This window comes from Eretmochelys imbricata, chromosome 13 (genome assembly GCF_965152235.1).
Source record: "Eretmochelys imbricata isolate rEreImb1 chromosome 13, rEreImb1.hap1, whole genome shotgun sequence".
Classification (NCBI taxonomy): domain Eukaryota; kingdom Metazoa; phylum Chordata; order Testudines; family Cheloniidae; genus Eretmochelys; species Eretmochelys imbricata.
The window spans coordinates 23,392,551-24,545,983 of record NC_135584.1 but is presented as its reverse complement, the minus strand read 5'-3'; the positions used below and the strand labels follow the sequence as shown (position 1 = coordinate 24,545,983).

Here is a 1,153,433-nt window from a genome sequence, read left to right as displayed (position 1 = left end):
CAGAATGGTTAGCTTATTACATACAAGAAGAAAAATGAGATCTAAATGGCAGCCTTAACATAGAAATCAACACTAAACTCCCTAGCTTTGTTTCCAGATATATTGGTCAAGCAAAATGAGGTCTAACACTCATCTCAATGGCATTGCTCTGTCTGTAATGTAATGACATTTGAAGACTGTGTCCCATCACTTCCAAAATGTTAGGGAATGTTCTACTATCGACTGCAGTGACAATTGGAAAACCAAAACACTGAAAAAGCCTGACTACCAACCAGTGCCCATTTAGTGCTTACAGGCATAGTATTGTGACATCAGAGGTAACTCAGCTAGTCATCACTCACTCCCTCTAGTTCATTTATATACTTCAGTCCCATTGGTTGAAGTATCAATAGTCTCTATGAGAGCCTAATCTCATGAGATTACCACTGCTGGTTGGCAGACTCAAGAGATTTGTGTAGTCTGGATGAATTTCAGCAAAGCATCCAAACTTTGGGGTGACTAGTCTCTGAACTGTTTGCTGTTCATCATTACTTGACAGTTTTCCTCACTTCTGCACCCTTTAGATGACACTCTTGGGGCTAAATCCCACAATTCTTAGCCAAATAATACTTTGGATTGCTTTAAATGGGTGTTCTGCATGAATGACTAAAGATCTGGCGCTTATTTTGAACTGTACATATCAGCCCTGAGTCTAAGCTCACTTATATCAGTTTTTACACTTGGCAACTTCAATACAGCTTCTCCTGATTTACACTGCTGTAAATAAGAAACAGAATCAGACCATATCACTCTTAATTGTATACACTGAACACTTCACTTTGCTCATTTCACTTTGCTCTGATTCTTTCCACTTCAGTAGTTTGGGTTGCCTTGGATTTCTCTCCCTGAAGTGTCTGTGCTGTAGTTCTGCCTGGTCTTTTGCTCACGTTAGCTGTCCTTTGGATTATTTTCTCACAATTCAGTGTATTTCCTTGTCACTCCACATCAGTTAGTCTTTATCTGCCTTATAGCTCCAGGCACTTCTGCCACTGCAGTTTGTGTAAATTTTGCTAGTACTTCTGCCTAGTTAACTAGGTCACTTTGGGGCTCAAGCCCGAATTGACACATTTCCTCTGTCTTTTGTATGCGCGCCTCATCTCATCTTGTCTAAGCAATAAGATAAAAGAATTTACCCTGTGCAGTACATAGGCCAACCTGTGTCAGACAATCCTCTCACCCGACATTGCCAGATTCCATCTTGGATGCTGCCCATGGTACCAAAAACTACCAGGTACCAAACAGGGCATATTGTCTCTGAGGAAGACATTGGAACCTGGGCCTCTTGCTAACAACTAGATTCAAACGGCTTAGTTCTTTATTACTCCAAAGCAAAGCCCTTTTAGTATGATCTGGACAGCATCTTCAAAACAGCAGCAATTCCATGCAAACCATAAACTAACCATTCTAATATAGATTTCTGATGCCAGGGTGACTTAAAGTATTTTTTTGTACTTGTGTAGCTTTTCAGTAAAATACACTGTGGCTCCTATAGACTGCCTTTGCAATCCCAGCCTGTGGATATATGGACCTGATTTTGCTCTCGCTCATTCTGATGGAAGTCAGAACAAAGCCTGAGGTGAGCTCAGTGGAGTTATAACTGGTGGGAGAGGAGAATCAGGCCCGTACATCTTCATTTATTTATTTTTAAAGTGGTCTGTGATCCTCTGGTTAAAACTGAGCCACCACCTTTGTTTTGTTTCAAGGAGAAAGGAAGTTGAAGTCTTCCCAACTGGAATTTATTAGAGTAATGAAGGCTGGTCTTCTTTCTAGCTCTGCTGAGATCAGCTTAATTCCTGTAAGATCCCAGGTTGAGAGAGAGAGAGGAAAAACCCCTGGCATGGATGTTCACCAAGGTGAATCCTGGATGATGTTAACCATCATAAGTCATAACAGTGCAACCTGTTACCTCAGGGAAAGGTTCCTTGTCACAAGTGCTTTTGCTCTGTTTGATTTCAAACACTGTAGACATTTTTTCAGTGTGTGACAGCCAGCTTCGTTCTAAAGTAGGGACTTGTAAGCAGTGAAACTCCCAGAGCTGTGCCAATGCTATTGCTGGCCCAGAATTAGCCACCAGCATTTCCCTATATGGTCCTAATTTTCAAACTTGGATGCCCAACTCTAGCATGTGGGATCCACAGTCTAGTACTTAGGTGCTTGAATGCCTATTTTATGTACCTCAGTGCTGATGTGAGACCAGAATGTGGGGTTTGAGTATGTTGGTTAGGTGCTCAAGTTTGAGAATAGGGCCCTGCTAGTTGTCCGATGAAGTGCCTTGTGGCTAGGCAGTAAAAGCCATATCTTTCATAGGCAGGGGCCGGGGATGAACTTTCACAGCTATTTGCTGACAGCAGAGGAAGGTTGAGACTCAGGCTTCCTGAATTGTACTCCAGGTTCTGGGAAGAGCATTCTCTCGTAGTTATAGACTATTCTGTCTCTGACCCCACTCTGTCTGAACATGTCCCCTCCAGCCTGTCCCTATCCCAGCCCTAGCTTCCCCTCCCTGTTTCAGCTCCTCAGTGCCATCCCTGATCTCCCCCCACTCCTTGGTTCCTTAACCCAGTCCCCAATCCTCCTCCAGCTCTCTATTCCAGTCATCTGACTCCTTCATCCAGTCCCCCCTGTGTCCCACCTTGGCTCCTCATCCCAGTCCCCCCATCTCTTCACCCCAGTTTCCCCTTTTCTTACACCCTCATCCCCAGCCTGCTCCTCATCCCCCTTCATTTTAATCAGGCTGATTCCTCCACCTGCTGATGCTCATGCAGCATGGAGAAGGAGGAGAAACACTGAGAGTACAAGAGGGGTGATCTTCCTGCTCTTCCTTCCACTGCCCCACACCACAGTGGAGCATGCTCAGTGCAGACGGAAGTTCTGGAGAATTTAGCTGTGGAACTCTAACAAGTCTCTACTGAGCATGTGCAAACTGAGATTTTCAGAGAGATATAACTTTGGCTGGATTTTCAAGAGGATGGCACATCCCTGCCAGCAGAATGAGCCCTCTGGCAAATTTAAAAGGCCTGTCCTAAAGCATGGGGCTGCTGGTGCTTCTCAACAAAACAGTTGCAAGAATGGTTTTAGACTGGGAATAACAATGTATTGTCTCCTAACCTCATTCTGAGAATCAGCTGAAGTATTTTTGCTGAAAATTCCCCTCCCCAGCCCCAAATATTCAGCCTGTGATAAAACCCTGACATGGTTAAAGTATAATGAAATTATAAGTAACTGAAAACTGGGTCTTATAATGGAAATATCAGGCAACCTTAAGTACAGGCATCCCTACCTGCACTGCCTATAGTACACTGACTTAGTACATGTGATGTCTCTGGTACCAGTATCTCTAAAAAGCTTGCTCCATGCTCAATGGGTGGTTACCCCTTTAGCTTAAGCATTAGCAGCCTGTGCTTTTGGTTCTGAGTTGTTTCCCCTGAGGGAAGTCATAGCTATAGGTGGTCCCAGGTCATTAGATATATCCTTCTGTGGTACTTCTGTAGCCCCAGTTACTGTAGTATTTGAACACCTCACAATCTTTAGCATATTTTTGTTCCCATTTTATGTATTGGAAACTGAGGCACAACAAGATTAAATGACTTGCCCAAGGACACATAGTGGTAGAACAGGGAGCTGACCCCTGGGTTCCCCGCTCCCTGTCTAGCACCCAAACCACTGGGCCATCCTTCCTTTGTACATGTGGCCACACTTAATTAAAGCCACTAGTAGGGTGGAAGCTGGCAGCTGGGCAGACTAGCTGTGCTAATCCCACGACCAGCAGCTCGGTATTGGGGGCGCCTTGTTGTAGCAGGAGTTGGCAGGGATGGAAGGTGCCATTTCTTTGTTTGATATAAAAGCACTGCACAGCTGAGGACCGCTGGTGGAGTACCATGGGTACAACTAGTGTTGCTCTGCTGGACACTAAATCTGTCTTGCACCCTGGTGTGGGCATACCCTTTGTGGTGCTTATGGGCTACCGCTAGAGAGGCCCGTCTTTAAACAGGGCTGGGACAAGTGCATTCAGCTTTCATGGGGGAGAAGGTAGTACCATTCTGAACCAGGGCTCAGATGTTTTGATACAGGAGTGAAAAACAACAACCTGAGACTGAGCATAGAAAAGAAACATAAATGGGAGGAGATCCCCGCATGTCAGAGCAGGTGTCTATTAGTGAGTGAGGCCAAGTTTTCTTTTATCCATCCCTGAGAAATAGAGGGGTTGGCAGGGAGTGGAGGGGGCCGAAGGGCCATCTAAAACAACCCAAACATGCATAATCAGTGATACAAAAGCAAATCAGCAGCCCCTACCTGCCAGCCCTTTACCTTTTCTGCTTGTAGCCTCCAGCTCCATCAATTATTTCCTATACAGACCGTGTCAGTGTCAACCTTAGTTTAAAAAAATAAAGAGAGAGAGAGAGAGAGAGAAACAAAACAAACTTTAAAAAATCCCCTTGGACATATGAATTATTGATGCTCTTTCACTACTTATCTCTTTGGCAGCTGTTGTTTTGGTTTCCTGTTTCACAAATACGGGATAAAAAGAAATGTGCTGAGCTAGGACTCCCCGAAGAAGCGTGCTTTTCCCATTTGCCCCCCAGCACATTCACGTTCCGTCTCTCCGTTTCTTTATTTATGACAGAGGACTCGTTTGCTCTTTGGTTTTGCACTAATCCTCTCCCTTAACTGAGGGGAACGTCACCTGGATGGTGACTCCCCTCCTCCCCATGCCTGAAAAAGCACTTCTGACCCCTTGCTGCCAGCGCCGATAAGCTGTGATCTGCGTGACTGAAACATATCCTGGGAACGCTGTGATGTGCTGGGTATGTCTAAATCTGATGGTGCTCAATGAACACGTCTGAACTCATTATCTGTGGGTGGCCAAGCAGAGGCTCTCTGTGGGCTGGGAATAAAGACTGCTGATGGCATACCTCGTGGGACCCCAGGTTTGTATACACACATTGGAATAACACCCTACCCCCACTGATCCCAGTCCTGAGAGGGGTGTGAGTAACGGTCATGATACAAAGTGCTCTTATGAGCAATTCAAAAGAGTTAAGGTGTCTTGGAAAAACAAAAGCAATGCAAAACACCTCCTAGGGTTTTTTTTTAAAATAAAAAGAACTCCCAATACTTTTATTCAGCTGACTAAAGAGCTCATGTTAACATTCCCCATTTAAAATACAGCATAAGCCTGCTTGTAAAATGAGCTTTGAAGTGCTGAGCTGACAAAGCCCAGGGGAAAGTGTGGCTTTTATTAACAACTGCTGGTGCACTTCAGGAACCTAATTCTAATGTTTAGTGAAAACCTTTTCGGCAAAAGTAAAAGGAATTGTCGGATCGGGAAACCCACTGGACATGGCAGGACAAATTGGTGCTATTTTACTGTCTGTTCCGACACTCTGTTATCTGGTTCCTAACTGGAAAGTTTGATTTAAATATTCTTGGGGGGGGGGAATGACCCATTTGCCACCTTGTCTGATTGCCGTTGTGGCAGGGGCACTGTAAATATGTTGCAATAGACCAAACTTGCAAATATCGTAGATTAGGTGTAAAATTTTCAAAAGCACTAAAGTGACTTAGTCCCACTGATTTTCCCTGAGACTTAGATTCTTAAGACCTAGATCCTCCAATGTGTGTTTGGTGGCTAAATACCTCTGGGGAGCTGTATCTAAGTCCCTAAATCACTTTTGGAAAGGGGACTTAGGAGCCTAAGTAAGTTAGGCACTTTTGAAAATTTTATACCTAGTCCATTATATTTACCAGTATGATCTACTGCAATGTATTTACAGGTTTCAGAGTAGAAAGCCGTGTTAGTCTGTATTCGCAAAAAGAAAAGGAGTACTACATCTGATGTAGTGAGCTGTAGCTCATGAAAGCTTATGCTCAAATAAATTGGTTAGTCTCTAAGGTGCCACTAGTACTCCTTTTCTTTTTAATGTATTTGCAGTGTCCCTGCAATAATGGCAATCACACAAGGTTCACATTTTACCCTAAGTCAATAGTTAGCTGGATCAAAATTAATGCTGCTCTCAGTTACATCTGTGCAACCCTAATATTCAAGTATAAATGAAGGCAGGATAGAGGCAATTTATTTTAAATATATTTATATAATGTGAAAAGTGGGCCAAAATTCCATCATCGCGTAAAGCTATATGATACTGTATAGAATTTTATTTTAAATTAATGGAGGACTAGAGGACCCTGACTCCAGCCCGCTTTCTGTGTTAGAGACAGGGGTAGATTAAGATGGTGAAATCCTGTCCTCATTGAAGTCAATGGAAAATTCTCATTGGCTTCAGAAGAGTCGGTTGTTCCACTCTGTGTCTCTGTAGCTACAACAGAGGGAGCAAGGATGAATGGTTGTGCCTGCGGAGAGCCCCATTGACTTCAATGGGGTTTCACAAAGGTGCAGCAGGCCACCTGCGTGCTCTCAGATCCAGGATCAGTGCTTAAATTGGCTGGTACAAGATCTACACATACAAAGGATCCTCAGCTGTAAGTTGAAGGGCTTGTAGCACTCTCGACTCCCTGCCTAAGGTTACTTCCATGGCAGACTCCTAAATAGCTGGGCAGCGGCCCCACCTTATGGGTATCCTTGGATACAAACCTTGTTTATTCTTCTCCCAGCATCCTGGATCTTGCCTAAATTCATCTTAGAGGATGCACCAGTCAACAGCTGTGTTCCCTCTCATTGCCTCAGCTGGGGTAGGATCTCTGGATATGATTTGTGAAATTACACAACCACCCTTTCCGGCAAGATCAATATAAAGATCCCTATTTTGAGAACCTAGAAGATTACAGAATTTGTCCAAGGCCAAAGAGAGGGACCAGTGTCAAAGTTGGGATTAGAACAGCAATTGCTGGCTCTTGGACTCAGTGAGATGAGAATGGCTGATATAGAATGAAATATGAACATACTGAAATTTCAAGTATATGTGGGCTGGATTCATCAAAGGAATAACCAAGAGAGAGATTTTTCATTTGTAGGCTCACTGAATACAGGGCATTGCTATCCATTATTTATCTACTTCCACATTTTAATTAATAGTTCTAGTGGCCATTTATGATTTTATATATTTATAGAAAGCCAGTACTTCAAAAATATTGAGTTATGCTGCTGCCCGTACTTGTGGCTTTTTGTTTTTTAACTTCCCTGCTAATGCAGAGAACCAAAAACTGTCACTGGAATTTTGTTATAATCTGTACGTGGATAAATGGGGGAGGAGAACATCATTCATTTTCCATCCCTTTTGGTCATGCCAAAGGTTGGCTCCTTTGTTCCCTTTGCTTTTTACAATGCAGCTGACAGACAAATCAGCCAAGGAGGCTGATGCACACTGGGCCCACTAGAGGCCACCACACACCTCATGAAGTAAACAGGCACAAACATAAATAAATAGACTGGAAAAAATCAGAAGTGGGGATAAAGAACTGGGGTTCCCAACTATCCCGGGGAGCGGTGCTGCTAATCTAGGTGCTTCATAAATGACATCCATCAAACACAGCTTTATAGTGTATGTCGTGCACAATTCCTTGCAACAGCCAGACATCCTTACCTGTTCTGACATTATAGCACAGGTGAGACCAGGGAGAGTCTCTATTGCCTTGAAATAATATAGACTTCCAAGTCTTCACCTGGTAAAGCAGCACTAGCTAGTCTAGAAACTTTAGATGGGCTAGGTTTACTTGGTCTTGTGGAAGCTGTTCCAGAAGTATTTGTGGGTCGCAGAGAACGAGCTGCTCTGGAAACTACATAGTAATAATGCTCAAAGAAGTACTAGTTTCATAGATTCATAGGTTTTAAGGCCAGAAGGGACCATTGTGATTATCTAGTCTGATTTCCTGCATAACACAGGACAAAGAACTTTGTTGGTCTAGATGCTTTAGCTCAGAGATGAGCAAACTATGGACCGCAGGCTGGATGTCCTGCCTGGCCCTTGAGCTCCCGGCTGGGGAAGCTAGCCCCCAGCCCCTCCCCTGCTGTCCCCCCTCTGCCACAGCCTCAGCTCGCCATGCCGCCAGCGCTCTGGGCGGTGGGGCTGTGAGGTCCTGCCAGGCAGCATGGCGGCATGTCTGGCTCCAGCCAGGCGGCGCAGCTACCAGTCCTGCTGCTCTGAGCAACATGGTAAGGGGGCAGGGAGCAGGGGGCTTAGATAAGGGATGGGGGGTCCCAGAAGGGGGCGGTCAGGAGACAAGGAGCAGGGCGGGTTGGATGGGGCGGAGGTTCTGGGCGGGGCAGTCAGGGGACAGGGAACAAGGGGGGTTGGATAGGTGTGGGAGTCCCAGGGGGCCTGTCAGGGGGTAGGGGTGTGGATAAGGGTCGGGGCAGTCAGGGGACTGGGAACGGGGGGGTTGGATGGGGATGGGGATGGGATCACGGGGGGGCGGGAAGTGGGCGGATAGGGGGCGGGGGTCAGCCTGTTTGGGGAGGCACGGCCTTCCCTACCTGGCTCTCCATACAGTTTCGGAACCCCGATGTGGGCCTCAGGCCAAAAAGTTTGCCCACCCCTGCTTTAGGTAGTCCAGTTCTGGGCATTTCATCTGCTCTGGTTCCAGTTATGCAAGCCTTACTCTTGCTGGTGTTCACCGACTCACATGCATTATCCCACTGAAACCAACAGGACAGTTTGAACAAGTTAGCACTCGCTTGCGTGAGAAGGGCTTGCACAATGGCACCCTCTAGAAACACGAGGTCCGTTCTGTGCCAACTTTGCACCAGCTGTGGCTCCCCCCCATGTGGGAGTAATCATCCGGTTCCCTTGAGGGCAGTTTCCCGGCACAAGGCTGATGACTGAGTCAGCATGTTCTGAAGCTAAATGGGGAAGATGACTGAAATGTGCTCTCTTTCCACTTACAAGGAGTGTGGGGAGAAAGGGTGAAGCAGCTTTTAAATATTTAAGGAAGATCAGCTGTGAAGCTGTTCGGGAGCAAGAAGAGGCAGCTAAAGAAGAATCAAATGAGGAAGCCATGTCCTCAGCCACTTGACTTCAAGTCATTGTGACTTTATTGAGTCAGTTCAGTCCCATGCAAATTTTAAAAGTTTTCCTTTCACTGTGTGGCTTTTAACTCACTGTACAGAATGCAAATGTCAAGGCAGCAATGAGTACGCGGCCGCTTTACAGAAGAGGTTTTAACCCAACAAATAGTATGAAAAAAAGTAAAATCCTGGCTCTGTTCCAGACCATGGCAAAACTCCACTGACTTCAATAGGGCCAGAGTTTCACCCATGATCTTTTATGTCACTGTTTTATTCTCCTTGTTGATACAGAGGGGACATCTGCAACCCAGAATGTAGAAAAGACAAGAACCAGGGGTCTATTGCTGTTACTCTGTTCAAGATTTTCCAAGTGGTGCATAGGACTGTGCCAAACTAGAGAACGTTTTTCAAAGCATTTCCCACAAAATCTCGCCCGTATTTGTGTCCCTAAAATTTCTTGAAATTGGCCATTTGGCAGCAAAAAATGTATGAGCTGGCAACATATCACCTCTTTTTGCATTAGGAATACGCTCTCTCCAGAGTGGGCTTGTTTTAATGTTAAAATTTCACAAATATGAGCTGAGTTTGACTTCACAACAACATATGGAGATAGCCACGTTTCACATATTTGAGAATTCCATTGCACAGCTATTTCCCACAGCCAGAGTGGAGAGAGAGAGATACAGGGCACCTTCTTAATAAATTCATGGCTACAGCTCACATAAAGATTTTTGAATAACATTAATAGCAATATCTCTACTCATGGAATTATTGAAAGGAGGGTTGTGACTTTTTCTCTGGATGTTTATAGAGGAGAATGGAACACCAATCCTGTAAATATTCATGCATCTGCTTAAGATTATGCAAGTGAATAGTAGGGCTGGTCAAAATTGTTCCATAGAAAACTTTTTTTTCCCCCTGGGTATGGAACAGTGGGTTTTTGACAAAAATAAATTGCAGAAAGTGTCTACTTTCCCTGAAAACTTTCTATTTTTTTTGTCAAAAACACCAATAGACCCAAATTTTTTGGCCCAAAATATTTTTGTTTTCAGCAGTTTCCAGTTTTTTGTTTTTCAATGAAAAGTCTTTTCAGAATTTTTTTTTACTCACTATAGTGAATAGTGCTATTGAAACTAGTAGACCATCTCAAGTGTGGCATGTTATGCACATGCTGTGAGCAGGAGTTATGTGTGTCAAAGTTCAATGAGGATTTTGGGGCCAGATTTTTAAAGCTATTTAGGCACCTAACTCCCATTGATTTTAAATACGTTTCAATATGTGGCCCTTTGTTAATAACCAAAGCTGTGATTGTTCCCTTTCTCTCTCCTTTCTTTTCCCTCACACCTGTCAAACATGGTGAATGGAAAAAAGCAGCATGTCAGCCTGTAGAAGGAAAAATCTGTTTCTCTCAGCGCTGGCATAAGCAGACACATGGGCAATCAAAGTGGATGGGAGTTGTGTCTGTTTATGCCAGGGATGAATTTGGTTGTGTGTGTGAAGCAGAGATTTTTTTGTTCTTCATTCAAGTCTGATAAATATGGAAAAATCAGCACAGAAAATTAGTAAAACCAATCACCCTGGAAGGGTTAGAGTAAGATTCAAAGACAAAAGAGAGTTAAGACCATGGGAACCTCATTTTGTCTGCCACAGAAGAATGGCCCGGTTGATGAGCTGAAGGGATTCTACCTATGTTCTAGACAGGAAGGTGTTAAAATCTCCTTAAACAGCCAACAGCCTCTGAGCTCTGCTAACAGGACTGGGTGGATTAGCTGGTGTTCCCCACAAAACAGTTAATGAGTTTAATTGGCAGTGGGGCAACTAGTTCCCTGAGTATCTAGTGATATCATCTTGTAGCAGAAGAGAGGCCAATAGTGAGGATACAGTCTGCGTTCTGGGTTCAGGCAAGTCTCTTATTTATTTAGTTTAGGGGTGGCTGTGATCAGCCTCTTGGGTTTTTGGGAGGGGGATGATAGCAGGAGCAAATTATCTGTGTTTGTGGTAGGGTCAAAAGAGAATAGTGGGGGGAAAAGCCTTTCTTTGTATTTAAAATACACTGCATGCAGCCTGTGCCTGGAGAGTGTCTTGCTTGACCGCAAATAATAAGATGCAGACTGGTGCTTCTCTGTGAAACCTATTAGCTTCCATGGGCTGTCTGTGAATATTGTGCCATGCATGAATGGCTAGATGGGTGTCATTTATGAGATATAAAATGGTCAATAGCCTGCTTATCCATGTGTTCTTTAGAGAATGTGTGTTACTTGCTTAATATTAGTATTATTAGCTACTTATTATAGTAGCCCCAATCTGCATTCCATTGTGCTATAGGGTGGCATGAAAACAGAACCAGATGTGGTCCCTTTGAAATCTCTTGCCTGGTTTTCTTGAATATATATTGAGGCCAACAGCAGGGTTTGAACCCAGGACCTTCAGTCCTAAAAACATGAGTTCCTACAGTCTGAATGAAAGGAAAAGGAGTACTTGTGGCACCTTAGAGACTAACCAATTATTTGAGCATAAGCTTTCGTGAGCTACAGCTCACTTCATCGGATGCATGTAGCTCACGAAAGCTTATGCTCAAATAAATTGGGTAGTCTCTAAGGTGCCACAAGTACTCCTTTTCTTTTTGTGAATACAGACTAACACAGCTGTTACTCTGAAACCTGAATGAAAGGAGTATCTCCCTTAGCTGGAGTATAATCTTATGTGAGCCAACCACGAGGAAGACATAAAGACACACACACTGTTAATGTAGGTTATATACTTCTCCTTTCTGGAGACCTTCATTCTGAGTGTTTGAGGTTCACCAGAGTGTAACCTCATTTTGGTGTCCTATTTCCTAAATTGACCCTACCTGAGTTCTCACTGGGTTTTGAACCAGATACCTTCTCTGCTTAATGAATGTTGCTACAGCTTGAGCTAAGGGAGTCACTCCAATAGCTAACTGCTGTGGCAGACCCATATACATGGTGTATACTAAACATAGGCCATCCACTTCTCCCAGTCTGGTTCTTGGGGAAAAGATTGTTCTTCTGTCCCTATATACAGCACAATTTTCCCCTTATCTAGATCTAAATTGAATCCCTTGGGGAAAAAGCATCGATTTGATTTACAGTGGGAAAAGGCTCAAAATGATTTGCAAAAAAAGCCACCCCAGAGGACTCTCAAAATTTTAATCTCTGTAAGGTTTCCCCTTCCCTAATTTAAGTAAAAATACTCTTTAACCAAACAATAGTTTTAAAAGGCCCTCAGTTTCCCCCAATGTCATGTCCTGTTCACACTGAAAAATGGACTATAACTGGAGCATAGATATCCAAGTAAGCTGGATCAGTCAATGAGGAAAAGACACCATGAAAATTACAGCTTCTGGCATCAGAAATAGAGTTGGAAAGGAAATTTGATGAACATTTGGATTTTTCAATGGCTAGGTAGGCACAATTGAATTTTGTACGGGAAACAAATAAAAAAATTGATTAGATCTTTCATTGTTAGATCTTGTATTTCATTTCCTGTAGAAAATTAGTTCTGTGGCATGCAAAAGAGATTCATTCAGTATAAGCTGGTTAAATGCCCTTCAGTTAAAGGATATACCAGTTAACAGTGACTAAAACTATTAAAAGGGGTGTGTGTGTATGGAAGAGAGAGCAGATTAGGGCCAGCACCAGTGCAGATTCACAAAAACGTGGAGAATTTCAAGAAGCCTGAAGCTCAGTTGCTCTCTGTGCTGTCCTTGGGCTGGTTTGACACCTCACTGTCCCCAGATCCTCAGAAGGGCTCATTACGTTACGTGAATATTGTGTGTTGAGCCCCTCTGAAAATCTGACCTCACATGGCACAATGGAGCCCTCAATGAGCTGACCTGTGCTGCACCAACTGACTTTCAATTTCCCAATGTTTTAGATTGCTCGGGTCAAGAAGTTCCCTCTTGGGGCTCATTTCTAGTGAAATGCAATGAAAAGAGAGGGAGTGTCTATGTTGTAGTGGATGGCTAGCAGAGCCTGCCTTAGTGAAGTTTGCAAAACCTTAAGTTTCATTAAAATATGTTCCGCTTGAGTCCATTTTCCTAGCACTGGACAGCTTGCCTCTGAGTTTTTTCTTTGTCCTTAGAGTCAGAACCTAAACCAGATCCAGCTGTCCCTTTATAATTAAAATGTAATGTCTCAAAAGGGGAGCTTTTGTTCATGTTTGAACATTTAGGTGGCCACATTTACAACTACTGTGGGCCTGGTAGTTCAAGTTCCACGGAAATGGAGGGTGGGGGAGGATCATTGTGTTTGACCATTGCAGTCTGTGTCAGCTGACTCAAGAAGACAGTGATACATTGATTTAGGAACCGAAGGCTCTTTCTGTGCACACAGAAGGTAGAGAATAGGAAGCTTCTAGAGTCGTTTCATATGAAACTGAAATTCTGAAACGATGAAAGCTGAGATTCTGAAGAATGTAAACTCCTTCAAGACAGTTGCTATTTCCAGCTCTGGGGTCCCTGAGCATTCTTCACAGTGAAGTGAAAATGATCTTCCTTCTTACTTTATTATATAGCCTCTAGGTGGAGCTTGTGTATGGAGATTGCTGTGTAATTAATTTAATGACAGGTTTCAGAGTAACAGCCGTGTTAGTCTGTATTCGCAAAAAGAAAAGGAGTACTTGTGGCACCTTAGAGACTAACCAATTTATTTGAGCATGAGCTTTCGTGAGCTACAGCTCACTTCATCGGATGCATACTGTGGAAACTGCAGAAGACATTATATACACAGAGACCATGAAACAATACCTCCTCCCACCCCACTCTCCTGCTGGTAATAGCTTATCTAAAGTGATCATCAAGTTGGGCCATTTCCAGCACAAATCCAGGTTTTCTCACCCTCCGCCCCCCCACAAACTCACTCTCCTGCTGGTAATAGCCCATCCAAAGTGACCACTCTCTTCACAATGTGTATGATAATCAAGGTGGGCCATTTCCAGCACAAATCCAGGTTTTCTCACCCCCCCACCCCCCTCCAAAAACCACACACACAAACTCACTCTCCTGCTGGTAATAGCTCATTCAAAGTGACCACTCTCCTCACAATGTGTATGAAAATCAAGGTGGGCCATTTCCAGCACAAATCCAGGTTTTCTCACCCCCCCCACCCCCATACACACACAAACTCACTCTCCTGCTGGTAATAGCTCATCCAAAGTGACCACTCTCCTCACAATGTGTATGAAAATCAAGGTGGGCCAGTTCCAGCACAAATCCAGGTTTTCTCACCCCCCCCCCCCAAACTCACTCTCCTGCTGGCAATAGCTCATCCAAACTGACCACTCTCCTTACAATGTGCATGATAATCAAGGTGGGCCATTTCCAGCATAAATCCAAGTTTAACCAGAACGTCGGGGGGGAGGGGTAGAAAAAAACAAGGGGAAATAGGCTACCTTTCATAATGACTTAGCCACTCCCAGTCTCTATTTAAGCCTAAATTAATAGTATCCAATTAAAAAACTTCAAATCCAGACTCCAGCGAGAAACTGCTGAATTGGAATTCATTTGCAAATTGGATACTATTAGTTTAGGCTTAAATAGAGACTGGGAGTGGCTAAGTCATTATGCAAGGTAGCCTATTTCCCCTTGTTTTTTTCTACCCCTTTCCTCCCCCCCCCGACGTTCTGGTTAAACTTGGATTTATGCTGGAAATGGCCCACCTTGATTATCATGCACATTGTAAGGAGAGTGGTCACTTTGGATAAGCTATTACCAGCAGGAGAGTGAGATTGTGTGTGTATGGGGGTGGGGGCGTGAGAAAACCCGCATTTGTGCTGGAAATGGCCCACCTTGATTATCATGCACATTGTAGGGAGAGTGGTTGCTTTGGATAAGCTATTACCAGCAGGAGAGTGAGTTTTTGTGTGTGTGTTTTTTTGAAAAAAAGGGGGTGGGGGGTGAGAAAACCTGTATTTGTGCTGGAAATGGCCCACCTTGATTATCATACACATTTTAAAGAGAGTGGTCACTTTGGATGGGCTATTACCAGCAGGAGAGTGAGTTTGTGTGTGTGTGAGGGGGGGGGGCGGAGGGTGAGAAAACCTGGATTTGTGCTGGAAATGGCCCAACTTGATGATCACTTTAGATAAGCTATTACCAGCAGGAGAGTGGGGTGGGAGGAGGTATTGTTTCATGGTCTCTGTGTATATAATGTCTTCTGCAGTTTCCATAGTATGCATCTGTCATAAATATAAAGGGAAGGGTAAACCCCTTTGAAATCCCTCCTGGCCAGGGGAAAGCTCCTCTCACCTGTAAAGGGTTAAGAAGCTAAAGGTAACCTCGCTGGCACCTGACCAAAATGACCAATGAGGAGACAAGATACTTTCAAAAGCTGGGAGGAGGGAGAGAAACAAAGGGTCTGTGTCTGTCTGTATGCTGGTCTTGGCCAGGGATAGACCAGGAATGGAGTCTTAGAACTTTTAGTAAGTAATCTAGCTAGGGGTATGTGTTAGATTATGATTTCTTTAAATGGCTGAGAAAAGAATTGTGCTGAATAGAGTAACTATTTCTGTCTGTGTATCTTTTTTGTAACTTAAGGTTTTGCCTAGAGGGGTTCTCTGTGTTTTTTTAATCTAATTACCCTGTAAGAGATCTACCATCCTGATTTTACAGGGGGGATTTCTTTATTTCTATTTACTTCTATTTTCTATTAAAAGTCTTCTTGTAAAAAACTGAATGCTTTTTCATTGTTCTCAGATCCAAGGGTTTGGGTCTGTGGTCACCTATGCAAATTGGTGAGGCTTTTTATCCAACATTTCCCAGGAAAGGGGGGGTGCAAGTGTTGGGAGGATTGTTCATTGTTCTTAAGATCCAAGGGTCTGGGTCTGTAGTCACCTAGGCAAATTGGTGAGGCTTTTTACCAAACCTTGTCCAGGAAGTGGGGTGCAGGGTTTTGGGAAGTATTTTGGGGGGAAAGACGTGTCCAAACAGCTCTTCCCCAGTAACCAGTATTAGTTTGGTGGTGGTAGCGGCCATTCCAAGGACAACGGGTGGAATACTTTGTACCTTGGGGAAGTTTTGACCTAAGCTGGTAAAGATAAGCGTAGGAGGTTTTTCATGCAGGTCCCCACATCTGTACCCTAGAGTTCAGAGTGGGGGAGGAACCTTGACAGCATCCGATGAAGTGAGCTGTAGCTCACGAAAGCTCATGCTCAAATAAATTGGTTAGTCTCTAAGGTGCCACAAGTACTCCTTTTCTTTTTATTAATTTAATGTATACTACAAGCTTGCATGTGTTAAAGACAGAGCTTCTGTGAATCAAATGGCTGTGCCTCATGCTATATTTTAATGTTATATAGATCAAATTAGCTGGGCCAAAAAGGTGAGCATCTGTAGTGCTTTACATGCAATGCATTTTGGGAAATTGGTTCTCCTTGCACTGCGTGATGGATCTGCCCATGATGCTTCAATTGAAATGCATACTGGAAATTTTGATAGCACCTCTGCTACTTTATGGAATCACCCATACTTAAGTGGTTCTGTCCATCTTATTGGAAAATTGGCACTATCCATATTGAGCCCTTTAACCTTTGGTATAAAAGTATCTGTGCAGCATATCTGGAAATTCCTCATTGCTTTGGTGCATGGCTTCAGAGTGTAGATACACTGATCACTATGCTAGAAACATATTCAGAAGATGAACCGTAATCCAGGGAAGGTTCCAAATAATAAAAGGGAGAAGAAGGAGTTGGCTAGAGAACAGTCCTTACCAATGCACAAGACTTCCTCTTCTTTCTGGTAATGAGACTGTCTCAATGTAACTACTAAACAAACTGCAGGCGCAGGGTGCATGTAATTAATATGTAGTTGCAGGAGGAAGTTAACAAGTAAATCCTCTGTAATTGCTGTGTGAGGAAAGGATTCTTCCTTGGTATTTGTGCCATGTAACTCAGTGTTTCCATTTGTTCTGTCAGTAAGATTGCTAACTAATCATGACAGGAACTAGCTTTTGGTACAGAACAGTAGCAGAACTGAGGTGTCATTATGAGATGCAAACTATGCTTACACGAGCAACCTAGGGGACTGCAGTAAATAATGTTTCTTGAGTGTACTACGATGCCACGCAAACTACAGTGCGGCATGTCCCTGTTTGGTGGTGGTATCTGTAGACAGCATGCTACACCAGTTCTTTGTAATCTCATCTACACTGACTTCCTGTTCGTTTCCATAAATCAAAGTGTTGATCTTGGTCAGTAGACCCTGACTGAGAGACCATCTTGCTCCCTACAGACCACCATGGTTACTGAGATCACCTAGGGCACTCAAACTAAGAATCCCGCATTTAGATGTCCAGGGGCTGTAAGTCAGGCATTCAGTGTGAGAGTTCATTGGACTTCTCCTCCTCTAGTGGTCTGGCAGTTAGAGTTTACTGACCCATGGGGCTCATGCCCATCTCTTTTATTGTGTATTTGTTGAGACTGGGTAATGTCTGATTGTGTTTAAGGGAGAGGCTTCTGTTTTTAGAAAGTCCATTTGTTGTAGGAAATTCATGCACCCTGAGAAGTTTTTGGAACAGAATTTCTAATGAAATTATACAGAGCATGATTCTAAGTCTTTTCCTTAAGGCCTGCAGTAATGTTATCCAACCTTGGTCACTCCCTTCTCTGGTTTTTGCTAAGCATGGATCTAAATGAGTAGAAGCATGACACATTAAACCAATGATCCAACAGCTCAGGATGAAACCAGTGCAGGTGGTTAAACACAACCTTAAAGAATATCTATAGTCAAACAAAACTGCCACTGTCTTTAGCGGTAGAACAGACTCTCAAGTAAGTTATAAATTTTTTACTCTTTCCCTGTCTGTTTCTTAATCTGTTGCTCCATCCATTCCCATTGTCTCTCCTTCCTTCTGCCCTCCCCTTCCCTGTATGACAGTGAAATTACTGGTGCTGAAAGAACCTGCACTTTAAGCTCTACTCATAGAATGTTTATTAGAATCCCTCTGGGCACTGGTTGCTTGGCTGTCACAAATAAATTAGCCAACAAAGACCATTCCCGAGCAGCTGAGTTTCACCTAGTTGGATAAAGTTGCTGTCTGAAGCAGTTTCAACTTTTCAGTTTATTGTTTATTTCCCATGCGTACACTCCATGGCATTACATGTCCTACTAAGAATTAAACCCATCAGAGCTTTTGGCTATACTTCTGCTGCAAAACATCCTCCTCTGTTCCATGCCAGATGAAAAGCATAACATTTGTCTTTGCAGTGCTAAGCATGTGCAGAATGATACTCTGGGGAGGAGTGTATATTTGTGCATGTGAAAATTCAGGTGCCCACTGGAGTGACTGAGGATTTTTTCACGTGCTTATGGGTGGGGATCAGAACTGTCAGTGGAGTTTTTCGGAAGAGGGATGAACTCGTCGGTGCATCTTTTAAGGACCCAGTGTGGTAGATGGTTGTACCTTCTGTGCCCTCCCTGAACCACTGGTAGAGAGGCGTAGGAAAGCACATAAGGGATTACTAGGGAAATTGTGACTGTTCTCTCCTTTTACAGAAATACCATTTCACTGTAGTGCTGTAGCCTTCTTCCTTTGAGGATCTCAGTGTTTACCCAAAATTAGCTGAAAATTTTCCATGAGAACAGTTTTTGACAGAAAATAGCTTATTTTCAATTTCATTTCCTCACTCAATTTTCTGGATTTTTTGATGAAAATCCGAGTCTCCCTGTCCCTGTCCAAAAAAACCCTGAAAAGATTTGTGGGGGTGGGAGGGCTCTTTCTTTCTTTCTTCCTTCCTCTCTCCCCTACTCCTCCTCCTGGTTTATTTTTTATTTATTTATTTTCCTTCCGTTTTTCCACTGGAGAAGGGAGGGAACAGGGAAAGATAAGAAAAAACACAAAACCCCTCAATGTTTCCCATGAAAAACCACTGGCATTTTCCAACCAACTCTACACAGAATTCAGAGATCCTCTACACCACCCATTGTGGGCTTTAAATGCTGCATTTGTATGTGTCCTATGTATTGGGATAAAACCTCAGCTATGGCATCTTCCCACATAAACGGTAGTTACTCTGCACAAATAGGTGTTGTTTTACATTGAGATAGCTATAGCAGTGTGCAGTCCTATTTGGAAACAAGGCACAGGTAGTTTTTACCTTTAATATAGCTTGTCAATCCAGGTCTAGATTGTAAGCTCCTTGGGGAAGGGACTCTTTTTTGTTGTGTGTTTGTACAGCACCTAGCACAATGGGTCCTGGTCTGTGACTAGGGCTCCAAGGCCCTACGCTAATACAAATGATGATAAATACCCTCACCTGGAGTTTACCTCAACTCTCTTCATCAAAGGAAAAGCTACAGTGTTTTGTCTTCACTAGGGTTTTATATCCAGACTAGCTATCTCAGCATAAAATACACCTTTTTATTACAGCAAATACAAAGCAATAGAGACAACCTGTAAAATAAAATAAAAATGGGGATGGGGGATAGGTAGGTAAGTAAGTAGTCTTCCTGCATCCCCTCCATTTTCTGAAGTCCCTGGCTGAATCTGGTCTGGTATTTCTTAAGTTTCAATAAAGGCTTTGCTGAAATGTCTTATTTCAGTGACTGCAGCTTAAGTGTAAATAACATTTTCAGACTCTGAACAAATCCCTGTAATTGCTGTGTACTGCAAAGCATGCCATTGTTTGGTGCCTTCAAACGCTGCACATTACAGTCTGCAAATACGTTTAACTCCTTGAGTGTGGGACACACTGAGCGTTCCACTGCATCCCATTAGTTTGAATGAAATAGCAAGAGGATCAGGGATCTGTCCCCACCAGAGCACTCACTTTGGATGCATCTACACAAGTCCGGTCCTTCCAGCAGGAGTATTCAATGTCAGTTTAGTGATGACAGCCTGGCTGAGGCCTATTGGCTATTTCTCTCCTTCTCAGAGTTCCAGATGAAACAAACAAACCATCCAAAGTCAGCAAAGGAGATGAAACAAAAGAGGAACAAAGTTGTAAGCAGTTCTAGCTAGGATATTTTGCCTCTCTTTCATCAGAGGGGCTCTGAATGGGCTAAAGTCCACCCCAAAGTCACTGGGTCTGCAGCACAAGTTATAGCATAGAGGCGCTTCCCCTTTAGGGCACAGAGGATTTGTGTTCCCATTCTGAGCGGACCAAGGCTCTGCTAGCTATCATGCCTCTTCCTGGAAGTTCAACTCCCATCCAAAGGCTACCCACTACTGCGTGCCACTTCTGCCATCTCCACTCCTGCCATGACTTGCAGATGTGGCAGGGCCAGGCTACTCCAGCCCAGAGCAGCTCCTTAACCCTTTCCGCTCTGGTGAAAAGTTCAATCCTTCCATCACAGGTCTGATATGCATCCCACGGACCATATGGGGCTGCTTTGTTGGATGAACATTGCACACTTGTATGGCACGGAACAAGGTTAACTGTCAGACCATTATGCATGATGGATAATCTGCTAACAATGACATACAGGTTTTATTGACCCATTTCTGTCCCAGGGTGTTAAGAGAGAAAGAGCTGAAAGTAACATGAAGAAGAAGGGCCTGATTGGCTACAGCCATGTGAAGTAGCTGATTTAAATCCAGCATGTGTTGTTTATCTAACTCTCTGGCAAGTGGAGCAATTTTATTGCAGGTGACTGCAAGAGAGAAATAGGAACGAGAACAATGGGAAAAGGTCTCTTACTGTTAAGTGCTATTGACAGGGATCTAACAACACATTGTGCCTTCCTCAACAGAATGAGATTATTTTATTGTGATCATTTCTGGATTTTAATCTGTCCTGGGCTTACTGAAAAAAATATCTAGCAGGAACTGAAAAATAGCAACTAGTGTAATCAGCAGTTCCTTCGAAGTGTGCTTTGTCTATTATCGGGATTTATTCACACTGTCTATGGAGACATTAGGCAGCATAGGCTGGGAGCTAGAAAGACAGAAAGAGCCACAAGGTTTGTCTGTGTCCAGCAGTCTCAATTAAAAAAAAAAGTTCCCTGTATATTAATTACAGCAGAGTCCTTCCTCGTATCTACTACAAGGAATACTACAGCAGATAACTCATAAAATAAGAACTTTAGAATCCACCAATGGACCTGGATATAAATGTTCAGATCCCAATAGAACGTTTCCAAATATCTGGGGTTTTGGTTTGGCTCATTGCTGCTACTTTTGGATCTTATGTTCCCCAAAGTTTTGGGGCATTTGGATACGGGATTTTGATTTGGGCGTATCACAGTAAGGAGCTGGGGAAATTGTGACGTTGTCAATATATGTTTTTAAATGTGTGTTTTGAGCTGAGTTGCTTGGAAATTAAAATTAGCTGTTGACAGAAGGCATTTTTCTTAGTGCTGAGCATGTAGGACTGGATAAAATAAGAATTAACTTGAATATTTCTCCAAACCCAATAACGTACTTAGACCATTTTTGAGATTTTAAAAGTTTAGTTTCCTTTTTTAACAGTCTTTCATTTTCACTAGACACCTGGAACTGTGTTTTTAAACAAACAAACACACACATTCTCTGTCTCTCAACAATCCCTAGCAATAAAGGGGAAAAAGTCTATTGCTCTCAGACACCCCTAAGCTCTGATCTGAGTCTCAGTTCCCAAGCAGTCTTTGCTTTAACCCTCCTGGCTTCCAGGAAGTGCCTTTTTAATCCAGTCAAAATCCCTTGTTCTCTGCTGTGTTTCCTGAGCTTTGGTAACTGGTGCAGGTGGCTCAGCAGGGTGTCAGAGGTAGACCTCAAAGCGCATGGCTTGCCTTTGTCCCTGAAGTGTTTGCAGGAGAAAGGAGTATCAAGATCCACTCCCCTTCCCTCCCTTTCCTGTGTGCATTTCCTGGTAAACCTGCTAGTGAATTAATGCAAAATATGCACGCAGTAAACAATACAATTACCTGGTCAACACATAATATTAATAAATTATTACAGGCAACTCCAAATCCATCACAACCAGGACCCATAATCTGGCATGTTTACATCCAGTGTTTTGGTGTGGGTACACTATCTAGTAAAGCAAATGTATGGAAATGTATCATACTTGGGTGTCCACAAGTCTTTCATTGTAATTATACTCAGTACCATATGCGAAAACACAGTGCTTTGTTTTCCAGTGCACCCCAATAGCAAGTATGTGTATAATTCTTTTTGTTATCAAGCAAACTGTAAGTACTTGCACTTACAGCTACCTGGATGTGCTGTTTTGTAGCTGCTGAATAGCTGCTTGGACATGTGGTACATTTGCTCGATAGAGCTATTTGAGTGATTGGGTGAGAATCATTTATCAGATGAATTCAGCCCTTTCATTCTGTCCATGATATAGCTGTGTCCAGATCATAACTTACACCCATCTGTTCTTTTTCTAGCACTCAGAAACACTGAATGATGCCCACAGTGAGAGTTGGCAAATGGGAGCCAGAGGTCACATATATCTTCCCCCCCGCCCCTTTTAGAGGGATGTCTGCACTCCCCATTTGAAAATTGGTGAATGTCAAACTAGCTGAGCTTTCAAAATAGTAGGAAGTTTTTAATTGTGACCTCTGTATATAGTGTGAACACTGCACTAGTTAGAGGATAGAATAATGGAGAGATGATAGGGATAAAAGGAGAGGTGGCTGACTCTAGAGTCTGTGATGCAGAACTAATGTAAAGCTATATCCGGGACTGGATGGCTCAGGGACTAGATCATGGAACCGGAGTCTTTTGTTTCTAAGGGCAGATTGCAGATTCAAATTCAGCCCAGGTTGGTACCAGTAACTGTAATGTGTTATCGTGTGCTGGATGTTCTGTGGGCTATAGGAAATGAGTTGATGCTTTTAGCCCAATAGTCATAGATCCACACATCATAATCCATCAGCACAGCTAGCACTACTTGGCATGCTGGTGGTCAGCTTCAGGAGAGAAACCAAGGACTGAATGAGCCTTGGTGAGGAATCTCCATCTCACCCCTAGAGGAGCTCCCTCTCGGTCAGGGTGGAGACACCCAGCTAGGACAGTGTGGAGGTAGCTTGCACCGCTGGTGCCTGCCTGTATTGAGCATGTTCTGGGGAGAGGGGAGCTCTGTTTTAGGGGCTAGTCAATTCAGCTCCTTTCACCAGCATTAAATTACCTGGGAACTCAATGTCAAAAATAATCGAGAGAACACTAACTATAGAGCAGTTCCTTCCTGCCAACAACGGCTTTGGACGGGAAAAACTTCCCACAGGACAGTTCCCGGATCCTCAGCTGGGGTAACTGAGGGAAGCTCCACAGCATGACACCAGCTGACAGTCTGGTTCCCTTTCTCTAAAGCGAGCAGGACAGCCATCACACAGAGTTGGATTATCAATCACGCTATTTCCTAACACTGTTACAAGTGTGGTGGCGGGACACTGATTCTGATCTTAGTCCACACCGATGCAATTACATTGAATTCATTGGAGTGCTTTGACATCTATGATGAAAAGCACTAGATGAGAGAGAGGTGATGGGGTGTTGCTATGTCAGAAAAATGCTCAAGAAAATGGACTAATGAGGTTCTGTGAAACTTTGAAGAAATGGTGATGAGGAGGGGAGGTAACGCTGGACTCTCTGAGTGTATGTACAGAGATGCTTGTTGGCTGGTTTCAAGGCTATTGAGCCACAGCCAAAGAGAAATGCAGCTGCTACCATGAGGAATGGACAATGCTGTCTAACTTTTTTTTTTTAAAGATATTAATGTTTTCTGTTTCTTTGAAGCCAATTAACCAGTAGCAGGTTTATGATGCAGAATGGAACAGCACTGAATTCCTCCTGCTGAGGTTTTTATGACTGCTGTGCATGCTCGATTGAATGGTGCTTTTATGATTATTTTTATTTATTTATTTATTTATGGCTGCTAGAGAATTAATATGAATAATTTTCCCATTTCACCATCTGCACTAGACCCCATCACATGGGCTCTCAATGAGTTCCAGGCGTAAAACACTTTTAAAGCGATTCTCTACATATTTCCTACACACAGCAGTCTGCTAATGCATCGGCTAGATGTAGGTGGTGGGGCTGTATGATTTAGAGAGGATCATTAGGGTTATGATGAGCTGTGCAACTGTCTTGTTTATTCACAGTTAGCAATTTAACTTTGGCATCCCTCATCTCACGGAGATTCTCGGATTAATCTTTTATATGCAGAATAGAGCATTTGGAACATCTAGCTGCATGTGTGTTCAGGCTCTGCAGCCCAAAATTCTACCCCATTCATCCCTGTTGAATTTGGCTCACTGTGCCTGGCATGTTCTGTTTGTGTGGAAGTGATGCATGGATCCATGTCTGTTCCACCAGTGCTGAAGTGGTTAATTAAAAAGAGTTTACAGGTCTAAAGTATTAAGCCACTCTCTGCAGACATTTCTCCCTCCCTCCCTCCGGGGTACAAGACCTTTAGCATAAAAGCTCTGTACCTTGACTCCTGATTCCACTGAAGTCACTAATAAATATTCTCTCTGTGATGCCTCTTGCGACACAGCATAAAGTGCCCACCTTTACTGTGACTATAATGATGGTGATTAAAAAACTAAAGTTATCTTGCCTGTCTGTCACACAAAATTATTCGCACCAGGCATGTGGTTGAGTAGCATTTTGCCAGGCTCCTATGAATATTTATTGGGGGGGGGACAGTTTTAATGCAGGCCTGAATGCCAAAGGAAAAGGTCCCCAGTACTTCATACACCCACGGAAAGTGGGGAATGAATCTTAATTTCCTTCGTGTTGGAACATAGCAGTGAAGTCAGTCAAAAGGATTCTCCTCTAATGACTCACAGGTGGAAGGGGCTGTGTGGGCTCAATTCCCCTCCCTTTGAGATGAACGGGAGTCATTTTATCAGCTTCACTGGGAGCTGCGTCAAGGCCTGGAGCTGCTGCCATTTTGTAGTCAGTTCAGATGTGGGCTGGAGGAGTGCACGAGCGGCTTGGTTTGCAATAGATAGTCTTGGATTGCTGATAGTAGGCAGCTTAATAGCTGTGGTAGCTACATAGATAAATAGAGTAGGTGGGTGGGTGGGTACAGCTGGAACATATGGTCACCAGGGCAGTGAAGTGAGGCCTTTAATTTCACATTAGGATTCTCCTCATATTTGTTAGATAGAACAATATTAACCTTTTGAATTTATTTAGAAACTCATTAGTGCTCTCTACATAGGCCATTCTTTTCCTGATTAGCTCTCCTCATTACAATTCAAATATCTTTCTGCTACATTTACCACATTGTCCTGCTTCCTCTCATCTCTATTGTTGCTCAGCTTAATTTATTAAGGCAGCGAAAAGGAGGGGGAGAAAATCAGCTGATGTAAGCAGACTTCATTCTCCCGGCAGTTTTGGGGAAAGAAGGTTGAGGAGGCTCAGAGGGATGAGGAGGAGAGCTCACTGGGGAGGAAGATAGAAAAGTTAACTTTCCTGCAACCTTTGTCTTTGGTGCCCTCATGTGGGGTATGCCTGGGGCAGGGGGCATGTTGGAGCCAGGAGGGTGTATGGCCACTACACTCTGTGCTTCAGTGATCCTTGGCCCACCCCTAGCAACAGCATAGGTGAGAGAACTCCTGTGGTGTTCTGGAGGCCAGATTGGCCCCTGGTAGCTCCTATGATCAGGAAAGCCTAGAAGTAGTGTAATGACACCTTCATCTCCTCCTTGTGTCCTGCACCGAGCGTGGCCCCTAGAATCTTAAAATTCCACCTGTTCCTCAAGTAGGAAGTTGTTGGGTTTTTCTAGAGGGACTCGGTGTTGCTCAGTGGAAATGAGCCTACCTGGCAAGAGTCCCTCTGTAGAATCTGAGGAATGTTCAGGCTCTGCACTGCTGGAGAAACAGAAATTCCCCAATGCCCAAGGACTCGTCTGGAATTAGAATAAATTGATCAAGTAGGATATACCCACTGACCCTAAAACCCTGATCTGGCTACTAGCTGATGGTGAAAACAAACCAAAAGATCCCAGCCAATGCCATGGACAAAATTCCTTCCTGATTCCAAATGGGCTTTGTTTCTCCTTGTTCCTGCATTCATAACTAAATAGCTGTATGAGTTTGTTTTCTGTGTACTGCACCTTTAAATTTCTAGGAGCTGCCTAAAGGCAGGTGCTGTGGTAGACACACACTTTGCTCTCTTATACTTCTCTGCTTTCTTTTCTTGTTGTTTTCCTTAAACTTAAAATTTAAAAAAAAAAGTCCTTTACACGAAAACTGTAAGTTTGCTCTTTGTGTATGGAAAATGTGTCTCTGGGTGCAAGAAATCAGCATGGATATGCAGCTGATCCTGTTGGTATCCTATTGTTCAGGGGTTATTTTAAAGCCCAGAATACGTGTTTATGAGTACCACCTTTCAGCGTATTTTTTTTCTACTGGCTGAAAGTCAGGAATTGGTTTAACTGGTCTTGATTTTTGTTCCTCTCTAATGAAATGTTAACTGACACCATTGCCCAGATTTTTAAAGGGCCCTAACATGGCCCCTACTGTAGTGTGAGCAGAATTGCAGGAAGTGTGAGCTACAGGTACACATGGTTGCATTTAGACATCTAGCTTCCTGATTTGCAGGGACAACAAAGCCGATGACTGATGCAGTCACTCACTCCAGGCCTCAGTTTGGCCCATGAAATGTCATTTGTTTTTTCTTTGTAGTGTAATGAAACCTAATTGCTCCTGGCCCACTAGCATCTTGAGAGGTGGGACGCTGCACTCCCTGTGTTTGTGACTAAGAATGCCAATGTCTTTCCACAAGAGGTGATTAAATACAGTTGTGGGTGCGACACACTTGGCTGTTGGGGTTTTCCAATTATCACCCTAGTATCTAAGCGCCTCACAAATATGAGTGAATTTATCCTTGACCCACCTCTTGTGTGGTGGCTGAGTGGTTAAGGTGCTTAACTATTATTCTGAAGGCTGCAGCTTTGAGTCTTGCTTGATTTTACGCTGAAAGGCCCCCTCCATTTCTCTCACCTGCAGAAATGGGTACCTGCTCCATTGTGTTAGGGCAGTCAAAGGCAATCGGATGTGATGCTGGCCATATTGCTCCCTTGGGTAATGTTGGCTATGAAACTGACCATGTCTTAACCATGTCAGCCCGATGAACCATTTGCTCAGGGGAACTTTGATCTCTTGTGAGACAGACAGAATCGTTCCTATTTGAGGCACAGAGGGAGGAAGCGATTTGTCTAAGGTCATGCAAAAAAAGATATATTGGAATTGGAAAAGGTTCAGAAAAGGGCAACCAAAATTATTAGGGGTATGGAATAGCTTCCATATGAGGAGAGATTAATAAGGCTGGGACTTCTCGGCTTGGAAAAGAGATGACTAAGGGGGGATATGATAGAGGTGTATAAAATCATGACTGTTGTGAAGAAAGTAAATAAGGAAGTGTTATTTACTCCTTCTCATAACACACAAACTGGGGGCACCAAATGCAGTTAATAGGCAGCAGGTTTAAAACAAACAAAAGGAAGTATTTCTTCAGACAGTGCACAGTCAACATGTGGAAATCTTTGCCAGAGGATGTTATGAAGGCAAGGGTTCAAAAAGAACTAGATAAGTTCATGGAGGATCGGTCCATCAATGGCTTTTAGCCTGGATGGGCAGGGATGGTGTCCCTAGCCTCTGTTTGCCAGAAGCTGGGAATGGGCAACAGGGGATGGATCACTTGATGATGACCTGTTCTGTTCATTCCCTCTGGGGCACCTGGCATTGGCCACTGTCGGAAAATAGGATACTGGGCTAGATGGATCTTTGGTCTGATCCAGTATGGCCGTTCTTGTTAGTCTATGGCCAAGGCAGGACTCGCACCCTCATCTCTTGAGTCCTAGTCCAGTGCCTTAAGCATAAAATCCTCCTCCTTCCTAGTTGTTTTCTTTCTGTGCTGGTTATAGTGTGGTTCTTTTTATGTCCTTTATAAAACCTGCCTTCCCAGCACCTAGAGAAACCAAAAGGAAAAGGATAAAAACAAGCTTAATTTTCCAGTGTGAAATTTTGGACTCCAACAGAGGTCTAAAACAAAGTGAGGTAATTATTCCACTCAACTCAGCACCATTTGGAGAAGTGGGCTGTTTTGTACATCGTTTTAAAATAAGACACATGAAATGGAAAGGGTTCAGTGAACAGCACGTATAACAGATGTCAGGGAAAATCAGACCCAAGAGCAAAGGGTAAAGGAGAGGGATGTGCACTGCTTCCAACAGGCGGTAGTCAAAGGCAGCCCATGGGCCAAATCCAGACCACCAGATGCTTTTGAAGGATCCCAAAATCTTTGTATTTACTTTATTATCATTATAATTTTATTATTATTATTTATTATTATTATTTTCTCTGGATTCTAAACCTTGACTCTACCAAGAAATCTGGACCTTGACAAAAAATAATTGGCTACCTCTGGCTTACATGAAGGTGACTGAGTGAAGACCAGATAACTGTCAACAATATCAGAAGGAGTGTTATGAAAAGGTCAGGGATCAGTCACTCTCATCAGCTAATGAGGACAGAACAAGAAGTAATGGCCTTGAGAGGCGGCAGGGAAAAGTCAGGCTAAATATCCGGGCAAGCTTTCGGGCCTCATAGTTATCCCTGATGTAAGTGAAGGTAGAGGAATTACACCAGGGAAAAATATGGCCCTCTGGCAATCAGGACAGTTAGGCAATAGAAGCTGCCAAGTGTAGGTGTGGAACCAGTATCAGCGGAGATGTTGAAATCTCGACTAGATATGCTTTTGTTAGAAATGGTTAAATTAATATGTTCCTGGCAAGCAGCCCTCAGGGCAGAAAGGGGCCTTGATTTGTGAGTCATCATTGCCAAGGGAGTTGCAAGTAGTTGTGTGGGCAATTGCAATTCAATTGCTTCTGTCTTGCTGTCCACTGCAGCAGAATTTCTCGCTTGCAGCACGTTCTCCCCATGTGATACAATCATTTTTTTTACACGTTTGGCCTGTGGAACTCATTGCCACAATATGTTGTTGGTGTGACGGTGCTCCCCATAAGGCTTTATGGAAATATGCTTATGAATATATATGACATAACTGGAATATGTTCTATGCTACATATGCCATGTAACATATCTATGTAAAGGTTATGATCTACTGAATCTATTAATCCTATTTGTATGCATGTATCATTTTTCTGTTCGAAGTTATGAATATTGGTCGTGTAGTGGCTTGATTTCTAAATAACCTTAGTAGAGCATTCGGTCAGTTCCTGGAGAAAGGAATTCTCAAAGTTAAGTGCCCAATCAAGAAGCACTTAAGGAATAATGCATCTTGGAATGCTCCAATCGTATAAGAAGTCTTCTTGCAGACATTCAAGATACCACGTGGGCAATGGCTGCTGCCTGTAAAAGTTGAGAGTCATGCATGGACATGTGACTTGCCCAGGTGACTCCAGAACTCCATCTTGGAGCTGGACTTTGCATAGGAGAGAGAAGTGAGTCTCCACCCACAAGAGAAAGTCTATTTAAGCCTGTGGGAGACCCCTCCATTTGGTCTTCAGCTGGCTAAGGAGATAGCCTCTCCACCCCCAAGGATACCTGAAAGAAACTGAACAAAAGACAGTAACTACAGGGGGTGTGAGTGATTGTTGGACCCAGACTAAAAGGAGATTAGTCTGTAAAACGAAGCTTACTGGAGCTGGTGAGGTTTTGTCTGTATTCAGTTTTATTAGACACAGACTTGCAGGTTTTATTTTATTTTGCTTGGTAATTCACTTTGTTCTGTCTGTTACTACTTGGAACCATTTAAATCCTACTTTCTGTATTTAATAAAATCACTTTTTACTTATTAATTAACCCAGAGTATGTATTAATACTTGGGGGGGGGGCAAACAGCTGTACATGTCTCTCTATCAGTGTTCTAGAGGGCGAACAATTTATGAGTTTACCCTGTATAAACTTTATACAGGGTAAAATGGATTTATTTGGGGTTTGGACCCCATTGGGAGTTGGGCATCTGAGTGTTAAAGGTGGGAACACTTCTGTAAGCTGCTTTCAGTTAAGCCTACAGCTGTTAGGGGACATGGTTCAGACCTGGATCTGGGTTTGCAGCAGGCTAGCGGGTCTGGCTCAAGCCAGGTAGGGTGCTGGAGTCCTAAGCTGGCAGGGCAGGAAAGTAGGAGCAGAAGTAGTCTTGGCACATCAGGTGGCAGCTCCCAGGGGGTTTCTGTGATGCAACCAGTCATAGTTGGGTCCACGAGTTTAGAAAGCTGTGGAAGGATTAGACCCTTACATAGATAATAAGAACATCACAGTTAATATTATTGAACAAAAATTTAGAAGAAAGGTAAGTCTTCATGCTTCAGGACATAAGTTTCTAACTGGCAGGGGGTAAGATGAAACTTTCCCTAGGGGCAGGTTGTACTATTATTACCCATTTAGGAGGCCCCTTGCACCTTCCTCTGAAGCTTCTGGTACTGGCCATTACTGACGACAGCCGAGATCATCATCTGTGATCGAGGAGAGCACATTTTAGGAGGGGGGTGATAAAAAATAGCTTTAAGACATCTTTGGAGTACTTCCCCAGTCCTGGGCAGGCTGTGTGCCTATCTAGTCTGCCACCATAACTAAGAACAAACTGAGGGCTGCCCTAAATTATACCTGCTGCTCATAGCCCCCAGAAATCTTATGTCTCCTTTCCCTTGGGCAGCTATTCTGTTCGATTTGGTTCAGGTTCTTGCACTGCCCTCAGCACTGTAGTATCTGAACACCTTCCAGGAGTGCATTATGTGACATGACTAACATGCTGGCCACAGATGTGGGGCATGACACAGTAGCTGTTATACAAAGTGACACAGAACTAGTGGCAGTGGTAAAGTGCAAAACAGCCCAAACACAGAGAAATACAAGACTACATATGCCACTGGTCTGATCTAGTACAAGAATTCCTATTTGTTAATGGCAACAAAGCTCCATAAAGTCTTGCCCCAATTAAAACAGCACGTCCCTTGGAGTGCTGTAGGATCTGGCTTAACAGATTCTGGGACATATCTGAAGAGGTCTGGTTGTAAGAAGTGAACTGTGGGAGGTTTATAACATGGAAAAGTCTGAATCCCCTCTCCCTGCACTTACACAGCCCATTAGAGTCCTTTCCAACCTCCTCATTTCCAGATGCAACAATTTAACTAGACACATAAGGGGCTTTTTAACCCCCCACCAAGATTGAAAATATTTTCAATTTAGCTAGAATGGTCCATTAAATGTAAAGAAAAAATAAAACAGACTGAGTGCAAATGTGTTTATTTCACTGAACATGTAACGCAAAACCAGCTAGAGTTCTCATGGTCAGGAGCAAGGGATGCAGTTTGAAAAGATTTTTTTTTTTGAGGGGGGAGATGAGGGGGATGGACTGTGAGTTCGTTGAGAGAGAAATACGGGGAAAGTCAGCGTGCTGCAGATTTCCTTTTGGGCACCTCTGAGGCATTGTTTGCTTTTAAATTAAACAAATCAGGGAGGAGAAAGAATACAAAAGCATTTAGTTTTAATGCTTTGTTTTATATGGCGGTGAAATAAGAGGCTGAAAAAGCATGAAGGACTAACTGTGCTTGATAGCACCAACATGGGAGGAAGTGAGGTCTAGCACTCACAATGGAGCAATGGGCAGTGTCCTGAATTTAATTTCAGGCTCAGGCAATGGCTGTGGTGCTTTGCTGCTTACGGTGCATGCAAAGCTGGTGCATTTCCCTTCTCTGGTTGTCCCTTAGCCAGAGAGGTGGGGTGTTACTGGATTCATGGTGGTTGCATTGCTCTTGGCTTCAGGATGTCTGTCTTGTCTTGAGCACTCCACACAGAGGATTTGTAACTTTGCTTCCAAACTTGTCACTAAGGTCTTGCTCATGTGATTGCTCCATTGTTCTGAGGAAACTTACAGAATTGCCTTATGGTATGAAAAGGAAAATGCTGAAGATACTTGAGGTATCATATCTCTATTTATAAAAAAATGACATTTCAATTTTGATTGGCGAGAAATGGGTGTGTTAAGGCACCATAACTGAGCCGCTGAGTACTGAGAACATCTATTGTGTGGAGTGGTGGGTACATACAGAAAAATCTCCAAGCTAAGAGAGGTGGGTAGTAAACTTTCCATGTCAGGACAAGTACTCTAGATTAAAGGAACAAATTCCTACTCAAAGAAATCCTTCTGATGCTCAAATTTAGGGTAGACTCTGTCATCTTTCCTCACCTTACTCTACGAATAGTCCCAATGAAGAGAATGGTCAGGGAGGGTGGCAGGATCCAGGCTTTATAATCTGATCCCAAACCCACTGAAGTTAAGGGAGAGATTCCCATGGAGTCCACCGGCTGTTGGATGAGGCATTTGGGGCCATATTTTCAAAAGCACTCCAGGCAAAATTTCCTGGTGCTCAGGGCCCCACTCATGCTGAGTTCCTCTGATAAATCTGACCACTTAGCTAAGTGCCTGCTGGAAGCTAAGCTCTCTTGAAAATCTTGCCCCAGTTGTGGGCACTGAGAATTTGGTGCCATTTTTGAAAGTGAAGCATCCTGAACTTAGTCCGTTGCAAAAGGAAAGGGGGTGACATCTAGGGACTCGAAAGGCTTCAGAGAAATTTGTGCCTCCAGTCTGCTGGGGACCAGGAAAGTTGGTAACAAGAGTGAAAGGCAGGAGTCCCTGTAGAAGTCTCAGAGAAAGTTGTAATGGGAACAGTGGCAGAGCTGGATAAGGAGGCTGGGAGGAGTGAATGGTTGCTGAGTTGGGTGGTGAAAAAAGCAGGAGAACCACATTAGTATGTAGCGTAATTTTTTATTAAAAATCTCCTCATTTTCATGTGTTTTATTGTGGCTACAACTTATATTTATGTGTGGAAATGTTGCCTTTTGCTTTTCTAATTCCATGATTGATTTTGAATTGTAGCAATCTATTCCTTATTTGCTTTTTTAAAAGCATGTGTGGACTCCTATTGTGTATGTATTTTGATATGCAAAGTACACCTCAGACCCTTTTCATGGTGTGCTTATTATTTTGATTCTTTACTTCCCAGTTGTGAGATTAGGTGAACAGTGAAGCAGCCTAGTATGAGGTTTCTGAGGCACTATCAACAAAAATGCTAAAGAGATTCCTTAACATTTACAGGGAAATAACGTGCCCGATAGATGACTTGGGTGTAGTGGACTTCTACTTGTTGAAACTATGGTGTCCTTGACAGCCCAACTTTCTATGATTCTCTGATGTGATGTCTTACATTTTTATAGTGATTTATCCTAAAGGATTCTACTTTTTTTGTGTGGACTCTACTAACAACATTCAAATATCATATCTCCCACTAGTGAAATGAGGCCATCTCTAGGGTGAAAGGCAGCAACTGTTAACAGAGCGCAGCAACAGTAAGTGACAGTTTGGAAAGGAAGTTGAGAAGACAGATCCATTGAAACTTCTGAACTTTAGACAGATGGGGAATTTTAGTTGGGCTGGTTATAAATTATCCAGGTGGACAGGACAAGGCATTACCACCTCTACTCTTGGAAAAGATTCCATGGGATTTTGAGTAACTAGGATAGGCCAGGCTTTACCCCATTCTAAGGCAGTATCTCCAGCAACAGAGCAAGTCCTAAGTGCTGTTTGGAAGCGTCATGATAATGAATGAGACTTAACAACAGTGGCTGCAGGTCATGGCCTGGAGCTTTCATATTTAGGGACAGATTTGTAAAGTGGCATTTATCTCCCTTCTCTTTCTGCTGGGTGCAATTTGTGCTCACGATTTTTGTGCACACAGTTAATTACAAGTGCATTCCCTTGGATGGCTACATTGGGCTCACAACCAGGTGATCAGCTGTCTAAATGGCGGCACATATGCCTACACTTTCATTTCAAGGGAGAAAGGTGTGGGTGCGTATTTTGCTGGCACCTATGAAAATGAAGGCTGGGTAGAGACTCCTGTGGTAACCTGTGTCCGAATCCATGTTTCATACGGTCTGGCCACTTCTGCCCTAGCTACGCTGTTTAGTTCCCAGTCTTCCTTTCCTTTTCCCAGTTGTAGACCTTTCGTAGGTTTCTACAAATACAACTCTCTCCTACTGTGACTCACGCAGCTTCCTCAGAGAAACTTCAGCTTACGCAAACTATTAAGGCAAATATTTGGACACCTAAAGCAGTCAGAAAGTGGTCTGATGTCTATCAAGTCAGACGTGAGCATAAAGCTGTTGAAATTTTAAGACTTCCTCTGTGGTGCTTTTATCTAAAAATATTTATTGCCACTAAGAATGGATGCAGGAGCCAGCTGTATAGCAAATTTGATTTATAATATATAGTCTTGTTTTACACAGCAGAAGCTTTCCACATGCAGAAGCTCCATGTTCCTAACACTGACTTTTATTTTCACAGGCTTACCGTTCTATCAGATATTTCAGTGTGTAGGGACTACATGGCTTGGAGACTGTAATGGACATAGATCTCTCTCCTCTCTCTGTAGGGCTGAATCTCTCTCATATCAGTAGAGACCAACATTTGTTACCATCCGATGACTGCTTAGTGGACTATTTGAAACAATTTGCGGGGGTCTCAGGCAAGTTCTTCATGTGTTCTACCCAAATCTCTGGAGTCTGAAACTTGGCCTAAAAATTTCACAAAATGAGGCTATTTTGCAAGATTTCTGGTAATTCTTGTTTCTGGATGGGATTGAAATGCCAGAAGAATAAATCTTTCTTGTGACATTTTAGTACTTCTGGGTCCAGGAAAGGCACAGGTTCAGGGAAGTGAAGAATGCTGAAAAATGAAGCACTGAATATCTCTGAACTTGCAAGAAGTTCTTGTTAGGATATAGATATGCAGGCCTGTCTGTAAAGGCCTATACTCTAAGAATTTAGGTGTATTCTTATCACTTGGCTACTTATAGAGGTATAAAAGAAAGAATCAAAATCACTGTCTGCCGGTGTAAGGGCCTTCTCTTACTGTGACAGTCTGAGGCCCTGTGCTTAGGCTAAGGCCTTTGTCTAAGCAGCGGAGGCAGCCATAAGCTGGGAAGCGAATGGTCACATCCTCACATTCCAAACTAGTCGCACTGAAATAAGGTGCTATTGGGCTGTTAGGAATACAATCCTGTCCTGATAGTGCCTATCACCTCCAGAGAAAGGGAAGTGCCTAGAAGATGTAAAAGGAAACTTAGTTTGATAGCATCCTGTCTTGCAAGAACTCACTTATCAATAGCCGGGATGTGAAATCCTCATTTCTTTGTTTGTTCTATCACTGTAGTCCCCATTTCCCTATTGTTTGTCTGTATAATCTCTGTCTGTCTGGTTCTGTGATTGTTTCTGTCTGCTGTATAATTAATTTTGCTGGGTGTAAACTAATTAAGGTGGTGGGATATAATTGGTTACATAATCATGTTACAATATGTTAGGATTGGTTAGTTAAATTTCAGGAAAATGATTGGTTAAGGTATAGCTAAGCTGAACTCAAGTTTTACTATGTAGTCTGCAGTCAGTCAGGAAGTGGGTGGGTGGGGGAAATGGGAACAGGGAATGGGGGTGGGAAAATTGGAATCATGTTTTGCTAAGGGCAGAAATGGGAACAGGGACACAGGTAAGACTCTGTGGTGTCAGAGCTGGGAAGGAGGATACTAAGGAAGGAAACTGGAATCATGCTTGCTGGAAGTTCAACCCAATAAACATCGAATGGTTTGCACCTTTGGACTTCGGGTATTGTTGCTCTCTGTTCATGCGAGAAGGACCTGGGAAGTAAGTGGGTGAAGGAATAAGACCCCTAACAGTTCTGGTTTGAATTTCTTTCAAATTTTGGACAGAGTTTCTCAGTCATTATTATTTTCAGTACAAGTGAAATATGCTACAGAAATGTCATGATTACATGCAAGGAGACTGATTGCCCGAACTGTGCATGCACATTTGTACACACAGTTACTACAGTTGCCTCCACACTTATAGCAATTTTTGCACACACATTACCCCCTAGAAGGTTAGGGATTGGGGTGAAGGTTTACCTGGAGGCAATGAGGGGTAATGGTGGAAAGGAGCCTGTGAAATGCTTAGATTTACAGACTGGCTGAATTAATTTGTTACCTTTTAAGGCTCAATGCTAATAAATTGAATTCATGTGTTATTCAGATACCATTTGCTTTAATGCTGCTGGGTGCTGGTGTGATAATTGGGCCTACGAATTTATGCTAATTGTAAGCTCAATTGCAAAAAGTATATGAAAGTTGCAATAACCTGTAACAACAAATGTTAATAGAAAGTAGGTCAAGTTGCTTTCTGTAATGAATGTTATAAAGAGTTGGAAATGTACCAGACAGAGAGTCTAAATTAGTCCAAACAAAAATAGCCATGTTGATATAATTCAAGGACTATGTTGGAATGATGCTTCGTAAAAACAGATGACGTGGAATTGGAAATCAGTGAACCAGAATGGGGTGTGTGAGATATTAGGCCTCATTGGTTGACAGAATAACGATAGGAGGGCTATTACACACACCATTCCCTTTGTGGGTCCTTAAAGAAAGAGACTTAGGGGGGAAAATAGGAAAGAACAGACAGACACTACTGGGGCAAACTTCACCATCATGGCTGCCACCTCCACTATTTCCTGGGGCCCTGGGCTTTCGTCATCCTAATCCTGAGCTGTCCTGACTAGGCCGGGCCAGAAATGACATCACCACCCTACCAGCTCCAGCTGGATCCTAGACACCACCTGAGATGAAATGGGATCAGACTTTAACAACAGCAGCAAGAACAACAGCCCCAGCTCATCTCAACTCACTTCTTCTCTTTCCCCCAACAAGACAGTTATTACCCTCTTTGATACCATCTAAGTGACTGTCAGACAAAGTCTTTGTCCTTCTAAAATTCTCTCCAGCTAAAGGGAAAGGGAGAAAAAAATGTTGTTACAATGAAAGTCTGACTGAACACTTTGCAATTCAAATGCTTTTCCTACTTTTCTGTATCTTTAATAAAAGGTTAAAAAGACATTTAATGGCATGATTGCCATGGTACTAAGTAGGCTGAAGTCTTTGTATACCAAACACTGGACCTTGTTTAAGAGTGTTTAATGTTGGACAGTGACTGGGTTATGTTAACCCCTTTGGCTCATTTATTCCATCTAAATTAATACAATCATGCTCATTGTTCTCTTCTTGTAAGATTAATTAATTGTCAGGTGCCTAGAACTCCTTGAATAGGGTTTTTCTTTTAATTATTGCTTAAATATATCTAACTATATAAACTAGGCCCACATTTTTGCTAGTGCCATTCTAGGCGTGTAATTTCTGAAAAACAGGGCCTAATGTACAGTGATGTACTCAGTGGAGCTGGTTGAAAAAAATTTCACATTTTTGAACTTTTTAATTTGTAACCCCCCTCCCACCTCCAAACTTTCTGTGAAAACTTTCTTACGCATACCCACTCACCAACCCTCCTTTCCCCTTCCCCCACACCTACCACATTTCCAACCGGCTCTAAATGTGAGAATAGATAGATAAGATCTCTTACTAATAGACAAATAGGGCTAACTATGGTCTGCCACTGCTCAGGTGTAGTGGCATGGGCCCTAGCAGCCAAGCATTCCTGTGTGTGGATTTGCTGGTTGTAGCTCTTTTATTGGAAGAGACAGCAGCTACTCTGGACCCTCTCTTTATGAGTCCCAGTTAACTCCCCTGTTTTTATCTTTTTTCAGAGTAACAGCCGTGTTAGTCTGTCTTTGCAAAAAGAAAAGGAGTACTTGTGGCACCTTAGAGACTAACCAATTTATTTGAGCATGAGCTTTCGTGAGCTACAGCTCACAAGTGAGCTGTAGCTCACAAAAGCTCATGCTCAAATAAATTGGTTAGTCTCTAAGGTGCCACAAGTACTCCTTTTCTTTTTATCTTGCTACTTGGAGGTAGAGATTGACTCTCAGGTTGTTAAGACAACACCTGTACTTTTACATTAATACTCAAATCCAGATTGTAGTTGCAGTTAAACAAGATACTGATGGAAGAGGCAGAGAGAATAAACCCTCGCTGTAATGGGCTAATGCTGTAGTATGAGTAGGGAAACTTGGTTACAAAAATTATTGACATGTTGTTAGAAGGCCTCTCTCTTAACCCCCCAAGCCTGCTGACCTGTGACACTAGCAGTCACAGTGTGTGAAGAATGTCTGAAACGGTACCAGCTGACTCTTGTTATCTCAGCCTGCAGAGCTCACAAAATCTGTCCATTCCCTGCCTTGAAGCTAACAGTTGGTCACCTCATCCTAGCTCATGACAGGTGTCTGTGGCCTTCCTGTTCATATATGCCTGGTCTACACACAGATTTTGTACTGGTATAACTATGTTGGTTAAAAAAAATCACATCGCTAACCAATATAATTATACCAGTAAAGCCCCTAGTGTGGACAGAAGCTATGCCAGTATAAAGTACTTTTATACTGGTATAACTATATTTCCCTTTCTGTATGAGCTGTACCAGTATAAAGCACCTTTCTCCTGGTAAATCTGTGCCCACATTAGGGGCATTATACTACTTGAACGGTACCAGTAGAGTTCAAGTAGTACAACTTTTGAGTGTCGACAATCCCCGAGTCACCACCCTTACAGGGCTTACTCTGGGTGCTCTGATGTGTAGCCCTGTAAATCTGCGGATATCCACAGGCCATGTTTGCGGATCGTGGATGGATGCGGATCCAAATTTTGTATCGGTGCAGGGCTCTACTAATGCGCTAATGTTCCTCATTAGCTTGTTGAGATATTACACTTTTGCAGAATTATGCAATTGTTCTGTGATGTACAAAATGATTCTGTTCTCAGTTTCTCCAGTGTAAATCAGGGTAACTCACTGAAGTAAATGGAATTACACCAGGGTAAAACCAGTGAGAGTTTTAGGCCAATAGCATTTTCCATTTCCTTTCCCACTGTATGAGCATTTTGGTGAACACTGGCCTATTTCAAAGAGTTATTTTGACTCCCACATACAGTTAATATCTTCATTAGCTTTTCAGAGGAGATACCCTCTTTCTATTGTATCCTACATTGTAATAACGTTCCCCTGACTTCACCAAGTCCTTTTGGTATAGGTTTGCAAATAATATGGGTGTACTATATTTTGTATTTTATATACCCCTCTTTCCTGTGTGTTTATCTGAGATATTTACATGGTCCCCATCATTAAGAACCTCATAATATTCAATATATTTATCCTCACAACACCCCTGTGAGGCAGGGTTATTGTCCCTATTTCACAGGTGGAAGAGTGAGGTACAGAGAGACTGTGACTTGTCCAAGATCACACTAGGCGTTTATTACAGAGCAGGGAATTGAATCTGGGTGTCTCAAGTCCCAGGCAAGTGCTGGATGGGAATCTATTTTCCAATCCTGCAAAATTTTTCAAGATTTCAAACAACATCCCCATCCCAAACCAGACAGAAAGTCAAAATCTCAAACGTTGTTGTTAAACTGAAAATCTGGAGGAAAAAAAAATTTGGTTTGGGTCACTTGAAACCATCAAAATTGATGCACAGCCTTTTTGAAATGATCAAAACGTTGAAACTGTGTTTAGATAACTTCGAAATATGTTGTCTAGATTTCGACCATTTTCAATTTTTGTAAACTACAATGAGCTGAAATTCCAAAATGAAAAGTCACTGTGAACTGGAAACAGGAATGTTTTGTTTAGAAAATGTCTAAATAAAACTTTGGACAACTTTTGAAACTTTCAAAATACTTTTCAAGTCAAAAAATTTGTCACAACTGACCTTTTCCCACAAAAAGATTCAGTTTCAGCAAATTGGCATTTTCAGCTGAAAAAATGTTTAGTTGAATAATTGCCCATCAGCTGCAGCCAGAATCACTGTACCATTCCTAGACCTGGTCACTGTACCATTCCTAGACCTGCTCTACACTTAAAAATTAGCTCAGCCAGCTATAGCACTCAGGAGTGTGAAAATTTCATACTCCAGAGTGCCCTAGCTCTGTTGACCTAACACCCTGTGTAGACACAGCTAAGTTAACAGAAGAATCTTCCTTCAACCTAGCTACTGTGTCTGGGGGAGGTGGAGTTCCTAGAGTGATGGAAAGACCCCTTCCTTACTGTAGGAAGCACCTACAGCACTACAAGAGCATAGCTGGGCTGTTGGAGCACCCAGGATATAGGCAAGGCCTTAATTTCATAACCTTCTTAGGCTATTTTTAGCCAATAGTTGCATCGAAAGCTGCTATGTATGGCAGATTTAGGGTTGTGTTTTACAATTGAGAGCTGTAAGATAACCAGGTGATGCCCATGATTAGCAGTGCCTAAGTCTTTATTCAAATGAAGTGTGATTAAGAGGATAAAATCATATACACACCTGTTTGTTTAAAGCATATACTGTACCCTAAAACACTGGTGTAAACTACATTGTTCATAGTCTGTTGTGACAATTGGGCGTGCAAATTTATCCTAATTGTGAGTTCAGCAGTGAGTGTAAGTTCGTAAGATGTCATGATAACCCATAACAATAAATGTTTGGGAATACCTTAAGCTTGTTCTGGCCCATGGAGCAGGTTTGTCTAAGAGATAGGAACTGATTGGATACTGGTTGTTCCCTACTAGTGCCCACACCTCAAGCATCTCTCTGCCCTGCCCAACATACCTGTAGTGCTCACAATTAGTGGCACAGGCTGACTCATAGAATGGGTGTTAGGATATCATTTCTAGGAGTCAAAGCTTTTGGGGACCGCAGGGCACTGGTCAGCACACAGCAAGCACAATGGCATACTTCATTGTTAGAGAAGCTGAACTGGGCTCAAGTCACAAAGTTTGAATCCAGATTTGGACTTTCCCTAAATTTGGGCAGTGTTTGGATCTAGTTTTCCAGTTCTTGAACCTATTGTCTGGTCCTGTGGATCTTGAACCTGGGTCCAGGGGGACAGAGGGTGCTGGGAGTTCTCACCCTACAATCCTCGACCCAACAGCTCATAGACAGAAACTGGGACCAGGGTCCACGAAGCCCAACTGGGGCACAAGCCCTGCCCCTATGCTCTGTTTGGGAGAAATCCAAGGCTTCTGATTGTGCTGCAGCCCTTATTTAAGCCAGAGGAGGAAACAGAAAGTTGTCCATACAACTGGGTTCTGCCCTGCCATGGACTGCTGCTCTGGTATTTACCTCTTCCTGCCTTCTGATACTGACCTCCTGGTATAAATGACTCTTAGTCCCTGCCCCCAGTTTCTCTCTCAATTCTGATCTTCTGGTAATTGATACCTGTCCCCTTGGCCTATGCCTGATGCGAACCCTTAGGCCAGGCTGCCGACACCCTAGCCCTGTCATCTATTGCTTTGGAAGGAAGGAGGGCTGAGTGGAAACAACAGAGCAGCACCCACCTGATGAACTTCCAATAACCTCCATATCCTTCCTAGTATAAAGTAATTTCACACAGGAGAACAGCAGCAGATACTCCTCCAAAGGCAGCCAAGCCTCATCATTCCTTATCACCTCTGATCTTTGTTGCCTGGAGCTGTCTGAATCATTCCACTTAGTAGCTAAAATGTAAGGATGGTTTTCTCTTTGTGGTGAAATGTTTACACTTATAAAACTCATGCATGAAGGACCAAAAGGCACTCTGTTTTGTTGCACAATGAAATGGTAACTTTTGTGAGTGCATTGCTTGGGTGCCTATGACTGATTATTACAAACCACCTTTCTCACAGCTACTGCCCCCAAATAGGTTTCAGAGTAACAGCCGTGTTAGTCTGTATTCGCAAAAAGAAAAGGAGTACTTGTGGCACCTTAGAGACTAACCAATTTATTTGAGCATGAGCAGTGCCAAGGCCTCCAGATGTGTTCACACAAACTCTTCTGGGTGCGCAATTTATGCAGACTATGGCTGTTTTGCTGGGCATTGTTGCTATGAATGTCTTCTCAATTAATTATAATAATCACCTTATGCATTTTATTAGTATTGTTTAGTACTTTAATGGCATCCAAAAGTTTCCAGTGTGCTTTGTAGACATGATACAACCGGAGATAATAGGGATGCAGTGAGGAAGGACAAGGTGCTTAGATACCACAGTGGTAGGCACAGTAGAAGAATAGGATGGAATAGAACAGATGCGTTCTAGTGATGTGTATCCCTCAGAGGTTCTATGAAAGTCTCCTTTTACTCCTTTTAGGACAATGGAAAACTCATTCTGTCTCTTCCAATTCTTGGCCTAGCCAGGATCAGTTTCCCCTATTACAGTACAATCTGGAGTATCCTTCCCTTGCTTGTTCCAATTCTCCCGTTATCCAAAAGAAGGTAGTGGGTGGTGGAGACTTCAGACCAGGGAGTGTCATATAATTGTGACTGGATCTGCCACTCCACAAGTCTTCCTGGAGGGCTGTTTTCTGTAGGAAGAGCACTACTTCTTTCTTCACTGCAGGAGTCCCCCCAACAGAAGGCTGGCTGGCTCAGTATCATATCAGTACATATATTTTTTGTGTGTGATTTAAATCTTAAAACAGCATGTGAAGACTGATAGGTGCCCAAAACGAGAGAGAGATAATTGAGGCTGTACTCTGACTTCCCCTGAGATGTGCCAGGGTTGATTTGGATAAGAACCCCAATTGCAAGATTGATCAAAAGTTTGCGAAGTTATCAGGAAGTCTCGTAAAGTTAGCCTTTCCAGGGAGATTTCTCATACTTTCTGCTTCTGATCAGGCTGGAAAGATGGCAAAAACAGCCTTTCTGTTTGCATCCTGGCACGTTTTCAAGCCTCTGGAAAGCATCATTTGGACTTTTAGAGTCAAGGTTCAGGTTGGTTCTTGCTTTATCAGAATGGTTCTGTTATCCCTAATGGCAGGCATTTCATGGCTCGCTCATTTATTTCAGATGCAGAGATTTGATAAGTCAAAGCTGAAATAAGTTTGATTTAACAGGTAGGATTTTCATGGGGATTGGTTCAGGTAGCCAACAGGTGCAACTGGTGTCCCAATAGATGGGAAAGCATAGAAAGATGAACCCAAACCAAATGCCTCCAAACTTTGGTGAAGTTTGCATCTAGATCTGAATTTTGCAGCTCATGCTTTGCTTAATGATCACTGTTTTATCAGGCTGTGGTTGAGCATAGACACCATGCTGTCCTTCAGAAGGTAATTTACTGGACAGCTCCACACAAACACTCTGGGACAGAGACGTACAGTAGTAGTAGCAGATGATATTCCTGCAATGTCTGTACACTTATGATCCGCTGTGTCTGTCTGGGCAACTTTCTTCTCCTTTAGAATGTCCCCTGATTCATGCTATTTAGCTTAGAGCTGATTGGAATATAAGGTTTTTACCTATGGAAAACTTCGATGAAAACAAAAACCAAAAATAAATAAATAGCATTTTCATTGAAATTTTCAGTGAAAAAATTCAAATGTTTGTTGTAAAATCAAAAACTGACTTTTTTCCACATGAGGCTGAAAAAGTTTTGGTTTTCAGTGGTCTTTGGATAAAAACTGAATTTTTCTTTTTTAGTTTTCCAGTGAAAAATTAAAAAAAATTCACGGAAACAAGACACTCTCCATGAACATTTTTTGTATAGTTGAAAAGTCAGTTTTCCCTTGCTGGGAAGAAGTTCAGTGGAAAACTTTTGAACCCCCCCTAATTTAGTCCTCCATCTCTAAACTTTTTCTCAGACCTCAAATTAAAAGTCATTCATGTTTGTTTTCCCTTGACCACCCACAATCTAACAGAAAATAAATCTCCAAGAAAGGCTCTCTTCCATTCTTTGCCTCATGAAAGTCTTGTATTCTCACTGACTGAGTCTCTGAGATAATATATCTCCTCATTTAAAACACTAAAAGTGTCACTTACATTTTTCTCCAGGATCCTGTTTGACTTATCAACAGGATAAGCTTTGAGGGGGAAAAATCAACAAAATAAGCTTTGAGGGGGAAAAATCTTTCTAACTCTCTTTGTATCTAATTTGGGAGGTGGGGATAATATAGAGGAAATGCTTACCGATTTTCTTTGGCTTCGCCTCCAGCTGCTTTCGTGTCTCAGATTACAGCCAATGGAACTTTTGCCATTGATTTCAGTGGAATCAGGGTTGTATGTGCAAATCAGTCAGACAGGGGTCACAATGCCCGGTGTGCACAATGCACAAAACAAGCATTTCCTTATGTTTCTGGAGGCAATCCAAACCTATCCACAAGGAAAATAGATCTATGCACCAAGGTCCATGCTCCAAAATATCCCCCTGATCATGGCTTTTCTGTATTGTGGAGAGATGCTGTTACCCAAATGCCAGAGCATCATTCCGGGACCTTTTGTAAGCTTAAAGTCAGATTCTACTCTGAAGAGTGACTTTGCAAAAAACAGGCTTTTTGAGGTTCCATGGTTATTATCTCTTGATTTCCAAATCAGATGAACTTTTTCTACCAGCCAGTATGACATACTGTACCAGGGATCTGAGAGTCTAACTGGGTGCTCTCATCAGTAAGTATCAGCATCATCACCATTAATAAGGGTTCTCAAATTCAGCACCCAGTGACACTTGTGCAGCCCCAGTGCCTTTGTTGGAGTTGTACAGATGTAACTGGTTGGAACTTAGTAAATAATTCTTTTATGGGTGTACAAGATGGAATACATGCCAGCTCAAGCTCTCAGAGCTGTGTTGGTTGTGCAGGTCAAGTGGCAGTAAACCAAACCAAGACAGTATTTTAGTCCCAGTATTTTAGTGTAGGGAGATGTGGTTATGCCTACCCACAGGAGGAAGGAAAGTGCCATTTTTACATTAGTTACTTTCCAGGATAGAACCATGCTTCAAGCCATCTTTGTTGTCAGGCCCGTTAATCCAAGAACTTCTGGGTATGGTTGCCACTTCCAGAAGGCAGAACTTTCAAGAATTAAGTCACATCCTCAGCCAGTGATGATGAATATACCGCAGAGCTTTACATGGTTCCTGAAAACATTTGTCCTTATGCCTTTAGTAAATTATGTTAATCAGACCTGACTCTGATCCATGAGGCAGCTGTGATGAGATTAGTAAACTTGCAGTTCAAAGGCTAGTCAGCAATCCTTCCTTTAAGCAAATGCAATGCAACCTTCAATCCTATCTTTTGACTGTATCAACTATCACAGCTTTCAGAAGAGGTCTGGTTCATTTTTATCTGTTCTGAGCAAACCCACCTGCTATCCAACTCAGTGAACTGTTCAGTGAGTGTCAGGAATAAAATGTGAAAGGGAAAAAAAGCTTTAGATTCTTGTCAGGTAGATGAAAACTTCGTTCCTTTCCCTCCCTTCACCCCCGTCTCTCCAGAACTCACCATATGTAGAAGGTGACCTTTCCCCTCCTCCCTCTCCTCCAGAGCTGAAAGAGATTCAGATGACACATCTGATGACAGATAGATACCAGCATGTGCAAATTGTGCTTGAACTTGCTCCGGAGAAAATTGTTACAAGGCCCGCATACAGACTCGGCTGCATCAGAGAGAGCACAGATCATAGCCAAATGTTTGTGTCATTTGGAAACATCACTCAGAGGGGACACGGAGGGATGAACAGATGAGCATTTTAAACTCTAAAGGTTACTGTAGAGAGCATGAAATAGGACTCAGGGTTTGACTTTTGAAGAATGTTCTCCATCTGGGGAAAAGTTCAGAGGAAATCAGATTAATCTCAACAGCCCAGAGTTTTGTTTCTTTCATTTTTCTAAGTGACATGTTTTTTTTTTAAAATGGGAGAGTCTGAAATCTCTATGCTTGCAAAAGCTTTGGCTGATATACTTGTCTGTTCATCCTGGGCCGGGGGAGAAGGTGGGGTGGATAGACATGGTAGCGTTTTGGAACCATAGAAGCTACCTGGGAGAATCTTGCAGATTAGACTCAACCTCACACCAAGAACTGACAAGATGCGTCATTGTGCCAGATTCTGATTATAGTTACACTAGAGTAAATCTGAATGAATAACTTCAGTGAAGCTTTTTGGAGTTAAAACATTGTAGTAACTGGGATCAGAGCTGCAGCGGAGCCACCCTAGATTTATACTTGTATCACTGAAATTAGGTTCTGGCCCAATGTCATCTGAATCTAGAGGTCCAGTGATCAATGCAATGAAGACAATCCAAAGGTGTGCAAGAAAGAGTAGCAGAGTTAGGGTGAAATCCTGGCCCTATTGAAGTCAGTGGCAAAAGTCCCATTGACTGCAATAGGGTTGATTTCATCCCTAAATCCTGGGAAGAAAAGAGAATGGTTTTAATCAGAAAAGAAACAGATCCGAAATTCAAATCTCCAGGCTTGGAGCAAAATACTGCCTTCATATGCATGCATATAACCCTCGGTGACTTTATTTGGGGTTGTGAGCATGTAGCTGAGGGCAGAATTAAAGTCAGAAGATGCTAACCCCTACCATACCAAGTCATCAAGACTTTTAAAAGTGTGTCACTGCACTGAACTGAACCATGAGATATACAGCATACGGTGGGCCAAACTTTCAAATAAGTGACCAAAACTGGAGTATGTGTGCCTCTAGGTACCAGATTGTGGATTACACCTGCCAGTCATTTTCTAGACACAAAACCACAGGTGTAAATTTTGGTGTGGGGGAAGAGTCACAAATTGCACCCACAAGGGTCACAGCCCTTTTGAATACATTTCTCTGTCTGTCCAAATAGCATCTCCAGTTCAATCTACTGTACAGGCCTTAACCCATTAGTGCACAGGGGTTAATGAAGACTGTTGGGGGTCCGTTTGCTACAAGACATCAAATGCAGTATGATATCTGATTCAAGCAAACATGCCCATTTTGCAGCAGCCACACCCCACTACTTGCTGCAAAGGAAGGCAGGTGGGGGACAGAGGAGTGAGCCCCTGGTAGTATTTCACTTTAAGATCACAAGACATTTAGGGAACTTTGGGGATCAAAGGTGCTACACATAAATGACAGATTTGCGTGGGCCCTCTGGTGAGGCAATGGAGCTCCACATTGTAAACTCTCATCTTGCTGAAGCCACAGCACAGCCTAAAGCTTAGCCAGTCTGGGACACAGCTCTGCTCCAAACAACAATCAGCATTTATCAGATCTGCTCAGGCTCTATCCATTTAGAAAATAGACTGTGAAGCCAAGGGGACCGCAAGAAATGTATGACGTTGGTGTGTGGCCGCTTCAAAAGGCTGTCTTACACTCGGCCAGCAATACGTAGGGATAGACAAATGAAACCTTTGGGTCTGGCATGCAGTTAACTTGTTTGCCAAACTCCTTCTGGGGAAGTCACATGTTTCCCTTCCTTTCACAGAGGGACTCCTGCTGCTAATAAATAATTCAGGTTGGGTATAAGCAGGTGCAACTCCAGTGAAATCAGTTTGGTTGCACCTGCTTACACAGAGGGCCCAGATCCCTTGCTGTGCCAGTGCTTTGTCTGGCTTTAAGCCAGCTTTGTGCTTCTCTGCTCTTCTGGCCACCAGGGATTCATTCAGCCCTTAATGTAATTCGGAGCAGCTTCTGGGCTACCCTAAATTACACCCAAATGCAATGACGCTCACAGCTTGCTGGAGCACAGTGTATTCTGGTCTCATCCTCTCCTACCTATAACACGTCCCTACGACTCATAGGGAATCCTCAGCTGGCACTTTAAACCAGCTTTTTGATGCTGGAGTAGTGCAAAAATACCTGAATGGGAGCCAGAATCTAGCCCTAGGGCTAAATTTAATCTTATAAACTTAGGAACAAAAGCAGTAAACCCCCCCTGTAGAAAACTTTACTCCTAAGAAGGAAACCCTGCTGCATTTTGTGCTTCCTTCTCTGCTGATGTTAACTGTTCTTGGGAATCCCCTGTATTATTCAGGACACTGTTCTGTAGTTTGGTCTTGGCACATTGTTCAAAGTCTATTTACAAATTCTCAGGTGTATACTAATCCAGGGTCTGGTCCAACATCCATTGAAGCCCAGGGAAAGGCTCTTGTTAAGAGCTGATGTAAAGAGCAGCAAAAAAGGAAGCTGTTTGCCATGTACAATAACAAGTTTCATTGGTCCTATAAATCCCAGGAAGTATGCTACTTAATCTTGAGGGCTGTGTATTGGCATTTCATCTATTAATTGTTTGCATACATACAGATCTCATGTATTGAGCGCTCCTGTAACAACTCCTCCTGACTACAATGGGCATTGGGTCAGGTCTCCAGACAGGGAGTTTACACCAGCTAAGTTTCCAGAATCATTGCTTACACAGTTCAGTAATGAGAGTGCTGGGTGAGCAGGGTTGGAATTATGCTAGCTAGACCCTTTGCACCTTTTGAAATGGGAGGACAGAGTCATGAAAGTAGCTGCCTTCCATTCTGGCAGCTGAATCCCAGCTCTGCTAGTGATTATTAGAGCCAGCCCTATTCACGGAGCTGCCTCAAATGCAGCGAACTCTGTAAGGAGAGGACAGAGTGGAAAAGTCAGCAGCCCTGTTTACATCGTGGTCTCAGACCTGGCTCTGCCACGCTGCGTAACACTTATGGATTCTCCATTGATAAGAATGATCTGAGACACTGCTCTTTAACAGCCCATAGAAGGCAGCCCCTAGCCCGAGCATGCATCCCTAAGAGTTCTCCCAGAGAGAACAAAATGCCCTGAAATGCACATTATGGTCATGCAGGCTGGTTCGCAGAATTTGCCCCAGTGGTGGCCTGTAATGGGAAATGACACATTCATGTTGAAAGCCTTAAATGTTCCTTAGGCACACTGACAAAAATTGTGCGTGCTGCTCCTTAGGCATCTGAAGGAACTAGGCAGAGAACATTTCCTCTCAGCTAATAATAAATCCTTTTTATTTTCATAAGAGATGAAGGAAAATGTAACCATGAGAATGCTGGGCTTTATTATGTCTCTCATAAGGGTGTTGTCCAGTGATGAGAGTGGGTGTTGGATTCATCTATGGGTTCTGCAATTGTAACTCAGGGCACAGGGCCCTAAATGGTGGAAAATCTTCCTAGAAGGGAGCTGTGCTGGTACAAGGTGCCCTCAACCACTTCTGTATCAGGCGACCTGTATTCACTTAACACCTGCCCTCCCCCAAGGTGAATCCCCCTGGTGCTGTAGAGGCCCTCTACTGGTACAGTGAGTCATGATGACCAAAGCCCAGGGAGTCATGTGATATTCAGGAGATTCACTGCCCAGTGTATCCACCTGTGTTTCCACCCGTGAGTTTCTGCATATCTAGCACGATCTTAATGCTGAGCAGAGCCACAGAAGGCATGCTCACCCGAAACTGAACAGAGCCCTCTGTTAGTGGTATGAGAGTGCTCTACAAAAGAGATGTTGTATGTAAAATATATAATGTACTTACTCATATGTAATGTCAAAAACACCCCACATTAAAAATGTTAAGGTTGCAAAGTCAAGCACTCAAAACTTAGGAAATGCCAGAATTAAAGATACCTGTGCAACCTTAATTGGGTCCCCTTGTGCGTATGCATTATGGTACTCTCTTTAATTACATAATCACATTTGATTTTTTTCCACAGGACTTCTGCCTTGTTCAGTGAATGCGTAGTTATTCCATATTTTTTCTGCTCCTCGTTCAGTGGTGGCCCCAGGCCTTATTTAATGAATGCCATCCAAACCCTGCACTGAATACAAAATTACTAATGTCCTCTGGTGCATTTCTACAGAGCTCATCACTTTAGTATCACACAGCTTCAGAAACCGTAATGAATATATCTTTAAATATGCCTGTGAGATTAGGTGGTACTATCCCATTTTACAGCAGGGTAACTGAGGCACTGAGAAATTGTTGGGAGTGTCCATCAATTTTGGGTGCCCAAATTGAGACATTTAGGACCTGAGTTTTTTCAGAGTACTTAAAATTTTTATAGCACTTTTATATATTCAGACACAGCCCCCACTGACGGCAGTTGCAGTAGTGAGTGCTCAGCACTTCTGCCTGTCTGACTCCTGGTGTCTAACACTGAGCAACCAGAAAATGCAGAATGTGTGAAAATGTTAGTTTAAGTGACTTATCCAGCATCACAAAGGAACTCTGTGTGCAGAGGGAGGGAATCCCGTTCTCCAGGGCAGCATTCAACTGCTTTAACCATCCTTTCTCTTCCTGCAACCCTCTACTTCGTTCACTACTAGTATTAAATGAATAATGGATTTTTTGATTTGCTGGAAATTCTGAAAATTTAAAAAAAATCATTTCAGTTCAAAGCACAATGACATTTTTTCAAATTTTTCAGCAAATCGATAAGTTAAAAAAATCCACAAAACAAAATGTTTAATTTGCATTTCAATTAGTTGTAAATGTGTTTTAATTTTATAAGTAAATGTGAAGAAAATTTGAAAAAGTCCTTTCAAACTGAAAAATTGAAACATTTTGTTTTGAAAACATCAAAGTGAAATATAATGACTTTTTTTTCTACATGAACAACCGAGCAAAACTAAAGTGTATTTGTTAATGCAGATTTGGTGACACCAAAACATTTTTTTGCAGGGGTGGGGCGGAGGTTCAGCTGAAAACTTTTGCTCAGCATTAACCAACTACTTTCCAACTTCTGCAGGGTTCTACAAACAGCATCTTCCTTCCCTACACAGCCCTGATTCGTCCCCAGAGCAGGTCCATTTTGTGCACTGAATGATGTAGGGGGTCCTACTGAAAAATAGTATGTGAGTATATAATTGAAGACTGTATCATAATGCAAATGTACAAAGGGGGCCCATTAAGGTTTCACAAGCAACCTACAGGTGGCATTTCCTAACTTTTAAGTGTTTGACTTTGCAACCTTAACACTATTTTAATGTAGTTTTTTAAAAAAGTAATTTCCTATTTAAAAAACTGAACAAAATATAGAAATTTCATCACGTGGGCCCATACTGACGCCCCCCAGCTTGGATCATTTGCTGGGCTCAGACCTCTAGGTCCACAATGCAGCAGGGCCTCTACCGCTTTGAGCTAACGGAGTAACTTGTTGGCTGTGATTCTCTACGTGGACCAGTCAGTAGACTGGGGGAATGAGACACACACTTTGCCAGTGGATGTTGCAGCTATTTGCTGACAGAAAAGGAATCAAAGGATTGGAAGGGACCTTGAGAGGTCATCTGGTCCAGTCCCCTGCACTCATGGCAGGATTAAAGATTATTTAGGGAAATCCGCTGGCGGGCCGGGATGGTTTGTTTACCTGCAGCGTCCGCAGGTTCATCTTATCGCAGGTCCCACTGGCTGTGGTTCACTGTTCCAGGCCAATGGGGGCTGCAGGAAGTGGCGGCCAGCACGTCCCTCGGAGCCCAATTTGCTAGGCTCTGTACAGACACCCAGGGAGACTCAGAACCTGTCCTGAAGAACTTCTGAGGCTTGTGGTGGCTGATTTGTCCTATGTCATTCCCTCTTGTGTATGGAGCCTGTAGCTTTTAGCCTTGACATTCCGGTAGCTCTGACTATTGGGAGTTGGTAGTACTGATATCTCTTTGGAGGTGCTGTGCTCTTCTTTTATTCCATGTGCTTTCCTGCCTAAACTCTGGAATAATAAATGTGAATTTTCTCAAAATTTTATTGCTTAAAAAGTCAGGGAATGATCCAAGCTAGGGTTGATATTTATAACCTGTCTTGTCTGATCCTGTTGATGGTCGAAAGTTAATTTACCCGGTAATTAAGCACTTGCCTGTTTGCCCTTACCCACTTTTTTTCTTTTATGTTAATTTTGTGTGTTACAGCAAGAGATTTTATTTCTTTGAGGTCTAGATCATTGTAGCTGATCTTCTGTATTTGGATTTCTATTTCCAGACATTCTTGATTTACAGTCATTTACAAACATGGCTTGAACAGCCCAGCACTGGCTGCAGTAAATCGTGCCAGACAGTAGATGCCGTTCTGTCACCGGAGCAAGGCTTTATTGATCACTACTGTGCTTCTTTAGAGCCAATCATTTCTTTTCATCTTGTACATTCAGAGCTTTGTAAGTGTCACCTCACTTCCACAGGGAGGGAGCTGGCGAGCAGCAGGCAGTGAGATTAAAAAATTGAAATACCCTAAGGGTCCCATGATTGCTGGACAAAACCAGTGGCAGATTATGGCAGTAATTAAACAATTAGTGAGGCATTGTTTCACAGTGGATAGAGAACTGGACTAGACAACAGAAAACCTGGGTTCTAGTCCCAATTCTGCCACTGACCTGCTGGATGACCTTGGACACTCACTTTGCCTCAGTTTCCCCATTAGTAAAATGGGGATAATGTTACTGATCTCCTTTGTAAATTTCTTTGCGATCTACTGATGAAAAGTGCTGTGTAAGAGCTAAGTGGTAGCATTATTATCTGTGCTCTGCATTCTGACAGGGCCCCCTAATTCTGTGACTATGCTACCCTTTACTTATGAGCAGTTTTGGATCTTATCCAACCCCCATCTCCTGCCCCATCCTCTCCCCTCCCTTGCCCTGTGCTCCCCTCCTCTCCTATCCCCAACCCCCTCTGCTGCTATCCTGCTTTTGGCTGATTCACTTGATCCATCACTGGAACATCAGCAATACCCATCCCCTTCTGGAATGTTAGCATTATTTAAAATGCCTCTTTATGGAGGTTTATCTGTTCCAAATGGGACTTCTATCAATTAGAAGCCACTGGGTGGGAGTTTTTAAAAAGTGCCTCAGTGACTTAGGAGCACAAGTCCCATGGACAGTCAATAGTGCCTGTGCGCCTAAGTTGCTTAGAGGCTTTTGAAAACCCCACCAGCTGTCTCCTAGGCAGTCCAGCCCTCTGGTGATTGGGCTGTGAAACGAAGCTGTGAGTTTCTCTCCTGATGCACAAACTCTGAGAATTTATTTGTTTTGTATTTATTACCATAGCTCTGGTGGTCATCACTGTAGTATCTGAATGAGGTCCTTGTCCTAGCACATATGTGGCTCTGCATATAACATGGGACACACTCTCTGGGGGTAGTCGCTTTGGATCACTCCAAAGTTCTGGTCAGGGATTTGGAACGGGTGACCCCATGACATTTTAGCACCCTTCCATTCCAATGGCAATGAACCTTTGAAACTACTATGAACTTGAACCCCTGTCTCCAGGAATGCCTGTGCACTAGCCCAACTTCTCTTGGAAAATACCAATATAAACCTGCTTCAGTAGTGCAGCCTGACAGAGTACAGTTTAACTTCCCTGCATTCTTCACTACAAAGCCATCTGTCACTCAAATGGTGAACTTGACTTCACTGAAGAATGGTAGGATTATGGGTTGCATTGCTCCGGGTAAGTATATTTTAGAGTTCAGGGTATAGGAGGTCTGACTCATGAGAAATGGTTAGATAAACTAGAGTATTGTAGATTAGGAAAAGAGACTAACTGGCTAGGAAGAGAAGTGTGTGAAAGAGGAATGAACTCCTTTCAGATGAAATAAGAACTGACCCAAACCAGCAATCCAAATTTGATCTGAACTGTCCAGCTGAATCTTTTTGGAGGCTCAGAAAAACTGATTAACTTTTAGAATTAAATCTCTTTTCATTTCATGTGCCTCTGCATCTCCAGCTAGAACAAGAAGCTGAACGGCCAAAGTATTATGAGAGAGGCTGTTCTGTTGTCATTTCCAGCCTTGTCAGAAAAAAGGAGGTACTAGAAATCTCACAAGGAAAACCCAGTTTTAAAGACCCAAAGGAATGGAGAGTAAGACCTTTAAAGAAACTTTCCAGTAGGAGTATAAAGTACTTGACTGCACCTCTTAAATGATGATGTGGGGAATGAAATGGCATGATTAGCACTGTCCTGAGACTGTGAGGGGCTCTGATCCCTCTTCCTGTTTTCTGATTAGAGAACCTGGCCACTAACTGGCTATTCAGAGTCAAAGTCTGACCAGCTAGCTTGGCTGATTTCTGTTTGGAAGGGTTACAGTGACAACCTTAGATGGGTCATGGGGTCTCCATGTGCACCTTTGAAAGGTTCTGCTTGCATATGAACTGTTGAAATGAAGTCTTGTATGAAGAGTGATGGTTGTCTGGCTTTTATTCCTGGCATTTGCACTTGTTTTAAATAACACCTGGGCAGTATTGCCCAGGCAAACTGCACTGCACCTCACCTTGTCAGGTGGAATGCAGCCATTGTTTATCTTTACACATGCGGTGAGATCCTCTAGCTGGCAGGTCCCTTTTGCGGGGAATCCCTCCGAGCTTGCTGAATGTTTAAGTGGGGCTCCCAGCCAGCTAGAAGGCGCATGTGCAATGGGGGCTGGAAGCCGGTGGAATGTCAGAGGTGACCTCTCCTCATTGTTCCCTTGTGGAACACAGCTAGAATTCAGAAAGCATCCTTTGTATTCAGCTCAGAAGTGGTCCATGGGTGAGATGAACTTGGTGGATCCAGCCCAGATACCACCCATACTACAGAGTGTACAAAAAGCCAGGAAGCTACCCATTCTGCTGTTTATAACATAATACTTTGCAATTATACAGTGCTTTTTACACCTATAGATCTCAAAGCGCTGCACAAGGAGGGGTCATTCTCATTATCCCCAGTCTACAGATAGGATAACCGAGGCACAGAAAGGTGAAGTGACTTCTCTAAGATCACAAAGTGAGCCAGTGGCAGAACTAGGAATAAAGCCCAGGTCTCTAACTCTGCCCACAGCTGCCCTCTTTGCAGAAGAAAAAAGGGGGCCATTAAGGTTATAATAAAACTGGATAACTACTATTGAATGGAATGGATAAGAACAATTGAATTCATCCAGAGAAAGATACCCACTCTGCTTTTACGAGCACTCTACCTATATCTCTTTAACAAACCAACAAATTGTTGGACAAAAACTGGTTGTGAGAAAGGACCATAGAGGCATATAAGGCTATACAGCATGTCAGTCACATGATCTGTAATAAATTCGGAAGTTCCAAATGCCTTTTAAAGCTAATGGTCTGTGTGTGGTAATAGCTTCTGGCCCTGGAATCCAGGCTAGCAGCTGGTGCCACTAATTGATAGCCCTGAGGAAGAGTACGTCCACCGTGGGCAGACGACATGATTTCGTGAGCGGTGAAAGGATTAGGATTGTTGCCCTGTTAATTCTATCATTCAGTGTAGTCTTTAATCAAGATGAAAAGTCGAGGGGCTAACAAACAACAGCTTTGCCCGATTACTCAAGTCCAACTCACTCAAACCTGACAGCCATTGCCTGGCACTGTCAAGCCTGTAGCAACTTGTAACAGCGCCTGAGTTGCAGCTGTTCTTTATCCTTCCCCGTGGTGTCTGCTGGACGATGCTAGAAATAACATCAGAGAATAATATGTCAGGTCTTTGGCCTTTTTTCAGATGCATGGTTTGTTCTTTGAGGGGCCCACGTCAAGTCCTATAAAAAAAAAGCCCAATACCTTCAACTAAGTCAAGCAGCAGTGAATAGGCCACCTAATATGAGTTTCAGTACAGACTAGTTAAATGCAATATCTTTGCTCTTTCCTCTCCCCTTCTGGATCTGTGTCCTGTGCAATATATCCAGGGAATTAAAGAGCACAACCCTATAGCATAGAGATACAGCAGAAAGAGCATTTATTGAGCAGTAAAATTTTAAAAGGAGATTGTTGGAGAACTGATGTTTTCAGTGGTTTATGGAGGTGAGATGCATTGCTGATGCCAGTGGAAAGTGACGCAATTTGTATCTGGAGGGGACTCAAATTCAAGGGAAAATTGGCCTTTGGTGTTTCACTAGGGTTCTGGGTGGAAGGAGATTATGAGGTGAGATTATGAGGAAGGAGATTATGAGGAGATTATGAGATTATGGGGATGCATGTCCCTACAGTCATCCCCTTTGATTTTCCATGTGAGATCTAATAGCATCCCGAAAATCATCCAGTCTGATTTCTTTGTGTCCCTTCCAATGCCTTTCTTGAGAGCTGGGCATTTGCTTTTACTGTCTCGCATCCCTCTCAATTAGTCAGGGTCTCCTTCTCATGCTACACAAGAGTTCTAGGATCCTTTTCAATGTCCCATTTGAACTGGAATCATCCCATCTGAAACTCCTTTTGGGATAGTCTCCTTGCAGTATTGGCTGAAGTCGTATAGGCCCAATCCCCCACAGCTCTTTTTGTTATCTGCACAGCAGCTTGCTCCGCTCACTTAGTGGAGACCAGAAGAACTAACAATGAGAGCCAGAGAAAATAGTGGCTTTCACCAAACTCCTCATTAACTTTCCCTTGTATGTTCCGCCCCCTCCACACACACACTTTTCCATTAAGTTTGTGACTGAGACTGAACCTTGCTCCAGCTGGCAGTGGGCTGGGGAGATGAAACTTCACTGCAATTATAACTCACAGATGCACAAACAAGGGAAGTGGTGAAAAATTGCAATGACAAGGTTATTTGAGTAGCTTGTGATGCTTTGGCTTTAGAGACATCCATGCCTAATGTGCCTACACAGCAATGGCAAACTAAAGACCATGTCATTCTATTTCAGCCTAATATAGCAAAGGAAGAAACCCTGCACAAACTGGACTCCTGCATGCATTCATTGTGCAAGCATTAAGAGGATGTTTTAAATGCACGCTACCCAGCTACTGGAGGTTAAGAAGTTTGAGAGAAAGTGTTTTGAATATCACACTCATATTCTAATATTTTCATATGTAGAGAGTTAGGATGCTCTCATGGCCTGGCATAATGTGGCTATTCAGGGATGTAAAGGGAAGCAAGACTCCTCGCCCCCATTCCCTGCTGTGCATCTCTCCCTCCCCACTCCCCCAATCTTGTATGCATCTCTGCTGAAGGTACAAAGGGAAGAATCTCAATCCGTGTTTTTTCTAGCTAACTTGAAGCTTGGGCTATACACAAGGGATAGAAGAACCTTCCAAAAGCGAGGCTGGCACTGGTGGGTGCCCTACATATGGCCTGTATATTGCATATGGAGAAGATAGTAAAATCTGGTAATGAAAGGGCAGGTCTGGTAAAGCACAGGAATGAGAATGAGGAAACCTAGGGTCCCTTTCCAGCTCTGCCACACGTGCAGAGTGTGACCTAGGGGAAGTCACTTAGGGACAGATTTTTGACTGGCTCTAATGTGACTGCACAGGGGTGTGAGAATGATTAAAATACCACATTTCACCTCCCTGTACGGCTGTACCAGGGCACTCAGCATCACCACTTAGGCATGAGGGTGGAGGGGCTGCATTTCCGAGAGTCCACTGTGCCTTGGGAGGGAATGTGGAGGGGTAGGTAGATGGTGGAACCTGGGCAAAACTGAGAGGGTGCAAGTATGGGAAGCAATCTCCACCCTTTTCAGGGCTGCAGGAAGTTCCTTCCCTCCAGAGAAGCAAGTGGGGATGAATGGAGGAATTGTGGCTCTGATTCACAATTCCTTTCCTGAGCTTGCCCTGGGGTGGCACAGCTGTATGCTCAACTTTCTCAGGTCCTTGAGCTAAATCTCAATCTTGTCCTTACTCTGTCTCTCATCTGAATATTGGGAATAACACTGGCCTACCTTGTAAGTACAGGGTGTAATGAGGTTCAGTTCCTTACTGAAGGTACTGTGCTTTGAGATCTTACTTAGTTTAGATTCAAGCTTTTCTCTCTTTGTGCCTTTCCCCCCTCCATATTTGACTCTCATTCTGGCTACTCTCTGTTCCATTTTCACCATTATTTGTTACTGGATTTCCCTCTCTCTCCTCGGTTCTCAACAACCCTACTGGACTTTCCAAACCTTCTGCGTTAAAATGCCGTTGAAAATAGGCAAAACAAATTTTCCTCCTCTCCAGTCTTGGCCTCCTCTGTTCAGCATTAAGGGACCATTAAAGGTTAGTATACATTAAAGTATCCTTGATATCCGACATATTGAGTGTTAGAGCATCATGTATTAAACATGCAAACAGATACTTTTAACAATAGCCACCACATCTCACAATATGTATTGTTAAAGCCAGGCAGTTCTGAATCATCTGTCACTGTCACTGCTACTACACACTGCAATATTCACGTGTTAGAGAGCAGGATAAGTGAGGAGGTTCCATGTCTCCCCAGATATTTGGGTAGTCTCTGTGCAGGGCAGTAGTGCTGAGCCCTGGAAGATGTATTTTGATAGTGTTTATGACATGGATTCTGGCTATAACCAACCTTAGGAGACAAGCACTGTTAGGAAGGTCGTGTACACCAGTTCATTAACATGATTCCCGTACTATAAAGAAAAGCATAACTTCCATTTGCTCTGATACTCTGCAGAGCACATGCATGCACCACAGCAAATTCACACTCTGAAAACACCTGGTGCAACCCCAGGTTACTGGCCTCATGTCCACCTAGAGCCACCTGCAACCACCACTCTGCTGTGGGGGTGGGTGGGAGCTGTGTAGCTCAGCTCCCAGTGTGGGCAGAGCCAGTTCATCTAAGATGAGTACTAATTAAGCAACTCGCTCAGGCATCCTGCTACGGTGCTCCAGCTGACTTTGGTGGACCCACAGAACGTACATCTCTCCTGCACCTGCAGAGATGAATCTGGCCCCATTAGTGCCGCCATAAGTCAGAGGACTCTGTTAATGAGCTAGGGCCACTCTAGGTCCATGTTGTCAGAGGGAATCCAAGCACATCTATTTCTGCTTGTGCAACTTGCTGGCCTCTCGCTCAGGCACCTGCAATCAATACAATTTAAGGGGACAAAACCTATTTGTACTCCAGGTATGCAAGCAAATGGGGCTTGCTCATGTAAGTGCTTGCATGTAGTGCTGAGTGTGCACAAACAGCCTACATTTGAAAATCTTGGCCCAAGGGTCTTGCCTCCAGTTGGTAGACACAAGAGAATGCTGGCCTGGGTGAGCAAACACTGGCAGCTGACATTATAATGCTTCACTTACCATATCCCTGAAAGCAGCAACAAGGTGCACCTAGTTAGGGTGGCTAGATTGTCGGGCTCAACGGGTAGTGATCAATGGCTCCATGTCTAGTTGGCAGCCGGTGTCAAGTGGAGTGCCCCAAGGGTCGGTCCTGGGGCCGGTTTTGTTCAATATCTTCATAAATGATCTGGAGGATGGTGTGGATTGCACTCTCAGCAAATTTGCGGATGATACTAAACTGGGAGGAGTGGTAGATACGCTGGAGGGCAGGGATAGGATACAGAGGGACCTAGACAAATTGCAGGATTGGGCCAAAAGAAATCTGATGAAGTTCAATAAGGATAAGTGCAGGGTCCAATGCACAGCTACAGACTAGGGACCGAATGGCTAGGCAGCAGTTCTGCAGAAAAGGACCTAGGGGTGACAGTGGACGAGAAGCTGGATATGAGTCAGCAGTGTGCCCTTGTTGCCAAGAAGGCCAATGGCATTTTGGGATGTATAAGTCGGGGCATAGCGAGCAGATCGAGGGACGTGATTGTCCCCCTCTATTCAACATTGGTGAGGCCTCATCTGGAGTACTGTGTCCAGTTTTGGGCCCCACACTACAAGAAAGATGTGGATAAATTGGAGAGAGTCCAGCGAAGGGCAACAAAAATGATTAGGGGTCTGGAACACATGACTTATGAGGAGAGGCTGAGGGAACTGGGATTGTTTATTCTGCAGGAGAGAAGAATGAGGGAGGATTTGATAGCTGCTTTCAACTACCTGAGAGGTGGTTCCAGAGAGGATGGTTCTAGACTATTCTCAGTGGTAGAAGAGGACAGGACAAGGAGTAATGGTCTCAAGTTGCAGTGGGGGAGGTTTAGGTTGGATATTAGGAAAAACTTTTTCACTAGGAGGGTGGTGAAACCCTGGAATGCGTTACCTAGGGAGGTGGTGGAATCTCGTTCCTTAGAAGTTTTTAAGGTCAGACTTGACAAAGCCCTGGCTGGGATGATTTAATTGGGGATTGGTCCTGCTTTGAGCAGGGGGTTGGACTAGATGACCTCCTGAGGTCCCTTCCAACCCTGATATTCTATGATTCTATGATTCTATGACCAGATGTCCTGATTTTATAGAGACTCCCAATTTTGGGGACTTTTTTTTATATAGGCACCTATTACCACCCATCCCCTATCCCCATTTTTTACACTTGCTATCTGGTCACCCGATGCCTAGTCCTTCCAAACAAAAGATTGATAACTTCTACTTTAGTCTCCTGTCTTAGCAGAATAGATGATTGTTATGGAGGCAAGAATCCCACTCTGGGTATTGCTTCTCCCCTGCCAGAGCTTTTCCACCAATGCAACTCCTGTGACTTCAGTGAGGCTGTACCCATTCATGCTGTCGTAAGTGAGAGGAGAATCATGGCCTGAGGGTGCAGGTTGCATGAAAGATGACATTGTGATCATAATTTATGGTAACGCTAATGGGCAGGATAATAGCAGGGACGTCCAAACGAGCTGAAGGAGCAAGCCCTGAGCTACAATTAAGACTACTGATGATCAGTGACTTTCTGCCGAGAGCTACCATGGGACTTTATGGCATGATGAAGACAATGAGCCTCCCAGAGATGTTTTCAGGAGCTGTTACATTCTAGCCCCTACACTGATGAAATTAATGAGACATTGTGCTTTATATAACCATGTGCGACTCACCCTAATGAACAAAAACAATCCAGGGTGCCTCATAATGGGGCTTCTGATTTTATATCTCAGTATTTGCTATGAATTATTTAAGGTGTTTGGAGTAAGCATAGAGATTGTGAGTAATGAATTCTCCATGGATTCAGCCTCATCTCAGGTGAATTGAAAGTAGCAGCTTTGATTCTGTTTCGGGCTAGTCTGCAACCTGCAGTGTTTGCCCGCTTGAAAACATCTCTGTCATCTGGTTTCGTCTGGCTATTGGTCATGTCATCTTTCTTCTCTTCCTTCCCCACCCCCACTTACCTCATAAGAATAAGGAGTGTTCTTCTCTAAATGTCAGCATCTGCGCATCCTTACTCTGTGCCGTCCCTGGCTGTGCTTAGAACACATTGGCTGCAGAGCTCCCATAAAAGAAAGCAAAGCAATTCAGCAGCTTAATTTAAGGAAAATAACTCTAATTACGGCAAGACCTTGTTTAGGCCCCAGTTCAGGAAACTGTCTAAGCACATGCATTGACTTGAATGGGATTTAAGCACATGCCAAAAGTTAAGTGCAATCTTAAATGTTTTCCTAATTGGGCCTCAGTGTCCTCAGGCCAGCTATCTGTTCAGCTGTGACCTTGATCCTGAAAGGTGCTGAGTGACCTCAACTCCTGCTAAAGTTATCGGCAACTCTGCTTCTTGTTCTCAGCCATCTGGACTCTAGCCAGTGTAGGGTAGATGGAGCCCTGGGAAAATAGGGGACACCCCTTCCACCATGCGTGAGCTAATCTGTTGGAGTCAAAGCCATGTTGGTCAGAGGCAGCAGAAGGGGCAGCACAGGTGAACAGCTGCCAGATATTACTGATGAAGTGTCAGGATTGGAATGTGGACAATCTGACCTAGTGGTCAGAGCAGGGGTGGTCAATGACCGGGGTCAGAGTCCAGGAACCAAGTCAGGGGTTAGAATCGGGATCAGAAACCCAGCCGAGGATCAGAACCACAATCAAGAACCAGGGATCAAGCAAGAGTCAGATCCAATGCAGCAACCAGTCAGTTGCTCAGATAACTTCCTGTGCCTCTTTCTAGCTTACATAGTATGGATGGCCAACCAGTGGGGCTGGTCATTGTCCCCAGGCAGGATCTTTGTGGGCGGTGCCTCTAGGAGGGATCAGAGTTCTGCTAACCCCTCACTTCCAATAGTTCTGGGTGAGCCACCTAAGGTGACTAGATGTACTGATTCCATAGCGACAGTCCCAATATTTAGGGCTTTGTCTTATATAGGTGCCTATTACCCTCTACCCCCGTCTCGATTTTTTTTCCATATTATCTGTCTGGTCACTCTAGAGCCACCCACGGTGGCCAGGGTGTGAGAGCTGCCTGGGAACTCCTGGGCCCAGGCTTGAGGCCCGTGGGCCTTTATATCATGTGGGTGATCGACTACTCATGCAGAGCCAGAGGCTTCACACAGACTGTAGGTCCAGGCTGGCAGATTCATTTGAGTATCAAGCTGTGATCACGGACTAAAGAAACCTGTAAGAAACAAGCATGCTCACAGAAGCTCTTGGCATGTATGTTCCAAGCAAATGAGTAGATCAAACCATATTAATAGGAGGGGAGCTTGGAAGTTGCCAAGACACCAGTATTTGGAGGAAGGGCTAGGGGAAAGTGTGAAGTCCTGCTGATCTTTGTACATTGCAATCAGTTTTTCTTTCTGTCTACAATGAGTCACTTAATAGTCACTTTTTCATTCACTCTCTGCCTTGAGGTTGCACTGAGGCTTTGAACTTTGAGGTTGTACAAAGACATTCTTCTAGGTTCAGTCTTGGAACAGAGAGCTCATAGGCAAGCTTGGAAAGGAATGAAGATGGCGACAGGAGAGGGAATGAATATAGACAGTTGGGATTTCCCAAAGCTAAGTGCTGGTACACCGAGCTTTACTACTTCGCGGCAGCTCTGAACCTGCCACTGCGGATGGCCAAAGGGGATTGAGCTGAACATCCGTCGTCTGTGATTTGTGACCAGCGAGTTGCGAGCCTCTATTATTTCACAGAATGAGAATCTGGCTTGAAATGCTTCATGCCCTGGTTTTACTGACATTAGAAGGACACAGATGTCAGGGCCATGCTGCTTCTAATTTCCATCTCCTCCTCATTTGTATAACAAGTGTCCGGTTGACCAGTGGAAAGGCAGTCTCTCGGCCTAGAAGGAAATGAGTCAGGAGGCTAGTGATATTGAGTATCACATACATAGTCCACATTTCCACTATTTCATGGCAAGAATATCAGGCCAGTACTGGGCATCTGAGCAGAGACAGTATGAATTATCTAGCCCTAAAGTATTTCCTGTATAAAAACAAGTCTTAGGGCTCATCTACACGGGGACACTCAGGAAAATTTAATCTGAATTGATTAAAGTTGTGAATTTAAAGTGGATTATTTAAACTGCATTAAAACCCCTGTGTAGATGCACTCATTGAGAATTAAAGTGGTCTTAATTTGATTTAGCTTAATTCACTTCCAAAATGAATTAATGTTTGAGTGTAGACTTGGGTTAGTTTAAGTTGACCCAGGTATGTTGCTCAAGGGTGTGAAAAATCCACATCCCTGAGCCACCCAGTTAAACCAACCTTACCCCTGATGTAGACAATGCTAGGTCGACAAAAGAATTCTTCCGTCGATCTAGCTACCGTCTCTCAGGGATGTGCATTCACTGTGCCAGTGGGAGAACCCCTCCCATCACAGTAGTGAGTATCTACCCTGAAGTGCTACATCAGTGCAGCTGCTGCTGTAGCATTTCAAGTATAGGTAAGTCTTAAGTCAGACAAAAGGAGGGGTGGATGATATTAATCCTTAAGTATCAACCACTGTACATATTTGATTCCTAGATTCCAAAGCCAGAAGGGACCACTGTGATCATCTAGTCTGCCCTCTTGTATAACACAGGCCAGAGACCTCTCCCCAAATATTTCCTAGAGCAGAGCTTTTAGGAAAAAGTCCAATCTTAAAATTGTCAGTGATGGAGAATCTACCACAACCCTTGGTAAATTGTTCCCATGATTAATCAATCTCGCTGTTAAAAAATTATGCCTTTATTTGTCTAGCTTCAAATTCCAGCCATTGGATTGCATTACTCCTTTCTCTGCTAGATTTGTGAGCCGATTATTAAATATTTGTTTCCCAAGTAGATACTTATAGACTGTAATCAAATCTCCCTTTAAGCTTCTCTTTGTTAAGCTAAATGGACTCAAGGAGCTCAATCTATCATGCTAAGGCAGGCTTTCCAATCCTTTAACCATTCTCATGGCTCTTCTCTGACTCCTCTCCAATTTATCAACATCCTTCTTGAATTGGGGCACCAAAACTGGACGTGGTATTCAGTAGGAGTCACACTGGTGCCAAATGCAAAGTTCAAATGACCTCTTTGCTACTACTAAAGCTTCCCCTGTTTGTGTCCCAGGATCACATTAACTCTTTTGGCCACAGCATCAGCTTCCCCTTTCTTCCATTTTATATTATTTTTATAGCTGCCTTCACTTCCCCTTTACACCCAGTCATTTTTTAAACCAGTATGACCTTCTTCCTCAGTTGTGAATTTTTGGGCATTTAGTAAGGTGTTCTTACGATTCCCAACTATTAATCACATTTTTCTGATTAAATTCTTCCTCCCAGGTGATTTGGTTTATAATTGTTTTCATCTTTGTGAAATTGGCCCTATTAAATTACCATATATAGCTGGTCTGGACTTTATTCTGCTTCCACATTATAAATGTCATCAAGTCATGATCATTTGTATGTAACCTACCATTAATTTTTAGTTCTGTAATCAGTTCTCTCTTTTACCTACTAGGACAAGTTCTAACATAGAATTCCCCTATTTTGGCTGCAACAATTTTTGTGTTAGGAAATTGCCATCTATAATGTTTAGAAATTACAAGAATGTTTGAATACTGGCAGCATGGGACCTCCAGCATAAGCCATGATTATGCATGGGACCTCCAGCATAAGTCCAATTGAAGCCGCCCATGATCACACAGGTGTTTTTCCTTACACATTATAGATAGCTGTGTAAGAAGCCAGTCACCCTGTTCCCTAGTATGATTTCGTGGTCTGTAGTAAATATCAACTAATATCCCATCTTATGCTTTATCCATTAGGATATGGATCCATAAACATTCAGCCTGATTTTCTTCTGAGTTATTAGTGACTTGGAAACAGATAATGCCATTGATTTTAACATTCAAATTGTGAAAATCATTCCACCAGGATTCAGTAATACCAACTAGATCAAATTTATGCTCCCACATAAGCAATTCCAATTCCTCTTGTTTGTTACCAAGGCTCCTATCATTGGAGTATAGGTGATTCAAGAGTGGCTTCTCTTCATTTCCTTTGTTTACTTAATTAATTTTGTTCTCAACATCTCAATTTTGTGCTGAGTGCTCATATCTTCCCTCTTTTCACCTTCTGCTCTTGCTATTAGTTTAACACTCCTGCCCGCCCCCCCCCACTCCTGACTTGTCTAGCCAGTCAGGCCCTGAGGAGATTGGTTCCGCTTCCACTGAGACAGAGGCCATCCCAATTATACAGCTCCCACTTCCCACAGAAGGTGGACCAATGTTCCACAAAACCAAAACTCGCCACCATTTCCCTAGCCAGCGGTTCACCTCCCAGATCTTCTGCTTTCCGTCTTCCTTCTTTTGTGGGACAGGAAAGATCTCAGAGAAGATCACTTGGACATTCTTCTTCTTCAGTAAGCTTCTGAGTTCCCTGAAGTCATCTACTATCTGTACCACAGGATGATTTGCAGCATCATTGGTGATGATATGAACCATCACCAATGGATATTTGCTTGTCCTTTGGAATATGATTAACAAGAAATTTAACATAAATATCCCACTCTCTCTTGTCTCCCAGATTCTCAAAGGTACTTAGGTGTTGCTCCACTTATCATGGGAATCCCTACCCTCTCGGCAGCCTGCAGACTGATGGAATCCTTAGCCCTGAGCTAGATGACTAAGAAAGGGATGCTCAGAATCCAGCAACTGAGAGGGAAGCTAATTAAGCTAGCTAGGAATGCAATACAGAAGAGAGGGGAAGGGAGAGGAGAGGAGTTCAAGTGCCTAAGAAGCTGACCTGATTCATCTGGCTGATGGGGCAGAGATAGGTGCCTCCTTTTGTCCAGGATCCTCAGCCACAAACCCATTCTTGGAGTTAGGCCATGTCAGCTACTCAGGGCGCCCATGTCCTAGGAGCTGACACCATCTGTCTCTCTTCCCCATCCCCTCCACTCACACTCGATGCCTCTCTCATGCTCACCCTCTGTTTCCCTATTGTGTCCCCAGCTGACCTTCATGTATGTGTGGTGCTGCTCCCCCCGCTGAGGGCCTGACTCCAACTCTCCTGTTTTGGGGTCTCACAGGTATCAGGTCTGGCATACTCAGCGATGCCCACAGGATCAGGCCCCACTGGCGAGATAGGTTCCCCTGCCTACTTTGGGTATGCTGCTTTGGGACCTTCAGGGCTTTGGGCTGAGCTAGGGCCCTGAGCTGCTTGTTAGCTGTGGTGCAGTGTCAAGGCTTAGCTGGCTTTGTGAATGCCAACTGGTAAAAACTTAGGTGCCTATGGGACTTCGGTGCCTACAGGGTTAGGTAACAGCTTAGTGGTGGTTTTGAAAACTTCAGTGGTGCCTAAATGGTGGACCTTAAGTGCCTAAATACCTTTGAGGATCTGGGCCTTACCCACTCTCTGCCTCAGGTTCTGCATCTGCATAGATATGGTAATACTGCTCATCCATCTTTGTAGAGTGCATTGATATTTATAGATGAAAAGCACTATGCGTGTTGTACAAAGAGCTAACAAAAAGCCTTTGCATCACTTAAGCCTTATTTTGAAGACTGGATTTCACCCCATATCAGTTCACAGCACTTCTGTTCATTTTCTCTCTAATCCTAGCCATATTAATGATAAAACAGTGCTTCTGAAACTTTCACTGTCCTTATACTTTCACTTACATGGCTTTGCTACCATAGAGATGAATTGGGGAATTAAAAATGTTTGAGACTTAATAGGATTAGAAATCATTTTATTTCAAACTGGAAGGAAATGACAGGCCGAATGCATCCCAAATTAGAATGTTTATACCCATTCTTTAGAAAGGGAAGGAGCATTCAACATAGAGCTGGAAGCCAATACCCTGTACTGTATATGAGCCTCATAGAAGCTGTTGAATGGTCTGCAGTCATATGTAGGTACACTATCAAATTATACTATACCCCAAAGCAGCCTACGGCTATGAAAGAAACAAAGTCAAAATAATGTTGTAGGGAATGTAAACAAGAAGAGCCCTTGGTATATATTTACTGTTGTAGAATATGTGCTTTTTGGAATAGGATTATAAAGATTGTAAAATAAATTAAATTATCCACAAGAATTAAATTTTCTTCCACACTAGGTTATTCTGGACTCTGATAATCCTTTCTATCAATAACATTAAAGTTCAAAAAATTGGTTAAAATGTTCTTCCTTGTTGGGAAATACGTCATTTTTGAAAATCTTTACCAACTTCCCATAAAGACAGGTCAACAAGTATATGGCACATCTTGAGACTGGGAAACTTTATTTTTACATCCCAAGACATACTTATCTTTTTTCTCAATTTGGGTACTTCTTCTGAACTATGTGTTGACACCTAAATGGAAAACAAGATAAAGAAGGAAGTTAGGAAGCAAACAAACAAGATTTGAAAGTATTCACAGACACTAAGAAATACTTTAAGGACAATATGATGCAGCTATTTGTTTGATGTAATCATTCACAAGGTTAATGGACTGTGCCATACTGACCAGTGCTTTTCATGTTAAAGTCAGTGGGAACAGGACTGGGTCCTAATTGCACAAAGTTATCAGTGCATGTGTTCTTACTTTTAAACCCATTCTCGGTGCCAGTTCTCATTTACACTCAGGCCCTTTTATACTGTTCAGTAATGATAATTTATAGCCACTTCATGACCCCTGCGTACTGTGTAAAGTGGCCTTAGCTGTGAATAAGAATCAGGCCCTGTAGCTCATATAAAAGCCTGTTACCAAACTTCAAGGTACATAGTAATTAGGACTGGTTGGGAATTTTCCAAAACGTTTTTATTTTGCTTTTGTTCTGTTTGTTTTTTAACCAGATAATGCAGTTTCTGCAAGTGAAACTTTTCTGTTAGGAAAATCAAATTGAACTGTTTCACTGTGGGTTGGATCGACTGGAATCGATAGAGATTGGTTTGTCGAATGTTTCATTTCAACATTAATCAGTGCCTCATGGGAGTTGTAGTTGGAGTGCTTCATGCCCCCATTCTTCTCCATGGGTTTGGTTCCCGGGCGGGACTACAACTCCCATGATAAACCATGGCAACTACAGTGCATTAGAGGAGATGTAGTGCTGCTGAGGAGCCCAATGCATAGAGGAGAATAGAGGTGAGAGGCACTTGAACTACACCTCCCATGAAGCACCCTGGCAGCTCAGGCAGGGACACAGATTACTGTCACGCTCAACCAACGTGACATCAGCAAGCCAAAATGAAACTTTTTGGGAATATTGAAATGTCTCCAATCAAAATTTGAGACAAAAAAAAATTGTACTGGAATCTTCTGGGGGACAGAAATTCTGATTTTTTTTTTCAAGCAGCTCTAGTAATAATTCCCTACATCCCTGTTTAACAGTTCTCCCTCACCTTTTACTCAATAAGAATGCCCATTGTGCCAAATCCAACAGTCTGTAACTCAGAACTAATACTGGACAAATATGGAGAGAACGCTTGCAAACAGAGAGAATTATTGTAAGTTATGAATCACTTTTATGTTTGCAGTCAAAGGGACAGGGTCCTGTTAGCATTAATATACAGGGAAAGGCTGGAATGCCAGCCTGTGGAGAAGGCCAGCACAACATCTATGCACCTCTTAAGCCCAGAGAGAATTATTGTAAGTTATGAATCACTTTTATATTTGCAGTCAATGGGACAGGGTCCTGTTTGCATTAATATACAGGGAAAGGCTGGAATGCCAGCCTGTGTAGAAGGCCAGCACAACATCTATGCACCTCTTAAGCCCAGACCAATCATTCATACACCACAAATAAAAAATAGCAAATAATCTCAACCAATACTTTATGATCATCTCAGAGGCTAATAGGGTCAGATTCATAACTGCATTACTCCAATTTTAAGTGAGTGTAACCGCATCTCAGTGGAGTTATAGCAACATAAAACTGGAGTAGCACAGTGGGTGAATCAGATGAGCAAATATGAAAAATGGAAAAAACAGTAAAAATTAAATTCAGCTCCCAGATAATGTGCAAACAGTGGAAAGGCCTAAATTCATTGTATAAATCATTTGCTCTGGGTAATTTGGCCAGCTTTTCATTCAGAACATACACAAGCAAAACACCCATTGATTTCCTGAGTGAGTATAGACTTTCATCCTGGATCCAATGGTTGTTTTGCCTGATAAGGCGTATTTAAAGGGATCTTAAGAAGGACTTAGCATTATTAATGCCATATAATGGTAATTAGTTTGCACTATCTAGTCATATGTGTATTATTGTTGGCTTAGGCCGTGGGAAAAGAAAATAGACGAGTACCTATGGTTGTATTGTTGCTCCTTCATTTTCTATCTGTACTTCTGGCATCTTGTCTATGTGTTTCCTTTATTAACAGTAATTTGTATGTTTTCTTGTCTCTCTTCAGTAAAACAAAATCTATAAAGAGAAGGAAGTTACTGGGTTTTTTTTTTATTGTCAGGGCAAAACTCCCACTCCTGTACAGAGAGAGGTGGTCATGCTCTTGTTCAGACTTGGCTCTAATAGGTACTATGATTTGCAGCCTTTACATAATCAGGCAATTTACTGTAATTCCTATACTTTCAATCAAGTCTGGTGAGCAGATGGCAGAATTCCAGCCTGTAGGTTTTGTCTAATGATGCATCCTGATTCCAGATCTCACTCCTACCCTCATGTTGCCAGAGTATTCTCATATTCTGGGCTTAGATGCAATCAAATTAAAATAGTTATGGGGTAGAGGAGCCCAGAAGAGAGAACACATGCGTCTTACACCTTTCTTAAAGGAGGACTTCATCAAGAAGAGCCGTGCAGAACTGAATAGGGATGAAACCAACAAGATGCCATAGAAATCCTACCTATAGAATTTGATCCACAATGATCCCCTTTCTATAGAGAGACCAGGTGGGCAAGGTACTATCTTTTATTGGACCAGATCCTGTTGGTGAAAGAGACAAGCTTTCAAGCTACACAGAGCTCTTCTGCATAGCTCAAAAGCTTTTCTCTTTCACCAACAGAACTTGGTCCAATAAAAGTATTACCTCACTCACCTTGTCTTTGTAATATCCTGGGACCAGCACGGCTACATCAACACTGCTAACTCCTTTATATTGGTTTTTTAAAATCATTTTATAGTAACAACAGAATTTTCTATTAAATTCCATAAGGGTGGTCCAAAAATTACATTTTCTAACTAAATTGTATAAGACTTTTCTATAGGGAATGGAACAGCTGTGACTGTCTGACTCACCCAGGTGGACGTGTCTGTGTTTAACAGGTACCTAGCTCTTTGCTGAAGTACTGGTGCCACCTCCCCATGTATTTCTGTGTGGGTAGAGGACACTTTGAAGCTACGCAGAGGTACACAGCAATGCCATCGTTTTTCTAGCAGCAGCACAGAGCAATATAGTTCACCTGGTAGCAGTCTCACCTGAGGATCAGAGATTCTTGGGTTAACTGGCACCGGGGTTGAGAGGCAGATCTGGCAGTAGGTTGTTAGAGGTGCTTAGGATGAGACCTTAAACTTAGGTTCTCTCTGCTTGCTACCCAAAAGTCAGTTAAGAATCCCCACTGGGCATGGGTTTGACCAACGTTGCTGCTCCCACTCGACAGATTCCAAAGCTGCATGCCAGCTGGTGCTAGGTACACAGGTTACTGAGTCACAGATACTGCTCTACTAGCACCTGGGTCACTGGGAGGGAGTGTGGTCTAGAAGCTAGAACTGGGTCATGACCCCTGCATTTGATTCAAGCTCTGACATGACTTGAGCCATAAACTTGGGTAAGTCATTTGGCTGCCCTGTGCCTCAGTTTCCCTTTCTGTAAAATGGGGATAACAATGCACAGGGGATGTTGTAAAGTTTAACCCATTAATGTCTGAAGTGTTTTCAAAGCCTTGGATGAAAGGTGCTTTAGAAGCCTGAAACTATTGTTAATGGTCTATATTCTACATGCCCTACATGTGGGTACACAGTGGTGGGGAGAGGGAAAGAAGGGTAGGTACATATAAGGGCAGAATTGCAGTCCCTGCATGCTGGGGGAGGCAGGCACTGCTCCCTAATTAGTTCCTTGAAAGAAGATGGCCCCCAAAGGGGAAAGCACAGGAGGAGAATAGATAGAACCCTGGCACCAGTCAGCTGCACAGGGAGGAGTACCGTACCTCTTCAAGGAGTGGTGCCATATGCATGCTCCTACTGCACACCGAGTAGCGGTAGGAGGCATTCCCTCTCTCTCTCTGAGGCAGAATGCTTTTGGCCTCTATGAAATACCTTATATTAGACCTAATCCTAACCCTGCATGGGTATTTCCAGTCGTACTGCTTGATCACTGACCAATCATTCTCATCACACACACACACACAGCACCTCCCCTTTGCCTGGTGGAGAGATCAGATATGGGGAAGGCAATGGGAAGTTGTCAGACTCAGCAGTCACTTTGGCAGGGGGAAAACCACTTCTATTTTGCACATGCAGTTTGGAAATTTCAACGGTTTCACTCTAGAGGGAAATTACTCCAAGTTAGTGTGGCAGGTTGGTTAAGATTGTTTTACTTAAAAGAATTAATATGTGTAACCATTTTGCTGCTGTTCCTGGATGTTGCCCGGTGTGTGGCTGCATTGCATGTTCCATTAAAATCACCTAGTCAGACGTTAGGATAATAGGGCACCTCCAGAAATACCTAAGCTGTATAGATAGCTCCCTAAGACAGAGAGAGAGTCAGGACAAATCTGATGATGCATCAGCCACCAGGATGAACTGAAGGGCCAGACTGTACCTAGATCTAACGCAGCCATGCTGGACAGTAGGGGAAAGCGAGGATCTCCTTCCCCTTTGCATTGCCTTCTCCAATCACACTCCAATCCTGGCACTTGGGGGAGCACAGGGGCTGCACAAGCAATGCTCCTAATGGGCATGCCCCCCCCCCCCCAGAGAAACCCCAAGAGGAATTGTGCTTGTGAGGGGTATCCCAGAGGCACAATACCTCTTAGAGCACCCTCGGAAGCCATATGTCTACACAGCATCCCTTTCTCAGTCCTGTGTCGAAAGTGCAGAGTCTGCAGTTTGCAGATGGATCTTATGGTGATCAGGAGCTTTATAAAATATCGAGGCAGTTAGATAGACATACATGCTTCATTGTTCACAGGGCTGCTTAGGGGTAGTTACCTGATTTACATATTTTATTTACCATCTGCCTGGGCAAATATATATTTGCATAGGCAGCTGTGGCCTTTGTTGTGCCCATGTGGCTGCTGAGTTTGCAGGCTTTATGGGAGCAATTTAAACAGCTGTCATAAATATAAAGGGAAGGGTAAACACCTTTAAATCCCTCCTGGCCAGAGGAAAAACCCTTTCACCTGTAAAGGGTTAAGAAGCTAGGATAACCTCACTGGCACCTGACCAAAATGACCAATGAGGAGACAAGATACTTTCAAAGCTGGAGGGGGGTGGGGAGAAACAAAGGTTCTCTCTGTCTGTGTGATGCTTTTGCCAGGAACAGAAAAGGAATGGAGTTTTAGAACTTTGTAAGTAATCTAGTTAGATATGCGTTAGATTCTGTTTTGTTTAAATGGCTGATAAAATAAGTTGTGCTGAATGGAATGTAGATTCCTGTTTTTGTGCCTTTTTGTAACTGAAGGTTTTGCCTAGAGGGATTCTCTGTGTTTTGAATCTGATTATCCTGTAAGGTATTTACCATCCTGATTTTACAGAGGTGATTCTTTTACTTCAATTAAAATTCTTCTTTTAAGAACCTGATTGCTTTTTCATTCTTCTTAAGATCCAAGGGTTTGGGTCTGTGTTCACCTAAGCAAATTGGTGAGGATTTTTATCAAACCTTCCCCAGGAAAGGGGGTATAGGGTTTGGGGAGGATTTTGGGGGGAAAGACATTTCCAGGCGGGTTCTTTCCCTGTTATATATTTGTTAGACACTTGGTGGTGGCAGCAATAAAGTCCAAGGGCAAAAGGTAAAATAGTTTGTACCTTGGGGAAGTTTTAACCTAAGCTGGTAAAAATAAGCTTAGGGGGTTTTCATGCAGGTCCCCACGTCTGTACCCTAGAGTTCAGAGTCGGGAAGGAACCTTGACAACAGCCTGTTTGCAAATGTTCTCCAAAATGCACAGTGAGAGGTGGGGTTTTGACTGGTGAAATGAAAGGGACAGGAAGGGGCATAGATGCATTTTTTGCATGTATTAGAATAATAGAATATCAGGGTTGGAAGGGATCTTAGGAGGTCATCTAGTCCACCCCCCTGCTCAAAGCAGGACCAAGCCCCAACTAAATCATCCCAGCCAGGGCTTTATCAAGCCTGACCTTAAAAACTTCAAAGGAAGGAGATTCCACCACTTCCCTCAGTAACGCATTCCAGTGCTTCACCACCCTTCTAGTGAAAAAGTTTTTCCTAAAATCCAATCTAAACCTCCCCCACTGCAACTTGAGACCATTACTTCTCGTTCTGTCATCTGCTACCACTGAGAACAGTCTAGATCCATCCTCTTTAGAACCCCCTTTCAGATAGTTGAAAGCAGCTATCAAATCCCCCCTCATTCTTCTCTTCTGCAGGCTAAACAATCCCAGTTCCCTCAGCCTCTCCTCATAAGTCATGTGTTCCAGCGCCCTAATCATTTTTGTTGTGTTCTGCTGGATGTTTTCCAATTTTTCCACATCCTTCTTGTAGTGTGGGGCCCAAAACTGGACACAGTACTCCAGATGAGGCCTCACCAATGTCGAATAGAGGGGAAAGATCATGTCCCTCGATCTGCTGGCAATGCCTCTACTTATACATCCCAAAATGCCATTGGCGTTCTTCGCAACAAGGGCACACTGTTGACTCATATCCAGCTTCTCGTCCACTGTAACCCCTAAGTCCTTTTCTGCAGAACTGCTGCCTAGCCATTCGGTCCCTAGTCTGTAGCGGTGCATGGGATTCTTCCGTCCTAAGTGCAAGACTCTGCATTTGTCCTTGTTGAACCTCATCAGATTTCTTTTGGCCCAATCCTCCAATTTGTCTAGGTCCCTCTGTATCCTAGCCCTACCCTCCAGCGTATCTACCTCTCCTCCCAGTTTAGTGTCATCTGGAAACTTGCTGAGGGTGCAATCTACGCCATCCTCCAGATCATTAATGAAGATATTGAACAAAACCGGCCCCAGGACCGACCCTTGGGGTACTCCACTTGATATCAGCTGCCAACTAGACATGGAGCCATTGATCATTGCCCAACAATCTAGCCAGCTTTCTGCCCATTCATCCAGCCCATACTTCTTTAACTTGCTGGCAAGAATACTGTGGGAGACTGTGTCAAAAGCTTTGCTAAAGTCAAGGAATAACACATCCACTTCTTTCCCCTCATCCAAAGAGCCAGTTATCTTGTCATAGAAGGCAATTAGATTAGTCAGGCATGACTTGCCCTTGGTGAATCCATGCTGACTGTTCCTGATCACTTTCCTCTCCTCTAAGTGCTTCATAATTGATTCCTTGAGCACCTGCTCCATGATTTTTCCAGGAACTGAGGTGAGGCTGACTGGCCTATAGTTTCCCGGATCATCCTCCTTCCCTTTTTTAAAGATGGGCACTACATTAGCCTTTTTCCAGTCATCCAGCATTCTTCCAGTATTATGTTGACTGGCCCTGTGTGTCTGTCGCTAAATCTCTGCTGTCTTTTTATATGCTTGGTATAGTGGATGCATTAAGTCCAGAAGGCTCCATTAGTATCTCTCTACCCCTTCCCTCCACAAGCTGTAGGAATGCAAGATTAATTCTGAGCCTTGATTGTCGTCGTCTCCTCTGCAGGTTCATCAGGTGCAACACAGAATCAGGCTTGTCTGAACCTTGATGATAAGCTCTCCTTGTTAAAAGCCATTATAGTCGCTACTAGCTGAGTGTTATTCTGACTGACTGCTACAGTTCTCCTCTGCATGTAATTGAATTCATATTTATCATAAAGGAATGAAAAATAAATTGTGTGTGTGTTTCCCACCCCCCTCAGAAAACAATGCATGCCACTCACTCTTCCTTCCCTGTTATCTTCTCCTTTGCAACATATTGTAATAGAATTCATGGGAACAGAACAGCTGAAATAGATTGTGAATTGTTGACCTACCTAGCAGAAAGAGAGATCTATTTCAATGCCAAGGAGGAACTGATTAATTTGTTGGCTGCTGGGGAAAGTGAAGTCTCATGTAAGATCCTTCAAAACCAAAGAGTGATGCTTGCACAATGCATCACTACAGACAGCCCCCCAACCTGAAGCAAATACTCACCAACAACCACGTAGCACACAACAGAACCACTAACCCAGGAACCTATCCTTGCAACAAAGCCCGTTGCCAACTGTGCCCACATATCTATTCAGGGGACACCATCACAGGGCCTAATAACATCAGCCACACTATCAGAGGCTCGTTCACCTGCACATCCACCAATGTGATATATGCCATCATGTGCCAACAATGCCCCTCTGCCATTTACATTGGTCAAACTGGACAGTCTCTACGTAAAAGAATAAATGGACACAAATCAGATGTCAAGAATTATAACGTTCATAAACCAGTCGGAGAACACTTCAATCTCTCTGGTCACGCAATCACAGACATGAAGGTCGCTATCTTACAACAAAAAAACTTCAAATCCAGACTCCAGCGAGAAACTGCTGAATTGGAATTCATTTGCAAATTAGATACTATTAATTTAGGCTTAAATAGAGACTGGGAGTGGCTAAGTCATTATGCAAGGTAGCCTATTTCCCCTTGTTTTTTCCTACCCCGCCCCCCCTAAGACGTTCTGGTTAAACTTGGATTTAAACTTGGAGAGTGATCAGTTTGGATGAGCTATTGCCAGCAGGAGAATGAGTTTGTGTGTGTGTGTGTGTGTGTTTTCCCTGGGGGGGGGGTGAGAGCCTGGATTTATGCTGGAAATGGCCCACCTTGATTACCATGCATATTGTAGGGAGAGTGGTTACTTTGGATGAGCTATTACCAGCAGGAGAGTAAGTTTGTGTGTGTATGGGGGTGGGGCGTGAGAGAGCCTGGATTTGTGCTGGAAATGGCCCACCTTGATTATCATGCACATTGTAGGGAGAGTGGTCACTTTGGATAAGCTACTACCAGCAGGAGAGTGAGTTTGTGTGTGTGGTTTCTGGAGGGGAGTGAGGGGGTGAGAGAACCTGGATTTGTGCAGGAAATGGCCCACCTTGATTATCATACACATTGTGAAGAGAGTGGTCACTTTGGATGGGCTATTACCAGCAGGAGAGTGAGTTTGTGGGGGGGGCGGAGGGTGAGAAAAGCTGGATTTGTGCTGGAAATGGCCCAACTTGATGATCACTTTAGATAAGCTATTACCAGCAGGAGAGTGGGGTGGGAGGAGGTATTGTTTCATGGTCTCTGTGTGTATATAATGTCTTCTGCAGTTTCCACGGTATGCATCCGATGAAGTGAGCTGTAGCTCACGAAAGCTCATGCTCAAATAAATTGGTTAGTCTCTAAGGTGCCACAAGTACTCCTTTTCTTTTTGCTTGCACAATGCAGGCTGACTGGGTCCCTATTACTCCATCCTAATGCACTACATCACAGGGCTTCCAGAGATGGCAAAATATGCTTCTAAACAAATGCTAAGAGTCTGAAACTTAATGTCACAATGTGTCACTCATCAAGGTTTCCAAGTCCAAGATTTTGTAGCGCAACGAGGTACCAGCACTGGAGCTGGTCAGAACACAGATTTTTTCCATCACGTGAAAAATTTTGATTAAACAAAAATTAGTCCTGAATTGGGACAAAGACAAATTTTCAAAAATTTACATTAAATTAAATTCTGAAAAAAACTGTTGTGGATCAGTTGAAATATTTCACTTTGATTTCAACCTTTTTTAATATTAAACAAAGTGAACTTTGAAATGAAAAGTCATTGTGAAATCATAAGAATTTTTCATTCTGAAAATGTCAAAACGGGACATTGCACCATTTCAAAACTTTTTCCATTTTTCATAAAATGAAATTTTGTGAAAATGGTATGATTTCGTGGGGGCGGGGAAAGGATGTCTTTGAAACAGCATTTTCTGACAAAAAACTGTCTTGTCTTGCTCTAGTCAGCATGTGAGAGATCTGAGTTCAAGAATCAGTAGTTTGATAAGGTGAATCTGCTTGTGAGAACCAGCTGCCCAGTATGCCACTCTAGAAGGAATCTGTTGTATTGGAGATGTTGTGGCACAGGGCTGTCAGTCCTAGTTCAAGAACCAGGGCTCAGTGAGGTGGACCTGAGCGTGAGGAATGGCTATGCAATGTGACCATCAGGGCAGTGATCTGAGTTTGAGACTCAGGGGGCGCGGGATACATGCAAGGAAACTTAGTTTGTGGCTCTCTGGAGCAAAGCACCAGCATTTAGGGCTTTGAGTTGCAAACTCAAAGGCACAATGCATCAACGTAGAGTGGATCTTTGTGGCAAAAAAGATCTAGCAAGCTCATTATCTTCCGTGTTACTATTATCCTGTGATTGGGGGAGATTTTAACTCCTGCTGGAAAGACATGGAAGGATCTTCCTTTGAAGTAGATACTGCCACATTATTATCCTCCTTCAGATCTCTGTTTGAAACTCCCTTTTGTCATTATGCCTACAAAAAACTTTGGCAATGATTAGACAGTTAGTGTATTGAGACCACTTTCTGCTACACTGTCCATTGTCTCCATGTGTTCCCTGTCTTTCTCTGTCTGTATCTATCTGTTGACTCTTGTGTTACAAACACTTAGATTGTAAGCTGTTTGGGGCAGAGACTGTCTTTTTGTTCTGTGTTTGTACAGTGCCTGGCACAATGGTCCATGGCTGGGGCTTCTAGGTGCTATCACAACATAATAATTAATGGCAGTGATGGTGTCACCTGTTACCACAGTGTTTAGGGAACAGAAAGAGAAATAATTTCCCTGAAACACTGAAATTCACTCTTCAATGTCTGATTGTTGAAAAGTTCTCCCTTGTAACCTCTCCATCTCTGATATCTACCTACCTTCTCTTGTGAGGAAGGTGAGTACAAGGCAGTGCTGCTGGTACCCTTCCCTAGGGACCACAAGCAGGTCAGCTCCGCACTCAGATAATTAACTCTGATAGGAGTCCCATGGCCCAGGGAGAAGCTGGGAGTGCTGTTTAATTAGATCATCATAATCTCAGCATTTTATTTAATTTTAAAAATACTGTGTGTCCTTCATACGGGTTACCAAAAGAAACTACAGCATTTGCTCAAGAAACTCCCTGAAAAAGCACAAGAACAAATCCGCACAGACACACCCCTGGAACCCCGACCTGGGGTATTCTATCTGCTACCCAAGATCCATAAACCTGTAAATCCTGGGCGCCCCATCATCTCAGGCATTGGCACCCTGACAGCAGGATTGTCTGGCTATGTAGACTCCCTCCTCAGGCCCTACGCTACCAGCACTCCCAGCTATCTTCGAGACACCACTGACTTCCTGAGGAAACTACAATCCATCGGTGATCTTCCTGATAACACCATCCTGGCCACTATGGATGTAGAAGCCCTCTACACCAACATTCCACACAAAGATGGACTACAAGCCATCAGGAACAGTGTCCCCGATAATGTCACGGCAAACCTGGTGGCTGAACTTTGTGACTTTGTCCTCACCCATAACTATTTCACATTTGGGGACAATGTATACCTTCAAATCAGCGGCACTGCTCTGGGTACCCGCAAGGCCCCACAGTATGCCAACATTTTTATGGCTGACTTCGAACAACGCTTCCTCAGCTCTCGTCCCCTAAAGCCCCTACTCTACTTGCGCTATATTGATGACATCTTCATCATCTGGACCCATGGAAAAGAAGCCCTTGAGGAATTTCACCATGATTTCAACAATTTCCATCCCACCATCAACCTCAGCTGGGACCAATCCACTCAAGAGATCCACTTCCTGGACACTACAGTGCTAATAAGCGATGGTCACATAAACACCACCCTATACCGGAAACCTACTGACTGCTATTCCTACCTACATGCCTCCAGCTTTCATCCAGACCACACCACACGATCCATTGTCTACAGCCAAGCTCTACAATACAACCACATTTGCTCCAACCCCTCAGACAGAGACAAACACCTACAAGATCTCTATCGAGCATTCTTACAACTACAATACCCACCTGCTGAAGTGAAGAAACAGATTGACAGAGCCAGAAGAGTACCCAGAAGTCACCTACTACAGGACAGGCCCAACAAAGAAAATAACAGAACGCCACTAGCCGTCACCTTCAGCTCCTAACTAAAACCTCTCCCAACGCATCATCAAGGATCTACAACCTATCCTGAAGGACGACCCATCACTCTCACAAATCTTGGGAGACAGGCCAGTCCTTGCCTACAGACAGCCCCCCAACCTGAAGCAAATACTCACCAGCAACCACACACCACACAACAGAACCACTAACCCAGGAACCTATCTTTGCAACAAAGCCCGTTGCCAACTGTGCCCCGTATCTATTCAGGGGACACCATCATAGCGCCTAATCATATCAGCCACACTATCAGAGGCTCTTTCACCTGCACATCTACCAATGTGATATGTGCCACCAATGCCCCTCTGCCATGTACATTGGTCAAACTGGACAGTCTCTACGTAAAAGAATAAATGGACACAAATCAGATGTCAAGAATGATAACATTCATAAACCAGTCGGAGAACGCTTCAATCTCTCTGATCACTCGATTTCTGATCTAAAAGTGACTATTCAACAAAAAAACTTCGAAAACAGACTCCAACGAGAGACTGCTGAATTGGAATTAATTTGCAAATTGGATACAATTAACTTAGGCTTGAATAGAGACTGGGAGTGGTTGAGTCATTATACAAAGTAAAACTATTTCCCCTTGTTTATTTCCCCCCCCCCACACCCCACTGTTCCTCAGACGTTCTTGTTAACTCCTGGAAATGTGCTGGAAATGGCCCACCTTGATTATCACTTCAAAAGGTTTTCTCTCCCCCCACCCCACTCTCCTGCTGGTAATAGCTCATCTTAAGTGATCGCTCTCCTTACAATGTGTATGGTAAACATCCATTTTTGCATGGTCTGTGTGTATATAAATCTCCTCACTGTATTTTCCACTTTATGCATCTGATGAAGTGAGCTGTAGCTCATGAAAGCTCATGCTCAAATAAATTGGTTAGTCTCTAAGGTGCCACATGTCCTCCTTTTCTTTTTGGAGGAATAGTGCATCCAAACCCAGAGCAGGGAAATTTGATGCACAGGATGCTAGCCCTATCAGCCGTTTTATAATGATTCCTAAATTAAAACTCTATTTTGCTGAATATTCCTTGAGGTATCAAGCTTTCAGCTCTTCTATGAGCTTATATTTCCTATGAACCAGCAGAGTAATGGCTCCTGTGGGCTGGTATCCCATCTGCAGCAGTGATTTATGCCAAGTGGGAACATAGGAATCACCACCCTGGATCTGACTATTGGTCTATCTAGGGCAGTGTGCCATATATGACAGCAACCACTGCCACGTGCTTCAGAAGAAGGTGCAAGAAACCCCTTAGTGGACATTTATAGAATAACCTGCCCATAGGGGAAGTTTCTATCTAATCCCCATCAATTAGAGATTAGGAAGATAGTGTTGCCTAGTTTCCAGAGCATTGGATTGGGACTCATGAGAGTTGGGTTCTGTTCCCAGCTCTGCCACTAACATGCGGTAACTTAGGCAACTCAATTCACTGCTCTGTGCCTCAGTTTCCCCATCTGTAAAATGTGGAATAATACTACTGACTTTAGCTGTTCATCAGTGGATCTCTAAGATTTATGTATTACTAGTTTTTATGCCCTGAAGCATGATGGTCTGATATCCCTTCTTATTTGTTTTAAAACCCTATTTAATGTAGCTCTGGATGTTCCCATTGTCCATATAAATGTCTAATTCTTTTTTGGTTAATAATTCTGCTACGCTCTTGGCCTCAATGATATCTACTGGAAGGGAGTCCCACAGGACAATCAGGCATTCTTTGAATTGGTATTTCCTTGTATTTGTTTTAAATTCACTTCCTTTCAATATCTGTAACTTATTCCCCTTTTCTTGTATTATGGAAAGTGGTAAGGAGAGTTCTTAATTTATTTTCTTTGTACTATTTGTTGTATCTCTGTCACATCCTGTCTTGATTCTGTCCTCCCTAGACTAAACAGATATGCCTGTACAGCACCTAACATAACATGGAGGGCACTACCATAATACCAATAATAAATTATAACGATACCCAGCTTTTTATACAGTGCTTTTCACACACAGAGCTCAAAGCACTTTACAAAGGAGGTCAATAACATTTATTTATGGAAGGGGAAACTGAGACAAAGAGGCAACATGATTTGCCCAAGGTTATGACACGGGCCGGAGGCACAGCAAGGACTAAAATCTAGGTCTCCTCAGTCCGGGATCAGTGCTTTAGCTATTACGCCACACTGTTCCAATCCTTTCTTTAGCTCTTCATATAAAAGTTTTTCAGTGTCGCTAATCATTACTCTTGCCCATCTCTGAAACAGAGATTTTTCCTGTATCCGTCTGTGAGGACTGGTGTGTGTGTTGCCTTCCTGTTCCCTGGACTCTGTGTGTACACACATGCATGCAGCTACTCAGAGCTTGCTGCAACACATCTGCTATTTGATCCTTTATGCTCTTTTGTTCAGCCTATTGCTGCTCTAACCAGCTCCTGGCTATTGCCTGTTTTGATTGACAACCTACCTGCGTGTCTTGCCTCATTCTTTTGTGTGTTTTGGGATTGCTGTTCTGGGGTCCATCAGAGCATAACACCATTTTGAGATAGGGTGATCATCAGTGAATGCAGTTTTCCCAGTGAGGACATGCGATCAGTTTACACAATGGCAGTACAATACTTTGTGTTGTTTTCATTCACATTCTTTATGCATCCTAACATTTTGTTTGCTTTTTTGATTCCCACTGAGCAGAGATTTTCTCTGAGGTGCCTGCAATGACACCCCATTCTTTTCCCTGAATGGTTACAGGTAGTTGTAATTTTAAATGCAGCAGTAAAGCTGGTCAACATTTTTTTTCAAATTAGAAAGAAATACTAGGGAAGTGTGCTCAGATACATTGCTCCTAGTTTAGATAGGTGTTAAAGGGGGAAATCACATTTTCATTGTGATTTCCCCACCGCTCCCTCTTTTCTTTCAACGACCTCAGACTAGCAGTGTTTCTGGGTAGCTCAAACTATTCTTTCCAGTGTGCTTCACACCCTTTTGCAATGCTGAATTTCATCAGCCGTCATGCTGCCCATTCACCTAGCTTCATTTGGTCCTGCTGTAGTTTCTTGCTGTGTTTTCTAGAGTTTACTAACAAACCTACAAAGCCTTGTGTCATTTACTGTATAGTTGGGAAAAGCCTGGTGGCGAAGCTGCATCTCAAGTTTGATGGACAGTGCTGTGGAAGGTGACCCCCAGGGCTGCCTGTCACGCGCATTGATGTACAAGAGTCAGGCTTGCTACGGAGATCCGGCAATGACTGTCACCAGCAACACACTGAGCCCTGTGCCCTGGAGTGCAGTGAATGGCAAAGCAAGGTCCCACGGAGGAGGCAGGCCTGGTGGGAGTGCAGCACATTCTGTTAATTGACATGTTTAAGAAGGGACATTTTCGTGACCCCACTGTATGTGGCAAGCATGTCTGTGTGTGGGAGAGCAACAATCAAAAGAAAAAAGTGAGCTTGAGGGCAGGTTGGCCAGGCCTCCAGTGGCTGGCTTGATTAGATTTGATTGACAGGAGTAGGGGTGGACATGGAAAACAGCAGCTTCATTTGAGAAAGGGCTCTGGTTTATAAAGGATGCCTTGCCTTCCTAGCCATTCCATGTCACACTAGCACAGCCATGTGTGCAGGGCCCAGTCCTGCCATCCTTACCCTGGCAACTGTCCCACTCAGTTGGAGCTGTCTGTAATAATTTATGACTAATGCATCTTGACCAGACCGTTGTGCTGTTTACTGTGTTCAGATATTGTGTTGATTCACTTGTGGGTTTGGCAGGAAATGCGCCCTGGAAGGAGGCCGGGGGTTGGTAGTTCCTGATATTGACATCTCCTGACAAACACTTCAAGGGATACAGGACAATGCAGAACAATTCACTTAAATGCCCTGGCTCTGTTCCCTGGCTGGGCCTGCCAGACAGCTTTCCCCTAGGAGGGACTCAGGCCCCGTGAAAGGGAGAGGGTAAAAAATACCTCAGGAAGGTTTAAAGTTGCACACGTTCTCTTGAGAAGAGGTACAGATGGCTAAGAGAGAGAAACAGCCCCCCTTCAGCAGTTAGGGGTGTCTTGAGGAAGCTTTAACCTGCCTAAGTCTCCATTTCAGGATAGTCAGACTGTAGGCGAGACAAGCATGCGTGGTTGGCATTTTGTTGGTTTGAAAACCTTTTCTCTTCTGCTTTGCTCTTGTTATTGTTAAGATTAGACAACACTTTGTTTTAAGGAGCCATTTTGGCTCACTGTAATCGCCGCTGGCCTCCCAAGGGAAGGAGTCACAGGCAGCCAGTCTAGTCAGACCTGCAAAATAAGTGCAGTTGGTACAGGGTAAGCTGGGGAAGCTTACTGTAAGCTGGGGAAGAAGTATGGGATTCCACCCCAGAGAGATAAGGGGTCAGGGCCTAAAACCTGCAGGTGGTGCACTCAGAGAGAGACCAAGGAAGGGTCAAAGTGCAGTTAGCCCTGAACCATGTAAAACCTGAAGGATCTGGGCCATATTCCTCTACCCATGTCAGATCTCTAGCTAATAGATTATGCAATAGAATGGTGATTTTGTACAGCACACAATACAGTATCATCTTTGTATAATTTATACCAAATATTGCACGGTGTCATGATAACCATCACCTAACCTCCTCTTTCTCAGACCATAGTTTACAGTCCAAATCACTAAATGGGGGTCAAACACTCAGTGGGTGTAAATCAGTGTAACCCCATTGAAGTCAATGACACTATGCTATTTTGCACAACATGAGCATCTGGTTCCACAGACATTATACTGCTTATGTGGAGAGATCACTAAACTTCAACTGTACTGGTATCACCGTGGTTTCCCTAGGAATCAGGGACTTCAGATAGGAGCAAAAGAAAAAGCAAACAGAGGTGGTGACTCAGCTGGGAATAGAATGCGATGTCCCAGCCCCCTGCCTCCAAATCACAGATTAGAGTGGAGAACTTTGACCATAAGTCACTATTTGCTCTCCCTTGCAAAGGGTTACTTCCTTTTGGGCTTTGCTGTACTCAGAAGCGGATATACGCATGCCACCCAGTAGAGCAATCAGGAGGTAGAAAATTGAACAGTAAGGTTACTGGCCTGAACACACACTATAGAAATTCTTCCCTCAGTTCCTTAGAAACTCAAACAAATAGTCATCCTGCTGAAGTGTAGTACCCTTGAAGAACTAAATGAGCACTTATTTGCAGATGCTTAAACTGATTGCATCCCTGATCCCCCTGGTCAGCCCATGAATACCACTTCCCCTCACCTGATTCGCTTAATCACCGCAGCCAATCAGCGCTATTGAACAGAGGAACAAAACATTCCAAAGCGCAATCATTCTCCAAGCTGTCGCACTGTCAGCACTTACCTCTGCATGGACAGCAGAATTACCGAATGTTAAGATGCAGGGTGTTTCTGTAATTGAAAGGTGCAGTTGTGTGTGTGTGTGTGTGTGGATATATATAAATGAAATGAAAAGGGAGAGTAAGTGTTGCAGGCAGGTTGCATCAGACTAGGGAAATGTGCACTCAACTAGAATTTGCACATATTTGAATGTGCATAAAAGTTTAGTCCGCTTTGCACAGACTGAAAGATAATGTGACTTGCAGAGCTCCTGAAAAATATTTGAAAAAGACCATGAATTAGACTGTTAGCACCTGGAATCACACTAGTACTAACATATTGTTCGAGCTATATACCATGGAGAGAGCTAGTGTTCTTATATAAACTCTATCAATGTGTATGACAGATTCAGAGAATTAAGGGTTAATTGTTATCACTATACTTTTTTTTTTTTTTGGAAAATTGATTTTCCTTGTTGGGATTATTGTGATTCTGACCTTTATAAGATTATATCTGCATACTTAGTTCATCTGTAGTTGACCATTTATATTCATGGGATGTGATTGGTCTTCTAATTCATCTGATACACTTTCTACTTTCTAATTGGATGACTGAAACATCTCAACAGGAGACTAATGAATAAAAATAGTGACTAATGAAAACTCACTCTCCGCTACCAATTTCTGGACAAATGATCATTTGTACTAAAATTCCTGATATTTTGAGGATGTGCAAATATTTTCATGAACGTCCTGCACCTGTCCAAACAAAGCATGATATGGCCCACCCGCACTGCACCCCCAGCTAAGAATCAGACATGAGTGGACACTATGTATAAATTCATGGGAAGCATGAAGCGTGCTCTATTCTGGGTGGCAGAAAGTCTCAGTCTCCTTTGTTTCCTTATTCTTAAATGCTCAGAGTAAAAAAAAAAAAAAAATAGGAGAATTGGCAAGTCTGAAGAAGGGCTTACGCATGATGCTCATCATGCTAACTAAATGTTTAACAAAACATTCCCCATTCTCATTTTACTCTGGTTCCTGAGCATGAGTAACTTGGCTATGTTGTAGCACTCCCATTAATACAGGATCAGGTTCTTTTTAGCTCTGTCCTGCTCATCTCTTCCCTTAAAGTTACAACACTCCAAACCTGATCGCCACAGAATCAAAACCTCTTAGACACATGTCTTTATGTTCTAAGGCTGTCAATACGGGACCTTTCCATGAAAACTAACTGGACTTTAAGAAAATATAGCAGGAGAGGGAAGTCACCCATTAGCACTGAGATATGCATACAATTCCTGTTGCTGCTCTCTGCTGAATTGCTTTTCTTAAATGTTTGGTTTTTGACCCACTGCACACTATGAGGCTGCCGGTACAGCTAATACTCTGTTGTGATTCATCACTCATGAGTCTAGATCCTAATTATAATCCTGTCTCATATATGCTACTAGCCTATAATTTTAATCCCAAGCACTTGTGTGTGTAATGAGGTGATGCTTTACTGCTTGCGTCCTGTTGCAAGGCTGTGATTTGCTGATCTATCCTCTCTTACAACACGTTGAAAATATCAAATCAAATAAAAGGGAATAAAAATAAAACACCAGCAAACTTTGGCCCTTTAAATCAGGGACATAAAAAGTGTTGTCATGACTTTAAAGCTTGCCTGGAAAATACTCCAATTAAAATATAAAGAAAAGGTAACTTTCGGAGTCCAGACTTTCCTTCTTTGTGATGGTCACATCGCATATTCTTGGTATCCACTGGCCCAGAGGAGTTGCTGCAAGTAGGATCATATCAGAGTCATTTCTGCCTTTGACTTATCAAGACAGAATATCAACACACATGCACACACACGCAGACACTTTTTAGTGTCTGGATGCCCTTCCCTGAGGATTGTTAGCAGACAGTTTGTTGTCCTACATCTGTGACTCCTGGGCTGAAATGCCAGCCTCCATTGAGACTCAAACTTAGTGACTTAGGGTGTCTGGTGCTGACTTGGATGTCTTTTGCAAGGCTCCACAGATAATCCTTATAGTACAGATTTAGCTCACTGTGGGTTGTTTTCACTTTCAGGCAATGTGAATTCCTCAGCAGCAGGAATGATGCTCCTTGTGACCACGAATGCTGAATACTCCAGGGGACATATTGGCAATGGACAGAGAGGAAAAGGTGGGAGACTCCAGAAGATGTGGCCTCACTGACATGACAGACAAGTGGGGCATGCCCAAAATGAGGAATGGAGAGAGAGAGGGAAATTCCAAGGAAAAATTTGGGATATTTCAGGCATCTTTCCAGGATGCAGTTTTAGACAGTCTGGAAAAGAGGATGTTACCAGGGAGAGAGTGTGCTAGAGCAGAGAAAAGAGGGGCAACTGGCAGTCCAGTTTAGCATGAGTCAGCAGGGCCTAGTGGACTCAGGACTAGGAGCCAGGAACTCCTAAGTTCTAATGTAAGTGCTGCTCATAACTTGCTAGAGGGCCTAAGGAAAAAATATCATATAACCCACTCTGCATCTCAGATACCCCATGGGAGTAGTAGCCCAGGGGCCTGTGAGGCTTCTTTAGATGGTATATGCTAAATGCTGAATATGATTCTTGATCAAAAGTGAGGCAGAATCAAAGAGTGGGCAGGCAGCAAACAGTAAAAAACCCTTGAGAATCACTGACTGGTGAAGGGATAAAGAAGAAACTTCCTCTTCTAGAAGAATGACACTTGAGGAGGAGGAGAACAGGGAGCACTGAGCTGGAAACGATAGATGTTGTTTAAAAATGTCAACAAAAATGTATCTTTTTGGTGCTTTTTTCCTTTTAATTCTGGAAGGCAGTTTAGTGAGGATTATCTTTCCTTTTTTTGCAAATGAACATTCGATGAGCCCATTGTATAGACTGAAGTTCCCTTTTTTGGGGAAGTTACTCAGGAAATATTGCAATGGTCAGTATGAGCCACTGAAAAACAGGCTGGGTAAATCAGTGGGACTACGCTGTAGGGAATATGCCAGTGTTGGCAGGAAAATTGACAAAATGAACCTAGTGGGAGTAAATATGCAAAGGGCATCTGAAAATGTCCCGGCATATGTGGTAAATGCTTTTAGTTGCATTCACAAGTGCTCATTACAGAACCCATTTCTACCTCTGATCTCTATGATTCTTTGATTATAACCCAGGTGTCCTTTCCTTCCCATTCAGTAATTCTTCTTGTGCCCTCTTTCTTCCCTCATATTAAGACCTGGTCCATTCAGGCAACTCCTATATTTCTAATTGAATCTACATTGATACTGGAACATGGAACTCCTGTCTCAAGCAGCTTCCCCTGCTTTATGCTGAAAAGCTACATTTCCCCAGAGCAAAGGAGAATTTTGATTGTGTGTGTGATATTGCACGCCATAATGTTTTATGGAAATATGCTTATGAGTGTAAATATGACATAACTGGAATATGTTTTATGCTAGATATGCCATGCAGCATATCTTTGCAACAGTTATGTTCTTCTGCAGGATACTGGGCTGGATGGACCTTTGGTCTGACCCAGTATGGCTGTTCTTATGTTCTTATGATGCTCCAGGTGTCCCTGAAGCCATTTATAAAAGACACCGCAAGGAAAATAAGAATCGGAGAGGGTTAAAGGGTCAAATTTTCAGAAACACCAAAGTCCTGTTTTCAGAACAAAGTAGGCCCAAATCCTAGATGTATTTAGATGTCTAACTCTCATTGAAACCTTTTGAGGATATGGGTCCTAGATCCAGACTTTTAAAGGTATTTAGGCATTGACTAGGATTTTGCCAACGTGCCTAACTCCCATTGAATTCAATGGCAATTAGGTGCTTTTACAAATCCCCTTAGGCACCTGTCTGCATCTTCAGGTACCTAAATACATTTGAAAATCTGGCCCTTTGTCACTTTTGAAAATGTTACCCAACAGGTCTTCTACAGAGAGATTTTAACAAATCTTTTCCTTTATGAAATCCTCTGGATATGAGAATTAGTACACTCATTTGCACCCTCACTTCCACTGGCACAGTATGACTGAATGGAATTCCACTAGAGGAACTGAGGGTGGAATTAGGCCCCCTTACTATGTTCATAAGTATATTAAATTCATTGCCCTGCAACAAAAATAACCAGAGCACTGGAAAATGCAAGGTAAGGCTGGCTAGTTCCCCTCTCACTTCTGTAAGTGCCCATGTATCCTCTGCTGAAATGGGATTTCATAACTTTTTATAAACCTGCTTCCCAATGAAGCCCATAAAAGAACCTTATGTGCCCTACAGTAGGAGCATCAGGGCCGGCTCTAGGTGTTTTGATGCCCCAAGCTCCGAGAGCGCAACTGCCCAAGCCAAAAAAAAAAGGGGGGGGGGGGAGGGGGTGACCGGAACACCGCCCCTGGCATTGTGCCGCCCCAAGCACATGCTGGCTTTGCTGGTGTGCCTAGAGCTGGTCCTGAGGAGCATAGTAGAGGGGCTCTTTTTCCTCTTTCTCCAGGAATGGAGGAACACTGCTATGACAATAAGCTGAATTAACAAGAGCTCTTGTCTATTTTTGCAATACAGATAGGCCCTATACTTAAAGAGGAAAATAATGTATTTAATACATAATAAATTAACTGATTCCTCCCGTACCCGGGGAACTAAATATAGACATTCTAATGTCCTGAGGACCTCTCATCTGGACTTCTTACCAGAGACTGGCCCCTAGAAAATCCATGCTGGGACATGACTTTGGGACTGTGGCACCAACTCAGGTATTGCAAAAACTGGGGAGGGGGGAAGGGGCAGTCCCTGCCCCCAACACCCCTCATTGGTGCTCCTGATTTGGTTGTTCAGCCAATGTTGTGTAAATACTGATGATCTGACATGTAAAACTCTCACAGCTATGTACTTAACCCCTGAGCCTCAGTGTCCTGATTGAAGCAGCCTTCAGTAACCAGCAACCCAAACACATGAAAATTAGGTGCCTGAAGGTCTCCTGTTTACAATCTATACAAGACCAAGGTCCAGATAAAAATGGAAGGCTTTCCCTTTAGCTCATTCAGTAGCACTTCCCTATGAAGGCCCTTGTCTAAATGAAGGCCCTTGTCTACATGGGTCAGAGATTCACACACACACTGAGACCCGTCCAGAAATGGGAATTCCATTAATCGGTTAAGTCCTCTTTGGTGTCAGGCCACTGACAAATGCATGCTAGAAATACTTGCCTTTGCAAGTCACTTGGTCTGCTTCTCCCAAGAGAGAACAGAATAATTCATTTGGTGCTTTCTTTGTGCTTTGAAGGCTACAGAGAGAGATCAAAGACCCATGAAGAGGCTGCCAGAGAGGTTGTTCCAACACTCCACGCAGGTTCTAATATCCTGGCACCAGCATGGCACACATTAATGTTATTTATAGCACTCCACCTATACTTCTAGAAGTGGTAGTAATTAGCAGATGGAATTAGCCAACTGCTCTCAACAGCATAATTATAAATAATTTCCTAATGCTTCACTTGCTGACTAGTGTGTTTCTCCTGGAAACACAAAAGATGAGATAATAATAATCTGGCAGTTTCCAGAAAAATGGCAAACATTAATTATGTGTGATTATGAAGCAATCTTAAAATTTAAGTCACTGGCATTTCTAGTCAGAGGCAGTTCTTAGGACTTTGTGGCCTCACTTTCTCACCTCCAGTGTATTATTTCTTTTTTTCTTATTTCAAATCTGCTTTGTCTCTTGCCGACAGAACTGGTTGCAACCGCTGCTTTGCATCCAGAACTGATGGGCCAGTTTTTTAAAACAAGATTGCCACACAACTGAGCATGCAAAGAGACCTGTGCAATTTCAAGCCTATTTTGCATATGAAGTTACCATGGTTGGATGTGTGAAATGGTAAGTTGTGTATGTAGTTACCCACCTTCTTTAAGGATTTGGCTCCATTTCTCATCAGACAGCAGACTGCTTAGACACAATGAAGACGGGTGTTGCATAAGTACATAGGTAGCAAGGTAAGTAGTCAGATGGGGGATGTCAAGGAGTGAATCTCTCAAGCATGCCCACTTGTGGCCTCATATGACCCTGCAGGTGCATTGCACTCAACACCCACGTCAGGTTCTAGGGAACAATTACCCAGATCAGATTAATTAAAAACAAACAAACAAAACAAAATTAAACAAAATTACCCCTTTGCCAGGTCTAGTTTTATTTACTCATTCTATGGAAGTAACTCACTTATTTAGCCACTCAAGGTCACACACACTCTGGATCCATGTAAGAGTCTTGGTTAGTTTGTTCAGGAAGCCCCAGCTCTCCTCCTAGAGCTGGGTTGTACTTTGGACAATCCCTCTGTCCCTCTCTTTAAGACAGGAGCCTCCTAGCTCTCTGTCTTGGAGCCGGGTTGTACTTTAGGCCAGCTGGAGAAGCAGCTTCTCCCCCAGCCAGCCCTTTTCCCAATCAGTCCTTCCACCCTCAGGCTGGGACAGGTCAGCAAGCAAACTTTCCCTGCTATTGTCTTCTTCCTGCTAACACAGGGCCTTCCTAGTGTCAGCAGGTACCTATCCTGCTATGAGGGAGGAGGCTGCATTTATTTTGGTCCCCTTCTTCCAACTCATCCCCAGCTAGTTGAGGGGAGAAGGGAGCTTTGCCCCAGCCTCTCTGAAAGCACTTTGCGTTATATGGATAAAAAGCAGCACATATGTGACAAAGTGTTGGTGGTGTTTTATTCCCCATAGCCATTCCTGACCATTGGAATAGAATGCCATTGTCATGTATGATTACATAGCAGGCCAGATTTTCCAAACCTTTACACCATGTGTATGCTTAATTACCTATTTTCATGCCCAGTTGAATCAGTTGTGCACCCAACAGTTTTAAAAATCTGAATATCCATGTGAATCTTGTTTCCTTTTCCCAACCTTCTTGCAATCCTGGACTTAGCTCCCTTGGATGTTTTATTACCTTATCAAATAGCAGCTCAGACCCTTAAAGATATTTCAGCACCCGACTTCCGTTGATTTCGATGTGATTTTGACGCCTAAATATCTTTTGAAGATTTAAGGGCACATGTGCATCTTTTGGTGCCTAAGTATCTTTGAAAACTTGGGCTGAGGGGCCAAATTCCATCACACTCACATTGAGTAGTGCCTCACTTTATGAGTAGCCACACTGACTTCCAAGGGCCCACATGTGGAGTAAGGCATTACTCACCAGGAATAAAGGCAACAGAACCTATCCCTAAATAGCTGAGATTTTTAGTTTTAAAGTCCTACTCTTATAACTTTAAATTCACATATTGAAAAAAATCCTTAACTTTATACTAGGTGACATATGATAGAATTGTGCCGTCCCCTTTTTATGCGCACACTGATGTTATAGGATAGGAGAAATGTGCTCTTTATGCAATATTGGAGGATATTATAATGGCCCTTTGGCTGATTCACAGAGCAATGCTTTATACAGGTATGTTGCCCTGTGTTTCATATAGGTTTAGAGGTACCTATATGACTAATGCTGTCATTTCGCCCTCCTCTGACCTTTGAATCAATACAGAAATCCTTAACTTCAGCCCAGATCCTCTTATGAATCAGTCCCTGGTTAAAAGACTGGAAACAAATGGTATTAAAAATAGTCAGTTTTCACAGTGGAGAGAGATAAATAGCCAAGGATCTGTAAGGGGACCTCTGCTGTTCAACATATTAAAAAATGATCTGGAAAAGGGGGTAAACAATGAGGTGGCAAAGTTTGTAGATTATACAAAATTACTCAAAGATTAATTAAGCCCAAAGATGACTGCAAATTGTTACAAAGGAATCTCAAAAAACAAGGTGACTGGGCAAGAAACTGGCAGATGAAATTCAGTTTTGATAATTTCAAAGTAATGCACATTGAAAAACTTAATCCCAAATATACATACAAAATAATGGGGTAGAGCTGTTACCACTGAAGAAAGAGATCTTGGAGTCATTGTGGATAGTTTTCTGAAAACATCTGCTCAGTGTGCAGTGGCAGTCAAAAAAGTGAAGAGAATGTTAGGAACCATTAAGAAAGAGAGAGATAGTAGGACCAAAAATATCTTAATGCCACTCTATAGATCCATGGTATACCCACACGTTGAATACTGCGCGCAGTTCTGGTCACCCCATCTCAAAAAAAAAAATTAGAATTGGAGGTCTATAAAATCATGACTGGTGTGGAGAAAGTGAATAAGGAAATGTTATTTACTCCTTCACATAACACAAGAATCAGGGGTCACCAAATGAAATTAACAGGCAGCCGCTTTAAAACAAAAGGAAATACTTCTTCACACAATGCACAGTCAACCTGTGGAACTCATTGCCAGGGTATATTGTAAAGGCTAAAGAGTATAACTGGGTTCAAAAAAGAATTTGATAAATTGAAACTGATGGGTCCATCAATGGCTATTAGAAAGATGGTCAGGGATGCAGTCCCATGATTTGGGTGTCCCTAAACCCAGAAGCTGAAACTGGATGATGGGATGGATTACTTGATAATTGCCCTGTTTTGTTTATTCCCTCTGAAGCATCTGGCACTGGCCATTGTCTGAAGACAAGATATTGGGCTAGATAGACCATTGTTTCTGATCCAGTATGGCCATTCTTATGTTCAGATAATTAACTGTTAGAGTTGATCTTTGGGTTGAAATTAGTACCAAAAATGGTAACTTGTGAACAAATTTTTTTGACAGTTTTAGTTATCACTTGACAATTCTAATGCAATCACCATTGAGAGCAGGCTCAGTTGAAGGTTATTTTTTCCATGTAGCAATCAGATACTGTATTTATTCTGTTATTCTGCTTGTTGTAACCACGCACATTGGAATGAGGGGGTGAATGGTGGTAAATGTGAGGAGTGCCTTGCCAAATCAACTAGCCAGGTACTCTGGTAGTTTAATCCCTAAAATAAGCAACTGACCTCTATCCTTCCTTTAACTTCATAAGCAGGGCTTAATAACTATTATTACCTATTATAACCTAAGGTTGCCTGACACTTCCCATTATAAGACCCTGTTTTCAGTTGCTTATAACTTTGCCAAACATTAACCATTTGGGCTAAATGATGTTTGGAAAATTTCAGCCAAAACAATTCAAACATTTCTAAGAACAAGGCTAGTTGAAAATAAATTGTTATGCCCATATTAAAAAATTCTGGTGACCTTTTTTTTGGAAAGCTTTACCACAAGAGCAGTGATTTGAAATTTGATGCCGTTGGAGGAATGGCCTTTATGTCAAGGATGTGTCTTTTACCATCCCCATGAAAATGTACCCAAATTTGGCCAAGCTACAAGTCTTTGAAAAATCACAGTTTGAACATGCTTAGTAGAGACTTGATAGTGCTCTGCTGCGAAAACCTCTGAAGATTCTCTCTGCATGGAGCATGCTCAAGCTCAGGACTGTAGAGGACTGAGAGAGACTTTCTTTCTGTACAAGTGCAGCTCTGGGTTGCTGTAGGCTGTGCTCAGGTTAGGTACCAGAACTGAGAGCAGGGAGCTGGTTTCTCCTGTGTTCTGAACGCTCCCGCTGCTGATGGCCATGCAGTGTGGCAGTGTGGAAGAGGAAGCTGCCTAATTTTAATGCAGAGGGGAGAAGAGCCACACCTGAGGGGTGCACTGAGGGGGTAGATTGAGGCAAAGACCCTGGGTGGGTGGATGCACAACTGGGATTGGAGGTTGGCGGGCTGGGGCGAGCGGGATTTGGGGACTGACTGGGCATGGAGACTAGGGCTGGAAGCTGGGACACCTTTTATAATCATTTACACCAGCCTAGAGTGTAAAATGAGGTTGAGTCAGAATGGTACCATTTTATGCCCACCATGCACTGATTTTACATGGGTGTGAATGACTACACACGCTGCGAGGTAATAGATAATCATACCCAAGGTTTTTCTATGCGGGTTTCTATGTCATTAGGGCCCTGATTCAGGAAAACACTTAAGTACATGCTTAACTTCATGTGTACGTAATTGCTTTCCTGAACAGGGATGGACTTTTAAGTGCATTCTTGAACAGGGACCGAGAACTTAACAGTGAGGGCCATTAACCCTTGGAGCAATTTGCCAGGGGTCATGATGGATTTTCCATCATTGGCCATTTTAAAATCAAGAGTGGGTTGGTTTTTTTAAAAAATATTTTCTAGGAGGTCAGACTAGCTGCTCACAATGGTCCCTTCTGGCCTTGGAATCTATGAAACTTTAAGGCACAATGGTGGATCTGATTTAAAAACATACAGAAGTACATTTAATTGTTTACGAGATAGCAGGTTTAAAAAGAAATCTTCAGGCTATTAATTGCTTGTCTTTACCCATCAATGTTTTCCATTATCTCTCCTCTTCTTCCCCTGCAGCCCCTCTGTGTTATTGTCTTGAAGCTCAGTGGTTTCGTATATAAAGTATCTAATAACTAAATTGGTTGAGTCTTGACCTATATCAAAAGGAGAACAGGCTGAACTTTTGTCAGCTAATTAAATTCCTCCTTTAATTATTTAATTATTCTCCTTTCAGAAACATAGGGCCAAATCCTCTGTGGGTGTAAATTAAAGTCAATGGAGCTGCTCAAGTTTACAACAGCCAAGAATTTGGCCAATAGTATGATGTACATTTTTTATCTGTTAGCTTATACAGTACCTTTAGCAAAAGTCTAATATTTCAATACACAATGTTAAAGTTTAAATTTTGCAGTTAATAAATGACTTGAAGCAAGGCATTCCGGATTCTCTGCCACTGCATGAATCTGTCACCTTAGGGGTATCATTTAACCATGTGATGCCTCAGTACAACCCTCCATAAAATAGATGTGATGAGAATACCTACCTCACAGGGGGTGCTGTGAAGCATAATTAATTAATGTGTGTAAAGTGCTTTGAGATCCTTTGATGAAAGGTATTGTATAAGAACATATGTGGGTTTTTTTTTTTTGGTTTTTTTTTACTATCCCTTAGCATTCTAGCTGCCAAATGCTGAAGTAAGTGGGGTTGTATATTTATAAGGGAAAGCAAAAGAGTGTAAATATTTATTTGCATTTTAAAGGCATTCACTTCCCTCAGGTTTGACCTCTTTCCATGTTTGCCCTCCATGTTGTAGATATTTGAGCAATTGAACAAATGCTCAAGGAATGCAAATGTTAAGCTGCCACAGGTACATACTAGTGGAAAGTGAATTTTAAATTCTCTCTCTACATATATTCATTCATACCAAAAATATCTAGAGAGAGTCAAGCTCATCCAGTCGGGAGAGGAACAATACAATGTTAGGGGATCAACTGCGGCAAAGTGACACGTCTCGAGTTTTCAGTTGCAAACCACAGAGCAAACAACATTTGCACAAAAAGGAATAATTTCAGTGAATGTGATACTGATATTTTGTGAGCAGACAAAGAGGCTCAATTTGGTGAGTTGCTATGAATCATTTGCTCAGACCTAATGAAAACAGACTTGTTACCTTCACTTTTATTTATAGTCACTTTCTAGTAAGCTTCATTTTCTGGCTGTCCTACATTAGCCAATAGCACAATGTTTGGGTTACAAACATATTTGCAGCCATAAAAATAATGGATGAAATACCTGTTTTTATAAAACCTTAATGTTGGGTCTTAATTGACTAGACAGCAGCCCTTTAACCCAATGACATCTCAAGCGTGGGTGTGCTGCTACCCTTTGAAGATGCACTCTCTGGCTATGTCTACATGGCACTCAGAGATGCAACTGCAATATGTTTAGATGTACCCGAACTAGCTTTGGTCTAACCAGCTCTGATAACAATAGCCATGCAACCCTGGTTGGGGCCCTGAATTTATACTCAACAGGCTCGCCCATATGGCCACGGCTTCGCTGCTACGTTATTGGATCTAGCTAGGTCAAAACTAATGCTCTGATTGGAGTGGAGATATACCCTATATTCCACAGCATTCCTACCCCTTCTTGAGAATGAGCTGCTGGTAATGTGGATGCTTTTACGTCCCCAGACACCCCTGACACATTGTTTCCATTTCCCTTGCTTTCTTCACATCCATGAAGTGTTACTCTTTTAGTAACACTCTCTGCTGGAGTGAAATATTGCCTATGTCTCCCAGCCACCTTCCCATTCATGTCACGCCTGCTGCCCAGTGAGCATAGCTGACATGTATCAGTGACACTGTCCCACTCTGGCTCTGTCTTTTTCCCTCACATATCCTCCTTTTAAAAATTGCTGGGTGCTACAATTGTTCCCGCGCCAGTGTGTGGTTGTAATGGGAAGTGAATGCTTGTTTGAATGATAAAATATTCCAGTGCATTTCAACCATTTCCTCCCCCCCCACCATTCACTTTACACCTGTTAAACTGCTGCTGTTCCTGATCTCACAGCTTCTCTCGTTTCTCCCTTCATTTTCATTTTCATGGGCTGTCACATCCACTAGCCTGAATTACGTATGTTCCAGCAATGGAGAGGTTTTTGACAGCAGCTTATTCAAAGCACCGCTACCGAGATGAGTCTGCTATAGCCTGCTCTCCCGATGGGTTCACCTCTTCCTCACATGTTCTGACTCTCACCATATTTTCTCTAATTATTATCAGCTTTCTGACACTATTTATTTCCTGATTCTATGGCACTGTCTTTATTCCATGGGGGGCATGGGGAAAGAGAGGCTACTCACACTTCATTTGAAATCTGCCCTTGCTAATTTTCAATTGTGGGAGATGCTGAGATGCTTCTGGAAGGTGGTAGGCGCCTTCAGCTTCTGTTGAATCCAGATCTTTGAAGGCAAAACCTTACTGCCCAGTTTTTTAAAGGTATTTAGGTATTTCTGCGCTCAGTATTGCAAAGACAAACTGATTTAGGAGCCTCAGGCCTTGTCTACACTACAAAATTAAGTCGACCTAAGTTGGGTTGATGTACAGCCACTGCAGTAATTACCACAGTTTTTCACGTCCACACTATGCCCCCTCTGTCGGCGGTGTGTGTCCTCACCAGAAGCGCTTCTACTGACTGAAGTGCCGCATTGTGGGCACCGACAGTTGGACAACCCCGCCCCTGCCACCGGGATTGACAGCTGGAGCATGGCCAGGCTGACAGCGTGGAGCCCGGCTGCCCCGCCCAGTGAGGGATTGGGGGAGGAGGAGAGCCTGGGCGGCAGCCAGGCTTGGGATCTCCTCCCCTCCCGCCCAATCCCTCATGAGCAGCAGAGCTCCGGGCTGTGAGCCCCTTGCAGGCCGCTGACAGCCAACAGTTGATGTAAGTAACTTTGGAGGCACTGCACTTCCCTAACGACACCGACCCAAGCTCTACGGCTCTCGTGGAGGTGGAGTGAATGTGTAGTGGGCATCTGACATCAGTGGCGGGGTCGGGGGGTATTGTAGTGTAGACACAGACAGAATTAGGTGGGCGTAAACTGCCTTACGTCAACCTAACTCCTGTGGCATAGACCAGCTCTCTATCTCATTTTCAAAAGGGATCGAGGCACTTAGAAGCCAATATCCCATTGACAGTTGGTGGGACTGAAGCTCCTAAATCCCTTTTGAAAATGATGTTTTCAAAAGGCAGTTTTATGGAAAATGCCTGGAGTTACGATTAGCAAGGTCCTCCATTTGGGTAAGTTAGCTCAGATGCTGCCTCGTTGGGCACAATGTAAGAACCTGACTAGACTAGAACAGAAATCATCTTAGCATCATTATAGTCACCACTTTACACCTGCTAACGATCTGGCCCGTACACTCCCATTGAACCTTAATTTCCACTCAGACTCCTCACAACGCTTTCCTTTCTTGCTCTGCAAACATTTCTTTGACAAGACAAATTTCTTACCATCTTAAAAACAACCGTCAAAGTTCAGGGAAAGCTAGTGTGTTCTGCTCACAGAGAGAGAAAGAGAGATTAATTTGCATAATCACATCAGTTTTTAGCCTTGGCAATGTATTCAGATCTTCAGACACCTGACAATCAGTCCTACCTCTCTGGCAGCCTCCCTGCTGGTAAAGCAATTACATTTGTCAAAAGGCACCCAGTGGAGAGTTTAAAGGTGCCACAAAACTACCATCCTAGAGGGAACTCGGGGGCTTTTAGGATAATTACAGAAAATAGGGCAGCCAATCAAAACTTTCAACCAAAATAAAAATCAAATGGCCAAAATAAAAATAAATCCAGCAAAGGAAATGAACTGCAGCTCTCTCACAGCTGAGAGAGATGCTCAGACATGCTCTCATTTGTGGCAATGGATCAGTTTACTGACAAACCTTCAGAGATTAAATTCTCTTCCTGCCCATGTGGTTAAGGCAAAACCTGCCCATAACCCTAGAAATAGCAGCCATTGACTGGATGCTTTGCCCAGTCTTCACTGGACTTTCAATGAGAGCTGAGCCCCTAGCTCTCTTGGTAGCCTTTGAAAATCCCAGCCCAACTCTTAATCAGATTCCAATAGTTGTCCCAGGCATTTTCCATTGTGCCCTTACTGACTGTCTTACTGTCAGGTATCTGAGCCATGACTTGGCCTCACGTTCTCAGTATCACCGCTGAAACCTTAAAAAGCACCATCGTTAATGAAACAATCTCAATCAATGTCGATAATAGTAATATTTTACATTTTTATAGCAACTTTCATTCCATTTGATCCTAAAGCACTTTTAAAATGTCCAATTCTTTATTCCTTACTCTGAGTGTGTGGTGAATATGTACATAGGCACACGTCAGCTATGTATATACGTACATAGACATAGAAAAATCATGTCATGTATTGTTGACATGCAGCCACCTTTGGGATGGAAAGTCACAGCTGTTAAATAGTGCACAGGGAAACACTACAGAGCAGTTTAGGGCAGGAAGTGAAGCATCCATTTGAAATGGGGGGATTTAGGTGGCAGAATGTAACTAGTCAAATTAGAATTTGGCCAAGACACTGGAATATAATGGCCCTATTCTTGCAAAAAGTGCCACACAATCTAATGACCTCGAGTAGTTTTTGGAATGTTTGAAAATCCAAAACTAGCAATTATTGTTCAAATTAAATAGAAGAGGAAATATTTTCCGAGATGCTCATTTTATGAATGTATATGTGATTCTAAAATAGACATGTTGGGCTCTAATGCTCTCTCTCATCTACATTCAAAAAGCAAAAGGTAGGGATGGAGTCAGAATCTGATCTCTCGCTGGTGTAAATCCAGAGGACCTCTATTGACTTAAATGCAATTGCTCCAGACTCTCACTTGTGTGACTGAGAGCATCGTCTGGCCCACAAATTCCAAAAATGCCTCCAATAGTTCAAGTGTTTATTCAATCCCAAATGCAAAGGCCAAAATAAATTGAATTCACTGGAAAATCCCCAAGATTATGTCTCGAATGATTCCAAGGTTGTTCTGTTTTCCAATTCAAATTAACCATATTATACATTAGGAATGTCTGGAGGAAAAAAATTACAGCCCATCTCATAAAGCCTTGCTATGTATTTTAATGCACACAAGGTAAAAATAAAAATGACTCATGGGCATTTGCTTCTTCCAGATTTATAATGTATTTTGCTCTTTGGTTGCTTATTAAAAGTCTTCAGGAAGTATTTCTGTGGTGTTTATCTCCCCTCCGCTGTTTCCACAAGTGCTACAACTGCTTACACTTACTCTGGTATATTTTCAAAGTAACTCTATTGTCTTCAACTGATTTATGGCAGTGTAACAGATCACAATACGTCTCTTACCCCAGCAAAGATATTATTTTAATCATAGGAACTCTTGCTATTATTTTAGCAAACAAAATCTATTTTTAGTGGTACCTAAGGGGGCAGCATGACATACTCCATCCACCCCAAAAATGAAAAGAATGGGACTAAGAAATAAAAGGGAAAGACTAACATATTCCTCTCTACTTTCATGCTGCCTGCAATGCTATCAGGACCACACTCTAACACTTCATAAGGCTTATTCTGCCATCTCGAACAGATCCCAAAAAGCAGTATGTACTCCAGCTTCTTCAAACTGGCACTCCAATGCAAAGCCTCAACAGAGACCTGATATGCTTTTATAGCAACAGATCAGCACTTCAGACTATCACGCATTCCATGTGTTTGGGAAGTGATTCTGGTTTAACACAGCTGAAGTCACTGTTCAGGTCTTGCATTGGAGCTTAAATGTAGATTTCAGCATACAAGTGCTCTCTGCTTTGTTTGGGATGGAAACGGTAGTGTATGAGTTCTCTCTCTGATTTTTTTGCTGGGGTAAGGGTAGTAGCAGGTGGGTTCTGTCTTCAATCCCATGTCCATTTCCTAGCTACTGTGTGGAACAGTAACAATGAATAAAGGATATTATGTTGAGAGAGCCATCACCTCTAACCCATCTGTGATGGATCTGGAGCTGTTCTGTAAAAATTTATGAATACTGTATGTTGGTCTGGTTACTGGGGTGTTTTCTATATGACTAAATTGGTTTATCTAAGGAAAAGAATGGCTCACAGATAAGCCATCTCAGCAAGCACTTCAGAGTTGTTATGGGACAAGGACAGAACTGTTGATTTTGATTATTTTTGTCTCTTTCTCCAGCCAACCTCCAAACTGTTTTTGACCAGAACAAGAAAAGGCCAAAAAACACAGAAGAACAAACAAATTGTGGCAGGTTTAAAAGGGACACTCTCTCAAGCAAGAAAGAGTCATTTTGGAAGATGATCAGATTGAGATGTAGGACCCTGCTGAGGTGTCTGAAAAAATTAGGCCTGCCTAGATCACCATCACAGAATGGTAGGGCTTTAGGGAAGACAGACATGGCTGGAGACTGTTATTTTAAAACAAATTTTCTCTAAAGCTTTGTTCATACTGCTAAAAATAAACAACACTTTTGTTTTAAGAAGCCTGTCTGATCACTGTACACCACTGGTCATAGACTTCTGAAGGGAAGAACCTCAGGTGCCAGAATTCAGCTGGACCTTCCATGCAAGAATGGTCAATCCACAAGGTACTGTAGCCTATGTTCCAGTCTAGGAGGGGGAGAACTGCAAAATTCCATCCTAGGTAAAGACCTGAGGCCTAACACCTGGGGGAAGGGGATGCCCTCAGAGAGACCAGAAAGGGGGCAGTGGATCAGCTAGCACTATAATCTTGACGCCACCTTATTTTGAACATCTCTTTTTCTTTTCCATTTTCCCGGAAGGGGTGACATTGAGGCAATCTCTATTTGTCATGGGAAGATGGCAATAATTTCAGTGCATCTTGATAGTTCTGTCAATTGTGGGGGGAGTACCTAGAGACCATTTTATCAAGGACCTTTCTACCTCAGGAGCCAGAATCATGTGTCACCTACTGGGGAATAGGATTCTTAGGTTCCAGGGAACTTCCAAGGCTCCCAGTGCACCGAGATATAGGTACGTCCACCAGTGCTGGGTCCATGGTGTTACCATACAGCTACCCAAATAATTCACAACAAATAATGTAGTTGATAAATTTGATCCTTTGTTTATGTTGTTGTTCCTTTAACCTGCTTTCCCAACATACAGCCGCAGTAATGATATTACAACACCAAGCACTCAGATCTGCTCGAGTTAAGATTCCTTGCATGGAAGCACCACTGCATTCTGGCAATTGCACTCCTGGAAGTGACATCCAATAGAGTCTGTAGGAAAATGTGTATGGTATCTCCTATCCATCTTTAACCCAAGGAGTTTCCCTGAAGCTGGGTCTTCCACAGGGCCCTGATGACGAGTTGCGACACATGGCAATCATGACCACTGAACTCCACAGAGCAGAGAATGTTTCACTCCAGCCAGAAAAGACATTAGCATCTTTCTGCTATTGTGCAAAGCACAGAGAGTTAGTATGGTACCTCATATATCACTGTGTGGTGGCAACTTTTAGCAGTGTTACCTTTTTAATGGCAATCACAGTTCTGAGGTAATGTCTTTTAAGAAGAAGATATTATTTCTTCGAGGCATAGAGCCACAATACCAGAATACTAATACCACCTGTTTTTTTTTTTTCCAAACCCTGAACAGCTAACAGGAGTTTTCATGCAAAGAAGAAAGACAGCACGAGTCCCCATTATTTACGAATCAACAGAGGTCTAGCCATTGAGGTATAAATCCCAGTGCCAATAAAACCCTGTGCCTGTGTGATTTTGGTTTTATGGGTCATTAATGCAACAGGCTTGAGCTGATCTTCTCTAACATACAAATGGCAGCTTTTATTTACTCTGGGTGTGATTGATTTACCCTCCAGAGGACTCGTCCTGGATCCTGCCATCTTTTGCATAAGTGAAGCCCATGCTGTGGAAAAGAGAGGCTGGGACAAAGTGAACTGTCATATGGATGGGGGCAGGCGGGGGGAAATAACCAAGCAGCTGTAGGTAATGGACTCTCTCTGAAAATAAGAACTAGGGGGTTGCCCAGCTGGCTCCACTTAACCACTAGTCCTTTCAGAGCTGCTGGGAATGGGAGGAGTCTGGGGCCTATGTAGGTCAATCCCAGGCCCTTGCAAGGGGTGAGAGGAGCTGCTGAAGGAATGTTGGGGGCCATGCTAGAAGGGTGCTCTAAGGACAGTGCTAGATCAGTGTCTAAGGAGAAGCAACACCTTGGGAAAGCAAGTATTAAACTTGGGAGAATTTGGGTACAGGGTGGGCCTACCTTCCTATAAGTGCTCTGGGCATAGAGGAGTTGTAGGGAAATGGCACTGAAGTAAATGGGTGTAGAAGATAACAAATAAATACTGATGTACCTTTTATAAGAACTGCTACATTCTATAATTCCCCTGCCCCTGATCACCACCATTTCTGTGGTGGTCATGTCATCCTGGACCACCAGGTAATCACCTGATGACACAGGCATGCACATATTTTATCATAAGTGGGATGTAAAACCTTTTCTGTTAGGGTTGCACTCTTCTATTCCTCATCTCCCTAATATGATGACGGATGTTGGGGAAATGGTGCAGTTTTTGCTTAGAAAGAACCAGTTCAGCTGGGAGGAAAGGAGTTGTAGGAGGAAGGAGAGCTAAACCTATCGATCTTTAGTTCTCCTGCATCCAGCACCATAGGCACCCAAATCCCGATTGAAATTCTCAATAAAACTCTCTGTAGGAGTTGAGTAGGCCCCCTTGAAAATCCAAACCTTATTAAAGCAAGGTGATACAAGTTCTTTAACCCCTTAGCTGGTGGGGTGAGAACTTCAGGGTCCCCCTTGTACTCCTAAGATCATATCCTGGCACAGAGAGGAATGCAGACTGCTCTTTCAATGAATCATGGGCTAAATTTTCATAGAGCCTTTGGAAATATGATGGCAATGCTTGCAGTAAATGAGTTTGCTCAGAGTTATATTTGAATGCATAGAGGGGCATCTATGTGAACAAAACAGGCAATTGCACATTCACCTGCCTGGCAGTGTTGGTCCCAGGATATGAGATATGTGTAAACTCAAAAGCTTGTCTGTCACCAGCAGAAATTGGCCCAATCAAAAATATTACTTTACCCACCTTCCAATAGTCCAGTTGTAACTGGTGCGGAGAGGGTACTGTTACAAAATATGACCGCCTGGATGTCACCTTTCCTCTCTTGCTTCCCCCACCTCAACACAGCAAAGAAAGCATTCCTGTTTCTGTGAAGAAACCCTCCATTCCTTGGCTCTAGGTAGTCAGGACAAGTGGGTGCTGCTTCCCTACTTGTAAGCTGGGGAGGGGGGGGGGGGCAGAAATCTCATTCAGGGTCTTCCCTTCTGTATTCCTGGCAATTAACAACTGGAGTTCTCTGACCATTGAACTCTAGAGCTGCAGACTTCATCCACCAGTGCTTTTCATCTGGGCCATTAAGGGCCAGAATGGATATCTACATCAGTGGACCCCTGTACAGACATGCAGCAGAGCTTGCAGGGGTGTGGCTGTGCAGTCCTCAGGGTAGGACTGAGGCTGAAGTCACTGAGAAATCATTACACGTATTTCTTTATGGTAAAACAATACTGGAAAAATCATATGGGCTTTTACTCTGAATTTGGGTAACGACTGGGAGGCTAGTTGAGGTGTGAGCTAAGTGTTAGGGAGAAGGACAAAGATGGGAGCAGATGGTGGCTGACGAGTGCCTCATGGAGAGAACGTGAGGAAGGGAGGGTGCTGGGTTTCATTGTCTTAGGAAACTGAGAACCACATTACGCTATTAATAAACAATAGCAGAAGGGATGTCTCTGAAACCAGCACCGTGCTTGCTTAGGGAGCGGTAATATTCCTGATTTGAAACAAATTAACGATCATTTCCCCAGCATTGCCACTTAGCCATGATATTTGCCTTTTTCTTAAAAGGAACTGATGATTTTCTGATTTGATTCCTACAACTTGCCAAGTTTTGCCCTTATCCAAAATAGCCCCTCCCTCCCATTGCTGGAAATAAGAGTGAAGACACAGGCTGAACTCAGCAAGGGGGCTGCCATTTCCCTACAACATTTGTGGCTGAGAGTGAAGCTGCCCCTAGCAAAGATGGTCCCCATTTGCCAGCCTTTCAAATGGGGCTGAACACAGGCTGACCTCAGGGATGATGTCGCATGGAAAGGCCCAGGTGAGGAACAGGAGAATATGGAGGTGCAGAAAATGAGGCAGAGGGGGAATGAGTTAGGAGGCAGGACAGGAAGCTATGAGGAGTCAGAGGAAGTCAGTGGGGGCAGGAGGCATACCAATGGAGGTGCAGCTAGGGTGACCACATAGCAAGTGTCAAAAATTGGGACACTTTTTTTGGGAGGGAGGGGAATAGTTGTGTATATATAAGACAAAGCCCCTAATATCAGGGTGTCTGGTCACCCTACATGCAGGGGGATGGGAGTAGGGTGACCAGGTATCTGGTTTTCAACCAGAAAACCCGGTCGAAAAGAGACCCTGGTGGCTCTGGTCAGCACTGCCAACCGGACAGTTAAAGGTCTGGTTGGCAATACTGCAGTGCTAAGGCAGGCTAGTCCCTACCTGTCCTGGCACTGCACTGCGCCCCAGAAGCGGCCAGCAGGTCCAGCTTCTAGGCACGGAGGCCATGGGGCTCCACGCACTGCCCCTGCCCCGAGCACCAGCTCCACACTCGGCCAATGGGAGCCGGCGAGGCGGTGCCTGTGAGCGAAAGCAGCGCACAAAGCCTCCTGCCCGCCCCCATTCCTACTAGTGCTGAATCTGCTGGCTGTTTCTGGGGCACATGCAGCGTGGTGTCAGGACAGGCAGGCAGCCTGCCTTAGCCCTGCTGCCCCGCTGACCGGGAGCCACCCGAGGCAAGCCCACTCCCTACCTCTGAGCCGCAACCCCCTGCCCCATCCCTGAGCTCCCCCCACACCCTGAGCCCCCTCCTGCACCCCAAAGCCCTCATCTCCAGCCCCAGCCCATAGCCCGTACCTGCTCCCATAGCTCAACTCCGTGCCCCACCCCGGGGCCCTGGCCTCACCTGAAAGCCCTCATCCCCGGCCCAGACCCCTCACTCCCCCCGCACCTCAACCCCTTGCCCCAGCCCTGAGTCCCCCAAACCTGGAGCCCCCTCTTGCACACCAAACCCCTCGCCCCCAGCCTGGAGCCCCCTCCTGCACCCTAAACCCCTCATCACCAGCCCCATCCCAGAGCCCGCACCCCAAACCCCTGCCTCAGCCCAGTGAAAGTGAGTGAGGGTGGGGGACAGCGAGGGAGGGGGAATGGAGTGAGTGGGGGGCAGGGTGGGGCAGGGGCGGGGCTAGGGTGTTTGGTTTTGTGCAATTAGAAAGTTGGCAACTCCAAATGGGAGTGATAATCAAGTGGAATAACTAGCACTGCAAACATAAATGTTCATTTTCTTGTGGTATTAGAACTTTCAGTGGACAAAGCAAAAAGTCAGGCAAGGATTGTACAGCTTTCCAGAGTGAGGAGCAGCCATGAGCCTCTGCCATGAGCATCAAGTGCTTACATGGGAAGAGAATTACTGAATCATGTTGCTGTGTGTGAAATAATGTGATAGAGCAACCGTTTTTGCTTCTAATTGAGAAAATGAAGGGAGATAGCTGAGCAGTGGGGACATAAAAGTAGCAGGTAATAGTGAGAGTGGAATAGTAGCGTAAGAACTCTAGAGAGGAATACTGTTGGGGATTTTATATTCTGAAGGTTGATTAAACACACAAGGCCTGGCTTTCAACACATTGAGTGCATAATTGCAGCCAAAAACACAAACACAATGAATGAATGTCAATACCATGTATTGGCATGTCCACCCTCCTGCCCCCAGCAAGGAAATAACCCACTCCTAAATACCAGCACATTTCACCTAGACCCTCCATTAATAAACTTTGCCTCATACGTGAACCATTTGCATTCAAATAGCCCTACCCAATATGGTAGACTTTCGTCTTGTCCTGTCTGTATTGCCTCTGCCTTTAACTGTAAACTCATCAGGGTAGGGATGTTTGGCAATGACCTAACCTTCACAGAGCTGTGTACCTTTACTGTACTATGCAAAAGATGCCACAAGGACTCCTCGTTGTTTTTGCTGATTCAGACTAACACGGCTACCACTCTGAAACCTGTTAACAATAACTGTAACTACTGAGCTGGGTTAATTCAAACTAGAAGTGAAAAGTTTCATATATCATTCCTGTTCCCCTGTACATCTAGTCTTCTGCACCATGTATACCATAGCAAATCCCCTCTGATCTGATTTTTGTTTTGTTTTGTTTTTGTGTGCAGTATATAACACCTTGCTGACTAGTTTCAAATTGCTGAGATTCAGACACAGGAAATGATTCCACAGGCCTTCACTCCACTGCAATTAGAGGGGTAAGGTCAAACAAATACATGCTAGTACTGTTCCCTGCTTCCTTCCAATGATTTCTGACCCTCAGGGATATCAGCTGGCAATGGGCGGTGCATAACCTAGATATGTTCCAGAGGTCAAAAGAGTCACCAGTTTAAAGGCAGCCTACGTAGTCATTAGCTGCTTGTGGTGTTCTGCCTCCTGTTATGAAGGTCAATGCAAAATCAGGGATTTTTGGTTTTTTAAATATCATGCTAACACATTGACAGCCTTGTAAACAAAAGCTCCACTTAATCATGGAAGAGGGATAGCACAGATAGTGTCATTTTAATCTTCCCCATATGTGCTTCCACCAGCTGGGAGCCTTCCAACTTTGATCTGAATGGACTTCATTCACTGAGCGATTCACTGATACCAATGCCCCATTCAAGTATTACAGCTACTCAGTCTGCCCATAGCGGTGCCAAACAGTGTCATTGTGGAGGTGTTTTTAATTATGTTGCTGCCTGTCCACAAAGAACTGTTCTGAGAACTCCTATGTGAAATGGGTAGAAGACCAGCCAATGATAGTTCATGGACTTTAAGTCAGTAGCAGCTTGTGCTGGATCCAAACTGATGACCTGGAGATGAAAAGCTCTGTATTCCATTACAGATCCCCTGGGCACTGTCTAAACAATTGCAGTCTTTCAGTGTTCTGCACCTAATCATAAGGCTGGAACTTTGTGTCAGATGAGCTTATATTGCAGATGTTTGTGTTGAATGGTGCAGGGAGGCTATGTTGTATATGCAGATGGAATTATTCTACACTTTGCATTACTACAATATTGCTCTAGTCATAAGAGTCGAGAAAAATTTCAGCGAGGTTTTTGTCCATACTTATATTACTTCTAAGTAGTATATAATATAAGAGCTTAATGTGTCTTAATAGATAGTTAGGCGTTTGTTGTAACATCAGATGAATGCAATAGGTTGTTTTTAACTATGTCTTATAATAATTTATCATGCTCTCTACTGGTATGCTTATAACAAATATTGCTCATGTCTATCTCATGCCTTGAGAAGAGCTTTTGAAAACTGTACCCAAATGACTTAAGGCAAGATTTTCAAAGGTATTTTTAGGTGCCTGAAGATGCAGACAGATGCTTGGTGGGCTTTTCAAAAGCATTTAAGCAGGTTAGGCACTTTGGGAGTTAGGTGTCTATGTCACTTTTGAAAATGAGACTTAAGCTCCGAAGTCACTCAGGCAACTTTGAAAATTTTACCCAACATCTATTGATCATTTATTAACCCTTCATAAGCTAGACAAGCTACAGGCAGAAATGCAAGGTTTGGGGCCCCAGAAATCATTAATTGTAGTTAATGAGGCCCCTATGAAAGAATCTTCAGAGAGTTAGCCTCTGTATCTTGGTCCACTTATACATTTAAAACTAGAAATGGCAAATTGATACTATTTGGATTGTCACAATAAAATGAAGAAAATAGTTTATTGAAGCTATTCCAAGGCTATCAGTGCCTTGCAACATCTAATTGTTCACAGATTACTTCAGAGTGAATTTGACTAGACAATGCTTTCATATTGCTGTTTTTCCCAGTAAGGCTGTTTCAGGTATCCTGCTGAGAGGCACAGTCCTGAGTGTATGCGCAATTCATCATCTCTCTCCTCTATTATCATGATGTCAAGGTTTGGCCCACTTGCTCATAGATGTGCTCAGTGGTCATCTTGAATTTGAACTGAAAGGCTGGAGGGAGTCAATAAAAGGAGTATTGTTAGTTCTGCAGGGGACATTATGGAAATGGCTAGAATAGGAGACATCTGTTACAGTTGCAACTCGGGAGAAACCAACAACCTGGGCAAAAATATTTTATATTAAGAGTTTTCATATAACAGTCCTTTTCCCTCCCCAGTCATGCACTTTGTGTAGTCATTTATGCCTGTGAAAAATCAGAATAAAGTGCTTCTTTTCTGGGGTAGTGATAGGAGAAGCAAGTTCTGAAGGTCTTTTTTACAAACAAGGCTGCACACACATGTCCCAACTCTGATCTTTCAGAAACCAGTTTTACATCAGCGCAGCTCCACTGACTTCAGTTGATTTACCCCTGATTTATATTGGTGTGACATCAGGATAAGGCTCAGGTCTGGAAGTATAAAAGCATAGCTTCTAGACAATGTTGTGATCTCCAAGAAAACTGCTTTGTAGCACAACTTGGGGGACCTTGCTAATGCTCAAAGATGCTGCACTATTAATTAACACTATTGGAAACTGCAGCGTTAATGACCATTAGTGTAGAGCATGCTAGTGTTTTTTATATGGAATTGGCTGGGTAGGCAGCTGAATGGAAGTTATAGAATTAGTATGTTCACGCTTATCACTGATTCAGTGCAATCAAGAGATCATTGTGATTGGAGAAGCAAAGCAAATGAGGAAAAGTTCCTCCTACAATTCCCCCCCACACACACACACTTGCCTTTCTCTGGTCTATTCAATTCAATTCTTTCAGAGTGCTGGAATCTAGCCCTGACAGTCCTTATTCAGGCATACTATTGTTGAAGTGATTTCGGAGTTTAGCTTTTCCAAAATCTTTGTTGGGCTGGATAGGTGTCTCCGGGATATCATGATGACCTTCTTTTCATATAGCACATATATGGATTTCTAGACCGGCTTATGACTTCATAGTCAAAGAAAGTGACACTTGTTAGTTACTTTGACTTTCCAGGGTTCCTCTAAGGATATATGGATCTACCCCATGAACTTCAAAGTAACCGAGTTTCACATAGATCCAGTCATGAGAGTTAGTATCCATCCTGAAGTATAAAATTTCTCCCTACACTTATAATACACTTCATAGCATATATGTACTGATCCAAAGCCCCTTCAAGTTAGTGGGAGTGTTTCCATTGATTTCAATGGGCTGTGAGTCAAGTTCACATTGAATATATAGTCAGTCTTCCATTATAAGACCTTGTTTTTGGTTTCTTAAAACTGCCAAACTTTAACTGCTTAAGGCTGAAATTTTCTATGTGGGGGTGCTTGGCTCAGTCTGAGAGTTATTTTTGTGTTTAAGACTTCAGCAACAATCATTTAGTCATTTCCAAGAGCAAAATTAGGGGAAAATACATTGTTTTAATTATTAAAAATTCTTTTGAGATGTTCTAGTGCCCACATGATTTGGAGCACAGCCTGGAAATTTGGTAGAGAGGTCACCCTGGTGTCAGAGATGTGTTTTTTGCTGCTCCTGTGAAAATCCACCCATAGGTGGCCAAGTTACAAGCCATCCCAGGGCTGTAGGGGCTGAGCAGGATTTTCCCTGTAATTGCTTCTCCCAGATTCTGCAGGCAACTGGGCACAGGAACTGAGAAAGCAGACACTCTCCCATGCTCTCAATGAGCCTCCTGCTGGGCCCAGGCAGCAAGAAGGAGGAAGCTGACTGGAGTGAATAGGGGTGAGGAGGATTGAAAGGAGGGGAGACTGGAACTAGTTTCCGAGTGAGGGTGGAAAGAGACTGGTATTAGGATGAGCAGGTTGGGATCTGGGACGAGGAGTCAAGGTTGAGGAACTGACCGCTAACTGTGTTGCTTATTTTTCTGGGTGCCCAGTGTGAGACCCTAGGGTCTGATCTGCCAAAGTGCTGAGCACTCACAGCTGCAACTGAAATGAAAAGGAACTGTGCATTATATACCATATTACATGTTGAAAGCAACGTACCTTGAAAAATCAGACCATAGGCATCTGAGATTGGGCACCCAACATTGGCGGATGCATTTGAAATTAATTTTTGCCTCAGTGCCCCATCTGAAAAATGAAGACCAATGCATTAGAGTGTTGAGCACTTGGCTATTACAGTGATGAGTGCCATAGAACAGCCTGTGAGGAAATTTAATAATTCTGTTTTTTACACAGTTTGAATGTGCGGCAGTAAATAAGGCCTGGGAACCTGACATTGTTTTATTCTCATTTGTTCAGCTTTGAATAGCTGCCCATTCAGTGAGTACTGTTAATCCTGTGCACTAAATAAGGCAAGAGGTCTGTGTAAGAAAAGTAGTATGTGACCATGTAACTAAAGACTATCATTCTGCATACGCCCAAGGGGGACACATCAAGGTAACTTTAATTCTGGCATTTACTAACTTCTGAATGTTTGGTTTTTGCAAACTTAGTGAGTCTTTGAGGGCCTGACTTGGCAACTTTTAACCATACTCAACCATAACCAAGTCTGCAAAGTACACACAAAAGTGTGCACCTATTCTGAGTGCATACAGATTGGTTAATTGTGTCATGAATAACCAGCATTGGTCAGTTTCTTGTGTATATACACTCAATGTAGAGCCATGTGCCTAACTTTTTTTTTTTTTGGACAATCTGCCCCATATAGTAGTGTGTGTGACAATACTCAAATCATTAGAAGATGGAACAGTCTTGAAATTTGTCCCGGAGACTGTACTTTAATCAGGTTTTTTTCCCCTCTGAGTGAGGCCTGGTAGAAGACTCTTTCACCCCAGGGCTAGTTCTGTGTTTTAAATCAAACCTTTGATCCTATGGCAGTGGATGTCTCCAAGGACACTAGTAACGAAAGCCTTTTATCTCTAGATCACCAGCTCCAATGATAGGTCTATAGCGACAGAACCATCTTACTGCCTGATGGCAGTTAGACTGCATGCTTCGAGTTGGTGATCTCACTTCAGTTCATAGCCTGCAGCCGGAGGAGACAAATCCACTGCCACTTTTGCACTAATTGGCACTAGAGGCTCTTCAGAACACCTCTGCGGCACCCCAATGGGACAGGTGGTTCTGCCAATGCTGTTGCTATGGTGAGCCATGGCAGTAGAGGGAGATCAGAAGACCACTAGAAAAACTATCGTGGGGCATCAGGAAGATAGCACAATGTAATAGTCCCTGGAAAAGGATTGAGAGAAGCCAGGAGCACCCTGATTTCTAATCATGATCAAGCTACTGAATTATCCGAATACACTTTGAGTGTTCTATCTGTTCTTGTGCCTGTCAAACCCCAGCTAGAAAACAGGGTGACAGAAGAAACAATAGTCGATGCTGCATCCATGCTGAGCTTTCCTGGGTGCAGTACAGTTACAAGACAAAAGGAAATGAGTAGAGGAAATGGAAAGGGAGGAGAGGGTGGAATCAATTGGCTTAAGCCACTGTTTTCAAAAGAAAACGAGAAGTACTTGTGGCACCTTAGGGTGCCACAAGTAATCTTCATTTTTTATTTGCTGATACAGACTAACACAGCTACCACTCTGAAACCTGTTTTCAAAAGGGGTCATTAATTTTGGCTTCTTCACATTGAGAAATCATCTGAAATAACTGCAGTATTTGCCACCATCACCACTTTAGCTTCCTCTGACCATTGCATCCTGAATGGATACCTGGGTTTTTAAAATGGTCACGACAGCCATGCTGTACACATGATTGGTTTAGTCCTGGAGCAAATATCGAACCTACAGATGTTACTGTTAAAGGCCAACCTACATTGTTAGACCTTGGTGCAGCACCACTCAAATGCACCCTTCTGGTACCTGGGGTTTGCCTTCACTCCTCTCTGGGTGGGACCACAGAGTACTATCTTGGGCTGCAGCCCAAAGCTCCAGTCTCTGTTTACCAACTTTGATAACACGACAGGCCCACCTATGTCTGCACTTCTCGGGCCTCAGGCAAGACTTCACTGGATCTGCCTGAATGAGAACAGAACAAACACAGATGGCTATGGTGTGCCATTTTGGTACAGCCCTGTGCTAGGGTGATGCAGAGCCTGTCTGCCTGTGGGGGAGCACTGAAAGCCAGGATACCTCCAAGAACTTCCAGGTGCAGAGCATCTGTGCCCTGCTACTACCCTCTTTGGGGAGTACAGCATGCTCCCCGTAGCAATGGTTTGGCTTTCTGCCATCGGGTGTGGCCAAAGCCTCAGATGACTTCTCACATGACCTCCAGCTAAACCAAAAAACTCTTCCCCTTCCAGGCTAGTGACCATTCAAATAGGAACAAATGGAACAAAGTCCCAGTGATCTGAACCACGGGCTGCGTCTTTTTGGTCGGGGGAGTGCAGGGAGCTTCCTCCGACACTTTTGCTGGAGTCTGGAAAAGGACACGAGTGCCTAGTTCAGGTCTCCAAGCTCCTCTTTGGCTCCTTGCCCAAGGCCTCTTCTTTTGCAGACTCCCAGGATTCTGCCCTCTCTAGGATCCCTCCAAGCAGCAGCGTCAAAATACAGAAATGTTGCTTTCTAGGCTTTTCTTTATCAAACTAGCCAGCTCTCTCTGCAGCCTTCCATGCTCTTGATGGGGATGCTTGGTGACCATTGGTGAGTCTTTGCAACAATCTCCTCTTAAACTTGTTCTGTGACAGGGAAATGGAGATTATATAGAGCTGTGCCCTTTCCCAGCATTCCTCTGTTCCTCAGAATCCTCCTGCTCTGGGCAGGAGCTGGGAACAGATTACAGCTGGATCTCGAACCCACCTTAAAGGGCCAGCCTGCCCTTTGAAATGCCTTGATAACTGGCTAGCTCTTCTGGCCAGCACATTGGGTGGGTGGTGGAGCCAGGACTCCATCCTGCCCTTGTGCACCCTGGGGCAGAGGTAGAAAGCTGCTCCTGCATGCCCTTGATCACAGGGTAGCAGTTCTGCCTGGCCTTTGCACAGACTGTACAAGGCCAGGGATGACATTTCCTTATGCCCTCCCGCAGTGATGCTCACTCATGTAAGGGCCAGGCACCATCTGCTCTTAAGTGAGGATTTTATGGTGAGGTCACATGTTACAGTTCTGCTTCCTGACTGGATAGGTGTAACTCTTAGGGTATGTCTGCCCTGCGGTCATGGGTTACTGTTGCAGCTCGAGGAGACTTACCAGCACTAGTTCTGATCAACCTGGCTTGGATACTGGAGCCATGAAGCTGCAGCAGCATAGGCTTCATCACAAGCTAACCCTGCAGGTAATTTCCCAGAGCCCTGGGTGGGCTTATACAGCCTACACTGAAGCTAGTGCTGCTGCCGGTCCCTGTACCTGTATCAAAGCTAGCTCAGGTATGTCTACTCAAACTGCCGTTGCACCCTGCCACTGCAGTCTACTTGAGCTGGAAGGTGTAACTTCCAGCTTGAATAGCCATGCATGGAGAAGCGCCGATCAAGCTCCAATGCTAAAAACAGCAGTGTAGCTACGGCAACCTGAGGGGTGGCAGGAGTTAGCAGCCCCAAGTACAGTTGTCTGAAACCACAGGTATGTATTCAAGCTGCTAATCTCTGCAGACACTCACGCTGCTGTGGCTACACCTACACTTATAGAGCGCTAGTTCAATCAGAGCTAGCAGGTACATCTACTGAAGCAGGAAATTATGCCTTCTAGCTCCAGTATAGGGGTAGCTTTAGACTCCTGTTTCCAGTGGGAATGCTTGCAATTAGGGATTCAGACATTCACTTCCCACAATATTCAGCAGCACCAGAATAAATGTGCTGTTTTTCTTCCTGCCTGTAAATCACTTTGCTAACACTTTGGAAGCAAGTGCAACCACTGAAGAAGCAAATTCATTTGAAAACATGGAAGAAAGGTTTGTTTGTTTATTGCAGCATTTACCCAGCACTAGTGTCAAGCCAAGGCAGGGTCACTTCCCAGGAAGAGTCTTGAGCTCAGACATCAAGGGCCAGACTCGCCTCTAATACAGGCATAAATGAGTATCTCCACTGACGTTGATGGACCCATACTGATGCAGAACTGCTGTAAGCATCAAAAGAACTACGCTCATTGCCGTGAGGTCAGAGGATTCATGATCTGTTTCGTACAGCTGTTGCCTTTGCCCTCTTTCTAAACAGCCACACCAACACTCAAAGTGCCACTGTATCACTGATTACTACTAAGCCAGTGACAAGGAAAGTATTTTTCTGCCTCTGCTACAACTACCATCAGTAAACATCCAGTAACATAATGACCAGCCAGTGTGAAACTGTTAAAATTACCTCATAAATAACTCTTAATGCACAGAGAACCAGGAGTTTCTGTTGCTCGTGGATAAATTACTCACTGCCATTATGGAGCATTAAACCATGGCTAATGTGGAGTTCTCCATAGGGGATTCATTAAACACTATAGGTCTCCTATGGATTTAACCATCGGGACATCAAACTGCTTTTGCTTGTTGTCATTCTTGCATATTAGAGGTAATGCACCTCTGCATAGAAGCATCAAGGATGCTAAAAGACCAGGAAAATGCTTTGGGGGGAGGGGGAAACACAAACAAAACACATGTGAGAGCATTTTGGGGGCAGGATGAGATGTGTAGCAAGATTTTGAAAAAGTTGGGAACTTGTATTTCTTTCTTGCTACCTGATGAACCGGCAGAGATGGTATATGCCCACCCCTCGCAATTGGAAACTCGGCCTTAGGCCTGACCCTGCCAGCACTCTCACCTACATGTAACTTTACCCCTGTGAGCAACCCGATTGAACAAGTAATCCCACTAGGCTCAGTGTGACTTCCTGAAAACAGTAACAGAGGAGTAGCTCTGTTAGTCTCTATCCACAAAAATTGTGAGGAGTCCGGTGGCACCTTAAAGACTAACAGATTTATTCGGGCATAAGGTTTTGTGGGTAAAAAAAACCACTTCTTCAGATGCCTGGAGTGAAAATTACAGATACGGGCATAAATATATATTGGCAGATGAAACCAATATATATTTATGCCTGTATCTGAAATTTTCACTCCATGCATCTGAAGAAGTGGGTGTTTTACCCACAAAAGCTTATGCCCGAATAAATCTGTTAGTCTTTAAGGTGCCACCGGACTCCTCATTGTTTTTGTGAAAACAGTAAGTTACTCACATGCATAGGTGTTTGTAGGATCAGTATGTTAAACTTTACAGCAGAGAGCAGATGGTAGGTGATCCTGATGCAGCAGTGTATGCCCATTAACATCACCATGGCATTCACAATGTTTATATGGTATATAGTATTACATTTTATTACACTACTGTTTATCATTACATTAGTACACACTTTTATTGTGAAAATCATTGCAATTGCAAATTATTTCCATTTTTGCAACCTATTTGCTGTTCCGTGGTATTTCTAAGATATTATTACATTTTAGTAAAATATTATGTATTTATTAAAAATGTAGTATGTGCTGTTAGCAAGCAATTAATGCTACTGCAGTATTTATTACTATGCTGACATTAATTAGGTGAAGATCTGAAGAGTTGCTACTGTACCAAATGTTCTGAACTGGTTCAAGTCCATCCTTAGTCCACACTTCAGCTAGATATAGAGGCTCAACACTTCTCTAGATTCTGGGGTGGGACAGAATCGTAAATAGCAATGACTGCAGTCAACATGCTCCAGGATGTTTTTCTCAGTGGGCACAATTCATGGTTGCCCTGTGGCCACTTTGTGCCACCAATGCTGGCAAGAAGGCCCAGATCCTCAAAAGCATTTATGCACCCAATCAATGAGAGTTAGGTGTCTAAACACCTTAGAGGATTTGAGCCAAAGTGGCTGCAAAGCAACCACATGAATTTGGCCTGCCAGTGAGGCTTGCTCCAGAGTGCATCTGCATCCTATGCACTTAAGGTATTTAAATGCCTAAAAAAATCTGGCCCTTGAGGCTTGATCCAGAGTCTGTTGAAATCAATAGACAGAGCTTATTGATTGGGCCCCAGGACTGTGCTAGACAATCAACCTAGGGCACTAGGGAAAGATCCCTTTGTTACTAGGATAATCCTATATCCTAAAGGAACAAGCTGGGCTGGCTTTGTGTGGGTGCCCTGAAAGAACACATGGAGCTTCCCCCTTTGCCTTTCTTTGCAGGGGCCTGAAGCTCCTGTTGTAGCTGGGGTAGCAGAAGTGGGGGAATAAGGGAGGGCTAGAACTCCTGCCCTTGAAATATTGTTGGGGCTGTGCCCCTATGTAAACTCTCACAGGGGTGTGTGTGTGGAGGATGAAAGCCAGCTCCGGAAGGGCTGCAGTGGCTGGCTGCAGGGCCTGGGCTTGGGCTTGGGCTGGGGATGGAGAGGTGTGAGCGGGACCCGGAAGGTCTGACATGGGTCTGGGAGCAAGTAGGAACCCCTGGGATCCTCCTTCCCAGCTTGGAGCCAACCTCCCAGCCTCATTGAGTCTCAGTACCTCCCCTCACTCCTCCTCCTGTCCCTCTTGTTCCAATTCACAGGGAACTTTTGCCCCTTCCTGGTTGCAGTCTGGAGGACAAAGCACTTCATTAGGATTAGTCTAGTGAAACCACTGGCACTAGATTCCCCACAGGGTTGGGGAAACAGCCCCTCCCCCTACACTGACCTTTTAAAGGATGGTGGAGCCCCTGTTCCAGCATTCATTCCTCAAGCACCAGCCAGAATTCCACTGGGTCCCACCGCTCACGCCCCAAGAAATGTGACTAGTGGCCTAGAGCTGCAATCAAGCCCCACTCCTTTACTCAGCTGGGGACTTGATATTTCCATTTTATTTTCCTCTGCAAGGCATCTTATTATTATTTAATCTGAGCTTGCAAAACTCCATATTTGCTGGTTCCCATATCTGCCCTAGCAGGATACAACTAACTTCCACTATTTGGGCAAAACCTATTATTAAAACAAAAAGCCTAGGAGACTCGAAGGGAGAAGAAAGGGGGGGGGGCAATTAATTAAACTGTTAATGTAATCATCGAGGGGTTTAATCCTCATCTGGAGCTGAGCTGTACTCCACTGAGGGTAGGGGAGAGAGTAAAGATGGCCTAATTAAGGGCAGCCTGCAACTACAACACTGCAGTGAAAGTGCACGAATCCCTGGGTTTCACCATAATCATGTAGGAGTGGAAAGGATCTGGCCCCTTTTCTCAGCTGTGTGTTACAATGAGTTAAACAGGTAAAAAATGTATATAGAAATATTGCAAACCATGAAAATATGTTATCACAGTATCTGCATAATGCTAAGTGTTCCAGGCGAAGGTTATTGCAGAGAATAACCAATGAACCAGCATTCAGTGGTCTGTTATTTTAAAGTGTTACCAATTTCATTTTGTTTTGATAAAGTGGATAAATTGTGAAAAGCACATACTTGCATCTACACAAAAGGCAAAAAGCAGAAATCACTGTGAGATTCAAATATGGAAGAGACAGTCGGAAACAATGAAGTTCTAAGATTGAAAAATGAAAGAGAGGGATAAAGCCTTGTGGTTTAATATGAAGGAGAAAATATATGACAGAATCTTTCATCTCTCTGACCATGTTTGCTGCAAAGTAATAAGATACATTGGCTCTGAATGGAGAAGATAAGAGACTGGGATAAAAACAAGCTTCAGTACCGCAATCATGGGAGTAAAATTATTGCCTTGTTTTTATTGCTACAGACACAGAAAACCAGAGGAAGGATGTAGCAGCAGAAAATTAAGAGCCCAAATGATGGGTTGCTAGTACTCAGGATACATTTTTAAAAGCAGTGCACTGGGAATGAGGGGTGCAGTCCAAGATACTGCCACTCCTAAAATTGCCAGTGTAGCACAACATGAATGCAGGGAAAATACATTGTAAAACATCAAATATATGGAGTATAGTTGAAATGTTGCAAAATTTGAGTTAGTACAGCAAACTGGTAGCAGTTATCTAGTTCCCTTGTTTCTGCTGTACTGGCAAGAGCTGGAAAGTTGGTGTTGAGTGGGAGATAAGTAAGATCCCAAGAGGGACTCCTATTAGACTATGTTACAAAGTTAACCATTTTATTGACATAATTTTCCTGTCCAGAGATCTTCCATCTGAGGATCTCAAAACACTTTACAGACATTAGTGGCTTGAGTTTTTTCATAGGTGCTGCTGAGAACCAAACGTGCCTTGCAGGCAAATGGAAATTTACGAGGACTTGGATGATCCAGGGGTGTGAAAATAGCTTGGTTTGAAAGGTCCTGCATAAAAAGTGTTATGCAGCCACCTTGTCTGGGCAGTTCGGAGAAGCAGCTGAAATTTTAGGTGTTTATTGAAACAGACCTGCTGGATCTTTTGAATCTTGGGCATCACAAATGTCTAGCATGTTTACTTCGGAAAGCAAAGATCTTTGCTTATCAATACTTTAAATAGTGGAAATACACACCCTCTGAAATAAATAAAGTTGTGTGTCAGTGTCCTCCCAACTTTCCCAAATATGGAGATCTGAATTTACCTGTGGGCCAGGTGGGCCAAGGCCTGAGCCAGTAGTAAGTGAGGGGCATCACTGGTTATCAGAAAGAGAAAAGTGACACACAGATGGCTGTTCGTGAAATCTCTCAATTTGAAATTTCGTTGCATGTTTCCTTACCACCCAGTGGCTCGTTCTTTGTTGGCTAGAGTAGAGATGGGCCCAAACCAAATCCAACACATCGGAACTTTGGGGAATTTTAGATCTGAATCCAAATGTTGTGACTCGAGCCTGTCTGTGAAATGGGTCAAATCAGAGATTGGCGCTCATGGCCCAGACCCATATTTGGGGGAAGTCAGGAGTCTGATCTCATTTCCACATAGGTGTGGACTGATCTCTAAGTTGGGCACTGTGTCCAGTGCTATCTTGTGCATATTTGAAATTGAGGCGGATTGCAAGTTTGTCATCAGTAAGCAGCTTGCAGGGGATGGAGCAAGGTTTTATGCATCCTACTCATACATTTGCACACAGCACTTGGTCAGCTTTCTGTTAAGGTTGTCCGACTGCCTAGCCGGGGTGGGCAAACTATGGCCTGTGGGCTGGATCTGGCCCGTCAGGGCTCTGGATCTGGCTCACAGGATTGCCCTTCCCCTGCGGCACCGCGGGCCCCGCGCCGCTGCCAGAAGTGGCCAGCACCATGTCCCTGTGGCCCCTGGGGGAGGGGGGCAGAGGGCTCCGTGTGCTGCCCTCCCCTGCAGGTGCCTCCCCACCTCAGCTCCACCATTGGCTGGGAACAGGGAACTGCGACCAATGGGAGCTTCGGAGGAGGTACCTGCAGGGGAGGGCAGCACACGGAGCCCTTTGCCCTCCTCCAGGGGCCACAGGGACATGGTACCGGCTGCTTCTGGAAGCAGCGCGGTGTGGGGCCAGGGCAGGTAGGGAGCCTGTCTTAGCCCCGCTGCACACTGCTGCCACCCCGGAGCCACTCCAGGTAAGTGGCGCCAGGTCAGAGCCCAAACCCCTCCTGTACCTTGCACCCCAACCCCCCTGCCCTGAGTCCCTAACCCCCTGCTGCACCACCCTGCGCCTTGCACCCCAATCGCCTGCCCTGAGCTCCCTCCCTCACACTGCACCCCTCCTGCGCCCCAACCCCTGCCCCAGCCCTACATTCATGGCCCTGCATGCAATTTCTCCACCCAGATGTGGCCCTCGGGCCAAAAAGTTTTCCCACCCCTGGCCTAGCCTATCAACTGAACTATGCAAAGGAAGGAAATAACTGGTTAACCTATGTATGCTGTGCTCATCAGTTCTCCTTCTCATCCTCCACTACCTCCTTTTCACCACCTTCCCGGATTGCCCCCTCACCCACCCAGTCCTCTCCACTCCCCCACTCTATATCACTATCCATGCTTCCTACTTTTCTTGTTCCTACCATGTTCAACCTGGAACAGAATTGAGATGTATCAGTGTTATACATTGCAATGCTGATGCCTCTACATGTTGATGGATATCAAAGTTTCAAAGCTGAATGTGGAGCAGGAGTTAGGGGGTACAGTGTGGACTATGGCTGCATGTGGGGAAACATGTTGAGTGGGATGTAGGCAATATGTGGGGGGCATGGGAGTTTTGGGGGGCCTAGGAGGGATCTGGGTGGGTGATCTAGAGGAAGCAGGATTGTGGGAGGAGGGCCAGGGGAGAACCTGTGGGGTGTCAGGGCGCAGTAGAGGCTAGGGAGGGTACATGCATGGTTGAGGAACATGTTGGATGAATGGGGCTATGTGGTGAAGAAGGAAAGTAGGGCTTGAGTTGGTAGTGATTATAGGGGAGAAGAAGCAGAGAAGAGAGCCGCTAAGCTACAGTGAACCATTTAAAGAGCTGTTGGGCTATGTTTGGAGCAAAACGCAATAGCTAAAGGGTGAGAAAGTGATTTTAGTCCTGTGTCAGGTGCAAATCTCAAGGCGGACTTCATTATAGAGCCATCGCTGTGGTGACTCTGGTGGAGTGAGTGCTTAGATGACCACTGTCCCCCCATTTTATTGATTGCAGCATGCACTTTCTTTCCTGCCATGCTGATGGAACTCCCCTGGCCGGAACAGGCCCTTTGGCTGCCCTGTTAGCTACGGAGGCTTTAGCATTACTGTCAGCACAGGGTCTCCTGGTGCCTGTGGATGGGAGCACATGAACTGAGATTGTGCCTGACCTCTGTGCAGAGGGTCTTTGTACCCTCTCATGCCCCATACCTTGTGCACACCAGTCCTAAATTTCATCTAGGTCCTGCATCCACCAAATCCAAATGTAACCGGTTTTTCACTTCTGAAAATCAAGAAGTTGTAAAGAAATTTAAAAGACAAGTACCTGCTGGATTTTATAAGCAATTATGTGTTACTGAACATGCTCAGTCCCTTTGCTTTCCCTCCTCTTGACTGATTCCATGATTATGATGCTCTGAGTGCCTTTTCTAAAGCATGGTGAATTTTTAAGTCTTCAGTTCATGGTCCTGGGAGATCCTTACCATTTATAGCACTTTAGAGGTTGCAAATGTCCCTAAACTTTCCCATACCCACTTTGGGAGAAAAAACAATTAAAGTGGGGGGACCCTAAAAGAGGAGGGAAGGGGTGTTCTCTTGTACACTATTCTTCCTCATTGAGGATACAAATTTGTTTAATACAGAACTTCAAGACCCCTCTCACTTACAGACCCTTTCTACCATAACCAGAATTACATTTACAATTCTAACCCCAAGCTGAGGACTGAGAGCTAAAACCTCTCCAACACATTATCAGTGATCTACAACCCATCCTGGACAGCGATCCCTCACTTTCACAGGCCTTGGGAAGCAGGCCAGTCCTTGCCCACAGACAACCCGCCAACCTGAAGCATATTCTCACCAGCAACTACACACCACACCATAGTAACTCTAACTCAGGAACTAATCCATGCAACAAACCTTGATGCCAACTCTGCCCACATATCTACACCAGCTACACCATCACAGGACCTAACCAGATCAGCCACACCATCACCGGTTCATTCGCCTGCATGTCCACCAATGTAATAAACGCCATCATATGCCAGCAATGCCCCTCTGCTATGTACATCGGCCAAACTGGACAGTCCCTACGTAAAAGGATTAATGGACACAAATCAGATATTAGGAATGGCAATATACAGAAACCTGCAGGAGAACACTTCAACCTCCCTGGACACACAATAGCAGATTTAAAGGTAGCCATCCTGCAGCAAAAAGACTTCAGGACCAGACTTCAAAGAGAAACTGCTGAGCTTCAGTTCATTTGCAAATTTGACACCATCAGCTCAGGATTAAACAAAGACTGTGAATGGCTCGCCAACTACAAAAGCAGTGTCTCCTCCCTTGGTGTTCACACCTCAACTGCTAGAAGAGGGCCTCATCCTCCCTGATTGAACTAAACTCGTTATCCCTAGCCTGATTCTTGCTTGCATATTTATACCTGCCTCTGGAAATTTCCACTACATGCATCTGACGAAGTGGGTATTCACCCACGAAAGCTTATGCTCCAATATGTCTGTTAGTCTATAAGGTGCCACAGGACTCTTTGCCGCTTTTACAGATCCAGACTAACATGGCTATCCCTCTGATACTTAACCCCAAGCATGTTTCCCCCCAAAAAGAGAAGAGAAATGGATTCATGATGATAGCATGCCTTACTGATTTCATTATGCCAATAGTGTTAATCTGGGAAGTGCTCTGATACTGGAGTGACAGGTGCCAGTACCAAACCCTACCACAGATAGATCAGTAAAAGGTATCAGATCCTCAGCTGGTGTAAATTGAATCAGTTCCATTGGTTGGGAATGACATTGATTTACATCAGCTAAGGATCTGCCCAAGAATTTCAAAACAACCAAGTTTAGAAAGCACACAAGCTATCTTAAAGCACTGGAAAAGCTCCAACTTGCTGTAGGGATCTCATTTATAGGGAGGGGAGCTAGCTATGGGGCTTCAGTCAAAATGTGCTTCTTTTCAAGTTCACAAAACTTCTGCGAAAGCAAAGCAATTGTTCCTTAAACAGATGAGTACGTGGTCCCACGGCTGCATGACCTTAAGTTACAGGCACATGGCTGGGTGCTGGCAACTTCTGAGTTCCATTCTTTCCGCTCACTGGCCTTAATACTTTGCACTTGCCTACCACTGTACACTCCTTATGTAATTAGGCTTCACAAAAATCCCTATAAAATAGGTATCAATCTCCCTATTTTATGGAAAGGTTAGTGAGTTGCCCAAGGGCATAATTAAGTCCATGTCAGAACCAAGATGAGAACCCTGCACCAAGATTTTCAAAAAATGGAGGCTGAAGTTAGTCCCCAAAATCCATATTTAGACTCATAAATGGCTTCATTTTGGATAGGCCAAATACCCTGAAACTCTGAATGAAATCATTTCATCTTTTTGTTCACCAGTCCCCTGTCTGTAAAATGAGGATAATACTTCCTGGTTCCTGAGGCTTTTTCTTCCGAGTCTGTAAACGCTGTCTGCAGAACTCAGTGAGCCCCCACTCTTGGGTGAAAACTCTAGGTGTTCCTGTAATCAAATAACCATTAATAACAGTGCAATGGTTTCCAGTATGCTGCTAGGAAACTACATAGTGTGATGCAAACCCTACTGGTTTGCTGCAGCACCGTATGTTACGTTGCAGTGGCAGCAGTCTCCCCAGGGCCTGCGCGCCAGGTGCCTGCCTCTGACATTTTACTCCTAGGCAGGGATGAGAAACTTAGAGTATGGAACATACAGCACCTTTTTTAGCTAGTAAAACTCCCTTTAAACAGATTTTTCTTCCCCTTGCCACCCGCGCTGTTGCAGAACCTGGTCTCTTTTACTCTCACTTGGGGAGTTGTTTACCAGCTTATGAGCAGCATAAGTTTGGATGATATTAAAGTGAAAAGTGATGTATACATTACAGTAACGTCATTATACTCAGAGGGCGAAAGCTTCCAGCAAAACTACTGAGATGAAAATAACAAATCTATCCCTTCTTCCATAGAGGGAGCTCAGTTGTGCCTGTTAAGCACTGTCTCCAGTTGGGAAAATAAATCCTTTCCATAGGAGTGGGACACATTTGCCGTGATAGTCCTCCTTTTTGCCTTGTCCAGTCAGTGGCATGAGCTATTTCAGTTGCTGAAAGAGGGAGACAGTGGGTATTTTTAAGGTACGAGTTGGCAATTTAGAACAAGGATTGGGTTCAGCTGAGCTGTGTGGTTCATGGTGGTTGAAGCTACCTCTTTAAATGCTCAGCAGCCAATCAGAACTACTCCAGGACTTTTGTTGTAGCCTGCAGCCCCTGTGTCAGAAGATATGTCCCTCCCTGCCCTGAGCTTCCTACAGGATCTGGTTTACCGTCCCTCACACTGAATCAAACTTTCTGGGAACTGGGTTGGTGGAAAAGGGCAGCACCATAAACAGCACAAGATGTTTGAAGAAGGAAAAGACTCGCATCCCGTTCAATCACTTCAGTGGCGCCTTGTTTGCGTAACTCCCAGGGAAACGGACTCTTCTGCGTGTGTAGGCTGGGGGAACTGAACTCACAATGCAGAGGTCCGATTTCTGACAGCAGTGAAGGTCAAACCTCCAAACCTGGTGGTAAGGATAAGACAGCTCTGCACCGATCCAGGGTGTCATTCAGTTTCCTATCACCTGCAGGCCTGCATTTTGAGTTTGGATCAGGTTAGCCGTGGCCAAAAGCTATTCCCATCTGGTGCTGGCTCAGTGTCCTCTGTGAACAGATTTGATGGCATCTTCCCAGTTCCTAGGTGACAGAAAACCATAGCATAAAATTATTACCCTGCTCTGAGGAGAGAAGCCAAGGACTGAGTGAGTTACCCTCTTACGCTCTGGGTGGTGACTCCAGGTCTGGACTGAGGCATGTTGGTGGGGGTGGTGTGACAAAGGTTGCATTGCCATTTTGCTTGTTCACTGTTATTCTCCAGTTAAAGGGAGGATCATGTTCTCTAGAGCTGCCGATCCAGCACCATTCACTAGCACTAAATTCATATATATTAATATAGACTGTTTTAAAAGCGAGGCATGCCCAGCAGCATGACTTGCAGATTCATCTGGTGACACATTGATTCCATAGAGAGTGCTTGGCAGCTTGGAACACTGGCTGTTTTCTTGCCATGTCAGTGCAAGACGCTTTGAACTTTTGACAGCTACTGCACCGGGAGCACCATTGTATTTCTTCAGTCCCCCGGGAGTATTTTTGGGTGATATTAAAGATATAGCAGGCAGAGCCAGGAACAGAATAGAACTGGAAATCAGGGTATTTGTTTAAGTAACACACTTGCAAATTGTAGAATAGCACAGAGAGCTACTGTTTGGAAAACTGAACATTTCTCAAGGGATTCTTTTGTCTTCAAGGCAAAATATCTCAGGTGGTTTCCCTCTCTCCAACTTAAATGTTCAACATGGCTGTTTGCACATACTGGGAAATAATCACTGCAGTGTATTTCTTATGTTTCATAAAACAGGTTGCAGGGGTGCCAAATAGATTAACAGTATACTTAACATGCTGGGAAACTTGGAGCACAGAACACGTTAAAACTGGAACACTTTAATATCATTTAGAGCCAGATCTTCAAAGCAAGGCACAATGTCCCAGGTACTTAAAGTTATTGAGGGACCTAACTCCCAGTGAAGTCCTTCAGTGTTAAATGGACCTGGGGGATGAGTGATCTTGGCTCACTGTACGGTTTTGCATTCAAATCATGTGAAATGCATTGTTGCACACTGGCCTAGGACACAATCAGGTGAATGCAACTGAATTTTGGCTTTGTCTACATTGCCCTGCAGTTCGGATTATGGAGGTGTGAACAGCGGCGCACCCTAAAGTGCTACGCTGTAACTCCCCATGTGGATGCTGTAGGCATGAATGAAAAGATCCTAGTTTGTATTAGCATAGTCCTCTCTAAACAGGACTAAGTTGACATGAACTAGATACTGTTTAGTTCACACCCCCAGCATCCCCCTGCAGGAGTTACAGCACAGCACAGCACAGGATACCAGTGCATACAACAATTCACATCCCCATAATCTGAACTATGTGGCTGTGTAAACTAGCCCTTAGTTGGAGACTTTGAACCTGAAATCCAAACAGAATTGGCACTTTCTGGACAAAGAAATATCTGCATGAGCTTCTGTGAGTCTACAGTAGGTGTGCAATTACCTGGCAAGTGTTAGGAAATGTTTGTTAGTATGTTCTTTGAACAAGTCATGCTTGCATACATTGTTTTTATGGTTTACCCCTTAGATTCCCCCTTTGAACACTTGGCACCAAGTAGTTTGGTATAATGCAGTGTATTCTAAAGATATGGGGAACATACATTGAGTCGCAGCATGTGTTTTGAATGGCATCCTATCAGTTTTGTAACATTTTTAACATATGGGCAAATAAACTGGATTGCAGATAAATTGACTGCAGTGCTGTTTGGAAACCATGTTATCTGATGTATCTGTGGGAAACTCCAAAGCACATTCTGTCTCCTCCAAGGAGATTTGCTAATAGAGTGCAACCAGAACGGGCTTGTAAGACCCTCAAAATCCGTGGCTGAGTGAGGAGGGGAGTGACTATTTTGAGAAGTACAAAATGTAAGGCCCTGACCTGCAAAAAGATATGCCCACTTGGACCCTTCACCTGCACAGAATCCACAGGTGGATTCCCCTGAAGAACAGGGACCCAGGGGGCTGCTTATTCTTTGAATGCATTCATTAGCTGACTTGGAGGCCGGGAGGGGAGAGGAGGGATGTAGCGGAATTGCAGGGGCAGATTGAGGGGAATGAGAGATGCCTTGCAAGAATAACATCATGTCCCCCACCGTCCACACACACACACACTCTCTCTAAATCTTAACAGTGGCTGTGGGTGTGACTTGCTGGTTTTTGTTGTTGTCACTGTTGATGTGATCTCCAAATGGACCTTTAATGTACTATATATAGTGTGCAAGTTCTCTCACATGGAGGTGAACATCAACTGTAAATGGAAATCCTTTCTGGCCAAATTCTGAAGCCTTGATTCGCTTTAGTTTTCATTTTCTCAGCACATTTCATTCAATTTTATTAGGTCATTTAGCAAATAATTTTGATTTTCTGCTTAGATCTGAATTTCTGAAAGTAATGTACTGTTGTACAGTTAATGAGTCTGCTAATAAGCTCCAAGAAAATGTGATTTGCAAATCATTCCCGAACATAACTGTCACTCAGACCCTCTGCCAATTAGCATAACCATTAGCGACTATCCCTAAGAGGTCCTTGAAATTTAAATGAGATTTCCCAAGATCCGTTTTACCTGGGGCGGAAGATTCTTTCTCATACGGAAAGCGCAACCTGATAAAAAGCAATAACTCATTAATGAAAAAGTACATCTTTAGTGGTAAATGGCCACCTGGGCTTCTGAACAGCAGCAAGAGTTTCATAATGTGTGGTGTGTTTGTTTGCCCTTATAATGATGTAAAAGTTATTGTGACTGCATACCTAATTGAGCTGCACAGAATTACTGATGAGACAGAGATACAGAAGCAAAGGAGGAATGTGTATTATCATACAGGCAGAGCCAGTATTATCATTTTAGGGTGACTTTATGAAGCCATATCCTGCCACCCAAACATAAGTGATTCCTGGTGACTCGACTGTTAATTTTGCCTGAGAAATGACTGAGTAAAAACTGAAAACTGCAGGATTTCGCACTAGAGGCCACATTCTCAGCTAGTGTAAATAACTCATTGACTTCAATACAGCTACAAAGTGTGCACAAGTTGAGGAGCTGGTCCTAAGATTTTGCTGAGTAGTCTCAAGCCTTCTTCTGCAACATGGAACACGGGTCACTCGCAGGTATAAATGGTGGATTCTCTGTAACTTGATTCAGAGTAACAGCCGTGTTAGTCTGTATTCGCAAAAAGAAAAGGAGTACTTGTGGCACCTTAGAGACTAACCAATTTATTTGAGCATGAGCTTTCGTGAGCTACAGCTCACTTCATCGGATGCATACTGTGGAAACTGCAGAAGACATTATATACACAGAGACCATGAAACAATACCTCCTCCCACCCCACTGTCCTGCTGGTAATAGCTTATCTAAAGTGATCATCAAGTTGGGCCATTTCCAGCACAAATCCAGGTTTTCTCAACTTCCGCCCCCCCCCCCCCCCACAAACTCACTCTCCTGCTGGTAATAGCTCATCCAAAGCGACCACTCTCCCTACAATGTGCATGATAATCAAGGTGGGCCATTTCCAGCACAAATACAGGTTTTCTCACCCCCCCACCCCCCTCCCAAAACCACACACACAAACTCACTCTCCTGCTGGTAATAGCTTATCCAAAGTGACCACTCTCCTCACAATGTGTATGAAAATCAAGGTGGGCCATTTCCAGCACAAATACAGGTTTTCTCACCCCCCCCGCCCCCTTTTTCAAAAAAACACACACACACAAACTCACTCTCCTGCTGGTAATAGCTCATCCAAAGTGACCACTCTCCTTACAATGTGCATGATAATCAAGGTGGGCCATTTCCAGCATAAATCCAAGTTTAACCAGAACTTCGGGGGGGGGCGGGGGGTGACCTATGAGGAAAGCTTGAAAGAATTTGGTGTGCAGTCTAGAGAGGAGAAGACTGTGGAGGGACATAAGTCTTCAAATAGGTGAAAGAGGACAGTGTCAATTGTTCTCCATGTCTCTTGAGAGTAGGACAAGAAATAATCAGTTTAGTTTGCAGCAAGAGAGATTTAGGTTGGATATGAGAAATCCTTTCCAACTATTAGGATAGTTAAACACTGGAACAGGTTACCTCAGAAGGTTGTGGAATCCCCATCATTGGAGATTTTTAAGAACAGGTAAGACAAACACCTGTCAGGGATGGTCTAGATCAGCATTTCTCAACCCATAACTTTAAAAATAGATTATATTTTGCATACAATTTTTTTTAAATAGATGCTGCTTGTGCTTCACTGTGCATATCAGTAAAGTTATTTGAATGTGCGGGTGTTATCAATTAGCCAGTCAAATGCAACATGTGAAGAGTTCTGGGAAACACTGTGTTGGGGAGCAGGGGTCTCGTGTCCCAGCCCCCACAGCTGACTGCCTCAGGAAGGGACATCGGGGGGAATACTGGCCCACCTGCTTATTTCTGCCACGTGCGTGGCGGCCTCTGCTGGTGCCCAGCTGCCTTGCAAGTGGCCCGCTGCACCACTTGGAGGACATGTGACAGCTCCAGGGGGAGGCAGAAGATGGAGATCTGCAGGCTAGGAAAGCAAGTGCAGTCCAGCAGGAGGAAGCTGTCTGGGTCTGCCATCTAGCCCTAGTACCATCCCTGGGTGCCTCTGGGGACTTTCAGTGCCTTGGGTTCATCACCCAGGCTTGGGCTGCAGTAGCCCCAAGAGGGAAGATGCCTCCAAGCAGCCTCTTTCTGACCTGGGAGCTGGTAAGCACTGGGGGAGTAGAAGGGGGCATTATTCCTGCCTCACAAAGCAGTGGCAGATACCAGAGTCCCAGGGAGCTGTGGGAAGGGGAGAGTCCCCATGGGGCACCTTTGCAGCCAGCACACCTGGGGTTAAAAGTTATTGTGACTGCAAACCTAATTGAGCTGTACAGAATTACTGATGAGACAGAGATACAGAAGCAAAGGGTCCCATGGCACCTCGCATGTGCCCATGAAAACCTTGTCCAGTGTGTTGGGCACTCACGGTGGGGCTGGGGCTGGCCGTGCACACCGCAGACCCACTGGTAGCACCATGGGGCTTACGCGGGGTCTGGGCACTGGGCACACCATGTTCGGCCTTTCCCAAGAAGTTGGCAGAGTTGGGCAGCTTGGGGACAGCCAGGCACTCTGCCCACAGAGTGCCGAGGGCAGAGGCGGAGGCTCTGGGACTGAGCTCTGCTGCGGGCTGGTACTGTGCTCCTGGGGAGGCTGCACGGAGCACCAAGTGATGAGTGAGGAAGTAAATGTGAGGGAGGCTACAGTGATTGCAGGGTCCGTGACAGGGTTAAGGCTGTGTGTGCAAGACCGAGGCAGGAGGGGATGGTGGTGCTGTGTGGGGTAATAAGTATTTTGGGACCAGAATACTTGTGTGTTTTCTACTTAAGCTATTTACTAGGTTGGGACTGGCTATCAATGTTTACAATTGGGTTCTGGTCTAGAAAAGGGCGAGAACCACTGGTCTGGATAATACTTGGTCCTGCCTCAGTGCAGGGACTGGACTAGATGACCTATCAAGGTCCCTTCCAGTCTTATATTTCTATGATTCTATGAACTTCCCCAGCAGGAGCTCAGTACTGGTTTATCAAAACTTAAGTAAATGTAGGCTTTCTCCAGTCGGTAAGGAGACACCCATAAAAACACCTCATTTCTCTAACAGGGTTCTGAAAGAATTATTCTTAAAGATGTTCCTTCTCTATCATTCACAAGCTGGAGGCTAATTCAGTGGGTGTGTTTTTTCTTAACCATATGGGCTACTGATGGGTGATCTTTTTGTTCTTTTGAGAAGAAAGGCCCAGGGCATTATTAATCATACACTCATGCAACAGGCTGGCTGCTGATTTTTTGGGTACTTGCTAGTGGTAAAAAATGAAGGGGTATACTAACCTTTTCGGTGTTCCAGGCTGGTTAGTGGCAAACTCTATATTCCCCAAATGAGAAGTGAACTCCATTTACCCTTGACTGGACTACTGGTACTTGCCCTTAATTGCCTTCCCATTTTTCGTTATACAAGAAATGACATTAAGGAGATTGTGTAATGGCCAATTAGTTTTAAAGGTCTTTAGTTCCATTACTTATCTGGATTAATTTGTAAAATTTCTTTGACAAAGTCGGCATATGAGCCCTTTTTGATAATACTAAATCAGGAAGCTCTAGAGCACATATAAATTAATGTATACACAGAAAGTAATACCATATAGAAATTACATTTAAAGAATCCCACAGCTCCAGACACATCATCCCTATCCTCAGATCTGTCCACTGGCTTCTCTCTTTCAAACTCCTTGTCTCCACCTTCAAGGGTCCTATCTCTGTAGCTCAGGTCTCGTTTCCTCTGACACACACTCTGCCCTTCATCCTCTCCTAAATGCTCTTTGTCATCTTCTCCATTTACTGACTCTGTACCTTTAAATCTCGAATGGTTCTGCTATCCGCAGAGATTGAAAATCATTTTGTTACCAGTCCAGTATGGACTGTCAGAGGAGATGCACACATATACACTGTGTGCTCTCTCATGGAGACTTTACTTTTGTTCTTCCTTGACCACCCAAAGGTATTGCTGGACTCTTGGAATGCCTGGCACATAATTGGGCCCTAAATGACAGCCAGCTGGATGAAGCTTACCCCAGAAAAGACAGGTGATACTGATCAGCATGAGGAAGCACTGTAAGAACTTGCAAAATCCATAACTGTTCTACAGTCAATAGTCTTTGGGTCTCACTAGACCCATCACTGCTCCTAGGGTCCCAAGTCCCTGTTCACCCATCCCCACACATCAGGATATAAGTGCTTCCCATTGACTTCAATTGAAGTTTATCATTTAGGGCCTGCTTCAAAGCTTGTTGAAGCCAATGGAAAGACAGCTTACATCAAGGATCTGCCTGCCCATCTCTGGCTCACCATATGGTCTATGCTCAGCTGGAATGCTGGAACTTACTGTCCAAGGGAGAATCTCACAGGAGCTGAGGCAAGGCACTCTTATTAGTGGGTTGACTCTTCTGCCACTCAGTCTCACTGGAAACACTTTTAAGCAGAAGCCTGGTTACATTTAAAGAGTTGTGAGATGCATCTCTGTGCTCAAGCCGTCTACCCATTGTGAGCTATGGAATCTTGGGAACTCAGCCAACTGGCCCGGTCTTGCTCCTCTGTTTAGGTCATGTGAAATGCAGTCAGGTGCCACGATGATGGGTGCCTTTAAACGTGTAATAATAAAAACAACAATTTTGTTACATATCACAGCTAGGAAGCTGCATAAGAGGAACAAACAGAACCAGTGAGGGCGGGAGATACACAAAAGACCTAAGCAGTAGTATCCCCTAAGTGGAATTAAAATCCTTGTTAAGGAGTAGTTATTTCTATAGAAATCAGAGTTTCAAATCTGTTCCCTGTGAGACGTGCCACTTAAGCATCTTTGCAGACTAAGCATATTCTTATTGAGTAGCCTGCATGGACTGTATTGCACCTGAAATTTGTCAGGCTTTCTCTAGGGGTAGCTGCTGACACAACATTTTTCAATGGAGAGAGGATGCTTATGTTTGCATCAGGACCTTTCTAACACTTACTCAATGTTGATGACCTCAGTATTTTATTTTTCATTGCCAGAATCGTGCACAAACAGTGATGTGGCATCCTTTGTTTCATTATAAACCTGAGAAGTATTCCTCTGCAGTACCAATCAAAATGCAGCGCTACAGAGGGCTAGTCAGCTGTCATCTGTGTCCTCTGCTTCCCTGATGCTGATCTCTTAGGCAAGTTTGCTAAAAACTGGGAAGATGTATGGTTACGTAACCTCCATTTTGGGCCAGCTTCTTATGCCCTTCATGCTAAATACTACCTAACTCCATAAATAGTCCCAGCTAAGTAATTGGGACTGCTTGTGGAGTAAGGTGTGTGTGTCATTTTCACAGGAACTACCCAACTTGAGTAAATATACTGGCATCTAGCCCTTTTGAAAAAAACAGTAGAACCTGGTGTAAGCAGTGTCAGGATGAGCTCCACCCTGACATCTGGTGGTGAGGTGTGGCAAGTTGTGGAAAAGAACTTCAGGGGCCAATCTCATTTGCATAGGCACACCCATCACGCCTAGAATGAGACCATAGCTGCCCAAATGGTCACTTTGGCTGCTGTGGGATCCCCAGTGTCTCTGTTATTGGGGCAGGAAGAATAAATTGTTATTACCCTGATTATGGGAACTGTGCTTGGAACTGTACGTGGCCTTTTGTTATGATGGAGGGATTCACCATCAACTAAGTAGCACTCGCTAGGCAAGGGTCATGGGTTCCAAAACTGTGTGAATGGAGAGAGGCTGGGGATAAGTATTAATACTTGGTGGCATGGGCCCCTTGGTGAGGGTCTTACATGCTAATTGAACTTCCTCCTCTCTCCACTGTGGAATATCAGAGCTAATTTTGATTTCATTAGAAGTCTAGTTATAGGCTGCTGAGCTCATTTTGGGCTGACAGTGCACCAGCACTGGGGCTCCCCTACTACAAGCTGACTTCACCTAAGAGCTGAAATCACTGAGTGTTGTGTTAAGTAGTGGGGGAGCCTGAAGATATATTGTGGAGCAGTTTGCGGGACAGCTGGAGTGCCTTGTGGACTGGCTGGTGAAGCAGTTCGACGCGGAGCAGTTTGTGGATGGCAGGAGCTGCTTGTGGGCCGCGGAGCTGAGCGAAGGAGTTCGTGGGGCGGCTGGCGGAGCGGAGCGCAGCTGAGCGAAGGAGTTCGTGGGGCGGCTGGCGGAGCGAAGCTATGGAGCTGTGGGGCGGTCAGCATCAGATCATGTAAGGTGCTTCTTACCCCCATCCCATCTCCACCCAGGTTGGGAGGTAAAGCTCCGCAGATAAACTTTCGAACTCTGGGGCTGCCCTGACCAGGGACAGAGACTTTTGGGTCATTGGACTTTTGGGACTTTGGGTGATTTGGGGTTGCTGGACTCAAGAACCAAAGGGAAAAGGGCATGCCCCAATTTGCTTGGGGTGGGTTTTTTTTTTGCTCATGGGTTGTGTTATGAATCCTGTTGGTGGTGTTTCCCCAACATAATGCCACATTGTTTCTCTCTGTTATTAAAAGGCTTTTTGCTACACTCAGACTATGTGCTTGCGAGAGGGGAAGTATTGCCTCTTGGAGGCGCCCAGCGGGGGTGGTATATATTTGTCCCAGGTCACTGGGTGGGGGCTCGAGCCGGTTTGCATTGTGTTATTGGAATGGATCCCCTAGATATTGAACCCGGCCCTTGTTGCTGCCAACTCTGACGGGCAGAAGGGTTACACTGGGATCAATGCCTTTTCTGTGTAGCCTTCTGGTTACCTTAGGCTGAATTTACTGCAGCTTTATCAGTTAAAAACTGTGGACCAGTAAATAGAATTCTTCTCGTGATTTCAAGGAGATCTGGTTTAATTTCAACTTTGGGCAAAGTCAATTCCCTGCTGTGTGCCTCGGTTTCCCCATCTGTAAAATGGGAATAATAATTCTTCCCCTCTTCCATCCTTTGTTTGCCATGTCTAGTTAGATTGTAAGATCCTAGGGGCTGGGCCTGTTCCTCATTATGTGTTTGTACAGTGTCCAGCAGAGTGGGGCCCTGATCTTACTTAGGGGCTGCTACTGTTACACAAATAATAGCATTGTTGATTTAGAATATTTGACTCTCAAGGGAGCCTTTACACTCCAGTGCTCTCCTAAATCTGGTGCCATGTGGCCATTAAAAGTCAGCCAGTTTAGCCCTTTTCCCCCCTCTCATGTATTCCCCAGTTTTATCAAGGCTACTTCTAACTCCATTCCAGATTTCCCATCAGCCTAATATGCCAGTCACATGCAAGGGATCATGTTATGGCATGTTCAAACATGATCTGGCTATTGGGGTGTTATGTCATGGGGCGCACTGTCATCCGACTCACATGGGATCAGAAGTTGGAGTGGAAATCAGTAGGGTTGGCTCTAATCTTATCTCTTCCGTGGACTCAGTGTGTGGTGGGGTGATTTGAAGTGATTTAAAACACCAATTTTAATCAAGATTTAAGTCAGCAAGCAGGAAGCCTTGATTTAAATTGTTGATTTTTTGCATGTGGACCTTTGTTATTTTCCTAAAGAAAGGTATATTCTCATTGGTTGGTATAACCATTAACCATGCTGATTTTTCAACTACTAAATATAGCCTGTCCATTCAATTTGGTACATTTTTTGCTAACCAGGAGGATACACTATAGCTATACATATCAATTTAAGCAGTTACACATCTTATGTACATTTATTCAAATTCTTAACTTTTATATTTATGTTTAAAAGATGGTGAATGCCTCATTTGTTGTTTACTAGATTAATTTTTTTTTACTTGTGATTTGTGTCACACTGCATTTGGATGGAAATTGGAATTCAATGATGTATAAAACTAGGGCTGTCAATTAATCACAGTTAACTCAAGCAATTAACTCAAAACAAATTAACTTGATTAAAAAATTAATCACGATTAATCGCAATTTTAATCACGGTTAAACAATAACAGAATACCAAATCCCGCCCCCCTCCAGCTGCCTTCTCTCCCCTTCCTTCATACAGATACCAGAGAAAGAAAAGGACAAATGCTAATTATTGTATTATCAGTTTCTAAGCCACAAAATTTGTCTGGCATTTTTTAATCAGTGATATGATTAATGCGGTGACTAAAGAAGATACCATCACATGTTGCTTTCATCTTTGGGAGCTATTTAATAATCCCTCTGTGCAGATATGTATCTCAGGCTTTGCAAAGATTCTGATTGGATGACTTCTCTGAAAGCTCTAATCGCTCCAGTTCATATTTATATTTTGAAACTTGTTAACAATAGATTTCCCCCTGCCCAGCAGGATTACTCATAGCAGGGAAATAACTGTAGAGGAACTTCAAACAAGCTCCTCTGGCGCATCCTTGTTTGTGGGAGCGGATGTGCAGTGGAGTTCATTTGCTGAACTACCTGTTAAGCGAAAAGAGAGCTGTTAAAAGAATATTCTCTTCATACTCTGTAACCAAAGCATACAATAATGATGCACTGACCTCGTATAGCTCTTTTTATCTGAGAATCTCAAAGAGCTGTGTGACCATTAATTACAAGGAGAACCTTGCTAATTAGCACTAAGTGAACAGTCGTGATTTGGAAATAAATCAAGGATACTGTATTGCAAACTGTACTTTCTTCATTTGTTTTGACAAGTCTAGTTTAGTTTTATTATAGAGATGGGTCTGACAAAAGATTCCAAATCCAAATATCCCTAAACTCTACAGTCGGTTGAACCCCAGACTTGAATTATTTGTGGCACTTCCATCTAAATAATGCTCAAAGCCCATCAGTATCCAAATACCCCAGATTTTGGAAGGTATAAGGGGGGATTCAAACTCCAGATCTGGATTTGAATTTTTCAGCTCCGACCTATCTCTTGTTTCAGTGATTAGTGATAATCCTATGTCTACCTTTGGGCCACTGCCCCATTCGGAAACATGGAAGCAAAGACAAATGAACTGACTGTTCCCGAATCCATATGCTTTTCACAGTTGTTTATTGAAGAGCACAGCACTGTCATCCTCCAGATAAAGCATGCATTTGGGGGCAGCTGCTCCAGGGCCCCAAACTCTACAGGCTGCTCCAAAATATTAGCAGAGCTGCAGGGAGGGGACATTTGCAATTCATTATAACAGCCTACTTGTTACAAGGGATGACCAAGGAGTAATTTTTAAAAAAAAAATGCTCTTAATTGTGCCCCTATCCTGCAAAAATATCCGCCCATGCAGAATTCTGTTGACTTCGAAGGGACTGTGCATGGGCAGGAGTTCCACCTTTGCAGGATAGGGGCTTTAGTGAGCACATATATGCAGTTACGGAGCTGCTAAGCAATTTTCCATTGTTCCACTTGAAATTTTGGCCTAGATCTGCCACTGTGCGCTATCAAGCATAGTTTAGTGTGCTGTATGTTATAAGAATAATTATTTCACTACAGCGCTCAGTGGTTAACCCTTTGCTGAGAAGTGGGGTGGAGTGACTGAGATTTTATTCAGCTTCATAGATTACAAGGTCTTAAGGGACCTTTACAATCATCCAATCTAACCTGTGCGTAACACAGGACAAAATCACCCAGTTTCTGCATCAATCCTGTAACTTCTGTTTTGAACTACAGAATAATTGTTAGAAAGATATCCAATCTTGATTTGAAGCCTTGAAATGATGGAGAATCCAACATATCTGTATGTAAATTGTTCCAACGGTTCATTACCTTCACCATTAAAATTTGTCTCTTATTTCTAGTCTGAATTTTTTAGCTTCAGCTTTCAGTTATTGGAATTTAGAGAATCAGTGATTTGAGGATCAGTTAACCTATAATAAAGTCTTTCCACAGCCCAGTGAGACCTTTCAGCAGCTCACTACTAGACTTGTTCTATGTTATACGGGTTCTTCTGCAACCCTCATCATCGCATCTGAGCACCTTCTAGTAGTGCATTTATCACATATGGTTGTCTTTCTCCTTTTCATCCTTTTTCTCACAAAGAGGAAATTATATTGCTTTTTAAATCATTTTATCTGGATGTCTGCTGTACTTCGTATTCATACTGGGGAAGGCAGGATGGAGAAGCGCACTTTACACTTGGAGTAGAAGGTAATGAGGTTTCTGAGGGTCCCCTGTGCCTGTGGGAGTTGTTTGTACAGCCTTGGACAGGCCCCTGAGAACGATATGGCTCCCTCACAAATGAGCATTCCTCTGGCACTTGAGAGCTCCATCGTCCTGAGGAGTGGAGTGGCCCAAGCTTTGATGGGCTTGCAGGAGCCCATGTTGCCAAGGAGATGCCCCTGTAGTGTATGTACTACTGGAATTTCCTAAGGGCCAGTGACTTCATGCCCAAGTATACTGCATTACTGTGGTCCAGCCAGCAGATGATGGTGTGTATAAACAAGTCCAGGCCATCATCCATCAGGTTGGGACAGAGTCTCCTAACCAAGTGAGAGAGCAGAAAGCATTTTTCCTGGATACTGAGTGTCAGCGAGGAATCTGGGACGTCTAAACTCTGGACTAAATGGAGCAATTACTGGTGTGTGCCTTCAACAAAAGGAGACTGCACCATGGCTGCAAAGTCCTCAAAGTGCTGTCCTGTGCCAACAAGCCTCACTGCCGTCTTGCTCGCTTTTGGCTTCAGTTCTTAATCCATGAACTAATCCCATCCAATCACCAACCACCATTTTAGTGGTAATGAGACAGCTGTCCGTGGTGAAGGATAAGGAGAGCTGTGTGTCAGCTTCATATTGTTAGCACTTGAATGCCTGCTGTCTTAGCTGTTCATCCTGTGGTTGCATGGAAATACTAAATAGGACTTGATAGAGAAATGAGCCATGTAGGATTTCGCAAGTGAGGGGTCTGGAGGTGGAGGTGCAGTTTCCCATCATAACTCTTTGGTCGCATCCTTCCAGGAATGACTCAAACCATTTCAGTGTGTTCTTTTGGATCTCTGCAATGTCCTTTAGGGAGGACAGCAATATCTCATGATTTATTGTCTCAAATGCTGCAGGGACAGCCTGGAGAAGGGGACTGGACATCTGCCCTCCATCCATCAACACCAGCAGATCATCCAGCAGAGCCACTAATACAGTTTCTGTCCCACATCCTGGTTTAAGTCCATATTGTGCTGGGTCTAAGATATTGGTTTCAGTTAAATGAGACAGTCTCATTTAACTGCTAGCTAGCTAGCTAGCCTGAGCTTATTCAGGAATGGAAGATTTGACACTAGGTGGTAACTGATTAGCTCTAATGCATTAAAATTGGATTTCTTAAGTGTTGATCAGGATACGGCATGTTTGAAGGAAGAGGGCATTGGTTAATAAGAACATAAGAGTGGCCATACTGGGTCAGACCAAAGCTCAATCTAGCCCAGTATCCTGTCTTCTGACAGTGGCCAATGCCATGTGCCCCAGAGAGAATTAACGGAACCAGTAATCAAGTGATCTGTCCCCTGCCCCCCATTCCCAGCCTCTGGCAAACAGAGACTATTATGGTCAAGTTGGGCACTAGTTGTTCATGACTCCCTTTGACCAGTCAGGAAGGGCAGGGCTCAGATTGGCAGATCTTGGGTCAGGTGCCTTGTCCTTCCAGTAATGTAAATGTGCCATATTCATAGAATGAAGGCGAGTTGTTTGTTGGTCAGCAGGGGGACAGCGGTTATATCCCTGCAATCTGAGACACTTTCCAAAATACGAGAGATCTCTTCTGCAAAGTAGGATGTTCAGTCTTCAGTGTTTGGTGCTGAATACTGCTGTTGACTACAGGCAGTCTGGATCGATGAAGTTGTTTACCCTCTGAGAAGCTCCTTTGGGCAAGGTTCTGTGCAGTGTGAGACGAGGTAAATTCTCTTGACCTGTGGCATAACTTTGGCTTAGGCTAAAATAAAATATTTTTCTATCAGTCCCATCCTTTGTTTTCCACTACTGATGGAATTCAGGCTTCCATTCTTTTTTTTTTTCTTCATCTGATGCAGGGTGGTCAGAAGACCAAGGAGATCCTTTTCTTCCAAGTACCCATAAGGGTCATTTGGTATCTGCTGTGCCAATGGTCATGGCTAGGGTAGGATTATGTTACATCACATCCTTGATTCCTCACCCTGGGGGTGAAGTGCTGCGATACTTTATAAATGGGAAAACTGAGGCACTGCTGACTTTAAGTGATTTGCTCAAGTTTACAGTTATTCAACTGGCAGAGCTGGTGTTAGAACCCAAGATTCTTGCCAGGCATGATTCCCCATCCCTTACTCTACCCACTAGACACCTCTGCTCCACCAGCCCATTAGTTTATTTTACTTTTATTTGTGAAGACATCAGGTTCTAAAAATGTAACAAGATAGTAATGTATCAAACACAATGCAGTGCTTAGATACTACCATGATCAGTGCTATAAAAAGGCCTATGTAACAAATGACTTAGTACAGAATATATCCTTTGTCAGATGATTTGGAGGCAGAGCTCAGAGCAGTGTCCTAGGATAGAGTTTTACACCAGTTAAGATTGCTCAAATGTTTTTCCTTTGCTGTGCAATGCTTTTTAAACTGAAGCCCTGAGAGAAGAATGATGAACGAATAAATGTCATAAAAGAATAAGCACTGAAAAGTAAGACACAATATTAGAAGGCTGAATTCATTGTGTTTGCGCCAAACCCCAATATATTTCATGAAACAATGAAGGCCTCTTATATGAGTAATGGCTGCACAGAATACATTTTCAGTGAACCAAACTAGAATACAACACATTCCTCTTAAACTGGTCAGGAAAAATGACTGCAAAATGACATCTCCTTACCCCATATTTATTCACCATCTGTGACTTCCATATCAATTTGCTCAGTTTACAAATCAAAACTAGATCCTCTCTTTCTCTCTCTCTGTGCCAGGACTGCAGGCTCAACCCGCTGTGTGAAAACCAAACTCTATTCTTCTTTCTCCCTCATAAATCGTCACTATCAATAAAGACTGGAGTCTGGATTCAGCTGATGATTTTGCTGACGGTGCATGAGGCATGATAGAAAGTAGCTCGTTTTTTGGCAGTTTTGTTAGCTGTGCAGCATGGGCAGTAGTTAAATTTTGTTTTTGTCGATAGGCTAAGTGTGCATTGCAAGGGGGAAGGGACTGTGGCCTGGACATTTCCTGGAGTGACCTTCCTTTCTCAGCCGAATCATAGAAGAATTCTAGAAGTTAGAGGTGGAAGAGACCTAGGAGGTTCTAGTCTAGTCAGGTTCTCATAGTACCCACCACTTCTGTGTCTAAACACCTCTAGTCCATCCCTTTAGGCAAAAGATATAATTCTGTTTAGAGTGCCCATTGTGGTATGTTCCATGTGACATTAACAATTGTAATTTGAACTGTTTATAGCACCTTTCATCTGAGTATCTCCAGTGCTTTCCAAAGGTGAGTAAGTATCATTATCCATGCTTTACAGATGGGGAAATAGGCAACTCAGGCATGTTCAAGCCCACATTGTGGGAGAATTAGGATTATAACCCCAGTCCTTTTGTCTCCCAGCCCTTTGCTTTAATGACTTCAGCAGCAGGATCCAGGAGACATAGCCAGCTTTCCAAAAACATGCATCTATATACAAACCAAGTATGCATGTGAATGTTCAGATAGGTAGTTATAAATTCAAACTAGGCTGTGGCATGTGAAAAATTAATGTGGATATATATTTGTACAAGCAGGCACTTGCTTAAACTGGACAACTGCCTAGTTTGCAAAATAAATTACTTGTGTGAGCTCATGAGGGAATATTTTGTGGCCACAACTTAGGCACCTATTTTTGAAAATGTCAGCCAGCGCTGTTATTGGAAAACAAGTGGCGGGGGAGGAAGAGGGGGGAATTCATGGACAACTTTTGCCAAACATTTTCCCAATTTTTTCTTATTGCAAAGTCTTTTCAATATTTATAGATTTGAAAATGTTTAACCAACTTTAACTCAGTGTAAATAAGGAGCAGACAAAGAAGTATATATTGTAAATTGAATATTGCAGAGGGGTTGCTGTTGGCATCCCTAAATTTTTTAAAATTAAAAAAGGAACTTTATCAATCGTGATTTCTGTCAAGAATTCCAGGTCTGTCTGACAGAAGGCACCTGATTGTGCTGCTGAACTCACCAGAGAGGTGCTAGCAGGCCTTTGATTTCAACGGGATGTTCAAGGAACAGCAGCAGCACTGCAGCAGACCCAGTGAAGGGAAGAATCACTCTGATTGTGCATCATTTGTATCAAACTCAAAAGGCTGCAACTGATATTCCAAATTGCCAGTTTATGGGGGAAGTAACCAGCCCCGGAAATGGAGGAAGATTAAAACAATAGGTTCCAGATACGGTAGAGCAAACATCACATTCAGGCTTAGGAAAGCCTTGACATCTCATAGATGAAATGTTTGCATGTTGCTTCACAACAAGCCTCTTTGTAGCTCTGTATTTATTCACCTGTATCTTCTGCCTTGCTTCAGGAGTGTTTAAAAGGGTTTAATCGAGGGACTTTGGATTCTGAAGGGTATAGTGCAAACTGATTCATTTTTTGTTTTTTGGTGGGGTTTTTGCTGTTCCATAATGTAAAAAACATGAGGTCACTTAATGGTATTAGTGGCAGGTACTTTTAGGACAATTTAAAAAGGAATTATTCCTTATACAGCGTTGAATCAGCCTGTGATATTCACTGCTAAAGGGGGGTCAAGGAGTCAAACACCGTAAATAGACTTTAGAAAACAGTGGCTAATATTATTACCAAGCATAATAGCTGTACTTATATCTGCTAAGAGTGTTCAGATCTCAGACTGCAGAGCTCTGGGAAGGAATCTGTCCTGCTGTTCCACTCCCATTCGCAGCACTGCACAATTGATGCAATAGTAGCAGAATGTAGGGGGTGGGGGATTGTGCCTTTTTTTTGAAGCATCATGTATTGACCAGAGTCAGAGGACTTGATGGATCAGTGGTCTGAACTGTTACAGCAAAGACAATGTTCCTGCATTCTGCAAAAGACAGCTCAGCTCAAAGTATCAAAGCAGTTTGTACTTGGATTAGAGGACCTGGATCCTAAATCCATCCATCCTCTCCAGCAGTAAGAAGTGACATTCTTGCCCAACACTACAGCTTAATGATGGGCAAGCCTGAAATGGTTCAGGAGGATTGGTTCAGCTAAGCACTCATTACTTCACACATTTATTGATCAGATGCAGATCAGTGCAAAGCACCGCATTGTACTTTGCAGGGGTTTGTGTGAATGTATTTTGTGGTTTTTGAGCCATATGGGCATATGTACACACACATGATTTAGTTTTATTTTGACATGAAACCAAATTGAAAATGAAATATAGCTCAAACTCCTCATCTTCACCTGGTTTCCGGTTGAAACTTTGCAAATATTGGCACAATTTTGATGCAGATCCATAAATCTGCCCCGGTTTGCTTGAAATTCAGCCCTAAAACTTGGGCTCAGGTTTCATGAACATTAGGAAAATGTTCTAAGAACTTTTTCTATGCTGAAGAAGTGTTATGCAACTTTGGAGTTAGTAACACTATCTGAGACCAAAAGTTTTGCATGGTTCAGCTTTCATGGCATATTTTTTTCACAGCTCTAAATCTGAATATGCTAAGAACCCTTCTTTGATCTAGAGATCAGCTGGGCATCTTGCCAGAATAGGTTCTCTCTTGACATTTCTAGCACTCACAGGTTTCTGACTCAAAATATCACAGGAGTCATTTATCTTCAGATATTTGTATTTTTTCACTTCCTAGTCTACCAAACATTTTTGAATTTTAGATCCGATTCAGACGCTGTTTGGTTTGAGTTTAGGGTTCAATCGTGTTCTCATTTCATCTGGACTCATTTACCCATCGCTGTTACAGATGGAACTGGAACTATGTGGTTTGGAAGCAACAGTTGGCATGATGGGAGAAGACATACAGGTGGGCGTGGGGGAGTTGTTTGCCTGCATCATTGTGATCAAGTCAAATGAACGGTGGAGTGAAAAGGAGATGAAGGGAAGCAGAAAAATTCTCCTGGGCAATTTTCTTGGTAATGTAGGAATAGAATTATACAAGTAATGATTGACAAATTAGAAGCACTTTACACCTAATTTCAATATGTTCAGATCTTAGGGAGGAGAACTATGTTAAGTTTCAAATTACTCACCTTGCCAGAAGCTGCCGTCTTTAAAATCAAAATCGATCTAGACATTTGGTACTAAATCTTAGGGAAACAAATTGCTTTCTATGGTACATTGCACTCTTAAAATGGCTTTATTTGGAAGTCCAGCTGAGCAAGTTAATTTAAGCAGTGCAGCTGGTAGATGATAGTCAAGCAGTTGTTACTGAATTCATTTAGTTACAGGAGTGTAAAATCACATTGCCAGGTAAACTTAAGCTAGAAATGACCTAAGGGTTTGAATTAAAGCCCACTTTTTCCATTGACTTCAATGACTATTGAATCAGGCCCTAGAGCCCGAATTATCAATGGTATTTAGACGCCTAGCTCCCATTGAGGATCTGGGCCTAGGTGACTACAGAGCACTACTTATCGTCCCAACTAGCTAAGTCGCCAGGGAGATTCAGAGGCTCACAAAAGAAGGGGAGGGCCCACAAAGCCTCTTCTGACTTGGTCCCCTGTACAACTGCAGTCCTGGGTGCCCCCCTCAGCACTGGGCTGGCTGGCTGTGCGTGGGGTAGTATGCTGCAAGGTGTAGCAGTGTTTCACTCCCACTGACCACTGGGAAGTTCTGGGAGGAAATCCCTCTGGGGTGGTGCGTACCTGTATCACTCCCCATGTGGACCAATGCCTATAAGGCACAACTGACCTCCAAGTCAGATCTTTAAACTTTGCTCTTAAGGTTGGGCCTTTCTTTGGACAACACCTGGAATTCTTCCCCATGACTTTGTTCCAGGGATACCCACTGGCATTAAGACTTGTCCATTTTATTTAATGCTTCTGTGATCCAATTTAACGGACTCTCTATCCCTATGATGACTATTGCTGCTTATGAACTTCCTAGGCCTGCACACAATTTTATTTCAGGAACTAGAAAGTGTGCAGATGGTGGCGGCAGGTTCATAATATCTAAAGCTTAATATATAATAAAAAACATTACACTTAAAGCCTAATATGATATAGAGCAGCACTGATTGTCTAGTGAAGACATTATGCAAATTTCAAGTGATTTAGAGCCTCTTGCAACTGACAATTTATCAGTGGCCAATAATGACCTTCAAAAATAAAGGATTTTCTTTATTATTGTGAACCACACACACACAAAAATGCAGAAATTAACCAGTGTAAATACACTGTAGGAAGGGTGAGGGTAAACAGTTCTAAATCCCATACAAAGGGTGTAGTCGTGAGCCCTCCTGCATGCCCATGCCGGGAAGTATAATATTGCCAATCCTATGTGTTAAAAAATAATGAGTCAGCCCCCCCTAAATTATATGTTTGACTTAGAAAAGCATGAGATTTTTTTAAAATTATATATTTGATGCATTTTTTATTTGCCTTTTGAGCCTTTTATGGGTCAGTTGGGTCATGTTTTCAGGCTTTTCTCCACAGCCATGAAGGCTAGAAACATACTTTTCTTTTAATGAAAGTTGAGGTTCACTGCAAATAAGCAACACTTTAAAAAATGACTGAATTCTACTGATTCCATTTATCCTTGTAAGTTAATAATAATATGGCAAATCTATCAAAAATAAAAGAATTGTTTGTTTGCCTGTATATCCCCTTTTCAGTGCTGGAGATCATCAATAGCTTTTGACATAAAGGTCCTAAGTAAAAGCCCAGATTTTATTGCCAGTGGAGGGGAAATTGCCATTTGGATGACATACAGCGTGACCTTCAACTCCTAATAGTCTAGGTAGAGTTCGTGTCCCACTGTTCATTCAGAATCCCTATCTTGAAAACAATGAGGCTATCAGTCATTATTACCTTGTCTATGGTATATCATTCCCAGCTCGCTCAGTGGCTGTGAAATGCATAAATTTGCTTTTTCATCATGTTCTCCCGTTCTATTATAGAACGCTGGATAGCAGTTGTGCATCCTTTCCTCTAGATGGCTGTTGTGTACATCATTATTCCTTATTATCCTCTCCTTCTCCCCCAAGACCAACCCTCAGAATCCCTCTTCTCTCTTATACTCCACTGTGATTGTAGCATTTTTTATGTTTTTAATAACAGCCTCAGCTTGTGGAAAATTAGGTGACTTAAGCTTTTTATGTGGCAAATGGAACATAAACAGCTCCTCACCCTGCAGAAAACAATTTGAAGTATTTGTCTGTTTCTGTCTATTTATCTATTGGATGAATCACTTGAGTTATAAAAACTGTGGAAGAGAGGGGGGAGAAAACTAATAGAAATGATAATATGATTACTGCTGGTGATTCACCCAAATCAAGCACATCAATTACCCGTGAGTAGGCTGCCACAATGTCTGTGATTTTTTGTTTTAATTTAAAGCTGAATAGTCAAGTGATTTTAGGTCCTTACATATGTTTCCATACTGTTTGTTGCTTAAGGAAGATGCAACAGATATATATTCATTTTATGACTGCTCAGTAGTAGAGTCTCATAAGACTAAGGATGTGTGCCCTTTCCCTGTACCATCTTGTTTGAAATCTGGAGAAAACACTATAGACACATTTATTTACAGTTTTATTTACTGGGGAGCGATTAGACTGGCCTCCATGTCATCCTATACTTAATTTATTATGAGTCTATTTGAATTTCCTTTTGTGTGTGCACTAGGCTGACATAGCCTAGGACATTCGGATCCTCATGCTGCATGCAGAGATCACATTAAAGTAGGTGGTTGAAATACAGTGAACACCGCACTATAGTTAGCAAGAAGATTGGGAACAAGGCTTTTATCAGGAAATCACGACACACCTGGCTGATGCTGCTTTTTAAAATGTTCAGTTGGCAGCAGTTAAAAAAAGCTACTGCAAAGAGAGCATGAATGGGGATTTTCTCTAACTGCTTATGCTCAGGTGATGTATACACAGAGATAGTTGGTGCTTTAGCGATACAGTCCTAGATCCTGCAAGTCTTTAGGTGAGCACAGATATTAGGCTTTAGCTCAAGAGTGAGTGGAGGCTGTGTGTGGGCACAAAGAAAGGCAAGGATATCATGATATGTGAAATCACAGCTCTTTCTAAATGGCGTGCATTTATTAAAAAGCAATACAGCTTGAGTCCCAGCTTTGTCTCCTTTGTTTACAAAGCACTAGGCATAGTTCTCCAGTGAACTCTCATTGGTAAGAGCACAGCACCAGAGCAAGAGGACCCGGATGCAGGCAGGGCATGGGAGTGTCTCAGGATGTGGGTTTAATCAGCACCCTAAAGAGACACTTAGCTGCATGCTGACTCTTGCTATTAGTGTGAAATAAATGCATGGCTGCACAACAGTGATCCCATTAATGCAGGAGTAGGTTCCCCTGTACTCCTGGTCACAGTGTGAATGGGCTAGCTGTACCCCCATGAGCCCTGATTAGGGAGTAGGCAGAGAGGAGAGCTGGTGCCTGGCCACTGGTTGGCTAGAAGACTAGAAGGAAATCCCACCCCTGATACCATGCCTCCACATTGGAAGAGGGAATGCCCTCCAGAGCAGTAGTTCAGCCCTGTCCAAGTGGGGCCAGGGGATTGGTTTCAGGCCACCTCGCTGGCTCTGGCCACTGGTTGGCCTGGCCAGAGGGTGAGGCTGGAGAGAAGAGACACTGAGGTGAGAGTTTGTGCTACAGCTGGTGGCTGGAGGGAGCAGTCCCAGATGCAGCTCAAATCTGGGAACTAGGTATTGGCCCAGGGAGGAGGCTGAGGGCAGAGCTGCATTCAGGCTGGGAAAGCAGCCTTGGGTCAGCACAGGAGTCCTGACCAGTGCAATGACCAGGGGGACAGATGCCAGGCAATGCAGAAGAGACTGGGATTCACTTGTCTCAGCTCGCACTACACCCTGAAGGGCCCCTTGTACGAAGGGTTTGTCTGTCCAGATAATGGTGTTGGTTTATATCTGATCTGAGGTTAATTCATGCCTCCCCAAAGGTGGTGGAAGGGAACCAAGGGCTTTGGGCCTAGTGAGGGGCTAGCAGGATTCCCTCAAGAATGTGGCTAGGGATTTGAGATCCACTTAGTAAAACCGTGGTGCCCCGCCACAAAAGCTTTGAGATCCTTGGATGGAACAACAGCATATTGTTATTAAATACAGAGCAGAGTTGTATATTTGGGAAGATTGTTAGCACTATTGCAGGTGTGACTCAGCATGTACAGTTAGTCGATGTGACATTAGTTGTGCAGTCAAGGGTTGGCTTTCTGTTCTATAGAATAGATGATAGGGTAAGCAACACAGAGACAGATAATACTCGCTACAGTTAGTTGGATGGGCCCAGTCCCACCTATCTGATGACAGGCTAAATTCCCGATGACTTCAACAGTTTTGTTTGGGCCAGTGGTGCTGGATGGGAACCAGAGTGATTAATTTGAATTAGTCATTTTTTTTGAGATGCATTTCCAACGCCATATTTTGTTTGTATGTAAAGTGTCAGCATTAAATCACTGGATTAACTCTGCCAAGAGGCATTGCTAATGGAACTCAGCTCGTACAGTGCACATAGAAGTCATTAAATATGTAATCACATCCCTGCTGAGCATGGCATCAGAACTATGGATCCCAAAAGCCTTGCTCAGGTGCCATTTTGCTTCAGGAGTAACGCAGGAGTTGCTGTGTCTCTGCTGAATCCACATTTAGAAAACTGTCTACAAGAGGCTTCAAAGTAGCAGCTGTGTTAGTCTATATTCGCAAAAAGAAAAGGAGGACTTGTGGCACCTTAGAGACTAACCAATTTATTTGAGCATAAGCTTTCATGCGCTACAGCCCACTTCATCGGATGCGCAATGTCATTGTGTTATGAAATTCTGTGGTAGATGAGCCATTTGCCGAGAATCCTAATTATTTTTTAAAGCTCCACTGCTTTATTTTCTTTCCGTGAGATCAGATCCTGGGTTTCTAAGCTTGGTTCTGCTCTCACAAATGCATTAATGAGCTGTAACTCCACAAGTGTAGAGTGTAGAATCGGAGCCTTTGATGTTCAGTAAAATCACTTGCACGAAATCCAGAACTAGGCAGATAGCTCTGTCCTGAAATACATACATATACACACAATCTCTCGCTCTCTTTAACCCTTAAACGGGATTAGGTGGAAAAGTTGATCTAATCCATTTGGCACGTGAGTTGACAGAGGGAGAGCTGTGTTACCTGCCGTTGCTTGCAGGTGTACCCAAAATACATGCCCTTCCCTTGAGCAGTGATTTGATCGGCTTGACACTACTGAATCATCACCCAGAGGGCAATCCTATGTAGCAGGTGCTGAAGTGCCACACTCAATAAGAGCACTTCTGGAAGGCACTGAAGCTTGAAATGATGTCACTGAGTTGGCCTCCTTGGTGGCTGTACTCTCATTCCTGAAAATACTCCCCGCTCCCCCCCCGGAGAAAGGAAGGAACTCGCCAATCTCACTCTGGGGACCAACATTCCCTGGCCAGATTCTCTGGTCCTTTGAAGCTGCTAATTGGCCAGTGGATGATTCCCCTTTTGCAGGGAAATCATAGGGCCGCCATAGTAACTCTCACACTATCCCGCTCCAGTCCCCAATGTAGAGGGTGTGGCCAGGGGAAAAGGGTCATGGCTGGGTCACCCGTATGTCCTGGCCATCCCTGGATGACATAGCAACTCATAGTTAGTTGTTATGCAGTCAGGCATAAAGTACAGCAGCCCTGAAACCAGCTTTAGGATTAGGAGGCCACAAAGACAGTGTAAAGATACCTTTGTACAACCACCAGCCTCTTGACCTGCAAGGGCAATGGGCCCCTCATCTGCAATGGGTGATCTGACAAACAGGTCTGAATTCTCAGCCGTCCGCACTTTGTTGAACTGGGTCACCCATTGGCGAGCACTATTTTTTTATATATTCGTTTAATATTTTTTCAGAACTACATTGCAGTTTGTTACAGACTAAAATTTCTGGTGCCCACATTCTGGCGGGCGTGCATGGCAGTGTAATTCCCCAGGGTGAAGAGGAGGAATGGATACATAGATCTTTCAAGATACTTACAAACAGATCTTAATTGCGAATAAGCATGTGTAGATTAGGGATGAAATTGACTTTTTAAAAAAGTTATTTGAGGGAGTTTCATTTGTGCTATGGTTTAGTGTATTAGCTTCTTCCCTCTGGTGATCTAAAATAATGGCTAATTCTATATACTGTTCCCAGTGCAATAGAATTTCTTGGTCATGTTATTCTGCTCCCTGTCTGTTGGCATGATGAGCAATCTCTCTCTACGTAGCACTTAGCTCTTTGGGGCTCTGATCTCCCCTGATGCCTCTAGGTGCTACCATTGTGTAAATAACTAGTAAGTAGAGGAAAATGTAATCTGAAATATTCCTGAAAGGCAAGATCAGTTAGTGTGCAATAGATTTCTCAGTGGAAACCCTTTGAAGTCCTTTGAAACTAGTCAGGATAAAACACTGAGCCCTCTGCAGGGAACAATCATTCATTGGTAGGAAGATGACAGATCAGCAATCCACAGAACCTTCTGAGCACCAAATAAGAGTTCAAGGTCTTGGAAGATGATACAAATCCATGACAGGCTCTCTCTCCTGTGAAGTAGCATGAAGAATAATTAAGGTTTAGATTTAGAACGACCAGTCTAATAGATCTATGCCATTTAATTTCTATAAATGCAGAATGAAGATAGAAGCATAGATTTAAAGTGTAAATGACAAAATATCTTTGCAATGTCTTACTGGACAAGGGGACTGGGGAATGTTTTCTGTGTTGCGACCTATTCCAATAATATTTAGAAGAAGAAAAATTCCCCACAGCATCGGCTGCCCGGGTTGAATCAGAATGTGTCAACATTCTGCTTCTTGCGATCTACATTAGATCTAAAAGATTTGGCACAAAATTTGGATCAAAGCAATTACCTATGTGGCTATTCGTTAGGGATTGTCTCAGGCACAGCACTCAGAGAAATTGAACTGTCAGAAACTAATACAGGAATAATAAGAGGACATTTCATCTTAGTTGGACACCAGAGATGAATAGTGGGTAAGTTTGAAAGAAAAAAAAATTAAATTGAATAGGTATTTGGCTTTAGTTTTTGTTAAAAGACTATAACATGAATAATGAATATATTAAGGAGAGCAGACTGGGCCTTCAATTTCTTTCAATAATGTTAGTGTTGTATATACTGGTCTGAATAAAAAGCATTTCATAAAACACCTACACGCAGCTCTGCCATGCATTATTGATGGCCCCTCTTGAGAAATCTTACATTGCTTTCAATTTTGACATAGTGATATAATAATAATAGAAAATTCAGGCATAATATTCAGACTGCATCTCTCCCGCCCCACCCCCCCGCTTTATTATTCTCTGCTACACTGAGTGAACACAAATATGCTTTCCTGATGCTTCTTTAGGCAGCCGGTACAGAGCTGTGGTCATGTCAGCAGGGGGGCGTCTGATACAGCTGGAAAGTTCCAGTGAAGTCCTGTCGGGAACCAGCTGGGGGGAACCATCTCATGAGAAGCTGGCACTCTCCCCCTTGTCTTCAGTTTCTCTGGGGTGTGTGGATAGAGTGACTACTTGTCCCTAATTGGGTGGGACAGTCATGAAATGCAGAGTTCAAGACCCGGGCTGAATGACTCCTAGCTGCTCCACTCCTGCCTGAGGCTCTGGGGTGGCGCCAGCCTCTTCCTGGTTCAGGAGAGGGCGATGAAGTGGGCCTTAGCCCCCACTTGCCCCAAGGCCCCATCCCCTGCTCCTCCTCTCCCCCTTGAGGCCCTGGCCAGGCGAGAAGCCAGATCTGGGCATTGATAAGAGCTGCCCAGGGACCCAAGCCACTGTGAGGATCCCCGGACCCTCCACCTGCCCTGGGGGCAGGGACATGGGCTGGATGCTGCTCTTGGGGCCCCCGGCCCATCGCCCAGTGCAAGTGGAGTGTCTGGAGCTCCCCACAGCAGCCCAGCTCCCTGGGCAGTTCTTACCACTGCCCAGCTCCAGCTTCTGGCCTAGCCAGGGGGCAGGGTCGGGGAGGGGGGGAGATTGGAGGAGCAGGGGGCAGGGCTCCTGCATGAGTCCGGCTTTTGAAAAGTTGGTCACCCTAGTGTGTGGTGAGACCTTTGAGGTCTGGTGAAGAGGGAACAGAACTTATGCTGCTTTCAGGTGAAATGAATGTCTTCACGAGCATTCAGGATGGGAAAATTGGTTGGATACAATACAAAAAAAAGAAAAAAGAAAGAAAAGACGAACCATTGCCATGAGCTCAGTGAAAGACACAAAGGGTGAAATCCTGGACCCCCTGAAGTTAAAGATAAAATTTCCCATTGAGTTCAAAGGGGTCAGGATTGCACCCCAGGTCTTTTCGGAAGTCTTAAAATAAGTCTGGAGAAATTTCCCAGCCCTGATGTTTGTCATGATTCCCCAGATCCAAGTTCAAAACAGGTCTGGGATCAGAACCCATAAGAAAGCTAGTAGTTGTGGTATTTCTAGATGGCAAGAAATTAATAATGGTAGAAATGGCCTGTACTAGTGAGATCTCCCTCCCAGCTATAACTTTGTGAGGTAATCCAGCAATAGCAGTATGATGCTGCTTGACATTTACAGAAATGCCTCTCCTTCCAATCGTGTAGGGCTATGATCGCCAAAGGAGTCTGTGAGAGTTAGGTGCCCATCCCACTGAATTTCAGTAGGAGTTGGGCACCTAATGGACTGATGTGAAAATCCCAGCCCAGGACTTTTGGGAGGAATTTGAAGGGAGGGTCCACTGAGGGTGACATTCTATTTTTATATATTTTAGCAACAGACCCACTCAGTGGAGGCATTGAGAGGAAGGATTGTTCAGTAGTTACAGTGCTAATCTGGGAACTGGAAGAGTGCAATTAAATTCCAAGCTCTGCTACAGACTTCCTGTGTGACTCTGGGCAAATCATGCAGGGCCAGATTTTCAAAGGTATTTAGGTGACTAAAGATGCATATAGGGGCTTAGGTACTTTTGAAAATCCCATTGGTTGCATATCTACACCTTTAGGTACCTACATACATTTTGAAAATCTGGCCCCATATCTCTGTCCCTTAGTTCTCCATCTATACCATGGGGATAATAGCACTGCCCTGCCTTTCAAGGTACTTTGTGGGTAAATACACTGATTGTGAGGCACTCAGATACTATGGTGATGAGTGCCTTATAAGATAGACAGTTGACATGCCTCCCCTCAGAACCTGTAAACATCACTCTGAACATAAACTGGGGATGACATAGTCTAGACTGGACAAAAAAAGTTCGCAAATTTACAGGAGAAACACCCCCTGACCATCACTGGGATGGGGAATGGTGACCTAATCGGTGTTTTCCATCTCTAGGTTCTAGAAGCCAAATTCAGAGGTGAGTGTTACCCCAACTTAGTTTCCTTAATGCACAGTTAGTTCCAGTCAGCTGAATTTGGAGATGAAGGGATGGGGGGAGGGGCTTGTATGTGTTGGGGTTTCCCTGAGATTTTTTTCCATTTGGTTCCCCAAGAACTCAGTTGGACTTCAGTTTTGTCATTTGGGTTCCTTGGGTTTTTTTGGCACAAGCAAAGCTTGACTGAGTTAATCAGACTCAGGTGCAGGGGGTGGGTATAGGGCATACCACACATCCAATGTTGCACAGCATACCTCTTCCTTTTGTACATTCACACATTACATTGCATTTACTGTACATTGCACGGCACATTTTGGGATTGGCTTGGTCACTTCGTAGGAACCAATCCCTGAAACCATGCATTGTCTAGGCACAATGGTCTCTTTATCTCATCCTATGTTTCATCCTTACTTTAGCCATTGTTATCTTGTCTATTGTCAGAGGTTCCCGGCATGTTCCCCCTTATCTTAGCTAGTACAGACATTCTGTTTCCAGCCTTCTGGTCCATTTATTTCTCTAATCCTGTATCCCAAGAAATGAGACCTCACCCATGTCCAGTGATTCACGTCAAGCCAGGCCAACAGCATGTTATGCTTTGGTAAGTGGGATAAGGAAGTTGCTGTAACATACACATGGAGGGGGCTGGAAGCCAGTGTAAGAGACACCAATTTAGACCCCCGCTGGACTTCTTTGGACTCACCTCTGGATGTCTCGAGTCATAGGAGAAGTTTCTGCTTCTCATTCTGTGATCCAGCCACACAAATTGATGTGGGTTTGATTGCTCATGCAGTCAGGCATCTCCTGAGTGGGAAGGAAGGATCAGTTTGGAAATAATGAGAACTGGTTGTCTGCTGCAAACACAGGGCTGGAGTATGCCTTCTCCCTTGCTTCTAGCAAGTAGTAATCTGCTGTTGGCCCCTGATGTGTTCAGTGATCGCTCAGTGCTTAGGGTGGTTGCTAGAGCTCTGCTTTATTCTGTGTTTGGTTCCAGCTGGCTGTGCAGAATGGCCAGAGCATCACAGCGCCTGCCCAGACTCTCTGTCTGGGAAGCTCAGCCCTTAAAAGCACAGCCTGCTACCATAGCCGTAACATGTAGCGGATTAATACCCCCTCATTGGCTCAGTTATGCTGGCTGGGGAGATGGGGGATGGTATCAAGATTACACATTCTTTGCTCCCCTGGTCCTGGAGAATCTGCAGGCATGTAGTGGAAGTTAAATCCTAGTGAGGAAAATAGAAAGGAGCATAAATACTGGCAAATGAAGTGTAAAAATACAATGAGGAAGGCCAAAAAGGAATTTGAGGAACAGTTAGCCAAAGACTCAAAAAGTAATAGCAGGTTTTTTTTTAAGTACATCAGAAGCAGGAAGCCTGCTAAACAACCACTGGAGCCACTGGACGATTAAGTTGCAAAAGGAGCACTCAAGGACAATAGGGCCATTGCGGAGAAACTAAATAAATTCTTTGCATCGGTCTTCACAGCTGAAGATGTAAGGGAGATACCCAAACCTGAGTCATCAGAGGAGGTTTTGGAACAAATTGATAAATTAAACAGCAATAGGTCACCAGGACCAGATGCTATTCACCCAAGAGTTCTGAAGGAACTCAAATGTGAAATTGCAGACCTACTAACGGTAGTCTGTAACCTATCATTTAAATCAGCTTCTGTACCAGATGACTGGAGGATAGCTAATGTGACCTGAATTTTTAAAAAGGGCTCCCGAGGTGATCCAGGCAATTACAGGCCTGTAAGCCTGACTTCAGTACCGGGCAATCTGATTGAAACTAGAATAAAGAACAAAATTGTCAAACATGTAGATGAACATAATTTGTTGAGGAAGAGTCAACATGGTTTTAGTAAAGGGAAATCATGTCTCACAAATCTACTAGAATTCGTTGAGGGGGTCAACAAGCATGTGGACCAAGGGGATCCAGTGGATATAGTGTACTTAGATTTTCAAAAAGCCTTTGACAAGGTCCTTCATCAAAGGCTCTTACACAAAGTAAGCTGCCACGGGATAAGAGGGAAGGTGCTCTCATAGACTGGTAACTGGCTAAAAGATAGGAAACAAAGGGTAGGTATAAATGGTCAGTTTTCAGAATGGAGAGAAGTAAATACTGGTGTTCCCCAGGGGTCTGTTCTGGGACGAGTCCTGTTCAACATGTTCATAAATGATCTGGAAAAAGGGGTAAACAGTGAGGTGGCAAAATTTGCAGATGATACAAAATTACTAAAGATAGTTAAGACCCAGGCAGACTGTGAAGAACTACAAATGGATCTCTCAAAACTGGGTAACAAAATGGCAGATGAAATTTAATGTTGATAAATGCAAAGTAATGCACATTAGAAAGCATAGTCCCAACTATACATATAAAATGATGGGATCTAAATTAGCTGTTATCACTCAAGAAAGAGATCTTGGAGTCATTGTGGATGGTTCTCTGAAAACATCCACTCAATGTGCAGTGGCAGTCAAAAAAGCAAACAGAATGCTGGGAATAATTTAAAAAGGGATAGATAATAGGACAGAAAATATCATGTTGCCTCTGTATAAATCCATGGTATGCCCACATCTTGAATACTGTGTAAAGATGGGGTCGCCCCATCCCAAAAAAGATATATTGGAATTGGAAAAGGTTCAGAAAAGGGCAACAAAAATGATTAGGGGTATGGAATGGGTTCTGTATGAGGAGAGATTAATAAGACTGGGACTTTTCAGCTTGGAAAAGAGACGGCTAAGGGGAGATATGATAGAAGTCTATAAAATCATGACTGGTGTAGAGAAAGTAGATAAGGAAGAGTTATTTACTCCTTCTCATAACACAAGAACTAGGGGTCACCAAATGAAATTAATAGGCAGCATGTTTACAACAAATAAAAGGAAGTATTTCTTCACACAATGCACAGTCAACCTGTGGAAGTCCTTGCCAGAGGATGTTGTGAAGGCCAAGACCATAAAACGGTTAAAAAAAAAACTAGATAAATTCATGGAGGATAGGTCCATCAATGGCTATTAGCCAGGATGGGCAGGAATCATGTCCCTATCATCTGTTTGCCAGAAGCTGAGAATAAGCGACAGGGGATGGATCACTTGATGATTACCTGTTCTGTTCATTCCCTCTGAGGCACCTGGCACTGGTCACTGTCAGAAGACAGGATACTGGGCTAGATGGACCCGTGGTCTGACCCAGTAGGGCCATTCTTATGTTCAACCCTCTGCACCTGGACCTGAAGTTCAGGGATACTCTGCAGGATGTGGGAGGTTCTAACTCACCTTTGCCCAGCACAACTGCTGTAATCTGGGGCACGGACTGAGCCCACAGTGTTTGTGAGAAGCCATTCAAATCCCAAGGGCTTGATTGGTTACATTGTGTACATGCCCTTTATTATTGGCTCTTCATGGAGATTTTCCAAGTGGGTTTTTGTTTGCACAAATATTTGGGGACGAGCCATTCTTTACCTTTATTGCCACTTGCCAACCAGGCTATTCCTCTGCAAACCAGAGTATTCCGTATTAATTATTCATTATCTGTCATTTGTCCCCCTCCTGTTTTTAAAAGTTTGAGTCATCCAATCATGAAGATGCACTAATATCATGTCAGTTGAGTGACCATTCGTACACTGTATTGTGAAAAATGACTCAAAATGAGCTGGGCCCATAAATTATCTGATGCATCCAAATAACAAATACAGCCAGAGAAATCAGGTTTGCTTCACAGATGCCTTGTGAACAGCAAAAAGCCTTAATTCGTGGGTTAATTTTTTGCTCTAATAAGCAGACAACACAAATCAGACACAAAAATGTACTGGCAGATCCAGATTTAACTGTAACATGCAACATTCCAGGAAACAATTAGCAATCATAACATTATGTTTCTTCCTGTTGCTGTCAGCCATGCCTGAAACACCCACTCCACGAAATTACAGCGTTAGGATCAGGAGTGTGTATCAGTCGACAAGCTGAATACCCCTGAGTGCTTTGCAGTGAAACAGGAAAGTACGTATTTCAGATAGAGCCGAATGGAAGGCACATCAGCCCTTTGGTGGTAAGCGCTGCATACTTACGGGGTGCTGGAAGAAGAATACTTTCAAAAGCATTATGCAGGAAGCGTCCTGCTCTCAAGACATAGAAGAAGAGAAGGGGGAAGAAGATGGGTAAAGGTGGGTCAAGGGAACAAAGGAGGAAAAAGGGGCTGAAAAGGGAGGAAAATAGGAAAGGATGAGAGAATCAATAAGAGGGAGGGAAGGTGTGAAGCAGAGCAGAGTGGGAGCAAATAGTGCAGCCAAATAAGGTGCCCTCTCATTTGGCTTTTCTGCGTGCACAACGTATGACTGCCCAAGCTCAAGCTTCAAGCACATTCCTGGGGTTTGCAAATATGCCTAAGGGAGTTAGGTGCCCCACTCCCATTGAATTTTAAGAGGATTTGGTGCCCATTTCCCTCCAGACTCTGAAAATCCCAGCCTACCAGGTACATTTCCCACTCTCATTCCCTCCCTGTCTTACTCCCTTTCCCTCACTCCAGCCACCTCTTGATTTTTTCAGTCATCTGCTTCATTCATTCCAGTCCCCATGTTCCTTATTGCCACCGCTCCACCCTCAGAATCACTCTGAGTCAGTAATGAGCAGCCAGCCAGCCAGCCATATTCAGACACACCTGAGAAGTCCCACTACGCCTCCAGAGTCAAGCCTAACAAAATTATCATAATACAAAGTGAAAACCAGCCCAGCCCTGACACTCATCTGAACCAATTCTCTTGTCTGCTAGAGTTCATCCTATCAAAGGGCACATGTCATATGTTATCAATCCCCAGGGAGAACAGACCTTGCAAGTACTACTTGATAACACTCAGGCTAATGGAATTATTGCAGTTCCAAAAGAGGGATGGGGGGTGTGTGTGTGTGTGTGTGTTCAGTCTTGTATCAATGACCTTTGGTGAGCCTTTTTCTCTCTCTGCCACTACTCTGAGCCCTTTGTAACACTGTAATTCAGAAAATCTTTATTTTCTATTCAAACAAGATACAGCATCATTATTGACCAATTTCAGGTCTTAAAATAGAGCCCTGCTGGAGTCTCAGAATTGTTCCTGAGCAATCCGATGGCTTTCAGTTCAGCCGTTGGCTGAAACGGACTTACGGGTGGGATGATCTTGCGTGTGCTAATCACAGAACTTCATCCACTGTCTCATGTAGTATAAGCTTAGTGTTGGTGGCAAAAAAACAAAGGTAGGCACAAAGAAGGTCTGGTATGAGGGATTCCTGCCAGGCAACCTCTGGCTGTGGAAGAAGCAAAGAAATCCCTACTCTCCTCCACCTTAGCAGCCACTAGTTTGCATCTTAGTGGACTACTGCAGTCCCTTATTTCTTTTGTTAATCCTGAATGCTTCCACTCAACCCCCAGGACCCAACACGTCCTGCTACAAAGAACTGCCTGTTTGCTTCTGAGATAAACCCAACCCCATCCAAGCTGACCTTTTGAGGTGCCAGGATACAACAACACTAGCCACCCAAGCTGGCCTTTTGGGCAGAGGATACAGCAACACTTTTCCTCTCTGAATTCAGCCAATTCACACCCAAGGAAGCACAGCAGGGAAAATGAGGCACCAGCTGCCACTCTGATCAATGCCCTTCTTGGCTAATGAAAGAAGACCCCTGCTAAGGGAGATCATCAACAGCCCAGAAATGCACACCACAATACACCTGACAGTTAAGAAACCATCGCTCAGTGTAACCATCCTCTCCATCTGCCTTCCAGTATCTAACCTGCATTTCCTGTGCAAGCTCACTGAGAAGCTCACAGACAGTCACTTCCACCTCTGCTTAGGTACTGCAGACATCTTAGTTGCTTCACAATCAGGCTTTAGGCCAGGATACAGAGCAAAGAGTTGACTGATGATTGGTCTCCTCCTGGCCATGAACAAGGAACACCTATCCATGCTCGTCTTATGGGACCTCTACAGCATTTGATAAAATCAACTATTGATCCTGCATCAGTCCTATCTCAGACATGGCATGGAGCAGAAGGTCCGTGCTTATATGGCTCCAACACTGCTTCTTGGGCTTCATCTGGAGAATTAGGATGAGCACCTGCTCCTCCACCCCACATCTCTCTCTAATGCAGTCACAGAGTGATCAATTCTCTCCTACCATCCACAGGCCTGATGTCAGGGCAGGGAATTGGCTGAGAGTCAGAGAGAGGATGTACAGTTGGGTGGTCATCTTTACCCACAAGGTCAATGGATGAGGCAACAAGGCCAGTATGCCCATTCAGGAAAAAACGATGAGGTTATTAGTTTTAACTGTTGGTGGATGGCAGGCACCTCTCAAAGGGAGCAGTGTTACATTCACTTCAGGTTGTCCCTTTCTGAGGTTATGTTCAAACAGACATTTAATTTAATGCCTCAAGTGCCAAGGGACTGTTCTAGGGCCTTTACTGTCAGAAAGTGTACGGTTCTCCTTGGGGCCTGTCTTGTACTACATCTCAAAAGGCTTTAGTACAACATTGGGTACTGCATAAACCACAAATCCCACCATCTTAATGTTACTCTTCTAGTATTCTGCCTCAGAACGTGACCAGGGTCAAGTGCAGCTCACAGGAAAGTGTAAAAGTGTAGAACCATTCGGTTGAACATTCCTTCAGGCTGTGTGAGATCATATCCGCTAATATTCTTTCTCAACGCTGTCCGAATATATGGGGCTAGACCCTCAGTTCTGGCCATGATCTGCTCAACCCAGCACCTGACGTGGCGGGCAAAGATATTTGTTTCATTCCTTGGAGCTACTTAGAATAGCAATAAAGCGACTCTAAGTTATCCCAGTTATAATGGCCCTCAGGGCCATTCCAGCAGCCCTGCATCACTAAAGTGCAGTAGCACTTCAGCCAGATGCTCTTCCAATCAACCATGACACCAGTGTGCCTCCTACACCAGGGCCTACTAGGTGTGCTGAGGAAATTCCCCTGGCAAAGTGGGTGCCTCACCTGGCCACTTAAGTCTGCTTTGTGCTGATAGAGTGGAGCAAAGCAGATTTTGCAGGAGTCAGAATCTGGTCCCTTGTCAGTCCCCATGTCCCCCTTGCCCCTCCTTCCAATATATTACTTCAAAAAAAAATCCTGCTTTGGTATTAATGAATATAAAAACTCCTATTTACTTTACAGGATCAGTATTTGGCCCCTGAATGTATCAGAGCAGTCGGGCCCATGCGATACAGCTGTATCCATCCAAGTGTGAACCCACAACACGCAACACACAGGGAGAGAAGGATGTTCTCTGTTTGCTAAGCCCAGTGTAGCCTTTTGAGGCAGCCAAGCTTTCTCTTTCACTCTGGACATTATTCTTTATTGCACATTTTTGTTCTTTTCTGGCAGAGGGTGCTTTTACATTCTGGCCAGAGCCCAGCCCTTCCCCCTGCCCCCATGCTAATATCTTCCCAAACCTTTCCCCATTGTTTTAGGGCTCATCTGTGTCATTTCTTCCTGCTTTCTAATGATATAGGCACAGCCAAGTAGAACCCATTAGTGCTCTATGACAATGTAAAAGCCTCAGGACAGCAGGGATGTGAAGGACCCAACATCTACAGGAATAACAGGCTTGTTGGTCACTGCTGCATGGCACAAGGGTAGTGCTGGTTTGTTTGCCTCTTCAGAAGCTGAGCATTCTGGGTAATATTTTTCAAAAGAGTCTAACTGGCTAAGGAAGTCAAAGTCCCATTGAATCAGCTTTAGGTGATTGTGCAGAAAACTTATTGCTAGGCTATTAAGTCAATTGAAGGGGAGGGTTTGGGGAGAAAATTCTTTACAGATGACATTTTTTTTGCTGCACCCTTATATTCTATTGTTTAGTTCTGCAGGCAGAAAATACTTATTGAATCTCTCCTGGAGGGAGATAAAAGGAATTTCCAATGGCAGCAGGCTTGTTCATCAAAGCACATGGTTTTCAGGTGGTAATGCTTGTCATCTATTTGAAGACACACACACGTGCAGGCTTTCTTCCACCAAAAGCCAAAAGAAAGCCACGGGGATGTGCCCAGATGCCAGTTGTTTAGAAGGAGTCAGAACACAACTGCTTAGCAGCATTAACTGAGTAGGTTTCTAAAGATTACCACCGAGGATTTTGTGTTTGATAGGAATGCAGGTTTGTGACCTCCTGGGCCATGACACAGGCCTTGTTAGGCTGCTGGGCTGGCAGAAATACAGCCAGTGCTTAGGGCTAAAGCTAGTAAAAAAAAAAATCCAAACTGTATTTTTTAAACATAGCTATAGGTGGAAATGGAATTTTTTCTCCCCCAAATTCCATTTTCTTTTGAAAATTAAAAAATTTCAAAAATGTATTTTCATTGACATTTATATTCTCTCTCTCTCTCTCACAGACACAAATAATTTCCCAGCTAGCTCTAATCGGAGGTGTCTATGTATCTCTCTCCCTGGCTCATTAAACCCTGGCTAGTTTTAGTTTGTGGCAGAATGTCTGTGTTTTGTAATGTGACAGGGGAGGGAATGCTTAAGTAAAGTTCTACATTATACACTCCCTTTCCTCCAGCACCTCAGCTTAACTCTTTGCTGAAGCACATGCCATAGTTTGGTCTTTTCAGGATTTTTTCAGAGAGCATTTAAGTTTCAGGGCTATCGCATATAAAACCCGGATAAATGGATATTAATAATTCCTAGTCAATTTTTAAAGAGAGAAGACCATACAATTTCTTAGTAAAACAAGCGTTCAATGCACACAAAACATACTGTAAATAGCATTAAATATTGTAAACAATATTTGCAATACTACAAATAATTTTAAACAAAGTGAATAAGCAGTGAATAAGCAGTAGTTACTGGTGTTTCTTTCACAGAGTTTGCCCCTTTTGTTTCTGTTATATACATTCAATTATAAGGTTTCAACATAACATTTTCTATGTTTTAGCACACACATCAAAACACATCCCCCCTCCGATCCGATTTTCTCTGAGATGATTTCTCAGTCTTTATGGCGTGACCGTAAAATGGAGTGTGTCACCTGCATGCGTCAGAGCTCGAGAAAAGGCAGCATCTCAGTCCTTTCAAGCACTTCAGAGCCCTGTCAGCAAACAAACAGTCTGGGAATCATTACAGCTAGCAGCATTCCAGCCCTTGGAATGCCGGTCCTCTCAGCTGCTGGTGAGACAGAAATCTGTAGCCTGTATCCAAAATGGATTAGGGACTGGGAGCAGCCTATAAAATATCCACTCTCTGGGTTTCTATGAGGCTCTCACGCTATAGGGTGCCATCTTCTCCCCATAAACCCAGGCAAGAATTCACAAACCTTCCCCTCATGAATTGCTGCCCCAGTCTCTCTCTTTAACTGAGCCAGAATCCCAGTTCAGAGCAGTTAGCTGATAGCTCAGTGTACGTTCCCCAGGCTCTGTAGCTGCTATGGGTGACAAATGCTCCCCTCCCAGCTCTCTCTCTAGGTCCATAAAACACACCACACTGGACCAAATGTTATCCTAATGGAAGGCTTCCCTAGTAAGTGAAGCTAGAATAGCAGTGCCCTGTATCCAGGTTGGTACAGAGATTGGGAGCCAGTCCTAACAGAAGACACATCTTTTGGTCCTGTGTTGCTCAGTTGCTGAATCCACAGGGCCGTAACTCCTGTATTTATAACCTCCCCTACCCCTTCACACTTTGGCTCAGCTCTGAGGAAACTGCCACACTCTGGTCTAGAAGTGTCTGGATCCTTCTGAGTTGCCCTATCTTGCTCCCTGAATGTGTGCGGAGTATCCAGCTAAGATCCATGCCTCCTCCACCTTCCTGGGAAACAAAGCCAAATGCTAACTCCACCTGGGCAAAAATTGTGTTGGAGCCCTGCCTTAACTTCAAAGGAATTGCCAGCACAGATGAGACCCATGGTCCATCTAGTCCAGGAGCTCGTCTCTAACCATGGCTAGAGCAAAACACTTCATAGGTACTTGTCTGTTTTTTTCTTATTTCCTTCCACTGTCTTCTTTTCCCCTCCTTGTTTGCTTTCTCATCTACCTGTTCAATTGTCCTTCTCCTCCCTCATTGTCTTTTTCCTACTCACCCTTCTACCGCCATACCCCTCTTCACATGTTCCACTTCACAGCTCCTTCCATATCTCTGTCCAGCACGATCAAACATATGCCAGGAGTCATTTAAAAAAGTACCTCTGATAATGCTGGATGGTTCATGGGGATGAGTAACAAGATGTGGACCCTTTCAGCTCTAGCTCCTCTATCTAGCACAGGTGATGGATGGCAGGTGCCATGGAAAGTACCATCTTGCAGGTTAGTGGTTGTGACGGGTTTGGTCACAGAAACTCCCTCAAGACTGTCACTAGATGTGCTGGGATACCACTGAGAACAAACCCCCCTGCCAGAGAAGGCTACCCTCCACTCTCATCTTGCTGAGTTAGACACTCCAGTCAGCTACAGCACAGAGCAAGAGGTTGGGCCACATGCCCCTGCAGTTCACAGAAACTAAGATTCACTTAGCCCAGGGGCTTCTCAGTTAACAGGGACTTTCCCAGCACCCGGTATTCAGTCTTTCTAGAAGCCTAAACCCCAAATGAATCTGTTTTACTCTGTATAAAGCTTATACAGGCGTGATGGGTTGGATCTCAGAAACCCCCTTGGGACTGCTACCTGATGTGCCGAGACTACCCCTGAGCCCGTTTTCCCTGCCGGCTTGGGACTTCAGTACCCTGTTTTGTTGAGCCAGACATGCTAGCCTGCTGCAAACCCAGACCCAGGTCTGAACCACGTCCCCCACAAGCTGCAGGCTTAACTGAAAACAGCTTAAGAAGTGTTCCTGTCTCTAGCACCCAGATACCCAGTTGCCAATGGGATCCAAACCCCAAATAAATCCATTTTACTCTGTCTAAAGCTGATACAGTGTAAACTCATAAATTGTCCACCCTCTTTAACACTGATAGAAAGATATGCACAGCTGTTTGCTCCCCCAGGAATTAATTACTTACTCTGGGTTAATTAATAAGTAAAAGGTGATTTTATTAAATATAAAAAGTAGGATTTAAGTGGTTCCAAGTAATAACAGAAAGAACAAAGTAAATTACCAAGCAAAATAAAACAAAAAAAAGCTCAGGTGGTAGCTAGGGGATTTCTCATGACTGCAGCCCCTTGTTCTGTTCCACCCCCTTTTATAGCTTTGATACAAGGTGGGAATCTTTTGTCTCTCTGGGTCCCTACCCCTCCGTCTAAATGGAAAAGCACCAGGTTTAAGATGGATTCCAGCACCAGGTCACATGTCCTGTGAGACCCCAAGCCTTCATTCTTCCTGGCCTGAATTATAGGAAGGCTTGCAAGTAAACAGAGCCATCTACAGTCAATTGTCCTGATTAATGGGGGCCATCAAGATTCCAAACTACCATTAATGGCCCACACTTTGCATAATTACAATAGGACCTCAGAGTTATATTTCATATTTCTAGTTTCAGATACAAGAATGATACATTCATACAAATAGGATTATACACACTCTGTAGATTATAAATTTTGTAATGATACCTTACAAGAGACCTTTTGCATGAAGCATATTCGAGTTACATTATATTCACACTTATTAGCATATTTTCATAAAATCATATGGAGTGCAATGTCACAACAGGGTAAACTCATAAATTGTTCGCCTCTATAACACTGATAGAGAGATATGCATAGCTGTTTGCTCCTGCAGGTATTAATTACTTACATACTTTGCTTAAATAAGCAAAAGTGATTTTATTAAATATAAAAAGTAGGATTTAAGTGGTTCCAAGTAATAAGAGACAGAACAAAGTAAGTTACCAAGAAAAATAAATCAAAACACACAAGTCTAAGCCTAATACAGTAGGAAACTGAATACAGGTAAATCTCACCCTCAGAGATGTTTCAATAAGCTTCTTTCACAGACTAGACTCCTTCCTAGTCTGGGCCCAATCCTTTTCAGACCAACGTTGTAATTTATGCCCTGGGTCCAGCAATCAATTACACCCCCATAGGTACAGTCCTTTGTTCCAGTTTCTTTCAGGCATCTTTTTGGGGTGGAGAGACCATCTCTTGAGCCAGCTGAAGACAAAATGGAGAGGCTTCCAGGGCCTTTTATTTTCTCTCTCGTAGATGGAAACCCCTTTGTTCTTCTGTGCAAAATCACAGCAACAAGATGGAGTTTGTAGCCACCTGGGCAAGTCACATGTCCATGAATGATTCAGCTTTGTGTAGGCCGATGCCATTGTTTACATGTTAGTTTGAACGTTCCCAGGAAAGTTCAGATGTGGATTGGTGTCTCTCAAAGTCCATTGTCAGTTAAGTGTTTCTTGAGAGGACTATTCTGAGTAAGTGCCCATTCTCAAGAAGCTGACCAAATGCTTCACTGATGCTACTTAGAATCAAACACATTGAGATACAAGTACATAGTCAATATTCATAACTTCAAATACAAAAATGATACACACATACAGACAGCATAATCATAACTAGCAAATCACAACCTTTCCATAGACACCTTACTTGACCTCCTTTGTACAAGATTTGGTGCAACTATAGGACCTTGGTTGCAACAATGATCTATACAATTACAGTTCATGTCAATAACATCACAGTGGTGGCCTGTTGAAAATGAGGTGATGGGGAGGGGTTCAGTCCAGTTCCTAGCACACAAGTATCCACATCACAAAAATCACCATCACAATTAGCCCTGGTGGGCACTCTTGATGGCAGTCCTAGCAGCGAGATCAAGGATGGAATGGACCATGGAGTTGTCCATAACTGTATGGATCATCTGTTTCTCTGAGTATTAAGGTGCTGATGATGTAGGTTTTAGTTACAGAGTGCAGTGTAGTCTTTGAGATAGCCCTGGCCTGGTTCTACGCAGAGACACCCAGGGACCTGAGACCTCACACTTGCTATAAATATGCATCTTTTTTTTTAACCAAGAACAGGGACTCATTGCACAGACATGCCCTTTGAATTGGTTGCTTTTTGAGATAGCATTGAAGCTAAATGAAGGAATAAATAAATAAGTACAAAATTAAAGGCCTCTTCAAAAAGTCATTGTCATTTACTAAACCTTTCAAAGGAACACAGGAAAAGGGAGAAGTGCCCATTAGGAGAATAAACAAATTCACAGGTCTGAATGTCAAATAAAATTGAGCAAAAGTTAATTAACATAAGGAGTAGTAGAAGGTGGAGTTCGGCATCAGCAGAGGTTGTTTACCTATTAGTATTTTCTCTGCTAGCTTGAAAGGAGAGAGCAGCCATGATGGAATTAGTATATACTAGATGCAATCCCCATAGCTACCTTTCCTGGGAGAAATCCATTTCTGATTCTTAAAAGCACTTTTATTGTGTCTTGGATAAATTGTAACTGAGAATCTTGCTTGTGCTAGAGTCTCTGCAAATTGAAATCACTCTGAAATGGTTGTCCAAAAGCTGGACACTCATTAACCAAGGGAACTCCCTGAAATTTCCATCTACGGATTTCCATTTACTTCAGTGGGTTTTAGATCAGCCCCCCAGTGCTGGACTGCTTATGATTGCAGATCTTATTGAAAATGATTCCCCAGAACTGAACTACTTGTAGTTGAGAGTTAATCCCCTTGAAATCAATCACTTCTGATCCCTGAAGCTGCTGTTCTGTTGATGGACCATTAGCAAGTGAGAGCCTATCTCCCAAAATCATCCCTCTGTCTCCCCTTTCTGAAACCAGCACTTTCCTGTTATTATGCCAGCTGATTGAACAACTGTAATCAACTCTTTTCTGCTCCATAAAACAGTTACTGCTAATTACTAATTATTGGGTCTAAGCCTCCTACCATATCTGGAAGCATTATACTGATTGGGCGTTCACAGTGATCATTGGTTTTAGATGAGCCATTATTCACTTGTAAGCAGTTGGATATGGTACCCACATAGTTTTTAATAGATATGAGCCAAAAATGTTTGAAAAGGAGGTCTAAGGTTGTCAGACAATAATACTCATACACATTTTTATATACATTAATATATTCTATTACTGATTGCAAAATTAAATTCAAGTATTTGCAAATGTAAGTCACCGGTGTTAGACATTACTCACCATTTGCATACCCAACAGCTTGATTTGCGTAGGCAGTCACAATAATTGCATGGGCAAATGTAGCAACTTTGTGCACTCTTTCATGTGGAATGACCTAAAGTCTCCTTCTGTTAGAAAACTTGCTGCTGAATCTTTGCATAAATAGTACATGGCAGAAGCAGAGTAGAGAGTTGGTATGGGGAATAATCATATCACAAAGTCATGATGTGGCAAATTTAGAAACACAAACTGGATAAAAGCTATGCCCGTCCTTTTTTCTGAGGGATGTCCTTATTTCTAGGGATGGATGAAGAGAGCAGGTCAGAAAATTTTCATTGAAATAGTTTTCCACTGGAAACTGACAAACTAAAAAAAATTGAAAAATTTTATCAATGTTGATTGATTATTTTTCCCATGAAGAAACTTAGAACTTAACTTCTTTACTTATATTATTAATACTTGATAATTCATCCCCAGGGCATGGGGAATAAGGGAAGACCATCAGGTCCAGGATCCACGTGTTATGGTTTGCAGTCCTCAGGTTCAATGACATCAGTTTAGCTGATATTATTCTTATGTATCAGAGAAATGCTTGGTATCTATCAGGTTCAGTGCACCTTAGAGTTTGGACTCACTTGCCTCTGGTGATTTGTGATCTTGATATTGTTTAAAGGTTTTAAATAAAAAGCTCCAAATATATTTGCTGGAGTTAACATTTTTCTAATTGCATGAGTTGCCCTGGGATGTCTGGCATGAAGGGCAACATGGAAAGATGTCTCGTTTGATTTGATTTGCCAGAAGAGACTTTCCCTAAGTTTCTGGCCCCTTGGCTCTGGAATCAAGGTAAGGCACATTTCCACATAAGAATGGCCATGCTGGGCAGAATAATGGTCCATCTAGCCCATTATCTTGTCTTCTGACAGTGGCCAATGCCAGATGCTTCGGAGGGAATGAACTGAACAGTGCAATTTATCCAGTGATCCACCTACTGTCCTCCAGTCCCAGCTTCTGGCAGTCAGAGGTTTAGGGATACCCAGAGCATGGGGTTTATCTCTGACCATCTTGGCTAATAGCCATTGATGGACCTATCCTCCATGAACTTGTCTAATTCCTTTTTGAAGCCAGTTATACTTTTGGACTTCACAATATCCCTGGCAATGAGTTCCACAAGTTGACTGTGTGGTGTGTGAAGAAGTACTTAGGTTGTCTGATGCCTGTTAATTTTGTTGGGTGGCCCCTGATTCTTGTGTTATATGAAGGAGTAAATAACATTTCCTCGTTCACTTTCTCCACACCATTCTTGATTGTATAGACTTTTATCATATCCCCCCTAGTTGTCGCTCTTCTACAATGAACAGTCCCAATCTTTTTAAACTCTCCACATATGGAAGCTATTCCATGCCTCTAATAATTTTTCTTGCTCTTTCATGCAGCTTGCAGGCATTTCACTCTTGTGACCGTTTCTTGTGATTTGCCAGAAGAGCCTTCCTCAAACTTCCTCTTCATATGTTGGCTCTTGCAGATTGGAACAAACGAAAAACAGCAAGGAGAAAGCAGATTGATGACCGGTTTTTGTTCAGAGCTGTGGAAATTTTCATATTTCATTAAGTTTTGAGTAAACAGGGCTGGAGTTTGGGGTGAGTCAAGCCAATGATCTGAGTGAATCAAGCTTGGGTCCAAATTTCAAATGAGCCTGGAATCCAAATTCAAATCTGTATATCAGTTCCAAGTGATCCTTGGCCCACATTTTGAGTACATCAGAGCTGAACTATGATTTCAAATGGAAACGGTGAGGTTTTACATGGTTTGACCTCAGTCCCTGCAAAAGGTGGCAGTTTGGGCCAAGCTTGACTTTATGATGTGGCTTCATTTGAACCGACTGAAATTTAAAGAATGGCCCCAAACCATTTTTTTAAATGATTCACACTTGAGATGTGCCTGAAGTGGAACAAATGAATCCAAAGTCCTTTAGCCTTTGGTAAAGTTCAGCTCCAGACCTGTGTTTCATGGACTGGGTCCATCTCTACAAGATGGATCTAAGCCTCCATGAACTTTGAGAAGTTTGGATCAAGATCTGGATCTGAACTCAGTGTCTCAGGCCCATCTATAGTTTGCAAAAACTCCTGTAAACCAAAAGGGCCTAATTTTTCATTGTTCTGGCTGGAATGAATAGTTTCAGATTCTGCTAGGAGGACTATGTAGCAGAGTTAATGTGCCTTTAAGACTGTAAACTAAAGACTGTTTTCCTTTGAGTATATTTTTGAAATGAGCCGGTGGCACTCCGTACCTCAAAGCAGCACCCTGGAACCCCCATATTCACCACTGTCATATAATTATGATATGTTTCTTACAAAGTATGCCTTGTGAGGTATCATTTTAAAAATCTTGATCTGTTGAACATTAATATCCTGTTGGATTGTATGTGTTATAATTGTATGTGCAGTTATGAAATTTTGCTATATGTGTGTTGTGTTGTGAGGTTGGGAACACCCACAACCAGCTTTTCAGGTACAACAGTGGAGCAGCCAGACATGCTGATGGCCTATTAAAGGCAATTGACTCTTGACGGCCATCCCAGAAGACTTGTCAGAGAGAACACGTAGACAATGGAGACTTCTTGACCAATGGGGACTGCCTGATCCCCATATCAAAAGATCTTTCCAGCAAGCTGGAAAAAACTATAAAAGAAGAGAAGTGACAGCATGACTTGGCCTCAGTACCCCCACAACTCAATACCTGGAAACACGTCTGGAGGACAAAGACTTTGAACTGGGGAGGGTGGTCCCAGGCTGAAAAAGAGTCCCAACCTGTGTATTGAGGAACTGTAACATCTGTCAGGGTGAAACACTGCTTGATTCATATCCTGTTATTTTATAGAACTCAGACTGAAAATTTACTTTTATTTCTTAGGTAACCAACTTTGATCTGTATGCTTGCTACTTATAATGGCTTAAAATCTATCTTTTTGTAGTTAATAAATCTGTTTTATGTTTTATCTAAAACAGTGTGTTTTGGTGGAAGTACTTGGCAAATCTCAGTTCAGTTTACAAATGCTAATGTGTGTCCTATCCACATCGAGGGATGGACAGACTGGGTAATGAAGTTACCCTGGTCAGGCTTCTGACTAGTGAAGGATGGTACAGTTATAGGGTGCAAGACTGGGGAGCTGGGGGGAATTGGCTGGAGCCGCTCTATTGCTAGTTCATGAGTGGCTGGGGAAACCATTCATGTAACTCAGTTGGGTGTGTCCCTGCCTGTGGATGTCTGTGTAAGTACAGTACCTGCTAGAGGTTTGTAGCTTGCCAACAGCATCAGAGTGTGAGAGGCAGCCCAGGTTGGTGAGACAGAGGGCTCAGCAGTCCCAGAGTCCAGGTTGCACCCCAGGGACCCTGTCATGGGGCCACTTGTAACTTTACTTTTATTACTTATTTTATAGGCCCTCCAAAGACAAAAAATAAAGAAGACATGGCTTCTGCCTCAAGGAGCTTACTTTCTAAGACTTTAGAAATGGCATAATGTGGGGTGACAGAGAGGAAAGATGAAGGTTATAGCAGTACTGCAATGTAGTGAGTCTCTTTCATCATGTGCCATCACAGTGGTTCAGTTATTTTTTATTATTATTTTACACATCTACAAGATTAGGAAAATAATATTGTAAGACAGTGAATATTCTTGACTGACTTATGGGCATCATAGGAGAGGTGAGTTTTTAGTGGTGATTTAAATCAAGAGGAGAGGTGGAGGCTTGATCAAGCAGGGTAGATAGGGAGTTCCATGAAGTGTGTTCCATGAAGGGAGTTCCAGCTGAGTGATAATAGTTATGGAGATCATTACGGGAGAAATGGGCAAAGGGTGGGCTTCCAAGCATCATTTGCAGAGCTGAAGGGGTGAAAGACTGACAAGATAAGAGTTTAGATTGGATAAAAAAGGAGTGTGGAGGAACAGAAATTTGTACTTGCTGTGATGCAAATGGGGAAGCCAGTGGAGGGATTCAAATGAGGGGGGAATGTAGTCAGATCATCAGGTTAGTAAAGTATCAGGGGGTAGCTGTGTTAGTCTATAGCCAAAAAAACAACAAGGAGTCCAGTGGCACATTAAAGACTAACAGATTTATTTGGGCATAAGCCCTTGGGCATAAGCTTTTGTGGGTAAAAAACCCATGTTTTTTATCCACAAAAGCTTATGCCCAAATAAATCTGTTAGTCTTTAGAGTGCCACCGGACTCCAGGTTAGTAAAATAACCTTAGTGATTGTTCTTTGGATGGACTGGATATGGGCATTGTGGCTAATAAGGAGACCACAGAAGAGTAAAAAATAGATTTGAGTTGCTCCTGCTTTAAAGCTTTGGTTTCCCATAGCTGTCCTGGGCTTTAGTCTGTGCAGGTGAAGAAATGGGAAGTGGAAGACTAGGCTAACAGATTTATGCTACCAAGCTAAGGAAGACAATAGCGATCTCTTTTTCTTGCTGTACTCCTGTGTTCTTTCAGGACTGGGAAGGGAACACAATTAGGTGTATGTTATTCGGATGACAATCCCCACTAAGACTGCATCTTTGGATCCAGTTTGGAGCACCATGTGGCCAGTGAAATGCTGATTCAGATATAGGAAAAGTATAATCAGCTTTATGGATCTGCATAGCTAATGAAGGAAAAAATAGTGATGTGTAAACCTTATAAGGCACAGAGGTTTGGCTCAGTATGGAGAAGAATTCATTACATCAGATGCATAGCTGTAGCACATCTAAATTTTGTGAACTTTGTGCGTCTGCAGAAGTGGGCTAGAAATCTTGACAGAATAGGCCCTCACATAAGAATTTCAGAGCTTCTGGATTTCAATGAATCTTGGAAATACCAGGAGAACAACCATTCTTGCAGTAGCCAATGAATTCAATTTCCAGGTGGGGGCAGGAAGAGCACAGGTGCCCAACTGTGAAAACCTTTTTAAACATAAAAAAAGGTTTGCTTTGTGTCCACTTCAGGTTCTGGGTGAACATTTTGGTCAAGTTCTTATTTTATCCATAGAGCTTGCCAAAACCCAGAGATTCTACTTTACAGGAGATTTTGACATTTCAAAATCTGTTTTTGTTCCAATACAGAATGAAAGCAAAGATTTTAGAAATTTCCCATGAAATAGAATTTCTGAAAATTTTGTTTTATTTCAGAAAAAAAATGAAATTTCATTTCAAAATGAAGTCTGTTTCAAAATTTGTTTTTTCATTTTTATATTGCCTTTATAGCTCAGTGGTTTGAGCATTGGCCTGCTAAACCCAGGGTTGTGAGTTCAATCCTCGAGGGGGCCATTTGGGATCTGGGGCAAAAATTGGGGATTGGTCCTGCTTTGAGCAAGGGGGTTGGACTAGATGACCTCCTTAGGTCCCTTCCAACCCTGATATTCTGTGATTCTATATTATTTCATGACATGTCGGCAGTCGTGCATGGTATGACACATCATATCAAATTGTCATTATGACTTAACAGTTACTCTATGCACTACTGCTACTGACTTTTCATATTCTATAAATTATTTTATATTCTATTTAAAAAATAATTAAGGGCAGCTGCTACTTAGTACTGATGGAAACAAATTAAATTATTTTCCAGATCAAAGTGTCTCCTGTTTATGTTGTAATGAAACAATTTGATACTACTAGCTCTTACATAGTGATTTTCATCAGTAGATATCAAAGCATTTCACAAATTGTATGCGCTACTGCTACCAAAGTCATGAAATAATATAAAAATAATAAAAATATAACATTAAAACCACCAAATAAATTACACATTGAAACTATTTTTGTTTGTTTGGCTTGAAAACAAATTTAAAAATGTCAAAATTCCTGTGAAATGGAAATTCTGTGTTTTGATCAGTTATACATGTATGGTTAGTTATACAGAAATAACTCCCTGTGTGGTCATCTTATTTCAATAAAAGAACCCTTTTTGCTTTAACCCAACCCCCTCTTCAGCAACATAGTAATTAATATCACCTAGTATTTTTCTTTATTAAATTTCAAAGCACTTCAGTATCATTATTCCCATTCTACAGATGGGGAAACTGAGGTACAGAATTGTGACTTTCCTAAGATCACCCAGCAGCTCATTGACAGAACTAGGAGTATAACCCAGGTTTTCTGAGTTCTAGTACAGTGTGCTACCCAATAGGCCACACTGCACATTAGCTGATTAAACAATAACGTTCCCCCATATTGTTGTGATATCATGTGGGCACATCAGTGCCTAAAAGTGACATACCTGATATACACAGATAGCAGCTGTGTGTTCAGCAATAAAGGAATACTGGTACCTATTGAAGAAAGAAAATGAGTTTAAAAGAGTGGATTACTTTGTGCATTGAGGTTATGCATTTGTAAAGTACTTCAATTTGTTACACCTTCAATTTCCTACAGCAGAAACCAATTCCTTCCTAAATGCTGCTGCATATGCAGTGAACAGATAGCTTTTAGTTTTTCTTTAAGACAGTTGTTAATCAACTGTGCAATCAGTTGCGCAGTGTTTTCCTGCCAACTGGATTAAAGTGATTACCGGATTATTAAATGGATTAAGTCCTATTGATAACTGGTTGCCAGACAGAAGGGCTAAACTCCTAATCAGCTAGAGAAATAATACCCTGACAACCACTTATGTTTCTGGTTCACCTTGAACTTGTCTGTTACTTTTGCTTGTTTTTGGTTATATTTCTATAGCAACCAGAGTAAATCACACCAATTACCATATTTTGTCTGTCATTATTTTGTGCTAATTTCATTTTAGAATTGCCTGGAATTATAATTGATGCCATGAGAATTGCTAGACTATCTCCTTTCATGGTATAGCTTTGCTCATATCATTTTATTTATATCTGTGTATGTGTGGGCACAGCGTGTATATATATAATTTGCAATAATGTAAAATATGTATATTTAATATTAGTATATAACATCATACCATAAATGTGCATGGCATATTACACAGTGCAGAAAATATATGGTTTCTACCTGTGAAGAACATAATCTATTATTATTTATTATTTCTAATGCAGTAGCACCTAAAGAAGCCCAGTCAGGGTTCAGCACTGCACAAACAATCCAAAGACATTCCCTGCTGCATGGGATTTAGGCCTAGAGTCTCAGAGGCATTTAGGCTCTTGCAACACATAGTCTACTACTGTTACCCTAGGCAAAAAAGATTTACACAATATAAATTGATCACTGTAAGTCAGGACATAAGGGAAAATAAATATGTAGTCTGTATCTGCTAATTGTGATCACTTTAAAACATGGCATAATAAGCCTGATTAGTTCCAGTTTAGGGCCTACAGCTATGTTGTTCTAAATTCCCACTGATGTCAATGAAAATTGAAGGCACTGAGTCCCTCATAGGATTCGGCACTAAAGATCTTTAATAAACTAGTTTTGTATTCAAAAGTATAACTTGCTTCTAGAGACAGCCCACAACTGTATGGTTCCTGTAATGCACACTGAAAAACTGCTGTACAACACAGTTGCTGTCAGGCAGGAGAATTTATTTCTCCTTATTTTATTTATTTCTCCTTATTTTAATAATTTATTTCTCCTTATTTTATCTGAATTTATTTCTAATTGCAAAAATTAGATTTCTGCATAAGCACGAAAACTTCAAAGCCCCTATGACAGACAGTGAATGGGAATGTTTTAAAAACTTTCAGCATGTTGGGGGATCTTTTTTCAAAGTCTTTGAGAATATCAACGGCGCATTAAAACCATGCTTGTGCAGGTTCAGGAAGAAGTAGCTAAAAACCCTGGTTATAAACGATTGAGCAATATTGGATTAATCGCGAAGGCGAGACAGGGAAAACGTTCACCTGCTTTCTAGTGCTAGGATTCAGGCCATGTATCCTGTGAGCTAAGAGGGAAAAGGCTGGGGGATTTCAGCTACACTAAATGCAGGAAACACGAGGCCCAGAAAATAACGCGGTTAGGGTGCCTCTTCACGATTGTCACTGTGATGCTGTATACAAAGAAATGTGACTAGTTACACTATTACAGTCACTATTGTTACAAAGTTGCAATAAATCTTGTACAAAGGATGTCATGTAAAACATCAATGGGAAAGCTAAGTATGATAATCCTATTTATATGCATGTGTTATCTTTGTATCTGAAGTTATGAATATTGGCTATACATTTGTACCTCAAACATGTATTCTGTTCCTTTGTGACACCCCAGATAAATATATGTCAGGACTAGACAGCTATGTGTTGATGGCCTAATAAGGACACTCTAGTTTCATAATGGGCCATTGTAGAAACTCATCCTACTCAATAAACCTTCCTGTGGATCCCTCAGACAGCATGGAACCAGTGGCTGCCTTTGTTAGTCAGCAAAGCATGTAGGGACATGTGAGCCAAGACTCCATCTTGGGCCAGTAACTTTGCATACACCTGGTCTGAAGGTATATAAGTGGAGACTGTGACATCACTTCTGTGTCTTCATTTCGTGCTTCATTTCTCTGGACTGGATTTCTAGCAAGGAAGCTTTGAACAAGGACTCATGACCCCCAATCTGTTTGGGTGATTCCAGAGAGACTTTTTACAAGCTAGCAGACTATTCCATCACTGCTACAAACCTGATCTAAGGACTCTGCAATCATTTTATGTATATGATCTTTTAACCATTGATAATTCGATTTTTTTCTTTTATTAATAAGTCTTTAGTTAGTTTGGGAAGGACTGGCTGACAGTGTGATATCTGGGTAAGATCTGAAATACATATTGACCTGGGGGTAAGTAGAATCTCACATACGATGAACTGGATTTTCAGTAACCTCTCACTATATTAGACCAGTTTGGCTGGCTGGGAACCAAGGGCTGGAATGCATAAAGGGGACTGTATTTGGCCTCTTGTTAACCAGTGTGGTGCTACAGTAGCCTTTTTGTTACTGGTTTGGTAAACCTAATTATAGAATAAACTACCAGTTTGTGGTGTGTACATGCCCTGTTTCTTGCAGTCTGCTCTGAGTGTGGCATTATCAGTGTGGTCCATTCTAGGCAACTAGTCAGAGGTATTAAATTAGAAAGCTTGGCAGTCTCACTGCAATGAGGGCAAAGGAAAATATTTTGGGGTGTATTTTCCCCTTGACACATCTGTGTAATTTCAGCTAGTGACAATAAGAGTCATCACACAGCTTATGGCAAGAACAGACACACACCCTTCCTGTACTTGCTGAGCTCTGCTTCCCTGACTTCATGTCCATCTTCTCTCCAGCCTGCTCTTCTGATCTTGGAGGTTTGGTCCATTTTTGCTGGTGAACTGGGCATTTTGATACACAGCTGCCAGATTTAAGTATACGAATATGGGCCGCTCTGCATGCAAAATGGATGCAACCCTGATTTTGTGGCACAGCCATTTGGACAGTTAATATGCCTGTGTTACTAGCTCACTGCATCATTAGCTTGCATAACTCCATGTGTATTCTTCATACCTTGTTTGCTTGTATAACCACAGGTACCGCCTGTGTCTTCCTGTAGCTATCCCTTTGAGTCAGAAAGATATGGCTGTAAAAGTGGGAGGGGAGAATAAAAGCAGGTGAGCAAACTCAGACAAGGTTAATTGAGGCTGGATGAAAATCTGGTCCTCTGTTTGATTGACTTGCTCTACAAAAGCCTTTCTGATACTCTGTATGGAGGGGGGAGGAATACATAAATAAATTGCATAGCTCTGCATTCTATTCAAGGCTGCGCTGACACCAACTGCTGGCAGGAGAAATCAAGTGATCGGATTGACTAATGAGAACCAGAGGCAGTGAATGTAACACAAGATAATTTACTGCTCAGAACTGATGAACATCCTCTCTTTATTAACATATATGACTATTATTTTTTAAAAAAAATTTGCACTTCCTAATGCTGTTTCGGTTTTGCAGTCAGACACTGCAGTGCCTGAATTATGGTTTATTAACTCAAGCCTTGTTGTGCTGAGAGTACTTTGTCTTTGGCCTTACACTTAATAACTCATGAGTCATGAAGGTAATTCGTGCCCCATTTGGTCTTGCTGATCAAAACTATTCACCTGGGCCTGGAATTTATGGCCTGATCCTGTAAGATTCTGAGCATCTTCTGCCAGCAGGTGATAGCACAAAACTCCCATTGACTTCAAATGGAGCCAAGCCCTGCAGTTCTTGGCTTATTCTGCACTCCAACCAGTATTGTCTGTAGTATTTAGCCCAGCAATAACAATCCTTATTTAATATCTGACACCCTTACTCCTGACTTCGGTGGGGCTATTCATGGAGTAAAGGTGTCAGAATCTAGCCTTACAGCATCACACTATATATAGCTAACGACAGTCTTAATATCTGAACATGCTGCTTTGAAAAGTGGCCATGTTAAAACTGGCACTTTCTGACTCGAGAGCTCTCCTCCTTCTGTGTATTCAGCTTCTGCTTGCATTCTCTGGTGACAAAAAACCCTGTTTGTTTTTCTTTGACCGCTGTTAGCCCTGCGGAGCCAAAATAGCGAGGAGAGTCAGCGGGATTCTGTTCCTTCTTTTGTAGCACCAACAGCCTTGTTTGCTGTGTTCCAGTCAGTATCACCCTATGCAAACCCACAGATGGCAGCATGTTGTGTTTGGAGTCACAGGTGATATACGCTGGCCCGCAGAAGCTTTATTCCTAGGGATTGTGATTGAAAAGGAAAGACCCCCCCAGTCTGACTCCCTGGTCCCAAAGAGAATTGTCAGAGCTGGTCATTCAAAAACAAAAAAATGTTACTTCTAAATGGACTGGACATATATTTTATAGGGAGCCCCCCCAGTGCATTTTTGCCAACAATTTACAGATCAGAACAGCAGTTTGAAACCATCGTTGTTAGAACCATTCCACACAAAGCCGTTCTCACTGGAGACGTTACATACAGTAGCAGTCCAAGAATTAAGTTCTGAATTCACTCGCAGTATATATGGAATGTCAGTACCTAGTATAACTAGTGATGGGTTAAAGAGGGGGCTGTTCAAACCCAGATTAAAGGAGTCCACATTAAAGGAGTGCAGAGGATAGAGCATGAGAGTAGAACTTGAGAGATCTGGGTTCTAACCCCAGTTCTGCCCTTGGCCTGCTGGGTGACTTTGGGCAAGTCACCTCCCCACTCTGTGCCTCAGTTTCCCCATCTGTAAAATGGGAAAAGTGATACTGACGACCTTTGTAAAGCACTTTTAGGTAGGGGTTTGGGTTCAATTGAACCCAAAAGTCATAATCTTGTCTCATGAAATGTTATCCCCCCAAATGGTGGAAATCTCATGAAAATAGCTGTTCTTGAAAGATTTTGGCAAGACCCTCTGGAAGGCTCAAGAGCTAGCAGGATTACCATCATTAGAGATGAGACACCAAAACCTGAACAGTTGAGCGTGTGAGCAGTGGTTCATCAGCTGTTTTAAAATGCTTTGCTTTCTGAGTTTTTCTTGACTCTTGCTTAACTCACACTCCTGACAAACACGTGGGAGACAAGCTCTCTCTGTGTGAAAGTGCCCACTTTCTACTCTTTCAATCAAGGGCCAGGAAAGCTTCCCACCCCAGTTTTACAGTGAGTCCTCCAGCAAGATGAGACGAGACTTCATATTTCCAATGTTCTACAGTAAAATCAATCAGGAAAAAGACGTTATTAATGCCCCTGCCAAACTTACAGAAACTGTTTCATAGATTCATAGATATTTAGGTCAGAAGGGACCATTATGATCATCTAGTCTGACCTCCTGCACAACGCAGGCCACAGAATTTCACCCCCCACTCCTGCACAGAATCCCAGTGTTCCTTCACTGCACAGAATCCCAGTTAAAGACTCAGAGCTACAGAGATGAAGGGTAGATCATGGTGTGACGTTATTGACATGAACTGTGACTGTATAGATCATTGTTGCACAAGGTCTTGCAGAAAGGAGGTCAAGTGGGTTGTCTATGGAAAAGCTGTAGTTTGCTGGTTATGATTATGCTATCTATATGTGTGTATCATTTTTGTATTTGAAGTTATGAATATTGGCTATGTACTTGTATCCCAATATGTTTGATTCCCAATGTGTTGGGATTCTAAGTATCCCAATGTGTTTGATTCTCAGTGAACCATCTGGTCAGCTTCTTGAGAAAGGACTACTCTCAGTAAGTGCCCAATCAAGAAACACTTAACTGACAATGGACTTTGGGAGACACCAATCCACATCTGAGCTTTCCTGGGAACATTCAAACTAACATGTAAACAATGGCATCGGCCTGCAAAAAGCTGAATCATTCATGGATATGTGACTTGCCCAGGTGGCTACAAACTCCATCTTGTTGTTGTGACTTTGCACAGAAAAACAAAGAGGTTTCCGCCCACAAGAGAGAGAATTTGGTCTATAGACAGCCTCTCCACCCCAAAGAGATGCCTGAAAGAAACTGGAACAAAGGACTGTAACTACGGGGGTCTGAGTGATTGCTGGACCAGGCCATACATCACAACGTTGATCTGAAAAGGATTGTACCTGAGATAACATCTAGGGTGAGAAGTTAGTATTTGTAATTAGATCCTTAGTGTATTAAGTTAGCCTTGCATATTTTGATTTATTTTACTTAGTAACTTACTTTGTTCTGTCTGTTATTACTTGGAACCACTTAAATCCTACTTTTTTTACTTAATAAAATCACTTTTTGCGTATTAATTAACTCAGAGTAAGTAATTAATACCTGGGGGAGCAAACAGCTGTGCATATCTCTCTGTCGGTGTTATAGAGAGCAGACAATTTATGAGTTTTACTCTGCATTAAGCTTATACAGGGTAAACGGATTTATTTGGGGTTTGGATCCCGTTGGGAGCTGGATATCTGCGTGCTGGAGACAGGAGTACCTGCTGAATGGTGTTCAGTTAAAGCCTGCAGCTTTGGGGACATGGTTCAGACCCTGGGTCTGTGTTGCAGCAGGCTAGAGTGTCTGGCTCAACAAGACAGGGTTCTGGGGTCCCAAGCTGACAGGGAAAACAGGCTCAGAGGTAGTTTCAGCACATCAGGTAACAGTCCCAAGCAGGTCTCTGTGACCGAACCCATCACATATGGAATCTACATGTACAGAATATCTTGAAGAACTACAGGTTTCAGAGTAGCAGCCGTGTTACTCTGTATTCGCAAAAAGAAAAGGAGTACTTGTGGCACCCCAGAGACCAACAAACCCACCTGAGCATAAGCTTTCAGGAGCTCCCAGTCTCTAAAGTGAGCTGTAGATCATGAAAGCTTATGCTCACGCAGACCTGCCAGTCTCCAAGGTGCCACAAGTACTCCCCTTCTTTTTGAAGAACTACTGTTACTTTAAGGAAAGTAATCTTTCTTTCTCTGAGTATTTGTACCTGTGGATCCCACTTGTCTGGAGTGGCTGCCTCAGGGCAGACACCCCAAACTAGTGGAGTGGTCTGTAATTAGACTTCACCAAGCCAGTAAAAAATGTGAACTCCTGGATCACTGTAACAGTCTTGCCATGGAGTCAGAGACAGTCCCCTTAGGCTCTCCAGTTTATCTTGCCACCCAAACTAATGGGACTTAGGGTATGTCTACACTACGAAATTAGGTTGAATTTATAGAAGTTGGTTTTTTAGAAATCGGTTTTATATATTCGAGTGTGTGTGTCCCCACAGAAAATGCTCTAAGTGCATTAATTCGGCGGAGTGCTTCCACAGTACCGAGGCAAGCGTCGACTTCCAGAGCGTTGCACTGTGGGTGGCTATCCCACAGTTCCCGCAGTCTCCGCTGCCCATTGGAATTCTCGGTCGAGATCCCAATGCCTGATGGGGCTAAAACATTGTCGCGGGTGGTTCTGGGTACATATCGTCAGGCCCCCGTTCCCTCCCTCCCTCCGTGAAAGCAGCAGCAGACAATTGTTTCGCGCCTTTTTTCTTGAGTTACCTGTGCAGAAGCCATACCACGGCAAGCATGGAGCCAGCTCAGGTAACCGTCACCATATGTCTCCTGGGTGCTGGCAGACGTGGTACTGCATTGCTACACAGCAGCAGCAACCCACTGCCTTGTGGCAGCAAACGGTACAGTACGACTGGTAGCCGTCATCGTCATGTCCGAGGTGCTCCTGGCCACGTCGGCCAGGAGTGCCTGGGCAGACATGGGCGCAGGGACTAAATTTGGAGTGACTTGACCAGGTCATTCTCTTTAGTCCTGCAGTCAGTCCTATTGAACCATCTTCTGGTGAGCAGGCAGGCGATATGGATTGCTAGCAGTCCTACTGTACCATCTTCTGCCAGGCAGGCAAGAGATGAGGATGGCTAGCAGTCCTACTGCACCATCTTCTGCCAAGCAGCCATGAGATGTGGATAGCTTGCAGTCCTTCTGCACCGTCTGCTGCCAGCCAAAGATGTAAAAGATAGATGGAGTGGATCAAAACAAGAAATAGACCAGATTTGTTTTGTACTCTTTTCTTGCCCCCCCCCCATCTAGGGGACTCATTCATCTAGGTCACACTACAGTCACTCACAGAGAAGGTGCAGTGAGATAAATCTAGCCATGTATCAATCAGAGGCCAGACCAACCTGCTTGTTCCAATAAGAACAATAACTTAGGTGCACCATTTCTTATTGGAACCCTCCGTGAAGTCCTGCCTGAAATGCTCATTGATGTAAAGTCACTCCCTTTGTTGATTTTAATTCCCTGTAAGCCAACCCTGTAAGCCATGTCATCAGTCGCCCCTCCCTCCATCAGAGCAACGGCAGACAATTGTTCCACGTCTTTTTTCTGTGCAGACGCCATACCAAGGCAAGCACGGAGGCCGCTCAGCTCACTTTGGCAATTAGGAGCACATTAAACACCACACGCATTATCCAGCAGTATATGCAGCACCAGAACCTGGCACAGCGATACCGGGTGAGGAGGTGATGTCAGCGTGGTCACGTGAGTGATCAGGACATGGACACAGATTTCTCTGAAAGCATGGGCCCTGCCAATGCATGCATCATGGTGCTAATGGGGCAGGTTCATGCTGTGGAACGCCGATTCTGGGCTCGGGAAACAAGCACAGACTGGTGGGACCGCATAGTGTTGCAGGTCTGGGACAATTCCCAATGGCTGCAAAACTTTCGCATGCGTAAAGGCACTTTCATGGAACTTTGTGACTTGCTTTCCCCTGCCCTGAAGCGCATGAATACCAAGATGAGAGCGGCCCTCACAGTTGAGAAGCAAGTGACGATAGCCCTGTGGAAGCTTGCAACGCCAGACAGCTACCGGTCAGTTGGGAATCAATTTGGAGTGGGCAAATCTATTGTGGGGGGCTGCTGTGATGCAAGTAGCCCACGCAATCAAAGATCTGCTGATATCAAGGGTAGTGACCCTGGGAAATGTGCAGGTCATAGTGGATGGCTTTGCTGCAATGGGATTCCCTAACTGTGGTGGGGCCATAGACGGAACCCATATCCCTATCTTGGCACCAGAGCACCAAGCCGGCGAGTACATAAACTGCAAGGGGTACTTTTCAATAGTGCTGGAAGCTCTGGTGGATCACAAGAGACGTTTCACCAACATCAATGTGGGATGGCCGGGAAAGGTACATGATGCTTGCATCTTCAGGAACTCTGGTCTGTTTCAAAAGCTGCAGGAAGGGACTTTATTCCCAGACCAGAAGATAACTGTTGGGGATGTTGAAATGCCTGTAGTTATCCTTGGGGACCCAGCCTACCCCTTAATGCCATGGCTCATGAAGCCGTACACAGGCAGCCTGGACAGTAGTCAGGAGCTGTTCAACTACAGGCTGAGCAAGTGCAGAATGGTGGTAGAATGTGCATTTGGAAGTTTAAAGGCGCGCTGGCGCAGTTTACTGACTCGCTTAGACCTCAGCGAAATCAAATTCCCACTGTTATTACTGCTTGCTGTGCACTCCACAATATCTGTGAGAGTAAGGGGGAGACATTTATGGCGGGGTGGGAGGTTGAGGCAAATCACCTGGCTTCTGGTTACGCACGGCCAGACACCAGGGCAGTTAGAAGAGCACAGGAGGGCGCGGTACGTATCAGAGAAGCTTTGAAAACCAGTTTCATGACTGGCCAGGCGACAGTGTGAAAGTTCTGTTTGTTTCTCCTTGATGAAACCCCCCGCCCCTTGGTTCACTCTACTTCCCTGTAAGCTAACCATCCTCCCCTCCTCCCTTCAATCACCGCTTGCAGAGGTAATAAAGTCATTGTTGCTTCACATTCATGCATTCTTTATTCATTCATCACACAAATAGGGGGATGACTACCAAGGTAGCCCAGGAGGGGTGGTGGAGGAGGGAAGGAAAATGCCACACAGCACTTTAAAAGTTTACAACTTTAAAATTTATTGAATGCCAGCCTTCTGTTTTTTGGGCAATCCTCTGTGGTGGAGTGGCTGTTTGGCCGGAGGCCCCCCCACCGCATTCTTGGGCGTCTGGGTGTGGAGGATATGGAACTTGGGGAGGAGGGCGGTTGGTTACACAGGGGCTGTAGTGGCAGTCTGTGCTCCAGCTGCCTTTGCTGCAGCTCAACCATACACTGGAGCATACTGGTTTGATCCTCCAGCAGCCTCAGCATTGAATCCTGCCTCCTCTCATCATGCTGCCACCACATTTGAGCTTCAGCCCTGTCTTCAGCCTGCCACTTACGCTCTTCAGCCCGCCACCTCTCCTCCCAGTTATTTTGTGCTTTCCTGCACTCTGACATTATTTGCCTCCATGCATTCGTCTGTGCTCGGTCAGTGTGGGAGGACAGCATGAGCTCAGAGAACATTTCATCGTGAGTGCATTTTTTTTCTTTCTAATCTTCACTAGCCTCTGGGAAGGAGAAGATCCTGTGATCATTGAAACACATGCAGCTGGTGGAGAAAAAAAAAGGGACAGCGGTATTTAAAAAGACACATTTTATAAAACAGTGGCTACACTCTTTCAGGGTAAACCTTGCTGTTAACATTACATACATAGCACATGTGCTTTTGTTACAAGGTCACATTTTGCCTCCCCCCCACCGTGTGGCTACCCCCTCAACCCTCCCCCCTCCCCGTGGCTAACAGCGGGGAACATTTCTGTTCAGCCACAGGCAGACAGCCCAGCAGGAATGGGCACCTCTGAGTGTCCCCTGAAGAAAAGCACCCTATTTCAACCAGGTGACCATGAATGATATCTCACTCTCCTGAGGATAACACAGAGAGATAAAGAACGCCAGCAAACATACACTGCAATGCTTTGTTGTACAATGATTCCCGAGTACGTGTTAATGGCCTGGAGTGGTAAAGTGTCCTACCATGGAGGACGCAATAAGGCTGCCCTCCCCAGAAACCTTTTGCAAAGGCTTTGGGAGTACATCCAGGAGAGCCGCGAATGCCAGGGCAAATTAATCCTTTCACATGCTTGCTTTTAAACCATGTATAGTATTTTAAAAGCCACACTCACCGGAGGTCCCTTCTCCACCTGCCGGGTCCAGGAGGCAGCCTTGGGTGGGTTCGGGGGGTACTGGATCCATGTCCAGGGTGAGAAACTGTTCCTGGCTGTTGGAAAAACCGGTTTCTCCGCTTGCTTGCTGTGAGCTAGCTACAACCTCATCATCATCATCATCTTCTTCGTCCCCAAAACCTGCTTCCATGTTGCCTCCATCTCCACTGAAGGAGTCAAACAACACAGCTGGGGTAGTGGTGGCTGAACACCCTAAAATGGCATGCAGCTCATCATAGAAGCGGCATGTTTGGGGCTCTGACCCGGAGCAGCCATTCGCCTCTCTGGTTTTCTGGTAGGCTTGCCTCAGCTCCTTAAGTTTCACGCGGCACTGCTTTGGGTCCCTGTTATGGCCTTTGTCCTTCATGCCCTGGGAGATTTTGACAAAGGTTTTGGCATTTCGAAAATGGGAACGGAGTTCTGATAGCACGGATTCCTCTCCCCATACAGCGATCAGATCCCGTACCTCCCGTTCAGTCCATGCTGGAGCTCTTTTGCGATTCTGGGACTCCATCATGGTCACCTCTGCTGATGAGCTCTGCATGGACACCTCTGCTGATGAGCTCTGCATGGTCACCTGCAGCTTGCCACGCTGGCCAAACAGGAAATGAGATTCAAAAGTTCACGGTTCTTTTCCTGTCTACCTGGCCAGTGCATCTAAGTTGAGAGTGCTGTCCAGAGCGGTCACAATGGAGCACTCTGGGATAGCTCCTGGAGGCCAATATCATCGAATTGTGTCCACAGTACCCCAAATTTGACCCCGCAAGGCTGATTTAAGCGCTAATCCACTTGTCAGGGGTGGAGTAAGGAAATTGATTTTAAGAGCCCTTTAAGTCGAAATAAAGGGCTTCATCGTGTGGACGGGTGCAGGTTTACATCGATTTAATGCTTCTAAATTCGACCTAAAGTCCTAGCGTAGACCAGGGCTTAGTGATAAATGGTCACTTACACCAAAAATCACACAATATTCAGGTTGCTTCCAGTCCCAAGAGATGAGTCACTTACCCCAGATCAGTTGGTACTCTAGATCTCACAACAAAGACAACACCTGTAGCTAATCCTGTAATAAACAAACAATCTAAAGGTTTATTAACTAGGAAAAAGAAATGAGCATTATTTACAGGTTAAAGCAAGCAAACATATACACACAAATGAGTTCTAGATCCTAAGAGTGACAGAGTTGTAGTGATCTGTCATTTCAAAGTGTCTTTCAGGGCAGACCCAGGAGATCTCTGGCTTCAATTTGGTTTCTCTGGCCTCGTGAGGATTCAAACAGCAATCCTGTGACTTTATTTTATTTCCTTCATTCAGCTTCCCTGTCCACAGGATGAGATTCCTTGCATGTAGCATTTCCAAGGTGTGATAGGGCATTAACCCCTGCAATTCCCATCCCTGGGTTCACAAGTTCAGAATAAACATGTTCAAAGTAAAAAAGCAAAATGTACATATTTTCTTATAGCATGGAATACTGACATTACAAGTGAGATTAATGCCTGAAGCAATTTACAAGCATTTCATAGAGTCTAAACACTAAATACACTTTCATAAGACTAATACCTACTTTGAGCAAAACTAACATACAGCTGAAGTGGTCTGGTCTTCAGCTATGAGTTTGTCAGTTCCTAGCTAATGCCTGCAGCCTGGGCAAGGCTAGCATCTGGTCTGCCAACGTCACAGCTGTATTGATAGATTGTAATCGAGAAATAAAGGGCACAAAGAACAAATGAATATTTCCCCTTCAGTTAATTTGTAAAGCCAGATGAAGGTTTTCCCTTGCGTTTGTGTGATGCGGCAGAGACATGCAGAGGGGGCAGTGCCTGGCACTTTCACTTGTGGCATGTCTATCGCTGGCAAGTCATGTTGCCCTTGAAAATCTGACTGTGAAGCAACATGGCTAAGCCCTTAGGGGTGAGCCAGGAACAGGGTCTGCCTGCAGATGCGGATGCATTTTGCATTGAATCCTGTCATTCAGTGCTGAGAAAATAAATCCTTGCTGTGCACAGACGTGGGAAACCTTTAATAGGGACTCTTGAGGGGAAACTTGAAAACCTTCACAAAATGCAATTTACATTGCCTATGATTTTTCCTGTGCTGCCCTCGTTAACTGTGGAGGGCATTTGGGTTGATTCTGATCCTACAGACACTTCCATTTAATAATCTCTAAAATTGGGATTTTCAAAGCTACTCAGGAAGTTAGATCCCCAGTTGGGATTTGGGCCCTTAACTCCCTCAGGAAATCTCTGCTAGATGCTTTACCAACATTAATGCATTAAGTCTCACAAACCTTTTGTGAGGCAGGGGAGTGTTCTGCTAACCTTTTCTAGGTGGAGAAGCTGAAACCAGAAGCTGAAACAGGACTTAGCCAAGGTCACGCAGGATGTCTATTGCAGAGTGGGAAATAGAACTCAGCTTCTGGCTGCCTGCCATAGGGTACTGGTATTAGGGGAAGCTCACCTGGGCACAAACGGGTGGGACTTCTATAAATCCAGGGAGCTGATAGCAAAGGAATATGGCAAGGAAGCGGGCTGTAGTCACTCCCTGGGAGAAGGGAGGTGTGTTTTGAGGCCACAGAAATTGGGTAGCCTACAGTTACTCCTGGGAGAAGGGAGTGGCGAGGCTGGCAAACCCAGCAGGGGAGGAGAAGTGAAGCCTGAAGCCTGAAGGTAAAGAAAGGGCTATGGGGAAAGATAGTACGATCCAGGAGGCAACAGGCCTTGGATGCTGATCAGAGGGTCCCAGAGCAGAGGGCAGGTTTGCATTCCCTTATCAGCTACTGGGGGAGTGGACTGCCTGGGACAGTTTGCCTTGAAAGACTTTGATAGTAGAAGGGGAGGATCATGGTGACCTGAGTGGGAGACCACTTCATGCAGAGGAAACCACAGCCCCTGGCGTGAGAAGGGCTGCAGCATGAGAGAGGGCAATGGGTAGAGAGACCACTAGAGAAGGGCTTAGCACCTGGAAAGAGCTAATCCCCACAGCCACCAGGAGGAGGTGCCCCTAGTGATGAGAAGACCCCATCCCACTGCCGTGTTTGGGTTTTAACCACAAAACACAGTGGGTCTGATTTGCCTCTTGCTTACGAGAAATAAGTCCACTGAAGTCAGAGTTTACATGGAAGAGAGGCTTGATTCTTCAGTCACTAACTATCTTGATTCGCTGCAGAAGCAAATTTAAAGAGAACGTAAGAGTACTTGATTAATAGTAGAGTAGAGGAAATGCCACAAAAACAAATTTGCATGACTATGAAAAATGACTTGGTGACAGCCAAACTCACGTACACTCCTTTTGGTTTCAGTCATGCACCCATTGATTATCAGTGGAGCTTTGCACTTCAGTGGGAGTAGGAATGGGCTCTGTGAGTTGGACAGTGATTATTTTTACTCATATGAATACTCACAGAAAGCACAGTTCAAACTGGATTGTGCAAACACGAATGCAAACTTTAAACTTCCATAGGTGAGTAGTTGCATTGGAAATTGCCACCACAATCACTCTCTCCTAATCAGGGAACAGAAACTGGTACCATGTGACTTATGTGGCTAGTCACAACTAATCAAAACAGCTTGAATATTGAATGCTGGTTCATAATCAATTCACCAAAATGAGACCAAAGGTGGGAAGAAAGTGATTAAATAAATCTGAGAAACAAGGAAAGCACGATCTGCTCATGGCTATTGGTGAGCAGAAAGGATAAATTCACTAAATATTTGGCATTACTTTCTTGCTCATCGTGATTTAATAGCAAAAGACACAAGTGACAGTGAATCACTCGGGATCCACGGGGCACAGCTGAGAGAAATGTCCACAAAGGACGTTTAGGCCTAGGTTACCGCTCCTCAATTCTGAGGCTAGTTCTACACTGGCCTCAGCCTGGCATACTTTCAAAAATGCCAGCTGTTGATATTCGATAAGGAGCCAGCTGAGGCCAGAATACGGCAGGGCTCTAGCCACACCCCCACACTGGGGACTTCTTGGGGTATGGTGATGGAGTCAACTCTTCTGGCTCTGCATCAGGTTTGTGACTGCTGGGGCCTGCTCTGCTTCTGCAGAATCCCCAGCTCGGAAGAGAGCAGTGTTGACCAGCTCCTTTGCACCACCATGGGGGTGCAAAGGAGGCAGATTGCAGCTCAGAATCTGCCCTATTATTTACCAAATGGAAAACTAGTGGTAAGCAATAGATAGTCAACCTTTAGCCACAGTTACCACATGGCAGTGTCTGAAAAGAGTAGGAGTACTTATGGCACCTTAGAGACTAACCAATTTATTTGAGCATAAGCTTTCGTGAGCTACAGTCTCTAAGGTGCCACAAGTCCTCCTTTTCTTTTTGCGAATACAGACTAACACGGCTGTTACTCTGAAATCTGAAAAGAGTGTAGTTGTTGTTATCCTGAGCATTCAATAGGAAATAACTGCAGAATGTGCAAGGCAGCTGGGGGGCCACATCCTCAGCAGGTATAAATCAGCACCGAATAGATCCCTTGAGGTCACCCGGCGGTGCACTGATTGACAGTCACTGAAGATGTAATGGCAACCACTGTAAATCGGTTAATCATGTTAGCCCATATCAAGTTTTGGCAGGTTCCCTTTTCGTTAAGTAGATAGCTGTCATCTGAGTGAATCCCAGTCCAATTAGTTTTGTCCCTTTTAAAAAACTCAGTGAATTACATTTAGGGCCAAATGGCCTCCAAACTTGCACTCACTATACTTATGAGTGCATCAGTTTGCACATGCAGCCCCCCCCCCCCCACATTTATGCATATAAACTGGCATTTGGCATAAATGAGCACTTATGCCTTCAGTTATCTATTTTGCACATATATGTGCCCATTCGTTCATGCAACTTGTCTTGGGTAAATGCAACATTTATGCAATTTAAGGGCTGACTTTATAGATTTTGCAAGCATATATCGGAAAGACATCTTTAACATTTTTGTTCCATAGTTTGAAGAATGAGTCCTTCAAAGGGCTTATTCTGAAATCATTTTGTTAACTAAGCATTGTTATTTGGTGCATACAATCCTAAAACTAGGGCCCATGGGCAGACACAATCAATTATGACAAATGTCAGGGCAGTGTGGTGAGGCGAGCTAGGCCTAGGCTGAGGCCAACCCACTCCTTTCACTCCGGAGACATTTAAACCCAGATCTACTGTAGAGTTAAGACTTTAGCACATTAACCCACTGAACACTCGTTGAAGGAAGCAGCCACCTGAGGCTTCCTTGGATCTGCTTGGACATGAACGCTGGCCTGGCTGCAGAAAAAAAATTACCTCCCCCCAAAAGAGCTCCAAAATATAACTGGACATTAATACATACCTTCAGGTACAGTTTTCTCCTGTTGCCTACACAGTAGATTATAGTTAATTAAACCTCTGTTCACATAAACAGAACAAGAAAGGATGTAAAAGTAATGAGCTGACAACCCTGTGTGCATTATGTTGGGCTTCTAAGAGAATTTAATTTGGAGAAGAATTATGCACAAGGCTGAAAGACAGTCCATTAAACCAAGCCAACTGTCTGGAAAGAGATAAAACAAAAATGTGTTCTGCCTCCCGTGAAATAAAGAGTGAGCTGCACAGTCCCATTACTTTGTGGTTCTCAGGGCTGTACACACAAACACAGGCAGAGGACAGGCTCTGCAGAAAGGTGGGCAGGGAAACAGGCACATTGGAGCTAGCCAAGCATAGAACGCTGCAGAGATCCCGCTGCCCAAAGAGATGTGAATATATTGCTCACCAAAGTGAGATACAGCCAGGTGTCTCAGATTGACATGTGGTAAGATAGCAGTTTAAATACTACGGAGATGAAAGCCAGCTACTTAGATCTAGATAGACATGATGAGTATTATGGTAGGGTCTGGTATGGTTAGAACAGTAGGACCATCCAAGATCAGGACCCCATAGGGCTAGGTGCTGTGCAAACACAGATCTTGTCCCAAAAAGTTCACTGTCTAAGTAGACAAGACAGACCAAGGGTAATGGGATGGGATAACACACATGAGCAGGGATGAGAGTTTGGAGACGTGGGCTACGTCTACACTTGGAGCTGGGGGTGTGAGATTCCCAGCTTGTGTAGACAGCCTCATGCTAACTCACATTGAGCTAGTGTGCTAAAAATAGTAGTGTAGCCACAGTACCCCAGGCAGCTCCTTGTGTAGATGTAGCCATATACAGACTCCTCAGCTTAGCTCCTTACACAGCTGCCATTACACCTCTGTTGTGGCTGGCAGCCACCTCCCTTGTTCCAGCCTGGGGTCCCCACAACTATGCCAGTCCACCTCATTCCTGACATCAACATCCCCTGTAATTCTGGTGGTGGGTCTATTTAGTGCCTTGAGCCAAAGCCCACTCAGCTCAGTGAGTGCCTCTCCCTTGGCGTCCGTGGGCTTTGGATCAGGTCCCAGAGTAGTAGCTTGACAATCATGCCCACAAAGGACTAGATTAAGTAAAACTCTTCCCACCCCACCCCACCCGCACCATCTACTGCAAACAGAATCTGAATCCCGGTCTTCAGAGATGAAGCATACATGTATTTAACCGCTGAACCATCTACTCCAAAGCAGCAACAGTGAGGTGCCTATTAAAGTTACCCATTTCCAATGCTGGCTGTGATTTGACTTGAATATATAGCACCTTCAGCCAGGCATGTGCAGCCTCTACCACGGCTAAGGCGCTGGATGATTTCCTGTCACTTTTGCCTCTGGCATCTCCCTGTTTCTGTGTCTGTTACAGACAATTATTGTTACTTAAAAATTAACACAGTTATTTAACAAAGCAACATGACAGAACATGTATCAAAAGTGTAGGTGATGAGGCAAGGCAGCTTGTTCAAACAAGAGACTTATGGGCCTGTTTTCTACCCAAGGAAATCATCAACATCCACTTACAGTTACCAACTTTTACATAAGCCTGCTAAAGAAATTTTTTCCAAGGCCAATGGGGCACCAGTGATTTACACCAGCTGAGGATCTGGCCCAAAATGAGGGATTTTGTGCTCACTCACCCCTGTTTTGCAACATCAGTGTGGAGGATCACTACCCAGCTCCAGTTGGTAGACTCAGTCCTCCAGTTGTGTCCAAGTTAGGCCACCCCTTCCAGAGTTGGCAGCGCACAAAAGGAAACAGACATGTTCAGACTCTTCCCTCAGAGAGGCTCCAGTCAGATTAGTCTATAATAATACTCCCCCAATAGTGGTTCAGCATCAGGGAGCAGTTGTTCAAGAAGCACCTGCCCATATCCAGGTGCCGAGGGCTCGAGGCCTACTGTCCTCTGCAGTCTGCCCACAGCTGTTTGGTGGTCTTCCCTTTTAAGCTCCTTCCTGAAAGTCTGACATTTCTCACAGGGGTGGCAGGCTGGGGCTGGTTGAGCTCACAATTGCTTATTAACCCTGTGCGGGGGTTGTATACCCCATCACAGGCACCAAGACAGATTTTTGATCTCAGTCTTACTGGGGTGACCCCCCCAGAGACACCCCTTCATGTAAACAGATGTATGCCAGCATGAATGCGAACAAAAGCTAGCTCAGTGTGTCATCTTCCCTCGCTGCATTGAAAAGGGGCCTGTTCCTCAACTGGTGTAACCTGGTGCAGTGCCACTGAAGTGTAGCTACCAGAGGTGATGCGTGGAGGGGCATGCAGGAGTACGTGCCACCCACCCATCCTCCAGAGCTGCTGCTTGGCTTGTACTGAGCATGTTCACATGGACTGAGCATGCTCAGTAACATCTGCTGAAGCCACTGCCCTCACTTTGTCCTCCCCCACCCCCACCACTATCTCTGGCGGCTACATTGACTTACACTGGCTGAGGAGCTGGTCCAAAACCAGGGAAAGATTATTTTCATGACTTAAAACAAATAAAATGAAATTGTTAAATGTCTTTCCCCCCTCCCCCATTTAAACTGAAGACAGAAACCATGTGTATGGGAGGGAGGGGCAGCAGGGGGAGGACTGAGCGTTGAGCCAAGAAAGAAAATCTCAGGCGTTGCGGTTTGCCTTTATGGGTAGGAATGAGTATGTCATCACCACACAACTTGGCATGTATTTATGTCACACGGGTTAGGCCTACCTTAAATATTGATTAAAACTTTGAGGGACGTGGTAGCATGGCATTGGCTTGATTTGCAAGTGATTTGTGAACAGCAAAGTTATATCTGCTGCTTAGCACACTCCTCTTGCTTTTGTTTGCCATTCACTTGGGCGGGTGGGGGGTGATTGCTATTCCCAAGGCATTATCTCCCCTTATGCCAAAGGGATGAATTTGGGAAGAGCCCATTTGTTTTGTGTATTGGCAATAGTTCCATAGTTGCCTAGCACCACAAAGAACTTTCCAGAAAATACCAGATGCAAGAGAAATAAAATGTTTAGGGTCAGACTCAGAAACGTTGGGCACTCAGGATGTGTACAAAATACACATGCACCAGTCTACCTAACTTGCACCCACAAGTGGTCACAATCAGCCATTTGCACTCCCAGTGACTCAGTTTGTACATGGCAATTCCACAGGTAAATGTTTCTGGAGATCTGGGCCTTACTGTACATGGAGCTGAGACAGTGAGAAATTCTAACGAGAGGACTGCTTTGGTTTTTTATGCCCCGCCCCAATCCTGTGCCCAATAAAGTCAATGGCAAAACTCCCACTGATTCCAAGGGTGAATCAACCCCTATAAGACCAGACTCAGCCAAAGAGGAGAGGAAGTGAACAGCCTTACCTTGCCAGCCACGGCGGCCACGTCACACTATGGAATACAGGGGAAATGTCCTGTGACTGTCACATGCTCTGTGCCATGGGACTGAACCCTTGGTGTACCAGTACCTGCGCATTTTTCCAGGCCTGCTCACCTAGCTCTGTATAGCCCGCAGAAGCCCTGGATGGCTCGGAGGGTGGGCTCGTGGGGATAGTGACGGTAAGTTGCCACCCCATGGCTGTTTAGCTATGTGCCATGAGTTTTCGGGATCCCAGTCTGGATCCCAGTAACATGGTGGTCCCTGCACAGCTGGCACAAATTAGACTCTGTGACCGTCTAGCTGAAGAAAGAGACACCAATTGTCTGAGCTAGCCTGGCAAATCTACCTTGTTTTATGAAACTTCAGCTACCCCCCCCCATCACCCCCCCCCAAAAAAAAGCCAGCCAAGCAAACCCTTCTTTTAATGAAGCCAAGGATAGAAGGGTCTCTGCAGTGAGATGGGTACGTTACACTCTGTCAGCACTACATGGCAGGGAAGCAGACTGGAGGTGCTTAGCAATAAGCTTCAATTTTTAGTTGGCCTTTGAGTGTGATGATCCATGTCTCCATTTGTGTCTGTATTTGTTTGTAACTAGTGTCCCTGGGATGCTTTGGATTGCTTTCTAGGCACTGGGTCACTCAATACAGCTCTGAAACTATTGGACATTCTGTTAGATACTATGCTTGCAGGGCCATTGTCTTGTTTGTTATTAGTGAGGGATGAGAAGTTTAAGGCCTCCAAGCTTAATGGCCTCAGCAGGTGGAGAGCACAGCACCAGCTGTGAAAATGACAAAAATCAATAGCTAATCCAGTGCAGTCAGTCAACCTTTTCAAAGCCTCATCTGTATTGATTTCCAACTGCTGCTCTTCCTGTTCCTTGACGTAATCAGCCTGTTTGCTCCGCAGACAGACTCGCTCTCTTTCTTGCTCTCCCTCTTGCCTTTTCACATTTAAAAAGGGATCACTTAGATCCTTTCGGCTTTCCATCACTCAGCCTGCGGAAAATGTAACGATTGTCTGTGAGGCAGGCAGGGAGGACAGCTCCGGACCAAGGGAGGAGCCACACTAGAGTCAGATGTTTGGGGAGTGGGAAAATAGGAGGAACAGAAGAAGTCTGGCCAGATGACATACCTGTGGTCCAGGTTCTGGATATGGATAAAAATGGCCCCCTTTCTCTATCTTCTTTGAAGAGGCAGAGCAGTTACAGCACTGATATAAAAGACCTCAGAGCACTGATGGTTTTGTGGACTGGGATGCAAGAGACCAGGGTCAAATTCCTGTTTCCACCACAGCTTCCCTGCTTGACTTTAGGCAAGACTCTTGGTTTGTGCCCCTGTGAATTGGGTTTGTGCAGCTGCATCTTCTGATCACCCATCCTTTGTGCACCATGTCTATTTGGACTGTCACTTCCCTGTGCTTGAGTTTGCCCTCCCTCCCATCTGAAGTATTTTGATAAGCTCCAGGGATAAGTCATCTCTCTCAGACATGATTCAGCAATATCCAGAGAATGAGTCCATCAGAGGCAAAGAAATAACTGTGAGCCTCTCTTCAGTTTGGTAGGGAATTTTAGCAAATGGCTCCCAGAAGTCTTCTCTAATATAATGTTGATCTGAGGGTCTCTTCTGTATGTTGCATGCTTTTTGTGCTGGCTGTGCCACACATTTGGGAGTTTAAGTCCCTGAAAGACCTTGCATGCTATTATGTTGGTCCCAGGGACTGGCACTGAGATCTAGAACCTTTAGATCACTTGTTCAAAGCAGTATCAGACTAGTGGTGATTGAAAGTCATTTCAGTTTGAGTGATGTTCATTGATGGATGCAAAATAAGTTAGTAGCATCAAACCAGTTCCTAGTAGATGTGTCTGCATCACAAAAACACACTGGCACTAACAAGCATCCTTGCTGGCATTTTCAAGATTTAAAGGGTCCCAACAAGTAAGATTTTTCATAACTTTGTCTCCATTTTTGCACCTGCAAATTTGTGTGCATAAAAAACTTGAGGCAGAATTTAGCATCTGCACTTCTTTCAGGCATAATTATTGCTACCTGAATGTCTAAGTACCCAATTTGCAATCCCAGCCAGCTAAAGAGATGTCCAAGATACAATAATTGCATTTGCAGAATTGGGCCCACCTTCATGTGCATCTATAACTTTGTGATAGTACTCAAAATGTGCTGGGCATATTCTAGGTCATGCCTCAGGAGCTTGCAATCTAAACAAACAAACAGGTAGGAATAAAGGATACAACATACAAGCAAAGTGATGAGGGTGGTGGTGACAATGCTTTATATTCTAGCAGCACCCAGTGTCCCAGCTGAGATCAGGGTCCCATTGGGGTAGGCACTGCACATACACATTGTAAGTTACCACTTCTTCTACCAAAGAGCTTACAGTCTATATACACAACAGACAAATGGTGGGAGAAACAGGGGCACAAACGGGGAAAGTGACTTACTCGATATCTCACGTTATTCGCATGCAGGTCTCCTGGCTTGCAGACCAGTGTCCTATCTGCTAGACCATGTTGCCTTTCCATAGAATTTTTTAAACTTTATTTTGCATAATGCAAGCTTCTCGGGGCTTCATTCACAGCCCTGCGCTACTGCAGCATTGCTAGAATGGGGAGATAAGAAAATATAATTTGCTGTAATTTTTTTTCCTGGGGCTGCTTAAATGTGCTTCAAACTCCGCAAACAAATTCTGTCTGTCAAAGCTAGTTACATTTAATTCCATCTTTTGTAGCTGGGTTCAGAGGGCAGACATTTATCAGAGAACCAACTGAATTACCAAATTATGTTCCTAAAACAGCCAACCAAACAAAACCCCCTTTTTCTACTATTGCCATTTAATTGGGGGGAAAAACACCCAGTGTTTTCCCCTGTGAATTACGTTGAGGTATTTGCTGTCATTTTTAACTTACTGGCTTAGCACTCATGCAGAATAGGGATACTGAAGAGAATGGAGGCCCACTTGTTAACAATGCCCTTAGTGCATGAAAACCTCACTCCCCAGATTCTCCCATTTTTCAAGAGCAGTCACCCCTGTGTTTGCTGCTGCATTTTGCTAGAGACTAATACAGAAGATTGGTTTCAGTTTACTCAGTGGCAGGAGTTTATTACTCTTGCAGATGAAGCAATCTGCTAGTCAAGGCCAAGCTTTGGTTACTTGCGATGGTCCCTTTGCAGTACAATTGCATGCTAATGGCCACCATCGGAGGTCACTGGTATAAAGAGGAAAGGAGAGACTGAATCTGGGATTTTCAAAGCCACAGCATGGAGGCTGGGTGTCCACTGTGGATTCACTGTAATGAGAATTAGTTGATCAAGTCCCCAAAAAAATCTCCCCCCATGTGTTTATCTCCAACATGGTCCAGAAAAAAAGGGAACTGGGTCAAGAAAGCAGAGCCCACCTATCAGAATGTGGATGGCAAACAAACACATTTATTTATTACTTGTATTGTGGTAGCACGTACAAGCCCCAGTCTGGGACCAGGACCCCATTGTGGTAGATGCTGTACAAACACAGACTGAAAAGGACAGTCTCTGACACAAAGAACCTTATTATGATGTTTCACTCCATATTCTTTATGAAAATATGCTTATGATATGAATATGACATAACCGTGATATACTTTATACAAGATAGGTCTTGTAAGATATCATTGGAAAGGTTATAATTTACTGAATGTGATTATTCAATTTGTATGCCTGTATCATTTCTGTATCTGAAGTTAGGGATATTGACTATGTATCTGTATTTCAACTAGGCTACTTCGGGTGACGCCCACTGCTAACACTTCAGGTACAACGATGGAAAAGCCAGACGGGGCTGATGGCCCATCAGTGAGGACAACGAACTGTGAAACGGCTTGGCCTTCCTGGGGACACGCCATACTGCCACTGATTCATGGATGCTGTATACTGCAGAGTCAGGTGGTCTTGTCATCTGATACTAAACAGTACCTGGGACTTCTTGTAATTTTCCACAGGAAGGGAGGGTGGGGGGGTGTCAACTTTGGGAAACAAAGGATTCCTATTTAAGGGTGGAGAGGAAGGCAAATGGGACTCCTCCTCTCCATGGCATGTCTGCCCAAGAAGAGAAACTGCTAAAGCCACCTGAAGAGAAGGTGGGCAGGATGGGGAGTCCAGACTGAGACAGGAGATGTGGCCCTTCCTGTGTGCTTGACTGGAAGAGGCTTGTGAGCCTAGCCCAGCAAGGCCAGGTAAAGGGGACCCAGGCTGGCAGAATAGGCTGACTCAGTGGCATCCCATCACATCAGGTGACACCCCAAAGGGCCCAAACCCATCACACCTACAATCTATATAGGATAAGAAACAACAATAGATACCCATTGGATAAGGGAGTACAAGGACACAATGAGACAATATCGGTCAGTGATCTCAACACATCAGCTGTATTAATTTGTGCTTCCATTCTGCTTCATGCTGTAAGCCTGTGAGGTCTCAAGGTCTAGGAAGGGAACATCCAGTATTGACATGGGAGACTTCCAAGGAATATAGAGATGCTTATAGCACGTGGTTTTGGTCAATCAGCAGGTGGTTTTCCTTTGAGTCAGGTCTGAACTAATACACTGGCTGTTGTTACAGGAGCTATGTTGCTAGAGGTGATTGTGACGTTGCACTAGATATGCTTTATGGAAATAGTTTATGAATATGACATAACTGGAATATGCTTTACGCTAAATACCCCTTGTATGGTGCCATTAGAAAGCTGGTAATCTACTAAGTGTGTTCATCCTGTTTGTTTGCATGTATTATTTCTACATCTGGAGTTAGGAGAATAAGATATAAACTTGTATCACTGATGTGAACATATTAAGTGGAGGCCATTAAGGGTGCTCCAGAAAAAAAATCAGTTGTAAATGGCCTTAGTTACGTGAAAGCCTTTCTCTGTATGTGTGGGCCAGCCCATGGGGAATGGACGAGGGGTCATACAGTAACATGTGACCATGTCACCTGATAATGAAATCCATCTTAAATCTGGTACTTTTCCATTTAGAAGGAGGAGTGGGGACCCAGAGGGAGAAAAGATTCCCACCTTGTGCCAAAGCTATAAAAGGGCATGGAGCAGGACAAAGGGGGCGGTCAATCATGAGAAAACCCCTGCTTACCACCTGAGATGTCTGCTGAAACTAACAAGGACTGTACCAGGGGAAAGAATTGGGCCCAGACTAGGAAGGAGTCTAGTCTGTAAAAGAAGTTTATTGGACCATCTCTGAGGCTGAGAATCAATTTCTTAATGTATTAGGCTTAGACTTGTGTATTTTATTTTATTTTATTTTGCTTTTTAACTTAGTTTGTTCTGACCATTATTAGTTGAAACCACTTAAACCCTACTTTTTATACTTAATAAAATCACTTCTGTTTATTAATAAACCCAGAGTAAGTGATTAATACCTGGGGAAGCAAAGAGCTGTGCATATCTCTCTATCAGTGTTATAGAGGGCAGACAATTTATGAGTTTACCCTGTATAAGCTTTATACAGAGTAAAACAGATTTATTTGGGGTTTGGATCCCATTGGCAACTGGGTGTCTGGGTGCTGGAGAGGTAACCCGCTGAGCTGTTCTTGGGTAAAGTCTGCAGCTTTGGGGGTGTGGCCCAGACCCTGAGTCTGTGTTGCAGCAGGCTAGCATGTGTGGCTCAACAAGGCAGGGTTCTGGAGTCCCAAGCTGGCAGGGAAAACAGGCTCAGAGGTAATTTCAGCACATCAGGTGACAGTCCCAAGGGGGTCTCTGTGACCGAACCTGTCACAGTGATGTCCTTTGGCTGACATGCCAAAGTCTTAACTACTTGTAGCAAAGATCCCTTTTTAAATATTCTGTAGGGGGAGAGGTTTCAGCCCAAACGCAATGACTAAATTGTCATAAGAATAGACCTGTTAACCTTGTTGTGCTGGGTACAATTCAGCCTAAATTATTGCTTGAACATGACTTTTGTTGTTGTTGTTGAGATATGACCTTTACAGGAATGCTCAATGCTTCATAGTTGCTGTATGGGCATCACTATAGAACTAAAAAAAAAAAAAGGTTGAGGTTTAATAAGGCCAAAATGTTTATATTTACTCTGACTTTAGTCTGAAGTTTATATTTAGGGGCCTTAATAAAAGTGTTTGGATTAATGGAAGATGCAGGTATAGAACACCTCTAAAATTAGGCCATTTTTATTTAGGAGGCTAATATGTATGTACGAGCCTAAATTTAGACACCCAAGTTTGCCAATTCTCGCTTACTTGTCTAAGGGACATACCTACCTGTGGGATGACCTTACCATTATGTAAGTAGTAAATAGGTAATTACTTTTTAATTACTCATTAAACATTAATCAGCATTTCCACATACAAGTGACATATAACAAAGTAGCTTCAGCAATTTCATTTTGGATTCAGTTTCCAAAGATGCTAATTGACATTTAATTGTTTCATAATTGATCTCTGTCATCTTATATTGTAGAAAAATGCCAGAACATATTTCAGCAGAATGGAAAACAGAACAATTTAATGTAATATTAATGATATAACCAAGATACACACTTACTGCTGCTCCATAAAATGGAACTACGTTACTCAGGAAGGAATGCTGCATTTCAGAACTAAATTAATTTTCCATATTTTCTTCAAACTACCAATAGAATTTTAGGAGATGACCATTTCAAATGGCAATTAAGTAAATGTGTATATATTAGTTAATATGTGTGCGTATATATGTATATTTATGCAATAATTTGGATATGGCTATACATACACATTTAGTTCATTGCCATTTCAAATTATTCTGTGTGGAGGTGTGGGTATGCATAAGCTTCCCCAGAGCAAGTGACAGTTTCAACTGGTACAATACATCTAGTGGGGTGCACTGATATAGCTACATTGGTGAAGCTACTTCACCAGCATAAATCTCAGTGTAAACAAGGTATAATTCAGCTAAAGGTGCACACATTGGATGTATGCTCCAGGCTTTAACATGTATCACTCATTGGTTATTAGCTTTGCCCCTTTCCTACTTCCATGTGGCAACATAGTATGCACAGAATTGTCAAGCCATCAATATTTATCCACATCTTCCGAACCATTTAATGACTTAGCGCCCTGTATCAAGCTGTTCTCTCCTTATGTGTAGCTATTATTGCTGTACAAATAATCTCTGTGATGACACTTTTCATGGCTTCTGACTCCCCCTCTTTTGATTCCTGAACTCATCACTAACTCATTATCACCCAGAGGTCTTAATGTCAGAAGTCACAGGACAAGTAGTCTGCTCAGAACCTCAGAACTGTGTTTCTTACTGTTTTTTTTAAAAAGGGACACTGTCCAATTGAATTTATATGGCCTAAAATGTGCCCTTCTTTATATCTGCTGGAGGATTCATGTAATTCTTCAGACATGTTCTTAGGGCACTAGTAAAGAACTGTGGAGCTTATCATTTCTGTGTTACTCAGCTGAATCTACCAAAGGTTTAGTGCTTATTAACACAGCCAGATAATTACTAGAAAAAAGTGTTAACAAATATTTCACAAATGCTAGAGCTTTGATTTGATTTGAACATATGGCCTTAGCATTAATGAACACATAAAACTTAGAATCTGGGCTCTGTGATTCAGAGGAGTGTATTTAGCCTCCTAGTTATGTGACTGATTTAATTCTGAAGCCCAAACACCAACAGTGTTTTGGCTAATAACCTACAGGCTGCCATTTAATTGCTTCTAATAATGATTGAATATTTTCATATACTGACTAGAATTGCAAGTCACAGGATTAGTCTGTGAATGCCTAAGAGAGTCAAACTTCAGTGTTTTCCTATTTCATAACAATTAAAATAAATTATAGAGAATGAATGAAGACAAAACTCCTGTACATAGTTCTAGGCACTCATAAGAATTTTTTAAATGTACAATTATTATCATTAATAGCTTCCACAATCAGCCCCTAACTAACAGTAGCTCATCAACACAACCATAGACAGTAAGCCAGCCTGCCAGAACACCTTTGCAACTCTCTCTCCTCTTGGTAGCATGCCCTGAAGGCCTAGGGCAGGACTTCACTACCCGCTGGATCGGTGGGTAGTGATCGATCTATTGGGGATCAATTTATCTCATCTAGAAACAATAAATCAATCCCCAAACACGCTCCCTGTTAACTCCAGAACTCCAGCTCGTGAGAGGCAGAAGCGGAGTTGACGGGGGAGCAGCAGCGGTCGATTCGCTGCCGTCCTCATGGCCAGGTAAATCGACCTAACCAGGGCTGTGAACTGGTTACAATGTAACCAGTGCTACATCAATTATATATCAAGAGGATTCTCAGAGATTAACTCTAAACCCTAGTCTACACTGGTGGAGGGGGGGGTCGAACTAACAGCGTAGCTGAAGTCGGCGTATCTTAGGTTATTTTTAAAATCCATTGGGAAATTTCCTGATAGCATGAGCTCTCAGACAATTAGTCAAAACATCTAATGATAACCAACTCCAGAAAGTTCATCAGCACATTGATTGACATATTTCTCATCACCAGGTGGGTTTTGTTTACATTTTTTAATGAAAAAGAAAAGGAGTACTTGTGGCACCTTAGAGACTAACCAATTTATTTGAGCATGAGCTTTCGTGAGCTACAGCTCACTTCATCGGATGCATACTGTGGAAAGTATAGAAGATCTTTTTATATACACGAAGCATGAAAAAATGGGTGTTTACCAATACAAAAGGTTTTCTCTCCCCCCACCCCACTCTCCTGCAGGTAATAGCTTATCTAAAGTGATCACTCTCCTTGCAATGTGTATGATAATCAATGGCCCAACTTGACCATCACACACATTGCAAGGAGAGTGATCACCTCAGAGAAGCCACTACCAGCAGGAGAGTGGGGTAGGAGGAGAGAAAACCCCCTATAGTGGCAAACACCCACCCCTTCATGCTTTGTGTGTATAAAACGATCCTCCACACTCTCCTGCTGGTACTCTGAAACCTCTCCTTGCAATGTGTGTGATGGTCAAGTTGGGCCATTGATTATCATACACATTGTGAGGAGAGTGATCACTTTAGATAAGCTATTACCAGCAGGAGAGTGGGGTGGGGGGAGAGAAAACCTTTTGTAGTGGTAAACACCCATTTTTTTCATGCTTTGTGTGTATAAAAAGATCTTCTATACTTTCCACGGTATGCATCCGATGAAGTGAGCTGTAGCTCCCGAAAGCTCATGCTCAAATAAATTGGTTAGTCTCTAAGGTGCCACAAGTACTCCTTTTCTTTTTGCGAATACAGACTAACACGGCTGTTACTCTGAAACCATTTTTTAATGAGGTACCTTGACACAGATGGAAAAATACACCCAGACTTTTTTGTGTTCTGTTTTTCTCGGAGCATGATTTTCTCCATCTACAAACTTTGGGACAGATTCACTGGTATGTCCTAACTAGAATGTGCGGCCCTGTTGGTGCAAAACAGCTGAAAGCCTTGCTTAACTAGTATTTGAGGCTGGTATAGGAGAATCTGTGGGGGGCACAGAACCATCATTCCAGCTCCTTGCTACCGCCATCCTGGGTTCTGGTGCTCGGAGTGTGCCTGAGTAAAAGGGGATGTGGCTGGACTATCTCTGTACTAACTAGTCCGTAGCTGCTTGAATAACCTCCTTAGGTCCATGGGCAAGTGGTGCAAGCTAGATCTGAACCTGAGAGTGGACTGACACCAAGACAGCCTCAGGATCAGCAGTGTGACTTAAAGCTACTTTTGTTCCTCACTCCATCCCTGATCTTGAACTGAGCACAGTTGGGTCGCACTAGAGAATCTAGTCCTTTATGTGCTCGTTGGTCTCTCTCTCTTTCTCTCTCTCAGGATAATCACTCTGACATTTTCCTTTGCTTAATTTCATGCAATTAATCCTAGTTCTACCCCCTTTTGAATTGCCCTAAACAATTCCTTTCCTCCATTTTTTGCTTCAGTTCATGGACTCAACAGAGACCCTGTTTTTATGTCTCATTACAACAATCTGTAATACACTAACTCTCCTTTTTCTTATGACTGTAGCAGTGTTAATTGTCCACTTCATTTTGAATGGTTTCTTGCAACATGTTTAACAATGCTTAACAATCCGTTCCATCTTGTATTTAGCTGTTATACTCTGATTTTCTTTCCTATACCTGCAGAAGAGCTCTGGGTAACTCGAAAGCTTCTCTCTTTCACCAACAGAAGCTGGTCCAATAAAAGATATTATCTCACCCACCATGCTCTCTCATATCCTGGGACCAACATGGCTACAACAACAAGGCAAAATACTTCTAGACAATTGTCGTTCCAACCAGAGCTCTACCACTACGGGAATTTCATGACCCTTGGATGAAGAGTGACATAAGTGCAAGGTATTATGTGCATACTTTCCTTTATCGATGGTTTCCATTCCTATTGTGCCATCACTATTGTATCTAAGCTTGTAGACTGTAAGCTCATTGGGGCAAGGACTCGCATGTACTATATATTTGTAGAGTGCCTAACGCAATGGGGCCCCAACTATGTTGAAGGCTTTAGGTGCTATTGTAATAAATAATAGCAAAGCACTTCATTATTGGATAATGAGATATGTCTGGTATGCTCCCTAGTGGACTTCTTCATGAGGCTGCTGCTCTATCTACCCTGGTAAAGGAGATTCTGCTTGGGATGCACACCCTTTTTTAAAACTACTGTCAACAGGTCAGTTCTTGATGTCCCTTCTCAGGTCTTACTTAGGCAAAAACTCCCATTGAAAGTAATGGGAGCTTTGCCTGACGCAGAAGTGAACAAAACCTGAATAAGGGCTTTAGCATTTGCAAATAAAAGATGACAGTAAAACTGCTTCCTCAGATCATCCCAGCCAGATCGGCATACGCAGACATGAGTAAATAAGGAAAGCGGAGAGAAAATGGTATTAAAAGATGGGACAGAGAAGCACTGGGAAAGATGGACGCACCTGTCATATGTCAGCGTCAAGACAAACTCTGTACCAAGCCTTGCAAATCCCAAAGGAAAGGGTGGAAACCACATTGTTTGACCCAGTTAAAACTAGCCTGGACAAAGCATGAGCGAATCGTGCACTGGCAAAGAGATGGCCTACATAGCTTAATAGGTCTTTTCCAGCTCTGATGATTAGAGTTCTATGCACATCCTAGTACACGAGCTGGGCAAAATGTGTGATTCAAGCAAATTTTTTTTTGCCAAAAAACACATATTCAGGTAGTCCAAAACGTTTTTGCACATGTATGTTTTGTTTGCTTAATTGTTTCAGTTGGGAAAAAAAGCCCAAAATATCCCCAAAACCAAACGTGTTATTGCCACATTTTCTAAACAGTGTTTTATTTTGAAATGTACTTTGATTTTATTTACAAATATTTTAAAACAACTTGAAAACGAAATTAAAATGTTTTGTTTTGGGTTGAACAAAATGTTTCATTAGACCCAAAACAAATTGTCTTTACTTTTTCGTTTGGAGAAAAATTGAAAAACATTTTCATTTTCTTTGACCTGAAATGAATTTTTTTTCAGAACATCCAGTGAAGTGAAAAAAATAAATCAGTTACTCACCCAATTCTAAATGTAACATCTTTTCCCCTGCCTCTCATATCACGTGGGTGACCAGACGTTCTGAATTTCCGAGGAGAGAGCCTATGAACCTGTGCCATTGTCCTAAATAATACATATGTAAACTGGGCTGCATGAGTTAGACTTTTAGGCCCTGATCCTGGAATCAGATCCATTTGAGGATCCAAATGCAGTAGCAGGATTTGAGATGGTACCATGTCAATGTGAAAGTCGCATGCTGGTCGTACAAAAAGTTCACTGTTATTCTCAGGTTGTTAACCCCCTCCAGGAACTCAGGAGCATTCTTCTCTGTTCTCTCCTGCTGTCTTCTTTCCCATATAATAACCTAATATCCGCTAAATCAGGGCGTGCGGACACATGCACACACAGCCTACCTAGTAATAGTGAAGAACTATTGAAATGTTGGTCACATTATTTAATAATTAGGGGACTTTTTAATCCACAGTAAGTGAGAATTCTTGCAAAAATAGCTGTTTTGGAATAGCAAAAGGGACAAGCTGTTTCAGTCATCATTTTATTACAGACACACTGGGGAAATCAGTGAGTCTACCGGTGGTTCCTGCAATTCTGTGGCCATCTTCTCGGAAAGGAAATGTCATGTATAGCAACTTGTTTTTCTAGTGCAGCAATTAAAGTACATAGAAGGCCACAAGAAAAATCAATTTGAGACTGGTAAATCCTTAATGAATGACAGCAAAAACTGATTTCCTTGCTGAAAAAAATGTCTTTCTAAAAGCTGTCATTTTCACAGTTAGGAAAGACAAGGCTTTTTCCTTATTTTTTGATGTTTCTACAATTTTTATATTTGTGTTAAGTTATTTGTGTTGCCCAGCGATCTCCCGTTTTGCTCAGTGCATTTGAGTGTCTTCAGGGGAAATAATCTTTTGACGTTTGGGTGACAGTTTTTAGAGGGATGGCAATTTGCACCCCACAAAATTTGTGTATGGCTTGTTGCTTTCTTTATACCCCCAAAATGGATTGCATGTGTCAGTAAAAGTTACTTGTGCCTCTAGTCTGTGTTCACAGTCATTTACTTGGAGATTCAAGCCCTCAGCTTTTGCGCACAGTGTACAGCTGTGGGCCTAAATGGACCTTTATACCCAAAAGCATTTCTTTGTTTCCTAGGCCTCCTGAAATGTGTAAAACCAGTTACTGACTCTCTTCCCAGCAAGGAGTGAGGCTTCAAAGACTGGGTATCTGCATAACCAGCATTGGGATTTTGCATTATTCACCCTAGCTATTTCACATCCCACAGGACATCCACCCAGTTAGCCAGGAACACAAAAATATATATATTTTATAATATAATATAATAATATATAATATAATATAATCTCCTTCCTTAGAAGTTTTTAAGGTCAGGTTTGACAAAGCCCTGGCCGGGATGATTTAGTTGGGGATCGGTCCTGCTTTGAGCAGGGGGTTGGGCTAGATGACCTCCTGAGGTCCCTTCCAACCCTGATATTCTATGATTCTATGATTCTATGATAACACTTATTGAAATAGTCTATGAATATTCTATGGGCCCATATCGTCTGGCACATCTCAACACTATAGTCTTTGTGAGCCAGCCCCTAGAAGCATGAAAACTTCAAACACGCAGATAACATTTATTAAGTGGATACAATCATCTCAAAATATACCTGCATTCGTCACACCTGTCATGGAGTGACCAGACAGCATTCTTAAAACAAGAATTGTTTAATCTTAATGGTGGGAACACAACATAAGAGAGAGAGGATTTTAAAACAATGTAACAGTCTATACACATGTATATCTCACCTAAGGCTTACCATCCTGCTGGAAGATGAGGAAGGCCCAGCTGTGTCAGACCACCTCTGCAGGGCCTGTGTCTTTGTCACCCTGTTTCTTGCAAACAGCCCCTGGCAAGTGCTCCCCCTCTATCTGAAGAGTGGTTTTTGGTGTTTTTTTAGTCATTTCAAATCATTATAATCTGTCCATTATCACTCCTGGCAAAGCTTTGAGCTGGAACCAAGGAATCGGGATCTTCACCGTTAATAGACTGGCACTCTTTCTTAATGACTTTACAATGTTTATCAGGAGATTAATTATCCTGAGAGATTGTGCTGCTTTCCTGATAGCTTCTTAACAGCCCTGTTGTTAAACTAAATCAATATATGCATACAGTAAGTTTTCCAAACTCCCAATATAGCTAAGCAGTAGCTATCTCAATAACCAGGTCACATATAGCATTCATAATTTATTACAGCTCAGCCCTATGTCCTTCACAGATGTAACCTCATTTGTTTCATTTTTAGATTTCATCCACCCTTCTATCAGCACGATAGCCAAATGCCTTTTTAATGAGAGCTGGAAAATGCTGGCGATTGTAGCCAGGGCCTCTGCTTATGCACTGCATGTTATTGCATTTGCTACTGTTGTTTTACAGCCAATTCACTGCCTACTGCTGGAATGGCTCGATACACTGTACTAAATGCTCATTGTATCTGTCACATTCTTAACCTATTGCAGCAGAAGGAAATCAATAGGAACGGATTTGAAAATGTCCAACCTTATCAAGAAGCGACTGTGACTCTGGGACCGATGCTGAGCTGATGGTACAGGGCATGGGTTTTAACAGGGCATATAGCCCTGAATGTGACAACCTTGTTTCAAAAGGATGGTTGGCCTCCAAAGTGTTAAACCTGTTTGTTCCTCTTGGTGCCCTTGGCTTTCAGATCATGCCAATTTCCACGCCATCTTCCTCTTAGCTAAAAGCTGAATGTTATCAATCCTCATAGTTGTAGAGGAAGATTATTGGGGGGAGGGAGAAAATATTCCATTTAGAAATAAAAATGATGCCAACAAACATTATTCCAGCAATTATGTATGTTTAGTAATTATGCTAACGTTGATTCTCAAAAGGCAGTTATTTGCTCAGCATGTTTTTGGTTCTTTATCTCTCTACCTGCCTAACCCTGTATTTTCATTGTAGGTATTATAGGTTGTTTGTCAAGTTAAGTGATGTTTGCAGCCCTGAGTGTTGTCAAGGCACTGTTGCTTTAGCAGAATTCCGATTTTTCTTCTAAATCCAACGCAGGCTCCTTTGATTTTCTGCTCACCACAAATACGAGGGCTTGGGGAGCTGATTTTACTGCTCTTGAGAAGACTCTGGGTCCTGCAAGTGTCATCGGACGTTCAGATGCAGAATGAATGGGTGGCTCCTGAATTCTCTAACCACACCTTTGACAGGGTGGTGATTGGTGGCCATGCATAACTGCTGCACTTTCTTATGCTGTTGGAACAGCAGCTCACATGGTGCCACTGCAGACCAGCCGACTGCTATTAGCTGTTTCATTGACGAGGAGCTAAAGCTAAATTAGAATTTTAACAGTTCAAGGATTCACTGGGTAAGAATCTATGAAAATGGCCACATTAAGGGCTCACAGTTTAAATAGTCAAGCTAAACAACACAGCAATGGGAAGGCAGAGGCAGCCATAAAGCCATCCAAGAGACTGAAGGCAAAGGCAAAACAGACAGGAAGGGATCCCTACTTGGCAATGGCAGACCACTGGAACACACCCTCCCAGGGATTAGATAGTAGCCTAGTGCAGGAACTGGTGGGCCAGAGACCCAAGACTTTGCTTCCCATGAGGGATAGTCTGCTGCAGCCCAGCAGAGGAATGACAGACAGGATACAGAGGCAGTTAGAGAACACCAAGCTAGGCAGGCAGCCTGCTACAACAAAGGAGCCAAGGGCCCGAGGCCACTAAGCACAGATGAGTGTATCTGGGTCTAAGCATCAAATAACCACACAAAGCAATGGCAAAAGGCAACAATCCAAACTGCAGAGGGGCACAGGTTGTGTGAGGTAACTACAGACTCAGGACACTGAGGAGAAAATAGCTGCAGAGTAGCAGCCAACAGCTAGCACATCCAGACAAATGGAATCAAGACCAGGACTAGGCAGACTTAGAAAGAGCCTCAGCCATCAAGTGGCCTGACACAGTGTCAGAAGGAACAAGGGAATGAGGAGCACAGAGGTTCAGCAGGATGCCTCCCAACAGTACGAAGACAGCAACAGCACGTAACCAAGTCCCCTCACTGACAGCAGTCACAAACAAGAAGAAGGAGACTGGTTCAAAGACCAGCCCCCTTGAAGAAATATGATGCCTAACAGGCCACACTGAGCTGTCAGTAAAGGCCATATCCCTATGGTAGGCTTCGAACCAGTGACCTCTGGCCCCAACACATCAGCAAATGTTGACACTAGAGACACATCGACAACAAAAATTGTTAAAAAGAAAGATGTAGCAACTTGCATGAAACTTGGAGGGAGGAGCACAGGTTGCAGGAGGAAAGAGTTTGGAGAAGGCACCTGGAAGCCAGTCTGTGTGCCCCTGGCTGGAATGCTAGCTTCAGCTGTAGCACCTCTATAAATAGTTCTCTTCATAAATAGCTGGTTTAATTTTAGAGATAGGCAGTCCTCTTATGATGTTATTGAGCACATGGGCCACGAAACATAAAGAACCCCACAAAGTGTAAGGCAGGGGATAATCAAGTTCCTAAACGCTTTGAGAACCTTGCCCCCTTATTAGTTTTACCTTAACAAAGGTGTATTCAGTTCTTGAAGCAGCAGCAAAGCATAATACACAGTATACAATGTAATTTTCCCAACATTCTGCATGCAAGCAGATGTTGGTATAAAGTAGAGAATGTATCTTGTTTGAACTTTATAGGCTGTGAGTTCCAATTTCTTTTTAATGATTTTTCCCTTGTAATTGTCATTATGTTTCTGTTCTGTTCAGAGAACAAATGAGGAACCCTCCTGTGGCTAATATAGCGTCTATTAGCTTCTTGTATCAAGGCAATTGTAGATTAATTCGGACCTCTTTTTTAAAGAAAATAAATTACATCTGATACAAAACATTTTGCTTGGAAAAAAAGCCGAACTCAGAAAAGAATACTACTGCCACATGACAATGTGCTAGCTCTAAAAATATGCTTGCAAAGGGTTAGTTGCATGAATTGTCAAAACAAGCAATGTATATTTAAGGCTAACTTGGCATCTCCTCTAGTGTTTATTAAGTCACACATGGGAGCTTTAAGCTGAAGAGAGGAGCAACCAAGCTCTAATCATGTCTTCCACAGAGGGGCATTTTTGAACTGCTCTTTTTTGTAAGGTGGCTCTTATTACACATATCACATCCTCCTGTGGATAAAGTATTCTTTATCTATTGGCTCTTCTTTTCCTGCTGAGATATTGGATCTGATTTGGGTTCTAAAGTACCGCCCAGTTCAGAACAGCTTAACATTCAGTAGTTCTTTCTTATACGTTGCTTTTGGAAAGTCATCAATGAAGCCCTTGAAGATGTGTTAAATGACTAACGTAGAATAGTTTTTTTAAAGTACATAATCAGACATGACTGGTACTGAATGCATTTCTGGGCAACTACAGTATGCCTTAGGGGTACTTGAAGGAATGGGGAACAGAGGATGAGTGATTTTTATCTCCCCAAACGGGGGCAATAAAAAGCCACACTTGTACTAACTTGGATGTATCACTAATAATCTGGAATGGAACAATCCATAAAAATACAGGGGAAAAACCCCTTGTTGCCAGGCATTTGGGGTGAAATTTCCCCCTGTGCTATGGGACCAATGTAAGGCCCACACACCACTTGTGCGTTGTGCTTGCCTTGTGTATGGAGAGAATTTCACCCTTTAAGACAGAATGCATGAGTGGCAGGATGGGCCCAGTGAATTGAACTGAGTGTCAGAAACTCTGGGCACTAAACGCAGCATTGCAATTGACTCACTGCATGGGCTTGATCAGGTCACTTAATCTTTCTGTGCTTCATTTTCCCTGTATGTAAAATTAGAACAGTACTTGCCCTTTTTTATAATGGACTTTGAAATGCTCACATAACATTTTCCATAGAATTGCTAAGTATGGCCACTACCACTACTGGCTAACACTGTGATATCGGAAACACGAGCCCACTTTTACGGATAGGTAAACTGAAGAAAAGACAAGCTAAGTGAATTAGGCCCCCATTCAGCAGATACTTTAATTCGTGTCTTACTTTAAACATGTCAGTAGCCTCACTGATTTCAATGAAAAGTCTCACATGTTAAAAGTTAGTCATATGCTTGAGTGCCTTGCTGAATTGGGGTCTTAATGATGATTAACTTTCACTGAAATATATTTAATCAGATGCCCTGAGTTAAAAGTAAATGCTTGTTCTAAATGAATGCCTTTTCCTGGTTTGTTGTTGCTGAATGCTGCATAACACTACTTCTATAATACCTTGTGCCATACCATGCACCATGGGCCTGATTTCAGACCAGCTAAGAGTACATCCATTAATGCAACACCTAGACCCCATATGTTGGTGCCTGAGCTTCTCTGTTTCTTACCTTTGTGCGTTCGAATCAGCCCCACAACGTTATTTGATTGAAGTGTCTTTTAGATTAATCAGTTTCAAATGTTTATTTGTCTTTCTGCTCGGAAAGTCTTTCCATGGCTATTTATCACCTCATCTGAAGCACAAACTTAGTTCTCAGCAGTAAATATCTGACAGATGAGCTTGTGTAAAGAGCAAATGAGAACTTCAGTGCTCTGTGTGAGGATTAGAGTTTGCTGTAATAGCTTTGAGCTTACAGTGGCTTGAGAATGTAGCGGAGATCTGATCCAGAGAAGAAATATGGTAATTGGAAGCCAGAGGCAATCAGCAAGAGCTTTGGCCAAATTGGAAATTACCTTTTGGTGCTCTTTTACTGTAATCCCTACAACTCCAATTATGCTGGCGTGATAAACTGTTAGACTATGTCTTATAACACCCTGCCTCGTACATGACTTAATCTATCCAATAAGTTTTAATGAAATCATTATCCTGATGATGTCTAATTAGAGTAGGTTTTGTTTCTAAGCATAGCTTAGTCTAAAGGAAGGTGTTGAACTAATATTTAGGAAGTAAGAGGACATACCAAGGATCAGCTAGTAAAAACACTTCCAAGGCTCTGTTACTGCTTCTAATTTAGCAAGGGGATTTGATGCGCAGGGTGATGCATACAGGTGCTGGAGATATGAATTGGTTTGAGAGTTCTGGAGTGTTAGGCAAAGCTGATTGCTCCATTTGACCTGAACTTATCTGAAATGCCTTTAGGTCTATAGCTGACACACTCTACAGTAGTCTCTTTCTGTGCATAATCAACCTTCCAATGCATAAGCAATCTTGATCCAGGATAAGAACAAGGGCTGGCTGGAAAATGGCAGGGTTTTTTCCACTGAAAATTTCGACTTTGAGCAAAAATAAATAAAATAGAAAAACAAAATATTTCAGCCAAATGACAAAATATTTAGATTCTGGAATGTTGCTATGGCACCACATAGAATGTGTGTGTCAGGTGCCTTGTACTCCTATTCTTTTCTTAGGCTGGGATCTCCTGGTTGGACTACCTCTCCCATGATGCACTACTATCAACCCATTTGGTGAGGGTGGCAATGCATCCTGGGAGTCATAAGTCTGCAGGGAATCATCGGAGCCGATGTTCAGCTGGTGAGCCCAGCCCATAGAAGAGAACATGGACATGTGGCAACTGAACTACATCTTCCATGAGACACTGCGGCAACATAATCCAAATCGAAGTATTTTTGTTTTCATCATTACTTTGGAGAGCGCAGTTTAAAGAAAATAATTTCTCCACGAACGCAGATACTTTTTTTGAAGAATTTGCTGTGAGAAAAAAGTTTGAATTGAAAATTTTCAATCAGCCCTAATAACAATGATTTGTAATATTACAATGAGGCTACAATGAGGTGCAAAGAGTTTGCTTCTCCATTGCTTTACTGCTTTTGTGGTCACTGGCACATATGCAGAGTGTTGAAGACTAGCAAATCAGTGTGGTAGCAGTTTGCACAGATTGAGATGATGATCCAAGATATCAGAGAATCATGCTGCACTTCAGCAAGCATTTTGCTTTGCTCCTGAACAGGTTGGTTAGGAGCCAGGAGATAGATCTGGAATCGGTAGAAAACATTGTGAACACATTCAACTACATCCAAGATCCAAAGCATATATCTCTATCCACCTGCCGTCTTACTTTAAATGCAGGGTAAAATGTTTTATGCAGAGTAAAATGTTAGACTGAGAGCTAGGTGAAGATCAAGTAAACAGATGGCATGTTGGAGAATGTTTGCTTCTGTCTACTTGATCAGTTCGATGATGCAGAGTTTGACTCGGTCCCATATGAGTGCATGAAATAGAAAGGGCTTTCCAAGCTGTCACAAGGGAATTCTATATTTAGCAACGTTTTGATCAATAGCTCCCATGAGTCAATTAAACTATTTATTGATTTTAGAGGAATTTAAAGCAACTTTGAAAGTTTCCTGTATTTGTGATGTTTCCCAGGGTGCAACTTGAACTACTGTGTCCCCTTAGCTCTCCAGCCTGGGATGCCTTTTACATTGCTTTGCTAGAGAACAGCAACCCCTCCAGGCTCTGCTCACACACAACCCCTAGCATGTAAGGTTACTCCAAGCTCAATATATGAATGCTGTGCCCAGCCATCCAGGAATTACATACAGGGAGACACCCACATATCCATCAGTCCCAGACTTGCCCCCCAGAAATGTGCAGCTTGTACTGCTCAGTCGCCCACTGGACAGTACAAGTTCATAAAATAGTCCATCATTCCAGCAATGGTTAATGAATATGCACCAGCTGTGTTGGCCTGAGTAGAGATTTCTCAAACACTTCAATCAAACACACTGGTTTAGATAAAACAATAACACAAGTTTATTAACTAGAGAAAGATAGATTTTTAGTGATTACAAGTGGTAAGACATAAATGTCAGAATTGGTTACAAAGGAAATTAAAAAATAAAACCGCAAGCTAATTCCTAACTTTACCAAACTAAATAGGCTTAAAAAGCAAAATGTGTGTCTCACCATGAGCTGCAATACATTTCACAGGCTGCGTCCCTTTCCAGCCTGGGACAACTACTTCCTCGTTTGTTCAGTTCTTTGGGAGTCGTTATCATAAATGGAGAGATGGAAGGAGAAGAGATGGGGGCCTGTGGAGGTCACTGTCCTTTATTTTTATACTCCACTCCTCTCTTTGAGAATTACCCCCTCAAATGGATGTAGACAAACAGTCCCCTGAGTACATGAAAGGCCTACCGTAGCAGGGGGGAAATGTAAATTTCTTGTTTACGGAAGAATGGCTGCGTAAGTAAGTGATAGTCCACTTGGCTTTGTTGATAACAGTTGTCAGTGTGTCTTTGTCTCTGAAAAATGGGGTTGTGGCTGTTACCAACGTGTTTCAGGAACAGTCATGTAGCAAAATCTTATGATTTTACCTGCAGAGTTGTTACACACATTTCAACAGGATAATAACATTCAGCAGATTATGAGTTTTCAAATGATACCTCACAAGGTATACTTTGTACAAAATATAACCACATAAAAGTGGTGAACATGGGGTATAAGGTGTCACATGGGATACAGGGTGTCATAGTATTCTTATGCATTCAAAGGGGAGCCCAATTCCAAAAGGTCTAGTCTACATTAAAAGACTCCCATGATAGCAGCTTCCCATATGACTGTTAATTAGGAACAAGGAATTGCCAGACTCAGCCCTAATGTCCATCTAGTCCAATACGCTGACTCTGACAGTGGCCAGTACCTGATGCTTCAGAGGAAGCTGTAAAATCTTGCAATGACAGTTGTGGGATAATCTGCTCTCACCATAGGTCTCAACTTGATCTGTAATAAGCAATTGGCTTATGCCCTGAAGGTTTAATATTGTTCCTTTCTATTACATTTAAGCCATTTTTCAACATGCTGTTTTTTTCTTAGTAACTAGATACTGTTAGAGTATTTTTGTAAATATATCATCCCAGTTTCCCATTAACGAAAAGCTTGTATATCTTGCTTCCTCCCTTTAATCTCCCCTCCCCACCCCGCCAATCTTCCCCTACAGAAGGGCTTTCGCCACTCAGAATGAAATTCTTGAGCTATTCCCTGCTAAGTATTCTCACACTCCCCCACCCGGGAACAATGTTAGAAAATTGCCAAGAGTCAAAATATAATAAGTAGGCTTCACAGAATTCAAGTTTTTTTATAATTTTGATGGCTATTATCAATGTTTATTTTTCACTTTTTTATTTTTATCCATTTAAATTTTCACATTTGCTGGAAATTATGCAGGTGTCGACAATAATTAATGACAGTCGGTGTTGAAAATCAAAAAGTTAAAGCTTTATAAATGTTAAAACAAAAATTGTCAACACCACATGTCAAAAATATACAACTAAATCTCTCAGTCCTCAGGCAGCATTTTTCTTTGCCTATCTGCAAATTTCAATGTATTAATGGAAATATTTTTTGTCAGTTTGTGTGTGTATGGTGAAATTGACATTTACCGTAAAAAAACTAACCCTTCCAAGCCTAATAATAAGCCATCTTTTACCAGCAAGTTCAGCATCTTTTATTTTGGAAGGTCTCAACCACCATTAAGAAATTTCAGAGTAATAGCCGTGTTAGTCTGTATTCGCAAAAAGAAAAGGAGTACTTGTGGCACCTTAGAGACTAACCAATTTATTTGAGCATGGGCTTTCCACAGTTTCCATCCGATGAAGTGAGCTGTAGCTCACGAAAGCTCATGCTCAAATAAATTGGTTAGTCTCTAAGGTGCCACAAGTACTCCTTTTCATTAAGAAATTGTGATTGTAAGATTGCCATAAGAATAGTCATGAACTAAAGTAAGCTACCTTTCCTAATAGCCTTCCTCTTTCCTCTCGCCCACTACTCTACTTTCAATTAGGGTGGTTGCTGGTCAGCAGGAGATCAGGTACTGCAGAATTATATTTTATCTATCTATTTTCACTCAATTTTCAAGGGCAAGTTTTGGTCAGAGTGATTTCTCGCTGGTCCTTAACTACATAGTAAATATACACAGGTCTTGTATGTTACACCTCTTCATATATACTACTTGAACTTTAATAAACTCTACAGTTTAGAAAACGTGTGCACACAAAACAAAAACCTATGGTAAAAGGTTATGTCTCAGCTATAAATCCCCAATGTCAAGGAAAAATGATGTCAAAACTGTCAACATGTCTTTAATGTTGCATCAGAATGCCTGGGTGCCAAATGTTGCCAATCCCTGATATATACCATGATGCCTACAAAATACTTTACAATTGCTAGTCAGTGTGAGCATAGTTATAACTGTTTGCTACTCCAATCAATCATCTCAGTTACCTAGTACTCCCTCCATTTTTTTTTCTATCCACCCCTTGTCCTATTTTTAGATTATACTGTACTCTGTGTGTGTGTGTGTGTGTGTGTGTGTGTGAGCTGTACAGTGCCTGGCACAATGAGGTCCAGATCCAAGTTAATAATAATAATTACTATGACTACATTAATCAAATATTTTACTTGTAATGAATAATTCCATCAGTTCTAGTTGTGAGGCATGGCAGTGCGCAGAAAACCTGAGCAGCTCTAAAAACTTCCTAGATTATAACTGCCTGCGCTTCTTTTAAATAAGGGAACTTTTTCAACTGGCTTTAAAAGGCAGAAGATCACATGAAACCCACAGATACAGTAACTGCGGATTTAATGCTGGCATTATGTAAACCAGAAATGGCACGAATAAGTGGGGAAGCGAGTTGGCAAAAATTAGAGACTTTCCCCAAAGTGTGTAGGTGATATATGCATAAGAGAAAAGAGAGTCTTCAAGATGTATTCTTTGGTTTATGTACTCACCGTTTGCATACAGGTGTCTGTGTTTACATGCCAATTTGTGTGGTTAAAGGTGCTACAGATATTTTAACACCATGCAGTATCTTTGGGGGGGGGGGTCCATTGTTTTAAATGAACCTTTTATGTGTGTGTCTTTTCTACAAGGGAGGGTTATCATAGCTACTCCAGAACTAAAAACAGTGGGTGATGGTTAAGGCAATTCAGCCAGATTGTAAACCATTGCCCAAGAGAGGTACCACTCACATATCCTGGTTCAAACTGAATTCTCCAAGGACCAAGAGACAAAAGAAGAACTTTTAACTTAAATAGCCTGCATATAAACTGACTCAGGCCTTCTTTCTGATCCAGCAAATGGACAGATCCCTGCAGAAGAACTTTGGCTTACTGGGGGGGCCCATAACATTGTGGGGTGATTTCTGGTAATCTGTTAGCATGCATATAGGAATGTTTATTGGGTTTTTTTCTTTATATCTTTTCTTTGTAATGCTTTTACCTTAAGAATAAATGTGCTTGCTTAGAGAGATCTGTGTGGTAACTTGTAACTGCTGGCCGTTCATAGCCCTTGGAAAGCAAGCAAAGCATAGCCACTGGCCTTTTTTGGCACACTGGCTTTCTGGGGATATCACAGTCGAAGACAGGGAGCTATGCCGCATTAAAACCCCCAGTCAGGAGGGTGTGAGACATGGGTCCCTACCCAAGAGAGGACAAGGAGCTGAAAACCTTTGTGTGTGTGTGTGTGTGTGTGTGTCCTTGAGGGACCCTGGAGGGAGGAATATAGATGCAGTTACCCTAAAACTGTGACACATATGATGGCAGCAGTGAGAACCAGCAAACTTTCTGTGTTCCCAGGGGGTGCTTGACCCCCTGCTCCACCACAGGCCCTGCCCCACTCTGCCCCTTCCCCCAGCCCCACCCCTGTCCAGCCTCTTCACACCCCGGCTCCGCCTCTTCCTGCCTCCACTCTTCTCCCTCCCATGCAGCACCTCCAGAATGCCGCTGAACAGCTGAACACAGTGGGTGGGAAGTGCTGGGGGGGGGAGGGGGAGGAGCTGATCAGTGGGGTCCACCAGCACCACCGAGCACCCGCTATTTTTTTGTCTGTGGGTACTCCAGCCCCGGAGCACCCACAGAGTCCGCACCTATCGTGGGAACTATGACACTGTGAATTGCCATAAGTACCAATACCAGGGAAACGAAGCACTGTAGAAGAAAAAAGTGCAAAGGAAAAAGTTTCACTGTTGTTTTTGAAAAGGAATAGCTAAAAGAGAAAGGGGGAAATGAGTTGTGAACAGTTGACAAAAGATAAGCTACTTGATTTATGCAGGGAAAGGCAACTCAGCACTCTGGAGCAAAAGCACAGCTACTCAACTGGTTGTACTTAGAGGCCCAGAAAAGGATGATGCTTGGTACATCCAGAAATGCAGGGAACATCCATCCCAGTGACAGAGAGCCCAGCAGGTTGGGGGTAGGTGAGGCATGTCCGTGCCAAGTCCCTGAAGGGAAGAGGCTGACAAAGGTAGCACCCTTGCTCCATCTAGACTGAATGCACTATTGCAACAGAGCTTGTGGACAGATCCACAGGTAAACCAAGTGAGGTGCTGGCTGGGATTTGGAAACCTTTCATTGTGTGCCCTCGAGTGACCACGGAGGGGGAACACAGATGCAGTTACCCTGAAACTCAACAAAGGAAGAAACTTTTTGGGTGGGTTGTTTGGTTAAGATTCTGGTATCCTTATATTGAGCATCTCGCTGCTCCACAAGTAATCCCATTGACTTCAGGGGACCTGTCCGTGGAGTAAGTATTATTCAGCATGATTTAGAGTGTTTGAAATCTGACCCTCTGTCAAAAAGGTCCTGAATCCATTGACTTTAGTGGGAATTGAGGGGACCATCACCTCATGGGATTGGCCACAGAGCGAAAGCAAAGTAGTCAAAGGAAGGTGGAGCCTTGTCTAGAAAGTGGGAGGTGAGGGCAAGGCTACAGAGTCGTTTGTCTACTTAGGGGCCCAAGTCCACTTGACAATGTATCAGATGTCGCATGAGCTTCTTTATCTGGGCACAGATCACGAAGCAGATAGCTTAACTCTCTGGCTGGCATTTTTTATTGACTTGTGTCAGATCCCTTTTGCAAACCTTTGCTAATCCATGGGCCCATCGCAGACAAAAATTTTATGTGAGGATTATGAAACCAACAGACAGTAAGGCTGACTTCTTTTGGATCCTTTGGTTCTATAGTGTTACTGAGAATTTGTATAATAAAGCTATTCAAAATAACATTTTTCCATTTACATGGCATCATTCTTTGATCTTGACAGTCTCCAAATGCTTCACAAATACTGATTGATTAATCCGCGAATATATATATAATTGAGTGCATTAAGTAACTTGGCTAAGGTCAGTGAGTTACTCTTTGGCAGAGGTAGGAACAGAACCCATTCTTCTAGCCACTAGTTTCCATGCCTAGCAGTACTGAATGTTACACTCCATGGATTACAGTGACCCTGATCCAATGTATAGCCATGTGTTTCTAGGGTCACCCAGCCATAGTCTGAAACTGATATTTAAACTGATGATTTCCTGGGGCCAATGAAAATCAGAGCATCATTGCTGATGGCTGCACTGACAAGCTTCTGGAAATTGGCAGACAATATGAAAAACTTTCTATGAGCATCAAAGGTTTTCTCTGATGCTTCTGCTGCTGGCCGTGACCTTATCAGAAAAACTGCTAACGATCTGGTGACTGTATTTTATTTCAAAGGCATTCATTTATCTGCCTATGTCTTCCCGCATAGTGACACCTAATCAGTTCTGGGAACTTCTGTCATTTACTATTGACTAAGTGCTGTTGTCAGGCCTTCCTAATTTCAGAGAGTCACTGGTGACTAACATCCCTTCCCAAATAATGGCCCTGGAGCCTTCACCCTGGTACGCCTCCTTTGTGATACTAGAAGAGTTTGCCCATTTATTTCTGAGTTCAGCATTTCAAAGAGCTTAATGGGCCATTTCCTAGGTCAGTAAGGCTTCAGTTACACTGTAAGCACAACAGTGTGTTTGTAATTAGGGCATGACACCCTCATGTGACCCAGCTGCACCAACCACAATTGAGGTTTTTTTCCCCCATACAGCTGCCTTTTCACAACACACACAGCCCTGCTACCCCAAGTGTGTTACTGCATCCACAGACACCATGCTGCTTGCCTGTAGTTGCTCATGTGCATTCTGAGAAAATTCAGACAGCTTCCTATGGTGCCTTAGCAGCTGATGGAGAGTCCAGAGGGCATTTTTATAGAGAGGCACCAGAAGAACATAGGTTGATGTGCTCTGGGATCTCCTACCATACCGAGCTGGAAGGGAGGAGGACCAGCCAAACCAGGTATGGTTCAGTAATCCTGTCTCCATAGGAAAGTGTCACAAAGCACTGACACCAGCCTGCCATGGCAAGTCACCTAAACTCCAGATGCCAACTTCTGCTCTGTACGTCACTGGTGTAAATTGGACGTGGCGCCACTGAAATTCATGGGATTACTCTGGATTTAAACAACTGTAAGTAAATAGCTTTGTGCCTTCTGTTTCTCAGTTTCCCGAGCTGTAAATGAAAACAATAGATTGTAAAGTCTTTGGGGCAGAGACCATCTTTTGGTCTCTCTGTAAACAGCACCTAGCACAGGTGGGGTCCTGGTCCAGGACTAGGGCTCCAAGATGCTACCACATTAGAAATAGTGGTGATGGTAATAACCACTACCTCACAGGGATGCTGTGATTAATGTTCCTAAAGCACATTGAAGATGAAAAATGCTCAGAAACTGCTCAGTATTATATGTAATCATATAGCTGGAACCTTCCACCAAGATTTATTTTCATGCTTTAGTCATTTCTCAGTAACAACACCACTACTTACTGGAAAAAGAAAAGGAGGACTTGTGGCACCTTAGAGACTAACCAATTTATTTCAGCATAAGCTTTAGCTCACGAAAGCTTATGCTCAAATAAATTGGTTAGTCTCTAAGGTGCCACAAGTACTCCTTTTCTTTTTGCGAATACAGACTAACACGGCTGCTACTCTGAAACTACTTACTGGGTTTGCCCAAGGTCGCACAGTGAGTCAATGTCAGTCAAGAACAGCACTCATAGCAGTTCCAGATGCCTATTAACCACTAGACCACACTGTCTCCTTAATTGCATTACTGTAATCATGTTTTGTCTAGCTTTCGCCATTCTTTCAGTCCACATTTATAATATAGGCAAATTTCTGAGGAGCATTTAATCTTCTCTGCCAACATAATCCTCATGTTACCCCTTTACTGAGGCAATTAACCTACTTTCAATCCATTCTTTTAGGGCTTAAATTTACATTTTTAGTGGTAGTTTTTCAAGAGCTTCATGTTTTAGTTCCTTTGTAGTTGCAAGGTTTAATTCGTGCTTATGTTCCAGCTCATACTGTGCTCACAGTATCTGGTTTATTCTCACCACTGGAAAGCAAGAAAAATTGGTAAACCCTGGGGACTTTCACTAGTCTGGGCGGAGAATTAGGCCCAGGCTTGTGAGTTGCCAATAATTCTAACATATGTCCTTGACAATGTTTTTTATAATAAATAAAATAGAGTGATATAAAACCCTCTGGAGTCAATGACCTCCACCCCCTCACCCCAACCTACCAAGGCACTTGCCTGGGATTCAGGAGATTCAATTCCCTGCCCTTGCAAAGACTGTCTGCCTAGCACTGGGCAAGTCTTTGTATGTGTCAGCACCCGACCTGTAAAATGGGATGGTTCCCCTCCCTCATAGGATTGTTGTGAGGATAAACACATGAAAGAGTGGGAAGTGCTCAGACACTATGTTGATGGGGACATGTAAGTGCCCAAGATAAATAAACAGACTTCAGTGGGCTCTGGACCAGTCCCACTGTGAGATCTCATCTCTGGATGAACTATAAAATGGAGTCCCGGATCCATAAAGAGCCAATATCATTTTTTTCATAAATTTTAATCCCAATGTTCTGGCCTCTTAATCAAGGGCAGAGGGCTGGAAAAGTGGGGTGGGGGGAACCCATGGACATTGTTTATGGGCATTAACCCCATGCATACAAGATGCCTTGTAGAGTCCTTCAGTTTCTTTATGCGTCTAGTTCCCTGGAAGCTCTTGAGCACGGGGATGGTCATGCTGAGGGGCTCACTCAGAAGGAAATGTGATTCCATTAAGCTCCTCTTAGACACTCTCCCCCTTGTCCCCCTCTTCTGGCTAGTATTTAAGTTCACATCCTCTACGGTGTTCCTGGTATCAAAGATGGCATGGCCTGGTGTTTATAGCACACTTTGGGGGTCCGTGAGATGGAGGTCTAAGGAACTGATGGCTTATTTAATGTCATTGAAGCATTATTTCCCTCCCAGCATCTCCTCTGATGTGTTATAAAGCTAAATGGCCAAACCCTGTAGTCCTTCCTCAACCAAGGCTGCCACTGACTCCTTTAGGGGTTGCAGGCGCTCAATGCCTCTCAGCTTCGTGGCCATGTGTGACAGTATGTAGGATGTATTTAAAACATTAAGTGCACCACTGCATCCTGCATAGGGGCAGTGCAGAGCCACACAGCCCCCTGCAGCGCTTCAGGAGCCACAGTCCCTCCCAGACCCACCCGATGAGCGTAATTTAGGATGCTTTCCCCCCGCTTCACTGACCTGTGAAGGGGACTGGCCCCAGTGCAGGGAGAAGGCTGCACCATCCTTTACGTGCTACAGGGCGCTGAAGGGAGGGGTCAGAACCATGGCCTCTCCCTGTAGAGTGACAGCCCAGCTGACTCGGTGGTCTATGTAAGTGGCTACAGAGAGAGACTTTTTGTGCCCTCTCCCTCCCTTGCACACCAATGCAGGGGCTGGACCCAAGCTGGCCTACACAGTATAACAGATATATGGAAAAGCTACCTGTTTCCACACATAGACATTTCCTTATCTGCTGCTTTGGGACAGATTATTTCCCAAGCTCATCAGAAATGTTAAAAGGAAAGAACCTAGATGTGGACCCAGAAGGACAGCTTTAATAACATGCTAAAATGTAGGAATTCATACCCCCAATCAACTTTTGCTACAAGGAGAGTATTCTGGACTCCCCTCCTCTTCTGGGGATAGACAAAGACCAGCAATGCAACTACTGAAGGCAACCCCTGAAATGTATGGACACTGTCTAATTTCAAACCCATTCAAACATCACAGTTGGAAGGTTCCACACTGTTACTGGGAGTAACATAGGAATGTGGGGCTTGCCAAAGCAGCTCACACAGCCTCATTCAGTGCCATCTCTCTGACAGTGACCAGGACCAAATACTTCAAAGGCAGTTGCAAGAAACTCCATAAATGGCAATTATAGAGTAACATACCCAAAGGGGAAATGCCTTCCTACTCCTGACCACTAGTAGCTAATTTATGCCCTGTAACATGAAGATGTGTATCCCCATTTTTTAAAATCCTAGCTAACGTGACTGTGGATATTATCATTATGCCCATAAATGCACAATCCAGTGAATATGGGAAAAGAAACAGAGAGAGAGAAAGAAAAATCCTAATGAAAGACAGTTTACTGTATATCGATCTAGGTTTATTTAAGGGTGTCCATCCTCATGGTAACTGGCCCTGTGCACAGATAAAGAATGGACCACTGCATCCTTCCATTTTTTTTTTCTTACGTGGTTTTACATAACTGAAAAGCTTCAGTAACTAGCTTATTTGTGAAGGGGGAGAAATGCCTGAGTGTTTGATCTAGAATAGCAAAAGATGAAACCCTCCATCTCACCAGCTCTGCTGCTGCTTTAGAAAACCAGGAAGTTGGTATAAAGTTGCCTCATGAAAACAAAGGCCCAGAGGATTCTGTCTCAGGGCCCCGCCCTTGGTAAAAGGTGATTGTATATGAGTTTGCTCCCCCTGCTGCCAGCATTAGATACTAAGCTTTAGCCTCTGTGCCGCAGACACGGACATCGTGCCTTCATATCCTTTTCCTCACAAGCAGGAGAGTTGCCAGCTGTAATTCTCCACCCCTAGCCATCAATCAGTCTGTTATTACCACTGTAAACACCGCATTTGTCAACCGCTAATGTTTTCTGCAATCAGGGGCGTGATGGATTATACTTCAATTAAAATGAATGGTCAGATTGCATCAGGATTAGATCATAGCAGCCTGAGAGAGTCCCATATGGAATGCCAGGTTGTGATAAAGCCTAAATCCCGTAGTGGCTTCCTCATCTGATATTCCCATCACCTAACACTTGGGGGATATTTCTGAAGCTATCTTTAAAACTGGGAGGGAGGAAACAAGGGAAAATATCAGTTAATATTTAAAACAGAATAATATTGTTTGGCACTTATGTAGCATGCAAGGTTCTCAAAGCATTTTTACACACTGTAATTAATTCTTACATGCCCTGGCCCACTATGAGGCAGGAAAATACAAAGAGGAAATCAAAGCTATAAAGTGACTTGTCTAAAGTTACATAAGAATGGCAGAGCAAGGCTCCCACACACCCCTTACAACCCTATTTTGAGGACTTAAGTGGTAAATAAGCCTTTTGCTAGCTCAGGAGAAACTGCGGAGCCCTGACTTCTAGTTGCCTCATGCTAACGCCTGCCCATGATCTCAAACAATGCAAAACCCTGGGAGTGCCAGGATAACAGAAGCTTTGTTTTGTTATACCCACAATATGTATCAAACCAAAGTCCTTCTTATACCAGGTATGCCTGAATCATATTCTGACTCAGTTTCTGAGGTGGATGAGAGCTGATTTCCAGTGATAAAATCCAGTCGGGTTATTAGTCTGCTGCATGACAGAAAAGATATTGCTTTCCACTATCACGAATCCTTAGTTCAGGTGAATGGAGTAACACAGCATCCATGTTTCTTTGGAGGAAAGATTCTTTTCAAATAGGCACCCGTGCCTGTTTTAAAGGCTCAACATTTGAGGAAAGCAAATTGGTCTTGCCTTTGTTTAAGGTTTTCATGTGTCAGGCACCTGCCTCAAGAATCAGAAATCAGAGCCTGGTAAATGACTTGTGTGCTCTTTTTATTCACAATGGGCAGAATGCAGCCCTGTGCAGAGGGCCAGCAAGAGGCCTATGCACTGCTTAAATCTTCAAAGTAGGGATTAGGTGAGGTTTGTGTGTGGCATGGGCCCTCTGCACAGGGATGTATTTCACCAACAGACTTTCATTGTGACTTCTACTTCCATCTCCTGGGGAGCTAACCCCCCGGCCCCCAGACTAGCCAACAAGAGCCTCTCACAGACTAGCTAGTAAGCTCAGGTTTCTGAATCCGAGAGCTCCATTTTTTACCAGTTAACATCTTCTTTTCCTTGACACCCCAAGTTTCATTTGCTGTCTTCATTTATCTCTGCTTTCTTTACAGGTTTGTTCTGTTTTATCCACTTGGGCCTCATAACGGTTGTTTACCCTAGGTAGGCAAGGTGGGTGAGGTAATATCTTTCATTGGATCAATTTCTGTTGGTGAGAGAGACCAGCTGTCGAGCCACACAGGGCTCTGCTTCAGAATACATTTACCCTAGAAGGCTGTTTAGCAGATTTGTTACCTAAACTGGCTGTAGCCTGCCTGGCATCTCCTGAATTTTATTTACGCCGCTCCTAGCAAGTTGCTAGGTATGCTAGGAAAATGCCAGTGGTGGATGCTCTACTAATGGATACTGACCCACTGTCATGTGCTTAGTTCTGCCACTGGTCCCCTTGGGGGTGTGACAGGTCCTATATTCATCCAACTTTTTGTTGTCCGGGTCCAGGCAGCGAGCAGTATAGATCCAGGAATGGAAACTCAGGCCTCTGGCTGGGTTCCACTGGAGTGTGTCCCTTCCAGGGCTCCACAGAAGGAAAACCACAAAGCAAAGGAAAAACAAAACAGTCTCAAACATGCTACGGGCCTCTCTTCTTTCAGGATGCATCTGGCAAACCACAGTCTGGCTCAGTGTCTTCAGACAAACTACCAGAGAGTATCTCAGGGTAATAATTTGGAGGCCAGTCTGCCTTCCTCTGAGGGGGCTTGAACAGTTGTTGTTGAGGTGCTCAAAGTCCTTGATTAGTGTGGACCAAAAGAAAAAGAAAGAAAGCAAGGGTGTGTACAAACTAACAGCAGCTACACAATTTCACTGAACAATCTATCAGCCACTGCAAATGCACTTCCAAAGTGCACTAGTTAATGAACACAGGTTGAGGTACATTAAATTATAAGGCCTCATCTAAAAGTTTGACCTAGAGCCGCCCCGGTAGCCAGGAATATCTACCCCTGCTACAAGACAATCAGACAGTCTATAGCCCTTGGACTGTTTTGTTTGCTTATTTTAGTTTTATTGATGTTTAAATCAGCACAAGTCTTCAACTTTTGGCATTTTCTGTATCTGAGAAAATACTTTCATAAGTGCCCAGAGAGGGGACCCATTGTAAGATGGGGAGCTCTCTCTTACTAGATAACCATACAAGGGCTATTTCTCATCATTAAACAGATGCCAGTTTGCACAGAGCATTGAGGATATCAAACAGTGATACAGAATTTTGTGTTTGTTAATGTAGAAAAAGCCCCGGCAAGAATTAAACTGGAAATTGACTATGTTTATGGGGGCTGAGGACCATTTCTGAACTCTGTTCCTGCGAGAACTCAGAAGGTCACAGAGTCAGGGATGAGGAATTACACCAGAACACCAAACAGCCCATAGCAAGTTTATGGGAATAATGAGAGAGGTTTCTCGCCCCCTAGGGGATAGTATGGATATGGACTCTTTTCTTCCTTTACATGATTATTTTCCTTTCTTTCATTTATTATTTAATGCTTTTGGAGAGGAGTAGAAGGAGTGTGGGAGGGGAATTAAAACACACACAAAAGATGTCTTGGTATAAGGGTTTATGATGCTTACAACCTAAGAAAAAAAGAGCAGTTTGATAAGTTTCACTATTCCTGTAGAATTTCATAGCAAATACCATACGTTCTGTTAGTTTGTTACACACAGTGTTGGTCTTATATAAAAAAAAATTCAGTCTTGCAAGTTACTCTGTGTTTACCTATTCCAAGCCCTATTGTTTTTCTGGAGTTGCTCACTTCCTTGAAGAACTGAGCTATAGTTACTCAGTAGACTTCACAAATGTACCTTTACCCATTGGCAGCTGAGGGCACTTTGTTCAACACCTTGCAGGACTGATCCCTTTGTGTAGTCAGCATTAATAATGGGCCATATTAATGTTGCAGGTGCTCTGAGAGCTGCCCTGGCACAGGGAAGCATTCCTCTCTAACACATCTCTTGATTTGAGCCCTGATAAATGGGAGGATTTAAGCTGTCCCTATCAAAAGGTTTTTTCCTCCCTCCCTTTCCTTTTAAAATTACCTTTCAGCTCAGCCCCAGAGTGAGTAATTCAGTGTTTATGGGAAATGAAAGTCATGGTCCATGGAGAGATGATGGTTACCTAACAGCAACAGAAAAAAGGAAAAAAAAAAAAAAAAGTGGGGCAGGGGGAAGATTTCTCCTCCTCTGGAACCCACCTGAGCTCAGAAGGGTGATAAATCAATAGGTCTGTTGATAGCTCTCCTTCTGGTGCAAGCTTATCTTCCCCATTTGATCAGAGCCCATCATCTTATGGGCTGAGAAACTGGTGATAAATAGCAAGCTCCAGGATGACACAAGAAGATATTAAGGAGAAAAAATCTCCCCCGTCCCCCTGTTTGTCTTTGCATGCCAATTTCACTGTGGCTCTATTTGTATAGATTCCTCTCTTGCCACCATTTAAAAAATTAAATGGCCCCCCCAAAAAATAAAAAATCACAGAAGCCTTGGTTTATGCCAGGCTCAAGCATACTGCAATCCTGAGCAAAGAGCCGTGCAACCTCTCAGGGAGGGGGCCTCCTGCACAGAGTATCATTTCAGTGACCTTTCCCCGTGAATATTAACAACACAGGATGGGCCAACTCCTGCAGTGCTTCATCAGCGCTAGATATTACCTGTCCTTTCATTCTCTCACAGGATGAGTCATGGGGAGGAAATTCTGCCAGGTTCCCTTGTGGATTTGCCTCCAATAAGGAACAGGGTTTCCTCACCCTTCCTCCATCTCCATGGCACCTCAGTTCCATCGGCATCATGTTGCAGGGGGCCCCATACTGGTGGCTGCTTCTGAGAAATCACCCATGAAGGACTCTGCATTCCATTCACTTTTGTTCAATGACAATTCATGGGCATGAGAAGCTATACAAGTGTCGCTTGCACAAGTGTCTATCGGTCAGGGGTGGGTAAGATCCACCCAGGGTAGGGCTACACGTTGGGTTTGCGGTTCAATCCACCGTGTTCAGATGTCAGCAGCAGCCATTCCTGTTTGGAGGCATGCTGCATGGCACCATTTCTGTCTACTCCCAAGGTTAGGCACAGCTTTTCCTTACCGCTTTCTTCTGACTTCCTGCAAACTGAAGGAAATACACAGTTCCGTGTGAAACAGAAAGTCCCTCATGAAAAGCTGGGTAAAGTGCTGTAGTGCGAACTTGCCCTGAGGCGGTGTGTATATGTGGGGAGAACAGACATGCTGCATGTGTGTCTTAGCACCCCCACCCCAGCCTTCCTGCTTCTGCTCCTAGCAGCTACCTTCTAATTTTGTTGCAGTCCAGACTGAGCTTTCTCAAGAAATACACAATTAAAATGTAAATTTAGAGACAAAGGGTCATGCTCAAACCTAGTGTAAGTGGCTGCATGAGCACACACTAGGTCTCAGCTTGCCCATGTGCCTAGAACAATGGTGCCCAATATGGTGAAAGGGAGCTCTGTGCAGAGGGCCAGTAGTAGCCTTAGGACACTGCTTATGGCCTCAGACTCGGGCCTTGAGCTAGTCCTTCTGCATGAGGGTAATTGTCACCCACCCTTACCAATTTACCGTACATCACAAACCAACCAGGTGACATTGGCACATTTTATTACAGATTTAGAATCATAGATTAGGATTGGAAGGGACCTCAGGAGGTCATCTAGTCCAACCCCCTGCTCAAAGCAGGACCAATCCCCAGAATGAATTGGATTAGGCTAGGCCCTGAATTATCGGGGGAGGGAGAGTTCTTGTCACTAACACCCCTCCCTGTAGGACTGATGTTGTTGTGGTACCTTCCTCGGCCTGCTGACAAGAAGGGAAATCTTTGGAAACCAGCCGAGTGGGGCTCCTAGTTTGGGGTGGAGGATACTGAGCATGCTGTCCATGCAGCATCCTTAACCCAGGGGCTAAACCCAGGATGCTAACTCTGCTCTCTGCATGGTAATGTGGAACTAACTGCCCAGCTGCACACGCACCCTCTTCAAGTACCACTTTTCTTCCCTCCATTCGTCCACCTCTCCTGCTTCCATTCCCGGCTTCTGTCCCCTTCTTTGCCCTCACACACGCATGCCTGCATGCTGCTACTCCAAGCTGCACACAGACACAGCTTTGGAATGGGAAGGAGGGAGCTCAGCTAGCCCTGTCACCAGAAGTTGAGGGTCTGATCCAACTCCCACTGTAGCGAGTGGGAATCATTTAATCATCTTTGATAGAAGCTGAATCACGTCATGAGTGAGCAGATGGGAGAGTGGGGGATTGTCACATCACACACTGTGCTGCATCAGCCATTGCTGTTGCTGAGACTAGCCTCCCCAGAGCACTGTCCTGTCTGGAGAAGCAGCAGCATGTGACTTCATTTCACATACAATGCCTAGAGAACCTCTTCCACAGGGCAGCCAGGCTCAGGGTTAGCAAGGTTTTTCCCTCAGTGACTCTTCAACCTTCTCATTTTCACCTCTGCTGTGGACGCCATAGTGAGACTGTGAGTTTTGACTATAAAGTGGGTTTACTAGTAGGTGGGGTGGAGGGATAAAGACAAACCAGTTGTACTAAGCCATTACTTTGTTGTATGTTTTCTGAATGAATTAGCCTTTCACTCCTGGAGAGCTGGGAGCAGCCAGACATATCCTAGCAAGACAAGCATAAGACTTTTAACCAGGAACCCCCTTAGTTCTAATCCCACCTCTGAGACACTCCACTGTTGCCATGGACAAATCACTTAAATGTCCCACCTCAATTTCCCCATCCGTTGAAAAGATGTGGGGCTCCTCCCCCTCTGCGGTTTATGTGAGGATTGGCTAATGCCTGTAGAGAGCTATAAAAAAATCCAAGTAGTCATATCTTGGGTCACAAATGAAGTGAGCCTACTGGCCTCATTCTATTCTGGACTGAACGATTTGTCCACACTTCACAAACGTTACAGCCCAGTTCAGGAAAACTGGTGCTCTCCTTGCCAAGAAATCCCATTTTACATTTCATCCTGAAGTATTTCTATGACTCCATTACCGTAGTAGCTCAGCCCGTCACAGGTTTTTAAGGTATTTATCCTCACAACACCCCTGTTAGGCAGGGGAATGCTATTGTCCCCATTTTGGGGGAACTGAAGAACAGTGAGACTAAAGCCAAGGGCCTCAATTTCAATGGGAGTCAGGTGCCTAAATACCACTGAGGCTCTGGGCCTAGGGCCCTGAATTTTTAAAGGCATTTAAGCATTGCTGCATTCAACATTGCAATGCCTTACTGATTTAGCAGCCTACATCTCATTTTAAAAAGGGATTTAGGTGCTTAGATTAAATCCCATTGATAGTTAATTCAATTTTGGCTCCTCAGTTCCTAATGCCCATTTGAAAATGAGACTTAGGTTTTACAATGCTGACAAAGCAACACCTAAATACCTTTAAAAAGTCCTAAGTGACTTGCCCAAGGTAACACATGAAGTCCATGAAGGAGGAGGCGGGAATTGAATCTACACTTCCCAAGCAGGGGCCAAACGTTCTCCCTATATAACCCAAGTATAAGGAATTTCATAGACTCACAGTTTACAAGCTTATCTCACATATTTATATATTATACTATTTGTTCATATTCAGATTTTATCTGTAAACCATCCCTTTTTGGAATATATGCGTGAAGTCAGTTGAGCAACAGAAGCACAGGTGGCCCTGTAAGCAAATGGATCTAATGCATTGGGAAATTCTCAGCATAGCAAATCAGGCTATTTCGTTTTGTTTATTTTTCACTCTCTCTCTCTCTGCCTGGCACAAGTCACTTGTACCTTTTGGGGAGGGGGGTTAACGTAGTGTTGCTGCGAGGTGCTGCATTGCCAGCTTTGCTACAAGGTACCTGAACTTTTATCTCCCGGCTGCGAGAGGAGAAGTAAATCAGAACAATCTGACAGCTTTGTCTTTCAGACCGTTAGCCATGGGCAAGAGGTTGCCTCCCCTGAGATCCCATTAGGTGTGCTATCTCCACCACTAGACTTTCAACAAGCACATTCACTGAGACCTGCATGTCAAAGAGAGTCCACTAGTTAATCATCACTGGGAAATCACTTACTGTTTCTGTACCCCGCCCCCCCCCCTTTGCTTTCTCTCTCACACTTTATTTGCAAGTTTATTAACAATTGGCCCCATTTAGCGAAGCTTCGTCTTTCAGAGCGGATGTAAGATCCCCTGTTAAATGTAGGCTGCGTGTTAAACAGAGTATGAGATCCCTGTCTCCCGCTGCACAGGAAGCAAATATAAATCCTGCCTTTGCCTCTGCTGACACAAAGCGCACGAGAGACAGGGTGACAGAATGAAATAACAGATACAGCAAACCTTCATTATGTCTGATATGATGCTCCCCTCCTAAGTAAAATAGAGTGAATCATTCATAGACAGGAGGAAAACAAGCCAGACTCAGGACTGGAATAGCAAGAAGTGCTGCATTTCAGGACACAGATACATTGGCAGAATCACATGGATTGTAAACACAAAAAAACCCAACTCTTCCCGCCCCCCCCCTCAAACAAAGAAAAAAACCTCACCACCCAGGGGGTTCAGGGCAGCATTGATGTAAAATAAGCAGAAATGGGCAGGTGAACCTTGCAGCATACGTGCTCGTTACAATAAAATAAAGGCATGAGGACCTCGTGGGGAAGAAATTCTCACCTCTGTCTCTGCTTCTGTGACTAGCGTTCTAGGACTACAGAAACTCAAAAATTACCTCTAAAACTAGTTCAGCACCTTTTCAAATTCCAGTGGAAGCAAAAGGCAGTTATTACACATAGGCCAAACCTATGTGTAAACCCGAACCCACTCATCCAGTTCTTCTCTCCAGCCACTGCAGGCTTGAATCAAATGGAAACCCGATCCAAACCATTGCTGGTTATAGAACTGCAATTGATTAGGTTTTGCAAATCCAACCCCACCTCCATTTTATATTCATTCCCATTTTAGGAAAAGCTCCCCATTAGCCCTAGTGATGAATCCAGCCTAACATGCTTTTTAAGAGCCATGGAATAATTTTGCACCTACATGTACTGTGTTATGACTAGAAAACACATTTTTCTTTATAGAGTTTTATACTTAGTTTTGGCACTAAGTATAAAGATTTAAAGTTATGGCTGGGGGGAGCCCTGGGGAAGGGGAATTGCAGTCTTAACTGAGGTTGTGCCCCTTTAGGCAGCAACATAACATTGAATTGCCCTCTGAGCACTCATTAAAGTGAAGCCCAGTCTAGAAAAAAAAAGAACAAGGCCACAACTCCATGTCCCAGCCTGTGGAACAGAGCACAGCCGAAGAAATATGCCTCCCACAGTAACAATTCCTGAGGCTCACAATTGACTTGTGTTCCTTTCCCCATATCTGTGATTTCAGCATAAACAAGAAGTGAGGGTCGCAGGGTATGGGGACATGGTAGATCCAGTTTTGTCGGCAGCCTCCCGCCAGGGTTGGGAACAGAAAGCTGGAGCTGCAGCCTCTCCATGACAAGGGGGGGGGGGGGGGGAGATGCTGATGGGGCAACAGCCTCTCCGCACAGGGGTCTTGGGGGGGTTGACAGCCGGGACGACAGCCTCTCTGCATGCGGGGTGGAGTAGTGGGGAGGGGGATGACAGCCAGAGCTGTAGCCTCCCGCCTGGGTTGGGAACGGACAGACACCCTCACTTTGGCCCTGACTTCAGAGCTGGGCTCCCAGCCAGCAGCCACGGAGCTTCCTACAGCCAGGGGAGATTCTTGGAGGTGGGTCTGACCCATCTCCAGGAGCAGCCCCTGCAGGGGAAGAGACAGTCCCCATCCCTCCCCAGTACTAGCAGCTGGAGCCCAGTGCACAGTAGGAGCTCCTGCCCGGGTGCCCCCCAGCCCTGCCCCTCCTCTACAGGAGGCAGGTATCACAGGGTAGATCAGATTTCATGGTCTGAGACACATTTTTCACAGCCGTGAATTTGGTAGGGCCCTATGTATAAGACAGCGTGGTGGTCGAGCGTGATGCTGGGGAAGGCACATTTGGGGAGTATGACATTCCAGTCAAATGGTAGGGGTTACATGCTCTTATATTTTATGTTTACGCTGAAGAAAAATTGCCCCCCTGGAAAAGACTATGTGCACAGGGATGGTCCAGGAATCCTCCACAGAGATCTCGAGGAAACTTCCATGGAGGTACTCTGCAATCCTTTGCACAAGGTTTCTGGGGAGGGCTGCCTTACTTCTTCCACTCACTTTCCCACGCCACTCCAGTCTTAATTCCGCTGGCATCATTGCAGTTCACAGCATAACAGCACGAGGGCCAGATCCGTACCCAGACACTGGCAGCATCTGCTCCCTTTGTTACCCTCAGGAGACTGATATCACCTAGGGGAGACGGTGGAAGTTTCCATTACAAGTGCTTGTATTGCAAACAAAGGAGCCTGTGATCCATGTCCCTCAACTATGCTTTCCCTAACATGCTGGTGGTTTGGTTGGAAGGGATCGGAGTTGACCTCAGACTCTGCAAGTCCAGGGCGATTATTACCAGCAGCGTCAAATTTCTTCATATCTTTCCTAAAATGTGGTGCCCAGAACTTGACACAATACTCCAGCTGAAGCCTAATCAGAGCAGCGTAGAGTGGAAGAATGACTTCTCATGTCTTCTTTACAACAATCCTGCTAGTACATCCCAGAATGATGTTTGCTTTTTTTTTTTATTTTTCCCCTCAGTGTTACACTGTTCATGCATATTTAGCCACTATGACCCCCAGATCCCTTTCTGAAGTACTCCTTCCTAGTCAGTCATTTCCCATTTTGTATATGTGCAACTGATTCTTCCTTCCTAAGAGGAGTATTTTGCATTTGTCCTTATTGAATTTCATCCTATTTATTTCAGACCATTTCTCCAGAGCATTTTGAATTTTAATTGTATCCTCCAAAGCAGCTGCAACCCCTCCCAGACTTTGAGTGCACTCTCTATGCCATTATCTAAATCATTGATGAAAATATTGAACAGAACCAGACCTAGAACTGGACATAAATGCTAAGGCTGAAGAAAAAGAATCCTAATGAAACTAATTAAATGGCACTGTCTAAGAATCAAAATACAAGGAAAGAAGAGATGGACACAAGATGCAAACTTTGCTTCCAGATTAAACCTCCCCTACCCTCTTCCCCCCCCCCAAACAAAAACAAAACAAAACACAAAACTTCTTTGTTGGGTCATATGGGTTGTTTGGCTCAGCCCTTTATAAATCAGGGATCCACATTTCAAACACTCAGAAGTTCATGGGATCCATGCAGGTATTCAGCTCTGAAGCTCATCCCAATGTGACTAGTCTTCTATCTTCCATTTGTGCCTACATGTTTAATTATTTTTTTCTCTTACACAGAAAATCCTCTGGCCTAGAGTATGATCCCATTTGCATGGGTGTAAATCCACAAGTCAGTGGAGTTAGCAGCCACCAAAATCTGGCCTACTCTGTTCAGTGCGCTTGCCCTCACTCTCTCCTTGTCTCTCAGAACGGAGAGGAGGGCATCATGGGGATTTACCCAGTAGGTGCCTACATACCACTTTTTTATATGGCCAAGACCTCAGGTAAGGGGCACAGCAGGCTGCTTTGGTAACTGCAGGTCAGGATGACAATGCATTGACAGCATTATAGGTGGACTCAGGTCTAGATTAGCAGTGGATATTACAGGTAGGATGGAGGTGGATGAATGGCACTGTGTGTAGGTAATCAGTCAGGGCCTGCCCATGCTATGCATGGATGGATGTAACCATGGTTACATAGTATAATGCTGAGTCTTGCCCCATATCAACAACCTTAAAATCCTTCTGTGCACCATTCAGGTATATATAGTAAAGGTAACTCATACCTCCAGAAGGGTGTACACTCTCTCCCTGTGGATGGTCACCTGCTAATAGACTGCAGTAGCACACCCCTAATCTGAACCTATAAGTGTGTTATTAATGGGTCGGCATCCCTGTGGGAACAGCAGGAGAACTTAGAGTAAACCATCAGGATGTGTCAGTATTTCAGTCCCAGCATAGCTCTAATTGAAACCATCTCTGTCATTTACTCATCAGGAATGTAGCGCGGTGTCTTTGAATGAAACATTAGATGCTGCCCTGACAGCTCTAGGTGGAAGATTATTCGGCAGTTTAATCGCTCCCTGACAGCGCTGGTTACTCCCACATCAGCATCTATTAACTTTTCATGCATTCCCCTTTGCATTTCTTAAATCTGTGGCTCCTGGTGCCTTTGGACTACACATGGATGAATTTAAAATAGAAGCTGGGTTTCAGGCCAGGTAAAGACCGCAACGTTTGGATGCTTAACTGGACTATCTTCACCCCTTGGCTCAGCACATCTGGTCTGGAAATCTTAATTTGAGCATAAGCCTCCCAATTGTTGGTATATTAAGTAAAGGCCTAGCTCCTGTATTTGAGAGATTTGAATGAGATTCTCTTTCATTCTTTCAGTTAATTGCTAGCCTTCATGGCTACAAAGAAAAGCTGGAAAACATGAAACTAAATGGTCAGAAACTAGATAAAAAGAGAACCCAATATTTATTTATTAAAAATCTCATGATTTTTAAGCCACTCATTTTTGAATGCTTGAGGTTGGTGCTACTGGAGATTCCACAAAGTAATTAATAATTAATTATTATTATCCAGAATCAAGACGCTCAGAGGCATGAGAAAGTGAGGAGCAGGAGGAAGATTTCCTGACCCTTAGCAAAGGTTAAGTCTTTTAGTTCAGTCTAAGGTCTGGGCAGATGTGTTCAGACTGGTCCTTATTTTCTCTGATCTGGCTTAATCTTTCCTTATTTGAACTGTTATTCTGAATCATTTCACCTGTGACCTATTGTTTTGTTCCACAACCATCACTGGGCTCCACAGCTCTGAGACAAGTAGGTAACAGTTTCAGGCTCACAACTGTATTCATAAACCACCCCCTCTGCTGCATTCAGAACAACATCTGCATGACTGGGGAAAGCTTGGAACAGTAAGCAAATTCTGCTGTGCTAAAGGACTGATTACTAAAGAAAGTTGCTTGGGGGTTTGAGCTGCATGAATCCCTATTGACTCTAATAGGTTAGTTAATTTGTTTATCCAAGAGACAGATAAGGGGTGACTTGATCACGGTCTACAGATACCTACATGGTGACGAGATTTCCAATAGTGGGTGACCCTTTAATCTAGCAGAAAAAGGCATAGTGAGAGACAACAGTTGGAAGCTGAAGATGGACAATTATTTCAGACTAGAAATAAGGCATGAATTTTCCACAGAAAGGGTAATTAACCTTTGAAACAATTTGCCCAGGGATGTGGCAGATTCTCTATCACTTGGAGTCTAACTCGGGACTAAATATCTTTCTAAAGAGAAACTACAGATCAAACAGAAGTTATAAGCTTGATGCAGGTGGGTTCGCCGGCATGCGCTATACAGGAGGTCAGACCAGATGATCACAGTGGTCCCTTCTGGCCTTCGAATCTATGAATCCCTCACCCAACTGCTCTGAAATTATTTCCTATGTTTCCCTCCCAGCAGCACTCACATATGTTCCGGTACTGTAGATTAAGGCTCTTTGGGGTTCCTCTGCTCCTCCCCTTCTCTAAACAGACTCTTCCTATTAGCTCATCCCAGTTTGGACTCACCCTCTCAGACTAACTCTGGTCTTCCTCCCATTCCTGATTAAATCGTGTTGTGCCACTCTCTCACCGTGCTGAACACCGGTACTGGTAGATGTCCTAAGGCAGTGAGGATGTACATAGTCCTCTGTGGGTCAGGCATTTGTTCCCTTTGCTTATCTGGAAACTCCAGACATAAAACCTAATTACACACACAGGAGTTTTGCAACCATTTATATAAAATATTATTCGACAAGGGAATGGATAGTGACCAACGGGCTGAAATTCAACAGCAACAGTGAAACAATAGCACAATCCTTTCCCCTACCTCCAGAGTTGTCCCAAACCTTCACCTTGCCATCCCCCCAGGCCTCTAATCCCACACAGAGCCAAGATATGCTAGCCTTTGGGGGTACATTGCTCCTCTGCCATCACCTGCCATTGGGACACCCGACAGTATGAATCCACAGTGCTCACAATCAGCTCTAGTCTAGCAGTGTCCACCACAGTCCTTACCCCAGGCTCACACATGCCTGAACCTAGAGCAACACAGTCTTCCTTCCTTTCACAGAAGCCCCCTACCCCATACACACACTGCAGCCAAGATAGTGCCCCTACCATCCAGCACCTTCCCACATTCTCCAGCTTCTTGCTCCCTAGGCCATTGATCATCCAGGATTTGGCTGCCTGCACTTAGGTGCTATCTGCTGGCTTATTACAACTTTCCTCCAAAGTAAGGCAGGCCAGCCAGCTGCCAGACTCCACCAATTACCTGTGTGCTACTAGACCGGACCATCTACTGCTCTCCTTGCCTTATGGCAGAATCAAATCCTCACCCCAGAACCCTCCATCCATGGAACCTGGATCCAAAGATTCCAGGACCCTCCCTCATTCCACTCAGGCAGATTTTGCTTCCACCTTAATCTAGATGGCCTGCACTGGTTCCAGTTGCCTCTGCTATGCAACAGTGAATTCATCTCCATCAAAAAGAACCCTTCCATGAAAGAAGACTGTAGCGAAGCGAGGACTCACTGGCGTGATGCCTCCTGCTGGTCGTCTTGGGAATTAGCTCTTCAGCTTCCAGAGTGCTTTCTGCTGACCTCATTCCCCCATGTCCCTCCTGGACCACGGTGCCCCTTTACCCTGGGGTTCTGCCCCAGCAGTACCCACAGACTCTGGGTCTCCCCTCCCAGGGAAACCCTCAACCCTCTATCCCCACCTTGCCTCAGTGGCTACTGCCAGTCATCATCATCACTCACTGGGGCAGATTACAATCTGTAAACCACTCATCAACAGCAAGGGGGCTGGACCAGCTGCCTCTGCCTATCTCTGGGCTGCACCTCTATAGCCTCAGTACCTCCTTTGGCCTTACCCAAAGCCTCAGCCTGGGGAGTTGCCAGGCTGGAGCTCCTCTTGCGTTTCCCCAGCACTGCTCTACCTCAGGTACCTTTCTCTCCCAGGCAGCCAGGTCCTTCTCTCTCCAGAGCTAGAGAGAGACTGACTCAGCTGCTGATTCACAGCCCTTTTATAGGGCCAGCCATCTCCTAATTAAGCATGGCCCCAGCTGTGGCTGCCTTCCCAATCAGCCTTTTCTTATTGGCTCTCAGCCCCAGCCCTCTCCAAGGGCTGGCTTTTAACCCTTTCTGAGCTGGAGCGGGCTGACCACCCTGCTACAGAGACAAGGAGGCATCTCACAACCACAACTATGCTACACATTGCTACTAATTGGAAAACTGAAGACTGGTGGAGTATATCAGGTCTGTCTCAGACATGAGAAGAAGTGAATTCCAGTGGTGATGCTGTACTTCTGAGGTACAGTCCTAGAGACCAGAAATTCCTCATTTCCATTGGGGGTCCCCACCATGTCGGTAGCCTGCAATAAGATTGGCTTCATGTCCCACAGATCTTTCTATCTAAGCTAGACAAGGCAAACAAAACCACTACAAAAGACACCAGGTAACAGTAAAGGTATGGGAAGACGCAGGATGGGGCAGGAAGGATTGTGGGGAATTTAAAGAGAAATTGGAAGGAGAGGGGACAAAATGCTTTGGCTACTGGTGGAAAGTAAAGGAATGTGTTCAAAGGATAGTGAGGCAGCATGAGGGGGTATGAAGCTGAGCATGGGACAAAGACATTGAGGGATTAGAAAGGCAAAAGGGCTGGAAAGAGTACGGGGAACAAAAATGTAATGAACAACAACAATTTAGGGAGGGCTGGATTGTGCAGGTAATAGTGAGTAATGTAATTGTGATACAATAAGAGGCAAGAAATCAATGACTAGATTCAAAGATAGGGTTGGTAAACAAAGATGAGGCTAGCAGTGACTGCCTAGGAGCCAGGGGAGAAGCAAAAATCAAGAGTCTGAAATAGGCAAAGCAGAAAGTAATGAAGAAGGGAGATGGCCAAGGTGCAGACAAGCATTTTAGTAATGGGGATACAGGGGAAGAATGGATTTAGGATGTTAAACAGAACTGGCTGTTGAATATTTTTACATTTTGAAAATTCAACTCACTTTTTGGCAAAAAGAAAAGGTGTGTTTTTTGTTTTGTAAAATTGTTTGCTCATTTTTGGAACAGCTCTGGTGTTCAATATATAACATGCCACATCTAACGGTAATCTAGTCACAGCCAATACAGAAACTTGACCCTAAATTCAAATCCAAACCAAAGATTTATAGACGTTAGAAAAAATTTTCACAGATATTTTTTCCCAACCCCACATTTTCCAAAACCTCTGCACTGTTTGGTTGTGGTGGGGGAGAGGGTAGAAGCAGAACATATGCTAAAATACCAAAAAAAAAAAGCTCTTCTATCGGTATTTCCACCGTGACTGGAAGGTGGAAGTACCAGATATTGCATGGGAAAGTCTCTTCTCATGAAATTTCCAGGCTAATTTCACAGATTCAAGTGGTGTGAACCGTTCAAAAAAAGTTCAGAGAAACATCTACACTTCTGCACTCTTCTCTGAACTGAACCAGTGAATCTACCGAAGGTCACACATCCCATAGCGTATCATATACCACAAGGCAGCTTAGAGGTTTGTCATGTCACTTCTCTGCCAACAGCACTGGATATTTTCAATTTGGAGGTCTGGTTTTTTGGATGTACTATCATGGAGCAAAAACACTCACCGTGTGTCTCTCACTTAATTTTTTTTTCTCCTTCTCCAGTAATTCAAGTTGAAGACAAGACATTTGCATCCAAAGTTTCAGGGTGTGCTCATATCCATGGATTTGATTCAAGCTCACCTCTACCAGAAAAGAGAGAGGCTATTAAAGGAACACTCCTCAATTTTGATGGAGATGCTAGAAAATAACAGAGGGTGAAGTAGAACTTCCTGAGAAATCTGATAGAGGGTGAGACTGGAACTGATTGCAGTAGATAATTTCCTTGATTTCAGTAAGGTTGAGGACACCTTCATTTGGATGGGTGGTAGCATCCTCTTATGCTCCCTGTACAAGGTTAGAGAAAGAATAAACATTTTTGCTGCCAGTGTTTTTGCTTTCTGCATTATGTGACTGTGACACACCATGACCCTGTACTTCAAAGTAAACCTGAACATGGGGAGGGGAGGGGGGGCAGGAGTGCTTACTATGAGGCGTGATTTTAACACTGACAGTTCTGTTTGCACAGACAGTTGTTAATATTGCAATAATGATTTGCAGACCCATTGTTCATCTCACCTTAGGAACACAATTTACAGTAAAGGCCTCAAATGACAACTACTGCAGCTTATTTACAAAGACTCCGAGGATCAAAGCGTTCTCCACGTATGTGTTAAGGCAACAATAAAGGAAGCTAGAGTATTTTAAAAATCTTCCCTTTATAACTTTGTATTGATGACATGTATTTAAATCATCTGGATGCCATCAAACATGGATTCCAATTTAAATGTCACTGTGGAAACGCGCTCTCTCTCATCCCTTCACATAGTCATTTGTCACCCTCCAGTTCCTGGCAATGAAGAGAAGTGAATATAAAAGAAAAGCCAAACAAAATGAAACTCTATTTATTAAAACCTAAAATCTCAACACTGAAATCTTTTGCTGTATTTTTAATCCATCTTTCCTGCAGAAAAAGGGATAACAAACCAAAAAACAAAAAACAGCTTGCTTGTAAAGATACCAAAAGGCAGAACAAAAGTCTGCTTAAATGTTAACATTAAAAATCAAGCAACATCCATTTAGGCTCCTCTCCCTGCTGCCACAATGGACGTGTTACCTCTTTAGTTATCGTTACCACTTTTAAGCATAGAAAAAAACCCTTAAAATTAAGTAAACAGAAGAGTCTCTGGCATTTTTTTAATTCTACTTTCACTCCACAAGACTAAAATATGTACTTGATAAAGGCAATATAATAAAGTGACTTAAAAGCCACAATACATTTTTAACTCCGAATTTCAAATTTATGTCATACCCTATCAGAACACTGTTCTGGACCTGAAAAAAATTTACTCTGGGAGTTTTCTTTTGACCAACAACCTTATGTACCTTAGCCAAAATATTATGACTATAAATATTTGATTAATATAATTAACATAACCTATGAGACTGTTAAATTATTATTTAACATTTATATTGCAGTAGTAACTAAAAGACAACCAAGTCAGGGTTCCATTGTGCGAGGCACTATACAAACCTGTACAAACATACAACATATGGCAGTAATTGTTAAAAATGATTTGTGTGTGTGTGTGGACTGCAGCATTTGGCCAGATATATACAGGGCCAAACACTGTATTCCATAGACAAGCAACACTCCCACTGCCTGGACGAGTCATTTTACGGGGGGGAAATATTTCATGTTAAATTGAAAAACTGGTTTTGGTGGGCAATAAGCTCTCAAATCTCTTGCATTCAGCCCTGATCCTGTAAATACACAAATGTGCTGCTTTATTATTATTGCAGTGTTGTCATTCTTGCAAAAAAAAAAAAAATAAATTCAGTGAGTGGTGTTACAACCCTGTGTGTGAGTTTGAAATGCCACTCCTTCAGAACTGGCCTGGCCACCCCTCTGTCACGATGAAGCATCGGACCGGCCAAATTTCAGTGAGCAGTGTTGTGACCTGGCACACACAGTGGCAGCCATGGGCGAGGAGGAGGAGGATGTGGTTGAGGACCCAGCAGCTCAAGATTTGGCTCCCCAGGAGGCTCACCACAGGCAGTGGGTAACTAGGGCTAAAGGCGGTGCAGCCCCCCCCCATCTGAATCGGTCCCCCATCCACGTGCACACCCCAATTTGGCAGGGAAAGCCCCACCTCTGGCAGCACCAGGGGCAGCGTGGTGCTGAGCTGGCTCACTGCTGACGAGTCGGGAGAGTCCCCAGAGCCCAGCAGCAGGTGGCCAGGGGAGTCCATGGGGCCCTGGCATGGTGCTGTGGGCAGAGTCTGTCCCAAGTGCAGGCAGGGTACAGACAACCAGCCCTGTCCCCGGTGCAGTGGTGATGGTGCTTTTGAGCAGAGCTGGGGCCGGTGCCAGCAAGGAGACATGAGGACAGAAGAGGGAGAAAGGGGCTGTGGAGGAGGGTGCCAGACACGGCAATAGCCGACTGCAGCCACTGGTGCTGCCACACAGCTCCCTGCCTTCCCAGACCCCCCACCCCCAAATAACCTCCTGCCACAGCTCTCCAACCTCACAGCTCCCCTCAGCCCCACTCACAGCCCCCAACGAACACCCCACCCTGCACCTGCTTAAACCCATCCAGCCCGTACCACCCTATCCCCAAATAAATGCACCCCCAAATAAACCCAAAGCCCCCACTTGCCAAATAAACCTAAACCACACAAAACCTCGTCCTGCCACAGCCCCTCACTCATCCCACCTCCCCACCACACCAACACCCATTGCCCCGAATAACCCCACCCCATTACACAACCGCCATAAAACATCACCCTGCCAAAACTCTCCCTCCACTCCCCATAGCCCTACATCCCCAAACCCTTCCTCACCACTGCTCGAGGTTCCCCCAAGCACCATTCCTCAATAATGGAGAGGCCCTGGTGAGGGGGGCTGGGACTTGTGCCTGCTACAGGGCACAAGGCTGGGACAGGGGAGCCTCGACTGTGCCAGCTCCCCTACAAGGCCACCAGCTGCCCATGAGCTAGGTCTGGCTCTAGGGCACAAGAGCTCGGATCCAGCCCCCACTCTGCCCTGGAGAGAGGAGAAATGGGAAGGGGTTATCCAGCCCCTGTTGGAGGGTAAAGGACCCTGCTGCCACCAACATGACATCTAGTCAGCTACAAAGTAAGAGGCATGGTCCAACATCTGCCCCCCGCCCCGCTATCTTTTATGGTCCTTGAACTGCCGGCAACAAAACTGCAACTTTAACAAAACGTGGCCACAAATTTTGAACAACTCTACAATTTTCTCATAGCGTTAGTCACACAGGAAATTCTGATAACCAACCACAGTTACACAAGAACTTTACCTTACCGACCAAGTCACATACCGCATTCCTAAAATTATTTCATCTCAGTACAGCAGCTCCCCAACCACCAGTAGAGTCCACATGGATTTCCTGAGACAATATTCATGGAAAATGTTCTGCAGCTGAACCTCCAACTGAACTAGCCCGAGCTCTTACCAATTCATACTATCCTGACCCAGCTTTTCCAGATATGGCTCCCTATAAGGCAGAGCTAAAAAGTGTATGTTGATGTTGGTTTGGGTTTTTATGTTTCGTGTTGTGGGCAATGAAAGTCCCGTCTAAGGGCTAAGATGGAGACCAGCAAATTCACATATCAGGGGATTATAAAGCACTAATAACTATCACACCAGTCATCACAGGCAACACATCGACATTCTAAGGCACTGAGTGCCCCATCAATCAAAGCAGAGGATACATGAACGTTCAAAGATATCAGAGCCCTCCTACCAGAGGACATGCCCATGTCCCCTAGGCACTTTCTGGAGAACGTTGGGCGTTACTTATGCCCAGGCTGCACAAAATAGTCACAAATTAGGTAGGCAGAGCATGGTGATGAAGCACACAAAATGCATGTTCAAAATGAAGCAGAGGTGGCACCTAGGTGGCAGCATGTGTGGTTGGAGCAGGACTTGGAATCCAAGTCTGATGCCAAATCAGAGAGCAGGTTCTGAGAGCAGTCCTGGATGGGTGCTGAGGGTGCAGGGAACAAATGGTATCCTCCACTTTGGGAAGGTGGGTTCGGAGCTGCAAAGGTCAGCAGAGACGGGGGTTACAGCAGGTTTTCATTACTGTGTTATGTAATGTTTCCATGCAAACAATTCAACTCTCAAACACAAGCTTGGTACAAAGAAAAGGAGTACTTGTGGCACCTTAGAGACTAACCAATTTATTTGAGCATGAGCTTTCGTGAGCTACAGCTCACTTCATCAGATGCATACTGTGGAAACTGCAGCAGACTTTATATATACACAGAGAATATGAAACAATACCTCCTCCCACCCCACTGTCCTGCTGGTAATAGCTTATCTAAAGTAATCATCAGGTTAGGCCATTTCCAGCACAAATCCAGGTTTTCTCACCCTCCACCCCCCCACACAAATTCACTCTCCTGCTGGTGATAGCCCATCCAAAGTGACAACTCTTTACACAATGTGCATGATAATCAAGTTAGGCCATTTCCTGCACAAATCCAGGTTCTCTCACTCCCTCACCCCCCTCCAAAAACCCACCCCCATACACACACAAACTCACTCTCCTGCTGGTAATAGCTCATCCAAACTGACCACTCTCCAAGTTTAAATCCAAGTTAAACCAGAACATCGGGGGGGGGGGGGTAGGAAAAAACAAGAGGAAATAGGCTACCTTGCATAATGACTTAGCCACTCCCAGTCTCTATTTAAGCCTAAATTAATAGTATCCAATTTGCAAATGAATTCCAATTCAGCAGTTTCTCGCTGGAGTCTGGATTTGAAGTTTTTTTGTTTTAAGATAGCGACCTTCATGTCTGTGATTGCGTGACCAGAGAGATTGAAGTGTTCTCCGACTGGTTTATGAATGTTATAATTCTTGACATCTGATTTGTGTCCATTTATTCTTTTACGTAGAGACTGTCCAGTTTGACCAATGTACATGGCAGAGGGGCATTGCTGGCACATGATGGCATTCAGTTTTGATAGTGCCAGAATCTCACATAGCCAGCTAGAGCAGAGCGGAGGCTAGCAGATATGTCTGAGGGTTTCATTTAAAGGTGTGGTCTTTTCTCAGTAGCACTCGCTATAGCATTCACTTAGATGGTACAGCGTGCGTGTAGATGTGTGTGTATGGACACACCTATTAAGACCCAGATGTCCACAACAGAAAGATTAGTACACTTATCCTATAATCATCCCAGATGAATACAAAACCTAGAATTATACTCAAGACAACCTTTACACAATCCCCCAAACTGAAATACGTTTTTGATGGCTGAACCAAGTAACAATTCATTGCACACACAATTTTTTTCCAAAGGTCTGTAAAATGGCTTATAATTAGGAGAAACTAAAAAAGTCATGACTAATACTGAAACCTGGATAAAGTTAAAGGGCATTTTCTTTTTTTGGAGGCAGGGTGCACAATATTGCCAAATGACAGAGCAGTATAATGGATGTGCTGAAAGGGAGAGCAGTGTGTGGTACGTGTACGTTGGTGTTTGAAATGGAAAACGCAGTGTGTTAGGAAAACAGTATCCGTGTTAAAGAATGAACTCCTTCTTGTGAAATAAAAGGACTTGTGACCCTAAAAGTAAATAAATACTGTAATTAAAAATAATAACCTTTCAGAGCGCTTCACACTGGCATAGACAATAGATCTGACAAGTTTATAGAGACAGGAAGACAAAAATAGCCATCTTTCTATCAACTATGGGCAAAAAAATCTGCCATTGAAGTAAATAAAAAGAATCCTATTGATTTCAGTAGGCGTTGGCTCAGGAGTGGTCTTTGTTTGGTAAGGACTTCAGGATGTGGCCTCAAGGCTATAAGGATCATCAGTCCTTGGGAAGGCATAACATGAGAATCAATTGCCTCCCATGATACTGCACAATTAGATACCTTACAGGAGTTTTACTCTTTCCTCTGAAGCATGTAGTTATTGTCACCATTAGGGACAGGATCTGGGACTAAATACAGCTTTGGTATGTTCGAGTACGGAAAATGTGATGTTCTTCTTGACAAAGAGATACAGACCAGTCCACAATTCCCGGGCATCTTTAATTACAATTGCCTCTCCTATGTGCTCCCTCCAGGACTGCTGAGGCATTATGCCTGCTCCTCCACTGCACTGGCATCCAGATGGCCCTGCTTGCATGGTTCTCCCCCAGTCCTTCCTCCCCATAGGGTTCTGGCTGGTGGAGTCACACTAGAGCTTATAGTAGCTAGGGTAATTTTAGAAAGTGCCTCTCAATCCACTGCTGAGCCCGTTCCTGTTCACTGGCATGCAGGCATCCCAGTCCTTGAGGTCCTGTTGCTGCTATGCTGGAAACTATGCTACATCGTCCAAGGCATGGGAGCAGTCACCACTGTCTGTGGAAGATGGAAGCACTAAACTGTTAAATTAACAGCTGTGAATGGCTGGGGATGAAAGGAAATCGGTGTTACTCCAAATTCATTTCTCTTGAGTGAGGTTGGGCCCTGTATGCCAGACAGCAGAGCAGAACTACCCTGGATCAGGGCATGAAGCCATCAGACTGGATGTGTCTGTGACAGTGTCTATAATTTTACATCCCAACAAACCTCCACCACTGGGGCCAGTCCAGTTAGAATAAAAACATGACAATGGGAAAAAATAAAAACAAACCAACAACTCACCCCCTAACCCCGCACACCACATTTTGCAGCTGATGGAGAAACCTTAAAAAAACGTTGAGACTCTAAGGTTTTCACAGCCCCCACACCGGTGCTCCACTGGGGGTATTTTCTTCTGGACCGTTTCACCCATCCCTACTTGAGGATATAAAAAGTCAGCGCTTCATTGAACTTTCTAATAGCCAGGACATATTTCCTTTGAAACCCCGGTGCTCTCTCTCGCTATGAGCTTTCTCCTGAGCAGCATGCCACAACATATTGTAAAGGGAAAATGGTAATTAGAAGGAACATTCGAGCAGAGGAACTTGTCTGGAAAAATGCTTTAGTTAAATGAAGCGATAAAGATTGTTTTTAACTTAATCCGTTAAACACACACTCACATGGGTCTATCCATCCACTCTTTTTTTTTTTTTTTTATAAAGAAAGTATTAACTCTTAGGACAAAGAAGAGGATATCACAGAAGAGGGGCTTGCAACTTAGCCCTGGACTAACCCCTTCACTGCTGGTTCCTGGGTAGAGCTAGTTGGGAATTTTTTGACAAGGTGTTTTTTCGTTAGAAAACACTGATTCATCGCACCTGAAACTTTTCATAGGTATGTATGAGATTCAACGAAATGTTCATCATAAGAGGTTTCTCATGTCTAGGATGGCATTTCTGATCAAAACCACAGAGCAACCAACCCCTCAGAATAGCCAATAGTTTTGTGGTGAGCGCGCTCACCTGGAAGACACTATTTAAATCCTCGTTCCAGCTCAGGCAGAGTCAGGTGAACACTCTGACCGCTAGACTATTGGCTAATCTGATCTCTCTGTCTCTTTCATTCTCCATCACTGCCCCTACTCTTCCCCCCCCCCCAAAAAAAAAATAGCCACCATGGAAAGATCTTGGTTTTGTCCCAATCTTGAATGGGAGTATTCTTTTTTAATCTCAGCTTTTTTCTTAGGACAGGAAAATCATTTCCCACACACCTCAATTCCTGCCACCACTTCCGCACAGTCAAACACTGGCACTTCAAAGATAACTTGGTTCATCAGGGCACACCAGAGCTACATTTGCCAGTGTATTTCCAAAGAGAATTAAACTAAACATAATTAAGGCTGGTTTATGCCTTCTGTTCCTAAAGCTCATGCTTCAGGGATTCAGATGGTCAGCTGTAGGGGTCAGGAAGTCACCTTCCCGCTCCCTCCTCCCCCACACAATCCCCCAGTATATTGTGGTTTGTTTCCTTCCTTCCTTTGAAGCATCACAGATGGCCACAGCTGGAGATGGGTTATTGGACAGGGAGAGCCAGTGCTCTGAGGTGGCACCAAGGATTCTCTCTCCTCTGCTGGTACTTGCTCACGTGCTAACTGGTCACCATATTTGGAGGTGGAAAGGAATTTTCCACTGGGTCAGATTGGCAGTGACTTGCAGGGGCAGTCACCTTTCTTGGCAGCCTGGAGGTGCAGGTCATTGTGACCCAGAAACCCCCTCAGTGTCAACTGGCAAGGGGATTACAAGAATATCCTGATTCTGGCATGTACGTTCTGGTTCACCAAAGAAAGCCATGTGAAGCCATAAATGAAAGCGAGGGTCACACAATCATTGTGAAATGTATGTACAGACACTGTGTAAGGAGTTGCACTTGTATATTGAAAACATGTTCTTAGATTCTGTATCATAGAAGAGGCAGATAAATGGATTTCCTATCAGACAAAAGATGTTCGCCCCCCTTTCAACTCCTAATTCCCTGAGACCCCCCCATCTGCTAGAAGGCCATTGCCTGGGCCTTTGTTCAGTCCAGCTCCTGGGAATGAGGTCTTCTGGACCCCTCTACTCTTAAAGAGGCAGTATACCCCATTACAAGCTCACTTAATCACTTCCCTGCCATTGCAGGGGCCTCAAGCGTTGGTGCACCTCGGTCCCTCCTATTTACTGCCTGTGGCACAGCATTGTTTAAGCTCCCGTGGGCTGTACTACTTCAGTCTAATTCTGGGTTGAGTGTGTATCTGCCAGGTGCTGTTGGTGGCCTGTGTTATAGAGGTGGTCAGACTGGATGACTGGTGGACCCTTATGACCTTAAACTCTGTGACCCAAGGACACCTTAATTCTGAATAAGAGTTTCCTGACCGGGGCTCACTGTAATTTAACTGATCTGCTTTAAATTCACAGCTTTAGTTCATTCAGATGAACTTTCCTGAGTGCCCTCGTATATATAAAAAAAAGCCCATAGGCTTACAGTCTGTTTATGGTAGCCTGTACACTGTGTACAGTCTCTGAAGAAAGGCTGCACTATTAGTTTTGGGATATAGTTTCTTTTTAAGGAAGCTGTGGCAAAGAGCAAGAGAGTTTGATCTCTGCCTTATTCTCTCTAACCAGAGTAAAGTCTTACAGCAAAGCTGCTTCTTAGGAACTGGTGCTTGAGCTGAAAGAGGGAACTGGAGGCTGCATGCTGTTAGTGACCGCCTCTGTTCAAGAACTGATGTATATAGTGTGGATAAAGCAGACACTGCATCACTGATTTCTCCTCTAGTGGGGAGCTGACCTGCAAGGCCCAGACACCTGCTAGTGCCTGGCAGCAGGCCAATACTTTCTTGGATCAGTTTAATTTGGGAGAAGGGGTGCCGAATTCCATATCTGGCAGGGGAAAGAAGGAAGCCTGTTTGTGAGAGGGTCACTCCTTTTGAAAAATGACAGCTGTTTAAAAGGAGTTCAGAGATCTGGCTGTCAGAAGTAGAAGTGATACTGTTGTGATAGTGGGCAGCACTCAGGTGAGGTGGCCAGAGGTATGTGATAAATGTGACATATCACAAGACATATAAAATTAATGAAGAAGGCTCTCACCGTAGAGGTTTGGGTATGAGCCAACGGACTAAACATCAGTGCAGAATTAATGACAAAGAAGAAACCAGGGCCTTGGACACAGTGCTGGATTGCAGTGGGAAAATGTAGGAGGGAGTGGCAATTTGCCAAATGCTGTAGCACTGCTCTGCACCTGGGAGTGGAGCGCAGGAAAGACTTCGTACCGCAGGGTGGGCATCACTACAGAACAGATCAGACACTCGCCATGTCCTCTCTTCTCCTTTTCCTACTGCTATTTGACGTTTCTGTTCAACCTCCTGCTTTATTCTTTCAGACTATGCATCAGTTTTCCTGTTCAAATGGAAAGATCAGAAACTTTTTAAAGAGCTGGATTTCTTTTCTGCTGAAAAAGATGGGGTGGTGGAGCTCGACCCCTTTGTATTCCAGCTTCACTGAATACCGCTGGAAGGTCACTGTGGGAAAGGAGGGCTGCTGGGTCCATGGGGTGATGTATTTTGATTCAAAAACCTCTCATAGGAACACAAAAATTGCCAGACTGGATCACACCCAAGGTCCAGCTCACCCGGTATCCTGTCTCAGGCAGTGGCCAGGGCTGGATGCTTCAGAGGAAGGTGCAAGAATCTCATAGTAGGCAGACTGGGGACAATCTACCGCTCTTGAAGGTCTCATCCCAGTCCCCAAGAGTTCAAAACTGATTTAAGCCCTGAAGCCTAAGGTTTTTATCCCTTCCAGAACTCTTTTTACATTAACTACTACACCTCTGGCTAGTCTACTGGTCCATGTGGGGACACTGCTGGTGCGAACTAAAAGGTACCTAGTTTGGGTAAACATAGTCCTGTTTGAAAGAGGATTACGTTAATGCAAAGTGGGTACATGGCGGCAGCATTTAGTTGGGACAGTTACAGCACAACGCCTTGGTGTATTCTGCATTTTACACCCCCATAGTCACATTATGGGACAGTCTGGACAAAGCCTGAGCTATGGGTAGGGAAATGGAAAGGTAGGATTTGATTAGGACTGCCAAACACATTTCACTGCTGATGTAAGACAGCATGATTCTTAGCAAGATTCAAGGGAGATCTAGACCTAATAGGCGTCCACTTGACCGGACATCAGAATGAATCAGCTTAAAAAGAAACTTGCATCTCTACACAGGGTCTTGAAACCTGGAACCTGCTACAATATTGAAAATTTGAGATTTTTTTAAGCAGGGAGGGGTGTAGGAGGGAGAGACTCTGATCATGCATTTGATGAGTCATAATGGTTAGCTAGCACTAAGCATGGCAGTGCAAATTTCCCTCTATTGTCCTACCAATATATTTCAACTCTAATTTGAAGGGACCATCTCTAGTTTTCAGAATGGGAAAATGGTAAATAGCGGTGTCCCTCAGGGATCTGTACTGAGACCAGTGCTGTTCAACATATTCATAAGTGGTCTGGAAAAAAGGGGTAAACAGTGAGGTGGCAAAGTTTGCAGATGATATAAAACTACTCAAGAGAGTTAAGTCCAAAGCAGACTGCGGAGATCTACAAAGGAATCTCACAAAACTAGGGGACTGGACAACAAACTGGCAGATGAAATTCAATGATGATACATGCAAAGTAATGCACATTGGAAAACATATTCTTAACTCGACATACAAAATGATGAGGTCTAAATTAGCTGTTACCACTCAAGAAAGAGATTTTGGAGTTGTGAATAGTTCTCCAAAAACATCCTCTCAGTGTGCAAGGCACTACCCTGGGACTCCAAAGACCCAGCGTCCATTCTCTGCTCTGCCACAAATTGTGTGTCTCCTCTTGGGTAGGTCATTTAGGGTATGTCTACATTGCAATTAGACATTTGCAGCTATAGAACTCTGAGAAGTGGGAGGGTCCCAGAGTCCCGAGGCTGAATGTCTACACTGCAATTAAACAGCCCCTTAGTCCAAGCCCCATGAGCCTGAGTCAGCTGGCATGGGCCCGCTGTGGGTGTATATATGCAGTGCAGGTGTACGCTTTGTTTCTCATCCCCTCGGTTCCCCATCTGTTAAATGGCAACAACAACATTTCCTTATCTCACAGGGGTGTTGGAGGATAAATACTGTAAAAATGGTGAGGTGCTCAGACACTATGGTACTGGGGGCCATACAAGTGCCTAGATAGTTTTAGGACCATAAATTCTCATCCTCTATCCAATTCTATAGAATCTTAGCACAATTTCATTAGAACCCTGTTTAATTTCAATAGAACCCTGTTGGTTTTAACCTTATAAAATTTTAAAGCATTTTTCCACAAAGATAACAAAAACTTAAAAAAGGAAATTGGAGCAAACATGGAGCTACCTCTCAAACACTGCCTCTCAAACACTATGGTTCTGAATTAGCCAGATGGATTAAGCCAATGTACATTTCACAAAGTAAAGTACCTCTGCATTGGTATCCATATGGACCTCTGAGTTACTGTATGTGATTTTATTCCTGACATTGGGAGAGAGCCCCAAGAGACGTTCCAACCCTATCCTTTTCAATAGCTAGTTTCAGATCCTATGCAGCCACCTGGACACCTAGTACCAGGACTGTTCTCTATTATCTTAGCCTGTGGCAATTCTGGTGCAGCACAGACATGTGACATCCATTGTCTCCATCACACTGCCCAGTACGGCTGAGCTGAAATACCTCTGGCCCATGTTTTCAAACTTTAATGAATTTGTCTGTGATCTGCTGCAATCCACACCCCCATGTAATTATAACTAGTGCATTATTAATAAGGAAAGATGCCACCTCTTTGCATTCTAGCTATCAACTCTAACCCATGAGTGAATGCTTTTTCAAAGAGTATTTTAGCAATGAGTGGGTTGCTTTGTCACATTGGTTAATGAAAGGGTATAGAAAAACAGCCGGAGACGTGTTACCAGAGGCATGTAATTATTTCTGAAATCATGAGAGCCTGAAAGATTTTTTATTTGTTCTTATGACAATTGTATCTGAGTGTTTACCTTGTAGCCTCATCCAATGTTTACCAAGCTAAAAAGGTGTATGCATTAGCAGGGCTACCAAAGGGGAGAAGGGTTTAATAGTTTACAGATGGGATCACATAGCAGTGAAGGGTCCTGCAAACATGCAACAGAGCTCATTTACTTTGAGTCACCATTTTAAGTTTATTTTCACCCTTGTATTGTTTGCCCTGACTCTGGTGTATGTATAATTAAGATGATACAGCACCAGGCCACTCTCTTACATAGCACCTATCCTGCAACACATCCAATTCAACCCATTAATAAAGAACGTAACAAAGTGATTGCTCCATAGCACCGGTCACCAAAACCAAATAACATCTCCACCTAAATCCGGCCATACCAAAATAAAAATAGCAGCTAACCCTCACACCAAACAAAGAATTTTCCTGATTCTAGAGGGTATCCATTTTCCACAGTATTGTTTGGATACACGATGCAGGATTGGAGAGAGGTCCTCTATCTCTAAAGCAGGGAATATTACCTATTTCAATGCACTAGTGAAGTGGTTCTCAGCCTGCGGCCCAATCAGCACACTGCTGCGGCCCATGTGACATCCTCAGGGCCATGCAGGTAGTATATATATTGCATGGATGTGGCCCATGTAACACATAAAGAGCTGTCTATGCAGCCACAATGGTAAATAGGTTGAGAACCACTGCACTAGGGGTACATCAAAATATACCAGTTGTCAAGGTTCCTTCCCCACTCTGAACTCTAGGGTACAGATGTGGGGACCTGCATGAAAACCTCCGAAGCTTACTTTTACCAGCTTAGGTTAAAACTTCCCCAAGGTACAAACTATTTTACCTTTTGCCCTTGGACTTCTGCTGCCACCACCAAATGTCTAACCACGTTTATTATTGGGAAAGAGTTGTTTGGAAATGTCTTTCCCCCCAAAATCCTCACCAAAACCTTGCACCCCCCTTCCTGGGGAAGGTTTGATAAAAATCCTCACCAATTTGCATAGGTGACCACAGACCCAAACCCTTGGATCTTAAGAACAATGAAAAAAATCATTCAGTTTCTTACAAGAAGAATTTTAATAGAAGAAAAAGTAAAAAGACTCACCTCTGTAAAATCAGGATGGTAAATACCTTACAGGGTAATTAGATTCAAAACATAGAAAATCCCTCTAAGCAAAACCTTAAGTTACAAAAAGACACAAAGACAGGAATATCCATTCCATTCAGCACAGCTTATTTTCTCAGCCATTTAAAGAAATCATAATTTAACGCATATCTAGCTAGATTACTTACTAAATTCTAAGACTCCATTCCTGTTCTGTCCCAGGCAAAAGCATCACCCAGACAAACCCAGACCCTTTGTTTCTCCCCCCTCCAGCTTTGAAAGTATCTTGTCTTCTCATTGGCCACAGGTGCCAGCAAGGTTATCCTAGCTTCTTAACCCTTTACAGGTGAAAGGGCTTTTCCTCTAGCCAGGAGGGATTTTAAAGGTGTTTTACCCTTCCCTTTATATTTAGGACACCAGTGGTCTCATTTGACATAGTAAAGCCTGCCTTATATTCTTGAATAAAGGTGAGCGATATAAAGCCTTGAGCTCAATCTAGGAGGCCCAGAAGGCCTAATTCATTAGTATTCAGAGCCCATTTAAGGAGGTAAGATATACGGGACACAGAGCAGCAAGTACCTGAAACCTATAACCATTAATCAAGCCATGTTTCATGTAATATGAAACTGGTTGAGAAACTAAGTCTTACTTTTTCCTTATGGCTCTTCTGTTTCTCATGGCAGGCCAGTGTGGCTGATCATACATGCATACAGGGAAGCACCTAGTATATTTAGGTAACTGAATACCGGACCTGATTTCCAGAGGTGCTGCCTGTTGAAAGGTAATGAGGATTATGGAAGCTTGGCACCTCAAAAAAATCAGGCCAAATGTTAGATGCCTCATTATAGATTTAGGTGACTCACTGTAGGTACCCAACTTCGGAAGATTGAGCACTTTTGAAAAATCCCTCCACTAACCCAACCCCAACCCCAGCAATTTTAGTTCTGAGTGAAATGGCTCAAATTCAATAAGAAAAAGCACCCACATGAGCATCCTAAACTCAAGCTAAACTATTCTTGTTGTTCAGAAGACTTAAGTTAAACTTACAAGTTATCTAATATTTCCTTCCTGGTTCTGCCTGGGATGGGAGGGAAAAGCCCTGATGTATCAGGAGATCACCTGTTTCTGTGAAATTTTCAGCCCAGTTTTCAGATATTTTGTATAAGTGTCCACATTTGGGGTACCTTTCTGAATTGAGCAGCTGAATATTTTGTGGTTAAGCCCTCACTTAAGACGGTGACTTGATGGACTAAAACAATGTTTTAAAAACTGATGCAATTTGAGCTTAAAACTATTTATATCCTGGGTCTCAGTGACACCTTCAATTTTTTTGCCATGATATCACATAATGGTGCAAGGAGAGAGGTGCAACCCATTGGGGCTGAAAGTCTGGCATATTCTGTCTTACCTCCATCCTCTGTCTCCTTTCCTGCTGCTTGGAGATAGCCAAGAGCTTCCTTTTTAATCAAGGACCATTGGAAAGCACCAGCGGGTTTCCTCTCACAACACATTGATTGACTTCCCATTGTAATGACAATTGCATCCTGTAATCAAAATTGCTGTCATTAATGGCACAATTATTCCACCCCACTTGTAGCAATGATGACTTGGAAATAAAAACTGGAGTCGATGAATATCTATGCTGAGAATGCATGATAGCCACTGAGAAAGACATGGATGCTAGGCCTCATTACTCTTTTTCAGAAGCAGGTGCTGATGGGGAATGTGTGACTCCAGGGACTGACTGAAAATTTAGAGGGGAGTCTAAAGGGACTCTATATGGAGTCTAATTTGGTGTAATTTACTATTTCTTCTAGCCTCTGCCCCCATACATGTATCACATCATCTTAGAATCATACCCACTTAACAATGTAGACTACCATAGACTCACTGACCAGCATGTAAATTGGGCTAGCATGGACCACATTTTAACACATTGGGTTTTTTATGGACACTTCTTCTCCCATTCACAATCATGTAATACCCCTGTGACCACTCGTGCAGTAACTCGCAATAATCTCTGGAAAGTATGTATTTCTAATGGTCTTTAATGCACCACTGGTGTTGCTCATTCTGAAAATAGTTTCTCACACTATCCGATTCTATTAGTCCTTTGGAAATGCTCTCAGTGGCCTCTTCTTTTAATTCCCCCGCCCATCTGAATGAATTTCCAGGTAACTATTCGTGATTAGATAAAGAGGAGTCATTTATACAATAACTAGTGTAATACATATGCCTAAACTCATGTGTTGGGGAAAATGTTTTGTCAACCTGTATCAGACTGATTTATTACCAAATCCTTTGCAACAGGTGTTGTTTGGAAGTTTTGTTCAGTTCATTTTTAGATACGTGTTTTAAAATGTTTATTCTTATTGCTCGTCTGAGATTATTCTAACATTTTTGGGCTGGAAAACATCTTTGACTATGAATTTTGGAAGGCGAGGCTTTCTTGCAAGATTTACAATGCTTCCTGTGGTTTGCTGCATCAGACATAACGCAAGATCAGCGCACTGGTCGATGACAGCAGGACCAGTGTTACGTATGTTAGATTTGTGCAAGTAGAAAGAAATAATCAATTTGCAAATAAAAGCACTGAGTTCAGTTTGTTGTGATTCACTGTGACATCATTTGTAATTCACATGGATTAGGACAAACAGGTGGTATTCACAAAATTGTTTGCAGATCTGGACATTTCAGGGCTTTTAACATGAGTGATTATTTGTCCACAAATTTATATCAGTAAGTTCTTCACTCACTATTTATTATGGATCTAATTTAGGAAAACATTTATGCATGTACTTAATCTAAGCACATGCTTAAATCCCATTGAATTTAATGGGACTATAGCACATAATTAACATTAAGCATATACTTCCGTGCTTTTTTAAATCAGTGCCTGTTCTACTGCATTCAGTCATTAAGCAGATAGAATACCATGTGACCTAGGTGACTAACCACATAGTACAAATGAGGACTATCAAATTGAAACAAACTGCATAAACAATCCATGTGCAGAGAATTATTCTTCTGAACTAACTGGCAAATGCTTACCAATAACTTAACACATTCTCAAAGAGTCTGGATCACTTTGTAATGGATTCGCTAACCAAACAGAGTCAGTAATGAATATAACTTGTAATCAATTGTTTGACAAGGCCTGGTGTTAAGAGAAATAATCAGACAGGACCTAGCCCTCAGGGAAACGAGGTTGGAAAGAGGAAACTGGAGGATTGAGTTTGTAGGAGTTGTGTGCTGCAGAGTCATTGGGCCTGATTCTCATTCACATTAAGGCTCCTTTACACCAGTGTTTTCAACCTGCAGGTTGCTATCCAAAACTGGGTTGCTAGAATGTGTCAAAGGGTCATGTGGGAGGCCCAGGGGGAGGGACATAGTCAGGTCCTGCCTCTGGGGATGGGGTGGGAGGCCTTGGTGGAGGGTCTGGGGCAGGTTCAGAGGCATCCACACATTTACTCCACAGTGGTGGCTCCTGTGGTTCTGGTCCCATAGGCCTGTTTTGGCTGGGCCCGCTGTTCCTCACACACAGGGTCATAGTGCTGCTCAGGTTTGACTCAGCCACTCCCCGTCATTATGATGGGGGCCGGGGGGGGGGGGGGGAGAGGAGGTGACCAGACCAAATTTGAGTGGTACTGGGGCTGCATGCACCAGAACGTAATGCCTCTCAAACAAATTTGGCCTGACACCCCCCTCCCCCCAACCTCTCCTTAAAGGAGGCTGGGACAAACCTGAGCCGTGCTGCAACTCCAGGGTCACAATGCCCTAGCAGGAAACTGAGCCCAGCCAGCCCCCGGGACAGAGGCCACCACTATGGCACACAAGGTATACTTCTTTACTACTGAGTGTGGTAATGTGTATATTATATGCTGTGGTTATGAAATATTTAGTAAGCTAGTGGGTTTTTGCACTAAAGCTATTTACTGGGTTGCAAAAAGGTTGAGAACCACTGCTTTGTGCCACTCTGTCAGTGGGAAAGGACTTAAAATATACTCACTGTGAAGCTCCTTTATATTGGCAGGATGGTGTGAATCGACCATAGGGTCAATGAGAATAAAAGCCCTATGTTTTCCCTGTAACTGAGCTATAATAGTGAAGGGGCTGTTTAGTTACGAAAACCCATGCGTCTCTTCTCTTCAGCACTTGTATACCTCTAGACTCACACATTGCACCAGCCTGTCTTCTGCTTTCAGCTGAAACCAAGAAGCGCAGAGTAGGGAAGAAATAAAAAAGTGTTACCTTTTCCAAACTGCAAAGTGGAACAGGGTTGTTTTGGTTAGTGTCTTTTGCTTTTAAAAGCTCAGGGTCAGTTCTTATTTTATTGCACCATCCCTTGAGCAGGGAGGTCAGCAAAGGGAGTGGGAGAGCTGAGAAAAGGAGAGGCTTGATACAAACAGTGGTTACATTTTTGCAAGTGTGTGAATTTTTTAAGTTGAATCTTTAGGCCTTGTCTACACTAGGGATTTCAGCCGTAAGTGGCCAGCCAAGTGGCCTTGTCACTGCATGAAGGCAATTCCTAGTGTAAGGAGGCAAAACTGCTCTAAACCATTATTGCAGCTCATGCAGCTGAACTCTGCTTGATACAGGGCTAAGATCTGCCAATGCAAATTCTGTCTTACGGAGACTTTGCCTGCTTAAAGGAGCTTGCACTGTTGCAGCTACTCCAGCAACAGGAATCAGGGTCATACACCATAGGCTGTGCGTAACAGACACACAGAAGAACAAATATGTGCAGCACAAGCTTTTTAAAAAGTGCATTATTATTAACTGGAAATAGCAGCCAGCATCCATCACGTTTGGCATGCCCCTCATCAACGCTTCAGTAACAGTTTAGATTATTTCCCTGTAATTGCCTTCCTCAGCTAGCTAACAGCCTAGATTCATTTCCATTAAGGCTTGGGAGAAAGAGATCATTTAACTTTTTTCCCCCTCTCTCGCTTTCCCCCATCTTTTAAATTATGCAATTACATGCTCACCACTGTCCCCTGAGCTATGAGAGAGAAAGTTTAGCACTTGATGTGGCAATGAACCAGCCCAAATGGGAGTAAAGTGAAGGCCATAATCTCTGGCATATGTTTTCGCACCGTTGCCCTGCAAAGAATATATAAACAGCAAATCAGTCACAAGTCAGTTTAGTGACTTGCATCCATTAATTTTGCACAAAAACTGTTTGGTGGAAGGGTCAAGAGAGAAACAATAATAAACTTTAGAAAAAGCCAGTCTGGAATCATCCGAGAACCAACACCAAATTTACAAATATTGTGCCAATTTCAGCCTTTGATAGCTGCTTCACTTAAAAATGCTCTCAATAAAAACTGAGTTTCTTCACTCAGAAGTTATCATCATGCCTCACCTGCCTTGAAATGAGAACTGCATGTTCTTTGATAAATGGATTGAAACATTTGCCTAGCTTCACTGGAGCGCCTGCAAATGCCTTCTGAAATACTATTTGGGATTTACTGCAGCACTCCCCCTTAAAAAATTACAACAGAGATTCCTATGCCTCCCACACTAACAGTACACCTGGAACAAGTCTTCTTTTTCCCCAGTGGTGAAACAGTTCATACCTGCCCAAACCAACTCAAGTACAAAGGTTTTAAATGGATGATACAAGGATCAATTAATCAAGGTTTAATGCAAGGATCATGCTCCATTAAGGACACACCTACATTTTCAGTGCATGATGCTTTCATGAGACGTGTACAAATCTTTGAACATTTTCCAGTAAGGCATTGCCACAAAAGACAGTGTAACATCAGACGTTCTGACCCTCTTTCTACCCTGATACTACTAGATCCTATACTTTTAAATATAGGTCCAAAATTACCATGTTACCCTTTCCATTCCTCCTTCTAATCTTCTGCACAGGAGTTCATTAATTGCAAGCTATTTCTTATTCTTCTGGTAATTGTTATCACATGAACAAGATACCAGATCTCTCACATTCTGGCAATTATTAGTTTGTTGCACTGTCCTTTTGAAGAAGTTTCCATGACCCACATTTTCATTAGTTCACCATTCTATTCCTTTCCCATTGGACTTTGATTCTGTGCCTTTACTGTGCTTTGTCAGTGGAGGAATGCAATTCTGCCACCGGGACCATGTAACAGGTACAAGTAGGCCACTTGCATACTCTTCTCCATTGCTTACCTGTGCAAGGAAAAATCTGACCCAGCACAACTTTTGCTGGTCTCAGTTCTGTCAGCTAACTCAAGAGAAAAGGAAAATCTCAAGTGTCTCTGAATTAATTCTTGAGAACTTTAACCTGGGACCAACTCAGAATCCCCATAAATGGTGACATCCATTCCTGACTGATAGTATCATGTTGTGAATGGATGTAAGTGACGTGCCAGATTGGAAGTGGGGATATAGCAGGGAGAGCAACCAACAGGAGAATGAAAAATGCAGTAGAGAGGCTTGCTTTGTGTTGCACATGCTTCCCTGCTCCTTTGGGCTGCTCCTCCTGTTCCATCCTCAGCCTCTCCACTAGGTCACCATTGACATAATCTCTGAATTTGTCTCCCAGCATGTTGCTCATCTGGCCTTCTGCTCTACAGCTTTCCTAAGATACCCTTTGTTCCTGAAAGGTGCCAAAAGCTACCTTACCTCTGTACCACCTTCTCTTCTTGGCTGTGCATTGGCAAGCAGTGAGGTGGATAATAAGGGGAAGTGGAGGGACCTCCAAGGTCTGTCATGGATATGTATGATTTCTCTACAGACCAAACCCGCCTCCCCCCAAGAGACCTTGTCCCAAGACAGATTTAACTAAGGTCCAGAGCCTCAACTTGACTTCAGTGGAGTTAGGCTGATTTACATCAGCTGAGGATCTGGTCCCACATATATATATGAAAAGCAGAAAATCTGGCAGGAATTATTTACTCTCCTATTAATCAAAACATCTGAGGGGAGGGGGAATCAGATCTTACAGAACCAAAAGGTTAGAAAAATACCATCCTTTAATGGGGTTATTTTGTTTCAGTAGCCTGGATTTGGAGAGACATCTGGTACCTAATATAGCCACCTAGAAGTAGGAGAGAGATACTCATAATGGAGATGGAGATAAAGTAATGAACACAACAACCTGGGGATACGCTGATGGAGAGAGATTGTGTCCTGAACGCTGTCACCAAGGGGGAGGGAGGAAGGGGGGAAGAGGAAGATCACTTGCTGAATACAGATACAGAGGAGAGAGAGAGGGGAAAGACACAAACAGGAGAGATTAGGTTTATGAACTCATCCACCTATGAGAGAGGAGCCAGGCACACTCATGAGCAGACCTGAAGCACATCAAACACAACTGCCCAGGGGACTGAGGAGATCCCTATCAAATGTATGAGCACAGCCACCCAGGGGAGGAGAACATGGATGCACTGATGTGAACAGAGACTCCGGAAAGAACTTTTTGGCATACACAGCTTGAGCCAGAAAATACTCTGCTGCTACCTCATATACAAGGGAAGAGAAAATGGGCTCTAAGGGCTGCTTCTTTCACCACATATGTTCTGGAGTGGTCAACACAGACCACCAACATCCTGCAGCTCCCACTGATTTCAATGGGGTTTGTGGGCATTCTGCACCTCTGGCGATCAGGCCATTTTTACTGAGGTGCCTAATCACAGGTTCAGGACACCCAGGGTGGAAAGTGTTTGGCCTACGTCATGGATACAAAGAAAAACTTCAGTGAACAGAGTGTAACAGTGACCTCAGCCTGAGTCTGCAAACTGCCTGAAACATGAGCTCCAAGGGGTGTGAATGGCCTTATTTTTCTTTAGCGGGGTGTTAGCTCTGAAGTCCAATGAGGATACTTTCAATGCTTCTATTTTTAATTTGTTCTCTGCCGGCCATTTTAACAAAAACATCCAGATTCTTCATCACCATTGGACAGAGTGGCAGATATTGGGACGGGGGAGGGATGCACTGATGTAAATAGCTGTTGTCAAAGTTAGCTGGGGTGAGGAATTTGGAATTTAATCAACTCCCTTCCTCTCTCTGAAATGTAAAGTCATCTGAGTCCCTGGCCAAAAGGGGGAAGGAAAGAATGGGTACATTCCCCTTCTCTGGCACCAAAAGCTTTGAATGTCTCCTAGCTGCAAAAACCACAACTGACACTCAGGCCTTCCTGGGTGTCCAAAACTGTAGCTAATTCTGTCCAGCTGTAAAAACCTCCAACTATACACCACCCCCACCGTGTCTGCAATGCGGATGCATTTTTATCAGTGCCTGGGCTCATCATCGGATGGAATATTGGGAGCAGAGTAACATGAATTGAATTTGCTATTAAAATACATAAGTAACTTGGGATCCAAACCTGATTGCACTGTACGGGAGGTTGGGGGGGAGGGGAACGGGACTGGAAGGGGTTGAAGCAGTGAAGGGAGGGAGGATTGAGGCAGGCAGTGCTAAGTAATTCTGAGCTTCATACACATAATTGTGCTTCTGCCACCTCCTGCTTTTCTATCCCCTGATGCAGCGTCGGGTTTCTTCCACTCAGGAGGAGGAACACAACCCTTTGTCAGGCTGACTAATCTAATGGTTGCCTAGAAGGCCATATTTCCACTGAGCAAAACCTTTCATTTATTTTTTTTTTTAAAAATGCAATCAATAAATCCCTAATTATAATGTTTCCTGTCCCTGCCTCTTCTGCCCCACTCGGCTTCGTGTCAGCCTGATAATGTCACCACATGGAGCAGATTCGGGTTTACTAGTCCTCCAGGGCTGTTCTGTCAGATGAGGAATTGCTAGCTATTCACTCCCAAACAGCTGCTGATGTTTAATTTTTACATCAAATGCTCTGGGAATGGAGAGGCAGTGCGTTTACCAGCTGCTGACTCTCCATTTCGTGTTCCTTGGCCAGCATGAAAGCAAGGTGCTGCTTATCTCCAACTCCATTGCCACCAAGTTCACTCATTTGAACACCTAGAAGCATGTACAGCCCACACTCCAAACCCCTGTAAATTTCCGCTCCAGTTGCTGGGCTTTAGAATAGTCCTAAGCCTGAGTTCCCATTGCAGAGATATCAGTGTTTTAGTTCCGCTGCCAAAAATCCCCCACTAAAACACTTCAAAGCATGGAATGGTTTTTCTTCTCTGTTGTTTCTGCACATCAGAGGATGACTGGTTCTGTCTCTGTATCACAGGGAACCAGACAGCATATCCTGCTCCCCCACCAGAAGTCAGATTTCATCTTATTTCACTGCACAGCCTTCCAGGTAGAGACAGCGGTTGAACTCTATCAGAAGTCTACAGGTTGGAGAGGAAGGGAGAAAGTTCATGAGGGCATAGGCGCCGACCCTATGGGTGCTCTAGGGCCCAAGCACCCGCAGCAAAAAAAATAGTGGATGCTCAGTACCCACCAGCCACAGCTTAGCTGTTCAGTGACTGGTGGGAGGCACTGGGGGGAGGCAGAGGGCAGCGAGCGGCAGGTGGTGGGGGCCTTGGTGAAGGGGGTGGAGCAAGGGTGGGAAGAGGAGGATTGAGGGTGGAACCTTGGGGAAGGGTTGGCCCAGGGGTTGGGCCTAGGGGTGGAGCACCTGTCGGGGAAAATAAAAGTCAGCAGCCTGAGGTATTTGCTATGTGGTCTGTGAAATCAGAGCATTAGGAGAATGGCACTTGTTTGTCCACAATACAGAGAGTGGAATGAGTCCTCCTTTGAAATATGAAAGCTACAGCAAAGGAGAACAAGTCAGCCCTAGAGCTGTGAAGAGAGCTTGGCAGCAGAGTTCAAACAACAGTATCTTCCCAAACGGTCATGATGTTATCCCAGGCTTACGATTGTATCTGAAGGCACACAACACGTGCTTTCCAGAAGATGTGGCTTTTGGGGACATGTAAGGAATCTCTTTGTTTAAAGAGAAGCCCTGGGAAATGAATTACAGAGGAGCACCCATGCACAAAGAGGTCAGGGTTCTCAATCCGAACCGTCATTGTAATCCAGAACCTGACATGTTCACGCAAGGAATCCAGCTTTGTACTGGGACTTGCATCAAGGACCGCAGCATTCAAAAGCAGTGGCTCATCCCCTTTAGCTAAAGAAACTCGATGGCACACATGGCATGACCAGTGATACAATAGGATACATTGCTCTAATGCTTTTCACTTGAGCATTTCAAAGCACTTTGCACATCCTGGCTAATTAACCCTCCCAGCACACGAATACATTTATTTATACAGGAGAAACCAAGGCACAGAAAGGTTAAGTAGTTTGTCCAAGGTCACATAGTAAGTGAGGGGCAGAGCCAAGGCCAGAACCTATGAGTGCTGAATTCATTTCTCTGTATTAAACACTAGATAACACTGCTTCTCAACAGCACAGCAATCATATATCTTCCTTCTATGCATCTGGTCAGCACCGAGCAATCTCACTGCATCCAGCCAGAACCAGAAGGTTATTAGAACTGTTCAGCTAGTTTTAATATGCAGGTACCTAGTGCTAAATCCTGCTAAAGCCCCTCTTCTTCAATTGGGCTACTCTTGTGAGCCAAAGAGGCACAATTTGGCTCTTAATGTCTTATAAGCAAACACTTCTGGGTAGTTTAAAAAAAAGAATCTTTGATTAAATTTAGTGCAACAACAAAATAACCAAGAAAGCATTTGCACTGCATTTTGATGAAGCATGCTCTGCGACATGAAGGAGAAAGGGAGCAGATACAGGGTGTCAGGCAGGGTGTTCCAGTCCAGGATTAATGGAAACTGACATGTGAGCAGGAAAAATTATCATGACCAATTAAACGTAACCCTTAATAATGAAAAACAAAGCAACCATGGACAGTCTCTTCTTGTAAGTGCCTCTGAAGTGTCTACCTTGGAGTGAACAAGGCTGGGGAAAGGAAGAGGGGAGATATTTGGGGCTCCTTTTTAAAATAAACTCCCCCACTAAATGTATATGTGTCAAGGACTACTTGGGAAGCAGAATTGCCCATTCCTTGAGAAAGGGACTGGGAAGCGAGAGGCCAGAGTTCTGTTCCAAACAGTAAAGCTGACTCCCAGGGAACTTTAGGGACAGATTTTAATACCCTTGTTCATGCTGACTAGCACCTGATTCCAAACAGGACTTCACACAGCGTAAGGCACTGCTCAGGATAAGGGTATCAGAATTTAGGCCTTCATTGCCTGAGTTTTTCTAAGTAAAATCCTGGCCCTGTGAAGGTCAACTGGAATTCTCCCATTGACTTCCAAGAGGGTAGGATTTTACCCCATGGGTTTAAAATGAGAATAATCCTACTTGCCCTCCCTCCTTTGTTAAGCATGTTATTTAGATTTTGACCATGAGTTAATCACAAGAATGTTAGCTCATGTACAAAATTTGAAACAACCATTAGACAAAAATTGTTGCAGGATGGTTCAGTGCCAATAAAGCCGCCACCCCAGCCTATCAACCCTTAGAACCCACTCCCCACTCAACTCCCTCCCCAAAAAGCCAGGAAAAGAGGGCATTCTGCAGAATGTCCTGACATTCATCAAATCTGGACTCTGGCAGACTGAGATCTTTGGAAGACAGCTGCTCTGTACATGCAGTGTTGGTAGAACGGTCAAGTATACCTGGCTTAACCATTTGTATCGTGTGTATCGTGTACACCTCCAATTATTTGACTGCATGGTAACACACATTTTGTGGCTGCAGCTTAGGCACATGGGCTATATTCTGCTCTCAACTCCACTGCTATAAATCTAGAGTAACTTCATTAAATTTAGTGGGTCACGTTTATCTTTGCAGCAGCACAAGGACAGAGAAGAGGCTATTTGCGCTCTTCCTGACCTGCTGCTGGGGTCCAAGGTGCAGGCAATGTCTGAGGCTGCTCTGACTTGTGCCTTATCCTGCCAATAGCTACTCTCGGGCTTGCAGTAGCAAAGAATCATCAAGGCACAGGTCCACCCCAGCCTACTCCTAGCCCTGACACAATCCCTATGACCAACCCCTCCTTCGGCCCACCCCATCCTCACCTCCAGCCCACCACAGAATACTGCCTATGAGTCTGCGGGGGTTTTGCAGAGCTAGAAGACCCAGCTTTGTGCTGAAGTTTGTGTGCTCCATACCAAGGGGAGCTGGGCAGTCTCTTTGTACTCAAAGTAGGAACTGCACCAAGGTGCAGTGTGGAAGATTAGAATCAGGCCCTCAGTTGAACATGTTATCCAGTAGCAAGCAGGTGCTAGCTGAGATCAAGGGTGGAATCATTTTAATACCCAGTATGTCCCCATTTTAAGAACCAGAGGCCTATGAAATCTTAAATGTAATGAATCCTTCTTTCAGCTTTCACATGGCGCCTGTTGGCAGCAAGAGCATCAATTTCAGTACACCCAAGAGAGGCACCTCATACCAAAATTGAAAACATCGCTCTGCATCTCCAGACAATGGTCTGCATTTTCGTGGAGATTGCCCTTTAAAGAGAAGCTTTGCCAGATCTCAGAAGTGGAGGAATTTTATTTATATATTTATATATATTAGTGGATCTCTCATTTTTTGAGCCAGTAAATCCTTTGTACTGTCATAAATAAAGTATAAATTGGCAGGGGGATACGTGCAGAGTAGGGGTGGGCGGACCTGAGTAATGGAGCTCTCAATGTTTCTATAAATTAAGAACACCCGACTTGACAATGAACAACTCGTCTTTATCAATTTACTTTCCAAGACCATGCCAGTGCTTCGCAATAAAGCTTCCTGTCCATTTCAGACCTAATCATGTGTAGCATAAATCTGACATATCAGAGACTGCTTTCAAGGCTAAGAAAGGATCAGCAAGGATGTTTATCCTCAGATATGATCAAGCCAAGGCATTCCCACCCTGACTCCTCATTACATTCGATATCAGGAACCTCACCCTACTGAATACTCAGTTTTTCCTAATCCTACATAAGGTACCTGGACTCCCCCAATGACAGTGCTACTCTCTGCCCCCATACACCTTCTCATCTGCTTCTCTTATAAACAATCCACAAATTAACAGGAGTTGCATGGGTTTAGCACTTCTCAGGTTTTGTTCCCCATTTTTAAATATAGCACGAACTTGCTTAAGTGATTACCCTGATGATCTGAAACAAGGGCACAACCCCTAGCGAGAGAGAGAGAGAAAGAGAGAGAGAGAGAAAGAGAGAGAGAGAGAAAGAGAGAGAAAGCCACTGAATGTCTGCAATGTTTAAGCATCCAGTTTAAGATAAATGAGGCAGAGGGTTCAGAGAAGCAAGTTCAATTTCATGGAGTATATGTTGCATTTAAAAACAGAGGGCCAGATTCACGGGTGCCCTCCAGCTGCGTTGGTTCACTGGAGCAGCACATAGTAGCCAGGGCGAACAACTGAATTTTGCACACTGGAAATTGCACATAAAACAGACTGGAGTCTTCTCTCTGGCATATATCAATTACAACAATAGGATCTGTTGCTGCACTTACCCTTCCAGATTATATTAGGCGAGGCTGAGGGTACGTATTTGATTGCAGGTCTGAGAGAAGAATCGGGACCTTAAGCTTTTCTGTAGCTGAGAAAAGTTCTGCACCTCCTGTTGAAAGAGCAATGGGTGTGGCTTGTCAGCAGTGAGGTGCTTTGACAGAGCTGAGTGAGAACTCAGGATTAGAATCATTGCAGGTGATGCAGTGCAGAATTGAGGTGACTTGACCAAGCTGCATGGAAGCTTGGGACTAGAAAACCAGGGATGCTATCGGTCTCAAAGTGCATTGACAGATGTGAGAACTAGGGAGTTTCCTGCTCTATGTAATTAAGACAGTTTCCCAATTTCTCTTTGCAGAATAAAAGAGAATGTCCTTTGTTTTTTTAAAATCAGCCTTCTATTTATAGCCCCTTCCTTTCTTAGGCCAGATCTACACTATAAACTTACATTGGTATAATGACGTCACACAGGGGTGTGAAAAATGCACACCTTTGAGCAATGCAGTTATACTGACCTAACCCCCAGCATAGACGGGGCTATGTCAACAGGAGCGCTTCTCCCATGGACATAGTTAATCCACCTCCACAAGAGGCGGTAGCTATGCTGATGGGACAAGCTCTCCTGCTGGCGTCATAGCATCTTCACTGAAGCGCTAAAGCAATGCGCCGCTGCAATTTTAAGTGTAGACCTGCCCTTAGCCTTATGTGGGGTATGTACATCTTATCACGAAGTCTTTATATCATTGCAAGTCCATCTCCAACTCCCCAAAAAGCACGAAAAGACAGAACTCTTCAGCAAAGACAAGTCATTATACACTTGGAGTTTGGAGGCCAAGCCATTTTGGAAAGGTGATCAAAGGTAGGGTGTTTTCAAAAAGACAATGACGGGGATTTAATAACCCCCACCCCCAACCCATAACTCTGATGCTCCTTTCTCCACTGATTGAAATGAGATGTGGTTGGAGAATTTCCAGGGGAAGTGCAGATATGACACTGTTGTCTAGTCTTGCCACTGAGAGGGAATGCTCCAGGACACCCTATTCCTGATTCTACTCTCATTTTGGCCCCGATTCAGAAAAGCACTTAAGCATCTGCCGAACTCCATCCTTATTCTGCATAGGATTAAAGCACATGCACGTAAAATTAAGCATGTGCTTACTTTCTTTCCTGGATAACGATGGTTTGATGCCCATGCTTCATGTTAAGCACATGCTTCCATGCTTTGCCGAATGGCGTCCAATTACAATGGTGTAAAACAGGAATATTCCCAGTGGAGTTACATTGATGTAAACTGCGTGAGAAAAAAGAATTGGGTACCATATGTACCTATGAACACAACCCCCCTCCTGTCATATGATTCATGTGACATGTTAAGCATAGGTTTCCATCAGACTTTAAAGAATATTGTAACAGAATACCTAATGATACGTGAAATATAAGAGGGAGGAAAAATCTTTAGTTTGCTTTGCTCTGAGAGTGATACAGAGGGGATTACACAGGATCCATGTGTCCCCCTAAAGGAACATAAACAAAGGGCCATGCTAGTCTTGAAAATTATTGTATTGCCTAAAAACAAAAGGCTAAACATAATGGCATGGATTTTCAAACCCCTCCTTCATGCACCCAGAAAATTCTGAGCAACCACTTACATGTCTACCTACTTGCTATCTATGGGCAAAGCCAGGTGGCTAGATGTCCAAATCAGAAAAGTGGTGGGTATAAATAATTGCAAAGCCTCAATTATTCAAGCCCACAAAACTGCAAAGGCAAAAAGGGAGGCCAGGTCTAGAAATGGTTTAGGCTCAAGCCCTGCTTGAGCCTAATTTTCAGAAAATGGTACCTAACTTGCCCTTGCAATACACATTGCACATAAAGCTCTTGTGTCTGCAAAACATTTGAATGTACAAGAAATAATGGCATGTGCACAGAGGTACTTCAATGCACACATATGGTCTTTGTCTGTTGGCACGAGAAATTTGTACATGTCACTTTCCATGTGTGGTTATATTTCACTAGGAAAATATAGGCACTGAATTTAAAAAAAAAGAAGTCTGGGCAAATTCATCCTGGGGCAATTCCAATGAAGTCAATGGCTCAATGGGTTTACTATGGCTGCCCAAAGCCTGGCCTCCCCTGCACATTCACATGCTGGAGGCAGGGGTAGCAGAAATGCTGAACATAAACACTGAGATAATATGTAATTACAAGAAGAGACCTGATGATTACTGCAGTTGATAACACATTCATTATGTTAGAGCTTTTGAGTACTATAGGCAAAGGAAAGCTCACTTCCCTCCTCCCTATATACAATTGAGCATTTGCAATAGCTTTCCGGATAATTTTTTTCATGATTGGTAGAGTAACCATTTAGAAACAAAAATCCTGCAAACTTTCATTAAAGGAAATAGGAAGCCATGAAGATAGCATTCTATACAGCATTTTTATGAAACATTAGGCACAAAGCGATAGTCATATTATTGTATATTAACTCTGAAGGATGCTCAGACAACATGATAGCTTGATTGTGTGAACATTCTAACACATCTTTTTGGAAAGGCGATATGGGCTAATGGAATGGCTAACGGGCCATACTGTTGCTGCTGAGAGGGGAATTTTTAAAGCAGAAGTACAGCTGATCATTTTAGTTACTTAAAAATATAGATTAGTTAAGACAATGGAAATATTCACAACTACTGGCTAATATACCATGGGCCTGATTCTCCTCACACTTACATCTCCATTGGTTTCAAGAGTTTACTACTGATTTACACCAGCAAAAGTGAAAGAAGAATCAGACAACATATTTCTATATGTAGCAAAGCATCTACACATCAAATTAAGTCTATCAATTACTGAGCAGTTGCTACCCGAGATCAAATGCGGAATCATTTTTATATCTGGTATGTTCCCTCTTTAACAATTATTATACTATGAAATCTTCAGTATAACTCAGCCTTCTTTCAGCTTTTACACCACTTTGCTGGGGCCATGGACAGCAACAGTATCACTTACACTACACCCCAGGGAAACACCAAGTACAGAAATTGAAAACATCACTCTGCATCCCTAGACAATGACTGCATTTTCCTGGAGCTCTTTCTTTCAAGAAAGGCTTTGCCAGACCTCAGAAAGGGAAGAATGTACTTTTTTTATTTATAGTGGATGTCATTTTTAAATCAGTAAATCTTTTCTGTTCCCATAAATAAAGTTTCATTTGGCAGGGGGAACCTGCCTGTTTAGCAAAGCAGTTGGGTAGATGCTGAAACCCTGCTCCAGTCAACTTGTTTTGATGAATAAGGATGAACTGCTGAACCAGGGACTTAGAAACTGGCTTAGATTAGGAACTGCACCTTTCTCGATGAACCTTTACAAAACACACCAGAGAAGAAAGCAATTATATTTAAAAGTCCCGACCCGTGGTCCAAACCTACATTGAACTTGAAGCTGTAGGGGAAGGTAATTGCATATGTGCAGCATCTCAGCAGCAAGTATTTGATCAATACCTGCCCCCTCTGTGCAACAGAAATATAGATGGAAGCAATAAACACGCCTATTGCGCCACATTTTCAGCAGCCCTTCCTAACCTGCTTTTGCAAAAACTGCAAACCACCCGTTTTGTGCATTTGGGCATGCAAAGTAGGAATGTACATGTATAAATGTCGACGCATCAGTATTTTCACACACAAGATAAGCTTGCAAACTTTTCAAATGCAATTAAAAAGTCTGCTGGAAATTTGGTCCTTTATCTTTCACATTAAGTAATACTCTGTGTGATACATTTTAGATTTATAGGGCATGTTATTTAAAAAGGCTTTTCTATTTTGTGAGTGCAGTTTTGCAGCCACAATTAACCGGGTCACATGAATGCAGCAGCAATTAATTTCAGACTCAAATGATGGAAATTACACACTTAAAGGCTCAGCTTTTCAAGCACTGAGGGCCAGATTTTCAAATGCTCAGCACCCACAACTGGGTCAGAGATTTATGAGAGCTGAGCTTCTATATGGAGTTTCTAATGTTATCTTCAGCGCTGGAGACCTGGGATTCTTGCAAGTGAGGAGTGCAAGGTCTGAGATCATGCCAGTCCCTTAGCAGGGCCAAAGCGAATGGGTTTACTTCTTGCACTCTGTACCAGGCTGTCAGTGTTTGCCTGAAAAAAATACAGAGTTAAATGTGTGCGGCTGACTTGTTGAGTAAAGTGATTTATTAGCTGTCCTGAATATAAATAGGCTTGGCAGAATTAGATGTTTAATATAATTTCAATTGATAATATTGATATTTATTTTTAAGCTTTTTTATTTTTATCTATTTAAATGTTCACAATTGTGGGAAATTATGTGGAGTCAGATAATGGTGGGAGGGGAATAAGACAACAATTATTTAATGGCAGTAGATGTAGAGATTCAAAAAGTTGAAGCTTTATAACATAAATTGTCAACATCACATGTCACAATATAAGAACATAAGAACGGCCATACTGGGTCAGACCAAAGGTCCATCCAGCCCAGTATCCTATCTACTGACAGTGGCCAACGCCAGGTGCCCCGGAGGGAGTGAACCTAAAAGGTAATGATCAAGCGATCTCTCTCCTGTCATCCGTCTCCATCCTCTGACAAACAGAGGCTAGGGACACCATTCCTTACCCATCCTTGCTAATAGCCATTAATGGACTTAACCTCCATGAATTTATCTAGTTCTCTTTTAAACCTTGTTATAGTCCTAGCCTTCACAGCCTCCTCAGGCAAGGAGTTCCACAGGTTGACTGTGCACCGTGTGAAGAAGAATACAAAGTAATTATCCTTAAATAAAAGTTCACTCTAAGTTCTCAAGCTGTCTTTTTCATACTTTGCTTATCTATACTTTCAATTGTTTTGATTTTGTTAGTTTGTGTATGGTGACATCAATGTTTCCCAACATTTATCCATAAAAATCTAATCCTTCTGTGCCTAGGTAGGAGTGGCTAGATAAACAGGATCTAGAGCATGGACTGAGCAGTCCTGAGGGAGGAACTTCATGAGAAGCCAAACCTAGAGACAGGTTTTGAGCTGAACGTCATGGTATATTGTTAATGTCTTTGTTAATCAAATGAAACCCCAGGAAGGGATAAATTTTTATTCTACACATTGTGTGGACTACATTTTACAGCAGGCGGGGAAGGTCACAGGCACACCCACAAGTTTTATTTTGTTCCCTAGTGCACCTCAAGTATGGCTGGGAACTACCTAGAGTATAGTGAATTACTAAGGGCTTTTTGTACCTACCTTCCTTCCTTTCTCCCATTGCTTAAGTTATCACCTTTGCTATTCCTTTGATCCCAACTGAATGGCAAAAGGAGGTGGCAGCCCTGCAGATGGAATGAAGGATCAACAGCAACGAGATTCAGTGTAGAGCAATATTCAGCTCCACAGAGGGTTAACTCCAAGACGAACTGCTCCAGGTACCCCACCAGTACAACCCCAAGAGGTGTCTGTGTGTGTAGCAGAAGAGTGCAGCGGGTCCAGATACATTCTGGCTCCTGGAATAAATATGGGAAGTTCTCCCTGCTTTTTATGTTGTCCTTGAGCAGAGAGAGAGTTCTAGCTTCTACTCCTGAGGGGAAGGAAGAAGTAGGCCCCAGGCCATTGTCTCACCTCACTGGGAAGTGAGGAGCATTCACAATTCAGCTACTTCAGGTGAGGAGCAGGATCATGGCATGGGGATGGAGTCATGGAGGCCTCATTTTGTAGGACTCCATATTGCCGTACTCCAGGTGAAAGCAGTGCTGACTCCATGTCTATTCCCGATTATCTTTAACAAAGCAGCGACCTATCTGGGAACCCAACATGCCTCTCAGTGATCCTATCTGCACCCCAATATAGCAGTGGTCTCCATCCTGTTTCTCACAAGCAAGTGTCAGCATCAGAAAAACTCTAAGACAATTGGCACCTTTTTTGATCATCCTCTCCAGCAAGCTGAGCTTTGAATCAGCCACGGAATCTGACTTGTTCTCCTGGTAGACCCAGTGTGCCCAATTCTGATCTCATATCCATGTAAATTAGGAGTAGCTCCATAGAAGTCAATAGTTAAACCAGTGAGGACAATAGGACTGTTTCATGCATGGATTCTCTGATTAGCTGTATTTTACTTGGTACTTAGAGGTCACTATTTCCCCTTCTGCTGATACTTTCTTATTCATTTGGCCATTGACTCCAGTACTAATTTACCAAGACTGGACCAGATTCTGCTGTCAGTTGCAATACTACAAAAACAGAATAAATCTATTGTCATTAATGGGGTTATTCTAGAGTTACACCAATGTAAGTGCCCGCAGAATATGACACTCTAATTGTCTCGTCAGCATTTTCTGAGACTTCTAGCCAGAGTTTTAAGAGATGTAGGCAGTGCTAAAGTTTTAGAGGACTTTATTATAACCAAAGTTTCCCAATTTAAATCTCAATTTCCTTCCTCATTCTGCAATTGCGGTCACCGCGGCAGGGGTGAAAAGTGGAATGTGTCTTGTTATATACAAGAGAAACTGAACCAACAGAAATAAAAGAAAGTGCTCAACACAACTATAATTGTTAGAGTGGAACTGCACTAACCTAAATGGAATTTCACCTTGGGAGATTCCGCTGAATTGACTAAACAGAGGTGAAATTCCCCAGGCAGATGGCAAGTTCTGTGGCTGACATGCTCAGTGCTACATTACTTCTTCAGTCCCATAGAGTCCAACATTAACTCTATGAAGTGCTGTTATTAGGGAGATGAGAGCAGCTGTAAGTGCCTCTTCCTGACAGTGGGGAAGCGGGGAGTGCTAAACTAGCAAAAGTATAATACAAAAGGAGGAGGAATATAGCTCCACCAAATTAGTTCAGGCCACTGAGGCCTGCTTATTTCAATTATCATTGGTACAGTGAAGTCCCCTGGAGTCCACCATTAACTCTCACCATGTTCCTTTCCACGGTCACATACAAAGGCCTGTGCTGACTAGATCAGCCACCTTTTACTCTAATGAAGGCTTTTTTTTTTTTTTTTTTTTTTTAATAGCCCACACACTACAGCAGATACCAAGAAAGAAAGAGGGTACTTAAAATAATGGGCCAAATGCATCCCAGGGGAATTCAATTGAAGGCATTGATACAGAATATTTAACGTAGCTAAGTGGCTAGGAAAGTCAAGAAGTGGCAGAAAAGAAAGAAAACACAGATTAAAACTAAAAAAGAAAAGAAAAGCTGCATTTTCCCCCTAAAGGAGAAGTATAAGGTTTTGCTGCTTTGAAGTGAAATGATTTAAGTTATAGTAGATACCTCTACTATATCTCTACCCATTACCACTAGCTCAAGCAAGGGGCTAAATTCAAGTATTTGGCTCAAGGTGTTTTGCTATTTAGGCAATACGCTTTATTTATTCTCAGTTTCTTTTACCTGGCTTGGCTTAGTGCTACCACAGAGAAATGACTTAGAGTTGTTTGGATTATACATGAATTACAGTTTACATGATGTAGAATCATAGAATATCAGGATTGGAAGGAACCTCAGGAGGTCATCTAGTCCAACCCCCTGCTCAAAGCAGGGCCAATCCCCAATTTTTGCCCCGATCCCTAAATGGCCCCCTCAAGGATTGAACTCAAACCCTGGCTTTAGCAGGCCAATGCTCAAACAACTGAGCTATCCTCCCCCCCAACGTGGAAGAAGGTAAGAAGGTTGTTTGGAGCCTCAGGTCCCGGAGCACATTTGGGAATATTCCCATCTTTGCTGTTTGGTCACTAGGGGAAAGGATGGATTGTATAAATAGACCAGGCACTGGATGGACACAAGTTCAATTCCCAGCCCAGCCATAAACTTCTGTGACTTAGAAAAGTCATCTAATTTATCATGTGCTTCAGCTCCCCATCTGTAATATGGGAATGATACTTTTCAGCAGTCGTGGGGAATAAAGCCCACTAATGATTGCAAGGCACTCAGATCCTGTAGCAACAGCAGACCAAGTTCTTTCAGAGAGTATTTTGTCCTTAACTCCATTGCTTATAGTACTCCTCATGGCGTAAGCCCAACCATATTAGACTTATCTGCCCCCAAAAGAGTGCCAAGCACCACTGAGGAAAGAAAAAACATTTCGGAGAGAGGGCTTGGAATGGGATACAGCCACGGGAAACCCAGAATGAGGAGCTGTCTGAGGGAAGCACTGTGTTTATCATTGTTGAAATTATGTCTTTATAGATGGAGGGTTTTTAAATTGTTTTTAGGGAGAGACTTTCAAAAGGCCCAATGGAACAAAAACTCCATTGAAAAATGAGTGGGGATTTGTGCTTCGAAACCTGCCGGGCACTTTTGAAATTCTCCTTTTTATTGAGCATTTTCAACATTTATACTAACGAAGACAACAGGCTCCTTGGGCAGGAAAATTACATGTCAGTATATACCAGAAAAATTATATAGTAGCTTGGTGTTGACTTCAAGATTCAGTTTACACATGACAGACATTCATATCTGAGATTAGCTTTGTTATTGTAATTTATAGGATCACATACCTTCTTTGGGAATGCCTCTACTTCTCACAGAGAGGAAAGCTAAAGGTTTTTTTTATCCTTTTACATTAAAGAGATAGTTGTGGTATTCTGATAAATGCTATCCAAGATAGGATGGGAATGTAGCATGCTAGTCTTGCGGCAAGATGTGGGGCACAGTGACTGGCACATAGGCGATAGGATTCTCATCTCACTCACACCCGTTTTACATCATTGTAGCTCTATGGACTTCAGTGGAGATGCCCTTGATTCCCACTACGGGTTTTCATAGACAAATGTCTAAACACGTAGTATTTGTGAGAAAAAAAAATTAATAAGCAGTTTTTAAGAGAGTCTCCCCTTCCCCAATCCCCCTTCCATGCTCCACCATCTCCCTTTTCCCCACAAATACAAATAATTGTTGATTTCTTTTATGGAAAAAAAAATTACTATCCACTGCAGCAACCTTTGCCAACAAAACCTCCTTCAATCACCAGTGGCCTCGTTCTGCTCAGGATTCGGTTTCTGGTCCAAAACTTCCCCAAAGTTTAGGGTGTTTGGATCTTGGAATTTTTTTAGGCCCATCTCTAATGTGTGTGTGTGTGAGAGAGTGAAACTGTGGGCGTACACAATGCATGGGCCAAACTGTGTGCTGGTACACATCTCATGCAGTCACCTTGTTTTCAGTGGGCTTGTACAACAGGTAAGTTAAAGGAGAATTTAGCCAAATAGAATCATAGGACTGGAAGGGACCTTGAGAGGTCACCTAGTCCAGTCCCCTGCAGTCATGGCAGGACTAAGTATTGTCTAGACCATCCCTGGCAAGTGTTTTTCTAACCTGCTCTTAAAAATCTTCAGTGATGGAGACTCCACAACCTCCCTAGGCAATTTATTCCAGTTCTTAACCACCTTGACAGTTCTTCATATATGCATGTGAATATGTTTATTACAAAACTATATAGCATTTATTACCTGCATTTTATTCATTTTCTTTGCTTCTGATAAAAGGTGTGCAGGGTCTTCAATTCCTTGGGGCACAGGGGAAGGGGAGGCTAGGTATAAAACAACATGACTACAATCAACATCCTGTAACTTTGAGGAGAAATCTAGCAAACATTTTTTCTTATTATTTCTGACAAATCCTGTCAGTTGGAGGAGATATATTTCACTGAAAGGCCTATTTGTTATGGTAGCTGATGCCCCTGCCAGCCAACACTCAAGAAAACCAAGTGATTAGAAGAGTCTGAAAACTATTGCCGCAAGGGAAAAAGGACCAGGTGCAAGGACGGCTATTTTTAAATTGTGAGTGATTTAGTGGTTTTGCCTGCTGCTCCTACAGCACCAAAATTATATTTCTTGTTGACCACGCAGTTATTTTTGCATCTTTCCAAATCCATGGTCAAAGTTGTAATGTATGTCCTGTGAAACATTTGCAATGGGCACCGAAAAAGAAAGCTAGATGTGAGCAGTGGGTCAGTGCACTCACCTTTAAGGTCTGGAAACTTGGATCAGTTTGTGAAAGCTATTGCACTCAGATACCATAGGCATGAGAGAGATAAATGCGCATATAAGACAGACACATAGAAAGGGCCAAGAGATCTTATATTAAGGGAGGATAATACATCTGTGCTATTTAATTAGAATTGGTGCTGTGTAGCCCACAAATGAAAGAGCAAACAGTTTCTCTTAATTATTATTCTAGATGCTGAAATTAAGCACAGCGGGTAGGAACTATCCTGCAGACAGATTTCAAGGAGATATTATAAACTTCTGTGCTAAAGTGCTTTTAAAAAATCATATGCTGGGGCATGCTGTTGTTGAACAGTAACCCCAACTTTCCGGGGATGGAACTTGACTTGGGACTGAAGTCCATGCAGAAGCTAAGAATTGATATTCAGTGCTGACATGCTGGCTTTTTATCAGTGACGAGCTGCAATCCCTTCCCCTTCACCCCAAGTAAACACAGATGATATCTAATTAGTCTAGTTTAGGAAAAAATAAAAACAGATATATCCACTGGTTCTAAGTGGAATAAAGAATTGTACACAAACAAGCACAAGCCTGCAGCAGCTGCAGTCAAGAAAACAAATCAACTACTTATTACTTCTCCTTCAGTGTTTTTAAACATTTATGGAGTGCCATCAATAACTGAGTTAATTGTGAATGGCTGATGGTCTATTTGCAAAGCCTTCTTTAACCTGCAAGAACCAGAACTGCTGCTGAAAGAACTGTTCATCAATAGCAATAATTATATGGCCTTTAAACAAACAGCTTTTTGCATACCTTATAGCATGATCCTGTTCAGCTTGTCACGTGAGGCTTTGAAATAATAATATTAAAAACTGAGGCTGTAGGGCACAGAGCATATGGAAATGATTTATTTATTTCTGTGTGCACATTCGTTACCATTCCCCGTTATTGAAAATGAAAAAGCTGCCATTTTCGTAAGCAAAGAATCCTCAAAGTGTGCACCAGCGACCCCTACATTCTCTGACATGCATTAAGGTGGAAATTCATCCTCATTGGCCTCCTGAAGCCTACTGCTGGTGGCGGCCATCTTGCAAAATAAAACAATAATAGTAACATATGACTCTTAAACAGTTGTGGGGGAGCACAGTGCCAGGGATGGAAAACTGGTCTCCAGCTTGATTTAATAATAGCAGAAGATGAATGTTAACATTTAATGCTGTGACAAAATGTTTACTGTCTAATCACATTACTCTTCTGGCATTTGACTGGCATAGCCACAAATGAACATTGTTGTCGTTAGGCACCGGCCTGCATTGAGGATGGCATGGAGTTGCCTCACTTTAGAGGGAGCTCCAAAAGGCACTGTGCCTCAAGGAGACAAAATGCTTCCCAGAGTTCCCAGGGCTGCCTCGTGAGGGTGCCCACCAGCTGCACCATATACTCTCCTCTGTGGTTGACCTGTTCTCCTAGCCAGGAACGGGAGGTTTGGGTGGAGCTATGATTTCACTATCCACTTCCTCCTCACCTCCTTTTGGGTGGCTGGTGCCTGTGGAAGCATTAACAGTGAGCAATCTGCCATGGAAGGGCAGGGGGACACAAAAACAGTTGCTTGCATTCTCCCCACAGCTTGTCATACTCAAACATATGCCAACTACAATGCATCCCTAAATGATCGAGGCTTAATTCCACTGGACAAGTGGCTGACTCACTGAAGAACTGATAATTTAGTGACAGAGTTACCAACTCACAATTTTGTTGCAAATCTTACAGCAGTTGGTGTTTTTCTTAAAGACCCAGATTCTGGAATCAAAGGATTGCATAAGAATCTCACTTTCATGTTAAAATAAAAGTAACTGACTCTCATTGTTGCAGAAAAAAGGGTAAAAATGTGAAGCAAATGTACTCCAAAGGCTCAGAAAGCAAAGAACCCAGCATTAATTATTTTTAAAAAAAACTCCTCATTTTTCAAGCCAATCTCATGATTTTTGAATGCTCGGGGGTTTGGCAATACTTCAGTGGTCAAATAGGCAATACTGGTAGCTAACCATGTACCAGTAGCTTCAGGAATAAGACACTTGACCAGTAGCTCCAAACACGCAGGCATTTACCTGGCAAGGATCAGTGCCACTTGTTCTACCAAGAGAAGCAAATATATACATAGAAGCAGGCCTGCCAGAGTGTCCAGTAGAATATAATGGTGTACCTACATACAAGAACACGAGAAGTGCTATAATGTTATCAGACCAGTGGGTGATTTAGTCCCAGATCCCGCCTGTGACAGTTGCCGCAGGAAAAGGTGCACGAAACGATAGTAGGCAGTTATGGTATAACCTGCCCACAGGGAAAGTTTTCCTATTCCTCATTAATTAGAGGTTGCCTCATGCCACGAAACATGAGGGTTTATACCAATCACAGCAAAACAGTCACAGAACAGAAATTTCTATTAGATATTTTCAGAACAATTAAAGGATTTAGTTGCATTGATTGATTTCACTTGTTCACAACTTTGTGTTTATGAACAAACCACAGGGAGAAGTAATTTACAACCTCTGACTACCAGCTTTTTCTATATTGCTGGAGGTCTCTTTTTAGCAAGATGGCTGCCATCGCTGGGCAGAGGGGTTAATATCTTTAGTCTCAGCTGTAGTTTGCTGTTTATACACAGTGGGATGTGCTTTAGGAGGCTGTGCTAAGCCAAACAGGGATGTGGGGAAGCAGGCAGGCTTTCTTGCAATTTAAAGCTTTAAAGCAGTGTTGAATCTTCAACAAATAAACATTAGAATATCTGGCTCCTGCGTGAGGCTGCATAGGCAGTCCTGGTTTGAAGAAGCAACGACTGCTTCTCAAGGGAATGTGTCAGCATATCAGAGAGGAGCATACGTTCCAGGAGGGGATATTTAAAAGAGACTTTGCACTCAGATTCCAGGCTGTAGCCCTTGGAATTAGCATTTGCCTCCTCCCTTTCTGTACCGTAGCCAGTGTTGGTGTGAGAAACCGTCTTCAGCACCTGCCATCTGGAACAGCCTCTCTGTGTGTGCATGCCTCATTGACTGTCTTTTTTACAGACTTCAGCTGGAAAAAGAAAATCTAACTTTTCTCCATTCCCTATCTCCTAGTTTTACTCTCCTTCAGCTCTAATTCTATTATATAAAACAGTGCATATAATGGGTCAAAAATCGAGTCTAAGGTTCACCTGCATGCAGGTGAAACGACTCCACTAAAGTCATTGGAAGTACACGGAGGATAATTCAGACCAGAATTGGGCCCAATATAAATTTGCTAAGTTCTTATTGCATTATTATCTAGCATTTATATTTCTCAATCATTTAATTAGGCATGTAAGGTACTAAAGAGAACTAAAACAGGACACGTTTTGGACATAGTGACCATGAACAGTGTTCTTTTAAAAAGTCCCCAAGTGCAGATTCTACAGCAGGGGTGGGCAAACTACAGCCCGCGGGCTGGATCCAGCCCCAGGGATTGCCCCCCGTGGTGCCGCAGGCCCTGCGCCGCTCTCAGAAGCGGCCGGCACCACGTCCCTGGGACCCTGGGGTTGTGGGGGGCAGAGGGCTCCGTGCGTTGCCCTTGGCTCCAGGCACCGCCCCCCGCAGCTCCCATTGGCCGGGAATGGGGAACCGCAGCCAATGGGAGCTTCAGGGGAGGTACCTGGAGGCATGGCAAGGGCAACATGTGGAGCCCTGTGCCCCCCCTCCTCCAGGGGCCACGCAGGGACATGGTTCCGGCCGCTTCCTGGAGCAGTGCGGCATGGGGCCAGGGCAGGCATGCAGGGAGCCTGCCCTGGCCCCAGTGCACGCCGCTGCCACCCCGGAGCTGCTTTAAGTAAGTGCCGCCAGGCCGGAGCCCGAACCCTTCCTACACCCCAACTCCCTGCCTGCACCTCGCACCCCTCCTGCACCCCAACCCCCTGCCGCACCCCACACCCCGTGCACCCCAACCCCCTGCCACACCCCTGTGCACCCTAACCCCCTGCCACACCCCAACCCCCTTCTCTGAGCTCCCTCATACACCCTACACCCCTCCTCTTTTCCAATCCCTTGCCCTGAGCCCGTTCCTGTACCCCCTCCCGCACCGCCTTCCATACCTCAACCCCCTGACCCGACCCTGTATTCAATTTCCCCACCCAGATGTGACCCTCGGCCCAAAAAGTTTGCCCACCACTGTTGTACAGGAAGCATTATGAATATTCACAAGAAAGCAGAGCACTGGTGGAAATAGACTCTGTGGACAATATAGATAAGCTGAATAATTCTGGCCAAATCACGTACTTTAATTCTGGATGCTCTTTTGCAGAATCATGCCTTGGGAAAGGCCATGAACAGAACTTCTGCTCAGGCTCCAGCCTAGTCATATTAATAGCATTAGGCCCACGCATTAAAAATGCTGAGGGGATCCAACTCCTCCCTGTGTCCATACTGGTGGGGCACCGCTTGCACTGTTATTGCCAATTTTGAACCTGTTCTGTGTTCAGAGAACTTCAGCCTCCAGTGCTCTCGTTCATGTACCTTTCATCGGTCACAGTGCAGGACAAAACAAATCAACCAAAGCTTTCCTACAGCTGCCGAAGTAGCACTGACGTGATCATTTCTTGATGTGTCTGCAATCTTTTCTATTTACTCTGGAAGTGCCTCCTATGGTTCACTGAGAACCCAGAAAAAGCTAAAATGGGGAAAGAGCTGTATACAAATGTGAATCCAGATTAAAAACTACTTCAGTGAACATTTTCCTTCCACTTAACATAACCTGGCCAGTCTTCTGAAAAGCTAATGCTGAAGCAAAACAGAGGTAACTGTACTCAGCCTTATAACTTTGTCAGCTTCATTTCAAATCTATTGTTCGCAGAGGAACATACAGTAGGTATCTAATGGGGCTTGGGAAAGCCACATATTTCCCATCAACTGCACCTTTAAAGTAAATCAACAATATTGAGTAAAAGGGGAACTCATTTTATTTTGCTTCCCTCCAGCAAGAAAGAATTTTCTCTAATAGCCCCAAGCAATGGTCTTGGGAGCAAAGAATTTTTTATAAGGCACAATGCAGCAGCAGATCTAATTCACTCCAGCAAATCCTTTTTAATCTGTGGATTTGTATCATTTGTTGGCTAGACTGAGAGATTTGACTGCATCTAATCCCTCAGCTTCTGAAGAGAAATGGCTTATTTAAATATTGAGCTGCACATTGTCAACATCGGAGGGGCAGAAGATGATGGATGACAGTAATTATGCTGGGTGCATCTCCATTAACATGCCACTTTTTCCAGGTATGAAGTCTGCTTCTCTTAGCATTTGTTTAATGATTGGGAGAAGAAAGGAATTTTAATGACCCCTTTGTAATTATCATGCTCATTTTGGGTTGGATTTCAGTGTTCATGCAAATGCATGATGAGTTGGGCGGGTTAGAGCACTGAAGTTGACAGGTGCCATGCAAGCTTCCTCCACGTGGCAGGATACTCCTAACTTACAATGCCCAGCAGTTAAAGTAGGCCGGAACATGGCAGAACAAACTACACTTCCATTCATAAAGACTTAGATAGTTTTCTGCCTTCTTAAAGATCAGAGATCACAGCTTGTGTGTCATGCACTCACATACGCATCACAGCACCTGATGCTACATGCCTCCCAGCAGCTTATATTACCTCAACAAATTGTATAATTTGCAACTTAATTGGGATTGGAGACTGCTGAAATCCTGGCCCCACTGAAGTCAATTAGAGTTTTGCCATTGGCTCCAAAAGAGCAAGCATTTCACCCTTGATACACAGAGGCAACAGTCTGGAACATACTCTCAAACATCATATTCTCATCGCTCTACAATGAATGTCAGAGGCAGTTTGTGCCCATGATTGAACTGCAGATACAAACCTGAGTATTTACACTTTCCAGTGCAAATTTAAATACAGCTAAAGCCTACAGTATCCCATAGAGTGCAAATCAGGGAACAAATTGGTCCCACTTGTTCATTTATACTATGGACATTATTCTTATTGTTATTACTTGTATTACAGTAGTGCTGAGCAGCCCTGACCGTACACCAAAGCTGCACTGAACAAACATCACAGAAAGCCTGAAGTTTACAGAACGAAAGTAGGCCAAATCCCGGCTCCACTAAAATCTATGCCAAAACTCCCATTGATTTAAGTGAGACCAGAAATTAGCCCCGTGACTGCACACCGTGCCAACTGTCTCACACCTAGATATTCAAGGAGAAAAGAAAATATAAGTGAGCTACTGGCTACTTTATTTAGCCCACAAATACACAGTTTGTAAATGATTTTCCAGAGCCTAAGAGCAATAGAAAAGTTTTCATATTTATTTGTGTATGTTTGGATGTAAAAATTCTCCATTGTGATTTGGAACCCAATTTTAGAATACTGGGCTAACGCATAAGAACCAGAAAGTGAAACTGACCAGAAGAAACCTATTTCCAATGAACAAACTGAATGAAAAGCAAATAGACACCATGAAGAGTAAAACAATAAAGGTGACTTCCAATTTTATTTTTCACTTTTCATAACCTTTGGTGTTACACTAAGAGATGTGGCAAGACGGAAACCTTTAACACAAAGCCCTTTACATTATGGGGTGGGTGGAGCTCAGAATAGTGTGTTCCACTTTGTATAAAGAATGAACCGTTCATTGGAGCAAGGAAATGAATCTCACTATGCCATATCCCAGGTGAGCTCCGTAACCACCAGGTTATAAAATTGCATTCGCTTTCTCTCCCCCCCAAATGAATATTATTATAGGAAGTAGAACAGCTTCAAGCAGGAGTGATTGAGGAAGGAGTGACCCAGAATACAATAGTCTGGTGATTAGGGCTAAAGCTGAGCAAATAATCAGTTTTTGGTTCAGCGGCTGAACCCCTCCCCGCCCCCCCCCCCCCATCAGAACAAAAATGTGGTTAGTTTTGAAGTAAAGCTGTTTTTTTTCTGGTTGCCCTTGTCAAAATAAAATACTGACGCTATTTTGTTCAGCTCAAATGAAACACTTTGAATGTCAATTTGAAGCTGATATTTAATTTAGAAGATGTTGATTTGAAACAAAATTATGTGTTTCAACGTTTTCAGAACAAACCTTTTCGACATTTCCAAAATGTTTGTTTTCAGGTGTTTTTTCACCAAATCCAACCTGAATTTGTGGATAGTCTCAGTGTCCCAGAAAGTGCATTTTAAATTTTTGGCCAGCTCTAGTTAGGGCACTCACCTGGAATATTGGCAATCTGGGTTCAAGTCTCTGCTCCAAGTCAGGCAAAGCAGGGACTTGAAAACAGGTCTTCTTTTGGATACATGAGTGCCCAAACCAATTGATTGTCATGGGGCGTGGTAGGGCGCCCACTCACTCACTCTCTCTCTGAAAGAAAGGCCTGACCTAGCTTTGGCACCTAACTCCAGGAAAGGGTTTGCGGGTGAGAATCCCAATCTGCGGTAAGCACCACCTCTAGCCTGTCACCTAACACCCGGATCAGTGGCAGTTAGGTTCCCAAGCACCTTTATGGATCTGGGCCCTAATTCCTACCTTTTTCCTCTGCATTTCATTCCTGGCTAGCATTGGCACTCAGCTTTCTAGATTCTGAGAATCTGACTTCTTAGGTGCTAAAGGGTACATCTACCTTGCAAAATAAAGAAAGAGTGACTGCGAGTCTCAGAGCCCAGGTCAACTGACTTGGACTTGTGGGACTCATACTGTGGGGCTAAAAGTAACATGTAGATGTTCCAGCTCAGGCTGGAGCCCAGGCTTTGAGACCCATCCCCCATCGCCATGTTTCAGAACCTGGGCTCCAGCTGTAGTGTGTACGTCTATAATTCTCTCCGCACAATACATGGGTAGCCTGGGTGCCTAACTCAGAGCTGTTAATTCCACTGGGCAGCAGGACACCGAGGAGTTAGGCATTGCAAGGCCAAAACGCTCTTTGTGAACCTGGCCTTTGGTCTCTCTGTGCCTCAGTTCCTTATCTGAAAATGCAGATGACAGTGCTTCCTTACTTCATGCAGGGGATAGGAGGACAAATATATTGAAGACTCTGAGGCCATCAGATACTGTACTAATAGTGACTGTGTAAGTACTACAGATAGAAACTTAGATTTGACCTCAATCTTCTCTTTAGACTTGAGAGCAAAGTAGGCCTTGCAGGAATTCCTGTATTCTTTTCCTTATATGCCAGGGGCCTTGCCCTATGTGTGCATAGTTTTTTATTCATCTACTCACATTCCTTGTCCTATCCAGAACGTTTTCCTAGGTAGTATCTGCATAAATTCACTCTCGTTTGACTAATTAGTTTTGTTGTTACATATAACACTTGATTGGGCCCAATCCTCCACAAACAATTACCTCTCAATGGGAATTGTGCTGATATATGAAGGCAGAAACGGGTTATGTGTGGGGCAGTCAGGCAAGTCAAGATTAGTGTGAAGCCTTACAGCGGCAAAAGAATCCAAGGCCTGATTCCCCATTCAGTTATACCAGAAACTAAACCCATCACGGTCATTTGGGATATGCCAGCATAAAACAGAGTAAGAAGAGATTCAAGGTCTTTGTACTAAAAAAAAAAATCATTTAGTGTACAGCACTTTAAAAATATAAAGAGCTCTATAAGGGTGAATAATATTATACATTTGTTTGTTTTTTTACATTGCTCAACAGTGACTACTTCTGGCCACTTCAGGGCTGGTAGTTATGGCTGTGCATTCCTTCTTGAGTGCACCTGTGGTTTAGGGTCTCAAGAGAATATTGGGCATTCTCAAGGCCCCTTTAGGGAGACAAAAAACTGCTTGTCCCCAAGACTAAAAAGAGTCTATGCAAGATCTCAGATTTTTGTAGGTAGAAGCCATTCCAATGAATCTTCCCAATTATTTCTTGGACTATAAGTGTTTGTTGGAAAAATCTAAACAAAAGTTGCCATGGGCAGTTTCAATGAGTCAGTTTAGAGCTCTAATCTCAATTCTCCGTTTCACCCTTTGCTGAAAAGAAACATACAGGGACCTCCTTAAAAAGTAATTAAAGCCAGACTACACGATGTATCTACACAGCACTGCCATCTATTAATGGGAATGATGGATGCTCTGCATTTATCTTGCCACAGTTACAGTCCTACATCCTGTCTAAGAGAATCAGCTGCATGAGTGATTCAGTGAGGTTGCCTCCTGCAAATTGTGTTAATATTTCACCCTTGTCTTTGAACTAATCCCGTCTTTCCTTGCTGCAGAGGTGGGCTAACCTAATGGTCCCAGGGTTGAGATATGAATCGATTCTGCATGCACCCATCAGATTAAGGAGTAGCAGAGAAACCAGAGATGTAAGCAGCAGCAACTAACATCACATTCCTGCCATGACTACTACCTTCTCTACCAGGAATTTAGAAAGCAAGGGTCTCTGCCCCAATATGGATCTGTACTGCAATCTGGGAGAGGCCATCACCTGTCTTTGGGCCATAACACCTTGAGCTATCATCATCATCTTAGATCTAAACAGTGGAGCCATGCTGATGCATGATGATGGCAATCCAGTAGGTGGCACTCTTCCTTCAGCAGAGGGGCAATATTCCAGCTGATGTCCTGACCACTTGTGGTGATTAAAGACCACAATTTTACCAAAGGAGAGGGGTGTAGAATTGAATGAGTAATTTGCAATGAATAATTTGTATGATTAATTTCATCTTTCATCCTGTTCATGAATTGTCTGTGAACAGATCACTTAATTCTCAGATTTCTTCATTATTCAGAATTATTTGTGCACTTTTTTCTTCAATCCACCACAGACTCCCTGACTTATCGTTCACTATTGTAACTATTACAGCTGCTCAGCACTTTGATACATCAAACCTCGTAACAGTTTTAGTATCACGTCTGGTATATCATGAGAGGGGCAAGCACTGGAGGCTTTCCAGCCATTAGGCCTATAGGCCATTGCTCTGCTGGGTCCCCATGAGCACTCAGACACATGAGTGACGTGAATGGGCACTTCACTGGAGCTGACAGAAAAAGGAAAAGTTGAAAATGCCATAGGTACAGTGGCTTAAGCAGCTAGAGTTAAGGTAAAACAGCAGTTCTTAGTTTAGCCCCAGGGCACAATCCAATGGAGAGTTAGAGCTTGTGACAGAGGGCTGAGAATCAGCAATACAAGCAGCACTCTGGTCACTGTTTAACCAACTAGGCCGTCCCAGGAAGGGTCTATTAAAGAAAGGAACTCCTGATTACCAGTGGATTGGGGCTGAGTAGCTAATGAGCTAATTAGCCATGTAACAAGGACACTGGATGGAAGAGCACAGGAAGGAAGTGCAAGACGGGGTGGGGGAAGAAGCAGAAGAGAGAGAAAGACCAGTAGGGCTTTACAAAAAGGAGTTCTCTGGGACGAGACACCGTTTCTCCCCCCAACACTGGAGAAGGGGTAGTAAATCTGGAAGACATTGTAAATACTGTGACTGCACTAGTATGTAGAAGATGGTGGAGTGAAACACTGTAAATAAACTGCCTGGAGGTATATACACAAAGGAATGTATCTTGTTGTCCATGTGAAGCAAAGAGGACAGGAGCAGATGGTGCCCTGTCACAGGGCTTCTCAAGCAATTCTGGGGTGTTTTTTTACCTGCCTCATGAAAAAACAATGAAAGGCATCAACTCATCCATTTTCCCTGAGTCAAAAGGAAGTAAGACGGCCCAATTTCCCCACAGTCTATCTGCATGTGGGGCTGAGGCTTCCTTAAAAGTTGGCTGCCACCTCTCATTGTTTTCAATGAGACTGAACCTAAGCCAACAAGCAAAATGGCTGCCACTCTGTGGTTCAGACAGGATACAGGGATTGTGAGGAGCTGCAGACACTGTGAAAGAGGGATGGGGAGATTGTGGGAGAGCTGGAGGCTGTGGTGAGTCTCACTGAGGGCCCTTTGTGGTGTCATCCTGCTGTTGCAGCAGCACTTCCTGCCCAGCTCCTGATTATGTCTGAAGGAGCAGGCTGTGTTAGCTAGCCTACAAGGCCCCATGCCTTCCCCAACTGAGCTGTACATAGTTGTTCTTTCTGCAGACATTAGTCCCTTCTCAATGGTCCAACACCTCATCAGAGCACAAAAGACAAATGCCTAATGTCTAGGGCACTCTGTCTGTGGTAGTCTTCTTCAAACTCTTGTTCAGTGAAAGGGCCTGAGCTAACCACTGGCTCTGTGTCCTCCAGAGTACCCTTTAGGGCCCTCTTTGCTATAAGCCTCTGGCTGTAAGCCCTCTACATGGTCTCTCCTGCTGTGACAGATTGGTATATACCTGTCAAACTGATCTTCCACTGATGTTGTAACCACCATTGTGAAGAATCTGACCTATGTTTTGAGTATGTAATTGTACCTACCTAGAGATGTCAGTGACAGACCAAGGACAGAATATTGCAATGCCTGAGAACTCCCTGCAGGGCTAACACAAGAGTCATCAACTAGGATGGTCTTCCCAGTCAAAGAGGTCCACCCTCAGAACAATGGGTTTGCTACAGAGTGGCCAGGCTGAAGGAAACTGGTTTTCCCTGTTTGGACTCCAAGGGGGCTTCCCAGCTAAATGAAGTGCTGAAGATGACCAGCTGTTCACACGATAGAGGGGACAGAACCCTAGCACCCCAGGATGACAGTCATTCTGCTCTTGCCTCTTTGGCCTTCCAGCCAGTTCACACATTTTAGACCCACTCCTTCCGGGATAACAAAGTCCAATGAACTAGAGTCCAACAAATAATTCCAAGACCTTGTGTCAGGTCTCCACCCTCTGACTCTGGGCCCAGAGGCCCTTACGTCTTTGTTTCAGGGTTTTAAATCATTCTTATCCCCTTATGTCAGGAGGGCTTCACACCACCTTCCCCCATACCTGATAGTTGAACCCAGGCCTACCCTCGACATGGGGTTCCAGTCCCAGGACCCTAGGATTAGCAGCCTCATAGACTTAAAATCAGAAGGGACCGTCATGATCATCTAGTATGGCCTCCTGCACATTGCAGGCCACAGAACCTCACCCACGCACTGCAGTAATAGACCCCTAACCTCTGGCTGAGTAACTGAAGTCCTCAAATTATGGTTTAAAGACTTCAAGTTACTGAAAATCCAGCATTTACACTAGTTTAAATGTGCAAGTGACCCGTGCTCCATGATTCAGAGGAAGGTGAAAACCTCCCAGGGTCTCTACCAATCTGACTCAGAGGAAATTCCTTTCTGACCCCAAATATGGTGATCAGTTAGATCCTGAGCATGTGGGCAAGACCCACCAGCCAGACACCTGCAAAAGAATTCTCTGTAGTAATTCAGAGCCCTCTCCATCTAGTGTCCCAACAAATATCTCCAACAGCCAGTGATATTCGTTGCTAGCAGTCACAGATCGGCTACATGCCATTGTAGGCAGTCTCATCATACCCTCCCCTCCATAAACTTATGAAGCTCAGTCTTGAAGCCAGTTTTTTTTTCTCCACTGCTCCCCTTGGAAGGCTGTTCCAGAACGTCACTCCTTGATGGTTACAAACCTTGGTCTAATTTCAAGCCTAAACTTGTTGATGGCCAGCTTATATCCAATTGTTCTTGTGTCCACATTGGCACATAACTTAAATAGCTCGTCTCCCTCCCTGGTATTTCCCCCTCTGATATATTTATAGAAAGCAATCATATCTCCACTCAGCCTTCTTTGGGTTAGGCTAAACAAAGCAAACTCTGAGTCTTCTTTCATAAGGTAGGTATTCCATTCCTCAGATCATCTTGGTGGCTATGGGTGGCAGGTGAACCCCCTCTTCGGGGAAGCAAGCCCCCCCCACTTCTGCCTGAGGCCCCACCCCCTTCTGGAGCCCCAAGCGCTCCTCCCTTGTGGCAAGAGACCCACTCTGCCCAACCTCTCCCACAATCACCTGGCTGGCCCCAGCACCGGGCCAAGCTGCTGGCCCCCCTGGGCACCAAGCTGATCCACTGGCCCAAACCCCCACACCTGGATCCAGCGCTCCCCCAAGCTGTCCCTGGCTGTTGGTGGGCCTGAGCTCAGGAGTTGATCCCCGGCTAGCTTCAGGTGTGTGTGGGGGCCCTTAGGGCGCAACATAGGCGGGGTCACAGCCTGGGTCAGGGGAGGTTTAACCTGCCTTGACCTATGATACCTGCTGCTGATAGCCCTTCTCTGCACCTGTTCCAAAGGTTCTGCCAGACATTTTGCTGCTGCATCCCCAGACTCTTTCCTACATTTTTTGCTTCAGGCCTTTGCCCCAGTCCCTTCCTTGGCTCTTTATAACAAGTAACATTTCCCAGGGCTTTTCCCCTGGGGATCTAGTTCTTACCCTTGTGTCAGGGTGTCATAACCATACAGTTAAGGGTAGCCTAGAATTCCTCCTTACCTGTAATGGGTTTCAAATCTCAAATAACCTGGTTGGCACTTGACCAAAAGGACTAATGGGGAAAGAAGATACTTTCAAATCTGGCAGGGTGTGGGGACAGGGGGAAGGCTCTGTTTGTTCTCTTTGTTTTGGTGTTCTCTTGGGAAGCAGAGAAGCACCAGGTCAGAAAACCCCTTCTCCTATAAACCATCCTAAAGTTAGTCTCAATATTGCAAAAAGAGTAAGTAAATAAGGCAGGGCGCGCTAGATTATCTTTTGTTTTCAACTTGTGAATTTTCCCTGTGCTAAGAGGGAGGTTTATCCCTGTTTTTTTAACTTTAAAGTTTTGCCTAGAGGGGAATCTTCTGTGTTTTGAATCTGATTACCCTGTAAGGTTACCTTCCATCCTGATTTTACAGAGGTGCTTCTTTTACTCCTTTTTTCTCTTTATAATAAAGTTCTGTTTTTTAAGAATCTGGTTTACCTATTTGGTTGGTATATTATTCTCAAGCCTTCCCAGGAAGGTGGTGTAGGGCTTGGGGGGATATTTTGGGGGAATAGGAATTCCAAGTGGTCCTTTCCTTGATTCTTTGTCTAACTCACTTGGTGGTGGCAGCGCACCATCCAAGGACAAAGGATTTGTGCCTTAGGGAAGTTTTTAACCTAAGATGGTAGAAATAAGCTTAGGGGGCTTTCATGCGGGTCCCCACATCTGTACCCTAGAGTTCAGAGTGGGGAGGGAACCCTGTCACAGGGTCAGCCACAGGAGCTTGTTCCAATCCTGTCTCTTCGAGGTATCTTCCCTCCCTGGGCTTCCTCTTCACCCTGCAAGATCCTTCCTGTTCCCGACAGGTCTCTCCACTCTTCAGTGGCAAGAAAGTAACTGCACAGTTCTTACCTCTATCTCTGCAGCCCCTTCTGCTCCAAAACTTCCTCTCTTTATAACACCCCACAGCTCCTCCCCAGCTGGGCTTCATCTTGAATTATGCCTTCCCCTCCCCAACTGCAACAACCTTTTCACCACCTGGGTGGGGTAGATATCCCATCACAGATGGCCATACAGCAGCCTTGCCTGGGCTTACTCTGGTGTATGTTATGGTCCAGAATCTCCACAGTATTGAGTGTCCCTGATACGTCTCCTTCCATGTACAGTTTCACAAACAGCATACCACCTACACGAGGGCATATGAGGGAGAGAGTTTAGGTCTGCTCACATCAGCCCCATGTTGCTTTGGCACCAGGGAAATTCTCTCCTACCCCTTAGGATTCATTTAGAGCCCCTATATACTACTGGAGTGAAGCCAGAATTGGCCCATGAATATTTGATTCCTGTTTACTTAACAAGGTAAAGCTCAAGGCTGTGGAAGAGACTTCCACAACTGGTAGACCCTTAACTGTGTTTTTTTGTTCAGCATGCCTGGATTCCCAACCACTCAGTGTTAAAAGTCAACTTCAAACATAACCTAGGAACCCTTGCTCCGATCAACAAAAGGAACATTTGACAAGAGAGCTGCGGAAGTTCCAGAACCAGTCAAGTGCCTTTTCACAGTTTGTTCACACATCAAGCAATCTTGTTTCTGTGAGTTTTCGAGTGTCATGTTGCACAACACAGCATGGGAAGCCACTCTCTGCTGCTGATTATTTTAAGGAAGCAATGCTGTCTTGTGTCCATATTTGTTTTAAAATTTTCTAAGAAAAAAGAACAATCGCACAATTCATTAAAAAGTTTCTATAGACCAGACACGTGGTTAACTCAAGGAGTACTTGTGGCACCTTAGAGACTAACAAATTTATTAGAGCATAAGCTTTCGTGAGCTACAGCTCACTTCATCGGATGCATACAGTGGAGCTGTAGCTCACGAAAGCCTATGCTCTGATAAATTTATTAGTCTAAGGTGCCACAAATACTCCTTTTCTTTTTACAGATACAGACTAACACAGCTGCTACTCTGAAACCTGTGGTTAACTCAGAGGACCATTGATGACATCTTCATCATCTGGACCCATGGAAAAGAAGCCCTTGAGGAATTCCACCATGATTTTAACAATTTCCATCCCACCATCAGCCTCAGCCTAGACCAATCCACACAAGCGGTCCATTTCCTGGACACTACTGTGCTAATAAGCAATGGTCACATAAACACCACCCTGTACCGGAAACCTACTGACCGCTGTACTTACCTACATGCCTCCAGCTTCCATCCAGGACACACCACATGATCCATTGTCTACAGCCAAGCTCTAAGATACAGCCGCATTTGCTCCAATCCCTCAGACAGAGGCAAACACCTACAAGATCTCTATCAAGCGTTCTTAAAACTACAACACCACCCACCTGCTGAAGTGAACAAACAGACTGACAGAGCCAGAAGAGTACAAAGAAGTCACGTACTACAGGACAGGCCTGACAAAGAAAACAACAGAACGCCACTAGCCTTCACCTTCAGCGCCCAACTAAAACCTCTCCAGCGCATCAAAGATCTACAACCTATCCTGAAAAATGATCCCTCACTCTCAGAGATCTTGGGAGACAGACCAGGCCTCGCTTACAGACAGCCCCTCAACCTGAAGCAAATACTCTCCAGAAACCACACACCACACAACAAAAACACTAACCCAGGAACCTATCCTTGTAACAAAGCCCGATGCAAACTCTGTCCACATAATTTATTCAAGTGACACCATCATAGGACCTAATCATATTAGCCACGCCATCAGGGGCTCATTCACCTGCATATCTACCAATGTGATATATGCCATCATGTGCCGGCAATGCCCCGCTGCCATGTGCATTGGCCAAACCGGACAGTCTCTACGCAAAAGAATAAATGGACACAAATCTGACATCAGGAATCATAACATTTAAAAACCGGTAGGAGAACACTTCAACTTCTCTGGCCACTCAGTAACAGACTTAAAAGGTGGCAATTTTGCAACAGAAAAGCGTCAAAAACAGACTCCGACGAGAAACTGCTGAGCTTGAATTAATATGCAAACTAGATACCATAACTTGGGTTTGAATAGAGACTGGGAGTGGCTGGGTCATTATACATATTGAATCATTTCCCCAATTTAAGTATCCTCACACCTTCTCGTCAACTGTCTAAATGGGCCATCTTGATTATCACTACAAAAGTTTTCTTCTCCTGCTGATAATAGCTCATCTTAATTAGCCTCTTACAGTTGGTATGGCTACTTCCACCTTCTCATGTTCTGTGTATGTGTATCTATCTATGTCTTCTTACTATATGTTCCATTCTATGCATTCAATGAAGTGGGCTGTAGCCCACGAAAGCTTATGCTCAAATAAATTTGTTAGTCTCTAAGGTGCCACAAGTACTCCTGTTCTTTTTTCAGAGGACCAGTTCACTATATATCTGCAGTGACTGCAAAGTGGGTATCAGACACTACCGTTTTGATTATATCCACTTTGCACTGGTGTAAGTGATTGTGCAAAGTGCAGGACTCCAAGGAATTGGGCTCATAGTCTAACATATGAATGAAGATAAAAGTGAGCAGCTTAAAAACGGCTTGAAGACTGCCAGTATGGTGCTGACTGATTTCAAAGGTGGTACTATTCCAGGATGATTGGTAGTTATTTGCAAGTACATAGAAAAAGATGAAATGGAAGAAGAACTAATTACCTTGTTGACAGTGTCAGGAATAACTGTGGAGTAAGATGCTTTCACTGAAGAGGCTCAGGCATTTTCCATAAGCAGACACTAAGTACAAGTATTGTGTCTATGACAAAAGATGGAGCTCCTTGTAGAGGCAGCTGTAATGTGGATTGTGATGCAGAGCTCATTGTTATGGGGAAGACTTTAACTAAAAGAAAACATGCTGCCCTAATTTATACCTTTTAAAAAACCTTTTCAAGCGATAAATTGATTCTTGTTTCTCTCTGTGATGGGCCCATGTGCCACTGGGAGCACTAAGTTATTTAAATAAATAAAAAGTACTTTGATAGCAAGAGGCTATGGTCTGAGCCACACCCATGATCTCATACTGATGTGGGCATCTTGTTGTTTCCTTATGTGGAATTGTGATTAACAGACAGGAAAGTTAAGCAAAGACTGGCCTGATGACTAAGTCTCCAAGCATAGCATTTTTGAATGGCGAGAATAACCTCTGGAGCACTGGAGCATGGCAGAGCCTGTATGCTTGCTAACTCCTCATGAAGCTACATGTCTGGTGGAAGCAAGCAGCGGTAGCAGCAGGCAACAAATGGACATAAATAACAGGGAGGAATTCCCCCCAGAGCTCATATGAAGCACCTTGAGACAGAAAGAGAGCCCCTCGTTTCCTTTGTAGTCTGCCTAGAGTCAGATTCCTTGTTCTGCTGCCACTCCACATTCTTCTTTCTTCTCCACTTCAAAGACAATGGTAGTGACTTTCAGAAACGTGGAAGAGGAAGAGAACAAAGGAGAGAGGTAGAAAGAAGTGAGCATGCAACAGATACAGAAGGAGAAGAGAGAGGAAGCATGAAAATGGGAAGAGCGGTGTTAACCATGGGGCTGTTCAACATCACCTTGAAGAACTCACGTTTAATCTAAAATAAGTGCCGATAGATGAACCTCTTGAACATTTGAGCCTAGAGTTTAGTCTCTGCATATTAACTGACCACTGTATTGTAATTACTTATATAAAGAAGACTGTTTGGTTTTATTTAGTGCCTTTCATACCCAAGGTATAGAAAGTGCCTTGAGAAATAAGATATATATTATAACTTATGACTGCAGATAACTGCAGGCAAACAGAGAAGCCATTATGTGTTCCATAATACTTCACACTCTGCCTTGGACAACACAAGGTGTTTTACCAAACACAAGTACTTTGGCTGGGATAATGAGGTTATCGCCACCAGAAACAAGTACAAGGGACTTTGGTTTGCCACTTCTTTCATTGGTGTGCCTAACAGCATAGTATCCATGAGTGTTGTACTGCAGTGTCAATGCCAATTAAAGGTGTCCCAGTTTTGTTTATGGGACTGGAACTCCCATTTGCTGACTTGAAGGTGGGGAGAATTAACACACCCACAGTATATAAACCACTAACATTAAACAGGTGTTAAACTTTCATAACTTCTAACAAGTCTAAAAATCCAGTTAGATTTGCTGAGAGCTTCTTGGTGGATCATAAACCAGGGCTGAGTTCTGCATGAGACAGGGCCACATTTTGGGCTGAATTAGGCCAGTCCATGGTTTCACACCAAAGCCACTTAAGCATTATGGTTTCAGATATGTTTCATTTTGAGTTCGTGGTTCCATCAAATCTGAAGCTCAGAGTAAAAGCGGCAGAACTATTTGCAAAACCCCATCAAGCTGTCTAGAGTGGCTCATGAACGTGGTGCCAACCTCAGAGCAGACTGTTACAAACCAGGGCACAAACCCCGAACTGGTTTTGTGTTCTATAATTAGATTTCACCAACAAATTCTCAAGTGTGAACTCCTCAAGCACTGTAATAGTCTTAACAGAGAGTCATAAACAGTCCCCTTGGGCACTCCGGTCTATCTTGCTACCCAGGAAAGACTGCCTTTGTGACAGATGGCCTCTTACACCAAATTCTCAATAATATTCAGTTTACTCCAAGTCCCAAAGGACCAGTCACTTACTCCAGGTGAATTGCACCTTAGATCACATCCCAAAGACAACACTTATAGTCAGTCCTGTAATAAACTAAAGATTTATTAACTAAGAAAAATAAACAAGAGTTATTTACAAAGTTAAAGCAGGTAAACACAGACACAAATTAGTTATAGTCTTAGATTCCAAAAATAATAGAAGTAACATGCAAGAGCCTTATGTCCTGTAGGGCTAACCCAAGCTAAACATCTGGGGATCCCTTGCTTATGCTTAGAAGTCTTGCCCTCTCCCTGAAGTCCAACCAGCATAGGGATACAGTGCCTTCTGGTCAAGTATTTTTATTCCCTTTCCCCAGAGTTCAAACTCTGTGATGCGATGAGCATTTGTGCATGTCCGTTCTTCATGCGTGTTGAGGGAGCAATCAACAAAGTCTTTTGTCTACCAGTGTTCCACAATGGTTCCTCTGGCATCTACAGGACTTCTTTTGTTGGGCAGGAGATGACACCTCTCATAGTAAACTAGTATTTCACACTTGGTAATGCTTCTCTCCTGACTGTGGAGGTTTCCAGTTTCATAGCAAACACTTTTATAGTTACAAAGCAAACTCTTAAATTGTACCTTGTAACATGGGATATGATGGTATAAGTGAGATTAATGCAATGCAGCCACTCACAAGCATTTCATAAAGTCCAAACACTGAACACATTCTTATAAACCTAACATCTATTTTAACAATGTGAACACAGGTGAGCCAAACTGGTTTCTGGCTATGCATTTGTCAGTTTTCAGTGAGGCCTAGGGGCCTTGGCAAGCACTGGCACCTGATCTCTGTAAATCAAAAAGTCTAGGTTTTTCCCCAATGTGACGAAAAATACACAAGCCTCATTCTGCAAAGAAAAAGTGCAAATGATGATGAGAGAAACTAAACGGGTCTCTTATAGTGAACACAATGTATTGCATATGGGATGTTCTGATTTGCAGCATGAACTTCATTGAGTAACACTGTGTTCTGTATAAACAAACAAACCTCCCATTACCGCTGCAACCATGGAACGGCAAGGCTGCAGGACTCTTTGTCCTCGTTGCTCAACAGAGACATCTGAATCAGAGCTCCAGCCTGCAGTCTCCACAGAGACCATGGGAACTTCTGCATTGATGAGCAAAATCAGACAGACTATGGAATAGACAATCCCCGTTTAGTGGATGGAACAACAATGATCTCCCATTCCAAGACACTCATTTTTCACAGGACTAGTGGAATGTTAAGGGTCCTGGGCTTTACGCTAGTTCCACGTAAGAAAAACGCATAGAAATAAGGGAAGGAGTTAAATTGGTCTCAGCTCTGGAAATTACATATGAGCCTGAACCAAAATCCCAAGAGACAAACTATTGGATTGTTCAAAATCCCAACCCAAAATTGAATCTAAATCTTGCAAGTGGTCCTGGTCTTTACAGTGGCCAAAACCCCACATTCCTGGATCAGCAAATTTGGGGGTAGTACAAACATTGGATACTGATCCAAATTTTGCCGCCTGCACAGATCTCTATATGAAGGCAGGAAGGAGGTGCACTGGCAGAGCTGTAAGGAGTGGGAGAGGGGGGCACACTGGAACAATAGAGCTCACTGCAAATCCACAATGCAGTGTATTTGCCAAGCTGGATGTGGGAGCTTTCAGAAGTCTGTTGACATTGAGCCTACTCCTACTCCCACTCCCTTTGAAGATGCCTGTGATCTCAAAGGGATATGGATATGGTTCATTTTTCCTACTACTGGCTGGTTCTATTAGTCCCTCACCTTAACAAGGTCATTAAAAATAATACAGCGAAAATATGCTTGAGTCCTTTTATGGGACAATATCATCCCCTTTGAGCATGTTACTAAGTCCAGGTTTAGAACCAGGATTCCATTTAGTTTGTAACCCCACTTCCCCCACTCTCACCATCTAATATATCAATGCCGAACTTCAGTGTGTTCTCTTTGATCTTTCTCTGGTCTGACTTATTTGAAATCAGCACTCAGATAAGGTACTTGAACTCCTCATGCATATTCATAACAGCAGACACCTATTGACCATTGCTGGTTTCAGTTTGATGCAAACTAGTTGTTATACAGTCTAGCCCCACCGGAGAGTTCTCAAAATGTGACATGCACATGGGCTAATTAAGGCTGTAAGTGATCTATGATGAAGTTTGTCCTAATGGACCACTGCACTTGGCAGGTCCAGGACAAATTTGGTCACATATATCTTTGAAAGAGGTTGTAATTTCCCTGGATCCCTCACCTGGCTCAATAAATATACACAAAAAAAGAAAATGAAATGTGTTGTTTTTCCTAGGAAATCAGAATCTGCAGCAATAACTCCACTGAGCAGCCAGCAACTTCTGGAGGCAAATTGGCTTCTTGAACAATCTGAAATAAATCTCAAGGGATAATTACAGAACAGAGAAAATGCCATAAATTCAATTTAATTGACAGCAACGAAATGGAAGAGGGGGAAGAAATCATTTTTTTCTCCTTTCATAAGGTCTTTGGGACATCCAGAGAGTGAGAAGGGTAAGAGACTCTCAAAAATAAAGCCCCCCTCCTCCGATAATAGGACTGGAGTAACTCGGTGCATGTGAGGGACTCTGCTTCAAGGCAAGCCTCATCTAGGAAACCACCAACTGAGTCCTTGCTAATGGATTCACAATGAGAATCAACCATGAGGAAAATCAGGTTAACCTGAACCATTTTATACTCCAGACTCTCTGAACCTACTCAAGGTGATTTTCAAATGAAAATTGTGAACTCGGCTTTAAGGATTGAGACAGCTTTATCTGTAAGCCCAAGAATCCTACTGCTGTTAGCAGGATCAGACAGTACAGTATGATCTGTTACAACAGAGCGGAGCTTGGTGCTGGAGCCTCTGTGTTCACCTGGATTGACTCTCTGCAGATATTAGTCCATGTTACCATTTGGAGACCTTGTTCCAAATCCCTAAGTATTCCATCTGTGCTCTCCATACCCACACATAGGGGAAGCCAGAGCAATACAATGGCAGGTAACAGCCTGGAAAAAAATCAGCAAAAAATCTAAGCACAGTTTACTGCCAGACATGTCAGCATTTTAGTTTGGAACCCATGGGAACGGAAAGAGATCTGGGAAATGATTTACTTTATTCAAGTAGTTTATGTGTAGTTCCAGAGGAGGCTACCACGTTCATTCATGGAAGAGGCAGCATGTCCTAGAGCAGGAGTCTGGGAGTCTAGAGATCAGGGTTCTATTCCCCAAACTGCCACTAATTCACTCTAATTACACCCCCCTCAAAAGTTCTATCAGGCCTTTGAACTAAGCTGCTATACACATGGCTCACTGAGTGCTACTGACCCATGGGCTCAGTGTTCTACACAAGACACTCCCTGCTCCAAGGAATTTGCATTCTAAGGATGACATTGTGGACTTAGCCACTACTTATGTTAGCTGAGGTATGAAGATATCCTGCGGAGTGATCCAGGGAGTCCCTGGGACCAGGAGCCAAGGTGTCTGCTTCCAGGATATCTACTGCTCTGGTGGCTGATAAGGCACCTTTCCCACCCCACTTGTGGAAGCCAGGATAACAAGCCACTGCTACAAATACAGAGTCATCAAGAGGGATCAAACACATGACCTCCAGCAGCAAAAGCTGCTATCGTTTGAGCTAAAGAAGTAACATCAGTAATCAAATCTTATCCTCCCTGGGGCCTGCCTTGGGTTGCCAACTTTGGTTGGATGAATTCCTGGAGGTTTCATCACATGACACTATCTTTAATTCCTGGAGACTCCAGGACAATCCTGCAGACTTGGCAACCCAAGGCTTCCCATAGAGGGAAACGTGATCCTATTTTTTAAGCCTGTATATTACACTAGCATCACTTTTAGCACTAGCCTTGCACAGAGAGCACCAGGACTGAGACTGTATCTAGCCTCCCAGGAGGCACCAGGGCTTCCTTTTGCCTCCTATCACCACTGAGCAGCTGCAAGGGGTAGCTGCAGTCTATCTTATAATCAGGCGCATAGGACCCAGGGTCAGAGGAGTAAATGCTGTTGCAGTGCAGGCTGTATTGCATTCATTTATTTATGTATAAGTGACATCTTTTCAGAGGATTATGGGAAAGGCTTCATGGAAGGAGCTAAGTTTTAATTAGTACAATGTGTTGTTTAAATTGCTTTCTATCCCAATGTAGTGACCTCCACCATAGGTTGTCAGCAGGGTGCCAATTTGGAACTATCACAAGCCCCTACCACACGCACTAAAAGAATAACTCTGCCAGCTGGCAGCTGTAGCAAGTCCTTGTCCTCTGTCTGGTCTAACCCTTAGAGGAGGACACAACACGCTTAGTCAGCAGGTTACTCAAGTATTTGCACTCTGGAATTTTGACCAGCATATAACAGGACTTTTCTGAGAATGTTCTTTCCTCCCCACGTCTTCCTCCTCTTGCTTCAGACGACTACTCAGACTGTGCCAACAAAGGAAGACATACATTTGTGTATTTGCGCAGAGATACAGCTGTTCACAGACACAAAAGCAAAATGTCCTTGAAAATATATTGCCAGGGAAGCTGAAAGGTTCAAAGAGAACCCAAAGTAGGCTGTTGGTATTAACACTGCCATTTTAATCCCTGGAAGCCCAGTCCAGTCAGTACATGGTACAAAGAATCACGCATCTATTCAGTTTGGACTTGCTGGACATTCCTGTCTAAGAGGCCACCTAATTTTAAATACCAGTCTAGCATCACCACCATAGTGTCACTTCACAGGTGTGCTCATAAATCAAGTCACAGGAAGCACATTCGCCATATGTCTACACTTGGAGCTAGCAGTGCGAGTCCCAGCTTGACTAGACGTACTCTGGCCAGCTCTCATCAAGCCAGCACACTAAGGACAGTAGCGTAGCTGCAGTAGCAAAGGCAGCACCAACGGTGGCACAGGTTAGCTGCCCTGAGTACAAACCTGCCCAGACCCAGTGGGTAGATACTTAGGACAGCGAGTCCATGCTGCTAATGGCAATGCCTGTGCTACAATTCCAAACATAGGTGAAGGCTAGGAGATGAGGATTTCCTCTTCCCATCTGACAAAAATTGCTTAGATAAGTTAGATGTTTTCAAGTCACCAGGGCCTGATGGAATACATTCTAGAATACTCAAGGAGCTGACTGAGGAGATATCTGAGCTATTAGCGATCGTCTTCGAAAAGTCATGGAAAATGGTTGAGATTCCAGAGGACTGGAAAAAGGGCAAATATGGTGCCAATCTATAAAAGGGGGAATAAGGACAACCAAGAGAATTACTGACCAGTCAGCTTAACTTCAGTAACCAGAAAGATAGTGGAGCAAATAATTAAGCAATCAATTTGCAGACACCTAGAAGATATTAAGGTGTTAAGTAATAGTCAGCATGGATTTGTCAAAAAACAAAATCATGTCAAACCAACCTAATAGCTTTCTTTGGCAGGGTAACAAGCCTTGTGGATGGGGGAAAGTGGTAGATGTGGTATATCTTGACTTTAGTAAGGTTTTTGATACAGTCTAGCATGTCCTTCTTATTAAAAAAACCTAGAGAAATACAACCTAGATGGAGCTACTATAAAATGGTTGCATAAGTTGCTGGAAAACCATTCCCAGAAAGTAGTTATCAGTGTTTCACAGTCAAGCTGGAAGGACATATTGAATGGGGTCCCACAGGGATCAGTTCTGGGTCCAGTTCTGGTCAATATCTTCATCAATGATTTAGATAATGGCATAGAGAGTACACTCAAAGTTTGTGGATGATAAGCTGGGAGAGGTTGCAAGTGCTTTGGAGGATAGGATTAAAATTCAAAATGACCTGGACAAACTGGAGAAATGGTCTGAAGTAAATAGGATGAAATTCAATAAGGGCAAAGTACTCCTCTTCGGAAGGAAGAATCAATTGCACACATACAAAATGGGAAATGACTGCCTAGGATGGAGTACTGCTGAAAGGGATCTGCGGGTCATATTGGCTCACAAGCTAAATATGAGTCAACAGTGAAACACTGTTGCAAGCAAAAAAATAAAAAAACAAAACGCAACTGTATTAGCCAGAGTGTTGTAAGCAAGACATAAGAAGTAATTCTTCTACTCTACTCAGGCCTCAGCTGGAGTATTATGTCCAGTTCTGGGCACCAGGAAGTCCATGATCAAGCAAGGAACTGAAGCCAGTTCAATTTGTGTCCCAATGTGTTAGTCACAAAACCATCCTTCCTCTCAAGGCTGCTCTGCCCCCACCTTCTATGGCAGTGGCTGGTAAAGCCCTGATCCAGCCCTCTTGTTAAATACTAGGAAACTTGGAGCTTGGGGATTAGTAATCAAGGAAGAGGAGAGAATTGAAAAATCTCTGAGTCTAAACATTTGTACCGTGCTCATCAGTAAGCTACAGTGAATAAAGGCCACTTTCCTCCTTAAATGAAACCATCCACACAGTGGATTTAACACACTTCAATTTATGTGCAATAAACTTCACACTATCAGTTGATTTGTCTTAACTTTTCTGAGTGTCCCCATATAGACATGGTCTGAGTACCTCAGTATCAGAATAAGCTGTATCTCCACTGACTCTGCTTACACAGGGACTGGATAAGTAATGCCCATGTTGCATGAGATTGAAAGAAATCTCAGTATCTCCACACATTAGCATCTCCTTAGTGAAAGGGCAGCTCCTTGCCTTCTCAGTCATGTCCAATTGTTCCCTGAGTCAGTCCTGCCGCATTCTAACCTTTTGTTCCCCGTGATACAATGCCATGTAGCTATAAAGCAAAATGTCACTCCACACAATGCACCTCGCACATCTTGTAATTGCCTCTGCCTTTCCGTCCCACCTGGCAGAGACAGGCCCTTTTGCTCAAAGAGATGTAACCCAAGTATCAATAAATCAAAATATCACCACTGATACAATGCACACATGTAAGTGGAGCTCTTTCTTTAGGTCTCCTTAGTGCTTTGTTTCCCTGGGGTTGTACAAAAAATATTGGGAACAGTTACCACTCATTTGTCTTACTTTTGGTATGAAAGATTAACTCCTGGTGCCTAAAAAGAACAGAGATCAAACAGGAGGAGGAAACAACAAAACCTGCTTAAACAGGAGTCAACACACCTGCTTAAGAAGGAGTCAAAGAGCACCTCTCATGTATACGTGGCTGGCTTGTTTGCTTCCAATGTGCTGTACGCTGCATTCCCCCTCTGCTTTCAGCAAGTAGCATTTAAAATTCAAAGGCACAGGCAAGCCTGGGGTCTGTTTTGTCTATGATGAAAAGCATCCTAACAAACAACATTTGTATATGTGTGTGCATGGTGTGGAGAGGTGCAACCAGAGCCCAGCTAAAGCTGGAAGCTTACTAGCCTGAGATTTGTGATGGGAGGAAGAAGTCATAGATGTTAATGTTAATATCTTTCATAAACTATGTTTAACTGGCAGCTGTAATGTCCTGGAGAGCACTCTTCTACCCAGTTGTGTTAGCTTCCAGTATGTATAGTTTCATTAAACTCAATGTGTTTATTAGGCTGGGTTAGGAAACTGGGTCCTGATCTAGCAAGGTACTTCAACATGTGCTTAACATTAAGCATGCAAGTAGTGCCACTAAGTCAAAAGGACTACACATGTGCTTAAGTACTTTGTTGAAAGCAAGACCAAATTCTCCATTAGGACTTTGGAACAACAACAGTAGGACTGCCTCACCCTCCGAGAGCCCATCCCTAGTTTTATACTGAGGCCACACTATGTACTGGGTCAGGCCTCCAGGGTTTTTATGTCAGTGCTATTTGCATACGCAGGGTAGACATGATCTGTAAAGCCCATGGTTATCTTATGCTCCTTGCCATAAAGTTTCAGTGCTATGCTATAAGGAACTCCCAATAAGCCAGGATACAGCAGCACTGTACATCAATACAGAGTATAAATGTTAGACTCCGTGCACAGCACTTACCTTGGTTAACAACATGCAGTCCCAAGAGGCAAATAGACTAGAAACTCCTGTTGTAGCTCATTTACCTGAGCAACCCAAGAATCTCTTGTGCAGGGTTGTCCTGGTGGCTGAATCACAGTGTCATTGAATCACAGTGAATTTACAGACACCCTGTCAGTTGCTCCTGGGAAAGTCTCTCTAGAGGTCCCAGCTTTCTCCTAAATTGGTCTCACTATTCACCTCAAGTCAGCCTAGTCTATCAACTTAACCCAAAATAAGTCAAACAGCCTTAAAACTCCAGGGCTTGCACTCTTCCTCTGACTCCCTCTCACCTTCTAAGAAGTAGCCTGGCATAGGGCTCATCTCATGCAGTTCTACTGCGTTTATAACTAGGCTTGTTTTCCTTATTGACACCAGCTGTGGGTGCCTGCCTCCATAATTGGCAACTTTGGCAGCTGTGCTGGGGTGTGGTCAGCCTCATTTCCTGGGGGGAGACTCTCCTCTCCCCTCCCTCTGCTCAGTATGGGGTTTGTAAACTCCAACATACACCCTGATACTCTGCCATACATCCCCCAAAGCTGCAAGAACCTCCTGGGAAGCTAATGGATTCTTGGAATTTTGGACGAATCAAGTATTTTCAAGCTTTCTACATGTGTCTATAAAAGATACAGCCTTCCTGTCCCACTCCAGCCCCACAACGGGTCAGCCTTGTCTAGCTATTTGTTTCCATACAGAAACTGAAAAGGGTCTGACATCTTTATTAAGCACTTTCTTAGAAGCTGACAACGAGCAAAGAAACCTCACAACCCTATCTGACTGTATGAGCAATGTGTCCATGTTCAAAATGTTTATCAGCATCTACAGTGCCAGACTTATCCTATATCTCATGTAAAGTTCCTGGTTCTTTTCTTAACAAATTAGGATGGGTCATGGGGATTTGTTCATTTGTGTTTTAACTGTGTTCATTTTTAATCAGTTTTAACAGATCCTTCTGAGTGTGCATGGGGGATGGAGGTGACCAGATATTTATTTTAATCTGACTTGGTATTAGCACCCAAACCAAAGATGGAGACTAAAGTGCAAAGTTCAGATCAGGATCCACATGACCTCACAGTTCAGAATGTTCAGCCCTGGCACCAGATCTTGCCTTCCCTAAGCACTGAAGAAAGACTCCCATTGACTTCAATAGATATTGGATCAGGCTCTGGATAAGCAAGAAATACAGGATCAGGCCCTGAGAATTTGGTTTTAAGCCATCACAAATGCAAAACCATTTCCTATCCCACTCCTCTCTTTTATATTATTGTCTCCAGCCTGTTTCTGATAATCTCTTCTCTTCTCCCTTTGGTACCCATTCTTTTCTGTTGTTGATTACTGTATCTTCTGCCTTTTTGCCTTCCTCTCTCTTTTCTTTTTAATTTTATTTTCCTCTCTGTTGTGCACTTTTCCTTTTCATGCATTGTGTATGTCTGCCTTTCTTTGTGTCTAGTTTTGAAAGTAAAATCATGATGCTGCATACTGGGTAATTATGTTAGTCTGTATTTTTTGGCATTGCCAGTGCTTTTAAAAAGGCAGACTCATTGCCCTTAAAGCCATTTACATAGCATTACTGATTTTTGCATTAAAATGTACTTATCTCTATCCCAAACCATGGATGTGTTTGGGAGATGATTACAATATGTTTATAAGTAGTTTACAATATGATTTCAGTGGAATCAACAAATGGCTTTCTTGGCCTTTACTGTTTAAATTCAGTATCTCTATGTTCCAGCAGTTCAGGTCTGTCTCAGTAAATGGCCTGTCCCACCACCAAAGGACAGATGAGAAAAACTGGATGATCGCATGGCTTCCATTCACTAAAGTAAAAATCTGACAAAGGCATCCTGAACCAGGAGATTTGATTATCCATATCTCAGCTTGCATAAACTAAAAATACCCAGACCTTGTTTCAAAGCAGTCTGTGGGCCCAGTTTTCACAGTTGGGTGCCTAACTCAGGATCCCCATTGCTGCATTTATCTATCTAGAGGCCCACCTGCACCAACATAATTTCTGGAGAGGGGAACTCAGAGTGGCACTTCGATACTCAAGTATCTGTTTTGGGCTCCTAAATTCAGAAACAGCAAATAAAGTTTGACAGTCAGGCTTGCTGGGCCAAAGTCCTCTGTGGTGTAATTCCACTGACTTTGACTGAGTGCAACAGGAGTGAACTTATGCTTCTTCACTTTTAATACCACAGTGAATTCTCAGTCGACTGATGGCAGAAGAGGTATGATAAATACCAACAGCCCCTTCCAAACAAAAACAACAACGTATTTTAAACCAAACCTTGGTTTACTCCCCTGGCTATTAATACCAGCCGCTATCAGACCATTCTCACTGTAATTCCTTCCCAATAGTCTTTGAGGATACATCAGTCTTCCTTCATGCCCTGGGCATGCCAAATTCCACACTGAGAAAGTCACAGGGGGAAAAGAGGGAGGACTGTAGCTGATCTAAGTCAGTTTGCTCAGGAACAAATGCCATCATCTCATTGTGCCGTTCAAGGATGTTAGTGTTGCTACATGGCAAATAGGTGACCTGGAGTCTTTCTTTGCTGCTCAGTGCTTTTCACACAAAATGCTCAAGCAGAAAGGACAAAAAGTCAGAGGCAGAAGGAATGCCTGCTGTGTTTGGTACATGAAGCAATAGCACCATGAGTGCCTAGAGACTCTCTGCCATGGCAAAGATGAAGCTATTATTGACATGATCAATGGGTGGGATGAGTGAATAAATACCCAGCAGTAAAAACTATGGAACAAGGAGCACAAAGGTGGAAACAGCTAAATCACAAATGATTTTAAAATGGGATGGATGGTGCTCTTTACCAGTGAAAACAACCGGGACATCAAGGATTAGTACCCTATGGCCCAAAGAGAATTGTGCGCAATGAGGACTTTGAGGAGAAAAAAAAATAGTACAATGGGATATAGGAATGCAGATTCACTGCAGGGCACCAGCAAGATCTCAGATGCACAAATGCGCGAAGCTATTTTGCTTTCCCGCTGCATTCCTTCAGTGGTAAATGAGGACTGAGCAGAGTGGTTTGCAGCGGTAGTGGTGGGAATCACAAGGTTAAATCCCCATGTGCCCCTTTGAAAATCGACCTCTTTTGTCAAGCTGATGGCTGTGGGAGGGTTTACATGAAACCAGTTGGAGATCTCAGACCAAATGCCCAGGCATAAAAAGCACCATCACATATGGCACCTTTGCTGGAAGTCTCAGCAGAGGGCCCAAGGAATCAATGGCTGTAGGAGCCTCTACTGTTGTTTTAAACCGAGAAATGGTCTCTCTATATGAGGCTTGACACAGATTGGTACACAGAGTGGTGAAGCTTGCCCTTCTGCTTCCAGGGCCTGTGGAGGAAGTACCCCTTGAGGCTCTCAATCTGGCACCTTTTGACACCTTTTAAATTCATTTACAAACCTTTCTGAAGTATTTTTATTAAGGAAAATATGTCCTCAAATTACATAGCATGAAAGGCCAGTAAGAAGTTTTTTTCATGGCCAAGGCCCAAATCTGCAACGCTTACTCAAGTTGAGTAGCAGCTATTCATATAAGCAGTTCCACTATCTTTATATTTGTACTCAGTATGCTTAAAGTGTTTCCACATTTGAGACACAAAAGAACACTCTTTACAACCCTGCATGGATGAATTGGGTACAGGAATAAGCAGGTATGTCTTCCCAGGAGCATGTGGAGGGGGCAGGGAATTGGCTGAGCCTTGGCTCCTCCCCCAACATGACGGGCAGCACAGAAGAGAGGATATTAATTTGCTGTAGGTATGGACCAGCAACGAATAACTACCATCCTTCCACAGGAGCATGGGAGAAAGAAGGAGAGGGTTGTTTCTCCCTGTGCCATCATTACTTTCCTAGGATGCTGCTTGGACACTGTAGCTACATGCTCCCGTTACCATGGACTGTGCCCTGGGGACAACCTTGCCCTTTATCTTCTCCTAAACACAACTTTTAAAAAAAAGTATTGTTACTTGGTACCTGTGTAGAAGGGCAACATTTAACAGGATTCCTTTTTAAAATAAAGCACTATAGAGGAGAACAAAATAATCAAACCTTTAAAACTCTCTGTCCTGCCACTTCAGATTCCAGTTTGCACAAGGCTTATAAAGTCATCCAAACTAGCCACTCTCCCTTCTTTGGGGTGTTTTTACTGTGCTTTCAGTATTCTTTTAGGAAGAGCATTATTACTACAGTCAAGTAACAGGAATGGATCATATTTATTTAAGAATTCTCTGTAGGCTCAAACATTAAACACAGGTAGGCATTCTCAAAAAGAAAAGGAGTACTTGTGGCACCTTAGAGACTAACCAATTTATTTGAGCATAAGCTTTGAGCTGTAGCTCACGAAAGCTCATGCTCAAATAAATTGGTTAGTCTCTAAGGTGCCACAAGTACTCCTTTTCTTTTTGCGAATACAGACTAACACGGCTGTTACTCTGAAACCTGTCAGGTAGGCATTCTGTTCAGCTCCAATGCAGAAGGCAAAGGAGCAAGAGGTGCTCTGGCCATTAGAGATCTTTTGTTGGAGCTGGGTGTGCTCAGCACTTGCTAAAAATCAGGCCCAGGGTTTCTCATGTTGGCCTAACAAAATCTGAAGCACCCAAAACATTAAAATAAAATAAAAAAATCACTAGCCATTATTGAAAACATTGGCCTGAAGCGATAGCCAAAGGACCTTCAAAAAAGGCTGTTCCTAGGAGGGAGGGCTGGAGAAGTATTCTCAGGCCTTCCTAAATTTTATTGTCAGCACTGTAGTATTCTGCAGTAATAGTCCCAAACACTGTAGAGAGGAAGGAGGCAGGGCTGGGACTCAGGGGTGAAAATTTTTCATTAATTTTTTTTTTGTGTGTGTGCCAAAAAATGCTGATTCAGGTCAACTGAAAAATTTGTGAATTTTTGTAAAAAAGCTCACATAACCATACAATACTAAAACCACCCTCCCCTCCCACAAAATTAAATGCTTTGATTTGACATTTTTGAAACAAAACATTTACCAGGAGGTTCTTGCAGCTTTGGGGGATGTGTGGCGGAGCTTCAGGGTGTGCAGGAGGTTCCATTGCACACAGACTAGGAAATGAAGAATCGTCCCATAAGCCAATTGTCACCCCATTTTCCCTTAGCATCCATCACCATTTTTAACGAAGCTTTTTGTATTGTTTGAATGTCCCTGTTTTAACCTAAACAAAACTGAAGATCCTGGAAAGACAACACTGAGACCAACTTTCAAGTTCAAAATTGCCTCCCCATTCGCTCACTGTCCCCATTACAAGTCTACCTTTAAAGAACCGTTTATGATTCACAAGAAAGAGACGCAGCTGTTAAGCCACAGATGGTTAGTTGATTGACGCTTCTAGCAAAACAGTCCCTCAGGAACCAACACCTCCTCTTTCCCTGCTTCTAAATAAGCCCTGTGATGTTTACCTGAAGCAGGAAGAGGAGGAACTGGTTCCTGATTGGCTGTGAGTAGCAGAAATTGAACTAGAACAGCAAAATGTCCACATAGCTTAACTGAAGCCACTTATCATAGTATTATTAGTAGACATAATTCATAGTTAATGTATCTTTCATAAATAAATAAAAGGAAAATATTACCTTGCCTCTGTTTTGTAGGGTGTTCTACTTTTGTCAAAGAGGAACCATAAGAGTTCAGAATCTAACCTCACAAAGAACATGCAGGGTTATCACTACTTGCATAGCTGAATTCCAAAGAAGACCAGGTGGCTGCAGGATGATGCTTTTATAAGTGGCTGTCAGTTCCAGCACTGTGATAGAAGTGTCCTCTTTCATATGAGATGTTAACCCAAGGGTCTGATGCCTGAGATTCCAAGGGACACATTGAACTGGGATGGGGGGGTGTTTAAACCAGGTATCCTAGTAAAATTATAGTTGTGACTTATTGCATTCTACCTTTCTAAAAGCACCCGGCATTTTCTATGAGACATAGAATTTCATTACACTTCCTGTCCTAAACAGTTTTGCAATCCTACGGACTGCTGTTCCACTGACACGCTTCTTCTAAGCTGTGCTTCAGTGGGCAAGATAAGTCATTTGTACATATCAAAGGCCTAATTGTGATTTCACTCCACCAGTGTAAATCAGGAATAACTTCAGTGAAATCAATGGAGTGTAAAACCAATGTGAGAGAACAATCAAGTCCCATCGTTTTCAAAGCGTTTGGGAATCTTTGGAAATAAAAAGGTGCAATATAAATGCAAGATATTTATATACCATTTATTGCTGTATATTAAATCCTTGTACCATAGTAGCGCAAGAATCAGCAGCAGGCGCAAGTTGGTGGGTTTTCCGTATGCCTGTTTTTCTCTTTCCCTGCCATGCACAACAAGAGGTGAACAGCAAAATAAGGGACCAACAAAAAAAAGCTGTTCTTTAGCCCTTACAACAGAACACTTCATTCCAACAACTTCACTTAATTGCTTAACTTAACTGCAACAACTTCACTTAATTGCTTTCAAATTTTCCTGTTGCAGTAAGTCTATAGGGATATAACAAGGTGCAACGGAAAACCTCAGTGCTAATTTCTCAATACCTGACTCAGCCACTCATCTCCATTTATCCTCTTCTGCTGAAAGCCAGTTTTTGAAAAAATATGTAATTTCATAATCTTAACATAAATAGATTTTCCCCGTAGAATTTCACTGGAAATAACATAGTCTCACTCTTCTTTTGCAATTCTTTCTTATTGCCATTATCCACGGCTTACTTTCAGTGCCAGTAGCAAGGTTATTTGTTGTGTTAAAGCAAAGAGAGCTTGTATTTAACAACTCAATTCTGTTTTATTTAAAGACTACATAACTCCAAATACAACTGAGACTAGATTCTGCTATTCACTGCAGGCAGCTCACTATCCCTGCAGTGCAGAGTCCTGTTTTCCAATACAGAGAGTGACTCTATAGCTAGACCCTATGTCCTTTACACAAGAGCTGCTTCACACAGTGACTATGGGGCCCACTAAAAGAAACAACAAAAAATTGGGGTGGACACTACAGGAAGCAGGGTGTTAGGTATGAAGCCTTCCACCTCTAGGCCCCCCTGAAGTTGATAATGACTGACAGTTTAAGCTTTAGGGTTCAGAGACCATCTTTTTGGTTCTGTGTTGGTACAGCACCTAGCACAATTTTTTCTTCCTAATTACAGTACTTTTCACTTATCTTTGTTAAATTTCCTCTTCTTGGCAAGACCAATTTTCCAATTTGTCTGGTCATTTTGAATTCTAATCCTATCCTCCACAGTGCTTGCAACCCCTCTCAGGCTGATGTCATGTGGACACCCTAAGCACATGCTCCATTCCATTTTAAAAGTTATTAAGGAAAATATTGATTAGTACCAAACCCATGACTGACCCCTGTGGGGCCTCACAACTAAGACCACCCACTTTGGCAGCAAGCCATTGATAACTACTCTTAGAGTATGGTCTTTCAAATAGTAGGGCCCTCACTTTATAGTGACGTAATCTAGACCACATTTCCCTAGTTTGCTTGTGAGGATACCATGGGGGACTGTGCCAAAAGCCTTACTAAAATCAAGAGATATCATGTCTGCTGCTTTCTCCCTATGCAGTAGGCCAGTAACCCTGTCAAAGAAGGAAATTAGGTTGGTTTGGCATGACTTGTACTTGATAAATCCATACTGGCTATTCCTTATAACCCTATTATCCCCTAGGTATTGATTAATTTGATTAATCTTTCCAGGTACCAAAGTTAAGTTGACTGCTTCTCTGGGTGATTGTGTTCCCCTTTTTAAAGATAGGTACTATGTTTTCCCTTCTCCAGTCTTGTGGGATTTCACCCGTCCTCCATGAGTTCTTGAAGATAATTGCTGACTGTTCCAAGATTGCTTCAGCTTGTTCCTTAAGTACCTTAGTGTAAGGGGACTGTTGCCCCCTTACTAACATTCAGTGGGGGTGTTTTAGTTGCTAGCTCCCAGTGCTAAAAAGGGGGAAGGGTCAATGGGGAATCAGGACCCTGAGACTGACAGCCCCCAGGAACAATGGGGAGAGGCCAATGCTCCAGGTCAGCCTGAATGACTGGGCGGGCAGGCTAATCAGGGAGTCAGGAGGCCAGGGAGGTCCCATCCTCCATGTGAGCTGGATTTGCCTGGTTCAGACAGAGTGGGGCCAAGCTAAGGAGAAAGCAGGGGCCCGAGCTGAGCTGGGGAGCAGAGCTGCAGCCCCAAAGCCAGAGGCACAGCCCAGAGAGAGCAGACTTGCCCTGGGAGGAGATCTGCAGCAACCAGAGCCAGAGGGGCCAGAAAAGCAGCCCACGAAGCAGGTAAGTGCTGGGAGCAGAGTCACAGAAGGAGCCTGCAGAGCAGACCTGTCCTGGGAGCAGAGCTGTAGCAACCAGAGGCAGGGGGGCCAAAGGGGGCCCACAGTATTCTTGACAGCAAGTTAAAGAAGTATGGGCTGGATGAATGGACTATAAGGTGGATAGAAAGCTGGCTAGATTGTCGGGCTCAACGGGTAGTGATCAATGGCTCCATGTCTAGTTGGCAGCTGGTATCAAGTGGAGTGCCCCAAGGGTCGGTCCTGGGGCCAGTTTTGTTCAATATCTTCATAAATGATCTGGAGGATGGTGTGGATTGCACCCTCAGCAAGTTTGCAGATGACACTAAACTGGGAGGAGAGGTAGATACGCTGAAGGGTAGGGCTAGGATACAGAGGGACTAGACAAATTGGAGGATTGGGCCAAAAGAAATCTGCTGAGGTTCAACAAGGACAAGTGCAGAGTCCTGCACTTAGGATGGAAGAATCCAATGCACCGCTACAGACTAGGGACCGAATGGCTCGGCAGCAGTTCTGCAGAAAAGGACCTAGGGGTTACAGTGGACGAGAAGCTGGATATGAGTCAACAGTGTGCCCTCGTTGCCAAGAAGGCCAATGGCATTTTGGGATGTATAACTAGGGGCATTGCCAGCAGATCGAGGGACGTGATCATTCCCCTCTCTTCGACATTGGTAAGGCCTCATCTGGAGTACTGTGTCCAGTTTTGGGCCACATACTACAAGAAGGATGTGGAAAAATTGGAAAAAGTCCAGCGGAGGGCAACAAAAATGATTAGGGGACTGGAACACAGAAGTTATGAGGAGAGGCTGAGGGAACTGGGGATGTTTAGTCTACGGAAGAGAAGAATGAGGGGGGATTTGATAGCTGCTTTCAACTAACTGAAAGGGGGTTCCATTGAGAATGGCTCTAGACTGTTCTCAGTGGTAGCAGATGACAGAACAAGGAGTAATGGTCTCAAGTTGCAGTGGGGGAGATTTAGGTTGGATATTAGGAAAAACTTTTTCACTAGGAGGGTGGTGAAACACTGGAATGCGTTACCTAGGGAGGTGGTGGAATCTCCTTCCTTAGAAGTTTTTAAGGTCAGGCTTAACAAAGCCCTGGCTGGGATGATTTAATTGGGGATCGGTCCTGCTTTGAGCAGGGGGTTGGACTAGATGACCTCCTGAGGTCCCTTCCAACCCTGATATTCTACGATTCTATGAAGCAGCCCAGGGAGCTGGAGGCAGAGCAGCAGCAGTGCTGAGACAGAGTGGAGCTGGAGCTGAGGCAGAGTTGTGGAGCTGGGGCTGCAGCAATCCGGAGCTGGGTGCAGTGAGCAGCTGGGGAGAGCAAGAGGGACCCTGGGCAGTGGGCCCAGCACAGGGAGACACTTCAGTCAAGAGGCTCTGCAGGCCAGGCTTGGATCGTAACCCCGACAAGGAGGGGCGACACTGGGAAGAAGGGTCCTACCACTTAGAGCCTGAGAGTGTGTGGCCACCACCAGAGCAAGTGTCCAACCCACAGCATCCCTGCAGCACAGCCAGGGCCTGAGAAGAAGGCCTGGGACTTACAAGGAACAGACTGTGAACTGCCCTGACATTCCAGAGACACTGTTTGTGATGTTCCCTGCCACAGAGTGGGTTGATGTGTTTCCTTTAACCTTTCCCATTTTTCCTTATTCTTTTTAAAATTAATTGTTGATTAAATAACTTGTATTTGCTTTAATTTGTATGTAATGGTCAGTGGATCAGAGAAGTGCACAGTGCAGAGAGAGTACCCCGGAGTAGGGACACCCTAGCTCCTGTCCTAGGTGACCACAGCAGGGTTGGGGGTTCAGCCCCCCAGCAATCCTGGGCCCAGCCTTGTTGAGGTTACGAGGACTCTGCCAGACAGGAGAGTGGAAAGGGAGTCCTCACGGGCAGGGAGGCCACTGGGTAAAGGAAGTGGGAGCGAGGACTCCTTTCGCTAGTCCACTTCACCGGGGTAGTACAGAAGCCAGGAAAGTTCCCCACAATAGCAGGACTATTCCCCCGCTTACATTACATCAGATCTTGTCAACCTGAATACATCTAACTTCTCTAAGGATTCTTTAACCTGTTCTTTCCCTATATTGGCTTATATTCCTTCCCCCTTGTTGTTAATATTGTGTTGAGTATCTGGTCACCAATAATGTTTTTAGTGAAGACTGAAGCAAAACAGGTATTAAATACCTCAGCCTTCTTGATGTCATAAGTCATTAGCTTTTCTTCCCTGGTAAGTAGGTGACCTACATAACTCTTGTTCTCTCTCTTGGTCTTAATGTATTTAAAAATTGCTCTTCTTATTGCCTTTTATGTCCCTTGCTAGTGTAACTCATTTTGTGCCTTAGCCTTTCTGATTTCGTCCCTATATGCTTGTGTTATTCGTTTGTATGCCTCCTTAGTGATTCATCCATGTTTCCTTTTTGTAGGATTCCTTCCTGATTTTCAGGTAATTAAAGAGCTCCTGATGGAGATATATTGGTCTATTACTACCTTTCCTTCACATCAGGATAGATTGTAGCTGTGCCTTTTATAGTTTCTCTTTGAGAAACTGTCCTCTCACCTGAACTCCTTTCTCCCTTAGATTTCTGCCACTCTTCCCCACCACCCCCACACACACACACGTTGTGGTTTTGATGGTGGTTCAGTGTTCTACATAAGTGTGAGCTAGTGATCTCCCTCTGGTTTCTAATGAACAAGTGTCCATATCAACAAATCGCAACCATTGATGGCCCCTTTGCTGTCAGTCTCAGTGAAGAGACTGAGGGCTGAAAGGGCAAGGAGACTGAAGTGCTGTTTCAGTTCAAGAAGTGTTCCCTCCAAGTCAAGGTTGAGCTATATTAGCCGAGTGGCACAGAAAAAGGTGGCACTGTAAATGTCTGTTGTTAATCTGTTCAGTGGTTAAATGGAAGACTTTCATCTTACAGGCCGCCAAACTTTGCAGAAGCACTAGTCATTGAACACAAAACTATGAAATAACAAAATTTGAAAACTGCAAGCTCCAACAAACGTAAAGGAATCACTCCCAAGAGACTGGGGTCAGAGTGTCCCATATAGCGTCATGGGGTGCACTACTCACCACCGGACTGGCGCCTCCTCGTGGTACTCTACAGATTAGTTCGAGGCCAATGCCCCCGCATCCGCCTCCATCACTCTGTGCACCTGTCACTCCTCCCTCATCCTCAGGAACTGCAGTGTCCTCTTCATGGCTCGGCCCTCCAGGTCGTGTCACTGTCCACATTCCCCCCTTCCAGATGAGCCCTCAATAGTCCTAGGCAGTCCTCTCGGTCACTGCCTCAGTGCCATTCACCCAGTGGCTGGTAGGGGAACCTAGGCCCACCCTCTACTCTGGGTTCCAGCCCAGGGACCCGCAGCTCAGCAGTCTGGGTCTTCTCCCTCTGGCCTCACTACTCCATCCCTGGGCTTCTTCCTACCACTGGTTCCCCTCTTCTTCCTGAGCCTACTGGTTCCGAAAGCCTCCTCCCTCTTCCTAGGGAGTGACCGCCATCTGCAGTCTCCACTCGCTCTTTCCTGTCTCCTGGGAGTGTCTGCCTTTTCCCAGTAGCCCCTTCTCCTTTCAGTTCCTGGGCTTTATAGGCCCCACCGATTCCTGCCCAGCTTAGCCTCCTTAATCCGCTGCCTATTGGGTTAATTAGACCATCTGGCCTGCATTAAACCCTGCATGGTGAGTGTGGGGGTAGTCACCCAGTCGTACATAGTATGAAAGAATCTGGATTCTATCATTAATATTTAGAGTTCAGTACCATGCACAGTGTATATAGCTATCTAACTGTTGATTTTGTTTTCTGTGCCCTGCAGCTTTGCATTTGTCGGAGGTTGCTGCTTTCTGGAGGTAGCTTCCATTTTGAATTCAGTTCAGCCACAGCATGTCACAGAGAACATATACTGAGCTGATGGGAAAGAGGTTACTTTAGATGCTCCTAAACTTTAAAAAAAAAAAAGTCAGGAAAAGAAAAGAAAAGGAATGGGAGTTCCCTTAGAGTACAAATAGCCATGTATTGTCCCAAGGCCATGACTTCATTCTTCACTTTCATAAAGCAAGCACTGTGTCCCCTAGAGTGTTAGGCTGGTGTGCATCACCACAGGGCTGGCCTTAGGCCAATGGGAGCTGCAGGGGCAGTGTTTGCGGATGCACAGACACACGCTGCCCCCCTCCCTCCAAGGGGCGCACAGAGATGTACCAGCAGCAGCTGGCCGCAGCCGCTTCCAGGAGCGGCATGGGGTTATGGCAGGCAGGGCTGTTGCGCCGCGGGCTGGGAGCCACCTATGGTAAGCGCCCCCTGGCCAGAGCCTGCACCTCGCACCCCCTCCAGCATCCCAACCCCCTGCCCCAGGTCAAAACCCTCTCTTGCACCCAAACTCCCTCCCATACTCTGCAACTCCTCCTGCACCCCAATCACCTGCCCCAGCCCGGAGCCATCTCCTGCACCAAACTCCCTCCCAGAGCATACACCCCTCACCCTCTCCTGCACCCAAACTACTTCCCAGACCTTGCACCCCGTCCATTAATATGGAAAAAATGTGCAGCCTGTGACAACTTACCAAAGATCGTGGAGTGACCCCCCGTGAAAATTATTGACCACCCCCGTCTAAAGCATCACAACACTGAAGTATAGCAATCACCATTAAGTCAGTATGTGCCAATAGCTACCATGCTTTACTTAGAACAGGAAAGAATTGCAATTACCTTTGGTACCACTAAGTGATACATGGTGACCAGACACGATAGGAAAATACCCATTTTTCTCATGGATAAATGGAATCATAATGATTAGGTGAGTTGCCAGAGACCAGTGACAAGATCAACAAAAAAGAACCTAAAAACTAGACTGCCAGTCCCTTGATCTAATCATTGGACAACACTTCAAAGAGTGACAGGTTTCAGAGTGGTTGCCGTGTTAGTCTGTATTAGCAAAAACAATGAGGAGTCCTTGTGGCACCTTAGAGACTAAAAGAAAAGGAGTACTTGTGGCACCTTAGAGACTAACCAATTTATTTGAGCATGAGCTTTCATGAGCCACAGCTCACTTCATCAGATGCATACCGTGGAAACTGCAGCAGACTTTATATATACACAGAGAATATGAAACAATACCTCCTCCCACCCCACTGTCCTGCTGGTAATAGCTTATCTAAAGTAATCATCAGGTTAGGCCATTTCCAGCACAAATCCAGGTTTTCTCACCCTCCACCCCCCCCCCCACAAATTCACTCTCCTGCTGGTGATAGCCCATCCAAAGTGACAACTCTTTACACAATGTGCATGATAATCAAGTTAGGCCATTTGACTAACAAATTTGTTTGGGCATGAGCTTTCATGGGCTAAAACCCACTTCATCAGATGCATGAGTAGAAAATACAGTAGAGAGGTATAAATACACAGCATATGAAAAGATGGGAGTTGCCTTACTAAATGGGGGGGGGGTCAGTGCTAAAGAGCCAATTCAATTAAGGTGGAAGTGGGCTATTCTCAACAGTTGACAAGAAGGGGTGGAAATCACTTTTGTAGTGCTAATGAGGCCAATGTAATCAAGGTGGCCCATGTCAAACAGTTAACAAGAAGGTGTGACAGGTTTCAGAGTAGCAGGTGTTTTCAGGAAGATCACCAATGGATTGTAGTTTCCTCAGGAAGTCAGTGGTGTCTCGAAGATAGCTGGGAGTGCTGGTAGCGTAGAGCCGGAAGAAGGAGTCTACATAGGCAGACAATCCTGCTGTCAGACAATCCTGCCAAAGCCTGAGATGATGGGGCGTCCAGGATTTCCAGGTTTATGGATCTTGGGTAGCAGATAGAATACTCCTGGCTGGGATTCTAGGGGTGTGTCTCTGTGGATTTGTTCTTGTGCTTTTTCAAGGAGTTTCTTGAGCAGATGGTGTAGTTTCTTTTGGTAAACCTCAGTGGGATCAGAGGGTAATGGCTTGTAGAAAGTGGTGTTGGAGAGCTGCCTAGCAGCCTCTTGTTCATATTCTGACCTGTCATATTCTGACAACATCTGACAACAATATTCTGACCTGTCATATTCTCTTGTTCATATTCTGTTGTCATATTCTGACAACAGCACCTCCTTTGTCAGCCTTTTTTATTATGATGTCAGAGTTGTTTCTGAAGCTGTGGATGGCATTGTGTTCTGCATGGCTGAGGTTATGGGGCAAGTGATACTGCTTTTCCACAATTTCAGCCCGTGCATATTGCCGGAAGCACTTTATGTAGAAGTCCAGTCTGAAAACATCGTCCTAGCCACTATGGATGTAGAAGTCCTCTACACCAACATTCCACACAAAGATGGACTACAAGCTGTCAGGAACAGTATCCCCGATAATGTCACGGCAAACCTGGTGGCTGAACTTTGTGACTTTGTCCTCACCCATAACTGTTTCACATTTGGGGACAATGTATCAGCGGCACTGCTATGGGTACCCGCATGGCCCCACAGTATGCCAACTGACTTAGAACAACAACATTTTTATGGCTGACTTAGAACAATGCTTCCTCAGCTCTTGTCCCCTAATGCCCCTACTCTACTTGCGCTACACTGATGACATCTTCATCATCTGGACCCATGGAGAAGAAGCCCTTGAGGAATTCCACCATGATTTCAACAATTTCCATCCCACCATCAACCTCAGCCTGGACCAGTCCACACAAGAGATCCACTTCCTGGACACTACGGTGCTAACTATGGTTGCATAAACACCACCCTATCCTGGAAACCTACTGACCGCTATACTTACCTACCAGCTTTCATCCAGACCACACCACACAATCCATTGTCTACAGCCAAGCTCTACGATACAACCACATTTTCTCCAACCCCTCAGACAGAGACAAACACCTAAAAGATCTCTATCAAGCATTCTTACAACTACAATACTCGCCTACTGAAGTGAAGAAACAGATTGACAGAGCCAGAAGAGTATCCAGAAGTTACCTACTACAGGACAGGCCCAACAAAAAAAATAACAGAACGCCACTAGCCATCACCCTCAGCCCCCAACTAAAACCTCTCCAACGCATCATCAAGGATCTACAACCCATCCTGAAGGACAACCTATCACTCTCACAGTTCTTGGGAGACAGGCCAGTCCTTGCTTACAGACAGCCCCCCAAACTGAAACAAATACTCACCAGCAACCACACACCACACAACAAAACCACTAACCCAGGAACCTATCCTTGCAACAAAGCCCGTTGCCAGCTGTGTCCACATATCTATTCAGGAGACACCATCATAGGGCCTAATCACATCAGCCACACTATCAGAGGCTCGTTCACCTGCACATCTACCAATGTGATATATGCCATCATGTGCCAGCAATGGCCCTCTGCCATATACATTGGCCAAACTGGACAGTCTCTACGTAAAAGAATAAATGGACACAAATCAGACGTCAAGAATTATATAATTCAAAAACCAGTCAGAGAACACTTCAATCTCTTTGGTCACTCGATTACAGACCTAAAAGTGGCAATTCTTCAACAAAAAAACTTCAAAAACAGACTCCAAGGAGAGACTGCTGAATTGGAATTAATTTGCAAACTGGATACAATTAACTTAGGTTTGAATAGAGACTGGGAGTGGATGGATCATTACACAAAGTAAAACTATTTCCCCATGTTTATTTCTCCCACCCCTCCCCCTGCTACTGTTCCTCACAGGTTCTTGTCAACTGCTGGAAATGGCCCACCTTGATTATCACTACAAAAGGTCCCACCCCCACCCCCCCGCTCTCCTGCTGGTAATAATAGCTCACCTTACCTGATCACTCTTGTTACAGTGTGTATGGTAACACCCATTGTTTCATGTTCTCTGTGTATATAAATCTCCCCACTGTATTTTCCACTGCATGCATCCGATGAAGTGCGCTGTAGCTCACGAAAACTTATGCTCAAATAAATTTGTTAGTCTCTAAGGTGCCACAAGTACTCCTTTTCTTTTTAAGAAGGTGTGAGTATCAGCAGGGGGGAATTAGTTTTTGTAGTGACCCATCTTCAAAGAGTGTAGTCAGTTAGGTTTTGTAACATGCTTTGGGATCCACTAAGATGCAAGATATCATATACAATGATGGTTTATTATTTTTTAAGTATTTTTCAGAGGCATCTAGGTCATTTAGAAAGGTGCCTCTTGTTAATCATAGGCTTAGAAAGGACCGCAAGGGTCATCTAGTCTAACCCCCGTGACAAGATGCAGGATTTGTTGTGTCTCAATGCTGTTTTATAAATCCAAAGAATGTAAAGAATATATAAATGCAATATTGTTATCACCACTCCAGTGCCAGAGCATTGCACCAGATTCATCCCATAGATCACAGATTTAGACTGTCTTTATATTTTAAAATATTAATGAGTGACAGTACTGACTGCTGCATGCTGATAAAGTGGCAACATTTTGAGCAGCTCCTGTGAAAATTCTGTTTTATTTTATATAGGTTCCTATACCACACTCATCACCGTTGTATCTGAGTGCCTTCCAGTGGTGCATTATGTAATGTGACTACAGAACTGCCACGCATTGTTTGTTCTCTCTCCCTCTCCCCAGCAGGAGAAGCTTGTGCAGTGGAGCATCCTCTTTTAGTAGGGTGTGTCTTTTGTTTTTAATGTACAGTAGTGCCTGTTATGTGTTGGTGATAGAGAAGGCAAGGTCAAATATGTGTACCATGCACTTGGAGTGGAAAGGCATGAGCTCTGGGATGGCCTTCAGTTCCTGCAGGAGTTCATAAGATAGTCTCACACCACCCCCAGAGATGATTTTGTTCCCTGCACAACATTGTTACATCTCTAAGAAAATGACAGAGTTTACACATGAATAGAAACCTGCACACTGTTACTAGCAAGATTCTATATTTATGAAATTATGGGGTTTTAGAAGTACTTTTGGTGGTGGGTGGGAAGCGGCAGAAACAGATGAATTCAAGAGAACCAATAATTTTGTTTCTATGCATGTACTTAAGTCCCTTCATAATGAAGAGGGCAAAAGGAAAAGAGAATGTGGATGCTGGATAAGCAGATTTGCTTCTGAATAGAATATATGGATAGGGTTTCTGGGGGTCTCATGTTCTGTAAGAGGTGCAGTTCTTGAATAGCTTTTGTGGTTGTCATTGGAGGGAGGGGGAAATGAGGAACAGCATCTATCTTTGAATGCTTTATTCTACAAAAGACATTTTGCTGTTGTATTTTTAACTTGGTTCAAACATAAAAATCCGTTGTGGTGCTTAATTGCCAAGATCAAAATGGATAAATACATTTTGCAGGTAGAAAGATTTGCAGTACAAAATGTTTTCTGAAACATTGAAGCATTTTCCTGGTAACACAATTCCCCGGGAATAACTTGAAGTACCTTTCCTCCTGTATGCCTGCTTGAGCCTTTGAAGTAAAGGAACAATCCAATCTACATTTCTTTGAACCAGAGAAGTAGCTGCAAAGAGGATAGGCAGCCTAATGCTTTTGCAGACTTGGGAAGCAAAGTAAAAGTAAAAGAAGGAGGAGGGTAGGTGGGTATAAGGCATATACTGTATCCATTTATATTTAATATTATACATAAGTACTTTCCAAAATAGGGTTCCAACTATGTGAGTCCCTTACACTAATACACAGGAATTTACATACATACAACTCAGTGACCAACTTTTAAAAACTTTAGGAGACTGTATTGAAAGCAGAGAAATTCTTTGCTCATGGTTTAAATGGGAGTACTGAGATCTCCATTTTGGCCCTGATTCATCAATATGCTTAATAATCATGTCCATAATTTCTATTGAAGTCACAGGACTTGTGCAGGTGCTTAAGTGCTTTGTTGACTCAGAGACTTTGTTACAAGATCTGTTAAGTCACTTCACCGCTCTCTAACTCAGTTTACCCCTCTGTAATATGGGGCTAATACTAATAATAGCATCTTACTTCACAGGCAGTGTTGTGATCCATTTATGTTTGTAAATGTGCTTTGAGATCTTCAGATGAAATCCTTTAGGAGGAAATCAATCTGCTCTAAAATAAGGAATAAGAGTCAGATCCAAAGCTCATTGGCCCCAATGGAAAGACTCCCATTGACTTCAATGGATTTTGGATCAGACCCTAAAAGTCTTTATGTTAGATCTTTGCTTAAAAATAAAAAGGCATCATGAAAGAAGAAGTTGTGTGCCAGTGAGAGAGATTACATATCAACTTCATCTAAATAGACAACCACAAACTGTTTGGAAAAGGCATCCTGGACAGTCAGGGTTTAAAGAGATCCTTATATTTCCATAAAGATGGAGTAGGGCTGAGCTAAACATTCCTGTCTTTGAGAGTCACAGCTTTTAGAAGGGGAGAAAAACATTAATTCAAAAAGCACTCTCTAAGCTCCATTTTCTTTTAGTTGATTTCCCCCTCTCTGCCACAGGTGATTTATGTATGTATTTGGGTAGCTGATTCCATTTTTCACCAGAAAATAAAGGCTGTGGTGAAGAAATATCAGTTATAAAGAGCAGCTGCATTTCACGCAGCTCAGACACTCCCTATACAACCTCCTAGGTTTTCTTAATGAACTTCCCACTATGGTAGCCCACTAAGCTACCAACTATCCCACTCCATTATCACCTGTAACAGCTGCAAGGGCACAAGGCAGCATCACTCTATGAACTTTTTTCAGTCTAACCAAGGCTGATAGGTCAAGGGAAGCCTTCTCAAAAAGGAAGGAAATTTGTTGAGGGAGGTAACAGCTCTGCATTCAACTCTGCTTTGTTTTGTTTTCAAGTGCTCCAGGGAAGAAATTACTAGGACAATGACACTACCCTACATCTCCTGACTGAGGCTATGGCCCTGCTAATGTCCCTGGGTGGCGGGTATTAAAGGCCAGGGGAGGCTAAGTCTCCCCTAACTGAAACCATGGTCCCGCCCTTGCTCCCTCTCTTCCCTGAAGCCAGTGTGGGCTCTGCTCCAGCCAGCAGTCCAGTGCTCTGCCCAGTGCAGGGACGGGCTGGCGGCCAGGCCGGCCCAGGGATTGAGCCATTGTGGCTGGGGCAGGCGGGCCGGGGCTCCTCCGGCCGTGGGGGCAGTGCCTCGGGCAGAAGGGGTGAGGTTGTGGGCTAGCCTCCCCAAAGGTGAGGGGCGCTCCCGCCACCCATGCCCTTTTCAAAGCAAAGCAAAGCAAAGTAGTTAGGACAACAGAACTTCAACCCAGAACTGATGAGCTAGCCTTTTTTGGCTTCATTTTCCCCCTCCAAGGACCCTAAGACCTGCAGCTCTCAAGGAATACTTGCACAATCCCCTTTTAACACTGTAAATTACTTTCAGGTCCTTGGGTGTGTAAACACCCTTTGAGTGTAAACAGAAGTATGCGGTGACATCTGAAATCATCCTATTGGATACACATGCTTCTATCTTAACAAAAACTAGATGCATCTAGTTAAACCAATAATGTTTGGAATAAGTCTTCAAACAAATTCTTAGTAGCACTTTAACTAGTTGGTTCTGTTCAAATAGAAAAAGAAACCAAACAAAGATTCAGCTCACAAAAAATACGTTCAGGAAAGACAAATGAGAGGAAACCAAGAAATGAATCACAGGAACATGATTCTAGCTGGTAAATGGTCTATATAAAATACGTCTGTGGTCTCCAACCACTTCTCCATAATCACAAGAACTGCCATTGCACTTGGTGCCCGTGTTGACATTATCAGCGGGCAGCCCAAGTTCTGAATGGGCATACTGACCTTCTATCCCTATTTAAGGGCTAGTTCTCTCCATTCAGTTCAAGCGCACACTGTTGGAGCAATGGAAGAGGAAGTTTGGCTTGCTGCAGCCCCTGCTGTGGGCAAAAAGGATTCCATCTCTAGGGCTGTCAATCCAGCACCACGCTCAGACAATAGATTCACTTTAAAAATAGAAAAGAAGTACTTGTGGCACCTTAGAGACTAACAAATTTATTTAAGCATAAGCTTTCGTGAGCTACAGTGCACTTCATCGGATGCATTTATCTGATGAAGTGAGCTGTAGCTCATGAAAGCTTATGCTCAAATAAATTTGTTAGTCTCTAAGGTGCCACAAGTACTCCTTTTCTTTTTGCGGATACAGACTAACACGGCTGCTACTCTGAAACCTTTAAAAATAGAGATAGATAACATCCAATGTAGGGAAATGGCCATTCTCACTCAGTGCTGCATTAGGGTCAAGAAACAAAATAATACTGTCGAGATTTATAGCAAATGCATTACAAAAGAATATGGGGGCAGAGCTTTTGTACAAAGAATGAAAAAAGACCCACATAGAGTAGAAAACACACTTGCTCTTATCACATTAACTCCAGGGCATGAAAAGACATCTCATTTGCTATTAGAAGTTATATTGACAAGCTATAGCAGTTGGTATATGTTTATAAATGATTTACAGTGGGAACCAAGTGGAAACTAATTATACTCTCCCACTGCAAACTCCTTTCACTCAGTTCATCTCTTGCTATCAATCCTCCAGCAAAAAGCATGTAGTTAGAATGCATATTGACCACCTATAAATTAACTTTGCTACATCAAGAAAGGCTTCTTCTATCTTAACAAAAACTATATTCAGCCACTTTGTAGCCTGAGTGGATTCCTGTCTTGGATCAAATTATCATCATGTATATTGTGGTGGTGTCTGGAGGCCCTCCCTGAAATCAGGGCCTCATTGTGCTAGGTGCTGTACATACATGTGCTAAGACAGAGACCATGCCCCAAAGAGCTTACACCCTAAATGGACAAGACAGACAAAGGAATTATTATCACCCCATGAGACAAGAGAGGGAATAGAGAAAAGGAGCAATTAAGTGAGGTGCTCAAGGTCACATAGGAAGTCTGTGGCAGAACCAGAAGTCAAATTCAGATCTGAGTCCCAAGTCAGAGCCTTAACCACAAGAAGATCCTTCCTCTCTAAAAATCAAAGGGACTAATTTCACATGAGGAGACAAGGTTAGCCTTCTTCACACAAGCCACACAAATGAGCACAATAGAAACGGACAGGGTCATGTTTTGAAGGGTGAGCAGGCTCCTGGCCTCGCACTTACCTGGCAGCTCAAAGCCTAATCTTTTTCTCTAGCAGTGGTACAATGGAAAGAGGATAGTTGCTCTCTGACAGTGACATTGGCCTTCAGCAATAGGACTGGAGAAGGAGGAGACTATAGGGGGAGACCAGTTCCTCACATGGCCAGTTCTTGCTTAGGATCATGCAAATCTGAACCTTGTTGGGGAGGGCGAGTTATAGGGAGGTGGTAATAGGGGGCATAAGACAGGAAACATTTAATTTCAAGGTGGACAGCTGGTTATAAAAATCCAGGGTAGGATTTATCTGAGATTGAAACAGGAGCCTAAGTGCAAGACAGTCAGAGGATTCAATCACTCTACCACTGCACTTAGCTTAAAGGGGGAAGGGAGTATGAATTGGACTCCTACGCTTCCTAAAATGGACTCTGCTGTTGCAGGAGAGATTTCTATGCTGTAAAGATAATTTTGCATTGCAGTGTCTTTGTTCTTCCTCCTTTCCCACTTTATTTGAAAACTGAGGTTCTCAAGTGTGAACCCTTCCTCTACCCTCTGACATAATTCATTCTTAGCACACAGGCACACATGCAGAGCATCGGATGTAAATTATACTTCCGGCACATGGGAGGTGCATAGTGCCAGGCCAGCACACAGCAGAGTGGTGACAAGAAGACAGAAGACATCATGAGGTGTGAAAAATGCATTAGCTGTTCTTTGTCAGCTCATGCAGGGGTTTCACAGTTGTGGTGCTGAGAAGGATGGCTTGGTATGTAGCCTACAGCTCCTCTAAAGAGAAAAATAGACAGGGCTTGTCTACACTTATTAGAAAATCAACGCTGTTGTGATCGATGCATCGGCAGTCAATTTAGCGGGTCTAGTGAAGATCTACTAAATCAACCGCCAACCGCTCTCCCGTCGACTCCTGTACTCCACCTGATCGAGAAGAGTAAGGGGAGTCGACGGGAGAGCAATCGGCGGTTGACGTCGTGTAGTGTGAACCCCGCGGTAAGTAGATCTAAGCTACTTCGACTTGAGTTTTGCTATTCACGTAACTCAAATTGCATAACTTAGATCGACTTTTCCCATTAGTGTAGACAAGGGCCGTGAGAAGACAGATTTTCAACACAGCGGTTCCAATTCATGGCTGAGGGGCAGCAACTCTGAGCTGCAGAGTGGATGGAATCTGGCTGTACACCCAGCATGTGTGTGTGTCGGCGATCCCTCAAGGTCGAGGATGATCTCTTTCATAGGTGTTTATTTTTTATGGGTCCTTTGATGACTGAGGAGTCTGATAACAAGCTTCATTTGCTGCTCCTCAAAATCTGGCACACCAAAGAAATCCCTGCTGACTTACGTAATGCTAACATCGGCACCATTTTCAAAAAGGGAAACAGGGCCAACTGTGGCAACTATCAAGGCATTGCCCTTCTCTCGATCACTGGGAAGATTCTTGCTAGACTCTTACTGAATTGCCTGCTCCCTCTTGCAGAGGAAGTACTCCCAGAGTCCCAGTGCAGCTTCAGACCATCATGAGACACCACCAACATGATTTTCGCAGCCAGCCAGACCCAGGAAAAATATTAATAACAACACCAGGAGCTGTATATGGCCTTTATCGATCTGACCAAAGCCTTCGAATCTGTCAACCATGAGGCTCTGTGGAAAATGGTGTCAAAAGCTGGCTGCCCACGCAAATTTATCACCATTGTAAGACTCCGCCGTAACCAAATGGCTGCCTCCATTCTGTGCAGTGGCTCTACCTCTGAGCCCTTTATCTGGAAAATGTAGAATACTTTGCCTATCTTGGCAGCCATCTCTCACAGAGGGCAGACACAGATGTCGAGATTTAGCACAGCATCTGCTGGGCCAGCCTTGCCTTTGGCCGAGTGTCTTGCTGGCTGTTCAACGATCACATCAGAACACACGCTAGCCTTTTAGTTTATAAATAGGGGCCTACCAAATTCACGGTCCGTTTTGGTCAATTTCATGGTCATAGGATTTTAAAAATAAAAAATTTCATGATTTCTGCTGTTTAAATCTGAAATTTCACAGTGTTGTAATTGTAGGGGTCCTGACCCCAAAAGGAGTTGTGGGGGAGTCGCAAGTTACCGTAGGGGGGGCTGGAGAGCAGCAGCTGCAGGCCGGGAGCCCAGCTCTGAAGGCAGAGCCGCTGCCAGCAGCAGGACAGAAGGAAGGATGGCCTGGTATGGCATTGCCACCCTTCCTTCTGCCCTGCTGCCTTCAGAGCTGGGCCGCTGGAGAGCAGCAGCTGCAGGCCGGGAGCCCAGCTCTGAAGGCAGAGCCGCTGCCAGCAGCAGGACAGAAGGAAGGATGGCCTGGTATGGCATTGCCACCCTTCCTTCTGCCCTGCTGCCTTCAGAGCTGGGCCGCTGGAGAGCAGCAGCTGCAGGCCGGGAGCCCAGCTCTGAAGGCAGAGCCGCTGCCAGCAGCAGGACAGAAGGAAGGATGGCCTGGTATGGCATTGCCACCCTTCCTTCTGCCCTGCTGCCTTCAGAGCTGGGTGCCTAGCCAACAGCTGCTGCTCTCCCAGCCACCCAGCTCTGAAGTCAGCACAAAAGTAAGGGTGGCAATACTGTGACCCCACCCCCTGCAACTCCCATTTTGGGTCAGGACCCCCAATTTGAGATATGCTAGTCTTCCCTGTGAAATCTGTATAGTATAGGATAAAAGCACACAAAAGACCAGATTTCATGGTCTGTGATGTGTTTTTCATGGCAGTGAATTTGGTAGGGTCATATTTATAAAGCGGTGGTAGTCCCAATTCTCCTCTACACCCAGCATACACAGCCTTGGGAAGATCAGCGCAGTGCAAAGGGCCATGCTGTAGCAATTAGAACTAGCGGATTTTTTAAAATGTTTTTTGAACCAAAAAATCTCAATAGATCAAAAACAAAACTTTACATAGAAGTGTAAACAGTCTCATCGAACCTTTAATTGGCATGTTGCTCAGGGGTCCAGGATGGAATTGCTGGTCAAAATGGAAAGAGAGCCATACCCTGGCTACTCTTCTGGGATGCAGAAGACCCAAGTTCAAATCCCTGCTTTGAATTAGGCAAAGCAGGGACTTGAATCTAGATCTGGCTCCATAGCCTGATGTGGGAATTTCTCTCCTGATACTGCTCTAACTTAACACATAATGATTGGTTCTGCAGCCTACATAACCTGAGAGTTTTATACCACCTCTGCAGCAAGTCAGGCCTGTAACGTGAGCAGTTCTGCCTGATTCAACAAAAATCAAAACACTGAGACAGACTGATACCATGAGCCCAGCCTAGTGCTTTTCTAACGCTCCTCAGAAAATGCTGATATGCAGGGCCAGATTAACCTTTTGTGGGCCCAGTGCCAAACATATCTGTGGGCCCCCATGGGGGCAAAGGAGCATGGCGTGGGGAGGTCGGTCCCCAGAGCAAGGGGCCAGCCAGGGGCAATGGGGCATAGTATGGTAGGGCTGGCCCCGCTCCTCCCAGCCCAGTGCAAGGGCACTGTATACAAACTGGCAGTTGCTAGACGCACACTGGCCCGCCCAGCCCTGTGCTGCCACCGTGCCCCTTCCCCTCCGGGGTGGGCTCATGCCGTGCCACACAGCCCCCGACTCCCTGGGCCCAGCAGCCCCCCACACAGACCCTACACAACAAATGCACAGGGGCCTGCACACCACCACCCCTGCGCCCAGCACCCCCACACACAGCTGCACCACTACTGCCCAATGCACTTCCCCACAGCCCACCACCACAACTACACAGCACCCCACTCAGATCCCCACACCGCCCAGCATCCCAACACACAGACCTCCCCCACCGCTCCCCAAGAGACCCTCCACTGGCCAGCAGATCCCCCCTGACACCTCCAGAGACCTGCTCCCTCACACCCTGCCCATGCTCAGTGGCCCTGCTGGAAAGTGACAGCATCTGCCAGGCTGAGCTGGCAGCGTGGCCGGGGCCTGTCCAGTGCCAGGGTGGGGAATCAGTCCGGCCTCTCGGGAGTGGCGCGATTAGCCAGGTCAGGGTCTGCCCCAGCCCTGGCTCCCTCAGGACCCACTTGCCTGGCGATAGGATGACCATATGTCCCTGTTTGGCCAGGACAGTTCCCTTTTTACGCTCTGTCCCGGCCATCCTTACTTTTTTTGAGAAAAATGAGCATTTATCCTGTCCGATCAGTTGGCAAGAGGAAATGAACAAATGCCCAGTTTACCAAAAAAGTCCGGTGTGCCCCCCTAGCGGGGCGTGGCGGGGCGGAATGTGTGTGTGTGCGGGGGGCTGACATGAGGTGTCAGGCAGCAGGGCTTGGGGGGTCAGCCCCAGGCAGAATGGAGCTTGGGGTGGGCAGGTTAGGGGCCAGCTCCAGTTCCTGGCAGTGGTGCGGGGAGCTGGGGCAAGGGAGGGGTCAGCCCCTGTCCTGGCAGTGGCATGTGGAGCTCGGGGAGTGGGGGGTCAGCCCCTGGCTGCGGCGTGGGGAGCTGTGGTGGAGGGGTCAGCCCCTGTGGCGGATTTAGAGTTAGTGGGGCCCTGTGCTCAGCTTCATTTTTGGGGCCCCTCCTTGGGTCCCAGCCAAGAAAAAGAACATTCTCTCTTATCCCTCCCCTGCCCCTGTTTTTCATTCTTTTTTTCTTCATCCTCCTCCTACAAGTAATAGGAAGTAAATGAAAATAAAGTGACGTACTTTGATTGTTTTTGTAGTCTTAACTTATTTTTCCACAGACCACTTGAAAATCGCTGAGGGTCTCAGCGGACCACTTAATTGATCTTCCAAATATTGTTTGTACCATTAGCTAAGTATTGTAAAGCGCTTTGGATAAGAGCACTTTATAAAAAATATATTAAAAAACTTTGGGGTGTAGGGTCTGGCTGGGAGTTAGGGTGAGGGAGGGGGCTCAGGGTTGGGGCAGGAGCTTGGGGTTTGGAGCGCTTACCTGGGACAGCTCTCATTTGGTGCGAGGGGTGCAGGTGGGGATGTGGGGGGTGCAGGAGTCAGGGAGGGGAGGGGGCTGGAGGTGTGGGGGGTTGCAGGAGTCAGGACTGGGAGTGTGTGAGGCGGTGCAGGAATCAGGGCAGAGTGGCTCACTGCCGGGGGGGTATGTGTAGGGGGAGTGCGGGGGTCCCCGCCTTTGCTCCACCCAGCCCCAATTCCATCCCCTGCCCCTTCTCTGCCTCCTCCCCCTCCCTCCCAGAGCACTGGCAAACAGCTGTTTGGCGGCGGGGGAAGCTCTGGGAGGGAGGAAGGGGGAGGAGTGGGAATGTGGCACGCTGGGGGAGGAGGTGGAGAAGAGGCGGGGAGGGGGAGCTTGGCTGTGGGACATAGGCGGTGGGCGGAGAAGAGCTGGTGGGGCCTTGGACTGCAGTCCAAGCAGAGGGGGCCAGGTCAAGACCCCTTTGGAGCCTGGGCCCGGCGCCATGGCACCAGCTGCACCATTGTAAACCTGGTACTGTTAATATGTAGGTCTTCCTTTGATTTCACAGCTGCCTTCGCCATCACTTTGCCACACTCCTCTCTTTCTTTTTATGGAGTTCTTACCTGGAGGGGAAATGGGCTTTTACTGAAAAGCAAAAATGTACTTTTTACATAGACTCCATTACCTGTTTATAATTAAAATAATAAAATCCCTTTGTAGGAGAATTAACAACTTCCCCCCATGCTGAAATAAGGTTTCATAAAAAAGACTCATTAAAGAAACTTAGAGCTAATGCTGTAAAATGAAAAAAATAAAATTATTTGGGTCTCATTGCAGCATTAAAGAGCAGTGGGTGATTGTTTTCCCCTTTGTTTTTTGTGGCTGTACATGATAAGCCATGACAGAAAAATCTTATCCTTTCTAGTTCTCATCCTTCCCTCACCTCCTCTGAGGGGGTCATCTGCCTACAAGCAGTGCCTCGGACACACCAGCATTCTGAACCCAACTTGTGGGAAAGCAGCTGTGACTTCCGACCTCAGACACACCCCTGGGTGCTATGTGCGTGGCCGTCCCCGTGAGCCGCATCAGCTCTTGTGTGGTTTCCTGACCCTATGGTGCTCCCGATCAAAACAACATTGGGGTATAGGAGCAACTTGAATATATTTCTCTGAATCAGCCAACCTTCCTGGGCTTTTCAGGCAGGTAGAGAGATTTGGTTTCTCAAGGCTTCTAAATCTCTCTCTCTCTCTCTTTGAAGCAGTGTAAACAATAATGTGTTGCCTTTCTGGATAAGTGTAAATAGTATTAATTGTTGCAGGGACACACTTTGGGACTGCTTAGGTGAGTCTAAGGCACTTTGAGCAAGGCTGGAGGCTTCTGAACAGAGATGTAACTGGAGGCTCACATGTCAGCGACTGTACGTGTTTCAGCAAGTATCCCTGTCATGGTGCACTCTACTCACTGCTGGCTGGTGCCTCCTACTGGCAGTTCTGGGGATTAGCTTTGTCGGGTTCAGTTCTTCTCTTCCATCATTGCGGCTCTCCTCCCACGCACGGAGTTGCAGTACAATTGCTTCATGATTGAGCCCTCAGGCCAGGTCACTCTGTGATTTCCCCTTCTGGGGTGGGGTGGGGCTGGGGGGGTAAGGAGGATGGTGGTGTGTGTCTTTCCAAGTCTCTCCCACCAACAGTGTCTGGCAGGCTCACACTTGCTGCCCTGACTACATCATTCTCACAGTGACTCATGCAGTCTTCCCTTTCACTGTCCCAAGCAATACCACTCTGCGGTGGATGGCAGGAAAACCCAGGCCAGCCCACTACTCTGGGTTCCAGTCCAGAGCCATAGAGTAAGCAGTTAAGGTCTGGGTCTTCACCAACCTTAATTGGTCTCTTCCCTGGACTACTTCCTACCATGCTTCTTTAAGCTTCTCCTTCAGCCTTCCCAGTCAAACCCCTATCTCTTAGGTCTTCTAGGTAAACCCTTCCTCATGGGTTCCTATCCCTTTTCTCAAGGGTTCTTTCTCCATTATCTCAGGTAGAGAGACTGAAGCCTTCTTCCCTGCCACCTCCCACACTGTTGCTGGCCTCCTGGCTTTATAGAAGCCCCACCTGTACCCTCACAAGTAAGCTTCCTTCTAATTAGTGCCCTGTACTCAGCCTATATCTTCCCCCTTTGCAGCTTAATTGGCTGATTGAGGCCAATTCTTTCAGGGCTGGGGTGGAGAGTACACCCCTTCACAATTCCCTTGAATGTGCTATCCATTGAATTCAGTAGCAGAACTGAGGGAAGCGGATTCCATTCTGGAAAGGGCCAGGATGCAAATAATCACCAGTTCATACCTCACACAACCTTGCTCAGATCCAAACCTCAGCAAGGTCTTGATTAGATACAATAAATACTGAAGGTTCCACGCAACTATGCTCAGAATTGTGCAGTGTTTATGCCCTGGTAGCCAGCAGAGCAATAGGCCTGTAGTGAGACTATTTCTAAGTTCCTCCTTTGAATATTGGGGTCCCTGTAGGGAAAGGGGAGCACCAAATGCTCCCTGCTTCCCTGGAGCTCCAGAATCCATGAGGGCCTTCATGTTCTTTACTTGGTAACCCAACAGAGCTATAAGATAGTGTGGCTGCCTGATGCTCACTCAGGCCAGGATTAACCCATAGGCCGATAAGGCTATAGCCTTAGGCCCTCCTATTTTTCAGGCCCTACTGGTCAGGCAGGGGGTGCAGCCAGGGCCGGGTGAGGGGGAGCGAGCTTGCTCACGCAGCCCTGCTGGAGCGCTCCTGCCAGCAGTAAAGGCAAAGCAGCCCCCCGTGGCTTGGAAGGAGCTCAGCCGGCAGCCTGCTGCATCTCCCCGCGCTGCAGGAACACACTGCCAGAGATCTGGTTAACACTGGTGACCGGGCACTAAAAATCTGGTAACTGGGAACCCGTGCCAGCCGTGGGTGTACTTTGAGCAGGCATTATTGTCCGTCTGTCCCCCCAGCTCCCCTCACCCCAATTTCTCCAGAGCTCTGCTTAGCTGTCAGGGAGGGAAGAAGCTCCCTCTGTTCCTCTCCTGGGGTGAGGCTGGCAGGCAGCTCCAGGATGCTGCCTCCTGGGTCCTAGTGCTTATCACCGGCATCTTCTATGTGTGATGGGTCCCATTTCTGGACAACTGGTGAGTGCCTGGGGGGGCGCGGGGGAAGAGGCAATACCAGAGTGGTAGGGTGGGAAGCTTGCACAGAACCTGCACACACTCTATCCAGCTCCAGCCAGAACTATTGCCCCTCCCATGTATAAGGAATGAATTCCCACACATTTGTAGGAAAAACAAAACAAAACAAAACATCCCATTCCAGATACCAGTACTTTAAGTTTTACAGTACCTTCCATCGAGGGGCTTCAGATTTATGATGCTCTGTGTTCAATACTGTATTGAACTGTACTAAAAATCACAGCAATCCAAGTCTTTTCTTTGATGTATTTTTCCGTACTGGGATGCACAGGCAATCAAGTTCTTTCCTTATGCTCAGCCTAGTTTCCACAAGCCAACGCATCTTCGTACTTTTAAAGGGTTGAAAAAGCACTGGAGGAAGCTCAACGTTGTAGGTTTCTCCCTCCCCTCTCCCTCAAGGATTTTAAATCCACTTCTTAGCAGGCTATGATAGAAAGACTGGCTGAATAGGCTAAAGGCAGGTTCTGTCCATTTGCTGGTTCTCTAACAGTTCAATCCATCATAAAAGTACCTCACATTTGATTTCTTTTGAGTTTCATTCCCAAAACTTAAAGCTAAATAAACCTGAAGTTAGTCCTCATTTTTCTGCCCCAACTCAAACAAATAAATTTGTTAGTCTCTAAGATGCCACAAGTACTCCTTTTCTTTTTACGGATACAGACTAACACGGCTGCTACTCTGAAACCTGTCAAACTAACTTCTTTCCGAAGTGGAAAATATTGAAAAAGCATATAATGTGATTCAAGAAGGGAAAAAGAACACAGGCCAATTCCTGCTGACAGTTACACCTGAGTAGCATTATTGACTTCAGGGAGAACAGATTTTTGCACAAGAATAGATTTTGGTCCCTTCTGCTTTTTCACACCTGGTATAAGCAGAACCTCGTTCACTTTCCTCCCCTAAACTCTGCGCACTTTAAGGAAAAAAAGATCCTTAACAGTTCTTTTAAGACGCTGATTTTCAATGAAGTCTTTTTGTTTAGGGGGGCAGAGAACACAACAGGGAATAGCTCTGATTTGTCAACTCCTATTCATTCAAAAGCTAAAAGGTGTTAGATTAAGTTTGTACAGTGATTTTGAAGAGCTAACATAGTACAGAAGTGCTAAATATTATGACTGGGCTGGGCAACCATCTAAAGATCTGTGTCACTTCTAGCTGTTACCTTTTTCTTACAGAAAGCTTAAAACAAACACATGCAAACCATAGGGGGCTGGTGCACATAGAACTCATGCTTAGAAAACCTCAGGTCAGAGCTGCTGATCACACATTCTAGAACAGATAATACTTAGTCCTGCCATGAGTGCAAGGGACTGGACTAGATGACCTCTCAAGGTCCCGTCCAGTCCTATGATTCCATTTTATTATTCTAATTGTGGAAGAGCATGGTGACAGAATGGCCTGATGTGGTGAATCACTGGAGATTAACTTCACAAACTGGGTATCATCCCACAAATAATATTTGGGTTCAATGTGAAAACAGAAATTAATTGTCCTCAGCCAGTGTAACACTGGGAGGCAGCTTTCAGAGCAAAACAGCCTAAAATACAATGCCACCCTATGTAATTTTCCCACTACTACTTCCTCTGCTTCAGTGGATTTCACACCTGAGTGGTTTTCTTTTCCATAATAAAAGCTGGCTGCCTCCCAGACTACAATCAGAGTGAGATAGGGTATGTGGGTAAAAAGAAAAGGAGTACTTGTGGCACCTTAGAGACGAACCAATTTATTTGAGCATAAGCTTTCGTGAGCTACAGCTCACTTCATTGGATGCTTATGCTCAAATAAATTGGTTCGTCTCTAAGGTGCCAAAAGTACTCCTTTTCTTTTTGCGAATACAAACTAACACCGCTGTTACTCTGAAACCTGTTGGTATGTGGGTAGAGTCCATACCTTGGGGGAAACACCTGCAGGGCTTGCTTTGAACCATGCCATGTGGAGAGCTGAGGGTAGAAGCACAAGGTTGAAAGAGGTGAGCAGGATGGGGGATGTTGCAGAGTTCATCCTCATACAGATGAACCCTCGACTACCTAGGAGGAAGGACAGCGTAGCATCCCTCCTGGTCCCTCTTATTCAGAAGTATCTGTTTGAGAATGGAGTGTAGTGAGAGTAGAATAAACTTGTTAATTTTATATAACTAAATATGTATGTAGAGAAATGTTTGATGATTTCATAATTTTTTTTGCAATACGTAATTCATATTTAGGCCCTTCATAATCTTAATCTGGCCCTATACCCACTGTAGACCAAGGGGCGGAAAGCATGTGGGGAAGGAGTGGGTTCAGACCACCACTTCACATGTGGAAGATAAAGCTATTGTTGGGGAGGAGAGGATCTCAGGAAAAGCACAGCTAGGGTGAGGAAGCACAAGGGGAGGGTTTGAGCTCTGCAGCTGCCAGCCCGCTTGGCATTCAAACAGACCACACATGGTTTGTCTAGCCCACCCAACCAAGACCTGCATGGCCCATTCACCCCTCTACATATGTTCCTTCCCACTGATCAGCAGCATGCCATTAATTAGTAAACAATACTGCCTGAGCTGGACATGTTCAAGAAGACATTATCAATGATGTTGATGCACGGGCAGAAAAATAAACACAGGGGTGCATTTTGTATTAGCTTCTGCTCCATCAGATACATAAGCTGTGATGAAGGTGGTAGTGAAGTAATGGAGCTTACCATTGTTATCTTGCCGCAGAAGCACTCACAGAACCCAGTCTGGATCAGGGCCCCATTTCATTAGGCACTATACACCCATAGGGAGGCCTGGCCATTTCTTCAAAGTACTTACAGTTGGAATTGACAAGCCAGACAAAAAGCGGGAAAGAAACAAATGGAAAGGGATACTTGTCAGGGCCAATTATTTTGAAGTTTCTAAGGTAGTGAGTTACAAATGATGGAAAAGAGAAAAAAACAGCTAGCAACAAACCACTTTTACAAGGCTCCTTCATGCACTAGAGATAGATAAATGAGGTAGAAATCATTTTGTACATCTCACCTTTGGAGCATCTCCTTGCTGTGGGGGGAGTTTCTGGTTTGCTATACCAACTAGCAAAGTTCCAGAGAATGGGACAGGTTTGGTGCATTTCAGTGATACATTCCAAGGCTGTCCTCCTTTAAGGACTTTCCATGCTGGGTGCTGATATGCCATTCTGGAGCCAAAGAAGCCCCATATAAGCCACACACCTAATGCTAAGTGATGTACAATGACCAGGAAGTGCAAAAAACCAACCAGCCAAAAACAGCATAGCTTTGGTGACTTCCTTCCAGGGTCATCTGTGAAGAGACAATACCACTGAAAGCAGAGACACAGAACATAAAAGTGTGAAACAATTTCACTTGGCAAAAAAAGGCCACAAGCTGAGCAGTAGCTTATTGTACCCGAGAATGGGCATCCAAAATACTGCCCTACTCCAAATTAGGACAAATGGGCAAAATGAGGGTAATGCAAGTTCCAGAAAGGAGCACTGGTAAATAAATGAAGTCCTCAGCTATGGATACTGTGCAACAGCACCTGCAGTCAGAGCATTGAAATAACTCTAACTTGCCACAGTATTGCAAGGATGAAGAGTCAGAGGGAGGATTTTGGAAGCAGACCAGTGCCAAGCTGAAGAAAGAGTCAGACAGGATTAACATAATAATGCTTTACCTGAGAAACTAAAGTGACACTGGGACGAAACTGACAGACCAGAAGCTTAAGCAAGGCAGAGAGTTTGAGTGTCAGCCAAAGAGAGGTTGGGAGGGGGGAACAAACAGAAAAAAACCCAGAGAAGAGTGAAGGGGTTGCTACAACTTGAAAGAGACATTTGAAGTACTAGTAGATTAAGTGAAGAAGGGCAGCGAGGAGGGGGCATACATCACTTTGTCAGAAGTTTTGAAGAGCTGTTCTAACAAAATAAGACGTGCAGCAAGCAAGGTCAAGGAAGCCAAAAATGAGGAATGAGGTAGCTTTAATGTTCTGACAGATACACGGCTCTCAACCTGCTAAGGCCCATATTTGCGACAAAGACCTGAAATAAGAGGTGTGAGATGACTAGTAGTGCAGAAGGGCTTTAAATTATGTAAGATCAATTTTTTTTTACATAAACAGCATTTCCTAATATAATCTCAGTTCTCCATGATCGAGCATTTCTGATTGTAAATAATTAACAAGTCTGTGTGGGGTGAAGGCAAATTGGAGTATATAAAGAAAGTCTGTCTTTGCTCGTGAGGGATGGGCAGGAAGTTGTAACAATTCCGTGGGTACATGGAACTTCACAGTCATTAGGTTGTAAATGGCGACAGAATTTAGGACTTTTTCCAGAATGGCAGCTCCAAGTCATTGAGCTTAAAGAGAATCTCTATTAGCTCTATTGTTATTAAAGATTACATCTGCTGCGGGCCAGGCTACAGAGCACATTGGAATCACACATACTTGAGGGAGTCTAATATTCTATGCACTAGAAGGGAATGGTGACATCTACATACTAGCTTCAATGAAACGGGGGTTGAGATTCCTCCCCATCTCATCCTGCTGGATCTCGAATCAGGTAACTTTATTAGCTCATGATCATCTGCATATGTGTGGAGGCAACTTGTCCCCATCTCTCCTTCCACAGTAGTTAAATACATACTTAACTATAAAGTGGGATTATCAGTGGCCATAGCTAAGGACTGAGGTAAAAGGAGAAACTCAGAATTATTTAGGAAAAATAAAAAAATGAATAAAATTTAGACAGTATGAAAATCTGAACTGGAGTCTAGGTCAACCGAAGAGACAATAGAAGAAAAACATCTTTATGAAAGTGATCAAGGAATGATTGTAGGGTAGCTGAAGAACCAGGGTGTGGTTTTCTAGTCGAGAAACCTACAGAAACATAGACCGAACCTTTAGTAAAGTTCCAACTTCTTTGCAGGGGTGGAAATTGTTCTTCTCCTTATTTTTAGTTTTATTATCCAGGCCCAGAAGCGGCATTGCTGAATCACCATAAGGAAGTGACAATCTCTGTGGCTGGACCAGGAGCAATTAGCACTGGAAATTTCAATTTAAAAAATTCTCATTCTTGTGAGATTTCCCACTAAATTTTGCCAACACAAAGGATCAGATGTTTTTGGGTGTTTGTCCACATATAATCCGCAAACCTTTTCAAATTGGTCCATCACTTAATGTTAAGTTTTGCCACACATGACAAGTAACCATATACTCATGCTCTGAGCAGCGAGGAAGGGATGGGGAAGTTCTTACTAATATGGGCCCCTGGGAGACCTAGGTTCAATTCCTTTCGTTGCCACAGCCTTCCTTTGTGACCTTAGGCAAGTCACTTAGTCTCTCTTTGCCTCAGTTCCCCTTCTGTTCAATGGTGATAATAGCCCTGCCCTCACCAGGGAGGGTGTGAGGATAAACACATTAAAGATGGGGAGGTGCTCAGGTGCTATGGCAAACGAGGGCTGTAATAGGGTGGCTTGTACCATTAAGCACTAGAGACCTGGGGCCAGCCAAGCCTAATTATTGTGTAGGCACACCTAAGTAGGGATCGGGTGAGTTCCTCGTGAGATCAGCAGGAAGCTACAGAGAAAGGTTGGGGTGTTCAGGGGAAAAAAACCAAAGGAAGCGGTGGCAGAGACTTTGCAAGACCTGCTGTGAGCAGGAGTTATACATGTCTCCTGCAAGTCCCTTGACCAGAGGCAAGGGCTTGGGCCTCAGTATCGGGAGGCTGGGGACCAGGGAGCACAGACTGCATCAGAGCAGAAGCAACTTCAGCTGGAGAGGGCTGGAGAATGCTGAGGAGCAGGGATAGTGGAATCGGGGAGAAGAAAAGCTCCAGGCTTGAGCATTGTTGCCAATAAATTACACCCGAGGTGAAGGGGTATTCCTGAACCAAAAAAAGCCTGTGTGGAGTTCATTTAAAGAGACTCTAGAAGGGGAAATGGAGGCAGGGCCACACTAGGGTGCTACAGGGTGGGGAGGGGTGGCCCTTTACAAGGGCCTTTAACGGGAGCCTTAGATCAGTAAAATACTTATTTTAGATTAACGTGTAGAACATTAAGACTGCAAAGTTTTGTGCAGCTCCATCTGTGACATTTATTTGCAAATCCCCAAGTTAGCTGATTTAGTAACATGTCTGTTTGCAAATCGTTGTATGTGATCCTGAACTTCAGCGGAGAAACAATAAATAGATCATGCCCCAAGCAGCGGAGTTGAATGAAACCTGGCAGCTGAGTGTTGCTGGAGGGTATCTGGGGAATAGGTGACTCCCAGGTGGGTGAGGCCACGGTAGCTGGATTTGTTGGTGTGTCAGGGCAGAAGATGGTGGTTGGTGGAGGTGGCTGGGCAGTAACTAAGAGAGCTGGGTTTGTGGGGTGTGTAGATGGGAGGGAAGTGGACGATGGGAGCAAGCTCAAAGGCAGGGTGAAGCTGGAGAGTAGCAAGACCCACGGGGGCATCCAGGTGGGTAGCTTGAGACAACTGCACTGTTGCCAACTCCCATGATTTCTCCAGGAACGACGGGATTTTGACTGGGGCTGGCCACGTTGCGAGAAGCTCCTGCCCTCTAGCGAATTTCAGCCCCGCCAAGGGAAACCCACCCCTAGATTATCTGCTGGCCCACTGCCTGCACCAATCAGGGCTGCAGCAGAAAGCAGGCAGAGCTCTCTCTCCCCTGCCCCTCAGCAACCCGACTCCATCCTTACCAAGGGGGAGGGAGACAGAGCATGAGAACCCAGCAAGCTCAGGACCCCTCTCCACCCACCTGCCCCAACCCTCTCCATCCCTGCAACACAAGGCCTGGGAAGGGGACGAGGGAGAAGGCCTCTGTTCCCAGGCCTGCGGGGGGAGCGGAATTTAGTGGGGAGTAGAACAGATCCAGGGTGGGGGATGGACAGAACTGTTGTGAGAGCAGAACTGATGCGGGGCAGGACTGATTTGAAGGCTGGGCGGGAGGACAGAAGTGGGGATAAGCGCTCCTGCTGCCAGGCCCAAAATCACCTCACTCAATAAATCTGGGTAAGTGTCACACACACTGGGGGTGGGGGGTGCTAAAGGCAAACGAGACCAAAAAAAACCAGACCATTCTGGGGGCCAATCGCATGATTACTGAGGGGTTTGACATGATATTGAAACCTTTGGGGTTGGCAGTATTGCACCTGAGTTTGTGAAGGGTGGCTGGAGGAAGGTGGGGGTACCAGGAGTAGGTGGAGGAGCTGGAAGGGTGACCAAGGGCTGGGTGAAAAGGAGTAGCTGGGGAGAGGGAGCTAGCTGGTTGCTGGATGTGGGAGCCTGGGCTCCTCTCATCTTTTGCCACTGGTTGCCTGCCCCCTCCCAGCAGCTTTTCCCCACCTCAGACCCAGCAGGGGGAACAGCAAGACAGAGTTCATTTGGCTGCCTGCTCAGCAGACAGCACGATGGCTTCCGGGGGCGTAAGGTGCGATCACAGACCATTCCTGTGCACCACTCAGTCTGGGCAGAGGACGTGCCATATTGTAAATGCCAAATGTTCAGAAATCGTGAATGAGGTTTCCCCCGTTCGTGAGATCATCTTACAAACCACAAGCATTTACAATTATCCACTTTGGGGATGTCATAGGGTGGGGTGGGCACACCGGATGTCATAGGGTGGGGTGGGCCCACCCAGACCACCCTCCTGCAGCAGACCGTGGCATGACAGACACACCTGCATCAGTTTCCCCCCCCCGTCAGAGTCCCTAGTAACTCTATGCAACCTTATCCTTTTGTCCATCACCTTGGTTTAAAATAGTCCCCAACAAAAGTCCCAAACATAGTCCATGTCCCAAACCCAGGGCAAACTCAAGACATCTCCCCTTGATGCCCCACATACCACAGATGAGCACCTTCAGCCAGGCCTGGAACCTCTGCCAATCCTCTTTTGTTCCTCTGGCCTAGGCCAGCCACCCCAGCCCTTCTAACCCGTGTGCCATTCTGCTCTTCCCAGAAGAAACACCCCATAGCCTCTCAGCTGGGACATCCTTGCCCAGGGAGCATCCCTGTCACAGGCCTTTTCCTCAGTGTAGGCTGAGGAATATTTTTTACACTGGTAGAATTCTCAGAAGTGTAAAAGGTGCAGTACGCTGAAAGCAAACAGTTTTACACCACAATGAGAGGATTCTGGTGGGAGGGAGACCAAGTTTAGGTGGGTTAATGGGATTCAGAGGGGTAGGGGAGAGAGAGGAATTGTTCCTTCCATTGGCATTCAGAAGACATATTAAGCAAATCAACCCTATCCCAGTTAATACATTACTGACCTCGAAGGAAAGGTATTAAATCTAATAGGACACAGTCAAAAGGTAAGAGCTGAAAAATGCCTGAAACAATGTGTAAGGCAGCACAGCTGGTGCCAGCAGCTATAAGAGAAAGCTCAGCTTTTTGTCTCTAGCTGTACAGTTAATGGGATGAATTCAGCCCTCAAATACATGCATGCAACTCCCATTGACTCCACTGAGAGTTGCATATGACTATCTGACACTGGATTTAGCTCTTAAAATACATGAGGTAACACTGTGTGCAATAAGCTTGATATATCATTTACAAGATGCTGAGAGATGGAATATGCAGTAATCCTACCAGAGCACAACAAAACAGAGACAAGACAGGTATGAAAAATAGCACCGTGCTTAGTCATTTATCACAGGCTTACAAGTAGTTTACCAAAGTTGGAGGCGATAGAACAACATGCACTTTTGTGTCTTGACTCTTCGAACCAACCCAGACAGCAAGCACATGCGGCAATCGGATCAACGGGATTCTCCATTTCCACTGGAGGGAGACTAAACACAATGAAATCTCTTCACAGGTCTTGTCTGTCTCTGATCTCCAGAATTCTGTTAGGAGGAAGCTTCTGCAGTAGGGTATTAACTGATTAAAGAAGGTACCTTAGAGACTAACAAATTTATTAGAGCATAAGCCGTATCTCTGGTCTCAGTCCAATGCCTTAACCATAAGACTACCCTTCCTCCTTCACTGGCGTTTAGTAACCTATCTCTCATAGTGGCCAGTACCTAATGCTTCAGAATGCCCCATAATGGACAATCAGTAAATAGGTTTCAGAGCGGCAGCCGTGTTAGTCTGTATCCACAAAAAGAACAGAAGTACTTGTGGCACCTTAGAGACTAACAAATTTATTAGAGCATAAGCTTTTATGGGCTACAGCCCACTTCATTGGATGCATAGAATGGAACATATAGTAAGAAGATAGATATATACATACAGTTAAGTTGGAAGTTGCCATACAAACTGTGAGAGTTAAGATGAGCTATTATCAGGAGGAGAAAAAAACTTTTGCAGTGATAATCAAATCTGACATCAGGAATCATAACATTCAAAAACCGGTAGGAGAACACTTCAACCTCTCTGGCCACTCAGTAACAGATTTAAAGGTGGCAATTTTGCAACAGAAAAGCTTCAGAAACAGACTCTAAAGAGAAACTGCTGAGCTTGAATTAATATGCAAACTAGATACCATTAACTTGGGTTTGAATAGAAACTGGGCGTAGCTGGATCATTACACATATTGAATCTATTTCCCAAAGTTAAGTATCTTCACACCTTCTTGTTAACTGTCTAAATGGGCCATCTTGATTATCACTACAAAAGTATTTTTCTCCTGCTGATAATAGCTCATCTTAACTAATTAGCCTCTCACAGTTTGTATGGCAACTTCCAACTTATCTGTATGTAGATATCTATCTTCTTACTATATGTTCCATTCTATGCATCCAATGAAGTGGGCTGTAGCCCACAAAAACTTATGCTCTAATAAATTTGTTAGTCTCTAAGGTGCCACAAGTACTTCTGTTCTTTTTGTGGATACAGACTAACACGGCTGCCGCTCTGAAACCTATTTACTGATTGTCCATTATGGGGCATTCTGAAGCATTAGGTACTGGCCACTATGAGAGATAGGTTACTAAACGCCAGTGAAGGAGAAAGGGTAGTCTTATGGTTAAGGCATTGGACTGAGACCAGAGATACGGGTCCAGTTTCCAGCTGTAGCATAAGCTATCTGGTAGACATTGTTCACACCACTTAAATCTCACTGTGTTTCAGCTCCCCGTGCACAAAATGAGGATACTTCCTATCTCCCACACTCTGTCCGCCTTATCTATTTAGATTTCAAGCTCTCCATGGCAGGGCCCATGCTGGTGTAATGTTAGTAAAGTGCTTGACATAAGAGAACCTTGATCTCAGTTGGGGCCTTTAGGCACAACTCTAAGACAAATGATCATAGAGGAACTGCTGGCGTGGCAATTTCTGTGTCATCCAGTCCACCTCCCTGTCTCAGCAGGATCTGTAGTTCTTAAAAAAATGTTTGAGGCACTTTTCATCTGTGACAATAACTGTATGTGTTTCTCTCTCTCTGAAATGGACTCACACAGTGCATTGGATCCAGGATCAGCTCTGTGATCTATGAGCGGATAAGTGAGGGCTGCAAGGGAGAGTAGAATACATGTGGCTAGTATAGTGCATTTTTTTCCAATTCCTAGTCACTGAAATCTTTTAAATCATAAGTTGAGTGAATTGGTGCTGATGAAAGTTAGAAATCAATAGCACTGGCAGCTGTATTTATGATGTAAGCTGTTGTTCACCAAATGTCCCTGCTCAGCTCTGTCAAAGCACACTTCATTCCTCACTCTGTAAGATCCCTACTATACTTTAATGCCCAGAGCAGAGATGGCCATTCAAGTTAAATTGAATGCTATAGATATATATTTATGAGATTATTCATTAAGATCACGGAAGTGATTTTCACTTAAAGACACATGGACAAAAGCCAGAGTCTAGATCTAGGTTTTGAATAACCCAAAGTGAAGGCATGTTGGAATTCAGGATTTTGGCCCATTATAAAAATAAGGGTCATTGTAAAATTTGGATCTGGATGTGGGTTTCACATTTGAAAATCCCCAGTGTTTGGATTCAGGGGTTTGGTTAGTGGGGTTTACCTCTATTCCCACAAGCAGACAAGGTTATTTTTACTTCATGCATTTCATAATGAGATTTATGAAGACCCAAAGAAAAGTTCTATGTACCTTACACCAACAGAAGTTGGTCCAATAAAAGATATTACCTCACCCACTTTGTCTCTCTCATAGTGGACTTTAGACCTTTTAGCAACAATGTCATCCTTTAGATCTTTGCTCCATGGTACTGACTATAGAAAACCATCTGAGTTACACTATATACATTACTTTGTCACACATATATACATCTACCTAAGTACTTATGTGTCCCCCATAACCATGGTTGGCAAATGAGCACCGTACAAACATTAATGGATTTATCCTTACAAAACCCCATGAGATAGGGAAGTATCATTAACATCAATTAACAGAAGAGGAACTACAGCACAGAGAGATTAAGTGACTTGCCCAAGGTTACATACTCAGTATGTAGCAGAGTCAAGAACTGAACCTAAATCCTCTAAATCCCAGTCTAATGCCTTAGCCACAAAAGCATCCTTCCTCGCCGGCTTTGTTCTCATGCCATCAACAGACAAGCTCTTCACCTTGCTATTTTAAGAATAATTATTCTTTAAAGGGAACTAAATAAATAAATAAATATGTAGACTTTGTAAGAGATCATTTACTTTTCCAAACAAAGGAAAGGGAGATAAGAACCAACACAAACAGCTTCCTACAGAAATTGCATCTGATTCGGTGAGTAAAATCTGATGCTTGCGTACAATTGGTGCCTAATTAACCGCTTAAGGACAGATTAATTGCCATATGTTGCCAGGAATGATGGGTGTGCTTCCAGTGCAGAATTAATCGATTACAAATGTCATCTTGTGAAATATACTGCCAGAAAGATTTCCAGCCCTGAGGAAGAAGGAGCAGGAAAGGGAGGGTGGGGAATTGTGTGTTCAATTGTTTTTTTTCTTTCTTCTGTGCCGAACACTAGCCTGCTGCATTGCTTTTCTTCTTTCTGCTGTGTCTCAATGCTAGCTGCAAGCAACATCAGAGAACTAGAAGGAAGGAGGAGAGTCCTCTTCCTTCGCAATGCAGCAATCAGTGATTTCAGACTACTGATGCTCAAATTTAATGCTGCCTGAGCTGAAAGGAGTAAACTGATGGAGGGATGGACAGCAACCACAGCTTGGAGTGAGGTTGCGCTACCCTTATTCACAGCAAACAGCAACTGAATCTGCAAACAATCTTACTAAAATCAATGGGATGATTCAAGGAGTAAGGTGGTTCTCCTCCCCACATAAATGGGGATTGCAGAATCCAGCCCTTATATGGTGCTTTCTGGCTTAATCTAGCCAAAGCAGGAGTGAGAATATATTAAGTGCCTCAGTAATTACTCGGTCATCACTCAGCTCAAACTCCTTTATGATCTGCTGGATTTAGCCTTAACTTTACATGCTAGTTTTCTTCCTATTTTTCTACTTCATTTTATTTCAGAGTCCATTAAAACCAGGTTTATTTTGTTCTTTTAACTGTTAAAATAAAGCTTTTTTATATTTGAGAGGCGAGAATGAATGGGCGAGAACCACATGAAAATCTCTGCCCCTAGAGAGTCTGTCCCAAACCCACAAATTGCACCACAGTAGGGCCTGATCCAAAGTCCAGTCAAAGCAGTAGGAAGAGTCCAATGGGCTTTGGTTGAGGCCCTTGAAGCCCCACTATTTTTTCTGCAGCATTATGATGAAGGATGAGCTGTAGATGAGAGTTATGAAAACCCCTGGAGGACAATCAAAGACTATTATGAGGTGGAAAATATTCTTTCAGCACGTTGAGTGAGTCTGAGTTCCTTTGAAGACAACTTACCCTCATCCTCAGCAACATCAGAAATGAAGGAATCTCAAAGCAGGGCAGCAATGATACCCCAAGACATTATGCGCTCCCATAATGCTGTCCCTGTCTTCAGTGGGAGAACTGAAAAACAAAGCCTGATTTGGCAGAAGTTAATTATAAATGAATCCAGCAACTCTCCATTCCCCCCCCCCCCCACCCAGTATGGACTAGATCTTAATAGAGGATTTGTTCCATGGACACCTCCTCTTCCTTTTGCTCTCCTCCCACCAATTTGTGATCTCATAAAATCCCTTTGGCAACTTTCATAGAAAAGTATTCAGTGTCGTTTTATCTGTCATCTATTGGCATTTAGCAACTGGAAGAACGAGGAGAAGGAACCAGCCCCATGCCACCAGCTGGCTCTCTGAAGATTGTCAGCAAGTCTGCTGAAGACTGAAAGGGGGCCACAGTTTGAGAACCACTGAATTATGCAAAAAAGCATTTTCTGCAGAAGAATCAATAATGCTGAGAAGTGGATCTGCCCAATGAAGTCTCAGTTTTTGGTACAATGATGGGATTTTTACTGACAAAACGGAAGAGCTCAAGACCAGAAAATGAAGAGGGACCGTTAGAATTACTGGAATAGCGGAAAACCACTTTTGTGCAGAAAATATTAAATCAACTTTAAACTATGACCAGGAGGCACCTAAATATTGCCAGAGAGTAGGCTCACTGGGCTTTAAAGCAGGATCAAAATAAGGTGAAGCATCTAGAATACTGGGAGTAAAAGCATTATGATTTGTAGGTTAAAGACCTGATCCTGCAAGAGGCTGAGTCCACCAGTGGACTGCAGAATGTTGCTTTTGCACGCAATGACACCAACATGCTTTGAGTTTAAATACTGCCTTTAAAAGAAGAATGTTCAATACACAGGCATAATTACAGAGGGACAGGGAGAGATGGTGGGGATTAGTTTAGGAACGGGGAATGACACCTAAACTGGCTGGCAGGGAAGGCAGCAGAGAAGGGAAGACAAGGAGAATCCAGCCTTTTCCACTCTCACATTTGGATGGCAAGTCTCACAACATTTGGCATTTTTCTTAAACCCAGCTGCTGGAAGCAACCATTTAAGCGGGGGCTGGAGGGAAACATGCACGTCAAGAAAAGAAAGAAAAAAAAGGGAAATTTTTAGCCCCTATGTTTGTAGGAACACCCCCATTTAAAGAAAACAGAATGTAACGCATATCTAACTAGATTGCTTATTAACCCTTTACAGGAGTTCTGACCTGCATTCCTGCTCTGGTCCCGGCAAAAGCATCACACAGACAGAGAGAACCTTTGTTTCTCCCCCCGCCCCAACCCCAGCTTTGAAAGTATCTTGTCTCCTCACTGGTCATTTTGGTCAGGTGCCAGCAAAGTTATCTTAGCTTCTTAACCCTTTACAGGTGAAAGGGTTTGTCCTCTGGCCAGGAGGGATTTAAAGGTGTTTACCCTTCCCTTTATATTTATGACAAGCGCTGATCAGGTTCTCCCCACTCCTCCAACTAACTGCTACTCCTCAGTCAACTGTTTCGCTTGTAGGCTCAATAGGCAGTAGAAACTGCAGCTGTAATCTCCTGATAGCAGGGTATGCTATGACCCTTGCAAAGTGGTCAAGGAGCATGTACCTGTGGTACCAACCAGCAGCTGGCACTGCTCGTGCCATGCCTGGCCCCATCCTTTGCCAGGTCTCAGAGTGTTCAGGAACTCAGCTGGGACACGAAGGAGCAGTGCTGATGGGGGCAGCAAATTCTGCTCCCCTCCCAGAGGAGGGCAGGGGGACACAAGGGGGAGGAGATATAGAGCACAGCAAAGAGGGAGAAGCCATGTGGTGGACAGGCAGAATCATCCCAGATATCCCAGGCGCTGATCAGCGAGGCCCAGTGGCGAGTGGGAGGCGCTGGGGGAGAGAGGGAAGACCTGCCGCACCCACCATTTTTCCCTCCTGGGTGCTCCAGCCCCGGAGCACTCACGGAGTCAGTCAGCAGATCCCATCTCTTGTTTGTTCCAACTCGCATGCTAGGGCTAGGTTTTCTTGCTTTTTGTCTCTGCTTCTCTCTCTGTTCTTGTCTGTCCCCAGTTTCAGTGTCTCCCCCTCACTCCCGATCACAATACCCACTCCACCTGCATCGTGTCAGTTTCTGGTCAGGTTCAGTGAAACTTTGTTTTAGGTGTGGTCACTTAACTGTCTATTCTAACTATCCTAAATGAAGAACTTGTTCACACATCAGTTTGAATAAAGTTTTACTTGACCCAGTATAAGGTTTCACCCAGCACCTAGCATTACAAAGTTTAAATGGCAACCACTGGGTAATGCTCATAAAATATTGTTTTGGGAACTGGGAATGTTTGTTTGCAAGTGTTTATCATCACTGTTTTTTAAAAAAATGTTTCATCCATGTGTCTGCTGTCTGTGTCAGAGAGGAAGACAGACAAGGGGTCAGATTGTTCCCTATGTAGGAAAAATCTGTTTAGGAGACAGGTGTCAGCTCTGGGTTCTAGACAGTCAGGCGTGGTGGCTGAGAACAGGTACCAAGGGTCAAAGCCAGTTGAGACGAAGGAAAGAGATGGTTGCAAGGAGGGAAAAGTTCTGATGGATTTAGCACCCCTTGAAAAGTAATTAGTGTACAAAGCAAATGTGAAGAGGCATATTTATTTAGAAATGAAGCTTTAGAGTGTAGCAGTTTTAGAATAAATCTCAAGGCCATATACTCTGATCTTGTCTAAGTATTATCTGCTATAAATAGTAATTTGAATAATGATGAAGACATTTAGATGTTATTTGTGAAATGTTCCCCTTATAACTTAATTCATGTTAATAGGTCAAATAATGTAGAATTGTTGTCTATGTGTTTAACCAAACAGGAAATGCTGTGCTGTGAGGGGTTAAAAATCTGTAAAATACTTCCATAAAACCTAATCTTGCAAAGATTTACCCACATCCTTAACTTTATACATAGGAATAATTCCGTTGACTTTAAAGAGACTGCTCATGTGCCTGAAGTTAAACATGTGTGAGACTTTGCAGGATCAGGGTTTTGGAACTTACTTACAGTTACGCTTTTAAGCAGTAGTCCCATACTAAATCAGGACAGCTACTGCTGGAGTGGTCCGGAGAGTTGCTATACCCATATGTTCTCAACACCATTGACATTTGACCGAGCCATTCCCCCATTCAAATGGAAGGGTGGCTGGTGCATGGAATCGTTACACCACTCAAATTTGGCCAGGCTGCCCTTCCATCCAGATGCGGGGACAGCTGGACCAAATGGTATTGTGACCTGTGCACAGGGGGTTTGTTACTGTATGGAAGAATGCCCGGGAGGCGCCCAGAACTCAACTGCTGGTGGCCTGTGCACGGGCACTGTGTTTGTAAGAAAGAGGGGAGACTTTCTGGCTGAGGGAGACCCAGGGTCTCTGTGCGTGGGGGCATGAGTGGGTACCAGAATTGAGTCCCTGCTGGTGGGGAGTGAGGACTGGAATTTGCCTTCCCCCCATATAACTTACTTGATGTCACTGAGCAAAACCCAGACAAAATTCACCTCTATCTATGGAGCAATAAAAGATTTGTTCATAGCTCCAGAAAATCTGAAAATGTCTATTGAAAAACATCATTCTAGATGACCTCCTGAGGTCCCTTCCAACCCTGATATTCTATGATTCTATGATTCACAATAGATTGGAATCAGCTTATATCACCATCTTGAGATTCCAGGGAGAAAACTTTGGGATTTTTTCCCCAGCAGATAAATCTTTTCTCAGTCTCCTTTATTGTCTTATATAGATAATTTTAAATAATTATTTTCTTCTTCAATATGAAAAATATAAAAAGGGGAAAATTATTTTCTACAGTAGCATGTTTCCCCATCCCACCATTTTAGAAACTGGAAAAAGGCTTTCTTTTAGGAGACTAAAAATAAAGAGCTAAATATAGGCAGACAAGAACTTGTCACTCATATTGAGTGTTTTCACAAGATCCAGTAATTTACGGACAAAGTTCTCCAAACTGACCTTTTAAGTACTAGACAATTTATATTTGAAGGGGTGTGGGAGAGAGAGAAAAATCAAGGAGTTTCTAATATTATTATGACGTGCCCTTGATGAGGGATAAAACGGTTGAAACCACTTATAGTATTAGGGTTTTATACTGCTGCCCACCACCATGGTATCAATCTGACCACCTTCCATGTAAAATAGATTGACAAAAGCAAAGTCCCTATGGAATTTCAGGCTCTTCTCCATTTTTGGTTTATAGAAAGTTCTGCTTGGGGAACCTTTTTTGGGGATTAGAGGGTTTGGTGAAGGTGCAAAAGCAGGCCTAGCGGATGTTGTGAAGTTCATTCTTGTTATGGTGGATGAGCTTTATCAGAGAGGAAGATCTTGCAGTGGTTTTAAAAAGTGGTACAACTCTGGATTTTTCCATTCTGCTCTGGACTTTTTTTCCTTGACAGATCCCCTCAACTGAAAAGCTTTATCCCTGGCTCTCAAGTGCTTCTTCTTTTAGAACATGCTTGAGAAAACTTTGAGGTTGTCATATTGTGACATTAAAATTTTAAGCAGGAATATTTTAAAATAATAATAGTTGAGTTTAATTGGCCATTATTAAAATATATATTGTCACTTTCTAAAAAAATGTATATTTTTATTACAGTATTGTCCAGAGACCCCAATCAAGATTGGGGTCCTACTGCATTGGACAAACAATTTTGCAGCCTAAAAGTTGAATGTGATTTGCACAAAACTTGTGTTTACATTCTCTTAATTTGTATTTTTTATTTTTACTTGATTTCCTAAGACTTTTCAGCAAAGGTTAAATGTCTTTTCATTGGGTTAATTTTTCCAGTAATGATACTGAGTAATCCCCCAACTGGATGTGAATTTATCTAATTTATGGGTATCTTTTCTTTTTACTAAAGTTAGACACCAGCTCTGTCTCCTCTAATATCATGTCTAGGACCATTATTGTCACAAGTTACATAATATGCTATTACAGTGAATATTAAATCTCAAATTATGGGCTTTTATGGTAATCTGGATTGTGCTGTACAAAATAATGTTTGAACATGACTATGAAATACTTAAAATGATCAAATTAAAGATAAAAGTGCTGAATGAATCATGCAATAAAGGGGAAAGGAGCTAGTCATATTTGACAAAGGTGAAGGCAGACATAAAAGAGAGGCTGGATCGATGATATTAGAACATCAGGTGTATCTAAATGTAGGCTTCAGAGTAACAGCCGTGTTAGTCTGTATTCGCAAAAAGAAAAGGAGTATTTGTGGCACCTTAGAGACTAACCAATTTATTTGAGCATGAGCTTTCGTGAGCTACAGCTCACTTCATCAGATGCATCTGATGAAGTGAGCTGTAGCTCACGAAAGCTCATGCTCAAATAAATTGGTTAGTCTCTAAGGTGCCACAAGTACTCCTTTTCTTTAAATGTAGGCTGCAATTGCAAGACCTCATTGTCATAAAATCTGACAATTCTTTAATGCAGCTCAAGCCCTCACACAGTTGTGTCTGTTTCTCCTACAACTGAAACACCTCATTTTCCCCTGCTCCATCCTATCTCAAACCACATCCATGTGCAGTTCAGTCAGGGGTGGGGAGGGAAGCTCATTATAATATTGTCTATTCCTTCTGTAATTCAAAGAAATGAGTCGTTATTACCATAAGAGCAGAGTTAAATATGTAAAAACTAAAAAGATAAAGAGGGTTATTTCAGTCTAGTCAGGGCTTGTACATGTAAAGAAAATATTTGTGGAGATACTTTAAATGCCTAAAGATAAAATTGTATAGTAGCAGGGGATCTTAATGGTGTTAGTGCTCTTGGAGATCATTTGGAGCCCCTAGTATAATTTTATAAATGTTCAAAAATCTCTTATGTATTATTTATACTGCTGTACATGCAATCATAGACCAGAATCCCATTGTGCTAGGCTATATACAGTCATTGCGACTCTGGTAGATGTCTGGAAATGTAAGAAAACTCACCAATGGACAATATATTTCTTTTTTCATTCTATCACTGGACACATTCCAGGATAGATCTGTGCTCCGATCTTGCAATTTGATCTATTTGAGCAAAGCCTTTTTCCTTTGCAAAGCCTTGTTGACGACAAGTGCTCTCTGTGCAGAAACAAGATTCTATCCATGTAAATCCTATTGTAGGATCAAGGCAAATAATAAGTGTCAGGTGGAAAATATTATTAAGTGTGGCATAGGACATGTTACTATAACAGATCATACATCAGTCACCCTTTTTTATTAGTTTAAATAGATCGAATAAGTATAATCTAATACAGTACTCAGCAGACTGCTCTTGAAGAATGAGGAAGTAATAAATTAAATCAACATAATTGATATAGTGAGTAAAACTAGCTATTAGCAAATCATCTTTTTGCAAAACTGTCTGGATACAGGTGAGGCTACTTTTGGAACCAAGATCACCTTAATTGTTTTCTGCCACAAGCAAAAGTAGCATCTATTTAAAACGAGTAGGAGACAAACATACAGTCAAACATCAGAGTTACGAGCACCAGAGTTATGAACTGACCCGGTAAACCACACGCTTCACTTGGAACTGGATGTATGCAATCAGGCAGCAGCAGAGACAAAAATAAATACAAATTTTAAAAAAAGGCAAATACAGTACAGTTCTGTGTTAAACTACTAAAAAAAGTTTAAAAAAGGATTTGGCAAGGTAAGGAAACTGTTTCTCTGATGTTTCGCTTAAATTAAGATGGGTAAAAGCAGCGTTTTTCTTCTGCATAGTAAAGTTTCAAAGCTATATTAAGCCAGTGTTAAGTTGTAAATTTTTGAAACACCCACAATAGCATTTTGTTTAGAGTTACGAACATTTCAGAGTTACGAACAACCTCAATTCCAGAGGTGTTTGTAACTCTGAGGTTCTACTGTAATTAAGGTAAAAGCATTCCAAAATAAGTGCAAAGAAAAAGGACTTTTTTTAACAAAGGGATGAAATCAATGCCCTGCAGCTAAACACAACTGAGCAAAGTATGACACAAAACATTGCTCAGAAAAGACAAAGCCAACATAGTATTGACACATTGATGCTTAAGAGATAAACATCTTAATGACTGCAATTAAAAACAAGATAGCACCATTGCCAATAAAAGATAAGATTGTAAAGAGGACTATGTTCCTACCATATAAATATATATCACTCTGAACACCTGAATAATAGTCATTTATTATTTCAATCAGCATCCAAAGGTGTGCTAAACACTTTCAGAACAGCAAGATGACAGGATCCCAGCTCCTAAGAGCTTATGCCCAGATTCATAAAAGTGCTTAGACACCGAAGAGTCAAGCTTAGGCACCTAAGTTCCAGTTGTGGCTCCACTGCAATCCATGAACTCACACCTAGGGCTCCAAGCTCCAGAGTCATAGGATGGCATCACTGTTGCTCTCACTGTGATCTTGGATTCCCACAAGGAGCAGATTGCCTGCATCAAGCAGCGAGACAGACAAAGACTTGGGCCCCCTCCAAGTAAATCTGGACAAACCATGGCATCTTTGGGGTGGGATGGAGAAGAGACTGCCTACTAGTGTTAGGGCAGCTGAGGGTGCCCTGGACATTACTGCTTCTGGTTTGGGCAAGGGTGTGGAAGAGAGAAAACAAACCAAATTCAGTGGTGATGTGGAAGGTAACATAAGTTAGATTCCCTTACATTCATTTAGGGCTTGTCTACATGGTGATTTAGCATGCGGCAAGCCAGGGTGTTAATCGACAGCGCCCTCACTTGCCACTTCCCAGAGTGTCTTGGGGACTCTGCTACTGTGCACTAAAAGTGAGAGTACATCAAAGCACTCTGCAGAACCTCTAGTGCGTGACAGCGTGGTCCACAAGGTGACTTAGTGCATAGCGGGCTAAGGTGCTGTACATTCACACTCTGGCTTGCCACGCTCTAAGTCATTGTGTAGCCAAACCTTTAGTTTCCTATAGATCTACTTATGCTCTCTCATTTGTCTGTTTACTGGGAAACTTGCTTGCTGCAGGGCTGGAAGAGAAAAGCAGGAACAGCAGCAGGAAGGGGTGCAAGAATGTGCAAGTTAGAGCAGACCTTACCCTACTTTATTTACAGATTCTCACTTCTTTGAGCTCCTCAGTGTAAACTGAGCGGTGGAAGCATGGGCAATAAGTGAACATAAGGGAGTCTAACTTACACCGTCTCATCCTTGAATTTGGCCTACTTAGTGATGGACTTTCACTTACTGCTCTAAGTTTGCTTGTGTTTTGGTTTAAACCAGATCCCTAATTTATTCCTGCATGGTGCTTTGTTTAAGGATAAAGTTTACAGCCTATTTTCTGTCTCATCATTTCTGGTTTATACTATGATACAGAGCTCCCTGGTGCCTGGATGCATGTGCCACTCTTGAGAAGATTACACAAAAGGGATTTAAAACAAACAAAATCTTTTGGCTACAGCAGAGAATGGCTCCAGTCCACCTGAGCACAAAGAAGAGATCCAGGTTTGCTGCTTGCCATCTGGGATTTTTCATTCCTGCAGGCTGCAGACCATGCCATGTGCGTGAACTGCTTCTGTGAACACTCCTGCCAACTGTGTCCTGGTGCCAAATGGTTTGTAGTTTTCACTCAAGGCTCTTGCTCAGCAGCTGAAAGCTCAAAGAGGGAGGGCTATTGAAAATGGGGACTAAGTACTGCCCAGAGGGACATGGAGCACAATTATTTTATAACCTTTTGTGGTCGCTCCCACCTTCTATCAGGTCAGGGAAGATGTGGAGGAAGAACAATTGAGGAGTCTTGCTTATTGTTACTAATTATTTCTTTGTGAGCACCAGTTTTCCTTGCATATTCAGAGTAGAAGTAAGCTTTTTGAGAGGAGCAGTGTGAGAATATTTTGCAAAATGCACAGACTGTAGGGATGTGAATTTGGCAAGGACAAAGGTTTGCAGAAGTGTACCAGTTCCATGCATCCAGAATGAGAGCTTGCTATGTGCTCCAAGAGGAGTCAATGGAAGGGAAATGTCCTTTGTTTGGGGTTTTGTGACACACCTAGGACTTTTTTTTTGCTTGATAGTCAAAACTGAATTCTGCAAAAACATTCCATTCCCCTCTCCTCGTCCCCTATAGATTAGGCTAGTATTTTTTCCAGGGGAAATGTAATTTCAAAACAAAACAGTCATTTCAAATGCATTGGAAACTTGCAGTACAAACAAAGAATTTAGTTGGAAAGTCATTCTTGCTACCTATATATTTCCCAGTATTCTATCAGAGGGTCATTGACATGTAGGATTGGAAGGAACATTGAGAAGTCACCAAGTCCAGCCATCTATGCTGAAGCAGGACTAAGATCATCCCTGACAGGTGTTTGTCCAACCTGTTCTTAAAAACCTCTATCATGGGGATTCCACAACTTCCCTTGGAAGCCTAGTCCAATGCTTAACTGCCCCTAAAGTTAGAAAGTTTTCCTAATACCTAACCAAAATCTTCCTTGCTACAGATTAAGCCAATTACTTCTTGTCACTTGCTCAAGCCAATAAGGGGAAAAAAAAAACCCCTCTAAACAGAAAGACAAATCCACCAAGCTTGTGCTTATTGTAAATTCTTATCCCCAAGTTGGTTGGAAAAGGTCATTTTAGTCCCAGAGTTTAGGTTAACACTTCCTAGAAGAAAGCATTCTGTCAAAGAGTAACCTTACACATCTTAAGGGCACTAAAAAATTGCAATGTCCTGAAATGGAGGGGTATTTGAGGGAAACTAATGATGACATCTTAGGTAGCCTAGCCAGGTTGCTTAGAGAAGGCTGGCCCTGTTAGCTTAGTCTCTTTGCTTGCTCTCTACTGCCTCTTGACTTTTTCCATAAGTAACTAAAAACTCACACAACACAACTCGTCCTTTCAGTTTTCATCCCACCTTGATGAAGAAACAGAGCTTTACAATTCTAATGCTCCACCGCTGTGTGCATGCCAAAAGTTTGCTCCTAGAATGGCAGCTCATGCAACAGCACTGCCTTATCTACACAGCACAGAGATTTGAAGGGGTTTAAAAAGGCTTACAGAAATTCAAAAGTGGACTTCTTTATTTAACATCATTTCCCGACATGTTCTATGTAATCTGACATACAGGTTCCCCCAACGCACACCCTCTCCTCACCACACACAGACTCCCCTCAACATTCACAAACACACCTCACTCCCATCACACTCCTACTCTAATGCTCCTGTTTCACAACCCAGTGGATTGCTCTGGGAAAATACAAACTACTACAAAATACAAACATTTAAAATGATTGAATTTAATGAGTTTCATTAACTGGATGTAAATGTAACCTGGTTTACTCCAGAGATGGGACTGTCTCTTTAAATTGAAATTATAAATGAAGGCAGGATATTTAAAGCAAAGGAAAAAAAATAAGCAATTCAGAGTTAGGAGAAAGAAGAATTGGAGTGAAAGTATAGCACTATAGCACTGCAATATTTCAGCTTCCATGCAGCCTTTTGATAGATATTTGTTAGAGATAGACAGGCTTGGCAGAATTCAATTTTTATTTTATTTTTTACAGTTTCAATGGATGTCAATTTTTATGTGTAAGTATTTGTTATTTTTATTGATTTAAATTTTCACAGTTGTGCAAAATTATGGGATTTAAGCACTTATTTAGATTATTATCAATTTAAATTTTCACAGTTGTGGGAAATTATGGAGGGTCAGACAGTAGATGATAGTAGATGCTGAGATTCAAAAAGTTAAAGCTTTATAACTGTTTGTTAAAACACAAACTGTCAACATATCATCAACATTTTAGCCTTCAAGCAAACTTTAATAAGTTCTCAAGCAGTATTTTTCTTCTTTGTCTACATGTAAATTTCAATGAGCATCAATGGAAATATTTTTTCATAGGTTTGAGTACCTACGGTGAAACTGACATTTATCAACTTTTACCAATAAAAATCAAATCCTTACAACCCTATTTATAGAACAGTGGGTAAAACACTCTTGTTCCAACCTGGTAAGTACAGCTGTGGTGAGCAGGGAGTGCTTTGCTGCAGGGGGCTGAGTTCCCGATAATCATTCCATAGTGAGATGTCTTCTTTGCACTTGCACATGTATTGATAAAATGTGTCCAGCTGGACATGGCTGTGGTCAACCAGTGCAAACAAAGCCAAGGGTAATCTCTTTTGCCTATTAGACATGATGAAATGTCACTGAGGGTTTGTCTAGATTAGGAAGAGAGGTTGAGATGAGGTTGTGATTAACATGACCTTTTCCTAGTGTAGGTTCAGGTCCACGCTGTCTACTGCAATTTACCTGGTTGAGATAGACTCTAAGGTTGAACTCAGCCAGCTAAATTAAGGAGAAGAGTGTTAACCAGGGAAATGGTGTGGGTTTGGCTGATGCATTAGCTGATTTCAGAACTTCTCTTCTTCAAATAGATTAATCTAATAGGATTAAGAAATGGTTTTAGGCCTCTGTAACTTCCTGTGTTGAGCACAAAAGTTAAACTGTGAGTAAATGAAGTGAGAAAATGAAGGGGAGGGGTTGGCAGCTGGAGCTGTTGTGTCCTAACAGAGCCTGGGGAGGAGACACATCGCATTCGCCCATAATTGTGTTAAAATAAAGAGCAAGTTTTCGGTTGAGTTACAAAGAATAAAGTTATTCCTGAGAAATTAAAGCTGTTCATACTTTACTAACTGTGTACTACCACACACACCCCTGTTCAGATCCCACCCCCATACCCTTTTCAATGTTCCTAAACCCATCATAAATGCTCCTTCCCTGGCACCAACATACAGGCTCCTCAGCTCCACCAACATCGCTGACACCGCAGAACAAACTAGACACACTACACAAATGTGCGTCCCGTCATAGACACACAAATCAAAGCAAATTTCCTAAGAAATATTTAAATTTGCCGTCCACAAAGGGGTGAGCACAACTGCTAGCAAGGCAGAAGAGGACTGTAATCCAGTTGAGTGTAATCCAGTTGAGCCCCCTTTGCCAGAGCAACAGATTGGTGGATACCAATATGCAGAGATTGTAAGTTAAGGAATCAGGGAGCGGGCTGTGTAGGCTAGGAGTGCCCTGGTATAGGTGACCAAAAGAGGAAATCTTTAAACAAAGATCACTCAATATTACAGCAAAACTGCTGAAAAAAGTTGTTTTCGTGCATGTTTTGTACGACTGGATGGAATGTTTTACCCAAATGCTTAATTATGATCTCTCCATGCTGTGTGTCTTCATTCAAAAAAATGTTTAATGTTCTCTCTTAGTTCAGATGGCAGAGCATGCTCTTCTCAGTCCCTCAGAGTTTTGGGACTGATAACTCTTCAAGCTACCCTGTTTCACAAGGCTATGTTGTCGGTAGGTACCGGTGTGCTGCTCTGCCCTTGTTCTACGATGATAACAGTCGGCTGCGTGTGTGTTCCCTCTGTGTGCGCCATGTTAGATCATGCTTCCTATAGCGGACAGCTCGCTTACTCACCAGAGCGGCAGTTGGGGTCACCAATGTTGTCGGTAGCTACCGGTATGGTGCTCTGCTCTTGTTCGATGATGATAACAGTTGGCTGCGTGCCTGTTCCCTCTGTGTGCTGCCTCAGCTCTGTGCAGATCGCTAACACAACAGACCCCGAGAGAACCCCCAAAGACCACAGACTCTAGTAAGGTACGAAGGAACCCAAGCCAGGTTTATTGTCAAATGAAGCACAGTAATAGTTCCTGTCATAAATAGAAAGGGAAGGGTAAACACCTTTAAAATCCCTCCTGGCCAGAGGAAAAACCCTTTCACCTGTAAAGGGTTAAGAAGCTAGGATAAGCTCGCTGGCACCTGACCAAAATGACCAATGAGGAGACAAGATACTTTCAAAGCTGGAGTGGGGGGGGGGAGAAAAAAAGGTTCTCTCAGTCTGTGTGATGCTTTTGCCGGGAACAGAACAGGAATGGAGTCTTAGAACTTAGTAAGTAATCTAGCTAGATATGCGTTAGATTCTGATTTCTTTAAATGGCTGAGAAAATAAGCTGTGTTGAATGGAATGTAGATTCCTCTTTTTGTGTCTATTTGTAACTTAAGGTTTTGCCTAGAGGGATTCTCTATGTTTTGAATCTGATTACCCTGTAAGGTATTTACCATCCTGATTTTACAGAGGTGATTCTTTTACTTTTTCTTCTATTAAAATTCTTCTTTTAAGAACCTGATTGCTTTCATATTGTTTTTAAGATCCAAGGGTTTGGGTCTGTGTTCACCTATGCAAATTGGTGAAGATTTTTATCAAGCCTTCCCCAGGAAAGGGGGTGTAGGGTGTGGGGAGGATTTTGTGGGGGAAAGACATTTCCAAGCGGGCTCTTTCCGGGTTATATATCTGTTAGACGCTTGGTGGTGGCAGCAATAAAGTCCAAGGGAAAAAGGAAAATAGTTTGTACCTTGGGGAAGTTTTAACCTAAGCTGGTAAAAATAAGCTTAGGGGGTTTTCATGCAGGTCCCCACATCTGTACCCTAGAGTTCAGAGTGGGGAAGGAACCTTGACAGTTCCCCTATAGACTCTACTGGGCATACTACGAATTTGTGCTCCCTGACAATGGACACAGTTCAGTCAGTGGCGGGACAATTCACTGCCCCCTAGGCTGGACAAAGATGCGCGCTCCTGGACCTGCTTTTACACACTTGCAGGACAGATTACTTATCATAGTTCAAACAAATCTATCCATCATGTTGTCTTTTTGACCCTATCTTTAAGATGCACCTGCCTGTTCCTTGTTATGTCTGTGGAGAGTTCTGATGCTGTCTTGGCGCAGGTTCCTCCCATTAGCACTTATGTGCGTGTGTGCATGTGCTTCTAACCTTTTCTTGCCAACTTCTGTGAGTGGGACCTGCCTCTGGCTCACAGCCCAGCTTTGCTTAACTCTGCCTGGAAGTACTTTGGTTCAGGCTTTACTTTGGTTCAGGCTTCAGGCCGGGCTTCTGATACAAGAATTTATGTTTCAGGGCCTCCTCTTACTACAGGCTATGCGAGAGAGGGAAGGAGAAGCAAATTGAAAATAATTGCATCCTGCGGTGATGGAGTTATCACCATGAAAATATGATTAGATTCCTAGGAATACATGCTGCTCTCAGACGAAGTTGTGCTCCCCAGTTAGTAGAGAAAATTACATCCCAAGCCACTACTCACCAAGTTGCATTCAGGGTCCCAGTTTGGCTCCACAATGGGATTGTTATTTTAAAAGCAAGAATTAGCAGCAGCCAAAGCAACAAAATAAACATAACACTGGGGAAAAAAAGTTAACACTGCCTTCCCCAGACCTGAGAGAGTAAAATTCTGACCTATTACTAAACACACTCCTGTGTGAAACATTCTGTCCAAAAGTTGTTCTGTCTGGTATGATCAGTGTGTCATTTGTAGGTATTAAATTAGTAGCTTGCATGTACTAACATAGTCACACGCAGCCTGATTCTCCACTCTGTTGCACCTTGCTTAGTCATTTGAACGTGTGCAAAGTTAGGTCCCAGTCCTGCAAATTCTGAAGCAAATACTTAACTTTAAGCATGAGCAGGTCCCATCGACATGACTAAGACTACTCACGTGCTCAAAGCCAAGCAAGTGTGCAAATGCTTGCAGGTGCAGAGCCTTGGTGCAAAGTGCTATCAAACCAGGAAGGATGCAGTTTATACTGATTTTTGCTCTGGTACAAATGACTACAAGTAGCATGAGGCAGTGGTGAATCAGACCCATAGCTTCTTTTCATAGACAGCAGATTGCAGTGGAAGGTGCGTAGGGAGAGACCCACAGAGAGCTGGGGTCAAAAATAAACCATGAAAGAATTTTTTTTTTAAGTATATGAGTTTAAAACAATTTGTCTCTGCTTTGAAATGTATTAATTACTAGGCAAATATTATCACCATTGGTTTGGAACAAGCTTAGTCATGTCTGGAAAGGATAAAAGCAAGTAAGAATGAGCCACATCAGTTAAATCTAGAACCAAAGTTGTTTGGGTTTTTTGTGTTATTAGTTTTGATGGGGGCCTATCTCTAGTCTGAAATTTATACCACGAGGAAGATAGGAATTTGTGCTGCTTATTATGATAGTACATATGTCGTACAAACATGTGTAAACTAGGCTGTTTATGTATTATAATAGGTATATTAGCATTTTTATCAGAGCAGGATAATTATATACAGGGACGCACACTGACAAGGTTTCTTCCCCACTCTGAACTCTAGGGTAGACCCCCTAAGCTTATTCTTACCAGGTTAGGTTAAAAACTTCCCCAAGGTACAAACTTTGCCTTGTCCTTGGACAGTATGCTGCCACCACCAAGCGTTTTAAACAAAGAACAGGGAAAGAGCCCACTTGGAGACGTCTTCCCCCAAAATATCCCCCCCCAAGCCCTACACCCCCTTTCCTGGGGAAGGCTTGTTAATAATCCTCACCAATTGGTATAGGTGAACACAAACCTCTCACTCCCTCACCCCCCTCCAAAAACCCACCCCCATACACACACAAACTCACTCTCCTGCTGGTAATAGCTCATCCAAACTGACCACTCTCCAAGTTTAAATCCAAGTTAAACCAGAACATCTGGGGGGGGGGGTAGGAAAAAACAAGAGGAAATAGGGGGGTGAGGGAGTGAGAGAACCTGGATTTGTGCAGGAAATGGCCCAACTTGATTATTATGCACATTGTGTAAAGAGTTGTCACTTTGGATGTGCTATCACCAGCAGGAGAGTGAATTTGTGTGTGGGGGGGTGGAGGGTGAGAAAACCTGAATTTGTGCTGGAAATGGCCTAACCTGATGATCACTTTAGATAAGCTATTACCAGCAGGACAGTGGGGTGGGAGGAGGTATTGTTTCATATTCTCTGTGTATATATAAAGTCTGCTGCAGTTTCCACGGTATGCATCCGATGAAGTGAGCTGTAGCTCACGAAAGCTCATGCTCAAATAAATTGGTTAGTCTCTAAGGTGCCACAAGTACTCCTTTTCTTTTTGCGAATACAGACTAACACGGCTGTTACTCTGAAACCTGAAGTCAATGAGTTTCTCTTGGGGCAACAGAAGCTCCTATGTTGGTCCGGTTTCAAACCAATATTCTGTGTGGTTAGTCAGTCTTCTTTACACCCTGGGCCTTCTCTCACCACCATTTTAGAGAACCCTGAGATCTATATTGGAGAGGCTCTTTCACTATTTGAAGGAAAGCACCACAATGTTACACGTTATATTAAGGGTACATTTACAACAGGTTAATAAAGGATTAAGGTGTTAAGCATGTTTCAGACATGGAACATGTTATAGATGCTTATAAGCACATCAGTAGGTGTTTGAGACTGGTCAGCAACCTATTGAACTGTGGCACAAACGATTTACAGCAATTAATTCACCATATATTAAAGCACCTATTAATAATTAAATATGTAAGCTATTTATAAATATACTTTTAATATGAAATGCAACACCCACAATGCCCAAACACACAGGAAGCTATCAATACCCTGAAGGCTGAAAAAGTGCACAATGGGCTTTCCCAAAAGAGTTGGGTACAAGCCACCTGGGTGTTAACACCATATTACCCAATACCTCATAACGTACCTTTTACCTAATATGTCCTATAGAAAGTTGGTGTGCATGAAAAATGTATTGCAATCTAGAGTTTGGCATTTATCATTTGAAACTGTCAGAATTAGATTCTTCAAATGGGGAACTCCCAAGAATTCATGAGCAGCAGCTGCTGCATGTAACAACTGGTAAGTAGAATACTGAGACCATTGACCTTGTACGTACACACACAATGTCAAGTTGTCTAGTATTAGAAAAAAACTCAAACAGTTTTTGATAGCCCCAACTCAGAATCAAGTACCTGCCATATGTAACAGACCTTTAAATGTTACCATATAAACATATAGGTTATCATACGCACTACTACTGGGGGGAAGGTCTACAGCTGATGGCTGAATGGGAAGACAATGAGCAATCTGGAAAGTCATTGTAACCTTTTAGCTCTTGTGTTAGACATCTCACCACCTGCTACAGACACAGATGTCAAGCAGCAGCATGCTTAATGTTTAGAGCATTTGACTGGGAGCTAGGATTCGTGGGTTCTAATCTCAGGAATACCTCCAGTTTTCCGGGGGAAATTGCTGCACCTTTGTGTGTGTCGGTTTCCGCATCTGTACAATGAGATCATCATTTAAAAGCACCAATAACTCCAGGTGAAAGGTGGTAGGTAGACAATGCAGGGGTGGAAAGGAGGTGTGTTTTTTTGGGAGATGACTGGCTGAATGTCTGAATAATTTTCTTTAATACTCATGGGATATTTGTTCTATTACTAACAGCATGTTAGAACGCCTAGAACCTTCAATAGCCTTATTGGCTAATTAAATGTAAATACAAAGATTTGTTAATAATCAGTGCTTGTAAAATATTTTGAGATCCTTAGATACAGGATGAGTTAAATGAAATGTCAGTCATTATGATCATATAGATGTCTTCACCAAGCACAGAGTGGCCTGTTTCAGCAAGGCTTCCTCCCACAAACTCAAACCAGAGTTGTGGCAAATGGATTTCTTTGTCTTCCTTCTTCCAGTCAATTGTGATAGTCATTTTAACATGAACCCTCCCTGTATAATTGTAGCGAGTTTATATAGGTCAAAATATTGACAATCTATAGTGTTGCAGCATGAAATACAAAAACTCTATGCATGGTGCACTGTTCTGTTTGTATTCTGGAGAACAGTGGGTCCTTCCTAGTCTGGGAGTGATAGTCTGCGCCCTCCATTTTGACTAACTGAATCATACAGTGAGGTGCAAGCCCCTAAGTTTTGTTGGTTTACAGGCGGGGAAAACAATAAGCTTGCGCCTGGTTGGTGAATGGTTGAAAGCATTGTCTTATTTGTTTCAAAAGTTCTCTTGTGGTGTCTTGCTATTCCATAGCAGATGCCAGGAAAAAAAAATCCACCACAGTATTAGCAGTTGCTATTCAGGAGAGATCCAAAACTTGAGTAGCAGGGAGGTATAGCAAATAGTAAGCTAATGATGGGAAAGCTTTGGAAAACTTTGGTTGGCTTCAGGAGGTGTTTATCAAGTCCCTAACTTTCATAAATACTTAGTTCTTCTATAAAGCAAGATCCAAAACAAACAGCAGCCGTAAACATCTTAACCAGAATAGGGTGGCTGGTATGTTAACCCTTCTCTTTGCTTCTGTTGTGAGTCTTAACAATCATGTAAAGTCATGTGCCCATCAGCACTACAACAAGCAGGTCTCTCAACACCCTTCCTAGCTTTTCTTCACAATCTTTCTACCACATACTCTGGAGGAACTCCAGGCCTTCCCCCTCCCCCCCCCCCAAAAAAAAAAAAAGGCACCAAGGCAAGAGTCTCTTAGTAAACCATTCATCTTGGATCACAGATTTATTGTATGGATTTGCAACACAGCCCATATTACAAACATTGTCTGGGAACATTTACAAGAATAAATAAGATGGACTCGCAGTCATAAAAAAAAATTACACTTCACTATAATGTACAGTCAAAAAATATGTCTGATATTCATTGACTTGACATTATTTACCTTCCTTCTTTTAAGCCAGAAAGGAAAAAAACACTGAATGCACAGTGCTGAGTTTTTTAGTATTTTTTTTTTTCATTTTTATTGTACCGTGCTTTATCTATCAAACATCCAAACTGTACAAGTGAGCTTTACTGGTAATCATGAGGACTGGGGGAAACCGCAACAGCAAAGAGATTTTAGCTCTCATGCAACACTACTCCCAGCCAGCAAACTAGTTGCATCCGGGGCATTGAAACTGGGTCAAGTGGCAACAACTCTGGTAAAGAACCTTTGAGTGAGGCCCATACATTTCAGTTTCAGCAGGACGGTGAACAGGTCAATGGGGAGGTGGATATAGTTTGCAAGAGTTGAACACAGTGAGATTGCAGCTAAATCTTTTGGCATAAAGGAGAGCAGCAGTGCTGGAGAAGTAAGAATGGCGGAGAAAGATGAGAGGGTAATGCCAGTTCTGTTTTGCATACACTACAGATATCACTTGATATTGTTCAAAGCTTTTAACGTCACCATTTGCCTTGGGATGATTTTTAGAGTAGCTAAACTCATAAAAGCATGCTGAGTGATGGCAGGGCTCCCATATGCTCAATTCTCCATTCTGCAAACACAGCCCCTTCAGCAACTCCACATGAAAAACATGAGGCCTCCAGTCAGAAAACACTGGCTGATGGATATAACCAGCAAATAGTCCTCCATAGTGCTACACATTAGAGGTATATCTGCTATAGTATAAACAAATATTTGGTATAGTCTTAGGCCCTGATTCTGATCTCACACTGGTAACTTCCATTAACCACTACGCTGATGGAAATCCAGTGTACATGAGATCAGAATTGGTCCTAGCGAGTACACACTTCTATTTGGACCTCCCCTTCTGTTCCAAAAGCATGATACAGCTGGGGTTGGGTAATGGTTATAAATACCAGATTTATAGAGGCCATGTGGTTCCCATTTTGGTGCATTTGATTCTTTTCTCCATATCAACCATTTGTTCTGTCAGGAAAGCCCCTACAATCACCAGCATTTATCATTCATTTTAGTGCAGAATCTTCCTATTCCCTCTCACATTAATAGTTTACATTACAAATGCAGCATCTGGAATTCCCTGTGCCTAATGGTAAATCCAGGTCTTTCATTCTAGTGCATAGTTTTCTGTTTCCAGAGGATCATTAAGGGTAATGTGAATCAGAGAATCTGCTAGATGCTTTGAGATGATGCAGAGGAGGGGGTACTGAGAACTGCAAGGCTTTTACAAACTGAAGGTGCTGCCAAAAGTTTCAGCTTGATGTGAAATTGTGGGTTAATCTTTGTAGTTTACACAGTACAATGGACGTTTTTTACAGAGAGAGGCAAATCTTCTAACTCAGCAAAGAAAGTCTCAAGACTAGGGGCCCTTTGATGTCAGCAAGGGTTTTGTCATTAACTTCAATGGCAGCAACATTTGGCCTTATGGTAAGAACATTATTTTGCTTAACTTGCTTTCTGGCCTCAATGGGTTTTCACATTTGAGAGGTCCAAATTCTGACATATAAGAGCAGCTCCTCTGTTGAAACGTGCTGTGATCTAACATAGACGTACCCACATTCCTGTTTTAAATCATGAAAAATGTTACATTCTTCTAGTATATATGTATAAACTGGTAAAACCCTGGAACAGCAGGGCAAATTTTGATATGCTAGGTTAATAAATAGAGCATGGTGGTTGTTTCCAGTGGCACCCCCAATAACTGAAGCAGCCCACCATTGATGCTGCTGGCTTATAAACCTGGCCCTGTACCTGGAGAAAGAAGTACCAGGTTCTTTTGGAGATAAAACTTCAAGGAACAGGTGATACTTTTGTCTTGTTAAATATATGTCAGGAATTTGTAGAAGACCAACATCTAAATAAATAACACACATGGGAATTAACAGGATCACTGTCACTGAGGTATTGAATGCCTAAAGTTTACCTTTTGATGAGCTGAGCACCCAACCTTGGCTAATGAATTGCGGGGGCGAGGGGAGGAGAAGAGAGGCTGACAGCATTTTATTCTACCACATGCTCCGGGATCTTCTAGGAGACACAATATCCAAAGCCCTCTGGCAGCCGTTAGTGGGCTAATGCACAGCCAATAGCCATTCTGAGATTTGCATCTATGCAAAGTACCATTCATCAGATGGCCTATCTGCCTCCTTGTCATCCCCATCCACATACCCTCACACACAGCACATCTGTTCCAAACTAAAGAGACTGAAAGAACCCTTGGAAGTATAGCAGGCCCTCAGCAGGCTTCTGAGATGACCCTGGCAGTGTTTGAACTACTGTCTGTGGATACAGCACAGGGACATATCAATAGTAATTGTACCACAGGAATTTTACCACCGGATAATGCTGACCTCTTTAAATTAATTGCAAGGCAATTAAATTTTCCTGGGAGACAACTCACTTGTCTCCACTCTCCCACACCCGTATCCCATATATGAATACAGTAGTAACATGCATGCCTGGGAGAGCACTTGATCATGTTCTCAGTTTTACAAACAAGGATACTTCAAATTTCAAAGACCTCAGCTTGAGCACCCCTTCTTTTGTTTGTTTCGCGGTGTACTATCTCCCAAACCTTCTCCTCCTTCTGCTATGCCATGACCTCTCCATTTGGGCCCTGGGGTGGGGGTGGAGGTGGGGCTTCAAACATTGGGATTTGGTATAACCTGCATTCTTCTGATTTTAGCATGAACAGAGCAGCACATAATGTTGTAGTTGTGTAGGAGAATAACACAGAGAAAGAACACAGTGAGAGTTTCCAGTTAAACATCTCTTTCCAGTGTTGTCTGTTTCTCCCACCCAACCTCCTGGAACAGAAATAATAATAGGCCACCCCTTCTGTTCCAAAAGCATGAAACATCAATGTTTGGGAAGGGTTCAAAATACCATATTTATAGGGGCCTGGGTGGTCCCCAAAATTTCTATGTAACATTTTGTGTTTCATTTAGTCATTCTCTTTGAGTATTTGTGTGTGAGGAACAGTGACAGCATTTGCTATTTTCGGTTCAGTTATATCTCTGAAGATATAAATTATCACTTCTAGTTGTCATTAGATATTAGACGTTGGTCTGTAAATCACATCTCCCTGTATCGATATGGGTGTACATTTGTGTGTGTACAAATGTACACACAATACATGGCTCAAAGAACTAAGATACGTTGAGTGCTGATGTTATGGGATATGTAAGAATGGCTTAGAGTACTGGGAACAGCCAGAGACTACAGCTTTTCTATAGATGCGAAAATCTTTTATTTGGCCGAATGGCTCATGCACACAGGACAAGGGGTAAATATTACAAACTTAAATGCTTAAAACTTGATTAGAGTGATACCCAGCAGAGCACTGAAAACTGGCTGGAACAAGGCATGGTGCAAGGAGACACTATGTTCCATATAGTTGTTCTATACAACTCTGTCGAAGCACTTCAGTCATGAACTAAAGCACTTCTTGTTATTCCAGTCCAAAGTTTCTCTTGAGCAGGGACAACTGGTCATGTCAAATTGTGGACAAGAACGAGATCACCAAAATCACCTTTATTTGCTACCCAAGGACTCAGTTCTGTCATGCTTATTTACATATGTTACTCCTGTAAGTAGTCCCGCAGACTTCAACAGGACTACTCACCTGTGAGAGGTAGCATTGAATGTGAGTGAAGGTGGAGGAGTTGGGCCTTAAGTTAGAATTAGATGCCAAGGGCCATATTTTGGCCTCATTTACACTCCACTGGGCTTGCACTAGTGTACCTGAAGGCAGAATTTGTCTAGGGGTCTCCAAAGTGAGTTCAATGGGACTACTTGTGTCTACTCATTGCGGTGGCAGCCTGATGACACTCGTTATTTGGCTGAATTCCACAAATGACATGGATGTGACAACGCACCCACGAATGGAGAAACTGTTCGTGATTTGCCATGCATTTAGTGCTGCAGGGCCATATACACTATATAACGTGCGCTGTTCCACACCAAAAGAAATTTGAAAATAATAAATAATTGGCCCATGATCTAATTTTGAAGGTATTATGTGAAGGTAAAAAAAAATTATGAGAAGACCTGCTGCTCTAATATACCTGCTTCCTTTTTTAAGGCCCCCCTGCCCCAATCCCCATAGAATCATAGAATATCAGGGTTGGAAGGGACCTCAGGAGGTCATCTAGTCCAACCCCCTGCTCAAAGCAGGACCGATCCCCAATTAAATCATCCCAGCCAGAGCTTTGTCAAGCCTGACCTTAAAAACTTCTAAGGAAGGAGATTCCACCACCTCCCTAGGTAACGCATTCCAGTGTTTCACCACCCTCCTAATGAAAAAGTTTTTCCTAATATCCAACCTAAATCTCCCTCACTGCAACTTGAGACCATTACTCCTTGTTCTGTCATCTGCTACCACTGAGAACAGTCTAGAGCCATCCTCTTTGGAACCCCCTTTCAGGTAGTTGAAAGCAGCTATCAAATGCCCCCTCATTCTTCTCTTCCACAGACTAAACATCCCCAGTTCCCTCAGCCTCTCCTCATAACTCATGTGTTCCAGTCCCCTAATCATTTTTGTTGCCCTCCGCTGGACTCTTTCCAATTTTTCCACATCCTTCTTGTAGTGTGGGGCCCAAAACTGGACACAGTACTCCAGATGGGGCCTCACCAGTGTCGAATAGAGGGGAACGATCACGTCCCTCGATCTGCTGGCAATGCCCCTACGTATACATCCCAAAATGCCATTGGCCTTCTTGGCAACAAGGGCACACTGTTGACTCGTATCCAGCTTCTCGTCCACTGTAACCCCTAGGTCCTTTCATTCGGTCCCTAGTCTGTAGCGGTGCATGGGATTCTTCCGTCCTAAGTGCAGGACTCTGCACTTGTCCTTGTTGAACCTCAGCAGATTTCTTTTGGCCCAATCCTCCAATTAGTCTAGGTCCCTCTGTATCCTATCCCTACCCTCCAGCGTATCTACCTCTCCTCCCGGTTTAGTGTCATCTGCAAACTTGCTGAGGGTGCAATCCACACCATCCTCCAAATCATTTATGAAGATATTGAACAAAACTGGCCCCAGGACCGACCTTTGGGGCACTCCACTTGATACCGGCTGCCAACTAGACATGGAGCCATTGATCACTACCCGTTGAGCCCGACAATCTAGCCAGCTTTCTATCCACCTTATAGTCCATTCATCCAGCACATACTTCTTTAACTTGCTGGCAAGAATACTGTGGGAGACCGTGTCAAAAGCTTTGCTAAAGTCAAGGAACAACACGTCCACTGCTTTCCCTTCATCCACAGAGCCAGTTATCTCGTCCCAGAAGGCAATTAGATCGAACCACTCTGGGTTTGTCTATACGAACAGTTAATGCATGGCAAGCTAAGACCTAAAGCTACAGCTTACGAGCGTGTCATGCATTAACTGTCCATGTGGACCCTGCTACCTCACACTAAATGTTCCCTACTGTACTTTCATCTCCTGTTTCAAAGCAGGGTAGATCAAAGTGCACTACGGAACTTTTAGTGTGTGGTAGCAGGGTCACCACACGCACCTAGCACACAGCATGCTGTTACACAGTAGATTCAAACCTCAGCTTGCTGTGCACTAACTGTTCATCTAAATAAACCCTTAGTCTCTTTCATCTACAGCAACTCATCTAGTTATCCCTTGGATTCTTTGCTTCAGTTATCTTCTGAGCAATTTATCCCACATATTAATTAGCCTTTGCATGAGTTCTTCCTATATCCTTAATTGCTCCTAGTTTCTTGAAGTTTAGATTATCACCAGGGCAGTATTGTGCCACCCATAAGCAGCACGCTATGGACATTGAGGAGCGGTTGTAAACTAGGATAAAGACTCGTCATTAGAATTGGTCAAATATTGTCAATACTAAATTTTCCTATTTTTCAAATGAAAAAATGGATTCCTCAAATAAATTCCTCTAGTGTTTTTCAAAGAATCATAGAAATGTAGGACTGGAATGGAACTCAGGAGGCCATCTGGTCCATACCCCTACATGGAGGCAGGATTAAGTATGCCTACACCATCCTTGACAGGTATGTGTCTAACCAGTTCTTAAAATCTCCAGTGATGGAGATTCCACAGCCTCCCTAGTAATGTGTTCCAGTGCTTAACTGTCCCTAGAATTAAAAAGATTTTCCTGATCTCTAACCTGAATCTCCCTTGCTGCAAAGCCAATTACTTCTTGTCCTACCCTCAGTGAACATGGAAACCAATCGATCACCATCCCTCTTTTACACATTTGAAGACTTATGATGCCCCCCGCAACCTTCTATTCTCTAAAGTGAACATGCCCAATTCTTTCAACCGTTTAAGTCATGCTTTCTAAATGTCCTATCAGTTTGTTGCTCTACTTTGGACTATCTCCCCTTTCTCCACATTTTTCTTGAATATGGTGCCCAAAACGTGAACAGTACTCCTGCTGGGGCTTCGCCAGTGCCACACAGAGCAGAATTACCACTTGTATCTTATATATTACACTAATACATCCCAGAATAGGATTTGCCTTTTTCACAACAGCATCACACTATTGTCACACAGTCCACTACACCCCCCAGATCCTGTTCTGTGCTACTGTTGCCTTGCCTTGCCTAGTTATTTCCCAGTTTTGTATGTGTGCATTTGATTTTTCCTTGCTAATTACAGTACTTTGCACTTGTCTTTATTGAATTTTATCTTGCTGATTTCAGCCCAATTCTCCAATTTATCAAAATAATTTTGAATTCTTATCCTTGTCTCCAAAGTGCTAGTAACCCCTCCAAGGTTGGTGACATCTGCAAATTTTATAAGGCTACCCTCCACTCCATCATCCAAGTCATCAGTGAAAGTACTAAATAGTACTGTACCCAGGACAGATCCTTGCAGCACCCCACTAGAGTTTCACAGTGAACCACTGAGGACTACTCCTTGAGAACGGTCTTTCAACCAGTTATGCACCCATCCTATAGTAGTTATATTTAGTCCATATTTCCCTAGCTTGCTTATGAGAATGTCATTGGGGACTATATCAAAAGCCTTACTAAAGGCAATCCTTTTCAGGATTGATAAAGCCTCTGTTAGCTCAGTTCAAAGCTTCTGTTTTTCTCCAAGAAGAATAAACCCAACTCCGATAACCTTAACTCATATTTACATTCTTCTAACCTGGTGGTATCTTTTTTGCTGTGTGCTGCACTCTCTAAGGCAGCAATAGCTTCCTATGGTATGGTGACCAGGACTGCATACACTATTTCAAATAGGATTTAATAAGCAACTTTATGCTCTACCTTGGCTGGTACTGTTTCATCCCCCTGTCCCTCTATACAATTCCTGTCACCTCTTTTATCTATTTAGATTGAGTCATGTGTTGAGTACCAAGTCAATGAACTCAAACCTGTACCTTTGAGGCCTTACACAACTCTGCTCCCACCTATGCTCTGTTCTCAAGTCTGACACCTACTTCTCTCCACCCAAGCCTCCTTTGTAGCTGCTATTTTTGTCTATTTATCCACTTTCTTTCATGCTACCCCTAAGCCTGGAGTTGCCCCCGCTTCTCACATTCCTGTTTATCTTCCTTTCTGCCACTGACAGATCTTATTGCCCACCTTTCTGCCCCTTTTTGTTTGAACTGTTATCCAGTGTGTCCTATTTCTGATTCAGACAGAGACCTTAATTGCTAGTATGTTCTTGTGAATTTCCACGTACAACTACAGCACACACACTGAACACTAGGTGACGTTTTCAAGATCATAACTTCATTGTAAGCAGTGATGGGGTCTTAAGAAAACTTACGTTATAAAAGGGCTAACAAAATAATAATAATAATAATAAAACCAAACCAACAAACACACAACCAAGGCCCCCGAACAGGAATAATTCAAGGAAGAGAAAGCAATTCTTTTTAAACAGCCTGGCTGAAGATGAGTGAACTGTGTTCAAACACACAGCACTTTTTCTTTGCAAGGGATCTGATTCCCTTTAACTTTCTGGACTGAATGAACCGACACCGAGGCAACGTCCACACTGCGACTCTTACAACGGTGCGGCTGTGGTGCTGCAGCCATGCCACCGTAAGGCGTGCTGTGTTGCCGCTCTTTATTGCCAGGCGAGAGCTCTCCTGGAGACAAAATAAAACCACCCCCAACGAGGGGCCGTACGTCGTCGACAGGAGCACGTCTCCCGCTGACGAAGCGCTGGCCACACTGGCGCTTTTCGTCGCTAAAACTTTGGTCGTTCAGAGGGGTGTTTTTTCATGCCCCCTGAGCGACAAAAGTTTTAGCGGTGAAGGTGCCAATTTAGACAAAGCCCAGCTTCATTTTGGCAGTTGGAGAAAAATCCTGGCCTGCTGTGTGGTGCTTCCTTTCCTCCTCCGTGCACGTAGAAGTTAGCAGCACACTTGTTGCACCACATAGTTACAACATGCGCTACCTGTCACCTAACCACTCATTTTCATACCTGCCTGTTCAGTCCCTGCCCAACAGTTTCTCCACTCTTCTTAGTGTCTTTCAGGATTCTGTGCATGGAGGGTGGCAAAAAGAGAAGTTCTGTTTTCATCAAATGGCACACACGCACGAAACACTCCTTTACAGTTACACGACATCATCTTGGGTTTTTGTTGCAAACAATAGAAGGAACCAGCCCAAAAAGGGCACAAGGGAATGGGTGTGGGTGGACACAGGTATTGTACAGTATGCAGGATACATCAGGGACAAAATTGGACTTACTTGCTACCTTATTTCAGGACACTCACTTGTAAAGACAAGCCTAAAATCCAAAGTCTCTTGATAACGTGGGAGATCTAAAGAGTGGCAACTATGCAAGGGTGCCTTCTGAACTAAGATACATGGTAATATATTTTTAAAGAAAAATAATACTGATTCATAGATTCTAAGGCCAGAAAGAGCCCTGGTGATCATCGAGTCTGGCCACAGAATTTTCCCCAAAATAATTCTCTTTGAACTACAGCAAATCCAATCATGATTTAAAAATGGCCAGCGATGGAAAACCCACCATACCTTGGGTAAATCGTTCTAATGGTTAATTACCTTCACTGTTAAAAATTTACACTTTATTTCCAGTCTGAATTTGTATAACATCACCTTCCAGCCATTGGACTGTGTTATATCTTTGTCTGCTTGATTGTCAAAGGTATAATGCAATCCAGTGACTGAAAGCTGAAGTTAGACATAGTTACACTGCTTTCCACATGTGGAAAATCAATGCGACAGAGGGTCAAACCACAGGATCTGGGGTTGAAGGATCTGGGTACTGACAAAAGGGTGGGAAAACTATGTTGAAGGATGAGGAGTTACAGTTTTGTTAAACTCTTTTCTTCAGTCAAGCTTTGATGGAAAGTCTAGATTTTAAAAAGTCTGCATTTCCCAGAATCTAGCCAAATGCAGCCACTTTATCTCTGCTGTCTTAAGATAGATAGCTAAATAAATAAAAATCCTGAATACTGAAAGATCTGGTTCATCAAAATCAATTTACACTCTGAGATTAAAATCCAACCTTTTTCTGATTAACCAGTTAACACACTTTTCTATAGCTACAAAGAGATAAGACTGGGCTACAGGATAAGGCAATACATACCCAGGGCTCGTTTCAAAGAATTAATGGAAATTTTAATGCAGAAATTTTTGCAGAGCAAAGCAAATACCTTTTTGCTCATGATGTAAAGTTTCCTGTGCTGCTGAAACATTTTTCTTACCTTTTCACGAACCCAGCAAACAACAAACTAGTTTTGTGTTTAATGTGCATAACCTTTCATACAGCCTGAATGGGCAACCATTTAGAAATCTCATGGCCTGGAGAGTTGAATAATCACGCAATTAGGTCTGATTGTACAACAGTTTGGGAACAGACAGCATAGAAACCTTAGTCAATCCCCAAATTAAAATCATACGGTGGCTGTGTCTACAATGCACAGTTAACCCAGGTGCGAGCATCCCCACTACAAAGATCTTCCCATGCTAGTGTGTCCTCGCTGCTTCTGCACTCGCCCATGTGTGCCTGGAGGCATATCCCATGTTATTTGTTTTGAGATGCTCTAAGATTCCTTCCAAGTCAACTGCGGAAGAACTTTCTGTCCTTGGGGAGGAATTGTGGGCAGGGCATTGGAGGGCTATCAGCACATAAGTGATTTAACCTCCATCCTCACTGCAAAGTGATCAGGTTCTGGATAGAGTTAAAGAGGACCCTGCACTCTAATCCACATCCCCAGCTGGGTCAGCTAGCCTGGATTTAAAGCCTTTCCATAATCAGGTCAGAGGTTTTCCTGTGTGGATGGTGGGGAGAAGGGCTGGGCTAAAACTCAGGTAAAAACCCAGAATAATGCTGCATTAGAGACATACGCTTAGATTGTAAACTCGGAGGAAGGGATTATCTTTCTGTTCTGTGTCTGTACCTGGCACAATGAGAGCCTAGTCCATGACTAGGTCTCCTAGGTCCTACAGAAATATAAATAATAATTATCTAGAGTATATCATCATCATCAACATATCTACTCTTTGCTCTTCTTTGTAAAGAGACACTGCACCCCAGCAAATGCTTGAAAAATGTGGTAAAAAATCACCGGACTTACAAACCAAATGCAACTGGTTTGGTGGAGGGTTTGTTTGATCAAATGGCTGTGAAACCCTGTTTTTTTTTAAAATGATTTTCTTCACCAGCCGGGACACTAACATGAATCAGAGAGATGGAACCAGTTCACGCACAGTCTTGGACGTCAAGCAGGATCTGGAAGGAAAAGCTTGTGTAGCAGTAGTTGGTGCAGCGAATCCATGAACAGCTTCCCAGTTCCACCACCTAGTCTTATGTCTAGGGAGAACAGGAGGCAGGGGAAGAGAATGTCAACTTCTTGTTGATAGCATTTTCGCTGGCAAAAAATAGGTCAGGTGGATTAATTGTAACCCAAAGTCTCACATGTTCCCTGTGGTTCTCTCATTTTTCCAAATGGCTGATGCATGAAATTCAAAAATTAAAGGGTGGGATTTGAGAACAGAAAAAGGAGCTGTTTAAAAGACAGAACATCCAGTATTTTTTTCCTTTGTATCAAGGAGAGCAAAAATACACATCCAAAGTGGTAGAGAAGAGGTTGGAGGGGATTAGAAAGCAGAGTCTTCCAGCCCGTCTCCTGTTTAGCCAATTTGTATGCTAGGTTATTTAAGAAGCGGTAGATGCTCCGAAAGAAAGCAGGCAGCAGCAAACACAGGGATCACCTCGTCCTCCCAATGGCATTGAGGTCAGTACACTCTGTCCCTTGCTTCAATGTGGAGAGTCTGGCCCTCCCCACACCCATTACTGCCTTTTAGTGCGGGAAAAAAAGTGTTCTTCAGACTTGGGGGTCTGGAATCCAGTAGGCCCCCCTCTCTGCTAGGCTAAAACGAACACAAGTATTCCAGTGCAACCTCGTATACAAATTTATATTGTTCCTGAAAGAGAAAAAAAAAGCCAGTGGTAAAATGGTAGCAATAAGCTCTTAACAGCCTGATTCTGCAAGGTGCCGAGAACCTTTCATTCCCATTTCCACTCCACTTGGCATGATCGGGCTCCAAGAGTTAAAAGTTTAATAACTTGTAGACCCAAGTGCACATCTCTAGCACTGGCAAGAGCAGAAAAAGGGTGCAAAGTCACTGGAAGAAAAAGACACACCCATACAGTCACGACACTGAATATTCAGCATTTCATGCTTGTCCTTACTGCAACTCTCACACACACCTGAGGGAAATCATTCACTCTAATTGACTGATCTAATTTAATTCATATTGGGCAGTACCCAAAAGTACTTTTTTTTAAAAAAAAAACTAATTCTTTACTCACTGCACCCTACAGAAGTGTGTAAGGGAGGGACACTTACCAGTGACTCCACCATATTGGATTTGTTATTCCGTAATGTCTTCACTATGTGGAACACGTCAATGATATTTTGCTGCTGAATCATTTCGCACACGCTGCAGATGGCACAGAAGGTGCCACTGCGGCCACCGCCATTCCTAGGCATGGAAGAAAAGAGGCAGTTTATAAAGGGATGCAGGGGACTGGCGCATGGAGGCAAGCACCCTGCAAAGAGCAGTGCTTTCCCAGATGCAAAAGCATGCATCGCTGGAGGTACCACGTGCAGGCCCCCTGCAGGCAGGAAGCTTCAGAAGGTTTTAAGATGAGCAAGACAACAGTCTAGAGATTAGAATATAGGAATGTGACTTGAAAGACACTGTCAAACTTAGTGACCGTGGGCAAGTCACTTCACCTCCCTGTGCCTCAGTTTTCTCATGTATAAAACCATAATAATACAGAAGTCACTTGTAATCTTGTGAGGCTTTATTCATTAAAGTCTCTACATGTGTTTTTTAGACACTCGAATGGAAAGGGTTATACAAGAATTAACTAATAAACATTGCACTGACCATCATGGACCAGTCTTGCCACCTTTCTGATGTATGCTCAAAACTATTCAGTATCTAATCAATTCATTGTAACCAATCATTATTTGTATTACAATAGTGCATTGAGACCCCAATCAGGATTGGGGCCCCTGAACAGACAAAAGTACACAGTCCCTGTTCAAAGGATCAATAGAGGGCTTCAAGTGGAGATCCCAATGCTACAAGCAGCAGTGGTTTTGTGAACACTCCCTATTTATGGTGGAAATAGTGGCACATGGTACCACAATTCATCACAGTACTTAACTTCACTTGTGTCTTGATTGCAATTTAACCTAATTTTCCCAGCTCAGGTATGGGCTGGCCATCTGATTTCCACATCTGTAAGTAATTTTTTTTGCCCTGCATCATAGGATAGGAAGTATTCCCAGCCATACTTACAGGCAGTGGACAACAGTGCGTCCATCTCTCCCATCGTACTGCTCCTGCCATTTCTCTAGCCGTCTGACCACCTTCAGGAGCGAGCGTTTGGACGGAGGGGTGTCCCGATATGCTGGCCAGCCAATGTACTGCAAATGCTGTACTATACGATATCCATCCTGGGGCTAAAACAAATCATTATCCACTTCCATTATACAATCAGAAAGGTCATGAGGAAGAGCAGGGGTATGCGAGGGGGTAATGGTCACAGGTTACGTATGCATTGTTTAACATCACCAAAATATATAATTATTCCTACTAATCAGCATATAAGTTAATAACAACAACATGAGTGCAACTAAGCTACAGGCCAGAAGGAAGCACATTGCTGCTAGGTGCAAGGCCTTCATCTCTTTCCAAAGAAAGAAAAATATATCCAGAGAATTAGGGTGGTTTCAGGTTTTGAGGAAAAGGAAGATTTTTGTGGAGAGGCTTTAGTTGAGACTACTAAAAGGCCAAGGAGGGAATGAGGCTCTGAAAATAACTGTTTTTATTCAGGAATACAGTCATCTCATGGTGGAAGAATGAATAACATATCTACTCTCTTTCCCTCCCGCCTGTTTCGGAGGTTGGTGATACCATACGGAGAGGAGACAAAGCAGTCATTCAAAAAAACCAATGGGGGAAAAGAGCTAGTATAAGATCCTCATGGTGATTTTACCAGTAGCACAGACCAGCCCACAACTGCCTCTTTAATGGCATAACCAAGTTGTTCCGTAAGCTCAGACTCAGAGGCGGATACGTGGGGCACAGGGATCATTTACAAAGGCCAGTTGGCATCTCCATTTCTAACAGCGAGAGGAACAGGAAATATGGGGATAGTACCTAACTGAGTGGGAAATCTGTTCTGAAACAACAAAACAAATACCAAGGTTATCCACTGTAGCAGTGCAATAACCGTGCTTCAGTCCATTGTACAAATAACCCTGGTTTGTGAGCACTGTTGGGGATGTTTTCTCCCACCTGTAGGGTTGGGGCTAATGGACGCTGAGTGAAAAGATTTTATAAAGATGACAGTTCCTTATTAATAGGGGCACATTGGCAACTGGGAACCCCAAAAGTTTAGCCAAGCAGCACTGCATCTAACTTCAGAGATAGGAGCAACTATACCCTTCAGCATAAATGGTTGGCAGAGAAGGAGTGGAGATAACAATATCCTAGTTTAGCTAACAGAATTAATGATGATTTTACATTGACTGCTAGTTGATTAAGGTAACGTGCAGGTAACGTGCCCTCCAGGACATACAGAGAACACTTTCCAGTTAAGGACAGAAATCCAGTTCACATTATTCACCTTGTGATTTTACTGAGAAGTCTTCTACCTCCTGGAGAGGGGTGCAGCTATAATATTCCACCTGTGGCAGCAAGAAAATCCTGCAATGGAATTTCTACCCGGCCTTGGGATTTGGTGGCATCCCTGCTCCTTGTCTCTTTGAGCAAGTATTTGACAGAACGTGACCAATGAATGAATAAATGGATCATCTGGAATGTCACTGATCTTACCCTGGCCATGTTGCAGATACGGAATATCCTATTGATGATATCCTCATCAATGTCTGCTGAAACAAACTCCACCTGGATTGGACCATAACAACAGGACGTTTTCTCTGGCCAGTACTGCATGCAGAGCTAGTCAAGGTGCAAGAGAAATAGAAAGCAGATTACGTACAGGTTAGGAAACTATCAATCCTCTCTTCTTCTAACCCCACACCCAGTTCAGGAACTGTACTCTAGACACAGCATTTCAGAAGATATGGAAGCCCTGGCCTTTAAAGTGGCTGGCAGATAAAGTTTCTACAGGAGTATAGATTTAAAAGGAGTGTTAAGAGAGTAGTGTCTGTGAGTGAATTTAATATGAAGCACAGAGGTTTTATATTGTGAGTTAATGAGAAAACACTCAATACCAAGAAGATTAATCTTAGTTCATAGAATCATAGAATATCAGAGTTGGAAGGGACCTCAGGAGGTCATCTTGTCCAACCGCCTGCTCAAAGCAGGACCAATCCCCAACTAAATCATCCCAGCCAGGGCTTTGTCAAGCCTGACCTTAAAAACCTCAAAAGAAGGAGATTCCACCACCTCAACCCAAGTGGAACTTTTATTTCTCTGTGCAGCCAACTTTTTTATATTCTGAGTTTACTAGTAACTAGGGAGGGGGCAAACCAGATTGGTTTAAAATCTCACACATCTCACACCTCAAATTAAATCACAGCTGAACTTTTTATGTGTTGTGTTTTTGTTTTCTTTTTAAAACTAGGATATCTTTAAAAAATCGCACACCTTTGTACTTGATGGTTTTGGCTGAATTCAGAAGTCCCAAAATACTGCAAGACAGACTACGATCAGGATATCTGCAACCTGGCTGGAACTAGGTAGTTCCAAAAATCTTGTGAGAAATCTCATTAGAAAGCCTTTATTGTGAAGATATTTAGCTACGGGTTTAAACTAGGAAAGTTTGAAAATCTGTGATAAGTATTAGAACTTCTGGAGGCTCATCTGAATTGGAACCTCTTCAGGATCAATCATCACTACCAGCCACCCTGGCGTGAGTGCATGCCTGTTGCATCAGAGTTGAGCTCTCTCTGTATCTTCATGCATAGGGACCTGAAACTGGTGGGGCCACCTTTACATGTCTTGCTGTTTTCTGTGAGAGGAAAAAGCAAGCCAGGATTTTGATAAGCCATTCATTATCTGAAGGCTGGCTTTACTCTATCTCCATACTTTCAAATGGGTTCTGAGTTCTTCTCCCAAACCATTTGTTCTAGTAAGACAGTCAGATTTGGGCTGAACAAATGGTTCAGGGAGCAAAACTCAGGGCTCAACAGAAGATGAAGTGAAAAAGTACTCCCCTACCGCTATGCTACAAACTTGGTTTCCATAAAGCAAGGCCTCAGAAGTCAATACATTCACATTTGTGCACTTTTTGCATTTGTGTTCTCAGACTAGCCATTTACATCCACATTGGGTATGATACCCCATTCATACACACCAATACTGGATCTGTGTGCAACTGTACAAGCAAAGGTAGGCATACAAATGCATGGACAAAACTATGGATGGAATTACAGCTTTCACTTTTTGAAGATCACACCTGTATAGTTTTGCACTATGTCAATATATAAATTATTAATATATAATGATTGACTATTGGACGTCCTCATTTCAACATATAGGAGCTGTGAGAGTTGCCACCCATCTGGGATCCTGCATTATCAACCCAACCAGCGAAGAGCGTTTCTGTCTTGCCAGGATGGCCATAGAATTGTTGAAGCTTCTGCAGAATGGTTCTGGGATGTTGTAATGTCATCATCACACCACATGCTGGTCTTCATAATTACATTTTAAAAGTACTAGTCTCTCTGATAAAATGGTTATGATTGTAGCATAAATGCTTAGATTAGATAACTATGGACAGATAGATAAGTACAATGATTTACAAAGATAGTGTGGTGAGCGCAACATCCTGATACAATTGATTTTTCCTTGCAGAAATCTCACTCTCTTAAGTGATATAAAACTAATTCCTTGTGCTGATGGCTTACAAGATATGTAACTTTAAAACCATCATTGTTTCCTTGGTCTAGCAGTGTTCTTTTGGCACTGGTCCAGGCCTTAGTTTGGCAGACACCAGACCTCAGGACAGTGTAATTTTCAGTTTATAATTAATCACCAAATCTCCCCCCCCCCCCCTTCCCTTAAAGTACTTCAAGGAAAAGCAAAGCATGATATAGCATTGCTGGTGAAAGGTGGTCAGCAAAAATACTGGAGTTCTAATGCTGGAGGATTTCATTTTTTCAGACTCTAAATGTAAAATAACCATGAACAGAGGTTTCGTATTTCCAGAGAATGTGCAGGACTGTTTCTTTCCAGTTTGTTGGGCAACCAACAAGATTAAAAACTACTATGGATTCATTCCCAGGACATAAAAGCATGTTTGATGAGTCAGATAGAACATAATGAGTCCTGAGGGACCAGGGATCCTAGAAAAATCGTATTTGAGATTTCAGACACTTAGGACTCCGAAAACTGGTCAAACCAACAGCTTGGTCTTTAGAAAGGCTGAACTGGGGGCACTTTAATGCAGAGAGGAGCAGAAGTGAATCAGATCCCACATCATTCATTCTGCCTGGAGAATCCCCCTGATGAGCATGTGATTGGTTTTTCCATTAGCACTAATAAAGGCAGCATCATAACTGCTGCCTTCAAGGGGGAAATATTTTGCAAAGAGTGAGGAGCAGATGAAGAATTAAGTTATAAAGTGCAAAGTGCCCGAGGCCACTTCTGCTGTTTAACAAGAACTACAATGGGTGAAGTAGCAATGTCATACAGCAAATTTCCTGCACAATGTATGATCTCTCATCCCTTTCTGATGCTACCCATCATGAGACTGACTGCAAATGCCAGTGCAGTAGCAAGAGTAACCACTCTTCACCTTGCAAGCTCTAGTACTGAAAATTATTTTCGGCCTGCCAACCAACTAAACAATTTATAAAAAAGGAAAAAAAAAATAAATTGTGCAGTAAGTATCCACTTCCCTCCTCCCCTTTTTGCTGACTGTAAATCAGTTTCTCATAATGAGTCATCGTTCAAAAGCTTTGGTGTTTCACTTTGATTAAAGCACCCAAAACATCAGGTGCTTCTCCACAATCTCATGCAAATTATCCAAACTTCCCAACTCTGCAAAACTGGACTGGAGATCTCAAGAAAAAAGGATCTGTCATATGATTTCACAAATGTCCTACTGCCAGTCACCTGGCAATACCACAAGAACAGGCTTGTTAAGAGTGTTTTAGCATTTACAGGTCTGGTCGCAGGTGGAAAGCAATGGGCAAAGATGAAGAACAATGTGTACAAGTATTGAACTAGGCTCTTCTGAACCACAAAGTTTAGCTTGAGTTTTGGCAGGAGTGGCGGAAGCACCCTAAAAGTGCGTGTGTGGGGGGACCCACAGATGCCCGAACTGTGGCCCTGCCCCCCAGTGCCGTGCCGCCCCCTGAGGCTCCCTTCTCACTGCCCTGTCTCCCCGAGCCCCTGCCCCCTCTGCCCCTGAGGCCCTGCTCCCATGTTGCCTCTTCCCCCAAAGACCCTGCCCCCGTTTGCTCCTCTCTACCCCCTCCCCCTGTTGTTCATCCTTATGGCTGGTAAAACGTGCCCTCCCACTTTAAAAAGTGTGTGTGAGGTGAGGGCGGCATGACCTCCCTCTCACCCTCCCCTTCCTGTTCTGGCATTCCTGGTTTTGGGTGAAGATTCACTCTGGATTGTACTTACAGTTGTTCACCCATTCCTATGCAGTTTCCCTTTTTCCTCACAACTTTTCTGCCTGTTTTGAATAGCAACTGGGGGTACCCGAAGCTCCTTTCATCTGTGAATAAGGCTGCTTGACTGAGCTATTAGAAATCCACCTACCTGTGCAGCATCCATCTCGTTCAGCATCACTATGGAGGAGCAGTTGTAATCAAACACCAGCCTCCAGAAATCTGGTACAGTGTTGGGTAAAGGGTGCTGGGTAACAATAAAGGCAGCAGGTTGCTTGTGGCTCTAACAAAAGAAGAAGATTAGTTAAAAAATCAATCCACTTTTATTCAGCTGATTATTAAACCTGGGAGGCTAAGGCTATGCAATCTGAGCTATTTAACTAGATTATACAAATCAGACACCCTCTCCTTGTTAACACTGTGCCATGAATGAAGCCCTCATAATGGGATCCTTTTGCTCCCAACGAACACATTTCATTAGAGAAGTGGCACAAGAACAGGAATTGTGCAAATAAATTATTTACGTTTTGGGAGTCAGCAAGTAACAATAATATTAATTAAAATGAAGAAAGATAACTGCTGGAAGCAGAACGTTTCTTCTTTTTGCGGCAGTAGACTCTAAGGACCAGTCAGGTCCTCACTGATTTTGTTTCCTGGGAGCGGAAAACTAGAGTTTGCACATTCAGATTTGAGAGCATCCACTCAGGGACGGAATGTGGGGACTGTTCTGAGCACTAGGCTCTGGAGTGCTCTTCCTGACTCTGTTCTGGGACTTTTGTGCAAGTCACTTGACCTCAGCATGTGTAAAATGGTTAGAATGATACTTCCCTCCCTCTGAAGAGTGTTGAGAGGCTTAATGGATGTTCGTTAAGTACTTTGAGATCACAGGATGAAAGGCGATTACAAATGCAAACTACTATTCCTCTTTGGGGGCCGCAGACAGTGCTTAGGTGAATCCATAAACTATAGGATTTTGCCTACTGCCTCTCAGGGAGATGGAGAGATGGTCTCCCCTTGGAGTAGGCAGCGTCTTCACTAAGTGCTATAGTGGCACAGCTGCGGTGTAAGTGTAGACAAGCCCTCAGTATCTTGTGGGGGCTGGATGAGCCATAGATCCACCAAGTGTGTGTGTGTGTGGGGGGGGGGGGGAGGGCAGGGGAGGAGGTAGAGAGAAGAGTAAAAGAAGAGAGAGCTTTCCTGAAGTTACAGACATGGAATGGATCCTCTTCTTTCTCGGTGTCTACATTTCATGACCCAGGAACATGGGCAGGGGCAAGCCTATGCCTTGTTGATTTGGGTAGGGGTTGTAAAGCCAGTTTGCAGCTTATGGTATTGGAGAGACCAGACCACCAGAGGCAAGAGTAGTCAAAAAAGCAGGGGATAGAGTGTGGGAATTTATTTGTATGCTAACTAAATGATGCAACAGTTTCACATTCTGCTATCCTAAATAGCACAGATCCCTTCCATTCTCTCTTTTGTGGAGGTTGCTGCTAGAACTGCATGCTGGACACAAAACAGCTTCTGCTTAGTGAAGAAGCAAGCCCCTCATTCTCTCACTCTCTGCTATTAGATAATGGAGATGTGCCTTCGATGACAGTGTCTCCAATTCACTTGGACAAAACTGGATATTGTGTCTGATCCCATTTCTAGGCTTGTTTTGTGCACATAGATTGTACCACCGGTTGTACAATCCATTCAACTTAACAGCTGTTAGAAGACAGGTCCATTTGATGGAGGTTTGAAGATGGGAAACTGTGGTGCTGGTGGGGCAAATTAATAAATTGCACCCCCTCCACCCATCCTGGGTAGAGATGGGGAGTCAGTGTTAGCCCCATTTCACAGTTGAGGAAACCAAAGCACAGAGACATTAAGTAGTTATTCAGGAAGCCTGGGGCAGAGCGGGGAGTAGGACGAAGGTCTATTGATTCCAAGTCCTCTGCCTGAACCACAAGACTGTGACAACTTCTTAAAGGTCTGAGTTTGAGACTTGGGCATGGTCCCTTGCTTCTGTACTAGGCCAGATTTGGGCCCTTTCTCTAACACAGTGGCATGTCTGATAGATCCTTATTTTCAAAGAAGTTGGAGGTTCGTGCCTCCAGAACTCAATCAGCAATCCATTCCAAGGATAACGTCACCCCTTCTACCAAGATAAACATTCAACATTACCCCAGCGATTGGATTTTTTTTCTCCCCCAGTTGGAGGAAAGTTGCTGCCACCTTGTGATAATACACAGAGTATGCTGAAACTCAGATGAGAGGGAAAATAATAATGGAGGCACTTGCAACAGATACCCATGGGAAATGACTGGTGGGAGAAGTAAAAATGAGCAGCACTGAGATCATGTGACCTCTCTTAGAGCAAGGAAGGCAGCCTGCCAGGCTTCACAACACATGGAAAGAACTAGTGACTCATATAAAGGCAAGATGGGATGGACTGGCTATTCTAGGTGCGACATTGACAAACCAGGAGCCAGCTTCTGCCAAGGCTTTAGGCCTCAGCTCAGCACTGACAAATTCATTGCTGGAAACCAGTCTGTTTCCCCTGTGTGTTGGTATGGTTAAGATGGGGATTGGATTTATAATAATGTGTTTAGACTTTATGAAATGCTGTAAATTGTAAATCTCACCTATAAATATTTATCACATGCTATAAGGTAATATTTAAGTTTTTTGCCTTACAACTATCAAAAAAATGTTTGCCCTGAAACTGTCAACTGTCAGAAGGGATCATCTCCTGCTCATTAAGAAGGCTATCAACTAAATGGGCCATTGTGAGACATCACAAAGACTGTTAATTGCCCCTTGACATCCATGAAGAGGTTACATGCAAAAAGGCTCATCCCATCAGCCTGAATTCTATAAGAAGGAAATAAAGGCTGGCGAACAAGAACATTTTTCATTTCTTTTTTGCTGTTTGGATCCTGACAGAACCACTCCAGACAGTGACACTAGGATCCATGATGTGTTTAAGACTGCACACAATAGGCTAGTGAAGAAAGGAAGGAATTCCACCCCAAGGTTCCATCTCCTCCAGGAAAAACATTAGTGATAAGGGATTCTGGATGTTTCAGGCTGCGTTTATCCCAAGAGCACTGACCTGCTCTCTCTGTAAAGTGGTAAATAAAGAAAGGGAAAAAACATCAGCTGAATGGATTGATTTCAATGGCAGATGAAACAATTTGTTTACATGAAATAGTGCATTGGCACAAAAGGTGCCACAGAAATGCAAGATGTTGTTATGTTTTAGGTGTTGGCATGGGGGGCCCTTGACATCAGACAACTGCAAAACCAGAGCAAAACCCATTGTGGTTCTGCAGATTTGCCAAATTCTCAACTTAACCCCTTAAAAGACAGGAACATCACTATCCAAAACAAAAACAAAACCCCAAACCAACTCCCTATGTTTGTTGGAAGAAATGACACTTTGTGTCAGATTTACAAATACTCCGATAGCAATGTCCTTTCCAGGCACCCCTGCCCAAAGGTCTCTGGGTAACTTAGCAAATGGAAACCATCACTATTATTTACAATAAAGAAGTGACCTGCCCAACTAGATTCTACCGGGCAAAGAAGGTGAGGGGGAGAGAGAAAACAGCCCCAGACACAGGTTTACAACAACCTCACGCAGGCCCTTAGGCTCTGACATGTGGGGCACATCTGATTCCTCTGCCAACACTCTTCCCTCTATATGCTCAGATCAAAGGGTTGTTGGGTTCCCAGCGCATTGCAACTTTTTTTTTTTTTAAATACTGTTGCCTATGCAGCTTCTCCACCCGCCTGCCTACCCCTTCATGAGAGCACCCCAGGCTTTTCTCCCCTGAGCCCATCGGTCAAGAAAGATCTCTGCCAAGGAAACGTGAAGGCATCAAAAATGTCCTCAGAACACCACTGATGCATTCCTGCACGTTTATGAACGTGCAGAGGCGCTGGCTTCCTCCGGGCCCCGGGGGTGCTCAATCCCCTGCTCCGCCCCAGGCCCCGCCCCCACCCAATGCCTTCCCTCAAGCCTCCACCCCCTCCCTGCCTCTTTCCCCCATCCCATCCCACTCCTTCTCCCAAGCCCCCACCCTTGCCCTGCCTTTTACTGCCCCACCTCTTCCCGCCCAGTTCGGCCCACTCCCCCAAGCGCATCCCATCCCCTCTTCAGTGCCTCCCTCCCAGCACCTCCTGCATGCCGGGAGGCACTGGAGTGGGTGGGAGGCACTGGGAGGGAGGAGGAGGAGTTGATCGGTGAGACCAGCAGCAGACAGGAGGCACTGGGTGGGAGGGGAGGAGCAGGCTGCCGGTGGGTGCTCAGCACCCAATAATTTTTTTTCCACGGGACAATCAGCATGGTGCTGCTCTAGTTGCAAGATATCAGCAAAAGGAACCCCAAAAAACAAGCATAGCTTGTGTATGACCGATTTCTCACAAGCATGGAAATGAACTGATGCCTAACAAACCTGACACAAATTGAGACTGGTGCCATTGCTAACAGTGCCTGTAGGTTGTGCTTACATCCATGAGTGCAGCGTTGATGTAGTTGCTTGATTCGCCATCCACAGAGATAAGGAAAGGGAGGCACCGGTCCAAGGGCAGCACATCCATGCAGCGATTTTTGTCATGGTTTCTTGGCAAGAGGCCAATGCTGCAGTCTTCTGGCCGAACACGCGGCGTCACAATGTTGAGGGTCTGTAATTGGAGGACAGAGAGGTACAGGCAAAGCCTCTTAGAGTTCCAAAAGGGACGCCCTTAAACATCGAGTACAGATACTCAACATGCTCTGTAGCCTTTACTTTCAATTTTGAAAAGACTCACAAAGCTGAGATCCGGATGTGAAGCTTCCCCAAGTATGGAGCTGTTTGGATGCAGGACTTTAGATTCACCCTTGTGTGAATACCATCTGGTCCTGGTGACTTACTACTTTTTAATTGATCAATTTGTTCTAAAATCTCCTCTACTGACACATCAATTTGGGGCAGTACTTCAGATTCCACTCCCCATCCCCCCCGCAAAAAAAACCTAGTTCTGACATGGGTATCTCCCCAACATCCCCTGCAGTGAGGACTGATACAAAGAATTCTCTGCAATGGCTTTGTCTTCCTTGAGTGTCCTTTTAACACCTTTGTCATCTAGTGGCTCCACTGTGTGTTTGGCAGGTTTCCTGCTTCTGATGTTCATCTTCACAATTAACCATCCAATTCTAAGACACCAGATCAGGTTTAATGGCACTTTTCTGTTTTCTCATTTAGATTACAGTTGCTGTCACGGTTACAGGGCTGGACACACTTCTGACCCACTGCCTGAGTGTACCCCCACTGGTGTCAGGCCTTGTGCCTTTACCTTCCCTGGGGCTGGAATCGTGATTCTCACACCTATCTGTCATCCTGGACTATGGTATTCTGTCAGTGCTTACCCAACAGGTCCAGCTAGGTTCAGAACCTGCAAGTCTTCCCTGCAGGTCCAAATGGGTTTGGAACCGTGGTTCTTTGCCTGGGCAGTCAATGACCAGTGGCGAATATAGTGAGTAGACAGCCTTCTTAAATCAGAATATTGTTTTATCATAACAGTAGCAATAAAGTGTAACATAAGTGAACAAGGATTATAAAGCAACAAAAAGTCTACATGCATGTTGATATTAGCTAGGGTCTGGCCATCCTCTGGTAGAGACCCGAAGCAGGTCTCTCTTTCCTAGGCACCCCTAATATCTGGGTCTGGGGGTCAGTATTTTCCTCTTAGCTGTCTCTCACCCTGCTGGAGGGAGTAGCTCCTTTTAAACCTAGACAACGTCTTTATTCTCCGGTGTTCACAACCTTCCCCTCTGCTGTCAAACTAGTCCCGTGAGCTCAGTAGGGGGTTGAAGGGAGAACACCAAAGTGTATGCCTCTTGCACTATTTTCTTAAGTGTTGAGGTGGATGGCTATGTGAAGCTATAGTTCTTTTTCCTGCTTACATGCAGACAACCTTTTCTTGAATTAGCCTGATTCACACAGTTAAACTCCCTTCTGACTATCAAACAAACTTCCAGAAGACATAGAATTGATAAATTATTGCAGAGGAGCTGCACGAATGCCACAGTGGGACATTACTGCAGCAAACTTCGGATCTAGACCATGAACTTCAAACCATCTGAACATGCAGGGATGTCTGAATCTGTGATTCCATCAGTACCTTAGATAAAATGTTACTGTTTGTCCCTAAATTCAAAAGTTCACTCAGGCCTGTCCACGATGGAGTTCCATTTCTAGACGGTCTGGCAGAAAGAACAATGTATCTCAAATCTCTTATGAAAACACACCTCTGCCAGGATGCCCATGGTAAGCTGAGTAATGAAAATGCCAATGCAGGAGCCCAGTTAGCAATTCATCAGTATCTTTTCCACTTGTCCAATAAACAAATATACGTGTTTAAGCCTCCAAACTGTACACTCAGCTAAGGATACCTGCAACCCTGTATTCCTGTTAATAGTATGGTCTTCCCCTGCTGTCCCCCCACCGTTGTGTTCGAGCCCTCTCCCCCCCCGCCCACTACATCTTACTCCCATTCAGATAATAAAAGCTACTTGAGGCACGGCCTGATGTTTCTGCAATGCTCAGACAATGAGGTTCCACCCATCCAGAAAACTCTTGGTGCTATTGAAACAACAATTATTATGATATAATAAAAATAATAATTAATAATAAATCTATAGCTATCTCAACTGGTTCATAAAGATGGCAGCTACTTATATTTTTTTGCATCCCTCCCTGTTCTTACTAAGTACACACGATTAGGGCTGAGAAGAATGGTGTGTGTAAGTGATGTCCTGTAAACACAGCTTTCTACAAATAGATGGAGAAGGACGCTCTTAAGCAAACTAAAGAATTCCCTTCCCACAAGAGCTGCCAGTCTCCCATGGCTTGTAAAGCAAGTGAGCAGGACACAAATCTGTCTCGCTCAGATCCTGGCAAAATAAGCATAAACAGCGGTGTCATTGTTTAAAAGCACTATATTTCAGGAAACTGGGCTTTGGTTCATTTGACAGGTAAGGTGTCCAGAACCAGAAATCCTGTACAAAACACAGGCCACTTGTGAAAAGCAGATGCATTAATGGCATTGCCAGTCATTGGGATTCAAATTACAGTTTTGCTGTACCCAAATCTTGGTAAATATATGCCATGTATTAACAGAAAGGATACGATCTCACTTTGTGTATGGAGGGTTGAGAGCTGGGAAGGGAGAAAACCATCTAATTCCAGTCTGGCACCACAGTAGCCATCACTTAAAACTGCAGAATATTATTACTGTAGGTGGGTGCTGGTCGAGACACTACATTGCAGTGGAGATTTGCTGCAGGTAGAGAGTTCTGCACTTTGCTGTTAATGGCTAGTCTGGATAACTTCTGAATTAATGAATGCCAAAGTCCCTCCCTCCCTCTTTTCTTTCAAAGACTTGCCTTTCCCATGAACTAGAGTTGGCTGAAAACACAAAAAGTGATTCAGAAATATTCCAGGGAATAAGTGCAGCGTGTTCAGCCCACCATTATTTGTGGGGTCATTGTTCATTGTTGCTGAGCAGCCACCAGGTATTTGTGAAGATGTTTGTGCAGCCTCAAAGTTTATTCCATTTTAGCACAAATGATTCTGCATCTGAAAATCTGCACTGGAAAGTGCATTACTCCTGGCTTGTGATTCTCCTTTATACAAAATTTCAGTCATCCAATCAGGGTGGAGAAAGAATCCCATGCAACTTGGATAATCACTCATCAACAGCACAGTCAAAGTCAACCGTTAATAAATGACCCACAAACTGACATTTTTTCACATAAACTATGAAGTGAAAGTAAGAACAAAAATATTTGTTGAAATTAGGATTGGGCCACGAATGGAGCAAAGTGCAATATTAGCAGTGAACATTATACCCACTTTTGGACTACTGGCAATCATGAAATAAGATAAAACAACTGATAAAACACATACGCAAAACACCAACTGCTATTGGTGCAGACATGAAAAGGGCCAGGTGCTCTTACCTGAAATTCATCTTTTATCTGGCTGGAATTTGTCTGTGGATCCAGTCGGCTGATATTGTAATATATGGATCGGAACTCACAAACCGGAATTGCTGTGTTGCCACAAAGACATGCCTCTAGAATGGCATCATGTACAAAGACGTACTGCTCCTGCACAGAGCACAGGGACAAGATGTTTCAAGTTAACCCCATTCTAAATAAATATCGCAAAATTTCACAGTAAACTTAAATACCATGGAATTATAAATGCTGATTCTGTTTAAATTGTGCTCACTACAGATTTTTAAATGTGAGTGTGTGTGTGCACGCACATGCATGCATGTTGTGGAAGATACAACTTGATGAGCTCCCTCCACCAGTTGCTGAGTGCATAGCTACTGCTGATGAGAGGCTGGTCTTAGCCCTGAATTCCTTCTGCCAAGATGGCCTGGTTAGTATTGTTCTTTGTACAAAATAATTTTACCAGATAATTTAAAAAAGAAAACTTGGATCTTATAGTTGGAACCAGTTCTCTACTCCTCAGGGGTGACTGCATCCCTTAATTCAGTTATAATAACCTGCAACACAGGAGTAGATGACACTACTCCAGCAATGTTTCCAGTGAGCAACAAAAGCCCGAGATCCATATATACACTCCCTGTGCCATAGATTTGTGCAGAACGTGTCTCATCAGCACAAATGTTCAAGCAGGACAAAATTCAAGTGCACTCATTATGCCCAGAAAATTCTACATTTGTGCATGTAAATGGGCAGTTTGCTGATTCAAACGGGGAAATTCTGCTTGCAGATGGGTCACAAGATGCGCAGTTACAGGTTTTTGCAAGCACAACAGCATTTTGTGAGGGAACCTGTTTTGCCCACCATTAAAAATGTGGCTTGTACAACCCCTTTCAAATTTAAACATAAAATGCGAAGCCTCTGGACCCCAGAGACATAATGGAGGGAAAAAGTCAGTGTAAACACTTAGTCTAGGACAAGGATCCCACAAATAGGTTAGGAGCAATTATACCCTGGTGGTGCTGTTGCAGTAAAAAAAACAATAGATGCACCAATGGCTCTATTCCATCTCTCTGTTCTGTAATGGACTTCGGATTACTGGTCATTTGAAAGATGCATGGTTTTCCACATGGTAAATAGAGTGTTCTTTACAGAGACTATATCCTGGTAATGGAGTCCAGCAGAATTATAATTGTTCCCCTCTTTTCTATGCTCTATCGTCCTGATTCAGCAAGGTAATTAAGTACATATCCAGCTTCAATCAAGTGACTAGTTTCACTGACGTCAATAGGTCCATGTACGTGCTTCAAGTATGTGCATGTACTTAGGTAGCTGGCTGAATCAGACTCTTTAATACTTTGGATTGATTAGGGAAATGTATTTTGAGGCATATTTCACTTATTTGTTTAGCTACATGTAATTAATTGATATCAAATGAGCATTATGTAAGGGTATGTCTACACTACAAAATTAGGTCAATTTTATAGAAGTCGATTTTTCAGAAGCTATTTTATACAGTCGATTGTGCGTATCCCCACTAAGCACATTAAATCGGCAGAGTGCGTCCACAGTACAGTGGCTAGCGTTGACTTTCGGAACGGTGGACTGTGGGTAGCTAGTTCCCGCAGTCTTCGCTGCCCATTGGAATTCTGGGTTGAGCTCCCAATACCTAATGGGGCAAAAACATTGTCGCCGGTGGTTTTGGGTACATATCGTCAGTCACCCCTCCATCCCTCCGTGAAATGGCAGACAATTGTTTCGTGGCTTTTTTCCTGGGTTAACCACGCAGATGCCATAGCACTGCTAGCCATCCTTATTAATGGTGTTTTGCTCGCTCTACCGCTTCTGCTGCAACCCTGCAAACTGGAGGCTTCTGCCTCAGGCTGCTCTCCCAGCTGGCAGCACTGCGTGGTCACACCTACCCCTTGCTCCCATGGTTCATGAAGCCTGGACAGTAGTAAGGAGCCATTCAACTATAGGCTGAGCAAGTGCAAAATGGTGGTATAATGTGCCTTTGGACGTTTAAAAGCTCGCTGGCGCTGTTGGTCATTGTTATTGCTGCTTGCTGTGTGCTCCACAATATCTGTGAGAGTAAGGGGGAGACGTTTATGGCGGGGTGGGAGGTTGAGGCAAATCGCCTGGCATCCGATTTTGAGCAGCCAGACACCAGGGCGATTAGAAGAGCACAGCAAGGCGCACTGCACATCACAGAGACTCTGAAAACCAGTTTCATGACTGGCCAGGCTACGGAGTGACAGTTGTGTGTTTCTACTTGATGCAAACCCGCCCCCTTTGTTGATTTTAATTCCCTGTAAGCCAACCACCCTCCCCCCTTTGAAATAAAGTAACTATTGTTTTGAAACCATGCATTCTTTTTTTTAATTAATTTAAAAAAATTGAGATAATGGACAAGGTAGCCGCTGGTGGTTTTGGGTACTTGTCGTCAGTGACCCCTCTCTCCCTCCCTCCGTGAAAGCAACGGCAGACAATCATTTCTTGCCCTTTTTCCTGGATTGCCTGCGCATATGCCATAGCACTGCAAGCGGGAGCCCACCCTGATCATCGCTGCAGTTGTGAGCATTGTAAACACCTCGCATTTACGCTTGGAGATTTTGGCATATATATTGGCATTACATCTTTTGGAATGGAATTCTGATAGCACGAATTCATCTCCCCATACAGCGATCAGATCCAGTTCCTCCCTTTCGGTCCATGCTGGAGCTCTTTTGCGATTCTGGGACTGCATGGTCCCCTGCGCTGATGAGCTTGCCACGTTGGCCAAGCAGGAAATGAAATTCAAAAGCTCCCGTGGCTTTTCCTGTGTACCTGACTAGTGCATCTGAGTTGAAAGTGCTGTCCAGAGTGGTCACAGTGGAGCATTCTGGGATAGCTCCCGGAGGCCAATACTGTTGAATTGCGTCCACAATACCCCAAATTCGACCCAGCGATATAGATTTTAGGGCTAATCCCCCCGTCAGGGAGGAGTACAAAAATAAATTTTAAGAGCCCTTTAAGTCGACCAAAATGGCTTTGTCGTGTCGAGAGGTGCAGGGTTAAATCGACCTAACGCTGCTAAATTCGACCTAAACTCGTAGTGTAGACCAGGGCTAAGGGTTCAGATATTACCATAATAAGTGCAGTATAATAGAAGAGCATAAGGCATGGGGATTCTGATGGGTCAATGCATGCTGCAACATGTGGAAACCTGGTACAATGACACTGAGCAGGACTCATGAGATAGTTTGACACAATGCAAGACAAAAACTGAACAAGGCACCAACAGATGGGTAACAAGGTGCACGATTTATCCTCATGCCTTGGGTACACTCAATATGTGCCTGTACATGGGAACATTTAATACATGCCTACTCAAGTTTAGCTACAAAGAATTCCATGTAACAACCTGGTGGCGGAAACAGGCATTGATTTAACTCACTGATGGGCTCCTCTTGAGCAGAGGCTGACAGGAGGGCTGTAAAACAAGAGAAAATAGCTGCTGGCACCTACCTCTGTCTGTACCAAATTGACCCTCTGGGATCGTAGCTCTCGCACGCAGTTAAATATGTCTACGACACCTTCATTCTCTGCCATGTCAAGCATGATGTCAATGGCAATAAAGCACCCTGTCCTTCCAGCACCAGCGCTGCAAAAAAGAATGAAGCCCTGATCAATAGACCATGAAGAGGCAGGGCTGTCAAGAGGAGAAAAAAAAATCTCTGTGTTACAGGCACAGGTGTCTTCCTTCATTAGCTGCCCCTCTGTACTGAAGGACTGGTCTTCTGTGTTGCTGAAATAGCATGAGACATAGGGAGAGCAAGGCTAGGTGGTTTTCTTGGGAAGGGGAAAAGAGAGAGGGGTAAGAAGAAAAATTGTTTCTCGGACACTAATAGGAAGATCAATGAAAAACAATATTCTAGCCCTGTCCAGCAATACTTCCATAAGCACCCGAGCTACAGAACATCTGACTCTGTTGTGAACTGAGACAGAGAGGAAACTCATGCTCTTGTAATTAGAGGCAGCTTCAGAAAATATATTTTGGAAGGGGTTCTCCCATGTGACTTTTAAAAGCACTCTGCCATACTCAGGTGCACATGTTGGAAAGGAGGGGCCAGTTCTCTACTTGCAAGATCCTTCTCCCATTTTAGCTGGTAGGAGTTACATTCGGTACATGGAGAACTGGACCTGGGGTGGGGAGAGTCCAGGGTGGGAGTTGTGAGACTGTAGAGAAGGGAGCTTTGGGTTACTCAAGTGCTTAAATTTAGAACCCCCACTGCTTGTGAGACTTGAAACATCTCACATGAATGGTGTTGTCAATGAGCCCCCTCTCCCACTGGGGAAGTCATCTGAGTTGTCTAGGTGTGTCAGATAAAGAGAGGAGGAAGTTTCTCCCCATTATCCTAGAGGAAAGGGGCAAACTCAGCTAGAGCCAAGAAAATTTTTGATGTATGAAACTCCAAACAGTGCTGTAAAGCAGGGAGATATGAATGAACATGAATTAATGTGCCAGATTAATCAAGAGCTGAACGGGGGAAGATATTTTTCATTTGCAGAATTTTAATGAATAAGTGGCATTTCCTCTCTCTTTATCTCTCTACTTTTCAAAATTTTAACAAATAGTTATAACATTTCTATATTTAGAGGTCACTGGCAGTCCATAAATATCAAGCGGTGACATTATCCAGCAAGGCATTGGTAGGGAGAATTTGGTAATTATCACTTAGAGCTAGTCATTAAAATTCAAAAGCAGATAAATAACAGAGAGCGAATGGCATTTATTCATTAAAATGTGAAGGATGAAAAATCTCTCCCCTCTTTCTCAGCATTGCTGAATCAGGACCAGTCTCTTTCAAAGGCCAGGCCTGGGTCACAGCTCTGAAAGAGCAGATAGAAACCCAGAGCTACCACCTGCCAGCTCCTGGGGTTTCATTTGTATTTTACTATAAATCTGTCTGCCTGCTAAAAACAGAGGGATTCATTTATTTCCCTTTTTGGGGTGGTCTTGGAATTCATTCTCTCTTCCCCTTCGCCTCATACACGCACTCCCTAAGAGGTATGGGACAACAGTTGTAACTGGCTTATGGTTGATTTGGTTTGGAGGGGAAAGCACGGAACAGCAATTGTGTCCTCGGACCTTGCTAGCTTGAAGTTCCATCTATTCCTCTTCCATAAACAGATATGTTTGCGTGTTTTGTTGGGGTGGAAGCATTGGGGAAACAGCTGCTATATACTATTTCTCTGTTCTGGTAATGTCTTTCTTGCAATGGGATATTGGCAACTCTTGTTCAGTGGTTGGAGGCCACAGTGCTATTATATGTATATATTAATGCAAATACAAAATCAAATGCAGCTCAATTTTAAAAAAAAAGAATGGATAATTTTGTGACTACCACTTGTATCTGTCCTCACTATGCGGGGTTACCAAGACATCAGCTCATCGTCACACGGTTGAAGAAGGGACTTTTCACCCCATCAGACATTATATAACTGGTTATGTGAATTTTGGAGGTCTGGTGACTCTCTTTAATGCATCTGGCACTGGCCTCATACTGGATTTGATGGCCCACTAGTCTGATCCAAACTAACAAAAACAGCGTTCCTATGCGGCAAGGACTTCACTATGTTCCCCAACACAAATACTTACCTGGAGTCATTTTCTAACATTGGCAAGGGTAAGGACTGACAAGTCTGTCAGCAGGAGGCTGTACCTGAAAGGCAGCATGGGTGAGTGGATAGGGAACTGGAGTCAGTCAGGAGATCTGGAATCTGGCTTTGCCACTGACCGGCTGTATGACCTTGCCCAACTCGCATTACCTCTCTGTTACCCCTGCCCTTTGTCTGTCTCACACATTTTAGCTTGTTCACTCTTCCAGTCAGGGACTGTTTTCTCAAATGTTTGTACAGCGCCTAGCTCTAGGGTGCTCCAGTCTCAGCTGGGGACTCTAGTGGCTACTGTAATACCTATCATAATTATAACAATAACCTGTATAATGCTCAGAGTTAGTGAGCATGTAGTCCAATATTTTGAGCCTTCCCTCTTCTTAAACAAGCAGGTCTTCCTGGTATACTTTGGTCTAAGTTGCTCTTAGGAAGCTACATGGCAGATTTCCAGAATGAAATTAAACTCCCAGGCTCTGGGGTAAGTGAAGGCTAAAAACTATATACAATATTTGGCATCTCCCACTAGGCAGGGGAGCAGGAAAACCGATATCCTGGACTCGATCTTGCCAGTGGCTGAAGAGCAAAAGTAGAAGCTGGGGTACAAGTGTGTACATGCAAAGGTGGTTGAAAGTTCCTTCACTTGATGCTGCTCTAAGTTATGCCAATTGTCACAGAAGGGTGAAATTGCAGCCAAGGATGGGTATCCCAGTCATGCACCATTTCCCTCTGCTACACCAGCAGCATGGAGGGCACTGGGCTAAGAGCCCCTATGGCACCAGAGGATCCTCTTCATTGGAGTGATCCTCCCTGGGCCAATGATGCCAGTTCCACGGCCAGTTTACACCAGCAATGAAGCATAAAGCAGCCACTGCACAATGGAGAACCTGTTCCACTGTGCACAAGTTCACCTCTAAGGCCAGCAAGCTGTATCATTAACAGCAAAAAGTAGAGAGGTGATCACTAGGTTGAAAGAAACAGGAAAAACTTAAGGGGACTGGGACAGAAATGAGCAATGACAGACAAATAGACAGACAGATTGCATACCTGCAGTGCACAACTATAGGCCCCGCCTCAGGCGGATTGAGGAACTTCACCTGCCGAACAAAGCCCAAGAGGCCTGTGGCATAGCAAGGAACCCCGTGGTCTGGCCAGCTGGTAAAGTGGAACTGCCGAATCTCTCGGATCTCATGGTAGCCTTTCTGAGGAGACAATGCAACCTCTATTTTTCTTCCTTCATGTCACAATCACCGTATTTCACTGCATTCTTTACTCATTCAGAGGGCTGAACTACCATTTAAACATAATTATATAAAGCCACATTTCATATACCACTTCTCACTTCTGGAGATTTCAAGGTGAAAGATCAAGAGATTTCACCTTCCACTACAACTGAAGTGTATCACATAAGCCTGAGGATTATGAAAGTGGTTATCCACTACCCATTCACAGTGTATTGTCTTAAATGCAATTTAAAATTAGCTCATCAGTAACATTATGGGGTAACTTCAGTGCCAGGGTACCTTTGCTCAACCACACCTGCAAAGAGAAACTACTAGTGGTACAAATTCCCAGCTCATTTCCACTCTAGTATCCAGTCTGTTCCATTAATTTTTTTTCTGATGAAGTGAATGTAGTGCTAATGACGGACAGGCCTGGAGACTGAAGGCCATAGAGCAGTTAAGGCACAGGCTGCAAAAGAAAAAGCTTCCCAAAAATCACCCATCAATGCATTTCAACCCTGAGAAGGAGGGATTGCATCTAGTGCTGAGAGGGTAGGTATGTTGTTTCCATACCCATCCTTGGCCTCTGGTGAGGCTACAGACAAGGACATCAGTCACTGTCTGTTCTGATACAGGTACCTGTTCTCTAGGAACTGGACCATCACCACCAGTTTACTCCACACACATGCTGCCAAAGAGCTTCCACTTAGTTACACCATTTTGTCGCTGACATTTTGGGCTATGGCACAGAGATTGCAGGGTTCCATATTCCATTACCAAGCCCTTTGATCTGCCAGACCTGTCTTTGGTTATTTCTTGCCAAACAGTTCAGTGGTTCAACAAAATATGAAATCAGGGCACTAGAAACTGGAACATATTCCAGTGTAGCTGTGATGAGGTTTAATGAATGGTGTGAGTTTTCTTAGAAAGCTTTAAAATTGCTTATCAAGGGTGTGAGGTGTGATTTGGGCAGACCTGCAATGGTCTGTTATTTAGGCTTCCAATTTCCACCGGTGCTTCACAAAAACCTTCCACTAAACTGCAGATTTCGGAAGAATATACATATTTAGACCCTGAACGTTATTTTTTATTTGTTTTTAAAAGGGCCTCTGCCTGGGATCTAATTTTACTGGTGCTTTCCCACCCCCCACCCGCAATTTGCCAGTGTGAATAACTATAGTCACTATTCACGACATGTAGACATCTACCTACTGGATTCATAGATGCATTTAGACATTTGAGTGCTATGAATTGTATCCACAGTTATTTATGCTTTCATCTAATTGCTGATATGAACTTGGAAGATGCTTCATAAAAATCGGATTGCTAAGGTAGAAAACAAGTCAAAATTTAACCCTCCCATATCCACAAGCTTCCTGGTGATGTCTGTGTGGAACCATGCTTCAGATCCTGAGTGAGGTGTTATGTCTGAAGTAAAATTGACTGGGGACTTCCTTACCTTTTGTACAGTAAATGTGCGTATGACGTACTCTGCCAATGGCTCTGTCTCAATTAATGTGACTTTAATATCTCCATAGACCTCTGTGTCATCTGGCCAGTATCTAACACATTTCACCTACAAGAAGAAAAAATAGACTGTAGGGATGGGTGCGGTAATGGATTGTGTAATTCAAGTCCAATCCAAAAACTGGATCTTTAGTTAATGTTCAAAGAAGTTCACTTAACTGCATAAAAATGTTTTTACATTTGTAATTATTTCTAACATTGTGACTGGGACTGAAATCTGGAGCCCTGACATACTGAAAGTGAGTCTGTTCTCACAAATTTCTCAGCCCAGTTTTGCAGACGTAATTGTTTTGACCAATTCAGAGCAGCATCCACATTTCTGAGTACTCATCAGAAAAAGGACCCAACCTTTTCAGTTTTGCCCATCGGTACCAACACATTTCAGTAGCCTGGTGGCTACTTGAAACAGAAACACTGAACAAGGCTGACAGCAGCTGCTCTGACTCACATGGCTACATCTGTTGTGTGTCCTAATCACAAAGCATCTATAGTATAGTGGAGAAACTAACAGCTCAAATACCACCCTTATGCCCATGGTAACCTCAATCTGGTCAACCCCTCCTGTGTCAGCCGTCTGCCCCTCAGTGTCAGTAAACGAGCAGTTTCTAGAAAGGAGCTCCCCATGTAGAAATTGGCATTTCTGAAGAGATTACTTCAGCATGCAAGGAACCAGTATCCAGAGTAAGTGGGATATGGGGATAATTCTCTCAACATTGTGGCCCAAATAAATTTTTGAAGGAAGGATTTCTGAAACCTCAAACAAGTAAAATTATTTAAAAAAGGGGGTGGGGAGAGAGAACTGGACATTGAGGCGAGAGGAGCTAGGAAGTGGGGAACATAGGGGAGCAGGGTAGGAAACAAGGGTGGGATAAAAGAGATGGGGAAATATGGGATAGAAGACATTGTAATGGGTTAAGAAAAGGAGGAAGTAAAGGCCATTTCAAGGCCATGCAATTTGAATAGGGATTATTCCCTTTGAATTGCTGGGGAAGAGCAAACCCTAGCCTTAGTTAGGCTTGCTAGGATCCTCAGAAACAATTAGGCCTACCTGACTGGCACAGCTACTTGGCCCCTTCCAAACCCATTCCCTGGAGCCACAAGCATCTTGGTTATCTTTAAAAGCATAGATTTGCCATGATAAGTTCTCCTATCCTGACTCTTTATACCCCTGGCCCTTGTTTCCACCATTCTCTTTGTACATGGCGCCTAACTGGCAGAGGTGGGGGCGCAGATCCAAACCTTCAAAACCTAGCACCTCTGCTATTCACCATTGATACACTGATCCTTCAACAGTCACTGAGACCAGATTAAAGAAATATCCCATATTCTTGCTCATGTGAACTTTGCGGACAAAGAATAAGTCACATAAATTACACAGAACTCTACTTTGTTTCTGTAGTAAAAGGGTCAGTTTCTCAGCTGGTACAAATTGGTGTAACTCCACTGAATTCAAGAGTTAAACTGATTTATACCAGCTGAGGATCTGGCCCAATATATTTCCATCTAGAGGAAATAAAAACACAATGGGGAAAGGTGCTTACCAGAGATGAGGGGAAGCAGCTAGGAAATAAGAAAATTAGAGTGCAGTTTTAAAGAAGAAACTTGAGTGGTTTAATCTATTATCTTGTTCTTCAAAGTGTAGTCACTGAAAGGCATTTACAAGATACTCAGAACAGTAGAAAGTTACTACGTCTGCTACTATTTTGGCTGCATCTGGTGAGGAAGTGGTGGAGAGCACTGGGAATACAGCCTCCTTACCCTGCCAACTTCCACCAGGTTGGTGACCATGACAACACTTGCAGAATTCTCCTGCCAAATCATTCTCCAGAAATCCTTAACCGTCTCTTGCATGGGACCTGGGGCAGGAGAAGGGAGAAAAAAGGACATCTTAAAAGGGTAGGTTTAATGCCAGCAATCCTTTTCAGCTGTTCTCTGCCTACAGCCCTGTTCACCTTAAATCTTACCCTTCTCACAGGGTATTTCCTTGATCTTCAAGGTGACATCCACTGAACAATACTGACTTGTTTAATAAAACAGATACTCTCTCCAGCAGGGCGGGTGAGATTTTAAGGCTCCAGGACTGCAGAAACTGAGGTGATGGATGCATTATAAGTACTAGAGAGAGATACAGTACGCAAATAGATACATATGATCAATCCAATACATTATGGATGTGCCCCTGTGGCTCTGGGGTTAAGTCACCACAGGAAGTTTATTAGGGCAGAGCTTCTCTGAGCTTGCTTCTCCCTCCTCCCGTACATTGCAGATGAAAGCCTGTTTCCTACCCCAAACCTGTGTCTACTATCACTGTCTCTATGCTCCACCCTCCAGATTCCCTGTACAGCTCTACTCCCTGTACCCGTGTGACCTCAGTCCTCATCTCTAGTCTGCTTGTATGTATTAAAATCTACCATTGCATAGACATGGAAGGGGCCTGGGAGCAGGCCAGTTCAAGGGGTGGCATAGGTGCAAGGTAGGAGGGAGTGGGCATAACTGGTGGTGAGGGAAGGGGTCCTGGCAAAGGGGTATAGCTGGTAATGGTGTAGCAGGGAATGGGAGGGCAGTAGGGACATCAGGGCTGTGTAGAGGGGAAGCATGGAGAAATAGATATCAATGTTCATAGCTAGCAACATGAATCTTCACGTTGCTGGTATTTTTAAGTGGTGGGAAAGTCCCCCACAAAATCTTCACCAACTTACAGGTGAGGCTGCTCAATTACATTTTCTATCTACTTAGTCCACTGCAAATCCAGGAAGACACCAGTTATGGATGTAGTCATAAACACACCAACCTCCTCCCACAGGCCTGACCATGCAAACAAACACACTCTCAGATTCTTCAGCTCCATAACAAACTCCCTTTCAATTCTGACCCACCTTAATACACAGCCAATTCCTCAATCACATTCCAGTGCACAACTTACTCTGACCTCATTCTTCCTGGACAAATGACTCATTATTGACTTGACTACTACCCATAGGTTTAGATGTTCTTTATGTTAATCTAGCTCTGGTTGTGCATTTGAGTATGTTTCAAATATCCTCATAAGCAGTGTACTGGAATGTGTCTGATTTTATTTTCTGTGCTTGAATACCACTCTAAGCTTACAGATATTAAAACACAGGAGATTTACTCTGGGAATGGCTCTTGGATTAGCTTAGCACATCATTGTCTTTAGAGAAATAGTTAGATGCAGGAGACTGCCACTTGCCTTGAGTTGCAACGTAGTGACGAGGCCGGTGGTATCCCTGGGAAAATATAAGAGAAGGGAAAACAAATCAGGAAGGTCCATAAAAATCACACGTCAGAGTGAGCAAACTGGCATGAATTTTACTTCTTCTGGCTAGAATCAGCTGTTGTGCTGTGAATGAGGCACGAGCACTAATGGGTACATAGAAACCCTACATGAGTCACATGGTCCCTTTGAGGAATTACAAATGGCAGGAACTGCTTTAGTCCTCTTTAATAATTCAACTACCATGAAATGTTTGGAGTTTTCATAGCATGGATTTGATGGTACCAGAGAGAAAACAAGAATGAGGCAGTTAATCTCTCTCTAAGGGTCTCTCTACACTTGGAGCTGAGAGATGTGACCCCCCAGCCCAAGGAGACATACCCCCACTAGCTCTCATCAAGTTGGTGCACTAAAAATAGAACACAGTCATGGCAGTGCGAGTGATGGGAGGGGCTAGCTGCCCCAGGTACATGCCCGCCAGAGACCCCAGACGTGCGCTCAGGGCAGTTATCCCATCCCGCTGCTCACACCGGCATGGCTTCATTGTCTTTTTAGCACACTAGCGCATTGAGAGCTAGTGTCAGTATGTCTCCTCAGGATGTGAATCTCCCCCCAGCTACTCGTGTAGAGATAGCCTAAAGAGGTACCACACCCACACGCAGATATGCTGATATGGTTCTCTGTCACGCAAGGTATGTACCCAGCCCTTACATCTATGTAGTTGGCGTTTATGTAGTCTGAGTGAGGGTCTCCATCCAACAGCTGCAGTCTCACTCTTGAATGATCATCTGAAAGATGAAAAGAAAAAGAGTCAAGTTAAAGATGAATAAAAGTACTAAGTGTTTCATGTGTGGTTAAGTGGAGAAGAATATGGCTGTCCTAAGGCAGTGGAAAACACAAGTGGGCAGATGTACTATAACTGAGCTTTCCATTTGCTGCTTTTTGGTTAATTGAACACATACAGCTGTATCAAAGACCATCATGGTGCTATCCATAAATTTGTCCATGATTTCCTTTTGGTATTTAAGGTGTTACCTTTACATCCTGTGGTTACCTTTTATTTATAGTAGGCATTTATTATTCACTGAAGTTAATATAATCTGTTATGAGATTTACACATAACATGAACATTCTTCATTTTCTGGATCTCAGCCTTCATCCTCTTAGGGTATGTCTTCACTACTTACCAGGTAGTGATCGATCTATCAGGAATCGATTTATTGCGTCTCATCTAGATGTGATAAATCGATCCCCGAATCAATGCCTGTACTCCACCTTGGCAGAAGGAGTAAGTGGAGTTGACGGGGGAGCCGCCGCGGTCAACTCACTGCTGTGAGGATGGCCAGGTAACTTGAACTAAGATACTTTGATTTCAGCTATGCGAATAGCATAGCGGAAGTTGCGTATCTTTGTTCGAACACTCCCCTCCCCCCCGCACCAGCATAGCCCAGGCCATAGGGAAGTGTCCAGATCACAAAAGCCAACACCACGCTTAGAACTAAATGGTAGCTTTCCTGGTCTGCTCAGAAGAGGGGCCAAGGATTGACAGGACTAGGGAAACTGAGGTGAGAGTTGAGATTAGGATTGTTACAGAAGAGAAAAATAAATGAGGTCACAACAGAGGTATTCAAAATACTGAATATAAAGATGGTAAAACAGTCACTCCTATTTACCTCTCTCATCATATGGAGAAGAGCTCTGTGAAGCTTGAAAGCTTGTCCCTTCCACCAGGAGAAGTTGATCTTACTTCACCCACCTTGTCTCTTTCAAGAAACCAATTTTTTTACCTCACCCACCTTGTCTCTCTCAAGAAACAAATTTTTCAGTTTTCAATAGAACTGAAGAATACAAAATTTAAAACTGATACCAAGGAACATTCTGTTTACATGGGAATGTACACAGCACAATGAACCTATATAACTCATTGCAACAAGACCACACTGAGGCCAAGAGTTTAGCAGTATTCAGTTACTTTAGATAGGGTAAAAAACTGCATAAACCAATCTCTGCCTGAAGTTACAAACAAACTTCTCCATGGGCAGATTATTCCCGAATTTTGTACTTGAGGATTCTTCCACCTTTCTCTGGAGCAACTGGTGCTGGCCGCTGTCAGAGACAAGATACTGGGCTAGCTGGACCACTGATCTGATCCGGTCTGGCATCTCCAATGTTTATGTACAGAAATGCCTAGGTAAGGATCAACTGCTGAAAAATATTCTATTTTGGGTGCTCAACACTAGACACCTTGGGTCTGATTTTTTGAAGAGGTGCTAAGGATCCAGAGTTTCCATTGACTTTAATTCCTATGAACTAACTATCTAGAAATTAGCACCCAAGGACTAAGGCACTGAGAATTTAGAGGCACTTATGAAAATTTGGCCCCAAACATCTAACCGGTCATTTAAACACTATCATCATGATTAAACACACAATCATAGTAATTGCACATGCAAACTAGAGGCCTGATCCCATACCACTGAAGTCAAGAGATGCTTTGCCACTGAATTTAATGGAAACAGGATCAGGTTATAAGTGGCCAGATTTATGTGCATCAGTTCTGGAAACCAGGGCCCAGATGCATATGGACATGTATTGCAATTAATTTTCTTATGGGAGAGGTACAAAACCCAATAGTGTCTTGACTTTATGGGTCAGGTGTTTTAACACAAATGCAATGGATAAACCTGCAAATACAGACACACTATCATGGCTGCAAAACCCCATAATTGTGCTAAAAATGGTTACGCAGGTCAGGCAGACTGGAGTTCTGTTATATGATTTGGGTTCACAAATATGGGTTTTGTGGATGTAGTGAGTACATGTGTATTTCTGCAGATGCACACATTGCTCCCACTTTTAGAAAGTTAGCTGTACTTAAACCAGTACATTTTGAATTTTACTTAACCACATGGTCAGACAGACAAAAGAATTTATGCTAAGAGTAATTTACAAAGACAGCTAGAGAGCTGATTAGATTGTATGTATGGAAGCAACACACAAAATGTACTGCAGACAATTGCTCACAAGGCATGGAGCCAAGCTAGTGAGAATCATACAGAACAGAAATTAAAACGATCTTAGACGTAACGGGGGAAAAGTTAACATTCCTCTATAGTGATGTCACAAGGAGATCAGAACCTTAAGAATGTCTAGTTTATCGCAACAATGTAATTGAAAAGAAACAACTAATGTTCCTGCCACGCTATAAAGAATCACAATTTGAACCTCTAAGGCACTATCCTAAAAATATGTCTAAGAAGGTGGCGGCAGGAGAAGAATATCACTTGTAGACATTTATACATGGGGAAGGACTGAGGAAGGCAGCACTTTTGTTGACATAAAGAATAAAATTTTATCTTTAAAGGAAAAAATTGTGGCTTTATCTGTAATGCAAAATAAGCTATGAAGAAACAATCATTTGAAATGAAATAAAGAAAACTTAAAAACAGAGGAGGCATTTAGGCTGAGGTCCAATTCTGTTTTTGGACCAACTGAAATATGCTGGGAGCTCAGTTTTTCTTCTGTGGGATCGGAGGCATAATATCTCATTGCACTTTTTATAGAAATGAGATTTTATTTCTCATGGGAGAAGTATTTTGCTCATAGGGTGAATGGTATTAATGATGTCTTACCTTTCAGGAGGGAGTGGGGCCTTTAATCTAGTTCATATTTTTAGGGGAACTGGCTAGATAAAAAGTTAATGAAATAACTTATCTTTTAAATCACATTTTCCCAATGCTTTGCAAAGCTGTTAGGAATGTACCTTATGGGGGAAGGTACACAGTACATTAATGCACTAAGAGTAATACTAGTGTTCTCATAAAGCATCTATAGATTTTAAAATGCTTTACGAAGGAAGGCAAATATCTTTTCTTTTAAATGGGGAAACTCAGACACACAGAGATGAGGTAACCTGCCCAAGATCACACAACAGGTCTGTACTAGAGATGAGGTTAGAACCTGGGTCCCCTGATTCTTAGAACTTTCCATTACTGGACCACACTATCTCAGAAGCCTCTAATCTCTGGCAAGCTAAGCTCAAGTTCAAATCAGAGTGTGGGTGAATTCATTTCACATCACAAAATCACCACACATTTTAGCATGAGTGGGAGCATCTGCTTAAGAGCAAGCTCATGCCTACAAAATCCAGGGCTGTGAGAAACTGCTGAAACATTGTAATGACATTTTTTATCATTTGATTTTGCCATATCATCTTCTACCCTTGTGAATTAACATAACTAGAAAAAATTACAAAAAATTGGCTGTAAACCAGTTTTACTACCAAGTCCAAACTGAGAAGGATTTCACAGAAAATAGTTCCCATTCTGGAACACCAAATTCATCATTTCACACTTGTGTCAAAATTCCCATTTTTGAATAATTGTGACTGTCGGTGTGATTATTTCCACATCTCGTTTTGACACTAGAGTTATCCCATGAAGTGGAAGCTGTACAGAGGCATGGGGCAATATTTTCAATGAGGTGAAGACAGCAGCCAGGAACAGAATATTGTTCAGTGAGGAAGTCAGGAACATAAACTAAGCTCACCCCTTCTTGGATTTAAAAGGGTTTTTATTCTGTGCCCATCCCTGACACATACTTTTTATTTTTATGAGCTGTGTTGCTCTCCATGGTACCGACTCAAGTCTATATTTTTCTCCATGTAAGAAAATTCTGACTGAATTATTTATGCTTCATTTGTGCTCTTTGACAGTAGCTCAAATGCCTTTGCAGAAGCTGTCCTTTCTGCACTTTCCATAATTTTATATATTTCAATGATGTTCCCTCACAATCTTCTCCGTCCCAAAGGATATTTCAAGACATCTCTTTTTTTTAAAATTAGTTTCCCTGTAGGATTCTCTTTGCCTTCTGTTCTGTATTTTCTATTTCTATGGACCAAATTGTGACTTTGAAGTCCTGGTCTGTTTTGGAGGCTGGAGGGACTGCACTGCAGTAGGAGCCCTGGGAGAATTCTGGCTGACTCAGCTGTAATTACTCCCTGGGTACCAGGAACAGCACTTCCCTTTGACAGAAGGCATCCCACTCCATGCTGGGTTATATCAAGTGGGGACAGTGTTCAGCCCAGGGGAAAAGGAGAGGGAAAGACTTGTTGTGCTGTCGTAGACTATCAGGCCAGAAGGCACCATCATGATCATCTAGTCTGACCTCCTGCACTTGCAGGCCACAGAACCTCACCCTCCCACTCCTGTAATAGACTCCTAATCTCTGGCTGAGTTACCGAAGTCCTCAGATCATGGTTTAAAGATTTCAAGTTACAGAGAATCCACCTGTACAGTAGTTTAAACCTGCAAGTGACCTATGCCCCAGGCTGCACAGAAAGGCAAAAAAAAAAAAAAAGCCCGAGTCTCTCTGCCAATCTGACCCAGGGGGAAATTCCTTCACAACCCCAAATATGACAATCAATTGACCCTGAGAATGTGGGCAAGACACACCAGACAGAAACATTGGAGAAAATTTGCTGTAGTAATTCAGAGCCCTCCCCATCTCGGATCCCATCACCAAGCGTTGGAGATATTTGCTGCTAGCAGTGGCAGATTGGCTACATGCCATTGTAGGCAGTCTCGTCAGACTATCCCCACCACCCAGGGGTGGTCTCAGATCTCAGCATCCCTGACTTTGAATGGCTGGGGGGAGATGCAGTGAAAATCTGGACCAAAAGTCCAATAACAGTTGCTGTGATTTTTTTATCTATATAATGGGATAAACCAAAACCTCAACACCAGACACCCCCAAACATTTTGAAGGACTAAAAATCCAGGTCTCAAAATGATTCCAAATAGTTTCACCCAAAGCACATTTTTATTTGTCCATATTCAGGCAAACAGATTCCTCCTTCCTCACTGGTCCCTGGTCTACAAAGAGGATTCTTCTTTTGTCCCCCACTCTTTGCTTTATTTTTCAGATCTTTACATTAAAGGCTAAATCCTAAACCCAGACACACAGCCCACGTATCTTGGCACTGTACTGAGTTCTGCTAGGATACCTCCCCCAGCACTGGGAAACCTCAAGGCTGAAGTCATTCCCACACAGACGACACATACCACCTCCCCAGCAGGAAAACTGAAGGATCTGTGTGGTTTTGAAGACATGACCCCAACTCCACTCAACTCCCGCAGCTCCCCACAAAACACCTCTGTGTACTGGGTTGCAGGGAGCCCCACAAAGCAGAGCTTCACAACGCTCAAGGGAATTAGGACCCACTGTGCTGAATCCCTGTATCCTTCCCCCATGTGCGGTGGAACTTGACCTCTACCACTGCAGTTTGGGCTGTTTGCAGCTGCAAGAGTTGGGATTGGGAGAAAGACCTACTGGTATCTGCACAGAGAGGTTAGTGCCCTGTTTTAACACAATGCTGAGAAGGAGGAGTGAGCTGGGAAAGATAATCCTTGTACTGTATCAGAGTAACAGCCGTGTTAGTCTGTATTCGCAAAAAGAAAAGGAGGACTTGTGGCACCTTAGAGACGAACCAATTTATTTGAGCGTAAGCTTTCGTGAGCTACAGCTCACTTCATCGGATGCAGTGAGCTGTAGCTCACAAAAGCTTATGCTCAAATAAATTGGTTCGTCTCTAAGGTGCCACAAGTCCTCCTTTTCTTCTTGTACTGTATCGTTACCCAAAGGGGCATAAGGATAAGATGTTCTGTGATTCATGGAGCGGTGCTACTGCGAGAGGTTACAAGAGAGGCACTTACAGAAATTACAGCAAAATCAGAAAGCCCTTCAATGCCCTTCCCATGGGGACTTGTGGTTCCTGTTTCAGGAGCGGTGAAACAGTAATAGAAATATTTAGCAAAGCATGTTAATTGGCAGCTGTAGCCTTTTAATAAATAAAATGGTAAAACTAATCAGTGCAGACTCTGGCTCTTGCCAGCAATTGCATTTGAACCACAATTACGCAGTTTGTTAAAGGTGCAGTGGTTTTATTCACCATTTCCCAAGATATCTTGCCTGCTCAGAATTTTGTGGCATGTACCCAATAAGGACATATCTCCTTCTCATGATTGGCTTTAGGGAGTCATAAGAACATAAGAATGACAATACTGGGTCAGACCAAAGGACCATCCAGCCCAGTATCCTGTCTACCGACAATGGCCAATGCCAGGTGCCCCAGTGGCAGTGAACCGAACAGGTAATGATCTAGTGATCTCTCTCCTGCCATCCATCTCCACCCTCTGACAAACAGAGGCTAGGGACACCATTCCTTACCCAGCCTGGCTAATAGCTATTAATGGACTTAACCTCCATGAATTTATCCAGTTCTCTGTTAAACCCTGTTATAGTCCTAGTCTTCACAACTTCCTCAGGCAAGGAGTTCCACAGGTTGACTGTGCACTGAGTGAAGAAGAACTTCCTTTTATTTGTTTTAAACCTGCTGCCCACTATTTTCATTTGGTGGCCCCTAGTTCTTATATTATGGGAACAAGTAAATAACTTTTCCTTATTCACTTTCTCCACACCACTCATGATTTTATATACCTCTATCATATCCCCCCTTAGTCTCCTCTTTTCCAAGCTGAAAAGTCCTAGCCTCTTTAATCTCTCCTCATATGGGACCTGTTCCAAACCCCTAATCATTTTAGTTGCCCTTTTCTGAACCTTTTCTAATACCAGTATATCTTTTTTGAGATGAGGGGACCACATCTGTACACAGTATTCAAGATGTGGGTGTACCATGGATTTATATAAGGGCAATAAGATATTCTCCATCTTATTCTTTATCCCTTTTTTATCCCTAACATCCCGTATTCTTTTTTGACTGCCGCTGCACTCTGCGTGAACGTCTTCAGAGAACTATCCATGATGACTCCAAGAACTTTCTCCTGATTAGTTGTAGCTAAATTAGCCCCCATCATATTGTATGTATAGTTAGGGTTATTTTTTCCAATGTGCATTACTTTACATTTATCCACATTACATTTCATTTGCCATTTTGATCCCCAATCACTTAGTTTTGTGAGATCTTTTTGAAGTTCTTCACAGTCTGCTTTGGTCTTAACTATCTTGAGGAGTTTAGTATCATCTGCAAACTTTGCCACTTCACTGTTTACCCCTTTCTCCAGATCATTTATGAATAAGTTGAATAGAATTGGTCCTAGGACTGACCCTTGGACTCCTGGGTTCTATTTCCAGGTCTGCTGTCATTTCTCTGAGCCTGATCCTCTTGCCTTCACTTAGGCATAATTCCCAATGAAATCAATCATCAGTCAGGCTGACAAGACCAACAGAGAAGCCACACTATGTGGTGAACATCCCTTTCCTTCTCTCCCAGGGGCCTGATTCTCCCAAACCAGCATATGGATAAGTCCCACTGACATCAATGAGAACTACTCATTTTCTGTGGCTGGAGAATAAAGCCCCAGCAAATACTGGAGTTGGAACTGTTGGAAGCATCATTAACTCCTGCTATGTGCTTTGACAGTCCCACTCAGAGAGATCACAGAGTCCAACTAATAGCACCAGGACTCCTGGTGTGGGCTCAAGAATAGAAAGGAAGGGGATCCTATACTGCTGTCCAGGACCCCTGGGTCTGGGAGAAAAGATACCTTTTGATACCTGAATTCTGCTTTATTTCTGGTATGGCCTCCTGGCTAGTGCATACTCTCCTGGTCCCGTGTCCCTGATGGGAAATTATGTAGACACCACTGGAGTCAAAATTTTGATTTTTTTTTTGGTTCCTCTCCAGGCATTTTTGCAAAGGAGGGACAAGTATAAGGCCTGATCCAATGTTCAGTCCTTCAAGTCATTGCAAAGACTTCCACTGATTTCAATGGATGTTGGAACAGGCCCATAGGCTCTTCAGATATCTCCTTTCTTCCCTGGGCACTTTCTTTCCCTTTAATGGTATCCATCCTGAGACACCTAGGAAATTATGAGGCAAAGAATTTCATTCCATTTATCTGTTCCTATCCCTTCCGTTACTAAACTCTCCTTCCTGTCTCTTAGAAGGTCTATTGTCTCCTCCTCTGCACTCTTGATTCAATATGTATTTGAGGGGAAAAAACTCAATCTTGTTATTTATCTTAAGCTCGTGTGCATCCTTCCTCTCCTTCTCTACCTCCACTTTTCTTATCTATACCTTTTCACCCTCTCTGCCTCATCTTTCCTATCTGCCTCTGGACCTGAACTTGTATTACAGTGTTTTAGACCTTGCAAACACCTCTTTCTTAGCTTTGATTACATTTTGCATTTCCATATTCAAGAACATCAGCTCCTCTCTCTTGATTCCTATTGTATTTATATTTGTAGCCAAAAGGCAGCATAACACTTTGTCAGACAACAATTCATCCTAGTTGTTAGTACCTGTTAATAAATATTAACCCCTTAAATCCTCTTTTTATTGCAGATTAAACTCTTTCACATGTTAACTATTCTTCCAGACTCTTTATGATATTAGAAGTGTGTTTGAATTCTAAGGCCAGAGTGTTGGTTCTTGACCTGTAAAAGACCTGGATTCAGGAACTTTATGTGATCAAGTATTGAGCTGTACTTCATTATGGTTGGTGCCTCCAAATCTGTGGGATTATACATGTCTAGGGACAGGACCCATCAAACTGTTAAAAAAGTATCCACAGAAGTAAGTTATAAACAAAAACAGTGTGTCTGATAAGGGATTCATCTTATGGCAGATGTTTTCTGTAATGGACTGTGTGATTGATAAGGAATAATTGTTATTACAGATGGGTTCTGTAATGGATGAAACAATGACCTATTGAAAAATGTTTTTAACTCAGTAAAACTTCTGGTTGTAACAGCTGTCAGTAATAATGACCAGATTAGAATTCCATTTAGTTTATTGATCATCTAACCTAAAAATTCCATAAAAGAAATTCCATAAGTAATTAGGTAAAACAAAAATGTCAAAACAAGACACACAGTGAAATTAATTGCGGGAAAGCAATTTTCCCTTACAAAAAGGCGTTTCTCTGTCTCACGCTCCATAAAAGACAAGGGATTTGAAAGTTAGCTCGGCGAGTGCTAACTGCTTGAGTCTCATCATTTACAGAGGAGAGAGACACAGAGGCCAGGTTTTTACCGTATATCAAAGGGTCAGAATGTGTCTATTATTTCTGTATTCTGTATAGTGCTCTACTAATCTCGGATAGTTAATCTTTGATTAACTAATTCCATTTGAATGTATTTAACAATCTCAAGTAATTAACTTCAAGCATGCAGCATTATGAACATTTCCCCACTGTGTCATTTCCCATTCACCTTGTTTGATTTCACTATGTGTTTTTTTCCCATGTGCTGCACTTGTTGCTGATCTCTCGAGTCCTAAATTGGACAGTAACTACAGCCTCTGTCTTCCATCTTCAGTCATGTCCTCTGCTTACTCAAAACTACCTGAAAAAATTGCCTTACATATTTTCCTCATTACATACATCACTCATAAATACAGTGGCACTTTCTTCTTCAAAAACACTGGACAAGTATTTATTCTAGTACTACCATCTCCATTTTACACATGGAGAAACAGAAGCAAGGAGGTTAAGTGACCTGCCCAATGCCACAGAGTAAATCAGTTGCAAAACTGGGATTTTAAATAAGGAATTCCTGATTTACTTTCAATCCCATAATTATTCCTCTAGATCAAAAAGTTTCTAAACCATTCTACACCATGCCCAACAGCCTGTGGCTTGAGTTGTTGTTTTTATATCATTGGTGCCACAGATATGGAAGCTGGAAAATAAATTACAGTAACCCCTCACTTAAAGTCGTCCCACTTAACGTTGTTTCATTGTTACGGTGCTGATCAATTAGGGAACACGTTCGTTTCAAGTTGCGCAATGCTCCCTTAGAACGTCGTTTGGCAGCCGCCTGCTTTGTCCACTGCTTGCAGGAAGAGCAGCCTGTTGGAGTGAGCTGGCAGGGGGGGGTGGGCTTGGAACCAGGGTCGATGGGCAGCCCCCCATCAGCTCCCCGCTCCCCTAAGTTCCCTCTGCGGCAGCCGCCCAGCAGGCTACCAATTGCTGGCAGTTCAGCAGTACCTCCCCCCACTGCCGTGTGTTGCTCCTGCCCCCTGCCTTGGGGCTGCTCCTGTGAGCCTCCTGCTTGCTGTGCGGGGGAAAAGGGGGGAGAAGAGGGGGCTGTCAGGGTGTCCCCCTCCCCCCTGCTCCTGCACCTGGCTTACCCCTTCTCCATAGAGCTGGGGGGGACACGACAAGGCTCAGGATGGAGAGAGCTTGCAGGCACAGCTGCTGTCTCACCTTCCTGATTTTTTTAAAGGCAATGCACTAGAATGGGGTCAGTGTACTTAAAGGGGCAATGCAAATCTCTCTCTCTCCCTCCCACACACAGGGTGTGTGTCTCTGTCTGCCATGCTGTCTCCCCTCCCTCCATTCGTGCTGTCTTGTAGAATCTGAGGCTACATTAACAACAGTGTGTTAGCCCTTGAGGGCTCAGACGAATGCTAGTTCATTATTTAGTAGTAAGGCATTCCCTGGGAAATATCCCACCCTGTGACTCCACCATCTCAACCGAGCTTCACAATCTTCATTGCTGTGTACAGTATTAAATTGTTTGTTTAAAACTTATACTCTGTGTGTGTGTGTGTGTGTGTGTATATATATATATATATATAAAATATAGTTTTTTATCTGGTGAAAAAAAATTTCCCCGGAACCAACCCCCCCTTCCCCATTTACATTAATTCTTATGGGAAAATTGGATTCATTTAACATCACATTTTTCAGGAACATAACTAAAACATTAACCGAGGAGTTACTGTATATTCAAAATGTATTAGTGAATCTCAGTTCACAATTAGGTAGGCTTCTAATGCTACAGTATTAGTTCAGTTTCTGTTTTCATTTCTTCTGTTTGTTATAGTGATTTCATTCTGTTGAGACATGAGCCTGAGCCATAAACTTAGGATCCAAATCTAGATCTTCCCTACAGGCAGATGGAAACTATCTAGTTCCAGGATTTTGGCTCAGACCCATTGTTTAATTCTGTTGCTGCATCAGATTATGCAGGTTAAACCATGTCCAGCTGGAACACAGACAAACCAAACAAAAAAACAAAAGCAAAAAATTCCAACCAAACCAACCAAAATGTGTCAAAGTTTTTGAAACTAAAAATAAATTAAAAGATTTGGTTTGGGTATTGACCAAGTGTCTGGGGCAGAGGAAGAGCTTATTTTATCCAGCACAGTTTGCCCATCCTGACTAATTAATTAATTATTATTATTATTATTATATACATCACATTGTGCTAGGCACCCTATGAACACACAGTAAAATACTGTAAATTCTCCAGAGTAGGAACTCAATCTAAACTGTCAAAACAGAGAAAAGATGTGAAATAAGCAGTATTATTAGCCCCATTTTATGAACGGAGATCTAAGGCAGACAGACAGACAGACAGTGACTTCTCCCAGGTCACCCAGAAATCTGTGCCAGATCAAGAACGAGTTCTAAATCTGATGAGTCAGAGTCAAGTGGCTTAACTATAAGGCCATTATTTATATTTGCAAGAAAGATATTTTTTCCCTGGTCAATGCAGAATGTATGAATGCATGGGGCCTAATTTTGCCCTTATTTATGCTAGCATGACTCAACTGATTTCAATGGGACAGTCAAAAAGTGTCCGTTTCTGTTCCTGGATTGGTTTATTATATCAATAATCGAATACAGGGGTTCTAAAATAGCTTCCATGCTGCTGAACACATCTTAAGAGAGAGAGAGAGGGTCTCAGACACCTCCCATCTCATTTACAATCCCATAACATCCCTGTAGCAACTACACCAATTGCTTACTTGAGCAGGTAAGATCGGGAAGTGTTTAACATCATTTTAGCTGTCAATGTGATTCAGGAGGAAACAGGAATAGAGCTCACCTCATGTGAGCAACCAGGTCTCTGGAGACCACCAGTGAGTGCTCTACAGACTACAGTCTATCAACCTCTATTCTAAGGGAAAAATTCTGTTCTCTAATCCACATCTCAGCTCTAATATTCCTGGTCTCCCACTGAACTCCCATTCGTGGTATTGAAAGCTCTGTGTATGTAGAGATAGAACAGGCTATTGGCATCATAGTCCATCATGAAAATCTGACAGCAGGATTTTGCCCTTAAGTACAAAATCTGAAACACGCTGGGGGGGGGGGAACGGAGAGATATCACAACAAGAAGCTTAGCCTGCAACTAACTAATCAAACTGTTCAAAGGCTGGGCATTTTCAGCCATTTTTCTTTATTTAGGCTCTCGAACATCCACCCAGACGCTTACAAACACACACAGTATGCTCAGTTTAATTTGAATTTGGACCTACAGGAAATGATGTTCCCATATCTATTCTTATTGCGGTTTTCATCTTCCTTGGCCGTATCCCAAGATGCCGTCTGCCCCTCGGGTAGAGCCTGAAAAATAAACAGTGGTAGAGTGTTTATAAAAAGAGTGGCCAATGCCTTCAGGTGGTTTAACATGACAAAGCTGGGCAAAAATAAAGGCGATGCATAATTCAATACTCAACCAACCAAACAGCTGTTCTCAAGGAGGAAAAGGCAGATCGGATTATGTAAAAGGCACAGCTCTGCAGAGACCATTAGCACTCTTTGGTTTATGCTGGCTAAGAATCATTTTCCTCGTGCAAGTATGGACCTAAAAGGGATGGGGAAGTGCATTGGCTTCTGGCGGCATATTTATAGGGAAAGCGATGTTCCCCTGCAGTGCAGGGTCTGTGAGGATTTCACACACACATGCCCTTGAGAAAGACCAGATGGTTGAAATGCAGAACTCAGTCTTGTAGGATATTTAAATAGAAAGTATATAGGGTGGTTTCTCCTATTGCTGGATTAATAACAGTGTGATACCAGTCTTCAGTAACTACATCATACAAACCTTCTGGTGGTTTTCTTAAAGGAATTCCTGCAAGGCTTTACCACATCACCCACACAGAACGATATTATAGCCATTGCCTTTGTACTACACAGGGACTGAGCATCAGATGCTGCATAAAATGTACACACAGACACACAGCTAAAGGACATGGCCACAGTTATAAACCTGGGATTTGTTTCTTGGAGCGGGAGGTTCCACATCCCACTGCTAGCATTTCAACCACCCTCTGACTTGGTCACATGACTCCCTTTAGATATGATCATATGGACCATTTTCCAAAATGAAGGTTCTTATGGAAATAGCCAGGAAAAAGGCACATCTCATGAGACATAGCCAGGGAGGCAGACTTTCCCCTCTTTGCAACAGGGCTTGAAGTGTCTGTAAATTGGGATGATCACTCAGGACATAGCCAGGGAAACTTCAGCATGTGCAGTTCAGAGAAGCAGAAGCAGCGTTCTCTTTTGGGCCACAGATGGCACTAACCTTCTGTTAGTGCCACTTGCACATAGCTTCTTGCCGCTGAGACAGAAAACCACAATCGTGAATTCTCAACTGTAGCTCCATCCTGGCCGTGCTCAGTGTTGAGAATGTAAATGGCAGCTCCTACGTATCTTCCCCTGAGATTTTCTGTCACTTTGCCATTCCCAAGCACTACTTGTAAGCAAATGCAGTGTTCCAAGAGAATAATAGCAGTGTTACAAACTATTATTTAGGATTCTTGGGAAATAATGTTCTTTTAATTTAATCCTTGGAGACTTTATTTTGCCTTCACTAGCAGCAGGTGGTTTGCAATAGCCCAAATTTGAAAATGAACTCACATGCATCTTCACAAGCCATCTAGGTCTATTATTGCGTCTGATTTGGGCTGGAAGAGAGACATAATAACTAGGCTCCACAAACCTGACATTGCAATAAACCGTGATATGAACGACTCCCTGGCAGATCTTGAATTTCCTCTCACAGAGTTCCAGGACAGATGATGTCAGGCACATCTGTGAGTGCTGCTGAGAACAGGGAATGCAAGACCCAGTTTGAATGCCCAGGAGGAAGAGGTGATAACAGTAACTGGTGAGGGCTTTGATCACACTTCTATTTCCTTTTATGGACAGCTGCTACATAATAGCAGCTAATTTCCTGGGCAAAAAAATAAGCATAACTAAGAGGGTGTGGGAGGCTCATTTTCATCTTCAAAGAGAAGGGGGAAAGGTGCCTTATTTTTACATTAGGATCTAGTCACAGTAGATTGACCAGAGCATGGCAACAATCATTAGCAATCTAATCATAAGCTTTTGAGAAGAAAAAATATCCCACCTCATCATATTTATAACAAGGGATGCTGTCTTGTCCAACAAAAGGGGATGCAGTCAGATCCAATATATCCCATATCATTGGAAAGGGATTGATAATAAGAAAGAAAATATCATATTGCTTTTATATGAATTCATGGTACTCCCACATCTTGAATACTGTGTGCAGTTCTAGTTGCCCCATCTCAAAAAAGATATATTGGAATTTGAAAAGGTACAGAAAAGGGCAACACAAATGATTAGGGGTATGGAACAGCTTCCATATAAGGAGAGATTAATAAGATTGGGACTTTTCAGCTTGGAAAAGAGACAACTAAGGGAGGATATGATAGAGGTCTATAAAATCATGACGAGTGTGAAAAAAGTAAATAAGGAAGTGTTATTTACTTATTCATATCACACAAGGACTATGGGTCACCAAATGAAATTAATAGGCAGCAGGTTTAAAACAAACAGAAGGAAGTATTTCTTCATACAATGCATAGTCAACCTGTGGAACTCTTTGCTAGAAGATGTTGTGAAGGCCAAGACTATAACAGGGTTCAAAAAAGAACTGGATAAGTTCATGGAGGATAGGTCCACCAGTGGCCAGGATGGGCAAGGATGCAAAACCATGCTCTGAAGTGTCCCTAGCTTCTGTTTGCCAGAAGGTGGGAATGGGTGACGGGGGATGGATCACTTGATGATTACCTGTTCTGTTCATTCCCTCTGAAGCACCGACAGTGGCCACTGTCAGAAGATAGGATACTGGGCTAGATGGACCATGGGTCTGACCCGTCATGACTGTTCTTATGTTAAAATAACCCTATCCTGCCATTGATTTGAGCATGAAACTTCCCATTGAAATTGATGAGTATTTCTACTGAAACAAACCACAGGACTGATACGACCTCAGAAGATTCAGGAGGAAGCTAATGATTGTTCTTCTCACTGAACACTGAGACATTTTACACTATACTAAGATATCAATCTCGGTTTGAATGGAAGGGGTATATTTCCAGCTTTCCTGGGGAACAGATTCCATGTTTGAGGGTACCATTTGTGCAAATGCTTTTCCATTAGCAAGATGAACTAATTGGAGTAACTGCATCACTAACCACCGGATTTGTGTTCAGCAATAAGGCAGGTAGAGGTGTGGACAGCTGAAATGGAAGTTGAAAAACACTGGGCACAAATTAAACTGCATCCACAAAAGGGAGACCACATCTGAAATTCTACCCTGGAAGTTTTCTTTATATAACAAGCATTTCTGCACCACTGAGATGGGACAGGATTTCTCTTACCGATGCAATATAAAAAACTTGTAACTAGTTTTCATTCTGCTAGTTTGAAAATCAAAATAATTTTATTATTATTTAAAGCAGGGTGGATAAAAGTCATGATTTTAAAAAAAATCAAAACAATTGTTCAAATTTAAATCAGATGTTTTATTTATGTGTTGCTAGTTCTTTACTTTTTTCTCATTTTATGCTCAACAGTGAATATTCTGCACTTGTTTATTTAGTAAGCTCTTTCTAGTCATTTGTAGAATTTCAGTGTTCAGAGGATCTGGACTTTAATTTTCTATGCTCTTTTTATACAGCAGTTTTTGTAAAATGTAAATAAGATCCCTACCAGTAAGAAGACAAACAGTATTTATAATTTATTATATAATTTATAGATAACAAAAGGATTCTATTCCCTCAGATGTACCTGGAATTTGTAGCTGGAAGTAAGGAATGCAAACTGAGTGAGCGGCAAACAGAGGGGACACCAACAGAGGTAGTTTGCCTAAGAGTTTGCCTTGGCTCTTAGAAGGAAGACAATATGGACAGTGAGCGATCAGCTGTTGTGAGCTGCACAGGATGTGCCATGTTTGTTTTTCTGCCAGAGGATAGAAGCAACTTCGTCTGTATGAAGTGCAAGCCGGTCTGCATATTGGAAGAGAAGTTTAAGGGCTAGAGACCCAAGTATCAACCCTGCGCTGCATCAGAGAGAATGAAGACTTTCTGGATAGAAGTCAGTGTTTGGTACTGCAGGCACAGCATGCTGAAGAATCAGAGAGGGAAGTGCAGAACGGGGAAGAAAATTTGTGGCATGTGACCTCCAGAAGAAGAAAGAGGAGAACTCATGTACCCCAATGCAGATAGAGGTAAGAAACAGTTATCAGGCTCTCTGCACAAGTACTAGGGTGGAGAATGGTTTGGAAAACTCATCTGAGGGAAGGGATAAGAAGGAGACCCCATCGACCAGAAGGCATGGGATGCATTGTCCTGGGGATGGGGGTTCCATGACCACCACTCCCAAGAGGAGCAGATGGGTAGTGGTGGTCGGGGACTCACTCGTAAGGGGCACAGAGTCATCCATCTGCCATCCAGACCTGGAAACTCATGAAGTGTGCTGCTTGCCTGGAGCTAGAATTCAGGATGTGATGGAGTGTCTGCTGAGACTGATCAAGCCCTTGGACGGCTACCCCTTCCTACTTCTCCAGGTGGGCACCAGTGATACTTCGTGTGAGTGCCAAGAATGACCTTGAGCGGGTCACTGCAGACTACGTGGCTCTGGGAAGAAGGATGAAGGAGTTTGAGGTGCAAGTCATGTTCTCATCCATCCTCCCTGTTGAAGGAAAAGGCCCAGGTAGGGACCATCAGATTGTGGAGGAAAATGCGTGGATGCGCAGGTGGTGTTGGAAAGAAGGCTTTGGATTCTTCGACCATGGGATGCTGTTCCAGGAAGAAGGATTGCTAGGAAGAGATGGGATCCACCTAACGAAGAGAGGGAAAAGCATCTTCGCAGTCAGGCTTGCTAACCTAGTGAGGAGGGCTTTAAACTAGGTTCTCCAGGGGATGGAGACCTAAGCCTGGAGGTAAGTGGGGAAGTGGGATACCAGGAGGAAACACAAGGAGAAGGGTGCAACAGGGGATGCCTCCTGATCTATACTGAGAAAGTAGGGCCATCGGCTAGTTATCTTAGGTGCCTGTACACAAATGCAAGAAGCCTGGGAAACAAGCAGGAAGAATTGGAAGTCCTGGCACAGTCAAGGAACTATGATGTGATTGGAATAACAGAGACTTGTTTGGGTAACTTACATGACTGGAGCACTGTCATGGATGGGTATAAACTGTTCAGGAAGCACAGGCGGGGGAGAAAAGGTGGAGGAGTTACACCATATGTAAGAGAGCAGTATGATTGCTCAGAGTTCCAGTATGAAACTGTAGAAAAGCCTGTTGAGTGTCTTTGGGTTAAGTTTAGAGGTGAGAGCAACAAGGGTGATGTTCTAGTGGGCGTCTGCTATAGATCACCAGACCAGGAGGATGAGGTAGACAAGGCATTCTTCGGACACCTAACTGAAGTTTCCATATCACATGCCCTGGTTCTAATGGGGGACTTCAATCACCCTGACATCTGCTGGGACAGCAATACAGCAGTGCACAGACAATCCAGGAAGTTTTTGGAGAGTGTTGAGGACAACTTCCTGGTGCAAGTGCTGGAGGAACCAACTAGGGGCCATGCTCCTTTTGACTTGCTGCTCACAAGCAGGGAAGAATTGGTAAGGGATGGCAACCTGGGCAGCAGTGACCATGAAATGGTTGAGTTCAGGATCCTGACAAAAGGAAGAAAGGAGAGCAGCAGAATATGGATCCTGGACTTCAGAAAAGCAGACTTTGACTCCCTCAAGGAACTGATGGGCAGAATCCACTGGGAGGCTAATATGTGGGGGAAAGGAGTCCAAGAGAGCTGGCTGTATTTTAAAGAAGCCTTATTGAAGGAGCAGGAACAAACTATCCTGATGTGCAAAAAGAATAGCAAATATGGCAGGCGACCAGCTTCGCTTAACAGAGAAATCTTCAATGAGCTTAAACACAAAAAGGAAGCTTCCAAGAAGTGGAAGCTTGGACAGATGAGTAGGGAGGCATATAAAAATATTGCTCGAGCATGCAGAGGTGTAATCAGGAAGGCCAAAGCACAATTGGAGCTGTGGCTAGCAAGGCATGTGAAGGGTAATAAAAAGGGTTTCTACAGGTACGTTAGCAACAAAAAGAAGGTCAGGGAAAATGTCGGACCCTCACTGAATGGGGGAGGCAACCTAGTGACAGATGATGTGGAAAAAGCTGAAGTACTCAATGCTTTTTTTCCTCGGTCTTCACAGAGAAGGTCAGGTCCCAAACTGCTGCACTGGGCAGCACAGTATGGGGAGGAGGTGAGCAGCTCTCAGCGGTGAAAGAACAGGTTAAGGACTATTTAGAAAAGCTGGACATACACAAGTCCAAGAGGCCAGATGCAATGCATCCGAGGGTGCTGAGGCAGTTGGCTAATGTGATTGCAGAGCCATTATCTTTGAAAACTTGTGGTGATCGGGGGAGGTCCCAGACTACTGGAAAAAGGCAAATATAGTGCCCATCTTTTAAAAAGGGAAGAAGGAGAATCTGGGGAACTACAGACCAGTCAGCATCACCTCAGTCCCTGGAAAAATCATGGAGCAGGTCCTAAAGGAATCCATTTTGAAGCACTTGGAGGACAGGAAGGTGATTAGAAACAGTCAACATGGATTCATCTGATTGCTTTCTATGATGAGATGACTGGTTCTGTGGATATGGGGAAAGTGGTGGACGTGATATACCTTGACTTTAGCAGAGCTTTTGATAAGGTCTCCCACAGTATTTTTGCCAGCAAGTTAAAGTATGGATTGGATGAATGGACTATAAGGTGGATAGAAAGCTGGCTAGATTGTCAGGCTCAACAGGTAGTGATCAATGGCTCGATGTCTAGTTGGCATCTGGTATCAAGTGGAGTGCCCCAGGGGTCGGTCCTGGGGCCGGTTTTGTTCAACATCTTTATCAGTGATCTGGATGATAGGATTAATTGCACCCTCAGCAAGTTCATGGATGACACTAAACTGGGGGGAGTGGTAGATATGCTGGAGGGTAGGGATAGGGTGCAGAGTGACCTAGACAAATTGGAGGATCGGGCCAAAAGAAATCTGATGAGGTTCAACAAGGACAAGTGAAGAGTCCTGCACTTAGGACGGAAAAATTCCATGCACTGCTACAGGCTGGGGACCGACTGGCTAAGCGGCAGTTCTGCAGAAAAGGACCTGGGGATTACAGTGGATGAGAAACTGGATATGAGTCAACAGTGTGCCCTGGTTGCCAAGAAGGCTAATGGCATATTGGGCTGTATTAGTAGGAGCATTGCCAGCAGATCGAGGGAAGTGATTATTCCCCTCTATTTGGCACAGGTGAGGCCTCATCTGGAGTACTGCGTCCAGTTTTGGGCCCCCACTACAGAAAGGCTGTGAACAAATTGGAGAGAATCCAGCAGAGGGCAATGAAAATGATTAGGGGGCTGGGGCACATAACTTATGAGGAGAGGCTGAGGGAACTGGGCTTATTTAGTCTGCAGAAGAGAAGAGTGAGGGGGGATTTGATAGCAGTCTTCATCTTCCTGAATGGGAGAGGCTTCCAAAGAGGATGGAGCTAGGCTGTTCTCAGTGGTTGCAGATGACAGAACAAGGAGCAATGGTCTCAAGTTGCAGTGGGGGAGGTCTAGGTTGGATATTAGGAAAAACTATTTCACTAGGTGGGTGGTGAAACATTGGAATGGGTTACCTAGGGAGGTGGTGGAATCTCCATCCTTAGAGGTTGTTGAGGCCTGGCTTGACAAAGCCCTGGCTGGGATGATTTAGTTGGGGTTGGTCCTGCTTTGCTCAGGGGTTTGGACTAGATGACCTCCTGAAGTCTCTTCCAACCCTAATCTTCTATGATTTTATGAATGGGATAAAAGCCAGACTTCACACTCAATAATAGGCAGCAAGAAGTCCATCCTGAAATGCCTTAGGTACCAGCCACAAAGTCCAAAATAAATAAAATACCCCAGTAGTGCAGCAGGGGTATACAGTAAGTTATTCATTTCTGGGGAGCTGTACCAATCCTGTCCTCAATCAGAAGTGAAAATGAATTTGGGCATCTGTCTACCTCACCTTCCACACTGGCAGTCTTTGTTCATAGGAAGCCTAGACTACGATTGGGGTGTTGCAAGTCAGAACTAAAGTGTACTGAAGGTTGAAAGAGTAACATTTAAAGAAGCCATGCCCACATTATGTCTTTTTTTTACCAATGTTATCAATCCCTGTTGTTAGTGTCACATTTTATTCATATGTATACAGATTTATTAAATAACAACAGCACTCGTGAAGGACCAGGTCAAACACTGAGCCATAGGTATATCAGATGCGCAAAAAAATGCACCTGCTCCTTGTTTGCTGACAAATCCCTGCATTCAAAGTGTAAACCGAGTGCTCACACAACACCAAAGGCACACACAGATCCTGCTTTGTACACACCAATGCAGAGTTCTGCACACCTAACAGGCATGTACGTTTCAGCTTGCGCACTTGGCTTAAAACTTTGCCATTATTATAAACTTATGGGGGAGAGAGGTACTTTTGAGATAAATCTGTGATTCAATTTCCCAGCAGTAGCATGGGGAGAAAATTTGCAGAGATAAGAGACTGCCATGGATGAGGGATGATCCTGGCTCAAATAGGTGTTTCATTAGCGTAAAATTATTTGATATCACATCACTAAATAGATTGTAATTTATGAGACCCACTGGCAAAGTAAGGTAAAAAATCAGCTCTTTAAAGGACAAATGTATATGTAGGTGACACAGGTACTAAACTATACAATATATAAAAACACAACATATTGTGGAAGAGGCATAAAACAGAGGTCTAGCCCATTTGTGATGAAAGATCCTGTAGTGCTTTTTTCAAAATAAAGTTGTTAGTTTTCTGTTCAGCCAAATTCCAATTCAGGACAATATATTCTGTCAATCTGAAATTACCCTTAGCAGTTTCAACAGGATATGGTCACCCTCCCTAACTTTGTAGTGGTGGTGGTGGTGGCTGTGGCTGCATTTTGGCAGTGGGTGAAGCGTTTCCTACGTGCTGTGTACTGAAAGCCAAATTCTATTCTCTCATATCCGATCAAGCAAATCTAAATGACTTCAGAGCAGTTGTGCCCCTTCAATCAAGGGCAGGATTCTGCATGTGATTTGTGAACCTGCAGAAAACCTAGTGGTATCTCTTGGAGTGAAATGGGTTATATAAATCTACAGGATATCGTTATCATTACATATACACAGGGCTGGCACTTTCTGGGGAGAGGCCTATCTCATGGAGCTGGAGTTGCATTAATGTATTTTATGCTAATAGGTTATTTTGAGAATTACCAACCCTGGTGCGAAGAGTCACGTGCACTCTAGAAACTGTTTATTACTGTTCCTGGGGGCAAGGGGTTACTTGAGTAAATCCCCTTTGGACCTATAAGAAAATGGACCCCATTGTTTCAATATTAAGCAAAGCCCATCAATTAATGGTCAACCTAGCATGCAGGATAGTGGAGATGCTAGTTATTGGGCCCTATCTTCTCTCTGCTGTCCTATAGTAACTAGAAACATTCACCCTTATGACCAGTTTCAGAGTAGCAGCTGCATTAGTCTGTATCTGCAAAAAGAACAGGAGTTTATGCTCAAATAAATTTGCTAGTTTCTAAGGTGCCACAAGTCCTCCTGTTCTGTTCACCCTTATGAGTCTATAATGTCGTCAGACCAAAACAGAGCTACTTGGCTTGCCCAGAAAGGTAATTCCCATACTCTTTTTATAACAATATAAGCCAGCACAAGTGCGACATGCCCAATGGACTCTAACTCTCAGTATTTAAAAATAAACTGCTTTCATTAAGTTGCACATTTCTCACAGCTGCTGCTATTTATGAATCATTTTAAAGAAGCTGTAACATATCACCTTATGGCCACCCCACAAAGTTTATTTCACTCATTACCATTACAGCTTGCCAGAACTGAATTTCATTGATTAATTGTGCTGGTTCCTTCTCTTCCTCATTCCTACCCCTCACCATATAGGTACTGCATCGTTCTCTTTCATATCCTCCTTGGTCTCTTGTTATCTTTCTTTCTACCATCCTTTTCTCTGATGTTCTCTAATTCTCACTACCCCTTGGGTTTTTTTTGCCCTCTTTTTAATAACTAGCTTCTTACCTCTCACTTCATATACAGTAGGAACAGTAGATCAGCCATGACATATTCTGAGCCAGAGGTTCTAGCACAATGGAAAAGCCAGTAATTCTTTAAGGATATCTCTTGCTTTGAGTTTACTGTTCCATATGAAGCTCGTGAATTTGTACTTTAATTTGATCAATTGCTACAAAGCATTTGGGACTGCAACGGAGTAGAAATCAAAAGAAAAAGCTTACTTTGCTTATGCAGTCTTGCATTTGGCTTGCATTACTTTAGTTATACTCCACCAATGGTAACAGGAGAAGGGAGCTCTGATTCTTTCACTGTTTCACCTGTTCAGTCTCTGCTATACACGCTTTTTTGGGGAAAGGGTAGCCTTGGACTCTAAATTATAATCCACACTCGCAAAGGAATGGACCCAATGGTCTTGTAAATGGTCTCCATCTCCTCTTACAATGCTATAATCCTGTTATATGGACCTAGGAAGCAGATAGCCCCCAATAATCACTGTCACTACAGGAGAAGTGGGCTTGGAGCCTACAGAAGGTAAAGGAATATGGTTATAATCCTAGCCACAGAAACACAAGAAGGGGAAAATATTACAGTTAATTCAACTAACAAAAAAAGCCTCTTAAAATGATAATTCTCTACTCCTGAGCCTCCATCCTGACTTGAGAGTTGCTGCAACTTCTCTATTTACTTATGTGAACAAATGTTCCTCTCACCTCATACTCCTCTTTAAATCCATAGCCCTGTCCTCGTTTCATCTGGGTGATATGCTGTAGCAAGTCGGCCACTCGGATGGCTGGCTGGAACTGCCCCCTGGGATAGGACATTTCCACTGGCTCACAGCTCCTGTACGGATGGGTCTGGATGGTCAGAGTTGGCTGGGTCATCTCCACATGGCTGCTCTCTGTTTTAAAGACAGGGAGGCAAAACAAGCTTTTACTTAGTCATTATTTCCGGTCTCATTCCTGTGCTGTTTGTTCCCCCCGACCCCACATAGATCAGCACAGGTGAAATAAAGAACAGAAGCAAGTGGAAAACCACACATGCCCAAAGCCATCCAGAAAGACTAAGACACACTCAAATATTTGTAGTATAATCAGTCAGTGAGGCAATCAGAAGGAGACAGGAACAGAGGTGGATAGCCAAACAGGCACAAGAGTGACAGAAGTAAATGGCATATCTCAAGAAATAATCCCTCTTACAAAATCATGAAATCTGCATGGCAACTCCACTGGAATGATATACTTCTGTTCACAAAGCATGACTGCCCTGCACATAGGAAAGAACATGGTTTTCAAAAGTGACTAGTGATTTTTGGGTTCTCAATCTTAGATAGCTTAAAGAGGCCTGATTTTCAGAGACTGAGTACTCAGCATCTCAAGTGGGGCACCCAGAAATTTGGGAACCCCAAATTGTTAGTCACTTTTGACGTAAAGTTTAGGCCTAACATATATATTTCAGTTTAAGAAATGTAATGTCATCTGAAGGAACAACAAAACTGCACAGAAATATGGGTACCTTGCACTTATATTTCAGAAAACTAAATATCAGAAAAAATGTACCTTTTCAAAAGAAATGGATTGAGAAAACATCTCCAGCACTAGGCGAATGAAGACTGTAGCTTCATATATTCAGGCAGAACCCTAACTGTATGGCACAATACTCCTAATAGACAATACAGCAGAAAGCACTTCTATCAACACATGGTCACCAACCAGAATTCTTCTATTTAACCACGGAAGCTCTGCTTAGATGCAACATTTAGTTGCTAGGTCTTGTATCTTTCCAAATGAGCCAACTGAATTCAGGCATTTGCTCAAGTGAGTCTTTGTCTTGGCACTTCGTTAGGGATCTCCTCGGGCTCTTCAATAAAGCAACATGCATGCGACACACAAAAATAAATATGAATTTGGCTTTAGCAAAACCACCAACACATATAACATTAATAAATGTGGAATTTAAGGAAGAGTAACATCTAAGCATTTGTATAATAATTCTAATACTGTTACTAATTACAATGTGAGAACTCTGAACAGAGGGAATTTCAAGGCTTATTAATTCTCCTAGTTGGCTTTGTTTCCTCAATGCAGCTTTCCTTACCTATTCCCTATTAACCTCCCATAATGGAGAGGAGACTATTTTTATGTCAGGCCATTTCCAACAGACATACTATGCTTAATTTTCCATTATGAGGTTTAATACAAACCCAATTTCACAACTGGCTTCTCTGAGGAACCAACAAGTAATGCTACATTTTTATCAGCCCCAATTAGAAAACATTATGATGTCCCTCTTTGAGAGGCAGTCTTAAAACTAATGTGCAGTTCTATTAATAATTTTTACCCACTTCTCTTTTAAATCACCTCCTCCACACTGGGCCACCAATGTGCTGAAATCTTAAACTAGAGGTTTCTGTGATGTGGACAACTACATTACAAGGTTTTTATGTGTTTGTCCCAACTGAAATGCATTTCCTAAGGGCTTGTCTAGCTGGAGAGTTAGTGGGCAACAAGTAGGGCTGTAAATCTACAGCATATCAGAGCACCATGCACTAACTAGCCATGGGGATCCTGCTACTGGACACAGAAAGTTCCCTAGTGCACTTCAATATACTCCTAGCATCAGGCAATGATGAGCTTTCCATGCTCACTCAGAACAAGCTGTGGGAACTAACTGAGGTAACAACGGACTAACTTGGATTTTCTGTGCCTGCAGTACTTTGAGTGGATTCCATGTCCACCACTGGGAGGAGAAGCTGACCTGGTTATTTGTGTGAACTCAGAATGGTCCATGGCTGCATCCACAGACATTTTGTTTTGTACCAAGGGGGAAAAAAAAGAACTTGAATCTTCTTCACGTACATGAATTGCTGTGTATGAGGTGAGCCGAATGTTCAGATGTTCTGCTAATAATGCCTTATGAAACATATTGTTCCCACTCTGTCTCATCACCCCTTGAATCTGAGCCTAAGCACGGTTAATGAAGCACTCAAGCAAGGCACTACACCATCTCTCAAGATGCGCTGTTTGCAGCAATTTTATGAACAATTCAATATGCCCTGGAATGGAGGAGAGGTAGCAGCAAACTCTCATCTCTAACGAGGGCAATCAACGAAAAGGGTCTTTGAAGCGCACTATAGACAGGCTTTCCTTTTCCTGCAGGTTGCAGAAATAAAACGTATTGCACTGGGAGTAACATAGTATAACTTCCCTATGTGAGCTGGAGTATCAGTGAGTTCCAGCTCTATGTGGTTCAAACCAAAGTTATTGCAACAGGATACTATGTGATGAAAATCCCTCTACCAATGAAACGCAAGATAAAAGTATCTTCCAGTGTCTGATGAGTAATCCCAAAGGCAGGAAATAATTGCCTGATTGCTACTAAAACACTTACTGTAGCATACTTTTGTTGCTATATAACTAAACAAATAAAATACATAAATAATTGTCATCCTCATGACAACTGGTAAATTCTTTGGCAAATGTCACGTACGTTATAGGAAGCACCTGAAAAAATAGCTCCCCAGTCCTACAAGCTGCTCACCATGAGCAAATCCCTGGACAAGTATTCCAGTAGGGCTACAGGCAGAAGCCCTGTCCACCCAGAACAGTTTATACCATAGAAACCTCAGATTCCTCTTTTTTTTAATGTTATCTTGGTTCACAAACTTAGTTTTGTTACTGTGAGATAACACACACAGGAAGAACATACACACTGATGGTGTCTGCGGACAAGAAAACCTAACTAAGCTTCAAATGACTCCAGCCCTACTGCACTGATGTGTGTCCTGAATACACAGAGAAGTTTGTTTAGAATCTTTTCCTTTAATATCCACCAGCTCTTTCTGCTTCTGAAATGACAGGCTACATAAATGTAATCATCTCTGTTTATATTTTTTCTCTTAATGTTGGCAAGTGTGTAACACGATAAGACTTCCTTTGCACAAAATAAATTATATTTTGAGTGGTGTTTGTGATGGATTTAATTACACACATATCCAATCTCTGTCTACTAGAGTTAGGGTTGTCAATTACTTGACATCTCTTAAGGACGGGTGTGACATGGCTAATATCTCTCTCCATTATGCTAGTGATACAGTGGCACTTAGTAAAATTAGCTCACTTTTTTATGTGCATAGGGTTTATTATATGAAAAATACCCAACTCAAAGGTGATATGCTATATGCATGGTGCTATGACAAACATAAGTAAAAATTATCATTTGACTGATGATATTGATTTAGCCAAACTGGGCACGTTAATTAGAGACAAGCCAACTGGAAGCATGGTTTGATTTCCTAGCCATGTTAGAGGCAGTGTGGAGAGTGCATCCTTCATTCTTCTTTCTTTTGTGGGAAAGACAATAAGCAGCAGCTCATGTGTTAGCCATGCTGGCTCATGACGGGTAAAAAACAAGGCTGGAGAAAATCAATTCCCCTTAGTCGTAAAAACACCACTGCCACATTCTGGCAAACATTTAATACTGCATGTACTAACCTTGACAGAAGTTTGTGTGTATTTCCTTTCCCAGCTTCACTAACAAATGGGATACATGCTTAAATAAGGAGGGAGAATGTACTGCTACAGTGGACTTGGACCTGGGACTCTTCAGTTCACGCCCCAGCTCTGCCACTGATTAACTGCATGGCCCTGACCAAGTCAGTCTTTCTGTGCCTCATGTGTAAAACGAGGCTAAACACACCTAGCTTAGGGTGTTAAGCAGATTAATTAATTAGTTCAGCTAGTTAGTAGATTGCACTGAGAACCTCAGAATACCATACACACCTGCATCTCCCCATGCCCAACTGTCTGATATTTCCAAGGACAACTTTGCCCCCGCCTTGAAATGCCTCATCAGCCATGGAAGACTGAAGCAGGAAACCTTCTGCATTGACTGCATGCGGCCATCGAGTCAGTCAGTCTCCCAGGAATGTCATCAGAGAGATTCATCAAACAACAACCTTCATCTGCCTAATTCAGGTTATTTCACAGCTGCTTATTCCATGGCAAGTGACATTGAGCAAATTGGGCAGCTGCAGAGGCAGCACCCACCATTGCCTTGGGGCTGGCATGCCCTGGGAGGCCACAAAGAGTATGTGAGCCACCAATTTTTAAACCTCTAACTGCTTCATATTAAGAAGTCAATGACGATGCAGCTCACTAATGAAACAATATCATAATCTTCACCTTTAAAATGCTCAGAGATATACTGTAGATAAACCCAGGGCAGATGCACTGCATGTGTGTAATTGCACAGCACCAACTAAAAAATGGATAAATCTAAGGCAAATTTCTCTAGGTGTGTAAATACAGGACAGATTGTGTGTGGTTTCTGCATAAGTGCACAGAAGAAAGGAAGGGTGCAAGGAACCTTTCACTGTCTTGTTCCTCCTGTGCAGGGCTGAGACAGAGTTAAAGTTCCTGTGTTCCCCTGAGGGCTGCGCTTGCTTCGGGCTAGCACCCTCTTGGGTGGGTGCAGTGTGGACAAGAGTGGGGGGAATTGGAGCCATGGCCAATGTTCATTCTACATAGTAGGAATGGCAGCTAGCTAGGTGCAACGGGAACAACATGCTGCACCCTTTGAAGAGTCCCCTCCACCTCCATCCACTGCGGAAGGCTGGAAGATAGCAGCAATGCATAATGCCTCTCAAAATAGTCCCTGAAGCAATACAGTTCTAAACCAGCCTTGATCAGGGCTGCACCTTCATGGTCCAAGCTGGGCCACAACGAAACTGCCAGGACGCAGACCTCTCCCGCCTCTCTTGCTTTCAACTAAGTATTAATTTTCCCAGCACAGACACTTGCAAGCATAGTGTCTGAATCCAGGGATGTTTCATACCAGAAAGTTAAGCAGCTAAAGAAATGCATTACAAAAGTATTAATCAAGCAAAGGGTGGGATGGAAGCCAAAAAAAAAAAAAAAAAAAAGCATCCCCTGTGTCTTTCTATCAACAGATCATGTCACAGCTGAGTCTGGTGAGTCATCTAGTATTACAAACACTGCACTTTTATTAGCAGAAGGCATAACAGATGGGAACAAATATGCCAAGCTGCAGGTAGCACCGTGTGATGGATATTGGTTTCTGGGGTGGCTGATGCTGTTTCTCCCATATTTTTACATAAACCAGTTTTACCATCAAACTATTTTGCAGATGCAGCTTTGTCCAGTGTCTGGAGAATGGGATTGGGAAGTCAGGAAAATACGATTACTTATCCTACAATAAGTGTAGTTCTTTGAGATGGTGTCATCAGTGTGGATCTCACTCCAGGTAGGCATGCATCACTGTTGTTGTTCGTTTTTTTGGGTTTTTTTGAGTAACAGTGTCCATTCGGGCCACACATGTGTCCTGTCCTCTTTTAGCTCCCAGACAAGGGCATGAAGGGTAGGACAGGCATGACTCTCCTTCAGTTCCCTTGAAACTCAAAGCCCAAAAAGTGGGGATGGAGGGCAGGTTGTGGGATCCTCACTGACTATAACTTCCCAAAGAACCAAAGTTACTGTAGGATAAGTAACCATACTTTGAGTATGGATCCCACTCTAGGTGACTGGCAAACAGTATCGTCCCCAGAAGGTGGGAGTGAGGAGATTCAGCTATATCAGTCAAATGGAGATTGAAGTACTGCTCTTCCAAACTTGGCATCCATGTCAAGTGCACAGAGATTCACAAAGCTCAGTGGATTGCTCCATGTGGCTGCCTTACCAATCTTAGAGATGGGTATAAATCCGAAGCAGTCCAAAGGCATTTCCTGAAGCCTATTAGAGCGTGCCTTAATATTTGGAAGTTTGCCAGCCAATTTATAGCAGGCGGAAATGAATTGTGTAACCCACTGAGATTCTCTGGGATGAGACAGATTGGCCTTTTGATGTCAGAAATGGCCATGAAGAGGTAGGGAGAAAATCTGAAAGGTTTGGTCCTGTTGATGTAATAAACCAGGGCCCTGGACAACATTCATAGTACAAAGTTTTGTTTCTTTTGGTAACATATGGGCCTTCAGAAAGAAGACTACTAAGGTGACAGACTGGTTCAGGTGGAATTCTGAGACCACTTTAGGGATGAATTTAGCGTGTGGTTTCATCACCACTTTGTCCCTGTGGAAGGATGTATCTGATGATCCAACCATGCGAGCTTGTAGTTTTCTTGACTCTTCATGATGGCTATGGGAAAGACCTTCTTGATGGTGAGATTATAACACAAGCATTCCACCAACGCTTTAAATGAAGGCTCCTTAAGCAACAGGAGAACGACATTAAGGTCCCATATGGGAGTAGGGTCTCTGGCTGAAGGGGAAGTACGCAGAAAGCCCTTGAATAATCTTGATACTGCGAGGTGTAAAAAGGCCGTATGTGACCACATTGGAGCATGGCATGCAGATATTACTGCCAGATGGACCTTAAGGCTAACCCTCCTGCTTCAGGAGCAGCATGTTATCCAGTATCTTTGGTATTGCGATCTCAACTGGGTTCACAATATTTTTTATTTCCGATATGGATTTTTTTTTCCACTTCAAGGAGTAAGTCTTCCTGGTGGAGGGTTTCCAATCCTATTGAACGATCTAATAGACTTGTAGGGATCAATCTCTGTTGGGCTTGTGCATAGTAAATATCCGGGCTGTTAGATGCAACAACTGAGGGTCCTGGTGCAATATTTGACCCTGGTTTTGTGAGAGCATGCCTGGACAGGTGGGAAGGTATATCAAGAACAGGCGGGATACCTGTAGGAGATCCAACAGCCAAAATTGCCTCTGCTATTAAGAGGCTATCGTACTGACTATAGCTTTGTCCTGTCTAATGTTGGATATGATCATGTGGCTCAGGGGGATTGCTTAGAAGGCACAGAGTAGTCCTCAAGACCAACAAAGCACAAAGGTGTCCAGAAGGGAGGTGGGATTCACACCTTCCCTGGAACAGAAGTCCTTGCACTGGCATTGTCCAACCTGGAGAACAGATCTACGGTGGGAGTTCCCCTCCAGCAGAATATCAGTTCTAGAATGGATTTCCACAGTGACCACTTGTGGCTGGTTATCACATTCCTGCTTAGGAAGTCTATCGGGTAATTGCTGGCCTCTGGTAGGTGCAGAGTTATTGGAATGACTCCATGCTGATGGCGCCATTCCCAGAAATTGATTGCCTCCAGGCAGAGAGATGATTGAGTGCCTCCCTGCTTGTCTACACAGTGTTTTGCTGATGCGTTGACCATCAGGATCTGCACTGTGGCATTTTAAAAGATGGGTAGGAATGCCATGCAAGCCAGTTTGATGGCTCTCAGTACTGAGATGTTCATATGCAATTATAGATTGTCCTGAGATCACAAACCTTGCATTTGGAAGCGGCTCCACCCTGCCCCTGATGTGTCTGTGACCAGTGTCATAGTTGGGGAAGAGATTGAGACCCCTTTCATTACATTCAGTGGGAAGCCATCATTCTAATGTTATAACAAACAATGCCCGGTGGTATGGCATGAGGCGGCTTCCCAAGGTCATGCTCTGTGGAAAGGTTTCTATACAGCTTTCCACTATCCCATCAAATTTGCTGACAGGTCATCCCAGAAGGTGGAGGAGGCTTGATGCCCTTTATTTTACCCAGGGCATTTCCTGGCCATGTACCTCCATTTGTCCATGGTACCCTGTGGTGTGTGGTCTCTGATGACACAATGTCTGAGGATGGTATGCCCTTTGATAGGGTGGAGGAATGTAGATCCCCAGAAAGCACTGGGCTGCTTTGGAATATTTCCATGCATGTAGGGCCCTACCAGTGCATTCATTTAACTGCTCTGACCCCTCAAAGGGCAAGTTTTTAATCCTGGTTCGTACCTTATGAGGGATACCTGAAGCTTGGCACCATGACACTCTACAAATGGCTACTACAGTGGTCATAGACTTGGTCTCAGTGTCAGAGGCCTCCATCACTTCCTGTAGATGGCTCTGAGCTGGTCTTCTTTTATATTGTGTTTCAGCTTCTCTGTTTTTGTGAAGGTGTTTGGCCAAGAAGGGTGTCACCCTATCCCATGTCAAAAAGTCATATTTGGCCAGCAATGACTGACAGCTGGCCACTCTCAACTGGAGCAAGGCTGATGAGTAGGCCTTTCTTCCAGATGGATTGTAGCATTTGGGATCTTTGTCCTTCAGCATGTTTTTGGTGGATCTTGACTTCTGCTGAGCAGCTGAGACCACCAGGGTGTCAGGGTTGGGTGGGAGTCAAAGTAATCACAACTGGGGGGGTTCCTGGTACCAGTTTCTGGCACATTTAGCTATTGCTGGAATAGCATCTGGCGTTTGTCAAGAGGTTCTTGCTGGGTCTAGGATGACTCATTTATAAGGAGGGCAATTCTGGCACGACCAGCAGCCAACAAAATGTCAAATACTTTATGAGACTTCTCAGAGATGATCAAAATCTCTGTCTCCAACGTGTCCGTGATCTGCACCAGAAACTTCTGAAAAGCCTTGAAATTGTCCAGTGCCACTATCATTACCGAGGCTATTGCTTCATCCTGCAGTGATGATAATGAGAGGTGTTTAGGCAGCGAGTGGAGTCATTCAGTGTCCGGATCTTGTTCCTCTGTGGCCTCTGACAACTACAGAAACCTCAGGAGAGGGGAACCCCTACTCCTCTTTTGTGAAGGCAGGGATTATCTCTGAGAGAGTGAGCCCTATCACTAGGGGCATTCTGTATGCATATGTAGGGCTGGTGGGTTGCTGGCCGAACCAGAGCCAAACTTGGTGCGCTGGCTGTTGAGGTTTGTAGAGATCCCCTGGTCTCTCAGTGGCACAACTCGTAGACCTCAGTGGCAATAGTTTTCTCCTTCAGGATGGAAAAAGGTGTGCCCTGGGGATGGGTATAAGGAATACACCTCTTCCATAGGTGGTGTGGTCTGGTAAGGTGCTATCAGTGCCAAGGACTGTGTTGTTTCTAATGCATATGTCAGTGCCAAGAGATGATGCTGGCATTGATGCTGTCACCGGTGAAGTCTTCTGTGGTGCAGTCTGCTCCCTTCTGCTCATCTTTGATGCGGTGAGACTTATTTGGCTTGTCTCCCAGAGTCTTTCTTTACGAGAGGAGACCAAGTTCCTTTTCGAGCCCCTCCCCCACTCCTCTGGGTAGCCCTTTTCAGTCTACTGCATCCAACATGTGAGATGTCAAATTGGGGGGTGATGATGACTTCTGTGCTTCTTTCTCTACAGATGTCTTCGGAGTCACCTGCCTGCTAGATAGAATGCTGCAACGTGTGGGCTTGATTGTTAGACGCGTCTTTGAGCTCAAATCTCCTGGCTCCAATGCCATTTGCACACACTGCTTCAAAAGATGTAGGTACAGCCTCGCATCCCTCAAGTTGCAGGTTCTTGCAGACAAGAAGAGGCAGATCGAACAACTGCTTGGAATGTGAGATTCTCCCAAGACGAATAGGCATCTGCTGTGCCTCTCTTTCAGTGCAGTTAGCTCATCACAGGATGGCGAAGGCTTAAAGTCTGTAGGGTTTGAGTGTACCATTCTAACAACAGGGGGGGCTATAAGGGCGGTTTGCAAGCAGTTTTTAGTTTGACAAACATTAGAACAGACCTGGGTAGGAAGAATAAATGAATGAAGATAGTTCAGAGGTATCTCAGAGGAGTGGAATAAGCTTTTGGGAAATTTAGCCAAAGCAATCATACAACAAACTGGATACTCACTAGCTTCCTTCTTGTTGCCATGGGCAGTAAAAGGGAACTGTGAGAGGGTCATGGTCACCCCACCCTTTGTGCCCTCATAGAGGAGCATGAGGAAGCACTGGGTGCATGCATAGACCTGACACTGCTATTCAAAAATATCTGGTCTCATGTGGCTGGGGCACATACACACTGACACATACTTGAAGAACTACTCCTGAGTTGTGATTCTGGTTTTGTCCGCAACTCACCAGGCAGCCTTGAGCAAGTTGCTAAAGGCCTTCTTTTCAGAGGGGTTAAGTACCTGTGGCTCTTAATTTCAGATGGAACTGTGGGTCCACAGCATCTCTGAAAATCATGGCTTTAACCTTTGTGCCTCAGTTTCCCATCTGTAAAATGGAAATGGTAATCCATATCCACCATGTCGGTGGGCTGTAAACATTAGCTAGTTAAGAATTTTAAAATGGGTTGAAGATGTAAAATACAAGAACAATTTGATTCTTAATAATTATTACTGCTTTTCTCTAAACGTTGGGATCTTTAAAGCCTTTTTTTTCCACTGTAGGAAGCTTGGATCAAGAAGTGTGCAGTTTGCACAGCGATTTAGCTGTCCTAACAAGACCACTGTGCTCACTACCCAGAATACAGGTGTGAAAAAAGCTCCAGCAAAATAGGGGCCTCTGTTTTGACAGATACTAAGTGCAGAGCTGAGGGTGGACAGCACCTGCCCAATATACCGCAGTAATTGCATTGTGTAGGGACCACGTCTGTGATATGAATCTACATTTAGATTTCTCTTAGACAACATTTTGTCTTTGGGAAACTATGAAATACAACCCAACTGGAAAATGGACACATTCTCCCCCTGAAAAAAGAACCCTCTCTTCCCAAAGTCAGTATTGCAACAGATAGCATGATAAATTTACGTTCTGCGACAGTCTCTTCCAGCCTCACTCTGTTCCTTTGCTGTTACTTTGTAATACAGTGCACTCATGTACTTGCATGTAATTTTTTCCTGGTCTAATTACTGGGCTGCTACCTGCTCAGGGTAATGTTTAAGGCAGCTGAAGTAGATTACTGTGTCTGGAAGGGAAAAGTTACTGCAGATAATCCAAAATGACAGGTCTGATAAATACCACTGGGTAGATTCTGATCTTCCCCATATCTGTTTTCTGATTCATAGCAGGGGAATTGCCTTTTTTCAAATTCCACAGATGGTAAGCACAGGCGTCCTCAAGGGAGATCCAAAACTGGTAAGCTATTATTACTCTTGTATTCAAGGGTACACCTGTAATACGTTTCTGAATAGCTCTTTCTCCTTTAGCCAGCTTAAAAGTTTCTTCTGCCCATTCTGCTGTCTCTTTGTTAATTTGATGGAGCAGCATATTCTTTTTAAAACTCTAAAGAATAAAAGTTTCACAGTTGGATACCTGAAGCTAGACTACTTAGGTTGGTATTTAGGTACCCAAATAAAAGTGGCTTGATTTTCACAGGCGCTGAGCACTGATGATTTCTATTAAAGTCAAAGGGAGTCATGGCACACTCAACTACTCTGACATTTACAAGGTCACTTTCATTCGGGTGCTGAAACAGGGATTTGAAGGGTAATATCTAACATTCAATTTTGAAAACGTTGGCCTAGAGAGTCTCCTTTCATAAAATAAAGTTACCATTATGCATTTTCCCTTGGCTTTAACTCAGTGCAAACTCTCTTAACTCAGGCAAAATTCTCCTCTGTGATCTGCACTTTCTACTGCATATTCAGTACTCACTCTGTACCAAATTCCCATTGACATTAATCTCTGTTTTCTTCAGGTTTATGTATAGCACCTAGCACCATGGTATCCAAGTGCTGATCAATGGGAGTTTTGTGCATGACAGATAGAGTAGGGCTATGTACTACAAGTGGAGACATTTTTTTCTTTGCTTTTACAGTTCTCAATGTACTCAGTATGAAAGTCTCCCTTTCCCAAGCTCAGCCTCTGATTTCTGCATGGAACTTGTTGCTCTCATAACTGATTGCATCCAAAGAAGCAGGCTCCAACCAATTCTGAATATGCAAACACTCATTTACGCACATGAGCTGGGGATCTCAGATCTGATCTTCACATACAAAGCATGTGTGTGTCAGCTTTGTAGGCACAATCACTTACATGAGTTAAAATGGTTTCCAAAATTGGAGAATGGATGGAAATTTGGCCCATCACGTCACACAGTACACATGAAAGAGGAACCTGACACCCCTCAGGTTCTCAAATTTTGCCTTATTTTCCTTTTAATAAGGAAGATAGTGTAATTTTTTTCCTGATCTATTTTGTCCACTTTCCAAGATTTCACTAATTTTTATTTTTGTGTGCATTTTGAATGGAACTGAAATACATAATTATTTTGGCCTACTTTTTATTTAAGAATCCACAACACGTTATTCCAGCATAACAGCAAACAGCAGCTCTAAGGGGAAGTCACATTTCTGATTTGGTTGTAGGACTACACTTAACCTTAGAGTTGCTTCAGTTTCCTCAATAACAAAGTGGTGGTCAATCCAAAGGAAGGTTGTAATATTGAAGCTTAAACCATTTGACTGTGTCCCTTAGAGTCACTTTCAGATGCAATAAATGTTTTCCCTCCACTGGAATACAGTGCACTATACCTGTCTTCTTACCTAGCAGTGCAGCCGATGGAACAGTGTCTGATGATACTTTGAGATGGAATTCCGGTCACCCACACGACACGGATCAATGGAAATCAACAGAAGATCAACGAGGAAAACAAATTTAAAAAAATGAAAACAAGGTTAGCCGTATCCAACATTCAGAAGGCTCAGTCTATATGTCATATCAGGAAATGTAAAACAAAACAAAACAAAGAAAACTAAAAAAAAAAAAAATAAATAAAATCTGGCAGTAGTACCTGAGTAGTAGGAATTCAACAAAGATTTGCTCTGAAGGGTTTTGCTTTGGACAGAAAATGAACAAGGAGAGGATGATGCTAGGTAGGAAAGACACAAGGAAAAGACTTTAGAAACATATATATTTAGAGAGAGAGAACGGGGAGAAAGTTCCTCAAAGAACATGGCAATATTGAATACACAGGGCTTATCAAAATTAAATAAATTGTCCATCTGAGCATGCATATTAACTTTATTTCACTACTATACTACTATAGGCCCCAAACATTGAAGTACTGCTATTGTAACATAATATTTGGGAACACTGTAGAGTACTATTCTATTTTTTGAATAGGAGTTGTATTTGTTGTTACACAAGAACTAAATTTGTGTTTTTGTCTCAAAGAGTTGGATTCCTAAAAACAACTCCCAGAAATACAAGCCACTCAAAGCTGAGTGGACTACCAGTAGTAAAATAAGCCTGCTCACTAAATGTGATATATACATTCACTTATCAACTAAGACAGGAAGACACAATTTGAAGGCAATCTTTCTGTAGAAGAATGGAGGGATGGGTAGTTTTTACATGAGTCATTTTGGAAGGAGATGAACTCTCTCCAGGAGTAGAACAGGACAGGAAAGCTAGGGGCTGCTGGTTTAGCATCAGATCCCTAAAGTGGCACCTCAGATTGGTGACAAAAGAGGCAGCTATCCTAAGTGTGCATCTTACAGAGTATGTGCTTTTGGGACTAATAAGCCCAGCAAGCATGGTAACTGTATCACACATGCCTGCTGTAGATCTAATAGCACACAAATGGTGTTAGCTGCAGCTGGAGGATGGGCTCCTTGGATACGACGAGGGGCGCCTATCTTCTCCCACTCAAGGGACGAGTTTCTCTGGGCAAGAATCAACAAATCATTTCCTGGCTAATCAAAACTGATCAAGGAAAGGGGCAGGGATCAGCATTCATGTGGGGCACTCACTTTTTAGATAGTCAATTTATGGTGCTGGCTTATAAATGGGTCATCTTTAATGTGAATATTTATGGCAACAAATCATTTCTAAGGGCATTTTTTTGTAATCCTTTGTCATTTATTCCTATAGTGACAAATAATGACCTCATTTTCGCTGTGAAGGGAAACAAACAAATATAAAATCTCAGTACATCAAAAAGATGCCAATAGATTAAACAGAAATAACTATTCCATAATACAATAAAAGTAGATATAATTCAATATGCATCAAAGTAAATTTCAGATGCAATTTCTACATCTCTAGAGTAAACATTACTGACAAATTTATGAACACTGATCAAAATTTTTCCATGGGGTGAATATAAGTATTCACTAGTCTAGAGAATTTCAAGTGGAATTTCATGAAGTCTGCAGAATTGCCTACTAAACAGATTACATCACCCGTGAAAGCACCTGCAGTTCTCTCAACATAACACTTTTCTGTTGCTGTGTTGTTCATCAACATCTGCAGCTTATAACATACCAGCTGACATAATGGGGAGTAAGTGAACTGTCTCACAGATTGGTCTCCTGAAGTTCTTCACCAGCTGCCTTTAGGATATAATGCATGCCTCTTTTTTGGGACTCCTTCCCTGCTGTCTGGCTGTTGTATTTTGCTACCCCTATTCATCCTCATGTGTTGTGTTAACTGGGAAGCATTCACTTCTACAGAAGGGAAACTGAGGTGTAGAAAGGTTATGTGATTTTCTTAAGACCACACAGCAAGTCAGTAGCAAACTGGGGTGTAGAATGCAAGTTTTCTAAGATCCAGGAGCCTACATGAAATCACTGGATCACACTGCCTTTGCATTAGTTCAGCATAAGGTACTTAGATACCTACAGATAGAAGCCGTATAAATATTTTAAGTAAATTTAACAAATACTTTTATTCATTTATGTTCAGTGAAACAGGGTTTTACAGGCACAACTGATATGTACGTATTGCATGAAGCTCATCCAGATGAATTTCAACCCAATGCAGAGGGTCAGCACAAAGCATATGCACCACCTACATCCTGTTTAAGCCCTCTAACGTGGTGCATGTACCTTGTACTGGGTCATTAGACAGGGGTCGGTTTCACATCCACTTTAGAGATCTTTGTTAATCTTGTCCCAAAATATGACATGAATTTTGCAGAGAATGTTTAAGAATAATTCAAAGGCAGCTGATATTGTGGCTTACTCAAACTTGCCAGCACCCCTTCATTCTGGATATTCTTCTCTGTTTACTTGATGGTTTTGATGACACATAGCTTTATTTATTTATTTTAAATAATTTCCATTATCCTATAAGTCACTGTGTTATGTGCAGCAGGATGCACCCAACCGGAAGTAGAAGTTGCACATGGGCACAAATAAGAATTAGATCTTGATGTTGTAATCTACTTCAAGTGCCAGTAAGTCTCAAGTCCCCTTGGGTGTGCTTCCTTATAAGTGCACAAAGGAAAAACATAAGTGAGGTGTGAGCAGAGAATAAGCATGTCTGACTAGACATGGGATGAAAGATAACCCTTTACATCCTCTGAGGCACTTACCTATACGCTCCTTTCATGGCCTTGCTCTTGCTATTAGACAGGATAATTTTATGACCGCACCAGAGCTCATTAACGCAAGACAGGGTTCCACTGTGCTTCCCATCCTGCTCATTGCTTCTCACTTTGTACTTCTACATGCTCCTTGTGGGTGATGTATAGGTTTCAAAACCTGGATATTCAACTGAATGCCACTTTGCTCCCTAAATTAGATGCTTGAATAGTTAAACAAACCTTAAATTGTTAGCCTTTACACAAATACCTCATTTTTTAGTCATCTAATCCTTCTATGTCTAGGCCCAGCTGGTTGCCCTGGTGATGCAGCACTCACCTCTGGACCAGCCCTGCATTATCTATGCTACTGTGACATTCCTTCATTGTGGTGTCAGAAAAGTGGTGCCTTTGTGAAGGACATATTATTAGTGTCTCATTGTTCAGATGATGTGCTGCCTGCCCTGTCATGTTGATGGGACTGCCAGACTATATGAGATACCCCCTCAGTAATAACCCAGCGTGCACCTTGTTGGACACTTCACAGATGCTAGGGGATAATTTTAGCTCCCACCATGTCTGTTCTTCCTTGTCACTTCTTTTCAGCAGGACTCCTGCACTGAGCTGATACCTTGTGCTGTGTCTCACAGAGGGAAATGGCACTTTCAAGATGATCTTTCATACTAAGGAGCAGTCTCAAAATAAACAGACTCAATCAGTTACTTTCCCTGGGATTAGCATAAAACTTTCCTTTACACATTTGGACAATAAATAGAAGATGAATGGCCTGAATCAACTCTGTATTATTCCAATATAAACCTGGAACAGGTGGAATAATACTACAGTCAGCCCAGCCTGTTGTGTTTTTTCTTTCAACAAAGGTTTATTAATGCTCTCCTATGGGGCTGAGTAAACAGATCAATTCTCTAAGCCCTTACCTAGTTAAACATCCCATTAATTTCAACAGGGGTTACACCCGCATAAGGGCTGTATGGTTAAACAACAACAATAAAAGGAGTAAGCAATCTAATAATAGCCCATCTTCTGCTGCTCTTTCAGCAGATCCTGCACTGTCTCTTCCAGCCCACCAGAGACAGCCCTTACTGAAACATAAATATTCTTGATAACAAGGGTACATAAAACATCCCTGTCCAAGGCAAAATTCAGCCCTGTCCAGACGGCTAGCACCTGTCCTGTGGAGCTGACTTGTCTCCTCGCTTGGGGACCATGTGCTACTAACCAGTGCATAGGGCTTATGTTGGCCTCTTGCACAGGGCTAAGTTTCACCCCAAGAAGATATAAACTTAAGGAAATCCACTTTCTCGCTCATGTATGAAGCTGATACTTTAAACGTAGAACCCACTTTCCTACGTATCATCTGGGAGCTTTAAAAACACTTGTATCTAGAGCACTGAGACTTGGTGTTGGGAGATGTGCATTTCTACAGAATGATGGAAGATGAGCCCAAGAAATGAAGTTACGCCAAATGTACCTTTGCTGAGGAGCATGGCTATGTTCGGCTGAATCAGGTGGCACCCCCTCAAATACAAACTTGCATTCAAAAAGCAAGTCGCTGCTTTGCTGCTGTGTGAAATGCCAGGGTTGCTAAGGAAAATGCATCAGGATATGTTGTGACAATCCACTGTGACGTCTATGTAATGGCAAAAGAGTGTGGCGGCACGGATGCTGGAGTGGAGGCGCAGCTGGCTAAGTTACAGAGTTGGATCAGTTTAATATTGGACACGTCCAGTGGGTTGCTATCCTGCTGTTGGGTAGGGATGGATTTAATCTAATAAGACTTTTTTTTCTCTATGATCATCAAAAGAATATTAAGGACCAGGTTTAAACTGACAAAAGCAAAAGCAAAGTTCAGGTGGACACTTGGGGCTAAAGGTAGGAGGAGAAAAGAGCAGAAACGCTCGCCCAGCTGTCTCCACCATTCCCCAAATCTACAAAACCCCACATTTGCAGGCACAGATGGGACAATTGCAAACCTAACTACCCATTTACATGCTCCATTAGTGGAACTGTGCATAGAAATGTTCTTCCTCCCAAGGCAAAAGGTGAAGGAACATATTGGTGGGTGAACCAAGGGAGTGCCATTTAAAGTGGGAGGGCCACATGGGAAAGGGTCTTGCCCCCAAAGGCTCTGATATGGGGGGTGCCAGCTCTTGCCCTCGGGGTTGGTTGGGTGCTGACTCCATGGGTTGGGAGGCCCCATCCCCGAGAAGGGGTCAGGTGTTGCCTCACAGGGGGTTGGATAGCAAGCCCGCCCTGTACTCGCCCTGCAGCAGCTCCTGTCCTCTGGAGCTGGCCTGTCTTCTCTCTCTGGCCTGTCAGCTGTTGCTTCAGTGTGCAGGTGAGGCCCTTCCCCAACAATGCCTTGCCCTGTCCCACCCCTTCCTGTTGCTGCCAGATCACCTGCCTCCATCTGGGCTGTGGCAGGCCAAAAAATGTTGGGCCAGGGCCCTGGGGGGCCCCCTGGCTTCACAGTCTATGGGTTGGAAGCTTTTGTGTCCTCTTCGGCAAATCAAGTCCCCTACCTTTCATTTTGAACATACACTGTTGTGCAGGGCTGACCCAAACAAGCTGGGTGGCTACCTACCATAGAGTATTAGTAGCCGCTCCTTTTTGTGTTAGGCAAAAGAGGGGAAAAATGTCTTTGGGGGCATGAGAGAGTGGGTACAAAAGACTGAAGCTCTCAAATTTCAGACATGCAATGTTTTGAAACCTATTAGTTATTGGAAAGGTGGCAACGTAATCCTATTTGTGCTGCTTCAAAATAGCATGATTTAGTACAGGCCTCTACAGGTGTCTTTAAGTATTAACTTCTACTACGCCAATTTTTGAAAGGAGGATTTTTTTTCTCATCCATGTTATCTGAGCCAGAACCATAAATTACCTATTTTAGCATGGGTACTCAACTACACAGGACACAAATTACGTCTGTATCAACCAGCCAGGATGCCTCAACATCCTGAACTTGGCGAAAAAGAGTGTTGAGAGATTATGAACCCTTACTGATAATTATTTCTGATGGTTCTGAAAAAATCCAGCTCAATATTTACATGGAACTGTGCCAAAGAATAGGTATTGGCTAAACTTGCAATGATGTCAGACAAGTCGAGGACTCAGTGATTGTAAGTGATAAAAATCTTTAAGAACGCTCTTTGCAAAATTAATCACAGTGCATTCTCTATAGCCACTTCTACAGATGAATGATTCTGCAGTTTTAATTGTTTTTTTCAAAATACCCAAAAGTGATGAGACCATATTACAGACTCAATTATTACCATATTTCATTTGCTGGCCAGAAATAGGTTTTAAGATTCACAACTGAGGGGAAAGCACTAAAAACTGGTAAATTTCCAATATTTGTATATTATCCATTAGGGTTGTCAAGCAATTAAAAAATTAATCGTGATTAATCACACGATTTAAAAAACTGATCATGATTAATCGCACGGTTAAATAATAACAGAATACCATTTATTTAAATATTTGTGGATGTCTTCTATATTTTCAAATATATTGATTTCAATTATAATACAGAATACAAAATATACTTTATAGTTTACAGTTATTTTTTATTACAAGTTTTGCACTGTAAACAAACAAAAGAAACTGTATTTTCCAATTCACCTAATACATATCCTGTAGTGCAATCTCTTTACCATGAAAGTTTAACTTACAAATGTAGAATTATGTACCAAAAAAACTGCATTCAAAAATAAAACAATGTAAAATTTAGAGACTGCAAGTCCACTCAGTCCTATTTCTTGTTCAGCCAATCACTCAAACAAACAAATTTATTTACATTTACAGGAGATAATGCTGCCCGCTTCTTATTTACAATGTCACCTGAATGTGAGAACAGGCGTTCTCATGGCAATGTTGTAGCCTTCATGCTTCAACCATCATTCCAGGGGACATGCGTCCATGCTGATGACGGGTTCTGCTCAATAACAATCCAAAGCAAATGCGGACGAATGCATGTTCATTTTCATCATCTGAGTCAGATGCCACGAGCACAAAGTTGATTTTCTTTTTTGGTTGTTCGGGTTCTGTAATTTCCGCATTGGAGTGTTGCTCTTTTAAGACTTCTGAAAGCGTGCTCCACCCCTCATCCCTCTCAGATTTTGGGAGGCACTTCATATTCTTAAATCTTGGGTCAAGTGCTGTAGCTATGTTTAGAAATCTTACATTGATACCTTCTTTACATTTTGTCAGACATACAGTGAATGTGTTCTTAAAATGAACATGTGCTGGGTCATCATCCGAGACTGCTATAACATGAACTGTATGGCAGAATGCCGGTAAAACAGAGTAGGGGACATACAATTCTCCTCCGAGGAGTTCAGTCACAAACTTAAATAACACATTATTTTTTCACGAGTGTCATCAGCATGGAAACATGTCCTCTGGAATGATGGCTGAAGCATGAAGGGGCATACAAATATTTAGCATATCTGGCACTTGAATACCTTTCAATGCCAGTGTACAAAAGTGCAAATGCCTGTTCTCACTTTCTGGTGACATTGTAAATAAGAAGAGGGTAGCATTATCTCCTGTAAATGTAAACAAACTTGTTTGTCTTAGCGATTGGCCGAACAAGAATTAGGACTGGGTGGACTTGTAGATTCTAAAATTTTACATTGTTTTGTTTTTGAGTGCAGTTATGTAAAAAAAAATCTACATTTGTAAGTTTCACTTTCACAACAAAGAGAATGCACTACGATACTAGTATGAGGTGAATTGAAAAATGCTATTTCTTTTGTTTATCATTTTTACAGTGCAAATATTTGTCATAAAAATATACACTTTTATTTCAACTACAACATAGAATACAATATATATTTAACGTAGAAAAACATCCGTAATATTTAATAAATTTCAATTGGTATTCTATTGTTTAACAGTGTGATTAAAACTGCAATTAATTACAAATAATTTTTTAAATCATGATTAATTTTTGAGTTAATCATGTGAGTTAACTGCAATTGACAGCCCTACTATCCATCTTACTAAGATGGCTATCACCAAGATATCCTCTCCTTGCCTGATTTACGAAGATGCTCAGCTCCATCAGGACCCTTTGACTTCAGTGTAAGATAGAGGTAGTCATCTTCTTTGAGAAATCTGGTCATACACTCAAGTGAATATTAGTATTGGAGAAGCACCGCATTGCCAGCTTTGGAGTCTGAAGTCCTCTATTTATTGCAGGTATATTGCAGACAGTGGTAATGCAGGCAAATATGACCTGACCTGGAGAGACCACAGTTGTGGGTGAAAGAGTAATTCTCTCTCCAGCCTGTTCAGTCTGAGACTGCAAAAAAGAGTGTCAAACATAGACTTTTTGTTGTTGTTGGTAATGTGGTCACTTGTTCTGTAAGAACTAGAGGGAGACCACTAAAACATTCCACTAAGGTTATTGAAGAATTATCAGACAGTTTCAGTGGCTGGTTGGTACCCAAACTGGACCCTATTCAAACTAATAGGCCAAAGGTCAAAGATTTTAAATGACATTCCTAACACAAAACTTGAAAACGAATTTAAGAACAAGAGTTTTTGGACATGCTATGGTTTCATCTGCAACCATTGCTTCTGAAAAGTGTTTGCTTATCATGCTTTGCATCTATATAGAGCTTTCCATCTAAATGGCTCAGCACGGTTTACTAATATCAACTAACTAAAGTTTACTGCACACTTATGAGGAATGGAATGAGGAAAAGAGAGCAAAACCCAGACCTCCTTAGTCCTAACTCTTTTCCTTCACTTCAAGATCAGCCTTTCCCCAATAACAATTTAGTGCAGTAAAAACTGTTTCACTCTCAGAGGTCTACTTGGGGATTTGATCTCAATATCCCAACATGAGCAAGAATTATTCCACTAGACCAAACAGCCATTCCCCTTATCCATCATGCGATATAATTATTTAAACATCTCTTGTAAATTCTTCCAAGTAGATTTAGAGTTGGAGGGAATCCTCTCCACCTGTCTGACATTTAACTTGGGGCAGTCACAAAAGAAATCTCAGATTGGAGTGTCAGACCTCTTTCTAGAAGCACTCCTGCCATTAACTGTACCCTTTTCATTTCTAATACTTACATCTTGTGCCCATGGAAATAGATCCTTTTAAGTATCTACAGCTCTCAAAAAGGGAGGTATCCATTGCAAGCAAGTTAAACTTACTGAATCCATTAACATCTTGACAGCTGGAAGAAAAAGCTTCTTCGTTGTGAACTGCACTGAGTTTGGTGGTGTTCTTGTCTGAAGTAGCAACGGGACCCATCTCTCTCTGAGTGCTGCTTTGAGTCTCCTTCTGCTTCTTCGCTAGTTTCCTTTAAGGTGTTTTGAAGAGGGGAGAAATCATGGTCAGTTTCTTTCATTAACATCAAAGCAAAAGAGAAAAAAATATCCTTTTTAACTTTTCTTCTTGGACTGACATACAGGACTCATTGCAAAGGGCAAGAAAGTGAAAGATTCAGCTTTAAAATAGCTGAAGGGAGTGTGATAAATGCACAGACCTAAGCCTTTGAAACTACATACAACACATCCCATAGTAAACATTAGCAAAGGAGAGACTGATCTTACTCAAACCAACAATATAGTTACAAGGGCAATCTAATACCACCTCTGGAACTGATGTCAGTCTTTCAAGGAAGAACAAAAGGCATCAAAATGGGGCAATGGTTTGTGCAGTTCCATATGGGGACAGGGGGTTGCCAGAATCCATATTAGGTGGGCACCTAAATCCAGTCTGGAATTTCCCTTTGACTGTCCCCACTGAAAAGTGGGACTTAACATGAAGTCCACATTAGTGCTCGAAAGGCAGAGGAGGAGTTTCTTTGTGCAGGTAGAATAGTGAGGAAAGGAACCTGAACTGGACTTAAGTACCCACCTGAAATGGGCTCAGGACAAGACAGACATTAAATAATGTGACCTGTGAGAGGTAGAAAACATTTTAAAAATCACTGTCTCCAGCTACGTCTATGGTACCATAGTGTCTGTATCTTTTCTAAGACCAAGGAGATGACCAAGCTACTGGCATAAAGTGAACAAGCGCCAGCTCTGAACACTCAGTGACAAACCCATAAGAATATAAGAATGGCCCTACTGGATCAGACCAAAGGTCCATCTAGCTCAGTATACTGTCTTCCGACAATGGCCAATGCCAGGTGCCCCAGAGGCAATGAACAGAACAGGTCATCATCTAGTGATCCATCCCCTGTCGCTCATTCCCAGCTTCTGGCAAACAGAGGCTACGGACACCATTCCTGCCCATCCTGGCTAATAGCCACTGATGGACCGATCCTCCATGAATTTATCTAGTTCTTTTTTGAATCCTGTTATGATCTTGGCCTTCACAACATCCTCTGGCAAGGAGTTCCACAGGTTGACTGTGCGTTGTGTGAAGAAATACTTCCTTTTATTTGTTTTTAAACCTGCTGCCTATTAATTTCATTTGGTGACCCCTAGTTCTTGTGATATGAGAAGGAGTAAACAACACTTCCTTATCTACTTTCTCCACACCAGTCATGATTTTATAGACCTCAATCATATCTCCCCTTAGCCATCTATTTTCCAAGCTGAAAAGTCCCAGTCTTATTAATCTCCCCTCATATGGAAGCCGTTCCATATCCCTAATAATTTTTGTTGCCCTTTTCTGAACCTTTTCCAATTCCAATATATCTTTTTTGAGATGGGGCAACCACATCTGCACACGGTATTCAAGATGTGGGCATTCATTTGACTCCTAGAACCATATCTTCTGCTACATGTTTCAATTAGCTGTGTTTATTTCACAGGGAATAAAGTTTGAGTGGCATTTACTGCACTAAGAGATCACAGATGCTCAAGACTCTCACGTGAGTCTATGCTGTGCTGACCAGTTAATAAACTCATGTGCAGGGAGAGGATGGGAGTGACACTAAAACCTAGATCTGTGAAACTATAACCCTCAAGACATCTATGCAGCCCAATCCAGGATAGCTTCATTTATGTGAAAAACGTCAATGCAAACTTTTGAATACATTTTGGATTGTGAAATTCATGCCAGCTCCTTGGATTTTTTTTGTAATTATTCATGTGGTGTACAATCAAAACAACAAACCATTGGCAATGTTGGTTGTAGTGAAAAACTTCAATCTGACCCCGGTAACTCTTTCAATACAATAAAATAATCAAGATGTGGGGGGTTTTATTTACAGATTTTTTTCCCCAGTTGAGGTCTAGTTTTAGACAAAGAGCATCGCTCCCTCTTAGCGAGAAAAAAATATATTTTTCATTCTTTAAATGTGTACATCACATAATCATTTGTTTCACTTTTGCTCAATCATAGACTAATGCAATTTAGTATGTTCTTAGATTACACAAGGGAAAACTGTGTCTGTCTTCCTCCAGTGGTTGGACCACATCAAAGACTTTGCTACTATGGCTACAAGCTAATACTTCCTCCTTTAGCTCAGGCAGTAGAGAATCAGCCTTTTACATTTAGAGGTCCTGGGTTCAAACTTTAATGATATGCCTGGTTGGGTCATCTGCACAGTGGCAAAGCACTTACTGCAATAAAGCCTCACAGCACCTGTGTGATGCATAGATCTTCATTTTATAGACGTGAGAAACTGAGGCACAGAGGTTGCATGACTTGCCCAACATCACTCAACAAGCCTGTGGCAGAACCAGAACAACCCAGGTTGCCTATCTTCCCCGCTCTATCAAACTCTTTCAATAAAGTCTCTCACTTACAGTAAGCACTCTACAGTAACTTGAAAAATAGTAATACAGTGCTCTGTTATGAGGAAGCTCATATCTTGATAATTAATGAAATTAAAAGCTGGGCCTATTGTGATATAGGTCAATGCTAACACACAGCTGGATTTACTAATTGTAGTATGTGGGCATGTGAACCCTCTGTTTTTATTTACCATGTTACCCTATACTCTGCTATACCCTATCTGTAGCAACATTAACCTTATGATTTATTAACCCTAGTATGGAGTTATGTTAATCCTTTGGATTTGCTAATTATAATGTGTGGCTATGAGAGTTGTTTGGCAACAGGAACTATGATTTCTCAGTGGGAAACACTAATCCCAAATACATAAGTCTTTAATAACAAGCACTCTGGACTACTGGGGTGAACCATTACCGATTCCCATTATTGAAGCTTAAAAATGGTGAGTCAACAAGGGCAAGAATTCCTTATTAATTCCAGATTAAATTATTCCTGGCAATAATTGCCTAGAAGTCCCACTGCTAGATGTCTTTTGAGACAGGCCAATAAGCTACAAAGAGTTGGAACTGGCAAACTTGTTTTCCTTTTCAGTGAATGAACAATAGTGTTTCTGAATGGTCTGTGCAGAAAGGAAACTAGGGTCCCCAAGGAATGCTGATGGAAGCCCTATGTAAAGCAATTCTACATTGTCGTGTAGGAGACACAGAAGGCCCTAAAACAATGGCTTGAGCAGTTGAAAGAAAAGGATGGTATATGTTTAGTGTTCCCAACCTAGCTTAAGTCACAGAAGCAGAACAAGGAAATGGCAGCCTCTCCTCGTAGGAAGCCCATTGCATATTACATCATATTGCGGGGTATTGCTCTTACAAGGGGATCATAGCCTCCCCCCCCAATCAAGAGCACAAAATTCACAGAACAAATGAAGAGAGGGGAAGGAGAGAGAGATGTTCTCTTTTGAGGATTTTGGAGCTAAGCTTTCGAGGGGCTCCTTGTTGCCACCTCCCCTTCTTTCTCAGTTGTGTGTCTGGACAGAATAGCAGCTCGGGAATAGACCTAGTCAGTCCTCACTATCACTGCAATTAGAACAAGAGAATCATATAGGGTTAGAGGGGCCCACAAGGGTCACCTAGTCTAACCATCTGCCAAGATGCAGGATTTGTTGTGTCTAAAGCATCCAAGACAGATGGCTACCCAACCTCCTTTTGAAAACCTCCAGTGAAAGAGCTTCCATGACTTCCTGAGGCAATTTGTTCCATTGTCCTACTGTTCTTACAGTTAGGAAGTTTTTCGTGAGATTTAATCTAAATTTGCTCTGCTGTAGCTTGAACCCATTGCCTCTTGTCCTGCCCTCTGTGGCAAGAGAAAACAATTTTTCTCCTTTTTTTATGGCAGCCTTTCAAGTATTTGAGGACTACTGTCATGTCCCCCATTAATCTCCTCTTTTCCAAATTAAAGATACCCTGTTCCTTCAGCCTTTGCTCATAGACCTGGCATTGCATCCCTCTGATCATCTTTGTCGCTCACCTCTGGATCCTTTACAGTTTTTCTACATTCTTTTTATACGTTGGTGACCAAAATTGGACACAGTTCTCTGGCTGAGGACTACCCAGAGCCTCCCGTGACTTACACGCTATGCCTCTATGAATGCATCCCAAAATTGCATTTGCTTTTTTTGCAACAGCATCGCATTGTTGACTCATGTGGAGGATGTGATCCACCACAACTCCAAGATCCTTCTCAGGAGTGCTGCCGCCAAGCCAGTTATCTCCCATTCTGTATTTGTTCATTTGGTTTGCCTTCCCGAAGTGTAGCACCTTACATTTGTCTCTGTTGGATTTCATTTTATTGTCTATAGCCCAGTTCTCCAATTTCTCAAGCTCCTTTTGAGTGTTAGCTCTATCCTCCAAAGTCAATGAATACAAGAATTACAAAACATCAAATGATTTTAGCACATGCTAAAGTGTGAGGGATGTAACTTAACTAACAGCGGGGTAGTGATTTATCTGCCAATATGTCAAGATGTCTTTGCAACTGTAAAAGTGTTTATCTGAAAATGCTCTGATTCTAAATACAGAGCTCTTGAAATGATCTCCCTGAACCACTGACAGGTCCTATCAGTGAGAAAGCGCCTGCTCTCCTCACTGACCAGCTTCCCATCTGCGCAACCGCTGGAACATCCAGATGAAATTCCATCAGCGCATTAGTGTCAATCATGGTTGGACCGCGGGCTGTTGAGAATGTGTAACCAGCATCAAACTGCACAGTCTGTCACTAGGCATTGAGAAGAAGCTTTTTGTCTCATGCATTATGCAGTTGAAAAAGGAAAAAAAAAATAACTGGACAGATACTTGGAGGAAAAGACTGATACAATCAACATGTGATGAAGTGATTGAAATGTCAAAGTGTCAATAAGGAGGAATTAATGGCTGCTTTACTTTTAAGTGCAAGGAAAATGTGCCAAGAAGAAAACAAAAATCCACAGAGGCAGTTTATCAGGCTGCTCTTTCAGGTTCAGGAGAGAGGATTTGTTTAAAAAATATGGGACAAAACTTGTGCGTGGGCACTCTACATGGTGGGGAGGTGAGACAGGAATAACACTCAAAGGTGGAACAACCAGGCAGAATGAAATTATCTGCCCTGAACAAAATGGATGGACACTGGGGATGGTCCAATTTGGTATAACAGTTATAGTATATATAACATGGTTATATATAACGGTATAACATGGTTATAGTAAACCGAGAACCTCCCTGTTAGTCTTGATCCAGACTCAAACTGAACTTTGAAATTTGAAAAGTGGGGTTAGTTTGGTTTCACCATCGTTTTGAGCTTCTAGTGGAGATTAGAAGTGTAAATGCTGAAATACCACAGGAAAATTTTTGTCACAGGATTTCCAGCTTAAAAGACAGATCATGGAAGAAGGGGTACACTCTGCTTATTACCATGAGTAACCCCACTGAAGTCAAGCACCATGCCCAGTGATCAGTGTTTGTGAGATCAAATCCCAATTTTGCAGAGCTTTTTGAGGAGGCATGCCCTCACCCTCGTAAGGAGGAAGCTAATGAGCTCTTTTGGGCTCAGCTAACACACACCAGACAGAACTGCAGGGCTTGTTCTGCCTGGAGGAAAGAAGCTTTAAAAAAGAGAGCCTGCCGCAAGACAACTGTTTGCAAGGTGGATGAGATGGATCAATGAAGAGAGAGTCAGTCATGGACTTTGTTGTCCCAGAGACTGCCGAACCAGGCACAGAATGGAGGTTAAAAAATAGGGGTGGTGGAGGTCTAAAGATGGACTCCAACCCTGATCAGGACCCTAAAAGGCCTACAGACAAGACAGGCCCCAAAGGGGTGACCAAGAGAATGCCCAGGAGTCTGAGTGCCTTCTTTTTCCTTTGATCCTCCCTGACCTCGAGGAGGCAAAATAATTTGTTTTGTTTTGTTTGAAGAGACTCAGATATACCCTGAGCAGGGGTAGGACTTTGCAAGAATCAGAGAAGGGAAGCAACCCAAAAGGTGGTCTCAAGGGGTCACCACCTACTACAAGCCTCAAACTCTTCTCTAAGTTTTTGCTGCAATTTTGCATGGAGGATTATTTATGCACCTTAAAGGTGGAGTCTTCATATAAGAACAGAACTTTCACATGTAGATAGATGCCTCGTTTACATGATTTGCACTCAACATCTAACTACTCAATCTGTGCACGTAAATCCAGGACACTCAACCCTCTCGCCACCGGAAAAAAAAACACGTTCTAAAAAACAAATTGCCTCCCAAATGCCTAAGTGCAAAACATTGGATATTAGAAATGTAAAAGTCCCGATGTCTAATAGAGAACACATCAACAGGTCACATAATGTGAATTAAACATAGATATGTGTGTGCACTACAATATAAGCAGGACATACATCATTTATTGCAGTACTTACACAAATGCAGTTATTAAATTATAAATATTTACAAAAAATAATATTACGGTATTGACCCAGGGCCTAAATCGAGTCTAGAACTCTATTGTATAAGGTGCTGTACAAACAGAATAGAGATAATACTTGCCCTAGAGCATATATAGAAGTTGTTCTTGTACATGCAGTATTCTTCCATTATGCACTTTTGGGGGCCCCACATTACTCAAAGCTCACTTAGTCCTTACTCAGGCAAAACTCTCACTTGCTCATAAGTTCCCCAGAGAAGGGACTGTCATTATTGTGTGTTTGCACAGAGTCCGCACAGCATAGTGCTTACCACAGTGGGCCTCAACCCCAATGCTGGCTTCAGGTGCTACCACAATATAAATGTGAAATAATACTACTGGGCATTTTCCTGAGTAAAGACCGCATAAAAACTGCAGGCCCAATTCTGCCACCTTTACTCTTACAATAAAGTGTTACTCAACTACTCAACATGAGGAAGGGCGGCAGAATGTAGCCCTAAGTCAGAACAATCTCAGGGTTTAGCTCTTTTTAAAAAATATATTCATTAGTCATTTGCAAATGCTGCATCAGATTCTTGCCCAAATTTCCTAGTGACTTCTTTAGTCACTGGGCTCCCTGAAAGTATTTACAAACAGAACGGCATCCACTTTATAAAACAGTCAAGTGCATGAGCAACATTGGAAAGAACAAAATGCTGGTGTAAAACCAACATCCCACAATAAATAAATAATAAATAAAATAGGGCACCTGTTGACTGGGAAAACATTTTATTTACCCTCATTAGGATGGCATAATCATGACCCCAGTCTTCCTGCAACTAATGGGAAATCGGTTTACTCTCTGAAGACTCTGATCCTGCAGTTTGGCCTGTGCAGGCAGATCCCTGAATCCATGGAGATACATGCGTGTGGGAGCATGTGTTATAGACAAATACATGCAAAAATGCAATTGCTGTTTTAATTCTTTCCACATGCCCCACAGAAGTTGGAAATAAATTCAGCACATAAACACTGCTATTTTCAAAATTGTTGGTAAAAATTTATCCTAACACCTTCAGTGGAATCACGACTTTAAATAAACCCCCACACTCCTAGCTCAATTACTGCAACTATTACCCTACATATCAAATTACAATGGGAGTTTAAAGGGCTCAGCCCCCAGCAGAAGGTGCTCAGCACTTTTTCTGAACCAGAAGTAAATGAAAGCTACTTATCTGCTGCTGAATTTCTCTTTAACTGCAGAAAACAACAAAGTACGCTATCTGGGTGATATTATCACATGCATGCATCTATCACAAGAAATACTTCCCATCAAGTCTGACATCACTGCCCATCAAATTTCACCCTGCAGCTCTTACCTAGGTAACACACTACATACAATCACTGGAAAGGAGACACAACAAAATCAACACCTTTATTCTTTTCACTAGTTTGGGTATAAATAAAACCTTTATGAATGTTTGTGCAATGAAAACTACTGAATGATGAATAAATGATTAAAGCAAGTGCCTGGTATTAAATGCAAAACTGACATTAATGCAATATTAAGACTGTTTAGCTAAAACGGTAGAAAGTAAAGAAATGAAAAATGTAGGGCTTCTACTGCAATGTTAACTAAGCCACATGACACCCCTCAGGTATGTTATGGTATATATTCAAAAACAAACAGCACAACAGTACATTATATATTTAACAAGACCAGAAAAAATACTACATATATGCAGTGTGACAGAGCTAGCAATGCTATAAGAAACTTGAGACAACTTCTTCTAATTTATACGAATATAAATCCAGAGTAACTCCTTTGAAATATTGCCTGGATCATGTGGGTAGCAATGATGTATTCAGTGGTTCAATCATCAAGGGGCAGGGGTTCACAACCCTTTATCTTTCCCTTCCCCTATCATATTAATACTACTTTCCATTCGTAGAGCACAATGTGTCCAATGACCTCAAAGCATCTGCAATAACTAACTATTTGACAGAAGGGAAAATTGAGATACAGAGAAATTAAGTGAATCTTCCAAGATCACCCAGAGTAGCAGAATGTAGAACAGACCTCGGTCTCCTGCTTTGAGACCTCTGTTTAACCACTAGCTTAGGTGGCCTCCCCTTCAGAACAATACAGTATCCCACTCAACTTTTTCTGTCTGATCTTTCAATGAGGTGTTGCCATACAAAAATCCCAATTTACCACAGGGTGCCCATTTGAGCACCGAGTCAGCACTCAACAGATAACGAGTAATAATGTTCAGATGCATAAAGAGGACACCTAAAAAATGTGTCGTTTCTGATTCTCCTTATTGTTACTCTTTCCCCCCAGCTCACTACGACCCTATTCCATGACATGTAAAGCTCCTTCTGCAAAGGAATGAGTACCTGCAACTATCATTAGCTTCAATGGGAATTGAGAAGGTATTTGGCCATCTTGCAGAATCAGGTGCTTTAGCTGTTTGCAATAAGATCTGTTAGAATCCAAGGCCAGAGACTGGACTTTATTGCAACACTTATGTCCCAATTCTGCAAAAGTTCACAGTAAGTTGCAGTTATTCAGTGACTTCAGTGAGACTATACTGGTGAGGAAGTACTACCCAGCATGAGGTTGGCTGTGGATTTGGGCCCTTAACGAAAGGAAACTTCAGGCAAGTAGCTGAGGAAGGGTTAAAACAACGATTTAAAAGAAAAAGAAAAGAATTATTCCAAGAGGTGAATTTGAGAAATGGAAACCACAAATAATGTATGTTTCAGAAGCCCAGTCAATGCAGTTGTGTTTAAGGATCTGTCAGCAGATTTATTTGAAAACCTGTTTTTCAGGAGTGATAACTCATCCAGTTCACATTTGCTTCAGGTTTAAAACTTGGCACACAAGGTCTTGACTAGGAACCAGTTTCATTTTTAAAAAATTATGGCTGTTGTTTGTTTGTTTTCTCTAAACTTGAAAATAAACTATTTTCTTTGTAAGCTGTCCAAGAGGTAAAATAGTCAGCCAAATTAAGTGCAGTCCTTTCAGGCAGTCCTTGTCCACCTGGAGCCCATACCTATTCCTCCGAAGACTTGCTTTCATGCTTCTGGATAATTTGCCAAAAAGAAAAATTAAAATGTACCGTAACAATTTTATTCACTTTAAAAAGGAGCTATGGATTTCCATGAGAAATGTGCATGTTTGTGGCACCAAGATATTCTGCAGAATTTTACTGGAAGAAAGAAGATCCCCAGGGCTGTAAACTCTGGTTTACTGGAGTCTGGAAAGTGCTATCAGTACAACAGCTTCTATATCCAGGGAAGTGAGTTTAGGGATTATCCAGTAGCGGGGCTACCCTTTTTTTCAAATTCACAAAACAAGACCATTATTTGGAAACCGCACAACTCACTAGAGCTGTGCAGGATATTGGCAATGAAACCCCACAACAGGTGAAACTGGGTCAGTTTGGGATCCGGATACGAAATTCATACTAAATTTGTCAAAACGTGTTGTGATTTGTATGAGGCTGAGCTCAGTATTGAGCAAAACTTGGTTGATTTTTGATCCTATTCTGTACCCATGCAAAGCTCACCCTTTCATGTGGCTTTAACTTGAAATCTGAAACCAGGTAAAACTTAACTGTATGAGCCTTGAGGCACAGAAAGACTCTCCTTTTTCCTTTTTCTATAAAGTATCCTCCATGCCCTTTGCACTGTTCAAATAATGATGGTGACTAACAACAACAAGACCTTGTTTTGGCCAAGTTTCATTTTGAACCAAAAGTGAAATTCAGGGGGGTTGAAGCCCCCCAAAAGGAGGCTATACACAGCTGTCTATGCTGACTTGATAGTCTATGATGCTTCAAGACATTCCTACTGTTCTCAGATTTGAGCTGTGGATGAGAAAAGCCTAACTTCTCTCCCCACTTCCTGTGTGCCACACTGTCAACCATACATTAATATGTGAGGTTTAATCCTCAGATGTCATCAAGCTCTGGTTAGTGGAGCTGAAAATTGGGGGTGGAGGTGCAAGGACTAAGCCACCTTTGCAGCTTCCTGATGCCTGTTTCTGCCTTTGCTGCAAGTTAGGGCAACCTTGAAGTTGCTCTAAATTGTGCCAGCTACCATGGGCCCAAGGGGCTATTCCAGAAGCTGTTCTTGAAACGTCCCCTGTTTCTGAAAACACCCCTGACATGTCCCTTTTTCAGAGATTATGAAAGGATGGCAAAGGGATTGTGTTGTCACCCCCACGCTGTTCCTGTGGTGAAGTAATCTTCCATTGGCTGTTTAAACCAACATTATGGATCAGCCATGAAAACAGTCATAGGAGAGCCCAGAGTTAGGCCCACAGATTTCTGAATATGTAAAACTCAATTTATGAAATGGACAAATTTCTGTCATATGTAGTCTGGAGTAAGAGGGTACAGTTTTCATAGAAGACCATGGGCCAAATTCATAGACTGTTGATCATAAATTGGGTATAAATAGGTGAAAGCAGCAAAATAAGGCAACCTGAGCTTTTCTGACATTCCAAAGGTGTGTTAAGTGAGTAACTTACCTGGTGAGGAGGAGGGGCTGTAGCAAGGACTAAAACTAGCTGGAAGTTGTAAGATAAAGCAGCCTCCATCCCATTTAATTTATGTCCATAATTCTCAGTGCTTTGGATCAAATTCTATTCTCAGTTACACCTGTGTGCATCTGAATTAGCTCTAAAATCTATGTTGTTACTCTGGATTTACACCTAAATATCCAAGAGCAGAATATAGCCCTTGGGGGGTCAAATTCAGCTCATCTATCAAAGAGACTAACTGTCCCTGAAGTCAAAGAAGGTAAATAGTTTGTGTAAGTGAGACTCCTTTGGCATACGCAATAACTGCCACACAGGCATGCCCTGGATGTGTGGTACCTGTGCATGAACCATTTTCACTAGCATTAACAACTGACTTCAATGTGTACTGTAGTTGCTGGGGCTGGGCAGCAAGTTTGGATTAAAACTCTGAACCATGTAAACATCAAATGGTCTCGATTGAAACCCAGCATGTTACAGGTCTGGCTTAAGATTGGAATATTTTCTGGGTTAAAGCCTGGCCCTGGTACCCTAAATCAGAAATGTATACAAAGACCAGGGTAGGCCAGGTGGGAAATTGATTATATTTTAAAGTAGTTTGTGCCCAAGACAAAGCAAATCCAACCAATAGTTCTTAGATGTGAATTTCCAAGAATCTGGATACAGAGGACTGAACTATCAAAAGGGAGACAATGTAGATCTTCTCCACTTGCACTCCTGCATTTGGAGAGTTGTAATTGTACACTGACACTTCTGTGAATACTTACTTGTTCTGAAGAGACGTGTGTGGGTACAATGCGTGAAACAATGAAAAAAATAGTATGAAAATGAAGAAATAAAAATGCAGGCAGTTTGCAGAATAAAGATCAGTGAAATGGTAAAAAAAAAAGCAACTGATAAAGGAGAAAACCACATACAACACCCCACCCCCTCAGTACCACTATAATGAGCATGCTCAAGAAAAGTCATCTCCAGCTAGGTACTTACAAGTAATAGGAGTAGGAATATGCATTTCTTCTAAACATTGATGGGCAGTCAGATGAAGAAAATGTCCAAAAGAGGGGAAGAAGAAAAAAAAACCATAATTAGACTTATATGAGATCTTCTTTATTTGAAATGTACATAGTATTTCAGTGCCATCACTCAAACTGAGTTACTTGCTTCTTTTCCCAAGTTTTTCCTGAGAAACAGCATGGCCCACTGGATAGCATGTTGGATTTGGGGTTAGGAGATTTGGACTCTGTTCCCAGTTCTGCCCCTGACTTGCTATGTCCCCTTGGACAACTCAGTTCACCTTTCTGTAACTCAATTTCCCCATCTGAAAAATGTGGATGAAGATACTTACCTCTCTCTGTAAAGTACTTTTAGATCTTTGGATGAAAGCCATTTTATAAAAGCTAAATATTATTATATGAAACAGAATGGGATGATGAGTAAATATCGTGCATCTTTTGAATATCTACATGTCTGAATAAACAAAACATTGAATAATCAAGTCTCATGAAACTCTAAATTGTTTGATTCAGGTAGCACAAAAGGATGGTGGGTAGATGGTTGCTCATTCATGTTCTATGTCACTAATTAACCATGGATAATTGTTAAGGATTTCCTATTACGAATTCTCTGTGACAGGCTACAGAAGACTTTGATACATTGTATCACAAGGAAATATGTTATGGCAAACATGTATAGCATAGCACAAGGGGTTTTCCCCACTGAAGAAGCAGAGAGCTTCTTATCATAGGTTACGCCACAAGATATGGCACAATGTGCTGCAACACAAAGTACTGTACTGCATCTTGACAAACACAAAACGTTGATCATCACAGGTGACAAGCTGAGTCACGACAGAAAAGGAATGATGAAAGAACACAAACTTCAACTTACTATACAACTTTACCTTTGCTGTTTCGGCCACTACAAATACTGGGACAGGTTTCCAAATGTAGACATGTGACATTAAAGTACAATTGTATGTTTAATCTGCACATACAATTGCCATGACTTCACATGGAAACCTAGTAGCTGGGCATATACATGGTTAATTAGTCGAATTTGCATACACAATTACCCATTTTGTGTATGCAGTCACAGTAATTGGTGCTCAGAGATTGTGCATACCACCACACATGCATCTGGTATTTGTCATAAATATAAAGGGAAGGGTAAACCCCTTTAAAATCCCTCCTGGCCAGGGGAAAATTCCTCTCACCTGTAAAGGGTTAAGAAGCTAAAGGTAACCTCGCTGGCACCTAACCAAAATGACCAATGAGGAGACAAGATACTTTCAAAAGCTGGGAGGAGGGAGAGAAACAAAGGGTCTGTGGGTCTGTCTATATGCTGCTTTTGTTGGGGATAGACCAGCAATGGAGTCTTAGAACTTTTAGTAAGTAATCTAGCTAGGTATGTGTTAGATTATGATTTCTTTAAAAGGCTGAGAAAAGAATTGTGCTGAATAGAATAACTATTTCTGTCTGTGTATCTTTTTTGTAACTTAAGGTTTTGCCTAGAGGGATTCTCTATGTTTTGAATCTAATTACCCTGTAAGGTATCTACCATCCTGATTTTACAGAGGGGATTTCTTTACTTCTATTTACTCCTATTTCTATTAAAAGTCTCCTTGTAAGAAAACTGAATGCTTTTTCATTGTTCTCAGATCCAAGGGTTTGGGTCTGTGGTCACCTATGCAAATTGGTGAGGCTTTTTATCCAACATTTCCCAGGAAAGGGGGGGTGCAAGTGTTGGGAGGATTGTTCATTGTTCTTAAGATCCAAGGGTCTGGGTCTGTAGTCACCTAGGCAAATTGGTGAGACTTTTTACCCAACCTTGTCCAGGAAGTGGGGTGCAAGGTTTTGGAAAGTATTTGGGGGGAAAGACGTTTCCAAACAGCTCTTCCCCAGTAACCAGTATTTGTCTGGTGATGGTAGCGGCCAATCCAAGTACAAAGGGTGGAATATTTTGTACCTTGGGGAAGTTTTGACCTAAGCTGGTAAAGATAAGCTTAGGAGGTTTTCATGCAGGTCCCCACATCTGTACCCTAGCGTTCAGAGTGGGGGAGGAACCTTGACAGTATTCCTTTTCTTGTTGCAAATATGACCTGCTTCATTTTCTCACTCATGTACAATTTGCTGCCTACAAAGAGATTTCCTCAGGGGAAGTACAGCTGATTACAGATGTGCAAAATGATTACATTGAAACTACATGTTTTGCCTCATAACAGGTCTTGTTAAAAACTTGAAATGCAGGCCAAAATCCCAAAGTTTTCCAAAGCTTTTGAGTGACTCTAGAATGCATAGCTAAGCGCATCTGGCCTCATTTATGGTTTCATAATGAAATCACATGAAATTCAGGGTTCCACGTGATTTTGACAATAAATCAAATTAAATGTAGCCATTTTCACTGAGTTTCATTATGAGATTCTGAGTTTACTTGAACCTAACATCAGAGAGAAACTTGAGAGACACAAACATGATTTGTTGGGGAAAAGTCAGCATGGCTATTGTAAAGGGAAGTCATGCCTCACCAAGCTATTAGAATTCTTTGAGGTTGTTGACTAGGTGTTATAGTGTACTTGGATTTTTAGAAAGCCTTTGAGAAGATCCCTTAGCAAGGGCTCTTGAAGAAACTAAGACGACATGGGATAACAGGGAAGGTCCTGTTTAAAAGATACAGTGAAGTAGGAAACTTTGCAGATGATACAAAATTATTCAAGATAGTTAAATCCAAAGCTAACTAAGGAGAGTTACAGGAGATCTCACAAAAGTAGGTGACTGGACAACAAAATGTCAGATGAAATTCAAGATTGATAAGTGCAAAATAATGCACACTGGAAAAAATAATCCCAACTACACATATATAATGAAGGGATCTAAATTAGTTGTTACCACACAAGAAAGAGTTCTTGGAGTCACTGTGGATAGTTCTCTGAAAACTTCAGCTCAGTGGGAAGCAGAAGTCAAAAATGCTACCAGAATGTTAGGAACTATTAGGAAAGGGAAGAAAATAGGACTGAAAATATCACAATAACACTACATTAATCCATGGTGTGCCCTCACCTTGAATACTGTGTCCTGTTCTGGTTGCCCCAACTCTAGGACCGTACCAATTTCATGGCTGTGAAAAATGTGTCACAGACCATGAAATAAGCCCTTCCCTATGAAATCTGATCTCCCCCATGGGCTGGGAGTGCCCCAGTCAGGGGGCTCCTAGCTGAAAGTCCCAGCTGAGCTGGGGAGGGAGAGGACTTGTCCTTCCGCTGCACCCTCGCTCTCACTCTTAGCAAGAGATCAGACCCACCTCACAGTGCCTCTTCCGGCTGCAGAAAACTCCAGCCCCCAAGGTTTCTGTAGCTGGAGGATATTTGTGGAGGTGGGTCTGATATCCCCCTGCTCCTGGGAGTGTCCCAGCTAGGGAGGCCCCTGCTGGGCTGGGAAAGGACAGGACTTGTCCTTCCCTTCGATGGCAGCTGGTCAGGGGTGGTGAGATCAGACCCACTTCCGGGTACATTTTGGGTTGGGACCCCCATGGTTAGAACACTGTAAAATTTCAGATGTAAACAGCTGAAATGTGAAATTGGCCAATTTTAAAACCCTCTGTCTGTGAAATTGACCAAAATGCACCATTAATTTGGTAGGGCCCTACCCATCTCTGAAAGGATATAGTGAACTGGAAAAAGTTCAGAGGAGGGCAACAAAGATAATCAAGGGTATGGAACGGCTAAAAAAAGGAGTAAAAAGATTAGGGTTGTTCAGTTTAGAAGAGAGATGACAAAAGGTGATATGTTAGAAGTCTATAAAATCATGAATAATGTGGAAAAAGTGAATAAAGAAGGTTTATTTACCCTTTACCACATTGCAAAACCCAGGTGTTACCCAATGAAATGAATAGGCAACAGGTTTAATACAAACAAGAGGAAATACTTTTTCACATAATGCACAACTAACCTGTGGAACTCATTGCCATGAGATGTTGTAATGGCTAAAAGTATAACTGGGTTCAAGAAAGAACTATTTAAGTTCATGGAGGATAGGTTCACCAAGTTGGTCAGGGATGCAACCCCTGCTCAGGGCAACTCCAAACCTCTGACTGCCAGAAGCCAGGAGGGAAGACAGGGATGGATCACTCCATAATTTCCCTGTTCTGTAAACTCCCCTTGAAGCTCTGGGCTACTGTCAGAGACAGGATACTGGGCAAGATGGATCATTAGAGTCTGACCCAGTATGGACATTATGTCCTTATGAGAAGGGATTTGGGAAGTGAGAGCCCATGTAGACGAAAGCCAAAAGCAATATTCCAAAAAGTGAAGTGCAAGTACTACAATTAGAATCATAGAATATCAGTGTTGGAAGGGACCTCAGGAGATCATCAAGTACAACCCCCTGCTCAAAGCAGGACCAATCCCCAACTAAATCATCCCAGCCAGGGCTTTATCAAGCCTGACCTTAAAAACCGCTAGGGAAGGAGATTCCACCACATCCCTTGGTAACCCGTTCCAGTGCTTCACCACCCTCCTAGTGAAAAGGTTTTTCCTAAAATCCAACCTAAACCTCCCCCACTGCAACTTGAGACCATTACTCCTTGTTCTGTCATCTGCTACCATTGAGAACAGTATAGATCCATCCTCTTTGGATTCTCATAGTGTTGCTAACTCTAGTGATTTTAATTGTGACTCTCACCATATTTTATGTTTTTCTTGAAGTCCCAGCTTCTGAAGTTGTGTGATTTCATGAGAATTTCATCTTTCATTAAAAAAAAAAAAAGTTTCCAGCCCTCAAGGTTGCAGGGAGAACCGGAAGGCAAATTTTTTTTTTAAAAGGCTCATTAGTTTTAAGTCAACCTAATATTTTTTGAGGGCCTGATTCATTATTTTGCATGCCTGGGGCTGGCTATGTTACACACAGCTCTAGGACTCCCAAACTCTCTTTTCTTTTAATATCACCATAGTGAATCTCGAAAAGCCAAGGTCTAGGAAAGGTGGAGAATAACTTAAAGTTCCCAAAGATTACCAAAAAAAAAAAAAAAAAGCGCTGGAATCCAAGGAGGTGCCTTTCATTTTTATTCATGTGCAGAAGATTCTCCATTTGTAATTTGCTCAGTCTCTTCTTCTTACCTACCGAGGATGTAACCAGAATAATTTTCTGTAAAGCCCAATCTAATGCAGTCAAGGATTCCTTTTAAACATCCAATATAGCTGATCTGTTAACTACATAAATCCAGTCATTGAAATAATGGTGACTAACTCGAATGGGGTTTTGGGGCTCTTTGCAATACTAAATCCCTGCTTCCTACTGCAGAACATCTGGCTCCAGAGATGGAAGTGGTAGGAGTCAGGTCAGACGTCTAGTTATGCTGTTTGACTGGCCTAACCATTTGATAGTGAAAGTCAGACAGCTGAAACTGAGCATATACCTTTCTCTGTGTTTCTTTGGGACTAGATATAGCCATATCTACCATCTCTATATAAGTAGTATCACAGAGAAAGAGATATATATTCATAGAGTGAATGGTGCCTCCTGTCTCTGTCTCCTAGTCTCAGTCTTCTTGGCCAGACACTTCCAATCTCCCCCACCACAATTCGCAGTCCGTTTTCCTCCTAGTGGCAGCTAGCATTCCCAGTCTCCTTCCCCACAACCCACTACCCAGGCTTCTTGTTTCAATCTACTCCCCACCCTGAGTGGTCCATTTCCTGTCCCATCTGCATCCAAATCACAGAAATTTCTCCTCCATGCTGCCTGAGATAAGTGTGTGTGTGGGGGGGGGAAGGGGGGTGCAGTGCGGGGGTCATTTAGAGCTCAGGAGAGATAGTAGCTCTGCTTTCAGTTCTGGTGCCTGAACCCAGACCCAGCAAGCCATTCAGCAGCTCACAGCAGTAATTGCAAGGCCAGTTATGCTCATCCAGACTGGAGTATGCTCAGTGTGGATGGAATTTTTAAACTGCAAAGCCCTAGAAAATGGTTCCCAAACTTGTTCCACCGTTTGTGCAGGGAAAGCCCCTGGCGGGCCGGGCCAGTTTGTTTACCTGCCGCGTCTGCAGGTTCGGCCAATCGCGGCTCCCAGTGGCTGCAGTTCACTGCTCCAGGCCAATGGGAGCTGCTGGAAGCAGCGCCAGTACGTCCCTCGGCCCGCACCCCACACCCCAACTTGCTGCAAATTAAATGTTTGTATAGATAAGCCCTTAGTATCTTGTGTAAGATAAAAAAGACCTATTTAAAAACAAGTTAGCTGGTCCTGGTGACTTCAGAATTGACCCATGTAAGCCCACCATTCACTTTTCCCCGATAGAAAAAAACTCAAGCTGGTCTGGTAGGGTTACGGGTATTTGACCGAGTCATGCAGACAAGTTTGGTAGCTTCACACATTTGCTGAACTAAAAGGGTTCGAACACATCCAAACCAAACTGAAGGCCAGGGTGTTTGTCTAAGTCTATGTAGATAAGGTTCAGAGAAGCATCCTAATTTGGGGGTGTTTATAAGAACCAGGAGTAACTTTTGACAATTCAGCCTTTCCTAATTTCACTCATGTGTCCTTGTTTTGGCAGTACGAGGTTCTCAATCTCTCTCCATCCTTCAATTCTGTACACTGGTTAACAAAACACTGCACTGAGAAAAAATCAAATCGATTGTGTCTATTACTGATTAGCTATAATGCCCTAAGCCATGAACAGATGTCACTGTGGTATCTTCCAGCTCCACATGAAGGCAGTGCCTCAAGTTTGTCTAATTAAATAACATATTTTCTGCATCATTGCCTAGAAAGACAAGACTATCTTGCACAAGTGCCTCTGCAGGCTGAGAGATGATTGCTTTAAGTAGGTTTGAATTCAAAGAGGTTAAGCTGCTTGTGTTTTTGTTTGTACAACGAGAGAACAAATCTGTTACGAAATGATTTATTTCAGAGTAGCAGCCGTGTTAGTCTGTATTCGCAAAAAGAAAAGGAGTACTTGTGGCACCTTAGAGACTAACCAATTTATTTGAGCATAAGCTTTAGCTGTAGCTCACGAAAGCTTATGCTCAAATAAATTGGTTAGTCTCTAAGGTGCCACAAGTCCTCCATTTCTTTTTGCGAAATGATTTATGCAGCTAGTGGTGCGTGTGTGGTATGCCGCTGTTGTTTTTTTAAGCCACACATCACAGGATATTCATATCAATCTGTGGCCCTGGATGGTGTTTCCCATAACAAGATCTGGTCCCAATCTGCCTTAGTTTAAAAGTGAAATTTGTTTGGTAGGCTCAATCCCACGTCTAATGGACACTTGTCCACATGAACTCCCACCCTCAACCTCAATTTGACATGACTGGCTGTGTCCATTCAAAAGAAGTCCAGAACTAATACAATAGGTGTGTCTGAAGGAAGACCAAAGTACACTAGCAGATTGAGGTAAAGCAAGCATCAGAACACATTTGTACACTCTTCTTGCCTCTAAAGGGGGAAAAGAGTCATCCATAAACTAGCCAATTGTTCTCAGAGAATTATGCCCACCCTGGCTGGCTCACAACATTGTTGATGGTGCACAGCCAAAGAGGTACACAGAGGAAAACAGAACACAATGATTTCACTTGCATGCAGACAAAAGGGGGGAAATGAGTAGAGAAAGAAGTTTCATTTCCAAGCTATAGGAAGTAGAGCTGACCCGAAAGTGAAACTTCAATTGCAACTCCCTTTAATGACAGGTTTCAGAGTAACAGCCGTGTTAGTCTGTATTCGCAAAAAGAAAAGGAGTACTTGTGGCACCTTAGAGACTAACCAATTTATTTGAGCATGAGCTTTCGTGAGCTACAGCTCACTTCATCAGATGTTTCCACGGTATGCATCTGATGAAGTGAGCTGTAGCTCACGAAAGCTCATGCTCAAATAAATTGGTTAGTCTCTAAGGTGCCACAAGTACTCCTTTTCTTTTAACTCCCTTTAAGTTTCCAGAAGGTCCAGATTCTAATCCCCTGTCTGTTCCTATATCATGGGTAGTTTTTTGGCTCTGCATCTAATTTGAATATGGTCACTGTTCTTGCAAAGTTTCAGCATGAAATGGTGGAAATCTCACAAGAACTGCTCACCTTGCAAGAATTTCACCATTCATGATAGCTGAAATATCACCAAATCGGATCTCAGCAGGGTATAGATAGAGCCCTGAAAATCTGTGGCTATCCGCTTTATATCCGTGGCTATCTGCATCCTCAGACCATTTTTGCAGATTGGATTCAGATACAAATTTTGTATCTGCACTGGGCTTTAGGTATGGACCAGGTTGTGATATGTCATTCCATATTCCTTATGAAAATATGCTTATGATAGGAATATGACATAACTGAGATATCCTTTATGCAAGATGGCTCATGTGAGATATCATTAGAAAGGTTATGATTTACTGAATGTGATTATCCTATTTGTATGCCTGTGCCATTTCTGTATCTGAAATTAGGAATATTAACTACTTATTTGTATTTCAACCATGCTACTTTGGGTGACGCCCACTGCTAACACTTCAGGTACAACAATGGAAAAGCCAGACAGGGTGGGGCGGATGGCCCATCAGCAAGGACAATGGTCTGTAAAAGAGCTTAGTCTTCCTGTGAACGTGTGGGTCATCCTGTGAAGAATGGCTACAAGTGCCCTTCAGAGGCATGTAACCATGTCACCTGATACTGGACCCCATCATGAATTCTGTACTTTTCCAGGAGAAGCTGGCAGGCGGATGGGGGGAGGTCAAACTAGGAAACAAGGGACTCCTGCCTTATGCAAATCCTATTTAAGGGTGGAGAGTGAGGTAATCCTGTTTGTTAGCTCCCCTTGCTACCCCACCAAAGATGACTGCTGGAAACAACTAAGACTGAACTGAGGGAAAGAACTGGGCCCAGGCTGGAAGGGCATCAGGCCTGTGAAGAAGATTATTAGAACCAAATTTAGGGTGAGAACTTGCATGTAACCAGTTTCTTTAGTGTATTAAGCTTAGTTCGCATGCTCTGTTTCATTTTCTTAGGAACCTGCCTTGTTCTGGCCGCTTCCTCCGTAACCACTTAAAATACACCTATTATAGTTAATAAATTTATTGCTGGTTTACAATATAACCTAGTTTATACAATTTCTAACTGGGGGGGGTGGGGGCAAGAAGTGTGCACATCTCTCTTCCACATTGAGGGAAGAGGCAAATTTCATAATATATCTTTGGGTCTGTAATCCAAGGGAGGTGGACATCTGAGTGCTGGAGCAAGTCCCTTAAGCTGAATCTTCCCAGAGCTGATCTGCAGCTGGGTGTGGCCCTGTGTGTGTGTGTGTGTGTGTGTTAGAGGAGGTTTTAAGAGCCTGGCTCAGCAAGAGAGTAAAGGGGGCCCATGCTGGCAGAAGAGGTAGACTCAGTGGTATCTTCAGCGCCTCAGGTGGCTTCCCAAAGGGTCCAACCTGTCACACAGGTATGGGTCCGAACATTGTCTACTCTTCCCACCTCAACCAAAAGGATGTGAAAAAGTACAATAATCTAGTGATTGTATATACATAGAACATAAACAACCCGTTAACTCTATAAAGTAGCCTCTGAGTTTCCTCCTGGTCACTAAAGAATGACTATATGGTGCAGTAACCACGCATAAGCACTTTACCAAACAAAGTTGATGACAATTTCTGCTTTGAAAAAGCTTAAAATCCAACTTGGACACAACCAGTTACTTACTGCTGCTTCTTAGGATTCTTACTCATTGGTCACCTAGCCTTTTGCTGGCTCTCCAGCTTACAATGCAAGAGTAAGGATTATGCAGTGATGATGGACCAAATCCTCAGATGGCGTAGATCAGCACAGCTCTACTGCGATCAGTGATGTCAATGGACGCAATCTGATTTACACCAGCTGAGGGATCTGGCTCACCATCTTTGAAGAAATAAAATTACCTCCCTGCAATTCCACTTCCGAGACTCCTCTATGATGATATTTTCAAACTCTTGTGTTGGGAGCTGGAGAAACAGTGACGGGCCAGATCAGCAGTGAGTAAGAATCCAGCAGATATTTTTAAAGATATGCAGACCAAGGAGTGGACCAAAGCAGGAAAGCTTCATGGAACGAGTGGATTTTATAGAGGAAGTTGACAGAAGGGGGGGGGGGGAGGTTGGAAAACAAAGATATGTGAGTCTCTACCAATCACAGGGAACAGCATAAGAAATGGCACAAAGTTGGGACCAAGAAAGGAACCAGGGAAAAGACTGAAGGGTTAATGATGGAGAGATCCTAATCTGTGGAACCTATTTGTGAGCATGCATGCAGGCCTGATGAAATAAATCCTAGAATCCTTAAGGAACAGACTGAAGAAATCTCTGAGCCATTAACGATTATCTTTGAGAACTCGTGGAGGATGGACGAGATCCCAGAGGACTGGAAAAGGTCAGATATAGCACCTATCTATAACAAAGGGAACAAAGACAACCCAGGGAATTATAGACCAGTCATCTTAACTTCAGTCCCTGGGAAGATTCATAGATATTAAGGTCAGAAGGGACCATTATGATCATCTAGTCTGACCTCCTGCACAACGCAGGCCACAGAATCTCACACACCCACTCCTGCGAAAAACCTCTCACCTATGTCTGAGCTATTGAAGTCCTCAAATTGTGGTTTAAAGGGTTCAACGAGCGGAGAATCCTCCAGCAAGTGACCCATGCCCCATGCTGCAGAGGAAGGCAAAAAACCCCCAGGGCCTCTTCCAATCTGCCCTGGAGGAAAATTCCTTCCTGACCCCAAATATGGCGATCAGCTGAACCCTGAGCGTGTGGGCAAGATTCACCAGCCAGATACCCAGGAAAGAATTCTCTGTAGTAACTCAGATCCCACACCATCTAACATGGAACAAATAATCAAACAGCCAATTTGTAAGCACCTAGAAGATAATAAGCTGATAAAAGGAACAGTCAACATGGATTTGTCAAGAACAAATCATGTCACACCAACCTAATATCCTTCTTTGACAAGGTAACAAGTCTTGTGGATGGGGGGAGCAGTAGATGTGATATATCTTGACTTTAGTAAGGCTTCTGAGATTGGATCACATGACCTTCTCATAAGTAAACTAGGGAAATATAGCCTAACTTGGGGTGGACGTGCCCTCTGAGGGTGCGAGATGCCCTTTCTGGGGGTGTGAGATGCGCCAAATTTTTTTACAAGGTAAATCATCGAAAAACAAATTAAGCACAGGCACGTAAGTACGACTACTTTGGACAAATGGAGTTTGAGACAATGAAGCTTGAGAATTTCTGGTGTGCTCAACTAGTACTGTTTCCCCAACTGGCGAAGACAGCGCTGGAGATCCTTGTGCCATTTGTGACTAAATACTGGTATGAGAGAGGATTTTGATCACTCTTTCACATCAAAACAAAGGCCAGAAACCGCCTAAATGCGAGTGATGACATACGTGTGGCTATTTCAAAAAAAGTTCCTCGTTTCTTGAACATCATTGAACAAAAGCAACAGCAGAAGAGTCACTGACCCGGTAAACTTAAAAAAAAGTGTGTAATTTTTCATGTAGTCTTAATTTTACTGCGAAATTAAAATAAATATATAATTCTCTCTCCTTTGTTCTATAGTTATGGTATATCTAGGTTTAAAGAACTGACCTACTTCAACGATTTTTGATAAGGGGTGCAAGAACATACTGTATTTTGAGAACCAAAGGGGTGCAGGCTGCAGTAACGGTTAAGAACCACTGGCCTAGATGATCCTATGACAAGGTGGGTGCACAACTGGTTGGAAAACCACACTCAGAGAGTAGTTATCAATGGTTCACAGTCAAGCTGGAAGGGCATATTGGATGGGGTCCTGGAAGGATCAGACCTGGGTCCAGTTCTATTCAATATCTTCATAAATTATTTGGATAATGGCATAGGGAGCACACTTATAAAGTTTGTGGACAATATCAAGCTGAGGGGGATGGCAAGCACTTTGAAGGAAAGTATTAGAATTCAATATGATCTTGACAAACTGGAGAAATGATCTGAAATAAATAGGATGAAATTCAATAAGGACAAATGCAAAGTACTACTCTTAGGAAGGAATAATCAATTGCAAGTATTCAGAATGGGAAATGATTGCCTAGGATGGAATACTGCAGAAGAGAATCTGGGGTTTATAGTGAATCACAAACTAAATAAGAGTTAATAATGGAATACTGTTGCTAAAAAAGCAAATGTCATTCTGGGATGTATTAGCATACACATGGTAAGCAAAACACAAGAATTAATTCTTTCACTCTACTTAGCACGGATGAGACCTCATTTGGAGTATCATGTCCATTCTGGGCACCACACTTTGGGAAAGATGTGGACAAATTGGAGAAAGTCCTAAGGAGAGCAGCAAAAGGTCTAGTCTAGAAAATACGACCTACAAGGAAAGATTGAAAAAACTGAGTTTGTTTAGTCTGGAAAAGACTAAAGGGGGACATGATAAAAGTATTCAAGTATGTAAAAGGCTGTTATAAAAGGGAAGATGATAAATTGTTCTCCTTAACCACTGAGGACAGAACAAAAAGTAATGGGCTTAAACTGAGGCACCCGAGATTTAGGTTAGACATTAGGAAAAAATTCCTATCTGTAAGGGTAGTTAAGGACTGGAACAAATTATCAAGGGAGGTTGTGGAATCCCCATCACTGGAGGTGTTTAAGAAGAGGTTAACACCTCTCAGGTACTTAGTCCTTCCTTAATCAAAGGTACTGGACTAAATTACCATTGAGGTCCCTTTCAGTCCTACATTTCTATGATTCTGTGCAGGAGTTCACTTCCATGTACTGCAAATCCTGAAAATTAGAACATGGTCTATTGCAAAATTTGGAACTCAGACTTCTTTTCTGATCAGAATTTATTACAAACACCCCACATACTAAGACGAACTCGATGCATTTTATCATCTCCAGATACTGTCACTGAAACATTTACAGAACTACTATACAGGTCCAAGCAAAACATGTCTGCTTATGCAAACTTTGCTCATTTGTGCTTTTAACCCCAAATTAGGAAAAGATACTTACAGAAAATGAGTATCTCCCAAGTATTTACAGTATATTACTTCATAAGAGTATCCTTAAGTCTCTGACTGGACTAAGCTAAGCTAAAGAAAAACTGTATCCCTTAATACTGGATTTCTGATCACCATCAGAAAGGTGCTGTTTGTTTTCTTCACAGCAATATATATAATTTATAACAAGACACCACAGGCCAACAGAATTATGAGAGAGGCTATCAATGCTGAAAGGAACCAGGGCCAAGATGCACAAAAAGAATTAGGCATTGTGACGCTACTATGTCATACTGCCTAACTTTTATGCGTTTGGTAAAATCATGGCGATACACAAAGTCTAAGTTAGGCACCTAACCTCCTGTACAACGAATGGGGAGAGATAAGCACCTTATACCACAATTAACATAAGCTAGTGTGCTAGGCGGGGAGTTGTCTAAGCTAACCAGTGGAAGATGCCATCTAGAGGGGGTGTGCTAAGTCCCACCCCTCTCACAAATATTGACACCTAAGCGTGGGCTGCAGCAAGGTGTCTATGTCCTGTTGTGATTCAGAGCTAGGAATCCTCTTTATACTTACGTGCCTTATCCTGTTTTAGCAAGAAGGTATGGGGTGGGGTGAATGACTCAGGGTGAGAGAGAGCACATGTGCGCACACAAGCATGAGCGTGACTCTGTAGCCTGGTGGTTAGAGCACTCATCCAAGATGGGGAGACCCGGGATCCAGTCCCCCTGTTCCAATGACTCTAATTATTTATCCAAAGCGCAACACCTTCAATAGAAGAGACTGAGGGAGCCTCACATCAGAATATCCCATAGCCCAGTAGTTAAGGCACTCACTTGAGTTGTGGCAGATCCCTGTTCAAATCCCTTCTCCCCCTCAACCCTATCACCGGTGGGTGAATGCTGTTCATAAAGCGATCATGCTATATCTGACTTATCAGTCCTCATCTTCAAAGGAAACCGGCACAACACTTTCAAAAGATGAGCCTGGGAGCTTACATTCATTACTCTGCTGGACACTAAAAAGCATGGACTGAACAGACACACTGGATTTATGGCTTCTTACAATAATCTATAACCCACCGACCCCCTCTTTGTCCTATGACTACAGAGGTGTTAACAGGCCACTTTACCTTTAATGGTCCCTTTGAATATGTGCTAATTACTTATGCTAAGCAATATGCCCCACCTTGCATTTTGCTGTGATGCTGGGAGCATCTTTCCCAGACCTGAAGAAGAGCTCTGTGTGGCTCAAAAGCTTGTCTCTCTCCCCAACAGAAGTTGGTCCAATAAAAATATTACCTCATCCACTTTGTCTCTCTAATTGGTTTTTAAGGCACACAGTAGCGATGTAATTAACGGACAATTTACATCCTCAAGTATTATTTTATTTGCATGTGTCAATGGGCGCAATGAATGAACATGCATTTTTGTGGGCATATCTTGTGTGCCCTTCTTTGAAATGTCAGCAGCGTGCACTACGAGCAGGGGCAAACAAGCTGAAGGAAAGTTTTAATACTGTCTAGGAACGAGGGCCTTACCCTGCAACCCCTCAGATGGACATCGTACCAAAAGGACTGAAGGTAAAAAATCCATTACAATCTACATACCACACAGACTATGCTGACAGCTTGTGCCACACGCTCTCAAAGAAACTGCGGAATCACCTGATCAACATCCTCTACAGCAAACAGGGAAAGATTAAGAATGAGCTCTCAAAAATGGATACTCTCATAAAAAAACAACCTTCCACACAAACTTCCTCGTGGCTGGATTTTACTAAAACTAGACAAGCCATTTACAACGCACACTTTGCTTCTCTACAAAAGAAAAAGGACACTAAACTTTCTAAACTACTACATGCTACAAGGGGCCACAGCAATGGTTCCCTCAACCCACCTAGCAATATTGTTAACCTATTCATACTCTCAGCCCAGCAGAAGCAGCTGTTCTATCTCGGGGCCTCTCCTTCTGCCCCTCCACCCCCACGAACATGATACAGTTCTGTGGTGACCTAGAATCCTATTTTCGATGTCTCCGACTCAAGGAATATTTCCAAAATACCTCTGAACAACATACTAATCCACAGAGGTCTCCCTACCAACACTACAGAAAGAAGGATTCTAGGTGGACTCCTCCTGAAGGTCGAAACAGCAGACTGGACTTCTACATAGAGTGCTTCCGCCGACGTGCACGGGCTGAAATTGTGGAAAAGCAGCATCACTTGCCCCATAACCTCAGCCATGCGGAACGCAATGCCATCCACAGCCTCAGAAACAACTCTGACATCATAATCAAAAAGGCTGACAAAGGAGGTGCTGTTGTCATCATGAATAGGTCGGAATATGAACAAGAGGCTGCTCGGCAGCTCTCCAACACGAGTTTCTACAAGCCATTACCCTATGATCCCACTGAGAGTTACCAAAAGCAGCTACAGCATTTGCTCAAGAAACTTCCTGAAAAAGCACAAGATCAAATCCGCACAGACACACCCCTGGAACCCCGACCTGGGATATTCTATCTACTACCCAAGATCCATAAACCTGGAAATCCTGGGCGCCCCATCATCTCAGGCATTGGCACCCTGACAGCAGGATTGTCTGGCTATGTAGACTCCCTCCTCAGGCCCTATGCTACCAGCACTCCCAGCTACCTTCGAGACACCACTGACTTCCTGAGGAAACTTCAATCCATCGGTGATCTTCCTGATAACACCATCCTGGCCACTATGGATGTAGAAGCCCTCTACACCAACATTCCACACAAAGATGGACTACAAGCCGTCAGGAACACTATCCCCGATAATGTCACGGCTAACCTGGTGGCTGAACTTTGTGACTTTGTCCTTACCCATAACTATTTCACATTTGGGGACAATGTATACCTTCAGATCAGCGGCAGTGCTATGGGTACCCGCATGGCCCCACAGTATGCCAACATTTTTATGGCTGATTTAGAACAATGCTTCCTCAGCTCTCGTCCCCTAAAGCCCCTACTCTACTTGCGCTACATTGATGACATCTTCATCATCTGGACCCATGGAAAAGAAGCCCTTGAAGAATTCCACCATGATTTCAACAATTTCCATCCCACCACCAACCTCAGCCTGGTCCAGTCCACACAAGAGATCCACTTCCTGGACACTACAGTGCTAATAAACAATGGTCACATAAACACCACCCTATACCGGAAACCTACTGACCGCTATTCCTACCTGCATGCCTCCAGCTTTCACCCTGACCACACCACACGATCCATCGTCTACAGCCAAGCTCTGCGATACAACCGCATTTGCTCCAACCCCTCAGACAGAGACAAACACCTACAAGATCTCTGTCAAGCTTTCTTACAACTACAATACCCACCTGCGGAAGTAAAGAAACAGATTGATAGAGCCAGAAGAGTTCCCAGAAGTTACCTACTACAGGACAGGCCTAACAAAGAAAATAACAGAACGCCACTAGCCGTCACCTTCAGCCCCCAACTAAAACCCCTCCAACGCATTATTAAGGATCTACAACCTATCCTAAAGGATGACCCAACACTCTCACAAATCTTGGGAGACAGGCCAGTCCTTGCCTACAGACAGCCCCGCAACCTGAAGCAAATACTCACCAACAACCACATACCACACAACAGAACCAGTAACCCAGGAACTTATCCTTGCAACAAAGCCCGTTGCCAATTGTGCCCACATATCTATTCAGGGGACACCATCACAGGGCCTAATAACATCAGCCACACTATCAGAGGCTCGTTCACCTGCACATCCACCAATGTGATTTATGCCATCATGTGCCAGCAATGCCCCTCTGCCATGTACATTGGTCAAACTGGACAGTCTCTACGTAAAAGAATAAATGGACACAAATCAGATGTCAAGAATTATAACATTCATAAACCAGTCGGAGAACACTTCAATCTCTCTGGTCACGCAATCACAGACATGAAGGTCGCTATCTTAAAACAAAGAAACTTCAAATCCAGACTCCAGCGAGAAACTGCTGAATTGGAATTCATTTGCAAATTGGATACTATTAATTTAGGCTTAAATAGAGACTGGGAGTGGCTAAGTCATTATGCAAGGTAGCCTATTTCCTCTTGTTTTTTCCTACCCCCCCCCCCCAGATGTTCTGGTTTAACTTGGTTTTAAACTTGGAGAGTGGTCAGTTTGGATGAGCTATTACCAGCAGGAGAGTGAGTCTGTGTGTGTATGGGGGTGGGTTTTTGGAGGGGGGTGAGGGAGTGAGAGAACCTGGATTTGTGCAGGAAATGGCCTAACTTCATTATCATGCACATTGTGTAAAGAGTTGTCACTTTGGATGGGCTATCACCAGCAGGAGAGTGAATTTGTGTGGGGGGGTGGAGGGTGAGAAAACCTGGATTTGTGCTGGAAATGGCCTAACCTGTTGCTCACTTTAGATAAGCTATTACCAGCAGGACAGTGGGGTGGGAGGAGGTATTGTTTCATATTCTCTGTGTATATATAAAGTCTGCTGCAGTTTCCACGGTATGCATCTGATGAAGTGAGCTGTAGCTCACGAAAGCTCATGCTCAAATAAATTGGTTAGTCTCTAAGGTGCCACAAGGACTCCTTTTCTTTTTGCGAATACAGACTAACACGGCTGTTACTCTGAAATCAGTCACATGAGTAGTTCGTACTTATGCTAGTAGACCCACCAAAGTCAATGGGGCTACTCACATGTGTAAACAGTAGTAGCTGTCTAACTAAGGCGGTGTGCGATCAGGCAGCTCAGGTTTCATCTAGGATCAGAAATGTAGTAGGAAGAGAGCCTGAGACATAAGCCCTTGTATTAGAGGCCTGGTATGAGACAGGGCCTGCTTACAGAATTTGGCAAGAACAGGGCTGATATTACAGAAATACACATTCCTAAGAAGTGCTAGTTACAGAGCGCTTACGCAAACACATCCCAATATTAAGGTACCAGAACATTTTGATATTAAGAAGGGTACAAAAATATTTCCTAAGGATAACAGGAACACACTGACCCCTTTTAAAGATAAGGTTAGGATGACAGTACGTAATAAAGATGTTTTAACTAAACTAAGGGTAGGCAACCTATGGCACGCGAGCTGATTTTCAGTGGCACTCACACTGCCTGGGTCCTGGCCACCGGTCCGGGGGACTCTGCATTTTAATTTAATTTTAAATGAAGCTTCTTAAACATTTTAAAAACCTAGTTTACTTTAAATACAACAAGAGTTGAGTTATATATTATAGACTTAGAGAAAGAGATCCTCTAAAGACTTTCAAATGTATTATTGGCACACAAAACCTTAAATTAGAGTGAATAAATGAAGACTCGGGACGCCACTTCTGAAAGGTTGCCGACCCCTGAACTAAACCAACATGTACAAAATAATGGGTAATAACTAGTGACGTCAGGGGGCAGTAACTAACTATGTCAAAGGGGCGGTACTAACTTGTTTGTATTGGGGTACAAAAATGTATCTCAAAGGGAGTATCTTTGGCCAGCCTAGGGAGCAGTGGAAAGTCCCACTGCTAACTAAGCTGCGTCCATTGTCACGAGCATACATGTCTTCGTATCCTCGTATAGTCTGCCAGGTGCTGTTACCATGCTTCATTAACAATAAACCTAGCTGGGTGCCTTTGCTAAAAACCAAGTCTGTAAATTTATTGGGCAGCTTATTTAAGGTCTGATATCTCCGCCATCTGCGCAGAGCTGGGACAGCACACACTGAATAAACACATACGCAGCCAACAACTGACCACAACAATCATGTTGAAAAGTAGAGAGAGCATCAGAAAAGTAACTCACAAAAAACCCCCAACACACAGAAAATCCCTCCTTGGTACGAAACATATCTGTGTCCTATCTGTTTTCTGAATCATATCTGTATGTTACATGGTAGCAGCTCTTACAATGATAACAGAAAAGCCAGCTACAAGTTATGCTCTATTTCAAAGTTTGAGAACTAATGGTTCACAAAGAAAGCACAGATTTCAGAGTAGCACACCGTCACACAAAGACGAACTGCTTGAAAACTTTGCTTCTATCCACAGCAGCAACAATTTCAGACAGTTTCAACCAAACATGAACAAAACCAAACTCTCAGAAATCACTTATCCCCACTGAAAGATTTTAATGCTCTGTCCAGCTGAACTCATATTCCAAAGGAAATGGCTGTCTCTAAGCAAGCACAAACACACCACGCCTGGCAGGGTAATAATCACCCTAGAATAAGCCACTCCAGCATCCTCACCCTCTCACATAAAAAAAAAATAAATTAAAAAAATAATAATAAAATAAAGCAATTTTCTGCTGAAATCTCTGCCATATTTCACAGCCAGTCATTTAGAAATCACATGGGAATGCTGCATGCATCTGCAAAATTGCATCTTCTCTCTCTCCAAAGGCACAATGAAGGATAATTGTAAAATAATGACAAGTTTAAGAAATGTGCAAAACAGAGTAAAATTCCAAACTGCAAAACAGCTCAAATTTCATTTTAATAACACTACTTTGCACATATATGGCATCATTCATCTGAGGATCTGAAAATGCTTTACAAAATAAGCTCTCAACACATCTTTGAGGTATTGTTACCCTTTTTTCAGACAGGCAAAGTGACTTTCCCAAGGTTATGCAGTGACTTGCAGAATCTAGTCTAGAACCCAGCACTCCACGTTTTAGGTCCATGCTCTAACCACAAGTGCCTCCTTCATACATACAAGTCAAAACCAGACAATTCAACCAGATTTACTATTGTAGTCTGAGTCACATAGTCCTCTAATTCCCCTGGACAAAATCTCAAAGATAGAACATTTCTTCTCTGCTTTCCTCCTCTAACTTCGCTACTTGTCCCACTGCCCCGGGCCCATTCTCGTTTCAGCTCTTACTCTTCTTTTTAACTTCTCACTCTCTCTAGCTCACACTACAAACAAGCTTCACACTACAAACAAGCTTTACTCTCTCCCATCTTACAAAAACCCACCATTGACCCCCATCTCTCTTTTCATCTCTAAGATCATTGAACATGCTGTCAATAATCACCTTCAGTTCTGTCCCAGACCTTCCCAATCCAGCCTCCACCCCTAGCACTCCACTGAAACCACTCTCACCAGTTTCTAATGACATCTTCTTTGCCAAAACTTAGAATCAATACTACATCCCCATACTCCTTTACCTGTCAGCCACCTTCAACACACTTGCCCATGCTCCTCTTCTTGAAATCCTGTCCTCCACTGGTTTCCAGAACTCAGTCGTCTCCCCTACCTCTATAATCGCTCCAGTGTGTCCTCTGGAGGGTCCTCATCCTCCCACCAGTTTTCTGTGGGGGATTCCACAGGACTTTGTCCTTGGTCCCCTTCTCTTTGTCCTTGGTCCCCTTCTCTTTTTTCTCCATGCCTTATCTCTGGATAATGTCATCCACAAATGCAAATTCAACTACCATATCCATTTTGACAACTCACAGATCTCCCCCTCCAGACCTGTTTCCTTCTAATCTCCCCGCTGCCCCTCCCTGCTACCTCCTTTCTCAATCCCTGTGGACAGTATCCCCATTCTACCTGCCTTCTTCAGCTTGGCCCTCTCTCTAGGTCTACACATCTAGACTATGTCTACATCTTGCTCATTCTTTCTGCATAACATCTCTATGATAGGGCCTTTCCTATCCACACACACAGCTAAAACTCTTTGTCCATGCTCTCATCATCTTGCATTTTTATTATTGCAGCATCCTTCTCTGTGGCTTTGATAAATGCAACCTTGCCCCACTGGTATCCATTCAGTATGGTGCTGCAAAGATTTTCCTAGCTTGTCACTTTGACCACGTCACTCCTCTCTTTATATCCTTCCACTGGCTTCCCATTTTCTATCACATCAAACATAAGCTATTTGTATTCACTTTCAAGGCCTTTCATGGCCTACTCCTGCCCTACCTATCATCTCTCAGTCACTTTGGAGATCTTGATTCCTGCCTCATGATGCCAGCTTCTATTGCCCAGTTGTTAATTTTTCAAACAAGGCCCTTTGTGCTTTCTCCCATGCTGCCCCTCATTTGGGAGGAGCTCCCAGTAAATATCCACAAAACTGACACACTATCCTCCTTCAACACCCTCCTCAAAACTCTTTTCCCATGATGCCTCCAAAACACTTGAGAATGTTTAAGCTGCTGATGGGCTGAAACCACTGTCCGTCAGGCTGGCCAATACTGTATCATTGTTTCCTTGTATTCTTCCAAATGTCTGTCTCCATCTGTTGTCCCTTGTCTTTGATTGTAAGCTTTTTGGGACATGGACTGTCTTTTTGTTCTGGGTTTGTATAGTGCCCAGCACAACGGGGCCCTGGCTTGTAGGTGCTACGTTGATACAAATAAATAACAACCACCACCACCACGCAAATCCTTTCCACCACATGAACACAAGTGAAACATTTTATCTCAACTGAGGTAACAGCTTCAATAAAATACAAGGAGTCCCAGCCAGTAGCTCTACAATGGAAGCAAAGCAGAGACTTACCTCCTTTTGATGGTGAGCATTGCTCCTAAGAGGATAATAACAAACATCAGAAGGCCAGCTATAACCCCAGCCATTTTCACTGTGTTGTCAGCTTGCTTTTCAGGCTCCACTGCATTGGAATTCTGGGTGGAAGCTCCTTAAAAGGTGGAGGGAGGAAGGAAATAAAAATTAGAACCTGTAGAAAATATCCCATAGTGATCAGATTTGAATAGTTAAAACCTAATGATACACATATCAACAAATTGCAGCAAACAAATTGTCCATCTAGCCTGATCTACTGCTTTCAGCAGTGGCTAGTACCAGATATTTCAGAGGGAGGTGTAGAGCCCCAATATAATACACCTGATTAATTTTACAATATTATACTATCGGGGAAAATGTCTTCTTCAGATAGTAATCAGCTTATACCCAGAAACAGGAGAATTAATAGCAGTTATAAATTTAATTTAAGTTTAGCTGCAGGTGCTAATCTTAGGGACAGAAATAGCAAACAGCACAAAGTTTACAGTGAAGCAGCCCCATAATAGTTTTGTAGCAACATTTTTTCTTCTGCAGTAGGAAAAAATATGTATTTGCCACTACACTGATTACACATCAGCAAACATTAATCCAAACACACAAACCAACCCTCCTGCCCCTCAAATCATTTCCTTTGTTCCACGTATGAGTTCTTCTGTTTTTGGCAAGGCAACGCAATTTTCACCTCAACAGAAAATGTACACCATGTGCATTTAAATATCAAATATATTTATAAACTTACTCTTTGAAAAGCATTTCCTCTTTCACTTACTTGCCAAGGTCTGACTTCAAGGTTCTGTTTCCCCTTCAATAGTTGATCACTTTGTAGAATGTGGCTGCCCAGTTATTTAGCGGTGCTACTCATGGGAAGCCTATTACACCTATGCCATGTAGACTTCACTAGCTCCTGCATTGATTTCCTTCCAGATATAATTTAAATGGGTTGAGTTTGATTCAGAAAGCCTAAAGGTTTTGTGTGACAGTCTATACTATTATGGTTACCACTTTTACAAGACTATGATTCATTTTGTACAAAGTATGCCTTGTGAGGTATCATTTGAAAAGTCATAATTTGCTGAATATCATTATTCTGTTAAAATATGTGTAGCAACACTATATGTGAGGGTATAAGATTCTACTGTATGATTGTAACTGAAATACCTAGTAATTCTGGGTCCTACAAACCAATTTTTCAGAGACAAAGATACGCTAGCATCCCAGACACGTGTTAAACGGCCATCACCTACTTAAGCAGCCATCCTTCAGCTGATGGGAGGTGTAAACAAGAAATTTATACTTCATCACAGGGACTATTCAAACTTCACATCCACAATGGACTGCACGTCACCATGACTCAGCACAGATGTTTCTAGCACATGAGACTGACTTATAAAGAGGGAGGAAACATTTGACTTCATCTGTCCTACTCCCATCTCTCTGCTCATGGCATCAACTCTCAAAGAACTAAACTAAGACAGAGTGGTCCCAGGCTGAAATGAGATCCAGCCTGCAAAATTTACAACAGCGTATGGTGAGACAAAACCTTTCCTTTTACATTCACTTAGCTTGTTAAGTTAGGTATTAGCTTGCATATTACTCTTTTATTTTCTTTTGTAACCAATCCTGACTTTTATGCATCAACACTTGTAATAATTTAAAATCTATCTTTCTGCAGTTAATAAACATATCTTATTGTTTTATCTTAACCAGTGTGTTTGGATTAATCAGTGTGAAGGAAACTCCATTTGGGATAACAATGGTGCATATATCATTTTCCTTTGATGAAATGATGGACTTTCTATGAGCTTGCATTGTTCAATGGTTTGCTGGACAGTATTACGGGGGAACAAGGTTGGGACTAAGAGCTTGCAAGTATTGCCCTGTACATAATTAATGAGTGACTGGGCAGAGTGCTCTGGGAGTGAATTTGCATGCTGATGGCTGTGTGAACAGGCCAGGAGTGGGTGTTCTGACAGCATAGCAGCATAAAAGACACCCCAGGCTAGAGAATTAAGGACACTGCTGTTCAGCAGTCCAGATTGTACCCTGGGTAATGTCACATTTTGAATTGTGGTTGCCTTAGAGACTATGGGACAAATGCTGATGTCAATTGCATTGTTGCTATTATTTATTTAGCTACTGATACAATATCTGACTTCCTTGTGATTACTTGAATTTACAACCAAGATCAGAACCTGACTGCATGAGCCACCTTGTCTGTTGAAGTCAGCTGGGTCCTCATACTTGCAGCCCTCAAAGTTGAACACTTATAGGTTGGGAAGGGGGACCAAGGGTGGAAAGCAAACTGTTCTCATTAGAAGGCTCTGAAGTTTGCTTCTCTGATTAGTCTGACAAAGCCCAAGTGTGCTGATCTTTAAGGAAAGTTGTATGGATTCTCTGTTCACCAAGACTAGTTAGTGTTTGAGTCAACTTTCTGAGACACAGTCAGGAGTCTCACTGATTAATTTTTGTCATTATTTTGTCATGTGATTTAAAAGATTGTACTGGCCAATATGAATCACAATACATCTGCATAAACAAAACAAGTAAAGAATACACAGGATGTAGATAAGTTCCTACTGCTCAAACCTGTCCAAACTGATGGACTTCAATGGGACGAGGATCTGTCCCTAAAACAAACAGGAGATGCTGTTTCAAGAGGGTGTTTTGTTCTCGTTAGCTGTTGAAGGACAAACATGGACCAATGACAAGTAAATAAAGGAAAAAACTAATTTCCAGACATTTTGTTTTCAGACACACATGGAAATTCCACACTAATGGGCGAATAGTCTAAAATTTGATGAGAGGCTAGAGAGAGCCAGACTGGTTCTCAAAGATCAAGGGTGCTTAGAACCAGAGTTCTGATGTGAAACTCTCTTTACTCCACACCGTGGTAGACTGGAGGGGCTTTTTTTTCTTTTAAATTTGAAAGTTCTCCTTTAAAATTCATCCCCACACTGCCTTAATAATGTGAACTGGCCACTCACTAGAGACAGTCCACATGACAAGTGACATATTGTGATGGATGGAGTTTGCTGGTGGTACTGCCTGGTGGTTAGGAGCTTAGACCTCTGTTTGCCATGCCTCTAGTCTTTCCACTGGGACACTTTCACACCTGGTGGAGGTCTGTCTTTTATTGGGGATTAACTTGACTCTCTGGTCAGGTTATTACTCAGTCTTATCTCCTCGAAGGACCCTGTAAGGGTTACCAAATGTCCAGTACACTGGAGTGCCTTACGGTTGCCTCCCTGGGCTCCTTCCTACCACCCACTCTCTTGTCAAAGTCTTGCAGTCTGTCTCACAGTAGTGAGAGACGAGATACTAGCTGAACCTTCAGACCGACTGGGCTCAACCAACAGGTTCTTCCTCTCCAGGAGGAGGTTTCTGCATTGCCCTTTCTCTGGAGCTCTCAGGGTAGGTCCTTCTCCCTGGCTTGTCAGGCCCATTCAGAGCTGTCTGGCTCACTATTAAGCAGATGAAGCTGGGTGGGGTCACCTTTTCCCAGAGTTGCTCCTTAATTAACCCTTTTAGTTGTAGTGTCACATTGATACACCCCATCACACACATCCTACCAGGTGAGGTTAAGAATGTTTCTGTGAATCACTTATAGAAACAGGTGTCTTTTCCCCTGCAGGCTCTTCCTAATTACAATGGGTGATGTTGACTTTCATAGAATGATAGATGCGTAGGACTGGAAGGGACCTGGTCTAGTCCAGTCCCCTGTATTCGAGGCAGGACTATGTAATAACTAGAGCATTCCTGACAGGTGTTTGTTTAACCTGTACTTAAAAACCTCCAATGGTGGAGAGTCCACAAGCTCTCTAGGCAATTTGTTCCAATGCTTAACTACCCTGACAGTTGGGAAGGTTTTCCTACTGTCCAACCTAAAACCTTCCTTGCTGCAATTTAAGCCCGTTGCTTTTTGTCCTATCCTCAGAGGTTAATGAGGACAATTTTTCACCCTCCTTCTTGTAACAACCTTTTATGTACTTGGAAACGGTCATCATGTCCCCCCCTCAGTCTTCTCTTCTCCATACTCAACAAACCCATTTTTTTTTCAATCTTTCCTCATAAGTCATATTTTCCAGATCTTTAATAATTTTTGTTGTTCTCCTCCGGACTTTCTCCAGTTTGTCAACATCCTTCCTGAAACATGGCACCCAGAATTGGACACAATAGTTCAGCTGAGGCCTTGCCAGTGCGGAGTAGAGTGGAAGAATTACTTCTCATCTTTTTGCCTCATTTGGGTGTCCTCAAATATTATGAGACAGTTTTGGGTGCTGGTATTTCAAATTTCATTAATCAAATTTCAGCACTTGGCTGAGACTGGTTGCATGATGGACGTTACGAAGTTGGAGTCTCATACTATTTCTTTTTATTTAAAATACCTTATATTATGTCAGGAGTTCAAAATCCTTTGATGTCTGAAAACAAACATTTATAATAGCTATCCATTTACAATAGTAATATTTTGAACATAGCTTATGTATTGCCATATCAAATTGCCAAATATAGTGCCATCTGCAAGAGAAGTGCTGAAGATTCAAGGTGAGATTATGAGGCTGCTTTGAAGTCTTTTGACAGTCTTTGTAGTCATCATAGATCCATCTATATATCTGTATAAATCAATCAATCAGTTATATGCTATAATACACCTTTGAGGCTGTAACCACATCTTCTCTAACAGGCTTAACAGCAGTTATCTAAAGGAAAACCTATGCCATTACAGGAAGCCGTGAAGCATACTCAGGAGATGGCATTCTTCACTTTCAGTCTGGCATATTGTCAGGGAATACTGTACTTAGAAGTGTCCATATTTCAGATGAGAATTTAATCTAAGGGCCTCACCACCCTATAGCGCTTTCCAGCAGAGTTGATTAGTGTGTAAGAAATAATTCCTGTGTACGTGCAGTTGAAAAACATTTTGGGATCCTTCAGTATGAAAAGTAACCTAGAAATACAAGGAATTGAAAATAAAACATGCATAGTAGGATTTACATAATATCCATTTGCATTTTGTCTCTTCAGGACTTGAGTGAGGTTGTTTAAGAGTGAGGTTGTTTACAGAACATCCCATCAGCTGGACAATCCTGACTCGCTGACAGAGCAGAATGTATGCTAATAGTGCAGCTTTCTTGCTGTGGCGGGTTAATACTTGAGCTGTCCAAAGTGTTTGACTGGAAACTCAAAAGTACTCCTAATCAGTTTTAATTTAAGTGCAAACTGTATCCATGAACACATAGTGGTGTTCGAAAACGGTGTTAGAACATCTGCCACATGTTTGAAATTGGACACAACAGTTTTTGCCCCATCCGATGTCCTCAAATATTTTGAGACAGTTTCTGACAGTGGTTTTACAAATTTCACTCATCAAATTTCAGCACTTGGCTGAGACAGGTCGCATGATGGAGATTACACAGTTTGAGTCTCATACTATTTATTTTAGTTACCTGATTGGTTGAGTTTACTCCAAGCGCTCAGGAGATACAGCAAAAGCTGTTTTTCACTTGGGTTTTCAGAAGAAGAGGCTGCATTTCGCAAATTCTCCAAGCCATCTTAAGAGAGTCAATCTGCCTCAGATAACTGTCTTGGAATTGATAATTTTACAGTATTAATAATTCCTAAGCCTCATATTGTTATAACGTTGCAAGAGAACAATCACTTGAAACAGATCAGAGTTCTCTTACTGCATCAAAAGTTGTGTGTGTTTTCCTGTTGGCGGCATTCTTCATGATCACTAGTACTGCCAGCTGGAATTCAACCAGCTCTTAGTGCCTGGCGACATCTTTATTCTAGCAGCATGGGATCCATAAGGCAAATAATATTGTATACGCATAAGACAACTGTTGCTGCTGTCACATGTGCCTTTCAGCCATGGGTGCATGCATCTCCTTGACTTCAGCATTCTACTCCACCCTTTTTCTGAGTTAGATTTTGTTTCTCTCCTTTCAAGATCAATGGGTTTGGAAGCTTGTAAAATAGTTCAAATGGGATGTTTCACAGAAATATCACCAAACACAGCTGAAAGACTTTGTACAACTCTATTTAATGACCACATTTTCCCTTCTGGAGAGCTGCATTGCGTGGTGATCACAAGAAAGAATGAGTTTAGTAGTTACTATCCTTCTAGCTCCTAGTGGAGATTTCCACCATGTTTGGTAGAAGAAATTTATTTCCCTTAAATAAAACCTGATACTTGGAATAGTAAGGTGTGTATTTGGGGAGCACAAGGGGGTTACCATTTTATTTTTTATATTACAATAGTCTTGAAAGGCCACAGCTGAGATCAAGTACACATCTTGAAGGGCAGTGTACAAATATTGGTAAGATAGTTGTCTGCCCTGAGTTTATTTTCTAAATAGACAAGACAAAGGAGAGGAGGAAACAGAGGCACAAAGTGAAGGGCCTTTCCCAAGCTCTTATAGATCAGTGGCAGAATCAAAAATAGAAACCAAGTCTCCTGACTCCCAGTCTCATGCATTATCCCCATGAGATGACCCCACCTCTCACTGGTGTGCGTATAGGCAATCTGCAGAAACAATCTGCAGTGCAGAAAATGCATGGTCCCTGGAGCTCTTTAACAGGAGAAGATACAACTTACGTCACACTGCAGAGATGTAAAGAACGCAGAGTGGGGGAATGAGTTCTTCTCCAAAGCCATGAACCTGACCAACCCACAAAAGTCAGGTTTGTGAGTCATCAATCAGTGCTGTCTTTATTAATGTACCCACAGGTGCCGAAGGTTCTAATCCATCTATCCTTGATTGTGACTGCAATTCATAAAGAGCTATGTCCCATCAGACTCTGCTTTTCTGTAATGTGCAACTATTGGAAAACTGGCCCTAAATTGTGACAGAATGTTAGTTTCCTAAGGCTCACTGGAGCATCCGACCTTTCTAATTCAATCCTAGCCTGCTTCATAACATGAACAAAGCTGGCACTGTGGTGACTGGTAAATTAACAATCCATTCTTTGGGAAAAGGAACTTTAAAATCCAAAATGAGTTTTACTGTATCTGAGTTGCATTGTTTATTCCAATAAACCAAATCTTTCAGAAGATTTCTCTTGGGCCTCTGAGTTGAAGGGGTTTCTGTCCACAAGGAACAGTAATTGGACTGCTTGGATTCATAGAACAGGAAGTTGCATCAGAAAAGATTTAATGGACCTCTTGTTATACAATGCAGATGGTTCCAATCTGAACTGCTGTCTTAAAACACTGATTTTTATCTATGCTACTGCATCAGAATAGTATGAACTTAAATGGTACCCCTGAGATACCCCAAATCCTTCTAATCATTAATACTTAGTACTTTATCAGTTCAAAGTACAGTTCATACATTGATTAAATTATCATAACACCCATGCAAGATAGGTAGTTAATTATTCTTATCCTCATTTTACAGATCAGAAAACAGGGTTCACAGGCATTCAGAGACTTGCCCAGGACCACACAACTATTTGACACGAGGACCTAAACTCCAGATTTCCTGAGTCCTTTCAAGGAATGCTAGTAAAAACTTGAGCAGTTCGCAGAAAGGAAGGAGTTGTAAGCTAGGTAGAGGAACTGCAGATGGGTCACCAACTTGCTAGAGGCTGAAAGACCTGAATTGAAAGTAGCATCTTGCTTGTTCGCAGTCTTGCTACTGTTTTGGACCCAGTCTTGCCCCACTCCAGGTAACCTGGTTCTGACCCTCTGCTCCAATTTCTGACCTCTGACTTCACTTCTAATCCTGGGCTCTGACCCCTCTAGCTATGACACTGGGCTAAGATTCCTGGCTACTGACTCCTGTTGCAACTACTGTGTTTGATTCCTGATCGGACCACTAGGCCTGACTCCTGATCTCTAAGAACTACCACCCACATCCTGGTCACATGACAAGACAACACTACGTAAAATTTTCACTTGGAAAATTTAAGGGCAGCAATAAAAATTGAGAATGAGAAGCCAGCCAGTAAAAAAAAGTGAGGTGATGGTTGACAAGAAAAACACTCTTAAAAGATAGGTGATTGAAGGGATGGACCTGAAAAGGCGTGTCGATATAATTTAAAATACAAGTTTGCTCTTTGTAGGGCCTGTCACAAAAACCGTGCTCCACATTTAAATGCTCCATATTTAAAATATTGGTTACGAAGTTGAACTAAAAAGTGAAATTGGAGGGAAAGATATGAAGAGCCACAGACAAAAGAGAAAAGGAGGTTAACTTACCTGTAACTGAAAGTTCTTCAAAAAGAAAAGGAGGACTTGTGGCACCTTAGAGACTAACAAATTTATTTGAGCATAAGCTTTCATGAGCTACAGCTCACTTCATCGGATGCATTCAGTGGAAAATACAGTGGGGAGATTTATACACACAGAGAACATGAAACAATGGGTGTTATCATACACACTGTAACAAGAGTGATCAGGTAAGGTGAGCTATTACCAGCAGGAAAGCGGGGGGGAAAAACCTTTTGTAGTGATAATCAAGGTGGGCCATTCCAGTATTTCTGTATTCCACTGTGGGTTATGCATGTGAATCATGCACCCAGAGGTGGAGAATTTGAAATCAGCATCCACTGGTTCATGCATGCTCCCTGGCTCGTCTCTTGCCTCTGACTGAGGGGATAAAGGTCGGGGTAGACTGACCGTCTCTCCAGTTCCTTCTCTACTGTGAATCAGATAAGATCTGAAGCAAAGGGGAAGGAGAGTGAGTAGTGGAATTGATAGGGACCGTACATGTCAAAGAACCTCCAGCTACAGGTAAGTATCCTCCTTTTCTTCTTCAAGTGATGCTCCCTATTGTATTCCACTGTGGGTGACTGACAAGCAGTACCGAAGCAGGAGGAGGGTGCGAGGATGTAGATGGTATGACTGAGCAGAATACTGCCATTCCAAAGAAGGAATCAGGAGAAGAGTACTGCACCAGGGCATAGTGTCTTGTAAATGTGTGAAAGGAGCCCCACATGTCCGCTTTACAGATGTCCAGAAGAGGTACTGCCTGAAGTGATGCCATAGTTGCTACTTGCACTCTGGTGGAATAAGCTCTTACCCCATGGAACAGGGAGAGGTTTGAAAGCTGACAGCAGAGTAGAATGCAGCCAGAGATCAGGGATTTCCTGATTGGTTTTGTTCTCTGTAGGTAGAAAGCCATGGACAGCTGAACGTCGAGGGAGTGGAGTCTTTGTTCCTCTGCAGAAGCGTGCGGTTTTGGGAACAACACAGGTAAGCAAATTCATCGGTTAAGGTGAAATTCCAAAACTTCTTTAAGGGTGAATTTGCAGAGTACACATAAAGAAATCTTATCCTCATGGAATATAGCATATGGAGGATCTGTCATCATCACTCCGTGTTCTTCAAGGACTAGGCTGCTGTGGACAATGCACAGAAGAGGGATTGGTACATTCCAGAAAACGATTGAAATATTTCAGTAACAAAGGCCTTTTGCAACTAGCAGCAATCACTTTCTCACTGACTCTAGGCAGGCACGCAGCTCTGCGAGCACCCCAATCATGGTGAGTGTCGAGAGTGAGAAGAAGGTGGTTGAGCATACGGACAAAACAGTCATGGCTTGCAGGGCAGATTTGCAGGGAACTCATTCTAAAATTATCACACACTTTTTCACAGGCAACCAATCTGCTGGCTGACATCTCACTGCTGCGGGTAAGCACGGAAACCAGAGTACAACTACTGAATGCTTGCAGCTTTCACCCCGGTCTATATGCAGCTCAGCTATGTGGCGCTCTGGTCCCAACTCCAGTGATTGCTAAATGATATGGTACAGTTTCCTACAATGGGGGAACTAACAAGGCTGCAATCCCTTGGAATCTGCGGCAGAGGATTAACAAGTACCTCTTGGAAAGTTTCCAGAGCCTCTCTCTGGAGGATTCCCTACAGGTCTTGATGTCCATCGACACCCTGCTTGGCCATGCAGATTAGCTACACTGGGCAATGTCCCACTCACATAAAATACTACCTGCCTCCCACTTTTCAATTCCCTACACAAGCCACAGCAACTTACTCGGCATCTCATCTGCCTCCTGCTCCCCATAGAGCACTTCTTGAGTGGAGAAAAGTTCCTGGCTGCCTGTCCCACTGAGAGCTCCACATCCTCTTCCAGCTCCACTTCTTCATCCAGAATTTCAGCCTCCAGGTTACCCCCTCTTTCTGCTGCCTCTGAAGTATCCACAGAGCTATCGGCGACGAGGTGGGGTCACCACCGAGGATAGCATTCAGCTCCTTATAGAAGTGGCAGGTCTTAGGTGCACCACCGGAGTGATGGTTTGCCTCCCGTGCCTTATGGTACACCTGCCTCAGCTCCTTTAACTTCACTCTGCACTGCTGCGTATCTCGATGATAGCCCTTTTTGCACAAGCCTTGAGAAACTTGCCCATATGTGTCCCGATTCCTAGGGTCAATTGCAGCTGCAACTGAACAGACTCCTCTCCCCATATACTGATCAAATCCAAGAGCTCAGCGGTGGTCCAAGCAATAGCGCATTTGGTGCGATAGCTCTCCAGGCTCACCTGGGAAGCCAGCAAGCAGGAAATGGAATTTAAAATTCCTGGGGCTTGTGGGGGGGAGTTGGCTGCAGGGCAGCGGAGTTCAAACCGCTGACCAGAGCAGCAGCATGGGAATTGTGGGACACTTTCTGGAGGCCAATAAAATTGAAAAAATAAGGCGTGGTGTCTACCCTGGCTGTTTGTCGACAATAAAGGGAGGAGAAAAGACAAATGTCTCTTGCAGGGGTGGAAGTTTTTTGTCGCCAAAACTGGGTGTTTTTTCCGACGAAAGTTCCGTTGCAGTGTGTATGCTATCACTGTTTTGTTGCCAAAAGGCATTTTTGGGAGACAAAACTTGCCAGTGTAGACAAGCCCTTAGTCTGTTAAGTAAAGCTATATTTTTATTTGCTGCAAGTAATGGATAGACCATACACAGAGTATGACACTTCCAAAAGTACATAAGACCCACTTTCAAAAGAGACATAGGCTCCCGAATCACTTGAACATTTTACCCTTAACTTAATAAGTTTATGTACTGTTTGTTATGCTACTGGCCAACAAGTGAGTAAGGCCTCTGAGGATTAGGAAGAGAGTTTCCAAAGTTATCCTATGGATTAATATCCTGAAGTTTAAAGCTCTAATGGAGGTGCACCTGCTTAGCACCTCTGAAAATTTGGCCATGCAATTTACTCAGAAGGTATCTACAGTTAATTATAAATGAAGATGATAACAGTAAGATCCTGCAAAGAATAGCTTCTCTGGCTACCTTGAAACAGACTGTCAACAACCATGTTAGACTAAAGACCTATTTGTTTATCAATAAGAAAGCACACACAAGCATTGTTTTAGTAGGTTTGAATTTACTGGTTGTGTTAGAGAAGACTGGTTTGCAAATATAAAAATATAATCCTCAACAATGTACCAGAGTATGAGGACTTCAGCAAGGCACATAAAATGCTGAGCTTTCCTTCCACGAAGTAGTGTTGTACGTAAAGTATTGCACAGGATCTTATCGGGGGAATAATGCAAAGCACCATATTTACTGGTAACACATGTATCAAGCAACACTGTATCATATGCATATGATATATATTACACTCATGCACTCACACACACAAGCACACTCCGTCTTGTTGTTGTTACCAACTAGTTGCTCCCCTTAACTTCACTGGCCAGGTGAGTTAGATTGGGGAGGGGTGGAGCCGGGTTTCTGCCAATCCAGATCAATGCTCCGATGTTGACAAGACGAGACCCGGGGTCCTCTGCAAGACACCTCACTTTTATAGCAGCTTCCCTCTCATGCAAATCTATACCAGATTCAAAATCTGTGCCTGTCGGTCCTTTGTGCTGTTTCCCTCTGGGTGTTGTCCCAATGCTGCAAAGAGGGTGTTCCCAAAAGAAGGTGCTTGCTTCTAATCCCCAAGGCCGTCAGTATGTCTGCTCTTCTTTAGTGAGCCCACTTGACAAGTTTTATTGTTCTTGGGTGTGGCTTCCATCCCCTCTCCAACTGTTGCAGCTGTCTGGAGGTGCTTGCCTTCCACACCTTACTCATTCAGACCTTTCATTCATTCAACAGGGCAATTGATTATTCTACTCAGAGCAAAACTACATTTTTTTAACATTATACCAAGGCTCAGTACAAAGTTTTCTATATAAGGATCTGATACAAAGTTGTATGAAAATAGAGGCATAATACAAAGTCATATGAAAGTTATGTGAAGATGCTTAATGCAGAGATTTATCTACAGTAGAAACCAAATAAAACAATATATTAAAACCAGAAAGAGAGATGTCACAGAGGTCATTTCCAGAACTGGAACTACTCATTAAAAACAAACAAGCAAACAAAAAAACCCACCCTTTCCTTGAGGTAAAAATATAGCATCTTTTCTGTCCACAGTTATTGAAGAACGTAAATACCAGAGGCCTAATGCCTCATAAATGGGGACTCAATGGTACAATTTCATCTAAACAAAAGGTTTAAAAGGGACAAGGAGAGCAACCAGTTGCCAGGAGCCAATAACCTTCAGCCAAACGATAAATGCAGAGAAAGTAGCAGCACATTGTAGGTGTGGTAGTGTCTGGAGGGGGAGGCAGGGGAGAAAGACGGGCCTCTGTAAAAAGAATGATCAGGGATGCATATGGAATCAGTGGGTGGATGAGATAAACACACAGTGAGGAGGTATGATTAGTGTTACTAAACTGAGCAAGAATAATGAAAGAAAGCAATAAGAGAATCAAAGATTCTTGAGATTCCAGCCAAATCTACCAGGGAAGCTTTTCTTCTCTTCACTTTGTTCTCATCCCTTCCATCAAAACAGAATCATTTAATTTCTGCTAGCAGCAGATCTTTTGGCCCAAGGATCGAAAAGGTTATTGTGTTCACTTGGACAGACGAATCACAGGTAATAGTGATATTATTAAAGGGTCCTATGGGGATGAGTGCAAGCGATGCTGCAGTTAAGATGGTGACAACATTTCCCCATTATAATTCCTTGCTTATGTGGAGGGATTAATAGGTTACTTGTAAATTATAAGAAGGAGGCCACACAGTCACAAGGCCAAATTTACAAAGAGGTCTTAATTTGTGTGAGCATGCAGGTAAATACAAGGAGGTGAATTTTCAAGTGTCCAAGCTTGCTTGAGCTCCATCTCTCTCAAGGGTTTTTATCTACGCCTTTGATATCATAGCCCAGATCAGGGCTCTTATGTAGAAACTTATACTAACCTTTTCTATATTCCTATTTGTATATTATAAAGAGCGTCAAGCTTTCGAGTGGTGTGGATGTAAGAACCACTCGTACTTGTAGCATGAATGAGAAAACATTATACACTTATCATAATAAAATAAACACATCATATGTTATACAAATAGCAACTAATTAACCTTCATGACAACCCGTGAGGCAAGTAAATAATATCCTTATTTTGCAAATGAGAACTGAAGAAGAGCAGCTGTGTTCAAGGTAATGGCAGAAACCGGGAGTATATAACCAAAGTAAAAGGTAAGATATATGTTTTTTATTTCCCCATCCCCTCTCTCTGTATTATGGGAGAAAATGGAGCACACTTTTCAGGGAGGCTTTTTTAAAGTGGAACAATCCACCAAAACTCACCTGCTCAAGCGCTAATTAGGACTGTCTAACAGCCAGCCTATTTGGGATGTCTCATACTTGGCTTTCTGCTCTTTCTTTGTTCACCTGTAAGGGACAGATTTTGATATCCTTATACATACTGCATGGAATTCACCCCTGTAGAGAGGGCAGCACAATCCTATGCACTGTTTAAGTCCAATGAAACCTTCAAAATAGTTCTTAAGCGGGACTTAACACAGGCCTTGTGTTGGCCCACTGCACAGAGTTGAATTTCAGCCACTCAGCAATGCCTTATGCTTTGAGCATTCCCATCAATTTCCCCTAAGCTGGTGCTGAACATGAGTAAGGCATCAGAATCCAGCACATGTTTGCTAATTCACAAAATTCACCGTGGCTCTCCCAGTTGTTACTGCAGCTCGCCTTCACTGCACACAACCTAGACCTACATGGAATTTTCTGAAAAAATACATTTTGCATGTTTAAGTATAAAGCTACGATAGCTGGAGCCGGGAATGTACACTATTGAGTAGCACTCACATTTGATATATATATGAGACTCAATGCATGCGCTCATAAAAATGTCCATACATACCTTAAGTCTGTAAAAGTCCATATTTGTGCATGCAGCAAAAATGCTATATTGCACTAATGTGGGCTTTTGTTAGTATACTCATTGCATTCATCACTGGACATTTAAGTCTAACCTTAAAATCACAGCTTTTGGGGTACACTAACCATCATATTAGGCTCAATGGAGCTTTTGACTCAGCAACAGTTCTCTTTTTTTCCTTTTTCAGGATCTGATACCCTACGTGCAGGAGCTGTGGTTTCAGAGCTGAAGGATTGATGTCTTAATGAAGATTAGTCCTTTGTAAGCACTTGCTTTTACTCTCATCACAATTACTGTCAAAACTCCCATTGACTGGCTTAGCAGAGGAAACTACAAAATATTCAGCAAAGGCCAGAGGCTGGTACAACAGTGAAACAAGGCTAACTTTCAATCTGACCATTCAAAGGGTTTACAGGTTACATGTGAGAGTAGAGACACAATGAACCAATAAGAATTCTTCTTCGTCATAACCCACTGAAAGAGGAGCATCAGAAGGCAGGATGCAGACCACCCTACAGCATGGGCAACATGAGGGGGACACATATAGTCCACAGTACAAACTGCTTTAGGGAGTCTATCTACTCACACTGTACAGGCTGTATTACTCGGGCAGAATGGGGTTCATGATAGTGTGAAAGATTTCAGGCCTTTCAAGTCACACTTTCAGACACTACTGAACTGAAGGCTTTTAATTCACATGTGCTGTGGTATTACGTAATGGCCCACTCCACATCTGGCTCTCTTGTAACTGTCTTAAACATTCTACTGCCATTATGGGTTTTTTTAAGACAGTGTCCCTGAGGGAAACTGAGAACCTTAATGCATTAATAATAATCTGTTTCTGACTGTGGGCTAGTTGAGAAACCTATTTAAGGAAACAGAGGCATAATGTATTAATAGTAGCTTTGGGTTTGTCATGCCTTTGGAAGCTCTATTTCAGGACATTGACAATGATAATATATTCATGATAACCTTTTTAAGCAATCCACGGTAGAGGAGCAATGGTAATTCATGAACATCCACTGAAGAATCTTCATCTATAGTGAAAAGGCCAAGGAATATTGATAACCCCATGTATTGATGGCACAATATGTAAATTATGAACACGGGACATCACTATGACCTCTATTCACAGATTATCTTCCTGCTGCTCTTCATCTGCAGCTGCTCTGCCTTTGGCTTGCATTACATCTCCTCTGCCGAAACCAGGAGGCTGCTGAGTGGCATTAGACTGCTCGTCTCTCTTCCAATCCCTTTCTTCCTATCCTACCTTTGAAAAACCAGCAATCTGGTTTTCTCCAGGTAGCTGGCATCCACTTCCTCCTGCATACTCTTCCCTGGTTCTGCTTGCATCTTCCTCTCTGGCTTTGATGCCTGACTGTCACACCTTTTTCCTTACTCATCCTGCTAACCTTCCTTTTAGGAGACTTCAGCTTCCATGATGATAATCAGTCATACCCTACTGCCTCTCAGCTTCCTTCTCTGTTCTTCTGTGGAGTGACTCCCATACTTGGGGCCAAGTGGTGGCCTTTAGCCAGTGGTGCAAGAAATGCCTGCCACAGAGTCACAGCACTGGCTGTGAGTGGGATTCTGTCATGTTGCTGGAAGTTAGGTTCCTTAACAGAACTCTACCAATTCATCTCAGTCCTGACCTTCAACATCGTTCCTACAGTTTCAGCTTGGGGCCTTTGTTGATTAGAGACCAACAATAATATCAAGCAGTGTAGGAGTGCCAGGGGGCAGACCGATGTCCTCTAAGAACTGGGCTGAGGTCACTAATTCATTTCATTTCTAGCCTGATCCACATTTGAACTGAGTTCTCCAACAAATAAAGGCTGGTGCATTATCTCACTGAGTCAGGAACCCTCCACAATACACATTTTAAATCCATTTAGTTATATCAAGCTACCAAATTTGAGGAAAATAAGAATGCTCACCAGCCAGATGGACATCTGAATATTAGAAGGCTTGATTTGTTTTCCCAGTGGGGAATATTTTTCATAAAGAGTGACTTAAGTGTTGCTGTTATTAACATTTAATTATGGTGCTACAGGAACCTATACTTAAAATAACTTTTGGAAGGGAGAGACATGTTAAGGAAAAACATTTTCGTGTATCTAACCTAAGAAATGCAATGAAGCTTTTTCAAATAAATAGCACAGAATGGAATAAACCTGTCAAAAGAATAACATTCAAGTGCATCAGAAGACAAAATGCAATAACAAACAGACTTGATCTGGGATTAGATTTGTTTAAAGAATACATTATCTGTCTACCAAACCAGAATATATTTAAGAAAACAATGGGACTCTCTGAAATGAAGTTGAAGGAACAAGACCTATTAGAGGAACAGTTTTCTCATGAAACAAGATTATGTGGGTAGAAGGATTTATTTCCCCTGACTTTCTATTGCCATTTTTACTGGCATTATTTTTGTAACATAAATATTTTTCTTCCACAATATTCCATTGGTCACGTTTAAGACTTGGGTTCATTTCTGAGCTCTCACGATTGATATGCACTCAACTCTCCCAGGCAGCTCCTTCTGTTGAATGACAAAATACCTTTTGCTTGATGATACACTAGAAAAGGACTGAAGAGCCTCATTCTGGACTTGATGCTTCTGAGCCTGGGTGGCATTCAGGTACCAAGTCTGGTACCCTGCCTGTTCAATCTTTTCAAAGCTGCCATCTTGCAATCAATATTAATTTGGGAAAGGGAATGAAGCCAATTTAGGAATGATCTTACAGCATTGAAAGTGGAACACATCCCTACAATGATTTCATTCAACTCAAACAACTTCGTATCACACCCCAGTATATTGCATCCCACATCTTTTAAGTTAAGTTGAAGGAAACTCCCCCCGCACACACACACATTTAAACTTTCTGGATAAAATTAAATGTTGCTGGGTGCAAAAAAAAAAAAAAAAAACAAACACTGATAGCACTGGACACAGCACTGGCATGAGGGTACAAGTTTATTACATGCAGCTCTGAAAATGCATTCAGAATCAGGCTGCCAAACACATGACAAGTTCTGAGCTTCACCTGTGGCTGTCTGTGGTGATTTTTGTGACATGAACTAGTTTAAGACCACCAGATTGAGGGTTTGATTCTGCAAAGCTCTGTGCTCTGAAACTCCCACTGATTTCAATGGAAGTTTGGCACACTGCTTGTACGATCTGGTCTTTGATTTTTTCTTGCCCACTACCTAGTAATGGAACTCAGGTCACCAAAGTAAAAAGTGAGTGCATTAACCCAGCACCAGGAAGTGCCACAGTCACTTTGAGTGCATTGCAGGCAGCAGTGTGAGAACATCTCCAGGTGCACTCAGGGTGACATTCACCAGCTGGAGAGGGCCAACATGAAGTCAATGCACCACTTACATGCTACTTGAGCATTATTTTGAGGACAAGTGTTGCTTTGGCCTTCTGCTGGCCCTCTGCACAGTGGTGAATTTCACGCTGTGTGTAAAAGAGTGGCATGTAAGAGAAAACCCTCCTTTAAATGAGAGAGTAACTTCAAAATTGGCTCCCTATGCATGGAAAATACAAAACAACAGATCAAGAAACTGCTCAACTCCTTGAAGTTTTTAATGACCTTCCTTGTCCTGAACTGATAATCACCTGTGCTCAAGAGGCTGGGCGGGTTTCGTGTGGTCACCTGTTGCCTACCTAGTACTGCTAAGAACAAGGAAAACAGTTCCCAGGCAGCATGCACAAGAAAAAAAAAGGAAAAAAAAAATAAAAATGTACCACTTAATGATTAAAATTGCATTTTTTTTTTAATTTGCAAGAACTCACATTTAAAAGAAATAAGAAATTAATATCAAGAGATAAGGAGCCATTAACAAGCCCTTTGCCTTGGTTTCAATTAGGTGTTGAAATGTATTTATTGCATTCTGAGAGTAAAAGAGGTAATCATTTCCTCTCAGGAAGAGGTGGCCATTTTCTCAAAGAAAGTGTCAATATAAATATGCACTGGGTGCTGGGGAGGAGGGAGATCAGTTAATTCCAAAAGAATGGATCAAATTAAAATAAATAAAATAAAATGAATGCCATCAAGGAAACTAACTGGCAATAAATAATAAATAAATAAACTGTGAATTAAAACTGTTTGGCAGAGAGCTGGTAAATTGGGGTTTAATTTCAAGCTTATTTTTAAATGCTAATAATAATCATCCAAGGTGACTAACACTTTTATAATTTTCTCTCTCTCTCTCTTTTTTTTTTTTGCACAGCAATTAAAAAAGAGGAGTAGCCTGTCTGTGGAGAGACGTTTATGGATGGTTGAGGTAAGAGATTTGAGGCCAATGCCACTGAAAGCAAATAAATGCATATATAAGGGTAATGGTGTTAATTAGTGAGCTAAAACATATTAGTGAATTATGAAATGGCTTCAGGAGATGAGACAGATGCACCAAGCTTTCTGATGGATCATCAATATCATGGCAAAAGCTGACAGTAATGCCCATTGAGAGTCTAACCTCCTCGTCCCACTACGTATTCTGATGGGCCAAATCTTGCCCCGGATGGTGCTGTAAGTAAGAGACGGGATAGTGGCAGATGCATTCCAGAAATTGTGCCTTCCACAGTAGAATTCCACTGGTTGTATCTTGGAGAATGTGCTGCTTATTGCACTAACTGGTGAAACTGATCCCTATGCAGTGCATTTGCATGAAACCTTTGTACCACTTAAGTCCCACTTAAGCCATTTGGGACATTATGGGTGCACAGGCCTTGTATTGGACCTCTGTTTGGGGTCAATTTCACCCAACAAGGAGCACTGTGCACACTCAGGAAGAGCACACTGCAGAACACAGCATGTGAGTGAGACGTTGAGGGGGTGGACCCCCCCATTTGCAAGCTGCCTTTGCCCTTTAGTAGCTAGTGCTCTAGAGAATTCCTTCTTTCCGAGTAAAGAATCCATGAACAGAGCTTAGCTGAAATGAAAATGAAGGGCCAATCTGAACACCTTTATGCTAAACAAGAGATTTCAATGACACCATAATAGAATTAGGCAAAACTAGTCTGCTGTGAAGCACCTTGACTGCCTCTATTTATTTATTTATTTATTAAACTAAAGCCATTTAATAGGGGTTGTCTAATTTTCTGAGAGAATTGAATTTAAAGGCAAATGCCCTTCCCATCCGGCTGGAACAGTGACAATGGAATGGTTTGTTGAACTTCTCAAGTAATTAAAGTTACTCGGCTTTTTGTCTGGTGCCTCACAGCTATAATATGCTATAATCTCCCAGTAACACACTACCTGTCAAGTCATATTGCTTAATTATTTTGACATTCAAGTTTACTGCCCATGTTAATGACAGTTTAAGAGAATATCTGCCAGACTTAAGCACAGTTAATGGTCTTGATTCTAACCTCACTTTCACCAGTGTAAATCAGGAGTAACTGAACTGAAGCCAATGGGATTACTCTGGGGTAAAACATATGTAAATAAGATCAGGCCCGTAAACTAAAAAGGGAGTCTATAAAAGGACATTAAAGAGTCCCACATTTATTGTCTCTCACCAGGGCCCAAACAAAGTGTGGTCATTCTATGACGCAAGTCAAAAGTGGACTTTCTAATTGCCAATGCTGCCAGACCAGGCAGGAATCTGAAAGTTTTACTCTTTCTGCCTCTGACAGCACTTCTTATAAAGACACTGTAGTCACACATTAGCAGATAGCTTTGCTGATGATGCTCAAGATAAGATGGGATACGTTGGGTAAGATGACGCCATTCTAAGAGCATAATTTTTTGACCATAATCACAATGTAATTATATTTATGGAAATACACCTGGCTATTGCTCTAATAGTAGAGATGTGCAATATGTTTACAGACATGGGGCGTGACTCCTTTTTTACACCTGGCTGTACAGTGGCATGGTTCTATTGACTTGTAAAAAGTTACTACCAGGAGGAGAAACAGCCTCATGACATTTGGGTACCTTAAAACAAGAGAGATTCAAAATCACAGACAGGGAATATTTTGCTGTATGCTCAACTCCCCCACATTGAGCATCCCCCTTTTCTCCTGCTATTTGCAGAGGTGCCATTTCTTGACATGAACAAATGTTGTATCATTGGGAATACTAATGATGCTGCAACATAATCCCTGAGTGTTCTAGTCAACATTGTATCTTTGGATATGCCAAAGTAGTATGGCATAAAGTTACCCCTTAGGTATATTTATTCCAGTGCCCTAGCTCATGATCAGACATTCAAACATGTACAGTTGCATTTCATGCCAAAATAAAAAGAAAAAAAAAGGAAAGAAAGAAGCACATATGGAAAAGTACATGTAACAAAAAAGAAAAAAAAGAAAAACACCAACCCTCCCCCCAAAAAACCCAACCCTCAAGATATGACGATACAAGACACTTTCCTGTAAATCAAAAGTAATGCCCACTGAGAGTGAATGAGGATGTGTGCACACGAGTGAGAAAATGAGCAACTGCCTTTTACATTACTTTCATAAATTCCTGCTCTTTTCCATTCATGCTAACCAAGAACAGTGCTGAGGACAGTGACTACCATGAGACAATGACTCTTAGGCTCTACCCATCCCTATTATATCGATCACTAATGTAGATGATCCGAGAGTTCTCGACCAAAAAGGGTATGAACGCTCAAGAATAAATAAGCTGGTGGTTCTTTTGATAGCCCAAGGGCTAATAAAACACGATCCATTTGGAAAATTATCTCAATGTTAAAATGCTTATTTAAACCTACTGCAAACTATCCAAATCTAATCAGACCATCCTAACCAGGAGAAGTTATAAGAACAGGAATATTTGCTTCCTTGCCAGGTATGTGCTACTCCCTGCTTTTGGCTAGACCATAAACACAGTAATTCAGCACTTCCACATCCAGTCCAGAACTAGGAACTACAGAGATGAAAGAATGTAATTATGGCTTTTGAAAATGAAGTTATCTAGACTTTTCTAAACCTCAGAAGACACCCCAGTCACTTTTTGGGCAAAACATACATGTAGTTTCTTGTTCTATCCAAACTTCTTTCACCTGTCCCTATCTCCCTCTCTCATCCGAACCTCCTTCTACCACCAGAAAGCCAAGAGAATGATCTGAAATGGACGTCTAACTCAAGGTTTAGATAAAGTGACGGGGTAGGGAGGAGGGAGATTTTGAGACACACAGAATGTTTGGAACCCAGAGATAGGAATTAAGATGATGGTTTGATGAGGAAGCTCTACAGAGGAAAGCAACAGGAAGGGGTAGGGGACATTACACAACAGCAGAGCCACAAGCAAAGGAGGGGGAAATGGCTCATCCTCTTTGGGTGTACAATGGTGACACAAGCTGTTTACCACACCAGATATTGGCAGAGAAACCCCTCCCCCACCCCCCCAAAGTGACTCTGTGGGTACGTCTAACAAACAGGCGGGAGGATTACATCCCAGCTTGGGTAGACCTACATGTGCTAGCTCTGACCAAGTTAGCGCACTAAAAATAGCAGTGTGGTCGCAGCATCACAGGGGCAGCTGGGGCGAACCACCTCAGTACCTGCCAATGGACCTTCGCACTCAGGCAGCTAGCCCAAGCCACTGCCCGTGGTGCTGCTGCAGCTAGACTCCTACTTGAGGAGGCTAACTCGATCCGACAGGAGAGTGGGTTTGGAAACTGGCTTTTGGCCTGAGCAATCCACACCTGTTTTAAATGAGGCCCACCGTTTGAGTGATGACAGTAATTAAGTGGTGTCACCATTGTAGCTTTCACCATATCGGCATAAGCGTGCAACCGGGAGGAAGAGTCTCACATACCTTTTGTCGCCAGTCGGACACAGTTGATTTTGGTCTCCTGAAAATAATAAAATACAAGAGATCGTCAGGGTGTTTTGTTATTTGTCCATTTAGAACAAATTTTTAAAATAAAATAATAAAATAAAGTCACTTTTTCCTTACATGTCACCTCTGAAAATTTTGCACCTTCTTCCTTTTCTATTAAACACTTCTTACTAATCAACTTGTAGACAGTTGCTCCACTAAGTAACTGTTAGGAAGTTACAGGGACAATACATTTGCAATTTTTCTTCTGCTGCATGTGTGAGGGAACATAGCAGGTTGATTGACTAATGGCATTTACCGGTGTAACAACCTAATTTGACAACAGGCAGAGAAGCCCTACAGTCACACACAAAAATGCATGCAATTATACACCTAATTTTCATGCACCATTGCTACAATTAACCCCACCTGCTGCACTTTGATGTGGCTGCTGGTCCCAAGCCAGGTAAAGTGGGGAGGATGGAGCACAAGGCTAACTATGTAGCCTTATAAAACACAAAAACCCTCTCTCATTTTCATTATAAAAATGGAACCAGGCTACCATTCTGGTAAAAATGGCTGCTCAGCAGAGTACTGCCAACTCCACATGTCACATGAAGGTTCCTAGTAAAAATCAGTCTCTGGAAGCCAAGACCCCAAAAAATTTAATGTCAGGAGCAAGAAAACATTTCAAAGTTGGTACAGGAATGTGAGAACAATGTTTCAAACAGCAAAGATCTTGCAGGTCATGAGGCAGATAGACAACTATGGACTTGAAATCCTGGGGATCAGTGACAGCGGACTGACAGACGAGAATAAGAAGCACTTCAAAGATCTCATTTTATTCAAGTCGCAATGACAACACACACTCAAAGGGAGTAATGCTCACCATGACATATTCTGTGGGAAAAACACCTATCAGCTAACCACTATATGTGCCACATTCCAAACCAGAGTCGTAATGATGTGAATCGTATGGTGATATGTGCTGACAGAGGAAAAAGGTAGGCTCTATACCTGCCTACAAAGTATGATTGATAGAATACCAAAACAGGATTTACTCCTTGTGATAGGTGATTTTCATGCTAACGTAGAATGCGATAACCACAAAAGGGAAAGAGCAGTGGGGAAGCCCTCGTTAGAGATCATTAACCAAAATGGCAAGAGTCTCATTGAATTGTATTTGGTGTCCGACCTAGCTCTTGCAAGCGCCCTGTTCTCTCATAAAGGCAAACATAAAGAAACATGGAATTCACCAGATAGCAAAACAAAAAACCGACTGATCACATCCGCATCAGCTCAAGAGACAGGTCATCTGTCCAAGAGGCAAAGGCTTATCGAGAAGCAGATGTCAGCAGCGACTAGAATCTTTGCATTGCGAAAATGAAATTCAAAGGGAGACAGATCAACTTTAAACAGAAAGCAGCCAAGAAAATCAACAGCACAGAGCTGAAAACAAAAGAGTACCGTGAGAAATTCCACCTTGAACTAAGGACAGAGCTGAGGTACTGCCAGAGGCAGAAGAACATGTGACACTGACTGGACCTGAAGAAAAATGGGCAGTGCTCAGAGACAATCAGATTCAAGCTGCAGCAGTCATAGTTGGATATTAACGTAAACAGAGCAAGAATTAGATAAGCCAAGAGATGTGGTGTCTTATTGAGAAAAGACAAGCGTTGAACGGAAAACTCCTGAATGCTAAGACCAATGAAATTTTGAAAAATGCAAAGGAAGAGTACAAGAAAGCAGACAAAGCCGTGAAAAGCAAGGAAAGATATACAGAGATATGTTGAAGACTCAGCAGCTGAAGCTGCTGCTATGATAGGAAATCACAGAGCTGTTTACCATGTGACTAAAATCCCATGTGGAAACTTCAAAACAGGAAATGGGTCAATAAAAAGTAAAGATGGAAAAATGCTTACAACTGAGGTAGAACAGAACAACAGATGGGCAGAGCATTTGAAAGAAGTCCTCAACAGACCCAGCCCTACCTCAGCACCAGAGTTTGATGAAATACGCGAACCTGACCAACTTGATATCAACATCGCTCGAACAGAGATGTCAGAAGTACAGGCTGCAGTCAAGAAGCTGAAAAAAACAAAATGGCAAGAGATGATCAAATCAGAGCAGAAATGCTAAAAGCTCTTGACACTACCATCCTAATGAAACTGGCAGAGCTGTTCAATGAAGTCTGGGAAAGAGAGAACCCATTGTAACCCCTGGACACCTATGTCAGAATACCCCAAAAGGGTGATCTTACTAACTGCAGCAACTGGAGAGGTGTCACACTATTTTTGGTTGCAGTGAAAGTCGCCTGCAGTGTGATACTACACAGGATGAGAGAGGCAGGGGATGCAACGCCCAGGGAAAAACAGGCTGGATTCAGGCCCAAGAGATCCTGCGTAGATCAGATATTCACACAAGGATCATCATAGAAGAATGTGTAGCATGCCAGGCTTCCCTTATTATCCATTTCATGGATTTTCAAGACCCATTTGACAGCCTGCATAAGCATACATTGTGGAATACTCCATCTCATGGAATTCCAGCTGAAGTCTTCATCATCATCATCAAGCCTATATACAGCAATGTAATGTGAGCTGTAAGAGTGAACAAGACATTGAAGTGATTCAGTGTGAACACGGGAATGAATCAAGGCTGCATTCTATCTCTACAGTTGTTTGACACTGCCATCGACCGGATAATGAAGAAGTGTATTAGCAACACAAATACTGGCACAGTATGGGTAGCTGGCAAATGCATAGAAGACCTAGTCTTTGCTATGATATCGTGCTGTTGAGCAAAAAACTACAAACAAAACAGACACCTTGGCAAAAACAGCTGGCCAAAAAGAGCCCCAAATCAGTTATGCCAAAACAAACATCCCTGAAACCTATACGTCAAGGATAGCGTGATACTAGAAGGTAAAGATATCAAAAAAGTAGAACTGTTCATTTACCCGGGTAGCACCATATTAGTCAACAGAGACCTCAAGGATAGGAAAGGCATCCTAGCATTCACTAAACTCAATCATGGAAATCAAAGATATACAGTAACAAAACGAAACTGAGAATTTTCAACTCCAATGTAACCTCAGTGGTAGCATGTGGCCACAAGAACTGGAGAGTTATTTAAACATTAGATAGAAAACTAGATGCCTTTGAAAATAAATGCCTATGAAAGATTCTGGGCATTGGACAGAGACTTCATCACCAAAAAAAGAGATCTGAAAAAACACCAACCAGCAGCTTGTTTCCACTAGACTCAGAAGGAAGTGCTTGACGTATGAGACATGGGCTCTGGATGCCAACACACAGATTCACTCTCACATGTAGCTGTCAAGTGAAAACCAACAGGAGTGAGGAAATGAGGGAGCCCAAGGAAAACCTGAAGAACCTTTGGAAGGGAGGGTGGAACAGCCAAACTCAACACCACAGAGCAGATGGAAGAAGCAGGTAATGAAATGATAGTGCTAATGCATCAACATTGGCATGAAAAAGATGTAATAATATTAATTGCTACAATTCCCGCAAATTGGGCATTTACATACACATATGGCTACAGAGACACCTAACTAGCTAGTTGCACATGCAAATATCCGATGTGTGTGTGAAACAAATGGCATGCTAAATGATCAGCTCTACTAACCAGGTTGACCCACAATCCAAACCATCCAAGGTCACTCAGTACAGAGCTGGGACAACACCCACACCTTTTATCTGATTCTTCTTGGATTCTTCTTGGTTGGTGGGGGTATAGGGGAGGGGGAGTCCAGATCTGAACTAACCCTAGTTCTGTGTTTGTTTTTTCTAAAACCGAAACCAAGCCACCTTTTTAACCCATGTCCACTGAAAACATACCATCACCAGCATTCCAAATACCTCACTCTACGCTACAGTCATTACTGGCAGATTATGCTTGTACCCACGACTGCCTTTCATATCTTAACATGTTGCTCTGGTCAGAAGAGTGATTTTGTGAGGCAGTAATCTGCTGCCGGGTTTTCTTAGCACCTATGTCTTTAAACAATCTCGTGCATGTCTCAAGTGTAATGAATATTGCATAAATTATCGTATGCAACAATGCTGCATTAATATGTATGCCATGTGTGTTCTGGAAGTGCCAGTATGTATCTTGCTCCTTCCTACAGCAACAATACATACATTTGCAAAGAGTAACTTTGTTCAAATGGAACTTTCTTATAGAAAATCATGGGATAGACCATCCTTGGCCCTAGCATAGGTGCATGGCCTTAGAGTGGAAAGGGGGCAAAAGTGCCATTGCCTCCGTACATACTTTGCACAAAGACAAGGGACAACCACAGTTCTTGTGCTCTGCAAAGAGCAAGGAAGGTGGTGATTCACTCGTAGCCATAGCACCTCCCCATGAAACAGCCTTGTGGGGTGGTGCAGCTTGTTGACCTGCGCGGGAAACACCTGTGCTTTCTGAGGGATAACCCTCACCAAAACTCCCATTGTGGATACACACTGCACCTACCCCTACCTCCACCCCGCCATGCAAGCTTGTGCCCGAGTTTATCCCTGAGTCATATCTGCTTGGTTCACTGACCCCACAAAAAACAGTACAACTGTCAGCACTGCAGAACCAATATAGCTGCAGAAAGGAGACTGGTATTCATTTATGCCTCATTCATCATCACCTAGAATGACAAACTACTGAGCAATTCCAGAATCTTTATGGTCAGCGATGAAATATGAAGTAGAATGAACACAGCTTTATTTTCAGAGACTAGCTTCAGCCTGCAACAATGGGCACAATAAAAAATGAAATCTTGTTGTGACTTATAAGTTGAGCAAATGGGACTGGAAAAGTCATTGACGGAGTGTAGACATGGATATCAAAGTAGCAGTGTGGCAGTCCACAATTAGCAAGACACTTTAATATACAAAGTCCCAAATTTGGTCTTGGAAAATGTTTTCGTATGTTTCTGTAGCTCCTTGTTTGCTATCAAGTACAACAGCCAGCTGGAAAAATTAATCAACGTTAAGAAGAAGAATAGGTGAGAAACCAAAAAGGAAAGCTTGTTAATGATGCCGAAACTGATCTCATCTGAGCATGTGCATATCCCTTGCACAGCGTAATTTAAGAAGACAGGATACAGTGTATTCTGTTTGCATTTACATCTGCTAATTGCTATATTTAATACAGACAAATTGCACTTATTAAAAGACAACGCTTTGGTAGTGCCAAAAGCAAGGGCAATCACTACAGAAATAAGACATCTGGACTTCGGAACTACACTCCAAAATACTTCATTCAAGGAACCAAGTGCATCTGCAGCCAGGGAGGACAACCCACAGACAGTCTCAGGGATTTAATGGTCGAAGTGGAAGGTCTGGTCGTATTCCTGATTAGGACAGGTCAAAAAATTTCCATCCAGGTTGCTTTCTGACAGAAAATTGGATTTTCAAGAAAACTATTTCTTTCTGAAAAGTGTCTGTTACCCATCAAGAATTGAGAGTTTGTCAAAAACTTTCCTGCCAAAACCCCCAAAATGTTTTTTCCAACAAAAAGTTATTTTTTCCTTGTTTAATAAAAGAAATTCTGATCAGCTCTATAACTTAGTCAGCCAAATTATGTATGTGACCACAGATAGTTCTAGAACTCTGTCCCTCAGTTTACACACCAGTAAAATGGGAATAGATAGAGGTAAACCCCAGGTATCCAGAAAGCTCAGGGGACATACGCATGCACACACACACAAAATCACAAAATAGAAACATCAGAAAAAATTTAAGCATTTCAGAAAAATGACAACCATCTTCTAAAATTTCAGTTTTCTGAAATCTGGATACAATTCTTTGAGCTGCTGAGATAACTGGAGTTAAGTTCTACTTTCCAGACTCACAGAAGTGCTGTGAAACTTAATCAATGCTTGTAAAGATCTTAGTGATCTCCACATGCAAGATCCTATGTATTATATGTAGAGTACAGTTTTATTATTTTAAATGTGAAAAGATTATGATTGGAAAATTAGTCATAAACTCAGGAGGTGCCAAAACTGAGGTTCCAACAGCAGGATTAATTTGGCTGTTTATTTTACTTTAGACATTTTATAATGCAAGCAGTGATGTATTAAGGTACACATATTTTAACCAGAAAACCAAGGAGAAGAAAATACTATAGCACATATGTGCAACTGGATTAAGTTTACATTGTTCTGAACTTCTTGGCTTTATCATTTTTCTTTTTCTGTCTCTCCTCCCCCCACCCCCCCTTTAAAGATAAAGAGAATTGGCTTGGCTTAATACTATGCACTTTTAAATGATTCCATTTAGGTTTTCAAGTTCACGCCTCACTGAAGTGCACTGGGTGATGAAGAGGCAAGTTCTGCCTCCGTTGGCTGCTCCTGTTTGGATGGGGACAATTCTGCAGAAAAGGGCACCAGGACACAACATATGTATTTAATTTGGCAGTTTTATCTGCAACAGTAAGAGACAAAAACTTATTTAAAAAGGAAAAACTAACACCTGAGAATAGACAGACTACAGATGCAGTAAAAAATAAGGAGACCTCTTCAAACAGCTTTGACTAGGGTACCCCCCCTGCCCCCGACAACCTCATATTTTCCATCCTTTTAATATTATGAGTTTTTGCTCTGGATCTATAAGGCATTTACCATCTCTCTCATGTAGAATGCCCTATCAGCAGCCTGAGAGCAGCTGCCCTTGGGCCTGTCAAGAAAGGTAGAGGGGGAAATGGGTGGAGCTTCCTTAGACTACTAAAACACTAGTAGGTACAAACTGAGCAGGTTGAGAATTGACTTTCAAATCCTTACAGTTTATGCCCTGATCTTGGAAAGATTTACACATGTGCTTAACTTTAACCTGTAATTGAAGCCAACTGAAACACTTGTGTGTAAAATTAACCATGTGCACAAGTCTTTGGAAGGTCAGAGCATTGATTTTTAATTCCCCTCACCAACCCAGGCAAAGTTCTAGTCCTCAAGGAGGATTAGGTCCACCCCAGATTGCAGCTTTCTAACTTCAGCTATTTTGGTGTAACGTAAATAAAAGAGTACTTGGAATTTTATTTTACTATTGTTATTTACAATTGGAAAAATGTATTTTCTCCCACTCTCCCATAACTCGAACACAGATTAAGGCATCTTGCTCAACCTAAATAAATAAATAAAAAAATCCTCAGGCAAAAAGCTACCAAGGAAAGATTCAGCCCCAAATATTTCAGAACGTTATCCATGTGTGAAAACAAGGGACTACCAAGGCTGCAAAACATTCTCTGTACTGCAGGGCTGACCAGCACTCACCCTAATATTCCAGGGCAAGGTTGGCACAACGTTTGCAAGCAGCAAACATGATTAGACACAAATATGTACTGAAAATCCCACAGGCATATGTTGGAGTAGGGTCGTGTCATTTTTCACACAACTATTCCAAGTTGTGAAAAGCCTTTTATACAGTAATATTGCCAACGGAATTATTTATTTACGGCATGTAGAGCTTTTTAAAGTTGAAATTAACCCCTGAGAAGAGGAGTCACTTCAGGCCTAGATACCACTTCAGTTCTCAAAATCGGACTTAAGTAGTTCATTAGCCTTTTATGGATTTACTCTCACATTAAGCGCTGGCAGCTCTGCCTGCACCCCCAAAATCTTCCAAGAGGAGTAAAAAACATGTTATACTGTGATCAGAACTGTCAGTAGCTGGAAATCCAGCATTAAGAATTGCATGAACATGCATGTAGTACAAATCATTAGAGGCAAAAAAAAAAATCAATAAGAAACTCTGAGGAGTCCATCATTCCTTCAAAAATAATATTCCCATTGATTGCTGAGGTGCTACTTTTCACACTCATGACCTAAAAACATCACTCACTTGTTGGACCACCAGGTTGCAGTAACAAGCCAACATTGTCTCCTGTATTATCTGTGATTGAGTTATGAAGCCTCCTATTCACAGGAAGAATGGCCCAGAATATTGAACTCTATGTAAAACCAGCGACTGCATGAAATCATTCTAAGAAGACCTAGTTTCTATGCTGGATAAAAACTTGTCAGGCAGGATTGATTGCAGCCAGGAAAGTCTCCACCTTTGGATGCTGGAGACAGTCAGCAACAACTCCGACAAAGCAGTTCCCTTCTGTGAAAGAGTTAGTGGGGAGACAGACCAGAGTCACAATAGCACAATATTGCCCACTTGCACTGGCCTCGCCTTTTGACAGAGGTAACACTGAAAGGTCCTGTGTCTTCTCAAGGGTGAGAACAGATGATCTGGCTAGATAAAGAACGGCTTCATGTGGCAAATTCCCTCATGCTTCATAGAGAAAAAGGAACATGCTTCGAAGCCAGTGGCACAATGTTACGCAGTACGTAACAATTAACTACCTGAATGACACACTGAAGCCAGAGGTGAAAATAAAACTCTGATCTTCAGAGGAAGGCTCTACACGATGTGTTAAAGAAGCCGCTCTGCTTGATCCAACCACGTGAGTTTCCTTTTTATTGCCCACAGCTCCTTGTGTCATATCATGTATGCTACCATTTCCGTGGAACAAACAGTCGTTAATTGAACTTCTCGCGCTCACACTCCCATAAACACAAAAGCCTAGCTTGTTTTTTTTTTTTAAACTTAAAGCTCTTCAACACATTTCAGTTCAACATCTTGCTTTTGACAATCACTTAGAGGGAAATTCACACAGTTTGGAAGCAGGTGTTTGGTACAACAAAGCCAAAGTCTATTCTGTTTCACACGTGTTCTATTGACACCCTTGTCTGGTAGCAGCATCACATAGACCAAATCTCCTGTGACAGTCCAGAGAAAGGAATTCAATGAACAACGGCGATCTTATTCAAACTCTATAAAAACAAATACAGCATTACACAACAGAAGGCAGGAAAACTCATGATCTGATTTTGCTGCAATTTGCCACACTTGTTTTGTATCCAGCTGTTAATTATGTTCTTTTCAACATAACAATCATGGCTAATAGTAACAGAGCAGACAAGAACTTTGACTGAGCACAGCTCGCCACGTAGTGAGAAGCTGAAACAATGCCATTCTATTGCCACCCCCCTGTGCTAAAGCTGCTTTTTGACTCTATTCAGAAAGTTTCTTCAAATTAAACTCCTACTGAGTTTCCAGAGGGAGATGGTTTGGTTCAGTAAGCAAAGGTGATTTCTCATTCAAGGTTCCAGGTACGGAAAGATGTTTTGTCATTTCAAAATTGTGAGTGATTAATGGAGTTATAGAACACCTTGGTTTGACATGAGTGGCAAATACCCCACTGGGAGGTTTACACATCCAGGTGTGACATATGGCCAAATTTTTGCCCTGCCTTAAATGGGACATTTTTGTTATTGCATCTGAAATTTTGCAGGCCTAAATAACTGAGGCTGTAATTTTTCACCCACAATTATTTGCAGGCTCTGTTAACATCTTAGTCAAAGAACTGCTTGATTTGTGGATGCATTTGGGTACTAAAAACTGTAAACAACAAATCATGCCTGCAAACAGTTCTGGGAACAACAGTGAACCTGTAATTACTGGTGTTTGAAAAATGGTGTCTGCAAAACACAGGCCAAATGTTTGAAAAACTGGCCCAAATTACTTTGTCCTGAAACAAGGAAGAATATGCATATTCACCTGAAAATCCAAATTCTGCTTTTGGAGCTGCACACAGCAGAGGGCAGCCTATTACACTTTATACTTATTGGGCACTTTTTTCTACGCTCAGCCCTTAAGTTGCACCCTGAAAACACACACACACCTGCTGTGCCAATAAAATGTATGCATGCAAGAGGCAACTAACTGCATGCTCCAAGGGGAATTTGCATCAAAATTACTTGTTGTGCATGCAAATGTATTTTACACATGCAGAATGGTCCTACATGTATTTGAAGAAAGACCTTTTGAATATTTGGACCTAAAAGTCCAAATTCATTAAGTGAGTAAGTACCACCTGCAGCCCATATATTTCTGCCTGTAACTAAAAGGTGCAGAATAATACTGGTGACACAGTGACATGCATTAATACTGTACAGTCAAGTCAGACCCCTCATGTCCCTGCACTAGCTTGTAAACTCAGAGTACACGGAGCATATGAAGCCTTCCAGCTGCAGCGTTTCAGAAAAAACCACAAACCATACACTGCTGTATTAATCCAGCACGCCAGGTGAAGCCTACATTTACATTCATATTATCTATTTATGGCATATTAGTTTGTACTTGAGCAAATAAAGCTTTTCCTTCCCTGGGGACCCATTCACAAGCAATCAACTATCATGCAAGGGGTAACTAACTAGACACAGACAAACATGTACATATATTTTACTCTTTTCTTTATAAAGGCAAATCTAATGCTGAATTACATGAATAATGCTGGAAGGAGAAGATATCAGCTGGTGAGAAAGCCAAGGCGAGGAAACATCACATTAAAGAATTTTGCTGCTCATAAGTGATGCTGCAGATACCTTGCAACAGGAATGGTGATAAATGCTGGCAGTAAAACTGGAACGTAATAAATGCTCATTAGCCTTGCTAGTCTATTAAATCAAGCCCAACACTTTGTGTGACTGTGGGTGTGTTTTCCGTGTCACAGGGCAGATACTGTATGGATACTTAAAGTGGCGCCTAAAGCCTAAGTAGGTAGTTTACCTTTGCAATACGGTTTGGGATACAGTATTGTCTTGCTCTTTCATAGGAAAAACTTGCATGAATTTATTAATGGAAAAGAGGACTGAACAGAGAGCGCTGGTAAAAGTACTAAGAATACATTGGACAATGGCTGAATGCAGTAAAAATGCTAATAAGCTGGAAGATAAACTAGATGGCCTTTTCCATCTCGTGTTCCTATGATATCAATAATATTTCAGCATGGCAAGGGTAGTACTTGGCAGCTGGAAATAGCAAGGAATGTTTTGTACCTGTGTTGTCTCCATTCTCAACCTCTTTCCCCAACACAGGATAAATAGTTCTAGCCATATAGGATGGGCTTTTCAAAAGGCTGCAGGGGAGTAAGACACACATTTCCCATTGAAAGAGAGAGGCACCTCTTAAATTTCGCTTCAGCTGAAAATCCCAGCTGTAACTGCTGAACTAGGATATAGCCAGATTCAAGACTAGAGGCTAATCCTTCTTCATCGCTTTTTGCATTTCTCTTGTTTCATAATTTCTCCCCCAGTAATGACAAATTTGGAAGTGAAGATTATCTGGAAGTAGTAGGTCTGTCCTATAAGCCCCTTCCCTGGAGTTAGTGCAACTAAAAGGAAAAGAATGAATCAGGGAAAGGAGCAAATTGCAGTAAAATATAACCAGCCCCCTTTGTTCGGGGTATTTCAGTAAAACACATCTCTGGTAACGCCAGACGCACCATGTACAACATAATGTTCTCCTGCAGTTTTCAAAGGAACAATGCACCAGAGGCCAAAGCAGAGCACTAGTAGTGAACTGTTTAATTTTCCTCAGGCTTTCTAAGAAAAAAAAGTGTGCATTTTTAGGAGGTGGAGGGATGGAGGTGGCCATATGTGCACAAATCCAGTCTCAGTTCTTACTGCACTTACTCCGTTCGCTTTGCTGAGAGCCTGGAAGTAGATGCTGTAGCTTTTCAGTGGTGAGAGTGGAGCATTCCAATAGCCATTGTAGGTCTTGTTGTCGCCCACCGTAAAGGGCTGCGTGACGGGCAGATTGACGGGCTTCAGCTCGGCCGCAAAGTAATGGGGTGAGTCAAGGCTGGAAGCATTCTTGTAGCTCACTGGAACAGAGAAGCACTCAATGACGTCTGCAGCCCTCCGTGCTTTCTGCAGCCTCTCTTCCTTGACAACAAGCTGATAGACACTAGGAGGGAGACGAAGGTGGGGAGGGAGAAAGAGAGAGATAAGACAAGGTTAGAATAACAAGAAGCTCACCAACAAGGAAAGAAAAAAGGCAAAGCTAAAGAAATAGTGAGACAGGAAAATTTAGCACTGAAAACAAATACCATTCACTGGGGCCCCCTTCACAGTTATGCAGTATATAGGCCCTTCTCCTCACTAATGGCTGCATTCCACTGGTGCTCTGTGGACCAGATTCTGATCATTTAGTCTGCAGTAATTCCACTGAATTTAGTGGATTTACTCCAGATATGGCCTGGTGAAAATGAGAACAGATTTCAGTTTTACGTATGCTGTTCGTAAAGCACTCTGGGATTCTTTTAGGACAAAAAGTGCCACAAATGTGTAACATTATCTCACGAAATGTTACATGTATATGGTGAAATTACTATGAACAATGAATTGCAGTAATTACAGAAACAGGCTCCAGTAACGAAGGTAGAGAGATGCATTAAGGGAATTCACAAGATAAAATTGTACTGTAAGGAGGTACCCATGGCTTTCATCCCACCATGCACCAAATGAAATGGTGGTTGAAAGTGGTGATGATGAATGGCTTTTGAAACAATTTATGCTAAGGCTGTATGAACTAGTTTGAATAAAATAACAGATTCATAGTTTGGCATAATATGTACTTGTGCGTATTATATACTTGCTGCTACCTCTGCTCTTTTGGGTTCTCTCCTGGAGCAGAACTACTGAAACAATAGGAGAAAGGCTCTCACATTAATTCCTCCATGGAGAGTCTCGTCCTAACCACCCCTATAGCTAAAATTGGCATCCGCATTGAAGCACGTGGGTTTCTGTCCCTTCCAACACTTTGTTTGAAAATTAAAGCAATTCTGGATATTCTTTCTATCTATATAAAAGTTTAATCCCAATTTGTATCCCATTAAGCTCTTGATCTCAGTGATACCTTGTAGCAATTCCTGATGCTTCTAGCACAATTTTGTAAACCCAAGTAGGGTTGCACAGCATCCAGATACGCTTGACTTTGTTTTCTGTCACAAACAGTTAACAAAGTCTTAAGTTCAGCACTGCTACAATTGTGACAGGCATCCTGACTGCTTAACACTACTCACCCATTTGACAAAGAAAGAGATACCAGTGCAGTCATTTCACTTTTTTTCAGGGTATTCACATATGCTGTCCTCACCTGTCTACATGAGGCTAGTTCTTTGTCTAGTTAGGAGAGATCGATGCAAAGATTGGAAACAGCCAGGAGTGCATCGTTCTAGTGGCTTTCAGAGGCTTATTGTCGCAGAAAGATTGGTCTGAAAAACTTTTAACACACCAACATCTCATCAGCACTTCCACAGGACACATGGGCGGGCAACTAAAGCAGGCCAGAGAGACCAAACAGCTAACCTGCACATCTGGATTAATCACCAACTAATTTCTGGGGCTCTCTAGCACACTCCCACGGGAAAGAAAGCAGTCAGACAAATGCTGACAAGCTATGGAAAAGGCTCAGAATGATGGACTTGGTAGGAGATGATCACAGACAATATGAATGATACATGTATATAGCACTGCAGTTATCAGTGTGAATGCTGTGGTACACCAACCCAGTGTTCAGTAGCACTCCAGGTGCACAGCAACTCAGAGGCAACGTGTGTGTGTGGGGGGAGAAAGGGGGGGAAGGGGTCACAAAGGGTCAGCTTTGCTGCTTGACTTGTACTGAGCATGTTCAAACAACTGAGCATGCTCAGTAACATCTGCTGAAGCCGCTGCCCTCACTCTGCCTCCCTCCCCCAGTATTGGCAGGTGCTGTCATCTCTGCTCAGAGCCACATGCCAGACATACTCCAAGAACCCATCAACACACTCCCATTCTGAATGAGCAATACAGGATAATTCCCCTACAAAGAGCAGAAATAAAGGGTGACACATAAAGGATGCACAATAGCTTGAACATTTACAATAAGAGATCGACTCAATAGTTCCTAACCAGACCATGGTGGCAGAGTCCAGTAGTGGGATATAAAGGTACCTGTGTGCTACGGGGCTCCACGGGTTAGTGTCTTAAACTCCCTTCAGTCCACCCCATCCTGGAGGCAAAGCATGTCCCAGCCTGCAGACCAAACTTCTGTCCCAGCCACCCCCTATTTATTTTATCCAAGACCATGGTGGAACTCCTCTGCGTTGTCCTTATGCCCCGTGCCATTGTCATGTGCCTCATGCCTGCTGATCCCCTGTCAGAAGCAGGCTCCTGCCTTGCCTCGCTATCAGACTGTGTGTTGCCTGGTCTTCTTTCCACAGCCAGCTCCCAGCCTGCTGCTCCTGCTCATACATAGCCTCTGGCTTTCCACAGAGCTCGATTCCCTCTAGCCTCTGAGAATGCATCTACACAGCCCACAGCAGCAAGCCTCTTAGCCCATCTCGAGACACCCAGGCCGGCAGGGCTTGTGCTACCTATCTAAAAATAGTTGTGTAGAAAATGTTTTGAAGTAGCGGCTCAGGCTCTGAAGCCAATCCCCCACCCTAGACTTCAGGGCCTGAGCTGCCACTTCAAAGAGCTGTCTACACAGCTATTTCTAGAGCACTAGCTAGCTCTATCTACTGGCTCAGTCCTCTCCCTACCTTTTGGAGTGAGTGGAAAGTAATGAGCCAGTAGGTTCACTGCAGCACCTTTAATCCCCAATGATTCAAAGGCACTTTGCAAATCACTTCAACTACCACTCAAATGCAATCACTGCTGGTACAGAATGAGAGGGCGTAAATAGGTATCCTGTATCCAAATGAAACTGCTGTAAGAATTTTAGGTTGACTATGTAACCACCCACACTGGAATCTGGTCAGCACATCCAGATTTATACCACAATTCAAGCACACAATTATGCCACTTCGCTTCACTCAGGAGATGTAGATGACACCTCCAAGCTGCACAGTGCCCTGCCAGCTCTGTGGCGAGGCACTGGTCCACAGCAAGGAGTGTGGCCTAGCCGAGAAAGCAAAGGACTGGCACTTGGGAGACTTATTTCTTGGATTCTATTCCTGGCTCTGCCACTGGCCTCCTGGGTGACCTTGGGAAAGTAACATTGCTTCTCTCTTGCCTCAGTTTACCCACCTGTAAAATGCAGGTGATAAACCTGACTTGCTTTGTGAAGGGCTTGGAGGTCTACTGACAGAAAGTGTTGTACAAGAACTAAGGGCTTGGCTACACTTACTTTTTATAGCGCTCTAACTTGCTGGCTCAGGGGTGTGAAAAATCACCCCCCCCCCGAGTGCAGCAAGCCTGAGCGCTTTAAAGCGCTCGTGTAAACAGGCTCCACACGCAGGGAGCCAGGCTCCCAGTGCTCGGAGCTAATCCCCTCATGGAGGTGGATGACCAGGAGCACTGGGAGAGCTCTCTCCCAGCGCTCGTGCGCGACCACACTCGCACTTCAAAGCGCTGCCATGGGAGCACTCCTGTGACAGCGCTTTGAAGTTTCTCGTGTAGCCATGCCCTAAGTAATGCACTATTGCAGAACTGACTCATGGAAAGAGCTGCCCCTGCTGACTCACAAAAAACACTGCAGCATCAGATTATTCCTTGGAGGTCCCCCCGTCCAAGGACTGAGCAGGGCCAACCGTTTGCAGCTTGTCAGATCTCACAAGTTCACATACTGTATGAAGACTACAGGATAAGGAAGGAAGGAGTGTTTCTCTTAGAAAGCAGACTACAGGGAAGGAAGGTGAGGAGTCCATAAGGAAATCTCTCCCAGGTAATTTACTGGCTCTTAGTCAGGTTACCAGGTGGACAGTAACACACACCATAGTTTTTGCTCTCCGTCAGTATCAACCAACACTGTCCATATAGCAACCAATTCTCACCCACCAGGCAGCTTCATGAGCCCAACAAGCAATGAGAAAACATGGTCTTCCAAATACCGAAAAAGCTCTGCTCTCCAAAACGAGCTCTCTGAGGCTTGTCAGATATGGCACATTAGTCAAGGGTCTGACTTTTTCAGCGGAGAAATTGCTCTGCTGTGTCACTGCAAGGTCTTTCATTTAAAAAAAAAAGGGGGGGGGGGCAAAATTGGATTCCTTGATAAATTTTACAGGTTTTATACAGATAAAATCACATTACTTTACTTTAATAGAAGCGATTTAAAGTTTTTGACAGCTCTGTTCTAAATCACCGATAAAAGCACCAGCCATTATGGTCGCCACAATATAAACACTGTGTGCAGAGGGAGAAAATGTGCTCTTATCATCATCTACAAGGTAATCTTTTAAACACTGTTCTCCAGTCGATGTGCAAGCATGAGAATGGATGATCATCATTCCAAATCACAGCCTTGTTTCCCCACTACAGTGAGATCTCTGGACTCTGGCAAGCTTCTTTCCCTGCTCTAGCTTTCCTTTCACACTGTATGCAGAACAACTGGGGAGATGAGCTGGGGAAGCAGCTGTCCAGAAAGGTAGCCATTTGCATGGGCTTGAGTCTGGCTTTGACAGATTTTGATGGGCATCGGGTGAAGGGAAATAGCTGTCACAGAACACCTGCCATACTGCATCAGACCATTCGGCCATCCACTCCGATGTCCTGGCTCTCATTGCTTCCCTGAAAGGTAAAAATCCCCAGAATGCACCTGGTAACCATCAAGTGGCCAACACCAGGGGGCAGCAAGTTTCAGGTCTGGGCCCCTTAACAATCACAGTCTTCCCCAGCTGGACTCTCCACCAAGGTAAAGCCGCATATTGCTGTCACGTCTTTTGGAGCTAATAGGGGAGCCAGGCCACCCTCTCCAGCAGGCTCCTATCCAGGGCCTGATGCTGGGCAGCTAAATTCTGCACCTTAGGGCGCTAAGCAGCTGCTTCTCTGGATCACTTCCTACCTAAGTCGCCTTTTCCCCCACGGGATAAATTAAAGAATCACAAATAAAGTTTCTGACCTTCACAATCAGACACCAGTCTCTCCTTCGCAGGCTTCATCAGGTCTGTGCTGTCAGGTCTCAGGCAGCGAGAACTCCTAGGCAGCACTTCCCCAGAGCTCAGAGCCGAGGTTGCTCCCTTCCACTGACTGCCTCCTATGAGCATGTCTGCTTCTCTTTTTAAACTCCATCTCCAGCATGTGCAAGCCTTGCAGATGCAACAGGATGGGGCCACCTGGGCCCAGGGCTGCTCCTTAACACCTTGCTCTCCAGCTTAGGGTTTGTATACCCATCACAGAGAGTTATTCCTTCCTGACCCTACACTGATGCCCTTGCCTGACTTACTAATGTTTAGAACAAGCAACATTTTAGTATCTACTTTTCCTTAAATAATACAAATGTGTTTATTACCTGCTTTGAGCAGGGGGTTGGACTAGATGACCTCCTGAGGTCCCTTCCAATCCTGGTATTCTATTCTATTCTATCCCTAACAACATTTTTCCCCATAGGGGACACGACAAGAAAGCTTGCCGTAGACATAGCCGATTCTGCAGTCCTGACTTCACTTGGGTTTTTTATTATTAATTATTATTATTATTATGGGATGGATAGAATGAACCCAGAATTGGCAAGAGAATCTGGAAACTTTCACCTCTAGCTGTGGTCCAAATTACCAGTATGCAGAAGTCATTACCATCCAAACAGCTGTTTAGTGGGCTAGGAGAAAGAGGATGATAGTGTCAGTCATCTCACAGTAGACAGATCACCACATCACTACACTCCTTCTCCCCATCCCCAAATTTCATCAGGTACTAATGGACAGTGGCATCATTAGGGCCAACTGAAAATGCCCATGCGGGAAGCTTGCATTGCCTTCATCCTTGCTGTATCCATTCTGTGGACATCACAAGTATGGTACTCCTGGGAATGCTATCAGAAATGAAAGACTCATCCAGCTGGTAGCACTGAAGCAGCAGTAGCACTCACAGAAGAGCTGCTTTTGTGGGGAAGGCATCAAATATTCATGAGATTGCACACAAAGGGCCAGGAACTAAACTCTGTCCTTTTGTTTGAAATATACAAACTTTTTGTGAACCTTACTCTTAAGGTTTCCTTAAGGTTAAGTTTCAGAGTAGCAGCCATGTTAGTCTCTATTTGCAAAAATTGGAATATCCAACCTAAACCTGGAATTGGCGGCTGTGATTGCAGAGCCATTGGCCATTATCTTTGAAAACTCGTGGTGAACAGGGGAAGTCCCGGATGACTGGAAAAAGGCTAATGTAGTGCCAATCTTTAAAAAAGGGAAGAAGGAGGATCCTGGGAACTACAGGCCAGTCAGCCTCACCTCAGTCCCCAGAAAAATCATGGAGCAGGTCCTCAAAGAATCAATCCTGAAGCACTTACATGAGAGGAAAGTGATCAGGAACAGTCAGCATGGATTCACCAAGGGAAGGTCATGCCTGACTAATCTAATCGCCTTCTATGATGAGATTACTGGTTCTGTGGATGAAGTGAAAGCAGTGGATGTATTGTTTCTTGACTTTAGCAAAGCTTTTGACACGGTCTCCCACAGTATTCTTGTCAGCAAGTTAAAGAAGTATGGGCTGGATGAATGCACTATAAGGTGGGTAGAAAGTTGGCTAGATTGTCGGGCTCAATGGGTAGTGATCAATGGCTCCATGTCTAGTTGGCAGCCGGTGTCAAGTGGAGTGCCCCAGGGGTCGGTCCTGGGGCCGGTTTTGTTCAATATCTTCATAAATGATCTGGAGGATGGTGTGGATTGCACTCTCAGCAAATTTGCAGATGATACTAAACTGGGAGGAGTGGTAGATATGCTGGAGGGCAGGGATAGGATACAGAGGGACCTAGACAAATTGGAGGATTGGGCCAAAAGAAATCTGATGAGGTTCAATAAGGATAAGTGCAGGGTCCTGCACTTAGGATGGAAGAACCCAATGCACAGCTACAGACTAGGGACCGAATGGCTAAGCAGCAGTTCTGCGGAAAAGGACCTAGGGGTGACAGTGGACGAGAAGCTGGATATGAGTCAGCAGTGTGCCCTTGATGTCAAGAAGGCCAATGGCATTTTGGGATGTATAAGTCGGGGCATAGCGAGCAGATCGAGGGACGTGATCGTCCCCCTCTATTCAACATTGGTGAGGCCTCATCTGGAGTACTGTGTCCAGTTTTGGGCCCCACACTACAAGATGGATGTGGATAAATTGGAGAGAGTCCAGCGAAGGGCAACAAAAATGATTAGGGGTCTGGAACACATGACTTATGAGGAGAGGCTGAGGGAACTGGGATTGTTTAGTCTGCAGAAGAGAAGAATGAGGGGGGATTTGATAGCTGCTTTCAACTACCTGAAAGGTGGTTCCAGAGAGGATGGTTCTAGACTATTCTCAGTGGTAGAAGAGGACAGGACAAGGAGTAATGGTCTCAAGTTGCAGTGGGGGAGGTTTAGGTTGGATATTAGGAAAAACTTTTTCACTAGGAGGGTGGTGAAACACTGGAATGCGTTACCTAGGGAGGTGGTAGAATCTCCTTCCTTGGAAGTTTTTAAGGTCAGGCTTGACAAAGCCCTGGCTGGGATGATTTAATTGGGGATTGGTCCTGCTTTGAGCAGGGGGTTGGACTAGATGACCTCCTGAGGTCCCTTCCAACCCTGATATTCTATGATTCTATAAAAGGAGGACTTGTGGCACCTGAGAGACTAACCAATTTATTTATTTATATATGACTGAATGCATCCGATGAAGTGAGCTGTAGCTCACGAAAGCTTATGCTCAAATAAATTGGTTAGTCTCTCAGGTGCCACAAGTCCTCCTTTTCTTCTTAAGGTTAAGGAAACTGAAAAGGCATTTTGTTTTGTGGTATGCTTAGAACTTATGCTTTGCTCATAGGTATCTACAGGAAGCACGGTGAAATGATTTAACATCTACTGTTGGTTTCACATGGTAAAGTGTAGTTAAAGTGGCCATAGAAAGACATGGAACATAGGTCATCAATAACAAGCCTGCCCACCAGAGAACTGTACCTTCCGATCATTTTGCCCTGCTACTGCTTAAATATGTCAGCTCAGATTCCAAACTCTGCAGTAGCTACAGTAGCCAAAAAAAAAAAAAAAAAAAAGCCCCTGCTGCAGTCTGACAGAGAAATCAAGGTGTGTAGGCAGTAGCTATTTATGTATTAGCTTGCACAAATCTTATTATTGATGCTTTGTTTTCCATTTAACTCCTGACATTAAATTTGGTTGAGCCTTTTTTACTCTGACACTGTGGCCCAACTTTCAAAATATGGTGGCTTTTATGTGATGTCCAAACTTGCATGTAAATACTTAGCCTGGCATTTGAACATATACATGCCTATTTTCTGATTAAATATTGATTTGGACAGGAGATTAAGGCCCCAGCATTTGAAAATTCTGCCCTGAATGTTTATTTTGGTTTTCTAAAGCACACCCAAAATCCTGGGTTCTGGCACAGGGGAGGGGGGAAAATAAATAACTGAGCCCGCAAAAAGCAAACCTTGTGGCAGCCTTGTACTAAAACAAAGGTTAGGGACATGCAATGGAATCCAGGCAATGGAAATTTCATCGCATAGCCATTAACAACTTAATACATAGGTGTTAATTTTTCCCGTATGGAAAGTCTGATGGAATGTAATGGTGATGAAACTAACTGGATTCTGTAAGAATGTGGCAGGGGTTTATAGAAATTATTCTAAAATCCTACAGATTTCAATAACAAATTAAATCCATCCTACAGTGTGCTTTTTAACCATCCCATCCAACTTAACAGAATAATAATACATTTTATAGGATGGCTAATAAACCTATAGAAAGGTTAGCATTTTTCAGTTAAAAACCTACATGAATTAAATGCATAAGAGTCAAAAAGCCGGAAGCAAGAACTCAATTTTCTGAGCATAAATCGCATCTGCAAAATGTAAACCTACAATGAAACTGTGGGTGCAACTCCCAAGTACTTGCTTCTCTAGCTATATCTATAATCCGATAGCTAGAGGCTCAAGCATTCAGATTTCCACTTGCAGTCAGTTTATGGATACAAAATATGCCTGCACATTGTGGAGGTGTCATTTATGTCTCTAAAGGGTAGTATTCAGAGTAGCAGCCGTGTTAGTCTGTATCCGCAAAAAGAAAAGGAGTACTTGTGGCACCTTGTTAGTCTCTAAGGTGCCACAAGTACTCCTTTTCTTTTTTCTAAAGGGTAGTAGTTTCATATATTTTAAAATTTGACCCATAATATGTTGCCCTTCTAGAGTACCTTTAATGCAAGGATCTCAGGTAGATGTACATATATTAATAAATTAAACTTCACAACCCTCCTGGGAGGTGGATGCTGGGTGCTAGCATCCTGCCCTGATGATATCTTTGGTGATTTAAGACCTGATTTTCAGCCCATTAAAATCAATGGAAAGACTCCTATAGATTACATGATGGGTTTTGGATAAAGCCATAGAGTATATATTGTGTTCTAGTAAAGTTTACCCACAGAAAATATTTCCATGTGAAAAATACAGCAGCATTAATTTGCCTTTGGCACCAAAGTACAGACTGTGGCAGCAGGTCATTACAGGGGGTGGTGTAGGGCCAGGGGGTGTAAAAGGAAACATTTTGCCCAAGCAGAAGACTTAGATATCTGACCTTTCAGTCCCCATCCTTAATGGAAACCTCCACAACACTTTGAAAAGACGAGCTTGGGAACTTAAATTCATAACTTTGCTAGACATCAAAAACCACTGACTTAATAAAGACACTGGATTTATGGCTCATTACTACAATTTGTAAGCCACTGACCCACCTTTTTCCTATAACTAGGTGTTAACTGTCCACTTCATCTTGAATGGTCTCTTGCAACATATAAACTCAGTGATACTCGGAGCCCCAAGTAACTGTTCATTGTGTCTCTTGCAGCTCTTTGCAGCACGTTATATTAAAACACTGTGTGATTTAATTATTAATCAATCTAAATTATTAACCAGTTGGGATGCATTTAGTATATTAACCAATTGCAGAATATTTGGTCAGTCATTCTGCTGTAAGAATAATTTAGGTTAGATTAGAGTAAATGAAACAATGAATTCACATGACTGTGGCTTTTTTGGATAATGTTGATTACTAATTTGGCTCCTGAACCACTGAGGTCTGAGTATCATTGTGTTAACTCCTTATCTGTTCCACCCTTGTATTTAGCGGTGACACTCGGAGTACCTTTCCCAGACCTAAAGAAGAGCTCTGTGTAAGCTTGAAACCTTGTCTCTTTCACCAACACAAGTTGCTCCAATAAAAGATATTATCTCACCACCTTGTATCTCTAAAATGCAGAAAGTTGTTAAAAACTAGCTGTTCTTTGTTTACAATAAAAATGATAATTTACCCTTCATCAGTGATCTCAAGGTGTTCGCATACCAAGGTCATGAGTACAGTATGAGAACCAAATAGAAGAGAACACGCATTAATTAATCCTCACACCCCTGTCAGGCACAGTAGGTATTATCCCCATTTTATGGATGGGTAAAGTCAGGCACAGGAAAGTTACAATGAGTGATTTACCTAAGATCATACAGTATATCACTGATGGAACTTGAAAAAGGAACCCAGTATCCTCGGCCCCAACTACCAGAGAAAACTGCCTATCTAATGCAGCTGGGAGTCTTCTATACTGAGTACACCGAGCAATACTCACTAACAATAAAACCAGCAAGTAAATGCTGGGATATAGTAGGACTGTGCAACTTCTTCTTGACATTATCCAATGGTATATTCCACAAGGAGATGAAGGGAGGGCAGATGATGACTGCAGGGTCTTTCACGGGTAGGGGGAGACAAGCGTTCTGGAGACGTTCCAGAGCACAACGGTGACTTCCACAAAATCCACCCGGAACCATCTTCCTATGTGTTGCTCATCCACCACACCGCTCTGAAGACAACTCTCCTTAGAACCCTGGCAAAATAACTAGCAGTAGCTACTTATGGCAGAATTTGCCCAATATCACAGTTAAAACATGCCAGGGCTTGGTCTCTTTCTTAAATTGTCTCTCTACACAAGCAACAGCCAACTGGTGTTTTCCTCCAAACTCCATTAACTGCATTATGTGAGTAATCATACATAAATGTAGCAGATAGATGCCTCATGTGCATCATGAGCAGCAGGGTCAATGACCTTCAAAATTGTTCCACGAAGTGTGTGCATTTGATCGAGCTTCACTTCCTGACATGGTTTGTTGCTTTTAAGGGCTATTTTATTGTTCCACTGTTTTCAGAGATGAGTTCGGATTAAAAAAAAAAAAAAAAGGGATACGAAGCTAAAGCTAAATCTCAAACCCTGAACATTTTTTGTGATTTAAGGAAGTTCAGATTCTCCCTTTTTTCTTTCTCTTGTGAGAGCTACAACAAATTGGCACCCTCAAGTTCCAGTGAGGACAGGCAGTGGAACTAGTGACCCAAAGTGGGAAAGGCTGCATCCCCATCCCAAATGGAAGCAAAAAGCATGGGAAACCTCACAAGGAAAGCATCCCCCTCTTCATGGCATTCTCTGTGTCGTTTGGCAGACTCTGAGGGTCTGAACAAACATTCATGTATTTGGGTTCTTAAACCATTCCTCCAAATCTCTTGTGTTTTACTCATCACTAATTTTTACAATAGCTGGTGATTGAGCTCTCACCAGGGTGGATAGTTATAGCCAGAACTTTACAACTGGAACATTTCCAAATAGCATTTGGAAGACCTTGTAACTAGGGTAATATCTGTGGACTGCAAAGAAAAATCTAAATCCAGAAAAGATCAGCTGGTTCCAGAAAGGAACCTGGGTGGAAGACTGAGCAGGAAGCTATGAACATATTTATGTTACTTGGATTATATATGCATCATTATTTAAATTGCTTACTCGTCTGTATCTAATCTGCCTGGAAAGAAAACCAACAGAAGGCATTTCAAAATTGTACACTCCCTTGTCTTAGCCATATTCATAAGCCTGACCTGGCTTGCAACACAAATTAGATATAATAGCTGATATTCCCCAGTGGAATAGTTTGGTCCCTCTCTCTCCAGTTCAATGTTGTTCTAAGATGGCAGATTAAAGATAATGACTGCAGACAGATATGGCTTTCACTATGACAGGAGCTAATGTTAGTGGCTTCAGAGGTGTGTTTTCCCTCCTGAACCACCTGCCATCTGTTTAATCTGCAAAAACAAATAAAAAACAAAAGCAAAGAAAAATTGTTAATGTCACTTAGCATTAGGCAGGTGTCACTGACTGTGGTCTCGTTGGCATGTTCAGTGGTTTCTTTCAAGACAAGAAGTAAGTTTCAAGGACAAGAGGAGCCATGTTGTTCTTTAAGCAAGGAGAAGAAGGGGCTCTGGTTGTATTCTGAGAGAGGGGACACCATTCGGGGACTGCTCCACCTAAGCTCTTCAATCCTCTTCATAAAAGCAGTGGGATTGGCAGGGGTATGGATACATATGGCCGTATCCTCAGCCAGCGTAAACTGGAGTAGCTCTGTTGGCTTCAGTTAAGCTATGCAGGTTTATACCAGCAGAGAATCTGGTCTGTATTTAAGAACTCCCACTCCTCCTTCCCCTCTTCACTGTACAGAGTTGGAGCTGCATGAAAAAGCATTTACTGTTTTACAAGAGTTTAATTAATTTAATGCCCGAGAAGAGCATGAGATTGATAACATAATACAATGAAGGTTTCTACCCTCAGAACGGGTACATCATGGCCAGATATATTGTAAGCTACTGTCCACAACTGTCCCATCAACATGCTTCAAAACTGAGCTGCAGGGACCACCTGTGGGAGGGGCAGAAGTTCTGTCTCCACAGCCCACTGAATTCCAGGCCCCTCTATCGACACCGCTCAGCATAAGCCACGTTACTGAAAAGGACAAAGGTATAAAGGAGATATGGACTCTCACCATTTGGTAACTGGACCAGGAGCGGGCAGATGACGTCAAAGCCCTGTAATTGCATAATCCCCTGGCAGGCCATGATAAAATATCCTATAGGCTTCCTGATCCCAGTCACTTTCTCCCAGGATGTGCGGGGGCTAGGAGTGCTGAGAACAACAAGCTATAGATTACCTACCCCGATCGAGCCACTTTGCACTGTCCAGACAGTGCAAAATTACCACGCTGTCCCGCTCCAGCTGGCCAGCTATGAATTCCCCTGCAGTAGGGGAGCTCTCAGTTGGTGTAGTTGGCTCCTACACAACAACTATTCTACAGTCTGGCAGGAGTGGGTGTGTCCGGGGTCAGAGAAGGCGTGCTGGAGGCAGGAGAGTGCATGCCTGCACTCTGTCAATTCTTAACTGGCATGTAGGCATTTGTGGTCTGGTCTAACATGCACCAAGGCTAGGGGAACATCAAAATCAGGAAGCCGTACTAGGCTCCCAGTGCTCGATCGTGGCTCCTCCATGCCCAGCATATTTTGGAACAAGGGAGAGGACTCAGGATATAATATTCACCCTTTTGAAGGAAACAGCCTCTTGCACCAATATCAACTTTTCCAGCTGCTCAGCAATGTGTGCTGGCTGACACTGCGGGAAGTCACACCCAGCTTCATTCCTGGCTGATCCAGTGGCCCTCCCCAACCATCCATTACCTTTTGTTCTCTTTCTTCAGCACTCATGATATTGCCTTCTGTGCTTGCACCCTCTGCGCATTGCCCTCTCTTCTCCCCTCCTTACTTTCTCACTGGCACCATATCTCCTTTTAATTAAATCAGCCCTTTCTCCTTCGTCATCTTTCTGCCAACCCTCCCCTTTGCTCTCAAGATGTGCTGCAGTGGGAGGACAGGCATCTGAAATGGTGTCATGGCTGCCGAGGCTTCCTTTTGTATTGTTTGAGTGTGTTTATGATAATCCCCTCATTCTACCTCCAGCCATGTGCCGGTAGAACAGCCCCTTTCTTCTGGTTCCAAAAAATTACACATTCATTGTGGAGGAAATTAACATCTCAAAGCAATCTAGAATTAGGAATTCTTCAATTGTGTTTATGCTTTTTCAATTAGGCCCTCTATAATTTTAATCAGGGGAGCATTAACGTGTTTCTGTAATTTATAGACCTGTGGCATAATTAAGTCCTGAAATTTTAAAATCTACAACAGAGCAGAGCAGAGCTTACTCATCTTCCCTTTCATTTGCATTTGTGTGCTATTAACAAATATCAAGGGGGCACCTGCTGTTATCACAGTGTCTACTTCCACCTGCCTGGGGTCAGAGGAATTCAAGGTAGCTCAGAATAAAGCCCACACCCCATCCCTAGTTGTAGCCCTGTCTCTTGATTCAAAGCAGAATCTGCCAGCTGCACCAAACCTATGTACCATTTCTGAGATGGAAACATCCGTCAAGGGCTAAAGGACCACAATAGACAATGGGATCCTTCTATTGTTTGCAATGAGCTTTGCCTCCAGGCTTGAGAGCATCACAATTATTTCACTTGTCATTGATGTGAAATTTTAACCGAGGTTGTGCAGCTCACAATTAGCCCCGTTTGGGATAATGGAGAGTTTGTTTGAGCTAGGAATCATGAAACAACTGTAGAAACTGCTTTTAAAGAGAAGCTTCTCAAATTGGCAGTTGTAGTTCTTTTTATTATACCCTCCTTGTTTTAACCAATTGACAACTGAACATGAGAAAATGACCACCAATCTGTGATTCTCATCTTAAAGTTCAGACTCCATTAACCTTTTGATTGCTGGAATTTAACCTGACAGCTCACCTGGGCAACATGAAAGATTTATGCCAAAAACTCACCTCATATCGTTCTCCAGCCTTTATAAAAAATACTACAAAACCCTGGGCTAACAAAGCTTCAATGTGCATTTAATAAAACAGATTTTGACATATAAGATCACTTCTGTGTGATTTAATTCAGTGGCTCTCAACCTTCCCAGAATACTGGGAGTGATTTGTCTTGCATACCCCCAAGTTACATCTCACTCAAAAACTACTAGCTTACAATTGGAATATAAATATTGTACTTACATTTCAGCGTAGAGTATATACAGCAGTATATACAGCATTGTCTGTATGAAATTTTAATTTATACTGACTTCATTTGTTGTTTTTATGTAGCCTGTTGTAAAACTAGGCAAATATCTAGATGAGTTGATGTACCCCCTGGAAGACTTCCGCATAGCCTCAGGGGTACATGTACTCCTGGTTGAGAACCACGGATTTAATTGTTAAAATATTGTAATATCTATCTATCTTTCTACATATACATATGTAAAAATTCTTTACTTCCCCCTCTGATTTTCTAACCACATTCAAAGCTCCCTATGGAAGAGATGGTATGGTACAACAGGTCATGCAGTGTCAAAGCAGTTATATTTATGAAGACTAGTAAATAGGCTAAGGCAGTTATATGACTTGTTAAGGGACAATGTACTCAGATGAAGAGTATGCAAATGCTGTAAGAAAAAAATTATTTGTTGTACCAGATCAGAGTTTTGATCCATCACACCCAGTATCCAGCCTTTCTGTTGCCAAAATGTAATGCTTCCGAGGAAGTTAAACACCCCACAATGAACCTACTAAATTATGCAATACTGTACGTGTAGACTTGGGATCATTAGATTTATTTGCTAAATGTTGATTTCACTATTCTCACACAAGCCAATGAGAAATATTTCTATTGATAACAATCACAATTTACAGATAGGCAAATTAAGAAAAATGCTGCTTGTGAACTTATCAGAATTTGATTTAAGGATATTTACTTTGTATATTTTGACATGTGATGTTGACAATTTGTGTTTTCATTATTATCTATCCTTACCTTTTTGAATCATGTCTATTGTCATTAAATAAATCATTGTCTGTCCCCCAAAATTCCCCACCATTGTGAACATTTAACTCAAGAAAAAAAGGTTACAATCCATAATTTTGCACAACTGTGAAAAATTGAATAGAAAAATAATTAAACTGATTAAAAATAAACATCAGTATTATCCATCCAACTGATATAAAATAAAAATCAAGTTCTGCCAAGCCTATATATACACAAAGGATTAAATATTTCTTCCTGACCCTTACAGTGATCGCCTTGTGCCCTGAAGCATGGCATTTAATTATTCTGATAATTACATATCTTATTACTGGTGATAAAATCATCCGGTATTATTTTAAAAAACAGCCCCATTATGACAATGGCAGAGATAGGAGCATATGACCAAGGCTTGCAGCTCTACTCGTCAGGTTTAAGGCACATTAATGGGATGGCTCAGGGAAGCTTGCAATGCTTCCGCCTGTGCTGTATCTTTTCTGGTGTTACAAAGATGACATCAGTCTCTGCAGCTGACACTTTTCCCCAGTGCTAATAACAAAAATATTAAAGAAAAAGCAAACAAACAAATCTTGCCTGTGTTTAGCAGAAAACACCTCCTGTTAGTTTACCCTCAAACTCTTCCTAAATTAAACAGAACATCATGTAGGAGAATCCCAGCTCAGGTGAGTTCAGAATACATGCCGTAAGGTGTATTATGGAAGATGTTAATTAATACAGACAAAATTGATAATGTTTATTCATTATTAGATAATATAAAGCTAATAGATCTAGTATGATAACTGTTTCCCCTCCATCCCATCCCCAAGTCATGTGATGCATACACTCTGTGTTTGAATAATAACTTACAAAAAGCCAACCAGAACTCCGTAAGACCAGGCATTTATACTGTGCCTATTGCTGTACCACAACTGAGCCATCACGACTACTAGGAGCATGATTTAAACATCAGATCCTTTTTGCTGTGTCAATTATCTTTGATTCTCTTATTTATTTTCAAGCATTTACAAGAGGTGTAATGTGTTTATGCCATGCAAGCGCTCTGTCATTTTAAGAACAATAAATTGTAACCTTTTGCATGAAATTAATGAATTCATTATCAACATAAAGGACAGACAAGTTCACGTATAGCCAATAAAAATCCATTAAGAAGTCTCAAGGCAGTGAGCTGAATAGCACAGTTCGCTGTGCAGCTGCCATGTTGTATGCACCAAAACCACCAACTGGGACAAAAAAAAGAACCCCAGTAAAGCTCATAGCTTTATACCTCTTTGTTTATTCATTTTATTCTTCCTCCATGCCAGAATCAAGCTGATCAGGCTTGCAAACAGTGTTCCATGAAAACAGAAATACATACGGTGCGTTAGAAACACAGGTATATGAAAAAGAACGCCAGTGACAAAAACAACAGAGAAAGGGAGCAGCTACCAGAACAAGATCATAACACCAACACTTGCCAACCAGCACCTGAAGACCTCTGTTCTCAAGAGCCTGTGAGATAGAGAGAAGAGAGTGGATTGAGAAAAGGAGAGAAAATAATGGTTGGAAAGAGAAAGTATTAGAAAAGTAGTGATGGGGAGTTATGGTCCTCCCAAAATCAAAGAAAAGACAGAGTAGCATGGAGGGAAAGAGGAATATGGCCTGAGAGAGGATTTCAAGTTCCCCAGTCATGGAAGGGAAATACCATTAAGTGATCTATGCCTCCAGCCAAAAGTTAACAACCCCGCTTGACTTTCAAACATCCAACTCTTGTAAGAAACTTCTTTTGGACATTTCAAAGACGTAGAATTGTTCCTAGGAATAATTACAAGGAGAGAATGAAATCCAGATATTCATAGGCTGCTCCTGGAAAATTCACCAGTAGAAATTCTAAATATGTAAGCTAGATTATTCAGTAAGAGTTATTGACTCAGCTTTACTCAGCAGAGGTTCAAATAAGAAAAAAAGGTGGAAGGACCCTCCAACTCCTAGGGGTAGTGTAGTCTGCTGGCCTGTTTCCCAGCTCAGGAAGGACCAGAGGTGAAAGTAAGCCGGTATGCCCTGTTACGGTGTACCGGAAAGAGCCGGTGCACCGTACCTGGATTGGCTTTCCCAGACGGGAATTTAAAGCCCTGGGGTAGCGGCGGTGGGGCTCCGGCGGGGATTTAAAGGGCCCCGGAGCTCCAGCCACTGCTACCGCCCCGGCCCTTTAAATCCCCGCCAGAGCCCTGCTGCCAAAGCCCGAGGGTAGTGGTGGCGGGGCTCCGGAGGGGATTTAAAGGGCCGGGGCAGTAGCGGCAGCTGGAGCCCCGGGTCCCTTTAAATTCTCGACGGAGCCCGGCCGCTGCTACCCCAGGGCTCGGGCAGCAGGGCTCAGGCGGGGATTTAAAGGACTCGGGGATTTAAGGCCCTGCCTCTTCTGGTTGAGGCCATGCCCCTGCTCAGGACTCCAGCATACTGGTAAGTCCTTTAACTTACTTTCACCCCTGGGAGGGACTCGCTGTCATAACTCAAATCTTTTTCACTTGAGAAAATGGGACTTTGGCATTTTTGAAATTTTAATCCCAGAGTCTATTTTCAGTAGTATAATGACAGGCATATGAGAGCTCCAGATCAAAGGCAGTTACAAGAGGAGAGGGGAAGCTAATGGATGTAGGGTGGCTTAGATAAGTGCTTTGGTAGGTTTAGCTCAGTTCTTTGTGGACAAATATCACAAAAGCCACCATCACACGCAGCACTAACTCACATCTTAGGCAACCGTGGCAAGGACTAAGTAGACATGGAGAATGAGCTAAATGGAATTTCTCCAGAATATGATGCAGTGGGGGAATTAGAGAAGCTTGTCTTACTGCCATCAGTAAAGGCTAAATAGAAAACTTTAGACTTCTGTGCTGACACCTTTCATCAGCATGAAATTCATTTAAAGACCACACTTTTTAAAAGGCAATATGCCATCTGCATGCATGCACTCACACTCACACCCCATTCCAACAATGCCCATCTCACCAATGCACGTTTCCTCCTTCTCAGGGACTCCTGGAAACGTAGTCTGCAAAGCCACAGCTCCAGTACAAGGGCATGAGTGTGGTTCCCTGCCTACAAATACCTTTGTGAGCAGAATCCAGTTTGCCTAAAACAGCAGACCAGGAGTATAAGCCGAGCCTCACTGCAGTCTGACCTCACTCTGCTGTTGGGGTCAGAATCTATGATGACCTCAGCTGGTGGATTGGGAGCAGTGGCTGAGATTATAACATAAAGGCATGAGGAATCTAGTTGGGTCCAGATGCTGAACAAGGACATAGACGAGTTTTAAGGGTTGTGACGGGGCAAGGCCAGATGGCTATAGAAAAGTAGTGGGAGATAGATATATTAGCTCCAGGCTAAACAAATCCCTGGTACCAGGATAAGTGAAATGGCAGCTGCTCCAGGTCAATTAAGACACCTGGGGCCAATTAAGAACTTTCCAGAAGGCAGGGAGAATGCTAGGTTGATTGGGACACCTGAAGCCAATCAGGAGCTGGCTGAAACTAGTTAAAAGCCTCCCAGTTAGTCAGGTGGGTGTGAATTTCAGGAGCTGTGGGAGGAAGTTGTGCTGTTGGAGAGACTGAGTAATACACACCATATCAGGCACAAGGAAGGAGGCCCTGAGGTAAGGGTGAAGTGGAGCTTGAGGAAGTGAGCGCTGCTGTGGGGGAAGTAGCCCAGGGAATTGTACATGTCATGTTTCTAAAAGGTCAGCTACCATAGCTGATACTATTAGGGTCCCTGGGCTGGAGCCTGGAGTAGAGGGTGGGCCTGGGCTTCCCCCCCACCTTTGCCCCCTGATTAATCACTGAGACTGGGAGACAACAGAGACTGTGCAGAAGGATAACTTCTCCTCATCTCCCTTGCTGGCTTATGATGAAAATGGCTCAGTAGACTGTGACCCTTGTCTCTAGAGAGAGAAGGGTTATGTGGAGGGTCACAGTGAGCCTCTGAGGCTAGCAAAATCCACCAGGAAACGCGGGACCCACGGAGGCAAGGACAGAGCTTTGTCACAGGGTCCTTGCGGTATTTCTAGCATTATTTACAAATCATAATATATAGAAAGACCTTTTCTACAACTACACTTTTACTAGTTATGGAAGGCCTGAAGCCCTGCTAACCTTGGCGAGGCAACGCTAAAGACCCAGCTTCCCAGTACATGATTCTACGTATGGTTACTCCAACTCTGCAAATACACCTGGAGGGGATACGGTAAGGTCAATAACCAGTGCCACTGTATCATCAATCTCTTCCCAAGGTTAACTTCAGAATGCAAATAGGTGAGGGTATTTGTAAAGAGTTCTAAGAAGTAGTATCTACAGCACAGCTGCCTTTTATTGAGCATACATCCAGAGCAGCCACATTATCAGACATGAATGACAGCTATGCACGTGGCTTGGGGCATGGAAAGAAAAAGCAGAGAGAAATGAGAAGAGGGAACCTTTTACCTGACAGGTGCTCCACGGGACTGAGCAGGCTTCAACATGACTGTGATGGTTGTGTCAGTTTCATTCAAGGGTGAGTCCGTGTCGTATTCAGGCATAGATGGTGCTGTGGCGGAACAGAGACCAAAGTGTAAATTATCCACTAGTTTTTGTTTTCAGGAGCTATGGCAAAAAACACAAATCACTCTCGGAGCCTGGGTAGCATTTTTCATCTGAGATGCTGAAATACTTTACAAGCATTAAGGATGGCATTTTCACAGCTATTTAAAAGATTTGGACACCCACTTCCCTTTAAAAAAACAATGGGAATTGGACTCAAAATCTCCTAGATGGCTTTGAAAATCTCTCTCTAATTAGTTAAGCCTCAGCACTCCTGTGAAAATGGCATAGTTTTATACATTTTCACATGGAGAGCCACACAGAGGTTAAGTGACTTGGCTTAAGGTCACATAGTGTGTCAACACCAGAGCTGAGATAGAAACCAGGAGTCCCAACTCCTATTCTCCAGCATTTATCACTTGATTACACCTCCTACACCTGAGATGCAACTTTCACTGTTTAGGCTTGAGCTAAGATGAGCCTTTGTGAGCTGTAAAATTGTGAGATAAATTTTGGACCAGGAGAAGATGCTTAGGGAGGTGAGGGAATTAGCCAGGTTCTTTGACACTCAGCTCCATAGTACTGTCACACACACACATACAAAACTACATAGTCTGTATTTGTGGTATTAAGTCTATCCCATTAATTCGCACTGGGGACATTTTCAGGAAAACAAGATATTGGCTTTCTTATGAGTTAGTTTTTCTGCTACTTATCTCTCCTTCTTACTTCCCCACTTGAAATCAGACCCTGTTTGGGACAACACCATTTTTTGCTGTGGAAGAAGTGTAGATACCACAAACAGCATTAGGTTTTCGGGTGGGGAACAAGCAGCAGCAGCAGATGAATCCCATAAGGCGCAAAGATCCAGGGTTCATGCAAGTGCCTCTAGCTAAAAAGAACATGGAGGGATTAAATGCAGAAAATATGTTCTATGAATAGCCTAGTTCCACTCAATGCTGCTATAACTCAGAAAAGTGACTTGGTAAAACTGCATTGTGGGAGGTCCTCCTATATTTCTCTACAGTGACCTCCAGGTCAAATCAGTGTGCTTACAAGGTGATGATGTCTCAAAAACTGAAAACTGTCAAGATCCTGGTTTCTATTAGTAGTTCTGCCACTGACTTATTTTGAGGCCTTGTGCAAGTCACTAACTTCCCTATTCCTTAGACTTTCTCCCATCTATAAAATGATGATGATTTTATGGGGGAAATGAATCTCTGAAATTTTTATATAAGAAACTCTATATTAAGGAAGCATTTAAATAAAAAGCTTGTTATAGAACAATTGCCTTAACTATGAAGTATTATTTGTATTTCAATATTTTCTAGAGATGCACAGCCTATTGTGCCAGATGCTTTACAGGCATAGTAAAAATCTGTGCTGGCCTCAGAGAGTTTACAATCATATTTTAAGACAATAAAAAATTGGTGAACAAAACACACACTGTGGAAGGACTGGGTAACAATAACAGGGAGTGTAATTCAGTGATCAGTATTTGCATTAGTTACCATGCATATGTATGGGACATACCAGTTTTCCCTTACACGTAAAATATGAAATAGCTCAGCAAATGTTGTTTTTTTGGCCACCACTGAATAGTAACATAATTACTACACAACTGCTTGGTGTTGACTACTTTAGGGACCATTGAAGTCAATAGGAGTTTTGTCACTGACTTCAGCAGGAGCAGAATTGGGCCCTTAATAGTTACCAAGAACCTTCTCCTCTGAAGCTCCTGCTGTCTTTAACAGCCTTCCTGGGCACACCTGCCTCGGACTCTCCATCTTTTCTCCAGTCCCATTTAGAAAAAAAATTACCTTTCTCCTTGTTCATACCTCTCCATTACTCTCTCCTTCTGATATTACTTAACTAGCTCTATTATCACTCTCTGTGAAGTGTTTTGAAGATATAAGATCACATTTTCAAAGGATTCTCTAAAACTAGGCACCCAGTGTAAATGTACACTCACAGCCAGTTGCTGGAAAAATGAATGATGTCATCTAACACATTATCTGCATCCACAAATCAGATATTTATTATTAGGTACTATTTTCACACCCCCATCAAATGTGGATGCTGGGGGGAGCCCACTTTTAAAATTTGCCCCACAGAGTTTGTATGGTGTTGAAATTATCGTCGTCATTATTGATATTGGATACAACTATAAATTCCCTTATTAAATCCAAAAGACAAATGGTATTTACACAGTTGCTCCAAACTTGCTTTAAAATGCCTAAGCACTCAACACACCCGTACAGTAATATGCAGTTATAGGCATTGATCAGGCACTTACAACAGGACGAGCCCTGGAATGCCCAAAGCCATGTTGCCTGGGTGCAGCTGGATAGGCAAGTAAGCAGCAAAGAACCCTTAAAGAGTCCACCCTTTTATAATTTATCTATTGGAACCTGTGTGACTATAGTCACTGCTTCTCGAATTCCTGTCTTTGCTGAAACTCGTTAGAACCACCTTTGATCACTGGGGCTTTTCTTCAAGGATTTCCGTCCTGTATTTACACAGACTTCAGATCATATATATTCTTCAGCCAAGCTAACTTAACCCTTTATGGACCTATCTTATCCTGCAGACAGAGATACTATGCCAAGTCATTTTTTCTTGCTTTATTAGTTTGCTCACTTTGGATCTACAAAGGACGAACCAAGGCCAGGCCTCTTCCCTTCTCCCCCAGTGCCATACCTGAAATCTTAGTTGCGATCCGTGTTGTGATGGGAGGTCCGAAGCCCTTCACTGTGCTGGCTTTGATGGTGAATGAATAGGTAGTCCCTGGATATAACCCTACAAAGAGGTGGTGAGTTTCATTCCTCAGTTTGAAGATCTTTCCCCTCTGGCTGGACAAGTCAGCACTGGGATCCAAGGACCCAACAGCCTTGTATGTAATCTGCAAATAAAGAACAGATAGAGTCATGGTGATTGTGTTGACATCAGGATTGTCAGGCAAAAAAACAGACGCAGTTTCATTATCTTCCGTGAATCGGTTTTTACTTGGACGCTGGAGATCCAAGCATGACGTTTCATCAAAGACTCACTTAATAGAGGGCCTGATTTTTCACTTCCATTACCAAGAGGCTCAGAGTGCGACATAAACTGATTTAAGAACAATTTTTTTAAAAAGAAATCTCTTAATTTCTTCAGCCAGATTAGTCGACCTCAGGAATTTTACTAATATTTCTAGTGTAATTCCCTCCCCTCCCCCTTCCCCCTGTGATGTGAAAGGACTCGTGGGCAAATTTCCCATCAAGTATTTTTCCTGCCAGCTGGTGGCCTGATCGAAAGCCAGTTAAAGGTAATGGGAGTCCTTCTATTGACTTCAGTTGGCTTTGGATCCAGTTCTAAAACAGAAAGAATTCCTGACCCAGAGAGAACATTCTTTTAAGAACATGAAATACCGTGAAGGCATTACACAAATTCCCCCCCTCCTTGCCTGTGTTTTTGAGACTGTTTCAGGCTGATTTTTTTACTGGCTTTGTCCTTGGTTTTCATGGTTTGTGTATGAGTGCTGTCCCTGATTTCCACTTCAGAGTGTTGGCAGCAAGGTATGGATCCAGACAGATATTCATGGATACATATATTGCTAGTGATAACGCATCTTTAGAGAAATACAAGCCCAAAGCACACCTTTGAAATTCTGTCTGAGTTCCATTATGCCTACCAGTGGCAACTCTGTGGATATACAGACATTGGAGGTAAAACTCATGACTTATTTACCAGCCGATTCCTTCCTTATGTTTCAAATTCAATCCAACAGTGGCTCAGTTTCAACTGAGCTGTCAATATAATATACTGTACTCTACTGCTCCCCTAACCTTTCCTGATATTACAAGATCCTCGCTTATTTGTAATGAAACACTATGAATAAATCAATGTATGTTAATATAGCAAGTCTTCAATTTTTTATAAAGGCCTTCATGAGAATCTAATTCCTGTCTTTGCCAGAATTAGAAATTAGGCTTTGAAAATTCTAAGTCCCTTGTACTATGACAGGAGGAAAATGTTGTATTCTGAAGAAAAAACAAATATATAATGTTAAAAAAAGGAGTATCTCATAACGGGCTGGAAAGCAGACAGGCTGATTCTTATCAGCACCACGCAGAAGCAGCAAACAACACCGTTATTTAGACAGAGGCAGATCACAAAAGGGAGAGCTGACACCCAAAGCCTAGGTTGGATTACAGGGAAGAAGAGTGAATTCCACCAGGGTCCATAATGATACAGAGCAGCAAGAACTGAGGAGAGTGACACCCACAAAAGCAGCTCTATTAAATCAGCTTGTCAGTATTTTCCATTTAAATTCACGATTTTCCCAAGGAGCTATACATTGCCATTTAATTTCTGGCTACTTACCAGCAGTTGGCTATACAGAGTCAGGTCTCAGGACAAAGGTCATTTAAAAGAAAACAAACACTGGGAGCAGAACACTTTATTCACCTTTGGGGGTGGTGCAGAGGGAACAATTGCAGCTGCCTTAACAAAACATTTTCAAAGAGGGAGAGGAAGAGAACGTTCGTTAAGTAAAACACTGTTAGGTTCTGAGGAAAAGATCATAGCCCTGGCTCTGCTACAGAAGTGGCAAATTTAAAAAATAAAATGTATTCATTCAGTGTTTAGTTTTGAGGCACAAGCAGGAGAGACTGTTAACCTCTTGGAACCTGCATGCTGTGTTTACACTAATAAAATGTAGAAACAGCATTTTTAGAATGGTCTTCAAGGGCTGAGTAGGAGTTCGGGGATCAGGAAATTGGGAATAGGATAAGGAAATTTCCAGCTCTAGGTCACTGAAAATCATGCCCATATGATGGCCAGCCAGTATCCTCTGTGAATTCAGTTAGTGGGCTCAGTACAGGTCTTAGCAGACTGCCTGAGTGCAACAATTCAATTCACACAGACCATCACATTTCCATCAGATGGTATTGACTTTTGATAACATTAGCAGGGAGACCACAGAGGAGAAGTGGAGGAATCTTGCACTACACCTGTCCTTCATCTGTGGATAAATAGAAGAGGCTACTCATCAATAATCCATCGATCTTCATTTTTTACAATTAACAAACAAAGAAAACAAAAAAGAAATCAGATACTTAAGGCAAATGAAACTCCAGCAATATTTTCAATAAAACATAAGTGATGGAGCTTTACAAGTCAGATTCTGCTCATTAGAGTCTGCACAGAAGACTTCCATGGGGGGCACACAAACGACAGAGGAACTCAACTTGTGAAGCCTGGAACCTGATTCAGAGTTGAATCCAAGATTCACCGCAGTTTTGGTAGGGAGTAAGCAGCATTCAAGAGGGAGGGCCTGTTTCAGATTCAGGGTTGCAGTTTAGGCAAATTAGAAAGGGAAGCCCTACAAACAAAAGTTTTGATCCAGATCAGAATCTGATGTTTCCCAGAGGTGTGGGCTTTCTGGGGTGGGGTGGGGAAAGGGGATTATTTTTGGTATTACTGTAGGACCCAAAGGACCTAAAGGATAAAGGTCACACTGTACAAAGCACTGTACAAACATACAGAAGAACCAATCCCTGCCCAACAAACTGAAGACAGAGAGGGAGTACAGGGTAATAGTAATGCATATATGTTTCTGCACAGGTGAGCTGTGGGCACAATTTATAGGTAGCATTATTTTAATGTTAAATAAATATAATAGCATCAGTAGATATGGCTCGACATCTGCCTACCTATTGTCAGTTGGTTTAGGTTTAAACCCTTTTCTGCTGTCTACACTAAAAACCTTGAACTATGGGAGTGGGTTAGGAATGCATATAGGGCAGCAAACTGAGAACCAGAGGGCCCAGTTTCTACTCACAGTTCTGCCACAGACTTATTGTGGGACCCTGGGCAAGTCACTTCTCTCTAGACCTCAATTTTGTCATCTGTAAAATGGGAGTTATGATATCCACACCTTTTAAAATGTTTGAGATTGATGGATGAATAGGATTATTTCATGGCTAAATATTGATATTTAATCAGCAAACTCAACGGTGAACAGTGAGGCAAATGTAACACTGAAAACAAGACTCTGTTTGATTTGAATGAGACACAACTCCTCTCCCAGCTCAGGCAGATCAGCAACGTTTTCATTCCTTGGAAATGTGACTTCTGCCTTTTAAAGTAAGTGACAGAATGCTAGCACTAAGGCAGAGCCCGACATAATGCTGGAAGGCACTGCACAACACCTTCCCACATGGCTCTCCTACTGCACCTCAAATCTGCAACTGGAGTCTCAGCTCTCTACAGTGCTGTGCCAAAGCAGCTTCCATCTTGCCTGTAGTTTCTGTTCCAGTCCTGGTCTACACTGCTCTGCCAGCATACCTCACTCCTGACCAGCAGCCTACCCTTCTACTCCAGTACTAGGCTATCCACATACAACTCAGAAGCATACCTTATTGATGACATGCAGCTTCCTGCGATTGCAGTCATGGGTGTTTCCTGATCGGAGACTTCGAAGTGTGTGACTTCAAATGGGTTCATGTTGCAAACAGAAGATAGTCTATAATGTCATCTTACTTTTCTATAGAGCGTTTCATGCAAACAACCCCAAATCTCTTTACAAACTGTACAAGCCGCTTAGAATCTACATGAACCCATTACTGAATGCAGACCACCAAAATGACTTCATTTCTGGGCAAAGCTTCATAATGTGAAAGGCTCCTGCAGTGACTGACTACATCCTCACATCCCTTTCTCCTTAGGATTCCCCTTCACAGGTAGGAAGGGAACAACACATGTTTATTTCCATGCTGAATCTAGACTGTTTGCAATGCCACTGATGTACCAGAAGCTGGGTTACTGGATTTTAGACCATGCCAAATCAGGTTGACAAAAGAGACAGCACTTGTGTGCAATTTGGAAGTGCCGAACTGGGAATAATCACATGGAATCAAGAAATAGAAAAATGTAGTCTGAATAAGAAAACTGCCTAACAGTGTGACCAGTTAGATCAGTGGTCCCTAAACTGTGGAGCATGCCCCCCAGTGGTGGGTGGGGGTTGCAGAGGAATGTTTGGGAGAGCATATGGCAGGGCCCAGGTCAGCCCCCATGGGGGGGCAGGGAGTGGGGAGGAGAGAAGAGGGAGCCCAACCCAGCCCAGCTCTGGCCCCAGCTACAGCTCCCATCCAGCCCCTCCTTCACCCCAAGCCCAGCTCTACCCTCATTCCCTCTCCACTCACAAGTCAGCTCCACCTCTAACCCCAGCTCCTCCTCCATCCCCAGTTCAGCCTCCAGATCTACCTTCTGCCCAAGCTACTCTGCTGAACCAACTGTGCAGTAATGGAGATGGGGGGGAGGGAGAGGGGAGAACGCAACAGGAAAAGTCTGGGCACCATTGAGTTAGACTATGGAGTAGTTTCTTAAGGGAAGTGGGGGTTGCTCCGCCCATGAATCATTTACAGACAAACTGACACATGACTGGAGATCACACTATAGGTAACAACCCTGCGCTGGTCCAGGGATGGACTGGATAGCTCTGTCCAATCTCTAATAACTGTGGGGTCAAATCCATCTCCTCTCATTCCTCTGCAAACAAGGAAAGGATCAGAAGCAGCAGAACAAGTGTCATCTTACTCTACCTACAGCACGTGTAGGGAGAGGCTACTACATAGGGAATCTTTGCGGGGCTCCGCACCCTCTGCACACCCGAAAGCTGTGATTTCGAGAAGTTCTTTCCTCACCTCAACAAGAGAACATTTGGGGTTGTGGTGGCAGCCCTAGGCTGTGGAGTGACTCTGCTGCCACTTGTGGTCTTGGGTGAAGAATTCCATGGCCCTGACTGCTGTGGTTCTAACCACAGTTCTCATCAATTCAGCTGAAACACAGTATAGCCAAGGGCAACATACAAAGGAAACCTAAGTAATTCTTGGGTTCCCTTTCACTGAGCTAATAATTACGTTTATATGTTGAACCAACCCTAATAGTTTAGAAGTGTATCAATGAGAAGGTAATAAATCAGATGGAATAAGAGAAGACACACAGATAAGTAACAGTCATGTTCCCACCACAATATGAGGAATGGAATACTGAATCAGGTACTCAACTGACTGGCCAAAAATTATTTATTCTGGGTGTGTGCTGAGGAGTGTCAAGGCTCTGTTGAATTTAGCGTAGGTCTACACTGTGCACAATGTATGTGACCAAAGAACATCCCAATGCCAGAGGGCAAGTGGCTCCATGATATCTGGTAGAGAGTTTCAGATAAACTATATTTGATATGTGTCATGTAAGGTAAGCCTTGGAAAAATAACACCACACTGATCATTAATATTCTTGCAGGACACATGTTTAATAAACACCCAAGGGACCATACAAATATGAAGGAAATATTGGGCTAAAATGTGTTTACCAGACAAGTCTGGGGAGTGGGTAAGTTGACACCTCCAGCCAGGTGTAATCATTCAATTGGCCATCTCATGTCAAGTGGCCATTCATTCCCATCAGAGACGACAGAAAGAGATCAATTTACAGTATAGCAAACACCAGCAGGGAAGAAACCACCATGGAACATCCTTCACCACCAGACTCCATGTCCCGTTCTTCACACTTGAATGAACTTTATTTTATTTGGGGAAGGACGGGGTGGGAATGTTTGGAGGAATCTATTTCAAAGGCTCACTGCACTATAAAGAGAGGGGCAAAGAACCCCACTTAAGATGACAAAGAAACCGAGCCTTTGTCTTTTGGGAGAGACTTTAACCAGAGGGGTGGTCAGCCATCCTGCTGGAAGAAGTGTGTGGTAAGAATCTTACCCAACACTTAGACAATAGCTTATTAAAGTCTTAGCATTACAAGGCATTTGCACTTTTATTCCACTTAGCACACACAACTTTTGTGAAGATTAGTTAAAGTCTGCACCATCCTTCTAACACTAAGTGCTACAAAACCAGCTAGTATTATTATTCCTAGCTTTAAAACATAACATGCTGACTTATGATGGAACATTTGATGCTTTCTTGCAATTCGACTTCACCATCAGTGATCCCATGAGTGGTGTGCTTTCTTTATATATCTGTAGGCTTTCAATTAAAGTTCAAGGTTTTCGTCTGTATAGTACAATCAAATTCGATACTATTGTGCGTTATTCCTTATAATCCATCTCCCCATTGCCTTAGAACCTTAGTGCTATCCCTTTGAACCAGGAAGTAGCTCCCTGTACATGTACACTTCTATTTATCTAAACAAACAAATCAATTTTATCACATACCAATCTTAGAACACACACTGTGTATGTCTAGACTGCAATGCAAGCCCAGGGTTCAAACCCCCACCTGTCTATACACAAATCTTAGTAACCTGGGGCTCAGATCCAGGAACCCCCAGGGATGGAAGGTACAAGCCAGAGTTAAGCCATGACCCAAGGTGTGCCACTGCACTCCATAATGTTTTATGGAAATATGCTAATGAGTGTGAATATGATGTAACTGGAATATGCTTTATGCAAAAGGTCTCTTGTAATGTATCATTACAAAGCTTATGACCTACTGAGTGCGTTCATCCCATTTGTTTGCATGCATTATGTCTATGGCCGGAGACAGGAGAATAAGGTACAAACTTGTATTACTGATGTAAACATATTAAGTGGAAGCCATTAACGGTGCTTCAGAATCAGTGACCTGTAAAATGGCTCTGTTTACTTGCAAACCTTCCTGGGTATGTGCAGGCCAGCCCTGGAAGAATGGAGGCTGGGGTCTCACAGGACATGTGAACATGTCACCTGATACTGGAATCCATCTTAAACGTGATGCTTTTCCATTTAGAAGGAGGGGTGGGGACCCAGAGAGACAAAAGATTCCCGTCTTGTGCCAAAGCTATACAAGGAGGTGGAACAGACAAAGGGGCTGCCAGTCATGAGAACACCCCTGCTTTCCACCTAAGATGTCTGCTGGAACTAACAAGGACTGTAACAGGGAAAGGATTGGGCCCAGACTAGGAAGAAATCTAGTCTGTGAAAGAAGCTTATTGGAACATCTCTGAGGGTGAGATTTACCTATATTCAGTTTCTTAAATGTATTAGGCTTAGACTTGCGTGTTTTATTCTATTTTGCTTGGCAACTTATTTTGTTCTGTCTGTTATTACATGAAACCACTTAAATCCTACTTTTTATACTTAATAAAATCACTTTTGTTTATTAGTAAACCCAGAGTAAGTGATTAATAACTGGGGGAGCAAACAGTTGTGCATATCTCTCTATCAGTGTTATACAGGGCGGAAAATTTATGAGTTTACCCTGTATAAGATTTATACAGAGTAAAACAGATTTATTTGGGGTTTGGATCCCACTGGGAGCTGGGTGTCTGGGTGCTGGAGATAGGTAACCTGCTGAGCAGTTTTTGGTTAAAATCTGCAGCTTTGGGGGAATGGACCAGACCTGGGTCTGTGTTGCAGCAGGCTAGCATGTCTGGCCCAACAAGGCAGGGTTCTGAATTCCAGGCTGGCAGGGAAAATGGGCTTAGAGATAATTTCATCACATCAGGTGACAGTCCCAAGGGGGTCTCTGTGACAGAACCCGTCACACAAGGTTCAAGCCCTATTGGTCTGAAGCGCAGACACAGCCCCACTAGATTCGTGCTCTGGTTGTATGCCAAAAGAATTTCACAAGCCAGCTTTCTTTGTCCTCTGTACAGTCAGGATTGGTGAACAGTTAACTTCCCCCCACGCTGAACCACGAACAAAGGGATAGAGTGGCCACATTTTGGAAGGGCACCAGGAAGTCTTTAATATGGGTGGTTGGACTTGGGCCCACATCATGCAGCATAGATGCTGGAGCCCCAGGTTGGGACCCAGGGTTCAACAATTCCTAACCTGGGGTTGCAAATGAGTGTAGATACTCAAACCCTAGGTTAAGAAACCAAGGATCTGCTAACCCTGTGCTTACATTGCAGTGCAGACATACCAACTGAGACATAGCATGCAAGGGGTTAACATTCACTCTTTCACAATGGTAGTTGTGAAATGAGTTTCACAGACTCAGCAAGATATATCACAGCAGATCATGGGTGGCACAAATTACTTGCATTGGAAATAATGGTTGGTATCAACATGCAATATACACGAAGTGGCTGTTGCAATATCTAGATGATCATAGTGGTGCCTTTTGCCCTTAAAATCTAGTAATCAAAATAATTTGAGAGTCTTGGACTTGTACTTGTTTGTACTGTATAAATAAATAACAATAATATATTTAATAAATAATCTGGTTCAAATCAACAGTGTTGATTAATATATTTGACCATAACATGCTAAGGTAAACTTAAACAAAATGCATTTCTAACCTGTATGTAAAAATGAGAGTAGTTTACCTGAAAACCAAAACACAGCAAACTCTTTCAAACAAGCTCTACAAAAACTATCATAAAAATTTACCTGCCCAGTCACAAATTCTACTCACCTATCCTTTACTAAAAATTACCAGTGCTATATTTCAACTCCTTTGTTAAACAACATTAAACAAACCCAGAAAACAGAATTTTACAAGGCACATATTCTCTCAAAACATATTAAATATCAAATATTAGGATCTAAAACTCCCACCCCCAAAGTGCAGTTTCTGAACACAGAAATGCAAACCAGATAGCAGAGCTGTTAAATATCATTGCTTTAAATGAAACATTGCTTTGTAGATCCATAGTACAATTTTAAAATCGTTCTGTTGTTTAACTGTCACCCAGTGTAACAAATTCTGAGAAGCTGTAGCACATCTGAACCATGTAAATCCATTGATTATGCCCCATGTCTCCTGAAAGTTTTATGTGCATCTTTTTTTTAAATACAGCCCAGCCAACCATCCTGTTCCCCACTAAAACAACAGACTCCTTGACTTCTGAGAACACCTCTGAGCTGAAAGTAAGGAGCAAATTTTTTTTAATGCCCCAAGACTGACATTATCTTGTGATATGGACAATTGAGGGGTTGGGACTAGGGAGACTACTATTCATGACCTTGACAGGATCTGAACTCAAATCTCCAGGGACTGCCTTTCACTTTACTGCGTTGTGGGGGAAATAAACCAATTCCTGACTTGTAGCTGTTTTTGAAAACACTCCTCTCATGTGTACCGAGAGTCAAGACACTAGAAACAGGACTAGTTTATACATTGTTTTTTTTTTCATAACATTGTATGTGCAGAGTCACTGGTGGAATAGTTGTGGTGATGGACTCCCTATAAAAGGGGCATAGGGTATAAGGATCCCCTGATGACTGTCATGGGTGTCAGTTCTTTCACTCTCATACACTGCTAGCATCAGACAGGAAGAAGGCAACCTTTTAATTCAGATGGAACAGTTTGTTAGCTCACACATTCACATACTGGACTCACCTCCACAGGTCCCCCCCCCCGGAAATCGGATACCTCCAACACACATAGAAACTGACACACCTGCAGGTAGCCTGCCATTAGCTGATGGAAGCATGAAGCATGAAGATGAGACGAAGGAAATCACTAATGACATCATATGAAGAGTACAACCTTCATGAGGGGGGGCAGGTAATCCAAAGCTTTTTGATATGTGCTGGGTAACTTGCCGTACACAACTCATCCCAAAAGGATGTGCACGGAACACCTGCTCTATTTTCAGTTTGCATTGTGTGAACACATGGCAGCAGTTTGCTGAGAACTGCGGGCACAGAATTCTCGGGGGGTATCCCAGAATACTTTGCTTTGTTGTGTGCAGGCTCTGACTTGTGTCTCGGCTGGAGAGTGCTATAATTGTGTAGAATCTTGTCCAGTTTATCAAAATATAGACAGGTCACACGTCCTCAGCCAGATTGTCTTCTTTTGTCCCTTATTTCAATGTACTTTCCCCTGAGCTGCTTGCTCTTTATTGGGCATTGGTCGGCGTCCCAGTCATGATACCTTGCAGATATCTGCTTTGCAATGTTCACAAAGAGGTCTTTATTTCAGTGGCTGGCCACAGAAGCTTCCTGAACCAATGCTTCTCTCTATATAGCGATGAGATCCAGGGTTTCAGCACTCCTCCAAGCATCTATGCAAAACATGTTATGGGGTTGTGCTTGTATTTCAAGAATGCCAATACACTGGGATCCAGAAGCAAATAGACAAAATCTGGCTCCGTGCCAGCTTTTAAAGCAGAAGGGTCATCCTGGGAACTCAACACCAGAGCTGAGAGGGCCCACAGGTAAACAGACAGGCCAGCAACAGGTCAAGCTGCAAGGACTGTGGGATAGCAATTGGAAGCATGCAAAAAGGGGTGTGCAGCAATTGTGTCCACATAAACAATAGATCAAACTAATTCAATTCCGAGCATATGTAGTCCACTTTGGAAGAGGATTCCAGAGTTCATAATTAACATGGAGTTGGCAGACAGTGATGGATTGTGTCGTGTGTATGCAAGTGTTTTCAAATTCTGATCCAGTTTAAAACCACAGTGTAGACAAGCCCAAAGTGAACTGCACATCAGTGATAGCTTTTCTCTCTCTCATTCTCTTTTTTTTAAAATAAAGGTGTCTCTCAGTATGAGACCCTGCTGACCAGAGAACTGCATGTTGCTGCTGCTTCTAACTGCAGGTGCAATTCTCTCCCTATTGGAATCAACTCTATCTAGCCAGAAGGATAACTGGCGACCTTAGCTATATGAACTATGAAGGCGCAGGGCCCTCCAGGGGCCCAGCACCAACACACCTATACTCTGTCAGGCAGAGCACTCCCCTCACTTCCAAGCTTGTGGTCGCACCTGACTCGTATCCACAGACTACAACCATCAATAATTTCCCCAAGCCCTTTCCTACGCTACATGCCTCAGTGCCTCTCCATGGCTTCTCACTCCATGCAATGGGGTCAGAGTCCACAAAGTTTTAGAAGCAGGTGAGCAGGAAGGTTTTCACAGCCTAAGCCTGGGTTCATGTAGGTAGGAGACTCTTTAGGGTACATATGTCATAGGCATGTAGATTTGGGGAGCTGGATATCAGTGGTAGAAAACTGCATGGATCCTCATGTGCTATGTTGCACTGGAACTGCAAAACTAACCCAGTCCTCTACATAGGACAACCTGTACCTTGCCAACTCACCTAAGTTCTGCAGAACTTCTTAACTGAGAAGACCTTAGGCAACAATAAGGCGACTAATTTTTAATCTTGCTTCACATATTCCACTCCATGCTGTAATAAATCCTATAAAACAATCCCTACGTGACATCCTCCCAAATATAAATTAATAAAAATAAATTGAGTTTTGGAAGCCTCAGAGAAAAATCCTTGAACTTGAAGGTGACAAAATATAGTTCCTTTGTTTTGCATGAAGTTGGACGTGTCACTGCATTGGGAATGCAGCATTTCCTGGGCAGACTCTAACGTGTGGCTCTAATGTAAGTGACTCTTCTACAGCTGAGTGAAACTCTGTGGCATCACTTTTGTGGGGAATTTCCTGTGAATTCAGTTTGTCTGATCATCCCCCCTCAACCCAAGCTTCAGGTTCCAATGAACCTATAAACTCAAGTGTGGGAGGCGGGCAAAACTTCAGAGCTTCACCTAGTTTCCCAGTGAAACCAGATGAATCCATATATTTTGCCATAGAGTTAACACTGACATATGAACCAGGCTGGGTCCCCTCACAAGCCTCAAGAACCTTAGCAACACTTTTGGAGAACCTGAGATGAGTTTGCAACACTGAAAAGCATTCCTAAGAACAAAATGAACTTCAGGTTTCATGGCAAACCACGCAAAAGCACTAGTTATTTCCCAAAGGACTGCCTTCCCTTTCCTCTTACAGGCTGGACCCTCAGCACAGTGGATAGCAGCAGGCTTGGGAGGGGTGCTATCACAAGATGCTAGATAAAACTGAACACACCCCAGGAGATTTAGATCAAAATCCACAGGTATCCACACCCCAAAGACCACCACCACAATTAACATTAGCTGGTCCCTAGCTGATCTCAGGAGAATGGACTAGGCCCTGGAGTCTGACTTACCCTTCCTTCCCTAGTGATACCCCCCTAAAGGCCAGGATCGAAGCACATTAACACAGTAGAATGAGGAAAATTTACTCAGCAATGCCTGTGCACTACCTATTGTCCAGATTAAAAGAGAAAGCTTCTGTTTCCAACACCCTTCATCAGTCTGACATTTAATTAAGAAATGAAAACCCACCCACATCTACTAGACAGATTCTCACTCATGGCTTTTCTCCAAACTTCACTTTCTTGGTGAAACACCAGGGCACAGACGATTAAACTCTTTGGAGGAGATTAAAGTAATACAGAGAGGAAAATCAAGTAGATTTAGGCATACAAAGTAATGTAATTGCCATCTGCAACTCAACAGTAAAGAACGATTACAAACTAATGAGACAGATCCACAACTTTTATATACTGATTTGTTGTATGAATTTTACATCTTTTGGCTATAAATTCCACATCTCGTCTTGGCAAAGTAATAGTTTCAGCAGATAATTATAGCTCTCCTCCTCACTTTCTATCGAGTACACGCTCATGCAAACACACTTCATACATATTGTATTTTGACACCACTTTGCTATAGGTGTCATTTTCTTTGTTGGGCTCTCACCTCTTCCTATATATAACTTCTGCCCCTGTGCTCCCCGTAGCATCACTCTCTTCACCATAACACCACCTCCTAACATTTAACACTCATGGCTAGTATCATAATGAGTGAAGTGTACCCACTGAGGGAGGGAGGTGATTATAAATAACCAATAAGTTATCAAAAGGGTATGGGTGTGGACGACACATCAGATTTAACAAACATCAAGTTCCTGTCACCATAGGTATCATTCCTGGAATGGTAGGGGTAAGGCTCAGCCCTATTTTCTTCTAAGGCAGACAAATATCGAGTGCTGGTCTACATGAACAATTAGTCCACAGCAAGGTGGGGTGTGAATCTACCCCACTCTAGCCTGCCATGCCCTAACTGTTCATGTACACCCTCCTGACATGCATCAACAGTTATTTGTGGTCTTTGATCTAGTCCATGGATGTCACATGGGCAGCTGCTGTTTGCTGATTGGGCCGTGGGTTCAGAACCACTGATCTAGTGCCATTTCAAAAAGGACTGGCTCAAAGCGCATTAACAAACTGATAACGAGTGTCAGCAGGATGAACTTGGACAGTTAGTCCCTGGAAGGCTAGTGCAGGGTAGACTCACACCCCAGCTTGCCATGCACTCAATGTTCATGTAGACAAGCCCTTATTTCCTTTACCTCCATTCATAGAGTTATATTCTGACCTCTTTTACATGGGTTCACAGCATGGGAAGAAGTGGAAGAGAGCCCTTCCCCCTCCTCTTGTGCTCTGTGAGAAATGCTAGTCACTCCAAAAGGGCTGAAGCAGAGACACCCCACCCTTTCCCTGCAAAAGCAGGGGGCTGACACATAGACTGTGTCTCTTTAAAGTGGGCAGAGGCCTCCTGCCTCCATTCCCCCATAGTCCCTGGACACATTCTGCTTAGAGCCGATCATAGTAGGCAGCCTCACTTCAGCTATTGCCCCTAGGCAGGTGTCCCTCTAGACGTCCCATGATACAGCAGTGGCTGGTAAAACCACAGTCCATCCAGTCCATAGTGCATAGTTTATACAATGGATTAAAATATCAGCCCATGTTGCCAGAGTTCCCCTTACTTGTACTGAAACAGGCTGTCATACAAAATGGTCAGGTGAGGCAATCCCCATGTCCCACTCATAGCCTCTAAGAGACAATCCCCGAGAGTGACAAATGTTGAGTCAGAAAAAAAACATCTCATTCCTAGAGGGATCCCAGTGAACTTTACAAACTGGTTTAAAAATGACATAGGAATTCCTCTACCCATCACTGAAATGCAGACCCCTCATGAGGCAGAAAGTGGAATTTGTTTAACAGCACAACTCTGCAAGGTACTGAGCACCTTCATCACCACTCAGTACCTCACAGAATCAAGCCCAGCACAGTACAGCAAGATCACACAGCAGATTTGTTCAGAAGCGGTATATCACATACAAGTTACAACTACAATGGATTTTTCAAAAGGAAGAACACAACTATCCCTCATTAGAATTTGGCCAGGTCACAGGTTAATCCCTTATTTTTCCCCAAAAAGTGCTATGGAGATCTTTAATGAACACAAATTGTGTGGAGTTTGGTCATACCTCATCTGATTAAATGTATCACAACTCCCCCTGCTAGCAATAAATATAATCTGCAGGAGACCCCAACTAAACAAAGCATTTAAGCATACGTCCATTGTTATCCAGAAAAGCATTTAAACATATCTATTTAAGCCTCATTGAAGCCAAGAGATTTTAAGCTCATGATTAAGTACTTTGCTCAACAGGGACAGATGACTGAATCAGGGCCATATAGCATCTTTCATCCGTAGACAAAGGACTTTGCTGAGGTTGATAAACACCACTATCTCCATTTTGCATGTGTGGAAACTGATGTAAAAAGCCAACCTTCATCCAAAATTCACACAGCAAGTCCATGGTAGAGCTAGAAATAGAGCCCAGTTTTCCTGACTCAGTCTGGAACTCCATCCTTTGGACCATATACTGCCTGCCATGCTGATGTCTGTTATCCCAAACCTCATTTTCACATTAACCTTTTGTCCTGCTCTAATTTCTTTCAGATCAATGAGATTTCCCTTTCCAGACGCACAGGCTGAAAATGAAACACTGGCATCTCTAGCATCCATGACTGAAATATGCAAGATTAGGCATATTTTGCTAATCGTCAAGAAATCTGACTGGCTGAACATATACACATGCTTCATGTACAATTATGTTCTGATGCTGACTGAGTTTGTCCCAGGATGATGGAGTGGTCAAGTGCATAAAAGTGATCATTTCCTGGCACTGTCTGCTCAAAAACAATAACTCTGTTTGCTGTTTGTACAGCTGTCTCTCAAGTTATACCATCAAGCTGTTCCATATTTGGGTTCTCCTTGCCGTAAAAAAGATTGAAAAGAAGCTGTTCAGAGCAAGTGAAGGATTGAAATAGACTATGTAATTTCCCAACCCCATTTTCCAATTTAAAAAAAATGTATACCCACGTACTTCCCATCTAAGGGTAATTCCCTGAAATATAGGCTTGCTGGTTGCAAAGGGTTTGAAAACTGCTGCAAGCCAATCCATTCAAATTCAGCTTTAAGTTAGAGAAGGGAAGACAAAGAAAACAAAACAAAACCCACAAATGCACCCTTGTCATAAATAGGAGGACAAGAACTTTCTTCTCATGCCACAGTAAAAATCCCTATTTTATTGTTCTATGAATAGCAATACATCCTCCCAACCTGCCTCTCCCAGCAAGCAAGCCAGGTTTGTTTCTGCTCAACTCTAGCAGAGAAATGGTCAGCCTTGGCAACTAGATAATGTGGAGTGAAGAAAATAAATCTTTATATGTAAATTTTTGGGACTTAGTGGTTAATAGCTGTCTCACATATTGGTATTTATAGCAAGATGGAACACATTTTCCTGAGTAGTTACATGAAGGGAGACAAGGCTGTAGCCATGAATATTATTTAGCTGTTCACATGGTTTTAATTCGAATAAGAATACTCCTGCTGGCCCCGTCTTGGTACAACAGCTTCACTGTAGGAGAAACTAGGAGGGGGGAAAAACACTTTATATCAGCCATGCAAAACCGTCATGAAAATATATAGGCCCCGGCTCATCCAGGCAGTCTGTGCTCCCTCATAAACTAGTGGAGAACTCAGCAGAAACTGGAGACCAACGCATAGGTCAGGGGACCCATGGCACCACAACCAGTCAGTTGGTTATGCTGACTGGAAAGGGGAACTCCTAGAAGCTTGAGAAAAGGATAGTCTGTGTGGATTATCTGAAATCCACGACAGTGGAGCTAGGAGTCCCTGCTGGGGTGCCCCGGAAAACCGGAAGTGACACCCCTTTTAAGGATGTTTAAGAAACAATTTGTAACTGTCAGAGTGGATACCTACAGGAGCTGCCAATCAACTGAGCAAAGGAAACATAGTAAACTGGGTGTAGGTGTACCACAGGGACAATCCCTAGGCAGGCCTGTAACACACTTCCAATTTCCCCAGCCATTAGCAGGTTGACTAGATACTCTGGAAAAACAGGAATCCCACTCTGAGAGCCATTCCAGCTTCCCCGTCTTATTAAACAAAACTTTTCCCCCACAAACCTGGTTCGGAGCTGTGCTGCTGTGGAAGGGGATGTGCCAACAACTCTTTACCCTACCCAAACTGTCCCTGACTCTCTGTCTAAACCTTCTCCACATACTCTCACATCCTCCAAGCCCTGAGATGTGTGGTCTGGTTTTTCAGTTGAAAATCTGTTCACCCAACTCCCCTCAGACCCTAACCCCAGGACAACCTCTCACCCTCTGCTACGAGACTGCTGTTTTCTCCTCAGTCAAGGGCATACTTTTTCCACTTAGTCTTCCCCCTTCTACACTAATATAATAGAAATATTTCAGCAGAAAGAAATGATTTTTGTGCATCATATTTCAGAGACCCTCTTTTAAAAGTGGTGTTTTTCTCCAGAAGGCTTTCATCCCAACTCATAGACTATTTATGATTGTTACAGAAAGGCCAACAACTGACCAAGAACATCAGGCCTGGCCAGCTGGCTTGTAAAAGTTACGCCAGTCACACACACTGTATGGGTCTTTGTCTTCAGGGAGTGTATCAGCACAATACTGGGGCGTCTCCCAGAAGCAACGTGTAACTGCTCCACCGCACAGCTGTAGAAAATGGACAAAGACTACCGCATTCTGGGCACATGCAGCTAAAGCAGCAAGTGCAAGAACTATGTCTGGCTTCCTTTAGGGTGGGGACAATGGGAAACAAAGAACAATAGCATAGCTGAGACGCTGAAGAGAAGGAAAGAGCTGCCTGAATACAAGAGACAAATTAGAAGGGGTCGAAATCTATGAACTTTGGGGAGGTCTATAAGATGATGTGCCATGGCTCAGTAGTAAAGATGAACTAGATAGAAATAATCATAGCAGAAATATTATTTGATAAGATAGTGGTTATCAAGAGGAAGTGTGACTGGCTGATGAAAGTTAGAATAGCACTGAACAGAGACTAAATATTTACTATTATATGTGGATAGACACCAGAGGCTGGCTGTAAGATAGAGAAGAAAGAGGAATTTCAGATAGCCATAGACAAAGTGATACGTGAAGTATCACAAGCTGAGTACTGATTATCAGAGCAGATCTCACTAGACATGTTGGATAACATAGTAAGGGCTTTGACAATTGTCATGGAGGATGAAGCTTTGGAACCAGAAATGAAGCTGGTAAGGATACCTTCGAGTTAGATAGAGCCTGTGTCCTGATTGTTGACGGTTCATACTTTGGAAAGAGGGGGAGCATTTAATTACATACAACAGCAGTGCCAACAGGTCCCAGACTGACTACTACCTAACATGACGAAATCTAAAAAAACATAAGAGACAGTAAAGTGATTCCGGGAGAGCAGACTGCAGAGAAACTCAGATTGCTAGTAATGGACTTGTGTGAAAAGATTAGTAGAGGAACAAAGGATAAAGTGAAGGAGGTTGGCAGATAGGGACATTATTCTGAGATTTAAGGGTGAGGTTCTGTGGAGGTCGGACAATGACAAAACCAACCATGATGACACCACCAATGAGGCTTGGGGGAAAATAGCCAAACATGTTACAGAAAGCACAAGAGCTGCCTTTGGCGAAATGAAAGGAGGAAAATTCCATGGCAAGAAGTCATGGTGGTGGTCCAACAATAAAAGAGAATGAAGAGGAAATGCTTAAACAATGGCAGAAAGTCAGAATGGTGGAAAGTTATGAGGAGTACAAGCTGGTAAAGAAAAAGGCAAAAAGAACAGTTGTGGAAGCCAAGTGTCAGGCACTTGAAGTCTTATGTGCAGAATTATTTATGAAGGAAGAGGAAAAAAGAAATACACAGATTAGCCAAGATCAGGCAAAGAAGCACTGAGGACTTGGGTCAGAAATGAAAATGGAGAGTATTTGTGGAAGGTGGATAAATCATTAAGAGATGCCAGTGTTCTTTTAAAAAACTGCTCAATGAAGAAAATCCTGGGAAACCACTGAGAGTAGTATGTTCAAGCAACAACACCAAAAGACCTATCCCCATGGTGGAGACTCAGACAGCATTAGAGATGATGAAAAATGGGAAGGCAGTAGAACCCTATTGGTGTTCCAACTGAGGGACTGATGATGATGACAAACTTCTTCGAATTAATCCTCTGAATTGGAAAAATGACTGACTTGAATGATCTTCCAGGATAAAGGGGAAGTGCAAGAACATAATCATTACTGACCCATCAAATTAATGAGTCACATGATGAAACAGCAGGAAAGAATTATCAAGTAAAGACTTTCTGAGGAACTTAAGTGCCAAGTAGGCAACAACCAGTTTGGTTTTATGCCAGGAAGGTCAACAATGCATGCAGCTTTTGCAGCCTGAATATTGAAGAAGTTGTCAAGGTTCCTCCCCCACTCTGAACTCTAGGGTACAGATGTGGGGACCTGCATGAAAACCTCCTAAGCTTACTTTTTACCAGCTTAGGTTAAAACTTCCCCAAGGTACAAATTAATTTTATCCTTTGTCCTTGGAATATCCACTGCCACCACCAAACTCTAACTGGGTTTACTGGGAAATGTAGTTTGGACATGTCTTTCCCCCCCAAATCCTCCCAACCCTTGCACCCCACTTCCTGGGAAAGGTTTGGTAAAAATCCTCACCAATTTGCATAGGTGACCACAGACCCAAACCCTTGGATCTGAGAACAATGAAAAAAGCATTCAGTTTTCTTACAAGAAGACTTTTAATAGAAATAGAAGTAAATAGAAGTAAAGGAATCACCCCTGTAAAATCAGGATGGTAGATACCTTACAGGGTAATTAAAACATAGAGAATCCCTCTAGGCAAAACCTTAAGTTACAAAAAAGACACACAGACAGAAATAATCATTCTATTCAGCACAGTTCTTTTCTCAGCCATTTAAAGAAATCATACTCTAACGCATACCCAGCTAGATTACTTACTAAAAGTTCTAAGACTCCATTCCTGTTCTATCCCCGGCAAAAGCAGCGTACCGACAGACACAGACCCTTTGTTTCTCTCCCTCCTCCCAGCTTTTGAAAGTATCTTGTCTCCTCATTGGTCATTTTGGTCAGGTGCCAGCGAGGTTACCTTTAGCTTCTTAACCCTTTACAGGTGAGAGGATTTTTCCTCTGGCCAGGAGGGATTTTAAAGGGGTTTACCCTTCCCTTTATATTTATGACAGAAATAAAGGGAGAAACATCAGTTATTACATTTAGTATTTGTGGACTTAGAGAAGGCTCATGACAGAATACCTAGAGAACTGATATGATGCTGTCTTCAGTCATGCAATCAACCAGAGACACATGTTTCAACTATCATGGACACACATGGAGGCTAGTACAACAGTACTAAGAAGCAGCTGCAACTTCAGTGAGCCATTGACTGTGAGGGTAGATCTACTTCAGTCGTAAACCCATTCCTATTTGTGGTTGTAATGGATACTTTGACAAAGGGAATTAGGGGAGAGTCTCCATGGAACATTTTCCTACCAACAATATTATTCTGTGCTGTGAAGACAAATACGAACTGGAAAGGGATCTAGAATGACAGAAGGTTGCATTAGAAGAAATTGGTTTATGAATGAGCCAATAACAAATGGAATACATGCAATGCTTTATTGACCAGGACAATGAGAAGCCAGTAAAACTAGATGGTTAGAGTTAAAGTCTGTGCAACAATTCAAACACCTCAGTTTGGTTCTAGGCCATGAATGTGCATGCAGATGTTAGGAATTGCATGAAGAAAACTTGGTGCAAATGGATGGAATTGATGGAATTCTTTGCAATAAGAATATTCCAAGTAAACTAAAGAATAAAGTGTGTAAGACCATGATTAGGTCAGCCATGATATACAGTTTAGAATGCAAGCCAATGAGGAAGAGAGAACAACTAATACTTCACGCTGCCAAAATCAGAATGCTCAGGTGAACGCTGGGTAAGACAAGAAGAGTTTATAGGCTAGCCAATGAAACCATATAAGCCATGATGCAGGTAGCCCCCATCATGGAAAAGATGAGGGAGTATCAATTGAGATGGTTGGATCATTTGAGATGATGTGATGTGGGATACGTTGGCCAGAGAGTAAAAGACCTAGTAGTCATGGGACAAAGACTATGAGGAAGACCCAGAAAAACTGTGATTCAAGATGCTGAAGGAAGACATAAAGAGGGTCAGAGTCAGCTTCGAAGGCACACTTGACAGGCATTCTTGGAGACTCAAAACAAGAGCCACCGACCATGACTAACAGGACAAGGTGAAGGCAAAGAAGAAGATTGAAAGTTACTGTGATTGGTTTCCTCTTGAATGTATTTTGGGCCTAATTTTCAAAGTTGCTGAGAACCCCAAACTCCATTTGACATCAAAGGCAGCTGGAGATGCTCAACACCTGTGAAGATCAGGCTCTGTTGCACATTAATTGTTTTAGTGTAAATAGTAAGATATTTCTATAGCTATAGTAGGTGATATATACATAAAATCCTATTACTATTACGGAGGTGGTCTGCCCCAATCTGATTAGCTGCAGTAAAAAAAAAAACTTCTGGATTACTTCCCCAAACTTCATTTTCATTCAGACTCCAGGCTGAAAAATGCACTGAGTATAAACTGAATTTTAAATTCCTTCTTTCCTGAAAAAATCAATGTTTCAAACACTTTTTTTCAAGATTTCCTGCACTGAGAAATTGTCTAGATATTTATTGTCTGAAAATGAGATATATTCCTTCAGAGAGCTAAACACTTCATGTAGAGGGGAAAATCTTGCAGCAATGTCAGTAAAGAAAACATACATCAAAGCTGGTCTGAAGCTGATTGAAACAACTCACGCCCCCTCCCTCCGATAATCATATCCTAATAGAAGGATTGTACCCTGCACATGTAACAGCGGCCTTTGCTGGCTGGTAGTATTCTAAACTAAGAAATACTTAGATTCTGTCTTGTAGCCTTGTTTTGGTTTTGGATTCCCTGATAGTCTCCTACATTTTATATTTTAGAGAGCTGCCCACTTTCTATCTATTTTGGGTATTTGTATGCTACCCCATCACCATAGTAACTAAGCACCTCACAACCTTTAATGTATTTATCCTCAACACCCCTGTGGGGCAGGGTAGTGCTATTATTTCCATTTTACAGATAGGGAGCTGAGGCACAGAGACATGAAGTGATTTGCCCAGGGTCATACAGGAAGTCTGTACCATCCTTCTTCCTACTGGGAAGATTGCTCAGTTATCAGAGTTAGGACCATGACAATTTTGAATCAAGAGGGGCCTCATGCAATGGATTGGCTGTTGTACAAACACATGGTTCTAATGAGCCTGCAGGAGGTAGGAACACAATCAATGTCATTTTCACCTATGGTTCAATGGTCCTGTACTGTTTTCTTCAAGTACAACAGCCTGTATCCTCCCACAGTGGAAGGTCACCATTTTTCAGGTGTACAACCAACATTTGGGTAGGGAAGTCAGGCACCTGGGTGACCAACAGCCCAGTGCGAAACACTCAAAATGGATGTTTGCTTACTTTTGCTCATGCAAGCAGCTGCATGTGTCACAATGGGTGGACAAACTCTGAAGCCAGGCTGGGATATTTTTCCCATAATGTGCTCTATTTACTATCCCAAGGTATGAATATACAAGAGTTTGTCTGTAATTTGAATAGAGATGACTGTATTATGTTGCAAGCATTATTGAGTCATGCAGAAAAGATTATCTATACCTTTCGTCTGCAATATTTCCTGAGTTTTGCATATAGAGTCTTTCTTGATTTGTTCACCCATACATGAAGAGCAAGTTGTCTTCATTCTATACACATATACACACACTAGACAATGCAGTGTGCCATGGAAGCCAGGTCTATTTCTCAAGCTTTAATTTCACTTCCTAACACTTCTGATCTTTGTATTAACAGTCTTTGCCTTCACTACATTCTATACTATCTCCCAGCTGAGGGATGAGTTCTGTCACACTTACCAATACTGAGCAGTACTTCACTTTAGCAATAGCCCCGCTGAAGCCACTGAGACTAGTCATGGAGCAAGAGACTATTAAACAGCAGTATCAGTGGGGGAATCTGGCCTGAATATCATTTACAAAATTCAGTTCATTTGCTTTTTACCCTCTCTTTCAATCAAAATATTAAGCAAGGATGCTACATGGAGAGAAGCAACTGGGTATAGTCTTTGTATTTTTTTTTTTTTATTTTATTTTTACTGAAAAGATCTAGAGCATATGTCACATACATTAAAAATGACATTTTGATTGTATGCCTCTCGCCTACCCAACATATGTTGTATATCTTACACAGTATGCTTTTTGAGGCTGTATCATCTTGTCTTCCTAGCACAGACCTATAACTGTTCTGTGTAGTGCCTCACAAGACACCTCTCTCAATTCACATTTTATCTTTATGATTCTTTATGATTCTACAGACAATTTTTAGCCCACATAAGAGTGCTTACAACCAGATCAATTAAAATTAATTTTCCCAACTACTTCAAAAGTTTTGCTAAATTCCAGGTATAGTACGACTACTGCACTCCCATTCCATCTGTTAACCTTGGTACTTCAAATCAAAAAGAAAGAAAAGGAAAAGATAAGTTTTCTATTTCATTTTTAATTAATTACTGGTTTATTTAATCTCATCTCTAGTGGTAAGACTTCCTACCAACCAAGATCCTTAACTCACATTCAGTGAGTTCAATACGCACCAACACACACTGCAGATTTCCCTTGCTTTATCTTTCTCCACGTAACTCAGAATATTGCAGGGAATCTTCAGTGGAGGACCCTTATCCCTCCTCCTTTTAGCTGAATTCTCCTGATATGCTCCTCCTATGGATCTTCAGGTTGGTTTAAATGTATTAAAAAGACATCACACTGATTGGGATGCACAAACATAAACAAAGTTAAAAATAATCTTATGCTTTATGCTTTTAACTCCCCATTGTGAATCTTTCCCTCAGCCCCTTCTTTAACGGGCAGGAAATCGAATGCCCAATCGGCTCTCTCCTTCCCTACAAACGAAAAGCAAAATCTTAATAAATTGCCCTTTGATGCTTCAGTCTCACAACATGTAGCAGCTACCCACGCTGTCAAGCATATTTCCTGGCCTCCATTAACACCAGAGAGAAGTTCCACTAAACTGATATCTGAAATTAACTCTTCTCCACCATATCCTGTACCTTTTTTGGTGGGGGGTGGGAAGTGGGGAAGAGGGAGGAGAAGAAATAAAGGGGGAGAAAACAAATTGGCTTCTCAGGGGCACTTATATGATGCTGTTCACAGCAACAGAGGCCTGGACACAGTCTGAAGTGGGTGGCAGAGTCATAGCAGCAGCAGAACCACCATGATGAGTAACCCAGAGGAACCTGTTTTGAACTTCGAGTGGCAAAGAGGTGAACAAAGTTAATTGCTGAGGATGTAGGCTTAAGCTTTCCGTGCTGGGAATTGCAGAATTATACTCGTTTTGAAAGGCTTAGGCAGTTCTTTGAAAGTTCTACCTCATTAGGATTCAATGGCAACGCAAAATAGGAGCGCCAAGAGAAGGAAGCACTGGTGTGTTTCCTTCCCTAAAGGAAAAAATAGTTTCTCTTTCTTTGAGGAATTTGTTCTCTCCCTCTCTTGTTGGGTCAGGATTTGTTTCTGGTTCTTTTTGTCCCCCATACTAAAGCGTGTCTTCCAAAAGCTTGATCCCAATTCTAAACTACCCCACGCTGGTGCAGAATGGCTGCCATGGTCCAATGGAAGGTGCTTCTGGGAGTAATGACAAAGGTCCTATGACAATGGCTATTATCCAAGATGGTCGGGGCGCAGGGTGTCCCTAGCTTCTGATTGCCAGAAGCTGGGAGTGGACGACAGAGGACTGATCACTCAGTGATTGCCTGTCGTGTTCATTCTCTCCGAAGCACCTGGCACTGGCCACTATGGTAAGACAGGCTATTGGGCTAGATGGACCATTGGTCCGATCCAGTACTGTTGTTCTTATGTCCTCGGTGTCAAGGACCCAGTCTCATCAGGCCTAAAATAAGTTCAATGTCACATTCGGACCCAGAACTTGAGCTATAGTGGCTTCGCTGCAAAGTTCTCTAAGATTTTGGAAAACTTTCAGTAAGCATCAGCTGAATCTTCAGCGAACCTGCCTTGATTATATCTTAAACCTGAAAGCATATGGAGGCTCAACCCTAAACTAGATCAAAAAATGGGAGTTTCATTTGAGTTTTGCTTTAAATTTTTGGTTTCATTCAATGTGAAACTCAGGGGATATAAATCCATTTGACCTTAAATAAATAAGATAGATAGGTACCTCTGGAAACCAAAATTTCTCACAGTTCAAATTAGGATTGTGTTCAAATTGGAATCTACTCTGGGATGGTGTCATGCCTTTTGTCCTATTGAATTACACAGGTCTGTAAAGTAGAGTCCTCATATTTATCCACATTTCTGATAGAATTAAGGCAGCAGTACTGCAAACACTCCCTCACTCTGCCCCAACAACGTGCATCAGCCACAACCTGAAGAGACCAAACTCTACTGGAAATAAGGTAGTTCAGTTTCCAGGACCCAGTTACCCCCTGCTCAGAGGTTTCCAATTAGCCCCAACTTTTGTGTTAGCTTTTGTTATATGAATGACTCCATTCAAATTGACCATTCAATAGCTAATAAATGGTAGACATTTTTGGATTCTACTAAGGACTTGTCTATCCTGGGTTGTGGATACTAAGCCACAGCTTTTGAGTTAATCCACTTTGAAAATGCTTGCATACACACAACACAATTCATTGTAGCACACTGACTCCACATTTATCGCAAACTCTGGAGTCCTGTTTCAAAGCGAATTAACTTTACAGCAAATACCTGTGATGATGTCCCAGAAGTCCTACAACATACTTCGAACAGCCACTTGGAGCTGCACCAAGACCTGAGCTCTCATCATCATCTGAGGAGAAGCATCTGTTCAGGACACTCTTGTGGCCAGCCCCCTTAATAAAGATCTTTTTGTAGACAAATCTAGGCAGATGTATGTGAAGGGCTATGACTGGGATGCCGCACAGTGCTGGATAAAGAGCAAACAGCTCAGGAGTACCTACATTAAAAGGAGGGACAACAGGAAAGAAATCCAGCAGGGCACATGTCACCTGTTCCTTTTTTTTGAGGAGCTGGACAGGATTGCACATAACTATACAACCCAGTCCAAGACACTTGTGGAGCTGGCTGGACGCCTTCTCCCCTCTATTCACCAAGGATGACCTGCAAGATTCACTGGGGATGAGTTCAAGAAGGCTGATGAAGACATCTCCCCAGAAAGCCAGGATCTGTTCAGGACTCAGGATTCTGAAGCCGGACAGGTAGAAGGCAAGCCTATTTCCTGCCCCACAGCAACCAACCCCAAATCTCCAGCAAAAACCCAGACTGGATCTGAGGCTTATCCTAAGGAGGGCACCTCAGTAAGTACTTTTAAAAATAGTTTACCCTTTAATATGCATTGTGTTGTTATTATGCTATGTTGCCTTGCTAGCTACTGTTCCGGGTGCCCCATGGCTGCAGCCATTGTGGGCAGATGTAAGCTAGAAGCCTTTCCAAGGCTGGGGTCCTTGCCTCCCTCCATTGACCCACTGTGACACTAAGCAAAGCTGTATTCACACTCTACACACTATTGTAATAATCTTTGTACAAAATATGACTTGAGAGGTATCATTTGAAAACTAATAACTCACTGACCATTAGCATTCTTGTGTTACGTATGTACACAGTGGGTATTAAGCGTTGTGAATATATGCTGGACTTGTAACTAAAGGGTCTGTAAACCAGGTGTGTCAGGGAGACTTGTTTAACGGGCCTATCCTAAACAAACGAATGTGTATTTACCTCAATTTACATATAAGCAGTAAACAGACCCATCAAGTTAACAAGGGGTGGAGGCAAACCTCACTCTAAGAACTGGGGGAGAAAACCGCATGACATCTACACCCAGCAGGAGAGAGAGGCTTAGGCTGGGTTTTACTTTTCAGAAGAATGCATTTCAAAGGCTTCCTCGTCTATACAGACAGGGAGGCTGAACCTCAAGTGATAAGAAACTGAATCAACTGCTTGTATACAATATTACTGTATTATAAAAGTGTACAGAATGAGGTTGTTTCTGAAAGCTAAATGACACACTGGTGATTAATTTCACTGTGAAATGTCTGTATTAATGTTATAGGAGGAATTATGAATACTTGTTGATATTGTGTTTTAAAGTGCGTGAGCAAACAAAGGAAGGAATAATTCCCACTCAGACAGGAGGGGGTCAGCTATTTACCTGTTTCCTATGTAAATTAAGCATGGCAGAATCAAAACAATGGAAGTCCAATTTACATACAGGGGGATGGGAAGTCCACAGGAAGGAAAGAACAGCATTAGCTTAGCTTCCTGGTGGGCACAGCAAGGTGAGCATACAGGAGGGCTTCCTGCCTCCTGAAGCAAGGTCTCTGAACTTTGGGAGATATAAGCAAGAACAGAAGCTATCTTTGGCATCAATCACTAGATGACAAGAAGCCAGACATCTTGGAAGCTGAGAAAGATGGGTCCTTCAACCAAGGGTGGGGGTGCGGGGATTGCAGTCTCTGGAACTGAATACAGGTGAGAAGCCTGCTTAGGCAAAGATCTCTTGCACTTATGAAGACAAAGGCACCACCACCTTTGGGCCCAAGGGAGAGATCCTGACTGAGGAAACGGTCAGTCACTATGTTGCTAGAAGGTAATGGGTGAGTAAGGCTATCTTGCACAAAAGTCTTGAACCAAAACTTGCTAGATTAAGTTTTAGACTTTCAGAAACGTATTCTGTTGTATTTTACTTGTAATTCTTTTTATCTTCATTCCTTACACTTGAACTCACTTAATGCTACATATATTTTTGTTGATAAATTTATTTATTTTTTTACCATAAACCAACTTAGTTCTGTATTTAAAGGGAAGGGTGTATTTACCTACGGTTAAGTTAATAAGCTGTGATGTGTTTTTGCATCTTTAGAGGAACAAACGACCCATATTATTTCTGGGAATTGTCCAGGAGAGGGCTGGACATTGCAGAGCACACAGTTTGGGGAGAATTTTGGACAGGGAGCATGTTAGGGTCACCCTACAAATAGTAACTAAGGTTGGTGGAAGCCAGAATGGGGCTGCAGACAGTCTGCCGGAGTCAGAGCTGCTCAACCAGGGCTGTCTAGCACACAGATACTCAGGGTGTCGCCCGTATGTTGGTGGGCTCGTTGCAAGCAGCCCAGATTGTGAGCTACAACACCGAAGCATTGTGAGGCACCCAGGGTTACAGAGCAGGCATGAAACAACCCCTCACTGGTCTGGACTGCACCCTGGAATGTGACACCCACCCTGCCTGTTTGCCCTCCTGCCCTGTACACCTTTCCAACATGGCAGCTACTTTGGCTGGGAAATCAGCCTGTGTCTCATGCTAAAGCCATGAATACTGACCCCATTTTTAGGCCCACACCAAGGAAAGCATGTGCCCATCTACCTACTTTCCTTTCCCCTTTCCTCAGCTGTCCTGCCTGGTGAACACTGTCACTGCCTCCCCCTACCCATCAAAACATTGCTCGCCACCACAAGATGATGGCCAGCAGTGTGGCACATCCACCTGTACCACACCCACTCATGTGCCAGTCAAATTAGGAAAATATTCTTTTCTGCCACACACATACACCCAGTTCACAGCTCCCTTCCACTCCTGCAAAACTTTTTTTTTTGGAGGGGGGGAGGGAAAGGGGGTCACCATCTTTGTGAATAACTTCACAGGGTATCTCACTTATCTGCCCTTTGTTTTTTTGAATAAGGCCATTTTCTGCTTCCTATCACTCACCTCAATGTAACGTCATTCAAAGTCAGGACAACTAAGAGGGATGTAAAGGGGATTTACCTTCCAGCTCACTCCCCATATTCACCCTGCTAACCCCTCTGACACCACATAACCACCTCCAAGCCACAGAAAAACTACAAAGCCAGACCCAGAACATAATTCACAACCACATCCCCACTCCTAACCTCCAAGTCACCATGGCAAAGTTGCACTAGACAAAAATCCAAATGCAAACACCACTTTCCATTTCCCAGGTTCCCCAAGACTGGGAAGACACTTGGGGAGGTAAAAGCAGAAATGTATGTTAAAAAAAAACTATCACAGCCTCCCTAGAATATGAACAATAATCACTTGTAATTTTTTTTTAAAATAACCCAACAGCTATGGCACCTGCACTGGACAGACCCTCTAGGATGGGGCTCTTAGCAACAGCAGAATGGATGACAAACCTGAGGGGGCGAACCTAGAAAACTCCTGAAGAAATGTTGGTGGACATCATCACAAAGTGCCCCGCAAACTATCTGAAAAATGCAGAGAGCTGGCGGCAGCATCTGAGCACTTAGAGGGAAGCTGACAAAGAATTTTCCAGGGGGATCGTTTCAGAGGCAAAGGACACTGTGGCAGTTGCCAGGGAAAGCATTGCCATGGCCAGAATATGCAAAGAGGCAGGGTGATGCAGAAGCAACTTTTGGAGGAAATACAAAGCCAAAATGCCCTGCTGCAGAGCATATTACTACTAGGGCATCAGGAAATGAAGTACTGATCCCAGAGGCTGCACCCTTCCCAGACCCCAGCTCAGAGAATTGCAGCACCTGGAAACCCACTCTTTTGAGCCCTCTATTGTCTCTGGTAACTTCAAGCTTTGGCACTCCACAACAGAAGACCCACAAATCAGAAGAGGCAGAGGTACACTCACCTATGACTTTAAGCCCCCCACCCCTTGTGTTGTGCCCTGAGCTACACTGGTGCACTTCTCTGCTGGTTCAATGAAAAAGTTCTTTGTAATTAGAGAACAGATTGATTTTTAAAATATACTGTGTCATAATTAAAAGCCATTGTTTCATTTTAGTTGAACGTTCACTTCTGTTTGTTACACAATAGATTATTTAATAACAAAAACTTTTAAAATATCATTCATGAGGAGTCAAAGGTGCACTTTACACAGAAAATAATTGTGTTTGCACTAATTGATGAGGTTTTACAAACACATGCAGGCAAAGACACACAGTGTCATGGGGCTTGCCATAACATTCCACTTCTACTGCCCACAAACAACACCCAACTGCAAAAATAATTCCACACCCCCTCCCCACCCACAGGCTAGCAGCTGGATGTACAGCTGCACAATTTCATGCCTGAGACTCAAAATTAGAGAGTTGGCATGGTAAAGCTGCCTACAGTGACTCAAAAGTGAGAGTACCAACCTCCGGGCAGATTGTTAGGAAACAGGGCAAAACCCTCAAATTGGCTGAGTTCTAGACTTAGATTTCACCAACCAATTATCAAATGTAAACTCCTCATTAACTATAACAGCCTAAACATGGAGTCGCAGAGCGTTCCCTTGGGTACTCCGATCTATCTCGCCACCCAGGCAAGCATACCTTTGTGATAGATGGTCTCTTACATCAAGAATCACAGCAATATTCAGGTTGCTCCCAGTCCCAAAGGACCAGTCACTTACCCTAGGCCAATTGCACCTTAGATCTCACACTAAAGGCAATGCTTATAGCTAATACCATAATAAACTATACAAAGATGTATTAAACAGGAAAAGGAAATGAGTTATTCACGAGATTAAAGCAAGAAAACATAGATACACAAACGAGTTGCAATCTTAAGTGTCAAAAGGTAATCAAAGCTTCTCTAATAAGCAAGCTTTATATGTCCTTTAGGATTAACCGAGGCTGGGGACCTCTTGCTTATGCCAGGAAACCTTGCTTCCCAGAGTCTAAGCAGCACAGGGATACGGATCCTTCTTGTTAGGGGATTTTATCCCCCTCCTCCCTTGTGCTCAGAGCTGCAAACTCAGTGGTTGGGAAGAATCCATTGGCATGATTTAGCTTCACGGGGTGGGGGGTAGACAACAAACATCTTTTGTCCTCTTTATCATTCCACAATAGTCCGTTTGGTATTGGTGGACCTTTTCCTGTTGGGCGGGACGTAACACCTTTTGTTGGAGACAAAACTTCACACTAGTTAAAGTCTCTTTTTTATCTGGTGACTTACACACTCAGAGAGGCTTACAATACAACCGCTCAGATATTATAAGTGAGATTAATGCATGCAGTAACTCACAAGCATTTAACAACATCTAAACACTAAACCCATTTAAATTCTTATAATCAAATACCAATTTTAACAATTCTAGCACAAGTGAGCCAGACTGATTCCAGCTATCCATTTGTCAGGGCTCCTTTGAGGCACAGCGACCTTGGCATGAGCTGGCACCTGGTCTGCCAGTGTCACAAAGCATCTCTAACAATTTTGCCCTGGTTATTTGTATTTTGTATTGGATTCCTTTCTGCCTGCTCAAATGACTCAGCCCCCCACCCATCACAAAGGTTTTATCCCTTAACTCTCACAAATATTGTGCAGAACACAACATGTTGCTATAATGTTCAGGACTTTTTTCCCTCTGCTTCCAACTTAATTCACAAACAGCTCCACCTCCCTTTTGAATGGCCACACACACTCCACTGTCACTCTGCAACCACTACAGGGTAGTTAAACGGTTCCTTCCTTCTGTCCAACAGCTGTGAATGGCTTCTTTAGCTAGAAAAGCAGAGAGTAAGATGAGTGTCCCAGGATAACCAAAGCAATGTCCGCACCATTGTTGTTCACAGTGCTTCTGGGCAAACAGTCCATTTTCCACTAAATTAAATAAAGCTGAGTTCTGAAAGACCCTAGCATTGTAGGCCTTCCCAGAACAGTCTGCATTTATGTCTGTAAATCTGTATCCCAGTGATCAACAAGCCCTTGGAGCAGAATGGAGAAATACCCTGTTTTGTTTACAAATTCTGAGCCCTTTTGGGGAGGGTGTGAATCACAGGCACATGGGGCCCAATACAATTTGGAAATCCCATGCATGCAAATTCACAATAACCTTCTGAACATTAGCAAGCTTTATCACCCAGTGCAACATTTCCTTTTCCAGGGTCTCACACCATGCATGACAATGGCCCCAGGATTTTCACATGCCAAATTGCTATTGGTCCATAGCAAACCATTCAGGGGTGGCCAGATGGTAATAATAAATCACTTGCCCAGGTGCTGAAAAGTCATGCTGGGAACTTGATTTGTACATCTTCTCCTTATCTCTTATTAAAATAATTTGGAGGCTTTGAAAGCGAAACAGATTTATGAATTCACAGAGGAACTGAAAAGAGTAATCACACAGTAATGGAAAAGGCAGAATTTTATTGATTCAAATTAAGGGTAATTTATTGAAAAAATCATGAGTCGCATGAAAGACATTGCCTAAAGACATAGCAGTAGAAACAAGCTTTGATATATTTTTTTATATATACAGACACTCTTATGCTGTCAGATGCAATCCAGTTGATTGACTTTAAATAATTTAGCGTTATTGCCCTGCAGTCGTTTCTTTATATGATTACTGACCGGCACAATAATCTAAAAAGAGTCACAGGACCTCACTTGCAGGCAACCGAACTGTTACTCGCTCCGGCTATGTCTACAGTACGAGCTGGGCTGTGATTCCCCTGCTCACATGCACATACTAAAGCGAGCTCATTTGTACCTGGCACAGCTCAGCTGTGCCTCCGTTGCCACTCACCGTGCTACAGCAGCTGCACTGCTATTTGTACTCACGCTAGCTTGATGAGAGCTAGCACGAGGATATGCCCACGAGCCCAGGAATCACGCTGCTCACTTGTAGTATAAACATAACCCAAGAAGTGTCATTCTCTTCTAGCATTTTAAAATTAGGGGCAAAAGCTGACCCTACTTCTCAGCTATTGCACACTTCTTGGGCAATGAAAGCAAGTGCGTTTGGGGATTCACTGTGTCATGGAATTTTCCTGGTCAGCTGCCCCCATGCCTAATGGGTAGTTCCATGAACTAGTTAGTGGGTCCTTGTCTCAGAATTCTTAGCACTGGTTAATGGAATGACTGAAGTGGCATGGCTACCACTGAAAGGGTTCTGGTATGCATCTGAGCCCTAAAATGGTATTTCCCCATATAAAACACTACTATATATATCACTACTACTGATATAGGCATGGATTGATAAGAGCCTTTTCTTGACTGTTATAGGTCTTTCAGGCTGGGCGTTCTCTTGCTGACTACTACACATGGACCCAGGCAATAGAACTAGACAATTCTCACTACCCCAGAGACAGATTACCTTCAGAAAGGTTTTAAGGCACTCATATACTCCATCATTCTGGGACGCCAACGTTTTCTAGCCTAAAATTCCCTGTCCTCCTTTCCATTCTGTGTCCACTGCAGCTGTAGTCTTTGGAATATGGCATCAGGCTGCAGTTACTAAGAGTTACTTCCTGTACAAGTAATGCAAGCCAACCCTAGGTATGGAGAACAAGAGCACTGCCTCCATTCTGCTCTGGCATTCAGCCATTCCAAGAGAGGAGCTTCACAATTTGTTCCTACTCTCATTCATTCAAATCTGGCACTATTGTTTTGCTGCCCAACCTATTGCAGAGGTTGGCATTCCCTTAGCCTTCCGACTGATACAATTTCTTCAATTACTTATCACCGGGAGATCTATGTGGGTTTTTGGCTTATCAGAAGATTTGATCCAAACAGAATGAGTACCTAAGTAATAATGATAAAGCGAATGGCAATGAGGTATTTTTGTAGCTCTTCTCATCCAGCAAAATTACATCTGAGATTGAACTTCTATTAGCATTCAGACACCAATTGCTTCTCATGTAACATGGGAAAAGCATCTCCAAATAAATTATTACTCTCCATGGGCCAAACTTTTAAAAGGAGCCTCAAGCTGGACTTCATTGCCCACATATGTTTTGAACATTCATGTGGTTCATAAAATTCTGTCTCCTACTAAAAAAAAAAAAAAGCAATTCAAGGGGCTTGCATGTATACATCATCTATCATCTGTGTGCACTACTATTAATGCTAGAAGAGCAACCAAGCACAAATGTGAGGCCACTTTTTGAAAAATTGCTGTATTTTTTTTAAAAAAAATTCCTTTTATGGATACCTTATGAGAATGCATGACTGCATATAATTTATAATTAATTAAATAAACCTATAATACAACTACTCTGAGAAGATTAGGAAAATAGCCTGAAATGCCAGAGATTAAGAATCTCACAAATAGCAAAATAGTACAACAGATTACATAAAACCAGGTAGTAATTTGTATTCCAAATTTGCAAGGAAACTGTGATCAATAGGGATAGAGAAGATGTAAAATATAATGAAGAACTGAAATGTGTGTTGGGGGAGGTCAATTTAATAATATGGAGCAACAGGCTCCAGAATAGAGAATAAAATCCAAAATTTTTGTTAGTAAATGATAATCCCCTGGATCAAATGGCAGGAAGAAAATGTATTCCCTTGGTCTTGATGAAGGATACAATTCACTGTACAAAGAACCCAGAATTGGAATAAACATTTATATTGCTCCCCCCGCCCCGACATTGTGTGGTATTGTAGCTGTAACGTTTTAAACTGAAAGCTCTAGGGGAATAATGTAAGCAACCAGAAGGCAATGTCAGCCAGGAGGACATTTCTCATGAGGAGTGGCATGGCTAAACAGACATGCTGTGCAGTTCAATCACTGCATCAACTTTCTATTCATTCTTACTATTTTTAACAAATTCAAAGCACTTTTGCCTCCTGCTGATTGGAGCATGATTCTACTCCAATAAGCAATTGTAAAAAAAAAAAAAAATGGCATTGTGTGATTCCATATTTAGTGGCTTCAGAATTTCCATATGAAATTTCCATAATATCATTTTACAGCTGATAAATACAAGATGGGCCAGCCACTGAGTTGATGTAAATGGACACAGCACCATGGAAGTCAGAGGAGCGATGCCATTTATTCCAGATGATTATCTGCTAAATGTTTGTGTTTTGTTTTTCCCTCCAAACTGCCAGCCTTACAAACTCATCCTGGGTCCAAGATGGGTCTCTCTCTTCTCATATGTCAATAATTGTTCTGCAGGTTAAATTCTACCCAAGTGCTCTTGTGCAGGTACCATTGCCTTCAATTACGTTTCCCAGACAGAAGTGATTGATACGTAGCAAATAGTTGAGGAAGCACAAGAGATCAAGGAGAAAATGAGCTGAATTCTACTTTTGTTGACTCTGCAGGGCTAAGAAGATAAGTTTTTGCTCCTTATATCTATAGGAAGTAGATGAGACACTTCTACTTTGGGAGTTGATCTGCTCTCTGTGACGGTGCTATTTTTACACAGTCATTTTTCCAGAGTCACACCAGACTTTTCAGTTCATGTCCATTCATTATACATGGGTTTAGTCACACAATGCTGCCAAGTGTGGCCTACCTGAAGCCATCTATCATCTATGCCCAGTGCTTTGCAGAACTAGGTATTCAGAGCCTTTTAGAGTCAGAAAGTGGAGTCAATTCTCTATTCTCCTGATCTCAACCACAATCTGCTTTGAAATGACTTTCAACTGCAACACACTTGGGTTGCTATAAAATCCTTGTGTAAACACTCGCCCGGGAGTCGCACACAACTGGAATCTTATTCCCAGCTTCCTATATCATCATTCTGGCTATGGCACATATTCATAATCAGTCCAACTTTCCTTAGTGTAGGATATGAATGAAGCAGAACAAATAGTCACATCTAGGACAGAAGTATATGCAGTTTAAAGCAAAAGGAAGAGCAGCCAATAGAGCAAAAGCTTGTTAACTTGCTTTTCAAGGTTTCAAGTCATGAGAACATAAAACTTGATAAATGATATCCACAGGAGTATTTGGATACCTGATATTTTAAGCTTCACTCTCATTTTTCATTGGTAAAAATATAAGAACATAGAAATGGCCATACTGGGTCAGACAAATAGTCCATCTAAACCAGTATCCATTCTTGCAACAGTGGCTGGTGCCAGATGCTTCAGAGGGAATGAACAGAACATAGCAATTATCAAGCGATCCATCCCCTGTTGTCCAGTCCCAGCTTCTGGCAGTTGGAAGTTTAGGGACCCCCAAAATATGGAGTTTCGGCACTGACCATCTTGGCTAATAACTGTTGATGGATATCTCCTCCAGGAACGTATCTAATTCTTTTTTGAAACCAAGTTGTACCAAGCCCTCACAATCAGAGTAAGTTTTTTCTTCTCCTCCTTTCCAAATCTGGAGATTTCCCTATGCTTTTGGAAGTAGGAGAAAGAATGCACTCAACAAAGTCAGACATTGGGCAGGTAGGAGCTATTCACATTGTTTCACAACCCTACCTATGGACCTGAATCCTGATGGGCTACATTCCTGTGCTATTTCCTGCCCTGAGCCAGGTGTACCAGATTACATGATGGTTAGTGTGATGTGGAAAAGTGCCCATGATGGAACTACAATGAAACCAAATCATTGACAATTATGACCTACATTAGAATTTTAACCCAACGCTTTAAAGGTAAAGGATTTTTTACATTAATTCACTGTGTCATCATATCCTCAAGCTTCCCAAAATAAGAGACTGAGTACCTGTAATTAGGCTAACATAACATGTAGCTAAATGTTCCCATTATGAGGATGTTCATTTCGTTATTAGGAGTATGGTACAAAGAGTACTCTGTATGTTGAAGGAGGGGGAAGAGGAGGAGGGGAATCTGAGTGCCAAAGCATAAAACAACAATCTTTGATGAAATCATTACTACTCAAAAAAAAGGGGGAGGGGTGGGTGGGTAGCAGAGAAGTCTGGAGAGAGAGTGCTCTTACAAGAATAAATTGCTTAGTAGAGCGGAGTGAATAATTGATTCTTTGGTGCGGTCACATCAAAATGACATTTCTGACACAAAAAGTTGATTTGAAATGAAATGCCAGATTGGTTCATTTCAACATTTTCTAAACAATCCATTCAGATATTTCTGAATTTATTTATTTATTTATTTATTTTTGCCAAAACTGTTTATTAAATTTGACCTGAATTCACAAATAGTTTTGGTGTCCTTAAAAATGCAATCTTTGGGCAAATTACTATTCATTAAAAAAAAAAAAAAAATCACTCATCTCTACTGCTTAGTTTAGGTCTCTCTAGCCTGCTTTGCTTTGTCTCCGTTTTGCTTTTATCCTTTTTTCCCCATTCCCAATCACTTACTGACTGTGCTACAAATATCAACATAGATCAATGACCTGACAGCTGTTGACTGTATTTGGAGCTTGAGATAAGATGAACGGCAGATGCTGCCTTCTGTATTTACTACAGCACTAAAAAGTTCCAGTGGAATGTTATATGCAGTGTTGTTGTAGCCAGGCTGGTGCCAGGATACTAGAAAGACAAAATGGGTAAGGTAAAATCTTCTATTGAGCCAAATTCTGTTGGAGAGAAAAAAACTTTTGAGCGTACATAGGGCTCTTCTTTAGGTCTGGAGCATGCACTCAGAGTGTCACAGCTAAAGGTAAAAATAACGAGGAGCCCTTGTGGCACCTTAGAGACTAACAAATTTATCTAAGGTGCCACAAGGACTCCTCATTATTTTTACTGATACAGACTCACATGGCTACCCCTCTGACAGCGAAAGGTGGAATAGATTGTTTAGAATACACATATTTCAAGGAATCATTCAACTTGAAGTGGCCAGTTAACACCTCACCCGTCATAGAGGGAAAGAGCATAAAAAAAAAGCTGGGGTGGGTTAGTGTGTTATAGATTGCTGTAATAAGCCATAAATCCAATGTCTCTATTCTGTCTATAATTTTACTGTCAAGGAAAGATATGAATTTAAGCCCCTAGGCTCATCTTTTGAAGGTGTTGTACAGGTTTTCTTGAGGATGAGGACAGAGAGTTCAGATATAGCATGATCACTTTGTGAAAAGTGTTCACCCACAGGTGATAAGGTGATGTCATCTTTTATCATTTTTCTGTATGAGTTTCACCCACATAGTTGTTATTGGGGTATTTTCTTAAAAAATGTTCTGGTGTGGTACACCACATGCTGTGATAGGCCTGTGTAGGTGTTTTGTTGCGGGTGAGGCGTTTGGAGCAGCAGAGTTATGTCTACAGGTTTTGCACATATTGTTCTGGCACGGTCTGGTGTCGCTTTGAGTTGGTGTGTCCTGGTCTGTGGGGGACTTTGTTTCTGATGGAGAGCTTGGACAGCTGGGGGATTGTTTGAAGGCCAGAAGAGGGGGTTCAGGAAAGTTTATTTTTTTCAGTATGTGATCCCCACTGAGTATGGGTTCCAGCATGGGGTGATAGTGATAACTAGGGGCGTGCAGTCAGAAGGGGTTTTATTTCTGTATTGAAGCAGGTCCTCTTGGGGTATTTGGGTGGCTCACTCCATGATGTGATTTACTTGGCTGGTAACATGTCCTTGTGTGGTGAAGGTGGTTTTAAGTGTGTTAATGTGCATATCCCAGACTTTCTCCTCTTTCTCTCTCTCAGTACATTTCCTACACCTAAAGAGCAGCTCTGTATAAGCTCTGTCACCAGCAGAAGTTGGTCCAATAAAAGATATTGCCCACCTCGCCCACCTTGTCTCTGTAATGGAGTGTTAATGCTCAAAAGGGATAAATACTGTACAGTGGCCATAGTAGGAAATTAGTAATGAAGGAGTTAAGTGAGGAAAACAGGTTTCTCATTTAAATTAAAAGCCAATCAAAACCTATAACCAAGTCTCTCTTGGGTACTTACATAGCCCTATTATCATAGTATCTGAGTGCCTCACGGTCTTTAATGAATTTATCCTCCCAACATCCCTGTGAGGTAGAAAAGTGGTTTTAGCCCCATTTTACAGATAGGGAAGTGAAGCACAGAAAGATTAATGGAATTGCTCAGAGTCACACAGGACGTTTGCGGCAGAGCATGGAATGGAACCCGAATTCCAGGTTAGCACCCTAACTACTAGACCATCCTTCCCCTCTGCACCATTACTGAAAACATTTGGGTAAACTGCTGTTTTTGCCAATGCCCTATATATTTCTCTTTAGCTCAAAAACAGGATGTAACAAAACTACCACGGCAAACAGTGTTCCTAGAGTACATCTAATCTGAATGGAGCCTGACAGCCCCAGAAATCTCAGAAAGAGCATAATTTAAAATCCACAGAGATTCAAGACGTTTGCATAAAAATCTGAATCCAACTGACCCTCCAAATCTTTTGGAGTTAGCTAGTCATCTCACGGGTCTTCTCTTTCTCTCTCCACTAGGAGAATGGTTTGTTAATGTTAAGTCTTCTCAGCAGAAATGCTAAGCTCCATTTCAAAGCAGAAGATTGTTATTACATATTAATGCCATCCCACATAGTAAAAGCACAGTGCACTCCAGGGACTTGAGTGTGGAGAGGAAATGCTATTGAACAGAAGGCAACATGTCTTCATCTACACATCAATCTGGGGGCATGTCTGCTTTGGTGGCAAGGGGTGGAGAAAACAATTGCCACCTTAGAGAAGAGCTCTGCTACATCAGCTGTTACCTTCCGCAACAAAATGACAGCTCTTTGAGGGGCAGCAGAGGCAGAATGGGCTGCAGCAGATTGCAATGTGTTTAGCTGTTAGTAATATTTATAAGCAGTACTATTTATAAGCAGAAATATTTATAAGCAGTAAATTCAGAGGATGGTACATTGTTAAATATAGAGGAGAAAAAGCAGCCATCTATTACATTGGCTGAAATGCAAAATTCCAGAGGTGAGGGGAAAAGAATGGTTTTTCAGGGACTGTGACACATGCAACTACAGATATATGTTTGGTTTCAGAGTAGCAGCCGTGTTAGTCTGTATCCATAAAAAGAAAAGGAGGACTTGTGGCACCTTAGAGACTAACAAATTTATTAGAGCATAAGCTTTCGTGAGCTACAGCTCAGTTCATCAGATGCATAGAGTGCAAAATATAGTGTGAATCACCCACTGAAATGAAAAATACTTTTGTCCTTATCACACAGGTGGATGGCTGATCACAGGCAGAGGACTGGGTACCCCAAGTATGTTATCAAGGAATGCATTCGCGGATACTTGATTTTGATAGAATTGCAGATTAAGCCTCAGCAAATAGTCTGGTCTTGGAGACCTGCAGAGGTCCCTTCAGTGTGGAGCACAGCTTCTAATACACAGATGTGAACGACATAGAAGAGTAGTGGCGACAATTGCATATCTCTCTGCTGCTTCTTAGGGAAAGAGACTTCTCCGAGGATTCCTTTTATCTCAGACTTTATATTTTAAGAAAGTATCAATACCATGCTTTCCCTATTAGATGTTTCAAATGTCTTTACATCATTATCTCATTATCCCTCCTATTCCACCAAAGAATGCAGAGTAACCAAAGCAAACACTGAGCTATCCATTTACAAGGAGAGACTGCAGTTCATCAATACAACTTCTTCATTTGAAGACTATTAGCAACCCACTCTACCTGTAGGGGATTTCTCCTAGTTGAGGCAGGCTTTTGCAAAGGTTTATAATGCCTTCCTTTCTTGGTATAAATCTCTCAATAAAGCAGCTAAGAATAGATTCACCTTCCCTGCTGCTGCAAGCATGTTGCTGCTGGGATTATAGGAGTTAAACTAGTAGCAGGCAACCAGGGACTTCCTCAAAACTCTTTCATAAGCAGCTTTCTTGGTGCTTGATTACCATCACAGAGGAAGCCAGGAGTCTAAGAAACTTGGCTGACAGCAGAGCAGACCTTTGCCTCAGGCGAAGCAGAATGAGTTCCCACAGTTCCCAAGTCAGTGTGATTTATAGCCCAGGGCTATGTCTTATTATTCCTGACCAAACCAAGGCGGATAGAACATTGCACATTAGCTGGGTGACGGACTTGCCTCTTGCCTCTGTTGCTCTGGTGCAGTAGCCAGAAGTTTTATTTAGCTGAAAATCCGGTTTACTGTCCATGGAGATTGGGAAAGAGCAAAGTGAAGTGGTAAAAAGCAGACATATATCTGTTGATTACATTATCAAGGAAAATGATCATCTTGGATGTAGCAAGCAACACTATTTGCTTAGTTAGGGCATAGTGAGCCTCAGCAAGGTCATGCAAAGCATGAATGAGATGGGCTAGGATGCAAAATGCTGCTTGGGTAATTTGTACAGTACCTACACATCATCATGGTGGCTTTTGAAAAAGTTTATTGGGTTAATAATGATAGCCATATATTTTCAGAAATGTGAAGGACTTTGTACGAGACTGTGACAATTTGAAAAGTGGGAGTCTCCTAAAATGGACGTCAGATTTAGAGTAGCATCTAGGTTAAACTGCCTGGACAAAGAAAGGTTTTCTTTTTAATTAAACTAGTAGAGAATTAACCACCTGAGCATAGAAGGTAAAATTGGGGAGAAAGGCACGAAATATTAGCTGTATTCATATCACTCTCTTCCCCTAAAATCTAACTCATTCTGGAACCACATAATTCTGTGGGATTTCCCCAAAGGAAGAACTATATTAAAATGCTCTGCTGCCTGTGTCCAGTATCATTCGAGCCATAATGAGCGGTGTTTATGGCTCACAGCTTGTGTGATATCTATGGAAGAAGGGAATTCACTAACCCTGCTCAGACTGTCTGGTCAGTGGCTGGCAGACCATAACCTCCCGCTGGAAAATGACCACCACTTGTGAAATTTTTTTCTCCGAGGTCTAAGGAACATGCCATTTGGGCAGTAATGAAAATTAGAGAACATTCGTATTTTATGGGCATTCATTGTACTTGATGCCATCCAGAACTATGGAGGGAGGAAAAAAGCAGGTAGCTTGAAACATATGAGGTGATATGATGCACACACTCCTACACAATCAAAAAAATGGGGAGTTAATACCCTGCCAAAGTGTGCATTCCTATATGCCTTGGAGAATACCATGCGTGGTTCTGGTCAGGGCTTTACCTGCTTATTAATGATAGGAAAATAAGGCGGGGGTCATCGTAAGTGTTCTACAAAATCCAACTAATTCTGTGGTACACCTTAATCTGAGGAGAATCTGGGCTTCATGAAAACCTGAGGGTATAGACAACCTCTAAAGGCAACTGTCCAAACCTTGAGCCCATTAATCTGTGTTGACCAGACAGATGGCAAGAACTGTGGTGATTTTTCCTGTTGACAAAACCTGAAAGAGGTACCTGAATGGCTGCTGAGAGGAGTGCTTCCTGGACCTTTTCAAAGAGAAGGCAGAAGGCAGGAAATATCCCAGGGGAAGTGAAGCAAGGATCATCAGTGGTTGGAACAGACAGTTGTCATGTTTAGGGTCCCTGGGCTAGAACTCATGAAAGAGGGGACAACTGAACTCACCAATGACTTTAGGGGACCATTGAGGGGCACTGATGTCAGACTTTGAAAAAAGGACAAGAACTAACCCATGAAAGAAGGTTGTGGTCCTAAGAAACAGTAGAAAGGTGGATGGAACTTGTAGCAAAGAAGAAAGGCTTCAGATTAATCTGTGACCCAGAACAGAAGCATTTGGATGCAGTGGGTGGACGAGTTTGATACAAGACCTGAGCAGATGGCGAAAACAAACAGCTGTTGGAATGACTGTTGGCAAATTTATTTTGGACTTTTGTTTATCTCACATGGGGGTGGAGTTTTTGGTTTGCTGGAAGGCTAAACTACTTAGAAAATTCAGGGAACTTAGGAAGTTCCATGCGGACAAGATAAGCTCCTCTTCAGATGTCCTTGTTGAGCAATATCCCTCTGTCTACATACACTGTTTCCACAGAACTGCCAACTGTTTCCAGCTTAGGAGAAAAAATATGGGAATCAAACTTAGGTGGTTTCAAAGGACAGGTCACTATCACCAAGACATTTGGGCTGCTTCTCCCTCTTGTCAGACCTTACAATTTTCTATGGCCCTTGATTAGCTGGTCATCATCTCCAGTGGTTTTGTCATTCATCTACACTCCCTAGTGCACAGCCAGCTGACTGGGCATCCTCTTCTCAATCATTCTGACTTTCGCTGGATGATTAGGAAGACAGCATACAGCCGGTTGATGCTGCTAGGCTCCCAAATTGTGATTTCAAGGTGATTTGAGCTCCCTTCCTCCTTGGTTCTTGACAGTGGGAGGGAAAGCAGAAAGCTCTTTTATTGTGTGTGCTTGGAGCCAAATAGGGAATTAACCAGTCTAGCACTGTATCTGCTCCAAAGTGTACAGAATGTCAGGGGGACAATCAATTTCACAATTCTATAAAGCTGATTGAAACATGATTACACAGCAAGCCAAGGGATCTTTTTTCTAAGGCTTGCTGTCTGCCTGAGTTTCCCAGGAACAATTGCTACTATAGGTGAATTCAAAGTGGAGCTGGGATGGATGTAACTTTCAATCTTATCAGAGAGTTTCAGACATTTTTGGGTACAAGACAGAAGTTAATTGCACCAAGTGTTACACAAAGAGAGTCGTTTGAAAGAGTTATCTTCTAATGAACAGGACATGGCGGGACAGTGAATCCCCTCCCGCCAGCACTGGACCTGAGTTCAGAGCTAAAAAGAATGTTTTATGGTCTGAAAAGTGAGAGCATTTGTGGCCTGGGAGATCAGTCTGGGCTAGAGTTATGGCTATTCCTACATTTTCTCCGGCCAATAACTGATATCCAGAGGGCAGGGAGACAAGAGATTTTTATCTGGCGTTCTCACCATCATATTCGTTTCTTAACTGAATTTGTTGCAAATATATTTAATGCTAAGAACAGGTGCCAGATTGACAGCGCTGGAGAATGAATTCCTTTATTTAAGCTACAGAACTGGTACAGCATGGGCAACTGCAACCTGCCTTCATGCTCTCTCCCCTGCCCCCCCAAAAATGCATCTCAAGATTAACCTTCTGAAACCACTTCAAGACTAGGGAGCTCCATTCACTTCCTGACCTATCTACTGAGAATAATAAATACAGAACTCATTAACACTTAATACCTGACATAACACGGGGGGGTAGGAGAGGTGGCCAGTGGCAGCAAATCTCAGAGCCTGGGTCAACCTACTCTGGCTCATGCTGCAGGGTTAGAAACAGCAGTGTAGACATTTGGACTCGGGCTGTAGTCCGGGCTCTGAAACTGGTGGGGGTGGGCAGGGTCTCAGAGCCTGGGCTCCAGCCCAAGCCTGCACGTTAACACAGTTATTTTTAGCCCCACAGCACAAGCCCAGCAATTTCAGTTCAGCTGACTCATGCTCTGAGACTTGTTGCCATAGGTTTTATTTTTGCTGTGGAGATGTACCCCTAGAGACTGAAAGTACTACATGGTCCTATGCCCAGTATTTCCTATGCTCAGGAATAGGGACCCTAGACCAATAAGAACCACCAGCAGTCTCTTTTTTCTCAATTCTTGGTCATAATTTTCCCATTGATGCTTCCCTGGGAATTTTACTCTTTTCATTTCCTGCACATGACACTAAATGTAACATGTAAGAGAAGCGGGGGAAGGGAAATAAAGCAGGTAAAACAATTGAGAGTTCCTCTGTAATGTATTCAGGCCATTAAGGATTTCATTAGGTTTACTAATAGGTTGTTAATGATAAAATATTCTTTTTTCATTTTATCTACTTTCCAAACATTATAGTCAATTCTGCTAAACAAGCTCTGCACCTACATTGACATTAAATAGCATGCCATATATTAAAGAGTGCTTTTAATGAGCTGTTATTTCAAATGATTTTATTGGAGAGCAGCATTGTTCAGTTTAATAGCAATAAAATGACAACTATAGAAATTGCTTTGATAATACACAAGCACTGAGTGGGTTACTCAGTCTCCAGTACTGTACCCTAGTCAGTCCTTGATGCTGAGAATACTCCTCAGTATACAGAGTAGCTGCCTTGTCATTTCATCCCTGGAAGTAGCAATAGTTGTTAGGATTAAAAAAACAAAACCAAAGGGGCACTAGCTGTGTCCACATAAGGGACTACACTCACTGCAGCTGGGAGAGTGCTTCTCATCTCAGGTAGTCAGATGAACTAGCACTGCTCAAGCTAGCATGTTAAAAATAGCAATGTAGTCAGGAGAACAAGGGGGTGCAGCTCTGATTAACTGGCTGAGTACAAACCTGCCTGGACCCTCTGAATATGTACTCGGCTACCTCTGACTACACTGCTAACTCAAGCAAAGCTAGTGAGTGTCTGTCTACCTGAGCTGGGAACCATGCTCCCAGCTGCAGAGTAGTTGTACCCTAAGAATGTAAACTGCTCTCTGCTATGATCCACAAAACAAATGGAGAAATATGGCTTATGAGTATATATAATATGTATGTATCACATTTATAGGTATAGTTTCATCCACACGTATTAAGGGAGTTTGACACTTCCTATTATACGACTCTGTTTTCAGAAGCTCTAGTGCCCCTAAGTTTTGGATCAGGAAATTTTGGAAGGGGTGGCCTTTTAGGCTTTGTGTCAGGGATGTGCCTTTTGCTGTCTGTATTAACATCTATGCAAATTTGGCCAAATTATCAACCCTAAAAAGAAAATGCAGTTCACACGTGATCAGAGACTTGCTAGAGCTTCTCAGCTTAATTCCCTGAAGAGTCCTTCCACATGGAGTATGCTCAAGCCTGGTGCTGAACAGGACGTTCCCTAAAACTGCAATTCCCAGCTTCTCCAGGCTGTGCCAGGGATGAGCATCAGAACTAAGAATAGGGAACCTCTCTCTCCTGTGCTCACAATGAGTCCCCTTGCTGGTGCAGGCAGTGTGGTGGAGGAAGCTGCCTAAATTGAATACAGAGGAAACAAATGCCAGACCTGGGGTTGAGGCAGGAGGGACATGGACATTAGAATTGGACAAAAAGTTTAAGCCCTGGTCTACACTAGGACTTTAGGTCGAATTTAGCAGCGTTAAATCGATGTAAACCTGCACCTGTCCACAGGATGAAGCCTTTTTTTTCGACTTAAAGGGCTCTTAAAATCGATTTCCTTACCCTGACAAGTGGATTAGCGCTTAAATCGGCCTTGCCGGGTCGAATTTGGGGTACTGTGGACACAATTCAATGGTATTGGCCTCCGGGAGCTAACCCAGAGTGCTCCGTTGTGACCGCTCTGGACAGCACTCTCAACTCTCAACTCAGATGCACTGGCCAGGTAGACAGGAAAAGGCCCGCAAACTTTTGAATTTCAATTTCCTGTTTGGCCAGCATGGCAAGCTGCAGGTGACCATGCAGAGCTCATCAGCAGAGGTGACCATGATGGAGCCCCAGAATCGCAAAAGAGCTCCAGCATGGACTGAACGGGAGGTACGGGATCTGATCGCTGTATGGGGAAGAGGAATCCGTGCTATCAGAACTACATTCCAGTTTTCGAAATGCCAAAACCTTTGTCAAAATTTCCCAGGGCATGAAGGACAGAAGCAATAACAGGGACCCAAAGCCGTGCCGTGTGAAACTTAAGGAGCTGAGGCAAGCCTACCAGAAAACCAGAGAGGCGAATGGCCGCTCCGGGTCAGAGCCCCAAACATGCCGCTTCTATGATGAGCTGCATGCCATTTTGGGGGGTTCAGCCACCACTACCCCAGCTGTGTTGTTTGACTCCTTCAATGGAGATGGAGGCAACACGGAAGCAGGTTTTGGGGATGAGGAAGATGATGATGATGATTAGGTTGTAGATAGCTCACAGCAAGCAAGCGGAGAAACCGGTTTTCCTGACAGCCAGGAAGTGTTTCTCACCCTGGACCTGGAGCCAGTACCCCCCGAACCCACCCAAGGCTGCCTCCCAGACCAGCCAGATGGAGAAGGGACCTCTGGTGCGTGTACCTTTTAAAATACTATACAGGGTTTAAAAGCAAGCATATTTCATGATTAATTTGCCCTGGCATTCATGGCTCTCCTGTATATACTCCCAAAGCCTTTGCAAAAGGTTTCTGGGGAGGGCAGCCTTATTCCATCCACCATGGTAGGACACTTCACCACACCAGGCCAGTAGCGCGTACTCGGGAATCATTGTAAAACAAAGCATTGCAGTGTATGTTTGCTGGCATTCAAACAACGTCCGTTCTTTATCTCTCTGTGTTATCCTCAGGAGAGTGATATCATTCATGGTCACCTGGTTGAAATAGGGTGCTTTTCTTAAGGGGACATTCAGAGGTGCCTGTTCCTGCTGGGCTGTTTGCTTGTGGCTGAACAGAAATGTTCCCCGCTGTTAGCTATGGGAAGGGGGGTGGGGGGAGGGGCTAGCCACGTGGTGGGGGGAGGCAAAATGCGACCTTGGAACGAAAGCACATGTGCTATGTATGTAATGTTAACAGCAAGGTTTACCCTGAAAGAGTGTAGCCATTGTTTTATAAAATGTGTCTTTTTAAATACCGCTGTCCCTTTTTTTTTCTCCACCAGCTGCATGTGTTTCAATGATCACAGGATCTTCTCCTTCCCAGAGGCTAGTGAAGATTAGAAAGAAAAAAAAACACACTCGTGATGAAATGTTCTCTGAGCTCATGCTGTCCTCCCACACTGACAGAGCACAGACGAATGACTGGAGGCAAACAATGTCAGAGTGCAGGAAAGCACAAAATGACTGGGAGGAGAGGTGGCGGGCTGAAGAGAGTAAGTGGCGGGCTGAAGACAGGGCTGAAGCTCAAATGTGGCGGCAGTGTAATGAGAGGAGGCAGGATTCAATGCCGAGGCTGCTGGAGGATCAAACCAATATGCTCCAGTGTATGGTTGAGCTGCAGCAAAGGCAGCTGGAGCACAGACTGCCGCTACAGACCCTGTGTAACCAACCACTCTCCTCCCCAAGATCCATAGCCTCCTCACCCAGATGTCCAAGAATGCGGTTGGGGGGACCTCCAGCCAACCAGCCACTCCACCACAGAGGATTGCCCAAAAAACAGAAGGCTGGCATTCAATAAATTTTAAAGTTGTAAACTTTTAAAGTGCTGTGTGGCATTTTCCTTCCCTCCTCCACCACCCCTCCTGGGCTACCTTAGTAGTCATCCCCCTATTTGTGTGGTGAATGAATAAAGAATGCATGAATGTGAAGCAATAATGACTTTATTGCCTCTGCAAGCGGTGATCGAAGGGAGGAGGTGAGGGTGGTTAGCTTACAGGGAAGTAGAGTGAACCAAGGGGCGGGGGGTTTCATCAAGGAGAAACAAACAGAACTTTCACACCGTAGCCTGGCCAGTCATGAAACTGGTTTTCAAAGCTTCTCTGATGCGTACCACGCCCTCCTGTGCTCTTCTAACCGCCCTGGTATCTGGCTGAGCGTAACCAGCAGCCAGGCGATATGCCTCAACCTCCCACCCCACCATAAACGCCTCCCCCTTACTTTCACAGATATTGTGGAGCGCACAGCAAGCAGTAATAACAGTGGGAATATTGGTTTCGCTGAGGTCTAAGCGAGTCAGTAAACTGCGCCAGCGCGCCTTTAAACGTCCAAATGCACATTCTACCACCATTCTGCACTTGCTCAGCCTGTAGTTGAACAGCTCCTGACTACTGTCCAGGGTGCCTGTGTACGGGTTCATGAGCCATGGCATTAAGGGGTAGGCTGGGTCCCCAAGGATAACTATAGGCATTTCAACATCCCCAACAGTTATTTTCTGGTCTGGGAATAAAGTCCCTTCCTGCAGCTTTTGAAACAGACCAGAGTTCCTGAAGATGCGAGAGTCATGTACCTTGCCCAGCCATCCCACGTTGATGTTGGTGAAACATCCCTTGTGATCCACCAGAGCTTGCAGCACTATTGAAAAGTACCCCTTGAGGTTTATGTACTCGCCGGCTTGGTGCTTCGGTGCTAAGATAGGGATATGGGTTCCGTCTATGGCCCCACCACAGTTAGGGAATCCCATTGCAGCAAAGCCATCCACTATGACCTGCACATTTCCCAGGGTCACTACCCTTGATATCAGCAGATCTTTGATTGTGTGGGCTACTTGCATCACAGCAGCCCCCACAGTAGATTTGCCCACTCCAAATATGATTCCCAACTGACCGGTAGCTGTCTGGCATTGCAAGCTTCCACAGGGCTATCGCCACTTGCTTCTCAACTGTGAGGGCTGCTCTCATCTTGGTATTCATGCACTTCAGGGCAGGGGAAAGCAAGTCACAAAGTTCCATGAAAGTGCCCTTACGCATGCGAAAGTTTCGCAGCCACTGGGAATCGTCCCAGACCTGCAACACTATGCGGTCCCACCAGTCTGTGCTTGTTTCCCGAGCCCAGAATCGGCATTCCACCGCATGAACCTGCCCCATTAGCACCATGATGCATGCATTGGCAGGGCCCATGCTTTCAGAGAAATCTGTGTCCATGTCCTGATCACTCACGTGACCACGCTGACGTCGCCTCCTCTCCTGGTATCGCTCTGCCAGGTTCTGGTGCTGCATATACTGCTGGATAATGCGTGTGGTGTTTAATGTGCTCCTAACTGCCAAAGTGAGCTGAGCGGCCTCCGTGCTTGCGTTGATATGGCGTCCACACAGAAAAAAGGCGCGGAACGATTGTCTGCCGTTGCTCTGACGGAGGAAGGGGCGACTGATGACATGGCTTACAGGGAATTGAAATCAACAAAGGAGGTGGCTTTACATCAAGAAGCATTTCAGGCAGGACTTCACGGAGGGTTCCAATAAGAAATGGTGCACCTAAGTAATTGTTCTTATTGGAACAAGCAGGTTGGTCTGGCCTCTGATTGATACATGGCTAGATTTACCTCGCTGCACCTTCTCTGTGAGTGACTGCAGTGGCTGCTCCTCAGAAGATGGTCCAATAGGACTGCTAGCAATCCGTATAGCCTGCCTGCTCTCCATAAGATGGTTAAATAGGACTGACTGAAGGACTAAAGAGAATGACCTAGTCAAGTCACTTCTAATGTAGTCCCTGCACCCATGTCTGCCCAGGTGCTCCTGGCCGACGTGGCCAGGAGCACCTCGGATGTGATGATGATGGCTACCAGTCCCACTGTACCATCTGCTGCCACAAGGCAGTGGGTTGCTGCTGCTGTGTAGCAATGCAGTACCACGTCTGCCAGCACCCAGGAGACATATGGTGACAGTTACCTGAGAGGGCTCCAGGCATGCCGTGGTATGGCGTCTGCACAGGTAACTCAAGAAAAAAGGAATGCGATTGTCTGCTGCTGCTTTCACGGAGGGAGGGAGGGAACGGGGGCCTGACGATATGTACCCAGAACCACCCGCGACAATGTTTTTGCCCCATTAAGCATTGGGATCTCAACCCAGAATTCCAATGGGCAGTGGAGACTGCGGGAACTGTGGGATAGCTACCCACAGTGCAACACTCTGGAAGTCAACGCTTGCCTCGGTACTGTGGAAGCACTCCGCCGAGTTAATGCACTTACTGCACTTAGAACACATTTTCTGTGAGGACACACACACTCGAATATATAAAAATGATTTCTAAAAAACTGACTTCTATAAATTCGACCTAATTTCGTAGTGTAGACATACCCTAAGGGAGATGGGGGGTGCAGACTGGGAACAGCTGGGCAAAGAGACTGGAAATGGAAGGCGGGGGTTGAGGAAACTGGGACTTCAAGCATGTCAGTCTCATGCACTGAATGAGGCAGGAGTCCCATGGGAAAAAATAGTATGTTATGTAATTAAAGACTGTGCCACAATGTGGAGACACATTGTGGCTGAGGCAATATCTTTATAGGACGAACTTCTGTTGGTGAGAGAGACAAGCTTTCGAGCCACACAGACCTGAAGAAGAGCTCTGTGTGCTTGAAAGCTTGTCTCTCTCATCAGTGAAATTGGTCCAATAAAAGATATTACTTCAGCCACCCCGCGTGTCTAATATCTTGGGACTGACATGGATACACTGCATGTACCATAATATACACATATAAGAGGATCAATAAAATTAAGGAAACTCAATTCTGGCAGTTCCTGAAATGAGTTTTTACTTTGCAACCATAATAATGTTCTTTTAATGCAGTAGTGTTGTATGATGCGACTCCATTAGTCTGTTCTTTCTAGTGTTTCTTTAATGGCTGAAGCCTCACAGGGATGTCTGCCTTCAGAGCTGGTAGTTCCTTGGTGGACCTGCCTGCTTTTTCTGATTGCTGCCTCTCTCTCCTCTTCCCAGTGTCCCCATCCATCTGGATGCAACAGGCCTTCCCCTCACTGGTAGTAGAGTTTTGGTCCTTTGTCCCATCAGTGCCTATAGTGGAAGGTTTTGGCACCCCTGTGATGAGCTATGCTAACAAGAGTTCTGAAATCAGAAGAAACAGCCTTGTGTATCACTCTCTTGGCTGTTTTCACAGCTGACTCCACCTGACTATTACTTTGTGGGTATGCTGGGGAGGAAGTATAGTGGTCAAACTGCCATTTGCATACACATTCTTTGAATTCTTCCAAGACAAACTGGGGTTCATTGTGTGTAAATACTGTGCCTGGAATGCCTTATCTCACAAAGTGAGTTTGCAGTGACTTGCTTCTTGTATTAGGCAGGGCAGTGACCTCCCAAAAGTTTGAACAGTAGTCCACTGTAATCAAGTACTACTTTTCCTTGAAGGTAAATAAGTCTATTCCCACCTTTTCCTATGATTGGGTGAGCAGTTCGCTTGGTAGCTGAGTCTCCTTCTGCTGGTGGTTATCACGCAACTGGCAGATGTCACACCCTTCTATCAGGGAGTGGAGTTGTGTATTTATTCCCAGCCAGTAAACACACTCTTGAGCCTAAGACAGCTGTCAATGAGGCATGTATTTTTTGCATGACATTATTACCTAATAAGGCAAGAATCACAGCTCCCTGTCCTTGAAATGTTATTCCATCCTGCACACTTAGCTCATCTTTAATTTGAAAACATCATTCTGCTCCTACCGGTTTTGTCTTCTGACCACCCTGCAGTGGTATTGCTCTGTTGGCTGCCTGCAGTTGAGTGTCCTTTTTTGTAGCCTTTCTGATTTCCATTAGCTTTGCTATTGAAACTGGGAGATTGAATCTATTAACATGCTGCACTTTGTACTGATCCCCTTCCACGAACTCAGTGATGATGGGTCTATATGCCTTGCTCATGGTGTCAGCTAACACCAGAAATAATCTTGGACAATATCTGATCTCTTCCTGGTAGCGTGATTGTTTCTAGGGGTTTGTGGGCTGCTTGATCTGTTATTGAGTGGCCATAGGTGTACTTGATGGATACCAAATACCACAGACAGAAACTCTTTTTCTATTTGGGTATACCCTTGTTCAGTCTCTGACAGGGTTCTGCTGGCATAAGCAACCAGCTGTTCCTGCAGAAAAGCAGCACCCAATATTTCTCTGATGCCTCACACTGGAGTGTCAGTGGTTCTCCTGGCTGGTAGTACTTCAGGACAGGGACATTCATTATCATTTATTTCAGCATGTCAAATGTTTGCCGTTGGGGACCTGCCCAGTCTCACTCAACATCTTGCCGTGTGAGCTGATGTGTGGATTCCACTACTGCAGGCAGGTGTGGACAGAAGTTGACAGAAAATTTATCAATCCATGGGAGCTAGCATGCCTCTGACTGCCTTGATCTGTTGGGATCTGCTTTCATTCCATCTACTGAGAGTAGATGTCCAATGTGTTTCACTGCTGTTTGAGTTGCATTTTTCCTAGATTCGGCTTTATGTTCTGGTCCCAGCATTGCTGTAGAAAAGCTTGCAGCTTTCTGTCAGAAAAGCTTCATGGTCTCCTTCAGCTTCTGTATCATTGCTCCCTTTCCCTACAATGAGGATATCATCTACAGTTATTATCATCCCAGGCAGCACTTTTAGTCTTCTCTGGAACACATCTGGTGCTGGGTTTATGTCCATTGGCATTTGCGGCCATCGGTAGCAACCAAACGGTGTTGCAAAAATTGTCAGTATGCTGGACTCCTTATCCAAGTTTGTGTGCCAAAACCCATTCCTCCCAATTCTTGTAACAATTCTTGATCTGAAAACTTCTGGCAAGGTTCCACTATGTACTGCCTGCATTTGATGACATCTTATCAATGCCCAGTTCTGTGGCTTTGGGTCTATGCAGATGTATAATATGCTGGATGACTTCTGTACCACCACTATGCTACTTACCCAGGATGTACTGGGCTCTACAAGTGCTATGATATCCCAGTTCTGCAAACTTTCAGGCTCCTTGTGTGCTGATTGTATAGTGCAACTGGAATTTTCCTTCCTGGTAAGCACACAGGATCCATGGTAGGGTCTACTCGCAGCCACAACTTCGTTTGAGTCACCCATCGCCTTTGAAAACACCCCCATATGCTTTTAAGATTTTCTTCATTGTCCATGAAACTCTCTCTTATGCTTCTTGCACTGCAGCTATAACATCCTGATGCTGCATCTTTCACAGATCCCTGGCTTGTATGGCTGTATTCCCCAAACGGGATCTGTGGAGCTACCATCCATCACCACCAACTTTAGCTGGTACTGTCTTGTTAATTTTTGGGTTCATTACTATGAGGTCACATTTTCCTATGGGCTACATTATGCTCTTATTGTACATTATTAGAGTGCGCCTGCTTTTGTAATGGGTATGCACAAGCCCAATTCACCCCCAGGAATCACACTGCAGGAGACCCCACTATCCAGCTGAAATTGCAGAGGATGTTTCCTTATTTACATTGTTGCATGGCTGAAGGTTGGTATTGTCCTTCATTAATTTTCTGTTCCAACAGCCTGAACCTGATTGTTCTCAGGCTCAAGGTGAGAGATATGATGTCATCGCTGCTGTCTGATGTGTCATCCCCCTCTTGTAAAAGTCTGGATGAATCTTTCTGGAAACTTCCTCTGCTTTTGCACACTTTTCCAAAATAGTGAACCTTGCCACTTTCCTTGCAATGCTCTGCTAGTGAGGGGCACCTCTCCCTTACCCACTCATGCTATCTTCGCAGTAAATCCATCTCACTGTGGGTATGGAACCGGGGCCACCTGCTCTTCTTTGCTGTTGTCTCACAGCACATACTTCTGGGGTGCTGTGCTTCCTAAGGCTTTCATCCTCTCTCTTGAGCTTCTGCTGCATGTAGTCCCCAGACTGCATGTACTACCTGTGCGTAGAAGGCAAAACCCATGGAGGGCAGGTACTAAAAGCCAGGGCAGGCTAAGCCTCCTCTGACCAAGGCCGTGGTCGCACCTACGTTCCCCCAGGTGGCCTCTCCCTCCCTTTCCCTCTATCCTGAAGCTGGCTGGGGCTACTCTGGCCACAAGTGGGAGCCAGCGGCTTGGCCCAGTGCTGGGGCCAGCCCAGCACTTGAGGGAACCAGCCAGTGCAGCTGCGGTGGGCAGGCTAGGGCTCCTCCAGCCATGGGGAGTGAGGATCTTGGGACTCCTCTGGTTGCAGAGGGCAAGTGCCACAGGTGGAAGGGGTGGGGCCGGTGGGCTAGCCTCCCCGGAGGGGATGGTTCACCCACTGCCCATTGCTGTAATATATGGATCAATCCCCTTCCCTTTGGATTGGTCTCTAGTGAAAAGCCAGTGTCACTCCACAGTTCCATTTGCTTTGGGAAGCAATAGGTTCCCAGGGCTCCTAGGACTTCTGTGAGGTGTGAGGCAGTGGTGAGATTCAGAGTACTTTAGAGCTCTCAGGTAAAAGAACAGTTTTACTTTTCCGCTTGTTGTCATTTTCCTTCTCCTCCTGCATGGACAGGTCCGTGAACAGCTCAAACTCCTCCTTCCACTGAGTCCACTGAGGAGCTAGGTATGTGACTGTAAAATCCAGGGCTTGGTGGGGGAGAGGCTTCACACAGAGTTCTATGGCTCCCTCTGCTAGCTGCTGTCATTCAGAGAACTCACACCTCTGAGTGAAACTGAATGCCGGCTGAGTTGAACAAGTGGAACTTCATTAAACCCTATGCACTGCTCTGGCCATCTGGCTGAGTTCCTTCCAGGCCAACTCCACCCTGTTCCTTTGATGTCTTGTTAATAACCACCGCTCCAGAACATGGGCCCTCTGACTGCACTTCCACTGACCCTGACACAGCTGTAGAACATGGTCCTCAAAAGTAGATGCTTACCATTTTTATATTTGGCTCGGAGTAGATACCTTTCTTTCACTTTTTAATCATTCCTTTGCTTTCCCTTGAAGTCTACTTGGAGTGAAAATAACAATCTGGAAAGGATATATATATATGTGTGTGTGTGTGTGTGTAGCTTATTTTCAAGTTACTCAACTGCTTTATTTTTGATGATGATGTCATAGAGCAAGGCCCAAATATGAAGCTGCTCAGCAGGTTTATCAATATTACCACAGCTGCACGAGCAGACTGGTGCTTAAAAAAGATTAGATAGAAGAAATGGGATTAAGAATCAGGAAGAGAGAAACAGATACACAAAAGAGGAACAAGAACTGACCAAAACCATATTCTATCCACCATAGGGAATAAATCACTGGCAGGCAGAAGTACATCAGTATATGAATGAATAGATTAGATGCTGCCAAAGATATTTTTAAAACTGCACACTAGCACATAAATGAAGAATATAGAGCTTTCAAACATCGTCTTAAAATTCTCTTTGGCTCAGAAAGAAACATATGAGCACAATATAAAATTAAGCTCCCAAAATCATTTCACTAAAAATATTCTTTTCCGTTGCAGACCCTGGGCTAAATCTTTTCTCTTACACTGAATGTACATCACTGTAAATCCACTGGCTTCTACAGAATAATAGCAAGAGAAATTCAGAAAGATGTTTGGGCTCAGTGGCTCATGTTGAACTTTTTTTTAAGTTTAATAATTTTAAACTTTTTAATTTTGTTTTTAAACACTAGACACCATTTATAGCCAGTCTGTGCAGTTTACCGGGTTGTCATATTTTAAACAATTGCACTGATTTAAGTTAGTTTTTCAAATCAATCAGTTGGGCATTTCAGATTTAAAAGAGCATAATTAACAAATGATTGATGAGGTGAGCATAACTGCATTTCTCTGCTTCCGAGTTATGAACATCTTCAAGTAGCAATGAGGGGATCGTGATTAAGAATTCTATACACTGCAGTGAAGTTTGCTCAGAAGTTTTTTAAAGCTCCTATTCAGGAAACCACCTCCTAATTAGGGCATCATTAAACACTGGCTTAATTTTAAGCATGTGCTAAACTCCACTGAAGTCAGTTGGATTTACACACATGCCCTGAGTCCCTACAGGTCTACACCTCCTCTCAGGAAAGCAAGTACACCCTCAGCATTAAGTATGTGCTTAAATGCTTTCCTGAACCAGGCAATGGCAGGGTAATGATTAAGGTAAGCCTAGCAGGTGACCTGCACCCCATGTTTCAGAGGAAGGCGAACTTCCCCCCACCCCCTATTGCCAATCTTGCCCAGGGGAAAGTTCCTTCCCATCCCACATATGGCAATCAGTTAGACCCACAAGATGTGAGCAAGAACCAGCGAGCCCAAGCACCTGAGAGAGAGACTGCTTGGTGTCGCCTCAGAGCCCTGTGTCCCTGCTTCAGAGGAAAGAAATAACAAAACACAAGCCCACACTCATTAGCCTTCTTTTTGCAGCAGCAGAGAAACTGATCAAGGTCCCCACTGTGTGACAAAAGAGTCTTTTTCATTTAGGCACTGGCGTTTCTAGGAATTATATGAGCTTCATCGAGATAACATAATGAACATAATGGGCGAGAATTGGGACCCCTGTGGGATTCTGCTGGAAAGGGACATTAAATTGCAAGAGCAGATGTTTATCATGTCTAAGTGTTGCTCTCAGGCTGCACCCAGAAAGCAATCTCATTAACCCCTGCCATATCTTGGGGACAGGACAGTAGGATTCTATGGCCAATAGCAACACATGCTGTAGAGAGGTCCAGAAATTTGTGTGGATTTATTGCCCTTGTCGATTGCCAAGAAAAGATCATTCATCAGTGCCACCAGCACCATCTATTTTCCAAGTTCTGGCCTGAAGCCTGACTAGGAGGGGTCCAGGATATTGGCAGTGTCTAACCAATCTGATTCCTGAGAGCTCACTAACCATTACATTCAGCAGCCAGACAGTAAATAATTTATTTTCAACAGCCCAGCCCTTCCTTGATGCAATTCTGCAGGTGAAACAGTTAACTACAAGGCAAATTTACGTGCACATATTTGCAAAGCTTATCTTAAGTGCAATTCAGAGGATAAAGCAGTCATCTTTGGAGCTGACATAGCTGCAAATGTAAGTAGACTACACGTCTGCAAATATTCACAGCCAGTCTGCATTATTAAGGCCTTCATAGCAAGATTAAGTATAACATACTCTTCATATAACTGAATTTGATGGACTCAAACAGAATAATATATCACAGTCCAAGATGCGACACATACATATCTAATGTCAAAGCAAAACATTGTATGTATTAGAGGAATAGTATGTTGGCGTACGAAGACTGCATTGTAATACATAAATACAAGTGGTTAGATTTAAGGTTGTAGATACCATGTTTAACCGATTTCCTGTGGATTTCCGATGCTGAACCATATATCCTTCATACTCTTGCTGCTAAGCTAAGTTAGCCACCCAGGTACGTACAGCATAAACTTCCTTCAATGAACACTCAGTATGTTCAGTGAGAAAGTTTCATACAAAGTGTATCTCACATGCACAGAATATAACAGCGACCATAACTTGATCAAATTAAAAGAGATTTTCACGGGAACATCCAAAACCACTTCCCTACTGAGGTTTTATTTCTGACCATTTTTATCTTTCTATAATTTCGACTGTAGAGCAGCACACAAAATAGTTGCAAAGTTTTATTTTATTTTATGAGGGGAATGAACATTAATTGCTTTCCTCAACCAAAAATGATGAAACTAATTTCCCCCTCAAATTTTCCAGGGAAAAAACGTCTTACAAAACTTGGCCTGGAAAAATGTCAGCCTAAAATGATGATGTTCCAAAAAGTGATGAATGGTTGAAAATCAGGAAACAGAAATGCATGCATAATCATGAATTTGATCCCCTGGTTGTGGCTAAAACACCAGCTAATAACAGAAATGTAGGGCTGGAAGGGACCTTGAGAAGTCATCAAGTCAAGCCCTCCTGCACTGAGGCAGGATCAAGTAAACCTAGACCATCCCTGGCAGGTGTTTGTCCAAACTGTTCTTAAAAACCTCTAAAGATGGGGATTCCACAACCCCCCTTGACAGTCTATTCCAGTGCTTCCTCTCCTTGGACCATTTACCTTGTGGTGGAGAGGATTGTATGTCCCACTGACACTCAGAACCATGTCATCTGGAGTCTTGTACTCTTGGTAGGACCACCTTTGGCGAAAAGGTCTGAGGTGAGGTTCCAGACGAAGCACGGTCCAAATTTTACAAGACAGGCTATCATAAGTAACAGTAGACGACGCTACCTGCGATTCTTGACGAGAGTGGATAGCTACACCTGGCTCCCACCGGAAAGTCCTCTGTGGCAGACCAGGTGACCAAGCAGATATGCTCATCTCCCCGGCTGTGAAGATGGATGGTAAGAGCTGTGTGAATAGCCTAGGAAATCAGTTAGGGTGCAGTAGGACCTGATGGCCCATCCATTGCATCCAGACTTGTCTCCAGGCATCTCAACATTGTCATGCCACTGGATTTAGACGGGCCTGGACGACTGACTGAAGGTAACTCTGCATAACTTTCCCTCACTTCAATACAATTCATGTGCTAGTCATGACATCAAGTGATGTCATGGTCATCTTTGAACCCGAAGTGCTTAACTACCATTAAAGTTAGAAAGTTTTTCCTAATATTTAACCTAAATCTCTCTTGCTGCAGATTTTCATGGGAACATCCAAAAACACTTCCCCACTGAGGTTCTATTTCTGACAACTTTAATCTTTCTACAATTTCAACTATAGAGCAGCACACAAAATGATTGCTATTTTTTATTTATTATTTGATTTTATTTTATGAGGGGAATGAGAAATAATTGCTTTCCTCAACCAAAAATTATGAAACTATTTTCCCCCTCAAGTTTTCCAGGGAAAAACAAGTGTTCCAGGATTTGTTGCCCTACCTTTAGTAGACATGGAGAACAGTTGACCACGGTCCTCTTTTATGAACAGACATCAACTTATTTGAAGACTGTTATCAGGTACCCCCTCAGTCTTCTTTTCTCAAGATTAAACATACCCAGAGTATTTTTTAACCTTTCTTCACAGATCAGGTTTTCTAAACCTCTCATCATTTTTGTTGCTCTCCTCTGGACTCCAATTTGTCTGTGTGTCCTAAAGTGTGGCCCCCAGAACTGGATATAGTACACCTACTGAGGCCTCACCAGTGCCAAGCAGAACGGGAAAATTAGTTCCCCATCTTATATACAACACTTCTGTTAATACACCCCAGGATGACATTAGCCTATTTTGCAACTGCATCACATTGCTGACTCTTATTCAATTTGTGATTCACTATAACCCCCAGATCTTTTTCTACAGTACTACCACCTAGCCAGTTATTCTCCAATTTAGATTGTGCATTTGATTTTTCCTTCCTAAGTGAAGTATTTTACCTTTATCTTTATTGAATTTCATCTTGTTGAATTCAGACCAATTCTCCAATTCGTCAAGGTCATTTTGAATTAGAATCCTGTCCTCCAAACTGCTTGCACCACCCCACCCAGCTTGGTGTCATCCACACATTTTATAAACATACTCTCTACTCCATTACCCAAGTAATTAATGAAAATATTGAAGAGTGTTGGACCCAGGACTGACCCCTGCTGGACCTCACTAAGTACTTTCTCCCAATTTGACAATGTGTGATAACTAATCTTTGAGAATGGTCTTTCAACCAGTTGTGCACTGACCCTATAGTAATTTTATCTAGATCACATTTCCCTCATTTGCTTATGAGAATATCACATGGGACTGTGTCAAAAGCCTTACCAAAAAATCAAGATATATGTCTACTGCTTCCCCGCATCCACTAGGCCAATAACTCTGTCAAAAAAGGAAATTAGGTTGGTTTGGTATGATTTGTTCTTGACAAATCCCTGCTGGCTATTTCTTATAGCCCAAGTATCCTATAGATGCTTACAAACTGATTGTTTAATAAATTTGTTCCATTATCTTTCCAGGTCTTGAAATTAGGCTGACCTGTGTATAATACCCTGGGTCCTCTTTCTTCTCCTTTTTAAAGACAGATACTATGTTTGCCCTTCTCCAATCCTCTGGGACCTCATCGATCCTCCATGAGCTGTTGAAGATAATTGCTAATAGTTCCAAGATTGCTTCAGCTAGTTTCTTAAGGATGAATTTCATTAGGCCCTGCCAACTTGAATACATCTAACTTATCTAAATAGTCTTTAACCTGTTGCTTCCTTGTTTTAGTTTGAGTTCTTTCCCCCTTGTTAATATTAATTGTGTTGAGTATCTGGACACCATTAACCTTCAAAAATAGGCATTAATTGCCCCAATCTTCTTGATATTGTCTGTTATTAGTTCTCCTTCCCTGTTAAGTAGAGAACCTATACTTTCCTTCATCTTTCTCTTGCTCATAATGTAATTAAAGAACCTCTTTCTTATTGCCTTTTATGTACCTTGTAAGGTGGAACTCATTTTGTGCCTTAGCCTTTTTGTCCCTACAAGCTTAGGTTATTCTTTTGTATTCCTCATTAGCAATTCATCCATATTTCCCCCTTTTTGTAGGATTCCTTTTTGATTTTCAGGTCATTAAAGAGCTCCTGACAGAGCCCTATTGACCTCTTACTATTCTTCCTATCTTTCCTTCACATCGGGATAGTTTCCAGTTGTGCCTTTAATATTGTCTCCTTGAGAAATTGCCAGACCTCCTGCATTCCCTTTTCCCCTAAATTTTCTTTCTATGGGACTTTAACAAACTCAAAGAATGGGTAGGTAAAGTCTGCTTTTTAAAATTCCACTGTTCTTATTCTACTGCTCTCATGCTTTGTATTATAATGCATTGTGGTTTCAAGGGCTCAACTTGGGAGGAATTTAGTCCTACCCTATTTTAAATCCAGGAAATACATCCCACAACCATTGGCCTGATATATGACCTTCTAATTCAGTGGCTTTTTTCATGTAACTACCTCTCCTGCAGAGAAAAACTGAGCAAAGTGACTGAGGAGAAATGGAGCATTGACAATTTAAGAGATGATGGAAGGCAGATCACAATTTTACAAGACAAACAAAAAGATCTGTAACCTCTGAAGTGCAATTTGAACTCAAATCCACTGGGATTAGAGAAACTAGACTCCACACATCCCATTAAAGCGTTTCAAATAGTCTGAAAGCCCCTTACACTTTTATTCCAGGCATCCTAATACAAAAGATTTGATGCATTTGAAAACTGTGACTAAGAAAGCTGAATAGTTAGAAGCTATAAATTCATTTTTTCCCTAAGATACACTACCTATAGAGGACTTGATAATAAATTAAGAACATATGTCATGAAAAGAATACACCTTGTAGTGTTTTAAGAGACAGTTTGTTACTTAGACAATGTGTCTAGGTATGGCTCAGTGGATGGACCTTTCCAATACGAGAATTTTTTTTATTTTTTTTTAGCTGAGCAGGTGAATATACTGTAGATACTGTTTAAATGCTTCTAGGATTTAAATGCCTCATAAAAATGCCTTCCATCTTCAGTCAAGTAACACAAGGAGTATTTCACACAGGATTGCTGGGTGTTTCTTCTTCTTTCCCTCCTTGACCACCTAGGAAGTACTGTGAACCTCTAAAATCAACAATTCCCAGAAGACCATTATACACAAAGGGAACACTTTTCAAAGTTGGGTGCCAAAATTGCTGTACTTGGAAGTTTCAATAGGCATTTAGATAGCCTAAAAAGAATAACTGGATGCATAGGTGCTTGATTTTAGGGTACCAAAGTTCAGAAATTGGACTCAAGCCTGTAAAAAATACTTGGGTCCGTGTGTGTGCACTATTTATTACAACTTGGACTGTCTAACAAGTGGCTGAGATAAAGGTATTGCCTAAAAAAAAAAAAAAAAAAAAACTCTAGCACAAAACTGATCAGTGAACTTGATTCAGATCTTATGTCTCTGTGATCCACAACAGCATAAGCCTTTGTATTGTGTAATGCTGGATGGATGGTGTCACTTATTTAGGGCAACAGTGATGTTTATATACAAATTCCTACACAATCTTTGCAGTGATGCTTCCACGCTGTATAGAAACTATTATATTATTGGCTTAATCACAATGAGTTTGATTCTTAACATGCATTTTAAGCTTCCAATATATAGTATAGCAGCTTTCATGGGACTGGTAAAATTACTGAACAGCTGTGCTGCTTTTAAACAGAGGGAGGGAGGGAGGGAGTCCTTAAAGCAATTGTATTAGATCTTGCCCATCACAAGAAGTTAAGAGAGACAGCTGTAATGCGACCTCTTTTATTAATGTCACATTCACACACCTCTCTATAAAGTTGTTCTTACCTAACCAATATAACAGCAGAATCCATGATTCTTCTTGTTTGCCTAAACACTTGCTTGAAAACCTATCCATCTGCCTGTCTGTTATGTGCACCTGTATACCTAGCTACCTGTTAACCCAGCTATAGAGCTGTTGATCTTAATCTCCATTCTGTTATTTACTTTTATATCAATCTGTGCATCTCCCCTATGGTTTATCATATATCAGCACCTACCATTATTCACATGCTCATTATATTAACTGCCTGCCCGCTCACCCATTCACCCATTACCACCCTTCACTAACTTGTGTAAGATATACTATAATGTCTCTGCCTCTATCTCCACATAACTGGTGTCTTAATATTTTCAGCATCCTGTTGATCATAATTTCAATCCTGAGCTACCCCTACTGTCTTGGATAGGAGCTTTCTGCTTCCTGAGAATAGAATCTAGTTGCATTCTGATTTGTAGATCTGTAGGGTTCTTTCTTTAAAATCCGTCTGTGCCTGTATCCAGTGAAAGAATTCTCAAACCTATTGTATTTTTTTCTAAAGTCAGTCTTAAAAGCAAGGCTGTAGCTGTGTGTTATTTAACATTCAATGCCAGACCCCAAGAGCAATATGAAGGATAAATGTCAATCAGTTGCGACTTGAATAGTCAAAGAGGCTCATTATGGTCCTTTCATTCTTTTTAAGCTCTTTCGAGTTATACATAATCATTACAAACTTTGTGATTTTTGACTGCTAAACAAATTGCTTACTGAAGATTTTGCTGCTGAATTTTAACCCAATTCTTCATGTGAAATCTGCATGTGCAAATTGCGATGGCAATTTGTGAGATTTGGACTCCTGTCTGCCAGATAATTGTGAGAATAATAGAGAGGCTTAATGTGAAAAATCTGCCTGGAGGTGAAGTAAATGGAATGTTAGTGGGCTACCCAGCTTATTTATGTAGAGGTATTTTGGGCACCTAGGAACAGCAAATTTAATGAAAGATGTAAACACAATAGGCCAAAACCACAGATAATGGGTAAGCAGAGTAGGCAAAAGTAACTTTAATGGTGTGTCAGGCAGGCTCTAACTAAGCATAAAAGAATCTAAGTTACAATACCTTACACAATACCTGTGTATTTGGTCCGTTATTTCCAGAAGTGAAGCTGACTTTGACTTCATTGACTCATTCATAAAATGCATTTCCTGGACCCTAAATCTGCAGGAGTTTTCTTTTAACAAAACCGGTAGATGCCTCTGCTTTAGGAGTAGTTGTATCCCATTGACAAACGAAGTAACAAATGTGAAGTTGCTAGACTGCTGCAAATAGGTTAGATCGTTATTGAATCTCAAATCCACATCAGCTGATACAGTAACATCACTTCCGAAGATGCAATTTTTAGGAAAGGTGCTTCTTGTTCTTAAAAACACTACCACTCTGGTTCATAGATTAGGGGTGTTTTCTTTATTGGCAGTATTTCTTTAAAACCTCCCACCACTGCAATACTGCTAGTGCAGGCCACTGGTGATAGGAAACAATAGAAGTAGCATCACAGACCAGCCACTGACATTTTAACCAAGGCGTCAGCAGAATCCACTGAGAACAGGTCAAGACAATGTTTTGGTAAAGATGCCTGAACTCTGCCTAAAATAAAACTTCATCTGTTGCTACTATTGATGGAACTACACTAGTGCTACAGTCATGATGTGAAATTTGAAGGATAAATACCAGCATAGACAAAACTGATGGGTAATAACTACCCATATAGCTGAATTTGAGATTAAGCAGATCTATCCATTTTAGATAATGCATAGGTGAGAGATACCTTTGCACAAAGGCACTAAACAATTAGGGAACATAGAGTTCAATTGCTATCCAATTTCCTCAGGCAGCAAGGTGAGGCATATATCCATATGTGCAAAGAACTGTGCTTTATTTAAATGGGCATTATCAAAAGGATGTATCTCCACTTTCACTCTAAACACAGAGAGCCCTGGGTTTAGATTGATCTCTTGTGTTATGGAATTCCACAACTTGAAATCTACCATTGAGAATACTCTGACCGCCTCACTGAACAAATATCTATACCACGCTGGCTCCAACTGCATCATTCATGCTGAGATTACTTGTCTTGGAGGGCTGTGTAGGATGAGGCTATCTGAGGTAATACCTCCATGTCAGTTTGCAAATTCCCCCATACCCAGTAGGAAGCATCTCTGCTGAGAGAGATGTTTGTGTGTTCCATTTTAATTCTCTGGATGTTTTAGTGCTGAAGTTTCCTCTTTATTGAAGAGGATAGAGGAACGGGAACAGTTGGAATTCACCTTGACCCCCCTACTGGTGCAGCCATCAAATGTGCATTGAGTCATAATCAGGAAGGGAAATTTGTGTATGCACACCTCCAATGAGATTCAAGAAATGATCTGACTTAAGAGGCAAAGTCACTGTTATGATGTATCACTGCTCTCTACGCAGTCGCTCAGTCAGAAAAGCACCCCAGATTAATAAGGTCCTTTCAATGAGCTGTGCCCACAGGTAATGTTTAGCAGCAAGTCTCTTTAAGAATTAAAAGGAGGAGTTTTTTTTAAATCATTTACACTCCCCAATTTATTTTTATATTCACTTTCCTATAGGTCATTTGTGTTCTCAGAAAATAATTAATTTGCAATTTATACCATCCAGGCCAGTTCCTAAGCAGCATAAACAAGGGCTGTTGTATAATATGTTATCTGTGTGCATGTAAGACCTTGTAAAGACCTGTGTGCATGTAAGACCTTTCAAAACATGTGCATTTGGAGCTCATAAAAAGGGGATAATAGTACTGGCTAGAGTCTACACAGGTGAGGTGCATAGAGCTACAGTCTAGACAGGTGAGGTGAAATCTTGCCCAGCCCCTACAGTTTGGCCAATGTGTCTCAGTTGTGATCTACAACCCTATTGCTTATTTTAGTCCATAACTTTCCCTGAATGGAGATTGTTAGTCATAGAGAATTGTGCAGGAGTTTGGCAATATACACAACCCCCCGCCAGAGATTAGGCTAAAGCCACCAAACTCAATTTATTTTTTTGACCCAAGTTACTTCTAAAAATCAGGTTTCCAGATGTGAAAGGCTTAGTGCATTAACCTCACTGTAACACCCAGACGTCTGAAATCTGCTTTTATTATAGAGGCATCTGGTAGCATTGCTATAGCATTGATATATTGGGGACCTGGCTGAAATGGCTGAAAGGAACTTCTTTCATATGCAGCCTTTTTACCGTATCAACTCAACCTACATTTTTAATAGATGCGAGGCAAGATGACATAATAGTTTATGAAATCACATTTAACCTCTGGACAGCAGACTACAGAACTTGCTTTGGCTGCAATGTAGAAGAGTTCGGTGGTCTCAAACTAGTCTTCATTTGTTCACTCTAAAAACATCCTGTTTGCCATCACTGGCACTGCCTCCCAAGGGGTCCATTAGGACGAGAGAGCAGGTGGTCTGCTGGTCAGAACTGAGGGGAAGTGGGAATGTTATGGAAGGGAAATCTGCATAGACTCCGTTGGGCTGTGTCAGAGTTTACCACCTGCATGCTTGCCCCCAAAATAATTGTGTGCGCTCTTCCACTGCAAAAAAAGAAACCAAACTGTAAATGGTTCCCGTCCCTCCATCTCACTCCACTCTGAAGAGAGCCAGCAAGATTTTAGAGTAATAAGCAGGATAGTTCTTTGTGATACACCCCAACATAACAGATTTATTTATATAAACTATGTGCTCAACCTTTAGCTCACTCAGCATCCTGCCTCAGAAATGGAGACCACCGTTGTTCTTTGCAACCCTACCAATGGTTTTACATCCATTTAGGCCTTCAAAAGCTACCTTTGCAAGGAAAGAGGCTTTACGCTCTTTTTTAAAGTGAGAGCTAGGACACCACCCTTCATTTCTAGTTTCCCAAAAGCAGCTGGGATTGCAGCAGGGGATGTCATAGGGCTTGCAAGTCAGCTCTGGATTGTGCCTTAACAAGCCAAATGCTATTAGTACCTCCTTTTTACTGAGTACTGAATTGATTTACTGAGACTACTTTGGAAATTGTTTCTGTCTCTTGCCTTGTGGGCTCCAAAAGGTGACAGTCAGTACATTCATACATTCCAGTGTAGCGTCTGCTCACAGGTTAGCCTTTTAAGTCATGAGATTGTCAGTTCAGAGTCTGTTACACAGTTGCCTCCTTTCAAATAGGTTAGGTGCACAACCTCATACCAAAGAAGATCAAAGCCTGCTCTCTCAGGCAGTGCAAAGGTCATAGAGATCTGCTCTAACAGGGCATTCCTGGATAGGAAGTGGTATAGCAACAGTGCAGTATAGTCACTAAGGGTTCAGTCCGGCCTTTATAACACAGAGCAGTTTATATGCAGCTCTAAATAATGCTAAAGGCTGCAACAGTCCCTGGCTGGTTCCAGGACTGGTAAAATGGAAAGATGGCCTACTGAAGCTCAACAACATTCAGGAATTTGTCCCTTAATTTGCACATGTGATTAATAGGAATGAATGCACAAACTGAGCAATTGCATGTACAAATGGACAATTCTGATCATTTGCACATTTACTCCATCTGTGTGCCTAACTTTTAAAATCCATACTCTAAGTGCATCTTTCCCAGAACTTCCAGAAAAGATATGTCACTGTCCAAGTAAACTGCACCTAGATTTCCCCTTCACGTCACCAAGGGCACCCATTCTCAGGATCCACCCCACCCCACGTCATCATCTCTCTTGGGTGGAAAATCATGTCTCTCCCCCTTCTGACTGAGATATTTCCAGGTTGAACAGTTCCCTGCCTTCATCATGTTATTCCCAGCAAAAGACTCTAATAATAGTATAACTTCCCTCAGTTATAACTTAGTGCACAGTTCTCTCTCAGGAAGCATATTTTATTCTTAAGGTAAACAAACTACAGGGAAAAAAACATATTTAAAACAATAAAAGGAACCTACAATTATGCTAATAATCTTACCAGAGAGTAATCCCCACCTGCTACCCAATCTCCACAAGGTCAGTATAGGTCCTTCTAACCCTTCCTTAAGGATTGGGGTCCTCTGTGGACCTCCTGATGATTTGCTGGATCAGGGAAAAAAAAAAGCCCTGAGCCTATTGAAAACCAGGCTATTTATCAAAAAATCCTCTCTTTGTCTGTTGGTCCTTGGAGAATCCAGTTTGAACTAGTATATGCAAAACTCTCCAGAGGTGGTTTCAAAAGGCTGATAACCAGAGGAATTACATTAGCATACCTACTCCTCCTAGAGAAGTTACATACAATCTCACCATAATAAACAACTGAATTTTTAATAAAATGAGTCCCAAAGGCATGAAACTCATTTCAGTAAGGTCTAAATCAATTCAGTAAGATTTCAGTAAGGTTTGTCCAAGATATTGAAGAATATTGTTATTTCTGTCATAGGTTGTCCCACTACTTAACAGATGAGGCACCATATTTCAGACTAATGGCATACATCCTTCAATAGGTTCTGTCCTCAGATTATTTGTTCCCACCCATTATGCTAGGCACAGCACAAACAAAAGACGCATATCCCCTCCCCCAACAGGTTTACCTCCTGAAGACAAAGGGTAGAGGTATACCACACAAGTGAAGCTATCAGGGTGAAGATTGTCTTATGAAGACAAACCTAAAGCTTTGGATAACACATTTTTTTTTAGACATATGGATTAAACCAAATTCCATGAGGGGGCTGACAGGGTGAAAGTACTTAATAAGGAAGGTGCTTATTGGCTGCCTTTTGTGAAAACCGGAAAGAAACTATATGGCAGAGAAAGGAAGTGGCTGCAGTATTCAAGATGGGAGATAACGAAAGCCTGAAAGCATTATAGCTCTAGGGACAGAAAGGAAGGAAAGTATATCTTGGAAATGGTGTAGAGCAATAAATGGCAGAATTTGTGATGACCTGGATGTGGGGCAATGGAGATAGTTAAGGGTCACATTTGGATGTGATTTAAAGTGGAGCTATTTACGAGATTTCAGTGGCAGCAGCAAGGTACCATGAAGATTCTCACCTATTTTATTTAGGCCTCCTTTAAACACCTACTGAAATCTCTCAAACATCATGGCTATGCTGACCACTACACTTGCACACATATGGAACAGGTCGTCTGATAGATACTCTTTCACAGCAATCTGTTCTCCTTACCTCATAGAGTGTAATGATACCATTGGTCTCATTTGGAGGCTTCCACTGAACATAGATTTTTTCTTCAAAGGGTCCTCCTTGGATAGATTCTAGGGGAACAGGCCCAGGAACTGTAAAGGAAAAGAGTGGAAAGTCAGTAACTCTCCACAACAGTCACATGTGTACCGCCAGAGAGGCTGAAGTCTTCCAGCAATGGCTGGTGCTCTAGAGCTGAGAAAACATACACTCTGGGCCAAACAGCAACATTTAAAAAGGTATTAGTACCCATTACTATTGGTCCATTCTTGACCTGGGGGTCCAAACATGAAAACTCAAGTACTTAATATTAACAACAAACACACACTCATGTAAAGACGCTGCTATCTTCCAATGTTTCAGTGATCCACCATATCTAACTCCACCCACATGACAAAGGCAACTTATTGAGAGTATTTATTACAGAATCAGAGATTATAGAAGATACAAAAAGCTACTTAATGTATTACCAGCTAGTGCTCTGTTTGTATATCTGCACACACCCCAGATTTCCCCATCCCCAACATGATCATGCAAGAAATTGCCTACTTCTATTACCAAGCAATTATGCATTTATAATTTTACCATTTATCACATATTCAGGTATCTATAGATATTTCCTTTTGTTATAAAATGTGTATTTTTTTATTTTCCAACTTATCACATTCCTTTTACATATTAAGATAATAAAAATACATTCCTAAATAAAAAGAAATTGAACAAGTGTGCATGATTTAACATAGCCTCAAATATAGCAACTTGTGTCGTACAGCAAAATGCATAGAACCTTGGAGTTACAAACACCTCAGAGGTTGTTCGAAACTCTGTAATGTTCATAACTCTCAACAAAATGTTATGGTTCTTTCAAAAGTTTACAACTGAACATTGATTTAATATAGCTTTGAAACTTTACTATGTGGAATAAAAATGCTGCTTTCCCTTTATTTTTGTAGTAGTTTACTTCTAACACAGTACTGTACTGTGTTTGTTTTTTTGTTTGTCTCTGCTGCTTCCTGATTGTGTAGTACTTCTGGTTCCAATGAGGTATGTGGTTGACTTGTCAGTTTGTAACTGGTGTTTGTAACTCTGAGGTTCTATTGTAGTAATATTTTGCTCTTACAAAGTACTTTCACCAAACCCCTCTCTACAGAAGTGATTAAAAAGTATTATCCCCACTTCACAGAAGTGGTAACTGAGAAACAAATATGCTTAGATCTCAGTACTGCTCACATGGGTCCATTGCAGAATTGGAAGCTGAATGACTTGCTTTGAGTCACATGGAAAATCAGTGATGGAGCTGAGAACAAAACACAGTCTGGTACTCTACTTACTGGACTAGGTGACCCATAATTCAGGAGGCACACCAATAAACACATCTACTGTTGTTGCTGAGTCAACACATACTGATCTAACCTTGTAAGCTTTACTTCAACAGCACATTGTCTTAAACCTTAGATGACAGTGTCAGTAAATATTTTTTTTTATGTAAGATTTGCCTAAGTTATTTGTCTCAAAAATGTAATGGATTTGTGTTTAAAGCATCAGGTATAACAGGATTCATGCTTTGTTTTGGTATGACACTGAGTTTAAAATAGCATACGAGTTCTGTTTTGTGTACTAGCAAAACCAACATAAAATAACTAGAGATTGAGCCATGAAGACCTCCTTTAAGATGTATGTAAATGAGCTAAGCCAAATATTTTTCTTTTCTTCCCAGCCTTTTGGATAATTTTATTCCCTATCTTATCTCCTGTTTCCTGTCTTAGGTAATCTTCCATCATTGTCACAAACAATTCTTTAATGGGTTCCTTTTCTTCCCCTTTTGCTCTGTGTGCACTTTCTGGTTGAGTTCTAGGAATAAAGCTATTCGCTTCATAATTTTATTCTTAAAATGTATTTACAGGCAGACTGCTAACTATTACAATCTTCCTTGTCTTTTGGACATTGACGTATAATTAAACTAGGCACTTTCCAATCACTGAGTGAAGCTATGATGGAAGGAAATTCCCAGTATGAAGGACTGGTATTGCGCAGCTGTATCTTTCTCTTCTTTAACTGATGGACATCTTTGTTTGCGTATCAGCAACAGGAAGTGTTTTCATTTTGTTTTATTTTTTGCTATAGTCAGTATTTAAGGATCAGCTCTGGCTTCAGAAAAATTAAACTGTCTTCAGTGCATAAGTAATGCATCTACCAATGACAGCCAGGCAATGCAGAACACATTCAAGAGTCACTCTTTTCTTCTGTGGTGAAGATTCCCCAGAAGGAAGATTAAGATTTGCCGTATTCAAGAGTAAGATTTGCCAGGAGAGAGATTCCCATTCGGCTCACATTGCAAAGCTGCAGCCTATTGATTATGACATCTTCTACTTAAATCATGACCCTGCTAAAGAGGGTAAACAAAGTAAGGCCAAATGGCAGCCGTGGCCACTTAAGTAGTATGTCCAAATCCCAAACCTGGAGACTCAACTAGGTATGCAAGCACATGAGTTCCTGCATTACACACCGAAGTAGCAATAACAGCATCCAAATGTGAGAAGTAACTTTCTATTAAGCTGCTCAGGTTGAAAAGCTGTACAGTTTGTCCAACCAACTGGTGGGAGACGGACAACTGAGGAAATCCACTCTTGTATCTGGCCACAAGGTTGCTCACACCACACTTCTCTCTAGGCAGTATCACATGAAAGGCTATGACACCTCCAGTTTGGTTTTATCACATTTTGGCTCATTTAAGTGGGCAGATTGGTGGAGGGGGTTTGGCATGTGTTTGAGAGATTAGACTCCCCTAGACCAGATGTTTTACTAACACTCAGTGAAGGGAGAGCAGGGGACATGAACATTTTTTTAAAAAGTACTGTCTGAGTCAACATTGACTGATGGAAAGAACCTCACAAGAGCTCCATTTTACTAAATGGAAGAAAGTATGAAGGAATATTGCAAGTTCTCCTGAAAACCTCGAACAAGGAACTTTGAAATAAGTGTGCCATCTCTGGACAAGTTGGTTCAGCATGCTTGAGGCTAACAGACACAAAACAGTGTTAGTATCTTGCATAAACAGTAGATAGGCAAAAATACAGGACTTATAGGAGAAAGGATTGTCTCCTCAAGATTACAAAGTGTTCAGTGGGCACAAATGGTCAGGAGATTGAGGAGAGTTGGTCTCCAGAAATGAGGTGGTAAACTGAAGACATTTAGGGCCAAGTTCTGTTCTGACATACAGCTGTGAGAGTATGCAGCATGAGACTACATATTATGTCCAGAGTTTACCACGTATTAGATAGGATTATGGCTCAGACACCAATAAGACACACGCGTAGCCCCTTGGATTCTTCATTTGTGCACTTTCGTTAAATTCCTGGAGATCAGCGCACAGCCCAAGAAACACTCTTTGGTATCATAGACCAGCTATGCCAAACCACTCCACAGTTCCCACTGAAGCTCTGAGGTTGTGATAGCTTCCACAGTAGCTATACCTCTTTATCGTACGAGGCAATGACTAGTGCAGTTGCACAGTGATGGATCTATCACACCTGCTCCAATGCTTCCCCTGCTTCTGCCCCATACCTCAAAATCCTTGTAGGACAGGACAGAGATCAGACTCACAGAATTGTGCTCCATCCAGGAGGTATATACCCCTGTCTGGTTTCAATAACTCTTCCTGCCTGTGCAGCAGAACAACGCTGGTTCCAATGCATTTGATGAGTGCCACATTCAGAGGAGGGAGCAGGGTTTTCCCTTTTAGGAAAAAAAAAACTATTTCACCTGGGGAAGGGGGCCTGGAAGAATTAGAGAAGATAGAACACTTGCATGGTCTTCATCAGAAATTGTTTTCAACATGTAACCTTCCCTTCTCCCAATACCTTTTCAAAGATCCATTGATCTCCCAGACCTACTGACCAACCCCACAGCCCATAATTTCTGTCCAGGAGCAATAGAGATGGAATGAACAATATCTTAGGGTGCTACATGAAGTGGCTAGCACAGACACTGCAGAAAACAATGGCAGAGACACCAGACCCTCATTTTTAGGGGCCCGCTATATTCTCCCCCTAAGGTTACCCTGCCATACAGGGTGTTTATATTTTCCTTTAGTGTAGGTCTTGTGCATTTACCGCTGTGCCATCAAATATGGTGAATTAACAAGTGTGTGCAGGGAAATGTACCCTATATAGAACCCTACAAGAAAAAGGAGGAGAGGAACGAGTTAAATAGCACCAGTGCTCTAACATTCTGGTTATAACATCAACGAATAATAAAATCCAGTGGAGAATTCAATGTACCCTCCTTTTTCCCGCACACAACTTTAAAACTCTATCTACACAGATAGCTAGACTGCACCCTGGCATAGAACTGCTCCAGGGCTGTTCACCTTTATCAATATGAAAGGCTGATTTCCCCAGCAGAGTAACAATTTAAGATTTATCTTTCATTGCGATTACAAAGCCACTAAAAAATCCACCTACTCAAGCAAAACTCTAATGCTGTGAAAGATAACTAACCAAATGCACTCCCAGCCCTGTCTGATAAAAACTCTGATCATTTCCCTGAATGAATAGAAAGATCCGCCATCTCCTGGACTTCCCTTTGTGATATACTGTAATGCCAGAGCCACTTTCATCAGAGAGAAATTTAGCTCAGCAGTGCCTAATGGCTCAGGCAAGGGAAAGATGCCTCCTTATAGCCCATTACACAGAGTGGATGCCTGCAGCCCATAAGGACTCTTAGTTTGAGTCTCAGCTAAGGTGGCTTTGTGACAGAGAGCAATTTTCTGCAATATCCTGGACAAACCTTACTGAATTAAGTTAAACCTTATTGAATTGTTTAATATCTTTGGGATCCACTGTAGTAAAAATACAATTGTTTACATGGTACTGTAGAATTGTGTATAACTTTTCAAGGAGACTGATTAATGGAAAGCTTGGGGAAATGCTAGGAACTTTAAAGAACTGTTTGGGACAATGTGTTAAGTGGGTTTCCTAGGAGGTCCTTGGGAGGCCTTTTGAAGAGATGCCCGGAAAACCCATTGCCTACTGATCACCTGTTCCTGGAAACTCCAGATCAAAGAACATCTATCACTGTACAAAGGAGAGACTAAACTTTTCATGAGTATGCGAGTTCTGAACTCAGGCTCTTCTGAAGTTGTACCACAACGGAGACCCCTCTGTAGGGTTTGAAAGGACTAATCACCTGCCAGACCCCATAGTAGATTTGAGGATGATCCCTGATAAGCTTATTAGCATGTGGGTAGGTTATTTTATTGTTTTCTCTGTGACACTTTTAACCTAAGAGTAAATGATGGGTTTGAGGTACAGGAAGGGTCTGTGGGCTGTGGGGTGGAGCCAAGGAGTTCAAAGTATGGGAGAGGGTTCCGGGCTGAGGCAGAGGGTGTGGGCTCTGGGCTGGGGATACAGGTTCCGGGATGGGGCCAGAAATGAGGGGTTCAGGGTGCAGGAGGGGGCTCTGGGCTGGGGGCAGGGGCTTAGAGTGCAGGGGAGTGAGTGCCCCGGTATGGGGTTGAGCTGTGGCGTGGGGCCTGGGATGAGGGATTTGGGGTGTAGGAGGGTGCTCTGGACTGGGATCGAAGGGTTTAGAGGGTAGGAGGGGGATCAGGGCTGTGTCAGGGGGTTGGGGCACAGGAGGGGGTCAGCAGTGCAGGCTCTGGGTGGCGCTTACCTCAAGCAGCTCCTGGAAGCAGCAGCATGTCCCCACTCTGGCTCTACGTGGAGGCATGGCCAAGTGGCTCTGCACACTTCCCCGTCTGCATGTGCCACCCCCGCAACTCCCATTGGCTGTGGTTCCTGGCCATTGGGAGCAGCGGAGCTGGCGCTTGGGGTGAGGGCAGCATGCAGAGCCCCCTGGCTTCCCTTATGTTTACGAGCAGAAGGGGGGACATGCTGCTGCTTCCAGGAGCTGCGTGGAGCCATGAGAGGTAGGAAACCTGCCTTAGCCCTGCTGTGCCATCGACTGGACTTTTAATGGCCCGGTCAGCGGTGCTGACGGGAGTCACGAGGGTCCCTTTTCAGTCAGGTGTTCCAGTCAAAAACCGGTCACCTGGCAACCCTACTCCTGCCTCTGATTGGCCCATGATGTCAGTCTCCGTTGCCCACATTAAATGTTCAAAACAAGCACCTTTGTGTTTTCTCCCATGCTGCCCCTCATGCTTGGAAGAAGCTCCCTGTAAACAACCACAACACTACAACATTATCCACTTTCAAATTCTCTTTTGCTCTGAGGCCTACAAAAAGGCTAGACAATGACTGGTTGCTGGTGTGCTGAGAACACTGCTTCCCATGCTGACCAACACTGTCTCATTGTTTTCTTGTAGCTTGCTTCTTGTCTTTTTTGTTCTGTGTTTGTAGAGAGCCTCACACATTAGGGTCCTGGACACCTAAGCGTAGGGTGACCAGATAGCAAGTGTGAAAAATCGGGACGGGGGGAGGGGTAATAGGCACCTATATAAGTAAAGGTCCCAAATATCTCGACTGTCCCTATAAAATAGGGACATCTGGTCATTCTACCTAAGCGACACAATAATACAAATATTAATAAATAATAATACATCCTCAAAGCACTTCTAATGGAACAAGAGTGGCAGAATCTGGCCTCATTAATTTAGCATAATATGTGTACATGATATGTTAGGACACTCTGTGACCTGGAATGTCCAGAATTATGGAAAAAGGTTCATTCTGGAAATTAATTTATGTACAAAAATCCTTATTAAAATGTTATTTAGGTTGGAAAGTTAAACACCCAAAAGTTTGCAAGTGTCAGAATTGCAGTTGCCTATGCAAACTTCATTCTGGTCCCCTACGCCTCCAGCTGTGCACTGAATGAGGGCAGACCCCTCTGGAAAAGACAGCATGTGCTCCTCTAATTAACAGCTGCATTATAATGCATATCCACAAAGTGGCAGAATTAAGGTTGGACATGCAACCATAACTCTCAAATTTGCTACCTTGAGTGCCTGACTCTACAACCTAAATAACGTTCTTTATCACATTTGGTATGTAATTTCCTAGGGTGTTTGTTTGTTTGTTTGTTTTTTTAAGGGAAGACAGTAAAATTCTGTTATGTAAACTCATAACAAGAACAGGTATCAGCAGGGTTTGAACACTGAGTCTTTGGCACTGCAGCACACATTTCTAATTGGAGCTATTAGATTAACCAGCTTCCCCTACAATAAATAAAATAAGTTATGGGACTGGAGAAGTTTGTCTCAGGGGGTTGAGGGGAAATGCGGGGGGGGGGGTGCAGCACTGGGAGTTTAGCACCCAACACTCCCCAGAACTGGGTCCTTTGCTGTTGACTGACAGACATGAATATTACTTGCGGCTTCACAGTGCTTTACAGACATTATCCATGCCGCGAAAAATAGGTAAGTATATATAATCCCTATTTTAATTGCAGCCCAAGGAAATATGATACGGAGTTCGTGAGACACCACCTCCAAGCCCACAATGCCATTTTTACAAAGTCATTTCCCCCTCACATCCCCGAACAGTTACTTAGAACTTTGAACCATGGGGGGAAATTTTTTTTTCTTACCATCCTCTTCAGTCTGTACCACCAGCTCCTCGCTTTCCATTTTGCCCTCTGGATTAGAAAGTGCTAGCCTCAACCGGATGGTCATGAAGGGCCGAAGGCCTCGCAAGGTATAATGTGAGGATGTCTGGATGAGTTCCTCTGCCTCGTACTTCTGCTGGTTAAACACATACTGGTACTGGACTGTTAGGTTGTAGCTGTGGCAACGGGTCACCGCGTAACCAAAGGGCTCCCATTGCAAGGTCAGCTGCCGGGAGCGAATGTCAACAACTTCCACACTCTGCGGTCCATGGACTGGATCTGTGCAACAAATGAAAAAAATGAAAGGGCTTTAAAGGAGGCAGGCAACTGTGGATCTCTCAGTGTGCATTATCTATAGTACTTATGGCCCAACTTGCTATAGTAGCTGAGCACCTGGCTATCTTTAATGAATTTGTCCTCACAACACCCCCGTGAGGTAGGAAAAAGTGCTATTCTTGCTGTTCTGCAGACGGGGAACTGAGGCACAGAGAGACTAAATGTCCTGCCCAAGAGATCTGAGGTGGGGCAGTAACTGAACCCAGTTCTCTCACGTCCTAAGCTAATGCCCTAACCAGTGCACATCCTCCCTGCACAGGGAATGAGAACATGAGGGTACAGTATGGAGGTTTATGAGAATGAGTTTGGAAACACCACTGCACTTCACCAGTGCTACTGTTCTCTCTTTTTAAATGCTTGGGAGGCACTCAGACACTTGGTCTAGTCTACTCCTACGCCCTATTCTCAAAGCCTTGAATGAATTATTAGGGTAACATCTCACCATACCACCACACATTCTTCATGCACTACATGTTTATAAGAACAGCTATTTTAGAAATACAGCTTGACTGGATGAGACTATTTTTTTGTGTTCCTCCATCTGTAAAACCAGGCTACTTTAATTCCTAAATCCCACACTACTGGGAAATTTCTCAGAGAAAGAGGATAAATATTGAAAGTAATGTTTTAGAATCTCATACTTTTTTTTTCAAATACACATTAATATCATTATTTTAATGTCCAATATAACAGGACCTTCCAGAACCAGAACTAGCACCTAATGCTAAGGATACATGCTATAAAATTATAATAGATACCATACAATAAATGAACTGCTGTGTATCCACACTGGACAGTTAGGAATCTCCCTTTCACACATTTCTAACCCTAATGGGTCACATGTTATCACACCTTAAACATGTCACGGGTATAGAACTGTATATTTCTGTACTTTAGGCCAGTGCAAGTTTGGCGTGAATATAGGAAACATTCCTCTGGCAATTTTTTTCTTTTTAAATGGTGGCTATTTGAAAGGGCCCATGGACCTCAAACATTAATAGAAGCTGCAGCAGAGGTTAATTATTGGTTGAAGGGCAGGAGAAGTGGTCATATAAGTACCACTTATGAGATGAATACCACAACGACAGAAGTAATCTAAAGTCCTAATGAGTTCATTATTCTTTTTACACACTCAGCTTGAGGTAAAGAATAATTTTCACCAGGTGTTGCCTATTTATGTTTACAGCATAGCTTTGACCACTAAACCTGCTCTTTAAAAAGTGAGTGTAAGAGTGTAAAGTTGTATTTTACACAAAGATTGAGGGATGATTGAGTGAATGATTGAGATGCATTAGGTGGTAAGTATACTACGTATACACACACACACATTTTTGAGCGGGTATTTCTCAAAATTGTACGGTATTTTAAAGTTTTAATTAATCATCCCTCAATCAGTGCTTCAAGAGTGCACATGTACGAATGCAGGACAGAAAATTCGTGAAATACATATAATTTTCATCTGCAGCTTCTTAATATTAGAGCATTATTTAAAATGTTTTACCCACAAATTCTGCCCTCTCTCATTTTCAAACCACAGAAAGACTACTACTTCTTTTAAAAAACAAACAAACAAAAACGGTCATAAGGAAAACAAAATAGTTTTAGAAAGAGAGAGAGAAATAAAAGGGGGGAAATGCCCTCTAGAATTTGTTATGAAGTGAAGAACAACAAACAAAGCATCTCCTCTTCTGCTAATGTATGAGCAGAGAACATACTAATGGTCGGTGAGACACGTCTCTCTGCAAAATCTGTAACAATTAACAATGGGGCAATAACTACTTCAGAAATGAACATTTCATATATATTAAAACACACGTGTGCACTTTAAAAATAGGACAGTAAAACGAGGTGATTTAAAGCATGCAACGATGGTTTAAAGAAAAGGAGTACTTGCGCCACAAGTACTCCTTTTCTTTCTGCGGATACAGACTAACACGGCTGCTGCTCTGAAAACTATGGTTTAGAATTTCAAATCTCTCATACAGTAATTGCTATTGTATTCCGTTTTTTATAATCATTCTTGGCACTTCCATAGCATATTCAATGACTGGTTGCAGAGCTCTTTACAAACATTGAAGCCTCAATCCCCACATTGTGACGAAGGCTTTATCCTCATTTTAAAGAGGGATAAATGGAGGCACAGAGAGGTGGCTTGTGCAGGAACACACAGCCCACCGCAGAAGTTTAGAACTAACACCTAGTTTCCTGCTCCAGCCATTAGATAACACTTTCCCTAGAAATACACATTTAACACTTTACGTTGAATAACAACAGCTATTTCTGAGCTGAAAGCTGGTAACTAGTCACCAGGATATGGCAACACAACAGAGAGTGTGATGGGGGGTGTGTGTGAAAAAATCTTATACCCAGCTGAAACTATCATGGGAGATACAGGCAGGCAAAACAATTACCTAGATTGGAATGTAGTGAGGCCGCTGGGACCTAAAAGCCACTACGCAAAAGGGAGTACAAAATTTTAAAATGACAAATTGCCAGGCCCTCAACAGAATTTCTCACTCAAAAGATGATGCCTTTCCCAGCACAGCACCACCTGTCACACTGATGGGATTTAGGTTCAGTGTGGTCTCATCCTGAACTGTCTTTGCACCAAATCTCCTCCACCCTTCCCTCCAATCTGTGATCTCTATTCTATTTAGTTACTATTTACCAAGGCATTTGGTACAATTCCTATTTTTTAAGTTAACAAGTGCTGCTGGCCTCTCCAGGTGGATAGACTGGGAAATGGGGAGGTAGACAATTCTGCTGTGTAACCAAGCAGTCTCATGTTCATGGAGACCTGTCAGGAAAGTGAAGAGGATGTTGAGACATGGGAGATGGAAGTCTCACCACTCACCCAAGTGCTTTACTAAACTGGATATAAAACCACAGGAGCTTGAAAGCCATTAGTAGTGAGCTGAGAACGCCACACATTTCTCCTGAGATGGATCCCTAAAAAGCTGAGATTACTCCAAATGATTCTGGTAAATGGAGCATCTTTACTTCTGAAGAGCCACATGGGATACAACCATACCTCCTTTCTTTTACATGTAAAGGGTGGGGGGGGGCAAGAGGTAGAAAAAGTGAGTATGTGCAGGAAGAGAGACTATTTTTACCCTCAGAAGGAGCAGGAAGGGTTTGGGCATACTAGCTGAGCACTGTGTGGAGAAATCTCACCTGAACGTTCACGCTTTGTGCCTACTAGTAGCCAATCACTGATTTGCTTAAGAAAAGTGAATGAATACATTTGCTGCCCCTGCCACTGCAGTTAGTTTTAAATGAAGGCTTCTATGGAGGGGCGCTGGAACAATTTGTATAGTGGGGGTGCTGAGAGTCATTGAACCAAACTGTAAATCCTGTATATAATGGAAACCACTTCAAACCAGGGGGTGTAGCAGCACCCCCAGCACCTTTAGTTCCAGCATCTATGCTTCTACATTTAGAGAAACTTATTTCTAGTTCCAGCTCTTCACAGCTTAGCCTCCTTATTACCAGACCTTCTGCGGGTCTTTGCCACTTGCCACCCTGTAGTAATTCATCTCTTTCTATGTGCCCCTTTTCTCCTTTAGTACCTCTGAAAAACCAGGCTGTTAGGGACACCAGTGGAGCACCAAAAAACTGAAGCACCCTAAAAGTCAGAGAAAACTTGGGAAAATGTAGATATTCTTGACCTGCCTAAGGACATATGGCAAGCGTTAGTGACAAGATTAGAATCAAATGTTCCCAACTCCAGATTCCATGCATAATCATTTAGGATATGCTACCTCATTAACTGAAGGATATTGTCTAGCAGCCAGGATTTTAGGAGTTATGTCTAAAAACAGCATCCTCACTCAAGTTTCTGGGTTATTTTTGTTCATGAGAAAATGTTTCCCTTTACATCAGTGATATTAGTGTTTTGACACAGGGGCAGGCAGCGGAGAATGGACTGTGTGTGTATGGTCCTGCCATAACTATATAGTTCAAATGTTATGGGGTTCTGAAGATAATGATGGACTCCTAACAGGCTAGGATATCTATATACAGAACTTCCATCACTGGAATATCTCACTACTGTGTGGCTTTGTAATGGCGAAACATTGGGAATATTTAAGACAGAAGTTAAAAAAAAAAATCAGGACAGGCAATTGCCTTCCCCTTTTGATGTGAGGAAGGGTGCTCCAGTGTTTAGAGATGGGAACACAGAGCCAACTAATTCTATTCCTAGTTGATATTGGTATGATGTTAACGAAACTTTTTTATTTCCAACATCGTAATCCTGATTTTCAGATGGGATACATTGCCACAGGCAGAAATGGATGCAGCATATAAAACAATCAGACTGTATTTGGGACACAACAATTAATCTGAAATTTCTGGAATAGAAAAGATGTAAGGAGAAAAAAAAAAAATCTATCTTCCTTCCTAGTCAGCATTAGTGATAGCTCCCTACCCCTACTTTTATCACAGATGTTTTGTCAACAGGGGTTTACAGAATATGAACAATGAATTTTTCTACAGCGGACCACCACTGTAGGCAATTAAAGGAACCAAAAGAATGCACCTGTGAAAACCATCAGCCTCTTGAAGTGCAAAGACAGGCACACGTCTTTCAGGCTGCATCAAAGGGAAAGAATATTGAAATAACAAAAGATAAAGAAGGTTCTTCCTTCAGCGCCCCCCTTTAGTCAAACCCCACATAATCACTAGGAGACTCGAGGCCTCAGAACATAGCAAGGCGAAAGCAAAAAAACATTCATGCTAGGAGACACCCAGGAAGCTGCTGATGGCAACTAAAAACACGATAAAATTTAAAATGGTCATTTAATTATAGTTATTGTCTTTACATTATTCAGGTTATGGAATGAATAATTAATTTGGGGGTGCCTGGTATATCGGTGTCAGATTTGGCCAATGCATCGGTGCCATGGGTAAGGACTGGTTCTGATTTTAATGTAACCTCATCCAGACTTTCACCCCAAACCTGAGTTAAACAAAATATTCTGAAGTTTGACTTTAACTTTCCCCTAATTTCCTTGCTCACCTCTGCACTTTGTAGTTTTACCAGGACCAGAAATGTCAGAAACCCACTTCTGTGAGATCTCCATCCCAGTTTCCAACAGATACTTAACAATTTTCTGTAGATTCTCTGAGATGCAGCCTTGAGGTCTTTCCTTAATCTTTCATGAGGGTAATCTGCCTATTAACTACAGATATGGGTCCGAGTCACAAAATAAAGTGTTTAGGCTAAATCTGTAACCCAAATTTAAAGACCTCTCTCTACTAACAATCTGCACTACATGATAGAGTGTCCTTCTAACAACTATTTTTAGGGTACCCAATCTCCAGTTGATCTGTCTACTACTTTTGGAGTCCAGCAAGAGGAAATGAGGATACTGTAGTGACGGTGAAAACTTGGGAATAGGCTGCAGCTTTCAGATTTATCTGCAGCCTGGCTAGGGGGCAGGTAATGGCCATCAAATGGCTTTTTAGTTTCTTGGTGAAGGGAAAACAAATACAACTATTCAAGCTCTAGGTTTGGAGAACAGGAAACCTGCCTGGAATTAAGTCAGTGAATTGAAGTAAACACTGAAGGTTTTATATTCTCTCTCACCCTCTTCTCTCACTTTCAATCTCAATTTCTCTGAGAACCAAAACCATATAATTTAGAAAATGCTCCTCTGTTTCCAATCTCATTTCCTCTGCAGCACAAACCATTTTTTTACACATTTTAAAGCCAGGAATGGTTAGCTGTTCTTAAAGGACAGTGATCCCACTCTCTTGTCTATTTATTCCTTCAGCAGTTTCGGTTTCTTAAATATACTTCTCGATTCTGCAGTCTTATTACCAGATGTTCAGTGGTATCCATGCACAGCGGAATCTATTGCATCACCTCCATTCACTTTTTGTAATGTGGTAATGAATTATTTCCCCCCCTCCCACCCAAGAACAAGCTGAGAACAAAGAGAAAAATGATAGTGTTTCTAATCCATCGGTAGTCGATTTACCACCAGTAAACTTCCGAGGATAAGTCAATCAGTTTAATTTCTAGAGTATTGGAATGGAGATATCAAATCCTAATACATCCCGTGACCCACAGTCTATTAGATAATGCATGATACAATTGCCCATAAGCCATCAACGATATTGGCGTGTTCTGGGTGGCTTCATATTCATGCTGTTCACCCTCCCAGCATTTAAGGAAGAAAGAAGAGGGGAGGAAGCAGAGGTGGTGGATTTGGGCTCTGACCCAATAATTCTGCTACATATTTAGTTGACATGGTCCCTACTAGCTGACAGCAAGCTCCTGCTTCATCTTTGTCCACCTTCGCAACAGTGAGTAGCCTCCCAAATGTTCCCTTCCCATCAATTCTGGAAGGCTTGGAGTGAAGGACATCACCAGGTCTCTTGCAGGGCTACCACTGATAGACTTCCCTCACTGACTTGACCTGGGGGCGGTTTGTAACATAGCGGAAGAGTGGTCTGGCTGTGAAGTCATGTGACAAGAAGTTGGGAAATCTGAGTTCATTCCAAGCTCACCTATGAATTTCCTGTATGACCTTAGTCGAGTCTATTAAGTCCTGATTTCCAAAAGGGCAGATGGCCACAACCTGGATCAGTGCATGGTTATTGCACACAAATTAAGCGTTTGACTACACAAGCATTTTTGTGTACAGCCCTGAGCTTCTGCTCAGTTTTAAAAAGCTGATCCTTTTTAAAACAAAGTACCGGTGATGGATTCCCCCCAGTATGCCACCTGGAATGGGGTACCACTAAGCACCCTGACCCATTGTAATGGCCTGGGCTCCCTCTCACACTGTACTGCTATGACAAGCAGCAAACCCCTCCAGCCTTCACTTTCACAAGCATTCACACAGGAAGGGACACATCCAGCTGCAGTTATACAAAGGCTCTCTAACCACCAGCTTCCCAGCCTGGGATCCCAGAGCAGGACTGTCCTGCCCTGGTCAATTCTGGCCAGTATATGGGTTTAATACCTGGTCTGCCTTTCCCTCAATGTGAAGAGAACAATGCACACTTGTGGATAACCAAGCAGATTTTCCCCAACCACTCCAGTCAAGGCTCACTGGTTTAGATTAAAAACAAAACGAAGTTTATTAACTACAAAAGATAGATTTTAAGTGATTATAAAGGACAGCAAACAGATCAAAGCAGATTACCTAGCAAATAAACAAAAATGCAAACTAAGCTTAATATACTAGATAGATTGGATATGAATTAGATTCTCACCCTGAGAAATGATACAAGCAGGCTGCAGATCCTTAAGGAGCAAGCTGCACTTGCTTTACAGCTTGGAACCCCAGGTGTTTCATACACAGGATAGAAATCCCTTGGGCCTGGGTCCAGCACTTCCCCCACTTCAGGCTTTGTTCCTCAGGTGTTTCCAGGAGTCCTCTTGTGTGGGGAATGAAGAACCACAGATGATGTCACTCCTTGCCTTATATAGCTGTTGCATATGGCAGATGTGATGGGTTACCCCCCACTCTGGGATGCCAATGGATATACTGGGGTCCCACTGAGCCCACTGGTTCCACCAGCCTGGGCTCTCTCACCCTGTCCTGCTGAGCCAGGCCTTCAAGTCTCCTCCAGCACACACACACACACACACACACGGCCACACCCAGCTCCACAAAAAGACAGACACTGAAATCAGCCCTTTGTGGGAAGACTCCATTTGGGGATTGCCCAGTGCTCAAGTGCACACCCCCTCTGGAGCATAAACCCAAAATTGTATTGTCTTGCACTGCACAGAAATCTGTACAGTGTTAAGCTCATGAAAATTGCCCTCAATGTGGAGGAAGATATGCACAGCTCCCCGCCCTCCCACCCCACCCCAGTTATGAATTGCACAAACTGCGTTTTAGAAAACAAAACAAATTTATTAACTACAAAGGATATATTTAAGTGATTATAAGGGATAGCAAACAGATCAAGGTAGATTACTGAGCAAATAAAGCAAACACGCAAACTAAACTTAATACACTAAAGAAACTGGCTACAAGTAGTAATTTCTTAACCTAAATGTTGTTTTAAGCAGGTTGCAGAGACAAAATTATTTTGCCCGCAGCTTAGAATTCCAGATATATTTTTCACTGGCCAGACACCTTCTATCCTAGGTCCAGTTCTTACCTAGTTCAGTCTTAGGTGTTTTTAGCCATCATCTTGGGCAGGGATTCAGTGAAGAACCAACCTGATTAACTCACTCCCCAGCCTTAAATAGGATTTACATACAGCGGGAATCCTTTGTTTCCCAGTTTGATCCCCACCCCCTACCAGTGGAAAAATACCAGCAGTCCAAGATGGTGTCCAGTACCAGGTGACATGATCACATGACCCTGCAGTGTCAAAGCAGTACCCCAGGAAGCTTCTCAGGTTGGTGGGAGATTAGCATCTTCAAAGACCTATTCTTCTCCCTAGTGGTTTATTGACTAACCAGCTGGACTGGTTGTTGGTGTTGCTGGTGGGCATTCCCCAGGTGCAAACGCTTTTGCAATTGATACATAGTCAATATTCCTAACTTCAGATACAGAAATGATATATGCATACAAATAGGATAATCATAGAATCATAGAATATCAGGGTTGGAAGGGACCTCAGGAGGTCATCTAGTCCAACCCCCTGCTCAAAGCAGGACCAATCCCCAATTAAATCATCCCAGCCAGGGCTTTGTCAAGCCTGACCTTAAAAACTTCTAAGGAAGGAGATTCTACCACCTCCCTAGGTAACGCATTCCAGTGTTTCACCACCCTCCTAGTGAAAAAGTTTTTCCTAATATCCAACCTAAACCTCCCCCACTGCAACTTGAGACCATTACTCCTTGTCCTGTCCTCTTCTACCACTGAGAATAGTCTAGAACCATCCTCTCTGGAACCACCTCTCAGGTAGTTGAAAGCAGCTATCAAATCCCCCCTCATTCTTCTCTCCTGCAGACTAAACAATCCCAGTTCCCTCAGCCTCTCCTCATAAGTCATGTGTTCCAGACCCCTAATCATTTTTGTTGCCCTTCGCTGGACTCTCTCCAATTTATCCACATCCTTCTTGTAGCGTGGGGCGCAAAACTGGACACAGTACTCCAGATGAGGCCTCACCAATGTCGAATAGAGGGGGACAATCACGTCCCTCGATCTGCTCGCTATGACCCTACTTATACATCCCAAAATGCCATTGGCCTTCTTGGCAACAAGGGCACACTGCTGACTCATATCCAGCTTCTCGTCCACTGTCACCCCTAGGTCCTTTTCCGCAGAACTGCTGCCTAGCCATTCGGTCCCTAGTCTGTAGCTGTGCATTGGGTTCTTCCGTCCTAAGTGCAGGACCCTGCACTTATCATTCAGTAAAGCATAACCTTTCCAATGATGTCTCACATGACCCATCTTGCATAAAACATATCTTAGTTATGCCATATTCATATCATAACACTATCTCTATGAAGACTATGAGGCATAGTATCACAGCAGGAACACCTTGTTCCCAGACCAGTTTGTGGAAAAATACTGACATCCCAAGATGGAGTCCAGCATCATGTGGCCTGGTCACATGTCCTTGAAGAGTCATAACAGCCATCACTCACAGTCTGTCTGTAGTGTCCTCAGAAAGGCTCACCAGCTGGGAGATAAGTTTCTCCTAAGGACTATTTTTTTCCTAATGGCCCATTATCCTGAATAGGCCCTTCCCAACCAGCTATCTAGACTGAAAGCATCTTGTCTAATGGGTGTTACCTAGGTGTAACTACATGTGAAATACAGATACATTGTCAATATTCATAACTTCAGATACAAAAATTATACCTGCATACAGATAGAATAATCAGATTCAGCAAATCATGACTTTTACAATAACATCTCACATGACTTACCTTGTGCAAAATGCATCATAATTGTGCCATAATCCTATCATAATATCACTGTGAAGAACATGAGGTGCAGTGTCACTTTTTAAAAAGCTGGCCCTTTTCAAGACAAAGTACCTACCTCACAGGGATGTTCAAGTTTTAATTAGTTAATGTTTGTATGTGAGGTGACTTAATCCTCAGATGAAAAGGGCCATAGAAGAACAAAGTGATGTTAATGCAAAATTTGAAATGAGATGGCTCCATACTGTTGTACTTCTCCGTCTTGCTACTGAAAGGAATGCCAAATCTTTTGTGAGCCCTTTCATGGCATAGAGAAGTACAGCAGTTCAAGGTCTGAGACCTGCTATATATTGTGTTCTGGGCCAGTGCTAAAAATCCCTCCTGATCCTAGGGACTAGAGACGGTTTTAATGTCTGATCTCGCAAACCACCTGAGCTAGTACATGTGCTTTGAACTAGTGGGAGGCTGAGATTTCTCTCCTTGCTTCTCTTTAATTCCTTTGAGAAACCTTTGCATTTCATTGGCATAGGGCACTTGTTTCTAGCATAGTGTTTGCAAGATATCAGTCCTTAAAATGAAGCCACACTGATTATATCTTGCTTTAATTTTTCAACATTGCTTGAGTGGCCGCTATCACAAAAACCACCACAGCTCAAAGCAAAATGATTCATGCCTCCCAAAAGCCTAAATCTTAGCTTTCAAATGAAGCATGTCAAGCCTATAAAGCATTAACCTAGCACTTGGTGTTTGAAAGAGAGGCTGCTAACCGTATGTTTGAATTGGAGCAGAGGGGAAAAAAAAACAAATACAGAAAGATAGTAATCAGAATAATCTAATATGACTATCTGGGTGTTACCTAATTTATTAATATATTTATACAACCTCCATGAACTGAAGCTTTCATGCTCACATGGACTTCAAATGGCTCTGTGAAATTTAAGGGAGAAAATACCAAAGAAACAAGTACAATCGGGCTATTGTAACTGCTCTTAAACCCAAGCAAAGGAATCCAGTCTTTGGGATTCACTAGGAGGGGGAACCACAGCAGAGTTATGAATGCTAACTTTTATTTACGTTCTGTGGAACTATTAAATGCTAATGAATGATTCATTCAATAACAAAGGATTGAAAAAATATTTTAATAAGTTAGGTGTCACCTATGCTTTGGAAGACTGCTGTGAATGCTTTCCAGACTAGTCACCTTTTCTAAGAACTAGTGCTGGACAAGTGGCCAGAAAAGAAAACAGCTTTGTCCACAAATCTTCAGATGTGGTCTTGGTCCCAGGAAGAGGCAGCAAGCTACTCTCTACTCGTAAGTGTCATCTGACATGTTCACAGTACGTATCTCATGCTGCCACCATGAATAGATGGTCCATTTTGGTGGCTGGTTTGTCATTCCTTCTTGAGTGGTGCAGATATTATGATTTCTTTCACTCTTCAGTGGCTCAAGGTGAGCCATAGGAATAGGAAGGTTGATGTAGGTTGTTAATAGCAGATGTCTGCTTTAATCTCCTCCCCAGGAAGAAGAGGGGGAGGAAAAGCTTAAAATAAAACACTATGTTCTGAATATGAAGCTAGAGCTGAGCAGCAAAGCTAAATTGAGACAATCAGTTTTTGCCCTTCAGGTTAACTACCTGCTACAGGAGCCTAATTGCAAGAAATTGGTGCTGTCAGTAATGAAGCGGCATCAAGCAGAAGGTGTCCGTATTGCTCTGAGGCACCGTTGCCTATGTCTCCTGACCCGACAAAGGACGTGAAGCAGAGTTTATTAACAGTGCTGATGTCCACTGATTAAATTCTGTTTCCCAGCGGAAGGTTACACAGACACAGAGAACAAAGGGAAGAAAAATTAGTGTGAGAGGTGCAGCAGCTTTCCAAGAGTTTTGTTTAAGTTCTCCAAAAAACAAAAAGAGTAAGGAAAACTTATGTGCACATGTGTTAGAGAGGGATGGAGATTAATGGCCTTGCTTCTTTCACATTCCCTGTTATTCCAGACTAGGCTGAACAGCCCAAGCACACTGACTTGTGCCCACAGCATGTCACTGGCTTTCTGCTCTGGATAGATTCATGTAAGCCAAAGAAGCCCAGATAACATCAAAGCACTTAAATCAGATTCCATATCCCTGTCTTCTGGGTAGTTTATAATAAATAATAGATGGTATAAATGGTGTAAAATAATACAAAATGCCTGTCTCCTGTCAGCTGGGAAATTGAGAGGTCACCTCCTTCCCCCACTAGGTAGCCCTTCCTTGCTACTATAGAGAGCCCCTTGGAGGCCAGATCTCTTCCTGTTAAGGGTAGGCAGCTTCCTTCAGAGCAAGCAGTTTCCATGTATGAGACACTACGTGCAGCTTGCAATCACAGGATGCTTGTCAACTTGCTCCTTCACTCATGTTTCTCAGTCTTAAAGGGGCAAGCATGGGAGTAGGATGCAGGAATGACTCAAGAACATGGGGCCCAGGACCAGTACCCTGTTACAATTCTACAGGTAGGCCACTAAATTCACCTGTGTAGTCAGTAACTTAATACAGCTCCCCAGAGGTGGATGGGTAGTGTTACACAGGGCTCACGGAAAATAGCTTGTTAGTCAGCTAGATTGAAACCAAAGCAAGAGAGAAGCTGTATAGGCATTGTTGAGCCCCAGGCGTTCAAGAGCAGTATATTTTTCATTGTCCAGTTAAGAGAGTTCAGATGAGCTCTGTGCAAGCATCAAGGAGGCTTTACTGTGTTCAGCCAACCCAAAGCAAACCTCACCTCCAAACCTTTAGAGGCTGGAAATTTAAGTTGCTTCAGATAAGCATCAGAATGATGCCAGTCTAAATACTGTTGCTGACTTAGCAAATTGGAAAACGTCTGCCCTTCCCAGCCTGGCGGTGACCCCAAGGTTGATGATCAGAAAACATTTTTGCTGTCATAAGCAGCTCGACTCTTCAGTCTATATGGCGGAGCTGATTTTACATCCAGTATCTTGGATACTGACGTAAACTTAAATGTGGCCTTGCGTGAGTCAGTTAACCTCAGGGTCTGTTTTGTATTAGGAAGAATGAGTTCTTACTACAAAATTGAGTGCTAGCTGTTAAGTTTCCTGGATTTCACTTGCAGACACACTGCAAGTCTGAACTTCAGAGTCATCAACTTATATTAAGCAATCTAATTAACAGTGTAGTTTTACCTTCTTGGTGGATATCCCTTACAGAGATGTCCTACAAAATGTGAAAGGGATGAAATCAGTAGGGCTCTATAGCCCCTTACCAGAGGTCAAAAGAAATGAATGTTGGGCAGTTTGCATCACTCAGATTCTGGAAGCAAGTGGGGACTGCAGTGGTCCCATACATAAGCTAAGCAGCTCCTTGACTGGTGGCACTAATAATTAACTGCCTTCTACGATTCTGTATGAGGGCTTGATCAGTAATAAGAACTAGGAGGTGCACAGACATAAAATAGCAGTCAGTGGTAAGAGAAGAACTCAAGTTGGAAATCACTATACTACAGATATCTGGTTTTGTTTTCCCACCTGCCAAACACTGATTTGGTGGCACTATACCGTGACCAATCTCATTCACCCCTAAACATAGAACACTTTGCAAAACCTCATACACTTGAGAACTGCATGAAATATATATCTCTGTTACCAAATAGAGATAGTACAGCATTTCAAGGTGAACAATGGAAGAGTTAACTTGTAAAAAGCTTTTCATTTGTAGATCTCAAAATGTTTTACAAAGGAAGGTATCATTATTCTTGTTTTACAGATGGGAAAACTGACAGAGGTAAAGTGATTTGCCCAAGGTCACAGTGAGCTAGTGCCTGAGGAAAGGTCTCCGGGACGTCATGCCTATGCACTAGACCACACTGTCTTCAATTATTCCTATTCCAACAGATCAAACGTCCTTAAGACAGTGAAAACCCATCTTGGCACATTCCTGGGCTGACGGAAGAGGGACCCCAACCACTACGTAGAAAACTACTGAAGAAACAAAGAGCAAGAGCATTTAAGTAACATGGCCTATATGTACAATTTGGTGGGGTTGTTCATTCAACTCCACATTTCATCTCTTAGCCAATAACACAAATCATCATAGACAGCTTGTTCTAACTGACAGCGGTCTCTCTCTCTCTAACAATGTGGACGTGTCAGTCTGACAGACAACTGTGTTCATCCCTGAAGCTCAGTATGTCTGTCTGTGACAAAGCACCATTGCTGACTCACCCAAGAAACAATGTGATGCCTATGAGCTCTGCCCATCACATTTTAATGCCTAGACAGCAAAAGTGAAATATAAATGCCTTGATAAATTAGATGGACAAAACTGATATTAAACAGAAGGAGATAGATAACATTTAAATAGTACTGTAGTCTCTTGGCTCTGTCCTTTTCTGAGAGTACGAAGGCATAGCAAGAGAATTTGACTGGAATAGGAGTTAGCCCTTGTGATGGGATCCCCGGGGTGCAGCCTGGGACTGTGGGACAATGCTTTGCTCGTGACAAGCAGCAAACCTCTCCAGGTGCTGTTATCACTCAGCACAACCGCATGTGGAGCCCCACAGCCAGCTAAATTGCACGAATGCTCCCAGAGCCACTCATGAATCACACAGAGAAAGGTACCAGCCGAATCCCCCCCAGCTCCCAGCACTGTACCTCAGGAATATACTGTATGCACTGCTCAAGATGAGAAGAGAAAGTTACTCACCTTGTGCAGTAACTGAGGTTCTTCGAGATGTGTGTCCCTGTGGGTGCTCCACTTTAGGTGTTTGTGCACCCCGCGCTCATAGTCGGAGACTTTTAGTAGCAGAGCCTGGTTGGGTCACACATGCGTGGTCCCTGCCTCGCGCTGCTGAAGGCAGTTAACCGACGCTGCGTGACCAACCCCCACTCAGTTCCTTCTCTACTGCAGAGACTAATAAGGAGACTCCAAAGTAAAGGGGAGGAGGGAGGGTAGTGGAACACCCACAGGGACACACATCTCGAAGAACCTCAGTTACTGCACAAGGTGAGTAATCTTCTCTTCTTCTTCGAGTGCTGCCCCTGTGGGTGATCCACTTTAGGTGACTTCAGAGCAGTGCCCTCCGATGGGAGGAGGGGCTTCGGAGTTGAAGTCGTGACCTCTGATAGTCGTGACCTCTGATAGTAGAGACCATCCGAAGGAGGTATCAGATGTTGCCTGTTGCTCTAAGGCATAGTGCTGTCTAAAGGTATGGGCCGAGGCCCAGGCAGCAACTCTACAAATGTCCGTGATAGGTACATTATGCAGGGAAGCTGTGGAGGCTGATAAGGCTCGAGTGGGATGTGAGCGAATCCCCATGAGGGACTGGCAGTTGCACTGATGATTTCAGAGTTTTGTGTGATTATGGATCTACGTGGAAAGTCTTTGCTTAGAGATGGTGCTCCTTTTGAAGCATTCAGTGGTGGATAGAAACAGTCTGGGTGATTTATAGGATGGTTTAGTCCTGTCTATGTAGGAAGCCAATGCCCTCCGAACATCAAAATTATGAAGCGTGTAATGTGTTCTATCTGTGTGGGGTTTAGGGGTGTGGTCTGAGGGAGGCTTTATCCTCAAAGAAGATCATGTATAGGGGTAACACCATGAAAGCCCACATTGCTCCCACACATCTGACAGATGTTATTGCCACAAGAAATGTTACTTTCATAGTACAGTGTAGCGGTGATCATGTCGTCCTGGGTTCACATGGGGAAGAGGTGATCATCCGAAGGACCAGGTTCAGGTCCCATGGTGTAGTACGCTCACATAGTTCAGGGTAGGCATTATTGAGTCCCCTGAGGAAACCCTGGGTCAGTAGATGGGTAAAGATGGAATGGCAATCCACCTTGGGGTAGAATGTTGTGATGGTAGGTAGGTGGACTTTTATTGAGCTCATGGATAGGTCTGACCATTTGAGTTCTAATAGGTAATGCAGTATAGAGGGCAATGTCCCTGGGATGGAAGTCATCCGTTTTAGTTGGCACCAGGCCTTAACTCGTCTCCCCTTCAGGGTGTATGGGCAACAGTTCATTTCTGTTCAACTGTGTAACTATATTTTGTACCTTCTCTGAACAGGTCAGCTCAGGTTCTGTGAGCCATGGAGGAGCCATGCTCTGAAATTGAGTTTCTGTGGATGCAGAACACGGCCTGAGTCCTGGGACAGCAGGTGAGACAGAAGTGGGAGTGCGATTCATGGATGCACGGACATGCTGAGGGGGTAAGGATACCATGGTTTGGCGAGACCATGATAGTAGAATTACTGTGGCCCACCCGGCATGATCTTGTAGATCACTTGGTTCAAGAGAGGAATAGGAGGGAAGGCATATAGAAGGCATCCACTCAAGGAGGAATGTATTGCCTAACCTGCACCGGAACAAAAATGAGGGTGTTTGGTATTTGGTGCAGTTAATAAAAGGTCTACTGTGTGGAATCCCCATTGTTGAAATACATGCAGGAGTACTGTGTTGTCAAGATCCCTTCATGTTCCTGAGAAATTTGTCTGCTGAGGGTATCTGTTGTTGTGGTGTGGATATTCTGTCTGATGCACCATCGTCCTGGTTTTATGGCTTGCACACAGAGGTACTGTGAGTGTGCTCCCTCTTGTCTGTATACATAATACATACAAGCTAAGGCTTCTAATAGCCTTGTCCTTGATGAGTGGTAGGAATTGGGAGCAAGCATTGCAGTTTGAAGTCCCAATAGGTTTATATGTGAAAGAGATTCTGCAGGGGACCAGCGGCCCTAGATAAAATGTGCGTGCAGGTGTGCGCTGCATCCCAGGAATGAGGCATTTGTGGTCTGAATGAAGGATGCCCCCGTGCATACAATGGTCGGTTTTGCCCACCAGAGAAGGGGGTCCTTTATTTTGCCCAATATTGTGGGGTGCTTGTTTATGCTGTGCCTGTGTGGAACAAAGTTGATACATAGCCTTCCTTGTAGGCAACGGATGTTTAATCTGGTGTGTCTGACAGCAAATGTTGTGGCTGCCATGTGGTCAAGGAGTTGGGGGCAAGTCCTGGCAGATACCTGTGGGCTATTTCACACAATGGGTATGAGGCTGGTGAGAGTGAAAGAATGTTGTCTCGGTAGTGAGGCTATAGCCTCAATAGAGTTGAGGTGGGCCCCAATGAAGTCCAGCTCTTGCACTGTTGTGAGAGTGGGCTGGTCAGTATTTATTAGGAAGCCCAGATTCGTGAAGAGAGTTAGCACCTCTTCGGTGGCTTACAATGCTGTCGGCTGGGTTGGCGCTTTTAGTGAGCAGTCGCTTATAGTGTATAGTGTAACCATCTTGAATCGATGTGTTTCTGACAAACTTGTAGAATTATCAGAGGTCGAGCATTGGTCTCCATCCACCAGAGTTCTTCTCAGGGGAAGTTGATGGTTGGGATGCAGCAACTTGAGAAGTAGATTGTTGTCCCCTCAGGGCCTGTGTCTGCGACCCTGTGAATCAAGTCACCACTGTTGTTGTGAATACACTGGCCAGTGGTATCATTGGGATGTAAAGTAATTCCTCTGTTTCCTCTTTGGTTTGGGGTTATAGGTTCCCAAAGATCAGAAAGTCGCTCGTGAGTCCGTGAGTGAGTGGAGTGAGTCGTCTGACTTTTTGGCAAATAATTTGGGCTGGCAAATCTTCCACCATGAATTACACCTCTTTGGGGAAGCCAGAAAGATAGAGCCATGAGGCCCTTCTCATTACAACCACCATCAACACACATGTTGCAGCCCTGTCCTCAGAATCAAGTGCTGTGAATTGTTCTCCCTTGTCCTTGGCAATAAAATTAATCAATTCGGACATTTTTGTGTAGTTTCTATAGTTGTATTTTGTTAGTAATGTTGCATAGTTGGCCATGCGGAGGTGAGGGGTAACCAAGAAGTAAGCCTTATTGCCAACACTGATCAAGTCTTTTCCAGTCCTTATCATGAGTCGTGTTTCAGGGCTATTGTTGCATGCCACGTCACTGGACTGCATCTATCACTGAGAAATTAGGCGCTGGATGCGAAGTCCACGCCCTTTGTTGGTACACTCCTCCTGTTGGACCTTCCGCTGGCTGGAGACGCAGTCTCACGGGTCCACAGAATGACCCTTTCAGGGTCAATCAGTGCCTCATTCACGTGAAGGGCAACTTTATTTATTTATTTATTTATTTTATAAACGAAGCGGATGTATGCATAAAATCCACTAGCCCACGCTGTATCACAGGGACCTCCTCAAGGGAGATGTCCAGAAAGGGCCACCCTCTCAAATAAGCAATGGAATAGTTTGAAATCATCCCCTATATTAGGGGGAGGAAGTATAAAGGTGTCCCTGTGGACAATGATGGCAAGTGGGTAGGTGATGTCCCCTGCAGGGGCAGAGGTTCTTCCTCCTCTTCCCCTGATACCACAGAGGGAGCTGGTACTGAAGCTGTGGGGAATTACTGTGTGCTGGGTCAGGCTGTGGCGGGCAGTGCCCCCTTGTGTGGGACATATGACCCATGGAGTCCAGTATGCCCATTGGGATGGGAGCAGCATAGAGAGTCCCCATACCACTGTAAGTACCTGGGGACAGCATAATATGCCCCAGGAGAGACTCCTGGGTTGACTGATTCCTGATGGATAGGAGCCGATGGGGGAATAGCTCCCTGTTCTTCCTCATCTTCCTCCTTCAAATAAGGAGTGAGACAGTGAGTGATGTTGGGGACGCAGGGAGACTTGGTGCCGAGGGTATCACTCTCATATCGGTACCACAACTAGGGGGATCAGGGCAGAGCCGAATACCAGAACCCTCTCTCTGAGGAACTGCTGATATGCTGGTTTGATTGGCTCCTGGGGCTACCTCCTGGTCAGTGCCAGGGCTGCAGAGGGGAAGGTGGTGCTGCTGGCTGCGCCTCTGTGTGTGTTGGGTGCACCTCTGAAGAAGCCGCCTTTTGTAGCTGCGCCGTTTGTAGATCGCAGTGCGGAGGCATGGGGGTTTTGGTTTCCCCTTACTGCCTGGGTCAGAGCCGGCTCTGGTAGAGTCTCTGGCTCTAGTGGTGCTGGGATTTTCCACTACTTTGGCTCCCGGTGCTGACAGCACAGCCGGTGCCGGTACTGGATGCCTGCCCGCGGAATGAATATAAAATGCAGTGCGGAGGCCCAGGGTTTTGATTTCCCCATAGTGCCTGCGTCAGAGCCTGCTCCTGTAGAGTCTCTGGCTCTAGCGGTACTGGGGTTTTCCACCACTTTGGCTCGCGGTGCTGAGAGCACAGGTGGTGCTGGCACTGGATGCCTGCCCACGGAACGGCTGTGGAGGCACAGGGCTCCAATCTCCCCTCAGTGCCTTCACCGGAGCCGTTCCCCGAAGTCTCTGTCTGCAGTGGTGCCAGAGCTCTCAGCCACCTGAGCTCCTGGCGCTGACAGCACAGCCAGTGCTATTGTTATCCGCGGGACGGCTGTGGTTTGTTTTTGTTTTATTCCTGCAGTGGGGACCCAGGTGCTTCCTTGAGTGATGCCCGGCCGGGCACTCTGATGTGTGGTTGGAGAAAGCACTCCTGTCTGAAGCTGTGGCTGGCAAAGTGTGTGGGGGGGTCCCAAGCCTCATGCCCCGAGGCAGGTCCGAGAGACCTCTCCACTCCCTGCCTTTCTGTGAGCCTGAGGCAATGCAGCACTTTGTTAGTGCCTGCATTGGAGGCAGTAACACACAGGCAGCAAACACATTGAGCGTGGCTGTCAGGGACAGGCAGTCCGAGCCTGGAGGCAAGGCGCTGAGAGCCCGGGAAACCAGACATTCCCATTGTGGGGGGGGAGGCTTTCACCCTCAAAACGGCTGTTTTTCTGCAGTTCCTGGCCGTGACAGGTTTTTTTGTTTGTTTGTTTTTGTTTTTTAAACCAAGGAGAAAAGAAAAGGGAAACAAGCTAAGTAGCTGCTAAAAAGAAAACTAAGTAACTGACTGTAATTAATTAGCTACACAGTAGAGAGGCACTGCTGATTGCTCCGACTCGTAGCCAAGGGCTGTAGAGAAGGAATGGAGGGGGGGTTGGTCTCACAGCATCTGATAATGGCCTGCAGCAGCACGAGGCAGGGACCACGCATGTGTGACCCAACCAGGCTCTGCTACTAAAAGTGTCCAACAATGAGCGCAGGGGTGCACAAACACCTAAAGTGGAGCACCCACAGGGAGAACACTTGAAGAAGAAGTGCAAATTTATTGTTTCACCACTTCATTAATAGAAAGTGCATATATGCCAGCCTTTGCAAACCAGAGCAAGCAGCTTTAACAAACATCTGGCAAACTCACTGGTAAAGAAAAACAGTTAAACAAATGTATTGACTACAAAAGATAGATTTTAAGTGCTTATAAGTGATAGGCAAAAAAGTCAGAGTTAGTTACCAAAATAAAATATAAGCTGGCAATCTAAACTCTCAACCCTATGAGACTGCAGCCTAGGAATGTTAGACTATTATACTGCGCAACATGTAGATTAAGCAGTTTTTCTCACCCCACTGGATATTGCAGTTCAAAGTACACATATTTCACCCTTGAAACCTGGGCCAGTCTCCTCTGTTGGGAGTCCTAAGTGTCCTTGTTGCCTGCAGCATAAGTGGGGCAGGAGAAAGGCCAAGCATGGGGCCCTTATGTTCTATTTTAAACTCTCAGTCCCATGTGCTCAGAGAACACAAGTCCAGACATGTCTGGTGGGCATTGCTGAGTCCCCAGGCAAGGTTGAACAATTCCCCTGGTGTGGCCTTATGAAGGTGAGTCATCAAATTGTAGCTTCCTTGCTGGACAATGGGTGTTGATGGGTTGTTTGACACCCCGCCCGGGCATTTGTTACTTTCCTTGATGTTGTCTCTGGGGAGCTAATATCTGGCTGATTCTTCAACTTACAGCATGTTTTAGTGACAACCATACAACACCATCTCATAACTTCATATGCACTAAAGATATACATATTTAGATAGAACAGTGATTTTCAGCCAATCAATCTTTTCCCTGATACCTCACATGGCATGCTTTATGTGCAATATCACAATTATATACAGATGAGGATATGGCGGTTACAGGATGCTCCCCCAAGATACAATATATCACAGCACTATTTTGTGTTTAAAAAGTATTTTAAGCCAGTTTGGCTGTCGCTGCTCTTAACCTAGATCATGGAAAAGGCTGAAGGAAGGAGAGTAGAGTGGAAAGCAGGTTTTACAAAGAAGACCAAAAGATAGGCAACTGACTACTGATCAAACAATTTGTTACTGAGAATCAGCCCTCTATACTTAGCTAGACCTCTCACCAAATACAAAAGAAGTTAGCTATTATGAGGTGGGTGGGCAAACTTTTTGGCCCGAGGGCCACATTGGGATGCAAAACTGTATGGAGGCCCGGGAAGGCTGTGCCTCCCAAAACAGCCTGGCCCCTGCCCCCATCCACCCCCTGACTGCCCCCCTCAGAACCTCCCACCCATCCAACTGCCCCTTGTTCCCTGATCACCCCATCCCAGGACCCCCACCGCTAACCGCCCCCCAGGACTCCACCCCCTATCTAACCTCCCACCTCCCGTCCCCTGACTGCCCCCGCCCCAACCTCTGCCCCGTCCAACTGCCCGGCCCGGGCCCCCTTACCGTGGCACTCAGAGCAGCATGTCTGGCTGCCGCGCCACCCAGCCAGAGCCTAACATGCTGCCGCACTACCCTTCATGAGCATGCAGCCCCACTGCCCAGAGCGCTGCCTGCATGGTGGCGTGGCTGCGGGGGAGAGGGGACAGTAGGGGAGGGGGCAGGGGCTAGCCTCCTGGGCCAGGAGCTCAGGGGCCGGGCAAGACGGTCCCACGGGCCAGAGGTGGCCTGCAGGCCGTAGTTTGCCCACCTCTGTATTATGATAATGTCTGAATAGGTCTCAAAACTAAAACAGGACCTTTATTAGGGTATTTTTAGGGAAGAATCCTGCCATGTGATTTCCACTATGAATACCTACAGCTGAAATATGTGAGTTAACAAGTGTGCATTTGGGTCAGCAAGGGATTGAGCTCCTTGGATTGTTAACTTGACAGTTCATAAACACATTCCTTAAATTTTGTTTCTCTGGGTTTATTCCCATTCCTCAAGTTTTACTTTGATTTCTGCATTCAAAACACAACCCAAACCAAAACTCTGTGGAAGCCATCAAGCATCCCCTGATTCCTTGCCAAAAGCATGTTAAACCCCAACTCTTGCACTATCTGGAAGCAAAACCAAAAATCAATGCAAATTCGTTTGAAACCTGGCCCAGATTTGTTAGACTTTTGTGAACCTCAGCAAGTGTTTTAATTAAATGAATTTATAACAAACCCTGGAACCAGGTGAACTTTCTGTGGATTTAGGCTCTGTCAAACATTTTAAGAAGCTCTACACATTTCCTTCCCTTTTAGGCTAGTTAACACCTCAAATGGATTTCAATGTTCAACTGAAAGGGAGCCCGCATGTACCCTGCTATCAATACTCTGGTGTCTTCCATCCTGGGATCTCAAAAGCTTTACAATGGTTTAAGCCTGTGAACAAAAATACATCACAGGGAGGTGGACAGACTGATTAGGACCTGAATTTTGACTCCTCTGCAGGATGGAGACGGTGTGCAATGAACATCCACTTTCAGCATCCCTCCCCAGGTAGTCTCAACCCCAGCCCTCACCCTGCCCAAGTACAAAAGCTGGATGAAGCCAGAACTGACAGCTGGGCTAACCTTTAATAGGTGAGGAGGATGAAGGCAGGGTCATGACCAACAAGTAGAACAGCACTTGCACGGGGAGAGTTCCCTCAGCCCCTTTCATAGGGAGTAGCAGGGACAGTGTTCCTGAAGCCATTGTGCTTGAGTCAGCTCCCAGCAGCAGAGATCTCCCACTGAGGCAGTGGGCATCTGCCGCCATCTACCACAAGCACTGGCTGAAAAGCCACATGTAAGTGCTCGCCCTACCAAACTCACACAGCAAGCAAAGCCTACAGGTGAGGTAGGAAAAGAATCCAGCGTGTACAGACTGCCAGGCCTGGGCTTGCACACAAGACCATCCCTACTCTCACTTATATTTTTAGCCAAGCTGCTGAATCTTAACTCATAAACAAGCTTCAAGATAATTAAGCACTATATTTAAAAAAAAAGCATATGCATTAGCATTTGCTAAATCCACTTTATGTTATATTATGTAATGATAAAAAGAGCTTTAGTCCTGCTATACCTAAGACACTATTGTTACTCAACAAATGTCAAGATCATAATTTAAAACAATAAAAGGTAATTACTGATTTTATTAAAATCATCTATCATGGATTCGTATAACTGGGTGTTATTCCAGGGCTGAGAACAGAATGTACTTTATTAAGCATTTTGATGATTAACTACAAGTACATGATTAAAGAGGTTAATGAAAGTGGAACTACTTTGCAGGTAAACCTTGCTAGATTTCTAGCAAGCAAAGGCAGAATGTGTTTGTTTACAACATATTTTATCTTTACAATCTCTCCCTGGATGTATCATTGTTTGGGGACAGGTTAGTCCATCTCCTTCTAATGGACTGGGTGGACAAGATTGGATTCAGACATAAAAAACCGGCAGATTTTGTTAAAGACATTCTACATGTATAAAAATAAATGAGGTATCAAAATGGTAGCTGTGAAAGTTGTGAAAGCTGTGAAACAGTGTAAGTGGTGGAATTTCTTCCCCATAATCATTGTTCTGGTTAATTACTCTGGAAAAACAAAGAAAAGCTTTTTTTTTAAGGTAGGATCTCTCTGTTATTGCTATGGCTTTGTTCTTTGAAGTTGTGAAATCTGCAAGGAGAAAACACTCGTTCTTCTATAAGTCTAACACTCAATAAAAAGAAAAGGAGTACTTGTGGCACCTTAGAGACTAACCAATTTATTTGAGCATAAGCTTTCGTGAGCTACAGCTCACTTCATCGGATGCATACTGTGGAAAATACGGAAGATGTTCTTATACATACAAACCATGAAAAAATGGGTGTTTACCACTACAAAAGGTTCTCTCTCCCCCCACCCCACTCTCCTGCTGGTAATAGCTTATCTAAAGTGATCACTCTCCTCACAATGTGTATGATAATCAAGGTGGGCCATTTGGTTAGTCTCTAACGTGCCACAAGTACTCCTTTTCTTTTTGCGAATACAGACTAACACGGCTGTTACTCTGAAACTCAATAAGAACAAATTTTAGAAAATAAAGGATTTTTTCCTCAAATCCCTAGGAAAAAACCCACTGCTATTTCTTTGTTTAGATTAAAATCTGCCTTAGTACAGCATGCACTTATTGGACTGGATTCTGATCTCACTTACACAAGTTTTAAGTCACCATGTTCGGTAGATTTATTCCATATTTACATTGGTGTAATGTGAAGGGAGAATTAGCTCTACTGTGTGACCATTCAATTTACTTAAATGTTTATCATTTCCATCTTATTACCCTTCGAAGAAGTGAGCTGGGAAGGATGGCGAGTGGATGATAAATTTATATTTGGTTTTGCTACCGAGGTGGACATACAGAGTCCTAAAGACCAATGATTTTATCTTGAGTTCAGGTTAACAGAGATGAGTAAGATTAGATTTGAAGTGTTACTGCCAATCTCGTTTCATCATGTAAACAAAAAGCAATGAAAAGAATATAAAGAAAGCAGACACAGTAACCAAAAGTATAGCCCAGATTTTTCTTAATGTCAAGACACAATTACTTGCACAAATTATAAATGTGCACATAAGTGACCAGTTGGACACAGAAAAGAACATTTGCATTCAGAATCGCTGCAATTGCACATGGTTACAATTATGTTCATAAATTAGGTGTGCAAATCAGAATGCACATTTTCACATGCTGTTTGGAATTTCTGGTTTTATATTACATCATTTCAATTTTCATAGCAGTGTTATTAGTAATAGGATATAGAATTGTTTTTAAATGATTTTCATTTCAACTCTTTACAAATATACAAAGATTCTTGCATGAATTACTTATGTGGCTCCTTCATCACAAATATAAACACTTCTAAAGGAAAAAAATGAAGTCAGTTATTGTCAGTTATTTTCAGTTAGCAGTGATAGAAAATAATGCATCATTTTAAAGAAAAGCTTATTGTGTAACAGAACACTGAAACATAATACTTCATTGGAAAGGAATATATTATTTAATGAGTGTGCATATATTTCAATGAGTATGACTTTCAATATGCCATGGACACTCCTCAGAATATGTATAAGGCAAGTGGAGTTTCTACTCTGAACAGAGTCTACACACAGTGCAGTAAGTCCCCTACTTACCAATACAGCAAAGTCCCAGGAAGTGGGTAACAAACAAAAACGTAAACCTCAGATTAAGTTTTCTCCCTAAGCTTGGCTGCTCCTCGGGTTTCCCCGCAGAGACCTGTCTGTCCATGACTAAAGAGCCACTGCCACCCCCCTTTTCCTCCGGCTGAGTTAATGAACCACATTTGCTACAGAAAGTCAGCAAGAATCCAGCATCATCTCCCCTGAAGCCTTTCAACACTCGCTAACAGGGTGGGACAACAGAAGAGCCCTGCTAACCTGTTACTGTAGATGCTGTTTAGCCAGTGTTGAGTCAGAAGCTATTGTGACATTTCCCCGTTACTGTAGATTGGCTGTAAGCACCTTCATCGGTCAGCTTTGCCTACTTGCTTTGAAATATCATCAGTCTCCAACATCAATATGTATCTTCACTATCCAATTTCTGACAGCATAGCAGATCTGATTGTGCAGCTGGATGCAGCTGATAGAGTATAAACTTAGAACAGGACAGTTGGCACTGGGCCTTAGACCAGGCCAAGCATGTGCCACGCACGCTCACTCTCTCCCTCTCACTCACTCTTAAGACCTCATAGCTAGGCCAGTAATTGGTGAGGCCATAACTGTTGCTGAATGTGCCATGACTGTTACTCAATACAATGAGCACAGCAGTCAGTCCTGTCTCTAATATCAGGGAGGGGGAACAATAGATCAGTGATTGGAAAGGAAAGAAAATGTAAAAGAATGACAGAGAATGAAAATGCTGGGAGAGTGTTGTAATGCCAGACTTGGCACTTTTTTGAGACCATTTACATCATACTGTGCTCCTAGTGCTGCATTTATTTGAATTGGCAGTCTGCAGAAAACTGAGCAAAGAACTAAATACATACTTTTGAGCCAGCTCACCCTGCATACAAGCAAAGCCAATGTGTGTCTGTAGACCCAGATGTGAGCATAAAAATCACCCACTGCACTTACCCAAATCACGGCCTCTGTGTGCACAGCTCAGATACCTGTACAGCCTTTGGAACATGTGGCTACGATATGCATTGTATACATGTTCTTGTACCTCTGAAAGAGCCAATTTTTGCCAGACTATTGTCAAAATCAGAGCCAAAGATTGTATTCCAACCAACTTGAAAGTCTCCTACTTGGCTAACATTGGTGTATAAATTCTTAGCTACTTGTAACAGATTTATCTCTTGGTATATCTGAGCAAGCAGCTTGCTGATATACCATACTTCATGTCCAAACATACTACTTAAGCAGCTCCTTTTATCCAAGGGTCTCAAAGTACTTTAAAACAAATCAATGAATGTTCAGCAGTTAAGATGAACAAAATCCCTTGGAAATAGGTGAGCCTTGTTTCTACTCATTTTACAAATGGGTAAATTGAGGAACAAGAAGATTAAGTGAATTGGCCAAAGTTTCAAAACAAATCACCAAGCAGAAATGGGAATAAACCCAGGAGTTCTGACACTCCAGTCATCCTGCTGTAACAGGTACCACCAGACAGCACCTTGTGTCTAACCATCCTTCTTTTACCCCATTAACCCTCCCCCCTCAAAAAATACTCACTTATCGGGTACTAAACACAAGTTACAGTGATTTTGTAAGAGAAAGAATACAGATTTTTAATTTGTCTTCCTTCAAGTATATTGAGCCCCCTGAGTGGGGAAAAAAGCACAGCTTCCAGCACATAATATTCATAATATAATCTGAATATGCAGGCAAGAGTGGCAGGATTACAACAGCCTTGCTAAAATCCTCTATTTTTTTAAAAGTCTCACTTAATTCCAAGTCTTTCTTTTAACCCAAGTATATTTTGTTCAAACGCAGCAGCTTTTTAAAAAAAATACAACTGGATTAATTGCCTGCTCAGAAAATGGCTTGATTCTAAATTATTCTAAATTGCCTTTCATACCTGTAATCTTTCCAGTGTCACGTGGCACCACATGTATTATTGAAGGTTTCTATTATCAGGGCATGCTCTGGGTTCGTTCACATTGTAACATTCAGCATCGTAGGAGGCACAAATTTGTGCATGATTCATGCTGAATGCATCAGGTGCTGCTCCTAAAGGAAGGCTGAAAAACTGATGAAGTCTCCACCAGGCTCACTGTCGAGTTGATTTCATCTCAGGCAAGCGAGCAGATGAATTCTGCATTGCCTGCTTCACAAACTCAGAGGTGGGGTTTTTTTGTTTGTTTTTAAACAGGATTATTCCATCAAACTGTTTTCTTTTGCCTGATTTCAACTGCTTCTCTGTTACAATAGGGAGCTGTAACTGTTTATCATTTCTTAACCCTCTGTCTGCTGTGTCATGCCTGTGGCCATCCTCCAGATGAGTTATGCTGCTCATTTGGTTGGCAAAGCAGACACCAGCAGTATCCTCTGACTTACTAAAGGCATGTAACATTTTACCTGGTGGCCACAAAAGCAGTGATGACAAGTGAAGGACACCAAATGGGAGACATTTACACACCTGTACACACACACACACTTACTTGCACACAACTGAAATGCAACCACTTTTGTGGAGGAGTATAGCAACCAGTCAGTTGTCAGCATGTTGCAGAGAAAGAAAATTGAGACAACCATAAGGAAAACCTCTATAGATTTTTTTGGGGAGGAGGATGAGGGAAGAGTCATAGGAGGTTTATTGTCTGTATAAAGTAGACTGGAGCTCAGTTTTTATGTTCTTATACAAAAGTCCTACAGAGAGCATCACAGGCTGTGTACCTCAACTATAGTACCCTCTTTTGGCAAAGTGTGCTGCACCCTGCCTTAGTTTCCCCTAATATCATCAATCAGTTTAATGAGGCTTTATATAGGGAACAATGACCCTTCTGAGGGGTCTAGTTTATTAAGCAAAGACCCAATGAAAATACAAGCAAGCCTTCACCCTAGCATCGTAGCTGAGAGACAGAGTTAGTCTCAGTTTATTCCCATCTGGGTTCAACGCTCCCCTTCAGCAGTGCTCTCTCGGCTTGGGTCCCTTCCCTGGAGTCAAAAGCCTCTTGCCACTGGGAAAAATCTTTCCATGGAGCCAGGGGTCTATAGAGCTGTCTCAGCTGCAGCTCTTCTCCAGGGCAGCAGTAGCTCCTCACAGGCTGGGCTTCCTGCCACTGTTTGGGAGTTTCCCATCCCGTGGAGCACATCTTCCAGGCCCTGTGCTCTCAAGTGTTTCCTGCTCAGCTTCCCCCAGAAACTCCTCTCCTCTGGAAATTCCTGTCTCTAGGAAGGCCTCCAGCTGAGTCTGGTAGCCCTTTATCAGGCTCATTAGCTAATTGGCTGCCAACCAGTCACCTAGAGATTTAATTACTTCTAGGTGGGCCTGAGTTGTCTCCTTCTACCAACCAGAAGGTTGTCACAGGTAGGCTGGCTCCTGACAGCCCTTAAAGGGGCAGCCAATGTGACAGAGAGAAAATCACAAGATATTTTATGTACCTTGGAACTAACTGCTAGGATTTTAGCCTGTGGTTCTAATGGTTCTTGGGGTTTCCAACCTAATGCTTAACCAGCTGAGCCATCGGGAAATAGAGCTGTCCTTATTCACAGACACATGCCATTACAGAGGCAGATTTGCAGCCCTGCTCCACTCCCTGCAACCTATACAAGCGGGACAAAAGAATTGGAGAATGCGCTTACCTCCCCATCTAGGGATTCATTCCCCAGCAGCCAGAGAGCCAGTTCCTAAGCTACTAACCACCCAGCGATCTTGCCCAGGGGCCAGGGAGAAGCAGGAAGGACATAGCTTAAATGGACTGCACACTGGCTATCTCCAGCTGGCAGAAGGTCTCTTTTGGAACCACTGGCTGAAATTGGGACAAAGCTGGGCAGAGAATTAGGGAGCCATAACTGCTACGTGCGCACGCAAACACACACACAACCCAGCACTGAATTGATCTTAACCATAGAAGAGAGCCTGACCCATTACATTTGAGTGCAGTAGCTAGCATATTATCATGCGACCTGAGAGCAGTTAGACAGTTACTTGTGAGTTGTAAGCTATGGAGATTCCATTCCTCCACATCAAGGGCTTTATAGTCTGTGTAGCTTTTCTGGATGAACACTGCCTCTGGTGCTGGGCCATTTCTTACTGGATAAAAAGGAAATTAAATCTGGAGAAAAGTAGCATGGTTTGTTTTGGGCAACTGTGGCCTGCTTCTGTTCTACCATGACTTTAGCAATGAGGCTACAAGGAAGCAGATGAGCATCCATGTACAAAAACAGCAAATGTTTTTAATAGAATTAGGCAACTGAGCTCATTTCCACCTCATTAGGATCAGTCAATGAGACAGGCCTACCAATGAAAGCATAAGAAATTAGTTTTCCCCTTAGTGGCTTAAGCGATGTTCTGGTCTCCAAGTCCAGATTGTGACAATTTCCAGGGATATTGCAAAGCTTGTGCAGGGAACTGATCCAAATATTGCCTTTACATTTCTCAAGAAGGCCATTTTCACACAGATGCATCAATGGATGACTGTGTCTTGAAAGTTGTAGGGAGAGAAGGAAGGAGCAGATTCTGATTAGGAACCCCTTTGCTCAACAGGTGTGAGGAAAGCTTATGGTCTCTGAGAAATGATATGATGACCCAGTGCTTCAGCGACTACCCCCACAGCTTACTTTCTTCACTTGCAGTCCAAGCAGCCTGCGCCGAGAGACTTATACTTCTTCCTTTTTTTGTTATGATTCCAAATATCAATTAATTAATACAAAGAATAATCTGGCCCTAGTTACTTCTTTTTCCTCCCAATTATTCACTTGGAAAAAGAGCAAAGGGTCAATTTGAAGGCTGGTTGTCCTCCAGCTGCTTGTGATTTCATTGTGTTCAGAGCAGACTGTGATGGAGAAGGAGGGCAGAGAAAAGGCTTAGCAGATTAAAATAACAATATCCCACAAGAGGTGCTTCAGCGTTTGTTCCATAGATGGCTGCAATTTCTCTCAAGCAGTAGAATAAGGTTTGAAATGTGGGGACTCTCTACAGCTGGAAGTTTCAAATGCTGGCAGAGTGATCAAATGTCACTGTTTCAACAGGTCCTCTTTCTCATACAATGTACAAGATGGACCTGCTCTTGGATAGAATAAGATATGTATAGTGAAGAAGACTGCCACTTAAATTAATGGAATACAAGATAGCGGTAGTAGGTTGTCATCCTCTATGCAGAGCAGCACTAGAGGGAGATCAGATACTGCCAGTGATTTCATAGACATTTGCTGACAGCAGAGAAAGAGACAGACTCGTGAATCTTACGGTCCATTCTAGGCTGTGAAGGGTAGTGTACTCTAGTGGCCACAGACTTTTCTGCCCATTCCCTACCCAAGGGTGCCAAAGTCTACCACATCCACTCCAAGCTGTCCCTGTTCCAGTCCTATCTCTTCCCCACCCCGGCGTCTCACCCCAGTCCCCTTGCCCAGCATTGTAAGACACAAGTGCCACTGCATGTCAGAACTGTGGTATAATGAAGCTATATGGCAAAGCTTGCATAATAATGGATTACATTATCCCTAGTTCCAATGGGAGTACTAACCCTTCATTTTTATATACGTCACATTCACACATACAGGAACTTATATATATATATATATTATACACACCCACACACCACACCACTGACTGACTTTCAGTACCCAACCAGAATGTAGGATGTTGATCAAAGTGGGAAAGAGATGTTCTTGTTTTGAGACATTCAGAGGGTATAATAGCCTTTTCTCTCACCTAGATGTCACCAGCCATGTGAAATAGCACAAGAGCATCTAAGGAAATCCCAAAAGCTTTGGGAAGAGTTAGGTACCAGTAGTCATATCAAAATAAAATTCTCCTGTGAGAGCAGTTTATTGATTTGTATATTTCACTCTCTTCAGGATTATTGTTCAATTACTTTTATCCTCTGAGATGAAAGTAGCTGAATGTGACATCACAAGCAGATAAACAGTTGCATGTTTCAATTTTTCTTTCAAATCTGCATAATATCCTTTACAGATCCGATTTTCAAGAGAGCAGCATGAGAGCAACAGCAGAGGGTAAACTTCATCAGCCACATTGCTAATCTACCTCTCTCCTACTCAAATTAACATCTTCTTGCTCAAATTAACATCTTCTCAATAAAGCATAGATTTATTCCTGAGCAAATGACAATGTGCAAGAACCACTCGACCACAGCCTCTTTAATCAGGTGAGCACTTGCTAATTGTTGATTCAATTAGTCAATTAATACACCACTTGATAACATTTTACATAGTGTATCATTCACAGTACTTGCCTATAGCCCCATTAGGTATGGGTATAAGGGTATGTCTACACTACGAAATTAGGTTGAAGTTATAGAAATCGGTTTTGTGGAAAGTGTTCTTATACAATCGATTGCGTGTGTCCCCACACAAATGTTCTAACTGCATGTAGTCGTCGGAGTGTGTCCACAGTACCGAGGCAACCATCGACTTCCAGAGCATTGCACTGTGGGTGGCTATCCCACAGTTCCTGCAGTCTCTGCCGCCCATTTGAATTCTGGGTAGAAATCCCAGTGCCTGATGGGGCTAAAACATTGTCGCGGGTGATTCTGGATACATGTCGTCAGGCCCCCGTTCCCTCCCTCCCTCCGTGAAAGCAAGGGCAAACAATCGTTTTGCGCTTTTTTTCTTGAGTTACCTGTGCAGACGCCATGCCAAGGCAAGCATAGAGCCCACTCAGCTAACTGTCACTGTATGTCTCCTGGGTGCTGGCAGACGTGGTACTACATTGCTACACAGCAGCAGTTTAGTGCCTTTTGGCAGCAGACAGTGCAGTATGACTGGTAGCCGTCGTCGACGTAGTCCTGGGTGCTCTTTTAACCAGGCGCCGGGGCAAACATGAGAGTGACTAAGCCAGGTCATTTCCCTTGTTTCGTCTCATGGCGATTGAGTCCTACCGGCACTGCACTGTCTTTTAATCTGCAGCTAGCAGAAGACGATGGCCAGTAGTCATACTGCACCGTCTTCTGCTGAGCACCCAGGAGATGACGATGGCTAGCAGTTGTACTGCACAGTCTGCTGCCAGCAAGAGGTATAAAGATAGATGAAGTGGCTCAAAACAAGAAATAGACCAGATTTGTTTTGTATTCATTTTTTCCTCCCTCCCTCCCTCTGTGAAATCAATGGCCTGCTAAACCCAGTTTTGAGTTCTATCCTTGAGGTTTTGAGTTCTATCCTTGAGGCGGCCATTCAGTTTCTCGCAAAGCCACCCCCCCTTGTTGATTTTAATTCCCTGTAAGCCAACCCTGAAAGCCATGTCATCAGTTGCCCCTCCCTCCATCAGGGCAACGGCAGACAATCGTTCCGCGCCTTTTTTCTGTGCAGACGCCATACCACGGCAAGCATGGAGCCCGCTCAGATCACTTTGGCAATTAGGAGCACATTAAACACCACACGCATTATCCAGCAGTATATGCAGCACCAGAACCTGGCAAAGCGATACCAGGCGAGTAGGCGATGTCAGTGCGGTGACGAGAGTGATGAGGACATGGACACAGACTTCTCTCAAAGCACGGGCCCTGGCAATGTGGGCATCATGGTGCTAATGGGGCAGGCTCATGCGGTGGAAACCTGATTCTGAGTCCGGGAAACAAGCACAGACTGGTGGGACCACATAGTGTTGCACGTCTGGGATGACTCCCAGTGGCTGCAAAACTTTCGCATGCGTAAGGGCACTTTCATGGAACTTTGTGACTTGCTTTCCCCTGCCCTGAGGCACAAGAATACCAAGATGAGAGCAGCCCTCACAGTTGAGAAGCGAGTGGCAATAGCCCTGTGGAAGCCTGCAACGCCAGACAGCTACTGGTCAGTCACAAATCAATTTGGAGTGGGCAAATCTACTGTGGGGGCTGCTGTGATGCAAGTAGCCAATGCAATCAAAGATCTGCTGATATCAAGGGTAGTGACTCTGGGAAATATGCAGGTCATAGTGGATGGCTTTGCTGCAATGGGATTCCCTAACTGTGGGGGAGCCACAGACGGAACCCATATCCCTATCTTGGCATCGGAGCACCAAGCCGGCAAGTACATAAACCGCAAGGGGTACTTTTCAATAGTGCTGCAAGCACTGGTGGATCATAAGGGACGTTTCACCAATATCAACGTGGGATGGCCGGGAAAGGTACATGATGCTCGCATCTTCAGGAACTCTGGTCTGTTTCAAAAGCTGCAGGAAGGGACTTTATTCCCAGAACAGAAAATAACCGTTGGGGATGTTGAAATGCCTATAGTTATCCTTGGGGACCCAGCCTACCCCTTAATGCCATGGCTCATGAAGCCATACACAGGCAGCCTAGACAGTAGTCAGGAGCTGTTCAACTACAGGCTGAGCAAGTGCAGAATGGTGGCAGAATGTGCATTTGGACGTTTAAAAGCACGCTGGCACAGTTTACTGACTCGGTTAGACCTCAGCAAAACCAATATTCCCACTGTTATTACTGCTTGCTGTGCACTCCACAATATCTGTGAGAGTAAGGGGGAGACGTTTATGGTGGGGTGGGAGGTTGAGGCAAATCGCCTGGCTGCTGGTTACGCACAGCCAGATACCAGGGCGGTTAGAAGAGCACAGGAGGGTGCAGTGTGCATCAGAGAAGCTTTGAAAACCAGTTTCATGACTGGCCAGGCTACGGTGTGAAAATTCTGTTTGTTTCTCCTTGATGAAACCCCCACCCCTTGGTTCACTCTACTTCCCTGTAAGCTAACCACCCTTCTCTCCTCCCTTCGATCACCGCTTGCAGAGGTTATAAAGTCATTGTTCCTTTACATTCATGCATTCTTTATTCATTCATCACACAAATAGGGGGATAACTACCAAGGTAGCCCAGGAGGGATGGTGGAGGAGAGAAGCACCAGGAGGGGTGGTGGAGGAGGGAAGGACAAGGCCACACAGCACTTTAAAAGTTTAAATCTTTAAAACTTATTGAATGCCAGCCTTCTGTTTTTTGGGCAATCCTCTGTGGTGGAGTGGCTGGGTGCCAGAGGCCCCCCCACCGCGTTCTTGGGCGTCTGGGTGCGGAGGCTATGGAACTTGGGGAGGAGGGCAGTTGGTTACACAGGGGCTGTAGCGGCGGTCTGTGCTCCTGCTGCCTTTCCTGCAGCTCAACCATATGCTGGAGCATATTAGTTTGATCCTCCAGCAGCCTCAGCATTGATTCCTGCCTCCTCTCATCATGTTGCCGCCACCTTTCAGCTTCAGCCCTCTCTTCAGGCCACCACTTACTCTCTTCAGCCCGCCACCTATCCTCCCGGTCATTTTGTGCTTTCCTGCACTCTGACATTGTCTGCCTCCACGCATTTGTCTGTGCTCTGTCAGTGTGGGAGGACAGCATGAGCTCAGAGAACATTTCATCGCGAGTGCGTTTTTTTCGTCTTCTAATCTTCGCTAGCCTCTGGGAAGGAGAAGATCCTGTGATCCTTGAGACACATGCAGCTGATGGAGAAAAAAAAAGGGACAGTGGTATTTAAAAAGACACATTTTATAGAACAATGGGTACACTCTTTCAGGGTAAACCTTGCTGTTAACATTACATACTTAGCACATGTGCTTTCATTCCAAGGTCGCATTTTGCCTCCCCCCAGGACATGGCTAGCCCCTACCCCTCCCCATAGCTAACAGCGGGGAACATTTCTGTTCAGCCACAGGCAAACAGCCCAGCAGGAACGGGCACCTCTGAATGTCCCCTTAAGAAAAGCACCCTATTTCAACCCGTGGCCACGAATGATATGTCACTCTCCTGAGGATAACACAGAGAGATAAAGAACGGATGTTGTTTGAACGCCAGCAAACATACACTGCAATGCTTTGTTGTACAATGATTCCTGAGTACGTGTTACTGGCCTGGTGTGGTAAAGTGTCCTACCATGGTGGATGGAATAAGGCTGCCCTCCCCAGAAACCTTTTGCAAAGGCTTTGGGAGTATATACAGGAGAGCCACGAATGCCAGGGCAAATTAATCATGAAATATGCTTGCTTTTAAACCACGTATAGTATTTTAAAAGGTACACTCACCAGAGGTCCCTTCTCCACCTGGTGGGTCCGGGAGGCAGCCTTGGGTGGGTTCGGGGGGTACTGGCTCCAGGTCCAGGGTGAGAAACAGTTCCTGGCTGTCGGGAAAACCGGTTTCTCCGCTTGCTTGCTGTGAACTATCTACAACCTCATCATCATCATCATCTTCCTCGTCCCCAAAACCTGCTTCCGTGTTGCCTCCATCTCCATTGAAGGAGTCAAACAACACAGCTGGGGTAGTGGTGGCTGAACCCCCTAAAATGGCATGCAGCTCATCATAGAAGCGGCATGTTTGGGGCTCTGACCCGGAGTGGCCGTTCGCCTCTCTGGTTTTCTGGTAGACTTGCCTCAGCTCCTTAAGTTTCATGCGGCACTGCTTCGGGTCCCTGTTATGGCCTCTGTCCTTCATGCCCTGGGAGATTTTGACAAAGGTTTTGGCATTTCGAAAACTGGAATGTAGTTCTGATAGCACAGATTCCTCTCCCCATACAGCGATCAGATCCCGTACCTCCCGTTCGGTCTATGCTGGAGCTCTTTTGCAATTCTGGGACTCCATCATGGTCACCTCTGCTGATGAGCTCTGCATGGTCACCTCTGCTGATCAACTCTGCATGGTCACCTGCAGCTTGCCACGCTGGCCAAACAGGAAATTGAAATTCAAAAGTTTGCGAGCCTTTTCCTGTCTACCTGGCCAGTGCATCTGAGTTGAGAGCGCTGTCCAGAGTGGTCACAATGGAGTACTCTGGGATAGCTCCCGGAGGCCAATACCATCTAATTGCATCCACAGTACCCCAAATTCGACCCAGCAAGGCCGATTTCAGCGCTAATTCCCTTGTCGGGGGTGGAGTAAGGAAATCGATTTTAAGAGCCCTTTAAGTAAAAAAAAAAAGGGCTTCATCATGTGGACAGGTGCAGGGTTAAATCGATTTAATGCTGCTAAATTCGACCTCAACTCCTAGTGTAGACCAGGGCTAAAGTGTGGTTGTGGTCAGGAAAGAGACTATGGAAATGATATTTTCTTGTTCAGTATTTAGTCTCCACTAAAAGCCTTCTGTACATTGCTTACAAGTCAAAACAAACATTTGTTTTTGGCCAACTGCCAGTCCTGCTAGCTCCACCTACTAGATAAAATCAAGCTGTTTTCTTTCTGTTCCATGCATCATGACCACCAGCATCTGCAATCAGAATGCAGTTATCTAGTTTGTTAAGAATGCACAAGGTGAGACTAAATGCAGTTTCCGCTTCCATAGGTATTTGCCTTTGCAGGACTGACAGCTGTCTTAGTGTTTTTTTTTGGTCAGCAAATTAAAATGGATTCAATTACAAAAATATGTAGGGCTAAATTCTCCAAGTTCAAAACGGACCTTATATGTAATCATGTGCCTTCCTATCCAAAGGATCTTAAGTTTTAGTAACAGATTGTGTATTAAATGATTATCAACAAAACTGAAAATTGTTTAGTCCACTACTGAACTCCAGCCACCGGTGGGGAGAAATGCAGCAACTGTTTAACAGGGTATAGCAAATCTCCACAAAACTTCAGTCATCTATACACAATTAGAACTCTGATATGGGGGAATGTATATCAGTAGAATGTGATTACCTCTGTTTGAGTACAGCCTCAACACAAGGGCACAGTGCCAATTGGCACCATCGTGGTATAGATCTGTTAAGGGTGACCACCCAGAAATCTGTCACTGTAGCCAAAAAAATGATTCTCCTAGTTTGCATATTTGATTAATAGGAATTTCCTCATCTACATAGACAAAGTAACCTGTTATAACACGAAGTGTTCAGACCACATGACCCACTACTTATGTATCAATATGCCACCTCTTAGGGCTGAATAAACAACTTGTGTACATAGGAATAGAAACTCCTTTTGGATGACACAGAAGAAGGATATTTACCTATTGGTTTGACAAAAAAAACAATCCTGGGACTTTAAGGTGGTATGGAAAAAAATCAAACCCACAGCAGCTAGTCTTCTCCTGAAATTGCACTATTTACATGGTATCACTTGTTCCCATTAGCAACAGGCTTACATAAAATCATGATCTTAAGGCGAGCATCTGTTGATACTCACACCTTCTTGTCAACTGTTGGGAATGGACGACATCCACCTTGATTGAATTGGCCTCATTAGCACTGACCCCCAACTTGGTAAGGCAACTCCCATCTTTTCATGTGCTGTAATATAATACTGCTTACTGTATTTTTCACTCCACACATCTGATGAAGTGGGTTTTAGCCCACGAAACCTTATGCCCAAATACATTTGTTAGTATCTAAGGTGCCACAAGGTCTTTTTGTTGTTTCTGCTGATACAGACGAACATGGCTACCACGCTGAACCCTATAAACTATGTTGGTTTTCTTTTAGCTATGTAATTATAATAGAAATTCAGTCATGAATATTCTTGAACTTTAGAATATTGGGTCTAGGGACAATAGAATTTACTCATAGAAATATTAGTGCCCCACCACAACATCAAAAAACCACTTTAAAACTTGCAACAGCACATTTAAAGTCCATTTTTATGTGATTTCAAATGTCATGCTTTGGATATGACAGCCAACTTCCTAGAGTCAATCACCCAAAGGGAATTATTTTACTTAGAAATTATGTGAAGAGAAACTAGCTGAAAACAGGATACAGAAAAATGTAAAAAACTGCTTTCCAGTGAACTTAACTTTCGAAATAAGCCTATATATTACCACATTTTCTTCACAGGCTGATACAATTACAGACAATTTATTCTCCTACAGAGGGGGAAACTGGGAATACTGGTGTCTGATCTGCCCCCACAAAAAGAAACAAATAAAACACAACTGTGAAACCTTGGATTGTACAAACCCAGTATTGGGTATCTGAAAGCTAACTATGTACTATGGGCAGGCAAATATGGAGTTTGCTCCATGCAATATATCAATGGGTATTTTCTGCAGATGCAATTTAGATGCCAATTTTTTAAAAAAAATCACAATATTAGGTTTAATGTTGGGGTTGTATTTTCAAATATTTGGGTTTATTCATTTTGCAAAAGAATCAAACCCAAATGAACAGGGAGCTCCAATTTCTATAGGGAGAAATCCAGCTGAGGGCTGCTCCTGCAGGTGACTACATACAAGAAATCTTGCCCTTGCACAGAAGCAGCATGGTAGGTTCTCTTAGTGCTCAAGTGTTGCTGAAGGGGTATGTGGACTTCTGGCTGGCTGACCTTCCATAGCCTCATGAAAGTGACTAAGATGTGATCAGCCCTCAGCAGGCTAGTTTATAATGCTGTGGGGTCTGCAGCCTTCATGCGTTTCTGCTGTTCAAATGACAAGCTAAATGCAGCCAGAAAGGGATCTCCCACAGGCTGCCCTGAACCATCTGTGCCCCATGCCTACAAGGGGAATCATGTACTATTCATGCAGCTAGCACTCTTTGTCCCCGTCCCCTCCTCTCCCCTCCCCCCCCCCCCGCACCCACCTCATTCAGGGCAAGGAAAAGTTTTTCCCCATACCAAGAAATGTAACCAACCCGCTAACAACTTCCTGTCACAGGTCCAGTCAAGTGCCCCCTCTCGGCCACTGACCAGACTGCCACAAGGGGAGCCAATCACTGGATCCTGTGTCTTTTAAGCCTCTAGAGTCTGAACAGAGTCCAGGGACTGCCACTGTCTTGGGGCCACTGGGCGCACACTTGGGCAGCAGATCCTCCATGTTGCACCACCTCCTGAAACCTTCAGTTCAGTCCTCTGCTGGCCCCTACAGTGAGTGCTGAACCCTCAGATTCCCCTGTAGCTCAAACACGCCCCCTCAGAATCCCACCGAAGGGTTACAAATGAGCTCTCTCAGGGGCACATAAGATGTGGCACACAAGACACACAGACTTTACACAGGACTCGTGTGCACCATTGCTCTTAATCACACAAGGAATACACAGACTTATGGAATAATAAACCCCACCTATATCTCCCTCCCTCCATTTCCTCACCACTCCAGAGCATTGATTGGGCTGAATCAGGATCATCTGGGGCCTTCTGGGATCCTTCTATTGCAGTGCATGGCTTATGTGCTGAAACATGACGCTTTCTTCCCCCAGCTTGGCTATTCTGATCCTTGGCTGGGTTCATCACCTTCCCAAACTTCCTGCATGTCTCTCTCTCTGTCTGACTCCTCTGATTCCTTTTATAACCTCCTGCTTAGCCACCTCTCTGTCCTGCTTGGGGAACTTCCATGCTCCACATCCCCAGACTCCTGTTGAGGGATATTGGAGAGAAGTAGGATGCATTTACTCTCTTGTTCTTCCCAGGTGAGGCCTATTCAGGCACTAATAGTCCTTAATAATTGGCTATTGTCAGCCCTATATCACTACAGGTTGGAATTTCAGTCCAATGTAGAGGCTAAGAGAGACCACAGAGAAAATAACTGACCCCTCACATTCAAAACTGAGTTTGCAGCTTGGTAAACACACATACTGAAAGTTCATGATCTCAGACAGAATTCATAAAATATAAACAGACAGACTCGCAAATCCTCAGACAGTGAGCATATAAGATCAGACAGAAAGGGCAAATTCATATATTGTGATTTCTTTCCCACCCCAACTTGAACTGGTCCAAGGGCTGTGATCTGGGTCGTCACATGTTGTGTCCACTAACCAACATCATCCATTGGTGGCTGAAGCTCTGTGAAGCAATGATGTTTTTCTTGTTTACATAGGAAGGAGCTGAAACAGTCTCGTGGCCAGAGATATCGACCCAAAACATTTTCTCTTGAACATGAAGAACCAGTTCTGATCAACACATTCCCCCACGTACAACTACATTCCCCCATGCAAAAAAAATACTATATTCTTCCAAGTCCATGCAGAAATGTGTAGGCAAACACACACTGGTATCTAGTAAAGTTTTCTTTGTGATCCACTGCACAGGTTTTATAACCACTCTGGAAGATAAATTACTCTTTTCACATATATATAATGAAAAAGCAAAATGGCTTGTCCATACATTTCAGAAAATTCATCCTAGGGAGATTTATATGATTGATATATGAGATAAAATGATGTCCCCTCCTTTTATTTTAAACAAATTGTATATATATGATCAGATCCAGTTTTAATGCCAAACACATCAAATAATATAAACATTTAATGTGCTAATGGAAATGGCAACTGAAACATCTACTAGGCCACAGTGTAGTAAATGAGGAATTATGCATATGGAATCACACCAAGATTGTTAACTAAAGCTATGAAAACCACATCACACATCTGGTTTGGGGTTTTGTTGCAAACTCAAAGTTCAAACCAAGACCTTGATAAGATTTTTGAGGTGAGAGTCTGAGCCAAATTTCAAGTTAACCTGTTCCCACTGTGGTTTCAAGTTTGAATGCTACATAATTTTATGTAATAATGATTTTTATCCAATACCAGAGGAAACTCAGTAGTTCTGCTGCAAAACCCAAAAAACAAAGTGAAATTTAGGAGCTACAAGTGCCACATAGATCAACTACGAAAACATTCACACAGACCCCTAAGTTAAACTATTGGCTCTACTGGTAACTGGAAATGGGATTAGTAAGTGTTGCTCAAAATAAGCCAAGTGTCTTTATGTTGCCACACCAGAGACTCAGTTTTCATGTAATTAAATACCAGGGAAATTAAATGAATTTGCATGGAACTGTGATATCTTGGCCATCAGATTACCATTATAAAACTATGAATTTAAGAAAATATACATAAAGATAAAGGAAACATGTATTGCAATTTATAGAAGCATAGTCTGGTGCAATTGTCCTCAAACGGAGGTCTAGTGTACATCTAAAACTCAAAAGTACTTGGTGCACAACATTCCCAATTTTAATGAATGCTACATAAAGGATTGTATGCAGTGTTGTTGCAGCCGTGTTGGTCCCATTAGAGAGAAGGTGGGAGAGGTAATATCTTTTATTGGACCAACTTCTTCTGGTTTGAGACACAAGATATTACCTCACCCACCTTGACTGTCTAATATAAAGGATTCTCATTCTAATATTATGCTCTAAACCAAAAAAGTATGTACCACCTGACTGTGGCAAGTATACAGCCCATAATATATACACACTTAAAAAACGTCAATAGTTATGATTTCCTATGTGATATATTAGGGCTTATCTACATGGTGTACTAGTCCACATTAGAGGGGAGTAAATTCTAGCATGCACTAGCCTGTTTCCCATTAAGTGGACCCTGCTGGCGCACACTAAAGGTTCCCTAGTGCACATTAACGTAGTCCTGTTCAAACACACCATATAGATAAGACTTAAGTCTTTCTATACTTCTGTAATACCTTTCATCTAAGTGTATCCAAGCAACAAAATGGTTAAGTATTGTTAAAGATATGGTATTTAGAAAAATCACGTAACAGCACTATTTTGTCCACATTTCCAAAGCCAATATATAACATTCCTTCAAATTTACATCTCAAGCTTGTGTCAAATATTGCAACAAGGCTATGGTTGTTAGAAGTACATTCTTAAGAGTCACTCTCAATAATAGCACATTACAGTGGGAACCCATCCATCTAGTACTCCTTCCAGATGGAAACTGCAGTGCAAACATAACCTCTTTACTTAGAAGAGTATTCTCGCTAGCTGGACTCCTTAAAAATGGTACGGTCTGCAGACACTCCTCCTTCATCTTAAATAAACCAGTCTGTTACCAGTACCAGAGCAAGTTTGTCCAAGAGTCAAACCTACTGCATCACAGGCATAAGGGGTAATTATGCTACCAGAGATTCACAAATATTTCTCTGACTGCATAACATTCTCTGAGTAGAACATTTCAATTCATGTTATCGTTTAATTTATACCAAAACCAATGTGGCATAAAAGGGAAGTATTGCTACACTGCAACAGCCTCCTGTCAGAATCCCTGGGAAAAACTACAAAGCAGGGAAGACCCTCCTCTTGTATAGTGGCCACATTGTCAGGACAAAGATATTATCAAAATATGCAAATCTGATGGCACGCTCATGAAGAGGACTGAGTCTTCCCCTCCTCTCTCAAAGGGAAAAGGTTTTGATCTTCAGGAGTAAGGGGATGAAACAGTATGCATGTCTTATATGGACAGAGTCCAACAATGTGAATATTGTATTGTAAGCAGTACTTTTTCAGTACACAGGGAAGGAAAAAATCCTAAGTAACAGAGCAGCATGAGAAATCATTAGCTACAGGGTTAATATTCTCCTGAAGCTAATCCTCCTACCCAAGATGTGACAAAGCCAGCTTCCTAGGAAATGGCTTTGAGAAGTGAAATAAAGCTGCATTTGGCAGCAGTGGACAGAACACGTCTGGTGCTTATATTATAAATGGAAATTAATACCAACATAGAAATAACCACAAGTCAGTCTTACTTAGCCCATCAGCTGAAATACCAGCCTTTATAGAACACATTTTTGGCATTTCCAAGCTTATACTTTGTTATGATATAAAGCCAGCCCTGCAGGTTAATCCAGGTTTGCTAATTGGGGATAGATGGGAATTCGAGAAGTGGGGGCTTGCATCCAACTGTTCACATTTTGGAAACAACACTTTGGGAAAGAGTTCTACTTTAAATGTATGTGTATATTTGTCACTGTCCCAGAACCCGGGAAAGATAAAGAGCCCCATCCTATAGGAAGTCAGCTATGGACAATCCCGAGGCAGAGCTGATTTACCTGCTTAGCGCTTAGGGCCTGATCCCATGAACATGCTTTCAACGGAACTACTCAGATAACTAAACTTTTACATGTGTATAAGTGGCTGCACGATCAGGATCTAAGTACTACAGTGATGCATACTATATAATACATTAGTAGACAAATAGAGTTTCCCAGGGAAGAAATTTGGGGTTAAATAATAATTATGCCCTGAAAAACACTACCCACATGTGTGTGCCTTGAATTCATTAAGACTCTGCTTAAAATCAAGCACCTATAATAAAAGGGACTATCAAATTTCGTAGGCTTGGAATCTGAACAACAGGATGTAACATACAACACACTAGATTGGATTTTTCCAATAACTTCTTTCTGGGAGTGGCATTTGTTTAATATTTGAAAGAAAGGTGAAAAATTCAGTATCTTGGGCTAGTTGTGAGATATCGTATATGGGGGAGGTAAATGCCAGGTCTCATTGGGCCAGTGTCTGATGCTCTGATGCATGAAATTTGATATTTTTTCCCAGAAGTTATCTTTTTAAAATCAGTTTTAAAATGCAATACACTGAAGTACAATAACAAATAACAGAAGCCCACCATTTACTAGTGGACCTAAGATAACAAAACAGTGTGAGCATGAAATGCAAAGAAGGAAAATACAAATGGTTTAAAATGTCACCCAAGAGAAGAACAGTAAAAAAAAAAAAGTATTTTTAAAAAGTAATGGGAACAGGTTGTACTCTCTCAGTATGATAAATGTAGGGTTGAGAGAATCCAAATACCTTCTAGAGATGATAATCATTCTAGTCACAGTTAAGCTGCCCCTAACTCAACCTAGCCATGAGCAGTGTTGCAATTTGATGACATCTGTTTCAAGTTAATGACACTGTGACCAAAATTATCTTATGGCAACTCAGAACAACCTAGAGTGCATGGGCCCAAGTAGAAGTACGGATGACAGTAAGGTTAGCCAGTATGGGAAAGCAGCTACTACACAGAGACCTGTTCTCTTAGAGCCCATCCAGAATCCTATATAAACTACAGTGACCAGTTGTGGGTATTTCCCCCTTCTAGTGGCTGGTCCACATGACAGGCAAAGATTCTGCCTCAGCTACCAGCTGATGGAGTAGTAATTCACGGTTGTATCAATGAAGGTTCTGGCTTCAGGTCACAAAGATGAGCAAAAGAAAGAGGTCATTAAAACTGATGACAGGAAAGTTGTGGCTGGCACTGGGAAGAAGCTACTATAAAATAACCTGTACTCTGGGAGCCCATCTAGGGGCACGAGGCAGAAGAGGTCCAGTAAACAAGTAAAGTCAGCCACTAGAGCACCAGGGCTCAAGGAGATCATCACTGACAGTCAACCAAAATGAAGGGATGAAAACTCATCCATCAGCAATATTCTTTTCTTCTGAAACTGGAAGTGCAGAATTCGATTATTAATCAAATGGGAATAAAAGAGGTTTCCTTTTATGTGAATATCAGGCTGATGGAAAGTGACTGAATTACTGAGCAGGTAAGTAAACACCTCTACTCACACAAAGGCATGTACCGTAAAGAGAAAGGCAGTGTTTTGCCTCAGCCACATCCTGGAAGGTACCAACTCTAAAGCTGAGAAGGTATTTTATTCTTAATTAGTCAAATTTTCCCTCAATATGGAGGTGCTCCATAGTTACTGCTGTGTTCTGAAACAGGCTTTAAATAGAGCATAAATTCCTGGGGCCATGGAGGTGGCCTTTTAGTGTGACATTTCACATCATTTTTATGGCCTCTGAATTTTCTACACACTTTTTCTATGGTTTCTCTTTATAATTTTTAATAGGAAGAATCTGAAATTAGGCTGTGGCTGGAGTTTGTCCGGGGCAGATTTCTGTCAACTTGATAACTTTAAAACAGCATTGTCTGTCTATATAAAAATTGGCAGAGAGGTGAATAATCTAGAGTAGCTCTGGTTCAGTGGGTCATTCTGAAAGACAATAAGGGCCATTTTTACCCCATTCTTCATAAACAAATTTATTCTTATAAAAGCTTTTTCAGAGAAACTCCAGGAAAATTGCCTTCTTTCAAAACATCCGCACTCTTCCACTTTTCTCAGTAGGAATGAGGACACTGGCCGTCCCCAGTTAAGATGGCTGTCATTTTCCTTCGGCCTGTGCAAGAGGAAGTTTAGGATGACCTTAGCAACAATGGCTAGCCTCTCCCATTTTTCCCAGCTGGAGTGAAACCAAGCTACCCGCAGGGAAGATGGCTGTCCATATGGAAACAGGAGACAGAAAGATTCACTGCATGGGAGCAGGGAGGATGAGAAGGAAGGGGTTTTTTGGGGGGGCGGGTTAAAGGGGGAGTCAGGGGATGGATGGAGAGTACACATACACACAAGTGAGTGCAGGGGACTGAAGGGGGCACAGGAGGCAGAAATGGGAGCATTTGTCATGATCAATTTTCTGAGGTATCCAGTCTGCCTACACAATACTTCAAACTGTATTTTAGTGTTAGTGCTACATTTTTTCTGGGGTAGGTAACCTTGGAGATGAACCTTTCTTGAATAAGCAAACACTTACCTGTGTCCTTATGATTGCTAGTGATGAGATATTTACATCCTTACATAAGCCCAGGAGGAAACAGCTGGCTCTTAGGTATACTTGTGGCTTTTTCAATTACATGCTTAGGATCAGAACAAAAACTCAAGGCTGGGTTGTTAGCTGCTGTGTAATTGCCGTGCTATGGTAGGCAGAGTTACACAAACACTGAAATCTTCTTAACCAGGCAAGAATATGTTTGGTTTGTTTGTATGAAATTTGTGGTACAGAGTTTGTCTTTGAATAGGTTTTTTTTTTGTATTTGAATACAAACTGAATACAATTATGTCCATCTACTTTCATGAGTTATTTTGTATTCAAATAACAGAAACTTGTAGACATATTATGCTAAAGACTAAACAATGCAAATGAAGTGTATGCTTGAATATATCATATGATGTCTAAATCAAGAAATAGGTTTGCGACAGCTCTCTCTCTCTTTAGGTGTATAAAAAGTTCCACGGCCAGATATATACTACACAGATAGTGCTGAGATGTTTGCACTGGAAATGAGTGTAAGACTAAACAGACATACCAGAAAACTATGTATTGGGAAATAAGACATTCAGTCTATTTATTCTCTGAACGGGCCTGAAATTTAAAAACACATCCTATACAAGCAGCTCACCATTGTAATATAAGAAAAGCGGTTAATGTAAAGCATGATCTCTCACATAGCCTCTTCCCTTACAGCATGTGGATGTGTCCATTTAGGTGATCCTGGTGCACACATTTTGGTGATCTCCCTATTTTAATCCAAGTATAGGCATTGATCTTTGATCATTGTCTAATTCATCCAAAAGAATTTGAACAGTTCTAGAGACAGAAATGGGATTTGTAAATTAGTAACTGCTGACCTGTGATTGGCCTTCACTTAGTGATCAATGACAGAGTAGATAGTACCAGAGAATTAAGATGGTAAATTCTTGGCAGGAGAGATAAAGGGAAATTTCAAAAGTCTTTCCAGGCACTGTCAAATAGTTCAAGCAGAAATGTTCTGAATGCCACTGAAGTTACCAATGAAATCAATCACACATCATGATCAGTAGCCCCCAAACCTCAGTCTGCTGTAAAACTTCCATCTCTTTAAAGCTTGCTTTTCTTTCCCTTTTTGGCCACCCATTTCCCTTAACCTTTTAATCCAACGACAACCACACAGAACTGTACTGGTGAACCTGCAGGGTCTCCCACACAATAAACTTAAAAAGAAAAGGAGTACTAGTGGCACCTTAGAGACTAACCAATTTATTTGAGCATAAGCTTTCGTGAGCTACAGCTCACTTCATCGAATGCATCCGATGAAGTGAGCTGTAGCTCACGAAAGCTTATGCTCAAATAAATTGGTTAGTCTCTAAGGTACCACTAGTCACTCCTTTTCTTTTTGCAAATACAGACTAACACGGCTGCTATTCTGAAACCTGACAATAAACTTAGTCACCTACCACCATGCTCCTCAGATTGTCCTCCTTACTTAGTATGCTAGTGCATCCTGGGTTCAATCCTGCAACCACTGATGTCAATAGGAGCTTTGCCACTAAATTGGTAGCTGCAGGATTTGGTCTATCAACCACCTCATCTGCAAGCACAAAACCTGATTTCAAAATTTACTGCTGGGCATCAAGTAAGTAGTATTGCAGAATATGCCTTTATTGAGATATAAAAAGGCCCTGTTAACCGTACGTTCCTAGAAGTTTGATATCAAATAATCTACAGTATTAAGGCATGAAGACCATCCTTTCTGTCTTTAACAGACTGAAAAATACATAGTAGCAAACGATCTAGATTTAAGTGTCCCAGAAAACGTGGCAGACAAACATCCTGGAAGTGAGGTCATTTAGACTCAATCTATTTTTTGCCTCCAAATTCCCTCCAGTTTGTCAGTATCTTGAAGAAAGAGAGGTACTGATTCAACATAGTGAGGTGGAGAACATATATCTACTTCCTGAATCAACCTTGAACCAGAATCTTAGACATTTCTGCAGACTCAGCCTCTCACACCGGGGCTTTGAGAGGGCCAGAAATTGTACCTCGCATGCCTCATGAGCAGACATGAAGAAAAATTCAAAATGAAAGAAACATACCAAGAGTGTAATGTGAAAATGAGCAACAAATACAATCCTAAAAAATAAATGATCATTTGTTGAGCACCAACACATAAGTAACATGCTATGTCAATATCCCCAGGGTACTCTCCATGCTAGTAAAGAGAACATTCCAAATGAAGCAATGCCATTGAAGCAAAACTGGAAAGCTATTTAAATGGGATTCACAGTAGAAGACTTGCTTCTTCCCTGGTTCCCAGGGGGTGCTCAACCCAGACTCCGCCCCAGACCCCGCCCCTACTCCACCTCTTCCCCCAAGTTCCCACCCTGCCCCTTCCTACCCCCACCCTTTCCCGCCCCCCTGCTCTTCCCCCTCCCCTTCCAGCACCACCTGAATGCTGCTGAACAGCTGATCGCGGCAGGTAGGAGGCGCTGGGAGGGAGGGGGAGGAGCTGTTTAGAAGGGCCAGCCAGTGGGCGGGACAGCGAGGAGAAGGAGCTGATAGCAGGGCTGCTGGTGGGTGCTGAGCACCCGCTATTTTTTGTCCCTGTGTGCTCCAGCCCCAGAACACCTATGGAGTAGGCACATATGGGTGAGGGTGCATCCGTGAGAGGGAGCTTTTTCAAAGACACAAAGGACACTTAGGGTATGTCTACACTGCAATTAGACACTTGCAGCTGGCCCGTGCCTGCTGACTCAGGCTCGTGAGGCTCGAGCTGCGGGGCTGTTTAATTGTAGTGTAAACGTCCGAGTACCACACTGTGAGAAGGTTGTGGACGAAGTCCAGAGCAAAGCAACAAAAATTATAAGAGTTAGAAAATACACCCTATGCAGAAAGGTTGAAAAAATTGGGCATGTTTAATCTACAGAAGAGAAGGCTGATGGAGGACATAATAGCAGGCTTCAAATATATAAAAGGCAGTTATCAGTGATCAGTTGTTCTTCATGTCCACTGAGGGTAGGACAAGGAGTAATCAGCCTAATTTGCAGAAAGGAAGTTCAGGTTAGACAGTTGGGAAAACTTTCTAACTATAAGGATAGTTAAGCACCAAAACAAGTTACATCAAGAAGGTTAGACAAATACCTGCCAGGGATGGTCTACATATACTTAATCCTGCAATAGCTCAGGATGATGGACTAGATGACACCTTAAGTTCCCTCCCAGCCCTAAATTTCTATGATTCTAAGCAGTACATGTGGGCTGAGGTAGCACGGCTTTGGTTTTGCAAAACTTCATTGTTCAAGTTTTGTTTTTACAAAATCAAAACTCTGGGTGGATTCAGGTTCTATCTTATCTGACCCACCAAAGTTCAGCCAGTTTTGCATAAAAGAGTCTAGTTTTGGCTCATGTCTAATATCTTTGCCCACTGTTCTTTGTCCCATAAAGTTTTCGTGAGTATCATCCAGGGTGATGGGTCTGTATTGTGCCCATACCCAGCTAATAAGAACCTAAGAATTCACGAAGCTTTACCCCTGCTAAACCAAGGGACATCAGAACTGTGGACACAAGTACATTCCAGAGAACCCCTACACTTTCAATAGCCTAATTAACGTTTGTGATGTTATTGACATAAGCTGGGACTGTATAGATCATTGTTGCAACCAAGGTCCTGTAGTGGCATCAAATCTTATATAAAGGGGGTCAAATGAGGTGTCAAAGACAAGGTTATGGTTTGCTAATTATGATTATGCTATCTATATGTATAATTTTTGTAGTTAAAGTTATGAATATTGGCTCTATACTGTCTGTATTTCAAACTTATGCTATGCTTCTGGGTGACACCCCAGACAAGTTGGTGTCAGCACTGCCTAGCCTGCTTGATGGCCCATGAAGGACCATCAGCTATACAATTGACCCATTGAGAGAAGGCAGATACGCCTTGTGACTCAGCAAAGTATGGAGGGACTTCCCCTTTGTGACTCCAAACTCCGCTTTTCTGTAATTTTCCACAGTTAGAACAAAGAGGTGTTCTTACACATGGAAAAGACTATAAAAGGCTGATGTCTCATCTCCATCTTGTCTTCAATCCTGCTTCTTACCTCTGGAGGAACTTTGCTACACTGAAGCTTTGAACAAAAGACTGATGATCCATCCCAGCTGTGGATGTACTCCAGAGACTTGATTTGAACCTGCAGTTTATTCCATCACTGCTATAAGCCTGAACCAAGAACTTTGTCATTATTGTATGTAATTGATTCCATTTAACCAATTCTAGCTCTCATCTATATCTTTTTCCTTTTATGAATAAAGCTTTAGATTTTAGATTCTAAAGGATTGGCAACAGCGTATTTGTGGGTAAGATCTGATTTGTATATTGACCTGCGTCTGGGGCTTGGTCCTTTGGGACAGAGAAAACCTTTTTTCTTTTATGGGGATATTGGTTTTCATAACCATTTGTCCCCATAACGAGTGGCACTGGTGGTGATACTGGGAAACTGGAGTGTCTAAGGGAATTGCTTGTGTGACTTGTGGCTAGCCAGTGGGGTAAAACCAAAGTCCTCTCTGTCTGGCTGGTTTGGTTTGCCTTGGTGTGCATAGAAACCCCAGCCTTGGGTTGTAACTGCCCTGCTTTAAGCAATTTGTCCTGAATTGGCACTCTCAGTTGGGTCCCGCCAGAACCAGCATCGTTACACCGTTGTTTAGAAGTTAATCGTCTGCTTGCTTCTAAGGAATGAATTTCTTTAACATCAGTCAGAAATCAACATGGGATGCGTGTCATTCATCAAAGCAATCAGAGTAGCACACTCCAGTCAACACCATTTATCAATGTCAACTACAGGAGCAATTATATTTCATCCAACCAAAAAGAAACAGATGATAGGCATCATATCTTAGATGACAGGCAAAACTATCTTCTGTGTTGATACATCAGTTCTCATTAAGTCCCCATTGAGGTAGGATTGTGCATGGGCATCTGTACTTGAGAGAGGAAAAGAAAGGTGTTACGGAGGAATAATCAGAATTCAGACTTCTAAAGTAGCTCATTCCATACGAAAAAGAATCAGGAAAGCAAACACCTTGAAACGTGACCACAAGGAAAAACTCAAAAGCAAATTCTATTAAATGGCCCAAATTCTCCTGTCACTTGTATGGCTATATATCCAAAGTAACTCCATGGGCATCCAGTTTCATACCAGTGCATTGGAGTGAGACAGAAGAGAATCAGGCATAAGATATTTTCTGAGATGGAAATGCATAAAATTACAGAGGGAGCTATTAAAAAAACATTTTTTCCCCCACTATTTAACAGCAACTGCAGTATTTTATTGTTGTTTAATATTTATGTTGAGGTAGCATCCAGAGACCTCAATAGGGATTAAACCCATTGGAAGATATGGTTCCTGCCCAAAAGCTTACAATATATGAAGATGTGAGCGATAGGAAGAGTTAGAGACAGGGATGCAATAAATACATATATAATTTGTACATACATTTTCATAGTGTATACAAGGAGAGTGATACTTTTGGTGGAACCCCAACATAACTCATTGGTTTCAGCTGAGTTTCCAAAAATCTCCAAAGGAAATCCAGGGAGTGTGAATCCATAGGAAAAGGGTTAAAAAAAACCCAGACCCTCACAGCTTGCAATCTAAGACCATTTGCGCTACTCTATCTTGTGCCATCTGCTGAGCCAGTCACCTTCCTTAATCACCCTGAGAAACAGCACAGTTCCCTTGGGATGTCTCCCCATCCGAGTGATATGATATGAGGAGCCCAGAGCTTGGCATAATCTTCTGTATATACAAGCCTTTACAAGTTGGAGCACAAGCTGGAGCTTCCAGTGCTGTTCTAGCGATGTTACCAAAATGCCTACTAACAGGGTCTGACTGTTTTTCTTGTTTCTTTATATATGAGTTCTATTTCTTAAACCCTCCAGGAAGCAAATTTCAGGGCAATTATGAATTTCTCACATGGTTTAAATCATTTAATCTTTGGCCCCATGCCTTATAGTAACTCCTAAGGCAGGCTATAATCACCCACAAATTCATTGCCTGATGTGTCCTTATTGCTTAATTATCAAGGTGAGATGCTCATATTTAATTAGGTGTTTAATCATAAACACACACATCTCTAAGCATTACTACAAAAAAGTTTATTTAGCTAAATAATATCCTTTGTCTTTTTTATTACTTTGTTCTTCATGCTATTAAATTATACTTCAGTGTACTGTAGTTAACCTTGCTTCATGGATCTCATAGAGGAGAAAAAAAAAGTCATGTTATGTTTCCATCTGTTTCTACTATGCCAAATTCTGAGATCAGGTTTCAGGGTAGCAGCCGTGTTAGTCTGTATCCGCAAAAAGAACAGGAGGACTTGTGGCACCTTAGAGACTAACCAATTTATTTGAGCATAAGCTTTCATCAGCTACAACTCACTTCATCAGACGCATAGAATGGAACATATATTTGGAAGTTGCCATACAAACTGTGAGAGGCTAATTAGTTAAGATGCACTATTATCAGCAGGAGAAAAAAACATTTGCAGTGATAATCAAGATGGCCCATTTAGACAGTTGACAAGAAGGTGTGAGGATACTTAACTTAGGGAAATAGATTCAATATGTGTAATGACCCAGCCACTCCCAGTCTCTATTCAAACCCAAGTTAATGGTATCTAGTTTGCATGTTAATTCAAGCTCAGCAGTTTCTCTTTAGAGTCTGTTTCTGAAGCTTTTCTGTTGCAAAATTGCCACCCTTAAATCTTTTACTCAGTGGCCAGAGAGGTTGAAGTGTTCTCCTACCGGTTTTTGAATGTTATGACTCCTGATGTCAGATTTGTGTCCATTTATTCTTTTGCATAGAGACTGTCCAGTTTGGCCAATGTACATGTCAGAGGAGCATTGAAATGCCCACTGAAGTGAATGGGTCTTTGCCAATGTGAACCTCTAGGGGAGAGAAGGAAGTTCTGTCTCCATGCTGTTCTATCCTTCACTTATCTACTGAAACTCCTAACAAGGTTGCTGCCACAGATCTGGCAGAGCTCCCCCTACTAGACACTCAGGCTGCTGTGAGGGATCCAATCACTGAATCCCATGTGGCCTTAGCTTGCTGGGGCTGGGCAGAGTTGAGTCACTATCTTTGGCTTTGGGATTCCACGCATGACTCCATGTGTACACCTCATGCCTGATACTCCCCCTTGACAGTAGGGATCCAACAATCCAATGACCTACGCCCTGACACATGTGCTGTTTCCGCTAAGCCGTATTAGAAGCTCTGGCACATTGCCCAGAATCCCACCAAAGTTGTGAGCCTTCTAGTTTTACCATTTACCTCTTCAGGGGCACATGGCAGCAACAAGAGTTAAACTGCACCTGGGACCAGCTTGTTCCACCTCCCTGGTGAGCTACAGAGGACTCACAGATGAATCACTGGTGGCTTGCAACAGAGTCACCTAATTGGCCAGACCACCCAGTTGTCTGGAGGAATCAGCAGACATGTTCTTAAGCCCAGCAGCATCATCAAGACAAGAGCTGCTCAATCCTTAGCTGCAACTGTGATCACTGCTGTGCCTGCCTTGTTCCCAGCCTTGCTCCAGCCCTGCTAGAGTCTCTGACTCCAGCTCTGACCAGTAGGCCTGAGTGCCCACATCCCTGTCCAGGACAGGCAGCAAAAGCAAACAGCCACAGGCGTAGCAAATGCTTTAACTCAATTACTCAGGAAATAAGCACACAAGAGCACAGATCATTTAGGAAACAACACAGTCCATGAGAACAATGCCCTTTGCTCTAGCTCACTTTTTTTTTTTTGGGGGGGGGGGGGGGGAGCGGGGCTGGGGGAGAGGGTTTGGTGTGTTCAGGTAGGAAGAGTTTCCTCCCTGCCTTATCAGTCTCCTGCACCAGCTGCATTCAGCTTGAGCTGGTGAAAACAGTGGGGGAGAGAGTATAGTAGCCCTTGCTCTTTTATAACCTACCAGTGTCCTGTCATGGGGCCTCTTGATCAGCCTCAACAAATGAACACACACCTGCCACCAGGTGGCTTCATTGCCAGGAGACCGCTCCCCTGATAAGCCTGTTCTTCTAGATAGGAGCAAGCCAGTTGTCTAGGGTGGTTCCATTTTAACGGAAGGGCACTGACATTAAAGACCCTTTGTTAGCCCTGTACAACCACCCCTTGGAATTCCAATCCAACCTGGAGGTAAAGGGACAACCATGAAGGCAACCAAACCCCATATTAAAAAAGACCATGCAATCTGATACAGATACACGTAAAGGACTCCCAACAATTCCCAACAGAATTCATAACCTGTACATAAACAGGTTCCCCAAATCGTCACAGGTGCCAATTAAGGCTCTGCCTGGTTTGGATCTAGGCAACCTCTCCCCATGCCATGGTGCTGCAGTTGGTTTCAATTAGTAAAAACACATGCTCTGAACTCCCCTTTCATTCTTCCAGTTTTAAGAGGGGTGGGCTACTTGAAGCGTCCTGAGCTGAACTCATCTACCCCTGCCCCTCATGCCTGGTGTGCCATAGCCCAAACCGATTATTCATGAGGCAAAGCTATTTGCCCCTCAAGGCTTTTCATACATTGAATTGCAGTGTTCAGTATGGGGATGCTGTTATTTTATTTTGGAGGCAACAGCTCTCATCTTGAATGATCATATTTGGGCTGTGGAATTGTGGAGTATGTTTGAAGTTTGTCGCTTTGTGTCTTTTACCCATAACAATTGCACAACACGGTATCAAATATATATAGGGAAAAAACAGGGGTTATTTTTTGTTAAGTAGATCCTTACCTACTAAAAATAAACATAATGTGCTACTTTAATTCGAATAGGCCACAACTTCTACCAGAAGGGAGTTTTCACAGGAGTAGTCTTTAGCCCATGTTATCTCTGCCTTAAGTAGAGTTGCTATTTTGTGTATTTCTTAACTTCCTGTAATGCAAACTAATGGCAAAGATTGATTACTGCGGACTGTTTCATGCAACAGGAGATGCAACATGCTAATTTTTAGCGCATTCTATCATCAAGATTCTTTTACACACTTGGATTACTCAGAGTTTTCTAGAATTGCAGTTTTTTGCACTCACCCCATAAATATGTCATCTCTTAACAAAAGGGCATTGTTGATATTTACAGCTCTTCATCATTCTGGCCCTGTGAATCTCAGTGACCTCTTGACATTTTTATACATCCGTCAGGTCTCCAAAGACTAGCCGTGCAGAGTGTCAGAGATAAGCTCAAGATCTCTGGCTCATGAGTTTTAGCTGTAGAAACTCTTGAATTTGCAACTCTGCCTTGTTTGGTCCAAAGGGGTTTGCTTTCTGGCCTATAAAGCACCTTTAGATGTACTGCATAAGAGAGTGCAGAAAATTACTGTATTCAAACTGGAGTAAATTAAGACCTAGGAGTCAAAAATTTGAAATGTCTTTTTAACTTATATATTTTTAATTTTATCTCAAGCAATGAAAAGGTATTATAAGATTTTGGCCAAGGAATTTATAAAAAACTTTTTTTAAAAGGTTTTCATTAAATGAACTGCAGTAAGTGTAAAGAAAACTTCATTCTTGGAATGGCTCAAATTATTGCAGTTAGACATGAACAACACAGAGTTTGATCTTTCAACAATTACACATGTAATTCTTGCATTGCTTTAGGATGCATGCTCCATTGTTTATGACCCAGCAGGCATCCGTTAAAGCACTCCTTAGATGGTCTCATGGATGCACTGTATATTTTTAACAAGAAGTGCCTGAAATAGATGCATCATGTTCATGACTGTTAGTGGGAATTTGCTCTTCTAATTTTGTGCAGCACAATTTAACTTGCAAAATTGTCCTTTCTGGCTGCTTGCTGAAAGAACAATGCTCACAGGGACTTGGCAATAGAAAAAGTAAATAGAATCTCCTCCAGGGCAGAGATAAAACACACAAATATTCCAAAAGAAATAAGTTTCTTCTGGGTCCTGTGACTTTTTTCCATCTCAAAAGCAGCCCCGCTGCTATCCATCACTGAATTCTCTCCTGAGGGGTGATTGCTGACTATATCACGAACACTGCATATATCATGAATGACAGTCAGCAAAAATTGTTTTGTTTGTAAAATGAATACACATCCCCCAAACTCACCAAGTAATAGTGTGTAAATTCTAAGTTTGGAAAGATTTGGTTTTAGTTCAACATTCATATATCCTGCCTGCTCCTCCCTTTATATACATACATACACCCACACACACCCACACACCATCGGTGTGTGCGTTTAGAAAGAAGAGTGTGTTACAGACTAATACAGCTATAAATTTGGAGATTCTCAGTGAGTGCGTACAGATGGCTTTGAATTCAATTATTAGGTGTTTCAGTTCATGTCTCATACCATAAAAAAGAAAAAGCAAAGCAATTTGCCTTAGATTTGCATGATCTCAGATTTTACCATGATCTTCATATCATGCCTGCATTCAGAGCATGCCCTTTTCTCTACACACCTTTTAGCACCAATCATGTTTATGCTGCTATACACAATGTAATCATCATAATCAAACATCGTTTTAACTACATAATAGGGCAGCATGTTAGTAAAGGGCTCTTCAGAGCCACAGCGCAGGTTTTAGTCTGATGGAATGAGTGTTTTCAGCAAGGTGGGTGACATCAGCAAGCAATGACCTACTGCAAAGACTTTGGAAATGGAATGGTAGGCAAACTTGCATCTAAGTGTACGTTTATTGAGATCATGAGGCAACTGCCTCCTATGTCACACATCACACCAAGGAGTTCCTTACGTTTGTCACACACTTTTAATAGCTATTTTCTTTTAAATATACCCACTGGTCTTATCATGGAAAGGACATGATTGACATACTCTGAAAAGCCAAAGTGATTCCTCAGCCAGGTGCTTCTTTATATGGCACCTTTGATCAATGGCAGATTCACATTTCAACTTAGAAACATTAAGTGTTTTATTCCTCACCTCCAGCTTTACAAATGGCCACCCCTGATTTGACACACAGATGGTCAGAGGGGGGCAAGAGTAGGTTACAGCAGAGCTAGCTGTAGCGAGTTTCAGCACTGTGGGAAGATATACCCATGTGGGGTTATTACCATAGAAAGTGAATTGAGTTCTGGGAGAAAGGAATATCATGGAGGTTCATTGGAGGAGTTTAAGATCTTCACTGGGATGGCTTGAAAGGAACTTCAGGGGTGGGGATACTGGGCAGCATGAAGAGAGACTGGGGATTCTTAGACTAAAGGATTTGGAGGCAGTCTGACAAGACTACACAGGACTGAATAGAGTACTTGAGAACATTTTACACCTCTCACACCTTGGTGCCCTTATCCAGTGGTTCTCAATGAAGGGTACATGTACCCCTGTTGATACACAGCACTCTTCCGGGGGTACATCAGCTCATCCAGATATTTGCATAGTTTTACAACAGGCTACATAAACAGCACTAGTGAAGTCAGTACAAACTAAAATTTCATGTAATGACTTGTTTGTACTGTTCTATAGACTATACACTGAAATGTAAGTACAATATTTATATTCCAGTTGATTTATTTTATAATAATTTGGTACAAATGAGAAAGTCAGCCATTTTTCTGTAACGGTGTGCGGTGAAACTTTTATATTTTTATGTCTGGTTTTGTAAGCAAGTTGTTTTTAAGTGAAGTGAAACTTGGGGTACACAAGACAAATCAGACTCCGGAAAGGAGTACAGCAGTCTGGAAAGGTTGAGAGCCACTGTCCTAGTTTGCTCCATGGGTAATATGAGCACTTCTTATTAAGATTCAGTGCAGGATGGTTTGCTTGGCCATTCTCATCTGCGGATGGCACTATCTTAAATGACATACCCGCATTACCACCTGTTGGTATGAGGCTACGCCTCACTAACTCTCTTAAGACAGGCAAGGAAAAGCATCAAAAAACTTGTAAAACAGCACAAGCACCGCAAGGTGCAGTGGGAGCCCAGTGAAGTAATCCTACAGCCTGCGCCCACTCATTTGGAAAGATATTTCCAACTATTCTGCCTGGCTAGAGGCAGCCAATCTTGAGCAATCTATTCTCTTTCCCCAAATCAACCACTTTAAATACTCTCCACTACTTTTGACCCCATGGAAAAGGCTATTACTTCTCTGCCTTGGCTGGAAGGGATGAAATCTTTCGAGAAACAGAGAAAAGCTTCTGGGGAGAATGAGGAAATGGGATTTTTCCAGTTCAGACAATGAGAAACATAGCTAGATCAAGGGCCTAACAAATCTGCTAGCACTCACATGGCTACTGCTAGACAAAAGAAACCACAGTAACAGGCCATTCCTGGGTGACTGCAAGAATAGAAAGGAAATTAACAAATTTATGCTTTCTGTTTATCACGCCTTCCTGACTCCATTAATGCCATTTCAGAGGTGTTCAGTGGATTGAGTGACTTCAGGGTGAGGTGAAGGGGAAAAAAATGAGAACTGTCTAATTTATAAAAGAACTAGAAATAGCTGCTCCCACCGTTCATTGCTTAAGCAGTCTGCGGTGGTAGGAGGGGCAGAAACAGCCTCCATCACTGAACTTGTAGACGTTAAACCTAAATGTTATTGTTACATCTTCTAAGCTCTCCTTCTTCCCTTTGCTGTTTTGTATCAACCACAACTTCCTCTTAAAAGTGCCAATTTAGTGCCATGGACAGAAGAACTTCTCTACCTGCAGCACTAAATGGGCATTTTTTAGATAAACTGAAACTATTTTGACTGGGCAAAGGTAAATTATCTTCCCTGAGCCAGTCGTAGTATGAAGGGAACTGCAGTGTAAATCTCCAGCCTGACTTCTTCTCAACCAATACAGCTCCTGATCTGAAGCAGCTGCTGCTATTCCAGCACTGAAGGTTTGTCTACACTTACCGGAGAATCAAAAAGGTGGCAATCGATGCATCAGCGGTCGATTTAGCAGGTCTTCACTAGACCAACTAAATCAACTGCTGATTGCTCTTCCGTCGACTCCTGTACTCCACCTGATCGAGAAGAGTAAGGGGACTCAATGAGACAACATCTCCCATCAAAGTCGCGTAGTGCGGACCCCACGGTAAGTAGATCTAAGCTACGTCGATTTGAGTTACGCTAGACATGTAACTCAAATTGCATAGCTTAGATCAACTTTTCCCTTTAGTGTAGACAAGGCCTGAATCTTCATACTTCCCCCTTCGCCCCCCACTGTCCAGTCTAGCTGGACCTGGGAGACCTACAGAACTATCCAGTTAACCTGCCAGTAGAGACTCATTGCTTGGGAACGACATCTATTGTGCAATTCAGGTACAGCAGTGACTCCCTCAACTTGTTTCAGTCCTTTGGAGCCAGAGAGTTTGCTGGCTGCAGCACTAAATCTCACAAAATGGGGATTAAAAAAAGAAAAAAAAAGAAAAAAAATGACCAGGATTGCCAGGACTGTATTGTGGGATTGGGGCATAGAACTCTACTGGAAAACAGTAGTTTTGTACTGCAGAGTCTTTAATGTTTGGATAACATCAAAGTTATAGTGAGAGTCTACAGTACTTGTATGATATGCTTAGCAAAAAAATCTCTTGATTTTCTTGGCTTGTTTTCTGATGTTTATACCACTACAGGTTCCATTGTCTATTGTTATTTCTTCAAAGATATCTAAAAACACAGCTTCTCCTGCCTGGTTTTCCCCTTGCAGTTTGGAGGAAAAAAAAGAAAACAAAAGAAGACAAAAACACAATGAAGGCTACACAAATGTCCAAATTACATGGTAATCCTGGGCAGCCTGCTATATTTATCTCTCTCAGGATGCTAGTAGGGAGTGGAGTGCAGGCGTTGGGAGGATGTAGGAAGCTTGCTTTCCCATCTTCTGGCTACCTTCCTATCTCCTTCCCATTGCACCCCACTTCTCTGGGATGCTGAACATGATATTTGTGCTTGGATTCTCTGGCATAATACTGTTTAATTTAAAACACTGCTACCACATGAAAGGTTCCACAGTTTCAAACATAATTTATAGAAGCAGACATTGTTCTTGCCAAAGGCTACAGCTATAAAATAGATAGATTTTCCCCCTCTGTTTCTTCAGTATTGTTTGGTTAATTTATTTTTAAACTTATATTAGGATGAAGAAAAACTTTTACAATGTCAGTCCATCTATTCTATATAGTTGGAACACAGCATTGGATCCGAAACTTCAATAAGATTTCTGCTTGAGAAAACAGCCAACCTGCATAGTCCTTCTACAGTGCAGCACAAATGCAGAGATATAAACATTGTGTGACAATAAGGAGTACTTCCTTACTACTTTGCTGGCCATCTATGTTTGAAGATAGCTATGGTCTTAGCATGTCTGTATAAAGCTCAGCTTATCTGCTAAGCAGCAGCAATGGACAGCATGAGTATCTGATGGGCTAATGACAGTTGTGTGAAATATTTACAGGAAATATTGAAAGGTTTACAGCTAAAATCAAAGTCCGAGTTTTGCTCAAAAACAGCCTTGCTAAGCTCAAACTGAAAGAAGCAGCTAAAAAACTATACAGTCAAGATTTTCAAAAGCGTTCAGCCATTCTGGGTGCCCAACTTGAGCTGAAAATCAGATCCCTGGGCCCTTGAGAGGAAAATCAGACCCCATTTGAAGATGTCTCAAGCTGGGTAGCTTAAAAGTGAGGGGCCAACAAAATCATTTGTCCCTTCTGAAAATCTTGGCTATTGAATGCTGTCCTATTGTATCGCCATGGAAGCAATTACAGCAGTTGCCACAGGAATGTCAGATTGTGAATACAGAAGAGGAGCAGGGGGCAGAAATGGTCTATGTGATCATGAATGGGACGTGAGGTTTCTATACAATATTATTATGATGTGGACCTCACTATGAAAAAAAATCTGAGAACCCCTGTGTTAATCCATCCCTGGTTATGAATTTTAGCAGGAGCAGGCAAACTTTAGAACCTAGTTTTCAAATAAGGATAACTTCTAGGCCAAAATACATGCTCATCCACTGCATCTGCAATAGTGTACATGCACACCATAGCACATCCAAAACCCCACGTTCAAGTATGCTAAAATGTCATGTCTATTCTACAAAGGAATAATTGTGTGGAAAGTACCCACTTGCTCATACGATTACCTGTTGTGTGGCATAAATGTTCTTTTAGACATGCAAAGACATGTTGCTAGGGGCATAAGTGCATTTTTTGGAGGTCCATCTGTTCCAGTCTTCAGACATCTAGACATCAGTTTTCTACAGCTCCACCCACATACAGTACTGTTTACCCATGTATCTTCCATCCACATATGGGCCTTTTAGGATCACACTTTATCAATCAGAGAAACTTGTTGCAGGTCATAAGTGAAGATGTCTTCATTTTGAAGCTGGAAGGAATCTTGACTATTTTTTAATTGCATTTTCATTGAGCACAATTGAAAGAGTTTTCATTGTTTGATAATTTTTTTTTTTACATTAGTGGGGAATACTGCTACAATCAGTAAAACTTTCAGACAGGTAGAAATGTTCTGATGGCATACACTGAACAACTAAAATATAACAAACTGAAATTATCTGCTATCATTGTTTAAATTCTTAGCGTGCAAGGTACTGCACTGTCACAATATAGAGATCACTGGGATATAATTAGACACAGGGTTGGTGTTTCCCCAACAGTGACATTTTCACCTAACCACATACACATATATAGGGCTCATATTTGAGTATAGCTTATATTGCAGTTTCAGGTTTTTATTTTTAAGGTGAGAACTTTTACGGTGGGGGAGAAAAAGATAAAAATAGCTCAGATCTCAGACCTCCCCCCCTCACCCCCTAATAAGTAGGGAATGTGATCAGCAGTCTTTGGAATATAATGAGAAGATTTTCTCTTCCATAAAAGAACAATGATGGCATTTAAACTGTCCTTTACCTCTTTGCAGTCTCTGATTGTGTTACTGATGCTTTGAATTATTCCCCATTCTAGATCTGTCTGAGTGCAGCCATGTGGAATGCTAGTCATTGTATTGCTACTGAATAAGGAACACCAGTAAAACTTATTGAGGCCATTTAGAAAAAAAATGAAGTCACATATTATTTGATGCTAGAAATAATAGAGGCTGGCCTTCCTTCATTTCACATTCCAAATGCTTGATGTCTTCACCATCTCCGTCAAAAACTTCAGTACCCTGCCTACAGTTCTTTTCTTGTGCCCAAACGCAATTTTAGTGAGTGTTTTTCCCTACAGTTTTCTGCTACTGACACATTTATTTTCTTCTACACTTTCAAACTGTGAATGCTTCCTGGACTGTGATGTACGCTTTGTATATTGCCATTTTCTCTCTGCAGAACATCTGTTAACATCTGGCTATTCTCTCTAAAACCAAGTTTAGTATTGATTAAAGGTCCAGATAATCAGAAATTTCTCCACTTATCCCTTTATGGGGAAAGTCCTATTGAAAATTAAATGCTTTCTGTAGGATTTTTATATTATCCTATAGAATTTAATGGAGAATTTTTATTCCTGCTGTAGAACATTTTTGGATGGTCTTAAAAATCCTTTATGATGGGCATAAATCTTTCTTAAATTCTACAGATTTTTACATTAATTCCTGTATAGCATTACTGGTTGTATCCCTACCGAATTATATAGGCCTATTCCACAAAGATCCACAGACTAGTTACAGTACAGGTAGGAGCTCTCCAGTGTGCCACAACTCTGAAGTAGAAGGGCAGCCTTTACAGGTGTCCACTTTATATATCCATGCTCATTCAGTTCCAGGCCTGTCTGCTGAGGCTATCAAAAGAACCCAATTAGTGTTATCTCTGAAGTGACTTCCCATCCACCAGGAAAAGCAGCGAAACCACCAACTTATGTCATGCTGGAAACTGAACAGAAATCGCATGGTTAAATCATTCACTCACAGCTGATGTGCACTGAATACAATCTAATGACTCAAACGAGAGGCTGAGTGTCCCCTGCACCAACCAGAAAATGTTTCTAAGGATGGGAGTTCACAAGCATTTCAGTAATGCTTTCATTTCACATTATTTTGATGTATAGCATACTGAATGTTATTTATTTTTATTGCATTAAGAACAGCTATTTCTGTTTTATGTGTTGCGCTTTTTGATGTACTAAGATTTGGTTAAAATGAGTTATCCATCATGGTGAAAGACAGATTAAAACAATCACTACCACTCAAGAAAAGTGTGTGGTAATTTGCATGGATTGAACTGCAGGCACCATCCCTCAAAGAAACATGATTTCTATTTCTTCCTAGTGCCTTTATCATAGGATTATCAAAACGCCAAACATAGCAGAGGCTTGATATTTGCTTAGGAATTGAGATACACATTAACTGAAAATAGTCCATCCAAACTTTTCAGTGAATATTTATAAACAACAGGATTTGCAGGTGTCAGGGTTTGTTGGCAGACAGTTTACCAACAGAAAAAAAGGGCTAAATTCATTAGACAATTTAGTCACTTTGAATAATTCAGCCTTCTCCTATTCTCATTTCCTCTTCCCACCTGTCAGTAATTCTTCTGAAATTGAGAGATGTGCCTTTTCTCATCAGAATTCAGTTTGAAATGTGACTGCTAGGAGAAGCTTTATAGAAAAAAATCTCTAACCTAACTGTAATTGGTAATTTACTGTGTAACACTGGAAAAAAAGCAACAACCTTTGCTTAAAACTGCAGATCTGTAAGGAATGGATGGGAAAGTAAATAAACCTCTAATGCTAACCTGCAGGGACAGTTGGTATACTGGCTATTTCAACAACACCAAAAATGAATTATTGTTTTTTGTTCCCTTTTCTGGGAAACAGGATGGCTGAAGATGATTGGTAATGGGCTTTTTGCCACCAAACTAGTATGTTCAACATTACCCACAATCAGTAGTTACCAAAATATGTTTCTGTTTCACACATTAGTAGTGCCCTTCAGTTAGTGAAAAGTGTGATGGTCACCATCCAGTACCTAGTGAACATATATCCACATTGCAACAAACCCTCCACAGCTGACACTTTGGTTCTCTACATTGGAGATTTGGAGGGAGGACTGCCATGAGATCAAGTACACAGGAAAACGAAAGGTAAGAGGGATTGCGGCGGGGGGGGGGGGGGGAGGAACAGGTAGCCCCAGCATTAACTGGTGGTCTGAGGGTAAGCCCTAGAATTTTCAACCTTTACCAGCGTATTTTACACACTCCCATATGTCCCTATAAAACTCAGTCCAGTTTCACTATATTGCCATTATCACTGCCACAAAATGCAACATCTGAGAATGTTTTATATTCTAACCTTAACCTGCAATAGTTTAAAGGTTTATAGGTGTAATAGGGAAAAATACTTTTCTGTTTCCTAGTCATGTTCCCCTGTGCATTCTAGTTATTGACAGCTCCATCACTGCACTGTATTCGTATTACTGTGCCGTAGGTTTGCCTGTAAGTGTTCCCCTCGGCTTGCATACAATGACCTCAGTGGTACAAGAATGGCCTAATCCTTCAAGCTTTGTGAAACTGTGGGTGCAAATTCTCTTCCCCAATACAAAGCCCAAATATCTGGTTGCATGCTGGGTACTTTCATGGGGACTCGCCAAGAAGGAAAGAATCCCCTTCCCCAGCCAGAAAAGTCCTGAGGATGTAATAACCCCATCCCTGGTCTCCCCACCAGTCCCAATTTGCCACCTCCACAGGATGAAAAGAACTGTGGATCTAGTGTACCCACTGCTTTGCACAGCCAAACCACACAGAGTGCAATGCCAGGGTGTTCTCTCATCCACTAAATAATTGCCTTTCAATATCAGGAGTGGATTTAACTCTTGCGCAATACTTTGCTGTCCCTCCTCTCGAAGCCAGTCAATATTGGTATTTGATGGCTCAAGGGTTTGGATAAAGTACCTTTTACCTGGAGTCTCCATTTCAAGTCTAGTCCAAGTCAGTAGGGACTGAAAGTTGTTACCATCTAGTGGTTTTTCCCTACATAATGTGAATTTGGTGGTTTCCACTAGGTCCTGCTAGAAACAAACAAAAACAAAACAAAACAGACATAGAACAACAACAATTAAAATCCCACACTACCACCATGCCTATTTTGGCATTCTTACTGACAATATCACAGGGAGGCCAAAGAGGAATAGATCCTGGAGACCAAACTCCCCTGTAACCTCAAGCAAAGATGCCTCCCAGAGCAAAGCCAAAGAACGTTAACAAGGGGGAGGGGGAAGAACTTGACCTACCATTGCTCAGGAGGTTCCTATTCTGTGGCTAAATTAAGGACATTGGTTTATGGGGCTGACAATCTGGTATTGGCATTATATTCCTTCAGACATACCTATGTCACCCCACAAAAAAGTAGGAGACAACCATCAAATACAATAAAAATATAATTTTTGATTTTCCACAAACATGCACTTGAGAAGCACAGATTTGAGGTAGCCCTCTCCTTCTCTTGGAAGCCTAGGAGTTTGTAATTATGATGGGGGTTTTCTTGTTGTTCTTTTTGTTTTTACTCTTTAAGACAGTTTGTGAGATTGGGTAAGTTAGGTTATGTAAGATATGGCTAAGCAATGATCTAAGATAGGGAGACAAAGGTTCACAAAAATCACATAGGCTTCTGTGGGTATTCACATGCATTAGAATTTCTAAGTGTACATTTTACATCTATTCAGATAGTGATTACATGCAGCAAGTTTGACTTTACAGCAAATATTGTGAGTTGATTTTTTGTTTTTAGGAATTTGTTTAAAATGATGCTACTGAAAGCTTTTGGGATGCAGTCCATTTGACAGTACAGATAAACCCTGCTGGTCCAAATGTCTCAGGGGACATCCTAGGGATAAAGAAAGTTTCATAAAAATAAATTTCAGTTTCTATATGAAACTTGGATAAAATGTAGAATTCCAGATAACTGGGGTTTACCTATATTGGGTTTTGATTTCTCTCTATGTGCATGTTCAGTTTACAGACATGCACAATGTCACCAGCTTGTCATGTCAGGCAATTCTCATAGATCAAATCAACAAAGAATTGTTAACAGTTAACACATTAGGGTATATTCCATTATGTGCTACAGAATTTAAAAGAAAACTATATCCTTGCATTTAAACTTTATAGGACAGTTAAAAACACAATCGATGGAAACTCTGTTCTTAAAATCTACAGAATATAAGAGAACAAATTTCTGTAAAGCCCTGTTGCTTTCATCCTGAAAGTACAATCACATAGTATTTTTCATTAGAGGTTACCCTACTTGGCCAAGCATTCCCACTGACTTCAATAGCAGTAGTTGCATGAGTAATAACAGAATCTGGATTTTTCTCTGCAGAGACTGACACAGGGACCAAACTGTCCCCAGTGAGATGAGATCCTGATGCTGGAGGAGAACAGCAAACCAATGAATTCTCCACCCAGGAGCAGACATCCCATCATATGGGAGAGACAGAAGAGAGCCACAGAAACTATGTTGGGAATGTCTTTAATACAAACTTTTTGAACCTCACAAAGGTCCCTTTAGTGCAAGTGTGATGGGTTAAGGTTTGGGCATAGATTCCCAATCAAACCACCCCCCACCCCCTACTTCAGCTCCATTTGATATTAATGTAAGTTTGGTTGGAATAAATAATATAAACAGGCAATGCCTCAAATAGAAATATTCAACCCTACAGCATATTAGAAAGTAAATATAATCATAAATAGAACCTGGGGCTCATGGGAACCTTTTGGGGTGGGGTGAAGATGCCCACTTAGGTTTTAATCAGAGTTTCAGATTCCTCAGAATCTCTATATGAATCTGAGTGAAGTCTTGTCTGGGTAAGTCAGCAAGGGTCACTTGAAAATTGGTCCAGAATTCCTGACAAATATATACATTTGACGAGCTAATCCACAGAACCGGCCCAGGATTTGGCATTCTATCCAAACTTGAAATCCAAACCAGGTGAATTTCACTGGAGTTGCAATTAACTTCAGTAATGAAACATGTGACGATGATGGGCCCAATTTTCTGCTGGTGTAAATTGGCACCACTCCACTAAAGTCAACGAAGCTGCACAAGTTTACACCAACAGATAGAGGATAAAATTATCTCCAGATTCTGCTTATAAACTCCATATATAATGTTTTCAGGTTAATGGTGTTAGAGAAGGGTGAGAGATGCAAACTCTAAGTCCAAATCTGAACTTTGTGAAGACCAGGAATATTCCAATACAGACTTTGATTTGTCAGTCTAGCACAATGATAAGGGCCATGAGTAACGTTAGTGTTTCACTTACCCAACTTTTACAGATATTTGGATGCTGGGGACTTGGGCTGATTTCTAGATGGCTCTGTAGCTTTAAAATTGATATGCACAGCTGAAATATTTTAAATGATTTTACATAGAACAAACCTCAGATAGTTATATGACATCTTTTTTCTAAAAAAGGTTATTTATAGAAAGTCTAATAAAATTAACAAGTATTTCATTCCTTCCTTTGGCATACAGAGCAGCCTTGTTTTATTAGATGTTTGCTTATTCTTTTGTTGACAAATAAAGTATATTGGGACAGATCTCTGTTATGTCATTTATCTTTCTGAGTTGTCCCATCTCACAAGATAACTAAAGATAAATGCCATATGAAAATTGGTTATCAGTTTAACACTTCCTCTATTGTTCTTTGATTGATGACAAAACTCACAATTTAACACTTATTCCCCATGCACTCTCGGCACTGTTTATTCTCCACAACAGACAGCTAAAGCAGTCACTTAATGCCTGCAATAACACACACATGGAAGCTGATGGAAAGGGGTCTGAATGGGAATATGACCTTGCAATAGGGTTCCCACTCACCACTAGCACTAGTGGCTGGCAGAGTGGCTGCTCATTATACCAGACTCCAGCCCACAGACCCTACAACCAACAATCCAGGTTTGCTCAGCCCCAGCCCCTGTTGTTCCTTGGGCTCCTTTCTACTCAGCCCCTCTATTTTCTGCATTTACCACTTGAACTTATTCTACTCCCCATATCTACTTCACCCTTCCTAGTCCCTTGCCAGGCGCCTTACTCCTCAAAGGTTCTCAGGGCTTACTTTCCCCCTGGATGTGCTCCAAGTCCCTGCTGACCTCCCTCATTTCAGGGGGTAACTGCAGTCTCCTTCCCCTGCAGCACCCCACAATTCTCAGTTTCCTGGCTTTGTAGAGCTGGCCCAGCTGGACTTGACTCTCAATTAACCCTGGCCTTCCCTCTCACAGGTGATACCAGGTAACCTAACTGGCATCTCAGGCCCACATTAAGCCTGTCAGGGCTGGTGTGGGGTACACAACCCATCCCAGACCTGCATCCTTTCCTGAGCAGGGAGGGGATTGGTTCTTGACCCTCAACTAGGCCATCAAAACTGCTGTCTGCTTGAATTTGCTAACTGCGATGTGACAGCCAAGGAGGGCCCTTTCTTGTGAGGTCTGGTCCTCTTTAAGGGGGTTCTGAAGGCCTTGTGTAAGCATGACACTGACTAGGCCTGGAACGCGGAGCTATCAAAAATTTACTAAACTGCCTTTTCATTGCAGGCATGTGTATCCTGAGGGATCACAGAGTCGCCCTAGAGTCCTCCAGGCTGCAGAGAGAAGTGTCAGCATCACTACCAAAGAGGGAATAGGGGACGGGACAATAAAGCATGTGAATTTGTCATAATTTATAAAGCCGTATTTAGAGGTCAGGGCTGGAGAGTTAGCAAGCCTAAACCATAGAGCAATGGAAAAGTAGCTCTTTCACCCTGGTCAGGGGGAGAGGTCAATTTACCATGGACTTGTCACAATCTTTCATTGAGGGCATCGCCCACCAAAGAGTTAAGGAAATGAGGGAGGGAAAAAAAGTACTCTAGGCCCTTAGCTGGTACATACTAGGTTTGTCTGCCCTGTTGCAGGTTGGCAAGATGGAGGCAGGCATCTACCATACAGTATGGAGACAGCAGTGTCTCACTGATACACAGAGCAATTTTACCCGGGGGAAAGTGTAAAGTGTCGGCTAGAGAATGCTGAATTTCCTGGTTTTATTTTATGGGAATCTGGGGTGACTCTGTAATTCTCTTTATCAGTTCCTGAAAGGATCAGAAGTTGTTGGCATAAGCTGGCAGGGGAGATAGGATGGCCTCCTTGGGAGAGGAGGAAGATGGCAGCATCTTCTCCTCAGCGACCTGCTCTTGGTCCCCAGGAGTCTCCTCCTGAGGTGGTGGGTCCTGCTGTATCAGAAGTTATTGACATACTGACAGCTACTGCAGTACTGGAGGTGATTTTTGGTACATGTTTTTTGTGGGCAGCAGTCTGTAGTAATCATTTTCTAGGGCCCAAGGGTTCCAATAAGCCCACTGTGATTTTTCATAGATACTAAGGTCAGAAGGGACCATTATGATCATCTAGTCCGACCTCCCGCACAATGCAGGCCACAGAATCTCACCCACCCACTCCTGCGAAAAGCCTCTCACCAATGTCTGAGCTATTGAAGTCCTCAAATTGTAGTTTAAAGACTTCAAGGAGCAGAGGATCCTCCAGCAAGTGACCCGTGCCCCATGCTACAGAGGAAGACGAAAAACCTCCAAGGCCTACTCGAATCTGCCCTGGAGGAAAATTCCTTCCCGACCCCCAAATATGGCGATCAGCTAAACCCTGAGCATATGGGCAAGATTCACCAGCCAGATACCCAGGAAAGAATTTTCTGTAGTAACTCAGATCCCATCCCATCTAACATCCCATCACAGGCCATCGGGCCTATTTACCATGAATAGTTAAAGATCAATTAATTACCAAAATCATGTTATCCCATCATACCATCTCCTTCATAAACTTACCAAGTTTAATCTTAAAGCCAGATAGGTCTTTTGCCCCCACTGCTTTCCTTGGAAGGCTATTCCAAAACTTCACTCCTCTGATGGTTAGAAACCTTCGTCTAATTTCAAGTCTAAACTTCCCAATGACCAGTTTATATCCATTTGATCTTGTATCCCCATTGGTACTGAGCTTAAATAATTCCTCTCCCTCTCCAGTATTTATACCTCTGATATATTTATAGAGATCAATCATATCTCCCCTCAACCTTCTTTTAGTTAGGCTAAACAAGCCAAGCTCCTTGAGTCTCCTTTCATAAGGCAGGTTTTCCATTCCTCGGACCATCCTAGTAACCCTTCTCTGTACCTGTTCCAGTTTGAATTCATCCTTCTTAAACATAGGAGACCAGAACTGCACACAGTATTCCAGGTGAGGTCTCATCAGTGCCTTGTATAAGGGCACTAAAACCTCCTTATCTCTACTGGAAATACCTCGCCTGATGCATCCCAAGACCACATCAGCTTTTTTCACGGCCATATCACATTGGCGGCTCATAGTCATCCTATGATCAACCAATACTCTGAGGTCCTTCTCCTCCTCCGTTACTTCTAATTGATGCGTCCCCAGCTTATAACTAAAATTCTTGTTATTAATCCCTAAATGCATAACCTTACACTTCTCACTATTAAATTTCATCCTATTACTAGGAGTACCTGTGGCACCTTAGAGACTAACAAATTTATTTGAGCATAAGCTTTCGTGAGCTACAGCTCACTTCATCGGACGCATTCAGTGGAAAATACAGTGGGGAGATTTATATACATAGAGAACATGAAACAATGGGTGTTACCATACACACTGTAACCAGAGTGATCACTTAAGGTGAGCTATTACCAGCAGGAGAGCGGGGGTGAGGGGGGGGGGGAGAGAAAGAACCTTTTGTAGTGATAATCAAGGTGGGCCATTTCCAGCAGTTGACAAGAATGTCTGAGGAACAGTGGGGGCTGGGTAGGGGGATAAACATGGGGAAATAGTTTTACTTTGTGTAATGATCCATCCACTCCCAGTCTCTATTCAAGCCTAAGTTAATTGTAACCAGTTTGCAAATTAATTCCAATTCAGCAGTCTCTCATTGGAGTCTGTTTTTGAAGCTTTTTTGTTGAAGTATTGCCACTTTTAGGTCTGTATTCGAGTGACCAGAGAGATTGAAGTGTTCTCCAACTAGTTTTTGAATGTTATAATTCTTGATTTGTGTCCATTTATTCTTTTATGTAGAGACTGTCCAGTTTGACCAATGTACATGTCAGAGGGGCATTGCTGGCACACGATGGCATATATCACATTGGTAGATGTGCAGGTGAACGAGCCTCTGATGGTGTGGTTGATGTGATTAGGCCCTATGATGGTGTCCCCTGAATAGATATGTGGACACAGTTGGCAACGGGCTTTGTTGCAAGGATAGGTTCCTGGGTTAGTGGTTCTGTTGTGTGGTTGTTGGTGAGTAAGGTTGGGGGGGCTGTCTGTAAGCAAGGACTGGCCTGTCTCCCAAGATCTGTGAGAGGATGGGTCATCCTTCAGGATAGGTTGTAGATTCTTGATGATGCGTTGGAGAGGTTTTAGTTGGGGGCTGAAGGTGATGGCTAGTGGCGTTCTGTTATTTTCTTTGTTGGGCCTGTCCTGTAGTAGGTGACTTCTGGGTACTCTTCTGGCTCTGTCAATCTGTTCCTTCACTTCAGCAGGTGGATATTGTAGTTGTAAGAATGCTTGATAGAGATCTTGTAGGTGTTTGTCTCTGTCTGAGGGGTTGGAGCAAATGTGGTTGTGTCGTAGAGCTTGGCTGTAGACAATGGATCGTGTGGTGTGGTCTGGATGAAAGCTGGAGGCATGTAGGTAGGCATAGCAGTCAGCAGGTTTCCGGTATAGGGTGGTGTTTATGTGACCATCACTTATTAGCACCGTACTGTCCAGGAAGTGGATCTCTTGTGTGGACTGGTCCAGGCTGAGGTTGATGGTGGGATGGAAATTGTTGAAATCATGGTGGAATTCCTTAAGGGCTTCTTTTCCATGGGTCCAGATGATGAAGATGTCATCAATGTAGCACAAGTAGAGTAGGGGCATTAGGGGATGAGAGCTGAGAAAGCGTTGTTCTAAGTCAGCCATAAAAATGTTGGTGTACTGTGGAGCCATGTGGGTACCTATAGCAGTGCCGCTGATTTGAAGGTATACATTGTCCCCAAATGTGAAATAGTTAGGGGTGAGGACAAAGTCACAAAGTTCAGCCACCAGGTTTGCCGTGACATTATTGGGGATACTGTTCCTGACGGTTTGTAGTCCATCTTTGTGTGGAATGTTGGTGTAGAGGGCTTCTACATCCATAGTGGCCAGGATGGTGTTTTCAGGAAGATCACTGATGGATTGTAGTTTCCTCAGGAAGTCAGTGGTGTCTCGAAGATAGCTGCGAGTGCTGGTAGCGTAGGGCCTGAGGAGGGAGTCTATATAGCCAGACAATCCTGCTGTCAGGGTGCCAATGCCCGAGATGATGGGGCGTCCAGGATTTCCAGATTTATGGATCTTCGGTAGCAGATAGAATACCCCAGGTCGGGGTTCCAGGGGTGTGTCTGTGCGGATTTGTTCTTGTGCTTTTTCAGGGAGTTTCTTGAGCAAATGCTGTAGTTTCTTTTGGTAACCCTCAGTGGGATCAGAGGGTAATGGCTTGTAGAAAGTGGTGTTGGAGAGCTGCCTAGCAGCCTCTTGTTCATATTCCGACCTATTCATGATGACGACAGCACCTCCTTTGTCAGCCTTTTTGATTATGATGTCAGAGTTGTTTCTATTTCCCCATGTTTATCACCCCGCCCACCCCTCATGTTCCTCAGACGTTCTTGTCAACTGCTGGAAATGGCCCACCTTGATTATCACTACAAAAGGGTAACCTTTCCCCCCCGCTGACCTGCTGGTAATAGCTCACCTTAAGTGATCACTCTGGTTACAGTGTGTATGGTAACACCCATTGTTTCATGTTCTCTATGTATATAAATCTCCCCACTGTATTTTCCACTGAATGCATCCGATGAAGTGAGCTGTAGCTCAAGAAAGCTTATGCTCAAATAAATTGGTTAGTCTCTAAGGTGCCACAAGTACTCCTTTTCTTTTTGCGAATACAGACTAACATGGCTGCTACTCTGAAACCTGTCATCCTATTACTATTACTCCAGTTTACAAGGTCATCCAAATCTTCCTGTATGATTTCCTGGTCCTTCTCTAATTTGGCAATACCTCCCAGCTTTGTATCATCTGCAAACTTTATTAGCACACTCCCACTTTTTGTGCCGAGATCAGTAAGAAAAAGATTAAATAAGATTGGTCCCAAAACTGATCCCTGAGGAACTCCACTGGTATCCTCCCTCCAGCCTGACAGTTTGCCTTTCAATAGGACCTGCTGTAGTCTCCCTGTTAACCAATTCCTTATCCACCTTTCAATTTTCATATTGATCCCCATCTTTTCCAATTTAACTAATAATTCCCCATGTGGTACGGTATCAAACACCTTACTGAAATCTAGGTAAATTAGATCCACTGTGTTTCCTTTGTCTAAAAAAAATCTGTTACTTTCTCAAAGAAGGAGATCAGGTTGGGTTGGCATGATCTACCTTTTGTAAAACCATGTTGTATTTTGTCCCATTTACCATTGACCTCAATGTCCTTAACTACTTTCTCCTTCAAAATTTTTTCCAAGACCTTGCATACTACAGATGTCAAACTAACAAGCCTGTAGTTATCCAGATCACTTTTTTTTTCCTTTCTTAAAAATAGGAACTATGTTAGCATTCTCCAATCATACAGTACAACACCTGAGTTTACAGATTCATTAAACATTCTTGCTAATGGGCTTGCAATTTCATGTGCCAATTCCTTTAATATTCTTGGATGAAGATTATCTGGGCCCCCCGATTTAGTCCCATTAAGCTGTTCGAGTTTTGCTTCTACCTCAGATATGGTAATATCTACCTCCATATCCTCATTCTCATTTGTCATGCTACCATTATCCCTAAGATCCTCTTTAACCTTATTAAAGACTGAGGCAAAGTATTTGTTTAGATATTGGGCCATGCCTAGCTTATCCTTGACCTCTACTCCATCCTCAGTGTTTAGCGGTCCCACTTCTTTCTTGGTTTTCTTCTTATTTGTATGGCTATAGAACCTTTTACTATTGGTTTTAATTCTCTTTGCAAGGTCCTACTCTACTTGACCACTGTGGTGGTGCACAAGGAAAAGGCACAGGACTCCACAGTTGTTCCTGGCCAGGGACAGTCAGAACATTTGCTGGTTATAGAACAGGTCTTGTCATCCAGATACATACAGAGAATGTAGGGAGGGTCAAAGAGGCAAAGTCCTGGACAGAGATATCCAAATCCAAGGACGTATCCTCCCCCATATCCAGAGGAGTCGTCCCTGGCATCAGTATTGGAACTCATATATGGTCCTGGAGCCTGAGGAGAGGCAGATGATGGACAAGATTTTGTGCTGGGGTGTAACACAACAGCTGGAGGCTTCAGCTCTGACCAGTGGGATGGTACCAGGGAAGGATCCCTCTCAGTGCCCCTTAGAAGAGATGAAAAGGTCCTCAAGGGAGAAGAATATAGTTGGTACCAGAGAGCTTTGGGGGATGCTCCATCATAGCCTTGGCACAGTACAGAGGTGGAGTCCATGTGGCCCCTGGGGATGCAGGCTGAGGACGACAGTTCCAGTGTATGATCAACGTGATCCTCGCAGCTGCAACCTGAAGAGGTTGATGTGATACTGAGGTTGATGTGGACATTTTAGAGGAGTCCCAAGCTCTAGCGTCCTTTTACCTGTGGAGGGCTCATATTCCAGTACCAACTTCAGAGCCAGTCAGTGCTTGCTAGATGACTCTTCAGTGCATGAGCTGGGAGTTTTCTTAATTGGAAGCCAGTGCATCGGTACCAAGGCCCACAGAAGCCTCAAGAGCACCTGTGCCAGGCAGGCGAGCTCTCCCTAAGTCTCCCTAAGTCACCTTGAAGGTGACTTCCCATTCTTCTTGGATTCTTTCTCCAGAGTATGAGGTCTCTTTCTCTAGGAGAGCTTTGATTCCAAAAGTGCTCTATGAGAAGACGCTTCAGCCTTTCCTTCTTCAGCTTGCAAGATCAGCTTTTAAACCTGGTGCAGCTCTTGCACTTAGATGGGATGTGGGACTCTTGAAGGAAGCAGAGGCAGCTGGAATGCCTGTCACTGCGGGGGAAAGTCCTGCAGCAGGTCTGACAAGCCTTGAAGCCCAGAGTCCTTGTATACCCTGAGTAGGAAAACTCCAGAGAAAATGGTATAGGGCAGGAGTCCCTGGCTGCAGAAAAAGGAGAAATTCAATAGGGGAAACCCCCCAGAACTGCAAATGTGCTTAACAAAGAAAAAAATAAGCAAATGAAACAGAAAATATGAAAAAAAAATAGAAATAAGTAAGCAAAACAACAACAGAGCTATGAAAGCAACAGGCATTACTCTGAATGGTCTTGAGCTGAGATCAGTTGAGAAGGAACTGGGGTGGTAGTCAGTTGTCGCCTCTCTAAGTACCCTCACACTAAAACACAAAGTTGTATAGTGTGCACGCCCAGACCAGTGGACACCGCTAGTTAAAATCTCTGACCGAGCACACACAGGCATGCATGTACCTCCTACGGTGGAGCACTCATAAGGACATATACTTGAGGTACCACTAGCCATCACTGCCTTCAATGTAACAGACACTCCTTACTTGTAGATGCAATTTTGACTACAGGCACAATTTCCAAAAACCATTAAGAATATTAAAGTTCCAATGAAATAATAGTAAATGCACCTAGAGAATCCAGCTAGCTTTCCCCAACCTTATACTTTGCATCCAGTCTTGCCTGCTTCAAAGCCAAAGCCTGCCTCAATAGATCCCTCCATGTTGGGCATATCATGTGTTACACAATGTGGCAGAAAGCACTTTTCTTCCTCAGCGAGACCCAAAGCAACAGATGGAGCAATTAGCTCCCTGCCCCACAACACTGCTGTTTTTCAAGGTGAGGGTGCCAAGGAAGATAATTGCTTTTACTGCTCTCTTGGAATATGCTGCATTGTTTGCTGACAAACTCTCCTACTCTGAGCACATGCCATAGGGCCCTGGGCAGTGAAGCATTTATATTCCTTTGTAATCTATCTATCCAGGAAAATTCAGTTCCAACACAGCAGCTACCGTTTGGGTGGGGAAGAGGCATATTTTATGTAGTTTTTTGGCACGTTGGCTATGGTACAAAGAGGTCAAGTGAGATGCCCCAGCATCACATGAGCCACTGGTTTTTCCAGGATTAAAATATATCATCCAGGCTACCTGACTAAAGTTCTGAATAGTTCTGTTTTGGCAAAATATATTGTGATTCATAAAATTCAATTGCACATTCAATATATAATTGATATATACACATATCAGCCTTCTGGAAGAGACTTAAAACCAAATTCCTAACCACCTGAAGACATTAAAGAAGCTGTAGTATCTTTCACGTGAGTGAGGGTACTGAAGTCAGGACTAAATTACCTAAAACTAATTTCCATCTGTAGTTTCAGCTGGAGGTTTTCTGTTTTTTTGTTTTTCTTGTATGATGTTGGCATATCTTATAATGGTGTAATATGGCTGCTGTGCCAACTTCAGTGGTGGCTGCATTTCGGTGATACCTGGTTTAACCGTATACTGTATTTACAGTATGTAAAACATTTCAGGATCCTTCCAGTAAAAAAGCACTAACTGAGCATCAGGAATTAATAAGTGCTATTGCCAAGACATTAAAAAATGCTAACTTTTTATTTAAAGTTATTGTATTGTTAGTCTACCTCTCCCATATGTCTGTTTTGGTTCTTAATGTTACTTCTAAAATTGACCAACTGTTTAAAGGCTCCCTAGCCCAGGCAATCTTTAGTGCACTGTATGCTGCAGGACAGTGTATATATTTCAATTTAAAGATTGTTACAGGCTGAGGAAATTATATTTTAAATACATGTTACACATCTAAAATGCCACTAAAATTATCCCAAGTCTCAGAAGAAACATTTCATGCATTGCAAACCCAGATTCAATTGTTAGTGTATGCTGGAGACAATGTCAGTGACAAGTTATCCCATGTGATTTCTATGAGACCTTGCAATAGGCTGCATTACCACAAACAATTGCTCCCAAAAGACAATGCAGGGGATTTTGCCACTATTTCCTGATGAGGACATATCTAACCGCTGTTACCACTGTACCTGGATATCAGATTAACAGGGATTCCTGTAACAGAAAAGGTGTCAGTAATGAATTCCTCCTCCCCTCTCCTTCTAACAACCAACCATACACAAGTGCGTAGGGTAGAGCATGGGAGTTCTACTTCTTCTGAAGCATAAGGTATTGGTCACTGCCAGAATCAGCACATGGAACTGGGTAACATGGTATGAGACATTATGGCATATTGTGTGTACCACATTATTATTGTTCGGTGTCTGCTGTGAAGGGTTACGATCTAGAGCTCCAGTCCTAGCCCCAGGGACTTGGATGAGTGGGGAAGAAAAAGCCTCAGCGATGTCTATCCCTAGCCCCTGGGCCAGCCTGGGGAAGCAGCTGACAGAGATCCCTGAGGGTCTATCCACAGGTCTGCCACAGACTCAGTGTGATCTCTGTGTGTCACTTATTCCCTCCATCACTGTTGCCCTAGCTGTAAAATGGGGATGAGGATACTTGCCCACCTTTGGAAATTGCTCTAGACCCCTGGATAAAGAGCACAGGATAAAAGCTAATTACTCAGCCCAGGTACTTATACAGCCCTTTCTCCCCCATCACTACAGAATCTGGCACCTCACAGTCTTTAGTGCAATACCACTCCACAGCAGGGCAATGGTATTCTCCCCACATTACAGACAGGGAGGGAACTAAGGCCCAGAGGGGCCAAGGTCACACAGAAACTCTGTCATGGAGGTGGGAATTGAACCACGGTCTCCCAAGTTCTAGGTTAGTCCCTAACCACCAGACCAGACCAGACCATCCTTCCTCTGCAATAGCTAGCAGCCCTCCCTCCAACCCCACACTCTCTCTCATACACACACAGTTACTACTGCACTAGAGTGCAAATTGCCCTGCACCGGGCAATGGGCATTATGGTTTGGTGCAGACCTGCCGTTTTCAGAATAACTCAGTAGCAAAAGAAACAAAGCCAAAAAAAAAAAAAAATGGGAAGGGACATATATACTGCCCCTTGCTCTATTCATGAGGGAGAAACAGCATACCCTAGTAGTTCCAGCACATGCACTAGAAAGACTGGTGCACGGGGAAGTCATTCCAAGGTTTCTCTATTTAGTTTACAGATCTCTGCGCTCACCCAGCTCTGTTAGCTCCCATCACCCCCCTTGCCACACACACATTCTTCAGTTATGAAATTGACACACAGTTGTTCTCACTATACCCAGGCATGTTAGGTAAAACACACAACTCCTCTGCTGCCTTGGGTGCACGGAAAGCTGCCTCGGAGAAGTCTCTGAGATTCTCCCCACGCAGAGACTCCAGCAGAGAACAACTACTAAGCAATGATGGTTTTGGGGCTGATCAAACATTGTTTCGCACCATTGCTGCCCAATGCAGCAGCATCTGCATATAACAGGTCAAAACAATTGCCTCAAACACACCACTGAGACAGTGACTATCCTAGAGATGGGCCAATTCTAGAAACATTTATCCAAACACACCTATCGACTCTGAATATTAAATGGGACCAGGCTCCAAACCACATTTGCTATGGGTTTTGATAAACAGATGATCTACAAAGATAGTCCTGGTTTTACTTATTTCTAGTTGTGGTCTGGAAGCCAAGTGCCTAAGGGGCTGATCTAAGCTCCTCTTCTGCAAGGTGCTGAATGCCCTCAACTCCCAATTAAGTCACTGGAAATTGAACTTGACCAGCCCCTTGCATGATCAACCCCTTCATGCTGCCTCCAGAACTGAATTAGTTCAAATGACCTATTGTGCTGCTTCGACATTAATCTCGTCGATTTCACGGTTAAAGCATTTGGCTAAGGAATCCTGTCCCATGTGTTTATGCAGTCAGCAGAACTATCAGCAACCAATTAGATTCCTCCTTTCATAATGGCCACGTTCTAAAGCCTGATACTCAGGGGGACAGAAACCCTGTGGTTGGGGATTTTTTCATGTTGCCCTGCAGAGTTTTAAATAAACAATGATAAAAGTTCACAAAAGCGTCTGAGTCTAGACTGTACGTTAGAAATTCACTCCTAAGGGTGCTTGCTGTGACGGATATAAAACCATGTCTTCTGGGTTTTTTATGACAATGATTCCTTTCTTTTATTGTAATCTTTTATGTGCTTTTATTCTCAGTTGTCCACTTTGATTTAAGATTCGTCTTCCCTCAAGCCTGACAAGGCAACATGAAACAGGCATATCAAAGCTAAAGAGTTATTTACTTGAAAAATGCCAGCTTTGAAGATCCCTTTTTCACCTAAATGGAGTTTTTTTTTTTTAAAAAAAAGTCTGGTGTAAGCAACTACCCTCTGAGCAAAATCACTGCACTCCTGCTCATACGGCTGCTTTTGGGCAACAACTCTGCTTTACAGGACCCATGCAATGGCTCAGGTGATTTATAAAGGTGCCTTAATGGAGTTTATGGCGTTAAGATGAAGTGCCACTCTCTCAGAGTTAAAAGCACAACACAAAGCTTTATGGAGAAATATTAAAGAAGAACAGCATGGAGAAACTATTTAATGGTCACCTTTGCAACAGTGTATTGGCATCACAAAGCCCTTTCCCTTTTCTAGCACCCACAGGGGAGTGAGCGATTGGTGTGTCTGGAGCTCAGGGGTGGAGGAGAGGCAAAGGGGCCAATAGCCCTAGGCGGAGTATATTTGAGGTCCCCCCTCAAGCCATTTGATTGAGCCATATTGTCTGTAAAGGCTAGAATCAAATTGCAATTTTCTCTTCGTACAACAACTTCTCACCTCTACCATCTCAGCTGGCATGGATGAATGAGGGTAACAGTCCCAAGGAGTTAGGGGAGAAGACAACTGTCCAGAGCCAGGATATATTGTTAAAATGAGAAAGGTGGGGGGTGGGGGGAATCTGTGACATGCCCCAGTGTCGGTAATGACAAGGGAGGATGAAACATCCTATTTTTCCAGGGGGCTAAAGTTATCGCTCTAAGCCAGTATGACACCCCATTGAAGCATTACTAGTACATTTCTCACTGGGATTTCAGCCAGGCCCTAGCTAAGTGGGGTCACCATGACTTGGAGCCAACTACAACATGAAGTGGCTTCTAAAGCCCTCAGCACAAGCAAGAAGAAAAAGGAAATTGAGTATCCTCATGAATCACTGAGGGACAATCTGTGTGCAAATCTGCACAATGTTTGGTTAATTCATGAAAAAGTGATGCTGAACCAAAACCATAATGACTAATTCCCCTCTGTCCTTTTGCTCTCTCCCACAGTAGGAAGGTTGCTTGTGTCTTTTTAAGCATAGTTCTACCTCTCAAAAAACAAAGGGAGGAAAACTCCATAGTGTCCTCCTTATAAAACAGATCAATCCTTTGAGAGGGATAAAATGCCACTGGAAATGAACAAAGATGTTTGTTTAAAAGCCCACCCAAGGGTGGCAGGTATTCTGGAGTAGAGAGATTTGTTGGCTACTTGGATGCTCAGTTCATGTGAAGAACAGCCAGGAAACAAACATGGTGCCCTTTGCAGAGCATATTAAATCACAAAGCTACCTCACAACATTGATCCTGGGACTAATCTGAGTAATTTTATATGACCACGCTGGTGGCTATATGATCTGTGACAACAGGCTGGTGCCAGAGCCAATCAGAGGGGGGCCCAGGAGGGCCATTTGGCCTGGGCCTCAAGCTCAAAGGGGGCCTCAAATATAGACACTTGTTAATTTTTTAGCATTTGATAAGTTTCACAACTTGTTTTTATGCGCATCCCTATCGGACCAAAATGTGACACAATCATAGAATCATAGAATATCAGGGTTGGAAGGGACCCCTAAAGGTCATCTAGTCCAACCCCCTGCTCGAAGCAGGACCAATTCCCAGTTAAATCATCCCAGCCAGGGCTTTGTCAAGCCTGACCTTAAAAACTTCTAAGGAAGGAGATTCTACCACCTCCCTAGGTAACGCATTCCAGTGTTTCACCACCCTCTTAATGAAAAAGTTTTTCCTAATATCCAATCTAAACCTCCCCCACTGCAACTTGAGACCATTACTCCTCGTTCTGTCATCTGCTACCATTGAGAACAGTCTAGAGCCATCCTCTTTGGAACCCCCTTTCAGGTAGTTGAAAGCAGCTATCTAATCCCCCCTCATTCTTCTCTTCTGCAGGCTAAACAATCCCAGTTCCCTCAGCCTCTCCTCATAAGTCATGTGTTCTAGACCCCTAATCATTTTTGTTGCCCTTCGCTGGACTCTCTCCAATTTATCCACATCCTTCTTGTAGTGTGGGGCGCAAAACTGGACACAGTACTCCAGATGAGGCCTCACCAATGTCGAATAGAGGGGGACGATCACGTCCCTCGATCTGCTCGCTATGCCCCTACTTATACATCCCAAAATGCCATTGGCCTTCTTGGCAACAAGGGCACACTGCTGACTCATATCCAGCTTCTCGTCCACTGTCACCCCTAGGTCCTTTTCCACAGAACTGCTGCCTAGCCATTCGGTCCCTAGTCTGTAGCGGTGCATTGGATTCTTCCGTCCTAAGTGCAGGACCCTGCACTTATCCTTATTGAACCTCTCAGGTTTGAGCTGAAAATTTAAGCAAATAAGAGATGTGATTTGGTAAAAGACAGAATTTTTTGGTTAACTGATGTAGATTTTGTCATATTAAAGAGTTTAAAATGTTCATAAATATTAATAAAAATATATCAGTTCTGATGGCACAAGATTAGACTGTGATGAACGTGTGCTCTCAGATCAGTTGATTATATAAACAAACCACTACTAGTGGCTGGTGCTGAATCAAGTGCGTGTTGAAAGGTAGAGAATTGTTACGATTTACTGTCTTTACAGTTTTACATCTAGTTGACTAAGGAATTATTTGTGTGTGAGAATTCCTCATTATCATCTTCATATGGTAGCTAAAAGAGGTGACCGGTTGGTTGGTTGAGCCCAAGCTTGGTAGCTTGGCCATCATCATAGGCTTTCGTAGTCTATAGGCCCAGATTCAAGGTGACAATGTGTGAGGACATTCTTGTACAGTGAGTTTTGTGAGGACACACGTTTGAAATTTTTGGACATTATCCCTCTCTCTGTATCCATGTCTGTGTTTACTATATATATGTCATCCCTTTGTCTTCAAAGCTCAGCCCATTATATTGTACCTTGAGTTTTGATTCAGCGATAAGGATAATAACCTGTCTGACTGTTTCATTTTGTGTTCTTAATTAGTATTTCTTTGTTTTAAGTCTTTTCAGCATTTGTGTACCATTCAGCATTTGTGTACATGTTTACAGTAGAAGATTTCAAGTGTAGATAAGCTACTTATTTACAACAGAATATTTCAAGTGTGGATAGGCTACATATTGACCAGATAGATCACTACGAAGAGGAGATTTGAAAGTGGTGCAAGCAAGAGACGGCAAAAACAACTCAGTGAAGCAGCAGCTAAGAGCTCAAAGTCAATAACTTCATTTCTCAAACCACTGGAAAACACACCTTACCCAACAAACAATGCTACAGATAATGAAAACTCCACAACTGCAACAGGTGATATTTCAATGCCAATATCTGAACATGACAGTAGTCAAGAAGGAGATGTACCAACAGTAACAGATGTAGCCAAAGATCCTGTGTACGATCAAGAAATTCAACAGCAACAGGAAGATGTAGATCTTACGCAGCAAGAGCAATTCATAAGTACTACAGGTTTGACTGTGACTGCCATTGGAATTATTGACAAGAGCAATGCTGCCCAAATGCAATCTTTTCTTCAAATTAGTTGTTTTGAAATTCCAAGTAACATTCCATGAGATGCTGATAATCATGCTTTCCCTACTCATCTGCTGAAAAAAACTCTTCCAAATGGTGAAACCTGCACAAGAGACTGGTTATGCTGGAGTACGGAAAAACAATCTCTGTACTGTGAACCCTGCTTCATTTTGAATAAAAGTGCTGCAAATGCAGCAGTTCTCTCTGATCAATCAGGATGGAGCATCAATAGAAGTTGCAGGAAGTTGAAAGACCGAATACCATCGCATGAGAGTTCAATGTCACACAAAGAAAACTATGTTGCATAGAAATCAGCCAGTAGGGCAGCATCAGCTGAAAGTTCAGTTGAGAATTTACTCTTGACTGAACTTTCTACAGAAACTGATCACTAGAAAAAACTTCTTGAGCGCATCCTGAATGTCATCCTTTTTCTTTCTGAGCGGGGATTGGCTTTGCTTGGTTCCAGTCAATGTATTGGTGATCATGCAAATGGAAACTTTCTAGGCATAGTTGAGCTCCTCAGTAAATATGACCCACTTTTACCAGAGCATGTTAAACATTTTCGAGAATTGCAAGAGAATCAAAAGTGCATGCAAGTCCATTATCTCTCCACATGCATACAAAACTCGTTTATTGAGTTATGTGAGTCATTTGTACAAACAACAATTCTTGATGAGATTCAAAATGCCAAGTATTTTTCAATCATTGTTGATGCCATTCCAGATTGTTCTCACAAGGAACAGACTACTATGGTTATTCGATATGTTAAGATTGTAGACAGCTCGAAATTTTCAATTAAAGAAAGGTTTATTTTGTTTGATAACTTGATGAGAAAAACTGTAAAACAAATTGCTGCTCGAGTACTAGCAATTCTAGAAGATTTTAGGTTAGATTTTCAAGTCTGCATTGGCCAAGCCTACGAAAATGGATCTAATATGGCTGGGAAGCACAAAGGCGTACAAGCAGTTCTGCTTGAGCATAATTCAAAATATATTTTCTCCAGCTGTGGAAACCACACACTAAACCTTGTAGGTGTTGACTGCGCTAAATCATGCAAGGAGGCAATTATTTACTTCGGAACTGTTCAGCAAATGTACAATCTCTTCAGTAGCAGTCCACAAAGGTGGGAAATTCTGAAGCAATATCTTCCTGTTTCACTGAATGGGATACCCAAAACTAGATGGTCTGCATGGATTGATGGTGTTCAACCAGTTGCACAGCTTTTGAATTCAGTGAGAAAAGCTTTAAATGAGCTTGAATCTCTCAATCTCACTGCACAAGCTTGAACTGAATTTCAGTCTATTCAGAAACATATGTCCAAATCTGAATGCATTCTAATGTCATCTTTGTGGATGAAGCTACTTACAATGATCCACCAAACTAATCTGGTAATTGAAGCATGCAATGCTACACTTGATGTTGAGAGAGATAACATTGAAAGTCTTATCAATGACATTCAACAGATTTGTGAACAATGGGACGCGATCCTGACTGAGTCCAAATTAGTAGCACAGAATATTGGCATTTCATCTGAGTTCTCCACCAATTGCAACTTACCTACTGAATCTGAGGCCAAGCAGCATTATAGGGTCAATGACCTCCTTGTCATCATTGACTCTGTTCAATCAGGTCTTACACGTCGATTTGAGTCACCGCAACTAATTTGTACCCTTTTGGAGTTTCTTTGGCAGTTCAACAGACTGAGTAATGAAGATCTACTTTCTGCAGCTGAACAATTTCAGCAACAGTACAACAAAGAAATGTCAAAAGTTCTCAGTGATGAGGTCATCTTCCTCAAACGAATATATTCCACAAACTTTAAATTGGATTGCAAGCCAAAGGAATCTGCTTCAAGAAATATTCGAACTTGGACTCTCTGGGGTGTTTCCTAATATCACAATTGCATTGCATATTTTTGTCAGTTTGCCTGCATCAGTGGTTTCAGGTGAATGCACCTTCAGTGTGCTGAAGCAGCTAAAGAACTATCACCGTTCAGCGATGGGACGACAGCATTTGAATGGGCTCGCCATACTTAATATCAACTGTGACATTGCATGAAAGCTAGATTTTTCCTCAATAATTAGTTCATTTGCACAGAAAAAGGCTAGAAAAGCATTTGTTAAATAATAAAATATTCAGATCATGTCTCACTCTTTTTTTGGTGCCTTATTTTGTTTTTTTTTATTTTTATTATGTCTAGGGGCCTCAAAAGCTGGAAGTGGCTTGGGCCTCTCTGGACCTCTGAGAGGGCCTGGCTGCTGCAGTGGCTTCCAAACATCACAGTTCTGTCAGAAACTAGAGGGTGAAAGACCCAGATGCACAACAGCCATAAGTCTGGATAGATCCAGTGGTGAGCTGGAGCTGGTTCGCACTGGTTAGCTAGAACCGGTTGTTAAATTTAGAAGCCCTTTTAGAACCGGTTGTTCCATGAGGGACAACCAGTTCTAAAAGGGCTTCTAAATTTAACTGGCCAAAAGTGGCGACTTAGGTGCCAACTCCATGGGTGCTCCAGCCCTGGATCACCCAAGGGGGAAAATTTGGTGGGTACAGAGCACCGACCGGCAGCTCCCCGCCCCACCCCCAGCCCCAGCTCACCTCCGCTGGGCCTCCTCCCCTGAACGCGCCGCCCCACTCTGCTTCTCCGCCCCCCACAGTCTTCCCGTGAATCAGCTGTTTGCACGGGAAGCCAGGGCGGGCTGAGAAGCAGGGGGCGGCTTCACACTCAGGCCCATGGAGACAGAGGTGAGCTGGGGCGGAGGGGGTGCGAGAAGGGCGGCCTGCGCCGCAGCAGGTAACCCGGGGGGGTGGGCGCGCAGGAGAACTACTTCCCACCGCAGCTCGCCTCCGCCACCCTCGGCCTGAGCAGGAAGCTGCCGCCTGCTTCTCAGCCCTCCCAGGTTTCCCACCGAACAGCTGATTCGCAGGAAGCCAGGGGTGGGGGCACAGAGAAGCAGAGCGGGGCGGTGCGTTCACGGGTGGAGGCAGAGTACCCACGGAGTCGGCGCCTAAGGCACCACTTTTGATGTGATCAGTGGGGGGAGCAGCTGCTCCCCCTGCTCCCTCCCTAGCTACACTCCCCTGTCCCTAGGAGCCAGAGGGACCTGCTGGATGCTTCCAGGTAAGCACCACTGGGACTTCCCACCTCGCCCCCTCGCAGGTCCCTCTGGCTCTTAGGGGTGGTGTGGGCACCCACTACGGTGGCCCACGAGACCCTCCTGCCCCATTCTGGGGGCAGTCAGGGGACAGGCGAGGGTGGTGGATGGGGCAGGAGTCCCGGGGGCCGGGTTGGGCAACGACCCCCTTGTGGGGTGAGGAGGGAACCCGTTGTTAAGATTTTGGCAGCTCATCACTGGATAGATCTATTGAAGTCAATGGAGTCACATTGGTTTACACCAGTTAAGAATCATAGAATCATAGGACTGGAAGGGACCTTGAGAGGTCATCTAGTCCACTCCCCTGCACTCACGGCAGGACTAAGTATTATCTAGACCATTCCTGACAGATGTTTGTCTAACCTGCTCTTAAAAATCTCCAATAATGGAGATTCCACAAACTCCCTTGGCAATTTGCTCCAGTGCTTAACCACCCTGACAGTTAGGAAGTTTTTCCTAATGTCACCCCTCAGTTCCTGGTGATTGAATAAAACACAGTAGAAAGACAAGGAAATTAAGTGACCTTTGTAGAAAATTGGAAAGTTAGCTAAGATTAGAAAAAAAGCCAAGCTGTATCATGATGAATTTAGGACAATATTCTGTTGTGTATTTTTCTTTCCCTCTAATGTCTACATTTGTAACAACGTTCTCAGGAACAAAATCTGTGTTTTAGAGGGCAACTCTGCTATCTGTCTTGTATTGATGTGAGCTGTATATGTTTATCCCAAGGTAGAATTTGGCCCAAAGAAACTAACTAATCCCATTGTTTATTCCCACCAGCAGCCAAGTTTAACTCTCCATTTGTAGCACCACAGCTGGTTGATATGGAAATGACTGATGTTTGGAGTCCCTGGGTACGTCTACGCAGCAAATTAGGGTCCTAGAGCCTGGGCAGCAGCCAGAGCCCAGAAGTCTACACAGAAATGAAACAGCCCTGCACCCCAAGCCCGAATCAGTTGGCACAGGCCAGCCGCGAGTTTTTCTTTGCTGTGTTGACATACCCATTAACAGTGGATCACTTCATGGAGGGACTAAAGAACAGGAGAGGATTAACTTTGATCATACAAAGCTTCTGTTGTCATTTACGTAGCAGAGGCAATAGAAAGTAAGGCAAGACAACATGATGCATCAGCACGATTGTTTCTATCAAGAATGTTTCTCAAAGCTCTCTAGCAGGAATCACCGAATTTTATAAGGTCAGGAGGATGAGCTAAACAATAACCACCACATTTCCAAAGGAACATCCTCCTGCAGAAGCACATCCCTAGTTACTACAGTTATGTGCACAAATCAGGTACATACCCCTAAAGTTACCCAGTTTGTACACACATTTGCAATAACTGCACACACAATAGCAGGTGAACAATCTACATGTGCAGATTTCATGGGTCCAATTTCTGTATTTAAGCACCACTTGACAGAGCACCCAATAAGATGGGGCAAATATGGCTTCACCCCACCTTTTGCTTCCCCTATTTGAGGGCCAGCTTTGGATCTCACAGGTACATCCACATTTTTGTGAGTGTAACCATTTTTCCACTCTTCAAAAATTTGGCCCTAAAAGCCTATGCTTTGGGAAAGACTTCAAAACTATTAAATATAGGCCTCAAAGACTTTCCAAAAGGAAAAGAGATGAACCAGAAGATGGTAGAATCATTGCTTTAGTGTCAAGGGAACTGCCCATTTATTTGTTTACTTCTCCTTTGAGCTGGACAATACTTGCCACAAGCTTACATAGGGTTCAAGATATTTTTTCTTCTCTGGAGACTGGCCCTAGATAATGCAAGACCAGATAATTGTTAATTAGTCACAGGGGAATCAAAAATGCTAGAGCCCAAATTTTGCCCTCACTCGCATCCTAATGCAACCACAGTGAAGTCACTGGAATTGCATGGAATGTAGCAGAGGGCAGACTTCTGTCCTATGTCTCTACATTATTGCAAGATACTATGTAAAATCAGAACGAATAGGTACTACAGTGAAGCAAGGAAGGGAAAATTCAGTAGCCAGCACATCAGAGAGCCATCAGCACTGTGCTAAACACCATGGTGGGCAGAAGTATTTTGGAATGAGGGAGCCAGTGCTGAACACATGACGTTAGCCATCATTGCTTTACAGGTAGTTCCAGCAGATTATTGGGAGGACACATGGATCTCCTAAAGTGCTGTGATCTACTAATTCAGGCATGCATGACTGCACAAAATAATTTATGTGACCACTGCATTTTGATAGACATGTTTTTCTGTCATAGTGAACAGATAGCAACTCTGCTAGCTGGAGAAGAATATAGCTGGCAAGTTCACTGTAGCTTCACATACATTCCCAGGGAACATATGGAGTCTCAGCATATTTTAAAGACTAGAATACAGGTGAATCTGTGGATTTCCAATGCTCACAGCCAAAGTTTAAGGCCAGAAGGGACCTCCAGATCATCTCGTATGACCATGTGAATATCATGATACAGAGGAACTAATAATACTGACAAGAGCAAGTTTGAGCAGTAAGGCACATAGTAAGTTTCCCCACACAGAGCACTGTCAACAACATAGTGTCCTTGTCTTGTAAGGTGGCCACTAGAATCAAATTGTGCCCAAATATGTGACACGGCGCAACTAAACCCGTGGGAGATTAGGCAGATCAATAAAATCATTTATCGGGGGTATCCGTGTTAGTCTGTATCCCCCAAAACAATGAGGAGTCTGATGGCATAATAATGCCTGCATCTCTAATTTTCACTCAATGCATCTGAAGAAGTGGGTTTTTTTATCCACGAAAGCTTATGCCCGAATAAATCTGTTAGTCTTTAAGGTGCCACCAGATTCCTCGTTGTTTCAATAAAATCATTGTCACTTGGGGAAATTAATGGCTGAGTGGACGGGATTCTGAGGTCTTTCAGATCTAGCTTGCCTTCCCAAATTCAGCCCTGGATGGTGGTGGTTGAAAGTTATTGCTATGTGAAGGCTACCCAATGAACCCAGGTCAAATGACATAGTGGTTTCAGTCCTCTTCACAGTCAACCAGTACCTATACCACCAATTACTGTCAGCACAGGTTTACCCTTCTTGGTCATCTCAAATAAGGACTAAAAAAGAAAAAAAAAAGTGAGATGAGGTTAGTTTCCACTGGTAAAAATGTCTCCTTCCATAACCACTGAATTAAAAAAGTAAAAGTAACAAAAGGCTGGTGAATTCACACATTAACCTCCTTCATCAAACCCAATATAAACAAGACATGCTGCAATATCCACGTTCATCACAATGCTTAAGAAAGTATGTAGCAGGCAAACTGTTCTGTAAACTCTGCAAATCTTTCATGATTCATAATGTGTTTAACAGTCTGATTTCCCTTGAATAAATGTACAACATGCCATAATGACTATACTAATATAATAATTAGTTTTCGCTTCCCATCTATCTGCCACTATGTAAATGTACAAGTCAGATCTATGCGGGTTTTTTTATTTTTTTACAATTACCGTTTCTTTTGCTCTATTTAGAAACAAATGTAATTACTTCAACTAAAAGAGACAGAATTACTTTTGCAGCAAAGTCAAAACATGCAACAACACTCATTTTCTATAATTATTTCAGGAAGAGCGCTGCCTAACATCTTTCTCAAATGAAGAGAGTTTTCAAAGGCCTTTGGCTACTTAATAAGCAATATACAATTATAGGCACAATCGAGGAGGAAATAAAAAAAGAGGTTCCTTCAATTCATTTAACCTTCTCTATTAGCATCTGGCTTTAAACACAAATGAAATACAGTGCACTTAATAACCCTCCATTCTGCATTCCCTCCATTCAACACTGAGTGAGCTGTCGTCAGCGGTACTCGCCTGAACCCCCTTCCTTGGGTAGGGCAGCAGCAAGGAGTGGGGCTGCATGGTACTTTCCCCTGTCCTCTCTGGGCTGAACCCTGCCCTGGCACTGGGTGCCTGTGCTCAGGATGTCCCAGAACTTCCTTCTCTGTCCAAAAGAGGAGGAAAGCGTCTGAAATCCAGAGTGATTCCAGTGGCCAGTAGCTCAGTACTATACAACTAGTAAGGTCCATTGCATGGATTAGAGAGGCCAAAGGATCTGGAAGAGATAATCCATCCACCCCAGCGACAGACTCTGGAATTAAGGGGCTTGCGAGAGTGTTAAATTGGGTTTCCCCTCCAACCTGTCCCCACTCCTCTTCTTTCACACATCTCCCCCCTACAACCATATCATAGACAACCTCTTTCTATTTCCATCCACACTGCCTCCTGCTCCCTTTCTCTCCTCCCCAACCCTCCTCCTCTTTCAGTCTCTCTTCACGTGCACCCTCCTCCTCCTCAGGAAGTATGGCAGAGCTGTAGCTTCCACCACTCCATGATATTCTCCTCCAGCTGGGGCACAGACATTCTGTACAAATGGATCTTCCTTCCAGGATGACTGTTGACATTTCAGTGCTACAAGGTAATAAACCCTTTTAGTACTAGTCAGACACTGGAGCCTGGGGTTCACATCTCAGCTCAAGAGGCAGGAACTGGATGGCAGCTTCAGCCTCTATCTTAGGCTACATACAGTCAGCGGACCTCCATGTGCTGGCAAGAGGAAAGGAGCCTAGGGAAGGAGACACACAAGTCATCTGGCAAGGATGCAAGCAGGTCACTCTCTGGTGCCACCTACTGCTATCTGTGTGTACTACGGGCAGTTTCAACAAGCTGTTGCTCACTCTGGCTAAGTCTTCAAGACACCCTTGCTGAGCCCAAGCCTGGCCCAGAAGCACCACCAATGTTTTCAGGACTACATTTGATCTCTAACCAGGAAGACTCTGTTTTTCAGCTTTGGGGCCAGATTTTGAGCACATTTACACTAGTGTAAATCCACAACAAATATCTGTAAACGCCAGACCTCATTGTACCTGCCTCACTGGGGTGCTATGAAAATCGATACATCTCAGGAGAAGGATTTACCTGGCTGAAGTGGATTAGATTAGATGAAAGGGATTCCCTTCCCACCCTTTCTGTCATTACCATCTCTCTAAACCAGTGCTTTTCAACCTGTGGTCCAGGGACCCCCGGGGGTCTGCAGACTATGTCTAAGGAGTCAACAAAAGGTTGTTGTGACCATAGAAGAGTGGTTTTTAACCTGTGGTATGCAGACCACTGTGGGGCTGCAGACTACATCTAAAATTCCCAAACGGGTCCACACCTCTGTTTGGAATTTTGTTAGGGGTCCGCAAATGAAAATAGGTTGCTAATCATTGCTCTAAACCCATGTCCCCACCTAATGAGACAGAAGAACCTGACCTATCCATTCTTAGCTCATCCACTTTGGGGACAAGCCACTGCAGCCTGCTGCTGCCAACATTGCTTTAGCCCCCACAGCAATAGATCTGAACCACCACAGTGACTAGAATGACCCAGAATGCAGAGCACTGGTTACAGTGTGAACACTACAGACAATACACCAGTCACATTTCCATGTTATCTTAATGGACTGAAGGATATTACCCAGACACGAACATTACCTGCATCATAAAATTGCACAAGAAGCCTCAGCTAAGGGACAACTGTTAAATATATTAGCTCTGGAGTAGCAGCCGTGTTAGTCTGTATCCGCAAAAAGGAGGACTTGTGGCACTTTAGAGACTAACAAATTTATTTGAGCATAAGCTTTCGTGAGCTACAGCTCACTTCATTGGATGCATCTAATGCATTCCAACTTAGAGACTAACTAATTTGTTAGTCTCTAAGGTGCCAAAAGTCCTCCTTTTCTTTTTATATTAGCTCTGTAATAATTGGTTCTTCTACTTTTAAAATGAAACTACTAGCTACCTAACTCACATAAAATCCTGTGCTAGGAAACCTAAGGTGGAAAAAAATAGACAGTGTCAATGTTGCTAATACCAGAGACAAGTAGTTTTAAACCTTTGCCACAGCCACTTATATAAAAAAAACATGCACCCAAAAACCAAAACCCAAATTAAAAAAAAAAAAACAAAAAAACCCCCAAAAATCTGAACTACACTTCAAGCAGTGTGGCAATGAAAAGTCACGTATCCATCATATTCCTCACTGCTACAATATCCTTCTTCATTCACCATTAGTTCTCACCCCACTCAGCCTAATTTTAGCTTTCCCCTCTAATTTGATTTAAAGCAATATGCATATCAATATCACAAAGAAGTTGGTAAGTATAGTCCAAATAGAAGTTTGCAGCTCAATATTGATTGCCGATATTACAGTCCACTAAAACATGCTGCACAAGCAATCCGTATTGTCTTTATTCATTTTTTTCCCATAATGCATCTACAAATTTAAACAACATTTCTACAGAGTTTAACGGCAACTTCCGTTCTTCAAAAGCTATTTTCTATTTCAACCATTCCACCAACAGCTCCCTGGGTAACATCATCAATATGCCAGTAACAGATTTCCCCACTATTTAATTTCATTCTGCATCTCTAGTATATAAATGTCACCAACTGTAGTCAGAATCATACCTCCAACAACATTTTTGTTTAACAATACTACAAAGAACCAATGTTTAGGCTGAATCGGAGTGATAATACCGGCTTCAGTGAAAAACCCTGCTGCTGCGGATGGCAAAAGGGAGAAGCTGCTGCCAAATTGCCGCCAGAGCGGAAACACTGCCTCCCCTTTGTAACTGCCGCCCCAAGCACCTGCTTGGAACGCTGAGGAGCTCAGGAGCTGGCCCTGAGCAGAGTTAAGCCAGCACCAAGACCTTTGAAAATCTCATCCTGCCTTTTCATTTAGTGTAAGTGAATACTAACTTTGTGGTGGATAAGACTACTTTTGCCTTGATAATAGGCAGTGGGCAATGGAGAGATGCCAGCAGCTTTGGAGAGCCATGACATTTGGGGGGCAGACCCTTGCTTTCTTCCTTGGGTCTGGGTCTGCACACCCCAATGGAAGAAAGGATTTAAGCAAACTCCAGGAAGGGAGGCTCAATAACTGTCCTGGCCACTATGCTGGTGTTACTGTGTAGGGGCATGATCAGGCCCTTAATTCTTGGTGTTTATTCCCCTGTGTGTGTGGATTTATTATTTGCATTGTGATAGTGTCACAGATCCACAGAATCTGTGCTACACCCCAATTTTTAAACAGCCTCCTGCAGGGCCCCTCTAGTGTGGCAGACCCCTATAGGGTCCCACTTGTGCTTTAGGGTAACACACACAGCCTCATTGCCTCCTAGACTGAGTGTCTGGTCTCCAGCACTCCTGCTTCACCCTGTGAGCTCTGCCCAGTGACTCCAACTGAGAGAGACTCCTAGTGGAGACATGTACGTTCTTTAGGGACTAATGCACCTCAGCAAGTATTTGCAGTGACGCCCGAACAGTGTTTTCAAACCAGAGTAGGATCTATTAGTCAACAGGAACACATTGGTTAAAGGTTAAAACATTGTCCATTCCCGTCAAGCCAGAGCAATTCACCAGCCAAGCTGCAGTGAACTCTATTTTCAGGTTCTATTTCTGACTTCCTTAGTTCATCCCAGTAGAGAGCGGCTTGCCTCTGCGAGAAACCAATTGTTTACTTTCTGCTGATCATCTCCCAGTCCTTTGTTCTCTAGGCAGTACCATGCTGAATTCACAACCCCTGCTGAAAGGCAGGAAAAGCTCCTACCTCTGGGTTGTTGATTGCTAGCTGTCAATGTTCTGGTGATCCAGGCTTTCCACTGTTTTCTCAGGTTTTCCACTGATATAGGTGGACCTCAGCCAATCCTTTTAACGACCCATTCGGTCCGCTGAGAGCCAGGTGACAAAAACACACCTATGTCTCTCAGTCTGCCATGAGAGCAGACTTAATCCTGTTTCCCCCTCAGGGTAGCAGTCCAAAGTACAGGGGGAAACTGAGGCACACAAAATATTCATAACACAATTACAAACAAATTCCTACTTCATCACAGATAGTGCCTATGGGCCTCAATCAGGAATCAGCTCCCCATTGTGCTAGGCACTGTATAAATATATATAAAAAGACTGTTCCTGGCCCAAAGTGCTTACACTGTATACACACCCTATCCCTATCCCCATCCCCACCCCATGTGGAGGGGATTTCCAAGTGATAAACTGGAGGTACGACTTGTCTGCAATTTAGGCTTTTATACTGCAACCACTATTGTGGTATCAGAGTGTCAAGATGCTGGAGGGGATTTTCTCCCCGCCTGCTTCTAAGCAGGTGACACTAATCAGACATTTAGGTCAGAAACTTTTAACTAAGAGGATGTTACATTTGTTTAAAGTTCAAGTTTTGCAGACATCTTTTCCTTTTGGCATTAAATCCCAGGTAGCATTTCTCCCCCTCCTCTGAAGTTTCTCAATTAATATTTGAAGACAGTTGCAAACACCACATCATAGAGGTTTTTAAAAGGAAATGTAATTACAACCCAGGAGCCCCACAATCCCATCTTAGCAAATGATGGACACTGAATAACGTTTAATGATGACACACCCTGCTGTTGCGTGTCTGAGTTAATGACTCGAGATTGTCAAAATAACAGGCTCAATTGAAACTATTTAAACTAAGATTATTAATCAGAGATTAGTACAGCACTATATAGAATACAGAAATAAACAGATACGTTACCATCCTTTGTTGTCAGACTAAGGGTATGTCTTCACTATCCGCCGGATCGGCGGGCAGCGATCAATCCAGCAGGGATCAATTTATTGCGTCTAGTCTAGATGCGATAAATTGACCCCCGAGCGCTTTCCCATTGACTCCTGTACTCCTGCGCCGTGATAGGCACAGGCAGAGTCGATGGGAGAGCGGCAGCAGTCAACTCACCATGCAGTGGAGACACCGCAGTGGTAAGACACCACGGATCCGCCGCCCCACAATGTAGACCAGGGCTAAGATCTGGATATGTGTCTTTCCTGCATCTGGAAGGAACGTGTATAGTTTTCATTCCCCCAACCTAAGTTTTCATATCACTATCATTATATAGGGTTTCAGACAAAGGAAACCTAGTTGCCAAGAATATTATCCCAGAAATGTATGTTGTGATATCATTTCTGTACAGTCTCAGTATACCTGACTCATGTGAGAAGGCATGATTATTTACAGCTGAGAGGACTAACAATTCTTTAAGTTAATATCTCTCAGTGTGTCTTTCTTACCCCACAATCATTCTTCCATGTTGATTTCCCCAACAGAAAATATCTGCTAGAACAATAATCTCTTATTAATTTCCCAAGTCTAGATACGCTTATGTCAGCATTTTATGTAAGGAGATAGTTTCCAAGAATATCTAGAGTTTTATAGACAAGTAGACACCCTAGAGTTATTAAATACAGCATAATTAACAAACCCTATTTAGGAATTTATTCTTGGTCAAGACCAGTGTTCTAGGCCTTAGAATTCAGACATACTCTTTGTTGAAGATAAGGATTCTAAAGAATAGTTAATATATATAAATGAAATATACTGAAAGAAAGAACTAAAGGTATTACTATTTACTAACAGGTACTAACACTGCTAGAATGATGGGGAGAATTTTAAGGCTTAAACACCCATCTTATACCAGTCAAACTGACCTGACACTCCATAGCAGAATTCGGGAACAGAACTTAAAGGGAGCTGAGATTTGAAACTGTGCTTAGATGGAGCAGGAGCTGAGCACACATTATTCCAGCAGGAATTAAGTAACAGCATGGCTCTGGAATTCAAAGGTTTCTTTTTCACTTGAACAAGAAATAAAATAGGACAACAAAAATAAATAATACAAGTTTAAAAATATACATTATGAAAGAAAACGGGACTGAGAGCAATCAATTTGAAGGTGTGACCCACATGTTCTCAACAGCACTCGTTCCAGCTTCACCATATCCACAATGAGCTCAATAGCATTACAGAAGATTCCTCTTTTTTAACTCCTACATTTAGTGCTGCATATTAATATCATAATGCCTTCGTACAAGATGGATGATACACTATAGCATGAAGGCTGCCAAAGAGCTGTGCTTTTCTGAAACATCATGTCAAATCTCCACTTATAAATGTCTCCTTAGTATGGTACATCTTGGCACCCATATCCGTGTCAGCTACCGTGAAATATACGGCTTTTCAAACCACATTGACTGGCATGATTCATGTGGCTTTGCTTCTGGGATGCCACAAAATGTCACATAAACCCTTGCCACATTTCAATGCATCTTAAGGTATCACAACTTTGAAACCAAGTTATGTGCTGGAAAAGATCAAAATAGAAAGGAAACCATTAAATATGGCTATTGATCTAAAGATCAATCTGCAGTACCCAAACATCTGCATTTGTGCATACCTAACAGGTAGGTGAGTTTGCAAATACCCAGATGTCTGCAACTGTCTGTTTGCACACGGGGAAACAGATTTTTGATCATGCAGATAGATACTCTTGAATGTTTTGTGGACATATTAATGAAGGAAAACTAAAAGTTTCAGAACTAAGATAACAAATCTATCCAAATGCCCATCTCCCCCGCACACAGTCATTTACAAAGGCAGGCTCTCTAGGTAGTCTGTGCTATTTGCAATGCTGTGCACATTAAGGACCTTCCTGGAAGTGGTGCAATTTTTTTTGGAGATCTCTTGCAAAAACAACCAGCAGCTCAGCAGTTTTGTCTGAGCCACCTGCAGTTACCTATTTGGCCCACGAGATGCTACAGCGTCACTTGTGCAGCAGGCAGCAACTGTAGCAGCTGCCTGCAGGACAGGGTTTGCCCCATGCATTCTTCAGGGACAGAGCCTGGGCGCTCTGAATACACAATTAATTAGGCAACCCGAAGGGGAGTGTTGGAAGGGGCATACTGCACATCTCACACTTGTCCTCACACTCTCAGATGGGAACAGATGGAGTGCTGCAGGCAACATGTTGCTATTTCAGTTCTGATTCCTTTCAGGAAGACAACATTTAAAGGGGATAAAGCCAGTGATATGCCACCAGTAACCTGTGTCTTTACCCTGGGAGAGTATCACACGGCTCTGACAAAGTAAGATTTGTTTCATAAACTCTTAGAAGCTGCTTGTATTTGGTATTTAAAAAGCATCCCTTTCTCCTTTCAATACATTCAAAGCCATCGTCTGAAGCGGTCATATTTGACTACTCCTATTTAAGCATCATATACAATGTGAAGTTTTGTCCTTCCTTCTCCATCTCTGTTCTTGACCAACACATCTGCAAGTAAGTAGTAGTTTCCTTCCATATAACTCAGAGCATGGGACCTGATACTTCCCATGCTGGTGCTTTGGGCTGCGGCTTCACATGCACTTGCTTGGGAATGGCAATGAAGCAGTTGGGTCAGAGTTGGAGTCAGCTAATGATGGAGGTGTCTTTTGCTTTCAACAAACAGTGGCAATTAAAGGAAAGAAGATACAGACTTAGATGGCAGAGTCCATGGACTTTGGGTAAAATATGGCTTTTAAAGTAAGGATGAGGAAAGGACTCTTTCAAAAGTCAAACGAGAAGTTAATGAACCAGTCTTATAGTTCTAATTAATGAGTCAGGCACAGTTACAGTGCTACTGGAGATCAGGCATAGTAAAATCGTTTTAGTGTAGGACAAGGTACCAATTTCTGCTCTGCCAAGGATGACAGCAATACCAAGCCAGAGGTTCCCCATCTTTGTAAAATGGAGCTGAATCTGCCTGAGAGGGGTGCTGTGAGGATGAATTAGCTAATGGACAAGATTTTCAGAACTGATTAGTGATTTTGTGCAACTCAGTCTTGGGTTGCCCAGCTTAAGACACCTTTAAGAGGCCTAAATTTCAGAGAGCAAACGTCTTACAATCAAGGTCCTTCAAGGGGCCTCAACTATGGCATGCAGGAAAAAACCTTGCACGCTCAAAATCACTAGTGACTTTGTAAAATATTTGCAGATTTGAGTAGATTTCAATGATGAAAATAGCTACGTAGTTCTATATGATATTTACAATTAAGATTATTCTTTATTCAGTCTATTAGCTGTTGCTCCTTTTAAATGCAAAAGACTCCTGGACAGATTTTCAGTCTGGCACATGCAGCTGTGTGCACCTATTTTATGAGCTTGCAAACTGGTTATTGTGCACAAGATCAGATATTGTGCAGAGCTAACTTTGAAATGAACACGATATTTTACAGTATGCATCACAATAGTTTCTCTAAGGTGCCACAAGTACTCCTCGTTCTTCTTGCTGATACAGACTAACACAGCTACCTCTCTGAAACCAATCATTTCTCTGTTAATGGATTACGTCATCACCTTTGGAGAGTAATAGGGGTCAGATCCAGACAGGTGGGGAGTGCACTCAATCCCCACTGATTTCAAAGGGATTTGAGAGCATTCTGCACGTGGGAGGATACACTTGGTGTCCAGAAAGGGGTGCCTGGTATCTTCCTGGATCAGCATCAAGGAGGGAAATGGATGCCAGAATATGGATTTAGATGCCGAACTCTAGGCACCATCCACTGAAAATGTTTGCCTATTTGTAGATTAAAAAAGCATAAGCTCAAAATTCAGGCTGTGTTTTTGAGGGCAACTCTCAGGAACTCTGTGGTTGGTTATTTATATTACGGTAGCACCTAAATGTCTGAAATGAAAATCAGGGACCAATTTGACTAGGCAATATGCAGAGACAAAGGGAGAGAGAGTTGTGACTTATAAACCTCTTTCTGTATAGCTGTCTGTTGGAAATGACGGAGTGGAGTCTGAGCACACAGGAATATTACAACACGTGAACTGATATTAGTGAGCATGTTATCAGACTTTCCTTCATTTTAAATGACTACAAAAGGTAAATGTACTGGAATGGCCTTAGCTTTAAGTCAATGACTCTTTTTGCATAAGAAATTATCTTAGGAAACACAGCTTTCTCACGTACAAAGAAAGTACACAGCTCCAAACCACTTCAGAGTGGCAAAAACATTCCCCAAATAAAACAGGATTTTATTTAGAAGACCTTGAGAGAATTTTGGGGTAAGGTAGGTTCATTGGCCTGGATTCACAAAGATACTTGGGCATCATGATGCTGAGCATCGCAATGCCTGACTTTTAGGCACCTAGAAAAATCACAGGAACACACAGTCATTCCAAACCCTAAGTTAGTAGCCTAAGCTCCCTATATAGTGAATGGGAAGGCACAGAATGGGATTCACAAAAACTAGCATACTAGGCAGGGAGCCACCTAAGCTAGCCAATGGGAGATGTAGACCAGAGAAATATGTGCTACACCAGTGGTTCTCAAACTAGGGGCGCTGCTTGTTCAGGGAAAGCCCCTGGTGGGCCCGGCCAGTTTGTTTACCTGCCGCGTCCGCAGGTTCGGCTGATCGTGGCTCCCACTGGCCGCGGTTCGCTGCTCCAGGCCAATGGGGGCTGCGGGAAGGGCGGCCAGCACGTCCCTCGGCCCGCGCCGCTTTCCCTGAACAAGCTGTGCCCCTAGTTTGAGAACCACTGCACTACACTATCCCTGTCACAGGAATAGGCACCTATCTGAAGAGATATCTGAGCCATTAGCAGTTATCTTCATACCCCTCTCATGGAAGACAGGAGAGATTCCAAAGGACTGGAAAAAGGCAAATATAGTATCAATCTATAAAAAGGGGGGGAAAGACAACCTGAGGAATTACAGACCAGTAATCTTAACTTCAGTACCTGGAAAGAATGGACCAAATAATCTGCAAACACCTAGAAGATAATAAGGTGATAAGTAACAGTCAGCATGGATTTCTCAGGAGCAAATCATGTCAAACCAACTTAATAGCTTTCTTTGACAGGGTAACAAGCGTTGTGGATGGGGGAAAGCAGTAGATGTGGTATATCTTGACTTTAGTAAGGCTTTTGATACTGTCTCACCTGACTGTCTCATAAACAAACCAAGGAAATACAATCTAGATGGAGCTACTATAAGGAGGGTGCATAACTAGTTGGGAAATCATTCCCAGAGAGTAGTTATCAGTGGTTCACAGTCAAGCTGGAAGGGCGTATCAAGTGGGGTCCCGCAGGGATTGGTTCTGGGTCCAGTTCTGTTCAATATCTTCATCAGATATTTAGATAATGGCATAGAGAGTACACTTATAAAGTTTGTGGACGATACCAAGCTGGGAGAGGTTACAACTGCTTTGGAGGATAGGATTAAAATTCAAACTGATCTGGACAAACTGGAGAAATGGTCTGAAATAAACAGAATGAAATTCAATATGGACAAATGCCAAGTACTCCATTTAGGAAGGAACAATCAGTTGCACACATACAAAATGGGAAATGACTGCCTAAAGGGGAGTACTGCAGAAAGGGATCTAGGGGTCATAGTGGATCACAACCTAAATATGAGTCAATAGTGTAACACTGTTGCAAAAAAAAACAAACATCATTCTGGGATGCAAGACACAAGACGTAATTCTTTTGCTCTACTTCGTGCTGATATGGCCTCAACTGGAGTATTGTTTCCAGTTTTGTGTGCCACATTTCAGGAAAGATGTGGACAAACTGGAGAATTTCCAGAAGAGAGCAACAAAAATTATTAAAGATCTAAAAAACATAACGTGTGAGGAAAAACTGAAACAACTGTGTTTGTTTAGTCTGGAGAAGAGAAGACTGAGGTGGGACATGATAACAGTTTTCAAGTACATAACAGGTTGTTACAAGGAGGAGGGAGAAAAATTGTTCTTGTTAACTCTGAGGATAGGACAAGAAGCAATGGCTTAAAGTAGGGAAAACTTCCTAACTGCCAGGGTGATTAAGCACCGGAATAAATTGCCCCAGGGAGGTTGTGGCATCTCTGTCATTGGAGATTTTTAAGATCAGGTTAGACAAACACTTGTAAGGAATGGTCTAGTGCCTTGAGTGCAGGGGACTAGACTAGAAGACTTCTTGAGGTCCCATCCAGTCCTACACTTCTATGATTCTATCTCTGCTAATGATTCAAGACTAGGACCCCTCCTCCAGAGATCAGGTGGGTCTTGTGAGAGAGAGTTAGGCAAGCTCCTAACACCACAAAATAGGAGTAGGAGATGTTAGTGATGATGCCCATGTCATAATTTGTAGTGGTTACAGCACTTAACTGAGATACATGAGACCCTGGTTCCATTCCCCTGCTGTCTGCCAAGTGATTAGGGCAGCCAATTGGAAACTGGGAGACCCAGGGCCCAGTCTCTGTTCTCCAATCATTCTTAAATTGTGTACCCAAAGTGGCCCAGCTTCAATAGGAGAGACAAAGGGAAGCCTACATCAGAACATCCTATAGCTCTGTGGTCAGAGCCCTCTCCTGAGAGGTTGGAGACCCCTGATCAATCCTCTCCCCCGCTCTTCCTGAGGGGAGAATTGAACTTGAGTCACCCACATCCCACAAGTGCTCCAACCACTGGGCTAAAAGCTAGAGACTGGGCAGCACCATCCAGGTTTTAAGGTGACGGCCTCCTCTGACAGCCAGATTTTGAATGGGACCTATCTGGGAGACAACCTCTGAGGACACTGACCACATCAGGTCTTGGTGTGACTTAGGCAGAGGAACACATATCCTCCTCTGGTTCATGAATAGCTCTGGGGCTTAGATTGGAGCTAATCATCTAGACCCCAAGAGTAAGGCAGCAGTGCGCATACCCAGAGGCAGAAACATAAGCAATGAGGGAACTTTTATCCTGAAAATTTAGGTACTAAACAGGTTTAGGCACCTACAGGATTTGGCGGGAGTTTTGTAAACTGCAGTGTAGCCTAAAACTGGGATTGAAGTGCCTAAATCTGGGGTTTAGGCTCTTAAATACCTTTGTGAATCTGGGCCATTGAGACTAAATTCTTGTGTCAGACTCTGCCTTTAGCATGCACTGTCAGCTTTATTAAACAGGCAATGCTGTATTTCCTTCTTATCAGCAGAATTTACAGCAAGATTCTGAAGTGTTTTAGTGGCAAGGGGACATCTTTGCTGTGGAAGGAAAGCAGAAAAAAATAGCCATTGATTATGTCTTCAGCATGCAGGTGTATGTGCACAAGCTAAAGTGTAATTTACCAAGATGATATTCCTTTCAGCATGGGTCTCCATGATCTGATCTGGAGACTATTTTGATACGATTGAACATATCTGTTGAGTTTAGACACATACACACACAGATGAACAAAGATGGACAGTTGTTTATACTAAAGAACCATCTCTAGTCACATAGGACAGGCTGCCATGTTGGAATTGTAAACCTGGGACTAATGAGTGTAATGAGTATAGAGGGTTCGGATGAGTCCCTGACTAACTACAGCTTAAAGTACTGATAATATAGGAAACACCTGTTTGCATAAAATGTCATTCCAACTCTTCTACAGTGAGAAATTTGCTCCTCTGTGAGAATAAGTAAATATTTGCTCTGTATTGCCAGCTGGATCAGGAGAAAGCTACAAATTGCCTGGATGAGCCTTACATAGACAACAACTGAGAAGACTGGCAGAAGATGCATATCAGGGGTTCAAATGCACAGCACTAATTAGAACCAACACCTACTTGGAAACAGCATCAGGACAGAAATAAGAATACAGCATACACTAGATGCAAAACCATCTTTTACCATATGTGATTTGCACCAGGTGTTGCAAAGTTCACATATTTAACTCCCCCATTCCTGATTTATTTGGAGGTGGGGAAAGTGAACCACTGTTTGTTCAGTAGCAGGGGAGAGAAAATGAGTGAGTGTACAGGGGTAGGGGGAAACGTGAAGGAAGGAAAAGGTCTTGCATGCAGACATAATGTGAGAGAATGTTTGCGGAGTGAATTAGAATAATGGATGGAATCTCAGCCAGGGCCGTGTGTGTGTATAAGTGTGAAACTCTCAATCAACACAAAGTAAATCATACATCACTACATGCAACTCGGGAGCATGTTCAGAAATATATACCAGCATTTCAATATATCCCACATTGGGTAGGGCCCTAATGACAGAGGGTCAGCAGTATTATCTGAACTGCCATACTATGGCTTCAATCCCACCAAAAAAAAAAAAATCCATAAACCTAGACTCTTACTCCCAGGCAGAGTTCTATGAGCTGCCATGGGATGGATTTTGCCCAGGAACAAGAATCCATGCTTGTGGATTCTTTTGCAGGAGAGCATGTTATAAGTGCAAAAATCAACATGCACTATAGAAATGAGACCAGTAAGAACAACATAACAGAACTGGAAAGACCTACTGCATGTACTAGGTTAACAAATAATCAGTCTGAAGAAAAGTGAACCAAATGTTTCATAGATTATAAAACCAGAAGGGACCACTGTGATCACCTAGTCTGACCTGTATAACGCAGCACATAGGACTTCCCTGAAATAATTTCTGTTTGAACTACAGCATATCTTTTCTAAAAACATCCCATCTTGATTTAAAAATTGCCGTTGAAGGAGAATCCACCACAATCCTCACTAATTGTTCCAATGGTTAATTACCCTGCCTGTTAAGAATTTGCACCTTATTTCCAGTTTGAATTTGTCTAGCTTCAACTTCCAGCTACTGGATCTTGGTATATCTTTTTCTGGTAGATTAAAGAGCCCTCAATTATCAATTTTTCATTACTCAAGTAGATACTTATAAACTGTGATCAAGTTTCCCCTTCACTTTCTCTTTGTTAAACTAAACAGATTGTGCTCCTTGAGTCTGACATTGTAAGGGCAAGTTTTCCAGTCCTTTAATCATTCTCGTGGTTCTTCTCTGAATCCTCTCCAATTTATCAACATCTTTCTTCAATTGTGGACACCAGAATTGGACACTGTATTCCAGTACTGGTCACACAAGTGCCAAATACAGAGGTAATAGAACCTCCTCACGATTTCCCTGTTTATACACCCCAGGATCACATTAGCCCTCTTGGTCACAGCATTGAACTGGAAGCTCATGTTCAGTTGATTATCCCACATGAAACCCAAATCATTTTCCAGAGTCCCTGCATTCCATGCTAGAGGCTCCCATCCCGTAAGTATGGCCTGTGTTCTTTATTCCTAGGTGCATAACCTTACATTTGACTATACTGAAACACATGCTATTTGCTTCCACCCAGTTTACCCAGAGACCCTGATCGCTCTGTAACAGTGACTTGTCCTCTTCATTATTTACCACTCCTCCAACTTTTGTGTCAACTGAAAAATTTATCAGCGACGATTTTATATTTTCTGCCAGGTGGTTGATAAAAATGTTAAATAGCACAGACCACGAACGGATCTCGGTGTAACCCTACTAGAAAAAACACCATCTCGATGATGATCCTCCATTTACAATTACATTTTAAGGCCAGTCGGTTAGCCAGTTTTTAATCCATTTAATGTGTGTCATGTGAACTTTATATTGGTCCGGTTCTTTTTAATCAAAATGTCATGTGGTACCATATCAAATGCCTTACAGAAGTCTAAGTATATTGCATCAACACTATTACCTTTATCAGCCAAACTTGTAATCTCATTAAAAAAAAGATATCAAGTTAGTTTGATAGGATCTATTTTTCATAAATCACATTTACTGGCATTAATTATATTACCCTCGTTTAATTCTTCATTTATCAAGTTCTTTATCGTGTGTTCCATTATTTAGCCCTGAATCAACGTCAGGCTGGCAGGCCTATTACTAACCCGATCATCTTGTTTACGCTTTTAAAATACTAGCACAACATTCACTATCTTCCAGTCTTCTCAAACTTCCCTAATGTTCCAAGAGTTATTAAAAATCAAAACACTAAGAGTCTAGAAAGCTCCTTGTCCAGCTTTTTTAAAGGCTTGGATGCAAGTTATTTGGATCCACTGACTTAAAAATGTCTAACTTTAGTAATCACTGTTTAATATCTTCCTAAATTACTAGTGGGATGAACTGGTTAAAAATAAACTGATATAACCTTATACATACATTCCAGCCCATAAATGACACTTCTGCTGTATTTCCTTCTCTTGAATTTGACATCTTTCCCCTGGTTATGTAAGAAGATAAAATTAGTTAAGCTATCTTCATTTTTAAAGGTAATCAGAGTGAGTGCATTTTAAAAATTCCAAATAGAAAATTCTACCAATTTCAGACTTTTTAATTTTTCAAATGAGGTACTCGCTTGGACAATGATAAAATCTTTCAAACAAGTGGAACATTTTAATGATGCTCACTGATTTTTAATTAGATGGGGATATAGTTGAGACACACTTCTGCCCTCTTGCCCCCACCTTGTTCTCCATTAAAACCTGGGAAATCTTTGTGGGAGCCACAGACAGAAAACAGGGAAGTCAGAACTTTCAGAGGCTTTCATTAACTTGGGGGGATGGGCTTACTGTAAACTTCTCCCCAGTGCTCTGTAATATTTAAAGTACTTTGATATGATAAGAGCTGGAGTCTAGTTGACTACTATGTTAGTTCCATAAGGCAGACCATAACTCTCCTCCCATCTTGAAAAGGTCCACCATAAATGACTTGCGCTGCCCTTTCCAACAATATACTGACTAATGAAACCTAAATATGCCTTAGCATGCAGAAATAGTTACAGGAGATTTCACAATGAGAACAGCTGGTTTAATTAGGATTTCCACTTTAAGATTGTAACACGTTAAAAAAAACTACACACTGTCATTTTCACTGTTTCCTTCTTTTAAAAATGAGGAGTATTTAGCTATCTTGAAATTTCATTTGTTGTTTTTACAACTTCTGTTGGACATCACCAAAACAGTTATGAGAAGTTAGGCCCTGATTCTGCAAAGACTTGCCTATGTACCTAACCTTATGTCAGTGGAGCTATTCACATGAGCCAAGTGCATCTTCATCTGCTCAGAATGTTAAATAATACTGTACATCTACAGATCCAACGAGCTGAAAATGCAGTCTTGTATTGCATAGCTTTTTCTGTGTTATTCTGGCAAGAACTAAAATTTAGACTAAAAGGTTTTAGAAATTATTATTGTTTTTATTAGATAATAAAACAATGAAATATACATCTTACCACTGGAATAACAATGAATTTCAGAAAATGCTAAAAACCTTGTTTATAAACAAGTCTGCTCAGCACACTTCCTAATAGATGTGGAAATACTTCATAAATAGCTCTTCTATCGAAATCAGGTATATTTCCTTGTGAATAATGATGATAATAATTTGTGAATAATAAATTTCATTTTTGACCACTCTAGACACGTTTGAAACATTGTTTGCAGATACATTATTAAATAACTATTCCACCAACACTCTCTCTCAGGCAACTACATTTAGATGAATGTCATCTAGATCTCATCTTTTCTTCCACCTTGATCCTTCAGGGACATCAGGATGATTTGTCAGTGACATTGTAATCCGTTCTGTGGCAACAGGCTGGGGAGGCCACAAACACCAGCTTGGGGCTTCAAATGACGCAGGAAGGGACAACTGCAGAGTGCAAGGGAGAAATCATCCAGAGGCAAATCCCTTCAATAGTAGCGCATAGGGAAGGAAAGTCAAAGATTCCTGGAGTGTGACTCTCCTTTCATTTATATCAATGGAACTCCATTGACTTCAGTGGGATAACTACTGATTTACACCAGTGTAAGAAAGAGTGTGATCAAGTTTATTTTCCCAGCTCTGGCATCAACTTAGTGATCACTCTGAGCTACTTGGGGCCTGATTGAAGGCCCATTGAAGCCAATCGACCGTGGTAGCTCAAGCCCTTAATCTCTGTGCCTCAATTTCTCCATCTATGAAATGGGAGTTGGGATTCCTCAAAGAGGGATTATGAGGCTTAATTCATCAATATTATGAAGTTTTTGGATATGACAGAGATGTGGGCCACAGAGATGCTTACAACCAGCTTGAGGAACACAGAAAGAACTAGTAGATTGCCTTTCGTAAAACTTTCTCCATTTTCAAATTACCCCATTGTGAAAAACTCCTTTCTACAAATAAGATTTTTTTGAATAAAGAGCTGTACAGACAAGAAGGCAGAACTCACACAGGGATGCAAAACTCTTTCTGTAATAATGAAGAGCAAGATGTTATTAGCTCGTTAGCTCGTTGAAGAGGGACGAGGGGAATCTGCAACTCTGCAGCCATGTTGCTGTAGATCATAGCATAGACACTTCCCAAATAAACAGAAGGGGGTTTTCTGTCCTGTAGGTAATCCACTGACCTAGCTGCATCTACACTGGGGGTTAAATGAGCTTAACTATAGCACTCAGGGGTGTAATTTTTTCACACCCTAAATGCTGTAGCTAGGTCGATCTAAATTTTAAGCATTGACCAGACCTAAGAAGTACAACACTCACATTAAAGGAGAACTAGCGCTGCTAGGTTTCTAGTCTTCTCTGTGGCCCAGCCACTGGAGGGCAACACCATGCACACAGAAAAGCCACTACAGTATATGGAGAGCTTTGCAAGATGGTACTCAAAAAATCCAAGTGCGTCAGGAACTTATGGACTCTAGTGGACTGCTAACTGGCTGGAGACGAAATAGGGACGATATTACAAAAAAGAAAAAAGCTCTCCCTGTTGCTGTAAAATGAAAGAAACAGATACTATTTATTTAAGGCCTCCACAAAAAATAGTATTTGGTGTTTTGTGTTCTCATGCTCCATCTGCTGTTTCTGTGGCAGCATTTTAAAATCAACACCATAGTGTTCCCCAAGCAGTGAGTGTCTCGGGGTTTGGGGGAAAGGCATTAAACAAAAGGCCATGTTCATTTCAGTATCTAAAGGGAGGATGGGGGGAAGTATTCATTTGACAAAATGTAAAACAACGCAAGTCTTAAGAGAAGAAATTGGTCCTAAATGTCTTACGAACATTGGAGGGTTAAAACATAAAGCGATAAAAAATGCATTTAACAATGTCCCTTTAAATTTGGCTCATGCCTTGCCTTCTGTATTACATGTTAGAGCTTCCAAAAAGCCAATTAAAGTGTACTTTATTCTTTATAATGTTTAAAATTGGGCACTTTAAGTGTGTAAACCCTAAATGCCTCTTATTATTTGAGTGCTTTTTAATGCAGAGTTGTGCACATTAAAAATACATCTGAAAATGAAAGAGGCTTTTAGATTTCAGCTGTCTTTGGAAAAATGAAAGAAACAAACACATAAGGAGGAAATTGGACAGCAGGGTTTGTCACTTTCCTCCAGGTAAGTGTGTTGCCTGAAAAACAAATTCACAAAATCCACGTTTTAAAAATCATGTGATTTTCCCCTTCACCCTTTTTTTTTTAAATAGTTGAAAAAATTCCTAGAAGTAGGACTTTAAGAGCAATCTTTAATTTCTAACTTATTTTATTAAACTTCTATTTCATTCTAACTTATTTATTCATTATTAACAGGAGGTATTTTTACACACAGAAAAAAACCAAAGTGTAATCAGTATACAGGAATCAGTTAAAGTAAATTTAAATTTGTGTTTTAAATGACCAGACAGAATCCCTTTAATTCATCCTCAAATTCATCATTAAAGGTGGTTTTATTTTGAACCATCTTGCAGATAAATTAGTTTAAAAAAATTCAGAAGCTTCCCAAAGGCTACACCTGAATTCCTAGCCCACCATACATTGCCTGAGAAAACTGGAACACACTGTAGTGCGGATCATCTGTGCAGCCATTCCACTCCTCTACTGCAGCCTGTAAGCAGAGGCAACCAAAGTGCATAGTATCTTCTGTATGCAGAGATTAGCATCAATGATCCATACAGTTCACGGACCCCATCGCACTACCACCATGACTTTCCTGGCACACTCCACCTCCACCAATTCCAACTCTTCAGGATGTGGGGGTGAGGGGAGGGTGTCTACAGAATGTCTCTTTCACATCACATCACTCCCCTCTCTACTCCCCCACCTCTGAAGTCACGGCTCCTCGGCTGCACCCCTGGGATTAATTTCACCCCTAAAGTGGTAATTTGTTCACCAGGGTTACATCCTTCACCTAGTATAAACACAGCCAGTAGTTCAGAAACACTCCTTCCAGAACACCATGTAAAGAGATACTCAGGGCTCACTGGGTTCTTTGCCAGATAAAACATGAGGGCAGGTGACTAAAGTAGGGGCCAAGTATCAGAGGGATTGCCGTGTTAATCTGTGACTACAAAAGCAATGAGGAGTCCGGTGGCACCATAAAGACTAGCAGATTTATTCGGGTATAAGCTTTCGTGGGTAAAAAACTTGACTTCTTCAGATGCATGGAGTGAAAATTACAGATGCAGGCATAAATATACGGACACATGAAGAGCAGGGCAACAGGAATTATCCTGTGTATTCCTTTGAGTTCATAAAAACCTGCAACAGTGTGGAGTGGGGAGGGGCAGCAGGAGAAAGCTGCCATGAAAAACTTCTTCCCCTTCATCCACAGCAAATCCACCGTTAAACTGCCTTGGGTAGTGAGTCCAGATAATCGATGACCAAACTCAGACACCACTCACTTTGAATAATCATCATCATACTTCATGGCCCCTCCTCCCCCAATAACTCAATTTGGAATGGCCTCACTACAGCGGCAGTGTAACAGAAGAGACAGAAGCACCTACGCCCAACACTGCAGCTGTCATGCAGGAAAAGGACATGAAAACCTACTGCCGCATGCGAGTCAGACCGCATCCCCTTGTGTTGAAGATACACTCCTTATGGCCAGGTCAACTCATCTATCAGACAAGGCAGGGACTTGAAGTATTTCTTGCTATTTATCCACCAGACTTCCATTCCTGGGAAATGTTACTGAGAAAGTGATGACAAACCAATTCAAACAGTATCTCAGGTTTTAACATTATAATGATGCCTACCCAGTTAGATTAGATCAGGGGCGGGCATACTTTTTGGCCTGAGGGCTGCATCGGGTTTCAGAAATTGTATGGAGGGCCGGTTAGGGAAGGCTGTGCCATCCCAAACAGCCAGTGGCCCAGCCCCCACCCCCTACCCTCTGTCCCCTGACCGCCCCCAGACCTCCCGCCCCTAACTGCCCCTCACCGCCCCATCCAACCCCCCCTCCTTCCTGACTGCCCCCCTGGGGACCCCTGCCCCGTCCAACCACCCCTTCTACCTGACCGCGCCCAGACCTCCTGCCCCTAACTGCCCCCCCCACCCCTAACTGCCCCGCATCGCCCCATCCAACCCCCCCTCTGCTTTCCAATGCCCCCCGGGACCCCTGCCCCATCCACCCCCCCCCCCCGGTCCCTGACCACTCCCAGAACCCCGCCCCTAACTGCCCCCCGCCGCCCCATCCAACCCCTCCTCTCCTTCCTGATTGCCCCCCCCGGGACCCCTGCCCCATCCAACCACCCCTTCTCCCTGACCGCCCCAGGAACCCCTGCCCCATTCAATCCTGTTCCCCGCCCTCTGACCGCCCCAACCTCTGTCCACACCCCTGGCCCCTGACCACCCCCCAAACTCCTCTGCCCTCTAGCCAACCCCCTTCTCCTGCTCCCTGCCCCCTTACCGCGCTGCCTGGAGCACTGGTGGCTGGCGGCACGGCTGCATCAGGACAGGCAGCCATGCCACCCAGCTGGAGCAGCCACGCACCGCACAGCACAGGGCACCGGGGCAGGCCGGGCTCTGCAGCTGCGCCGCCCCAGGAGCTCACAGCCCCGCCGCCCGGAGCACTGTGCTGGAGGCGCAGTGAGTGGAGGCCGTGGGGGAGGGGAAACAGCAGGGGCGGGGCCAGGGGCTAGCCTCCTGGACCAGGAGCTCAGGAGCCAGGCAGAACGGTTCCGTGGGCCGGATGCGGCCCATGGGCCGTAGTTTGCCCACCTCTGGATTAGAGCAATTGATCTTTAATGAAACTTTGAGGCAGTGGTAGCACTGGCATATTCTTTATCAACTCAGCAGTGACACTTTGAAAAAAAGTTAATGATTTTGCTTAAAAATTCTGACATTTGTTGGACAATCCTACAGGGTTTGTTTGTTGGTTTGTTTGTTTGTTTTTTTGAGGGGGGGGGGTTGGGTCCTGGGGTTCTTGGTTTGTTCGTTTTTGTTGTTAAATAAAGGTGACCAAAGTGAAAATTCTGATGAGACAGACATGGTCAGCACAGTGTGTAAAGGAGACTGTGATGTCTAATATTCGTGGATTTGCTTTCCCGTGTAGTATGATAACCAGTAAAAGTTGACTTTCTTACTCATTTTTTCTTTAATTATAAATGACAAATGTATCCATGACAAAGCAGAGCTAGAAACTTCTACGTGGCCCTCTCCTTTCAATCCCTAACCTCCTATCCATCGTCTGCACTGATACAAAGGACTTGGATACATCACTCATTACCTCCAAACAGAGACATACAGGAAAGTCTTTCATCAGCAGCAAATCAACTTACCTGTCACTGAAGTAAATGTCATTTCTGAAATATCACTTCCTAAATAATACTTTGCATTGTGCCTTCCATCCAAGGATCTCAAAGCACAAGTCAAACATTAAGTTAGCCACACCGCTTTTTCTTGCCATGATAGGGATTTCTCTCCCCATGCTTATGGATCAGGGGCACCATATGTTCAGAGGTTCTCAAGTACTCCTAGGGGCACATGTCTCATTCCAAATTTATTTATCCTTCCGATTTATTCATAGTAACGTATTTATCGTTAATGCTGAGCACACACAGGGGGAGAGTCTCAGCTGGTGTAAACTGGTGTAGTTCTCATTCTGACAATAGAACTACATCGATTTACACCAGCTGAGGTTGGGCCAAGGAGAACTAAACACAGGAAAGCCCTTTCATACTTACTCTTTGAAACAGGTTACACCATAGAGACAGCTAGCAGAGCAGACCACTTGGAATTATTTTTGCCCATGAACAAAACCAAGACATCTACAATACAAAGTCCTTTTAAATTAGTACCTGAAAGAAACTAATCCAAAAAGCACCAAAACACAACAGAAAACCTAGACAGTTAGTAAAGATCCATTGGACATTCAAGGTCAGAAGCCACAGAATATGCCATTTTTTTATTAACTTCTCTACATTTTCTTTTATCCTCTTAGTAAAAACTACCTCTCGTACTGGAAGGATGTGTGGAATAAATCCCCCCAAGCCATGTGCCTCAAAATACACCTGAGTCTCCTAATATAAAGCCCATCAGGCTATTTTGCTATATTAAATTCTATAGGGCTTTTCTATAAGGGCAGGACCACTGTAAGTAAAGGAGGAAAAGACTTGATTGTCTCTATCCTTCAAGCCGAAGTGCATAGTATTTTAGGCATACTTGGACTGAAGTGTAATTTTCAAATAATCTGTAGTAATTATTTCCATGTCAACTCCTTAGGTAGAACTCCCATTTTAAGAACTACTGAGTTAAGTATTTATGATTGGTCGGCAAACAAGAGATACTGTTTCCTTAGTCTGTGTAGTTCTATTACATTGGGGAAGGAGGCAGAACATAGGGAACAAAGGGAGAGGGCATTAGGGGCAGGGGAATGAAGTGATGGCCCTGGGAGAGACAAGATCCTGTTTATGCAGATCCATTGAGCTCAGTGAGAGCTTTTCCTGTGTAAATCCTAAAGGATTGGGTCCATAAGTATGTTTGTGCCTTGTAATTTATAGAAAATAGAGAAAGAAACTCTTCCTTGAGTTGCTCCCCGGTGAAAGTTCAATGCTTAACTCATGCTTAGCAAAACACATACCTAGCATTATCCTCTCCAGTCTCCTACTGGTAGTTAAGCTTTTCATGGTAGCATAAAGCAACATCATCTTGGAAGATCATCTCATCTGACAACTCATCTGACACTCCCAAAAAAATAACAGAAGCAATAATAATAATATGGTAATAAAGGGTGAAGTTTTACAAAAGATGCCACTTAACTGAAGACTAAACAGACACCATGCAATTTGACTAAATTGCTTTTAGCAGGGGACTGCGTGACAATTGAGAAGAAGCATCTGGGCTCCTTCTATTTAAAAATAAATAAATAAAAATACTATTCTATAAATCATGAGCCATATCTTCAGCCAGCATAAACTGTTGACTTCAGTTGTGCCAATTTTCAACAGCTGAGGATCCGGTCCTATATACATTTTATTTTCAGGGCCACATTAATGAGAACATATACTAGGTTGAGAACTACAAAAGAGTGCTGCATATACAAAGTGAGAAATTCTGCCTTCAAACTGGTGCCATTGCCTGTTCAATGCCCCCTTCTCCCCCTCTCCCCCGCCCCCGCCGCCCCCCAAAAAAGGTTTTTGCATGAGAGCCACAAAACACAAAGAGTTTGTCTGATTACCACCTGGATGTGTGCAAGAAACTCCAGATAACAATCATGATGCATATTTCACTAGGTAACGAGAAAGGGAAATCAGATCCCTAATTAGAATTCCTGTCTGTTTACACATGGAACAACCTATATAATTTAAAGTGCCACATATGCAAAATTTCCCCATTAAGTCACAGTTTCAAGTTAGAATTGAGCCCATTGCAGAAACTTGGGCCTGATTCTCTTATCACTGGCATCCATGTAAACAAGGAGTAAACACACTCCCTTGCAGTCAAGGGCATGACAGCTAGTGGAAGGAAGAGGAGAATCAGGCCGTTTTTAGGGCTAGTCTACACTGGCAACTTTAACGTTGCTTATGTAGTCACGGCACAGTGCTGGGAGAGAGCTCGTCCAGCGCTCTAAAAACCCACCTCCATGAGGAGCACGGCTCCCAGCGCTGGGGCACTGTCTACACTGGCACTTTACAGCGCTGAAACTTGCTGCGTGCAGGGGGTGTTTTTTCACACCCCAAGCAAGAAAGTTGCAGCGCTGTAAAGTGCCAGTGTAGACAAGCCCTTAGATCCAGACATGGATTCAAATTTTTTGCAGTATTTGTATCTGTGGCTTTGGTACAAACCCCTTCCTAATTTAAGAATTACAGTTCATTGGCCCAATTCTCAGCTGGTGTAAATCTGCGTAACGTCACGGAAGTGAATGGAATGATGCTAATTTGCACAAGCTGAGCAACTAGAGCCAGACTGCAGGATTTTCTTTTACTAGTTTATGAAATATCAAAAAGGAGTGTTGGGGGAGGTGTGGAAGGAAGGCGCACATCCTCAGATACTACGTTCCAGCTAGTTTTCCTCACACTGAGGGCTTGTCTACACTACTGCACAGGGTTGATCTAAGATGCGCAACTTCAGCTACGCGAACAGCCTAGCTGAAGTCGACGTACTTAGATCTACTTACCGCGGTGTCTTCACTGTTGTAAGTCGACAGCTGACGCTCTCCTGTCGACTCCTCTAGCACTCCTCGCTCTGGTGGAATACCAGAGTTGACGGGAGAGCGCTCAGCGGTCAATTTATCGCTTCTATACTAGACGCGATAGATTGACCCCCGCTGGATCGATTGCTGCCCGCTGATCCGGCGGGTAGTGTAGACAAGCCATAAGAATACAGGGCTAACAGCCTTGAATAGGCACAGAAAAGGTCACCCATATGTTCAGCTTTCTGGAATGCAAATTGAAGACAGCACTCAGGAGCTAATAGCCAAGGCATGTAAAGAAAGATCAAAAAGGACAATCATCTTCTGTCCAGACAGTATAAAAGCAGAGACTAGGCAGGTTCTCCTCTCCCAAAGGAGTTCACAAAACCAATAGTTAGGAACACATTGTTTATTTCCACAGTGAGAGCCCCCAGTGCCTTCATGAAAGGTGTCCTGCTAATTACTTACCAGCTTGCTGCTCAGCACATAATGCTAAATTCGAACCATGCTACAGAAAGCCATATAATTAAACATTTTAACAAAATAAATAGAAACAGCTTGATGTGGAAATGAATAAATAGATCTCATGCTAATAAATAAAAATCAAACCCTGTGTGTGAGGAAAACTAGAAACTGCTTATCCTGGTAGAAAAATTCCTAGGACTTAAATTCACTGTTAACAAAATTCCTCGAGAAAACAAGCAGACCAAAAAGCTATCATGACAGCCTCACTCTAACACTAAAAATAACTGTATTTATGCAGGCTAAGATAAGAGATCAAATCTCATGCTTCAGGGCATGAGCTCATCTCCTGCTGGGGTCAGGATAAAGGAATTTTCTTGCCATATGCATCTCACTGCTCAATTGGTTAGAGGCATTCTGGTCATGCTATGCCTTACTCTGGAGTTAGCTGGTACTGACCACTGTTGGAAACAAATATCAGACTTTATGGAGCAATGATCTGCTTCAGTATAGCAAATTCTATGGTTTTATTCTATACACAAAAGAGTGAAGGCCTTTCCATGGCACCACAATTAGGGACTGATCCTAGGATGTGCTGTGCTCTTTCAACTTCCCTTGAATTGAAGGGAGTCACAATTTGCAGGATTGGATGGCTCTTTAACATGTTCTGGTCTCAGACAGATCCTACACAGAACTTTCAGCTTGCATTTCCATCTTTCACTTGTGTCCCTCTCTGCTCCTAAACTCATTCTGTTCCATATATCACCACTTCTTGTGACTGAACCAGCCCACTGGCAAATTAACTTCTTTGTTCATTCCCTTTTCATTCTCCTTGGAGTTCACAGTTGCACATAATACACCATTTGTTCTCTCTGCTAGATCTCTCCACTTGGCACCAAGCAGACTTCTGTAGCAAACACTTACAGCACTATCTAATTCACAATAAATAGTTACTGAAAGAGGTAGCTTTTCCCCTGAAATGCAGCTAGATGTGGCAACTGACTACCACTTGTTCCCTTGCAGAGAAACTGGACAGATATTTGGCAGTATCCTTTTAAAAATCAGAATCGAACTATTAAACTGAAAAGTTTAACTGGCCATAAATTGCAGCAGGGTCTTGTATTTTTTCATAGTAGTTTGGATATGTGAATTTTATGAGCTGAGAGAGGTGAAAAGATAGAGGGAAAGAGAGAAGAAGAGAGCACCAGATCAAATGCACCATTCTCAAGATTCCATCAGAACATGCTCCAGGGCACATAGCATATCTGATCATAAAAGCTGCCACTTTACTTCCAGAGGATGTGTCACCTGTTTGGTAATAGAATGCACGCTGCTTCCCACTTGTAACAAGGCAAAGAGAAGATATGAGGATCAGGAAAAGTTTATTACCTGTTTGGTCAATTTTGTCACTGATGGGGAAAAGCATCCTCTGATATTTAAAGGGACTAAGCCCCAAGGATATGTTATGGTTGAAGCCCCTTGCTTTGGTAAGTGTAGCTGTCAATTCCCAGACAAAATTCAAGGATAAAAGACCAAAATGAGGAGCATAGCATTTCTGTAACTTAGCCTTATCTCTCCAGTTCACTTGCCAGAAGCTACTGGGCTGGAACAAAAGCAGAGTCTCAAGCACCAACAAAATGCAGAAGTTAATGGACAGTCACTAGAGTGGTTGCCATCCCCACAGGCTTAGCACAATCCAAGGCATCAGATAATGCTCAGACAACATCCTGCCATACATAACAGGTCACCTGCTATGCCCGCTCTCTCTGGGGGCCTCTTGCTGTCAAAAGAATACCGGCAAAGAACAGTTTTGTGTCATTATACTGTGCAGTCTTCTACTTCAAGTGTTTCAGCAAGAAAGCAAGCCTAAGCACAAACAAAAGATGTTCGGAGGCTCCTAATCTTATGTAAATTAAAGAAATAATGCTCCCTTACCCCAAAATTTATCAACAAATCGGAAAGAAAAAGAAACCCAGATAATAAGTTCCACTCACTAGCATGCATTAAAAAAAATGAGGTTTGAAAAAAAATCAGATTCTGTTGAATAGGAGCCTATTTTACAATTATCTGCTCTTAAGGGTGTGTATATAGTGAGAGAGCGAGCAAGCAAGATGGGGAACAGGTAACTGCAGTAAGTAGCCCCATTAATTCTGATTACAGAATAATGTTCAAAAGGAGATTTTAGGCTAATACACTTATGTCTCAGCTGCAGAGAGTTCCATCTAAAATCATTTAATATGATACTTATAATCTCTTTTGACTAGTGGTTATTTACAGCAAATACTTCAGGCTTTTATGTGCATGTGTGAAAAATCAAATATTAATTATATCAATATAGGGATCCTAAATCTTATATTTTAGCACCAACTCTACATATCAAATGTTTTTTCCATTAAATTTTAAAGATACACCATCCACTTGAAAGATAATTCTCCTATCCGAAGCTCTTTTTAAACCCATTATTGTTACAATTCATGCCTAATGAGTAACAGAGTTTAGAGAAAAATAATTCTGTTTTCCCAGTTTGTTCCTTTTTTGTGCACTTGTTAGTTCTCTCTACAGCCAGTTCCATGAATTCATTACAGTCATTTTTACTTGTGTGTGACAGCAATCATGGAAAAGAAAAATATTTTTATAAAATATGAAAATGTAGTTCCAAACTCTCAAAAGTTGGCAAAGTGACTCTGCAAGAGTCAGCAAGGGACCCCCCCACCCCAGTGTATTCTGGTGTTTTTTTTTCCTCCCTCCTTCTGAAGCAACAGAGATGTCCATAGCTGGAGATGGGACACTGGATGGGACACAGGCCAGGGCTCTGAGGTGTTCCTGAGCATTCTGTCTCCCAGTGCTGGCTGGCTGGTATATGCTCACATGCTCAGGCTCCACTTTATCACCACATGTGGGGTCAGGAAGGAATTTTACCCCATATCAGATTGACAGTGACCTTGGGGGGCAGGTTTCACCTTTCTCTGGGGCAAGGGGTGCAGGGTCACTTTCCAGAATCATCTGGGTCTTAATCACTTCACTGCCATTACAGTGGCCTCAGGCACTGGTGCACCTCAGTCCCTCTTATTCTCTGCCTGTGGAATCACAATAGTTTAGTCTCCTGGAGGCTGTAACATGTTGGTCTAATATAAGTTGCTAGGTTTAGTTTGCAGGCATTGGGTGGTGTTGGTGGCCTGGGATACACAAGAGATCAGACTAGGTGATGTGATGGTCCCTTCTGGCTTTAATTTCTGAGATTCAGAGGCATGAGCAGTATCTGACACTACTTCTAACTTTTGAACATTACTATTTCATGGCAATAGTTTGCCTCTAAATTCCACCTGCCCATACACACAGGTGAAGTATCCCCCTACCCCTTCCCTCTGTATTCAATACGCACACATACCAAACTTGACCACTTTTTTTGAAATAATATTTCAACAATAATAGGTCAAGACTAACTACCATTTCCTTAGACTCTTGATCTATGCCATTGTTTCAGTCTCCAGGAGCTAACCCCTCACATCCTCCAGCTGGATATACCCAGTCTCCGTATCTGCTGAATACAGAGGAATTTGGATGTGACCCCTTTAACATTTCTTTTATTAATTTATCTTATCAAAAGAATTGAAAGCCCCTATATCCTGTTTCACAGACTGACCCTGTGAAGGATCACGACAGCAGAGTGTCTCATTTTGAGGGCCCTACCACATTCATGGCCATGAAAAATGCATCACGGACTGTGAAATCTCGTCTCCCCACATGAAATCTGTTTTTTTGTGTACTTTTACCCTATACTATACAGATTTCACAGGAGAGACCAGAATTTTTTCAAACTGGGGGTCCTGTCCCCACAAGCAGTTTCAGGAGGGGTTGCAGTATTGCCACCCTTACTTCTGTGCTGCCTTCAGAGCTGGGTGGCCGGAGGGCGGCAGCTGTTGGCCGGGTGCCCAGCTCTGAAGGCAGTGCCTTGCCAGCAGCAGTGCAGAGGTAAGAGTGGCAATGCCATACCATGCCACCCTTACTTCTGTGCGTCTGCCTTCAGAGATGGGCAGCTGGAGTGTGGCGACTACTGACTGAGGGCCCAGCTCTGCAGGTAGCAGCGCAGAAGTAAGGGTGGCAATACCGTACCATGCTATCTTTACTTCTGCACAGCTGCTGGCAGCCGCTCTGCCTTCAGAGCTGGGATCCCGGCCAGCAGCCACTGCTCTCTACCTGCCCAGCTCTGGAGGCAGCGCCGTCGCCGGCAGCAGCACAGAAGTAAGGGTAGCAGTACCGCACCCCACCTCTATAATAATCTTGCAGTCTCCCCATCCCCACGACTCCTTTTTGGGTCAAGACCCCTACAATTACAACACCATGAAATTTCAGATTTAAAAAGCTGAAATCATGACATTTATGACTTTTTAAATCCTACGACCGTGAAATTGACCAAAATGGACCGTGAATTTGGTAGGGCCCTACTCATTTTGGGGCTTGGGGCTTTTTTTTCTTCCCTCTCTTGATTTTAGCATCTGAATCTCACTTGGTCTTATAAATTTAGCGTTGTCTTCATATTAATCTGAATTTAAAATCCACTCCATCTGTAATAGCTCTCTTGGCTGGAAAACTAAACAGGCATAAGTTTCCATTCCCCCACCCCATCCCCCAGTAAAATTTAAAAGAAGCATAGAAGAGTTTGAGGCATATGGCTTTTTCCAGCCTGTAAAGAGTCAGTAAAAAACCATACAGGGACTTAATTTATTTTGAATATAATTTAGACTGATCAAATGCAGCTGCAGGCCTAAGAATGGTGCCCTGCAGAAAACCAGCCATCATATCAGTAGTATAAGAAACCTTTTTGTACGGGTACATACTGATTGGGAAAGTTTAGATAAGATATTATCCACTTTAATAAAATCCCTTTATGGTTATTTAAAGCAGGACATTTCATAATCAGTTTTTGATAGGGGATTTATTTAATCAAAAACCTTTCTGAAGTCCATGAAAACAGCTTTCCCTCATTCTGATCAATAATGTGACAAACCATGGATGATTTTGATAAGAATTGTTTTATGGTGCAGTAACTTTCTAAACTCGTGCTAAGATAGTCTCGGTCACGCTTCAGTTGGATGCAAGGCCTGCGGTAAAGAAAGTTAGATAATTGTAACTTTGAAAGTTATTTTCCATAGCTGCACATGAAGAGGGAGGGAAGAGTGATTCAGTGGTCTAGATACAAGACTGGGAGCCTGAGTTCTAAAGCTGGCTCTGAGCAGGACACTGAAAATCAGGCTATAAGATATTGCCCAAACCAGAGGCAATAAGCACCTGAAGCCACCTCGTGTTGTCTTCGGCAGGACTTCTGGGTAACTCTGAAAAATCTTGTGTCTCAGTTTCCCTATCTTTGTAGAAGAATGCCTATATCAAAGGGGTACTGGAGATTATTTCACAGGATACCATCGAACCAAGTCACCTTTCTGAAAATTGTGAATCGACTATACTTACAACCACCACCTGTGGTTTCTGCAACAAATATATTAGTGATCGTTTTTCGGTTTGTATGGTGCGCTTGGAAACCAGTTCTGTCGTCAGTTTTGCTGTTTGTGCTGTATAGTCATTTAGGACCTGACCACAAAAGAGCTATTTACAGGAACAAAGCCACATACATGTGTAAACGTGTGCTGTTTTTCCATTGTTGAAATAGCCTTGCAAACAGGGGAGCAGAACACACACTCGCACAAATCAGTATTGACTAAAAAGATGCACCATCTTTCATTAGCCAGTTTAAAAAAAGAAATCAGATTTATGGCGTCACTTTCTTCTTTGTTCAGAACAGTCTTGAAGGTTTATTACTGTGTAAGTCGGATGTGATTATCCTCATCATAAGATATTTGAAGAGGCTGCACCACCCTGTATGAAAATCGGGATAACGATTTAAATTTTCCAGTCTATTATCTAAGTTACCATTATGAGGATATTATATAAAATCTGCAGATATTGGCTAAGCATCTTTCCTCCCTCCTTAGAGGCAACATTTAGTTCATTAGAATCTCTCCAACCTGGTGCTTTCAACAAACTATAAATGTCATCACTATCAATCTCAACAACCTCTGTATGACAATTAACATTAATGCAGTGACCTTCTCCACCGGTAGATTTCATTAGTAAATTACAACTGAAAAAAAAAAATAGAGCAACATTGGTTAGCCAAATGATTATCTACATCATCATTCATGATTTTAGTCAATGCCATATGAAGTAAAGGAAAACCAAGTTATCTGGGGCACAGTACAAGAGATCATTAGGAGCAGCACTAGTGCCCCTTCCTGCTCCTCCAGTGAAGTAAGCTTTAATTTAAAGCAAGTGTTCTTTACAGAGATGACATGCACAAGTTTGCAGATTCTGGTTTTCGTTGCTCCTGCAAAAGTGTGATTGCACCTGTTGTTTAAGACACCTAATTTGTGCAAGTTTTTATTTGCAAATACAAATCAGGAAATTACAGGGCAAACCAAGCCCTGCCATGGCACAATTGCAGTTCCTGCATTGGAGAGTTATAGAGAATGTTTCCTTCAGTAGCCCCTGGAAGGCATAAACTACTGCAAAAGGGAGCAGTGAGGAAGCAGGACTGAGTTGTCCATTTCCCTCTCTCCACCATCATGGGGAGTTGGCTGGACACAGGGGCTCATGCTGTACCTTGTAGGGACTGGTGTAGTATGTGCACTCCCACTGTGAGGCTCAGGAGCTTGAGGAATTATGCCTCCTTGGGAGTGTTGCAGTTCCACAGTAATTTTCAGGGCTGTGACTGAAAACAAGAACTGAGCCCTGAGTGTACAGTTATCTGTATGCAGAAATCTGGGTTCACCAGGTCCCAATCAGGCTCCAAATCTCAAACTTTGACCTTCACCATTACCGATTTAACACTAGTTCCCATCTTAGCCCCTTAAGACAATCAATCAGACAGTGATTTGTGCTGAAGGCTAGAGAATCTGACAGTGATTCTAGTGTTCGGAGAGTTACAGGAAGGCAAGAGGATGAGCACAGTGGCACTTGCTGAAATACTGAGTGTGTTGGCATGCTGGCATCAGTATCCTTGTTCTTTCCCTCTGTGTGGGAACAGAATGTGGAAAACCCTCCAAAAAACCCTCCAACCCTCCAACCATCTGCCAGCTCCTGCCTATCTGACAGATATCAGGCAACATCAAACACCTGTATGCCAGATCTGCACAGTTTGTATGAATGTCACTGCTGATTTGTCTCAAGAAAACACTGCATGCCAAGTGCTTTCCTTGCCCATTTCAAAGAGAACAGAATGTAGTTAGGAAGCTTCCTTTTTCTTCATGCTGCACGCAACTCCCTACTCTTCCCCATTTGGAGAAGGAAGGAGGGTTGATGTGGGTTCTCATGCTGTGGCAGTGTGTGATGAATACTAATGCATCAAGACTTAATCCAACTATAGGAAAACATTTGGCCAAACGTAGTTACTGCTGAAAATACTTTAAACCCCCTTGCAGACATCAGGTTGGTTGGTTTAATTCATAAACATGGATATTTGGAATCAGATATTTTGCACGAACTCACTAAAGTCTACTTGCTATATTACCCTAGTGAAAGGAAGAGAGATACATCCTCTAATCAACTTATTTCCTTTGTTTTAACTATGGCAAGTGACATCTAGAAATCTGCAGATGAAATGTGATCCAAACCTTGAGAAGAAAGCAGTATGGAAGGAAGGATCTTACAGTGGGATGCCTAACCCACTCCACTGTCGGGCAAGAAGCCTGATTTCCCTTGGCAGGTGACAAATACACAACATATTCAGAACACCAAGAACAGGTTCATCTTTCACCAGGAAAGTTAAAATGATTGCAGAACTGGTCTTCTCCACCCCTTTCTTCAAAATTCCTCCATGCAAATATGAAGGAACAAAACAAGATATCCTGCAACATTCAGCGAGCAATAAATGCTGCAGCAGGTAAAGAGAAGAGTTATTCAGCCTCTTGAATGGAGGACAAAAACATACCTGTCCCACACTTTCTAACACTTGCCATTCATGCTATTGATTTGTTGGAACTTTTTATTAAGGCAAAGTTACAACAAAACATTATAACATACTTCATCGTACACTGTTTATTCAGGATCAGGTTAATAGTCAAAGAACCTGGCTAAAGATTCTGACTTGCTGGCTGGGTAGTTGGTGAGAAAGCTTTTCAATTACATGGACAGTCCATATTTTCTGATAGCACAATTCCATACGAGGAAAGGTCAGATTTTTCCAATAATGTGCAATATAAAGTCTAGCTGCTAACTATAAACAAATAAATTAGTTGTATGTTCATTCAGATCTGTGCACATCAGGAAGTTTTACGGTGGAGTCCCCATGAATTTAAGGTCTGATTTCATTCTGTAAGTCAAAAGCCCTCGTTGATAAATTCAGCTGTGCATAAAATTTCAGGCAGAGCAAAACTAGCCATATGGGTATCAGTGGGTGAATACTTGCACTGTTTTGAAGAAAAAATGAGTCTGGGGAGGAAATTGAAACAAAACAAAACAAGACATTTTGAAACAATCACAGAATTATATATTGCAAAAATATTTCTGAAGTTTGTACAAAGCTTTCTGTTTTGTGGCTGACTGCAAAAGTTACCTAAGAGGAAAAGTACGTATTTACTATGCGCTTAAGAGAAGGAAATATTGATAAAGGGCTTGTGTTAGGGTCAATGTGACCATCAGAGAACTAGTTTGAAAGATTATCATTGGCTTGTCGTCTTCTTATCTTCTTGGGTTTCCCACTTCTGTAGTGAGTGGGAATGCATTGTAGATGTCTAAACAGCTGCCTATGCCTTTTAAAAGCATGCCACCTGAACAGAAGAATGAATGAAAGAAAACAAACATACCACAATCCATATCCTGAATTCAAAGAGCGCTCCATACAATACAGCTACATCAAAAGAGGGGTGGGAGTACTGGCTGTTATTGGGTCAGTAACTCATTGGTGCATAGAAATAAGAATAGAGCTAGATACTGCTTGCACTGTAATGCAGCCTTGTTCAGCTTCCAATCACAAAACATTTAAACCAAAACCACGGTGCTGTTTATAAAGCATAATATACCCTTACCTGCACATTTTGTTCTTGTTGTGAGTGGAGGCCCAGGTGGCCCTGTGCCCCCTTCACCAGGGCGGGTGAGGAGCACTCTGATCTCATACTCCACATCGGGGTCCAGGTGCCACAGTTTGTAATTTGGGGAGTCTACGATGTGTGTTTCTGCCCAGTTCCCAGTGGTTGTCCGGTACTCCACCTCCTTCAGTATTATAGGCCCATCTCCAATGATAGAATTGGCGTTGGGTTTGATCCACAGATAGGTGGCGCCGACAGCCAGCAGTTCAGGGGGCGCAATGGGCGTCGGAGGTTCTGCAAGCAACAAAAAGTTAGAAGATGCTTGTGAAATGTGTTAATAGTGCTTAACTTGATTGGTAACAACAGCATGTTCAGCAGAAAGGCTGGTCCAAACTCTGCTCTGTTACACAGGTGCACTTCTCATGGATATGTACCGGACAGTACCTTACATGAGACTGAATTCCATGGAATTGCGGATAATTTGGCTTAATATATTTATTTCTAACTGGGTGCTATAACAGACTCCAGGAGGTAGAAAGTCTGACTCTTTATGGAAAATGAGGAGCCACATAATATGAAAGAAAAATAAGTTTTATCTATTTAGAAATACCGTCACGAAATAAGCTCCTGACCTTAGCCCATCCCACGTACTCATCACAAAATAGATAACTTTATCCTCACCCATCTCCTGAGTAATTTACCATAAAGTGATTATTAAAATAAAATACAGTAACTTGAAAAGGTGAACGCTGTTCCCACAGTTACTTCCTACTCTAAGAGGAGGAAATGCAGTGTAGCAAAGGGCACTGTATAGCTGTGAGCAAAGACCATGTTTTTATCGGTGACCAATGTATTTAGGGAATTCAAAATGCCATTTTAATAAAAGGCTGTAGTTTTAAAATAGGATACATTTTTAGACCAAATTAGTTGACAGTGTCTCTAAAAATACAATTGAAAATGTATTTAAATGCCTGAAGGGTCTTTGCTTGTTTAATAGTAACACAAACAGAATGCTGATGAAGTTCAATGTAACTACATTACAGCTATGGTGGGGCTAAAAGAGAAACTAAGACAGTGAATTAACAGACTCCATGGTGTTCAAGAGCAAAATATGTTTAACTTCATGAGTGATGGCACTCAAGCCAAGTCTGCGTGAGACTTGAAGACTGCCTCGAAGAAGTCTGAGAAGCATTATCAGGAGGCAGGAACCAGACGGGTGCAGATACCTCTGTGATAAAAAGGAGAGCAAGTCAGCAAGACGGCTCTCCAGCACCCTCTGATGAAATCCTCAAAAAGTCTACAGGGGCCTGGCATCCTGCCTCATTTTTTGGTATTATCCCTGTACACATAACACTGGCATATTGGAAGCCACATGAATACCATATGCCTTGTGGTTTTGAAAACCTGAACTGAAATGTGCAAGATTCTGAGCGATTACTTTAATCACATCTGGTCTGTTTTCCACCCCTCTAATTTGGTTTGCCCTCAGCCCAGAGGACACAGAAATTCTCTTTGCTTGTGAAACGAAGGAGACAGACACAGCAGACACCCTTTTTCTTAAGGAAAGAAGTCCTACAGAAGTTAATGACACAGAGCCTTTTAAGTTTTAGAAATAGATTTCTGCAAGAGTTACTCTAAAAACCCTTTTGAATTGAATAGAATGATAAGCCTTCCTCCTGTGATTAGTTAAAGGAATGAATGCCTTGGCTGCAAACCACAGAGGAGCTCAAGAGATATGCATTTATATGTGCAGAACATTCCTGAAAGTGTGGAAATGCCCCACTGAACCTTAGGAAGTGCCTTAGTCCCCCATTCCATAACTTACACGGTTCATTGTAGGGGCATGGAGGTTACCCAAAGTCACAGGAGATCCCGCAGTTCGCCACTTGCAACTTTTGACGGAGAAAAAAACCCAACTCCATTGACAAGCCTTCCTAGCCAAGGAGGTTTTACTCTGAGCTTAAATTCTGTAGAGCATCAGGGCCTTAGATTAAAAGCCCTCTAGCAAGACACCAGGGCCTGGATGCACAAGAGGAGTTAGGTGCTTAAGTCTCTGTTTTAGGCACCTAAGGGTATGTCTACATCATGAAGGAGGAAGGGCCCAGATTCTGGGCTCCAGCCCGAGCCCAAACATCAACACTGTAATTTTCTATAGCCCCGCAAGCCTGAATGAGCTGACACGGGCCAGCCATGGGTGTTTTATTGCAGCGTAGACATACCCTAAATCCCAGTTTGGGGACCACTGTACTGCACAAAACTCCTGGTGAATTCTGCTGGCACCTAGACTCACTCAACGCCTAGCTTTTCAGGGTATAAGTTCCCTCGGCGCCTATGTTTCTGCCTCTGGACATGCACGCTGCTGCCTCCCTCTAGGCACCCAGACACTTATCTCCCACTTAAGCCACAAAGTGATTCACAAACCAGTAGAAGACAGGCATTTGACCACCTAAGTCATGTGCAGGGCCCAATCCTGTAGGTGCCCTCTGGGCACGGCTACCGGGTAGGGCCCTTCAGGTGAGTTCACACAAAACAGCTGAGGGAAGGGAGAAGGAGAACATCCCTCGAAACGTTTAGTACATATGGGCACCCTGACCACTGGGCTGAAAGTTATGAGGGAGGTCCCTCTCCTTCCTCCTGGCTTCCTGTTAAAATGGTGTAGATCAGTGGTTTTCAACCTTTTTTCATTTGGGGACCACTAAAAATTTCAAATGAAGGGGCAGACCCTTTGAAAATCTTAGACATAGTCTGTGGACCCCCCAGGTGTCCGTGGACCACAGATAGAAAACAACTGTTCTATGGTAACAACAACCTTTCACAGACCCCTTAGACATAGTCTGTGGTCCCAGATTGAAAACCACTGGTGTAGGCACCTGACAGCAGGAGAACAGTCACAGCTGAGAATCGCTAACAGCATTGCAGAGATAGGCTTAGCATTCTCCCCTTCTGGTCAGCAGCTCCCGTTAGCTAACCTAGGCAGGCTCCCTGCCTAGCGTGTGTTAGGATATAGATATTCAGGCCTGTCTGTAAAGGCCTATACTCTAATTTAGGTGTATTCTTATCATTTAGCTAGTTATAGAGGTATAAAAGAAAGAATCAAAATCACTGTCTGCCGGTGTAAGGGCCTTCTCTTACTGTGACAGTCTGAGGCCCTGTTCTAAGGCTAAGGCCTTTGGCTAAGCAGCAGAGGCAGCCATAAGCTGGGAAGCGAATGGTCACATCTTCACATTCCAAACTAGACACATTGAAATAAGGTGCTATTGGGTTGTTAGGAATACAGTCCTGTTCTGATAATGCCTAACGCCTCCAGAGAAAGGGAAGTGCCTAGAAGATGTAAAAGGAAACTTAGTTTGATAGCATCCTGTCTGACAAGAACTCACTTATCAATAGCTGGGATGTGAAATCCTCATTTTTTTGTTGTTCTATCACTGTAGTCCCCATTTCCCTATTGTTTGTCTGTATAATCTCTGTCTGGTTCTGTGATTGTTTCTGTCTGCTGTATAATTAATTTTGCTGGGTGTAAACTAATTAAGGTGGTGGGATATAATTGGTTACATAATCATGTTACAATATGTTAGGATTGGTTAGTTAAATTTCAGTAAAATGTTTGGTTAAGGTATAGCTAAGCAGAACTCAAGTTTTACTATGTAGTCTGCAGTCAATCAGGAATTGAGGGGGGGAATGGGAACAGGGAATAGGGGTGGGGAATTGGAATCATGTTTTGCTAAGAAGGAGAATGGGAACAGGGACACAGGTAAGTCTCTGTGGTGTCAGAGCTCGGAAGGGGGACACTAAGGAAGGAAACTGGAATCATGGTTGCTGGAAGTTCACCCCAATAAACATTGAATTGTTTGCACCTTTGGACTTCCGGTATTGTTGCTTTCTGTTCATGCGAGAAGGACCAGGGAAGTAAGCGGGTGAAGGAATAAGCCCCCTAGAAGCATACTGGCTTTTGTGATTTGCAGACTAAGGCACCTGTCTCTCCCCATTCATTGTAGAGGAACCTAGGCACCTAACTTTGGCTTTGTGAAGCACAGTGATTTTCTAGGTATTTAACTCCTTTTGTGCATCAAGGCCCTTGTCTGTAAAGCAAATAGAACTAGCATGGTGATACATAAATAAGTAATAAAGAGCTGAACAAATAATCTAATGAATAAGTAATTCAATAAATTCCAGCTCTATTTGTAGTTTATTAGTGTAAGATAATTTTCTCTGATTAATCTATTATTCAAAGTTACTCAAAATTTATGGTGAATGTTATTTACTCGGTGGCTTTCTATTCAAAATCTGAGCTGAGTTGCTTCATTGGGATCAACCACAGAAATTATGCTATTTGTTCCCTGGAAGAACGAGCAACTCTTATCATCACAAATATAATTGGAGTAATAGATATCTCCCATAAGCAAACAAAACAGTGCGAGAAATACAGTTTGTTTAAAATTCAAACAAATGTTTGCAAACTTAGTTTTTGCCCCTTTCTCCAAACTCCAGGCAGAAACTTTTTAGTGTCAAAAAGCTAGTGGTTTACATTAGGGATGTCCCCAACAAATCTATTTTCAAAAAATTCAAGCATGGGTAACTAGAACTTCATTAAAAATATGAGCATTACAAACTGCTTAAAATTGATTTTTTCCCCTCTGCACATAATTAAAAGAAGATCTTACAGATTTATTTTTTCATGCCAAAAAAAAAAAAAAGAAAGAAAGAAAAAAGAAAGAAGACGGCATCTTACAAGTTAAGTTACATCCCAAGTTAGGAGACAAATGAAATATTAAGTCCCAAACTCCTGGATATCACATAGTATAATAACAACATTATGTAAATTACTTTGGTATTTGGTTGAGGATTAGAAAAAAGATTTACTGGTCGAACAGTTAAATTAGTAGAGCTCCATCTTTTCTACACATTCAAAGCAAGTTTAGATATTCTAAGGATTAGCAAACCAGTTCAAAATAAGAAATCCACAGCGCTCTCTTCCATTCCTTTTCACCTCAACCCTGGCTCAACACAAACCTTTCTGAAGGGCTGTCCAATGTTTTCTTGTTTCTGTGTATTTCTGCCCTTTCAGGTTCTGACTAGGAGCAAAAGTGCCGAAACATCACATGATGAAAACTGCCTAAGACTGTCAAACCCAATTCTAAAGATTCGAGGAACTTGAATGAACATTAGTTGAACTAATTATTTTGGCCTCAATCCTACACCACTGAAGGCAACATGAGTTTTTCCATCAACTTAAATAGGACTAGGAACAAGACCTTAACCCCATTCTGGCCCCTAAATATTGAAAATATTTCACCTTAAAGAATTAAGCCACTGTTTATCACAGCAAGTACCTGCAGCAGGAGCAGTATATTTGTTGTGACCTATGCAAATAAACGGCACTTGTAATCATTACAAATTGCCTGCCTGATGCTGTTGTGAGCTAGCGATTCTAATTAATGTTTATGTGATCTTATTGTTGATTTTAAATGCTTATTAAATGGAGTGGTGACAGAGTGAGGATATATCAGTGTCAAATTGTGAACTCCATTTTGTTTTTATGAACGCTATTTTATTCCAGGGGCCCTGCCGTATAATAAAACCTTGGTTTGGGTGTGTGACCTTCATGTTGCATTACAAACCTCCTTAGTGGATTAGAACATCCATTTTATAGTAGGAGCTTGACACCCAGTGGAAAGATTATGTCTGAGAAGCTGTGACAGAGCAATCAAGGGTCATCAATGTTGAATGACTCTCCTGCTAGAACAATGAGTTTTCTTCTGGTAGGCCATCGACTTTGAAGGACTACACAGAAGCCAATAGGGGATGAGGTGTTTCTCTGAGTTAGGAGAAGGAGGGGTGACCACCGAGCAGTGTAAGGAGAAAGAGAAGGCAGGAAGGGCTGTCTAGGACACTGAACAAACCCAGGACTCATAGAAGGCATGAGATCAGACTCGACTGGAGGAGTGCTATTCATGAACTTGTTTTTCAAAGATAAGAAAATCTAGTGTGCTTTGATAAGAACCCAGATTTTTAAAGGTATTTAGGTGTTGCTGTGCTCAGCGTCTCAACGCTAACTGATTTGGGAGCCTAAATCTCATGTTCAAAAGGAATTTATTGACTTAGGAATCTAAAGTCCATTGGCAGCCAATGGGATTTAGACACTTAAGTGCCTAAATCTCTGTAGAAAATTAGATTTAAGCTCCCAAATAAGTTGGGTGTTGAGATGCTGAGTGCCGCAACGCCTACATACAGTAACTCCTCACTTAAAGTCATCACGGTTAACATTGTTTCGTTGTTACGGTGCTGATCAATTAGAGAACATGCTCATTTAAAGTTGCACAATGCTCCCTTAAACATCTTTTGGCAGCTGCCTGCTTTGTCCACTGCTTGCAGGAAGAGCAGCCCGTTGGAGCGAGCTGGTTGGGCCTTGGAGCCAGGGTGGATGGGCAGCCCCCCATCAGCTCCCTGCTCCCCTAAGTTCCCTGTGCAGCAGCCGCCCAGCAGGCTATCAATTGCTGGACAGTTCAGCTGTCCCTCCCCCCACTGCCGTGTGCTGCTCCTGCCCTCTGCCTTAGAGATGCTCCCTGAAGCCTCCTGCTTGTTGTTCGGGGGGGGGGGGAAGAAGGGGGGTGGAGAGAAGAGGGGGGCTGTCATAAATATAAAGGGAAGGGTAACTACCTTTCTATATACAGTGCTACAAAATCCCTCCTGGCCAGAGGCAACATCCTGTTACCTGTAAAGGGTTAAGAAGCTCAGCTAACCTGGCTGGCACCTGACCCAAAGGACCAATAAAAGGGGAAGATACTTTCAAATCTTGGGGGGGGGGCCCGAATCTGTACCCTAGAGTTCAAAGTGGGGAAGGAACCCTGACAGGGGCTAATGTCATGGTGTCCCCCTCCCCCCTGCTCCTGAACCCCGCTTACCCCATTTCCATAGAGCAGGGGGACACACGACAGGGCTCAGGATGGAGGGAGCTTCCTGGCAGCAGCTTCTGTCTCAACTTGCTGATCTACTTAAAAAGGCAGTGTATTTAGAGTGGGGTCAGCGTACTTAAAGGGGCAATGCACATCTCTCTCTCTCTCACACACACACACAGCATGTGTCTCTGTCTCTGACTGCCATGCTGTCTCCCCTCCCTCCATTCATGCTGTCTTGTGGTGTGCGAGGCTACATTAACAACAATGGGTTAATCCTTGAGGGCTCAGCTGATTGCTACTTCATCATTTACCAGTAAGGCATTCTCTGGGAAATATCCCACCCTCTGACTTCACCAGCTCAACCAAGCTTCACAATCATCATTGCTGTGTACCAGTATTAAATTGTTTGTTTAAAACTTATACTGTGTGTGTGTGCATATATATATATTCTTTCGTCTGGTGAAAAACATTTCCCTGGAACCTAACCCCCCCATTTCCATTAATTCTTATGGGGAAATTGGATTTGCTTAACATTGTTTCACTTAGAGTCACATTTTTCAGGAACATAACTACAATGTTAAGCGAGGAGTTACTGTGCCTTCAAAATCTGGGCCATAGCATCTATGTCTACAAAATTACTTTGCTAAGCCTGTGTTCCTTATTTGCCTGCCATGTTGTCCTTCAATGGGTTAATCAGAAGCTCAGCATGTTCACAGAAAGGTGGAACTGAGCGAACATGCAGAAGCAACCAGGGGTTCAGAAAGGCTTGGGGCTCTAGAGAGTAAGTCAGCCAGACTGCAAGATCCTTCTGCTCAAGAAGAGTGTCAGACATGAGGTCTGCACCTGGGAATGTGCATGAGACCCCCCCAGAGCTAGGAACAGTGTCCAGTTACACCCAGGCCCAGATTACTTAGAAGCAAGTGGGATCCAAAGGTTGGGTCCATTCACAACAGATGGGCACCTGTTTGGAGATGGGGACTGGGTCAAGTTGCGACAGATGTTACCCCCCAGCAATGTGACAGCTAATTTGACCAGGTCATCAAAAAAAATCCATCCAACTCCTTTAACTCACACAGCATTGTATGAATTTCATGCTATTATGTTAACTGCCTGTATACTGCTCTGGAGAATGCAATTTAGGCCCCACCTATACCAGTGACATCGTTTCCATAGCGACTAATAGACTTTAAAAAGAGAAATGGAAGGACACTAAACAAAGGGCATAGAAAATAAAAGGAACATTTAACCTTTGTGTAGGGAGACTATCACAAAGCATCTAAGGGTTGTACAATTCAAAAGTGCAGGCTTGAAGATAACGCTGCACTTCCAGAGAGCTTTTCAGACAAAGATGTCAAAATATTTTATACAAACAGATATCAGTATGCCCATTTTACACCGATGGGGAAACTGAGGCACAGAACATTTAACTGACTCATCCAAAATTAGAGGATTCTTATGGCCAAGCTGTGAATACCATCCAGATCTCTTAATTCTCAGTCTGGTACTTTAACCCTTTGTCTATCCATCTATTTTAATGGGCATCAGGCCCAGACCCATTAGATCTAAATCTATTCTAGAATTAAACCTAATTTGTATCAGAATCTCAACTCTCCCACAGTGAGGGATTCAGACCCAGCTCTCTATACAGGATTTTTTAAAACCAAATACTTTCAAATAGAAACCAAACAAAACCACATAGCCTGAAAAAGCATTCATGTATGGGGCAATACAGCACGGGGGAAGCGCAGTGGCAAACCCCTGAGGGCCATCAAACCTGCCAGTAAGGGAATCAGCCACAATCTAACCAACCGATTGAGAAAGGCAGGCAAAGAAGGAAGAAACGTGAAGGAGGGACCCAAAAATGTATTAAGAAAATGGAAATCCCACCTAAGTGAAGCCAAGAGAAGAATGGAATTGAGAGCTTCTGAAGAGAAGTAGCCAAAGAGACAAACAAAACAAGATATTACATATATCAAAAGCAGGAAGCTTGTGAGAAATCAGCAGATCTGTTGACTCCAGAGTAAAGAAGTTCTGAAGAGGATAAGTGCATTGCAGAGGCTAAATTTTTTCTTTGCATCAGTCTTCATTACAACATTGCTGGGGAGATATCTGGAAGAGAACAGGTTCAGCGTAGGTAAGGATGATGCACTTTCAGAAATTGAGGTGTCAAAAAAAAAAAAAGAGAGAGAGAGAGAGAGAGAGATAGTTTGGGATTATTCTGTTTAACTAGTCAGTTTAAGTCCCTACGACCAGATGGTATTCACACCAGAGTTCCAAAGAAATTTTAAAATCAAATAGCCAAGCTCCTGATAAACACACAATTTCACTTTAAAACTGTGTGGGAAGGCTTGAAAATAGCAAATGCGATTGTCTTTTAAAGAAGTTCTGGGTAATCCTGTGAATAGATCAGTAAACCCTAAGCATTTATAAAATTGCGAAAATGGATTAGACTAAACTACTTCCCAAACTGAGATAATCTGTATGGTACATTTTCCCCTAATACTAGTCCCATGAGCAATAGGTTTCATACTAGAAATACACAGCTATAACAATATCATCTTAGCAGGTATCAATTCTCTACAGGGACCTTATGTTTTTGCAGCTTTAATCCAACATACCTGCCCATATCTGGAGCTCCTGTCAGTGCTGCGAACGCTAAAATGTGATTACAATGGACTATGATTGCTCAAAAAATTACAGAGTCATGGGATTGCGATGAATTTCCCTGTAGGCAGCTGGTAATACAGTGAAGGATCAACCAAGGTGAAAAATACTTGCATGTTAGCGTCTACAGTCATATAATGGGCTATGGACACAGCCTGGTGGTAGACATCAAATCTATTTCAACCCTAATTTAACTGGAAAGTTAGCTGTGAATTTTTATTCTTAGATTATTGACTATACAAACAGAGTCCGTTGCTTGAGATCAGTAGCTGTTTGAGAGACTAGGACATCAAAACTCTTTTCACTGGAAGAACTAACTTGGTACTGAAATGCCTCAGATGATATCACTTGCATTAATTTGACCCTACATTAACTTTTTGAGCATGCCTACTTTAAAATTTCACCGGATTAAAAGACTATCAGTTTCAGAAATATCTCAAATCTTTAAAATAGGTAATTTAATAGAAATGGTTGAATCTTCCAAGCCAGTGAATTTTTAAGAGCAGCCACTATATTAGCAGCTTTCATCTGAAGTTGAAAATGGCTGGGGAAACCTTGGACAGAAGGGGAGCCAAGTGAGAAAAGGCCCTTCAGTTTTAATGAACATTTGTACATAATGTTCGCACATTAGAGACCATTTCTTTCCAATGGATGATGAAGGATGGCATTATGGTTGAAGTATTGACTGTAACTCAGATCTGGTTTGAAGCCCCAGCTCTACTATAATCTTCTTATATGACCTTGGATAACTCACTCTGTGTCCCTGGTTCCTCATCTGTGGAATGGGGATAATACTTCCCTCTCTCTGTCTTGCCAATTTACATTAAACTCTTTGCTGCAGATACTCTATCTATGAACAATGCCCGTCACAATGACGTCTTGAAGTACTACTGTGACACCGAAAGTAATGTCAGTTGTTTCCCTTCATATTTGTACAATGATAAGATGCAGCAATCAGTTACTACAGGAAAGCATTGTATGTTAGATCTGGTTAACAGTTCTTACCTCGGTTTTTGTTATGCTCACCATAAAGTGTTCAATGATCCACCATTCTCTCTCCCATGCATTTTTTGCATTAGACAAAATCATTTTTTGCAGTCGCTATCGCATGTCTACACCGACAGAGACTAACATGTCCAATTAGATGCAACAGTGATTGCTCTGATGTTTATATTTATTTCAAAGTATGAAACATGAAAGAACACCTAATTCAAGAGACTGGGCACATACGACAAAATTAAAAATGCAAACATTTTTTCTTCTCAAAAGAATCAAGGCAGAAAACTGGAACTTTCCCCATTATAGATTCCTGAAAATCCACACCACTACATTTTCCCCAAAGGTGTGTTTCAAATAGATGGGGTTTGCAGCATGACAAAGTATAAGTAAACAAACAAAAAATGGACTATTGCAAACTCTAATGGGATGACCTGCACCATTAAGGGTCAGTGGTCTGGAGCAGTCAGTCCCATACAATTAGCCCAGCTGGGTATGGGATAGAGGATCCGATTCTTCTACAAAAAGCAGCAGGAAGCTCCAGGAAAGGGTGGATGCTTAGGGGGAGGGACAGACAAGTCCACTAGGAGTGAATAGGCTCCAGCAGTGAACTCTGAGTCTTCAGGGAACAGGGCTCCATGCAAGGAAGGCCTGAGAGACCCCAAGTGAGAAAGAAACTGGGAATATGGACTTGATAGGGCTTTTTGAGACTTTATTTTGGAACTGACTTTAATATTAATAAATCCAGCCCCAAAGGAGGGGCATGCTGCACCAAAACAGAGTTGTTTTGATAGTTTGATTTAAGGGGCCCTGAGCTGAAGAAGAGGGAAACTGTGGCAGGGTACCTGCAGAATGACCTCAGGCCACAAGTGGATGATCAGGAGGTGGCTGGCCCATTTACACAGAGCAGCAAGAGATGCTGGGCACTGAATTTCAAAACTAAGGCGCCCTCATGGAGAACTCTGCCAGCTTCATTCTCTTACATACTAAAGGAGTATGTTGATCTCACCTGCTTCAAATACCTTTGGTAGCCCCATGGTGTCAGATCTAAAGAAACCTTTGTCACCCATCTGCAACCTGGAGCCCCAAACCTGGCACTCTAGCTATCTCCCCTCTCACTTCATCTGTTGCTCATCATCAGTAAACCAAGGTGACATGTGAGGACAAAGCGGTGGAAGGAGACAACTGGGAGGTCACCATATCAATTGTGAAAAAGATTGTGAAGTCCGACAATCCATCCACAGAGTGGATGGGTCAGAGTGGTCTGTCAGAACACAAGTCTGTCCTTGAGATGTCTCTGAAGGCACTCTGGTTTCCTTTGGGAAGGTGAATCATCAGAACAGGCCCTTCGCTCCAACTTCCCCCTCACTGATAGATCTCAAAGTGCTATACAAAGTTGAGTAGATCCATTATCATTCTATAGATCGAGAAACTAAGGCGTAAATAGGTTAAATGACTTTCCCAAGGTCACGAAGGCAGAGCTGAGAAGATAATCCAGATCTCTTGACTTTCAGTACAGGGCCCTGAGAGTATTGCACCATGCTACCATCCAAGAGCGCCTTTGTCCCAGTTCAGTAATCAATATTCTGGCACTCAACCTGTCAAACTCTCGTGAGCACTAACTGGTTAAGACGGCTGCATGGGAATGGAGGGAAGTGACGTTAATGGTCAGTGCACTACTCAACTCTTGAAAATTAGTCTTGGCAGCAATAGCTTCCTGCTCTCAATACTTCTGACACTCTCACAATATGGTGAAAAATGATACCTATCAAACCGTTTTTATAGAGGGTTTTTGTTTGTTTTTTAAGCTTTCATGAAATGCCCCAAGGGTGGCAAAAGGCAGGGGGAGAACAGCTGGTCTGTGGTTTGTGTGACTGTCTTTTATAAAAAAAAAAAATAAGATTAAAGCAACAAGATCAGAAAATATGAAAAATGAAATTCTACTATCAGTGGGGAGAGAAAATGTCCCCTCCAAAAGAAAAGAGAAGCTTGTTCAGTCTTCTGGGGACAACTAATATGCACGGCAAATTCTCAGCTTGCCCCATCCTTTGAAATGGATGGACTGGTGCAGATAAAAGAATCCACTTGAACCTTCAAAAATAACATGAACTCCAACACCTGAGACCAGAAGCTCACATAACTTCCCCCACATCCTGCCACCACCAGCATTTTTCAGGAGTTTTTTTGCTTCTGCATTTTCATCTATGACCAGAAGCCCCGGAATATTAAAAAAATCTGTTCTCAGTGTGTTTCTTGCCTGATCACCAGGAGGAAATATCCTGCCAGAGAGTCCAGGAGAAAAAGCTACTCATGAGATTTCTAGCCCAAGATCTCTGGATAAGCATTCTGAATGACAGGTGCTTATTTGAATTAAGCTTCTGAATCTTTTCAATGTTCATTACTAGTTCATAACGGGTCCATCTCAGATAATGCACAAAGAGATGATCTCTTGCTGCCTTTAAATTTTTTAGTTGAAGATGTCCACCCATAAAGAGCCACCGATGCCGAATGGAAAACTTTGGAAAATACTCCAGATTATACAAATCTGCCACCAAAGAGCGGGATCACGCCCTCATTCTCTGCTGTGCAACCATGCAAGCAAGAGAAGCTTCTCAACATCTCTTTGCAGCAGCAAGACAAGAAAGCAACCTAGCACTTGAGAACACCAGATTGCTCCCAGCTAAGTTACTAGCTCACATCCCTGAACTAGCTTCAAGGCTCTACACTTATAAAAGCATCAGCTCTGCATGCCCCATGCATGGCCAGTCAGCAAATTCTACACCTACAACAGGCACACAGCCAACACTGCTCTGCCTCATGCACACAGTATACAGCATAGTTTCCACCAATAAAGTCAGAAGGATTCTTCCCTGTTTTCTTTACAATCAATGGTATTTACATGAAAAACAAGATCTGTGTTTCCAAAGACGTCACCCACTGGTGAATGATTCCCAGCTAATGGGAATCGCAAGTCTCTGCTTGTGACATCTAGTTTAAGACCGTAGAACTGATCAGTGTTTGCCAAATGGATAAGGATGGAGTTGGGAGGTAAGGAAACTTAATTTCAGGCTTCTCAGAGGGTATTATAAATAATAAAGAACAAAGCATGTTTGCATGGCCTCCTGCCCAATAGCTGCAGGGTGTATTACAAACTAAGAACTGCAATGAACACATGTATTTTAATTTGGATTTTAGAAGCCAACTGCTTTTCAAAGAAGAATGAGAACATGTAAAAGCTCCTGTGTTCTGATTTTTCCCCCCATTTAAACAGTTTGTCACCATTTCACTTACTATTTTATTCATTCTGTTTATGACTATAACCTGCTGTTAATGTTTCACACTGCTGTCTGAACTGTATTCACATAAGTTATTGCTCCCGGTTTTACACCTCAGCAAAGAGCAGCCTGAATTCTGAATCATAGTATTTATACTGTACTGACATTGCTTACAAGACTATTCTGCAGTGTGCATTATAAATATGAGGAGCTTTGTTAGTGGATGATTGCCTGAGCCTACAATTCTTTTAGTCTCCCAAAAAATGGTATAAGAATTTTACAACATCCAGTAAAGGGCTGGGTCACTAAGGTAGCAATAGAGTGCTATAGGATCTTTTGCCTCAAAATCAGGAGTTCAAATCTGGCCTAAGAGTATATTTGTAAATCTGACAGCATTTGCCTGAAATGTCCTACCCAGAAGGAGAGCGTTGATTATTCTGGGAAAAATTTAAGAGGGTTCTGCCAACTCACTAGTGCAAGTGTCTCCTCAACCCATCTGGCCATGCAAGTAATGGGGAATGCCTCTGGGAGAAAATCTAGGGTGTCTGCTGAACAATCCCAAGGAAGGAACCTGGGGAACAGCTGCGCTGAGGACGAAATTTTGAACTAAGCTTTTTTATTGTTGATTTCTTGGTTAAAGCCAACCCCCAGGAAGGGACAATGAGGAAGGGCTGGACTTTACCTAGCGAATGGACTGCATTTGGAGAACGGATAGGGAAGATGCCTGTTCATAGGTAGGGCTGCAAAGCCAGTAACATAGGATGGTTTTAGTGACCTACGTGAAATGCACTGGTCTTACTGGAGAAGTATCACCACTGCACAAGCCACCAGAATTGCCCCGCTGAGCCTCAATAGCAGTCTCAGCAGAGGGGCCAAAGATTCAAAGGGCAAGGAGACTAAAATGCCTTTTCTACCCTTAGAAATGGTTGCAACAGATCAGAGCTGTGACATATGAGTAGTGTGAGAAGCTTGTGCTAAAGGCCCCCACGCTGTGCCTGCTCTATGAATGAAGAAGTTGTGACCCTCCAACATTCTGAGTCTGACATTCTTCACCCGCACTAAACTGACTAGAACAGTGCTCTGAAGCGCAGGTGACTTGCTGATATACAAGATTCAAAATCTGCCATCCTGTCTTGTTTGCTTTTTCTTCTCAATCTTTCCTTCATAGCTTGCCTGCCTCTACTAGAAGCTTGCCAGATGTCTAATTTTACCAACCCTCCCTTAAGATTTTAAAAGCAAAACAAAAAGAAATTGCATATCGCTAGTTCTGATGCTTTATAGGGATAGGATTTTCTTCCCAATGGTTTTGAAAATAGAAATTTTAGTTGATTCAGCTGTGCAATAATGGTTTAAAGTACAGGCAGTGGAAACTTGTACTGGTGGAATGGAGAAGACAGCGGGAAAGGTGATAAGACAAAAGAGCAGATTGTAGGCTAAGTTGAGAAAGGCCTTTAAAATTTAAGGAGTAGAAGACTGTATTTGATGCAGTGGGAAAAAGGGGGAGCAGGCTAAACGACTGACCAGGATGAAGGTCCTTGCATTAGGGTATGTGACAAATGAAGGAGCTGATGGAGGTAAGATAGGAAATAACGAGGATCTAGATGAGAGTTTTAGCAGTACTTCCAGAAAAAAGGCTGGACTTAGAGATGTTATGGAGTAAAAAAAAATCAGTAACTGAACATGGGCTGGATGAGAGGGGTCTTGAGAGGATACAGTCAAAGATGATCCCAGGCATGACAGGGAGTGTTGGGGTCTCTAATGATGGAAAAGTGTGGGAGAGAGAGGGAAGACAAGTGGTTTGAGTTTTGGTCATGTTCAGTTTTAGTTTGCTGCAAGACCTCCAAAGAGGATTTGTTAGATCGAGATGCAGAATTGAATGGAGGGAGACAGCTGAGGAGAGGTAGATTTGTGAGTCATTGGGATAGAAAGGGTGGCTGAGGTGGCACTAGCAAATGAGATCACCTAGAGAAAAGGGACAGAGGGTGAAGAATGGTTCAACGAAAGCCCAGTGGAACTCCCACAGGAAGTGGGACAGAGAAAATGACCCAGCCAAATAGATGCATAAGGAACAATTAGGGAGGTAGGACAAGAGCCAGTAGAAGACAGTTGTGAAAAGCAAAGAAGGAGAAGATTTCAAGGAAGACTGATCATCTTTCTCATAGGAAGTCCAGAGATCAGTAAGGATGGAGCAAGGCCCCTATATATAACATGTAACCTTTGTTCAGCTATTCATGTCTAAAGCCTCAAATTTCAAAAATTCAGGGTCCACTGTGCATGTTGAATCTGGGCATCCCCTTTGCACTCCAGAATCCTGTACTTGTGTGTCACGTACATACATACATACCACTTGATCTCACTTGCAGTTACCTTCTGTGCTTATAAACAAGGGATTGAGAGCACAAAGGAATTGTGTTGACCCACCTTACCCCGAGAATATGACTATCCTTCAAGCTGGTGTAGTAATTCACATCTCGAGGAGAAGCACCTGCATGAGCTCTGATCGCGTGAGCACCCTAAAAATAGAAGGCAGCCGCAGTGGTGTGAGCAGTGGCAACACTGGCGGGAGGAGCTAGCCTCCCCAAGCATGTGCCTACCATCTCCGATGGGTACATATTAGGAGCAGCTAGCCCCTCCCTCCGCTTCTACCACAGCTGCTACACTCTATTAAACATGCTATTGGATCAGAGCTAGTGCGGATTTGTCTCCTCAATCTGGGAATTACACCTCCAGCATGTAGAGTAGTTTGAAACTTTAGTCCTAACTGTAAATCTAGTGAATGTCAACGCTGCAGAGGTCAAACTCTCAGTATGGCCCGATGAGAAATCTGTGTACGTCCGCTATTGGAGTAAAATGAACAATACATTCATTCCACTCGGTATTTCCCCTCTGAGATGGAGTGCCTATTCCCAATCACCAGGGAGCATGGTTTCATTTAGGCACCAGTCAGGTCATGCTGAAAGTAGACAATACAGCAATGCTTTCAAAAGCTGCAAAAAAGCAGAAAACTTCTTGACCCAGTTCTGGAAGCACATGCAGTCCCCATGTTATATAGAAGAAACAACTACCAAGTGCAGAAAGTTCATCTATATTCATAACATTTTATCAAACAAAAATTGACAAAGCCACCCTGACACCAAAAAGAGTCAATACAGACCCATTAGCTCCTGCCAACTCTTGCTTTAATTGTCTTATAGGTTAAAATCGAAGGGCATCAAACAGCAAAAGAGGGAATTACCGTGGCATTCTATTTCATTAGCTTTTCATACTATTTGTGCTCAGAAGCTTTAGTATGAATCCCACCAGAGCGTCAGAGGATGCTTTCATTCTTTAATAAAGAATGAAATAGAATTGGATTAGTAGAATTGTATCTCATTTCCCAGTGTAAATTAAGTGAATTAGATGGAAGATTCTGTGCTCTAATTGTGAAGCTTATTACAAGAGCTCACACAGATTAGAACTGAATGCTCTTCTTTGAGTCTTGATTTGTACTTTAAAAGAAGAAAATTGCAGAGTCTCCCAATTGCTCACTGTTGGCATGAAATGTTACCACACAGGAGCCTCTAATCCTGAAGAAATCTCATTCCTTGGACTCTGAGCCTGGACGCACTGCACAATGACCATTCTTTGCCTGTGAGGGAGGGCTGGCATATGCAATGCATGTACAGTCCGTGAGTGCAAATGATAACCAGATGTACATATTGGGTAAAAGCAGACACATTAATATATATGCACAAAAATGCAGGCACAAACACCTTTGACTGCACAACACACTGCAAATGGGAGCAACATAACCTCATTTGCTGTGACACTGAGCCTGTGTCTACACAACAAATTACTTTGGTATAATTTATGTTACTCAGGGTGTGAATAATCCACCCCCCAGAGTGACATAAGTTATACCAACCTAAGTGCTGGTGTGGACAGCACTATGTCGGCGGGAGAGCTTCTCACAGATGTAGAAGTTATTCAGCCAATGGGAGAGCTCTCTCCCGTCAGCTAAGAGCATTTTCACCAGAAGTGGTACAGCAGCGCAGCTGCATCGGTGCACCACTGTAAGTGCTGTTGTGTAGCCATAGCCTCAGTCTTGCAGTGCCTAACTTTTAGGTGCCTTCAAAAAGCACAGGAACAACACTGAGTCACAAAGTCCCGGTTAGACCCCAAGGATCCCTGTACAACACGCAGGAAGAGATACATGCCCAAGAATGCAATTCACAAAAGCCAGCAAACTAGGGGAGGAGATGCCTAAGCTAGTCAATGGGAGATGCTGACAGGAGGTGGGTGTTCTGATCCCCACCACTCTCATGGAGATAGGTGCCGAAATCCAGGCAGCCGGGAGCAGTCTACCTCTGTTTAGAGATCCACAGACAGGAACCCCTCTTCTGGAGTCAGGCCGCTTAGGCAACTAAGAAAAGGAGTACTTGTGGCACCTTAGAGACTAACCAATTTATTTGAGCATGAGCTTTCGTGAGCTACAGCTCACTTCATCAGATGCATACCGTGGAAACTGCAGCAGACTTTATATATACACAGAGAATATGAAACAATACCTCCTCCCACCCCACTGTCCTGCTGGTAATAGCTTATCTAAAGTAATCGTCAGGTTAGGCCATTTCCAGCACAAATCCAGGTTTTCTCACCCTCCACCCCCCCACACAAATTCACTCTCCTGCTGGTGATAGCCCATCCAAAGTGACAACTCTTTACACAATGTGCATGATAATGAAGTTAGGCCATTTCCTGCACAAATCCAGGTTCTCTCACTCCCTCACCCCCCTCCAAAAACCCACCCCCATACACACACAGACTCACTCTCCTGCTCACAGGAGAGTGAGTCTGTGTGTGTATGGGGGTGGGTTTTTGGAGGGGGGTGAGGGAGTGAGAGAACCTGGATTTGTGCAGGAAATGGCCTAACTTCATTATCATGCACATTGTGTAAAGAGTTGTCACTTTGGATGGGCTATCACCAGCAGGAGAGTGAATTTGTGTGGGGGGGTGGAGGGTGAGAAAACCTGGATTTGTGCTGGAAATGGCCTAACCTGACGATTACTTTAGATAAGCTATTACCAGCAGGACAGTGGGGTGGGAGGAGGTATTGTTTCATATTCTCTGTGTATATATAAAGTCTGCTCCAGTTTCCACGGTATGCATCTGATGAAGTGAGCTGTAGCTCACGAAAGCTCATGCTCAAATAAATTGGTTAGTCTCTAAGGTGCCACAAGTACTCCTTTTCTTTTTGCGAATACAGACTAACACGGCTGTTACTCTGAAACCTGTCATTAGGCAACTAAGATGCTTTTTGTAAGAATGACTTAGGCAGGCACCTAACAACACACAAAACGTGGGGGAGAGTCGGGAAGGAGAAGAAAGGTGATGGTGTCTACCTTATACAACTTTTTAGCCAAGTGGTTAGAAAACTCAGCCGGGATGCATGGACCCAGATTCAATTTCCTCCTCTGCTGTAGGGAGAGAAAAGACTTGAACAAGACCTAACCACTGGGTTATGGGATATTCTGATGTGGGTCTCCCTCAATCTCTCCTCTAGAAGCTGTTCCACTGTATATAAATATTAAAGAGTCATGGGACCAGGGAGATTGAACCTTGGGTCTCCCACCTCCCATGTGGATGCCCTAAGCACCAGGCTACAGAGCCATTCTGTCTCTGGCCCAATGACTAAGTATTATCAACAATGGAATAGCTTCAACTGGAGAAATAGAGCTCCACAACAGAGTATCCCATAGTTCTGTAGTCTGAGCACACATCTGCAAGGTAGGATTTGAACAGAGGTCCCTTCGCCCGCTCCAACAGAAGGGGGAGTTGAACGTGGATTTCCACGTCCCAGGTGAGTGCTCTAACCACTGGGTGAAAAGTTCTAAGATTGGCACCACCGCCATCTCCTCATGGTTTTTGAATGCAACCCAATCCGATAGGTGGCCTTTGAGCTTGCCTATTGGATTGGGCCCTGCACAAAATAAACGGGCGACCACCTATCTTCCTCAGTTCATTAGTCTGGGGCCTAAGGGAGAAAGAGGTGTCTGGATACCTAGAGTGAGGCAGCAATGCACATGACTACAGGCAGAAATATAGAGTCTGGGGGTACTTTTACCCTGAAAGTTTAAGCCCAGAATGAGTTTGGGCACCTACAGAGTTAAGTAGGAGCTTTGTGGATGTCAGTGAAGGATAAAACTTGGACCTGAGCTGCCTAAGTACCTTTGTGAATTGAGCCCACGCTGCCTAACTTAATGTAATTGAACCTGGCCTTTTCAAAGGAGCATAGTGGCAGGAAAGAAGTTTTCATCCATAAAATAATGGGGTAATGAATGTGCCATCTACTGTCTCACTGATCAAACTACTTGTGAGCCCCATGCCTTATGGGATCTTAAAATTTCACAACACTGGGCTACATTCAGCGAAGCTGGCTCAACCAACCAGGCCCATTGCACTTGGCAAAAGATTCGCACTTCTGCAGGGCAACCTAAATCCTTATGCTTTTTTTCCTTCCTTTTCTTCCCTGAACTGGACGGTCATTTTTCATTATTTAGTGTTTCAATTTTTCATTATTTTGTGTTTCATCCTTAGTGATGACACTGATGCTTTCTGATATGTCAAACAAGGCATATTGTCAGTTTAAACTCCTTATTAGACTTGAGATAATTGCTACAAAAGCCCAACTGGGAGAAAACATAGAAAGCCCAGTTTTTTCTTCATCTAAGAACATACACATAATGGCAGTGTCCCATATGCCACAGTGAGCAAATGCTGTCTTTTCACTGGAAAATATTGCAACAGTGTACACAAACCAGAAGTTTCCCCTTTACTCTAAGTTGCCTGCTTTAGAGCTGGTCCCTTGAAATTCTAAATTGGTTCTCTCCTTTCAGAATACTGGAGATTACTGTAGTTTATGATCTTCTACACTATACATTTTTCTCCTTTAATGATCTATTATATCAGTCTGCAATATCCAACTAAGACTTTACATCAGACTAAGGCTAGGGAAGCCTGTTACTCTGTGAGGCTGTACCTGGTACATAATAGTGCACATTTATAATGCCAACTACACTTGCTGTCCATCAAAAAGGCAGGTCCTCCTAAAAGTAGTCTGCCCCAGCTTTAGTTATGGCTCATGTTCTTAACTCCATGAACCGCTCGGGCTCATCTATCATGTGTTATTAAATCCATTTCAGATTTCTGCATGAGCAAGCTGCTAATCTCCCACAGCGATGGATGACTTAAACTCAACAAGCACCGGAAAAAAGAAAAGGGGGGTAAAAAAAAAAAAAAAAAAAAAAAAGGAAAGGAAAGGAAACGCAGAAGCTGTGAAACATGTAATTTTGGGTCAACTCAAGTTCAAGCAGCTTCATCAGTTGCTATGCTACCAGTTTATGAATTGGGAAAGGATGAAGGCAACGAGGTTTTATAGCTTCGCCTATAGAGGCTATTTAGCAACTTTTGCTTTGTGGCACATCCCTATCTGCAGAAAAAAGGATTGCTAGTCTGTAAACTGCTGAAATGGCAAGCGACTGGAAGTACCAACTACTATGAGCAGTGTGGAATGGTTTGTCTGGATTGATTAAGTAACTTAATCCATAGCAACCTGCTAGGTTTGCAGTGAGAGCCTAAGGCAGGATTCTTCATTTCGTTTAAGGAAAAATGCAGAATTAAACATCCACTACCATCCGCCTCCCCACAACCAGCCATCTAAGGTACAGGGAACAGATGCAGAGAAATCAGTGGGACAGACATAACAATTAGAACGGGGTTTGAAAATGAAAGGCCAACAATGCAGAAGAAATTCCAGACACAACAGTGTCAGGCCTACCATTTCACTGCTGGTTCTGCTCTCACCTCTAACCTCAGTATTTTCTAACATACCCATCACCCTGGTATCACAGTACCAGTCCACAGGACTACCATACACACATGCAGTGTTTTCAATGCACTCTGTGTGCACTGACTAGTTAATCCTCACAACCATGGGCGGCGGGAGGACCCCCCATTTGGGGAGGCTAGCCCCACAGCCCCACCCCTTCCAGACGAGGCCTCGCCCCCCCACAGCAGGAGCCCTGGCCCCCCCCACCCACTCCCATGGCTGGAGAAGTCCCGGGCTGGCTGAACCCCAAGCTGCCCCCACCCCGCCACTGGAGGAGCCCTGGGCTGGCCCCAGCTGTGCTGACTGACTGACCCCAGCCCCAGGCCAGCCCTAGCCACCCCCGGAGCTCTGGCTGGCTGGTCTACCCACCTGAGCCTGGGGCTGGCCGACCCAAGCCCCAGGCCGGTCCTAGCCCCAGGCCAGAGAATGGGAAAGGCAATGCACCTCACCTCCCAAGACCCACAGATGCCCAGCAGAAGAACGCTGTGCTTTTGATATGCGCCATGCAGGTTCCGGGGGTGGCTGAGGAGGCATTATCTGCTGCTCAGCTTTCCGGGTTCATCAGTCATCTCTCTGGAGTCCAGGGAGAGGACTGATGAACCCAGAAAGCTGAATAGCAGATACTGCCTCCTCAGCTGCCCCGGAACCTGCATAGCGCATAATAATAAGCAAAAACCCACAACCTGGGTGTCCCCCAGCAATGGCTCTGCCCGGGAAGGCTTAGCCTTCTCTGTGCTATTATACCTGCCACCCATGCTCCCAACACCCTGGTGAGGCAAGTATTATAATCCCATCTGAGAGATGTGAAAACAGGTAGAAATTAAGGGATGGCCTTAGGGTCACAAAGGAGGACTCTGGCCCCCTGCTCTCATCACTAATAAAGTAATAATAAATTATAATGCCACCACTTAACTCTTATATGGCACTTTTCAAAATTAAATTGCAAAACACTTTACAAAGGGGGTTGGTATCATTATCCCCATTTTACAGATGGGGAAACTGAAGCACAGAGCGGTGATGTGACTTGCACAAGGTCACCCAGCCAGGCCAGTGGCAGAGCTGGGAGTAGAATCCAGCCTCCCCTACTAGACTGTACTGCCACCTTAGCAAAAGGGGGTCATGGGGATGGTGTTACAGGTTTAGGGATTTTTTAGTCTGTAAAAGGATGAAACTCAAGTTTCAGCCAATGGGACTTTTCCCCTGCAAGGAGGGAGATGCCTTTTGCAGAAGACCCTTTTTGTCACATTTAGCCACTGAAGGACAGAGAAGAGCAGTAGTAATGGTGTTTGGTGCTAATGCCATAGTGATGCATAGCAAACATCTTTTGATGTTCTGGTTGCCCACAGAAGTAACAACATGACAGCATGATGTACCTAGAACATCGGGTCAGCACTGAAGGGATTTAACTGCTATATCTACACTGCAAGAGGCAGCAGCAAAGTTTTAACCACTTAGCAGAACTTTGTTGTGACAGGATACCCCATGCATATGCATCCCTCACATTGTCATGGGCAAGAATCCAGTTGGGATCGCTCCATTTGTACAAAGCAGCTCTGCCAGCTGAGTCAGAAGCGAGCCTTTCTGGCAGGAGTTGGGCTGAGCTTGTCTCTGCTGGAAGTCACTCTGCAGATCTTACACTAATATTTATGGGGGGGGGTGAGGAATGTGCTCAATGCAGAAGGCAAGAACAGGCTTTGATACTTATCACAGCTCCATTTCATTCACCTTCTATGATTCACAGTTTTTACAATTAAGATTTGCTTGATGCGGGGGGAGGGGGAGGTTGGAATTGAAGGTTCCTTTGTCTTGGCCTTCTCTCCATGACCTCAGAAGTGGTCCTCAGACTCATAAGGGGGTACATAGGCCCTTCGGGTGGTGGCACAAACAATACACTCCACACCTGTGTCCTTACGATGAGCTCCACAAAAATAGACAGTAGTACGGGGGGTTGGGATGTTAAGCCTCAGCAAGGACTCCTGAGTTTTCCTATTCCTGCCTGGGAGTACTTCCCTTAACTGAGGGTAACTGGGGGGTGGGGTGAGAGACCTTGGAATCCTACCATATTTATTCCTTAATCAAGTGCAGCTGAGTCTAATTAGGCTCAAAACCTTGAAGTGGTGGGGTGGAGGGAAACAAAAAACAAGAGACAAGGCTGCCTGCCTAGAAGCCTGGACAATGCCTTCCAAAAGCCATTCTTAAATGACACTGGAATTTAAAGCATTGGGAGTATGGCCAGGTCCCTGCCTGTCTTATTCTTCTTCCGTTTAAATTAGAATGGATAAAACAAAAATTGAAAACCCAATAAACCTTTGCTAACCTGGGTCTCCAGCAGATTTGCAGTCCAGTTTTATCTACCATTGCTCTTCCACTCACCCCAAACGCATGCTTAAACCAAGGGGCTCCAAAGCTCCTTTCAAGCACTTACTATTCATCAAAGCTATTCCTATCATGTTTTATTTGGCGCGTCACCAAAGGGCACTGCACACCAAGTGGGAAGCTCCAGGAGCAGACATACATAAGAGAGGCTGACCACTTCCAGACCCTGAGAAACGGAAGGACCTTCTTAATGAACTTCTCTTAGAGGTAGGATATTATGGGAGGGGGAAATGACAGAGGCCTGGGGAAAACCTCTGAAGTTTGCAGCAAGCTTGGATGTGGAGATGGACCCAAATGCTAGCAGTTTTCAAGAAAGTTTCTGAGTAGTACAATATCCAGGCCATTTAATATTCCTTATGTACCAGAACATCCCCATTCACTCTCAGAATGACATTACTTGCATTATAATTTACATCTATGGAGTGCCTTTCATCCAGGAATCTCAAAGCACTTTACAGCAGTTAATTATGTTTCCCCATTATGCAGACAGCAAATAAGCAGCACAGCCAGAAATGTAGCTGAATCATTCCAGATGACTATTCTTTAGCCAATAATTTATACGTCAGTGTAAACAATCAGCAAGCTGATAAGAGCAGAGCATAGTGAATGTTAGGATTGTTACTTCTGCAAATGGAATCACATTTTCTAGCTGAGTATCTTGAAATTACTTGGCTTTTACAGATGCAGACTAACTTGGCTACCCCTCTGATACTTGAAATTACATGGTGACTTTACCAATATACAGGGGTCTAGTTTCCCCTCATGACATGCATGCTCTTCCAATATAATGTAAATGAGAGCTCTGTGTACGGAAAAAAAATGGGAGAATATGCTCCATAATGTGCCAGAACACCAGACTATTCTTTAACTTGCATTTTTACACTCATGATCATGAATTCCCCAACTTACCCCCACCCCCTGACGAAAATAAAAACTTTCCACAACTTCTGCTTCCAAGTGCCATTTGGAGAATATCTGAGCATCAGCCCTGTTAGCCCTCACCATGCTCCAGGTCCAGGAGGCATTTTTCAAAAAATGCTTTTTCTGTCCATTTTGGTTTATGTAGACATACCTTGAATAGGCCTGCAGTCCCTGAATTTCCTCACACTAAAGCATTGCTTTAAAAACATCTAACACTGCCCAGATAGCTGCAAAAGTCTGCCTGCTTTAACAACTCATCTTATGTATCAGCTGTTTTCTGTAATGTCCCACTCCTTTTTCTCTGTTCACACTAAGCACATTCATATAAAAACAACAGCCCATTTCTTCCATCATGTTTCAGTCTAAACATGGAACTACATCCAGTTCCACACAATCACACTGAAATCATGTAACTGGGTAGATAAGATAGTGTGTGAGACAGACTGGTTACAATAGTGCGTGAGATAGACTGGTTTGGTCAGTTAATGCTTACTAATATCTATCATGGGTAATAAGCCTCCTGCATAGTCAGCCGCAGGATTAGAACCCAGAATCTACAGTACCACAGAACAGACAGCTACCACTGGAGCTGAAAGAGTAATTACATCAACTGGTAACAATAGTAGACTAGTCTCTTCTAGCAGAGCAGCCAATGGATGGCACACTTTGCCAAACATGTTCCCAAACCTTAGCCTAACTTGGGGTCCAAATTCAACACCAGGGGCCCAGATTGCACTTTGATATAACTACTTCCATGGCATTACATCAAATATGAAAGTGGCTCAAAGTAGTTAAGACCAAATCATGTCACTGCTTTGTGAACTGTTTCTTATTCCGAAGAGGATTCTGCAGGAGGGAGAATTATTTGTGAAACCAGAGCTTGAAAGATGGTCATCTCCTTCATCCCTATACAAGTCAGATCCCCTTTAATAAACACCCGTAGAGCTTTCAGTGAGGTGATAGCCCTGCATCTGGAACCCATCCACTAACAGCATTTTAAGATTAAACAATAATGTTGTAAAAGCAAAGAACAAATGTGCAATTTTAAAAAAGTGTGCAGAGGGAATACACCATCCCAAACTTGGAGAAACTAGTTTTGATATATGATCGTTTCTCCACCACAGAAGTGGGGTAAGGAATCACAGGAAGTTTGACTGGTGGACAAGCTTGTCTTAGAGGAAGCTTTTCCTCTCCTTCATCTTTAAAAGGAACGTGTCTATTGACCCTTACACATGGAAACAGCCCACAGGGAGACCAGTTTGGGAGGGAAATGCAGAGATATGAGCTGAGTGGAAAGAGAAAAGTAGACTACTGAGAAGGGGAAAAGGAACTACAGCTTTGAACACTCTTATTTTGAAAGATGAATGTGCAGACGCCCAGTCAACATGCATACTTTTGACCTGGTACCTGCAGTTTCTCTGCCAAAGCATTCCTCTCTGCCCACCCTAAAGGTTAACGTTGAGCGTGTTATTACTCCATCTAGAGGTGTGACTCTTGCCCATGGCTTTTTAATGCGTGTTCAGATTGCAGTTAATGTGCTGACTTAATGGACTGAAAGTTCCCTAAATAGTTTGGGTCCCTTTGTGTTATATGTTGAGCATCTACCAGAGATCCAGCACATGTTGTTCGTATTGGTGGTTAGGGACACGTCAAAAATGACAAGATGAACAAACTGTCTCCCTGAATCAGGTTGCATAGAAGTTTCGAATCATGCCCTGCAAGAAGGATTATCACGATGTGTGAGGATTCAGCTTCCCAACTCAATGTAGCAGCTATTCTCTTAGATTCCATTTTCCTGTGCTTGTGTCTGGGGAGCCTCTGGGTGAAGAAGGTCAGTAGTGACAGAACCAGCAGTGGCTGGGTTACTAAACTGAAGATCTGGCTTGGAACCCTGAACATTTGTGCCTTTTGAATCCACTAAAACAAATACCAAAAGCAACATGTATTAGCTTTACATTTAGCACATACTCTGGAGATATTAAAACACATAAGGGTCTATTTTCCCACTGTTGTGTATATGTGGAACTCCCACCGCTACAGACTGGTAGAGATTTGAAAACAGAGTCCATAAAACATTTTTTTTTCTATTTTACAGTCACATATACTTTATGCAAAAAATGAGTTAGTTGCTTCATTGCCACATAATGTATCAGATATGGAGGTCAAAACTCACCTCTAACCTTGATATATTCCTACTGAAGCACTCAGATTTCAAATGGATCTCGACATTTCAGACAATGCTGACTGATTCATTGTGGCCCTGGTGATTTGTTTATTCATGAACACCCAAAGAACAGTTAACTCTGTGCCTTCTTCTGCTCTACCAAATACTGCTCAAAATCCAGGTCAATTCCAGCAGAGTAAATGAAGATAATACAGTAAGGCAAATGAGTCTATTCCTCAATTCTCGAGTAACCTGAAATAGCAATAACTTCTTATCCCACATGAACTAATTGATAGGAACCAACTCGAGACGGAAATAATTCACAGACAGTGAATTATGCTTGCTTTGAAAGCATTTCGTGCTGAGTAAGACCCTAGCAGAGCTCCCCAGTCTACCAGTCTACCAGATAGGATTAAAAAGAAACTTGAAGAATTTAGGCTACAGAATAACTTAGCTATCAGTGTTCTCAAGAGGAAAATCATTCCCTGTCTACCAGGTAGTTGTGCTAGAAACCTGCTAGCAAAAGCCATGTTTAAACTTCTACAGAAAGCATGGTTCTCTGGACTCTAGTGTGAACAGATTCCATGCAGCCCAGTCATGAGCGTTACTGTAAATTGTTGCTGTGGCAATATCGCAATGACCAGGAGTGCAGGTGGGGCATGAACAGATGAGGGACATGGAGCTTCTATGTAATACATTTATGAATAATGTGACTATATTCAGGCAAATCCTGAGAAACAAACAGGAAGACAAAATAATGGCTCAAAATAAGATACCCCTCAGCAAATACTTGAGTGTTGTGACAGGACAATGGGAAAGCCATGTCTCACAGAGATCTGGCATGACTGCTCGCTGAGCCCACCAAACTGGTTTGGGTAAGCAGGTCTAACGGCTGAGATCAGACACCAAAGAGCTGGATAGAAAATCACTGTCTCTAGGAGGGGATGGGTTGCTGTGGAGTTGGTCAGATTGACACAGGCACCCCTGGGGATGTCTGAAGAAGGTAGGCCTGCCTGGATCACCATCCCAGGACGATAGGGCTTTAGGCAAGACAGACATGCCAGCAGACTGTTTTAAAATTCTTTTCTCTAATTGTTTTATTTCTACCATTAAGATTAAACAACACTTTGGTTTCACAAAGGGTGTCTGGTCACTTTATTCACCACTGGTCAAAGACTGCTGAAGGGCTGAACTGCGGGTGCCAGACTTGTTGGGTAAGCGTGGTTGATCCACAACATACTACAGCCTAGGGCTGGTCTAAGAGTGGAAGAATTGCATGATTCCGTGTCCCCTCTCCACCCCCCCCCCCCGAGACAAAGTCATGAGACTCGACACCTGAAGGGGTACCCTCAGAGGGACCAGAAAGGGAATAGAGGTGAAAGCTAGCCCTGTAACTATAACAGAACTCTTCAGAAGCCAAGACTCAGCTTGATTACAAGTGTTCTTGATAATTAACAAGTGAAGAGAAATACATAACATGGAAGAAAGCAGCAGACTGAAATATATTCATTCCATTTGAAAACCAAAGTTTTCCAAGAGGCATCAGCAGCTGTTTAACATGTCATGTTTCTGTATCGGAATTTCCTCCTCTGATGATTTTGGCCTCTGACCACTGTATAACTTTTATTGAAAGTTGTTTGAGTAAAGCACAGAGTACAGTGAACCCACATGATTTAAAACCATTACATACACATTTGTGATAAACTACTGGTTGGAACATGATCTGCCATGGAATTATCATGCTCTTGCTTTATTTTTAACACAAAGTATCACTATATTTCCATGTAAATGAGTAAATGACATGGGTTGCCTTCCATCCGGTACAAATCAGCAACAGGTGCATATACTGTACATAGGAACTTGGAAGCTACAATACCAGAACAGACCAGTGGTCCATCTAATCTGATGTCCTGACTAAAATGCCTGTAATTCACCCTGGAGTCTAACCTCTTTATGCGCATTAAAATATCCCCTATTAATATAAATAGAGGTTATACACATGACTAAAAAGGACAGAGGTAGCAACAACAGGTGCACACACATTTTCCCTTTTTTTAGGGGTGCGTACTAACTGCTTTGAAATTTATTGTGCATGTAAACTCCAAGAAACTGCATGTAGAATTTTAACTAAAGACACATTATACTATTATTTGCAAGGTTAGCTTATCACTCATGACTGCCTGTGGCACCAGTTCATCATTTTCGTTCACAGTCCTTACAGTCCAAGATAACACATACAAAGGCCATTTGGTGACCATGTTGCAACCACAGCATTAATTCTTCACACTATCTTGTAAGTAAATGTGTATTCACAATGGAAGAATGCCTGGTATTTTATAATGTCAGCATGATGGATGACACAGAGAACACACAAACAGTAGCAAATAGGCACTATTCCATCACAAAGGAGGGTTTCTGCCCTACCTAGACTCTCAGTTGCAGTCTGGGTGGTAAAGCAATTAGAGTGTCGCTATTTTTCAACATATTCTGGGGACAGCAGTTGAGTCAGGCCAAAGTATTAGCTGTGTGAAATGTGTTTAATGCTCTCACATTCATGCACCACTTTCAATCTTGCCTCCCCAAAACTTCCACAATGGTTTCCAAACTGAAGACTTCATCATGGCTTTGGACTTTTGCACACTTTCTTCTGAGGGCATAATATGGAGATCAATATACACAATTCAATTCACCCATTGTGGACACGTGAGTTATAAAGTGAACCCAGATTCCATTTTCTGAACAGCAGGCTCACAGCTATGGACCTGCCTTCCACTAGATATTAGAATAACCATGGATCTTACTGCCAGAAGCAAGATCCTTCTTAAAACATTAGCCTTCCCCCAATACCTTCTGAAAATGGAAGAACAGTTTTGACACACCAGTAGGCAAAGGGGGGGATTACAGTCCTCAGGCTACTGTATATTATAATACTATTAGTGCATGGTTAGATACCCCAGTCATATGTGCAATATACATACTAGGTCAATGACAGAATATACCCCAACAGTATACTGTATTACATGACAAGCGAAGAATATGGCCCGTTGAAATGTCAGGGAATTAGGTAGGCAAAATACAATTCTAGCATGTCTAAGAGTGGTCTCAATGGAGTCAATTTAATTGTAACTATTCATCTTTAGTTCCAGCAGAAAACACAGTTCTCTGCTTTCAGTTTGCTCACAGGAAAAGGATCACTGAGATTTGGACTCAAAGGCCACACTTTTCAGAAGGATAGCCTTGTTTTTGCAAGTGTAATTCGTACCTTCAAATTTTACAGCTTCCTCTATTTTAATCAGAGGTACAGGAATCTTGAGTTGTCAGGACTTGGATTTGTGCCTGCAATTCACTCTATGGAAGAAGTCTGAACTTGACAAAAGTAAATTTGGGCTCCAGGTTGCCTGAACAATCAGGACAAAAAGACCGATTAGGTTTCCTAGTTCAACCTCTTGAAATCCAAGCAACAAGTGTTCTGATGGAATTTAACATGTCTCGGCACACAAAGTTCATTTTCCCACTCTAGTCCGCAGAAAGGTTTTTGCCAGCCTTGAAACAAAGAGACAATCCGACTGCTCACAGAATACACCATGGAATGAAGAGAGCAGAAGGTTGGTGTGGCACACCCCCACAGATATCCAAGTCAATACTTTTGTTCATTGGTCAGAAAACACTCCATCAGCTAACATTTATAATTAGCCAACTTGACCCAAATGGCCTTTGCAAGTGTCTTTGAAGTGTTTTTACTTGAATTCCAAGTTACAAACCTATACATTTCTGTTTGATTTGTGAAGTTCAATGCCACCTCTAGACATTTAACAGCAGCAGCATCTAGCTCTTCAATCAACACAACCTCAAGAGACCTACAGTAGCCACATGAAAGGGAAATAGCTTCATGAAAACATCAGTTTTATGAAATTCCATCTGAGAAAGTTAATTACTTGGCTAGATTAATTCATCACTGAATTGCAAACAGTTCTTTCCCTCTGAAATCATAACACACAGAGCTATGATGCTAAGCTGGTGCATCAGCATCATCCAGATGAAAAGTATTAACTGGACATCAAAGGCATAGAGTAATAAAAATCTATACACCTAATACCTTATTAAAAAAAGAACTCCTTTAATTGGGCTAAGGTAAAACAGCAGCAGCTCTATCTGCTCAGAGCAAGTTTCACTTGTCTCTGGGAAGCATATATTGCTTTCAAATTCATCAGGACTAAGAGAGAATGGTCTCAGTGAGGCATTATCTCCAAGCAAATTTATCAGCTTTCGTAGTCCATCTTAAGGTGCCTGTGAACTGAGACTCAGTTGTTCATAGATTCTAAGGCCAGAAGGGACCATGAGTCATTATAAAATCATGAGTGGTGTGGAGACAGTGAATAAGGAAAAGTTATTTACTTGTTCCCATAATATAAGAACTAGGGGCCACCAATTGAAATTAATGGGCAGCAGGTTTAAAACAAATAAAAGGAAGTTCTTCTTCACTCAGTACACAGTCAACCTGTGGAACTCCTTGCCAGAGGAGGTTGTGAAGGCTAGGACTATAACAGGGTTTAAAAGAGAACTGGATAAATTCATAGAGGTTAAGTCCATTAATTAGCCAGGATGGATAAGGAATGGTGTCCCTAGCCTCTGTTTGTCAGAGGGTGGAGATGGATGGCAGGAGAGAGATCACTAGATCATTATTTGTTAGGTTCACTCCCTCTGGAGCACCTGGCATTGGCCACTGTCGGTAGACAGAATACTGGGCTGGATGGACCTTTGGTCTGACCCAGTATGGCCATTCTTATGTTCTTATGACCACTGTGATCACCTAGTCTCTCCTCCTGTGTAGCACTGGCCAGAGAACTTCCCCAAAATAATTCCTAAGAGCAGATCTTTTAGGGAAACTTACAATCTTGATTTAAAAATGGTCAGTGATTGAGAATCCACCACAACACTTGGTCATTTTTTTCAATGATTAATTACTCTCACCGTAAAAAAAATTATGCCTTACTTCCAATTTCAATTTGTCTATCTTCAACTTTGAACCATTGGATCATGTTATACCTGTATCTGCTAGATCAAACAGAATATTTATTCCCCATGTATATACTTACAAACTATAATTGAGTCACCCATTAACCTTCTCTTTCTTAAGCTAAATCAGTGGTGGGAAAACTACGGCCTGTGGGCAACATCCAGCCTGTCAGACCTTTTAATTTGGCCCTCAAACTCCCGCCGGGGAGCAGGGTCGGGGGCTTGCCCCGCTTTGCTGGTCTGATGCTCACACTGATGCCCCCGACTCACACTTCCTTGATGAGCACCATCTTCCCACAGGCAGAGCCACACTGCGCAGGCGTGACCGGCACAGCTTCCCCAGACTTCAACACACTGTTTCCGGGATCAGAACCCCACCCCTACGCAGCAGTGCGCCCAATCCCCGAAGCATCAGCTTCCTCACGCCAGCCTCTGCCCACGCTAGCCAATGAGCAAGGCCAGCAGCATCGCAGGATACCGCCCTCGAGACTCTTGAAACCACCCAGGGGGCGCAGCTGACGCAGCGAGGGTGCTTCCGCCCATGGCAGTGCCTAGTATGGCTGCCTTGGTCTCACTGCTGGCAGGACTCCTAGGAGACCCTAGTACTGCCGCTGTAGAGCCTCCCCTAAACACGCCACACCCCAGGAGTCCCTCTCCCCCCACCTCAGTAACATCCCTTATAAAGCCCCCCTCTGAATAGCTCTGAATTGTTAATTTTGTGAGCATTCATGGCCCGCCATACAGTTTCCATACCCAGATGTGGCCCTCAGGCCAAAAAGTTTGCCCCGCCTGAGCTAGATTGAATCTATCATTAGAAGGCATGTTTTCTAATCCTTTAATCATACCCATGGCTCTTCTCTAAATCTTCTCCAATGTATCAACATTTTTCTTGAACTGTGGGCACCAGAACTGGACAGGGAATTCCTGTAGTGATTGTACCAGTGCCAAATTCAGAGGTAAAATAATCTCTCTACTCCTATTCAAGAATCCCCCTTTTATGGATCCCAGAATCATATTAGCTCTTTTGGCCACAGCATCACACTGGGAGCTCATGTTGAGTTGATAATCCATCATGACCCCCAAATCTTTTTTCAGAGTCACTGCTTCCCAGGATAGAGTCCCACATACAGTAAGTATGGCCAACATTCTTTGTTTCCAGTTTTATACTTAGCTGTATTAAAATGCATTATTTGCTTGCATGCAGTTGACCCATCCACTTCATTATTTATCACACCCCCAATCTTTCTATCATCTTCAAACTTTTTCAGTGATATTATAGTATTTTCTTCCAGGTCTCTGATAAAGATGTTAAACAGCATCAGGACAAGAATTGATCCATGCAGGACTGGCTCAATGACAATCCCCCATTTACAGTTACATTTTGAGACTGATCAGTTAGCCAGTGATTTATACAGACAGTAACAGTATGTGCATCCTGCATGCAATAGTGAATGATTTCCATTTGCACTGTTACTTTGATTAAAATATGAACTGGGGTATTTAGTAGCCGTGTACAGGGTGGAAATCAGTTGGTGATCCTCTGCCCACTGACATCCCTATGCGCTCGGTTACATTAACTACCTTTCAGAACGTTCCTATGGGTATGTCTACACTACAAAATTAGGTCAAATTTATAGAAGTCGCTTTTTTAGAAATTGCTTTTATATAGTCGATTGTGTGTGCCTCACACAAAATGCTCTAAGTGCATTAAGTGCATTAACTCGGCGGAGTGCTTCCATAGTACCAAGGCTAGTGTCGACTTCCGGAGTGTTGCACTGTGGGTGGCTATCCCACAGTTCCCGCAGTCTCCGCTGCCCATTGGAATTCTGAGTTGAGATCCCAATGCCTGATGGGGCAAAAAACATTGTCGCGGGTGGTTCTGGGTACATGTCATCAGGCTCGCCCTCCCTCCCTCTGTGAAAGCAACGGCAGGCAATCGTTTTGTGCCTTTTTTCCTGAGTTACCTGTGCAGACACCATACCACAGCAAGCATGGAGCCCGCTCAGCTCACTGTCACCATATGTCTCCTGGGTGCTGGCAGACACGGTACTGCATTGCGACACAGCAGCAGCAACCCATTGCCTTGTGGCAGCAGACAGTGCAATAGGCCTGAAAACCTTCCTCATCGTGTCCAAGGTGCTCCTGGCTGCCTCAGTAAAGTCAGTCAGGAGAGCCTGAGCAGACATGGGCGCAGGGACTAAATTAGGAGTGACTCGACCAGGTCATTCTCTTTAGTCCTGCAGCCAGTCCTATTGTACCATCTTATGGTGAGCAGGCAGGAGATGAGGATGGCTAGCAGTCCTATTGCACCATCTTCTGCCGAGAGCCAGGAGATGTGGATAGCTTGCAGTCCTACTGCACCATCTGCTGCCAGCCAAAGATGTAAAAGATAGATGGACTGGATAAAAACAAGAAATAGACCAGATTTGTTTTGTATTCATTTGCTCCCCCCTCCCTCCCTCCATGAAATCAATGGCTGACAATCATTTTGGTGAGGTCTGTCAGGGTCACCTTGAAAACTTTAATGGAGATTCAGTCCTGCCTGAAGTACCAGAGGGAGGGATAGCTTAATGGGTTGAGCATTGGCCTGCTAAACCCAAGGTTATGAGTTCAATCTTTGAGGGGGCCATTCTGTGTGACAGTTGTTTTTGTTTCTCCTTGATGTAAAGCCACCCCCCTTGTTGATTTTAATTCCCTGAAAGCCATGTCGTCAGTTGCCCCTCCCTCCGTCAGAGCAATGGCAGACAATCATTCCGCACCTTTTTTCTGTGCAGATGCCATACCACTGCAAGCCTGGAGCCCGCTCAGATCACTTTGGCAATTAGGAGCACATTAAACACCACGCGCATTACCCAGCAGCATATGCAGCACCAGAACCTGGCAAAGCAATACCGGGCGAGTAGGCGACGACAGCGCGGTGATGAGAGTGATGAGGACATGGACACAGACTTCTCTGAAAGCACGGGCCCTGGCAATGCGGGCATCATGGTGCTAATGGGGAAGGTTCTTGCGGTGGAATGCCAATTCTGGGCTCGGGAAACAAGCACAGACTGGTGGGACCGCATAGTGTTGCAGGTCTGGGACGATTCCCAGTGGCTGCAAAACTTTCTCATGCATAAGGGCACTTTCATAGAACTTTGTGACTTGCTTTCCCCTGCCCTGAGGCACAAGAATACCAAGATGAGAGCAGCCCTCACAGCTGAGAAGCGAGTGGCAATAGCCCTGCGGAAGCTTGCAACGCCAGACAGCTACCGGTCAGTCGGGAATCTATTTGGAGTGGGCAAATCTACTGTGGGGGCTGCTGTGATGCAAGTAGCTAACGCAATCAAAGATCTGCTGATATCAAGGGTAGTGACCCTGGGAAATGTCCATAGTTGCTTTCTCCATATATGATGGCTCAAGAGGCAGGCATGGATCAGCAGAGAGCTGCAGACTGAAAATGTCTCATTAACAATACCTCCATATTCTACTTCAGAATAGAATGCTACCAACTGTGATATATTTAAGGACATCCTGAATGATCTGTGTCCTTCTCCCTTTCTGTCCTTATGTGGAAGTTAAGACTGGTTGGGGCACTCTGCTGTCTGTGCCTTGGATAGTATTTCCTAGGACCAGCAATACAGCGGGATTGTTAGATCCTTATTCATTAAAACGAAAAGGAGTGCTTGTGGCACCTTCGAGACTAACAAATTTATTTCAGCATAAGCTTTCATGAGCTACAGTTCACTTCATTGGATGCATCCAATGAAGTGAGCTGTAGCTCACAAAAGCTTATGCTCAAATAAATTTGTTAGTCTCGAAGGTGCCACAAGTACTCCTTTTCTTTTTGCGGATACAGACTAACACGGCTGCTACTCTGAAACCTGTCATTATTCAATAAAGTTACTTCTTGTGGTGGTTATCCAGAGTTTTATGATCTTCATACCACAGTGGAAAAAACATGGTTTAGGAAGGCTTTCAGTTGAATTCCCAGAATGGCAGTGAATGCAAGCACCCATTAGATATAGCCATTGGACAACAACAATAACAGGTACTGGAAATAGCTGCTCTGTTCAATTTAATATGAAGGACCCAGACTCTATAGCGATGGACACTATAGAAATGCACTATACAGATATTTATAAACTATATACCGATATAGGACTGGAAGGGTCTTTCTGGATCATTGAGTCCAGTCCCCTGCTATAGCAGGCAACCCCATCATACAATCCTGTTCACAAATTTATCAAGCTCCAACTTAAAATCAGTTAGGTTGTTTGCTCCCACTACTGCTATTGGGAAGCTGTTCCATAACCTCCATCCTCAGAGGGTTAGAAACCTTTTTGTTTCCCCTTTATTCAGGGGTGAAAGTAACATAGAAAACTTACCTGTATGGGCGCTCAGCTCTGGGCCCCTGGAAGCAGCAGGGCCTTGGGCGGAAGGAGGTGGGGCTGGGAGGTCAGCGTACTGGCCGGTCCCGGCAGCCACTTCTTATCAGTATGCCATCCCGGCCCATGCCGGCCTACTTTCACCCCTGACTTTATTCAAAATTTGTTTTAGACATTTTTGTCTATGAGCAGACAAGGTGACTTGGAGGGCTCATTTCACAAACCTGTGAATTTTTAGCCCCCCCACAGTATCAATTCTTCAAGTAGAATGACGGAAGGAGAAATGATTCCTGCCCTGTGGAGTTGTGAAATGGGGAGCAAAGCTTCTGGGGAAGGAGAACACAGAGCAAACCACACAACCTTTATAACAATGCATTTCCAAGTCTGAGCTGGGCAGTGCAGATTACAGCCACAAACTTCCCACGAGGTAATACTCCCTCTAAGCTCCCTGCAGGAGCTCACCTCCTGTGCAATCAATCAGGAAAATAGGCTAAAGGAATGAAGTGGGAGAAAAGACCAAAGAGCTGAAGCATCAGAAATGCCCCCTTTTAAGATCTTATTTAAAAAAAATAATACAATGAACCAAAGTCACTGCCCCTTATATCATACCGTATGTCATATATGATGAAAGCACAAACTACTTTAAATATCAACACCATTTTCTGCATATCTGTACTAATCTTGTGATCTGTAACTTATGACTAGATACCTGGCAGCTAGGGAAATTACTATTCCTACAGCCATGGCCCAATCCTCCCAGGAACTGAGCTCCTTTCAGTCCCATTGACTTCTTAGCTTTGTAAGGGCTTAGCATTTCACAAGGCAAGGTCCAGAGTGCCTTAAGGGAGAAAAAACTCAAGAATGAGCTTCAGGGGCACTACATGTAGGAGGGAAGCACAAACAGTGGAGGGCATTCAGAAAAATCAGAATTCCCCTTCTGTGTAGGATAAAAATCTCATATGTGTTCCTGCCTATGCATCTGTTCAAAAAGATTCAGGTCGCTGAAGCATTCTTTCAGGAGATTAGGAAGGGACAGTTACAGGCAGAGAGGTAAACTCTACAAAAGTAAATACCAGCTCAGGTCAGTGGTTGTTGAAGGAAAGAGCAGGTGGGAACAGACAACAGGTTGACTGGGCTTTGGAAGAAGCAAAGGTCTTCACTGTTCAGTGGACACTACGAGAGAAAATGATGTGCATTACCGACAATTTCATTTTTATATTGTCTGCATCTCCCTGCCAGTCGGCATGTCACTGCCAGGTGGAGAGGTAGGAAACAAATACAACTGTCTGGATAAAGGGTAATTGGACAGGGAATCACTTTCCTATCTTCATTGCTGAGGTTCTGATGATGTCTATTTCTCTGTTTGCATCTCTGTCTCCTTTGTAAGTAGACATGGACAAAAAGGACCAGTATCCTCGGAACTCGCTACTGACAGTGTGTATGAAGTGAAACACATTGCTCTTCATACATACTCTACTTTTCTTCCAGCCAATACTCAGCATATAGTAAAATAGGAATTGTCCAGCTGCATATCCATTCTGGGATCCTGCCTCCAACTTTGGCAGGTGGCTAGATGCATATGAAGACAACATAGTCCCCTTCCTAGTTGTGCGACCACAGTGTGATATGGGGTGAGCAGGGGAGGGGATTTTACCTGACCCTATTTGAGCAACTCACTCCTTCAGCAGGAGGATAGATGGCCTTTTTTATTTTATTTGATATCATGTTCTTGTAACTGCAGATATTGTTGCTGTTCATACACAATGAAGCCCATCAAGTTAACCCCTCTACCAAGCAAGTATAGAAGCCTAGTAGAGGGGCATTTAAAATAAATGTTGCATGAAACATGCTGGTAACTGCAGGGGATGTTTTTTCCTATTGGAGGTGGGCCCTAGAGAAGGCTTCAAAAGTGGTGCCCTGGCTAGGACTTGACAAGGATATGCCCGAGCAGACAAGCCCCCTCCCAGTTGCAGATATCCCCCTCCAGGGCACTGAGCCACAGTATTGCCAACTTCCTAAGTGTTCAAAAATCATGAGTCAGACTCCCCAACATACAGGCAATTGGTTTAAAATACATTTGGGGGTTTCTTTACCCTTCTGGGTTGAGTCTGAAGCTTGAAAAAGTGAAGTGAGTGAACACTAATCTCAAACCATGAGAGACAGAAATCTACCTTTTTACAAAATGAAAGCTGAGATTCTCATGTAATCTCTTGTTTCCAGCAGCTGGAACTTTAAAAAAGAAAACACTGTAACCCAGGAATCCTATGGTGCCAACTGACAGAGGGCACAGGGGTTCACTGGGATCTCCTGGGCTGGATGTCAGCAGAAAAGTCAATCAGAGGATGGCATCTGAGGTCTCTAAAGAGAGCCAGCAGCCCACTGGTTATCATAATCATTGTGAAATGTATGTATGGATAATATTTAAGGAGTTACATATCTATACTGAAACTTATTTTCTCAAGGCAGTTCATCAGGAGGTAACTGACACCTACCTCCCTGTTTGGGCCATTGTGTACTAAATGTCTCAAAACACAGGCCTAGTTTCATGCTGAGTCAGATGCAAATTAAGAGACTGCAAAATCTACAAGAGAGGAAATCTACAAGGAGAAATAGTCAGGGGAGTGTCTTGTTTATGAATTACAGGGGATTAGTCTGGCATACCGGGGAATGCAAAGAGACACACTGAATCCTTCCCCTAAAAGGCAAATTGACAGTGTGCTTTTCTCATGAAAGGAGAGTCACAGACAGCCTGCCTGAAAAGTACTGCACAGATTTTGTGTGAGCAAGACTTTGTATAAAAGACATGAGAGTATCTTGTTAATGAAGTCTAGGCTATAGAATACATGTAAAATAACCACTTGTTTGCAATCCTTCTATTTGCTACTACTTGAATCTCTTTGCTTTGTTAAATACACTTATACCTGACTTCACTATAAACATATTTCTGTTGTGTTAAGCGGAGTGGTGAACTGAGGTGTAGCTGATAAGCTGGGATGTTTCTTTGGAAGTAGGAAATGAGTGAATGCTGCAAGTGACGAGTGAACCAGAGAGGATGGACCAGGGAATGCTTGGAGGGCTGAAGAGTTGGGGTGTGCCAATCACTAACCTGCAGAGTGATAGCGGGGCCTGCAAGGCCTACAGGGGATGGCTTGTGCTGTCTGTGGCTTTCAAGTTGGGGAGCTGATCCATGGCAGACACAGACCAGGCTTCCTCATGCAAAGGGAAGGTGGTAGTGAGGTGCCTCAAAGCCCTGTGTATTCCAGGAAAGCATCTCATGCTCAGATAAATTGGTTAGTCTCTAAGGTGCCACAAGTACTCCTTTTCTTTTTGCGAATACAGACTAACACAGCTGTTACTCTGAAACCAAATACTGTGAGACTCACAATAAAATCATGAGAACTGGCAACACTGAATCCAAACCTATTTAAGTCAATGACAACCTTTCCATTGACTTCAGTGGTATGAGATCAGGTCCCTGATCCCCAACCACCTTCTTTCTCAGCCCTCCGGCCCCCCATCTACTCCCCCAGAGCAGACAGTCAACCTCATCCTCCTTTTGCCACTGTGCAGGTGGACACTTCTCTTACTGCCCCCACCTTATTAATCAATCTCAGTCTCCTTGTGTGATGCTTTGGGGTTCACCTAGGCCAGTGAGGGGTTTGGTCAACACCTGCCTTGCAACTCTGGGTGCCTTAAATGCTATGCTGCTGTGTTCACAGCCAGAACACCAACAGCCAACATACAAACTTGCAGCTCTCACACCCTGGCTTCCACTGCCCTGTTACTCTTTGCAGGGGGACCTCAACACCCATTCCAGCCCTGAGCTCTCCCCACAAAATATCTTTCTCTGCACCCATAAAACCTTATCAAGTTTACTGCTCCTTTCAAGAGACAGCATACTGCAGTTTATATACTTAACTGGTGTTGACAAACCCTCTGCTTTAGTCAAAGCACTGAGCTGGTTTATCGTAAACGTAAAGCAGTCTAATTTATTAAAGGACATTAAGTGGTACCAAGTAGAGGGAATAAGGATAGAAATGGTTACAAGCAAAGAAAAGTAAAAATATGCTTCTAAGACTAAAACTCAATGTAACAAACTAGAATTTTTGTTTAAAGAAGTTTTTCTCACCACAGTCATTCTTCCAGCTCGTCTGGTCTGTTCTTTAGCCAGGACCCAATGGTGCTCAAAGCGCTTAGTTTCTTTGACTCCGCTGGTGAAGGATGACAAAATGGCTCTCTCTCTGTGCTTAGGGTCCTCAGAATTTTATCTTTGTTTTCAAACTCAGGAAGGCCTCCTGGGGGCTCAGCTTGCTGCGTCCCCCAGGGGAGCTGACATCATATGAATTTTTGCAGCCTCCTCCCACCGTCGAGGTGGCCTCAACTATCTCCCCCATTTGCTAATCTGATGGCTTTGTTTACCTTGACCTTTTATGTAAATGTACTTTCATTGTCCCTCCTTGCTCAGTTTACCCTGGAGACACATTCAAGGTGGGGGAACCACATTTTTTGGTCTAAGGCAAACTTACTTGCCCAATATATTTTAAAGACACATTTCCAGCACATATTTATATTTCTTCATATATCAGTCACACAGACACCGTGCAATTATATTAATGGCCAGCGTGATACCAGTTCACATACATTACCTCACATGATATATTTTAGATACAGATTACGACAGCAGTGAGTTGGGGTATGCTCAGCTGGTCAGGCCAGCTGAGGCTCACTGCTAGGTACTGGGAAGCCCCTTGCCCTCTGGCCTTGAGGTGCTCTCATGGTCATGCCTTTGTTTGCACATGGTTGGAATTCAGATCTAAGTTCTTTGAGGGCAAGAACCTAATCTTCCGTTTGCTTGTAAATGTCACGCACACTTTGGGTGCTGTGGAATCACAGTTAATAAATCATAAGCACTGGCCCTGGATGGAGCTATGTGCTGGTGGTAATGGTTTCATGACGTGAGCAGTGAGGGGAGATGCTGTTTCTGGTCTGTTGAGGGAGATGGGTATGGTGGTTATGGGTATTGGAAGGAGACAGTGCCCGTGCTAAAGTGGGGATGGTGGTGCTTGCAAGGAGTGCTAGAATTGGAGGAGCTAGGACTGGCCCAGAGGCTGGGAAGGAGGAGACAGTTTAATGAAAACTGGTCCCATATACCCTCTTCCCACTACTTTGCCTCTGTGCTGACACCAAGTAGACACCTATTCTTCAATGGAGCTGAAGGGCATTGCTTGGTAATGAGTAAGTACTAAATGGCAAGCAAAACTGCAAGTCATTTATGTGATTGTCTGAGATGCATGTATCATCCCAGGTCCCCTGGACCAGTCCGCCTCTGTTTTTAAAAATGTAATGTTTACTGCTACATAGCTGTGTGCTTCGATAATATCCTGCAGCAGTGATTTCCACGTTAATTATGCTACATTTAAATGTTTCCTTTTATACATTTTATATCTGTTACCTTTCATACCCTCTTGCTCCCATATTTCTCTTCTTACTAAGGATACAGCTACACTACACGCTACAGTGGCATAGCTGTGGTAAAACACATATGCTACCATAGTACCATAGTGTAGATATTTGCTACAGCAATGGAAGGGGGTTTTCTGCCACTGTAGTAAATTCACACCTTCCTCTCCCCACCCCCATGTCCCAAGATGTGGTAGCTAGGTCAATGGAAGAATTCTCCTGTTGACCTAGTGGTGTCTACACCACGCCTTCATCAGTTTAAATTTTTCATACCCTGCATGACATAGCTAGGCCAACCTACGCTTTCAATGTAGGCCAGGCCTGACTCACTGGCTGCTCCTAGCAGGGATTGCTGAACTGACTCTTTTCAAGTGGAACGGTGGATAACTAGAGGGAGGCTGACTTAAAAAAAAAAATTTCTACCTGTCCTTGCATCGCTTCAGAGAGATTTGCCAATGCCAATGGAAATGATGGGGTGTCTGGTGATGATGTTTTGATAGAAGCACGCACATCATTAAGAAAAGAGCTGTCAGCATGTATTTTATTTTCTCCCCCCAAGAGTTAGGCTACTGCTTAGGTACAATTTTAATTTTTTTTTCAAAACCTTAATTTTATTATTATTTTCCATTTATATTTTGTAATGGAATCACGAAAGATGATGTGCTTTGCCTGTGAACTAGGCAGATTATAGAGTCATAGTGGATGACTGCATCAGCCTACTATAAAATACATAAAAGATGTGGTAATATGGGAACCCTTTGGCTGTTAGCACCCCATTAGCAAGATGGGGAGCTTTACCAACCTGGCTCCATCCTCTTACGTTGCCACACCCAATTCTGCATTATGATGACCTGAGCCCTCCTGGCTGGTCCTCGGTAGTCTCTGTTCCCTTCAGGATGGTGTGGAGTGAGACATTCTGTGGCTCTAGTGTGAGCTAATCAGATCTAGGTCTCCTAGGTTTAAGACTTTCTTCTCCAAAAGCCCATGACCAGAGTAGCTAAGGAAAACCAGGGCTGCCCACACCACTGGGGTCCAGCTCGAGGCCCTTGTTTGGAAAAGTCAGATCCCATCCTTCTCATTCAGTCCCTGAGCTACTTCCCATCTCTCTGCCACTATGGGCTTTCCCATCCTGCTTCTCCCTCTTTGGAACTTTGGTTTGTCCAGAAGCTTCTCACTAGTCTGCTGGTGAGGTCCTCTCTCTGCAGTCCCTCTGCCTCCAGTCTTGTAGCCTTTTTATCCTCACAGCTGCTGTGGGGCCTGCCCATCAGCTCTGGCTGAGCAGACAGGCAGTTGGTTCTTTAACCCTTTGGCTGCTGAACCAGCATGGGGTGTAAAGACTCCATGACAGATGATTATTGGTGTATTCCCACACTAATATGCCTTGGAGTGCCATTCAGCAGACCGTGGTGCTCCTTACCGGTATAGCAATTGCTTTAGATAACCAAGTAAGTATTTGCAGTTGGATGCCTTGATTACTGAAAAGGCAGTGTTTCCTACAGCGGTGCAGGAGAAGTGCAGAGAATACCTCTGATGCTCAAGTTACCTACTTAAGGTAATGTAAGCAAGCTTTTAGAGGCCACCCAATTTTCACCTATGTAAAATCATTTGTGATTAGATCTGCAACTTCCATTCAGCACTGAGGACTATGCTTCAATCCCACTCATGCTGGAGCACAAAAATCCTGAACACGCTAGTGCACAGTGTGCAAGGACTTGTGGGATCAAGGCTGTTGCTATGTGTACATACATAATGAATACATTGAGTAAGATAGGGGATGGATGCACAAATTGCCTGAAATGTCAATATAAAACCTGTCTGATGAATACGTTCATTCATTTTAGGTACTATAGAAAGTCTGCATGTCTTCAAAGTGCTAAGATCTGTCTTTCTGTGCTGTCATGCCTCCAGCTCATGTATATTCACCAGCTCTAGCCCGATATTTTGTCAAACTGTATATTATAATATAATTTGTTACAGGTGTTGTGATTTATTGTTATTGTTTTTTAAACGTCTGGTTAACTGCAATCAAATCATCCAAAAATTAGAGAAAAACTCCACACGTTTCATGATTTTTAATTACTAAAAAACCCTTGATGGGTATTTGAGTTTTCCTAAAGATACTCTCAACCCAAAGTTTCCGAAATAGAGAACAGATGGTGATGGTGTTTACTGTAACTTTTAAATCTCCCTGCCCCCGCCCCTCCAAAATCTAGCAATGAAAAGCTATAATTTCAATGAGTTACCTTTTTTAAACCATTCAGAATAATGTCTTCCATTAAAATAAACCTTGCTTCAACAATCAAGCTGACCTTATTAAAGAAATTAATCTAATTTTAACTGAAGTGAAAACAGCTCCCCACTAAGGCTCCCTTGAAAGAACAGAAGAGGCATTTGTTGACTAATTGAATCTGCAACTCCTTCTGCAGTCAGGAAATGAAATGCTAATTGGTCAAAAGTGATGCACACACAACAGATCTCAGTAGCAGTGTGTTAATGATTTGCTTGTCTTTCACCTCTAAAGATTGAAGGGTGGTGGTTCAGATCCTCACCCAGATCACATGTGAAAGTCAGGCAGGTTGTCTTAGTCCTTTGACATTTGTCCAAATCTTACCCAAAAGCAGCTTTAATTCATAAAATTAGCATCTTCTCCTTCATACACCCAGATCAAATGGACTGCGGTGCACTGGTAGGACAGCACAAGGGTACAATCTGAATAAGGTGTTTGCACTATCCCAGCTCATATTAGTATGGTTCATTAATATGGGGACTTACATCAGCAGTCAGAGTCACACAAAGAAAGGAAAGAGTTAGACAAGGAAGACTAGATTGTAACTGCTCTACAATACATCCCGGCAGTCTAAGGACCAGAAAACATACCTGACATAACTTTGCAATATATTATCAGACCCCTATCTAAAAAATATTTTTGCTTTCCTTCTTGGATGAATATTTCCTGCAATATTAACTCTCCCAGCCCCTCCCCAATTTTAGTACTCTAATTAAGTTTACATTTGTTAATTTTCCTGAAAATTGAACCCTGCAGGGTTTTTGCTGCTGCTTAGTTTACTGATGATTTCAAACAGGAGTCTAATAATTTATATAATGAAAACCAGGCTCCATTTCTGCAGAAATGAGCTAAATACACGAAAATTAATTTTACATATCAGTTGTTTGAAATCTATGTCAGGTGAGCATTCCTAATGCAACTCAGCCTTTTATACCATGAGCCTCAGGGTCCCAAATACATTCATTTCATTAGACAATGTATAAAAGGCCCCGGGGTTCACTTTTTCATGAAAATTAACAAGTATCAGCTTAGAGGGTGGCGTAACGGAATAAATGTTTTGTTTTACACATGGGATACATACAAATGCAATTATATGGTCTATGCTTTAACCCTTGGATGGCAGGATTTACTAGTACTATGGAGGTAGGGTGTGGAGTATTCTAGCCCCCTGAGCGTAATGCTGTGTAGGCTCTTGAAAAAGACGTTATCAACTGGTTATCTTTTGTATGAAAATTGCGGGCCTGGTATAGTTACAAGTAATCCAGGATTAATCCCACCAAATTCCCTCCTTCCCCCAGTCTGTTTATACACAGGACTGGCAAATGCCTACTGCAGTCAATGTCATCATTTCCCATGTATAGTTCGTTTCTCCTTTGATGATGAGAACCTTAAAAAAAAATAATCTCAAGGGATTAGAGGGAAAAAAAACTCAGTCTTTATTTCTTAAAATAACATGGCTGCCTGGGCACTGTACTGAGCTCCTTCCTAAGTAGCCATTAGCAGATGAACATCTATCACTAGACTAAGCAAGGTGTGCAAAAGGGCACACTGCTCCTATGGAAGTTTCACATGCCTGCCTCTTCCTAGATTTACCAGGCGTGGGTACTTTTTTCGGTCAGGCAAAAAGAAATTCTTTCACAACAACAAATCTTCCATTTCTACAGTCTAATTTGAACCTCAGCTGGATATGGATGTGGATCAGACCCAACAGCTATTTTAGAAATCCCTGCTGGAAATGTTTGTGTGTGGTCACATTAGGGCTCTGTGAAACCGTTGCAAAAGAACAATCACTTCGAAGGTGTGCCGAAAATGCCAACTGTCATTAAGCCCCCTCCTCATTTTTACATGTCTACATTTCCTTGGTCCAGCCAGGATTGGAAGCAGCATTGCCAAACTACTAGAAGAACTCCCACGCCGCTCCCCCTCCCACTCCCAACACACACCCCCCATTTCCAATCTGCAAATACAAGATGTTCACATCAGCATGCAAACTTCAGTACGCCTAGCTGAACCAATCCAAAATTCCAAACCATTACTAATCCAGATTGGGACCTGAATACAAAGAACAGCCTCAATTTTTGGACTGAGTAATCAAAACACCAGCATAAATCAAATGGATTTTGTCCATGCTAGTTTTATTTTTCAAAATATGTAAGGCCATGATCTGAAGCCCTTATGTAGTTCATCTGTAGTCCTTCCTCAGACACAACTCAACATTTCTCAAGTATTTCAGAGACAGTTCCACCTTTCTGTGGGATAGGGTGACCATATTTCCTAAAGTAAAAACAGGATGGCTGGAGCTCGCCAGAGCCGGGCCCTGCCCCTTGCCTGCAGGGCTCACCAGAACCACTTCCCTCCCCCACCAACCACGGCTGGGGCTGAGCACCTGAACCCTGTGCTGCCTGAAGCTGGAGCTGACCACCCGAGTCCTGTGCCTCCCGCGGCTGGGGGTGGCTCCTCGAGCTCCATGCCCCATGCCACCTCTGGCTGACCCCCCAACCCCAACCTCAATGGCACCCAAAGCTGGGGCTGATCCACCCCCCACCCCCATGGCTGGGGCTCACCCCCCAAGATCTGTGCCACCTGGGGCTGGGGCTGTCCCTGAACCCTGCTGCCTGGCGCCTCATGCTGCCGCCCCCCCCAACATTCCTCTGTGCCCTCCCTGGGGGGGGGGGTGCACCCGGCTTTTTTCATAAACTGAACATTTGTTTGTTTGTTCTTGTCAACTCATCAGTTGGAAAGAGCAAATGGGACAAATGCCCATTTTGTGTGTGTGGCGGGGGGGAGTTGGGATGGCTGGGACAGAGCTTATAAACGGGATGCATGGTCACTCTACTGTGGGAGATCTACAAGACTAAGGGCTGACTGCTGATTAAAGACTGCTAGATTTGGCTCAGAGTAGTGACTGGATGTGACCTAATGGGACACCAATCAAACAGATAGTAACTGTGTCATGTTTTCATTAAAATAGGGTCAGTGGAAGTTAGTTCTAATGACACCATGCCTACATCTTGACAAGTTGCTGAAAGTTTTAATACATTAGAAGTGAGATTTCTGTGGACTCAAACTTGGAATTCTTATCTCCCCATGCAGCGTCAACTGAGTTGAATTAATTGTATTCATTACAAGGTTTAATAACTTTCCAATTTGCCTCTGGACTTAACTCATGTGAAATACTATGGACAGATCCCATTTTAAAAAAAGGAATAGTTAGGCCAGAGACATCTCCAAACAAGGACAAAAGATATATAAATCTGGTACCCACTGCCCAGTAGCTACAGGTGATGGTAGGAAAGGGGACAAGTTGAACTCTGCTTTCGGACAGAAGCTGTATAAGACCAGACTGTCTCCATGTACATCATGTGATAAGAAAGTTTACTGGAGCAATTTCCAGGCTGAGTGGCCACTGATTCATTTAGGTCCATAAAGGTGGAAGAGGATGAGAGAAATGCATCCAGTATGGGTGATTATTACATCAGAGAGACTAATTCACTCATTGCTTCCTGGGTTCTTTTGTATCTTCTCAAAAGTAACACTGATGCAAAGCTCCTTTGGGCACAAATGGACATCCAGCCTTCCCCCTACCCCCAGCAACACACATACAGTAACAAGTCAAACTTTCATCCTAACTTGATAACAGAAAGAGCTGCCCAGGATACTCGCATGTTCAGCAGACAGGAGGCCAGAGGAGGAAGAGATACGACCGTGCTTACAATACAGCCACTGCAGCAGCACAACTACGGCCTTGTAGTGCCACAGTGGTGGATGCCGGAAGGGGTTTTCCTGTCACTTTAGAAACTCCACCTCCCTGAGCATTGATAACTAAGTGAACAAAAACATTCCTCTGTCAACCCAGCTGTATTCACACTATGGGTTAGTTCAGTATAGCTTCCGTACCCATGAGGCATGGACATTTCACATCCGTACGTGCTACAGCTTCACCTAACTTCACCTAAGTTGACCTAACTTCAGGGTAGATCATACCAAAGAAATAGATTTGGTACAGAGTTTATGTCAAATTCTTCTCTCTTACACCTATGCAACTGCACCTCCATAGAAGTGCACAGGGTGTAAGAGCAGAATTTAGTTTTATAGCCTCCTTTAGTCCCTTTAAATAAATTGGCTCTCCTGCTTTACTTCTTTGAAAGGTGTTCACATACGCATACACAAACCAAAAGCAACAGCTGTCAGCAATGCAGTCCCATGGAAGCACCAGCATGGTCATATCTGAAAATAAACTACTGCTATTCTGAGTGATACTAGCCTCTCCATCTTTCCTTTATCCAACTTGGGTTATTTTCCAGCTCTACAAGGAAGGTGCACAGCATTTTTGTTTGTTTAAACTGGAAAGAAGATCAAGTGTGCCTTGCAGAAACCAAAGAGCCACAACGTCTTAAGAGAAGCAAGGAAAATTATCACCTTATCTGTGGCAAAACACTTAGATGTGGACAGACCTGCTGAGGAGTGGATAACATTATGGCCTGTCATCAAGTGGCTGCTCTAAAGAGCAGCTGATGGGGAAGAGAATGAGCAGACATGTAGCAGTTCCTAAATTTCTATACAACAGAGATGTATCAGGGATTCAACTAAAGCAGTGTCCACTTGTACCTAAATGCACCTCTATATTCACACCCCACATACTGTTGTAATAATTTTTGTACAAAATGTGCCTTGTGAGGTATGATCTGAAAAATAATAACTCACTAATATCATGACAAAATGTGTGTAGCAATATTATTTGTAAAGTTATAAACTTAAGCTGAAACTAGGTCTGAAATGTGTTTACCAGACAAGTCTGAATAAACCAGTTTCTCAAAGACAAAGGACAAGCTGATGCCTCTAGTCAGGTGTAATCAAAGTTGATGGGCTATCACCCATCAGGAGGCCATTCTTTGGCAAGAAAGAGGGGCAGGAACAAACAGATCTGCATCATAGCAAACAACAGCATCATAAATATAAAGGGAAGGGTAAACACCTTTAAATACCTCCTGGCCAGAGGAAAAACCCTTTCACCTGTAAAGGGTTAAGAAGCTAAGATAACCTCGCTGGCACCTGACCAAAATGACCAAAGAGGAGACAAGATACTTTCAAAGCTGGGGGGATAGAGCGGAGGAGAAACAAAGGTTCTCTCTGTCTGTGTGATGCTTTTGCTGGGAACAAAGCAGGAATGCAGGTCAAAACTCCTGTAAAAAGTCAGTAAGCAATCTAGTTAGATATGCGTTAGATTCTGTTTTGTTTAAATGGCTGATAAAATAAGTTGTGCTGAATGGAATGTATATTCCTGGTTTTGTGTCTTTTGTGTCTTTGTAACTTAACGTTTTGCCAAGAGGGATTCTCTGTGTTTTGAATCTGATTACCCTGTAAGGTTTTTACCATCCTGATTTTACAGAGGTGATTCTTTTACTTTTTCTTTAATTAAAATTCTTCTTTTAAGAACCTGATTGCTTCTCATTGTTCTTAAGATCCAAGGGTTTGGGTCTGTGTTCACCTATGCAAATTGTTGAGGATTTTTATCAAGTCTTCCCCAGGAAAGGGGGTGTAGTATTTGGGGGGATTTTGGAGGGGGGGACGTTTCCAAGTGGGCACTTCCCCTGTTGTTATTATTAGACACTTTGGTGGTGGCAGCGTTTAACCTAAGCTGGTGGAATAAGCTTAGGGGGTCTTTCATGCAGGTCCCCACATCTATATCCAAGAGTTCAGAGTGGGGAAGGAACTTTGACAAACAGTATGAAGCTTCTTTTACCACAAGACTCCTTGTCACCATCCTCACTGCGAGAATACATTTACCTAGAAGTAACCCTCAAGAAAATGCATTTTAAAGAGAGAATAGACTATAAAAAGTCAGGGGCAAAAACACTCCAAGTTTTCCCTCCCTATCAATCTCTCTGTCTTTCATCTAAGAAGACACAAGAAACAGCCTTTGGGAACAGATCCTGGCCTGAGAATTTGGTCGTCAATGTTACTGGGAACATATGGTAAAGGATTTTACCTTGAACCAAGTCTAGTTTGTTAAGTTTTAGTTACTAGAAAGTGTTTTATCTTTATTTCCCTTGTAATCATTTCTGACGTAAATGCCTTATACTTGTACTCACTTAAACTTCTCTCTTTGTATTTAAATAAACTTGTTTTATTCTTGAATCAAAACTTATCCAGTGTTGTGCTTAAACGGAATTGTGTGGATAATTCCATTTAAAGTAACAAAACTGCTGAATATTTGTCCCTTTAGAGGAGCAATGGGCCTAAAATATTTGAACTGTCCAAGAGAGGACTGGGCAGTGCCAAACACATGTTTTGGAGGAAAATTTGGGACTGGGAGTGTGTTGGGGTCACCCTGCAAGTGGTAACCCAGGCTGGTGGAAACCAGAGTGTGTCTGGAGCGTGCTGGCAGACCGCAGCTATACACAGACACTCAGGGTGTACGTGCATGCTGTTTGTGAGGGGCCCAAGTTGAAAGCTACAGCAGCAAAGCATTGAGAGGCACCCCATGTTCAGGGCAGGTGGTGACCCAACCCCTCACTAGTCTGGGTTGTACCCCAGAATGGTCATACCTCCCTTATTAAAATGGGCAACATTGATCCAACCAACATCACACTAGTGTATTCTATAGTGTTTAAGACCATGGTTGAGGAATAAGACCAGTAAAGAGCAGCCTACACATGATACTCTAGAAGTAGTCCAAAAAGAATTTAATTATAATGTACCTCACCAATTGTGTAATGTTATACCTTAGAGGGATATTTTTCATGGTCTCAGGTGATATTCAGTTTATGCCCAGAAGTGGGAGGATTGTAAGCCATTCTCTTTTTTTGTTAGCTGCTGGTAGTGTTACTGCAGAAGCTATTCTTATGCATACAAGTGCCTAATCCATTGCTAAGCTACTTGCCTCAATAATATCTGTTATTTGTCATGCTGGTACCTTAGAGACATCCGCGCCATCATAACCACATCTTATTGCTAAACTGCTTTTGAAGCCATGACCCAGTGCTGAAGATGTTCAAATGTTTTCAGTTCATGAAAATGCATTTTCAGTGACACTGATATTCCCCACATACTATACCTCAGAAGGGCCCCTCCCTCCTCCCTTCCAGGGAGTGCTCATAAAGGACTAGGATCCTACAGAAAACAAAGGACTGAATTCTGATTGAGCTCAATGGGTGCTGAGGGTCCTTCGCACATTGTAGATCTGAGCAAGTAGTATATAGTGGGAAACCATGCTCTGGATAATACTTTGTATGTCCACATTTCAAAGGTCATGCAAAACACCATTCCACCACAGTGTTTTGCATGTGTAGTTTCCATAGGAAATTCAAGGCATTTGCTAGGCAAACCAGTTCAGACAGTATGCACCAAAACAAACCTTTTATTCTTTAGCCCAGTTTGAGAAGTGAGGATAAATACTGGCTAATGGCTTTTCCCCATTTTGTTCAGTTTTGAGCACTTTCTCATTTCCATGTTCTGGATGAGGTGTGTGGGGAGAACCGCTATGAAAGGCAGTATTTCTAACTCAACTAACATTAGTAAATACTATAAATCCTGTGAGAGAGCCTGTTCTCTCAAGATTTCAGGCCAATTTTTCAAATCTGAGTTATCTGAAATTTGCAAACAAAGTTGTGGGGGGGGGAAGGAGGGGAGACAGTTGAAGTAACTGAAAGGTTGGCTAACCTATTTAAGTTTGCTTCCATGAGGCAAAAATTAAAATCAGAATGCCTGCTATGCCCTGACAAACATTAGATACCAAAACCTCAACCAATAACCACCATTTAGATGGTAAGGAGTCTCTTAAATATTCTGCTAACCTCTTTAAAGTGGTTTAGAAATACTCAGCACCTGATTCTGCCAGGGGCCCTGAAAACAATCTTCAAATACGTTAAGGGCTGTTACAAAGAGGATGGTGATCAATTGTTCTTCATGTCCAATGAAGGTAGGATAAGAAGTAATCAGCTTAATCCGCAAGAAGGGAGATTTAGGTTAGGTATTAGGAAAATCTTTCTAACTATAAGGATAGTTAAGTACTGGAGTGAGCTTCCAAGGGAGGTTTAAAATAACAGGTTAGACAGCACTGATCACAGATGGTCTAAGTATCCTTCGTCCTGCCTCAGCACAGGGGGCTGGTTTGTATCAGTGTTCCCAACGACCCATCTGTGGACTGGCACTGGTCCCTGAGATTTCCCTGACACTGTTTAGGAAGGCAGCAAGCCGGTCCCAAGCATCAAAAAGGTTGAGAAACACTGATCTATATGACCTCTCAAGGCCTTTTCCAGTCCTTCATTTCTATGACTCTATGAAATACTGGACAACAACATCATAAACATATTAATCATAAAGCCAAATGTTTCAGTTAACAGCACACATTGATGCTTTGGTGATTAGTAGTAGGACAAGGAATGCAGTAAGAGTCTGACAGCAGTAGAATTTGGGTAAACCATATCTTTTAAAGCTTGCCTGGCTGTAAGCAAACAGCTTTTTATAAACTGAAGCAGACACTAAGGTCCTCTGTGATGTCTACAAGAACAGGAGTACTTGTGGCACCTTAGAGACTAACAAATTTATTTGAGCATAAGCTTTCGTGGGCTACAGTCCACTTCATCAGATGCACAGAATGGAACAGATAGTAAGACGATATATGTACATACAGAGAACATGAAAAGGTGGAAGTTGCCATACCAACTCTAAGAGGCTAATTAATTAAGATGAGCTATTACCAGCAGGAGAAAAAAAATGTTTGTAGTGATAACCATATGTTCCATTCTATGCACCTGATGAAGTGGGCTGTAGCCCACGAAAGCTTATGCTCCTGTTCTTTTTGCAGATACAGACTAACATGGCTGCTACTCTGAAACCTGTGATGTCTACGGAACTCCTAATTTCTGTCAGTCTGCCACTGATAAATGATGGCTGAGGAGCATACTGCAGGTTGCAGCTCTGCAAAATGCCCCAAAAGATACTGCTATTTTCTTAGACTCAACAGCCTGCTGATAAAATAGCAGTTAAACTAATGTAACAATGAGCTCAGCATGGTGAAATTGTTACCAAAAGGGTTTCTAACCTACTTGAAGTATCTGAAACCTAGGTGGATATTTTTTAAATACATACACAGTATTTCAGAATGTGCTGCAGATCGTTTCAGAGCACAAAGTCCTTTCTCCATCTCCCTCCTTGGCTGGGTTGTACAAGTGCTTATTTTCAGTTTAAAACTAAGCCTTAAAACATGCTTCTTAATTTACACTGTGCCCCAGCCACAAGAGAATCCAAAGCACTACAGCAAAAGATCAATTTTTTTTTAGTTTCCTCTTGGAATGCATACTGAAGCAGTCATAAATGCTCGAAAGTCAAATATCCTTTATGGTGTGCATGTTTGTAATGATAGCTGTAATGGTAAGTGATAGGTCTTGGTATTTCACAAATGGGATTCTAGAGATTTGGAGGCAAGAAGGGGAAGTTGAATTTACCACACACACTATGGCCAAGAACAAGAAAGGAGTGGGGAGAGCTGGCACCAAGTTACATCTTGGTTATATTTATTCTGAAAGCATACAGTATTTCTTTGCTTTACATTAAGCCCAACCTATCAATTCTGCTGGTTGCTGGTGACTAAGCTGTTGCCAATGTTAAAAAATAAAATAAAATCCCCTCAGTGCCTGTATTTCTGCAGAGTCTGATGTGTGCAGGTCTGGAGGGAATAACATTTCAAGGAATTTTGAACTGCTGCAGCTAAATCCCAGCACACAGAACTGCAAATGAAGCAACACCCCCTCCCCGCCACCTCCAGGCCTAATTTTAAACCTATGTAAACTCAAGACATTCTGAGCAATAAGTTAAACCTGTATGCCACTACTAATTTTCTTCCCTGGCATACAGGTACTGCGGAGGCTATCGGATGAGATGCTGAGCTACAAGCTGCAGTTCTAGGGAACAACTATGAGAGTGGCAGAAGTTCTGACTTTGTTGGGAATTTAGCTAAACCCAAGCTGCAGCACTCCATTCATGTTGTTTCATTTACATTTGTTAGAGAGCTTAATGCTGGTGAAAGGCGTTAGATGGCTCCAGAAGAAGACTCCCATTTATTCTCAGATTTAGCAGGGGCAGCGGTTGCACAAGCTTCCACACATTGTAAAGATGTTTCCCATCTGACCTGGTGGGGGACCACCCTCTAGCAGTGTAAAGAGGGTTCAGTCTCCATGGCCAATTAATTCCTGATGTCTCATGTGAATTGTGATGAGGTTCTCCTTTTATGGACTAGAGAGACCAACTAATTTTGCACGGGACCCCGAACAGCTATCTGACATACACGTTCACTTACTACTGCTGTGGCTGAATATAAACCGGAAAACTAACAGAGAAAGGCTCCTCAACCTGCAGCCTAAACACTTTTTTATTGAACAGTAAAAACTTTTAAGACATGTGTGCTGACACTGTATTGACTCCAGATAAGCTGTCACATAGGCAAAGAAAGTCTCTCTGCAGAAAAGTGCCATAAAGTAAGATGGAGTTAGTGCTGCACGGAAAAGTCGGAAAGGTTCTGTTTGGCAACAAAGCTGTTTCTTTTGGATATATGCTGCATGCCCTTTCTTTCCTTCCTTTGTGCATTAGTCACTGCTGAAAGGTGAAACCTGGAAAATGTATCCATGCTTGCCTACAAAATTCCTTTCTTCTAATAGGAAAAGGAACAGAACCTGACAAAGTATCTTCAGCCTCCTTATAACTTGGATGGCAAAACCAGACCTGGCAATCATAGACAGAAGAGTGTCACAGAGCCCTGGAGAGTTCAGTCTGAGATACTTTCCACAGGACAGGCAACAGTGTTTCAACATCAGAATCTTAAAAGGAGCTCCCTAGTTAGTCAAACCAGCCAGTAGGATCAGAAATAGCCAAGGCAAGGATTCCTGCACTGGGGGAGGAGGTAAAATGGGGCCCCGTCAAGTCTACCCATCCCCCATCTTACCCCCAGACCCAGAACTGTGTAGGGCAGAACCCCTATCTACATTTTGGGGGCACCTAGGTGGTGCCTCCCCTCCCTCCTGCCATGTGCTCTTGGGGGAGAACGGCAGAGAGCAGCCAGCCAGACTTCGGCAGGTTGGAGCAGAAGCAGCCTAAGCAGGGACCTCTGGCAATTCCAGTCAAAACTGCAGAATGTTTGCTAAGAGACCTGTGATGCTTGGCTCTGCTCCAGCCCTCCCTCTCCCGCACAGTCTCTCCACACCTGGCTCATCTACCCTGTCCTCCCCCATCCCTTTTCTTTCCCTTTCCATTTAGCAGATCCCCTCAAAAACAAAAACAAACAAACTAAAAAACCACCTTATTGCACTAACATGACATTTCCTGCCATTACATTGTTTGCTCTGCTTATGCATCCTACCCCTTCACCCACCTGTCTGTCTCATTTATATAAGCAATGTTGTCTCACTGTTTCTTTGTACTCCACAATCAATCTCTATACATCTGCCCCAAAGAGTTCACAGTCTAAGAAAAAAGAGAAAATTAAGATCATGGTCTATATAAGTCCCTACACAAGGAGAAGACATCAAGTACTAGAAGGTAGTTTAATCTAGCAGTCAGAGATATAACAAGATCCAATAGTTGGATGTAGAAGTTAGAAACATTTGGACTGGAAATAAGGTACATATATTTAATTGAGGGTAATTAACCATTGGAACAACTTGCCTCAGGGTGCAGTGGGTTCTCCACCATTGCATTCACAAGTTATTGATCTTAGTGCAGGAAAGACTGGTTGAAATTCTGTGGTCTGTATTATGCAGATGGTCACATTAGCTGATCACAACTGTCATTTCTGGCCTTAAAAAAATCTTTTAATCGGAGTAGACATATGTAAAGCAACGTGCTAACTTGCTTATAAGTGTATCTCTGCTGAAGTCTAGTGAAAATTCAGATCCTGTTTAAACCCATTTCATGGAGGGTGGGCTGAGCTTGTGGACCTTCTTACTGAGCAACAAACAATTCGCAAATTGTGTTCTGTCATGGGACTCAATATTAGCTACAGGCCAGCAAATAGGATGGCAAAGCACATGCTAACACCGAGTTATGGGATCCAAAAAGAGAGTACCTAAGATCCTGCAGCAATTTGCATCTCCCTCACATACACAGTCCCATCTGATGGAAAGGTTCCTGCTGTGAACTTGCTGTGCCAGGGAAACAGAAAAGAGAGGTAAGAGCTGGGTGGGAGGAAGTCTTGAGAAAAGGTAAAAAGGAGAGGAGAGAAAGAGGAGTGGGTGGATTGGTACAGCTCCTTGAGGCAGGGACTGCTGTGTTTGTTGCCTAGCATAGTGGGGTACTGGATTAGGATTGGGGTCCCCAGGTGCTACTGCTATAGTCATTATTCATAACAGCGGTTTTCAACCTTTTTTAATTTATGGACCCCTACAAAATTGCGAACGGAGGTGTGGACCTCTTTGGAAATCTTAGACATAATCTGCAGAGCCGCAGGGATGCACGGACCACAGGTGGAAAACCACAGAATCATAATAAAGGGAGGGAAATCAATGAACAAATGAACATAGGGAGAGTCTTCAAATATGCTAAGAGCTGTTTCAAAGAAGATGGTGATCAATGGGCTTAACCTGCAGCAAGGAAGAATTAGTTTAGATATTTGGAAAATCTTTCTAACTATAAGTACAGTTAAGCAATGGAACAGGTTACCAAGGGAGGCTGCAGAATCCCCAGTCATTGGAGGTTGTTAAGAACAGGTTGGACAAACACCTATCACAGATGGTCTAGGTTTACTTGGTCTTGCCTCAGAATGGGGGGTCTGGGCTTGATGACCTCTCAGCATCCTTTCCAGCCCCAACATTTGTATGATTCTATACTCAGACTTGGCAATACTAGATTTTTATCAGTAAAAATCAAATTCATTGTACATACACACACCAGCAAAAATAAGATTGCCGTTAATAATATAAATTTACAGCTTGGCAAAATAAGAAAAACATTGCTTGAGAACTTAGAGATTGATTTAAGGATATTTATTTTGCATATTTTGACATGCGATGTTGACAATTTGTGTTTTAATGGTTAAAAAGCTCTAACTTTTTGGAATCATGAAATAGTTATTGTCTGATACCCCACCACCACCATCACCAATTTCCTGCAATTATGAACATGTAAATTGATAAAGAGAACAAAAGCTTAAAAATAAACCAGGATAATATCCATAGAAATTATTTAAAAATTAAATTCTGCCAGGAGTCAGGGCTTGCAACAGAGCCAGTCTCCGGGAAACCTTATGAGCACAGTTGACTTGTAGTAAGCTACCTGGCTGGCTATCTGGCGTGAAGAGTCAGCAAACCAGCTCTTAAGCCCAGCTGCAGCACCATCACCAGTTTGGCAGTTGCTCAAAGCATTTGTCCATGAGTGCAATAGCTCCTGCACCTGCTTGTTCCCAGCCTGGCCCCCACCTGGTTTCCAGCCTTGGACCCAGCCCTGCTCCTTCCTTCCCTCACGCCATGTAATCCATCTCTGACCCTCAGCTCCAATTCCTGTCTTCTGACTTTGATCTGCATCTAACAATAGCTTCTTGTACAGCTATTAGGTGGCACATGTGACAGGCTCCAAGAGATCTTCTCAATTCCTTACTTTGAAACTAATGGGATTCTGGAGCTTCCAGTGCTAATCTCCTTAGTTCTGAGCACAGTGACTAGTTTGTGAAGTTAACAAGCTACACCATCGTTTGACCAAAGCTTGCCAGCTCTTGAGCTTAGAAGTGCAGCCTCAGCGTTTAAGTTCCTGTAACCAAACAGCAGTTCAGTTTAATAACTTCTCATATATCAGTGGGTCAATGTAAGATGTCTGTTCATACACACCCCAAAACTCAAACAACTCTCGTTTCCAATTCCTATCAAAAATTAAATCTTTTGGTGGCCAAAATTTTCTTTCAAATGGCCATATGTTGCTTCTAACCAGTAAAGAAAAAGCAAGTGCCTCCTACTGGCACTTTTGGAAAGTGTTCACATACACTGCGTTTCACTTCAAATCTCCATTTCACAGAGTGCATAACAGCAAGTAGGCCTGACATGTCACTATCAGGCCCTACCACCATTCTTTTCAATGGAGTTTAATTGTGCCTAATTTTATTTGAGCCGTCTACAGCACATCATTCAGCTAAGTAGAGGTTATGGAGAGATCTACTTGTCGTGAAAGTTCTTCTTTTATGGGCTGTGTGCAAACTCAAACACAAAGCAACAGGGAAACTGAATTGTAGGATGCCAGAAGAAAAAGGAGTCAGCAGAGTATTCACTATGCATTTAGGCAGGTTACTGCAGTCAGTGCATAAGAAAGTGTTAATTGAAGACACTGGGAATTTCTCATGCCAAGCAGCTGCAAACTAAGTTTCTTTTGAGACTCACTACATGTTGCCAAATATACTGTAGCAGAGTTCATAAGGACTAATGAACAGCCACATTACCACAACTTGCTCAAGTGTAATAACTCTGTTCAACAACTGGAAGTCACTCTCTTCCATCAAAACAAACTATAGCCACATTAACCATAGTAATATTATTACTATTAAACACACACAGAGTCCCAGGTGGTATGAAGGGATATACATTTTCTAGAAGTTAGAACAAGGGACCTAGCAGAGGGGACATCTGGGTGCTAATCCCAAATTCTGTCACTAACTTAGAATCATAGAATATCAGGGTTGGAAGGGACCTTAGCAGGTCATCTAGTCCAACCCCCTTGCTCAAAGCAGGACCAATCCCCAATTTTTGCCCCAGAAAGTCCCGATATCCAGGGCTTTTTTCTTATATAGGCACCTATTAGCCCCCATCCCCGTCCCGACTTTCACACTTTCTATCTGGTCACCCTACTTGTATGACTTTGGCAAGCACGGCCCCCAATTTTAGGTCGCAGTGCATCAAAAAGGGGTTTTAAAAAAACTGACGTAAAAAAAAAAACAGGAGAGAATTTCCCCCCAAAATTTCTCCAACTAGCTCTCATGTGGGTGTCTCACACTCAGAACACTACCTTCAGTTAAGCCAATGAAAGCTGTACGTACTCTGTACCTCAGAAAATCAGGCCAAAGTTGTCTCAAATTGGGCATTTAGAAATTGAAGCATCAAAGTCAGAGTCCATTTTAAAAAATGTTGGCCTTAACCTCTGTAATGCTTACCTATCTGAAAGCACTTTGAGATGGTTGGCTGAAAGGTACTATAGAATGCAGTTTATTTTATTACAAGAAATGGTCACACAACTCCATCTTTTCCCAGGTCTAATTCTGAGTCAGGTAAGCAGCATCTCCACATTTCTAGAAAACCGTCATTTCTGAAAGTCTTTGACAGCTTCTTGTTAAACTGCAAAGTCTTTATAAAAAAAATCTGTTCCAAAGACAGGCTCAAGTATCAAGGGAAAGGCTCACCCTGTGATATTTTGAATCCATCTGGAACAAGAACAGAAAATCTTACATCTTACAGATGTCTGTTCTCATCCAATTGCCAGTTCAGTTTTGCAGTATAAAATAGGTTGGATAACATAGAAACATCCAAACTTCTGAGCATTTTTTAAACTAAATGTCTTGAGTTCCAGCCATCACTAAACGGATGTCATCTTTCAAACCACAATGCTGCAGGATAGGAAGAGAAGGAGAACATAAGACAACCTCTTTCAAAGGTGCCAGGAAGCAAAACATCTTTTCAAATCTTTGTATCGCTGTAGAATTTCTCCTGACAACGACTGGATTTATCAAAGGGTCAGAGATGGATCAGTCCCTCCCATTGTCTTTTTAAGCTCATTTTAAAAGGTGCAATTCTATGAGCTATATTCTCAGCTGTGTGCATCAACATAGCTCTACTGAAGTCAATGGACTGATATATGTTTTACATTATCTGAATATCTGGCAGATAGACACCTATTGCAATGGAATTACAGCAACTATGAAGTAGTCATCGCTAGGGTTATCTTTAAAAAAAATCAAAGTTATCTGCACAAATCCAGCCGAATCCAGTTAGTTGCCTTGATAGATGCAAAATTCACTATGCAAGGCTGGGCATACAAAGGAGGGTGGGTTGCCTAAAACAGCATTTAAACAGAAGGCTACCAGAGTATCCTAGGTGGGCCAAGATGCATTAGAAAAGGCAACAACTGAATGACCCATGGACCCATTGCTTTCCAAGAACTAGCACATGGCTCTTGGCCATCCTCTATTGTGGTTTACACACCTAAGGGAAAATAGAGTTGGATAAATAGCTTATTCCCCTAAAGAACTGCAAATGTGCATTCATCAGCTCCATTCCACACACACACACTGCCAGCAGAGAGGGAAGCTTAGGTCTTTTAGCTCAAAACACTTAGGTCAGATCTAAGATATCTAGGGAACTCATTAGCACCTTCCTCAAGTCAACAGGCTGTCCACCTTTCAGGAGCTATTTTTAAACTCCTTACTTCAGTTCTCCTGAAATCAATTACATGCCTTTGGAGAAAGTCCACTAGCTGAAGTGGCTTGTGTACTTCTGAGAGGTATAAGTAATGGTCTCTTTACCCACTTTGTCTAGCATGGCAGGATTCTTAAAAGCCGCAATAATCATATAGGTCTGTGGGATTTGTATTCATAAAAACAGATGTATTCATTTGATTGGAATGTCATTTCTTTTCTCCATACGGAGGAGATCTGCAGAGCTCACTACGCAGTCAATTCATTCTTAGCTTAGCTGGTTTATTCTTATGCCAGTCTCTCTTATTATTGATTTTTCTTATGTACACTTTAGAAACCAGCTGCTCCCGCTCTGTAATTCAGGATAAACCAGGGATCGAACCAAAATATTCAAGAGCAAGAAGTTGTGCTGACGTGGGAGGAACACCAACACGGAGGGCTGCCCAAAATTTCTGAGCTGTCCGCTGTGATTTCCCCTAGGAGTATGTACACACACACACACACCCCAACTCTAGCACTTTTGCCCTGCTTTGTCTGCTTGATCTGTTTTTGCGAGCAGGCAGCTACAGAATGCAGCATTCAGAGAGCAGGGATCTTTTAAGTCTCAGAGTCTAACATCAGCTGACATGCCATTTTGTAGTTTTTCACAGCAGTAATACACCACTGAAGCACCTGAGGCACCCTTTCCTTTACAGGAACAGTACACATGGGTTAGGCTATCACTCAGCAGTTACATCTCACAACTGTTGCAAAGTTGGCATAAATCAGAGCAGAACTTTCAATGATACCAATATTAGTGACAGACAAAACTCAAAGAATCTGTCCCTAATTATCTAAACTTCACAGGACTGCAGCCCTGTGCTGGCAATCTTGAGAACAGGGTCTATTCTATACCTGTCACCTATTCTATACCTGCCTGGAAGATGCTGTCATATACTTTGGTATATTTTCACAAGACTAGAAAAGCACTAGTGAGGCAGACAAGAATGAGACTAAATGATTTAATAATGTATGCAATTTTAATTTTCATGCTGTGTCTTCTTCCTTTTAGTTAAAGTCCAAAGACAAAAACACCACAATTAGTGTCTTTTCAACACCCCTGCCAGTATCAGAAGCAAACAAGCCACCACATGAAATAATGCAAAATAATTAGAAAGGTGCAATTAAACAAGCTGCCTGACTTATTTTAAAGAATGACAATACTGCTGAAATTCATTTCTGAGCAACACACTCCAGGAAGGTTTTCAGTTGGCAGAGAGACTCTACTTTAAAGTTGATCAAAATTTTTCCAAAGGAACAATTTTCTGCAAAAAATGCTGATTCAACAGAATCTAAATTTTCATAGGAATATGTCAGTGTCCGAGCAAAGTTTCGATGGAAACCAAGCAGAGTATTTTCCAAACAGTTCCATTCTACAGATAAAGTCACATTTTGTAACAGAAAAAATCTGGAAATATGAAATCTTCCACATGACAGAGTCTGGTTTCCACTGATCTTGTTTGAGCTCTACTCAAGTTATCCTTAAAATGCAAAGCTTTAATTGAAAAAACAAAAAAACAAAAACCAGGGGTGAGGACTGGAAATACCAATTGCCTTGCCAGACTGACAGAAGTTCTCTTGTCCTGCCATGCCTACTGGCATCTTTGCTCAGTTTAGTCAGAGCAGAAGGTTTACGACTTTTTACCATTTATTTTGCTCAAAGTTTAGCAGCTATTTCCATGAATGCATAAACTAGGGATTTATATCATATGACCTGCATCCTCTCCCAGCTTTCTCAATGTCTAATCGAAATCAGCTGCCTAGCTCAGTACGGACAAGATGAAGGTGATGCTGATAGGACAAAGGAAACGCATGGAAGAACTTGCCTCTCTATAACAACCCCTGCTATTGGAGGCATAAAGAGGTTTATTAAGTCTGTCTGTATCTTTGGAGCCCTTTTGTACTCAGTGCTATCAGATGTCCAAATAGCCACAGTGGCCAAGAATCTCACTTCCATGTCTGACTTGGCAAAAGATTGAGCCCCACCCCATTAGACAGAACTTGCCACAATAATCCCACAAATCCATCACCTCTAGACTTTATTGCAACTCCTACCTAGGAATGAAGCCACACCTTGAAAGAGTGCCAGTGGGTACAAAACACACCACTTGTTTTCTTAGTGGCACAGGACATTGTGAACACATCACACCAGGGACACGCTGATATTCAAAACCCTGCACAAGGATGGCCCCAGCTACATGAAAACACCCCTCCCTCCATGACCATGATTTCCCAAAGAGCTGCCATGATTTCCACACAAATAACAAAACTCACCCAATAAGGGATAGCTCAGATGTGTGGGAAATAGCTCTCAAGAGCTAGAAATAGACTATGGAATTCATTCCTGCAAGAGACACCGACCAGAGACGTCGCTGCATTCATAACTAAACACAAAATTCATTTGATTTAGCTTTCCCTCAAATTACACAATATGCACAAACAGCCATATTAAGTAATCATGTTATTTCTACTAAAGGCTGTGAAGGAAGACACAGATTGTTAATTTTAAATACTTAAAGGCAGCTCATCCTATGATGACGAGGGCTGTAAAAGGTAGATAGAAAAAGTTGTGGTTCTGTATGGTAAAGCACCCTGAATTGCAGGCACTCATCTGAGCTTTCTTTGAGCAACATGCACTATTTGGAACAATGGAGTTGGGCACAAGATCTCCCAAGAACGGGCTCATGACATTTCTACTTCGCATCAGATCAGAAATGCCATGATTCCTGCTTTGCCCCAAGCCTGAGTAGCCAGGCTTAGCAAGGGGTTGCCTGGGGATAAGGGGATGAATCTCTTCACCTGGGCATGAAGAAGCTGTTGGGGATCTCCTGGAGTTTCCGTGACCCCATTCTCCATAGTTTCAGATCTTCCTGCCCTATTGTATTAAATTAACTGACATTTATTCCTCCCACTTGGTCCAATATTTTAGACACTGTAATAGGCAATAGTAATATATACCTTAAAGAGGAGCCCAAATCATCCCACCCTGAATTTAGATGATGACATTTGAATCCAGATCCAAACTTCTTGACTCAGGCTTGCCTCAGGAATGGAGAATGCCACTTTGCATTTACGTAGCACTTTTCAACTGAGGAATTCACAGTAAAGATTAACACTCAACACCTACGCATGCTACAGAAAGTAGTAGTAGTAAACTCATTTCACAGGCAGCTAAACTGAGCACCAGTCACTAGAAAATATTCCCTGCTGCTTCTGCATAGAAGATAGAGGTCGCATTAAGAAAGCATAAAAAAAAAAAAAGAAAGAGAGGTTGGGCAATATTGAAAGAGAAGCTGTCTGTACACTGCCGGCTATGAGCCCCCTTTGCAAACCGCATATACTAATCTTGCATACTGCAGTTCAAATTTGCACATGCACAACTCAGACACCCACAATGCCTAATAAGCACACACACGGATATGTGAGCACAAGTCCACTTAGTGTTGCATGTACACGTGACAATTTGGCTGTGTGTGTAAAGGATGCCTCAGCCACACCTTAAAGAAAATGATTTCTTGTCCTAGCATCTGGAGGGCTAAATGGAAGGAAGTAAAAAAAAAAGGGGGGGGGTTCCTTGAACTAATCTACATCATTCTCCCCATTCCTTCACATCACACGAACTGCTAAGGTATTTTGAATGGTGGATTCTCTCTTCCCAGGCCCGTTTGTAGAATCATTAGCTGGAATGAAAGAAAGGAAGAACCATGTGTAAGAAAGTTCAGGTGTGGCAGACTGGTGAGAGGCTGAAATCTCTTCTCCCCCTTCACACCATCGCACACCCACCTAATGAGTAAAATTGTGCACTCCATTAACGAGGCCATTAAAACAGTCTGGGAAATGAGGAATCTAAGCAATTAGCAGTCAGACCCAGACCTCAAGGAAGTGAGCGCTGTATTTCCCCAAATCCGTTGAGGAAGCTGATAAATGGGCTGAAGTGGCTTTCTTCAGCCAGTCAGCAGAAGCAGAGCTCTTCTCACTTGTGAGAGTAATTTCTGACACAACAAAACCTTTACAGACCGTTCACACAAAACACGTTACCTGTGTCTGCGCGACGAGGTTAGATGAAGCAATCTCATTACAAACCGTAACAAATCTACACTTCTCATGGTGCCGAGCATGCAAATTCTAAGACTGAATCTAATTTCACATACAGGAAAATATACCCAGCGAGATAGCAGCCAACCCTAGGGGGAACCCTCATTATCACAGCTCAACTGATACTGCAGGTAGTGCCAGCACAAGAGACTTTTTCCTTTTCCCAAGGTGGTAATTTTTAAGATCTTGATTAATATGCTTTACTCAGGCAGATGAATCCAAATCTATCCAGCAGCTTTTGCAGTCTGGGTGGCTCAGATAGGAATTTTCTTGTATTTCCCTTACTTAACTGAACTTTATTATGCCTCATTGAAAAAAATATTTGAGGAATAATATTAAAACTTAAAATGCATGTATTCCTGAGCAGGGCTGACCTCATCACCTGAATGGTTTATAATGATTGGTTTGGGTTTTCAGGACTATAGAAGTGGTGCAATACGTTGCTATAAAATGTTTCAATACATCAATTCACTCCCATAGTCATCGTTGAGATACAAGGATTCCAATCTCATTTTCTTGGTGCGCTTGCAGTTCTTAATCTGTTGTACTATTGTGCAAACATGGGGATAGGAAGCCCGTTGTAATGAATATCTTAAACCTGAATATCCAGGGTACAGAACTATCCTTTCACCAAAGAAATGAAAACATAGGTGCTTGGAAGAGTTATTTTCAATTCCATTATCTCCACCTAAGCCTTTTATTACATATAAAATGATTGGAAATTTGTGGGCATCTTAGATGATGGCACTTGCTGTATTTATCAAGGACACTAAGCCTTCTTCTTTGTGCTACACAATTTACCCATGTTGGCCTCCAGGACATGCATGCCCTGCTGTCATGTGTGTGCATTGTTCTACACCATATACCCTTGCATGTTGTGCAAGTTTGTCTGCATATCTCAAGAAGATCTTTGAGGAAGATCATATATGATACATTTGTAGGTTCAGGTATAGGACAAATAAGATCTCTATAACAGAGAGGAGTGACATTCTTTAAAAAGAAATCATACTTATGGCTCCCGGTATGGTGACTTTGAACAGCTGTGGCAGTGCAAGGGGATCATAAAAAGGCAGCTTAATCCACCTTCCTAGGAATTCCCTGGCTGGCATACAGCTGACAAATGACTACCACCCTCTCTGCCCCAGTATCAGAGGCTTAGCAGGGCAGAGTTAGGTATGGAGAATGGACAGCATCCTTGTGCTACACCAATTCCAAGCTCCTGGATGCTTAGAATGCTCTAACTGGACAGCTCCATGAATCAGGGCAGTGCAAAAGTGATGTACAGCCATCTCCCACTACCACCCCAATTCAGTTCCTGTTCCAAATACAGCTCAACCACACCTGAGGATCTGGCCTGTTACCAGTTACTCCCTGATGGCCAGGATGACTCGACCACCACAGAAATGGGAGGTGGGAAGGAAGCCTAGAGATTGGTCAGTTCTTTTAAAAAGGTGCATCATTATTTTACCAGCATCTACACAGATTTACTTTATGAGTAAAAGTCCCACTTTCCTAAAAGTTCTCAATGTCCCCCAAGTGTGATCAAAGTACTTATAGGAGACAGACCCCAGCCTATGCCCAAACTCTCCCAAATTCAGCACCTGCTTTTCCTCTCTGCCCATATTCTGAAACTAGGTCTGTTCTCTGGAGCAGTTTCTCTTCCTCCAGGAGTGCACCCTACTTTGGAGTTCCCTCTCCTCCTGCCGCATCTGGAATAAGCTGGGCCTGTATTATATCAGCACCCTAGATCCCTCCCACCCCCAGGCAGGCTTAGCTAAGGATCAGTAGTTAATTGGAGCCATCTGGACACACCCTAGTTCTATTTCCCTGGAGTAATCAAACTTTGTACAGCTACTTCTTGGTAAATCTAGCTTCTTAACTATTTTGGGTTTTCCCTTGCTTTTTTCCCCAGTGACAGTTTCCTCTTGTCATGTGGCCCTGTGTGTGCATTTCAGGTCTATAACCAGCTCTTCATAAAAAAACAGGTTTCTTTTAAAGTGTTTAAATAAGTGCCATGCTTTTCACAATAGAAGCTCTTGATTCTGCCTCTATTTTTTTTCCCCTGCACGTACTGTACGGAGAAGACTTACTGGTTCTGGTCACCAGTACAGTCTTCTCTGACAGGTTGATGATGAGTTAATAAAGATGGGATGAATTAAAGACTCCAACAAGCGGCACCACTGACGAGGGCATGAGAGGAAACAGCAAGCAAAGCTCCTTAAAAGAAACCACCTCAGCTTCTTGCTATACTGAAGACATCAGCCTTGAGTGCCTGAAGAATTTAAAATATAACTGAATGATAAATGTAGAGCTGTCCCAAATATCACATCAGAGATTACAGACTTTATATCTGTGTTGGATATAACCAAACCCTTGGAAAAGCAACTAAAGGAAGTAGGAGGAGAACCAGAAATGTATGTAAAGGGCTTTGTCAAACCTCTCTACGCATGTTCTAGTAGATGTGGAATAGAGATCTTAAGAGAAATTAACGCCCTGTGAATTGAGACAATTAACATCAAACAGAGGCAATATAATGAAGGAACTTTATGGAGAGCAACACTGAAAGGAGAATTGGCTAGAGCAAGCTAATCTATATTCACTGCAATATTTCCTGATTATCCGTTATCAGATTTCTGAGCCCCTCTTACCAAGTTATTCCAGTCTTCTTCTTAGACAGGCTGTTTCACAAATGGGATCAGCAGATGAACCATAGCCAGAGAAGTAGTCATGGGACTTTGTGGGAGTGCAGGAGGGGAGGGTGTAACAACTCAGAAACACTGATTTTTGAACTGAGAATGAGCCCGATTCCATCAACTTCTCCTCAAAGCTTAGAGATTTCTCCCCAGGGACTCTTATTTACTCTACACTGTACCCTAACCAAAGCAGTAAAAGCTATCTTTTGGTACAGTGACTTGCAGTTGCATACAGGAGTCTGGAATGGATCTGAAAGGTGCTTTATACAGTAACCAATAACCCCTAATCTGACTTTTTGGAGAGGTTTGACTGTAGGTTTGTTATGTTTTTTCACAATAATCTTCCATGTAGTTCGTGACTTGAGCAAACCTATAGTGATCTCTGGTTTTGCAGCAGAATTCCTTAAAATGTGGTACCGACACAATTAATAGCAAGTCTGCAAACCCAGGTAGACCAAACCTGAAAAATATGCTTGTCTAAATCCACGCAAAGTAAGACTTCCAGCTTTCACACAGCTCTAAAGCTGAGGCACAGAGAGGCTAAGTAAAATTAATGGGGTGGTTAACAAGGCAACGCCGCTTGTCAGACAGAGCTGAAAATAGAACCACAAGTGCTGATTTCTCATTCCTTGTTCTAACAAACATTACCAATCTGAAGAAAAACCAAAACAACAAGATACTTATCCTGAACCTCTCAAGTCATTTCTAGACTGCACACACTCAATAGCATTCAGATAGCAATCAGTCAACCAAAGAAAAAAGCAATGTATTTTCCATATAGCGGTGACAGTTGTTTATAAAATGCATTATGTTATGTATTAACATCCTCCACTGGATGGAATAGTCTTGGTTTGTTCACGTGCAGAGGCTCCCTTTATCAAAAGAGCTGCTTCTTTAGCTCCTTAAGTATAGATCTGTGGAACTAAAGTGCCCAGCTCAGCAAAACACCTAAGCACATGCCTAACTTTAAGAACATGTGTGATACCTCTGCTTAGTGCTCCATGCGCCTGCTTAGTGCTTAAAACAGGATCAAGTTCAAAGAGTGAAGGTTGTCTTCCTGGTGCTGGACAGGGCTTGGTTCCTGGATTAGTGTTTTTGTTGTGTGGTGTGTAGTTTCTGGTGAGTATTTGCTTCAGGTTAGGGGGCTGTCTGTAAGCGAGGACTGGCCTGTCTCCCAAGGTCTGTGAGAGTGAGGGGTCATCCTTCAGGATAGATTGTAGCTCCTTGATGATGCACTGGAGAGGTTTTAGTTGGGGACTGTAGGTGATGGCAAGTGGCGTTCTGTTACTTTCTTTGTTGGGCCTGTCCTATAGTAGACGACTTCTGGGTACCCTTCTGGCTCTGTCAGCATGTTTCTTCACTTCACCAGGTGGGTACTGTAGTTTTAAAAATGCTTGATAGAGATCCTGTAGGTGTTTGTCTCTGTCTGAGGGGTTGGAGAAAATGTGGTGGAACAGAACAAGGTGGAACAGAACAAGGAATTCCCTAGCTACCACCATCATGAGAAATTCCCTAACTACCACCTAAGCTGGAACAAGAGCTGTACCAGGGGAAAGGATTGTGCCCAGACTAGGAAGGCATCCAGTCTGTAAAATAAACTTATTGAAACATCTCTAAGGGTGAGATTTTATCTGTATTCAGCTTCTTATTGTATTAGCATAGATTTGCGAGTTTTATTTTGTTTTGCTTGGTAATTCATTTTGTTCTGTCTGTTACTACTTGGAACCACTGAAATCCTACTTTCTGTATTTAATAAAATCACTTTTTACTTATTAATTAACCCAAAGTATGTATTAATGCTTGCGGGGGGGGGCAGGGGGGCAGGGCAAACAGCTGTGCATCTCTCTCTATCAGTGTTATAGAGGGCAAACAATTTATGAGTTTACACTGTATAAACTTTATACAGGGTAAAACAAGTGTATTTGGGGTTTGGGCCCAATTGGGAGTTGGGCATCTGAGTGTCAAGGACAGGAACACTTCTATAAGCTGCTTTCAGTTAAGCCTACAGCTGTTAGGGGACATGGTTCAAACCTGGGTCTGGGTTTGCAGCAGGTTAGCGGGTCTGGCTCAGACCAGGCAGGGCACTGAAGTCCTCAGCTGACTCAGCAAAAAAGCAAAAGTAGTCTTGGCACATCAGGTGGCAGCTCCCAGGGGGTTTCTGTAATGCAACCCATCACAGATGTCATCAATGTAGCGCAAGTAGAGTAGGCGTGCTTGGGGACAAGAGCTGAGGAAGAGCTGTTCTCTCATCCCCTGAAGCAAATACTCACCAGCAACTACACACCACACAACAAAAACACTAACCCAGGAACCAATCCCTGCAACAAACCCTGTTGCCAACTCTGTGTTCATATCTGGCTGGTGAATCTTGTCCATATGCTCAGGGTTTAGCTGATTGCTATATTTGGGGTTGGGAAGGAATTTTCCTCCAGGGCAGATTGGAAGAGGCCCTGGAAGTTTTTCGCCTTCCTCTGTAGCATGGGGCACAGGTCACTTGCTGGAGGATTCTCTGCTTCTTGAAGTCTTTAAACCACGATTTGAGAACTTCAATAGCTCAAACATGGTGAGAGGTTTTTCATAGGAGTGGGTGGGTGAGATTCTGTGGCCTGCGTTGTGCAGGAGGTCACTCTACATGATCATAATGGTCCCTTCTAACCTATGAATCTATTCAAGGGACACCGTCATAGGAGCTAACCACATCAGCCACACCATTAGGGCCTCATTCACCTGCACATCTACCAACATGATATATTCCATCATATGTCAGCAATGCCCCTCTGCCATGTACATTGGCCAAACCGGACAGTCTCTACACAAAAGAATAAATTGACACAAATCAGACATCAAGAACTGTAACATTCAAAAACCAGTAAGAGAACACTTCAATTTCCCTGGACACTCGATAACAGACTTAAAAGTGGCAATTCTTAAACAAAAAAAATTCAAAAGCAGACTCCAATGAGAAACTGCAGAACTGGAATTAATTTGCAAACTGGACACAATCAAATTAGGTCTGAATAAAGACTGGGAGTGGATGAGTCACTAAAAAAAGTAATTTTCCCTCTGTTGATATTCACCCCTTCTTGTCAACTGTTAAGAATAGGTCACTTCCACCTTGATTGAATTGGCCCATTAGCATTGACCCCGTCTTTTCATGTGCTATAATATATATTCTGCTTACTGAATTTTTCACTCCATGCATCTGATGAAGTGGGTTTTAGCCCACGAAAGCTTATGTCCAAATAAATTTGTTAGTCTCTAAGGTGCCACAAGGACTCCTCGTCGTTTTTGCTAATACAGACTAACACGGCTATCACTGTGAAACAGTATTTAAGGTAAGTGGTAACAATGTAGTTTAAGCATCTTTTGAACATAGCTACCAGTTTATGCAAAATTTTGTAGATTCTTAGATTTTAGGATAAATCTGTATCTAACTGTTCTGTCATGTGTGTTTTGTGTGTTATAAAATTATTCATATCATGATGTACAAGACCCAAGGAAAAATAATCACATCACCACCAAATTTGCCTCACTCAAGCAAAACTCCCACTGACTTCAGGATTTCACCTACTGTCAACAAGTACTCCTTTTCTTTTTGCGGATACAGACTAACACAGCTGCTACTCTGAAACAGTGTCACCAGTCATTCTCCTTTCTGTAGTTTTGCTTCTATTTCATTCAAAGTAAATATACAAGGCAATTAAACTCTAGCAGTTTATTACATGTGTAATGAGAGTTAAGAACGAGAAGAGCACCCTAATCCCATGGAAATGACAAAACTCCATAAAAGGTGTATAATGGAATGATATATGTTAGCCTTCTTCAATTGTTTTGTTTCTGGAGTGTGTGAAGAGAGTAAGTACGTGTTTTATCGATTACCCAAGACTTATGACAACTGATACAGACGCCTAGGATATCTCTACAAGTATTAGCATAATCAGTGATGGGATTGCAGAAAGGGTTTTTTATGAGTAAAAGCAAGGTATCATCTGTGTATAAAATTATTACCATAATCTTAAACTCAGACATTTGTTTCATAAGATTATCACTCAGGATTGCCACTGTTTTACTGTTGCTTTAATTTTGTTAGACACCTGGGGTTGCAGGAGTTCTTATATCACACAGACTGTGTTTTATTTAATGTCATTGGCCAACTTGCTTCCTTAGATGAAAGCCTGCCATTCCCATTTAAATCAATGTGATTAGTAAATGTATTCAAAAACAGAATCTGTCCTTCTGTATTTATCAGACTACATGAATATGGTGCAGAGAAACGTGAGTTCTTCTTTTCCTTTCCAAAACACTCTAACAAATCTTATTCATAGGGAGGTAAATTGAGTCCTGCCAGAAGAAGAAACAACTTTTAAATCTTGCTCTTTGTTCAAGCAACACCACATGATTGTGTGTGAAAGAGAAAGAACGAGAGACAGAGCATTAGCCCAAATCTAGCGAGTTTAGGGACATGACGGTCAATTGAGCAAAACTTCAATTACAGACTAATTTAATGTAGACCCAAGTACATTATTGCAATTCAATAAACATCTCTTTAGAATTAAGCGATTCCAATTTGCTTTCATTTCAGCTGTGTGCATGCATTTAGAATTTGTTATTATCCACACCAAAATTAGTCAGATTCTTTCAGAAGCACTGATCCATGCAATCCCAAAGTGACACCACTGGTGCATGGGACTAACCTCAAATCCACCACGGAAAAATGTACCTGCTTAGAAAAAAGGAGCAAGACTTGGCAAAATAATACTTTATCAACCCTTAATTATCTCTCCTTTTCAGTTCTTCTACCACCTCTTGATCTAGGTGTCTGGTACCGGTGTAACCCCAGCAACAAATTTATCAACAGCTCTACTGCTGGATACTTCATCCATCGGTATTTACAACTTGCTTTTCCAATCATCTTGCCTTCAATGGTTTTTGATCAGGAGACTGTCAGGCACCTCCCTAACTAAGGTTGCACCTAATATTTTTTTTCCCCTCTGGAGACTTGCCTTACTGCTTTGTGAATACAGTGCGCTTCTCGATACACCTGCCTACTACTTTCTATGTCCATTTCAGACAAGAATGACTTCTTATTTTACAAGTTTGATCCTGCAATGTGTCAAGCACCCACTCTCATTGACCTCAGTGGAATTGTAAGAACTCAGCACTTTGCGGGATCAGTTCCTTCGTCACTTGTAGTTTGAGAATCCAGCAGCAGAACCAAGACTGGAACTCAGGCTCTCCAGACTCCCAGCCTTATGCTCATTCCTACACATCACACTGCCAAAGACTGAAGACACGTGTCGATCTCTGGGATGCTTCCCCACAAATACTCCATGGAACAAAGGACGTGTATCAACATATGGGCAAGTCTCATGGTAAGCAAATTCAGTCCCAATACCCTTTGATATATATTAGCCATGACAGTTTTCCACAGAGGGCTGCATCTCAAAGAAGTCCAACCCTAGCAACTAGAATATTTTTTGTTCAGACAACAGCTACCTTTATTGAATGTATTTAAATATTCCCTCTTTTTATTAAAAATGTAAAATCAAGTAGTCTTAAAACATTCACATTTGGCTCCTAGCCTCCTGGCAGTTATCCAAATTTCTTTCAGGAATAACTGTGGTTGTGAATCATTCTTGAGCACCGCCCTTTTAAGGGATTCCAAGACTGTACTATATTGTAGCTGTGGCCAGAACAGTACAATCAACCCAGATTCAGGGGACAATAAAGGTGACTTAAAGACACCTTTGAACTCCCCACACCTGATCTCTCCTCAGGTGCAGCTCAAGATCTGCACCCGAGTAGAAACCCCCTTTCCCTCATTGAGGTACGTTAAAATCAAATATACAATTAATGTTTTGGGATTTTGTTAAAAAAATAAGTCTGTATGATAAATGACAGTTCACCCAGTGCATCCTGTGCGCTCTGAACCTGCCCTGTTCCTAGCTCTTTGAGCAACGTCTGACTGTATTTTTTTGGTAGCTGCAAAAAAAATTCTTGGGCAGTTTCAGGCACATGGGCACAGGAGTGATACTAGATAGCACTGGAACAAAGACATGGCTGCAGTCCTCCTCCATTAGTATCGTCGCTGTGCACTTCAGGGCAGCGGATGAGCCCACCCTGACACCATTTACATAGCAGCGTAGGACACACTATGGCATCTTTACAGGATTATTTGTGCCTTATAAAATACTGTGAGGGAACAAAGCTGAAATCTAGAGGTGGTCAAACTGTTTCGTGGAAAAAAATAAAGTATTGTTAAAAATGCTTATAAATGTGTATAATAGACATAATTAAAGGGATGATAAATGGGGTGGTAGCAAGAGAAAGTTCCCCTTCTTCATTCAGTTTTTAAAAAGAGGACTGAAACTCTTCTGTAGCTTACACCCTATATTTTGCTTCAAGTGCTATAAATTAATGAAAGAGGCAGATCTTCAGGGCTGTAAATATTACACACAGAACAGCTGCCATTTGGGAGAAAAAAAGTGTTATATATACACACACACACACACAATATGCATGATATATATGTGTTGGGTTCTTGTCACCTACCTTTCACAATTAATTCTGCATAGTTTGAAACGCCAGAGCCACCATCTGAGCGAATGACACACCGATATTTGCTGATGCTGCGCTGAGACGTGTCTGCTACGCTGACTGTAGCAGAAAACCGTCTGTGGTTGACCACCCTGGTGACCATTAACGCGGTGTCCCTTCCGTTCCACTGCTGCCAGGGAAACCAAGAATAAAACAAGTGATGAGGATGTGGCTGTAACACATGGGGTTTTTTGAACCTACTGACCCATTTTTGCTATTATATTTTATAGTAGCTCAGTTACACTTTTTTATTTACCTGAATCTACCATGTTAGAATTTACATAGGTGCAAGTTTCTAAAAGATCTCCAAATGTGCACCCACAAAATGTACTGGATACCTGTTTGTATGCACTCACATGAACGAGAACCCTTGCATACTGATGTGGGGGTTTGCATATGCTTTCAAGTTTTGCGGGTGTATTTTTGGATTGCATTTAAGTTTGACTCATTATACATACAGCAAAGTCTAGGTAGGAAGATGATTCAGACTTCCAGAGATGTTCATATGCAATGCATGTGCAAGCTTAATTAGCATGTGCAACTACCACAACCGAGCAGATTTTGTACCGCTTTTTCTTTGTGGATGTTCAGATGTGGCAATTGGTTTCAGACTAATTTGAAGACAGACCATTTGCAAAATTTGGATTGAGATCCACGTTTAGCTTTCGAACATTCCCAATTTTTGAAGATGTTCAGACCTTCCAGGATTTTGGTTCACATTCATTTTGGCTAATCTGGATTACGTATTCTCCACAACAACTGGAACTGAGATAGGGGAAAGAACTAGGCAGATATGTGAGTAAGGCTGTGAAAATGTAGTGTCATTTTGCCAATTTCCAGCAATCGGTCATTCTGGGTGATGTCACTTTCATGAAATGCTCCAAGTTTGAAGAGTGGTAAACAATTTCTTGCTAGCAACAAAAATGCATCCCCCGCCCCCGAAACCCCTGAATCTGGGGTGAGTAGACATGTTTTCACATTACTTTCGGTTAGAAACATTTTTCTACACCTCTAATCATAATGGCAGATGCATTGGGCAGCAAGAATCCAAGCAAGCTAACGCTTAAGCAATTACACATCTCAGAGGGTGGCAAGATTACACCTTAACAGGAATGCAGATAAAATGGAACTGCTAGGATATGAAGGTGTGTGACGGCAGCACAATTAAAGAGACGTACGTTATTTTGTATAAAACAGATTACGTTTCTTACTGACTCAAATGTTTCTCCCATACTGATTTTCATCTTTTCAGCACTAGATAAACTAATTTCTACCCCTATCTCTTTCTCATGTTTAGAATGAAATTAGTACTTAAATTTGTTTTAAAAGTTTTAACTTAATTCCTTAGGCTACCAAAACCCTTTTGTTAATAAATCAGGAATATCACAACAGTTCTGGCAATGGTGCGTATATGTTTGCAGAAGCAGAAGGTTCTAGAAATATTGTTCTCTGTAGGCTCTATAATAATCATCATCATAATAAAGAATAGGGACTAAATTTTGCTCTTAAAACCCTAATTCAGGAAAGCTTATGTTCAATTGTCTTAAATGGGCCTTGCATAAGAACACAAAAACGGACATACTGGGTCAGACCAAAGGCCCGTCTAGCCCAGTACCCTGTCTTCCAACAGTGGACAATGCCAGATGCTTCAGAGGGAATGAACAGAACAGGTAATCATCAAGTGATCCATCCCCTCACCCTTTCCCAGCTTCTGGCAAACAGAGGCTAGGGACACCATCCCTGCCCATTCTGTCTAATAGCCATTGATGGACCTTACACATGTGCTTTGCTGAATCCAGACCTCAGTTGCACCAGTGTACAACTTATTTTTAAGTACCGTTGCCTTGCTCAGACTTAACGTAAGTACAAGAGCAGATTTTGACCCTGTCTGCATTTGAAGTGCATAGAGCAAAAGAAAGTCTTATTGACTTCACTGGGATCTTCCTAGTTTAACAGTACAAACTTTAGAGGAAGAGAAGAATTATAGTATTTAAAGCCTCTATGTACAAAAAAGTTGTAATTTTAATATCTGGAGCACTTTGAGAGCTAGAAATAATTAGTGTCCTCCACTGAGAAGCTGGGAGTCTCCCTTTTCCAGTTCGCTAAAGCTTCCATTTCGAACCCTATAAGACTGTGAAGCTCAGATCTTAAGTCTGTTACTGTACCAAGACTTCTGGTGCGGCCAAGCTGTGCTATGGTACAGGACATATGGAGGGATAAGACCTTTTGCTCCCCTGATCCTGGAGCCAGTTGTGGGCTGGCTCAACCCCAAAGTAACACAGAGCAATCCAGGTTGGGGGAGGGGTTGGAGCAAAAGGAATAGCCAGCTTTGTACCACCTGGGTATTCAACCAAAGGGAAATCCCTAGCTGCCCCTTTAGGGCATTTTTCCAACTGCTTTGTCTGCTGGTCCTGAGCCTGGGATCAATGTGCTTTGGGGGATTGGGAGGGAAGAGATGATTCCACACAAGGTGGACACAGTCTTGATTTTTAAAATTGATTTATTATAATGGCAGGTGTTTGAAGCTGCTTGGGCATTTGATCTGGTAGGATAACTCTCAGGGGAGCCTGCTAGGGGGCAAAGGGCGAGTGAGATGATCAGAGGTGCATGATTATTATTTATTATTATTTATTCTTAGCCTTGTGGCAATGCCTAGAGGCAGCAATAAGGTTAGTATTAGGGCTCAGTCATGCAATCTTTTACTAATGTGAATAAGTACTACTTATACGAATAAAGGTTGCAGGATCAGGCTATAGGTTTTCTATGCATGACTCAGATTTATTACATTTTCTGTGGTGGCCCCACACAGCATTACCTTGAACTCTGAATTGCAACTTTAAACAGCTTCTTCAACAAAGTAGTTTAGAATTTTGCCCCTACCCCTCAGTTCTTCCCCGCCTCTACTCATTTTGACTATGGATGGTTAGAAAGAAAGACCACCAGCCCAAGCTTCATGGCACTTTACCTGGAGCCAGAGTTTGTCGTGCTGAGACCACTTCCCCCCGGCGATGCACTGGAATGTTGCATTCTGTCCCACGTTAACCTCCACATTCTGCAGCCGCAAGAAGTGAGGCGCTTTTCCTAACAAAAAAAATTCAAAGTATTACCCAGTAGAGCATGACAGTAATTGACGGTGTCATGCAGCCACGGGAAGATCCAGGCTCAGCAGATCAGAGGGGAATGCCGGGTTTCCCCATTGGCACAGTGTCTTCAAAAAGCAAAGCCGAGCACTACTGTTTAATTATTTAACGTGGGGAGATTGATCTTATGCGGTAAGGCCAGATGGCTCATGTACCCCTTTGGCACAATAAGAAAGTGCACTAAGTATCAGCTCTACAATAGAAGTTCACAATTATTTCTAACCAGCCAGTTTCATTACTGTTTGCTATATACTGTTTGTTCTTCTGTGAAATGGGAAAATGTCACAATTTAAAGGGTCAAACATTCAAATAGTGAATTTGCAGTGAGCGATAGACACAAGCAAGTTTTCCTAAGGCTTTTTCAGGTTCACTGATTGTGAAGCAAAACCCTGGAGTTTCAGATCTATATCATTTCGCTGTTAGATTTTAAATGTCCATTCCCTTATTCACCAAAAACAAACCAAAAACACACCCTACACACACATACCATAACAGACCATTGACTTTTAGAACTAAGCAACAAAGCCAGGCAGTTTCATGTCCGAGAATTAACTGAGAGGAAAATAAAGCATTACAAGATGAGCATACAAGGCTATGAATTTTATAATATTCCAGCTGACCATTTTTAAATGAAATTCACCTGTGCATGTCACCAGCACAAGGTGTATATACTACTTCTATACCTAGGCCTTGTGCTGTTCTGAATTTTATTCTGAGTTTATTACTAGATTTAGGATCATTTAAAAAAACCTGATACATCAGTGCACATTATTACGACTAAACCTTCAATGGGCTATGTCATTTCAGAGACTATATCCAACTATATTCCCAGACAACCTCCATTAAGTACCTGGAAAAGGGTGTGGGCGTCTATAAGCCTTTATATATGCAGACCAGGTAACAGCATCTAGACACCTATTTACAAGCACATATGCTGGTGCAAACAAGTTTGGCAGACATTAACAGAGGCCAGTTGAAAAGTTGATGCATTGTATATACATGTCTGTACTATATAGTATAGCGTTTGCCATTCACTTGGATTGCAAATAGCCCAACCAGCTGACCTAAAGTATCCCTATACTATGATCTTTATAGCTGGTCAGTAGTTGTAGCAAAGTCTATTGAGAGACCAGCCTTTGGCTTAGGTGGGTTATGCAGCCCTGTTACCTGAAACAGAGGTCTTAGCACAAGTGAACAATGTGCTGCAGCAGAAGTTATAACAGCTGAAGTGGCTGGAGAACTGAGACATCTAGTTTTCCCCTTTAGTGCATCAGTAGGGGCCACTTCTTTGCATGTCTGCTGATTTTTAAGCTTGTGTCTGCCACACAAACTATGAAAAAAGCAAAAATTGGGTGAAAATAAGGGCTAATAATGTCAAACTCCTCCTCAGCACGAGTTTCCCAGCAGTGTTCTGAGTAATAACTATTGTAAAATGAATGTGAGGGGCAAAAGTCATAAACGTTCACAGAATGTGTCACTCATATTCCAAGGTGGCTTTCATTCCTGGACCCTGATCAGTAGAGGGGTGAAGCATTAGGAAAGACTGCAGGGGATTTATGGTTTATATGGAACACTATATCACACAGGTTGAAAAAGTCCCCAAAAACAGGGTCTGATGTGCATGGTTTGGGCCACTTTATACTGTTATCAGTCTCCTTTTTAAGCTTGAGGTGTGGAAAACTTAAAAACACAAGGACAGCCATACTGGGTCAGACCAATGGTCCATCTAGTCCAGTACCTTGTTTTCTGACCTTCGACAGTACAAGATGTTTCAGTGAAAATGAACAGAACAGGGCAATTTCGAGTGATCCATCCCACATCATCTAGTCCCAGCTTTTTGCAGTTGGAGGTTTAGGGAAACCCAGAGAACAGGGTTGCCACACAAGCTCAACTCCATCAATACAATTCTAGCAGTCAGAGCCTACGGTCACTGAAAGGAATGGGAGTTCTCCAGTTAAGAACCCAGGATTTGTCAACTGATACCGGCCAAGTTGTGATGCTTGTTAACTATACTGCTCTGTTTAAAGTTAAAATTAAGGGGGCAGCTCAAGTCCAATTCTTTTTGAATATTTACAAGGAATTTTTTTTTCCTTCGGCATTTCTCAAGCCATAAAATGGTTTAGCAGTCAGTTGTGGACAATAAATAAGCTTCCAGAATATGAGGGAAACAGAAGGCTCAGAAAGTGATTACGCTTTTAGGGCCAGATTCTCCAAGCTGCTCAGCAGGCAGCAATTCCACGGAGAATAGGAGCTGTGCGTTTTCAAAGATCTGATGCTTAATACACGAATCAGATCAGTGAAGTGTGATATTAGCAGCATTGCTGTTTCTCTACATAGATTTCATACACAATGGTGTCAAATCAGGAAATCATCCCTATTCAGTAAAATACTTAGGCATGTGCTGAACTGAATTGGGACTTGCACACATACTCAATAAATGGGATTAGGCGCCACTTTAAATGCTTTCCTGAATTTGGGCCAGAGCCGGTGTCCTCTTTTTTCCTTTTTATGGCCAATAACTTTCTTGCCCAGTCGCTGGCTCATGACTGGGTAAGCACATTCCTTGCTACTGAAAGGTACCAGCCAACATGTCACTCCATGTAAGCACACCATTTGGGGGATTTGTTTGGATGCTGCCAATCAGCTGCAGCATGTGGTTAATATTGATTGTAATTATATCTTAATGAGGTAAATGCACCCAAAGGCATAGACAATGGGCACATGTCATAAATATACATATAATAAAGTAATAATGGCGATTATCCATACCTCAGTTATCAGAACTGCCCTATTATATTAAACTGGATCATGTCCCCTGACGTCTATCACATTAAATGTTAACTGTAGGAAGCTACTGTTTGTAAATTGTAATTAATCCCTGTTGTATGCAGCTTACTGAGGTTACAGTAAATAGATACATGATCAATGTGATTTCAGGAAGTGTAGCAGCTGTACTAATACATCTAGAGCTGTGAATTGGTGAGAGGAGAGATGTAAAGCACAGTAAATGGAACGGATGGTTTGCTGCCTTTCCAAGTATCACCAGGCAGATAGAAGACACTATTGTAGGAGCTGTATATGCAACATTAGATCATGACTAACAGAACTGAGGTGTCACCCAGTGGTGCAATTCAATCCCATACTCTTCATTTATTGAAACTCTAAAGGGCCTGGGAGCAGTTGAGGACTGCTCAGGAGAGCATGAGTCTCAGCTTAGTTAACTAAGTTGTTTGAAGGGGAAGAGCACATGAGGCATGGCATGCTCATTAAAGGGCATGAAGTCTCTTACAATGTTTAAAAAAGGGATTTTTAAAAATTGTATTTCATTTAAATGGCCAAACCAAAACCCCAGACCTAAACAAACATGGCAAAAGTTCAGATCCAGTCAAAAAACCCAAATAGGACACATCACATATAGATAAAATTAGGGGGGCAAATACAGCACTAACCAGCTTGCACAGCGAAATGGACTTGTATTAAACTCTCTGTGTAAGCTGGTCTCTCTCACCAACAGAAGCTGGTCCAATAAAAGATATTACCTCACCCACCTTGTTTCCAGTCCACAGTAAATTGAACGCTTTGAAAAATGATACATATTATTTAAATACCTTAATGGAACTGCTGAGTGGGTTTACACTCCATTAAAGAAGATAGCTTTGGGGTATTTGGGAATGTTGCACTAATGTGTGCAAATGCACTTTTTAAAGTTAACTGTACTATCAAAAACCCTTTCATTCTTCCTCCTTGAATGGTCTAAATACGAGCTAATAAACAATCAGAGCTTTATACTGCTTTAATAATAGAGAAAGATTTAAACAGACATTTTGGCACTGGCTGTAGATTCAGAGCTTTGCTGCCTGTTGCACAACTTGCAAAATTATGTATTTATTCCAGGCTGATTGCCTTCACTCTCTGAGCATTTTGGAAGGATAAAAGATGATGTTTTAGAGCTGATGGAATTGGGTGAATTGCTCCTTCAGGCTGCAAAGCCTGGTAGAACACATTAACATGGCTAGAGAAAGAAAGAGTGCTTACTGCATGGATGGGCAAGGACTCTGACTTCATCCACAGCTATGTACCCCGGATGTCCCTTCAAAGACACGGATTCAAATATCACCTGAAACACAGTGAGAAAAGCCTTTCTTATAAACACTAGCTGCAGTAGTCATTTTAACTTTTGCCTCCTCCCACCCAACACAAGTGCCTGAATCATCTAGGATTCTCCGATTCTGTCATTCTTGGTGGGGAATAAAGACCTGTTCAGTGTGTGCACACATATCAAGATGTACTCTCAACTAGGTTTTGCATTGAATTTCAACTCCATTTGGTATACAGAAATTTCTAGAGATTTGTGATAACCTAATTTACCTCATTACCAGGAACAGAGAACCCTTTGGCCAGTCTTTTATTTGGAATAAAGACCCACCTGAGCTGAGATTCTGTGCCAATCTGAGGCCCACTCTGGGAAGTCAGTAGAAGTGGAAGGTGTACCTGTAATAGATCCTAGCAAGTGGCCCCTCATGACTACTCACTAGGACTGATGTGAGGGGAATCCAGCCCTCTGTGGTCTGGATTCCCAGGGGTGTTTTAAGCCCCTGGATCCTGAACAGAGTCCAGCCACTTCCCCAATCTCCGGGTCCCTAGACATTCTCTCAGGGCACAGATCTGCTGTCTAGAAGCCCACCCTGAGAACTGGAACCTGTTGTCCAGCTGCCTAGCTCACCTGGGAACAGAAGTGACCTCTCAGACTCCCCCATACTTAAAACACACCCTCTCCCAGAACTCCACCCCAAAGCTGTGAAACTTCTGGATTATGTGGGTATGCAGCAGTTGTGAAGCAGTCAACACTCTTACTCCTTGTACAGAGTCTAACAAATTTGCTCTTTTATACTTCATCCTGTAAAGCACAAGAGCACAGATCATATATGACAACAAGCCTCTTAAACCACATGGTCCCTCACTAGCTTACCCTTCCCTTGTAAGCCCTTGGGGGACCATCTGGGTCCAGGAAGGCAGATAGACAGAGCATCCCATCCCTTATTCAGGCTGTTCCATTCTGACTGGCCTCTCTCCCTCATGGATTCCATCACCAGCTTGCAGGACCTTGCTCTCTCCTGCCCCATGCTTCCTCTTCCTGTCTGGCTTCCCTGGTCCTGTGTGTTTCTCTATTTAAACCCTTCCTGGTCACTGGGCCTCTTTTGTCCTGGCAAGTTTCCCTGCTCCCTTCTGAGGGATCAACTGGACTGGATTTCCAAGGCTTCAGGTCACCCAGTGTTCCCAGGTGTTTGCATCTCATAAGGGTCACTGAGTCCTAAGCACCCACATTGTCTCTGTCTGATATCTACCTGCTATGGGACCCATCTGCAATGGTAGAGCCACCAACACAGAGGCATTCATGATACAGCATTTTTTTTCAAAATATAATATCACCATTTCAACCAGAATTCATAAATTGTAAGAGTCCCAGTTAAGACACAGGACACAGTTAACACCTTGTCTTTCAGATGCCCCATAGTTGGGGAATTCAGGAGTTTCTCAGGAGCCAGATCCCCATGTAACCACAAGCCCTGCATGGATTGTTTTGGAGGAAGAAATTGATTTGGCTTACATACAATTCCTGTGCAAGCAAAACAGCTGTAAAATCACAGCAATGTTAACTGGGGTCTCCAGTAGCTGGATTACAAGAAGAGTCTTCTATACAGAGTAGTTTCTACCCTTCCTGAATCAAACTAACAGAAATGGAGAATGAAATATTGTTCTAAAAATATGATATGTAGTATCTCTACACATGCTGTATGTTAATTTTTTTAAAAAATCTATCCTCATGGAGGAGAGAATGTATTCAGAAGAGCTGTTTAAGAGTGCCATACCGTATGGCAGTGAACATGCCCAAACATTTGGGGCTGCACACACAAAGACATCAAGTCACACAGCAGAGCAAAATGGTCTTTTGCTGTAACCCGGAGAATGCTCCTGCAATATTGTTCTCAGTTTTGGGCACCTCCTTATCAGACAAGGATAGACACCCTAGAAGCTCAGAGAAAAGCTCAAGAAAAGAAAAACAAGCCAATGCAATGTTTTAGGAAGAAGAACTGAATATGTGCAATTTGTGTAATAAAAAGCTAAAGGATGGGGGTGGGCAGAACAGAACTGCTTGCAAATATTTGGATGGTGTAAACAACAAAGGTAAGGAGAAATTTAGCATGGTATGACTGGAATAAAGATAAAGGAAAGTGCAGGCTGAATATCAGTGGCCGTTCAGCTGGCTCTCTGCACAGAGCTAAATTTCACCCACAGAGAACATTTTTATTGATAGAAAGATAAACTGCCCCATTTGGTCAATACTTGGTCTCTTTGCACTGGCAACACCCAAGATAGTCAATGAAAGCAAATAGTCAATGGGCTTTCTGTAATCAAATAGGGTTGGTTTGTTTTGCATCTGGGCTTCCAAAACTTTATTTCTTCTCAAGTTTGCCTATCTCCCTTTTTTTATGGAAGAAAACACTAAGATTGTACTACTCCTAGTATACCAAGAACACACAAAAATTAGACCTTTTGAAATAAAAGTCCTGAAAAGACAGATTCAGCAAAAGCATTAGAAATTGTATGAAATATAAGAACAAAGGGGGCAAAGGATTTAAGATAAGGAAAGGTCAAGTACTGAATAAAGTCAGGAATGGAATTTAAATACATAGGAGAGTAGTTAAGGAACACGTTATCCAAGGTACAGCAGCAACAGGATAAATTGGTAACACCAGTTACTGAAGAGTTAGGCAAATACCTGAGAGAGAAAACCACATGTTGGGGTTATACATGCAGCTTTGAAAAAGGAAAGGGTTCTTGATGAGCCACCTACTTGCATTCTAGTGCTATGGTGTCATGTAAACCCACAATATGGGACCTCTTGCTTAAGCTCTTTAAAATGAGCACGTTGTTCAAGAAACATATTGCAGTGATCAGGAAGATGACTTGAGAAATTACTGCTGCAGATCCTTTCAAACTTAGGTTGCAAACTGTAACCTTAATATTGTTTTAATTTTTGAATACATGAGGAAGGAAGGTTCATTTGGAAAATAGTCTGCTCAAAAAGCACCTTAAACCATGTTATCAGCTTCCCTACCTTCCACACAAGGAAATTTCTTCAGAGCCCAGACAGCTCACCTTCAAGAGAACTCTTCTGAGAAGGGTTAGGCATTGCCCTTCGCTATCAGTAGCTGGCAAAAGCAAATGCTAGACCACAGAAGCTTCTGTTCACTACTGTTGACTAGCCAGTGTGTAATGTCCTTTATGGCATACTGGACTGACACTGGACTGAGACAGATGGCTCAGGGCAACCACTGCTTACTGAGTTAGTAGATGAGAATCAGCCCCACACATTCTGTCCTCAGCCCCATGTTTTCCACCCCTCTCAATGATCTGAATCTGCAGAACAATAGTAGGCAAGCTTGCTTCAGAAGATGTCTCACTCTCTGCCTGCCTGCCATCGTGAACTCTTCATGCTCTAATTTCTTCCATCAATCCAAGCTCAAAGAACTTCCTTCTCCCTTTGCATTACACCAACCTAGACCCCAGCACCATGACAGCAGACCAGATTTTATGGGAGGCAGAGAATTGGGGCCCAGGGGGCCTGGAGGAAGCTGAGATGCATGTAATTTAAAGGCCCAATTCTATATGTGACACTTTTATTTCTTAGTCCAATGGGATTCCTTACTCATTCTAAAAGTTGCAGATTTTGGCCCTTAACAGTATTTTGTATTTTAACAAACCTCTCAAAGCTCAACATAGAAACAGACAAAATGCAAAGCTTTACACTTTTGGAACCTTCTTAAATGCCTTTGAGGATAGTAAAATCCAAGCCATTTCGTGTTTCTTTCCCAATAAACAACCCTTACATGTCACTGCTACTTTATACAAACAGTGCCTGTGTTAGCAAAGTAGCCTGGTTCATCTGTTGTACAACAACTGCTTTCTTAAGGCACAGATCAATAATGTTCTTTGCTGTACATCTCACTAGCTTTTACTGGCAGACTCCAGTACTGCACTCGGTGCATTCTGGAGCTTAGCCCATCTTTATGGCACACAATAATTCAGTGATTACACGTATAAACTCTCTCATAGTCCTTTTATGGCTTTTCCTCACTATGCTAAACACCTATTCAGGCTGGGAATCCAAGTGTGACAAAATCTGGGGTAGCCATTATAAATCTCCACCATCCTCATATATATATGTCTCAACAGAATGCCTTTATAACTGGATAACTCGTGTAAATCTTGTGCAGGATTGCCAGCACTGAAAATGTGACCTCAGGAAATTGGCTTGGTTACCAGTATTCCGATAGCCAGACTCTCTATAGCTTTGAGTAGTAGCTGAAGCTTCCTGGGAGGGTCAGGCACAAGGCAGATGTTTTTGGAAATTTATTTCTTAATGGTGGGATTTTGAAAAGCACCTAGAGGAGATAGATGCCTAATTCCCAGCCTACTAACATAACACTGTTCCTGCTGATGACTCCAGAGGCGCATCTGTGCATCAAGAGCATCCTCCATATTTTGTCTGACATAAATTCCTTGTTTTGATGTGGAGACAAATTTTCCTGGTTGTCCGTTGCTTTTGAAACACTATCTTAAGAGTTCATTGTGAAACACTGGACATGCTTTCAAGCCTCAGTGAATCAATCTGAATTTCCTGGGCATGCACTACTAGATTAAAACTGACAGTAGGGTGGAAAGGCTTTTAAAACAAGGAATGTTTCTAAGGCTCAGGATCAAGATGTGCCACTTCCTGACAACTGGGAGATGAGGAACCACCAGGCAGCTAGGTACCCAGATTACAGCCATCTTTGAGCTCAGTCTGCCCATAGCCTCAGGTATTGCATGAGGTCACCAACAAGAGTGAATGGGGACAAAGTTTCTCGCTTCCTCCTTTTAAGTAAACAAATTTCCCTCAGTCTATTCTCCATTGTCTTGGTTGAATGTAGCAAGACCTGGGATGACCATTGGTTTATAGACCATCAGATAGAGACAGTTTGTACAGTTAGAGACTGGTGAATTTGTGAGGTTTAACAGCCACCCTGAGAAGACTGGAAGTTTGAGTGGAGTGGGAATGACTGGAAGGACCAACCACAAAAAAAAAAAAAAAAAAAAAAAGGACAAGAACCAAAGTGCTTTCTGGCTGGAAGGGAAGAAGCCACCATGGCTCAGATTTAAAAAACAACATCACATCCAATTACTAAAAGCAAGGGGGAAAAGAAAGTACCATCTGCTGTTGTCAGTCCACTCAGCTGTGGAATGTTATCTGCCTTTTGCATAATCTCATCTACAGTAATTCCTACCCATTTGTACCTCTGATCAGCAATTTATGTACCTCTCCTACAATGTATAGGTGGGCAGTTCCTTGCCATTCCTTTTTGTCTCTGATAGAACAGTAAAAGTATCCTGCATGAAAAGAAAGTGCTGATTTAAGACCAAGAACGTGCATAGAAAGGAGTTTGGAACAGGCCACATGATGGTGCAGTAAACAGGTGGCTGCAAAATTAATGTAGTAAAATATAATTGAAACCTTCCACTATAATGAGTTTCTCCTGGAAAAGTCAGCAAGAGCCCAAAGCGTGGCTTGCACAGTCCTAATAAAGTTTCACTTCACTTAGCCCATAAAATGGCATATTAGTGCTTCTGTGTAAATAAAATTGCAGTGGTCCCTTTGCACAGCACAGCTAGTCCCTGATCTCACAAAGCCAGCTGACTCCCAAATCCCCACCAGACAGCACTGCAGCTGCTCTCTACATCTGCCTCCCTTCTTTGGGCGAACAGTTTCTTTAGGCTAAATAGTCCTGAACCACCGACCTCCCTTCTTCCTCTAGGGAACCATTCCAGAAGAGTAGAGCGCTACCTGCACTTGAGTATACAGAATTTATCTGCTGCTTACAAATAGAGCTGTTGGTGTGAAAACCGGCTTAGCTAACTGAAGCCCAGTCTCTGTATGGGGAAGACTAATAATGAGACAGCAACTATGAAATTCCAGCCACATCTGGACTTGATCAGCATTTCTAACATCTTTCACCCAGGCAACTCTCTGATGCCACTGAAAAACCCCTGATTAACAACTGATGATGTCTTGCTGGCAGCAAACAAAAAATCATGGCGGACTGCATTAAATCTCCCAGTAGCCCTGGATACACTCAGGTGTTGGCAACAAGACAGTAGCTTCTGGTGGGGATGCTTTTGAATGAGTGCACAGCCCTATATGGAAGGGCCATAGCCCAGATTAGACTACTGTCATGTGCTCCTACTTGACTGAAATTGATGCAGGAACTTGCGCAGCAGCAGAATGAGACTGTCCACTAGCTCCTTGTGCTAGGAGTGCCCACTGTTATGTCCACACTGTCCACAATCTGTATGGAATGCTGGAAGGTCAAAGCATGTAGTTTCAGTTCAGGATTGGTATATAAAGCACCTCACAGTCTAAGGTTTACGAAACTTGTCTATTCTTCTCTAACTCTAATTCCCTGCCCATTTGAGGCTCACTTCTGGGAAGGGTCTGTTCTTACTCTTTTCAGAAACCAGGACTGGGATAGGATGCAATGGGTTTGCTGCTCTTAGTCCTGTTCCCAGCGGACATATCACAGTTCTGTGTCCATACCACAGAAATCACCATCATCGGCACTCACTGGAATTCAGATGGGCTAACTTTCATTCAGCATGCCCTCCAATCTGAAAGGGACCTGGGTTTTTAAACTAGCAGGACTAGCAATCTTGGTGGGAGCTGGCACAGTTCCAGCAGATGTAGTTCTGACCTACCTCCTGCTCTTGGGGAAAGGAAGAAGAGCTTGAGACACCAGAGAGGAAGTTACTGTAAGACTCAGGGAAGGAGTCAGCTAGGCAGCAGAGGCAAAACTGTGCCACAAGCAGCCCTTACTCTAAACGTATTCCACTTTATTTAGCAAGTTTACAAGATGGCAAAAATTGATCCAAAGATGCCCTATTAGATGCCAGGCTGCTGGTGTTAAGTTCAACTCAGAAACTCCAAGAGGGGAAGGGAGGATTCAGGAGAAAAAGGAAACAGACAAAGAGCCCACTCAGATTCGGAATCTGGGCCAAGCTTTCAAAAACAGCAACCGCCCAAATGCAAAGGTGAGTGAACAAATGTCAAGCACTCTTGCTCATGCAATCAGCTGGGGTGCATGCGCAAACTGGGTTAAGTATGTGCAGATAGTTAAATGTCTAGTTAAATTTGCATATATATTTATCCAATTTTATGCAGAGCCATGGTAAATGCAGGTGGAAGGATTTACACATCCTTATTCTCAGAACACATCAGTGCTGATCAATAACTGGCTCAATAAAGCCCTCCCTCCAGGAGCTGAAAGCTTTCCAGAAGCCAGTGTGTTGAAATTCATGGAGGATAGGTCCATCAATAGCTATTAGCTAAGATGGGCAGGGATGGTGTCTCTAGCCTCTGTTTGACAGAAGCTGGGAATGAGCAACAGGGAATGGATCACTTGATGATGACCTGTTCTGTTCATTCCCTCTGGAGCACCTGGCACTGGCCACTGTCAGCAGACAGGATACTGGGCTAGATGGACCTTTGGTCTGACCCAGTAGGCCCATTCTTATGTTCTTAAGAAAGCAGCATGCTTCAAGATGCCTGGAGGCTCCCACCATACAGAATCACCATACACAAGTCCAGTTCTAAAACTAAGACTCTTTACTTGTATAAACATCACTCGTAAGAGGATATCAAAGCATGTCAGCCATCAGCAAAGGAAGCCTCACAGCACTAATTGGGTAGGTAAGCGTTTACCCCATTTTACAGATGGGGAAACTGAGGCAGGGAGGTTGCCCCGAAGAGATTCACAAAGAGACCAAGGAGCAGAGGCAGGACCAGAAACCAGGAATCCTGCTGCTCAGTCAGACAGCTAGAATAAACTGCTTCTTGTCAGCAGGTCCATCAATCCCTCCCCTCATGTCTGCATGCAATGTTGCAGAGTTTCTTCTCCTCTAGTGCCCGCTTTAGGGCATCTGCCTTTACATGCCAGTCAGCTCTCTGGCTGAAATGTGGTTATTTCAGCTCCCTTTCCAAGGTGACAAAATGTCCAGGTGTAGTCCCAAAGACACAGTAACTATCCTCTGGCTCCTGTGATCATCCCCTTACCTTTCTCCAGCTCTGCTACTGAGTATTGTTCTGCCCAGCTCAAGTCTTCCTGAGGCCTCTAGCATCTTACCCCTTCATGGGAGCGAGCAAGACAGTCAGCCAGCAGCTTGACTCTCAACCTATTTGTAAGGCCCAGCTGCCTGTTATTACCTGATCCTTCCCTAGTCCCACCTCCCCTGGCTGACAAGGAACTACCTCATTACTACCACCCAGGTGAAGTGAATGACTAACTGGAACTTTAACCCTTTCTTGCCTGTGATGGGGTATGAGCTCATGACATATTGTAACAATTGCTCCAATATTGTACAGGGAAAAAAAACGTAAGTATTGTTATTTCAGAACTAACATTCATGACCTCCTTGGCTAACAGTAGCCCAGCCCCAAACTCAGAGCAAATCTTTGGCGGAGGAAATATTACAAACGCATACCTGATAAAAGTGTGGCCAGAATGTACTGATGGCAAGCTCAGCCTTCACCCAACCTTCAGTAACAATCCCTGACACATTCCAGATGGGGTTACCCTGTGGTCCACCATTAACCTTCACGTAGACATTCAACGAGCCAGGGCTGGAGCGGTCTCTGCTAGACAGGTAGTAATGAAAGTCGATGCAGTGAGTGTCATTTTCCTTCAAGGTGGGCAACAGCAAGTGAGCCTTCTGCCCAGATGCCCGTCCAGAGCTATTCACCATCATGAAGGAACCTAGAGAGAAAGAAGGGAAAAGGGGAAGGGAAGAGAAGAGGGGGTTTGATTTTGGTTTTTCAGAGCAATTGTATCAGAAAAGTAAATGATTCTACCTGATCTGCAGCAGTCAGAAAACAAAGAATTTTCATTTCACTGAGCTGAAGCCTCCTATTGTATGGATATAAAACTTACCAGGTAGAGATACAAGCAGATGTTGGGCCTGCTAACACCAAAGTATTATAAGAGTTCTAGTTTTGAATTTTCTTCTGTCAATCTCATTTTATATAATGGGGCAGGAAAATATTCCTTCTGATTTAAAATTAACATACATCTTTTTGGTCCAGGTTTCATATATAGGGACTTACCAAATTCATGGCCAAGAAAAACTCATCATGGACGGGGAAATACGGACTCCCCCAAGAAATCTGGGCAGGTCACGGTATTGCCAGCCTTACTTCTGTGCTGTCTTCAGAGCTGGAGAGCGGCCGCTGCAGGCTGGGCACCCAGCTCTGAAAGCAGCGTCACCACCAGCAGCAGAGAATAAGTAAGGGTAGCAATACTGCAACCCTCCTACAACAGCCCTGAGAACCCCCCACAACCTCCTTTTGGGTCGGGACCCCCACTGTTACATAACTGTGAAATTTCAGATTTAAATATTTGAAACTGTGAAATTTAAGATTTTTTAAATCCTATGAACATGAAATGGACCATGAATTTGGTAATGCCATATTCATGTAGTAACCAGCCCTCCACAATGTGTGTACACCCTTGCATACCTGGCTCCTCCTATGGCATACCCAACAGAAAAGGATGCAGTGGGTGAGGCCCCCAGTTGCCATAAGTCAGCGTAGCACCATTGCAGAGCTGTGCCAGCTTACGTCAGCACAAGATCCAACCCAACATCTCTGCATAGTAAACCTCCGAACACTGCCCTGCATTAACAGCACCCCTAGTTGCCAAAGTCCAGAAGAATTAAACGCATGAGTGTCACAGTGACATGCCAGCTAGAAACAATGCAACAAGGACAGTTAAACCACTGGTAGGAAGAACTGGACACAAGTGGCATTCAGAGTGAAAACGCTGGAGTGGGAGGCGGTATAAGATTAGAAGGGATTCATGAGTTTGTTTACCATGGAGCTTACCTTATATAAACCACAGCAGTGGGTGTTGAGGAACACACAGCTTGCTACACCAAGCATTTTATTTTGAGACACGGTTTTAAACTTGTCTCTTCACAGACGCATCAAGGTGACAAAACACATTAGCAATGAGAAAGCCGTTAACGGAGTTATTTGGTTTGATTCTATTCAAAGAATTGGCTTTTGGTGTGGGCATATTCAGGAAAACTGGGAAAAAAAGTATTGAGAGGAGGGGAAAAAATCTCTGTGTTTCAGCAGCCAGGCATGATCATTTTTAATCAAACGCAACCCTCTTGACATTCTCAGTTCCGATACTGCTGCCAAGTCATGCCACAAATGTATTTCTCTGCTGGCCTCTTGCAGTTCACAGAAGATTGAGTTTGGAAAGGCTCACTTCCGTTCTAACCTATAGAAGTTCCCTTTTCCTTTCTAATCCACGCTGCAGCAGTGTGACAGACACCCAGAAGAGCCAGATAAACATTTTGATCAAGTCTGCTCAGTGAACAGCCATATGCTATAAATTTATATCAACGGACACCGGCAGCTTTCCCCTACGAAATCCTTTCCTCCCACCATGTTCATACTCAGTGTCTCTCTCTCTCTCTCAATAAAGAATCAAGAGAGGCAAGGATGCAGAAGGCAGTAAGTCTTTTATACTAAAGGGGAAAAAACATCTCTTGGGACTTTATGAAATTCAACCACAATGTAAGTAAAGATGAGAAAACAATTGCACTGAGCAACAAGAAAAGTCACAGGCAGAGCCTTTCTGGGCCATTCTAACCTACATCTAAAGGTGGTAGAAATAGGCATGGATGTTACCCAAGAAACTTGAAATTCAAGCACCCTTGGACTTTCAGAAACCTTAGATCTGAATCCAAACTTTGCAGCTGATTCCTCTCTGTAATAGGAAGACCATGCCAAAGCACAGCACAAGGTCAAATGCTGGGATTTTAAAAAGCATTCATTGTTGATCCAGTTCTGCTCCCACCAAATATAACAGTAAACAGGCTGGATAGAAATCAATGATTTAAAAAAAAATTTCAAAAAATCAGATTTTTTTAATTTAAATCAGATTTTTTTGATAAAATGCTAAAGATAGTTTTAATTAAGATACATTGTAGCTCAGGCCAATAGAGGTTGTAGGAAGCGGTGTGGGCTGAGGGACATGCTGGCCGCCCTTCCCGCAGCCCCCATTGGCCTGGAGCTGCCAGTGGGAGCGATCGGCCGAACCTGCGGATGCAGCAGGTAAACAAACCAGCCCGGCCCGCCAGGGGCTTTCCCTGAACAAGCAGCGCCCCTAGTTTGGGAACCACTGGTCTAGAAGATACCATCAGAGATGCTTAGTTTTGCTGTTCTCAAACTGTGGATTTGTGTCTCCAGAGATAACATGCTTGTTAACAGCAAAAAATGTTTTAAAAGAAAATAAATAAATAAATAAATAATATAGAGAGGTGAGAAATAACAGACCTCAACCCTATTGTCCCTCTGCAAATTTGTGTACACAGAGTGAATCCCTTACCTCTCTCTAAAAGTGCAAAGTTTCAAAAAGTTCAAAGAATAGAAGATTGTTGGGGACGGAATAGATCTGAACAAGAAAAAGAAGTCTGGAGATAAATGTGAGACAGGAGGGACAGGCAGTAGAAACAAAAGTGAAACTGTTTGAGCAGCACATTCTGGAAGACTTGAGGTCTTTCTGCGTGTAAGATTGATTTGAGATCTACCATACCATTCTCTCACTAGAAGGGAAAACCTATAATCGCAGGAAGCCGTAAAAGAGACCTATTTTGGGAATATTTTAATGAAGTTTCTCTACCTGTGGGTAAGAGAGGCATGCATGCAAAATGCAAACAGTGCAACAAAGAAATGCAAGGCCTGGTTGCCCAAATGAAACAACATCATGAGAAGTGTTCCTTCTCAGGAGGAAGCTGCGTTGAAGATGATCAAAGGAACATGTCTGAACATGCAGGATCTTCAGGATGGTAAACTTTTTTATTTCATACTTCTTTCTTAAGGGCTGCCCGTCTTCCTTCTGGACTATTCTTGAATTCTCATATTTGAGCAAAAAACATAGTTGTTACTCTATGGTACTATCATTTTAGATGCAGTTGTGATAAAAAATAAATAGCTGCAATAGGCAGATCTTCCTTTTACAATTTCACCTATAAAGTAGTACTGAGTGTCAGTGAATGCAATGAGTAATACTAAATGAGCAGTATGGAAATAATAATTAAAAAACTGCATTGACTTATTTTGTTTAGGAGAATCCATCCTCAACATACAGGATTCTGAAGACTTTCCACCTTCACGATCACCATTATTTTCTATAGTTTCAGAGTTACCTGCCAATTATAGTGTTTCAGTCACATCATGTATGTCACATAGCCACAGTAGCAAAAAGAAAAAAAAATCTCCATCATTCAGAAACAACCATAGATAAGTTTGTGATAAGAACCATCAGATTATAAAAAGAGGTAATTGATGAAAAAATTGCCTGGTTTGTTTATGCAACAAACTCTCCTTTCCGTATGATTGAGAACTCATGCTTCATTAACATGGTTCAGTCATTAAGACCAGGATACAGTCCATCCAACAGAGCAGATGTCGCAGGCAAATTCCTGGATGAAGTGTATGAAAGAGAAATTTAACAGTGTGCAAAAGATCTAGAGGGTAAAATTGTTAACCTGAGTCTTGATGGGTAGAGCAATATTCACAATGATCCCGTTGTACGTGCTTGTGTGACAACCGAAGAAGGGAATGTCTTCCTTACAGAAACTATTGATAAATCAGGAAATGCTACTTCTTGTAAGTATTCCGCTGTGCATACAGTAAAAGCTATAACAAACTGAAAAAGAATTCAAATGTCTAGTACGCAGCTTGGTCACAGACAATGCTGCAAATGTATCCAAGGTGAGAAGAAATTTAGAAGAGAGTGCAGAGGGTCCCAAGCTAATAACATACAGTTGCAGTGCTCATTTGATGCACCTCCTAGCCAAAGACTTCAGTGTTCCAGAAATAAAGGCTAATATTGTTGAAATTGCAAAATACTTCCATAACAACCGCTTTGCAGCAGCTGCTCTGAAAAAAGTGGGAGGAACCAAGCTAACCCTCCCACAAGACGTGCAATGGAACTCAGCAGTGGACTGTTTTGAGCACTGTATCAAGAACTGGCCTAATCGGATGACAGTTTGCGAATAAAATCATGAAAAAATAGATGGCGCTGTCACAGCCAAAGCTCTCAACATTGGGCTTAAGAGAAACGTTGAACACATGCTGAGTACCCTGAAGCCTATTTCCGTAGCCTTGAACAAAATGCAGGGAAATTGCTGTTTTATTGCTGACACTGTTGAAATTTGGAAGGAACTGAGGGAGATCTTAAAAAGAGAAATATGCAATGACAGAGTTAAATTACAAACATTAAAAAAAATGAATGGGACAAGCACTATCTCCAGCTCATTTTCTTGCAAATAATCTCAATACTCAGTACCAGGGTCAAACCTTAACTGCTGAAGAAGAGGAGTTGGCTATGACACGGACATCCAGCAATCATCCCTCCATAATGCCAACTATAATAAACTTCAGAGCTAAGGGTGAACCATTCAAGAAATATATGTTTGCTGATGATGTTTTAAAGAAAGTCACACCAGTGAACTGGTGGAAGTCACTTAAGCACTTGGATTCAGAGATTGTTGAAGTGATAATCTCACTTTTAACAGCAGTAGCTTCTTCTGCCGGTGTAGAAAGAATATTTTCTTCCTTTGAACTAATTCATTCCAAATTGAGAAATCGCTTGGGATCTGAAAAAGCAGGAAAGCTTGTTTTTCTTTTCCAGATTATGAACAAACAGGAAAATGAAGGTGAAGACGACTCAGCTGCAGAAGCCAATATTTTAAGTTTCCCATGTTAACCTGGCTGACAAGTTGATTTATTTTTTTAATATTTCATTTAACTATTTTAGTTAAAAACAATTTTAACAAAGACAAATCTGATTTTAAAAACTTGAATGTTTAACTAAATTCAAAAATTAATACACTTGTTTTGTTCAAATATTATATGTTTGCTGTTGAAGAAAAAAAATCCAGAATACCTAACATTGTTGTTTTAGTTAAATAAAACAATTTAATGTCTGTCTGGTGATGTTCTCCTCCAAATACAGCATGGCAAGAAAATCCTCCAAATATTAATGATTAACCTGTTGAATTGGAGATAGTTCACATCTGAATGACTTCATTTGCCAGGTGTCAGACTTGGGTATGATCGAGCAAACAGCCAATAAAAATACTTCAATAGAGACAAAACAGAGCTTCTGTAGAAGGCCAGGCTGTGTGGTCTAGCAGTTAGGGCACTGGGTTGGGACTCTGGACTCCTGGGTTCTACTTCTGCTCAACCACTGACCTTTTGTGACCTTGAGAAATTCACTTCACTTCTCTATGCCCCTCCCACCCTTTATCTGACATGTCTGCTTAGATGGTAAGATGATCCCTGCTCCAGAGGCTGTGATCTATACTGGGATGTCTAGGTGCTCCTATAATACTAATTAAGATTTATTTCAACATTACAGATTCCCATGTTAAAATAAGAGTTTTCTGCTGAACATGAATGCCTTTCGGGGGTTGGTTTGATTGTTTTGCTTGGTTGTTGTTTTTCAAACAAAGTTCAAATCCATTTCACCACACACAAAACATTGTTATTCAACAGAATGGCAATGGACTGTTGTGCTGAGAATTCTAGAACTAATTCACAAGTATATGTACAGGGAGTGCCATAATATCAGTGGAAAAGCAAAACCTTTTATCCATCCCAAACTACACAGTTACAGTCTTAGATATTTAGTTACTGAAGACAACAGGCAGGTTTTATGGGACAATTTGCAGCTAGATAATCTCTTATTTGCCATATACAAGGTATGCCCTACAGTAAACACAGGGATGTACAAGGGAATACTGTAGAAATTAAGTTTAACTGGCTGAAGTTAAAGCCTAGCAAGACAGTTTATGCTTGTTAACTGATGAAAACACAGAAGAGCTTGCACAGTACCACTGTACCATCCCCATGGCAAATTGACACACCCACAGTCAGTTAAGTCACTCTACAGTTTAGGAGTTTTGCTGCCCCCCCCACCCCCCCACTCTCCTGCTGGTAATAGCTCTCTTAAGTGATCACTCTCCTTACAGTGTGTATGATAACACCCATTTTTTCATGTTCTGTGTGTATATAAATCTCCTCACTGTATTTTCCACTGAATGCATCCAATGAAGTGAGCTGTAGCTCATGAAAGCTTATGCTCAAATAAATTGGTTAGTCTTTACAGTGCCACTAGTACTCCTTTTCTTTTTGCAAATACAGACTAACACGGCTGCTACTCTGAAAAAAACATGTAGTGAACTGTACACCAAGAGATCAAGAAAAAGTTTTCTGTATGGTGCAAAAGAACGCCTTCATACTTATCGGACACAAGAGTGTTTGTTAAACCAGCTTGAACTTAATTTACTATGCTTTGATCAACAGATTAGTTTACACAATATCTTATTATTGCTAATGTCCTGAAAAATCACAAAATGAACCTGTTATGTTCAGATCAGTCAGGAACAAGTAGGAAGGGAAGGTGGTAAATGAAATGATTTTTAAAAAATCCACTAGAGTGACAGTGAACATAAACACTGAACACTATTTCATAGTTATTAACTATACCACTGAAAATTGGTGAATTAAACAATGAAGTGCTCTCTAGCTGGCCATAAAATTTAAAAAAATTCCCCCCTTGGTGCATAATGATGCCTTGATAAGACTCCTATTATCGATGCATCTGCAACGTATATCCTCTTTGCAAAGCTGAAATGCTACTATGTAGCAGATGGTGGCTATTGTGTTTATACATCAGCACTTTATGATTGCATTTTCTCACGTCTGCAGTAAAAAGAAAGCAGTAATTGAGCTTTTAATGGCTTTGCACACTGTTCATTAAGATTACATGAGTGTGTTCTGACAAATGACAGCTGAAGAAATGAGCCACTGACAGCCCCTCGTGATCACCAGAGTAAGACCTCCATTAATGCCATTTCACTGCTGGCTTTGTACAATCACGCCGTTTAGAAGTGAAAAATATTGCCGTCATTAAAATATGAGTGCAAAATAAACAGAACACTGTCAAACTGCTTGACTGCAAAGTCTGACCTTAAAGTTGTTTTAATCCAATGCGTAATGTTCTTCTTAAGACCAAGTTCAGACCCTGAACACATGAATGTACCTTCCAGTAGCACCAGCAGAAGCTCTATGCACACGTTCCTGGGCAGAATTTTGCCCCAAACCATTTCAAAGAGAAAATAAAAAGCACATCACAATGTGAAATTAAAAGACAAAACACTTGAAATAGAACCTACACATGTACAAAGTTTTGTCCTGCATCAGTAGCCAACAGGTCCGCAGCACTAGCATCAATGATGTGCAAGTAGGGTATAAAAAGAACTATGCTAATTTCAAATCTGATCAGAAAGTACGGTGGGAAAGCTCTGTTTGTCCAACTGGATAGGGAAGTTAAATATTTTTGGAAAGATCGTTATTTTAAATATTCTAATAGGGAATTACAACACAATCAACAGATGAGAATGAATATGCATATGTGAGGTTTGCAAGGGAATATGTATAGGAGAAAGGGTGTTCTAAAGTTTGATGGTAATTTTGCACAGGAAAGTGGGGCAGGCTTGTAGTGTAGGGGCTGAGGGTAATGTGAAAAATAGAGTAAGATTAAGGGGAATAGGGTTATAGGTTGTTATTTGAAAAAACATTAGTCCCAACGTGTGGGCATATGCAAAAATATTGAACAGCAACAACTTGGGCCAATGTCCACGACGAGAGGGGAGGAGAAAGGGGAAAAATTGTACTGGGGCCCTGAGCTCAAAACATCTGTCACATCTGTGTAAATAAAGTGAAATAGGAGGAGTAGGGCCCCGAAATTCTCTCAATACACCTGATAAACAGTATGGACTCAAATTTCACCTGTGCCTCCCACCATCAAAACCAAGCCACTCTTTCCCTCTAACAAAAGACAGGAAGAACAAATTGACCTTGTGACATGAGCTGGAGGTCAACACTAATGATGGAAAGTATGAACTGCAGTAAATTTCTTCTACACCAAAGTAGAGCAAACCAAACAGGTATTTTAACCTGCCCTGGTTATTGAGGCAAATACTCGTACCTTTTTAGGTACATGCCCCAAATGCCATATTGTTTGCACATATCTTAGTAGGGCACACAGTTACAATATCATCATTTAAGAAACAGTCTATGGTGAGCATGATGACACATGGTATTGGATAATGAAAATAATCCATACGGTGTAGTAAAAAAGCAGCTTAGAACTTGCGTACCTCTGGCTGAGGGGACTGAAGACAGGTGTGCATATAGAAATTCAAAGTTATTTGACAGGTTTCAGAGCAGCAGCAGTGTTAGTCTGTATCCACAAAAAGAAAAGGAGTACTTGTGGCACCTTAGAGACTAACCAATTTATCTGAGCATAAGCTTTCGTGAGCTACAGTTCACTTCATCGGATGCATTCAGTGGAAAACACAATGGGGAGATTTATATACACAGAGAACATGAAACAATGGGTGTTACCATACACACTGTAAGGAGAGTGATCAGGTAAGGTAAGCTATTACCAGCAGGAGAGCGGGGGCGGGGGAAACCTTTTGTAGTAATAATCAAGGTGGGCCATTTCCAGCAGTTGACAAGAATGTCTGAGGAACAGTGGGGGGCGGGACGGGGAATAAACATAGGGAAATAGTTTTACTTTGTGTAATGACCCATCAGTTATTTGAGACATTTCTTACAGTTACTATTCCCTTGTCAATTGTTAGGGCAAAAACAGGCCAATGTGTTTTATTTGACAAGCATGCATTTTATGGAACTAGTCAAATTGTAAAAAAGCTAGAGTCATTAACATTTCCATGCATATAAACAGCAACTTCAGTTCATTTGGATTCATGGGGTCATATTCATTCATTTGGATGAGTGCCAGGTATTCACACGAGAAATTTAAGGAGTATCATAATTTTAGAAAACAATTATTCTTGTGTAAATTTATACCATGAAGAGTGTTATTCATTTTTCTCCTAGTCCAGAAATTCTATCAGAAAGCAGGAATTGATACCATATTACTTAAGTTACCAACCCCATGATACAAATACCAGATATTTGAATTAAGTGTTTGAAAAATGTAAGGATTATTTCATTAATTTGTTAGCCAAAAAATAAAAAAAGACAAAATTTGTAACAACTATTTGTACCAGTTCCAGTTAGTATACTTGGCAGTGCCCTTTGGGGGAAAAAAATGTCTGCAGCTCTCTTGCGTTATATAAACCCAAAGAATTATGGGATGTAATACCCAGAACTGGGAATGAAGATTTCCGCACAGTTTCCTAATTGTGAGCCATAGACTTTTTCAGTAGATTCTGCTGCTTGTGCAATAGCTGACTGCAGAAATTTTCAATGGCATCCCCGGACTAGACAGTGGTAAATCACAGGTATTATTAAGCTATACTCCTTTTTTGAATGGTTTCCGAGGTTTGGATAATGGTGGCCCACAGATACTGTTAGATTATCAGCATCTTTCAATGGTTTCCACGCAACTGATAGTTTCCCTTCACTAAGTCTTGAACTAAATAATGTCTAGTGCAGGGGGTCTGTCTGCACCATGGGCAAGAATAACCAAACAGAAAGAACAAGCATTACAGTCACTGGCTAGAAGTGTACAATGGGACACAAAAAAGGATGTGTATTCAGATGAGTCAGTTTGACAGATTTCCTGTGATCCAGCATGTGGCTGTTCTCAGAGGCTTTCCACAGATGGGAATGACTTACTGTGACCAAAGGGAATGCCAAGCATTGTTAGTGACAGTACAAGGTAGATATTATCCATTCCAAAAGAGCAAAATCATGGGCATTCTTAATGACAGAATGGTCTGGTTGTGGCACAGGACTTGCAGCCTGGAGACTCGGGCTCAATTTTTGATTGACAGATTTTTTGCGACGTGTGACCCAAAACATTTCCCTGCTTGCTTGCTCTCTCTCTCTCACACACACACACACACAGATGTAACACATGACAACGTGAGGGCCCGCAAAACAGGCACACACGTGGGTCTGTCTGATCAGCCCCTGCATTTCTATAGCCTAGTTTTCTTATCTATACAATGGAGGTGTGGCTCTACCTCACACGGAGAGAGCTCTGAGCCTTACTAAAATAAAATGTAAGTTGTGTTGAAATCCTCAAGTGAAAAGTATTTATCTTTTGTTGTTACAACATCCAGGCAATGCTAGAGGTTGTTTTTCCAGTAGTGTTTACCTAGGATAGACAGCACTATTGGTTGACATTCGCAGTGTAAGGCAAATGTGTAGTATCAAGGTCTAACTTAGTAATAATTGTATCAATGACATTGAAGGATAGGTCTAACGAAAATAAAAGTGAAGTTTAAAGGCAGATCCCCTACAGAAATATCAACAGGAAGCACTAGGGCAAGGTCTGGTGTCCAGTTACGGATGAGAGAAGCAAAGTAGCTAGGATGTTCACTACAGGAAGAGCTTGCCCTCAGATGTGTGCTACCATTCAGTGAATACCCTAGGATGTCACCAATGGCCTCATCTCAATGTACAGGTGTAGCTTCCATTAGGGTTTGTGCAGATGATCTATTCATATAAGGTTTAGTTCACCGCTGAAGAGCGGGCCAGCCCACAACTATCCATAACTCACTTAAATCCCCAAAATGGCTTGTGATGGCCCTCTCTCGAGGGGTGAATGTCACTCACACCACACAAAATTCTGACAGGTGCTCAGTTTCTGCAAGAATGCCAGACTTCAATCTGAGCAATATCTGATTCAAAGTCAATGAAAAAATTCCACCCTGACTTCAGCAGTGCAAGTTCAGACCCAATGTGAGTCACTGATCAACACATACCACCCTGTCCAATGATAGGAATGCATGCCCATGTACATATGTCCATATAAATGATCTCATGCATCTGAGCATTTCTGAGAATAATATTTGTTTGGACAATACTAATGGCCAGTCCCCCCTCCACTTCCTCCCACTCACCACCTCACACGCATTCCTTGATTTGCAAAACAAAGTTTACAGCCCAACAAGTCTCAGAAGAGGGCTCAATAATACTTTAGTCCTGCCTTGAGTGCAGGGGACTGAATCAGAAGACCTCTTGAGGCCCCTTCCAGTCCTACGATTCTCTGATTCTCTGAATAGCTTCCAATATTCAAATAGCTAATAGTGCTGGCTACCACTCAGCATATGCTATGGTTTCCATCGACACCAGATACAGCTAGACCTTACTCTCTCCCTCTCTCTTCACTGCAGGTCTCTCCTCTATACCACAGCAATAAGAATGGGTTTCACTGAAAGAGCTCTAATGACTCGCTGTAGTGACCAATAATTCTACCAATCTCAGCAACAAAGAACTTTTAAATAAAGCTCTGCTGCACTCACTAAGTGCAGTTAATGACACCCTGGTCACGAAGGAACTGTACTTTGAATGTCCTTACTTCAGACTGATTAATACAGTGCTAAGGAGAGGCTTGCATAATAGACTAATGTCTTCATTAGCCAAGGACCTATTTCAATCTATCAGGTAAAGTATCCTTATTATAAAACAACATAGTTTATTTCTACCCAATAGACCAGAAAGGCTCTGTTGCTTTAATTATAGCTTACTGGTGCTTTAAAAAAGGATAAAGTGCATACTGAACCATGAAAGTCCTGAACAGTTCTGTTGCTATTTGATTCCAGTAGATAAACAGTTATTTGCCCTATCAATCACTTTTTTAATATTTTATGCTGCCTAAATAGGGTTTTATTTTAATTCACACAACAAAAACTACATTTAAGTATTGTTCAGGTGATGCAACCATCAAGCAAACAAAATATTGGAACTGTGGCCCTCATCCTGGGAAGAACTTACATGTATAAGCACACACTTAACTTCAGAGACATTACAAGTCCCATTAAAGTCAATGGGCTACTCACATGCTTAGCACATTAAAGTGCTTTGCTGAACCTGGGCCATAAAGGGAAGGCTGACACAAGTGAGATGGATAAGTATTGACTCAGGGCATGGTTACACTTGCAGATGTAGAGAGCTGGGACTTAAACCAGCCTTCGGAGACCGTAGCAGGGAAAATGCTGCCGTGTGTTTACACTGTCAGCTGCAAGCGCACTGGTGTGGCCGCATTAGCAGCTGTTGCAACGCCACAAAGAGCAGTGCATTGTGGTAGCTATTCCAGTGTGCAAGTGGCTGCAACATGCTTTTCAAATTGGGGGTGGGTGGAGCATAGGCGCCAACTTCTCATGGCCCTGGTGGGAGCTTGCGCCCCCTGGCCCCACCCCCATTCCAACCCCTTCCTCCAAAGTCCCCGCCCCAACTCCACCCCCTCCCTGCCCCTATTGGACCCCTCCCCAAATCCCTGCCCCGACCCCGCCTCCTCCCCTGAGAACGCCGCATTCCCCCTCCTCCCAGCTCCCTCCCAGCACTTGCTGCGCAAAACAGCTGTTTCTGAGTGTCTTGCCAGTGTGGACACATCGGGAGTTAGGGTGCCGGGGTTGCTTTAATGCGCTCTAACTTGCAAGTGCAGCCAAGCCCTTAGTCTCCTTTCACAGTTTCTGACAATCCATAGCTACATAATAATTATGTGTAATTTTTTTGATGTTTAATTGGAAAGATGATTCAAAAGATTGACTTATTTCCTTTGGTTATCTGTATTACCTGCCCTAACCTGTTGTGTAGTGCCATGGTGTAAAACACCAGCTGACAGCAGAAGTGGCAGCATTTCAGTGGTTGGTGAAGTGATTGCTTTGTGTATATACCCAGCAGAATACAGATTGTGAAAATTTTAGGACATTTGGGATCAAAATACTCAAATAGTGCTGTGGTGAGCGCAATATAAAAGACAAGATGCTATAGTAACACCCAGTTTATATGACCAGTCATTAACTATAAAAAATTAGTTTATAAGAAGTGGCCTTTAAAGGCACTGTTAATTTTGTTTCAGAAACAAATTACTTGACCTATTTTAATACCTCTTGATGTTAAAGTTGATTTTAAAAATCTATGCTCACTGTTTTGTTGAGCTTCCCTTTCTCATTTTCCCCAACTTAATAAAAATAAGGCTATTAAGATTCACTGTTTATAGGCAATTCGTACTCAAATTCAGTTTTAGGTTCTTGTTCACTGGTAGAATTCTATTATGCTTGGGTCAAATAGTGCACTGGAATGTTTAGCTGTTGAGCAAACTGTGTTTCTTGGAATTTCTCACTCCTCCCAAAGTTCCAGGAAAACATGGTTGCCTTATTACTGACCTTACATTTAATAAAAACAAATTCAAAACTGAAGTTGTGCAGCTAGATTAAACCTGACATTGTCCCTAAAGGTTGAACTAATTTGTACTCTGAAGTACAGGAATACCTCAGAAGTAGCCATTAGCAATAGGGGGATGCCTACCAGTGGTGGATAGTGGTGCAAATTTTACCTTATATTTGTTTAAGATCCTGTGACAGTGGAAAATTCAACAGCCAGACTGCAATTTGTTCAGTTCCCAAGTTTTTGTCAATATATTGGACCTCCTTGGTTTGCTTGACTTTAGAAAGTCAAACTACAATGGAATGAATAATTCAATGATAAAATTGCACACTTCTCAGGTATTTTTACACACTTGTTGGCACAATGCTATTTTGAGGAGTTACCTTTATGAGTCCACTTACCCTTGCAAAATGCTCAAATCTGTCTTATACTGGAGCACTTTATATGCTTTATACAAAATACTCAATGGATTCTTATCTTTTATGTTTGTGACAGGAAAGCATATTAAACATATCAAAAGGAAACTATAGCAGGCCAAGTCTCATAAAAGGAAACAGGTTTTACCTCTTAAATCTGATTCAGATTTTACAGCTATGGGTCACTGATATTTTACCACATTTAACAGAACAGCACAAAAGCCCAAAATTCAAAATGAAGAGAGGGCTATATGTCCAAGTATCCGAAACAGGGTCTCAACTCTGCCGAGCTTCGTTAAAGTAAAAATGGGCCAAAGCATTATCTCAGTCACCCTTGAAGTCACTGGTGTTTTCTGGATTTACAACAGCATAACAGAGAACAGCATTTGGCTCTAGGAAGATAGAGCTCTCATCCATCACCTTTAGTAGTCTGCGGAACAAGCCACCTCACAACATGACATGACTAGCAATTTCTTCAGAGGAGCAACCCAGGGTTGCAAAAGCAGAGGCTGAAACAGGCCATGGCTACTTGCATTGAAAAATCATGAGAGAATAAGCTTCCATTGTACCTGCTCACATATTTACCAGCCCTGATCAGTGCTAACAATTCCTCATCCCGATAAGGAAAATCACTTTTTTAAAAATAAGAGACTAAGCCAATGTTGCCATCGTGTTTGTTTTTTCCCCGTTAATCACAGTCATTTAGCAATAGGCTTAAGCCCTTAAAAATACGGATTTATATCCCTTAATTTTTTAATCATTTTTTAAAATCTATTCAGTTGTAAGTGATCATATGAATCCATCATCATTCATATATCCAATTGCTATCTACATACATGTCTATTACTTTCTTGAATCCTGCTACCTACATTTAGTCAGTGAAAACTGGGAGCAATAAAATCCAAAGTTATGTATGTGCCATGAAAAAGTATTTTCTTTAACTAGTTTTAAATTTGTAGCCTTTCAGATCCATGGTCTATCCCCTTGTTTTGGTATGATACCTAGACAGGTGTACCCAATTTGCCTTCTCTATACTGTTAATTTTGCCTATTTTTATCATGTTCCCTCAGACTTTTTCAAATTAAGTAGCTCCAATTTTTTCAATCTCTATAAGAAATCCTAATATTTTGTTTGTTTTTTGAAAATCACTGGGCACTGAACAGAGGTGTTCACTCAGCTGTCCACATAAATCTTTTTTTCCTGAATGGCTGCAGTTAATTTAGAATCTAGCAGTGTGTATGAGCAGCTCAACATATTCCTTCCAATATCAACACCTTTATGCTGTTTATTGCACTAGATGTTAGTCTTTAAGGAACTTGAGAGAAACTCTTAAGTAATTTGGCATCAGCTGCAAAATTTGCCACCTCACCACTCATTATCTTTTCCACATCATTGTTTAACATATAAAACATCAGCTCTAGTACGGAGCTGGTGTTTCCTGGCACCAATTGTTAATCTTTTGCCAGGTTAAAATTTGACTATTTGCCGTCTTACTGTTTGCTGTCTCTTAACCAGTTTCTCATCCTGAACAGAGTTTTACCTATCACCCCATGACTACTTTGTTTAATAGCTTCTTGCGAAGGACTTCTAAGCCTTTCTAGAAGTCCAAATAAATCTAGCAGTTCTCTATCCACTATGTTACTGACATACAAGTAATTTTAGTAGATTAGTGAAGCATGATTTTCCTTTTACAGAAGCTGTGCTGGTTAGTCTTTCATATCATTGAATGGCACTACAGTGTTTCACCCAGTTTACCTGCTCCTGAAGTAAGATTTACAACTCCCAGGACCACACTTCTTTTTTCTTTTTTTTAAGTTAGGGCCAACATTTACTACCAACGAATCTTCTCATTAGCAGCAGATTAATGATTTATCTCAGTTAGCAGCTCAGCCACTTCTTTTAAAGTTCTTTCAGAACTCATGCATATGCAACATCTGGTTCCAGTGACATGTTGTTCTTTACCATTGTATTAAAGAACATCCTGAGACCCCAGACTGACAGCCTTAAAAGAGTAGGTCCAGGGTAGGACTAACACTCTCGAGGATGAATAACCATGTAAATAAATCATTTCACTTTCCTTTAGTATCCATATTCTCGCCCACGGATCCTTACTCCCTAATGGTCCTGTTGACCCACTGTGACGTTCCCCTCTGATGTTATCTGGACCGGTGATCTGCTAGGTCACCCCAGTCCTTGACTCTGGGAGCCAGCCTTCATAGAATATGAGGGTTGAAAGGGACCTCAGGAGCTCATCTAGTCCAACCCCCTGCTCAAAGCAGAACCAATCCCAATTTTTGCCCCAGATCCCTAAATGGACCCCTCAAGGATTGAACTCACAACGCTGGGTTTAGCAGGCCAATGCTCAAACCACTGAGCTATCCCTCCCCCCAACTCTGCTATGAGAACCCCCACTCCTGGGCTGATCATGCACAGCTTCTGGCATGTAAGCTGTTCCTAGCTACTTGCAAGCAAATGACACTAGCCAATATCTCTGGTCCCAGACACAACCCTGGGAACCTCCATCTTGCAGTGTTCAGTTATGCCCGCTAGATGCTGCAAGCTTATATAAGTTCATCAATTTAACAAAGAAATTTATGTGTACCAGGCTTGTTCTCCCAAGGGGAGTCACACTGCAAACCAAATGCACTGCTTCAGGCAGAATAAACAGATTTATTAATTATAAAGGTAGATTTACGTGATTATAAGTCAAAGCATAACAAGTCAGATTTGGTCAAATGAAATAAAAGCAAAATGCATTCTAAGCTGATCTTAACACTTTCAATGTCCTTACAAACTTAGATGCTTCTCACCACAAGCTGGCTCTTCAGCCAGGCTCTCCCCTTTGATCAGTGGTTCAGTTGTTTGGTGATGGTGGTGTCTGTAGATGTAGGCGGAAGAGAGAGCATGGCAAAATGTCTCTCCCTTTTATCATGTCCTTTCTTTCCTCTTGGCTTTGCCCTCCCCTACCTTCAGAGTCAGGTGAGCATTACCTCATTGCAGTCCCAAACTGCCCAAAGGAAGGGGGCGACTCCCTCAAGGGTCTAACAGATTCTTTTGTTACTGCCTAAGCCAGTATCCATTGTTCTTGTGAGGCTGGGCTGGACTTGTCCCACCCATGTCCTGACAAGGTGTGAATTGCCTCTCTGTTCTTGGAGAGTTTTTGCATGGGCTTGCTTTAAGCCACGAGGATACATTTTCAGCCTCATAACTGTATACACGAAATTATAACCTATAACCTTACTATAACATTACTATAACAACAACGCTCAGTGCATTGTGAGCCTTCCAAAGACACCCAACATGACAAACTTTGCATTGGATACCACACAATCATTTTACAAAGATGAACATGGGGGTGTAGGATGTTCCTCCAAGGTTCAGATCGTCACACCCACCAATTCTCTTGAGGGTTTTATGTTTCCGATATACTTAGGAGTGCCTAATGTTTGGGTCTCATATTACCTCTTAGCCCCAGTTTCAAGCTCACCTTACATCCCCTTGTATCCGCTTCACTTGGACTGAATTTCCATATTTCAAATGACACTTATTTGGCTAGAATAGAGTTCTCTCTCCCCAAAATGTACTCCCATTAGTCACCCTTTATGGGCCATGAAATCTCTCCCAAGAGGTCCCTCTTCTGGGGCAGATCTCTCTACAGCCTTCAATGACGCGTCAGGACATAAGCAGCTAATGCAGCTCTGGCTCTCCAGCGCACAGATGGATAAAAAGCTTGTGCTGCCTAGATCAGCCACACAAGGCATCTAATCCTGGCCTCAATCTCATATCATAGAGTAGATTCCCTTGTTATTGCCATCACATTACCTAGTTAAAATAGGACCATGTAAGTCACTGTTGCTACCACGGTTATATAATTGCAACAAATCTTGTACAAAGTATGTCATGTAAGGTGTCTTTGGAAAAGTTATGATTTGCTGAATATGATTACCCTATTTGTATGCATGTATCATTTTTGTATCTGGAGTTATGAATATTGGCTACGTACCTGTATTTCAAATGTGTTTGCTCACGGTCATACCCACAAGGCAGCTTGCTTCTAGTCTAGCCAGCACATTGTGAAGGGACTGTTCAAGTTGAATGGCCCATCAAAGAACACCTAACTCACAATGGAACATGAAAGAAGCCTATCCACACCTGATGGACTTTCCTGATGATGTTCTAGCCAGAGTATGGGTAATGGCTGCCCTGACTCCTCAAAGCATGTAAGGGCATGTAATTAGACCATGTGACACTAAACTCCATCTTATGTGCCTGTACTTGTCCACAAACTATGCTAAGGGCTTTGTTTGGGACAGTAAGTTTTCCTCCACATGGCAGAAGCTATAAATGGCCCTGGAAACATCTCTACTTTGTCTCTTTCCTGCTCTGATCTCTGTACTATGGACTTATACTAATGGGAGCATTCTAACCAAGGGACTTAGGACCTTCCAGCTAATTGGGAGCAACCAGACACGTAACCAGTTAGCAATTTATGCCATCACAGCTTCAAACCAGATCCAAGAACTTTGCAATTATTGTATGTATTTGATTCCTTCAACCAATTTTAACTCTCACCTCTTTCTTTTTTATAAATAAACCTTTAGATATTAGATACTAAAGGATTGGCTGTAAGCGTGTATTTGGGTAAAATCTGGAATATTCATTAACTTGGTGGGTAATGTGTCCAATCTTCTGGGGTTGGTAGAACCTTTTATATGATGAACAAGATTTTCAATAATCCTCATTATATTTGACTTGGCTGTCTGAGTGGGAGCCCATAGGCTGGGTTGCTTTAAGGGAACTGTGTTTTGGCTTCTGTGTAACCAGTAAGGTATTGTAGAAGCTGTTTTGTCACTAACTTGGTGGATCTAACCATTAGAATAACCACCAGCTCTGGGGATTGTCTGCCCCATTCTTTGCAGTTTGTCCTAATTGAACAATCTCAGTGTGGACCCCCTCGAACTCTCGTCACAGTTATTGTACAGGCCTAATTCCACTTCCACTGAAGCCAGTGATAAGAAACACCCTGTCTGGACCCTTACCTCATTTTTAATCCACTCATTATCTGCATTAAAATCCATGGTAGTTTAACAAACAAAGTTATTAGACATCTTTTGAAGGTTATACATTTTAATCACAATCAGATAAGGAATATTTAATGATGCATATTTCTTGTATGCTCAGGCATAAACATTATAATCCCAACTATGATGTTTAGTAACAATTTAAACTACAGAATACTTGAGTGGGGTTTTGAGGTAATTAAAGATAAGAATGAAAGATGTCTAATGGGTAAACTCAAGAACTTCAGTCGTGTTTTTCGAATCAGAATGACTATAGATTAAAAAAGGAATGGGCAGGGGGGTTTCCCAAGGGAAGCAATCATTTAGTCAGACTTCTCCCTACTATTTTATGAGATGCTGCATTTGAGACAAGTTCATAAACAGTTTGAGTAGAATGAGCTCAAACTAAAATACTTACAGGGAATGGCTTTCTTGAAGCCTGCTCCTGCTCTTATTGAAATCAACTGATAAAGCTCCCATTAGTTCCAGCGTGATCAGGACGGTACCAAATGAGAGAAATGCAAGTGTTCCCCACCAGGATTAACTATATTTGAGTAAAACACATCCTTTACATTCTTCATATAAACTAGTGTTCCTGTTACATGTGTTTTGTTTCTGATTAATTAGAAAACATTAATAATTAATGTAGACCATGACTAACTTTCTGAATCTCTGGCAGCAATCTTCCCATTTACGCATACATGTGTGTTACAGATAAGCCTTACTGGTAAAGTCTAGGCTGGAATTCAGATTTCAACTCCCCTTAAAGTTTTTAAATCTAGGGCTTTGTTATCCTGTTATAAAAAAAGCAGAAGCTACCTGTGAAATCCACATCTGCATTGTGGACAGCTCCCATGGTCAGAGATATTCTCACCCAGATTTTGGAGTTAGGCCCTCGTGTAACATATTATTGTAAATTTGACATCAGGGGAACAAATGATCTATCATTAGTCCCAATTAAGTCCCACCTCCCCAGTTTTGAATATGTGTCCACTTCTGGAACACTATTCAAACAACTGATCAGGGCTCTGACAAGTTGGGAAAGATTTTGTTTGGCTTTTCATTTTGGGTCCCAGCTAGAAGTGGAAGAAGAAAATTGGGTATTCTGTTTACAAGATTTCCAGTCCAGTTCTGGAGATGCAAGAGTTCTGGAATCACTGGACCTCAGTGGAGTTACTCCAGATTTACACTGAGATCACATTCTCTCTATATGTGAAGGGAGGCTGGGTTTCTTTAATATCCTACCTCTACTGTTGCTGATGGACTCTATAAATTGCTGACATTAGTTCCTTTACCATTTCGAAGTTCTCCTCTCCATTTCACACCAAATATTAAACAAAAAGATACCCAACTTGCAAGTATAATGTAGCACAAATATAGCTTTTTTATTAAAAAATGTAAATCGTACAGATGGATTTGCTGGTATTTCCCCAGAGTAATTATAGCCTTGAGACTTCATGCAAAAGCGATCCAGCAAAATTCAGATTAAAAAAACCCAAAATCTTTAAAGCATTTGTCAAATATCTCTGTTCAGCAATATTTCCTGCTCTCCACAGAAGATACAGTAACCTGCTGATGCTAGTGTTACCTAACCTGAACCACCTTTGCCTAGGGAAAGAAACTCAGAATGTTCCACATCCATATCATAAGCCAGACTGAGCACCGCTTCTTTCATTTTCTGATCACATGCAACAAGGCAGCCTTGGAGACAAGAAGTCAGAGGAAATGATGACAATTGAATGCATATTTGAGACAATTAGATTTCATGATGTAGCTAGTGTCTGTCAATTAAATACATTCATTTCAAATCATTTTATTGACCAGCAACTGGTTAGAGATACATATAGATTGGTCACCAGTAAAGAGTTAGCCATTGTATAACCATAGATTGTCCACCCAAGTGTTTCCTGTTATCCACACAATTTAGAGAACTAACTGAGGACTCTAAAAAGACTGGTGTTGACCTTTTAAATGATGGCCACTTTATCATGTTTGTTAATTGCTAATAACAAAGCTCCAGCTACATCATCACATTAGGGCCAAGATCCTTGCTGTCAGCACCAGAATCGCTGGGGGGAATAAGGAACCTGGTTTAACAGGTGGAGGGATGCATAATAAACCCCAAATTAGAAAACTTAAACTGAAACAATTCCTAAAGGTGATGTTTTGTTTTGTTTCGTTGTTCCCCCCACCTCCTTGCAGCATCTATGGCACACTGAGAATATGGAAAAGTGTTGTTTCTTAGGGCTTGGCTACCCTTGCGAGTTACAGCGCAATAAAGGAGCCCCAGGCGCATGAGCTCACTACCCGTCCACACTCGCAAGGCACGTAGAGCGCTCTCACTCTGCGGCTACAGCGCTGCTGGTACTCCATCTTGATGACTGGAATAATGTTTGCTGAGCCCCTGCTGGAGCACCGCGGCGCCAGTGTGAACGAGGTGTTGCATCACTGCACTCTGATCAGCCTCCAGAAATGTCCCATAATTCCCTTAAATCAAGTGGCCACTCTTGTCATTGTTTTTGAGTCGCTGCAGGAATGCGGATATGCCCTTTGAAAGCTCTGTTTCTGACAGCCAGCTGCTTAGCTGCTCCGAGACAAATCAAGCCATTAGTGTGGAATGCTGTGTGTGTGTGTGTGTGTGTGTGTGTGTGTGTGAGAGAGAGAGAGGTGGGGAGGAGGGAGGGTCTGCTGCTGTCTGAACTTAAAAGACAGCACCCTGACATGCTTTCAGCCCCCCAAAAACCCACTCTCTCCCCCCACATACACACAACACACTCCCTGTCACACTCCACCCCCACCATTTGAAAAGCATGTTGCAGTCACTTGCATGCTGGGATAGCTGCCCATTATGCACAGCTCCCAATGCCACTGCAAGTGCCGCAAATGCGGCCACACCAGTGCGCTTGAAGCTGTCAGTGTGGACAGATTGCAGCACTTTCCCTACTGTGCTTTCCGAGGGCTGGTTTAATTCAAAGCGCTCTACATCTGCAAGTGTAGCCATGCCCTTAGAAGCTTTATAGGCACTGGTTTGGGCTATCCTGCATAGCTCATTCATGGCTATGGCCCTTGAGGAATGCAATCATTCCAGATTGATTGTGAGAATGCCTTTATTCCACCTCAACCATCACACAGTCCCTAAATGAATGTCAGTGGATAATAATAATAGGATGCTGTATCACATTCACCTTAACAATCAGCCTGTCAGATTCAGTGGTGACACAATCTAGCGTTTGGGATGATTCAAATGCTTCCTACAAAGACAACATATGCTATCTTCAATGAATAGAGTTATTTTATGAAGTGGGAGGCTGCACTGCCGTACATAGGAACAAGAAACCTGCACCCTGAACCAGGTCACTGATCCTTTGTCCTTCACAGGAAGGTGGATAAAATAAACCAGATATAATGCCCATAGCTAAGCATGCAATGATGTTCTGTATATGAATGAACAATTCCCTTCCTGTGAGCAATCAGCTACACTGTTCAGAATACACTCAGAAATATTATACACAACATGTTGAGAGATGCTTTGTCCAGTATAATTGAAATATTAATGTTCTAAAACATAACCCCTGAATGGCTTTATAAAAACACAACATTATCAGTGGTTGGGTAGGGGATTTACCCAGGGTGGATCACTGTTGGTTGTAGATATAAATGTAATTTTTACATCTGAAATACCAAAGCTTTTCTCCCTTCATTTCGTTTATTACTTTTGCCATATGGGGCATCATGATACAAGCCACTGGAGGGATGAAATTTGAGCAGGCTTCTTTTCACAATTTACTTTGTAAATTTGCCTCCTTTTACTGTGAGGAAGAATCCAATTTCCAAACCTACAGACAGTCCATTTAAAATGTATCGTTCCATTTTAAACACTCGCTGCTTGTGGCTTGTGCTTAGAGCACATCCAGTTATGGGTTTCAGAGTAGCAGCCGTGTTAGTCTGTATTTGCAAAAAGAAAAGGAGGACTCGTGGCACCTTAGAGACTAACCAATTTATTTGAGCATAAGCTTTCATGAGCTACAGCTCACTTCATCGGATGCATTCAGTGGAAAATACAGTAAGGAGATTTATATACACACAGAACATGAAAAAATGGGTGTTATCATACACACTGTAAGGAGAGTGATCACTTAAGATGAGCTATTACCAGTAGGAGAACGGAGGGGGGGGGGAAACCTTTCATAGTGATAATCAAGGTGGGCCATTTCCAGCAGTTAACAGGAATGTCTGAGGAACAGTGTGGGTGGGAGGGAATAAACATGGGGAAATAGTTTTACTTTCTGTAATGACCCATCCACTCCCAGTCTCTATTCAAGCCTAAGTTAATTGCATCCAGTTTGCAAATTAATTCCAATTCAGCAGTCTCTCGTTGGAGTCTGTTTTTGAAGTCTTTTTGTTGTAATATTGCGACTTCTTCTTGGTATGGCAAAGGCTCAGACCATTCCACTAAAAGAGCTGGTAACATTTACTGGGGTTGTATTTTCAACATGGACTTCCTTATTAGACTTGGTCTTACAGTGTTGTACACTAAATACAACACCAAAAAAGATTTCCCCAGATCTCTCCAGACTTTCTATGATATTCTAATCTCTTCCTACGAATTTCAGATCCAGCATTCGAACAATTTTATTTTAAACAGCCATGCAGACTTTTTAGCTGGGAACATTCAGCACATGTACAGGAACTGAACAAAGACGGAGGTAATTTCCCCCCTTTTAAACTGTTTTTATTCTCCAGTCTCACAGCTAATATCAGGGGGGACTAATTTGGAGGAACAGCAGAGTTCAGATATATTGTCTGCAGAATGCAGCAGTTTGCCCATCAAATTACTATGCAAGACCCAGGTTTCTACCAAGTGGTATATCCTCAATCTTAGCTGAATTATCTGGGTCATTAGAGTATTTAGTTTCTCCTACATACTTCCACTTAGTATTTGTTCCATGTAAAATGCATTTCCTCAACCCAACTGCTGTTTATCTGCTTTAGGAACCCAAAAAGATGACAGGTCCGCTTCATAAATATATCAACGTTAGAGATCAAACATTCAGGAAGCCTGAAAAACACAGGTACCACTAATTGGAAAGCTCCACTACATTTCACAAAGAGGTAGAATAAATATTGAGGCAGTCAGGTAGGCTATCAATATAATAGCCCTGGTAGTTATTTTCCTGGATAACGATGCTGCTGTGCCAGACAGACAATGCACATGCACTGATGCTGGGAAGGAACTCAGAACTGATTGCAGGGGTGTACTTCCTGTGATACTAGCAACATTGACCTAAAGCCTTTGATAAATGCTATTTAGAGCAGGATAAGAATGATCTTTAAATATGGCTTCTATTCTATTGAAATTATGTAGAGGTCTTCAACCCATCTCTCGTTTTGGAAGCACAAAAAAAAGAGGCTGTGGTCAGTTGTCTCCACATTTCTGCTCCTTCAGCTAATCGGGGGACACATAGAGCATGATAGGGTTCAGCCATGTGCCCAATTAGTACACAGAATCAGATAATTAGACGGCCAAAAATCCCACCAATTGTGCTCAAAATTATGTGCAAAAATGGCACAATTACTTGTAAGTGCATATTTGCACTTGGAAAATCAGAGGGCATTTTTCAAAATCAAATCCTAAATCTACACCCAACTGTGCTGTTGTTAATATTTAATACCACTGATATTCCTGGTGCTCTATAGGCAAGTAAGGATACAATGTAGAGGGAATCAAAAAGGATTTATAAAATTCTAGCTACAGGGCTCACACACCTAAAAATATCCAGTTTCTTAACTTAACTATCTGAAACAGAATTGGACCACAAAATATTCAAAAAAGAAGGTAATAAAGACGTTGAAAGATAGACACTATGTATGACATAAATTGCACAAAGACACTCTGAAAGAGTGCATTCCGCAATGTATATTTCTGATTCAATGCATTCTAGTGAACTAAACATCTGTCTGTTTCTAGGGGGAAACTGAACTGTGTTCAGGTTTTCATGCAGAAAAAAATAGAGCCTACTCTTCTCTTCCTAATCTCCACTCTTACTTCGTAAACGTGGTAGTAGTGTGTACCCCCATCTGGGGGGATGTGGGCTTCTTCCAACATGGAAAGCTGAGATACAGAGCTTTTAGTTACCTGAAATGCTAAACCTATTTTCTGCATTAGGAACAAAGCTTATCATTTTAGCAGTGCAAGTCCCACAGATTACAATGTATAAATTACAAAGCTGAAGGACACACCATTGGTGTCCATTCATGGAAGTCGCCTGATAACTTTATTCTCTGTAAGCTGCAAAGGTTTAAATGCAATGTATCTGAGAGAAAGACTGGGTGAGTATTAAGACTAGGAGAAATTATTTTTACTCCATTTAAAGCTGCTAAAGTCACATTCTACCTACGGTAACACAGGAATTGGCATACCAGATTAGACCAATGGAAATGACCAATCCCCGAGACTTCCAAAGAAAGTACAAGAAACTTCATAACAAACATAGAATAAACTGCTCTTAAGAAGATGTTTCTTCCTGAAGCCAGGTGGTTAATGGTACCATCTGAAACATGAGGATTTATATCCCTTATGTGTAATTAGAGAGTGGTATTCCTAAGAGAGAGAAACTGAGTAGTTACTGAGTATTCAGCATAGATTTGCCACCTTTCTGAAGATGCAGCACTGGACAATTTGTTGCTGCAACATGTTTTAAATGAGCTGAGAGTCTGAAGGCCACCTGGATCCCCATAAACTTCAGCATTTCCTTTCCTCTGATATGCAGTTAGAGATGTTTCCCTGGTGGTTTATTGTGCTGGTATATCATTTAGGGGGATACACTTTCCCCTATCAGTACATGCCCTAAAAACAACAAGCAAATAGAGAACGCGTTCACCACAAAACACTGTCTTGTCCACCTAAAATCATCCAACAATTACACAGGAACTTCACTGACTGTAAGCTAGGTGACGGAGTGTACAGTCACCCTAAATGTACATTTACACCCAGTATACATTTCTGGTGCCCTAAATAACGGAGACTGTGTGGCAGGACCAGTGTTCAAGAAACAGAATTGCCCAAGCATATTACCCCAGGATTGAATTTACAGGTATAATTAGTGTAAGTATTGGTATTGGGTTTTTTTCAAGTATGTGCTGCAGTTAAGGTTTGTGTAGGAAGAAGTGTTGGTCCTGCTGTGTTTATGTGGAGTTTTACATATTTGGGGAACAGGGCTGTTAGGAATAGTGGTAACAAAGCTGCTTTAGATTAGCAATAGAATATCCTGGTCAAGGATGCCACTTTAATATCAATACACCAATTCCAACATCATATGTGGGATTTGTTACACAGGGGCCTGGGCTCCAGGTTGTCCAAAGTAACAAAAGTCCAATTTAGCAGTTATGTAAAATTGTTTATAAAAATCAGCAAAAGTTACAGACAAAAAACCAGAATTAGTCCAAACTAAAAGGTTAATTGATACATCCCAAGGACTGTACTAAAATCATGTCTAGTAAATAAAAGGAGAACAGAAACAAAAATTAAAGGATTAAAATTGGTGGGTCAGAAATTAGAGTGAGCAATGAAGGGAAGGCCCCTTCTGGGGTCTTTAAAAAAGTTGCTGGGGGCGGGAGGGTCAAAGTGGTAGAGATGAGTTGAGTGGGAGGAGTGAGCTTCACCATCATGTCTGCCACCATCTTCTGATACTTCAGGATCCACCATAACACCATCCATCCTTCATCCATTCTGATATTGAAAGGCATCCTGACCACACTGGATCAGAAGAGGAAACCAGTGAAACCACCACTTTCACTGGCTCAGGCTAGGTCTCACACAGCACTCAGAATGTGAGACTTGGGTTCATGCGGTCACCCCCTCCCCCACCCCACCTGCTCTCTTCTTTTTCCCTTGTTCAATAAACGGTCTGGCTTAGCCATCCAAGACTGCATATTTTGCAACACTGCTATGAGTCCTTGACCAAAAAGGCTACTAAAAGCAATGCCCTAAACAACCTGATGTTGGTACAAGTTTGCCAGGTCACAAAGTTTCTCCAGCAGCAAGCTACAAGTAAGGGTCAGCACCAAACACAGAATCTACATTTTCTCTCTTTGCTAACTTTTTGTCCCTTTGTATGTGTTTGTCTTCTTGTTGTTAAAGTCCAATCCCATTTTCTTGAAGACAAATCTATAATAGCTCCTGACCATCTCAACTTACATTCTTTTTTTGCCAAAAATCTCAGTTAATACCATCTAAAATACTGTCAAACGGAGGATTTCCCCTTCTCATAATTCTACAGCTAAAGGGAATAAGGAATATTGTTAAAAGAAAAAAACTTACTTAATACTTTACCTTTTAAATGCTCTAACAGGTTTTCTTCTTTGGTGTATCTTTATTAAAAAAAATTAATGGCAATTATTGTGGGGCTAAGCTGGTCAAGGTCTCTGTACTCAAAATCCCAACCATGTTGAACTGTGTAGTCCTGTACAGTGATAGGGTCATGTTAACACCTTTGGCTCTTTGGGCCCATTGATTCCAACCACTTTAATCACCAAATTGTTCCTCAGCATTTTGCCCCACACAAAAGTGATAAGTTAATGTGGTCCCTCTCCAATACCTAGGGCTACATCTTCACTCCCTCTGCGTGGAGAGGCCGGAGCCGGCCTATTGGCATTTTAACAACAGCCTGTTGGAGGATGTGGGCTTCGTGACGTCCTTCCGGGAGTTCTGGCTGGCTTGGCAAGGGCAGCAGCGTGTCTTTCCCTCGGCGCGACGGTGGTGGGACCCAGGGAAGGTGCGCGCCCGGCTCTTCTGCTGTGACTATACCTGGGGCGCCAGCCAATGGAGGGATGCGGCAAAAGAGCAGTTGGAACGGGAGGTCTTAGAGCTGGAGAGGCGTCTGGCCGCCAGCTCCGAGAATCCGCCCCTCTGTGGAGCGTGCCGGGAGAAGTGGGAGAAGCTCCGGTCACTCGAGGACCATCAGGCCCGGGGTGCCTTTGTTCGATCCCGCATCTGCCTCCTTCGGGAGATGGATCGTGGCTCCCGCTTCTTCTATGCCCTGGAGAAAAGGAGAGGGGCCAAGAAACACGTCACCTGCCCTCTGGCAGAAGACGGCACCCCCCTCACAGATCCGGTGGAGATGTGCGGGAGGGCAAGAGCCTTCTACGCAAGCCTTTTCTCCCCGGATCTGACCGATCCTAATGCTTGCAGAGTGCTCTGGGAGGAGCTCCCTATGGTCAGCGCAGGCGACCGGAACCGGCTAGAGCTGCCTCTCACTCTGGCTGAGTTCTTGGAAGCCCTCCGTTGCAGGCCCACCAATAAATCTCCGGGCATGGACAGGCTGACTGTGGAGTTCTACCGCGTGTTCTGGGACATCCTCGGCCCAGACCTAGTCACCGTCTGAGCCAAGTCTCTGCAGAGTGGGGTCCTCCCTCTTTCATGCAGGCTAGCTGTGCTCGCCTTATTGCCGAAGAAGGGGGACCTCCGCGATTTACAAAATTGGCGTCCCGTCTCGCTCCTCAGCACGGACTACAATATTGTGGCAAAAGCAATCTCGCTGCGGCTAGGGTCCGTGCTGGCAGACGTGGTCCACCCAGACCAGACCTACACCGTCCTGGGCTGCAGTATTTTTGACAACCTATGCCTGGTCTGGGACCTTTTGGAACTCTGGTGTAAGGATGGTCTGTCGTTCACCCTCCTGTCCTTGGATCAGGAGAAGGCGTTCGACAGGGTGGATCACGGGTATCTCCTGAACACTCTGCAGGCGTTTGGCTTCGGACCCCAGTTTGTGGTTTTTCTCCGGGCGCCGTACGCCTCCGCAGAGTGTCTGGTCAGGCTCAACTGGACCCTGACCAAACCGGTCAGCTTCGGGCGAGGAGTACGGCAGGGGTGCCCCCTCTCGGGCCAGCTATACGAGCCCTTCCTCTGTCTCCTCCTTAGGAGGTTGACAGGATTGGTGCTGCGGAAGCCGGAGCTGCGGCTGGTCCTGTCGGCGTACGCTGATGACATGCTCCTCCTGGTCCAGGACCCGAGCGACTTGGCGCAGGTGGAGGCTTGCCAGGCCCTCTATTAGGCAGCCTCCTCCGCCCGGGTCAACTGGGTCAAGAGCTCTGGCCTGGTGGTTGGGGACGGCTCACAGGCGAGCTCCCTCCCACCCGTGCTTCAGGCCATCCGGTGGAGCGCAGGTCCATTGCTCTATCTTGGCGTTTACCTTTCTGCCACGCATCCCTCTCCGCCAGAGAACTGGCAAAATTTAGAGGGCGGGGTGATAGAGCAGCTCCGGAAATGGACAGGACTACTCTGGTGCCTCTCCCTTTGAGGGAGAGCGCTGGTGCTTAATCAACTAGTCCTGTCCATGTTCTGGTACCGGCTCAACACCCTGGTCCCAGCCCCAGGTTTCCTGGCCACCCCCTGGACATCGATTCTGGAGTTCTTTTGGTCAGGACTGCACTGGGTCCCTGCAGGGGTTCTCCATCTACCCCTGGAGGAGGGAGGGCAGGGCCTGAAATGTCTGCATACTCAGGTCCATGTCTTCTGCCTCCAGGCCCTGCAGAGGCTCCTTTGTGGTGCAGGTAGCCTGACGTGGAGCATACTGGCGCACGCCTTCCTGTGCCGTTTCCGAGGGCTCCGATATGACTGGCAGCTCCTTTATCTCCATCCGAGGGGTCTTCCGCAAGACCTCTCTGGGCTGCCGGTCTTCAACCAGGACCTCCTCCGGACCTGGAAACTGTTTTCGATGACCAGGTCTGTGGCGGCCACCGAGGGGGCAGATATCCTCACGGAGCCCCGATACACAACCCCCAGCTTCGCATGCAGGTGGCGGAGTCCCCCTTGGTGCATCAGAGGTTGGTCCTGGCAGAAGTCACAAGAGTCGGAGACCTCCTGAACTACGACTGGGGAGACTGGCTGGATCCCCTGACGCTCGCTCAGCGCGTGGGGCTCTCCAGACCTCGTACTCCCCGACGCGTACTCCAGGAGGTGAAGGCCGCTTTGCCGCCTGCTGCTTGGGTTTATCTCGACCAGGGATAATCCTGCATGAGGGCGCGCCCTTCCCACCCTCTACCCCAGGCCTGCCGGACCTTTTAATTGGGCCCCTGCCCCGTGGACCCAACTGCCCCCCTCAGCCCTTCACCGTGAGCAGGCTGCACGAGATGCAGCTGGTCTACTTCCAAACCGCACCAAGGAAACATCTATACACGCTCGTGCTCCACACTCTTCATGCCCTCACCCTCGTGTCCCGCCCCGATACAAAATGGCAGGACCTCCTGCCACCTTTGGAGGGTGAGGAGCCCCGGTGGGCCAGCCTATATTCCACCTTGGTCCCGAGGCCCGCCAGGGATATCAGTTGGCGGCTCCTTCACGGAGCCGTGAGCATGGGCGTGTTCTTGGCACGGTTCACCTCTATCCCAGACACCTGCCCCTTTTGCGGCATGAGGGAAACCCTGGCACATGTATATCTGGAGTGTGCCAGGCTGCAGCCCCTATTCCGGCTCCTCGCCAATATTTTATTATGTTTTTGGTTGCACTTCTCCCCTCACCTTCTTATTTATGCACTCCCTATCCGTGGCCCCACAAAGTCACGGGATCTCCTGGTCAACCTCTTCCTGGCCCTAGCTAAAGTGGCCATCTATAAAACCAGAGTGAGGAGGTTGGCCGATGGAGTCTCCTGTGACTGTGGGGCCTATTTCAGATCCTTGGTCCGTTCATGTATCCGGGCAGAGTTCCTCTGGGCGGCATCCACTGACTCCCTTGACGCCTTTGAGGAGCAGTGGGCGCTGTCCGGGGTTCTCTGCTTGGTGTCCCCATCCGGTTCCCTTCGTTTGACCCTTTGACCACACTCCTGTCCCTGTTATTTCATTAGTTGTGCCCTGGATTTATTTGGTATCCAGGTCCTGAGGATCCCCCTCTTAGGTTGGGGGTGGGGGGGATCCTTTAGCAGTGGATGGGCTTTGCCCGCCCACTTCCCGGATCCCAATAGGGCTACATCTTCACTTGCACTGTGTTCAGCCTTGTGAATGTGGAGAGGTAAAGACATTTCCAAAAACTGCTTTTCCACCATGCTTGATCCTGGGCTCAAACTGGCCCCTGTTGTAAATTAGAACAGGTGTGTGGCTGCTCTAATTTACACTGCCTGGAGCCATACCCCAGAGACTTCTGAACACACTGTCCTCCAGCTCTGTGCCTTCATGCCCCCTCTGCTGGTATAGAATGCAAGTCTGGTGTGCACCACAGATGCAGCTCAAAGGGGACTTACATAAAAGAAACTGGGCCCTCCTGTCTTGATGAACACTCTGATATAGTAACATAAAGCAGGTGGTAAGGCCTTAGAAATGCTTCAGCCACCTGAATACTCCTGCTAGTTCTATGCTCTCTGCTGACAGCTGCTTTTCTTCTTCCTCCAGGCTTCCATCCTTCTGCTTATCACAATGAGTGCAAAGAACAAACATGCTCTTAGCCACTTCAGATTTTAGAGAGGCATTGATGTCCTTGGCTAGAAGGCGCCCACACCTGGAAAGATGAATAAATTATGTGTATCTTTCCTGGGCGGAACAGTCTGTATTGATCTCTGCTGAGAGAAACAACTTGCACAGAAAAGCATTAAAAAGTCTGCAGTCTCCCCCGGTTATCCATGCCAGATTGGCTTTCCATGCCATATTGCTCCACAGGCTCTTGTAATGAATTGGTTTGCAAATGCTTTGCATTCCTTTTCATCTGCACATATGGAGGCAGGATCTTGGTGAACCAATGTAAATGGCTACAGTGACATTAACTATCTCCTTTTTTGTTGTTGATGTTACACCATCTGTTGAACAAAACAGAGCAGGGGTCAATGTTTCAATTCCTTGTGAAATACTGGCAGAGAAATGCCACTGCCAGCTGAATTCCTGACTTGTCTGTTCAATTAAATGAAAACAAAAAAGGTCATTTGTTTTAAAATTTAAAAAAGAAATAATAATACAAGATTGTGAGTCAGTGTTGTGACTAGAACTGGTCAAGCTCCTCATAGCCAACCATTTATCCAACAAATGCAGGCTTTCCCCATTTGTGAATTATCCGCTATGACAGACTGATGTTTGTGAATTTATTTGGCGTTTGTAGTAGTTTGAATCCTGTATGTGTACATGTTTCAGCCCAGGGGTTGCTTGCTAACTCTTTATTTCTGCTAGTCATGGTGGTGAGAGTCTGGTTACCTAAGTAACAAAACAGAGTTCCTGCTCTGATTGGATGATGCAACCTTTATGAGCAAGGGACCATTACTTCCAGGATGAATAGCAAATACTGATATTCACATACAAGTATAGACATTCTTTAAAAAAAAAAAAAAAGCCATTATACAGCCTTCAGGCAAAGATAAACTCGGGGTTACAAATATCCACGGATATGCACCTTATTTGCTTGATCAGGGCCAAATAAAAAAAAAGCTATTCGTACTCAAGAAAAATGGTTGTGAATAAATTCCCACTATCTACCCATCTCTGGTTCTGATATTTACACTTTGAGAGCACCCCAATTTGATGATGTCCCATATACATGAAAAGTGATTAACATTACAGAAACTGTAGACAGGTCAAATGCAGGGTTACTGACACCAGAGTGACCACAGAAATATTTGGACAGTGGACACTCTAGATATATTTTTCTTTCTATACATGTGTACCATAACTGCAACAGATGCTCACTGGAGTTAGGAGTATGCATCCATGTGTGAAGTAGACACAGCTTTCTTTCTTTCTTGGACTGTATATCTGCACCACCATAGATACTGGCCCTGCTCTAGAACTAATATGTACAGGTAGTTAACGGCTGCTGCACAGAAAAGAAAGGTGCATCAAATATATCTCCTGGACATCACATACAAAGTTGCCTTTAAGAATTTTTTTTTTTAAACTAAAAATTCTGGATCAGACTGGTGCTTTGACTGGCTTTTTAAAAATGTCATATTTGGAGAATATTCCCCACTACCTTAACATAGGTTAACATGTTGAGTCTCAAACCTACTTTGCGGAACCCCTTTAAACCTTTCCATACTGTCCTCTTTGCACTGGTGCACCCTACATAGCACTTGGAGGTATCTGAGAGGCCAATGAGCTGCTAAGGTCTTCTTGCCAGAAGACCTGTTCATATTACTCACTGGAATGCCTGGAAGCTGATAGTATATGGCAATGGTGCCTGCAGAAGTAAATAAAAATGTTACTTGGTATCACTGAAACTATGTTTAACAGCTTAAATTCAAAACATGACCTACTACAAGTGCATTTGCAAGTCATTGAAGCAGGCAGCTAATGTTTTGAAAACTAACATTCATACCTGCAAGTCACTGTACCTGTAAAACTGGAGAGCATGTTGGGTCCCTTTTGAGAGTTTGGCCCATAGCATAGTTGAAATCGTACTATCTGCCACTAACATGACTTAGAGAGACAAGGTAGGTGAGGTCATTTCTTTTATTCTTCTGATCAACTTCTGCTGGTGAGAGAGACAAGCTTCAGGTCACCTGTAGAAGAGCTCTGTGTAAGCTCAAAAGCTTTAGACTCCTTTTAATCTCTCTAAGTACACCCCTCTGGTGACCAATTTTGCTACCTCACCCCTCTCTGCATGGAACCAGGTGGTCCGACCACTCTGACCGGATCTTTGGGCTGCAGTCCCCCCATTTACCAACCTCAATAACATGATAGGCCCAACTCTGCCTGGCACTCGTAAACAATTTTACCTCCAGGAGCCTATGACCAGTAGCTGATTAAAGTGATTCACAAACAGCCTCTTCAAAACACAAGTTATTTTTTCACCCAAAACAAGCAGAGTAGAGGTATGAAACAACAGAAGGCCTAGTTACAGTGTAGTCTGTTCCCTTTAGGATACTGCAGCCCATGGGTCAGTCCTTTACTGTCCTTAATGTGGCCCTTTCAAGCGTTTGGGAGTAAGGAAGGACCTAGGAAATAGGAGACATTGGTAGAGCAGAAGCGGTCCCAGGAATATGTAGTGCTTGGAAGGAAAACCCAGTATGGTTTCTTTAAAGGCTCATGATCAGGATCCTTACAGAGTGGTTGGGACAATGTTCCTCTCTCTCCCAGCCAACTGGAATGAGCTTTGAGAAGGGGACTAGCATATGTGTTGCTTCCTCATTCATACTAGGGAGAAATGGCTGCAGAAGGTCTGTTTGCTGCATTCTCCTAGATGGAGGGTAAAAGCCCTAATTGAGGAAGAGAGACATCTGTAGGAAGAGCTGGCTGAGGCTCTACAGCTAGCCTAAGTTACAACTCTAGTTCCAAGGAAGAAAACTGAAGATTCTTGTTTTAAGAGTCAGGGATTCTCTGAAGTAAAACTCAGCTCTGGGAGGAGGGCTGGTGCAAGGAAAGCCTACCAAGAGTCTTAATACTGACCCACAGTGCACATAAACTTGAGCAGCTAAAGAGGTTAGTTTACACTCTGTGGAAAGAGTTCATGAACCAGGCCCCCAACAAAGGACATATGTGTTTTGAACTAATCTGGTATGGGTAATTGATTGAAAGAACCTGAGTGGATGCTGAGCAAAATGCACCTGCTGGGACACAAGAGGACATGCTTTGGGGCAGCGCCCCACAACAGACCTATTCACCTAGGTCTTATCTAAACTTTGTTATTTCCTTGCAAGTCCTTATAAATTCTGCTCAACCCAGACACCCCTGCTCCTGGCCTCGAAAAAACAGACAGCCCTTGAAGCATTCACAGTGTCCAGTCACGGCTGTCTGCTCACCCTCTTCCTCTCCAGCCTAGGGTGATTAACAGTTCAGTGTCTCTTTGATCCTGCATTAGCTCCTCTCCTGCTCATTTTAGGAGATATGCTGCAGGGGAGATTATTTTCTGTTAACTTTGAACACTATCTGCTGCAGCAGGGCTTTACTTCTTGGTGACAATTCTTTCCTAGGATAGCACAGGTACTGTACATGCTACTTCAATTCTAAGCCACATGGCTCAGTCCAGGCCTAAATCCCTTAGAGACAATGGCATAATTTTGATTTCATGTCTATTTTAAGTGGAAAACTGAATTCAACTTTAACTATAGATCAGAGATTCCAAGGTCAGAAGGGACTACTATGATCATCTAGTCTGATCTCCTGGATAACACAGGACATCCCAAAAATAATTCCTCGAGAATATGTTTTAGAAAAACATCCAACCTTGATTTAAAAATTGCCAGTGGTGGAGAATTCACCACAACCCGTGGTAAGTTGTTCCAATGGTAAATTGTAATCACTGTTAAGTTTCCACCTTATTTCCATTGGTAGAGATACAACCAATGCCTCCATGCCTGGCTCTAAAGGGTTAATTAGTAAATTCCAGTCCCTCTTTTGGAAAAACTCATAGAATGTATCATCTCATAAGTAACGTTTTGTTTTTCTGATGCAACTGTTTTTCCCCTCAAAGTTTGGAGGGTATTTTTTATTGTAGCTTGGGTTCCCAATAACATGTGATACCAAGCAGCACAGGAAAACCCCAAGAGAAACATAGTTCAATTAAATCTATGTAAATCTAATCTGAATGAAGCAATATAGCATACTTGTGTGCGGTAAACCGTAACCCCTAAAGAGACTTAATTCCTGCTGTTGGAAATGGAATTCAGCCTTTGATAGCTTGCTTCAACAGGCTGAACGGATGAGATGATTAAGAGGAACTACACACCACATTTCTACCTTTTGTGCAGAATTGCAAGCAAGTGAATACTGCTCTGATTGGAGCAATAAAAAGTCACAAGTTAAGTAAAAGTACATTCAGCTGAATATACAAATCCAGTACAGCACACATCCAAGCCATTATCTTGGACATATTATTGTGCACTTTCTGGTGCAACACAGATTTGGAGGACAAAAAGCTCCAAATAATGAAATATTTTCCATTGAAAATATAAAGTCAGAGGCTTATTTAACTCCACACACCTGCAGTGAATTGCAAGCAAAAGGGAATGTGGTGGTCTCACCCTATAACATACTTCTTCATCTCCACAGGTTGCTTAAACACAGTCCCAGTACTCCTTTGAGACTTTTTCACACCTGGGATAAATTTCCATAGCAACCTCTTAAACTATCCATGGCAAATGTGCAAGAGACCTCAGTTGTGCTCACAAATCCCAGGTCTCTGTGGCACATTCCAGGGAGCATGTGTGCCATGTGGATTTTTGCAGTCAAATTCTCAGGACACAGTTCAGGAAGGTAATTTGAAATATTGGCCCCTCAAATCATAATAAAAGTAGAAATTGTAAAGATTTTTTTTCATTTATTTAATAAATGACAACAACGTAAGGGCTAAATACTGCTTACCAAACTGAGTAAGGATTAGACATTCTAACAAAAATAGCCCCACTGAAGAGAATAAGTTGCACAAACTAACCCCAAGTAATTCACTCTTATGTTTGAGTGCTTAATGAATAATCCCTTCTGTTTAGGGTAAAAGTATTCTGGGTAAAGGAAAGGAAACTCTCTTTCCCCCTCTGTCTAGAAAGGTTCTTTGACCACAAACAACTGAGTCATGGGTTGTCTTCCGAATGCCCACATAGTGCTACCAAATTCATTTTAATTAATTATAGAAAGATCAGTTCCAATCACTGTATGTTACATATAGTATATGTGGATATTAAACATGAACAAACATAACAAACCAGCAGATTACACAAAGCTAAATAAATCTGGGACATATGCTGACCACTAAAGTCATTAATTTCTCTTGGGCAATGGAAACAGTCAAATCACTTGATACAAATATTTAAACTGCATTTGCTTTCCTCATCTTACTATTTCACTAACTCCACTTTTTAAATAAACTATTTTTCCTTATTTGCTTTTTGGCATGACCATGTCACACAGTTGGTTTACAGTTGTTTATATGTTTAGAACACTTGTTTGTTATGTACTATATGTTGAAGTGGTATCATTATTTAAGTTATTTGCTTGTATTTTAGAAAGTGATGGCCTCTGAACAAGCAAGATGGACAAAGGGGTGCAAAGCTGGGGAAACAGCTTCCCTAGGGTTTAAAATACAGTTGCAGTCAGCAAAATCATGCCCTTAAAGAACAACAGATCGAATCCTCAGTTTATGTAAGCTGGCATGGATCTAAAAGAGTCAGTGGAACTATACCAATTAACACCAGCTGAAGATCTGGCCTATCACTTATAACAAGAAATAAGTCTGCGTGGTCTAACCGACATTTAACTGATCCGCAACCAGGATGTAATCACTGCCTTTGTTACCCTAAAAGACGGTCTCTCCTGGGCCTTCTAGGGTAAACAAACAAGAATCTTCAACCCTCCCCAAGTTTCCCAGTACCACAGGGGTTGCTACCCGTTCATACCCCACACTGGATTAAGTCCACCCCCTTGGCTGCAGAGTAGGGTTGCCAACCCTCCCAGTTTGGCTGGGAGTCTCCCAGAATCAGGCTCTATCTCCCAGAAGCTACAGAAGATTTTGGGCCACTAAAAGTCCAGCGGCATAGCGGGGCAAAGGCAGGCTCCCTACCTGTCCTGGCCCCATGCCGCTCCCGGAAGCACCAACATGTCCGGCAGCAGCTCCCAGGAGGAGGTGCGGCCAGGGGGTCTTTGCATGTTGCCCCCACCCCAAGCGCTGACTCCATGAGTATGTTTCCTCAATCTGGGAATTGCCATCTCAGCTCAAAGTGCAGACACAGCCTTGGATAACCCCTCAGGGCTGTGTAAATCACAGCAGTCTCTCCCCACCCACCTGTGGGTAGCAGCACCATCACACCAGGGCTTGATAGGGGTCCTCATGTCTTCCTTAATGCCTGAGCTGGGAGGATGCTCCCCCCCTCCTCCTTTCCCCTGCTGGATCCGGGGATTTTAGAGCCTGTTGCCCTCTTACCCTGCACAGAAGTGGTGGAGCTGAGAGAGAATCTCACCTGTCTCCCAAACAAATCTTCACACCTTGGAGCAGGGGCTCACAATTAGTCCTTGGTCACTGGGATTCTTCCATTGCAAGTTCTCGTTTTCTAGTGCAAATGCTACCACTTCTACTCTCTCTTTAGAATATTTTCCCTATGTTTTTGGTTGTCCTCTAGCCTTCCACCTAAGCCATTATGAAGAAGTTCTCTAACCTTAGATCCTCAAGGCCCTAAATGATTCCATTCTGTCCCCACTTCTGCATTTGAGTGAGCACAACTGAGCACAGTGACCTCAACAGCCCTGTAGACAGACCTAGAATAATATCCTTCAGCTTATTTTCACTACATCTGCTTATTCATTCCAGAAGGTTTGCTTTGTATTGTGTTTTAATGATGCCAAACAATGCACTGAAGGCCTCAGCTTTGTGTTCCATAAACTCCCTTCCATTAATTTTTTTAACTGTACAGCTAAGATTGTATCCTCTTGTTTGCTTTTTTGTTTGTTAGAGCCTTATTCTCTTACATTTTTTTCTCTAGAATTGTCCAAGTCATTTGCTCATCTACACAAGTTATTTTGTTTGTTTTTCCTCCTTTGATTTTACTGCCTCTCCTCTGAAATCTGAATTTTGTATTTGCATCATCTAGCTACAGATTTTTTCTCATCTGAGTCACTGCTTTACAAAAAATCGGACAATCAGTCCTCAGAATGTTCCTTGTGGCACCACAGTAATCACCTCCTTTCATCCCAAACTGCTTCTATGTATATTTAGACACTATCTTCGATATTAAAGTCAGTTCTTTACTAGTTCACCTAACAATCATCTCTGTACCCTGCAGATTTGTTTTACAGGTCTGTATTTTAAAGACTTCATATGGATCCCTTCATAAATGTAGATGTTAAAATAGCTCTTCATAGCAATGCAGATACCACCTCTGTTCTCAGGGGGTAGTATCCTGGGTTCTCCTATGTAGCCAATTAGTTCATTTTATCATCCATTTATCATTGTGTTATTTAGTTTTATGGTCAACTCGCATGCTATTTTATATATAGCAGCATAAGACTGACAAATATGTAGGACTGATGAGTGTTTATTAGGCATATAAGTAAAGCACAGAATGTAATACAATATAGGCCTACCGTCTGAGGCCTATAAGATTTTAGCTTTTAGCCATGTTAGGCCATAGGCTTAAAAATGTGTGACAGGAATGGGTGACCTAGGATTAACTCTATGCCATTAAGGTTGGAATACTACTGGAAAGAATGTGCCAGTAAGTGATGTTATGGAAAAATGGACTGCAATGGACCATAAAGCACCTGATTGTAACCTCATGGAAAGTTCTGCTTTGACCGCAAGTCACCATGGACACATGTGCACTCATGCTAATGAGAAGGGGAACTAAGAAAACAACTTATGAAAAAAATGGGGCACCCCATGGGGCACGGAAATACAGATAAGGAAAAGAGGGTTGAATCCCTCATGTATTTGCACAAGGCATTAGGTGTGGTCAGAACAACAATATAAAAGAGGTTCCCTGTTTGGATAAAGTGAGAAGACGCCAAGGCAGAGATCTCCAAACTGTGGGGTGCACCTCCCTAGCTGGGCACAGAGGAACATTGTGGGAGGCACAGCAAGGCCTGGGCCAGTTCCCACAGGGGGCAGGGAGAGAGCACCAACTAGCCCTGCTCCACTCCCAAGTCTGCTCTGTCCCTGCCCTCAGCCCCGGCCCCTGACCACAGCCTGGCTGCAGCTACACTCCCAGCCCCGGTCCCAACCTCAACCCCCGGCCATGGCCCCATTCCTGGCTCCAAACCCACACCCAGCCATGGCCCCACTCCTAGCCCAAGGATAAGGGAGGATGCAACCTTGAAAAGCTTGGGGACCATTGCCCCAAGGGAAGACCCACAGGAAACCCCAGCAGGAACCACCCTTCTATCAACGATCAACTGTTGAGAGATCTATCCTAGAATATCTTTGAGAATGTGACTATGACTACAGGATTAGTCATTGCATCATTTATTGTAGGATTTATATATGTATGGGTGATTGTAACTTTACTTATTTTACTTACAATAAAATATGTAGTACAGATAAGACTTTGTACTTGCGATTGTGTCTGTGGTCTCTATCCTTGGTCTTCCTGTGTTCCTGGAGTCTCCAAATTTGAGAAAAGCAATAGATGTGATTTTCACTCCATCGAGCTTGAAACTGTAGCAACAGGAGCTGAACCCATTGTAGTTTAATACAAAATCACTAAATTCAATTTAAATAAAAAGGCTGCACCTAGTTAGATTGTGGTCACCGCTATGCAATAGCTTAGTTGCTCGCTAACGTCTTCGTGTTCCATCACATACTCTGTTACTCAATCATGCTATTTTCCTTCTCTATTTTCTGTTACCTAATGAATCCATCTAGATTTAAAGCCAAACTTTATGCTTGATTTACTCATCCACTTAATGACGGGGAAAATATCTACTCATTATTGTTACACACAAATATTTTGCTTTTGTATCTACTGTTCTCTTCTACATCAAACTACTGAAATCAACTTGCAGAGCTCAGTCCCAGGGTCGCTGTCTGTTAGCCTAGTCCTGTGACATGGTAAACACCTTTAGTGTCCTCTTGCTGTAATGCCCACACCTCGCTGGATGTGCTCAGCCCCTCAACACAGATTCCATAGGGTTGTAAATCTCTACTTTATGGGTAAGATTTTTCAAGAGTACCTAAATGATTTTGGCTCCTAAGGCAGACTGATAGTCAAAGAGCCTTAAATTCTTAAGGACCTAAGTGACCTTTGAAAATGGGATTTAAGAGCCCACATCACTTAAGCACTGTTGGAAATTTTAACAGGCAAGTCTAATTTTGAGCTCCTTTGAAACTTCCCCAAAGGTGATAAAGCAAAGCTACTGACAAATTCAATGTTACAATACAGCCATTCAAAAATGAAGACTCAATTGATATCAGATTATAAACAGACTTCTTGTGAAGTCCTTGAGTTCTATGTTGAGAACAAGACTGGGGAGAAAAAAATTCTAACCCAGAGTCTAAACAACTGCCAGAGGATTAGACAGACTTTATTGCATCCAGATCAACTGAAAGGGATTCATGATCAGTCTCATTCTCTGTGAACTGGAGCAGATAGCTCCCTGACCTCTGCCTCATCACAATCAGGACAAGAAAAATCTGAAGCCACAATTAAGCGGGGTGAAGAGTAGAAGCAACACCACTTTCATCCTTTGAATTCCTTTTTCAAATACATAAATCTTTGACACAATTGAGTGATCTGAACTAGATCAAGGAATTAATGTCTTCTATACCCTTGATAAATCACTTTTTTTTCAAAATCTGCTCTACCTCAGAGTTAGCAAGATCTCTATGAAGTGATAGCTGGAGAGATTATGGGCTTAAACTTTCACCCACTTAAGTCAATGAAAGTTTTGCCTTAGTCTTTCAAGGGAGCAGAAACAACCCCATGAATGCAGCCAATTTTCATGCTTTAGCATCTATACCTTTTCCCTTGCTTGCCAGTCTCCCTTTTAGTAGTGAATGCAAAGCACGGTTATTGCAGAGCTCTTTCCCAAGGTTTCTCTCAACAAGTCAGTGGCAAAATAACCCCTTCAGCTGTAGCTCGATAGTCCAGAGCACTCACACTGCTGCTATACTCATTTCTCAGAAACTCCCATTTAAAGTGCACAGTACTAACGCTCAATACGGGACTACCTCTCTTCGGGGATGTAGAGGGCCCTTTGCTGCTATTGACTTGAATGGAACTGGAAGGTGTTCAGAACCTTACAGAATAAGGTCTCATATTTGCTTGAATTAATTGAGGGCATGCGTCCCAATTGTGTGCCATGTGTCCCAGCACTGGCACAGGCCATTCACACGGAGAGGACAGGAAGCACCGCAAATTTGACCACATGAAGAATTAATAGGGTTATCAGCTCTGAGAGCAAGGAGCTTTCCCTAGGTATATGTGAAAGCACAGAGTCATCTGTACAGAGGCCCCAGACCTCTGCAATAGCTCCTAGCTTGCCTTACCCCTTTACAGAAAAGATCCCCTAGGAAATGCTGCCCTTGGGACAGCCACCCAAGGGGGAGTCCAGGGAATGGGTGGTGAAATGGGTAAGTTAATACTACAGGCGTCATCATTAATTTACCTGCCAAAGTCCCACAAGCTGGAGAAACTCTGATAGATGTCATAGAGTGTAACTATTCTCCCCCCCACCCTCTTTGTGCATTTCAAATCCCACAGAGTCAACATGAAGGAGCTGGTAAGTGGGGAAACGATATTGCAGAGGCAGGAAGTAATTCCCAATGGGAGTGAGGTGCATAAATACTTTTGAGGCTCTGGGTCTCACTTCTTTCCCTGATCTCCTAATCCAGATCCACTAGATTCCTTTCCCCTTTGCCCACAGAGGAAGGTGACTATACAGTCCCTTGGATTTTAATATTCAGGTCCCATATCCTCTGCTTCCTGGAATTTATATTCCCATCAAAATAATCCATTTTTTCCTCCAATTTCTCTAGTTTGAGGTGCACTGACTGTAAACATGAAAATAAAACAAACTCAGTATCTTCAGATTTACTAGGGGGGCATTCTCTCTCCTGTTTGAAGGTGTGGGGAGGAGGAGGAGGGTCAAAGACTCCAAAGAAGACAACTTCAGAGCCCGCAGGCTCCACACTCCATCTCTAGGCCCCGTCAATTTGGAATTAAAAAGGCTAACAGAGAACTTCCCTGCCCCTCACATAAACACTCTGTTTTATGGCTCTGGAAACTAAAATCCAAACAGAAAAGAGTTTGAAAAGCAATGGGGTATTGTATGTAACCAATGTGCACTTGAGTTGAAATGCCAATGTGGATTGTTGTTTGAACGGGGCGGGGGGGGAGAGGAGGAGGGGTGGCGGAAGGCAGCACAATGGCCATGCCCACTATGAGCTGAATACTCCCATTCACCCTTGGTAAGAGACCCCTCCATGCCCCACATACAGACCAGAAACGAACCATGTCCACTCTATACATACATCCCATTGACCCCCAAGTCACTCAAATACACTAAAAAGGACGACCTGATTTTCCCCCTCTGTCGGGTAGAAGAAATATGTGACTCATGGTACCAGTTACAACTAAATGAGACTACGTGCCTAGCCACACATTTCTGAAAATATAAAGGATAGAAGCAAAGAAGGGACTAATTCAGGATAATGGCCACCTATTTTAATATTTGAGTCCTGCGCATCCTACAGCTCAGATTAGTGTTAATTTCAGTGGATATACTTTATTTTGGAGGCTGCTTCTTGGTTGTTTGGTGTCTTAGTTTAATAGCCACTGCATTTAGAAGATTGGAATGCTAGGAGCAATCACTGGCACATGAAGAGCAAGTGGAGGAGTCAAACCTATCTAAAAAGAAAAGGAGGACTTGTGGCACCTTAGAGACTAACCAATTTATTTGAGCATAAGCTTTCGTGACCTCACGAAAGCTTATGCTCAAATAAATTGGTTAGTCTCTAAGGTGCCACAAGTACTCCTTTTCTTTTTGCGAATACAGACTAACACGGCTGTTACTCTGAAACCAAGCTTATCTAAGTATATTACCACCCATCTCACACTATATCCTTGGGCAAATCCTTTAGCCTCTCCTGCCTCAGTTTCCCTTCTCTAAATGGGAATGAAAATACTTAGGTAAGCTACAAGGTTGCTATAAGGATTGTTGTGAAAACACTCTGATGTTTAGAAATCCTCAGTATTTATTACTGTACCATTTCCAAAGCATTGTGGGATAATTTGAGATGAAAGTCACTATAGAAATGTAGTGTGTTATTACCATTATTCTAGGTATACAGATTTGACATCTGCACAGATCTTTTTACTGTTACCCAATGCTCCCTCATTTAATGGCTGTTACTGCTATGCTTGTTTGCCTGTTTGTATTGATCTTAGTTTAAAAAATCTTTAAGGAACAAACAGAGAGAATGGGTTTTTTACTGCAGAAATAACCAGTCCTGCAGTATGCAGTATTGTCTCCGAGAGCCCGGAGCGGGGTCAGATTGAGGGAATGATTTAAGCCTCAGTAGGCCGACTAGTGCAGCTTGTGATCTTTTCCCTCACACTGTCCATCCCCTCGTTCTCAATTCTGTATTTGATATATTCTGTTTATCTACGGATGTTTCCTAGAGGCACCTGTTGTGCTCTGTCAAGCGCCCTGGAATTGGGTTGCTGCTGACACTAGCAGGGTGTCTCTGCCTCAGTGACTCCATCAGATCACAGATCCAAAGCTGCCAATGCATTCAGGTCGCTAGGCCAACCACACGTTTTCCATGTGCGTGTGAAACTTAGTCGCCAGAGGGCATTGAAGTTGGAGACTCACTTGTACATCTCAGCTGTCCCTTAGTTACTCATCTCATCTCATTCCAAACTCAAATTTAGTTCTTCCCCAAACTAAAACCTGCTGTTACTCCAACAGCTTAACCTGGAAAATTAGACACACACGGTCGGCTAATCCTTAACCCGAAATACACGTGCTAAGTAAAATTATCCTCACTGCATAGCTTTTTCCTGTCTTTAATTTTTGTATCATTTGAGTTCCCCGATTGGCACTCTGATGCTATGGTCAGTCTCTCTATGACCTTATTAATTTCCCATCAATAAATAATGAGAAAGATCTTAATCTTTTATTTTCAGTAAAATAAATGCTAGGAAATGCTAGGAAGGATGGTCTTCATGTTTAGCCACAGTAATAGCAGTTAGGAGATGTGAGGGTCTCAGGCAAGTTATTTAACCTCCCCTTCCTCAGTCTCTTCATCTGTAATAGGAACAATACTGTTATTACTTGCATATGTGAAACCAGTTATTTATTATTTGTATTATTGTAGCAGCTAGGAGCCCTAGTCACAGACCAGGACCATATTGTGCTAGGCACTGAACAAGCACAGAACAAAAAGACTGGCCCTGTTCCAAAAAGCTTGCATACTAACAAGAACTATAAGTATTTTGTTTGTGATTTTTAAGCATGGAACTACGCCTGCCCCTTAAAATCTAAATCATTTAATTATTTTTAAACTCCTTTATTCACCATTTATTCCTTTCTCAGCCATTGCTGACCCTATGTTTACTAGCTTCTCTTTCTATTCAGTTCCTTTACCTTTTTAACAACTCGATGCCCTCCCTGGTTTGTGTAATTCTACTGAACAGGGATGTATTTTATTATAATGGATTTCCTGTCATTTTCTTGCATGGCCACCTGAGTGCTTTGATGGAAGGGGACTATGTAAAATGAAATTCTTCTGTTGCAAAATTCTTGTATGTAAATTCCTTTCTACTCCTTTGATGGGAAACATAGAATTGCAAAGCACTATTACTAATTCTTAACGTGTTTCTTTGCAAAGGTTAAACATCAAATATATATATATATTTAAACTATGTTAAAATTAAAATGGCCACAGAATAGAACTTTACTGGCAAGAGACTATAGACTCCAATCCTCACAGGCATATAGGCTCCTAACTTCCACTGAAATCAATGAAAGTTAAGAACCTAACTACTTTCGAGGATCTGAGCATTATGTCCTTACACCTCATGCAGCTTAATCACAATGGCTACTCTTTAGGTGCCTGATCCTATGCTCAATGGAATTGATAACAAAACTCCTATTGCCTGTAATAGCTCAGGATCATTCCCAAAAGGAGGATCTCGTGTTGTACATATAGACCCAAATTCCCCCCTGCCTCGCATTTTGTGTTGTCATTTATCCCTGTGCAAAATGTATGCACAGGACTATGATGTTGGTGTTTTACACTGACTTTGCACAAGTGCAAGTGGATACAGAAAGGTGCAAGGAAGTGGGGAACTGTCAGTTATTTTCCAGGTCCCCTTTCGTAGCTGGGCCAGCCTGGTTGTATTAAGATACAGAAAAGTGAACATGTCAAAAATCTTGCTATAAGATGAGCTCTCAGAATTTCTCTGGTTGCTAAAGGTGCTTTTGAAAATCTTATAAACTCAGAGGTGGAACTTTTCAAAAATACAAGGTTAGCCGTAATAAAATCAGTCTCTGCAGATTTGGATTTTTATAACTTGCTTTTATGACCTTAAGTTCAGGCAGTGAGTGTCGCTTAAATAAGGCATCCACACAGACTGTAAAAGCTTAGATTGGATTAAAGTCTCCGTGTAGGGTATCGCCTCCTCCAGCATTTATTGAATGTTGGTTGGCAGCTAAGGTTATTTACAGCTGCGACCAGTTTTAAAAAGAAAAGAAAAGAAAAGAAAAGAAAAGAAAAAGAAAAGAAAAGAAAAGAAAAGAAAAGGTCACTTCTACTTGCTGTTTCAGTGGAAGATCTAAAAACTTTTTTAGCCTGTAAAAAAATAAAATGAATAACCCAATCCTTCTGTAAAAAACAACTGACAGTGGACAATCACACGCAACAACAAATGGATATCATGGTAAAGAAACCTGGAAAACTAAATGGCATCCCTTTGCCATCTATATTTTAGTGGTCTCTTATGAACTAGTGAAAGCTGCTGAACTGATAGCCTGGAAGACTAAAGTTCTCTGCTTAATCATAGCACAGTCAGCTGTAGGGCAAAGTTTCTCCCTCATTATCCCAGAGATACATCTCAACTCTGGATCAAGTTACAACTGCTTACATGCGAAAATACGAGGACAACACTTACCTCCTAGGAATTAGAGTATGACAACCAACACATAGTCAAACAACCCTATGGTAACACCTTTCAGCCATTAACAACCAGGACAGGCAGAACTTTCTGCACTTGCTTGCAATCAATTCGTTCAGTGGTTTTTAATGGAAAATAAACTGATAAGATCTTCAGCAATACTGTCACCTAGCCTGCCATTCCCCATTTTGTAGTTGTGAATTCGATTTTTCCTTCATAACTGTGGTATTTTGCACTTGTCTTTATTGAATTTCATCTTGTTGAATTCAGAGCAATTTTCCAATTTGTCAAGATAGTTTGGAATTCTAATCCCACCCTCCAAAGTCCGTGCAACCCCTCCCAGGTTGGTGTCATCCACAATTTTTATAAGCATACTCTCCACTCCATTATCCAAATCATTAATGGAAATATGGAACAGTACCAGTGCCAGGACTGACCTCTGCAGCACCCCACTAGGTTTGGCCTCCTAGTTTGACAGCAAACCATTGATAACTACTCTTTGAATACCGTCTTTCACCCAGTTGTGCACCCACCTTCCAGTAATTTCATCTAGACCTCATTTCCCTCATTTGCTTATGAGAATGTCATGTGGGACTGTCAATAGTCTTACTGAAATCTCTTATCATATCCACTCTTTTCCCCAACCCACTAACCAGTAACCCTCTCATTAGCTTGGTTTAGCAAAAGGGTTCTCAAATTTCATTGCACCACGACCCTTTTCTGACCACAAAAATTATTACACGATGCCAGGAGCGGGGACTGAAGCCTGACCCCACCTGAGCCTCGCCACCCTGGAACACCAGGGAATCATGATTGTATCATACCACCAGCTTCGGCCCTGGACGGTGGGACTTGGGCTTCAGCTTGGACGCTGGGCCCCAGCAAGTCTAACGCCAGCCCTGGTGAGTCCATTAAAACAGAGTCACGACCCACTTTGGGGTCGCTGACCCACAGTTTGAGAACCGCTGGTTTAGCATGATTTATTTTTGAGAAATCCATGCTAGCTATTCTGTTTAACCTTATTATCCTCTAGATGCTTACAAACTGATTATTTAATAATCTGTTCCAGTATCTTTCCAGGTATCATACCCTCTTCCCTTCCTGTTTGGAGTGAATATATCCTATGGGCTGCAAGTTAGAAGCAACCCTTGTTCTCCCCCAAGCACAAGGGCTGCAGCAATTACAATCAACCTTTACACAGGCTATGCTAGGAGCAGAAACCCTAACTAAAGGCAACCACACAGGTTCTAATATCTTAAACTGTATAAATAAATACTGAGCCTGCAGCTGCTGCCTACAAACTCACGGCATGACTGGCCTTTACGTCTGCCTGCCTGCCTGCGTGCATGTAACAACAATATTCTGGAGCTAGAAACGTGACAGAAAGAAAACCCAACACTACTGGCCACCGGGCCTAGCTTCTCTGCAGCTCCAAAATAGAAGCTACCATAGCCAGTCTTTCAAGGAGATTTATTTTCTTGACAGAAGCCAGAAAACAAACAAAGAGCCCCAGTCTTTTAACTCAGTCCTTACTTTCAGGTTTCATCTCCACCCCACAACAGGGGCTTCTGCCAGGTTCCCAGTTCTGGCCAGCTCTGTAGCAGCCTCAGGGCTATCACCTGGCTACAAGGGAGATGCCACATGAGTAACCTCCACTCCACTGTTGCTTTATTTCCCCAAGCACGACCTGTCTCAATCAATCCCACCTTCCAACTAACCCCAGCAGACCTTTGTAGGTCCAGATGTAGCCAAGCCCTTGTCAAATGCCTAGACTGGACTCACCTGCTCAGGCCCAGGAGCACTGGGCCTAGTGTATCTTCAGGCACTAGCTACCCTGTGGCACTCTTGTATTCTGTTCCATCCAGCAGCACGACAGACTTTTTTCCACATTGCATTTTATTCTAATGGATTAGTACTTAAAATCTCCTTTCTCAGTACACATTTTAACCCAAAATGTGGTGAGGAAGGGAGGCAGGAACACAAGGTCTGCTTGATGACAAAAAGATATTCAGAAGTTCCAGGTGTCATAGGAAACAACTTTATTATTGACAATTTATTTGCTGTCATTGCATTCTTATTCCAACCTCTCTACATACAAACAGCGTTAGTGTCTTGAGACAGATTGTGTTGCTAATAAGTGATGCAAACTGTCAGGAAACAGCAAAGGGCAATTAGTAAGCCACTATCTCTTGTGACTGCTGATGAAATTTACAGATTTTATTTTTTTCCTCTCCCATTGCTTATTCCTGAAGTGGATCAAGACAGTACCTTGAAGATTAATTCAATGAATTAAATGAGCTGGAACTTTTAAAAGGAAAAAGGTGTTTTATTCTCATCCATGTTCCTGACAGAAGTACAGTAGGATCATACTACAGTAATGATGACTTCATGGCTGGCTTGCCCTCACCGGGAACCTTTGCTGTGACCTGCAACACAAATGGTGCCAGCAGAGGCCTCTGCTCTCTGGGCACCAGAAGAGCCTGGGAAGGCATCAGCACTGCCACCAGTCTGGGACCCCTACCACTTCCTGGAATCGGTGGCAGACCCTTGGGGGGCTACAGGGCCCCATGGTGGGGGCGTTCCCCTGTGGCTCTGGTGTGGGCGGTCAGCCCAAACTGGGTCCTTTGCCTTTCTTGCTCGGCGCCGGGAGTCACTCTTCTTTGACCTCTTCTTAGGCACCAGCAAAGGGTGCCGGGTGGAGCCCGGTGCCGGGGGTGCACTGACCACCGAGGTACTGGGGTAGAGTCTGGCTGGGAAGGCTTGGATGCTGGGCGGCAAGCAGCCTCCATGAGCAGGGCTCTCAAACGAAGACCAAAGTAGAAGAGCTGCTATCCCTTACAATGCAAGGGAAAAGCACTCCGACTAACCACCATGGGTGGTGTCAAGGTTCCTTCCCAACTCTGAACTCTAGAGTACAGATGTGGGGACCTGCATGAAAGACCCCCTAAGCTTATTCTTACCAGCTTAGGTTAAAACTTCCCTAAGGTACAAACTTTTACCTTTTGTCCTTGGACATTATGCTGCTACCACCAAGCATGTTAAACAAAGAACAGGGAAAGAGCCCACTTGGAGACTTCTTCCCCCCAAAATATCCCCCCAACCCCTACACCCCCTTTCCTGGGGAAGGCTTGATAAAAATCCTCACCAATTTGCATAGGTGAACACAGACCCAAACCCTTGGATCTTAAGAACAATGAAAAAGCAATCAGGTTCTTAAAAGAGAATTTTAATTAAAGAAAAAGTAAAAGAAAAACCTCTGTAAATCAGGAAGGGAAATACCTTACAGGGTAATCAGATTCAAAACATAGAGAATCCCTCTAGGCAAAACCTTAAGTTACAAAAAGACACAAAAACAGGAATATACATCCCATTCAGCACAACTTATTTTATCAGCCATTTAAACAAAAAAGAATCTAACGCATATCTAACTAGATTGCTTACTAACTCTTTACAGGGGTTCTGACCTGCATTCCTGCTCTGGTCCCGGAAAAAGCATCACACACACAGACAGAACCTTTGTTCCCCCCTATCCAGCTTTGAAAGTAACTTGTCTCCTCATTGGCCATTTTGGTCAGGTGCCAGCGAGGTTATCTTAGCTTCTTAACCCTTTACAGGTGAAAGGGTTTTGCCTCTGGCCAGGAGAGATTTTATAGTTCTGTATACAGAAAGGTGGTTACCCTTCCCTTTATATTTATGACAGGTGGTATGAAGGAATTGATAGGGTGTAAAGCTGGCGGAGCCTAATATACTGTCGCATGAGCGCGGCACTCAAGAGGGCACCACAGCCGACCCCACGGATACTGCTCAGGCAAAAATCTCTGACGGCCACGCACATCGGTGTGCACACACCTAGAATGGAATACACATGAGCACACACTCGTAGAAGAAACAGCGAAGTTAGACATTTTAAAATCAGCAGGCCCAGATAACTTGCATCCAAGAGTTTTCAAAGTTGGCAGAGGAACTTGTGGGACCATTACTTTTGATTTTCAAGAAGTCTTGGAACCCTGGGGAAGTTCCAGAAGATTGGAAGAAAGCTAATGTTGTGCCAATATTTAAAAGGACAAGCAGGGTGACTTGGACAATTATAGGCCTGTCAGTTTGACATCAATCTCAGATGAGATAATGCAGCAACTGATGTGGGACTCAATTAATAAAGAATTAAAAGGAGGGTAATATAATTAATGCCAGTCAACCTGAGTTTATGCAAAATAGATCCTGTCAAATTAACAGTATTTCTTTTGCTGAAATTACAAGTTTGGTTGAGCAAGGTAATAATATTGATGTAATATACTTAGACTTCTGTAAGTCGTTTGACTTAGTACCACATGTCATTTTGATTAAAAAACCTAGAAAGATATAAAATTAGTGTGGCACACATTAAATGGATTAAAAGATGACTAACTGACAGGTTTAAATGCAATTGTAAATGAGGAATCATCACGGACTGGGTGTATTTGTAGTGCGGTCCAGCAATGATCGGTTCTTGGCCCTTTGCTATAGAACACTTTTATTAATGACTTGGAAGAAATCATAAAATAATCACTGAAGTTTGCAAATGACACAAAATCCAGGGATTGGTAAATAAGGGAGAGCACAGGTCACGGATTACCAAGCAATCTAGATTGCGCTCAAACTCAGTGCAACCAATCAATATGCATTTTAATATGGCTAAATGTAAATGTATACCTCTAGGAACAAAGAATGTAGAGCATACTTACATGATGGAGGACTCTCTCCTGTGAAGCTGTGATGTTGAAAAAAGATTTGGGGGTTGTGTTGAATAATCAGCTGAACACAGGTTCCCAGTGTGATGCTATGGCCAAAAGGGCTAATGCCCTTGGATGCATAAAATGGGGAATCTCAAGTAGGAGTAGAGAGGTTATTTTACCTATATTTGGCACTGGTGCAACCACTGCTGGACTAGCGTGTCCAGTTCTGGTGTCCACAATTCAAGAAGGATGTTGATAAATTAGAGAGGGTTCAGAGAAAAGGCATGAGAATGATTAAAGGATTCAGAAAAACCCCATTCCTTACAGTGATAGACACAATCTATTTAGCTTAAGAAAAGTTTAAGGGGTGACATGATTACAGTCTAAGTATCTCCGACATGCAGAACACATATTTAATAATTGGCTCTTCAATGTAATAGAAAATGGTATAACATGATCCAGTGGCTAGAAGCAGAAGCTAGACAAATTCAGACTGGAAATAAGGTGTATATTTTTAACAGTGAGAGTAATTAATTATTACAACAATTTACCAAGGATCATGGTGGTTCCCCATCACTGGCAAGTTTTATATCAAGATTCATTTTTATTCAAGATCTGCTCTAGGAATTATTTGGGGAAAGTTCTATGGCCTGTGTTACACAGGAGGTCAGACTAGATGATCACAATGGCCCCTTCAAGCCCTGGAATCTACAAATGAATTTGCATGAAATGTCCAACAAAGATGGTATTTTTTCACCTTAATAGGAAGGTTTTTCTCCTTTTCTCTGGTTCAAATTCTGTATCAGAATAAAAAAGAGTCTATTCCCAATGTCCAGAAGGCAACTGTTAGGGAACCTTATTGGGAAGGTCTTTTCCAAATGATTAAAAGTGGAATTTTAAATACCAACCCTAACAATCTGATATTTTGTTCAAAGAACACAAGATCTCGGTTTTCCCAGGTTACATGAAAGTAGGTAGTTTTCTCTCTTTAGTTCCCAAAGCCAAAAAAAAAAAAAGCAGAGTTTAAACTTCTCTCTCTATTGATTTCCATTTAACCCATAACAACAAGCTTGACTTTTTAATCCAAAGCAACTGGATATTTTTTTAAATCAAATCTGATATGCTTCCAAAAAAGTGATCTCTCTCCATAACTTCACCTATCTCAAGTTCCAGTATGAGACAGGTCAGATTTGAGATTCTAGTTTGGCTCTATATGTACTTTTACTTTGTCATAAAACACTTACAAGTCAGTTTTTAAATATGTAGTATTACTGAGACCAAACTGGATTGTAACTGGACAAAAATATCATAAGCCCAAAGACCGCAGTAGAAAAGATAAAACGTTTAGTCTAAATCTTGTGTGTCACATGCCCTTTGTGATTGTATTGATCCTTGCAGGGCTGTTGCCCCAGCAAATATCAAATAGAAAGCTGGGAAACTGGCTGTAAAGACTGAATAGAGTAAGTCTGGGAAGTGTAACATATTGAGGGTATGTCCATGCCAAATTGTGAATGCCATTTTGGTTGTAACTTTCATTGCAACCTTGACTATGTATTGTAACCTCCAAATTGGATTAAGACAATGAGTTTGTGTGTAAACTAGGCTGGCCATGACAAGGCCAATCTATTCTGGACACTGTCCTGCTCATGCTGCGGTATGAGACAGCTTGAAGAGGGCAAACAATGGAAGGCATCAAGGTAGAATGACTCTTCCCTGCTGACCAATGGGTTTTCTACTGATAGGATCATTGACTCTGAATGACCCTCTTGAAGCCTGTCAGTATGGGTTAGAGTCTGGAATTCCCAGCTGAAGCAAATAGGCACAAAAGGAACACACTAGTTTAAAAGGTGGGTGCTTGTCTGAGAAATGGGCTAGATCACCTTCACGTGCCAGAACTCCAGGCTAAGGAGAGAGAAGGCAGGAAGGGCCTAGTCTAAGGATGCTGAACAAACCCAGGACTCCCAGAGGGGGTGAGATCAGACTCAGAGGGTTGCATTCAAGAGTTGGTTCTTTTCCATAGATTTGTAATGCTACTCTGAATCAGACACTTCAGTGTGCCTTATTAATAAATTCTTTTGCTAAGCCTGTGCTCATTGCTTTCCTGCCATTGTCCCTGAAGGAGTTAACTAGAAACCAGAGCTCCCACAGGCAGGTAGACTCTGATGACTAAAAAACTGAGGGCTCAGGAGGGCTGAGGCACTGATACCAGGGTAGAGATGGCCAGACTGCAGGGTTCCACTGCCCCCAAAGGGTGTCAGATGTAGGGAGGGCCTGTACCTGGGCCTGGGAATGTGCCCAAGTGACCTACCTCTGCCTAGATGTGGTTGGCTTAAGAGCCTCTGGCATCCAGTGGGATTCAATTACAACATACTGCTCTCTTTTTCCCCAAGAGGGGCATTGGGCCAGGTTTTGGCAGAACCTCTGTAAAACAAAAATAAATTGCGACAAGAGGAAGTCTCATGAAGACTGATGCTCTGAGGGAATCCCCAAGACTGGACGACCTCTCTTTCATGAGAGAGACTTCAGTATACTGAGTAGAAGCCCTCTTTTCAAAGGCAGAACATACTGGAGTGTGAGCTTTCTCCTCCTATTACAAAAAAGCAGACCGAACAGAAGAGATTACCCACTGCTACAAGATTTTTAGAAAACTTTGGAACTACTTCCATTTGCACAAAACCTCAGCTACGCCAGACTCATAACCTAGGAGTCCACATTGCTCTATAATACAACAACAGCAGTGAGGTTGCAGGAGGCCCTCTGTGTAATTATACCTATTTAATTTTGAAGGTACAGCTCAGTCAAATGGCTTTGCTAGTTGGGAAGCCACACACTAATTAATACAATTAGAGGCAAAAGTTTCAGAAGTCTCCCAGCAGCACTCATTAGCATACACCGCCAAGAGATTTGATAAAGTTCAAAGCTTATCTTGTAGCCTGCACGTTCCAATGTTTGCTCAGAGCAGCAGCTGGCCAAGTGATCTCTCTTTTTTTCTCTCAAAGAGCAAAATTAAATTAGATTAAATCATCTTTTCTTCCCCCTTGTAAAATTAAGATCGTGTTATGAAAACAAGCAATCTGACTTTTGAAATCCTGGTTCTATTATTCATGTAAAGGATGCCTTCCGCACCAATGCAGCTGCACTATAATGGAATGATTATGATTTCTTGGAAACTTGAGATAAATATGATTACCCGCCCCTTAATGTCTCTCCTGAGACTGGGGAGCAAAGACTTGAAAATGAGTGGGAAAGAGATTCATGAGGGATGGAACTAGTGAAGGTGAGGGGAGTGAGGGGTTAGAGGAAATGGAGGCAGAAAGGATCTTGAGGTCTGAGGAAGGAAGGAGAGATGGGGCTTCCCAATGGGAGCTGATGGGGCTTACAGGTTCTGAGCGCTCTTGAAAATCTGGCCATTGGTTGCTAGCTGTTGGTTCCTGTGGACTAGGGGAAGAAACTGCGTTCCTGATGTACAGAAGTAGGAAAAAAGATGTGCACAGTAAATGAGAGGCAGCAGCTGAGGCAAAAGGTGACAAGGAGAGTGGAATGAGAAGGAGAGGGCACAGGGAAAAGGGCAGGAGGGAGCGAACAGGGCTGAATAGGAAAGGAAAAGCTGACTGAAGGAGAACACACAGACATGAACGGGAGAGTGGGAAGGGTGCTAGGCTTAGATACCACAATGATAGCAGCTGCCGTATAAAATCATAAAATGGACTAAGAGCAGTACGAGACACTTAAAAGGTGACTTAGGGCTTGGCTACACTTGAAAGTTACAGCGCATTAAAGCAGCCCTGGGCACCCTAGCTCACTCCCCATCCACACTGGCAAGGCATGTGGAGCACTCCTGGTACTCCACCTCGGCGAGAAGATTAACACTTGTTGTGCCTTGGCTGAAGTGCCCAGGTATCAGTGTGAATGAGGTGTTGCATTATTGTGCTCTGATCTGCCTCCAGAAACATCCTATAATCCCGTTAAGTCAAGTGGCCACTCTTGTCATTGTTTTGAACTAGCCTAGGAATGCGGATATGCCCTTTGAAAGCTCCGTTTCTGACAGCCGGCTCCGAGACAAAGCAAGCCGTTACTGTGGAATGCTGTGTGTGAGAGAGAGAGAGAGGTGGGGATGAGGGGGAGGTCTGCTGTTGTGTGAACTTACAAGACAGCACACTGACATGATTTCAGCCCCCCAAAAACCCACTCTCTCTCCCCCCACATACACACAACACACTACCTGTCACACTCCACCCCCGCCATCTGAAAAGCACGTTGCAGTGACTTGCACGCTGGGATAGCTGCCCATAATGCACTGCTCCCAATGCCACTGCAAGTGCAGCAAATGTGGCCACACCAGTGCGCTTGAAGCTGTCAGTGTAGACAGACTGCAGCGCTTTCCCTACTGCGCTCTCCGAAGGCTGGTTTAACTCAAAGCGCTCTACATCTGCAAGTGTAGCCATACCCTTAGAAACTGAGGACTGCGGGCGTAAGAGCTCAAGCCCCACTCACCAGCCTGTGTAGTCAGTCAGCACAGATTAATTTAAACACCCTTATAAAAAAATCTGTCCCCCATCAGTCTCTTTGCTGGGGTAACTATATGTTCTCCAAAATGAGGCATTCTGATTCATAAGGGCTTACATAGAACATTTTTTCTGATGGTGGTGCCTTTTTCAAATATCCCATAAGGTTATACATTTAAACAAGAACAAATTTAAACCAACAAAATAGACGTGGCAGTGGGGAAAGTCAGGAATGTCTGATACGGATTTCAATATTGCAGTTAGACATCTAACTAGTTAAAAATTACTTAGACAAGTTAAATATCTTCAAGTCACCAGGGCCTGATGAAATACATCCTAGAATACTCAAGGAGCAGACTGAGGAGATATTTGAGCCATTAGCGATTATCTTCAAAAAGTCATGGAAGACGGGAGAGATTCCACAGGATTGGAAAAGGGCAAATATAGTGCCCGCCTATATAAAAGGAAATAAGGACAACATGGGGAATTACAGACCAGTCAGCTTAACTTCAGTACCTGGAAAGATAATGGAGCAAATAATTAAACAATCAGTTTGCAAACACCTGGAAGATAACAAGACTATAAGTAACCATCAGCATGGATTTGTCCAGAACAAATCATTGACAGGGTAACAAGCTTTGTGGATGGGGGGAAGCAGTAGATGTGGTATATCTTGTCTTTAGTAAGGCTTTTGATACTGCCTCACATGAGCTTCTTATAAACAAACTAGGGAAATACAACCTAGTCGGAGCTACTATAAGGTGGGTGCATAACTAGTTGGAAAACTGTTCCCAGAGAGTAATTATCAGTGGTTCAGAGTCAAGCTGGAAGGGCATATTGAGTGGGGTCCCACAGGGATAGGTTCTGGGTCCAGTTCTGTTCAATGTCTTCATCAATGATTTAGATAATGGCATAGAGGGTATGCTTATAAAGTTTGTGGATAATACCAAGCTGGGAGGGGTTGCAACTGTTTTGGAGGATAGGATTAAAATTCAAAATGATCTGGACAAACTGGAGAAATGGTCTGAAGAAAATAAGATGAAATTCAATAAGAACAAATACAGAGTACTCCACTTTTAGGAAGGAGCGATCAGTTTCACACATAGAAATAGGAAATAACTGCCTGGGAAGGAGTACTGCAGAAAGAGATCTGGGAGTTATAGTGGATCACAAGCTAAATAAGAATGAACAGTGTGACACTGTTACAAAAAAAGCAAACATAATTGTGGGATGTATTAGGAGGAATATTGTAAGCAAGACATGAGGAGTAATTTTTCTGCTCTACTCCGCGCTGCTTAGGCCTCAACTTGAGTATTGTGTCCAGTTCTGGGTGCCACATTTCAGATGTGGAAAAATTGGAGTAAAAGTCTAGAAAAGAGCAACAAAAATTATTAAAGATCTAGAAAACATGACCTATGAGGGAAGATTGAAAAAACTGGGTTTGTTTAGTCTGAAGAAGAAAAGACAGAGTGGACATGATAACAGTTTACAAGTACATAAAAAGTTATTACAAGGAGGAGGGAGAAAAAGCGTTATCATTAACCTCTGAGGATAGTACAAGAAGCAATGGGTTTAAATCGCACCCAGGGTGGTTCAGATTGGACATTAGGAAAAACTTCCTAACTGTCAGGATGGTTAAGCACTGAGATAAATTGCCCAGGGAGGTTGTGGACTCTCCATCATTGAAGAATTTTAAGAGCAGGTTAGACAAAACACCTGTCAGGGATGGTATAGATAATACTTAGTCCTGCCATGACTGCGGGGCACTGGACTAGATGACCTCTTGAGGTCCCTTCCAGTCCTATGATTCTATGATCTGAATTCTGAGTCGCCAACAATCCTAGAATCCATAAAGGGATTTAGTGGAAACAGTCACTTTTTAAAACTATTGTAAACTAACGTCTGCTGCCCACACTCCAATCTGGCTAGTGGGGCAATCAAGTTTCATTTATCAGGTTATGTCTACACTAGAAACATTATAGTGGCACAGGTGCAGCTGCATTGCTGTAGTATAGACACTCTATTACTGCAAACAAATGGGTTCTTCTGTGGACCCAGCGGTGTCTACACTAGGACTTAGGTTGGCTTAACTATGTCTCTTGGTGGGGGGGGTGCGTGAATTTTTCACACCTCTGAAAAGTGTAGGTAAGTTGATTTAAGGTTTAGGTGTAGACTCTCAACGCTTATAGTCTGAGGCCTGGTTACTGGCACAGATCACTGGCACAGATTAAGAGACAAAAACTAGAGAGATGGAAAACACAAGAATGAAAGATATCAAGATATACTTTAGAAAGAAAGGAGAAAAGGGTGAGCAGGACATTGGAAACAGAAAAATAAAAACAATGTCACAGTTTTCACATGTGACGGAAGAGGGAATCTACAAACATGTGCAAGTCCTTTCGGTTATGGGAGACACTTGTTTACTTTAAGGAGAAGCAACTTGCCATTGGCAACTATCTCAGTGGAAATGTTAGTCACTTTGCTTAATGCAGCTCTGGAAGGCACTCAGGCCCAGACCCTAAACAGTATTTAGGCACCTAAATCCCATGGAAATCAGAGAGTTGTGTGACTCTACCTTTGAAGATCTGGGCCTCAGATACCATGGTGATGAACGTGGTATCAAGCGTTCTTAAAACTACAATACCCACCTGGTGAAGTGAAGAAACAGATTGACAGAGACAGAAGGGTACCCAGAAGTCACCTACTACAAGACAGGCCCAACAAAGAAAGTAACAGAATGCCACTAGACGTCACCTACAGCCCCCAACTAAAACCTCTCCAGCGCATCATCAAGGATCTACAACCTATCCTGAAGGATGATCCCTCACTCTCACAGACCTTGGGAGACAGGCCAGTCCTCGCTTACAGACAGCCCCGCAACCTGAAGCAAATACTTACCAGCACCTACACTCCACACAACAAAAACATTCACCCAGGAACCAAACCCTGGAACAATTCCCGGTGCCAGCTCTGTCCACATATCTATTCAAGGGACACCATCATAGGACCTAACCACATCAGCCACACCATCAGGGGCTTGTTCACCTGCACATCTACCAACGTGATATATGCCATCATGTGCCAGCAATGCCCCTCTGCCATGTACATTGGCCAAACCAGACAGTCTCTATGTAAAAGAATAAAAGGACACAAATCTGACATCAGGAATTATAACATTCAAAAACCAGTAGGAGAACACTTCAATTTCCCTGGACACTCAGTAACAGATTTAAAAGTGACAATTCTTCAACAAAAAAACTTCAAAAAAAGACTCCAATGAGACATTGCAGAACTGGAATTAATTTGCAAACTGGACACCATTAAATTAGGCCTGAATAAAGACTGGGAGTGGATGGGTCACTACAAAAACTAATTTCCCCCTGCTGATACTCACATCTTCTTGTCAACTGTTTGAAATGGGCCACCTTGTTTATATTGGCCTTATTAGCACTACAAAAGTGATTTCCACCCCTTCTTGTCAACTGTTGAGAATAGCCCACTTCCACCTTAATTGAATTGGCTTGTTAGCACTAACCCCCCCCCACACTTGGTAAGGCAACTCCCATCTTTTCATATGCTGTGTATTTATACCTCCCTACTGTATGTTCCATGCATCTGATGAAGTGGGTTTTAGTCCACGAAAGCTTATGCCCAAATAAAGTTGTTAGTCTCTAAGGGTATGTCTACACTACAAAATTAGGTCAAATTTATAGAAGTCGGTTTTTTAGAAATCGGTTTTATATATCTGAGTGTGTGTGTCCCCACAGAAAATGCTCTAAGTGCATTAAATGCATTAACTCGGAGGAGTGCTTCCACAGTACTGAGGCTAGAGTCGACTTCCGGAGCGTTGCACTGAGGGTAGCTATCACACAGTTCCCATAGTCTCCGCTGCCCATTGGAATTCTGGGTTGAGATCCCAATGCCTGATGGGGCTAAAACATTGTCGCGGGTGGTTCTGGGTACATATCATCAGGCCCCCGTTCCCTCCCTCCCTCCCTCCGTGAAAGCAAGAGCAGACAATCGTTTCGCGCCTTTTTTCCTGAGTTACCTGTGCAGACGCCATACCACGGCAAGCATGGAGCCCACTCAGCTCACTGTCACAGTATATCTCCTGGGTGCTGGCAGACGCGGTACTGCATTGCTACACAGTAGCAGCAACCCATTGCCTTGTAGCAGCAGACGGTGCAATAGGACTGGTAGCAGTCATCGTCATGTCCGAGGTGCTCCTGGCCACGTCGGCCAGGAGCGCCTGGGCAGACATGGGAGCAGGGATTAAATTTGGAGTGACTTGATCAAGTCATTCTCTTTAGTCCTGCAGTCAGTCCTATTGAACCATCTTATGGTGAGCAGGCAGGCGATATGGATTGCTAGCAGTCGTATTGTACCATCTTCTGCCAGGCAGGCAAGAGATGAGGATGGCTAGCAGTCGTATTGTACCATCTTCTGCCGAGCAGCCCTGAGATGTGGATGGCATGCAGTCCTTCTTCACCGTCTGCTGCCAGCCGAAGATGTAAAAGATAGATGGAGTGGATCAAAACAAGAAATAGACCAGATTTGTTTTGTACTCATTTGCTTCCCCCCCTCCCCGTCTAGGGGACTCATTCCTCTAGGTCACACTGCAGTCACTCACAGAAAAGGTGCAGCGAGGTAAATCTAGGCATGTATCAATCAGAGGCCAGGCTAACCTCCTTGTTCCAATAAGAACAATAACTTAGGTACACCATTTCTTATTGGAACCCTCCGTGAAGTCCTGCCTGAAATACTCCTTGATGTAAAGCCACCCCCTTTGTTGATTTTAGCTCCCTGAAGCCAACCCCGTAAGCCGTGTCGTCAGTCGCCCCTCCCTGCATCAGAGCAATGGCAAACAATCGTGCATCTGAGTTGAGAGTGCTGTCCAGAGCAGTCACAATGGAGCACTCTGATGGGGCTAAAACATTGTCACGGGTGGTTCTGGGTACATATCGTCAGGCCCCCATTCCCTCCCTCCCTCCCTCCATGAAAGCAAGGGCAGACAATCGTTTCGCACCTTTTTTCCTGAGTTACCTGTGCAGACGCCATACCACGGCAAGCATGGAGCCCGCTCAAGTAACCGTCACCATATGTCTCCTGGGTGCTGGCAGACGCGGTACTGCATTGCTACACAGTAGCAGCAACCCACTGCCTTGTAGCAGCAGATGGTACAATGCGACTGGTAGCCGTCATCATCATGTCCAAGGTGCTCCTGGCCACGTCGGCCAGGAGTGCCTGGGGAGACATGGGCACAGGGACGAAATGTGGAATGACTTGACCAGGTCATTCTCTTTAGTCCTGCAGTCAGTCCTATTGAACCATCTTATGGTGAGCAGGCAGGCGATATGGATTGCAAGCAGTCCTACTGTACCATCTTCTGCCGAGCAGCCATGAAATGTGGATGGCATGCAGTCCTTCTGCACCGTCTGCTGCCAGCCAAAGATGTAAAAGATAGATGGAGTGGTTCAAAACAAGAAATAGACCAAATTTGTTTTGTACTCATTTGCTTTCCCCCCTGCCTGTCTAGGGGACTCATTCCTCTAGGTCACACTGCAGTCACTCACAGAGAAGGTGCAGTGAGGTAAATCTAGCCATGTATCAATCAGAGGCCAGGCTAACCTCCTTGTTCCAATAAGAAAAATAACTTAGGTGCACCATTTCTTATTGGAAACCTCCATGAAGTCCTGGCTGAAATACTCCTTGATGTAAAGCCACCCCCTTTGTTGATTTTAGCTCCCTGAAACCAACCCTGTAAGCCGTGTTATCAGTCGCCCCTCCCTCCGTCAGAGCAACAGCAGACAATTGTTCGGCACCTTTTTTCTGTGCGGACGCCATACCAAGGCAAGCACGGAGGCCGCTCAGCTCACTTTGGCAATTAGGAGCACATTAAACACCACACGCATTATCCAGCAGTATATGCAGCACCGGAACCTGGCAGAGCGATACCGGGCGAGTAGGCGACATCAGATCAAGTGAGTGATCAGGACATGGACACAAATTTCTCTGAAACCATGGGCCCTGCCAATGCATGCATCATGGTGCTAATGGGGCAGGTTCATGCTTGCTTTCCCCTGCCCTGAAGCGCATGAGATGAGAGCAGTCCTCACAGTTGAGAAGCGAGTGGCGATAGCCCTGCAGAAGCTTGCAACGCCAGACAGCTACCGGTCAGTTGGGAATCAATTTGGAGTGGGCAAATCTACTGTGGGGGCTGCTGTGATGCAAGTAGCCCACGCAATCAAAGATTTGCTGATATCAAGGGTAGTGACCCTGGGAAATGTGCAGGTCATAGTGGATGGCTTTGCTGCAATGGGATTCCCTAACTGTGGGGGGGCCATAGACAGAACTCATATCCCTATCTTGGCACTGGAGCACCAAGCCTGCGAGTACATAAACCGCAAGGGGTACTTTTCAATAGTGCTGCAAGCTCTGGTGGATCACAAGGGACGTTTCACCAACATCAGTGTGGGATGGCCGGGAAAGGTACATGATGCTCGCATCTTCAGGAACTCTGGTCTGTTTCAAAAGCTGCAGGAAGGGACTTCATTCCCAGACCAGAAGATAACTGTTGGGGATGTTGAAATGCCTGTAGTTATCCTTGGGGACCCAGCCTACCCCTTAATGCCATGACTCATGAAGCCGCACACAGGCAGCCTGGACAGTAGTCAGGAGCTGTTCAACTACAGGCTGAGCAAGTGCAGAATGGTGGTAGAATGTGCATTTGGACGTTTAAAGGCGCGCTGGCAGTTTACTGACTCGCTTAGACCTCAGCGAAACCAAATTCCCACTGTTATTACTGCTTGCTGTGTGCTCCACAATATCTGTGAGAGTAAGGCGGAGACGTTTATGGTGGGGTGGGAGGTTGAGGCATATCGCCTGGCTGCTGGTTATGCACAGCCAGACACCAGGGCAGTTAGAAGAGCACAGGAGGGCGCGGTACGCATCAGAGAAGCTTTGAAAACCAGTTTCATGACTGGCCAGGCTACAGTGTGAAAGTTCTCTTTGTTTCTCCTTGATGAAACCCCCCACTCCTTGGTTCACTCTACTTCCCTGTAAGCTAACCACCCTCCCCTCCTCCCTTCGATCACCGCTTGCAGAGGCAATAAAGTCATTATTGCTTCACATTTATGCATTCTTTATTCATTCATCACACAAATAGGGGGATGACTACCAAGGTAGCCCAGGAGGGGTGGTGGAGGAGGGAAGGAAAATGCCACAAAGCACTTTAAAAGTTTACAACTTTAAAATTTATTGAATGCCAGCCTTCTTTTTTGGGGGGCAATCCTCTGTGGCGGAGTGGCTGGTTGGCCGGATGCCCCCCCACCGCGTTCTTGGGCGTCTGGGTGCGGAGGCTATGGAACTTGGGGAGGAGGGCGGCTGGTTACACAGGGGCTGTAGTGGCAGTCTTGCTCCAGCTGCCTTTGCTGCAGCTCAACCATACACTGGAGCATACTGGTCTGATCCTCCAGCAGCCTCAGCATTGAATCCTGCCTCCTCTCATCATGCTGCTGCCACATTTGAGCTTCAGCCCTGTCTTCAGCCAGCCACTTACTCTCTTCAGCCCGCCACCTCTCCTCCCGGTCATTCTGTGCTTTCCTGCACTCCGACATTATTTGCCTCCATGCATTCGTCTGTGCTCGGTCAGTGCGGGAGGACAGCATGAGCTCAGAGAACATTTCATCACGAGTGCGTTTTTTTTTCTTTCTAATCTTCACTAGCCTCTGGGAAGGAGAAGATCCTGTGATCATTGAAACACATGCAGCTGGTGGAGAAAAAAAAAGGGACAGCGGTATTTAAAAAGACACATTTTATAAAACAGTGGCTACACTCTTTCAGGGTAAACCTTGCTGTTAACATTACACACATAGCACATGCGCTTTCGTTACAAGGTCACATTTTGCCTCCCCCCACCGCGTGGCTACCCCCTCAATCCTCCCCCCTCCCCGTGGCTAACAGCAGGGAACATTTCTGTTCAGCCACAGGCAAACAGCCCAGCAGGAACGGGCTCCTCTGAGTGTCCCCTGAAGAAAAGCACCCTATTTCAACCAGGTGACCATGAATGATATCTCACTCTCCTGAGGATAACACAGAGAGATAAAGAATGGATGTTGTTTGAACGCCAGCAAACATACACTGCAATGCTTTGTTGTACAATGATTCCCGAGTACGTGTTACTGGCCTGGAGTGGTAAAGTGTCCTACCATGAAGGACGCAATAAGTCTGCCCTCCCCAGAAACCTTTTGCAAAGGCTTTGGGAGTACATCCAGGAAAGCCGCGAATGCCAGGGCAAATTAATCCTTTCACATGCTTGCTTTTAAACCATGTATAGTATTTTAAAAGGTACACTCATCGGAGGTCCCTTCTCCGCCTGTCGGGTCCAGGAGGCAGCCTTGGGTGGGTTCGGGGGGTACTGGCTCCAGGTCCAGGGTGAGAAACAGTTCCTGGCTGTCGGGCAAAGCCGTTTCTCCGCTTGCTTGCTGTGAGCTATCTACAACCTCATCATCATCATCTTCTTCGTCCCCAAAACCTGCTTCCATGTTGCCTCCATCTCCATTGAAGGAGTCAAACAACACGGCTGGGGTAGTGGTGGCTGAACACCCTAAAATGGCATGCAGCTCATCATAGAAGCGGCATGTTTGGGGCTCTGACCCGGAGCAGCCGTTCGCCTCTCTGGTTTTCTGGTAGGCTTGCCTCAGCTCCTTCAGTTTCACACGGCACTGCTTCGGGTCCCTGTTATGGCCTCTGTCCTTCATGCCCTGGGAGATTTTGACAAAGGTTTTGTCATTTCGAAAACTGGAACGGAGTTCTGATAGCATGGATTCCTCTCCCCATACAGCGATCAGATCCCGTACCTCCCGTTCGGTCCATGCTGGAGCTCTTTTGCGATTCTGGGACTCCATCATGGTCACCTCTGCTGATGAGCTCTGCATGGTCACCTGCAGCTTGCCACGCTGGCCAAACAGGAAATGAGATTCAAAAGTTCACAGTTCTTTTCCTGTCTACCTGGCAAGTGCATCTGAGTTGAGAGTGCTGTCTAGAGCGGTCACAATGGAGCACTCTGGGATAGCTCCCGGAGGCCAATACCGTCGAATTGTGTCCACAGTACCCCAAATTCGACCCGGCAAGGCCGATTTAAGTGCTAATCCACTTGTCGGGGTGGAGTAAGGAAATCGATTTTAAGAGCCCTTTAAGTCTAAATAAAGGGCTTCATCGTGTGTACGGGTGCAGGTTTACATCAATTTAACGCTGCTAAATTCGACCTAAAGTCCTAGTGTAGACCAGGGCTAAGGTGCCATAAAGACTCCTCATTGTTTTTGCTGATACAGATTAACCCAGCTACCACTCTGAAACGTGGTAAAAGAACACATATAGGACAGTGTAGAAGAATTCCAAACACACTAATGTTCAATGTATAAAGCACTTGTTCTGATACATCTTAAAATACACTGAAGTGCAAGAATTACATCTGTTAAATCCAGACTTTCCAGGAGGGGCACCTGCTCAAGCTGCCTTTCATTTTGTTCCCCTCGATAGGCTCTGCCAGAATGTTTTTTTCATTGCTGTGTCCATACTACAGGTGTTTAAGAGCAGACTAGATAAAACACCAAATGGGCTCAGGGCCCAAACCTACACCAATAGAAGTCAATGAGAGTCTTTTCAGTGATCCAAGGGGAATTTCAGTGATCCAAGAGTTAGGCTGTCAGTGCAAGGATAATCCTGCATTACAGCAAGAAGACCTGGATGAACCAGGAGGTCCTTTCTCTCCATTGTATATTCTTCATGGTATATGCTGCAGATGAAGGACAATGCTGGCATTTACTCCAGTAACTCCATGCTAACCTTCTGATTGTGCTGGCACAGACCAGTTACACTCAGAGTGACCTGCACATTTTGACAAGTGAGGAAGAGTGTGTGGGGATTCCTGTGGGCCCCGGGGGGGATGAGGGGGGAAGGGGTATTTCCAGCAGCTCTGAATGCAGAAACCACTGACTCCCAAAACAGGTACACCACGTGTTGTGGAGGATGAAGGGTGATTTCAGGCAGAGTGGTGGATGAGTTTCTCCACAGTCACAGCTGTGAAGTAGAGGACGAGGAAACATAAAAAATACAAAGCTGCAAGTAAGCTTTTATCAGAACTCTCATGTTCACACCAAGCTTTCTCCACACTGCATATGTACAAACATTTCAAAGCAGCCCTATCAGATATAATTAATTAAAAAACATTCTCTATAATGATTACAAAAATGCATAGAGTGAACAAATAGTAATAGCACATAAGAAATATGAGATAAAACTTTATATGAAACTTTTACATGTATTACCCAGAATCCTGAATTGTCTACATTGGGGATTAAACTGTGTTAACAGAAACTGAATCAAACAGTTTTAAGATTACATTGCATAAAGTGTTAAACTTATGCTAGTTTCAAATGGTTCAGACAGGGATAAAACACTGCTTACCTGGCTCATATTTTGGTTCTGCTAAAATGATTTAATCCCCTGCATGCAAAAGGCAAGGAAAATACTAATAAACTGTCACCAGGTGTTGTTTCAGGAGTAGAAGTTCATAATTTTTCTGAACAAACTTCACAAAAATATAAAGTTGGCTTTTAAAAGATGTTGAATAGTTTGTTTTGTTTAGTCTAACTCAGGCAGGATGTAAAGCATTTAATCACAGCATCCCTTGCAAAATGAATATATGAGAGACTACACCAGATCTATACCAAAGCTGCAAGTAATGTTGAAGTGACCTGGAGAAAATGCTGCTTCCATGGATTTAAACTGTAACCGCTCTGGGGAAGGGACAGTCTTTTTGTTCTGTGTTTGTACAGTGCCTAGCACAATGGGGTCAGAGGCCATAATTAGGGCATCTAGGCGCTTCACTAATACAAATAAATAATTAATAACGGTGGTCTGTGACATCACCCCTCTGCATGAGTCACTTTCTACACAAACTGCTACAAGACTCCAGAACACTCAACCAGTGAAAATTAAACACAGCCAGCAGCTCCGCTTGGGACTATGCTCACAGCCTGAAAATGTGCCTTGCCTTTAAATTCCATCTCTCATTTGGCTAGTGCCATTTGCTACAGCTGTTCACTTAATTCAGAAAGATCACATAATGAAACATATGCTAGAGAAAGAGTCCATTAGAATTCATTGAATACAGCTTTTCTTTTGAAAACTCCCCTCAAATATACAGAATTGCTTTACTTGGCTTCATTTTTCAACATTCATAAACATAACTGCATTTATTTTTCGAGTCAAGACTGCAAAATAAGTGATAATTTACTATATTACAACCTCCAGCTCCAAGAATTATAGCCACAACAGTTCCAGTACACTCGTGAAAGGGGTGCACAGTTAAGGAGTGGGTGGGTTGCCTACTTCAGGAAACTCATACAATTTTTTTCCCTTGAGGAAATAGGAGCATTGTTGCTATCAGCTCTTTTTTCTACACATACCAATAACTCCTGGAAAACAGTCTTGTTAAAACAATGCATCTTCGATATGCCCAAAAGAAACATGCACAAATACAATGAAGACTTGTAAACTAAGTATCTAGCATAAGAAATATTTTAGTTTGCTATTCGCAACTGACCTGATTTTTTAGAGGTTCTGAGCAGTTTCCTGGTGGAATCAAAGAGCTGAGAGTGCTCAGTACCATTGAAATCAGGCCAAAATGAATCCTTCTATATAAATAATGGAGTGTTTGAAAAGTTTGGACTGCATCTAGTGCTTGTTACAGACCCCAATCCGATGCATTTTGAAGTCAACGAAGACTCCCATTGACTTCAGTTGTCATTGAATCAATTCTACAATGAGGAAGTTATAGTGCCAGGATAAATATTGTGTAAAGCTTGCATCTCAGTTAGGTACCCTAAGGCACTTGCCGCTACACCAGTCCTAATTGGCATCATGCTGCCAAATTGAGTGGTGGTTTTGATGCAGGTCACAGGATGATCTCTCATCTCCGGAGGGGAAAAGATCTACAGTATTAACAAAACCAATCCACTGCAGGAAAGAGTTTGTGTTGGAGGCCAGATCCAGCTCCCACTGAAGTCAAAGGGTTTCTGTCGGCTTCCAGTGACTTTCATGGACTTCCTAAATATAAACGCTATCTGTTAAGGGTGTTGAAATTTGCCCCTACATACTAGGAAGATTTTACTCTTATCTGGTGAGGTGTATTACTTAATCGGTGCAAGTTATGCTGTAAACATTACAGATACAAACAGACTTGAGGTACTGCAATGAATTTAGTATTGTGGACACTGAAAGAATCCCAGTTTCTCCCACAAGACCTGGGATGCGGATTCCTGTTCCCTGGTGCTGTTCAGCCTGCACTGTTATCCCAGAATCCCTGGGTCTTTGGGAAGCCAATAATCCTGTCACGGCCAGTCAAGCAGCAGCACCACTTTCTCCACTGCCAAGAGAAATATGAATCTAAACCACAACACACTGGCCCCAAAGTCACATGGGTGGCAATTTGCAAAGCAGTGGTCTTCCTTCCTTTCCTTTGCAAAGCAGTGGTCTTCCTTCCTATAAGCCCTGCTCCTGGATAGCTCTCATGAAACCCCATTAAGATGCCATGTAAGCCTCACATCATGAAGCTTGTGTTGCAGAGACTACTGACAACCACAAGGCATCAGTGGAAAAGTAAAAAAAACATAGCATATCCTGAGCACAGGGCTCTCTCTTGCAGCTAAGTTTTTCTCCAATGGACTGGAGATTCAAAGCAGAGAAGATCTCATACAGACTACATGAAAACATTACCTTCCTTTATAGTAATGTGCCATTTATAGCTTCATATGATGTATTAAAGCATACTTAGTAACTTCTCAAGATCATGTATGATACGAAACAGATACTTGCATTGTCTTCTGGTCCGCAATGTCAGACACTTGTACGGGGGTGTCAAACTCTTTTTTGAGAGGCCTAAATTCCACTTTTGCATGTAGTCTACAGCAAATAATTCTGACTGAAGATTATGTAATCCAAAACTCATCTCCCACATGTCAATGTGAACCTTTTATGAGGCCCAGGATAGAATAAGGTCTTTATGCAGTAACTAAACATAGCTATGCACGTACCTATTGTCACATTCAGCATCTCTCAGTGGGCAAAATGTGCTCCTCTTTTTTTAAAAATGTCATTCCTGGCCTGTTACTCTCCCTGTCCTGTTGATTTTTTTCTCTCCACTTTCCCCCTTTTACATTTCATTCCCCACAGCAACTCCCAACTCATCCCTGTTGTTTCCATACTCATTCCGTTCCACAGCCTAACTCCTAAAATGATAAGTAATGAAGTGGCTAATGCTGATACTTCAAGTGTTGTCATTAGCTAATGAAATTAATGGGGTTCCTAGCTATAGCCAAGGGGCATTTTGCTGACCTTGCACTTCTGTCCAACCACTGCTTTCAATGCTGTTCAATACTCTATCCTCCTCAGATGCTCTCTTCCCTGGCATTCCACAACTGTTCCTGGGGGTTCTCACCCTGCTGACTGTTTCTTCAGCATCTCCTTTAACGGCTCCTCCTCCTCCTCTCCCCCTTTATCTGGTAGTGTCCCCCAGGATTCTCTCTTCACTTTACTTTATCAAAAACCTGATCTGCTGCCTTTCTTTTAGCAACCACCACTGTACAGATATCCCCCAGACCCCTATTTTCAGCCATGCCTTCTGTCAGTATCTCCAATGCTGACATCTACTCCAAAATTCAGCTGCTCTCTCCTCCTACTTGTATGCTCTATCCAAATCCACTTCTTCTCTATTTTCTGAGGTTACAGCCTCTGGTTACCTTTGACCCTCTCTCTTTCTTCTTGTTGACTCCTCCTCTTCAATATCACCAGAATTGGCCTGTTCCTCATTGCTAAAACCTTATCCTTCTCTTAGTCATTACTTGCATGAACTACTATAACCATCTCCTCTCCCTGGCCTTCGTTGCTTCCTGGCTTCTCCCATTCCAGCCCCACCCTACCCCCAAATCATTTATGGAGAATTTAATTAGAAACCCAGAGTGTTCACACATCTCTATATGGCTGAATAACACCATTTCTTGGCTCTATATATACACCAAACTCAAGCAGTTTCAAAGGACCATTGGGATTGGGACAGTGAAAGAGCTGCTATTAGATTCATGGAGCTTGCTTCAAAGAGGTACAGAGGATAGTCTGTGAGGTGCTGAAAGCCCTCAGCTCCCACTGGAGACAATGGACACTGAGGGAAACTGGCACCTTACAGGACTGGGCCCATAAGGAAGAATATACAGGGGGAGGCGGGTGGCTTTCATGTTTTCTTTCCCAGCCCTGTCATGTCAGTACAGCAGTGCCCCCTGAGAGTGCTAGGGTCTGGCTAATAGTGATAAAGGTAAGGTGCTAATGTTCACAGCCAGGGATGCTGGGTTACTGATAGCATTCACAGAGGAAGAGGGAAGAAACAGACTGGCAATAGTTCAAATGCACCATTTAGCACAGCGAGGGTATGGTGCTTGTATGGACCTCTGAGGACAGCAATTCATTCTGGGCCATTAAAATCTCCCCAGAAATCTCTCTTTCAGACTCCTTTGACAATACATCTCCCACACATTCTGGGAGATTATCAGTGGGCAGACTGATTGAGAGTCTGCACAGTGCTGTGGGTGAAGTGTGACTTAATTACAAAAGTGCCATTGAAGTATACACAGGACATGTATTGACCTTGACCTCTCTTCAGGGAGCGTAAGAGGACATTTTAATTTTACAATCAGTGTGAGAACTGCAAACTAGTGAAAATTCAAATGTAGTTCCCCTTCTTCACTAGAGTGCATCTTAAATGCACTGAAATATTAATGGTCAGCTCTTCTGATACCTCATCTTCTGTAAGGAATGGTTGCCTTTAATACTGGAAGCTCCTATGAGACACTCTCAAAAAAAATCTAAGGATATGTCTACACTACAATAGAAGACCTGTGGCTGGCCCGGGAAAGCTGAGTGGGCACATGGGGCTAAAAGTTGTAGTGTAGATGTTCGGGCTCGGCTGGAGCCCAGGCTGTAAGACCCTTGAGGGAGGAGGGTCTCAGAGCCTAGGCGCCAGTCCGAGCCCAAAATGTCTACACTGCAACTTTTAGCCCCACAGCCAGAGTCCCGTGAGCCTGAGTCAGCTGACCCAAGCTCTGTGACTCAGTGTTGATGTACCCTAAAGGGTCTGAGTCTAACACCCTCACTCATGTCAAGTATTATGTTACTCTGTGGGTAGTTCCTTTAATATCAACTGGCTTATTTGCAGAATAAGGTATTACTCGGTGGGAGTGAGGGGGCTCGGCAAAGTTAGCTCCTATATAAATCTAAGCGTGGTCCATATGAAGATGTTTCCCTTCCTCTAACACCATTGTTCAGTTCTGACACCAGTGTTGCTCTTCAGGGCACTAGTAGAGGTTTGGGGATTTGCATGTTGGCTTTTTAGTTCAAGGGAAACCAGTGACAGAGTCTGGGAATGCTCAGCATGTAATTTGTTTTATTGATGGATACACCAGTTCTCACAAGAGATGTTCAAACAGCATGCAGGACAATCTATTCTTCAAAGAATATCAGCCTAACACTAAAGCTGGGTTTCCCATGAGCAACTCGAGTCAGCTGAGGCAATCAGAGCCTACGGAAGACAGCAAACTCTCCTGCAGCTCACAAAGCAGCCTCTCTCCCAAAGCTGCTTTGACACACAACACTGCATAATCCAAAACTAACACAGCTTTTCTTCCCAACAGTCAAAACTTGCTCACACATTACGAAAAGCTTGAAAGTGTGTGTGTAAGAGTGCCACCTGGTAATGCCTGACATAACACTAAAAAACCTCTCATGTTCCCTGTGTCGCACTACACTCACTCATGAATCTGTAAAGTTAAAAACAAACACTAAATTGAAACATTTTTAATTATACACAGAAAGCAAAGGGGAGGGTTATGACTAGAGCAGAAAAGACCTTCACTTGTGTGGGGTAGAGGACACTGAACTGTCTACAGAAAGACCAGCTCACATCACATAAGTAGAGGGGGATGTCCATGTGCTAGGTGACATTTAAAAAAAAAAAAAAAAACAGGTTGCTGAGATCTGCACAGAGTTTTGGAACAGTCCTAATGAGACTGCTCACTGAGCAGAGTGAAGGTAATACAGATAAGAAAGTGCCTGGCAGCTGCAAACTACCAGTGAATTATTTATTTCTTCTCACCTTTCCCAAACTATGGAATTTCACTCTAAAGTTACACTGGCCCAAGTCCCAGAAAAAATATTCAATCCTGGCCAGTAAAAAATATAGGATCTAATTTCTCAAACTAACACTCTAGAAACAAAATGAGGAATTGCCTCTTCCATTGGTATAAGGCTTTTTAACACATATATGAGATAAAATACCTTAATGCAATTTTTTTCTTCACACTGGATGAAGGTTAACTGTGTTGTGAGGGAAGTTTGTATCCCAAATTCATTAAGAAACCAAGAAAAATTATTTCATGTTTTTAGATGGAAAAAAAAGCACTGACTAGCAAATTGAAAGAACTAGCAGAAGTATCATTCAATGAGAGCCTATATTCAATTTTTGTACACCAGTATCAGTATGAAATGGTCAGTGCAAACTGATTCATTACTTTCTCCACATTGCTTGTGGCTCCTTCCAGTCAGCTGACCTTGGGCAAATGTAGCAATATCCACTGTCAAATTGGCTACATGGTCCCATGGTAGTTGGTTTTCGATGGCAGCCGAAGGATTTGAGTACTGCTTTGATGGCTTGGTGAGATGATGGGTATCAAGGATTCTTCTCGTATTATGTGCATCTATAAAAGTCTTTCTCCTAGATTGACAAGGAACAAGAGCCTTGTTTGTCTTGGTCAACATGGTGCCAAGCAGGATTGTTGCTGACTCAAACAATACAACTTGCAATGCCAGCAACATTAAATATGTTGAAGGAAAGAGCCATTGGGCATCTACTCATTTTGCCCTGCAGGAGTACATTCTTGCAAGATGGTACATATTATTGACACCACTTTTAGTGTAACTATAGGGAGGATTACGTGGGTTTTCTTTTTATATCCTTCTACAATCTTGTCATGATGCATCATCAATAGCATTATCACTGACTTCCCCTTCTTTGGAACATAGGAAACCAGGTGAATGGCCCACCATACCCAAACACTGATGACATTTTTTCTCAGCTTCCATGTGGCTGCATCTCACTGAGTATACTGGCTTCTTTCATCACAGTATTACAGCATTGATCACATTTTTTGCTGAGTAGATCTTTTGCAAGCTAAATAGTGGTGAAGAAGGTATCCCCAACCATGTTTCTTCCAGTCTTAAACCAGGGCTAAACAATCTCCTTCACAATGCAGTCACCTTGGTAATTTCTCTTTGTGATGTAGGTTGTTTCCAAGCGGCAAAGAGTCCTGTGGCACCTTATAGACTAACAGACGTATTAGAGCATAAGCTTTCGTGGGTGAATACCCACTTCGTCGGATACATGTAGTGGAAATTTCCAGAGGCAGGTATTAATATGCAAGCAAGAATCAGGCTAGGGATAACGAGTTTAGTTCAATCAGGGAGGATGAGGCCCTCTTCTAGCAGTTGAGGTGTGAACACCAAGGGAGGAGACACTGCCTTTGTAGTTGGCTAGCCATTCACAGTCTTCATTTAATCCTGAGCTGATGGTGTCAAATTTGCAAATGAACTGAAGCTCAGCAGTTTCTCTTTGAAGTCTGGTCCTGAAGTTTTTTTGCCGCAGGATGGCTACCTTTAAATCTGCTATTGTGTGTCCAGGGAGGTTGAAGTGTTCTCCTAGAGGATTTTGTATATTGCCGTTCCTAATATCTGAATTGTGTCCATTTATCCTTTTACGTAGGGACTGTCCAGTTTGGCCGATGTACATAGCAGAGGGGCATTGCTGGCACATGATGGCATAGATTACATTGGTGGACGTGCAGGTGAATGAACCGGTGATGGTGTGGTTGATCTGGTTAGGTCCTGTGATGGTGTTGCTGCTGTAGATATGTGGGCAGAGTTGGCATCGAGGTTTGTTGCATGGATTGGTTCCTGAGTTAGAGTTACTATGGTGCGGTGTGTAGTTGCTAGTAAGAATATGCTTCAGGTTGGTGGGTTGTCTGTGGGCGAGGACTGGCCTGCTTCCCAAGGCCTGTGAACGTGAGGGATCATTATCCAGGATGGATTGTAGATCACTGATGATGCATTGGAGAGGTTTTAGCTGAAGACTGTATGTGATGGCCAGTGGAGTTCTGTTGGTTTCTTTCTTGGGCTTGTCTTGCAGCAGGAGGCTTCTGGGTACACATCTGGCTCTGTTGATCTGTTTCCTTATTTCCTTGTGTGGGTATCGTAGTTTTGAGAATGCTTGGTGAAGATCTTGTAGGTGTTGGTCTCTGTCTGAGTGGTTGGAGCAAATGCGGTTGTACCTCAGCGCTTGGCTGTAGACAATGGATCGTGTGGCGTGTCCGGGATGGAAGCTGGAGGCATGAAGGTAGGCATAGCAGTCGGTGGGTTTTTGGTATAGGGTGGTGTTGTGACCATCACTTATTTGCACCGTGGTGTCTAGGAAGCGGACCTCCCGTGTAGATTGGTCCAGGCGGAGGTTGATGGTGGGGTGGCAGCTGTTGAAATCATGGTGGAATTCTTCTAGGGTTTCCTTCCCATGGGTCCAGATGATGAAGATGTCATCAATGTAGCATAGGTAGAGAAGGGGCGTGAGTGGACGAGAGCTGAGGAAGCATTGTTGGCATATTGTGGGGCCATGTGGGTGCCCATAGCGGTGCCACTGGTCTGGAGGTAAATATTGTCACCAAATTTGAAATAATTGTGCGTGAGCATAAAGTCACAGAGCTCAGCGACCAGTTGTGCTGTGGCATCATCAGGAATACTGTTCCTGACAGCTTGTATTCCATCTGTGTGTGGGATGTTTGTGTAGAGAGCCTCTACATCCACGGTGGCTAGGATGGTGTTTTCTGGAAGATCACCAATGCATTGTAGTTTTCTCAGGAAATCAGTGGTGTCTTGGAGATAGCTGGGAGTGCTGGTGGCATAGGGTCTGAGTAGAGAGTCCACATATCCGGACAGTCCTTCAGTGAGAGTGCCAATGCCCAAGATGATGGGGCATCCAGGATTTCCGGGTTTGTGGATCCAAGGTATATCTCTCCATTCAGAGGATACGATGTCACAGTATCACACCACCACCAGATCTTGATACCATATTTTGCCGTATTTTGGAATATACTGTGTTTTAGACATCAGTGTCCTTTTTTGGCACCAGGTGCTCATCAACAGTTATGTCTGCTCCAGGAGAATAAAACTTTTAACAATTGCTGTACAGACACTCTCTATACATCACAAAATGTAGCCAGATTGTCTGATGCTGTCCATTCTTCTCTCAAGTTTTTGTTGTCAAATTGCAGGTGCCAAGTGATAGTCTGAATCGCTACAAGCTCATTGTTGCCCAGAAAAAAGTGACGTCCTGAGTGTGGATTCCATAATCCCTCCAGGCCTTTATGATTCCCTGATACACATCAGCCAGAATTAGGAGGTCAGAGTATGCTTTCACCTTGGTTTGGTCGAGCAGTTTCCATTCCTTGTTTTTGTCTGAATTGCTGTCATTCCATTCTCAGCATATGCAATCTGCCTCTTTAAATTTATCTCTTATCACAATGTGGAAAATGTCTTCTGTGAGGAAAAGTGCCAATGTTTTTTACCAATGTATCTTTTTGAGCATCACCTCTTGCTCCTGACTGTTCATGGATAATGTCCTGGCATGGTCTGCAATGAACCACTTGCAGAGACAAACACCACATTCTACCATTCTTGCCTCTCATGGAAACACAGTCCATGCTGGGGACAGTGGCAAGTTGGCTTGGTTCACCCAATACCACAGTGCTGCACTTCCTGCCTACACATGTCCTCCCTACTCTATGAAGGCTGCAGGATTTACTCCACGTAGCTGCTGTGTTGGTAACATGGAGCTCCTCATTATCGGGGATGAACTTGATGAACAATCAATGGAAACGTGGTCTTACTTCTCAGAGCAACTCTCAACATGATCTAGCACAAAGTCACGATCATCCAATACGTTGTCATTACAGCATGACTCACTTTCAGAACTTCAAATCATTTTTATAAGGTCAGAAGCAGAATATTGTGTCTGTTTGTTCGTCATCTTGAATTGTGCAACACTGTAAATCCCCTCAAGAGTCTCCTGCATCTGCAGTGTTTGAGCACAATATCTAGATAGAAAATCCCTTTAAGGATATTAGGCAAGAGATGCAGCATTTGTCCACTCTGTGTTGAGGAGACCTTAAAAGCCTGGATTTTAAGGTACCAAGCTCTCTGGAGTACCTTGTACTTTAAGGTGACTGTATGCAGCAACCGCTGTCACTGCAATGCATTATCAATTAGTATATGCAATGTCCTAAGACAGCGAGTTGGATGGCCATTAATCCATGATTTATTGTAACATATATGCTCCTGAGTATTACCCCCACAAATACATTAGCATATGCAAATTACATTTACGTAAAAAAACAGCTTTTGCTTAGGGAAGGAGACATAGTTACCACAATTCTTGTACAAGATACTCTCACTAGAAGCAAATGTGTATACAGAACTACTAAATATATTAGATAACAGTACAACACATTTGTACAAATGTACCCCACATACGTTTTTTTGATACAGAAATGTCTTTCGTGCAAATTTTTTTCTCTGAATTGTGTACACGTGCTTCAGTGACAATGTCCTAAAACAGCATAGTTGGAAGGCCACTCATTCATGAGTTATGGTAACATATATGCTCACTGGGTATAATATTATCCCATTAATGTGGTTGAGGGTTAATCAAACAATATTGTTTCTACAATATATTGTACTTTTTTCCCCCCTTTCCTCTAGGATCTGCACTACTGAACTCTATGTATTAGAAGAACCTGGCTTTAGAGAGTGAAGAATACATAAAGTACCAGTATTTAGGGGGAGAGACCTAAAAACACCAGAGAAGATATCTTTTCTGTAGAATACATGGTAAACTGGCACACAATTTTTTATTGAAACTCCTTTGGTCATCTGAAATCCATGCCAGTAAAGCCTTTAACACTGCACACAATCATGTTTGCTCATTCTCTCAGATACCCACTGAACTAAACTCACTGCTGGCAAGAACATGCACACTGCCAATGACTTAAATGCCAGCTGTGAATTTGGCCCTTTATACCGATTGCAGCACACAGTATGAAAGGCAAAGGGCTCAGCAGGCATTCATTGGGAATGCCTGTAATACTTAAACACAACAGGATGAAGAGACAAGAGGATTTTTCTTCTGAAATTTTAAGTCAGCCCATTAATGTTAGCTAATGAAGATGTCTGTGAATTAAATGCCACTTGTCTTTATTCCCAGCTGGAAGTAAAGGGAGGTGGGGCACTAAGAGAAAACAAACAAGGTTTACAGGGAGAGTGATGGGACTCTAGTAACAGAGAGTAAAATGCAAATTATCTGTTGGAGTAAATTGTCACAATTCCATCCATTTAGATGGAGCTGTGCCAAATTACTTCAGCAGAGAATTTGTCCCTGTATTAGTGAATGCTGTGTGCTTCCAGAGAAATCCAATTCAGCTTGGAATTCAAGGCTGAGAATTTTTATTTCAATATCAAAATTGTGAACTAATGTATTTACTTGGTAGGGGAAAAATTGATTCATCCTGAGTAATTTCCCTTGAAAAAGATAAATAATAATAAAAACCACACCACATACAGACAGCCGAGGCAGATTTCTTTCCCCGTCGCAGATGAGAAATTGCATCATGATTCATCATATACACAGTAGGATTCTAATTTTTTTCTTTTAACAAGTTTGTTTGTGGAATTCCTTGTAAGCAAGAATTAATACTCAGACATGAGAAAATGTTAATTTATATTGCATTACTTTTGAAAAGTACAAATGTTGTGTTGAACTCCTGTTGGCATCCAATCAATCCAGCATGAAGAAAAAAGGCAAAAACAAATGAATGAACTGTGCTTAGATGTACTATGTATGTAGTTTGCCTAGCACCAGTTTCCCATCCAGTGAAGAACCTCCTCCTCATCTGCCAGTGGACACCAGTGTGAAGTGATAACCCCAGCAGGAAGGGCTGGGTGGGAGCTTTCAAAAGATATGGTATATCCCACTAGAATCCAATGGAATGGACTCTCTATATGGGGATAGGCAAGACGACTTAATGGACCAAATGCTCTCCTAAATTAAACCTCACTCAATGCTAATGAAGCCAGTGGGGTTTAAATCAAAGGAAAATTTTCTCTGTTGGCTCTAAATCGTGCATGTGATGGTATGTAATCACATGTGTGAACTGCACATTTGAGTGTTCCAACTGGGTGATTACTCGAGCAGCCTTGATGGACGATTGCCTTGATGTGTGCTTTCCCGGTAGAAGCCCAGAAAGTCATGTACTGTCACTCAAACAGGAGAATTGCCCTTCTGGGAGGAGAGAGGTACCCCTGCCCTACCTTTGCCACACCTGAGGGGAGGAAGCTTTTTCTCCAGTCTCTTCCTCTCACAGAAGAAGAGAGGCCCAATCGGAACAAAGAGGAGCAGTGGCAGGCTGTGCCACATAGCAGCTTGTTTGGGAGGCCTCTGCCACTCCAAATGAGGGGTGAGGCACAGGGGACTCATGTGAGGATGTACCGAGGGATACATCTACACAGCAATAAGAGACTTGCGGCATGGCTGTAGCTGGCCCAAGTCAGCTGACTCTGGCTCTCAGGGCTCAGGCTGCAGGGCTCTAAAATGGCAGTGTAGACGTTCAGGCTTGGGCTGAAGCCCTGGCTCTGACACCTTGCAACATCTTCACTGCAAGTTTTAGCCCTGTTGCCCAAACTCCATAAACTTGAGACAGCTGACCTGGGCTCTGAGACTCAGTGCGGCAGGTTTTTTATCGCAGTGTAGCCATACCCTAGCTTGCTTTAAGCTAGCCCTGCAGCAAATCAGAGTATCCTCCAGGCAGCTCCCAATAATAGTATTTCTGCAGAGACCTAGTCTCACGTTAAAGCTACCTTTTGCATCAGGATCCAAAGGGGAAGGTGGTACAGCAAACGCTGTGTGCCTTTCTATGGGGATGAATCTGCCCCTGGGGTGAAGCAGCTGCCATTGCTGTAGGGGGACACAAACTGCACTAGTGTGACGAATGAAGCCCAGTTTGGAGGAAAAGCAACAGACAACAAAACAGCTCACTATTTTTGCAGTGTGACAAAAAGAAATGAAAACGTTTTTTGCAAGTGCAGCTCCAAAACCAAACTTTTAAAATACGGCCCAATATTAAGGTTTTGCCAAACAACAACAAAAACTATAGAAAAATGCAGAACAGTACTGGTTCCTGCAATTTTGCTTCCTTCTTTTCTGCACATCCCAAAATTTGTTGTTGTTTTTTTTGGTCAAATTACAAGCGGAAATTGGGCTTAAAGAAAGAAAACAAAATGCCCATTTTCACTATGAAGACAATGTTGCTCAACAATGAGTCCCATTTTCAGAGACAATAGGCTATTTATTGTGAAAAAATACTCAGACCAATTTTGACATTGCAACAAAACGTGAAAATGCTTCAACTCTCAGCACTTAAATTTTGGTGCAAATATTTCACCTAACTTCTTTAGAAAATAAAACTAGACTTCTATTTCCTAGACAAATAGGATTCCTACTTCTTAAAATCCAAAAGCAGATCAACCAGCAATAGTTGTGATAATGGGCAAATATTTATATTTATAGGAAATTAGCATGCATGTAGAGACAAAAGGAGATCCATTCTTCTGGGCCAACTTACTTACAGGAAGTGGATAATTAGGAACACAGGAGCAGATCCTCAGATAGTGTCCACTGGACTTAATGGAGTGATGCTGATTGACACCCATGGGGGAAACTGTTTGAGTTATTTACTTGTACTGTAACACTAGTTTTTCGAGGTGTGTTGTGCACATACACATTCAACTGAAGGTTTGTTTGTGCCCAATGCACTCGAGTCAGAGACTTTTGCCAGCAGAACCACTAGGCGGAGCATGAGCCTCTCCACTCTTCATTCCTTCGCACTGCTGTGTAGCTTAGGTCTAAAGCAGCAGGGAAGGTGGAAAAATCAGAACAGTTACTGTACAAGTAAGTAACGATTTTTTCTCCCTTGCCTGACTGTGTTCACATACATTCCACTGCAGGTGATGACTTAGCAGTTCCCTTAAAAGGTGGAAGGACTTTGGATCATCTGAAGAGAAACTGTAATGCCAACATGCTGCAGTTGGTATCATCATGAGAGGTTTGAGTGATGGCATAATCTTTCAGGGTGAATACATTGTCTTTTTTTGAAAAAAATAGTTCAGACTCTGCGAAGGGCAAATATCTTTAATCATTTTTGGAGCTCCTTCAGAATGCTAGAAGCCTGCAGCCAGGAAGAGCAACTCATGGAGATGGTGGTGGCCTTTGAATCCAAAGCCATATCAGTGGTGTCAATAGCTGCCTGAAGGGATGTTCAGGCTGTCAGGTGCCCTTCTGAAACCAGAGCCAGGAATTGTTCCCTTCATTCTTCTGGCAATGTTTCAGCATGTTGAGAAATTGCAAAGAAATTAATAAAGGTATATTTTGACAGGACTACTTGATGTTGGCCACTCTTCTTTGAAAAGCAGTGGTGGAATACGCCTTTTGGCCATGTAAATCCAGTCTGTTGTAAGCCTGGTCTTTGGGAGCAGCTTTAGGATAGAACTGTTCAGATTGCTTATTAGCGGCCGTAACCACCAAGATATCAGAAACTGTTGGTTAAAAATCAAAGTGCTGCTGAGGGACTTGATAACTTGGCCATAGGTGGTACAGAGGTCGGGGTAGGTCAAAGACTTTTCACCAGCTCTAGCAAAGCTTCATTAATGGGGTGGACAACCCTTCCCAGGCCAGGGATCTGTACAACAACACAGAAGCTGTGCAGGGTTTCTTGCACAAGCCCTAAGAGCGCAGGCTGAGAAGTGGCCATTCTCCTAATCAGGTCCTGAAAGACACTGAAGTCCCCTGGAGGGCAGATGTCAATTCTGAGGTGATGTCTTCATTTGGCCAAGATGATGAAATTACAGGGGACAACGTCTAGGGGTTCCTCCATTATTTCTCCTTCCTCCACAGGGTCCAATTCAGTGGGTGGAGGAATGATGACAGAATCCTGAACCTGAGGGGGAGACCTCCTAGACTGTGATTGTGATGGCGTTCTAGATAGCCTCAGAGCAACCCAAGACCAATAAGGCCATGGGGGATACTGCAATGTCTGAGACACCCATAGTGAGGGACACCATACTGGTGCGTCTTTATTAGAAAACCACTCCTCATCCTTAGGACCTGTAACCTTAGTACAAGATCTATAAGAGGATTTAAAAGATCATGAAGGTGATGCAGATTCCTCCATTTCAGAGTCCAAAGAAGAAATATAAGTTTCTTCAGAAAAGAGAGGAGAGGTCCCTTATTGTTTTGAGGTGATCTGGGTAGGGGAGACACCCAGGGATCCAAAAAAAGCAAAGGTCGAAGCAGTCAGCATGCCAATGAGGTGAGCGCTGCTGGCATGCTGGTGCAGAGACATGTTGCTGTCTGCTGATGATGCCAAAGGTGCTGCTCATGCAGGCGGGGCTGCAGACACTGAAGTTCCCCTAACCAGAGTTGATTGTAGCAATGGAGAGTCTGGTAGGAGGAGACAAAAAAGATCTTTTGCAAGCAAGAAAGCCCACAGAGTGGAGAACACCAAAAAAGGTAAGTGTTCATCTGGCGGTGCTGAAATAGACTGGATTGACTGGAATGATGAAGAAGGATCTGGTAAAGGTGAAGACACTGGTCTCGATAGCCCCGAAGGAGCATGAGTTTACAGTGAAACCTCAGATGGGCCCGGTGAATGCTGTCTGTGGTGCCTTGAAAAGGTACCAGAGGACTTACTGAAAGTCCTTTTAGGAGAAAACCAAGGCTTTAAGTGCTTGTCAGCATCAAACCTTCACTTTGAATTGTGGGGAGCTGGAGGAGTGCTTGTCATGGATTCAGAATCCGCTACATCATGGTCGGGACTCAGTTCTGACATGGGATGCAACGCCTCTTTCAGAAGGCGAACTTTCAGGCATAAATCCCTCTGATTTTTAGTCCTGGTGGGGAAATTTTGAAACGCTGGCTAATTGAAGGAAACACCATGCGGAACTCCAGCTTTTGTAACAGGCAGTGAGAAGGAACTGAGGGGAAGGTGACAGACTTGTCCCATTTGTGCCCTCAGATGGGCACACAAAGAGATATGGGGCACTTGCCGCCTAGTGGTACTGCTGGCAAAAGTCTCTGACTCATGGGCATTGGATGCACACACACCAGTACTGGAATGTATATGTGCATAATCACTCAAAGGAGAACGTAAAAGCTCCACAGAATGAACCGGGGGTAATAGCAAATCTAACACTTAATCAGTGTCAACAATGTGACACTGTTGCAAGAAGTGCATGCCATATTGATTCTGTATTCTTGGTGGAATCGTACGTAATACAATTAAAGTAATTACCGCACTCTAATAAGCTCTGGTTAGGTTTTCACTGGAGTTAATTAGTTAATGCTTGTAAAGCGCTTTGAACCCACAAAATGTTAAATACTTTCATTATTATTATGATTCAGCAGCTACTGGGCCAGACATGTCCAAGGTGCTGGGAATGCTGCAAGTGTCGCAGTCTGGTAAAAGGCTTTTATTTTTGCCTGGCTGACCATAATGCAGGACACTTTTTTTTACAGAAATGATTGCCTCTAAGAAACACACAGAGAGAGGTGTACGCATGCATCTCATAAGCTCAAGGACTGTATTCCTCCAGCACCATCTAATACTAGTACTCAAGAGGGAGAGGGAGGTTGGAGGGGGCAGAGACTGCATGTCACCCTGCACTGGAAGAGAAGGAGAAGCAATAGAATAGGCTTGTTTTCTGTGGCCAATGCATGTAGAATAGAGTTGAAACAATTGTCCTGCCAGTGCTCCCCTATGGAGTATTGAATAAATGCATGGTAAACAAGGTTCAGTTTTGGGCAACAATTCCAAAAAGACATTGCATACACTGGAGAGAGCGGAGAGGAAAGCAAAAGCAATGGAAACAGGCTTGGGGGCATAGGGAGGGAAATAAGACATACTGTGTGAGGAAAGATTAAAAGGACTGGGTCACATTGAGTCCTGAGAAATGGAGGCTTAACTGTCTATAGAACATAAAGGGAGGTTGTAAAGTGATTGTTCGCACGAGTCAACAAGAACAGAACAAGAAATAATGTGATGGAGCCACAAAATTGAAAATTCAGGGTAATTAGTACGAAAAATTTTATAACTCAGATAGTCAGTGGAACAAGTTGCAAAAAGGCAGCAAAATCCCCCTCACTGGGGATATTATGGCTTGATTAGACATCCATCAGTTAAGGAAGATTTTGTTATAATCTCTCCTGCTACAATACAAGGAGGTGGACTAGAAGTCCTACCTAAATCTGAGGATGGGTAGCCCATGACTTATCTCAGTCAGATTTTTAAAAGATAACATTTATTTACTTAATAAAACAACCAACATCTGGGGTCTTAATTCTCAAATTAACTTAGCCCTTTGTTTCCAGTCTTGGGCAATTTATCACAGAATTCATGGCCAACAATATTATTTGCTAGTAATGATCAAAAATAAAATCTCAAAAATCTTTAACGTTGATGATGGAACATTTGAATCTTTTGGGGCATTTTGATTCAAAGAATAAAGAGCAGAAAGTTGTCTTTGGATGGAGACCCTGGTAGCAGAGTGTCAGCATGGAAATAAAAAGCACAATAGATTAAGCATCTGTTTCAGAAGAGCACTCACAGCTCCCGCTGAAATCAGTGAGGCCTGCTGGTGGTCGGGAAACCAGACACAGAATGTACATAAAAACAGTATTAATCACGGCAATGTTGCTGCAGGCTCAACTAGAATGGCGCTACACCTTGCCACCGCATGAGAGCAGACATAAAAAGTGCTATTGATGAACAAATCTTGTACCCATCTGGTAAAAGTCACTCTTTCCATGGACTCTGGATGCCTCCAAAGATTACACAATGTGGCACCTCCTGCTGTAAAGCTAGGACATGGCCCAAAATACCATCATGGTAACAAAAAATACAAGGGTATAGTACTAATTTTTCTTCTGCTATTCAAAATACCATGGTGTAGTACAGGTTAGTTTGTTTGTGTACATGGACATGCACGCACCATTCAGGGTTATGTTATCTATAAATGGACTGATACAGGTCCCCAGTGTGTGTAAGTCTATACGTAGAGAGATACTTGGCCCAACTTTTTCAACATGAGTACAGAACACGATGTCCCACTTAGGGTGCCAAAGCCTAAGTGTCTGAGATTGAAAATAGGTCTTGCATGATTGCATAGCATGCTTACCAGGAGAAAGTTACTAACTACTTTTACTAACAATTATGCACAGTTATATCCAAAATAAAGCAATATTTCCTTGCATTTGGAATGGGAAAACTGCTGTATCTGGTATCACAATTTATTTGTACTACAGTAGCATGCCAAGATCAGGTGTGGTGAGTGCTATACAGACACTAAAAGACAGCTTCCAATCTAAACTGAAAACAAGGCACAACCAGGGCATAACTGAAAACTGGAAGCAATGGAGGAGTTGCTCAGTCATTGTGGTTGCTGTGGCATTTTTACTTTCTAATGGCAACAACTGTGTACAGAGATGAGAACTGGCCTCAACACCAGTGACTGAAGTAGACTAAAACACAATGAGGAGCTATGACTGTACCAGCCAAAGAAGGAGCTGTTGGGGACCTTACTCTTCCTCTAGCAGAGGAGTGGGAGCTGTGGTCCCCCTCATTCTAATCACTGCAGGGATAAAAATCCCTCAATTGGACAACATTCTGGATTAGTTTTCCCATTTTTCTCATGCTTACCTTGTCCAAATACAATGCAGTAAGTGGAAACAATGACTTCTCGTGTTGGCAAAATGGATCAGAGACCAAAATCATCAAAAGTGATCAGTGATTTTGGGTGTCAAATGTTACACATCTAACATGGCTGATTTTCAGAAGGTGGCTGCAGAACACGCCCTGAAAATCAGGTATTTTTAAAGTGTCAACTTGAACACCCAAAAATCACTATTCCCTGGGAAATAACTTATTTGACAGCCCAGCTTACCAAATTCTAACTGCCAAGAGGAAGCAGTACTTCTGGGAGTGATGCTGAAGCATCAGACCACTTTCCAGAGAAGAACTTCCAATTTAGATGTCCCCAAAAACAGAGGACTTGGATGCCTGTACCCACTGATAAATCATTAACTTATGTTATTAGTCTCTATCTCTGCTGACATTCTCAAATATTGGAACATAATTTGTCTCCTGGAACCCAAGACTAGTCAGGTGGGTCCAGGTCCAGTTTATCCCATTAGAATACTCTCATCCTTCACAGGGACCCAGCATTTGTCACCTTTATATTGTATACCCAAACACCACGGATTGCTAATTCACAGCACTGAAGTTAAAGTGTAATGAGCTGTTAGAAAGTCTGACATCCCTGAACTTCCCAAAGAGACTGATCCTACAAGGTGTTGAGCACCTCCAAGGTGTTGAGCTTCATCTCCTCTGGCTTCAATTGGGGAAAAAAGCACTTTGCTTCTCTCCGGATCAGGTCCAAAGACTGACCAAACGCTGGACCATTTTTTTCTGAAACTTACCTCTCTCCACAACTGAGGGTTGAAATAAAATGGATCCAACACACTTTATTCATGGTCTGACAAAAAAATGCCAAATGTCTCTGTTGTGCCAAATTGCCCCAGTTTTTTCCCCATTTCTAATTGTTATGCATTCCTCTACTTGGTTATTTTTAACACAAAAGCCAGATGCATATAAATCGATGAATTCCAACCCATACAGGTCAGCACAGAGCTCACATGTAGAAAAATTCTCACAGGGAATCCCATCCAAATACAAACATTCAGTCAATGGCCTTTCCTGTCCTGCCTGCTCCATACTTACCAGTCGGGACAGCTGGATCCATAGTTGGCTTTTCCCACGTGTTGAGCTGCTCCCAGGTAAATCCATTGGTCCCCAGTGCCACGCTATAACCACAGTTACTGTAGTGTTCATCAAAGGAACAACCACCTGAGGGCAAGAGAGCCGAATAAATACTTCCGTCTTATTATGTTATTTCATTTACATCAGTGCTTTTTATATAAACGCTGGAAAGAAAAACAAAAAACAAAATGAATGTCTGGCACATTAGATTTCTGTATTTGCTTTAGGGTATCCAGGAATGACTTCTGGATATCAAACACCCACTCTTTTTTTTTTGGTGTGGGGGGGTGGTAAATCTTATTTTCTCTCTCTCTCTGATTGTGCTGCTGTTAGTTAGGCCTGTTACCTTAGATTCAGCCTCATGACTTAAGAATTTAAACAGCAGTCTGGCATTTCAGGCATGAGCATGAGGACTCAGGTCTGAACCACAGTAACTGTTTCCTAGCTACAGAGCTTGAAAACCAGATGTTCAGATAGGAGGGAAGAGTAGAAATTCATATGGCAAATGTTAACCTTCGCTTCATTGTGCAAACTGTCATGCCCTCCCTTCATTTACAATTTTAAACATTCAGTAGTACAAGGTTAATAGATGATTTCAAGACCACATCTCTCACATTTACTTACCTTTTAACTTTCTAGTGCCATAGGTAAGGATGTGATGAGCCAACTGTTTAACCCAATACCAAGAAGTGACAATTCGTACAGTGGGGCCCATTAAAGTCAACCCTTACCATGGCACAGTATAATACCTTGCTGCAGCATAGAGGGGACAGTTGTTGCAGCATACTGTGACCTTAACAGCATCCCAGTGCAAGAGAGCAAGGGACTCACTGTTATCTGGTAGTGAGTTTCAGCTGGTCTGACCCATTCAATGTATCCCAGCTCACTACTGTCATAACCTGTATCTAGAAGGTGTCATGTAAGACATCAGTAGAAAGTGAACAACATACTGATCATTGATATTATTATTAAGGCTACATTTTAGTCATGGATATTTTTAGTAAAAGTCATGGACAGGTCACAGGCAGTAAACAAAAATTCACGGCTTGTGACCTGTCCATGACTTTTACTAAAATACCAGTGAATAAAACTTGGGGGTGGGTCAGGGGCTGCCAGGGGGCCTTGCGGGTGCTGGGGGAGGGCGTCTCAGGTGCTCGAGGACAGCGGTGGGCGGCCCGGGACCCCCACTGGTGCTGGGGGAGGGGTGGGCAGTGACCAGCAGGCTCCCTACCTGGCTCCGCGCTTCCCCCCACAGCAGCAGCAGAGTTTGAGTGTGGGAGGGGCAGGGGGTTAGGGCACAGGACGGGGTGAGGCGGGCTCTGGGTGGCACTTACCTGGGGCGGGGGGGGGCGCTCCTCAGAAGCGGCAACATCCCCCTCGCTCAGGTGCTAGGCGGAGGCATGGCCAGGCAGCTCTGCATGCTGCCTCAGCCTGCAGGCTCCGTGGTTCCTGGCCAATGGGAGCTGCAAAACAATTGCTATGGGTCGAGGCAGCACACAGAGGTGCCTGGCCAAACCTCTACCTAGCTGCTGAGCAAGGGAGATGTTGCTGCTTCTGGGGAGCCCCCCAGGTAAGCGCTGCCCAAAGCCCGCCTCACCCCATCCCGTGCCCCAACCCCTTCCCACACCAAACTCTGCTGCTCAGTGGGGTCATGCAGTGGTGGTGCGGGAGCCCAAGACCGCCCCAGCAGCAGCCTGTGCACCTGGCGCAGGAATCCAGAATCCGTGACTTCTGTGACAAAGTCGCAGCCTTAATTATTGCATCATGCATGGAGGACAAATTCAAAATTACAAACATATTCGACATTATGTTATCAAAGTGTGTCTGCCACGCAGGGCTAAAGTTACCCCACCCAAGACAAAGGAATGTGGTTTCTGGAAGGTATTTTGGAGGTACATTAAGAGACAATGGGAATGCAATTTACAGAGAAGGTAAATAGGAGTATAAGGCCAACAAGGGGAGGAGATAATTACTCAGCATCATGGCAAGGGGAAGAGATTACAGGAAACAGATCAATTTGCATTTAAACAAACACCAGCAGGGGAATAAACCAGCATGAAACTTCCTTCACCAGAAAACTCCATGTCACCATCCTCACAGCATGAATTAACTTTTCTTTGGGGGTAACCCTTAGAAGAATCCATTTCAAATTTTGTATTTGAATAAAAATAATAAAAGGAGTACTTGTGGCACCTTAGAGACTAACAAATTTATTAGAGCAAAAGAGATCCACTTCCGGGACACTATAATGCTAATAAGCGATGGTCACGTAAACACCACCCTATACCGGAAACCAACTGACCACTATACTTACCTACATGCCTCCAGCTTTCATCCAGACCACACCACACGATCCATTGTCTACAGCCAAGCTCTCCGATACAACCACATTTGCTCCAACCCCTCAGACAGAGACAAACACCTACAAGATCTCTATCAAGCATTCTTACAACTACAGCACCCACCTGCTGAAGTGAAGAAACAGATTGACAGAGCCAGAAGAGTACCCAAAAGTTACCTACTACAGCACAGGCCCAACAAAGAAAATAACAGAACACCACTAGCCATCACCGTCAGCCCCAACTAAAACCTCTCCAGTGCATCATTAAGGATCTACAACCTATCCTGAAGGATGACCCATCACTCTCACAGATCTTGGGAGACAGGCCAGTCCTTGCTTACAGACAGCCCCCCAACCTGAAGCAAATACTCACCAGCAGCCATACACCACACAACAAAAACACTAATCCAGGAACCTATCCTTGCAACAAAGCCCAATGCCAACTGTGTCCACATATCTATTCAGGGGACACCATCATAGGGCCTAATCACATCAGCCACACTATCAGAGGCTCGTTCACCTGCACATCTACCAATGTGATATATGCCATCATGTGCCAGCAATGGCCCTCTGCCATGTACATTGGCCAAACTGGACAGTCTCTACGTAAAAGAATAAACGGACACAAATCAGACGTCAAGAATTATAACATTCAAAAACCAGTTGGAGAACACTTCAATCTCTCTGGTCACTCGATTACAGACCTAAAAGTGGCAATTCTTCAACAAAAAAACTTCAGAAACAGACTCCAAGGAGAGACTGCTGAATTGGAATTCATTTGTAAACTGGATACAATTAATGTAGGCTTGAATAAAGACTGGGAGTGGATGTGTCATTACACAAAGTAAAACTATTTCCCCTTGTTTATTTCCCCTCCTATTGTTCTCGTAAAGTGCTGGAAATGGCCCACCTTGATTATCACTACAAAAGGTTCCCCCTCACCCCCGCTCTCCTGCTGGTAATAGCTCACCTTTCCTGATCACTCTTGTAACAGTCTGTATGTTAACACCCATTGTTTCATGTTCTCTGTGTTTATAAAATCTCCCCACTATATTTTCCACTGTATGCATCCAATGAAGTGAGCTGTAGCTCACGAAAACTTATGCTCTAATACATTTGTTAGTCTCTAAGGTGCCACAATTACTCCTTTTCTTTTTATGGATACAGACTAACACGGCTGCTACTCTGAAACCTGTCAATAAAAAATAATGTAAGTTATAGATTTCCGGTTTCTCTACCTTTTATAGAGAATATAGTTTTCTTATCATATTGTGTCTTTATGCCGTCCTTGATCTCTCCATTCACTTATGAAGCTGTTGGCACATGGCATGCTCACAGCTCCAGCAAACTGGCTTCTCTTAATGCTCACCCCTAGGTAGCAGTGCCAGGAACAGAACCCAGATCTCCAAAACCTCAGTCTGGTGCCATGTACACAAGTCCAGCCTTCCTCTTTGAACAGTTCCAAACTGTTCACTTGGATTATTTGCATTCTGTTGTTTGTGGCATATTGTTACTCATCATTTAAGTCACAAGTATTTCTGCTTCCCGATGGACTGAAACTTTTTAAAAATGAGAGAACAAACAGGAAATAGTAAACAAAAACAAAAAGCAAATAGCAGATGATCCAGTGCAAACATTTGGCTGAATGATCATTTATAATGCAATCTATAAAATTCTTGGAATTGGCTAACTGCCATAAATAAATGGGCAGCTGTCTGAACACTTGTGAATAAAGAGACCCCCATGAATAAGGGAATGATCCTGCCATGCCTGAACACAAATAACGTGTGTGGTATTTGACCAGCACTAGCCAGCATTGCAAAATGAAATGCTGGGAATGAATTTATGAAGAGGAGGCTTCTAGCTGGCCTACAGATCATGACTCATAATAAAGCATATATTCTATTTTTATATATATTATATTCTATTTAGGCAAAAAGTGTATTCATTCCTTAGATTTCTATGAACAAATAGGCAATTTGTTCATACAAGGACTCCACATTCAACAGAATATTATCTTTCTACTCATCAAGGTTCTCTCTCTGGGAATGCTATATCTGTTCTGGTTCATTACAGCAATTCCCAGATCTCCCTCAATTGAACTTCTTCTCTTTCTATATACCAGAAGAGGTGGGCAGACATTATAGAAACCAACTATTCTTCCACTGAAAAGATAACATGAAAATAGGAAAACATGTGAACCCTTCAACAAGAAAGAATAATGGAAAAAATAACTTAGATGTAGCTGCAAAATTAACCATTTAATGATGAGTAAACAAAGAGCCATATTTCCCATCTGCATATAGGTATGCAAGAGGAACAGATTTCAATTTTAGGAAAGGCTACAGTTGTGCAGCATCTACCTGACAGCTGTCAGCTGCAGAAGGGTCAAGCAGAGGCCAGCCCTGATGAGGTCCTGATGGAGAATTCCCACTTTATTAGAGAATCACTATTTTGTCTCAAGAAGAACAGGAGGACTTGTGGCACCTTAGAGACTAACAAATTTATTAGAGCATAAGCTTTCATGGGCTACAGCCCACTTCATCGGATGCACAGAATGGAACATACAGTAAGAAGATTTTTATATATATAAATCTTCTTACTGTATGTTCCATGCTATGTATCCGATGAAGTGGGCTGTAGCCCACAAAAGCTTATGCTCATATATATACACACACACATACAGATAAGTTGGAAGTTGCCATACAAATTGTGAGAGGCTAATTAGTTAAGATGAGCTATTATCAGCAGGAGAAAAAAAAACTTTTGTAGTGATAATCAAGATGGCCCACTTAGACAGTTGACAAGAAGGTGTGAGGATACTTAACTTGTCTCAGTTACATTGCCCCCACATACATCCCCTTCTCGGAACCCATGCCCTACTTGGCCTGCCAAATATGCATCAGCAATGAATCCATTAGAACGCCCCATGGATTCTAGGCCTTACCCATGGTAACATTGACTCTGCACTGTTTGGCTCTCTCTATCACACAGGCAAGCCAAGCTAGCTCTGTTGCTATGCTAACTTTGATCTTCCAGTCAGCTGTGCTCCTCTGACACCTCTGTAGTTCAGAGGATGTGTAGAGCAACCCAGTGCTATTCAGAACCATATTTACTTGTTCTGCAAGACAACCTGCCAGTTGTACCCTACCTCATCTGGGAGAATTAGTTGCATAGAGATGTTCCCTGACTCCTTCCTTCCTTGATTTTTCCTTCCTAAGCATAGTACTTTGCACTTGTCTTTCCTGCATTTCATCTTGTTGATTTTCATCTTTGTTGATCTTGACGACAGACTAAAACAACCATCAATCCATTATTTTTTATTATTTCATTATCCTGTTTAAGGACAAAAGTGTTTTAAGGGGCAAAATGTTTTGTAAATAAAAAAACAATCTACAAAATCTAACATGAACCAATTACTTTTTTTTTTATGGGGGAGGGGGAGTAATTAAAATTCTTCTATAACATAGGACACCTCAAACACAGCAGCACCGGGCTAGCGAAAGAAGAGCACAAGGAGAAACTTACCAGTCTCATTTCACTGTCCAAGCTGAGTGAAATGTTAAAAGAGCAGTGGTGTTGCTAGACTTTTATTTCAATTTTGCCTAGATCCCTCAATCACCATAGACCCTATTTTATCAGGTGCTGTACAAATATATACCAAAAAAAAAAAAAAGACAGTGGCTCTCCCAAAATCCAAAAAGACGGCATGGAGATGAGACAAATGAGAGAGGTGAGGGAAGGAGGATGGGAGAAGGTGCAAAACAGGATGCGTGCAAGTTTTACTCAACAGGAGCAATAGTTCCAACTTGCCTACCTGCCTTGTCATGACCAGGTTGTATCTGACTGTATGCATTGTGGAAGAGGTGAATTTTGAGGAGGAATTCCAAGGAGGATAAGGTGATGACTTCTCAGAAATTACCTGGGAACTTTTCCACTCAAACAGCAGTGTGAGAGGAAGCTTGAAAGTGCTTGTTGAATAGGTAAGGGTGATAAGACATTTGTGTTTGAAGAGGTGGATGCTCCTGCAGGGATTCGAAAAGATGGGATAATATAGTTAAAGCAATGAGCTAGGAAGATTAATTTAGCAGTAGCAGCATCTTGAATGGACTTCACAGGGTGAATTTCCAGGCAATGAAGCCCGAGGAGATATTACGGTAATCAATGTACAAGATCAGGGCTTGGACAAGAGATTGGCAGTATGAGTAGAGAAGATAGATTGGATCTTGGAGAACTTCCACAGGAAGAAACGGCAAGACAGAGACAGCCTGAATGTGTGGGACAAAACAGGGCAAGGTCAAAGATAGAGCAAAGACTATGAATCTGAGTAACGGAGGTTGGTGGTGTCCAGTATGTTAGAGAAGAGAGAGTAGAGGGCTGTCGGGCAAGAGATCACAAGGTTCCACTTTGGCCATTTAAGTTTAAATTTCAGTTAAACATCCAAGAGAAGTCAGAAAAACAGGTTGTGGTTTTGGTTTGGAAGGAGGAAGGCAGATTTCAGGTAAAAAAAAGAAGCTTTGAGTGATCAGCACAAAGTTGATAGAACTGTTTCTGTGACTAAACTACGCAGATATGGCTTGTAAAGGGAGAAGAGGAGGAAAGCAAAGACAGAGCCTTCTGGTACCCCCACTGAAACAAAGGGAGGAAAGGAGATTCCATTGAATTAAAGGGTGAGGGAGCAATCCAGCAGCCAGAGAATGAGGACATGGGTGCTAGAATGACCAGTCGCCATAGAACACTGCAGTATTTAATAGTTGTAGCCGGCCTAGTTTAGATCTGCAAGTTAGAGGTGGGCGGGGTGGGGGAGGAGGTTGGGCTCACTTCTTTGAAAGAGAGACGTGGCACTACATGCAACTCAGGTCTCTGAACCATGACTGGAAAGTGGTATGATGTTTATTGCAGCTCAGTAATTCCAGATTCAATATGTTCTTTACAAGTACAAATGTCTTTTTCTAACTGCCAGCCCTGCACATTCAACCTGGGATTGGAATCTAACTGGCTTTCATTTCCCATGCAATCACTTGAAATAAAAATTCCACACGCTGAATGATATCCTCAATTATGCCAATACAGCCTCCGAGCATTCAATTTATGCCCCCAGTGACAGCTCTGTAACTGCACTGCATTTGACAAAACAGTCCAGCTCACACTCTCCTACTGGTGTTGGCTTTACAGTCCCAACGATCAGTAAACTAACTTTTGTAACTACAGTGGTGGATATTACAGGCAGGAAGCAGCTCTGAGTAAGAATTTTCATGTGGTCAAACCTCAGAATAGAATCAGACCCTCAAAATACCTGTCCTAAAGGGAAAAGACCTCTTGGGTCGTGGGGAAGGAGGGAGGCTTGGAATAATGCACTGGGAGAGTGGAGGCAGGTGGCCTAGTGGAAAGAACAGTTGACCGGGATCTATTCCTGGCTTAGCCATTGGCCTGCTGGGTGACCTTGGGTGAGTCACTTCCTGTTTCTTTGCCTCAATTAACACACCTGTAAAACAGGGAAAATGATGCTTACTTCCATTGTTAAAACACTTTGAGTTTACTGGTGAAAAGTGCTATGTAAAAGCATTTTATTCTTATTATTATGTTGTGAGATTTTGTTTACTTCCCCAATAGATGCAAGTGGTCGTGAATATGTGTGTGTAAGCAAAGGAAATAAACCTGTTATACAGTACGTTTCCATTATTTAAAATAATTGAGAATAAGACAATTTTTTTAAACTCTGGTAGATGAGACATGGCATGGTGCTGACATGAGTGGTTCATAGAGTTGCCACAGCATATGCCAACCCACTATCTGCAGGTTAAATCACTTGGCAACAAACAAACCTGCCTCCTGGTGGGTTTCAGCATTATACCACAGAAGAAATAATATGTCCGGGTATCCCAGACACTAGGGGTGGTGAAGGGGGGTGGAGGGGAGAGAAAGTAACAGATTAGGACTCTTCCATGGAAATGCAGGCTGCAGACCAAATTCAGCCCTGATTCATACAGGTGTCAGTGGGAGTTCTGAACACTCAGCACTTCTGAAAACTAGACCATTTGTGTAAGCACCAAGCTAGCCACGTCCAGGGCCGGTGTAACCACTAGGCAAAACTAGGCAGCTGCCTAGGGTGCCAAGATTTGGGGGTGCCAAAAAGCAGTGCCCCCCAATTTTGTTTTACACTATTGCTCCCCGCGGAGGGACAGGCCGCTTGCAGCCATGTTAGCACCTACCTCTGCTGGCATCCTCTGCAACTGTGGGCCCCTCCGCCTCACCCCACATCACTGCCCACCCGCGCGCCCCCGCCAGCCCAGAGCCGCCTCCTCCCCAAGCCACCGCATTGCTCCCTAGCCTGCTCCCTCTGGCTCTGGCAGTCCTGGACCCCCTGCCACAGCAGTGGCTGCTGCCCAAGGGCTGCTGGCTGCAGATTGGAGCGGGTGACATCAGCCCGCCTGCAGCTGGCCCTATTGACAGCAGTGCAGCAGCGGGAGGGGGGTGGGGGAAAAGGAAGAGGAGACCTGCAGGTGTGGATCATGGCCCTGCCAGAGGATACAGGGTTAAAGAGCTGCAAAAGTGTAACTGTCCTCAGCACATGCCACCTTCCAAGGCTTCATCCCCATCCATCCCTGTAGTCCTGTGGATCAGGTAAATAGAGCCCCTATTAGGGGAAAACTGAGGCAGAGAACAGGGACGTGACTTGCCCAAGGTCACCCGGGGAGTCATCGTCGGAGTCCTGCTTTGAACACAGGAGATCGAGGCTCCTAGTTCTGTGCTGGCTTGGACCATTAGACCAGAGGCCTTCAAGCCCTGAGCTCTGCACCTGCCCACACAGGGTATTAATCTGGGATTCAGGGGCAGCACACTGCAAGTTTTCAGTGAAGAAACTTGGCTGTCTCGAGCCCTTATGGCTACAAGGAAAATCTTCCAAAGGTGATGGGCATCTAGCTGACACAGTTCTGTCTGCCTGAGTCTGCAGCCAGCCTGGGACAACAGCTCTAGGAAATGTGGCAGTAACGGTTAAGTCTAATTACGACACCATCAGAGCCAGATTTTCATGTAACATGGGTGACCAGTTGCGTGGTGCACAACCACTGCAAATGTGCGAGCAACTCAGGTTAAGTGCAACTGAACCCTGGGCAGGCTGCAGCACCCAAGAGATCTTTGTTCTCCCACTGAATGACAGCAGATGCACCAGTAACTTTACTAGGTAGAAGTTTAGTGATCACATTAGGGCCATATCCTCCCCACTCCCAAAATTGGGCCAACCACCCCTCATCATTCTCCTGATTGCTTGTATTGTTATTGATGGGAGATCTGCTGTGGATTGAGGGGTGTATATGGACCTGCCTTTGCAGGCTCAGTCCTGGCCCAGCATTCGAAATAAATTGCCCTGAGCTTCAGAAGTACCGAGAACCCTGGAGTTCCCACAGACATCGCGGGAAACGCAGGTGCTCAGCATCTCTGAAAATCAGGCCCAGAATGACACTGCCCTGGGCCAGAGCTCTCTGAGTAAGGGGCTTCAGCAGCGATTGGTGGGGGGCAGAGTAAAGCAACCAGGACGGTCATAACGGAGGCTAGAACTCTGTCCTTGCCTCACACCTGTGGGAAGACAAGCCTTCAGACACCCCCTCCCGCCTGCATTGCACTTTCCAGCCCAGGAGCAAGGAACCATTTCACACCTTAGCACTGGGGGGAGCTGAAGCCTCAAACAGGGAAGTAACTTGCCTGAAGTCATCTAGTGAGTTGGTGCCAGGGTGGAGAATAGAAGTCAAGAGTCCAACTCCCAGCTCTGTGCTCTGATCCCCAAACAGCCCTTTCCAGATCCATTGGGGGGAGGGTGGGGAGGGACTCTAGCCACGTGCAGGAGACCCAAGGCCATTTAGTTTCATTAAATATGTAGACTAAATAATGAAATTAATAAATTTTCAAGCCGAATTTTCAAGTTCATAATTCTAATGAACAATGCCACATTATGCAGTATTCATTTTTGAAAGTTTATAATAAGCGATGCTCCGGGGGGAGGAGGGCGTAAGGTGGAAGTTTCGCCTAGGGCGCAAAATATCCTTCCACCGGCCCGGGCCATGTCTAAATACATTGGTCTATAAGACCACATACAGGCATAATGCCTCTATAGACACACTGTTCACCCTTCACTGAAGTGTAATTAGCTCAGAGGTGAAACATAGCATCTCCCTAACAGTCACAGTGAAATTAATCACACAAGTGAAGAGCAGAAGTGAAGAATATTAGATTCACCACACTGAAAGAGGAATTTAGAAAGTCAGACTTACCCAAGTTAGAATTTAACTATGATACAGGGCTAAACCTCACAAAGTAATTTCATGCAAGGTGAAAATATCCACATGCAGCCAGAAAGCTCATGTCAAGTGTTAAAAAAGGTGAGGCTTTCAGGAAGAGCAAAAGCAGCTTTTGGTTCTACCTGTCCCTTCTTCCAATCAGCTAAAAAGAAACACTGGAGGTTGTGGCTGAAAAGTGGGATCGGGGAAAAGGAAACTGAGATGATTTCAATTTGGCCAGATGCAACATGTGCAATGAGTGACCTCTTGCTAGCATAAATAGAAACCCAAACAAGCAATGAAACAGCCTTCCTTGATTCAAAAGGGGTCATACTGAAGCAAATAATGGCACATACAGGAAGGATAAAATAACCCCTTGTTTTACACTGCAGGCGTGTAACAATGCCACTGCTCATCTGAGTGATGCTAATTAATTTTGAGCAGACCTATCATCAGTTACTGAGTCTCTCCCCCAGATTAAATGTAAACCAGCCTTGCACAAATTGAATGCTTTCTTTGAATATATAATTGAATTTGCAGAAGTGTGTGCCAGGGGGGTGTTTAAATAAGTGCACAAATACGATAAAAAAGGACTTCACGCCATTATATCTAATTCAGTAAGCAAAAATAATGGCAGGGCACATTCCAATTAGTGTTTGATTTATTTATTTTAACAAATCCAATTAGTGGAATGTTTTATAAAGTCATCCAATGTCAGTCATGGACTCACCAGATAGAAACAATACCTATAAAAGAGATTTTAAAAATTGATGGGAAGGCTCATTGGATTTACAGCGTATCTTAACGCCCACAGGAACAACATGGACTCAGGCATCTCTTCATCAAGGGCTTGTAGCATCCCCAGAAGAGAAAGAAAGAAAGAGCATCAGCAGTCTCATTCTTCCTGCTTCAGGTCTTTCCTCTTGGAGATAAACACTTATTTACTTTATTTTTCCCCCTTTTAAAAAAATATTGAGTATATGAATGCACAGAGCAGATCTAGAAGGGAAAAATTTACCGGGAGCACAAGTTGTTAAGCTTTCTCTAGAGGAAAATGGGATTTTGGCTCTCCACAGCTTTGCAAGAGCGTAGAGGATGAGGCTAGAGAAAGGGGCGAATCCTGCAGCAGGGATGTCCCGTAGGACTCTTAGAACAAGAACAGGATTGTTCTCTTTGACCATGAATTCTTTTCTCCTCTCAGCACACTCATGATCACAGAGCCAGAAGAGATGCACTTGGGCTATTAGAGCAATAAGGTCTATTGGAAGAGATTTTTGTTGTTTTTAATATATACAAATTTATTCCATGACTCACTTCAGAGGCTTTACACAACTTATATTTGATACAGCATCCTTCATGCAAAATAGACAGCCATAGGGCTGTAGAATAAAGAAGAGGCTTTGAAGAGCTGAATTTGGAACTATGCATGCAGTGTTGACCTAAGTCACTTAGAGTGTATACAGGACTAATCCCTGGAGGGGAGCCCAGTGTATCCTCCCCTAGGAAGAGTAATGAATACTGCATATGCATTCTAGGGCACTCCACAAAGAGATGGACCTGAACCAGAAACCTACATCTAAACATACCTAAAGTTTGGGCATGTTCAGAATGTAGATCTGACTTGCATCTCCAGTTCCCAAACAAAGTATTCTTTCTGGTAATATCTTTCTAGAGCACAGATGACTTACCATATCCAGAAAGGGGGATGGATTCCACCAGGGATGGGAAAATTGACCTATTTATCCTCTCTTACCATTCAGGGAGAAAAAGAAAACCAGAGCGTATCTATGACTGCTGGCGCGGATGAATTTTTTTCTCCCTTTGATGTACAGAGTCAGACTGATAGGCTAAGTGCTAGATGCAAAGCCCATTGAAATCAATAGAAAGATTTCCACTGAATTTAAAAGGGTTTGGTTCAGGCCTCAAGTGTGTTATAGGGCAGGAGCAGGGGCATTCATCTCATTCTAAAAGATCACATCATGGCCACTGCAAGGACAAAATACGAGATTTGATGGACCAGTGACCAAAGTCAGAGAGGATTTTGTTCCTGCAAACAGTGCTAAGATTTTAAAATAGGCTGGCAACTCATTCTTGTATAATTCTACTTGTTTACCTATCACAGCTGAGGGACTTTTTTGGGGCAGGTAAATAAAGTATTGTTAGTAAGTTTATCTTCATGCACCGATTGCCAAACACGTACTGAGCTGATGCCGAAAGGAAGTCTTCAAAGGAGAACGAAAGTTGGCAATAGTGGGGGAGTTGGATTCAAAGTAACACCAGTCTTAGCTTAAAACAAACAGCAAAGCTTTTAAGGGAAGAAGTTTAAAGAAATGAATGAGCAACTGTCTGAGAATAGGGCATGAGGAGTTCTGTAGAGATGGAACAGGAACATTTTGTTTTAGTGAAACATTTTCTCTTGCCTCCTATTTTGAAGGGCATAAGGAGGAGTATGTGGGAATTTTCCCTCAGAAACAAAAATTCTGGTATCACTTTTTCCCAATTTTGTGTAAACATTTCGAAGTACAACTTCAAAAATGCTTTGCAAAAACATTGCAATTTCGTCAAACCAGCATTTTTGACAATATTTTTGGTTGTAAAAGTTTGACTAGCTATAGAAGCCAGCAGTTATGAGAGGATGGGTCTTAAGTGGTCCCAGTTCTCAAAGCAACATAATAATCTGACTGCATTTTATTCTTTTCTTTCTAGTTCCATGGTCTCTACTCTTCATTTTAAAATGGGAACCCTAATCAAGATGAGAAGTTACTGAGACATCAATATAGGTTTCAGTAGAGGCAGGGACAAGGTAGGGACAAGGTCTGCCAACTTCCGGGAGAGGATAAAAGGTAGCTAGACAAGCTAGAGAAGCAGCAGCCATTTGTAGTAGCAGTGATTTCCCAAAAATCAAAAGTTTTATAAGGGGAATGCAACTCAAGATATATCAAATGGGAGAACAATCCAGGTAGCAATAGGTTAATATTAAGGCCATTAATAATGGCAGTTTTGTTTTTAAATTTATTTTAAATTGGCACTAGAAAGATACCCTAAGTAGGAGCACTTCGTGTTTTTGTATGGTATCAAAGCAGCTTCAGGAAACCATGTATTTTATACAGTAACTTCTGCAAAAAGAATTTCAAAAGCAATGCAAATTTCCAAAGGTGGTTCAAAATGGTTCTAACTTGTTTTTGTTGTTGTTGTTGCTGGACCAGTTCATATAGGTTTAGGCTCAGCTCTTGATGACCATGGTACTACAGTGAATACACTGAGCACCTAGGTAGGGGGAAACAGGGCTTGTCATTCTCAAATAGTGCTCTAAATACAGAATTGATGTGTTATATTCAGCCCTCTTCAGCTTGACACCAGGGGCTGGGATTTTCAAGGGGACCTAAAGCAGTTAGATATCCAATTCCCATTGAGACGTAATGAGAGCCGGGCACCTAACCGCTCTTAATCTGTTCTGAAAATTCCAGGCACAACTATTCAAAAAGCACATGGGCTGGAGGTGGGCTGCAAAAAGCACTCAGATGAGAGTCTGTTCAGATGCATGCTCACAGGCTTAACATAGATATCAGCAATCAATTCCCTTGTAGTAATCAGAAATGTATTCTTACATCCTCTGATGTACTTTGAACTCTGTTTCAAGATCAGTCTATTTAAGTGCTGTAGGTATCTAGCTGGTTTTCTGGCCACATTCATGGCTCATTTTAGGCTAATTATACTGAAGCTTTGGCTGAGTTATTTGAGCTTGACAAATTAAGTATTGCTGGAGTCTCCAATCTCTCTGCACTTGGTGATCTCAACAATCCTGGAGTCTGCAATCGTCCCAATGAAACAGATACCTGTTGCCTCCCTCACTACTTGACCTTTGACCATCCACTTATGATAAAGTCTGATCATGGCTCTTCTTTGGCAGTGATGACTCTTGCTGGCTCCTGGCTGTGATCACCAGTTCTCAGGGGGACTGGTTGCCCAGCTGTCAGTCTGGTCAGGGTTTGCCTTTCTGCCTTAGTAAACTTTGTCTGGCTTAAAAAAAACAAATGAAAGAGAGGTAAACAAAACATTTAGTGTAGATTTGTGTGACTGAGGGAGTGTAAGAAGTAAAACTCTTCAACTGTCCAGAGTCAGTGATAAGGCAGTCCTCCTGGTGTGTTTCTAGAACTACCACCAGGCTAGATATGTATTTTATTTTCATAGTTAGCTTAATTTAATAGGTTTGGGTTTTTTTTCTCTGTCTGAAGAGCTCTTTTGGCCATTACATTGCTCAGACTATTTTGATGAGGAAATGATGTGCTCAAACTCATACAGCAGGTATTGGCATATTCATGACATTCCACACTTACAAACAAGGGTTTAATGTCAACAACCAGAAATCTGGTCTTCCACGCCCAGCAATTTGATATTGGTCATAATCACCCATTTATTGCATGGTTTATTAATAGGAAGCTGTCAAGGTTCCTTCCCCACTCTGAGCTCTAGGGTACAGATGAGGGGACCTGCATGAAAAACCCCCTAAGCTTATTTTTACCAGCTTAGGTTAAAACTTCCCCAAGGTACAAACTATTTTACCTTTTGTCCCTGGACTTTATTGCTGCCACCACCAAGCATCTAACAAATATAACCGGGAAAGAGCCCCCTTGGAAACGTCTTCCCCGCAAAATCCCCCCAAGCCCTATACCCCCTTTCCTAGGGAAGGCTTGATAAAAATCCTCACCAATTTGCATAGGTGAACACAGACCCAAACCCTTGGATCTTAAGAACAATGAAACGCAATCAGGTTCTTAAAAGAAGAATTTTAATTGAAGAAAAAGTAAAAGAATCACCTCTGTAAAATCAGGATGGTAAATACCTTACAGGGTAATCAGATTCAAAACATAGAGAGAATCCCTCTAGGCAAAACCTTAAGTTACAAAAAGACACAAAAACAGGAATATACATTCCATTCAGCACAACTTATTTTATCAGCCATTTAAACAAAACAGAATCTAACGCATATCTAACTAGATTGCTTATTTAACCCTTTACAGGAGTTCGGACCTGCATTCCTGCTCTGGTCCCAGCAAAAGACACACACAGACCGAGAGAACCCTTTGTTTCTCCCCCCTCCAGCTTTGAAAGTATCTTGTCTCCTCATTGGTCATTTTGGTCAGGTGCCAGCGAGGTTATCTTTAGCTTCTTAACCCTTTATAGGTGAAAAGGTTTTTCCTCTGGCCAGGAGAGATTTAAAGGTGGTTAGCCTTCCCTTTATATTTATGACAGAAGCCATCCATAAATTTAGGCTGAAATTTTCAGAAGGGAACTAGGGGACTTAAGCACCCATCTCCCTTAAGCCCCTTTGAAAGCCTTAGCTTTGGGTGAAGTTTCTAATATTCATGTCCCCTAGTCAAATTCAAACAAATCCCTCCTAGTTTGAGACACATCCTCTATCTATAGGATTTCATGACCCTGAATCAACTCTTCTGTTTGGACTTTCCATCCACTGAGCTGCCATATTAGAGGAATTTATGCCATCAAGAACAAGTTGTTGTGGCCTCCCATTTGTTTTCAGTACCTAAATCCATAGAAGGTGCTTATATTTAAGCAAAACTAGGGGGTGGGAGGTGGGGAACAGTCTCTCCTAGGTGCAAAATGTTCACTTTTTTTTTTTAAACTGAAAATGACAACAATGGCTTCAGCTGGGGACATAAATTTGCTCTTTTATCTGGCTCATCCTTGCAAAACTGATCATTTCAGCTTATGTAAAATGGTATCTATTTCAATATGAAACTCTGGAAGTCATGAAGTAGAAATAGGCACATGATTCATTAGATGAACTTCATACACATCTGTATTATTTTCATTTCAGATTCATATTCAACATGAAATGTGTGTCTTTCAGCTTTTGCACTATACATCCATTTCCATATAGGCTTTGAAGTAGCTTGTCTACATGCTTCTTCATTCACACACACACACACACACACACACACACACACACACACACACCATGCAACCACCAACACAGCTGTATGTATATCCTTGCCTAAATTGCCATTCTGAAGAAGTCATGTACCTAGTGAATGATGCATCTACTGACATGGTGCCTGGCTTAGTTAAATCTTATTTTAAAACTAGTGGATTTTCAAACAATGTTTGACCTGCTCAAATGCCTGGTTTTTGTCTTCCCAATGCCAGGCAAGGTCATATTCCAGCAGTTCCCTTGAGAGCTTATTGACCACAGATTTGGAATGGATTTTGCCAAAATGTTGATTGTCCTCAAACCTATGTAGATCCACTTTATAGCTATTATTGTTATATTTGAACAAGCAATTAAGCTATACTCCATTTATGTCTGGTTAGACCAATTTTTAATTCTTAAATTCACCGTTAGGGGGTCTCACTCTCTTTCTCTGCAAAGCTTCCCTAAGTCTTTCATTGTATTCTTTGAGAGTCCTAGTTCAAATTGAATCATCATCCATTACAACTTCAGTACCTAGTAATCCATCAAGAATCTATCAAATTACTTTCAAATACCTCAGGAGCATAATGCTAAATGTCATTTGTTTAAATGTATAATGTCCAAGTGACAAACTTAGAGCACGATTCATCTAACTTCACTTGCCAGAATGCACGTCCTGCTTCTAATACTAAGAATGTCTTTGCTTCTGACAGCTTAGCTGTCACTACCTTAGTGGTTCAATGGTAACATCTTATTACTTTATTTAAATCACATCCACGATTACATTGCTTTTTTCAATATAACCCAGTGTGTAGGTTCTACCTTTTCAGTAATCCTATGTTTTCATATTAAGTTCAGTTTTCACTTTAACTGTTAAAGCAAATGGAATTTTGTTGGTAGATGGACAACTAAAGTTACTGGCTTGTCTATCCCAATCTGGTGGCCTCCATCCAGCCACCCTGGGTCTTGGAAAACATCCAAGAAGTCTCCTAACAGTCTCCATTTGATTCTGTAACATTTTACAGCTAACAAACTTGTTCTCTAAAAGAGGTGGTACTTCTGCATTTACTAACTGGATAGTCAAATGATGGTGGTTTTTAAAAACTTTACACCAGTTGCTTACTACTATTCTTATGGCCTAACTCTGAGAAGAGTTCTTGCTTTCCTTACATTTCTGTATCCTTTCCTTAGTTATAATATTACATATTTTTCTTGCTTATTGTGCTCCAGTATCCAGTTTATAGTATTCATGTTTAGATATAGTTGCCAATTAATATTTGACTGTATTGGCAAAGCAGTTTGCTGCACAGTCACTGTAACTACAAGGTCTGCATCCAAGCTTTGCTCTTCTCTAAACATGTGGAAACTCTTGAGTTTAACTGTGCAACATACTCTAGAAAGGATTATTTTGCCACATTACACTTGTGTTTTCGACCAAATGCAGAAGGACTTTTTGACAGCATCCGGGATCTTTGCCAATGTTTCCTATGGTAATTCTTCATTTTTCCTTTTTGTAATGATGCTACATGAACTAGCTGCCCATTCTGCACTGTCATTTAAATCCCAACTCCAAATCTTGCTAATTTCCTTGAGTTGGGTTGCTGTTAAACCAACTTCCCATAGCTATATGTACCTCTCTGAGGTTTCTATACATAATATCTTTTTTTTAAGTTAGGAGCAACACAGGAGTTACCTGGCTGAACTTTAAGCAAGCCACGCTGGTGTTGATTTATTCATATTACCCTTGATTATTAATAAAATAAATTCTCCCATAAGGAACACTTTCAGTGATTCCAAAACATATGCATAAACCTGTCACATCTCTAGCTTCTTTCTCCTCACCTTTAAAAGCAATATTCTTGCAATGCAGCCAGGGCTGCCACATGGAAAACAGTCTTTCTTGTATTAATGGTGCTTTACCATGGGGGCTTCAGAGAAGAGTATGTAGATGGTTGCTTAAAATAGGGGCATTTCCAGAAATCCAGTAGACATGGTGGAAACAAATTCTCCTCTTCTGAGGTCTTATCTTTTGACATGCAAGCTTCACAAGGGATCTAGTTAGGTTTCTTAGCACAGAAGCACAGTGCTCTGTTTCAGAGTAGCAGCAGTGCGCAGTGTGGGCTTAACTCTGCTCCCAGTAATGTCAATATGAGCAGAGTGAGTCCAACACGATGAGGCTTTTAGAAAAAGCCACCCATTTATTTCAGGTTTCCACTCAACCTTTGTCTGCTCAGGTTTTTGGAAACCTCTAGCTTAGACTGGGCATTCCCTGAAGATTAAACAATGGTATTAGCATAGTTAAATCCATACTAACATGGCTGTTCCCCATGCTAGCGACACAATTCTGTACTTTTGCTCACAAAAAGATCCAGAGGTTTGCAGAAGGGAAGTAAAAACGTAAGATGGTAGATGATCCTTGTCACCGGCTCCTACTGGAGAGCCCCGATAGACGCCAACAGCCTTAGATGTTCCTGTGTCCCCAGGGTGAGGCATCTTGTTTTCATTCTTTATCTTTTTAGCATGTGTTTCATATTTTCTGGCAATAGGTGGAGCCATTGTTTCGGTCTGTCTGGACATGCTGTGTACATGCATGTCACAGGGTGCATGAATAGCCTAGCATATATAAGAGGGTGTTAAGAGCTCTCTGTGTGGTGGAGTGGAGACAGACTGAACAGGAAGAAAGGTTTGTCTGCCTGCAACTGGTATGTCTTGCTGGACCACCCAGCATGGAGTGAGAAGGGACTGAGTTTATTTACTTGCTGTACTGTAGCTCATGTTTGGATTCTCTTGTAGTTTTCAATGAAAGGTTAAAATCCACCTAGTCTCTCTCGAACTTGACTGAATTGCTCTGGGTGAATGGCAGCTTGCAACACAGCCAACAACTCGACCACACTTAACCTGAGATCCTAATGCCTTAAATTCTTCCTGATGAAGACTTCCATGCCGCAAATTGAACTCCACTGAATAATATTGACGGTTTAAAAAATAAATAATTGAATTCAGAAGAGCAGGTGTAATTAGGGCTCCAGCACTGTATGAGTCTCAACAGACTGAGTTTTAGCTGTAATGCAAATATCAAATATTAGCTACGTACCAGTCGAATGTCTGAAGCCTGTTTAAAAATATAACCAGCATCCATTGTTGAATATCAACAATATGATTTTATTAGTCAATTAGTTTTTAATAATACACACTGAGTTGTGATGTTTATTACATCTTGTTCAATTTAATATAGTGGTTATTGCAAGCTAATCCTAGTGGGTGGCTGTATAAAATATATTTATTGACGTTTAACAACTGTTATAGCTACAGGTTTGTACATTTATTTATTACAGGGCTGTTAAACCTCTGTAAATATTCCTGTACTCATTGCTGGTACTTATCTAACATTTGCTATTGAATTTACATTAAGTTCAGCCTGAAGGGTATTTAAAGACACATTTTTAAGTGTTTTCAAGTAAGCTAGGATCCTTATTCAATATGCAAAGAACAAGTTGACTCTGAAATGATTATGGTTTACCAGCTGTTTTGTTTTCAGGGACTCTGGGCATGCACTGGCTAATTTGGACTGGCAGTAGGTCAAGGGCTAGGCTCTGCAGCAAACGTTGCAAAGCTTACGGGAGTTAGAATGCCACCTGGTTACAGCAGGTCAGACAGTGAGGAGCCAAAAAGAAGCCAGAGACAAGCTCTGCTATCTTGGAAGTCTGATTTTTTTACCTCATTTGTTCCATCATATTTGCATTATTTGTGCCTCCCCCACCCATAACATACAGTTGCATGGCACTACGCAGAATGCTTTTTGGGAATCCCAGCAGAAGAAGGGTGAGCTGAGAGCCCAGGTCTCTTCCACAGCATGGCATGAACATGGGAATAATAGAAAGCTCTGCTCACTTTTGGCCTCCAGACTTGTATGTTGTGAGTGTTTGTAAATTCTCGGGGCAAAGTAGCAAAACAAACTAGCAAAAACTACAGTATATGCCAAGAGCAAACGAAAAGATCCTTGTCTAACAGTAGATATGAACTCTTCAAAATAGAGAGAGCTTCTTTCCTGTTGAACAAACTTCCCTGGCTGCAGTATGCAAGTGAGCTCACATAGGCAACAGAGTGTGTTTAAGTACAACCAACCACGGAGCTCCCACTAAAATGTATGATTGATCCATGGCACATGTTCAGAAGAGACCCGGCTGCTATTTTCCCCTAAATTTTATATTAAAGCATGGCAGCAGCTGAGAGGAAAAAAGAAAAAAAAGCATACCATAACATTAAGAAAAATTCAATTACCTCTATAGAGACACCTCAAAATTTACAATGGGGAGAAAAAAAATCCAATAACCGAAGAGGGAACATTTGTATTGTCAATGGACAGAGCAAGATGCAACAATTTACACCTCTGCCCAGTTTGCTGAAACATGCTTAAACCCAGATAGTCTTGATAATGCTTCCTCTGTTCCCCTATCCCTTCCATCCATCCATCTATTTGAAATGCCCTCAGCTGACTCTGGCCAATGACAAATCACAGGTAATCTACAACCATGACCATCAGGCTAATTCCAGCTGTTTCACAGCTGTAATCCTGCTGTTCATTCAGTTCATTAAGACGTTTGAAATTGTTTGCCTGCATCCATTTATGCGGACAAGAAGCAACTATCAATGGGTGTGTTTTGCACAACTTGACACTATTTGCTCAGGTTTTTAATTTACAGTAAGTCATTCAAATTTTTAAACATATTTGTTTGTTTACAATTCATGTTCAGCACAGACCTCACTTAGAAGCTGATCATGATAGTTCTGTCTATGATGCATGTGTATTACAACACACACTAGACAGGGAAACCTATAGCTGAGCTTGCAAAAAGTTTCCCATTTTGAAGTTCCCTAGTTTTAGATGCTTCCTAAATTTAGGGCATTTTTTTCCTTTGGCCCTCAAACTTCCAATGCTAAATTTCAGTCCATAAAGTGACTTTTGAAGGAAGATTTTAGGATGCTACAATTTTTAATACATTTTCCAAATCACCATTTTTAATCCTAATTTAAAATGTCAGCTTTGAAACTTTGCATGTAAATTATCCATACTGGTAGAATTAGGTCCAGCTCCTCAAAGGTACTGAGGCTCCTAACTTCCATTGAAATCTGCAGGCCTAACTGAAATTCATGGAAGTTAGGAGCCTCAATACCTTTGAGGAGCTGGGCCTCAGGGTTTGTCTTCACTACGGGCTAAATCGGCACTGCTGTGATCAACACAGCGGCACTGATTTAGTGGGTCTGGTGAAGATGCGATAAGTCAATGGGAGAACACTCTCCTGTTGACTTCAGTGCTCCACCTCAATGAGAGGCAGAAGCTATGTTGACGGGACAGCATCTCCCGCTGACATAGCTTCGTGTAGACACAGCATTAAGTCGATGTAAACTACTTTGACTTTAGTTATGTAAATTGCGTAACTTACATTTGCTTAGCCCTCTAGTGTAGGCCAGGCATTAGTGTCTGTGGTAGGTTTGAAGGGAAATGGGGGAAGAATCTGAAAGCAAAATGACTGAAATACCACATCCAAGAATGCTGAATGGCCTAATGTTAGTGAGGAAACCCCACGCTCTTTAGGATTTCATTTGAGGGGGGTGGGAGACATGAGCATTCTTTTATCTGATACCAAAGAGATGAGTGTGGTACACATGATGATATTAGAGTCATTTAGGATTATATCAAGATTAGATAAGTCGGATAATTGAACAGAAACCTGAAGATCAGGTCCCAGTTGGGTTACAATTTTAATTTAATTGCCTGTGGAAACACTCCTCTGTGACAAGAATTCATATTTCTCAGAATTGTGAATAAGACTAATATGGACTAAGGAAAAGCTATACTTAACTGGGAATTCTGATCCTGTTAGCGTACGGAGTAAAGAGAATAAACACAGAGACCTGGAAAACTGTAAGGGAGTTGTACTTTGTTATGTTTAGCCCGGAGATGGCTGTGCAGCCTGGGTTTTGCTTCGGTGGTACATTTTTCCTTTCCATTTCAGTTGTTCTCAGGATAGGGAGGAGAAAGAAGAAAATATATGCAGACAGCAACTCATCTGTACTCAAATGCAGGAAAAGTATGCACATTGATTTAGTGAATACATTAGTTATTCTAACCTCTAGAACAAAAACCAGGCCAAATATATCTCAGTAATCATTCTTTTGGAATGGTCCCCTTTCTAGGTTAACAAAGTCATTAAAGCCCATTTAGTTCTGAGGTTAGAAGCCCATTTACTTCTGCTACACTGAAACCTCTGAATGCTAGAAAATGAAAATAAAGGTATATGCCACCCCAGTAACACAAGCTCAACTCTTCCCCTGGAGATGGCAATAGCCACTGGGAAACCAGTTCTGCTGGTTTCATAAAAGACACGATGGACTATGAGAAGATGCCATTGTTTGTGTTGCCCTACAGATGTGAGCTGCAGCATTTATCTGCATGAACTCCAGCTGCATTTGCTGTGTTAGTGTAGCTGTACTGAATGGGGGAGGGACCAGTTGGAGCAGCTTGGCAGACCTGGGACCCTCATATGACAAAGGATACACTCGTACCATCAAGGCTTCGCTTCAGTGGCAAGTAGGTTGTGTCAGTGGCAAGTGAGTTGTGTCAGTAGCAGCATACAGGGATCATCTTGTCATGAAATTGTCAGCGACGTGTCTGGAGTCGGTGAGGTAGAGAAGGCAATGTCTCAGGAAGAAGCGTCCGGGCCAGGCTAATAGGGGTGGTAGCATTTTACAAGTCTTAGGTGATTTGTGTGGAGCACACTCAGGGTTGGGGTGTGGGGCATCTCCTGTTTTCTATACCTGGACCTAAACCTTAGTTTAGCCATAGCTAAGAGGAGGACAGACTTCGTCCTACCATGCTCATGTGATCTGTTCCCAGACTGGTTTGTAGCATCTATAAGGGCACAGCGGTAGCAGGTATGTTATTGCCAAGTTGGGCCATTGCTCCAAGAGGACAATGTTAAGGTGGCATTGCAGGGCTAGTGTGTACCTTAATTCTTCATTTCCTGGTTTTCAGAGGTTTGAGTGTAGCTGAACTCTGCATTCTGGAAAGGCACGAGACACCACTGAGCAACCTGAACTCTGCATTGAGGAAGTTTTGATGCAGTTTATTTCCTCTCTTAAAATAATTTCTCACAGCACCCAGGTTCTACAGCCCAGCTCTCCCCCACCTCCTTCCACCGCCTCTGGCTCCTTGACAATCATTTAACCAGCCAGAGGCAGCGCTGGCTGCATGTTAGTCCCTTCCCTACCCCTGCATCCTCTCCCAGTCTGTCCAGCACAGCCTAGTCGTCCCTGCCCAGACCCTCCCCACCAGGAATACAGCCCTAAGGGGCAAAGGTTGGCATAGGGTGCAGAGTATTCTGCCAACTCCTGCCCTGCTGCAACTTCCCCTCACTGCTCCAGTTCTTCCCCTCCCTACTATTCCCTAGCTCTACACCAAAAGCTATAAGAATCTGAAAGTGGGCAGAGGGTTAGACTAGATGACCCTTGCGGTACCTTCTAACTCTAGGATTCTACACAGCTCATGTTAGGTGAGGCTGATTATCAGGAATCTGTTGGCCAAATTAAGAGTTTGGGCTTTGGCCCAGGTGAAAACATATTCCGAGCCTTCTATCCCTTAATCACTCAACTTGTTTTCCAGTAATTTACATGTATTTGACAACACATCTAAATTCATTGTTCTCTCAGAGGCTCTTCCCCTCAGGGCTCACTTCTGTATGTATTAAAACCATCTGTATCTAATCCCTTCTATAGCCTTTCTAATCCCTTCTATAGCCCCAACTACTAATCCTACATTACTCCATAGTGTGGATGCAAAAATTCTACAGTAACTTGGCTCTAGAGCTCATCCCCTCCTATCTAGCACACAGTGCCACATAGTAGGGACTCTTCTGAAAGCCAGCTATAGCTCTTGGTCCTGGACTTCAAGGTTAGGGTAATTTAAAAGGGGGTGTATTTGAAATAGGCATCAATTTTCCCTTCCTGGTGTGTTTTTTTTTTTAAACAAATCTATCTCCTAGAAAGTGCACTTTGATATTAATTTCCAGACAAGGGCACCAATCACTGCAGTATGACACTGATAATGTTTAAGATCAGGACCGTTTAATTAAACCAAGCAATCATTAAACTGGATTTGATCTCCAATGTGTTTGCAGACAGAAATGGTGTTTACAGAGAGAGAAGAAAGGATGAGAAAAATATAGTCAGGATAACCTGACTGGCTCTAAAGTCTTTCCTTAGGCAAGTTTCCTACTGACTTGATCAGATTTAAAATAACTTATTGTGGACATGAAACCTCAGTGATGAAGACATGAGTTACTAATAAAACTAATTAATGATGGGTTATTACAAGCTTGTCTTTACCTCCACTGAATCTTGAGAGATTTTTACAATCCTGTTCATGTACATTAAGCTCAAGATCATGCTGGCTCACATGCTTGGGCTTGCTGTTTTCAAAAAAGGGAAAGCTATTTAAATTTGTAGGAAATCTCTTTTGACAGGCACAATGTTTAACAATGTTGGTGCTTCAGATAACACCTTCCCAACTGTGATACTCTGGCATTCCAGGACTACATTTCTGTATAAGTAACCTATCTTGTTTCTAACTATTACAGATTTTCCATTAGTAAATTTGAAAGATTTCTACTACTACCTTTAATTTAATTATGGCTTTATTTGAAAGCAGAGATCTTCACAGAGAAAATAAGCTTGCTTGGACCTTTTTAGAATCAATCATTATATAGTTAGTGAATTTCCTAGAAACTAGCTAGAGTCACATAACCCATGTAGAAATGGACAGAGGTATCTATGATAGACTGAACAGGATTTACAAACCTTTAGCAAAAATCCTATGTCTGATTGCAATGAAGCTTAAGCCCTATCACATGCAAGGGTAGCAAATGCACCTAGTTAGTCATGCGCTGCACGTTGTGAGGTGAGTAGCTAACTGTCACCTGGTGAAAGGGGTCAAAGCTTAGCCACAATAAGTGGAATGAAGGAACTCAGTTCTGGAGAGACAGCAGAGGAGACAGGTCTCTCTGGCTGAGAGAAGCCCAGAGCTATGGTAACAGACAGAAAAACTGAGAGTAGCACAGACACCTGCAAGGGAAGCCCCAAAATAGGGAGCATTCCTTAAACAGTTTATGTTGTTGTGCTTAAAACGTGCATTTCCTTGAAATGCAAAATTCTTAATGAAAGATTCCAGTGTAGCATTAGTGACTATACTGAGGATTAGACTATGTTCCTTCAATCTTAGTAACTTGTCAGCAGATTGACTGCATCCCAGTTTAAAGAGCCTTTAAACTGAATGTTGTTGCTAATCTAAGATTGATTTCTCTTTTTACAAAAGGGTTAAGACGTTCTGTATTTTCCCAAATGTGTTTAGAAATTTTCAGGATAAAATCCACTTTGCACTGAAAACTCTCTTTTCTCTCCCAGACTATGCTCCTTGGACCTACACCTTTACATGCCAACAATGTTGACTTAGCCCTTCATCCTTCTGAGACAGAAGGAATCCTCTGAAGTTAAGTGTGTGAGAAGGTGTGGCTGTAAAATTTATCCCTAAATAAACAAAGGCACGCTTCACTTCTCATGAAAAGTTCTCTGAAGTGTACTTAAGATAATGGGTTTCTTAAGGGAACCCTAGGATGGACAATTCCCCATGGAACTCCCTCAAAGGCTGACTTTATGATTTTCAGAGGAGTGCCTCCAAATTCCTCCCATATTTACACAACTACATACTACTCTGCACAAATGAAAAGCTATTGCTAGGGCTGAGAGCTATAGACTGACTGAGATAAAGAGCACTATATAAAGGTGAACAGGTGCAGCGTATGGAAATTATACAAGCCCTTGGAGTCAGCAGAGGAAGAATTGCACAGATGCTGTCCAGATGCCCATGCTCGCAAGCCCTGGTGTGGGGGAGTGCTGAGACTGGGATGGGGAAAGCCTTCAGGGCTACAGATCAGTATCAGTTGTAAATTATCCTTGGATCTGCACCCATCCAGGAGAGAGAGCACACAAAAGTTACTTAAAGCCACCTTTGCCTTCCCCCAAGTTTGCACCTACATCTGTGGGAAACAGAGCAATCTTATCCTAGGTCTCCCTGGGAGCACCTGCATAAATACTGAAACCATTTGCAAATGGGATATTTATAAGCACAAATGGCCAGAGAGACACCTAGACACGTCTTGTGCAAAAACTTCAGTTTCAATACATGACTCTGGCCTTCTGCCCTTTTGAAAATCTGAACCTTGGAAATTAGCCCTGGAAGATCATCTAATCTAGCCCCCTTCTTGTTTATCAGGATTTATCTAGGATTGTTCCTTATAGCACATATTTTCTTAGCATTTCACATAGACAGTCTTTGGACCAGCTAGACAAAAAGGAGAGGAGAAATTATGAGAATTGCTATGGATTTATCAACTTTTCAGAACAACCACCCTTGCCCCACACATTTTGGAACATTACTCATGGCACTCCCTGTGAAATGGAAATAAACCCCCTTTCAAAAGGAGCAAAGAAAGGCAAAATATCTGTCTTCGTGCATCAAATGGCTTCATATGCCTAAGTGTTTGAAGCTGTACTTGAATGACTTATACAGGCCAAAATACAGAGAAGCAAATCTACCCATGTCAATGTGTTAGGTTTCTGTGTCAGCTCTATGCAAAGCAATAGTACACCACAGGGCATGAGCTCACTGATAACCCGCCAGAGGTTATGCACAAATACGAGAGTGCCTCTGCTCTGCAAAAAGAAAAGGAGGACTTGTGGCACCTTAGAGACTAACCAATTTATTTGAGCATAAGCTTTCCTGAGCTTATGCTCAAATAAATTGGTTAGTCTCTAAGGTGCCACAAGACCTCCTTTTCTTTTTGCGAATACAGACTAACACGGCTGCTACTCTGAAAGCTGCTCTGCAATTACATTCCCAACAATAGCCCCCTGCGGCTGCCTTATTAAAGTTATGTAGCACGTTGATGGAATCCACTTAAAAGAAAATCTAAGATGAAATGTAATTTTTACAGTGAAGTCCATGACGGGTACATTAGCTCCATCATTTTAGAATGTTGAACAACCAAGTTAGAATTAGCTGCAAACCAAGCCAGTTTCCTAAATACATAGAAAATTGCTGTCAAGTGTGCACCCATTCTTAACTTACTGTCCATCAGCTGTGTCACACCCAGATACCCAATAATGTCACAGCAATCTTGAATGCATGGATCTAACTGCTGTCCCCAGTTCCTTGCACTCTGTCCATTGCATAGCACATGGATGCACTAAAGGGCAGTATTACCCTTCCCAGATAAATAAGCTACTAAGGGACCTGAGATGGGGTGCTTATCCTACACACTTCATGAAAGGGTTAATATGAGGTTAAGAGGTCAATTAATCTGCCTGATGGCATCTGGAATGTGGGCCAGGCCTTATTATAGACAAAGCCCTGCTGGGGAGGAGCTGGGTGTTCCATAAAGAGGAGGGCGAACCCACCTGGAGGGGGCACACCAGAAGAGAGGAGCCGGGTAGTTCCCTCTCTCCGAGAAGAAGCTTGAAAGAAGGCTGAGAAGGAGGAAGGAGAACAAAGCAGAGGAGAGCTGCTTCTCCAGTGGTGAGTTGGAAGCCTGATCGGAGACAGGAGTCCTGATGTGCAGGAGCCTGCCTGGACCGCTGAGCGAGGCAAGGAGTATGCTAGTCCTGCACTGTGGGATTGATCGAGGCATGGCAGTCTGGGGTTAGACAGGAGGGCAGCCGAGAGCAGTGGAGGCAGGCTTGCCACAATGTGGCAAGAGCCTACCCAGGTTGAAGATTGGGGATTTTTTTTATACATGTTTGTTAGACTTTGGTGAATGGCTCTATGGCCCTGGAAAGAGGCTGGACTTTCTGAAGTGGCCCAGCCAGAGGGCCCAAGTCACTACTATGACCAGAGAAGGCCAAAGGACAGTGGGGAAAACTGAACGAAAAGTTGTTGCAGCACTACATCTGGACACAAGAGGGCGTGCTGGAGTGGCAGCTTTGCTACAGGGCCTTCGGACTGGCGTCTCTTTTCCCCAAACAGAGAACTGGGTAAAATACATGTCATTTAAGCCTCTAAGAATTTTAATACCTCTTCAAAATAGGCATCCAGATGTCAGAAGGACATTGTGCCCCCTAATAACTAAGCAAATAATTGTTACAACCCAAACTTGATTTTAAAAAGGCTTGTTGAATAGTAGGCTGACCATAAGGTCCATAATGCCACTAAACGTGAGCTAGAACAACAGTAATGGGGGGGGGTCTTGTTTTATTGAGCTAATGGATAAACTGCCTTCCCTTTATGTCCCAAATGTTTAATGTGCTGCACTGAACAGACATTCCAGGAGGAGTGGGGGGGGGGGGAAATGGTGACACCTCAGAGGTCATAGATGTTGTTTCCCCTCTTCCAAGTAGCAAACATCCACCTTCTGTCAAAGGAACTCTAACCCCATGTTCATACATACAACTTTGGTTGGCTTCCCAGTTCTTTCTTAGGAAACATCACCTGTCTTATAGAAAGATGTATCAATTTCTGTCTTCATGAGGCTCAACTGTGCATTTTTATGAATATACCACTGGTTTCTTCAGACTACTCCAAAGCACCCCACCAATAGGTGCCAAAATAGTAAAGCTGTCTTACTGCTTCTGTCATTCTCACCTGAGTGAGATATAGGGTCTAACTTTGCTTCTGCATAATGTGCAGCTATTTGCACACATCTAAATTGTACAGGAGTACATGTGCAGCATCCAGCCTGGCCGCAAACAAAGTTTCAGATGTACATACATGCACCTGCATTATACAGATGCAAACAAATGCACGCACTTCAAAGTCCAATGTCTGTATAGGTGAGCAAGCTTTTAGAGCTTGCACCTACAAAACTCTGATTAGTGTCTTACGTTAAATTCCTCAAAGGAAGGGGGTAGAGACAGGAAGAATGGGGCAAGCTACCACAATGTGGGAACCCAAGAAGTATGTTTGAACATATGTAATGTTACATAGACATGTTTGAAGGCAAACTTAATTGCATCCTTACATGTAAATGAATGCGGTATTTTAATACAAAACCTCAAAAGAAACAAACACCCAGCCACAGGCTGTACACTGAAGAATTAACTTCTTACTTCCCCCCTTTCAGTTTCCCTGGTTTCAGAGTGGAAGGTTGGTTATTCTAAACTCAGGTCAGGTTTTCTGGAAGAACTTTCTCTGAAATCAGAAGTGTCCCAGGATCTCCCTGGCAGTTATCAGGCTCCATTTTAGGTCACATGAAAGGAGCTTATATAAGCATGGGTTTTTTATACATTCATATAGTATTATCTGGCATCAGGAACATACTACTGCAACACAGGCTGCAAGGGAGCTTTCCATTAACGCATGGGAAACCACGAAATACTGGTTGGTTTTTAATATGGGGTTTTTTGGTGGCTCCTCACTTGCTACTGCCAGAGGAAGTGAAGTGGAAAGAGTAGTCTTCCTCCTTTTGTTTAAATCTGGCAGGAAGAGGGGTAACACAATGATCATAGAACGGAAGGACAGCTATAGTGGTCAGTCCCATTCATAACTGAGTGGTTTGTTTAGATCTCAACCCCAGGGTTTCAGCCAGATGACTTTTTACTCTTTAGGTGGATTTTCTGAAGGGGTGACTAACATGACTTATTGGAACTTTGAGTTAAATTAATGTACTTTTGATGGGATCCCTTACAGCTGAAATTTAAAGTGACAATGATTTCATCATCCTTTATTCTCTTTGTTAGTCCCAAGAGCATACAACCACTATCTCCCCTGCTACATCTACACTGACAGGGAGCTCTTGGGGCAGTGCACCACTCCTCACTCTCCAAGGCCTGGCTTTCCACGCGCCATCTGGTCTGTCTCAAATACCCCTATGCAGTGCAGAAGCCAAGCTGTGGGGCTTCAGCAAACTGCCATATTTGGATGTGCTGCAATTTTCCATCAGGCATTTCTCAGCTGCAAAATCACAACCATGAATTTAATTTAATTGAAATGAGCTGAAAAGTTCAGCTAAAGACAGGTGAAAGTAAGTTGGGATGCCCCGGTAAGGTGTACCGGTAAGAGCCGCTACGCCATACCAGGACCGGCTTTCAGAGAGGGCAATTTAAAGCCCTGGGGTAGTGGCAGCGGGGCTGTGGCGGGGATTTAAAGGGTCCCGGAGCTCCAGCTGCTGCTACCCCCCGCAACCCTGGGGCCCTTTAAATCCCCGCCTGAGCTCTGCTGCCGAAGCCCTGGGGTAGCAGCGGCGGCGGGGCTCTGGAGGGGATTTAAAGGGCTGGGGCGGTAGCGGCGGCTGGATCCCCAAACCCTTTAAATCCCCATCTGAGCCCTGCTGCCCGAGCCCTGGGGTGGGAGGGCGGGGGGCTCTGGGGGGGATTTAAAGAGCCCCAGAGCTCCAGCCACCTCTACTGCCCCCGGCCCTTTAAATCCCCGCTGGAGCCCTGCTGCCAAAGCCCTGGGGTAGCGGCGGTGGGGCTCCGACGGGCATTTAAAGGGCTGGGGCGGTAGCGGTGGCTGGAGCCCCGGGGCCCTTTAAATCCCAATGGAGCCCGGGCACCGCTACCCCAGGGCGAGGGCAGCAGCGCTCAGGCTGGGATTTAAAGGGCTCGTGGCTCCGGCAGCTGCTACCACAGCGGAGCCCCAGGCCCTTTACAGCTCTGCCAGAGCCCCGGGGTACCAGTGGCAGCCAGGAGCCCCCAGGGCTCCTCAGTGATTTAAAGGGCCCAGGGCTCCGCTGCAGTAGTGGCAGCCTGAGCCCTGGGCCCTTTAAATCGCCCCCGAGCCCCGGGGCTCCCAGCCGCCTCTGCAGCTGGTAGCTTGGGGGTGATTTAAAGGGCCCCGGGCTCCCAGCCGCCACTACCACAGCTGGAGCCCTTGCCCTTTAAATCAAGATTTAAAGGGCCTGGGGATTTAAGGCCCTGCTTCTTCCGGTTGAGGCCACGCCCCCTGCTCAGGACTCCGGCGTACCGGAAAGTCCTCTAACTTACTTTCACCCCTGGCTAAAGAGTCAACTGTAGAAACAGTTAATAGTGGAAGAAATTAGATTGCAGTGAGTTTGAGGCCAGTGGCTTTGTCACTGCTGTAAATGAACAAATGTTCCCGTTGTGCACATGCCCTACTAAAAATTGGTGTTTAATTGCATTTTTTCTACTCTGTGAGCTATTGCTTTAAAATCAGGGATGGGGTGTTTCAATTTGATTTTTCAATACCTGGGAAAGTGTGGTTTAGTAGTAGAAAGCCAGGCACACACTGTGTTGTGAGTTTCCCACACGGAGCTGTCTAAGCACCTCAGAGCTTCAACTGCAGCACCAACCCCCTATTCCAGTCCTGGACCACACAGCTTAGTCAATGGACATGAATCCTAACCTTCAACCACACATGCTGTCTGTATGCCACCCCTTCTGCCCCCCATTCCCCCACTGTATTTCAGTGCTGAACAGCAAGACTTTTGGATATTCCTACTCGAGGGGTGCAAAATAATCAGAAATATCAACTATTTCTACACGAAGTTGTAGAGGAAGCGTTCCAGCTTCAAGCACCATACAGAGGATACAGGGCACTGAACTGAGACTCAGGTGACTTGGGTTCTATTCCAGCTCTGCTTAAGACTTCCTGCATATCCTTAGTATCCCTGCCCATAGAATGGGGCTAAGGATGCTTAAAGATATTGGTAAAGTACTTTAGGCACATCAGATAAATGCTAGCAAAGTATTAAGGGAGTTTCCAATACTTGGTCGCTAGGACAATGCAGTGCTAGCTTCTACGGTAACTTAGTTTATCTTAGTAACTTAAGAGTCCAGAAGCACCAGTCTGAATCTGGTCCTCACCGTGTTACATACACTAAAAACACCTAGGTCTTATAAACACTTGGACATTTTGCTACTTTAGTTAAAATAGCAACATCCTCTTGTGTAGGCAATTATACCAGCGTAGCTTAATTGACTTCAGAAACTGAAATAAGCTATACTGCTAATTGTGACTACATTCAGCTTTTAGGGGCATAACTTGTTGGCAAAAACTCACACCCCAATACATGTAGTTATGCCAGTAAAACTTGAAACGTAGAGCCGACCATGGAAGATAGCTGCTGGAGAATGAACTCTGTTCTTCTGAAGTGGATTTGCCCAATGACTTGGCATATGCAGAGGAACTGGTTGCAAGAGTGCCCAGAATACCACTGTACCAATTCCACTGGCACCTCTTTGGAAGTGCTGTGGGAACCAGCACAAAGGGTTCTTGTAGTGCATCTGAGGAGGACTGACTGTGGCCAGATTTGAGGCTCTAATGAGAAGATCCTATGCAAGTGTGAATCTCATGAAGGTAATTCATACCACTGTCTCAAACAGAACCATCCTCTGCGCCTATTGCAACACTGGCTCACTTACAGTTCTCACACTCCCTTATCCATGCCTTGCGCCAACCTAAACATCTGTTACTTCATTTTAATGGATCTTAAATATCTGAAGATCCTTGAGTTTTAATTACCAAAGGCCCAATAAAAATTTCAACCAACAGCTGCTGTCAGTGAGTACCCCACTGGAGACAGCCATCATGTGGAACTGGGATGGGAAGACACAGAATGAGCATAAAACATTGATCTGGATTGTTGCAGTTACTAGGGGAGCTCACTTCATGCCACTGGCACCTACAACTCTTAGCGTCAGTTGGAAAAAAAAGAGGGGGAAGAGAGAGATGCTGAGAAATAATCACCATCCATTCACACCCGGTGCACCGTTCCCAGCCCCAGCATGAAACTAAGAAAGCTGCAGTTCTCAGGAATATCATATCATCTCCCCCCAGTTACTCCCGCTACAATATGGAAACAAGTTAGTCCTCCTCCTCCCTATATTCCTGGGCTACATAAAGCCTTTGCATCTATAGAAATCTTCCCTTACGCTTGAGGCACTCGAGCGAGGAGTTGATCCTGTAATTCATTAATTTCTCTGAGGAGGAACTTTATTGTTCTGAAGGAAAACAAGTGACCTTAAACAACCGTCTTCCAAATTAAATAGCATCAGTTTTCCCCAGCGAGCTGAAAGAAATTGATCCAGAGTGTTACAGAGAATTATTGTACAGCCAATGTCTCTCAGGCCCAAGGCACAGGAAGTACGATGCAGGGTTAATGCAAAGAGTAAAAAGTACACATTTCTTCCCCTCCTCCCCCAGAAAACAAAATGTCACAACACTGCATGTGCAAACAATACCATGCCATGGTCTGCCTCCAGAATGGAGAGAGTGGTTCTGCCACTAACTTGCTGTACAACGCTGATCAAGTCACTTAACCTTTCTGGGCCTTTAGGTTATCCATGTGTAAAATAGGATACTTACCTACCCCAGGGTATGGTTGAGAAGCTAATTTGTTTGTGAAAGGTAGAATATGTGGGGTTTCATCTGCTATGTTATGCAAGGAATACAAGTCAACAAGCTACTGCCAAATAGAAAACAAGCACCACTGCATGCCCCAAAGTTTTTTTTCTTCACACAATCTTTTTGCAAAAAGTTGCAACGGAAAAAGTGTCCCAAGCTGCAGTATGGCTGTAGACTGCGTTTTCTCAATCCACAAATCTTTATGCACATGAGTAGCAAATGCTCAAGTCAGCAAAGGTTTGCACGACTGGGTCCATTGCTGAGTGCAGAGTGACTACGAGTAAGTCTTGAAAGAGAATTGACGATTCCTACAATACTTGGTATGGGAAGACTCTCACTAAAATATTCTGTGCATTCTAAAGACCACCTCAACTAGCAACCCAACATCTCTAGCATGGTTTGGTTTGGCTTTAGATTTCAGGACTACCCACATAGACTTGCTAATACCAGAGATTAAATTGCAAGTTATTGAGAAGAAGGATAATCTTGCAGTTAAATCACTTAAGACCTCTCTGCCTCTGTTTCCCACCTGTAAAAGGGGTACTTTGAGACTTAATACATGAGAGTTTGAAAAATGCTCTGAGGATCTCTGAAAGCGCCAAGTACACTCATTTCTGGCTTTGTGAGAATCGTAAAGTGCTGCTCAGGATTTAGCAGTTTGCACAGGTGTATTCTGCCTGTATGCAAAAGAAAAACACAAGTTAAGGGGAAATTCTCCAATTTGTTTTTCAGCTGAATTGCATTATTTCTGGCAATCCTCCACAGCAGCAGAGGGCTCTTTACAAATACCCAAATGCTACTAGAAACCTTCCCAGTCTGCATAAAAGAAAGAAAAACTGAACACATCAGCAGCTTTTCTCTCATCTGTTTTGAAAACAACTTATCTCTCATCTGTTTTGCAAAAGCTTCAAGCTCATTAAGCATAAACAGAACCAGAGGCAAGGCTGAGCATGGTCTGTGGGTAGCTTACAGGGGAAATCTCTTTCCAGTAGTGCAGGAAATATAAGCAACCCAAAATGATCTTTGGTCCCACTTTACTATTATCCACAGAAATCTGGAGCAAATCCTAGTAGTAAGCATCACAACTTGGTACCTCACTGAGGTAAAAATTGACATGCATTGCTACGGTTGATGCATCCCAAATGAAATTAAATCAACACATTTTTTTTAAGTGTTTGCATAAAGCCACTGAGATGAGTTTCACTGCTAATGGCAACCCTTGAAATATTTCTAGTGACACTGGTAGGTTTGGTCAGTGCTACCATGACTCAGTTCTGCTTTATTCCCTCCAAAATATACTTTCTGAATGCTCCACCATAATGTGTTCGGAGAGGTGCCCGACATCAGTTCTGAGCAGCAAAAACTAGCAGAGTTACTATCTGCAAACGGATGCTATCACTCAGTCCAATGGGCCAGCTCCTGATGGCATGAGGATGGATGGGAATAAAGGCTTTAATGCATACTACATCTTTGGGAGTGAAAAGAGAGCATACACCAACCAACTCTCCACATCCCCTCTGCTAGGAGAGGATGAGAATCTGCAGTTGCAACCATCTACCTTCATCTCTACAGGGATTGGGGAGATGGAAAGGAGTACAGGACTTGGAGCCAATAACCAAGGTAAGGAATAATCAAGGTAAGGAAAGCTGCCCCGAACTCTGGAACCTGTGTTGGATCAGGAGATTCCTTTTAAAGAGCTGCAGGAAACTGTTGTCAGTGATAGGAGAAAAAAGACCGGTTCCGAACTCCAGCCAGAAAGGGCTGGGTCTGGTGGCTTTGGATGGACAGACGGGGGCAGAAGGAGAACTCCGTGTGTGGCAGAAGGACCAGGGCTGACTATGAGCTTATGTTATGGTTGTGGACTTCATTCCGGGAATTCTCTGAGGACTGTTTGAACAATCTTTGTTGTTAAACCAGCATGTTCTATATTTGTCTGCTAATTATTTCAACAGCACATTTAGACTTGCCCGATTGAGAAATGAGAACCCAGGCAAATCTGCACCCTCCCAGAGCAGCTCATCAGGACTTGTAGGGACTAAGACTAAAAAACTTAAATTTAATAAAGCAAAACTGTTACCACCATGGTAACTGTCATGGTCTCTGGGTAGGCTGCCCCTTCTGACATCCGTTTTCCAGAACCCCAAGTGTATTCCTTTCAAGTGGCAGACCTGTGTCCCCACTTCTCTTTGGCACAGGGCCCCACAGTCCAACTCCAGTTAAAAGTAACAGTCCTACACACATATTGTCTTGCCTATGCCTGGCATTCCTCTCAAACGCAAAGTAGACATGGCTTAGCCTTGATGTCTGCCCCTGTTCTCTCTTGGACCAAGTTGTAAACTGATTCTTGCAGACCATGTTTCTCAGTCTCTGGGTCAGACTGAAGCCTACTCTCTGTGCATATCTCTGTCAGCTTCCACCTGAGCTGACAACTTCCCCCCTCCTGTTCCACCAGGGGCACCTTTAACAGATCAATGTCTTTTTGATCTCCAGAGTCTCAGCCTTTGCAAACAGCATTGTCCCCAGAGTCAGGGCTGAGGAATCCCTTTTCGTGGTTATAAACCTGGCTCTTGTTTGACTTCCTTATCTAGGCAATAGTTTTGCCTTTCCTGGCTCCTTTAACATCTAGCTCTATGCATTCAGGCACGGTAATATCCCACAGATATAATGGGGGGCATATGTTATTTAAAATAAATAAAATATTTCCGAGTTCTCCACTATAACAAGTAAGCAAACAGTGTCATATACCATGTAAAATCTTGGCAGCAATATTGATTCTAATTTCACTGATACCAGGCATGGTATTGTCTAACCCTATTATCACTGAAAAAAGAAAAGAAGGACTTGTGGCACCTTAGAGACTAACAAATTTATTTGAGCATAAGCTTTCGTGAGCTACAGCTCACTTCATCAGATGCATGCGATGGCATACTTTCCTCAGACTTTATCACTGGCATACTTTGTTCATTAAAAGAAAATGTTAAGTTCTAATTCACAAATATTTGCTGAAAGGATTTTTCAGAATGTATTTTCAGTTGAAATAAGAATTCAATTTACAATACTGGCAGTATTGGTTTTCATTCAGTCAGGGAAATACCACCATGTCACTAATCAACTTGGTGAAAATTTAAGATTGCAAATACAAACTTCTTTTGTGAAATATAGGCCAGGCAACCATTTTTAGCTGAACAAAGACGCCAGTTCTCAAGCAAAAACACTGAGAATGTTGTGATCTCTTTGCAGACAACTCAGAGAAAAAGTCAAAATTCACCAACTACTTTTGTTGCAAAGCATATGCTCAGACCTATTCCAAGGTCGTCAATCGAATACTTTTCTTGTAATTTTAAAAGTCTCTCTCTCTCTCCCCAATCATTCAGGAGTTGTATGAGTGAAGACTATCAAGGTCACTCTCTTGCAAACAATAACATTCTGACAAAGCGGATATTCTCTGCATTTTTATTGTTTGAATTTGTTGAGATTTTTACAGAAAATTATTCATATCCATGGTACTATTGTATGCACAAAGCCTAGATATAGATCATAGCACGAATGCAAGAGATTGTCTTAGCCATATACCAAAAACAAAAGCAGCAGCTGCCCAGCACGCTGAGAAAGGAGAACAGAAAAGCAGAAGCACCAGGGAACAGCAGATGCAGCAGAGGAAAAGCAGAGCTACAGAAACCCTCCTCAATCAGTTTTAAGGACTAAACAACAAATCTATTGATGTTGATGTCAGTGGAAAGACAGCATCTGTCAGACTGCCACTGATTTCAGTGGGTTGTGGATCATGTAATTCAAGGGGAAAAAACAATGATGTACTAGAGGTTAGACATCTTATTCAAGAATCTGATTTAAATTCCATTGATTTGCCATTGCTTTCAGTGCATTTTGGATCAGGCCCTTAAAGAGAAGTGCTTTACCCGTAACACAAGTATATTGGAGGTCACACTGGTTTTTAAATACTAAGATTTCAAAACATTTTCAGTTCTGAAATGACAGTTTCATGCACTCAAAACAGTCACTTTTTAACCTAAACTTATTGCTAGTTGTGTTCTAGCAAAAGGTGAACTCTGTTGGAAAGTTTGTACAAAAATCCATCCAGTTGGAGGGTGTTCTTAAAAGCCTTTTCTTCCTCCCCCAAACAGCTGAATTTTGAAACAAGCTCAGCATGTAAATATGCAGTTAAACTTGAGAGAAAAAATGGTTTTAAAAGCAAACTCACAACCATATAAAAATGTGAGAGGGAGCATGTACATTGGAAAACATTAGGATACATTGCACCTGTGTAGAGGGACAACCATGCAGCTAAAAAGGATTGCAAGAAGCAACAATCTCAGCTGTGGAAGCAGGAGATGGTTTCTCAAACTCAAGGAGCACAAGTGAAATGAAAAGGGTGCTGTAGCTTACGGACAGCAAAGCACTTAGCTCCAGCCTAACAAATTTACAGCACCTTTAGGCCAGCAATCACTAGTAAAAGATTCCCTACATTACTAGTTGTGATCCAGGGAGCCCCTGAATGCCAACGGGCAGAGGGCGCACCACACCATAACTCTCATCAGGCCTGACACATTCATTTGCCACAACTTGCTGCCATCATAATCTGTATCCAACAGGTGTTGTGTAAGGTTTCTCTCATGCAAACTGGTAACATGCAATACTCCTCATGACCAGTGTGGGGTATGTACAGGTGGTGTATAAAGAAGTATAGCTTTGTGCTGGAAATATGTTCCTCAAATGTGTTTGGCAGCCAGTGTCGAAGCACAGCCTGTCCTAGACAAAGGACTATTGTTTTGCAGGCTTGACTATCTCTCCAGTGTAAATTAAGTATGGTGGATCTAAGACAATAACAAGCACATTTACATTCAAGGTAAACAAAGTCATCAGGCAAGCAAGTCGGGGAAGATGACCACTTAATCTCCGGGGGGAGGGGGTGGAAACTGCACCCCCAGAAAGCCTTCCTGCCTCTTGAAATGGGGCCAATGAACTTTGGGAAAATATAAGTGGAGGGGGGGAAAAAGCCAATTTTGTCTTCCTTCACCTGAGGAGACAAAGAAACCAAACTCTGGGCTCTGAGTTGGATCCTAGCTAAAGCCTGACCAGCCATGCTGGAGTAATGACTGTGTTGAGAAAACTACTTTGAATAAAAGACTCTAGTTTGCTAAGTTTGATTTTAGACTTAGAAGGGTATTTTTACTTGTTTGTGTTTGTAACTATTTTTATCCCTGTTCCTTCTACTCCCTATCACTTAAATTGAGGTTCTATGGTTATTAAATATGTTTTACTTTTATAAAACCAGCTCAGTGCTGTATATTAAAGGGTAAAATCCTCACCTAATCTAGCAGGCTGGTGTGTATTGTCTCCTTGGAAGCAGCAAACTAGATAACTTCTGTGAGGGTCCAGTGAGTGGCACTAGGCACTACAAGAGACTGTTGGTGACACCCTGCTAGGAGTGACTAGGCTGGTGAAAGCCAGGGAGAGGCTGTTGTGCTGTGAAAGTGTGCAACTGGTGTCAGGCCTCTGAGACAAAGCTGATCAGCACAGAGGCACCCAGGGTTACAGGGCAGATGGTGACAACCCCTTACCGGTCTGGGTGAACTTCCACAGCATCACAGCAGTCATGCTCCATCAGCAGTAGCAATGACGGAAATGCCAGCATAGACCGAGCACTACCATTTACTGTAGGGAGGGAGCAATCTAACAGTCTCTTGTCCATAAGTAGACAACATGAGGTACCTCTATGAGGTGATTGTTGGGTGGCTGAGTCTATGGGGCCTGAAGGCTGCATGGAATAGAGGCGGTCTCTAATCTCCAGTAGGTCACCTAAATATCCGGCTACAGAGCCTGTTGCAGTTTGCTATATCTAAGCTAGTTTACATGTGAAATTGCACAGAAATGTTATGCTAGAACCTGGCTAGATGAGCTCACAGTGAGAAGATCAACAGTAAAGCCAGAGTGGGTGCTCACTTGTTATGGAGCAGCAGAAGTTCCAACATTAGCTTCCTCTGTGCCTACAGGCAGCCCAACCGTATGCAGGATGTCAGCTAGATGAACCTGTCTCCCAATGAGCAGCCAGAGCCCAGTCATCATGGGCCAGCTCACGCTTCCCTCCTCCCGATATCCACTTATGCTTAAGGAGAGCAACTACTGCTCTAATAAAGATATGGCAGTTCTTCCTGGATGCTAAACAACTGCAGCTGTCACTGCTTTGACACCTTTAGCTGGCCATGTACCCTGATTGCACCACATGGAGGTAAATTTGAGCGCAGGAGCTGGTGTAGTTCTCCATTAACCTTCACTAGGTGGACTCAGAGCGCATATTATCCCTGGCTTCTCAGTGCCTAACCTGAGGTGTATAGACTACCTTATAAATGCATGTTGGAGTACCAATATGTTCTCTAAAAGCATAATATATAAAGACGACTCCTTGTCTTTTTGCATGAGATTTTGAGTGTGTAGAATTGAAAAGTGTGAAATTAGTGGGTAATTTGGATTTTGGGAACCAAGCTATAGAACTATGTTCATATCTCAATTTTATGTGAAAAAAAAATTAAAAGTATTCAGCATCTGCTATAATAATAATTAACAATAGTTGATGTTATGTGTCAGCTCCTGGGACTGCTTTTAAAACCATCTCAATTTCTTTTCTGAGCAACAGAACATGTGCACCATCCTAGAATTCTAGAGCAATATAAAATTCTTATGAGTCATTCCTGTTCCCATTTTTAGCTGGGGTGCGTGCAAGGGAGATTCCAAAGTTTCAGTCTTGTCAATTACAACACAGTGAAGATTTTCCAGATACTCCTCTGTTAGCTTGTGCCCTGATCCAGTTCTCTTGCCGTCAAGGGCAAACTTTCCAATAACGTAAACCATTTGCTGGGACAGTTTGTACAAAATCTTCCCTTATGATAGTGGGTGGTAGCACTGCCATAATTGATGCTGAGCAGGATTTCCATTTTAATGGGGTGTAAAAGGTCCATAAAAGGTATTTTGAATTAGATTTAGAGGATCAACTGCAAATGCCGACTGTGGTTTTCTATGGCAGTTCGTGATGATAAAATGAGTCAGTTTTGACTATTTCAACATGCCTTTTGACTAGAATTTTTCTATTGTCTCATGCTTTTTCTTTGGATCCCTTCATAAAGCATCGTGACAGTCTGAGGCATGAAATTAAATATGTGATTCTTCCAGTCTACTCCTTGCAAAGATTTTTTTGTTAAAAGTTGCAACTCTGCTTGCAAAAACAGTTATTTGAGATTTAAGATGTTAGTTTTGAATAATATTGTTGCACTGTTCCTGAGAAGGTTGATATTGTTACTGATCACAACGTATAATGTTGCCTAAGAGTTAGGTCAACATAATGTTGCTGAATACAAACTAAGGGTAGTGATGGAATTATCTTGACAATGTATCAGACACTACTTAAGGCTGCAAGACAGGATTTCAGAAGACACAATTGTAATCAACATTAAAACAGTGATGCTGTTTGCCCCACTGATGCCACTAGACCACAAAAAAGGATTAATTACATCCGGAAGGGTGGAGATGTGGACCTGCTCTGTATTAATTTAGGATTCCTATATGATTGATTGCTGTAAGGGATATTTCCTGACTATGGCATTAAGCCAAAAGGGACTGTTAAGAAAAACCAGCAGGAAATGAAACGATGACGGGAGATAAGATGCTTCCCGGGGGGACGGCGAGGAAGGGGAGGAGAACCGCTCAAGATGTCAGCACTGTTAATTGGGTTGGGCCCAACCCATGGCAGGTAGGGTTGGGCCCACCTGCCATGTCAACACTGAAAGGCTTATTCTGCCAGGGCTGGGAGTCTAAAATCAAAGGACATAACAGTTAAAGTCTCTCTTTGGAGAGAAAGAGGGATCAGTTGTCAAGGATAATTCAGCGGAACAGGTGAATACAGATTGAGAGAGAGAGAGAGAGAGAGAGAGAGAAACTGCAGGAGGAGTCTGAAGAAGCTGGGCTGGAAGCTCTAGGTAGATAGGCCTGCATGTGGATTTATTTTAAAATCCTTATTTCCTAATGCTATACAGTGTTTCTACTGTTATGAGCAAATAATACTGTGTTTTGAAAAGGATGCTTGGTCACTCTGTATATGCCGCCGGTCACAGCTCTCGGAGGGCAAACCTGCACTGTACTGTACTGAACCTAAATTGGGCTGGCTGAGGTACACAGGGGTCTGTAATCCAAGGCCTGGTCTAAGAGTCAGAGAATCACAGGATTTTGCTCCAAAAGAAGTCAAACGCTTGGGTACTTGTCCATTGTGGGAATGCAGAGACCCAGACAGAGGGCATTGGCACAGCCCATCCTGAACTGTGACAGAGGTCACCAAGGATTTGCATAGAGAAGTGAATTGGATGAAGTTGGTGTCAGTTGCTGCTTTTTGGTATGTGCTGGAGACAGAGGTGAATGCACCTCCTACGGTGAGTTAATTTAGTGTTGGAGGCAACATGAAGGTGGCAAAAAATGCCGGAGACTTTTCCACGTTATTTCCATGCCTTACGGAAGGTGGGTGGGCAAAGTGCATCCTGATGCAACCTTAACTGTGGCTACACAGAGCTTTTTTGTGTTAATGAGAGATGCACATTTTAGACGGTTCCTTTAAGGAGCAAGGAAAGATTTCTCCCCCTCTTGTAGGCAGACTAATATTGCATTTTGCTGACTGGCTCCATTGCCATGCAAAGTAGTCTCCTCTATAAAACAAGCACAAATCTGCTTTCCTCTTCTTTCATTAGAAATAGAGCAGGAAATTTTAAAAAAGCCTAATTAGCGTTTATCATAGCTTCCCAGGTACAACCTGCACTTATCTCCCAGCAACTTAAAGAGAAGGCTTTTCGAGAGGCTAGTGATAAAGAAGACATTTAGCATTTCATCTCAGCACACTATTTTAGCAATCTGGTTCACTCCTAGCCTGTCACTGTCACCATGTAACTTGCAAGAGATTGAAGGTACGTACCGCACCTTGAAAAAATCTGCACAGCTTAAGACCTTTTATTAGACAAGTTTTCCCAAACTTGCAGTTCATGATTCACATAGACAGCTAACGCTTGCAAAGGCATTCTAGTCATTTCAACATCTTGTCACTTTCAACCGGCAGCAAAGGGGGCTTCCTGGTTGAGTACAGGTCAAAGAGCACATGAGAACTGTCATGTAAAGTCAGAGTGGAGATGTAGGTGAATATTTAAGACACTGTTTCACCTTTTACTCACTTAACTGTAACTTCTCTGCATGTCTCTCTTCTGTTGGATCAGTGACCTCTGGCTCTTGAGAGCAATGATAGTCAGCTTTACCCATACACAAGGCCTGAACAGCATCTTTGGCATGCATAGGGGGCAGTGAAAGGGGTTATTTCAGGGGTGGGCAAATTTTTTGGCCTGAGTGCCGCATCGAGTTTCCAAAATCATATGGAGGGCTGGTTAGGGGAGGCTGTGCCTCCCCAAACAGCCAGGCGTGGCATGGCCCCTGCCCCCTATCTGACCCACCCCCCGCTTCTCACCCCCTGACGCCTCCCCCCGGGACCCCTGCCCCATCCACCCCCCCTGCTCTCTGTCCCCTGACAAGCCCCAGATCCCCCACCGCTAACTGCCCCCCGCTGCCCCCCAACCTCCCTCTCCTTCCTGATTGCTCCCCGGGACCTCTGCCCCCATTCAACCCCCCTGTTCCCCGCCCTCTGACTACCCTGACCCCATCCACACCCGCACACCTTGACCATCACCCCGAACTCCCCTGCCTTCTATCCAACAACCCTCCCCCGCCTCCCCAGCTCCCTGGCCCCTTACCGCGCTGCCTGGAGCACTGGTGGCTGGCGGCGTGGCTGCACCAGGACAGGACAGGCAGCCATGTCGCCCGGCTGGAGCCAGCCACCTACCGTGCAGCTCAGAGCACTGGGTCACGCCACAGCTCTGCAGCTGCACTGCCTGGCAAGAGCTCGCAGCCGCGCCGCCCAGAGCATTGCGCTGGCAGTGCAGTGAACTGAGGCTGCGGGGGAGAGGGCAGCGGCGGAGGGGCCGGGGGCTAGCCTCCCAGGCCAGGAGCTCAGGGGCCAGGCAGGAGGGTCCCGCGGGCCGGATGTGGCCCACGGGCCGTAGTTTGCCCACATCTGGGTTATCTGATCAACTGATCCTGCACTAATTAGAAAAGTATCAGGTTCCCATTTTTTTCTTCACCGCAAAGTTTGACGCCATTTGCTCAAGTCAATCACCACGTTATACTAAGATTATGTAAGGAAGCAGCATAAACTGAAGGTGCGATTCCCTGCTTGCACGCACAGATATGCACTACCTCGATAACAGCTAGTGCAAGTATTACAGCAGGGCAGCCACAACGGCGTGGGCAGCAGCAGGGCTGAGTGCGTACCCCCAGTGTTCAGGAGGGTTTGTACTCAGCACAGGTAAGCCGTACCTTTGCTGCCCGTGCTACCGTGGCTACGCTATTATTTATACTTGCGCTAGTTCTCATGGAGCTAGTGATAATACACGTACGCAAGCTGGGAATCTTACCCATAGCTTGTAGTGCAGCTGTAGCCTTAGAAGAACATGTTCCTAGGCCAGAACATGGAGTCTAATAAGGTTTCCCCGCCCCCCACACCTGCGAGGGAGAAATGGGCAGAAGGCTAGCGGCTACTGCTCTAGCTGGTTTTGGAAGGAACCCAAAAATCTAGTCTGGGCCAGGACAATGAAACAGTAGCAAAGAAGTGTTCACACATGAAGTCTGCACAAGTGTTGGGTAAGGAGATGTTTGCCCTGGTCCCCACTGCCCACGACCACTCCATCTCTATTCATTTGGTAGTGTTACTTAGAGACATTTCATACTGGCTTCTGTGCCTTCAAAATCTGTCTGGTACTGGAAATGGACAAACTGATTCTACCTGCTGAATTTGGTTCTCAAGATATCTGCAGCTCCACCAGAGCCAAGAAGTCTGATCTCATGAAATTTGTACCCCAGCTTTGAAGAGGTTCAGGTACTACACTGATGCTTCAGATGCTTAGCAAAAATAAAACTTTATAAGGTTCACCTATCACTAAAAATGAAAGATTAGGGCTACATAACATACAGAGGCATGGCGAGACTGTGCTGCTATGTAGCCAGCTATGTTCTAATGAAGCTGTGAGCTCATCTACTCAGACCTAGTACTGAATCTTGCTTCTGGGAGCATATCTTTGCATCTCACTCTCTAATGGGGTTCTTTTCCTCCTTTCCCCAGCAGGAAAGCCTGGCCACGTGACATGTTTTTCATTTTCTACCACAACCACAATCTCCTTTCTACAGACAGACTAATCTGCCAGGCACTGCATTCACAATGCACAGACAATAAAAACACAAGCCAAACAAGAAAAGCCCACTTTTGATGCCATGTCCAATCGCATGGGGAAACTACAATCTGTAAACAAACACACCACTTGCAAAATCCCAGCCACTCCTTCACTCTATAAACAAACAGCAGAGCTGTACGTTCTTTCCAGGATAATATTTGAGAGCCAAGAGTAAAATTTGTAGATTTCATATTCTAAAATTCCTCTCCCTTTCTTCCAGTCTCTTGTTGAAAGGAACTGTCAGGAAGATGATGAGATTCTGGAAAGAAATGCTAAGACCGCTAGGGAGACATGCAATGAAGAACAAAAAAAAAAAAAAAAAAAAGAGAGAGAGAGAGAGAGAGTAAAACAATCTGACAATATATCTCAATGCTGACAGCCCAGATCTGCTGGGGCAGTTGTGATACCCAGTCTGAATGCTGAAAGTCATTCCCATGGAAAGTTTTCCCCTCAACAACATCAGCAGCAAAGCACCTCATTGGCTGTCTACAGTGACCATCAGAAGGAAAAGTGTGTGGCCATTTCCCTTCCCCTAGCTCAACAGATAACACAAGAATCCATTGATCTGGGAGGGTGAAGCTCTGACGTCCATGGCATGGATCCTGCTGACTGTAGTGGTGGAACGGGGACCACAAATTTTTAGGTTTAGCCTGTTTCTACTCTTGTTAAGGCCTGAGGACAATGTTAATATGCAACATTAGCAGGGAACGGAAGCCCTTACATAATTTGTTAGATTTTGATCAAAGGATCAGTCTGAAGAACATAAGATTTACTATAAGTGATCAGACAATCGTGACCAAGTCTGCATCCATAGTATGTAATAGCTAATGCTTCAGGAGATATCACCCACGCTCTTTCCCCTCAGTGATCTAACCATTTGTGCTATATTGTATGGGTTAACAGGACATTTCTTCTTGGCCCCCTCCATGTACTCAGCTTACTCTGAGGCAGAAGCACCAATTACCTTACTTTAGATCCCAAGCCACAGAGTTATCAGTCAATGGAACTTGTTAGCCAGACAGTGAAATCACCACCACCTTAAAAACATCCTACTCAATCGCAGGGAACCACCCGCATGGACTAACCTGTAGAACTGAGGCCTAATATCCTAGTTTAGAGAGCAGACCTAGAGAATCATATGCAAATTTGTTGTATGGTGCCGTCAGTGCCAGCTTCGTTCTGTCTCCAATTCCCTCCAGAGTAGTTTATTGGCCTGCATAATCCCTGGTTTCTATAGAAACAGAAATACTGTAGTAAAAAGCGGAAAAAAAAAATTAAATTCTGTCAGCGTACGAAGACTGATGTTTGGGGTTTGTGTGCACATAGCGCACACGCAGGGCCTTGTGTTATTTAGTCTCGGCTTCAGTTCCTACCCTTCTGGTCTCCTCTGATATTTATAAGCACTGTGATCTAGTAACCTTCACCCCTTCTTAGCAGCAGCCTCCCTTTGCTGCCATGACAATGAGCGAGAGTGAGGTGAGAATGGGTTTATATATATATGGCACGTGTCCTCATCAAAATCAGGAAGAGGCCCAGCTGCTGACCAAAGAGGAAAACATGTCATAATTAGTTTAAAAAATTCCCTTTGGATAGTGCTCCCTGAATAGCAAAGGCTACCCTGGGGGCTCTTTGCTATGCAAGTGACGTAACCATAGAGAGAGTCATTCAGAAAGCGAGAAACTAGATCAAATTCCATAGTACATCTGATGTATTATTCCAATGGGTTATAAATCACTCATGTTTCCCGACTGATGAAAGGGTAATTTTATGACCAATTAATGTAATGTACTTAAGTAAACTAAAATGAGGGTGTCAGACCAGTGAACCAGTTAGTCCACTATCCTTCCTCCAGCAGGAATCAGCTTCAGAGGAGGGTGTAGGAAACCTTACAAATGAATATTATGCAATAACAGGTCCATGGGGAAGAAGTCTGTTCCTAACCCCAAGCAGAAAATGATTGGCTGATGTCCTAAAGAACAAAGGGTTTATATTCCATATAGAATTTCATCCTAGATATTTTAACTGTGTATATTCATATAAATGTCGAATCCGTTCAGTCCTAGTAAACTCTTTCCCAAATATATCTTGTGACACTGCACAAGCTAATTGTATGTTCTGTTTCTTTCATCAGTGCTAAATGCATTGCCTTCTAATTTTTGTGGCTGTCTCTTTGTTCTTGTAGTGAGTAGTGGTAAATAGCAGCTCATGAAGAACTAAACAGTGCACAGATGGTGCATTCCATTTGCAATGTTGCATTGTGTATTCCAACTCAGATATGTAGAACAAAGAATAGAAGATCAGTTCTTTGCTTTTTCATACTGGATTGGTTTATCAATGTGTAATCAGTAACGAGAGCGCACAGAAGAAAGGAGTTTGAAGAAGGGACGTGAATGAGGCAAGGGACGATGCTTGGTTAACAGGGCTAGGGAGAGAGTTGTAAGCAAATGGGGTAATACAGAAAAAGTGTGATGCTAGAAGCAGGAAAAGGACTAAGGGGTTGGCAGGAAGCTTGGGAATAGTATAGGTAACAAGAAAGGAAGAGAAATTAATGCAAAGATATCAGCTGGGGTATAGGCCTGGCAATTTGTGTTTGAAGCAGGAGGCAATTGAGATATATAAGAAGGATTTTGAAGAGAGGTCTGATCTGGTCAGAATAGTGGGAGATGATGTCATCGTTTGTGGTAGCAATCTGAATAGACTGGATGGGGACTGAGGTGAGAGCCAGGAAGGCCATAGAGGAAGAGGTTATAGGGAAGACATGCAGGAGGTTCCAGTTCCTAGTTCCAGTTCCCTCCCACAGGTCAGCAGAGGTTCCAATGAGCCAAAATGAAAATCCCCTTTTATTGTGCAGGAAATCCACAAAGCAAACTAAAACCCAGTTATCAGAATTCAAACCCAGTGCTGGCTACCCAATGTAAACCAAACAGTAGCCAAACAGACAGCAATGTCTGAGATCTGATTTCCACAGACTGCTCAAGGAGAACTCCCCTCCCACCCCAAATTTCAGGAGAAAGGGAGAACAGTTTCCCTAGCACCCTCTCCTCTCACAGGCTTTGTGCAGGAAATGGCCTAACTTCATTATCATGCACATTGTGTAAAGAGTTGTCACTTTGGATGGGCTATCACCAGCAGGAGAGTGAATTTGTGTGGGGGGTGGAGGGTGAGAAAACCTGGATTTGTGCTGGAAATGGCCTAACCTGATGCTCACTTTAGATAAGCTATTACCAGCAGGACAGTGGGGTGGGAGGAGGTATTGTTTCATATTCTCTGTGTATATATAAAGTCTGCTGCAGTTTCCACGGTATGCATCTGATGAAGTGAGCTGTAGCTCACGAAAGCTCATGCTCAAATAAATTGGTTAGTCTCTAAGGTGCCACAAGGACTCCTTTTCTTTTTGCGAATACAGACTAACACGGCTGTTACTCTGAAACCCATCTTTCTATGGACTCTTTCATTAGCTACTAAGTGCAGTTCCCATCAGCAAATCAAGTTCCAGTGGGATTCTTCTACCTTCTCTCAATTTTCTTGGACCCTGGTGCCCCTTCTGTCCCACTGTTTAATTTGATGCTATTTCATTATATCAGCGCAATGGAGAAGGGGCATGACTACAGGAGCCTGAAAAAGACACACACTGCTCATCATAGAGCTGCTATCCTCTCAATTCTATACATTATAAATATCCTTCAAAAATACTGCTAGGGGGTACTGTACACTCATTCCTGGGTAAGGCTCTCTCCTTGAGGAAGCTGGTACACAAAGGTAAAGTAAACAACTCAGACACATTTTCTTGTGCTCCGTAAGTCACATAATAAGAGCAGGAGGGTGGGGGTGTGGGGGGGTAAATTAATACCATCCAAATGGAAATGGGCTAAATTGGTCAGGAGAGAGGGATATTATTGAAAATTAAAGCTATAAATAAAAGCCCTGACAGTATCCATCTAATTTACAGGGATACATTTGGGACAGGACTAGAACCATCACCTTCAGGAAAGTGTCCTGCTAGCAAAGACAAAGGGCCAACTGCACTACTGAAGAATCCTTATGGAGTAGTCTGAATTCCTCACACTAATAAAAACTCACTTCATTTCTCAATAATACCATGTTCCTCTTCTGTAAGGCAGAGATGGGGTGCCTATCTGCCAGGATCCATGCCACTGAGATAGTACAGAACAATTCAGTACACTCATGGGATAGATAGCTCTCCATTTATGGGTTTTTTATTATTAAAATAGTAAAAGTTTATAAATTAGAAAAGGTCACTCATTAGTATTTCACAGGCAAAGGCAGATATCATGGAACAGGTGAATGATGGCACTTGGCTTAACTACATACATTTTTTATTCCTTGCTTCCCCCAATCCTGGAGTATGATACTATTGTCTTATTTTATGTCCGTTTCCCTCCTTTATAAATAGCGTTTCTGTGTCTGCAGGGAGTTTATAACTGCTAGCTGAAACACCAGAGCTTCTCACAAACCAGCTAAGCAAAACAAGTCTCCACTCCTCACCACCACCAGTTAGGACAAAGAAAACCTCTCTCAATGCTCACAGAAAGCCAGGCAACTGAGTCATTTCTGAACCTTTCAAAGCCATATGTATACTGCACCATTCCAGTGATTCTTAAGAATTAAAGGGGGGTAAAACAAACAGAAAAACAAACAACGAAAACTCAACTTGATACCACACATGGCAACTGAGGCCTGATTTGAAGCCCACTGATGACTGAGGAGGAACATGATAACAGTTTTAAAGTACATAAAAGGTTGTTACAAGGAGGGCTGTGAGTGGGGAGAGCGAGGAGCTATATGAAGCACTCCATGCATTCAGGTCACTTTCCCTACCTGGGCTGCTGCTCTCCTGTCCTCCCCTCATGCAGCCCAGGAGGGGAAAGTGACCTAGATGTAGGGAGCCCTGACATCTCTCCTTGCTCCCCATCCCACAGCCCACTATGCGTGAACAAAGGAGCAGCTTTCAAGGAGGGAGCAAGCAACAATGCCAGCTGCTCCATGCATCCAGGTCAGTTTCCCCACAAGGGCACAGAAGGGGTGGTGCAGGGGTTAGGGGCAAAGGGGGCCCAGTGCAGAACTGGGGCAAAAGGGGTGGGGACCTGGGGGAGGGATAGCTCAGTGATTTGATCATTGGCCTCCTAAACCCAGGGTTGTGAGTTCAATCCTTGAGGGGGCCATTTAGGGATCTGGGGCAAAAATTGGGGATTGGTCCTGCTTTGAGCAGCGGGTTGGACTAGATGACCTCCTGAGGTCCCTTCCAACCCTGAGATTCTATGACCTCACAGGGGCCAGGGGCAATGAGGGGCACCCACAAGCGCCAGGGGCAATGGGGCGGGGGAGGTGCTGTACCCATGGGGACCAGAGGCGACAAAATACAAGTTCGCCTGGGGTGCCTTTTTCCTTAGGTGATCAAACTGACAATCCATGGATGCATACATCGGGGCACAGGGCCGAGCATTCTCCCGAGAATCTCACATTACCTGTGGTTCAGCTGCCCCTGCAGTGGCTTGCCTTCAAGACTGCAAGGCCTATCCATTTGCTGCACCTTTTCCTGGGTGGGCAGGACTGAGGAGGGAGGGTTTGCTTTTGTGAAGCTTACGTGTGTGGACAGGTGAGGAGGGAGCCTTTAATTAGGGTTCATATTTCAGGACTGGTTGTGGTTTTCAAATTGCATCTGTGCCTAGAGGTTGAGATGGATGCATAGTATGAGGGTGCCAAAAACATCACATACATGCCCGCAAATGAAACGATCACTGGAACTAGACACTGGGCTATATATGGCACACAAATCATAGCAAAACATTTTCAAACCTGGCTAGGATCCCTAAAGGTAGGCTCTTAAAGCCATGTTTGCTTGAACAGAGCGCTATAATTAGGCTTTGTCTAAATATACAAGTTGTACCACTTTAGCTATACCATATGATTAAAGTGGTATATTCCCCTGGTGTAGACATAGTTCTACTGGTATTTTCTGCTTACTACCCCCACTCTCCTCCCAGAAAGAACCATGCAGGATACTGCATATGATGACTCTTGGGAAGGACTAGTGATTGCCCATCACCGCCTCCTGGACCTCGGTGAAAGGAAGGAGCAGGGCCTGAAAATCTGGTCCTCCTGTACTGTGGTTATTTACAGGTTTGGCAGAAGAAACCCGTCTTGGGAGAATTTTCTGCTATGTGACATCAGAAGTAGAATTCCAGCTCTGCAAATGCTGCTGTTGCAAATCTGATTTGTGAGAGCATAGAGCATGTGTTATGCAGAAAGCAGTAACGGCCTTGACAAAGAAATTGCACTAATTAAGCCTTCTCAGCACTCAGCCAAAACAGGACTGCTTTCCTCCCAGCTGAATTACATGCGAGTGGTGGTTTTTAGATCTGGCAGAACTTCACAGCTCTGACGGCTGAGAGTCATGAAATTTCCCTTAAAGAAGGGTCTGATGCAACCAGCCCAACCCTATCAGTGTGAGCATGATGAGATCACTTTGAGTCTGTTGCTATCCATGGGGGTGGACACCAACCTCCACTGGTCCTTTAAATAATTTATTTCTCCCTCCCGTCCCCCCCCCCCATGCAAAAACCATGGAGAGCCCTTTTCATTTGTGATGCTTTAGGCCTGGTCTACATTACAGAACATTTCCATGTTTAAACTGGGTCTAACCCTTATTGACCGAGACGATACTAAACACAATTTGTCCTGATCTGCACTGATCAGTAAGTTGTGGTCAGCATCATATGAGCTAACAGACATGTTCAGATATGGTAACATTTTACAAGGCAGACAAGCTTATAGCAGAAGACAATTTATCCTGGCGAGGCCATAGAGTACAGTCTGTATCCTCCTGTCACGTAGCTAAACTTCAACAACCAAAGGGGGAGATTTTCTACAGAACCTAACGGAGTTTGGGCACCACTTGTAGAGCTTTGCAAAACAGGCTAATTTAAGTTTTTTGCTGATTTCTCCTGAATGTGGGTGGGGGGAGGGGGAAAGGAGGGAGGAAGGAAGGAAATGTTGCTTGTCGTTAATGGAGCATAACACAGACTTTTGCCCGGAGCAGAAGACTAAGACAGCAAAGATAGATAATTCAGAACAAAAAAGTGCTTTCTTGCTTCAATTAGAGGACAAAAGGGCCCCTCACAGACTCCTGTGCATTCAAAAGGGAGGGGGAGGAGACAAAGAAGTGGCAATGAAGCTTCAGGATTCCCCTTTGGTGCTGTAGCTGCTGATTACAGTGAGACATAAGAACGGCCATAGAGGGTCAGACCAAAGGTCCATCTAGCCCAGTATCCTGTCTTCTGACAGTAGCCTATGCCAGATGCCCCAGAGGGAATGAACAGAACAGTTCATCATCCAGTGATCCATTCCTTGTCACCCATTCTCAGCTTCTGGCAAACAGAGGTTTGGGACACTATCCTTGCCCATCCTCGCTAATAGCCATTGATGGACCTATCCTCCATAAACCTATCTAGGTCTTTTTTGAACCCTGTTATAGTCACATTGGGGTTTTCAACCTGCCAAGCTTTAAATGTGACAATGGGTGTGATTTTCTACTTGGTTACATCAGTGTAAATCAGGAATCACCCCACTGAGATCAATGAATCACACTGATGTCCACAGAGGAGAGTATGTTCTGTTCTATACAGGTCCTTATACTGTTCTCGTCACCATAGTACGTGAGCACCTCCCAGTAGTGTCTTAAGTGATGTGACTGACATCTGCCACGTGAGCTTTGCTCTTTCTGTCATCCTCTCCCGCAGCACAGTTTTGGTTTGCAACACAAGTGTGGAAAGGTGTGAACCCTATGGAGGGAGAGGAGTGTTCTGTTAGATTGTGGAATAGTGTCAGAAACCGTGATGGGGATGGTCAGATGTAGTGGTCGGAGCCAGCTGCTAGAGCCAGAATCAAGAGTTCAGAGTGGAGTTGGAACAAGGACTAGGAACATGGCTGAAGCAGGCTAAGGCTTGTGGCATCTGATACCACTATCAAGCAGGGGAGAGTTCCAAGCCACAAAGTGACATTGAGCAGACTGAGCTGCTGAATCTCCTGTGAGGCTTACATACCTGCTCTCAGAGTCACCAGACCAGATCCTGGCTTGTGGATTGGCTGGAGTCTAGCACAGGAGTGGCTCATCAACACACGTGGCTTAATCAGGCTCTAGTTAAGAGATGACTCAGCACCTTGCAGATGATTGCCAAAGGAAAGTAGTAGAAGCCCCATTGCTCAAGTTGTTCAAAACTAGACTGGATAAAGCACTGAAGAATACATAAAGAGCAATCCTGTATTGGCCATAGGATGGAGATGATCACCCACAGCAACAGGGGCACTCTCTCTTTACTACCTATGACCCAAAACAAGGAAAAGCAATAACAGTGCTCAACACTAAAAACAAAGGTGGGATGAATTTCTCTTTGGAATATATAGCACTTTCCAAGAATTTAATTTAATGTCTCAGCATTTCTCTCATAAATAAGTTATGGCAATGAAAGTAGGATAAAATCAAGGTTTGTGTAAGCTGGAGATCATTACTAGTCTAAAGAGAAGAATGCTCATTATTATAGTAAGAGCCAGCTGACTTGTATAACCGGCACGTATGCTACCCTCAGTGGAAGGTAACCCTGAACTCTTCTTTGGTCAGCAGGCTGTTATACAGCTGGAGGCAAATAAGGCTGTATCTGAAGCCTTCCAAACCATGCCTCAGTGCCTGAGCTGCTATCCATCTCCCAAGTTGCAATCCTTTGTAAAAAGAATGGAGAAGTTCTCTTCCAGAGGTGATATTTTATTTTGTAACATTTCTATACACACACACACACACACACACACCCCTTCCTTTTATCAAAGATCCTTATTCACTCTACAGAAAGATACAGCCACAAGTCTCCTGCCGTTCTTTTCACTCCACACCAACACAATGCAGCATGGAGTATATTTTCATTTCCTCAAGTGCCTCATGAAAAGTGTTATTTTCTGGCAGATGCTATGACTGCCACTTAAGATTTCTTTTAGATTTTCTCCAAGTGCTAGGTAGACTCCAGAAGTAACACTTAGTCCAAAATGATTCCCCTTCTCCAATCCTGCTGCCTTACTCCAGGCTCCACAATCCACAGAAATGGGGAAATCCTTTCTACCTTTCATTATGTTGGTCGCCTCAGAACAACGGCATGTCACAAATGGTTATTCCTGCCAGTGTCCCCACAGGAGTCCAGGACCATTACCTGAACTGTTTGAGAGAAACATAACCAATCCAGTTCTAGTTTCACCTGGGAATGAGCTCTCACAGAAGGCAGCGTGGTCCAGGGGATAGGGGACTCAACTGGGTCAAAGGAGACTTGGGTTCTATTCCCAGACCTTCTCTGTGTCCTTTGGCAAGGCATTTTACCTCTGTTTCACCTCTGTTTCCCCTCTGACCCTTTATCTGTCTTGTCTACTTAGACTGGAAGCTCTTCAGGAGACGGACTGTTTTTCATTATATGTTTGTTGAGAGGGAGCACACTGGGGCCTTGATCTTGGTTGGGGCATTACAGGTGCTGCAGTAATCCAAATAAAAATAACCTGACCCATCATACACAAAAACTATTACCAATGGAAATTATTCATTGGCAGTAGGCCTGATCCTGCAAACACCATCTTTTATGTGACTTTATTCATGTGTATATTCCCACTGAAGTTAAGTTATGCACATGCTCAAGTCCTTGCAAGACCAGGGACTTATACATGTAACAGACTTGCTGTTCGGCTTGTTCGACAACAACCTAACATGGATTCCTGAAAAGTTAGAGATCTGACCCTAAAAATACCAAGAGTATATGAAGATCCAGTTCAACCAGCTTAGTGCCAGATGCAAAAAGGCCCTCTTCTGGAAATAGCACAGAACACAGATGGTATAGACTGAAGAGAGTTTGATCCAAAGTCAGGTATGAGTGAGCTCAAACTGCATGGGTAAGAGGGAGGTGAAGAATAAGGAATATTTCAACATGTGATTAGAGTTTAAATATCATCTTCAGATGAAAACAGGTAGCCAATGTAGTTACCTAAATAAAAAGGCGTAACACATGGGAACTGAGAGGTAAGGAAAAAGATCAAACACATTGACACACGTAAATAGAGGAAATGGACAACACAGAAAGACAGAGAAAAAGTCTGCTCCAAATGTTTAAAGATATTGAAAATTTACAGCTTTGTTGAATTATTACCAGAGTCACATATACTGACAAATTGAAAAAAAAATCATGATAGTGACATCAGTTTGTAAATGTCAATACAGGGAGCAAAAGAAAAATTGAAAAGAAAAAAACTTGGCAAAAAAGAATAGTCTGGTCCCCGACTTCAGAAACTGCATATAAATGACAGGAAGTGACCTCATGGAAATGAGGACCAAAATGTAACACACTGGGCATCAGATGCACATAGCAAAATTTCTGTCTTAGCTTAGTGTAATGCCACCAATTCATACAAGAAGATTAAATCCACTTAGTGAATGAGTTCTTTACTTTTAATTATCAAAGATCTCATTAAACTGGAGGGAATGGCTTTAGAGTCTAAGCCTCAAATAAGAAATGACTAAGATTCCAGAAACTGGAAGTTTAAGTTTTGTCTAATTCAGCTTAAGTGCTGAACCTTCTGAAATAGATAGAGAGAGTCCCCACGTTCACTACATGGGCGACTTCCAGTTCAGACCTTAAAAGCCATCCTGCTTGTTCTACATTGATATTAACATATTGGTTTTAGCCTGCATTAGATTCTATGCATGCACAAATGGCCATGTGCCCATTTTTACATGTGATATCTTCATCTGTGCAGCCATCAGGGAATCGGGCATCCTACCACCTGATTTCCAAATAAAAAGATGTACATGCATTCAACTGCACATAAACTTTTTCATAACCAATATAAAAAGATGGGCATAAAGAAAATCTGAGCCAAGGACTCAAGTTTGTCCTTGCATGTCGGCATTGTATATCTTGAAAGAGTACAGCTTTGTTCCGGTGTCCCTGGCCAACTTTAACCCTAGCTCACTTGCTAGTTGTTGTTCAGATACGGCTTTCCACACTAGGGGTGCCTGCAGCACAGTAGGGGGTGAAAGAACTTTTATATGTAATACATTTTTGTAGGACACTTTGGGAAGGATGGTTTGATATAAAATATACAACAATCTAAAGAACAAAATATTTAAACCCTACTGTCCTACAGTCCAAAAGAAACCTCAAACTGGATTTTTTTTCAGGGTTGAGAAGTTGTTTATGGGTTATGTGTAAACAAACGTTCCCCCATAAAACATATTTAACTCCCTCTTCTGCCTTTTGTCAGGGTATTTCCAGGTACATGTAACTGGAAATCTCCAATACTTATGGCATTTTCCCCAAAGGAGATAGAAAATAATTAAAATTCTCATCACAAAAGAAGTTACTTTTTTTTTATATCCCAGACTGCAAAATGGTGATGTAGTTAATCAAAGCAATTCTAAATGGTAACATTATTATTCAAGCTTCTATTTCCAAACTGAGTAATTTAAATTAATAGATTTTCTGCTTTAGGCAAAACTGACTGAAAAAACTCAATAAGCCTTGAAATAGACGAGAATAGAAAAGAAAAAAAACCTTACACAGTTACTGAAGCCAGAAAGTCTTCACCCAAATATGTCCCAATGGCTACTTCATAATATTTGCTATGTTCCAGGGCACAATACGTTGAGCTGCTTCATCTCAAAGGAGGATTTAAAATAGCAGAAATCAAAAAGCCTGCTGCATCTTCTTTAAGCAAAATTTCTCCAGTCAGTTTACATAAGTCGCATAAATAACCATATTTACTGAGGGCTAAAAGGCTAAGAAAATTATTAACGGATTAATCTCTCACCTACAGGTCTGAGATAAGTCACAGGTAGAACAAGTAGGATGTTCCCAGTTTTGCTGGATATGCGTGTGTGTCTGCAGTCTAAAACTCCAAGACAATTCAGCACCATGGACAGTCTACAGCCACAGGTAGCTTCATTTCCTAAGGAAATCAGCTCCTGAAGCTCTTATTGACTTTAATCAGAGCTTAGCATTTTTGAAAATCAAGCCCAGAATGAGAGTAGAAACTGGTGTGTTGCAGGTGGTGACCGAGATGTACTGACAGATCTGCGTATGTGGCCCCTCAGCCTGTATTATACTTTGCTCTAGTCTGCTATTATCGAGCCCTCATTTTTTCAAGACCCTATATCACACCCGAAAAAAGGATGGGTAGAGGGAAAATAAAAAGGAAACCAATATTTCTGGGCATTCAGAATTAAATGGAAGGACATGGTTAAGGACAATAGCAACACTAGTTACATCACTTGAGGGACACTTAGAGCTTGGAAAGTGTCAAAGATACCATCACATGTCAAAGGCACATAATTAAATGCACGAAGCTACTGTCTCACCTGCTGTTTGACATTATGAGATAATACACTGGGGACAGGATGTAAATGTCTGGTCATTCCAATGTAAAAAAAAGTGATTCCGGTCATGAGGAAAGTTAGTTTTGAACAATCTGCTGAGCAGCTGTTTAAAGTAACTAGTCCTCAGCGACATTAGTCTCCACTCTAGCCCACAGCTATGGAGTTACAATATAAAAAGAATTGGCAGTTCCAAAATTTCAGAAAGGTTATCCATTTTTGTTTATTAATTATTTGTGGCCTGAATTCCAGGCACGAACAGCACACAGGATCCATTTGGCAGTGGGTTTGAGTCCCAGAGACACAGAGTGATGTTGGTGGAGAATTGTCACAGTTTCATTAGCTACCTGTGTCTCCAGTGGTCTTCTGCTGTACTTTTTTGTTTATATAAGATGAAATAAAGAAAATCCCAGGACTGGTTGCTCCTCAAGACTTCCTCAGAGCAACAGAACATTTTGGACATATTATAGAAGACACGAGTTCTGAAGAGGTAAGGGAAGGGACCGTGCTCTCCAAAGCAACAGAACTTGCCAACTTCAGTTCTAACATAATCCTAGCTGTCCCTGACCCTTGAGGCACAACGTACAGGAGTTCTAGAGAGAGTCTCACTGAGAACTAGGACACCTAGGACAGAAGAGAATAAATGAGCCAGGGGATTAGAGAAAGGAAGGCTCTTCTCATATTGCAGAGGAATATTTTAATTCAGCCTGCTTTGCATAGGATCTATGGACATCTACACTGAGTGTGCAAATGGAAGGCATTCACTTTGTTAGAGCCTCTTGCTAGCTGAATCTCAAAGCAAGCCTGGGATCGTGCTCCTGGGAGTACATCAGTACACACCCTAGCCAAGGTGGGAGAATGCAACGAGGTTGAAAACTGGAAAGAAACATTGTCAGTGTGTGTGGAATGCCGAGGGGAAAACAATTAACATCCAGGGTGCAGAGAATGTAATTGGGAATTGTCTTCAGGTCAAGAACCAGTGTGGCGAAGGGGAAGAGCATTCTTTGACATGACGGTTTCTAGAAAAGCACAAGAAATTAAAAGGGGAGCTGCTGTATTAACATTTATCATTGTTATTTTAATACACAATTTATTATTCTAAACATTAATACATCCAAACTTTACCACAAAGAATCAGAACACAATATTGTGCAAACTCTATTCCACTTACCCACATGCCCCTAACAGACGTGAAATCCGTGTAAGTGCATCAGATCAAACCGAAACATAGAGATCGCAGCAGCACAGACAGCTCTCAGTCCCTAGGCCTTTGATTCAAAGAGTATGAGTGACAAAAATGCAGCCAGAAGAGGGAAAGTCGTTTTTGATAGCTGTGCGATAGTCGTTCGGGGTTTTATAGACATGCTGCGCTAGAGAGCTCCTAAGTCTCTAGGTGAGATATTGACGTGCAGGGAGAGCACTCAATGGACTCTTTCCCTAGGAACAAAACAAAACAGCAGCCACTCTCTCATTTCCTCATGGTTGGCTTATGTTAAATGGATGCTTTAAAACAAAATCATAAAACTTCAACAATAAGTCTAAAATGTGTAAGTTTCTCGTACACGTGGAAGTTGCATGGGGAGGGATCAACCCTGCTCTTTGTTACAGCAGAATAACTGCAGAATAACTCCATTTTTCTAGAGTAACTCTGGATCTTGCACCCAATGTACCTGAAGAGCAGAATTTGGCTCCAAGACACTGTTAAGAGCAATCGTCCATCACCTGTAATATATGGAAAGGAGGATTTTCTGCTGAGACAACTGCTCCACAAGCTGGAGACACCCCTTTGTGTCACTCTTCATCTGAAGTACTTATCTGGCCCTGTTCCCATAGTATTTAAGTGCCTCACAATGTCTAATGCATTTGTCTTCACAAGACCCACAAGACAGAAGTACCCCCATCTTGTAAAGCTACTGAAACAAAAACAAGAGGGTAGGATGTCAAACTGAGGTGACCTTCTGGAAATAAACACAATTGAGTCCAGCATCCCTGAGGGGACTGTCATTCGTTAAGTGTCTGAATCTGGCAAACCTATTTATTGAGTCAAAAGTTTAGCTGGTAATTTTATAAAATAGGTTCTCCCATGTCCAGGAAACAGCTTCACCACAGACATTTTTGTATTATTTGTGAATTTGCCTTGGAGCATTTTGGCCTTGGGGCACAGAAGTGGGCAAAGGCAGAGCCAAGAAAATTTAAATAATTGCAGGAGGGAAATAGGTCACAGCAGATACCAAAACAGCTTATTCACTTCATAAAGGTTTGTTTAAACAATGCAGAGCAGATCCAGGGTAGAGTGACTATATATGTAGAGGGAAAAGGATTATTGTACCCCTCAAAGCCACTTCATCCATCTCTAACTAATACCTTGTTAATTGTGACAACAAAATAGAATTCCATTTTGAGGATGGGGTGAGACCAGTCAAATGGCAGCTGACCCAATGGCATGGCATTCTGCTCACATGATTAGAAGAAGATCATCATATTGCACATTTTAAAATGAGCTGGTCTCCCTAAAGAAAAGAACTGGTCTGTGAAATAGGAACACTCTAGCTGCTTCTGGTTTTCTGTCCTCGCTATGCTTTCCTTCTCCCACTATAAGCACCCGCAGCTTTGCTATATGTCAAGCAGGAAATGACATGCCTGTGACAGCAAGGGAAAATATATACCCCATGCAGAAAGTACTGACACATTCATTCATGGCCAGGGAAGCCCTGGAATTTTCAGTAGCTGCTTAACCTTGACTGTAAGCCTGAAGAGACAAGCATCTGCAGTTAAAGGAACAGCTTTCCAGACAAACACTATGGGTCAGGTACAGTCTATTGTTTTCCTGAAACCTGTACAGAAACACATGGTTTTCGGGAAAGATAAAATGCATGGTCGAGAGAGAGAGAGAGAGACACACACACACACACACACACACACACACACACACACGTCAGATAAATGAAATAGGAATTTCACAGGGAACATCTACAGAATTTCATGCACTTTTCCCATCACTCACTGCATCTTAAACTCATTCACACATATGTATTATAAATTGCTTAAGCAGTTCAGCAGAAAAAGGATAAGGACAGACTCCTGCAAGATCCTCTGGGATAGGGATAACTTGTTGTCTCAGTCACAGAAAAAAAACATTAAGATGTAATATTGACCAATATTTCTTATTGTTTCCTTGTGTCATCCATCTGTCTGCATCTACCGGTTGTCTTCTACTTAGATTGTAAGCTCCTTGGGGCAAGGGCCCTCTTTTTGTTTTGTCTTCGTACAGCGCCTTGCATAATGGAGTCCTGGGCAGTACTGCAACACAAACTCACCACCACCACCAAAATATTCTACCATGCAGAGTTTCTCACCCATATGCGCAGCCCTGAGGTTGGACAATAGTCTTCTTCCTGGCAGTCTCCCTTTTCACATTCCCAGAATAGCTGAGGAAATTTTATAACCAAAATCTAGAACACAAGTTCCCAGTAACATATGGTAAGACCTCTCTGCTCCTTGACACAAATTTTAGACTATATACATATACACAGCTGTACCAAACATTCAACTCAACCCTTGAGAGCACCTGCATTTATGGATCAGCAGTAGCTGGTTAGGATTTTGTGAGTCTGTCTGCAAAATATCTGTCTATTATTTAGGCAATTATTTTTTAACTCTGTTTGGGTATTCACCAACTTTCTAAAGCCAATATGAGAGCTATATATTCACTTCAACCCTGTTAAGTATTGGGATTCTATTTGGCTTTTCAGAGTATAAAATGATCCACTTAACGATCTAGATCAGCCATTCTCAAATTTGAGCAAGCTGAGGAGCCCCATTTTGATTTAAATGTTTTCACACCTCAAAGCCCCCTGCTCAACCCCAGGCCCCACCCCCACTCCACCACTTCCCCCAAGGCCCCAACCCCACTCCACCTCTTCCCGCCCCCGCCCCACCCCTACCCCTCCTCTTCCTACTCTCTCCCCCAAGTTTGCCCCATCCCTGCTCCTCCCCTCCCTCCCAGCGCCTCCTGCATGCCGCTGAACAACTATTTTCTGGCAGGCAGGAGGAACTGGGAGGGTGGGGGAAGAGTTGAACAGTGAGGCCGGCAGCTCCAGACATGATTCTGCCCCCTCCCCTGAGCGCACCCCATCCCCGCTCCTCCCTCTCCCTCCCAGTGCCAGACGCTGGGAGGGAGCGGGAGGAGGAGTTGATCAGCAGTGCCCATGGACCCCCTGAAGTACCTTCGCAGACCCCAGTTTGAGAAATGCTGGTCTAGATTAAAATTTATGGGATGGCAACAGTCATCTTAAGTCAGTTTCTCTTAAAAAAATCCACTGAAAAGTTCATTGCTGAGCAGCAGCTGGTGTGTCTGGTTTTATCTGAGAGTTTATTCAAAAAGAAGGGAAAGTGTTGTGTAAGGTTAATTTTTTCCATTTCTGATTGGATATGGTAGGTGAATCCAATCTGTGCCGATAGATTGCTTGTATTTCCAAAGTCTCCTTGAACCTGGAGTATGAGAGAGTGTCCCAGCAAAGAAAGTTCCCAGCAGAGGCCGTGATCCCACAATGAATGAATCCCTATTCACAGCAATGAGACCCCACTCAGGTGCAGGGATCTGCTGATGCAGAGTTCACAACAGGGTCAGACTCATAGTCAGAACAGTAATATAGGAAGGAAATAAAAGTAGAACTGCTTGTAGCAGTGTTCAAAGAAAAGTCACTTGGGCTGAGCTGATCAGATGACAAGGGAGGGTGGGGGAGGGACTGTCAGCAGTAGGTGACTACTGGAGTATCACTAAGGGCAGAGTTTGGATTAACTGTTCCGCCTTAATATTGCATTTTCTAAATGTTTGATTTCTCCTATTTAATGCAGTGTTAAAGCTGGTTTTGCTTGAAATAGATAAACACAATTATGTTCATACTGATCCAGAAGCATGAAAAAAAGTTTTCTATATTCACAATTCACTAGGATAAGAGGGATTTGTGATGATCAGGAAGCCTGTAAAAATGAAAATGCAGGAATAATGGAAGAAATCTAAAGTGTGGTTTTATATTAAGAACATACTAGAGGACACACTATAGTAAAGGCATTGTGGATTGATAGAAAAAATTTACCAACATAGAAAGATTGTAAAAGGGCTGATTATAGTCTAGTTACTCCAGTCTTTACTACATTTTCACTTTTGTCAAATACATTGTGTATCACGGAGCACCTAGATGGCCAAACTGAGATCATGGCCCTGTTGTTCTAGGCACTGTACATACCCATACTAATAAACTGCTAACAAATACTGGTGTGTTTCAAATGTGGAGAAGGAAGAAAATCATTAGGAAGCTTTCATTCAAAAATCACTCATTGCTAGGAAACAGGTATCGAAGTTAGTCATATCTGATTGAACGGATATACGTTAAGTACGTATATAAATCCTCTCAACCCAATGTTTAAATAGTCTCTTGGGAATTATCCCTGCAATAATTGTGCTCATGGTCATCTTTGATTTCTGATACACATCCTCTAACTTGTAAAAAATTCCATAAAATTATGAAACAATTTTGTGGTTTACCTTCTAAGACATTCATGTAAAATTTGTGGAAACAAAACCAAGCCATTAAAAACTTAAAATAAGCGGATGGAGAAGTATAATCAGGTGGGGTCCACAAACAGCCCAAGACATCAAAGACGGATATCTTTTTTCCAGCTTCACATTTATGGGAATCATCCTAGTGTATTCAAACAGCCTAGGAGTGGGAATACACTCAAAAGATTAGAAGAAGACTCATTCTGCTCATCTCGCCTACGCAAGTAGCCCCAGGAATGCACATGGAACTACTCGCTCGGAGCAAGTTGAACAGTAAATCTGACCCTATGTTAACTGGAATTTTATAGGATCTTGTTGAAAATAACCGCTTGTGTAAAGACTTGATTCAAAAATTCCACTCAAGTCAGCATGAAGATTCCCACCGACTTCAATGGGAATTGGATTGGGCCCCAACTACACAATCTTCATTCTCCTGCGCATTTGCAGCTGGGTTCCCCAGCTTCTGTCTCCTAATTCTTGTTCTCCATTTTCACAGTATGAATAAGTCAACCTCTTCCTACTTTCAAAGCACTCATGGAGATTGACTGACTGGAGGCCTGTGGAAGAGGACATTCATGTTTATTGTGTTGCTGATATTTTTAACATTCTGCAACTTCATCATAGAAACAACAATTTTGTAAAGGATTTTTTTGGGGGGAATGTAAAGTTAGGAACTGCATCTTAACAGGTCAGCTTACACCACCGGACATCACTGAAAGGATTGCAGCTTCATAAAGGATATGATCGGAGTCATATCTACCTCTACCTCTGTTACTATTAGAACAGATCCTCTAATTGGATCCACACAAGCACACTAGCCACATGCAGTTCTCAGTGCAGGATCAGGGCCTTAACTCTTTCTACTCAAGACAGTGGAGGCAGCAGAAGCTGGACAAACACAAGATTGCCTAGAGCAGAGGATTGTCAATTTTTTCCATCGCATGGACCATATTCTAATGACATCTTGTCTCATGGACACTTCCCCTCCCATTCCTGATTGTGAAGACCACCTCTTCTCATTCATGACCCAGTCACATTCTTCCCGCAGCTTGCAGCAATCGCATACACAGAATCAATCGATGATATGTAGGTATTTATATGGCCCCCATCGCCTTAGTACCTGGGTGCCTTACACTATATATTTATCGTCACAACACCCCTTGAGGGGCAGAGGAAGTGCTATTATCCTCATTTTACAGATAGGGGACTGGGGCAAAGAGAGAATAAGGGCCAGATTTTAAAGGTATTTAGGCGTCTAAAGATGCAGATAAGCATCTAGTGGGATTTTCAGAAGCACCTAGGCACCTAACTCCCCTAAGACAGCACTTCAGCTGTGGATAGAATTTAGACTCAAGTGCTTAAATCCCTTTTGAAAATTAGATTTAGGCTCCTAAATCTGCTAGGCATTGCAAAACTGAGTGCAGCAAAGCTTACATACCTTTCAAAATCTGGGCCTGACTCCCCCAAGACTACACAGGAAACCAGGAACTGAACCCCAGTCAGCCAGTCCAATGCTAGTACCTTAACCACTGGACCAGAAAGGCAGTGTTAGTGAAAAATCCACTGAATACTCACCTATTGGTTAATGTAGTTTAGCAGATGAAAACAAGGAGAGAGATCATGCCATGTGAACAGACTGCTCTCCATTGACCACACTTTGAGAACTGGCAGCCTAGATTTCACTACTCAAAAAAGTTCTGTTTTCTGATCAACTCTATGTATTTGTGTGCCTATCCTATGGTATAATATTGGATACATAAGGAATAACAATGACCTTTTAAAAATGTAATAATAAGAATAATGAAGTTCAGAATGAACCTTTTGCATAAGGAATCTGTGCCAGGTATTGATTTCAGAGAGAGGAAGAACGCTGTAGAATTGGTTGCCTATATGATGGATTGAGAAACGGATGCTATGCCTTTAAATAAAGTGAACCACTATAAAAATGAGGGGCTTAAGTCTCCTTTCTCCACATACCCAGAGACCTTTAGGCTGGGATTTTCCAAGTGCTCATCACTGGCCTGACTCTACTCTCAGTAAATCAATGGGAGTTTTATCCCTGTGTAGCGGGGTGGTCACCCACTCCAGCCTTAAAGGACTTAAAACAGCCCAGGAGAGGGCTGTGGCTAGGGGCAAGCAGCTCCCAGGCTGACTGGGGGAAGCAGCCTCAGCTGTGGCCATGCCCCAATCAGGGCTCAGCTGGCCCTTATAAGAGGGCAGTGGGCCAGGAGCAGAGACTCTCTCTCTGCCTTTAGAGGGAGAAGGGCCTGGCTGCTGGGGAGTGTACCTGGGTACCTAAGGTGGAGCAGGGCTGGGGGAAGGCAGGAGGAGCTGCGGAGCTCGGGCCTGGAAACCCCCCCTCAGGCTGCAGGCCTAGTGTAAGGCCAAAAAGGGTACTGGGGTTGCAGGGGGCAGCCCACGGGTAGGCAGAGGCAGCAGGTCCAAACCCCCCTTGCCTGTGATGAGTGGTTTATACACTGCAGTCCGCCCTAGTGAATAGGAGCTAGATGGTGACTGGGAAGTAGCCAAAGACTGAGGCGAGGTGGGGATAGTGGGTGGGGGTTCCCTGGGAAGGGGAGACCCAGAGACTGTGGGGGTGCTGCCAGGGGGCAGCACCCTGGGTAAAAGGGGCACCGGGGTCAGAGAGGGACACGGGGCCAGCAGCAAGCAGGACGCCGGCCTGCAGGGAATGCTCCAGAGGCTGGAAGAGCTAATTCCTTGAGAGAGGAGCAGGAGGCGCTGCAGGGGTGAGTCCCACCCTGTGATACCCTGATTTCAGTAGGAGCAGCGTTAGGTGGCTTTGAAAATCCTACCCCGGTTACTGTTTCCATTCGGTGCGCAAGAAGGGCTGTTGAAAGGCATACCATAACTGTATTCTCCAGACTTTCAATTTTCACTCTGTTGTCCTTTCCTAGTTTCCACTCTATTTTAGTGTTTTCAATAGCACGCATCACTGTCACATTTAAGTCTTAAACTGAGTCAACAGGGAGATAAAGATTTAAAAAAGAAGCTTAATTTTGTTTCTTAAGATTACTAACAAACAAGCATTCATTCTTTCATATCTGTAATATGATCTAACCACTAGGCCACACAAACATTTTCTTTTCCGGAAAAGACCTCGTCATTTTAGTTCCCAGAGAAGTCAACTGTGTCATTACAATGATAGTACTGGGAAGACTGACAACTGAAATAGCAACAGCAGCATCTGCTCCTGAAGTATTTTAAAAAGAGCCAACCTTCTTCTGGTTTCTGACAACAACAACGACAAAATAAATACAATCTGATGAGGTGTGTGCCTCTGAAAGAGGAAATTACATCGTTCTGTGAACTACCTGGGATCATACTGGCAAAGTTCTTTATCAGAAAAAGAACACCACCTGTCTGTTTCCATTATACGTGCCAATCAAGTCAGTAACACCTACGCACAAGCAATTTGATTCTTTTTTTTGCCTCCTATGGGCAAGTAGATTAAGGATGTTGATTTGACTGACAGGTGAAATATAAATAGAGATGATAGCTTCAACATAACTTCAGCTTAAACACATTATGGGCTGATATCCAACAAAAAGAAGTGCTTTCAAATGTCTGAAAAATATACTTCTGCTGCAGGTAATACCTAGAAGGATATAAAGTAGGAATGGACCAGAATATTTCCTGAGAAGGCCAGTAACATAAGAAATACAGCAGTCACCCATACACAAAATACAGAGAGATTCTGTCTCCTGCACAAACAAAATGACAGACAGAGGCAGCTAATGAATTTGAGTTTGTCTGTGATATTGAGGGAATCTCCCTGTGGCTCCCTATTATTTTAGTGGGACAGTAAGAAGCCCATCTCAGGATATGACAGATACAGCCAGATACTAGCACAATACAATGTTGACATATACGGAGTATATACAGACGTGCAACTAGTCAATGGACAGGGTGATTTTACTTACTATTCCTCCAATCCTGTCCCCAGTAAAGTCTATGACTTTACTGGGGACAGGATTGGTCTGTGACCCTCAGTGACTTCAGTGGGGCAGGGTATGGTGACAGATATATTCCCGTGAGACAAAATAAGACCAACTGTTCTATGCCCTGTGGGTATTTTCCTATGCCAGCTCCATCCCTCAGAAACATTCTCTACATCAGTGTTTCACAAAATGGGAGGCATGCCCACCCCCCAGAAGGAGTGGTGAAAACAGACCTCTCAATTTCTCTCCAGAATCTCAACTCTCATTTTAAAAAATGAATAAGATTCTAGCTGTGATGGTTGCAGAAAAAAATCTTGAAAATATGGCCCAAGTATGACCAATGCAGTGATGACTGCTTAAGTCTGCAGAGAGCCTGAAACAATAGCTCTGAATTGTAAACTTCTCCATCAACATTAACAAGTGTCCCACCCCCCGCCCATTACAGTAGTATTTGACCATCTCACGATTTATTTATCCTACCAACACCTCTGTGAGGTAAGGAAGTGCCATTATCCCTATTTACAAATGAGGAACTGAAGCACAGAAAGGCTTAAGGGTCAGATTTTTACAGGGAACTAGTTGTCTAAAGATACAGATAGGCACCTAGTGGGATTTTCAAGAGAACCTAGGTGCCTAACTCTCATTGAAATCAGTGGCCCTTTCTGGCCTTAAATTCTGTGAACCTCTATTCGATCTACTACTGTATTTTCCACTGCATGCATCTGATGAAGTGGGTTTTAGCCCATGAAAGCTTATGCTCAGATAAATTTGTTAGTCTCTAAGGTGCCACAAATACTCCCCATTCTTTTTGCTGATTCAGACTAACACGGCTACCACTCTGAAATCTGAGAGACTACTCACTTCAGTTTAGCCTTTCAGGGTATGTCTACACTGCACATAAATCCTGGGCTCTAAATCAAGGGCCAGCTTGGAAACACAGTCCACAAGCCCATGCCCTGCAGACCCAGGTTTACAAGGCATTGTAGGTATACCCTAGTAGCACATGGCAGAATTGTGGAGGGGCACCATCAGGTTTGTCTTCACTGCAGTGTTTGCTCAAGGTAGAACGTGTGTTGCCCCTAACCTGACCTCCATTCACACACAAGTCAAATTAAGTAATGCTTTAAACTCAAGTTTCCTGGCATGTCAGGGGGTAGAAGGTGAAGCTTGAATGCTGCTGAAACGGAAGCTGGTAATGATGGGGAGGCGCAACTACTCTGGGCGACTAATACAAATGCTCTGCAGCTCAAATACTGTTGTGCAGTGTGGCCGCTCTCACTTGAGGTAGGCTCTCTCTAGAAGGACGTAGGTAACTCGAGCAAACACTAACTGTGAAGACAACCCTGTAGTTTTGCTTTCATGAAGTGTGGGCTCAGCTGTCAAAGGTTTTGGGCAACATTACCCTCTCCTATCTCTGGATATTATTTGTATTGCAGCAGCATGCAAATGCCCCAACCAGGGCTGTGGCCCCAATACCTTAGTCAGTGTTCAACCACACAGGTAGGCATAGGACTTGCCTTTTCCTCTTAGGGTAGATCTACGCTGCAAAGGCATGTATGGGTAGCATGGGATAGCATACCTGAGCTAGTGTTAAACAAACAAGCATGAGTACTAACAGCATTGAAGCCACAGCAGCACAGGCCTTAGATCGGGCTGTACAGCCCCACCCAGGACCTTGGGAATTTACTCAGGTGGCTAGTTTGTGCTGATATCCATGTTGCTGCAGCTTCCCTACTACCCAAGCTAGCCTGATCAAATCTAGCTTGGGTCTGGCCATACCTGCTGCAATCACACCTCCTGACTGCAGTGTAGACATGCTCTTCAATAATCATGATGATATGAATCAATCTGTTCTGCCACCCATGAATAAGGTGCTTATTGTACTTTGTGAAAGTAAAAACAAAACATCACTTTGTGACATATAATTACACGTACACCCCCTCACTCTGTTCAGACCTGTCTTTCTCCCCGGCACTGCTGTCTGAACTAATTGAAATATTTTCCCCAATATTTCAATTAAACACATTTTTGGATTAATTTTTTTTTGCACCATTTTTCACTCATCTGGCCTGCTGACTCATCTCCCCCAGGACTCGGCTCAGGGTGCTCTTTTCTCCAGCTTGCTGGGTCCCCTGCAACTTCTGATGCCGCTTACAAAAAAAAATTCAGGCGTTGTGAACACTTCGCTGCCTTCCTTCAGCACTAACAGACTTTCCTCAGTAGCTCTGCTGGGCATTTCCCAGCCCCACCATACGGAAAAAGGATAGGTGAATAATCTTGAAAAAATCCCCTTGACTGCCTCCAAATTTTGGCAGTTGTAGGAATAGCAACCCTTCCCTCAAACAGCACAAGAAAAAACAAACTGTGTATGACTTTAAAAAGTAGCACAAACATGTTTGAAATGAACAGCTTTGTTATCACAGAAGTTTTTCCAGTATTTTACCAGCTTTAGTTTCCAACACAATGAATGCACAATCCAAAGAATCCCCCAAAGCCACTCGACTGCAGATTTTGCATTTATTAAGTCAATAATTCTGTAACAAGCTTTTAAATTAACATTCCATCAGTGCTCAATTACGTCCCTCCATTCTCGGACCCACAGGTGCACATAGCATTTACCTGAGGCTAGTGCCTACTTCTCCAAGTTGCTTTTTCCAGGCCAAAGCACATAATGGTGGCCTGATGCTGCTTCAGTCAGTCAGAATGGAAAAGGTGGCAAAAGGTGCAACAAACAACATCAGTATGGTTACACGCATACACAACTGGATGCCTGGGCAAAGAAAGATCAGAGAAGGGGGACCATAATAAGTGTTCATTCTTATTTTCTAAGACTACTGGGACACCAAAACTTCCATGTTATTAAAAAAACCCATCATCATGCAACTCTGGTACAAAAATGGCGAATGCGTTATATGCACACTCTCTCATTGTGTGCATGTAAGATCTTGGCAACCTGGAGTGGTCCACAGATGTTAAATGCTATTACAACACCTCAGGGAAACCTCATGAAACACTATTCTGTCAAGTCCACAGCTGCTGCTCACTGGAATGAAAGACAATTTCAAATTAGAAATAAAGCACAATTTTTTTTTTTAAACCGTGAGGGTGATTACTGGAACAAACTACCAAGGGAAGCGTCAGATTCTCCATTTTTCGATAACTTCAGATCAAAACTGGATGCCTTTCTGAAAGATAGGCTTTAGCCAAACACAGATTATGTTTTAGTCAAACAAGTTATTGGGCTCAACGGAGGGGTAAACTGGGTGAAAACAAGATGTCTGTGAAGTACATGTAAGTAGGACCAAGGCCTGTGATATGCAGGAGGTCTGGATAGATCTAATCATCCCTTCTTGCCTTAAACTGTGAATTCATAGTGACTATTCTGGTGCCCAAATCCATTTGTCAGTTTATGAACTTTCTGTGCATTAAAAAGAAAAAAAAAAGGACAATCCGCTGAGCACAATGCTTTGTGTGAATCAACATGAAATCGTAAAACAAAATATTGAGGTTTAAAAACAAAAAGCTGGGGGAAAGTCATAAATCCATTATCTTGATAGAAATATTAGGAAAACCATAGGGACTTGGAAAAACTGTTTCAATGACCACCAGTGCAAATACTCAGAGTATGGTAAAACCTAGAAAATAAGAAATTTGTTGGAGTCTTGGATAGGTAGAGAGAAGGGCAGGGGGAGTTTTACAAGCCTGAGAAAAAGGTTCATAGCTAACAGAAATGATGGGTAAGTAGAAGGGTAGAGGGAAGAGGAAAAGAAAAAGAAATAAGTGATTCCTTGGGAGTTGAGTATTAGTGAGAAAACTTGTGAGGAGAAAGACTGTCATTTGAAAAGGGAACGTTAATGAAGCAATAACTGGGCTCAACTGACTGACTAGAATGACACTGATAACTAGGAAAATATTGCTTAGGAATAACTCTACTAATCGTGTTGTATACATGTTGGTAACAGGATATTAGAGAGACACGGTGAGTGAGGTAATATCTTTTATTGGACCAACTTCTGTTGAAGTTGGAGAAATGGTCTGAAGTAAATAGGATGAAATTCAATAAGGACAAATGCAAAATACTCCACTTAGGAAGGAACAATCAGTTGCACACTTACAAAATGGGAAATGACTTCCTAGGAAGGAGTACTGCAGAAAAGGATCTAGGGGTCATAGTGGATCACAAGCTAAATATGAGTCAACAGTGTAACACTGTTGCCAAAAAAACCCCAAAACAAAAACATCATTCTGGGATGTATTCGCAGACACGAGAAGCAATTGTAAGCAAGACACAAGAAGTAATTCTTCCACTTTACTCTGCACTCATATGGTCGCAGTTGGAGTATTGTGTCCAGTTCTGGGTGCCACATTTCAGGAAAGATGTGGACAAAATGGAGAAAGTCCAGAGGAGATCAACAAAAATGATTAAAGGTCTAGAAAATGTGACCTATAAGGGAAGATTGAAAAAGCAGGGTTTGTTGAGTCTGGAGACAAGAAGATTGAGAGGGGACATAACAGTTTTCAAGTACATAAAAGGTTGCGACAAAGAGGAAGGAGGAAAATTATTCTTGTTAATTTCTGAGGATAGGATAAGAAGCAATGGGCTTAAATTGCAGCAGGGCAGTTAAGGTTGGACATTAGGGAAAAACTTCTTGTCAGGGTGGTTAAGCATTGGAATAAATTGCCTAGGGAGATTGTGGAATCTCCATTATTGAAGATTTTTAAGAGCAGGTTAGACAAACACCTGTCAGGGATGGTTTAGATAATACTTAGTCCTGCCCTGAGTGCAGGGGCGTGGACTAGATGACCTCTCAAGGGCCCTTCCAGTCTTCGATTCTGTGACTGGTTCATTAAAAAATTAATCACTTCAGTCTCCCACCTCCCAGCTTCCCCTCCATCCAGGCAACATTCTCATCTCCAATGAGGCCTGGTCAGGGTTTGATAGTCCTCGATAAGGCTAATTCATGAGCAGAAATACTGCTCCGATGACAGCATTTAGGAAGTCTGACCACCTTAAGGGACATCATTAGTTTAAAGCTGCAAGATATGAATCAAGCAGACTGGATCAGGATGGCTGGGGACTAAAACTTTCAGAATAAGAGGTTTACATACATACACATGAGTAGGTCCAAGGCAAAGAGAGGTTCTTAAGCTCACAGAAGGGTTTGTCATCAATAAAATGGATTCTTTCAAATGGCTGGTTCTGAAATTACTGTCCTACTTTGCCAGAAAAGCCCTGGCAGAACGCTGTTAAAAGCGTTTCTTCATGGAGCAGTTCTTATCTTCTTTAGCTGAGGGAGGATATGGAGGATCTATTGTTGTTTCAAAAGCAAACTGTGTTCAGCATTAAAGCCTACTCATCTGAGCAACTGAATGGCCAATGATCCCATAAGAACCATAGGAATCATTTTCCTTGAACTTTATTTTCTCTTTCACAATATTCAATTAATATATCGTCAGAAATCACTCACGTGAGAATGCAGCATTAAAACCTCAAAGCTGAAGGGTTCAACAAGCAGGGGCAGGAGTGCACCCCTGGCCTGCAAACACTTATTCACACTCAAGTTTAAGCATGTAAGTAAGCTTATTGAAGGCTGTGACGGTGCCCCCCATAATGCTTTATGGAAATATGCTTATGAATATATATGACAACTGGAATATGTTCTATGCTACATATGCCATGTAACATATCTATGTAAAGGTTATGATCTACTGAATCTATTAATCCTATCTGTATGCATGTATCATTTTTCTGTTCGAAGTTATGAATATTGGCCATGTACTGGCTTGATTTCTAAATAACCTTAGTCGAGCATTTGGTCAGTTCCTGGAGAAAGGAATTCGCAAAGTTAAGTGCCCAATCAAGAAGCACTTAAGGAACAATGCATCTTGGAATGCTCCAATCCACACAAGAAGTCTTCCTGCAGACATTAAAGATACCACGTGGGCAATGGCTGCTGCCTGTAAAGACTGTGAGTCATGCATGGACATGTGACTGGCCCAGGTGACTCCAGAACTCCATCTTGGAGCTGGACTTTGCATAGGAGAGAGGAGGGAGGTCTCCACCCACAAGAGAAAGTCTATTTAAGCCTGTGGGAGACCCATCCATTTTGTCTTCAGCTAGCTAAGGCGATAGCCTCTCCATCCTCATGGGATACCTAAAAGAAACTGGAACAAAGGACAGTAACTACAGGGGGTGTGAGTGCTTGCTGGACACAGATTGGAAGGAGGCTAGTCTGTAAAAGAGAGCTCACTGGAACTGGTGAGGTTTTTATTTGTATTCAGTTTGATTAGACATAGACTTGCTTGTTTTATTTTATTTTGCTTGGTAATTCACTTTGTTCTGTCTGTTATTACCTGGAACCACTTAAATCCTACTTTCTGTATTTAATAAGTAAAAAGTGATTTTTATTAATTAACCCAGAGTATGTATTAATACTTGATGGGGGGGGCAAACAGCTGTGTATCTCTCTCTATCAGTGTTATAGAGGGCGAACAATTTATGAGTTTACCTTGTATAAGCTTTATAAAGGGTAAAACGGATTTATTTAGGGTTTGGACCCCACTGGGAGTTGGGCATCTGAGTGTTAAAGATAGGCACGCTTCTGTAAGCTGCTTTCAGTTAAGCCTACAGCTGTTAGGGGACGTGGTTCAGACCTGGGTCTGGGTTTGCAGCAGACTAGCAGATCTGGCTCAAACCAGGCAGGGCGCTGAAGTCCTAAGCTGCCAGGGCAGGAAAGCAGGGGCAGAAGTAGTCTTGACACATTGCGTGGCAGCTCCCAAGGGGGTTTCTGTGATCCAAACCATCACAAAGGCAATGGGGTTACTCACATGTTTAAAGTTAAGCATATGCATACATGTTTGTAGGACTGGGACCTTAGATTGTAACTGTTGCAGTTCATTGAAACTGCACCTGAATTCTCCTTCTGTGGTCCCACAAGGACATCCACTCTACAGCCCTGGCTCCGCAGCCATCACCTTTCTTAGGCAGAGACCCACAGATCTCTCCCTCCTGATCAGGGATTTTTCAGGCTGCACAGCTCTGCCTACACTATGATATCGCCAGCAAGCCAGACTGCACCTGCCCTTTGCTTTCACTCCGGAGGTTACAAACCCATAATGGCCTGCAGTTACAAGTTACCACATAGCTTTTTATGAGCAAGCACATTTATCTTTCAGTGAAAGCATTATAGGGAAAATCTAATTAAAAACCAATAAAAGAACCTGCACACATACTAAAAACCTGGCCCAAGGTCACCCCAACTCTACCCTCAGGCTCTGGTAGGTGTCAACCCTACAAAACCCATTACTGGGTTTTCCCCATGGTTATAAGTTCATAACTGACTAAGATGAAGTACCAGAACCACCATGAATAGTTCAGTCTTTCCTTTATACACCTCGAGTCATTGGTCTTGACCTCATGTAATGGGTGATCAACACACAATGGTTCACCCCCAGGACTGGCTCTAGGCACCAGCAAAGCAAACATGTGCTTGGGGCGGCACATTTCCAGGGGTAGCGTTCTGGACATCCTTTTTTTTTTTTTTCCAGAAAAATCCACCAATGTACCAAAAAAAAAAAACCCATGAAGATCAAAAAAATCTCCAGTAGTGCAATAGGAGCGTGACTGTGAAAAATATTGTGTCACATCATGACACGGTCACTCAGTGTGAACGTGCGTAAATGTGTAAACGTTAACGGTTATTGATTAAATCAGGAATCACGATTACTTGTGTGTACTGTGCTGCCCTATCGGCGCCATTCGCGCCAATTTCAGTGTCGCATTGGTGCCAGTGATTAGAGGCCTAAAATGCTGGGACAAAAACAAAAACAACTTTCCAGTGCTGCCTACTGGCAAAAAAGAGAGAAACAGCAAAAAGAATTAGAAAAAACTCTCTCATACTTCAAATAAGTATTTTTAAAAAGTCGACAATCAAGGAGAAACTCTAAGCAATGCATTGAAAGTGATTATTAATCAACTGATGAAGACCAATCGAACCAAAGTTTATCTTTATCAACTGATAAAGATGAACAACAATCCGACCAACGATTATCTTCGCTAACTGATAAAGATGAACAATCACAATCCATCCAAAGATTTACTTCTTCAGCTGAAGAGTCCAGAAACGAAGAACTGTTATCCAAATCTAAAACTGAAGAACAATTATTGGAAGGTGGAGAGACTGATATAGGATCGGATCCAAATACATGGCCAACAATAATTACTGATTCAATGCTAATGATTATTGTGAAAAAAGGTCCTTCAAAACTAGATCCTACATTTGAATATCCATTTAATGAGTCGAATCGTTTATTTATGCCATCCAGTATGAAGAAAAAATTGAAAAATGGGGAACAATTTAATAGATCATGGTTAGTGTATTCACAGACCAAAGCTGTACTTTTTTGTTTTTGCTGCACCGGAAGACACTAATGTTTTTCATTACAATGTATAGTTGAACACAAATTGTTTGTAATTGTGATTTTGTTAAAATTAAATGAGTACACTAGTAGGAAATTGTTTCATTTCACTAACTACATATTCTCTGTTTTCTTTTTTTTTTTTTTAATTTTAAACAGTCAACCACCCCCTTCCCCCCAAAACAAAAAAAATTGCAAAGTGCAAACATATGTAAAAGCCAAAAAAAGGGGGGGGCGTGGCCAAAAACGTTTTGCTTGGGGTGGCAAAAAACCTAGAGCCAGCCCTGCTCACTCCTCAGGGCCTAGCTTCGAGAGGCGGAGTTTTTGTATAATCAGAGATGGGAAATTTGCCTTCCTATGTTAAAAGAAAAGGAGTACTTGTGGCACCTTAGAGACTAACCAATTTATTTGAGCATTCGTCTCTAAGGTGCCACAAGTACTCCTTTTCTTTTTGCGGATACAGACTAACATGGCTGCTACTGTGAAACCTTCCTATGTTGTATTTTGTTTTCCATATTTAGGCCCCGATCCTAAAGCTGCACCATGTGGGTAGCCCACAGGGCCCTATTGCAGTCAGTGGGTCTTGATGCAAGTATAGGAGGTCTGCCTCTGCAGAGCGGCTTGCAGGATTAGGATCTGTGGTGACTCCAGTGAGGGAATTGGCAATTATTTTCCAGTAGCAAAAAACAAATCATTTTAAAAGGAAATCTGTTAAGGGACATAATCAGAAATATTGGTCTCAAGGTGCACCACTTGTGCTCACATTCTTCATTCATATGAACGGACACTGCATTGAAATTTACAAGAACTTAAGTATTTCAAGAATCCCCAGGGAGCAGGATTCATTGTAAATGTATTTGTTCAGGGTAACAGAGTGGACAGGCTGAGCAAAAAAACCCAACCATTTCCTGGATGGCAGGATACCTGCAACTGGAGAAACAAACTTCATGACACTTAGGGTTTAATGGGTGCATGACTTATTTTACAAACATGTCGATTATTTGTATTCATTCTTTGGCTTTAAAACAATGAAGTTATGATCGGAGCTCTGCATGCGAGTTATCCTCACTTTCAAAGTAGGCCAAATTTTTGGTTTACGAACCTTCAGAGAGAGCAAAAATGTGGAAGCCTTAATGCGGAGCAGATACACTTCAAATAAACTGGTATTGCTTTTTCCCCTTCCCAATGATTTATTAAATCAGAATATGAACAAAGACTGAATCCTGCCATTGATTCCAAACAGGATTAGATACTTACATGGATAATGAGAAAATCCATAGTTCCATTAGATAGGATTTTAAAAAAAGTTTCAAAGATATATACACACTCATGCCTCAGTACAGTCATTAACCAATCTCTAACTTACAAGGGTCAGGCAGAAACCTCCCCTAAGGGCAGATTAATTTGATAACTGCCCACTTCAGGGTTCTGACATGTTCCTCTGATGAATCTGACACTGGTCAATCTCAGTGACAGGATACTGCACTAGAACTACTGGTCTGCAATTCATATGTTCTTATGAATCATTTTCTATTGTCTAAATGCACCAACTGCCATACTTGATTGCTAGAAAAATCACACATTACCTGTGCACATATATCTATATATAGATATCTATGGACAACTATTTTCTGACAGCATATTACAAAATAAACATGGATGCTTAATATTATGCTGGCATAATAATATTGTCAGTGAAGATGGTAGGCTTGTTTTATAGGTTTGTTCCTTACCCCTGCTAGCTAAATTGAAATGCAGCTGAGAGATAAATCAGGAAATGATTCCTGATGAAATTATGGGATACAGGAGCTGCCTTGTCAAAGCTGTAGGGGAATGTGCAATTTTATACTTCTGAGACATCCAGTGAGAAGGACCAAGAATCCTCTCCTAGGACTGGCTGAAAGTTATTTTTTTAATGTACAGCATTCTGTCCAGTAGCTGGCTTAGTGTTTTTGACAACTCATAGAAGTGAATTCTAAAGGGCACAGAGGTTTACATAAGCATCCAGAAATTTCAAAGCCAGATTTCTCCTCTGCTGCAAATCCACACAGCTCCAATGACATTAATGGAGGTACATCAGCTTATGCCATGCCAGGTTGTGGCCCTAGGGGCTTATCCAAACCTCTCTCGAGCTGGAGTATAAGTAGTTCCCTGCTGTTCACTCTTCATGATGCCATGGCTCTCCTGTCACTGTCCTCCCAAATTCTCCATGAAGATCTCATTTCAAGGGCAAGCAGTGCCGATAATTCTACAGTGGTAGTACCCAAGAGAGGGACTAACATTTACGATGTTCTTTGGATATACCCCATGATTTGACTTTTACAGTCAGGTAGGTCATGAAGAGGCAAGAGAGAGATGGTACCTACTGAAGAGTCAGCAGCAGAGAGTGCTACAAGTTTGTTAGAAGGTCACAGAGAGGGTAGAGAGTCTATTAGTAGGTCATGGGTGGCGATGCAGCTGGGGAACTATTGAATGGAACAACCATCATGCTGGAAGACATGCATAGGGATGAAGGACTCAAGAAGGTACCAATCTGGACTGGTCCCAGCCAAATTAACTGTTCCAATTCTGCTGTTTATTCAACATTATCAGCTGACCAGGTTATGGGAGTCTCCTAGATGCTAGACTTCTGTATCTTGGGAGTATATCACAAATATTGGCTATGCCAGAGGATGCAAGGCTTTTTACTGAGTGGCTCAACCTTACAGAGCTGTCTCCTGACCAGTCCTGTAGAAACTACCAATGGCATGGACTGTCTTTCCGGCCAAGAATAAAAGCACAATATTAGGGCCTCCACATCTTTAGCAAAGAGGAGACAGAGCATGGGAAACTAAACATAAGCCTAAAAGCCAGAATTACTAAAGCCATACACACATCTGACTTGGGAGAAATTCTGCAGGTCAATGTGTGAGCCAGTGTCAAAAACAAATGGTTCTTCCTTGAAGCTATGGCTTGGGAGCCAGATGGTTATATGGAGTAAAAAATGGATTCAGAGCCTCACACCTTTCAATCAGGTGTTCAAATCAGCCTAGATCAATAGTTAGGGTGACCATATTTCCCAAAGGGAAAACTGCACACCGTGCGGGGCTGGCCTGAGGCCCCACACCCCAAAGCTCTGTCTCCCTCCCTGTTTAGGGCTGGCTTCTCTGCTCATCCCCCACATGTTCCTCCTCACCCCCTCTTTTTTCTTTCTTTTTTTTTTTTTTTGAATAAAAGTGGGCATTTGTCCCATTTGTGCTTCCCTACTGATCATGTGGGCAACAGCAAACAGGACAAATGCCCACCTTTGCCAAAAGTTATTATGGCCAGGACAGGGCTTTAAAAAAAAGGGACTCTTCCAGCCAAAATGGGATATATGGTCACCTTATCAATAGTAATGGCTTTTGGTCACTATCTGGAGGTGGTGCCTATCTGAAATGAGCCAGTAGTCTCAGTCCCTCTCCTAGCAGGCAAGTGCCCAACTTCACAGCTGGCAGCATAAGAGAGAAATCAAAGACCGAAGAGTTATTTCATGGTGACTTGCTTAGCAGGCCTGGTCTGAGGCACAACATCAGGGCAGCTCCCAGACTTAGTGTTTCAGCTGCCCAAGCTGTTCATTTTCCAAGGATAAATAGTGGACTGCAGTCTCCAGGACTGTTTAATCTGCCAGTTGTCAGGAACGCTCAACTCACTGAAAATTAAACAGAAAAAGAACTACGGATTATCCATCTGTAACGCTTACCTGAGTCTGCATCCAGATACTGGTGGTGACTAAAGGTGTTTTGCTGAAAGACTACTTCTGGTACCAGAATGTAATTCAAAAAGGCTGCTACGCTTTTGGCCAGGGTAACTGAGGTTGGTGACGAACACCTAGAAGTGTCACAGTTTAGTGGAAGATTCAACAACTGTGGGACTTTTCCAAGGCTGGCTTCACTTTCAAAATTGAAAAGATTTCATTCCTCCATCATTAAAACCAGCCAGAGGCATACCTGGAGACCAAAAGGCCTCCTCCTCCTTTGGGATTCCAAGATCAGTAAATATAGCTGCACAGTGAAATCAGAAATCCCACCTGCTAAAATGGGATTAAACATTCCCACAATGCCATAACCAAGCCTAGGAGCTTGGGCAAAGGCTGGGGGGAGTGAGATAGGTATTAAGCATTTTTTAGTTATTTATTTTTCCATGATAATGACCAAAATTTACACAATACTCAAAAATCTGGCATGCAAATTCAAACATCACTGTAATCCCTGTTTACAAAGCACACAGAGAAATTAAAGCAGGCTTAACTAAGCAGTGTTTGTGAATATTAATGAGCCTAAATTCCAAATCCGGGCTTTAAAAATTTTAAAAAGGGTAAAAGAGGATTGTGTTTGTATTTAAATACAATAAATTTGTATTTAAACAGGATGCTCTGCATCTGAAATGCAAGAAACAGAATAATACACATTGCCCTGGAAGAGCATTAAAATGAGTGTAACAAACAAAGTGAGAGCTTCAGAAATTTGCGAGTATATTCAGATATTTAAGCTGATTTACTGAAGCATTCTGGATCCCGCATGGACACTGGCTCATTTCAAATCTCAATTTAAAGTCATGCTTCCTTCTTCCGTCAGTAAAATATTACATTACAATTGTGGTACACACTGATAATGCTTTTCACCTGTGTCATAAACATACAGCTAAGGGTAGCATAAAATCCCTCCTTTACCTGTAAAGGATTAAGAAGCTCAAATAACCTGGTTGGCACCTGACCAAAAGGACCAATAAGGGAAGAAGATACTTTCAAATCTGTGGGGGGAGGTTTTGCTTGTGCTCTCTTTGTTTGTGCTCTCTTGAGACAGAGAGAGGGACCAGGCAGGAAAAAACCCTCTCCTAAAACCATACCTGAAATAAGCATCTAAGATTATAAAAAAAGTAAGTAAAACAAGGAAATGTGTTAGATTATCTTTTGTATTAGCTTGTGAATTTTCCCTATGCTAAGAGGGAGGTTTAGTCCTGTTTTTGTAACCTTAAAGTTTTGCCTAGAGGGGAATCCTCTGTGCTTTAAATCTTATTACCCTGTAGAATTACCTTCCATCCTGATTTTGCAGAGGTGCTTCTTTTACTTTTCTCTTTATAATAAAGTTATGCTTTTAAGAACCTGATTGGTTTTTAGTGTCCTAAAAACCCAAGGGTCTGGTCTGTGCTCACCTTGTTTATCTATTTGGTTGATATATTATTCTCAAGCCTTCCCGGGAAAAGGAGTGAAGAGGTTTGGGGGGATATTTTGGGGAAACAGGAACTCCAAGCGGTCCTTTTCCTGAATCTTTGTCTAACTCACTTGGTGGTTGCAGCATACTGTTCAAGGACAAGGAAGAATTTGTGCCTTGGGGAAGTTTTTAACCTAAGCTGGTAGAACTAAGCTGAGGGGGTCTTTCATGTGGGTCTCCACATCTGTACCACAGCGTTCAGAGTTGCGAGGGAACCCTGACAACCTGAAAGGATCCCAGAGTGCTTTATAAAATGATCTGTTAACAGTCTGCAGCAAATTAGAATAAGAAGTGAAGAAGACTGTCATATCCACAGTGGGGATTTCAAGCTTGATCCTGTGAAGTGCTGAGCAGTCCCTGCAAAAAGGTGAGTGCTTTGAATCCCATTGACTTCAGTGAGAATTGAGGGCAATTTGGAATCAGGCATTTCAGGGATCAGGACCCTACGGTATCAAATCTATTTACCCACACTGAAATTTGGCCAAAGCATTGGATCCATCAACTCAGTCACCAGGAAAACTGTCATTGTTCTTTAAAGACCAGCTGTTATAAACCAACATGGTTTCATTGAAGTCAGTGAAACCATGTCAATTGGTAGACGTTGTCGTCAGAGCCTTGGTTTTATATCCATCCAAAATCCAACCTCTTCCACTATACAGTACCTCCTTGCACCACACTTAGGCTTCAACTTAGCAGGGTAATGAGAGTGGCTGATACCGATAGAGTGAGTTTTGGAGAGACTGAAAACAAAATGGAGATGTCTGTCGACCCACAAGGGCAGTTCAGTGACTAAAGCTGTCATCATAATACAGTATTTGCCTGATTAATTTTATGTACTATACATGAAAGCAAAGGTGAGATGACAAGACTTGAGATAACTTATCTCTAGGCCGACAGACAAGCTATTGCACCTAAAGCTGAAAGTTTCGTTAGTGCAGCTTGCAGTTCTTTGTCTGCCCAAATTAGAAGTGTTCTGATCAGAGTAAAGATGGAGAATGGATCAATGAGATGAATGTTACCATGAATAAGAGGTAAAACATCCCTTTCCATGGTTGGGTTTTATTTAGATACTTTACAGCAACCTCAACTTTGCAAACAAAACAAGGTCCCACAGATACTGGAGCAAGGCTCAGAATCTGCTCCCAGTTTTCCTCTACTCTAAATAAAGAATAAGACACAAGGAACCAGAATTATTTGCCCCAGTAGTAAGTTACCTAGCTACACAAACCTGTCTTCTTCCTCAGTCTCTCTCCCCAATACTCCTTCTCAAGAAAGCCACAAGCCCAATTGCCTTCCCTTCTCACATAATCAGAGCAGAGGGAGGAAAGCAGCTGAGTCCAGTTAACCTCTGCTGGTGGCTTCTTTCCCCCTCCCCACCTTTGGGGATAGGGTCATCAGAGACAGTGGCCTGTACATCCTGTTGCAGTTCTCCAACTGGGAAGTATTCATGTGATTAAACATCCAGCCATAGGAATCAGAAGCTAAATCTTTGCCTTGATCAAATTGAAAGATTTAGTACCAGTGGCTTAAAAAAAAAGAGCACTCCAAGTGGACAGAAGACTTGCATATCAATGAATGCATCGTCCATCAGGAAGACTTTTGCACCAGTTAGGCATTATTCATAAGTCCTTAAGGCCAGTCCTCTGTAATGGGGTGCCACTCTATGACCACAACCATGCTGAGATTCCCAGCAATGAGAGTACAGTATGGTATGCTGGATGCCCATATTTGGTACTCTAACTCTGCTAATAAACAGTATTAAACTTGTAGTGAAGTTCAGCTTCCACTAGACAGGACATCCCCATGCACCTGTCCCACAACACACAGTTTTGAGGCAGAGAACAGACACCACGCTGCTGATAGTCAAAATGGAATATTCGCACCTCCCCAATTTGGAGGCTGCACTTCAAACCTCCTTTCTCCATGTATCCTTGCTTTTTTAAAGTGTATTTCCCCCCACATCCACCCACCCCTATAGCAGTAAGTTCTTTTGCAAGTTGTGAAGGAGCACACCCATGGCCCATCTGCTTTTATTTCTCCCCACCTAGATAAATGTGATGACAAGAAAAAAATATCAGGGTTGGAAAAATAAAATAAAAACCAACATCACAAGAGCTGCATATGAAGCACTGACATAGAGCAGCTGTTAGACTTGCAGAAGAAATTTCTTTTTTCCATGTCCCATTCTCCCTCCTGCACCTGGTGCCCTCAGCCCCATCACTGTTACAAGCAACAGCTCAGGGTGAAGAGAGGTATTAAGAGACTGTAATATAAGAACTGTCAGTCACACTCTTGTACATAAACCTATCAGTCTTACAAGCCTTCTGCTGACAAGCTAGGCCTGTTCATTTCTATAAATTTAACTTCTCTAGTCCCCCACCCAATCTGTGCTGATTATAGGAACACAGACAGCTGTGGCCTGCATTATTCAGCTTAAACGGAGATAGTTGGTTACTGGAGCTCAAACGGTTCATTAACTTGTCAGGCTTGGATTCTGGAGATGGGAACCCAGCATGTCGAGCAGGAGAAATATACAGAGACAGCAAAAAAAATGTATAGGCCATGAGGTGAGCAGAGCAAGGACTTTTCCAAAACTTTAGAAAGGGAATTCCCTTCCTTCCCCTCCAAATACTAAGGTTTTATTATTCCAATGCTGGGGTAGAGAAAAGGACTATAACCATGTCCTGAAGGTTTAAAATTGAAGATTTCTTCCTGGGTTCATGCATAGATGAGCAAATTGGTCACGTACGAGTCAGAATCACAGATGTGTACACCCTAAAACACAACCTCAGGTGCCTGCCTGGACCTGCAAACAGGCATTATTATATCTTTCTACCAAAGTACCTTCTTTTCATCTCAAAAGCACTCAGCCAGGGCTATGCAGCTCCTGCATGGTACACTGCAACTCAATTATTAAACGCTATTTAATTCTTATTGAAACAAACTCTTTCCTCCCTCGAATCCTTGCAACCAAATCTGCCATTTCCTCCTGATGTAATTCACAGCATCAAGCCTATGACACAAAGCCCAGATGTTGCCCATTACTTACATGCACTCCTAGTTGCGGAGAAAAGAGCTCTTATTTCAGAGCTGCTAAACGCAGTGACATTTGCCAAAGTTTCAATTTAATTCATCTTGTGCTTCAAAGCCCCATTTCCCAGAGGTAAATATTGCTGTCTAATGAGGGAGAGTCATGCACAATTACACTGTGAGGCAGCAAATGGCTAAGGAGCCTGCAAAAACTGATTTGTTAGACTAATTCGTGGAGATAAGAACTTGGCCAGGCTCCAGATATGACTCCAAATGTGAACTCAAACTCCCAGAGGTCAATCCAGGACAATACCACTTTGTACGTGCGCAGGGATCTAGAAGGTCCTGTTCACATACTTTGTGACAAAGAAGATAAAAATGTTGCAAGATACAGTCACAGCGGGACTGGGTGACACAGTGGCCTAAACCCAATAGCCATTATACCTTGGAATACCTAGGTTCACGTCTTCATTACAGCAGGTCACAAGTAAAAAATGAACATTTGGGGTTTCTCAACAAAAGAGAAGCAGCAGCCACCTCACTGACTTCTCATTTCCTTACTGCAAGGTTGTGCCTGGCCCCACAATCTCGAGCCTGGCTCACACCCAGCTTTTGTAAAATTCTCCCATTCTTGCTGTTATACTAGTGGTAGCAGTCCCACAGAGAGGACACATTCATTTCTATCACAATACAGTCAAGACTGCCTCTAAGCTGGGTTAAATGACACATTGATAAGAACACCAGCACCCAGACTACACTAACACTTCAGCTGCACTGACATTTATCCTAATATACAATTGTCATTAAGAAATCTATTTTTAAGATGTAACTAGTGAAACTCTTCAAGGTTAAGGAAAAAAAAAAGATTATAATGGGACCACTCTCCCTGTAAAATAAGTCAAATTTCTGGCCTACCCAAGTTTGGCCGTGTCCTTTCTAAGTAGGATTCCTTTGCTGAGTATAATTACAGACTCTTCAGAGATGGCTTCCAGTAAGTTCACTCAATTAGCACTTTCATTTCAACAACTGAACTTGTTCCAGAATCTCTGACGTGCACAAGTCCAGGTGTTGTGATTTTCCATCAGAAGAGAGCATAAAGGAGCAGATAGTTGGATCTACACACTGCAGTAAGAACAGATTTCTCAGATTGGCTCAGGAGGCAGCCCTTTCATCCAAGGAGCCATGTTAATTGTGTCCACTTCAAGGCATCCAATTCTGTATCTTATTGTGTGAAAAAGAAACCTCTTTCAGTTAAAACACAGTGCCTTAAAGAGACACACCACATCCAAGGTCAGTAGTCCTGGAATATGGCCTTCCTTTAGGACAGTCTGTTAAAAGTTTTCAGCCTGCAGCTTACAGTCATTACCCCTTCCCACCCTCCTCAATAACAAGTGAAAAATAGTGACAATGGGCTATGTTCACTCTCACTTTAAATGCCTAAATCCCCAAATCAGGCTGCACTAGGCTTCAGCTGGCACCGAAACGTGTAGGAGCCAAAACTCACTTGGTGCCTAAATTTTGGCAGGAAGAGTTCCCTTGGTGCCTATGTTTGTGTCTCCATGCGTGCTCACTGCAGACCCAGGCCAGGGGTCCAGATGCCCAAGCCCCAAAGTGTTGCACAAACCAGGAAAGGTAGTTGTCCCTCCATCTAACTCACCCACGGGATCTGATCCAATTAAGCATGCTCAGAACTTGCCTATCAGATCAATCCCCTAGAGACAAACTAACACAAAATGGCTGTGTGGGGGTGGGGAGAGGAGCTCCCTCAGCATTTAGCCAGGAAGACAGGGTATGCCCCTGGGATGTGGGAGGTGCCTGATTCCTGTCCCCCCTCCACCTGAGGGGGAGAAGGGATTGGAACAGGGATTTGCCACCTCTCAGGGGAGTGATCTAACCACTGGGCTATTCCAATGTGGGTTTCTGCAGTCTCTCCTGTTGAAGCTGTTGCCCTGTGGATAAATATTTTTCAAAAATCATGGGAGGAGGGGGGCTGGCTCCTGGGTCTCCCGCTTCCCAGGTGAGTGCTCCAACTACTAGGCTACAGAGAGATTCTCGAACTCATTTGCTCCGGCCCATTGATTCTTTCATTATTTATCACGTGGTAGCCGTGTTAGTCTGTATCCACAAAAACAACAAGGAGTCCGGTGACACCTTAAAGACTAAGATTTATTTGGGCATAAGCTTTCATGGGTAAAAAAATCCATCTGAAGAAGTGGGTTTTTTACCCATGAAAGCTTAGGCCCAAATAAATCTTTTAGTCTTTAAAGGTGCCACTGGACTCCTTGTTGTGATTATTTATTTCTCAGTGGATTTGCTTCGAAAGGAGAGGCCAAGGGAACCCCAGGTCAGAATATGCCATAGCCCAGTGGTTAGGACATTCAACTGACATGGAGCAGATCCCTGTCTAAATGCCTTCTCCCACTGAGGTGCAGAAAGGACTTGAACCAGGGGGTTCCTACATCCCACGTGTGCACTCTAGCAACTGGGCTAAAAGCTATGAGGGAACAAGAGCTGCTGCTGCTAGAATAGCATAGTGCCTAACCCCAAGAGAGGATTTAGAGCTGGGTATCCCAAGCAAAGGGAGGTACCTCCCTGGAGCCTCTACTTAGGATAGGCACCTTGGGCAGACATTGCATCTTGGCATCCCATTGTCTAGCTTAGGCAAAGAGCTGGGTCACATGCTGGCTTTTGGGATTCCCATTCTGGGGCACCTGTCTCTCTCCCTCTTCGTTGGATAGGAAGCCTATGCACCAAACTCAGGCTTTGTGAACCACTGTGATTTTCTAGATGCCTAAAAGTGAGGCACAGTGATACTGAGCGTCACCAGGCATCAGATCTTTTGTGAATCTAGCCCAAAATTATCAAGCCCAAATCAAACCCAAAGATGAAAGAGGGGGAGCAATCTGATGGATGCACCCCATCTTGAATCAAATCAAAGTCAAACTCTCGAAGTTCAGGCAGAGAGGGTAAAAAGACTTGTCCAGAGTCACCTGCCAGATCTCAGATTACAACTCCGGCTTCCTGGCTGCCAGAACCCTGAGCTAGGAAGAAAGGTTATAAACCAGGCATATTTATTCTTGAGAAAAATTGACTAAGGGGTGGACCTGATAACAGTTTTCAAGTATATAAAAGGTTGTTACAAGGAGGAAGGTGAAAAATTGTTCTCGTTAACCTCTGAGAACAGGACGAGAAGCAATGGGCTTAAATTGCAGCAAGGGAGGTTTAGGCTGGACATTAGGAAAAACTTCCTGTCACTGTAGTTAAGCTCTGGAACAAATTGCCTAGGGAGGCTGTGGAATCTCAGTCATTGGAGGTTTTTAATAACAGATTAGACAAACACCTGAGGAATGGTCTAGTTACTACTTAGTCTTGCCTCAGTGCAGGGAACTGGACTAGATGACCTACTGAGGTCTCTTCCAGTCCTACACTTCTATGAGCCTATGATAAGGGCTATTACAAAAGAGGATGCTGATTGATTGTTCTCCATGTCCACTGAAGGTAGGACAAGTAGTAATGAGCTTAATCTGCAACAAGATAGATTTAGGTTACATATTAGGAAAAACTGAGTTATAAAGATAGTTAACCTCTGGAATAGGCTTCCAAGGAAGATTCTGAATCCCAGTCACTTGAAGTTTTTTTGTTTTTTTAAAAACCGGTTGGACCAACACATGTCAAGGATAGTCTAGGTTTATTTGGTCCTGCCTCAGCACAGGAGGCTGGAGTTGCTGACTTCTCAAGGTCCCTTCCAGTCCCATATTTCTCTGATTCACCAGATTTTGCCGTCAGCCTAGGGGCTTGCTGGGACAGCACTATGGGAGTTTAGGAAGTGTTGCATGGATGTACCTTTTTCAGTTCAAATTTAAATCTCCCCCCGCTAGAGGTCATCAGTAGGATTTGAATTAGGCGTGTCTGATGATTAAAAAAAATAATCACAATAAATTGTGAAATAAAAAATAGTTGGGATAACAGTGCAATTAAAACTGTAAAACAATAATAGATTAAACATTATTAATTTTTGGATGTTTTTCTGTTTTTTCAAATATATTGATTTCAATTACAATACAAATACAATACAAAGTGTACAGTGCTTACTTTATATTATTTTTATTATAAATATTTGCACTCTAAAAAAGAAAAGAAATAGTATTTTTCAATTCAACTCATACAAGTACTGTAGTGAAATGTTTTTATTGTGAAAGTGAAACTTACAAATGTAGAATTTATTTATTTACTTTTACAGAACTGCACTCAAAAACAAAACAATGTAAAACTTTAAAGTCAAAAAGTCCACTCAGTCCTACTTCTATTTCAGCCAAAATCGGTAAGACAAACAAATACGCTTGTTTACATTTGCGGGAGATAATGCTGCCCACTTCTTACTTAAAATGTCACTTGAAAGTGAGAACAGGTGTTCGCATGGCATGTAATGTAAAGGGAGCACTGTACACTTCGTATGCTGTGTTGTAATTAAAATCAATATATTTGAAAACATAGAAAAAAATATCCCAAAATGTTTATAATAAATTTAAATTGGTATTCTATTATTAACAGTGGGATTAAAACTGTGATTAATTGTGACTATTTTTTTAATCTAGTTAATTCATTTTGTGTTAATCACTTAAGTTAACGGCGATTCATTGACAGCTCTAATATGAATACAGGACCTTCAGCATCACAACACAGACTTCTACTATTTGTGCTAAAAGAGTAAATCTATTAATAGGCTGTAATTCTCTGTGTAGACCAGCCTCTAGAGGGGAACACAACATATACTTCATATGAGTGTTACACGACACAAGCTGTAAATTTAAGAGTAACACACATCACTATCAAGCATCATCATTTTGATTGAAGGAGCAACTAAAAATCAAGGACTGTGCATTTGAGGTCAAGAGTGGGGGGGATTAAGAGGGCCAATGAGCCATCCACTCTGATTCCCTTTCTGTTTTCTCCAAAGGCCTCTAATCCATGCATCCCCCACATCAAACACCAAGGATTATATCAGTTCACTAGCCGTCCTTCCAGCCAGATTCTCTAATCACACCACTTCCCTGTAATTCCATAATCCCCCAGCTTGTGACTGGTTGGGAAAGTGTGCATGCGAGAGAGAAGCATTTCAGAAAGCCGTTAGGGGAGCCCCATTCTGTAGTCTTACTGTCAGGCTTTGACAGTTCAAAACAAGGTACATGCCAGGAAATCACACTAAGCACCTCACCTATCCATCAATTCTCTCCAAGCCATGCTTGCTCCTTCTAGTGAATTATTACAAAGCTAGCATGTAGTCCACTGTGTGTTTTAATGGCCTCTAGCCTATTATTACAGCCTTTGAAATAACAGAGCAAGAGCAGCCACCAGCAAACAAATGGCCAAGGCACATCAATACAGCAATCAGTTCCCCCAGATGAATTTCCATTTACCCCAAGAGGTGGCCAACAGCAAATGGTTCTCAACACACCATGTGCACAAATAGCTATTTTGCTGCAGAACAATGATTTGATGCATTTTCTAACTCTCTCTCCTCTGCTTTGCCCTCAATGTTTCCTCCTTTGTCTCCACTTATCAAAAGCAGTCACAGGGGGTTAAGACCTATGTTCTATCCAGAAAGGCCTTTAGTGGATCATTTAATCCACCTCGCCTCCTCTTCCCTCATCTTTTTATTCCCCCTCGTTGTCTGGGACAAATCCCCTCCCAGCCACCTCCCCAAATTAGTAACAACAACTGAGATTTGAAAACATTCAAGATGACACGATCCACTAGTGTAAGATTAAAATTGTTTTTCCAGCCACAAAACTGTCCAGGGACAGGCATAGTTAGGAACTCTAACAAAATGTATCAGTAAAGAATGTTAGAAGTGCAGCAATTGGCTACAGCGAAGACAGCCAAGAAGGTGTTGGCAAGTAAGTAAAGCAAAGTGTGTCAAATCAAATGAAATCATGATGCTTCTCGACAAGTCATATCTGCAGAAGCATGTACAGCCTTGATTGCCCAGCTGAAAAATGATTAGCAAGTAGTGAAAAATATCTCAGAAACAAGTCTGTTAATGGGAGATTTCTGACCCAGTTTAGTGGGGCCCATGGACCTTTAGAGCCAAGTTTGCCCAACCTTTGTCCAGGTGTGCAGGGTGGAAAAACGAGTTTATGAAGTCTTCCTGTCCTGTCACCCAGCACACAGGTACAATTACAGTCCCTGTGCTCTCCTGAGAGCACTGATTGATCCCTGCTTGGGGCCTTGCAGAGACACAAGCCATGCCAATGTGGCTACAGTCTGGATTCCCATTCTACACCAGCCAGTAGAGATGGGCATTCACCCTCCAAGTGAGGACAAAGCATGTCCACTTTCTGCTCTCTGGGGAGCGACTGCATGTCCCTGATGCAAATGTCTCCTACATCTCTCCGTAGGGCAGCGTGAAGGCCCTTCAACACCAGCTGGTGCCTCAAAGGAACCATCCGGCCCTTAAACAATAATCTTCCAAATATCTGATTCTCATTTGAATGAAAGTGGGCCTCAAAGCCTTTTGAGCTACACCCAATGCCAGACATTTCAGTTCAAGCACATCTCAATGATGAAAAAAGAAGAAAAGAACCCCTCCCCCACAGCTAATCTAGTGGCAGATGAGTCTATAATTGATCCAGGAGGGAGATGAATCCCTAATTAATCCAGGAGGAACACAGGGATCTTTTATTTAATTAATTAATTTATGGGTACCTGTTTATGTTCACATTACAAACAGGCAAAAGCTAATTACTTTGTAGTGCCAGTAAAATCCACCCTGGGAATATAATGCTCTTATCTAATGCCACCTGCAGTGGGACTAGGCTGCTTTGAATTATACCCAAGATCAAAGAGCATCTATGCATGGTATTATCATATTTTCTCCTCCCTCCCACCCACCTTCCTTTCAACCTCTTCATTCCACAATCCCCGTTTCCATTTCAGATCACTCTGTTAGATATTGTTACTCTTAATTACTACCAGACATTAGTGCTACCCACATTCATCCCTACAAATCACAGCAACATGAGACTTGCTATATCCATCACAGCTTAGAAGAGCCCTAAATGTGACAATACCCCCCATTTCCCCCACCACCAAAGCAGCTGCTGCCAAGTAGTTCATCTGTCAATACCATGCCCAGCAACAACCAATCATACACTCAGCAATTCCCCTCTTGCTACTGCTAATAAAGGGTAAGTTAGGTACTGAGCAGCATTAATTAGTTATACATTGAAAGTCATTACCATAATAATGAAACTATGTGTGAATATGAAATTTGCTTCTTTTACAGTGGTATTTACTAAAGAAAGATTAATAAATTAATTTGTATTTTGTTTGTTTGTTTGTTTGTTTTAAACTAACAAACCTCTGAAGAATTCAGCATATGTAGCATTTGGAAAGGGAAGAGAGACATTTTCATTCCTTTCTGGGCCAAGAGCATCTCAACACCTTAAGTAGGATAGGAAGAATGGCCCCTCATAGTCAAAGGCGGCAAAGCAGGGTGTATTGGTGGTAAAAGTGTGAAGTGTTGGTGCCATCAGGTTCGCAGGCCATGGATTCAAAACTGCATGTCTTGACCTCCTTGATTCACTTTTGAACACCATGACCTTTAGCAGTGTAAAATGGCTCAGGAAATCAGTTGGTGTGAAACAAAATGACTGACAACATTCATGAACAGGGGTCATCCACAGGAGGATTTGTTGGCATTCCTTTAACTCCTGCAAAATGCTTTGGATTAGCTAACATCTTTGGATGGACAAGGTAAAATGTGATAAGGAATTGGCTAAAAATACAGGGTCCCTCCCCCTAAAAGTTTGCACAGGTGGTGAGATCCCATTGATGTAAGTTAAATTTATCTAGTTGGTGTAACACTTTCATTCTCTGTGACTTGCTGTTAACAAAAGTGGTGTGGCCAGAGATGGACAGAGTTTACAGAGCCCCACCTTATGGGCTTTGCACAGCCTGGGTCTCTCTCCACATCCTCTCTACCCCCTTTGTCTCTTTACGTAGCACTGCATTGGATAGCTCTGGCCATTCTAGAATTCCCAAGACAGTGTCAGAAGCTATTTCTGTGAACGAGAGCGTGTGTGGAAGGATGAAGGGACAACCAGATTTAGTCTGCGATGATTAACTTATGACTGCTGTTAGGGAAAAGCTTATGTTTCTTACTAAATAAGGCCTATTAGTTAAAGTGTTGACAGTGCACTTGGTGTGACCCTGTATAGAAGGAATTATAACCAGATATATATTAATGTATCACCAATGTTACAAAGTTTTACTAAATCAGATACAAAAGTATGTCATGTAAGATATCAATGGAAAAGTTGTACCCTGCTAAGTATGATAATCCTGTTTACATGCATATCATAGAATCATAGAATATCAGGGTTGGAAGGGACCTCAGGAGGTCATCTAGTCCAACCCCCTGCTCAAAGCAGGACCAATCCCCAACTAAATCATCCCAGCCAGGGCTTTGTCAAGCCTGACCTTAAAAACTTCAAAGGAAGGAGATTCTACCACCTCCCTAGGTAACGCATTCCAGTGCTTCACCACCCTCCTAGTGAAAAAGTTTTTCCTAATATCCAACCTAAACCTACCCCACTGCAACTTGAGACCATTACTCCTCATTCTGTCATCTGGTACCACTGAGAACAGTCTAGAGCCATCCTCTTTGGAACCCCCTTTCAGGTAGTTGAAAGCAGCTATCAAATCCCCTCTCATTCTTCTCTTCTGCAGACTAAACAATCCCAGTTCCCTCAGCCTCTCCTCATAAGTCATGTGTTCCAGTTCCCTAATCATTTTTGTTGCCCTTCACTGGACTCTCTCCAATTTATCCACATCCTTCTTGTAGTGTGGGGCCCAAAACTGGACACAGTACTCCAGATGAGGCCTCACCAATGTCGAATAGAGGGGAATGATCACGTCCCTTGATCTGCTCGCTATGCCCCTACTTATACATCCCAAAATGCCATTGGCCTTCTTGGCAACAAGGGCACACTGCTGACTCATATCCAGCTTCTCGTCCACTGTCACCTCTAGGTCCTTTTCCGCAGAACTGCTGCCTAGCCATTCGGTCCCTAGTCTGTAGCTGTGCATTGGGTTCTTCCGTCCTAAGTGCAGGACCCTGCACTTATCCTTATTGAACCTCATCAGATTTCTTTTGGCCCAATCCTCCAATTTGTCTAGGTCCCTCTGTATCCTATCCCTGCCCTCCAGCGTATCTACCACTCCTCCCAGTTTAGTATCATCCGCAAATTTGCTGAGAGTGCAATCCACACCATCCCCCAGATCATTTATGAAGATATTGAACAAAACCGGCCCCAGGACTGACCCCTGGGGCACTCCACTTGACACCGGCTGCCAACTAGACATGGAGCCATTGATCACTACCCGTTAAGCTCGACAATCTAGCCAACTTTCTACCCACCTTATAGTGAATTCATCCAGCCCGTACTTCTTTAACTTGCTGACAAGAATACCGTGGGAGACCGTATCAAAAGCTTTGCTAAAGTCAAGAAACAATACATCCACTGCTTTCCCTTCATCCACAGAACCAGTAATCTCATCATAGAAGGCGATTAGATTAGTCAGGCATGACCTTCCCTTGGTGAATCCATGCTGACTGTTCCTGATCACTTTCCTCTCATGTAAGTGTTTCAGGATTGATTCCTTGAGGACCTGCTCCATGATTTTTCCGGGGACCGAGGTGAGGCTGACTGGCTGTAGTTCCCAGAATCCTCCTTCTTCCCTTTTTTAAAGATTGGCACTACATTAGCCTTTATATCACCTTTGAATCTAAATTTATTCATATTAGCTATGTATTTGTACCTCAAACACTGTCCTACACACACACATACACACACACACACAGAGTGAGCTCTTCCTACAGATGCCTCAGACAACATGCAGCCAATGGCTACCCCTGCAAAACATGTAAGGATATATGATGATGACATGCAACCTAAAATTCCATCTTGGCCAGTAACTTTCCACACACATGAGTTGAGCTATAAATTGCAAGCTGCGATATCACTGCTTTGCCTCATTACTGCTTCAATTCTCTAGACTGTGGATTTCTAACTTAACGGAGTATTTTGAACAATGGACTGTGGACCTTCCAATCTTGGGAAGTTTCCAGAGAGACTTTTTGAAAGCTAGCAGATTTAACATCACTGCTATGCTCCTGACCTGAAAAAACTAAAAATCAGTTGCAATGTATAGGATTCCTTAACCATTTAATAACTATCTTCTTTTATATATTCATATACACACACACACACACACACACACATATATATAATTAGAACTTTAGCTTTTAGTTACAAGCATGATTTTGGGGTAAGATCTGAGTTATACATTGACTTAGGTAAGTGGCTGATCCTTTGGGATTGGAAGAACTTTACATATGACTACTCTGATTTTCAGTAACCTCTCATCATAAAGACCAGGTGTCCGGGTGGTCAGAAGGGCTGGATTGCCGAAGGGGGACTATGTTGTGACTGCTTTTTTACCAGTGTGGTGACACAAGAGCTCACTTTTGTTACTGCTTTGGTGAATCTAATGTCAAAATAATCACCGGTTTGGGGTGTATCTGCCCTGTCTTTATCAGTCTATTCTGAGTTTGGCATTCTCAGATGTATCCCTCACAAGGCAACCAAGTCACACTTGGTATGGCTCAAAACTCCATGGAAGATAGGCAGAGAAGGTTGATGGGGCAGGGACTATCTGCCTATAGTGCTGGTTAAGCTGCAATAGAAATGGAACCTAATACCACACATGAACTTAGCCTCCATCCTCCAAACTAAACCCTGTACCCGCAAGAATTAGAAAACTGGCCCACGTACGATTCATGGTCAAGGCAGAGAACTTATGATCTATCTGGTGTGCAAGGTAAAAAACACCTAGATGGGTAGATTAGCCTTTAGTGCTGTGAAGAATTTATAGAACTGCCATTCCATAAGACAATGGGGAGACCTGCAAACAGGCGAGAAGCAAATAAACTAGCTGATGGAGACTACTGGTCATGGAGACTGCTACAAGTACCACCCCTAGATTTAGCTGGCTAGTGATGTCTTCTTGGATCCTGCAGCTGTATGCACAGTTCACACAACCTGCTAAATGCCACATTCATCAAGACTCAAACAAGAGCCTTGATAATGTGCAGTAAGCAGATCTCTCAATGGTGGCAAAGGGTAGCCTCTTTTTGGCAGACCAATATGAGCTTAGCTTTCTCTCAGTTCAAAATTGCTTACTTCACAAATCACACCTAGTGCAATGCACCTAAGAGGTCATTTAAGGGAATGACATCAGCATCTCTAGCTTGCTTGGCCAGTGTCAATGGGCAGTCCTTTGTGAATTCACTGGATCAGCACCTCTAGCTTGCTGACTGGGCTTATGTCATGGCATGTGTCTTTGCGAGAGGACTTTCTTGTCATATGTCAAGGTACAGGCCACCAGGACTTCACTGGATCAGCATTTATGACCTGTTAGGTGCTTGCAAAGTCCAAGACTTCTGTGAGGTGTTTTCCTCTTCAAGGAGGACCTTTGTGAGGATACTGGCTCAGCACTTGTAGTTCACTGGAATGAAGTGAAGTTCCAGACTTATTCTGAGGTCTCTAGCTCAGTCTCTTTCACTTTCTGGGATGATGCCAAGGCAAAGGTCTCTGAAGTAACTGATGCATGACAGAGTGCTCCAGAAGGAGATTATGTAACTCTCTGCCAGGCCACTGTGATGGATAATCTGTGAGTAATTGAGAAATATCATCTGCCTCCTCCTTTGACATTCAACACTAGAAAAGCAAGCAGCCTCACAATTCTTATCCTTTCTTCTTCAGTAACAAAGGCCTTTGATGAGACTTGAGTTCTGGTTTCTGTTAGTTACAGCTGGCTCTCTCCAAAATAGGCACCTGCCCCTTCAGATTAAATTTTGGTGGTACGGACAATGAGTTAGCATGTATAGTATGATCAATCAGAAAAGAGAACCTGTAAATACTGCCGGGGGTGGGGGCGGGGGAGAGAAGAGGTTTGATCCATGGATCTCTGCTTATTCAAAAAGACTTTCTTACAAATTGTCTGTGTGGGACAAACTTGTGCTGTCATAAAAGATGCACTGAGTAAATAAGCCTAACTTTCCATCAGCCCATGAAAGGCTTTTTACCCTTGTAAGTAAAAGTTTGTATGTACTTCATTTATTTTCCATCCTTAATGGCTTTCATATTAACGTTTATACAGTGCTTTGAAGATGTAAAGTGCTGTGAGTGCTAAGTACTTTTATAAGATATCAAAGTAGTAGCTGTACCTTCTAGAGAATAAGTGAATCCATCAAGTGAAATAATTGGTTGTGTCTAATACCTTGGCTGGGTTGGATAATTTTATGGCCATCAAATTTTATAGTTCTATATATTCAGAAAAGTGTATTCATGATTTTGGGAAGAAAGTGATCACTGAAGGGTTAGGGGAGACTTATTTTGCACAACTGACCTCTAGTATATTAGAAGTATTTTCATCTTTCTCTGAAGAATCAGGCATCGGACTCTGTTGGAAACCGGATGGAAGAGATGACAAAGCAATGCTATGACCCATTGTGGCAAATACTATGTTTCTGCTTTGGGTCTATTTTTCCCACAGCTAGATGCTACTGATGTTGCTGTTCTTGGCTCCTGGAACTTAGAGGTTAATACAAGGGTTCCCAAATTTTTTCCCCTGAGGCCCACCTGTGCAGCTGCACAAGGCACTCCAGCCCACTATTAACACTTTCCATTACTTTCCGGGAGGGGAGACTGAGGGTAAGAGAGAGGGGTCTGCCTGGGGGGGGGGGTGAAGGGGGGCATCACTTGAGTTGTTTGGGAGGCAGCCAAACCCCTAAAATATATACAGTTTCATAATGCCCCCTCCCACCTTGCCCACCAGGCAGGTGAGCTATTGTCCCCTCAGGCTGATCAAATGGGAAATCAGGCAAGTTGCTACCAAGCATGCAGCCTGGCCTCTGCAGGCTGCAAAACATCTGTCAGTGTATTCGGGCATGCATGGCCCCTCACCTCAGCAGGGATCAGGGACAGCAAGAGGGCGAAGGGACCAGGCAGGTGCTACAGCCAGTCCCTGCTCACCCTCTCCACCTCAGCAGCCCACTGAGTGCCTTGAGCTCATCACCTGGCAGCCCTGTCCCAATCACCCAAGCACACACTGCCAGCAATAAGGGAAGGGCTCAGGGGCCACCCAATGCTGGGCAGAGGCAGGCGCTTGGTCTGGGCCCGGCCATTACCTATGATGGTCCTGATCACGGCATTGTCCAGGCGGAAACAGAGCAGCACCTGGGGGAGTGGGGGGGGGTGTCACAGAGCCCGACAGCCATGGATTGTGGGGTACAGCAGCTTGTAGCAGGAACAGTTGCGAACCTTCCAGCCACCCTGGGAGCCACCACCTTCTCCTCACCCTCCACCCACCGAGTGGCTCTGCTTCACCCTCTGGCACCTGCCAGGGGTGCTGGGCTCCTCCAGCCCTGGGCAGGGCCACTGCCCAGCTGACACTCCATTGCTGTATGCTTTGCAATATCTCCCCTTATCTTCCCCCCAAAACTCCACCCATGACTGTGCTGGCGGACCACCCGGGACTGTGTCACAGCCCACCTTTGGGCTGTGGCCCACAGTTTGGGAACCCTTGGGTTAAGATACAATTGACAAGACACTGAGAAATAAATAAAACAGTAACCTGTTGATCCGTGAAGTGGCATAACATACATGGACATAGTTTAAAGGGCCTCTATTTTTTGCAAGCACCAAATATGGCTGCATTTATCCAGTGGGAATAACTGACATTTGTGCATGACAAGCAGCATTTGTTCGAGTAAACTGGATACTCCGGTGTTACCTAACTGCACATGCAACTGTCCATTTCCACACCCAAATGCTAGCTTTGAGCCTGCAAGGTGTACATGCAAACAAAAAGAGAAGCTCTTAGAATGTTCCTCGTTCAGTTCGGAAGGTTACAAACACTTCGCCTGTTCTGTGCCATCATGCGAATCACTAGATAGCACAATCAACTAAGCACAATTGCAGCAGGTCAGCATTGGGCGACCCAGGTGAGGGTGGATGTCTCACAGGTCTGGTGGGGAAGAACACTGCTTCTGTCCCTGTTATGCAGACAAACAGAACCTTCAGTCTTTCTGTCTCCAGGGCTTCAGTCTACCACATTTAATGAGCACTGAATTCATTTGAAAAACTGACAACTCAGCAGAGGGGAAATTTCAACTTTAGGACCATATCAGAAATTAATATGAAAAAAGTCAAAGTTTTAAAAGGAGGTTCTGTTATGGACTACTTTTGATGAAGAGCAAGATGCTGCGTATGTACAGCACTGTAGAAGAAAACAGGTTGCAGGGTTCCTTAAAAATAAACATGAATTACATTTGGGTTTTTTCCCCATTAATAGTAAACTTCTGGCAGCTCTAGCACTGTTATTCAATAACTCATCTAAACATATTCCTCTTCATTCTGATTAGGGTTTTTTTTTCTTTTCTTTTTTTTTTTTTTTTTGTATTTTTCCCCTCATTTTTTTTTTCTTTTTTTGCCCTCAAGAACTGTACAGATAATGTCTTGGGAATATGTGCTCCTCAGTTGATGACAGCTCGTAAAGGTTACGAAGATAATACATTAAAATCTCTTAGCAATGTCACAGCTCTGCAACACTCTGGGTTTATTTATACAGTACTTTTAGAGAAGAGAAAGAGCTTTTACTTTTGTTTTGAATATTTTAAACATATTTAATCTATTTATAGAATTCCTTACAAAGCTTCTGGGGAAGACTTTCCTGAACTTGGAAGACGGTTTTTCACTAGTTCTGTAGAGTTCCTCCCCCTACCCTCCTTCCAAAAACAAAAATGTGGAGTAAATGAATGACACTGATCTCTTATAGTATTAGATGAAAATCTTGAGCTAGCTGTCTATGGAATGGACATCCATGCTAACTTTTAACATGACCATGACCTTGAGATACATTCATTTAACAACTTAGTGTGTCCATTGCAGCAGTTTAGATTCCCTTGCCCCCACTTACCATTGTATTACTTTTAAACCCATCTTATACAATCACCCCAGGATTTGGCCCATCATCTTTATTTTGTACTAAGGAATTCATCATGGCATTCTGTGATGTGCTACCAATGAAATGAGCACTGTGTACTTCAGGCCACTCAGGCATGTTGAGTGAGATTTACCATACGCTCGGGGGTGAGATATTTAGGTTATTAATTTAAACCTTTACTTGAACTAAAAACATGGCCTTGCAGTTAATATTACTACAAAAGCAATGAATGAATGATATATGCAGACATAGTGATCAGTTACCTTCTTCTGATGCATAGGCAGGTCACAACAGATTTCTCCTACAAGGGTCCAACTATCCCCTTACACTCTGACATACACACACTTTCCACATTATATAACCATCCAATCAACATTAAGCATTAAGTTGTCCCTAATCCATACAGTATGCATGCACATGCTTCAGTTTACTTAACTTTTGCTGCCCACTCTATTTGCACATCCCATCTTTTTCATAAATTGTTTATAATGATTGAGCAGGCCTTTCATCCCTTACTCAATGCAGGGGCTTTCCTGTTTTTCCCCCAGAGAGACTTTTTGGCAATATCTTGTGTGTCCCCACTGTAATGATAAAAGGAAATTATCTATGTAATAGCCTTCAACTCACTACATTCCATAAGCAATTCTTCTCCTTGGTCCTACACAACAGCTGTAAACGATATTAAGCGTGTTCACATAAGGAGAAGTCAGCAAGGCAACACCCATGATGAGCAAAGCCAGCCAGTTTAGCGTAAGTATCATCCTGGCCTGTCCAAACTTATTCACTATACATGACCCATACTTATGATGTTTCCAACAGGCAAACACACAAAACTATATCAGGTTATTTTTGCTCAAGGTGAATTAGTGCTGATGGAAGGTGCTGTGGTGACACTGACAAATCTAAACACTAACGTCCTCTACTTACGTGCTGAAAAGGCACAGACTGTAAAGGCCGTACAAGCTGTCCTATGGTGCTTCACCAATGTGTCTCAATTGTGACCTGCAGCTAGGGCTAAATGTACATTGTCGTTCAGTCTCCCTGGCCTATTCAGTCTATGACATCTCGCTTGACACTGCCAATTAGTGCCAGCGGATATGATATGGCCACTTGTCTGTGTTAGGTTAACACACGCAAGGAACAAAGCTTACTTTCAATATAAAATAACACATTTCAGATGAAAGGAGAAGCAACAAAAATAAATGAAGTAAATTCTCCATAAAAGGGTCACCATCGTGGATGAAACACCAGGATTTGAATTGGAGACCTCCAGAGCTAAGAGCATGAACTGCTACAACGGGAGCTAAAGAACCACAGCTCCCTAGTTAGGGCTGTAACAGACTCGCATCCTCTGCTGATTGGGCCCAGCAGGAGACCTGCAATGCACATTGTCCAGCGGGTTACAAGAGCACCAGTACTTCTCTTTCCCCCTGTAATACGAGGCAGATACTCTGCCTCTCAAAACAGTTGCCTGTTTCCACACACAGCAGAGTTCTTAGCACACAATGTGCACACAAGCAAAGAATTCACAGTTACATGGCTAAACGCACCACAGGTCACTATGAACAGAATGCAGGCCAGAAGAACAGAGCATTGAACAGATGCATTTTTTAAAATCAAAATAAATGAGTCGATAAATAATCCTTGCATGGGCCACCAGAGAGCTGTCAGATTGTAATGACTTTCAGATGTTACCAAGCTAGTCTAGATTCAAGACAGAGACTTTGAATTTAAAGACACAAGTCTCCATATCTCATTCCCAACTGCAATAATCAGGAAGATAGCAATGTTCTCTTAATTTACATCCTATGCCAGCTGCATCATTCATTTCGTGGGGGGGGGGGGGGGGGGAAATAATCAGAACTTTTCCTGGCCTCGTGGCAAAGGCTTTGGCCATTCCCTTATTATGCCAGGCAACTGGGGGTGTGACAAGATGTGAAGCAGGGAGTATGGCATTATTAGCCATATCTGTCTCTTCACAGATCCCATCGCCATGCTTAAACCTGCCAGAGGTTGTGTGTCAGACACATTGCTATTGACTCACCTATTGACTCACTGACTGTGAGGAGAGGCTGTCTGGGACAGCTTTCTCCCTTTATGTTAATTTCAGGAGATGTGACTTTGCGATCAGTGCAAGGAATGTTAAAACCGTTCCCAATATGCCTAGACAGCATTTTCCTGACCCAGTCTGACCCATCTGTGTTGTTGATGTCTATGCCAACTCAATAACTAAAGGGACACTGTCATTTATTCCTTACCCTCTACTGTGTGAAATACTCTTAGAAACTTGAGATGAAAATGCTTTTCCCTTCAACTTGTCTTATTTGTTAAAGATTACATTTTATTGTGTATCTAATAGACATTAGGGGTGGGATTTTTTTTTTTAATGCTCAAAATACATCCAATTTCAGTCCCATTAAAGTCAATGGGAGTTTTTCTGTCTTCTTAAAGTGAAACAGAAATAAGCCACTGCTAAATCTTTTTGAAAATCCCACCCTAAACTGATACACTGCACTAGCATTCCTTCTATTTCAACGGCATCTCCTTTTCAAGATTTCAAAGCACTTTAGAAAGATTAACAAATTAGCACTCCTCTGAGGTAAGTACTATCATCCTATTTCATAGAAGAGGGAAATGAAGTAGTAGCATGACCAAAGTCAAACAGCACACACTAGCAGAGCTAGTAACAGAACCCACTTCTTGTGCCTCTCAATCTGGTGCCTTCTCTGTTGGACCACAATGCTCCTCATATTACTCCTGATAACAAAGGGGAAGTTAGTGAGCTCTGAAAAAAATGCAGATAAATGTTCAGACTTGGTTTCTATTTGAAAAGGAAGAGGCTCTTTAAAAAAAAAAAATTCAAAGCAGGAGTTTGTCACCTAATTATTTATTTGGGACCAACATTTGATAAGGGGCCACTTTCAGCTCTAGTTTAATTTTCTCACTAACCATGTGGGTTTATTTATAACAGACACAGATGAGAGCATTTTCTGCCAGGTTATAACTAGGACTGATCAAAATTTGAAATTTCCATCCCATGGGAAATTAAAATATTTCAAATTTTGTTTTCATCCCAAGCCAGGATGAAAAACTGAATTTCCAAAAATCAAAATGTTTTGACATTTGATATTTTGAAAAGGAAACATTTCAACATTCCCAAAATCAAAATGCTTGATTTTGGTTTGTTAAACTGACTCAGAATGCCTTGTTTCACATCAATTCAACATTAAAACTGCATTTTCCCATTGTGGCACATGACCCCATGGGACTTGTAGTTTTGGAGCTTGATGCCCCATTCTCCTCTATTGGTTAGGCTCCCTGGTTGGACATCTCCCATAATGACCGACACTCGTGTGACTTCTATAATGCACTATGAAGAGCTTGATCACAGGGAAATATGCATTGCATTATGGAAGATGTAATGAAGGCCTGAATTACAATTCCCATAATGCAGCAAGCTGTTAGATAAATACAATTTAATTGTCTTATTTAACTGATTCAAAACTAAATGTTTCATGTCAGTTCAACACAATGAAATATTCCAATATGAGTTTAACGAACCTAAATTTAATTTTAAGATTTTAGCAAAATTAAAATTTTCCCCAACAATTTGATTTAGCAAAAAACTGCATTTTCCACCAGAAAACATTCTAACAGAAAATCCCTGACCAGCTCTAATTATAACAATTGTAAAGTAACTTGTGTGATGCTATTTGATTAAAAATGACACCACTGTTATACAATTACTGTAAATCTTGTACAAAGTGTATCATATAAGGTGTCAATGGAAAAGTTACAATCTATCAAATATCATTAACCTGGTTAAATCTATGGATCATTTTTGTATCTGAAGTTATGAATATTAGCTATGTACTTGTATCTTAAACCTGTGTTTTATCCCTGAGTGACACCCACCAGAGAGAATTTACATTAGGGCTAGACAGCTATGTGCTGACAGCCTATCAATGGACAATTGAAGAAACTCATCCCACCCAGTATGTCTTCCTGCAGATGCCTCAGCCAGCAAGGAACCAATGGCCATCCCCTGTGATTCAGCAAAACATGTTGGGGCATGTGATATACTCATGTGACCCTGGACTCTCTCTTGGCCAGTAACTTTCCACAGACAGGGGCTGCGGGCTTTGTTTGGGACCATAAATTTCTATGCACGTGGCAGAGGATGTAAAGTGACACCTGAAACATCTCCATTTTGCCTCTTTTCCTGCTCTGGACTGTGGATTTAGAGCTAAAAGGAGCATCTTGACACTATGGACTGAAGACCTTCCAATCTTTTGGACATTACCAGAGAGACTTTACAAGCCAGCAGTCTATTCCATCACTGCCACAAACCTGATACAATGACTTTACAATCATTTGTAGGTATATGATCTATTAACCATTTATAACTCTTCTTTTCTTTCATTAAGAAAGCTTTAGTCAGTTATTAAGGATTGGCTGACAGCGTAATATTTGGGTAATATCTGAGATTCATAGTGACCTGGGGATACATGTCTAATCCTTTAGGATTAGAAAAAACCTCCTATATGGTTAAATAGATTTTCAATAACCTCTTGCTATATTAGATTGGGTAGCCTGGATGGGAGCCAACGGCTGGAACACCTAAAGGGGACTGTGTCTGGCTTGTGGTTCACCCAGTGTGGTACAGTAGAGACTCTTTTGTTACTGGTTTGGTGAATCTAATTATAGAGTAAAACACCAGATCTGGGGATTGTCTGCTCCATTTCTTGTGGTCTGCCCTGAGTGTGGCATTATCAGTATGGTCTATCCCCGGCATTCAGTCACAACTTGTATTTGGGAAACTGCTTTTGAATGACCATGTCCTTTCTGGTGATTATATTGGTTCAAGTTTTGGTTGATGTGTACCAAACAGGACAACATGAAGCCTTTCATTGTCTTCTTTGCCCTCTCTTCCAAAAAACTGTCAGTGCTGAAGCAGCCAGTGAGAACATCTGATGAATCTGTAAATACCAATAAGTGATTCCAAAACAGAGAGACAAGGTTTGAATATTCAGCAAGTGCGGTTTCTCTCAAGGTTGGGCAGGTGCATCCTGTTTCCCTTCCTGTTACAGAAGGATAAAGATCAATCAATCTCATTCCAGAGCATTGAAAATTCTTGACCCAGAAACTTGCAGGAGTAAAATATATTGTTTAACAGTTGCAGTTTTCAAAGTTATTACTGTACACAGTGATGTATTATGGAGAACAATGGAAGCTGAAAGGAAAATGAGGACAGGAGATATACAACATTGCAGGCTTATAATTCCCATTGAATCCAGGGCACAGGATCATAAAATTTACGGCTGTAAGGGAGCTAGTCTAGCCCCCTCCACTGAGGCAGGACCAAATATATTTAGATCATTCCTGACAGGTGTTTGTGTAACCTGTTCTTAAAACTTCCAAAGAGATGGATTCCACAACATCGCTTGGAAGTCTATTCCAGTGCTCAACTATCCTTATAATTAGACAATTTTTGCCTAATCTCTAATATGAATCTCTTTTGCTAAAGATTAAACCTATTATTTCTTGTCCTACCTTCAGTGGATATGGAGAACAATTGATCACCATCCTCTTTATAACAGCTCTTAGCATATTTTAATATTATCAGGTCCCTCTTCAATCATCTTTTCTCATGACTAAACTTGCCCAGTGTTGGGTTTTGTTTTTTTAACCTTTCCCCATAGGTCAGGTTTCCCAAACCTTGTATCATTTTTGTTACTCTCCTCTGGACTTTCTCAAATTTGTCCACATGTTTCTTAATGTCTGGTGCCCCAAATTGGACACAATACTCCAGCTGAGGCCTCACTAGTGCCGAGTAGAGTGGGACAATTACCTCCTATGTTTTACACACAACACTCATAGAACATTAGCCTTTTTCATAACAGCATCACATTGTTGACACATTCAAGTTGTGATCCACTTTAACCTTCAACTCCTTTCCAGCAGTACGACTGCCTCGCCAGTTATTCCCCATTTTGTAGTTGTGCATTTGATTTTTCCTTCTTAAGTGTAGTTTTGCACCTACCTTACAGTAATTTCACCCAGACCACATTTCCCATGGTTGCTTATGAGAATGTCACTAGCCTTATAAAAATCAAGATATATTACTTCTACAGCTTCCGCCAATCCCTTAGGCCAGTAACCCTGTCAAAGAAGAAAATTAAGTTGATGTGACATGACTTGCTCTTGACAAATCCATGTTGGCATTACTTACCACTCTGTTATCCTTGAGGTGCTTAAAAACTGATTGTTTAATCATTTGCTCCACTATCTTTCCAGGATTGAAGTTAAACAGACTAGTTTACAACTCCCCGGGTCCTCTTCGTTCCCCTTTTTTAAAGATAGGAACTATGTTGGCCCTTTTCCAGTCTTCTGGAACCTCACAAATCCTTCATAAATTCTCAAAGATAATTGATAATGCTTTCAAGATTGCGCCCACACCTTTCAATGAATTTTATCAGACCTTGCCAACTTGAATACATTTAACATATCAAAATATTTTTTTACCTGTTTCCCCTATTTTGGCTTGCCTTTGGCCTTCTTCCTTGTTGTTAACCTTAATTGGGGTAAGTATGTGGTCACAATTGATCTTTTTTAGTGAAGACTGAAGCAAAATAGGCATTATGCATGTCAGCCTTCTAGACATCTGTTATGGTCTCTTCTTCCTCACTAAATAAAGAGCCTCTACACTTTCCTTCATCTTCCTGTTAGTCCTAATGTACAGTAAAAGCTGTGTTATCCAGCCCTGTACCAACCAGAAAGCTCTATAAACCAGCATTTCTAATCTTCATAGGAGTCCAGTTTATAGTCTGGTTGGTGTGGGGCCGGCAGGTTCCCTACGTGGCTCCGCATGGCTCCCTAGGTGGCAACATGTCCCTGCTGCTCCTAGGCGGAGGAACAGCCATTAGGGGTTCGGAGGGCAGGAGGGAACACGGGGCTGGCAGCTGAGGGACGGGAGGGGGTGCAGGGCACAGTCTCTGGGAGGGAGTTTGGGTGCAGGAGTGGGTTCGGGGTGTCAGACCTAGGGGGCACTCATCTCAGGCAGCTCCTCCACAAATGGCAACCTGTCCCCGCTGCTCCTAGGTGGACATGCAGCAAGCAACTCTGCACGCTGCCCCCACCCCGAGCCCTGGCTCCACAGCTCCCATTGGCCGGGAACCACGTCCAATGGGAGCTGCGGGGGCAGCGCCTGCAGGTGGAGGCAGCATGCAGAGCTGCCTGCTGCACCTCCGCATAGGAGCAGCAGGGACAGGTCACCACTTGAGGGGAACCCCGTGAGGTGAGTGCCCCCTGGATCCGGCACTCCAAAACTCCTCCCACACCCCAAGCCCCTGCCTCAAGCCCCCTCCCACCCACAAAACTCCCTCCCAGAGCTTGCTCCCCACATATCCTCCTGTGCCCCGACCCTGCACCCCTCCCACACACAAACGTCCTCCCTCTTAGTTAACCAGAATTTTTCACTTACTGGCAGCCTCCATTCCCCCAACATGCCAACTAATAAAAGCTTTTAATATACTTATAGACCCTTGTCTTATTACCTTTCATGTCCCTTGCTATGCGTAACTCATTTTGTGCCTTAGCCTTTCTGATTTTGTCCCCACACATGCATGTACTATTTGTTTGTACTCATGATTAGCAATTCATCCACATTTATGCTTTTGTAGGATTAATTTTTGATTTTCAGGTCATTAAAGACCTCTTTATGGAACCATATTGGCCTCTTACTATTCTTATCTTTCTTTTGCATCAGAATAGTTTGCAGTTGCACCTTTAATATGGTGTCCTTGAGAAACTGCAAGTTCTCCTGAAAATATTTTTCCCTTAGATTTTTCTTCCCAAGGACCTTCTCTACTAGCTCTCAGAGTTTGTTTTTCTGAAGCAGACATCCTACTTTAAAAAGAGGAGAGATCCAAAGGCACAACTACCCCTTCCTTACCCAGTAGTATCTCACCCTTCCCAAATTAAGCTAAACGCCTGAGCAACTCTGAGTGGTGTCTACCAATGGAGACTGTGCCATATCCTCCAATTAAATACTAACAGAGACATCATTTAGGGCATGGTGATTATAAGAGGAGTCAGGACAACATATACCAAGCACATACAATATTATACAACTGATTAATTTTTACTAACGTTTGTTTCCCTGTCTTCATGTCCTCAAATATTAGCCACACTCTGTCAAGATATTGGACTGGAGAAAGCAATGGTTTGATTTGGCATGGGAGACCTTATGTTCCTTTTCTAAACTTAGGTGCCCACAAATGAACAGAGATCACTTTGGGAGAGAGGTGCATCTTCTGTAATGAGATACCAGCACTGAAATGAAGCAGGAGGGTTAGCGCTCCAGCTTTGGGATAAGGAGTAGGTGGTGGTACTTGCATTAATATTTGGGGTGTGGACAGAAATGAAGGGGAATATGACTCTTTCCGTCTCCACTGACCTTGTTGCTTGGTGTTAACTATCCTGATTCAAACTGGAGAATCTTCTTTTTTCTACCCATCTTCCTCCACTTCATACAGATCTTTCCAGTGCAAAAAAAGAGGCTTCACAGCAGAGAAATACATGAGTCAGATATGCAGGTATACCAGTTTAATGCCACTGACTTGAGTTATTCCTGATTTACCACATCTTAAGCAAGAGAAGGATCAGACCCAGGATAAACAAGGGCTTCAGAAAAATGCTTTCTGGTTTTCTAGTACAATGCTGCCTAAAGTGAAGCCAATATTCACCATGCAGAGCAGGTGGCACAAGAAATCATGGGCATAGTAACATCTGACCTAGATAGATAAGGCAGTGATGTGTGCATGGCTGCTAACATGAATGCCTTGGCCTTGTTGGAAGGAAAAGGATATGGAAAGGAAAATATGCTGACTGCTGGCCAATGTGTAGAGTGTCACAAAGCCATTCACCCTCTGATCAGTCTAGGAGTCTGCAAAAATCTCAGCAAATGCCTGCTAGAAGGAATGGGGATCAGTGTGACAAAGAGTAAGGGATGATCCAATCTTTACAAGGTCAGCAGAAACCCTAATGACCCAATTTTGAATCACAGGAATAGTGAGAGGAAGACCGGAACCAAATAGCTCCATAAATAATTTCAAATATGCTTAAGACCAAACATTTGCCCCCTCCTTCCCATCCCATGCCACAGCTCATATGTGAGTTTCCATTCTCATTATGGATCCAAAAAGGAATATCTTTGGCAAGTCTGAGGGACATCCCCCCCCCACCCCACACACACACACACACTTGTATTAGCATCTGTATGCAAATAAAGTTCCTGGAAAAGAGGGATGGGAATGGAAAACCAATCCTCAGATCTTTATGTTGTTCACCACCACAACAAAATACTGCAAACAAGTTAGATTAATTCTCCTTTGAGAAGGGGGAATCAGACTCATTCTGTTCTTCTTTAACACCTACAGCCCCATTCTGTGCTCAGTTACATCAATGCTACTGCCTCAGAGTTGATGAGAGCGACACCTGTGTACTTAAAGTGCAGAATTGGTCTCTTGGGCTAAGGTGTAAGAGCTAGAGAACACGAACGCACAGACTTATCAAACCACATGACCGAGGATAATAATAAAAAAAAAAAAACCAGAGTCATTGCACTCAAGCTAGGTTTGGATTTCTTTGTAGCTTTCCACATCTGAACTCCCCACACACCCCACATTTTTTCCTTAATTACTACAAGTAATTTTATGAAAATACAGTGCAGCACCATTAACTATTACCTTAGGCTTAACATTAAAAGTAATGAGGCAATATCATCTTAATGATATTAATTAATACCATTAAAGTTTCACAGTCCCATGCAAGCCTGGCCAGCAAAGCATTAAAGGCATTCTCAACAGCACCACTGTCGATATTTAGGAGCAGAAGTGTGGGACCAGGGGAGGGGGAGGAAATGGTTGGAGGGGAAAAAGAAATTGCAAAATAAAGGAAATACAGGTCCTTGGTTGTGGACCATAGTAGTTTGTCCAATCCTCTTGCAGGCCCTGTCAGTGAAGGCAACAGCACAGAGAAATATAAACTGCTGAAAAGACAGAAGCAAGGTTTTTTCCTCCTCTTCTCAAGATCTAAGAACAGTAGCAATCAGCAAGCGCCTCACACTAGCTGCCTCTTGCTGGCACTTTGACAGACAAAGATGTAGTGTGACCACTGACTGGACAGAGATGGTAAAGGTTCATGCTCTGGTATCTGGAAAACTGGATGTCTGCAGCATTCAAAATAGGATGGCAGGAGGGAGGAAGAGAGGGGAGAGATTATTTGTTCCTCCGCTGACATGTTCAGAATTTAATCCAACCAGCACGCCCTTTCAGAGCACCAAGGCTATACTCTGAGTCCTCAAAGTTAAATTATTTATCAGAATGATTGAATTTATGAGTCATGACTAAACTGTCAAAAAACCTGGCACCAAAAGCCCAAGCTGGAGATTTGTGTTCTCTGCTTCTTTCCTCGTCTGATGGAGCAGGCGGTTGCAAAAGGGAGTTTGCTCCAATCCCAACTTCCTGAATTCAATACCTCCTCAGTGAGGAGGGAAAATATATACAGTGTATTAAATTCTAGATACTGCAGGCCTAGTTTTCAGAGGTGTTGAGTCCCCACAACTCCAGCTGCAGTCACGGGATATCCTGCTGCTAGCACCTCTAAATACATCAGTCTCTGCAACAATAACTCAGTACAGGAGGCAGCTAGCTCAACAGGTGTTATTAATTTACTGCACACCGAAGACCAATCTATTTCTCTCCAATGATATTGTGATTACCATGCAAGTACCCTTCCTTCACATGGCAAATACTATGTGCGGTAATTAATTTTTAAAGGCTGAATATAGATGTTTGGTAGTTTGTTATAACACATGAACCACCAGGATCTGAAACCCCACTCACTGCCTATATAAACAAAAGACATTCACAGTGACTCTTGAACAAGACGAAACAAAAAACAAAAGAACACAAAAAGCACAAAAATGTTAAGCCTACTAAATTTAAGGCTAAATTCTCCTCTCCACAGATCTCTTATGAACAAATTTTCCAAAAAGCAGCAGCTAATTTCAAGTGCCCAGTTTTTAGACTGCATACCTGATTTTCCAAGGACCTGATGCTCCCTCCAACTTCAGCTGGAGTAGAAAGCACTCAGCCTTTCTAAAAATCTAAAAAGTCTCAAGTTGGGTGCCCGAAAAGTGAGGCATTTGGAATCAGTGGCCCGGCTGGAAAATGTTGGCCTTAGTGTCTGTTCTGTGCTCCCTACAGGCCTGCTTCTGCAAGATGCCAAGTACTTCTGTGCAGTGCTGAGTACCCTCAAATCCTGCTCATCTCATTGAGAGTTCAGGCGGCGTACCATCTCAAAGGAATGCTTTACCTATATAAATTAGGGAATATCTGCAACTGCACAGAGAGATCAGGAGAGACCTCAGGAGAGTCAGCCTGCAGAGTGAAAAAAAAAATTCAGCCTCTTATGAAGAGACAGTTTCTTGGCTCTCCAATGGACATATGACTGGACATTTATCAACACCTAAGGGCTGAGCATCACCTGGAAGTCACTGAGAACTGAGGACATTCCACGCCTTGAAGGGAGCACTTAGCACCATGTAGGATCAGGAACTAGGGGTCTACTCAATTTAAGAAATAATATATCTATCCAGGAAAGAACATAGGCCTGTACTTCTGACTAGATCTTACATCATTCTTCATTTACTTCCTGTCCTATTTCTTCCCTTCCCCCCTCCCCTCAGGGACTCTATCCCTGCATGTCACACTGTTCTTATCCATTATCTCAGCTTATAATTAATTCATCAATAGCTGGTGTGGGTGACGGTGAATCAGCCATGAGGATTTTTCAAGAATCCGAATGAATCCTCATCTCCCAGAGTTACAACACAAACAGAAGACTAAGCAATAACAAATGAGTTGTTAACCTGAAATAATGCACAGTAGGGTTACATCTGAAGGCCAAGACAGGCTTAGTGCCTTAAACTGATCCTTTCTTCAGTTCCCAAAATGTAAAACAGTTTCCTTGCACTGGAGTTTCTTAGCAGGCTTTCTGGGAGCTGAAGGAATCTCTCAATAGCAAGGGCCTGATTCTGTGCTTACTTATCCCAATTTAACTGCATCGATTCCAGTTGAGTTACTGGCATGAGCAAGTGGAATCAAGCCCCAGGATTCTATTCTTCTCTTCCTTCTTTCATTTTGCCCCTTCAGATTCGGTATTGTATTTTCTGTTGCTTGAAAAATCTAAACACAACCCAGGATTCCAAATACCCATAATCATCTGCGGCTAACCCCTCTGGGCCCCATCATGCATCTCATTACTGAGAGGCTGATCCTGCTAAAGTCAGTGGAAGTTTTGCCTCAGTAAGAGCTGTGAGATGAGAATCTATAAGACGTCTGTGTGGCTTCCAAGGGATTTGCCATGCCACCATAGGGGTTGTATCTGATCTGGGGAAGGAGTCTGTTTTACTCCTAAACAGAGCAGAAAGAGAGATGTAACTTTCTCTTCTGACAACCTGCAGCCTAATTGGAAATATGGAATAAATTAGGACAAAAGAAGCCCAGGGATATTTAAGGCAAAGATAGTCTTTAGCAACTTTGCATATTTAAATAGGAAGAAGAAATAAATTAACTGATAATCTTCAGTGCTAAGTTTCTACAGTATGCAAGTTATCTTAAAGAACGTGCTGTACAGTGGTCTTATTTTTTAAAAAAAATATTGTTCTGCAACAAAGTTCATGAGATACCCCTAATTATTACCCACTTGAGTGTAGAGAAGTGTGTGACTATCATTATTATTTATTTGCATTACGGTAGCATCTAAAACCCCAACCAAGATTGGAGCACATTATGCTAGGCAATGTACAAAAACATATTAAGAAACTGTCTTTGTCCTGAAGAGCTTACAATATAATGTGCTAATTGTTGATTTTTTTTAAAATGGTAACCACTGTAAACAAAACGTGTTTATAAAACATTGTGGGATGATAACTATTAGAGATGGGAAGGTATTATTAGGTGATTTAATCCATTCACCTGACCACGAAGGATTATTTCCCATGATACATACACAGTTATAGGAAAGGAAACTTAATATACCTTTATTTCTGTAGATACTGTTCTAGAGCTGATAGACATTAAAGTCCCGTTTGCCAGGCCTACAGCCCCTTGGCCCAGAATACTAAAAGATCATAAAGCTATTCTTAAAATGAGATTTCCCCCTTTTCCACAATCACCTCCAAAGAGAGTGCATACGAACTGCCATACTAAACCAGACCAATAGTCCATCTACCCCAGCAACCTGTCGCCTACAGTGGCCAATACTAGAGCTTCAGGGAGAGGGTACACAACAGGGCACTTGGAGTGATCCACCTTGGTCTTCGCACACAGCTTCTGGTAGCCAGGCATTTAGGATCACCTCAAGCACGGTGTTATATCCCTGACCATCCTGGCTAATAACCATTGATGGACCTATCCTCCATGAATTTATCCAGTTCTTTTTTGAACCCAGTTACACTTTTCGCCATCACCAAATCCCATGTAAATAAGTTACACCAGTTAATTGTGCAACTGTGAGGAAAAAGTACTTGCTCTTGTTTGTATTAAATCTGCTGCCAATTAATTTCATTGGGAGATCCCTGGTTTTTGTATTGTGGGGAAAGCTAAGTAACAGTGCTCTATTCATCTTTTCCACACCATTCACGATTTTATAGAGACTTTATCTCATCCATCCCTTGGTCGTCTCTTTTCTAAGCTGATCAGCCCTAGTCATTTTAGTCTCTCGTCGTAGAGTCTCTCCTCATTCCATACACTTGATCATCTTTGTTGCCCTTCTCTGAAGCTTTTGCAATGCCAATATACCCTTTTTGAGAGGGGCAACCAGAACTGGACACAGTATTCAAGATGTGGGTGCACCAGGGATTTAGAGAGTGGCATTAAACTTCTTATTTTCTATCCCTTTCCTGATAGTTCCTAACATAGTTGAATCATTTGCTGTAAAAAGCATTGGCAGACCAGCTTCCAATATGCAGAAAGAGAACATTTCCCAGGTGTGCAGTCATTATAAGACCATCCAAAAACTGCTTATTTAAAACAGATTACTGCTTTATAGTCCCCTGACAGAGGCCTTCTGAAAAACTGCTTCTACTAGTGATTTCCAAGATCTGGAAAAGCCAGCACTAGTTCTCTAAACTGAGATCATTCACACCAAGGGTTTTAAGTCTTTATACATTGCCAAGTTGCTTTCAAATCATGCCGTGCCATTTCTCTGTGTCAGACAGGAAGATCACATCTTTTTTGCTGTGGCTGTCTAAATGCTTCAATAACGCACTGCCTGGCTGTCATGTCTGCTTGGGTAAAATATTTTTTCAGTTCCCTTTTAAAAAACCAACGAGCTCCCAGTCAACTACGAAATCTCACAGCCCTAATCAAGGCAATACAAGAGATCACTTTGGAAGAATGGATTCATTTTGGCAGATTTGATTGCATGGGTGGGTATGTGACACACACACACACTTACTTTAGTACAATAATTCGCAATCAACCTGATGCAGGTATACTATATGGGCTCTTTTGCTCAACTTAGCCCCATGTAAAGGCTGATCCTACCGTGCTCTCTCCGTTAATCTATTCTGAGCAATGTCATTTTTCCATTGACTGCTGATGACAAATACTCTGTAGGTCATCTTGTGCAAAAAATGTGTCCAAGTGTTCATTGTTAATGGTCACTTGGATTGTAAGCTGCTCTGGGTAGCAGCATGTCTTCTTCCGTGTATAAGGTGCTATGCACAGCTACAGCACTATAATGAGAATGTTATTCTGTATGCTAATTAGACAGGATATCAAAAAGAAAGCCAATAGGAAGAGAGACTGAAAGAGAGGCTAATAACGAATACAGTGAACAACACTAGGGCAGGCAATCTTGCTTGGAGTGAAGATAAAGGTCATGCTATGCTGAAGTGCATTACACGTTATTAGATGCCATTTATTTGAACACACTGTGCTCTTGGGAATGTATTTCAATTACATTGGCTCCTTGTCTTTGTTAACAATAATGTGAGGCCTCAGGGTTAATGTCCTGTCTTATGAAAGTCACAAGGATCAGCTTGGCAAGCTGCTTCACCCTGGTAGTAAGAGAGATGAGACTGCACACATCCAAGCCCTCATCTCATACAGTGCAGCCCAGCTCTGCTGGTCTGTGTACTATTGCTATGCCTTCCCTTGGTGGGCTCAGCACCAAGCTCCTAGGAAAGAACCCTCCTGAATCCGGCATTCCCCTCTAGACTTTGTTCAAGTCCTCATTACAATGCTTCCTGAATTTCTCTAGCAGGTGGAGGATCGAAGGCTTTATGGATATTTTCAGCTTCAGTGAAGTCTTACTCTCAAAACTATTTAAACTGATATATCTTCGATGCTTGAATATAGATAGCCCTTTTCTAAATATCAAGTATTTTAATTGGAATTACCAGTCTTCCATGCGGCATTCTTGTGACGGCTGTATCTTGGCTGACAAAGCGATCAAACTGATAGAAGCATAAGTCTCTACAGCTTGAGCTCAACTGACAGGCTCTGTAGTTGCCATTCTACAGAATAAGTTAGGATGTGTAGAGATGACACTTCCTGTGCACTCTAAATGCAATCTTCGGTTTCCTGGGACACACTTACTGCTGGGGGGAAAAAAAACAAGGAAGCCCAGGACAAAGCAGTCACAGGCTGCAGCTATATGGAGCAGTAGGAAGTGTTGTTACTATATTTCTGAACATAGTTCCAGTTCATAATAGGAGTGTTTGTCATGACACTGATCTGATCACCACCAGAATACTATATGGTACCAGGAGCAGAAGGCATAGCATGCAAGAAAACCCAGTGGGTGGTCATATTGCAATGGCTGCTACAGAGTCTGTACAACTGCACCCCAAGAATTAGGTGACATGCTGAATATGCCTGGAAAAGGTTTGAACAGCAATTTCAGCTGTATATGAAAACTAAATACTACAGCCAAGAGCTCTAACAGATTCACGTCCTCTATGGATCAGGCAGAGAGGGGGATACGGAACACACACAGATCTGTGGGTTACCTTCACTTCTGAAGAGCTTCCTTACAGAGAGTTTCCTGTACAATGGCCTCACTTTCTATCATGGTACTTGCAAGGCTCAAGAGTCCCTTTGCTGTGTGGGAATATATCTGATTATGGAGGAGAAATCCTTTTGAAATCACTACTCTGAGACATGGGAATTGCCTTTGATTTCAGAAGTGTTTCCTACATCTTGAGCCATATCTTCCATCCTGAGCTGAGCTCTGGTGATATTTTGTACTGTGTGAACACTGAAGTCGGCTAAGTCTTTATTGCAGCACTTTTCCTTTGGAGTCCCTCCACATTGGACCTCTTAGATTAAAGCTGAATCAGTACCAGGAAGAGAGGTGTCCTAACTCATCATCTCAACAGAAATTCTGCCAGAGGAAATATCAAAATGAACACCCTTCCACCTCCAAAAAGGTGTGTTTTGTATGAGCCCCTTGCTGCCTTTTTAAAGTGGGCTACTAGGGTGATATCCAAAATTAAAAATCCTGTGCAAATGCTATGAAATGTTGATGGTATAAACTGAGGACTTCAGGAATGCAATATCTTGCAAAAATGGATTTTAGTTTCTGTATGACTTGTGCAGAGGAGATCTCTGCAAGCTTTGCTAACTCACTACATCTGAAGAAAGTCCTCTATGATAATGCCTGTGTCTCCATTCCAGAGAAACAAATCTGTTGTTACTCATTACCAATGTCGGTCAGGTAACTCTGCAGAGAGCAATGGTTCCGGTGGTTGTTTTTTTCCATGTTGCATACAAGCTCAGTCTTCTCCTATGGCATGAATTTATCTGTTCGGTCCTAGCCACATGTCCTCTGAGAGTTTTGGAAAGCATCTCTTTCCAAAGTAACATATGCATAACAATCTGCTGTACTTTCATAAGCAGGCCATCAGCCATAGGAAGGTCACTGGGGTCTTGTCACCACGTAGCAGACACATTGGAGGTTTCTTCTTTTGACGCTATCCGGTTTGGCAGAGTCAGGCAGATTTCAGGCAAGGCTCTTTAGTTGTGCATCTCTAATTTGCTGAAGTTGTCTGGCTGATACTGAAATTGCTGTCTACACAAAGTCATTGTAAACCTTGATACACACTCTCTCTCTCTCTCGCTCGATATAGAGATAGAGATAGGATAATGAACAGTTTATTCAGGGCTCTGTATCCAATGCCTGCTGCTGCTATAAGTGCCTTTCCTGGGATGTGTTTGAAAGAAAATTGCAACAGACAATTAGAACCTTTGTCTCTCAGGAGGGAGTGGCAGGGGGAAAGGCCACCATTTGCTGGATATGAACCCAAGAGGGCCATTCACTATATGCTTATGGTCTGTTTCTATTTTAAAGAAGCCTAAACTAAAAGCCCTTAGCCATTCACAGGCCCAACTCATTGCTATAACTTCTTCTTTGCCATAGCTCTGTGGGGTGTTTAGATGCTGCTTGCAATTATTAGAACTGGGAGCACTGGCTGTTGGGAATCTGAAAGGACAGGAAACAAGAAGGGGGGGGAGTTGAGGAGGATGAATGAGAGCTACCGAGAGTGCAGCAGCAGCTTGGTAAAGAGGTTTCCACTTTACAAATAAAGTCCTGTTGAATTTTCTTAGTACCTTGCCTGGTTGCTACAACATTTTGGCGACGAGGATGGATCTTCTGCCTCTGAACCCACCTGCACTCTTTCTGCAAAGCCCAGGTGAGCCTCCAATTGCTTTTACTGCCTGGATCCATATGTTTGAGACTTATCTGCTTGCAATCAGTGCTACAGAGGTTTCTGAAGTAAGAAAGCATGCTCTGCTAATCCACTGCCTTGGAGCAGAAGGGCAGTGTATATTTTACACTTTTCCCCGTGCAGATGATAAATATGAGACTGCACTCACTGCATTAAAGAACTTTTTTGTGCCAAAAGTGAATGTAGTCGCTAATCGCTACAGATTTCACCAGCGTGAGCAGAAAACAGGGGAGACTATAATGCAGAATATTGCTTCCCTAAGAGTCTGATTGTGACTTTGGGAATATGGCAGATGAGATGATTAGAGACCAGCTCATTGAGAAAACAACTATGCTTCATGTAAGAGAATGCTTACTTCTAGAACCACTACTTACACTAGAAAAAGCAATAACCTTTGCTACTCAGGTTGGGTCAGCTACAGCTGAAGCCAAAATAATGAGCATGGATACAGGAGGCACAGTCCAGGCTGTGACTCCTTTGCAGAAAAGTTCACTATCGCTGCAGACAAACAATTACAAGAGGAAAACTAATGAAAAACCACCGAACCAGCAAATTCAAAATACAGTAAAAGCATGCTTTCGCTGTGGATCCCCACAACACCTTGCAAGCTACACAGGATGTCTGGCAAAAGTAGCTCAGTGCAATCATTGCAAAAAGATTGGGCATTTTGCTAAAGTATGTGGCAGTAGCCAGTTCAATCAACAGGCGCATGCAGTTACAATACCAGACGTTACTGTGCCGAACGTAGACAAGATCACTACTGCACATATTCCAGAACAAATAAAATGCACTGTTAACGTTTCCGCCATACCCTCAGGCAAATCACACTCTATTCAGCTAATGTTGGACACTGGCTCAGCAGCAGCTATACTACCCGATTCCATCTATTTGCATTACTTTAAAGATGTGCCTCTTACTGAACCCAAACTTCACTTGGTGTGCTATTTGAAACACCATATTCCAGTACATGGCTGCCTGCCAGCAATAGTTACTTTTGGTGATTGCTGTGTAGCTGCAGAGTTCTACATTGTCCACAAAGGCACTCCTATCCTTGGCAGAGATTTATTGGCTGCTTTAAATCTCAGGGTAGTTAATGGACGAATTGACCTTCCTCAGCAAAGCACTCTTGCGCTACACACACCAGTTTCAGCTGGGAACCAACACCAGGTTGAGGAGAAACTCGGCTGTGCTCATGGGTTTCTGCATAAAGTTAAAATGTGGAATAATGTGATGCATGTATGACAGAAGTTATGGCACTTACCATTTTCAATCAGGGAAGCTGTTTCAGAGGCTTGTTTTAGAAAACTTGTTCAAAAGGACATTATTGAAGAGACTGACTCCTCGGAATGGGTTTCACCTATAGTAGTGACGCAGAAGAAGGATGGATGCATTCGCCTTTGTGTGGATTTAAGGGAGCCAAATAGAGCTATTGTGATTGACAGCCATCCTCTTCCTCACATAGAAGTAGTATTTGCAGAACTCCGTGGAGCAAAGATCTTTTCTACTCTTGATTTGCAGAGTGCATGCTACCAGGTTATATTGCATGAAGATAGCAGAGACCTCACAGCATTTATTACATGAGGGACTATTTCGTTTTAAACGTGTTCCATACCATCTCACATCTGCCCCAAGTGTCTTTCAAAAAATGATGTCATTGATTATGAAGAATCAACATGGAGTTCAGTGCTATCTGGATGATATTATCATGTTTGGAAATACTTCTGAGAAGCATGACAATAACCTGAGGTCTGTACTAAACTGCATCAGCAAAGCAGGCCTCAAGCTCAATAGGTCCAAATGCAAATTTAGACAAACTGAACTCTCCTTTCTGGGGCATACAATTTCACAGGCTGGACTGAAACCTGATCCAGATCATAACCTGACAATTTCAAATGCTGCTCCTCCAACAGATTTGCAAACTTTACGTTCCTTCTTGGGTCTTACCTCCTGGTATGCAAAATTCATTCCCAATTATGCTTCTGTCATTGAACCGTTATGAGAATTACTATGGAGAAGTTCAACCTTAGTGTGAACAACGGATGCACAAGCTAGTTTTGAAACGGTGAAAGGCTTGATTGTCCACTACTTGCACTATTCAGTCCTGCATATCCCACAATTGTAACTACTAATGCTCCTGATTATGGACTTGGGGCTGTCCTCACACAACTTTATGAGCACAACAAAGAGAGGACTGTTGCATTTGCTTCAAGGACACTAAGTAATGCTGAGAGAAAATATTCTACAGTTGAAAAAGAAGCACTTGCTTGTGTCTGGGCTACTGAAAAATGGAGAACTTACCTGTGGGACCTCATGTTCAAGTTGCACACAGACCACAGCCCTTTGACGATGTTGCTCACCACAAAAGGACTAGGAAGAGCAGGATATCGTATTGCTAGATGGTCTGCAAGACTACTCTTTTGATTATGAACTGGAATATAAGCCTGGAAACCAAAATGTGGTAGCTGATTGCCTTTCTTGCCTGCCTTTGCCTTCACCAGATGGCCCACCGGAGGATGAGGATGTAGTAGTTGTGCTTATTACAATCACTCTTACTGCAGTTACAAAAGAACTATTTCAAGCTGCTTGTTCAGTGTGTCCAATTCAACAAAAACTATGGGAATTTCTGACAAAGAGATGGGCCACTAACCCTAAAAACCTTGACCCAGTTTTGCTGCCTTATTTTAGAGTTTGGGATGAACTTTCTTTGCTTAATGGCTGTGTGCTACGAGGTACACACTGGGTACTTGTGCCAGAAGAATTACAGTTCAAACTCATACACCTGACACACGATACTCATCAAGGAATTGTCAGAACCAAACAACGACTACGAGATCTGTATTGGTGGCCAGGGATGGACTCTCAAACTGAAGCACTCATAAAATCCTGTGTCACTTGCCAAATGCATAAGACAGCAGTGACATGAACCCCTCCATTACAGCCTGTTTCTCTTCCTGAATCTGCATGGGAAAAAGTGGCAATTGACATTGTAGGATCCTTTGATACTGCTCCAAGTGACTGCCGTTATGCCATCACTTTAATAGACTATTTCAGTAAATGCCCTGTGGTAGCGTTTACATCACAAATCTCTTCTGCTACAGTAATTAAGTTCCTCTCTTCAGTTTTTAGCAGGGAAGGTAACCCAAAAGAACTGGTTTCAGATAATGGTAGTCAGTTTACTTCCCTGGAGTTGAAACTTTTCTAGCAGAGAGGAACATTTTACACAGAAGGTCATCCCTATATTACCCTCAAGCCAATGGGGAAATCGAACGGTTTAACAGAAGTTTGAAAGGGAATTTGCAAATGGCTAAACTGGAAGGGCGATTGTGGATAATCTTCACTACTGATTTCTTGCAAGCATACCAGGCTACACGACATGCCACAACGCAAAGATCACCCGCAGAGTTACTGCATGGGAAACAGATGAATACTAAACTGAACATTGCTGGATTGTTAAAGGCACAACCTGATGCCCCAACCAAGGATGATGTGAGAAAAACAGCTGAACAGAACCAAGCGAAGTATAAGGCTTTCACAGACAAGAGGTGGGGTGCTAAGGAATCAAAATCTGACTGTGGTTCCTTCGTTAGGATATGAAAACCTGGAATTTTACACAAAAGGGACCATAAATTCACAGCTCCTCTTAAAATCATAAAGAAGAAGGGACCTTACACCTATCGACTTTCTGATGGGCGGATATGGAATGCTTCTTATCTTGCACCTGCCTATGCATCAAGAGGAGATTTTGCCAACACTCAGGCTGCATTGGATGACTTCACCATAGTATCAACACAACAAGACATTGCACTGGAACCGGGCCTTGAGAGATGCCCTGTCAGACCCAGACGGCCACCTGTCTGGACTAGACACTATTATGTAGTATCTACAGTGTTTTCAGTGTAATATTTCTGCCAACAGTATAGTGTCTTGTTTCATATTTGTTCCTGTGGTTAGAACAACACTGTTTATTTTAATTTGGAGAGTTTCTTAAGAGCATGTGGTGTTTAGATGCTGCTTGTAATTATTAGAACTGGGAGCACTGGTTGTTGGGGGTCTGAAAGGACAGGAAACAGGAAGGGGGGGGAGTTGAGGAGGCTGAGTGAGAGCTACCGAGGGTGCAGCAGCAGCTTGGTAAAGAGGTTTCCACTTTAAAAATAAAGTCCCGTTGAAGTTTGTTAGTACCTTGCCTGGTTGCTACAACACTCTGTTCTGTAAGTCTTCTTGATATAAAAGCAACAGGCGTCTGGTTTCCTACTGGTTGCTTCTGTACAAACAAACAATGCTCCTAAGCCAAAATGAAGATCCAACAGTTGCCACTGTTGTTGGAAAGGTTTTAGAGTAACAGCCGTGTTAGTCTGTATTCGCAAAAAGAAAAGGAGTACTTGTGGCACCTTAGAGACTAACCAATTTATTTGAGCATGAGCTTTCGTGAGCTACAGCTCACTTCATCAGATGCATACCGTGGAAACTGCAGCAGACTTTATATATACACAGAGAATATGGAAAGTTGGAAAGTGTACTGAATGCTGAGTCAAAACAGGTGGAGACACCAGTTCTTTCTTCTTAAAGATTTTCTGTTGTGGACTCCACGGGATGCACTTATTATGACCATTTAAAAGATCTCTCAATGCTTTTAACTTTGTTAAATGAATGGTGTTCAACTGGAAATGTCCTGGTGCCCAAGTACAGCAAGCAGCCCCTTCAGTTCATCTGGATCAGCCTGAATTCGCTGTTGCTAAGTCTATTCCTTACAACTATTATCAGTTCCTTCGCAATTTTTTTCCTCTCATTCAGGGTGAAGTCAGCTGGAAACCTGCTTTGGCATCTAACTTTGAGAATATTCTGGCCTCCAAATCGTAAAACTAACATCTTGTCGACTACAGGAAGCATGTGTCTTTCACCACATGTTTTTTTTAAATTAAGTTGTGTGTAGTTCATACCAATGAGGATTTTGCTACTGGCTTGGGTATCACAATCATTACTGCATACCGGTCAGAAATAATCCCCTCATCTTCTATTCTTCTTTGACTTTCCCCATCAAGAGTATCAGGATACATCATGGAGCTAGGAGTGCAAAGGGAGTTGTGGATGTCAGTCTTATTTTGTAACTCCCCTATAAACTTCCGAATCCTGGGAAGCTTCTTGGATTCACCTCTCATATTTTGTTTGTTTTTACCATCAGTGAAATCTCTCTTTATTTTCAAAACTCCCACTAACTTACCTCTCTTAACAGTATGGTGGAGTGGGTTTTGTTTGTTTTTTAATTTTTTTTTCTGTACTCACATGTTGCAGAAAGGGATCTGAAGCACTTCTGATGTTATGCTGGGAGGCAGAGAACAATAGACAGGCTCCAAACTTCTAGAAAGAGCCTCTAAACTTGGAACTTTAATTAAGTGCATCTTGCTACACTTATTGGTCCTCCAATTCCTACAGAGGGCCACAAACTTTATGGTGTTAACTCCACACACTGAATCGGGTCTGATCAATGAGATTGTCAGTGGCTATAGGCATACAAAGACAGCATCATAAACTTTAAAACTACTAGCAACTAATGGAGAGTCTCCTTTAGTCCACATTGCAGAGGCCTGTGTTTCTAAAGCAGAAGGTCTCATGTTATGTTCCCGTATGTGGGTTAGCTGATTAACGGTTGCATCTGTGTAGGTATATGGCCACATACATTGTATGTTCTGACTGTATGTACAGTAAACATCACAGCTTCTCTGTGGGAATGATTATGGTCACATTTTTATGCTACTGCAAAATGTAAGTGCTGTAGTGCATACTGTAAGTACAAATATTTTTAAAGGATTTTTTTTTTCTTGTAATTCACCCAATCCTTGCATCAACATACCCATTTCCAACCCCACAATAGTTTTTGCATTATAGTTGCTTCATTCTGGTTGTAGATCCAAAGAAAGGGAGAGATTCTTTGTATTACAAGAAATAAGAAAAAACAAGATTTGAGCTTCCAAGGAAACAAAAAGGAAATGTGTTGAATAAAGACGGTGTTTCTGCCACAAAGCCATACAAGAACAAAGTGTGTAATTATGTCTTGTTAACAGGACAGACTCCATGTAAGCAGATTTTAACATCAACAAAGGCCATTCATACCCTGCTACAATTGCATACACAGAGCCCTCAGGGCAGAGAATGAAGCACCACCGATGGAACCTACTTCTGTCCGAATGGAAGTAAAGGCAATTCACTGCAATTTCCTCACAGCTACAAGAAGTCAGGAGAGCTTCCAGCACTACCCTTTAAAATATGACTTGGAGACAAACAGTGTTTGTTTGCAACCATCTAGCCATTCAGTGGGAAGAAGCTGGAACACAGAGTAACTGTTGAGCGTTTCAGTAAAGGAACATGGGTGTCCCTCTCATCTTGCCTTGTACTGATGAGACACACTGCAACAGGAACTTAACATTACAGTGCAGCAATTGTGCATTTCTTCACCTTAACGTTTCTGGATTTCTTTCAAGTGCAACCTTATCTCTAAATTTCCTGGGTTTATAATACATGCTGTCAGGGTAATTACATCCTTATGGGGTTTTTACCCCTAAGTTACTGATACATGCATTCAACCTGAACTCCATCTTTATGCATTTTGTCTTTGAATATTATATAATTATAGGTGCACACACACACACACACCCCTACAATCTAATTTTTATGATTATTTGCACTTCTGGTGCCTGATTCTTCCCACTTACAACATACATTAACTCCCACTGAAGCCGACGCAAGTAGGTATGCCAACCCTCTTGTTTTGGCCAGGAGTCTCCCAGAATCAGGCTCAATCTCCTGGTGACTACTGAAGCCAATCTGGGATATTTTAGGATGCTAAAAGTCCGGCAGTGCAGCAGGGCTAAGGCAGGCTCCCTACCTTCCCTGACTCTGCGCTGCTCCCACAAGCTGCTCCCACGGCAGTGGCTCCTAGGCAGAGGCGTGACCACGTGGGGTCTCTGCGCACTGCCCCCATAGCGCCTATTGGCCGGTGTCATAAATATAAAGGGAAGGGTAAACACCTTTAAAAATCCCACCTGGCCAGAGGAAAAACCCTTTCACCTGTAAAGGGTTAAGAAGCTAGGATAACCTCGCTGGCACCTGACCAAAATGACCAATGAGGAGACAAGATACTTTCAAAGCAGGAGGTGGGGGAAACGAAGGCTCTCTCTGTCTGTGTGATGCTTTTGCCGGGAACAGAAGAGGAATGGAGTCTTAGAACTTAGTAAGTAATCAAGCTCGATATGCGTTAGATTCTGTTTTGTTTAAATGGCTGAGAAAATAAGCTGTGCTGAATATAATGACTATGCCTGTCTGTGTGTCTTTTTCGTGACTTAAGGTTTTGCCTAGAGGGATTCTGTATGTTTTGAATCTGATTACCCTGTAAGGTATTTACCATCCTGCTTTTACAGAGGTGATTCTTTTACCTTTTCTTTTATTAAAATTCTTCTTTTAAGAACCTGATTGCTTTCATATTGTTCTGACGATCCAAGGGTTTGGGTCTCTATTCACCTATGCAAATTGGTGAGGATTTTTATCAAGCCTTCCCCAGGAAAGGGGGTGTTGGGTTTGGGGAGGATTTTGAGGTGAAATACATTTCCAAGTGGGCTCTTTCCTTGTTATATATTTGTGGCAGCAATAAAGTCCAAGGGCAAAAGGTAAAATAGTTTGTACTTCATGGAAGTTTTAACCTAAGCTGGTAAAAATAAGCTTAGGGGGTTTTCATGCAGGTCCCCACATCTGTACCCTAGAGTTCAGAGTGGGGAAGGAACCTTGACAGCCGGGAACGGGGAACCGTGGCCAATGGGAACTGCTGCAGGCGGGGGCAGCGCCTGCAGGCGGGGGCAGCGCCCACCCTGCAGAGGCACCTGGCTGCCCCCACCCTGCAGAGGCACCTGGCTGCCCCGGGTCTAGGAGCTGTTGCCAGACATGCTGCCACTTCCGGGAGCCACCCAAGGTAAGTGCCACCTAGCTGGAGCCTGCATCCCAAACCCCCTCCTGCACCCTAACCCCTTGCCCCAGCCCCCTCCTGCACCCAAACTCCCTCCCAGAGCCTGCACCCCACACCTCAACCTCCGGCCCCATCCTTGAGCCCCCTCATGCACCCAAACTCCCTCCCAGAACCCATACCCCACACCTCCTCCTGCACCCCAACTCCCACCCCATCGTGCACCTAAACTGCCTCCCAGAGCCTGCACCCCACACCCCAACTCCCTGCCCCATCCCTGAGCCCCCTCATGCACCCAAACTCCCTCGCAGAGCCTGCATCCCCTCCTGCACCCCAACCCATTGCCCCAGCCCTGAGCCCCCTCCCGCATCCAAACTCCCTTCTGGAGCCTGTAACCATCATACACCCCCACACCCCAATCCCCTGCCCCAGGCTCATCCCAGAGCCCCCTCCTGGACCAAAACTCCCTCCCAGAGCCTGCACCCCTCACCCTCCGCCCCAGGCTCAGCCCGGAGCCCCCTCCCACATACAAACTCCCTCCCAGAGCCTGCTCCTGAACCCCCTGCCCAGTGAAAGTGAGCGAGGGTGGGGGAGAGTGAGCAATGGAGGGAGGGGGGCTGGAGTAAGCAGGGGCAGGGCCTTGAAGAAGGGGCAGAGCAAGAGAGGGGACAGGGCAAGCGTGTTTGGGTTTGTGCAATTAGACAGTTGGCAACCCTAGATGCAAGGAGAGTGAGGGAGAGATGGGCACTAGAGGATTCCAGAACTCCTATCACAATCAGTCTAAAGGCCTAATTTTTCCACATTGCCTACAACTGAACCAGCAAAGGTCACTGAATTTAAGGCACCTATTTTCTATTATGCTGAGACAGACCCCTATATTCCCAACCTCAGGTGTTCAAACAGCATGAGCCAGCCCACTCCAAATAATGAGATTCTCTTAAACAAGCATTAAATTTTAAAATGTGTTGTTAACAGTTATGCCATGGTAGAACCTAGAGGACTCCACCTGGTCAGGCCCCATGGGGCTGAGCACTGGCCAGAGAGCATAATAATTCCTGCCCCCAAAGAGCTTAAAATAAAATAATCTTTTAGACTGTATTTTATTTTTAAATGTCTATATGTCTTCTGTTTTGAAAACCTTTGGGAGTAATGTTTTCAAGCTTTGTTCTCCACAACCATGGGGTCTAGAAACTTGCATATTAAAAAAAAAACCGCTATGAAAGCTGATATTCTCAAATAAAACCATGGCTCTTGGAGTCATATGATAAAGAAAAAACTACAAAATATCATGCAATTTACAATAAAGTCACATGAGCTGGCACCACTGTGGGCCTTTTGTATGCTTGTGACAGTCTGTACTCCTATATTCATCTCTTCTTACAGGACTATGATCAATTTGTTCAAAGTATGCATTGTGAGGTTTCATTTGAAAACTCATAATTTGCTGATCATTAATTTCTTGGTAAAATGTGCGTGCCAAAATTGCATGTACAGTTACGAGATTCCTCTGTATATGTTATTACTAAGATGTGTTCCAACTCTGGGGGGTGGGGGGAAGCAGCCACAAACTATTTCCCCAGAGACAAAAGGCTAGCCATTGCCTCAGCCAGCTGTCAACAAAATCAAATGGACCATCACCTGGTGATGGTGGCCATTCTTCGGCAGGAGGGAGGATGTGGGTGAAAAATCTACATCTTGACAAAAACATCTGAGGTTTCCCATGCACAAAACTTTTCGTCTCCTGAAGCTCAGCTGGAGAGGATTCTCAAGAGAAGAGAAGAGGAGAGGGGAGATACCCCAAATTATTCCTCCCTTCTCTCTACCCAGGGCATCCACAACAGAAGAACCAAAAAAAAACAAACAAACAAACAAACAAAAAAAAACCCAGCTTTGGATGCGGGGAGGGATCCTGACTGAAAGAAGTTCAGTCAGTAAGATTGCTGAAACATGTGGTGAGAGAGACCTTTGCTTTGACTTCACTTATCTTGTTAAGTTAGGTATTAGTTGCATTTTACTTTTTTTTTCTCTTGTAACCAGTTCTGACTTTTATGCCTCATTACTTGTAGTCACTTAAAATCTATCTTTTGACATTAATAAACTTGTTTTATTGTTTTATCTATATCAGTGTATTTGGATTGAAGTGTTTGGGAAACTCCATTAGGGATCACAGGATTTGCGCATATCATTTTCTATTAATAAAATGACAGTCTTTGTATGAGCTTGTATTGTCCAGGAGACAGCTGTGCAGTACAAGATGTATATTTCTGGGGGAAAGTCAGGAACTGAGATTTTGTTGGTGTTGCTCTGCAGTGTAATTCAAGGGTGGCTGGCTACAGTACTCATAGAATATAACTAGGAGTAACTTGCCTGATGGAGGCTGAGTGTAAGCAGACCAGAGTGGTAGCTCTGACAAGGAAGCAGTGTTAGAGGCACCCTGGGTTGGAGAATTGAGGGGACACAGCTGTTCATCAGTCACGATTGTACCCTGGGTAATGTCACAATGCTGAAATATACACTTTGGATCAAGAAGAAATTCTCCAGATGCCCCAACTTCACTCTGTACCTCCTCTGCATTCACACTCTGTTAAGATTTTTCATTCAAAGTCTCACAACATACGTATACAATATTGCATATAGGCATCCAAGGATTTAAAAATGGTACTTACTTTCCCTTATCACAGTATGTTAGTGGTTCAGTGAAATGTCACATTACCCGGAGTTATATGATCATATATTTTAAAGACTGCAAGATGAGAGGAGAAACAAAAATGCATGGAGTAGTTATTTCTTTAAGAGTTCCTCTGAGAGTAGTTTCCCCTCTCTGAATAGCATCACCACAGAATGAAAACTTACTAATTTTTGCCCAATTGTGAATAAAATAAACAAACACTTAGCACTCATATACCATGTTACATTTTCATGGCACTAGAGAGGACTAACAGCTGCTCTCACAAGGCTGGAAAAGGCCCTAAGACACCCATAGCATATTTATTGGATAGAATTGAAAGACCCAGGCATTTCATATCATCTGTTACTTCTCAGGAACACAAGAGTTTGGAGCCAGTTAAATTCACATAAAAAATAAATAAAAATTCAACCTGAACATCAACTGTTTAAATAAAAAGTTACAGCTCCAAAAGACAATCAGTCTCTCTTCACAGTTTCTTCACAGGTTTATAATTTGGGCTTCTCTTCCACAGCCCTGCTGTAACAGCAGGGGGTTTTGTACTTGTGCAGGGACTAAGCAAAGACTCTTAAACATATTTGGGATCTGGGGTATCCATTTCACTTTGAGAGATGGAGGAACCAAGACATTATACATGCAGGAGATTGAGAATCAATCTCTGTACACACTCAGGGTTTCCCCTACAGAATATATTGTAGTGTTTTGACTTCTTCAGTGTTAAATGACTCAGGCTATAATTAAGACTTCCCTTGGAAGACTAGTCCACCATCTCTAGGTCTCAACACAGACAGATCTTCCCTTGATATTCAGCCTTAATGTTCCTTTTCTCCATTTTATTTCACTATACCTAATTAAACCCCTAGGACAGGATGCAGGGGCACTATCTGGTTCCTGGTGAATGAGTTAAGTCAAGTCCAACACAACTTTGTCCTCAGCTGCTATGGGAAAGGACTACATGAGTAGCTGGATAGGAGACAGAGGAAGGACAATGCGCAGGGTCATAGCATTAAGCTGATCCCCAAGCTATGGACTTTTTCCCCTGTTGGTTTTCAGATTGTTAGCCTGTCATATTTTCTTGTTATAAGCACAAAACTGCCCACAGATCTTCATCTCAACATGCAATATGCAACCTGTTCCAGACCAGACATGTTACTTGCAATTTGAGATGTGCACACCAAAAGGCTACTCCTTTGCCTCTCCCTACAGAGCACCCACAATCTCCTATAGCAGCTATGTCACACCTAGTCTGAGGAGTAACCCAGCAATGCAGCTAGAGAAATGTGGTAACATTAATCCAAGGCCTCACTTGCGACCCAAACCAGATCATAATCTAAAGTCTCTAGAAGTGAAAAGTTGGAGGTCCTCTTTCCCATTTTGGAATGGGTTCAAAGGGACTTGTAAAATATATGACAAAGCTTCTAGCACTAGTATTACTAGACACCGGTGAATAGCTGCCATGTTACATCCCAGGGTGACTTCATTTCACTGACGGGTGAAGTGGTGACCAAACTTTCAAATCCAGTATCTCACACCCTTTCAGAGCTAGAATGGAGTGCTGTCTTCTGTTAGGAAGCTAGGACTCTCCCTTGTCCTGTTTCTACTTCTACAGCATCCTAAAATGTGGATATCAAATCTGGGTAACATTATCTCTACCAAAGCTGTCATTGGCCCAGGATTGAATCTTACCTGTCCTGGGCTAGGTGTAATTCAAGGGAGATTCCATTCTGTGGGGGGACTGAAGAAGGAGGAATTTTGTTGCTGTTAAATGACAGCTGCCTGGAGCTGCTCAGGGATTTGGAATATTAGAATATGTCCCAGGGAGTAGGTCACATAGCAGCGCAATTCATCACAAGCTATGTGCCACATTGCACAGACATGTGTTAAATGTATCACATGGATATCACCTGCATAGATATGGTGTATATTTTTATACTCACACATGCACTAAATCAGCGCTGATGCAAACAGATTAACTCCACTGAACCGAAAGAGTTGCACCAGCCGACACCAGAAATGAAGTTCACCACAGGTTGTGAATGGGCATACCCAGTTCTTGGATACAAGGCAGTAAATAAATGCAAGTCATTATCACAAAAGAGAAGTCCTAGAATCAAAGTACTGAAATCATGTTTGGTCTCAACTGAATTTACAATAAATCCCGATACGCATACTGAGTATGTACTTTAGATTTACAACATATTGGCCTAATTCTGATCTCCATTGCTACTAGTGTAAATCAGAAGCAGCAACTCCATTGAAATCAAAGGAGTAGCAATGGTGTGAAACCAATATAAACGCAGTGTGAGCCAGTCCCCATTGCTTTTCCTTTACCAAGATCTTGTTTGAACAGCTAGGTTCCTTGACCATTTCTTCAAGAAAAAGCAGCACCGTACAGTGTGGGGAAAGAACAAAAAGTGTTCCCTTTTATCTGTGCCAAGTCAAATATTGCAACCCTGTTCTCTGTGGGACATACCTGTCATCTTTGTTTTAAGGCAGTACATGAGAGCTGGTGCAATGCTGGGTGCCCACGAACATTTTACATTATGGGGCCCAGAGTCAGGAGGAGGGCTCTATACTCTTCAGAGGATAACAAATGTTGCTGGAAAGAGCAGTATGATACTCCACCTTCAGCTTCTGCACTTACTTGTTAGGAGGCGCTGGGGGGTTCTGTAAGCCCATTACCAGACTCACCTCCCAGCCCCAAGTTCAAGTCTACTTCAAAGGGATCCTCCCTCCATAAAATACCAGTGACACTCAGAAGGCTTCCCCTGTCACCTGTGCTTGTCATATTGGCATTGTTCACTGAAGTCAGACCAGCTAAGGTTTCCAGCTGCTGAAAGTAGCAAGTTAAAGATGATTAGTGTGCCAATTGATAATTTCTGGAGAAAAACCCACAGGACTTATATTCCCTCCTCTCCCCTGCCCCCTTCACCCACCCCTCCACCAATGTTCCCTCTAATTTTTGACAGGCCATGTGTGCAAAAAATTTCTTCTGTGCTAATTGTACTTCTGTGCAAATTTTTGTGCACACGGTGTTTTGCCATGTGCACGGGGTTTAGGATCTGTGTGCACATGCACACACGCACCAGCTTAGAGGGAACAGTGCCCTCCACCCCCCAAGAGGTTTAGCTATAGGTTACAAAACTACTCCATATGCAGCACCATACTATGGCACTGGACATAAATATAACTTGTGTGGAATGGATGCATAAATACGTAACCATTCTGGCTTTTACCAAAGTGGATCCAGATTTTCCAGAGTCTGGGGGATTTAATCAAACAAACATACTGTTCCTTGTAGAAATTTAAAAGTGCAAAAAATCATTATCTTTATAGTTACACAAATAGCATACTTCAGAGAGGTAGCAATGTTAGTCTTTATTAACAAAAAGAATGAGTACTTGTAGCACCTTAGAGACTAACAAATGTATTTGAGCATATGCTTTCGTGGGCTAAAACCCACTTCATCAGATGCATGCAGTGGAAAATACAGTAGGGATATATATACACACACACATACACAGAGAACATGAAAAATGGGGGTTGCCATACCAATGCTAATGAGACTAATCAATTAAGGTGAGCTGTTAGCAGCAGGAGGAAAAAAAACTTTTATAGTGATAATCAGGATGGCCCACTTCAAACAGCTGACAAGTAAGTGTGAGTAACACACACACACACATATATATATAAAAAATCTTCCTACTATATTTTCCACTGCATGCATCTGATGAAGTGGGTTTTAGCCCACAAAAGCTTATGCCCAAATAAATGCGTTAGTCTCTAAGGTGCCACAAGTACACCTCGTTCTTTTTTTCCAAGTAACATACCCACTTTAGGTGAAAAAACAATGTTTGTACCTGGGATGCTTTGCACATGGCATCTCAAGCCTGGCTTAAAAGGAATGGGATAGTCAGAAGGAGGCGAAATGCTTGTTATTTTCACAGTGCTCTCCAAGCTTCACTCAGTCACTTGTGCAGTAAGGTGTTGGAAAGGGAAAGCATATACCCCCGCCCACCAGCACAGATCATCTCCTGTTGTATGGATCAAAGCTTATATGTCAGACTTCTCTTGTTTGAGTTCCCTCTTTGTGAGCATACCACAAGGGGGAGGGCACGGGGGGAAAGAGAGGTTACCACAAAGAATGGTATTTTCAAAATAAATTATTAAGGTATTTGCAAAAAGAAAAGGAGTACTTGTGGCACCTTAGAGACTAACCAATTTATTTGAGCATAAGCTTTCGTGAGCTACAGCTCACTTCATCGAATGCATACCATGGAAAGTACAGAAGATCTTTTTATACACACAAACCATGAAAAAATGCTGCTGGGGTGGGGGGAGAGAAAACCTTTTGTAGTGGTAAACACCCATTTTTTCATGGTTTGTGTGTATAAAAAGATCTTCTATACTTTCCACAGTATGCATCCGATGAAGTGAGCTGTAGCTCACAAAAGCTTATACTCAAATAAATTGGTTAGTCTCTAAGGTGCCACAAGTACTCCTTTTCTTTTTGCGAATACAGACTAACACGGCTGTTACTCTGAAACCTGTTATTAAGGTATGTACTAGATCTGTGTGTGCATGTAATACAGCTGGCCATCCACCTCAGTGCCCCCTCATGGCCAGAGGTCACTCTATGGTACCCTGGCTCAGTTTCCCTCCCCCTACCCTTTAAGAACTCAAATCCCTTCTTGGGGTCTACTTTATTGAATCCTCTGGTACACTCAGGCACTCTGTGCCTCAAGCCCAGATCAGTGTCTCTCTCCTGATTAACCCAAAGCATAAAACACAAACTCACACAATCTTTGTCCCAGCCAGCCTTTACAGTCTCTCCCAGGTCTCCCTGCTTTGGGAGCTTTCTTCCAATCTCCCCTGCTTCTTCAGCCTTTTCCCTGCTGACTCAGGAGCCTTCTTGCTCCCTGAAGTATCTACAGAAATAGCTGTACTCTCCTGGGCTTCCCCCTTTCACTGGAACTTTCTGCTCTTTTCATATGGGCATCACCTGATCCCACTCAGGTGGGGGTCATCCTGTGATCAGGGATGGCTTAGCCCCAGCCTCTCCAGCTCACAGGCAAGCCACCCTATTACAGTGCACATGGTGGGGAGATGGAGGTATACGGCCAAATTAAGCCCTGAAGTCACTCCACTAAAATCAGCTGAATTACACCGACTGATACTTTGACCCAAAATGTCTTAATATAGATTATTGGATCTCTTTCATCAGAAGGATAAATAGTTTTTAGGGTACTCACTCCTCTTCAAAAGTTCATTCTTCCAAGAGAAGGTCTCTGTATCTTCCCTCACCACACTCCTCAGTCTCAGGTTTTCATTTAAAGGCTTTATGGTTTTACTCCTGTGATCAGGACCGTTAATCTCATCCCTGGGGCTAAGAAACAGCGTCATGGAAAAAGGCTCAGTCCTGCACACAGCTTATCTTGATTATACTTCTGTGGTCGAACAGTTTCATGAGATCCTTCAATGTCCAATGGCCAAAATGTGAGACAAAAGGTAAATACTGTAGGAAGCTTAAAAATGCATCCGTTGCTCATTCGTTTCATACAAATAGGATTCATTTATAAACCTCAGTATGGTGGTTCTGTAGTGCTTTATGACGCGTTCCATTTGTTTGTATAGTGCCTTTAATCGAAAGTGCTTTATTATTAACAGGTATAGTACTGAATATATTAGCACAAGGTCAATTACCATTTGAATAGTGTACAAGACAGTACATTACACAACTTAACAAGACAACCCATTGCGTGTGGTGTCTTTTTCTTACCCGATGTCCACTGCATTATGGAACATGTACATTGCAAGATATATGAGGCAAGATACTTGTAGAGCACACTGATGGTGCTCGAATAATATAAAAGCACACAGATAAATACTTTCCCTCTGACTAGAATTCTAAGTGAACATATATGAAATTTAGATATGGTTCTCTGATTCTTGGCAAGTTTCCCACATGGAAGGAAAAGCGTGCACACACTTGGCACAGGGCAGATAACACTATGCAACAGAGCTGCCCAGGGCAACCCTGAATTTATATAAGAGTTCAAGTCCAGAATCCAGTACCCCAAGCCACATAACTAGGATGGGGGACTGGGAAGACATGTAAGACGCATGAAAGGGGGGGAAAAACCACCCATATTCCAGGTAGCAGAGTGGCTAAAAGGCAACTCTAAGGAGACTACTTTAACCCCATGACAAGAGTAGCTTTTGGAGGGTCTTCTATGCTTCTCCAATGTCTGAGAGGGAAAGATAATGGGGGGGGCAGGAACACCCTTTCTGCAGCCACCCATATCCTGCCACTCTTCAGCATGTATGACATGTTGCCACACACAGGGTACACACCCATCATCTATTCTCTTTAGTTCTTATACTGGACCATCACCAGTGGCCCTGCACACTAAACCCACCACCACACTGGTATCAAAACAGATCCCCTGCAAAGGGGCCCTCCCACAACCATGGAAAGGAGACCAGAACTGGCAGAGTCCGAGGGCTGCAAATCTCAGCTCAGTTCCCAAGACAGCTACTGAGTCCAGGGAATTTCTTTTCCCCATTCCCCAGTCAGGCCCATCTCTATAAAGAAAGAAAAAAACTCCCAGGCTGAGACTTTGAATTGTGAAAGCCCGGCTTCACTAAACCAGTTGCCGGCCGCTTTCAAATTAGCCATGCAGAAAATTACCCAAACTTTTTTCCCCACATAAAAATGCATTTGTTTCCGATTTAAAACAAAGTTCAGCTCCCAATTTTTTTAAAAAAAAGCTTTTATCATTAGCAAATATGGACTCTTCAAAGTTCTATAATTTGCACTTCATTTGAACACTAATGAAAAGAAATGTTCTTCCGTTTCAAACTATTTCCTCAGTCAATTAGACAAATCCTCTACGTGGAGTTTGTGAAGTGATTCGTGTCCAGGAACTTAATTAGTACTTAATTCTGGAACTCGCATCCACCCTCACCCACACTACGCAGTAAGCGTAGGCTACCCAGCTAACACAACTGCATAGACATGCAGCCTGTGGGAATGAAGGCCCCGGGACAGAAGGGAATATGGAAGGATATGTTTAGCCAATACAATGGCTGGGGCAGGCAGTTTGAAAGCAGATTGCAAAAGGCAATCGGAAGGGAACACATAATTAAAATGACCAAACCATCATGCTTCGGATGAGAGGCAAGGCAGGGGTCCTAATCACTTGATGACATTAAAAGATCCTCTATTTCACTTTTTAGGAAAGTAGTGATGTTAGCCACAGCGTCAGTCCTTGCTGAATCCCAGTTTGAATAGTTACATACAACTAGGGTTGCCACCTTTCTAACTGCTAGTAACCAGACTCTTGAGGCCCCGCCCCTTGCCCTGCATCTTTGCCCCAAGGCCCTGCCTCACCTTCCCCGGCCCCGAAGGCCCCACCCCTGTTAATTGCTTCTCTTCTTCTCTCCCCTGTCACTCGCTGGATCATCTCAAGGAGCCTGCCTGCAGGTAGGAAGTGGCCTTGACTGAGCAGGCGTTGGCACAAGTTAATGACCTGATGCCTCCTCCTGCCCTGAGGTAACTAGACTTTTGGTTCATTAGGGTTGCCAGGTCCCCTTTTTTACTGGGCTTTCCAGTTGAAAACTTGGCCCCTGGCCACCCTAAATAGCACCCTGACACAAAAGCCAAAAGTCGGCCTGTCCGGGTTAAATCCAGACAGTGACAACGCTACATGCAACCGCCTCAAATCCCTCCGCCTCTCTCCTCCTCCTTTCCCCCGTGATTTCAGTTATGCTATCTTGTTCATATCTGCTTGTCCTAGTTAGTTGGGTAGTGCTACTCTAGGCAGTCAAAACAGGAGCTATGTTTCACCCAGAGATGGCTCAGTGATGCTCAGAGAAGTGAGCTTCACAAATATATGCAGCAGTTTATAAAATGATTCGAGATTCTTTTGGATAAAAGGTGCTTAAAATAAGGTTTGTAAAGAGTCTTAGCAAGTGGGTGGTGCATGTTCCTGGGGGAAAATGGAGGTAATCTCTCACTGCTAGAGCAACTCATGAGGGCCATAGAGAGTTGGGCATAATTTAGAGCTGCTCTACTTTACACCAGTTGCTAGGCAGTTGGCTTACAAGCCCCCTAGATCAAGAGCTCACAAAGGTAATTTAAAACCACCTTGCCCACTCTCTCAGGTGCTCATCTGGGCCACAGCTGAGGACCTACCAAATGTTTCCAGAGTACCAATCACTGTAATATCCAGGCATAGTGTCTAGACTCCAGCGCCAGCCGGCCAGTGCAGAAAGTGACTTGCCCAATTTGGAAGTTATAATTCAGTTCTGCCACGTGCCCCTCACCTCAGACAGGCATTGCTGGGCAATCACAACAGCCTGAGTAGAGGCAGAGGCAAGTAAGAGTGTTGTTGGTAAGCGGCAATGTGATGCATACACACAAGTTGGGGGAACCCAGTCATAGGTGGGGAATAAATACCTTCTGTTATTTTGCATGAGGCCCTGTGAAACTTACAGTCAGCCTCAATTCCGTGTCTTGCTGTTTTCTCAATGAAGGAAGAAATAGTCCGAAGTGCTAGAGACCCCTATTGTATCAGTTTTCCAGGACCCTGGAAAAAGGCACTTCCCAGCGGAACACCACTCAGATCTGGCTGTCAGTATGGCTGAGGGCTTCTCACAAAGGGAAGGGCTCTTGCATTCACTTTGTAGTGTAGAGTGTGTTTATTTTCTCTCGCCCGCACAGGTACAAAAATGCAATTAACCATGACTGTGCCTTTGGGTGCAGGAATATTTTATAAAACCTGGGAAAGTAAACACTGGGGTCTACCTTAATAAATAAATAGCTTTTCCCTGCCATTGCACTCTCTCATTTTATAACACACTTAACTTCAAAACACAGTGACACTCCAATAAGAACAGGGGAGCCTGTGTATTTATACACCTCTATCAGCTTTCCACTGGCATAGAGTTGCCCATTTCAGGCACAGACTTGTGGAGCTGACGCTGAGCTGAAGCTTTTAGGCTGGCAACATCCCAGTATCAAAGAGCATGGTCCTGATCTCACTTACTCTGGTGTACATCACAAGTGAAAGATAACATACTCAGTCCCTCCGAGTCCTGTCCCTCATGGTGCTAGCCAGTGCCCTGCATATGGAATAAAGCATCTATCTAAGGAACTTGTATGGTCCTACATTACTGTAGTGTCGGAGTGCTTCATAATCTTTACTATACTTATCCTCACCACACTCCTGCTAAGGTAGGGAAGTGATTTTTAGGTGGGCAAACTGAGGCACAGAAACATTAAGTGACTTGCCCAAGATCACACAAGGAATCTATGACAGAACAGGGAACTGATCCCAGCTCCCGTAAGTCCAAGGCTAGCAACTTACTTATTAGGTCATCCTTCCATATACAGACAGATAGACACAAACCCACACACAAAGAGAAAATATAGAGATTTAGGAAGGAAAAGCCTGGCAAAAAAGAATGCAAGGCATTGGATGTTTACGGGCTTGACTCTAGGATATTGTGAGACTTTCAATTCCCAGTGAAGTCTATGGGATTTGAAGGTGATCGGTACTTTGTCGAATCAGGCCCCAAATTTGTAAATTAAATTAAAGTGCACTTGGCTCTCTTTCTATCTTAACCCACATATTTCCTTTAAGGGTCTATCTATTTTCACACACTTCCACAGCTGTAGCAACAGCTCTGAGGAGGTCGCAAAGGAACTGAACAGGTGCATCCAAATTACACAATGCTGCCGCTGAAGAAAAACAAAGAGATTGACCTAAAGAAATGTTTAAGCAGTACCAGTGTCAGGAACATGGCAAAAGAGGGGAAAGCACGTCAAAGAACTATACAGATGAAGCAAGCCCAAAAGTACTTAATGAAAAAGCCATTATAAGTTGTCACATTTCTATTTTGTTTATTACACAGAAAGTACAACTTATTTCCTCAGCTACAAAATATACATATAATTTTGCAGTCATAAGGTGTTGGAGGGGCATAAATATTCCCTTGGATTTTTCTCAGTTCAGAAGAACACAACAGAACAGTTTGAAAATGTGGAGATTACATTTCCCTCTATCCACGAGGCACATGCACGCGTGCACACATACACATACACCCCCACACATGGTAAGCTCTGCCCTACTTTTGTCTGGCAAAGGAATTATTATTGATGCTTTATAACTGCAAGGCCATAAACCTCATAAATTTAGTTAACTCTAAGACAGCAATAGATGGAGAAAGATAAGTAGCATTGTTAAAACAAGTATAATCTTTAATTTATTTATATTTTGGAAGCCAAAAAAAAAAAAAGGCAAACAAAAGAAAGCAGGAACACACTCCCGTGCAAGAGAGAAGACACAGCATCCCCAGCAACTGACTCAATTAGTCTCTCTAACGTCCCAGACTTTAGTCTATTTACTACGCTACAAATTCTGCTGAAGGACAAAAGCTGTGGTTGATTGGTCTTAGGACCTGGGGATGTCCAATGTCCTATAAACACTTATGACACTTAATTTTGCTATCATGAGCAGCCCCGTTAATGTCATGGGACCACTCTCAGTACTAAAGTACACAAGTATTTGCAGGATTGGGGCCTATGTGAAATAAATCCATATAGAAGAGAATTGCACTTTACTGAGGCCTTTTTTAAATAGAGATTTTTCATCAGATTGGCTTCTCTCATTGAGAATGTGTATTCACTCCATAATTGTAGAAGATGGCATTACTAATATTTCTTATTACTACTACAGCAAACATCACACTACAGGTTGATCTTCTACTGAGTAGGCTTCTGAACATCTGCTATAGTTCAGGTTGCAAAAGAATTTAGTTGGAAACCCATTTCTATGTGCTTGAACTGTCCTAAATATTCATACATTGCGCTGAAATTGTCCATGTTTGGTCATTGCCCCCCAGTATGTAACGTTTGGCTTCAGGAATGTTTCTTCTTTTCCCTATTAAAATAGGGAGTTTCCACTTGGGCATCCAAATGCAGAAGCAAAAGCAAATCCGAAAATGTTGGCCTTAGAGCCTGAGCTTCAGAGGTGCTGAGCCCCTACAGCATCAGGTTAAGTCAGCAGAAAACCCTAAAGCCTGTCTGAAAATGTATAAAAAACTCTGAATTTTAACAGCAGATAGAACACAAAAAAAAGCCAGTTGTTTTCTTACATTAGTTCTAGATAAGCCTCTGAATCAGGCTACCTGTGACTTAAAGCTGAGCATTGAGAAGAGACACACTAACATTAGAGGCCACAGCTGAAAATTAGGGCACGCGTGACTTACCCAAAAGGCACATGGCAAGTCAGTGTCAGAACCAGTTGTAGAATCTAAACCTTCTGTCTCTCTGCCCTGAGCCTGAATTACAAAACCATCCCTTCCTCCCCTGCACAATGAAACGTGAGCCAAGCTGATCAAGATGGCCAAAGCACACCAGTCCATCTTGATGAGACTTCTGTTTAAAAAGGTCTAGCATTTGCCTGAAAAAATATCCTCCTTACATATGTGGAGTAGCCACAGTGTGGAAGGATCGGCTCACCCCACAGGAGCCATGACTGATGAGGGAATGGTGCAGAAATGGAAGCTGGCCCTCCCTGACTGGGGCAAGGCGAGACAAAGGACACACATGGTAAAGCCTGAATATTGCTATGGCTGGAAGGAGCAGGCCCAAGGGCAGCAGGAATCTGGGGTTAGTGGAGCAATCCAGGGGCACAGCCTCAGCCAGGCTACAGGAGCATCCTTGATGGAGCAGAGGAGCTCTCACGAGCCCAGTGACAGTTGCCAAATAATGCAGCAGAAACTTTTTCCCCCACTGAGCTTGCACCACACTCAAGCACCAGGCATCTGGTACAAGGGGCAGAAGCTGCCTTGTTTGGGACTCCGACTGGTTTAGAGAATATTCACCTATATGTTTATATGTCTGGCGCTGGATGCATTGTACTATTGCCAGGGGCAGGTAGGAGTGACTCCCCATAGGGCCCCCCTGAATCACCCCGGTTACTGATTGAAAGGTTTGTCTCTGATCGGATCAAAGTTTTGTTTCACTGCTGAGCACAGCATTTGCTTCTGGAGTTAGTTAGTTCCTGCCTCCTCAAAGGTTACAGGAGAGAACCAAGGGGTCTGGGCCTAGTCAGAGGGGAGCTGGGTTTTCTCAGAAATGCAGCTCTGGATTCAGGATCCACTTAGCGCCTGTATGCCTGCCTCAGACACACACTCCATAGAACCGAACCTCCCCCAGGAACCCTGACTCTGCACACACACATTTCCCTTTTACTGCTCCAATTATCGGAACAGCGAGGGCTGCAAGCTTTCTTAGGATACCATCACTGTTCAGTAACATATAAAGCGAGCTGGTGTTTTCCAGAACAAGATCACAGCGGGTGGTCAAGTTGCTGCAAGAGATTACCTTCGGAAACTAGACACAAAGCTGAAAGAAGGTTTGCAGCAGCCACCCTGAGAAAGTCCATGTGAAAAAATAAATAAATAAATCAGCTCTCCTATAACGAAGTGATCACACCTGCTCTGTGCAGAAATAAATGGTGTTTCCATAACACGACACCATTAAGCACTCCTCACCACCACGGCCCTGCTGTGTGCTGCCTTATATCAATTGGCCTGTTTGTGCCACTCAGCTGTATAGTTCCCATTTGCAAAAATGCAGGGAGCCTTGGCTGCACCTGCCCTGAATTGCAATGGAGCTACTCCAGATGCAGAGACAAGGTAGCTCAAATCCCTAAATCATCCGATGCTCCAGAAGGAAACAGATGCCTGCGGAGGGCAGAAAGAATGTCAAAGATTCATCAAACACAGGATAGCCATCTTGTCAGTGGCACTAAATAGGTATAAATGCACACGTTCACTCAGGCATAGACAGCAGTGTAGGGAATTCAATGTGGGAGAAGAGGGAGGGAGGCAGGCAGTTCCCCTTCCAGACGGGATAAATTAGCATCTGTTTTGTTCTCAGCTTTGAACGCCCAAATGCATTGAAAAAAAAAATCACACAGGAGAAGGGTTGTACGACTGAAGGCATAAGGGCATGATACACCAAATGGCAAACATTTTTGAGAATAAATTGAAAAGGGAAAGCCTGTGAAAGGATTAGTAATTCTTTAAAAGCACCCTCAATGCCTGGACAAGACCACTTGCTTTGCTATGGCCAACTTTGTGCCAGCTTTTCCAATAAAGCCCCCTATTTTACAGAAGTTTTATAACTCAGTTATGCAAATTTGCTGTACCCTATCATGCAAGAGCTTGGCTCGGTTTTCCTCCAGAGTGACTTTCTTAAGGAGGAGAAGCATTTTTCCCCCTACTAAGGGAGCAAAATAAAACATGTATCAAACAATTGTCTTACCATTATATTAAATTCCACTGTGTCCAGGGTTTGGCCCACAATCATTAAGGCTCTGTCATCACTTGGGCACTGCCCCATTCAGAAAAATAAGAACTGAACACAATAGCTCTTCCTTATTAAGCATCCATGTACAGCAGCTAGTCCAGTGGCCCTCATTGCACAGTGTAAAATGTTCACGTTCAATAAGCAACTCTGAAGTAGCAACAGTAGCAGCACTTAACTGAAAGGCCTGACAGCAACTGCAAGCACCGAGGGGCGCTTCTGAAAGTGCACAAGCTAACGAGCATTTGCAAAGTTACAGTGTCCACCTACAGTTTTCACCAAGAGCTGCCACTGTCCATAATGGAAACCATAATGCCTTTTTGATACTGAAGATGTGCTAATGCCAAACATGAATAATATCATGAACAATTCTTCTAGTAGCATGAAATTCACCCTATGCAAAGGACCAGCTCCCAACCTGTGCATCACTACTGTCCTACTTACACCAAGGCTTGCAGTCTTGGGTGGTGCAAACGCTTTGCGCTAGCCCTCTGCACAGGGCCTAATTTGTGTCATTTGTGCCTGTATTCATTCTGTGCCTTGGGCACAGGGAAACCTTCCTGGAAGAAAGAAAAGGAGTACTTGTGGCACCTTAGAGACTAACCAATTTATTTGAGCATAAGCTTTCATCGGATGCATCCGATGAAGTGAGCTGTAGCTCACGAAAGCTTATGCTCAAATAAATTGGTTAGTCTCTAAGGTGCCACAAGTACTCCTTTTCTTTTTGCGAATACAGACTAACATGGCTGTTACTCTGCTTCCTGGAAGAAGCCTCATTTCGAAGCTGACTTTCCAGTAGATGGTTATAGCTGAGAAACAGATCAAGTGGTAATACACCTAGGAGATGGAAAGAGACATTTACCTTTCAGCTAAAAGAATGTAAACGCAAACTAGAAATTTGCTTGCAGGTGTTTAGGAGGAGAAACAGCTGAACTGCCATATTCCTCCTTCCCCCGCAAAATAGAAGTGAAAATGACTGGAGTATTTCATTGTAAAATGTGACTTACAAAAAGTACAAATAGAAGGCCCCTCTGCTTCCCCCACAAGAATTGTGAGGGCTCTCACACATGCAGGTCTGCTGTTCTATGCGGACAGAAAGTGGAAGCCCGACAATGGCAAATACTCCATAAACAAGGAAGTCTTTATACAGAGGTTTCTCAGATCAAAGATGCATGATTTAGACAGCTTGAGGAAGGATGGTCCAGTGGTTAGGGCATTAGCCTTGGGCTTGAGAGACCTGGGTTCAAGTCCCTGCTCTGCATCAGGCTTCCTGTGAGAGCTTGGGCAAGTCACTTAGTTTCTCTGTGGTTAGGGATAGTAATTCTCATGTCACAGGGTGCTGTGAGGATAAATACACTGAAAAGATTGTGAGTTGCTCAACTACTACAGGGATGGTACCATGTAAGTACCATAAATAGGTAGATATGATCTGAAGATTAGCAATGGTTTTGTAGCCTTTCATCTCAGGCTCAAATCCAACTCAGGTCATTAGTTACTGCCATCCAAGGGCTCATGGGTGACCTATATGAGAAACGTTGATGGTCTCAATTGAGTTTCTAGTGGACAAGGGTCCACAGCACAAAATCCACCACACTTGCTGGTAGGCCTCAGAAGGGAGGCCAAGGATATGATAGACTTAACTCCCCACTCAGCCATATAAATGGTTTCTCCAGTTCATGTCGGAGAAATATTGGCAAGGCAGCGAGAAGTGCCCAGGCCATAAATGTCAATCAAAGACTTCGCTGTCCAGACTATGTGCATGGTACCAATGGAATGTTTTCCCTTTTTAAAAAAATCCACACTTTAAAAAAGAGCCTAACTAATAAATATGCATTAGACAAAAACAGAAGGGTTTTCAAGGAGCATAAACAGTCTTGTGTGTGCAGGACAAGGAGCCATAGCACATGGTTTTGAAATGCTTATTAAATTGTTGCAACTTATCAGGTAAATAATATATAGACTAAAATGTGAATCTGAAACATACCAAAGTATGTATGCTAAGCAGCTGAATCATTTATCTTTTAAAAATGTTTACGCCGATATCTAACCAAACCTAAAGAAGTATTTACTTGAGGCAAAGTGCCTCTCTCCCTCTTCTAAGCCATTTTAATTCTCTTTGAAAATACTACTTGTTTTAATCTTCCATGAGGCCTATCAACCCTCACCCTCCTCGCAACCAAGTGTGACCAAAATAGATCTTAAAACACATATTATGGAATTGACTGTTTACTTTTGCTTGCGTACCATTCTACAACCTTCACCCTCCATTGTCACCTTATGGCTCAATCCTGCAAGCACTCACAGACATACTGCTGACTATCATGTCTACCCTGGAATGTTTGGATACTATGTATCATTTTAGTTTGCTTGCACAGTGATAACCTGAAGAAGATGGCAGCTCAGACAGAGGGCATCTTTACTGGCAGTATATTCCTCTTCTAAAACAGTATCATAACCGATGATAAACATTTCCAACATTTAATGGCCTATATAGTCCATTCGCTAGAATTTGTAATACTGTCTGTAAAAGGGCCATGGGGCAACTTCCAATGTTACTTACTCCTACTGATTCAGACCTATTTTGCAGTCCTGAGAGATTGGGGTAACCTTCAGAAAAGCATCTAAACTTTGAACTTTTGGTTGCTTATCCAATTGAAACTCTGATCACTATTATTATCCGTCACTAATTATTATTATTTACTTTTTTTGTAAACTATTGCTTTTTTAAAAAAAACAGAAAATTGCCATAAATAAAACGTACATTTAAATAGCATTCGCTTTGTGACACAAAATAACAAACTAGAGAAATCAAAGTTAAAGCGACACTTGATCCCATCCCCTGTACCTCTCCCTGTGATCTGAAGTAAGGACAGTGTCCTAGTTTAAATTCACTGAGATTTTGTCTGTGTATGTGACAACTGTAGCAACAGTTTTAGGTCTGTGCAGCTCAAAAAAGAACGATTTTCTTTCTCAATGGTAGATTATAAATCCCTGGAGTTGTGAATGAACCTTGACAGTGTGTGAAAAAACTATTCAGAGAGACAGAGAGGGCAAAACTTTTACCTAATGACCAAACCATGTTTTGTCTACTTTCATGGATATAAAATAGGATTGCTTTAAAGCATTTCTAAAAAAGGGTAAAGATGCCAGCTAAACGACCAAGTCTTGAAGCAAGGCTGGAGGGGGAGAAGATATGCTTAGATTTATGTGCAGTTGGAGATACGTGGGCGGAAGCGTCTGCAGAGGGTGCAAATTTCATCTTCCCAGTTATTCATCATCTTAAAAGATGCTTGCTTCGGGCACAGAGAGACACCTTACAAATTCTTTACCAATTTCTCTTGAAAAGTTGCAACAACATTTGGAAAATGAAATTCTCCCAAATAAAAAGGAATGAAATAGATATTGCAATATCTCCACCAACACAAAATGTGTATTATGAGCGTGAGCCTGCACACACATCGTATAGTTGGTGTGCAATAAATAAATAAATTATAGCGGCTTTTCAAAAAACACACACACATGCTCCCAGCTTAGATCTGCTCCCTTCCAACAGTTTACATGGGGTACAGCCGGCATAGAATGGAAACACTAGATGCTACTTTCAAATAGGATACATCAATTTTCCCATTTAAAAACAGCGCATGCAACTAAAGTGATTTACATTTACAGGATGACATTTTCACACATTAATTTTTTCAGTCGCTAGCCCTATTGAAACCCATGGGAGTTTTGCATATGTAGGGATTGATGGATTGAACCCAATATATTGCTCTTAGAACACAGTTTTACCTCTTAATTACAAAATGCAAGAGAAACAAAAAAACCCTTACTAAAATGTGCTATTCTTACTGCAAATATTTCATTCATGAGAGTTGATGTCATGATATTTTGCTTATTTAGGTAATCATCTTGCCCTTTAAGATGCCATGAGGGAATCTCTCTCTTGGACCCTAAATTGACAGGCTACTTGGATTGCAACTCAGATTTTCATTTCAGGCTGCTTCTCCAATGATGAGTCAATAATGGGAGACTTCACAGAAGCAGACTGCTCACCCCTGTATAGGTATTTTCCAACTTTCCTGCCAATGAGAGTTACTTTACCCTTTGGCTTGCCTAGGCAGAGTCTAGCTTCCTTCTTCCCTTCAAGGCCTCAGATCATAAAGTGAAACAGGACAAAGATCACTTTCATTTCTGCTTAAAGCAGCCAGTGGTTTCCTAGGAGGAAAAGGGTGGTTCCCGTGGCACGCCGAGCATGTCCTGAGAGGATGCTGCATGCTCTTGAGTGCTATGCCAGCTGGGAGCCAATGGACCAGAAATTTCCTGTTGCATTTCCTTAGCCACCTGGCCCTGGCAGACATCACAGCAGCAGAGGCCTAATCTAACTTCCATCACTGGTGTATAGTCCATTGATCTTATGCCAATGGAGGCTCAGGCATAGTAGAACTCCATACCACCATGTATGGCCCACCTCCAGAACACCTGACAAATCACTACCCACTCCTGGCACTAGGGCAGGGAGTACAGCTGGCATAGGAAATGGTAGACCTTCCTTCACCAGCTTTCTACCAGTAGAGTTTCCCCACACAAGGCAAATTCTCCAGTGGCTATCCCCAGCCATTTTAAGGCCACCTTTTTCCCAGACCAAAGACTCCACCCCCAAATGATTTCATTCACATCATTAACACAAACCAATACTTTCAGCTTAAACTCCTTTAAATCCCACCCCTGCACCTTGGAATGGGACCATCCAATCAAAAGGATTTATTCTGTTTTGTTTGTAAGTCTCATGGAAATAAGCAAATTGTTTAACTGAAGCCCAGAGCTGAATCTTCAGAGAACCTGCAAATGATCTCGATCCCCTTACTGTCTCTCTCAAAGCGGTAAGAAATGCACTACCCAGCTTCTTGGTGCTTGCTTTGCCATTGCCTCCAGCACCAATCAGGGATACATTCACTTTTAATTCCAAGCTGCAATCCTCTCTGCTATTTCCTGCTCTAATTGGACAGTCATACCTGAAGGTGCATCTCAAATCTTTGAACTATTTTATTTCTCTACCCGTGGAGTAAAACAACAAATAAATGGGGCCACATTAGAGTGTAAATTAGTCCTGTGGATTATCATATCAGGATAGAACACAGCTCCTCAGGCCACTGTGTGGTGGGTGATGAGTTACACAGGGTTCCATAGAGAGTGAAAGATGTTAAGGACAATCTGTGCTTGCAGGGGTGGTTTAAACTATGAGGGATTGAACACCAGTCTGGAGGGATCTGGATCTTCAAGCCATATCACCCTCCCTAGAACCCTGACCCTTCTGCCATTGAAATCAATGTTGGTTAGTAGCCTGTGATGATATTGGATCAAACTGGGATGCAAATCCAGCTAAGATTTCTGACGCAGGGCTACGCTCACAGTCCCAATCAGGGTTACCTCTAATAGTGACTGGTTTGTGCTACAGGCTTCAGATCAGTGTAGGAAAGTCCAAAGGCATGGACATTCTCCTTGGGAAAGAAAAGTACTTAAAACTATATTCCATGTGGCTGACCCTTGCTTCAGGCATTTTTTTAATAAGAAAAAGTCTTGGGGAGTTTTAAGCATTTTTAACCTACAAAACTCCAGATTTCAGGTGGTATTTCTATTTGAACAGTAGCCAAACTATTCTTTAAAAGATCCTCTAAAAATTATCAACACTGAGGGAAATAAAGTCTTATTTGTATGTTTCCTTTGAAAATGTTCTGTCTGAGGGGTTTTTGAGTGCCAAGGTTTGAATTTCAAACTCCTGGTCACTAGGGAGCTATGAAGTCACGAGACAAATTTGTTCACTCTGTGAGGCAGTAAATCCATGGCGGTACAGATGACAGAAGCATTTTAAACATATAGCGTGTCATGTTTATCACCTGATAGGACTCCAAGAATGAACGGTCCATGGTCTTTCTAGAGATTTCAATGAGGCGTGATTCGATACAGGGACAAAGCTGAATCTCTTTCTGTTTGTGCGTGTCTTTTCTTGTTTTTATTAGTGACTTTTGCATGAAAATAGGATATTTGTTTCTTTGGCCACTGCTTCTTATTCATCACCTAAACTCCTAGTGCTCTTTAAAGATGTTAGCCTGCAACCCTTCACCAACATTTTTAATTCACCACCACTGAATCTCCTCACTCCTTCCAAAAACCATAGCCCGTGGCCTTGCTTTATCCTGGAAAGCCGGGGATGGTGCTCTCAAAGGCAGATTCCAGTGCCATTCTGTATACTGGCCATCAAAAGGAATGCTCAAAATGCAACAATCAAGGACCCTTCTCCCACCCCAATCAACCTGGAACCCAAATATGTGCTATCCTCCAACAGGGCACCCATAGCCACTCTCTCTTGGCCCACTTCTACTTATTATTTGCAACGAGCAATTTTATAACTGACTGGTTGCTCCTGCTATGTAGATGGAACCCATGAAGTAAGAGACAGTAGGGCAGTCTATGTTAAGATGACATAAGGGGATTTCCTTTCTCTCAAGGATGACATGAGGTAATAGAAGTTTCTTTATGACCATCATAATGGAGTTTTCACTTGGTCAGGTTTTGTGTTTATTGTATTTCTTAGAATCTGCAAAAAATAGGAAGAAGAAAGCAGATGGTAATTGTATCTGGTCACCTCACTAGGGAAAGAAAAGAGATTTAAAATGGATTTTAAAAACAAACAATATTAATAAATTATACAAAACACTACTCATCTTTCAACCTGACTGGGAAAAGGCTTTGCTAACTACAACCAGAGAAGAAAACAAAGAGACTCATGAAATGAAATATCCAGGTGCAATATTTCTGGATCTGGTGTATATCTAAAACCTTCTCCCCCACCCCCAAATACTTTGCCCATATGGAAAAACATTTGGCACCAGGCTAGATAGTATATACTCATCTCTGCTATGGCAGAATTAAAAAAGTAGTTAAAATGCACTAGTTATTATTAGTTGCCTTAAAAACTAGATGGTGCAAAACAACCCACAGTTTGGAGTTGGTCAGATCCAGGATTCTGGGATGGAGTCATTGAAAAATATTGTAACCCCATGTAGTATCTTTGAGGGCCATTGTACTACATTTATGAACGGTTTAGGTACAACTGTTTTGTACTCCATGGGGAAGGGTTACTACAGCTTCTCCAGGAACTAAAAACAAAGTGTGATGGAGTAGGATGGAGGGGAACATTAAGGTAACAGACTAAATTCTAGAGAGGTACCACCCGCTGCAGGTATTTGCATACAATATTCCCAAACTGGATTTTCCAAAGGCTCAAACAAAGAAAAGTCTATTGGTGTGAAAAGGCTGAGTCTAAACTGAGCCCTTGGCAGAATGTCTCACCGGGAGTTCAACAATCACAACATCAGAACACATACGAGACTTTTCGTTTATAAAGCAGTGGTAATCCCAACTCTCCTCTATACCTGTGAGACTTGGGGGACCTATAGAAAACACCTCAAAAACCTGGAACACCAGCACCAGCACTTTCTTCGGAATAGCCTCAACATAAAGAGGGAAGATCATCGCACTATATCAGTGTCCTCACAGAGCCCAACATCTTCAGTGTTGAGGCCCTGATTATCCAGCACCAGCTGAGGTGGGGCAGGCACTGTATGCGCATGCCTGATGCACGCTTACCAAAACAATTGCTGTATGCCCAACTCACCAAAGGAGAAGGGAAACGGGGAGGCCAAAAGAAACGCTTTAAAGACACGCTCAAGATAAACATTAAGAGATGTGGCATTGACAACACACACAAGGAGACAGCAGCCCAGGATAGGGGTAACTGGCAAAGACTTGTCAGAGAGGGAACATCCACTTTTGAGGAAAATCACCTTGCCTTGGTCACAAAAAAAATGCCAGAAAAGACAGGAAAGATAATGGTCATGCAGCAATTGTGGCCCAACCCTGTCTTCCAACACCACCTGCAATGTCGATCAACCAGCCTGTGTCAAGGATCGCACTCCTTAGTCAAAGGACCCATGAAAAATAAAACCTGTGAAAGAGATCACTCTGAACCTCGAGGGATCACCGACGATACTAAGAGCTGTGTGGTAACATGTAACTGCTGGCAATACACTTTTTCTTGGAGAGAAAGCAAAGGACAGGTGCTCGCCTTTCGATAGACGGCCTTGCTGGGGATATCCCAGTGTAAGGCACGGAGCCATGCAGCCTTAAACCCTAGTCAGAAGGGAGAGGAACAATGGTCCTTACCCAGAGACGGGGAGAGCTGGAGACCTCACTGAACCATTCTGGAGTGGACCATGGAGAGGGGAAAAACGTGAAGTTCCCTGTAACCGTGACACTCATCTCCAGTTAATAGACATTACATGCAAACTAAGATCTCTGCATCAAAGAGCAAATGCCCATCTTTTAGGAAGTGTGGGTTGGTTGTGTGTCTTGAATAAAACTCATAGCCCATACAATACTGAGCGTAAGTCTGATCTATAGTAGGTAGGAAGTGCAATTGGTTAACACAACAATCATTCACTTTTGGATACCTAGGCCATTGGTGGCTTCTCTCTATGTCACAAGATTGCTTCCCACTTCACAATTTGATCAATTCCTCTCTAGAGAAATCCAGAACTGGATTAGTAGGAACTGCACAGGTTAGGACAGAAGTTCATTTAAAAAGTTGCATTGGATACGCTTGCACAGAGCCTCCCCTTGCAGCCTGCTTGACATCAACTGATGCCAGAAGCTTTAGGAGTGGGTCAACTGAGCAAAAATGCCAACTAAGATCTGAAGCTTAGTCCAAATCTCAAACCAAACTACATCCCCATTTCTCTCTTCCCAAATCTCCCATCAGGCACCCCCAACCTTTGCTTATGTCCATCTCAGAGTCTCAACAAATTTGAGAATGAGTGCTGAGATGCCTACTGTTTTCAGACCTAGCAAGCTTTGAGCTGTCTTCAGGTTCTGGGGATGCAATACATTCTTGGGTGCATCTCACAAACACAAGCAAACCAACCATAAGTAGATCAGCAGAGAGACAATCCCAGACTTAAGACCCATCACCTCTAACTACCAGAAGACATACTGCTAAAGGAACCAGCAATTTAGGTCCAAGGAGGAATTAAGTGCAAAGTGTCTGCCTGGGAATGGGGAGAGGGAGTAGGCAATAAGAGGCCCTGTTTGGTAGGAGAGTTGGGACAACAATGAATTTTCTGTATTTGAAATATAGGGAAGGAGCACAACAACTGATCAAGGAAGGAAAAAGAAGAACTTGCACTGAACAAACAGGAGAGGATTTTGAGAAAGCATCTGTTTTTTCAGGAGTTTACCTGTCACAAAACTTCCGGCTTTCTGAGATGCACACAGCCTTCTTCAGCGTCTCACTTTCATAAATGCTAAATTCACCACCAACAAAAGATGGCATTAAGGAGCTTGAGCTCCCCCATCACCAAACAAGGCCAGTGAAGGGAGTTAGGATTTCTGTGTCCTTGAGGGTTTGGATGGGAGGGGGTTATTTTAGTTTCCCTTGAAACTGACCACTCCTTATGACTTAATTAAACGCTACTTTCACCCCATGACAAAACAAGTAATATTCCCAATCTAACATCTAATCTGTGATAAACACCATGGCATCTCCTTTATTTCCAAATGAATTTGCCTTATTAAAAAAGTAATGAGCTATTAATTAACTTTGCACTCATACAAAGCTGTTTAATTCTCAATCCAATTAACAGCAATCTGTTGGAGGATTCTAATGATTATTTTAAATTTGCTAAGAGAAACATCTTTGCACCTTTCATAATAAGTTATTTATAGAATGACTCATACTGAATCCTGCTTGTGTTTTAATTCAACAACATTTTTATTACACTGCAGCCTGTCTCTACATCATCAATTTTGACAGCTAATCATTTAGATGCAGAGTGAGATCATATAGCTCTAAAACTTCCCTATCTGGGAACTGTTTTTTTCTGCACACTAGTATTCACATTCATGTCTGTAAATACACAAAACTGCACATGCTTATATATTGTGGACCAAATACTCAAGTCTGTACGGACTTCTACTCAGACAAGCCTTCTACTTATTCAAGTTTTGTTGAGTAAAGATTTCAGGAGTGGGCCATCTATCAGCCATGCAAAAATGTCAAAAAAATTGTCAACACAGAAACAAAATCTACTCAACTGTCTTTTCCATAGGTGTTAATGATAATGAAAATACCGATTTTCTTGATTTATTTAAAATAACACATTAGCCTCTGGGCAAATGGGCAATTAGAATTTTTTTCCCCCAAATCTGCGGTACATGGTTGGGTGGGTCATACGGTCATACTATTAGACACACACAGTGCCTGTGTAACATACCTACATAACAGTACAGTAATATATTTGAATAGTGTTTTTCATTTCAGAGGATAATGAAGAGCTCTAGAAATATGCCACATACATAAGAATCACTTTGCCCATCACAGAAGCACAGCTGCCTCTGGAGTGGAAACCTGCTGGTTTTAGTGCCCGGCAACGCTACCGATGACTATACAGATATGGAAGTAAAAATACCATATTCAACTCAAGCTGCAGGGGGAATTTAGATAGGCATGATGGGATTACCAGACCCCGTCTCCAAAACGCCCTCCAAATTAAACTAAACCAGAATATTAGCATTAAAAGTCATAAATTTATACATGGAACTTGACCGTTAACCATCAACATCTAACTAGAATGGGTGCAGTCGGATAAAGTTATGGCCAAGATCCAACAGTGATCAACACTGATGCCCAGAGACCTGGGTTCAAATTCTGTTTCCCAAAAAAGGGAAATAAGTAGGTTGGGCTTATTCTAACCCCTCCTGGATGTCAGTCCACAGCACAAAATGTGCCATGCAGGTTTAACTGAGTAGAGGCCCAGAGGATGCAGCAGGTCAGAATTTAATTGCACGGGCATGAGAGCACAGGACTGGCAGCTCTGGCATAGGTGGTGCCTTCGCATCACCTGCTCTTACTCAGTGTTACTTCTTTCATAAGTATCAACTTGATCCATATTGTCCTTGCCTGCTTTATTTTTAAAGGCAGGTGTTTGGATCCTGTAATATCTGTCTGTTTTGAGAGTCCCTCTGCTTCACATCCCCAGTGAGAGTAGACTTTGACATGTTGGTTTGGCTGGGGCAAAGCATTTGTGCTCTGTGTGGTTACCACTCCTGTACCCACTGCCACCTTTCTGAGAACTGAGACCAGCGACCGGCAAACTAATTTTGATATAAAAGAGGACTAGAACAAACTGCAAAACTAAACCAACACCCCCCAACATTTTTAAGATGTGCACATACTATTTCAGTTAGCTGCATTTGCCCTGTCAACTTCCTGTCCTCTTCCATCCTGCTCCACTTCCGGCTGGAAATGGAAATGTCACAATATTGGACTTGATCTTGCTTCCGCTTAAGTCAACTACAAAATTCTCAGACTTAGTGGCAGGGTGATAGCCTATGAATATAGCCTCTTTCTTGTATCTCTAGCCTGACAAGAAGCACCATGTACCACAAACATCAGGAGAAAGCCTCTTCTTATGGAATTTTGCAGACATCAGAGGCCCAAATAGCCCTGATAAACATCCAAAATTTAAGGTGCTTGTCTGCATTCAACTGCCAATGCTTCTGAGATGGCCCCAGCACTAGCTGAGACATTTTTTTCCCTGTCTCACTGTCATACTCTGGCATTCCTGGTTCCTATGTGATCTCTTGCAAACCAAGTACACAATGGAGATTGAGGGGACATTTTTTTTTGATTCATTAAGATCACTGGTTTTATTCTGTCCTGTGCAGACAGCTTATTTTGCATGTCTCCGGTATTCATTTGTATGCTTCACAGCCTCCTCTTTCAGAGGGGATTCATGCTACAGTTTTTTGATTTACTGTTTGCCTTTGATTGAGGCTGAGGACATTTCACATTAGATAATAAAGTAATGTGCATAAGCAGAGCATATCTCAACTGCTGTGTCCATATTTTTCTTCTTAAACAAACAATCAATGCTTTGCCTCTGCCTGGATCAGAAGAATCATCTACAGTTATTGATCTCTTCACATTTCTTGTTCTGTTGACCAAGGTGTCTGTGGTGCCATAAAGTGTCTATCAGTGCAAAAGATGTGCAGATTATGTTAGTTTACAGTGTTTAACAAAGAGACTACAATATAAACAGTCAGAACAATCAGAGCTCACCTATCTGAATCCCTTTTGTGCTCAGCTGTATACATACATGCATATAGCTGAACCACTCCTAGCGCAGCCATCCCTGCCTTATTTTTGGTCAGCGTACTGGAGGTTAAAAGATGTCACCAGACTTTGTATAGTTTCCTTTCAGCTCTATCCTATACCCCGCAAGACTAGTTAGACTGTAAAATCCAGGATCCTAAGCAGCACATGTAGGGAGGAGGGATGCTTCCCCCCTTCTTTCATAAACCTCTGTCCACCTCCCAATGTCTTACGAACCATCTTCATCCACAAACCTCGCAAAGCCGGGACACTTGAGCAAAGCTCCTTTCGGAGCCCAAATAAGGCCATTCCCCACAGGCTAGAAGAGATCTCTCAACAGGTTTATAAATATAAATATTTAATCACTGTACGTCCCCCCCCCCGAGCAATTCTATTCTACATAGGTTCTTATAATGCCCTGCCTGCAACACTGTATTGTCTGAGTACCCTCCAGTAGTGCATTAAGTGATGTGACTAATGGCTTCTGCAAGATTTGTTCTCTCTCAGCTTTTCCCCAGGGAGAGGATTGTGCGTGCAGCAGAGTGCTCTGTTTTGGTAGGGTTTCATTTGGGGGGATTTTTTTAAGGATGTTTATATTAGAGAAGGTAGATTGAAGAAGCCAGCCTTCCACTTGTCGCAGAAGATAGTGAGGTTTGTGATGTTCCTCAGTTCCTGTGGGAGTTTGTTCCCCAGTCCTCTGGCCAGCACCGCCCCTCCCCTATCTACCCATGAGAAATCTTCGTCCCTGCACAGATAAGCTTTACCCAGAAATGCTGCCCTGCTCCTTCAAGAAGGAAGACAGCAAGTGAGATTGGAACACCGACCTCTAGGTACCAAGGTTCTTGAGGACAGACTGACTTCTCTGACTATATCAAGATCTCACTTAAAAAAAAAAAATAGTGACAAGTACTCTCAGCCTTGTCAATTTTCACACTGCAGCCTGAGAAAATCTTCCCTTTTAAAGCAATATGTTTTTACTGGATTTAACTGCAGCCTGATTCCATTAGGTGCTGAGCACCCCCTGGGAAATCTTGGGTACTTCCAAAACTCTCATGGAAGTCAATCCAAGGGTAGAAGTCAGTAGAATTTGAGGGTACATGGCATCCTGAAGGATGGGGCCTTCAGGGAAGTAGTACAATTTAAAAGCTTTTTTAAAAAGGCCATCTGATAAAGAAATAAACCCAGTAACATTTTATACAAAAGGAGGTGGCCACTACTTCCTACCAAACTGAAATGAAATTAGGTAACCACATCACAACCCAAGAGCACTCGTCACACTGTTGCTCTGAAAACTTAAAGAAAGCAATCAACACTTACAATACTTCCTGATATTTCTGCACCCTGGCGAGCATGGCACATTGAAGATAAGCACAGAGCCAGACTTTGCCCCAGCCCGAGGACCTTACAATCGAAGTTGTGAAATATACCTACAGTGCCCCAGAAGGTACAATACAAGAGAGAGTGAACCTTTAAAAGAAGTAGATTTGAGAAGCAGAGAGAGTTGGGGGCATATCCTCACCTCTTTCATTGTTTTGTAAGAGTCCAGCTGGGACAGAGAGAACATTTTGCTTTTTCCCTAATAAGACAGATCTTTGTGATATTGCTGGGTATGACCAGGGGGCTGCAAATCTTTTCGTGAAAGGATAAAATCCTTTCACTAAATCTTGCTAATTTTAGTTATTACTGTGCCTTCTGTTCATGATAATGAGGAGAGTGGGGAGCAAAAGGAAGGCAGTCCTTAAGAAACCGATATTCTCATAAGTCTAGATACTCATCAGGGAACAGGTATTCTGTATTTATGCACTGGCCTAGTTCCCATTAAAGTCAGTGGCAAAAGGTTTATTGAGTCCAATGGAAGCAAGAGCAGGCTAATCCCACAACAGCCAAATCATCATGAAGTCAAGATATTAAGTCAAATATAAGCCTTTACTACAAACCTGAAGTAAGTCATCTTTCAAATGCTCACAAAAAAGGTGCAGTGTTTGGGCTAACGCTTAAATTGGGGGGTGGGGAGAAATATTACCATCGACTGTATTTTTAAAATCATGGAAACCATTTTTATCAGTTTTGGGTTTTTACAAAACCTTAAATAGATCTATAAATAAAAATGTTGGGCCTTCACTACATGTCTTGAAACAAACGTGTCAAATTGATCCAAGGTTCTGGAGCTTTGGCGCTGCAGTTATGCGGTTGAATAGCCCTGTGATGTTATTAAACGCAAAGGTGATACCTATTTTTAAAATTGCCCTTCATCTCAAAATCTCTCAAAGCATTTTACAAAACATATACCACGATAGAGTCACTTCAGCCTCTACTAAAATGCAGCTACATCTAGGGAGGAAAGCAGCAGTTAACAGTACACAACAACAATGTAGGGCCATGATTGAGGAGGAATACCATACCTGATCAAGAACCAGAATGCATGCAGGCAGAATGTGGTTATACAAACTAGATTTCGGCTGGGATGCCAAGGATATAGGTGCCTACTGGAGTCAGATTGTTAAACCACTATTTTTTTCTTCTGTGGAGAGCTGAGGTTAAAATCTACATTAATTTTTAAGTGTAATGCTTCTCTTGCCCTGCACCACTTGCCTAACGGATGTGTAAAAACTACCCCACATGCTAAAATAAGGCTGGTGATATTGTTTGGAGGAGGATCACCAGCCTCAGGTTAGCCTGTGGAGTTTTTACATATTCATTAACTAACTAATGTAGGCCAAGAGACATAGATTTGAACCCAGCTCTTCATGAAACACAGGGCTGCATTAGGGTGAATAAATAGAGCACTGTTAGAGACCCCAGGGCATGGCCACTAGTTAAGCTGAGGGGATGGAAGGCCATAAGGGTTGAGGAAGTCACCCTGCTGAAGGCCTAAGGGCTTCTTCTCAACCCCCCTTAATAGAATTCAGGCCTGGCTGGTTTGAGTAAGCTCTTTTGCTCTTAAAACAATGTTGCAGCCGCAGATAATGCCTCATAGTGTAAGGTTTGCTGACGCCAAGTTAAAGATAATAGGAGAGACAGCTACAAGGCCAGTCAGAATGTGCTGGTTGTTTAAGTTGCTAGGAATGCTTGTTAGAGGTTGCAGAAAATAAACATTGTTGTAACCCATATAAAGAAGGCAGAGTATTTGTGCAAAGTTTTAATTGGCTGATGTGTAGTGCAGTAGCATTAAGGAATATAAAAGTGTGTGTAATGACCTGCTCTGGTGTGCAGGATTTGAGATTCTATTCTCCCTGTACCTTGTTTGCAGCTGCAAATAAACTTTTCTGTTTCTCCACCCCGTTGTGATTATTGAGTGACGCACACTGGATAACGAACCCCTGCTGTTCACCTCTGGCACTGGGTGCCAGCAACAGCACTGCACTGCCCTTTTTCACCTTTTCCTTGGCTCTATTGAGAGCTCTCAGTCTTTTAGAAGCACTAAAGTTTCATCCAAAACTACAAAAAGAAAGTTCTCTCATCTGCTACTTGAAGCAAAATGTGTCTAACAAGATTTGCTATGTTCTCTAAACAAATTCTGTTTTCTGTAGCAATGGATTCTCTGTATTGGGGAGTGAATTAAAACCCCTCCATCTCAGCAGCAGCCCAAATTCACATGGGTAAAACTGGAGGCCATCATCTGTATTAACATCTCCAACTTTGCCTCTGGGAAGCTGCCTTTTCTGCTTCCAAGGCCTCACTTTCCTATTCCAGCAGAGACTCCTGCACCACTCCCTTTTAACATCTATACATGCTAAATACAAAACAAGGGCATGCCTGTTCTTGACTGCTGTGATGTTATCGGATTAAAATATGACCATGTACATCATTGTTGCTACCACTGTGCAACAACTCTTGTGCAAAGTATTTCAAGTAAGCGGTTTATGGAGAGGTTATGATTTGCTGAATAGGATTATGCTATTTGTATGCATACAACAGTTTTATATCTGAAGTTATGAATATTAACCCTGTACCTGTCTTTCAAATGTTTGTTCTCCTGGTAACACCATCAAGGTGTTTAGCCAGCATATTGTAAAGGAACTATTTAAGTTGAATGGCCCATCAACAGACACTTAATTTACAGTGGAAGACGGCTATCTACACTTAACGGACTTTCCTGTGAATGTTCTACCTAGAGTACGGGGGATGGCTTCTACTACAACTAAAGAAAAGAAGTACTTGTGGCACCTTAGAGACTAACCAATTTATTTGAGCATGAGCTTTCGTGAGCTACAACTCACTTCATCGGATACATACCGTGGAAACTGCAGAAGACATTATATACACACAGAGACTATGAAACAATACCTCCTCCCACCCCACTGTCCTGCTGGTAATAGCTTATCTAAAATGATCATCAAGTTGGGCCATTTCCAGCACAAATCCAGGTTTTCTCACCCTCCGCGCCCCCACACACAAACTCACTCTCCTGCTGGTAATAGCCCATCCAAAGTGACCACTCTCTTCACAATGTGTATGATAATCAAGGTGGGCCATTTCCTGCACAAATCCAGGTTCTCTCACCCCCTCACCCCCCTCCAAAAACCACACACACAAACTCACTCTCCTGCTGGTAATAGCTTATCCAAAGTGACCACTCGCCCTACAATGTGCATGATAATCAAGGTGGGCCATTTCCAGCACAAATCCAGGCTTTTTTTTTTTTCCCCTCTCTCCCGGGGACACACACACAAACTCACTCTCCTGCTGGCAATAGCTCATCCAAAGCGACCACTCTCCAAGTTTAACCAGAACATCGGGGGGGGGGGGGGAGGAAAAAACAAGGGGAAATAGGCTACCTTGCATAATGACTTAGCCACTCCCAGTCTCTATTTAAGCCTAAATTAATAAGTATCCAATTTGCAAATGAATTCCAATTCAGCAGTTTCTCGCTGGAGTCTGGATTTGAAGGTTTTTTTGTTTAAAACAAAACAAAGTTTAAAAAAAAAAAAAAAAAAACTTCAAATCCAGACTCCAGCGAGAAACTGCTGAATTGGAATTCATTTGCAAATTGGATACTATTAATTTAGGCTTAAATAGAGACTGGGAGTGGCTAAATCATTATGCAAGGTAGCCTATTTCCCCTTGTTTTTTCCTCCCCCCGACGTTCTGGTTAAACTCGGAGAGTGGTCAGTTTGGATGAGCTATTGCCAGCAGGAGAGTGAGTTTGCATGTGTGTCCCCGGGAGAAAAAAAAAAGGGGGGGGGTGAGAAAGCCTGGATTTGTGCTGGAAATGGCCCATCCTTGATTATCATGCACATTGTAGGGAGAGTGGTCACTTTGGATAATCTATTACCAGCAGGAGAGTGAGTTTGTGTGTGTGGTTTTTGGAGGGGGGTGAGGGGGTGAGAGAACCTGGATTTGTGCAGGAAATGGCCCACCTTGATTATCATACACATTGTGAAGAGAGTGGTCACTTTGGATGGGCTATTACCAGCAGGAGAGTGAGTTTGTGTGTGGGGGGGTGGAGGGTGAGAAAACCTGGATTTGTGCTGGAAATGGCCCAACTTGATGATCACTTTAGATAAGCTATTACCAGCAGGACAGTGGGGTGGGAGGAGGTATTGTTTCATGGTCTCTGTGTGTATATAATGTCTTCTGCAGTTTCCATGGTATGCATCCGATGAAGTGAGCTGTAGCTCACGAAAGCTCATGCTCAAATAAATTGGTTAGTCTCTAAGGTGCCACAAGTACTCCTTTTCTTTTTGCGAATACAGACTAACACGGCTGTTACTCTGAAACCTGTCGTTACTACGACTAAGCGAAGCATGCATGGACATGTGACTTCAAACACCATCTTGTTACCTGTAATTTTCCACAGTGAGAACAATGGGTTTTCCTTCACTTCGCAAAAACTATAAAAGACCCTGGAAACATCTCCGTTTTGCCTCTTTCCTGCTCAAACCTCTGGACTATGAATTTATACTAACAGAAACATTCTAACCAAAGGACTGAGGACCTTCCAGTGATTTGGAAGTACCCAGAGACTTAACAAGCCAGCAGTGTATTCCATCACTGCTACAAGCCTGATCCAAGAACTTTGCATTTATTGTATGTATTTGATTCCCTAACCAATTTTAACTCTCATCTTTTTTTCTTTTTTAAATAAACTGTTAGATTTTAGATACTAAAGGATTGGCAACAGTGTGATTATTGCGTAAGATCCGAGTTATATATTGACCTGGGTATGTGGCTGGTCCTGTGGGATCAGAAGAACCTTTTGTTTGATGAAATTGGTTTTAAATAACCACTTATCATTAAGTCTAGTGTCTGGGTGTGGAATCCAGGACTGGAATACCTAAGGAGGCTGCATTTCTGACTTCTTGTTGGCCAGTGTGGTGAGACAGAAGTTTACTTTTGCTGGATTGGTATATCTCATGGAAGAATAACCACCAGCTCTGAGGTGTGCCTGCCCTATTTCTTAGCAATTTGTCCTGAATTTGGTATTCTCAGTTGCGATCCACGGAGGCACGGAGCAAATAACCGATGCCCAGAAGGGGATGACGTGTGGTACCCTCATACTACTGGATTTAAAGCTATGTTTACACTAGAGAATGGAAACGCTAGGATTAGCAGCAGTGAAAGTACCAACAGTGCTGTGTCTCCCACTATGCCACGGTGTTTGGGCTGTAATTTTCACTACATCTATTCTTGTGCTGTACTCCAAGGCAGACATACAGAAATGCTTTCTCCATTCTAAAGTTATGTAGCCACAACTGTTCATCCCAATTCTGGAGAACAATTGTGTCCCTCCAGGCCATGGTCTTGTCCTGGACTGAAAATCAACTCTCCACTTGGTGAACATCATCCTCAAGAACTACACAGTAGTGGCTACTCCAAAGGTACAAACTGAGAAGTCCACTGTGGGCAAAATAGCTGTGGGATAGTAGAAGCATCTTGAGCACTTGCACCATTTAAAAAACAAGTAGTCCTAGAGCTCACTTGTATCCATTAACTACTAAAAGATATTTTCCGCTGGCTACTGCATGCTTCTTTTAATCTTGGCCCTATTTTCTAAAGGGGAAGACTGATAATCTGCAAGCAGAAGTATTGGTAATATACCCTCTAGCAAATAGGAGAAAAAGAGTTACTTGATTCAAGTTCTGATTTTGTACAGCTGCACAATTGATTCAAACTCTCAATGACTTATGACACAGCATGCCCTTCCAAAACATGAAGTGTACCTATGTATACCTCCACTGCCCCCTAAACCCAAAAGAAGACAACTGCAGGTAAGGGGCAACCTGTTGAGGGAGACAGTGCCTGCTTGGGTCCTGGCTGCTTAGTTCCCATTCCCTTTTGTGATATTTATGTTAAGATCACCTAGCATTCCTCAGGACACACATGACCCAAAGCCCCAGAGCAACCCCCAATTTCTCATATTCATTCCAGGGAAATTCTGCTTAACATTGGGAGAAGACTGTTTGTAGCTGCCAAGATATGGCCTCTCAGTCTGTGTTAGTTCATTGTCACTACGCTTGTCCTGACAAATCTTCCATGTTGGATTCTCTCTTTTCCTTTCTGTTACTGGAGCAGCTGCTCCCTTTTGGGCCTTTGGGCCCAGCATAATTGACATCATTGTCATTTGTAAAGTGCCCAGAGACATGATGATGGGCTCCACATAAAGTAGATCTAGCATCCTCAGAATCGGTAAGATAAGTTATTACCCGACATTAATTCTTTATTTAAATTTGATATATACAAATGCCCACACAAACATACCCACACTAACCAACTGCTGAATCTGTGTACCTAAGAGCTTGTCTACACTACCGCCTAGGTCGATGTAACTTACGATGCTCAGGGCTGTGAAAAAACCCCCACCCCCGAGCGATGCAAGTTACATCGACTTAAAGTGCTGTTTACACTGCGCTCCATCGCTGACATAGCTTTCGCCTCTCGTTCAGGGTGGAGCGATTATGTTGACGGGAAAGCGGTCTCCTGTCGACATAGCCGTCTTCATCAGACACACTACATATAGCGCAGTAGTGAAGACAAGCCCCAATAGCCCATATACAGCAATATTCTATACAGCATGGCCTAGGGTATTCAAATGACACAGGGGACATGTTCTGATCATTCTATTGAAAACTTCATCAGTTAATAGACACTGAGAGCCTGACTGGGCCTTGGAGACAGACAGTGGCCTGTATTTGGGGCCGAGCAAAAATAGAATACCCCTAGGGAAGCCATGAGAAGGGCTGTGCCTCAGAGGGGCAAGAATCCATCACGGAGCTCCCAGGCAGACAAGAGGAGTGTTCATGCACCGCCATCCCTTTGGTAGTATTGGCTCTCTTCTCCATGTCCACAACTGCTTTGTGGTGACTTACACTCAAGGAGGCACTAGAATAGAGTAGTCCACGTGCTCAGCAGCCCATGGGGTCTGTGATTTTGCCAGATCCTGAGTATTATAGGGGTTACAAATGGAAAGGAGGGCTCCTTTTGTCTCCCTCCACACACACACTGCTGGACCACCACGCAGCCGGGAAACCTAATACTGGTCCTGAAGGGCTGACACTGTTTTGGATACAGAGCTTCATGTAGCAGAGGTTGGATATGCACATACATGCGCCTCACAGCTCTGGAATTCAGTCTCTGTCATCACCACCAACACCCAGCAATTTGGGGAGAGAAAGGGTTAAGGATTATTACAGTGGTCAATTTAGGGCTTATTTATGAAGTGAGTAAACAACATGTTAAGGTTTGGGCAGTCAGAACAATTCACAACAACTCATGCAGTGTATCATATATTTTAAATGTGGTAAAATGCCTACAGCCTTGGATAGGCACTTTAACAGAGCCAAATAAACAAAGTCATCATGAGGCCCACTACAGTCCAAGTCTGGCAGCCTTTAGGACACATCTGTTTCATCGAGGTTTGAGTTGAATAGGGTCATAGCTAAGTGGGTGTTTGTTGTTGCGCACATGTGGAGATGGAAGCAGTGCAGGATAATCAGTTCTTTGCCATAGTAGTTAGTTAGAAAGAGATATTGACAGTTTTTCATTTTTGCAAATGAATACCAATATAGCCTAAATAGGACTATCGTGGGTGCCAAATAAACCTCAGGGCCTTCAAATACTTAAGCACATGCACAACTTTACAACCAGCAGAAGACACACTGACACCCATGAAACTGCTCTTATGGTTAGACTTAAGCATGTGCTTAAATCTTTGCAGAATCAGGGCCTAAATCAGTATATATTACAGACACATTGCAGAAACACCCACACTTTAATCCATACTTTCTTGTCAAAATCAAAACACTTAGTAAGAAGTTGGTATTTAATATACAAAAAGTTTCATAAATTAAATTGAAAAGCACAGTTGGATGCATTTAGGGTGCTTGGTTGAAAAAACAATCACAGCCTCTCTCAAAACACACATGCGGAAGAACAAATCTTTATTTTGTTTAGAAAGCCGATAATCCAACAAATGAAAAACAAAAACCAAATATTGACAGAGCATGAGGAATCACAATCAACACACTACAAGGCATCTTTGGCTGGGAGTTGAACTGGGGACCTTTACATTGAGAAGCAGGTGGGCTACCAGTTGAGCTGTTAATAACAATTCCAGCTGCTGTCTGTAAACAAAGACATCAGGCTCATGATAGAAGCCCCTGAAAGAGTGATTGGTAAAAAAATCTGCTAGGACTCAACTATGTTAACCAAAGCTGCAAATGGTGTCGTAGCATCCTCATGGATTGTGCTCATGCAAGTCAAAAGGAGCTTTGGATCAAACCCTTGAACATCCCAGCCACTAAAAAGGTAAGACCTTTAAATGAGTCAGACTGAGACAGGCCAGCACCGACTTGCGACTAGCTGACCCTACCCAAAATTCCACTTGTGTTTTATTTTCAAGCAATACCAAAAGAGCAAGATAGGCCAAGGCAGAGTTCAGTCTAATTAATCCACTTTAAATGAACACTCTGACCAAGCATCCCAGCCTCCTTAAATAATTACCTTGCCCAAAATGACTCTCTGGTCTATTTCATTAAATTACCATCTCTCCACAGCCTCTCTTTTAAGCACTGTAATTTACCTTTAATAATTAATAATAAAGGAATTCAAAATGCAGTCATTGAGCTTACTTAAGAGGTCTTTAATCAATTAAAAAACTCCATTAGAACTAAAATGACCTCTTAAGAGCATCCCAGGGGCTTCAACTCCTTCCCTCCCTTTCACCCCCATTCAACACAACAATCAGTTCTGCATTATACTATGTACACACAAAAATCACAGCTTTGCTTTCTCTTTCCTAAATTAACAAAGACAAAGGGGATTTTTTTTAAATTAAAAAGCCAAATAAAGTAAATACAGATGATTCTGGGGATCCTGAACAGCTCAAGCATTTTAAATTTCATTACATTAAAATAAAATGAAAATTTGGTTCAAATCACTTCTGGCTTTTGGGAAAGGAGGGGAATGAGAGAGATGAAGTGCAGAACTGGCTACAGGGTGTTTCTTTTAAATTGTGGCCTTGTTTTCTGAACAAGGGGATTGATCATTTTTATGTAGGAGCTCATTAGCGTGGACGACTATTCTCAAGCAACGAAAAGAAACTAAAAGTTGCTACTTTTGATTTTCTACACAGAATTTGAAAATTTTTCCTTTTTGGGTAAGAGATGAGAATGCATGAGGGGGATGAGAGAGGTCTCAGGGAACAACCCAAAATTACCAACCAAGTTGCTTTTAAAGCCCAGTTTGTGTCCAGTTCAATCTCCCTGCCCCCAAACCCACTAAGGAATCTGCAAAATCAGGTGCTGCTCTTTATTGTTATTATTATTGTGGGGTACCTCCCCCCTTCCAAGGGTGCACTTTCAAAGGGTCCTTTTATCTGCACCTGCCATACTTACAAACATGTCTGTTTGCTTACGCAAATACAGCTATTTCGCACGCATAAAGCGGTTACCTGTGACACCACCCAGCTTAACGATCTGGATGCCCAGTTACCCATTCTCACTCAGGCTTTGGACATGCAGTAGATGCACTTGAAAATATCGGGGACAAAATTAAGCAGTCCTTTTGAAAAGTTAGCCCTAGAAATCTAATGCCTTAGCTGCATGTGAAAATTGTACCAATTTAACTCAATTGGTGTAGACACTGATATAATTAAATCAGTGCAAGCCCTTCTGTGGGCATTCTGTTTTGAATTCCTTATCAAGTTACGGTAACCTGAGATAAGTAGAGCTGTGCAGAGGACATAAGTTCCCCTTTGCAAAGGATTTTGAGATTTCAAAATCTGGCTTTGTTCCAGATCAGAACAATACACCAAAATTTCAAAACTCTGTGCAAAGGAAAATTCTGGAACAGAAAAATTGTTTTGGGTCAATCAAGTCATTTCATTTTGACAAAATAATACAAAAGCCATTTCAAAGTTAAAAAGCTCATTTTTTTTTTAAACAAGACATTTCAATGAGATGCTTCAACATCACTGTAATGCCCCTCCTTCCTCCCTCCTCTTGTTTTCTTCCAAAATGAAATTCCAGCTAAATCAATTTGATTTCACTAAGCTTTGCAGTTGAAAGAATATGGTTCAGACAACATTTCTTCAACTGGCCCTAGATGTAAGTCACTCCAACTAAAATAATCATGTGCACACAAGGTTGTTGCAGCAATTTATATCAATTTAGGGTACAGTAACTCCTCACTTAATGTTGTAGTTATGTTCCTAAAAAATGCGACTTTAAGCGAAACGATGTTAAGCGAATCCAATTTCCCCATAAGAATTAATGTAAATAGGGGGAGTTAGGTTCCAGGGAAATTTGGACAAAGCAGGCAGCCAAATGACATTATAGGAGAGCATTGCACAACTTTAAACAAGCATGTTCTGTAATGAAGCAGGGACGTAAGATCGAAACAACGTTAAGCAACAGGACGTTAAGTGGGGAGTTGCTGTATGTCTACACTGCCCCTGAGTTCAGGCTACTGTCTGAACAGGACTACCCTGTTAGAAAAGGACTATGCTAATGCAAACTAGGAATCTTTTAGTTTGCACCCGCAGCATCCAGAGGGAGGAGTTACAGCACAGTACTTTGGTGCGCATTTCTATTCATACCCCCATAGTCTGAACTGCAGGGAACGTACACGAGCCCCTAATTAACATCAGGAAAGGGGCATTACCAGAGATCAGGGGTCATTAAACAAAGTTCTGCATCTCTGGGCTTCTTATTAAAAAATGACAAAAAGAATTTAAAAGGGACTTTGCAACTGGAATCTCAGACACACTGACCTATAAGCAAATAAGTTATAGCCCATTATAATCACCTGGTATCACACTGCTACATAATTCTTACAGAATTTGTCTTTCAAGAACGTTGCCATATTAAGACTGCAACACCTTGTGTGGATAAAACACAAGACAGACTTTCCTGTACCTTATGCAACATCCACAGGAAATAAACCTAACAGAAAGAGGAAAAGACAAAAAGTCTGTAGTACAGCTCTCTTTTAAAAAGCTGGTGAATTAGCTACCACCACACTTTGGAAAGATATCCCTTGGAGGTGGTGCTGTATAAAGCCCTCAGAGAGAGAACCAACCCGCATTGGGGTGAAATCCTGTCCCTATTGAAGTCTATGCCAAAACTCCTATTGACCACAATGGGGTCAAAATTTTACCCCAGGTGTATTCTTTGCACTGACGCGCTACCTCTATTTTCTTAAAATCTGGAGACACCTCAAATTTATGTTTGGATTGGATGCAAGACATGCACTATCCTCCTCGTAATATAATGGTAATCACAACTCATGTCCCTTCCTAGTAACAACCAGAACCACATAGTAAAATGGGAAGACCGCAAATTAGTAGCTCTCCAGTTCTCTGTTATCCAATCCATGGCATCCGATACGTTTAGTTTCCCTCTGGCTCTTTCCCTTCTCTCGCTCTCATTTTCGCAACCTTTCCTGTTTCCCTGCTACCTCCTCCCTCTCCATCAACCACCAGATTTAAGGATTCGCTGCAGTGGCTTTACAGATAAATTCAGTCTCAGTCCATTTATCAACAAGGAAGAGGTCTGCCTCCCACCCAGACACGCCGCTCGGACAAGAGGTGCAAAACCGGGGAAGCTTTCAAAGCTCATTTAGGGAAAAGTGAGATGCTCAACAGAGCAGTCTTCAACTGAGGAAAAGCATTTCCTTTAAAGTCTGTACAAGCGCTGCTTGCAGCACTAAATCTTTGAAAGAGGAGGTCTTAAATTAGCTATGGAGCAGCAAGTCACCAAGCAGCACAGTTAAGTAATGCTGGTCCCACCCTCTTCCAATTTCTTAGGGATATAAAGTCCCTTCCTTTCCTAAACCCTTGTTGATTGGAACATGGCCCTTTATGAAAACACACAGCCCAGAGTGTAAGGCAGTGGTTTCCAACCTTTGGGACGGACTAGTGGGTCAGTATCTCCCCGTCTTATGCCCCACCTCAGCTGCTGCCATCATTATTTTCCTGTCCATTTACTCTCTCCTGTGCTTTTCTACCTCTGCTCATTTTTGCCCTTCTTTTCTCAATTTCTTCTCTCTTCCTAATATTTATTCCATTGTTTTCTGATTGCCCTGTCCATTTTGCCGATGCAGGAAGAAGCTACAAGCCACTCACCATTGGTGGCTGCCTGGAGAAGCAAACAAATGCTCTTCCAGGTGAGCAGAGAGCAGTGAAAGAAAACTAAAGCAGCTTGGGCCTGAGGGTTGCTACCTGATCCTGCGGCCTTGAACACATGAAATACTTCTGTGGCCAGCTTCATTAGGGGCTCCAATGCGATCAGGGACATCAGGTGGATGGTGTTTAGAGAGCCACCTCCTGCTTTACCCCGGTCCAAGATCATATACTTGCACTGAAGAGGGGCAGACCCAGGGCCATGCAATGTTCTCTTCTGCTTTGTGCTTTCCCTAGACTAATCTGGAGCTCCCCAAGTTTGGGAAATACAGATAAGGTTTTCCTTTTCTGTGAGTGGTAGAAAGGGGAGAGCATTACAAATGGATAGTATACAACGTCTGGGCTAGAGCTGGGTGCAAGCTGTGACATGGTGATCACAAACATTCATTCAAATTTCAAACTGCAGTTGGTTTTGTCCATGTCCAGACCTATTTCCACTTGCTGGCCTACAGCAAGTTTTTTCAGAATGGCTATTATTTCTACAAGTATCCATATTCACAGGTGAACAAGGGTATTTGCCACAAGTAAGAGCTTTGTTTAATAGTTCTTAGTCATCCTATTAGAGAGCAGAAAAAATAGCATGTGGCTAAGGTGACTACAGTACCCCAAAGGATCAGAGTTAACTGCTTGGAAACAACCCACAGATGGAAATTTGTTTGCATAAACTCTTTGGCGAACAATTACAAATAGAAATTATTTTGTAAAAAATATTAAAAGTCTGCTTGGGGATGAATAGGGAACAGAAAAAAGGGCAAAGCTCATTGCATAAATTATTGACAGTGACTAGTTTGCTTAGCTCTGGTTTGACAATGCTTCAAACTTGGGTGAGGAACAAAGCTTGTGATATTGTGCTAAATACACAGAGTACTGGAAGGAGGTTAGCCAGTGTCCTTGATCACATATAGGAAAAAGTGGCAATGCAAACCCTCAAGAACACTCATAAAATGTGTGGTAGGTTTCAGAGGTGAAGGAGTAGCACCGTAGCTAGAATATTCTGTAGACTCCAGTATTCTTGCACCTTCCTCTAAAGCAGTGTTTCTCAAGGACTGGTCCATGTCCCTGAGATTTCCCTGACACAGTTTAGGAAGGCAGCAAGCCGGTCCCGGGTATCAAAAAAGGTTGAGAAACACTGCTCTGAAGCATCTGATACTAGCCACTCTCACAGGAAGGATTCTGGACTGGATTGACCGCTGATGTGATATTATATGACAGCTCCTACAAATTCAGACCTGCACAGAGGCGCCCAAACCCACTCTTCAACAGAAGAGAAGAATCACCGATACAGATCCAAATGCTTGCCACAGTAGCAGCAGCGAAGTTAGCCCGATGCCTGCCAGTCTTCAAATAGATTCCCTTCCCATTGTTCAATGTGCATAGCAAAAGTATTATTAAATGTGTCCTGTGCAGACCACTGCTCGCAAGCAGTCACAGGATTGTAGTTTAGCAAATCACAATTTAATAAAATAGTATCATCAAGCAGGGGAAGCAGCCAAGAGACAGAAGATACCATAGATGTTTCAGAGAATAAAGCTGGTTTCTATTAAAGACAATATGTCATAGAAACAAAGTACTGGGAACCAAAAGTACAAACAAAGCCACGCGTGTATAGAAAAAGGTGCAGTCAAATGCAGCTATATGGAAGCTGGATCTGGGATGAGGAGAGATAGTTCTGGATTGACAGCCAATAGGTAATATGGAGTAATTTACACTTTCTAAGTTTTCCCCTCATTAATTCTAAATCTGGGACTGAAAGAACATGCTCCTCTTCCCCTTTAAAAAGATCCTCCACTGTTTCTAGGTCATGAGCAAATAAAATAAAAAATAAAAAGGCAAACCCAGCAATATTGTAGCAAAACTTTCTCTCTACAATTTTCCCCTTGTATGTAGCAAATAACCTCCCCTGCCTCGTAGTAGCACTTGCAATAAAAGAGTGTGGCGAAGAAGCTGAACGGCAGCCAGCACTCAGTAATTCACCATTCCATAAACCAGCAGAGATCACTGATTACATTTTTCTGTTTGAAGAATTTCCACATACGTATCCGCAATGTGATTCCACCAACAAAAGCCACCTGGACACTAAGCTCTAGACTGGTAAAAGAGTTGCACATCCATAACTGATGATCCATAACTCAATTCTTTTGAAAAATCTCACCCAGACTGGGTGTGCCCAGCTCTCTTGAAAATCTGTCCTGTGGTCTCTGAACTAACATTGACTAGAAATTTCAGTAATAAAATGTTTTTCCCCTCCTCTTTATTTCCACCACCACCAAAAAACTGAACATGTTTTTCCTAAGATTTTAACATAATCCCCACAGACACACTGAATATTACCTTTCTGTGCCAAGCGGACAGCACTGAGACAGTAAATCAGCTTGAGCTAATAGAATATGCCAACTTGCTCAGCAAAGCCAAATATTTGACAAAACACACTGAAATCTAGCAAGACAAGAAACATCTGGGAATTAGTGGCCTGCACATCGACTGTCTCCAACTACAATCCAGGAGAAAAAAATTGTATTTTATATCGACTAAATATACATGATCAGTCGATCTACAGGAAAAAAATGTGCTCTGTGTGTATGTGTGTGTAGATAAAATATAAATATTCTATTAGCAATAACCCTGAGAGAAATAGCTATCTGTACTTATAGAAAGTGGAAAGTACTAGCCAACTTTAATTACAGGCATCTCTATCGCTCCATATAAAATATAGATGATGGAAATATAGAGATAACAGGAGACACCTAGTCATTTGCAGGAGGAGGGGAAAGGAGGCAGCTCAGATGTCAGACTAACACTTCATTTATACATCAAGTTGAAGGGGAGTGTCTCTGAATAAAGTGGTAGACGGTGAAGCACATAAATTTCTGTTTATTTTGTGACAAAATAGAGAAGAATAACCTTGGTCCATTGTAAGTGCCCCCAATGTCTGGAAGAAATGCATTAACCTTTTTCTCGGCTGCAGTGTAGAAGTATGTTAGGCACAAATTAAAAGCATGGTCTCACCTCGCAATCCATCCTCAACAGCCTTTCAAAACTTCCATTTACCAGCATTTGTGTGCTTGCAATCACAGCGTCCTTCTTAAAAGGACATCTTGCCAACCTATTGAAAGTCAAAATCTGCCCTGCCTACACACATCTGCTGCCTGCTATACATCATCCTTGGGATGAGGTGGGCTCCAGCACCCACCCAAACACATTCTCTGGCTCACTGGAACTGTGTCCCCAGCATGGGCATATATCTATGTTACAAAAGCAGCATGAGCCTGTACTCAATCTGTTCCTGCAGGCAGCAGTTGACATACACAGCCCAGACCTACAGAGCAAATTACAGGTCTGCACCAAGGGAGGGAGGGAATGCATCTAGGCAACACATTCAGTTCAAGGTCCTACGCATAAGACCGCTCAGTCTAACATTGTTAGAGGAAGTGCAAGAATCCCCTCTTGGGGATGGGAGAGCTTCATTTCCTTCAGTCCCCCTCCTCCACTTTCCCAACCAAAACACTCTTGTGCTCAATGCCCCCATCCCATAAAGTTCCCTCAGTGAACCTCCTGTGTTCACCCCCTCTTTAACAGGTTTCCACTGTGCTCCACTCCATGAGGGTCTTTGTGAAGTTGCCACTACTCCCCCAGTGGCTCCCAATGTGGTTATTGCGGTTCTCCTCCCTTCCATGTTCCACTTGTCCGAAAGGCAAGAGCTGACAGACATTATTGCCTCTCTGACCTCAGATGCTTTGGCCTTCTGAGGGCCACAGAGACAAGGAAGAGCCATGCACTATTGGTATGTTCCTAAAGTAAGCTCTGTAAACACACAGACCACCCTCAAATTCCAGGACCAGCCCCAAACATCCCTCCTAGTTCTCTGTAGGTTTACAGGTACCATATTTGGGGCAGACAACTTCCAGCCCATGCTAGTACCAAGACAGAATTACACGACCTTCATGCTTCAACGTATAAGCTGATCACCACCTGAGATGAGGGAAAAAAATCCACATCACCACAAAATATGGCACAATTAGGTGCATTACTTGGGCTTCATGAGCCAAATTATTTTCTAGTATCAATGGATTCAGCGCCGTTGATTTCATTGGATCTGTGCCCACTGACATCAGCAGAGACCCTCCTTCTGAAGAGCCAGCATTTACCACTGTTGGAGAATAAAAACAAGTCGCAGACTCTGAAAATACTTCACACTCCTGTAGTGCCTTCCATCAGGAGATCTCAAAGTGCTTTATCAATGCTAGCTAATTAAGCCTCCCAATAGCGCTGGGAGATAGAAAAGCAATGTATAGACTATTTACAAAAGGCTAAACCAAGACGCCATAAGATTTACTTTCTGAAGGTAATGAGACTGTCAGAAACCTGGGCTTCCAATTCCCAGTGCCCTGATCTAAACATTGCTTACCTATATGCAACTGGGGTTTGCTTCACACTGTGTAAATTCTTGTAAACAGGAAGTCTTATGAAGAAGCATGCTTCTCACCCAGTTTGTATATGCTATGTTCAATAGGCTGCTTTTTCAAAACCTAAAAAGGTCAGCTAAAAAACACAAGGTTTCATTTGCACCTGTGAGATTGCAAAGCCGAAGCACTATAAATCAGAGAAACCTTTGATCCTCCTAGGTAAACTGGGAACACAGAGAGGGATGTAATGGACTTAATTCTGAAAGACTAATTAATGGTGAAGTATGATAAAATGAGACTTGGGAAAAGCAAGGTGGGGGGGGGTGGAAAATCTTGATTCATGTTCATCTGGAATGTATTACTCTTAAATTGTTGTCCCCCATGTAATTACATGTATTATAGATAATGTGCTTGAACTTGATTAGTTGTGATATATAATATTGGTGTAAACACTACCTTCTTCCCCCAGGATCTCTTTGGAATTAAGGCAATTTGTCTACAAGAGGGATGTGTTCATGGTGCACAATATTTTAATACAGCAGAAGCAATTCAATATTTATTCTCTGTTAAAATTTAAAGTAAAGGTATTAATAATGAGACTAAAGGGGGGGGGGGTGGTCAGGGTCAAGCACCATATAAATGCCTCAAATTTCACCTATCCTAACTTGCATTTCCCCATGCTATTCCATTCCTTTGTCTCTCAAGGGCACAGACTACTAGTACCTCTCAGTCACCACCATTCTCTGTTCCAATCGTGAGCCTCCAGAAGGGAAAGACAATCAAGCACATAGGAATGGATGTTGTTGCATTGTCATTTTTCTGATGTGAACAGTTCTCCAGAACACCACAACCTTTATTTCTGTTGTGACCTAAATCTCGGTTGAATCCAGATCTGCAGAGGTGAGACTGCATTAACCCACTGCAATTCCTTCAGTCCCTTAGGATGTCTGCATCACAACACACCTGGCAGCTGGCCTGTGCTAGCTGACCCAGGCTCATGGGCACTCAGTCGACAAGGCTATACAGTTGCAGCATAGACATTCAGACTTGAGCTGGAGCCTGGGCTCTGGGACACTCCCACCTGCAGTAGTGGTGCAAGTAAGCTGGTCCTGTCAGGTACTCTGCACAATTAAGACATTTATTGCCAGTACACCATACTGGAAAGACACATTTTCAAGAATTAATTGTAGAGCCCTGCACAGATACAAATTTATACATGCAGATGCGGATATCCACGGAAAGAAATCAGTATCCACTGAACCGCAGGGCTCTCCTGGGAACCACAGTGGCGAAAGGAGCAGAGCGTTGGGCCGCTGCTCCCAGGAACCAGCGCCCCGTGCCGGCAGCTCCTCTGACACAGCTGCACTGCCCCCAGACCTTCCACGCAGCTGTATCTCCGGACAGGGCTCGCTCCAACTTTTTTGGTGCCCCAAGCGGCAAAAAGAAAAGAAAAAAAAAACGATTGAGCTGCCGCCAAAGTGGAAGGGAGGGAATAAAGGCCTCGCCGCTGAATTTCTGCCGAAGACCTGGACGTGCGGCCCCTTTCCATTGGCCACCCGAGACACCTGCTTCCTTCGCTGGTGACTGGAGCCGGCCCCGTGTCTGGAGTCTGTACGGCCCTGTCAGAGGACAGGGAACATTTTTTTGTGAAGGGAGGTTGGGGGGACACGAGCGGTACCATACAGGTAAGAGTTAAAATCTACTTGCACCACTGCCTGTCAGGGTCCCAGAGCCCAGGCTTCTACCCACACCTGAACATCTACACTGCAATTTTAAAGCATCACAGCCTGAGTCAGCTGACACAGGCCAACTGCAGGTGTTTTAGTGCAGTGTAGACATACCGTTCGTGATCTACTCTATTGCAATCATGAGACAAGCTACCAAAATGACTGACCCACATCTTCACAAGAGTTCTCTAACTTGTAACAAAACTTCCCGAAACCCCAAGAAGCAACTGTGGCAGCTAAGGTCCAGCCAGGAGGAGTGAAGCAGTGTAAGAGCTGCTACAGCAATTCTACGACATCAGAGGTTCCCCCTACACTGGAATGATCCTCCCAGGGCTAGTCATGCCAGCTTTAATGCAACTTTGAACTGACAGTGTGGCACAAAGGAGATGCAGCACAACCCAGCATCTGAACAAATATGATTTTAGTGAAGGAGTCACTAGAAATTCTCTTTCCTATGAGCAGTAGATCTTGCTTGAAAAAAAAAAAAGTTACAGACAAATGCTTTAAATGTTGAATTCAGATCCGTTCTCTTCCCTCCCCCAACGCGCCCTCCTCCCCCACATACTATTGTTGCAGCAAATAGGAGAATTTGAAGGGATACTAAATAAATTCAACCACCTTTATGGCCCTAGGACATGGACTGATTTGCATAGTTAGTAGGTACATTTTATAAGAGTACCAGGCACATCCCACTGCTGCTATAAACACAGCTCATTTCTAGAATATAACATGGTAGCAATCAACGGGCATTACACGAAACACACTGGACGCGGGAGGAAGGGATAGATATTACACATTGGTCATAAAAGGGAATAAGAGAACAAAGGAAATAGATTGGAAGCCTGAGGATATAAATAATAATTTAAAAAAAAGAACAAGTTTGGAAAGAACTCATTATTTGTACTTCTTACTGTGGCAATAATTTAAATGCTCAAAACAATAACAGATAAGGAATGGAATTCAAGTTAATTTTCTGAAGACCTGAGTCCCCTTGAATTAGTTGATGAAACAACACAATCCGTTTTCTTGCCTCTTTTTTGTTCTTTAAATGGGATTTGAATAATCAATTACTCAATTTAATTGCAATAGCCTTGGTTTCTCCCTACAGCTTTCTACAATTGCAGCGAAGGTGAACAAAACACAGGATGACATTAATTGCATGCAAGATGTTGGCAAAGGGTATAAAACGGTCACACCATGAGGTGTCATGTAGAAAATTCTTAGTTAAAGAACAAACAGGATCTTTCTGTATCATATTATAAATAATTATATGTATAAATAAATAAACACACTATGTTAAAAGAAAGCTAAGGCTGCAGAGCTGAGCACTCAAAAATTAGGAAATGCCAGAATTAAGATTACATATGTAATCTTAATTAAACCACCAGCCACACCCCCACCAGGTGCTTAATACAGTACTTAATTACATGCTCACTTGCTAGTTTTTCCACAGAAGCCCTGCTCATTCACGATACAGGATGGACTGTTCTCATTGAAAGAGCAGCTATTCAATATCCTGTTTTATCCTCATCATTTAACATGTGGTTCTATGCCTTATATACCGCAAACCATTTCAAACCCTGCTCTGAGGACAGAATAATTAGTTTCCTCCTGGGTTTAACTTGGGTGCTTGCTTCACAAGCATTAACTAATATATTTGCATGACACTCCTCTGAGGAGAGGGGCATTACCATCCCCATTTTACAGACTGGGAACTGAGGCACAAAGAGATGGAAGTCAAAACTGTTCACTAATTTTGGATCCCCAATTTGAGGCACCTAGGTTTCCTGAGAGTACTTTGCATATACAGCATTTGAGTGTACAAAGCCCAGCTCCCATTGACTTCAGTTTCAGCTGTGATCGCTCATCACTTCTGCAAATCAGCTCCGAAGGTATCAAACCAAGCACCCAGAAAATGAGGAACACACAATTAGTGACCACCCATAGAAAGTTTAGTTTAAGTGACTTGCCAGTCAACACACAAGAACTTTCCATTCTCTTCCTGCCATCATTGCTGCATTCACTACACAGCTTCCAAGTTTTGCAACAAATGAAATAGGGGGTCTTACAGACAATAGCCTCCTTCAATATACAACCCTGATTCATCTCTACAGCAGGTCCATCCAATGCACTGAATGAGGCAGGGAGCTAGTGGGGAAAAATATTATGTACTCATGTAATTAAGAGGATATCGTAATAATGCATATGCACAAGGGGGCTGAATTAAGGGTGTACATGTTCTCTTAACATAGTCTGTCTATGTAGGATACATATTGCATGAGTGGATAAACAGAGGAAATTGTTGGTCTGATGCAAAGTCTACTGATGTCAAAGGAAATACTCCCACTGTCCTCTGTGGACTTCAGTTCAGATGAATTAAAACAGTTGAAATGACAGCAGTAAGGTGTTGTTCATCATCATATTTGTTATATGACAATTTTGTTTTATTGCTGCTCCTAATCCCCCTTAATCATAAGAATGACACTGAAGAGTTCTTCGCTAAATTTGTCTTCTCTATTCATGATTCAACCATGCTAGTTTGTTATTGCAGGGTTATTATTAAGAAGGCAGGAGTGCCTTTATATTTATATTTTGTTTTGCTTTTTTAATAAGAAGGGTGAGTGGTTGTCATTCTTCAAATGCTGGCCCCCCAAAACAACATCAATAGATCATGCAAACATATGACTAAAAGACATGTTAGCATTGGGGCCTGCTAGTATTATTAGAGAGGCATAAGCTTAGAAACAAAGACCCATTAGATATTTCAGTCCAATTCCCCAGTAAGTGCAGAATTGTTCCCTGTATTACATATTCTATTCTTTCAAGCAGTCTAAAGTTAAATGGCCCAAGCAATGGGGTTTCCACCACATCCCTGGGAGACTATTCCACAGCCTTACCCACCTCAGTGTCAAGATTTTCCTGATGCTTCACCTAAAATTTCACTTGTTTAACGTTATCCCATCACTCTACATGCCTACTAAATAATTCCTCTCTCTCTCTTTAGTGTTCAGATCTTTCAAATATTTGTCAAGTTATCCCCCGTCCATTCCACCCTCAGCCATTACTTAGCCAGGCTAAACATAGTTAGCTCTTTTAATCTTTCCTCACAAGTCTAGCCCCTTGATCATTTTGACATACTCTGAGCTTCTAATCTGTCAATTATGGTAATATAGTTCCCAGTGCTGAAAGCAATGTTTTCAGGTGCAGTGATACAACCACCATGTAGAGAAGGGCTATTTTTCCCTCTTGGGTATGCAGCTTAACACTGTATAGGCTGCTTTTTGCAGCTAGATTTAATTCCATAGTCATGTCTAAATTGCTGTGCACTCTCACATCTAAGTCCCAGCATTAACACCTTTCAGGTTCCCACCCACCCACCGAATATAAGTGTGTGTTTATTTCCCATGGATATATTACAGAAGCTTTCATTTTCCCCAGCTGCAGCTACTTTAGTTTTTTCTGCCTATGATTGTAACCTCTCTAGGCACCTTGTTATTATTTCTCCATCCTCATCAGTATTTGCAATCCTCCCAATTAGGTATCTGGCAAAATTTATGAAATATGCTGTTTACTTCTCCAGAACATTAAGGAAGATGATAAATAGGACCGGGATCTATGCGTATTGCTTGCAGCATCCAAACAGACAGCCTCACTCAACTGAAAATATTGTTATGGGGAAAAGAATCAAATTCTTCACTAAAGTCTAAATACACCTACTGCGCTCCCTTTGTCCACTTTTTTTTTTTTTTTTTGTACAATCAGGCTTGCCTTGCAAGATTTATTCAAAACCCACACTACTTATTGCTAATACTCTCAAGGGGCTCAATCTTGCAAAGTGTCAGGTACCCCAGACGTATATTGAAGTCAGTGAGAGATGAGGATACAGTCAGCGTTTCACAGCAGAACTTGGTACCTTGCACAATAAAGCACTGAATGTTTTTTTCCTTCAGTACTTATTCTGCTAGAGATAGAAGTTTGATGCTGGGAATTAACATCCCATAAAGCTATCTTCTTTCATTTTTGAAAATTGTCACCATGTTTGCTTTTCTCTAGTCTTTCAGTGACTCATCAGCACAGACAGCCTCTGAGTTATGTAGACCTCAAAAAAATGTGGGAGATCTTGTTTAGATGCGGACAAACCTCCAAACAGCATCAATACTGTGTCCCATAGTATTGTTTGTAAGCATGCATCTAAACATTTTGTATATTTACTAGAACTGTATCAACGAACAAGTACATAACAAGGGCCATGCTGGGTCAGACCAATTGTCCATCTAGCCCAGTACCCATTGTTCACACTTGTAGTTCTACTAAATGTGCATGTAATTCCAGACTAGGTATATTACTTCACACATAAAACAACATATGTAGATATGTTATATTAAAAAAAACCCAACACATTCTTCTAGGAGGGATATTTTTTGCTTTGTAAGTTCATTTAGGGGCAATTAATTATGCAGAGTCTATTTCCCTCTCTTCTCCATAATGTCTGATTTTCTCAGGCTCTAGGGTTAATCTGTGCCAGTAGGGACAGCATGTTTCCTTATTTGTGAGCTTGCCACCCCTTTGCTGATTTCTACCATGTGCTGACCTCTGCTAATATGCACAGTGACCCTCAGATACAAATGCCATCTGAGTCCTTGCAAGGAGTTTAGGAGAGACAGTTGTTAATAGACACAGCAATCACAGAATCCAAACCAGAGTGTTCAAAACCTGAACCAGTAACAAGGAAAAATCCTGTCAACGAGCTGACGGAGTTGCGTTAAGGAATCGAACTGACCAGGAAAGAAAAAATTAATAAAACGGTACATTTGCTTTAAAGAGACATTTTCAGCTTAAAATCAGGTGTTGTAAAACACAAAGCTTATGTTACTTGAAAGACCTTATTTTCTAAATAATCTAAGATCCAATCTAATTGTCAACATTTATGCTCTTTGATTACTCTTAGCATCTCTTTCAGCTTGGACTCTAAGACTCGGATTGTCATTTTCTAGGACAGTGCCTAGCCCAATAGGGCTTCAACATAGTTGCATATAAAAATGTTAAATAGTAATGGCACCATTTAGAATCAGTTTCAAGTTCCTTTTATGGGACTAAATCCTGCAGAGTTTAGTAGTGGTGACCCCAAGAAGGTTCTATAGAAAATTAATAAGTTTCTGTTGTAGAAACAACATGAAGAGAAATGTCATTTGTGTAAGTTTTTGAGCCAACACAGAGTTTCATAGCAGGATGAAATTGCTTAATAAGTTCTAAGGATTAGATTTTTGTTGGTAAATGATGATTTCACCATTCACACACAACCTCAAGAAAAATATTTTTTGTGATCATCATCAAAATTTACAGCTAGGCAAAGTAAGAAAAAATGCTGCTTGAGAATTTATTAGAGTTTGATTTAAGGATATTTACCTTGTAGACTTTGACATGTGATATTGACAATTTGTGTCTTAACAAGTATGAAGGCTTCACTTTTTTAATCTCAACATATACTGTCATTAAATAATTATCTGACCCCCATAATTTCCCACAACTGTGAAAATGTAAATAGATAAAAATAAAAAAATACTTAACAATAAACATTGATATTATCCATCAAAATTATAAAAAATACGAATCAAATTCTTCCAAGACTCGCTATAGGCTAGCTTAAAATAAAACCTATAGGATTCTACAAGGGGGTTTTCCTACTAGATTCTACAGGGGGGTTTTCCATAAGGGTCAGATTCTTAGTGCTGTAATGTTTTGATTTTAGTCATTGCAGGGAAAATGTCAGTGAAAAGAAAACTGTTTCATTTCTGGAAACATTTCTATTCGTCTTAGGTTTTTATAAAAGCTTGTTTTCACAAAAGTTTAACATTGGGTCCATTTTAACTAGGAAGCGTCCAAGTAGGCAGCGTCTCTGGCAATAACTCTGTGTGTGTCATATGCAATATGTCTGGATTTCTGGCAAGCAAAACAACCATGGCTGCCTGTTTACCTTCCATGCTTTCACAAGCTGGACCCAAGCAATGGGCTTAGCACTGCTTTAGCAACATCCATTTCCCTAAAGGGAATGAGTCAGTGCTGGCAACAAGCAGTCAGGACATAGAGGCAGAGGGCAGAAAACTAGAAGCCACTGACCAAGGGGTGTTTCTGATCAGAATGTTATGCCTTGTTTAGCCAAGGCCTGGAGGGAACAAAAGTATCTCTCTCAAACTTAATATTTTGCTTTTTTGTGGGGGCTGGGGTTAGGGAGGAGGAAAAAAACAGTCCCCTTCAGCTCGCTGACAGACAGATTGCCTTCTAGATGCTTAATTTTATTGGGCTGCCATCTGATGCTATATGCTCACACCTGGGCTGCCTGGCATTGACCTCAGAGAATAGAGCAGAAGGATCCACTGAGGTTTTCAATTCTGCTACTATTACAATGACCTACTAGGGTACAGAAAGGCACTGGATAATACCAAATTTCAAAAGAGTGAAAATACTGAATCAACTCCTTGCTGTTTACATGTTCATGCTTAATCATTACGGGAAAATAAATATCATGCAACTACAGAGTAAATATAGGAGTATTAACAGAGCTGAGTAAACACCAAAACAAAAACAGGAAGCGAATTCACTCTGGTTGTGCTTGAGATGCTCTTTTCTTTGCTTGTCATGGATATTCTAGCAAACAAGTTCGCTGGCAGCCTCTATTCAGCAAATAATGAAGGCCGTTCATGCAAAGTGAATTATGAATCTGTAAACATGAATATTTATAGTGAAGACCTGATTCCAGGAGATAAACTCATCCAGTTAGAGAACAGAAATTCTACGATGTGACTGGTATATTCAAAGTTATCACCACATCTTGGCTTTCAGCCTAAAGGTCAAAAAATTATTCAAAGATGTCATTTTTCAAGTAATTTTGGATAGCAGATAAGCTGGAAGAAATCAGGAGCTGGGGCAGAGGCAGAAGTCAGTCTCAAAATCCTTGGACCCCAGGAACAGTATCCCATTTGTTTTTTGCAGTTTGAACCCTGGACATTATTTTCTGTCTGTTGACTCCCCTTGAAGGCCAAGACTATAGCAGGGTTCAAAAAAGAACTTGATAAGTTCATGGAGGATAGGTCCATCAATGGCTATTAGCCAAGATGGGCAGGGATGCAAAACCCTGCTCTGAAGTGTAGCCTCTGTTTGCCAGAAGCTGGGAATGGGCGATAGGGGATGGATCACTTGATGATGACCTGTTCTGTTCATTCTCTCTGGGGCACCTGGCATCGGCCACTGTCAGAGGACAGAATACTGGGTACAGGGTACAAGACAGGAAGTCTTTCATACAAAACCTAAAAATAGCCAGTTGAAGGTAATGTTTGTGCTCCATTGTTCTTAAGGAACAAAATAAAACCCACAGCAAGGAAACTTTTGGACACTAACTTATTGTGGATGGGGTGGGGATATGCATGTACAATGCTGTGTTAGAGGAGGGTAGCAACTCCACTTGCTAGATTAGATGGTATGTGAATGGATTAACTACAGAACATATTTTAGGCTTTAGTGATCGTTGTATACCTTAATTCAAAGTAAGAAGTGATTTTTTTTAAAAATCAAAGATGTGTCAGGTGTACAAGACTCTCTGTCACAGGGCCTCCAAAACAACTTTGAAAGTAATAATTACTCCCATCAAAGCATTTAACTCACCTCAAATGATATTGGAAACACAAAATAAACTCTATGCTGTTACCATGTAAGTGGGTGAATGTTAACAGAAAATCCGTGTCCTGAAGAAATGAAGTGTCATGGAGAACAGTTTCCCATCTGGCTGATGGGAACCTTCTCTTTGCTCACATACAGAGTGCTGCTGTGATTCCAATCTAACATATGTCTACGGGATGTCAGTTTTTCCATCCCCTCTCCTCCTGCCTCCCCTAGTTGGTTCTTACCATTCACACACTCCCTGTGAGAATTCACCCCTTTCATCTTTCCCTTTAATTAAGAAAAAAAATGTTAGTACTGCCACTCCCAGCCCCACCGCTTTGACTAATAAGGGAAAACCCTGAACATGAATGTGCAAAATATAGTCACCCTGTTTGCACATCTGTGGGTCTTCTGCTGGCATTACCAGAGCGCCTGGCTTTAATTCTAGTGGATTGGGACATGGGGCAATTAAATAACAACAAATCCTAATCCTGTGGGATTGCAAGAGTCAAAAGCATGAAATCCCAGCAAAGATATCCAAAGTACCAGGCAGAAGCCTGCTCCCCTTGAAATCAATGGACCTTTTCTCCCACCACCGACTTCAAGGAGAGGAGAGAGAAGGATCAGAGCCCAAGATAACAGTACAGTAAGTGTTGCTTTACAACGTTATGGAGAGCAGACAGGCTAGCAATTCGTCTTTGTTCCATGTACACCTTTAAAAGCCTAGGTTGTAGCCAACTCACTTGCAGCCAGGAGCTCTTCCGAGATTTTACATACTGTCACTATCTTGGCTTGAATTCAGGATCATGACAAGGCTGTGAATGAGAAGCAGCCATGGTGAACTCACTCTTTCCTTTGAGAGGTCAGATCTGAAGAAATTTCATCTGACAGCAAAGTACAAAGCATGGGATACTTTTCGTAAAGAGAATGCTCAAAGTAACTTCTGCTAACATCTTTTCTCAGCCAGGAGCTGTAGGCTGTTCAAGCAGCCTCATTGGACAGCGTATACCACACACATCATCAGCCATCAAATTCCACAGCCTTTCGGGAAGATGGGACTCAAAATACCAAGGGATAGAGCCAGGCTCCACCGCCTTAAAATCCATGCACTGCTTCAGAAGCTCAATCATTTTATAACCACTGCACCACTCTGAACTGTGAGATGGAATTCATTTGGATTCTGCTTGAAGTCCCAAGCCCACAGTCCCAGCAGGAAACAAGAAATCAAGTGGCTGGCCCTGAATTAATTTATAGGGACTAATTAAAAAAGAAAGAGAAACGCAGGAGACTGAGTGTCGAACAGGCTCGTTCTTATTGGGGTTTTCTTCTTCTCTGCTTGCTAAGCCTTCCTCACAGGTGCATAAGGTCCAAGCTGCCCTCCCTTTTCTGTTTCCCCAGTGCTATGCTAGATAATAAATAACACTTTACTTATTTAGTGCCTCAGATCTTCAAAAGGACTTTAAATACCTTAACTGATTCATCATAATCTCTCTTCTAAAATGTATAAATGCCCCGAGAGCCAGACCGCAGTCTATCCAATATTTCAGAATGACAATATGATAGATGGCATGCATTTGATCAGACATTAAAAAACAAGCGGGGCTGATTAAAAGATGTAGGGTCTGATTAAGACAGAGGAATTGTCTCACTACCATGAAGAAACAATCTTGAGATTTTGCAATAATGAGCAGCAACAGCTTATGATATAATTACACCCTAACACAGGGACAGATTGTGATGCCCTTACTCATGGGCACAGACCCATTCACCACTTAGGTAAGTCTTCACCAGTGAGAGTATGGGCTCTACAATGTTTCAAAGGAGTGACCAAGAAGGTGGAGGATGAATGGCATTTAGAAAATGGAGGCTAGTCATGGCGATGCAAGGCCTATATCCAGAAAGGCCGAGGATGCATAAACAGAAAAGTAATGCCTTCTTGAAAGGAGCAGGTGCCAACCAGGTGAAATTCTACCCAAGTAGCATTTACATGGTGATGGGATGTGCTGTCAGAAGCTACCACAGGAAAAGTTTAGCAAAAGCTATAGAACTGGAGGAGAAGAATGCTTCAGTGGGAAAAAAATTCTGTGGTTCAAGTCCTCCAGTTTAAATGGCTGTATTTTAAAGAATCCTTATTGAGGTTACAGGGACAAACCATCCGGATGAGTAGAAAGAATAGTAAATATGGCAGGCGACCAGCTTGGCTTAACAGTGAAATCCTTGCTGATCTTAAACACAAAAAAGAAGCTTACAAGAAGTGGTAGACTGGATAAATGACCAGGGAGGAGTATAAAAATATTGCTCAGGCATGCAGGAGTGAAATCACGAAGGCCAAATCACACTTGGAGTTGCAGCTAGCAAGAGATATTAAGAGTAACAAGAAGGGTTTCTTCAGGTATGTTAGCAACAAGAAGAAAGTCAAGGAAAGTGCTTCCCTCATTCAGTAAGGGGCCCACAATCTAGGGACAGAGGATGTGGAAAAAGCTAATGTACTCAATGCCTTTTTTGCCTCTGTCTTCACGAACAAGGTCAGCTCCCAGACTACTGCACTGGGCAGCACAGCATGGGAAGGAGGTGACCAGTCCTCTGTGGAGAAAGTAGTAGTTCAGGACTATTTAGAAAAGTTGGACAAGCACAAGTCCATGGGGCCGGATGCATTGCATCCGAGACTGCTAAAGGAGTTGGCTGATGTGATTGCAGAGCCATTGGCCATTATCTTTGAAAACTCATGGCGATCGGGGAGGTCCTGGAAGACTGGAAAAAGGCTAATGTAGTGCCCATCTTTTAAAAAGGGAAGGAGTAAGATCCAGGGAACTACAGGCCAGTCAGCCTCACCTCAGTCCCTGGAAAAATCACGGAGCAGGTCCTCAGGGAATCAGTTCTGAAGCACTTAGAGGAGAGGAAAGTGACCAGGAACAGTCAGCATGGATTCATCAAGGGCAGGTCATGCCTGACTAACCTAATTGCCTTTTATGATGAGATAACTGGCTCTGTGGATGAGGGGAAAGCAGTGTATGTGTTATTCCTTGACTTTAGCAAAGCTTTTGATACAGTCTCCCACAGCATTCTTGCCAGCAAGTTAAAGTAGTATGGGCTGGGTGAATGGACTATAAGGTGGATAGAAAGCTGGCTAAATCATCGGGCTCCATGGGTAGTGATAAATGGCTCCATGTCTAGTTGGCAGCCGGTATCAAGCGGAATGCCCCAAAGGTTGGTCCTGGGGCTGGTTTTCTTCAATATCTTCATTAATGATCTGGAGGATGACGTGGACTGCACCCTCAGCAAGTTTGCAGAGGACATTAAACTGGGAGGAGTGGTAGATACGCTGGAGGGTAGGGCTAGGATACAGAGGGACCTAGACAAATTAGAGAATTGGGCCAAAAGAAATCTGATGAGGTTCAACAAGGACATGCACCACTACAGACTAGGGACCGAATGGCCAGGCAGCAGTTCTGCAGGAAAGGACCTAGGGGTTACAGTGGATGAGAAGCTGGATATGAGTCAACAGTGCGCCCTTGTTGCCAAGAAGGCCAATGGCATTTTGGGCTGTATAAGTAGGGGCATTGCCAGCAGATTGAGGGACGTGATTGTTCCCATCTATTCGACACTGGTGAGGCCTCACCTGGAGTACTGTGTCCAGTTTGGGGCCCCACGCTGCAAGAAGGATGTGGAAAAATTGGAAAATGTCCAGCAGAGGGCAACAAAAATGATTAGGGGACTGGAACACATGACTTATGAGGAGAGGCTGAAGGAACTGGGACTGTTTAGTCTGCAGAAGAGAAGAATGAGGGGGCATTTGATAGCTGCTTTCAACTACCTGAAAGGGGGTTCCAAAGAAGATGGATCTAGACTGTTCTCAGTGGTACCAGATGACAGAACAAGGAGTAATGGTCTCAAGTTGCATTGGGGGAGGTTTAGGTTGGATGTTAGGAAAAACTTTTTCACTAGGAGGGTGGTGAAGCACTGGAATACATTACCTAGGGAGTTGGTGGAATCTCCTTCCTTTGAGGTTTTAAGATCAGGCTTGACAAAGCCCTGGCTGGGGTGATTTAGTTGGGGATTGGTCCTGCTTTGAGCAGGAGGTTGGACTAGATGACCTCCTGAGGTCCCTTCCAACCCTGATATTCTATGAAATGAGCCAATCTATGCTGCCCAGCATCAATGTTATGGTGTACAGTAAAATCAGGACACACTGCAGTCAACTCCGGAATTACAACCGAAGGCTGGCTAATGCCAAACATATTCAATATAAGAGCTGCACACGTCACGGAAGTGAAATTCACAACTTCCAAGCCAGCATGAAAAGTATGAAAGGAATCTCACATTAGGCAATCCAGATCAAACCTTCAGTTGGGTGCTGATTTCCAAGGGCTGAGAACCTCTTCTTTGGAGTTTCAGTAAAAAAGTCCTCATCTGCAGTTACACTGACATCAAGATTTCAAACCACCTGATTACAGAAAATGGAGGCAGCAGGTTGGAGCCGCTTGCATCCAAAGAATTACAAGGAAATGCATCACCTTGCTTCCTGTTATAGATAATACAAATACTTTGCATAAGCATACACACTCCCTAACCTCCTTTTAGCCACAGATCACAGAAAGCATTGCAAATATTGATCGGATCTCAGAACAAGTACCATAGGCAAGTATTATTCTTATTCTTTCAGATGAGTGAATAAGCCCAGAGATAATTAATTCAAATCACCTCAAATGTTGGGTGCTTGATTTTAGACACCTCTCGCCTGATATTCAGAAATGCCAAGTTATGTTGACTTCAAATGGAGTTAAAGGTGTTTACTTAGCCCATAGACTTAAAATGTTCAAACATCAGTATCCAAAGCCATATAAGACAACATTCTTCCCTATATTCGGTGCATCCCATTCAGCCCAAAAGCAACACTTACCAATTGTTCTATTATCTCTTTGTTAATGAGATAATAAAATAACCACAGCAGCAAAGCAGATACCAGTCAGATCAGCTCATTACACTCCTAATAATTATCATAAATAATAATGATGAGCATTGAAAGACAATACAGGGGAAATTATGAAGAGACACTGACGTAGGGATTAATCCTTCAAGGCTCAGTAGACTGAACATATCAATTTATTTTATTTTCTTCTCTTTGGTTAACAGGTTTTATATACAACATGAATACTTGTTCCCGTAAGAAACAATTCTTGTCCTAACCCCATTCTATAAATTCCACAAAGCCTCATATCTACATCTCTGGCACCACCATTGTTTTGAGAGTAGCAGATCGCGATGCCTTATTTAAAGATACTATAGTATTCTATAGTAATCATCCAAAACCATTCCCATAACATTACTGTAAAGTGTAGGGATTTTGGACTATACAGGGAGGACACTGCAGGATTCCACAATTAAAATTTAAAATGAAAGAAACAGGCTGGAATGGGGCATACATGAGGTTGGGCATTTTGCAAAAGAAACAATGGGTTCTGACCTGGAGGTTGAGAACTAGCTGGGCTTTACCACACAAAGACTTTTTATTGTGGCTGTGGAAAAAGCACCTTGTTTAATATTAATTGTTCATTTATTGGGGGGGGGGGGGAAGGGAATCAAGCCAGCCAGGAAGAAAAATAAAGTTGAACTGTGCTGCTAACAGTTCCCCAGAGGGAGTGGGAAGTGATTAGTGAGTTAAATGGCTACATTGTTAACAATTGCCACATAGAGTAGCTTATGCTGTAAAATCCATTTTTCGCTGCCAATTTGCTAATCTGTTTACATATCTGCTAGTAAATGAATTAATCACCCCTAAATTTCTCTCCAGCCTCCCCGCTTTTCACTTTCCCACATACACCATGTTCTAACACATCATTTGTGGTTTTAGTTTTATGGTCAGACATCAATCTTTGAAAACATACATGCCCAAATGCTCAAGAGCTCCACTACAGCAAAGCAAGGTAAAAAGAAGGGCATCTGTGATATAATCAACACTGCCATCAAGAGAAACAATAGTGTCAAACTAATGTGGCCACTGTGTTCAGGGGAACAATCCCCATGCAACCTACTGTCCCAGTTTTCCCCTGAATGTTATTTCAAGGTTGTAAATCTGCAGGATTTCCACACGCAACAAGAAGAGCATATCAAAGAGCACAAGACAGTTGTAGGGATAACTCCATATGTCAAAAGGAAGAAGAAAATTGCCGTACACACACAGGTATTTTAAGAGAAAGTATTTCCCCATAAGGAAAGTCCCTTATCTTCTGAAATGAGGATCAGCCGTTGCTAGATGCACTCGAGATTTTACTGCTGTGTATTCTAGTGAAAAGTAATTAGAATTAATTAGATTTGGAACCTACAGCAAGAAGAGTTTAAAACCTCAAGAGCAGATCTGCAGTGTTATAAATAAAAAGAGGTGTTCGAAATTGTGTGCAACTAAACGTAATTGGTGAGAGAAGAGGAGGAAAAATGTTACAAATAGCGCAAGGCAACAGTTGTATTAAGGAGAAGGGCCAACAAAGGGATTTAAAAGGTCCCCGGGTATTAAACAAGTAGTAACAAATGGATACTGGTTTCCCTTGTACATTTGCACCAGTATTTCTGATACTGAGTTTTATGGTGCAGCACTGGAAAGTAAGTGGGCATGACAGGAAGGGATTCAGTGTTGTTCTGCCTTGAACACTGAACTCTTGGCTTCCCCCTTTTTACATGCGTTACCATACAGAACAAACAAACAAAAGCAACCCATTTCTTGCACAATGACTTTTCAGAATGTTTAACAAAAGGCTGCTGAATAAACACATTAAGCATTAAAAAAATCGTTCCATCCGCATGTAGTCAAGAGGTATTTGCATCCGAATAGTTATGAAGATAGCACCATCTGATGGAAGACAGCAAAAGTGCATGGGATACAACGGACGGAATCTATCCCACAACTTGATCCTTAATTGAAATCCAACCGAGGGGGAGGGTGCGTGGACATTCTGCCCATTTGCTTTTATTGTCAGAATCTTAGCTGGGCGAATTGGTTACAGGGCATTAAGAACTCAGCCTTTAAATGTAATCTAAAAAGAGGCAACACTTTCCATATAACCTCATTCGTGGAAGTGGCTCGGCAGTCATATTTATATATATAAATAAGATCATTTCATCATTCTGAACAACAAGGCAGGCATTAGAGTGGGAGGTGAAAGTTGACATTCACAATCAGGCAGATCAAACACTAGCTTTCCCACTTAGCTAAGGATGATAATGGAATATTTCCGTCCTGGTTTGGAAAGGATTAGCCATTTGCTTCCAGTGCACCTGCATTTGCTCTGCGCCTTTTATGGTACCGTTTATTCTCTCCCACACCTACGTCCCCCTTCCACGAAAAAGTTTTCCATTTTACTTAAAGATGGATTTTTTTTCTAAGCATGCGAGTTAAGTGATTCATCAAAGGGGAACACGAGCCTAGGGTCTAGCCCCAGTTTAGGTCAACCCCAGTCCTATATATCCTGAAATCACATTCAGAACAGTCATTAAAAAGGGGTATTTTTTTAAAAAAAAAATACCATAAGCTCCATAGATAGTTTTACTCATGAAAGGAGCTATTTAGCAAGGTTACATTTCCCAGTGGTTTTTAATAAATCTGATAACATGTGCCGTTGCCTAGCAATCTAAATATAAATTTGTTATTAAACAGCATTGGACTGATTTGCGCTTGTACCTCACAGAGCTGAATGGGAGCTCTTCTACCGACTCAGCCAGCCTCACGCCAAACTTTCTTTAAAACGATTTCGCAATGGAAAGAAATGTCTTTCGGGTTTACACATGGGTCTGATTGCCTGGTCCCCATTTGCTGAGCTGCCCAACATCTATATCTTAAAGAAGCCGGATAAAAGTCATTTGATCTCTCTGAGCATCTTCATTTCTCACCATGTCAGGAGCACTAAACCCCGGCGTGCTGGGCACCCCCGCTGAAGGTATGGAATGTAAATAGCCGAGCCTCAGTGGGTGAGATTTATCATCTCCAGTCCACAAACGCAGTTAGGAGCAGGGAAGTCGCCTTTACTCATCTTAAACATTCAGGCAAAAGAAAGCTGGGAAAGGGGGAAATACAGGGTGAGGGGCAGTGTGTGTGTGTTTTAAAGATTTGCTAACTGAAGCACAAGAAAATTGATTCCACACCACCAGGGAAAGCAGAAATCACTGCCCCACTTTTGATCCACCTGCAAAATGGGGAAAGAGGCAGAAAACTAGCTCAATGGACACCTATCATCTTGAAGGAATTCCAGCTATACTTAAGGAACTTGGGGGGGGGGGGGAAAGAGAGAGAGAGAGAGAGAAAGAGACGGCTACTATTAGGTTACATACAGTCTCTCTCTGCTCTAAAACAGTCTCCTTACAGATTAAAATAACCGAGATCCTGACAAGTCCAAGTATCTCAGCCATCCAGAGAAAGTTAATCAAACTCTGGGATCCCCGGAGGGTAGGGAGCAAAAGCTGCCACTGAACTTCTAAAAAGTGTTGCCTAACTTTGGTTTAAAGGTACCGTCTAGTGACTTGCAGCGCGGTGGCACGTTTTCCCCAAGGCTCACCCCTGCCTTTGATTCAGAACAACTGTTTACTATAAAAAGGACCCAACTGTCTTGACCCTAAGAATGAAAGGGATGCTTTCATTTCACACAAGCCACAACTTTTAAAGAGACATACCCCTCCTCAGAGAGAGAAAATATGTATGTATATAAAACCCATATCTCCTGTGAAGGCAAGCAAACAAAACAAACCCATTGAAAAGGGAGTTAGTGTTGAGGCACTATTATGACTTTGAAGACAAACATCATTCTAAAGGACTTTTAATAGGATTGCTCTTTTCCTTGCCATCCGCTGGGCTTTGATGAGACAAATCTATTCTTTCCAGCCCATGATCCTTCAGAAAAAGCTCGAGGTAGAAAAGGGTAGAAGAAAGAGTAGGGCAGATCCCACATAATTCAATACATTGCATCCAGCTCTCTCCTGGCTTTTCTATTTAACCCACCACGCCGAAGAGATGCACGCGAAGAGCAAAGCAAGCAAATCACTGCAAAAAGGCAAACTTAACCCCGCGCAGAACGTCCACACAATCCAGCCCCAAACAGACACGTTGCGGTGTATTGCCACCCCCTTATCGCTGGCTCACTCTCTGCCCCCGGTTAAGTTGGAAGCCTTCGCGAGGGCTGCCTATAGAACAAGTGAAGAATGGATGAACTCACCTGGGAAGACCTGCCCCTCTGCTTTTTGCAACAGCTGCACCAGAAAGACAATAGTGGCAATCCGATTCATTCTTTATTGGAGTTCACATTCCCTCCCCGCTATAGCAGTGCAGGTGTCTCTCTGTGTGCCTGGCAAATATCCCCTGCATTGGTACATCAGAGAGTTGGAGATGTATCTCCGAGCTGGAGCTGCTATCCTGATCTGATGAGTAGCACAAACTGATTGAAGAAGGGGGAGGGAAAGCAGGGGGAGGGGGAGAGAGACAGAGACGAGAGATTTCCCCTGAGTCCTAAAGCCTGCCTTTTCCTCCCCTTTTCTCAGACAGCTCCACACCGTCACTAACCAGACTTCAACGGACCTCGGCTACCGACCCCCTTTCTGCACTTCTGGCTTTTGTTCTGACAGAGGGTTACCCACAGGGGAATCAGTGTAATTAAGAACCTTCCGCACTGAAGAAGCAGCAAAACTCCTGCACCAAACCGGGGTTGGGAATTTACAAAAATAAATACAGAGCAGGAGACATCGGAGGGTATTTTCTTGAATCCAACTGTTTGATCCATTTTACTGCTCAGCTGTGTCCTATTTGCAGGGACTTGGGGACAACATGTTGCAAGCAAATTAGATTTCCTGCTCGTGCATTGTTTCGGGGGGCGTGGGCGTCAATGCAAAATATCTCCTATGAGCAAAAGAACTGGGACTGTGGCTCACCGTGAAGCCAGCACTGAGATGGGAAGTGAAGAAGAGACCCCCTGCTAGGACGAGAAGAGTGAGTAAAACTGCAGGTTTCAGGGGGTCCATTATTCGATCAGCTCTTATGAATGGCTCACAGGCATTTTCAGCTGAAAACAGTAATTTTCATCGTTATTCACTTAACTTGGGGTAGACTTGGCTGCTAAATCCCTAATCACACCACGTACTGCTGCACACACGAGCTTTACACAAACACACACGCACGCAATTAAAACGGTGACTCTGCTTCCACATGACTCTGCAAATTACACCCCCCCCCCCGCGTCTGTTTTCATTTTGTTAAATGAAATAAGTAGGAGGTCCCCGTCCCGTCCCCCCCCCCGCCCCGCCTTCTCGATACCCTGCATCGGCGGGAGGGGGGACCATAAAGACATGGGGCTATAGATCCTCCATCTGATGCCAGATTGGCAAAGCAAAGGAAAGCGGTGACCGTCTCCCCCCCGCTAGGAAGTGACTGTTTTATCACGAACGCGACAGGAGATTCTTTTTGACGGTCACTGAACTTTCAAAAGAAACTCCAAAGTGTTTTGCTTTGCGGGGGCCTGTGTGTGCGCGTTTCCTCAAGACGCTCCAGGTTCAATAGAGCTCCGCTTCCAAGCTGATTCTAATAATGCTGTTAATTGCTCAGCCTTACCCCCTCCCCATGTCCTTTATCCCCCTCTCCGTTTTTTCCCCCCTACTGAACAACCTGTTTTCTCTTTATTCTTACACAGCTCTTTTCATCAAATACCCAGGCAAGCAGCCAAGAGGCTGTATCACTCCATGGATAACCAGTAGGGGGTAGAATTGCATCAGTAGTGACATGTCTATATAGCCTCCCTCCTCACCCCCATTCACTTGCATGCCACCTCTCTGGGTGGGTTGCAGACCTTTAGCCAGGGACCTGGATTAACAGCAAACATTAATGCACAGAGGGCACAATAGCTTTAGGATCTTCCCAGGTGAGCACAGCTAGCACTGATCGGTCCTTTTTTGTCCCATCCCAAAAGAGAACAAAGGGAGCGCATAATTAAATTGATACCAGTGAACTTTTAAACAACTCAAAGGACATACCTGCCACAGGGTATAGTAAGGAACTCAGGGCAGGTGGCTGAGAGAGTCACATACTGGCTCTGGGGTTTAAACGGATTCTGCACAATTACATGAGGACTCATACCCGAAGCTGTGTGCACAGGAAGGGGAAAATCCTGCCCTCATTGAAGAAGGCTTCGCAGTGGGAGTGAAGTAGAGAGCCCTCCACTGCTGCAAAGCAAGATGGCAGGCAGGCAGGGAACATTTGCAAATGTAACTCATTGGCAGAATCCTCCCCTATTCCCCCTCCACTAGTTGGTGCACGTTTTGTTCCCGATACTTTCAGATACCAAAGCCAGGACAAGTCTCAGAACCATCCTCCACCTTCAGACCCTCAACAAATAGCTCAAGGAGATGAAGTTCTGCATGGCACACCAGGCTATGATTATCCCTTCCCTGGATCCAGGAGAACGGTACGCTGCCCTTGACTTGGAACTCAAAGGTGTACATAAAGCAAAGGGGAGAATCTGAACAGAGAACATGGGGAACAGAGATAGAGGAGGTGGTTGTGGGGGATGGTCCCTGGGGGAGCCAGTTCAAAGAGTACTGGGAGCAGAAGGGGGGCTAGATTCAAGGGGAGGAGTAGTGGGGTTTTGGGAAGGAGGAGGAGCAAGGAACTAAAGGATTTGCTAGCATGCTTTATGTAAGTGAAGTGCATGCATATGTATGTGCTAACTAAAACACCCCATCATTTAGTTTCCAAACTCATGGCTTTAACAGACAGATAGATGCTGAAGGGTAGGGGCCAGAACTACTGTGAGAGGCAGGTGAGCCACCTTCCTGATGAGGATAGAGTGGACACCTCAGCACCACACAAACTGAAGAGGCTGATGGGGAAAGCCTCCCAGTCTGAGAGGAAGCAGCATCTGCCCTAAGAGCAGTAATGGGAGGATGGAAAGCATCAAGAAGAGCCAGAGCAGCAGCATCAGGTGAAGAGGAACCAGTCACTTAAACACTGCTTCTTGGCCCAGAGCCTGGCTTTAAATGAGGAAGAGACATGGGGAGTTCCCTGGGACATAGACAGTAATTTTCTTCCTCTCCCAGGCCCTCTCGTCTCCTATTACTATACCTCTTTGCATAATAAGAGATGCAGCCAGCCCCCTCTAGCTCAAACTTCACCTCCAACTCTTCCTCCTTGTAATGATTGTTTATTTGCCATATATTATTTGGCCACTATCAGCTGCACAGAGCTCAAAACAGAGTGTGGTGCTTAGTAAGCAAGGAAGACAAAGCTGGAAGTCAAGTTGTGTGGAAACCTGTTTGCCTATAGCTACAGCTATTTTCCTTAGTAAAGACCTGCTAAAGAAGCACTGTGATTCTACATGCCACTATTCTGAGGCTGCAAAACCCCTACATGAAGCAAGTAAAGTTGATGGTGAAATAGTTGTAGTGAATGTCTATGTACAGTTATAGCTGAATAAATGCAAAACGTCCACATAATTTAGAAAATGTTTTTACAGAGACCATGTCAGATATTGTCAGGCATATTTGTCCAGCACTAATACAGCTTTAGATTAAGTAGGAAAATTTTAAAACTCCAATTTTCTTGTTATTGCTTAGGCTGTGTACTTTCTGCATTTTCCTCATTTTGAAGAAACCACTCTATGATGTCAGTTTAACTGTTTGGTTCATTAGTGCTGCAAGGGATCATTTGTTCATTATGCTCATTGGAATTTTTTAATAGGTTACATTTTTATTGGTCTCATGGTTTAGAATTGAAAAGGAAAAAAAAAACCCTTCATTTTGCTAAACTTGACAGTGTTTCATTAAAGACATCCAGACTTTATGGTTAAAAACATTGTTTACTACATTTCAGTAATGCCACCTTTTCAGAGAATTGTTTTAAAAGTTAAAGAAGGCTGATAGGCTGAAGAAATAGGCAGTTTATTGACAGATCCAAATTGTTTGTATTGTAGTAGCAGCCAAAGGCTGAAACCAAGATCAGGTTCCTATTGTCATAGGTACTGTAGATATGCCCAGTAAGAGACCGTTCCTGTCCCAGAGATCTTACAGTCTAACATGACAAAACAAAGGAAGCATTATCTCCATTTTCCAGATGGGGCACTGAGACCCAGAGAGAAATTAAGGCCCCAGTTCCATGAACAAGTGTTTAACTAACCATGTGGTTAGTGCCACTGAAGTCCTTGAATGGTGCATAAATAGTTTGTTCCAAGCCACAGAGGAAGTTTGGAGGAGAATGAGGATTGGAACTCAACTTTCACAAGTTCCAGGTCGGTAGAAGACCTTTCTTCCTCTCATTCGCTTTTCCTTTGAGTGTCTTGATCCATGAAACTTGTAAAGAGATGAATGAGAAGAAATCACTCGAAATGTCTTTATTTCCTCTCCCCACATTAAAATGGTGAGGACACATTCCCCATCCTTTTTCCAATCTGCTCCACAGGGCCCCTTTGTATCTGTTCTATAGCAATACAAAGTACAATTGATTGACATCTGCCCTGCACCTGGGTAATGATTGAATTTTATATGACCAAGTCTTCATACACAAATTAAGGTCCATAAATTAATATTTATGAACTCTGACAGCAGCAGAAGTAGCCTCCTCTCTGATTCAGGGTAGCTGTCGCACTGGGAAAACCACACAGAGAGCATGTTATGGGGTTTATATATTAATTCAAGGAGCCCTTCCATGTTATCCTCCGCTTTCAAGTCCTTTTCTTCCCCATCACGACACCCATGCTTCTGTCATGCTCCTGCCTCCTTCCCCTGGGGAAGGACTGGCATAGTGTTTGCACAAGATGGAAGTCAATAACCACCATTATCTACAGATGACTACAGAGCCAATTTTCAGTAGAGTTCAGCATGCACAGGTAGGGCCAAATTTTCAGAGGAGCTCAAACGGGGAGCTGCTGCGTGCTCAATGCTTTTGGAAAAACTGACTCTTAGTTCAGGTGTCTCTGTCAGTGCAGGGGACAAGGTGGGTGAGGTAATATCATTTATTGGACCGATTTCTGTTGGTGAGAGACACAAGCTTCCAAGCTTAAATGAAGCTCTTCTTCAAGTGTCTATCAGTGCTGAGCATTTGAAAATGCATCCCTGAACTCTTTAGAAAATTTGGCTTCACATTATCGAATTTACCCGACTGCCACACTACTGGTAGGTTGTATCACTTCCCTCTTTTTTGGGGGCAAATATTCTGGAAGTTATGTTCCACAGTAACATGTGAAAGGAAATTGGAGGTAAGTAAATGTATTTGCATACCGACATCTACCATGTAATGGAACATAAGGGCTGATCAAAAGCTAGTGCAAAGTGGCATAGCTCCATTAGAGTTAATGGAGCCGCAGCAGTTTACACCACCTGATGATCTACCTCAGTGCTTACCACTAAAGCACAAGGTGAAAGGTCACGTTACCAAGCCCCAGGGCAGAGTCCTGCCCCTAATGCTGACTAAAATATTGAGACAGACAAGGGTATCCTTTGCAGTTAGGGTCATGACTTACCATACAGGAAATTAAATAAGCCAGGCGATGCTCTGGCTTCACCCTTCACAGCTGAGATCACACATGCCAAATGCAATTATTTTGTGACTATGACCCCCAAAATAGTAGTTTTAAATCTGACCCTATCATGCCATAATGTATTACATTGGCCTAACTTTTCTAGCAGCAACGGCTCAGGCAAGAGATTGTTCAAGTAGCTCCGAAAGGAAAAGATTAAAAATAAGTCCTTAAAATATTCCTGATCCTGTTGACTTAACCCCCCTTGAGTCCACAAATGGCTCCTGCCTTTTCCATGCGAAGCTATGTCCCTGTGATGTGATGGCACTCTTCTTTTTAAAACTTACTCACTCACACTATGCACATACTTAGGGAACAGAAACAATGCCAGGTGATTGAAGGGACTATTACACAGTGGCAGTAACAGAAAATATCCATGGCAGATACGACAGCAAGCAACCTATTACCCAAAACGTGTTTGCATGAAACATTTAATATTTTTTTTAAAAGTCTGCAAAAATCTAAGTCTGTTCAAACGTTATTAGATTCATCTCATCCAAAATATTGTTTGTTACAAACAGATGTGCAGCACCAACATGTGTGCAAACTGACTGGTGGAGGGGACTGAACATTTGTTGCCCAGCCACTACAGGACATGGTTCCTTTTCCTAATAAATGTTCAGCATTAGAGAGATACACTGCTAATTACTTTATATAGCTTAGAGAAGGGGGAAAGACTTCCCTATCTGTTCCTTAACTAGTACATCACAGGGTTGGGTTTTGCCTAGTAAGAGGATAATCAGATCTCATGGCAAAACTCCAGATGCCAAAAAGGAATCCTGTCCCACCTTTACAATGCAAAACGGATTAGGCATTTGAAGAGAGGTTTTCATTTTCCACTGATGTACTTGGCATTCATTCAAAGGCAGTGTACTGGACCTCTAACCATTGTCTGATTCAGGATGTCGAATTCTCTGTATCATCCTATTTACACTGAAAGAGATATATACAGCTTTTATTTTTCATTTTTGCACTGTATTGCATCCAATGTCTCTTTTTTAACTAGATCACTAGATTTTGGGGGGGGGGGGGGGCGGGGGAGGAGTTGTAGGCAGACTTCCCCTCACACTACAAGAGTCAGAGCACTCTAAAATTTCTGACATGGGCCCCTTCTATAAATTGTAAGTTGATTCTGTTCACACTTATGTTTAGCATGTTACCTGTGCAGATTCTTTGGGGAGTTTAAACCCGGCACCATATTCCCTGCATCAGTTGTAACATTCCAAACTCCTACTTGCTTTCCTTACAGTTATTTTCCCATTTTTTAAAAAAAAACTTAAAAATAAATTCAGAAAATCCTGGTCCCTATGTAGTATTGGCTTCAGACTTTCTAAGGCATCTCAAAGGCTAAGCTGTTCATATGCATGCATACGCACACCATATAAAGGAAAAGCTCAGAGCTGCTTGGCATCTTAACTATTACACAGTTGATAGGAAGCCAACAGTGTGACTATCAACAGGGAGAAGACCTCTGACCAGCTGCCTGCACCCACCACCCTTCTAGTCGTTGCTTCTCTGTCTTCCACTCCCACACAGTTGTCAGCATATTTGCAGCTATATGCATAAATACAGATACCAGCTGTCTCTTTTAATCTGAGATGAAATCATTAATAGATGTCAGATGTATTGCATTGGTCTTTTATGTATCATTTTCATTAATAAGTTCCTTCTTTTTGGGGAGGGTGGAGTTAATAATCAACCATCAATAATTCAGAAATACAAGTTCACCTTTAGAGTAACACAGTGCCTCTTTACCTGGAATGCCAAATATCTCAGAACTAGTAATTAGTCTTGGACAATGCTGTGTAGCAGAAATAGCAATAGATTAATACTGTATGCAGGGACAGATAAATAGGAATGTATGGCAAGCCAGAATTAAGTTAGCTAGTTGCAAAATATTCAGTGGCTGTAATCAAAGTGTCAGAATCTAACTTCTCTTCTAGTGGTGAATTCAAGACTTTAAAGAGGGTCTTGCATACTGGTTCTGTGAATACAGCATTGTGGGGTTCTATGATTGCCCCTCAAGTATTTCCAGATAAAATTTGATCTAAGTAGAGAAATATTGTTCAGGTATCCCACACAGAGACACATACAAACTTATCCTGGGATCAGAATGTTAGATTAGGTTCATTATTGTACCTGCATCTTAACAAATAATAAAGATTCTGCATCTGGAATTTGGTTAATGTTTTTGATAATGCACAAAACAATCTACTCTTGCATAGCTTTGTGCTTCTGTGACACTAGCAAAAGCAAAGGGAAAAAATGCACCACTCCATAAGTGTTCCACTTAAGCTAAGATCAGAAAATTAACTCAGAAGAGCATATTTTCAAACTAAAAGCCATGACATAAAGTATTCATTTAAAAACACTTCTAAAAAATGCGTGTTGGTATCATTGCTACCATCTTCTGACTCACCACCACCACCGCGTGCATATTTCTTTGCATGGAGGATTTTTTCCCAGGAACTTAGGGTACATATCTAAAGGTGAGATCATAGTGTGGTAGGCACACCCACGCTAGACTTAATTTAGTTGGGCAGGTAAAAATAGTTGTGAAGACTACTCATGACAGCATGAGCTAGCTGGTTCAATTCAAGCCTGCTAGGGATACCAGGTATGTACTCAAGTTGCTAGCCTGCACTAAAATCCATGTCACCACCTCTTCATTACTATTGTTACCCATGCTAGCTAGAGTAAACTAATGTGGGTATGCCTATCCATGCTACAATCTCATCTTCATTTGCCATGGAGACATTCTTACAGTTCAGATTGCATTCCTTACAAAACACCGAGCAAGAGTTGAGAAAGTCAGCAACTTCTTCTCGTCTGATGTTTTACTCCAAGCACTGTTCATCACTGAACTTCATCCCACTGGACTCTAGGTTTCTGGTGACTGCTGAGCAAGTTCTGCTCAATATAGCAGTTTCTGAACATATTTTGTAGTTATAAAAAAATGTAGATTAATAGAATGTAAGTTCAGGACATTTCAGATGTTCTGAAAGAAGCTTCTGGGTCACCATATGTAAAATAGGGACTATCTGGGTTAAACTGGGATGTTTGGTAACTTTGACCTTAACCAAAAGGAATGGGGAGCCGTAGGTAATGCAGCTGGTTTGCTCATTGTCTGCCTCACACCACTACTGCCCCCAAAATTGAATCACTGAGACCACAGAGAGAAGTTTGACAATAACTTTACCTGTATTGATATTAATGTAATAGAACAGGTAGCTAAGGAAATATTCATAGGTTCCAAGGCCAGAAGACCAATGGTTATCAACTAGGCTGACCTGTAAACACAGGCCATAGAACTTCTCCAACATAATTCCTAGACCAGATCTTTTAGAAGAACATCCACTCTTGATTTTAAAATGATCAGTGATGGAAAATCCACCCTGGTTAATTATTCTCACTGTTAAAATTTTATGCCTTATTTCCAGTCTGAATTTGTCTACTTCAACTTCCAGTCACTGGATTGTGTTATACCTTTCTCTGATAGATTGAAGAGCCCATTATTAAATATTTTTTCCCCATGTAGATACATATAGACTGTAACCAAGTCACTAAACCTTCTCTTTGTTAAACTATCTAGATTGAGCTCCTTGAGTCTGTCACTATAAGGCATGTTTCTAATCCTTCATACATGGATTTCATCACATGTATGAATGGCAATCCTAAACCTGGGAATTCTGACCTAGCTACATAGGAGCTAAAGCAGAATTCCTGTGCGGGTCCCTATTGGTAGGTATATCGGTTAATGCACACTTCTAGATGTATATGGATGAGATACTTTAGTCTCATTTTTCCATCATTAAAAGGGTCTATTGTTCAGATTCAACATTTGTGTCTTGGCACCTGTGTTCCATCTAAGGCCCAGGCTTACTCTACTATTAGAAAGCTTAGGCCCATACTAGGGCAATAGGATTAGCATGACTGGGTCAGACCATTTGTCCCATCTAGTTCAGTATCTACCCTTGGCAACCGCTCAGCATTGCTTTAGAGGAAGGTAGAAACTCTCCATAATGCACCTACAACACCTAATGTGCTATGCTGTAGATGGGGAAAGGGAATAAATTCTCCAAGCCTCTCAGGTGATAAGTTTATGCCCTTACACGTGATTTGATTATCCTTATCTCACCTCATGTAACTACAAATGTTATTGGCAGTGATAAAATTATCCAGCTTTATCACACCATATGGTACTGAATATGTCAGCCATTCATTTTTTCGTTTCAACTCATCGTCAAATGGCTTTCACTAAAACAGGTGATGGCCTTTTACATTCAGTGGCAGCTCAGGACACCGAAGTCACCTGTTTAGGAGTAGAACAGTTTTCATATCTGTAGATGAGACTCTCTCTTGAATATTTTATCTTCCTCATCAGCCCAAGCACTCCTTTCTGCCTGTGTTCTTCATATAGGAATAATTCATGCTGTCCCCTCTCTGGTCTTCCTGCCATTGCACCTGTGAGGCGATAGATGGGTAGCACAATGCTATTTGCTCAGGGGAATGCTCAGCAAACATGATAGGATCTGGTTCCTCCTCAGTCAATTGTTGCATCAGGAATCCTAAGGAGAAATACATCTCCATGCTTCAGCCTGATCAACTGCTGCCAAAGGCTTAGTACAGCCAAGACACAATCCCAAGACAGCATGGGCTTTTAGCAGCTTCTCTATCAGTCACAAACTCTTAGAAAGATGCATTTCCTTGTAAGCCATGCTTGAAATTTCTGGACATGAACCATCACAACATTCTGCAGGCAGTGGAATAATTGGGAGAAATAGCTGTTCTCAAAATTGTACTAGACTGCAGCCGCTCAAAATAATTTTGTGAGCCCAAAAAGTTCAGAGTAATTCTGTCTGCCCCAAATTATTGATCTGAATGCTTTATGTAGAGCACAGACTGAACTGATATCAATCTACACCATAGCAATGTCAAGCAAACATCAGGAACTCAGAATGGGTTGGTTTAGTACAGGGTTATGCCACCTTCGACACAGGGTTTGTGGTGACCCCAGGTGTGCAGCCAAAGGACATGCCCATAGGCAGAGGTCATCCACATAAGGATGATACCGCATTTAGGATGCTAACCAGGGACTTGAAAGACCAAGTTTAGGTTGTCTGCTGTACCACAGACTGACCTTTAGCAAGTCATTGAGGCCCATATCCTCAAAGATATTTAGGCTCCTAACTTTCTGATCTGGGTCTTAGTTGTGATGGGTTGGCCTTTTGGGGTGCCATCATTTGGTCTGGGGTTCCACTGAGCCCATCCGTTCCACCAGCCTGGGCTTCCTCACCCTGTCCTTGCTGTGCCAGGCCCTCAAGCCTTCTCTAGTGCACACAGAGGTAAGGCCACACCCAGCTGCAGAAACAGACTGAAATCAATTCTGTGTGGGAGGATTCATCTTGGGACTTTAGCCAGCACTCATGTGCACACCTCCTTTAGGGTGTAAACCCCAATTATATGGTCTCACAATGAATACAGAGATATATGTACAGTGTAAGCTCATAAAAATTGCCCCTCAATCCCTCAATGTGGAGAGAGATATACACAGCTTTTTGCCCCCCATATGAATTGCACAAACTGAGTTTTGATATAAATAAGAAATGTTTATTAACTACAAAAGGTAAATTTTAAGTGATTATAAAGGATAGCAAACATAACAAAGCAGATTTGAGACAATAAAACAAAACACTCAACTTAATTCACTAAAGAAACAGGTTACAACATGTAATTTCTCACCCTAAATGTTGTTTTAGGCAGGTTGCAGAGTTTCTGCAGTTTAGAGTTCCAGTTATTTCTCTTTACAGACTAGATCTCTGTCTCAGCCTGGACTCAGCCCTTGCCTTTCCCCAGATTAGTTCCTTTATCTCTTCAGGTGCTTTCAGCAGTCTTCATTCTTGGGCAGGGAGGCAATGGAGAAGAGCCCTGATTGACTCATTTCCCAGCCTTAAGTAGGATTTACATAAAACAGGAATCCTTTGTTTCCAGTGGAAAAATACCAGCAGTGTCCAAGGTGGTACTCTGTAACAGGTAACATCATCAGATGACCCTACATTGTCAAAGCAACAACCCAGGAAGCTTCTCAGGAAGGTGGGAGATTAGCATCTTCAAAGTTCTCTTGTCCTTCTTAAATGGCTCATTTAGGCTGATTGCCTACTGTCTGGTGGGCATTCCCGCAAGTACACACATAGTTGTAATTGTTACATAGTCAATATTCCCAACTGCAGATACAGAAATGATATATGTATACAAATTAGATAATCACATTCAGCAAATCATAACCTTTCCAATGATACCTTACATGACCCATCTTGCATAAAATATATCTTAATTATGCCATATTCATATCATAACAATATTTCTATGGAGAATATGGGGTGTAGCATCACATTAATCTCTCTGCCTCGGTTTCCCCATCTGTAAAATGGGAATGGTGTTCCCCTATCACAAAGACTGGCTGTGAGGACAAGTACATTAAACAATGTGATGCACTCAGATACTATGGTGAAGGGGGCAATAAGGATCCAAAATAGGAAAGAGCTGCTCAAACCTGCAGGATCTGGCAGAACACTGTAAGACAGTAGAACCAGGAGCACCAACCTTTTCTAGGATGAATCCTTCCTGCCTGGTGCCAGCTGCACATTAGTTCAGTGCTTACAACTTGCACTCCATTGCACCAGCAAAGTTTCCTCAAAGTCCTCATTCCTACAAGCCAAGTACTAGGAGGACAACATCAGAACATGTTTGTGTATGGTAGATGTTTACTAGGAAGCAGGAGAAATATAGGATCACAAGGACCTAGGGATTGTCAACCAGACCCCTGTAGGGAATCTCATTGTCAACTCTACGTCACTGGGGATTTTCCTCCTTACCCCCCTTTTTATGCTTTGAGGCAAGAGAATTAAGAATCCTGGTAATTTTAGTCCTAGCTAGTGTAGTTGAAGATGATATTTTCATTCATATAAGGACAAGAAAGACAAAAGCCTTGAGGTTTTCAGCTAACTATGAACAACGGTTTATTTTTCACTCTGTGAGCACACATATCTAACTTCCAGATAAGGCATCTGTGTGGCATAGTTCACACATTTCCTGTTCTGATAAGAATTAAAACTACCAGTAGATGGTATTCAAGATAAATTGTAATATCTGCACATTGCAGGTCACAAAAAATTGTGTTAACATTCACAAGTTACCAAATTCACAAAATCAAGGTTTACTGGAATGTTTCAGAGAAGCACCAGACAGATTTTGGATGCTCTCCTGAATCGTACCTTAAAGTGTCCAATCCTCTTGCAAGTTTTTGAAATCAATTTTTCGGACACAAGAGCAGGCTCTCTTCCAGTTTCCAGACAATCTGAAAATACCATGTAAACAAGATTCTCAATATTTTTGTGCTACTGCTTTTTAGGTTTGCCTGGAAAAAAGAAATGCAGTGGGAAAGTGCAAGCCCCAGGACTTTAGTGAAATGGGAAAAAAAAACAACCCTTTTAAACCTAAAACATTCTTGTTCAAATTTATTGTGAAGGCCCATGTCAGCTTTTATTTTATTCTAGGTGATTTACCTATTTCTAAAACAGCCCTAATACTTGTCTTTTTGGATTTACATAAGGCAGGCATAGTTGACTCTTCACAGGAGATTCAAGACTTCTCCACTATACAGCATGCTAAATACCAACCCCAGAATGATGGTTTGCCACTTAATTATGACTAATGTATCACATACATTATACACACATTCAAGAAAGTGCAGGAGCATATGGGAATGCTTGTAAGGGACTTGCCGGATCCCAGGAGATCCATTTTTCATGGAAGACTCCTGAAGCTGATATAAATTTCTCTATAGACTCTATTGTAAGTGGACATCATGGTATGAAATATTTGTTTTTCTTATTATATATTAGTACAGGACCTCAGGTGAGCCTGGTACTTATATAGCACTTTGCAATTGTAGAGTACCATATGCACCCTCTTCCCCAGCCCTTTTAAGAATTATTTAGCGATATGCTCACAAGATACAGCAGTGTTCTTAAATTCCAACAGGGACATATTTTCCTATGAAGGCTAGAGAATCAGACATTTTATTGCTTATGCAGGCAGAGTTGGCAGGTGGTGGGAGGGGCAGTAACTCAGTCCCCCGTAGCAAAACCTGCAGCAATTTTGCAGGATACTGGCATTGTTACTTGTGGTTAGGTGGTCGGCTGCGGGCGTGTGTTGTCTCTGCGTGCTGCACTGGCTCTGGTCAGACAGCCTGTACAGCAGGCTCTGATCAAACTGCCCAATAAGACCACCAGACTTGGTTTAGTCGCGAAGGCACCCAGCCAGGTTTATTGCTGACGAAGCACAGTGCTAATGCCCTGGCTCAATGGTTACAGATACACTAACACATGTATGCCCGTGACAATGGATGCAGCTCAGTCAGTGGCGGGACTCTCCACTGCCCCCTCAGCTGGACAAAGACACACCCTCTCAGATACATCTTTATACACTGATACAAACAAGTTACGTATCACCCTTGACGTATCAGGGTGCCACCCTTTAATGTATCAGGGCGCCACCCATTGCCTTGTACCTATAGGTTCAATCAAAACATCTTTATTCATCATGCAGTCATCCTGACCTTATCCTTAAGATGGGTCAGAATGTTCTTGCTATCTTTGGGGAATGTGTTTATTGGGGTGTTCTGGTACCACCCTTCCAAAATGTGCTTGCATGAGTGCTTTATGCCTAGCACCTCTTAGGAATATGTGTTTTTGCAGTATCAGCCCTATGCTTGCCAAATTCTGTGACCAGGGCCTGCCTCTTCCTCACAACTTAACTTTGCTTTATATCAGCAAATTTTTGACTAGTTTAGCCCAGGCCTCATACCAGGCCTCCAATTTGTGTGCTTGTGTTTCAGGCCCTCTTCCTACTACATTACTGTCAAGTCATCTAACCCACTTTTCTTCTTCTCTTTGTTGTTTTATCAGTTTCTTATCAAAAACTTCCCTTCGACAGTGCTCATTTGGTGCTACAGACAGAGGAGTTTGAGTAGTAGCATTTTGACATCAGAGGTCCCTCAGCCAGTCATCATTTACTCCCTCCAACAACCCTAACCTTAAGCCCTAAGCCTTCTGCCTGCCTTAGTGTCAATGGGTGCTGTCCCAGAGCAACTCTGACTTCTTCCCTGTGGCTTGAGGTAGCTCCGCAAGCAGTTTGCTCTCTGTTCCTTCTGACTTCGTTGCAATGGCTTACTCTCATACCAGAATACTAAAAATAAAATTCCCCGTTTTGTGGGTGTGATGCTAGCAGACCAGGTGCCAGCTCATGCCAACGCCCCTAGACCTCAACTAACACTGAAAAATTCATAGCTGGAAACCAGCCTGGCTCACCTGTGCATAAGCATTGTTAAAATAGACGTTAGGTTTATAAGAATATATTCAGACTTTATGAAATGCATGTAGGATGCTGCATGTAGTAATCTCACTTATAACATCTTTAACCCATGATATAAGGTTATATTGAGTGTTTGCATTATAAACCTCTGTAAATGTTTAAGTCAAACAAACAAGAACTGATGTAACTGATGTAACTGATGTAACTGATGTAAACTGATGTAACTGATGTAAAATGCTGGCCTCCTACAGAAGGGGTTAGGTCCTGCCCACCAAGAAGGACCACTGAAACCAAACGAACCATTGTGAAACATCAAAGAACAAAGACTTTGTTAATTGTTCCCCCCATACCCATGAAGAGGAGTGCATGTGGATTCATCCCATCAGCCTGAACTCTGGAGGACGGGAATAAAAATCCAGGACAGGAAGAAACTGTATCTCTGTCCTGCTTGGACTTTAGGAGGGCACGATTTCTAAGCATAAGCAAGGGATCCCCAGCTGCTTAAACTGGCTTATCCCTACAGGATGTAATAAACAAGCTCAATATATCAGCCTCTATTGCCTTTTGGAACCTAAGATTATAACTCATGTTATAAAGATGAGTGTGTGTTTACCTGCTTAACCTTGTAAACAACTCATATTTCTTTTTCTTAGTTAATAAATCTTTAGTTAATTTATTATACAAGCATTGTCTTTGGTATAGGATCTAAGGTGCAATTGGCTTTGGGTAAGTGATTGGCCCTTTAGGTCTGGAAGTAACCTGAATATTGTGATTTTGGAAGTCAGGGACCATCTATCACAAAGACAGGCTAGCCTGGGTGGCAAGATAGTCCAGAATGCCCAAGAGGACTGTCTGTGACTCCATGTAAAGGCTGCAATAGAGCTTGAGGAGTTCACACTTGCTACTTGGTTGGTGAAGTCTCAATACAGAACTCACAACCAGTTTGGGTTTTTTGCCCTGGTTTGTAGCAGTCTGCCCAGTCGTTGATACTCACGCTCCTGAGCCGCTCTAACACCTGACTCTACCCTTGTGTTATGCCAAGAGGAACTGGTGACTGCATGGGTCCACAAACTTCTGACACTGGATGCGAACACGCCCTTCAATTACCATAACAATTGTCAGGATAAGTTCATTCTAAGACCCACAGCTAAGACAAAAGGGGTTGTGAACCCACCCAGAAGTTTTGGACTGAGTGGGTGGGGGGAAGGGTTTGCTGAGGGGTATGCATGTAGGGAAAACACACAGAAACAGAGAGACAGACAGGCACTCAGGGGCACAGCAAGAAAGCCACACAGACAGCTTGAAGGAGCAGCTGAAAGCACAGTGTATGATCCTGGAAGAACCCAGGGAGAGGTTTTTGAGTTAAGGATGCTGGCTGACAAGCAGCTTGGGCCTGTCAGCAAAAGAAGCTGTTTCCCACTATTTGAGTACTTCTGTGTTCAGAGACACAGAACTTTGTATATTCTTTGTAAATAAACAAAACAAAGAAATGCCTGTCACCAATTTCTCTTCTTAATGGGAACAACTTACTAGATTGGAATTTTTGGTTAGCCGCTTGGATCAAAAGGGCAAATACCTTCCCTAGACCTTTGTCCGCTCTAAAAGTCCTGGGAGCCTTAAAGAGACACACCATGGAACGGGGTTGACAGACCTCTACACCCCTTAAAGGGGCAGTCGCCCTCTTACACTTGGTCATCTCCCAGACCAATAGTATCCATTTGTGCTGCAGATGAATCTTTCTACCTGCAGCGCCAAGGGGGCGCTGTTTAGATGAGTTGATGGTTTTGACTGGGCAAAGGTAAAGTGATATTGCCTCAGCCAGACATAGTAAGGAGGGAGCCACAGAGCAAATCTTCTTCCTTCTCACCCCCACTCAGCCAATATAGCGCCTGATCTAAGGCGACCACTGCTATTCCAGCACTGAACGCCTGCGGGTCTCTCCACCAATTCTGTCAAAGCACCTCAGTCCTGACCTGCAGTTTCATTTGCTGACTCATTTCAACCAATGGAATTGAAGTATGCAAATGACGCGGAGGGAGGGAATGATGACTGGCTGAATTACCTCTGACATCACAATGTTCCTGCAGCATCAAATAGTAACTGTGTGGAAATCCAGCCTCTTCAGTTTTCCCGAGTTTTACCCTAATCAATTGGGTTCTTCCCACCAATGCATGGAACATGCCCTGAAATTTGGAATTGATCAGACAGTTTTCAAAAGTTATTTCATTAGAGACACACAGATAAATGCCACAGAGTTTCATGTTAGACCTCACTTCACTTGGCCAAGAAATGGTTATAAAACATACTTGGTTTAGGGCTGATTCCATAAAAATATTGATAGAGAATTGCTCATATTAGGTCTGAGCTGTGTAATAAGTGAGTTGGGCTATACAGTTTCCTAAATAATCACACAACAGGTTTTCGGCTTTGGAACTACTTGTAAAACAATCCAGAACTGCCGTAATAATAAAATGTTTCTCTAATTTTAATTGTGATTCATTTAAAAAACCCAAACTCCTCTTACCTGAATTCATTTTCTATTTGAAAGCCAGACTCACTTGTTATTAGCTATTCTCCTTGCTATCACTATCAGTAAATTATTAAACAGCTGATCAGGCTTTGTTTTAAAATGATTCTTTCATGATGCACACTGATATTTTTACCATGAATACTAAATGTTTCTGAGACCTCTAAGGACATATGAATGATTTCTAATCAGTACTTTTAGCAAAAAGCCTATGTAATTAGCCACAGGAATTTGATGTGAATCACAGCTACTGGTGAAATTTCTGTATCATTTGCATAGGGTCATTTTTAAAAAATGAAATTAAGCAGTTGGAAGTCTCTCAGGCCTCCAGCCACTTGATGGTGTGATCATCATACTTTCCCCTTTTTAAACGAAGCACTCACATTCTCTTTCAGCACTCTACTTTGCATATCCACCTACCTGTCCTTTGCACTAATATAGCACCTTCCCTCTGAACTTAAAGCCATTGACATACATTAATGCCCTTATGCTCACAATAACCCTGCCTGGGAGACTATAAGTACTGTTATCTCCTTCTCAAAGATGGGGAAACAGAGAGAAAGAGGTTAAGTGACTTATCCATGGTCACCAATGAAGTATGTGGCAGAGCTGAAAATATTCCCAAGATCTCTCAGTGTCCCATTCCATGAGATTGTAGTTATAATGAAAGCATGACAACTGCAGTTATTACAGTGCTATTAATTCTTCCCCAATCCCACACAAACCACTGACCACACTTATAGTTCTCCCTTCTTCTAAAGACATAAAGACCAGCAGATCCAAGCTAATTTGAAATATTTTGCCTCGGTTTGAATTGTCAACAAGCAACTGACGATTTTCAGGATTTTGTTCTTTTAAATTATTCAGTGAGTGATTCCTATCAATAACAGTTCTGCAGGTTGTTTGAGAGCAGCTTGTTGTGAGTCTTGGATATCTGAAGTTCAACTCCGTTGGTTAGTTTTAATTGCATATAGGTCACAGAGTGTGTTTGTTCCTGGATCGGATGGACATAATTTGAATCACACAACAGGTATGAATACTTGCTGCCAAGTTCAAAATTTGGTTCTTGCAAATAAACAATTGCTTAAAATTTGCTATTTCTCAGACAACTGCCAGCAACCTAGAATATTTAATGAAACAATAAGCTAGAACAGTCACACCACAATTGCAGTCTTTAATCAGTTTGTTTAAAAATGTCAGCAAATAAAGTTGGATGAATTCTCAAGACTTCCAATAAACGTTAGCAATATGTATATTCCTGTGTGTAGCCTCAGGCTACTCTGCTCTTCAAACCACAAAGGGCTTGAGCCTGCACTAGACAAGTTAATGGGAGTGTTGCCATTGATACCAATGAGTATGGAATGGAGTCCTAATGGGACTCCAGGATACAGAATGTGTCCCCACCTTGGATTTGACCACTGATACTTTGATCCAAAAAGTGACGGTGCTATCATTGAAACTCCAGAAGTAGCCATCAGAAATAGAAAAAATGATACATCCTTTCAGGCTTCCTGCCATAGTGGGCAAGAACACTACACATTAGTGTATCAGGTTTCATAGTAGCAGCCGTGTTACAGCAGTCTGTATTCGCAAAAAGAAAAGGAGGACTTGTGACACCTTAGAGACTAACCAATTTATGTGAGCATAAGCTTTCGTGAACTACAGCTCACTTCATCGGATGCATTCAGTGGAAAATACAGTGGGGAGATTTATATACATAGAGAACATGAAACAATGGGTGTTACCATACATGTGTGTCCCCCCCCCCCCCCCCCACTGTTCCTCAGACGTTCTTGTCAACTGCTGGAAATGGCCCACCTTGATTATCACTACAAAAGGTCCCCCCCTGCTGGTAATAGCTCACCTAAGTGATCACTCTGGTTACAGTGTGTATGGTAACATCCATTGTTTCATGTTCTCTATGTATATAAATCTCCCCACTGTATTTTCCACTGAATGCATCCGATGAAGTGAGCTGTAGCTCACAAAAGCTTATGCTCAAATAAATTTGTTAGTCTCTAAGGTGCCACAAGTACTCCTTTTCTATTAATGTATCAGACATTTACATACACACACACACACACACGCCAAAAAACACATACCCTCAGTATTTCCAATTCCAAGCCTTCAGAAATCATGGCAGGCCTCCAAATCATGAGATTATTATTAAAATGATTTTAAGATCAATTTGATTTCTTCTGGATTGAGCTAGAAGTGTACAGAAAGCAAGCACACAAGCTCAGATCCGGGTGTCATGATATGATTCCAGGAGCTGGAGCTTTAACCAAGATACCAAAGAGTGCAAAGAGTCACAATAAAGTCATGAGAGTTGCCAATGGGGTGCCATAAACCAGTGCCATCATCAAAAAAATCAGGAACTGCCTAGGTCACATTTTCATCTCCTTTACAAAACGATGCAAGTATTGCCTGTGAACATCCAGGCAAGCATAAGAGCAGCAACAGAAGGTGAGGAGTAGGGGTAATTCCTTTTACTTGCTGTATTTTCTAGAAGCACTCCCACCTCAGATATACCAACAGTGAGATGGGGAGGGGGGAAAGAATCAGGGTCTGCCTCACATGATGCCATCTTGATAAGGGAGACCTCCGAGTTCGTACGTTTTGGATTCAAGAGGGCTGGGAAAGTTGGAGACAGTAGCTAGTGTTACAAAGATACCAGAAGAGACCATAACTTGTGCAGAAGGCTGCTCGCTTAGATGAATCTGGAATAGCCTCCTTCAAGGCTGCAGGGTAAGTGCAGCACCCACAGCTGCTTTAAGATAAGAAAGGATGGGATTAAACAAAGTGTGTGTGCATGGGGAACCCTGCAATTAAAGGAAGTTTATACCACAAATATCCTGGGTGGTCATTTGAGAAGTAAAACTCCCTGTGGAAAATACATGGATCTGCCTACACAGTGCTAGCAGAGAAAGCGCATGCTTGCATACTGGATGCCGAAGGAAAAAGGAAGGGGCACAAATGCATGTTGGGTATACTTATCTTCTCACGCGTTTACTTCATGAGCAAACTGTCCGTAGTGCACCAGAGAAGAATGCAGATGCTATAGTGACAGGTGCAGTGTGAGACCTACAGAAGATAATTTTAGTACCTGAGGCCCACAGCACTTGTTGGCTTTCCACGGAGGGACAGCTGGTCACAGGGTGCTGGCTCTCATTCTTGCTTCCAAAACAGCTAAATTTAATTAAGACAGATAAAAATATGTAGCAACAGTTTTCCATGTAAGTGACTGCTGTAGTTGCTACAGAAATCATAGAGTACTATGAATAATTTGTCCGTGTGATAGCTAATGGGAGGAGAAGTGTCCATAAGTGTTCAATTTCTCTTTGAAGAGGTGGCCCACATTATGAAGATGTTTAAGAATCCTTGGGAATTGGAGCTGCTCAGTTATCATTTATTAATACTGGACATTGACCTCATTATTGAGATAGTTTGCTGTATGAATATATTGGGATAGTTTAAGAGGGGGCTGTAAGGAAAATCAAGCAGGAAGGAAAGAGAATGGCTCCAGATAAGTTACTTCTCTGTAAAGAGATAAGTTGTTAAGAGACAGAGAAAGGACAGGAAAAGGCCTGGGAACGCAAGATCAAAAGCACTACATCAGGGGTAAAAAAGGTGTTTCTCTCTCTTGTTGTTCAGGAAACACACTTATACACATCACACCCCACTGGAGGGCTCTGAAGAAGTTAGGCCTACCTAAATGACCATCAGGTGACGATAACCCTTTAGGCAAGATAAACGTGCATGGGGACTGTTTTAAAATCCTTCTCTTTCTAAATGTTTTGTTCCTACTGTTAAAGGAAACGATACACTGGTTAGGAAGACTGCTTTGTCACCGTGTGCCACTGCTCACAGACTCCCAAAGGGAAGAACCACAAGTGCCAGAACTCAGCTGGACCTGCTGGGTAAGCAGGGTTGGTACGCAAGGTACTGTAACCCGGGGCCTGGTTCAAGAGTGGGAGATTGGCAGAATTCCATCTCAGGATAGGTAAAGGTACAAAGACCAGCATCTGAGTAGGTACATTCGGAGAGAGCAGGAGGGGGACAAAGATGCAGCTAGCCCTGTAACTTTGACACCCTGGATGAGAGAAACCTGCAGTCACTGGAATTTCCTAAGCAATAAGCATGAGCTACAGTGCACACCTGAGGCAGAAGATTCCATCCCTTCTCTCACAAACGTAGGTGCCGGGCATCCATCATACATAGTCAAACTCACCCGTGGTGTAACTCTACTGACTTCAGCTACACCGGGGATGAATTTGGCCCACAAATGCTGAAGCAGAATGTTTGAATTCAGTGCACAGTGTTTTGGTAGCTGCAGTAATTGTTTTTAGTTAGAGCCAAAAATAAACTTGTTGTTATGTCTCTGTGGTAAAAATCGATAGCTCGGCAAGTGAAGTTGTAAAAGCACAACATCCAAAAGCTGAATAATCAGGGCTCTCCCAGCTGGGAACATTGCAAACTTACAGTAATAGGTGTAAAGAGTGGCTTCCAGCTGAGGAATATTTCATACAGTTCCCACTACCTCAGCCAGTGGGAGAGATTCCTTCCTGCTAGTCCATTTATAGAGCTGCTTCCTATGGAGGGCAAAAATCCCAGTTATCTAGGGCAATACTTTGTACTTGTGTAGCACCCCAAATTCAAGGATCTCAAAGCACTTTAGGAATATTAATGAAATAAGCTGCACAACCTCCTTGTAGGGCAGGTATATTGTACTTCCTCTACAACTGAGACAGTCAGAGATTAAGTTTCTTGTCCCAGATCACACTAGGAGTCAGCGGCAGAACTGAAAATAGAACCCAGAACTCCTGACTCCTAGTCCACCCTGACCACTAGACAACCCTCTCTCTAAACTTCAGGGCAGCATGCCTGTCATACACTTGCAATGTCATGTCTACTTGCAAAAGTAGAGAGATGCAATTTTCAAAACTACCAAAGTGACTTATGAGCCAAAGTCTCACTGAAAGACGATAGGACTTTGGCTCAAGTAGCCAAGGCTTTTTGAGAAATAGGACTTAGGACAAGATTTTCAAAGGAGTTAAGAATTCCAATGGGAGTTGAGCATGTAACCCCCTTAATGTCCTTTCAAAATCCCAGCCTTAAGTTCCTAAGTCACTTAAAGGGGCAAAGAGTCCTGTGGCACCTTACAGACGAACAGACGTATAAGTGACGCATAAGCCACTTCACCCACCAAAGCTTATGCTCCAATACGTCTTTTAGTCTATAAGGTGCCACAGGACTCTTTGCCGCTTTTACAGATCCAGACTAAGACGGCTACCCCTCTGATACTAAGTCACTTAAATTACTCTTGGGTAAAATTTTCAATGGTGCCTATCAGTATTTAGATTCTAAGTGTACGAGATACTTTATAGATACTGGGTCATATCCTGCTTGCCCTCCCATACGAGTGACTTCATTAGCTTCCTTCACATGGTTATACCATAAATTAATCAAGAAAGAGGAGAACTTTGCATACAAGTCCATCTTGCTTCAGAGGAGACAGAAATTAGAACTAAAAAAGCAAAGGAAGAAGTGAAAAAAATTATAAAAAACTGATAATAACATCTACTTTATATTGCTAAAGTATAAAAAATTGGTAAGGGAAGCAAAAAAGACATGGCTGGCAGGAATAAGGACTTTTTAAAAAGTATATTAGGAACAAAATAAATCCTAGCAGTGGTACAGGCCCATTATGAGATAGAAATGGTAAAATTTTTAATGATGATGTAAAAGAGGCAGCAGTGTTCAATGAATATTTGTTTTTTGTATTTGGAAAGAAGCAGGATGATGTACTCTTATCACAGGAGGATGATGAAGTCCTTTCCAGTCCATTAATACCCGAATAGGATGCTTGTAATGGGGTCAGCCCCACCTGTTGTGAGCGCCTCTCCACCCCCAACTGCTGGCTCTGGCCCTCCTTTGGCCTCTGCCTCCCCTTCCGTGGGTCTTCAGCAGCTTTGCCTGGGCTTCAGTCCTGCCTGCAATGAGCTGCATGTGGTACTGCTGCTCTTCCAGCCAGTCAGTCACCCAGTCTTCGCGTCTTAAGCTCCACACATCGACTGAAGGCTCTGCTCTGCTGCTTACCTTTTATTTGGCACTTCTGGCTCCTTATGGATGGTTCCAGCAGCCCCACTGATTGGCTGCCTCTCTGCAGCCACTCTAGGCTGCCTGGAGGACTTCTCTCTACTCTATTCTGGGGCAGGGTGATGCAGGGCCATGAGGCCTCCAGCAGGGGACTTCCAGACTTCATCCACCCTGCCAGAATGCTAAACATCGACTAGAGATAATCAGTTGGCAGAGGAGATATCTGGTCTGTTGATCTGAATCAATAAACCTTATAATACCAGAATGTGACAAACTGGGAAATATCTGTCTTATTTTTATGAACATGGAGCATGCAGCGATACACAGAGACAGACAGAGCATGCTCTGAACATGACACTCTACTTATCCCAGACAGAGATGGGGGTTGGCCTGCTAAGGGGAACTTACAAGAGCTGGCAAGAAAGAGTTAGATCTATGCATCTAGGCCTTTATTGTTTTTACCCTTTGCTATATGGGCTTTGCACCTTTGGGGAAATGAATAAATAATGTGTTGTTTTGAAGATGCTGGTTTTTGGAGTCACTTTGGTCACAGAACCCTGGAGCGAAAGGGCTTGCAGGTATGCAACAAATTTGGACCTGTTGTGATAACATGGTTGGGAAACGGTGTGGCAGGTGCTCGGAGATCCAGTCTAAGAGTGGTTGGACCACATGATTCCAACCAGAATGAGGTCAGAGATTCAGTCTAAGATTACATGATTTCACGCAGAATGAGGTGCAGGAAGCCAGTCTGATCATCTAAGGGGTGCACTCAAGAGGGATTATAAGGGGTCTATGGCGCAGGTTTCCCTGTAGCCACGACACAGGGAAATTCCAGAAGACTGAAACAATGTTAATGTTGTGCCAATATTCAAAAAGGGCAAGCAAGATGATCCAGGTAACTACAGGCTGGTCAGACTGACGTCAATCCTAAGCAAGATAATGGAAAAGCTGGTATGGGATTCAACTGAAAACAGAATTTAAAGGATAAGAATATAATTAATGTCAGTTAATGTGGCTTTATGAAAAATAGGTCTTGTCAAACAAACCTGATTTCATTCTTTGAGGAGATTACAAGTTTGGTTGATAAAGGTAATTGGGTAGATGTAATATACTTAGAATTTTGTAAGGCATTTGACTTAGTATTGCACAACATTGATTTAAAAAATGGCACTACACAGTATCAGTAAATCAGACATTAAGTGGATTAAGAAGTGACTAACTGACAGATCATAAAAAAGTAATCATTAATTGGGAATCATCATCAAAGGGTTTTTTTTCATGGTGGGGTTCTGCAGGGATGGATATTAGGTCCAATGCTATTCAACATTTTCATTAGTGATTTGGAAGTAAATTTAAATACACTGCTGAGAAAATTCATGGGTGGCACAAAGACTGGTGGAGTGATAAATCATGATGAGGACAGGGCAGTCATCAGAGGGATCACTTGGTAAGCTGGGCGCACTCCAACTAAATGCAATCAAATGCAGTCAAATGCAAAGTTATACAATGAGGTAGAAGAAATGCAGGCCATACCTCCAAAATGGGGGACTGTGTCCTGGAAAGCAATTATGGCAAAGGATCTAGGGGTCATAGTGGACAAGCAACTGAATGTGAATACACACCAATGCCGTGCCAAAAAGAACTAATGGAATTGTTGGACATAGACGGGGAGGAGTGAGTAAAGCAGGGAGAGGATTTCATCTCTGTATACAGCGTTGGTGAGACAGAGACAGGAATACTGCATCCATGTCTGGTCTGCACATTTGAAAAAGGATGTTGAAAAAAAATGGAGGGAGTGCAGGAAAGGAGCAACAAAAATGATTTGAGGGATGGAGAAAATGCCTTATATAGCGGGAGACTTAAATAGCTCAATCTGTTTACCTTATAAAAAGAAGATTGAGTGGTTACTTTATTATGTGGTATAAGTACCTACACAGGGAGAAAAATACCAGTACTAAAGGGCTCGTAGTGCAGAAAAGCATAACACGAACCAATGCCTGGAAACTGAAAGCTGATTCAAGTTAGAAATAAGGCACAAATTTTTAACAGTGAGAATGATTAACCTCTGGAATGAGCTCATCAATATTGGATGCCTTTCTGGAAGATATGCTCTAGCCATATACAAGTTATGAGGCTCAAAATAGGGGCAACTGCGTGAAATGTAATGGCCTGTGATATACAGGAGATCAAATTAGAGAATCTAAGGGTCCCTTCTGTCCTTAAACACTATGATTCTATTGATTAGAGAGAAACATGGTTTAGTAGCAGTGGAACAGAACCCTGGATCTAAATATGCTTGAAAACACCAGGGAGATTCAGATCCAGAATTCACAGCTGAGCCTATCTGTGGGGATCTGATTTTGGTTTAGCTCAGAACAGATCCAAACTTTGAAAAAGTTCTGCTCCTGGATCAGGTTCTGAACATTGTGACTACAGTTTGGCACCACATATATCAACCTCTTACTCTGCTTCAGTTTCTTCTCACTTATGCAGGTTTACCTGGATTGTGTCAATGGATCTACTCCTTATTTACACAGGTATAAAGGAAGATCAAACCCCTCTATATTCTTCTTGGCATAACCCAGGTTGACTTTTAGTTTTTAAAGTGATACAGAGCTTTTATGAAAGGTTTCAGAGTAGCAACAGTGTTAGTCTGTATCCGCAAAAAGAAAAGGAGTATTGTGGCACCCTAGAGACTAACCAATAAATCTGTTAGTCTCTAAGGTGCTACAAGTACTCCTTTTCTTTTTGCAGACCTCTTATGAAAGATCACTTTCCCCTTTAAAATCTTGCAGGTCTAAACTGTATATTGCATTTAATATGTTGCCATTTTACTCACATTTTTCTTCACATGAAAAGTATTTCACCAAATTCTCCTACCATCACATAAAGGAAAAGTTACAAAACCCCAAAGCAATTGAGTTTTACTAGCATCTAGGGAGGGCGAATGTTTGTCTCAAAGGTGCTTGGGTTTATACTAGCACAGTGTGAGAAAATGTGGGCAATGGCCCCATAGATTAAGTGCATAATTCCAAAGGGGGGAGTCTTAATGCACAGAAAGGGACAACCAGATTGAAAGGACAATAGCCATCTTGCAGAGATGAGGAATGAGTAAAGGGATGGCTCTGTATTTTCTCCCCTTCCTCTCCCATTGGAGAAGCCCTAAGGAGTAAGCATATTCTTTATCCCCAACTATCACCACACCACACTTGCACCATCCACCCACCTTTCACACTTCATTGTCTCCTGTAATATAAATATAGTTTTGGATGTACACTGTTGATTTTGTATATTTCTTGTTAAATGTGTACTAAAGATTTTGAAAGGAACATAGTCTCTGGGAATACTGAGGTCAGTGTCAGTTGCACATATTTCTCCGTGTGCTTGTGTTGGTGGTGAGTATTTTCATGAACAGAATTGGAATGATTGATATGTTTGGTATTATGGAAAGTGCTGATTACATTGTGCTGTCAGCTTATTTAAGTATAAATAGTTTTGTTAATTTGTTATTTTCAACTATATTAATAACAGTCTTAAGCAACATATGGAAACTGAATGCATCCGATGAAGTGAGCTGTAGCTCACGAAAGCTTATGCTCAAATAAATTGGTTAGTCTCTAAGGTGCCACAAGTCCTCCTTTTCTTTTTGCGAATACAGACTAACATGGCTGCTACTCTGAAACCTGTCATATGGAAACATGGAACCCAGTTTTCAGTGCAGAGGGGGAACGGTCCAAAGGAGGTCTTAAAACTGCTTTCTAGACATTTTCCAAACTTGGTATCATGCCCTGGGATGAGCTATGCAATGTGTATTAAGGGAAGCAGAAAGTGGGGTTTGAAAGTTAGGCTTATGTAACGTCAATCTTGACTATGTACGATTGCTGCTGCTCCACAGTGACAGTCATTTTTGTTTCATTCCTATGTCTAATGAAACTTGCTCCTCTACCACAAGTAGAAAGAAAAGGAGGACTTGTGGCACCTTAGAGACTAACAAATTTATTTGAGCATATTGTTAATCTATCCAACTATACGCTTAGCCCAGCAGAAGAATTTGTCCTATCTCGGGGCCTATCCTTCTGCCCCTTCACCCCCACGAACATGATACAGTTCTGTGGTGACCTAGAATCCTATTTTCAACGTCTCTGACTCAAGGAATATTTCCAACAGACCTCTGAACAACATACTAACCCACAGAGACCTTCCTATCAAGACTACAATGGCTATGTAGACTCCTTCCTCAGGCCCTACGCTACCAGCACTCCCAGCTATCTTCGAGACACCACTGACTTCCTGAGGAAACTATAGTCCATCGGTGATCTTCCTGAAAACACCATCCTGGCCACTATGGATGTAGAAGCCCTTTACACCAACATTCCACACAAAGATGGACTACAAGCCGTCAGGAACACTATCGCCGATAATGTCACGGCAAACCTGGTGCCTGAACTTTGTGACTTTGTCCTCACCCATAACTATTTCACATTTGGGGACAATGTATACCTTCAAATCAGCAGCACTGCTATGGGTACCCGCATGGCCCCATGGTACGCCAACATTTTTATGACTGACTTAGAACAACGCTTCCTCAGCTCTCGTCCCCTAATGCCCCTACTCTACTTGCGCTACATTGATGACATCTTCATCATCTGGACCCATGGAAAAGAAGCCCTTGAGGAATTCCACCATGATTTCAACAATTTCCATCCCACCATCAACCTCAGACTGGACCAGTCCACACAAGAGATCCACTTCCGGACACTACAGTGCTAATAAGCGATGGTCACATAAACACCACCTTATACCAGAAACCTGCTGACCACTGTGCCTACCTACATGCCTCCAGCTTTCATCCAGACCACACCACTTGATCCATTGTCTACAGCCAAGCTCTACGATACAACCGCATTTACTCCAACCCCTCAGACAGAGACAAACACCTACAAGATCTCTATCAAGCGTTCTTACAACTACAATACCCACCTGCTGAAGTGAAGAAACAGACTGACAGAGCCAGAAGAGTACCCAGAAGTCACCTACTACAGGACAGGCCCAACAAAGAAAATAACAGAACGCCACTAGCCATCACCCTCAGCCCCCAACTAAAACCTCTCCAACACATCATCAAGGATTTACAACCTATCCTGAAGGACAATCCATCACTCTCACAGATCTTGGGAGACAGGCCAGTCCTTGCTTACAGACAGCCCCCCAACCTGAAGCAAATACTCACCAGCAACCACACAACAGAACCACTAACCTAGGAACCTATCCTTGCAACAAAGCCCGTTGCCAACTGTGTCCACAAATCTATTCAGGGGACACCATCATAGGGCCTAATCACATCAGCCACGCTATCAGAGGCTCGTTTACCTGCACATCTACCAACGTGATATATGCCATCATGTGCCAGCAATGCCCCTCTGCCATGTACATTGGCCAAACTGGACAGTCTCTATGTAAAAGAATAAATGGACACAAATCAGATGTCAAGAATTATAACATTCAAAAACCAGTCGGAGAACACTTCAGTGTCTTTGGTCACTCAATTACAGACTTAAAAGTGGCAATTCTTCCACAAAAAAACTTCAAAAAACAGACTCCAAGGAGAGACTGCTGAATTGGAATTCATTTGCAAACTGGATACAATTAACTTAGGCTTGAATAAAGACTGGGAGTGGATGGGTCATTACACAAAGTAAAACTATTTCCCCCATGTTTATCCCCCCCCCCCCAAGCTGTTCATCAGATGTTCTTGTCAACTGTTGGAAATGGCCCACCTTGATTATCACTACAAAAGGTCCCCCCCGCCCCACTCTCCTGCTGGTAATAGCTCACCTTACCTGATCACTCTCGTTACAGTGTGTATGGTAACACCCATTGTTTCATGTTCTCTGTGTATATAAATCTCCCCACTGTATTTTCCACTGAATGCATCCGATGAAGTGAGCTGTAGCTCACGAAAGCTTATGCTCAAATAAATTTGTTAGTCTTTAAGGTGCCACAAGTCCTCCTTTTCTTTTTGCGGATACAGACTAACACGGCTGCTACTCTGAAACCTACCACAAGTAGATAACTAATCCTCAGTAAACTGGGGGGTGACTCTCAGAAGTAAAAGGGCAGTAATCAGGGATCCAAACTCAAAAGCTCACTCCCCATCTTGAGGATCAATCCAGGAAGTACCTGACTCTGGACCTCGGCCTTTCCACGGGCCTTCTCATCTGACTCCCTCAGCCATCCCAGAAAACAGCTCTAGTTATTGGCTAATCTCGATGAGGCAGAAGAATACCAAGTGACTTAGATAACTAATCATACTTTGTAAATAACCAGTGGCAAAGAAATGAAGGTAAGAGTTTTCAAACCAAGAGGCTGAAATTTATTTGCACAAAGGGACCGATCCTGAGCTGGTATTAATTGTGTTGCTCTGTTGATATCACACACACATTTATACCGACTGAGGATCTATCCCAAAGTGTTCAACTAATTATGAAGAATGGATAAATTTGTAAAGGTCAACGTCTGTTCACAGATAACCCATGAACGGGGGAGGGTGGAAGGACTCAATTAATTGGATAAATTATTCTCAGTGTATCGTTTGGTCAGTTCTAATTTATACATTATGTAAAGTGATTTTTAAATCTTGGTTTAAACAGCCTTTAAAACTAAACAAACAAGGAACAAATCATATGTAAATGAATGTAAATCAGTCATTTATATGCACAATACTTTCCATGCAGGGTATTTCCTAAAATAATATTTTACTCTTCCATGGCACCTTTCATCTGACAGTGGCTCAAGTGAATTACAAACACTGACTAATTAATTTCTCAAAGGATTATTTCAGAGATGGCCATTCATGTTCCCTCAACACTTACCCTTTCCAAGCAGGATCAAGGAAGAGGATCATTATAACAGGAGTAGATTTCAGTAGGTAAAAAAGTGCTCTTAATGGAATTTTGCCTCAGATCTACAACTTCTCCTCTCACCCTTCATCCCTCAGCTGTGATACTACACAAGGTATGTTCTCAGCTTGTACACAAACAGTTGTTTCAATCTTTTGCCATCAAAAGACAGTGCTGCTGATAAATTATCACTTTTCATCTTTTTTGTGAAGCTGATAAAATACGAGGATTGATAAAAATGTGGCCTTTGTGCACCTATGACATTGGGTGTTCACACGTATGGATTTTGTCGTTTGTGTGCTGGTCAGCTTACATGACTGAATGGTGTTTGCAGATGAGAAAGCCGTCGCTTGTGCACACGTGTTCAAGCTCAAGAACTGTGAGGTCTTTTCCAAGATGGGGCCTTTTCATGCATGGTTCTTTAGCGGCAGAAGTAAGTTTGATCTAAGATTGGTATTTTTTAGAAGTGTGTTTTGGTAATTAAAGCAGGTGGGTATTCCTTGAAAAAATGGTTTTGGTTACATACATATTACAAGCCACGACCTGCCTCTCCAGCTGAAGATGAACTAGGTGACACTGTACCATTTGCACGCATAAAAATAAATTATTTGACTAAAAAATGATACCGGTCTGTATTTTCATACCCTCTAGGTCACTGTGGTAGAACCAGGGTATGCACAGCTGCAGAAACAAACAGTAAGGGAGGCCGCTTTGATTCCAGGTTTATTTCTATAGGGTTCTTCTGCAGCCATAAAACAAAAATACCAAAGTCCTGAAGCACAATTCCTCCATGGAGATTGTCTAGCAATACCAAACAGAACCAACTACAGTATAATTACTGAGTATATACAGAGCAGAAGTCTCCTCACAGGAACTCGGCCTCTTATGGATATGAACCTAACTGAGCTCAACTATAAACAAAAGTCCATCCCAGCAGAGGTGGTGATCCTGAACTCACTCAAAAGCTCCACCCAAAACGTCACCATTCTGGCTTGCCAGAGCCTCCTTCTATAGGCACCCTAGAGGCAGGGTGCATCATGGCTTTGAGACCCCTCTATACTCTATATCCTCTCAGTCATTTATGTCTATCAGCAAATCAGGGACTAAAGTGACACAAGCTGCAGGAGCAAATTTGCACCTGCATAAATGGGTGTGCTGTTAGGGCTGGGCTGAAAATGTGTCCCATTGGACTTAATATAGTATGTCAGATTGACATCTCTCCTTTCTCATGAGTCACTCACTCCGCACACATGCACAGAGGCAGTACAAATAAGCATGACATTAATGTTTTTATCTTCCTCAAACTCCCTTCAAAATAAATCAACCTATTGTGCTCTCACTATGTCTGAGTAAGCAATATAAGGAGCTCATATTTCCTTTAAACAGCCTTTCATGTCTCGAAGCTTGTAAGACACTCTCCTGGATGCTGCTGAATTGGAGGAGGATAAGGATAATTATTCTTCGATAATTCACCTGCGTCCTAACTTGTGTGGATGCCTGAGCTTTTAGATTAGAGGACATATATAGTTTCATCTTAAGGGGGGCTACAAATCCATCCTCCTGCAAGGGAAGGATATGAAGGACCTTTCACATCTTCACCCTCATATCAGCTCTACCCTCTGTTATACCCAGCATTACGTATCGCACAGTAGAATTTCCTTCCCTGCAGATCCTTCCCCAAAGCCACCAGGATCCTAAATTGGGTGAGATACCTTACTGTCAGAGAAGAGAAACATGCCTTTGAGGATTGCAGAAAATAAAAGGTGCCACGGCTGGCATCGATCCAAGCAGTGAGGAGACAAAATTGCCTGTGGAATCCAGATTAGATGCTGTGGGTGCCCAGCAGAGTTAGCGCAGATCAGTGGACAATGAATTGAATTTGTGCTGGAGCTTTAATTAGTTTCTTCTCCATTTAAAAAAAAAAGTAGCAAGATATGCCACCAGTTAAATTGATAAAGCTTAGAGCAGAATTAAAATTGAAATATAAATTACAAAACTTTAAAATATATAGTACATTCTCTGGAATCGTGTCATCTTCCAAAAACTATCTACTTAAATAAGCATTTAAAAAACAAGGAAGAGCTAAACCTGGGTAAAACTCATGGACAACAATATGTTAGTAGTGCCTATAATCTCTATAATTACAGTGATTGTAAGGTTTTCCAGAATCCAGGTTTGGATTGTTTGCATGAGGTAATCAGAGACTGTTTTCAGCTGAAGATTTCTAGGCTATTTCCTCCTCCATTAAAGGCTAATGCAATTGAAAAGGGTCTGGTAGTCAGGGTTATTCTCCAAAGAAACATTTAATAAATTATCCAAAATTGAAGATGTAGGATTCCATGAAAGGTTATATAGTGACTAGGTTTGGTTTGCGGCTGAGAAATATCAACTGAAAATGAATCTTCTATATTAAAATATTAGATATAGAAATGCAAGACACTAATCAAAGATGTTAAAAGTAGAGGCTGAAGGCTACCGTAAGGATATAAAGCAAGAAAAACATCTGGCAAAGAGTCATATACAAAGAGTGCCTTTTATCTGACGTTCACAAACATATACTTGACACACAAGTAAGCAGTTTCTGTACTCTAGAATTGCCAGTATATACATATCATGTACATATTGATGATGTTGCATATTCATATATCAGAGAATGGTTATGTTGGTTTACTTATACACATAGATGTATATAGTGTAGTAAGACTGATAGGTACAGTGATGCCTATGTTAACTATGTACTTTATATAAACATATGAATAATGGATATCTGTATGTAAGAGATATACAAAACTGCAATACGGCATAAAGGAAAATTGTATATGTGACGGGTTGGGTCACAGAGACCCGCTTGGGACTGCCATCTGATGTGCTGAGTCTACCTCAGAGCCCGTTTCCCCTGGCAGCTTGGGACTTCAGTGCCCTGTCTTGTTGAGCCAGACACATTAGCCTGCTGCAAACACAGAACAAGGTCTGAACCACATCCCCCAAAAGCTGCAGGCTTAACTGAAAACAGCTTAAGAAGTGCTCCTGTCTCAAGCATTGAGATACTCAGTTCCCAATGGGGTCCAAACCCCAAATAAATCAGTTTTACTCTGTATAAAGCTTATACATAGTAAACTCAAATTGTCTGCCCTCTGTAACACTGATAGAGAGATATGCATAGCTGTTTGCTCCTCCAGGAATTAATTACTTGTTCTGGGTTAATTAATAAGCAAAACATGATTTTATTAAATATAAAAAGTAGGATTTAAGTGGTTCCAAGTAATAACAGACAGAACAAAGTAAATTACCAAGCAAAATAAAATAAAACACGCAAGTCTAAGCCTAATGCAATAGGAAACTGAATACACCCTCAGAGATGTTCCAATAAGCTTCTTTCACAGACTAGATTCCTTTCTAGTCTGGGCCCAATCCTTCTCCTGATATAGTCCTTGTTACAGCTCAGGCAGTAGCTAGGGGATTTCTCATGACTGCAGCCCCCTTTGTTCTGTTCCACCTCCTTATATAGCTTTGGCATAAGGTGGGAATCTTTTGTCTCTCTGGGTCCACACCTCTTCTTCTAAATGGAGGAGTCCTAGGTTTAAGATGGATTCCAGTACCAGGTGACATGGTCACATGTCCTGTGAGACCCCAAGCCTTCATTCTTCCCAGCCTGACTCACAAGAAGGCTTGCAAGTAAACAGAGCCATTTACAGTCAATTGTCCTAGTTGACGGGAGCCATCAAGATTCTGAACCATCATTAATGGCCCACACTTTACATAATTACAATAGGACCTCAGAGTTATATTTCAGTTCCAAGTTTCTAGTTTCAGATCCAAGAATGATACATTTATACAAATCGGATGACCACACTCCGTAGATTATAAGCTTTGTAATGATACCTTACAAGAGACCTTTTGCATGAAGCATATTTCAGTTACATTATATTCACGCTCATTAGCATATTTTCATAGAATCATATGGAGTGCAACATCACAGTATGCATCTATGTTTTATATAAAATATTTGTATTGTGTCTATGGACTCAAACATACATAGGTACAAATATGAGCATACAGTTACAAACACTATTACATGTAAATGTCCATCTATGCCGTGACTTGGGGCTATATCAGATTTCCAATGGCATTTGAATATAAAGCACTAAAGGAGTACTTACATCTTCCACTTTAATTTTTGCTTTGCCTGATTTCAGAAGATGCAAAGGAGAATAATCTAGCAGCAGAGCACAGTCCAAATTAGTCAAGGTCTGGGCAATTAGCATCCTTAATAAAAACTGCTTGAGGATAAGGTATATTTGGAAGCTTTTTAAAAAAAAATTATCTAATTTTGATATGCTTGTGATTCAAAGCAAAGCTTTCTGTTGTCTTCAAAGCATCACTGAATGTCAGCAAGAGGAGAAGAGTATCAGTGTGCTCTTGTTATAACATACATTTATTACCATCTATTTGCTCATAAAATGTCAATGTTATTTCACCCTCTCATTTCTCTCCCAACAAAAATGTGGCCATGTCTACTGAACCTAGGCTGTACGATTTCTGTACAATTTAAATAAGGTGTCTTCCTGCTCTACAGTGGCAAGGTATATATGTAACAGAGCCTTTAATGGATGTCAGATTTATTCTTCTTCTGATATAAAAGCAAAAATTGCATTTGATGTCTAACAGATATTACCACTTACACCTGGTATATGTAAATTGCAGCAGCATGGAATGACATTATAGAACTACACAGGGCCACCTGCTTTACACAATTGGCAATACTTACAACCCTAGGAGTCTAACAATAGATGAGTATACAATCCGTTCTCAGCAACAGGGCTTGGAACATGTGCTGAATCTATTCCAGCTATTGACTTGTCATAAAGAACTCGGTCAGGCTGATGGTGTTCCATCAAATCATCATGATCAAGCAAACACACACACACACACACCTCTTCCCTTCTCACCCCCACCAGCAATAGAACATTGGCTGGTGTGTATTATACATGTTCTTGAACAAGTGAATCACCTCAGCCACCTCTGATCCCACTGAACACTATGTGCTGGTATGCAAGGGAATAACAATGAGATTACTGAAGTGTGACTACATCCCAGTTAAGGGGTAGGAATCTCCAATGTTTGACTAGGGCAAGTACTCCGTTATCTGTGTCCTGCTGCACCCACCACCCTAATGGAGTTCTGTAGTTTTCTGAGATGCTCACCTGAACCAGTCCTGAAGGACAAGCATATGAGGGGGACAAAAGAATATTTATTATTCCTGCACTTAGGAAGGAAGAATCCAATGCACCGCTACAGGCTGGGGACCGACTGGCTAAGCAGCAGTTCTGCAAAAAAAGACCTAGGGATTACAGTGGACGAGAAGCTGGATATGAGTCAGCAGTGTGCCCTTGTTGCCAAGAAGGCCAACGGCATATTGGGCTGTATTAGTAGGAGCATTGCCAGCAGATTGAGGGAAGTGATTATTCCCCTCTCTTCGGCACTGGTGAGGCCACACCTGGAGTACTGCATCCAGTTTTGGTCCCCCCACTACAGAAGAGACTTGGACAAATTGGAGAGAGGAGGGCACATGATTGGAGGGCAACAAAAATGATTAGGGGGTGGGGCACATGATTTACCAGGAAAGGCTGAGGGAACTGGGGTTATTTAGTCTGCAGAAGAGAAGTGTGAGAGGGGATTTGATAGCAGCCTTCAACTACCTGAAGGGGGGTTCCAAAGAGGATGGAACTAGGCTGTTCTCAGTAGTGGCAGATGACAGAACACGAAGTAATGGTCTCAAGTTGCAGTGGGGGAGGTCTAGGTTGGATATTAGGAAACACTATTTCACTAGGAGGGTGGTGAAGCACTGGAATGGGTTACCTAGGGAGGTTGTGGAATCTCCATCCTTAGAGCTTTTTAAGGCCCAGCTTGACAAAGTCCTGGCTAGGATGATTTAGTTCGTGTTGTTCCTGCTTTGAGCAGGGGATCGGACTAGATGGCCTCCTGAGGTCTCTTCCAACCCTTATATTCTACGATTCTACATGAACTACTCCCAGACTTTAAAAATATATTTAAGAGGTACTGCGGTATGAACAAGCTTGCTCTCTCCAGTACAGGCCACCTGGATAAAAGGGGCATTTAGTAGGTATAGATAAGCTGCAAAGCATTTGGAATTCAATTGATCCCTGATACTTGATCCAGTGAACTGATCTGGAAATCAAGAGCCCTGACCAGACCACCAGTTAAAGGTGGATAAATTATCACCCACCCACCCCATTTGATAATTGCAAATCTGAGGCATGGAGAGGTTAAGGGCTAGATTCACAAAAGAGCTTAGGGTGCCTCGCTGCCACTTTAGGCACCTGAATCAGGCCCCTCTGGGATTCACAAAAGCCCTCCTCAGGTGCCACTGAACGCAGTAAGTGCCAAAACTCACTTTGCACTTCCATATTTGCAGTAAAAGTTCCCAAGGTGTTGATGTTTCTGCCTCTACATGTGTGCTGCAGCCCTACGCCCAGACCTCTAAGCCCCAGATTGATTCATGAATTGGGGAAAGATAGGTGTTCCTCTGCCTAACTCACCGGATCCGGTAAGCATGTTCAGACTCGCCTACCAGTTCGGGCCCCTATAGATGATCTTACATAAAAGGTTGCAAGAGGGAGAGGACCACCTCCCTCATAACTTTTAGTGTAGTGGATGTGGGAGACCTCCAGCTCAAGTCCTCCCCTCCATCTGATGGGGAGAAGGGATTTGAACAGGGATCTGCTCTTCTCATCTCCTTCCATGTAGCCCAAACTTAGGAATCTATCTCCAAGAGAGGGGTGGGACTTAGCATTTATCTCTGCAAGTTGGCACCTCCCGTTGGCTAGCTTAGGCAGTGAACCACCTAGCGTGCTGGTGGTTGTGATTCCCATTCTGCAGCGCCTTTCTCTCCCCATTCATTGTATAGGAAGCCTAGACACCAGACTCAGGCTTTGTGTATCACACTCATTTCCTAGGCTCCCAAAACGTAGGCCAAGTGTCACCATACTGAAGTTTCTTTGTGAATCTAGTCCTAAGTGGCTTGCTCATAGCCACATGACAAGTGAATGTCAGGGTCAGTAGAAGAACACAGATCTTGAATTCCAGTTCCCCTACATAAGTCACTGGACAACATGGCCTGTAAGAGTAGGGGGTGTTACCTGAAGCTTATTTAAATTATATAACTTGGGCTGGAAGTCTCAGGAGAAGAACCTGTGAGATTTTTAGACAGTTTTGTTCTGGCCAGATCTATCCCATGGCTAGTGCCTCATGACGTGTCAACTCATCTAGTTCTGGTCCCAGCTGGAAGGAGAGGTTAAAATCTCTAACACATGGGGTTCTAGTTTCAAGCACATGTTCAGGTATAGTCTTACCTTGAACACAGTTTCCCCATCTGTAAAATGGGCATAATACTTCTCTACCTCATTGTGTTGATGAGCACTATAGAACACCATAGAAATACCTATAATACAAAGTACAGTACCTAGCAATGAAGTCACCATTGCTTTTGCTATTACATGGCTGGAAGTACTCGTCAAAAATCAGAGCCTCATTGTGCAACGTGCTGCACACAATGCAGCAGACAATCTCTGTCCCATAGAGCCCACAATCTAGGTTATGACAAAACAGCTGGAAGAAAAACAAATTGGAGGGATGGGGAAGGAGGGAGACACAAAGCAAGCAAGTTATTATAAAATAAGCAGAGATCTCAGCTCACCATTTACCTAGCCAATTCTCTGTTCATCATAGATCTGAAAGTGTTGGCCTAGTAGTTGTGACACCACATTTTCAGCACTGAAATTTTCGAAGGTCAACCAATTGAACCTTAAACATATTGTTGTAGATGCAAAATAACTGACATGTGCAAAATCCCAAATCTGCAGTCGCAAATAGTAATTGCACGTGCAAGTGAGGTATCTAAATGCCAAATTTTTAATGCAAGATTGGTGAGGTAGTATCTTTTATTCGACCAACTTCTGTTGATGAAAGAAACAAACTGTCAAGCTTAAACAGAGCTCTACTTTGGGGACCTCTGTGGAGCTTGAAAGCTTGTCTTTTTCACCAGCAGACGTTCGTCCAATAAAAGATTACCTCATCCACCTTGTCTCTCTAACAGGCTGGGACCAACATGGCTACCACACTGCAAACAATTTGTTAAATGAGAACAATTGCATATTTAATGTATGCATATATAGTTACCATACATACGGACAGTAAGGCATTTGTCTGTAAAACATCATGCAGATGTATGGTGCAATAGGAATGGAAACAGCTTATATGATGTGCAAACATTTTAGAAGGGAGCTCTAAGTAACTAACTCAGGTGCCATCAGCATGCAGAAGTCTGGATACTTAGGGACTGTGTTTGTAAGTTTGACTCTAAGACTTTCCTGAAAAAAATCAAGTAAAACGAGAGGACGAGCTGCAGAGGAAGAAAACGTTTGCTTTCAAACAAACATCTTTGATAAGTGCAGACATGCCAAGAGAAGATAGGAAAGGAGCGTGGAAAGTAACTGGATTTATCTGAAAAGACGATGCACTGTGAAGTGTTTCCAATTATGAAAGTTCCACTTTAAGAAGTTTGTCATTTCAATTTTTCCTACACACTTTGTTGTGTTTATATTTCACTGAATTCTTATCTCCTCAGCCCATTGCCACAGGCTAGAGGTCTGGAACACAGCCCAGTTCCCATCTCAAGCATAATGGGCAGCGGTGTTGTAGGGGGAAAGGAGGGGCAGAGAAATAGTGTCTCAACAGAGCTGGTCATAGCTACTTCCACTGTCATACGGCTCTGTAGGGGTACCTACCTGATACTGCTGCTTCTACTTTTTCTATCCTCACCTGCTGTTTAATTCATCTGAAGAACACCAGCTGAGGAACAGAGTCGTTTCAGTGCTAGTGCCTGGCTGCCAAACAGAGAAACAGCGATACTGATGACAAAAGCCAGAACCCAGTCTCTTGGTCCTTTAAAATAATCTCATTCTGGCTGCCTGACAAAAACAAGTGGGAACTCTGTGCCACAAGAGCACATCTCTTTGCAGGATGCTGGTGGTGACTCATCTGCAGAACAGACTATGTCATGTTAGCTGCGTGGCCTCGCCATCTAGCTTTCAAATAGCTAGTCTCTGGGGAACCACAAATTCAATTCCCATCAGGGTCAATTCAGCACTTCTTCCTTGTAAAGTAGATTAGTAGAGCTCCATATACTTTCACATGCTGGAATCTGCCTAATGAGGTTTTAAAAGAGTGCTTATCTGTTTTGTGTGCATTTTGAAGATCCCTGATACTTGATCCAGTGAACTGATCTGGAAATCAAGAGCCCTGACCAGACTACCAGTGATTTTGGGTGTGACCTTTGGCAAGTCACTTCCATCTCCCTGTGCCTTAGTTTGACTACCTGTAATATAGGGATAATTATCCTTACCCTGCTTGGTAGAACTCTTTGAGGTCCAAGTATTAGTTTTATTTTTGTAAAAGTAAGGGTTTATCTTGGTATTCTTGGCCAAAATTTCCTTTCCCTCTGCAGAGCCGGCTGTGTACTGGTTGGTAGGTTACCATGCTCTACCCCAGAGGTGGATGCACCTCAGTGGTGCTGTTTGTTCGTAATTGAAAAAGCGATCTGGGGTAAAAGTAGTTGTTAAAGGTAAAATGTTTAGACAGAACAGGCAGAGCATCCAGGAAAGCAAGAGCCCCAGCACATCTTAACAAGATTGGTCTCACTTCTCCTCTTTTCATCACTATATTCCTGGGGACAGAGGAATGGAAGAAGGCAGCTGGATAAATGTCCTTCATATTAAGTCATTAGCAGCATGACACAAAGCCATAGTTTTTAATGGCTTGGATGACCAGTTAGTATACATGTTCAATGCCGGTAGGCCAGGTATTTCACTCCCGCCTGATTTTTAATTGTATTTGTCATGGGGTGCTCCACTCCCCACCAGTCTGGCACCTCCTCCGAGTCACTGTGGGGATTAGCTCTCGCAGCCAACACCTCCACCCATGGTTTGCACATCATCACTCTGACTCATCTGCAGCTCCTCTCTCATCCCAGGAACCACAGTGTCCTCTTTGTGACTCAGCCCTCCATCCAGGTCACTCAGTGTTCCTCCTTCCAAAGTAGCAAAAGTCCCTCACCCTTGCAGTCCTAGGCAATCTTCCTTCCACTGCCCCTTCGTACCACACTCTGAATGGCTAGCAGGGGAACCCAGACCTACCTTCTATTCCAGGTTCCAGTCTAGGGACCCTCAGCTCAGCAGTTCTGGGCTTTACTGTCTTAGACCTCACCCTACCTTACCACACCTGGTTCCCCTTCTCTCTCTGGGTACACTAGCTCCAAAACTCTCCTCCCAGGGAGCAACTGCTGCCTGCCTTCCTTCAGCCTTCCCCAGCAGCCCCCCAAAGCTCCTCCATCTTCCCAAGGAGTGACTGCCCTTTTCTCACCAGCAGCCCAGTCTCTAGCTTGCTACCTGGCTTTATAGGCCCTGCCAGTTTCTGTACAGGTGAACCTGTTCCTAATCAATCTCCTGCTCCCTGGCTCCTGCTCCAGATGCAGCCTGTGGCATTAACTGGCCTACCTTGCACCTTAACCCTGCTCAGTCCTGTGTGGGGTGGACACCCCATCACAATATTGCATACTTAGAAATCAAATTCCTACCTGCTATAACTCTATGGAAAATAGGGATGAATTTGGTTCTACCTTTCTGTGGTGTTATTTTTGGGAGCCAAAGGCAACAGCTGGGAAAGGTTCCATTCTCATGCAATGGAAGAAATCTCCCCTTTCAATCAACATACAGCTCATCATTTTACTAAGAAGCAATAGCTCTTCAGATTTTCCTTAACATTTTAATTCTTCCTCTGTGTGTGCGGACAGTACAGCTTCTTTACGGCTGCAGAGAAAGTATATACGGTACATCAGAACCAGTGTTATGCACCCTACCTTAAAACTTTAGCAATAATTGCCTTTAAAGTTGCACTGTCAAGGAGAGGAGTACCTCATATTTTCTCTCACACAACTTTTCCAATGCAAGACATCTGTATAATAGTGTTTATAGCCTAATAGGTCTCTTTGGGATGAATGTAGCTCTACCTCCATCTCCAAGTTCCTATCTGCTGGACCATACTCCTTGCCTCCCACAGCTTGTGCTCTGCTACTGCTGGCCGATTTCCTTCTGCTTCAAAAAAAGAGCTGTAGCCCTTGTTAATTGGAAGCTATTGTTCATTGTTAGTGTTGATTTTTGCAGCTGAGAGTTGGGTTTGTTTACTTGTAACCAATCTACCCAGACCTTCATGTGCATCGCTCTTTTGGTGGCCGAACACAAAGTCTATTGCATGATGTATTGGTCCTTAAATGCCTAAATAACTCCATGTTAAGTACAAGTGACAATATAATCCTTGGATTGATTTTAACTTTATTACATTGAAAGTCAGTAAATATAATTTTTAAAAACCTGTTTGGATTTTCTAAGACCCACTGCAACATGCTTATTCCTAATGGCAGCTCAGCAAACTAGCTGGTTTATCTACCTCCTACCAAAACATAGACACAAGTGTTTGCAAATAGGGGAACATTTTTAATGGGAATACCACCCCACTAAATGCTTACAGCAGAGGGAAAGCCTTCTTTAAAAGGGCAAGGGTTAGTTAGATGCAAAGGAAGAACTGAATTTATTGTTGTGACGGTCTGGGGAATTTGTCTGTGTACAGCTGAATTCTGTTTGATATTGGGGGCTCCATATCCGTGCCAGCCTGCAAACTCCACTTTGAATATGGGGCTTGTTTGCCTTCTCTGCAGTCTCATCTCCATATTGACCTAAGACTCACAGGAGGTAATGGGAGAAATTCTTGTACCAGGCAGAGTGCTCACAAAGGAGAGTTGTTAAACTTTGATGAATGTCTATTCTAATGATGGCTACTGCTAAGGTTGCCAACTTTCTAATCGTACAAACCGCCCACCCCTTCCGAGACCCCACCTTTTCTCAGAGGCCCTGTCCCCCCGCTTGTTCCATCCCCCACTTCCCCCTTCGCTCACTCTCCCCGACCCTCACTCACTTTCACCAGGCTGGGGCAGGGGGCTGAGGCATGGGAGGGGGTATGGGCTCCAGCTGGGTGTGTGGGCTCTGTGTGGGGCCAAAAATGAGGGGTTCAGGGCAGGAGAGTGCTCCGAGCTGGGGCAGGGAGTTGGGGTGGAGGGGGGCTGAGGGCTCTAGAGTGGGGCCAGAGATGAGGGGTTTGGGGTGTAGGAGGGGGCTCAGGGCTGGGGCAGGGGGTTGGGGTTTTGGGGGATGCGGCATGTGGGCTCCGGGGGGGGGGGGAGGGAGTTTGGGTGTGGGAGGGGACTCCAGGCTGGGGTTCGGGGTCTTGGCAGTGCTTACTGTGGCTCCCAAGAAGCTCGCCACCAGGTTCCTGTGGCTCCTAGGCACATGGGTGCCCACAGCAGCTCCGCGCACAGCCCTTGCGCCTGCAGGCACCGCTCTCGCAGCTCCCATTGGTCGCGGTTCCTGCCAATGGGAGCTGTGGAGCCAGCCCTCATGGCGGGGGCATTGCACGGAGCCTCCCTGGCCACCCATGCACCTAGGGGACACAGGGACCTGGCAGCCACTTCTGGGAGCTGCATGGAGCTAGGGCAGGCAGGGAGCCTGTCTTAGCCCTGGGCCCCTGCTACGCTGTGACTAGACTTTTAATGGCCTGGTCGGCAGTGCTGACCAGAGCTGCCAGGGTCCCTTTTTGCCTGGGCATCCCAGTCGAAAACCAGACACCTGGCAACCCTAGCTACTGGCCAGGCCAAACCAGTTTTTCCAAATCTGAACTCTGTAGGTGGGGGAAGGTGGTAACTAAGCAACAGATCACTTTGTGCAGGACTGATAATCTCAGGAGATTAATCAGAGGGTTGTCTGCAAAAGGGACTGGAGATTATAAAGCAGGGGGGCCAAACTGTGACTCAAGCCACATGCGGCTCTTTTACCATTAAAATGTGGCTCCCGGAGGCCCCTTGCCCCCGCATCTCACCCATTCTCCACGTACCAGACTTGGGGGGAGTGGGTGTCTTGGGATCTCTGCCTTGCAGTGGAGTGGTGGGGTAGGGGTTTTTGCCCAGCAGGGAGTGGGAGTCTCAGGGCTTCAGCAAGAGTGGGGCTAAAGCCCTGAGCCCCGGCAGGCACTTCCCACAGGGTTGAAGGCCTGAGCCTTGGCAGACATTCCCCAGTTCTCAAACTTCAGAGGGTCAGTAAGTTTGGTCACCCCTGTTATAAAGGAAACTCTCTCTCCCCAGCTATTTTAGGTAGAAAGACAGGGAGAAGAGACCAGTGAGGCTCCACCTTCCAAAGGAGAGGTCATGTGCAGGAGGGCAGAAAAGGGGGAAAGGAGGACATATTTTTGTAGCAGAGGGGTCATGTTTAACTGCAGGTCCAGCTGAGGAAGAAGGAAGCTGGTTGCAGAGGACAGAGAAAGAGGCACTCCATGATTGAGAGGAGAAGCAGGATGGGGGAACCCTGGCCTCCTTACAGGGCTTTGACCCAAGCCCAAAGAATACTTAAGAGCGATGAGGAAACTGAGGCAGGGAAATGCATGCTGGTGTTTTATTGTTTTCTCCAAATCAGTATATTTCTCATGCTAACTACAGTAATGAATGATTGGTTTTTGAATCCCTTGCAAAGCCTGTGTGTCTGTTTGCTTGCATCATCACATGTCCCTGAAGAGGAGCACTTACAAGGTTGGAGTTCTGGGAAAGGGCATGCTTAAGCTACTGGGAAGTCTGGGGTAGCAGTCAACATTGGTGAAGGAGGTCACTGGACCCAAAGAACCCATTTCTGTGAACTGGTAACAGAGAGCTTGTTCCCATGAAATGTGCCAGAAAAGCCAGGGAAAGAGACAGTGCTTCAGCCTACTCAGAGCAAAGAAGCTTAAAGGACACATTGGCCCAGATACAGCAGCTTGATGACATGTGTCCGTAAGAGGGAGCTTTGAGGCCCATGGCAGACAAGGCAAACAAGCCCCACATTCAAAATGGAGTTTAGAGTCTGACACAGAGACTCAGTGGATTAAATAGAATTCATAAGCTGTACACAGAGTCCCCAAATTGTCACAGTCATATCATGTACAGTGTGACCCTGATTTTTCAGAGATATTAAGTATGCCATTGCATGCTTCATTTGAGCATGCAGTTACCTTGGTATGCACTCTGATCATCTGCGTGGCAGACTACCTATTTTAATGCACAATCACAGCAACTGCATCAGCAGGTTGTGTGCACAATTGCAGACATTTGGCATGGCTAACACTTTTTTTTTTTTTTAAATCAAGCCCTATGCTATCTAGAGATTAGCCCAAGATGAACCCCTACATTTTGGGGGAGCTGAAATCTAGGCTTGCGCTAAATCATCAAGCTTCAACTGAGAAGATAAGGCAAAGGTGTCTCCACTTTTGCATTTCCCTGATCCCGGAGCGAGTCCAGTCCCACAGTGTGGGCTATCTCAGGGCTGCTCTTTGGAGGATTAAAGCCTCATGCTTCAGGATTTAAGACAAAATAACTATTAAGTATTAGGATGAGAAGTTCATGGGGTCAGATTATCCCACATCTTACCTACACAAGGTTCTTGGCTCTTTCCACCAGTCATCTGCTGCTGGCCACAACCTTAAAAAAGATACTGACTAGTTGGACCACAGGTCTTACTCATATTCTCATGTTCCTAACTAGCACGCAGCTGCTCATAGGCCCCAAAGGCATTGCAGCAGGCAGGGATCAACAAGCAATAAAGATGCCCTACCCATGGACCTTTCTCCAAAGAATGCTCCCTACATTGGCTCTGTAGCAGCTCTATGCCACCGCGGGATTCCCCTTAAATTAGGCCCATAGACTTTTTAGTGCAGACCTCTCTCTCTCTGCACAGTCCATTTTGTAGGGGGAAACAGTCATTGGAGAGAATGACTGAGCAGCTTGAAGGACTCAGGACAAGAGGAGAGGTAAAAACAAAGAGCGTCAAAATAGAAGAGAAGGAGGAAAAACTAAGCCCAACAGGGCTAATACACTAGGGCACCCAGGAATATGCGAGAGGGCTAAAGCAGGAGTGATTCCATTCGCTTAAGTGGAATCAAGTTGGTGTAGAAGAAGAGGAGACTCAGGGCTTCAGAGTTGACCACCTGATCCACATCGCAATCTGGACTACAGTCTACAGTACTGGTTTGGTAATGGCTGGCGAAACCTCTGTTAGACGTTGAGGTGATGGCAGCTCTGCACCTGGATTGTGCTTTTAGCCATCCTGTAATTCTAAAAGAGGGCTGCCAGATCTGGGGCTGGGTGCATTTCAAGCACACACAAATTGTCTATAGTAAGAGGACATGCTACTTTGCCTTGCTTCCCCCGGTGCTGCTTACATCGATTAGATATTGGCTTTAAAGTATATAGGAAAAGAGTCTGCTCGGTTGTCCATTATGAGCTGTTTCTGTATCTTTCCATGATGCATCATAAAGCTTGGAGGATGTGAGAGTGGGCAGCACATTTACATGAATTCCTTAATTCCTAGCTGCTCCACAGCACCTGACATCAGAGTAGGAGCAGGTCCCCTCCCACTTCCTGCATCAGGCCGACCATCCTCCTCCATACAGGCTGGTCAGTGTGCAGGAGACCTTGGGATCCTATGCATTTGTACAACACCCAGCCACGCAGGGTTCCAAAACACAACTGAGGCTGCTGTCACAATGTAAGTTATTAACAGCTGAGAGCAGGAAGTCAAGGAGAAGTCTCTGTCCAACTGAAACTGCCTAGGGACTTTTAGGTAGCTAGATCAGATTTATTATTGGAATTTAGCCAGGACTAACGTACCCCTGCTCTTCTTGAAAAAGGCAGGGTGGAACACCCTTTTCCTAAGACCTCCCTTTTCCTTCTATTACTGCAGGCCGCCTGTCCCTCAGAGGAGAGTCATCAGTGCAGAAAGCAGGGCCTGCTGCTGATCACCCTTGAGGCACGTTTACCAGAAGTCTACTCACTAGTAAAAAGAGGGGAGAGTCCATCTTCACCCCAAAGCACCAGACGCAGGCACATAACTTAAAATGAATCAACTCCTCCCCCTCCATCCCATCCTACGTTCCCACTTGTCCCCAGCACACACCTTGAGTCATTCCCTTACTCTTGCCTCTGCTTCACTCCGCGATACAATTTTATCAGCATCTTGCTAGAAATAACAACTTCTCAGTATTCAGCCACCTCCTCATTCTCCCGCCCTCGGCACAAGGGCATATGTGCTCTTTGGAGCTTCCTCAAGCTAACTATTCAGAGACCTGCTAACAAAATATATGACTTTACAGCCTCTCTGAGCCTCAGCAGCAATCACTAACACTACATTTTCAAATCTAATCTCATTTCTGATTAAATTTTTTCTCCCTCCCATTTGTAATCTTACTTGGTGATGTGATTTGTGCAGCTCAGTATAAATATATGCTTTAGAATTAAACTGGTTCAGCAATTTTGACAATGATTTCTCGGAAATTAAGCCAGGACAATTTGTTTGGCTGAAGCAGAATCATTTGAAACATATCTGATGGAAAGGCTATAAAGTACTCTGGAATAGAGCACACTAATAAATATTAGCAATGGAGATCTCATTCATGTCTGGTTTCAAGGGTACTAGAAAGATCTCAGTGGCCATGTACTGCCCTCCGGCAGGATGTAGGAACAGCGCTAGGCCAAGTGCAAACCAAGTATAGAGATCCATTCAGATAACACCCGGTGTCTGTCTTCAGCGTACAACAAAGGTTGGTGGAGTCACTTTAAAGAAGCATTCAGTACTCACATCCATGGATACAGGAAACAGGGCTGGGGTAATGGGAGTAAGCCAACCAAGCAATGGCCCAGATCTTCAGCTATCACAGAGACACACACTGCTCAACTCAGCAAAAAGGTGTAAGGATTCCACTACTGCACGACCTTTATCGTAGGCCAGCTGCAAAATGATCTAGTCCCCTGGCATAATTTAGCACAGCCTGAAGGCCTTTTTAAATTAGACCCTAAGATCCAAACGACCATCATGACAGCCAAGTTTAGCCTGGCTCAGTCTGGCCACAGCCACACCACCTTCTCTAGTTTCAGGGAGGGAGACTTTCCACAATCAATATCAAAGGATCCCCTCCACTGTGGCTGGCTTCCCCAGCTTTAGGGCTGTATTTACCCTGACAGGGTGGCACGCAGCAGCCTTAACACAGGAGAGAATTGGAACCAATATCTTTAGAAGAATGCATATTTCTGAGGGTTGGAATTTAGGGTCCCTCAGAAAAAGCATCCAATTGGGACCGCTCATATTCTTAACTCTCTAATGGAAGTATTACAGGTGTGATTAAATTCTATAACAAACTAAAAAAAACGATTGTATTATTTTTGCTTGGCATAAGCCCAGCCTGTCCTAGACAAAGGAATGTTGTTTCACTTGTTTACCTGTGTTTCCAATGTAAATTGAGCCAGGTAACATGTCAGAGGACAATGAAAAGTACATCTACATAGAAGGCAAGCAAAGCCATCAAGCTAGACGAACAAGGGGGAAGACAGCTTAATGATCACGATGGGAGATGCAGGCTGCCCCCTCTCCCCCAGGAAGTCTTCCTTACTCTTGAAACAGAAACAATTGACTTTGGGAAATACAAGCAAAAACAAAGTCATTTTGGGGTCCATCACCTAGAGGACAAAGACTGAGCAGCACCCTACAAGCTCATGAAAAGTGGATCCACTTGATCTGAAAACCAAGAATAGCTGTAACTGACTATAGAAGAGAAACTGGCTTATATAAGAACTGTAACCTGCTGAAGTAAAAGTTTAGTCACTAGAAAGTGTACTTTTTTTTTTTTTTACTTGTAACCATATCTATGCCTTCTAGTTTTAAATATTATTGTAAACACAACTTATTCTTGTTTTACCACAAAACTGTCTCAATGTTGTATTTTAAACTGAAGGGTGAGTCCTCAGCTAAGCTACCAGGTTGGTGTGTGCTCTGTCTTTTTGGAGGCAGTGAATTTAATAACTTCTGTGAGTATTCAGTGAGAGGACAGGACACTGCAAGGGAGATGGTTTGAACTGGAGGGGCTGTTGGTGTCACCCGGCAAAGTGTAACCAGGCTGGTGAAAGCCAGGGTGAGGCCATTGTGCTATGAGCAGGCAGCTGGTCTTGGGGCTCTGAGCCAATGGTGCACAGCACACAAGCACTCAGGATTACAGGACAGGCAGTGACAGAACCCCTCACTGGTCTGGATGAACCTCCAAAGTGTCACATTAGCATAGTCGGCAAGATTTACACACCACTTTTAGTTAACCAGGGTTTGGACTCCAACCATTGATATACTAGCTTTTAAAGTGCTTTTTAAGGGAGAAGGCTGAGAACAATCAAAGAAAGGCCACAGTATGATTATTTTCTATTTGTTTATCTCGGACAAGGAAATTGAACAGAAGGAATTTTAAAATGGGCAACAGCAAAGCAACTTCAAAGTTAGAACTGGCCAGACTGGAGGGTGATCAGAAAGATAAAGAATGGGAAGATGCAAAAGCAGCACAGGAACACCAAAAATAGGAAGCCAAAAAGTGAGATAGAGTGTGAACGCCAAATATGGGAAGTGGACCAGAGAGCCAAAGCTGCACAGCACAGAAGCACCCAGGATTACAGGGCAGGTGGAGAGACAGCCCCTTACTGGGCTGGGTGAATCCCTTTAGCATCACACCTCCGTTTGCCCATTTGTCTCTTCCCTTATGTTCTCTTAAACTCTCTTTCCTCCCTCAAATTCTCCTTCTTTCTGTCTCAGTCTTCAATATCTTACTCTTCTTCTCAGTCACACAAAAACACATGCACACCTGACCTGCCTACCCCACACCACTCAGCTGCCTACCTAACACCCATACACAAGCTGCCCCAGGATATCAGCAACCCCCCAACACTCACACAAATTCACAAATGCAAAATTAGGAAGGAAGATCAAGGCTAAGACGCCACAACAGAGGCAGCACACAACCCTCATTTGTTGCTTTAGATTTTTATTCCTATCCATCAGCATCACTTCTGTCTGATATGTATAGAGTCTAAATGAATCCACCCTTCTCTAACTATCTGTGACCCACGTTCCATAAAAAGAACAACATGTCACCACCATACTGACACTGAAGTCTTGAGCATCTAACTACCTGCCTCAGCCACAGACAGGAGCAGGTTAAAACAACATTAAAACCCTTTTGTAAGCATGGAAGAGTAAAAATTTACTCCCCATCCAGATGAATTAAGCTACCAATTAGAACTGAGTGAACAGTTTACTCAACATTTCGGTGGCTGAAACAAAAACCTCCCAAATTTTCATTTAGGGGCAAACAAAATGTTTTGGTTAATCCTGAGAGAATTTTGGACCCTAAGTGAATTTTTGGTTTAGGGTCCATCTACATTCAAGCTGCGAGTATACTTTCCAACTTGGGTAGGTATATGTGCACTACCTTTGCATGGTAGCTGCAGCAGTACAGATGGCAGGATAGGCTATCTGCCCAAGTAACTTCCTAGACTCCCAAGTGGGATTGTACTTGGGGCAGCTATACTTCTATTTTTAGCACACTAACTTGAATAAAGCTAACACATGGACATCTACCAGAGCTGGAAATTACACCTCCAGCTTGAACGCACACATAACCGTCTGTTTAGTTTCCAGGTGTTTTTGTAGCTTTTTGGTGTTTTAAAATAAACCTAGCCAAGTTTCAAAATGAAACATTATTTCAAGATGAACAGTCAAAACATTTTGTTATGAAAATGTCAAAATTAAGCTTGTAGATTTAAAAAAAAAATCATATTTGTTCATATTTTTGCTGAATTTGACCAGCATTTGTGACTAGTTTTGGTTGAGCTGAAACACAATTTTTGAGAGAATAGACTATTTAAACTACCCCAGCTCTACTAGCAACCTCTGATTAAGTCCTTAAAATCTCATCTCTTTTGCAATGCCCACAAAAAAGTCTATTGTTAATTCAAAGACAGATCAGCCACAGTGCCCATCATCTCCCTCTTTAGTTCCCCAGGGTGTTCCATCTTCTGGGTCTGCTTTGACCTTAAAATCTTCAGCACAAGAACTATCGGTCTACTCTATGGTGCCAAGCAGAATGTCATTGCTCCTCAAGTAAATAGCTAAGAGCCAGTCACACCTCTTGGAATTCTAAGAGTAAGAAACACACACATCAAAATAATAGGCAAGAGCAATAAAGCCTTCTGAAAATAGTCTAGCCATAAGCTCATTTTCCTTATGTCCATCACCTTAATCCTCAAGCGTAGGTAACTATACCATCTTAACTAGCAGGAAACCATGCAAAAACTTCACTGGGCATATCAGCCTGAATTCTAATTGAAAAGACAGACAATGCCGCAGAGAAAGACACAGCTCTGGAGCAGTTAATGAGGTCAGATTCCCCAAACAGTCCACCACTCTGAGCAGTTAAAATTGGAAGAGCCTTTGCTGCTGCCCATGAGTGAGCTTTTGTGTCCATCAGAGTGGGATGGGCCTGCTAAGCAGGGACTAACTTTCCTGTCAGCCAGGCCCCACTACTCTTCCCTTTGCCCCTGGCCAAGTAGGAAAAAGGGTCCTGAACCAGGGCATGACTAGAGCACTTCTGGAAAAGCAGCAGCCGCATAGCTAGCCAGGAACTGCAGAGAAGCCAGATGCAGAGAGGAACCCCAAGAAACTGCATACACGGCCACATGTGGAACAGGCTGCGACTGATGGACGTTACAGCTGGGTGCAGCTTTGTGTGTGGTTTATGGGGTACCAGCAGCAACAGGGCCAGGAGCCAGTGCAGAGGGGCATCAGTGAGAGACAATAAGTACTTATCTATACCAACACTTAGTTTGTCGCAAGTTGAGGTATAAGTCTTCTCCACAGTAGCCTGCCTTACACTAAATGTCTGTGTGGACCCTGCTGCCACGCACTAGAAGTTCCCTAGTGCACTTTTATCTATTCCAGTTTCAAAGCGTGTTGGTGCAGGGGGGAGGGATAGCTCAGTGGTTTGAGCAGTGACCTGCTAAACCCATGGTTGTGAGCTCAATCCCTGAGGGGGCCATTTAGGGATAAGGGGAAAAAATCTGGGGATTGGTCCTGCTTTGAGCAGGCGGTTGGACTAGATGATCTCCTGAGGTCCCTTCCAACCCTGATATTCTATGATTCTAGTGTGGGGTAGATTTACACTCCACCTTGCCAGGAACTAAGGCTAGGTCTGCACTTAGAGCATCAGCAGACACACTCATGCTAGCTCTCATTGAGCTTGAATGCTTAACAGAGTAGTTTCAGAGTAGCAGCCGTGTTAGTCTGTAGCCGCAAAAAGAAAAGGAGGACTTGTGGCACCTTAGAGCCTAACAAATTTATTTGAGCATAAGTTTTCGTGAGCTACAGTAGCATGAGCAGTGGCTAACGGTGACACGAGCTAGCCACCCTGAGTACAAACCTGCCTGGTCTTGTGGGTACATACTCAGGGCAGCTTGCCCATGTCGCCACTGCCCATGCTATCATAGCTACACTGCTATTGTTAGAGAGCTAGCGCGATGAGACCTAGTGTAAGTATGTCTGTGCAAGCTGGGAACCACACTCCAAGTGTAGATGTAGCCTAAGAAGTCAAATACAGAAAGCCAAACTGAGCCTGGCCTGGAAACTCACACGCTCCTATTAGCTTGAATAGAGACTGAACTGGAGAAGGAACCTCATGCACAAGGCCTGAAGAGCCCTAAACCTCGACTTGACTGATCCAGGGGTCCAAGAACCGCTATTTCTCACTGTAATAGTTTGAACCTCTGTACTTATGGTATTTATCAGAGAGTTGAAGGCCAGAAGGACTCACCAGATCATCCAGTCTGTCCTCCTGTATCACAGGCCACCAACACTACCCAGCACCTGCACACTAAATCCAACAACCAAAATTAGACCGAAGTATTACAGCCCACAGGAAACTCGTCATGTGCCACAGGAAGAGAGAGTAGGAGGGGATGCAGTACACCAGCACCTAAGGCCTCTGCTATGGCAGGGAAATGATTAAGTGAGATATATGCAAATAAACCTGGCAAGTGACCCGCACTCACATGGTGCAGAGAAAGGCAACACCCGTCCCTGCCCCAGATCTCTGCCAGGCTGACCTGGGGGAAAATTCCTTACCAACCCCAATCTTTCCCTTTCCTGCCAGCCCTAATAAAATACCCTTTCACTTAGCCATGTGTCTGAGGGGACCCACCAGGATTAGCACCTAAAAGGCCTAGCTGCTGAAGCAGCTACAGTTCTTGTCTCCATATTGTGGCACAGCTGACACACACTGATATCTTAGGGGATTGGTGTACTCCACCACTGAGCTGCCCTAATAATTACAAACAAGAGATGCTGAAATACAATCCATATA

The 1,153,433-nt window shown here is 43.0% G+C and overlaps 1 protein-coding gene across 1 annotated transcript; it reads right to left on the bottom strand.

Annotated features, from left to right (window-relative positions):
• Window positions 1-374,912: 374,912 nt before the first annotated feature.
• PTPRT (protein tyrosine phosphatase receptor type T) lies at window positions 374,913-1,100,889 on the bottom strand. Its single transcript, XM_077831843.1, has 33 exons — window positions 1,100,820-1,100,889; window positions 911,180-911,305; window positions 825,196-825,467; window positions 816,655-816,736; window positions 812,445-812,560; window positions 809,435-809,609; window positions 735,386-735,679; window positions 612,258-612,554; window positions 604,695-604,804; window positions 536,971-537,172; window positions 534,175-534,277; window positions 513,748-514,021; window positions 502,206-502,242; window positions 480,217-480,352; window positions 458,717-458,746; window positions 446,727-446,875; window positions 438,021-438,098; window positions 437,773-437,808; window positions 425,188-425,375; window positions 414,568-414,655; window positions 401,988-402,064; window positions 401,253-401,289; window positions 399,800-399,897; window positions 397,974-398,090; window positions 396,339-396,493; window positions 393,144-393,279; window positions 389,640-389,789; window positions 386,147-386,320; window positions 381,801-381,932; window positions 377,898-378,023; window positions 376,356-376,519; window positions 375,392-375,527; window positions 374,913-374,966 (listed from the first exon to the last, which is right to left on the bottom strand). Exons 1-33 carry the CDS (start codon window positions 1,100,887-1,100,889, stop codon window positions 374,913-374,915), a joined length of 4,419 nt encoding a protein of 1,472 aa, XP_077687969.1.
• Window positions 1,100,890-1,153,433: the final 52,544 nt, after the last annotated feature.

Bases quoted from the DNA above. Each gene is read 5' to 3' on its own strand.
- PTPRT (XM_077831843.1), bottom strand. From the start codon at position 1,100,889: ATGAATCGGATTGCCACTATTGTCTTTCTGGTGCAGCTGTTGCAAAAA. The intron at 399,898-401,252 runs GCAAGTGGCAGT...CTCCTGCCCCAG, and splicing joins TCACTACGTTGCAACTCAAG to GTCCCATGCAAGAGACGGTT. The intron at 389,790-393,143 runs GTAGGTGCCAGC...TGCTCTGTGCAG, and splicing joins TCAATTTGGTACAGACAGAG to GAGCAGTACGTCTTTGTACA.